The 1,153,433-nt window shown below is 46.1% G+C and overlaps 3 protein-coding genes and 1 long non-coding RNA gene across 4 annotated transcripts; 1 reads left to right on the forward strand and 3 right to left on the reverse strand.

Annotated features, from left to right (window-relative positions):
- Positions 1-30,985: 30,985 nt before the first annotated feature.
- Positions 30,986-89,941, reverse strand: VPS29 (VPS29 retromer complex component; the record flags this gene model as incomplete). Its single annotated transcript, XM_085632853.1, has 4 exons — positions 30,986-31,509; positions 66,878-67,113; positions 69,559-69,750; positions 89,858-89,941. Coding segments are annotated over 4 exons (630 nt in total), but the record flags the coding sequence as incomplete, so codon positions are not given.
- Positions 89,942-89,989: 48 nt separating this feature from the next.
- On the forward strand, positions 89,990-801,510 carry RAD9B (RAD9 checkpoint clamp component B; the record flags this gene model as incomplete). The annotated part of the gene is made up of 11 exons (XM_085632854.1): positions 89,990-90,095; positions 174,506-174,576; positions 198,053-198,202; positions 356,844-356,958; positions 414,257-414,356; positions 426,373-426,479; positions 463,611-463,717; positions 518,284-518,348; positions 642,053-642,166; positions 759,712-759,961; positions 801,379-801,510. Coding segments are annotated over 11 exons (1,317 nt in total), but the record flags the coding sequence as incomplete, so codon positions are not given.
- Positions 688,587-690,634, reverse strand: LOC146783850 (uncharacterized). Its single transcript, XR_014970909.1, has 2 exons — positions 690,507-690,634; positions 688,587-689,786 (listed from the first exon to the last, which is right to left on the reverse strand). It is a non-coding gene; the product is annotated as an uncharacterized LOC146783850 (long non-coding RNA).
- Positions 801,511-943,967: 142,457 nt separating the features above from the next.
- PPTC7 (protein phosphatase targeting COQ7) lies at positions 943,968-1,080,038 on the reverse strand. The gene is made up of 6 exons (XM_085636042.1): positions 1,079,375-1,080,038; positions 1,030,008-1,030,187; positions 984,619-984,817; positions 982,458-982,581; positions 965,110-965,239; positions 943,968-951,737 (listed from the first exon to the last, which is right to left on the reverse strand). The coding sequence occupies exons 1-6, from the start codon at positions 1,079,574-1,079,576 to the stop codon at positions 951,679-951,681; spliced, it is 894 nt and encodes a 297-aa protein (XP_085492168.1). The 5' UTR covers positions 1,079,577-1,080,038; the 3' UTR covers positions 943,968-951,678.
- Between the last annotated feature and the right edge of the window lie 73,395 nt (positions 1,080,039-1,153,433).

Below are 1,153,433 nucleotides of genomic sequence, written 5' to 3' on the forward strand. Positions count from 1 at the left end.
TCTTGCTTGCAAGCCAAGGTCATATACCCAGGTTTTGATGTGTTCAAACCAAGGTATTACCGATTGTTTGTCTATTTCTTCAACTTCTACCACAGCCTGTTTCACCGGAATCTGCGACATACCCAACCAAAGCTTTAACCAATATAACAAAGGTTTCAGGGCTGCAATATTTATATTATTTCTCAGCCCTCAATCAAGTTGCCTGGGGCTAAGTGGGGCACTTATGGGCAGGGCCAATAGCGATTGCATAAATCTATTCTCTGTTAGCGCAAGGGCCCTGCTTTTGTCATGACCCCATAATTCAGCCCCATACAAGGCTGCACCCAATCCCTTGACATGATAAATTTCAAGGGCCAGGGATATAGGATGGAAATTAGACTTATTTATTCTCCTCCTATTTGCAGACTCAATATGCTGTAAGGACATTTGACTTTTCAGAATTTGGGGGGACCACAATAAATTACTTGACAATATTACGCCTAAGTATTCAAATTCCCTGACATGTTCCAGATTGGCAGATCCCAGTCATACTTCCCCCTAAACGTCTTATGTGGCCAAAACACCATACACCTGGTTTTGGTAACGTTAATTTCCAGGACAAACCTGGAGCATGCTCTGCAATCCCATGGGTGTTTTTGAGATTAACAGAGTATCATTAGTGAATAAGAGGGCTGGGATTTGCTCAGTCGCTAACATTGTGTAATCCCCATTGCAGTCGTATAAGGTATTAATTAATGTAGAGTGTGAAAAGGATTGATGCCAGGACACTCCCCTGCCTCAACCCCCTTATTATGGCTATACGATCTATTAACTTGTCCTCCTTACCCCATATTACTTGGGCATAATTACTGCTGTGTAAGCAAATTGACAGGGACAAACGAGCTGGCCGCATCCCGATCTCGTTCAATGTGGACCATATCTTCCCTTTGGGGATCAAGTCAAAAGGTGACTTTAGATCCACAAAAACCATATACCGGGGTCCTTTGTTGATCCCAACAATTATCTATAAAAGCAATAGGAACCGAAGTACCTGATCCGTGGTACTCGTGGATGCTCGAAATCCAGCTTGTAAGTTAGACAATATTTGCTTGTCATCTATCCATGAATGAACTTTTCCCAACAGCTGTTAACAAAAACATTTTTCAATCAGGGTTATGGGTGGAAAATTAGCAGGGTCCCATTTGTCCCCCTTTTTAAAGATTGGGATTATTTCTGCTCCCCTCCAGATCTCCGGTATCTCTGCCCCCATGGATATAGCATTCAACATTATATTAAGTAGATATCCGCACACAACTGGTCCCGAACAGTACAAGTTCCCTGGTATCCTGCCTAGGCCTGGAGCTTTGCTCTTTTTTATTGATTTAATAGCTGATAATGTTTCTGCCATAGTAAATATAACTATGGGAATGATTTCCTCGATGTTTTTTTTTTTTTGAAAGATCTTTTTATTGGCATTTATAAACATTACATACATAGGCACGTTCGGTAATGCAGTTGGTACATAGGTGTACAAAGCGGGAACGCCTATTCGCACCCCATGTGGATTCCTGGTCTCATGGGCCCGTGGGGTGTGGGTCTCTACTCTGTTTTAAGCTGCAGACAGGTGTCCGGGGCCTGCGTCTGGGTATGCCCTACTAGTGCGCACGGTGGTCACTGCACCGTATGGGTACCATGCAGTGTGTCTAATCCCCCGTGAGGTGTATCATAGAGGCTTTGGGGTTGCAGCCATGAACTAACCATCAAGGAACTGGGGATAGGTAAACTGGGGGAGGGAGTGCACTATGTCGCGGATAATGAGCAATAGTAGTCTTGCGCCTGAAAGCTGGACCATCGTATAGGATGATGTCGGGGTTTTCGCAGATGCGGGGAGGGGGGGGGGGTGGGGAGGGGAGTCGGGGGCACTGATCACTGCCTATATGGAGGCATGATGGTGGAACTGGCGTTGTCTACATCTGCGACCGCGTCGGGTGCCTGGGCTTCTCGTGCGTCTCCCGGGGTGGGCTCCCGGCACGTGGAGGTCCCTGGGGGATCGATCATCCGTGGGCCCGCCACTACTGTTGTTTCCTGCGCGAAGGAATGCATTAGCATGGCCCATGGCAGGGAGATCGGATGTTTGCGAATCCCTTGGGCCTCCTCCGTTCTGAGTTGTGTTTCCTCCGCCTTACCCCACTTTTTGACTGCGCCTACCCATGCCGGTAGGGGGGGCCCCTCCGATGTCTTCCAGTGCATGGTGATGCACCGTTCGGCTAGGAGAAGCACCAGGGAGGCATAACGTCTTTCCACCTTCTTATGCTGGTGCCGCCTATGTATACCCAGGGCACTCGCCTCCCATGTGTACAGGTCCTGTAACCCCGTGACCGTGCGAAGGGCAGTATGGATCGTGTGCCAGTAACTGTGAAGTGTCGGACAGTCCCAAAACATGTGTTTAACCGAGGCGGCGGGTTCCAGGCACCTGGGGCAAGCATACGAACCGTCAGGGAAGTATTTCTGTAGTTTTTCGGGAGTGAGGTACGCCCTGTGCAGGATGTGCAGTTGTATGTTCTTAAAACGGTAATTGCGGGACACTTTTTTGGTAATTGCGGGACACTTTTTTGGTATGCTCAAGGGCCCTGGTCCATTCTCTATCGTGTAGAGGTCTGTGGAAGTCTGTTTCCCAGTGTTCTCTGAGGGGCGCAAGTGTGGGTTGCCGCAAGGTCCGCATAGCTTTGTAGATCCAAGTGACTAGATGGCGTCCTGGCCCCATCTGTAAGATCGCATGGATGACCGGGTGCGTGGGGGGTTCCGTGTCAATCGCACGCCACTGCCTGCGGCAGTCCGTGAGAAGTTGCCTGTGCCGTAGGAACTGTCCCCTGGGAAGTCCGAAGTCGCTGACCAATGCATCGAAGGCCTGCAGACTTTCCTCAAAAAACAGCATCCCCACCTCTGTTACAGCATGATCCGTCCAGGTTTGCAGTATTTGTTCCGTGTAATGCGCACGACCCCTGGGGAACCCTACCAACGGCAGAAGCGGAGAGTACAGCGGAGCATCCCGACTAAGACGATGGATACGATGATTTCCTCGATGTTATAGTCCCTACAAGAGTTTTATGTTAAAGTCTTGCTTTTTTGTGCATTTCCTGATTGAATACAAACAGAACCAGCGAAAAAGGGACCTTTTAAAAAAAACAATAAGTATATTGCTCACAGTAATTTACTAGTGAGAATGACAGACATGATAACATTTGATTAAACTTCCTTCATGTTATTTGGAGCATTAGGCTGCACTAGACTATGAATGTAAGAATGGTATTTTATTGGATTTAATCAGTTTAAGTGTTATGGTGGTCATAATATTATTGGAGAGAATATATGTCTCATGTTCAAAATGCTTTGTTCTAGGATTTATTCATAATATTACGCTGCATTGTTTTATGGGCTGTGTCAAAATATGGGCAATTAGAAATATTAAGTTATCTCGTAGCTTACTAAACTCTGTTCCTTAAGGCTGTTTAAGGTGTTGCCTTGGCAGCGCCTGCGCTGTTCTGCGATGCATGCTGTATTCTAGTATGAACTTGAAGCTCCGCCCACTCTCCGCCCATGATTGAGTTTTTTTTTTTACGTAAAGTAATATTTTATTACCTTTTAAACCCTTCCCCCTGCAGTTAGCAAACCTCCCACCTTTGACCATTGACTGCGGGGGAGTGGCCACAGGCCGTACATCTAAACACCAAGAGGCAGCTGATCCTCCACTGCACGCCCCAAGGAACACCCAACCCGTTCTTTTTTTCAATTGGTTTTCTGATCCTGTGGGACTCTCATGGAAGTAAAGGGGTTTTGCTGACTCCCATGGATTTACAGCAACCCCCAACAATAGTTTAAATTTTGGCCCAGAAACCCATTACAAGTTCCCGGGGTGAGGGTACAACTACCCCGTCTCTTTATGCTTTATTTTATTTTGATTTTCAAGACACAGGAACTGAGTCCTCCTGTGTAAATAGAGCTGCAACATTTATCTTCCTGTTGTGGCCAGCCAATCAGAGAGTGAGCTCCCTCTGACTCGTGGGAGCAAAGTGGACGATTGAAAAGAAAGTCACTTCAACCAATCATGTCTAATATTTGAAGCTACATGTCGGCAGGGGTCTCAAGTACACAACACTCTAGATATCTATACATTTTGAACATTAGTTTCCCAAAAATTGCTGAATGGATTTACACCAAATCACAAAAGGTATGCTTATGGAGTAAAAATTTAGCTTTCCGTCAAATTAGTAAAATTCTGTTGAGACATTTTAGCAGAAGCGTTGTTGAAAAATCCCTATGAAAATTGCAAAGGGGGATTTTATTTTGAGCTCTCCCTTCTTCTCAGCTCCCACTTGACAGTTCAATCCGAAACTTTCCAGGGAGGAGCTGAGCTGGTTGTACTTTGATTTTGGAAAATGTTGTGAAAGCTCGTCAAAAGGCACCAAAGTTATTAACAAAACAAATTCAATTTCCTATGGTAACTAGATTACAACTAGAACTACTCAGTAGTGACCGCCACTGTGAGAAATATATATATATACACACACACACACATACTTTCACACAGCTTTCTTCATCGGTCTGTCTATAATTCACATTTTTGCCCAGCCAACACAGCATACATCATGGGGCATGTTGTTTATGGGTGAATGGATGTTCACATAGCTTTCCCAAAAAATATTGAAGTTGCTAGAAGGATGTTGGCGGCATTGGACGAGGAATTGATTAGTGAGGGAGGAGTTAAAGCATTAGGTTGTCTATGCAGAAGTCCTAAAAGAATTTGAAGATTTGGTCTTCTCTTTTGTGTTTACCTTGGTTTGTTAGTGGGACGATAAGCATGGAGATAGGGATGGCAAAGTGGTTTATCCAGTCCAGAGGTACGGGTGGTTTGCATTGGATTGTTGGGCATTTTGAGAAGACAAGGTTGAGGATGTGGCCTTTGGAGTGTGGTGATTGTGTGACGTGCTGTTCCACGTTGACTGTATCTATGAGGATGTCTCTTGTTGTTTTTGAGCTTGTGTTGTCTGGGAGGTTGAAATCACCCAAGAGGGTGGTGTGGGAATGTTAGATGGACAAGGAGGTGGTGAGGAGATTTGAGAATGTATCCACCAAGTCCTTGTTCTGCCCAGGCCACTAGATGAGATGGAAGCCAGAGTTCTAGAGAGTGTGTGGGGATTCAGTAGTGAGAACAACCTTTACAACGCAACTGTTACAACGCACTACACTTACAACGCATTTTTTACAACGCATAATCCATTACAACGCACTACACTTACAACACATGACACTACAACGCATTTTTAAAAACTACCTTTACAACGCATTCCATTACAACGCCTACCATTACAACGCATAATATTACACTACACTATCCAACACTTACTCTACTGTTGCACCCCCTGGAGTTAGAATAGTAATTTTTACCCCTACACTATCCAACACTTACTCTACTGTTGCACCCCCTGGAGTTAGAATAGTAATTTTTACCCCTATACTATCCAACACTTACCCTACTGTTGCACCCCCTGGAGTTAGAATAGTAATTTTTACCCCTATACTATCCAACACTTACCCTACTGTTGCACCCCCTGGAGTTAGAATAGTAATTTTTACCCCTATACTATCCAACACTTACCCTACTGTTGCACCCCCTGGAGTTAGAATAGTAATTTTTACCCCTATACTATCCAACACTTACCCTACTGTTGCACCCCCTGGAGTTAGAATAGTAATTTTTACCCCTATACTATCCAACACTTACCCTACTGTTGCACCCCCTGGAGTTAGAATAGTAATTTTTACCCCTATACTATCCAACACTTACCATACTGTTGCACCCCCTGGAGTTAGAATAGTAATTTTTACCCCTATACTATCCAACACTTACCCTACTGTTGCACCCCCTGGAGTTAGAATAGCAATTTTTACCCCTATACTATCCAACACTTACCCTACTGTTGCACCCCCTGGAGTTAGAATAGCAATTTTTACCCCTATACTATCCAACACTTACCCTACTGTTGCACCCCCTGGAGTTAGAATAGCAATTTTTACCCCTATACTATCCAACACTTACCCTACTGTTGCACCCCCTGGAGTTAGAAAAGTAGTTTTTACCCCTATACTATCTAATACTTACCTTAAATGCAATTTAATATTATGCGTTGTAATGGTATGCGTTGTAAAGGTAGTTTTTAAAAATGCGTTGTAGTGTCATGCGTTGTAAGTGTAGTGCGTTGTAATGGATTATGCGTTGTAAAAAATGCGTTGTAAGTGCATGCGTTGTAAAAGTGTGCGTTGTAACGTCATACATCCCAGTAGTGACTATAGTAAAAAAAAAGAGGTGGTCTAAAACCACCTAAGAGGTACCCAGTTTTTAATTTACACACCCCTCCCTGAGTAAGGGTAGCGAAACTTGATTCTATTGTTCCTGAAGAAACGCTATGGATCCCTCCTGGACCACGAAGGCATGAACCATGCCGACCTTCTAAGCACTCTATACTAGATGTCCACGCTTCGTAACACTGCCTAGGCAAGCTACACTTGTCTGTTTTTAATCCTGCCAAGAGAACCCCCGATTAAATACATCTCTGGATACCTCTTTTTTACTATAGTCACTACTGACTCCCCACGCACCTGCACACATCATCAGAGCTAAAATAGAAGATCTCCGTCAAAGAGCCCTCTTGCAGATTGTGTGTCCTGATTTGTATGGTGCAACCAACATCAAGGTGTGTCGGACAGAGTGCCTCATTTCTAGGGAGGTATGGAATTGCAACTCTACTTCGTGTAACCTGAAGTGTCTGGTGCAGCTCATCTTGTTGTGCACCAGACCCTCTACCCGGATAACTGAGGCACCACTCAGATCACCGTGTACCAGATGGGTGCCTCCTCAAGCTGAGAGGCTCCCCTGTGTGTTGTTCCTCATTCACGGCTTGTTCCCTTACTGGTTCCATCATGCTGGACCAACTGCCCTCTCCCCATCTGGCTCTTCCGAAGACTTCTTGGTGCCAGGTAAGAATGAAAGGAATTGACCAGGCTGGAGGGATGTTTCTGAGAAGTTTTGTGAGCAGGACAAGACTGCATGACCGCCCCCGTGCTTCCCAGGACTTGGTTGGTGCCAGAAGGCCCTGGGGACCCGTGAGTGTAAAGAGTTGTTGCTCTTGGCCCATTTCTGCTTTGTAACTTCTTGGCGAACTTCCTGAGTGGCACAAAGACCTTCTTTGTTTACGTCTACCTCTTGCTTATGCCTTCCGTCTATCCCCACCTGCTTTCCAGGGACCCAGACAATGCGTGATCTCAGCCATGAATGGCCTTGTGTCTGGAAAAGGGGGGGGGGGGCTGGTGAACATCCACTTGGGGTGTCTGGGACAGTGGGGGTGAATTGGAGAGTTGTGGGAGACTTGGAGCCACGGGGTCTTCAGCATATTACTTATTGAACTGCTTTGTATCATTGGCACCGCACTAGGGTTTCGGGTGCGTATGAGTGTGAACGTACCCATACAGACCAGGCTTTGTACCTGTAGCATTGCGTAGCAGTGCAAAATGAGTGTGAGTGTCTGGGAGTGACCATCTGTGGACCACCTGTGCTTCAGGACACTGGTTGGCGGTGTTGGTTTATACGCCGTTCTCTTACCAAAAGCACTATATCTCTCAACAGTGGGTCTATCTGAGAGGCCTCATTCGCTGCTAAAAGTGTTAGGATTCTGTGTATGCACACATCACGGATGTTGATGTAGCCCAGGGTGCACCCAATAGCAGTGTGAAATTGCATGATTAGGATTGTGAGTGCGGTCATGGGGCTGACATGTTGCACTGCATAGGGTGCTGTGTGGGGTTTAGAATAGGATTTTTCCCATGTGTGCATGTTATTGAGATCTGATTAACATGAATTGTGCCTAGTACTGCTAATAATAGTGCCAAGTGTGATTTATGCCCAGAACTCTAAGATATTTATGTGGCATTGTTTAATATGTGTTGAATCTATCTATTAGACACGTTGACACAATCCTGTGCTCCTACCCATAGATCAGGGCCTACATACATAGCCTAGGGGATAGATTCGTTAGCATTAGGGGTAATCTGTTCTGTAGTGAGGGTATCTAATGGAGCTGTGCTGCATTCAGGCCTGGTAGGCCTTAAACGGGAGAGACTCCATCTTTCCTCCTGCTCTGGCAGCTTGGGAAGTTTCCAGGTCATAGGCAGTGTTTTAGTTAGGAGGTGTTATTCGCTTGGAGAGAACCGGTTCAGGCCGGCCCTTATCGAAGGATTGTATTCTCCTTCATGCCGAAGACACTACATCAGGCCGGCCGGCTGGGAACGTGTCCTTGGCACGGGGAGGTACAGGAATTTGGTGGGCGGCAGGTTTCGAGCTGGAAATTTCCATGAGAGAATGCACATCTATATTAGTGAAAGTCTGAGGCAGACACTTGCACTTGCTTCTAGACCATAGGCGGCATCTGGCCGTTAGCAGAAAAAGCTACTACTTATTCCAGGGAAGACAGATGACGAACTTGAATCTAAAGAGGAGAAAGTAGCCGATGAGTAAGAGGTTCCAGTGACTTGGAGAGGGAGAAGGGAGTAGATCCGCGACTGCGGAGGTGTGACTTCCAGGCGAAGCCGAGGCACAGAGGGAGAAGGGAACCTAGATGACCATTGAGCACAGACTACATACAATCCAGGTGATGTCGACCCCTTTTTCTTTGAAGTGTATAACTTAACCCTTCACTTTCCTTGCAGGTTATATATATATATATATGATGTATTCTGCGAATGTGCATGTGGCATTTAAATAAAGTATCTAGCTTGTCGTGAGTTAGCATGTGTTGTGTATTTTTGTATAGGAGGATAGCCTATTCTTTTAGTCAGAGTTAACTCAACATGAACAGAGGTTAATCCTGGTCAGGTAAGTGGTAACTGGATGAGGGGGAAAACGAGCCCCTCGAACTAGAGAACAGGTTGTGCTCAACTAATAGTCTTTGTGTGATCTGATATATGGTAATCCCGATTCCCCTGTCATGTACTACGGTAACAATAGGATGAGCTCGTGCTAAGGCTGCCGTCTGGTAGGAGATTCTGGGTCTGCTTGAGGCCGCGAGACTATGGGTGTTGCTGCCGTCTGGTAGGAGATTCTGGGTCTGCCTGAGGCCGCGAGACTATGTGTGTTGCTGCCGTCTGGTAGGAGATTCTGGGTCTGCCTGAGGCCGCGAGACTATGTGTGTTGCTGCCGTCTGGTAGGAGATTCTGGGTCTGCCTGAGGCCGCGAGACTATGTGTGTTGCTGCCGTCTGGTAGGAGATTCTGGGTCTGCCTGAGGCCGCGAGACTATGTGTGTTGCTGCCGTCTGGTAGGAGATTCTGGGTCTGCCTGAGGCCGCGAGACTATGTGTGTTGCTGCCGTCTGGTAGGAGATTCTGGGTCTGCCTGAGGCCGCGAGACTATGGGTGTTGCTGCCGTCTGGTAGGAGATTCTGGGTCTGCCTGAGGCCGCGAGACTATGGGTGTTGCTGCCGTCTGGTAGGAGATTCTGGGTCTGCCTGAGGCCGCGAGACTGTGTGTGTTGCTGCCGTCTGGTAGGAGATTCTGGGTCTGCCTGAGGCCGCGAGACTATGGGTGTTGCTGCCGTCTGGTAGGAGATTCTGGGTCTGCCTGAGGCCGCGAGACTGTGTGTGTTGCTGCCGTCTGGTAGGAGATTCTGGGTCTGCCTGAGGCCACGAGACTGTGATTGCTGAGATAGCGAGGCTGTGAGGTCTTGATAGATATATATATATATATATATATATATATAATAGGAATTCCCTGTCCTTAGGTGGTACATATATATGTGGTTAAGAGGCTGTAAAAAGGCCCTAGGGAGGGGGTAACGTTCTGGTTTGGGTCAGGAGGGCTCTGTAGAGCGGGTTCCACCCGATCTGAAAACCCAAGCAGAACATTTGGCGTCACGAACCGTTTACGAAACCTGTGTGCGTTGTCTTTGTCTTGTGTTTGCTTTCAGCGTGTGCGTGGTTTTCTTTTTTATATATTTGCGTGTATAGTTTTTTTTTTCTCTCTTTCTTTCTCTCTTCCTTTTTTTCTTCTCTTTCTCTGCGTTTCTTTTTCTTTCTTTTTCGCGATGTTTTCTAAGAAATCTAAATCTACTCTTAAATTGTCCGTTGATATTCCCGGATGGGATTCAACGCCTTATGGAGCCTTAGCCCGTGAGTGGGCTGACTCTACTGGTCTGAGTGAAAATTGGAACTCTTCTTTGGAGTCAGCGGAACCGGCTGACGTGATTACTTGTTTGCAGACGGCACCTGTATTGAAGGGTGAGGAGGTTCCCGCTTTGGGGCGCAGAGGTTGGGTTATTCTGTCTGCGTATCGGATTCTGCATGAGAGATTGTTGAAATTGCAGATCTCTCTTAAGGATGTGGAGGCACACTTTGTTGAGATTCAGAATTCTAATACTTTATTGCGGTGTCAAAATAAGTTGCTTTCTGACAAACTTGACACTTATCAAACGGTTGCCGAAAGGGCGGCTGTGCGGATTGCTCGTTATAAGTACAAGAACAGGCGTGGTCGAGTTTCGACGCGTAAGGTGCGTCTGGTCGTGGCGAAAGCTGGACTAGATTGGAACCCTGATGAATGGGATGGTAATATCTGGGACTCGACTACGTCTTGTTCCTCGGGTGAGGAGTCTGTCAAGCACGAGTCTTCTCGTTCCCGTCATGAATGTAAGTCTGCTTCTCGCACCTCTGATGGTGCACCCCGTGATTACGCTCGCTCTTCGGGCGGCATCGATGCTTCTTACACTGATTGTCCCTCTACTAGTACTGCTCGAGCTCCTTGTGATGCTCGTCCCGTAGTCTCTGCGCATCCGGTTTTTCGTCGGAAGTTGCAGCAGTCTCCCAATGCTCCGCAAGGTATTTCTTTAGACTGTTTAGAAGATTTTACCCAACAAGAAATTAGTGACATTTTGCTGCGCTTTCGGCAGCGGGCTGGTGAGGCTTTGCTCACATGGATGGTGCGCCTTTATGAACTAGGCGCTGCTGGTATTATGTTGGATACTGGCGATTGTTTGAAATTTTGTTCTTTGAGTTTGGATTCTACTGTGCAAGATCATTTTCGTAACTATAATGGTGGTGGTCAAATTTATTTGCTCCAATTGGCGACTGAGGGTTGTAATTTGAAGTATCCTACTGAATCTGACTGGCCTGTCAATGACAAGCCATGGTATACCTTGCGTGATGCTGCGCAACGTCTTAAGGAAGAAGTGATGAAAACGGCTATTTTTCTGGGCACTGCTGACAGGTTGCTTGATGGGATGTTGACTTCTTCTGTGCGAAATCGTATCATTCGCTCTTCTCCTGTTGCCTACAAGCAGGTCATGATGACTTTGTTGATTAACCAGACTGGTAATGTACTGTCTACAGTGTTGGAATCGGTACGCCAACTCGGTGAGTTGGGTGAGTGGTTTAAACCTGAACGTCAGTCCCGGCCTGACACTCGTACTCCTGGTGAATATAAATTTACTAGACGAGATATCTTTACTGGTCTTTTGGCTGATGGTGTGCGTCGGGAGGACATTGATGGTGAGACTACTGCTCGTTTGTGGGAGATGTTTTGCAAACGGGGCTTGGATCGGAAGGAGGGTGCCCGGCGTGTTCGAACGACTGCGTGTGATCGTGGTTGTTCTGATGGTAGCAGTGATGATGATCGCCGTGGGCGCTCTGATCGTCGTGATGATCGGCGTCCTGCACGTGATCTGTCTCCCCGTCGAGAGCGGGACAGGGAGAGAGAGGGGGAAAAGGAAAGGGGGAGAAATGATCATGCTTACAGCAGACGTAGAGATGATAGGGATCAATCCCCTGAGTTGAGAAGGAGAGAGGATCGACACAGTTTGGCCGATCGAAACCCGCAGTACAATGCAGAGGACAGGAATCCATTTCGTAATAGAGATGGATATGAACAGGAGGTATCGATACCTAAGAAACGTGAGAGCCTTTATCCTGATTTGTCCTGGTACACAGAATGCAGTAAGAATGACTAGGAAATAGGTCAAGCTCCGGTACACAGATGGGCTCACAGAGATAATAGACCCTATGTAGATATTGATATTTATTGGAGACATCGTAATATCCAAAGGGCCCGAGCATTAGTTGATACAGGAGCGGAGGCCACTCTTATTCATGGAAAATCAAAGAAATTTACAGGGCAGCCTTTTACTATTACCGGATTAGGAGGAAAAGAAACCCCTGCAGTTCAAACTTTGCTTGAAATGAGAATAGGTAGAATCCCTAGAAAGGAATATTCTGTATTAGTGGTGCCACTTTTAGAATTCATAATTGGAATTGATATTTTGAAGGGAATGACGTTGCATCTTGATGATGGGTGTTACCAATTTGGAACGACGCATTATATCTCGTCCAGACCTATACGGGTTGGTCGTTTAAGGATGCCCCCTATACAAGTTCCCCAGGCGACCAAAGTGGTTTGTCAGAAGCAGTATCGCATTCCGGGTGGTCATGAAGAGATTAGTACCACCATTCAGGAGTTGGTTGATGCAGGCGTTATAACTCCAGTTACTTCTGCTTGGAATAATCCTGTTTGGCCGGTGCGTAAGAGTGATAATTCTTGGCGCATGACTGTTGATTATCGAGAATTGAACAAACACACACCCTCTTTGACTGTTGCAGTACCGGATGTCATTACTTTAATTGAAAGAATCCAAAAACATCCGGGTACATGGTATGCGTCCATTGATATTGCTAATGCCTTCTTTTCTATTCCAATTGCCCCGGAGTGTCAGGAACAGTTCAGTTTTACGTGGAACGGGCGCCAGATGACGTTCAGAAGTCTTCCTCAGGGCTATGTGCATAGTCCTACGATTTGTCACCGGCTGGTGGCAGAACATTTGGCTGAAGTACCAGTTCATCCCAAAATTCAGATATGTCATTATATTGATGATGTTTTGATCCAAGGCGAAACACAAGAGGATGTTCAGACACAATTAGATAGAGTCATTGAGTGTCTGCGTGGGAAAGGTTGGGAGATCAATCCGGATAAATTACAAGGTCCGTCTCAAGCTGTAAAATTTTTAGGTATTAATTGGCACGAGGGACACCGCGAGGTGATCCCTCAAGTTAAACAGAAGATTCTTGATTTTTCGGTTCCGAGGAATAGGAAGGAAGCCCAGAGCTTCATTGGCTTATTTGGTTTTTGGCGCCAGCATATTCCTCATTTGAGTCAAATATTGGCCCCTTTGTACCGAATTACACGTAAAAAGAATGCATTTGAATGGGGTAAGCAACAGCAAGATGCATTTAGTCTGGCGAAAGAGGCAATTCAACATGCTATGGATCTATGGCCTGTACGTGATGGTGATGTGGATTTGAATGTGTCTGTGCAAGGTCCTTATGCAAATTGGAGTCTATGGCAGAAACAAGGCAGGAGTAAGGTACCGTTAGGGTTTTGGACCAAAAAGCTACCTGATGCTGGTGAGCGTTATACACCCTTTGAGAAACAGCTACTTGCTTGTTATTGGGCTTTGGTGGATACCGAGCAATTGACTTTGGGACGTGACATATTTTTGCGTCCTGAAATTCCTATTATGCAGTGGGTTTTGAGTTCACCAAAAACTCATCGAATTGGGCATGCTCAGGAGGCGAGTGTGATTAAATGGAAATGGTACATACAAGACAGGGCACGTGTGGGTCCGAAAGGAGTTGCGTTTTTACATGAGCAAGTGGCGCAAGCACCATCGGCTGAGACTGAGAGTGAGTGTTCCGTACCTTTAGAACAGGAGTCCCCTGTCAAGTGGGGTAGACCTTTTGATGATTTGTCCGCTGAGGACAGAAACCATGTTTGGTTTACAGATGGGTCGGCGAAGTTTATTGGAACGACACGACACTGGAAGGCGGTGTCTTATAATCCGATCACACAGAGACTATTGAGCACAACTGGTGAAGGGAAGAGTAGCCAATTTGCCGAGCTTTATGCTGTTTACCAAGTTTTGAAACGAGAGTTACCCGGCATATGCCACATTTTCACCGATTCCTGGTCCACTGCCAATGGACTGGCTGTTTGGTTGCCGACCTGGCATTCCCATAATTGGAGGTTACACTCCAAAGAATTGTGGGGAAAAGAGTTATGGCAAGAGATTTGGGAGATGCTCCCACAGAGTACTGTTACCATCTTCCATGTGGATGCTCACACCCCAATAGACTCCCTTGACAAATTTTTTCATAACATTGCAGATGAAAAATCTATAATTGCTGAGGCAGTGGTGGACAGACAAGATCCTGACATTGCGGGATTGGCGAAATGGGCACACCAGAAGGCAGGACACTTTGGAGAGAAGGCCACTAGCAGGTGGGCTGCTGATAGAGGAATTTATATTCCTCTGGATCTAATCAAAAATGTTATCTTACATTGTCCCGTCTGTCAACATATCAGACAGCGTAAGGTACCCCAAATTGTTAGAGGCCATTTACATCGCGGGAAACTGCCCGCTCAAATTTGGCAGATTGATTACATCGGGCCCCTTCCCATGAGTAGAAATTGTCAATATGTTTGCACAATTGTCGATACATATAGTGGCTTGCTGGTAGCTCTTCCATGTAAGCAAGCCACCCAATTGAATACCATAAAAACATTAGAATTGATTATGATGTATTATGGTGTGCCATTCCAAATTCAATCTGATAATGCATCCCATTTTCGTGGAAGATTGGTACAGGAATTCTGTGTGGAAAATAACATTGAATGGATATTTCACATACCCTATTACCCGCAGGCCTCAGGCCTGGTGGAGAGATTGAATGGCCTGCTAAAGGATCAGTTGCGAAAGTTAACAGATGACAAGTATAAAAATTGGCGAGACTTTCTACCCCAAGCACTATTGATCCTGAATAATCGTCCTTTTTTAAATGCTGAATCTCCGCTCATGCGTTTGTTTCCCCCAAATGTTGAGACTATGCCTAATGTAATCAATGAAACTGTGATGTACTGGGAAATTACTCCCGGAGCTCTGGCTCCATGCAGAGCGACCCCAGGGTCGGCAGGTTTAGACTTGCATGCTATGGATGACACCGTTCTGGAAAGTAAAAATCGGGTCATCATTGCTACCGGTGTTGGTATTCATATACCACCGGGGAATTTTGGATTGATCGCCCCTAGATCGGGGCTGGCTGTAAAAGGCATCCAGGTGCTTGGAGGAGTTATTGACAGCGACTATCAGGGAGAGATTAAGGTACTTCTGCTAAATAGCAGTGAGATTGACTTGCTGATACATCGTACTGACCGAGTGGCTCAATTACTCATTATGCCTGTTTTCAGTGGTGAAATAATGAAAGGCACTGCCCCAACTTTGCTAACTGTACGTGGCCAGAAAGGCTTTGGCTCTACGGATAACCCTGGGGCCAAGGTTTGGGTGCAATCGCCTAAGAATCCCCCTGAACAAGCAGAGGTTATTGCCACCGGTCAGGATAATACCATTTTGGTTATGAGGCCAGGGAAAGATAGCTGGGAAGCTGTCCCAGCTGATAAATGTTATTTACGAGAATGATTAATGCCTGTATTTGGTTCTTTTTCAGATCATTCTTTGGATTGTTGCTGCAGGATGTGCCGGTATTGGACCCCCTTCGGACTACTTCGGCGAGAGGGAAGGGATCCCATCAACCCGGGATGAACTGGGAACCCGAGTGTTGCGTTCCTTCAATGCGTGGGATTCATCATCGAACTTCTGGACCCTACTGGCCAAAAGAGTAACTGATGCCCCTCACTTCTGTTTGACACCGATGAGATCTGTGCACGATATTCTTGCGACCTGCCTAGTTGCTGTCCCCGCCTCGCTGGAGACTTTAATCAGTATCTTTAACATTTCGAAGGCTCGTCCGAATATTATCCTGGGTGATTTTGCTACCCATGTATATTGTCCTTTGTGTACTGAACTGCCGAATGAGCAACTCCCCATCCAGTCCCAAATAATTACGTATAATATTACACAAGGTGACCTATGCTTCTTTCTTACATGTAATGCTAATGCAATTTCTGAATGCCTACGCCTCAAGTTAAGGGGCGCCACTTCCTTTACACCTCACGAACGAACTTTGTGTTTCCAGAGGACACCGACGACATGTGTCTCAGTCCAGAACAATATGACTTGCAATAGTTTGGTAGTTACTCCCAGTCACTATCGTGCGATGTTGCTACCTGCCGGATGGCTTTTCTCGTGTGGTAATACTTCCTGGCCATATGTCCCCGCAAACATTTCCGGAGGCCCGTGTGCCATTACTAGATTGAGTTTATTAATGTTTTCTTCACATCCAAATGCCAACTCTCGTGTGCTTCGAGTTACAGTGATATTACAGGAGGATTGTGACTCATCTTTGCATTTATATTCCAAGTCTGAATATCTTAGCCTAGCTGTTTCAATTATTGGTGTTCCTGCTTTGGCGGTTTACAATGCCAAATCCATTGGGAAAATGGCTTGCTGGATGGTTAAATCTATTAATCATACTTCTACAGTCTTGTCTGACTTGCTATTAGACGCCCAGGGTGAACGTAGGGCCATTTTGCAAAATAGAGCAGCCATTGATTATCTTTTGCTTAAACATGGACATGGTTGCTCAGATTTCGAAGGTCTCTGCTGTTTTAACTTATCTGATCATACACAATCCATTCGTGCACACATAGATAAATTGCATGACTTAACCGATGAAGTTAGAAAACACATTGATCAGGGCTGGTTTGACTGGCTCTTTAATTGGTTACCGGACATGCATATGCTACGCTACATATTAGGTGGCATTTTGATTGCTATTGCTGTTTTGATTTCTATCTGTTGTTTTATTCAATGTATCCCTTCACTGCTTCAATTCTGCACATCTGGTACTAGACATAGATCGGTTAGTTTTGTTTCATATTATTCTTCCACCGATGTGAGTTCCGTTTAAATGTATGTATAATAGACTGAAGTCAAGGGTGAAATGTACTGCTTGATTTTCCTGGCCTTCTTGTGTTATAGAGCGATCAATATGACTTCAGTCTCTTTCCATCCAAGTCTAAGGACTAGAGTAGTGAATAGGGCCTATCTATTAGACACGTTGACACAATCCTGTGCTCCTACCCATAGATCAGGGCCTACATACATAGCCTAGGGGAAAGATTCGTTAGCATTAGGGGTAATCTGTTCTGTAGTGAGGGTATCTAATGGAGCTGTGCTGCATTCAGGCCTGGTAGGCCTTAAACGGGAGAGACTCCATCTTTCCTCCTGCTCTGGCAGCTTGGGAAGTTTCCAGGTCATAGGCAGTGTTTTAGTTAGGAGGTGTTATTCGCTTGGAGAGAACCGGTTCAGGCCGGCCCTTATCGAAGGATTGTATTCTCCTTCATGCCGAAGACACTACATCAGGCCGGCCGGCTGGGAACGTGTCCTTGGCACGGGGAGGTACAGGAATTTGGTGGGCGGCAGGTTTCGAGCTGGAAATTTCCATGAGAGAATGCACATCTATATTAGTGAAAGTCTGAGGCAGACACTTGCACTTGCTTCTAGACCATAGGCGGCATCTGGCCGTTAGCAGAAAAAGCTACTACTTATTCCAGGGAAGACAGATGACGAACTTGAATCTAAAGAGGAGAAAGTAGCCGATGAGTAAGAGGTTCCAGTGACTTGGAGAGGGAGAAGGGAGTAGATCCGCGACTGCGGAGGTGTGACTTCCAGGCGAAGCCGAGGCACAGAGGGAGAAGGGAACCTAGATGACCATTGAGCACAGACTACATACAATCCAGGTGATGTCGACCCCTTTTTCTTTGAAGTGTATAACTTAACCCTTCACTTTCCTTGCAGGTTATATATATATATATATGATGTATTCTGCGAATGTGCATGTGGCATTTAAATAAAGTATCTAGCTTGTCGTGAGTTAGCATGTGTTGTGTATTTTTGTATAGGAGGATAGCCTATTCTTTTAGTCAGAGTTAACTCAACATGAACAGAGGTTAATCCTGGTCAGGTAAGTGGTAACTGGATGAGGGGGAAAACGAGCCCCTCGAACTAGAGAACAGGTTGTGCTCAACTAATAGTCTTTGTGTGATCTGATATATGGTAATCCCGATTCCCCTGTCATGTACTACGGTAACAATAGGATGAGCTCGTGCTAAGGCTGCCGTCTGGTAGGAGATTCTGGGTCTGCTTGAGGCCGCGAGACTATGGGTGTTGCTGCCGTCTGGTAGGAGATTCTGGGTCTGCCTGAGGCCGCGAGACTATGTGTGTTGCTGCCGTCTGGTAGGAGATTCTGGGTCTGCCTGAGGCCGCGAGACTATGTGTGTTGCTGCCGTCTGGTAGGAGATTCTGGGTCTGCCTGAGGCCGCGAGACTATGTGTGTTGCTGCCGTCTGGTAGGAGATTCTGGGTCTGCCTGAGGCCGCGAGACTATGTGTGTTGCTGCCGTCTGGTAGGAGATTCTGGGTCTGCCTGAGGCCGCGAGACTATGTGTGTTGCTGCCGTCTGGTAGGAGATTCTGGGTCTGCCTGAGGCCGCGAGACTATGGGTGTTGCTGCCGTCTGGTAGGAGATTCTGGGTCTGCCTGAGGCCGCGAGACTATGGGTGTTGCTGCCGTCTGGTAGGAGATTCTGGGTCTGCCTGAGGCCGCGAGACTGTGTGTGTTGCTGCCGTCTGGTAGGAGATTCTGGGTCTGCCTGAGGCCGCGAGACTATGGGTGTTGCTGCCGTCTGGTAGGAGATTCTGGGTCTGCCTGAGGCCGCGAGACTGTGTGTGTTGCTGCCGTCTGGTAGGAGATTCTGGGTCTGCCTGAGGCCGCGAGACTGTGATTGCTGAGATTGCGAGGCTGTGAGGTCTTGATATATATATATATATATATATATATATATATATATAATAGGAATTCCCTGTCCTTAGGTGGTACATATATATGTGGTTAAGAGGCTGTAAAAAGGCCCTAGGGAGGGGGTAACGTTCTGGTTTGGGTCAGGAGGGCTCTGTAGAGCGGGTTCCACCCGATCTGAAAACCCAAGCAGAACACCCTCTGAGTGCATTTTTCATTAAATCCCACACTGGCATCAGTGTGGGTTTAATGTGCTGAGAAGTTTGATTCCAGACTTCCCAGTTTTCAGTAAAGCCATTATGGTGCTCTGGAGTTCATAATGACAAACTCCCAGCACCATATACTCTTAATGGCATTGCTGCACTTACAATGTCTAAGAATTGGTCTAGCTACTTTAGGGGTACAGGGCTCATGCACCTGCACCCTCACCACTGGTATAGTGCACCCAACTAGGGGTGGCTGACTAATGCGGGGCAGTGGGTTGTAGGCATGGGACACATGGGGTGTGTGCCATGTCGACTCTTCACTTTGTTCTGCACCTACACACGCAGCCTGCAAGGCAGTGTGTGTAAAGGTACAGGGCCTCTAAGGGTGGCACAATAACTGATGCAGCCCTTAGAGGCCTTACCTGGCCACAGTGCCCTTGGTACTCATGGTACCTTTTACAAGGGTCTGACATGTGGCCAGAGAGGTGCCAAATGGGGGTACAAGGTACAGTTTTGGGAAAGAACACAGGCCCTGGGAACCTGATTGGCAGGGCCCAGGGCATATCAAGTCAAAGTACATCAGTAGTCTGGCAAAAAAGTGGGGGGTTACGGCAACAGAAACCCAGCTTCCTACAACCTGGATATCCAGGTAGTAATGCTTAGCGAACGTTTCAAAGGACGTCCACTTAGCAGCCTGCCAGATGTTGGAGACTGACAGTGCAGTGGTAGCAGGGCTCACTTTGGTGGAATGGGCCCTCAAACCTTTGTGGGGTTGCATCTTAACCAGCCTATAGCAGATCTTGACGCATTTTACAATACATCAGGAGACGGTTCCCTTCTGAACCACTTTGCCTCAGCTCCAGAATAGCCAATGAAAAGTTGATCATCCTGTTGCCATTTCTATGAATAATCAATGGAGAAGCTAAGGCTCTTTTTGGGTCAAGGCAGTGGAACCGTTCAGCTTCCTTGGAGGGAAGAGGCGGTGCATAGAAAACAGGTAAGGTGAAGGATTGCCCCTTTGTGAAAGTGCGGGACTAGCTTGGGCAGAAATGCTGCTTTTCTCCAGATGACCTGTTTGTCTGGGAAGAACGAAGCAAATGGAGGTACTAAAGACAATGCTTGTAGTTCACTCACATGCCTGGCCGATGTTATGGCGATGAGCAAAGGTGTCTTGATGGTTAACACAGAAAGATAGCAACTGTGCAGGGGCTTGAAAGGAGTGCACATGAGACACTTGAAAACCAAATTAAGCTCCCCTACATCATCAGAAATGATGTAGGTGGGAACCTGTGGGTTAAACCCTTCAAGAAGTGCTTCACAACAGGTGATTTGGAGACAGAAGGTTGATCTAGTAAATGCAGAAAGGCCGAAAGTGGCTATAAATAACCTTTAACTGTGGTCACAGCAAGGCCTTGCTGTACCAGTGAAAGTCAAAACAGAAGTCAGATCAGAAGAATGTCCAATAAACTTGCTTGCAAGGGTTGAGTATGATGGAAGAAACACCAAGCAACAAACGTATCCCAGTGTCCTGCATGTACAGTTTTGGTAGATGGACGCTTGGTTGCCAAGAAAACCAACCACTCTGGGAGGAAGATCAAAAGTCATCAACTATTACTGCTCAGTCTCGACACATGGAGGTATAGGTTGTGCAGGACCCAGCTATGCCGCTGTGGCATGAGGTTTCCCTGAAGGGGTAGCTGGATCGGAGAACAAATGCTCATTGCCAGAAGTTCTGGGTACCAGACTCTCCTCATCCAGTCTGGGCCAGGAGGATGGCATGGGTCCAGTCTCATCTGATCTTTTTCAGTACTCTGGGTTGAAGAAGGGTAATATGGAAGGTTGCACAGGCATCCTGAGCTCCAGCGTATGTGAACAGCATCTTGTACAGAGGACTGCCTTGGGAACTCCAACACACTAAAGATTTGACACTGCACGTTCTTTGCTGTAGGAAATAGATCAAGTCAGGGTTCTTTCTATTGTGGGAAGACACAATGTGTCATCACTTTTGCAAACAACTGAGGTGCACTAGTCAGGCCAAAAGGGAACATCAAAACTGAAAATGCTAGTGGCCTACCGGAAACCACAGATGGCGTCTGTGGGACTGTTACCTTGGCCAAGAGATGCAGAACTTCTCCTTGGAATGTAGACAAGTGGTCCTGTAGGAGATATGGCAGTGTGGGTGGCATGTCCAGTGGGACAGACATGAAGGGTAGGGAATACCCATGCTCTACGATCTGTAGCACCCACTAGCCGGATGGGATGCTTCTCCAACTGAGATGGTGAAAGGTGACTCAACCTCCTACCGAGTGATCATGTGCCGCCTAGAACAAATTAAAGCAGTTTTGTTGTGGGGGGAATCGGGGTATGAGAACAGCGGTGTCTCTGGGGGCCTGGACACCGACTGTCTGTCCCCCTGCCTCTTTCTCAAAAAAATTCAGGGGTTTGCTGCTGCTGGGGTCTATTTTGGCATCTCTGATGGTAACCCAGTCTGAAGCCTCAAAAGGGGAGATTGGTGTGAGGAAATTGGCATGCAACTGGAGCTAGGCCTAAAGAGCGGGCTGTGACCTTGCTCTCTTTGAAACATTCTAAGCCATCAAACAAGCGAGAAACGTCAAATGGTGTGTCCATGAGGGACTGCTGAACATCCGAAGAGAAGCCTGTGGACAATTTCCAACGTGGTACCTTAACACCACACTGGTGCCAACTGCCCTACCTTAGTTGGTTATGTCCAGACTAGACCGGATAGTGTATTTTGCTGCACCTTGACAGTCCAAGATGAGTTGTTGCAAAGTGACTTAGACTTCATCTGTGACAGCTGGCAAACTCCCTGCCACTTTGTCCCACAGCACATGCAAATACCTACCCAGAAGACAAGAGGTCTTTGCTGATCTTGGAGAAAAGCCAGTGGGCAAAAACATGCATTTTTTTAACGTTTACATTCGCTTTGACCATCAGGGGGAGTTGTTGGGAAGGCATTTGGGTTCAGTCAGCTGGTGAATGCCTGTACCACTAACCTCTCTGGGATGGCGTGCCGTAGTAAAAAATGTCTGGGCTCCGGAAGCAGGTCTATGCTGCATTGTCACTTGCTTACGGATTGGTGAGAAAAATCCTTTCCATCCATTTGTTGTCCATGGAACCCAAAAGCGCTCCAGAGCAACTAGGTGATGCCTGAAAAATGTTGTCCATGGCAAAGAGAAGTTGGTGTGGTGTGGTTATCATTATTTATTGGACTGGGTCTGGACCAAGGGTAAGTGTCAATTCCAAACATGAAACAGACTTTGTAGTCTGGTGGTGCGTGGAATGTTGTGCTCCTCCAAGTGGTGTGAGCAGCGGGATAAAGGGAACCCATGCTTAGATTTTTTTATGTTTCTTGTGGGATTCCCTGAACTTACCCGAGCCCCAAGATCATGAAGACGACTGCTCACAGGAAGAATGCATCAGCTTTCTCATGTTTGGCCTCTGGACCCCCCCCAAATGGCCTTCTTATTCATTTTAGCAGAGCATGACTTCGAGTCCTGTTTGGTATTGAGGTACCAGTTACCGTCTTTGCGGGTGTTAGTGACCAACATCTGTTGATTACAGGCGCAACACAATTTGAATCCTATAGTTTTAGAGGGGATCATACTGCACACTGTAAAGTTTTTGAGGGAAAAGATCTGTCAGGTATGTCAGGATTTAGAAGGTCAGGATCCACGTCGGCAGGCGTTGAAAGAAAGGAACGGACGTCAGCGCGTGGTGCTGGTGCATAGTTAGGAGACCAACGTCCTATCCAGGGAAGGACAGATCAGTCATGAAGCTGCATGATGCCACCTATCCACGTGCAAAGGAATTACTTCGAAAGCTTCTGAATCCAATCTGACATCTAGGGATATTTACAAGGTGAGGAAACTGCAGTTAGAAGTCTCAATCAGAAATAAAATTGCATTTTTCTCCATGCTGTTCTTTCGATGGATGCTTCTGGTCTTCATCAAGGGTGAGGAGGTCTTCAGGGATATTTGTCGAAGCGGATTCTGCACCCACTGATGCTCGCAGTCTGATTGGTGGAGTCTGACTGGTGGTCACTCTGTATAAGATATTGTTCCACATTCACTTGCAATTGTCTGATGACTTTTATTTCCAAGATGCTGCTTGGAAAAGAAAGATGTGAATCAGTCGCTAGTTGGCCAGCCCTTAGTGTTCTGCCATAAGTTTCTTTAGACGATGGAAGGGTGACGATACCATGTTTAAGTGACTCCGGGACAGTGCCATTTAAAGGGAGGCATTAATTATAGTATCAATATTGACTGCAAGGTTTGGGCGAATCTTTAAAGCAAGCAGGTGGGCATGGCTCCATTTGAAAGTTGGAGGTTTTGATTTTCATGCCCAATCTTTTTCCTTAATCCTCAGCCACAGGTTTAAAGGAGAAGTACGACAACTCCGTAGGAGCAAGCGTAATGGTTTATTAAGGTAACTACAGTGTTATGGGAGCTGGAATCCTGAATATTTAGGATGCTAGCCTACAAAACATCAAAGAAGTCTAACAAATGTAACTACTGACAGCTCTCTGTATGATATCAACTGGATATTTATGTGCAGCTGCCGTGAAGCAGTTTCCTACTTTCCAACAACTAAAATGAAATGCTCTGCTGCAATGTTCACAGTTGTGTAAATGTAAAGCTATCACTAAAGGGGTCTCATCTTGAAAAGGGCAAAACCTGAATTAAGATGCACTTTAAAAAATGTATTAAAAAAGAAAGGCAAGGGGCACTATCTCAGATTCGATCCACAAACTTTAATATTTCTCTTATTAGTATCAAATCCTTGGGCAACACGTTCCGGGAATTATTTGCTTCTGTAAGGCCATAGGTTGGCCTTAGTCAGTCACTTGTGCACCCAGTTGCAACCCTGTGAGTATCAACTACGGAAGAGGCACTAAGCCCGAGAAGTGTTGGCAAAAAAGCGGGAAACTACTAACTAAAGAAGAGTTAACTAATTACCTGAGTAAAAGGTATTTTTTTTTTTTTTTTTTTTAATAGACCTTTATTTCAGATTCCACATTACACAGCTTACAGCCTACAACCCATCGGGCCGGCCGCAGAGGAAATACTTCTACAGTCCGTCAAAAGCACACAGCCCATGCCGTCAACCCGGGGGTACGGCGGCGTTAAACAATGCGAACGTTTCACAGTGCAGCGAAGGATCTGGCAGGTCTCATTTTCCTTTAACACATCCATACATCATAAACATAGTGCCCCAACAGGCGTAAAGGCGCCAAACGATGAAACTGCCCTCCCCCCACCCCCCCGTAACTACGGTCAACACGTTAGACACCGTATGTGTATCACGTCCCAGTGATGCGACCTCCGCATCCCTCTCTTTAGCACACGGAGCACCAGAGCGGTGGAGTTTTACAAACCCCGGGGGCCTTCCTGTGCAACGGAAGGAGGCTCACAAATGCCCCCCCTAAAATCATTCCACTTGGACCAGACTTCGATCCACTTCCGGGGGCACCCTCTCGAGTCATAAACAGTCTTTTCCTGCAGCATGCACCAGTCCATATCTCTGTGCCAATCTGAGAGTTTGGGTGGAATAGGACTTCCCCAAAGCCTGGCTATGTTCTTCTTCGCTACCACTTGCCCGAGCGTCACCCAAAGTCTCCCCTTTGGTGGCAGGTCAGTTGGCTCCCATATATTGAGGAAGCACCTCTTCGCCTCCCATACCTCCTCCATACACCGCACCACCCGTCTCCAGTACCGCTGAATCTTCGGGCAATCCCACAACACGTGAAAGAAGGTACCCGTACCTCCACAGCCCCTCCTACAGAGCACTGTGTCCGCCCTCCCCATCATGTGGAGCCTCGTACAGGAGATATAGACTCTATGTAAGATCTTCAGTTGGATAAGTCGCAGTCGGGCTGATATCGCGACCTCACGCGGGGAGGCCAAGGCGTAAAGCCACTCCTCATCGTCTATCTCCAGCCCCTCGGCAATCCATTTGTCCCTGAGGGGAAGGAGCATATCGGGGGGGTTATTGATAAGTTTTTTGTAGGTGAGGGATATGGCGCGTTCTGTGAGGTGGCCATCCAGCAACCTATCTTCGAGCGGGGAGGCTTGTGGAAGTTTGGTCTCCGGAGGGATATTGGCCTGTAGGGAGTGACGCACCTGCAAGTATCGAAAGTATTCGGTTTGCGCCAGCTCATAAGCGTCTCGCATTTGGGCAAACGTGCGGATCCCTGTAGGGCCCCAGATGTCCTTGATTTGGGAGATGCCGATCAGGTCCCAGTTGCGGAACCCCTTAGTGCGTCCCAGATTGCCCAATGTTTCGGAGGCCCAAAGTGGCGTGGCCATAGTGAGGACTCCTGACCAGCCGAGCTTCCTCTGAGCGACGCGCCATATCTGTACCGAGTGGAGTGTAGGTCCGGTGAGCCGGCGTATACCTCGCCTAGAGTAAAGTGCTATTTCATAGTTCCCCCCCGGGAAGCAGCCATCTGTCCATACCGTAGGCTGGATCGTTCCAGTCTCCGTAAGTCCCTTGATTGATCGCGGATAGGTGGGCTGCCCAATAATATTTGCGGATGTCGGGGAGGGCTATACCACCATCGTACCACCCCAGCGTGAGCTTGGCCAGTGAGATTCGGGGTGACCCAGCCCAGAGGAGGTCGCGCAGCGCGGCCTCGATAGCTACGAAGTAGCTGTTCGGAACCAATTCCGGGTAATTTTGCAGCGCATAGAGAAACCGTGGGAGCGCTAGCATCTTAAACAGGGCTGCCCGGCCCAGTAAGGACAGTGGTAGGTGCTGCCAGGATTTGGCCTCCCTCTGGAGCCGAAGCAACGGCGGCTTGAGGTTGTGCTCGTACGACAGAGCCTTATTAGCGGTGATGTACACTCCCAGGTATTTAAACCCGTCCTCTGCAACCCTGATAGGACAAGTGTCTGGGAGCCTCGGAGGGTCCCCATGCAGGACGTATAGGTGTGATTTGGCCCAGTTAACCCGGTATCCAGAATTGCGACCGAAACTAGCAAAGATGTCGAGTGCCACAATTATCGACCTTCGCGGCTGACAAAGATAAAGGAGTATGTCATCGGCGTATAGGGATAATCTGTCCTCCCACCCCTCCGCCCATGCTATGCCCTTCAAAGTGACCGTCTGCCGTATCAAGGCCGCGAGTGGGTCCAGGGAGAGGACGAAGAGAAGGGGGGAGAGGGGGCAGCCCTGCCTAGTCCCTCTTTCCAGCGTAAAAACCTCTGACAGCTTATTGTTTACCAGCACCTGCGCAAGGGGTTCAGCATACAGTAGGCGCGCCCAAGCGATGAAGTGAGGTCCAAAGCCCAGTTTGCGCAGGACCGCGAACATATACGGCCACTCTAAGGTGTCGAAGGCCATGGTGGCATCCAGGGAGACCACCACCGCGTCCTCCTGTAGTCTGTGGCACTGCCCTAGTACACCATTCAGTCTCCTGATGTTAAGGGCCGTGTTGCGGTGGGGCATGAACCCCGACTGGTCGGGGTGGACCAATGAGGGGAGCACCGACTTAAGCCTGTTGGCCAGCGCCTTCGCCAGAATTTTGGGCTCCGCGTTTAAAAGCGAAATTGGTCTGTAGGACGCACAGGAGTCTTTGGGTTTCCCCTCTTTCGGTATTGCCACAATGGTCGCTATACGCTGGTCCCGGGGCAGCACCCCCATTTCCCTGCTACGGTCGAACATGAGTTTCAGGTGCTTACTAGTGACGTCCGGCTGGAGCTTATAAATCTCTATTGGGATGCCATTGGGACCAAGCGCCTTACCAGGGCGGAGGTCTCCTATCGCTCGCTGCAGCTCGGTCTCGGTGATCGGGCTGTCCAGAGCCATCTGGTCTGCCTCTGATAGGGTGGGCAGACGGATATCGGTGAGGAGATTCATGGAGTCCTCCTCCGGCCGGTCTGACTCACGCCTGTAGACCTGCTGGTAATGACTAGCAAACTGTTCGACTATTTCCCGGGGCTCTGTAATTATGATCCCCGACTCGGTGCGCAGCTCCGGCACCACCTTGCCGGCCTGTTGCTTCCTCTCAAGCCAGGCGATAAGTTTCCCGGCTTTGTCGCCCTGATCGTATATTCTACCAAGCCTGTGACGAGCCACGGTCTGAGCTTCTTGGGTCACCAGTGCTTTGTACTCCGCCGCCTTCAACTGCAGTGTGTGCCTGACCTCCTGGTCCCCACTGTCCGGCGCCTCCCTCTCCAGTACCTCCAATTCCGCCTCCAGTGCCGTGACCTGACGGCCTCGCTCCCGCCGTCTCGCCGCTATGGCAGACAGCGCCTCCCCCCTTATCACGGGCTTGAATGCCTCCCACAGGGTGACGGGGGATGCAACCGATCCAGCATTCTCATCGAAGTAGTGCGAGATGGAGTCGGAGATATGCTTCCTGGTGTCCTCATGTTTGAGGTGCCAGGCGTTTATTGGTGCTATGCAGCCCTCCCGGCTATTCCCAAAGGTGATGTGTGTACGGATCGGCGAGTGGTCGGAAATGCCTCTAGGCAGGAGCTCTGCCTCCAGCACCACCATATCGTGTTGCAGCAGGGTAAGGATGTAGTCAAGTCTTGAAAAGGAATGATGCGCCCCCGAAAAGAAAGTAAATTGGCTATCAGTGGGGTGGAGCAGGTGCCAGACGTCCGTAAGCCCGAAGGCCTCAAGAAAGTCCGCCAACCACCCCTGCCCCTGGGGCAGGTCTCTGGGAGGCTGCCTATCTCGGGTTCCCGACACCACTGCGTTAAAGTCCCCTCCCAGCACCAGCTGACCCTCGGGAAGGGAAAGGAGAAACGTGCCCAGGTCTGCGAAGGCCCGGGCCTGGAGGCCAGGCGGGACGTATGCGGAGAGTAGATTAAGTGTGCGGCCCTCCCAACGCCCAGATACAGCCGTGAAGCGGCCCTGCGGGTCCGTTTTGGTGAGGTGGATATGGAGGGGCAGCGAGCGACGCAGCAGTATCCCCACCCCCCTCGATCCCGAGGTGAAACCTGAGTGTGCTGCTAGAGTGTAGCCACATCTATTGAGGGCCTGACAGACATTCCCCATCAAGTGTGTTTCTTGCATGAGCACTACGTCCGGCTGGTGCCGTTTGAGGAACTGTAGGACTATAGAGCGCTTGAGTCTGTCCCCCAATCCATTAACATTCCAGCTGAGGACCTTCAAACTTTTTTCCCATCTCCTAGCCATATCTCCAACTTATTAGGGTGCTTCGTCCCATCACCCCGGCCGCATATTTGACAACATAGTTCGTGTGATCATCAAGAATCCCCAACTCCCACCCCACCCTGCATCCCGCCCCGCAAGTGTCTAGTGTGAAAAAGACAAATAAACTAACAAACCATTCATGCCACCCACTCCCCCCCAAATCCGGCCCCAACATCTCCGACCCCCCTGCAAAAACAAGCCCCCCCTCCCTGCCCCCTGCTCCGTGGGTTTCAAACTGCTCACCACCCCAATTAGCAGAGCGCCTGTCGCCCAACCCTGCCCCGGTGGACCCCACCGAGGAACTCTACTTGGGAAGTTCGTGGGCCAGCCCCCTCCTGGCCGCCCGTCCGTGGTGCCCCAGCGCGTTCACCCCCTCGGGCCCGCAGTGCCTCAGCCAAACAGGGCGCCCAGCCCCGACATGGGCCAGCAGGCAGACACACTGCCCCGTGGGGCCACCAAGTCTCACAGTCAAAAAACACAGTTTATACTTTACTGTCCAGCGGCGTCGCGTCTGCAGTCTCGTGGCCTCATCTCGCTGCACCGTCTCTGGGTGAGTCCCAGCGGGGACTATTCGATCTGGAGCGCCATGACCGCTGACTCAGCTCACCACCCTCCACTCGTCCCGCCGCCGGCCCCTGGGAGGGTTGTCCCATGCCTCACCGTTGGGCGTCGTCCCGCCGGGAAGCCTCCGCCGTCTCGCCCGCGTCTAACCACTCCTGCACCGCTGCCGGCGAGGTGAAGAGGGATCTACCGCCAGTTATAACCTCATGTACCTGATCCCTCGATCACGCAACGCCGCCTTGACCCCTTGAAAGGAGCGTCTTTCCCGCTGGACCTGGAGCGTGAAATCAGGAAAGAAGCGGACCGAGGCTCCCTCATAGTGTAGATCTCCATGTTGTCTCGCCGCCTGTAAAATTGCGTCGCGGTCCCGGTAGTTCAGTACTTTTGCTATGATGGTCCGTGGCAGGGCCCCAGGTTTGGGCTTAGGGATCGGGGCCCGATGCGCCCGCTTGATCGTGAAGAGCTTAGATTTGGCCTTGGACCGGTCCGTGGTGTTCCCTAAGTCGGCTCGGAGCAGGTTCACCTCGATCGTGATCTTATCCATTTTGGTCTCCAGGTTGGTACCCAGGGTTTGGATTGCGGCCATTATGGACGTCAGGGTGGGCTCCGCCGGATCCGCAGCCTCCTTTGTCGCCCCACCCGGCTGCGGCGTCGCCTTGGCTATGGTATATTGGTCAAGCTTATTGGTCTGGGTCGTGGTGCCACCTTTAGGCCGCATGGCGTTCCGGGCGCCCTTAGGGCCGAATGTGCCTCCGCCCGCCTCTGGGCCCAAGTTCCCTCAGGTGCGCGCCAGCTCCGAACCTCAACGTGTGGCGTAGCCGTATCCCACCGGCACTCTCAAGGTATCGGCTCGGGGCAGGGGGGCCCCGCGTGGGCCCCAGCAGCCTAGTCACTGGGTGCGAAGTGCGCCACTCCACTCCGCCGGCTCACCGATGTTAGCCGCCTCCAGCTACGATCGCAGGCCCCCTCCTGGCGAGCGATGCAGGGCCCCCCGCAGCAGCAGCTCCAGCCGGTCCTTCCCCAGCACTCCGGCAGCAGCCAAGCAAGATATGGCCTCCCCGTTCGCGCTCAGGGTCGTCTCCCGGGTGTCGTCGTCGTAGCAGCTCTCCCGCCCTCCAGGCGTCCGGGTCGTGCCGCCAGTGTGGCCCGGGATCCCAAGTTCAGCGGTGCCCCGGCGCTGCAGGCGAGGCCGCGCTCCCCCTCTCTGGCGCTCCGACGGGCGCGTCTAGCCACAGGCCAGAAGCCGGGGCCTCGGGTGGCGCCGGGAGCGGCCACGGGGCTCCAGGGGGCGAGGCACTGAGTCGCCTCCGCCCGTCGCGGCCGCTGTCTCGAACCGACCGCTGGTCGCAGGCGTCCACTAAGCCACTCTGTAGGGCACTGGGCCGGGGGGAGCCGGGGGGGCCCTCACAGGCGATCCCCTCAGCGCGGATGTGTGCCGGATGTGTAAGGACACCAACGGTCCCGGCGGAGCTCCGGGATCAGGCGGCCATTTCTCACGGCGCCTGGCCACGCCCCCGTAAAAGGTATTTTTGCAACTAAATGTATAAGTGATGAGTCTGGTGGAATTCACAGATTTTTTCTCAATCTCAGAAGTAATGGAAGCCTGGACTTGCAAAAAGTATAGCAGGCACAGTAATAGTTATTTTGCCCTGTGGCATAAATATAAGGTAGTCTAGCAACATGTCTGAAAAATAACCTGCATTACAGCCATTATGTTATGAGCTAACTTGTCAAACAAATGCATGCTGATTCTCATAAATCGGGTCTGGGGATGTAGCTGAATTCATTCCTTTCAAAAGGTCTTATTTGGATTCATGAAGAGTGGGAAACGTCCTTTAGGATGAAGCCGGAATCACGCTGTACCTTCACAGCACTGGCAACAGAACAAACGAGTATTTAGCACACATTTGTTCTGCATGCAAGTCATTACAATGACATGTTTGGGGGCGAGGGGACAATGGTGGAGTGGTGTTGGAATTAAAGTCCAACAACTTCTCTACTATTGTGCAGACTGGAGTTGGAATAGTAAATGAAACTATTCTAATATCCAGCGCCCCACTAAGGCAAGTCGTTAGAACGACTTGCGTGCATAACAGATGCATGCTAAAGACGCATTCAGTCAAATGACAGAGTTCCGAAAATATGCATGAAAAAACACATTCGGAATTCTGTCATACATTCATGAAGAGTAGCTTGAAAGCAAATAAGAAAAATTATATGTGAGAAATTACGCATTTTATTATGGCATGGAGGGTATAATGGTTTATGCAGAAACAAGATAAGAGTCATCTGTTCATGCACACTTAATTCATTTTGTTAGTTACAAATGACAGAGGTAATATTTAAGATATTTACAAGACAAATATTTTATACATAGGGCCCTTTTCTCTGTGGCATACCTTCTTTTGGAAAGTTATCGTAAACTAATAAAAACACTGCTATGTAGTTTACAGAAACATATATAATTATGTTTGCAATTGAAGCAAGTGAGTTAGTTTACAATGCAATATGCTACCAGAAATGTTACAATTGTTCACAAACAATAAAAAGGTGAGATTTATTGATTTCAGTTGCAAAAGAAATGAGAAATAAAAACAAATCGTCATAACACCAACAGGTTTGCTTTAGGACTTCTTATATTCGATTCTTTCTACTTTCACGTCATCTCCAATAAGTTGGTATACGTAGGTGACAACTGTGGATGCTTGGATGTCCATCAAAACAAAGGAAGGTATAATGTTGCTAGAAAAAAAAAAAAACGTGATCACTAAAATGTACTGACAAAATTAGGTAATCATGTTAATCTTTATGGCCCAGTAAATATTTGCCCTCATTTTAAGATATATTTGCGATGGTCACACTTAAAAAGCTTAAGGAATGAAGAGCATGTAAGAGAAGATCGTCGATTGCTGCACAAACATCCTAAACATGACATTGTATACATAGTACAATAAGGTGGTGGTACCAGGATGTGACGATTTGAGATGAAGGTAATAACACGTAAATGAGATGGTATTTTATGGCACACCGCACATTTACATTACACAGGTTTACAGTTTGAGGCACATGGCAATTAATTGATATGCACACAATTTGTTAAATATTAAGGCTAGGATTAGAACCAGATTTCCACATTCTATGGTCCGCAAACAAGCTCTGTATAGTATTGCCTCTCAATGGCAATGGGTCAGTGATATGAATTGTTTGGGTGAATTAAAGGAAAATAAGCTATTGGGGAACTGCCACATTTGTACCACGACTTGCAGAAAAGTAAACCAATCAAGTGTCTGCTCTTTGTGCATGGGCAGCATTCTACTGTTGCAGACAATTTCAAATACGGAGCATGAAACACAGCTGCTGTTAGTGGACAAGACCTGCCCATGAAAATTGGGTAGAATGGAGGCAGACTCTCCCTGCATTCCCTGCCACAAGTGTTAAATCTGGGTAGGTGGCAGCCACGGGCCCCAGTCAAGGATTATTAGAAATACAATAGCTCATAATTCCTCAGGTCCTCTCTTAGCTTGGACGTTCCTTTTCCCTAGGTAGGGCAGCACTGCCATTTGTGTATTTTCACTCTACCAACACAATAACACACAGTTTTTTGGGAAATTAATTGGTGATAGAGTAAGTTAAGAAGGTCACTCAAAAGGTGCCCCACCTTGAGCATAGGTGGGATGCAACTTTCTGACCCCGACTTAAAGGAATACAGATTCTATTTACCTTAACACTAATCTCAGGAAGCTAGGACCTGAGAAACCCTGGTGGACTCTGGGCATTCCTTAGAAACCCAACTGGGGAGTTTGGAGAAGGACATCTTTTTCAAGACGTGTCGACTAACAAACTTCCAACATCTTCTGTCTTCTACCACTGTGTTAGAGCAAGGAGTGCTTCAGTTACAGTCCTCATGGACTTTCACTTGTGTGATTGGTCTTGTGTAGGCCAAGACACTGGTTGGTGATGGAAGCTGCAATCTTCTGGAGTACCCACGTGGACAGGCTACAATTTGGAGACTGGTGTCTAGATGCCTTTGGGGTCCTCTCCCTTGTCGACACCACCATAGCAACAACTGTCGACCTCCTCCGTCCCCACACCCGCCGTTGGTGCTAACCACGGGAAAGTATAAACATCCACCTCCGTCCTCACAAGTGAAGATTGACATATTCGCTAATCTAACCCAGACCCTGGAGTGAGCATCCCCAGGGCCGGGGGTGCAGCCAGCAGACCCCACTACAGTTTATGCATCGATTCTGCAAGCAATTAAGAATCAAGAACTTTCTTGGAGAAGACATTTGGCAAACTTAGCGTTTCCTGCTTTGCCAAGATCTGTGGAAAACTACAGATAGGGTCAAGGAGGCAGAGGGCATGAACTTGGACGTGGAGGACTCGCTGCACTCTTGCCAAACCAAAATCAGGGCTCTTCGGAGGACCGTCCTTCAACTTGTGTCTCATGCAGGGGATGCGGAGGGGTGCGCATGGCAAAAAATAAAATCTCCATATTGTTGGGATTCTAGAGGGTTCCACCCAAACTCTGTTCATCACAAACTGGCTGAAAACCTTGGTTCCAGCAGAGAACATCTCTGCATTCTTCCTAGTGGAAAACAGCCCATAGATCCTTAGCTCCCAGGTCTCTATCCACACTATTCATTGTTTGCATATTCAATTTTGTTGACAGACGCGCTCCTCAGAGAATCCCACAAACTGGATACCTTGATGTACGGTTCTTCCCGAGTCATGGTGTTCTCCGACTACACGCTTAAGGTACAACTGAGACGCTCCGTTGAAGTGAAGCAGAAAATGAGAGCCATGCAAATTAAATAGGCTTCTCTTCCCGGCCCGCCTCAGTTTTCTTTGGAGATCAAACACTTTTGACAGTCCCAAGTGCGCATGCAACTGGGTTGAGGAACCACCAGTGGGACCGTGACAGCGATTCCCCCTCCCCTCGAGGGGGGAATTGCCATCAAGCTCCAGGACAGAGGGACTAGTCCTGGAGCTTGATGGCAACAGCCGAGAAGGGTTTGGAGAAACAGACATAGTATATGGTCTGCTGAGATGGTCTTGAGTGTCTACCACCAACATCGCAGGGGTAAATCTAGTAATCACTAAACTTACTGATTCACAGACTTAGAAGATGCATGGGTGTTTACTTTACAATGCAATATGCCACTCATTCCTTTTTGGGTGGAGGTGTTCCGTCTAATGGACCTTTCTTTCGGTCCAGTTTTTCAGTTTGTGGGTTGAGTTATGAATGGGTTTTGGGGTGTTGTGCTACACAAGGAGGGTAGTTCCACACATTTTCCCTGTTGACAATGGTCCTTAGTTTACACCACAACAGGTCTTTCTAGTTTTTGGAGTGGGAGGGGAAAGGGTGGGTGGATTGGTTAAAAGCAGCATTTATTGTCAGGCCAGTAATACACAGAAGGAAGCACTCACATGTGTTGCAGGGTCCACATCGTTATGATCCAGTGGATCCATGGAGAGACATACATCTCTCTCTTTGAATGGTGTGAAAGTCAGTTTAGAATAATCACTTGGAATGCCAATGACTCAAAAGATGGGCGCTAATAAAGGCTGCTTGCCACCTGAGACCAGACATCCATTTTCTTCAAGAAACCCACTCAGTCAGCAACAGATGTCCCTTCTTGGAAATCGTGTTCACACACATTTTACGACTCAGGTTCACAAAGTATTTCGAAGGAGGTGGCCATTCTTCTAAGGGGACAGACCTCCTTCATAAACATGGCACGATAAATAGAGTAATTATGTGGCAGAAATGGGAATCTTTAAAGGACGGCTGCAGTCTATGTGTATGTACTCAATCCACCCCTCCTGCCACCACCTAGTTTCTGCTGACTTTTTCCAGCTTCCCAAGGACATGTTGCTGCAACTTCCCATAGGGTCCTGGGTACTGGAGGGGAGATCTTAATAGAGTGGAAGAGGAGGTACTGGATCGTTCTACAATAGCAGCTGTGAGGAGGAATAGTCCACGCATCTAGCCAATTTTTTAGAGGCAATAGGCCTGCTTGATGCTTGGAGATTCATTCACCCCACTGAGAGCAGCTTCATTTTTTTGTCAGAGGCCATAAAGCGTTCTCACGACTGGAGTACTTCTTCTTACTAGAAGAGGAGCACCAGCCCTAGGATGCTTGTTTTCCAGTCCAGGGAGAACCTGACCTGGCCTGGCAGTTCGGGCTGGACTGTTCCCATGGGGAACAGGGTCAAGACTGATTTGCATAGGACTGGCTTTAAACTGGAATGGCATGAGGAGCAAGAAAACGATGGATTTAGGCCCAGACTTCTGTACTGGGGTGAATGTTTGACACTGTTCAACATTCTATCCATCAGTTGTTCTTTTTGCACAAGTTAGCCCCAAGTTCATTATTCGGAGAGTCCAAAATGCAATGGTTTTGGCAGACAGACTGCCTGGGACCAGGCACTGCTTTTTGTTGACTTTGGCAAGGCGTCTGACTTGATTGGTTTGGAACATCTATTTGCATTGCTGACCAGGATGAAACTGGAACCTCTGGACACTGTCTATGTGAGACTGCTATATTCGGCCTTATCCGTTCGGGTCCATGGTGGGGGTGGCGGGGGAGCGGTGTCCAACCTCTTCCTGATATCTGGCATTCCTGCTTTGTTCCCATCGCTATCACCCCAACTCCTCGCCCTTGCCATTAAACCGATCATGGAATGGTTGTAAAGTGATGGCCAAGTGAGAAGGTTTGAATGGCCCAGGGGTGGAAAACAGGGCTGCTCTATATGCGGATAACATTATCTTCTTGGATGAACCACAGTGGTCCGGCCCTCAAGTTCTACAAAAACTGAAGGCGTTTGGAAGTTTCTCTGGACTCCAGGTCAATGTACTAAAATAGTCGATATGGACTCTTACTGGTGCCTTGAACTACACATGTTGAAGACTGGGGCTCCACAATCTACTCTATGGTAAGCGCCTCCCTGCCTTCCTTCCACAAATCACTAAGATCCTCTTCCTATGTTGAAGGGCAGTGCTTGCACACGTTAAATACTTGGGGATGCCGACGGCACAGACTCCTTCATGGGAGGGGACGTGGATGGGACTTGTAACATGCTTGGAAGGCTTTCAGGGATGGGACCGGATTGGGATTTCCACACTGGGAGACTTAGGGATATTGACCATATTGTTACCTTTAACCACCTTAAAACAGAATACAACCGTCACAATTCTTCAAGAATCTACAGGAGAGACACACCCTTGAAACAAACAAAAAACGACTTACACAGGTTTCCAGATCCAAACCAATGGAGATGAATCTGAAGATTGGCCCAATGGGATCTTCCGACTATATAGATCTCCCCCCACTCAAAACCCCAAACCCCATTTTAAAGCTCAGAGAAAGCTAGAATTTTTTTTTTTGTTTAAATTTTTTTATTAGGGTTTTGCATGCATCTTTCCACATTGAACTTCAACGGTTATACAGGGTAATCATTTTAGCACATCATCATGATTCATTAGTTCGGCCTGCAGTGGGGGGGGGGTACATTAATCATGTGGCCATTAGATCCTCCTGATATGGTTAATGAGACATATCTCCCACAGGTGTGTTCTGATGGGCCCGCATGTATATCGTCGCAGTAGTGCCTATGTGTCCCAAGTTGTCCAGGGTCAACGCTGTCTCCCCTGTTCCGTCTATGCAGCGTTCCCCTCACACCCAATATGATCGTCTGTGTCATGCAACTAGTACATCGGTGTTTGAACTGCCGATGGGATCAACTGCCAACTTCGGGCGGCTTGGGAATGATCGTAGGGAGGGGGGAAAACTGAAACTGGAAAGAAGGGGAGATAATGAGCGAATCATGAGGGGGGGAGAGGGCGTGGTGCTGGCGGAGAGAAAGCTTCCGTGGTGAACTGTGCATGGACGGAATGCCTGTGCGTCTGACGTCTTCTGAGGTGAGCTGGGGAAGGGGGGGGGAGGGGGGGGGTTCACAGCCGGGCGCGCTGTGTGAGTCGGGGCCCGCACTAACCTCTCATGCCTGGGTGCTCTATCTGTCTAGCGAGCCGCCTGTGCCTACCATCGGTCCTGAGTGATTGGGGGAAGCAGGAGAAGCGCGGGGTGGGTTGTGTCGTGTGTCTCCCTCTGCACATTTCTGTTTAAAGCGTATGAGGAGTTGTGCCCATTCCATAGATATCGGGTGTTTGCGGGCGCCCCTCACCTCTTCCTCTCGCAGCATCTCTTCCTCTGCCGCACCCCATTTGAGCAACGCACCCGTCCAGGCTGGTCCCAAAGGTCCCGCTGCTCAGAGAAAGCTAGATAAGTGACTTATGGGAACTTGACGACGAGGATTGGAGGGATGGGAAAATAGATGCAGGTATCTTGGCCATATCCTCTAGTTAATTCAATTTTCATTGCATGTATTATAGCCTGGAAAGGCTCTGGACAATGAAGCGTACAAGCTTGCAGTGCTGCACACACTGTAGCGACCATGAAGGGCCCTTCTTTCACGTTGTCTGAACCAGCCCCGTTATAAAAACGTATTGGACCTCAATTCCCACACAGATCAAACAAGTACTGCATGCCACGGCCGACTTAAACCCCAAGGTGGTGCTTCTGGGGATAATGAACGGCTGGGCAGATAATACACACCATAGAATGCTTGCAGGCATAGAGTACCTTGTAGTCAAACAGAACACTCCCCGAAACTGCCATCCGACCCTTCCTCGCGGACTATCTCGTAGAGATATGAATATTTGTTGCAATGCTGAAAAGGAGATATACAAATGGAGAGGCTGTGCCAAAAATACGATCTGGGGTGCCTGGGCTCAGTAACCCAGTATATGATTCACTGATGCAACATCACTCAACTGTGAACAATGAGATGCTGTTAATTGCCTTTTTGGGTAAGATGGCATATATTGTTCAATGTTACAACAATAATAGTTTCCGCCACTTGGGTATCTGTGACCGTGCACTGCTGTTGCAGGACTAGGTTATTAAAATAAATAAATAAAAAAAAAATAATAATAAAAAACAAACACAATAAAAAGACTTAAAACTTTTTGTAAATCATCAATATACCAGGCTTTCACACTTGTAGTCTTCAACAAGTGGTGTTTTGGAGATCAGTTCTACACATCTGAGGGGTGGGTGTTGCAGCGAGCTCAACTCTCCCATTTTCTGCATGGGTGTACGATTCTGCGGGAGCTCCTCTGGCCATGCAAGTGGTGCGTAGGATTTGGGGCAACACACTTGGGCCCCGTGGTTGGTCCAGACGCTTGACAAGGTAGAACCTTCCAGTGGGCGGGCACCTGGCTTCAGCAGGTGATCAACCTGCCGGGTTTTAGATGAAGGGACCTTATTGGCTTTGCTAAACTAGGAGACCTCACTCTTATGGCGGCTATGAAATCCTTCTTGGAATTACAGCGGGAGTTTGACCTCAACCACATTCAGTTTTATCGATATTTGCAGATAAGACATGCGCTAACCCCAACATCTCTGAACTAGAACTAGTCTCGAAATATAGACCTCTAGAGGCCAAGGAGTTACTGGCTAATCTCACAGAGCATAAAATATCTCTCAAGTCACTGGATACATTTGTTAGGTTATGTTAAATATATTTCTAAAAGCGCACATTTACCCAGGGGTGTCTTGGAGGTGTACCCGCAGATGTCATTTGACCACCTACAGGAGACATGGCTCGGGAATGTAGGTGCACTCGCTGAAGGAGATTGGCAGGAGGCTCTAGCATCTTCACAGATGGCTGCCAAAGGTTCTCAATTTTGTGCTATTCAACTGAAATATCTTCATCAAGTATATCTCAGGAGGGTAAAGCTGCGGAAAATGGGAGCAATCCTGTCACAGTTATTCCTGCTGTCCACCGCGAACAAGGAAGATTTTTTACATATGCTCTGGAGCTACGCTGTACTTGGTGCCTTCTAGGGGGGGGGGGTGTTTGCATGCCTGGACGGAGGTCTTATGCTGGAGTCTCCCCAGAAATCCCAGGATAGCTACACATTAGCAGATATAGATGGCAATAGGTATAAAAAAAACAAGCATTTGCAATGCAATAGGTCTCGCATTTACGCGAGTTTGACCTATTGACATTGCAAATAATAATGGCATTTTTTTTTAAACACAGTTTTTTTATTGAGTTTGTTTGCAAATGTACATTCATATTCAGTAAATTATTGAGCACATGACATCTCGATGCAGCAGTACATAAAGGTATATCTGGCACTGTGCACCCAGAGCCATCGGAGCAATAAGTGAACCTCAGGTTTTCTTTAAGTGAACCACACATCTTAAAAAACAGTAACAAAAAGCAAACCAAAAGAAAAAAGAACCCCACGCAAAAAGTCCCCCCTCCCATCCCTGGTCCATTAGTCCACACAATACAGTAGGTTTTAGGAAAAAAGTAAAAAAGTCTTGTACAGCGCCTCAATCATAAAAGGAGTTAAAAAAGGGGGAATCAGACTCCAGCAGGTGGAACAGGCAATAACATACATCCCTGGGCATCAGCAATAAATTAGAACAGGTTGTTACTCAGTTCCAATCGAATCAGCCATAGGGGGAAGGGGGGCTGCGGGTGATATGGGCACAATTGGCGACACCGGGGGGGGGGGGGGGGGGGGGGGGAGTGAGTCAAGGGCTGTAAGTGTCTCTAACATTTGATCCCATTCCATAGAAATGGGAGTTTTGCGGTGGCCTTGATACTCTTCCTGTCTAAGGATAGTGCTTTCCACAGTACCCCACCTGATCATTTCCGCCTGCCAAACCGCTGATGTAGGGGGTGGACAGATTTCCACCTCATGGTGATGGCCCGTTTCGCCAACAGCGCAGCCAGGTCCGCGAATTTATATTGCACTTTCAATTTCTTGGGGCGTTTATGCAGACCTAGTAGGCAGCTATCCGCAGCCATCCAGTCGGCCATGCTGGTGACCTCTCGGACTCTGTAACCAATTGTTTGCCAATAAGTTCGCAAGCGGGGGCAAGACCATAGCATGTGGAGGAGGTCAGCATCCGCCTTCTGACACCTAGGGCAGGAAAGTTGGGTGTCTGGATAGATACAGTTCAGTCAGTGTGGGGTCAGATAGGCCCTATGTAAGATCATGTGTTGTATATATTTAAATTTAGCATTCCGGGAGACTTTCTTGGGGAACTCCAATATAGTTGCCCAGTCTCTGTCCGTGAGTCATTTTCCCAGTCCCGCCTCCCATTTCGCCCGGAGCGGAGTTAGCGACGTCCCCGAGTGAGCGCGGATTTCCCCTATAAAGCCATCGGGTAAGATGTCGACCGGCACCTATCAGGTATGTAGCATATACAAGCTCATTTTGGGGGGGGGGGGTTCTACCCAGTCAGGGGACCAATGGCGTTTGATGTAGTGGATAATGGTGGCATGGAGGAGAAACAGTGTTGAGGGGACCCACTGTGCTCGGGTGAAATGGTCATGGCACGTCAGAGTGCCCTCTACAAACAGCGTTCCAACAGTGAATACTCCCTCCCGCTCCCAAAGGGACACAGTCCGCTTCGTTCTTAAGCAATGTGCACCAGGGACCCCAAGGAAGGGAATATTAGGAAAGTAAGGGAGGGTTTGTCGCATATAGTTAAGAGACTTCTTCCAGTACATCAGCGCAGTTCTAAGCAAGGGAGGAGCCGCTGTCGGGATTTTAACACGCGGCAAAAGTAAAGCATGCAGTGTACACTGAGCAAGGAGGCGATCGGTGTACCCAAATCTCATGAATGTGATTTCCCGCCAGCCAATATGACAACCAATGTAGTTGGCTGGCCATACAGTATGCCCGAAAGTCTGGTGCCCCCAGGCCTCCCTCAGCAGGTTGAAGCTGCAACTTCGCCAGTCCCACTCTCCTGCGTCCCCACCCCCAAATAAGGTTCAACAATAGGTAGTCCAACGTCTTGAACATGCTGGGCGGGATAACAACCGGTATGTTCGCAAAGAAATGTAAAAGGCGGGGGAGCATCACCATTTTGGAGATGGCTATACTGCCCATCACACACAGTGGCAAGGAAGTCCAGAAGGAGATCTGGCTCCGGAGAGACCGTATTGTCTTCTGTAGATTACCCTCAGTCAGGTCCTTGGGAGTTCGATAAATTTGAATACCCAAGTATTTGAAGGTGTCTGGGGCGGTCGTCAGCAGGAGGTCGTCAAAGGCTATCAGATCAGGGGCCTCCCTACACCACATAAAGGTGGCATAGGATTTCTGGGCATTTATCGTCAAACCGGATATCTGTCCAAAACTCTTGAGTAGAGTCGGGAAAGGTTCCAGACTGGTCGTGGGGTCCTTAAAGTAAAGGATAATGTCGTCGGCATATGCAGATGCAATATAGGTCATGTTAAATGCGGGTACCCCAGGCCCATGGCCTCTTTGCGGATCTTGAGAAGTAGGTGGTATAGCGCCAGAACAAATAATATTGGTGACAGGGGGCAGCCCTGTCGCGTACCCCTGTCCACAGGATAAGAGGCCAAGTTGGATGTGCCTGTCTGAGCCAGGGTCGTGGGAGATGAGTACAGCAATTTGACCCACCGCCGGTATCCTCGTGGGATACCAAATCTCTTAAGAGAGGACAACATATATGCCCAGTCAAAGGTGTCAAATGCCTGCTGCATTTCCAGAGAGATGCACCAGGCGGTGTCAGAAAGGGTTGCAGTGGCTTCCATCAGATAATGGAGGCGCCTGATATTGAGAGAGGTGCTACGGCCCGGGACGAAACCGCACTGGTCCGTGTGGATAAGTCTGGGGAGATAAGGAAGCAGACGCTGTGCTAGTATTTTACGGAGTATTTTATACTCGGTAGCTAACATAGAGAGAGGACGGTATCCCGATATGTCTCGGGGATCTCTGTTGGGCTTGGGGAGGGAAACAGCCAGCGTTGCATAGTCGTTACAGGAAGTGTGCGCTTTTCTAATGCTGTCTTATAAAGAGTCAACAGGTGTGGAGTCAGTTGCTCAGCATAAGTCAAATAAAACTTCGCTGGGAGCCCGTCCAGTCCTGGCATTTTATTCTTAGGGAGACTCTTAAGGGCTCCCATTACTTCTGCTTTAGTGATAGGGGCCTCCCAAGTCCGATTGTGCATCTGCCGACAGTACGGGGAAGGTGAGGTCGTCCAGGAAATTAGTCGAGAGATCTTGGGACACAGTGGTCGGGCAGTGTAGAGGGACTTATAATAGGCGCAAAACACCATGTTAGTATCAGCCTAGGTATTAGCCACAGCGCCATACGGGAGGAGTGATTCCAATATAGGGTGCGGGGGTGGGGTGTCGCGGATGAGACGTGCCAAAAGAGTCCCCGATTAGTCAGCCTCTTTATGACTATATTGGGTATATGTACTGTAATTTATTAAACAGTGTCGTTCCAAGGAGCTCCGCATATTGAATCCTGGCATCCTGCAGAGTTGCCTGCCGAGTAGGGTCAGAAAGAGCCTCAGTTTCCAGTGTGTTCAGGGAGTCCTCCACCGAGACAAGCCTCTGATGTAGCTCGTGTCGGGCCCCAACAGTAGCCCCAATGGCCACCCCCCTTTTCACCGACTTAAACACATCCCATTCAACTAGACACGAGGATGCCAAGCCTGTATGTTCTGTGAAATAATTGGTGATAGCGGTACCCAGAGTGTCTCGAAACACCCCAACTTCCAGTGTGAGCGGCCACAATTACCAAGTCGGGAACGTGGGCAGGGTTCTCCCCCCATTCGAGCAGCACCTTAAGTGGATTATGATCGGATAACGTTTTCCCGAGGTATGTGGATTCAAGCACTTTGGATGACAGGGAGCAGAAAATTCTGTCTATTCACGTATGTAGTTGGTGGGGGGGAGGGGGGGGGAAAGAGAGTAAAATGAATAATAACGGTCGGACGGGTGTTGTGTGTGCCATATGTCACTAATGCCCCAGCCCACCGCCCAGGCATGTAGGAACTCCACTATCTTAGTAGTCACTGCGCCCTGCACTGGGGGAGGAGATCGGTCTGATTGTACACCCAGAACAGAATTAAAATCCCAACCAAGAACCCAGGGGTACTGTACCCAGTCCATCAAAACCGCATTAAGGCTAGTAAGATAAGCAGTCTGTTCATAGTTCGGGGCATACAGGCTGCCCAAAACAATTGGGGTTGCGTCCAGCCTGCCCTGCAGGAGAACTTGGTGCCCTGCAGTGTCCATCCTCCGTTCCAGCAGTTGGAATGGCATCCCATTCCTCACCCAAATAAGTGACCCACGTGCAAAGGCAGAGTAGGAAGTATTATAGATTTGTCCTTTCCATTTCCTCTGCAGTTTAACAACCTCTAAGTCCGTCATGGGCGTTTCCTGGAGTAAAGCTATGTGGGCCTTGCGCCTATTCAATTGGGCATAAATACGATGTCGCTTATGCACAGATCCCATACCACGCACATTCCATGTCAGTATTTTATACTTAGTTAAAACAGCCATGTATCAACACTTGTGGAGAGAAGGGCGACCAAGGGTGGCATCGTGAACACAACACAAAGAATAGGGTGTGGACCGGGAACCAAAAAACGACCCCTGAAAAACAATCCCAATACTAGGGCCAGCCACCGAACTGTGCTGGTCCAAACTCAGATTAACAAACATGAGGTCCAAGCGGTTATACCATGCAGTGAATGCAACTGCAGGTGGGGGCAGGCCGAGCACCAAACATTCGCCGCATGAACACACCCAGAAGTACATCCCCGCTGGGACAATATAGGATGATAAACAGTGAGGTATGCCAAACCTGGGAGAAAAAGGTTAATCAAATGAAAAAAAAATCCCCCCACATTATACAAATAATATCAACATCTCGCTGTCTCTGAATCATATTTACGAAAGTGTTGTAGAGGGCAGGACTCCACCTAGCCAAACAGGTCCTTGACCACCTGGGGAGTAAATCGATGGGAACAAAGGGTCGTTGCGGCCAGATTCTGATGGCGTCACATCATCGTCTGAGTGTTCCGGGGAGGAAGAGATCTATGTAGGATCCCGCATGGCAGTGGCCACCTCCAGTGCTGATTCCTGCTCCACCACGGCCTGTTCCAGGGTCGGTTTCTGTGTAGAAGGGAGCGATCGAAGAGCTCCAGTAAGGCGGGGCCTAAGCCGGTTGGACTGCACCCGAGCCCCTCGCACCCACCGGTCGATGCCATCCAGAGACTGTGAGAGCAAGGTGTGTTCAAGCCAATCGTTCGCCGCTTCGGGGCAAACAAAGAAGTGGGTTTTCTGGTTGTAGATGATTTTTAAACGTGCGGGGAACAGCACGGTGTATTTCAGATTGAGGGCTTAGAGCTTCTTCTTGAGCGGCTGGTAAGAGGCCCTCTGGCGCTGTACCTGCACAGTGTAATCCGGATACAGGGAAGTTCGGGTGTTTTCGAACAATATCGGGGCATTCTCCCATGCCTTCTGCAATAGGAGATCGCGATCTCTATAATTGTGAATGCGGGCAATAAGTGGTCTGGGCAGCCAGACAGCAGTCGGCCTGCCCGTACGGATACTGTGCGCACGTTCCACGCAGAAGAAGGCAGAAAGACCCTCTGGGGCCACCCTGTCTCTGAGCCACTAACAAAGTGCATTGCGTCAGTACCTTCGGAGCGTTCCGGCAGCCCAATAATGCAGATGTTATTTCGCTGCGCCCTCCCTTTCGCATCATCAGCCCTGTCCAGCAAGACGGTCAGCTGTTCATTCAAGTGCACCAGTTGGGCAGCATGATCTTTTTGTTGAGGCACAAGTTCAGACAGTGTGCAGGTGTGGTCCTTGACAGTAGTTGAAAGGTTACCATGATCTGCCCGCAAGAGGTTAGGGCCAGTAGTAAGCGTGACTATCTGGTGCTTGATGGCTTGGCGCGAGTCCCGTATCTCCTGTAGAATCAGGTGCAATTTGTCAGGGGGGGCAACAGGGCAGTCGGCGGGACGCAGCTGATCGAGGAAGCCTGGGACGCTGAACTCCGCAGTCCCCCGAGGTGGATCCTCAGTGCCGGGCCCCTCCGGTTGCTTCCCCCCCGTGCGCAATGGCGAGAAGTGGAAGTGAAAGGACCATCAGGCGTCCGTAGCAGTCGTCATACCCAACACACCGTTAAGGCAATGCCCCTCTGGGCAAATGTACAGTTCACGTGGAAGCAGTCTGTAGGCTGCAAACAGGTTGGGGGGGGGGGGGGGGGAAATGGGAGGGGGGGGTACTCCAGCCAGCAGCAAGAACCGGTGCCTGGGAGAGCGCGGCCGGTACTCACTGTGTCCAGTTCCAGTCTATGGGTCCGCGCCCACTCCAGGGGACAAGCATGGGGCCCAGATCTTAGTCAGCGCAGCGCCGGTCCCCAATTACGGCCATCCTGTGGTGTGCGCATCTTATTCTCCGTCGGACCACAGAGCCAGTCCATCGCACCTCCAACCCGTGTCCAGCCAGCGGGGCCCCCCGTCGCACAGGGTCACAGGGGTACTCTTGGCTCGTTGTAGAAGGGCTCTAGCCACGCAGTCACGGGGCCACCAGCAGCAGCCCCCAGTGGCGCAGCTAGCAACAGAGTGGCAGCTGCACACCGGCCGGCCGCCGGTCGGGACCCAGGATACAGCACCCTTGCAGAGGGCAGACGCGGAGGCTGCGCAGCAAGGCACTCCGTGCCGCCCCCTCCTCTCCAAAAGGCTCGCAGCAGAGCAGGCAGCACCCCGCAAGGCAGTAGACCCTCGTGCGGAAGCCGGTGTAGGAGCAGAGGCTCTCCGCCCGAGCTCCCTGTCCAGCGGCAATCTGTCTCCCCCACTGTGGTAGTTTGGTGCCAGTCACGCGCCGGCTCGTGCTGTGATGGCAGCTGGCTCTCCGGTGGCCCTCTCCACCGATGACGCAGGGCCGAGGAGCGCCAATGACGCTCAAGGTCGGAGATCCCAGCCGTCCCGGGGGCCCACAGCCCCACTGTCGCAGGTATGCGACCCCAGTGAATTCCGCAATCAGGCAGACAGCTTCTGCTGTAGGGGGACTCCCAGGGTCGGCAGAAACAGCAGGGTGATCAAAGTCCCGGCCGGGAGCTGCACTACAATGCGGCCGCCATGGTCGGCGCCTAGCCACGCCCACTTTGTTTTTGTTTTAAAAACATAAATAAAAGGCCTTGTTATTTACAATGCCAATAGCTGAAACTCTAGTAACTGCGAGACCTATTGCATTGCAAATGCTTATTAGTAAGAAGCTGGTACTGTGGTAAGAGACCCGGGAAAGGGACGGGGCTAAATTCGCCGGCTTGGGTAGCTTTTATACAGACTGCAGGTCCAACCGGACCGCCCGACCACTCAGCTTCTGGCTGCTTCGACAAGCAACCGAAGGCGGGGCCGCAGCGGCCTAAGGAAGATTGGGGGCGGATGCGAGCCTGGACGGAGACTGACCGGAAGTGTTATCCGAGAGATGTAAGTGGGTGTCCTTGTTAGACTTCTTTCTTGATGCCCATCAATACACATTTCAGGCTGCCAGCAGTGAAGGGAAACATGCACTGTGGTCGGCGTGGGTCCACATTTCCTTTTAGAAATGCACCACTGGATCTTGCTTTGCTCGTTCCTATTTAATTCCGAAATATAAAATTATTACGAAGTGGAGAATGAGAGGCCTGCAACTTTTATTATGACTATGGCGAAAAGACGAGACAGTGTAGTATTTTCCTATGCTTTATAAATTACTTTGTTTCACCACTTGTGGATCTTTCTTGATGAACGGACGATCTAGCCTTATATTGTGGACGGTATACGGTGGTGAGGCCCCTTCATTTGTCGGGCGGCCAACCATTTTACCCCCAGTCTGCTTCACCATCAGGGTGACAAGATCTGTTGACATCTGAAACTGCCTATGTGAGGGTAGATGAATTAGAATTAGTATGCACAAGGATCGAAAACGCCCCGTATGCTGAAACCTTTATTAAGTTCTATGACCATAGGAAGCCTACCGAACTGTCAGTGATGTCACCCCCTTCGGAAAACAAACAAGCATTTACAATGCAATGGTCTCGGCATTGTTAAAGTTAGAGCTATTGGCATTGCTCATGACATTATTTTTGTTTATGTTTTTGTTTTTAAAACAATTAACCCCTTCGATGCTCATGACGGAGCGGTTCCGTCATGAGCATCGGTTGAGCTGTGCTCATGACGGAACCGCTCCGTCATGAGCACAGCCCCTGGGGGAAGCGCTGGCGCTCCCCCCCTGGGGCATCGATCGTGCCCCCACAGAGGGGGATGGCAGCGGAAGAGTTTCCGCTGCCACCCCCGAGCCCCCCCACGCTTCCTGATGACGTCAGCGCGCACAGCGCGCGCCGGCGTCATCAGGAAGCGTTGGACGTGCTGGAATTCATTTGTTCCAGCGCGTCCAACGGGGAGGGTGAGTGTTTGCTTGCGGTGTGGCGGGGGGGGGGGAGGGGGCGAATTCCAAGGCCTTGAGGCATCGGGGGAGAGGAAAGAGTATTTCCTCTCCCCTGATGTCTCAATGCTGGGCATTCCTGTCCCACGATCGCGCACGGCGTCGCGATCGTGGAGCAGGGATGCCCCACTAGACCCCAGGGATGTGTATTTCGGCATTTGGGATATTTTTGGCTCAGACTTTTCTGCCCTCCCTGGGGGCAGATCGGTCCACTTTCGGTCCGTTTCTGCCCCCAGGGGGGGCAGAAAAGCCCACTAGCCACCAGGGATTTCTTTATGGTGATATGGGAAGCGACCCCTTGGGCAAGGGTCGCTTCCCTGGGGGATATTTTTGGCACAGACTTTTCTGCCCCCCTTGGGGGCAGATCGGTCCACTTTCGGTCTGTTTCTGCCCCCAGGGGGGGCAGAAAAGCCCACTAGACACCAGGGATGTCGTTTTGTTCATTTGGGAAGCGACCCCTTGGGCAAGGGTCGCTTCCTTGGGGGCATAATTTTCTGGAAGACTTATCTGCCCCCCCTGGTGGCAGATCGGTCGACTTTCGGTCCGTTTCTGGCCCCGAGGGGGGGCAGAAATGCCCACTAGACACCAGGGAATTAGTGTAAATAAAAATGGAAGTGACCCCTTTTGCAAGTGTCGCTTCCAGGGGGCAATTTTTATAATATGTATTTGGCCCGACCGCCCCGGGACAGAGTAGCCTTTTTTTTTCCTGCTGTTTTCTGCCCCACCTGGCACATAACCCGATTGACCATTTGGGTAGTAACATACCATGTTGTAATGTTTATTGTTATATTTTTTGTGAATTGCAATAGTAATGTTTTTTTTTTTTAACTTTTTTGTTCTAGGTGAAGGCCTTTGCTCTTTTCAGTTTGCCGTGTTGTTACTGGTGGTTCTGCTGTTTGTGTAGTTTGGTAAGAGACTCTTTTTTGTACAATGTAAATGTGTTTGATTTCTCTGCATGAATTTTTTTTGCAAATGGTGTAATAATAGCAGTATGTTTGTTTTTTGAGTGTCAAAAACTTTTTGCATTGGTGCTCGATGTGTATTTTGTTGTCTTGTGAGTAATGTGTTTTTTTTTCTTCTTTCTAGTTTGATATCGTTGGTTTTTGCTGTGTCACTGCAGAGTTGGTTTCTGGTGAGTGCAGCTGTCTCTTGTAATTGGATTGTATAGTTTTTGAGTACATTGATCTTTGTGATAAAGGTACACATTTCTTTACTTACTTGGTTTGCACATTGTTGGTTGTTGTTAACTTGTTTGTGCAGTCTTCTATCTTAGTAAGTATAATGGCTAGCCGCAGGATTACTGCTCAGCAGGTTGTTGGTTTGCTGTTTGAGTCTTCCTCTGACCATGGTTCAGAGACTGACTCTGCATCTGAGGGAGAGGAGGCAGGGGACGATTCTGGCAGTGAGTTGTCTCTCCTTATGGAGTCATCGGATGATGAAGATACTCTTAGTGCGGATGAAGTGCCTGTGTTAGAAGAGGAGACTGATGTGCCGATAGTGCGGCAAGAGGCATCTGGGCTGCAGCCTGGGACTGCAAGGCTTCCCGTTGGTGTAGTGTGGCAAGAGGCTTCTGGGCTGCAGCCTGCGGCTGCAAGGCTTCCCGTTGGTGTAGTGCGGCAAGAGGCATCTGGGCTGCAGGCTGGGGCTGCAAGGCTTCCCGTTGAAAGTGATGACCTCTGGGTTGCCCCTGGCATGGTGCAGCCGGCATTGCCAGAGTTTACTGGTGTTCCAGGGTCTAGAGTGAATACTGAAAACTTTTTGCCGGTAAATTGTTTTCAGTTGTTTATGGACGATGTGTTTTTGGCAGAGATTGTTGAGCAGACTAATTTGTATGCCGAACAGTTTTTGAGGGACAACAGTGCCAGTCTTAAGCCACACTCTAGAGCTACCCGGTGGACTCCCACAAATGTTGAAGAGATGAAGAAGTTCTTGGGTTTAACTTTTTTGATGGGCTTCCTACGGAAGCCATCAATGTCTTCATATTGGTCTAGCAGTCCCTTGATGGCAACGTCTATTTTTCCGGCAGTCATGAGTCGTGACAGGTATTTGCTTCTGCTTCGGATGATGCATTTTGTTGATAATGGTTTAGCGTTGCCACAAGATCACCCTGACTGTGACCGTATTTTTAAGATTAGGCCTGTCCTTGATCACTTTGTTGATCGATTTTCTGAGATTTATGCCCCTGGGAAAGAAATTGCAGTGGATGAGTCTTTGGTGTTGTTCAAGGGCCACTTGGTTTTTAGGCAATACATTCCTAGTAAGAGGGCACGCTATGGAATAAAGCTGTATATGCTGTGTGACAGTAGGACTGGATATGTCTCTAATTTCAGGGTGTACACCGGTAAGGAATCTAGGTTTAACCTCCCTGGTTGTCCGTCCACTTTTGGAGTGACTGAGAAAATTGTTTGGGAACTTGGAAGAGGATTTTTTAACAAAGGCCACCATTTATATGTAGATAACTTCTACACTGGTGTGCGGTTGTTCAGGGAATTGGCCAAAGTGGACACTCTTGCTTGTGGCACAATCCGCTCTAACCGTAAAGGTTTCCCGAAAGAACTTGTTTGTCAAAAGCTTGTGCGGGGACAGTGCAGTGCGTTGCCAGGAGCTTCTTGCTGTGAAGTTTACAGACAGGAGAGATGTCTACATGCTGACTACCATCCATGATGAAAGCACTGCACCTGTGACTGTTTGGGGTCAGGTCGCTGAAGCGCGCAAACCTGTGTGCATTTTAGACTATAATAGGCACATGGGTGGTGTTGACAGAGTAGATCAGAGGTTGGACCTTACACTGCTCTTCGTAAGGCTTACATTTGGGTACAAGAAGTTGGCTATCCATCTTTTCCACTTGGCAATGTTTAATGCTTTTGTTGTGTTCCAGGATTCTTGCCCGGAGTCAAAGATGACTTTTGCTAAGTTTCAGGAGTCTGTAATAGGCAGCCTTGTTGTAGTGGAACAGGCAAGTGTTCCTAGAGTTGGAGTGGTGGAGGATGTTGCTAGATTGAAAGAACGCCACTTTCCAGATCACATTCCTCCCACACCCGCAAAAGATTTTCCCAGTAGGAGATGTAGAGTCTGTTGGTGAAGAGGTTCGCGGAAGGAGAGTCGTATGTACTGCCCCGACTGTCCTTCTCATCCTGCACTGTGTCTCCCTGCTTGTTTCAGAGCGTACCACACGCGAAAGAATTTTTGGGAGCATTCATGAGTGGTAAAGTGAACTGCCTGGTCTGTATTCTTTGGATAATTTGATTCTGTTTCAAGGTTGGTGTTAGTGCAATGTATTTAGTTGCTGATTTTCTGTTCGAAGATTTGTATCTATTTGCAATTTGTTTGTGTTTTTATTTTTTTCTAAAAAAATCCTAAATGTGATGGTGGTGTGTGTAGGCTTGCGCTTGGCTGTTGGTGTGTGTGGACTGGCACTTGGTTGGTGGTGTGCGTGGAATGGTGCTTGGCTCGCGGTGTGCGTGAACTGGCGGTGTGCGTGGACTGGTGCGTGGCTGGTTGTATGCGTGGACTGGAGCTTGGCTGGCGGTGTGCGTGGAATGGTGCTTGGCTGGCGGTGTGCGTGGACTGGTGGTGTCCGTGGACTGGAGCTTGGCTGGTGGTGTGCGTGGACTGGAGCTTGGCTGGTGGTGTGCGTGGACTGGAGCTTGTCTGGTGGTGTGCGTGGACTGGAGCTTGGCTGGTGGTGTTGGTGGATTGGCGATTGGCTGCCGGTGTGCCTGGACTGGCGATTGGCTGGCGGTGTGCCTGGACTGGCGCTTGGCTAGCGGTGTGCCTGGACTGGCGCTTGGCTAGCGGTGTGTGTGGACTGGTGCTCGGCTGGCTGTGTGTGAGTAGTGACTTTCTGCTGGTCACTACACACACTGCTAGCTGAGTGCCACTCCACGCAATCCATCAGCCTGTGTAGTTGCTGTGTCTGGATTGTGGGCGTGTGAAAGTGATGGGCCCTTGAATGGCGCTGTGTGCTGGTGTGAGTTTTGTTATGTGATGGGCCCGCGGCTGGCGGTTAGGCCTGGGCGAAAATTTCGTTCCGTTCGCGGAAATTGCGATAATTTGACATTTTCGCGTTCCGCGGAGAGCGCGAAAATGTCAAAATTTCCGGTTTCCGCAGCTTGGCGATAATTTGTTTCTTGCTCGCGCTGTAAATTAATACATTGTCGCGATCGCCTTACCTGAATCCCTGCGTTCGCCGACAAGTTTTCTTGATCCGGTCGCGTTCTCCATGAGATGTTGTATTGTTTTTAGCCATTTGCGCTGTCTCGCGACAGTTCGCGCCCGCAGTGACGTCATGCGTCGCGCGATAACGTCTTTCTTCTCGCGATCATGCACCGCGAGACAACTCAAAACAAGATGGCCGCACCCGCAAGCAACCACATGGGTAAGTTGGCGACCCGCAACCATGCAGAAAATCTCGCGAACATGCCGGAAAAAAACTTCCGCATCTTCGCGATATTTCCGCTTGTTTGCGATAATTTTAAACATTTTCGCGATAATTTGCGAAAGTTAATTTCGCAAATTCCGCCCACCCCTACTGGCGGTGTGAATGGTTTTGTATGTCTCACACGTATGAAAGGTGTATGAATGGCCTGTAAAGAGGTTGGTGCCTTGTCGTGGCTTTACAGCTCACGAGCTGTGAGTCAATGGTTCAGTTTCTCGCCCTTTCAATTATTGCCAGTGCATTTCATTTCTGTGAAATCACTTGCTAATACAATTGTATCTACTGAACCATCACTCACCCTCGTGCCAAATCCAACCAGTATGTGTGTGTGCTTGCGGATTAGATGGCTGTGCAGTAATATTTGTCTTTCTGAAGCAGGGTGTACCTTGTCCCTTTTTGGTGAATTATGAAATGTGTTGCTTTTGTGCCTGGTGGTGCGAATGGTCTAGTTTGTATCACGTATGAAAGGTGTGTGAATGGCCTGTAAAGTGGCTGGTGCCTTGACGTGGCTTTACAGCTCACGAGCTGCGAGTCATTGGTTTGGTTTTTTGTGAATTTAATTATTGACAGTGCATTTCATTTTTGTGAAATCTCTTGTTAATAAAATTTAATACACTGAACCATGACTCGCCCTCGTGCCAAATCCAACCAGTATGTGTGTGTGTTTGAGGAATAGATGGTTGTGCAGGAATCTTTGTCTTTAGTTTCTCTGTCAAGGTACACTTTCCATGCAAGAATAACCCACCAACTGTAGATCTTGTCGAAAACCCATGGGAGTTCATGGTGATGTCTCTCTTGTGAATTGAAAAAGTTTTTTTTTATCCCCAATGTCCTGTAAACCTCAAAATGTCTACCACATTTTCTTTGCAATATTATTCCAAAATTCTCACGCTGTAGGAACAATAGTTAATCTGCTTTTGCAAGGGGGGTCACTTTGGTTTTTGACCCGGTGCTCGGCGGCCATCTAGGGAAACCTACCAAACCCACGCATTTCTGAAAACTAGACACCCGGCGGCTTCCAGGGAGGTATGGCTTGCGTGGATCCCCCAACGTTTCCTTACCCAGAATCCCCTGCAAACCTCAATTTTTGCTGAAAAAAAAAATCACTTTTTTCACACATTTTGGGGTGGGAAAGTTGTGGCATCACCGGGCTCACACAAATTTACCACCACCCAGCGTTCCCCCAGGTCTCCCGGTAAAAATGGTGCCGCACTTGTGTGGGAGGCCCAAGTACCCGCGGCAGGCAAGGGCCCAAAACCTAGTGAGGTGACATTTGGGATAGGCAATGTTGATGTCGCCTCACTACGTAAGGGTAAGGAAACGTTGGGGGATCCACGCAAGCCATACCTCCCTGGAAGCCGCCGGGTGTCTTGTTTTCAGAAATGCGTGGGTTTGGTAGGTTTCCCTAGATGGTCGCCGAGCACCGGGTTAAAAACCAAAGTGACCCCCCTTGCAAAACCAGGTGGTTTTGCGATAGGCCATTTTGATGTCGCCTCACTACGTTTTGGGCCCTTGCCTGCCGCGGGTACTTGGGCCTCCCACACAAGTGAGGCACCATTTTTACCGGGAGACCTGGGGGAACGCTGGGTGGTGGTAAATTTGTGTGAGCCCGGTGATGCCACAACTTTCTCACCCCAAAATGTGTGAAAAAAGTGATTTTTTCAGCAAAAATTGAGGTTTGCAGGGGATTCTGGGTAAGGAAACGTTGGGGGATCCAAGCAAGCCATACCTCCCTGGAAGCCGCCGCGTGTCTCGTTTTCAGAAATGCGTGGGTTTGGTAGGTTTCCCTAGATGGTCGCCGAGCACCGGGTCAAAAACCAAAGTGACCCCCCTTGCAAAACCAGGTGGTTTTGCGATAGGCCATTTTGATGTCGCCTCACTACGTTTTGGGCCCTTGCCTGCCGCGGGTACTTGGGCCTCCCACACAAGTGAGGCACCATTTTTACCGGGAGACCTGGGGGGAACGCTGGGTGGTGGTAAATTTGTGTGAGCCCGGTGATGCCACAACTTTCCCACCCCAAAATGTGTGAAAAAAGTGATTTTTTCAGCAAAAATTGAGGTTTGCAGGGGATTCTGGGTAAGGAAACCTTGGGGGATCCACGCAAGCCATACCTCCCTGGAAGCCGCCGGGTGTCTAGTTTTCAGAAATGTGTGGGTTTGGTAGGTTTCCCTAGGTGCCGGCAGGGCTAGGGTTCAAAAACTACAGCTAGTCACTTTGCCAAAAAAGGGTCATTTTTCACTGCAAAATTGGAGGTGTGACCACGTTGCGTTTTGCGCCGTTTCCTGTCGCGGGCACTAGGCCGACCCGCACAAGTGAGGTACCATTTTTCTCGTAGGACTTTGGGGAACGCGGGGTGGGTGGAAATTTGTGGATCCACACAGATTCCAGAACTTTCCATCCCAGAAATGTGGGGAAAATGTGTTTTTTTTGTCATTTTTTTACGTTTGCAAGGGATTCTGGGTAACAGACCATGGTGGGAGGCAGTCAAGTCACCCCATCCTGGATTCCCCTGGGTGTCTAGTTTACAAAAATGTATAGGTTTGCTAGGTTTCCCTAGGTGCCGGCAGGGCTAGGGTTCAAAAACTACAGCTAGACTCTTCGCAAAAAAAGTGTAAATTTTCAGTGTGAAAATGTGGTGCGTTCACCTTAGGTTTTGAGCCACTTCCTGTCGTGGGCACTATGCCTACCCACACAAGTGAGGTACCATTTTTATCGGGAGACTTAGGGTAGCTCAGATTTGTAAAGCAACTGTTATTACCTATTGATTTTTGATGCATTTCTCCCTTCCAAATGAAAGACATTGTGTAAAAAAAAAGTCATTTTGAAAAATGACCAATAATTGTCATGCAAGTATGAGTATTCCCAATTTCGAAAATGTGCAAATATGCACTGTTTCTAAACTCTGTAATTTGTTCCCATTTCAGAAATACATAGGTATCTTTCATACCGATTTTTCCATGTATACATTTTCCCACAATAATTGCTATATACCCGGAACAAAAAAAAAACATTACAAAATGCTGCTCAGTTTTTTTACCCCCACAACCAGGAAGGTCCACCGGATGTAACGGTACATTGCTTTCAAAGAGATGTCATAATTCGAAGAAGTTACAGGTGAAAACGTTGACTCAAAAGGCTGCTTTTTTCAACAAATTTTTAATTTTTCCTATATTTACCTGTTAGTTTCTATAAAGAAACCTTGATGGATCTACACAAATGACCCCTTGCCGAATTCAGAATTTTGTCTACTTTTCAAAAATGTATAGCTTTCCAGGATCCATTATTGCTTTTCTACCCATTTTTAACATTATCTGGAAGGAGGTTCAACGCACAAAAAATAGCAAAAATAGGGTATGTCCCAGAAAAATGTCAAAACTGTGTAAAAAATGTTGGATTTCTGACAAAAAACTGTCATTCCCTAAAAGCTGGAGAAATTGTGATTTCAGCCCCACAAACCCTTTTTTGATACCATTTGCAGAGAAAAACCCAGACGCTTTCATTTGCAGCCACTTTTCCCCATTTCTCACAAAAAAACCAACATTTTGATGTATTTTGACTAATTTCTGGGAACCCTCTAGGAGAATCCACAAACCCTGGGTACCTTTAGAATCCCCATGATGTTGGAAGAAAAGGACGCAAATTTGGCGTGGATACCTAATGTGGTCAAAAAGTTACAGGGGCCTAAGCGCGCACTACCCCAAATAGCCCAAAAAAGGCTTAGCACAGGAGGGAAAAAGGCGTAGCAGCGAAGGGGATAAAGAAACGGCATTGTTATTTACAATGTCAATAGCTTAATCACTCTCAAATGCGAGACCTATTGCATTTACACCCACACACAAATAGAGCCACCCACACACACACAGAGCCACCCACACACACACACACACACACAGCCACCCACACACACACACACAGAGCCACCCACACACAAACACAGAGCCACCCACACACACACACAGCCACCCACACACACACACACAGAGCCACCCACACACACACACACAGAGCCACCCACACACAAACACAGAGCCACCCACACAAACACACAGCCACCCACACACACACACAGCCACCCACACACACACACACACACACAGCCACCCACACACACACACAGCCACCCACACACACACACACAGCCACCCACACACACACACACACACACACAGCCACCCACACACACACACAGCCACCCACACACACAGCCACCCACACACACACAGCCACCCACACACACACACAGCCACCCCCACACAGAGCCACCCACACAGAGCCACCCACACAGAGCAACCCACACACAAATAGAGCCACCCACACAGAGTTACCCACACACAAATAGAGCCACCCACTCAGAGTTACCCACACACAGACAGCACCCACGCATAGCCACCTACAAAAAAAGCCACCCACACAGAGCCACACACATATAGAGCCTCCCACACACACAGAGACAACCACACTTACACAGAGCCACACACACAAAGACACAGACACACACAGTAAACGGTTTTTAATTATTATTATTTTTTTAACTTTGTTGTGTTTTCTTCTGTTCCCAAAAAATAAAAGCGCCAACATTAAAAGGTAAAAATAGAATATAAATATTTTACTATTCGTATGCGAAATGTTGAAATTGTATTTTGATAGGTATGATGTGGTGGAAAAAAGGGAAAACATTTAAAATAAAGATAATACCGTTGTATGATACTTCCTACGCGGTCACGAATTAAGAACCCCATAGGATTTGAAAGTTCATCAAATTAAATAAAAAAATGGATTCTACTCGTGCAGGCATGTGTAGATGGTATTGTGTCCATTCGAATATTACAAACATGGTAACTAAATAACCATAATTATTGAAAAATCAATATAACCCCCCCCCCCCAAAAAAAAAAAATAAAATAAAAATAAAATAAAAATCGCTTTGAGAAAATGACCCTTTGTTGTGTGTTAACGCATCGCATATACGATTAAAGTCGAGATAATCCCTGAAAAGGTTCCTTTGCACACATCTTGGGCGTCGTTTCTGCTTCTTCTCTGAACAGTCAATTCCTAAGAAATTAGGGTTTCAGGTCTCTGGGGTCAATGAAGGCAGCCCGTTTCTAAACGCTCTAAAATTGGCAGAAAAGGAAGCGAAGGCAGCAGACGATCACACATTGCGAGCGTCAACCGAGGACACCGAGCCACCAGGACACAAAAATGGGTGAGCAAACTTTCTCTCTCCCAAAGTTGCCACAATTTATGCAAGCACTGCAATTAATAGATTTAGGCAGACAAAATCACCACGTGATATCTTCAGGTGGAAGTTGGGACTTTCACACATTTTCTGAGTTGTTGGTTGTGAGGGCAAAAAAAACACAGGTCAGTGGCATTCTAAACAGTTTTAAAGATGTAAGAAAAAGAGCACAATTTTCAGCACCAACTAACACCTGTGAGAAATACTGGCAGTGTGATGGGAAAACTATGCTAGGGTGCAAATGCAGTTAAAGCTGAAAAGTCCACGAACTATGCGTAGCCAAATAACTACTCAAAACGTTACGGGTGTAATAAAACTCTGTGCACTCCTCACACAGCAAACGAATTACACCCAGGCTGCAGATGTTTTTTGCTACTGTTCAAACATTTCCGAAACAGGCTTTCGAAAAAAATGCCCTCTTCAGTTTTTTACTTTCAAATTGTTGCTCTTTACAGAGACATTTTAAGCGTGGTTTCAGCATTCTAATCCATACAACAGAGAAACATGGTTAAAACTCCAGCCCTGACAAGGCATTCAGACAAACTTCGCCCTAAAAAAAAAAAAACTAAAAAGCAAACCAAGAGAAAAAACAACTTTTGATACATTACGAACACGTAATGAAGGAAACTTGCTACCTACAAAGATTCAATCTACACACTCTCTCCAGATTCTCAATCGAGCCAGTCAAGCGTGCAAACCGACGCTGTCGCCAGCAAAAGCATTTCCTTTCACCGTGGCAGCCAGAAGCAGGGGAATAAAATGGAAGTGAGCTCGAGTTATGACACCGAAAAGGCCAGACGAGCAAGGAAATAATCAACTCCACATGAGCCACTTCGAGCCCCGGACAATGAAAGGCCCCACGTCTCACCCTCGCAAAGGTCACGGTACCGAGGGGGCTGCGAGAGGGGGGCACGACGCTAAAAGGCCATAGAGAGCGGCAGCCAGCTGCAATGTGAATCAATGTGTTCTTAATTACACACAGTGAGAGGGACAGCAGAGAGGGGGCAGCGCTACACAAGCGGGGTTAGTTCAACTCAAAGCAGGCCTTTTGTCGCTTCTCGGGCTCCCTTCGCTGCCTCTCCTCCAACAGGAGGAAACAAGCACACCACTGCCTTTCTCCGAGGTGAAAGCAGAAATGCCTCGGAGAAAGGCAGTGGCGTTTTCGGATTCGGGGGCGTGTTTTTCCTCGAACAACACGCCCAGAGGAAAAAAAAAACCGACCAAAAACACGCCCCCGAATCGCAAAACGACGGGGCTTGTTTGGAGAGACAAGCCTCTTCTCCAATGGCTGACCAGCATTTAAGAGGCCAGCCAATGGAGAAGAGGAGAGAAGAGGGGCGGGTTCAAGCCCCTCTTTTCCAAGTCATTAAATCTCGCGAGCGAGACTGCGCAAGCGCAGCCTTCGCTAGCCGAGACCTAAAAAGGGACCCCTGTAGCCCATACCAGTATGGCATCGGCCATTACAGCGCCAAAACGCCTTAATTACAGTTTTGTGTGGTGCAGATATTTTCTTGTTGAAGTCGCGCGCGTTGTGCACGAACAACGGGAGGGGGGTGGGTACAAAGTAAAGCACAACACTGCAACTAAGGAAAGAGAACGCGCGCCAAGCGCGCGTTCTGCTGAAACGTCGGTGTGCTGTACACGTGCACAGCGCCTGTCCGGGCACGTGCACATCTCCTGTCCCCCTTCGGCAGAAAATCAACGACAATAGATCTCGCCAAGCTGCTCCAACTTAAATTATTCTGTCCGAGCTTTAACATACACGATTAACCCTCTTTTTTGAAAACCACACCACTCCCCATTTCAAGGTTAAGAACCACAGACATGATGCTGAGATCATCAATGGGGAGTACAGACTTGACAGACCTACAGATCGTGCTTTGTACTAAATCATTGCTCTGGGTGTAAGATGCAACCAAATGATGCTTCTCTATGTCTGTGTTACTATGTTGAAAAACAAACTACTGTGACCAAAAAAAGAAATCCCCCCCCAAAAAAAATCTGGTCAGTACAGAAGTCTGCATTATTTGGATATGGCTAGGAAAATATATGCGCCTTTGTCTCTCACACGAAAAGAGGAGTAGAGTGTTACTGTAAACGCTTGGGATTCCTGTCATGCCAATGCACTGCCTCCGGATAGCACAGAACTAGCTTGAGGGCAAAAGGAACATGGCCTTGTTACAGCTGCTCACATATACCTTCAAGGGTTGCCTGTAGCCAATGAGGTATTGAGGAAAGGTACAACGTGTACATGGTACACCGCCATGCAACACACTGTTCTGGTCTTTACATCCTCAATCCTACATCCTGTACATCCTACAGCTTCAATGTTCAAGAGCCAAAGGCTCTTCTCCGTTCAGGTTGCCCCTTATTGGGCTTCAGCAATGACAGTCCAAGTAACCTTTCCATAAACAACTCGAGACCGTCGAGTTCGTTTAGTGAGCTATTCAAATGCATTCACTTACACCAAATATACCAAGCAAAAAACTGCGCGAAGATAAAACAACCAGCTGGTTGCTCATTTGTTTCATGGGAGTCCTGTAGCAAAATGTGCAGGATGGTTCTTCTTTCATGCTGCTTAACATCAGAAGGTGTCTACCACTATGCTTGGGGAGTACAATCTGCTAAAATTTGGGAAAGGTATTAAGGCCTGCATTTTTCCTGCGGCTGTTGAAGATGGTAATGAAAAGCATGTTTATTTCTTGGATAATAATTTAGTAAAAAAAAAAAAAACGCACCTTGTAAGGAGATAAGCAGCAGACGTAGGGACACAAAGTTTTCACTATAGTAAGCATGCTAGAAATATAACTTCCAAAGCCTCACTCATTGGTTTGCAGATCTTGCTTTCAAATTCTTCTTGCTGCATCTTTACATTTTGCACTAAGCCAAGTTTGATCCAGCCTCTACGCTGCAAATCAATACGCAAGAAGCCAGCAAGGGACACATGAATAATGATGAAGTCAAACAAACTTAACTAATAACATCAAATTTTATAAAAGTAACTTTACATTTCTCGTAAGGCCGGTGAACGTAGATTCTGACTTTCCACTATAGTGATGTGGCCTGCATCTGGACACTGTGTCTCTTAATTTATGAAAACTCTTGCTTGGGAGTAATGTTCTACTGCCCCACATAAATAGCGGGAGTGCAAGACTGTTGTATGCGCTTTTCAAAGCTAGGTGAGCTTCATATCTTGCTAGAACTCCCTCTGAGCTAGACTAAGCCACAACCTAAACTGCTGTGATAAAACACATCAAGAAGCGCTCTCATTACCTATGCTTTTGTGAATCCTATTTTTCCATTGCTCTACAAAAAGAAAACCCAGTGAAATCAGACAGCTTCAGCTTACAACATTTTGCAATGGAAGGGAAGTAGAGTAGGTACAATGAGAAAAGGAGAGTTAAAAAGGGCCCAGCTGCACAGGATCAAGGCATTACAGGCCTTGGTGGTGTCAGCGGGTGGGACATGAACAAGCTTTGCAACCTTATGAAAGAGAAGAGTTGGTACTTTCTGCATGTAGAAATGCAGCAGAAGAGGTATGTAAGGATATAAATATCCATCCCTTTCAGAGAAGTACAGGGCTGGCATATGAGACAGTGATGTAAACCGAGCAATGAGATTTTAAGTCTATGTGACCTGGGTGCAAGTAAGTTAAGCCATTACACTGCAGCTGATCCATTTCAAGGACCAGGAAGAGGACTAACAAAAACAATTATATCAGTATCCTCAAATACTGAGTTTTTGCAAGTTCTGCAGAATGAGGATTATAGAAAATCTGGACCAAGGTATTCTTGGAGAGATAGACCAAAATTCTTCTAAAATCAGAAGGCTGGGACATAGAATTTCCTAGTTCAGCAAGATAAAGTACCAGCTTTATAGTCAAAAATGTACCAAAGTATGAAAATGAGCAGCCTTTCCCATTTCACCAAGCGCATCTGCAGACCAGAGAAGAAAATGAGGCTGCTAATTCTAATTAGGTAAGGAAATGGGCCAATCCAATGGGAAGCGCTTGTGGATGTCCAAGTGTATTTGTGTGCATGTGGATGGCCAAGTGTATTTGTAAGTGCAAGTCATTGAAATAATGCATCTTCTTTGATAAGTCAATTCCTCGATCACATCTATGAACTAGGCGATGGAAAGGCAACTTTCATCCCCAGCTTCCATTTAACAGACCCAAACAAAACAAAACAGTGCTATTGAATTGAATATACACTTGTATAGCGCAAGGGCATCCCAGCGCTTATCGTGACACCTTGTAAACCTAAACTAATCATGGAAAGAGGAAGGTTTTAAGCTGCTTTCTGAATTTAAGTTAGCTAGATTCCTGTCGTAGATATTCTGGAAGCTGGTTCCAGAACTTGGCTGCATTATAAGAAAACCGCCGACCTCCAGTACGTGACCTCTTGATCATAGAAACTGCGAGTAGTCGTTTGCTATTGGATCTCAGAGTTCTGTTAGGGCAGTATAATTGCAGCACTGACTGAAACAGCGGAGGACCCTCTCCGGAAATTGATTTATGAACAATACACATAGCCTTAAACCTAGTTCTTTCCTGGATAGGAAGCCAGTGCAACAAACCAAGGGCAGGTCTGGCTGAAACACGTTTGGGGATAATCATGAGAAGGCGGGCTGCACAGTTCTGAACAATTTGCAGTATCTTAGTGGTTCCTAATGGGGCACCCAAATAGATTGCATTCGCATAGTCGAGGCAAGATAATATAAGTGCCTGGACCAATATACGTCTGGCATCAAAAGGAAGAAGGGGGAGAATCTTCCTTAACATCCTAAGAAGCCCATAGCAATTTGCTGCGACTTTACGAGCCTGTATTTTAAAATGCAAAAATTGCAGTCAAACCAAATTGCCAAGCCCTTAATTTGTTTCTTGGGTACAGGAGGGGAACCTAAGCAACTGGGCCACAAAAGATCTATGTTCACGGGGGCAGAATGGCCCAGGAGCATAAGTTCTGCCTTTGCTCCATTCAGCTTTAGGAATGACTCGTCCATCCATTCAGATACTTTTGCAAGGCATGATGTTAAACCAGGCACAGATTTATCTTGCTGACTGAGGGAGACCACCAACTGGGTATCATCCGCATAGGTGATAATGTGGATCCCCCAAGGAAGCACCACATCTGCCAGAGATCTCATGTAGATGTTAAACATGGTGGGACTTAAAGAAGATCCCTGGGGGACTCCACACTGCAAAGGGATCTGCTCTGATGAAGCATCTTCCTCGTAAACGGAAAAAAAATCTGTCTTCAAGAAAGGACTGTAGCCGTTTCAGGGCGATTCCTGTCACCTCCACCTCACTGAGTGTTTGGACCATAAATTGGTGGTTAACGGTATCAAAGGCTGCGCTGAGATTTAACAAGATGAGAGCAGCGCAGCCTTCATTGTCCAAGATTTTTCTAGACTCTTCAATCACAGTAAGTAGAGCAGTCTCCGTACCCTGTTGGCACCTAAAACCTGTCTGAGTGGGATGGAGACAATTGTTTTCCTCCAGAAAAGCTGCCAATACGGAGTTAACGTACTTTTCAGCAAGTTTGCTTATTCCAGGCAGCAAGGAGATGGGCCGGTAAATAGCCCATTCCTCAGGGTCAAGATTAGCCTTTTTCAAAAGAGCTTTGACTCTTGCCTGTTTCCATAAGGGGGGAACCTGCCCCATTATAAGGGAAGTTAGTGTTTATCACATCCTGAATGACTGGAGAGACTATTTCTGAAACCAGATTTAGGACGGCTGGGGGGTGGGGGTTCAGGATCAACAGGAGTGCCAGATTTTAGTTGTCCAAGCAGTTCCTGCAGAAAGGGTAGAGTCAAGGGGGGGGGAGCTCTTCCAGCACGGCTTGCTGTTTACAGGGGTGAGATCAGTAACAGAATTAGTTTGCAAAAAGGTCCTGTAAATATTATGGATTTTGATGGAGAAGAAATTCGCTATTTCATCACATCGCCATTGGGCACTATCCGGGTCCATGGGGGGGCTTGGAGTTTTTGCAATTTTAAAAATTTCCCGAGGGGAGTTAGACGAGGAGACAATCTTTTCATGATAAAAACTTATTTGAGCGGCTTTTATTTCATTTTTATAAAGTTTAAGTGCTGCTCTATAATTGAGTTTGCTACTATCTGTAAAATCTTTCCTCCATTTCCTTTCATATTGTTTACACGCTTGTTTGAGCTGCCTAAGTTTCTGGGAATACCAAGGTTTTTTTGTTAGGTCCCACTCGATTACAAAATGTAACCCTCGGGAGGACTGAATCCAAGGAGGAGTCCAGCCAACTATTTATTTATTTAGGAGTTTTATATAACGCTGGCTGGACCCGAGGGTATCAGAGCGCTTTACAGCATATACAATTATGAGCGAGTAGACGGTACAGGTAATAGGTAGAGCAAGAGGGAACGCGCAGGGTGGGGAACATGTACATAAGCAGAGGGGAATGGGATGCAATATAAACCAGACGATCATCGTAGCGTATTCCTTGTTCAATTGGATCGTGCAAAGAGAGTTTTCATGATCCGTGATAGTGGCATCGGTCCCACATTAAGGTAGGGTGGGGCATTGGCTGAGGAACATCCTATGCTCTATCGGTTCGTTCGAGAGCGGTCAAGGAAGAGGGCTTTGAGTAGTGTCTTGAATTTTGGAAACGAGGGGGTTGTTCTGATGTGGGGGGGATGGAGTTTCAGATTTTAGGCGCGTTTCCAGCAAATGATTTGGCTGCGGTTTTCTGCTTGCGAGTTTTTGGCGAGATGAGTAGTAAAGAGTTGGAGCTCCTGAGGTTTCTGGCCTGGCCGGCCCTTTTAAGTTTGGCGGCCAGGTATTCCGGTTTGCCTGTGTGTAGCGCTTTGTGTGTGATGCAGGCTGTTCTAAAGCTGGCTCACAACTCAACTGGGAGCCATTTAGGTTCTTGGACAGCTGGAGAGATGTGTTCAAATTTCTTAGTACCCGTAACCATTCTGGCAGCTGCATTGAAGGTTGTCCTCAGGGGGGCGAGGAGAGATTTAGCTGTCCCGGTCAGGGTCGCAATCCCATAGTCTATTCTGGAGAGCACTAGTGCTTGTGTGGCTTGTTGAAGGTCCTTGGGTGGGAGGAAGGGTTTTATTTTATATAGTAGTTTCAGGTTGAGAAAGGCACTTTTAGCGCTTTTTGAAATGTGTCTCTTCATGTCCAGTTTCGGGTCAAGGGTGATCCCAAGGGAATTTACTGAATCCGCTAAGGTGAGGTTACCATTGAGGGCGTCAATTGCTTTGAGCCATTCTTCGATTTGGGGGTTTTCGTCTTTGTTGGAGTTGAGGAGTATTTCCGTTTTCTCTTGATTGAGTTTCAGGTGATTACTTGTGAGCCAGTGTTGAACCTCCATGAGCGTGGTGTTAAGTCTTTGGATGTCCTCAATTGAAGTGGTTTCCAGATAAAGCTGCATGTCATCTGCATATAGGTGGAAGGGGATGTTGGATTTCCTGAGTAGAGTGGTGAGGGGTTCAATGTAAATGTTGAAAAGCTGCGGGGAGAGCACTGATCCCTGAGGAACTCCCCTGATGACGGGGTGGAGGTCGGGGAAGTTTTTAATTTTAATTCTTTGTGAGCGGTTGTGGAGAAAGGAAGTGAACCAGTGGAGGACCGTCTCCTGAAGACCGGCTCTTTCTTGAAGAGCCTTGATAAGCAGTTTGTGGTCCACTGTGTCAAATGCGGCCGATGGATCTAGGAGGATGAGAAGGCAGCATTGATCCGAGTCAAGGGATTCGAGTAGATCGTCTATGACATTGAGGATTGCGGATTCGGTACTGCAGCCTCTTCTAAAGCCCGATTGATGGGGATCAAGGAGATTGATGTCATCCAAGTGTTGGGTCAACTGGGGGTGTACACATCTTTCCAAGATCTTGGACAAAAGAGGTAGGTTCGATACAGGTCTGAAGTTGTTCAGATCCTCAGTGTCTAGCCCTGGTTTTTTCAGCAGTGGCGTGACTTGGCCAACTTTGAGGCAGTCAGGTACGATTCCAGAGCTCAATGAGCTGTTAATGATCCTGCACCATAGTGGGGCTAGGACGAGCTTCATGTCTTTGGTCAGGTGAGGAGGTAGCAGATCCAGGGCGTGGGATGAGGGTTTAGAATTGGAGATTAGTTTGATTATCTCTGCTTCCTGGATGGGAGTGAAGGAGGACCAGTGTTTAGGGGGGTTCACTATTAAAATTGTCATTAGCGACTGTAGGATTGGGATGTGGTAAGGGAATAGAGTTTTTTTAATTTGGTTATGAAAGATGAACCTTCTTGGGAGGTCCAGAACTCGCCAAATGGCAATAGAAATAGAACCAAATAAATGATGCCAGCCAAGCGCATATTTGAAATGAGCGTTATCTGCAAAAAGTGGCAGGAAGATCCAAGTATGGGAAACATTCAATAGGTGTGTGAACTCATCCGTGTGAAAAACAGTGCTGTATTTACCCACTCTGTAAACCTGTGTCATGTACGGTCATATACTGTAGCAGTAACTCTGGGTAAGGCACAAGTTGTCATGTTGCCCAAAATTTAGAAACTACGAAGGGGAAGGTGGATACCAAACACATGCTTGCTTTACCCAATATCCACTAACAGAAAGGATCACTGCTCTCGAAATGTGTTTTATTTTTCAAAGGAAGGCAAGAAATCCACTTCCGAACACAAGTAAGTAAATCAGTAAAACAACTTCATGAGCACTAATACAAAGCTGTCATTTATTTTTAGATTAGTTTGTGTAAATATGCAGACAACTATTAATTATGTAAGCAAACTAATATAAAGGAGTCCTGCTGGACGACTGCCTGGAAATGATGAACTAAACTGATGTGAACTTAGTCCATTTTAGGTCGTATTTTTTCCTGTTTACAAATAGCAAACATTTTCCAGTCAAGAGGACAACAACAAGCACTGACCAAATCCAATGTTTAAATTTTGGTAAGTTAAAAGGTTCTCTCAGGCTCTATTAAGCCGGAGAACAGGCACAATATGGTCAGCAGCAGAGGGATAAACACTCAAAAAAAATACAGTCAGTAGCAGTGCAATTTGTTCTCACACACAATGTATTGGACAGCAGCAGTACACGCTTCATACACCCACATGTACATGAAAGATGCAACAAAGTAGCAAAAGTGGGAGCCTGCATCACAGCACTGGTAGAGAAGTTGAAAAGGGCACAAAAGTAGACTACATGTAAAAGGATCAAGAGGACGAGACGAAGACCTCGAGCAAAAAGGAAAGTGTGCAACTAACATTGGTATAAAAAGTTTGATTAAATTATAATGACTGTGAAACAGGGAGTGAGATTAAAGACTTACATGTGAATCATTGGTGGGTGTGTTCAAGACCTGAAATCACAGACCTTCGCTGGCTATGTTTGAGGTTGATGTCCATCAGTCTTGCCCAATACCCCTTCCTAAAGTACCCACTGCACAAAAGGCTCAAGGCAAGGTCCAGGCTTATACTCATCGTCCCTGTTCTGCATGGTCGTGCTTCGCAGGTACTGGTCACAAGGCATAGTCAGGCAGTACCCCTTCCCAGTGCTGTGAACGGTTCAGAGCCTTCTGCTTTGAAGCAGGGATATTTTAAAGTGGAATAATCTGAATAACTAATATAGCATCCATCAGACCCAATGTTACCCAAGGTACATAACTTTCTCTTAGACAAGCTCAAAACTGGGCATATTTTCTCAGTTTCTGAAACATCAAAATCCCTAGGGATTCATATTCACTTGGATACAAATCGATAAAGTGAGGGTAAAAACAAACAAACAAAAAACACACACCTAGATTCGCCTAATATTTATCGTGACATTTTCTGTACGATTTCGGTCTCAGGATTAATGAAGGAAGGAAAAGCAAGTGTCTATACGCTCTGGACTGCCAAGGTTTCAGAGCACTCTTGTACTAGATACTAGACATTTGAGCCTCGTTCCCAAGAGCTGTATGTTATGGGAGATAGTTTATTGATTTTTTTAATGGCATACCTTCGTCAATAGATAGGTAAAGTTTAGTCGAAAGCCAGGCTTGGTCATGGTGGTGCTGTCAAATGACATGCTGAGCATTTCCACAACATTTTAATACAATTAACACATTATCAACTCACCTCTCCAAAGCATTATAGGCACCCGTTGCTGATCCTGGGTTGATGTAGAACTTATTTTCATGCTCAAATGCTTCAAATTTCTGCGTATGCCCTGAAATAAGAATGTCCACATCCAGCTGTCTTTGTAATAATGCCAGGCTGGCCATATCGCCCCAAGGAATAACTTGATGCCCATGAATCAAACCAATTTTAAACTGCCCGACAGTTACAACTTTCTGCTCTGGGTAATTGAGATTCTAAAATAAAAAGAAATGCAAAGTAGGTTATCAAACATGTGCTCACCAAAATTCAAAAATTTTAAATGTGCTATTTTCTTATGACCAGAATGCTGCTGCACTTCTCCTGAAGGGTAATACCTTAATGTATGTGGATATATATATATATAAATAATTTTAACAGCATGGGTTATCGACAGATACTGGCCAAGATACTGACAAATGGAGTAAAGTTTCATCTGGAGGACTCCGTCCCTTTTTAACTATATAAGCAGTGAATCAATATAATGTAGTGTTCCTAATTAAATTTTGAAAAATATTTAAGGCTGTACCACTGGCTGTACTATTTGGACAAATTTTACTGCACAGGCTGTATAGTAAATGTTTGAGCCAGCCAATATAATGTTGCTTCAAGTTTTTAAATAATTGTATGTGCTTGCTAGTTTACGCCTTAAGGGCAGAGATATAGATTAGGTTTACTTCTGCAAAAGAAGCCACGATACGCAACTGCTAGCGAACACATTTTTTTATCTACAGAAGAAACAGCCATCAAGATTGACTAATAATTTTCGGTTATCATACGGAAGCCTATGTACTCTAAAAATGTTTCAGCATTCCTTGTGCATTAATCTCCTCCTTCACAGAGGAAACGTACATGTTCTCAGAGAATGGGTAAAGGTTTGCCCTTGGCATCCAATATAAATCAATAATAATTAATCACACCAGTACAATGAAAAAGCATTGATATATTATATATGTATGGAGATCTTCAAAGAATGGTCAAACGAGTTTTCCTTTTACTGTATATCTCAACTCCATGTGGATCTCATTTTACAATGATCTGTTCTAAAAATTCAATCAAATAGGAAAGACCTAATAAGTTGGTCTGAATAATTTTGATGAGACAACATTTCAACAAGCAGTGTTGCACTCAAGGTTTGGTAAACAACCAAACTGCTCACATACTACGTTTTCTCATGTTTAAGACACACTAGGTCATCTGTAGCCCTTTAGTCTTACTGTGAAGTTCTGCAGGATTTCTGAAACTTTTCTTTTTTGGAGTCAGGGTTCATTGGATGTTCTGTTAGCCTTTTGGGCATCTTGCAATTAGCATCAGGAAGCCCACTTTGGGAGCAGTGTGCTTTACAAGTGGTTCATTATCATCACCGTTATATGTTCTTGTATACTTTAGTTTACATTTGAAACATGCAGAACAGTTGTGGCACAAATTATGGGCAAATACATTTAAAAAGAAAAAGAAGAAAAAAAAAAAAAAAACTGCATCCACAACATTGCATCCCAACTAGTTTTGTTCACAATTTACATTTTCTGATCTAGTGCCTTATTGATTTTATATAAGGCATTGTTTGACATATTTTTTCTAGAACAGGCAGTGTCCCACATCAGAGATTATTAGGTAGGATTAAACTTGACCTGCATACGTTTGATGCACGTTACTTTTAAAATATTGGGTCATGCCCAATACAATAGCTAGCTGGGTTTTTAGTGAAAAACTACTAATTCCATATGCAGTTTGTGCCTAATTCTGCCATACCTGGCTTAAACTACTGGACTGTGAATAATTAAAATATGCTATGGCATCTACATAAACCATATTGAAGTACAATGAAAGGAGATCGCATAAATTGTTTTCATACAGAGCGGATTTAGCGCACGTACATCAACTATTGTTTACATTTTGAGGCTAACCTTTCCTTGAAGACATGGCTGTATAAGATGGCTGTTTAGGTGAAAAAAAATGTATCACATCCCTACTGTCGGACATTGTTTTGACATTACCGAAGACAAACCTACATGAAGCTTCTTTGGGGTAAATACAAAGACTGTTAGGCAAATCATGTTTCATTGTCAGATTTCATAATCTTCAGTAACTGTTTGAACTCTTTTATTAAATTCAACAATATTACTAGGATTACACTTTTTTAAAATAAATTCCAGGGTTAAATTACCTCCTTATTTATTTTTCCAAATTTACAATTTTGAATAACCAATGTAAAAAAATGTTTAAGTTAATAATTAATATACGTTAATGTGATTTGTATACAAGCTTAAATAATGAATTAAAATGTCCATTCAAAGTCTGTAATAACCAAAAGCAGTGTGGCAGAGGAATTGATGGTAAAGGTCCAAAACACTAAAGACATTGTGGCAAAGAGAGGAAATACAATAATGGATAAGAAAAAGAAAGTAGTGTGAAAATTGATATTCTCTTACTGCAACAAGTCAACTAAGTAGAGGAAAAGGTGCTCAATGGGTTATGTTCAATGGTTGCCTATACACAGGTAAATAAGTAATTTACAGTCTTAGAATCTTTTCCCCAGACCTATTCATTATAGGTATACAATATATTCATGGACTGTAATTAGTCAGACGTTTCAAAATAAAATCTACGAATAAGGTTTAATATTTAAACAAAAACAATGAAGTTACAGTGAAGATAACCACCTCATCGAAGTCCCCTCGAACAATATGAACGTCGCCAGCCAGTGTCTTGAGGTAGTCATAGCTCTCCTTGGTGCAGAGATTACCAGTGCACAGGATGTGCTGAATCTTGCCAGGTACCAGCAGTTTCTTGAACTTTGCTGGCAGGCTGTTACAGCGATGTGGGATGTGAAGGTCTCCTAGTACTAGCACCAACTTCGACACAGAAAAAGCATGTTAGACAAAATATTCATAGGACAACAAAAGAAAACATAGTAAACAGACAACACACATACTGCACAACAGGACTCTCTCAGCTGTGCTGTTCAGAAACACAAATGTTACTGGAGGAGTTTTAACACTGTTGAAAAGGTACAAGTTCATTCAGTAGAATTACATTTATACCAGTAAAGTCTTAGCTTGTATCAGTCAATTTTTCTTATACCATTTAATAATCATATTAAAGAAAGTAACTGCATGTTTTCAGATTGCCGATTATAACAAAAGCAATAGATAAGATGAATCAATGAATAGGTAACCAATTATGCTTCCACAATAAATGATTAGATTTATCACACAAATCCAGTCCCTTCATTCCTTTAGCTCCATTACTACTAAAAGAAAATTCCTCTTCTACCAAGGGAGACAAAACCTTACTTCCTAAAAAGAAATCCCTACTCTGTGCCCTGCTGTAATTATGAATGAGAAGCCCACATGAAAAAATAAAATTGCCCCACCCACCCGATTAGACTCATTCGTAAAATGGCTTTGTAGTCCTATGATGGAAAAACTAATCTGACGTTTGTGAAGTAGTTCAAACAAATACCACACAACCACTGTCACAGGTCCAACAATGTTAGATGGTTAACTCAAGCAATTGGTGTCCCATGCACAAAGGCTGGAAACATAAGGGGAAGAATAATTCCTGGTCTGCAGGAGATTATTAGTCAATAACTCAAGAGCACCCAACAAAGGACTTCACCAAGGACAGCACTAGGGCAACAAAGGGCCGAGCACTACCATGTTTAATAAAACGGATTATGCTCCATAACGGAGTCAATGTTCTCCAGAATCAAATCTAGCTTCCCCTCCAGGGGTAGCACTGGTCATCTAGCCTTGTGGGGAGATAGTACATGCTTCTCCGAACAGATAGGGAACATCACAGAAATTTCAGTAACATCTACTGGTGTCGCGATCTTGACTATTGGTCAGGTGAACCAAAGCGCTTCACTCTAGGGTGCAAAGCCAAACAGAGAGGAGAGCAATTGGCCAAAGCTCAGAAGATTCAGGAGCCTTATAGTAAGGCGATGTCCTAATGTTTCAGAAACAATATGAGAGCTTACTGAAAATATAAGGTTGATGGCAAGTTTTGAAATATATGGGTCTATCTTTGTGCGTTTAAATACACTGGCTCAATAGCGAAGCCTAACCCATCTCCAAAACCAACTTTGAGGGGCCTTATGGCTACAGTGGCAGGCATACCACAAAAGTGGAGATATGCTGTTCCTCTAGAGTCAGGATATTCAGAGTCAGGAAAGATAGGAACCAACAGTATGCCCTTCGTGGGTCAGCGTTGGCAATTCATATGTTGAATTTTAATGCTCTCACACACCCTTGCAGGTGTCATGCTTCATCATCTGGGCTGCTCCTCGTTGGGTCGGTGGTGCAATAGCAACGGGCACCCTAAATTAGGGGCACTTTATCAGAGATCTTCTATCCAACAGCCGTGCGGTGAAGTGCGGGTGTGGGGCCAAGACTGTAGATGTGGTGAAGTGATTTAAAATAGGATTGGGAGAACCTTGGGAAAAAACTTTATTCTGAGGGTCTCCTATCCTACATAAAAGCAATAAACAAGGCACTAGCCTGAATATAATATCTCGCTCAGTGGTCTCTTTGTAAGAAAGTGGGGGTCAACATGTTTCTCGCTTTTAGGTATCTGCACTAGCGATTCTTCAGGGCCGAAAAAATTTAACTATCTACAACTAGCATCTGTGGTATACAATGATACTCACGATAAAAGTGGCAATTGATTAATTTACCTGTTAAAACCTGGATCTACCTGTTGGGGAAAATAAACATAGGCATCATTCAGTCTGAGGTAGTACCTAAACATTGATACGATCTTAGCGGTGACTCGGACTCCTGTTTGTTAACATCTGTGAAGTGAACGCGAATTGCGTTATGAGGACGTCTAAAAACAACAAGTTAAAAACACGTGGTGATTCTCCACAGTGAACTATTGTGACTTATTGTCCCTGTGGAAAAAACACTCATGTAGCAGAAATACATTGGACTGGACTCACCCAATTAGTATAATCCCAAGGCTTCAACAGTGCCCGGTGAAACACGCATAAGGATTTGCTTCTATGCATGTTGGACTGGATGGGAGACAATATAGAAACATATAACAAACTAAATCATCTTAAAAACAGATCTGCTTGTCCCCATCGTGGTGGAGTTATTCACTGAGAGGTTTACTTAGACTCTGGTAGTGGTTGTTAACCTGTATGTATACAGTAGACAATGGTCTTCTACATAAATATACACATATACTAGCTATTGCTGTCATCGAAGTAAATGCTAGGCATTGTGTACAGATGTAAAGACACAGGCTGTGCAAGTGCCACATGGGTAGTGGCCCGTGACCGCTGGTAATTGCCAAAGTGTACTCTGTCGATTTGTCGCTATTGACTTTGGTCTAGTGTGAAAGAGCATATCTTTGAGGTTCTTGGAGCGTTTGAACGCAAACTGTGGTTGATCTAGATTAAGAGAGCCTGTATTAAGTATGTTCCAGTGTTTTTTTAGCACTTTGGTTAGATGGTTGGAGGCTGGTGTGAAAGTCGTTACACATGTCAACGTTTTGGACATACTTTTTCCTTCTTTGTGCTCTAGTACAGGGCTCGAAAAATCCACTCGACCGCTCGCATATGCAAGCTAAATTTAACAAGGGCGAGCTGTTTTTAGGTCCTACTCGCCCTTTCTGGCGAGTAGGAAAACAAACTAACTTTTGTCCTCCATCTCTGAAAACGGAGCAAATGTGACAAGATAACGAGATTTAAAGGCATTTTTATTGCTCACAAAATTAATGAGCAATAAAGATGCCTTTAAATTTTGTTATCTTGTCACATTTGCTCCGCTTTCAGAGACGGAGGTCAAGTAGGTTGCAGTTAGGTCGAGGAGATTTTTTAAAGTACTAGTCCTGCAGGACTAGTTCAATTTTTTGGATTTTTCGAGCCCTGTAGTAGGCTCTCTCTGTTGTTGTTGCGTGCTCTCTTCCTAGAGAGAGCCACATTTTCTGGGGGGATAATCTCTTGCAGTGAGATTTTTTGCAAGGATTGCTGATTCAGATTTATATTCCTCCACTGTACTGCAATTCCTCCTTACCCTTAGAAACTGCCCAAATGGTAAATTTACTTTGAGTGATTTAGCCTGGTGGCTGCTAAAGAGTAAGAGGCTGTTGCGGTCAGTGCTTTTTCTGTACATGGTTGTAGTTAGTTGTCCCCCCTGTATTTGGACATTGAGGTCTAAAAAAGCTATCTTGTTGGGAGATGCCGTGACGGTGAAATTCAAATAAGGATTAACGTTGTTAATCCATTCGGAAAAGTTGCCGTAGGTTACATTGTCCCCTTTCCAAAAGATCAAGATGTTATCAATGTAACGCTTCCAAAGTAGTATGTTCTCACAATATGGGTTAGAATCGTGATGTATATGTCGTCCCTCAAAGGCCGGCATGTAAAGGCAGGCCACGCTGGGAGCAAAGGTACTTCCCATGGAAGTACCTTGTGATTGATGGTAAAGCTGCCCTTTGTACTCAAAGAAGTTCTCCGTTAAAGCTAGTTTAGCGCATTGTAGAATGAAGCTCGGGGGTGTAGATGACTCCCATATAGCTGCATTCAGGTCTTCCTCTATCATGTCTAGAGTAGCCCTCTGAGGAATGTTGGTATATAGGGCTTCAACAAAGAGCAATTCCAACTAACACATGAGATCGACTTCCTCATCACTCTAGATGTTGAAGCCCTATATACAAACATTCGTGCTGACTTTAGAAAGTGGCTACAATTAACATGGAACTGGCATTTCCACCAGGAAATAGCGTGTATATACAACTAGGCATTATGATACGCATGCTGCACTATTACCAGCGCTGCACCCACAACTGTTTTACTTGCTAACTACATGCGGCATCAGTATAGGAGAGATTACGCCTCCATAGTGTAAACGGGTGTACATACACAATCAGGTATCTTTTGACCAAGCGTTTTTAACCGCCAACGCTACACCCTGAGAGGACTATGTCACATGCCGCTCAAATACGACAGCAACTTCCTTTTTGAGGCGCGCAACTGAGATTCCACTATTGGGCAAGAACGAATGCAATATGCTAGCTTCATCAGATAACCAACATGACTAAGAGTTGCATAGCATTTACTTCGAGGACAGGAATAGCTAGTGTATATATATATATGTAGAAGACCATTGTCTACTGTATACATACAGGTTAACAACCACTACCATAGTCTAAGTAAACCTCTCGGTGAATAACTCCACCACGATGGGGACAAGCAGATCTGTTTTTAAGATGATTTTGTTTGTTATATGTTTCTATATTGTCTCCCATCCAGTCCAACATACATCGGAGCAAAACCTTATGCGTGTTTCACCGGGCACTGTTGAAGCCTGGGGATTATACTAATTGGGTGAGTCCAGTCCAATGTATTTCTGCTACATGAGTGTTTTTTCCACAGGGACAATAAGTCACAATAGTTCACTGCGGAGAATCACCACGTGTTTTTAACATGTTGTTTTTAGACGTCCTCATAACGCAATTCGCGTTCACTTCACAGATGTTAACAAACAGGAGTCAGAGTCACCGCTAAGATCGTATCAATGTTTGTTATGTACTACCTCAGCCTGAATGATGCCTATGTTTATTTTCCCCAACAGGTAGATCCAGGTTATAACAGGTACATTAATCAATTGCCACTTTTTATCGTGAGTATCATTGTATACCACAGATGCTAGTTGTAGATAGTTTAATTTTTACAGTCCTGAAGAATCGCTAGTGCAGATAACTATAAGCGAGAAACATGTTGACCCACACTTTCTAACAAGGACACCACTGAACGAGATATTATACTCAGGCTAGTGCCTTATTTATTGCTTTTATGTAGGATAGGAGACCCCCAGAATAAAGTTTTTTCCCCCCAAGGTACTCCCAATCCTATTTTAAATTACTTCACCACATCTACACAGTCTTGGCCCCACACCCGCACTTCCCCGCACAGCTGTTGGATAGAAGATCTCCGATAAAGTGCCCCTAAATTAGGGTGCCCGTTGGTATTGCACCGCCGACCCAACAAGGAGCAGCCCAGATGATGAAGCATGACACCTGCAAGGGTGTGTGAGGGCATTAAAATCCAACATATGAATTGCCAACGCTGACCCACGAAGGGCATACTGTTTGTTCCGATCTTTCCTGACTCTTAATATCCTGACTCTAGAGGAACAGCATATCTCCGCTTCTGTTGTAGATTCTGATTGGGGCCACCCTTATATGCTGGACCTCCCACTCTTGCTCGAGTGGAAAAAGGCCCACACGTCCCTCTTTTTTGTATACAAATACAGTGGCAGGCAGTCTAAACTTACTTTCTCTCTGCACTTGGTCAGCTCCAGAGTCTCAAGTAGAGACTAACAAAAGCCTTCCTTAATGGATCAGCAAATCACTGGGAAAATGACTACACTTCAGAGTCAGGCCTATGAGGCAATCGTGATGTGGGGCAAGGGGTGAAGGCAGAGCAAAATATTTCCCATCCACGGTCCTTGAGAGCAGTCTGGTTTTCTTCCCTAATATGTTCTTCTATAACCCCTACCCTCTTGTAACTACCTTCAAGCCGTTAAGCTTCAAGGCTTGCCTTATCGCTTCCAAGAAAGAAGCAGTAGAACTTAGATATTACTTCACAAATCCAAGTCTACAATAGTGCGAGTGGAGATACAGTAGTTAAATATTATCAATTAATCAAGCCCATGTGGAGGAGTTCAAGACAAAAAAAATGAATGACATGCACATCTCTCATGCTCTTTACAATAAAAGAACTACAGCAACAAAAGTCCTGCTGTGGAAATTCCTTTAGAACCCAACAAACTCTGTTCTGAACCACAGTTACTGGTTAAGTGCCATGAAAGAAAAATAACTGATCACTTCACTGGACAGAAAAGAAAATGGTCTTGCTTTCTTGGAAGGCATGCATAAGTGTTTGTGTGACAGCTGTGGCTTTTACAAATGACCCAATAGCCTACTACAGATATCTAACACCAGTTAAAAAAACTGGAAACCTTTTTTAAAGAGCCTTATGGTTTGCAATCATGATCAACAGTGACGTTCATGAATACTGCAAAGCTCGAGATACAAAAAGATTTGGTTTCTTAAACCAAAAAAGTAAATACTTAAAACTATTATAGACTCTCTGTAATTCCAGGACTACCATCTTGTACCAACCTCAATAGGGTTTTGGGAGGTTGATGACAACAAAGGTTTAGTGTAGATACCTTTATGATACTGCTCAGGGAAGTAGATATTCCATTGAGCCTATCAGTAATCTTGGGAGGTTCGACCGTTACAAATATTGAAAAATGCTGGGCATGTAGTATGAGAGAAAGTACCAGGATGTATTCCAACATTATATTCAATTGAGTCAGAACAAGAACCACTAACACAGATGTAGTATTGTTCTTGTTTCTTTGCTGGGTCAATTTCAGATCAAGCAGATGTACATTTTGTAATTAAACCAATGGCCATGTCTCTGAGGCTCTTGTCTATTGGACATAAACCTGGAATAGAAGGACAGCTTCACATACTTGAATATCAATGGAGGGATCTTCAATGATATTGAGGAACAGGAAGCAGTCTTGTGCATCGTTGCTACCCACACCATAAGCAGCACAATTGTGAGGTGAAAATTGGTTTTCATTTACTTGACTCCTTCCATCTCAGTGCTTTTGAAAGAAGCAACTTCACATGTTTTACCTTACTTCTGAGACATTAATAAACGCATTGATCACCCTGCAGACATGTGCCTACATGTGGACTTAATTATACTCCCAGGGCTCACCTCCCTTACATCCACTACCTTTACAAACGTAGCCAGTATATCAACTGGGACTTTGCTGAATTTGCTTATCACTTTGGCCTAGTGCTTTTAGTAGACTCTGATCAGATTATAATCAGGTTACTATTTTGTTATTATTAAGCTAACAAGGGCTCCTGTGTGGCACTTAAAATTTGGTGCTTATTTATGCAATCCAATGCACACATCAATACATGCAAGGAAGACGTTTCCACACCATGCACCCCTTTCTCCCAGAGCATTTTAGCTGCTGTGCATCCTGTGGGTATGGGCCTGCTGTGGGCCTTTGCCAGACACAAGCTTCTGCAGGTCACGGTACTCTCACTATGTGCCTTGGAAAGCTCATGAAAAAGAAACTTGGATTTGCATAGCTGTATGTCAAGGATTGCATGTTCAGGCGTTGACCAGAATGGATGACTAAACCCAGGCCCATGACATTAAGCTTCCCAGAGAATAGCTACTTTCAGATTTGGAATTTGTAAAGAGTAATCCTATAAAGAAAATACTAAATTATAACATAGCTCGAGCGAAACAGTACCCTTGTTTAAGCCCCTTTTGGACTGTAAAAAGCACCTCTGAAAGACAAGCAACAAATGAGATTCGTCCTAATGGGGTTAATAATAGTGAACTAACAATAATGATAATAAGTTGATTTGAGCCATAGAAAGCGCCCAAAAATTAGTAAGCAACATAGCTGTCTACCTAGAAATCCGTAGGCTCACGAAATCAGTCACAGCAGCAGTAATGGATAAAATGCCAAAGTAATGAAGAGAATTTGATTGTAAAACACAAATAGAATGGTGAAGTATGCAAATGAAACCATGCAATAATGACTGTAAACATGTTAATACAGAAAATTATTTTTCATTCACAAAACGTAAAGCAACACATGCATTATTAGAAAATGTTGGGAAAGAGATATAGGGGCACGAGAAGGAGAGTTTGTATTCTTTAGTTGTCATTTTCTCTAGGGTTTAGAGAAGCTGGATTGATGGGCAAATAATAATCTTAAAGATATCCAGCAAATCTAAAAAAATATCAAGTGGTTATACATAGGATAGGTTTTTCTCAGATTAACCATTATTTGCATGGAACATTAAATCTCCTACCCTTTTGAGATTGCTAATTTAGAGATTTGGGGCCGAATTTAGAGTTTGACAGACGGGTTACTCCGTCACAAAGTAACGGATATTCAGTCTGCCTTATTAAGAGTGCCATAGGATATAATGCGCTCATAAATAAGGTGGACAGAATATCGGTCACGTTTTTGACAGTAACTCGTCCGCCACACTCCAAATCTGACCCTTTATATTTTAAATACAAATGAGATTGAAGTTACTCTTTTATAAATTACTTTTAGAAATCCTAAACTGAAAAGGCTACCAAATTGTTATAGCACGAATCTGAACACAATACAGATAATTTACATAAAGTAATAGTAAGGAACCAGTTACATTTTTCGTGCTAAGCACTAGCAATAACGAGCTGTCAGTAGACAGGTACAGGTAAAGTTTCACTATGTCTGCAGCGTTGGACTGCAAATCTTAAGCCCCTTTAAACAGATTTAAACTGAGTTACTATACAGACTGACATAGTATCCATATGTTCCAGTTAATTTCGCCAGCAGAATATTACGGAGGAATAATGCTTAAACGGAGTGAAAACAGAGATTCGGTCTAGGTTGCAGTAGAGTACAGTGCTTCTTCTCGCTCTCTTTACTTCTGAGCCACTCACCAGTGACACAAGAACGGCTGCTAAACACAATTCTTATGAAACCTAGGAAAGGAGTCTATAAAACATGTGACCAGCGTACACCAATGAAGATCTGTAGTGATAAAGCTCTCAGGTCGATGTAGAAAAGATGACAGTTTATATCTAAAGAGAGTTTACAAAATACATACGTCCCAGTAGGTGCTGGCTTTCATAGCTAGCTTTAGACAACCAATAACAGCACCAGATGGTCACACACAAACACTGCACATCACACACTCAACATAAACATCACTCTTTCACTCGGGGATTCTGTGGAACACACGCTACTATGCAACGCCCTTGCAATAGAAAATGCAGGCACACTGGATACATGATACAAAACAGAATAAACAAACTTCATTTAAAAGATACCATAACAGCTGGGTATCGCTCTATCCCTTGACCATTTCAGCAGGGTACCATCTCATGCACGGACCATGTCTGTGTGGCATCAATTCAGGCTCAGGTTAGGCAGGGTTGCACTAAAGCAACAAGCATTTTAGCAGGATATGCACAGGCACCTGATACACTCCAGTCCTAAACAGGTCTCACGTTTTTGGAGAGAGATCATTTATGGATCATAGAGGTTTCTTTAAGAGCACCGATTCAGCACAGACACTTTCCAAACAAGACTGCAATAAACATTTAGGAAAGATGAACACTAAGGGGTCGATTCCGATCTGGGTCGGAAAGCTCTCCAACTGAGCCGGATCCGGAGTGTTTTCTGACCGAGTCGGACCCCTGCAGTCCGACCGAGCGAGTACGATGCGACCGCATGCTGCCGGACTCGGTTCGGTCAGGCTCCCATAGAAGCAATGTGAGCCGGTCGTACGACGCGTACATGGGTTCCCATTGACTGAATGGGTATGTCTCGCACAAGGGCCCCCCCTACAGTGGGTATGCGTCGGTGCCATCCGCACCGTACATGCCTGTGCTAGGGAGACCCAAGGGTCGCTTCCTGTGTCCGAGTCGTAAGGTTGCGTGTGATGCAGCTTCCCACACGTTTTGCGAGCCGGAAACTTCGGCTCGACCCGGCTGTCCGACGCGTACATCGTACTCGCTCGGTTGTGAAACGTCTACATTGCACAGTGCGAATCTTGTCCGTACGAGGCTGTTGGAGCGGCTCGGATCTGGAAACAGTTCGGTCGGAACACACGCGTACACTCGCATCGTACTTGCTCGCTCGTACAGGTGTCCGAGTTGGTTGTGAAACACGCGTCCGACTCATACTTTTTTCCCGCCAGATGGCGTTCGGAGCCCTTCCGAGCGAGATCGGAATCGGCCCCTAAGTTGAACGGCACTGACTGGATTTCCTATACTGAAGACTGCTTGGTAAATTACCAATGGCAGACAACGCATAATGCGCGAGACAAACTTTCTTGGGTGGCAGGAAAGCCCTCTCTTTAGGTGAAGGTCCACAATTTGCTCTATGGTAGCTTGATAATTGTTTAGCAAAGTTGCTTTTTTATTTGGTAGTGCATCAATTCAGCAGAGGCCGTATTTTGTGGTAGTTGGATTAATTTGTAACTAGTAGGAAAACTGTCTCCAGAGTAGACAGGAAACTTTCACTTTCTGGTAGCTAATCGAAACTTTATGAGACTGGCTTTCTTTGTCAGTGTTCTGGCACTTTTAGTTCTACAGCAACTATAAATCAGCCCTAGAGATATGTGGGTAAAATCATTCATGGAACGCCTTGCTGTTACTCTAATAAAAAAAGATCTCAGATTGACGTAGTAAAGATGGCATGCTGCTCTTGGTTGTAGGTTGCAGTTAAAAGGATTCGGCGATGCATACACTCCACTAAGTGCTGGCTTCCATACACGTTCATCTACAGCCACAAAATAGTAGCACCTTCACGGGGGAAAAAAAGAGCCTTCTCAGTCTTTAAGTTCCACCGCACCATTCACTCACTACCTAAGACATAAAACAGAGATCACATTTGGGTTTAGCAAGTCTTTTGACCAGGCACTTCTTATTAATTGTATATCTAAAGTGGGAATGTCAATAGCTTGGACATGACCTTGCAGGGTAAATGAGCACTATGCATAGCAAAGTAAGTATGTCACCTGCAGACAAGGTTTATGCGGAGACATTCACAAAACCCAGAAGAAGGAAGCACCAGCATATGGTTGCGTGAGTGATTAGCAGAAGGCAGAGAGGAGTGAAACATCCTAAGTGACAAGTGCATCCTGTTTTGTATATCACAAATTGGCCTCTTTCACTGCTTTAGGACGTAGGGGGCCAGAAGATGAAACTGTTCCATATAGACCAGGTGATTTCTCCTTTGGAAGCATTCTGGGTACTTTATTACAGGTGTAATTTAGAGCCTCGTTTTAAAAATAATAATTCTCAGGGACCCCAGAAATCCTGACAAATCCCAAGTCCACTTTCAGGTGTGTCACTGCCCCACAACTTGGCAGGTTTCCCATTGCAGCGAGTTTTGCTTTGGAAATGTATATCCCTAATGCTAGCTGTTTCAAAGAAAAATTGGCAGAAGCTATGCTCTTCAGTACATGCTCTCTACCTTTATATACTCATGGTTGTCCTTTCTTATAACACACACCTCGTTCTCCTGTTGGAGTTTTTAGTGGGTGGGTGAGCTGCAAGGAACGAAGCTCACAGGTGTGCAAGTTGGTTAACCGGTACAGGATGCATGACCCTTCTGTAAAAGGAGCTTATTCTCACCAGCTGTCCAGACAGCAGTAGAGGGAACAGTTATTGAATGACCAGAATGGAGATAACAGGCTTGGGCAATGCATGAACCTAGCTGACAATCTCATCAGGAAATCAAGGTGGCGACCCAATGCCCCTTCAGACAGACAGCATCTGCGACCATGAAGATCATCCACATTCAACTTCAGTCTAAGAGCTCACAACTGAAGCACTCATTCACCCAACATTGTGGAGATGCAGGAGACATTCAAGGATACTTCAAAACACTTTTGGGCAACAAAAGTTAGACAAAGGTACACAGACAGTAAGAAGTGGAGAAGAGGCACTTGGAACAATGGCTCTAAGTATGGACTGAAATCCAAGACCCATTTGATGAACTAAGACACGTCTTTGACAGAAGTCGTCTTCCAAACCTCCAACATCACCCATCACCTGATAAAAGACATGCAAGAGATCTGAGCACTTAAGGCATATAAACAATTTAGAGAGGAAGATTAGGGCCCATTTGCTGCCAAAAAGCAAATGACTCCATGAATAGGCCAGATCGTGCCTGTAAAGCATGTAAGAGGAAACACCTGAATTTCACAGGACCGCTTTGTTAGAGATTCGAAGATCTTACCAGACACAATCAACAACGACATTCTGGGAAGTTGGGCACAGACAATCTATTTACTATTCTGTGTATACTGCTCATCTACAGGGATGGAGAGGTGAGTGAATTATTAAGGTTGGCCCGATTTGATGAAACTGACTTTATCCCTGGTGTTTTCAAGGGCTCGTTAGAGACCCTTTGGCGGAGGAAAAATGAAGGACATAAATGGGTTTACCAATCTGGACAAGCCTCAGGTTGCGATCAGGAAAGTCTTTTCCATGAAAGGTTTTGGGGATACTGCATGCTGTAGAAGCCACTCATGTTGTGCATACTTGTAAGGCTCTCAAAAGGTCTTCACTGACAAAGACTAGTACGATGGTCCATCCAAAGGTGAAAGTGAAAGTGGAACCAGAATGAAAAGAGAGTCAAGCACGGAGCAAAGCCTTCAAAGGACCGGATTTTTGCATTTGGGGTGCAGTGGTAAACAACTAACACAATTGGTGCCAAATAACCAGGGACTGCCATGGAACCCCAGGGACCAGGTCTTGGCTGCATTTTTTTGTTTCTAGTTCAGCACATGCACTCTAGCTGCAGTAATAAGTCTTCATTCCAAGACAGTGCAGACGACTCACAACAAGATCATTTCAAAGCAACTAAATATTTTCCAGGTCTGTTGACACTATCCAAAACTTCAATAAGTGCTATCAGAAAGCTACAAAGTTAATGGAGTTTGGGTTGAGGAGTGTTCAGAAACATCAACAAACTAGTGGGGCTCTTTTTCTAGTGTTTTTTACACATCTACAAGCAACGTACAACTTTCTTAATTCTTCAGTTAAGAGTCCAGAAGCTCAACTCAGGTGACAGATAACTTCGTGTAGTACTTAATTTGTGAAATAAAGTGCAGGGTCGTAAGGTTTTTCTAAGGAGCCTGCTGCTGGTGCTGCTGTTGATTCCACATCAAGTCTCTTCCAGCATCCTTCACTTCCTATTAATCCCACCATTGCAGATTCTTTTTCCAAACCTGCTTTCTCATTTGGTCACAGTTATTCTATATTTCTCTTCCTCTTTATCTTTTCTGTCTTGCTCTGGATCAAAGTCTGAAGACAAAATCGATGTCCTGTCCTCAACTCCTGGCACAAATGAAAATAGGAACCAGTTTGGCATGTCCTCTGGTTGCAATAACGCGGAGAGTGCTCACTGGAGTCGGGAGGCTCTCTACTTCTGTGGTATAGTTAGCTCTTTATTGGCTGATGATAGAGACCCTCTGTCAGTTTGTTCATTATCCAAAAGGTGGGGCTACAAATGAGAGTTGCTGGGAAGAACCTAGCGATAGGACTGTGTTAATTGCCAACTCCCTTCCAGGCTAGGACTGAGCTTGGGTAAAGATCCTGAAGAACCAGCTGTGGTGACAAACCTCTGAGAAGGAATATCTTTTTGCTCATGAAGAAAATGCTGGACGGTATCTAATAGAAGGAATGCCTGGCGGCTAGTGCGCTATATCATTGCCAGTTATTGTGGAATAGCCAATAACTTTCCAAGGCTCTTTACCCACAATCCTTTTCTAGGAGAGCCTCAGTGTGGAAGCATCACTCGAAAATATCCAGTTCTTGTACGGAAAATTTCAGTTCAAGATGGTTTCTCTTAGAAACTCCTGGGAGACCGGTATTAAATGGTGGTATTGAGTATCAATGTGCTTTCACAGTTGGTAGAGGAAGGCAAAATTACACACATCTGTCAACGTGCTCAGATCTGTTATTTTCCCCAAAGCACGAAGCAAACAGAGGAGTCGTAATGAGTGAATTTTTTTTGTTTCTGGGCTCTTAATATGAATTAGACAAGTACTTGCCTAAATATTAACAAGCATGGGTTGTACTTGCTTTATCAAATGATCTAAAAAGGCATGCTTGGGTAAGTGTTCTATATTGCTCTGCTTAATTTCATGTACAAGCGTATCCAACATTAGAGCTTTGTATCTGGACAATACAGTCTTCATTCACTTCAGAGAGATTACGTCCAAAATTTCGAAGATGATCAATTTAAACGGCAGAAAAATATTCAACCTTAGTTTTTCAGATCATCTTAGATGCAAGGTGTCTGCTGTCTTAAAACGTATGAGTTAGCCGCAAGGGCGCTTACTCAATACTCGAGACAAATATTGTTTTCCGTTAAAAAGAGGTTTCTCTTAATTTGTTCCCAGATTCTAGTCTGATCAAACAGACTAGAGCAAAAAGACGGGAAAGGAAACCTTTAGATTTCGAGCCTATTAAACTCGGGAACCAATGGCTTCAAGAGCCTTTCTGGTGCGTTCGGGTTTGGAATGTATTATTTTTTAAAAAAGCAAACTTGTGAGAAAAGCAAAATATTAAAAAGATTTTTTCATTATTTACAAGGCTTCGTTACTGGTGTGTGAGGTTTAAAGAACACAAGGCTTACCTTTGGCTCGAATACAGAGGTTAGGTTTTCCTAGTATGGCACTAAGTCTGTGTTTTTATTTGTTGAAGGACGCAAAGATGGGCATTATCCCACTCTTACTTATAAAATAACTTGGCAATAAAGAAGCGGGATGGTGTAATTCACAAAGAAAGAGGCTGAGCAACGAACGACAGAGAGGGATTGTAATATTATATGCTGGTCACATGTATGTTTTTGCTAGCAACACGTTTCCCTAAGTTTCATACGGAATTGGTTTTAGCAGCCAGTTGTGTTTATTGTTTGACGGCTATTATCAGAATTAATGAACACAGATGTAGCAATTCATGAGCAGCCAAACATGTTACACACACATTTTTGGGATGCAACAACTGCAAATCTTTAATGATGATTCCAAACCAATTACAATATTTTTTGTTATTTTGGACAACATGTATGTAACTAAGGCACACAGATGTTGCCATACTTACAATACAGACTTCAAACAAAAATGGTTTTAAAAATGTATACAACTGCTATCTCCTAGCCTTCATTCGTGTGTGTGTGTGTGTTTTAATGTAAATCCACTATTGGTGATGAAAGAAAAATGTGCCCAAGTGGTTTATTTTCTTTCTGCACTAATTTGGAATAAAGTTTTGTTGCATCAGAAATGTAGATACTTTATAATGTATTCTGGCTCCTGTATTATAAAGCTTCTTTGTGCCTTGAGTAACTGTTGCAGATAGAAAAAATATATAATTATAAAACATAAAAGTTCTTTAGATTGGTACTATCAATGTAGAGCACGTCCTTGCCAGTATTTTTAAGTGACACAGAACTCGGACAAGACTCGACAAATAATGCCGAAAACTAGCTTTTCCATCACTCGTGCTAACAGAAGCCAAGAGAAGCGACTTACTCTGTGCCCAGCCTTAGTGGAATGAAGGTGTTGATTGAAGACAAGGAAGGGAGGGGGTTGAAAACAGCATGAAAATGACAAAGGTTAAATAAAAAAAAAGCAACAGAAAAAAATTAGACTTGAGCAAATGATTCTGAAAAAAATTAGTTAATGAATCCTAATGTTACAGAAGGAAATGTTAGGAAGTCATTTTCAAATTTTAAGAAGACAATGGGATAACATATTTGAAATACAAATCAACAAGAATTCTAGAGTTTTTGTTATTATTCTGCAAAATAAGTCCATATTTTCAGCGTGTTATTACTTTCAATTGAATTATCAGTTTCAAAGCATTTCAACATACATGAATGTAGCATTTGAAAAAACATATTGGTAGCATTCATTTAAAAGATAACATTACTATTTTATAGCTTGAAGCCATTTCGTCAAATGGCTAGGTCTCCATGAAAGATACATCTTGTCCACTATGTCAAAAATCGTAAGTATCGCTCATCAAAACCAATTGAAAAGGTTTAAACTTTGGCATGAATGACATGGCAAATCCTATATCAATTAACACTGAACAATTTCATTTTGCATTGATAAAAAGTCACACACAGAAACTAAATTATTATTTTCTGTTTTATCAGAGAACATTAAATGGCTTAGTGAGATATTATAAAAGCGAATGGTTTCACCAGAGTTGATTTTATGGTTAAATCTGAGAACAGCAAAGGATGATACAGAATAAATCTCAACAACTGACAATGGTAGGGCCACATTCCAGTGCATTTTCTTTTTGCCCACTGTGCCACTAAAGGCATGGGGCAACCACGTGAAACTCAACCCTGGCCCTGCTCCAAAAAGGAATAGTCCATCTTGAATTGGGAGGTCATATCCCCTTTGAATGGGAACAAAAGCATCCAATGTCAGATAGAGCCTTGTTGTTCCTCATCAGTCACTGCCTGAAATAGAAATATATAAGTGCAGATACTCACTATCACAGAGTAAATGTTTACTGCTGAGAAGTGTCAGTAATCTCCCATTAAAAAGTATTGCACCCCTGTTGAGACACAACAGTACTCCCCCCTTCCAAATTGAATTAGTGAAGTTGATTGGCAGTACCTGCGTACTGAAAGCAGTGAGATGGAGCTTGGAGTCTATGGGACGCAAGCATAGTATCTATGTCTTATTGTACCTATAGGACTTAGGATGTCACATAAAAATATCTACCATCACCCATCATGTTTTGATTGGTATCTATTTTAACCCTTCTGCAGCTGTGAACTCTCTGTCCAGTTATACCAAACATTATTTTAGATAATGCAGAGACTACTCGATCAGCTCTCTCTACACCTTCACCAAAAATGAGCTGGAACTAAACCTATTAAAAACAAGGGCAATCACATATGGGTCAAGGAAATATCAAGGTGGCGAATGGCAATACAATGGCAAAAGTATCGACAGGGCCGCCTCATACAAATACTTAGGGATCCACATGGACAGAAGGGGCTTGTTCTTAAAACACAGAGACAAGGTAGAAGCCAAAACCCTGACAATTCAGGTAGCACTCACTAATTTCACAAGGCAGTTATCCGGCCCAAGCTTGACTCCTCTAATAAGCGTCATCAAGGAAAAAACCCTCAATTATCTCTCCCACGATCAGGAGATTATGCAGGGGAAAAATAACAGACTTGTGAAAAAAATAACAACAGGAATTTTCGAGCAGACGTTGAACCTTCAGAAAACCTCATTCCCTGCTCAAATACGACTTGAGTTTGGTCTCCAAGACCATCAAGCGGTTGGGGGCAAGAGTATTCCTTAAGTTGTGTAACAAGCTACGCATGTCCAGAGAAGGAAGCTTGGAGGCTATTTTGAGGCAGGAAATATCAACCAGTCTACTTGGGCGATCATATTGACGTTACCTACAAGACTCTTTAAAACTCCTGGAAATTGAAGAAATTTGGAGTTCTAAACCATCCCAGCAGATTCTCAAAATGTAAATCAAAAAGAATGCTTGTATCCTGGTCCTTTCATTCGGATAGAGCACAACTGGTTCAACGTAAGCACCCCTGGACAGTCATATCAGGAATCAAGGCAGGGGTAGTGGTGCCACACTCGTCATGTACCTACGCAGTGCACTGGAAAAAAAGATTTTTGGCCCTCAAAATGGGAGAATGGCCCTTCCTGTATCATCTACCAGGCTGGCCCCGTACAAACAACAATATAACGTGCAGGGAGTGTGGGAGTAGTAAGGAAACAATTGAGCACGTGGTATGCCTTTGCCCAGCACACCTGAACAATCAAAATATTCTGCTACGGGGTGAATGGAACAAACTTGGCGTTCGCTCCCGTCTACAAGCCATCATTACCTCTATGAACCCAGATAATCCAATGCTTAACATCTGGTTCACTATGTTTGTAGCAAGCGCAGTAAAAAGGCTTGCAAACTGAGAGAGCCAGTGAGTCAATGATAGTTAATTTGCACAGGGCAGCACTAAATACGCTGTGTTGTCAACTTGTTACTACATTGTATTACTTGACAGCAGCTTAATCTGGTATTTTGCACATCGCTACCTTATTATTGTTTTTTGTTCTGCGTGGTTTTAAAGTTTCTACCATCTTTTGCAGGGCTTTACCCACATATATAGAACTAGACCACCAGTGGACTTGTCAGTAGCCCTTAGTAAAGACTAGTGCATGCCCCTCTTTTCAGCATGAAGTTAAAACCAAAATGAACTACCACTGTTTTAACTGTGTTCTAATCATAAGGATTCCTTGTTTTATTGTAGTCCACACCTAAGCAGCATGCAATTAAAGAGATTATGTAATCCTTAATAGGCTCTGATTAGGTTTTAATCAACTATTTATTGTTAAATTTCATATCCCTCCATCATCCCCCATTCATACCTGACGCTATTAACATATTTAGGGGATGTATCCAGGGTTGGTTTTAAAAGAGTGTGAGGAAATACTGTAAGCAATGATACAGAACCCCAGTTAACGTTTTCCTGCATGTGTAAATATTTTAGTAATCGACTGATGCATGTTTTTATTGTTGTATGTTCATCATTGTAATGATTTTTATTAATCAAACAATAAAGTAATATATTTTAGAAAAAGTCTCAGCCAGTGGCAATCATTTTTTGTCCACTGTGCTACTTCAGACAGGGAGTAATCAAGTGCAAACATCTCTTAGTCAGGGTTTGTTTGGGTTCCCGTCCAGAAGGGACATGACCTGGCAGTTTGTGCTAGACTTATGCTACGACAGCAAAATCAACAACTTTGGAATGGAGTGTATGAGCAGGGCCAAGCCTGATTTGCATATGGCTAGCTCCCAGTCTGTAGTGGAACAGGTTGCAAAAATACCATGTACTGGAATGCGGCATAGAGTAATCACTGGTGACTAAGATTAATTCAGGAATTCTACCAATCACTTTTTTGTTCTTGTAGTTACATCTTAGTACTATTACACATAACATATATTTCCTTAACGGCTAATATCCTATAATGGAATTTGATCAAGCACGTTAAATGGTATGAACATTCCTGGGCAGAACGATCAAATTTATCCCAGCTGACGACATAGTTACTATTCTTCGCCTGGTTCCCTGCAGGTCTGTAGGTACTGCTAATTAACATGCCCTATCATTACTGGTATTACGTGACAAATAGGGACTCCCGGCTCCTGTTGCATGCAATCCGGCGGTGAAAAGTGGTCCCTGCACTGTTGGAGCGGATGAGCAATGCTTGGGATCACACTGCAGTCAGTGTAGGATGGTTTGACAGCCAGTGCTTTTTTATTTCCACCACATGCTCTCCCGGAAGCCAGTCAATGGAATCTTGCACATTGGATACAGATCGGATTGTTTCGTGTTTGCAGAGTAGGATCATCATATGCGATACCTAGTGCCTTTCTATATCTACACCATTCTTTCCTATATGTGCAGCGCACAGTGTGCAATTACAGGGTCAAAGTCAGACAATATACCGGACAGACAGTGCCCATTTGCACATACCCACATACCTATTTATCCTATGTTTATCAGGAGGCCGAGCCCCTGCACAATTGCAGTTTATGAAACAGTTATGGAATAACATGCATGCTCAAAATCAGATCATGTGACAGGCGCTACATCCCCGCGCCCATGCTAGCACTGCAGGCCAAGACCTGACCAGTGAATCTCCGATGTATCTTTAGCTCTCCCAAGACCCCCGGAAAGTCCATAAGGAGTAGGGGAGAAACATTCCCTAGAGAAATCCCATCTCTTGTGCACGGAACGACGCCTACCATTCTGCCGCTACTGCTCAGCTGATCTGGCTCTGCTGGGCTCACACAGGAAGCAGCAGCGCCCTCAGGAAGAACAGCACAGCCGTCCTGCAGCACCAATCAGAAACAAGTGTCAGCTGAACGACGCATACGGCGACCGAGAAGGACAAAATGCCGTACACCAACAGCGTGGATAAAACTAGAAGACAGACGATACAAGGCGAAGTAGAACGACTACCAGCCCACGTTAGCTATGCTGGAATGTACTACTTTCCTCGAAATTCACGCTCTTTTTAACGGATAATTTTATCGTTTGTTAACAACCGTGTGCTCTCACTATGAAGCAGTCGCTAGTTTGCATTCATTATGAAGGTGCGGGCCGACTGCATGTGAATGAGTCACCAACACCGGCCCGTTTTAAAGAAATACAGCTACAGCAGGATACACATCCGAAAGGAATGCATTTTGCATTGAAAAACGAGTTACTTTCAGCTATACTATGAAATGAAAAGTAAAAAAAAAAGAAAATATTTTCCATGAACGTTTGCGTCTTTACGTTACACGCACAATGAACACGTAACAGGTTTTTGCAAAAGTTTCCATACCCTGCCATTTTTCACTGTAAGCGTGTGGTTCGAGGTAGGGCTAATCCGTATACAACCAGAACATTCAGACGGCGCTGCCTGACACACACCGTCACGAGTCTGTCAGAGCAGGAGGGTTGAAATCTCGCGTTTTCTGGTGCTCTTTTCCCGCCCTTTCACGATTCTGTCAGCCTACAGAGACAACTTCTTGAGTGTGCTTCTGTTGAGGACGACGGTGGCACAGTTTCACGAAAACCCCGTAAGGCTAATTACCATTGATCCTCGCAAGTGGTTTAAAAATGAAATGTGTTATCACAGGCAGCCACTTAAAAGGTATATGAATTGCTGTGTCAGGTTTGAACTGTATTTCATTGTTTTATTTAAAAGAAATACATTGGATTGGAATTCTAGTTTGGAGGGTCATAGAAGGTGTATTGTATTTTGCATGAACATGCGGCAAAGGGGGTGGTAAGCCCCAATTCCACACTTTGTTTTATAATCTCAGGGTTGCTACCTATCTTAAAAAAAGGAGCTACTATTTGTTTAGTTTTTGCTGCTGGTAAGTGGAAAATAATTTGTTTAAAAATATCAAGATTCTTTGCAATTATTCCTTTGTTTTCCTCAAATAATCATTCTGAAACGATTAAGACAGCTCCCAAACATCTTTTAACAGATTCTTTTGTATGTTCTTTATATATTTGCTCTTTTGTGTTTATGTTTTCAGAAAGGAAAAAATACCGTCTCTCACTGCTTTTCCAATTTTTTGCCAACCTGGTCTTAAAATACTGGGCAGGCCATTAAAAAAATGGTAAAGTGGCAGCACTATTTTCAGCATCTGGTAGAAAACCCATCTTTCCATTAAGGTTTGCAGGACATTTTGTGGATGAAGGAAAACTTTGGGTGTGTGTGGTGGCTCTTTTATTCAAACGGATGCATCAGAAGATATTTGTTGGAGGGGCAGGGGGCATGAGTGACAAAGTTCATTTTTGGTGTTTAATTCTATGTCAGGACCTGGGACTTCAGATTATGCTTTCTCTTCGGTGTTTATTAACATATTTTCACAGAAGTCAATTAAAATTCAAACATTTCAAATACTAAATTTCCCAGTAATCCACATGTCGTCACCCGCGATACACCAATCAGGCCATGCCTCTGCCTATATAATTACTGAAGGCCATGTCAATTTCTCTTTCTCTGCTGCTCCACAACAGAGATCAGTACTTCAGCCGTTACTATTATTCTTACTGTGTTTACAGTGATTGTTATAACGTTTACACCCATGCACTGAAGGCTCTTTGCAGCTTATCTCGCACCCAACGTGGGTGCTCAGGAGGCAGGAAGCTAAGCGTTCATCGCTTGGATGATCCTGTCCCATCTCTAGCTCGCCGCCTGCACTTTATGTGCACTGCGGGAAGCCTTTGTATACTGGGCAGAGCGAGCAAGGCTGTCTCGCAATCTCAAGGCAATGATAACAGGAGTAGGGCCTTTTAACCCAGGTGAGACCGGGTAATTAGTATAAAAATGTAACAATGTCTCAACTGGGGATCATTTAGCATGGACAGTTAGAAAAACAGCATACATCATAGAAACCAGGGAAAGAGAACAAAGGAAGACCACAATGGAAGGAATGAAATTAAGGTTTTTAGTAATTGCAGGTAGTTATAACAGCACTACTGTACAATTGAAGTGTATGGTGACCATAACACACAAGTGGGCACTGGGCGTGCTAGTGACAAGTGACGGCGCAGTGACACAAAGTGGAAAACAGCGTGAACGGCGGGATATTATATGAAATAGTGGTCAATAAAGAGACCAGTATGTACAAAATTGTTTGTAAATTGTGTAAAGTAAATTGACCACTACAGCACCAAGGTTCTGTGCTGGGTAGTCGACAGCGTTTCAACCTGATTAATTTCAGTTCGTCATCAGGACAAATGGTCACATAATTTACAATGATAGTGCTGGAAGCCGCATGAAAGACAACCAATTTAGGCGGTCAGAGGTTCAGTCAAGGCATGGGGTCCAGAAGGCAAGACAACGCAGGAATCAATTGCGGGACAACTGAGCGTTCAAGGGAGGGAAGGTGAATCCAGGAGCGTGATCAGATGTAGCAATCTTAGTAAAGCCACGGATGTTAGATTGTCGGAGTTCGGTCCACGTGTAGAAGCATCACGGGCCGGCCGGTAATTTTAGGGCATGAGGCGGAGGCAATCCGGTGAATAATGCCAGTGGACGAGTAAAGTGTCCTGAACCGCGTTCGCACTTTGAAGCATCCTGCACAATAAATCCAGCACTCCAACATTATAATTTAAAAGGTTTATTCCAAGAGAGAAGATCCCATCCATCAGCAAGCAGATAGTCAAGTAACTGAATCCAATCAGAACCTTTTCATGCACAATACTCCATGACATCAGAAAGATTCTATTTTAACATAGCATGCAGACTTACAAATATAAACATCACCATGACAATGTAGGTGGAATACCACACACTTCTTTGAGCTGAGATTGCCACAGGGCCTTGCATAACGTTTTCCCTACACCCACATGGGTAAGTGTGAATAAGCTGTATAGGCTTTGACTGAGGGGCCCGGTGTCACTTAAACGTGATTCCTGATGACCCTACTAACAATTATACATTTGAGACTGCCCCCCCATAGCTACTTGTGCCAGCATTGTGAGCCTCCCCCAATTTGTGTCCAGCAATCCTCACTTGCCTTCCTTACCATGGCAGGGTGGAGCGTTCATCGCTCATATGATCCTGTCCCATCTCTAGCTTGCCGCCCACGCGTTATCGGCACAGCGGGAAGTCTTGAAATACTGGGCAGGGTGAGCCTCGAAAGCTGAGCGCTCGTACCTCTGTGAGGCGAGATTGCCGTAACATTTCCCCTACCCCTGTGTGGGCAAGTGTACACTAGCAATACAGGCTTTGCCTAAGGGGCCTGTGTCACCTGAACTTGCCTCCTCATGGCCCCACTCACAATTATACATTTGGGGCTGCTTCACCCCCTCTCAGCTGCTTGTGCCGGCATACCACGCCTCCCTCAAGCCTCCCTCAATTTGTGCCCAGCAAGCCTCACCTGCCTTCTTTACCATGGCAGGGCAGAGCGTTCATCGCTCGGATTATCCTGTCCCATCTCAAGCTCCTCCCCTCTGTCGAGCCACTCCTCTGGGAGGGATCCCTGAATCGTCCCAACCCTTCTCCTAGGGTACTGAAGGCCTTACCTGTAGGTGGCTCTTCAGCTTCGTCGTGGGACAAGATTCAGATCCAAAACCACTTCATCTTCAGCACTTTGGACTTCGTTGGACTTCGCTTTGGGAACCGAGACTGCACCGGGAAGACTCCTGCTGCTCCTGGTCTCGTCGTCCTGCCAGTCTTCTGCGTTGTCTGTGCCTGTGATCCATACAGGTTCTTCTCCAGGCCTGTGGGCATCCAAGACTCCATAAGGAATCTCCCTTGGAGTGAAGGAGTCACACTCCTGCATCTGCAGGCTCCGCAACGAAGCTGACCGGTCTGCTGATCCTGATTTCCCACGGACTCTGAAAGGATTGTTGTGGTTCTGCAACTCCCTCGAGGCCTGCACTGTCTTCCCAGCAAGTATGAAGCCATTATCCTTCATCGGAACCGCTGGAGCAGTATCCCTGTGCACCGTGACGACTTGCCCTTGTCAAGGTTTGTTGACTCTCTTCTCCAGAGATCTTCGGGCTCCAAGAAGCTCCAACATCTTTTGCTACCAAGATCTTTATCCTCAACGCATCCTCTGCACCGTGAGCCTGCATTCTTGGTGAGCTGCTCAAGGTCCTCTTGCAACTCCTGTGCCTTCGGCCTGTGGGTCCTCTGGAGGAACGTCTTTGGCTCCAATGGGCTCCCCTACTTGCTTGGGACCTGCTCCGATTCACCTGCACTTGGTGAGTCCCTTGGACCTTGCTGGTCCAGGTACTGCACCTTCTTCACTTTCCTCGTATGTTGCTGCTGCTAAGGCTTGTTGGTGCTCCTGCTAGACACCGCCCCCCTGTCTCTCGACTTCTGACGTGGGACAGCTTGTGAACGGCTCCTGGTCTTCCACAGCGTCTCCTGGTCCTTACAGCTGCAGCAACAAGGGCACCGTCAACTCTACTGCATCTTTTCTCATCAGGGGTCATTGGTCTTCCGTGCCTCCTGGTCTCTCCCGAGTGGCATAGACTCTGTCCCCTCTGCTTGCAGGTAATCCTCTTTAAGAATCCACCCTTGGATTCCATCGGACTCTTTCACCTTCTTTGCCAGCAGCATCTTCACTGAAGTCCTTCATTGTGGTTTACGGTGGTCTCCAACGTCACTTCACATCTATGCACCCGGCTTCCAAGGTGTAGGTACCCTGGTTCCTCGAGTATCCATGAGTGGGGTGACTCTCCAACCTTCCATCTTCCACGGGGTTTTTCATGGTCCTCTGGGAAGGGTCCTTCTTCTTCAAATCTAAGAGGAGTTTGTCTTATCATATATCTCGACGATATCCTCCTTATAGTGCTGGACATACAACTACTGTTAACCCATTATCTTGAGCCATTCAACTGTTCCAAGATTTGGGCTTTCTGGTTAATCAGAAGAAGTCTATTATTTGCCTCTCACAGTGCCTAGAATTCCTCGGCTTCCAAATACACTCAGTGTTAGCCCTCCTCTCCCTCCCTTTTCCGAAGTGGGGTCCATGTGACAAGGATTCTGTTCACCTCTCACCTCTCCATTCAACCTCCAAAGTTCTTTTTCTGGCACCCGGATCTGATGGCCCTGGCTACAGATGCTTTCCTTCAGTACTGGCACGGCCCTCTCCACTATGCCTTCCCTCCATATCTCTGGACTCTGAGTGTCAGCCCAAACTTGCAACCAGCAGGTGAAACTAATTTTGATAATTGCACAACCTTGGGTCCCCTTTCTGATGGAGATGTCTTGCACGTGTCCGTCCCAGAGTACTCCATTCCCGGATCCTCTTCTGGATCCGTCAGGACTTGGGCATCCCTTATTGCTGCAAGGCCATCTACATCTCATGGTGTGTCACTTTTCAGGGACCATTGGCTCTTGCCTGGCCTTTTGGAATAGTCTGAAGGTTTACTTCTCCGATCCTGGTCTGAAACGACACATAAACATTACGCCTCAGTTTGGTGACGCTGGCTGGGTTGGTGCAACTACCTACGTTTGATGTCCTGGGGGCCCCCATTGTCTTTGTCATCCATTTCCTGTAGGTTTTAGGACTAACCTATTTTACTGTTAACAACTACTGTTCTGCCATCTCGTCCTGGCATGTTTTAGTGAATGGGAAATCTGTGGACCATCACCCCTTGGTGAGCCAGGTCATGCGTGGTATTCGCTTAAGCAACCCTCCACAACCCAAATATGCATACCTGTGGGACATGAGTTTTGTCCTTTCATTCCTACAGAGCTGGTTGGCTAATTCTGACCTTTCAAGAAAACAATTGTCAGTGAAGGTGACTATGCTGCTTTGTTTGGCGTCTTGCTGGAGAGTATCTGACGTGAAAGCACTGATTTAACAGGTAATGTTTACTCTCAATGGGGTACCTTTTACTTTATCTAGAAGAATAAAAACTGATTCCAGGCAAATTTCGTACCTGCACTTCCCAAACAATCCTAAGTTATGTATTGAGCAATGTTTAAAGGAATATGAAGATCGGACAAGAGAATTTCGCTGCTCTCTTTGTGGCCAATTATTAATTTCCCTTCAAAAGCCTTTCAATGCAGTTTCCTCCGCCACTTTAACTAGATGGATGAAGGGGCTCATAGGGGAAGCGGGTGTTGACACCAGTAAATTCAGGGCCCACTCGGTCAGGAGAGCAGAGGTCTCCAAATTCTTTCTCCTGGGTTCACAGCTGCAGGACATTATGAGGGCCGCTGATTTTATCTTTAAGTCATTTTATTGCAAACCTATTTTAGATGTAGACTCTCTGGTATTAGATTAGCTTTAGACAAGCATAATCTGAAGCCTCCAGTCCTGACATAGAATAATTCTTTTTTTAGCTAACGCGTCTTGAATTTTCAATTCTGTAAAAGACTCGGATGTGAGGATTATTCCACACGGTTAATCTTACAAATTATGTCTGAAGGGTTTTGCATGATGTATTATTGCCCACCCATATGTTTAATTTAATGTGATTGTTGAGATCTTTTCATTAATCGATTAAGGATATTAGCTTAATGAGATTCATTGAGACTTTCCTTGCGTTTAGAAAGTTACAAAGGTTTCCTTTTCCAGGTTCCGCGCAGGATACGGAATAGACATGTATAGGAAGCTGGCTCTGTGCTGTATATACTATACCAAAGTAAGGTATAGTGTGCACAGAGTCCAGGAAGTCCCCAGAGGTATAGCAGAGGCTACATTAGGTAAGTACTAGCAGCTCTCTTTGTGGTAGTGTGGGCGAGCAGTTAGGTATGTTAAGCATGCATTATATTGACTCATTCAAGACTGATAGCACTCAAAGACTGAATCCAGACCAATTATGTAAGTATAAAAAAGGCGTACTTATGATTTATTTTTAGAACCAAGCAGGGCTTGGCACAGGTAAATAAAATATACTCTCAAATGCAAGACTTTACAAGGAAGTGCAGTTGCGGTTGAATTTGCAATCATTACAGGTTTGTATTGGCTTTCAAAACAGTTTAAATTACACAGTCATTACTTTTGGAATACCTTTAGATTAATTTTGGATTACATCGACTACTCTGGTGGTATGCCTAGATACCACACCGGGGATCTCACAATACAAGGTAAGTAAAACTTTTAAAAGTTTGCGGTTTAGTTACTTTTTCTTTCATACAAAGTTCAACTCAACACTTAGAAATTGTTTAGGAACAAAACATCACAACATTGGTTCCTATGGGGAAAAAGTGTTAGCAGTTTCTCAGGTAAGTAAATGATTTGCGAGTAGGATTTTTGGAGGTTAGGACCAAGGTTTCCTAAGGTCTAGGTAGGCACTCAAATTGCACCACCAGCAGCACTGGGGCAGCCGGGTGCAGAGTGCAGGGGCCCAACGTTAGCCAATGGGGCTAGGGGGGCCTTTGGTCAGGGGCAGCTTATGAGCAGGTCACTCGAGTGTGGGAGCTAAGCTCCTAGGGTTAAGGTTGGCACTGCAGGGACCAACAATCAGCACAGAAGCTGCACCACTAGCGGCACAGGGGCGGCCGGGTGCAGTGTGCCAAGGAGACATCTGGGACCCTGTGGATTCCAATGGACACCTCCGGTTCGGCAAAGGGGCTCCAGGCTCGGACAGGGGGTCTTCCTGAAGGTGATCACCAGGTGGAGAGGTATGTTGGGTTCTTCAGGGATGCCTGGACACCGTTGGTTGGGCCACCCAAGGCCGTGGGGCATTGGGTGCAGGGGGTCTTCTGGAGTTGGGTCTTCTTACCAGCTCTGGTTGTGGTCAGGGGGACCCTTCAGGTTGAAGCTGCAGGTGTCTTCTTGAAGCTTGAAGGAGGTTGGGAATCACTAGATCCCAGGTCAGGATCGCTGGGGAGACCTCCTTATGGTGTTGGGCCACTCGAACTCGGGCCGTGGGCATCGGGTGCAGAAGCTGCCTGGGTCCGGGTTCTGGTCTTGGAGTCTTTTTTGAGAAATTCTGGTGCTCACAGGAGACCGGTCCGCCGGGCTCTGGTGGGCTGCTGGACTCGGCAGTTTCTGCGCTGTAGGCAAGTCGGAGTTGGGACAGGCCAGTAGGGCTGGGGCCTAAGCAGTAGGTGTCCTCTTCTTCCTGGGTCAGCACAGCTCTAACATCCTTCTTCTTTCTTCCTCTAATCTGAGGAGGCAAGGGTCGGGGTCACCCCTAAATACTACATTTAGGGCGTTACAGGGGTTTGCAGGTCCACACCAATGGGGCCCTTCCTTGTGAATACAACCCCTATTATACCACCCTCCAGTGGAAGGGGGCATGAGCCTCTTTCTAATTGGTTGGGTCCCGTCATCTCCAAGATGGAGGGGACTGAGAGGTGTTCTGCACCTTGCCTCACCCACCTGAGGGGTGAAGTTGGCAAAGGTGGGCACACCTCTCTTCACAGCTCGGTTTTCTTTCCGATTCTCCTGCCCAAGGTGGGGGTCAGAACCCGTGGGAACCAGATGCTGGTGGCAGCAAAAAGCTGGAACAGCTTATAAAGGCGGCAGGCCTTTGAAGCTTCCTGTTTTCTGAACTCAGCCCATCCTGGTGGAGGAGGTATGATACCTCTGCACAGGATGGGCTTTGTTTCGGGACCCAGAGAGCAGAGACCCAGGGGCCCAGAAACTTATCTGGTGGTGGTAAATGGCAGGCATCCATTCAGGAACATCACCAGGTCTGGTCGTTGGTCAGGGGGCATCGCTAAGATGCCCTTTGGGTGCATGTTACGTTAAATCCTACACTGGCATCAGTGTGGGTTTAATATGCTGAGAAGTTTGCTACCAAACTTCCCAGGTTTTTGAAAGTTATTATGGAGATGTGGAGTTTGTAATGACCAGCTCCCAGACCAGATACTCTTTATGGCTTTACTACACTTAAGATGTCGAAGAATGGACTTAGACACAGTATGGGTACAGGGTTTGTGCCACTGTACCCTCACCTGGGGCTAGTGCACCCTGCTAGAGGGGTGACTTACCTAGGCCCCAGGCAGTGGGTTGGTGGCATGATACAGAAGGATGTGTGCCATTTTGACTCTTCACTTTTCTCTGCACCAAAACACGCAGCCTGCAATGGCAGTCAATGGGTGTTAAGGTGCAGGGCCTCTAAGGATGGCACAATAGGTGCTGCAGCCCTTAGAGGCCTTCCCTGGTCACAGTGCCCTTGGTACCCATGGTACCTTTTACAAGGGGCTTACCTGTGGCCAGAGATGTACCAATTGAGGGTACAGAGGTACAACTTTTGGAAAGAACACAGGCCCTGGGAACCTGATTTGGAGGGACCCATGCACCCCGAGTCAAAAGTGCATCATGTGTCAGGCGAAAAGTGGGGGATAGCCATTAAAATAGGGACACATTCCTACAGTGCCATCCAGCGGGTTAATCATCGCCTCCTAGTCCTTAATAGAGTAAAAAATTCTTGATGCGTTAGCTAGAAGTTTTTTTATTCTATATTCTACAACTGTAAACCAGGCTAAATATTGAGCTTATCAAGACTGATTACTGTGTCATCGTATATTTGAGTTCCAACCCCTTTATCACATCCTGGAATAAGCCTTGACTGCACACTATTGACACCTTTGAAGAGGCAAGTTTACGAAATAAATAACTGTAATCCACAAAGAATTAAGTAGTCTTAAAACACGAAACACCTAGGGTAAACCAGCAATGGTAAATCCAACAGGTCTTGCATTAGCTGCCAGCCTTTTGGCAATTCTTGTTTTGTTTTGTCATGGGTTTTGCAAAACGTTTTTGACCAGGAAGCCGCCGGGCCCTTCTCAATCCTTAAAAAACATTGGCTAAAGCTAAAATATGTTTTGGTCTAAAAAAAGCACACATAACCATAGTATTCCCTGGAACTGAAGGGTCTACTTTATGTGTGGATGTGCTCCTTGTGAAAGTGCAACATGTCGTAACTCAAGGTGCATTCAGCCAGTGACTGAAATGGGCTGACACATTGCCCCTCAATGTTTGCTGGAGTAGGTGAAAGAAAAATATGAATGACACGACCACAGACTAAAGGATGAAGTCTGTGAACCACACAAAAGGTAATGGGCGGCTCTTTCCAATAAGTATAATTACTGGCAATAGCTCAGAGTAGCACTCCAACCCGTCGCTATTTTATTCACCATGCCACCTCAGTTTGGACCCAGCCATACTCAAATCAGCCTTGACCCTGATACTCCTGGGAACAGTCTCGCCGAATTGCAAAGCCAGGTCCTCCCTGAACCGGCACGCAAGCACTGCTCACTGTGACACTGGTACCAAGTTGTACCCGGGTGATGAGCCTATAATTAGGGCAAACCCCCAACTGGGTTGCTTATGTTCTGGTTCAGGGCGGGCATGGCTTGGCAGTTCGGGCTGGACCGTTCCCATTAGAAGCAGGGTCAAGGCTGCTTTGCATATTCCTGGGTCCAAACTAAGGTGTCATGGTGAGCAAAGGAACAATGGATTGGAGTGCTGCACCGAGCCATTGCTAGTAGTCAGGTTTAGTGCAAGCAGCCTCACATCACCTTTTTCATGTTTAATGGATGAAGTCTGCCTGAAAACCCATATACGTAACACTGTTATACACATAATTTTAGTAAAATTGAAAGGTCGTGACTAACACAGACTTAAAAAAGCCAATCGCTCTGGCATTGGCTGCCAGCCTCTTGTCTTTGAGAAAGATGGAATGAAGGAAAGAAAGAAAGAAAGGATGAGAGAATGAAAGAAAAAGAAAGGCAAGAAAGAAAAGAAAGGCAAGAAAAAAAGAGGAAGGAAAGAAATATAGTGGAAGGCAATAAAGACAAAAAGAGAGGCATAAAAGAAAGAGAAAGAAGACAAGACCGAAGAAAGATGGAAACAAAGGAAGGCAGGAAAGAAAGAAACAGGAAAAATGAGGATAGAAGGTAGAAATGAAAGAGGGAAGAAAGAAGAGGGGAAGGGATGGTTAGGGTTGCAAAGATAGAGCACTCACATGGGCTTATATTCAGAGTTTGTGTGAGCTGCTGTTTGTTACTGTTGTCTTTCAAAGGCCTCTGTTTTGCACAGATTTTGCAGACTAGCCCCAGAGTTGGTGGTCTATTGTTAATGCAGCATGCATATTTCATACGGACTGTTTATTTCACAAATACATTATGACACAAAGAATACTGACCATTTATAGAATAAACAGCACCAGAAAAGCAAAGGTTGCATAACTTAACCTCTTCAGTGCCCATGACGAGATAGTCTCGTCATGGAGCACGGTTGCGCTGTGCCCATGACGAGACTATCTCGTCATGAACCCCACCCACTAGTGCAACGCCCGGCACAGGAGGGGGAAAGGGCGTGGCACTGAAGGGGTTAATGTAGAAAAGTTTCCCATGGGCACAATCTGGTATGTTGTGGAAAACCAGGAGTCAGATAAACAAAGGTCACTCCAAAAGGAATTTACAACAGGATTGGCAGGTGCCAGGAACTGATAAAGCTGGAATGTGCCATATCCTCACATCTGGTAGAAAGAGTCCTGCTATCACATCAGACTCTACAAACAATAGCAACATTAAAGTAATAATAAAGTAAAAACAAAAGCACTGGCAATGAAGGGAGCTACCTTGTGTGCAAACGTGCTTGCGAATGGGTTAAATACTACCACTCATACATCCGGGGGCGTGGCCAACTGCCGAGGGAAATGGCCGCACGGTAGCTTCTCTCCGTCGTGCCACTCCCGATAAATCCAGAAAATTACGACTTGCCCCGGCCACAATTGCCTGCTGAAGAGCTCGTCTGACCCTGGGGTCGTCGTCCTCTGCCGGACCAAAAATCGGCCTGTTCTGCGGTGCCTGGGCGGCTGAAAGAGAGCGGAGCTGTGCTGCGGGGCTTGGAGACGCTGGACACGCCGAGTTCCAGTTCGGCTGTGCGCACCTAATTGACATCGCAGCAGCGGCGAAGATCTAAGGCCCGAACGGGCGCCTGTGGGGCCGGACGGCGAACGTTGCAACCGGTGATTTCACTGGTGAGTGCGTTGCTCCCCTGCCGGCCCCACGACATCCAGCCTGATCGTCGTGTGCCCCACGGGCCGCCGGAGGCCCTCATACGCCAGCACAACCCAGGACGCGGACTCGTGTCTCTCTGTGCGAGCCGCAAAGACGTGTGGTTTGCCCTCCTGCCCTGCGTGCCGGCCCAGACTCATCCCTGCACTGAGGTGCACCCGAAGGGGCGGAAGACCCACTCTGCAGCGCCACGCCCTGCTCCTCCGGCCCCCTTCGGCCCCGATTTTGTGGCGCTGTGCACTGCGGCTGCGGTGGACCTGAGTGCACCCTATTGAGTAGTTCCAGGGCCGTCAATCCAACTGGGCTCTGCTGGTAGACCTCGAGGCCATCATTGGGAGCCCTGGTGCTGGCTAGCAACGTTACAATGGTGTGGGGCGGGCCGTAACCTGCACCGCATTGAGTATCCTGGGTCTGACGACGCCTAAAGGGCCCGCGCCACCGGACCCAGCAAACTGTGGGAGCGACGACCGTGGCTGGCTCTGACTGGCCTTCACTAAGCTGACTGTTTAAGCTACTGATGCACCACTTCTTCGCAAGGGGAGGGAAACTGGACTTCATTAATCCTATACTTGGGCCGCCATTCTTCGCGCAGTTCAGTGTGGACGCACCGTCAAATGTTTGACCAGCTGGCGCTGCCCCTAGCGAGGTAGTAGTATTCTTTTCAGCCCCCCCTTGTCAGTGTGGGTATCCCTGCCCTACGCTAACGCCTCGCGCACTGCCCGACACTCACCCTGGGCCTCAGTGATGTGGCGCTATACACTGCGGCTGTGGTGCACCCGGCGGCGCCTCCGCGCACAAATCAAGCACCACTGCGTGGTTATTCAACATTTCAGGCAGTGGGGGCGGCGGCTTCGCCCGAACTCAGCCGGTCACCAGTGCATTTGCCGAGTGAGCAGCGGCAGTATAGACTCTATGCAGGGGGGAATCGAAATCCTGCACTTACCTCATCCAAGGTTGTCTGGTCTTTCACAACTGAGGCTCTCCGTGGTGCTGCACGTTGAACAACTGCTGGTGTTTCCTTTAGGTTCCCTGTTCTCTCCCCCCCACCTCTCCTCTACCGGTGTGGGACTCCTCCGATATCATGGTACTTCCAGGTTTGGGCCCTGCTGGTGGAAACCGACAGGCCGGTGTGGGCGTGAGCTCACGGCAGGCGGCGGTGAGTAGCTGGTACAGCCCGGCCCCTTCTCTGATACACCACACCCGCCGGTTACATCATGGTGAGCGGCCGCAGTGGTCGAGGCACGTTGCTAGCAAAATTGGACAAATTCGCTTTGCAGAAGGGCCAGGATGAATCGCATTCTAACCCCAAAGCCAGAGGGGATCAGCCGGACCCCACGTTGCAGTACATCTTAACTGCTATAACGACGGTGCGTACCTCATTGGAAGCCCGCGTTGATGTCGTTGCCACGGAGGTTTCTTTGATTAGAGCGGACATGAGGAAAATGTGACCGCATCAGTGCCGTTGAAAGCACTAGCAAGGAGCTGTCGAACGATACGGACATTCTCAAGAGACAGGTGACTGAACTTCAAACTACTCAGGAAGCAATGGCACTACAGCTCGACGATTACGAAGGCCGCATGAGGCGTAACAACATTAGCATTTTAGGGGTGCCGGAGCTCGCCGAAGAACAGGCGACTGGCCTCTTTGTTGAGGAAGTAACACTCCAATTGCTCCAGCCAAGGGGTCTATCCAAATGTTTTTCGATTGAACGTGCATACCGAGTACCCGGGGGTAGGCCCAAACCTGGTGCGCCTCCCTGAACTCTTGTGGCAAGAGTGTTTAACTTTCGTGACAGGGATGCCATATTCCAGACGGTGAGAGTGGCACTGCCGCTGGCAATAGACAATAGCAAAGTCACCTTCTTTCCAGACTTCACTCTCCGGGTTCAGAAACAGCTTCGTAGCTTCCTGGACGTGAAGCGTGCGATACAGGACCAAGAAATCAAATACGCCATGCTGTTCCCTGCCAAGCTACGGGTTGAATCTGAAGGGAAAATGTCGTTCTTCACTAGACCCGAGGATGCATGGGACTGGCTCGACGGCTGGCGAACTGTTGGCAAGTGTCCCCATAAACCTGTGGGCGACAATGGTAATGCCGGCAGGCCAAACCAGCGGCATGGGTCCCCGCCAGGTGATGAATCAGTGACGCAAGTTCCGACTGAATAGAGGTCGGTGGTCTGAAAGTGTGAAAGACTGCTCTTTGGTTCAAATGACTTCTTAGGCGAAAACCTGACAGACGCAGGCTGTTCTAGTGTTAACCGCTTTCCGCATGACCTTTGCATACTAGATCATACAAGTCCGGCTCTATGCTGTTATTTGTTTCCTGTGGCCACGGCATCGTTGACTTTTGATGGATATTACTTAATATGTCTGATTCGTGCATTATGGGGTCGAATGCCGGGGATGCAAATGCTCTTACGAATTGATGCCCCAGGGAGTGGGGTTGGATAACGTTGCCAATACTGTTGAGGGTGTGCGACAGGCACTCTGCAAATTGGGGGTGGCAGGTGGTTTGTGCCCATTATGCAGGGAGGCAGGGTGGGGGGTGGGTGTTGGGGGGAGGGGGTGGTTTGTTTCAACTGTTTTGTTTCTCGTTTTTGTGCGATGATAATGTCTGTTTTCTTTTTCATTGATGGGTCAAGTCGTTTTGTGCAGCAATTCTCCTTATCTATTGTACTGTATGTCCAGATTCAAGCTCCTATCGCAGCACCATGGGGAGCACAGGAAGTAAGTAGGGATATGTCCATTAGTCCACTTACAAATTCTATGAGTGCATGGTTTGATCTATTGACACATTACATGCCCGCCTACATCCACTACCCTCACTGTCCGGCAATAAGCATGCCCTCGATTTCACAGCTTTACATTGCTCACCTACCTCTGCACGCTTGGGACCTCATTTAGCTCTCAAACTCCTCACATGGAATGTTAATGTCTTGGGAGATAAAATCAAGCAGGGCATAGTTCTCCAGTACCTGAAGCGGCAGGCGCCAGACATTGTCCTTCTCCAAGAGACACATTTAATCGGCAACTCGTGCGGGGCATTGAATAGATGGGGATATCATTTGGTCGCTCACTCAGGGTTTACTTCGGGTTCTCATGGGGCCAGCGTGCTCTTACGCAGAGGATGTCCGTATATGATACACAGGGCTTGGTCGATGAACAGGGAAGATATGTAGCGCTCTCTGGCACCTGGGAGGGACAGACTCTCAATGTCGTATCCGCGTATATCGCCCCTGGGGTGCAGCATCCCACACTGCGAGACCTCGGAGCGCTCCTGCTTGACTTACCCTTGGGGCTACTGGTGCTGGGGGGGAACTTTAATCTGGAGGTAGATGGCACCAAGGATCGCCTCCCGCCTCGTAGGGACCCACCGGGGGGAACTCAATTGGCAGCGTTCCTGTCCGCTATGGGCTTGGTCGATATCTGGATACAGCTTAACCCTACTGCTGTGCAATTTACATTTCACTCTGGGGCCCACAACAGTCCATTGCGCATTGACCACGTGTTCACTCACGCTCATGATATACATGTTTTCACTGAATCCAGGTGCCTCGCTCGCGGAGTCTCTGATCACTCTCCCGTCCTCACGACACTCCCACTCGGATTACCCAAGCGCCGCACTACCCTCACTATAAATCCCTGGGCGGTCAAGGTACCCCACATTAAGGAAACACTACTCAAAGAGGCTGACTGCTATTTTAAGGAAAATGTGGGGTCGATCACCTCGGCCCATGTATTGTGGGGAGTGTTCGGTGCTGTTATGAAAGGCAGAGCCTTATCGCTGATGGTTGGACATAAAAGGGAACTCACCAAACGCATAACGGAACTCGAGGAAGATATCCTGACCAGGGAAAAAGCCCTGGAACGTACCTCTGATCCGAGGCACAGCAATTGCTAGCAATGGTGCGTCTTGACTTCCAACATTTTCTGACGGAAGCGGCCAAAGCAAGGTAGAACACCACACGCCATAAGATATATGAATATGGTGAACGGACGAGTAAACTTCTGGCCTGGTTGGAGAAAAAAGAACAAATGTCAAGGTGTGTTCACTTAGTGCGTGGGGCAGATGGAGACACAATCACTGATCCCCAGCAGATTGCCGATACGTTCGCTTCCTACTTCTCCTTGGTATATACGTCTTCCGAGATGTCCCAGGCATCCATGGCTGCGGTCAACAATACGGAGCTTAGGGGGTAAATAGGCAGGTCGCCCCCACTCATAGACTATACACAAAACAAGACCTGCCCTACAAAAGTGAACAGAGTGGACTCACTTCCATCAGTATCCCTTGCGAATTCAAAGCTAATTAGTTTTGATTTCTCATGAGCGGCCAACTTTTTGCCATGCAACAAACGGGTCTGATGTCACTCAATTCTTAAGAAAGACCTTTATTGTGTCTGTGTGTGTGTAAAGTGCTTCCCTGGTTATCCCCTTTCCTAAAAAAAATATATATATAGGAAGGGAAAGGCAGAGGGAACCATATACTTATGGTGTCCACTCAAGAACAACAGTAGTAGAAAAAGGTGGAAAGGGACTAGCAGTGCCTCACGGAAGTAACCCCATGGAGGATGCGCAGACAGGTGCTCGCCTGTTACCTCACGTTCTCATCTTAAGCAACTGCCGCAGTTTACACACACACTCTGTTCACTTTTGTAGGGCAGGTCTTGTTTTGTGTATAATCCATGGCTGCGGACCTTCTTTCAACTATTAAAGTTGCCTGTGTGTCCACACAAGACAGAGACTCCCTAGAGGGCGACATTACGTAGGCTGAAATTCAGAAAGCAATTCAAGATGTCCGCTCGGGTAAAGCCATGGGACCCAATGGGCTCCCGATTGAATTCTTCAAGCCGATGGCTTCCAAACTCTCTCCCCCCTTGCTGAAAATGTATACCATAAGCTTTGATAAAGGGGCTCTACCAGCTGATGTTAGGACGGCCTCCATTGTGGTCATCCACAAACAGGGCAATCTACCAGATGATTGTAGGGCCTATTGTCCCATATCACTCCACACGGTTGAGGCGAAAATCTTAGCAAAACTGTTGGCCTACAGGCTCATCCCCTGTATTACCGAGGTAGTGGATCCGGATCAATCTGGGTTTATGCCAGGGAGGATCACAGCCTTGAACTTAAGCCGATTGCATGGGGTCCTGGGCAGACGTGACACGATCAGAGCAGACGCAGCTCTGCTATCATTGGACGCATCTATGGCTTTCGATACCATTGAGTGGGACTTTCTTTTCACGGTGCTGACCAGGATGGGGTTTGGACCAAACTTTATAAAGTGGATCCAACTGCTCTATGCCCAACCAACTGGGCATGTGACAGTTAACAATCACGTCTCTAGGCAATTCCCATTGGGTAGGGGCACTAGACAGGGGTGTCCTCTGTCGCCCCTGCTCTTTGCCCTAGTACTAGAGCCATTGTCAGTCTGGGTCAGGGTAGACCCGGAGATCAGGGGCCTGAAGTGGACAAAGGACCACGAAGACCGTATCTCATTCTATGTGGACATATATTTAACCTCACCCTCACAGTCTCTCCGCCGGGTCCTCCATATATTCCATATCTTTGGCGCCCACTTGGGGTATGCTATTAATTGGACTAAGTCCCAACTCTACGTGCTATGGGGTACACCGCCACACAACCCTAGGGGCTATGATATACCAGTGGCATCACAGGGCTTCAAGTATCTCGGTGTCTATATTACCCCAGACCGACTTTATTCTATGAGTCAAACTTGCTCATACCCCTGACCCGACTTCGATCCGACGCTAAACATTGGCGATCCCTCCCCCTTACTCTCCTGGGACTGGCGGCACTTTTCAAGATGTTAGCACCTCCACGCTTCTTCTATGCATTGCAAAAGACCCCTAATGCAATTCCTGACACCTATTTTGCCAGTATTGAAAGCGTGGTGCGAGGGCTACTGTGAGATGGTCGAGCTCCGCGCATAGCCATGAAAAAATTGACGATGGGGTGGTATGATGGGGGTATTGCACTACCCGACATGTGGCTTTATCAAGCGTCCCAACTGGTTGCAATCAACAAATGGGTACACGGGGAATACGACGATCCAAATTTCCGTACAGACCGATGGCTTCTGGGACGGGGAGGGGATACAGTAGGGCACTCTACACAAACCCTCGCAAGCTTAACCTGAGAGGACCCACTGCACGCACAGTGGAGGTCTGGCATGGAGTGAATAGGAAATGGGGTTGGCATAACAAGCTTACAAAACCCACACCACTCTCGGAATTAGACCTGCTGGGTCAACTCAGCAAATGCCCTGGGTTTGACAGGTGGGACATGATAGGCATCTCGACAGTGGGGGACTGTGGGTGGGGGGGGGAAACTTGGCCACCTTTGCAGACCTGCAGACTAAATACCAACTAGCCCAGACCGAGACATTCCGATATATACAAATTAGCCATGCAGTCACAGCCGGTTTACCTAAGGATGCCCTTCTACCCGATGCCTTTCCACTGGAGGACAGATTGATACCTGACCCCATGCCTAAAAAAGCCATATCCCTCACATATAAAAAGCTGTTAAATAATCGCCCGGACCCCATGCTGCACCTGTGACAACACCGGAAAGCAGACCTGGGTGATTTAGATGAGGATGATTGGTGAGATGCTTTGGCTTCTCCCAAAGAAGTGGCTATCTCAATGTGATTGTGCCTGATCCAATTGAGGATCCTCCATCGTGTATACTTAGACGCAGGGATCTTGGTCAAAATGGGTAGGAGGACTGACCCCCTATGCCTTCGGCAATGCCACCATCCGGGAACCTTTTTTCATATCCTGTGGGACTGCTCAATAGTGCAACAATACTGGAGCAAGGTTACAAAGCAGATTGAGAGAGCAGGTGGTAAGACTCTGAAGGCCTCCCCCCAACTATGACTCCTAAATATATGGGACGCACTGATTTAACACAAACAGAGAAAACGTGAGCTTCACTGGGGTGGGCCATCGCAAAACGTAATATTGCACAAAAATGGGGGGTGGGGGCGACCCCGACCCTACGCGACTGGGCGGTTGACATGGACAGGGCAATGATCGCCGAGAAGGATGTCTTCAAACACAGGGGTTGCCCTAAGAAATGGGACCACAAATGGGGGAAGTGGAATAGATACAGAGGCAGAGTGAAATTATAACCAACGTGCACACGTAGGTATCAACAAAAAGTTCCAAACAAGTTGAGTTCAAAGTGCTTCAACCACCAGCGCCGTGTCCAATGGCGCTCAAAAGCAAAATCTAGGTAAGTGTGCAGGAAGGGGATCCCTACGTGCTGGTGGGTGCGCTATTTTCAATACCACAAGGTATCAATCCATTCACACTGAAGAATCTGTAATAACCAATCTTGCAATAATTTAATTGTCCAACTTTACATTGTTTTATTCGTATGGGGCATTATCCGTCGTGCACATCCATCAAAGTGAATCTACCACCAGATCCATTACTTGTCAGTGAACCCAATGCATTTCGGGTCATGAACTGACCCTTCTTCAGGGGTCATACACTGCGTTTCTAAGAAAAAACTAAAACAGGAGGCCATTTAACATCAAACTACAATATTCCAGTACATAATATGTCGCATGTGCTCAACGTAAAAAACGTGTGTGAATGGTGCCAACTGGTGTTGGTTCTGCATTCAAACAAATAAATAGTGCCCAGAAATCGAACTCTGTGAATAATGGAAAGTTCACAAGCTAGAGTAAAATCCGACCATTAATGTGTGCACACCAGTGCCTTCTGACCGCACCAAAATATTCTTGTGCATAAGACGGCGACCCACTGGAGACTCCAGAGCTCAGAGTCATAGTCCGATGCTGGGCCACATTCTTGCAAAAGACTCATGGTAGAACCCCCTATTCTCCTGATCTACCCCTCACCATGCTTCAACACCTGCCCCATGGTGGGAGCTGGGCAGGATTGAATGCCTGGATAGAAGCAGGGGTGACTACTGTAGGAGTTCTGTTCAGAGACTCTGAGTTACGCCAGTTTGATACGTTTCGTGCAGAATTCGATCTGTCCCGAGGCCACTTCCTCCTACACAGGGCCCTCACCTCAGCATTCAGGAAACACTGGGGTACCGGGTCTACAGAGCCACGGGCACTGAGCTGCTGTCAGTATGTGGCCCTGCCGGCAAGCACAATCAAAACAGTCTCATGCCTTTACAAAGCGATATGTAATGAGCTCCAGCGACCAATGAAGCGCTTGCAAACGCAATGGGAGGTAGACCTGGAAATCCTGATCCCTGAAGCGGGCTGGGATGCCATAGTGGAAAGAACTCCAATGGTCTCACGAAATGCGTGCTTTAAGTTAATAAATTATTATATCTTGAACAGGTCATACCTTACCCCAGTGAGAATTAGGAAATACTTCCAATCGGAGGAGGCAGCTTGCCCCTGCTCTGGGGAACGGGAAACGCATATCCTACACATGCTCTGGGGATGTCCCATCCTGAGTGCCTTTTGGTAGGAGATCATAACGGTGGTCGAAATTATCACTGACAGGGAGATTCCTCACACTCCGGGTCACTGCCTGCTGGGATGGGTTCCCCAAGCTGCTAAAACAAAAGTAACAGGGAAATTCCAATATCTTTCTTATGTCCTGGCCAAGCGGGAAGTTACTAGGAACTGGAAATCGGCGAGAGGGCCAAGGATAGTAACATGGAGGAGAGAACTGGAAAAATGGGCGGTATGCGAAGGGAGAATACTCCTAAGGGAAGCCCGGCATGGCGTAGGCACACTGGACGCAGACAGGGTCTGGGGAGGACTAGTCGACGACTTATTGGCAATGGATTCTGACGCTGACACAGCCCTTCCCTTATGACCTGCATCGCCGGAACAGGGAGGAGACGGAAGGGGACAGGCCATGCTGCTTGCGGCCCCTCACTGACCCCCTACCCCCCAGCTCCCATTTCCATATCCCATGCATTCTAAGGCGTGACGAACTCAAAGCGTACATACATGCCACACAATTCTGACAACATTGAAGCGAGGAACTGACTCGAGGAGAAGGGTGGAGGGCGAGTTGGAAATGTTAATAATGTTGAAGGAAGCGGGGGACGACAATGGCACTAAACGGTTCAATGATACACAGTAACCCAAATTGTAACGTGGTGATGAAGTGCATATGTAAAATCTCAATAAAATATGGTAAAAAAAAAAAAACAGGGGCCGGAGACCCTGCGCCTTCCTACCTCTACCCGGTGCCCCCCCCCCATGACTCATCCCGATAGGGCCTGGGCCTCGAGGTGCAGGGGCTACTGTTGGACTGCTGACAGCCCCCCCCATATACCCATGGCGAGGACAGTTGGCTCGAGGAGGAGGGAGGCTGCAGTGGACCCCTGCTGGAGCCCGGCGGGGCACACCTCCATTGACGGGGAACTCTAAGCGGCAGTACTCATACACCCTCAACGCTTAGTGAATTGTCATCTAAATCAAGGCGTTTACAATGCTCGTGCCCGGAAGGTGATACTGACATTTGCCCTGACACTTAATCTGCTGCACTCCATGGAGATGACTCTCCTGCCATCTGGTCACCTCTAATACTGGCCTGCGGCCCCACTAGACCCAGCGCAGGCCGGCACGCAGCTATACCCCTGTTGCGCAGGCCCTCATGCCAGCCACAGCCTATCACAGCAGATGCCTGGGGTGTAACCAGCATCTGCGTCGACGCGAACCAGAGCCCTTATCCTGAGCTGCACCTACACCCTGCACCATGGGCAGCCTGCGCTCGGCTGCTGGGGCCCAGATGACATCTGCTGTGTGATACACCTCCCCGGCCATTGTTCAGCTGCGGGGCGAGGACGAAAAAGTGCAGACCCTCACTACATCCGACAAGTTGGACAAAGTGCTGGCAGCGATGGAGCACTCCAGGGTCACAGTGGAGGACAGGTTTGGAGCCTGACCATCGCAGGTTATTCCCGCAGATTCTCCCGCCCAAACTAGGGGTCAGAACTGGTGAGAGACAGTTTCTGGGGGCAGCAAAAGGCATGGACAGCTTATAAAGGCGGCAGGCCTTTGAAGCTTCCCCTTCGTGGATCCAGCCCATCCTGGGGGAGGAGGCATGACACCTCTGCCCAGGATGGGCTATGTCTCTGGACCCAGAGAGCAGAGCCTCTCTGCCCGCTCACTGTAGGAAGCTGCCTCTCTATATACTATACCAAAGTAAGGTATAGTTTGCACAGAGTCCAGGGAATCCCCAGAGATATAGCAGAGCTAAATTAGATAATCGCTAACCGCTCTCTTTGTGGTAGTGTGGTTGAGTAGTTAGGCTTATCAGTAGGCTATGTTAAGTATATATTGTATTCACTCAATCAAGGCTGAAGGCACACAGTCTGAGCCAGAATCCAGACTAATTAGGTAAGTATAAAAAAGGTATACTTATGTTGTTATTTCTAGAACCAAGCAGGGCTTGGAACAGGTACGTGCAATATGCTTTCAAATGTAAAACTTTCCAAGGAAATGCAGTTGGGAATGGATTTGCAATTGTTACAGGTTTGTATTTGTTCTTAAAACAGTTTAAATTACATAGAAATTATTTTTGGATTACTTTTGGATTATATCAACTACTCGGGGTGATATGCCGTGGATCCTACAATACAAAGGTAAGTAAGACTCTTTTAGGTTTAAAACACAGTTACTTTTCTTCCATACAAAAACAGTCCAACACATTTTACGAACAAAAACTCATAACATTGGTTCCTGTGGTGAAAAGAAGGTTATCGATTTGCAGGTAAGTAAACAACCTGCAAGAATCATTTTTGGGGGTTAGAACCAAGGTTTCCCAAGGTTCAGTTAGTCACTCAAATTGCATCAACAACGGCACTAGGGCGGCCGTGTGCAGAGTTCAGGGGCCCAATGTTAGCCAATAAGGGTAGGGGGTGCTTATTAGGAGCAGGCCACATGGATGTGGGAGCACAGCTCCTGGTGTTAGGATCAGCACTGCAGGGGCCAACATTCGGCACAGGAGCTGCACCGCCAGCGGCACAGAAGCGGCCGGATGCAGAGTGCCAAGATGACATCAGGAGCCCTGTGGTTTGCAATGGAGATCTCTGGTTCGAAGAAAAGGCTGCAGGCTAGGGCAAGGAGATGTTGTGAAGGTGGCCATTGGCAGAAGAGGTAAGTTGGATTCTTGAGGGGTGCCAGGACACCGTCGCTTGAGCCACCCAAGACCGTGGAGTGTCAGGTGCAGAGGTGTCTTTTGGTGTCGGATTTTCTTGCCAGCTCCCGTCACGGTCTGTAGGACCCATCAGGTTGAGGCTGCAAGCGTCTGCTTGACGCTTGAGGTAGGTCAGGGATCACCAGATCCCAGGTCAGGATCGTTGGGGAGACCTCCTTGTGATATTGGGTCACTCGAACTCGGGCCATGGGCGTCGGTGCAGAGTGGGGCAGAACCGCTTAGCTGCCTGGATCTGGGTTGTGTTTGGAATCTTGGTTGAGCAAATCTGGTGCTCACAGGAGACAGAGTCTTTTAGATAAGTTCAGGGAAGGTCCTCCGGGATTTGGGGGACTGCTAGACACGCCTGGGTTTCCCCTGTTGTCAGGTCGGAGTCGGGATAGGCTGGTTGGGCTGGGGCCAAAGCAATTGGTCTCCTCTTCTTCCTGGGTGAGGACGGCTCTTTGGTCCTTCTTCGCTCTTCCTTGAATCTGAGGAGGCAAGGTTCAGGGTCACCCCTAAATACGAATTTTAGGGGTGTTACAGGAGTGTGCAGGTCGGGACCAATGGGTCCCTTCTTTGCCCCTTATTATGCCACCCTCCAGTGGGAGGAGGGTATGAGCCTCTCCCTAATTGGCTGGGTCCCCTCATCTTCAAGATGGAGGGGACTGAGATGTGTGCTTTCACTGGCCTCCCCATCTGAGGGGTGTGGATGGCCAAGGTGGGCACGCCTCTCTTCCTAACTGTTTTACAGCCGGACTGGACTTGAACACTGTAGGGGTACAGTGCTCATGCTGCTCTACCCTTACCTGTGGTCTAGTGCACCCTGCTAGAGTGGTGACTTACCTAGGCCACAGGCAGTAGATTGCAGGCATGGAATACACAGATGTGTGCCATGTTGACTCTTCACTATTCTCTGCACCAAAACACACAGCCTGCAATGGCAGTGGGTGGGTGTTAAGGTACAGCGCCACTAAGGGTGGCACAAAAGGTGCTGCAGCCCTTAGAGGCCTTCCCTGGTCACAGTGCCCTTCGTACCCATGGTACCTTTTACAAGGGGCTAACCCATGGCCAGAGATGTACCAATTGTGGGTACAAAGATAAAGCTTTGGGAAAGAACACAGTTCATGGGAAGCTGATTTTCTGGGACCCAGGGCACATCAAGTCAAAGTGCATCAAGTGTCAGGCAAAATGTGGGGGGTAACAATGCAAAAAGGGGTACTTTCCTACACTTGCTGATAGAGTTGAAGATGACGAGAAAACCCTTACTGCCCTACAACCCCTTACGAAGGATCATCTGGCTGCAATCCGAAATCTTCAAGGCCATGTAACCAAGCTGGGGAACAGGGCCGACGACTAAGAGGGTCCCCCCGGAGAAGCAATGCTTGAATTCTGGGCCTTCCAGAGGGAATTAAGGGATCCAACCCCATTGCGTACCTAGAGACTTGGTTTAAAACATATCCCCCAACTTCAGACCTCATGCTCTTTTTTCCATTGAGAGAGTGCACCGGGCCCCTGTTAGGGTGCGACTACAATTGTGTACTTGACTTGTCCTTAGACAGGTAACCACCCTCTACTACCCCATAAATGCAGGCAGAGCGATTTCGTGCCTGGACGCACCATTGGACACTCACTGATGCTTGGAGGTCCCGCATCCCACATCCAAACTATACTCCTTCCACTCCATCCCGCACAACGCTTCGACCGCTTTCTCTGTTCTCCCCTAATTGTACCCTTAATACATCATGCAGATTACCTGGGTTGGGTCATTTCTGATCACGATGCATACATCCTGATGCTCAAGTGTAGCCCCCCTCACCTTCCACCACTACCTGGAGGCTGCCTCGAGGATCCAGTGTTCTGCAAGGAGCAAGAGACCAGCATCCACAATTACTTTGCTGAAAACCAAAACACAGCATCCACTAGAATGAGATCCTGAAGCGATATAACTTTAAGGCCCTTACCGCCAGGATACACCGAGAGGTTGATAGGCCGGGCACACTCTTGGCGGTGCTTATCTGACAAGACTCAGCATCCCATCACAGACGTCATTGCTCCCACTGGTGGCAGGGTCCATACCCAAACCGACATCTTGCAAGCCTTCTATGACTGTTAGTCTGCCATATACGGGGCACCACTTAGCACTCAGAGGGAATCAACAGACAAGTTCCTAGCCAACCTCCCCCTGCCTCGGATTCCCACTCTCACAAAGAACTCCCTGGATGCAGGAGATCACCTTTTCTGATGTGAAGCAGGCAATTATGGTCCTGTCTCAGAACAAAACACCAGGCTTCGACGGCCTGCCTCTAGATTACTATGATACTTTCTCAGCCCTCCTGGGGCTCGACTGGAGACAAGGCAGCTTTGGAAGGCAGCAAGCTCCCCCATTCCGTTTGCGAGTCCTTCTAGGTCTTGATTCTAAAACCAGATAGGAACCCTACTCAGTTGGCCTCCTATAAGCCAATTTCCATGCTTGCGGCGATTACAATATCCTAGCCAAAATACTAGCTGACCAATATGCTCAGTTTCTCTTGGAGCTTGTGCACTCAGATTAGAACGGCTTCATTCCTGGCCGAAGCACCTCCCAAAACATTTGTCACCTCCTCCACATCCATGATCAAGTATTGGGTAGGTTTCATCGCGCTGCCTGCCTCATCCTTGACTTGAAGAAGGCGTTTGATACAAATTGGGTTTCTTTATCAGAAGCAATACCATGGCATGCTCCCATGTCCTAGGAACCTGGCGCTGGAAGAGAGAGGTATTTACCAACTGTATAAGAATCGGAAAGAGCGTGTCACCCACCAAATTAAGCTTGTCAGGCGAAAGGAGGTCAATAGGCGACCCTGATTTCATGTGAATGCGAAGGCAGTAAGCTCTAACAATTGAAAGGATGTCAAAGTTAGTGTTGGAGCCCTAGTGCTAACACAACTAGAAATAGCTCAGCTATGAAAAGTCAAATAATTTGTGGCAACCTCATTGCAGAAAACATCTGCCAGGTTGTTACGATCCTGTTTCGAGAAAGAAGGACATGGTGACCCATGGTTAGAGTCCAAGAGGGATTTAACTATCTGAAAAATTAGTGGCTGTCTTGATTCTATTTAAGTAGTAGGCTGCATTAACAGATCTGCATGCCTTATGGTAGATTCTAAGTGCTTCTTTTAATCTGCAGTTTAAAACAAATGTTAAGACTGCATCTGTAAACCAAGGAGGGCGAGAGTTTGGCATCACCTTATTCTTTTAACTGAATTGGAAGTATAGAGGATAAAATAGGACAGGTCCTTTAGTCCACAGTCTTACTGCGTTCATAAATCGATCCCTCCAACTTGGGGACCGTATTATGTTAGTGCGAATTAAAGGCCAATGGGTCAAACGTTGCCCATCTCCTTGAGAAAGTCATATCCTGTCTGTGGGTATATTGAGCCTGACCCCCAAACATTTTGCCTTTTATCCCTCACTTTTTGCTGAATCATTTTTGTTGGCCTTAGGACTCTGTGCACTTTACCACTGCTAGCCAGTGCTAAAGTGCTTGTGCTCTCTCCTTTAACTATGGTAGATTTGACTTATTCCCAATTGTCATATTTAGTTTACTTATAATCCCCTTGTAGAGTGGTGTATATATATGGTATATGGGCCTGTTAATTAAATGCTACCAGTGGACCTGTAGCACTTAATGTGCCACCCACTTAAGTAGCACTTTGAAACATTTTCCAGACCTGCCTGAATGCAGCTTTAGATCACCATGTCAACTTGTCATTAAACCCCCTGGCCAAGCCTTAAGTTCCCCTTTTATTACATATGTCACCCCTAAGGTAGGACCTAGGTAGCACATAGGGCAGGTTGCTGTGTAATTAAAAAGTTAGACATGGACATTTAACTTTTACCTATCCTGGTAGTGAAAAACTACAAAATTAGTTTTTTAAATTACTGTGAAGCCTACCCCTCCCATAGGATAACATTATGTGTTCCTTATTACATTTAATAAGCTATAACGTCTTAATGGGAGCAGGTAGTTATATCATATTTGCAGGATGGCATGGCGGAGCTGAGCACAGCCCCACTTGCAACTGAATAGGGTGTGCTCTGCCTTTACATTGCCATTGCAGTCAGGGCAGGGGAGTCGGGTGATTCCATGCACTTCAATGAAGCTTCTCCCACCTTCTCATGGGAATAAGAATAGGACCTGCAAGCTCACTCTTTTCTCAGAAATTCTTTTAAGTCCGAAGGTGAGCGCTGACCGGCCCCTATCCACTTCTTGTATCCAAACTGCACTCCATCGCGATCAGCCATATTTTTTCACTTTGTCCCGGTCTTGCGACTCTGTCCCTGTTCGCGGTTGGCGCTTTGATCTTTTAGGCGCTAGTTTGCAATAAGAACTTTTAAAATTCCCAAGTTCGGTTCTACCAATTGGATTTCTGCCATTTTGGTGTCAAAGAATTTATTAAAAGTTACTCTATTTTGTCGAAATTGGTATGGGATTTGTTTTGTGCTGTTTTTTCAGGTTATTACTGTTTGTGTGCGGCATAAATACTTTACACATTGCCTCTAGGTTAAGCCTGCCTGATTTTGTGCCGGGATTTGGGGGGCTGCACGACAAGCCTGGGTTTCCCCTGTTGTCAGGTCGGAGTCGGGATAGGCTGGTTGGGCTGGGGCCAAAGCAATTGGTCTCCTCTTCTTCCTGGGTGAGGACGGCTCTTTGGTCCTTCTTCGCTCTTCCTTGAATCTGAGGAGGCAAGGTTCAGGGTCACCCCTAAATACGAATTTTAGGGGTGTTACAGGGGTGTGCAGGTCGGGACCAATGGGTCCCTTCTTTGTCCCTTATTATGCCACCCTCCAGTGGGAGGAGGGTATGAGCCTCTCCCTAATTGGCTGGGTCCCCTCATCTTCAAGATGGAGGGGACTGAGATGTGTGCTTTCACTGGCCTCCCCATCTGAGGGGTGTGGATGGCCAAGGTGGGCACGCCTCTCTTCCTAACTGTTTTACAGCCGAATTGGACTTGAACACTGTAGGGGTACAGTGCTCATGCTACTCTACCCTCACCTGTGGCCTAGTGCACCCTGCTAGAGGGGTGACTTACCTAGGCCACAGGCAGTAGATTGCAGGCATGGAACACACGGATGTGTGCCATGTTGACTCTTCACTTTTCTCTGCACCAAAACACACAGCCTGCAATGGCAGTGGGTGGGTGTTAAGGTACAGCGCCACTAAGGGTGGCACAAAAGGTGCTGCAGCCCTTAGAGGCCTTCCCTGGTCACAGTGCCCTTCGTACCCATGGTACCTTTTACAAGGGGCTAACCCATGGCCAGAGATGTACCAATTGTGGGTACAAAGATAAAGCTTTGGGAAAGAACACAGTTCATGGGAAGCTGATTTTCTGGGACCCAGGGCACATCAAGTCAAAGTGCATCAAGTGTCAGGCAAAATGTGGGGGGTAACAATGCAAAAAGGGGTACTTTCCTACACTTGCTGATAGAGTTGAAGATGACGAGAAAACCCTTACTGCCCTACAACCCCTTACGAAGGATCATCTGGCTGCAATCCGAAATCTTCAAGGCCATGTAACCAAGCTGGGGAACAGGGCCGACGACTAAGAGGGTCCCCCCGGAGAAGCAATGCTTGAATTCTGGGCCTTCCAGAGGGAATTAAGGGATCCAACCCCATTGCGTACCTAGAGACTTGGTTTAAAACATATCCCCCAACTTCAGACCTCATGCTCTTTTTTCCATTGAGAGAGTGCACCGGGCCCCTGTTAGGGTGCGACTACAATTGTGTACTTGACTTGTCCTTAGACAGGTAACCACCCTCTACTCCCCCCATAAATGCAGGCAGAGCGATTTCGTGCCTGGACGCACCATTGGACACTCACTGATGCTTGGAGGTCCCGCATCCCACATCCAAACTATACTCCTTCCACTCCATCCCGCACAACGCTTCGACCGCTTTCTCTGTTCTCCCCTAATTGTACCCTTAATACATCATGCAGATTACCTGGGTTGGGTCATTTCTGATCACGATGCATACATCCTGATGCTCAAGTGTAGCCCCCCTCACCTTCCACCACTACCTGGAGGCTGCCTCGAGGATCCAGTGTTCTGCAAGGAGCAAGAGACCAGCATCCACAATTACTTTGCTGAAAACCAAAACACAGCATCCACTAGAATGAGATCCTGAAGCGATATAACTTTAAGGCCCTTACCGCCAGGATACACCGAGAGGTTGATAGGCCGGGCACACTCTTGGCGGTGCTTATCCGACAAGACTCAGCATCCCATCACAGACGTCATTGCTCCCACTGGTGGCAGGGTCCATACCCAAACCGACATCTTGCAAGCCTTCTATGACTGTTAGTCTGCCATATACGGGGCACCACTTAGCACTCAGAGGGAATCAACAGACAAGTTCCTAGCCAACCTCCCCCTGCCTCGGATTCCCACTCTCACAAAGAACTCCCTGGATGCAGGAGATCACCTTTTCTGATGTGAAGCAGGCAATTATGGTCCTGTCTCAGAACAAAACACCAGGCTTCGACGGCCTGCCTCTAGATTACTATGATACTTTCTCAGCCCTCCTGGGGCTCGACTGGAGACAAGGCAGCTTTGGAAGGCAGCAAGCTCCCCCATTCCGTTTGCGAGTCCTTCTAGGTCTTGATTCTAAAACCAGATAGGAACCCTACTCAGTTGGCCTCCTATAGGCCAATTTCCATGCTTGCGGCGATTACAAAATCCTAGCCAAAATACTAGCTGACCAATATGCTCAGTTTCTCTTGGAGCTCGTGCACTCAGATTAGAACGGCTTCATTCCTGGCCGAAGCACCTCCCAAAACATTTGTCACCTCCTCCACATCCATGATCAAGTATTGGGTAGGTTTCATCGCGCTGCCTGCCTCATCCTTGACTTGAAGAAGGCGTTTGATACAAATTGGGTTTCTTTATCAGAAGCAATACCATGGCATGCTCCCATGTCCTAGGAACCTGACGCTGGAAGAGAGAGGTATTTACCAACTGTATAAGAATCGGAAAGAGCGTGTCACCCACCAAATTAAGCTTGTCAGGCGAAAGGAGGTCAGTAGGCGACCCTGATTTCATGTGAATGCGAAGGCAGTAAGCTCTAACAATTGAAAGGATGTCAAAGTTAGTGTTGGAGCCCTAGTGCTAGCACAACTAGAAATAGCTCAGCTATGAAAAGTCAAATAATTTGTGGCAACCTCATTGCAGAAAACATCTGCCAGGTTGTTACAATCCTGTTTCGAGAAAGAAGGACATGGTGACCCATGGTTAGAGTCCAAGAGGGATTTAACTATCTGAAAAATTAGTGGCTGTCTTGATTCTATTTAAGTAGTAGGCTGCATTAACAGATCTGCATGCCTTATGGTAGATTCTAAGTGCTTCTTTTAATCTGCAGTTTAAAACAAATGTTAAGACTGCATCTGTAAACCAAGGAGGGCGAGAGTTTGGCATCACCTTATTCTTTTAACTGAATTGGAAGTATAGAGGATAAAATAGGACGGGTCCTGTAGTCCACAGTCTTACTGCGTTCATAAATCGATCCCTCCAACTTGGGGACCGTATTATGTTAGTGCGAATTAAAGGCCAATGGGTCAAACGTTGCCCATCTCCTTGAGAAAGTCATATCCTGTCTGTGGGTATATTGAGCCTGACCCCCAAACATTTTGCCTTTTATCCCTCACTTTTTGCTGAATCATTTTTGTTGGCCTTAGGACTCTGTGCACTTTACCACTGCTAGCCAGTGCTAAAGTGCTTGTGCTCTCTCCTTTAACTATGGTAGATTTGACTTATTCCCAATTGTCATATTTAGTTTACTTATAATCCCCTTGTAGAGTGGTGTATATATATGGTATATGGGCCTGTTAATTAAATGCTACCAGTGGACCTGTAGCACTTAATGTGCCACCCACTTAAGTAGCACTTTGAAACATTTTCCAGACCTGCCTGAATGCAGCTTTAAATCACCATGTCAACTTGTCATTAAACCCCCTGGCCAAGCCTTAAGTTCCCCTTTTATTACATATGTCACCCCTAAGGTAGGACCTAGGTAGCACATAGGGCAGGTTGCTGTGTAATTAAAAAGTTAGACATGGACATTTAACTTTTACCTATCCTGGTAGTGAAAAACTACAAAATTAGTTTTTTAAATTACTGTGAAGCCTACCCCTCCCATAGGATAACATTATGTGTTCCTTATTACATTTAATAAGCTATAACGTCTTAATGGGAGCAGGTAGTTATATCATATTTGCAGGATGGCATGGCGGAGCTGAGCACAGCCCCACTTGCAACTGAATAGGGTGTGCTCTGCCTTTACATTGCCATTGCAGTCAGGGCAGGGGAGTCGGGTGATTCCATGCACTTCAATGAAGCTTTCTAGAAGCTTCTCCCACCTTCACATGGGAATAAGAATAGGACCTGCAAGCTCACTCTTTTCTCAGAAATTCTTTTAAGTCCGAAGGTGAGCGCTGACCGGCCCCTATCCACTTCTTGTATCCAAACTGCACTCCATCGCGATCAGCCATATTTTTTCACTTTGTCCCGGTCTTGCGACTCTGTCCCTGTCCGCGGTTGGCGCTTTGATCTTTTAGGCGCTAGTTTGCAATAAGAACTTTTAAAATTCCCAAGTTCGGTTCTACCAATTGGATTTCTGCCATTTTGGTGTCAAAGAATTTATTAAAAGTTACTCTATTTTGTCGAAATTGGTATGGGATTTGTTTTGTGCTGTTTTTTCAGGTTATTACTGTTTGTGTGCGGCATAAATACTTTACACATTGCCTCTAGGTTAAGCCTGCCTGATTTTGTGCCGGGATTTGGGGGGCTGCACGACAAGCCTGGGTTTCCCCTGTTGTCAGGTCGGAGTCGGGATAGGCTGGTTGGGCTGGGGCCAAAGCAATTGGTCTCCTCTTCTTCCTGGGTGAGGACGGCTCTTTGGTCCTTCTTCGCTCTTCCTTGAATCTGAGGAGGCAAGGTTCAGGGTCACCCCTAAATACGAATTTTAGGGGTGTTACAGGGGTGTGCAGGTCGGGACCAATGGGTCCCTTCTTTGTCCCTTATTATGCCACCCTCCAGTGGGAGGAGGGTATGAGCCTCTCCCTAATTGGCTGGGTCCCCTCATCTTCAAGATGGAGGGGACTGAGATGTGTGCTTTCACTGGCCTCCCCATCTGAGGGGTGTGGATGTCCAAGGTGGGCACGCCTCTCTTCCTAACTGTTTTACAGCCGAACTGGACTTGAACACTGTAGGGGTACAGTGCTCATGCTACTCTACCCTCACCTGTGGTCTAGTGCACCCTGCTAGAGGGGTGACTTACCTAGGCCACAGGCAGTAGATTGCAGGCATGGAACACACGGATGTGTGCCATGTTGACTCTTCACTTTTCTCTGCACCAAAACCCAGTGGGTGGGTGTTAAGGTACAGCGCCACTAAGGGTGGCACAAAAGGTGCTGCAGCCCTTAGAGGCCTTCCCTGGTCACAGTGCCCTTCGTACCCATGGTACCTTTTACAAGGGGCTTACCCATGGCCAGAGATGTACCAATTGTGGGTACAAAGATAAAGCTTTGGGAAAGAACACAGTTCATGGGAAGCTGGTTTTCTGGGACCAAGGGCACATCAAGTCAAAGTGCATCAAGTGTCAGGCAAAATGTGGGGGGTAACAATGTAAAAAGGGGTACTTTCCTACACTTGCTGATAGAGTTGAAGATGGCGATAAAACCCTTACTGCCCTACAACCCCTTACGAAGGATCATCTGGCTGCAATCCGAAATCTTCAAGGCCATGGAACCAAGCTGGGGAACAGGGCAGATGACTAAGAGGGTCCCCCCGGAGAAGCAATGCTTGAATTCTGGGCCTTCCAGAGGGAATTAAGGGATCCAACCCCATTGCGTACCTAGAGACTTTGTTTAAAACATATCCCCCAACTTCAGACCTCATGCTCTTTTTTCCATTGAGAGAGTACACCGGGCCCCTATTAGGGTGGGACTACAATTGTGTACTTATTTATTTATTTTATTTATTTAAAACATTTATATAGCGCAGCTGTCACCTTACAGGTATCCTGGCGCTGAAGATAACTCCTAAAATAGGTGCACTGGGAGAGGACATTAAGATAATGGACAATTAACGTTTAGGGAACAGCCACGTTTTGACCCGTTTCCTAAAAGGGAGAAGTTCCCTTGTTTGACGGACATCCAAAGGCAAGCTGTTCCAAAGTTTAGCTGCTGCAACCTTGAAAGATCTTCCTCCTGTCCTGACCTTTTTAAATCTTGGTATTTTGACAAGACAGGCCGTAGTAGATCTGAGAGCTCTGGTTGGAATATACCAGTCAAACATGGATTGCAGGGGGCCTGGCCCGGCTCCATGTAGAGCTTTAAAAACAAGACAGAGAGATTTAAAAGCAATTCGCTGTTTAATAGGGAGCCAGTGAAGCTCGGCCGTAGCCCCAGTGGCCGAAGATCTCCTAGGCCAACCCAGGGCCAATTTGGCAGCGGCTGATTGAATTCTTTGGAGTCTGTCTAGCAGCACGGACGGGGCCTCGAGCAACAGCGCATTACAATAGTCAAGGCGACTAAGAATGGTACACCTGACTATTAAGGCCCGGGCCTGTGAGGGAAGGAGTGGCAAGATCTTGCGAAGAGAACGAATAAGGGCCGAGCAGGTGGACACTGTTTTTGCAACCTGGGCTTCCATGGTGAGTTTGCTGTCCATCATAACACCCAGATTGCGAACCGTGGTGACCGGCTGTGGCTTTTCCGAGGTTTCAGGGAGCCAAAACTCCACCGGGAACGGGCGGATAATCCGACTACCGGCGCAGAACAGAACCTCGGTTTTGGAGGCGTTGAACTGTAAAGAATTATTGTATAGCCAACCAGCCGTGTCTCGCAGACAGACATGAAACGATTCCAAAGGAATAGATTCCTCACCCTCCCAAGAGAGGATGAGCTGAGTGTCGTCGGCATAATTAATTACTTTTAGCCTATGGGACTTTATTAACGTGATCAATGGTTTTAAGTAAACGTTAAATAACATCGGGCTGATGGACGAGCCTTGAGGCACCCCATGGATCACCGGGGAGAAGGCCGATTGAAACGGGGGGAGGGACACAGCCTGCTTCCTATCCCGCAAGAAGGAGTGAAACCAATGCAGGGCAGTGCCACCCACCCTGGCCTCTCTTAGTCTCTCCAATAGAATCACATGATTGACCGTGTCGAATGCGGCGGACAGGTCCAGCAGGATCAAAGCTACTGCCTGGCCCCTGTCCGCACGCATCCGAAGGTCCTCCATGGCAGTAAGTAAAGCTGTTTCGGTGCCATGGGCTGGACGAAAACCAAATTGTATTTCGTCCAGGAAATGATTCCGTTCCAGATGTTTGGAGAGACACAAGCTCACCCAGCGCTCGGCAATTTTTGCCGGAAATGGTAGCAGGGAGATAGGTCGATAATTCTGTGGACACTCAGGGTTCAGAGAGGGTTTCTTCAACAGTGGCCTAATGAGAGCCTGCTTCCAGGGAGCAGGAACTAAGCCGCTACACAGGGATTGGTTACAAATCTTGCGAAGAGTGGGAAAGAGTTCCTCTCTGGATGTCTTCCAGTTTTTAGGGGGAATGGGGTCGAGAGGAGAACCCGAGGAGATCCCTTGCGCCAATTTATCGAATTCCGCCTCAGTAATGGAGGGAAACTCCCACAAACAATCCATAGGCTGGCGCCCTGGGCTCACCAATCCATAGTCAATAATGACGACCTCAGGACTGGTTTGGCCGACCAGTGTGGGGGAGGTGCTCAGGTTTCGAATGATAGTCTCAATTTTTTCTTTAAAAAACAGCGCAAGATTGTCACAAAGGGGTTTTATTTATTTATTTTATTTTATTTTTGCATTTGTAATGCGCACAGATACCCACAAAGGGTTTCCCGGCGCCAGGGCTAAGAGGTCAAAACATAGAGGCAGTAACTGTCAAGGACCACAATTATTTATTAAAAAGCCAAGTTTTAACGTTTTTCTTAAAACTGGCAAAATTCTCCTCCTTCCGTAAGGCTAAGGGGAGGGAATTCCAAAGAACTGGTCCCAGATGGGAGAAAGATTTCCCCCCCATTCGGGCCAGTTTGAACCTGGGAACCACGAAATTTGCTCCATTTAAAGAACGGAGATTGCGTGTAGGAACATGGGGCCTAACCAATTTTTGCAGGTATTTTGGTGCAGTTCCTGCCCTGATCTTGAACATGTGTGTCAAGGCTTTGAACCGAACTCGGTTCTCTACCCTCAACCAATGCAGGTTCCTCAGATGCTTCGAGATCCTTGCTGTCCTAGGAATCTTGCACAGCAACCTGGCTGCGGAGTTCTGGACCAGCTGCAATCTCCTGATCACGGCTAGATTGGAACCCAGGTATAAGATGTTACCGTAGTCAAGCCTAGATGTAATTAATGCATTGACTACGGTCTTCTGGGTATCCACAGGCAGCATCCAGATAATCTTCCGCAGCCATTTAAGGATCGTGAAGCAGACACCAGCCACTTTGTTGGCCTGCTGTTTCATTGATAATGAATCATCAATGCACACCCCCAAATTTCTAGCTTGGGTAGCCGGGGTGGGGAAGGCGCCCAAAGATGGTGGCCAATGGGTATCCTGCCACAGATCTTTATTTTTCCCCAGGAGAAGAATCTCTGTCTTCTCCCCATTGAGCTTTAGCTGGTTCGTAGACATCCAGCTGAAAATTTCCTGAAGGCCTAGTTTCAGCACAGAGGGGGATGAAGATTCTGAGTTAGTAAGGGAAAAAATAATCTGCGAATCGTCCGCATAGGTCATAAGTTCTAGACCTACCCGCTCTGCCAAGTCGGCGAGGGGGCGGAGATACAGATTGAAAAATAGCGGGCTCAAAATTGAGCCCTGAGGCACACCGTGGGGTGACAGAAAAATGTCCGACTGGGCCTGTGAGGACGAGATCTGAAACGTCCTGTTGCTCAAGTAAGATCTAATCCAGTCCAGCGCTGCCCCTCCGACACCATCCTCACTCAGCCTGACAAGCAGTCTGTTGTGTGAGATGGTGTCGAAGGCTGCGCTTAAATCAAGCAGAACAAGAGCAACCGTTTGCCCGTCGTCCAAAAGTCCCCTGATCTTCTCCGTGACTCCCAGGAGGGCAGATTCGGTGGAGTGGCCTGCCCTAAAACCCGATTGGGAAAAATGGAGTAGGTTGTTATTCTCTGTGAAAGTTGAAAGTACACCATGGATGTGCTTCTCCAGTATTTTTGAGAATGCTGGCAGCAGGGAAATCGGACGATAGTTGGCCAGTACCTCTGGATCAGCTGACGGCTTTTTCAGCAGAGGGCTGACCATGGCGTGCTTCCAGGACGCTGGGACGGTTGCCAGATGAATGGAGGCGTTTAGTGTCTCGGCAATAATCCCCAAAGCACTGTCGTCCAGTTGGCTCAGAATATTAATTGGGAGAGGGTCACATGGAGAGCCCGACTTGATAGAGGTGGCTAAAGATTTCAAGGTGTCCAGGGAGATGGATGGCCAGGAGACAAGCCGGTTTCCTGGTAGGCTTTCTAAGGGAGGAACTTTCCTGTCATCCCTCACCGGAACATTAATGTTGGCAAGAATAGTCTCGATCTTTTCCACAAAATATGTGGCAAGGTCTTGACATTTTTGAGGGGTCAGGGGACGTGCAACTGCCATAGAATTAGCTCCGGCTAATTCTTTAACTGTGTTAAAAAGGGTCCGTGCTTTATTGGCAGCAGTATTAATGGTCTCTGTTACATAGGATGCTTTAGCTCTAGCACAGGCCGTGTGATAGAGGTTTCTGGCCTTACGATATGCTTCCTTTTTAAGAGGATCATACTGTTTGCGCCATTTCCTCTCAAGTCCCTTACACTTGGTTTTTTCTAGTTTCAGTGCTTCCGTATACCAGGGGGCCGGGGGACGATGGACATTCCCTCTACACCTGGTAGCGGGCAGACAGATGTCAACTGCTCTCTCTAGCCAAGTGTGGGCTTCCAGCGCATTTCTTTCCATATCAGCACCCAGAACAGGGAGGGATGCCTGTAACGCGTTCTGTAACTCAGTTAGATCTAGCTTTTTCCAATTTCTCATAAAAATTGGAGGGCAAGCAGAGCCTGGCGAATTAAATTGTTCAAGAGTAATACTAAAAAGCGTTAAAAAATGGTCCGACCAACAGATAGGGTCTGTTTTCAACCATTTTAGCTCCTGTACACTAGAAATAATGGGGTCTAACAGATGCCCAGCTTTATGAGTGGGACCCTCATTTCGTAGAGACATATTCAAAGTATTAAAGTCCTCTAACAGGTTAACAGCTATGCTATTAGATTTGTCATCCAAATGAAGATTTAAATCCCCCAGTATGGTCAAGTTTTGGGCATTCAGAAAGTAAGGCGAAATGAAATTAGCCAAGTTCGCAGCCCAACCACTGCTGTTTCCCGGAGGACGATAAATTAGAAATCCAGAAAACATAAAATTTGGATTCAATGAAATTTTAAAAAAAGCTGCTTGAGTGGGAGGGATTGACTTTTTAGCGCAGTCAGGGTGAGTGAGGCTGTTCAAAATCTGGAAAATACTTTTGGGACTGTTGGCAGCTGTACAAATTGTAGAACAAAAGTAGGCAGATTTAGATTTTACAATCTCAGTTTTGTATTCCCAGAGTTTGGTTTTCCAGAGTTGCTTATTAGCATCAAGGTATCCCTGTCTCAATTTTCTTTCAGCCTGCTTACAGGCCAATTTAAGGGCCTTTAACGAATCATCAAACCAAGGAGCAGACGTTCTACCCTTGTGCTTGCATTTCTTTAATGGAACTAGGGAGTCAGTAGTTGTCGATATCCTAAGACAGAAAGCCTCATAGTTATCCTCAACTGAATGATTAGGAGAAAAAAACTTGACGTGTCCTTAGACAGGTAACCACCCTCTACTCCCCCCCATAAGTGCAGGGAGAGCGATTTCGTGCTTGGACGCACCATTGGACACTCACTGATGCTTGGAGGTCCCGCATCCCACATCCAAACTATACTCCTTCCACTCCATCCCGCACAACGCTTCGACCGCTTTCTCTGTTCTCCCTTAATTGTACCCTTAATACATCATACAGATTACCTGGGTTGGGTCATTTCTGATCACGATGCATACATACTGATGCTCAAGTGGAGGCCCCCTCACCTTCCACCACTACCTGGAGGCTGCCTCGAGGATCCAGTGTTCTGCAAGGAGCAGGAGACCAGCATCCACAATTACTTTGCTGAAAACCAAAACACAGCATCCACTAGAATGAGATCCTGAAGCGATATAACTTTAAGGCCCTTTCCGCCAGGATACACCGAGAGGTTGATAGGCCGGGCACACTCTTGGCGGTGCTCATCCGACAAGACTCAGCATCCCATCACACACGTCATTGCTCCCACTGGCGGCAAATTTTGTAGCATTTTCAAATTTGCAATAAAAACTTTTAAAATTCCTAAGTTCGGTTCTACCAATTGGATTTCTGTCATTTTGGTGTCAAAGAATTTATTAAAAGTTACTCTATTTTGTCGAAATTGGTATGGGATTTGTTTTGTGTTGTCTTTTCAGGTTATTACTGTTTGTGTGCGGCATAAATACTTTACACATTGCCTCTAAGTTAAGCCTGCCTGATTTTGTGCCAAGTGACCCAGGGTTAATCAAAGGTTAATTTAGTGACATTTTTTGGTTCACCCTGCAATTGATTGTGGCTGTTGCTTGACCAGGACTTACACCCCAGTCAACCAACAACCCAATTTCTCACAGGGTAAATAACCCTTAATAGAGAAGGGGATAAAAAAGTGATCCGACCAAGTAAGAGGAAGCAGGTGTTCAGTGGAGCACAATCAAGTTTGCAATCAACAATTTCAAGAGAGCCTCCTAGCTCCTTAGGAATGATTTTTAACAGTTTCCTCCAAAAGAAAACATTTGTTTTCCCAGTTGGTTAGACAATATTTGCATATCCAGAATATTCCAAAAGAAATGCAATTTATTCAGTGGATCAGGGATTATATTTTCTGGATCAAAAATTTCATTAAGATCGGCCATTAAAATTAAGGCCAGGTTCCATCTTTCTCTCGCTAGTATTGTGATAGGATCAATAATCAAATGTTTTGTACTAAAAATTCACTGAAAAAACAAAGGTTCAAGTGATGTAACAGTTTGGTGAAAATGTCAGTTAAAATGTATCGGTTTAAATAAAAAAAACACTGAAATGTATCAGTTATAGTTAACTGAATTAACTACAACTTGCACCCTCATCATGCCCTGCTTATGGCCTCACATATTACAACACTCCTGACGTTCTATAAAAACAATGATAACACTATTGATGACAACTGAAATGACATCATTGATGACAACACTGTGCATGGCGTGGGGACAAGTTTCAGTTACTTCAGTTAAATATAACTGGTGAGTTTCAGTGCTTTTTAAAATCTTAAAACATATCATTGTAACTGACATTTTCACCTAACTATAATGTTACTTTAACCTTTGTATTTTTCAGTGAATATATGTATATATATTTTTCTTAGTGGCGATAGTGATTGACAGGAGTCGCTAATCATGATTCTCGATTTCAAATAGCACAAATGTACAAAAACGTTACCCCTTTCAAGACCATCCAGCACCTTTTTGAAAAGCTAATGTCTCAAAAGCTACTGATCGTATTTAACAATGCCAAAAAAATGCTTTCTGAGTAAAGGTCTATATTCTTTGACTGTGTGGTGTAAATTTGTTCAGTGGGATTGCCTGTAATTTATTTTTTAAGTTTTTATTTAAATGTTTCTGTTATAAAGTACAAATTGTACGACCTAGACTGGCATAAGCATGGCATAACATTTCCAACATTCACAGCTGAGGAGCACCAGCTCTGCTCCACCTATATTATGAGGATTTGCCTGCAGTTGAGAGCAAGATTGTGTTATTTTGGAGTTTTGGTTCACCAAAACATTCCATTAAAAAGGATTTTTTTTCATTCCTCTGCCACTTTTTACAGTTTAATGGCAGAGCCAGCTAAGGGTTGGCTGGTCTAGTTCGTGAAGATCTGCCAAGGAAAGATAAGTTATAGGATGACTAAAAAAGATCTCATAACAAATCTTGCTCACGCTAACAGCTGAAACTGCTGAATACAATTTGCATCAAACTTGGCCTGAAATTAGAATTTTATTCAGAAATCATACTTTTGTTGGTTTGGTGTAAATCCGTATTGTAGTTTTCAAAATATTAGCATTTTAAAAACTTGCAGAGAGGGCTTAGAAGGCTAACATTTTTATATATCTCTACTCATGAATATTTTACGCATCATGGGAGTTTAAAACAAAAAAAGAAATCTGATTGGATGAGGAGGGAGACTTTTCTTCTGTTGTCGTTTTTTAATCCGCAGCACACCAAAGATTAAATTGTGGATCCATAAGGTTTGATTGATAGCCATTAAAGGAGGAAGGTCACAGTCCTTGTGAGTGACAAAAAAAGGCACTATAAGGAGGCAAAGTATGCACACCCTGACTGCCAGGCCACATTAAGGAGAAACCACAATGTCACCCCCTTGTTTAAATTTATTTTTAAAAAGTGACTACAAGTTGTGTGATTTGCCAGTTACTTATGGATTCCCAACATCTAAAATGGTGACCAAGAAAAGATACCACTGACCTTGGATACCATTTTATGTGTCGATGATTCACGAATCACAAGTGAATCACGAGTCAAGACAACCTTCAAAGTGTGAACCTTGCCTTGAATTAGCTAATTCCGCGAAATTCGGAAACACTCCAAAAAGAAATCTTACAAAAAATAAGAATTCCAAGTTAGAGGCCACACTGAAAGGGACAGTCCTTAATTGCAGTATGGTTCACCTGTGTGCAGCAGGTGGAAGCAAAGCCTAGCAGCAAAACACAGATTAAAAACTTGGGGGCATATGTATCAAACTCCCGTTTAGCGAATCCTAATTTGCGATATTTTGCGATTCGCAAATTCAGATTCGCTAAACGGGATGTAAAAAATTAATTGCAAATCGATTGCGATTTCTTAAAAATCGCAAATAATTCTCAGACACCCGTTTTGCGATTTCTTAATAGCGAAATTTGCTAATTAAGAAATCGCAAAAATGGGAATCTGCTAGCCAGGTGCAGCCTGATGACATCACAAACAGGAAACTGGAGTGATTTCCTGCACCTGCTCACCTGAGCCACACCCAGAGGCTGCTTGGGGAGTGTGAGGAGGCATCCCAGGAGAGTGCAACCAGCAATGGATTCCACCAAACAACAGCAGGGCAAGGATGCAGAGAAAAGGAAGAGAAAACATAAGTTCTCTGAAAAGGAGCAGGAGGTCCTCATTGAGGAGATGGTCTGCAGCCATGAGCTCCTCTTCGGCAAGAAGGCACTACGTGTCCCAGAGGCGAGGAAGAGGAAAATCTGGCTAGAAATACAGAATAAGGTGAATACAGTGGGAGTCACCACACGTACCATCGAAGAGCTGCGCAAGCGGTGGGACGACATGCGCCAGAGGTCCAAGGAGAGGGTGGCAGCCAGACTGAAGGACGCCAATCAGACTGGAGGAGGACCATCCACTGCAGAGCAGCCAACCCCCCATGAGGAGCTCGTGGAGTCTACTCTCCTGCCTGAGAGCGTTGGTGGTGTGGCTGACATAGACAGCTCCGACCCTGCATCCAGCAGTCAAGGTAAGATGCATGCAAAATCAATCTGCACTCCTCCCCATCCCATGCACACTTCCCCAAATGCGCATTGTAAACTCCCAAAATGTCAATCGAGGCCAGGTCTTACAGCACACCCAGCAATGCATCATGGGACTCGTAGTACTGTGTCTGACTGTGTGTCCATGAGACTAAGGAAATGAAATGCAACATGTGGGTTGGGGATAAGTGAATGATACAGTGTCAGAGGCTAGCCAAAAAAAAGTAGGAACTTTATTGATTGCCACATGCAGACAATAACACAAACTCATGTAGTCCCCTTTACATCCACAGCACATGGCATGGCACAAGAAGACAGCGCAGAGGGAGAGGAGCCTGCACACCCTGCGGACTCCAGCGATGACACAGAGCAGCAGCCAATCCAGCGCAGGAAGCGCGCACATGTGCCCCCACTGCCTCCATTTGAGGACGAATTACCTGCCACAGGGGATGACACCGACAGGAGAGAGGGGAGTCAGGGTGTGTCACATATGCCCATTCATGACACACAAACGCCAAGGAGTAGACCACAGGAGACATCCAGATCAAGGCCCAGGAGCAGCACTGCGACTGAAGCAGAAGGGTCTGTGTTCTCAGGCCTGGAACAGAGCATGCTGCAGGAACAGCGCCTGCAAAGCAAAGCACTGCGGTCAATTAATCGGCAGCTATGCCGCATACACAAGGACCAGAAGAACATGGGGGAGGGCTTCGTGGCCATGGCAGGGGCGATCCATGAGCTCTGTGCCACTTTGAGGCACACCCAAGCCGCCAATGACAGGGCTGGCCGACGTGCCAATGCACGCCTACACAATTACACAAAGGCCGTGAACCGCCTCTGCACCACCACTAGCACCCTCACACGCAGAAGCGTAACAATGCAGGTCGAGATGGCACACTGCTGCCAGGATATTGCCCGAGGGCTTGCGCAGGTAACCACTGCTGTGGAGCAGCTGCAGACAGCCAATGCTGGTGGCAGCGCACTCATGGCCTCTGCCGAGAGTGAGGACACCTCAAGTCGGAGCAGCCTCACTCCCACCTTGCCAGGGGAAAGACGCCGCGGTGCCAGACAGGGTGCAGGCCAAGGGTACACCATGGGGGCACTCAGCCTGGACGTCACCGAAGGAGGTGAACATGTGCAGGGACACTCACTGCAACACGGGTGCATGAACCCGAAAATGCTGTTTGCACAATTACTTGTGCCTTACCTGCACTGTGTGCACAACATGTGCTGGGGACAGCTACTATTTCTTTAATGTGAAGTGTGATTAAACACTTCACACATCATCAAGCTTTGTTGTCTCATTTCATCATTACTCACCTAGAAGTAGTTTTGTGTGATCTCTGTCCGTCTCTGGCGTCCAGCAGCTGCCCCAACTCCTGCTGCAGGTCTGGCAGGGGGAGCAGGGCGCTCGTCATCCGATGTGTCTGTATCGGTCACATCAATTGTCGTGCCTTTCCTCATTGCCATGTTATGTAGCATTGCACAGCTTGCCAAGATTTTACAGCAGGTCTCCGGGCTGTATTGCAGTGCGCCTCCACTTTTATGCAGGCACCTGAAGCGGCTCTTCAGGATTCCAAAGGTACGCTCAATGACGCAGCGTGTAGATCTGTGTGCCCTGTTGTAGCTCCTCTCACTTGCATTTGCAGGATCCAGATATGGGGTCAGGATGAAGTCGCGCACTGCATAGGCACTGTCACCTGCATGGACAAACACAATAGGTAAGTCAATGTCCCCCCCCTCAAGTGATGTAGTGGATGTATTGATGTGTGACATGTATTTACCTAGCAGGTACCCCTCCCCAAACTCTCCAGCACTCAGACGTCTGTGTATTCCACTGTGTCTGAAGATGAAAGAGTCATGTGTACTGCCGGGGTATTTGGGTACGATGTCTGTGATGAGATACTTTGCGTTGCACACAATCTGTATATTGAGGGAATGGTAGCATTTCCGAATCCTGTAGACATATTCAGTTGCTGCTGGGGGTGTGATGGCCACATGGGTCCCGTCGATGCAGCCAATGACGTGGGGGAAACGTGCAATCTGGTAGAAGTCCAGTTTTGTTTGCTGTAATGCCTGTTGGGTGGTGGGGAAGTAAATATGATGTGAGAGCCTCTGTAGCATTGCATCTAGGAAGGCATGGAAGAAACGCGAAAGTGCACTCTGTGACACCCCACCAACCTCCGCTATTACCCGTTGAAAACTCCCTGACACCAGGAGGTGCAGGGAGCACAGGACCTGCACATGTGTGGGAATTGTTTGTGTCCTGCGTGTAGGGTGCTCCAAGTAGGGTTTCAGCTCCTCAATCAGGTCCATTATGGTCTGTGGGTGCAGTCTGTACTTGTCATAGATGTCCTCTTCAGTGTGCTGGAACAGAGTGATGCGCAGCCTGAATATACGTTCCTGTCTCATTCTCCTCTGAGCAAGGGCCCGAATACGCAGCCTCCTGGCTATCACGAACATTGCTGCCATTGTGGGTGGGTCTGTTGCATTGTGGGGTGGTTTAAGTACCTTGCACCAGTTTACCACCTGCAAGCAATTGGTGTTAATAGCGATTTCTTAAATTGCGAATTTCGTAAAATCACAATTTGAGACTTTTTCATACATGTGCTTGCGATTTCTTAGTTAGCGATTTCCTGTTAGCGATTTTCGCTAAGCTAAGAAATCGCAAAATAAGTATTCGCAAGGAAAATCGCAGTTTACATGTCTCGCAGCCTAAGAAATCGCTAATTTAGCGATTTCTTAGTTTTCTGTGTGGAAGTGTGTCATACATATGAAATAGCGAAAAATCAGTCGCAAACGCTGTTTTTAGCGATTCGCAGCGTTTGCGACTAATTTTTCCTTTCATACATATGCCCCCTGGTTCCAGTTCAGACTTGAAAGACCGCTGACGTTAACCATTTAGAAGATAAACACGCTCAACCCATGCCATAATGTGTTCTGTCTACCACGTTCAAAACCCCAGTTTGTCAATAGCACAAATACAAAAAAATTTCAATGAAGTAAGGAATATAATGGGTGGCGCGAGGTATTGCATGTGCATTTTGCGTAATAAAAGCTCTGAAACATAATATGCAGTACCTTTTGATAGACAAGCTACAATTCTAAAATAAAACATTTGGGGCCCGATGTACTAACATTTTTCAATTGTCAAACTAGTTGCAAACTGGTTTGCCAACGCAACATTGTCAAAATGTAATATACTAAGGGCCAGAGGTATGACCCTTATTTTTTGCGACTCACAAAATGCAATTTACAACAGTGTCTCAGACACTGTTAGTGATTCCTAATGGGGTCGCAAATTTCCTTCCTCATTAATAATCATTGCTATTTGCGACCCCATTAGGAATGGCCAGCACTCACAGGGATGGTGGCCTGCTGGGGTCAGCAGACCACCATGTCTGTGTCTGCTTTTTTAATAAAGCATTTTTTAATTTATTTGCAGACTGTTTTCCTTAAATGAAAACGGGATGCATTTAAAAAAGAAAAATGAAACGTTTCTGTTTAATTTTTTAAGAGCAGGCAGTGGTCCCTGGGACCACTGCCTGCTCTTAAAAAATATTTTTGCACACCCTCACAAAGGAGAAAGGGACCCCATCCCATTTGTGAGTGGCTTATCACCTACATGAAGTAGGTGGTAAACTGCGACTCGCAAAACAATGGTACATTCCATTGTGACTCGCGATTAGGAAGGGACGCCCCTTCCTAATAGCGAGAGTGGCAAACGCTATTTTGCGAGTCACCAACTCGCAAAATAGCGTTTGTACATGCTAGAGCTCTTTTTTGCAGTCGCAAACGGGCCATTTTCCCGTTTGCGACTGCAAAAAACAGTCGTACATCAAGACCTTAATGCCCAAAAGTTCAAAATGCAGAAATCAGTGTTTTTGCACAGCAAACTGAATGCTTGTACAAATAGCTAATCACAAATTGCAATTCCCTAGGTATGATTTGGAAATGTTATGTCTCAATCATTCGCAATATACGAATGGTGGAAAAATAAGCAATTGACATGCACATTTTATAGTGAGGCCCAATGACCAGCTGAGTGAATGGAATATCATAAGTGGGATTCTACTCATATGATTATAAGCAATCCTTTGGCTTTGACCTTTCAGAGGTTCTGGGAACAAAGAACAGCAGGACGAGCACACTCTGCCTTTTACAACTCCTGGAAAAACCTTTTTTCCAAATACCTTCTTCATATACATTTGAGCATTATCCAAGTAGGAAAATATAGAAACAAATTCCCTTATTGAAAGAGTCAGCAAAGGGGCCACCCCCCACCACGGTAGCCCGCTTCTGATGTTGCCAGATCTTCAAGTATGAAGTCTATTTTATTCAGCAGGGAGCGCCTTCGCTCCATGGACAGGATGCAATTTGTATTGCCTAAGAAGTAGATCGTCCGTTGGACAACCCTCAACAGGGTAAGAGGGAAGATCAAGTTGTCTCTTTGGCCACCTTGAGCACATTCAAAATCTTGGTACTGATTGGGTGAAATCCAGTAACTTGCTGTACCATGTCCACCAGTACTGATCGATCACCTTCTTTGAGTCTTTTCTAAATGTTGCCAGAATGATGGCCATTTGTTGTCTGTTACAAGCAAGAGTGCCACTTTGCCCTCTAGGGATGGTCTTTGGCATTCTAGACTGTAACTGACTTCATTGTCAAGTGGCTTTTGAAAACCTATTAGACATGTACTCTGATGCCTACATCATAGTCCACTCCAAGGACGTGCAGTGAGAAATACCTTTCTTAGCCGGAGTACTTCCTGAGCCCTGGTGGTTAGTTTGCCATCTTTTCAGTCCGTTTTCTGGACACCATGGTCTACTAAGTTCGGGTTCTTCATCCCAAGTTCTCATCTTGGTTGTTCTCCATCCCAATTCTCTCATCTGGGTCTACCTCTGGCAAATGGTCATTCTCCCACCAGGTTACATTCGTTGCTATCCTTTATTGTGGAACATAAGCTCTGGGATTCACACACACTCTTCAGAAACACTTCCCTTAGTCTCTCAAACGTGACCTATGGTGTCATGGTTTTGTTTTGACCTGTTATACTCAGTAGATTATGGACGTCCCTGGGGATCACTGGGCCCAGAGGTTCCTGACTCTTCTCCTGTTGGGTGGTTTATGCTCTGGGTAGCTGCGAGGAGCCTTAGTTTCCTTTAGGGCATTACTGATGTATTGGATGGAGGAATCAATGGCTCTGACAGGCCTGCCCCGATGGGGAAGAAGCATTTTTGACTCACAAACCTCCTCAAGGAGGTCCTCATACCAGTTCCCTGCACAAGTAAGGGTGCAGGAGCAAGGCAGGGGCCAGGCGCACAACATCAAAAGAACGGACATTGAGCAGATCTCTACAGCTCTCTTAGGAATGGGTCCCTCAAAACTGTTTAACGGTCTACTGGGCCTGATTTTACTGGTCACCTTCACCTGATCTCATGCTGTACTCCACTCCCCACCTGTAAGAGGCTCTTGTAAATCCTCCTTCCACATGGACCTCACCTCTAGAACCAAGGAAGCCCTATCTTTTTTCAGTGTGTCTTAGAGATGGGAAATTCGAAGCCAGCTAGACCCCATATTTCTGAAGTTCCACATTGACAAAACAAATGGGCCAGTTCAAAGAAAGTTAGCCATAACAAAACAGTCCCTTTTAGGTAGATGGTCTCTTGTATTTTGCTTTGTTATCAGAATGCTAAGAAACCTATTTCTGGTAGGCGTAAAGCCCACACTTCTAGCGAAAGGAACTGTATAAACTTTGTATCTTTGGTAAGAAATGCTCCAATTTCAGGTAAATAGAGCCCCCATTTTGAGGTCTGTCGAGATGTTCAAAAGACGTTTTTTGTCTTCGGTCAGTCAGATTCCATGGCAGATGACCAGGTGGTTCAGACTTCAAAGATGAACCTCTTTTGGTGGAGAGTATTCTGTTTGGTTCCTTCATCCGCTTTCTATGACTGAAGGGCTAGCAATTCAATTCAGTGTCAATGAGTATTAATGAAGAACCACAGAAGGAGATGAAAACTTATTTACCTGTAATGATAGTTCTGCTGGGAAATCTTCATTAAAATTAAAAGCAGCCCTCCATCCTCACCGGAGGAGTGAATAAGGATTTGATGGCTTAATATTTAGAATCGTATCTCTGTGTAAACTAGAATTGACTTACCTGCCACTGGTAACATACGATTGGATACAGGTCAAGTGTGCTTCTTTAAAGGATCACAGAAGACTTTCAGCATTTGTGGTCTGCAATCTAGATTGCACTGTGTTCCTTTAACATGCATTGCTTATACCCTTGCAGATGGCATCACTCACAATATGACCCCCCATCAAGAGAGGAACCGATGTGCAAGATTGTTCTGGCAGACCAGCCGCAAATAATTAAGTGCTGAGGAGGAGGACAGTGGGCCACCGTCATGACTATTGGCTTTCCCACACTCAGCAGGTAGAGAAATCAGGGTGTCCCCACTACTGACGAGAATACAGCAGATGAAGGCAGGCGGGAGCACAACCTCAACAGCAGTGCCACAGAAAGAGGCACTACAATTTGCAGAAGGAAAAAACTTAACCAATCCTTAGTTGGCATGCTTCATCTTTGGATCCCTCCTGGCACAAGTCTGGTGGATACTGGTGCAAGCTACTACCCTTATAAAGGGTAGCTCATGAGGTCTTATCATGGGAAGAAGTAACATTTTGGGTACTTCCTAGAGAGCAGTAGTGAGTATTATGTGAAAGAATCTTAGTGCAGAGTTGAAAGGTATAGGCTACAACTACCTATTGTTGTAAAAAATACAGTTTTATTATATTCCCAATGGTAGATGTAAAGGAAACAGGGATTAATTGAAACCACACAGAGAGGTTGACATGTTTATGCCCAGCAGGCACTCTCAAGCAAGGCCTATATAACCCTCTGTACTATCAAAGCTCATCACAAGATTGATCAAAGAAATATAGTGAAAATAAATTCAATTATTTTACAATCAGTGGTTAGAGGTAGGGTTTTTAAATCCATATGGTTAATGGCCTGTATTAGGAAACAGAGTGAGATAGGTTACTATCAGTCAGTTCATTAAAATTACAAGTATAAATGTGTTGTTCATGTGGTGAGGACACTCCTATGATGCACACAAAGTGATTATGTGACCAAAGCACACAGAACTCTTCACGGGTAAAATCATTCACTTTTACCCTTCATCGTAGGGTCTAGTGTCTCATCTCTATGTTTAAACCAGGAACCAGGTTCACCATAAATGGGGACATATAGTACTCGTATTGTGTAAGATGTGGTATGAAAATTATATAGTCCCTGAATGTGGTGCATTCAAAGCAAATTCACATTAGGTGCATTAGAAAGTGGCCTCCTCTGTATCTGAGATTGTTACTATCATTTATATTAGATCGGGGGCTAATCAAAATGTAATGACATTTGTAAGTCTAGCTTCTATAGTGCATAAAGTAGCCCAAACAGTATGGGAGAAAACAGTCAGGAAATTGCTATCCCAATGTCAAAATATGTTGTAAACTGATGGAAGTGCTGTCTCATAGGAGTTGAGTTGCATGCTGCTTCCCTGAGTCAATGCTTACTTTCAGTACCTGTTTCTTCACTTTGGTCACCTACCTCTCACCCCTTGGGCCAAAGAAAATAGCACAGAAAACATAAGCACTCGCCAAAAGGTAAGTTGGTTGGGCATCCTCTTACTGCCACAGAATCTTCATCCTCGAAGCTGGAGTTAGTGATTGTGTCAAATCCAGCTAAACCGGCAACCCCTCTTCCCCCACCCTTCCCCCATGCTGAACCCGACCTGGAACTTAAACTCAATCCACCTGGGTAACTCCCCGTGCGTTACTGTCCAATCTTGACTTTCCCACCCCAGGGCCGGATCTAGCAGCATTCCAAAGTGCTGTGTTTGGCATATTTGCTAGTGAAGCGGCCCTCTCTGGTGCACAAGCGGTCTTTTGGGGGCGTATGGCATGCCTTTTGCTCCAGTCCCATACCTTCGATGACCAACGCCACTGAGCCTCCTGTCTTTACACCAGCACAGAGATATACAACACCACCTCTGGCACTGACTTTGCCCATAAGGCTGCAGATGCTTCCTCCCCAACTGCCCTGCACCAAATTCAATGACACCGAAACTGCTTCAGGATTCTCTGTGTAGGACCAGGTTCTAGAACACAAAACTATGAGAGAGGCCCAAAGACTCTTGAAGGAGGAGGTGTACCAACACAAGAGTGCCTCATCTAATGGCCAAACAATCCACAAGCTCTTTAGCTCGGATTCTGACTGCTCAATTATTATGGGGTTACATTAAGCCCGGCCGAATACACCACCATTTTACATGTTCATGTTTTAAGGTTGCAAAAGACACAATTGATGGATGGAATGCAGAACAAATCAAAACATTAACCCCCCAGTCAAGAGATCTGGGTTGAGTCCATCATTCTTTTGCTCACCATGCCACCCCAGTTTGAACCTGGCCATATGCAAATCAGTCGACCCTGTGCCTCATGGGAACAGTCCAGCCCGGACTGCCAAGCCAGGTCCTCCCTGGACTGGAAAAAAGCATCCTAGGATCAGTTTCGGGATCTCACCCCTTCATCAGCCAGGATAGCTTGATTCCAGTGGCACAGTGAGCCTTGGACCCACGTCTGGGGATACCCGGCGCACTTAGGTCGAGGAAGCAAAAGACACACAATTGATGGATGGCTGATGAGGGATGAAACCCCGAAACCTGTCCTAGGATGCTTGTTTCCAGTCCAGGGAGGAACTGGCCTAGAAGTTCAGGCTGGATTGTTCCCAAGACCGATTTGCATATGGCTGGGTTAAACTGGATTGGCACGGTGAGCAATAAAATGATGGATCTAGGCCCAGATCTCTGTACTGGGGTGAATCTATGACATTGTTCTGCATTCTGTCCATCAATTGTTCTTTTTGCATGTTTTAAGGTTGACATCTTTCTTGAGCATTGACATTTGACACACATTTGCTTCAGTGCCTGTGTGGATAATTTTCTCTGAAATTACTTTCGCTTACATTTACATTTCTTCATAGGTGAATAATCAGAGCCTTGAATATTCTGTATGAAAGCTAAAGTTCACTGCACAAAATGTTGATTTTTGTTATTGTTCGCTCTGTGACAGCTTTGTCCGCATAGAATAAAAAGAAGAAGGTTTGACTGGGACTTTAGCATGGCAACATGGGTGAAGGTTATTATACAAACAACCTCACTCCTTTTTCAGTGAGAGGAGCATTTTGCTTACACTGTCAAGGTCACTCCATTCCAGATGTCCTCCATCCAAACTGAATCCTGTTTACCTCCTGAGAAAGAGGGTGATCAGCTCTACACCAAGACGGGCTCCCAGATGAAACATACCCACAAGTAACTGGGGCGTTGGATCACCCTACAGGGATTCTGTCATATCTACCCTCCCTAGGCACACTAGGATAAGGAGTGCTAGGTTGGAGCACAAATATAATTGTACTTATATGCAAGGATATATTCTGTGTAGCTGCACAATGGTTGAATCGTTAATTTTCTTAACCATTCTCAGGATGCTGATTACTCTGTTTTGTTTCCTTCTATTGATGATTGCAGCACACTTATTTTACACAAAAATCATATTGCTTCAATTAATATTTGAAATGCCAATTTGAGTATTTCTTGTGTCTCTCTTTGGGCATGCATGAGTTATCAAACAAAAGGGTTCTAGATCTGTTTCCACGATTTCCTTGTGGGTTCCCGGTTGTCATGTTCAGATGTTGCACATACCACTTGTTACCTTGCTCGATTAAGGATTACAGATGGTTCACTGTGAGCTAGCCAGGACTCAGGCCACGTGTGTGTGGACTCAGTCTTGCGCAATTTTGACATTTATGTTGTCCAACCAACGCAGTTTTACTGAGAAAGTATGAACCGTATGACATGGAGCCACCAATGTTCTAGCTTGGATTCTTATTTACTGGGTTTCCCGAATAGTTTTATCTTTTGTATGCTCAAAGGCTAGTACTCACCTACTAATTTGAGACGTTCATGATGTTAGGGAATAATCTTCTTCAGCTAAGTAGGGAACCTCTATTTTCTGGCTGTAAGCTGTTCAAGCTTGAACCTTTAAAGGGGTCACCCCACACCCGGGGCTCCCCACTCAACGTTAGGCCTCGGAGGCAAGATGGCGTCCGGCTAATACCGCCGCTGTGATGCTCCGCTAAGTATCCCACGGCAAAATACATCCAATTCGCTTCACGTAACCAAATGGATTTACAAGGATATCAATAAAATATGAGCAAAAATTGAAATGCAGCCGCTGCAAAACCGCGTTGGGATTACGCTTACCTGCTTGCTGTGGCCCAGGTGTACACGGCGATCCAGTCTCGAGGACGTCCGACGAGTTCTGACAGCGTTGTCGGCTCGGACGCCGCGGATTCTCCCTGGTCTACGCGAGCAGCGACCGGAGCTGCAAAATCGCGGGAGAGCGGCCAGGAGCGGGGACGGACGTCAGACGAGGAGAAGCTGCCGGTCTCTACAGTCACAGCACGGCCACAGCGGGGGGAGTTCTTCAAGCACCGGCCCGTCTGTGGTACAGCTCTCCATCAGTATCCTGTAGAGACAAGTAAGGATGGCTGGAAGAGGGGGGCGCTTAGCAAAAAATACAAATGCCATGATACCTTCCCTACAGCACAACCTTAGTATCATCACGACAGAAGAAACTTGATTCCTCGATAATGAAAGGCAAATCTGGGGTAGAGAAGGGGGAGAAAGGTGAATGTGCTAATAAAGGCCTCGGAGAAAGTGCGATGGTAAATATCGGTGCCACTAAAAAGAAAGCCCCCACTCGCTCTAATAAAGAAACTGACTGTTCTCAGCCATTGATCACCAGCAGCTTTGGTGCCACGAATACTACGAATGGGGAGGGAGGCGCTTCTACACAACCAGATGAATCCCCTGGAGTAATTACCACAGTGCCTGGACAGATAGAAGTAGAAACACTGAGTGATTTATTGCTTCCAGACACCTGCCCCGTAGCTTATGGCAAAAAAACAAATGATCTGACTTCTTCTGCTCTGCAGGGAAACGCTATCCCTAGGGAGGGGTCAAAAACTCTTGAAGAGGTGCGCTCAAAGGTTGTACTATCACCACAAGCCACACATAGTATGTGGCAGGATTATATGCTGAAAACACCTGATAATCAGGATAAATTTTACTCCCTAACAGAAGATTCAGAGTTGTCGGACATTAGCATTTCCCTATCTAGCAGAGAAGAGCAGGGCAAATGGTATAGCAGTTCAAATACTGATCCGCAGAAAACTAAACTTGTTTCTAAAAATTTACAGAAGAAGAGAAACCGAGACCGTTGTAAAAAGCATGATGTAACGGATGCCATGGGTAAAGCGAACGCCACTGATTTGAAGTGGGATTACAACGATACTTCACTTACTATTCTCTCTAATGCAATGGCAGCCTCGGGGGGTAATCAAACAATTACTGACACTGACACTTGTCAAATGGGGGCGCATGACGTCCCAAGAACCGAACCAGCTTTAATAGATATTTTGCAGTCTATCAAGGGCTTTCAGGCAGAAGCCACAGCCGACAGTCGCAGATCTCGTCTCGCAGCAAAGAAACTGCAAGGGGCAGTCAGGAAAGTGGGCAAAACCTGTGCCGAAATTGCTGATCGAATGGCCTCAGTGGAAGAAAGAGCAGAACAACTAGAGAAGGATGTCTCCTCGTTGAAAACTAAGTCTGATGAGCACGAGGGGGTAGTTAAGGATCTCATGTGGAAGCTGGAGGAGCAGGAAAACTGACAGAGACGTAATAACCTCCGCTTCCTAGGGATTCCGGAGGGGGTCGAAAAAGAGGATCCCAGAAAATTAATGATCTCACTTCTTAAAGGATCATTTCCTGAACTACAATCCTGGGATTGGTACAAGGAAATTCAAAGAGCCCACCGGTTTCCTTTAGCTCTCGGGAAGCGTAACTCGGCATCCCAACCGCATCCCCGAGCTATGCTCTTATTTTTTGGAAATTTTTTGCATCCGCAAGCTCTCTACGATTTGGCCAGACCCACAAGCAAGCGGACATTTGATGGAATAACTTTTTTCACGAGGCCTGACTTTGCACACGCTACAGTTGAGCGCAGGTGGAGAATGCGGCAGCTCATTGATCCCTTTCAAAAGCTTGGGGCAATGGTATATCTCCAAAATCCAGCCAGACTGAAAGTTGTCCATCAAGGAGTTACCCGCAGTTTTTTTATCTGAAATACAGGCGAAAGATTATTTAGAAGAAGTTTTTTTGTGTGTAATTTGGTAATAGAGCCGTCCTGATATGACAATCTTGGTCAAAATACGACATGCTGAGGCTATAAACTAAATTAAGGGATCCTTGTGGAACCAGGCCCCGTGTTAGGGTATTCGCTATGCCGGTTTTGCTTATCGGGCACACGGGTGCTGTGTTTGACGGATGTCACATCCCTGGCCCTGTGTTGGCCAGGTAACCTCTAATAATAGTGGTGGGAGAAGGGATGGGCGAGGGTGGGGGGGTTAGGCTGGGTAGGGTGGCAGGGTGGAAGGTCAGACAGGTGGCTATATTGAGGTATGCTGGTAACTGGTATGGTGGGTTATGGTGCAGCAAAGGGGCAATGCAAAAATCAGAGCACATATCCGGACCACATGATATAATTAGATGGGGGTCCTAAAAGTGCTATACTTAAATATTTGTGGCATGAATGACCCTAAAAAGAGACAAATGGTTGCGATAGGATTACAAACCATGGGTGCGAATGTTGTGTGCTTACAGGAAACTCACATAGAGGGCACACAGATATATATGTTAAAAACACTGGGGTATAAACTGGTTTGTGCGTGGGGTCAATATATTAGCCAAGGGCTCAGGGTACACTTTTAACCGCTCTAAGGCCGATAAATTTGGCCGCTGGGCAGTGACAGAGTGTCAAGATGGACAGGGGCAAAAGACTACTCTCTGTGCTATTTATGGGAGCAATAACGATGACCCGTCAGTCTTTCACGAGATTTCTAATGAACTCACGCACTGGCCTTTACCTTTAGTGATCTGTGGGGATTTTAATATCAATCTACCCAGCGACTGGTCTTTAAAGGATGATTGGCAGTATAAGGGCCGGAAACCTAGAGTGTTTAAGGCAATCAAACATATGTGCGATACACACAGGCTTGTAGATGGTTGGCAGATTTTAAAATCTAATGATCCTGGTTATACCTTTTTTTCTAACCCGCATTGCACACACATAAGGATAGAATACATATTGATGTCCAACTCACTTAGATCTAAGTTTCAAATTGAGAAACTTCCTCGAGTTCTCTCAGACCATAACCCTTTAATTTGCACCTTAGAAATAACACCTGGAACTATAACACCTGGAACTATAACACCTACTTCCTGGACATTCGAGAAATCCTTGCTTTCAGATGACATGTATTGCGCTCACATGAAAGAGTGGATTCCTAACTTTTTAGAGGACAATATTGGGAGTGTATCAATCGAAGTTATGTGGGATGCCTTAAAAGCAGGGATTCGAGGAGAAACAATACAATACTCACTAAAGGCTAACAAAATGGCCAGGGAACATTTGAGAGGACTGCAGGAAAATCTCCGACTTGCGGAAGAAGAGCTGATAAGCGCAACTCGAGGGAGCCATGAGCTAGAAGAAATAAATAGAATACAAAATCTGGTGGCAATTGCAAAGGCCGCAATTACAAATATTTTTACTGTTAAAGCCATAAAAAAAGCTACCGCTCATAAAGAGATGGTGTACGAGGTTAATGAACAAGTTGGCCACCAGCTGGCTATTCGTATGAGACAGCAGGCCTCAGTAAATCTGATACGGGAAATACAGGACCCAGTGGAAGGCCAAATAACTGATCCGGAACAAATTAGAGAGGCATTTTGCCGATTTTACAGCACCCTGTACACCGAAGAGGGGGGGAGGGACCTAGAAAAAATTGAGCGTTATTTAGATGGAGGAGGCACCGATAGGTTTGACAAAGATGATCAGTTTACCTTAGACGAAATCCCCAATAAAGAAGAAATTGTAACTACAATCCAAAACTTCCCTAAAGGGAAAGCAACTGGATTGGATAATATACAGTTGGAATTCTATTTAGTATTTATAGATCAGATTAAAGATATTCTATTTGACTTAATAGTACATATTTTTAAAGGGGGGCAGCCTCCAAACTCTTGGTCTAGGGCAAAGATAATTATTTTCCTAAAAAAAAAAAAACAGATCAGCTAGGCTAATATCGCCCTATCACTATGATAAATTCAGACTCTAAACTATACTCAAAAGTGTTGGCAAACCGAATCGCCCCGATTATTCATAAAGTAATCGCCAAATATCAACACGGCTTTGTTCCAGGGAGATCAACCACATTCAGAAAGTGATCACCTTGTTTGATAGCATGGATTGTACCGGAGATCCTATGGCATTGGTCCTTCTCGATGCCGAGAAGGACTTTGATAGGGTCTCATGGCAATTTATGTGGGCTGCTATGTCTAGGGTTGGAATCAAGTTAGGGTTTATTCATGCTGTGCAAAAACTGTATGTGAATCCCAGGGCCATGGTAATGGTGAACGGTAGCCTCACTAAAGAGTTGATTATATCTGACAGGGGTGCCCATGTTCGCCATTGATTTTTGCGATCTATATCGATTCCTTTATTCGTAGATCTTGGCCTATGCTGACGACATTGCTGTTGTAACTGCTGATCCTAGCACAGCTATGTCGGTTATCGAATGCGAGGCTAATAAATTTGGGCTTGTATCCGGATACACTCTCAATCAGGGGAAAACACAGATCGTGTTGAATAACAAAAGCGAGATGTGTGACCCTCGAGTTGTGGATAAAGCTATATACTTAGAAATCTGCATTACATCTAAACTTGAAATTCTGGTGGATTTAAATATGAAGCCATTGTTGGGCACCATACAGAAAGATCTCCGTCGCCTAGACAATTTACATCTATCTCTAATTGGCAGGGCTAATGCCTTGAAAATGGTGTTTTTTCCTAAAATTTTATATTTATTTAGAGCTATATGTTTAGAATTCTCAGATCAATGGTTTAAATCTATGGAACGCACCTTCTCGAGCTTTATGTGGGCGTATGCACAACCTCGCCGTGCGTATAAACTATTGACCCTGTCAAAGGGAAGAGGAGGTTTGGTTCTCCCAAATTTAAAAGCATATTATTGGGCATCTGTGCTGATCTATAGCCGTGAACTATTACAGAATACCAGGATAGAAATGACATCAGAGGGTGATTCGCCATCTATTTTTCAATTAACGTTGGGCAATAAAAATTACGGATATCTTTGGTGACATCTTCATGACAGCTATCATAAAAAAGTGAAACTTAAAACACTGACTAACGGGTTTAAGGTATGGAAAGCTGTGAGAAAAATGCTGGGTATTGGACGAATATCATTCTATACTCCCTTAAAGGATACTCCGGTTCTGCCGGAGATCTTTAAAGACAAGCACATCAGCAAGTGGAACGAGGCAGGTATAAATCACTTTGGGTGCTTCCTCTCCCCTGTAGGGATACAATCCTTTGAGCAACTCAGGGAAAATTATCGACTGGACTGGCGGGATTTTTTAAAATATCTTAAAATTAGAGACTTTCTAATACGGAGGGGAGGGACTCTTCCGGGAAAAATAACCTTAGTAGAAACATTAAAAAAAATACAATTGGGGGAATATATTCCCTTATTAATTTGTGGTTTCCGGATGATCTGGAGAAAGCATCTCAGAAGTGGCAGGGGAAAATTGGCATACATTTTATTCTGCAAATTCCATGTTTCAAACAATCCTTATGTCCACAAAACTCCAAACGCAGTTCTATAAAACATGCTTCTTTTTATACTATACTCCAGATAGGATCGCCAAATGGGGGAGTGGCAAGGGGACATGTTGCCCCAGAAGTATGCTATTCAATGCCGACTGTGTACATATTTTCTCTACGTGTGATGGACTAACATCTTTAAAACAAAACATTGAGAAGTTCTTGTCGACTGTATTGCAAAGAGAGATTGTCTTGTCCAGTGAAGTTATATTATTGGGAGCGACAGACCCTAGTGCTCCCAGGCCAGGCCATGAACTTATTTTTATAGCTATGGCGGTTTTAAGAATGTGTATCGCCTCGGCCTGGCTGGATCCCAATGCTCCGTCTTTTCAGCAATGGCTGGCTAGGCTTCCTGCAATCTCCAATCTGGAGGCTGCTATTTACAAACGGAAAGGGAGGATACGGCGTAAAAGGGGTTGGAGAATTTGGTCCCCATTAATAGAATGGTGTCAATCCCAAAATAACACCTAGTACATTGTGAATTATAGTCAACTTTATGATTTAATAGAAAATGGTAGTTTGCAGAGATAATGTATAATGTAACATGACTATGAACTTGTGTGAACATACACATTTTTGTTTTGATTGTACTGTATTATCAAGTGTCTGACCTGGGGGGGGTGAGGGGGAGGGGGGGGGTTTGTGGCGTAAAAAAAGAAAAGATAAAAAAAAAAAATGAAAATTAAAAATAAATAAATAAAAATAAAAGGGTCACCCCACAGAGGGATCCTCTATGAATTCCATATATTCCAAGTACAACAATGGCTAATCCAGTACAAGTGGTTCGTCCAATTAATTGCAGACATGCATCAACACTTATGTTATTACAGCAAGGACTCCTGTGAATGGGAGGGGATGTTACCTTTGTGGTAGAGGCCCATGAAGGGTACAAAACAGAAGTATTCCATCCATAGGTCACATTCCCGGCAGTAAATGCCAACTCAGGGAATATTAACACATACACTGATGTAGCAGTACCAAATCAATATAGAGCATATGAGGAATGAGAAATTCCGCTCACTTATCAAGAACACATGAGTTGGCTCCTAGGCGCCCTACCACATACATTGGAAAATGTCAGACTAGGTCTTATCAGCAATGTGAGAGCAAAATGGCCAGTTTTAGCTGGTTAGACACCCTATCCAGATATAGCAAGCTTTACAGATGTTGACCTTGGAGAACTATACAGAGAATTAGTTACACTATATAGGCTTCTAGTACAATGTGTTATGCGAACCATAGTGGCTATCCGACAAAGAGATGCTCAATCTGCACATCCAAAATTGAATGCACCTGGAATTAGTCTAGAAACCATCAATGCAATAATGGGTAAGGTTCCCATCAGGCGGGATGAGATTCTGTTCTGGATTGCACAAAAACGAGTCAGTTTGAAGCAGTGTTTCCCTATACGGGATCCCAAGAAAAACATAGAATTCTCACATTATGCCTGCCAATGGGGATGGCTCCCCCAGTGGAAAACTGCACCTATTAGGGCATAGTCTTTGCAGCAATCTATACCAGAACACCTGGTACGCCGTCATTAGCTGTTTTGCCTAAGGTGCTTAAACAGATTCAAAATGAGAATGGGGCAGCCCCTGTCCTGTATTTGCGGATGAAACTAATGGGCAATTTTCCTACAATATCCTCAATCATACTAAGTAAAAGGGGAAGCAGCAGCGTTGGCCATAAGCCAGCGACTGACGAAGGTTGCTCCTGTGGATCAGGAGGATGAACTACCTAAAATTATTGAAGAAACCTATACATCTATTGGTAAAGATAATTTAAGAGTCAGACGTAATAAACCTCAAATTAAGGGTAATTCTGAAAAGGATAACTTGAAACAGGCACCTGAGTCTTCAAAAAAGAAGTGGCATAGTAAGAAAAATAAAGAAAAGACTAAAGCACAGAGTGGATCGCTTCAACTGGAGTCCACTGAAAAGCTCTATAATTTGCTTAACCTTGATTCAATGAAACAGCTAGATATCAGGATACTGATACATGTCCTTCTTGTTCCTTTCAGGAGTCATCCGAAAAATGCGCAGAGAGATGGGCCGATCAGAGAGTAGATCAGAAGAGTATGTGAAACCAGAGAAGGACTCACAACGCTTTCGATTTTAAAAATAAAAAAGGAAGAGAAACCTATACAGTCAAAGCCTCAATTTAAAAAGTGGCTGGGATTAAACCCATGCTTGACATAGATATTGAGAATTTGGCTTCTGAACGAGGAGTGGGTTCTGACCATGCTGGACAGTGCAGAAGAAGTCACAATAGTTTGCCAGAATCATATGGAGTGTCTGACAGCAGTAGCAACGAGTGAATACGTCCAGGTGGAAACACCAGACCAGAGACTGAGTTTCCCTAATCAATTATATGAATTGCAACTCTGGATGGAGGGGGATGGTAGGAAGCCAGCTCTTTATGTAGTATATCAAAACAAAATATACTGTGCAAAGAGTCCGGGTATTCCCTTACGAGTGGACAGGGCTTGTGGTAATCCCACGGTGCTCTATGAGGGGGTAGTGTGGTCGAGCAGCCTTAGGAGTGTGAGACATCTGCAAATACACATAATAGTCAATAAAGGGTGCACACGACTCAATAAGGAGATCCACAACAATTTATAAAAATAACACGTATCTTTATGTATGTTTCGGCACTAGAATCAATGCGTTCAGGTAAGTATGTTTTTCAAGCGAAATGCATTGGCATTTAAACAGTCGGAACTTAGTGCATTTTTCAGAGGCTGCAATGTTATCCTGTAGAAGGAAAAACAAATACAGCATACAAGTTCTTTGCAGCAACTTATGAGACCAACCTCCTGGACTTGAGGTGAGTATCGGGCATGATCCAAGGCAGCACCAGTAGGTCACCTCCAGCAGCATAAGGGTCGGTCTGGTGCAGTGGTGCAAAACAGCGTTGAGTGCATGGTGCATGTCAAGGGGGATTGGTCTTCATGAGCAGATGCTGCAGTGTCAGACTGGGAGACCAGTCTGGCAGAAGCAACAGGTGGCCTCAGACCTCATGATGCTTGAGGACAGGGGGACACCTCTGATCCTCTTCTCCATGGGTCAGGGTGATGGGGGCAGAGGTGTCCTTAGGCGTCGAGTCTTTGTTACCGGGAACGGTCGTGGTAGATGGGGCCTGCAAACATATGTTGCACGAGGCATTGAGAAGTCTGTAGCAGGGCATTCCTGGTGGGCTTCGAGTCTGGAGAGTTGGTAAACCATGTTGGCACTGTTGGCCCACTTCAGCTCAGGCTAGGTGGCTCAGATGGTGTGGTTCTTCCTTGTGTCAGGTTTTTGCGGTCTTGGAGCCTCACAGCTCAGTCTTTGGTACCTGCAAGATGTACCATATCAATCAGTCAGGTGTTTGTTAAGCGCGACTACTCACCCGTAAGGGTCTCAAGGCGCTGGGGGTGGGGTGGGGTTAGCAGGCTCCAGTCCATCAAGGGCGGGGGGACTGTCGAAGAACCAGGTTTTGAGGTTTCTTGCGAAGATGGGGAGCGATGTTGTCTGTCTGAGGTGGAACGGCAGGGTGTTCCAGGCTCGGGCTGCGAGGAAGGAGAAGGAGCAGCCTCCCGATCTGGTCTTTCTGGTGCGGGGGACCACAGCGTAGGAGAGCTGGGCAGATCGTAGGGTCCTCTGGGGTGTACCATACCACCTGCATGAGCATGCTTAGTTTATGGCCCCCAGAGCGCAAAGGCCCTCACCCTTGGGGGTCCGAAAATCGTCTCTGGTTGCAGGCTGGTTAAACCCAGTCAGTCAGCACACCAGTGGCTGGTAGGTTTTCAGGGGTCACCTCTAAAGTTCCCTCTGTGTGCATGTATTACTCAATCCAACACTGGCATTAGTGCAGATTTATTAAAATGAGATGTTTGATACCAAACATCCCTATTTTCAGTGAAGCCATCATGTAGCCGGTGAACTAGTTTCAGCCAGTGTCCAACACATGCTTGTAAAATGGCTTCCCTGTTCGCTTTTACTAGCAGCAATGGAACAGACTAGCAAAGGGGCGTACCTGCTCATGTAGTGATGCCCTCACGCATAGTATCAGCGATCACCTCCCTGGACCTAAATACAACAATGAAGAGTGACTAGTGAGAACCATGGGCCCACATACCAGCTCTCACTCAGTTACGGGGATGTGCGTTATTTACACTATTCTCCCCTTCGGTAAGCACCTCTGTTGCTCACACCTTCACCGTATAAAATGTGACTCCACGCGGTCAATCGTCCCAGCGCTAGTCACTCTTCATTGATGTATATAGGTCCAGGTAGGTGATCGCTGACCTCGGTTGCCCTGATGAATTTGCTGTTACGCTTGAAAAGGCAATGAAACATGTTGGCCATCCTCAAAGTGGTTAACAACATGCCGTGTTTTTAATATTGGGCCAACTCACGCTGTGAATAAAAGGCTAGGAGTGCGTCTGTTAGTTGTACCCATTTTTACTCAAGACTTCTTGAGTCTCTCTTCTCCTTGGGGTCTTGCTTTTCTTTTTCAATTTTTCACACCTTTCCCGCACTGGACACTTTTTTACTTTATATGAGAAAGTCCTCGATGATGATAAGTATGTGGGCAAGCTGGTGAGAACCTACCAGTAGCTCCTCTGGTGGTGCGCACGTGAGATACTTTCTCATTTCCCCTATACTTTTTTGCACCTTTTCTATCTTTGTGATATACACATATCCATATGTTGAAAGGTGCTGGTTGGGTGAACTGCCTGCTGACTGGTATTTCTCCCTACTGTGGGAATTAAAAAAAAAAAAATTAGTTAGGCACAGGGGATTAGGTCAGAGTTCATGATATAGAACTAGTGATTGGGGGATTAGATAAGTATATCGCCCTACAGGTAATCCTACGTATTCATATATACAATTTGTTGAAAGTGCCCCTCAATGCCAGGCCCTTGTTGTTGAATTATATGTTGATTGGAGGGTGGCCTGGCATTTAGTTTCCCTCTACAGCTCCCTGTTGAATTATTTTGTGTTGTTGAGTAACGTCTTATAGGTAAACAAAATGGGTTTGTTTGGGATCTCCTCCTGCAAGAGTCGACACTCTAACGGGGAGTATTCTGGCAATGTCTCCCCATCCAACCCTTCCACACTCTGCATGCTTCAGACGGAGGTACGCATAAGCCTGAGTGTCATGCAGCTGATACCTGGCTTGAAGTGTGCCAAAAGAGGCCAACCCACCCTTCTCCAGGATGTACCCTATTTTGGAAATACCTATCAGGTCCCATTTCTTAAAGCCTCTCAGCTTCCCAATCTCGGTTAACCTATTTCCTTCCCACAGCGGGGTTTCCCTAGTACACCTCCAGTCCCACTTCATTTGCCGTTCAGAGCTTTTCCATGCCTCTATTGTCCTATGGGTCTCCTGTAGCAATCGTCTGCTTCCCGTGCCCCTATAGATATAATGAAGATGTGTACATCCTCTGAACTGTAATCTTTCCAACCGATAAGTTGAGTGATTCCCGGGTGCGTGAATCCATTCATTAATAACAATAAGGTGGGACGCTCTATAGTATGCCCTAATGTCTGGGAGGGCCAAACCCTCATTATTTGGATTTCTCTGTAGCGTTCTGAAGTGCCACTTGTGGATGGGCCCCGTCCCAGAGGAGCAAGCGCAATTCGCTATCTATTCGTCTGAACATTGTGTCAGGGATTTTAAGGTAAGTGTTTTGTAGCACGTAGAGCAGCTGAGGAAGTGTAATCATTTTGTACATAGCGGCCCTTCCCATAATAGTTCACAAAACTGCATTTTAATTGTAAGTTTCTGAGTTCAGACTCCGCAGTCAGGGCGTAGAACTCCACACATAAAAAGATAGGCATGTTGTGCCTTTTTATGTGCGGAGTTCTCCGCCCGACCGTGGAGTCTCCGCACTCGTAAACTTACGATTAATATGCAGTTTTGCGAATTCCAAACAAACGTAAACTTACACAAAACTGTAGGTTACCTTTGTGAATCAGGCTCATAATGCGCAAAAAATACAAAACCTCATTAGACATTTCAAATGGGGTTTTCTGCCAAAACATAGCGCCTGAAAGCAGGTATTTAACCGCATTTAGCGCTTTAGGTACTCACAGATAGTTCTCTCGATTGCCTGAAATGTATAAGAATAGCCCCAGGCGATTTTCAGCCCGGGCCAAAACTAATACAAGAATTTGATGACCAAGCATTGTTCTATGTTGATGACATATACTTAGGTGATTGCTTAACAACACACTTGACCACAGTAGATCGCATAATTGTAGTATTTCCTCACATGGGCTACAAATTTAAATTAAAGATTGCCTATCTCAGTGTCCTGTTTTGGGGATACAAGCTGTCAAGTGAAGGCAAAAGCCTGGCAACACATTTCTTAGAGAACTGTGCACTTCTACCACCTCAAAACACTTTGAAAAAAACTCCAATCAATTATGGGGTTTCTAAATGTTGGCAAAACCTACATACCAGATAATACATAGTGGGTAAAACCATTTTACGACTTGATTCATCTAGACTTTTCAAGCACACATTGGACAGCTGAACATACACAGATTTTACGTTTACTACAAGCTGGCTTGTTAGCTTCAAAACACACAAATGTGTAAACACCACAAACTTAGTGATCTGCATAATTGCAGGTGTATCAGGATACACTCACATTCGCATGTCACATTCAATGAAGAAGACACTGTACAAATTTCATATAAATCGCATTTATATACCCATGCAGAAATGCGATTTGAACAGACAGAAAAGATCCTGACGGCGGTGCAGACAGCTGTAGTGAAAGAAAGATCCTTGGCTCAGGGAAAACAAATAGTTGTTGTGACTCCAATTTGACCCTTAGAGGCTGTTATAAAAGGCAGCGTTCCCAATGCAAGCGTTTTACATCCAAGATGGATACAATTGGCCAACTCACCCACAGCAACAGATGTAGATTACATATTTCACTCTACACTGCAAACACGAATATCCTCTATGCCTCTAGATCCGTAAGATTTTATAATCTACACTGATGGTTCTGCCCAGCCTGCAGTAGTGACAAAACACTAATACTTTTCCGCTTGCATGGCAGTGAAGGGTAAGATGAGGGGTGGAGAATTCCAACCTCATAAAACATATACACAGTCACTATTTGTGTAGGAGGTGGGTGGGCGCACACTGCCTCACACTCCAGCACTCATTTTGGCCTGATGCATCATAATAAATACAGTGCATGATAACACTTTCTTTGGTGCAGGCTTTAGTTTTCCACCCTTGTTGGTGCAGCCAGTGCTGTGACACATGTTTCAGGATAATTGTCCTTCTTCAGTAGAGAGCAACACTTTTTTTGGGGGGTGCTGGAGATGCTGCTCCAAGTCTTCTCAGGTCTCAGTGCAACTATTTGTGATTGTACTGCTAACTGAACTGAAAGCTCTAATTTTGGCGCTTGAGAATATAGATTCTGAATTCCCACACTCATAGTGTGTAATTCGTATTATTGTGTCCAGCTTTCCAATGAGTACTTACTCTACTGGAGCCAGAATGGTTTTAGGGATTCCAAAAGGGACACGATCAAGCATTAGAGGTTTTAGGGACGAGTGACAAACTTAAAGAGAGTTTGCCACGGGCTCATATCATTCACACACTGAGCCACTAACGTATAGGAATACATGTTGCAAGGAATTCAGTGGCTGACGAAGATGCAAAAGCAACAGTGTAAACTGCTGCAGTCGCTACAATAACTTATTCCAGTACAAGAATAGATGGAGACATCATGACGGCTGTCAATGCTGAGGGCAATGGCACCCACCTACCATAAGGTTTCCAAGTAAAATACTCCTACCAAGTTAAGTGTGCAAAACATTCCATTTGCTCATATTCCCGGGATGGGAGCTAGAGTAATGCCTAATTCAGTTTGTAGATTAGGACTGATCCTAGCAGCACATGAGGCTCTAGCATCTGGTCATGCATTGGTGGCGGCTACAATTCCACTATTGTAGCAGCGCTATTAGTAGCCAGGTCTTTACAAACAGGCCAAAGACTATGTCCTTAAATTTGAGTGTCTACCACAGCTCGTCCACTACAGACACATCTCTTAATTTCAGACAAGCCTCTTGCTTGTGTTTATCCAGACCGTTGCGGACCCTTACACTCAAATGGGTCTTACAAATACATCATGTTAGCAGTAGACTCCTGCTCTGGATTCCTATCGGTATGGCCACAGCGATCGGACTTGCAAGTCTTTATCAGAAAATATACAGTAGCCACGTTCTATTCGGACAAGGGTCCAGCGTTCACCTCTAGGGCGTACAGAGACACCATGGGAAAATTGGGTGTGACTGTGCAGCACTCCTCCCCCATCATCCCAAGTGAAATCCAGTAGTGCAGAAGAAAACGCGTGACTTAAAGCAGTCTTTAACAGCTAGAGTCTTAGGTTTAGGTTGAAGTTGGGTTCACCACCTGTATAGGGTCCAGACAGCCTTAAACAATCTGCCTAGAAGATCCTTGGATGGTCGGACTCCCTGTGAAGTCCTGTTTGGGACTGTAATGTGTGTTCCAGACCTTGACAGTCCCAGTGTTGTGGCAGCAGAAATGCCTTTTGATATTAGTGAACGTTTGTATGTTTTACAGGACCTGAACCACTTCAGAGACGCTCAGAGCAACGTTCAACAGAAACATTTCGCCACTGGTGAAGTCAAGGAAGCAACTGCAACTCCTGGTTAGATATCAAAGATCTGGGATCTAGTACAGGAGTAAATAATCAACAAGAAGGAATTTAGGCCATCTTACAGAACGCCTGTGCTTGTCCTGGCTGTTGAAGGTACCAGAACTGTGATTTTACCGCCACTTGCCGATAGCAATCACAAGTGATTTGTGTCTATTGATCTCATCAAACCACATCATGATGCCTGTTCTATATAGTATGCCCCGAGGGGTCCTGGGTAATTACCTGTCCCCTTACATGAGCTTAGAGGAAGTACCATTACAAGCTTTGACCAACGATGAAGCTCCTTCTCCCTGGCTGAGGATAGGTAACACTGAAATGTCACTACTTCCAGCTACATCATCAAATACGACTACACAGATTTCAGCTATGCAAGCAGACAGTGATGGCGTTTACAATGTACCACCACTGAAGTCAGCTACCAGTTCTACACAGCTTCATGAGCCTCCCAAGTTTGTACAAACAGCCCCTGACTATTTTGTCAACTTTGATGACTTCTCTTTGGATTCTTCAGACCCACCGGCACAGAGTGGGCCACGTGAATTTTTCATTTGCCTCAAAAATATATACCTTATCCCTCCAGATATACATTTGGATTACAATTGTGTTACTTTCCCTTTGGATTTTTTTGTGACTGTCTTTTTCTTGCTTCTGAATGGACACTATCTCCCAGAACGCTCTACTGTTGAACTGGTCATCGAGATTTTGAAACCCCACTCTTCATCATACAGAGTGTGAAGAGACCTTTTCCAGGTGAACATTTGATCTGTACCAGTTCCTGATGGGATTGTTTAGGATAAGGTACCCTATGATATATTTGGACTGACAAAGACTTTACGTGTTCCATATGCGTATCGTATATCCTTAAATTGTTATCACTCCTGGCACTACCTGATGATGGGGACAGTAACACAGTACATGAAATGCTTGCTGATTTAGAGAATAACACGGTTTTTAATAGTGAAGAAATGTGTGATGGTATATCTAATTATGATAAAATGTTCTGTTTTCACCATCATGGTCACCATTATTTACACAAAGCAGGTGCTCCACATGCAGTTTTTAATTACACCCAATGGGATCATTGTCCTACACCACCACAGGGTAGCTCAAGGATATTTGCACTGAAATTTGCATATTTTTCTAGTCACAATCCAGCTGACCCAGAGTCCTATTATTACAAACTTACATTTTCACCGGCAAACAAAAATATGCTAACTGACACAAAGTTGAATTATTTAGCATCTTTCATGTCCCAGTTACAGCCACAAATGCGAAATGCACTGCAAAAGAGAGTTTCCGTAGTACATCAGTCTAATCCCAAAAAAATCTTGTTTTCCAAGTGTCCTTTATTTTGTAACAGGAATGGCATAAAAACAGCCAAAGCATTTTGTCCACTGCCTGTGAACTTCATCAGGGCTGTGAAAACATACAAAGATGTATAATATATAAAACAACCTACATATAAAACCACAAAACAAAATATATAAAATCCACAGTTAAAAAACCAGGTACAAAAGCACAGATTTGTCTAGACAATACAGACATTACAAACAGGGATAATATAAATAAGTGAGAAAGAAGGAAGAGTATTGCTTTAAAAAAGTAAGTGTAAGAGTAAGAAAGCCCACATTTAGTTTGACTAACTCCAAACACAATAGTTGAAGCCTATTGGTCAAAACAAATCATGTATCAGAGAGGATGTTATTGCACTCTATGATTGCAGTGCGTGCTACAATCAATCAAAACCGTGTCTGTTATATTGTGTAAAAAAATGACCTATAGCCTAGTACGGCCCTTAGGACATACCGTCGTAATTAGTCGTATTGATTCCTCCAGTAAATTGAAAATAAATGTCTTCAACCATGCAGTATCCCGCATGGTGGCCCGTCTCTATTTCTTACTGGGCCCCCACATATCCAGTGCAAGAACAAATTCCCTCCTACGAATACGTGTCAATAGAGTGATGGCACCTGGAAGTAATTAAGGGCTTAAAATCAAAACCTACGTATATGACTATCATATTATAATAGTATGTACCTATAAGGGGTGGAAATAGAGGCCAGATTTAATTTCGAAATAGGTATTTTTAATGTTATGCAAATCTCGATAATATTTAATTTCCCAATTATGGAGACAAGAGTATGACTTTTGGATAGACAATATCGATTCAAAATCTATATGGGAAATTAGAGAGTGGCATGTTCAGCGGAAAAGGCTTTATTTAGAGCATACTTTATAGCACACCAACTGATTTTCCTGATTAAAACTGTGCAGCAGATGTCCTGTCCCGGCTTGGCTAAGATAAAGGATCTAAATACAACAAAACTTCTCACTTTTGCATGCTTTGCACAAATTACACGGAGGACACGTTTGACAACATGCTTAAAAATGGGACACACAATTCTTCACGTTCCAATCCAGAGGGATGGTTAGTGTGGCCGTTAGATACTAACGGATGTCAGGCTCTTTTTCTTGACAACACGAATGGGTTCAGGATAAATTGGCCAGACCCACATTCTGTGCAGGTCACAACATACAGCATTGGAAAGTTGTGCCTAGAGTGGCTAAAACATTCAACATTGTCTGAGGTGAAACAACTTTTGCCTCTTCCTATTGATGAAACTGAACTACAGGATTTTTTGTTAGGTCCTCGAAAGTCATGTCAAAAGCGCTTTCTCTATGCAATATACAATGTAGTGTGGAAAGTTTCAAAGCAGGTCCCTGGCTCACTGTGTCACTGGAATCAAGCTATACCTGGCTGAAGAGCCCATAAGAAGGGCAAAACTGATACTGGGTTGCTTGTGCTCCGGTTCAGGGAGGACCTGGCATGGTAGTTCTGACTGGACTGTTGTTCCCATAAGGAACAGGGTCAAGACTGATTTGCATATAGCTGGGTCCTAAATGAGGTAGCATGGACGGCAAAAAACTATGGATTGGGATGTAATTCCAAACAATTGCTAGTGGCTGAGATTAATTTAAGTATTCCATCCACCACCTAATTGTTTTTGCATTTGAGGCTCTAAGTGCGCCATGTATGCCAAGACATGGGTCCCGGGCTCACTATGGCACTGGAACCAAGCTATACCAGGCTGAAAAGCCCACAACAAGGACAAAAAAGGTATTGAGTTATTTTTGCTCCGGTTCAGGGAGGATCTGGCCTGGCAGTTCAGACTTGACTGAGATCATGAGGAACAAGGTCCAGACTGTTTTGCATATGAATGGGTTCAAATGGAGGTGGCATGGAAGGCGAAAAATGATGGATTGGGATACAACCCCGAGCAATTGGCAGCGACTGAGATTAATTCAAGTATTCCATCCATCACCTTGTTGTTTTTGCATTTAACTTTCTAAGTGCGTCGGGTATGCCCAGACATGGGTCTGAATTCACCGTGCCACTGGAACAAAGCCATACTTGGGTGAAAAGCCCACAACAAGGGCAAAGCCAGTACTAGGTTGCTTGTGTTTTGGTTCGGGCAGGACCTGGCCTGGCAGTTCGGGCTGGACTGTTCCCAAAGGGAACAGGGTCAAGACTGATTTGAATTTGGCTGGGTTCAAACTGGAATGGCATGGTAAGCAAAACAAATATGCATTTAGGCCCAGATCTCTGTACTGGGGTGAATATATGACATTGTTCTTCATTCTGTCCATCAATTGTTCTTTTTGCATTTGTCATAGTTTAAGTCTTTTATCAGCAACCGCACACAGGCTGTCTTTCTCCCTCCCTATACTTCCGCAGCAAAGCCTTTGGATTACAATGTTACACAGGGTTCAGCTCTCAGCACTACTCTTTTTAATGTATATATGTCTCTGTGCCAATATTGTGGAGTCTTGACTCTGTGCCCAATGGAAACAGTCCAGCCCGAACTGCCAGGCCAAGTCCTCCCTGGACTGGAAACAAGCATCCTAGGACTGGTTTCAGTCTTTCACCTCTCATCAGCCAGGATAGCTTGACTCCAGTGGCATGGAGAGCATGAGACCCACGCCTGGGCATACCCGTACCACTTGGGGTGACAAATGCAAAAAGAACAATTGATGGACAGAATGCAGAACAATTTCATACATTAACCCCAGTACAGATATCTGGGCCTAAATCCATCGTTTATTTGCTCACCATGCCATTCCAGTTTGAACCCAGCCATATGTGGTAAATTTAAATTACCTAGACTTAATTTATGCGGTAAAATACAATACGAATAACTCAGTAAAAATAAGAGGCAGAATCCGTGGTATTCGAGGGTATAATAGGGAATTTATTCCTTACAAAGGAATGATGGTTCGAACCAGGCAATCGAGTTCCGTCACCACGAAGGTTCAGGAAGGGATCAGCAATACATTATTGACAGGTTAAAGCATATATAGTAATGCATTACAGTAAAGACAGATGCAGGAGGCGTAACAGCTGATAAGAATACACATACGTAATAGAAAAGGCGTTACAATAGGCGTGCATAGAGGCGTATACTAAAAACGTCATTATGATGATGACACATGTGGGTGGATCCATAAGAGAATCCTTCAAAGTCAGCAAAAATACATGGCAGAGATGCGCGCGCAGCCGCATGACGTGTGATTGACGTGTAACTAGAGGGTGAAGGGAACTTGACATTTAGCCCTATATGAGGAGACAGAAGTCTGGGGTGTCAGGACAACCTAGTCCTAAATCATATCTAATATCTTGTGTTTAAGGAACTATATTATCTGGAAGGAAAGGTCTTCTCGGACAGATCCTATTCTATACTGACTGCTAGTGCGTGTACAAGCGTCTAAGTGTCTACATGAGATGCGAGGGGGCATGGGCCTACCATGGTAACGAAAGGCATGAATTACTTGCACGGAGACAGTAAGGCCGGGCCCTTTGCTCTGCAGCTAGAGGGATGTTTACCTAAGCTACTAGACAAGAATGCATTTCTTGAGGAGCGGAACAGATAACTTGAAGGCTGAATACAGTTTTGGCAGGCAACAGGCCGGGCTAGGCACCGTTAGCCGCGCAGGAAGTAAGACAAAGTTCATGGATACAGATGCAGGTCCAGGCTGGAGCATTCAGAGGCAGAAGCAGAAAAAAGCTCGATGGCAGAATTCAGGGCCTACCTTGCCAGAGCTGGAAAACGTGAAAAGTATACCATACAAAGACGGTGGCAAGGCATACTTAGGAACGGAATATCTGGCCCATTCATGGCAGATATGAAAGAGTACATATTAACGTTGGACACAATTGTATTTGCGTCTTCATAGCTTGAAGTGGAGGGAACATACATGTACTTGTAGCATGTACATGGAGCCGTTGGGGTCTAGATAGGGGACACAATTGACCATAAAAATTCATATTTCCTCATTCCCTCCTTGTCCCCTACGGACGCTCATGAAATGTCGATCTTCAGAAATCCATCAATCTGTTCATGTAACATCATTTGCTCTTCTTTCTTCTTCCGGGATCTTGAATGAAAACTTGAACGTGGAATACACGATGTGGCACACAGGCCGCAAATCGCTGGTCCACATTGTAGACATAGGCAGCAACTGAATACTATGAGAAGGCCAATACCTAGGAAGGATAGGACTTTCCATCCCCAGGCTGACAACACGCTCCAGAACCAACCGGACCATGTCCAATTGCCTGCATTCTGATGTATCTGGTTTGCAATCTTGTGAAGACGAGTTATAGCTTTATATACAGATGGCGCGTTTTCTGGGATGAAAACACAGCAACTTGATCCGATGACCCTACAAGCTCCGCCCCTATCTGCTAGGATGACGTCAAGGACAAGACGATTTTGGAGAACAACAATCCGCATCGCAGACTGCTCCTCTGTTAAGTTGCCTAGGGCAGAGGTAGTTTCATTCACTACTGCTTCAAGGGTTCTAGTTAATCTACGTATCAGTTTACTGTTTGAGACAACACCTATGTAAGGAAAGAGACCTTTATTGAAGTCTGTATATTGTTCCCATGCTGTTTCGGTGTAGTCAACAATCGGGATATCTCTCTGGGGTCTATGGTGTACTAGATTGGTATTTCTATGATAATCAGGAGGGGCTAGGAAAACAGGTGGCAGAAGGAATGCAATGTAACAGGTACCATCCCAATCTAGGGGTAGGCGTATATATGCGGTGTGACCACAGATGAAGTAGGAATGACGGGAAGCTCTAAATGTAGACTTGGCCTTATCACTGAATTCGATCACAGTAGTACATTTACTATGACCCAGGCATACTGAACCATTCTTTCTTACACATAATTCACCTTTGACTGGTAATACGGACATAGCAGGCAAGACTAGTGTAGCTTCAGATTCAACATTTAGAATCATGAGGTTAAGTGTAAAGTTACCTAATCCATATACTTCATTTTCTAGGTCAGTTCCTGTTCTTTTGGGAAGTCCCTCCTTGTTAGGATAACAGGCTTTAAGCAAAACTAAGTTCAGGTTTCCCCATACCCAGTTGCTCTGGTAAACTACAGTGTTTGAATCTAAAGAGTTAATCAAACTAAACCATGCTCCACAGGAACCATTGTGTGTGAACGGATACGGAAAGAGAGGCAGAACTCCTTTGTATTTCTGATAGGGAGGGAGTCGGCCACATATCCAACAATTTGTAGCGTTGCTGGTCTGATGGAAATGATGTAACATACTAATGAATGTGTTGTTGCGCAGCGCAAATCTATAGGACAACTCATGTGGGGGTAGTTCACTAAAAGAATGTTCGGCAGTAACATTATAAGCACGCTTGAAAATAGGATAATACATGTGTAACAGTATACTTGCAGCAATAATAAAAAGACTTAGAAAAAACATAATCAACAATGTCACTATACAGTGACTATGAAGTGATTTACAGTATGCATGTTTCTTGAGCTGTTTCTGTCTATTTCTCTCTCTCATTCGGTCTAGAGGATACATGTCAAAGACTTAATTCAACCGATTCACCTTGGAGAGGACTTAAACAATCGAATTGTCTGACTTGCTAGACCTTAGTTTCAGTTTATAGTTTTGAGATTCGGTCCTTTCAACCAGGGGGAGTTTTGAATCAGTCTCTGGAAGGGGGCAGGGCTGAGAGTTCAGATCGGATGGTAGTCCATGAAATTTCTTGATATGACTCGAGTGTAACCAACCCTTGCGACCTTCGACCTTCACTGCTGTCCTCGTCGTTAGAAGAACCAGCTTTGGTTGTAGCCAGCGAGGCTCCAACGGGCTCCTCCTGTCGAAGTTTCTGACGAGAACTAGGTCCCCCGGAACCACTTCATGGGGCTTTACCTCGGTGTTGTCGGGAAAGGCTGCAGCTACCTGTGAACGGCAAGATTGTAGTGCAGACATCAAGGAAGCAAGGTAATCTGCCAGCATATTACAATCAACATCAGTTATTTTACGAGGTATAGGCGTCCCCCACATATTTGGTGGCCTACCGAAGACCACCTCGTACGGGGATAGCCCTGTGCGAGAATGTGCTACCATTCTCATGTAAAATAGTGCAACCGGTAAGGCTACTATCCAGTCGACACCTTTCTCTCTACAGATTTTAGAAAGTCGTATTTTCAGGGTCTGATTATGACGTTCCACGAGACCTGCTGCCTCGGGATGTCGGACACAGTGGAATTTCCATTGATAGCCTAACAAGAGTGAAATGTGTTTCATTAGCTCGGATGAGAACGGCTGGCCATTATCTGAGTACACGATACGGGGCAAACCATACCGTGGGAAGAATTCACGAACTAATTGTTTGGCAGTAGTCGGGGCAGTGTAATCTGAGACGGGATACGCCTCTGTCCAACGGGAAAGAGCGCATACAACTACGAGGACATATTTGAATCCTCGACATCGTTCCATCTGGATATAATCCATCTGGAGGACTTCAAAAGGGTGATCGGGAGGTTGAAATCCACCCTGCTCTACAGGTACGCCTTTACCTGGATTGAACTGACAACAAATCATACAAGTTCGGACTTTCTGTTTGGCTGCAGCTCGTAAGTGTTTGTTGAACCAAATGTGTTGAATACTGTCTAACATAGCTTTTTCTCCTAGATGTGCTGGACTATGTATTGTGTTAATGATAACTTGAACCATTGAGTCGGGGAGAAACCATATAGATTTTCCCTTCGTCATCCATCCCTGATCTGTTTGGATCCCTCCTAATTCAGTCCATTTCTTTATTTCCTCTGGTGTAGCATGTGTCTGTATGTCAATTACATCAAGGGCGGGATCCTTAACTGTCATGCAGTGTGTCGGCGTTGGAACTATTGTCTTTGTCAAGTCAGTTGCATGAGTCTGATTCTGTGCTGTTTGCTTAGCTGTTCGGTCTGCTAGGTCGTTACCCTGGGAAATAATATCGGTGACTTTTGTATGGGCCTTGCACTTCATGATAGATATTGAAGTAGGTAGATGTATTGCATCTAATAGAGCTTGAATGAGGGGACCGTGTTGAATGTTGGCACCGTGAGAAGTCAAATAACCTCTCTCTCGCCAAAGGACTCCGAAGTCGTGTACAACTCCGAATGCATAACGTGAATCTGTGTATATGTTAACTTTTCTATTCTTGGCTTGAATACAGGCTTGTGTCAGAGCAATAAGCTCTGCTGCTTGAGCTGATAATGTGTCGATACAATTTGTTTCAATGACTTCGGTGTCTGTCGTGACTGCATAAGCGGCCACTAACTTTCCTGTACTTGTTCTCATACATGAACCATCTACATAAAGTGTCAGGTCTGGATCTGGTAATGGGACATCTGTCAAGTCTTGTCTGGGTTTCGTCGTAATAGTAATGACTTCAATACAATCATGTGCCAGTGGGTCTGTTCCACTTAATGGCAAAAGTGTGGCAGGATTTAATGTACTACAACGTCTGATTTCTATGTGTGGCTGAAACAATGTGAGTTCGTAACCTGTCAGTCGTGCTATAGTCAAGTGTTGTGTCTGTGTCCGGTTCAAGAGAACTTCTACTGCATGTGGTACCTGTACTGTCAATTGATGTCCTAATACTATGGAATCACTTTGTCTAATCGCTAGAGCTGTTGCTGCAACTGATTTCAGACACACAGGAAGAGCTTGAGCTACGGGATCTAATGTGCTAGAAAAGTAAGCACATGGCTTGTGTGATCCTGCTTGTTCCTGCGTGAGTACTGACAAAGCAGTACCTTCACGTTCTGTAACAAAGAGTGTAAAAGGCTTACTGTAACATGGTGTCGCTAAAACAGGTGCTTGGCATAAAGCTTTCTTTAAGTCTTCAAAAGCTTGTGTATGTTCTGGAGTCCAAGGGAGGACAGTCGATGTCGCTGCCTCCTGGGTTGTCAACTGAATGAGTGGTTTAGCTAAAAATGCATATTGGGGAATCCACTGCCTGCAATACGAAGTGAGGCCTATGAAGGCCCGTACCTCCTTTTGTGTCTTGGGTGGTGGCATGTTTACAATTAACTGGATACGGTCAGGTGTGAGCTGTCTCCCCCATTTGGACAGCAAGTGCCCTAGGTACACAACTTGCTGGGCACAAAATTGCAGCTTTGAAGGGGACACCTTGTGCCCCTTGTCGGCTAGGAAATGTAAAACCGTCAGTGATGCTTTTTCACATTCGGGTTCGCTTCGGGCGGTGATCAGCAGATCATCGACATACTGAAGCAGTGCAGTGTTAACAGGCATGTGGATACTGTCAAGTTGTCTTTTCAGTGCTTGGCTGTAGATGCTAGGACTTTCTGTAAATCCTTGAGGTGCGCGTGCGAATTTAAAACTTCGTCCATTTAAACTGAATCCGAACAAATATTGGCTTTCCGGATCGATAGGGACGCTAAAGAAGGCGTTCTTGAGGTCAATTACAGTAAAGAACGTTGCCTCTGAATCAATAGCTGTCAGTAATGAAGAGATATCTGGGACCACGGGATATTGTGGTACAATGCATTTATTCAATTCTCGCAGATCAATAACTAATCAATATACTGGGGGTGCTTTTGGATCTGTTCGTTTAAGAATCGGAATAATCGGAGAATTGCATACATTGGAGTCGGTTTCTACATCACTCCTTGTGCAATGAGCTCGTCAATGATTTGCAGTAAAGCCACTACAGCATCTGGCGGTAGCTTGTATTGTCGCATTCGTGGTAGTACCACTCCTGCTTTGAGTGTGACTCGATATGGTGTAATGTGCATACAACCTACATCAGTGGGGCCTTGTGCCCATAAATGTGCAGGTAGATTCTGTAACCGGTGATCCATGTCTCTAGACACGTAGTGACCTTTAAAGTCACGCAAAAATAGTCGTACTCCGTCCGGAGAACAACATATTATAGCTCCTAGAGCTTTCAATGTTTTTATACCTAACAAGTTTTCTGGACATGATTTCGTAAGCAATAGATCTGTAGTCCGTGTTAATGGACCGACTGTAAATGCAAGTGGTTGTGATACTTCGTTAATAGTGGGCTTTCCTGAAAAACCAAGGGAAATATTTTGTGAGCCTGAGAGGGGTGCCCCTGGGACTTCATCGTGACTTATAGTTGTTCTGCTTGCCCCTGTATCAAGTAGAAACTTTCTGTCTTTCCCTAATACTTGACTCTGTACATAAGGACCCTCTTGATCTACAGGAACCTCAATAAGGGGTAAGCCAACTTCCCTCTCTAGGCTATTTCATGTGTAGCGCTGATACTCTGGATAGTCATTTTGTGCATACTGGTACATCTGTTGTGTCGCTTGCATAGGCTGTATATTCTGAGGTACTTGTTGTTGGATCTGATCCTGTCTAGGCGGACGTGGTCTCTCCTTGGTTTTACCCGTGGAGATATTATGTTTCAGAACTGCACAATCGTTTATATAATGACCTGGCTGTTTACAATAGTTGCATGTCCCTTTAACGGGAACCGCTGAATTACTGGACTGTGTCGCACCCTTTTTATGACCGTCAGCTGGAACTGACTGAGCGACAAGCATTTTCATTTTCGTGTCTTTCATACGTCTTTGTTCGTGTTCTTGTTCTTCTCTAATTCTATTCTGGTGATATTGTAACATTTGTAACATTTGTGAAGGAGTGTTAGCTTGCCAAGTGCTCTCAACTTTCAATACTCTGTTTTTAACCTGCGGCAGGGAATTCTCGACTAGTTTTGTTACAAAAAGGTGTGGATATGACTCACTATTTGCTTTCAGGCCGCTATTAATACCAAAACATTTTTCAAATCGGGAATAAAAATCACTAGTGTCTTCCTCGGGTTTCTGTTTACAAGCTGAGATTGCTCCCCAATCTTCCTTTTTCGTAGTTAATAAACGTGGCAATACTTGTACTAATAAACCTGGCAACGCTTTTGTTTTGTCCCCAAGCCCTACGCCTGCAGTTCTGCTATTTTCTTCAGTTTCTAATGCGGTCCAATCAATCTTTTGGTCTCCCACCTCCCATTCTTTTTCCTTGAGTTTCTCATAAATACCGGCAGGCAATAATACTTTCAATATTTTCATAATGTCAGGATAGGTATAATCACCCATGAGTAACATGTCCTTTAGTTCACGGTGAAAACCTGCTGGATCTTTGTCATGGCTGGGCACTAATTTTTTCATTTCCAATAGTTCTATTTTAGTTATGGGCGTGTACACAAACACGCGTCTAAACGTATTGTCATCATTTCTCACTGGGTGTACTTCGCGTAGGGGATTCTGTCTGTCTATGTAATACGTTTTTCTCTCCATGGAAGGAGCTGGATCATGTTCAGGACACAAAAAGGCACTATATCTATGTCTGTATTCTAGAATTACTTTAATTAGATCGGTACCTAAACCTCTCCATTTGTTCATGAGTAGTTCTATCAATATGTCAGGTAGGGGACCAGGATCGGAGTGTTGGCCTTTATATAATATAAGGAGATGTTGTATCATGTATATACTAGCTAAACGCTGTTCGTCTGGGGCGAGATTCAGAAACGTGTGTGCTAGCGCATCCTCACTGTATTTTTCAGAGCTGTCAGCCCATTGTACTGCTGACCTGGCTAATTCTTGTTCATCCATAGAATCGAGCACATGGTACCCCCTTCGTTCTCGAAGTGATTTATCAGTAGCCTGGAATAAGTGTTCAGGGCTCCTTGGATTTGTAATGACTGTTTGAAAAATTCTGTTACATTCTGGATGTATCGGACGTATTGTTTTATTAAAAGATCTTCCTTTTCCTACATTTGGCTATCATTTGTTTAGCTGGTAATTCAAATTGTCCTGTGTTCATTTCTGACTGTTCCTCCTCCTCTTCTTCTGATTCAGTTTTATCTGCTTCTACTCTGCTTTCATGTATTCGTTCTACTTCTTTTCTGATCCTTCGGCACATGGCTTCTATACACTTCTGTTTATCATGTCTCCCATCTGTTATATTCTGACCCCATTTGGTAAGTGCTTGCATTTCCTCCGAATCTACCTCAGGCCTATCTCTGTTTCTGATCAAACAGTTTATGAAAAAGCGTAACAATAATTTTTGTATGTCTACTTTCTGGTATTCCATGGCTTCGGCAATACTTTCAGGACCTTGCCCTGTTTGGATAAAGCGATATATTTTGTCTAGATGTTCAACCATTCCTGGTAACGTCATTAAATATTGTGCAGCTCGTCGCAAACGTACTGAAGACAGCATCATTCTGTCGTGTTTTCCTGGCACTGGATCATATCTACAATCGGAAAGAGGCTCGTTTAATATATTGTCTGATATTCTTTGGGGTGTACGTTGATATGCTAAATCCCTATAAGTCAATCTAGTTGTTGGCGGTGGCGTGGAAAAACCTCCTGTCGCACCTCCTGAGGTGCCAAGTCCAAAAGGATTTGTTGGGTGTAGGGTAGAGAGTGTGGGTGCAGGAAGGACTGTAGAAACAGATGGAATGGTTAGAACTTGAGTAGGAGTTTGTTGCTGCGGAGGTGAGTGCAGCTGATTTTGGGGTTGAGCGTCGTTAACGGGTGGTGTGCGTGGCTGCGCACCATTAGCATATTCGGGGGCTGCATCGTCTAAATAGGAAGAAAGGAAAATGTCTTTTGCGGTCTTGGGATGTACTTTAATCGGGAGTAACGGAGGTGGCAGATCTTTTGGTACCTCCAAGGTGGCCTTAGGCAAACCTTCGGCCAGAAGAGGATACATACCATTCATAAGAGTGTTTCGTTGTCTGTCTACTTGTTCTGTTTTTACTCGGGTACCTTCGTCAATTAATATGTTTTCTCGGGCCTTTTCTGAATCTTCCCTACTTTTCTCTTCCTTTCTGAGCGCTTTCTCTGTGCGCCTATGCGATTCTTTACGTCAAAGTTCAATGGCATCTTTCTGTGACTGTCTGGCTTTCTTTTTCCATAACGCTTCTTCTATTCTCATGATGCAATCTGCATCTCATGTTCCAGCAGCGGGCCATCTCTGACTCTCTGCTAAATCCTTGGTGTAGTCCACCCATAGATCAAGATATAATACGGCATCTAGGCCATGTTTATGGTACATAAAGTACCCTGGAGTGTCCCTAGATGGGATGGGAACAGCTTCCTCGAGTATCCCTTTTCTAGTTTTTATCTGTCTTAATTTTGAAAATAACGGCATCTTGAACCTTGTTACTTAATTCTTACTCGGTCTTGAACATAATAATTACAATAAACACAATAATGAAGATCAAACAATCACTCATACCACGACATTTAAAACATACCAAAACATTTTAGAACGAACAATAATAATTAGAATAAAACTAGTTAACTGCATAATACTAAATATACTGTATGTACTGCTAAACAGCACAGATACACTGCTAAAACAGTGCAGACCAGGTCTGTGTACCCAGACCCGTCTTGACCGGCACAAACTAATGTGCACGTCTAGATGCGTCCTCAGCAACGGTACTCACCGGGAAGCACGGAACGGAAGGCCTCGGAAGTCTGGACTGGACTAGACCAAACTGGACTGGACTGGACTCGTGACTTAGATACTTCGGAACTTCGGAATCTGGTGGGCCTCTGTATACCTCGGATCTTGCTCTCTCAGCTAGGCTCTGGTCGGGATTCTCCGCACTCCTCACCGCCTCGTCTGGGTGTTGATCGCAGCCTCAGTCGCCCCCGTTGGCCTGAGGGAGATACAGGAAATCCTGCGGGTACGCGTAATTGTCCGTCCGGCTGTGGCAGGAGACCGGGTCTGCAACGCACCTCCGGCGCGTGGGGTGTGAGAGGTGTCCCTGTTCGGGCGCCAATTATGTGGTAAATTTAAATTACCTAGACTTAATTTATGCGGTAAAATACAATACGAATAACTCAGTAAAAATAAGAGGCAGAATCCGTGGTATTCGAGGGTATAATAGGGAATTTATTCCTTACAAAGGAACGATGGTTCGAACCAGGCAATCGAGTTCCGTCACCACGAAGGTTCAGGAAGGGATCAGCAATACATTATTGGCAGGTTAAAGCATATATAGTAATGCATTACAGTAAAGACAGATGCAGGAGGCGTAACAGCTGATAAGAATACACATACGTAATAGAAAAGGCGTTACAACAGGCGTGCATAGAGGCGTATACTAAAAACGTCATTATGATGATGACACATGTGGGTGGATCCATAAGAGAATCCTGCAAAGTCAGCAAAAATACATGGCAGAGATGCGCGCGCAGCCGCATGACGTGTGATTGACGTGTAACTAGAGGGTGAAGGGAACTTGACATTTAGCCCTATATGAGGAGACAGAAGTCTGGGGTGTCAGGACAACCTAGTCCTAAATCATATCTAATATCTTGTGTTTAAGGAACTATATTATCTGGAAGGAAAGGTCTTCTCGGACAGATCCTATTCTATACTGACTGCTAGTGCGTGTACAAGCGTCTAAGTGTCTACATGAGATGCGAGGGGGCATGGGCCTACCATGGTAACGAAAGGCATGAATTACTTGCACGGAGACAGTAAGGCCGGGCCCTTTGCTCTGCAGCTAGAGGGATGTTTACCTAAGCTACTAGACAAGAATGCATTTCTTGAGGAGCGGAACAGATAACTTGAAGGCTGAATACAGTTTTGGCAGGCAACAGGCCGGGCTAGGCACCGTTAGCCGCGCAGGAAGTAAGACAAAGTTCATGGATACAGATGCAGGTCCAGGCTGGAGCATTCAGAGGCAGAAGCAGGGAAAAGCTCGATGGCAGAATTCAGGGCCTACCTTGCCAGAGCTGGAAAACGTGAAAAGTATACCATACAAAGACGGTGGCAAGGCATACTTAGGAACGGAATATCTGGCCCATTCATGGCAGATATGAAAGAGTACATATTAACGTTGGACACAATTGTATTTGCGTCTTCATAGCTTGAAGTGGAGGGAACATACATGTACTTGTAGCATGTACATGGAGCCGTTGGGGTCTAGATAGGGGACACAATTGACCATAAAAATTCATATTTCCTCACATATGCAAATCAGTCTTGACCCTGCGACCAATGGGAACAGTCTAGCCCGAACTGCCAGGCCAGGTTGTCCCTGGACTGGAAACAAGCATCCTAGTACCAGTTTTGGGGTTTTACCCCTCATCAGCCAGGATAGCTTGACTCCAGTGGCATGGAGAGCACGGACCGACAATTGATGGACAGAATGCGGAACAATGTCATACATTCACCCCAGTTCAGAGATCTGGGCCTGAATCCATCGTTTTTTTGCTCACCATGCCAGGGAGGACTTGGCCTTGCAGTTCGGGCTGGACTGTGGTATTATGGTCCCCAGTTCTGCTGCCATCCCATAATTAAATGTTCATGCATGTGCATTGGTACTTGAGGCTTCTGCACTGATACCTCCAGGGGCAGTGGATCTAACATGAGACGATCTGTTGGACACCATGGTGGTCTCCTGAGATGCTGCAGAGGATGTGGTCTCTAGGAATGAGGAGAGCCTTTTACCAAGCATATCGCTCTCTCCCCTTCCATCTGTGGCCATGGTAATGAATGATGCCTCCATCCTAGGGTGGGGAGGCCATCTGGAGATCAGCGGTTTCTGGTATCCAGAGAAGCCGGTGCTTCATATCAACCTGATAGAGCTGCAGCAGACAATATGGCTGGAGCTCATGGCCTTCCTCCCCTCTATTTACGTTTCGTCTGTCCAGATCTTGATGAAGAATACGACCACAATATGGTATATAAACTAGCAAAGGGGATTGGAATTCCACTGCGTTGAGGCTGTGATCCTGGGCACAATGTCCAGGGATCTGTTTGATAGTCAATTACCTGGTGGGTCTTTAACGTTTAGAACCAACAACCTCAGCCAGCATTATCTTGCCAATTATAAGTGACATCTTCCATCGGACTTAGTCCTGGATATCTTTTCCCTGTGGGGTATACTCTTCACGTGGTCTTGTTCACCTCCTCAGAAAATGTTCAGTGGCAGCATTTCAGCGACCTCCTGTATAGGTTTAGGGGAGCCTTGGGGAACACATTTCAGTTGAGGTGGAACTTTCAGCTGGTGTGTGTATTTCCCATCATATCCTTTGTTCCTCAAATTCTGAGGAAGATTCACTAAGACAAGGCCCAAGTCATCTTTATTGTGTGTGGTACGCAGGCCTTTTACACCTCTCCCTCTTTCTTTTACTTTGACTACCTCTTAGGTTGAATCTTCCTCTCAGCCATGGGGGATGATTCTTCACCCCAATTTTCAGTCTCCATGTTCATGCCTCGAGATTGAGGAGGGACATATAAGCTCCTTTCAGCTGCCACATTAGGTGGGGGACACCATCTTATTAGCCTGCCACCCCTCCACAAAATCTGTGTGTTCTGGGTGATTGAACAGCTTTATCTTGCTATTTCTTACAACAACGTAGATCCTGCTGAGCCCAATGTCAGAGGTCCACCGGTTTGCAGTCGCTGGCTCAGAGAGCGTGTACAGTGAGCACTGTCAAAGGTTATTTGACAGGGTTGTTGGCATTGCTCTGTCTCCCAGACCAAACTTCCCTGTACATGTCCCTTATTGTCATGTGATCTCTTAAAGTGTTGACCATTTTGTCTCCCCAACTCCTTATTTATTCCCCGGTGGGACCTAAACCTTATTCTCACCTTTTTGATGGGGTCTCTGTTATAGCACCTTCACAGTTGTGTTTGTTGAGAATAAGGACTGCCTTTTTGGTTGCGATTACTTCGGCATGGTGGGTATGTGAGTTTCAGGTTCTGAGTGCCTGTCTGCCATTCCCACCCCGTTTTTCCCTAACAAGCTGTTATTGCAAGCCCATCGCCCTGGCATCCTCCTGTCCTCATTCGTATCCCAAAAAGGAGGAGGAGCAGCTGCATTGCCTGGAACCTACGTGTGCAGTCGTTTTTATCTTGACTGCACGAGGGATGTCATAGTGGACGAACAGCTCTTTGCTGGCTACTGTGGCAGTAGAAAGGGCAAAGTGGTCCAAAAGCAGAAATTATCCTGCTGGATCATCCTATGCATCAAAATGTGCTATGCCCTTACCAAAAAGGAACCACCTGAAGGAATTAGCGTGCACTCCACCAGCTCCAAGACATCATCTTTTGCTCTTGTGAGAGGTGTTCCTATCACAGAGATCTGTAAGGCAGTGACATGGGCGTGGCTGCACACATTCGCCAAACAATACTGTTAGGACTCTTAGGTGCGTAAGGACCGGCACTTTGCCAGAACTGTGCTGCTAGATTTCCACAACTACCGATCCATCAGCCCTACTCTTAGGAAGAAATTGCTTGGGACTCTATTCAACAGATGAGTAATCTGCAGGTAGGTATCCATCAGAAGAAACAGTTACCTTCAGTAGCAATATATCTGGTGGATTAACCTGCAGATTTCTCACCTATCCCACCCACCTACCCGTCTGATGGATGGAGGTGTAGGGAAATTATTAATAAGGCTCAAATTAGAGTTTGGCACTGCTCTGTATAGGATTGATGTTAATATATCTGTTTGCCTCGAAGGCACAAATAAATGGATAGAAACTGGCATTGTAACATCAGGGTGGGCGCTAAAAGGTTTCGGTGACGTCAGTGTGTGTCACTTCCTGCGCTAGCTCAAAGCCAGTGCCCCCTACCCCCATAGTAGAGCTTTGACGTTTCAGGGTGTAGCACCTGATGCCTAGAATTATTTACTAGGTAAAGAATCTGCCGGTGTATAGAGTATTCACCAGAAAGATCGTTGCCATAGCCATCCGAATTTGTAGGCGCACTGAAAATAATCTCACAGGCTGTCCATCGTGTGCAACTGGACTTTCCATGAAACTATCTACTGTTTTTTTCTGACTGATCAATAACTGTAACTAGCATTAATTGATAACATTGCACCCCCAAAAATTATTGTCTCTGGGCTGTCCATTGTGACATGTAATTTGTACTCTCTCATTGTGCATATAGGAGTTGCACTTGGACAAAATGTCCCCCCCCAAAAAAATCTTCTTGCACCTTGCCTGCACTTCGCTCTATGTTCTTGTCATAGTTTTTTCAGGGTGCAAATACCCTGCATATGGAGCCAAATTATACTGTATTTTTCTAAAATAAGCACATAAGGGATTAGACGCAGTTATGTCAAAGGCACAGTTCACCATTCTACTTAAACAGGATGAAGAATTGCCAAATACTCTGTCTTCACTGTTAAGTCTGAAATTTAAGGAGTCACTACCTTTAAAAAATGTGTTTACTTTTACCGTATGGCCAGCTGAACTACTTTGGTACAAATACTTTATTTTCTCTTTCACAGTGTTTGGGAGAGCAATCCATGCCCTTTCAAGAATTAGTGACGAGATGTGGTTTGACCCAATCGAAAAAGGTGTAAGTAAAAAATCGAGGCATGTTCAAATAGATTGTCAAAATGAGTGTAAGATGTTCGATTCAGATCCCTACTTTTTTGAGAGTTTTATTTTCACTTTCGTTCTTGAGAAGCATCATGGGTTCAATTATTACTGGATCATTCTATAACTGATTTTAGATGTTACTATAACCCTGGTTTACCCTTTTAAGCCATTTCACAGTTTTGATCCTCTTTCTTTTGCATTGTAAGGTTATCATGGAAAAAAGTATTGCTATAAGATGAATCACTGTATTGCATTAGGAACACATGGGAATTCTGCTCTTCCTTCCTAGTCTCCCAAAGTACTGATAGGAGGAAGAAGAATTTCTTTAAATAACACTGACCCACCAGGGCGACCCCCTTGGTGGCATGCTTCATCATAGGATTCTTCCCAATCCTGCTGCGGAAAAGGGGCGTGATACGACTGACGAATACGTGAGAGCACTGACAGTGTTAAGACCTCTCCTAATGAGAAATAATAGGATTGGGTGGGTTTAAGATAAAAGATTTTACTATACCTGGCTAGTAGGATTTATTTTTTTATTAGTACCTCTAACCGGTATAGTTAAAATTAGGGGAAAAGAAGAAACTCTATGGCGTGATGTCCCTGGGTTTCTTTGGGCAACTAGTTTCAAGCCCTACCCCTAGGCTTTTCTTCAGGACCTAGGAAAGCTAATTTCTGGTGCCACTCCTTAAGTATTAAAGTTCGCTGCATGTGGTATAGTAATCGAAAAAAATATATCAAGAGAATCATACATACAGCACCTAACTGGTCTGTTACTTGGAAAACTGCACAATGCAAACATTGCAAACATTCTCCCCCAGTCAAAAGATCTGGGTTAAATCCATCGTTCTTTTGCCCACGTCTGGGCATACCCATCCCACTAGGGTGGTATAGTGGGCAAAAGAACGATGGATTTAACCCAGATCTTTTGACTGGGGGAGAATGTTTGCATTGTCAGAATTCCGTCCATCATTTGTTTGCTCTAACACTTTTCACCCTAAGTGGGATGGGTATGCCCAGACGTGGGTCCCTTGCTCACTGTGCCACTGGATTCAAGCTAGCCTGGCTGAAGAAGGGTGACATACCTTGAAACCGGTCCCAGGATGCTTGTTTCTGGTCCAGGGAGCACCTGGCCTGGCAGTTCGGTCTGGACTGTTGCCATGGGGCACAGGGTCAAGACTGATTTGCACATGGCTGGATCCAAACTGGGGTGGTGTAGTGGGCAAAAGAACGATGGATTTAACCCAGATCTTTTGACTGGGGGAGAATGTTTGCATTGTCAGCATTCAGTCCATCATTTGTTTGCTGTAACACTTTAAGAAAGCTGGCACATCTGATACAGACATCTAGCTGCAGATTTCGTACCTTTGAATTGCCCAGGTGTCAGACTGGATCAAGAAGATTATTCTTTGAGCAATACCCCTGCGCCCCGGTAAGTGGCGCCGGTCGGCTCCGCGTGACGTTGTCGGCATCGTCTGTGCTGGAAGTGACGTCTGCGTCACCTACATAGGCGCCACCTTGGTGCGTTGACGTCAGTTCTTTTCTTTCCACGCCAGTCAAGCATTGATCCGTGAAGAGAGCTAACCTCTATCATTTTTAGACAGAATTTTATAAACTTTTTGTCGACCCCTTTTTGATATCTAGGATGTCCTCTAGGAAGACTTCAGGGTTCAAGCCGTGCGGTGCCTGTCATCGAGCCATGTCTGTGACATGCCCCCATTTGGTCAGCCTGTGGTGTCTGGAGTGTGACCACAACTCCAAGTCGTGTTCCTACTGCAGGGCCATGGCACCGAAGTCATTGAGGGAGAGGTCCCTGAAGCCATACCCGACTCCTTGGAGGTCATGGTCCCGGTCGAGAGGAAGGTCCCGGTACTGCTCCAATAGTCCCAAGTCCTGTTCGTCCCACACAAGATCATCGGGGAACTCAGGTAAGAGGCACAAAAAACCCTAGAAGTCGAAGCGTGCTTCGACTTTTCCCCGTCCATCGGTCGAGGCGATGGAGAAGAATCGGCGTTCAAGGCCTCGTTCTCCAGAACCTGTGCCTTGCTGACTCCGCACCTCCCAGCTGACTCCGGGAGCTTGAGCGACCCCGCTCAAATTAAGGAACTCTATGAGGCCATGCGCCTCATTTTTGATCAGCCTAACCCCTATGGCCCCCATGGATCCGGAAATGGATCCGAACTGGTGCCGGTAGTACCACTGTGACCTTTTGGAATGGGAGAAGAATGGGAGGGGTCACTGCACCCTTTAGAAGACCAGCCCTATGAAGAGGATATGGACTGGTATGAGGAATTAGGTGAGGGCAGCGGACTGGATACATCCTGAGATACTGGCATGCTTTCTCCTTCTTCCGTGGCTATGGAGGAGGGTGCATATTATGTGATGGTGGTGCGCAGGGCAGCTGAGGTCCTTGACCTTTAGCTACCCACAGTGGTGGTCAAGACCAACATCTTGACTGAGGTGCTACAGCTGGGAGCTTCCTCTTTAGAACCTTTGCTCCCATTCAACGAAGCCTTCATGGACGTCTTTCTGGGAACCTGGTCCAAGCCCAGCACAGGGGCTCCTGTGAACAGGACGATCTCCCGCCGCCACCATCATGCCCCGGGAACCAAAACGTCCTCACTACCCAACCGCCAACCGCCACACTGTGAGTGAGCGAGAGGAGGAGGTGGAGGACGCCGTGCTGTTCCTCGCTGCTTTCACCTTGCATGGCTCGTACGGCTCGCAGAGGCAAAAGCTCCTTTGAGCTCTGTTGAGCTCCGTCGAGGCGCGTAAATTGCCTATGCCCCCCCGTGGCCCCCGAGGTCCCTTGCGGCCTTTTGCAGCCAGTTGCGGCCCATGCGGATCCCTGCCTTGCTCTACTGGGTCTGCTGTCTTTGAGCTTGTTGAGCCCCCCACAGTGCTCCATATCGGCCAGCGGCATCTCCTTAAGGCGACTGCTGCTTGAGGAACTGTGTGGCCAAGAACCATAAAAAGGACTGTCGTCTGGCAGTGGGGAATAACGGTGAGCAGCACACAGCATACAGAGAACAGCGTGCTGCCCACAGAATTTGTACCTGGGGCAGTGCCGGTTATAAGAAATGACAAGACCAGACAAGCAAAACCAGCACTGAGAGGAGTGGAGCCGGTCTCAGCCACGATCCCCAGCCCTGAACCAGGAATCAGGGACCAAGCGCGGACGTTAGAAAAGCAAGCTTGCGGTAAGACTTGCCAGTGACTGACAGTTCTGGGGCCTAGCAGAGCCGAGTAAAAACAGGGGGAGCACTGCAGGGAATTCCGGCTACCATAAATACTCCTGGTGGACAGGGGAGCAGGGTAGTAGAGTGAGGCGTGCTCAGCGCTGCGGAGGGCAGAGCGCAGACAGGCAGCAGGGCATTAGTTGGTGGAGTCTGTCTGCTGCCTACTACTGTCTGCTGCTTGTTGCCTGTGGTATTGAACATTGGTCATTGGTCACTGGGGCAACCATTTGGAACACTTGGAACACTGGGGTATTGCCCCCTCCCCCACCAAGGACGACTTTAAGGAAAAAAACTTTCTCGGTGCCCACTCAAAGGATCAACATTTTATAATTTAATAATTAATAAATAGCAAGTACAATAAACATAAACCACAAATATACAAAAAAGGTACAAGAGAATTGTAAAGGCATAAAAAGCCAGTTACAGCACTGCAAATTATGAGGTCAGGACGTGTGCGTGGAGGTACTATACCTACAAACAACATTAGTAAGCATAAAAGGAAGCTGAAAACATCTGCTGGTACAGTGGGCGAACCACTGGCAAAGATTAGACCTGCTACACAGAAAATTGACACTATAATTGAATTAACTTCAAATACTAAGAAGACAAGCAAAACAACTTCAGAAAACAAAACTTTAAAACATCGCCTTTTTCAGCCCACAATAGACACAAAATGTTGCTTCCCAAAAAATGCGGGAGACACTCTTCTCTCAGGCCCTACACCAATAACGGGCCTTCGGACCCCCCTCTCCGGCCCTTTTGCCATTCAGAAAAGTGGAGAGAGAGAAGGAAACGAAGATCAAAGTAGTAGGGTGGAGAACTCTAGGCCAGCCAGTCCAGCCAGCCTAGTCAGTCTAACAATAATCCTACAGTGCCAAACTATCCCTGCCTTCCGTACTCTCCAGACCTTGGGAATAAAACCCAATGGAGTAGATATGGAGATAATTCAAGAGTCAAACACAAAGAATGGGACTAAGGAACAACGGGAAGCCTCCATAGGAGGTCTAGGTGATTACAATTTTGATGCAATAGACATCTCAAATGCCCCATCGCCCAGGCGTATTTCCCGAAACAAAACCGTTGGAGGCAACTGTGTTATAAAAGAGGCATTAACTGTTTGCGAGCCAGATAGGCCCAAAGAAAATCCGCAGACGAGAAAAAGAACATACATACCTACGAATAAAATGGAAGAAATAAAAACAACAGCGGTTCCAACCGCAATCTTAAACGAAAATCTAGGCTCAGAGTATAAAACACTGCTCACAACATCACCAATACAAAGTAAGTCCATGACACCCCATTTTAGCGAGATGGAAGATAGTGAAGACCTTGGCCAATTCTCATATCTCGATAAGGAGGAGTGGGAGGGACTCCTCAAAACCTAAGCGCAGGATAAGTGCAGGAACGACACCCCGGCAGACTTAAAAATAGAGGGGGCTACTGGAAACAAGGTTTATAATGCAGTGGAGGGGACGCAAGTCTCCTGAGGCGAAAAGCCGGGAGTAGACGCTGTTGCTGCTATAATTCAGACTTGCTCACCTTTTAAAACTGTATTTTAACTTTGTATAGCACTCTTGCACTTTAGGGTATCACGGAGCAGATCTAGCGCTCACGTGACCCCTTACACCGGCGTCCTTCGCCGCTGGCCACGCCCACCGCTAGGCCACACCCCCTTCCCGCCCTTGAGACCTCCTATATTAAATGTGCAACTACAGAACGCGCAGCGGACGTGCGCAGCGGGCGCGCCGTTTGCGCGCCGGAGGCGCGCCTAAGGCGAGCCCGTCTGCGCCCGTCCGCGGCCGTACGGGGCTAGGGGCACGACTCCATGCCAAATTCATCTCTTACTCCTCTGAGGAGCTTACCACCCTCCAAGGCCACTGGCCACTCTCGGATTGTGTCTGTAGGCACATTATCTCATTAGGTCTTGTACCTTCTTCCACTCCTACTCTGCCGCTTTCTTTGCCCGCCTCTCCCCCACAATGCCCTCTCCCACCCGACCCTCTCCCTCCGACTCCGTCACTATCCATTCTTTTACTTAACACCAGGTCAGCGGTCAAGTACCATCATGAGCTCTTTGTCTTGCTCGATTCTGAGAAGCCTGACTTACTGCTCTTGACCGAAACCTGGTTTTGCGACTCCTCCCTCCCCGTTCTCTTGGCTACCCTCCCCCCCTCCTATGTGGCCTTACGTGCTGATCGTTCGGCAGGCAGGGCTGGTGGCGGAGTGGCGATAATCGCTCGATCGGAACTACATTTTCAAACCATTCCCTTTCCCCCCATTCCTTCCACTGAATTCCTTACAGCTCGCTCCCTCGCCTTTTCCCCCCCCATCACCTGTCTCCTAATGTACCGTCCTCCCAAGCCTTCGCCTCTATTTTTGCCGGCTTTTCAAGACCTACTAGCCAACATGGTGGTCAACTATGCATCGGTCTTGGTACTAGGGGATTTCAATTACTGGCCCTCGGACCCTTCCGAGTACACAGCCTCGAAAGAATTTACTGAGTCCCTCACATCTTTAAATTTTACGTCGCACATCTCTGTTTCCACTCACTCTCACGGTCACATACTTGACCAGGTCTGGTCCCTTAACCTTCCAATCTCCCCGGTGACGGTTTCCCCCTGTCCTTGGTTCGATCATGCCCTTATTTCCTTCTCTATCTCTCTCAACTCGGTGCCCAAAGTTCCCCACGCCAAAAATACCTGGGCGCGTAATTGGAACAGAGTTGACTTTCCTACCCTGACGTCCCACCTTCGGAATACTATCCCATCCCTCTCTGGTCTTCCGTCCGACTCTCAAGCCAACACCATCAACACCTGGCTGACTACGGGTTGTGACTCAGTGGCTCCCCTGCGTCGCATCTCCGCTCGGCGACCCAAGGAGTCTAACAGGTGGTTCAATGACCACCTAAAAGAATTAAAACTATCCGCTCGTCAGGCAGAAAGGCACTGGAGGAAAAATTACTGTCCCTCACTTAAAACCCTTTACCTGACATCACTCGCCTACTACAAGACCGCAATCCTTGCTGCCAAAACTTCTTATTTTTCTACAAGAATTTTGTCTGCTGAAAATAAATCTAGGGAGATCTTCGGCATAGTGCAGGACCTAGCCTACTCCGATAGGGCTTCACCTCAAATCCCCCCATCCCAGCCTCTATGTAACCAACTAAACACCTACTTTCTTGATAAGATTGTTACCATTAAGGCCAACATCCCCCCCCCCCTCCCCTGCTTTTGTTGACCCTTCTCCTCCCACTATTTAAAACCGTCTTACTTCTATCCCTCCCCTCACTGAAGAGGTATTCTTGGAGATACTCCCCAAAGTAAAATCAGGCTCTCCGGCTGACATCTGTCCGGCGCGAGTCCTCCAACAAATCTATTCCTCTTGTCCTGAACCTCCCATCACCTTCCTTAACAGCTCCCTAGCGCAGGGAGTAGTGACCCCTATGCTCAAATCAGCCACCATAGTGCCCATTCTAAAGAAGCCTGGCGCTGACCCATCCATCTCAGCAAATTACCGCCCCATTTCCCTGCTGCCCTACCTGGGCAAGGTGCTGGAGCGCTATGTCACCGCGGTATTCAGCACCCACGTAGAGGCCAATGGGGGACTGGCTTCCCGCCAGGCTGGCTTTCGACCTAGGCACTCGACTGAATCAGTCGTGGTATCAGTCCTAGACAACCTCAGGAAGGGTATGGATAACAACAAACACCAGGTGCTGGTACTCCTCGATCTCTCCGCCGCATTTGACACGGTAGACCATACCATCTTATTGTCCCGTGTCAAGGCGGCTGGAATTGAGGGATCAGCCCTGGTGTGGCTTTCCTCCTTCCTGAGGGACCGCACCCAGGCGGTCCGACTAGGAGACTTCACAACCACCCCACTCCCCGTCACGTGTGGTGTCCCCCAGGGTTCTTCCTTGTCTCCCCTACTATTTAATCTTTATATCTTCCCCCTCATCTTTGCTCTTCAGCAGCTGGAGGTCACCGTGTATAATTACGCGGATGACCTCCAGCTCATCTTTGACCTATCTTCTTCTCCCCTCTCTGTCTCCAACTTCCAGCACACTATGACATTCATCAGGGACTGGATGAACCATAACCATCTCAAGTTGAACCCGGATAAAACCGAGTTGGTTCTTACCGGAGGCTCTTCCAGTCCCTGGAATTCTCTCTTCTGGCCCTCAACCCTTGGTCCCGCCCCCACCCCTTCTACCACGGTCAAAACACTGGGGGTCAAAATGAATAATCAGCTCACCCTTCACTCTCAAATTAGCTCTGTAGTTTCTTCCTGCTTCCTCACCCTCCGTACTATTCGCACTGTCGCCCGTTTCTTTTCCCCTCAGGCACTCAAAATGATCATGGCCGCTTTAGTGATATCACGGCTGGATTATGCCAATGCTCTCTACAATGGCATACCAGCATACAGTCTTAGGAGGCTACAGTTGGTTCAAAACCAAGCCGCCCGGCTGGCCTTTGGTCTCCCACGCTATCATCACTCCACACCCCTCCTCAGGGAGCTCCACTGGCTCCCTGTTAAGGAACGTTCTCTGTTTAAAACCGCCTGCATGGTATTCCAGGCCCGTCAAGGCACTGCCCCCGCTTTCATTTCCTCATTATTAAAAGAATATGTTCCCCCCAGAGAACTTCGTTCCTCCAACAAGTCCCTCCTTCAAATCCCACATTTCAGATGCAAAAAGTGGGGTGGGTCCAACTTTTCCACCTTGGCCCCCACTTTTTGGAACTCCCTCCCAGACCACCTTCGTGCGGCTACCCATTATGTATCCTTCCGTAAGGATCTAAAAACGTTCCTTTTTAAACAGGCTTTCCATGCGTAATCTTCCCTTCCCGGCTCTACCACCGGTTCTCACTTTTGTCTCTGTAGCCATTACCCTCTATTAGCGCCAAGAAACCGTTCGGTGCACGCTGCGCTTTATAAATGTTTTAAATTAGAAATTAGAACCCAGATGCAAAAGTGGTGCAGCCAGAGATCACCATGAAGACACGCATCAATCAGATTATGGGAATGCATGGGCAAGTCTGTTAAAAACAGTGCAACTCCTGGTAGATGCCCTGCAATATCCTTCCGATAAATGGATACACAGCTAACCTTATTGAATACCTTGGCAGTCTTTGTGGTTGCAATAGACAGCAAGCTAGGCACGTTGAACACCTCTCTGCAAAGCATACAGGATTATGCTCTAGCTAACATTCGAATCTGTGGATGCAGCCCGTTTGTTGACAAACTAGCCACTCTGCCGACAATGTTGAGTGACTTATGCTCACAAATCAAAAAGTCTTCAAATATTGTTCACACTCAGCCATTAGTGGAACAATCCTTAAAAGGCAACAACAAAGTTATGTGTTAACAAAGAGGTATGCAGTTCCTAATATTAGCGCAGTGAGTGTTAGAATCACTAGGTCCCAAGGTGATGGTGTGCAAACAATCTGATTTGAACGGAGTAAAAGGTACTCCTTCTGGAAAAGAAGACCCTCACACACCCAACAAGCGGGTGTCTTGCTTCATCACTGGGTCTTTGCTCCTTATCGGGCCGGCAGTGCAATGCCCGATCAGGCACTCCGAGGGGGCCTTCCTGTCGGAGATCTTTATTTCCAAACGCCGATGAGTGAGGTGTGTGGGGAAAGCAGTTAATTATGATGAATGGTGTAGGTGCTAGTGAAGTGAGAGGTAAGTGTACTAAAACAGGGGAGGTGATCCACTTCAAACAATTTTAATAAAGTGTGGTCAACACCCTGATTAAAAACAATCCGCACATCTCTCACCATTAGGTGTGTGAGTAATATGTGCTAAAAAGAGGTCAACATGTTTCTTGCCTAGGGTTATATTAAATGGCAATTCTTCAGGACCAATATATACGGCTACCTGCACCTTTTTGGTGGTGGCCACAACCTCTAAGAGGTGTCAGTGGTGGCCACACATACAGCACCCTAAAAACGTGTGGTACCGTGTATACCAAGTACACACAACCCTATTAGGCTGTGGAGAAAATGGGGCCAGGGTAGGAAGGCACTAAATGCTAGTGTCGGTTTCGTTGTAGTAACGTTACCGTAAACCTACGACCCCGCCAGCCGCTCAAGTCTATGTCAACTCATCTAAATGAAATCGCTAAGGAAGAGCACCTACCGACCGTGACAAAACCAACACAAAACAACGGAAAAAATGAGAACAGCAAAAAACACTCACATACTGAGCCAAGTGTCGGACATTCCAGGAGAGGATAAAGGGGAAAACAAAATGAATGCAAAACAAAGACGCGCACAAAAACGGAAAGGTCGGAATCAAAAAAAAAGTTGCAATAAGAACGGATTTTTGCGCCTCTTTGGGGCAACATCATCCCCAAAAAACAAAATCAACAAAACACATCTACACTGGGAATAACAAACATAAAGAGCACGGAAACAAGGCGGGATTAAGTCAAAACTCCCCAATCGGAATCCTAGAAGCAAAAACGACCGAGCAGACTGGGGAGGTAGTGGAAACAGAGCCAAAACAGCCCAAATTGAAAGGAAACAGCACTGAAAATCGACTTAACAATACTGCAGTAGAAATAATGACAGGAACAGTGGCGTCACTAGGGTTGGTGTCACCCGGTGCGGGTAACTCATGGTGTCACCCCCTCACGACTTACCTCATGGACCTCCTCCGCTCCGAGTCCGCCAGTGGACACAGTTGGCAAATAACGGGACCATACAGAATCCTTAGTAACGTTTGTAAATGTAGGTCCTATATTTACAAAATGTGCCTGTTAACAACAGTGTGATAATGACTCATTAACCCCTTCCATGCTCATGACGGAACGGTTCCGTCATGAGCCACGGTTGAGCTGTGCTCATGACGGAACCGTTCCGTCATGGCCCCGCCCGCGCTCGAACCCTTCAGCACCGCGGCGGAATTCGCCCAGCGCTGAAGGGGTTAATCAGGTTGTACAGTGGGCTACCTGCTAGTCAACAGTTTATTGGAATTTATAATATCATAGGTATGGTACTTTGTACTGGTGTGGTGATCCCACTATCCAGCAACACAATATATCAGTGGTCGAAGTAGGGGGAAAAAAGTAGGGGAACTGTGGCCGGAGAATCAGAGGGCGGGAATAACCCAAGGATTGGATCAGTGGGCAGAGCCAGAGGCGTGGCCAGAATGCGCAAACATCCCAATTTTTTGTATTTGTTTGGTTTCACTGCCCAGTTTTTTCAGCAAATGGATACACATGATTATTTAAGGTTATAATGAGTAATTGACAGTAAAATGTATTCACAAAGTGGGATATGCTTCTAATCACAGAATGTCTCCAAATACGATAAAATGTGGAAGCACAAGCCATTTGTCTCCGAGCCATGGAGTTTCTGTCATCAGCACTTCTCCCTTTTCCAAAACAGCAGTTCAAACATGAATGGCTAAAAATCCTAGTATGCAAATGTTTTCTAAATAATAATGGCTCTGCCATATTTACCTCATAATGCAAGATGTGCAGCATGATCTGACCATTTAAACTAATAAATTGTTTGTAGCTCAAACGTATCAAAAGTTAATAAAAAATGTGACTTGTGTTGCTGCGGAGTAGATGACAGTCAATAGCTCACTGTTCTGTGTTAGGATTTTAACTTATAAACTGCAAGTAACAAAAGGATTTATCTGACAAAAGCAGTAGCCCACTGGCCTATTTACATTATGTGCACTTTGTGATCTGCATGGTACATGTTCTTTGCAGCAGGTACATTAACCCTCTGAGCTACCTTTCCATGAGTCAAATATTCCATTAGACAAAATTCTGATCTCTCTCTAAGAAGAACATTAATTACCAGAGTCATCATGACATTTTTATTGTTACCGAAAAGTACTGGAGGCCAGGAAGGAGGCAGCAAGCGCTTTTAAAACCATAATATACTTGCAAAAAAGATGCCTCCACCTAAAGTCAGCAGCTGGTGCGGTGACACCGGTTGCACCGCCCTAGAGCTGGCCCTTCTCAAGGGTACTGTGATCTCAGTGACAGGGTCACTGTTGTTCTAGGGTGTACTGCTTCATAGGCCTGCCCGCAAGACTGGAGGTGAACTTCAGTATGAATAGTGGTGGACAAGCCTTGTAGGTTAACCTACACTTGTCATGCTAGGGTCCACCTGCTGGTGCAACGACACCGGGGCTTCTAATGTCTTGCGAAGCCTTCTACGGTCAAGCATGAGATAGTGCTCTCTCAGGAGAGTGGTCTGGCGGACTGGTTATTAAGGCAGAACCTGGTTCCCCAGTTAAAAATTCAGCAGATCTGGCCATAGTGCCACATCCTCTTCCCGACTGAACACCATACTGCCCCACAGAGACTCAGACTGCCTTCAACTACAACCCAATTGTTGCCAGCTATATACACCTGGATGCGGCTCAATTTAAATTACGCACTGGGCAAGAGCAATATGTGGCCTACAAAAAAAGTGACAGCATCCTGGAAAAAGCAAACAATCATAGGGAATGCAAAATTTTGCAAACCATGTGAAATGTAAGCAGGAACAACATGGTTACCTTAACGCTTTTACACTCACTGTTCAGAAATCAGTGAGTGCTTTTGCCTGAAAAGTTAAGGACATGACAACAGGGCCCTGAATTGACCCATTTCAATGGCCATTGCTTATATCCTTACAAAACGTAAGCAGTATGGTAAAAAAAAAGACAACATCCCTAGATACAGAGCAGTAGTACAAATTTTGTTTTTCAATCCTCACATTGCAGTACCTCCAGGATTGGTGCACTAGTTCCAAGCCCAGGGAAAACAAAGCCAAGACAACAAAAAATTGCGCTTCCTTGGCAAACTCTGTAAAAGTGGCGCTAATGTGTTTGGGTGTGAATAAAATCAATCTGGCCAGTTTGCTACCACTCTGTCTTACTTTATTTAGTTTTCATATTTTTAAACTTTTATTCCCGATGCTGCACTTTGGAATTAAATGTCAGAAAATACGACATTGATTTCCAACAAAAGTGATTTTCTTTTTCGGATCCATTTCACAGGGGAGCAAATAAAAGAAAGGAGAGGAGACAGTGCGCACAGGCACCTTCTCCTCCTGAAAGCTTAGGTTGCTCTGCGCACACCGGCCCTGTTGGTGTCACCCCACGTGGGAGTGTCACCCGGTGCAGTCCGCACCCCCCGCACCCCCATAGTGACGCTGCTGGACGGGAATCCAACTGCCTGTTTTGAATCAGGATCATATGCTACCAGGAAATCCTCGAACATCAACTACAAACGGTCAAGTCACCGAGGGAAGCAAGGTAAACATGGGAAATTGAGAATAGCAGGAAATCAAATGTATGGTTCATAGGGAAGTGGAGAATGCAAGGATCAGCCATGTTTTCAATAAGGACATGGTTTATAGGGAAGCGGAGTACACAAGGACCAGTCATTTCCTCCATAAGGACATGATTGACACACAAACATGTTCCTCTGTAAACACAGAGCATCACCGGTGACAGCATTTTGAGGCGCTCCCAGATCACAAACAAATTAATTGGGGATTAAATCGGAAAGCAACTGCAGGACGATTGCCACAAGTCGAACAAAAGGCACAACTGAAAAGCGCAGAAGGGAACCTGCTGGAACCAGGAGGATGGTACAATGATGCTGCCTTTTCATCCACAAAGCAAAAAACTGACCCTCAAGGTACAAGTGGGATGGAAACAAGCGCCCTATGGTTTATACCAGAATATACCTCTAAAGGAAGGCATGACATCATGAATTGAGGTAATATACTGCGTCTGCTATCCCACATACCATCCTTGACAGAGATAAAGACAAAGGACCTAGACTCGATAGAATTCATCAAATGCAAGGACTCCATGGTGGGAGAAAAAAACTAGAGCAACATGGAGTTCATCTACAAACCTGTTAATACCAAAGCACACAAGGGAAAATGAGGTGACTGCAAACAGGCCTACTACATCGGTGCTGAAAGGAGCAGTGGGGCACTGTCAAACAAATGGGGAGCAACCTTCAGCGGACCCTGAAACACGTCATGAACCTATTACGCTGCAGAATTGGGATTTTGACATAAGATGGAGCTCGAGAACAATAAATAATAAAAAAGATTGACAACTTCTTTGTCCGCCGCAAAGGTCCGGCACAAAAGGGTTTATACAGATATGCTCATGGAATGTGAATGGACTAGCAAACAAATTATCAGATCTGGATTTTGTCACCCATATTAGAGCGTTTGACATAGTGGCTTTACAAGAGACTTGGCTGATTGAGCCTCCTCATTTGCAGGGTTTTCTGCGTTTTTTCACAAGTGCACTTAAAGGGGCAAAATATAGACACCTGCAGGGAGGTTTGGTCATATATGTTGCAAGTACAATCAATCTCACTGCCCGTGAATTTGGCCCTACATCATCAGCAACCTTAGCAGTAAACGTATTCTCCCCATCATCAATACACGTAACGGATACCAACATCATGGTAATAAATGTTTATATTCAACCAAAACGAAAAACCAAGTTAGCAAAGGAAATGTGTAATTTTGCAGAAACATGTATCAGAGAAGGGCCCACAACCGACCTCATTCTCACCGGGGACCTAAATTTCAACCTAATGGGTTCCTCCTTGAATGAAGAAGTGTCAATACAAAACACAATTTAGAACATCCCACAGCAAGGGAAACCGCATCCATGCAAACAAACTAAGGCAGGACAGTTGGTCCTGGAGAAATTGGAACATCTTAATCTAAGAGCATTAAACGGCAGATCAGCTGGTGATAACCCTCCTGTAACAACACACAGCTCAACAAGTACAAATACAATATTGGACTACACTTTTTTCTCCTTAGAGTTGTTTCAACAAATTATTTCATTCCAGCAGGGTGACAAAGGAGATAGTGACCACCAGCCCCAAGAAATTGCGCTCAGAACAATCGTTCCTATGTTTGAGCGGTGCCGGGCTCCTCAAGGATCAGATTTCACTACTGACCTTAAAAGAATCAAATTCAGGACTGCCGCAGACTGCAGGATGCTGGAAACTGCAAAAGAACACTTTGAATTGAGGGCTGGACAAGATGAAGTTAGGAAATGGGAAAACTTCACTATATCTATGGCAGTATATGCAACTAAGATCAAACCACAAACCCAGTGGAGATTCGGCGGCGCAAAGTCCATATCACAAACCGCCAAGAAAGAAATCAAGCTCACTAAAAATTCCATCTATCGCTCACTGAGACAGCTTCGGTGCAAGCCAAATGATACATTACAATTAAACTCACTACAAAAGCAAAACCCACTATTGAAAAAACAAAAAAGGGATGCAAATAGAGACGTGAAGAACAACCTCTGAGCAAAATTACATGCCAAAATTAAACAAAATTACAGTGCCAGTTTCTGGAGCACCATAAATCAATTTATTCGCCCTAACCATGATGAGATCTCTTCGAACATTTCAGAGGAAGTATGGGTAAAATACCTTAGGTCTCATTTCCTTCAAGATATTGAGCTTAGTGAAAGGGGAAAAGAAGCTTTGAATGCAACGAAGGCCATAACACCATCATGGCCTGGGCCATAAGTAACCTTACTGTACTTGGGAAATCGGAAGGAGATTCCTCAACTGAGGATTCGCCAACAAGCAGAATTAGTATCATCAAAAGGCAAATAGGCAAGGGTAAGAAAGAAGGGGCACCCAGCCCAAAAGGAATACCACCGGTACTTTATAAGCAAGAGACAACGTTTTGGGCTGAAGCGCTAGAACCATTGTTCGGAGAAATAAGGATGACAAACACTTTGCCGGACTCTTCGAGAGGATCATTTATCTCACCAATTTACAAGTCAGGGGAAAAGTCAACCTCACAGAACTATCTGATTGTGGCATTAATGGACAACGAGGCAACATTTTTTGCTGGAATGCTATTAGTGGAGCTTCAGGGATGGGCAAAAGAGAAAGACTCAATTCCATTAAACCAGACTGGATTTGGAAAAACAGTTGGGACAACCACAAACATACTAACTATGGCAATGCTTTGGGATAAGGCTGAAACTGCAAGGATGCCCCTGCATCTATGTTTTATTGATTATAAGGCAGCCGTAGACCACGTCAATCGCAATAGACTATGGTCCAAACTGCACAGCTGGGGGATGCCACAGTCCCTATTAAACTTGTTGATAAACCTGCACACTGATACACGGGTTCAGAAAAAATTGGGCGATGGATCATTCTTGTCGAGACGTATAGCAATGGATAAAGGGCTTAAACAAGGATGTGTTTTAGCACCTACACTCTTTAACTTGTTTATAGCTGACCTCTTTCCGCTACTAAATGCTTGTAACTCACACGCCCCAAAATTGGGAGACATCCTATTGCCATGTCTCCTATATGCAGACGCCATAGTCCTGATCAGCCAAACAAAAGTAGGCCTTCAACAACTTCTAAATGCCACACAGGACTATTCTAAAACGAATGGTCTAACGATAAATCAGAACAAAACAAGAACCATGAAGGTCAGCAAAAAAGAGGGAAAAACTGCAGTTTGGTTGTGGGGGAGACCCGAATTGAGGACACACTGGAATATAAATATCTTGGCATGAAGATAGACAAAGGTGGCCGATTTCTTGCACAGAGAAATAGCATCAGGCATAAAGGCCTTGCCCTGGCAACTTCTCTAAATGCATTAAACTCTAAACTAAACGGGTCATCGATTCTGCCTATAGTACAGGTGGTCTGTGCAAAGCTACTGCCAACAATAACCTACGGCAGTGAGGTGCAGAAAGGAAGGGATGCTAAAATACTTGACTCTACTGTAACAACTACATATAGGGTCATATTCGGGCTGCCCAAATACACTTCCCCCTCGCAAATTAGACTCGAGTTTGGCATACAGAAACAATCTCTTGCAAGACAAGGGGCGTACATCATCACCTGGGACAAAGTGTGAAAAGCCCCTCCGAGAACCCTAAATGAACAGCTATGGAAGGAGCTACAACAACAAACTGCCTCACCTGCAGCGAGTTATCTTAAAAACAGCTTACTCAAAATGGGACTGAATCAACTTTGGGAAACACCAACAAGCAACACCATGTTAAAAAAACTGGTTTGGAAAACATTCAAACATCTTTCTTGGCTGGAGGACAAGGCATCTCTTTCAGAAAGGGCGCACGGATGGATGACTCTGAATACCTACACGGAGCCAGTTGCTCAAAAGTACTTAAACTTGGGCTATGCCGAATATATAAAAATTAGCTTCAGGAAGTATAGACTTCGACTGTTACCCTGCATAAAGCATCTCCCCCCCTGGCTAAAGGAGAAAGCGGTCCTTACATGCCGCCTATGCGGTTCAGCACCAGAAGATCTGTTGCATCTACTATGCTCCTGTTAGGAACTTTTACAAGAACGGAAACAACTATTAAAACGTAAATTTAATCAGCAAGGGGTTCGAACCAGGAGGCAAGCAGTTCTGGCATGTTTTATACCTAATGACCCACAACTAAATTGCTCCTTGGTAACGTTCTTGAGGATTTGCGAAAAGAAAATGCCAGCAACGTAGTTATTAAAACAACCGAACCGTATATACAACCCAGCCTTGAGGAACAAATGCAGGATCAGGAGGAGCACCCTGTCAGGCCCTAATGAACTTTACTTAAGCTGTAAGCACCTTATTTGCTCATATTAATCTCTGATATAATCAATGAAGAAAAGTACGGACTTGAATTGAGTACTCTGACCAACAAATGATATGTGCAAAGTCGGGAACAATGTGGCTAAGAAATTGCCTGTCAGGGACTAATGGACTTTATTTAAGCTGTAATCACCTTATTTGCACGTATTAATCTCTGATATAATCAATGAAGAAAAGTACGGAATTGAATTAAGTACTATGACAAACAAATGGTATGAGCAAAGTCGCAAAAATGTGGCTGAGACATTGACCCAATATTTGTAAATTTGTATAATTATAGCATAGTTTTTAGAAGAATTTTAAACACAAGGTATGTGAAGTATGGAGTTTTATACGTATATATTGTTTTATAATGAAGTATATTTTATAGTGCAATGGTTTTATCGAACTATACAAATACATAAACTTGAACTTGAACCCACCCCACCCCAGCCCACTCCAGAGAGCTTGGTAGTTCAAGCCTGCACCTCCCATGGCGAATTCCCTGCTGCTCCCCAGTTGGGGAAAGAAAATGTTTTCTTCCAATAGCCTTGCATTATGGTCGTGAACACTGTATGTTTAGTGGGCCAGTATTTCCACTCTGTGTGTAAAATGGTTACACAAGTGTTGATACAGGTCCCAGAGTAGGTTCGGACCATCCTCTCCCTAGTCATAACAGACGGGAGGGATGCAGCAAAGTTTGCCATTCAATGTGGCTTAGACACCTATGACTTGCTGGGCAGATAGATTTCTACGGTGGTGGCTGTTGGACGCCATGCCTGCCTGAGAACATCAGGCTTTTCAGGGGACGTCCAAGCTTCGCTCATGGACATGCCCTATGATGAAACCCATCTCTTTGGAGACAAGGCAGATACAGCGCTGGAGCAATTTAAGGACTCACCGGCTACGTCCAAGTCATTGGGCTTCTCAGCAGCATCCTGTCCCTAAGTGTACCTTTCGCTCCTTAGGTGGCTATGGAAGGGGCTTTCAACCGTGCCAGCACTACTCCAGCCACTGAGCTGCACAACTTCTACAACCCCTGTGCGGATGAGGGCATGGTTTGTTCCTATCCTCTGGGTTGGGTAGCCAGAGGTCTGGTCAAGCCACACCCCCAAGCCCCCATCAGCTTCAGCCTCCAGACCCTCCTAGTCTTATCCTTCAAGAAAATGGATGTCCAGTTGGTGGCATGATCCGCCATCACCTCCACCACTGACAAAACATTCCTTTGGACAGGTAGGTTCTTCAGATTACACAAAATGGCTACTTCCTCCCCTTCAAGATCAACCTTCCCTCTATGCCTACATCCTTCAACCGACTGACTGAGAATCATCTACTTTTACTCCAGGAAGAAATCATTGCTGTCTTAGCCAAGGGAGCCATAGAGACAGTTCCGGCGATAGAAGTAGGCTGTGGTTAGTACTTCTGCTTCTTTCTGGTCCCAAAAAGGACAAGGGCCATCATCCTATCCTAGACCTACAGGCCCTCAACTAATACCTAAAAAAGGAAAAATTCAAGATGATCACAATGGCTCAGGTCTTGTCTGCCCTGGACCCAGGAGAATGGATGGTAGCGTTGGACTTGCAGGACGCATATTTTCACATCTATGTCCTGCTTCCCCACAGGTGTTAACTGCGATTCACGGTGCACTTTCAGTTCACGGTGCTCCTTTTTGGCCTTACCAGTGCCCCTCGGGTTGTCACGAAGTGATGGCGGTGGTCGCAGCTCATCTGCAGAGATCAGGGGGGCCAGTCTTCCCCAATCTCGACGAGTGGCTGTTGAAGGAGGGCTCGCCCCAGGCTGTCCTCTCCCACCTCCAGACTACAGACGACCTCCTGCATTCACTGGGGTTCACTATCAACATGCCAAAAGTCACACTTGACTCCCTCTCAGACGCTCCCTTTCATTGGAGCTGTTCCAGACATGGTGCAGTTTCTGGCCTATCCTCCTGAGCGGCGAGTCCAGGATATTCAAGCTATAATAGTGATGTCTCAGTCTCAATTCTGGATTTCGGTGAGAATAACTCTGAGGCTGCTGGGCCTCAAGGCCTCCTACATCCTGCTAGTGACACACGCCAGATGGCATATGCGGGCTCTGCAGTGGGACCTGAAGTTCCAGTTGGCGCACAATTAGGGGAATCTCTATGACATGGTCCAGATCTCAGAAGGAACAACATGAGACCTGCAGTGGTGGCTGATGAACCGCGATTGGATCAGAGGTAGACCACTCTCCCTTCCCAACCAGATCTCACAGTAATGGCCGATGCATCATTTCTGGGATGGGGCGGCCATGTGTGAGAGGTGGAGATCAATGGACTCTAGTCTCCGGCAGAATCCGGACTCCACATCAACATGCTGGAGCTCTGAGTGATCTGATTGGCATTGAAAGCCGTTTCACCCTCCATCAAAGGGAGACTAGTCCATGTGTTCTCAGACAACACTGCCACCATATGGTACTGCAAAAAACAGGGTGGAGTGGGGTAGTGGGCTCTTTGTCAAGAGGCCCTGTGTCTTTGGACATAGCTGGAACAACAGATCATATCCCTGGTGGTTCAACTCCTGGCAGGTTCCCTGAACGCCAGGGTGGGCAAACTTAGCCATTGATGCCTAGTGGATCACAAGTGGTGTCTACTTCCGGAGGTGGCGCAAGGTCTCTTTCAGCAGTGGAGAGAGCCTTAGTTAGATCTGTTTGCCTCTGCAGAGAACTTGTAAAGTCAGTAGTTTTGGGTGTTGGTATTTCCAATGTGGCTCTTGCTCTGAGGCGCTTTTCGTCTTGAGTGGAGCTAAGGTCTGTATGCCTTTCCACCCACACCAATCCTGCCCAGACTTCTCAAGAAGATCAGGAATGACCGGGCCCAGTTCATTCTTGCGTATCCCGACCTGGCACAGAGAGCCTGGTATACCGAGCTTCCACAAATGAGCATCAATCCTCTGATCTGGCTACCCCTTCAGGAGGATTTTCTCTTGCAGTAGCAGGGGAGCGTTCTCTTCCCGTGCCTGTCAACTCTATGCCTTCTTGAATGGAGATTGAACAGAGGCAGTTGATAGCTTTCGGCCATCTTCCCGAAGTTTGTAATGTCATTCTGTCAGCCAGGCGTCCCTCCACTAAGACGGTATACACCTGCTGGTGTCAAAAATGTGTAATATATTGTACAGAGAAGTCTATCGACCCTCTTTCTGCTACCCTCTCTGATGTTTTACTTTTTATTTTGACCCCAGCCCAACAGTGCTCTGCTCTGGGCACCCTGAAAGGGTATTTATCTGCTCTGTCGGATTTTCTGAGGCTACCGGACCAGCCCTCTGTTTTTTAAGTCACCCATTGTACATAGATTCTTAAAAGGCCTTTAAATATGTTTCCACCTTCCCCCTTCATTATGCCACGGTGGGACCTTAATTTGGTTCTCACCTTCCTCATGTGTGCTCCTTTCGAGCCCCTGCACAATTGCCCACTCCGCCTGCTCACAATAAAACCAATCTTTTCAGAGGCAGTCACTGCTGCCAGGAGGGTTATCGAGCTGCAGGCTCTATCGTCCAAGCCTCCTTTTTTGACAGTATTCCCTGGCTAGTTGGTGCTTTGCACCAGAGCCTCTTTCCTACCCAAAGTGGTAACACCTTTCCATGTGGGACAATCTGTCATCTTGTTCACTTTCTACGCTCCTCCATATCCCTCTAACGCAGAGGAGCAACTCCACTGCTTGGACCCAAAAAGAGCATTGTCGTTCTACTTTGAATGCACAATAGAGTTCCGGGTGATGACCAACTCTTTGTGTGGTATATTGGTGCGAAGAAAGGTCGGGCTATGCAGAAAAGGGCAATCTCAGTATGTGTCGTTCTCTGCATCTAGATCTGCCACACTTTGGCAAAGAAACAACCTCCTGAAGGCTTAAGAGCTCATTCCACTAGAGCAAAAGCTGATACCACTGCGCTAGCACATGGAGTCTCAGTTCTGGAAATCTGTCAGGCAACAACGTGGGCACCTCTACACACGTTTACCAAGCATTACTGCCTGAACAGTCAGGTCCGCAGGGACGGCCATGTTGCCTGTTCGGTCCTGCAGGGCTTTATAGTCTGAAACATGGCCACAGCCCCTCCTCCGGGGATGGTACTGCTTGGGTATCTGTGGGAATCTGTGGCTAGATGTCTCTGTCAATTAGACAAGTTACTTTACCTTTGGTAATGCCTTATCTGGTAGAGACCGAGACTGGCACATTCCTTACCGACTCACTCATCCAACCGTTTCTAGGGTCAAGGTTGTTCCCTTTCAGGGCCCTAGTTTTTAAACAAACCAATGTCAATAATCTTCATGGCTCTGCGTTTCTGGTGTGGAGAGTTGTGAAAAGTAACTGACGTCAGTATGCAAAGATGGTGTCTATATAGGTGACACGGAGGTCTCTTCTGGCATGGACGACACTGACAACCTCAAGCGGAGCCAACCAATGCTACCTACTGGCAAGAAGGGGTAATGCTCAAACAAAAATCTTCCTGATCCAGTCTGACGCCTGGGAAATTCATAGGTAATAAATCTGCGGCTAGATACTGTCTCTACCAGATAAGGCATTACCGAAGGTAAGTAAGTTGTCCTTTCCTGTCCTAAGCTTTCTGAGGCCTGCTAAGAGTTTCAAGCTGCCTGAACCTGTTAATTACTCCCCCACCAGGAATGCGTATTGGGCTTAGACAGTAAACAATAAGACCTGGAAGTAGCTGGGAGAGGGCCACCCTACCAGAATGGGAGGTGCGGTGTTGTTCTCTGCCCCATTTACATTTCAAAGGAGCTGCCTCAGTACACTTACAAAGAACTTGACACCAGGCTTTCGCCACCCGAGACATCTTGGGACTTTGGCAGGGAGGAAGGAAATTCCAGAACCATGGGGAAAGCTCAAGATGTTTCTTCCACCTAAAAGCTGGCACCAAGTAAAAAAGGTGGGCACTCAGACCCACTTTTCATATACTCCTGGACCTGTGAAAGGCTTCAGAAGGACTGCCTTGTATTTTAGAGGACTGCACTGCTGCTTGAGGCCTGCCTTGGTTCTTAGAGGACTGCTTTGCTGCTACCAGAGGACTGCCCTACTGCTTGAGGCCTCCCTTGTTCGTCAGAGGACTGCCCTGCTGCTTAAGGCCTGCCCGTTCCTCAGAGGCCTGCCCTGCTGCTTGAGGACTGCCTTGCTGCTTGAAGGAGAGAGGACCATTTCTTTGAACTCAGGACTACCAGAGTGACTCCAAGGGCCGATTGGCTGACCTCCTGTTCTGAGCAAGAGGGATACAACAAGCTCCAGAGGCCGCCCTGCAACTGCCCAGCTGGCCTCCTGCAACTGGACCTGCCTGGAGTTGCAACTGGACCTGGCTGATCCCAGCTGGACTCTGCTGGAGTGTGTGCCTGATCCCCAAGCGGTGTGTCCCCAGGTCCAGGGCAATTGGGTGGCATCAGTTGAGCTCTTTCCTGTGAAATCCTGAAGTTTTGAACTCTGTGTGCCAGACTTTGAGACGGTACCTTTTTCAGTTGAACAAACCAGGTCCCTGTATCCACCCAGCACTCTATCTAGGTTGGCCTAAACTTGTGACTTTGTCACAGTCTAGCACGACTAAATACCCACAGTTAGCGCTTTCTTCTTCTTGGCACTATTTTTACTTAAACCTTTAAAAATGCATATCTCTGGTTGGATTTTTGTCATTATGGTCTCATTTTATTTATTAAAATGTATTCTAGTTTTAGAAAGTGGTTTTGTTTTCACTTTATTATTTTTTGTGTGCCGCATAAATACCTAACACAGTGCCTCTAAGTTAACCCTGACTGCATTTGTGCCAAGCTACAAGAGTGTCAAGCACAGGTTAATTTAGTGACTATTGTGGTGCATCCTGACAGGGATGCTTGAGAATCGAAAACCCAGTTTTTCACCAAAACATACTCTGTTTTTGAGGCTATAATAATGCAGTGGTCTGGGGAGTGCAATGCTCCTTTGGCGTAATAGTGAAGGATTTGAAAAGTAAGACAATCCCATGCCATTGAGGCACTTATAAGTGAAAATTGTCTGGTTGAAGGTGCCCAAAGAACAGACAAATTGCCACAATTTATATATACCCTCTGTAAACTAGATGTGCACGTCCTAGCGACTGTTAAGTTTGTTAAGTTATGACACAGAAATCTTACCAAATGTCATTGCAAACACACAATCAGAGCAATATCCGTGACAACCAAACTGGGTGCATCAGAGATAGGCAAGCTTAATTTGCCTTAAGATGAGTAACACATACAATAGAGTATCGTAACTGAGCCAATTCCATTAGATTTCTGTGGAGATAAATAAGTTATAGTATACAGTCTACAAGAAAGATTTTACTGGGTCTAACCAAAATTCCTGTGAGTGTAGTAGTGACAAAAGACACACATTTGATTGGTAGAACTAAAGATGTTGACATTTTGTTTGGAATGGTATGGGATGGACATATGTGTATAGATAACGGCATGCTAACACTCTGTTTTGCTTCTAAAAAAATGTTTCTCATTTTTATGTGTTGGAAAAATCTTCTTGTCGAGAATTTTCTTTTTTGTGACCTGCAAACACAAGAATGTTAATGATACCACATTTTTTATTGTGTTTCAGCTTGCACTGCGATCAGTGAATTCTTCAAGGTCAGCATATGCATGTGTCTTTTTTTCGTCAACGTATTTTCAACACTACAGCCAGGCAGTCATTCATGAGCAAGGCCAGGGGGATATTCAGCTTCACTTCAAATGTAAATTTCCAATGAAGGTAAGTCTAAGAGTATAAGTGAATGACTAAGTATATGTCACTCATGTGCAAATCAAAGAGCAGCTTTTTACTGATCAGCCTACTTGCATCATAATGCCACATATTAAAGCAAACCTTACAACCAAAAGCAACAGTAGTTTACATTTATAAAGCATATTTTTTATAACTCCGATTGTAATGATTTTTGGAACAGATCTTAAGAACAAGAGTCTCATTGATGTGAAGAGACATACAGTTCGTCAGAGCTAGTCCCCGACCCAATCTCAGTGGAGTGCACAATTAAGGGATACAGTTTCGAACATAACTGAGTCAAGGGTAAGTCTCTGCGTTTCTCACAATATAGCACCTAGTGCCAAAGAAAAGACCCATTAGCCTTTATGATAGTTCGCTCTGGGTTCCTTCCAGGCCGAGGGCTTATACAAGAAGAACTATAGTAGAAGTAAAACTAACTATGGAGCAGGTGAAACAAAGTAAATAGCCCAACCCCATCCCAACCCCCACCCCCCACCCTTAACATGGTGGCGGCACATAATAACAAATAATGCGGTCTCCAGGTTGCTTGACAGGATGCACTTCAAATCTGAAAGAGGTGTAGCACTCTGATAGAGGAAGGACAAACAGCGGAGGGTAGTCCACGGGAAAGAAAGGTGACTAGGGGACCCCATTTAAATTCGAAGTTTTTAAAGTTGTCCCTAAAAATATCCGACATTCGTTCAAGGCTGAGGAGCTTCCAGAGCCTAGCGTGCCAGAGGGAAAGCGCCGGAGCCTCACTCCGTTTCCAGGCCGCTACCAATGTAATCTTCGCCGCTCCTAAACAGAGCCACATGATCGATTTATCAGCCCTGGTCTGATGGTCTAAGGATGGGTCCCGAAGTCCCAGAAGAACCTCCGCCATACCAGTCGGGATAGGGTATCCCAGCATATCCTTGATGTGCGCAAGGATCTCTACCCAGAATGGCCGTATGTGCGGACAATCCCACCAGATATGCTGGAAGTCCCCCAGTAGCCCACACCCCCTCCAGCATCTATCAGAGGAGTCAGGGAAGATCTGTCGGAGTTTGGCAGGATGGAGGTACCAATCCATCATAGTCTTAAGGTGGGCCTCCCTGAGATCGACGGAGTGGTTAAACTTTGTGATGTCCGACCATAAATGGGACCATTCCTCGTCCGAGATGTCTCTGTGCAAGATACCCTCCCACATTGACATATATCGTGGTTGTGGAGAGTGTGTAGTGGTGAGGCGAAACTTATATATAAAAGAGATCATACCCTTCATGGAGGCCGCCTTAGTGAGAAAAGATTCAAATTTTGTCAGGGGACGAGTAGCTGCCTCCCGTACCTGTGGTGTGAGGGCCCAATGAAGTAATTGATTATAGTGAAATCTTTCTGTGTTCTTTAGGTTGTAGTCCCTTTTACAGCTGGCAAACGTAAGGGGATCAGAGTTATGGAACAGATGCGTTAGTGCCAGACATCCTCCCTCCCGCCACGCATAAAATGGGCCCGCCTGTTGGCCTGGTGGAAATGCAGGGTTAAAAAGCAGCGGTGTAAAAGGGGAGGGAAAGGAGGTCCATCTCTCGTCCCCCGACACAGAGTCCCACACCTTAAGCGTTGTGCGTGTAGGGGTGCTAATATAGGTGTTCTTAGGTCTGTCATGTTTTGGGCGCCAAATCAGATCCCATATGGTCCGTCCTGTCACGCTACGATCCATATGTAACCAGTGTTTGTCTGATACAGGTTTCGACCACTCAGTCAGGACTCTTAATTGGGCGGCCTTGTAATATAAGTGAATATCTGGAAGTCCGACCCCCCCCCCTCCTCTCTGGAGCGGCAAAGTATCGAAAAGGAGAAGCATGCCAGACGTCCCTGCCAACTGAAATTCAGGACCATGGCTTTAATGCGCCAAAAGAAATCCCTCTCCAGTTCAATGGGTAGAGCTTGAAACAGATAAAGGAGCTTGGGGAGAAGCGTCATCTTTATGGTGTGAATTCGGCCCAGCCAGGACAGAAAGATGGGTTTCCATTTATTGAGCTCTACTTGAATACGCGCGAGCGTAGGTGGGAAATTAGCAGAATAGAGTCCGTCCACTTTTGGAGTGAGCTGGGCACCCAGGTATTGTATAGAAGACGTGGTCCACTGGAGGGTCGTAAGAATTTGGAGCCTACGGACTTCCGCCGTCGGGAGAGTGAGGTTGAGAATACACGACTTATCCAGATTCACTTTAAAGCCTGCTACTGTTTTGAATCGGACTAATTCCGATTGGAGGGGTGGAAGAGACACGGCTGGGTCTGTGAGCGATAACAGGACGTCGTCTGCGAAAAGGGAGATTTTGTGTTGGTGCCCCGTGAAGGGGTTTGCTCTAATTGCCGCTGCTAGAGGTTCAATACTTAAGGCGAAAAGTAGGGGGGAAAGAGGACACCCCTGTCTAGTATCTCTGGAATGGAAGAAGGAGGGTGATAGCGCACCCTTAACCATTACCTTAGAATGGGGTTGGAAGTAATTAGCCCGAATCATAGTGAGGAATTTGGGGGCAAAACCGAAAGCCGTGAGGGTAAGGAACAGGCACTCCCAGTCGACCCTATCGAAAGCTTTTTCCGCGTCCAACCCGACTAGGACTGCGGGGGATCTGGCGCCTTTTGGCCTTCTCAATCAAGTGGACAATGCGACGAGTGTTGTTGTGTGTTTGGCGACCCTTAATAAATTCCGATTGATCTGGATGTATGAGATCGGGCATAAGATCATTCAGCCGCCTAGCTAAGATGGAGAAATATAGTTTCGCATCGAGATTGAGTAGCGCGATAGGTCGGTAGGAGGTGCAAGCCTCAGGGTCCTTTCCTGGCTTAGGTATAACAGTGATCACTGCTTCTGATAGGGAGCCGGTGGTCAAGCCTTCCGCCGCCATTTTATTAAAGAGCCGTGTAAGATGTGGGGAAAGATCGGGGGCAAAAGTTTTGTAAAATAAAGCGGTATACCCATCCGGCCCTGGTGCTTTATTTAGTTTAAGGGCCGTATTAGCAGAGATAACATCCTCAGTGGTGATAGGGGCGGAAAGTAACTCATTCCATTCCGGGAATACTTGTGGGAGCTGCAGGGTATGGAGGTAATCTCGTTGTGCAGCTGGATCTAAGCGGTCCCCGGTGTAGAGGGCTTCGTAAAAGGAACCGAAGAGTGCCGCTTTTTCCTCGTCGCTATGGGTAAGGTCTCCGCGTGGGCCCCGGATGCCGCCAATGTACTCCCGTATTCGTTTGTCCTTAAGCTGCCTAGCAAGGTGTTTTCCAATCTTGTTGCCCTGAGAGTAAGACAAGTGACGTAATTTCAATAGTGTAAATTCTGCCCTGTTGTTATAAATGGCTCGGAGTTTACCCCGAAGCGTTGTTAGACTACGAAGGGTTTGCCTAGAGGGATTCTGTTTATGAGCTTGTTCGGCGAAGGTCAGTTCCGCCTCTAATATTTCCCGTTCCTTGGTGCGTTGTGAGTTTAATGCGGAGTTAAGGGATCTACATGTCCCCCGGAATACCGCCTTAAAGGCGTCCCAGGTGATAAATTCCGATGTATCATCTGGTTGGTTAATGTTAAAAAACTCGGTGATAGCCTACCGTAGTTTAGTGCAGGAGTCTTTATCCCGAGTGAGCGCGTTCGGAAAATACCACCTGGGAGAGGCAGAAGTGTGTACGCGCCAGGCCAGAGAAATTGCAATGAGGCTGTGATCCGAAACGGAAAGAGGGACTATTTTAGCTTCTTGCAGGTCGCCTAGGAGGGATTGGCTAATAAAGATGTAATCAAGGCGTGAGTACGTGCGATGTACATGTGAATAGAATGTGTAATCGCGAGAGTCAGGATATAGAGTACGGCAAGAATCTAAGAGTCCCAAGTCGTGAATTTGGTGTGGAGTATCCGTGGAGAATGAGCCCATTTCTGAGCGTTGGGAGTGGGTACTGTCCAGGTCTTTTTGCCACGTTAAATTAAAGTCGCCCATAAGAACTAGCGGCCCTTCAAAAAAGTCCACTAGCTTCCCCAGCAGAGTGCGAAGGAAGAGCGTCTGGCCAGTGTTGGGGGCATACACCGCCACGAACGTACAAAGTTTACCCCTCAGACGACCCTTTACCATAATCCAACGTCCCTCTTTATCGTGTTGTACATCTAAGGGTTGAAATTCTCGTGGTCTCCTCTTTTCGCCGTGTTGCAACGCCCCCACTCTGTGAACGCGGTCGAGTTTTATTTTGAGGGATTGGGGACTCAAAATTTCTGCGAAGAGCCCCTCCAAGAAGGCCCCCAAGTCGGGCCCCTCCGCCCTCTCCTCCAGGTCCTTAATCCGTACGTTCTCCCTTCGAGCCCTATTTTCAAGGTCCTCCGACTTGAGTTGCGACTGGAGCACTTGGTCACGAAGGGATCTGACCTCATCCCGGAGCTCGGACGTAAGTTTATCTTGGTCTTGAGAGTGTGCTTTCAAATCCACCACCCGGGAGCCCACTGAGTCCACATCCTGTTGGAGGGAAGTCAGCTTTTCGTTCAGATCTGCCCTTAGCTGCTCCATGGATGATTTAATGTCCTGGCCAAGCTCTTAACGCAACTCTGATTTGAAATCTTTAAACAGGGCCAGAAGGTCTGCCTTCGTGAGCGCCATAGCAGCCGTTTCGTCATCCGCGCGCAGAGCTGGTCGCCTGTCCGAGGCCGTGAAGAAGTCAGAGACCTTGGTGGTTGGTCTGGTCGTCCCCCCCTCGGAGCGGCTGCAGCACACGAGGTGGCAACTGGGAGGCCCAAAACGACGGGGAGGAGGTGGGGGTCCCAGAGGGGCCGGTGAGGAGGAGCAGGCAAGGCAGAGTGTCGCAGGAGAAAATGGCGTCGGTGAAGCGGGAATCTAGCAGCCCCGCTAGAAGACCGCAGACTCCCTTCAGAGGAGGACAGCCATCTACCTCACTATTGATAGGCCCCACCACGGGAGAACAGGTGTTTAGACAGATCTCGCAGAAGGAAAGGCAGGACGCTATCTGGGGCTAATCCGTGAGTAAAGATGTGGACCGACAGGAAGAGAAAGGTGGATGGGCCGCAGGGGTATTTGCCTCAGGCGGGGCGCTGCCAGATCACGGGGGTCCTCATACGATGTTGAGCTGCCTCAGATCGAGGGTTAGCAAGGCATGTGGGGGTTCATTGGCGCCTATGTCCAGAGGGCGCCGCCATCTTGGAATCAGGCACACAGGCTGCAGAACCGGGCTGCCGGGTGCACTCCATCGGAAGAAGCAGCGAGAGCGCTGCGAACATCGCGCCAAGGCAGAGCTCACCTTCAATGCGGAGGCAGGTGAGGAGAGGCCGAAGGCTAGAAGCGGCGGCCTCCGCGAGCAGCAGTAGGGACCGGAGCTCAAAGCCGCCAGGCAGCCGCCATTTCACCACACAGCCCGAGCTCCAGCCGTTGGCGGGTCAGGAACGATCCCGCGCTTGCCAAGGCAGGTAAGTTCTTCCAGCAGCGCACTACATCGTCCGCCACCAAATGCTGCCCAATTCAGTCCCCGGAGCCCCGGGGGACCGCCGATTCCAGCTCCTGGCGTGAGCGCGAACCGGGAGCCGAGAGGGATTGCGACCTCTCGGCCATCTTGCTAAGCCACACCCCGTATCTTCTCATTTTGTCTTTTTGTGTCACCTTTAGTCCTGTTCTATCCCCATGGTTATCCTCAGTGTGGATCAGTGTGGCACGAGGTTGCCCTACACCTACATCCTACCCCCCTCAATGTAGGAGGTGTCATTGACACAGTCCTGGAACATCCGAGGGAGTACCAGGCTTGCAAAAGGGGGATAAATACAAGAATAGAATTATTGATGAAAAGCAGAGATAAGGAAAGGGTGTCCAACCTAAAGTGGGTGGGACAAACAGATGGAGAGAGTTAGTGAATAAATGAGAGAGCATAAAGGATGGGTGTATGTTCAGATGAAACATTACTGTGTCCGGGAGGGCTGGGAGCACGATGATCGATGGGTGAAAATTAGCTCTGTAAAGCACTTTTCTTTTAAAGTTAGACTCATCAGATCCATTATGCTGCACTCTTGCTACCCAGTTCAGAACTGTTTCGCTCTTGGTCACACAGTTATATATATATATATATATATATATATATATATATATATTCACTGAAAAAACCATAGGTTTCACACATGTTATAGTTAGCTGTACATTTCACTCGTAAAAAACCAATGAAATTCCACGTTATAGTTAGATCAGGTAACTATAACTTGCGCGCCCACAATAAACTGCTGATGACGTCACATATTACATCACTCATGACATGGTCAGTGACATCACTCATCACATCAATGATGACATCTGAAATTACACATTGTGGATTGCGGTCGCGCAAGTTATAGTTACCTGATCTAACTATAACGTGGAATTTCATTGGTTTTTTACGAGTGAAATGTACAGCTAACTATAACATGTGTGAAACCTATGGTTTTTTCAGTGAATTTGCAAGGTTTTTTAAATGCTAATTCCTAACTATAACGTGTGTGAAACCTATGGTTTTTTTCAGTGAATTTGTACGGTTTTTTAAATGCCAATTTTTTTTTAGATTTTTTGTAAACCTATGTATAAAATAATATATGTACTATATCCTGCATTATGGAAAGGTTTTTTTTTTTTAATGCATTTTTTTCCGTGCGCGTACGGTAAGCTGACGCTACGCGCTCCGTACGTCATAAGTACGGTGCGCGTACGTAATAGGATACGCGTACGGTAAGCTGACGCTACGCGCTCCGCACGTCATAAGTACAGCACGCTTACGTGATACGTACGTGACGTACGTGTACACGCGGAAGCAACGTCGCGGTTACGCAGGGGCGTGTAATGCGCATGCGCATCTTGCGTACACGCTCCGTAAGCGCTCCGTAAGCGTCACGTTTGCGCATGCGTACTTGTTTACGAGCGCGTACCGTAAGCTTACGGAGCGCGCACGGTAGGTCATGTGATCCACAAAGAACACTTTTCATTGGTTGAAATTACTTTCAGTTCCAGAAACTTCCCACACCACACCCATTCCCCTCATTACTGCTTGAGATCCCTTAGGAGAAGGAGCTGAATTGACATTGAGATACAATGGCAGAACAGCAGACCTCTTCTGAGAGTGAGGCTAGCAGCACCACCATCATCCAGAGGAGGAAACAGAAGAATTCTTTTGTATGGGAGTATTTTACTTTCCAGAGGGGGAGAAAAAGGTCAATGCTCCATTGGTCACTTGCACACTTTGTGACCGTGTTTTGTCTAGAGGAAATCCAAGGAAAAAGTATTCCTTTGGAAATCACTCTATGATGAGACACCTTAGGGATAAACATCCCAGGACCTTTGCGCGACATACTGGAGAAAACTCTTCAGTAAGTCACCAGAGCCCAGCCTCAGAAGCTCAGCCTAGTACATCATCAGCAGCTCAGCTGAGCCCTTCCTCTGAGGTGGGAGCATCACCTTCTTCTGCTCCTCTGGACGTTAACCCTCGATTTGGGAGGGTTGTAATGAGGTGTATAACATGTTCTGGTCTTATTGTTTTTGGGGAGACCAGTGTTCCCCTTATTAACAATAAGATAGACCAGCACGTTTGTAGACGCTCATAATATTCCCATTCTTTCTTTCCTCCATCCCTCTATGAACCCAACCTTACCTCACAATTTTTTTATTTTTTTTTTAAGCTTTCCTTTTGGAAATTTTTTTTTTACCGTGCGTGCACGGTACGCGTAATTTCGCGAATTTCGCGGAATTTCTCCGTTTACGCCGTACGCGTACGCTGCGCGCATTCGGCGATTTTTTTTAAAAAAAAATTTCAATTCATTTTTTGCCCTTGGGGGTCCTTCTGAGACCCCCTGACAAAGGCTAGGGGGTCAGGAACTGTCCAGCCTGCCCCCTTTTCACGTTATCCACCTTTGTTTTTCACCCCCTCAGACTGCGAGAGACAAAATGGCGGCCGACACTTCCTGATTTCGACCGATTCGAATGTTTACTTTGATCTAACAACCAATCAGAATCGCGCTCGCGCACGGCACCGTGCGCGTACGGTAAGCTTACCGTAAGCGCACGGTAAGCGCACGGAGCGCGCCCATATATATATTGATTTAAATGCTATTTTCTCAGCAAATACTGAACACATTTACACCAGACCTACAAAAGGCACATCCCTGACCTGAGGGCTACCTCTCTGCCAAATTTCACATAATTCTGTTCAGCCGTTCGGGCTGTAGCTCGGACTAAAGGTCCTATGGAAAAATGCATGGGGGAAAACGCGTTTTGGGACCCCCCTTTTTTCTTAGCCCCCGCTTGACGAATCACCCCGAAACTTTCAGGGTAGGAGCGGAGCGTAGCGCCCCATTAGTTTTGAAAAATTCGCGAGAATTCGTCATCCGACGCCAAAGTTATTCCAAATAGAATGTTGCGTATTTCCTATGGAAACACGGTCCTAACTATAACTATCTACTGGCGACCGCCAGTAGATAATATATATATATATATATATATATCAATAAAAAACTAGGGTGTCCCCAAGGAAACATCGCACCTGGAAGGGTTACCGCTCTCCACCTCCAGCAGCAGCAACCACTGTGAGCTCTGGCAACTTCCCATTTGCATAAAACCATACGTGTTTCAAGCCGTAGCCCTTGATCACTGGCATGCAAAACAAAGTGAGGCAGCAAAGTAAATTAGGAACACCTTTATTTCGTTCAAAGTCCCGCCCCAGTGGGCGTAAGCAGGCATGGCATTCTGGTAGATGTAGTCCATCTGCTAAGACTCACGTTCCATGTAAAACCAAGTGGCTCAGCTGCCTCACAATTGCGCCGGTGGCGTTTTGTGTATATACCTCTTCGTGTGTGGCGATTCCTTGGAGGGCAACCTGTGATGTTATTTAAAAGCGACTGGTCCGGTCGCGGAATTGCCCCGCTGCCTGCGAGCGGATGATTCACGAACACTGTTGGGAACGGAGGGGGCCTCAGCCATTGGTATATATTAGCACGGTGGTCAGATTTGTGGCCGGAACTTTTCACCTAACAAGGAGGAAATATTATTGAAAAATGACGAAGGCAACAAAGCACTTGTTTGTATGGACAGTGGAGTCTATGGGCATTATCAAGGGACTACCATAACCAGAATGCCAGTGAGTAAACGCCCACATGGGCGGGACTTGTTACACAATAAATCAGCTGTCCCCATTTAAACTGTTTGTACCGTCATTTTGCCAGTGAACAAGGGCAGTGAATGCTTGAAACGCATATGGCAATTGAAAGGTCTGGCAGCATGCTGACAATTGTGCTGCCGGTGGCGATTTGTGTATATACCTTTTCGTGTGTGGCGATTCCTTGGAGGGCAACCTGTGGTGTTATATATATATGTTATATATGATTTTTAGTTATCTTAAAAACCGTGAGCAAAATGCTAATATTTATTTTCCCAATCAACCATTTGTAATTGTGGATGAATTGTAGCAATCAAAATTGAAATCATTGTTTACTTTAAAAAAAACGTTTTGTCGACAATGCCCAGTATGTTTTCACTTTCTACTTGTTAATTTGTATCAACACCTTAAATTGACACTCTGGGCCTCGAGACTCTATGGTCCAGTCGAAGGCCGAGTGCCGAAACGCGTAGACCGTCTCTTGCGTATGCCCTGTTCCATTTATTAATAAATATCACTGGATTGTACTTTGTGGTGCTGTGATTCTTATCGACGACGTACCTTCGACATTTGGAGGAGAAGCGAGGAGAACTTTTTATCGTTTGTTGTGCAGCAGCTGTTCTGCACCTCACGTGCACCTGAAAAGTGAAGCTTTCTCGGCGTGTTGTTTCAGCCACATTGAACCGGAAGGAGAAGAATCGCCGAGAGCTCTGATCGTGGGTTGGTGGATGCCCGGGACTCCGCTTCAGAATTACGTGAATGCGGGAGAGCAACTCGAAAGCTACGGGTGAGTAGAGACGCGGGGAAACGGTTTTCTCAGTGCCTCGTGGTTCCGCGGAAGCGGTGTCCGGGTCTCTGTGACCACGTACCCAACTCTCGAAAACCCCGCTTTTTGTTATTACTCTGGCGTTACGGGTCTGATTCAAAGTGACATGCAACTGATTACATCCTGACCCGTTCTCACGCTGTCCCTTTTGCAACATTACCACGTAATTTCCAAACTACGATCATTTTTTCAGAATTGGCTACCACTATCTGTTGGTCAAGTAACAAAGACACTCTCCGAACGAACTAATTAAGTTGGAACTGCCGTGGCATATACGCATTCAGTTTATGTTAACGTCGACATCGTGAACCAAGACTACAATACCCACAATTCACCATGGCTGAAAGGAATAAAAATCGAACACAGAGAGCAAGCGATTTGTTGAATGATGATGTTAGTCCCTCGAATAAGGCCAGCATTAATGAAAGTAGTGGGGAAAGAAAGAAAAGAACTGTTACCTGCATCATTAGAGAATTACAACAAGCACGTATTCAAGAAGTGAACAAATGGTGGGAAAAGACAACATTGGAGAAATACATCGAATTTAAAAGGATCCCCAGAGGCTTGAGAATCCTTATCATGCCGACTCTCAATGATTTAGATGCTGATCTTATCAAACAATGGCAGATTGACACCAATGAATGTTCCTTCAGACTAATGACTACTCTAATATCACATGCAGAAAGAAAATTAACCAGCATCACTACACTCATTAAGGATTTAGAGGAGGAATTAAACCAATACTCTTCAGAAGAAGAAACAGGAAAACTCATTGAATCCATGGAAAAGAAAATCAACAAACATGAAGATGACATTGAAAAACGTAAAGCAAGTAAATTCAACAGGGATAGGTTGGATTATCTCAATGGGCGGATATACACATTTGCCAGAAAGTACGACACATACAGAAATCGTGTCGTGATGGACAAACACAGTGGTTATGAAACACCAGGAACAGCGGAAAGCTCCGAATTGAGCTCAGCAGATGAGGATCAAACCACTTCAAATTTGGATTTTTCCGGGTAAATGCGCCTCATGCAGATGATAACGCGACAAAGAGGACGAGGTCGAGGATGAACACGGGGAAGAGGACGATCACAGCCCCAAAACGAAGAACTAGAAGAGGTGGCAAGACCCAAGAAAGGAAGAGGAAGAACAAAGCAAAATTGAAGAAAGCTTTACAGAAAACCAATTTGATTGTTAACATCTCCAACAAAACTCTAAGCACAGCACAATCCTCGCTGCTAAACAAAGGTTTATCTTTTTGTCCCAACAAAGACATGGATCTGGCAAATATACGTATTGATCTTTACAAATTTTGCCGTAAAATTAAACTCAAAAAATACTTCGAAGAAAGGAAGTCTCAACCATCACCTATACTCACAAGCCAAAGTATTCCACCGTTGAGCATAAAGGATATTCCAGCCCTCAGAACAGCAACCTCACTACAAACTGAGTCAAGCTCACAAGCAGTAATGAGTGAATCCTCCCAAGTATCTGACCTACAATACTGCCAACTAACGGGTCATGAAACCAACAGAGGTGGCAACAGTGGCCTCAAAACACGATCAACTTTCTGCCCACAACTTCCTCCAGGAAATAAAATAGATCTTTTCCAAGAAATTATGGTAGAGGAAATTAACAACATGTCAACCAATCATCCGATGTCACATTCAAAGAAAAAAATCAAAAGGAAAAAGACATGGAATCTTACACCCACTGAACATACGGCATTACAAGAATTACGGGAAGATTCAAGTATAATCATCAAAGCCTCGGATAAAGGCGGTAACATAGTCATCCAATCGTGTGAAGACTATGTTAAAGAAGCCTACAGACAATTGAATGTTGAGGAACATTATGAGAAGCTCACGGCAAATCCGATTAAGGACTGGACTGAGGAATATCATGGAAATCTTTTGACCTGGAAAGAAAGAGACCTCATTGATTCAGAAGAATATTCATACCTAAAAACAAATCATCCCATAACGGCAACCATCTACTTCCTCCCAAAGATCCATAAATCCATCATCAATCCACCAGGCAGGCCCATTGTCAGTTCCATCGGCTCTCTGTTGGAATCTACATCTCGTTTCATTGACATCTTCCTAATGAACTATGTCACAGCCTTACCATCCTATTTGAGGGACACAATGGATTTTTTACAAAAAATTGAAAAACTGGAATGGAAAGAAAATTACATCATGGCTTCCATCGATGTATCATCCCTATACACATCCATTCATCATTCAGACGGAATAGCAGCAGTGAAACAGTTTCTTGATACCCGACCAATTTGTTACTTAGAACATTCAAATATGTTAATACACATGCTCACATTCTGCTTGACACACAATATTTTCCTTTTTAGAGGAGATCTATTTTTGCAAAGACAAGGGACCGCGATGGGGACTTCATTTGCTCCAACATATGCCAATCTCTTGATGGCTGTATGGGAGACGGGGGTTTTAAAAGAAGAGAAAGCGAGGAATATAAGATCTTGGTCCAGATATATCGATGACCTTTTCATCATATGGGAAGGCGACATTGAGGACCTCAGTAATTTCCTTGACTCTCTCAACATCAACAAATACAAGCTGACCTTCACCTCTACCATAAGCATTACTAACATTGTATTTTTGGATGTCGAAGTTTATATCTCAAACGGCAAAATTTGCACAAAAATGCATAGGAAACCGACTGCCAGCAACAGCATTCTTCATGCCAACAGTGGACATCCAAAAAAACTCAAATGGAGTATACCCTATGGGGAAATGTTGAGAGCAAAAAGAAATTGTTCAGAGCTCTCTGACCTAAACTTTCAACTTCAAGAAATGAGTCAACGTTTCCTACAACGAGGATACCCTATGGAAGTCATCAACACAGCTAAAGACAGAGTCAGCACAAAAAACCGATCTGATCTTCTTCAAACTAAGCTGGTGAAAGATGCTGAAACAACCTCCAGGTTAATCATTGATTTCAACAATCAAAGTGATGACCTACGCAAAATTGTAAGAAAACACTGGGAAATATTGTTACTGGATGAAACTGTCAAAAACATCTTATCTTTGAGACCACAGATCACCTACAGGAAAACTGCGTCTCTGGGTGATCTACTGACACACAGTCACTATGAGATCAAACCAACAACTACAACATCCTGGCTGAACACCCCGGGTTTTTGGAAGTGCTCAAAGTGCAAAGCATGTGAACATGGTAAGAACACAACTTCATATCAATTACAAAACGGTCGTGAAGAATTAATCAAGGACCACATCACCTGTGAATCTAAATTCGCAATTTACATTCTAGAATGTCCATGCAAGAAACTATATGTAGGGAGCACGATCAATAAACTCAAACTCCGCATCCTTCAACACCTCCGTGCCATCAAAAATTGAGATTTTTCCTACCCCATGGCCAAACATTTTTCTGAATTCCACACTGGTGACAGTAATCTTTTAAAATATTTTGGCATCAAAATCATCAAACAGAAAGAGAGGGGTGGTAACAGAATCCTTGAGCTAAGAAGAGCAGAGTCAAGAACAATATTGTCAATTGGCACCGAAAAACCATGGGGTCATAATTTGGATGCTGCACTACATGTACACTTATAAATTAGGAAAAGAAGAACATGGACATCCCCTTTAAAAAGGACAGAATCAATCTGGTTTCTATTAATTTACTAGTTGATCCTTGATTTTTGTTACACATATCATAAAACTGCACACTGCTGTATTCCCTTCATTTCCTCTGTAACAGATCAGACTGATCAAAAACTTTTTGCAAGTGGTTTATTCAGGAAGGTGGGAACGTATTATCTGATGTGATTTCTATCATTAACATCTTTTCGTGCCAACTTTGACCACCTAGTACTTTACGAATACATGATTTATAATATACATATATTTCTTGTTACAAGAATCAACATTGAAAATGACATCATATGTAGATACTATAAGGAATTTGCTGTAAATATTATGTATATATATATATTACTTATTGCCAGAGTTGAAGTCAATATCAATTGGAATCACTTCTTTTCGCAATCATGTTCCCCCCTCCCCCTCCTTTAAATCGGTACTTCACCTTGATTTTTAGTTATCTTAAAAACCGTGAGCAAAATGCTAATATTTATTTTCCCAATCAACCATTTGTAATTGTGGATGAATTGTAGCAATCAAAAGTGAAATCATTGTTTACTTTAAAAAAAACGTTTTGTCGACAATGCCCAGTATGTTTTCACTTTCTACTTGTTAATTTGTATCAACACCTTAAATTGACACTCTGGGCCTCGAGACTCTATGGTCCAGTCGAAGGCCGAGTGCCGAAACGCGTAGACCGTCTCTTGCGTATGCCCTGTTCCATTTATTAATAAATATCACTGGATTGTACTTTGTGGTGCTGTGATTCTTATCGACGACGTACCTTCGACATTTGGAGGAGAAGCGAGGAGAACTTTTTATCATGTGTATATATATATATATATATATATATAAATATATATATATATATATGAAACAGTCCCGTCTCATCAAGTCTCTCAACACCAACAAACGAGAGTGGACCCAAAATAAGTGCTGGTTTTGTTATTTTATTTCAGTAGTAAGTCGCCATGACGCGTTTCGACAGCTCCCTGCCTTGATCACATGATCACTTGATCATATATATATATATATATATATGTTTTCAACAATGTCCAAAAAAACGAGGTCGCACTCTGTAGCAGATTTCTCCAAGCAAGAGCTTTTAATTATGCACGCGTGAAACTGGCAGTTACGTCTGGATTCTTCATAGCGCCTGACGCGTTTCGAGCCACACGGCTCTTGTTCACAGGCAGTGAAGAGAAGTCGCAGCACCAGCCTCTAAAACACCACATTAGCTGCATGTTCAAATTTATCAAGCCCCTTCCGTGAGGCCTCTCAGGTGAGTGTAATTCCGCTTGGCATGCTGGAACATGTAGTGCAATAGTGCTACTTTTTCGCCCTCCAGTGGGTGTGCTCGATTTCCTTCCCTTCAAAGTTAATTTTGTTTTAATAAAGCCCTCCAGTGGGCCTCCAGGTGTGCTTTACCAGTTCCTGTTCTGCCACAGCTGCCTCGGGGACGTGAAAAGTTCGATGCCCCTGCAGCTCCAAGGGCAGTGAATGCTTGAAACGCATATGGCAATTGAAAGGTCTGGCAGCATGCTGACAATTGTGCTGCCGGTGGCGTTTTGTGTATATACCTCTTCGTGTGTGACGATTCCTTGGAGGGCAACCTGTGGTGTTTATATATATATATATATATATATATATATATATATATATATAACTTTATTTATCATTATTACGACAGATACAGTCAATGTTATCTTAACAGTTGCTCCTGTTGAAATATGTTAACAGTTCCACTCATATGGAACTATCATAGACGGTTGTAACAGAAATTAAATGGAAAATACAAAGTTTCAATGCATGACCATCACATGTTAGTTTTTGCTCTTGGCACATCATACCGTAGCAAGCAAATCTCCCAACACCTAATTTACATGATGCTTTGAAAATAATGCAAATATCCATTCAGTCTATTCAACCCACGTCAGTCGGAACTATGCCATCAGGAGTTTGAGTTGGGGCGCCAGGGTCCAAGTTCTGTAAATATGTCTTGAGTGGGCCCCAGATATCTTTTGGTCGGGACTTGGGTGGAAGTAGTGTAGCATACAATTCGCATTCACGAAAGTGTTTCAAAGACGGCTACTCAAAACTCCACAATTTTGGTGCAAGTCCATGCCAAATGGGGGAAGTTGGCATAAGGGCTGTTGCATTTCCTACAGTTGTGAGGCCAGGAAGGGTCAATAGCGTGAAGTATGGCAGGGGCCAGGTATTTAAAGTGTATCAACTTATGCCTGCTATTAAAGGAGATTCCACTAGTTTGTGCACAGCAGAAGGCCCATTGGTCATCCAGGATAGGATAACCTAAGTCCAACTCCCAGGCAGCCCGAATCTTAGTATTGTGGCACGGGATCAGGATTATGCTAGCCTTGTACAATTTTGATATCAATCGATTCCCTTCAGGGTTTACTATAACATGGGATAGAGGATTGAAGGACTACGGATCAAGCGGGTGTTCCAATATTTTAGCACGCAGCGCCCTGCGCACTCTGGTAAAAATAAACTGGTCCATAAAGGTCAATCTAGTCACCCTATCTCTTCCAGCATTGTCAAATATCTGCCCACCCAGGAACAAGTTGCCAAACTTAATCGTGGAATGGGATTTAAGTACACGCAAAACCAAGTTCTCTTCTGTGTTAGGGAGCCATGGGTTGTGCGCTATATGGATGACAGAGGAGTATAGGGAGCCATGTCCTGTGATCCGCGAGAATTTGCACCACGTCCCAGCTCGTGGTAGACACAGTCTGAATATCCCTAGGGTCATGAGGGAAGCCCTGGGGCAGAAGGGCGGAGAGCGGAATCGGAAGTGCCAAGTCAGACTCAGGCTTCCCATAGGGAATGCGTTCATCTGGATGGTACCATGAATGGGCAAAGCTGGCTTGCGCAACCAGATAATACAATCTGCAGTCTGGAGCTCCTAGTTCCGCCCTTTCATACGGCAGAGTCATGGTGTCCCATCGTATCCTAGGTCGTTCGCCCCCCAAGCGAGCCAAACCAGGTGTGACCGGAGGGTCTTAAAGAAACTGTCTGGGAGCGGGATGGGAATGTTGTGAAACATGTATAAGAACTTCAGGAGAACAATCATCTTCATAAGTGCAATTCTGCCGGACATAGAAAGTGGGAGTCGTAGCCAGCGTTCTATCTGTGCTTCAAGGTTATGTATGGCTGAACCGTAATTTAGCCGTAGCATCTGATCCGCCTCTCTATGTATCTGTATACCTTAATACCTGACCGAGTCGTGACACCATGTCAGTGGGATTTCGCATTCCTATTCAATGGTGCCAGAGGTCAAAGGGAACAGTACGGACTTACTCCAGTTAATACCCAGACCCAAGTGTATACCAAAGCGAAGAATCTCCCTGATCAGTGGGTCTAGATTGGCTTGAGGGCAGGGCACATACAAAACAATGTCGTCAGCATAGAGCGAAATGTGGAGGGGGCCTGTATTAAACTGTATACATCTGTGGAGATGCTTCTCCTGAAAGTGGCAGACCAAAGGGTCCAATGCCAATATAAAGAGTAAAGGGGACAACTGGTAACCTTGCCTGGTACCACGTGTGAGAGTAAGTGGGGCGGGTAATTCAAGCGGAGTCTAGCAGTGGGAGAGGCGTACAGAAAAGCTGTGAGGTCTATGAAACCCTTGGGAATGCCTAGTTTACTTATTAAAGCCCATATAAAAGGCCATTCCAGAGAATTAAATGCCTTTTTGGAGTCCAACCGGACTGCCGCAGCCGGAATCTCTGAAGTAATTCTATGCAGCACTGCAAACAATGTATGCAAATTCAGCTCAGTGGACCTATGGTGAACAAAACCAGATTGTACTGGGGATATGATGCAATCCAAGAGTAAAGCGAGCCTCAATGCAATCATTTTGGCTTGGATTTTGTAGTCCAAGTTCAAAAGTGATAGCGGCTTGTAGGATCCCCAGCTCAATGGATCCTTGCCAGGCTTGAGCAGTAAGGCAATTACAGCTTGGCGAAGTGTTGGGGGCAATGTTTTATTTTCCAGGGCTTCATTGTAAACCTCAAGAAGATAAGGTGCAAGTATATCTTTATAATGTTTATAAAAAATGCCGGTGAAACCATTTAGTCCAGGCGCTGTAGTGCTGTTTAAGGCATCGATGGCATTGACAATTTCCTCCTTAGAGAATGGCTCTGCCAAGAACTTCTTCATATATAATCCTCAAGCCATTCCATAGCAATCTCATCTAAATAGGCCCTGCAGTCGTCCTCGTCCTGCTGCCAGGCGCAGTGTATAATGTCGTGTAATATCGAGAAAACTCATCCCTAATCTCCGCTGTTTCTGTGTGAATCTGTCCGTCATCAGAACGAAGAGATGCAATGTAAGTCTTCCCCACACAAGGCCGCAACAACTGCGCCAGCGTGCGTCCCGGTCTATCCCCCTCTCCGTACCGCCTGGCAGTGACATGTTTCCCCAGGAAGTTGGTTTCACTCTCCGCTGCATCCCTGAATTCTACCAGCAACAACAAGCGATTGGCCTACTTAGCCGGGTCTGAATGTTTGAGTAGGTCTGCGTCCAATGCTTTCAGACGGTCCTCTAAGCGAGCCAGCGTGCCCCTCAATGATTTCAATACCCCGGAGTGTTTCGCAGTACATTCCCCCCTTATGTAAGCCTTAAATGCCTCCCAAACAGTCGCCCACGTGCTGACAGAGCCCACTTTGAGATCAAAATAAGTCACTATGGACTCTCGGATTTCAGCTGATAATATTGCATCGTTTAAGGCCTGCCTCAGGAATCTCCACTGCCGCTCAACACCCTCTGGCCTGGGAACCCGGATATGCATACTGACCGGTGAGTGTTCAGAGTACATTCTACGCAGATGGGTCATAGTGCGAAACCATGGAGCCATGGTATGGGAGACAAGCCAAAAGTCCAGTCGTGTCCAAGTGTCGTGGGGGCTGAATAAGGGGTGTAAGCAGAGTCGTTGGGGCTACGAATGCGCCATATGTCAACTAAACCAATAGAGTCACAGATGTCCCTAAGTACTCTATTGGCTCAGGATTTCGTGGCAGGAGAATCCACTGTACTGTCTAGGGCGGGTTGCAAAAGTAGGTTAAAATCCCCCCCTAAGCAAACACAATCATCGCCCAAGGGGAGCATCAGGGCTGGCAGAGAGTGAAAGAAATCAGGGTCATCCACATTTGGCGCATAAATACACATTAAAGCAATGTTGTATCCCATTTGCCTCCCAGTCACCAATGTGAAACGACCTGCCCTATCATTGTTCACTTTATGCAATTGGAATGGCAGACGTTTGTGTATATGTATGGCAGTTCCCCTGGAGTAAGTGCTGTAGTTCGCAAAGTGGCGGTGCACACCCCAGCTAGAGGCAAATGATGTAGGGGAGGAGGGAGACAAATGCGTCTCCTGCAGAAAAACCACATCTGCCTTATGGCGCTTCAAATATTTCAGTACATGTTTCCCTTTCCTTGCATTGTTCAGACCTCGCACATTCCATGTAAAAAATTTATGTCAGAAATGGTGGAGAGCCTACCCGCCATCGTCACAAGTTGTCATAACTGTAAGGAACATGAATGTGTCAACTTGAGCATGAGGAACATCATAACAAAGCAGTCTTGACAGCAACAAGTGAGACCACATAACCAAAGCGAACCCCACCAATCCTCTTAATCGAAAAAAAGGGGAAAACCCCCAATCCCGTAATAGTGTCAAACAAACCTCATATTTACCAAATCGAAACATAACACAAAATGTGCAATCGCACTGGGGGAGAGGCAACGCCTCGCCTTGTCCCCAGAAACCTTAAAGCATGTGTTGAAAATAGACTACAGTAAGGCCAGAGCCCAGAGTCCACAATTTGAACCATCATGAGTAGGGAAAATCTGAAAGGAAAAAAAAATGAAACAAATACACTTTAATACTTATCAATGTTACGCCGTGGTAAGGTCCTTCAGCTCGCTGAAAACAGTTCAATGCTGGAACCAGAGTTCGGCATCTGGGGCGAGCGCTCTGGCATGGCTGAATTTCTTGTCGGGCCAGCATTGGAGCGGATTCTAAGAAATTCCTGGGCCTCAGCTGGAGTTTAAAAAATCTTGGATCTACCATCGATGTCAACTTTCAGTCGCGCTGGATATAGCATACCATATTTGAGACCGGTCTTGTGTAATGTGGTTTTAACCGTTGCAAATTTTCGACGGGTCTCCTGAACCACTGCTGTGAAGTCCGGATTCAAAGAAATGAAAGAGCCCTGCCAGTCCAGAGATCCACGTTCTCGTGCCATTCGCAACGCAGTGTCCCTATCTTTAAAGTTCAGAAGCCGTGCCAAGATGGGGCGAGGTGGATATCCAGGGTTCGGTCGTGGACCAAGGGTTCTATGCGCCCTTTTAACAACAAAAGTGTCAGTGAAAGACTCCCGTCCAAATAGCCAACTAAAAGGACTTCGACAAACTCATCCAACCGAACCGTATTCGTTGACTCTGGCATGCCCATGAGGTAGACGTTGTTGCGTCTTCCCCTGGCTTCAAGGTCTTCGTTCTTCATGGCAAAAATCTTTAGTAGATCTTCCATCCTGTCAAGAATTCCTGTCATACAAGGGAAACACGCCCTTATGTAAACAGGAGAGCTGTTACATAACTTAAGGGAAACACGCCCTTATGTAAACAGGAGAGCTGTTACATAACTCAAGGGAAACACGCCCTTATGTAAACAGGAGAGCTGTTACATAACTCAAGGGAAACACGCCCTTATGTAAACAGGAGAGCTGTTACATAACTCAAGGAAAACACGCCCTATAAAGGGAGGAACCGGGAGGTACAAGGCTGTCGGATATTGTGTTTACACCGACGTACCTGCTTCGTGAAGAGCAGTGTTCAGGAGTGGTGCTCCAGTAAGGCAAGAACGGAGGTAGGTCGAGTCGTTACTCCCTGGGCCGTGTCTTGCCCCATCGTCACCTGTGAAGGACCCGGAAGCTCTACCGGTCAACCATTGAGCTTCGCTTTTTGACTCGGCTGAGTCCAAGCGCAGTGGCGCTTTTGCTGGTTGGAGTCGTAACTCCCAGCCCGACCAGAGACACAGGGACTGCCAGCTGTAACGCACACCAGGAGGTGTTTGCCGCGTTACAGACTCGGAAGTCCACAGGATCGATCGAGCGGCTGCTCTCGGTTCAGTCTTCTTGCTTGTGATTGGGGTATCGGTGACGCATCACCAGGAGGTGACTCCGCGTCCCGGTGCAGTCTGAGGAAGAGGTTGAGCGGCTGCTCCCTTCAGGTAGAGACCCCGGCTGGGTGTTTCCCTGACTCCTCGATTCTCCCCAACACTCTTCGTGCCCCTCACAGCCTACCGATTGGCATTGTCGGCCATTTCATTTCTGCCCTCTGTTGGCATACGCCGGGATCGGCGTATATGCAGAGGACGGTTAGGACCATCCGTGCTGTGGGCTGGTAACGTACTTAGCCTGGAGGATTCCAGTGACTCTAACTTTTGTTTGTTCTTTGTATTTTATTTGCCTTCATTAAAAGAACTAACCCTTCACAAGTGGTTGCGTCCTCCTTGTCGTGTCTGTTAAACGATCCTGAGACGTTCAGGGCGTTACAAAATATCCGACCTTAATAACACTAACTGTCTCCCGGTCGATAACAGACATGGCAACACTTGATGATGTGCTGGCTGCTTTAGCGGCCATGCAAGTTGAAGTGGCTGCCTCTAGGCAAGAAACAGCCGATGTAAAAGCCAGACTGGATGCTATCCAATTGGACCCGCTCACGCCTAGCACCTCCCTCACGAACCAGACCCCTGCGGTAGTAGTGGAAATGCCGGTAGCCATCCCCTTGGCAACACCAGAGAGGTACAGTGGGGATCCTAACACAGTGCAGGTATTCCTCACACAAGTGGCGCTACATTTATCGTGCAAACCAAAGGCGTTCCCCACGAGTCAGGCTCGTGTGGCTTTCCTTATATCCTATTTGGCTGGAAACGCGGCACAATGGGCCGTACCTCTGGTGAGCAGGGACGACCCCCTCTTATGTGATTGGGGTGCTTTTCGCGAGGAATTCCTGAAGGTATTCGACAGAAGGGCTGACTCGTACACGGCGGACCGTGAAATGCTTGAGTTGAGACAGGGATCCAACGACCTGGTGCAGTATCTCAACGCGTTCCGAAGGCTGGTTGCGGAAACCAAGTGGCCTGTTGCTAAACAGACGGCGCTCTTCCATCAAGGGCTGTGCGATGAGCTCAAGGACGCCGTGGCTCATATTGACCCTCAACCCAAGACATGTGAGGGCCTTATCAACCTGGTATTACGGCTGGAACATAGGCTAAGTGAAAGAAAGGGGGATCATGGGAGAAAAGGAAAATCCCTTCCATCCTATGTGACGGTGGGAAGTCCTGAAACTTCCACCGCATCCAAGGGAGAACCCATGGACATCAGCGCAATACGAGCGAGCCTCACAGCCACGGAGAAAGAGTCACGCCGTAAACAAGGATTGTGCCTATATTGTGGCAAAAAAGGCCACTATGTACGTGAATGCCCTGCCAAACCGAAGACGTCACGTTATCGGGCCAACCGGTCGGTAACAGCCGTGGTGGACATACCGGCGGAAAACTAGAGGACTCCAAGACCAGAGAAGGGGCATCTCGGAGTCACTCATCCATCCCTTCACTTTCCAACTCGGTCACTAAGGGACAACGACACCTGTTTATCACGGTGCACGTGGGAGTGCATGACCAGTGGATACCCGTTGTGGCCATGGTGGATTCAGGGGCCACCGGCATGTTTATGGACCACAACGAGGCATGCAGGCTAGGGCTAGTGCTTCTTCCCAAAGCAGTACCCGAAGACGTCTATGCGGTAGACGGAAGGCGATTGGTGACGGGGCCCATCGGACAGCACACGGGGGTCCTTCCGATGAGATATGGGAGGAACCATTTGGAACAAATCGATTTTAACATCATCCGAGCGCCCCAATATGGCGTCATATTGGGATTGCCGTGGCTACAGAAACACAACCCCTTTGTGGATTGGCCAACACATCGCATCGAAATGACGTCACCGTATTGCATCCTGCATTGTGGAATAAGAACGGAATCCCTTGACGCAGATGAGAGCGGGAGTCAGACGGTGGCTACAGCGGCAGAAAAAGATGTGGCTCTCCCCCAGGCTTATCACAGTTTTGAGGATGTATTTGATGAGGTGAAGGCGGAAGTGCTACCACCACATAGACAGTTTGACTGCCAGATCGACCTGGTGCCAGGGGCCAGCGTTCCCAGCGGCAGGCTGTATGCCCTGACGGAGCCTGAAAACGTGCATCTCCGGGGGTACCTGGATAAACTCCTCAGGCTAGGATTCATCCGCCCGTCCAAGTCTCCGGCCGCCTCGCCACTCTTCTTCATCCCGAAGGCTAATGGGGAGCTGAGAGCCTGTGTGGACTTTAGGGCATTGAATGCGATAACCATAAAAAATCGGTACCCCTTGCCTCTCATCAGTGTACTTCTGGAACAGGTCAAGAAAGCTCGTATCTACACCAAGTTGGATTTGAAAGGGGCATACCATCTGGTGCGCATGAGGGACGGAGACGAGTGGAAGACCGCCTTTAAGACCAGGTTCGGCCTTTTTGAGTACCTCGTCATGCCGTTCGGTCTGTGCAACGCCCCGGCAGCCTTTCAGTACTTTTTGAATGAGGTATTCAGAGAGGAGTTGGATATCTACGTGGTCGTATATATCGACGACATCCTCATCTATTCGTCCAGTGTGGAGGAGCACGTACACCACGTCAAAGCTGTGCTCCAAAAGCTGAGGGAAAACATGCTGTTTTGTAAACTCAGCAAGTGTGACTTCCACGTCACATCCGTGGAATTCCTCGGAGTGATGCTGAGTCCAGAGGGACAGGAGATGGCAGAACGAAAGATCAAGGCGGTGAAAGAATGGCCGGTGCCCCAAAGCGTGAAGGACGTCCAAAGTTTCATTGGCTTCGCCAACTTTTACAGGCGGTTTATAGATGGATTTTCAGGAGTGGTGGCCCCAATCACACAGCTACTGAGGAAGTCCAAGGAGTTTGTCTGGTCCCCTGAAGCGAACAAAGCCTTTGAGGCCCTGAAAAGCACCTTTGGTAAGGCGCCGGTGTTGGCTCACCCCGATCCGGATCTCCCCTACGTGGTGGAAGCGGACGCGTCGGATGTGGCGCTGGGGGCTATCTTGTCCCAACGCAACCACGACACAGGGGTGCTTCATCCCGTTGCGTACATGTCCCGCAAACTCAACGACGCCGAACGCAACTACCATATTGCGGAGAAGGAGCTTCTCGCAATCAAGGACGCCTTCACCGAATGGAGGCATTGGTTGATGGGGGCAAGACATGTGGTATCGGTGTACACGGACCATCGGAACCTACAGTTCATGACGGCCACTAGACACCTTTCTCCCAGGCAGCTGCGGTGGATGATCTTCTTTGCGGGGTTCAACTTCCGCATCACATATCGGCCGGGGACGGAAAACCGGAAGGCGGACGCCCTGTCCCGTCAATCTGCAGTTAAGGAACCATTGCCTGCAACCGAGCGTTCCATCATTTCCCCGAGGATGGTATTGGGGGTTATCCAACCGGATACTTTCCTGAGGGGAATAAAGAGAGGGATCAGGTCATTCGCATGGCGGAGGTGGCTCCTCAGTCACAGAGAATGGCAGCTGAAGGACGGGATACCCCTGAAGGGCAGGTGCCTATTGATACCCACGCCTAGGCTAAGGAAACAAGCATTCATCTGGTGCCATGACTCTCCATGCGCAGGTCATTTGGGCTTTGAAAAAACGGTGGCTAGCATGGGACGGCATTTCTGGTGGCCAACCATGAGAGTGGATGTCAGGAGGTGGGGACAGGAGTGTCCTACGTGTGCTACCATGAAGTCCGACCATGGCCGAACCCAAGGGCTCTTACATCCACTTCCGACCCCGGATAGACCATGGGATAGCATATCACTGGACTTCGTGGTGGGCCTACCGGTAGACCAGGGGATGACGGCAATACTGGTGGTGGTGGATTACTTGACGAAAATGGGGCACTTCATCCCCTGCAAGAGAGTCCCTACGGCCGGGGAATTGGCGTCACTACTCCTAAAGAATGTGGTACGACTGCATGGATTACCTGGGGTGATCGTGTCGGACCGGGGGTCGCAGTTTACTGCGCAATTCTGGAAGACTTGGTGCACTGCGCTGCATGTTAAGACCGCCCTGTCCACCAGCTACCACCCTCAAACGGACGGCCAAACCGAGCGCCTGAACCAAACGCTCAAACAGTATCTGCGATGTTTTGTGGACCAGGGCAGGGAAGAATGGGTCGACTTGCTATGGGTTGCAGAGATAGCCTATAACAACGCCACTCACAGCTCCACACAGTCATCTCCGTTCTATAGCAACTATGGCCAACATCCCAGGTTCTTGCCATTTCTACATCCGTTCAGAGAGGACAGGATTCCCGCCACAGCGGACAGGGTGGCACACATAAAAGACACGTTGATGCGCTCAAGGGCTGTCCTAATAGAGGCCAAGAGAAGATACAAGGCTGCGGCAGATAGGAAGAGAAGGCCCGGGCCACTGTACCGCACTGGAGACTACGTCTGGATATCCACAAGAAACATGAGGTTTCGAAAGAACAGTGTGTTCCATCCCAAGTACATGGGCCCCTATCGAATTACCAAGTGTATGGGTCCCGTGAACGTGAAGGTGTGCTTGCCCCAGTCATTGCGGATACACCCTGTCTTTCATGTATCATTGCTCAAACCAGCACCCTCCAAGCCGTCTGGGACACCTAGGCCGGTATGCGTGGAGTCGGAGGTGGAGTATGAAGTGTCGGGCATACGGGCGTCCAAATGGCGCAGGGGGAAGCTGTGGTACCTGGTTGCGTGGAAAGGCTATGGCCCGGAGGAGCATTCATGGGAACCGGCTGAAGGGGTTCTTGCTCCGCGCTTGGTCTCCTTGTTCCATCGGCGTTTTCCTGCCAGCGCTGGACCCGTGGGGAGCCGCTGAGAGGGAGGATGTACTGTCAAGAATTCCTGTCATACAAGGGAAACACGCCCTTATGTAAACAGGAGAGCTGTTACATAACTTAAGGGAAACACGCCCTTATGTAAACAGGAGAGCTGTTACATAACTCAAGGGAAACACGCCCTTATGTAAACAGGAGAGCTGTTACATAACTCAAGGGAAACACGCCCTTATGTAAACAGGAGAGCTGTTACATAACTCAAGGAAAACACGCCCTATAAAGGGAGGAACCGGGAGGTACAAGGCTGTCGGATATTGTGTTTACACCGACGTACCTGCTTCGTGAAGAGCAGTGTTCAGGAGTGGTGCTCCAGTAAGGCAAGAACGGAGGTAGGTCGAGTCGTTACTCCCTGGGCCGTGTCTTGCCCCATCGTCACCTGTGAAGGACCCGGAAGCTCTACCGGTCAACCATTGAGCTTCGCTTTTTGACTCGGCTGAGTCCAAGCGCAGTGGCGCTTTTGCTGGTTGGAGTCGTAACTCCCAGCCCGACCAGAGACACAGGGACTGCCAGCTGTAACGCACACCAGGAGGTGTTTGCCGCGTTACAGACTCGGAAGTCCACAGGATCGATCGAGCGGCTGCTCTCGGTTCAGTCTTCTTGCTTGTGATTGGGGTATCGGTGACGCATCACCAGGAGGTGACTCCGCGTCCCGGTGCAGTCTGAGGAAGAGGTTGAGCGGCTGCTCCCTTCAGGTAGAGACCCCGGCTGGGTGTTTCCCTGACTCCTCGATTCTCCCCAACACTCTTCGTGCCCCTCACAGCCTACCGATTGGCATTGTCGGCCATTTCATTTCTGCCCTCTGTTGGCATACGCCGGGATCGGCGTATATGCAGAGGACGGTTAGGACCATCCGTGCTGTGGGCTGGTAACGTACTTAGCCTGGAGGATTCCAGTGACTCTAACTTTTGTTTGTTCTTTGTATTTTATTTGCCTTCATTAAAAGAACTAACCCTTCACAAGTGGTTGCGTCCTCCTTGTCGTGTCTGTTAAACGATCCTGAGACGTTCAGGGCGTTACACATCCTCTCTGACCGTTTCGTTGCTTGGGCTGTGCCATCTTCCAAGTCTGAGATCCTGCCCTCTGACGTGTACAGTCTTTTGTTGTGCTGGTCCAATCGGGCCCCGATTCTGTCAAGGCATTTGTCAAGAGTCTCGAAGCAAGAGTCTCGTGCATGTAAGCCCGCTTTAAGTTCTGCCATGAGCGCCTCATTTCCCTGCACGTTGGTCTATGGCGGGGCAGCAGCCTGATCGCCACCCTCCGCCATCGTAGCGTGTGTCGAATCCGTACCGCCACCTGTCTTTTCAAAGGTGAGTTTCTTCTGCTTCGGATCCCCCTTGCCCATGGCCTTGGCGTGGGGCCGCAGGGGAACGTGTCACAACAGCCTTGGCACAACACGATCTAATCGGCTCGCACTTGTCAAATCAGGTAGCAGACTGCAACGATGAAAGTAGGCTCATCGATGCACCCCCCGCAGATCCCAAGCGTGGCCCCCAACAAGGTCTTCTGGCCAGTGTGCATCAGGTCACCAGCCACTCCAGCTACCCCGCCAAGATCCAACCGCAGTTAGAATTTCACATTGAGAGGGGCCGGCCCACAACAATGCACCTCCAGGAGCACAATTAGGCCACTGCAATCACGGCCTCACCCAGTGCCACAGTGTCATGTCTTGCTGCAATGTACTTGTGGGAGTACCTCTGTGGTGTACCACGACATGGAAAGAGGCCAAGAGCCGCTGGGGAGAGAGAGCACCTTTCAGCTGAGGCCACCGGCATCAAACGTGGCCCTGATGTGGGACTCGGCGTGCCGCAGGCAATGGAAAATCATACGCAGGCTTACCCACTGTAATCCGGGGAGCCTGCGCTGATCAGGAGCACCATGTGGGGTCCTCTGCAGCAGGGGGGCCGACGCGACTCCTGCGTGATCCATGCGGTCACCAGCCGCAACCAGCACAGGCACCCGCCGAATCCAAAGGGGGCGGTGCCAGCAGCCCAGAACGGCAGGCAGGCAGCAATCGAGGCCACGGCTCAGTCCTCCGACGTGGGCCCCGGCATGCACATCACGGGAACAGCGGCCCTGTTGTCCAATGTCCAGAAAAGAGGCACCGCCGAGATCAGGGTGGCCCAGAAAAAGCAGTCGCTGCTACGCCATGCCACTTAGCAGCGTGTGGGCTCCGGGATGGCCGTTGTCTCCGAGGAGTTTGGCGGAGGTCTGAGACTACGCGGCCATCTTGGTCCACGGTCCGGCCACGCCCCTCACACAGTAATATTGTGGATAAAAAAAACTGGATCAGCTCGGGAGGGGAGGAATCCATATTTACTTCCCACCAAGGACTTCCTTGTCATCATCTACATTTAAAACACAGCACCTCTTGCCATCATCACCACATTTATTTTAGGAGGGTAAATTATTTTTGCTAATATGCCTCTAGCTTCAAACTCTTTTTGGAGTGACATCACCTATTTCCATTATAATGAGACCCCCTCCTATTTTTGCTGTTGACATATTAGATGTCTTCAAACCTAAGCAGCTTTATAATTCTCCAGTGAGAACCTATAGTTGATTATCTAACTTGTCTGCCATCCACCTGACCATGTATTCAGCCAAATTGCTCCCTACGTTGTCTTCTGGAACCCTAGAACACTCAGATTCTCTGCTCTATCTCTTGCATTTTCTGCAATTTTTATCTGCTTCTCCAGTTTGTGTTGATATTTCTGGGTCAGCCCTGTTCCCCCTCGCAATATTTACCTATACTCTGGTTCTGCTGTACATCCTCTGTGGACGTCTCGTGATGGGAAAGCCTACATTCTAATCCCAAGACTATCTCTTGGAGTTCATGACATTTTAATTCTAGGGCAAATGTATTTGTATTAATCGTCTTCAGCATTTGAATCATACCAGACACTAGCGGAACGTAGTGACCATAGAAATCAAATGAAGCTCAAGTCCTGTCTCCTTCACCCACTCTCTGCTTATCAATCAATCAATCAGGGATTTATAAAGTGCGCTACTCACCCGTGGGGGTCTCAAGGCGCTGGGGTGGGGGGGTGCAACTCCGGTTCAGTCGAAGAGCCAGTTCTTAAGGTTCTTCCTGAAGGTGTGGAGGGTGGGGGAGCGTCTGATGTTGACAGGGAGCTCGTTCCAGGCTTTGGCTGCGACGTAGGAGAAAGCTCTTCCGCCTGCTCTGGTTCTGCGAATGCGGGGGGTTTCTGCGAGGGTGAGGTCTGCGGAACGAAGGTTCCTCTTGGGTACGTGGAAGGAGACTCTCTCGTTGAGGTATCTAGGTCCGATGTTGTGGAGTGATTTGTAGACGTGGGTGAGTAGTTTGAAGGTTACTCTCCTCTTGATGGGGAGCCAGTGGAGGTCACGTAGGTGTTGGGTCATGTGTTTGTGCCGTGGGGTTCAGAGGACGAGTCTGGCTGCGGCGTTCTGGATTGTTTGGTGCTTGTGGAGAAGGGTTTTGTTGATTCCGGCATAGAGGGCGTTGCCGTAGTCCATTCTGCTGGTTATGAGAGCGTGGGTAATGGTTTTTCTGCATTCTGGGGATATCCATTTGAAGGTCTTGCGGAGGATCCAAAGGCAGTTGAAGCTGGTGGAGGCGATGGAGTTGATCTGGCTTGTAATGGTGAGTGAGGAGTCGCGGATGATGCCGAGGGTCTGTGCGTGGTCTGTCAGGGTGGGCGGACTGCCAAGGGCCACCAGGTGTTGTCCCAGGCGGAGGTGGAGGGTCCGAGGATGAGGAACTCGGTCTTCTGCGAGTTGAGCTTCAGGCAGCTGCTTTTCATCCAGGCGGCTAGGCCCCTCATTCCTTCCTGGAAGCAGTGTCTGGTGTCTTCAGGGTTCTTTGTGAGGGAGAGGATGAGCTGGGTGTCGTCGGCGTATGATGCTATGCTGAGCCCGTGTTGTCTGACGATGGTGGCGAGGGGGGCCATGTAGATGTTGAAGAGCATGGGGTTGAGCGATGATCCTTGGGGTACTCCTCAGTTTATCTGTGTGGGTTTGGAGACGAATGGAGGGAGTCTGATCCTCTGGGTGCTGCCGGAGGGAAAGGATTGGATCCAGGAGAGGGCGGTTCCTCGTATTCCAGCGTCGTGAAGTCTGGCTGCGAGAGTGTGATGTGAGACGGTGTCCAAGGCTGCGGAGAGGTCTAGTAGGATGAGGGCTGCGGTGTGTCCCTGGTCTAGTAGCATGCGGATGTCATCAGTGGCAGCGAGGAGGGCCGTCTCAGTGCTGTGGTTGCTGCAGAATCCGGACTGGGAGGTGTCTGGGATGGAGTTCTCTTCGATGAAAGCGGTCAGCTGGGTGTTTACGAGTCTCTCGGTGACTTTGGCTGCGAAGGGGAGGAGAAGATGGGCCGGTAGTTTTTCAGGTCTGTCGGGTCGGCCGTGGGATCCTTCTTGGTAAATACACTTTCCGATGCTTCCACAAATGATTAGCGTTACAACAAACAAATGATGGACGGAATGCTGACAATGCAGACATTCTCCCCCAGTCAAGAGATCTGGGTTAAATCCATCGTTCTTTTGCCCACTACACCACCCCAGTTTAGACATGGCCATATGCAAATCAGTCTTGACCCTGTGCCTCATGGGAACAGTCCAGCCCGAACTGCCAAGCCATGTCTTCCCTGGACCGGAATCAAGCATCCTAGGACCGGTTTCTGGCTATCAGCCGTCATCAGCCAGGATAGCTTGACTCCAGTGGCGTAGTGAGCACGGGTCCCACGTCTGGGAATACCCATCCCACTTAGGGCGAAAAGCGTTACAACAAACAAATGATGGACGGAATGCTGACAATGCAGACATTCTCCCCCAGTCAAGAGATCTGGGTTAAATCCATCGTTCTTTTGCCCACTACACCACCCCAGTTTAGACATGGCCATATGCAAATCAGTCTTGACCCTGTGCCTCATGAGAACAGTCCAGCCCGAACTGCCAAGCCATGTCTTCCCTGGACCGGAATCAAGCATCCTAGGACCGGTTTCTGGCTATCAGCCGTCATCAGCCAGGATAGCTTGACTCCAGTGGCGTAGTGAGCACGGGTCCCACGTCTGGGAATACCCATCCCACTTAGGGCGAAAAGCGTTACAACAAACAAATGATGGACGGAATGCTGACAATGCAGACATTCTCCCCCAGTCAAGAGATCTGGGTTAAATCCATCGTTCTTTTGCCCACTACACCACCCCAGTTTAGACATGGCCATATGCAAATCAGTCTTGACCCTGTGCCTCATGGGAACAGTCCAGCCCGAACTGCCAAGCCATGTCTTACCTGGACCGGAATCAAGCATCCTAGGACCGGTTTCTGGCTATCAGCCGTCATCAGCCAGGATAGCTTGACTCCAGTGGCGTAGTGAGCACGGGTCCCACGTCTGGGAATACCCATCCCACTTAGGGCGAAAAGCGTTACAACAAACAAATGATGGACGGAATGCTGACAATGCAGACATTCTCCCCCAGTCAAGAGATCTGGGTTAAATCCATCGTTCTTTTGCCCACTACACCACCCCAGTTTAGACATGGCCATATGCAAATCAGTCTTGACCCTGTGCCTCATGGGAACAGTCCAGCCCGAACTGCCAAGCCATGTCTTCCCTGGACCGGAATCAAGCATCCTAGGACCGGTTTCTGGCTATCAGCCGTCATCAGCCAGGATAGCTTGACTCCAGTGGCGTAGTGAGCACGGGTCCCACGTCTGGGAATACCCATCCCACTTAGGGCGAAAAGCGTTACAACAAACAAATGATGGACGGAATGCTGACAATGCAGACATTCTCCCCCAGTCAAGAGATCTGGGTTAAATCCATCGTTCTTTTGCCCACTACACCACCCCAGTTTAGACATGGCCATATGCAAATCAGTCTTGACCCTGTGCCTCATGGGAACAGTCCAGCCCGAACTGCCAAGCCATGTCTTCCCTGGACCGGAATCAAGCATCCTAGGACCGGTTTCTGGCTATCAGCCGTCATCAGCCAGGATAGCTTGACTCCAGTGGCGTAGTGAGCACGGGTCCCACGTCTGGGAATACCCATCCCACTTAGGGCGAAAAGCGTTACAACAAACAAATGATGGACGGAATGCTGACAATGCAGACATTCTCCCCCAGTCAAGAGATCTGGGTTAAATCCATCGTTCTTTTGCCCACTACACCACCCCAGTTTAGACATGGCCATATGCAAATCAGTCTTGACCCTGTGCCTCATGGGAACAGTCCAGCCCGAACTGCCAAGCCATGTCTTCCCTGGACCGGAATCAAGCATCCTAGGACCGGTTTCTGGCTATCAGCCGTCATCAGCCAGGATAGCTTGACTCCAGTGGCGTAGTGAGCACGGGTCCCACGTCTGGGAATACCCATCCCACTTAGGGCGAAAAGCGTTACAACAAACAAATGATGGACGGAATGCTGACAATGCAGACATTCTCCCCCAGTCAAGAGATCTGGGTTAAATCCATCGTTCTTTTGCCCACTACACCACCCCAGTTTAGACATGGCCATATGCAAATCAGTCTTGACCCTGTGCCTCATGGGAACAGTCCAGCCCGAACTGCCAAGCCATGTCTTCCCTGGACCGGAATCAAGCATCCTAGGACCGGTTTCTGGCTATCAGCCGTCATCAGCAAGGATAGCTTGACTCCAGTGGCGTAGTGAGCACGGGTCCCACGTCTGGGAATACCCATCCCACTTAGGGCGAAAAGCGTTACAACAAACAAATGATGGACGGAATGCTGACAATGCAGACATTCTCCCCCAGTCAAGAGATCTGGGTTAAATCCATCGTTCTTTTGCCCACTACACCATCATAGACCGTTCACTGGCAGAAGCAAACAGCTAAAGCATAACTGTATACCAAGAGCCCCTTAATTCATTCCAAGATGGCTGCTTTGTTCAATACTTTACCCCTACTTGTGACAAATGGTATAAGACAAATGCCCACAGTCACGTCTCCAGGCATCCGTGAGCGGTATGCTCAGTCACATGTAACTCCAATGTGAGATTACCTGCATGGCGCTACTACTCAAATTCTATTCAGCCATCACCCGAGGCCATAGCACAATGCTAAACAGGTTTGTCACACTAAGCAAATGTTCCTTTTAAGTCACTGCTATTCCCAGTCCTGCCAGTGTTGCAGTGTGCCATTCTATCTCTTGCGCGTCTCTGTTAGCCTGTTATGTATGGGTATGTACAGATTCCTTTACGCACTTCCCATCAAGAAACATCTTGGGGAAAAGTAAATCTTCTCAGTGGTGAGAACCCTTTGTCGAAGCTTTGAGAAAATTGTTACTTAGGTGCCATCGTGACTCAGCCCCCATTTATAAAACATACTTGAAACATTTGGCACAGGGAGGAGTGACAGTGTATCATTTTATTCACAGAGTGTGTGTTGGTATATGTGAACTTGGTAATCTATACTTGCATTCGCAACTTACTCCAGTATTGGTGCTTTCATAGATTCACATGCCTGAATCATTCCCTATCGTGGTGACGGGAGTCTCCGGTATATAAATAAGCAATGCTTAGTTGGATAGCAAACTGAAAAGAGGCCTAGGCCCATTTCCCTTTTGCAACCCATAACCTTCGTTATGTAAAAGAGTCCAAATTTGTCCCTGAACCAATCAGAACCTCTCACCCTCTAGAACACTCCTGAGAGAACCTTTTGCCCCTCAGATTTTCTACCGCACGTTGTGCTAGGGAGTCTCCTTTGCTGCTCGAGTGGGGATTACTGCAGAGTGACATTGGTGCAAGGGGAAGAGACTGACCCCCAGATCGCCGCGGGACTGCGAGGACCAGCGTGCAGTGCGGCACTCGATCTGCCGCAGCTGGTCGTCTTCCCACCCCTATCTCCCCGGTGAATAAAACCTCAGGCGGATACTGTTTACCTGGTGCTGCTCGAGTGGGGATTACTGCAGAGTGACATTGGTGCAAGGGGAAGAGACTGACCCCCAGATCGCCGCGGGACTGTGAGGACCAGCGTGCAGTGCGGCGCTCGATCTGCCGCAGCTGGTCGTCTTCCCGCCCCTATCTCCCCGGTGAATAAAACCTCAGGCGGATACTGTTTACCTGGTGCTGCTCGAGTGGAGATTACTGCAGAGTGACATTGGTGCAAGGGGAAGAGACTGACCCCCAGATCGCCGCGGGACTGCGAGGACCAGCGTGCAGTGCGGTGCTCGATCTGCTGCAGCTGGTCGTCTTCCCGCCCCTATCTCACCAGTGAATAAAACCTCAGGCGGATACTGTTTACCTGGTGCTGCTCGAGTGGGGATTACTGCAGAGTGACATTGGTGCAAGGAGAAGAGACTGACCACCAGATCGCCGCGGGACTGCGAGGATCAGCGTGCAGTGCGGCGATCGATCTGCCGCAGCTGGTCGTCTTCCCGCCCCTATCTCCCCGGTGAATAAAACCTCAGGCGGATACTGTTTACCTGGTGCTGCTCTAGTGGGGATTACTGCAGAGTGACATTGGTGCAAGGGGAAGAGACTGACCCCCAGATCGCCGCGGGACTGCGAGGACCAGCATGCAGTGCGGCGCTCGATCTGCTGCAGCTGGTCCTCTTCCCGCCCCTATCTCCTCCTACTTAACCTCTATCTGATCTGCGCACGCGGGACGCGCGCGGGCGAAGCCCGGGCAAAGGGCGGGCCGTCTACGGCCGTCCGTGGACGACCAAGGCCGGGCCACCTTATTTGATTCTAAGTTTTAATACTACACGGTGTTACTATATTATATACAGTTACAGTTTATTCCCCTAACAATTGTTTATTGACTACTGTTGACCTGTCATTATGGCTTTACGTTCAGGGAAAAATAGATTGGTTACCTTGAATACAAACGCTGGTCTAGTTACGTTACGGGCACATTGGATCAGTTCTTCACAAGGACTACCAGAATTTTAGAGAAGGAAATAGCTCTTACAGAAAAGCGCCTGTCGATTGATATTTTGACGGGCAAGCGGTCCTCTCTGGGTGCGATCGGGTCTGCTGTAAAACCGGCCCATTGTAATGACCCGGCCCCTCTGGAAGCCACTAGCCCAATCCCTTGCTCATCAGAGGAGGGGCCAGATGGTTTAGGCACCGGCTCTATGTTGAGTTCAAACTCACTTAGTTCTCTTTCCAGTGGCTTGAGCTGTAGAACCTCCACCCCCACGTCTTCTACTCCTGCCCCCCGGTTAGAACAAGAACAAGATCAGGTGACGGGGGCAGTAAATAAGAATTGTATTGTAACTTCTAAACTTGGAAAAGAAAAGAGAGGGGGAGGTCATAGGAAGGGTAGTGGCATGAGACTGACAAAAACCCAAAACCCCAGCGATTCCCCACGGGTTGTGGTCCAGTCTCCTATCCCAAATGGTGTTCTAACTATCACTGTTCTACCTCTATACCAACAGAACCCCAATGACGATCTTCTTGTCAAAATGGAAACACTAGTAAGGTCATTAATATTGCCCCTGATCAATCGAACGAAACTAATCAAAGAAAAATTAGATCAGTTAGTTAATGGCTAAAGGGAACACGTCAAAACTCGACGAGCTGATTAAAAGCATAGAAAGCAAGGATGTTAGAGTCCCTCCCACTGTACCCTCAGGAAATGCTAGGACTGCTAAAGCCGCTCATTCTGTGACAAATGTAACTGCCGTAGTTCAGAATACTCAACCAGCCACAGGGGAAAAAGGTGTAGCAATTAGAAAAGCTCAACGCATTGAGGTAGCCATGGTGGTCGCTTCCAAACAGGCTCCTAATCCAAAGCAAATGGTCAGACAGTCTTTGAGTGATGCACCCCAGGGCAGAGAAGTGCCAAAAAAGAGGCTCCCATGTGTAAATCTCCTCCCGGAATCTATGCCTTTCACTATTATCTTAACTAGGGTACCAGAACTTAGCCCAGAATCCCACGAATCAGATAGGGAACTTTAGAATAAAGTCATTTTCTGGCTTAGTAAGAATAGGAGATTACCCCTGGGCTCTAATACAGAGATCTTAGGTGTGAGGAGAGTGGCTTGGTTAGGCCATAGTACTAAGGATCTCGAGGGAGATTGTGTAATTGTTAACCTTAGAGATCCTTGGGCTGTAGACTATATATGTAGGGAACCAAGGTTTGGCCGGTCAGGTGATATCCAGTCAATAGGCCTACATTATTTCTACCCCTATGTGAATCCTGGTTTGCCACGTTTGTCACAGAATTCTGGTAGGGGCAGACCTTTTGGTAACAACAGATTGGATTGGGTAGCTCAGTATCTACTGCTAAGAAATAGGTTCGACCCACTCATGGGATTGGAGGGGGTGGATTGACTCCGGAACGATTGCACCTCTAATAGCGGGGTTAAAGATACGGCTAGGGATATGGCTGTTAGCCCCAGGAGGAAAAACTCAGATGAAGCAGTTGGTTTTTGGGTAGAGACGGTTAGCAATATAAGTCCATCTTCTAATCCGTTGATTGTCCCCATAGTGGCGTACAAGGGAGGGAGAGGAGAGGTAGAACAAATAGCAACGGCACCTTTCGGCATAGAAAATATTCTTGGGGAAAGAAGATAGTCTGGCTGAGGGTTGCCCTTTCCGCTTGATCTCATGGAACATAGCTGTTTTTTCTCGGAGGCTGGAGAACCCGGTGTGGTTAAAATTCATCGAATCCTTTGATATAATTTGCCTTCAAGAAACCTGGAGTAGAGTGGACCATAGCTTGGACGGATATCAAATGTTTAATGTTCACGCTGAGCCCTCACATACTGGAAGAGCTAAGGGTGGTCTCATGACAGCTATTTCTGTGAAATATAATATGATAAAAACGGTTTCATTGGTGGAATCTCCCTGGTACCAAATGCTTATGATCAAGGATTTATTTCCAGTACCCTTGCTTCTAATAAATTGGTACTACAATATATTTGATGCCCATGCTACATCGGTTATTGAAAAATTACAGGATGAGATTGTTAAAGTGACTAACATTGTATTTCCCTTTTTTATTATGTGGATAGGTGATTTTAATTGTGCTTTGTGCAAGTGTAGCGGGACTAGAGTCTGTGGTTTGGTAGACTTAAGTGATCAGCCTTTGGCACATTTTAAGCACTCAAAACAAGGGGATGCTTTGAATAATATAATTACGATTAATGAACTTTGTGTCCTGGACACGCCTAGTTTTTCTAGACCATCGGGTATACCCACCTTTCAAGGTACAGGGGGCCAAATGAGCGTAATTGATTTTGCCATGGTCTCTAGCAGGTATACTCATCTTGTTAATGATTTTCAGATTGAAGTGAATCCTGCTAGCGACCATAACCCCTTAATCTTAAGTCTGAACCCTGTCCTTGAGAGAGTTTAGACCCCGGAACAGCCAATAAAATACAGCCAGAATCAAGGGGTCACCTTAAGGTGGGATAAGGTAGATGCAAGGCAATTGGAGGTGGAGATTTTTAAGACAAATAAGGTAGGGATAGTTCTCATCCAGGGGATACTCATCAATAGTCATAATCTATGAATAATCCCCGCCCATGTGCAGGATCCCGGAGCATATAGAAAATACATATATATACATATATATATACATATGTGAAAACATATAAATGCAGCCTAATAATGTTCAAAACATGGCAATGCTGTAAATTACATATTTTTGCATAGTAGTGCCCCCGTAACCCGTAAGGAAAAAAGGAAGTGTAGGAAGGTGGATATCTGACTATGGTTACCCCCAACTTTTTGCCTAGTGTCTAGCTGGTTTTTCGACTTAGTTGGCCTGAGATCCTGCCATTCAGGGTCTCAGGCTGTCTGCTCTCTCTTTAAAATGGACTCCATGTACCCTAGGTACATAACCAATTGGATAGGATCACCTTATTGGCCCCTGTACAGTGTACCCTAGGTACCCAGGGCATAGGTGTACCCTAGGCCTACCAGGGGCTGCAGCGTGCATTATGCCACCCCTGGCCTGGCCTTCCATTTTGACACAACTGGCTGATCACTCAGCTGGGGCAAGGTCGTGTAATCACCCCTTGCTTAGGTGTAGTATTCCTATACCTAAACTTACATATAGACACATGTGTACCTATCAGTCACTCCTATGGCAGGCCTTAACAATCCTGGAGGCAGAGTGCTTGGTAACATGTGAGATGGTGCTCTAGTATGACCTGAGCCTGTCTGCAGCTTTCGGAACCAAGTCCTTATAGCTGTTCTATGATATAGCCTACCATATACTCTTAAAGTGCCTTATAATCTTAGACGGTTATGGTAACTATGGTTTGGCTTTATCGAAACATGTCGTGTAAGGTGTCTAACACTGTGGAATAATACCCCCATACCATTTCTGGACATGAGGATATTATTCCCCCCTTCTAGAGGGAAAGACATGTTAAAATCATACTTCACTGTTAGCCTCTGACCAAAGCCTCAGCATCACAAAATGGATGCTGCTGCCACGACACAAGTCTGACCTCCTGCAGCTGGGAGTGATCCCAGCCAGGGAGGCCTGGACAATAGGTTTCCTGCTTGGGGAGGTGCTAGCACCTCCCCAGACAGCCTTTAGTGTATTGGGGCAGGGTGGGCTGAAAGGAATGAGACATGCCTGGGGCACACAAGGTGTTCCTTGCATAGTCCAGTTCAAACCGGCGCTGGGGCACTCCAGCCCCAGCTCTGGCGCGAAACTGGACAAAGGGAAGTGGGTGTAACCACCCCTTCCCAGGTCCCACCCATAAGGCGTGACCTAGCAGGTATCCCAGCCCCCCAGATTAGTATAAGAGTGGGAGTTGGGCCTCAAGACTTTAGATTATCCTGAACCTGCAATCTTGAACAGAAACTCTGGACCTTCGACATTCGACGAAAGAAGAAGACTGAAGAATCTCCCTTGTGGCCAAGGAGTGGCTACCCTGTGCAAACAGGCACCATCAAGAGACTACCCTTTGCTTTGCCCAAGTTCTACGAGGAACCGACTGCAGAGCCCGACCAGAGCCTTGACTTCCAGACTTCTCCGACCCTGATCCACATCCACAGCAGAGCTGAGATCCGTGGAGGCGACGAGCGACGTGGGACCGGCTACCTGGGAAAAGTGGCTAGTATCTTCAAGCGCAGCTTCTGAGGCACCCTCGAAGTTGTGCACCGGGGATTGAGAAGCCCCAACCCCAAGCACCATCTGCACCGAAGATCAGCCCCCCACACTCCACGAGTCCTGCGTGGGGCCCTTCAGCATTTTCCTGCTTGCCGCGTCTGTCCGGTTGCTTGCCCGCTAGCTAGTGGCCTTTGTGACGACGCATCCTGTAATCTTCACCGCTGGTTTGGCTCCTCCAGACTGGCTCCTGCTTCTTTGAAAAAGAGAAGCACCCCAGACCTTCCTGGTCTGCACCAGAAGCAAGTCCTTCATTCTGCGTGGGTTCCGCTTGCCAAGGCTTGGTGAGTCCTAGTCCAACTTCGACGCCGCCGACAGCAAGAGCCTTCGTGGGACAGCTCGCCTCCTGGTCCTGGTCGTCCTCGACGCTTCCTGGTCCTCCTGGCTGCAGCGACAAGCTTCACCTTCACCTGCAATCTTCACGACATCGCCTGGTTCCTTCCTGGTTCCACGTGGTCACTGGCTAGTGACCTTGACTCTGTCCCTTCTGCTTGCAGGTCTCCTCTCTTCTTGATCCCAGCCTTGGGATCCACCGGACACTCTTCACTGACTGCCTGTCAGCATCTTTCTTCAGGCATCCATAGGAGTCGACGACGAAACCCGACGCAACTTCACCCCTATGCACCCGCAGCCTGTGGGCTAGGTAACTTGGGTACTCCGGTGCTCATCAGGATAGTGACTATCCTAGTGTCTAGTTTTCAAGTCTCGACTTCCTAGCTACTCCGGAAGTGTCCTAAATCTATCTATTTCTAAACTGTACTATTGCTAGTGACTTTTACGCTTTACGCGTGAGTGTTTCCTCTCTGCACACGAATCCCGTGGGCCTCCCACTTCCTAACCTTTGGTAGTATAGTGTAGCCCCAGCGATTCCCTAGGCCTAGGCCTATCCTATTTCCGTGACAGTGGTCCTTATACCACTTACTTAGTATATGGTTTGCGTGGCCCCTAGGGCCTAACTGTATTACTTACCTGTGTGACTTAATGTATGCATAAATAAGACTGTGTTGTACTTACCTCTAATCTCATAAAGAGTGCTGAGGGTTTGCTTAGAATAAATACACTTTTTGTATATATATATCTGTTGTGGTGTCCTTTCATTTGGTATTCAAGGGATTATATATGGTATCACAGCTGGCTTCACATGCCATTCAGAGTTTAGCCTAAGACTGCTCTTGTCCATGCTACCACTAGGATAGCTGGTCTATAAGGTTGACTTTACAACCAATCACCATAAGGGTATTTGGACTGATATAAGGTGTACACTAGAACTAGTGACATCATACATCAGGCCAACTTCTCACAGGAAGCATCAGGCAAAATAAAACACAGCACTGCTTTATTGCCATAAAGCAACATGTATTTGTAGGCATTCGCCAGTAGGCTGCAGTAGAGTATCAAGAAACCAAGAAAACTGACACCCTGCCTTTAAGGCATTAGAGTAGGGGGACCGTGCCTTTAAGGCCTGCCTGTGACCCCCTGCTCCCATGATGCACTACAGGTGGCAGTTGGGCCAGTTCTTTTTTCCGGCTCCTTCTGTGAGGATCCTGGAGCTTGAGCTCTTCAGTTTTTTGACTGAAATTTTGAATTACAGCTTTTTCAAGCTTTTTTCGACGTTTTCTGGCTTTTAAGGGCTAATTCTGCTGGTTTCCAGTGAATTTTCCAATTTTTTCCAGTCAGAATGTCTCCTTTATTTAGGAAATGTCCTTCTTGTGGCAATAAAATGGAACTGGCAGATCCACACTCGGTGTGTATTGTGTGTTTACCAACAAAACACGATCCTGACCAGTGTCCCCACTGCCAGAAGTTCTCAAAGCGCACTCTGAGGGACAGAGAGCGCATTAAACTGCATGCAAGACTGGAGAAGGAACGAAGCCGTCGGGAAGGCGAGCATTCCTCATCAAGACCACCTTCTTCAGCTACGCAAGTACAAAAACGGCGACATACCAGCTCCTCGGGCTCCAAAAAGACAGGAGTACAAGAGGTTCGCCGTCGACGTCGAGGATGCCGGCGAAAAGGCAGAGAACTTCGGCGTCGAGGGATTCATCCCACCATCAAGAGTCTCCGCCGCGCAAAAGTAAGTCAATTTGGGAAAAAGGGGGTGGTGATGGACAGAGTTTCTGAATGATGCAGAATACTCTTACCAAGTCAAGAGATCATGGTTTTAATCCATCACCGTTTTTTAGCTCACTGCACCATCCCAGCTCAGAACCTGGCTACATGCAAATTAGTCTGTACCTGTCCCAGTGCATGATGGGAACAGGGCAAACCAAACTACCAAGCCAATTCTTATACTGGGAAGGAAACAAGCTTCCGGGGACCGGTTTCTTGCATCACAGCCTTCGTCGGCCCGGCTTGCCTGAATCCTGATGGTGCAATGAGCAAGGGACTCACGTCTGAGCATACCCTCCCACACTGAGTGTGGATAAAATCAATTTGGGAAAAAGGGGGTGGTGATGGACAGAGTTTCTGAATGATGCAGAATACTCTTACCAAGTCAAGAGATCATGGTTTTAATCCATCACCGTATGGATTAAACCCAGATCAGTTGACTGGGGGTGAGTGCTTGCAATGTTCAACACTCCGTCCATCATTTCCTTTGGTTTTTGCTTTGTTCGCCATAAGTTGGCAGGGTATGCTCAGACGTGAGTCCCTTGCTCACTTTGCCACTGGATTCAAGCAAGCCTGGCTGAAGACGGCTGAAATGCCAGAAACCGGTCCTAGGAAGATTGTTTCCGGTCCAGGGAAGACATGGCTTGGCAGTTTGGGCTGGACTGTTCCCATGAGGCACAGGGTCATACTGATTTGCATATGGACATGTCTGAACTGGGGTGGCAGAGTGGACTAAAGAACAGTGATGGATCAAACCCAAATCTGTTGACTGGGTGTGAGTGTTTGATTGGTTCTGATGCTCCGTCCATCACCACCCCCTTTTGTACCGCGCAAAAGTAAGTCGGCGTCGAGAGGCGGTCCTTCGGGCTCGAAGGCTGCTAGTCCGGTGACATCTGGACTGTCTCCGTCGACGTCGAGGCTTCCGTCGACGTCGAGACACTCTCCGCCACCCTCGAGGGGGTCGACGTCGAGAGATGCGGCGACGTACATTCCGCCGCGAGTGGGCCGGTCGCCGTCGATGGTTACCCCCACTCGGCGACATAGAAGGTCGACGTCAAAAGAAAGATCGACGTCAAGATCACCACGCCGACGTCGAGAGAGGTCGACGTCGAAGTCGCCCAGTCGACGTCGAGAAAGGTCGACGGCGAAGTTGCCCAGTCGACGTCGAGAAAGGTCGACGGCGAAGTCGCCCAGTCGCCGTCGAGAAAGGTCGACGACGAAGTCGCCCAGTCGACGTCGAGAGAGGTCGACGGCGAAGTCGCCCAGTCGACGTCGAGAGAGGTCGACGGCGAAGTCGCCCAGTCGACGTCGAGAGAGGTCGACGTCAAAGTCGCCCAGTCGACGTCGAGAGAGGTCGACGTCGAAGACACGGCCGACGTCGTGGTCATCTAGCCGACGTCAGGTGCCAGAGAAGAGGAGATCGACGTCGAGGTCTCCGCGATCGGCGTCGAGACCGCCGTCGAGACCAGAACGGCATATCTCACACTTGCCGATGGTGACGCAGACGTCGTCGACGTCAAGGGATTCGACGTCGAAGGCGAAAACTGGAGCGGAGAGGTCCCCAGGAGAACAGACATCATCTCCGGGACTGCACATCGTGCAAATATCTCCGGAAGGATCACCCGAGGCTCCAGAGCGGTTCGGACTGTCACCGCGCTGGTTACGAGATGTGGACGCAGGCACATGTCAGAGTCTGGGATCGGACTACTCCCGCAGGTATTCCCCACCGCGCAGGAGTAAATCACCTCCGAGGGATCCAAGGCCAATTTCACCGCGCCGGTCTCGTTCCAGGGACCGTCGCACCGCGCCAAAACGTCCAAGATCTCCGTCCAAGCGCAGATCAGGGTCAAAGGCTCACCATAGTGAACGCTCCCACAAGAGGCGACGCACCAGGTCGTCCACTGGGACTTCATCCACAAGATCCTCAGTCCGGGACTACTCTCCTAGCTATGGCCACGTTCCTTACACCGGCTACAGCGGGCTCGGTTCCTTCGAGAATAGCAAAGAAGTACAAGGCTCCGACCGAGGACCCTTTATTCTTGAGGGCGGACCCGCCAGCGGATTCGGTGATCGTGGCGGCGGCCATGAAGTCTCACTCAGCCTCAGTATCTGCTTCTGTCCCCCCTGAGAAGGACAGCAAGCTGATGGACTCCTACGGCAGGAGAATGTGCAACACCTCTGCCTCGCACATGAAGGTCGCTAGCGCTTCAGCCCTGCTGGGGAGGTATGATCGCTCCCTATGGGATTCCCTGGCCAGGTTCGTGGAGAAATTGCCTAGGGAGGACAGGCAGGACTTCACGGAGATTCTCCAAGAAGGCGGACTGGTGGCCAACCAAGTAATAAGCGCAGCGGCGGATGCATCAGACCTAGCCGCGCATGGCTACTCCCATGGCATCTGCTCCCGCCGTTCGGCCTGGCTCAGATTAACGGGCCTCAAACCAGATGCGCAGAAAAGAATTCTTAACCTGCCGTTTAATGGGTCATCGCTATTTGGAGCTCATGCGGACGACCAAATGTCATGATCATGGACAAGACGGAGTGGTCCGCGAGCCGAAGGAGAAGCTCGCGGAAACTACAACTCCCGTCAAGCATAGCGGTTCCGAGTAGCCCCACGTGACCATGAGCGCGGCAGGATTAAAGCCGGAATTAGCAGGGAGGCGGCGCCAATGATTCGCTTCAGAAACCCGATGCAGACCAACGGCCCCTGACCCGCTTCTTAGACCTCTGCCGCGCGTTCTGTTCTACGAACGACCCGACTCGTCAGAATCACCGACCCACGCCTCCTGAAGCCTAGAAACCTTGTCCCGCGTTGAACCGGCAACCGCTCTGGTGTACTCCGCCACATGCGGAGGGGTAACGAGTGCCCTCCGTTCCCCGTCAGGAGCGTTTGCTGTCTCGACTCACAACAGGAAGTACCCCTCCGGACCACTACCACGGCGCTCCTCGACCCCACGGATTCCTGGGTCTTGAGTGGCAGCGCTGCCAGTGGTTAGAGGAGGCTCCTACCCGCTCCGTTGTTTCAGACTACTTTCCCAGCCAGTCTAGCACCCTATAGGCGCTCCTCGACCCCTCGGATTCCCGGGTCTGGAGTAGAAGCGCCTACAAAGGGACTTCAGCATCACCTTCTTGATCCTCACGGCCTGTTCGCCAGCACGAGGGCGGAAACACCCCCCACCCCTCGAGAACAAGCACTCGTCCGGACCTCTGATTCAAGCCACAACCAACCCAGGGAGAGTGACAACCAGGCAGGTACACAAGGGACACCGGTGGGGGGAACTAGCGCCTTTTGGGAGAAAAGGAGTGGCAACTAAATCTTCTCTCCTTGTCTCCTTTCAGGTGTCCATCCCTGCTTACTCTTCCCGTCCCTCGCCCACCTGTCTCCCGAGCCCGAGGGTCATTTTAGCAATCCGGGCTGGGGACGGATGGGAGGGGGAACCCTTTAAACGTCAGCGTCATCCCGAGGAGAGGACCGAGTGAGCGCCATGACACCAAATGAGCAAGATGAAAACGGAATTGGACACCGTAAAGGCTGTGGGACTGGAAAAGCGCAAAGAGTTCCGTAAGCGCTTTCGCCAGGGCGACAAACGTGCCTTTCACCAGCGCGTTCAAACGCCCCAATGGTCCTCTCAAAACCAACAGAGGTCCCAGTTTCAGCAAAGAGGGCGGGGCAGAGGAAGAGGAAATGCTAAACAGCAGCAGTCCTCTAACAAGCAACCTCCCAAACAGTGAAAACTTACTTCCTCCGCGCTCGTTCGCCACTCCGGTAGCAGGAAGTATCACCGTTCACCTGGCAGAGTGGAATGCAATTACAAACGACAGATGGGTGCTGAGTATTGTAGAGCGTGGCTACTTGCTGAGGTTCAAATCTCCCCCTCCGCAGGTACCCCCACGGAAACAGCCACTCCCTCCCAGCCAAAACAAGCTTTTAAAGGACGAAGTTGCCACTCTCCTCTCCAAAAACGCCATAGAGGAAGTTCCAAACAGGCAGAGAAATCAGGGAGTGTATTCCCGGTACTTTCTTGTTCAGAAAAGAGGAGCGATCGGAGACTACAGACCCATCCTCGATCTCCTCTTACTCAACAGATTTCTCAGAAGAGAAAAATTCAGGATGCTAGCACTGCACCAGATCTTCCCACATCTCCACCAGGGGGACTGGATGTGTGCCATCGACTTACAGGATGCATACTTCCACATTCCTGTCTCAGCGAAACATCGGAAGTTTCTCAGATTTCACATCTTTCGCCAACATTATCAATACAAGGTCCTGCCATTCGGCCTCAAGTCCGCGCCACGAACGTTCTCAAAGTGCATGGCGGTGGTGGCTGCATTTCTCCACAAACGGAAGATATTCGTCTACCCCTATCTAGACGACTGGCTCTTAAAAAGTTCCACTCCGGCTCGACTCCAGAGTCATCTCTCGTTCTGCCTAAACCTTCTACACTCGTTGGGCCTTCAGGTCAACTACAGGAAGTCGATCCTCAATCCAACTCAGCGGATCCACTACATGGGCGCCTCTCTAGACTCCTCAAGCGCAAGCGTGTGTCCTTCGGAGGAGAGGTTATCCTCCATGCTGCAAAAAAGCCGCACGCTTCTCAGCACGGAATATCCCACAGCCAGACAAGTGTCATCTCTCCTGGGATCCATGGCCTCGTGCATCTACATCGTGCCCAACGCACGTCTGCACATGCGTCCTCTGCAACAAGACCTAGAGGATCAGTGGTCGCAGAGGTCCGGCCGCTGGGAGGATCACATTACCCTTCATCAAGCCGCCAAAGATTCTATCCGGTGGTGGATGAAGCGCTCCCATCTGCTTCACGGCGTCTCTTTCCATCAGGCGCCTCTGACACAGACAGTGGTCACAGACGCCTCCATGCAGGGCTGGGGGGGCTCATATGGGCCGGCTTCAAGTACAAGGTCTCTGGTCCGCTACCGAACAGAGCTATCACATCAACTTCTTGGAGCTACGAGCAGTCCATCTCGCTCTCAAGTCCCTGTACCCATCCCTGCAGACCGACTATGTTCAGGTTCAGACGGACAACACCACAACTATGTTCTATCTGAATAAGCAAGGAGGGTCCAGATCACGGGTCCTGTCTCTGGAGGCCCAGTCAATCTGGAAATGGCTTTTGGCGAGAAACCTGACGATCGTCGCTGTTCACCTGCCAGGGACCCTGAACGTGCAGGCAGACGGCCTCAGCAGAGACTTCGTCGAAGCGCACGACGGGGTGCTCAACGAAGACGTCGCTCAAGACATCTTCCGCTTGTGGGGCACACCGGACATCGATCTGTTCGCAGACGCGGACAACAAAAAATGCCCCGTCTTCGCCTCCAGGTTCCCTCAACGGGGGTCGCAGGGGAACGCGCTTTTGATCAGCTGGTCAAGGACATTGCTTTACGCTTTTCCTCCTCTCCCTCTCATCCCGGCTGTGATTCAGAAGTTCTACAGGGCCAAAACTCGGATGATCCTAATAGCACCGGAGTGGCCCCGGCAGTGGTGGTACCCAGATCTACTCCAGCTGTCGGAGGTACCACAGAGGAGGTTGCCATGCCTGCCGAACTTGCTGACCAAGGACAAGGGGAGAGTGTTCCACCCCAATCTCCCCTCCCTCCGCTTGACGGCATGGCTCCTGAATTCATCCAGTACGGACATCTAGATCTTCCACCGGACTGTATGAGCATTCTTCGGGAGGCAAAGAGGCCCTCCACGAGGAAGTCGTATGGCTTTAAATGGAAAAGATTCTGCTTCTGGTGTAGAGATAACACCCTTGATCCGATCCGGGGTCAAGAACAGGTTATTCTCCCCTACTTACTGTACTTGGCGAAGTCTGGGTTAAAGTACTCTTCCATCAGAGTACACTTAGCTGCTATTACAGCCTTTAGGAAGTCTCCTACCCAGATCTCATTCTTTCAGATGCCAGTGGTAAAGGATTTCTTAGAAGGGCTTAAGAAAGTTTACCCACCTGTGAGGTCTCCTTCCCCTTCCTGGGAACTGAACATCGTTCTCTCTAAACTGATGGGAGCCCCTTTTGAACCGATTCATAAGGCCTTCTTGCAACATCTGACCTGGAAGGCTGCCTTCTTAGTAGCCATCACTTCGGCCCGTAGGGTTAGTGAAATTCAGGCCCTCTGCTGCAAGGAACCTTAAACTGTGTTTCATGCTAATAGGGTGGTGCTCCGTACCCATCCGAGCTTCCTACCCAAGGTGGTCTCGGACTTCCACATTAACCAGGTGATCACATTGCCCACCTTCTTTCCTCAACCGACCACTCCCCCGGAGAGAGCCCTACACTCTCTTGACCTCCGGAGGGTTTTGAAATTCTATCTGGCTAAGACCCTTACTCTTAGAAAGTCAGACAGGCTCTTTGTGAACTATGGGCCCACTAATACCGGTCTGGCTGCATCCAAGACATCTATTTCAAGATGGATTGTCTCTTGTATAGCTTTGGCTTACCAACTATCCCACAAAGTTCTGCAGGGTAAACCTAGAGCACATTCTACTCGAGGGAAGGCTTCTACAGTAGCACTCCTTCGCAACGTTCCCATGTCTGAGATCTGTAAAGCAGCTACATGGCGCTCAGTCCATACTTTTACACGCCATTACTGCCTAGATTCAGACGCGCAGGCCGACGCCCAGGTGGGGCAGGCTTCTCTGAGGAACCTGTTTGCATAACTGTAAATGCAAAATGTGTTTTGCTGTTTGTTTTTTTTAACAGTTTTTTGCTCGTCCGCGAGACTTTGGGTATGGGCTTGCTACTCTATTCATAGATTATGACTATTGATGAGTATCCCCTGGATGAGAAGGATTAGTTACTTACCTGTAATCCTAGTTCTCATCCAGGGGTATACTCATCAAAGTCATAAGCGACCCACCCACCTCCCCGGACGAGCAATGTTTTCTCTTTAAATAAGTGATGTATGGAAGGCAGATCTACTCAGGTGCGGAGGCACCGCCAAAAAGAACTGGCCCAACTGCCACCTGTAGTGCATCATGGGAGCAGGGGGTCACAGGCAGGCCTTAAAGGCATGGTCCCCCTACTCTAATGCCTTAAAGGCAGGGTGTCAGTTTTCTTGGTTTCTTGATACTCTACTGCAGCCTACTGGCGAATGCCTACAATTACATGTTGCTTTATGGCAATAAAGCAGTGCTGTGTTATATTTTGCCTGATGCTTCCTTTTTTCCTTACGGGTTACGGGGGCACTACTATGCAAAAATATGTAATTTACAGCATTGCCATGTTTTGAACATTATTAGGCTGCATTTATATGTTTTCACATATGTGTATATATATATATGTATTTTCTATATGCTCCGGGATCCCGCACATGGGCGGGGATTATTCATAGATTATGACTTTGATGAGTATACCCCTGGATGAGAACTAGGATTACAGGTAAGTAACTAATCCATGCTTGCTTAACTCCCACCACTGAGCCAGATTTAATAATTAAGAACTTTGAGGCTCTTCTAGACAATGTGGCATCCCACCTCATAAAAACCGTGGGGGGTAAAAAAGAAATTGGATACAAATGGTTTGATGCTGAATGTTCCGCAGCACAATCAAGATTAATGAAGGCATTACATCAAGTACCACGGGATAGGGAGCTTGTTAGAAATTCTAGGAAAATGTACAGAGATGTCATCAATAGGCGAAAATCAGATTTAAGGACAAAGGCTTGGGAAGGCTTAAGAAAAGCGTCAGAATTGAGGGATAGCAGGCTATTTTGGGAGGTAATAAACCGCCCATTTCTACAGAGTGAAGAAAAGGGCAATATGCTAGTGCATATACCGGGGGATACCTGGGAAGCACATTATGGAAGAATTTTTAATCCAAATGAGGTGACGTTGTCAACTCCTAATGAGGGGGTTGGCGATTTCCATTTGGAGTCAGCCCAAACGCTTAGCCTTTCACTCACTCTTTCAGAGGTAGAGGCTGCTTTAAGGAAGGGCACCATACTAAAGGCCCCAGGGCCCGATGCAGTCCCTTTAGATCTTTTTAAACACAACGTTGAGGTGTGGGCACCACTTTTATTAAATGTATTTAGAGCAATTGTGGTAGGGCGTATTCCAGCTTCTTGGCAAGAGGCGGTAGTGGTACCGATCTTTAAAAAGGGTGACAAGACCGATATCATTAATAGATGCGTCTTGTAAGTTGATGGGAAGAGTGATACTGGCACGCCTGGAAACATGGGCTGAGTCATCAGGTATTAGCGTGGATTCCCAGTATGGGTTTAGGAGAGGCAAAGGAACCACAGAGCAGTGTCTTAATTTGGCTTTAATTATGGGTAAGTACATGAGGGCCAAGCATAGTTGTATTCACCTGGCCTTCATGGACTTATCCAGTGCCTTTGACACTCTATGTAGAGGTAAGTTGTGGCAAATGATGGAGACCATGGGGTCTGAAGAACCGTTGGTCATCCTGCTTCGCAGGCTGCATGCTGCCACAACAGTGAGGATTCGATTTGGACCAGGTGGTGAGAAGACAAAATCCATCCCATCTACTGAAGGTGTTCGCCAGGGATGTATCCTGGCTCCTTTCTTATTCTTGGTGTACACCAATGGTCTAGAAAGTTTTCTGTTGGATAGCGGTGCAGACTTCCCCCAGGTAAATGGTAAACGGATACCGATGTTATCTTATGCAGATGACACGGTGCTAATGACTCTCACTGCCAACAGCATGCAAACTTGTCTGAATGCCTTTGATATTTTCATGGAAGGATTAGATCTTAGGGTCAACTTCACAAAGTCTTTTGCCATGGTCTGTGGTCCCAAAGGGGTAAAATCTCGCAGGTTTATGGTGAAAGACTCAATTATTGCAAAAGTTGACAATTTTAATTATCTGGGGAATTTATTTAACAAAACGTTGAGTTGGGACCCTTTAATATCAGCTCGCACTCAAAAGGCTACACAATCTATAGAGGCCCTTTTTCGTTTTTCCAGTAAATTGGGTCAAAAGCCGATTGCAGAACTAAAAACTCTATATCAAGCAAAATGCCTCCCTGTTGCCACATACGGTGCAGGAGTGTGGGGGATACAAAATTGTGACAAGATCCAAGTTATGGAAAATAAATTTATAAAGCACCTTTTATCTGTCCCATCTGGTACCTCAAATAGTTTCTACCATACTGCGGTGGGTATTGATTTTGTGAGTGATATTATCCATGTCTCTCCTCTGTTGCTATGGAGCAAGGTTTGGCGGTCTGAAGAATTGAAACTCACAAAGGAAATCTTACAAGACTGCCTTAAGCTTGATTATTCTATGGAGATCCCATGGCTGTTATATGTAAGGGAAACCCTTTACAAGAGTGGGTTGGGACATACATTTCAAAATCCTGAAATGGTTGGCAAGGAATCTAAGTTAATGATTAAAAATGCTTATTGTACCAGGTTAGGTATGTTAAGAAATAGTGAGCATGCACTATATAATAGGGGCGAGCTGCAGCAGCAGTTTTACCTGTCGAATATCTTGCATACTCAATGGCGTTTTTACTTGACAAGGTTCCGGCTTAGCTCTCTGCACTTTCTTTTTTCTTTCCCAAAACAAGGGGGGTGGTGTGAGAGACTACCCCCTTGCCCTTGTAATGATAAGGTTTCACAAAGCACCTCATCCTCTTTTGTGCTTTGTATAAAGATCCAAGAAACCGGTTCATCAAGCCTGTTTTGTTAACCCTTGGATCCCGTTATTATAAAGAGGGTTATGAGTATTTACTGTCCTTGTCAACTCCAGCTATATGTAGTGCTGTGCTTAGTTTTATTAGATTGGCACTCAATATTAGAAATCGATATTGAACAGTATTATTATTGGAAACCTTCTGTAATAGACTACAATGTGGATTTGTATTTAAATGGAACTCACAAGCACTTTACAATATGCTCATATATGTGACCCTTTTAGTCTAAATGTATTGCAAATTTAATATGGATATATAATATGTATTTTTTTGTTTTTTTAAAAATAATATTATGTAATCTTTTAAATCTGTGTATACTTTTATGATTCTATTTATGAATCGAAATAAAGTTTATTGAATCGAATTGAATCGAGTCTCCTTTGAGCTCTGCTCAAATTCTACTTTTTCAACTGGATTTGAGAACTTTGTTCTTAGAATTTCATCTGAATATATACTCTTTTTTGCTGCCTTCTACTTCATTCTTCTGAGAATGTCTGGAAAGGAGAACAAAGGTTTATTTAGAGCCTGTGCCGCCTGTTCCAAGAAAAGGCTCTACAAGGATGACCCTCATGCTGATTGCATTTACTGTCTTTACCCGGATCATCAAGCTAAAGACTGCAAGGTATGTCGTACCTTTGCAGGTAAAACCCTGAGGGATCGTGACGGGCGCTTTTTGATATGGCTTCAAAAGCTAAAGGCCAGAAAGGAGGTTATGTCCGGTGATAGTGATGAGGCATCCTCCTCTACATCTAGGAGATCTCAAAAGAGAAGAAAATCTCCGCACGCTCATTCCTCAGAGGACCGTCCTGAGAAGGCCCTAAAAAGACCACTCAAGGGTCTTCTGGGCGCAGTCCTTCAAAATCTCTTCAGCCTAGAGAAAAGGGGAGTAAGGGACATGCTTCAGGGGAAAAACCACCAAAAAAGACGAGTTCGGAGCTGTCAAAATCACCACCTTAGGTCAAGGAACCCTTCAGAAAGCCGTCTTCTATGCCTTCTGAGGTACAATTTAAAAAAACTTGCATCGTCAATGGGATCGTCGACGAAGAAATCATCATCGTCGACGACGAAGATTGAGGTGATGTTAGTTTCCAAGAAGCCGTCATTGCCTGTGTCAGTTGGCTCCCCGTCAACCGCGTCATCGTCGACGATGGTTTTGACGCGGTAACATCGACGATGGCATCTACGACGACTTCTACAACGATGACAACAGTGTCGACGACGGGATCGTCGACGACGGGATCATCGACTGCGACATCGACGACGGTAACTATGTCTTCGACGGCGGATACAGCAGTACGCTTGGTGTCGACGGCGGCATCGACGACGTTGGTGTCGTCGGCGATCTCGACGACGGTCTCGTCGACGAGAGAAAAAACACCAAAAAGCTGGAAATTGTCAGGAGAAGGAGGATTACGCCAGAGATCACCTCCCCAAGCAAAATTACTCCTCTTGTGCCATCACACCTGCTGGAGGAGCAGGATTCAGAAGAAGAGGAAGATGAAGGACCCTTTGGATACGCCAGTAGCCCCGCCCAATTACATGTTAAATGTCAAGAGGATGACTTTGAGGAGGGATACGGGAAGTATCAATATCCTCCACAACAACATTATCGCCAGGGCTACTAGGAAGAGATGGTTGGCATGCCATCTTCCTTGATGATGGATCTGCAGTTTATGCTGGCGGGCTATAGAAAGAGGTTTCCGCCAACTCCAGCCTCTCAGGAAATACCTGTTTCGCATCCATGCTCCATCCCTACTACTCCGATTAGAAGCAGGGAGTTACTGCCTGAAGGTGCACCTATGTCTCCTCAACCAGTACACCAACAGGATCCTGTCACCACTGACGATGATGACCAAGAGGAGGGAGAGATAACAGACCCTAACAAAGAATAGGACGATTATCTCATTCCATCGCCTTCATCTCCCTCACCAGTGCCTATTGATTCTCTGCCAGAGAACATCGGCGGGTTCCATAATTTGATGGAGTGGGCTGCAAAGAGATTTCAGCTTCTGATGTCGACACCACAAACTGAGTGTTTCTTAAGGAACCATACTGCAAGTCTGTTCGGGCTATCCCGATTGTTAGCCATGTGTGGGAAGAAGGCTTAAAAGTCAAGAAGACACCGGCGACAGTCACGTCTGTGCTCGCCAGCCTTTAGATGCTCCGGCTTGTTTACTGGGCCATCCCAAGCCGGATTCGGTTATATCTCAAGCAGCACAGCAAAAATCTAAAAATCCCTCAGCTCCTATATCAGTGCCTCCCGACAGAGAGGGTAGGCGTTTAGATAATGCAGGAAAAAGATTTTCGTCCATGTCTGCTCTTCTATTTAAAGTGGCTAATGCCCTTGCCATTCTGGGCAGATACGATAGGCAGATGTGGTGTGACCTGACACCTTACATAGACCTCATTCCGGAGGTTAATAGGCAGGAGGTAAAAAAGATCCTTCAAGAGGGAGAAAGGGCTTCGGCTGAAGTAATTGACTGCATGATGGATATCGCTACCACAGCCTTCAGATTGCTTGGAGGAGCGGCTGTACTACGCCGTCAGGGATGGTTGAGAGCTACTGCTTTTAGGCCAGAGGTCCAAAATAAAATTCTGGTTCCCCCCTTCGATGGGGAGGATTTGTTTGGAAAACAGGTGAATGAGCCACTTCAAAGTATCAAGAAGGATACAGACACCGCAAAGGCCTTAGGAACACTACAGTACCGCAAGGTGCCCTTTCGGGGGTCCCGAGGTAGAGGCCAATCATCATATAGAGGAGGTTACCAGCAGGGCAGATACCCCTATTATTCCACTTCTTCTCAACCATACCGTCAACAGTATGGTCAACAACAGGCTGGGAGCTAAACGAAATCTGCTCCTAGAGGAAGAGGAAGTCGTCAAGGAAAGGACAATGCCAGAAGACAATGACAACCTTCAGGATCCGGCTGCATGTATTCCTTCTCCTCCACAAGTTCCCCTGGGTGGAAGAATTGCTTCCCATCTCCATCACTGGCAAAAAATAACGACGGACCGGTGGGTCCTCAGTATAATACAATTCGGACATACTCTAGAATTCCTTCAATTCCCCTCTTGTGCTCCACCGACACGTCAAGAGGTCAAACATCTACTTCAGATGCGTCGAGAGGTTCGGGCAATGCTCCGAAATGGAGCAATAGAACCGGTGCCGATCTCCAAGAAAGGAAGGGGGTTTATTTCCCGTTTTTTTCTAGTCCGGAAGAATGTTCTCCAATGGCGTCCTATTCATGACCTGAGATCTCTGAATACTTATCTCAAGAAGCAAACTTTCCGGATAGTGTCCCTCCAAGACATTCTGCTGCTCTTAAACCCAGGGGATCATATGGCCACCCTAGACTTGCAGGATGCCTATTTTCACATCCCCATTCATCCTTCCCACAGGCAGTATCTTCGGTTTGCAGTAGCCAGAGACCATTACCAGTTCAAGGTACTGCCGTTTGGCCTCAAATCAGCCCCGAGAATGTTTACGAAATGTCTGGCGCCAGTGGCGGCTTTTCTACGGAAACAAAGACACCCGGTGTTTCCGTACCTGGACGACTGGTTAGTCAAAGCGCCATCGCTAACATCAGCCCAGGCATCAACGCGGCATGCGTACAATTGTTTGCCAAACTGGGTCGGACTCTGAATCCGGAAAAATCATCCCTTCAACCTTCAAGGAACATCACGTCCTTGGGAGCTATTCTGGACACCACAGTAAACAAGACATTTCCCTCCATAGAGAAGCAATTGGGACTAATATCTCTTTCCCAGGCGTTTGCAAGAAAGAAGTATCTTTCAGTACGCCGTTACAAGTCACTACTAGGAAAAATGTCCTCTTGCATTCCTCTTATTCTTTTTTGCCGATTGAAAATGCGTCCTTTACAGGAACAACTGGATCAGCAATGGCATCAGGCAGATGGATCCTTCGACGACATGGTGAAAATCACACCGGCCATGGTCCAGGCGGTAGCGTGGTGGACCCAAAAAAGAAATATTTCAGTGGGTCTTTCCTTCCTTACCGAATCGGCTCCACTGGTGATTACCACCAATGCATCCCTGGAAGGGTGGGGAGCATTCCTTCAGGACCTTCAGGTCAGCGGCCGGTGGAAGTTGCAAGAACAACTTCACATCAACTTTCTAGAGCTCAGAGCAGTGGGCTTGGCATTACTAGCTTTCCTGCCAAGGATACAATGATCAGCTGTACTTATCAGGACAGACAACACAGCAGCGATGCATTATCTCAATAAACAGGGGGGTATAAGATCACTCTCCCTGTCGCAGGAAGCACAAAAAATATGGGCTGTTCAACACGGAGTGTTTCTAAAAGCGGAACATCTTCCATGGGATCTGAATACCAAAGCGGACACTCGGAGCAGACTAAAGTCAACCTACCACCAGGATATCTTACAAAGCATCTTCTTCAAATGGGGAGTACCGACAGTGGACCTCTTTGCGACAGCTCAGAACAAAAAATTACGGTTCTTCGCAAGTTGGCATCACCAACGGGGATCTTGGGGGAATCCGTTTTTGATGGCATGGTTAGGCGTCTTTGCCTATGCCTTTCCTCCGATTCCCCTCCTGCTACGTATTCTTACAAAGATAAAGAAGGCACCGTGCAAAATAATACTGATAGCTCCGTGGTGGCCCAGACAACACTGGTTCACGGAGTTGCTCCTACTGTCGGAGGTTCACCTGATTCGTCTACAACCAATGCCGTCACTCTTGACGATGTCCCAGGGACAAGTGCTTCATCCAGATACGAAATCGCTACGCTTAGCGCCTGGCTCCTGAACACTGCGAATTTCAACACCTAGATATTTCATCAGAATGCAGAAATATATTATCAAATGCCAGAGCGGAAAGTACAAACAGGACATATAAGATGAAATGGAAGAGGTTCTGTTTGTGGTGCCAAGAGCGTAACATTCATCCTTTCAACTCAGCGGCTCATGAAATTATCCCATATATTTTAATGTTGGCAAAATCTGGTTTGGCCCATGCTTCTATTAAAGTGCATCTCGCTGCTATATCTCGATATAGAAGAACTTCCTCAGAACCATCATTGTGGTCCGAAAGAATCATCAAACAATTCATGAAAGGACTATTTCGAACTTTTCCTTCCATAAAACCTCCTCCACCTCTCAGGCAGTTGAACATCGTTCTATCTCAATTGATGAAGCAGCCCTTCGAACCAATTCACAGGGCGGCCCTAAAATTCCTATCCTGGAAGGTAGCTCTTCTCATAGCTCTCACTTCAGCCAGGAGAGTTGGTGAGATACTGGCTGTCACTATACAAGAACTGTTCTTACAGTTTAAGGAGGACAGGATCGTTCTCAGGACTAATCTTAAATTCATTCCGAAAGTGCCAACAGACATTCATCTAAATGAACCACTGATCCTTAAGAGATTTTTCCCTCAACCGTCAACGGCAGCGGAAAAAGCTCTTCACTCACTAGATGTTCAGCGCTGTCTGAAGTTCTACTTGCAAAAGACAAGGCCTTTCTGCAAGTCTTCGCAACTTTTTGTTTCTTATAGTGCACCCAGGAAGGGGTTTTCCTTTATCAAAGAGGGGAATTGCCCGATGGATTTCAAGAGCAATACAATATTGTCATCAGGTGGCTGGGAATGCACGTGTTCATGCTCATTCTACAAGAGCAGTGTCCACCTCCACTGCTTTGTGTGCAGGAGTACCTATCCAGGATATCTGCAGAGCTGCTACCTGGAATAGTACGCACACCTTCACCAGACATTACTGCCTCGATGCAGCTGCAGAGAAGTATTTGGCAGTGGGACAAGCAGTACTGAGAAACCTTTTCCAGTGACGGTGAGCCCTCTTTACCATCCCTCCTTCCTTTATTGGTTACATATGCACATCTTATTGTTATGTATTGTATTATATGCAAGTCTTGAACGATTGAGTATATATATATATATATTCACTGAAAAAACCATAGGTTTCACACATGTTATAGTTAGCGGAAATTTTACTGATAAAAAACCAATGAAATTCCCCCGTTATAGTTAGTGCAGGCAACTATAACTCACGCGACCGCAATCCTCTGCTGATGCTAATACTGTATTTAGACACTTATTTGCCCATGTCTTCTTCCATAAATTTTTAGCTATACATATATTACAAATATTTTTTTTTCATAAAGACACATATGTCATCAGCAGAAGATTGCGGTCGCGTGAGTTATAGTTGCCTGCACTAACTATAACGGGGGAATTTCATTGGTTTTTTATCAGTAAAATTTCCGCTAACTATAACATGTGTGAAACCTATGGTTTTTTCAGTGAATTTGCAAGGTTTTTTAAATGCTAATTCCTAACTATAACGTGTGTGAAACCTATGGTTTTTTCAGTGAATTTGTACGGTTTTTTAAATGCTAAGTTACTTTACGCCATTTGTGGCGTGCGCGCCCACTTAACGCAGTTCGTTCCGTGCGCGCACGGTGCGCTTCGCGCACCGTGCGCGCACAGTGAGCATGCGGTGCGCTTCGCGCACCGCGCGCCCACTTTACGCAGTTAGTGCCGTGCACGCACGGTGGGCACGCGGTGCGCGACGCGCACCGCGTGCCCACGTTACGCTAGATGGGCCATGTACGCACGATGCGCTTCGCGCACCGTGCGCACATGGAGGACATATGATGCACTTCGTTTGGAAAGGTAATATTTTAATTTTTCACATAGGTTATAAGCCATGCACAAATGGTGCCCTTCGGGCACCATTTACACACGGGGTGGGGAGAGTGTGGATCATTTTTTTTTTAAAATATTTTTTTACTGTACGCGTACGGTAAGCGTAATCGCCGAAATTAGCGAAAAAATACAAATTCCGTTTTTGGCCTTGGGGGATCTTTGGGGACTCCCTCAACATGGCTATGTGCTTTGGAGCTGTCCAAACAGCCCCTTTACATGTTTTTGTGCTTTGTATTTTAATCCACACTCTCAGTGCGAGAGAGAAAATGGCGGCCGCCGCTTCCTGGTTTCGGCCGATTCGAATGTTTACTAAGATCTGAGAGCCAATCAGAATCGCGCTCGCGCACGCCACCGTACGCGTACGGTAAGCGCACCGTAAGCGCACCGTAAGCTGGCTCACATATATATATTGATTTAAAGGCTATTTTCTCAGAATCTACTGAACAGATTTACACCAAACCTACAAAAGGCACTTCCTTGACCTGGGGACTACCTCTCTGCCAAATTTCATTAAATTCTGTTCAGCCGTTCGGGCTGTAGCCCTGTCTAAAGGTCCTATGGAAAAATGCATGGGAAAAACGCGTTTTGGGACCCCCCTTTTATCTCAGCCCCCGCTTGACGAATCCCCCCGAGACTTTCAGGGTAGGAGCGGAGCGTAGCGCCCCACCTATTTTGAAATATTCGCGAGGATTCGTCGACCGGCGCCAAAGTTATTCAAAATAGAATGTTGCGGATTTCCTATGGAAACGTGGTCCTAACTATAACTACCTACTGGCGACCGCCAGTAGGTAATATATATATATCCGAAAATTGTCTTCCTCCATCAAAGTAGACAAGGGGGCACGGCGGAGTTTAAAAGGGTCATTTATTAAAAGGTTTGCATGACGCGTTTCGGCTTTCGCCTTCATACGATGCTACTTCTTTTCAAATGCCACTGACGCTGAAGTTCCCAAGTACGTCCTTTTGTATTGGTCCATCCTCTGAAGTAGTGTGGTGCACACCTGAACTACGTTTCAGGGAGTTCACTCAAACAGTTCAGTGTTGAAAGACTGCAGCTCCCAGCATGCAGTTGGTTCGTCTCGTGGTGAGTGGTCCCGTTTAGCCAGATTTTCTTGATGCTCCCATTGGAGACTGGCTAGAAGCGTGGTTAGGTTGGATTGGGTTGGAGCCACAGCGTTTTACGGGGCATAGAATAACCTCTCAGACCCTCACTTCCAGCCTCGCAATCCCGTTGGTTTCAAGTCCGGGACGCCGTTCAAGTAACGTTGTCACTCCATTCAGTCATGGACTATCACTGATAGCGGATTCTCTGTTCCTCTGGGATGAGGGGCGGTCTGGGTAGGTGCCATTGATCCCAAGACACTTGTGGAAGGGCCACCCTTGCGTGTCATGGCTGCACGCTAAAATCCGAAAATTGTCTTCCTCCATCAAAGTAGACAAGGGGGCCCGGCGGGGTTTAAAAGGGTCATTTATTAAAAGGTTTGCATGACGCGTTTCGGCTTTCGCCTTCATCCGATGCTACTTCTTTTCAAATGCCACTGACGCTGAAGTTCCCAAGTACGTCTGTAGGAGAGTAGGGTCTGCTATCCTATGGTCACCCCAAATTTTTGCTTTTTGCTTCACTGGCTTTTGACATATTGAGGCTGTGGGCCTGCTAATCAGACCCCCAGCCTGCTGTTCTCTCTACTAAATTGACACTATGCACTCCAGGTGCATAACCAATTGAAATTGGATCACCCTGTGAGCCCCTGTACCAGTGTACACTAGGTACCCAGGGCATTGGTGTATCTAAGGCCTACCAGGGGCTGAAGCATGTATTGTGCCACCCCTGGCCTGGCCTAACAATTTGACACAACTGGCTGATCACTCAGCTGGGGTAAGTTGGTGTAACCACCTCTTACTTAGGTGTAGTATACCTATACCTAACCTTAAATGGGACACATGTTAACCTATAAGTCACTCCTATGACAGGCCTTAACAATCCTGAAGGCAGAGTGCTTGGTTCCATGTGAGATGGTGCTCTGGCATGAGCTGAGCCTGTCTGCAGTGGTCGGAACAACTTCCTTCTACCGTTTCCAGATATCGCCATACCATATACTCTTAAGTGCATTATGAACCTCGCGGTTAAATGCTATCTTTGGTTTGGCTTTATCAAAACATGTCGAGTAAGGTGTCATACGAATTGGAATACTAACCCCTCGCCAATTCTGGCGACGGGGTTAGCATTCCACCCTTCTAGAGGGATACGACATGTACAGTACCTGAATCCCGGGTAAAATCAGACATAGCCTCAGCTCCACAAAATGGACGATGCCACCACCGACACAAGTCTGCCCTCCTGCTGCTGGGAGTCCTTCCAGCTTGGGAGACGTGGACAAAGGGTTTCCTGCCAGGGGAGGTGCGTGCACCACCCCAGACAGGATTTTGTGTATTGGTCAGGTAGGGCTTGAATAGAATCAGACATGCCTGAGGCTCACAAGGAGCCTCGGTGCATATGCCAGTTCAAACCGGTCCTGGGGCACACCAGCCCCGGACCTGGGGCGAGCTGGACAAAGGATTGGGGGTGTATCCACCCCCCTTCCTGGTCCCACCCTTAGGGAGGGACCTAGCAGGTAGTCCGGCCCCTAGAATCCGCTTAAAGGTAGGAGCTGTGTCCTAAGACTTCAGACATCCTGGAATCAACTTAACACTAAGAAGAAGACGGGAACTTCGACGCTCTGCTGCACAGAGGACTGAAGGAATTCTCCCCTATGGTCAGGGCGTGACCATCTTGCTAACGCAAGCACCAACCAGCGAATCGACGTCTGCTTTGCCGCCGCCTCCTGCCGGAGCCCGAGCCCAGAGACCGACAAGAACTGGACCTCCAGACCTCTCACAGCCCGATCCACAGTCCCTGCAAAGAAGGAACCCGTGGAGGCACCGAGACACGTGGAGCCAGCCATCTTGAAAGACACTCGACAAGCGGCAAGCGCGACAACAGAGGCTCCCTCCAAGTTGTGCTTTGGGTCCTGAGAAGCCCAACACCCGAGCAGCATCTGCACCAAAGGTGAGCCCTCCAGCATCTCCACGATCTGCGTGGGCCCCTCTGCAGTTTGCAACTCGACGCGCCTGCCCGGTCCCTGGCCCGTTGGCTAGTGGCCATTTTGGCGAACTATCTTGAAAACTACGACACTGGTCTGGTTGCCCCAGACTGGCCCCTGCTGCCCTCCAAAGGAGCAGCCCCTCTGACCTTGCTGGTCAGAACCACCAGCTTTCTTCATTTCCTGCGACTCCTGCTTTTGCCAAGGCTTGTTTGCTTCTTTTGAGTCGCCGACACCGCCGACAGTGAGAGCCTGCGTGGGACAGCTCGTGAACCGACTCCTGGACGTCGTCAACCTTCAGGGACCACGTGGCTGCAGAGACAAGCTACACCTCTTCACCTGTTTGCACCCGACATCGCCTGGTACCTACCTGGTGCCACGCTGGTCACTGGCTAGTGACTTTGAACACTGTCCCCTCTGCTTACAGGTCTTCTACAACTCCGATCCAACCTTGGATCCACCGCATCTCTTCTGGACCGGCCGCCTGCAGCATCTTTGTCATCAGGCTCCATTGAACAGATAGACGAAACCCGACGCAGTTTGAGACCTATGCACCCGCTTCCTGTGGGTGAGGTAAAGCTGGCACTCCGGTGCACAAGTGTGGAGTGACATCTCTAATGTTTAGATCTGAAGTCTTGATTTCGTAGTTCAACCAGAAGACCCTTTTAGCAGTAACTTTTGAACTTTTACGCACCCATTGAAAACCTATGGGAGCCCGCGTGTAACTTTCCTCACTGCATACGCGACCCGTGGACCTACTGGTCACTAACTGAAGTTAGCTCCCTGTAGGCCCAGCGATTCTAGAGGCCCTAGGCCTTTTTCATTTCCTAGTCGTGGTACTTATACCACTATTTTAGTATATGGTTTGAGCGGCCACTAGGGCCTATCCATATAACGTGCAACTTCTGTATATTGTGATACTTTCTTGTTTAACGATTTGTGCTCCTGTGCTCATAAAGAGTCTAGGGGATACTTTGAGTAATAAATACATATATATTTTGAATATATATCTGTGTGGTGTCCTTTCATTGGTATAAAAGGGGGTTACATATGGTAAAACAGCCTGCTTAACACGCTTTAACGAGTTTAGCCTCAAAGACTGCTTAGCCTACGCTACCACTAGGGCAGCTAGTTTGAAAAGGTTGACTTACAACCACACCATAAGGGTTGCTTGGCATGGTACAAGGTGGTCACTTTAACTAGTGAACATCATATACCAGGCCAACTTCTCACATTGGTGAGCAGCGGTTGGATTTGAGCTTGCTGTGTTTTACCGTTGTAATCTCTTTGTCACCAATTGAAAGATCACACAGGTACCTGTAGGTACATATAAAACAAGATTAGTTATATACTTAAGTTCTACTGAACTTAGTTGTTGTAGAGCAAAGGGAGTAGCACACCCTGACTACAACTACTAGATAGGTTTCGTAGGAAAACCCAAGTGTAGGTAGTTGCAACACATCCACCCACACTTAAGAGCAATGGCTGGGGCAGAGGGGTCCAATGTACCCATCTCTGTCGAGAGTAACCCCCAGAGGGCACCAACCATCTTTGCTACCCTAAACCAGAATGAGCTCAGGCAGTTGGCAAATATCAGGGGCCTTAAACAGCCCAGGAACCCTACCTCTGCTGAACTCAGAGAACTCTTACAAGCTGATGAAGATCAGAGAGCTCTCAAGAAAGCCTCCCAGTTAGACCCCACAGGGACTGGAACAGGAGGCCCACCTTCTGAAGATGCTACTGAAGTACACCTTTCTAACAGTCGCCCCTTAGTTGAGAATCAGACTACAGATGATGAGGATCAGCATAGGGACAGGGATGACAAAGGGGGTGGGTCTGATAGTAGTAGTAGTTCTGATGGGAGAAATAGCCCAGTGCCAGGTGCTATACCTGGCTCAGCTAACTTAAGACTACTTGGGACTGACAATGGGTTCCCCCCATTGAATCTCCCTAGTGGACTTAACCAGGGGTTTGGGAGACAGAGGAATCACTCAGGTGACTCTAATGGCTCTCATGCCTCTAGAGGCTCTCAGGGTCACTCCAGAATAAGGATGACCAGCCCTCAGAGGAGGGAGCATGAGGCCAGAATGAAGGAAGCCCAGCTGAGGATCAGGAGACAGGAGCTAGAAGTAGCCCTGATGGAAGAGAAACTGAGCAAGGCTAGGCAACCTAGAGAGGGTGGGTCCATACCCACTGGTGGCAGCATTGTCCCTAGGGACAAAGATAGGGTATTTGATAATAGGAACCTGTCCAAGGTTGTGCCCCCCTACAAAAGTGGGGATGACATCCACAAATGGATGACTGCTCTTGAGAGAGCCTGCAAAGTACAGCAGGCTCCTGAGGACCAGTGGGCAGCAATCTTATGGCTCTCCTTTGAAGGTAGAGGCAGAGATAGACTCCTCACTGTTAGAGAGGAGGATGTCAGAAACTACAGAGCCCTGAAGAGTGTCCTGGTTGATGGGTTAGGCTTAACCACTGAACAGTACAGGTTAATGTTCAGAGATACCCAGAAGACACAGACTCAGGACTGGTCTGAATACATTGAATGTGCCACTAAGGCTTTGGAGGGTTGGTTGCTGGGAAGTAAGGTATCTGATTATACAGGATTGTACAATTTGATGATGAGAGAACAGATTTTAAATAACTGTCAAACCCAGCAACTGCATCAACACTTGGTTGACTCAGATCTGACCTCTCCCCAAGAATTGGGAAAGAAGGCAGACAAATGGGTCAGACCAGGGTTAAGCAAAAGAACCAGAACCAGAACTAGGGCCAAGGGGGTGATCAGAGGAAAACAGACCAAAAGGGTGGAGATCAGAAATCCAAAGACCAGAAGTCTTCAACAGGGCCCCAAACTAGTACTAACGAGGGTGGGTCCCAACAACCTAAAGGGAAGAAGAAAGAAGGTCCAAAGAAACCCTGGTGCAAATCTTGCAAGAATACAACTCACTGGACTAGTGATTGTAAGAAGGGTGGAGCCCCCAACACTGTTGCCCCTAAGGCACCTGCTCCCAGTACTACTGTTAGCAGTGTTGTTCCCCAGACAAAGGGTGTAGTGGGAATCACTATGGGAACTGAAAGAGATTCTGACTTAGACAGAACCCTTACACAGGCAGTCTTGATCTGTGATGGGGACATGGATTTGTCCCTGACTGTGAGCCCCAGTAACCTGGGCAAGTACAGACAGACTCCTTTAATAAATGCAAAAGTGGCTCAAGCCTACAGGGACACATGTGCCAGTGTCACTATGGTGACACCAGGCTTTGTGGATCCTGGACAGTACATACCAGGTGAGAATTACCTGGTGACCAATGCCAGCAATGCCACTACTTCTCATAGTGTGGCTATTGTTAACTTCTCATGGGGAGGGGTAACTGGCCTCAAAAGAGTTGTGGTTAGTGCAGACCTCCCAGTAGAATGTTTGTTGGGCAATGACCTAGAGAGTTCTCTATGGTCAGAAGTGGAGTACAGGACACATGCAGAGATGTTAGGTATATCACCACATGTCCTTGCTGTGACCAGGTCACAGGCCAAAAAGTGCCTTACTGAACTACAGGTCTTGGATCTTGGAACAAGGGACCAAGCACCTACCAAGAAGAAGAACAGGAGGGTTGAGGCTGTGCCTCCCCCCCCTGCCTCCAAGTGATGATCAGTCTTCCCAGGAGGATGATCTAGAGAACCCTGAAGGAACTGTCCCTGAAGAGCTTGAACCTGACCAGGTTGAGTTTCTGGGGATAGGGGGACCTTCCAGGGCTGACTTGGGGCAGGCTCAGTTATCCTGTCCATCTCTTGAACCCCTCAGACAGCTGGCTGCTGCTGAGGCTGCTGGGAATGCTCAAGGTACCCATAAAGTGTATTGGGATGTTGGGCTCCTTTATTCAGAGGCTAGAGACCCAAAACCTGGTGCAACCAGGAGGTTGGTTATACCTCTGCAATTTAGGGGCTTCCTGCTTACCTTGGCCCATGATATTCCTCTAGCGGGACACTTAGGCCAGGACAAGACTTGGGACAGGCTTGTCCCTCACTTTCACTGGCCTCACATGAATGAAGATGCCAAGGAGTTTTGTCGCTCCTGTGTGACCTGCCAAGCCAGTGGCAAATCAGGTGGCACAACAAAGGCCCCCCTAATACCACTACCTGTGGTGGGGGTTCCCTTTGAAAGAGTGGGAATAGATATAGTGGGTCCCATGGATCCTCCCACTGCATCTGGGCACAGATTTATACTGGTGGTAGTGGATCATGCCACCAGGTATCCAGAGGCAATTCCCCTTAGGACCACTACAGCTCCTGTTGTGGCCAGGGCCCTGCTGGGAGTATTCTCCAGAGTGGGGTTTCCTAAGGAGGTGGTTTCTGACAGAGGTACCAACTTCATGTCAGGATACTTGACAGCTATGTGGAAGGAATGTGGTGTCAACTACAAGTTCACCACCCCTTATCACCCACAATGCAATGGGCTTGTTGAGAGGTTCAACAAGACCCTAAAGGGTATGATCAAAGGATTACCTGAAAAGCTCAGGCGAAGATGGGACATCCTTCTACCCTGCCTTCTGTTTGCTTACAGAGAGGTCCCACAAAAAGGAGTTGGCTACAGCCCCTTTGAATTGTTGTTTGGGCACCCTGTAAGAGGCCCCCTATGTCTGGTGAGGGAAGGATGGGAGTTACCTCTCAAAAAGCCTAAACAAGACATAGTGGACTATGTACTTGGTCTCCGCTCCAGGATGGCTGAGTATATGGAGAAGGCATCCAAAAACCTTGAGGCAAGCCAGGCCTTACAGAAAGCTTGGCATGACCAAAAGGCTGTCTTGGTTGAGTTCCAGCCAGGACAGAAGGTATGGGTGTTGGAGCCAGTGGCCCCAGCAGCACTCCAAGACAAATGGTCTGGACCCCATACAATCCTGGAAAAGAAGGGAGAGGTTACCTACTTGGTGGACCTAGGCACTCCCAGGAGTCCCCACAGGGTACTCCATGTTAACAGGTTAAAAGCATATGTTGACAGGGCAGACATGGGCTTGCTCATGGCTACAGATTAGGGACAGGAGGAAGAGAGTGACCCTCTCCCAGGCCTGTTGTCTCAGAACCCTGAAGATGGTTCAGTTGAAGGAGTGACCCTTGGAGGCAACCTCACTGAGCATCAGCAGATTGAATGTAGACAGGTTCTACAATCATTTCAGCATATGTTCTCACTTATACCTAGTCAAACTGACTGGTGTACCCATGTGGTGGACACTGGTGACAGTCTTCCTGTAAAGAACAAACTTTACAGGCAACCTGCCCATGTCAGGGACTGTATAAAGGCAGAGGTACACAAAATGCTGGAACTGGGTGTCATTGAGCCCTCAGAGAGCCCCTGGGCTAGCCCAGTGGTTCTGGTCCCCAAACATCACACCAAAGATGGCAAGGGAGAGATGAGGTTCTGTGTGGATTACAGAGGACTCAATGCTGTCACCAGGACAGATGCACATCCTATTCCAAGGGCAGATGAGCTCATAGATAAACTGGCTTCTGCTAAGTTTTTGAGCACATTTGATTTGACAGCTGGCTATTGGCAAATCAGGTTAGCTGAGGAGTCTAAGGCCAAAACAGCATTTTCAACCCCAGGAGGACACTAACAATTTTTGGTGATGCCCTTTGGTCTGAAGAGTGCACCTGCCACCTTCCAAAGGTTGGTGAATCAAGTCCTTACTGGGTTGGATTACTTTTGTGCAGCATATCTTGATGACATTGCTGTCTTTAGCTCCACCTGGGAGGATCACCTGATCCACCTGAAGAAGGTACTTGAGGCTCTGCAAAAGGCAGGCCTCACTATCAAGGCTACTAAGTGCCAGATAGGGCAGAGTAAGGTAGTGTATTTGGGCCACCTTGTAGGTGGAGGCCAAGTTCAACCACTAGAGAGTAAGATACAATCCATCAAGGACTGGTCTCCTCCAACCACCCAGACTCAAGTTTGAGCTTTCTTGGGCTTGACTGGGTACTACAGGAAGTTTGTTATGAACTATGGGTCCATTGTGACTCCTCTTAATGATCTGACATCCAAGAAGATGCCCCAAAAGGTTCAGTGGACAGTAAGCTGTCAAAAGGCATTTGATGACCTGAAGAAGGCCATGTGCTCTGCACCTATGCTGAAAAGTCCTGACTACTCCAAAGAGTTTATTGTCCAAACAGATGCTTCTGAGTTGGGTGTGGGAGCTGTGCTGTCACAACTTAATGTAGATGGTCAAGACCAACCCATTGCTTTTATTAGCAGAAGGTTGACCCCCAGAGAGAAGAATTGGTCAGCTATTGAGAAGGAGGCCTTTGCTGTGGTGTGGGCCCTGAAGAAGCTGAGGCCATACTTGTTTGGCACTCACTTCAAGATTCAGACCGACCATAAGCCCCTCTTGTGGGTAAATCAGATGAAGGGTGAAAACCCCAAACTGCTTAGGTGGTCCATTTCCCTACAGGGGATGGACTTTACAGTGGAGCACCGGCCAGGTACAGACCATGGGAATGCAGATGGTCTCATCCAGGTACTTCCACTTAGGACATGAAGACGAGACTGGTCAAGGCTAGTTTAATGTCCCTGCGTTTGGGGGGGAGGGTTGTGTAGGAGAGTAGGGTCTGCTATCCTATGGTCACCCCAAATTTTTGCTTTTTGCTTCACTGGTTTTTGACATATTGAGGCTGTGGGCCTGCTAATCAGACCCCCAGCCTGCTGTTCTCTCTACTAAATTGACACTATGCACTCCAGGTGCATAACCAATTGGAATTGGATCACCCTGTGAGCCCCTGTACCAGTGTACACTAGGTACCCAGGGCATTGGTGTATCTAAGGCCTACCAGGGGCTGAAGCATGTATTGTGCCACCCTCTGGCCTGGCCTAACAATTTGACACAACTGGCTGATCACTCAGCTGGGGTAAGTTGGTGTAACCACCTCTTACTTAGGTGTAGTATACCTATACCTAACCTTAAATGGGACACATGTTAACCTATAAGTCACTCCTATGGCAGGCCTTAACAATCCTGAAGGCAGAGTGCTTGGTTCCATGTGAGATGGTGCTCTGGCATGAGCTGAGCCTGTCTGCAGTGGTCGGAACAACTTCCTTCTACCGTTTCCAGATATCGCCATACCATATACTCTTAAGTGCATTATGAACCTCGCGTTTAAATGCTATCTTTGGTTTGGCTTTATCAAAACATGTCGAGTAAGGTGTCATACGAATTGGAATACTAACCCCTCGCCAATTCTGGCGACGACGTTAGCATTCCACCCTTCTAGAGGGACACGACATGTACAGTACCTGAAACCCGGTTAAAATCAGACATAGCCTCAGCTCCACAAAATGGACGCTGCCACCACAGACACAAGTCTGCCCTCCTGCTGCTGGGAGTCCTTCCAGCTTGGGAGACGTGGACAAAGGGTTTCCTGCCAGGGGAGGTGCGTGCACCACCCCAGACAGGAGTTTGTGTATTGGTCAGGTAGGGCTTGAATAGAATCAGACATGCCTGAGGCTCACAAGGAGCCTCGGTGCATATGCCAGTTCAAACCGGTCCTGGGGCACACCAGCCTTGGACCTGGGGCGAGCTGGACAAAGGATTGGGGGTGTAACCCCCCCCCTTCCTGGTCCCACCCTTAGGGAGGGACCTAGCAGGTAGTCCGGCCCCTAGAATCCGCTTAAAGGTAGGAGCTGTGTCCTAAGACTTCAGACATCCTGGAATCAACTTAACACTAAGAAGAAGACGAGAACTTCGACGCTCTGCTGCACAGAGGACTGAAGGAATTCTCCCCTATGGTCAGGGCGTGACCATCTTGCTAACGCAAGCACCAACCAGCGAATCGACGTCTGCTTTGCCGCCGCCTCCTGCCGGAGCCCGAGCCCAGAGACCGACAAGAACTGGACCTCCAGACCTCTCACAGCCCGATCCACAGTCCCTGCAAAGAAGGAACCTGTGGAGGCACCGAGACACGTGGAGCCAGCCATCTTGAAAGACACTCGACAAGCTGCAAGCGCGACAACAGAGGCTCCCTCTAAGTTGTGCTTTGGGTCCTGAGAAGCCCAACACCCGAGCAGCATCTGCACCAAAGGTGAGCCCTCCAGCATCTCCACAATCTGTGTGGGGCCCCTCTGCACTTTGCAACTCAACGCGCCTGCCCGGTCCCTGGCCCGTTGGCTAGTGGCCATTTTGGCGAACTATCTTGAAAACTACGATGCTGGTCTGGTTGCCCCAGACTGGCCCCTGCTGCCCTCCAAAGGAGCAGCCCCTCTGACCTTGCTGGTCAGAACCACCAGCTTTCTTCATTTCCTGCGAATCCTGCTTTTGCCAAGGCTTGTTTGCTTCTTTTGAGTCGCCGACACCGCCGACAGCGAGAGCCTGCATGGGACAGCTCGTGAACCGACTCCTGGACGTCGTCGACCTTCAGGGACCACGTGGCTGCGGAGACAAGCTACACCTCTTCACCTGTTTGCACCCGACATCGCCTGGTACCTACCTGGTGCCACGCTGGTCACTGGCTAGTGACTTTGAACACTGTCCCCTCTGATTACAGGTCTTCTACAACTCCGATCCAACCTTGGATCCACCGCATCTCTTCTGGACCGGCCGCCTGCAGCATCTTTGTCATCAGGCTCCATTGAACAGATAGACGAAACCCGACGCACTTCGAGACCTATGCACCCGCTTCCTGTGGGTGAGGTAAAGCTGGCACTCCGGTGCACAAGTGTAGAGTGACATCTCTAAAGAAGACCCTTTTAGCAGTAACTTTTGAACTTTTACGCACCCATTGAAAACTTATGGGAGCCCGCGTGTAACTTTCCTCACTGCACACGCGACCCGTGGACCTCCTGGTCACTAACTGAAGTTAGCTCCTTGTAGGCCCAGCGATTCTAGAGGCCCTAGGCCTTTTCCCTTTCCTAGTCGTGGTACTTATACCACTATCTTAGTATATGGTTTGAGCGGCCACCAGGGCCTATCCATATAACGTGCAACTTCTGTATATTGTGATACTTTCTTGTTTAACGATTTGTGCTCCTGTGCTCATAAAGAGTCTAGGGGATACTTTGAGTAATAAATACATATATATTTTGAATATATATCTGTGTGTTGTCCTTTCATTGGTATAAAAGGGGGTTACATATGGTAAAACAGCCTGCCTAACACGCTTTAACGAGTTTAGCCTCAAAGACTGCTTAGGCTACGCTACCACTAGGGCAGCTAGTCTGAAAAGGTTGACTTACAACCACACCATAAGGGTTGCTCGGCATGGTACAAGGTGGTCACTTTAACTAGTGAACATCATATACCAGGCCAACTTCTCACAACGTCCTTTTGTATTGGTCCATCCTCTGAAGTAGTGTGGTGCACACCTGAACTACGTTTCAGGGAGTTCACTCAAACAGTTCAGTGTTGAAAGACTGCAGCTCCCAGTATGCAGTTGGTTCGTCTCGTGGTGAGTGGTCCCGTTTAGCCAGATTTTCTTGATGCTCCCATTGGAGACTGGCTAGAAGCATGGTTAGGTTGGATTGGGTTGGAGCCACAGCGTTTTACGGGGCATAGATTAACCTCTCAGACCCTCACTTCCAGCCTCGCAATCCCGTTGGTTACAAGTCCGGGACGCTGTTCAAGTAACGTTGTCACTCCATTCAGTCATGGACTATCACTGATAGCGGATTCTCTGTTCCTCTGGGATTAGGGGCGGTCTGGGTAGGTGCCATTGATCCCAAGACACTTGTAAAAGGGCCACCCTTGCATGTCATGGCTGCACGCTAAAATCCGAAAATTGTCTTCCTCCATCAAAGTAAACAAGGGGGCCCGGCGGGGTTTAAAAGGGTCATTTATTAAAAGGTTTGCATGACACGTTTCGGATTTCGCCTTCATCCGATGCTACTTCTTTTCAAATGCCACTGACACTGAAGTTCCCAAGTACGTCCTTTTGTATTGGTCCATCCTCTGAAGTAGTGTGGTGCACACCTGAACTACGTTTCAGGGAGTTCACTCAAACAGTTCACTGTTGAAAGACTGCAGCTCCCAGCATGCAGTTGGTTCGTCTCGTGGTGAGTGGTCCCGTTTAGCCAGATTTTCTTGATGCCCCCATTGGAGACTGGCTAGAAGCGTGGTTAGGTTGAATTGGGTTGGAGCCACAGCGTTTTACGGGGCATAGATTAACCTCTCAGACCCTCACTCTCAGCCTCGCAATCCCGTTGGTTACAAGTCCGGGATGCCGTTCAAGTAACGCTGTCACTCCATTCAGTCATGGACTATCACTGATAGCGGATTCTCTGTTCCTCTGGGATGAGGGGCGGTCTGGGTAGGTGCCATTGATCCCAAGACACTTGTGGAAGGGCCACCCTTGCGTGTCATGGCTGCACGCTAAAATCCGAAAATTGTCTTCCTCCATCAAAGTAGACAAGGTGGCACGGCGGGGTTTAAAAGGGTCATTTATTAAAAGGTTTGCATGACGCGTTTCGGCTTTCGCCTTCATCCGATGCTACTTCTTTTCAAATGCCACTGACGCTGAAGTTCCCAAGTACGTCCTTTTGTATTGGTCCATCCTCTGAAGTAGTGTGGTGCACCCCTGAACTATATATATATATGTATTTATATATCAAGAGTGCTTTTTTCAAGGTACATACGCTGCCTGGTTCCAAGTCTTAGGTGACGAAAAATGTGCTATGATTTACTGCTCACTATTCTGATTCAGGCATGTGAATCTATGAAAGCTCCAATACTGGAGTAAGAAAACAAGTTACCTGTTACTGTATTTCTCCAGTATTGGAAGCTTTCATAGATTCACATGCGACTCACCCTCCTCCCCTGAGAGGCTCACCTTGGATTTAGCACAAAAGGTGTCTAAGGCACAAGTGCAGGAAAATCTGAGGGGCAAAAGTTTCTTTCAGGAGTGTTCTAGAGGGTGAGAGGTTCTAATTGGTTCAGGGACAAATTTGGTCTCTTTTACATAACGAAGGTTATGGGTTGCAAAAGGGAAATGGGCCTAGGCCTCTTTTCAGTTTGCTATCCAACTAAGCATTGCTTTTTTATATACCGGAGACTCCCGTCGGGAATGATTCAGGCATGTGAATCTATGAAAGCTTCCAATACTGGAGAACTACAGTTACAGGTAAGTAACTTGTTTTCTTATTGGCATTGGGTCTGCAGACTAAAGGGCTCCTAGTGGTAATGGGTACAAGAATTAGGATAAATGCTGCATTCTAGTGACCTTTCTAAAGGGGCCCAATGCAGCAGGATGCCTGATCAGAAGCTCTCGAGGCCTGCCCTGCCCTCTCCCCAAGTGTGAGGCCAGTATCCCTCGAGGGTGCTGCAATAACCGAACCCCTGTGTACTGCATCAACTTGCAGTTGCAAAGGGTTGAGGACTTCCTTACAAGAAGATCTTCGGGCCCCAAGTAGTCCCAACCTCGAGCATCTCCAGGAACTAGAATCCTCACCCACACAGCATCGTTTGCATCGTGGCCTGCATCTTTTAGTGAGCTGCTTGAGGTCCTCTCGCGACTCCAGTGCCCCGGCCTGTGGGTCCATTTGAGGGTCACCTTTGTTTCTTTTGGGCTCCCCTGATTGCTCGGGCCGACCCTGACTCCCCTGCTTGTAGTGAGTCCCCTGGATCTTGTTGGTCCCGACATTGCACCTTCTTCCACTTCTGCATGGGTTGCCTTTGCCAAGGCTTGTTGATGCTCCTGCCGGACACTGACCTCTCAGCACTCGACGGCCGACGTGGGACAGCTCGCGCACGGCTCATGGTCTTCCTCCGCGTCGCCTGGTCCTCACAGCTGCAGAGTCAAGGTCCTCGTCAACTCTCCTGCAACTCCTGACAGTGGTGGGCATTTGTCTTTCAGATCTTCTGGTCACTCCTGAGTGACATAGACTCTGTCCCCTCTGCTTGCAGGTAACCGTCGACTAGAATCCACCTTTGGATTCCACTGGACACGTTCTCCTTCTTCAGCACCACCTGTGTTGCAAAACCTTTCGGAGTCCTGAGGATCAGCAGACCGGTTGACTTAGTTGCGGTGCCTGCGAATGCAGGGAAGTGACTCCTTCACTTCAAGGGAGATTCCTTCAGGTATCTTTGATGCCAACAGGCCTTGGAAGGTTCTTGTATGGTACACAGGCATAGATGAAGCAGCAGACTGGATGGGGAACGAAGTCAAGCCCAAGCAAAGTCCAGCGAAGTCCAGAGTGCCCAGACGGTAGAAGAAGAAGTGGTGTCTGATCTGGATCTTGTCCCACAACAAATCTAGGGATCCACCCACAGGTAAGCCCTTAAGTACCCTAAGGAAAGGGTTGGGACAATTCAGGGTACCCTCCCAAGGGAGGGTCTGGACAGGTTACTCTCATGCCCTTTGTCCAGTTTCGCACACTCCCAGAACTGGGTTGAACTGGACTATGCATGGGGACACCAAATGTGCCCCTCATGCAGATTGAGAGGCGCTGGCAAGCGCACCCATCCGGCCTAATATACTAAATCCTGTCTGGGAGGTGGTCACACCTCCCTGTGACAGGATGCCTATTGTTCTGCCTTCCCCTGCTTGAGCTTGGCTCAACAGCAGGAGGGCAGAATCGTGTCTCTGGTTGGCAGCAACCATTTTGTGCTGTCCGGGTCTAGGAGGCTGGTACTGGGAACACTGAGAGCATAACAGAGGGCTCTTCCAGTGCTTGGAACTGTTTACGGTGTGGAGGTATGATTCCAACATGTTTGATACCAAACATGATAGGATTCGTTGCAGCCAATTTCGAGATGGTCATCGCGTAATTACATGGTGCCCCTCTATATATGGTATATGGCTGCTTCACTTACAACCCGAGAGAATGGACTTCGTAGGCTGTAGGGGTATCCTGCTCATGCAGGGGCACCCTCACACATAGAACCAAGCACCATGTCTTCAGAATTGCAAAGGCCTGCTGTGGGGTGACTAGTAGGTTTCAAGTGCAGTGACCCTAGATATAGGAAACCTATATCTTTAGTAAGTGGTGCTAGCACCATCTTACACAGGCTGCAGTGGCAGGCCTGTAGTTCCATTTTGAATGGTCTCCCCTGAGTAGCATAATGCATGCTTCAGCCCATGGGGGACCTCTGGGGTACCTATGCCCTGGATACTTTAGTACCATATACTAAGGACTGATAGGGGTACCCCAGTATCCAATATGGGATGCACCTATGTACGGAACAAAGCAATTTAGGGGAGAAAGCAGATAGACTGTGGTCCTGATTAGCAGGATCTCAGACAGAGTAGTCAGTAACAGCATAGCACCAGGCAAAAATTGGGGGTAACCATAAAAGCAGATCCTACTTTTCTACATAACCCACCCCCAAACGTAAGGAGAAGAGACTAACCTTGTCCAGTTGAGTCTTCATTTTCTAAGTGGAAATATCTGGAGAGTCCATCTGCATTGGCATGGTTGCTCCGAGGTCTATGTTCCACTGCATAGTCCTTCCCCTGCAGGGAAATGGACCACCTCAAAAGTTTGGGGTTTTCACCCTTCCTCTGTTTAAGTCATAAGATGGGTTTATGGTCTGTCTGAACAATAAAGTGAGTGCCAGACAAGTATAGCCTCAACTTCTTCAGGGCCCAGACCACAGCAAAGTCCTCCCTCTCAACAGCTGACCGACGTTTCTCTCTGGGGGTCAACCATCTGCTGATAAAAGCTACTGGTTGATCCTGGCCCTCTGTATTCAGCTGTGATAACCCAGCTACTACCCCAACTCAGATGCATCTGTTTGCACAATGAACGTTTTTGAGTAATCAGGACTCTGCAGAATGGGAGCAGTGCATATGGCCTGCTTGAGGTCATAAAATGCCCTTTGACAGCTTACTATCCACGGAACTTACTTTCGCATTTTCTTTGATGTCAGATTATTCAGGGGAGTCACTATGGACCCATATCCCTTCACAAATCTTCTGTAATACCCAGTCTGGCCCAAGAAATATCTGACCTGAGTCTGGGTACTTGGAGCAACCCATTCCATTATGGTCTGGATTTTGCTCTGTATTGATTGAACCTGGCCTCCACCTACCGGGTGGCCCTAGTACACAACCTTGCTCTGTCCTATCTGGCACTTAGTGGCCTTTATAGTGAGGCCTGCTTTTTGCAGAGCCTTCAAAACATTCTTGAGGTGGGCCTATGTTTGTGTTTTCTTTACACTAGGTGTGTTAATACTATACCATTATGCTATGTAAATATGGAAAGGATGCAAGAAAAATGTGAGTCCTGATAAAGGTGGTCTAAACCATTATTACCCCACCGAAACGCGTCGACGCTGAGTGCTTCTGTTAAATTCGGTGAAAGTCAGCGGTCATATAAAGACAGGGAAGCCATTCCCCTGCGGGTTGCTGTCTATTATTGCTCTGAATTAAAAATCAGAAGACAAATTTCACTGTCTTTTTTAGTTTTCCTTTCCCGGGATTCTGTGTTATTATGAATTGTACTTATTGTAATCTAATGTGTTTTTAACTTTTTATGTATTATTCTATATGGTGATATATATTTTTTTATTGAAAAATCTGTTTTTGGGCAAGATTTATTAAATACGTGTATAAGTGCCTATACATCCTGAGTGGAGCATTTATTGTAATTTTGTATGTAAGTTGATAATCTAGCACTATTTGGCACAGTGGATGAGTGTGGATAAAGAGTGTGTAGGGATCTCCATAGGGAATATTTTTTTTAGCTGATGCAATCTCTGACATGGTAAGGCTTCCTGAAAATGTTATTCTTAACAGGTAGACTCACCAGGGCTGGCTGTAGGGTGATGTGACCGGTGCCACTGCACCGGGTGCTGACTCATTGAGGGGGCGCCTGTTTGGAAGTATTTTATGGTTTTGAAAGCACCTGCTGCTGCATTGCTGGACTCTGCAATTTTCATACAAAAATAAAAATGTCAAGATAACTTGGTGATTAATGTTCTTCCTGGAGAGAGAAGGAGTTTTGTCAAGTGGAAGTTTTAACTAGTTGTATGGTAGCACAGAGAGTTACTGTGCCTGCTGCATAAAATGTGTACCATGCAGATCACAAAGTGCATATAGTTTAAATAGATCAGTGCTTTTGTCAGAGAGATCCTTTTGTTACTAACAGTGTAGATGTTAGAATCGTAACACAGAACAGTGAGCTAATAACTGTAATCGAAGAGCTACAAGCAAACTACAAGGTATAGATTAGAGCATTATGATGTTTTCCTCCGGCTTTCATTATTCTAATGTTTCAAAAAGTGTTCATTTCTGTGAAAAAAAGCATTATATTAAATGTAACCCCCAACCATGGGGTTATGTTTTAAATTCTGAGTCTGTGCTTCTCCAGACCAAGCACTCTTAAACTATACTGTCGACCAGTAAGGATGACAGGTGTCTCCTGCACTCCTACACCTTGTAGTCCTCTGTATTATGTAAGATTTCCTATACACTGATTTACACACCTATGATTGATTGTCTCTGTGTAGTGTTTGTGATGTAAAGTGCTCTGACACCCTACACTGGTATATATGGCGCTATATTAAATACATCTGAGAGAGAGAGAGTGGTTATGGAGATTTGAGTGGGTACTGTTAAAGGGTAGTAGTGTGGGAGTCTGTGGGGGCGCCCATGGGGGGGCACCAACAAACATTGTCGCACAGGGCACCACCAGCGCTAAAACCGGCCCTGACTCTCACATGTGTCCACTTCATGGGTACAACAGGTGGTTTGACTGGGTGCCAAAGTATGCCTGAATTGATTGAGGACTTTCCTGCAATCAATCTGCTGTTGATCAGTGAGGCTGCCTGCCAAGGCCACTCCATCAACTGATCCATCATCAGGGTTCTGAGAGAGGAGATCAGGAAGATGGTCACTCTCTTCCTCCTGTCCCTCATCAGTTGCCATGAGCAAGCCCATGTCAACCCTGTCAACGAAAGGTTTTAACCTGTTCACATGAAGTACCCTATGGGGACTTCTGGGAGTGCCAAGGTCCACCAAGTAGGTGACCTCACCCCTTTGTTCAAGTATAGTGTGGGGTCCACTCCATTTGTCCTGGAGAGCTGTTTGGGCCACAGGCTTCAACACCCACACTTTCTGACCTGGCTGGTAAACAGTCAGGACAGCCTTTTGGTCATGCCAAGCTTTTTGAAGTTCTTGGCTGACCTCCAGGTTTTTACTTGCCTTTTCCATGTACTCAGCCATGCGGGAGCGCAGACCAAGTACATAATCCACCATGTCCTGTTTGGGAGGTTTCAGAGGTAACTCCCATCGCTCCTTCACGAGACACAAGGAACCCCTAACTGGATGTCCAAGCAGACGTTCAAAAGGGCTGTAGCCAACCCCGGTCTGAGGAACCTCTCTGTAGGCCAAGAGAAGGCATGGTAGTAGGACATCTCATTTTCGCCTATGCTTTTCTGGGAGACCCATGATCATACCCTTGAGGGTCTTGTTGAATCTTTCAACAAGCCCATTACATTGAGGATGATAGAGTGTGGTAAATGTATAATTCACTCAACACTCTTTCCACATTGCAGTTATATAACTTGACATGAAGCATGGTCCACCACCACCACCACTAGAATATAACTGTGTCCGGATGCAGTTGGAGGTTTTATGGGACCAACAATTTCTATCCCAACCCTCTCAAAGGGAACCCCCAACCACTGGAAGTGGAATTAAAAGGGCCTTTGTGATGCCACCTGACTTACCACTGGCTTGGCAAGTGGCACAGGAGCGACAAAACTCCTTGGTGTCCTAAGATATATGGGGCCAGTGAAAGTGAGGGACAAGCCTTTCCCAAGTCTTGCTTTGCCCTAAGTGTCCTGCCAGAGGAATATCATGTGCAAGGGTATGAAACCTCTAAACCTCTGGGGTATAACCAACCTCCTGGTGTAACAAGGCGTGGGGTCTCTACCCTCTGAGTAAAGAAGTCATTCATCACAGTATTTCCTATGGGGCCCACTTATATTCCTGTTGCCTCAGCAGCAGCTTGCTGTCTGAGGGCTTTGAGAGAGGGGCAGGTCTGCTTTTCCAACCTCAAATCTGCTCTGGAAGGGTCCGCTGCCCCCAATAACTCAACCTGATCAGGCCCAAGCTCCTCTAAGACAGTACCTTCGCAGAGGCTTATATCATCTCCCTCAAGAGACTGACCTTCACTCTGAGTCTGTGAGTAGGGCAAAGCCTTACCCTTCCTGCTCCTTCTCTTGGAAGGCACCTGGTTCATTGTTCCAGGATCCAGGGCCTGATCAGTGGTAAGCTGTTTGGCCTGAGCCCTTGTGACAGCAAACATACTTGCAGAGATGCCCAACATTTCTGCATGAGTCCTGAACTCTACTTCAGCCCAGGCTGAAGTTTCCAAATCATTGCCCAACAAACAATCTACAGGCAGGTCTGAAGATACCACAACCTTCTTAGGTCCAGTTACCCCTCACCAGCTGAGATTCACAACTGCCAAGGCATTGTCTGTCTTGACATTGCTAAAATCGTTCACTTGGTACACTTGTCCAAGTATGATCTGGTCAGGAGACACAAGATTCTCTGTCACCATAGTGACACTGGCTCCTGTGTCCCTGTAAGTCATTGCCTCTTTTCCAGTTATCGAAGGCTGCTGTCCGTACTTCTCCAAGTTAGTGGGACTTAACAGTAAGGTGGCAATATCTATGCCACCATAACAGACAGGGTCTTCAACTTACAGATATAGCACCAAGGTTTCTTCTTACCTGTCTTGGATGTTTGTGACAACCCCCAGATGCAGGTTTTTGGGGCCCTTGAGAAGACTTTCTTATCTTTGGCCTTGTCCCAACGCTTATCATGAGTTTTAGAAGAATCTTGCTTCTTCTGGTCACCACCGTTACCCTGGTGTTTCTGCTTCACCCTGATGCAAACCCATTTGTCTGCCTTCTTTCCCAATTCTTTGGGAGAGGTCAGATCAGAGTCCACCAGGTACTGGTGCAAAAGCTGGTTCTGACAATTATTATGGATCCACTCCCTCATAATCAAATTGTACAATCCTTGGTAGTCCTGCACTATGCTGCCATGTAGCCAACCTTCGAGAGCCTTTATGGCACTATCCACAAAATCTACCTAGTCCTGTGTTTGTGCTTTCTGGGTGTCTCTGAACTAAATCCTGTATTGTTCAGTTGTTAAGCCAAACCCATCAATGAGAGCACTCTTCAACATTGAGTAATAATCATCATCCTCTTCTCTAACAGTGAGGAGCTTATCTCTACCTTTGTCAGCAAAGGAAAGCCACAAGATAGCTGCCTACTGCTCTTGAGGGACCCTCTGAACTTTACAGGCCCTTTCTAAAGCAGTTATCCATTTGTGGGTGTCATCCCCAACATGGTAGGGAGGGACTATCTTGCTCAGATTCCTATGGTCATGAGAAGTTTCTCTAACTCTAGGGACACTGTTGCTCCCACCATGGGACTCTAGTCCCAGTTTCTTCCTAGCCCTCTGGACTTCTAGGGACTCTTTGTCAAGGGCCAACTGCTCCTGCCTGAGCCTAAGCCTAGCTTTCTCAAGTTCAAGCATTTGGTATTCCCTATCCAAAGATACTAGATATGGAGGTCCCTACTGACTGTCCTGAGGCATTGGATTCTGCAGAGGAGGATCTAGACCTCCTTGGTCTACTCTGCACTCTCCCAGGAGGAACAAAGGGGGCTTCCTTAAGGCCACCTGCTGTATCCTCTGGGAGATCTAAGTTCTCCAGGTGGGAGCCATTAAGCTCCTCCTGGTCAGGGTTAGATGTAAGGTCATAGGGGGCTTCCCCTGCAGGCCTATCTTCTTGCCCCTGCCCACCCACTCTGCCTTGTTCATCTGACCCACTGGATTTCCTGAGGTCATCTAACAGTAACACCTCCAGAAGGTGTTGAGTGTTGACACTTTTCCCTGCCTTCAGATTTTTAGAGGCACACAAGGCTTTCAGTTCTTGGAAAGAAAGCTCACTGAATTTAGTAGGCAAAGAGCCACTAGCATCTCCTTTAGAAGACATACTAAGTGAGGGGTGGTGTTGCACCTACCTAACCTAGTGGAAACTAAACTCTCTGAGGTTGGAGAAAGGGTGTGCCAGACCCTTAGCTTACCAAACCCTAAGTTTAGTAGAGCTTACTATTCTAAGCTTGTATTATATGTGCCTAGTATTAGTGATGGTTTTTTAAATAATCAACCCAAAGATTTATCTGGTAAAACAGTGCATGCTTGAATCCCAACTGCTACACACCAATGTGAGAAGCTGGCCTGGTAAATTATGTCCACTAATGTAAGTGGGTACCCTGCACCAGTTCAGACAACCCTTATGGTGATTTAAGAGGTCTTAGACAAACTTAGAAAGCTCTCTAAGTGGTAGATGTGGAGAGCAGCCTTCAGGCTTAGTCCAGAAGGAGCGTGAAGCAGCTTGTTTTACCAGGTTGCAATCTTATAGTATAGATTAAGTGAAAAAGAACCACCCATGGTATTTAAAAAAATATGTATTTATTATATAATACTCTCTTACACGTTTAGATATCTCCTACCTGGAGATAAACACAATGCACACAAAACTTTGCATAGAAATACAGTAAATAGCACAGAATACACAGTGGCCCCAGGGGGGGACCAAACCATATACTAAGAAAGTGGTATGAGAACCACGACTCGGATCAAAACAAGGTCGAGAGGACGTAGAAGTGCTGGGGACCCAAGGAACCACCCAAGGTGAATAACTAGGAACCCCACGGAGAGCGTGTGCAGTGTGGGAACACGACTGCGTGCTCCGTACAATTCAACGTGTAAGTCGCGGTTGGAGTTTTGAAGATTAAGCATCCTTCCCAGTGGACCAGGAAGAAACCCTGTGGAAGACAGAAGGTTGGAGAGCCACCCCACCCGTGGATACCCTAGTACCCACATTACCTGTGAAGTGGTGTCGGAAACCGCTGTCGAACTAGGTGGATTCTAGTTGAGAGGTACCTGCAAGCAGAGGGGACAGAGTCCATGTCACTCAGGAGTGACCAGAAGATCTGAAAGACGAATGCCCACCAATGTTGGGAGTTGCAGGAGTTGACAAGGACCTTGACTCTGTAGCTGTGAGGACCAGGCGACACTGAGGAAGACCAGGAGCTGTGCACGGGCTGTCCCAAGTCGGGTGTTGAATGCTGAGGGGTCGGTGTCTAGCGGGAGTACCAACAAGCCTTGGCAAAGGCAACCCACGCAGAAGTCGAAGAAGGTGCAATGTTGGGACCAGCTTGGTCCATGAGGCTCTCCACCAGCAAGGGAGTCAGGGCAGGCCCTGAGCAATCAGGGAAGTCCAAAAGAAGCAAAGGTGATCCTCAAATGGACCCACAGGCTGGGGGCACTGGAATCGCGAGAGGACCTCAAGCAGCTCACCAAAAGATGCAGGCCACAAAGCAAACGATGCAGTGTGGCAAAAGATTCTGGTCACTGGAGATGTTCGAGGTTCGGCCTACTTGGAGCCCAAAGATCTTCTTGGAAGGAAGCCAACAAGCCATTGCAACTGTGGGTTGACGCAGTGCACAGGGGTTCGGTTATTGCAGCCCCCACGAGGGATACTGGCCTCAAACATGGTGAGAGGGCAGGGCAGGCCTCAAGAGCTGTGGAGAGCCACCACCTGTGTTGCAGAACCTTTCGGAGTCCAGAGGAGCTAAGGATCAGCAGACCGGTCAACTTAGTTGCGGTGCCTGTGAATGCAGGGAAGTGACTCCTTCACTTCATGGGAGATTTCTTCAGGTGTCTTTGATGCCCACATGCCTTGGAAGGTTCCGATATGCTACACAGGCACAGACGAAGCAGCAGACTGGAAGGGGAACGAAATCGAGCCCAAATGAAGTCCAGCGAAATCCAAAGTGCCCAGACGGTAGAAGAAGAAGTCGTGTCTGATCTGAATCTAGTCCCACGACGAATCTAGGGACCCACCCACAGGTAAGCCCTTAAGTATCCTAAGGAAAGGATTGGAACGATTCAGGGGACCCACTCAGGGGAGGGTCTGGACAGGGGGAAGGGCACTCCAAGGCCCATTGTCCAGTTTCCCGCCAGAGCAGGAGCCAACGGTTCCCAGAGCTGGTTTGAACTGGACTATGCATGGGGACACCGAATGTGCCCCTCATGCAGACTGAGGGGCGCTGGCAAGCGCACCCACCCGGCCCCAATACACTAAATCCTGTCTGGGAGGTGGTTACACCTCCCTGTGGCAGGATGCCTATTGTTCTGTCTTCTCCTGCTCGAGCTTGGCTCAGCAGCAGGAGGGCAAAATCGTGTCTCTGGTCGGCAGCAACCATCTTGTGCTAACCGGGTCTAGAAGGCTGGTACCGGGAACACTGAGAACCTAATGGCGGGCTCTCCCAGTGCTTGGAATTGTACCTCCCACACCGTTTTTGGTGTGGGGGTATGACTACAACATGTTTGATACCAAACATGATAGGATTCATTGCAGCCAATTTCGAGATATTCATCGCGTAATTACGTGGTGCCCCTCCATATGGTATATGGCTGTTTCACTTACAACCCAGGAAAATGGACTTCATAGGCTGTAGGGGTGTCCTGTTCATGCAGGGGCACCCTCACACTTAGAACCAAGCACCCTGGCTTCAGGATTGCAAAGGCCTGCTATAGGGGTGACTTAAAGGTTTTAAGTGCAGTGACCCTAGATATTGGAAACCTACATCTTTAGTAAGTGGTTCTAGCACCATCTTACAAAGGCTGCAGTGGCAGGCCTGTAGTTCCATTTTGAATGGTCTCCCATGGGTGGCATAATGCATACTTCAGCCCATGGGGGACCTATGTCCTGGGTACTTTAGTACCATATACTAGGGACTGGTAAGGGTACCCCAGTATCCAATCTGGGATGTAACTAAGTACTGAATACAACAATTTAAGGGAGAAAGCAGATATACTGGGGTCCTGATTAGCAGGATTCCAGTCAGACTAGTCAATAACAGCTTAGCACCAGGCAGAAAGTGGGGGTAACAATAGAAGCAGATCCTACTTTCCTACAGACAGATTTGCCCAATATTTGCAAATGCATCTTAACCACAACCTACGTTTAATTCCCCTCGATCAATGCTGCTTTTCAATTCTTTTGCTAGACAGCGTTAAACAATAGCTGTGACTGCAAAAACACAGGGTGTGTGCAAGGTTCAAGGAAAATATTACCCTTCACTTATTTTAGCTTATGAGTATCCAAAAAGCGACCAAGAGGGCAGCATTTACATCCAACTTTAAATTTACCTTTAGTCCACCTCGAGCAAAGCTGCCTTTCCTTTATTAAGTTAGACAGCTTTAAACAGAATTTGCGAATGCGACTCACCCACAACCTAAGGTTTATTTTCAAAACTAAGCAAGAAGGAACAAAGCCAGCGGTATCCCTCTAGGACAGCACCGGATTATCGATTAACCCATTAAATTAGTTGGTGATAATTCAAGTTCACCCTGTGTGTGCGCTCTTGAGTAGTACCCGCTGACACAATACTTCCCCAGATTCTGGGGCAAAGTGAGAAATAAACAGCAAAAGGCGCACCACTTCCACAAATGTAAATAATATTAAATTAGTCCATGTACATGATGTGTTTTCTTTTTCAAAAGTTCTTCTTTATTGTTCATTTGTTAAAGTGACATTTAAGAACAGCCAAAGCAGCCGACGCGTTTCGTCCAACTTGGGACTTCTTCAGGGCTGCAAAATGCATATATAAAACAATATATAAATACCACGAATAACCACATCTAGTATTTTACAAACCCAACAAACATAATCTGTGACACAAGACAAGTTCAAAAGCGTGTTACAAAAAGAAAAAACGTTACTTTTAACGATACACAGAAGACATAAGAAAGCTAAAAAAAGGGATTGTCAGTGAATTAACAGTTGTTATAAATTCATGATCGTCATTTTTCATTTAACTAATCCAGATAAGAACAACCTATCAACATATAAACATGATTCTGATTAAATAACAGTTTAAGAGCGTATATTTATAGAGTTCAGTTGGTTTCTTAACCATAGTCTCATTCCTCAGCCAAATTTACATTGACCGTGTTTAATTTGGTCAAAAAAGTTTTGAGTTTATGAACATCATCGTGTTATAACCTAACTGACTCAGTAAAGTTTTAAAAGGAAGGAAACAAAAGAAAGAAGAGACCCAAGGGTGTACCCACCGTAAGAAACAGTAAATCGATGTATGTTTGTTTTCTGGAAATTTCTAGAGCATCATTCAACGTCACTAGAGAAAAGCCAAAGTGAGAGGGCATTAAACAGAGGAATTTTCTAACGACTTTAATTATCAAATTAACGTTAATACGTCATTTGTTGTGATAACTTTAAGCCTGACCGGAAGAAGTTAACAAGGAGATAAGCGTAAAAGAAGCGTAGAAAATGGTTTCATAGTACGCATTAGTAAGCGTTTTGTCCTAAGCGGGTATTCCATATATATCCCCAAAAAACGTTTTTATAAAAAAGAGGAAGAGCTCCCCATGGGAGTGTATGTACTTACATTCATGAGATAGAGAATATGTCGATTAGGGTACAAGTATATGTCAGACAAATGGCAATCGCTGGTCCCGTCTTTTCAATATAGCACCAAGTCAAAAGTTTATTATAAACTAAAAAGAATAGCCTAATATCCCATTATCACCATCCCTAATGTTTAAGATTTAAGGTTATGTTTGCAAGTGAGTCCTAGTGCTAACACAGAGAATCTGGGTAATGTCTGGATGTCAAAGCGACATGACCCAGATTCTCTATGTTAGCACTAGGACTCACTTGCAAACATAACCTTAAATCTTAAACATTAGGGATGGTGATAATGGGACCATTCCATCTTATGCTGTTAGTTTGGTTGTAACTAGGTTGACCTGATACCCCATTTGACTTATTAGGCTATTCTTTTTAGTTTATAATATGAATTTACCAACACATAGTGAATGAGTGAGTGTGTTAAATAACTTAACACACTTTGATTCATTTTGGGTGATTGGACTGTTGTGTTTCTATTTTTAGGCATTTTAAAGACTTTGACTTTTATCCTTATCATTGGATAAACTTTTGACTTGGTGCTATATTGAAAAGACGGGACCAGCGATTGCCATTTGTCTGACATATACTTGTACCCTAATCGACATATTCTCTATCTCATGAATGTAAGTACATACACTCCCATGGGGAGTTCTTCCTCTTTTTTATAAAAACGTTTTTTGGGGATATATATGGAATACCCGCTTAGGACAAAACGCTTACTAATGCGTACTATGAAACCATTTTCTACGCTTCTTTTACGCTTATCTCCTTGTTAACTTCTTCCGGTCAGGCTTAAAGTTATCACAACAAATGACGTATTAACGTTAATTTGATATTTAAAGTCGTTAGAAAATTCCTCTGTTTAATGCCCTCTCACTTTGGCTTTTCTCTAGTGACGTTGAATGATGCTCTAGAAATTTCCAGAAAACAAACATACATCGATTTACTGTTTCTTACGGTGGGTACACCCTTGGGTCTCGTCTTTCTTTTGTTTCCTTCCTTTTAAAACTTTACTGAGTCAGTTAGGTTATAACACGATGATGTTCATAAACTCAAAACTTTTTTGACCAAATTAAACACGGTCAATGTAAATTTGGCTGAGGAATGAGACTATGGTTAAGAAACCAACTGAACTCTATAAATATACGCTCTTAAACTGTTATTTAATCAGAATCATGTTTATATGTTGATAGGTTGTTCTTATCTGGATTAGTTAAATGAAAAATGACGATCATGAATTTATAACAACTGTTAATTCACTGACAATCCCTTTTTTTAGCTTTCTTATGTCTTCTGTGTATCGTTAAAAGTAAAGTTTTTTCTTTTTGTAACACGCTTTTGAACTTGTCTTGTGTCACAGATTATGTTTGTTGGGTTTGTAAAATACTAGATGTGGTTATTCGTGGTATTTATATATTGTTTTATATATGCATTTTGCAGCCCTGAAGAAGTCCCAAGTTGGACGAAACGCGTCGGCTGCTTTGGCTGTTCTTAAATGTCACTTTAACAAATGAACAATAAAGAAGAACTTTTGAAAAAGAAAACACATCATGTACATGGACTAATTTAATATTATTTACATTTGTGGAAGTGGTGCGCCTTTTGCTGTTTATTTCTTATTTTCAAAACTACTATGCCAAAAAACAAACTTAAAGAACTCACTTTTGCTGTGCTTTTAAAAATAAATGGCATTCATTCTTAGCTCAAGCACACATGTTATCACATCGTGGGAACTGCTTGCCTGTTGTTCACACATTCTGTCGCATTCTGTTTTCTTTGAGATAAGAAAATGTGCTTCCCGCCTCTCTTCACTTCCAATGGTTTTTTTTTAAAACCTTTATTGCATAATTCAAATTGTACACAGCTTGTTACCTACATCCTGCTTTGATACAGGCCGGTAGCGACAACTCAGCATCTAGAGTGATAAGCATTGCAGGGCAAGTATCGATCACTTAACACAGCTCTTATGCCTACAACCCTTATGGGCCGGCAGCAGAATAGAAATAACCGATTACCTATGTGGAAAGCGAGTGCATAGGAGAAAGCCAGATGAGCTCAAACAAGGAGTAGTCTAGGTTCGATTATCTATATTAACTAACTCAACGAAATCACAACAGCAACACCCTCCCAGGGTGTGCCCACCATACTCAGTATGTGGAATGCCGTATCTTACAGCACGGGGCTGCGGCACCGCGCAGCACATCACGGAAGAAAGTAGGAGCAGGAAGGGGCGCAGCGCAGTCCCGGCCAGCAACGTCGCTGTTCTGGGAGGGGGGGTAGATATGAACCAATCGGGAAGCCAAGAAAGTGGAGTTACCATTTAGGATGCCATGCCATCTATCCCAGTAGGGAGCAAGGGGCACCAGTCCCCGGAGCCAGGGGGGGACCGCAGAGCCCCCGCCCATCTCCCCCGAGCCGCGGGACTGCGATATGTGAGTACCCTGGAGAGCGTGCAGCCGACCCGGATGTGTCAAGTGGCGTCGTGTGCGGTGCGTGCCAGGAGAGGGGGGGGGGAAGCGGGGTGAGGGGAGACAGCAGCGAGGAGCGCAACCGGGGCTAGGTGCAGGTCAGTTTGAAACGGGCAGGTCATCCCCCCCTGAACCTCCGCGCGGGCTCCCTCCCTCCTCAGTCGCGTCCGGAGGGCGTAAAAGATATGCCTTGAAGGGTCCCCATAAGTCTTTGGGACGAGACTTGCGGGGTAACAAGTCTGCGTAATTGTGAAGTTGTTCCTGCCAGGTCGACATTGATGACAGCCAAGTCTTAAATTTGGGCGCTCGTCCACGTCCCCATCTGCACGCCACGTGCCGTTTAACCAGCAAGAGCCCCAGCGCGAGGAACCTCCGATGTGTCTTTAACTCGGGGCAGGAGCGACCCAGGAGGGCAACGGCGGGGCAGGGCGCCATGTCCAGCCCAACCATCACCGACAGGGCAGCAAACACCTCAGTCCAATACGTAGCTACTGCACGGCAGGACCACACCAGATGTATAAAATCCGCACCCGGTCCCCGGCACCGCTGACAGCGGTCGTCATCCCGGAGTCCAAAGCGGTGCAATTTGGCAGGGGTATAATAAAGTTGATGCAAAAATTTATAATGCACCAATCGAAGACGCGCATTTCCCGTCACTGCAGTGATGTGGGTGCAGCTGTCCTCCCACTGGTCATCAGACATGGGAGCGCCCAGATCACCATCCCAATCCCTCCGCGCTCTGAGCGAGGGGGGGGTGGGAGCCGCCTGCACGTGTGTATATAGCAGAGAGACCACATGCGTCGGGCAGGAGTCTGGAGCAGAGCATGTAGTGGCGCCACAGTCTCCGGCTCAGCAGGGAACTACGGCGTGACAGCTCTGATATTTTGCCGAAGGCGGACGTAGAGGAATGTGTCCATTGCCGATGGGGTAGCGTCCCCAAAAAAGTGCGCAGCCGAGCGAAAGCTCCCCTGGTGGTATAGGTCTCCCCACGTGTGGATCGCCAACCGAGTAAGCATTCGGCGTCCCAGCTCCTCGCAAGTAACACTCAGTCTGGGGTCATGCGCCAGGACCATACGGGGAGAATATAGAAATTTGACATCCATGTAGTCTGCCAGGCGCCTCCAGGCCTGCACTGTGCAATCGACCGTAGTGGGGTCACGGGTCCCCGGAGGAACCACTGTGTATAGATACCCCGATGGTTGCGCAGGCCTCATGAACCCATCTTCAACTGCAAGGTGGGCCATAAAGGGGGGAGGGTGGAGCCAGTAAACCGCGAAGTGGCCCTGGGCGCAGTCATAATATTTCTGGAAATTCGGGACGTCGAGCCCTCCCTGATGATAGGGCAACATAAGTGTCCTTAGTCCGATCCGGGCCTGCTTCCCACCCCAGATTAGTCGAGAAACCTGGGAGTTCAGGGTCTTGAAAAAGTATGTCCCCGGGTTATAGGGGATGTTGGTAAATAGGTATAACAATTTGGGTAGTACCACCATCTTGATCAGGGAGATGCGTCCCGCCATGGACAGGGGGAGGTGGATCCACTGTGTGATTTGATCCGAGAGTTTATCCAGGACAGTCCCGTAGTTAGCCCGTTATCATGGTTTCCTTGTTCCTGGTCACCCGTATCCCCAGATAAGTGAGTTTGTCCGCTTCCCACACCAAGGGATAATCCAACGGGAACCGCGGAGTACTGTCCGTCAGGGGGAATAAAGCAGACTTCGCCCAGTTAATTTGTACGCCCGCTATGGCTCCAAATTTAGTCACCTCCCGCAGTAGTGGGTTAAGATTTTCTCGCGGCTTGTGGACGAACAGGGTCATATCGTCCGCGTATAGCGCGATAAGGAGTTGGCGCTCCGGATAAATAAGAGAGCGGTGTTTGTGGTGTTGGCGTAGTTTGGCCGCCAACGGCTCTATGGCAATGGCAAACAAGACGGGAGAGAGGGGGCATCCCTGGCGGGTGCCTCTGTGAATGGTGAAGGGGGCAGAGCGTGACCCATTCAGCAGAACCGTGGCCTGAGGATGTCGATATAACAACCGGATCCAGTCTAGGAAATTAAAGGGCACTCCCATCCGCTCCAACAACGCCAGAAGATAGTCCCACTCCAGAGTGTCGAACGCCTTGGTGGCGTCCAGGAAAACCGCCGCGGCATCACAACTGGGGTCAATATCCTGCAATACCGCTTGCAGGGTGCGCAAATTGTGGGAGGTCGCTCGGTTGGGCACGAAACCGGCCTGGTCGGGAAGGACAAGACGTTCCATAAGCAGATTAAGGCGCGTGGCCAGCACTTTAGCAAGGATCTTGCTATCCATGTTCAATAAGGAGAGGGGTCGATAAGAGTCGCAATGTTCCGGGGGCTTACCCGGTTTCAGCAGAGATGTGATTAGGGCTTCGCGCATCGTTCCCGGCAGGATGCCCTCCTCCAAGGCAGAGTAGTACACCCTTTTCAGTATAGGGGCAAGAACATGAATGAAGGCTTTATAAAAGTCTATCGGCAAGCCGTCCGAACCCGGCGCCTTGCCAGATTTCATAGACATGATAGCCTCCTTTATCTCATCAAGTTCGAGTTCGTGGTGCAGGAATTTCTGCTGGGATGGGCCCAGCCACGCTATCGCGGTGTCCTCCAGGTAATCCTGCAGGACTATCGGAGTAGTCCTGTGAGAGGTGTATAAACCTACATAATGGTCGGTAAGGACTTGAAGCTGGGCCGAAAGGTCCCTCTGCGGAACCCCCTGGCCATCTAGCAGGGTGGAAATGTAATTTCGATACCTAGAGGGACGGACCGCAACGGCCAAAGCTCTTCCGGGTCTGTCGCCCTCCCCATGTATCCGTGCTAAATACGGCTTCCCCAGGAATTTACACTCCTTGGCAGCTGCGTCAGTGTATTCGGTCACTTTTTCCCGCAGACGCGCCGCGACAGTGCGATCATGTGGGGCCCGTGCCATTTCTTGTTCCAAGAGGAGTAGTTCAGCTTCACGTTTGCGCACGTCCCCGCGTAGAACCTTAAGAACCCCCCCCCTTCGCAATGCACCAACCCCGCACAGTAACCTTGAAAGCCTCCCACACCGTAGTGAATTGGGAGACTGAGGCAGCATTACGATCAAAAAAGTCAGTGATGTCATCCTCCATTTCTGCCATAAAGGCAGGATCCGTGAGGTGCGCGGGGTTGAGACGCCAGCTCAGGTATGGGGAGGTGTCAAGGGGAACGCGGAGCGACAGTAAGACAGGGGAATGATCGGAGAAGGTCCGGGCAAGGTGACACGCCCTGAGCAGCCATGGGGCGAGACCCGCTGAAAGGAAAATATAATCGAGACGGGCCCAGGAAGAGTGCACAGCGGAGTGATGGGTGCCCTGACGAAGCGTCGGATGAAGGTGTCGCCACGCGTCTACCAGCTGGTGCTGGTCCGCTAAGTATGCCAAGTTGCGCTGGGTTTGCGAGTAGTGTGACGGCTGTGGGTGTGACCTGTCAATCGCGGGGCTAAGGGCGGTGTTGAAGTCCCCCCCCAGTACTACATGAGAGATACCCAGCGTGTGTATCTTCCCCCACAGATTCAGGAGCGGAGCCGGGTCATCCACGTTGGGGCCGTAGTAACAGGCAAACAGTATGGTGTGTGAGTGTAGTGTCCCCCAGATCATGCAATATCTGCCACATGTCCCCACCTCAGTACCCGCTGGTATAAACCCCACCCCACGCCGCACCAATATGGTCACCCCTCTCGCGTAAGTCGAATAAGATGAAAAGACCCTGCACGCAGCCCATCTCGACGCGAAGGGGGGGGTTCCTCCCGGCCACAAGTGCGTCTCCTGAAGCATGGCAACAGATACTTTATGCCTATCTAGGTAGCCCAGGACTTGGCGACGTTTTCTCGGGTCATTCAGCCCCTTCACGTTCCAGGAGACTAACTGAAACTGTTGTGCTGATTCAGTGTTCTCTACGCTCCCCATGGATCCAAGCACAATAGTACCTGACCGGCAGACCCAGCCTGGGACAAGTCATAGCAAGCATGGTAACGATATATAAGGACATTCTTGGGGATAACTTCTAATACCCAACTCCACCCCTCAGTAACTGGGGAGTACGTGATAGGAAATCAAAAGCAGAATACATGCCCACCCACACCGGCAACCCCAACTGGCCGGGAATAAGGACCCCACCCTACCCACCCATTCCCAAACAATATCATCCCAACTAAAAAAACCTGAAGAGCAGCATCCCCTGCCCCACATGGGGGGGGGGGTGCAATGGGGTTCGCCCAGCGGGGGGATAGTGCCCAGGGGGCGCCCAACCAGCCTCCCATCTCCCTACTTACACCCACGAGAACCAGATAGCTAATCCAGCATCTCAATGTGGGACGGAGATGGGTAACCGGGCACATACATCTATAATGACCGGCCCAGGCAGTGATAACAGTAGAGGGTTACCTCACCGGGGCGTGTAGCAGTTCAAGCAGATGTATGCAGTAGTGGCACCTAAGAATGTCAGTGTCCGTACAGTGTGAGGGGTCAGTCTTGCTGTCCCAGTGGAGAGGACGATCTAGAGCGACGCTGTCCATCTCTATCTCGAGCGTTGTCCCTCTTGTGGCGTGTGAGAAAGTCTTCCACCTGCTGAGGCTGCTGAAAGAAGAGTTGTTTACCATTGTGTGTTATTTTCAGTTTCGCTGGATACAACATGGCGTAAGGTATTTCCTGTGATTGCAGTTTCTTCTTGACCGCTGCGAATTTACGCCGAGATTCCTGGACGGTGGCGGTGAAATCGGGAAAGAAGGATAAGGTTTCATTGCCGTAGCGCACGGTGCCCACCTCCCGCGCCCGGCGTAGTACGGCATCTCTGTCCCTGTAATTCAGGAATCGGGCAATGATGGGCCGCGGGAGGGCTCCAGGTGGAGGGCGGGTGGCCAAGGATCTATGTGCCCTCTCAACGATAAGGTGTGGGGAAAAGGAGTCCCTACCAAAGAGTTCAATCACCAGGTTTTCAACAAAGGTCTCAACCTTTCCAGTATTTGTGGATTCTGCCAGGCCTAGGATGCGAACGTTATTGCGTCGGGAACGGGCCTCCAGGTCCTCATTCTTGTCAGCGATAACTTTGAGGAGCCTGTCCATCTGTGTCATCTGCTTGCCCGAGGCGGCAGCGCCGTCCTCGAGGGATGATATCCGCTCCTCCGTCTCCCGGATACGGGCGTCATGTTGATCCAGTTTAGCCACAACTCCCTCCAGTCTGGCATTCATACTGTCAATTTTGGAGTCGATTGAAGAGAGGCTTTGTTTCATGCCCAGCAGGAGGGACTTCCAGTCTGCGTCCGGGGCTTCAGCGAGCGGGGGTCCCCCCTCCGCGCCACCCGACGGGGGGGGATTTCTTTTGGCCTCATAAGGCAGTTTGGACTGGCGGGCGTCGCTGCGGCCCATGTTGCGATGAGGTGTCGGCCCCTCCGTTAGTCCGGCCGCTCCGCCAGGGGAGGAGACCCGGTCGGGATCCAAGAGGGAGGGCCCGTCGTCCTCAGCCGCCCAGTCGGCAATCGAGTCCGGTCCCAAGGCAACCGGCAGGCGAAGGGGTCCCGGAACCTCCCAGACTCAGGCCAGTGTCCGGTAGGGGCAATGGCGGCCGCGCCAATGCAGGCGAAAGGGTGTGGACAACAGAGGTCGTCGCAGGCCTAGCCGGGAGTCCGCCGAGCAGTCCGGGCCCAGACTGGGGGCAGAGGCCCTATGGCTCCGGGGAAGGCAGCAGTATTGTCAGGTCCCCTCCGTACCACAGTCGGGGGCTCCGACGTCAGCAAGGCGGGCCGTAGGCGCAGTGGACGAAAGGACCAGATCCCAGCAGGAGACCCATGCGGCAAACTCAGATGGTCGGGCCCCAATGCAGTTCACACCGTAGCGGCCCCCCCTCAGGGTCCGCCACACACCCACGGGCGATGATCAGGAAGGCCGCAATGGATGGGGGAGCACGTTTCAGGGGAGGGGGGGAGCCAGTCCAGGCCGCGGAAGCGCCTCAGGCCGCAAGCAGAGTGGAGGAGGGGGGGGCAACGAGGGTCCAGTCAGGCCGGGGGGGGCAGCACGATGCAGCAGGCAAGCAGACAAGTAGACAAGATGGCGGCTAGGATGCAGCCGACTCACCGGGGTCCCGCGCACACATTCAGTCAGCGGCGGCCCAGCTCCACCTCTTCAGCGGAAGGCAATGCAAGGTCTCAGGCACTTCCCCCGGGACCGCAGGGCGACCGGCAGCAGGCGATCCCGGATGGAGCAGTGTAACAGGTCCCGGTAGCGTGTGGCACAGGACAGTACCTTCGGGATGGGTGCACCCTCTTGCGGCGGTCCGGAGCGGTCGCCAACGGCCCGCAGGGAACCACAATGCGCCCCACTCCTCAGCTCCCCTCCTCCGGGCGGCGGTCATGCATCGGCGCTGTAGGCAGCTCGGTGCCCCCTCCGCATCAATCCAGCGCCCGCAGCCGGCTTCCGCAGCAGCAGTCCGAGGCAGGCCTTCGATCCCCGGGGTCTCCCAGCGGGCAGCAACCGGCCAAGTCAGGTCTCGCGCCGGGGTCGTCTCCCGCTCTCCAGCACACCTGCGAGTATCTCGGCTCACCGATGTGCGAGCGCTCCGAGTTTTGCACCGCTGGAGTCCGCAGGCTATCACCAATGCAGCGGTGAGGGTTGTGGATGAAACAGACCGGTCAGGATTGCTTGAAGTGTGTTGGTAATGCCCGGTCGGGCGGGAGCCTCACTACAGTGCGGCCATGTTGGTTTAGCGCCACCTAGCGCCCCTCTTCACTTCCAATGTTGAGTGTGAAATTTCATTCATTTTTTAACTTATGCACGTTAATTAATTTGCACCATAATCACAATCATTTCCAGCAATTTAAATTAAATTATGTCATAAATTTAAATCAAACAGTCCTTTCCACTAAACATGATGTTTATTTACTATCACACTACCCATTATCCACCTTACTTATTACCTACCACTACCCATCCCAACCTCTATTTATTTTATTTTATTTAACAGATTTATAGAGCGCATGGCTGCCCATGGGCGTCCCAGCGTTGATAGACAAGAACCTGGTGGGAGATGTTTTTATGGGAACAGCCATGTTTTAAGTGCTCTACGGAATGAAAGAAGGTTAGGTTGGGCTCTGAGATAAGGGGGGAGCGAGTTCCACAGTTTGGCAGCGTTGAGTGAGAACAGTCGGCCGCCTGAGCGGGCTTTTCTGATCCTTGGAACTGAGGCTAAATTGCAGTTAGAAGAGCGGAGAGTTCTAGAAGTGGTGTGGGGTGAGATAAGGTTTTGGAGTATTGGAGGGGCCTTGCCATGCATAATCTTGTGGGTCGTGCAGAGAGCCTTGAATTGGATTCTCTCTTGTATAGGGAGCCAGTGAAGGGTCTTCAAGGACGGTTTGGCTGAGCAGCGACGATGGGTACCTGTGAGGATGCGAGCTGCCGCGTTTTGGGCCGTTTGGAGTTTTGCTAAAACTTTTTTGGGAGCCCCTAGATATAGGGCGTTGCCATAGTCTAAACGAGATAGTACAAGGCCGTGGATGAGGAGTTTGCGGGATTGAGTCGGAAGTAAGGGTAGAATTTTTCTTGCCGATCTTAGCAGACCGTGACAGGTTCCAGCGGTTTTCCGTGCTTGGGCTGAGAAGTTGAGTTTTTCGTCTAACCAGATGCCCAGGCTCTTAATTTCTGGTTTGGGTACAGGGGGGGGGGGCATGGATGACGGCCATATGGAGATGGAACTGTATAAAGATTTGTTGCCTAGAAACATGATCTCAGTTTTTTCGTTGTTCAGCTTGAGATGGGAGCTACTCATCCATTTTGTTATCTCGATCAAGCAGGTATGCAGGTTGGGAATGGAGTGGTCTTGCTGGTTAAGGGAGACCACAAGTTGGGTGTCGTCGGCGTAAGTCAGGAGTTTGATGCCATAGGGAGCGACAACCTTCTCAAGGGGGGACATATAGACATTAAAAAGGGTTGGGCTCAGGGATGAGCCCTGTGGTACCCCGCAGTTGATGGCTGTGGGTCTGGAGGTGAAGGTGCCGTCTCTCACCTGAAAGAGTCGGTTGTTGAGAAAGGATTCTAACCAGGCTAGAGCCGTTCCTGTGACTCCAAGGTGTTTGAGTCGTTGGATCAGGATCAAGTGGTTGACGGTGTCGAATGCGGCGCTAAGATCCAGGAGGATCACTGCCACTGATCCCCCTGAGTCTATGATCTTCCTTGCCTCTTCGACTACCGCCAGTATTGCGGTCTCGGTGCTCTGGCCTGGCCTGAATCCCGTTTGGGAGGGTTTCAGTAGTTTGTTGGACTCGAGGAATTGGGAGAGATTTTGGTTGACATGTTTCTCAGCTATTTTACTGGTACCAGGGAGTAAGGAAATTTGCCTATAGTTGCCGAGTTCTAGCGGATCGAGGTGGGTTTTTTTAAGTAATGTTTCTACCATGGCTCTTTTCCAGCTGGGGGGGACGATACCTTGGCAGAGTGAGTCGTTAATAAGTTTTGTCAGCGTAGGTAGAATGGTGGATCCGACTAGTTTCAGGATGTTCAGTGGAGCAGGGTCGGAGGGGCTGCCACTTTTAATAGAATTGAGTATGTGAAGAGTGGTATCAGTTGTGAGCGGAGTGAAGGCTGACAGCTGATTGTTGAGTGGGTTGGCATCAGGGGGGGCACTGAGGACGTACAAGGGGGTGGGGGGGAGTGAGTTAATAATTTTAGTAATTTTAGAGTTAAAAAATTCTGCAAGTTCATTGCAGCGGGTGACTGAAGGTTCCACCAGAGGGGGGGGATCAGGTGTTTTGAGTAGTTTCCTTGCTATTTGGTAGGTTTCCCGGGCTGAGTTGTGCGAAGATTTAATTTTATCCTCGAAGTGGTTGATTTGTGCGATTTTGATTGCTTTTTTGTAGGTGGCAAGAGAAGTTTTATATTCGGTTTTCCTGGAGTGGTCGAAGTTTTTCCTCCATTCTCTTTCTGACCTTTTGCAGGCTTTTTTTAAGAGCCGCAGTTCATCAGTGAACCAGGGGGAAGTGGGTTTGTTCCGTGGGTTACGGGAGACTTTTTTGGGGAGAGTTTTGTCTAGAGTGTTGGCAATCCAGGCTGAGAATTCTGCATCAGCCCTGATGGGGTTATTATTGGGTGCAGGGAGGGAACTCTCTAGGTGAAGTTTCCAGGTTTCTACATCAAGTTTAGACCAAGATCGTGAGGGTTTGTTGGGAGGGGCGGTAGTGCGGGGTGTACGGGAGATCTGCCAGTGGAGAGGAACGAGGAGGTGGTCAGACCAAGGGACTGGAATAGGATCACGGATAGTAAGGTCGTGAATGTTGGTGAGAACTGGGTCCAACAAGTGTCCCAAGGTGTGAGTGGGTAGGTGACCTAGGAGTTTCAGTTGAAGGGTTTCGAGATCTGCTATCAAGTCGGCGGTCTGTTTGACTTCTTTTTTATCGAAATGGATGTTTAAGTCGCCCAGGATCAAGCATGAGGAGTTGGTTGCGGTCAGGGTGTACGAGTGTTCCGTTAAGGATTCACAGAACTGGCCTAAAGGTCCTGGGGGACGGTAGATGAGGAAGCCTGATATGGTTTGGCATGGGGAGACCTGGATAGCAAACATGGCGTTTTCACAGTCAGCGAGGGGGCTGCCCTGGAGACGGCATGAGAGTTGGTCTTTATGGATAATGGCAATGCCACCACCTCTTCCTTTAGGTCGGTCTAAGTGCTGTATGAGGAAACCCGGGGAAGGGAATTGACAATGTCAGGGTCTGAGTCCTGTCCCAGCCATGTTTCGGTAAGGAAGAGCACTTCTAAGTTGTCGTGTTCTAATAGAAGGTGGATTTCTGTCGAGTGCTTAGGGAGAGATCTGCAGTTGATGAGGGCCATGCGTATCGGGATGGGGGGAGGGGATATAGATACAGGGAGGTTAAGACTATATGGGCAGTGAGCGCATCTGGTATAGGGGTGGTCAACGAGTAAGCCATGAAGGCATGAGTCATGTACCTTTTTGTTAAGGTGTAGCAAGTCGTCTTTTTCATATCTCCAAGTCTGGCTGCTGGATTTAGTAGTGTGGCTAGGCTCTGCGCTCTGCCTAGCGCGGACGAGCACAGACGAGCTTGCCTTAAGCGCGCCTTCGGCGCGCCATCGTCGCGCCCGCTGCGCTCGTCCGCTGCGCTGCCTGGACTGACACATGGTTTATAGGTGGTGTTGGGAGGGTGGGCGTGGCCAACAGGAGTGGGCGTGTCCCGTGTCTCCTCGAGGCCGGTGATGGCGGCTAGCGATCGGATTCTGCCCCTGAACTGTGTTCAAATCGACTGTTTGGGGAGGCCAGGTGAGTGCTGGGAGAAGGGTTGTGCGTGGATTAAAAACAGTTAGCACAGGTTTTAAAACGATTTACAAGGTAGCTCCCGGCTTTCCGCCTCAGGAGGTTCAAGTCTAAATGCGGTGCTCTCAGTCAGCGCTCGTATTTATACTTGGTGGAGGGTGGGCGTGGCCAACAGGAGTGGGCGTGTCCCGTGTCTCCTCGAGGCCGGTGATGGCGGCTAGCGATCGGTTTCTGCCCCTGAACAGTGTTCAAATCGACTGTTTGGGGAGGCCAGGTGAGTGCTGGGAGAAGGGTTGTGCATGGATTAAAAACAGTTAGCACAGGTTTTAATACGATTTACAAGGTAGCTCTCGGCTTTCCGCCTCAGGAGGTACAAGTCTAAATGCGGTGCTCTCAGTCAGCGCTCGTATTTATACTTGGTGGAGGGTGGGCGTGGCCAACAGGAGTGGGCGTGTCCCGTGTCTCCTCGAGGCCGGTGATGGCGGCTAGCGATCGGTTTCTGCCCCTGAACAGTGTTCAAATCGACTGTTTGGGGAGGCCAGGTGAGTGCTGGGAGAAGGGTTGTGCGTGGATTAAAAACAGTTAGCACAGGTTTTAAAACGATTTACAAGGTAGCTCCCGGCTTTCCGCCTCAGGAGGTTCAAGTCTAAATTAAGCATTAAGCACTCCCAACCCCCATAAAAAGGTGCAGTTGACTATATTGCAATACTTTTTAGGTCTCGCCTACGCAGCGCGCATGCGCTGCATTGGAAGGGACCTCATGTAATCGATTCTGTTTTTGCCCTAAAAACGTGCACGTGTTGCATTGCTTACAATGGCAACGCGTGCACGTTTGGCGATTCCCTTGCGGGAGCGAGCAGCGCCATATGGTAGCAATTATCGCGCTCGCTCCCGCAAGGCAAACGCTACCTGCTCTCGGCCGCACTCCCCCCCCCACCCCTACTTGCTCGAGGCGCGGGCGCTTGTTTTTTTGGTAACTGCTGTCTTGCCGGTACACGGCACCCAAGCTTTACTCTTCTTTATCTTTCAAAATATTTTCTGTATATAAGTTGTGAGTTTCACCTATATGATGAGCAGTTTCTGCTGAATCTAATCCCTTCCTTCCAATGCCACATCTTTGAATGAAGCCTTTTGTCATGGAGTCTTTCCCGAACTCTGTATCGTGACCCAAAATGAAGCTGCACCCTTTTACCTGGCCAGGTTTCTGGCAGCCGCTTAACTTTTCTCTCCACGTACTCATAGCACAGAAGGGAGGGGCATAGCTATGATTTTGTGTAGAAGGTGCAGTTATATTATGTACTTGTAGGAACCATCGCAGTTGACTACCTGCTGTGTTCTGTATGTCGTGTTCGAATCCCAACAATGCAATTTCATGCTTCTGAGGTGGGTGCCATAAATTGGGCAAATGTAACTTTACAGCGCTCAGAAGCGACTCAAGTGCGATTCCTAGCACGACATAAAAACAAGTTATCATTATCAAACCATCCTTGTGTTCCTTTACTGTGGACCACTGCTGTTTGCAACCCATCCCCCACACACCCCTCACCCCTTGAACAGCTGGCATGGCTTAGGTGGTGAAAGGGTAAATGCTTTTTAAATGAACTACTTAGCTGATATTCAAACATACCAGAATGAATATAGTTATAGCGATTAGACTAGGCCCAATCTGTTCTATTTGTTTTCTTACAGTATTTTCTTTTCTAAAAAAAAAAGAAAAATTAGAAGTGCTACAATGTGAAAAAAACATTTTTATAACGTTGCTTTTAATGTACTATACAAACATGCTCCTTTCTGTAAAGGTCATCAAACGGGTGTGCTACATTTGGTGAAACTAGGGTCTGAACCTGGTGGTATTAGTGATTCTGCTAAATGCTATTAATGCTTTATAAACCACATGCATGCGACTGGTCCGCTCTCCCTGTTCTACGCACGTTTTATTATTTCTTAAACTAAAAGGAAATTCACAACTTCTTAGTTTAGCACCCAGGATAATATGCTGCATGGCTATTTACTTATAAGGTCCTAAATGCGAGACCTATTGGCGATGCCAATGATTGTTTAAGACAGTCGTTGTTCGTGTTCCTACTTCCCTTCCAATTCACATTTTAATTCAAAGCTCATACCGTCCCTTTCACATGAATAAATAACAAAAGAATAATGGCTGTTTCATAGCAATTTAAAATAAAACTTTAAACATACTGTACAGACACAGTGCTGTACAGCACCGCTAAAATAAACTAAATCAATAGATCTTGCAGAAGCGAGACCTATTGGCTTTTCCAATGCTTGTTGAACTTGTGATGAATTTAGCCACTGACTCTGAAGAGGCAGCATGTAGAGAAATCTCCTATCATCCACTTTCACGTTTATCAGAGTGAAAAATGAGACTTGGGTAATTGGACCGGGCAGGGATGCACACTAAGTAATAACTTTATTCCAGAGAAAAATACATATTTCTTCACAATAACACATCACAAGGAAAAAGCACACATTAACAATTTAAAAATAGGAGAAGACAATTTTTCCATGACATATATAATTTTTTTTAAATAAATCAGTCCGACATCTAAAAGACAAGAATAATGCCTTATTTAGATCTTGGCGGATGGGTTACTCCATCACAACGGTGACGGATATCCCTTCTGCTGAAATATAAATCCCATTATATCCTAAGGGATTTTATTTTTTGGCGAACGGGATATGACGGAGTAACCTGTCCAACAAGAAATAAATCAGGCCCTAAGTGAGATCTACAAATGTAGTAAGTTTAATCTTTTCCGAGAAGTAATACTTAATAGCCTGGACTGTAGTTCTGATTTTGGCTTTCAGAAATGCCTCTCTTAACCCCTTCGGTGCTTATGACAGAATGGTTCCATCATGAGCACCGGTGCTCTGGTGCTCATGACGGAACCATTCCATCATGAGAACAGGGGCACTAAATCCCTCTGCTGCAGACAGCAGAGGGATTTCCCTTTTTTTTAATTGGCCTTGAGAGGTGTGGGAAGAGCTTTCCAAACCTCTTGAGGCCAATTTACATTTTCTTTGCAATGCCGATCGCGCGCATGGCGAGCTGACGTCATTGCAATGAAAATGAAACTGAAATGAGCCATGAGGCTCATTTCAGTTTCACTTTCTACGTGCTCAGGGGGAGCCCCCTGAGCACGTAGAAAGTCAGGAGAGGTATCGTTGGAAAGGGGAGAATCTCCCCTTTCCAATGGTGCCCCTCCCTAGTGGATCCCTGCTTGGGGATCGCCAAGCAGGGATCCACCCACTAGACACCAGGGAGGGGAGGGAGCTACCCCTTGGGCAAGGGCCTTTGCTCCACCTCCCAAAAATTGGGAATATTCAGTCTTTCTGCCTTCCCCCCCGGGGGGCAGAAGGGAGCAGTAGCCCCCATCTGCCCCCCCGGGGGCCAGAAAGCCCACTTGACACCAGGAATTTTTTTCGTTGGCATACATAATTAGGGTGGGGGCTGCCCAAAACCGGCACGCCAATGCCCCCATCCCTGCCACCATTACAGCCTTTCTGCCCTCTCGGGAGGGTAGAAAGCCCACCAGACGAAAGCTAACCTTATGTTATTAGGGTGGGGGCTGCCCAATATAGGCATGCCAATGCCTCCACCCCTGCCCCACACATTCCAGTCTTTCTGCCCCCCCTGGGGGGCAGATGGGGCAGAAGCCCCCAAACTGCCCCCCCCGGGGGGCAGAAAGGCCACTAGAAACCAGTGATTCATTTTATGATGTAAATTAGGGGTGGGGGCTGCCCATTATGGGCACGCCAAAGCCCCCAAACCCCCCTCTGCACAATAACAGTCTTTCTGCCCCCTAGGTGCAGATGGGGGCAGCAGAAAGCCCACCAGACGCCAGTTTTATTTTTTTTACCGATTAATTTAGGGGTGGGGGCTGCCAAAGATGGGCATGCCAAAGCCCCCACCCCTCCCCCCACAAAATTCCAGTCTTCCTGCCCCCCTGGGGGGCAGAAAGCACCCCAGACACCAGGGATTATTTTTTTTATTGGCCCGGGGTGTGGGCTGCCCAGAAGGGGCATGCAAATGCCCCTGCCCTACCCCCCAAAGTAAAAAAAAGACTTGCTGCCCCTCAAGGAGGGTACTTGGGCCTCCCACACGAGTGAGGCACCATTTTTATCGGGAGACCTGGGGGAACACTGGGTGGTAGGAAATTTGTGTCAGCCCGGTGATGCCACACCTTTCCCACACAAAAATGTGTGGAAAAAGTGATTTTTTTCAGTGAAATTTGAGGCTTGCAGGGGATTCTGGGTAAGAAAACATTGGGGGATCCAAGCAAGCCATACCTCCCTGGAATTCCCCTGGGTGTCTAGTTTTCAGAAATGTGTGGGTTCGGTAGACTTCCCTATCTGGCCGCTGAGCACGAGGCCAAAAATCCAGGTGACCCCCCTTGCAAAACCAGGTCGTTTTGTCATAGGCAATTTTAATGTCACCTCAATAGGTTTTGGGTCTTTGCCTGTCGCGGGTACTTATGCCTCCCACACAAGTGAGGCACCATTTTTATCGGGAGATCTGGAGAAATGCTGGGGGGTAGGAAATTTGTGTCAGCCCGGTGATACCACAACTTTCCCACACAAAAATGTGTGAAAAAAGCGATCATTTCAGCTAAATTTGAGGTTTGCAGGGGATTCTGGGTAAGAAAACGTTGGGGGATCCACACAAGCCATACCTCCCTTTAATCCTCCGGGTGTCTAGTTTTCAGAAATGTGTGGGTTTGGTAGGTTTCCCTAGCTGGCCGCTGAGCACGGGGCCAAAAACCCAGGTGACCTCCCTTGTAAAACCATGTCGTTTAGTGATAGGCAATTTTGATGTCGCCTCAATACGTTTTGGGCCCTTGCCTGTCGCGGGAACTTGGGCCTCCCGCACGAGGGAGGTACCATTTTTATTGGGAGACCTGGGGGAATGCTGGGTGGTAGGAAATTTGTATTAGCCCGGTGATGCCACAACTTTCCCACGCAGAAATGTGTGGAAAAAGTGATTTTTTCAGCTAAATTTGAGGTTGGCAGGGGATTCTGGGTAAGAAAAAGTTGGGGTATCCATGCAAGTCATACCTCCCTGGAATGCCCCGGGTGTCTAGTTTTCAGAAATGTGTGGAATTGGTAGGTTTCCCTAGCTGGCCGCTGAACACGGGGCCAAAAACCCAGGTGACCCCCTTGCAAAACCAGGTTGTTTTGTGATAGCCAATTTTGATGTCGCCTCAATACGTTTTGGGCCCTTGCCTGTCGCAGGTACTTGGGCCTCCCACACTAGTGAGGCACCATTTTTATCGGGAGACCTCGGAGAACACTGGGTGGTAGGAAATTTGTGTCAGCCCAGTAATGCCACAACTTTCCCACGCAGAAATGTGTGGAAAAAGTGATTTTTTCAACTAAATTTGAGGTTTGCAGGGGATTCTGGGTAAGAAAACATTGGGGGATCCATGCAGGCCATACCTCCCTGGAATCCTCCGGGTGTCTAGTCTTCAGAAATGTGTGGGTTTGGTAGGTTTCCCTAACTGGCCGCCGAGAACGGGGCCAAAAACCCAGGTGATCCCCCTTGCAAAACCAGGTCGTTTTGTGATAGGCAATTTTGATGTCGCCTCAATAGGTTTTGGGCCCTTGCCTGTCGCGAGTACTTGGGCCTCCCACACGAGTGAAGCGATATCAAAGGGGATGATGGACGGAGCGCTTGAGCAAATCAAGCACTCACCCTCAGTCAACTGATCTGGGTTTAATCCATCATCATTCTTTAGCTCACTCCACCACCCCAGTTCAGACATGGCCATATGCAAATCAGTCTGACCCTGTGCCTCATGGGAACAGTCCAGCCCGAACTGCCAAGCCATGTCTTCCCTGGACCGGGAACAAGCATCCTGGGACCGGTTTCGGGTTCATAACCCTCATCAGCCAGGCTATCTTGAATCCAGTGGCAAAGTGAGCAAGGGACCCACGTCTGGGCATACCCTGCCAACTTAGGGCGAACAAAGCAATACCAAAGGGTATCACACGAGTGAGGCACCATTTTTATCAGGAGACCCGGGGGAACGCTGGGTGGTAGGAAATTTGTGTCAGCCTGGTGATGCCACAACTTTCCCACACAAAAATGTGTGGAAAAAGTGATTGTTTCAGCTAAATTTGAGGTTTGCAGGGGATTCTGGGTAAGAAAGCGTTGGGGGATCCATGCAAGCCATACCTCCCTGGAATGCCCCGGGTGTCTAGTTTTCAGAAATGTGTGGGTTTGGTAGGTTTCCCTAGCTGGCTGCTGAGCACGGGGCAAAAAACCCAGGTGACCCCCCTTGCAAAACCAGGTTGTTTTGTGATAGGCAATTTTGATGTCGTCTCAATACGTTTTGGGCCCTTGCCTGTCGCGGGTACTTTGGCCTCCCACACGAGTAAGGCACCATTTTTATCGGAAGACCGGGGGGAATGCTGGGTGGTAGGAAATTTGTGTCAGCCCGGTGATGCCACAACTTTCCCACACAAAAATGTGTGGAAAAAGTGATTTTTTTCAGCTAAATTTGAGGTTTGCAGGGTATTTTGGGTAAGAAAACTTTGGGGTATCCACGCAAGCCATACCTCCCTGGCATCCCCCGGGTGTCTAGTTTTCAAAGATGTATAGGTTTGCTAGGTTTCCCCAGGTGCCGGAAGAGCTAAGGTTAAAAAACTGCAGCTTGGCACTTTGCAAAAAAAGTGTCATTTTTCACTGTGAAAATGTGGTGTGTCCACCTTGCGTTTTGGACCGTTTCCTGTCGCAAGCACTAGGCCTACCAACACAAGTGAGGTACCATTTTTCTCGGAAGACTTTGAGGAACGCGGGGTGGGTGGAATTTTGTGGATCCACGCAGATTCCAGAACTTTCCTCAACGGAAATGTGAGGAGAATGTGTTTTTTTACAATGTTTTAGGTTTGCAAGGGATTCTGGGTAACAGAACCTGGTGAGAACCAGTCAAGCCACCCCATCCTGGATGTCCCTGGTTGTCTAGTTTTCAAAAATGTATAGGTTTGCTAGGTTTCCCTAGGTGCCGGCAGAGCTAGGGTTCAAAAACTACAGCTAGGCACTTTGCAGAAAAAGGGTAATTTTTCACTGTGAAAATGTGGTGTGTCCACCTTGCGTTTTGGGCCATTTCCTGTCGAGGGCACTAGGCCTACCCACACAAGTGAAGTACCATTTTTCTCGGAAGACTTTGGGTAACGCGGGGCGTGTGGAATTTTGTGGATCCACACAGATTCCAGAACTTTCCACCACAGAATTGTGAGGCAAATGTGTTTTTTTGACAATTTTTCAGGTTTGCAAGGGATTCTGGGTAACTGAACCTGGTGAGAAACAGTCAAGTCACCCCATCCTTGATTTCCCTGATTGTCTAGTTTTCAAAAATGGATTGGTCTGCTAGGTTTCCTTAGGTACCGGCAGAGCTAGGGATAAAAAACTACAGCTAGGCACTTTGCAAAAAAAGGGTCATTTTTCACTGTGAAAATGTGGTGTGGCCACCTTGCGTTTTGGGCCGTTTCCTGTTGCGGGCACTAGGCCTACCCACACAAGTGAGGTACCATTTTTCTCAGAAGACTTTTGGATTGCGGGGTGGGTAGGATTTTGTGGATCCACGCAGATTCTAGAACTTCCCACCACAGAAATGTGAGGAAAATGTGTTTGTTTGACAATTTTTCAGGTTTGCAATGGATTCTGGGTTATGTTATGTTATGTTGGTTTAATTTCTATAGCGCTCGACTCACCCTGGGGCATCTCGGCGCTGCCTAGAAATAGTAACCTGAGGATTGGAAGGACCAGAGTGAATCAGAGGAAAACAATTAGAACAGAAAGGCTTTCAACTGTTTCCTAAAGATGCAATAGCTAGAAATTTTGCGCAGGGCTATAGGAAGCTTATTCCAATATCTTGGAGCAAGATATGAGAATGCTCTGCCCACTGTGCGAATCAGGTGAATTCGGGGAACCTGCAGAAGGCCTAGTGTGCTGGATCTGAGGTTTCTGCAGGGTGAGTATTTTATGAGGGTTTTTTGCAAGTAGAGAGGACCTCTACCTTTCAGAGCATTGTAGGTTAAACAGCAGATAAAGATCTATTTTTTACTGGTAACCAATGCAGTTCCCTGAGCAAAGGAGTCGAGGGGGAGCCTGCAGGACAATTTAGAATAATTCTAGCTGCAGTGCTCTGTATTACTTGTAATTTAGCAAGCAAGGTCTCTCCCACTTCGGCAAGCAGAGCATTTCCATAGTCCAAACGACTTATTACCATTGCCTGAACTAAAGTTCTACAATGGGAGGTAGGCATATAAGGAAGAATTCTTCGAAGCAACCGTAGACTGTAGTAACAGTAGCTGGTAGTGGCAGCAATGTGGTCTTTCATGGTCATCGCCTGGTCCAACTTTTTATTTTTTGGGGGGAAATATTTTTATTTGCATTTTTAACCAACATAAGCACAGCTGACAAGTCACAGATAGTAAACCGCACGTTCATGCGCCTCCCCCTCCCTCTATCACCCCATCAGAATAACAGCATCACAGATCTTAATCCCAACAGCCCCATCAACCACATATAATACAGAAGTCCGCAGTGTTATACGTTCCCCCAGCAGCACTCCAAGAGGTTCAGTCCTGTCGCCCGCCTCCCAGCAACGTGAGACGTGTCTTCAGTCCTCAGGACTCCCAGTGCGTCAGTCTGATCCCTGACCCCCGTCAAGGCGATGATATCTTCTCCATTTACCCCATACTCTACAGAACTTCCTCGGGCACCCTCTAGCTTTATAAGTGACCCTTTCGGCCGCCATATACATATCCATCCCTCTACTCCATTCCTCGGCCCGGGGCACCGCAGGAGCTCCCCATGCTCGTGCCACATCTCGTTTCACCACCACAAAAGCTAACATCACGAAAATCAGATGTGGGCGACTCAAATCTACCTCAGTGGCTATCCCAAGCAAAAATAATGTTGGGCCCAGGGGGAGTGTTGTCTCTAGTATCTTGCTCAATTCCCCCACTATGTGTGCCCAGTAAGCATGCACAATAGGGCAGTCCCAGAGAGTATGATAGAAGGTCCCCTACGGGTGCCCACACCGAAGGCAACAGGAACCACTGGATCGACCCATGCAGTGCAATCTAGCCCTGTCGTAATACACCCTATGGAAAATCTTGAATTGTATGAGTCTCAGTTGGGATTTAAGCGCAACTTCTCTGTGGTGCATCAAGGCTGCCTCCCAGTCTGTTGTGTCCATCTCGCCTAGGTCCTGTTCCCAAGCTGCCCTCAGTTTCCCCAGCCTGTCCGGTGTATTGTTATTCAGAGTCTTGTACGTCAATGATACTAGCTTCGTGGATACTCGCTCCTGTAACAGACGGCCTTCCAGCGGGGCATATTCTGGCAGTGAGTGCGGAGGTGAGCGCCGTCTCAGCCTGCCACGCATGACGCAGCTGTGCGTATTTAAGGAATTGAGTGAGGCGCAGTCCATATTCTGCCGCCAGGGACCCATAGGGCTTAAGTTTCCCCTGCTTTACCAAGTCCCCTAACGTGGAGATTCCAATTTCGTCCCATCCGCCAAAGCCCTTTAATTTATGGAGCTCCTTTAACCACGAGCAGGACCATATCAAGGTTTGTTTGGTCGGTTTATGTGCCCATCCCATCATCTTCGTCGCCCTGTCCCAAGTCTCTATAGTTATCTGCGTCGCAGGGAGTAGTCACCTCCTACCCGCCCCCCCATACAAGTAATGAAGACTCGTGCAGCGTGACATGGTGTCCCTTTCAAGCCTGTAAGTCGGGTGGTCCGCAGGTGCATGGAGCCAATCATTTATCTGTGCCAGGTGTTCTTCCCAATAATATGCTTCCACATCGGGCAGGGAAATCCCCCCATTGTATTGGTTCCTCTGTAGCGTATCTAGGGCTATCCTAGGTTGTTTCCCTAGCCACGGGAGAGAACGTTGTTCCGCATTTATTACTTTAAACGTCTGTCTGGGGAGGGGGAAGTACTCATTCTGTAGGGCATACAGGAAGCGGGGCAGCGTGATCATCTTGAACATCGCCGCCCATCCTAAGATCATGAGAGCGAGGGCCTTCCATCTAAGAGCGTCATCCGCAAAATTCCATATCACTCATTGGATATTCCTATCGTAGGAGACCTGGCGGTCCGTTGTCAGATAGATCCCCAGATATGTGAATCCCGCCCGCGTTACCTGAAGGGCCGCAGGCAGTGGGTCCACTCCCCCTCTCCACGTGGGCTGTACAGGACCGATTTATGGCAATTGATCGTATATCCCGAGACGGAACCATACCCAGCCAGGAGCTCAAACAGCGCGGGGATCGTACTGGTCGGTTGAGTGACATATAGGAGAATATCATCTGCATATAGCGAAATGTTTTCTTCCTAGGCGTCAGTCTGCGATAATCGGAATCCCTGTATCTCGTTCGTTTGCCTGACCGCACAGGCTACCACTTCAATAGTGAGGGCGAAGAGTAGTGGGGAGAGGGGGCATCCCTGCTGGGTCCCCCGTCTGACAGGGAAAACCTCGGACAGGATCTCATTGACTTTCACCCTAGCCCTGGGATCCGCATAAAGCAGTCCGACCCATTTCCTGAATTTGAGGCCTATACCAAATTTGACTAACGCCGCCTCCAGAAAGGGCCAATGGACAGCGTCAAACGCTTTTTCAGCGTCTAGAGAAAGAAACATATGCGATTCCTCCCATTCTTTCACCTCCATGAGCCAGTTATGTGTTCGTCTTAAATTTTGCCTAGTCGCCCTATCCGGCAGAAAGCCCGTCTGATCCTGGTGGACCAGGTCCGAAATCACTCTACGTAGACGAAGGGCCAAGACCGTCGCTAAGATCTTAACCTCCACATTTAGGAGGGAGATCGGTCTATAAGACGCGCAGTCCTCAGGAGGCCTGCCCTGCTTGTAGATCGGTATGGTCGTGGCCCTCCGTAGGTCAGATGGAAGGAGACCCTCCTGGGCCGCGTCTTGGAACAGCGTTAGAAGGTGGGGCGTCAGCAGGTCCACCCCTTTTAAAAAAAATTCTGCTGGGAGTCCATTCGGGCCTGGAGACTTCCCCGGCCGGAGCCTAGCTATTGCGTCTCGGAGTTCGGCGATCGGGATGTCAATTTCAAGGGCGTCCTTGTCCTCGTCCGTTAAGACTGGGGTCCGGACAGTAGACCGGTATAACCAGATATCACCTGGCCTTCCTCATGCTCTGGCTTCATAGAAGTCCCGATAGTAGGAGGCAAGCGTCTGGGCGATCTGAACATCACCAGTCTGTATCTGTCCTCGGCCATCCACCACCCCTTCAACCCATCCGATGTCCCATTCTTTATGGCTTAGCCAGGCCAATAATTTGCCGGATTTGTCCCCAACGTCATATAGCCTATGCAAGGACGCAAGCTCTTGCGTTTTGGCTTTATCTGTCGCTAGTGCCCTATAGTGTTGTTGGAGATCCGTCAGACACCGAAGCACCGGCGACACATACTGCCGTTCCAAGTCCAATATTTGGGTTTCCAGGGAGTTAAGCTCTGCCTGGACTTTCAGTTTTTCCCATGATATTCTATTTTGAGCCCTGTCACGGAGTACGGTCTTGTAAGCCTCCCAAACTGTCACACCGGACTGCACCGAGCCCACGTTCTCTGCGAAGTAAACTTTCGTGTCCGCCCTCAGGCCTTGCATTATCTCATTATTTTGCAGATCCCATGCCGACAGTCTCCAGCCCCCGCCACCAGCCCGGGGTCTCCCACCCAGCCTAATCAAGAGTGGCGAGTGATCCGAGAGGCCCCTCACCAGGTACTCCGCCTCATCGTCAGCCCCAAGTGCATGTCTAGGGAGGAAGATATAGTCTAGTCTGGGGTGTACCCTATGTGCCCCGGAATAGTAGGAATAGCTTCTGGTAGCCGGGTGCAGCCGCCTCCATGCGTCCGTCAGGCCTAGTGTATTCATAACCTCGGCCAGGGGCGTAGTCCTGGAGCCGCCTTCCCGATGTCCCGAGCGGTCCATAGAGATGGACATAACATCGTTAAAGTCCCCCCCTATGATGTGTAATGTACCTGGTGCATCTAGCAGGATATCAGCCAATCCCTTTAAGGTTTGGAGTTTCGGGGGAGTGTATATCGAAGCTATGGTGATCCTCTGCTGCCCCCATGTCCCTGACACCCCCACCCCCACGTAAGTCCCCTGTGGGTCCGTCTAAGTCCGGGTCACTGTGAATGGCGGGGATTTTTTAATCAGAATCGCCACCCCCGGGAGCCAGGCGTATACCCCGCATGCGCCAGTACCCTATAGGCACCCCTCGCCAGGAACCCGCACTTTGTTCCTCGGAGGTGTGTCTCCTGGAGGAGGACTACATCTGGGTGCAGTCGTTTAATATATGCCGTCACAAGCCCTCTCTTTATTTTATCCCCTAGGCCATTTACGTTCCACGTGAGGACCTTGCAGGGGCTGTTCACTGCTCTATCGTCGGAGATGCCGGGCTTCGTTACGGAGGCCATGGGGTGGCATACGTCTGAGTCGTCCCTAGTGGGGGGGCGGACGGGGTGCACGCCAATCCGTGCTAACCCTACGTCATTGTGCCAAACACATGATAAACAAAACATAACCCAAAACAACTCCCAACCCGAAAATCAACACATTCCCCTTTCCCCCTCTCCCCACCCCACCCCACCCCACCTCCCTCCTCCCAATGACTCATCCTCGGCAAAATGTCGAGGAATGGGCTTTAGGAAAAGCGGAGGTCTGTCGCCCTCCCGTTCCCAACTCACGCCACAAGCTTAAACTCCTGTGGCTGCCCCAGCACCATCAGTACAAAAACTAGAGAGTAAAGAACGAAAGATGTTAGCAGAGAAGAGAGCAAGAGAGAGAATACGGAAAGAATCGAAATCAACAGTGAAAGATCAAAGAGAAGAGGGCGTGTCCAACGTGCCTGCTCCGGCATATTAGATCAGACCACGGTCTACCCCACAGGGCCCCTTTCAGGAGTCGGAATCCAGAGGTTCAGTCTGGGATGCCCCCGGTTCAGTCAATGTTGCCTGCTCCATCGCCAGTATCTCAGCCGCCAAGGGGTGTTTCGAAGGGTGTATCGTCTCTTCTCCTTCAGAGGCAGAATGTTCGATTTCAGACCCATCTCCAGTCTCAGTGTCATTGCCCCTCCGCAATCGGCCGAGAGACCGGAGTGCCTGTGCCGCCACCGGGAGCCGCGAGTCAAGGGACCCACCCGTGCGCCATCTGCGTCGTCCTGTACTCCTCTGCGCATATGGAGTGGCCTCCAGAGGGGGGCCCCTTTATGCCTGACGGGACCGAAGGGGGCGCCGTGACCCCCGGGGCCGGTCAACGGCGCCACCCGAGGACACCCCGCCGTCCGTCTGCATCGGCATGCGCCCCAGTGGGGGCGCTCCTCCAACCAGCGCCATGCCTCCTCCTGCGTCTGAAAGAAGTGGGATTCGCCCAGGTAAAGGACCTTCAGCTTTGCCGGAGAAAGAAGCATGTATTGTTTCTTACGTTCTCGCAGTTTAGCTTTCACGGAATCAAAGGTGCGCCTTTGTTTCTGCACTTCCCTGTTATAGTCCGGAAAAATCATTATGCGGGTATTCTTGTGTCGTATCTCTCCCAGTTTCCGGGCTTCCCTAAGTATCATGTCTCTATCCAGGAAGTTCAGGAAGCGTGCTATTACAGGCCGCGGCTGTGCTTTAGCGGGCGGTCGGGCCAGGAGCCCCCGGTGGGCTCTTTCTATGACGAAACAGGAGGAGAACTTGTCCGCCGGGAAGGTGCTCCGCAGCCAGGTGTAGAGAAATTCCGATGCATTTGTCCCTTCAATTCCCTCTCTAAAGCCCACGAAGCGGAGGTTATTCCGTCTCGCTCTATTTTCGGCGTCATCCACTCTCCAGAGCAGGTCTTTATGGGATGATTGGAGTTCTTGCATGCCCCTACGGAGGTCTTGGACTGAGTCTTCCGTCTCACCCAACTGCGTCTCCGCCTCCGTGACCCTCCCGGACATGTTCCGAAGGTCTTGATGTAAGAGCGTTACCTCTGTCCCAACTGTGCCTATCTGTCCTTCTAGCGCTGTCCTGGATGCCTGGAGGAGGGTATCTGTATCCGAGAGGGCGCCTGGGCGTTCCTCCGCGGCAGGAGGAGGGGACACGACCTTCGTGAACTGATCCATCTTGCCCTGGCGCAACTGTTTCAGGTCCTTGTGCCTCCCCATGTCGGGTTCGCAGGAGATTCCGACGCGGGGCCAATCTCACCCTCCCGCGGTCGCAGTCCAAGTCACCCCCGTCCTGTAGCACGTGTGGAGCTCGCCACTCGTGGCTGTAGGTGGGTACCCTCACAGGGATGGAGCACCACAGGAGGGCGTCCAGCCACCCCCCCAGCTAGTAGGCAAAGGCCTCCTACCGCAGTCAACTGAGCTCCTCTTGGCGGGTAGAGGTATAGGCAGCCACGTAGTGCTCCAGGACTGCCTCAGTGGGTATTCAGCACAGTGGGCCCGATTCACAGAACTAACTTAAAACAAAATCCTAAACTTACTACCATTTTGGTATTCACAGAAGGCACTTACTCATTTTGGTATTCACAGAAGGCACTTACTCATTTTGGTATTCACAGAAGGCACTTACTCATTTCGGTATTCACAGAAGTTAGGAGTCCTAACTTTAGGACTCCTAAATGCCTTCTGTGAATACCGAAAGTCTTAAAGTTAGGATTTTTCTCAGTTTAGGAGTCCTAAAGTTAGGAGTCCTAACTTTACTACTCCTAAACTGAGAAAAATCCTAACTTTAAGACTTTCGGTATTCACAGAAGGCATTTAGGAGTCCTAAAGTTAGTAGTCCTAACTTTACTACTACTAAACTGGGAAAAATCCTAATTTTAAGACTTTCTGTATTCACAGAAGGCATTTAGGAGTCCTAAAGTTAGGAGTCCTAACTTTACTACTACTAAACTGGGAAAAATCCTAATTTTAAGACTTTCTGTATTCACAGAAGGCATTAAGGAGTCCTAAAGTTAGGAGTCCTAACTTTACTACTCCTAAACTGAGAAAAATCCTAACTTTAAGACTTTCGGTATTCACAGAAGGAATTTAGGAGTCCTAAAGTTAGGACTCCTAACTTCTGTGAATATCGAAATGAGTAAGTGCCTTCTGTGAATATCAAAATGAGTAAGTGCCTTCTGTGAATACCAAAATGGTAGTAAGTTTAAGATTTTGTCTTAAGTTAGTTCTGTGAATCAGGCCCATCGTCTTCCTCAACGTGTGGTCCGAATCCGGGAGGGAGGGAGAGAGGGAGGCCTCCCCGCCGCTGTCCCCCAGGAGGGCCTGATTATCTCCCCCACCGTCTCAGGGGGGACCCCCATCACAGGCACCACTCACGATGAACCGGAAAGAAAAAAGGGGGGGGGTGGGGAGGGAGCGCTCACAAACCCCGTCCTCCCAGGCCAGGCACTCGTCGCTCCCCTCCGCACCCCGCCTCCTTCGAAGTCGCGCATCTGCTGCCCGTCCACCAGTCCAGGGCTCAGCTCACAGGCGCCCGGGAGGGAGGCATCACGTTGCGCTCATGGGAAGCAACGGTCCGGGCTTGATTCCCCGCCGCTCGCTGTCTCAAATCAGGGCCGGCCCATATGTCTCCAGGAGGGGGTCACTCTCCTCCCTGCAGGCTCCCGATCGTGGCCGCGGCCCAGAGCCGCTCTGGAGCACAGACCTGCACCCGGCGCCCCAGCGGCAGTCCCGGCCTTCGCGTCCCCCTGGTCGCGGGCCCAGCCTCGCGGCTTCGCTCCCGGCCTCCTCAGCGGTCTAGACTCACAATGGGGGAGGGGGCTCCGCTTACTCTGTCTCCGCCGCCCCTCAGCGCCAGGATCACCCTCAGAGGCAGAGGTCTTCCCGGAGCGGGTCGCTCACAGGCCCGGCTGGGCAGCACACCACAAGTCGGCCCCAGGGACTCCGGCGCCCCTGACCCAAGTCACAGGTCTCGAGGCTAGGCCTCCCGTCTTCCTCTGCAGTGCGGCGCCATTTTGGGAAAGTGCAGGGTGAGCGAATGCACCCAGGACTCAGCCTCCCAGGCTCGCTGAGTGGAGCATTTCTCTCGATCTCACCGGGAGACAGCAGCGGGGCACATAGTCAAGGTTTCACGGTGTTCTCCGGGGCCACAGGGTGCCGGAATCAAGGACGGATAAGGCTTTCAGCCGGAGCTCGGCGAAAGAGCGTCTCACTCAAGCATGGTGCTGGCCACGCCACCACCTGGTCCAACTTTAGACCTAGATTTTTTACAGATTGTTTGGGAACAGGAGCTGTACCCAATTGAGAGGGCACCAGTCATCCGACCAGATATCTGAGGCTTTCTCCATTAGCATGACCTCAGTTTTGCCAGGGTTCAGTTGAAGACAGATTTCTGTCATCCAATTGGAGATTGCGAGCATGCCGATGGCGAAGCGAGTTTTCTCTGTATCTGGATTTGAGCCGATGGTAAACATAAGCTGCGTGTCATCAGTGTATGAGATGATCTCAAATTCTAGCTGTTCGACTATTTTTGCTAGAGGGGCCATGTATATACTAAATAAAGTTGGGCTCAGGCAAGAGCCCTGCGGGACACCCCTATCAAGACGCATTTTTGCTGAAGTATAGGGTCCTAACATGATGGTTTGTGTTCTTTCAGACATGAAGTGTTGCAGCCATTGCAAGGCTGTCCCTTGGATGCCGCAGGAGAATAGTCTCTCCGCCAGCTTTGAGTGTGAGATGGTATCAAACGCTGCGGAGAGATCTAGGAGTATCAGTACTACTGATCCTCCAGCGTCTATTGTCTGCCTAAGGGAGTCAGTCACCGCAGTGCTGAAACCTGGCCGGAAGCCAGGCTGTGATGGATCCAAAATTTGATTGGATTCCAAATATGAACTTAGCTATCTGTTTATAATGCTTTCCAGCTTTTTGCCCAGAAGCGGTAGTAAAGAAATAGGGCGATAGTTGTTAAGAATTAAAGGGTCAGCTGTTGTTTTTTTTTTTTTTTTTTTTTTTTTTTTTGAAACCGTTTATTGCACGATGAAAAAGTTACAGGTATGGGCCTACAACCATCTGGCCGGCCGCTAGAGTAGCAAAGGCATATAACATACATACAGTAAGAGTCTCTTGGCGGAGCAGATTGGCAAATCAGGTGATATCAATAGCGTAGGCCGCATAACTCCTAGCCCACAATACGGTTTCCTTTTGTCAAACAGAACAACACAAAAAACCACACCCGCAAGGCAACCCGCGATCCAAGTGACAGTACGTGCTCCGTAAATGGGGGATCCTAACCAGCAGCAAAACTCTGAAGAGGGGAATGGGAGTAGAGCAGGGACTGGGGAACCACGTGCCCACGGCTGAGGGAGGGGGTCGGCTAGGGGGATGGGGCTGGCGAGGCGGCCGGTAGCAGTGGCGGCTCACAAATACCCCCACGGTAGGCGTTCCAGGGGCTCCAGATTTTCACCCACGCCCCAGGCTTACCCCTCGCCACATACACTACCTTTTCACGAAACATACACCAATCCATATGTTCTTTCCAGGCCAACACCGCCGGGGGCCTCTGGGATCCCCACAATTGAGCAATGTCACGCTTCGCTATCATGTATCCCAGAGTCACCCACCGCGTCTGCGGGACCGAATAATCATTTGGTTCCCACACATTCAGCAAGCATCTCCTCGCTTCAGGCAGCAGTGCGACACGCGTAACCACACGCAAGACCTCATGCACACCACGCCAGAATCGCTCCACTTTCGGGCACTCCCACAGTATATGCATGAAAGTTGCCAAAGCACCACAGCCGCGCTTACACAATCCGTCACCAGCAAAGCCCATACGTAGAAGCCTCGGCCCCGTCACGTAAACCCGGTGAAGGATCTTAAGCTGGACGAAGCGAAGGCGAGCCGGGATGGCCACCTCCTTCGGAGAGGCCACCGCGGAGATCCAGTCCTCGTCGTCCAGCTCCAGCCCATCGGCAACCCAGGCCTCGCGGAGGCCAGTCAGCAGGCACGATCTGTCATTGATCAGTTTTTTATATATAAGGGAGATCGTGCTGTCTGGTACATGGCCATCCAGCACCCTGTCCTCTAGGGGGGAAGACTCCGGAATGGACGCAACATCCGGGAAGACGGAGGCCAGCGCGTGGCGGACTTGTAAGTATCGAAAGTACTCACTGCCTTGCAGCTGAAACTCCGTCTGCAGCGTCTCAAAAGTCTTGAAACCCCCCCTCGTCGAGAGATCTCCCACCGTGCTGATTCCGATCGTGTCCCACTTCTCGAAGCCCTTCGATGTCCACAGGGAGCCCAGCCTCTCAGACGCATATAGCGGTGACGCCCGGGTCAAACGGTCCTTCCACCCCATAGCTGCATTAGCCGCGTGCCATACACGCACCATGACACGCGTCGGTCCCGTCAGACGGGAGTCGGGCGTGCCAGAGTAGAGCGCTCGATTGTAATCGCCAACGGGCAGGAGCATCTTGTCCATTTCAAATGCCGGGTTCAAGGCGGGCCCGTAAAGGCCATGATTGATTGCAGCTAGCTGGGAGGCCCAGTAATACCGTTTAATGTCCGGGAGGGCGACCCCCCCATCGTACCACGGGAGCGTCAATTTGGCCAGAGCAATACGCGGCCTCCCGTCCCAGAACAGGCGCCGCTGTAGGCCCTCCACCTCTCGGAAGTAGCGCGCTGGTACCAAGTCCATAGTGTTCTGGAGGGCGTACAGGAAGCGCGGCAAGGACATCATCTTAAACAAGGCCGCTCGGCCAAGTGGCGAAAGCGGAAGACGCCGCCAACGCGCGACATCCTCTCGCAAGCGCTGGAGGGGGGGGCAACAAGTTCCGCTCATAGCGGGCCTCCGGGTCTAGAGTGATATATATACCCAGGTACCGGAACCCCTGGGAGGCAATCTGGATCGGGCAGTCCCGTGGTAGGGCCGGAGCCTCCCCGGAAAGCACATATACGCAGGATTTCGCCCAGTTGATGACAAGGCCTGAGTTACGCCCGAAGGAGCGCAAAACATCAACCAGGACAATCAGCGATTTGCGCGGGGAGGCGAGATACAAAAGGATATCATCGGCGTAGAGGGACACGCGGTCCTCATACTCAGGGGTCCAGCGGAGACCGCGGATAGAAGGGTGCCACCGTAGCCACTCCGCCAAGGGCTCCAAGGCCAGTGCAAACAGGAGCGGCGACAAGGGGCAACCCTGACGCGTGCCCCGCCCCAGCTCGAATGGGGCCGAGACTCGCCCATTCACCACCACCTGCGCCAATGGGCCCGAATACAACAATTTGACCCAGCTAATGAACCCCGGGCCAAATCCGAATTTCACCAGCATCGCCCAGATGTATGGCCATTCAAGCGTGTCAAACGCCATGGTGGCGTCTAAGGATGCCAAGATGGCCGGCTCCCGCACAAACGGGACACGCGCGAGCACCCCGTGCAAGCGTCGCAGATTAAGAGCCGTGTTGCGATGGGGTATAAATCCAGATTGGTCTTGGTGGACCAAATCGCCCACCACACCGACCAACCGGTTGGCCAACACCTTGGCGAGGATTTTGGGTTCCGCGTTCAAGAGCGAGATTGGCCTGTAGGATGTGACCCGCTCACGGGGTCTCCCCTCCTTGTGTATCACCACGATTGTGGCCAGACGCTGGTCCGGCGGGAGGGAACCTTGCGAGTGGGCCGCCAGGAACATCGCGCGCAGGTGGGGCGCTAGTACATCCGGGCGCAGCTTGTAAAGCTCGATGGGGAGACCATTAGGGCCCATGGCCTTGCCGGATGCGACCGAGCGAATAGCCAGGGCAATTTCGTCCGAGGTGGGAGGAGCGTCCAGCGAATCCCTGTCCTCCACCGAAAGGGAGGGCAGCGCTATGTCCCGAAGCAGGGAATGGGAATCTTCCTCCGAGCAGGGGGAAACCGGGGAGTACACCTCGCGGAAGTAATCCGCGAAGCAGGAGACGATGGCTTCCGGCTCGGTGACACGCGCACCATCCATCCTCTCAATCAAAGGAACCACACGACTCGCTCTCTCCCTCTTATCCAACCACGCAATCAATTTACCCGCCTTATCACCCACATCATACAATCGTCCCTGTTGCTCTCTACTGAGGCCCCTGGCCGCCTCCGTGACGAGGGCCCCATAGGCCGCCTGCTTGAGGTGCAAAACATGCAACTTGGCGTCCGTTACCCCGCTCCCCAGGTCACCCTCCAGTTCCACAATCTCGGCCTCCACCCGGGTTACTTCCTCCCGCTCACGCCTCCGGGCATGGGAGATAAAGGAGAGGGCCTCCCCTCTGAGGACTACCTTAAAGGCCTCCCACAGGGAGATGGCCGAAGGGACAGACCCCACATTCTCGTCAAAATATCGCTGTAAGGATTTGATCAAGTCGGCACGAATAGTGGGGTCTCGCAAGTACCATGCATTGATTGGGGCCACCCTGCCCTCCCCCCTCGGGAAGACATCGAAATGTAACAGTAATGGGGAGTGATCTGAAATACCCCGCGCCAGATGGCACACCTCTCCTACCCTCCCAGCGTGGGCCGCCGGGACCAGGATGTAGTCAAGTCGCGAGAGGCTACCATGGGCACCCGAGTGGAAAGTGTATTGCAGCTGCGTAGGGTGCTTTAGTCGCCAGCAATCCACCAGGCCCAGTGTGTCTAAAAGGCCGGACAGCCACGCCTGTGCCCGGGGGAGGTCCCTAGGGGGGTGACGATCCATAGACCCAGAAACTACCGCATTGAAGTCCCCCCCAACCACCAGCAGGCCACCCGGGAGGTCCAGGAGGAGGCGCCCCAGGTCCGCAAATGTAGTAGCTTGTAACCCAGGCGGGACGTACACTGATATGAAAACAAACACTCTACCCTCCATTCTACCCACCAGGACAGTGTAGCGTCCCCTCTCGTCATGGCGCACCTCATCAATCTCCAGCGGGAGCGAGTTCTTGATCATGATACCCACCCCCCGCGAGCCCGAAGTGAAGCCCGAGTGGGCCACCAAACGATAGCCCCGCCGATTCATGGCATGGAAGGAGTTACCTATAAGGTGTGTCTCCTGCAGGAAGACAACATCTGGCGATATACGTTTCAGGAACTGCAGGACCACACCACGCTTAATCCGATCCCCCAGGCCGTTAACATTCCAGGACAACACAGCCAAATCCCTACCCCCCATCATACGTAGAAGCAATCAGTCGTCCCCCACAGAGCATTTCGAGAACAGCAATACAGTAAAGGGTTTGCCTTGCGGTGCGAACAAACAACACACCCCCCCCGCCCCCCCATCCCAACAGAACTCCCCCCTCCCTGCACCCCTGCATGAGCCCAGTCAGCCCCCCCAAAGTGCAGTGTGCCTGTCGCCCATAGAGAAAGACTAACTAGTACCCCAGAGGAGGAGGGAAGCCCCCAACAGACCCCGTACGACCTCCATGGGAGGGGAACATACACGATCGAGAAATGGTAAAGAAGTATTGTCCCGAGCAGGGCCTATTATTCACCCCTTAATTCTGATCCGGCAGGCCCTCTCCGCCGCCCGCACCCCCCCCAACCCCCGGCCCCGATCATCAGGCAGAGTGTCCAACCAGTCCCCAGCCGCCTCGGGTCGATCAAAGAAGTGCGTGCGACCATCCACCTCCACCCTTAGCTTAGCTGGAAAGAGCATTGAGTACTTTAGGTTCAGGTCCCGCAGGCGACGTTTAACACCGAGAAAACTCAGCCTCTGCTTTTGGACCGCCGGAGTAAAGTCTGGGTAGAAACGCACATCCATGTTGTCAAGCTTGACCGGTCCCTGTTGCCTGGAGGTCTGCAGGATAGCGTCCCTGTCCCGAAAGTTAAAAACCCGGGCAATGAGAGGCCGCGGCGGGGCACCGGCCTTCGGCCTGCCCCCAGGGACCCGGTGGGCACGCTCCACCGCAAAAGCTTACTCAGGCCCCGGGGCTGCAGATGGGTAAGGATCAAATCTTCCACGAAAAGATCTGCGGCCTCCGCCTCTCGTCCCTCCGGCACCCCCACAATGCGAACATTATTCCTCCTGGCCCGACCCTCGGAATCCTCCAGTCGCCGGTCCATCAGGGCGCTCGCCTGGCCAAGCCGGCGCACCTCCTTTTGGAGGGCCGCCACATCCGTCTCGAGGCCCGTTGTGGTGTGGGTCAGGGAATCGACCCGGTCATTCGTCTTAGACAGGTCAGCCCTCACCAGGCTCACATCCACAAGGACCGAGTCTATTTTTTGCGCTAGGGTGTCGAAGCGCTGGTCCACCGAGGCCTTCATCTCTGCGATGGCGCCCATGACGTCCCGCAGGGTCAGGTCCACCGGCTGGGCAGATGTCTCCGTCGGGCCCGCCGGGGATGTGCGCGATATCTCCGGAGATCCCTTCTGGAGAGTGTAGCGGTCCATACTGTTGGATTGGTGCGCCGGGCCACGGCGGGTCGTCTTCACCTTCGCCCGGTCGCCATCTTGTTTGGTGGACATGCTTGCTCTCCCACCGTCGTGCCAATCTCCTCGAAAGGGCCGATAAACCAGTTCACGGGGTCCGGGGGGGGGAGGGCGGCCACTGTACCGCAGGACGACCCACAGCTGGCGGGTCAGCCGGGCACCTGGACAAGACCACACCACCGCACCCCGCTTCGCAACCCTACCTCACTGGAGGCAAGGAGGGCGCAAAAGTGAAAGTGAAAGCGCGGGGTACGCGAGTCGCCCAGCCGTGCCCGCCGCTGTTGTTCACTTTGTCCCCGGATCGCCCCACTACTCCAATCCGGGGGGCCGGCGCGGAGAAGGCCGCAACCTTCGATCGGCGCTCCCACCGGTGTTCGGGGTCCGATTCGAACACGGAAAACGGGTGGCGCCTCAGCTCGGGTTCACCGACACAGTCCCCTCAACAAGAACAGGATATAGCCAGGATTAATTCAGGAGGTCGCGGAGGTCCTCGGGAGCCTCGCACCTACGCGGCCATCTTGGTTGCGCGCTAGGCTCCTCCCCCAGCTGTTGTTTTTTTTAATATTGGGCGGACAAACGCATCCTTCCATGTCCTAGGAATAGTGCCAGATTGTATTGAGTAGTTGAAGATGTCTCGAATGGCAGGGGCACAACTCGTGGCTAGGAGAGCCATTGTCTTTGGCGGGCAGAGGTCTAGCGGCGAACCAGATTTAGCAGTAGAGAGGCCTTTGGAGACCTCCTCAATCGAGGTCAGTTCGAAACTATCAAGAGTGCTACTTGCTATCTTTCCTAACTCCTCCAATTTGGTAGGAGGTTCAGAAGCAGGAGGGGTTATAGATGAGAAGTTCGCATAGATTTTAGATATCTTTTCTTGGAAGTAAATTGCAAGGGAGTTACAAAACTCCTGAGATTCCATTGGCGACTGTCTACAAACATTTGGGGATACAATTGCTGGCATGTTCTATTGGGTTTATGATGACCAGACGTCTGGCTGCTTTTAGATTTAAATGGTATCTGGACAGGGACTGTCTGTAAAGTAGTCTATTATGAGAATCCTTACTAGCTCGCCAGATTCTTTCCAATTGCCTACATTTAGATTTTTCAATCTTTAGCTCCACTGTAAACCAGGGGATTGAAGGCCGCCATTGAGAAGTACCGTACTTTTTTGGGGGGATTACTGCGTCTAAGGCTTTTCCTAAAGCAGCATTGAAGGCCTCCAACATTTTGGATACTTTCACTTTACTGGTTCCATGGAGAAGCCTTGTTAAAGGCTTCTAAGGAGCGATTACGCCATGGCCTGCGCAGCTCTTGTTTTTGCCCTGCATATATTTCTGAGCTCCTCTGACACAGCTGATGAATGGAAAACTTGATCATGGAATGATCTGTCCATGTGAGGGGGTCAGGAGGGCTACAACTCAGCTGGTCTGAGTTGGAAAAAATTAAATCTAATGAGTGACCAGCCCGGTGAGTTGGGCCTTCAACTCTTTGAGTGAGTCCCATTAAATCCAGGGAGGAAAAAAGTTTATGTACCTCAGAGTTAGGTAACAGAACCAAATGAGAGCCAGTCAAGTCACCCCATCCTGGATTCCTCTGGGTGTCTAGTTTTCAAAAATGTATAGGTTTGCTAAGTTTCCCTAGGTGCAGGCAGAGCTAGGGTTCAAGAACTACAGCTAGGCACTTTGCAAAAAAAGGGTCATTTTTCATTGTGAAAATGTGGTGTGTCCACGTTGCGTTTTGAGCTATTTCCTGTCGTGGGCACAAGACCTACCCACATAAGTGAGGTACCATTTTTATCGGGAGACTTAGGGTAACACGGAATTGTAGAGCAACTGTTATAACCTATTGACTTTCGATGTATTTCTGCCTTCCAAATGAAAGACAATGTGTAAAAAAGAGGTCATTTTGAAAAATGACCTATAATTCTCATGCTAGAATGGGTACTCCCAATTTCAGAAATGTGCAAATATCTACTGTTTCTATTTCAGAAATACATAGGTGTCTTTCATACCGATTTTTCCATGTATACATTTTCCCAAAATAATTGCTATATACCCGGTACATAATAAAAAACGATTGGAAGACGTTGCTCAGTTATTGGCTCTGGGTTCGTCGGATTCTTGATGAACCTACAAGTCCTATATATCCCCACAACCAGAAAGGTCCAGCAAATGTAACGGTATATTGCTTTCAAACAGCTGTCATAGAAGTTACAGGTGAAAATGTTGACACAAATGGCTGTTTTTTTCAACGAATTTTCAATTTTTCCTATATTTAACTGTTAGTTTCTATGAAGAAACCTTGAAGGACCTACACAAATGACCCCTTGCTGAATTCAGAATTTTGTCTACTTTTCTAAAATGTTTAGCTTTCCAGGATTCATTATTGCTTTCATACCCATTTCTACCATTAACTGGAAGGAGGTTGAAAGCACAAAAATAGGCTATGTCCCAGAAAAATGCCAAAACTGTGTAAAAAATGTTGGTTTTCTGACCAAAGTCTGCTTGACCCTGAAAGCTGTGAAGATGGTGATTTCAGCACCACAACCCCTTTTGTGATACCATTTGCAGGGGAAAAATCAGACGCTTTCATCTGTAGCTCTTTTTTGCCATTTTTCCAAATTCAAACCCTTGGTACCTTTAGAATCCCCATGATGTTGGGGAAAAAAGGACGCAAATTTGGCGTGGATACCTCATTTTTTTTTTTGGTTTTTTTGAAAAACCTTTATTGTGCACATTTACATCATCGTACAACGCACAGTCACCGTCTAGGCGGCGAAGCAGTTAAGCAAAGCGTACGCTTCCAGATATTAGAACACAGCCATTTAGCCGACAACCCGGGGGTCCGGCGGCGTCGTACAGGGTAGCATGCGTACAGAAGGGAGGTGCGTGCGTTGTGAAGGGAGTAGGTGTGTGGTGCTGTTTATGTGCTTTTGATTTTTTGTGGTGTCCCAGGTGCATGTTATCGGTGATAGAGGATGGCGCTGTGATCCAGCCCACTCCACGGCTACGCCGGCTGTCACCCAGGCCCCGATCCAGAGACCTATTGGACGTCGCTGTTACCCCAAAGTGTAAAGGCCTCCGGGCAGCCGAGCGCCAGCAGCGTGCTCAGAGTGTGGGCCGAAGCGCGGCAAGGATAGCGCAGTATAGCTCACAGCAACCCATATGGCAGCGCATAGATCTGGCGAGTCTAGTATGCAGCATCATAGTCCATATCTATCCCGTGTATGCATGGCAATAGTATGTGTTAAGGTTAGGGTCGTGAACTCAAGTAGGGTCAAGGGGAAGGGGGGAAGAAGGGAGGGGGAGATCATTCTGCGGTAGAGCAGGAGGGTCATCATCCGCCAAACTGGGCACAGCAGGACCGCGTAGCGTGCGCGGGGAGCCGCAGGCCAGGGGAGGGGGACAAAAGGAAAGAGGGCCTTCAAGAAGACTGGAATTCCCCAGTGTCCGTGCCCGCACCCGCCCGCCACTACCCCCGGGGCATCAGGGGCAATCAGGGGCAAGTAGGGGGGGGGGGTAAGAGCCGCCCCCTTAGCAGTCCCGGGGCCGCCGCCGCCCCACCAGCAGAGGTGCGACAAACCCCAGGGATTCAGGTTATCCCCCTGTCTTGGCAAGCCCTCTGGAATGTCCCGAGGAGATTATCCCAAAGTTGGGCGATGGGGAACTTCCGGAGCCCTGCAGTTTCCTCGCGAAGGAGCACCGCGCTCTCCGCCTGCGCCCAATTAACAAAAGAGGCTCTCCAATGTCGAACGTGTGGGGGGGTGGTTGCCTTCCAGTGCTTGGTGAGCATGCGTTTGGCCGTTATAAGACCCATGTCCCAAAAGCGTGCCTGTACTTTATTGTCTTTTGTGCGCCGATAGAGTCCTAGTATGCATGCTTCCCATGTATGCGGGAGCCGCCCATCAGCGCCGCGCGCGAGCAGTGTCAGTACCGCGTCCCAGTACGCCTGTATCTCTGGGCAGTGCCATAGCATATGTAAGAGGTCCGCTCCCGGCAGTAAGCATCGCGGGCAGGTTGCATCTGTCCTCGCAAAGTACCTGTTAAGTTTGTCGGGCGTGAGGTATGCGCGCTGTAGTATGTAGTACTGTATAATTTTAAAGCAGGGGTTGCGTGGGATGTTCGTCGGGCCGGTCAGTATCAGTGCCCATTCTTTGTCCGTCCAGTCTCTTCCCCTGTCTGTCGTCCAGCGCTCCCTCAGTGTTATTGTGGATGGCTGTGAGTGCGCCTGTAGTGCCTGCGCCAGCCAGTGTACGATGTGCGCGCCATGGCCCATAACGTGTAGGTATTGCATGAAGGTATGTACCGGAGGCTCCTCTGTCATGTCGCCCCAGGAAGCCGTGAGTGTGTGCAAGAGGGAGGCGTGTAGGAGGAACTGTCCCGCCGGGAGAGTCGTGTCTTCAGCCAAGTTGGCGAACGTGAGCAATTCGCCATCAGCATACAAATCGCTCAGTGTGTCCACCCCCGCCTGATCCCAGCCAGCCAAGTGGGCCTCCGTGAGCGGCCCCGTCGGGCCAGGCATACCCAAGAGCGGCATGCTTGGGGCATAAGGCTTAGTAGCACGCGTGAGACGAAGGCTCCTCAGAAAGCATCTGCGCGCCACTGCCAAGTAGATCTGGGAAGGGCAGGGTGCGCGGGTTATCGGGTGGAACAGCGCATTAATTTGCGTTTGTGTCCATGCAGTCATATGTGTGGCAGTGTCCTCGAGTTGCTTGCCACTCAGCCATCCCGCCACCCATTGCATCTGTGCCGCGAGATAGTACAGTTCCAGGTTAGGAACCGCCAGGCCCCCTGAGTCTGTGGGCATATATAATTTAGTCAGCGCCACTCGCGGCCTCCCCTTGTTCCAGATGAGGGAGCGCAGCAGCGCCTCTAGGTCACGAAAGAGCCTGACGGGCACATACAGAGGCATATTCGCAAAATAATAGAGGAGGCGAGGCAGCACAATCATTTTGGTCAGTGCCACGCGGCTGGGCACGTTAAGGGGTAGGGTATTCCAGAAGCCAATATTCGCTCGGACAGAAGCGATCGCTCGGCAGAGGTTCCCTTCCAGGATATCTGCCGGTGTTCTATATATCCGTATCCCTAGGTATCGGAAAGTGGTCGGATGCCATTGCAGCCTGTCCCCTCCCAGCCGGATGTCACATTCAGGTACGTCTGGGTTAAAGGGGTACGCCCCCGACTTGGCCCAATTAACTCTCAGGCCCAACATTCCCTCAAAGTTGCGGAAGATGTCAGCGAGGGAGGCGGGGATGGCAGTTATGTCCCTGACGTACAGTAGCAAGTCATCTGCATACAGTGACACTGCGTGCAAGCCATCCGCCAGCGGGATTCCCCATTCCAGCCCGTGCGCTCTGAGGGTCGTGGCCAGCGGCTCCATGGCCAATGAGAACAGCAGTGGCGACAATGTGCAGCCCTGGCGGGTGCCTCTGCGGACTCGGATGGTGGCTGAGAGGAGGCGGCCCGTGCGGACTCGGACTGTCGGTCTGCCGTAAAGCAGATCAATCATGGCCCGGTATCCCCCCCCCCAGTTGATACTTCTCTGTAACCGCCCGCAGGTACGGCCACTCCACAGAATCGAAAGCCTTCTCCAGATCCAATATAAGGCATCCCGCTCTCGGCCACTGCTGCTTAGCGTATTCCTGTACCCGGAAGAGGCGGCGTATGTTGAAGGAAGTGTGGCGTGTGGGGACAAACCCATTTTGGTCGCGGTGTACTAGGGTGGGCACATGGGGGGCCAGTCTCCTGGCCAAAGTAGAAGCCAGGATTTTATAATCTGTGTTCAGGAGCGCCAACGGGCGGTAAGAGCCCACCTGTGTACTATCCTTGCCCGGTTTAAGAATAGATACTAGTATGGCCTCATTTAATGTTGGGGGTAAAGCGGCATCTTCCGCTGCCGCGGTATACATCCTCAGCAGCTCCGGAATGAGAACATCCGAGCCGGCCTTGTACAGCTCTGCCGGCAGTCCATCCGGGCCCGGCGTTTTGCCATTTGACAGATTAAAGATGGCTTCTCGGAGCTCGTCTGGCTCCAGAGGGGCACCCAACTCGTCCTGCTGCGCAATAGTTAGTTGCGGCATTTGCAGGGGGGAGAGGTAGTCAGCTATATCCATAGGAGGGACCGCCAAGCGGGAGCGATACAGCTCTTCATAATGAGCCGTGAAGGCATCGTGGATACCAAGCTGTGTGTATACCAGTTTCCCCCCCCCCCCGTCCGTACAGCCGCTACTGGGGTCGAGCGGGTTTCCTGAGAGATTAGCCACGCTAAAAGCTTGCCAGGTCTGTCGCCAAGGTGATGTGTTCTCGCCGAATGCGCGGCATAATTTACGTTTCGGAGTCGCTCTAAAAGGCGTGCATGTTCCGTGCGGGCCTCATGTAGCGGGCCCTTGTCGCCAGCCACAGCCCCCTCCTCCCGTAGCAGTAAATCCGACTCTAATCTAGTTAAGTCCCTCTCCAATTGATGCCTTATGTGTCCCTGCGCATGCAAGCAGTGTCCCCGAAGCACTACCTTGAAGGCGTCCCACTCCGTCTGCGGAGTGAATGCCGTGCCAGCATTGTCCTCGAAGTATTGCGCGGCGCGTGTAAGCAAGTTATCCCGGAAAGCCGCGTCTAGCAGCAGCGCAGGCTGTAGGCGCCAAGTGGGGACAGGAGGGTGCGGGTGTGCCCAGGCTATTGACATGAAGTGTGGGTTGTGGTCCGAGTGCGTGCGGCCCATGTATTGCGTGTCCGTCACGTGGGGTAAGAGGGCAGTGGAGGCCATGAACCGGTCCAGTCGGACATGTAAGTCGTGAGCGCCAGAATAGTAGGAATACGTCCGCGTCCCCGGGTTGCGTTGTCGCCAAACATCATGGAGGTCCCATTGAACGGCCCCTTCCAGTAGCGCTTTTGTGGCTCCCCGTGTAGAGGCATTAGCGGGGGTGGGAAGGAGCGGTCCAGTGTCGTATCTAGAGTGCAATTATAATCGCCCCCTATTATCCACGATGTTGCGTGCCAAGGTGCCATGACCGTTGAGAGCCGCGCCAGGAAGCTGCCCTGATCTACATTGGGGGAATAGAGGGATACCAGCGTGAGAGGCTGGCCATCCAATCTGCCCTGCGCAGCCAGTCAGTCAGTCAATTACTTTTATTCGATCAGTAAAAGATCATAAAAAGAGACAAAAACAAACATAAAATCACAATACATGAAATACAGGGCCAAAATACATCAATTACAAATCTGGTAATGGAAAACATAATCAAAATTTAAAAATGTGAAGAGAACATATTTCATTGGTTCAATTCTAAGTTAAAAAGAATAAATAAGGTGTAAGGATAAAATTTCCATCTAAAAGACTAACAGGGATGGAATGCTCCATAACTACGGGCCACCGTCCATCACAACCGCATCGCTTGTGTTTAAGATAGGCCGCTCTCTGGCACGCTTCTTACTGATCCGAACAGCTGCGACTAAAAAGTTTGCAACATAGAAAGCAGTAGTAACATTAGGCAGTAGTTGCAAGAACAGAAGCGCTGGCCGAACCTGGGCAAAGCCAGCCCCCTTAAGTAGAGGTAACAAGTATTTTGTCCTAATCTGTGCAAAATGCTCACAAAACATAATAAAGTGTAAGGTGTCTTGGCAAGAAAAATTATCACAGTCACATGGGGTAGCATTTTCAGGGGTAGCCCATGTGGGATAAAAACCTAGCACAAAATGTATCAAATTTAAACGGAATTTGATTAGGAGAGACCTATGCAGTGGGCTGGTTACAAATGCCAGGTAGGGTTCAAGACCAGGAACGGTGATTAACCCATAGTTCCTTCTCACTACCGGCTTGATTAATTCAATGTCCTCCCTCTTGGCCATTAATCGTGTCAATAGCGCGGTCTTAATCCCCATGATGTCCTTCTTGTTGATACGGTCAGGGGAATTATATAACTCTGGTCGGCCCACTGTACTCAACATCTTTTTGACATACACTAGCCATGGAATTGTGTGGGCTCTATCCAGTGCAAGACAATCCTTGAGTATTAGGTGGGTTAACAGGATGTCTTGGTTAAGCCAGGTTTTTAACCAACATATAACAGGCGCCACCTTAATTAAGTCAACAACAAACCCCAAACCCAATTCTGAATGTGTTGTAAAAGTGGGTGTGGACTGGGGAACAGACAGCAAGGATCTTAAAAACTTATTTTCCACCCTCTGGATGGTATCATTATTCGAATAGCCCCATATGGCTGAGCCATAGGTGGCTATTGCCACAGTTTTGGCTTTATAAACTTTCAAGATGGCCTCCAGGGGGCGAGTACCCAACCGTTTGGCAAAGCCAAGTATAGCTGCTGCAGATCTTGCCATTGAATTGCCTTTTAGTTTATGTTGAGGACCCCACGTTCCTTTTTCGTCGAAGATGACCCCTAAATAGGTAAAAATTGGGACCCTTTTGACCTCGTGGCCTAAACAGAAAAAGGATTTAGATTTCTTTTTCCTACTGGCCTGGCCAGTGATCATGACCTGTGATTTTTGGGTATTAATTTTCAGGTCTAGTGATGTCATAAAGTCACCGAAAGAGGCCAATAGTCTGTCAAGGGCCACCCCTGAACGCGCCAGAAGCACGGCGTCATCCGCGTATAGGAGAACTGGGATCTTAGTGTCTCCTACACGAGGTACATCCACCACTGCGTTGGCCAGGGCTGGGTCCAGGGCATTTATATAAAGTGTGAAAAGGAGAGGTGCCAATATGCACCCCTGCCTCACACCCCTCTCTGACTTGAAGCGACTAGTGCACCTTCCCCCCTGGGTAACTCTCACTGAGGCTGATAAGCCGCGATGGAGATCCGCCAAAAATCCAACCAAAGGGGGATCAACCCCAATATCCAGGAGAATACTCCACAATTTGGACCTGTTAACCAGGTCAAATGCTGAGGAGAGGTCCATGAAGGCCATATACAGAGAACCCTCCTTTGCAATAGTATATTTGCAAATAAGTAAGTGGAGGTTTAGACATTGATCCTGCGTACTCCTGTTAGCCCTAAAACCATATTGGGCGTCAGATAATATACTGCTACCCTCAAGCCAGGTGTTCAATCTACCCAGAATGACTCTGCCTAAGATCTTAACGGCAGAGTCAATTAGGGAGATAGGCCTATAACAGGCCGGGTCATCCCTCTGGCCTTTTTTAAAAATTGGGATGATTGTAGATGTCGCCTAGGACTCGGGGATGAACTTATGTCTCGCGGCATTGAAAACATTAGTTAGTATTTTTGCCCACAGTTTAGGAGCAGACCTATAAAGGTCAGCAGGGACTCCATCAGGGCCTGGTGCCTTGCTCTTGGATGTCTCTAGGATGGCTTTTTCTACCTCCTCCTCCTTGAAGGCCAAAACTGGGCCTACCTGGTTTAAGGGTAACCGCCCCTCTGAGTTCCCAGACGAGACAAAACTATAAATTTTTTTTAAGTGGGCTAACCACTGTTCATCAGGAATACTACATTCCATGGCCTGATTCTTGCTACCGGAAAAAAAGGGGTGATTTATCAATCCCCAAAATTTGGAGCTATCCCGCAGGGTATCCGGTAGCAGTAAGTTATTCCAGGCTTCTTCCTGGATCTCGTTTTTACGTGCTTTAATAGCCAATTTATACTGTTTCCTCAGAGAAATAATTAGAGGTCTGTTTCTCGGTTTACCCTTTATTGCCTTCAAAAGAGCAGAATGAGCCTTGGTACAATGGGTATTAAACCATTTTTTGCCTGTGACACAACCTGACTTAGAGTTAGCCAGGAGGGCCGCATTTATATGTAGGCAAATAGTAACAAAAGCCTCAACTATACTTGAGTTGTTGTTAGCATGATCTAGGCATAAACCCATCTCTGGTTCAACCTTAGACAGGACTTCTTGAAGGAACGAAATCGGGGACACCTGAGCCCATTTTAACCTCCTGCCCTGGTCTTTTACTACCAGGGCTCTAGTTCTCAGAATACTTGAATCTTTAAAGACCAAGAACCCATCCGTAGCGGCCTCAACTGTTACCGGGTTATGGTCACTGAATGCGGAGTCCTCCACCCTGTAATTTAAAATCAAAGGGAAAATCAAAGAAGAAACAAAAATGTAATCAATGACAGACCCTGAGTCAGGGCCTTTAAAGGTACACGGTCTCTGCCCTTCCGTGCAGCAACCAGGTTCAGAGAGGTCTGAGGAAGCCAATAGGCTCTCCAAGGCTTCGCCTGATTTGGTATGTTCAAAATGTGTGGATGATGCGTAGGGAAAACCCTCCTCATCATCCAAAATACAACCTAGGCTGCAAGGGTGGACATTGAAGTCACCCATTAGTATGACCTCAAAACTATTATGTGACGCCCTGTATTTATCCAGAACCTCCCCCAGAGATTCTAGATGGTAATTTAGACTGACACTATCTTTAGAGTTATAAAAATTGATCAATAACAAAGAAGGTGAGTTTGCCACCACTAATTCTACAGCTAAACAGTGTTGGGAGCCAGAATCAACCTGTTTAGCAGATCCTTTCAGGTTCAAAGAAACAAGCAAAGCAAGGCCCCCCTTAGCCCTTCCTGCCAAGCTGGGTGTGGCTGGAATATAAAAGTGAACATAACCGTCCAGGAAAAGGTTATTTGCTGTGTCCCAGGTTTCCTGCAATGCTATAATATCATGGGACACAACATAACCAACCCATAGCTCATCCTGGCTTTTGAGTCTGATGCCAGCAACATTCCAGCTTAAAATTTTGCAGGTATTTTTTGGGGTTAAGTCATGCGACTCGCTAACAGCTATACCCTTTCCCTCAGAACTAATTGGCAAGTTGTTAACATAGGGAGACATGCTAGAGGGAGGCCCCTCCAAGCCCGGGCAGGCTGAGGCTTCCAGGTGATAGATGTTATCAGTATGCTGAGTGGGAAGTGTTGCAAAATTTGGGTTCGTTCCACTTCTTTCCTGGCATTGATCAAGGCTTCCAGGGGTATTGGGGTAAGGATTATAAAAATATCTTAAATCATGAACCCTTATTTCTGACCTATCCCAATTGGGTGGATGGTCACAAATAAAGCGCACCACTCGACTGTCCTTGAAATTAATGATGATGCAATCCCCTTGGGCATTTTTTGGTCTAGGACCCACCCAGCTGACTCTTCTGGCAAAGAGAATTTTCCCGTCTAAAAAGTTCGGAATGGGTCTCTTTTGATTAAGCCAGAAGATGACTTTATTTTTAAGTTGTTGAAATGATTCCTCTATGTCGATTTTCAATTCCGGGACGCCGGACAAAACAACAACATAAGGAATAGATTCAGGGGGTAGGTGGATGCAGATATTAGGGGATTTAATTGTTCTATCCCCAGGATCTGTGTTTAAACCTTTATATGAGGACCTACTAGCAGATTTAGTTCCGGGTAAATCCCTTAAACCAACCTTATCATGACTACCACCTTGAGTACTGATGATGTCTACTGTCGAAGTTCTAGGATGAACTACCCTAGAGTCAACTATGGGGGGTATGTTAGTGAGGGGGGGAGAAAGTTGCGGAGCAGGAAGGGTAGGGTTCACCATAATAGAATTAACACTGTCCTTGGTGGCTAATTTAATGACATTTTTTAATGAGCAAAAATTATCTAAAATAGTTTGCTCAAGTCGATCTACTTTGTCAGAAACCATCTTTACCCTTTCCAGAAGTGGTAATAATAGGGAACGGACTACTTGTTCAATCTGGGGGATCAAGTCACTATGTTGGGGCTGGTCCAGATGCCCATTGGCAGTCTCATCCAAAGTAGTGTTATCGGCAAACTGAACCACGCCAGGGTTCGATGGTGGGCAAATCGTGATGTTAGAGTGCTTTGCCAGTCTCCCTCCCTGAGATAGCCCATCTCTCTTCCTCTTAGAGGCTACACTATTAACACCCTTCTTATGGGCTCTTGTCTGTGGATGAATAGGGGCAGGTTTAGAGTGAATCAAAGCACTAGTGACTACAGGGGGAACCTCTCTCGGGGCATCATTTGTGCCATTTCGGTCAGCTGATGTAATAGTGCTATCCACCATGACCTGCAGCTGCACAGCGTCTTCCGCGCCCTGCAATACTGGGTTCATAGGGGATTTTGCTAGGGCAAGAATCCCTAATGACGAGCGTCTAGCTTGACTAAGCTCGGCGGATAACCGGCGCTCAGTAATTGCTAGTTCTTGTTCTAAAACCGAAACTGCTCTCGTAATAAAATGATCCATAGTGCCAGACACAGACCCCCCTCCTCCCAAACGCTTCCCCTTGCCTGCCATCATGCACTATATACACCCCTATCAATAGACGCAGTCCCAGGACAATATTGGGAGTGTAATGTAACAGTAGTCCAAATGTTGAGACACAGTACTACTTTTCACACAAACAACCAATAGGATCAGCCACCTCAGAAAATACATATATGCAGTACACTCTACTCGTGTCCCCAGAGTCAGAACAATGTGCAAATCTACCTTCGTGAACGTGCACGCGTAGAAGTGTTGGAGGGGTGGCCCAGTCCAGTCAGGTTCAGGCAGTGACGGGCAAGGACGGGCCCGCCCTTGGCCCGGGCTTCGCCCGGGCGCGGCCCGCGCGCGTCCCGCGCTGCGGGTCTACCTCCGCGATTTTGACCCTCCCCGGCGCTGCCTGCTGACGTGATAGGCAGGCGTCCGGGAGAGGGAATGCTGGGGGCTGTGGTCCGTCGGTTCTTTCCGCCGTTCCCCTCACGGCACGGCACTGCTGCTACCCGGGCAATGGATCCGACTAGGAGCGCCGTTCCCCTCACGGCTGGTGCAGTGGTTGGCTCCTCACAGGGTTCCTGGCAGCCGCATATCTGCCCTCCCGGTCCACTGCCACCTCCGTGGTTTCCCAAGGAGTCCCAAGGTGGACCCATATCAGTGTTCCGCGTGCGTAGGAGGAATACTCCGTAGCGTATAGCTGCCCTCGCCATCTACGGCGCAACGCCTGCACTTCGGCTCCGTTCAAATGGGTTTCCTGGAGTAGCGCTATGTTGATTTTATGTCGCTTTAGGTATGAGTATATATGGTAGCGTCTGGCTGGCGTGTGCATTCCCCTGATGTTCCAGGTGCATATTTGTACATTAGCCATAGCAGTTATGCGTGCGTGTGCGCCTCCCCCCCCCCCAAGGTGTGGCCCCCCGCTCAAGGGCCCCCCAGCCCCAGCAGTCCGCCCCAGCCACGCAGCCATCGCAAGTGTCGTGTTCGCAGTACCATGATCTCCAGCAGGGTAGTGGGATAGGGAAAAAGGGGAATGTAAAAGGCCTTAACATGGCAACAGAGTCCAAAATACCAAAAGGTCGGCCGCACAACAGGTCGCCGTCCAAACACTCAAGTGAGCTCGCAAACTATACAGTCTAAGGGGGTGCTTGTGGTTACGTTCTAACAGTAATCAAAACAGTGCAGTCTTGGATGTGCCCAGTGTCTCTCCCGGGTGTGATGTGCAAGCCCCCGCTGGCCAGCGGACGTCCAGTGTCTCCTGTTCCATGCCGTGGCGGCTGCACGCCCAGGTATCAGTCAAGGGCGTGCAAGGGTGCCAGGGGGGGTGCAAGTCCCCTCCCAGCCAGGTCAAGTCGCAGCAGGCTGGCAGTGAATCGCAGCGGGGCACACCCTTGTTTCTGCAAAGTAGGTGTATGAGTCGCATATGGATAAGTAGAAAAAGTACTTACAGTGGCCAATTCCGTGCTTCAGCTCCCCAGGGCAGCGACAGTGTGAGCGTCGGCAGGCCCAGGACAGCCCTAGGGTTAGGCAGGGCAGCCAGGCAGGAGCCCGGGCGGGTTCGCGCTATGCGGCAGACATCAGCCCGGTCCCAAACTCCGTCAACCAAAGAGATCCACCGTCTGGGGCGTGACCTCCGGGGGTCCCCCAGAGCTCTGCGTGTCCGGTAGTCCATAAATCGCCTCATCGTCCGTAGAAGACGCTGCTGGGCTAGCGCCCGGGTGGAGCGACGGCGCCGGGGAATTGCTGATTGCCGCCACCTTGCGCAAGGCATCCTGTTGTTCCTGTTGGACTAGGGCTGCCGGCGGGGAGCGGCGTATTGCCTCCCCGAGCAGCGGCGGCGTGGATGATCTTCGGCGACGTCGCCTCCCCGGTCCTCTGGACCTCTCCATCGTGTTAGTTCCCGGCGCCCTTCGCGGCGCGTCAGGCATTCCTCCATCCAACCAGGCCTCAGCCTCCTCAGGGTTCATGAAGAAGTGTGTTTTGTCACGTATCACTACTCGTAATTTGGCAGGGAAAAGTAGCGAGTACTTGAGGTTCGCTTCGCGCAGCCTTCTTTTTACAGCTAGGAAGGAATGCCTCTGTCTCTGCACTCTTGCAGTGTAGTCCGGAAAGAACATCACCGCAGCGTTGTCTATGGTGACTTCCCCTAGGTTCCTGGCTTCACGCAGGATCGTGTCCCGGTCGCGGTAGTTGAGTACTCGAAGGAGGAATGGTCTGGGGTTAGAGCCCGGAGGCAGCGGCCGCATGGGCACGCGGTGGGCTCTCTCCACCACAAAGTAGGGGGAAAGCGTGCCATCCGGCAGTAGGTCTCGCAACCAGTCCTCAGCCTTACGGGCGGGATCCGCTCCTTCCCATTTCTCCGGGATGCCCACGAGGCGGATGTTGTTTCTCCGTGCCCGTCCCTCCGCATCCTCGGCCCTGCCCTCCAAGAGTTCCATTCTGGTTAGGAGGTCTTGCACCTTTTTGTCTGTCTGTACCGTCAGTGGTTCAATCACTGCCACTCTGTCTTCCAGGGTCTTGGTGCGATCTTGCAGCTTCTTGTGATCAGCTCGGAGGTGGGTCAGATCTATCGCCACGCCATCAATTCTGGTCTCCAGAGAGGTGCGCGTCTGTTGCAGTGATTCTTCCATCCGTTCCATGGCCGCCAAGACGCTGTCCAGCTTCGCCGCCACGTGGTCGGTATCCATCTTGTGTGCCGTTTTCGTTTGCTTCCCCTTTGTCGCTGCAGGTCCCGCTCCAGTACGTGTCCGCGCCCCTCCAGGCATGGAGCTGGTGGCGCGCGCAAAGTAGCGGCTCCTGACGTTGTGGGGCAGGGGCCCGTCGTGTGTGGTAGGTCACCCCAGCGCCTCCGGGGTCGCCGCTGTGGGCCCCGCGGCGTCTCGCCGCTCCAAGCCGTCGGGCCGCACGCAGCGCGTCCCGGCCGTCGCGGATCCAGAGGCTCCGAGCAGCGCAGGGCAGATGTCTCTCCCCAGAGGATCAGGGCGCGTGTGCGGTTCCTATCCGCTCCGGGCTCGCGTAGCTTCGTCGCAGCGGGCAGGGCCACAGGTGGTGCGCTGTACTGGTCTGTGGGAAACCAGTATGGGAGAGTCCGGACTATGGTGCATCAGCTGCCAGGCCGGAGCGGGGGGAGGGGGAGGTGAATCCCCTGCGTCCCGTCGCGGTTCCAAGGATCTCTATCTCCTCCGTGGATTCCTGCTCCCGTCTTGTTTCTGGCTCTAACCCGCCGGCCCCCAGGCCCCTGTCCGCCAACTCACGCGTATGCTGGGCGTCACAGATGGCGTCCGCGTGGCTGCTCCAAGCCGTTCCCAGCCCACCGTCGTCGTCTGACGGCTCCCCAGGAGGGAGGGGGGGCCTCCAGGCGCCCCCGGTCACGATGCCCGTCTCGCGGGGGTTCCTCGGCAACGGCCGCGGGGCTCCTCGTAGGCCGCAGTTCAAGGCCTGGTGAGTCGCCCCGAGCCGCGGGCTCACGTAGGCGTCGTCTCCAGGTGCGGGCTCACCAACACGGCTCCAGGCTCGCCGTCGGTGCCGGTGCTGCACGTTACCTCCGATGCGCCCCAAATTCAGCCAGGGCATTCAGCAGGTGTCGGATCAGGTCCGCCGGCAGTTTCGGGTCGTGGAAAGGAGTTTTCGACGGATAAAAGACCCGGGGTAGGCAAGCTCAGGCGGGAGCTCTACCCGGGCATGTCCGCTCTCGTTGCGTGCTAAGCCACGCCCCCCTTGGCGTGGATACCTCATGTGGTCAAAAAGTTGCAGGGGCTTAAGCGCGAACTACCCCAAATAGCCAAGAAAAGGTTTAGCACGGGGGGAAAAGGCCTAGCAGCAAAGGGGTTAGAAATGATTCCTTAGATCTCTAAGAGCGTGCATAAGCAAATTAGGTGTTCAATAGTTTCATCTTAGTAAGCACAAGTTTTATAGCTTTTAGAATTCGAGCATAGAGAATTCCAAGCACCCTTGAATTGGTAAATTGAAATGTACATTAAGCGGAATCTCAAATACTTTTTTTACAGGATAGCCTGAGAGACAACATTAAGTAGCCCTGCTTTTAACTACAATCAGAGCCCAAAATGTAGTCTGCTTAGTTAATCAACTATCAAAGGAGGTCATTTAATTTTCAATTTTTCTCCACGCTAACATTTAGCAATTCCTTACATTTCAGGTGTAGAGTGTTTATAAGGACAGATAATGGTGGTAGATTATTCTCAATAGTGGCTTTGTCTACTATTGCAAAGCTTGTATTGATCAAAGTTCCGGCTAGGACCCCTTAATGCAGTAACTATCAGGTTTTTTCAGAGGTTTCCTTGGGCGAAGATTTGGGCAAACAACGGGCCCGATTCACAAAGTAAACTAAGACGAAAATCGATCTTTACGACCTTCGGTATTCACAAAGGGCATCTACAAGTAGTAAAGTTAGATCGTCTCAGTTAAAATTAAGTTTTGGTCTTAAGTTTAACTGAGACCAAAAAGTTCTAACTGGAACTGCTGGCCAAATGGAGTTAACGAAAAAGTTACAATATCATCCGCATATGCTAAATAAGAGATGGACTTACAGCTGAGCTTTGGTCACAGACCCTCTGCGTCATTGAGCTAGTGAGACATGTCTGAAATATAAAGAGAAAAAAAGTGGGGTGACAAAAAGCAATCTTGATTAAGGCCATTACAAGTTCTCATTTTTGGTGAAAGCGTTCTCTCTGCTAGTTATATGGAGCCACGTTTTTGTAAAGGTCCACCAGGAAATATTGCAGCGAATGATTATTTTCCCGCTTCATAACTTTTTCCCTAAGCTTTCTGCAATTGACTATATTGAATGCTGAAAAATAGTAAATCCAGCAGATGTACTCTTTGAACGGAGGAAAACTATGATTTAACTTTAGCAGTTCAGATAAAGTAATCTAAATTGGTAAGGGGTTTGTTCTTTCTTGCTGGAAATACTTTCCCGGACGCGTTTAGAGAGACGAGCTCTGGCTTTCAGGAGCTGGTAAACGAAGCGCCTGGTAAAGGGCTTCATCCTCCATCTTTCTCTGTTTGAATGTGCTAAATATTGAAAGTCACTGAAAGTCATTTGGAAATTGAATTGGAAACTGCTTTTAAAATCACAATATTCACTGTTCTTAAAAAAATTGCTTATTTTACCTGCACAAGCGCACTTTTCAACCAAAGCGTCATCCCCGGTCCACCACGGATTCTTCCGTTTGTGTGGAGGGAAATACGACGCAAAACCGGAAGTGCGGGCTGCCTCCATTACGCGCACTGTGGTTAGCAGTCTAGCTGCTGAAAACTGCATAAATTAGGACGCTGGCCCCGAAGCGCAGCGGACGCGCGCAGCGGGCGTGCCGCTGGCGCGCCAAAGGCGCGACTAAGGCAAACCCGTCTGCGCCCGTCCGCGCCTGGCTCGGGCCCAGGGCCAGGACCCCTGGTTGCCCGGCAAATCACTCAAAGCCTCTCCATCCTCAGAGACGGGATACCATGATTCAAACCAGCAGACTTAAATACACCCCTGAGCAGTTAATGGCATTTCACATACCCCTGCTTCCAAACTGCACCAAAGCTCACTTATTAGGAAACTTCAAAGCCTGTGAAAACTGCGGTTTTTGTTTTTCCTCCAGTTTGGAAGAAAAAACCGGAAGCCTATTACCTAACTCAAACCCATTGATTCCTCAAAATAAACCTTACTCTTTCTTCAGCATATACTGTCGCTCCTTACCCAAACATAAATCAGACATCTTTGACCTATTATCCAACGACCAATCTGATGCGATTTTCCTCAAAGAAACCTGGCTCCATGAGTGTTCAGGTCCTGACATTGCTGCTGCATTACCTATAAACTACGCTATAGTGAGGAAAGATCGTAATCTGAAAATGGGTGGTGGGATAGCTGTTATCTTTAAGAAAGACTTCAAATGTGACTTTGAACATCTCCCTTTCCCTAACTGTGAGGCTGCTCTTTTTAAGCTGACTCTTGCTCCTAAATTTACCTTTTGAGGTATACTCGTTTATCGCCCCCCTTCCTCCTCCTTATCTTGGACCTCGACTTTCGCTGAACTCATAGCTCCTTTAGCTATGAAATCAGCAAATTTCTCCCTTCTAGGAGACCTAAATCCCCATTTAGAAAAGAAATCATGTAAAAGCAGCTCAAATCTTATTTCAGATTTAGCTTCCTTGAATATTAACTTATTAAATTCTGGTCCCACACATGCAGCAGGGCATTTCCTCGACCCCATTTTCTCTAACCTAACAGAGATCTCTTGCTCTTTGGTCCACCCAATAAGTTGGTCCGATCATTATCTCGTCAAATTTAACTTAATACTCCCAGCACATCTTTCATCACATTCCAGCACGTCAAATTCACAATTTAGAAACTGGAACAAAGTTAGATATCACTGCCCTTAACACTCATTTAGATACCCACAAACCATGTCCCTTGCAACAAGTTAACCAACTATCATCTTCAGTGCAAAACTGGCTTTCGGACGCCATAAACACATGTTTGCCTCTTACAAAAAAAAAAATCGCAAACCATCGCCCACCAGCACCATGGTTCACTGAGCCACTGAAAACTGACAAAACTAACTGTAAAGTTTTGGAGAGAAAGTGGAGAAAGAATTACACTTCTTTATCTAAATCTGACTACAAAAGTGCCTTAAAAAATTATCACAAACTCTGCAAATTAGCTTGAGCAGACTTTGTTTCCACCACCATTGCAAATGCAACTTACTGCTCCAAGACTCTTTTTAACACTGTCAAGGAACTCGCAGGCTCCAAACCTCTAGCACAACCTCCTGCACTAACTAAACCTAAATGTGATGCTTTGGCCTCCTTTTTTATTCAAAAAGTCGATACAATATATCAAGATATTGTGCTGAAACAGGCTAATAATCCCTCCACTGTTTCGTCACCTCAACCTCCTCTCGATATTATAAACCCACTCCTAAATAAATTAGAGAAACCTGATCTCCCTGACCACTCTCTTCAAACTTGGCCTCTACTTACCACAGAAAGCTTAACTACCCTCTTGAACAACATTAAATCGGGATCCCCAAATGACCCATTACCTGTCTCAGTATTAAAACAATTAAGCTCTTCCCCTCTACTTGTGATAATGGATCTCCTAAATGCTTCACTGCAAGAAGCCTTCATTCTATCTACATGGAAACATGCCATGATCCACCCCCTTCTTAAAAAGGCAAATGCTGACCCGGATGTGTTGAGTTATTACAGCCCTATATCCCTACTCCCGATCTTTTCAAAGATTTTGGAAAGACACATCCATTCGCACTTAACCCAGTTTGTGACTACTCACGGACTACTTCATCCTTCTCAGTCGGGCTTCAGAGCAGGTTTTTCCACCGAAACCACCTTACTTGGGGTCACTGAAAGCTTACGTCACCATCTGGACAACGGGGACACAGTTGCGCTCATTTTATTGATCTGAGCGCCGCCTTTGACACGGTGTCTCATACTGTGTTAATAAATACACTCAAATCACTGGGCATAAACGGACCCGCCTTAAACTGGCTTACTGCTTTCCTTTCCAATCGCACCTTCCAAGTTTTCTCACACTCAGCTTGCTCTGAAGTCCATTCGTTTGCCCATGGGGTGCCACAAGGGTCTATCCTCAGCCCCTTGTTATTCAATCTTTATGTAAAACCACTGGCCATGGTAGCAGAGAATTCAGGGCTGTCTCTCTTCTCTTATGCTGATGATTCACAAATCATTTTTTCCCTTTCCTCACACAAAACTAATGCGCCTTCTACTCTCAAAATTGGACTGAGCAAAATAGCTTCTTGGATGCAGGAAAATTTTCTTAAACTAAACGGTGAGAAAACTGAGATATTGGTACTGGGAAAAAATAAAGATCTCTGGAACCCCCAACACTGGCCTTGTGAAATGGGTGTTCTTCCACTCCCCTCTCCCCAAGTTCGTAATCTGGGTATCACGATCGACGACTCACTTAGTATGCACCCCCAATCAGTCAAAGTCGCAGCGACTTGTTTCACCATTCTCAAATGGTTAAAAAAAATCTGTTGGATGCTACTGGAATCTACCAGGAAAACCGTAGTCAATGCTCTGATCACATCCAGGCTTGACTATGGAAATGCACTTTATTTTGGCACAAACAAGTCTATAGTCCAAAGACTACAGACGGTACAAAACGCGGCAGTCAGACTCCTGTGTGGAGTCCCGAAGACCGCCTCTATTTCGCCTTATCGATGCAAGTTACATTGGCTTAAAATCGAGAATCGAATAAAGTTCAAGGTTCTGAGTTATATGCACAAAATTAAATCTTGTTGTGCTCCCCGTTATCTTCAGTCCTTAGTTAGTCCTTATTTACCCTCCCATAATCTCCGCTCTGCCACCCAAGGAAGATTCGTCGTCCCAAAATTCAAATTAGCTCGGATGGGCGGCAGGTCTTTTTCTTACCTTGGCCCTTTGTCCTGGAACTCTTTACCTACATCACTCCGGAACGAGATGAACTATACTAAATTTCGAAAATCTTTAAAGACCTGGCTGTTCAACAGATAACTGCTTTACGGCTCTTTATTCTTTAAGCCCTGACGTTGTCTTTTGCGCCGGGAAACCCTTTTTGGGTAGCTGTTGCGCATTACAAATTTAAAAACTAAACTAAACTAAGTTACATGCACTGCCGCTAATTCTCTTTGCAATGCCTGTTCCTCAGTTTAGAATCCTGGGGAATATATGCTCTTTACCCTCCCTCTGTGCTAATTTGCTTTCCTTGGTTTTGATATTCCTGGTAGAAATTGTAGAATTTCTCTATTCATCTGAAAGAAAGACAACAGAGAATTAAAGAGAAAAAAGAAAGAAACAAAGAAGGGTAAAATGGAGGAAAAGAAAAAAAGTAGAGGTAGAAATTTAAAAAAGTAGGAAAAAATAGGAGTAAAAACAGATAACAGATAAAAAAGAGAAAGAAACGGAAAAAGAATGTGTAACAAAGATGGAGGGAAAGTAGTATAAAAAGGAAGAAAGGCAAAGAAAGGATAAAAGAAATCGAGAAAGGAAAGTAAAAAATTAAAACAGGAAAAAAGAGATGGAAAGAGAGAGAAAAAAAGTAAAGAAAGGATTTTTAAGAAAAGGGTAGGCTCCATCATCCTAGTCTCTCAGTTTTTGAGCCCTCACAGAAACTGGCACCACGTTTTAAATTGCTTCCTTTTCGTATGGGCTGCTGTAAATTCTTATTTTTCTGACATTCTATAATTTTGTGTGAGCTACTCAGTTTCAGCCTGTGAGCTACTAGTAGCTTGCGATCGATCTGTCGGTGCTAGACAAAATCAGACCTGTCTATAGCATTGCCACCGGAACACATCTTAAATTTCCATGCACTTCTGAAGAAAGAATCAGCTATGCTGGATCTCTCTATGGGAATAAAGGAAAAGCTGTATTTTGTCAATGATTTCCTATCATAGCCCAGAAAACCTTTCTAAAATATTTCTGTTATTTCTTAGATCGTATTTGAACTATTTCTGTGATTGGATACACACAAGATCGAATAGTTTGGGTGGCAGGAACAGCCAATTCAAATGTCAACATTATATTAAGAAGATTGTACTTGTAGAATGAATGAAAGGTGTTGTCTTGCAGTTCTTCTGATGAAAAACATGAGTGTGATTATCGGATACATGAAGAAATGATGTACAGGGTATACTTTTATGAAAGTAGATCAAGTGCAGGAACAATATGTCAAGCTGAGTGGATGGTAGGAAGGAAAATGCAGAGGAAGTAGATAAGGAGGAAATCATAGGTACAGTAGTGAAACTGCAGGAGCAGAGTTTTCATCATTGGAGACACAGTTGAGGACCAATTAAGAATGGTAAATCACTCCTTTTATAGGGATGTGGTCTTTCAGGCAAGCAGGGTTCTTGTGCGTGCATATTAACCAGGAAGACAGCATTCTCCCATTTTCATTGCCATTATCCCACAGGAATCTTTGGCATTTCCATCTTCAAACACCTCACCATCATGCAGTCTTGAATTCGACTCTTCAGACATTATGCTAAGACTCAGGTGGTCCATTATTAACAGACCGGAACCTGGACATTACTTCCCCCTCTAAAGGAAGAAGACCGACTGGCATGAGAGATCGGCCTGGTAGGTAAGGATACCGACAGAGGAAGGACATGGGACATGAGTAAGTGAAGCATACCCCCTGTCTATTTTACTAGACCATAGCATTTTCAGTCTGTGAGATATTGTAATTGCTATACTAATGTCATGAATCACAAACAGCTTGTACTTCGGAGTCTTCCTGTCCTTGCTAAAGAAGCGGAGAAGGTTTGGTAGGTAGATTCTGATTTCCTCCTTGGATGGGTTTCAGGAACAATTCATGGAATACAGAGTGTTCTCTCCAGTCAATGCAAATTTCATGACTACGGTGTATCCCCTGTTTTCATAAAAAAGAGGAGACAGCTATACTGAAAACTTTATATTTGGAAATCAGAAGCTGTTGAAAGCTGTTGGGAGAGAACAAGGAAGACTGCCCATTGGAAGGAAGCAATAACTGTATTTCATCTGTGCCAATGTGCTAACCAGAGCCTGCAAGCCTTTAGAAGAAGATCGTGCACTCATCATGCAGTAAGGCAGTATATCACAGCTACTCAGTTTTTTCTACATTGTGGGCATCTGGAAGGGTGCTCCACGATACGCAATGAGCATAGGTTAGAAAAACCGCAGGACTATGGAATTCTGCTTCAGATTAAAGCTATCAAACTTGGGCATCATCTTCATATGCTTCAACATCATGCGTTAGAAGAGAGAGGCATGGTCAAGCATGCTCATCCATGGCCCATTGCCAGTCGGCACCACCTACAAAACCAGCTGCGTCATTTACAAAACCATCACGACCTGCACTCTTTTTTATCTTGCAGTCAAACTCACCACCTGTGGTGGTTCTCAGCAAACCCACAGCCAAGACACCATCAGACTGCAAATTAAGGACCTGATTTGGAGTTTGGTGGAACTTTTACTCCATCTCTATCATGACGGATATCCCATCTGCCTTATTACACATGCCATAGGTTGTAATGCACTTGTAACAAGGTGAATGGGATATCCGTCCCATTTGTGAAGGAGTAACCCATCCTCCAAGCTCTTGAAGAGGCAGCAATTTAAAGAACACTACTTTGCTCGTAGGGGGATCTCAACTGATTGTTATAAGCATTTGAAGAGTTCTGCCCACCCGGAGTCCCGGAGCACTTTTTCATATAATAGCTTCTTAAGTGTAAACGTTCGCCTTTCTTCAGGAAGGCCTGTAGAAACTCTTAAGAAAGAACATAGGGTGCAGCCTATACCCACAGGCTACAGTTTTTTTAATGTTTCAGGTTGTACTTACAAAAGGGTCAAAAAACTTATACATATGTATAATTTTGAAGCAAATATTATATTAACAGCTTAAATCCCTTTCACAAACCCTTTTTGTAAAGGTCGAAGATGACGGATAGCAGGATTGTGTAGCCCCATCGACTGCTATTATGTGAGGTTTAAAGAGCGTCTGTGCCCTAAAGGACCCAGAGACACCAGTATCCCAACATGTCTAGCAGGTGTCAGTTGCCTCAGTTCTTTTTTCAGGCTCCTGGTGACAGGATCTTGGAGCACTCAGCTCGGCCTTTTAGGCTTTTTCTCTTCAAAATTCACCAGTGGAATTTCATTACAACAACTTCTCTCAAAGTTTTTCATTTCTCCCTTGTATTTTCTGCTTTTTTCTGACAGAAAATGGTGGTATTTTATCAAATAAAATGGCTTCTTTATTTGATAAGTGTCCTGCCTGTGGGAGAAAGAAGGCCACATCAGACCCTCATGACATCTGCATTCTCTGCCTTCCAGTAAGCCATGTTCCTGAAAAGTGTCAGCACTGCAAGTAGTTTTCAAGGTGCACCCTGAGGGAAAGGTGGAACATTTGCCTCTCTGGCACTGTGGAAAGACACAGGCAGCAAGCACAGTCAGAAGTTGGGACTTCAGAGCAAGGACAGGGTCAGTTTTTCTACCAGGGTTCTGCCATCTACCTCTGAAGGACGCAGAACGTCCAAAAAAGGGTTCCAGACCAAAAATTACATAGTTTCCGGTTGAGAGGATCGATGTAGAAACAAGGTATGGCACCAACTTGTTCTCCGTCCAGGGCTGGTTCGACGTCGAGGAAGAAGTGAAGATCGATGTTGAGACAGGGTAGGTCGATCCCAATGACTCCATTGATGTGCAGAGTCAGATCGACATCAAGAAGTGTGTCAACGTCAAGGCATGCAGACCTATCAACGTCGAGGAGCAGGTCGACGTCAATGCGTCATAGAAGATCAACGACGAGGAGCATATCGAAATGGAAGCGTCGAAAAAGGTAGATGTCAAGAAGCATATCGACGCTGAGGCGCCATCAGAGGTCAACATCGAGAAGCAACTCAATGATGAGTACACAAGAGGAAAAAAGGAGGAAAAGGAGACTCATCTATTCATCTCCATTCCCCCGAATATTTGAGGGTATACTCCCCCTCTTTATCAATAGCATTGCCGGATTGGCCTCCACCACCAACTCCTCCTCCACCTCTGCCTCCACCGCCTCCTCCACCAGTGCCTCCACCACCTCCTCTACCACTACCTTTAGTGCCACTTCCATTGCTGCCAATTTCTCCGTCTGTGGAAAGTCCTCGCCCAAGACCTATATCGCGCTTCAGAACATGCCATCGTTTGCCCCATCATAGAAGCCACAGATCCCCGCATTCGTCTTCACGCGCTCTTGTCACCAAAGTCATATATCAAGATCACGCTCAAGATCTAGGCATTGGCACCAATATACTTCCTCACCTTCTACAGGAAGATATTTGCCAAATCTGTCAGCCACCATGAAAGTGGCTTTGCAGCTGCCGTGCTAGGCAGATATGATAGAGCACTCTGGGACTCTATCCAGAAGTTTGCAGATGATCTTCCCAGGGACGGAAGGAAAGACTACCACAATGAGGCCTCATGGTTTCCAATCAAGTCATCTGTGCCACAGCTGATTCTTTCTTGATGGCGTCACATGAATATTGTCATGGCATAGCCCTACGAAGAAATTCTTGGCTCCGTCTTTAACTGGAGTCCCAGCAGAGGATCCTCAATCTTCCAAGTTTCGGGTTCTACCCTCTTCAGCAGCCACAATGACGATGAAATGTCTCGCATGAAATCAGAGATTGGGATTCTTAAGGCTGTTGGCGTGGAATGGCCAAAAGAACCTTCAAGCCCTTCTTCAACACCCCTCACTAGTATTAAGGTCGCTACCAACCACAGCAACAATGACTTATCAACAGCAGCAGCACAGTTAGCCTAGAGGAAGAATGGCCTGCCATGAATCTTTCGTCCCTGTCTTCCGTTACCCTCTCCGGTAGGCGAAAGCGTTTCTCAATTTCTGGCAGAGTGGCAAAAAAATTACAAAAAAAATCTGGGTATTGAATATTGTTTGAAATGGGTATTGTCTCAAATTCACAACTCCTCCACCGACCATACCACCAGAACCATCCAATCACCATCTGCAGATGCTTTGCTCAGAAGTCAACATCCTGCTGCAGAAGCATGCAGTGGAGATCGTTCCTCACAAACAATGGGCAATGGCCATTAACTCCAGATATTTTCTGGTACAAAAGAAAGACAAGAAAGAATTCAGACCCATTGTCAAATTAGCCAACAAATGGATTCGGGGAGAAAGGTTTTGGATGCTGGCATTGCATCAGATCAATCCCCAATAACACCAGGGAGATCGGCTTCATCGACCTCCAAGACTCTTACTTTCACGTACCATTTGCCAAGAAACATAGCAAATTCTTGAGGTTTGTCATGGGACAGGATCATTATCAGTATCAAGTGCTTCCATTTGTCCTCGAGTTAGCACCTGGACCTTTCTCAAAATGCATGGCAGCAGCAGCTGCCCACCTCAAGAAACATTGAATCTTCTTCTACCCCTACGTAGATAATTGGTTAATCAAGGCATCCACTCCGCAGGAAGCCAGCTGCATTACAACTGGATATGCGATGTCCTGCAACAGTTGGGTCCTCCACTCCGGTTCAGTCTCTACAATATCTAGGGGCCTCCATCAAAATTGTGCAGGGAAGAGTGTGTCCTTCGGAGGAGAGACTCTTATTGATTAGTCGGAAATGTCATACTCTCATGAAAACCCCTCATTCCATGGGGAAGTCAGAGTTATCTCTCCTCGGATCCATTGCCTCATGTATCTTCCTTACTCCGAATGCATCACTCCACATGCGTCCTCTTCAGGAGTGTCTCGAGGACCAGTGGGAACAATTGACCGGCAAGTGGGAGGACAACATCATTCTCCCCCATCATGCATAGCAGTCTCTAAGATGGTGGTGCTCTCGGACCAACCTGCTTCAAGGGTTGCATTTCCACCAACAGGTTCCCTCTCAGACCATATTGACAGATGCATCAATACCTAGGTGGGGAACCCACATAGATCATCTCCAAATTCAGGGCACATGGTTTCTTAGGGAAATGACCTATCGTATCAATCTCCGGGCAGTCCACCTAACGCTAAAAGCTTTTCGCATGTCATTCAAGACCTAGTCCATGCTTTTTCAGACAGACAATACAACCACCATGTTCTACCTCAACAAGCAGCGGGGAACGAGGTCCAGACCCCTATTCCAAGAAGCCCAGGCAATCTGGAAATGGCTTATAGCCATGAACCTGCGCTTCACGGCGACTCTCCTCCCAGGTGTACAAAATGTTCAGGCAGACGCCCTAAACAGAACGCTGCAATAAAACCACAAATGGGTCCATCACAATGACGTTGTGCAAGACATCTTCAGGCTGTGGGACGCTCCGCACATCGCACTGCAGAAAAAAAAATGCCAAGGCTTCACCTTCAGACATTTCCAACCAGGGACTCTGGGGAATGCCCTATGGATCAACTGGTCTGGACAATTTCTTTACGCTTTTCTGCCGATCCCACTGATCCCAATGGTCCTCATCAAACTCTCTTACTTGAGTGCCAGAATTATCTTAATAGCCGAGGAGTGGCCGCGTCAGTGGTGGTTCAGGGACCTTCTTCACCGGTCAGAGCGTCCACATCTCAAGCTGCCATCCAGATCTCCTAACGAAGTTTGAAGACCAGATATTTCATACCAATCTTTCCTCCTTGAATTTGGCAGCATGGCTCCTAAGCTAGTGCAGTGTGGACACTTGAATTTGCCACAGGACTGCAAGGACATCCTCAGGAATGCTAAACGGCCATCAACCTGTTCAGCATATGCCTTCAGATTTTGTATCTGGTGCTCGTCTAAGAACGTAGACCTTACGACTTGCCAGGAAGATGTCATTCTTCTCTACCTTCTCCATTTGTCAAAATCAGGCTTACAATTGTCTTCCATAAAGGTTCACTTGGCAGCCTTACTGCCTACAGAAAATGTCCTACACAAACCTCTTCTTTCAAAATCCCCGTGATTAAGGATTCTTTAGAAGCGATGAAGAAGGTTTTCCCTCCCATTAGACATCCTTCCCCCTCCCTGGGAGCTTAACATAGTCCTTTCTTGTCTTAAGCAGGATTCTTTCGAGCCCATTCATAATTCATCCCTGCAGCATCATTCATGGAAAACCACTTCCTCGTAGCAATCACATCAGCTCATAGGGTTAGTGAATTCCAGGTGTTATGTTCTCACTAACCTTACACAGTCTTCTACTCTAACAAGGTAGTTATGAGGACTCGCCTAAAATTCCTCACCAAGGTTATTTTGGATTTTCATGTCAATCAGACTATTTCATTATCAACCTTCTTTCAGCTTCCTTCAACCCCAGCTGAGAGAACTATTAATTCCCTGGATGTGAGGCGTGTATTAAAATTCTATCTAGATGAGACACGTAACATACGTAAATGATACCACTTGTTTGTAAATTATGGCTCTGTCCATACTGGCTTAGCCACTTCCAAACAATCCATCTCTCGATGGATAGTGTCTTGCATTCTGTTATGCTATCAAAAAGCCAACAAGACTTTGTCAGCTAGATCTAGGGCTCATTCCACTAGGGGCAAAGCAGCTACTGCTGCTCTGATAAGAAATGTCCCTATAGTGGAGATCTGTTAAGCAGCTACATGGAGATCTGTTCACACATTCACCAAGCACTATTGTTTGGATTCGGATGCTCAAGCAGATGCTCAAGTAGGACAGGCCTCTCTCAGAAATGTATTTGCTTAGATCAATCATATCGTCACTCCTCTGTTTTTTTCCACCACCCTTGGTGGGATGGGCTTGCTATTCCATTCAAATGCTTATGATTATCAATGGAGATCCCTAACAGAGAAGGTATGGTTTCTTACCTGTAATCCCAGTTCTCTCTTAGGGGAATCTCCATTGAAATCATAAGCAACCCTTCCGCCTCCCTGGTGGACCTAACAGAGTAAATCACCGCAGAAAGGCTATTTACAAGGATCTATAGATGTCCTACCTCATTATTAGTAATCAAGCAGTATTCTCTCTCTGAATGGAGGAATTTTCAAAGTTATTGCATGTCCTCGACGAGGTGAGAATTCAGTGGTGCACCTGCCTTCTGCCTGCTTCCTCTGATTTCAGCAGTTGACGTTCACATATTGGAAGCAGTCTTTCATGGTCATCTTCCACTGTGTGACTGGATGTTTGCTGCTTTAACTAGAGGTTTTCAACCATTCTTCTTTATTATTGTAATGCACATGCTACCATGACATTGAGTTCCATGTTGGAATGGTGGCATGTGGAATGGTCAGGATTTGGCAGTTGGTTGTTGTTGCCTGCTCTGGCCGGTCCGTTACCTTCTTGCTGCATAAAGAAAACGGATTTTACGTACCTACGTAGTCTTCTGCCCTCCTTTCATTGGCAACGATTGGATATGGACCCGAGGAAGCGGCAGAGCAAGACATGTCTTCGTGTGTCTGCAGTCGCAGAACTGGATTTCCTGGACCAGGAGTTCTTCGTGAAGTCTGCAAGCCGCAGTTTAGGCGGATTCCGTTGCGGCCTCACCACAACACTTCGCTGCTGTTGTGCATCTGTGTCGTCCACTGAGGTCTTCGCATCATGTTATTTGAGGTGTTTCATTTGCGGCGTTTTGGCGAACCAATGACGTAATCGACATCCCAGCTTGTGATTCTTCTGCAATGTATCAACCTCCCCCAGCGTGCGTCCGCACGTCTCTGCAGCTGGTTGCTTGGAAACGTTTGTTGTTTCACCAGCGCTTCAGGCAGATGGCAAGCCTCAGCTGTACGGCAAATTCCCCTACGTTTAGTACCATTTCTTTTTCTCTCACCAACTGTGACACAACACTGTTCCTGGGCAGCATGGTGTTTCCCTGCGAACCAGGTATTCTTTATTTGCTCTTGGCATATCGGTGATGCGCACACCCTATATCAGTGCCAGTTCCTCACAAAGCTTGTACCGGTGACACGCACACCCATTTCTACACATTTCCTGCATGTCAACTTCATTCTCAGTGACCTGCACACTGTGTGACTTTGTGCCGGCCTGCGTTTGTTTGTATACCATGTGTCAGTGTTCTTTGCATTTCATGATTCAACAGCTCTCATGCAGTTCCTTTGTTTTTAGTGACTTACGCATTTTGTAATTTGGTGGTCTTTTACTGCCATTTTCCCCAATAACTTTAATCTGTGGTTTAGTGTTTGCAATTTTGTGTGTTCATATTTATCAAATATCTCCAACATGCAACAGTCAGTTTTACCGCCTTCTCCATTCTTCTGTGGAGTGGGAATTATGGCTAGAAGGGTTTGAGGCTTATCTAGAAGCAATTGTAGCAGAAGTTTTTACTCAAAAGAAAAAGTTAGCTTTACTGCGTCATTCTTTAGGCACTCAAGGGAGGAAGGTTTTAAAGCACTGACCTCCAGCTGTAGTTATTGGTGAAGGTGATGCTGTGGATGAATATGCTTCCGCTATAAAAATGATGGATGCAAGGTTAAAAAAGAAGCACAACATCATTATGGAGAGGCACAAGTTCTACATGAGAAAGCAGTTACCTGGTGAAGACCAGTAGAAGCTTTTATGAGCGATCTTAGAGTTTTGGAAGCGACTTGTGATTATAGAGCATTTGAGAGTGAATTGTTAAGAGATCAATTGGTTGAGAAAAGCAATAGCAAAAAGGTTCAAAAGAAGCTCTTGACAACTTAGAACTTAACTTTGGACAAAGCTTTAGAAATTGCCAACATGTGGAGACCACAACCATGTTTATGGACCAGATTGCTCTAGAATCTAAAGTTCATACAGCCACTGTGGAGAATGTTGTCAACAAGAGGGAAAAGAAAAATGATAGGCAAATAACCCTTGAGTGTTACAGATGTGGCAGCAAAAGCCATTTGGGTAATGCTTCTTTCTGTCATGCGGTAGATAAATATTGTATGAAATGCAAAAAAGAGTCCTTTTTCCAAGGTGTGTAAGTCTAAGCCTGTATATGTCAAAACATTAACCAAAAAAGTTCTGTCAGTTTACAGCGTATCTGAAGTGGATACTGATCCTGACAGTGAAGAGGGAAATGAGGTTATGATGATATCAGATGTTGGTGAATCACAAGAAACTTCTGAATGCACAAAAATGGTTGACAGTTCACAAATTTTAAAGTTTGATTGTTCTAGTATCAAGCGTTTTTTTGTCAAATTCGTATAAATGGTGAGAGTATTTCCATGATGGCTGATTCCGGTTCCTTCTTCACCCTTATGGGTCCTGAAGAATGGAACAAGTTAGCCAACATTCCCTTGAAGAAGTCCTTAGTTAGGCCTGTAGCTTATGGGGTTAAACCAGTTCAAATATTGGGAGAATTTGATTGTGTCTTAACTTTTAAGCATCATTCAACGTTTGCCACGGTGTATGTGGTAAAAGATGGTTCGTCCTTGCTGGGATGGTTAGAACAAAAAAATTGAATATCATTTTAGATCCCAACAGTCCTTAGCAGGTTCTACTAAAAGAGGGTTTTAAATCTGTCTGGACTGTGGGAGTACAAGACTGGAAAACGTCTTTTCCAGAAGATTTTGGCAAGAATCTTGGCAAAATCAAAGGTTTTTCACATCGTATAATTCTAAAACAAGAAGTTCAACCAGTGGTTCACAACCCAAACCCAGAAGTGTTCCATTTGCGATGAGAAAGGAGTTATCCTTAGAATTGGAATCTCTGTGGCAGCAAGGTATCATGGAACCAATTGAGAGTTCTGTGTGGTTGTCCCCTGTAGCTTTGGCCAGGAAGGCTAACGGTGCCCTTAGAATGTGCATTGACTTGAGAGACTTAAATGAAAGAAGATGGGTCGACAGACATCCTCTACAAAACATCACTAAGATGTTGGGTTCATTAAAGGGAGCCAAAATGTTTACCACATTAGACATGTCTTCTGCTTTTCACCAGATAACACTAAAAAGAGAAAGCCGCCCCCTAACATCCTTTGTGACCCCATCTGGAGCCTACAGATTTAAGAGAATGCCCTTTGGTCTGGCATCGGCTTCGGCTGTGACATTTTGCTGTACGGAAAGAATGTGGAAGATCACGATAAGACTTTAGCTACTGTTTCATCCATTTTGACTGAAAGAGGTGTCACTCTAAAAGCAGAGAAATACAAATTTACATGCATGAAGTGGACTACCCAGGCTATAAATGGTCTGCTCGGGGAGTGGAACCTAAGGAGGATTTAGTTATGGCCATAAATGGGTTACCCTTGTGCCAAATAAGGACAAGCTCCAGTAATTTTTTGGAATGTTAGAATTTTATTCTCGATTTATTCCCAACTGCAGTGATAAAACACATAATATGAGAATTCTAATGGAAAAAAACAACAGTTTGTGTGGTCCTCAGTAGAAGGGAGTGAATTCCAGCAGATTAAATTGGAATTAAGTTGTGCCATTCCCCTACAAGCATTTGACATTAATGAAATTTCTATTATCGTCACAGATGACAGTCAACATGGGTTGGGTGCTGTACTTCTTCAGAAAAAAGAAGGGAAAGAAGAAGCAGTGGCTTTTGCATCTTGCACCCTGAGAGGTGCGGAGGACACTTACTCCGTTATAGAGCGTGTAGCCCTGGCATGTTGGTGGGGTGTGGTACATTTTAGGCAGTATTTGTGGGGCTCTGAGTTTATCATTCGTGTGCATCACAAACCTTTAGTGGATGTCTTAACCACAAAGGGAGCCAGTAATGCCACCCCTCGCATTGCCAAATGGCATTACAGATTAATGGGGTTCCAATTTCAGTTAGAATATATTCCTGGTGCCAAGAATATTTTTGCGGACTGTTTGTCCATGTTGCCTCTTCCCAACGCTTTAGTAGAAGAACAGGTGGATGATAGTTTTTGTGTTGTGGCCTCATTAGTGGAGTCTGGTTTTGGGTGCATATCGGAAGAAGAGTGGAAAACTGCTGTTCTGGGAGACGAAACCATCCAGACTGTAGCTAGTATGTTGAATAAGGGTTGGGTTCCCAAAGATGGGGAAGTCAGTTCATTCAAACAAGTTTTTCCAGAGCTAAGCATGCAAATGGGCGTGTTGAGGAGAGTGGATTTGTTGGTGGTCTGTTAGATATTGTAATTGCTATGCCATGAGATTGCCGTGCAGGTATCTCTGCAAGGCAAGGCAAGATTTTAGCATTGGCCCATGAGGGTCATGTGGGCATGAGAGCCATGAAAAGGAAAATCAGAGGTATTTTGGTGGCCAGGCATGGATAGAGGAGTTGAACATTTTGTCAAAGACTGTGTAGCGTGCATGGTAAGTGACAAATCTCAAGTCACATTTCCCAGTCCCATTGAGGCTGTACCGGTTCCTGACAAAGCGTGGTTTAAGTTAGGCCTGGACATCATTGGACCTATGTATGTATTGGATGAGGTTAACAGGTTTGTTTTGGTTGCAGTGGACTATGGTTCGCGTTGGCCTGAAGTGAAATTTGTTAAGTCCGCTACCACTGAGGAAGTATTGGATTTTCTCCAGTCTCTATTTCTGAGGGAAGGTGCACCAGTCGAACTTGTCACTGACAATGGTGTGCAATTTGTGGCCAAAGAGTTTCCTAGATTTTATGAGTCATTGGGGCATCAAGTGCATCACCACCTCATTATATCATCCTCGCAGCAATGGTTTGGTGGTGCGATGTAATAGGGTCAAAAAAGATAACATTCAGTTGTCAGTAGCAAATGGTTTGGATAGGAAGAAGGAAATGGTGAATTTGTTGTGGGCTTTGCGGGCCACCTCCAGTGCCATTACCAAGGAATCTCCTTTGGCTTTATTGAAGGGCAAAATGTTTGCCACCAAGTTAGTAAGACCCTGGATGCGTAATTTGAATGTAACTAAGGTTAAACCTGAGGCGGTGACAGAAAATTGCAACACGTCTCAAAGCAAGTATGTGACCAAGGAACCTGTCAAAGGGAGAACACAGGTTCTATTTAAAGCTGGGGATTGGGTCAAGGAGAAGATGTCGGGTTTGGTTGCTGAAGGGCATTCTAAATTTTCCAGTCCTATGCAGATCATTGCTCTTGGGGCAAGATCCGTCAAGCTCAGTGATGGGAGATGTTGGAACAAGGAGAGGTTGTCCAAGCAGAGGGCTGACACTGTGCAGGGGGTGCGCACTTTCACTCAGATAAAATCCAGCTTCACGCAAGATTGACCCGATTCTAAGAGGTCTGATAGAGAAAGGGATTATTGGGTCATTAACATTGTTTATTTTGTATCGTTCAATTTTCCTGGTGCGTTCCCCACCCTTTTTGTTATTTGCTTCCCTACTGCGATGTTTTGCTTCTTCGTTATTGTAAGGGAAGAGATGTGTTGGGTTCTTCTTTATTATTGTAATGCACATACCACCATGATGTTGAGTTCCATGTTGGAATGGTAGCATTTGGAATGGTCAGGGTTTGGCAGTTGGTTGTTGTTGCCTGCTCTGGCTGGTCCGTTGACTTCTCGCTGATTAAAGAAAACGGATTTTGCTTACCTACGGAGTCTTCTGTCCTCCTTTCAATGTTTGTTGCTTTAACTAGGGGTTTTCAACCTCAGCGGTAGTCGCAAAATATTGATACATTTTCTTCTGAGTTAAAATGTAGAGGTCAGATGAGGGCGTGCCAGCAGCCTAAGAAGATGGCCACACACTAGCGTGGCTCTGGCTTCCTCTGTCGCTTTCCTCTAAATATCCAGCGTTAATTCGTTTTGACTGGATGCACACTTGAGTGCGGAGATATCTGGTGCGATATAGCATCGCTCCTGGCGATCGTCGGCGGCTGTTGGAGCAGCCGGAGGCCCGTGGAGCTTGAGGCTTGCAACAGCAGAGAAGCTGCGGCGTAACGTAGGTGTGAGCCCCGCCTGGTGACGCAGAACCCATTCGCACCACTGCGGTGCACACAGAGACATTGTGGTGGGTGGTGGCCTCCGCTTGACACCGCATCGGCGAAGTGGTCCGGGCCCCAGGACCAGCAGCGGAGTGGCAAAGTGCTCAGGGTGGCGTTCTCGGCTGGCAGAAGGCCGGCTACAGATCCCTACTGTAAGAGGCCTGAGCCCAGCCGGATCGAGACCTAAAAAAGACCGGTGAGGAGCGCGCTTGGTCCCCGGGGCAGGTGGCGATGATCTACACCCATAATTGAAGGCAGGGAGCAGAGGCAAGCAAGAATACGCTGGACATGCTGCGGTAAACTGGGACGGCCTGCTGCACATGCGGCCAGGGAGACTGCTAAATAACGTAAAATCAATTTCGCGCCATAGCGTGCCCACCAGCTGCACCTCAATCGGGCAAGTGTGCCACCTGATCGAAAGCAGCTCAGAAGAAGGAACCAGCCAAAGGGGTAAACCTGACTGGGAGATAGGCGAAAGTGCGCAGAGACCCGGGGCAGGCGACTGCGATCCACGCCACAGTTTGGAGGCACTGCTGGACCAGAGAACTGGGAAACGGGTGTGAGCTGGATGCATAGTGGTAAGTGGCAAGTAAGACTAGCTCGACTCGCTCGCAGCCGAGGTCTCGCGCCGGAGTCCAGATGCGGTGTGGCTCTAAACTACCACCCGGCCACAGAGGAACTGTTCAGTCCCACTGTAACACAGCCAGCAGTACAGGCGCGCACTGCAAGGGCATGGAGGCTCGCAAGGGGAAACCGACAAGCCCCTGGCAGGTGGCGGTGAGTACCCTGAAAACACGAGCGCCAAGTTAGTGCTCGTGCCATGTTGGATGCAATAATGTCGAGCAATAGAGGCAGGTGAGGCTATCATCAGCCCAAGCTGGATAATTCCCATGGCAGAAGGTGCAAGAGGGGGCGACAGTACAGCTCGACCCAGAACAGGAGACATTGCAGAAGCAGGCCGAACTGGAATCCCCACGCTGCAAGACATAATGGCCCTAGAGGGGCGCCTAGACTCAGTCTCCACGGACATCTCCCTACTACGGGCGGACCTGAGAAAAATGGACTCCCGGGTCAAAGAGGTGGAGGATGTAACCTATGGTCTGGTCAAGGACACAACAACACTGAGTAAACAAGTCTCGGATCTGCAAGCCACAAGTGAAATCTTAGCAGCGCAACTGGATGATTACGAATACGATGTAGGAGAAACAACGTCAGAATTTTGGGGGTGCCAGTGAGAGCCGAGAGGGCAGCCACGAGTCTCTTTGTGGAAAACCTAGTCACGAAACATCTGCAACTTGGAAACCCTCTCCAACTATTTTTCCTTAGAGCGGGCACATCGTATACCGAGACGCAAGCCCATGCCGGGAGCACCCCCACAGCCCATCCTGGCGCGAGTGTTCAACTACAGAGACCAGGACAATATCCTCCAAACTGCTCATAGCGCACCGCCTCTTTGTACGAAAATAGTACAATACATTTTTTTCCAGAATTCACCTTAACCGTGCAGAGACAAAGGCGCAATTAGTTGGAAGTCAAAAAAGCCCTCAGAGAGAAGGAGTTGAATTACGCAATGCTGTTTCCAGCCAAGCTGAGGGTTGAGGCTGAAGGCAAAAGCTGGTTTTTCAATGAGCGAGCCGGGAGATGTCTGGGAATGGCTGGAGAGGTGGCGGAGAGAAGGCGATCGGGATAACCTAGTCCGACGAGAGCAGTGAGGGGGGAGGACGCAGAAGCGACAGGATCCTAATCATGAAGAGAGGAACCTCACCAACAAGAGTAACTCATAAGAAACTATACAGGATCTACGTTTGTGGATTGTCTCTCCTGGGGCATATGAGACATAGAGATCTCCCAAGAATAATGAGGCACGGCCCAACGGAATACCTGAGCTGCCCCATAGAAATTAGTGGAACTGTAATAGTGGGAGGCTGTTCTGCACCTCGTTAAGGGCTGGGGCAGCTGCTGGAGTATGGCAGAAGAAGAGACGGCCGAGTGTAACAATAAGTGCGTTTATGTATCCATTGTAGTAAACTGTCCAGTTAAAATTGGGGAGCGGGAGGAGGGGGGTGCTGGCACACGGCTCCTCCAACATAGGGACGGGTGGGCGACGGGCACTCTGCAAAGTTGTGGAGGCGGGCTTTTTGAAACCGTCATGCAGGGAGGCAGGGAGTGGGGAGGGTTTGTTTTCAGGTGGTTGAGGTTGTTGTAATGTATGTTGTATTGTTCACCCGCACCATCAATATAGTTCACTAATGACACTCCATGCCTCTTACCCCAGGCTAAAGAATCGCATATGCAGCATAGATCACATGTCAGCCGAGCCCACGTTATGGGCAGGTCCACCGGTCGTTTCTCAGGTAGTGACCACACAGATGGCTGTTGAAAACATGCAAGTGGCAGGCACGCCAACGGTGGAGGGGAGGGCAGAAACATCCTTTCGAATACTCTCTTGGAAAGTTAATGGCCTAGGGGACAAACTTAAAAGAGGGATAGTGCTTCAGTACATTAAAAGGGATGCTTCAGATGTGGTGTTGCTCCAGGAGACCCACCTGATTGGGAATACCTGTGGGGCACTCAACTGATGGCTACAAATTCATTGTTCATACAGGGTTCATCTCAGGATCCAGAGGGACTGGGATATTGGTGCATAAACAATTCCCCTTTACAGTGGCAGGTATACTTACGGACGCACAGAGCAGATTTGCAGGGGTGACCGGATACTGGGAGGGAAGAAGGGTCAATATCTTGTCAGCCTATGTACCCCCTGCACTACACAATGTAACACTACCAGACCCGAGTAAAATTATTCTAGATTTTCCTGAAGGGACACTAGTGATAGGAGGAGACCTAAACATGACCCTCAATGGTCAGCTGTATAGATTACCGCCAAGAATTAGTACAGGTAGCCGGAGCACTATGACTGAGTTCTTGACCGCCCTAGGCCTGGTAGACGTGTGGCGTGTATCCCACCCCGAAGCAAAACAATTCACATTCCACTCGGGGGCACATAACCTGTCTTGAATTGATCACATCCTTACGGTGGCAGAAGACAAACCATACTTCACTGAAGTTAAACATTTGGCCAGGGGGATCTCAATCACGCACCACTGTGGGCGAAATATAGTCTGGGCAGGAAATCCACGCTGAGATCCATATCGCTCAATCCTTGGTACCTCACAATTCCGTATATCAAAGCCAGCATCGTAAAATCCACTGAATGTTATTTTAAAGAAAACGTAGTGTCGGTTCAGTCTCCTCACACTATCTGGGAAGCCTTTAAGGCAGTCTTGAAGGGGCAGGCACTCTCCCTTATGGTTGGACATTGGAAAGAGAAGAAGGCTAAGCTAGACACATTGTAGCAAGACTTACTGGCCCTGGAACAATTCTCCACCTCCTTAGCAGACAAAGACACTAAGCGCATACTAGAGGTAAAGTGTCAAGAATACAGAAACCTAGTGACGAAAACAGCAAGAGGTAGACTTTGGGCAATGCAGCATAGAGTTTATGAGCTCGGGGATAGAGCGGGCAAGTTACTCGCCTGGCTGGACAAGAGAGAAAAGGCCGATAGATGGATAATGACCCTTCAGGGAGCAGAGGGGGAATGGCTGCATGACCCACAGGAAATCGTGGAGGCCTTTGCAGCCCACTACATGCATCTCTACTCCCCGGAAGTGCCAGGCACGATAGGGGAGTCCAGAGAACTAATAAAAGAACGTGGATAGGCAGCCACTCGAAGAAGATCTCACGCAGAGGAAATAGCTGCGGCTATAAATAGTATACAATCCAACAATGCAATGGGGCTGAATGGTGTTTCAATCGAGCTCCTCAAGTAGACTGCCACCAAGGTAGCACCTCATGTCCTCCATATGTATGAAGAAAGTAGACAGGTGGGTGTACTACCCAGAGATCAGAGACAGTTGTGGTCATACATAAGAAGGGCAAGCCAGCGGAGGAGTGCTCCTCCTACAGGCCGATCTCCCTCCTCAATGTGGAGGTCAACATTTTGGCCAAGGTCCTGGCTCAGCGATTGAGCCCCGTGGTGGCCAAGCTTGTACATCCGGACCAGTCTGTATTCATGCCGGGACAAAATACTGCTCTCAATCTGAGGCGATTGAATGTGGTCCTGGGCCAAAGGGACTCCATACAAGAAGACACTGCAATACTGTAATTGGACGCTCATATGGCCTTCGGTACTGTCGAATGGCCGTACATGTTTGCAGTCCTAGAGCCCATGGGGCTGGGTGAAAAATTCAATGCATGGCTTCAACTGTTGTATACTGTACTGTTGATCCAAGTCGTAGTGAACGGGTGAACATCCAACACTTTTACTTTAAATCGGGGAACAAGGCAGGGTTTTCCACTATCTCTGCTCCCTTTTGCTTTGATACTGAAGCCAATTGGCGAGCTGGATAGGGGGAGACCCAATAATCCGTGGACTAAGATGGACAGCGGGGCGCGAAGATAGATTCTCGCTCTGCGCGGATGACATGCGGCTGTACGCTGCGATCGTCCATCGACAGGGTACTTCAGATTTGCTCCACTTTTGAATGATATTCAGGCGCATTTTGCGATGTAGCGCGCGCAATGAAATTCGATTTATTTAAATGTGTACTACCTCTGTTCAGCCATATTCCGGTGTTTACATTTCCCCACCCTGCCCCTCCCCTGCCCCGCCTCACTGCCACACCGAACTTCCTCCACGAGCCGCTACTGGTGTGGAGGTCCTGGATGAAGACATGTGAGGTGGTCTTAATGTCTGATTTCACAAAATGTCGTAAAATGCTATAATCGATTGTTATGGTCACACGGGCTGGTCAACTACTGTTCCGGTATTGTTTTCTTTGTATGATCAATACAAATATTTTTTTTAAATTAAAAAGGAAGGGGGTACTCTTTTACCACCTTTGCTTGTGATTCGTAAGAATCAGTATGTGGACCGTGTCAGCACAAAGCCATTTGCTATATGCAAAGTAATTGCTGTACATTGAGATTTGGGATTTTCCACTCACAAAGTCTTGGCTTTTAGCGCAGTGCATGCATTTCAGAATCAAAAAACGTTGTACATCTTGCTCATGTAAGCTGACTCTTACGTTTGGAGTAAATTTCCAACTTTTTTGAGAATTCATAGAGAATTCCAGGTGTGTTCTGTGAGAGCTGCAAAGTTAACAGAGCATTTCTGTGAAGTTCACGTCAGTCCCGCGTTGGATGTGTAAATGTAGCAAGTGTACATTGACCCATGCGAAAAGGTGATGTCTAAATAATCACAATATGGAGAAAAAAATGAAAATGTTCTAGCATTTTGACAGTGAACCTTTTCTTGCAGTCAGTTATGCCTGTGTTTAGATGTCTCAACACACTTGAAAGGAATGTGGAAAAGTGCAACATTTCCATAAATTTTAACGACTGTCATGTGGTTTTTCAACTCTTCTGCAAACATGGTAAGCAAGCAAGCAAATGCCAATTGATTGTTAGCAAATTGCAATTCAGTAATTCGCCCTGATGTATTTGTCTCGTTTCAGGCTGTTAGTGATACTCCTTTTCAAAACTGCTGTTTCAAGTGCCATGCTAAAAAAATAGTAGTTCTTGTTCTTCATGCTATAGTTTGTTAGTACCCACAGTGGGTATAGTATTAAATATATCCGTTCATGCCAATGACAATTTACCAAATAAATAGTGCATAAAGTAAAGTTCTTTGTAAATAATAAATGACTCATGGTTGTTGTATGTCTTAAGTTGTGACAGTGGGTAGGTAGTGGTCTTCGGAATTAATGTATTGTCATTAGCTATTTTCTTCATGTGGACAGAGTTATGCGGTCCCACGGACCACTTCAGAGTGCTAGTGAAGCAATGTGAACGGAAACATAATTGATGATAGCTAGACAATAAAGGTACAGCATCCGTGCTCGGAATTGGGGCACTGCCGACATAACTATGTAAAGGCTAAGGTGAGAGAAGGAAAGTTGGCAAAAGGTGATTGTGAATCTATTGGTACATTTGTGGATTCAGCAAGGACACTGTCTTTACCCCTTTATGAACTGTAAGGTATGTCATTCCCTACCGAATACCCCTACCCTTTCAGGATTTCCTACCAAGATGACTGACTGCATTTCAGCTTCCTTGACAATATCTGAATGGTTTGCTGCATTTCTAGAATTGGATCTTTCATACATTCACATGCTTGGATCATTTCCCACAAACATGCTGATATTTCCTTGTACCATCACAGTTAGCAGTACTATTGACATTTATGAATGAGATACAGCAGTATTCTTTCGTAGAACATTAGCCTCAATGTAAACTATCCACAATCAAGTTTTTTTTTTTTTTGAAAATTCTTTTTATTGGCATTTTAAGGTTTAAACGTACATACAGCGTGTGTCGCAGAGAGAGTTGTGGTACACTATCCACAATCAAGTTGATGAAGTTAATCTGCCCTGAACTCAAATCCCTCCAATCACTATAAAACATTCTATTCCAGAGCTCATATCGTTCAATATTTTCCAGAGTTCTCAATCCTTTATGGGTGGTTTCCATTTTGTTCTATTGTTTCTTCTATCCCCACAACAAGCTGCAGTCATATATTCCATGTGTTGTTACTTGGTCTTGGAACCCTTATCTGTAACTTAGCATAATAGAGAAGTGGTTCCCAAACGTTTTAGCACAACAAACCACTTTTCTGAACAACAAACTTTCATGAACCACCTGTAGTATCCGGCTAGATACTTTCTAGTGTTTCACCCACACTGAACATCCACCCACCACAGGCGTCACCAGTCAGATGACCCTGTCAATAAAAGGGGACGGAGTGCACGTGCTCCAGGCCAGTTACTGTACCATGCCCCAGTGTCTGTGTCCTTTATTTCATGTCATGCGGGCTTACGGCCCGACACCACACCACCTACCTTTAATGGACATGAGGTGGAGCGATTTTTTAACAAGACTAAAGGATCGTGTGGTAGGGCATTGTCATTCACAGACAGCACATTTTCCATTGAAATGACCCCTAAATTTGCACAGACATACAGTTTTACTGATAACACTATATAACACAAAAATGATAACGTGTGGAAATCGGGTTCCTGTGAATATGTATTATTTGAGCTTCACTAAGTAAATGTCTTAATTTATTTTGATCCTATTAAAATCTTAGATTCCAGGCACTTCAAAATGTATTTTAAAAAAGTGATTCATTGTTGCTTTTCTAAAAGTTGGTGCATATAGTTCATTTACAGGTGTTTACATTTTGTTGTGTATTGTAAAAAAAACATATGATAAGTCTCATAAATCACTTTAAAAACTCCTCTCACTTTTCAGTCTGAGAAAAAAAAGTAAACAGCAATCCTCATGTTAAAAGAATAAAGCAGCCTGACATTTTTTTCTCTGTTTTTGGGTCACTGGTAAGTGTGACAAGTTAAAAACAGAATTTAAAGGCATTTTTATTTATTGCTCTGACTTTGTGACCCACCAAAAATCAGCTCATGATCCACCAATGGGTCGTTACACACAATTTGGGAAACACTGTGTAGTGTTCTGACTTGCTGATGTCATAAGCATATGTCATACATTCCTTTTACCCTGTGCTTGTACTTCATTAGTGTTCCTTATCAGAATGTTCTTGTGTAGAATGTTACTTCTTGAATGTAACTTCAGTTGGATCTGCTTGTTGGAGGATGAGGTCTCTGGTTTACCATCTACATTAAAGGACCCTCAAGCAACCCTACAGTTTCCTGTTTTTACTTTGGCGTGCTTCACACTTCATTTTGGCGACGACTGGAAATCATCACAAGAGATCTCAACTCAACATTTCCTCTACAATCTATTTTGAAAAACTCATCCACATCTGGTCCCTGATACTCTCCTGGGTAGTTTATTCACTTAAAAAAAAAGAAGAAGAAATTCTTACCCTCCTATGCTTCAAAGACACAGCGCTTCATTTCCAACACTATCGGCGCTGTTCTGGGCTCGCTTTGTCACGACGGACGAGATGCATTGGACGTGTCCTCGAACTTCACCTCTGTAATCGTCTCAAGCCTCGTTCTGCTCAGCGATGCAAATTTGATCGCGGAGGCTTGCAGGTGTTCCGGGTACAGCTCGTCGGCGCAAAATCAACAACATGGGCCTGCCGTCACTTCCAGCACGGTTGCCTGGCAACTCGCTTCCCCTAAGGCCTACCAGTACTCCTCACACTGTTGCCTGGTAACGCATCACACGCGTCACCCCATTAATGCCGACGTCGCTAGCATCAACGCGTCTCCCAGCAACTTCCAGCATCTTGCGCGGTGAGCGTCTTACTCACTCTGCGAGGGAAAGAGGTACTGTTAGTGTATCTTTGATCACAACCTCACTGTCTACTGCCTCGACCGGAAAGGAAGGTACCATTTACTAATAGTTTTATTTGACGTCCTCGCTGATCCGCACAGCTACATTTTCTTTAAAACTGTTTTGCTGCGGATCGTGTACATTGTAAGAGAACGTACTGTTTGTTTAAGGGTTGCCTGATTTCATCGCTGATCTGCACGGATATCTTCCTTTGTAACTGACTTGCTGCAGATCGCGTAATTTAAAAGGGAAGGTACTATCTATTTAAAGGTTGCCCTGATTTTATCGCTGATCTGCACAGCTACCTTTCCTTTAAAACTTACTTGCTGCAGATCATGTACTTTAGAACTGTGTTAGAGTGATCTCCAGACTACGCTCATCTGCATAACTTTTTTCTTTTTTTTTTTATTCAAATACGTTTTTTTTAGCCTCCCGGCTTGTTGCCTTGTTATTTATTGTTATTTTTTTTCAGTGGGTAAATGTTGTCTTTAGGGAGTTAGTGCTAACTTTCATATTTAGCGTACATTCAGTCTCGTTTTGGATTATTCACGCCCCTCTTCACCACTCCCTCGTTACCACCATGCAAAACGTCACCTCTCCTCCCTTCTTTCTTTCCACTCCAGGTGAACCTCCCATACCTTGGCTCAAATGGAAGAAAGTGTTTGCTAACTATGCTAGGGTCTGTGGTACGTCCCTGAGTGCGGAAAGAAAGTCTGCTCTGTTTCTCCATTGTTTAGGTTCAGAGGGTCAGGAGGTGTTTGAGCACCTCCCAGACTTACCTAATAGTGAAGGCAGCTCTCTCAATGAGTACGAAATTTTTATTAAGAAGATGGATTTACATTATCTACCTAAGATGAGCATGATTTTGGAACAGTATCATTTTGGGAAAAGAGTTCAAAGACATGATGAGTCAGTGGAACAGTATGTCACCTCTTTACGTAAACTCGCTTCCACTTGTTCGTTTGGTGGGAGCTTAGATGAAAGGCTCAGAGATCAGCTCATGTTGGGTTCCTCTAGAGACAAAGCAAAAGACGCGCTTTGGCAAAAAGATAATCCATCCCTTGAAGATGTTATCACTACTCTGAAACTACATGAGCATTCTAAAGCATGCTCTGAAGCCATACGTAAAGTTACAGATAACAACAAAGGTACTGAATCTGATGTCAAAGAGATAAAGGCAGAATCGTCTGCGAGCTCCGATAAACCTTCCAAATCTCCTCAACAGAACACCTCAAGTTCCTTAAAATCCACACTACCGAACTTGAATACTAAGTCTTTCTCTGTGAGATGTTTTTGTTGTGGTAATGCGGGATATGTCGCCAATGTCAAAGACTGTCCTGGGTGGAAGACTGTATGCTCGATTTGTAAAAAGAAAGGTCACTTCTCTAAGTGTTGCAGATCTAATAGAGGTATGAAGAATGTAAGGGAGGTAGATCTTTACGAACAAGATGATGACAATCTGGTTGTGTCTCAAATTTGCTGTCACGTTATAGATGGTCCTATGGAAAAAGTTCTGATTGATAACAGCAGTGTTGATATGCTATTTGACTCTGGAGCGAAAATTACTCTGGTGCCGAAATTTTTTTATGAGAAACATCTCTCCACGAGAGTGAAGCTTTTCAAGCCAGATATTGTTCCAAGAGGCTATGGTGGTCAAATCATAAATCTGTTGGGGTACTTTATGGGAACGATAGACTTCAAAGGAAGAATTTCTGCAGGCAAGATATATGTCTCGATGAAAGGAGACTCACTGATCAGTTGGTCTCATCAACGTGATCTTGGAGTTTTTCTAGATCCTAACGAATCTCCCTCAGTGTGTTTAAGAGATCTTCCCACCATTGCCTCGATCTCTGATCACAACTCCTGGGTGAAGAAATTTCCCAAAGTTTTCGATAAAAATCTCGGTTGTCTCACAAAATACATACACCTAATCAAACTGAAAAGTAATTCTTTCCCTGTTGCAGCCAAAGTCAGGAATGTTCCTTTGTTGGTCAAAGAATGAATGAAAGAAGAATTAAACAAGTTGATAGATAATGGTGTCATCCAGGAAGTAGAAGCCACAGAATGGATCTCTCCGGTTGTTATGGCTCGGAAGGCCAACGGAGAGGCCAGACTATGCATTGATATGAGGGAACTAAACAAGGCAGTAGTAGTTGATCGTTATCCCCTTCCAAACATAACGGAAATGATGTCCTCCTTAGGTGGTGCCACACACTTTTCCACCTTGGACTTATCATCGGCCTATCACCAGGTCAGACTCCATCCCTCTTGCCAAGCCTTGACAGCTTTTATAACACCTTTTGGCACCTTTAAATTCCTTAGAATGCCATTTGGCTTAATTTCAGCTGCTTCGGTGTTCCAAAGGGTAATGGAGAGCATCTTATGTGACATTGATGGTGTTAAGGTCTACCAAGATGATGTTCTTGTTCATGGTTCAAATCTACGAGAACATGATGAGAGAGTACATCTAGTACTGTCTAGGTTACAAGACTCAGGGCTTACTCTCAGGTTAGACAAATGCAAGTTTGATGTGAAAGAAATCGAGTATCTTGGGCATTTGATCTCTGGGTCGGGTATCAAACCTAAACCCTCCTTGGTGGAAACCATCTCCAATCTCAACTATCCTGTAAATAAGGACGAGCTTGTAAAATTATTAGGAATGGCGGATTTTTACAATAAATTTGTTCCCAGCTTTGCTAAAAAAACAGAGAAAATCAGGTCCTTGTTGAAAAAGGGGAGTGAATTCGCGTGGGAGAAGTCTTGTGGGGATGAGTTCGATCTAATCAAAGATTGCTTGAATAAAGCACCCAATCTTTCTAGCTTTGACCCCATGAAAGAGTCTTACGTCATGATGGACGCTAGTTGTAAGGGACTTGGTGCCGTGCTTTTACAGCCCAGTGAAAAGGTAGACAATACGATCTTGTTTATCTCGAGACCACTTAGAAGTGCTGAATGCAATTACTCGGTTGTTGAAAAAGAGGCTTTGGCCGTGTATTGGGCCGTTCGAAAACTCAAGAAGTTTTTGTGGGGTAAAGTGTTTTCTGTAATTTCTGATCATAAACCTTTAAAGGAAGTGTTTGAGAAGAAAGGAATTGATCATGTTTCCCATAGAATAAGGAGATGGGTAGTTGCTCTACAAGATTTTGAGTTCTCTGTGTGTTATTTACTGGGAGCTAACAACATTCTTGCGGATTGCTTATCAAGGTTGGGTGGTTCCATCGATTGTGACAGTGATGATGTCGACTGTTTTCTTGGGGAAGATGCTGGAGAAGGTTTGAAAGTGTGTTTGGTCACTCAAGGTGTGATCTCTGAAGAGGAATGGAATGCGGAAATGAGTGTTGATTCTGTTCTTCAACGGGTCATTGGTTATGTACGTGATGGGTGGTGCGAGAAGCGTCTTTGTGATGAAGATATTAGAGGTTTTTGGTGTGTCAATGAGGAGTTGTCCTTTTCTAATGGTCTCCTTTTCAGGGGGAGTAGGCTTGTTGTTTCTTTAGTTTTACGCAAAAAGTTAGTGGAAAATGCGCATGCTAGTCACATGGGGATCGCAAAAACTAAAGAAAGACTTAGGGAAACATATTAGTGACCTGCGATGGACACACAGATTGAGAGTTAAGTGCGCTCTTGTCCTCAGTGCGCCAGTAGTGATAAAGTTCTCCAATGTAGAACCCAACCAATGATTGTTAGAAAGCAGGCAACTGGTCCCTGGGTAGACGTGGCCATTGATATTCTAGGTCCAGTCAGAGTAAGATCTCAAGATCAGTACGTCCTTGTGTGTATTGACATGTTCTCCAGGTGAACAGCTATCAAAATTGTCAATTGTGTGGACTCCTCATCTGTTATTGATTTTCTTGACGATCTTTTTGCGAGTGAAGGGTTGCCAAGTTCTGTGTTGACGGACAATGGGGTGCAATTTGTCTCCAGAGTAGTAGAGGAGTTCTTGAGTGAAAGAGGGATTGTTCATAAACGTGCAGCATTATAACACCCAGAATGCAATGGGGTAGTTGAAAGATTTGTAAGAGTTCTGAAGGAGGCTATGCAATTAGCCTTAGTGTCTAATTACAACTGGGAGGAAGCTGTAAAGAAGAAAGTGTATGAGTATAGATTTACTCCTCATTCCTCAACTGGCGTCACTCCTTTTACGCTGTTCAAAGGAAGGGTGCCTATCACTCAACTGAATCCTCCTTGGGTGTCTTCAAGGAGATTGGGGGTAGGTGGTGCTGTCGACCAAACTGTGGGTTGGAAAGATCGTGAGTTAGAGAAAATGATCAAAAGGAAAAATGTGTTTGATACGAGGAAGGCTGTAAAGAAAACCGTTGTTCAGGTTGGTGACTGGGTCAGGGTAAAACTTCCTGAAAGGAAGTTTGGTAAGTCCAAGTTTGGTCAGCCAGTTAGAGTAACTAAACTTCTAGGAAATGCGGTGAGAACGCAAGATCACAGAGTGTGGAACCTCAATAGAATAGCTAAATGTCCTGCTAAATGTGGTGAAGGAAATCCTTCTGAGATTCTTGCAACTCCCGCAGTTTCTAGTGAAACTAGACCGGTTAGGCTAAAGAAGATTCCTCTCTGAATTTGTGTTTATCTGCTGCTTTTATTTCCTTTTGTTTTGTTAATGAAAAGAGGCACGTGATGTAGTGTTCTGACTTGCCGAGGAAATACGCATATGTCATACATTCCTTTTACCCTGTGCTTGTACTTCATTAGAGTTCCTTATCAAAATGTTCTTGTGTAGAATGTTACTTCTTGAATGTAACTTCAGTTGGATCTGCTTGTTGGAGGATGAGGTCTCTGGTTTACCATCTACATTAAAGGACCCTCAAGCAACCCTACAGTTTCCTGTTTTTACTTCGGCGGGCTTCACACTTCACACTGTCAAAGAGTCAGGTGAAAAAAAGCCTTGTATGAGCCTTTTGCTTCTTGCGGGCAAAAGAAGACCACCACATATGACCCTCACAGAAAGTATGTTCTGATGGAGACTTTTAGCCACAGATTCCTCACTTTTTGAGTATTTCACAGGCATCAGACTGGATCTGGAAACTTTTTCATAATATCGCAACGTACCGGGAGGTGGCACATTGCGGTTCCACACTGATGCCGTTCTGCTCTGGAAATTACGTGCGGGACAAATAAAGGTGCCACTCCAGCCTGCTGCAACCACCACTTTCTTTAACAGCTGAGGGGTACTGGTTTTGAGCTCAGCAAACTGAAAATGCTCCTCTCCCACCACAAACCACAGGTATTGCTGATGAACTGGCAAGACGGGAATATGAAAATTGACATCCTGCTGGTCCAATAGTATCATCCGGTCTCCATGGTCGAGGAAAATTGAGAGGGCTAGATCCAGAATAGGCCTTTTGCCAAAAGGCATGCACCTCCTGCCATACAATGGAGAGATGGTCCTTCTCCATTTTGTGGCAGGGAGGTGCAAGCCCTTTTGGCCAAGTGGGTATTGAGAGGATGCCGGCTTTACAAGGCACTTATATGTAAATTAAATATGGCAATCAGGTGTAAGCTAATTTTGACATGTTTTAGGGAGAGAGCAGAAGCACTTTAGAATTGGTTAGCAGTGCTAAATTGCTCAGAGTCCTATTGCCAACAAATACAGATTCAGTAACATAGGAGGGTGAAGACAAAAAGTCTTGGGGAAGACCACCCTAAGACTGACAGGTCGAACACGGTTAATAACATCTTGGCGGCAATCAACGAAAACCATATACGCCTGTCCTTGGGACAAATTTGTGGTTTGGTGTGACACTCGCCAGATTGACACCCTCCTGGCCAAACTGTCAGGCATTATATTGTTTGTTCTGTCTCTTGACTAGCAAGGCCTTTCTCTGAGCAGGGTTAAAGGTTATCTTTCGGCCATCTCAGCGTTCTCACATTTGCATGATCAGTCCTCTTTCTTTAACTCACCTGCTGTGACGCGCTTCTTGAAAGAACTGCAACATATTGTCATTGTAAGTGGATTGATATAGTGTTACTACTCCTGATGAGGAGTTGAAGCGCTTTACAGAGACTAGCACGCTACTCCGGAACTCAAGTTAGTGGTTAATCATGTGGCTATTATTGTTTATTGTGATTAGTCATGATCTCTCAAGAGAAGTAGCCTGAATTTACTCCAGTTACTTTGTGATATATTAATACGAGGTAGATGTGATACGTAGTTGGGGCTATGTGGTTTCAGGCTAATGGTTGGTGAGTTAGATAGATTGGCAAAGATTATACATTGAATGCATTTACTCTAAATGCATTGTGATATATTAATACCAGGTAGGTGTGATCATTAGTTGGGGCAATGTGGTTTAAGGTGGATGGTTGGTGAGTTAGATAGATTGGTAGAGATTAGAAATTGCATGCATTTACTCCAGTTGCTTTGTGATATATTAGTACCAGGTAGGTGTAATCATTAGTTGGAACTATGTGGTTTCAGGTAAATGGTTGGTGAGTTAGATAGGTTGGCAGAGATTAGGTAATGTAGGATTACAGGGATAGAGTTTTAAAGAGGAGAGGTTGTGGTCTATAGAATGAGGTAGAAGGACTGAGGCAGACAGGCATGAGACTAGGATGAGACTATTCTCATAAATAGAAGGTATACAGAAGATGGAAGGTAAGAAGAGGGTCACTCTGAAGAAAGAAAGGGGAGGAATCAAGTGAGAGTAAGTCATGGTCAGTTTTTCATGCAGGGTTGAGGAGTATTGTGGGAGAAGGCTTTCTGAGGTAACAAGCAATTGGAGAATGTAAGCTCTATAAAGAAACCTCATTATACATTGTACTCCATAGCCGTGGCATACAGCGTAAAAGTTATCCTGAGTGTTCACGTCATTTAAACATTAAAAGCCCTAGCCTTTTGTGTCCCAAGCCTAGGGTGGCCCTTTTAAACATAGACTGCAACATCCCAACCTTAGTACAGGGTCTGTACGCTGCACAAGAGGATTTGGCGCAGAAAAAGAAAAGGTCTCATTTAAAGATCTTCCCTTACTATTCTGTAAATGGAAGGTTTTGTCACTCACTAAAAATGAGTTATTTAGTACTGGCTGAGAGTGTCTCGCCGAAGCACAAGAAGATTTATACCCTGCGTGTGTTGTGCATGTTTGTGTATGCAGCTATTGTAGTAAAGACATTATGTGTATATGCAAAGCAGAGTGATGAAGGCCTGTGGGTTCCATTTGGGATGTCCCAGGATTGTTTCTGTGCACAAGCTCGGGGTGAGGTTGTTTTCCCAGACAGTTGCAGTACATTAGGGTGCAGAGGGATGAGACCTACACACAGACAAGGTTCGATTAGGTCCTTCCTGTGGCACTGCCACTTAGTTAATGGTGGGGTGAAGGGGGTTGCAGTCTGTTGTTCAGAGTGAGAAGGGTCCTTTAGGTGAGACCAGCTTTTGCTCTCTTTCCTGATCACTGGCTTTGTGGCTGTTCATATGTTTCCCCCTTCTGTGTTTGCGGTGCCCTAATGGGACCTCAATCTTGTCCATACTTATCTGATGTGCACTCCATTCAAGCTGCTCGACAGCTGTTCCTTATGACTTCTCACCATCAAAACTGGGTTCCTGGTTGCCATCACCTCCACACAGCTTATGAGTTAGCTTCAAGCTCTGTGTTTCTCCACCATACACCACCTTTTCCCCTAAAAAGCTGTTCTTGCGAACAAGGGCATCTTTTCTACCAATAGTAGTGACGTGGTTCCACTTCGGTCAATACATCACCCTGCTGGCATTTAGTGCTCTGCCTAACAGCAGCAGCTTCTCCTGTTGTATGGAGGAGCATCGCCCCACCTGTTCAGGGCGCAGAGAAAGGGAAAAATAAAGTTGCAATAAAATACTTTATTACCATTTTATTATTCCTCTGCCAGTCGAGCTAGTTTTGAAGGCGGGCCATTGCTTTAGACTGGTACCATGTGATGAGGCGTGGTGAACAAGTTCAAAGTATGCATGTCTTTTTGGCCAGATGTCTTGCAACGGCCAACCTGACATATTATGTTATGTTATGTTAATTTATTTCTTCTATAGCGCTCGGCTACTCCGAGGAGCATCCCGGCGCGGGCATGGGCACTTCCACCCTCTCTGACCCAAACTGTCTTAGACAGCTGGGTGGAGAGCATGCACAGGCCTTCAGTGACTTTAGGAGCACTGCGATAGCCTGCTCCACCCAATCCTGGCGCTTCTCTCATGCTGGTTAACAGCATGAGATCAGCATCTGGACTGATTAGGGGAGTTGGCTGGGGCCTGCGCTGGACGATGAGAAGAACACCAGGACGGGAGGGAGGACGTGCAGCAAGGTAAGTGAATGTTTAATTTTACTTTATTTAGTGTAAACTGAATAACTGACATGCATTACATTAACGTTTTAAAGTTAAACATTTTATGTAATGCATGTTGGTGATTTGGTTAGAGTTTGCCAAGGTTATTTTCCCCAAGTCGACACAGCACCTTTTCTCACCCTACCAGTGTTAGTTAATGACAGCTGCCACTGCGCCCTCAGGCCTCTAAGGCGAGACTCCACCGCTTAGACCACAAAAGGGTGCTACGTTTCTAAATTGATCTTACCAAAGACCACTTGATGGACGATCAGCTCTCTGGGATTTTCCGGGGCAAAGAAAGACAAGGCTGTGCAGATGCGTACCATCTCACAATGGATTGTGCTCTGCATTAAGAACTGGTATGCTTTGGCATGGAAGCAGCCCCCAGAAGGTCTGCGCTCCCATTCCACTAGGATCAAAGCTGCTACCACTGCAGAGTCCCTGTCATTTACCAGGCAGCTCCGTGGGCGTCCCTTCATATGCTCTTGAGGCACTATTTTCTGGACAGCTAAATCCCCCAAGGAGAGCACTTTGCCTGCTCGGTCCTGCAGGACTTTCTAGTTTGAGTCCATTCACAGCCCACCTCCCTTAGGAACTTTTTGGTATACATTCAAGAGGTGAGGAATCTGTGGCTAAAAGTCTCTATCAGAAGAACAATTACTTTCCTAATGTAACGCTCTTTTTGGTAGAAACTGTCTAGCTGCAGATTCCTCTCCAACCCTCCCATCCTTCCTTTTCTGGGGTTGGACTCCATCCATTAACCAGATCTGAAGTCTAGGAATCTGCACACTGGTCTACAGTACAGATTTGAGGCTACACGTCTGGAGGCATGGACAGTCTCAAAAGTAACTGACGTCAGCTCGCAGGAGTGGCGTCTTTAGAGGCCCGCATCTCATTTGCGGGTGGAACAGCGTCAATGCTGGAGTCGCATGGGGCCACCTTTCGGCACGCTGAAGTACTATGAAAAAGTTTCTAGACTCAGTTTGACGTCTGGTGGAATATTCAGAAGGTGAGGAATCTGTGGCTAGATAGAGTTTCTACCAAAAGTAGCATTATGGAAGGGAAGTAACTTGTTCTTTAATGCCTCTATCCACACCATAAGTCCAAGGACTGCCTCATATGTGAATCTTTCTGTAATAAAACTCTGAAGGACTCCTTCTCATACATTTACTTTCCCTTCTCAAAACGCCTCCAAAATGTGTTCGGTACCAGTAATTAGCTTTTGCTAAGCATCATGTATGACGTCCTCAATGCTAGTCTCCCTCACAAAAATGTTCTTTAACAAGTGTAGCTTCACTCACTATTGGCCCTCATTGGCCATTAACACCTTGTCCATCAAAACTGCAACAGCACACTTGTCAATCAGAAACATATTTTTGACAATGAGACTGAAAGCAACCTGATTTTCAGGGGAATCTTTGTTGAAAACATTAGTCATGTGCCTTTTCAAACATTGTGGTGCACTTTTTCTGCTTTTGAGTGCCCGACATTCCTAATTTATTAATTATAAATGCATGGTTTATTTATTATTCCATTGCTTGCATTTGCTATATAGTGTGATGCTTTGATAGTAAACCAGTAGCTTATATGTTATTTATTCAGAAGCGCGATTTATAAAATGTAGTACATTTAGGCTACTATGTGGACGAAATTCACAAATTATTTTCACACCTTTCATGACAAACCACAGTGCCAGTTTCTTCCATAACAATGCTGAGAAATCATATATAAGTCAGATGCACAAGCATCTTGACAGAAAGTATCTTCAGGCTTCCGAAGGGCAATCTGAGGGAAGATGATGCACTGGCACAAGCTGGAACTATCTTTTGTTTTCTCAGCCAAGGCGATTATACAAAGAGAAACTGATCTCATCCTGTTGTAGACTGAGAAGAATCAAAAAGACTATGAGTGAAAGGTATGCGTGTAATATGCCATGTAGGAAACTCACTTATATAGAACGTTTAGTGGGTTTATAAGTATAGACTAGAGGCCTATATAATAACACCTTGTAAAATATGCTTAGTGTGGATTTCTTGTGTGTGTCCCTCTTTTTGGGAAGGGGGCTCCAGGTCACGCTAACGAATACAATGCTGCAGTCTTTGACAGGAATGACCGTTATCCGTTAGACATTATCTCCAGGTGAGTTTTGAAAGGGGCGTGGGTCACAGCCTCTCTTTCTGGGTCATATTGGCAGCTTGGTTCCTATCTGTCCTTGACAGAGGGATGTGAACGTCTATCTCAGCCATATTAACAAGGAGATTTGGAAAAACGTATCTCCATTACATTGCATACCACCTCGTCCATCACTTCATTGATGACTACTGGCTCGTCAACAGTAAGAAAAAACTGCAGATTCCACATGCAAGCACCAAACTGGTCTTTCCTATTTAGAAGGTACAGGTTTGGCTGCTTGAGAAGCTATGAAATACCTTCCCTTGTATGAGCTGCAGATGTATATCATCCCATCCAATACATTACTTAAAAAGGTGCTTCCAGAATCACTTCCATAGAGCAGGCTGACGAAGATGATCAAGAGACACACTGCATGTTGTTATGCTTTGCCCAAAATATAATAATTGACAACATAAGTTTTTACGTCCAATTTTAAAACCATTGAATTTTACACGAGTCAGGCTGCCGTGCTGTACTTACAGCTGTTAAATTCTTTTGGTCTGGTTTTCTCTTATACGTTTTCTTCTGGGGGGTTTAAAATAAGTATGAGTATGGCAAAGACAATTTATGTACTATTTTTAATGAATTGACTTTTATGATTTTATCTTTAAAAGCAGAAATAGAGATGATTGAATCATAGCATTTGCATTGCCATCTCAATGAGTTGCTTTGGTGGCCTTTCACCGATCTACCTACAATGAAAGTGCCAGATGGTTTTTTGATATCCCTTCAGCCAGTGATAGATGATTTGTACTTCAGGTTCCCTGTGCCAACCAGTGATTCTTCCTCTCCTTCTGTCTGTTCCCATCCATCCGCTTCTCTTCCTTAGTTAGCAAGGGCAGTGCACATTGTTAATATTGTGTAAAGATATATATTGCCTAACACAAACATTGTCAAAACATTTTTGATGACAAGAATGTTGTGGGTCAGAATGTCGCAGGTGAGAACATTGTGTTAAGTGTTTAATGTCTTTTTTAACGTAGTATATAATATCGATTTTTTATTATTTTGTAATGTTTTAGGGTTTTGTGTGTTATAGGCTATTATTATGTTGTTAATTTATTATATATATTCAACTTTTTACATGTTTTTTTTTAAAAAACTAAGCTTTTCTAACTGGTAAATTTGATTATTAAATATCTAAATCATTTAATTGCTAAATTATTTATTGGTAATGATCTTATATGTTGTATATTTTATTTGGATAATTAGAGTTCTAATAATGTAGATTTTTTAACTAGTTATATTAATTGATTTATTTTGTTTCAATGTGTTGTGGTTTTTATTTAATGCTTTAGTATTTTTTATATTTGTTTTTAATTGTAACTTATTTAATGTTGTCATTATTTCAGTTTGTTTTGCTTTGATTGTAGGAGCTAGGCTGGGTAGTGTTTTTAAATATTTGTTAGTGTTTTAATTTGGTAAATAGTGTTTTATTTGGTTATTTTGTTTTTCTAATAAGTACATTTTAAAAATGATTTAAGTACATTTTAAGAGTATTTGGTTGTTTACAAAAACAGGTATATTTTTTTCCATTTTTTTATCGATTTTAACTGATTTTAATAAGATATTCATTTATTGATGTGATTTTTTCACAAATATTGTATATTCTTATATATTCTCCAACACTTCCCTTATTGTAGCTTAGATTTGATTGGGACTAGTAAACCTGATCCCTTCAAGAACTATCACTTTCCCAAATGTTGCTTAAGTTGGAGTGGGAATAGTAAAGCGGACACCTCTACAGTTCACGCAAGTTGGAGTGCGACTAATACATCTGACCCCTAAAGTCCAACCTGTTTCTTACTGTTTCTTAGGTTGCAGTAAATCTGACCCCTCTAAAGTCCAACGCTTTCCCCACTGTTGCTTAACTTGCATTAGGAAGCATGAATCTAAACTTGTCCAGAGTGTAGCACTTTCCCTACTGTTGCTCAACTTGGAGTAGGAATAGTAAATCTGAGCTCTCCAAAATCAAGCACTTTCCCTACTTTGCTTAGGTTGGCATGGGAAGAGTAAATCTGACCCATCCAATGTCCAACACTTTCCATACTGTTGGTTAGGTTGAAGTGGCAGTATTCCTCCAAATGCTATCACTTTTTTGATTTTTAGTTTATGTTGAAGTTATGATATTAATTTTGATTTATATGTGTTTTTATTTTTATTTTTGTTTTAACACGGTTTAATTGTTTGACATTTCACTTTTGTATGTTCTTTAGAAAAGAATTGTAAATATTTTCCCATTTTGTTTACAGTTGTATTTATTTTCATTAATCTTTGTATGATTTTTTATATTGGTATTCTTGAATTTGGGCTATGGTTTTATTTTCATTATTTTGTTTTTATATTTTCCGATTTCATTTTACAGTATATTTTAATATAATTTTATGTTATTGTGAGTAATGAGTTTTATTGATGTGTTATTATATATCGTGTTTTTAATCTGTTTAATTTTTGATAGCATTTGTTATCATTTTCTGATATTTAGGGCCACAATGTATTGAAGACAGTATTTTTGTACTTTACATCATAGGTTTGTTTAGTTGGGTCAAGCCAGGTCAAATAAGCTTTATTTCAGCTCAATGAACCATAAAAGCGCACATAATAATGTGTACAATACATTAAAAAGACCTTGTTAAACATAATGACATTCCATACCAGTTAAAACACATCAAACATAATAACATTCCATACCAGTTAAAACATCATGAGATATAAGGTGCATCATATTTATGATGCAAGATGAGATCCTACTAATGCAATCAACACTTGGGTGACAAGAATCTCAAAAGCCAGAAGAAGGCCAATATAGGGTCCGCCCATTCACCGAGTTGCTATTCTACACCCAGCCTGGCCTGATTCTGGAGGAACGTTAAGGTACATAAAATGAATAAATAAATAAAATAATACAACCGAACCATAAAAGCCATTAAAGCCATCATTAGAAATCAAAACAGCTAAACCAGTCTTTATCTCCCTCCCTGCCCCTACATCTCACATGGGACATCATCATTTAAAAAGGCGGGAAGGTATTCCTACAGAAAAGAAGAAACTAGGACTGCCTTTACTCATATCGCTTTCTGATCACAGCGCATAACCAGATGGTTATCTGCTGCAATTCACTTCTGTCACCAAGTAGCAGGAAAGCCATTACAGACTTATGTGCATGCTCGCTCTCAAGAACTGTATCAACCTCAATAGCACTGTTTGATGGTGTGCCACTCCAGGACATTTGCGGAGCAGCTACCTGGAACAATAGGCATACCTCTACGCAACACTACTGTCTGGACTCGACTCCTCAAGTAGATGTAGCAGTAGGCTAAGCGGTTCTAAGACATCTTTTCCGGTAAAGGTGAGCTACCTCTTTCTTGCCAACATCCTTTTCCTAGTTCTGCACATTGCCTAAAATATAATGTGTTTTCTTTATTAACATCATACTGAAATGTTTTCATATGTTTAACCTCATATTATCAGATATGTACATAGTTATGTCTTCGTCTGTAATATGTCTGGGTATATTTTCTAAATGTGATATCTCTATAGAATTGTATTATGAACAACTCACAGTACAATGTGCCTCACTACTGCGTCATCTCTGATTCAAGCATGTGAATGTATGAAAGTTCCAATACTGAGTAAGAAAATAAGTTACTTACCTGTAACTGTAGTTCTCCAGTATTGGAATCTTTCATAGATTCAAATGCGACCCACGCACCGTTCTCTCCTATATATGGTTCTCCAGCACTTGTGCTATGGAAAATCTAAGAGACTGGAGCTTCTTTCAGGAGTGTTCTAGAGTGCAAAGCAGCCTGACTGGATGAAATCTAAGTTTGGTCTCTTTTTAAATAGGCTATGATAATTTGCAAAATTGAAGGTTCTAGGGCCTTCATGCCCTATCGTACCGGGGACTACTAACTTGATGACGGGGAATGATTCAAGCATGTGAATCTATAAAAGATTATACTGGAGAACTACAGTTACAGGTAAGTAACTTATTTTCTTCCTTATCTGCGATGGTGAGCAGCCCCTTCTAGAAATACAGAACAGATTGAATCAGAATGACTGTAACATCACATTGACTAGAACCATCAGCGGAGGCAAGATTGATTATTTAGATGTGTGTGACTTGAAAGATGGGGAACTATGTAGCAAGATCCTTAGAAAGCCAACTACCAGTAGCAGTATTCTGCACGCTAACATCGGTCACCTTAAATGGAGCATACCAAATGAAGAAATTCTACAGGCATGAAGGATACGCTCACTTTATGAAGATTTCACCATGAAATTCGAAAGATGATAAGAAGGTTCCAAAACAAGGTTATCCTGAGCCAGCACTGCAGCAAGCACTAACAACAGCACAAACTTAGAAAAGAGAGGATCTTCGATTGCAACAGTAAAACACAGAGGTGTCGATTCCGATCCTGTAAAACCCGGGTACGAATGGTCGGACGGAGCGTTTTTTCCGTCCGACTCGTAACCGGGAAAAACACCTTACAAACTCGCAAGTACGATTTACACAGAAATACCATTACCGCCCGAGTCGGAAAAAACACCGACCGGCAACATTTTTACATACAAATCTCTTTCGGGACGGCGCACATGCGACGTCCGGACGGAGTCAGGCAGCGTTTCACGGACCAGCAAGTACGATCCGTGCTGACGTCACTCCGCACGCAGCAGGTTTTACGGGAGTCAAAAACTGCCGGGAAAGTGAGGACGCCGCGAACAAGGAGCCCCGGCACGCCAGGGACAGCGATGGACCCCAACCTACGCGTCATCCCGGCCCTCATAGCCTACCACCTCGTATACAGAAACCTACGCAGACACCGCAGAAGGTCAGAACAACCCCCAGGGACAAAGAACTACAACATCATGCACAGCAATTGCCACTATGGACTGGTCACTTCGGGGGGCGTGTCCACCAATCCCACGTCCCGCCACAACGGAAGTGGACGTGGACGCGTACCCGTCACCACCACAATGGTGTTACGGCACATACCACGCCCACCCCTACGTCACACCAACTACGCCGGTACGGCCTGTACCCACGTCCCAAAGGCATGGGTACGGGCCGCACCCCCAAAGTCGGGGTGCCCTAGGGGCACGGGCCCCACCCAGGCCATCAGCGCGTGGGTACGGCACATACCACGCACACCCCTAGGTCACACCAACTACGCTGGTACGGCCTGTACCCACGTCCCAAAGGCATGGGTACGGGCCGCACCCCCAAAGTCGGGGTGCCCTAGGGGCACGGGCCCCACCCAGGCCATCAGCGTGTGGGTACAGCACATACCACGCCCACCCCTACGTCACACCAACTATGCCGGTACGGCCTGCACCCACGTCCCAAAGGCATGGGTACGGGCCGCACCCCCAAAGTCGGGGTGCCCTAGGGGCACGGGCCCCACCCAGGCCATCAGCGCGTGGGTACGGCTTGTACCACGACAGTGGACAGATACATAGGGGTGTGTGTCTATCACTTCCAGCAGTGCCCAGACACATGAGGGGTGGGTGCCTATCACTCCCAGCAGTGCCCAGACATATGAGGGGTGGGTGCGTATCACTCCCAGCAGTGCCCAGACATATGAGGGGTGGGTGCCGAGGACCCCCAGCAGTGGACAGAGACATGGGGGGGTGTACATCATTATCAGATGACCACAGCTCCATGGGTGAATGTACGTATCCCTAACTTAGGACAATGATGATAGTGCCATAACAACACATCACTGACAGCAGTGTCCCACTCCCAGGAGGATGGTCGTCCTACCCCCACTGCATGACACTCCACATGTGGGTGTGAGGACAAATTAAACATGCATACCTACCCCTGGCGGCGGCAGCACAATACACCCACTGACATCATGCCACAAGACTGCACCCTCATGTCAAACAACACTAAACAATGAGAGCCAAAGGGAACACACACTGTCACGCACATTACACGAATGACAGGAATGTACAGGTGCCGGGGCAGCCAACAAGTCGTTGCCCCCCATGGAAGTGAAAGGGTGGAGTACACACGGATACAATGCCCACAATTGTCAGGCAGGTGCCCAAATACCCTGCAGAACACGTAACACATGTTTGTGAGGCAGGGAGTACACACATGCAAAGTGCGGAAAAGGGAAAATGTCCACATGAAGTCATGTCAATATACGCCATACACAAGTACAGTGCCCACCAAGGATGCCACAAACGATGCAGGTGGAGACATTGCAGAGCATGAATGGCCAAAGTCGAAGGGATGTGTCACACACCGAGGCAATGTTCACACAGCTCAGCACAACAACTGGGAAACACCCTGCAGGGAAGATGACATGTGCCACAGAGGAAGGAACACACCTTGGGACAATATCACCATGCAGTAAGAGCTAACATGACCTACGAATATATGCAGACACCGTGTGGCGGCATGCAGATACCAGGGTCCACCCCATGAGCAGGACACAACAACATTTACCAGACACCCAACACATCATCACCACCCCAACTCAGGGAGCAGCAGCACCAGCAGCAACAGCAGAACAGAAATAGTGTGCAAACGATAAAATAACAACCACATTCAGCATCTCTAAGAAAAGTAGCCACAGTACACCATTCCACAAGCCCATAGGCCACACCAGATGCGAAGTCCCTGGGGGGGTACACGTAGGGACGCGTCTCCCCAGGCTCGCCTGCACAGTACACTGTACCATATCATCCACAGAAGGGGGGGCATCATGTGAGGGGAAGAACCAGGCACCGCAGGGACAGGAGGGGCACGGGTAGGTGTCGTGGGTGCAGGGACGGACGACCCCACCACAGGGGGTGTGGTGCCTGGCACGAAGGAGACATGTTTGGCGTAACACAAACTCCCCTCAGAACCCAGAACCCCACATCCGGCTAGCTAAGTGTCCCATTCGATATCCGAGGTTTGGCCCGGCGGTCCCAATGTTTAGACAAGCCAGAACAAGCGACCCACAACATCCTCAGGAATGGTGGGAATCAGACATACCTGTTCGTCATGATTCACAGATCGGTCCACAACAGAATAGACACAGACAAGGTAAAGTTTAATGAGTACATTCAATGAACCTCGCGTCCTAAGATGCAGGACTGTGGCCAACATGAGCATACAAATGGTCATGGCCAGAAACATCAGCATAGTTGCAATATCATAGACATTGAAAGGAGCAATCATAAGAAACTGACAGTGGAAACAGCAACCTTCCTGTCGCCAGTAAACTAATAGTAGTATCATTCGACTAATAGCAGGTCCCTAAGCTAGAACGGGCCCCCCCACCCTACAGATCAGCTCAGTGGAATCACATCACAGGATCATCTAGTCCCATCTCCTGCAAAAGTCCACCATCACAATGAAACGAAAACGTGGTGCACTGCAATATGGCAAGCACTCGTCTATCAGGTATCTGCAGCTGCGTGCATGTAATGGCTAACTAGTGCGACGATCAACCTGCACACAACAACATGCACCGTCTAGTCACCCTGACTGTGTGTGTACACAATGCACAGTATAAGCGCGCTGCTCACTGTGAAGGATGTCAACCAACAGACAGTCCTCATGTGAAGTAAACTTGAGTAGGCATTTCAAAAGTAAGAACACGCAACCACAGTGTCGCGTGCAAAAGCAGAAAAAGTGGCAAGATGGCTTACTGACAACTAACGCGGTGGTGCCAACTTAGCATTGTACATAGGGAGATAGGAATCGTCACTACACACCCCCTTGTTCGTATCACTAACCACTAGGGGCGCTAATTCGAGAACGCAGAGTTCAAGTTTGACAGAACGGAACCAAGGGCATGAACTGGAAGTCCAGAGAAGGGAAGCGAAAAAGTCAGAAAATAAATGTCAATCATGAACGATCTTGAAGGGCAATTAACCATGTAAAAGGGGAGAAAAACATCACATCGACCGATGCACCATGAAATGAGCAGGGCTGAAGTTAATCCATCAAGGCATAGGCACTATAAGTTGCAACAGCTTCAAACAGGAAATCATCTGCACGTTCCGAAAAATTGTCTGCCATCCAGTTCAGCAGGGGGAAAGAACACACGTGTTCCTCAACAATCGGGCCATCCAGCACAATTTGGGGACAACAGGTGGGGACATCAAGATAACTTCTGGATAAGAAATCAGTTGCTGCTGTGTCGATGTCCCAATTCCCTAGGACTCCATGTGCAGCAGCACAGGCCATGACACTGACGCCAGAACAGTCCAACTCATGAGCCACTAAGGGGCTCATCAGTCCATCAAAATCCGGGTCAGGAGGCACCGAGTTAGACATGCACATATCCAGAGCCCATTCGAATGGACAATCTAGGCAATGAAAGACAGGTTGCACGCAGGTAAAGAAGGGAAACCGGAAGGACAATCCATAGGCACTGCTTAAGGTCGCCAGCGGCAGAGTGCCGTATAATTCAAGCATCATGTTCCGAAGATGCAGCAGCCGGTGCATGCTGTCTTGTAACGCAAGTTGTGAAGCCCCAGCGTAGTACGCAGATCAATTATGGCACCACAGCTACGAGGGCGAGAAGCAAAGGGACACCTCCGAAGACGGTAGACAAAATCGAATGATGAAATGCGGGGATCACACCAAACAGAGTTTGGAAGGAGGTCAGGAGGCCGGAGCCCACAATGTAGAAAAAAACAGCCAGGCCACCTGTTGACGAGGCATGAAAGATAGTCTGACTCCGAGTCCCAAATATGTAGTGGGAGAACAGTGTTAAAAAGCGCTTGCACCTCTGTGCGCGTGTGATCTACGTGAAGGCCAAATGTTTCTCGGGATGAAGTCAACACGACTTGTTTTTGAGACAATGGAGCCCTTGTACTGCTCATCTTGTTGAACTCCGCTTTCAAGGTTGTAATGGAAGGCCAGATGGATACATCGAGGCGGCCATGCGGGGGTGGGAAAAGGTCAAAATGACAGAAAACCACTCGTAGTGATACAGTCACGATGTCTGGAATTGCCGGAAGCATCCCACAGCAACCTTCAGCATTGAATAGCACATAATTGCCGTTAGCAAGCTGCGCACAAGACGGGGTCATGACTGGCACGCAAATCCCTATCAGAATACAAGCTACATCATGAGCATGCATGTAACAATCACCATGCAATTGAATGTGCCTACACACCACAGAATGATCCGGAGTGGAAGTGCACCCTTCACCTCTTAAATACACCTCCTTGCCGTCTCTCACGCACCTGTTGTCGCCGAGCACGGACACAAGGGACCCGAGCAACTGGGAGGGCGGTGATGAGAATGGAGGGTGCGGCGAGGGATGGAGTGCTGCTTTCAGCACTGGGAGCAGCCTTCGCCCCCTCTGGGAGCTCAGCCTCGGACCCGTCAGCGTCATATTCGGTGTTGGGACTGGACAGGTCCTCCGCCTGACTCCCCTCGGCCTCCGTGCCACTTGCTGCGCCAGACTCCGCAGCACTGTTGGCCCCGGTGCTGGCTACCTCCCCCACGCCCGTGCCAGTGTCTCCCTCGGTTTCCCCCGACGATGCTGTGGCCAAGGTGAAGAGACAGGAAATGACCAGACACCTGTGTACATATGAAACATGAGTCCAATCTACATAGGACACAGCGCATAGCATGAACGTCAACATGAGTGACATCTACAATACTACAAGCATATGTAGGCCCTGCACCACACAGTTGGTTCACCCACCATGCCACTGGGAAACAATGGGGAGCATGACACAACAGCAAATTACTTGTTCTAAATCGATACAGAGGAGCTACGCACTGGGGACAGTCGAGCACTGCATCACTGGCATGGCACAGTCTCCTACACCCGCAACTGTCCCCCGATGCCAGGGACACAGATAATGACACCTCACATGTAACTACCGGCGTTGCACGTTGTGACTATGTCATGTGAGTGTCATGTGTTCCCATGAGCTAGCTGTATTAGTTCCGTGACATGCATCTGCATTTGCTGCATCCAACATGTGTGTGCGTGTCGATGGGCATGGCACACTATTAGGCACACCAGGCCACATGTGGAATCAGACGTAACGGGTGTATGTATGCATCGCACATGGACTTGCGAGACAAGGACATATCTGCGTAGTCTCAATGTATGTGTCATCAAACCTGACATGTACCCCTTCATGGCAAGGTGTGTGGACTGTCCTGTTTCAAGGACATGCGACCTGTGCCTCTAGTGTCCCGCAACCGGTCTGTGTGATAATACATCCTTCTTATGCACATATGTGGATGTCTGTCACTCCTGTAATGCGTCAGCCTCTTCACTTACACTGGCCCACAGCTAGTTCCATGTCATGTCATGTTAACCTTGCTCACCCACGTGTGTAGCTGACTGTTGTTAGGGGTGTTACATGGCTGGCATACGTGTCCTGGATGCATTGCACAGTACAGACTCTGTATGTAGCATATGTGTATTAGCTGTTGAACATGTGCTCAGTCCATTGTCAGTGGTGTAGTGCTGTACTCAATCTTCGTTATTCCTTCCAAATTTCTGCAGGGCACCGCCTCTCCCCTGACCAATGCCAGACTTGGCTGGCATGAGGGAACGTGACTGTATACGCCGCTACCGCTTCACCCAACCGGTGATTGACGACTTGACCACAAGGCTCGAGCCACACCTCCAACCGCTACACAGGTATCCTACTGCACTGACATCCAAGATGAAGGTGATGGCAGCCCTACATTTCTTTGCCACAGGTACGTTTCAATTGACCATAGCTGATGTAGGTGGCATGTCCCAGACCATGTTCAGCCGTGTCCTGCATGATGTGTTAGAGGCCATGTTGGTACACCTGGATGAATTTATGCATTTCCCGACTCGTGAGCAGTTGACAGGTGTCAAGGGTGAGTTCTATGCCCTGGGAGGGATGCCCCATGTCATTGGGGCCATTGATGGGACACATGTGGCTTTGGTGCCACCACGCGCACAGGAGGTAGCCTTCCGTAACCGCAAGCATTACCACTCCATCAATGCCCTTGTGGTATGTCTTGCTAACATGATGATATCCCATGTCTGTTCACGTTTTCCAGGATCAGCACACGATGCCTACATCATGAGGCGTAGCAGGGTGCCTGAAATGATGCTGCAACTGCGCAATGAACGTGCATGTCTTGTTGGTGGGTATAATCTGTTAGTCCTGTATTTAGCCGTTTCTTCATATCTTACTGCTTCTCCTGACCCACTTCTGTCCATGATGTTTCCATGTAGGGGACGCTGGCTATCCTAACATGCCATGGCTGATGACGCCTCTTTGCAACCCCAGAGCAGCCGCTGAACACCGGTATAATGACACCAATGGGCAGACGAGGCGCGTGATCGAGAAGACGGTTGGACTCCTGAAGAGCAGATTCAGGTGCCTCCACAAGACCGGCGGCGCCCTCCCATATGCCCCGGTGAAGGTCTGCAAAATCTTCCTTGTGTGCTGCATGCTGCACAACATGGCAGTGGAGAAGGCCGTGCCACTCATCCTGGATCCTGATGAGCAAGATCATCCACCCGTGGAGGATGAAGGGCTTGGGCAAGTGAGGATGAGGACATCCGGAGTTAGCTGATCCGCAACTTCTTCTCATGATGGTGAGTCCCTGTGTCTGAGTGTGCACGCTTAGTGCCTTGTGTGGCATGTGTTGCAATGTGTGTGTCGAGCTGACTGTGTGCCAAGTGACTTGGAGGTGTGTTCTGATGTGTCATACAAGTGCTAATGTCAATCCCCATATTTGTTCATGAACACAAAACTCATTATTTCCATGGTGACATCAATCCTGTAGAGTGCATGTACATGTCTGCGGATTACTAGCTCCTCGCTGACTTGTTGTGTGTCTGTCCTCCCCAGGTTCCTTCGGCTGTCGTCTGCTCATGTCATCATTGCACTCCTGCTATTCCTCATGATTTTTGGAACGTGTGCTGGATCAGTTACATGCACAGAGATGGTGAAAAGTCTTTTTGGGTAAGGAGTGCAGCAAGGCGTTTTGTGGGTGGTACGTGTTTGTGATATGTGGGGACTGCTCCTGTGCATGTTGTGTTACCATGCATACATGTCGACTCACCATGGGCCACGTGACGTGTTGCATGGCTCCCATGAATTGATAGTCACCCTTCTTGACAGTCATCTGTCATGGATTGTGGATTCTGATGAAGGCATCAATGTGTGTCTAACGTCCCTCAGGAACATACGGGATGGTCATGCTGGACATGGTGTGGGACATCCCCATATGAGGCTCAGTGTGGAATTGTAGACTCGGCGTGTGCAGCAAGGGGTGTGAGGCTCAACCCCTTCACTTGTGTGCCAGCTCAGTAGGATTTACCACATCTGTGTGTTGCAGGGGGTGTCCAGTGTGGGTCACACATGTTCAGCCGACTGACCTGTGATTCTGTTCCAATGGATGCAATTCCATTAGTATGAGGCTGAGTAATAAAGGTGTTCGTCATACTCCAAGGTGCCTCATCTCTGTCAATGCTGGTCCATTGCCACTTGGCATGCGGCATCTCTGACATACTTGCTGTAGATAATGCATAGGAGTCCATGTGTAGTCTAGCGACATGCATGCAGTTGTCCATGGATTAGGCTGCCTATTGGGCATGTAGTACATGGCCGTGTATGTTTTTTAGCGAGGTCAACCACACAATGCCCCATCACAAGTTGCTGAGGGTGTGTCTCCAGTGCGCAGGTCGGCCTTCAGTTTCCTGATCCGGTGTGATGGTTCTTTGGGGATTGTGCATGCATTGTCTCTGGGTGTGCCATGTGACACTGGACACTCCTCACTTTACACACGCGCCTGTTGCAGTTGTCCTTCGGACATCCTAGTCTTTGTGTGCAAGATGGGCCATTTGGCAGGGAGATGGCCCCTGCTGCTGCAGGCCCTGCACAGGCACCCAGTGGCCACACTCACAAGATGTTGTGCATCATGTTTGGCTCGCTCACATTTGCCATGCTAGTCCGCAGCATCTGTACCCCATGCTGCACCGCCCTCTGCATCATGCACATGATCCACAGATAGTTCCACTCCAAGTTACGACAGACCATCCACCAGGTCCATGACGACATCTATCTCATATACTGCCCTGCCCTCTACGGAGCAAGTACATCCAAACTCCAAGGACACTGGTCCACTTCCAGGGGGCATCTGCACACCTCAGCTTCTACACCCTGCGCCCCAGCCACCTCACCGTCCACCATAGATAGCTGCAATGGATCACTGTCTGCTGCAGGATGTCCTCCGCACACCCCACCCACACTCAGGAGGCAGTCCACAAACCCGACCACACACCAACCTTGTACGTCTGTCATCCTAGATCCCGTTGGTCCATCTCTGTGCATCCAACCTTGCCCTGGCCACCGTTCTTCACATCCACCGTACTCCAGCATACAGGACATAGTTCTCCCACCTGCCCACAAATACCTGGGACTCCCTCCCCGGGTACCTCCACATGGGGCATGGCCTCTACGCCTTGATGATGATCTCCCAAATAGGTCTGTCCGCACAGATTAGCAAGCCCCCCTCAGCAGCCAGAGACCATCACAGGTGAGTGTTGTGCTCCATGCCTACATTGAATGATTCTTGTGACCCATGTGTGTCCTCTACCACACTCTGTTCCCAGGGGATGGATGGCTGAAGTTGGTTAAACACTCAGGCATAGTTAGACATTTCCACACACATATGTCGTAGAATAAGGCAAACTGACAGCAACATCTCCTGTGCAGAACAATGTGAATTTATTTTTGGTGGGGTGAGTCTTTTGGTACATGTGCTAAGGGGATCGACCGGGGGAATAGAATCCAAAGTTCACTGGGGGAGATGGCATCCTTGGCATTGGAAGTCATCAGAGTCCAGACCACAGTGTTGGTCATCATTGGTCAGACTGGGACCAGCAAGTCCATGTGGCAGAGAATGTCATTGGGTGAGGTGCTGCTGTTGCGCCAGAGGGCCAGGTGCCAGGCCAGGTGACCTGGGAGATGGTGATGGTCCGCTGACTCTCACGGTCTTTTACGTGGACGACCCACTTTCCTCCGGAGACCCTCAGATGCAGGCCTTGACGATGTCAGGGACGCATCGTCAGATGAATCCTCCTCCTCCTCCTCCCTCCCTGTGTCTGGTGCTGGTCTATGCCTGGTGGCACAGGGAGGGTTTGCCAGACTTTGGGCGATCTGACGGCGTGATTGGCTCACGTCCCTGTGCACCGCCAGGAGCTCAGCCAGTCTTGCCTCCATCCGTCCTTGGTGTTGTTGGTGACTGGCATGATGCTCGACCTGCAGGTTCTTTATGACATCAAGGGTCCCCTGCATCCCGGAAAGTCTGGCCACGACCTGGTCGATGCCTCTGGTGTCACGCCGGTATGAGTCCAGGATGTTGCGTATGTGTGACATACCGGGGTCCTGAGCTGGCTGGTCAGGTTCGCGTCTCCGCCTGCCTCCACTCCCACCACCCCTGCCCACACGAGCCTGGCCTGCCGTTGTGGGCACATCGGGTCTACGGGACCCCTAAGGGATGGCATCGGCAGGGTTGTCTGCCTCCTCCTGGGTGCCCGCAGAACCTTGTCCCTCCTGGTCAGACTGGCTGTGTTGTTCAGTGCGAGCAGGGATCCTGGTTGTGTCCTGGGATGTGGCGGGAATGGGGGTGGTGGTTGGCACAGATGTACCTGATGCAGGTGCTGCAGGGGCTTGTACACCAGAGGGTCCAGGTTGGTCGGGGTCATCCACGGAGTGGTGAGTCGTCGCTGCCGGTGGGATCGTCTTCACGTGGTGCCTGGGACTGTGATTCTTCCCCTCCAGTGTTCGGGGGAGATCGTCGACGTCGCCCTGTGTGTGAGAGAGAGACAATGTTAATGCTGTTTCATGCCACATCCATGTTTCATACATATTCAAGTTGACACAGTTCCCCCAGGTAATTGGATGTCCCTGGCATTCCTCTCAGTGTTCCCTTGGGGATGGGTATGTTGCGGGGGACAGATTGGAATGTTCTCCTGAGTGTGTGGCCTGTAGATAGTTGGCTCTGATCAGGCGCGCAACACCCATTGGGCTCACCGGGCTTCTGCCCCCCCCGGTCATGTGTGTCAGCCCGGCTGAGACAGCCTCGCGGGCTTGCGTCCGTCTAATTGCAGCCGGACCCGAGTACTTCACAGGTGTATGGTAGACCATGTACTCGTAAATTAGGCTTTTGTTGTGTTTTCACCCCTTCTTACAGCCACTCTGCCTATGGCTGGTTGATTTAGCCCCCCCCCCAATCTTTTTCTGCCCCCCCCCCCCCCCGGAAATTGGCTCTAGTTGCCCGCCTGGCTCTGATGCTTACTTGACTGCGGATTGGTCTTGTTGTGTCACATGTCCATTGTGGGAGTGGGTGTATCCGTTGCCTGCCCGGGGGTGTGTGCTTGGGGGGGGGGGGTGTCCGGGTGTGCTGTGGTGTGTTGTGTGAGTTGTCATTGGGTCTCCCAGGTGATGTGTGTGTCCCCTCATGGTGCATGCTGGCATGACAGTGTGTGTGAGTTCCTGTGCTAGATGCCTGTGCTTGTGGAATTGGTGTTTTAGTGTACAGTGGTCCCAGGAGGGCCTTGTGCTGCATACAGCAGGGCCCAGTGTCAGCGACCTTGTTAGTAGTTTGCCAGTCCCTGTGCATTGTGCATGGGTATGTCCCTATGCCATATGGGCTGGGACATTGGTGTCTGCGTCTCATTTTCACGATGTGTCGTGTGGAGCCCACCCTCCCAGCCTCCCGGACATCCTGTCTTGTGTTTGTGGTTGTTGTAGCCTTGGACATGGCCTTGCCTTGAATTGTGAAGGGTGAAGGGTGACGTTCGTGGCATGAGCGTGGTTTTGAGTGTGGTTGTGTGCGGTAAGTGCTTGGGGGTGGGTGTGTGCATTTGTTGTTGTTGGGGTGTGGATGCCATTCCCCCATGTTACGTGAGTTGTCTTTGTACTCACCATGCTCTGCGACTCCTTCCACTCCGTGTAGTCCCACCGGCGGTAGCATGGCCATCACCTTCTCCTCCCAGGGATGGTAGTGTACGGGTCTGCGGGGCGGCCCACCTCCAGTGATGTTGGTCTGGGCATGTTCTTCATTCATCTTCCTCTTGACCGCCCAGCGCAGATCGTACCACCTGGCTTGGCATTCATGCCTGGTCCTTCGAACGGGCGCAACAGCATTCACCTTGTCGACGATCCTCTGCCACATGGCAGATTTTTCAGCTATGCTGGTCTGTCTGACCATTGTTCCAAACAGCTGTGGCTCGACTCTGATGACTTAGTTGATGAGGAGCTCCAGCTCCGCCGTAGTGAACTTTGGATTCTTGTCTGTGGGCATGGTGTGGGGTGTGGGTGTGGGCGGTTGTGGGTGTGTGGGTGTGAATGTGTGTGTGTGTGACTGTGAAGAGGGGGATGTTTGTGGGGGAGGTTGTGAGAAGGTGTGTGAGTGGCGGTGTAGCAAAGGTATGAGTTCTGTGGGGTGGTTTGTGTGTGAGCTCTGTCCGCAGTAGGCCTGTTGCAAGGGCTCATGGTTTGTGTGTGTGGGCCCTTTTTATTGGTCAATTTGTGGGTGTGGCTGTGTTTGAATTTTGGTGGGTGTGTTATAAGAGGTGGTTGTGTTTGGGGCCTCTGTTGGCCAGTTTGGATGTGGCAGGTCAGTCATTGAGTGGTATTTTGTCGTGTAGACGTGTTTTGTGTTTTTGTGTGATTCGCTTTGGCCCTCCTTGTGCTGTTTTCCACTGTCCTGGTTCTGTATGTGTCTTTTTCGCGTAGGTGAGATCCGTACATTCGCGATGCTGTGTGAGGGTGCTGGGGTTCGGTGTTGGTGTGCGGCAAGTAAATACGGTGGGGGGGCTGGGGGTACAGTGCGGACAGGGTGGTGTACGGTGCAGACGTATGGGGGGCTGTACGGCTCGTACACGGGCATGAGTTTACCCGTGTACATGTGTGCTTCAGCGTTGGCTCTGTGCGGGCCTTTTTACGTGCGATTGTGTATTCGGACAGGCGGTCGGGATCGTACTTGCACGCTCGGACTTGTGTTTTATGATTTGTAAGTGTAACTGTCCGGATCACTTTCATACACGTTTCCCGACGATATTCGGACGTGGTCACTTTCCGACGCACGCTCGTAGACTTTTCCCAACACTATTCGTAGTTATTTTTCACGTCCCAATCGTACTTGCTAGTTTCTACGGTACTTGTGCGACTCGTACGTAAAAAAATACGGATGCGGGTCATACGGAAATTATTTTTAACGGATCGGAATCGATACCAGAGTGGAGAAAAAAGAAGTGGAAGTCAACAAATGTACATTCTTCATGTAGGACATCTTAACTAGGAGCCAGGAGGAAAGAATGCGATTCAAAATTGGCTTACAGATAACACAAATTACTTTTGGAAATGTGGCACATACAAAGTGTATGCTCATGGGAAAAATTCTAAAGAATATGTAACGTCTGAAGGTGAAAAATCAAGAAGTGGATAACATGCAATATGCACAATGTTATTTATATAATCCTGGAGTATCTAAGAGCAATATGAACAAAAAACTAAAGTTATACCATGCCTAAATACTTCTGGGCCCAACATGGGGGACTAACAAAAGACCTGGCTTTTTTTTTTTTTTTTTTTAAAGAAATTTTATTGTTTTCACAACCATTACAACCAAAGGACATGGAATCAGACCGTATATACATTTCATTAGACAAATCACCACGCATAGTCATAATAAAGACCTGGCTTTTTATGCAATCAAGTGTGTTTCCAAACCACCCCGAGGAGGGACTCGTGAACTGTAACATAGAAGAGTGAATACAAAATGAGTCTCTTAATGGGCACCGAGACGCCATGGGAACACAACCTTGATGCAGAATTATTTGTTCATCTCTAACGATGGTATTCCTAGGGTAATCATGAGCAGCAAAGGATTGTCCTGTAGATAAAATGAGGACAAAATGGATATATGGGCTGACCGATCACAGAATGATCTAGAATGTTATTGAACCTCACAATGTATTGAAACTCATACAGAAACATTTTTATGACCGACTTTGAGGGGGGCGTAGCTAACCGCCAAATATGGCGGACGCCTCTTAGCCGAGCTCCGGACCGGGCCCTGAATCCTGATTAAATCCCCAATGTTGCAGAGCCATTTGACCCTCGGACCTGCCCGGCAATCCCCCGGGGACCCTGCACAATGCTTTTGTGGGCATTTCAACCGCAAGTTGGACCCGGATGTTAAGCCTTGATTCGGAGATCACAGTGAGAGCGTAGGCCACATTGCGTCACTACCCATCTGAAATAACCAACACTAAGACGTTGTGCGGATGGGAAGAAACCGGCCTGTAGCGAACTTAGATTGCCTACGGAGGTGCATCCGAACTGTTGGCTGGAGCTGCGTGAGCGGAGGACACAATTCGGTGTCGGGAGGAGGACCCCATCTATCATTGCTGAGTGACGGGGTGGAGACCGCTCTTGTACAGACTATAACATCATACCTGTGCTTTCCACTAGCTGAGCTAAAGCATGGTGGCTCCCCCTCCCTCCTGAGTTCGGCGACAATAATGTAGCGGGTCCAATTCGCTCCGTGGATTACTGATGTACGTGTGCGGCTGGCTGGAACCAGCACGAAGACACACCCGCGTCAGAGAGAAGCAACCTGGCTCGCAAAACACCCGAACAGTTGAATAAGACCTGGAACAGTAGTCCCCAAAGAGAGGAGCAACAAAGAGACGTGAGGCCCTTGGAGACTAAACAGCGCCTTGTCACCGGCTGAATAGCCTAACTGTATTGGGCTCACCGCATTGCTAAGTGTTCTTTGGGACAGTATAGGGTGTTCTGTCAAGGGAATGAGCAGAGACAATGCCCCTTAATATATACTGTGTTCGAATACCATTTGGCCCTGAAATACACTAGGAGCCGTATAGTGGTTTACGCACAAAGTTAAGCAACACAGCCTGGGGAGAAAGTGCACACACTGCATGCTACATACTGTGCAGTACTTAATACACAAGATGGGATGCACCAGGGGGAAACAACACGAGCCTCTGGCCTGTGGTAAACTCGAACATGCAGACCAAGATGACACAAATAGCACCTCTGATCAAGAATGCATACCACCGACCATGGTGGGAGAACAGGTTGATAAACTAGATCTGATACTAAAAGAGGTACGTGATTCCAGAAAGGCAATCAAACAACTAGTAAGTGCGCTAGCAACTGGCCGGACGCTTCTAAAGGCTGACCATTGCAAACTAGCAGAGACGGTCTGTAGCATCAAATTGCACCTTTAAGAAATAATACCTCAACACAAAATACACTCAGAACAAATTGAGCATTTACAGTGGCAGCTCACAGATTTACAGCACAGAGTGGATGATGCTGAAGGGAGAGCCCGCCGTAATAACGTACGGATAGTAGGTTTTCCAGAACGAAGTGAGGGGTCTAACCCCACCCAATTCATGGAACAATGGCTCAAAGACTTGGTTGCACCGTAAGGCCTCACCGAGCTCTTTAGTGTAGAGAGAGCACACCGCATCCCGGCACGACCACCACCCCCTGGTACCTGGCCTAGACTGATAATAGCACGTATTTTTTATTTCAAAGATTGTGACATGTTCCTTCGCGCAGCCTGCAAAAAAGGCCAAGTACAATTTGAAGACAGGACAATATCTCTTTACCCAGATTTTACCCTGGCAGTACAAAAGAGAAGGGCATTGTTACAGGAAGTTAAATTGCAACTTTGAAAACACAATCTTAAATATGCTCTCCTCTTTCCGGCCAGCCTGAAAGTAATCCACGACCAGAAATCTAATTTCTTTGATTGCCCAGCTGAAGCCGCAGAATTAATGGAAGTAACGTTAACACCATGCTCCCCACTAGGCTCTCCCGGACCTTAAGTCCGAAATCAACCAAAGCCCAGAAGGCAGGGCACAGTAAAACTGACCGGAAAAGGGCACCACGAATAGATACCACTGTTAGCCCATCCCGGAAGTAAATAATCGAAGGCTGGAAATCTGCGATTCAGGCAGTTGTAGTGCTGGAAGATCTAGATGCACGTCGACGGTGGACTCACAAGACTCCTCAGAGGACAATACAGCACACTCAGACTCTGAGAACAGCCTGGCTCTGTTTCCTTCTGTCACCCCACAAACAGTGAACGATTATTTGGGCTGATGTAGCTGGTCAAATATGTGCGGGGTCTGTCGGGGGGGAGGGGGATATAATCTGCTGGCAGTAACAACTACTTTAGATCGTATATATAATGACAGCAACACAAATTCATAAGCTGTTGGGCCTTGACTGGACCGGATGTGAGACTGCTCTGGAGTACGGTACCTCTAGATCTAATATTGACACTGGTTTCCACCCCCCACCCCCATTGCAATTGCAATCTTGTCTGTTTTGTTAGACTTAATGGTTGTTATCTTTATCACAGTTTGGTCCTCTGCTGTTTTATTGGAGAACCTAGTATTGGGGGTTGTTCTTAGTTCAAACAGACTCACTCACTGTACATATAATACCCGCCTCCAAGACTACACTGAAATGGGTACGACACAATAACACAACTCGAACTATGGCTACGACTGGGAAATACAAGATCCTAACCTGGAATGTTAGGGGGATGGGGTCTGTCCATAAGAGACATAGAATCTGTGCACAACTGAACAGAAGGAAGGCTCACATTGTACTGATGCAGGAAACACACCTTACGCATTCAGAAGCAATTAAGCTAAAGAAAAAGCATATACGTCCCCAATACAGACCAGGATAAGTTGCTGGAGTCATTAAATACAGTGCTGTCGGGCTGGGAAGAATATCCCTGGGTGATAGGGGGAGATTTTAACACAGTCCTGAATATAAGTATTGATCGTTCCCATCCTCCATTAGCAGGAGCTACGAGTAGGAAACAAGCTGAAGCACTGGCGAGTTGGGCGGTGGGGTGGGCACTTGGAGATGCCTGGCCAGTGCACAAGCTAACAAGCCGGGAGTACTCATATTACTCCCCCACACACATGTTGCAAACATGCATTGACAGGGTGTTCTGGTCTATGCCTCTACTTAGAAATATTTCCCTTGCAACATATCTTGGGAAAACATTATCGGACCATAACCCTTTGGAGTTGATACTAGAATGGTGCAAGATCCCCACTCCGGTCCCAACATGGAGACTGCAACCAGTTGCCCTGGAAGACCCTGTGTTTCACACTACCCTATCCACTGCCATATCAAACTGTTTTTCAGAAAATACAAACACTGCCTGTACATGACAGGTGGAGTGGGAGGCGTTCAGGACGGCCATCCGTGGAGTGGCCATTAGTACCAACGTGGGGGTCCGTGCTATGGTAGATACAGAGTTACGGGACTTAGACCGACTGGGTGGACTTGAAACTGCTGCAGCGTTAGATGATGCAAATAGGGCAGCATTACAAGAAGCACATATAAAACATCTGGAACTACTCGAGCAATTGAGGACAATTGACCACCGCACATACACTCAAAAACAACAAGTAGAGGCAGACAAAGCAGGTACATTACTAGCGAGAATTATACGGGACACTCCCAGTACTGTCCCTGTACATGAGATTACTACACTTGAGGGAACCAAGGTAACTTCGCAATTTGACATCATCACGGCATTCCAGAAATATTATGAAACATTATATGCGGCTCCTGCGGAACTACAAGAAGAGGAGCGAAGTGACTTCCTTAATGACCTGGAGTTCCCGCAACTTAAAAACACACAGATTGAGGAATTGGCAGCCCCCATAACAAAAGTTGAAATCCGTTCAGCAATAAAAGACCTTCCACGTAACAAAACCATAGGCATTGACTGCCTACCTGTGGAATTTTTCCGAGACTTTCTCGTCTCAACTGGCCCCCCACCTTGAAAATGTGTACCATACAGCATTGGAAACAGGTGCCTTATCCCTCACTAAAAGGCAAGCTTTGGTAACATCTCTACAGAAGCCAGACAGAGATCCAACAGATATGACGGGATACTGGCCCCTTTCTTGACTGAATACAGATTATAACATTCTTAGTAAAATATTGGCTCGCAGATTACAACAATATTTACCGCGATTGATACACATTGATCAGTGCGGTTTTGTTCTGGGTAGAAGCACTTCCCTAAACATCAGGCGCTTACACCAGATAATAACATCGATACCTTCTGATAATACTATGGCAGGCTGTGTTTCGCTGGACCTGCAACAGGCATTTGATACCCTTCATTGGAATTATATGCTGCGAACCCTCTCTCTATTCGGCATTCCACAGGAATATATAAAATGGGTCCGATGACTATATACGGACCCTGCGGCCTGGGCCGGGAAAGGTGCCCATATTTCTCAGCCCTATCCAGTAGCTATAGGCACGAGGCAGGGATGCTCATTATCGCCCTTGCTTTTTGTGTTGGCGCTAGAGCGACGAGCCATTAAGGTACGAACAGTTGCGGGAGATAGGGGTATCAAGCTGAGGATCACTACCCATATTCTCTCTGCTTATGCAGACAACATTATTCTTTATCTTAACAATCTCCGAGGCCCCAACAAACCCTTCCTGTGATGTTTCGGCAATTATAAACACTGTCTGGCCTAGCCATAAATGAATCCGAATCTAATGCCTAATATTTTAAGGACAATGCATATGCTGACCCAGTTAGCTTCGGACACTGGTCATTTCCTATTGCACCTGTCACTTTTAAATATTTGGGTATACAAATATATAGACAACCGCAGGACTTGTTGGAAGGTAATTTGAACAGTGCCATTAAAACACTAAGATCACAAATTTCCTTTTGGACTTCATTACTGCTTTCGGTGGCAGGGAGAGTGGCCATATCTAAAATGGTTGTGCTCCCTAGACTGCTTTATTTTTTCACCAATTTATCCGTAATAATTCCGACGCATATATTCAAAACACACTACTTACTGAGTTAATATGGGGTAACGGACGAAGGAGAGTAGGGCTCCTGAAACTACAGCTTGGTACAGACCCCGACTTCGAGGCATATTTTTATGCCAGTCAGCTGCAGTGGCTGTCCTACTGGATAGCCGGTCGTCACTTGCAAGAAATAGGCATGTCACAGACAGCATGGGAGAAAGGAGCACGGCATACATTGTTATTGCCCAAAAGCAGGCTCCATCAATCTGCACCTCCACTATTAAAGGAGGCCATGGCCTACTGGAAGAAGGCTATCCACTATACCAAAGGACTGAACCCATATGCGCCTAACATCCCTCTGATGGGGATCCCTACACCAACTGGGATAATCTCCTCTAAGCAATTGACCAAATGGACTGATGAGTGAGTAACTACAGTGGGAATGTTGCTTGCAGACAATATGCTTATGGATCATAACACGTTTGTCAGAGAGCAAGGAGTTCCTAATTCGCTTTATTTACTCCATGCTAAAATCAGTAAATATATGAGATGTATCTGGTCGCCAGATAGCATGGAGCCCCAAACGCACAAACTCGTATACATGACATATCTCATGGGCAACGGGGGGACATTTAAGTAGATTGCTATACAGAAGCATCCAAACGCATGTAGCAATCTCACTCCGAGAGCTCAGAGAAAATGGTCAGCAGATCTGCGACATGAGATAACAGACAAGGATTGGGAGAAATTATTAGAATACCCCAAGAAAGTATCACGTAACTCTAAATTCAAGCTGATCCAATTTATGCTGGTACACAGGGGATACTTGACCCCACATAGACTGAGGAAAATGTTCTCGGGTACGGTGGATGTCTGTCCCAGATGCCACACAACTGGTGGGGCTGCGATGGAGCAGGTAGTACAACATTTTGTATACCTCCCCTATTCTGCATGAAAATACTAATTAGATAATCTATTAACTATAATATTATTAAACGAGTTTGCATGTTTATTAACCAACATTATTAATATTAAAATTACACGTGATATTGCATTTGCATGGCTAAAATAACTTTTATGACTAAAATCTGTACACATATTAACAGTAGTATATGTGGTAATTAGAATACTTCATGATATATGTTGCTTTTGTATGCTCCCCAAGAGGAGGATCAAAAAGGTGAATATAATGGCTTTAAATGTTGCTATATGCTAGATAAATACAAGCACATAAAGGGATTAGTAAGGGGTTAACATTACATTTATTGTTTCTATATATTAATTACTCTTTTGTGTTTGTTTCGCTTAAGTTAGCATTTGGGCCTAAAATCCAAGATGGCCGCTGACACCACACGACGAAGTGGCCACTGTTCCAGGAGGCGCAGAGTGAGCTGCGCAGGCGCAAAGAAATCTCCTAAACCTAGTATTACCCTCTGTACCGAATGTCCCCGGTCAAGGATGTAGCCTGGGATGACAAATCAGAGAACAATCAACCTTACAATAAACCGGAACAAGCCGACTTTGGATTAATTGATGACCTCACCCCTCAAACTGAACTAAAACTTTAAAACTGACATCGGACGATCTCAACCAGCCAATCACGACTGTCCTAAATTATTAAATTGCTTCATCTTTACTTCTTTGTATTATAAAAGGGGGGTAATAGAATAGAGAGAATCACGCACGTTCTCGTACGTTGTCGCATCACCTTTTTGCTTCCTATTTTGCGCAACGTTTTCATGAATCCTTGAAGGTCCGGATGCTGCCCGATCATCTGATGACTGCAAATTTTTCCTAAATCTACGAGCGATGATAAATGCTTGCACGTCTCTGGTCCTTTGCCGATCTTTGGGACTGTAACGTGCTGAGCAAAGAACTTTGAGCTTTGGCTTGCTTTCGGACGATCTATGACAAAGACTATGCAGAGCCAATGAATAAGAGGACTCCAAATAGTAAGATTAGGTAAATATGAAGTTCTGCGATTTACTGAAAATGTGATTTAAAACTTTCTGAAACTTTGACGAGACAAATGCGAACCAAAAATCATTATGAAATTTTAGATAAATAATTATTGATTAACGAGAATTCATGAGTTGTGAGTTTCATTTAAGAAATAGATTTGAGGTCTTAAATGTGTTTTAGCTGGTTCTAAATCACCATCAACCAATCCAACTAATTTGGTCCATTGACTGAAGTGGGAGGAGTGCCTTGATGTTTTAAGATTAAGGATCCGTAGGCGAAACGGCATTAATGTATATTTGTAAATGATTTTTCCTTCCCTATAGGTAATAAGGTGTTTTTCCCACATGTCCGGCGCTTGAATCACTCATCCCTCCTACGATTCCGTAGTAGGGCAGAGGTAAGCGCTGCTCTCAGGAAAGACAGAATTCTTGTAAGGAAGGTCATTAACTATACTTTGGTTAGCGAAACTGAATTTGAGTAAAAAGTGAATGTAAGAAGTTTGCCGATAAAATTTGTAAAGGAGGGGTCAGTAGATGCAGGAGTAGCGAGAAAAGCTGACGTCAGAAATACTGCGCTGGGATTGGCTAGTCAGTAAGAAAAGTAGACGCTTCTGATTGGTGCGTTAGTGTATACCGCGCTGAGAGTGGAGAATTACAGGGTGATGTAGACGCTCCGGATTGGTGCGTTAGTGTGAGTCGCGCTGGGATTGGAGAATTGCAGAAGTAACATAGACACTCTGGATTGGTGCGTTAGTCGCGCTACGATTGGTTAAAAACAACAGAATAGTCGTAGAGAAAGTCTAGTGATACACGGAAGACAAAAATGATGTATTACGATACACCAGAAAAAGAGAAAAATACCTGGTTTGGAAAGATCAAGAGTTTATTTAAAAAGGACAAACCGATTAAGACTAGAGAGGGACAGTTGCTTCCTCCACTGAAATTGCCTGCATCCTTTATGGTTGGGAAATATGGATATCATAATTGTATTTGGTTGGACAATTGGGCAAAGTATACAAAAGATGATGGAGTTTTGGCATTTCCAGAACATGGTTCATTTAATTTAGCGGTTTTAAGAAATTTGAGAGAGAGCATGATGAATCTAGAACCAAGACCTAGACCAACACAGTTTGAAGCATTGACAGAATGGAAGATGAGATGCATGACAGAGAGTGACAGAGAAGTGGTGGAAAGTATAGGTACATGTTTGGTAGATCATATGGACAGGAGAATCATGATGATAGAATGAGGAGATGGCGAAGTGCAAATATGGCTGAAGGTCTGTTCCCGGTAAGACATACTGAGGAAGGTAGCAGTAGAAAATGTATGGAAAAGAGAAATAATGTTGAGTCAAAAAGATATGGTGTGCATGAATCGGAGGAAGATGTTCTTGACGAAATTTTTTATAAAAATCCACCCCCTTATCAGTTAGATTCGACCATATTGACACCAAGTGCCCCAATGAGAGAGACTCCACAGAATATAACATTTGAATCAGTATTTCCAGAGATAGGAAGGAACAATCCTTTTAAGGAATTAGAGCAAACACAACATGGTAAAATGGGTAATGAAAATTCAACTGAACTAGCAAAAAACACTTTGGAATTAACTGAAAAGATTAGGGAATTAACTAAAAACTAAAAATTTGGAAGCCGTAACTGTTCCAGTAACCATAGGACCTGTAATGCCTATTTTTGATAAACAGAAGGATAGTGAGCATTGTCTGACGAGTCCTTATAACAGCAATAAACAAACAGAAAGGCTAGAAAACAATATAGACAAGAATCCATGGAGACAAACAACAAGTATATTAGAACAGAGTACACCTAAAAACTTGACAGTAAATCAAAGTTTAGCAGATAGAATAATAATGACGACAGAATCAGTCCCAGGAACACCAGAGAGATTAACACAACAAAATACTGAGAAAGATAGTGTAGGTCCTACTTCAGAAGAATTAAGTGAATGGCTAAGGAGTTTGCAGCAAAAAGATAAAGAATCCCAATCTATAGATGTGGCTAAGCTAAGGATGGTTTTGGAAGAATTAATATTAGGGACTATCCCCACAGAAAAGCTAAAAAATTATCAGGATGAAGATTTACTATTTCTATGCAAAAGCCTAACATGGAGAGCAAAGAGTCTACACGAGAGACTATAAGAAGTGGCAAATGAAATGGGTATAGACTTCGAAAGAGTGAAGGCTTTACAAAAACCATATAGAGTAGATTTTTCTGAAAAGGATATTGAAAATCTGAATACTGCAGGAAGAACAACCCAGATCAAAGACAATCATTTTGTTAAGAAAATGGGGAGATGTAGATAAATGGAAGAGTAGGTGGTTTCGAAAACGAGATGATGCCTCGGACAAAACATTTGCATCTTTCCCCGTAAGAGAAAAGGAAAAGGTAGTAACAGAATGTCCCATGAGAGAAATTCCAGGAGGGGGATATGTACATGTCCCTTGGACTAGACAAGATATTTTGTCATTTACCAATGATTTCCCTCGACTACGCGAAAAGCCAGTTGAGTGGTATAGGCAAGTGGATAGGTTCGTAAAGTTATCAAAAGTTTCATGGATTGATTTAAATAGTCTTTTTGACATAATAGTACCAGCAGATCTATGGACAGAGTGTAAACTAATGATAAATTGGCCTACACAAGAATACCCTAGAGACCCAAAAACGGGAGCCCCTGACCCGGAAGTCATGAAAAAATATGAACAAGTAATTGTTTTTCTGAAAAACAAGGTACCTCCCAAAGAGACTGATTAGGTAAAAATCAACAGGACTCATCAGGAAGCTAAGGAATCAGTACACACTTATTATGAGAGGTTGATCCTCACCTTTAAGTGGTGATGAAAACTTGAGTGAAATGGATTTAAGTCACTTTGTATACAGATTTGTATATGGGCTGCGTCCAGAAATAAGTGAAATGATTAAACAGCATACAGTAGACTGTTAAAATAGGAAAATAGATGAAGTACTGAGACATGCAAAGTATTTTAGTGATGAAATTGAAGCCAAACAACGTAAGTTGAAAGAAAAAGCTATGTGGGCACAGGTCAAGGTAGCAGAAAGAAAGGAAGCTCAATTGATTGAACAGGCCAATGGTGCAGTTATGAAACAAAAATGTAATAATGGGAAAGGGACAATTTAATATGGAAGAAGCTAAAAAGAAATGGCCATGTCATAACTGCGGAAGAATAGGGCACTGGAAATCCGAGTGTAAATTTCCCCCGAATACTAATAATGATAATGCATCATTGAATCCGCAGGTGCAGAAAGAGGTGAGTTGTCAACCGCAGCGACAGCAGCAGGTTGTTGCTCAACAGAATCAGGCGCCAAAACCGCCTTTTCCACAGAGTGTCAATTCACAGAAATACTGTAATAAGACAGGAATCTACAACGAAGAACAGGCAACTAAGCTGCCGCGCGCTAGCGCTGTTTCGCAGTATTGGCTAAAACGCGATGAGAGTGAGTCAGAAGAAGGTTATTGACGGTGCTGAAGGGAGGAAGAAGAGTGCGTACTTGGCGCAACTCTAGAAGTAGACCAGACAGGCCCTTTTGTGGACAGAAAGGTAAATGATGAAAATATTACTTTCCTAGTAGATACTGGTGCTACTCGATCAACTGTTAGGTCAGCTGATGTTAAGAATCTTAGTCTCTCGGACAAAACAATCCAAGTGGTTGGAGTATCCAACAGACAAATTAAAACGTATCTCATACAACCAGTAAAGGTAAATATAGGGAAATTTTCTGAAATGCACCACTTTGTGGTGTGCGATTCAAGTCCTGTAAATTTGTTAGGGAGAGACTTACTGTGCAAGATGTATTGCACCATATTTTGTACCCCTGATGGTATAGCATTTGAGACCCCTGATGAAGACGTACTGTATAAAATGACAATGGCTAATATGGAACCTGAGATTACTGAAGCCTTTGCTGTATTCAACCCAGACGAATTACCAAAAGAATTTAAAAAGACAGTAAAAGCAGAAGTCTGGGATTTCACAGGAGAAGATGTAGGATTAATGAAAAATGTGGATCCTGTAAAAATAACAGTGAAGGAAGGAATATGCTATCCAAATGTTCCTCATAATAAATTAACACCTGAGATAATTGAAGGAGTTACTCCTATAATTGAGAAAATGGTTGAACAAGGTATTTTGAGAGAAATAATGAGTAGTCCATGTAATTCACGAATTATGGGACTGAAAAAGCCTAATGGAAAGTTCAGAATAGTGCAAGATTTGAGAAAGATAAACAAAATTGTTGTGTCATGTTGTCCTATTGTACCAAATCCATCTGTGATTTTGTATCAGATTCCACATGATGCAGAATGGTATACAGTGATTGATTTATGTCACACTTTCTTTTCCATCCCATTACATCATGATAGTCAGCACATTTTTGCGTTCCGTTTTGGTGAACGAATTTTGGCATGGTGCCGAATCCCACAGGGGTATATAGAAAGCCCCTCGATATTTAATCAGATATTGAAAAAGTCCATAGAAGACCTACAAATGTCAGAGAATTCAGTGCTAGTTCAATATATTGATGATTTACTTGTGGCGTCAAAGACTCGAGAAGCTTGTGTAATGGACACCATAGCATTGCTAAACCATTTGGCAGATGGAGGACTTAAGGTATCCCCATCGAAACTACAATTTTGTCAGAAAGAAGTACAATATTTAGGCCACAAAATTGAAAAGGGATTGAGGAAAATAACTACAGACCGAATCAAGATAATAAAAGGAATGAGAGCCCCAATGACGCAAAGAGAAGTGAGAATGTTTCTTGGAATGGTTGGATATTGTCGTCAGTGGATAAGTAACTTTTCCCTGATTGCGAAACCTTTGGTACGCATGACGAGAAGTGATGTAAAAGACCCCATTGACTTAAATAGAGAAGAACTAGCAGCTTTTAAACAATTGAGAGACAGTTTGTGTGAAGCACCAGCATTAGGAATGCCTGATTATGATAAGGAATTTGAGTTGTACTGCAGTTAAAGGAATGGATGTGCACTTTCTGTACTAATACAGAAACATGGAAAATTGAGAAGACCAATTGCATATTTTTCAGCTATGCTAGACCCTGTAGCTGTAGCGTTGCCGGGTTGTTTGAAAGCAGTAGCTGCTACTTGTAAGAGTCTGGAACAGAGCAAAGGAATTGTGATGGGATATCCTGTGCGAGTGTTTGTACCTCATGATGTGGCAATCCTTTTAACAAGGAGCCGCACTCAGTTCATGACACATAGTCGGCTGACTAAATATGAAAAAGTCATATTAGGTGCAACAAATGTGAGCCTTACGAGATGCTTGAATGTAAATCCTTCAACGTTACTGCCTGATGCTGAGAATGTAGAAGTCAGAGACGAAGTGGACCATGATTGTTTGGATGTGCTTGATTTCTGTACCAAACCACGTCCTGATATAAAAGATGTACCATTGTCAGAAATTTACTTTGTGATTTTTGTGGACGGGTCATGCCTGAGAACAGATGAAGGAATTCTAAGTGCAGCATATGCAGTATGCACAGTTGCAGCAGTAATGGAAGCATCTTACCTATAGGGAGTAAAATCAGCCCAGGTTGCTGAACTTGTAGCCTTAACTAGAGCATGCAAGTTGGGAAAGAATGTGAGGGTGACTGTGATAACTGATAGTCAGTATGGCTTCGGTGTTGTGCATGATTTCGGTCAGATATGGCTGCAGAGAGGATTTCTGACTTCAAGTGGAACTCCTATAAAGAATGCTGAAGTGGTTGGGAAGTTGCTAGAGGCAATGCAGCTGCCTAAGCAATTGGCCGTTGTGAAGTGTGCTGCTCACGTTCAGACGGGAGACTATCTCGCAGTTGGTAACAAGTATGCCAACGATGTGGCTCAATACTGTGCTCGTAATCGGAATTCGATCAACATGGCGAAAGAAAGGGAAATTAATTCTTGTCCCCTACTGTTTACTAACATTGTGAGTACCTGGGAAGAAGTGAGGCAGTTGCAGGAAGAAGCAGGAGACGAGGAAATGAGACAATGGGTAAAAGCAGGATGTGCACCAAGAGAAACAGATCATGTGTGGATCTATCGAGATGGAAGACCAGTCATGCCTGATAGCATGGTGTCTGCCATGGCGCGGATGTATCATGGACAAGCACACGGAGGGAGAGAAGCAATGGTTAGGTCATTTAAGCAAACATGGTATAATGCAAAATTCAGACTTGTAGCTGGGAGCCTTTGTCAAAGATGCCTTATATGTCAGCAGTTCAATCCTGGAAGGAAAACAGTTGTAAGTCTAGGAACGATAGGTCGAGAAGAAGGGCCTTTCACCAGAATGCAGATTGATTTCATTGAAATGCCTCCTTGCAACAGGTTGAGGTATGTTATAGTGATGGTCTGCTTGTTTTCTAGATGGGTAGAAGCATATCCCACAAGAAGAAGTGATGGAATCACAGTATCAAAATTGCTTTTGAGGGAATTCAACCCTAGATTTGGGTTCCCAGTCACAATTGAATCAGATAGAGGAAAACATTTCCTTAATGAGATCATGAAATTGATTTGTGAAGCATTGAATATACTACAGAAACTACATTGTGCTTATCGCCCAGAGGCTTCTGGCGTGGTGGAACAAATGAATGGCACCATTAAAAACCGATTGGGAAAAATGTGTTTAGCCACAGGTTTGAAATGGCCTGATGTCTTGCCTCTGGTACTCATGACTATTAGATCTATTCCAGATAGGAACACAGGTCTGAGTCCCCATGAATTGTCATGGGAAGAGCAATGCGACATGTTTTCATACCAATCAACAAGTTGTTGCCTATAACTGATGACTTGGTGTTGGATTACTGTAAGGAGCTGGCTGACGCAGTTTATTCTGTGTTTCATCAGGTTGGATCGTATGCCACCACCCTTGAAAAGAAGCAAGCTCATGATCTGAGCCCAGGAGACTGGGTGAGAATTAAAGTACACAGAAGAAGGAACTGTCTGGTCCCACGTTGGGGAAAACCACGACAAGTGATTTTGACCACAACAGCAGCTGTAAAGTGTTCTGGAATAAAGAACGGGATACATGCTAGTCACACATTGAGAATCCCAAATCCAGTGGATAACAAGGAAGGAGAATATTTTGAAGAGTCAGAGACTAGTTCTGAATCAGATGCTGAAGAAACAAGAACAAGAGAGAATCCTGAAAGGGGGGAAACAGAACCAGATGTTATTATCGCCCCAGAAAATATTCCCTTGAGAACCAAATTACAGATTTCTGATACCAGCTCAGACTCAGAGACTGAACAAGCACAGGTACATTGGAGAAAAGAGAAAAGCAGTGAGGAGACAATCAAAGAAATTGTTGATAAGGAAGTTTTTGATGGAAAACCGAGAGAAGTTCCACTTGAAATAACAAAAGTAGATGGACAGGTGCCAGATACAGAAAGTAAAGTGAGGGAAAGATTCTTGCGGAAGACCCCCGAGGAGTTCTAGGGAATTCGAACACCCAGTTAGAAGAAGGGATAGTTAGTCAGCAGGAAGATTGTGTGCAAGAACCACGAGGAGGGACAGAAGTAGGAAAAATTGAAGTGGTGGAAAGAAGAACAGCTGAAAGCAAAAAGCAAGTTGTAACAGAATCAGAGGATAGTGATGAAGAGGAACCAGAAGGTCGAGTCTTGAGAAAGAGAGCATGGAGAGCTGAAAAGAATAATAAAGGAAATAATTCAAAAAGATCAGCAAAAGATTACATTTGGCCAAACAAAATAAAGAGATTGAGATACCGACTAGCACGAGTGAATTCACCAAGAGCAGAACAAGTGAATGAAGTATCTAGTCAAGAAAAATCGAAAAATGAGAAAATAACTACAGCAGAGGAAAACAAAAGAACGAGAAAACCTAACCAGAAGAATAAGTCGCCGGAATGGTCGTATGTGGCCCTGCCTGAGATTAAAGAAGAGGCAGCTAGCCAAGAAAACCCAGAGGTGACTGTACAAGAAGTGGTTGAGGAAGACAAAGAATCGGAAATCCTGAGAGTTATCTTGTCCGATATTGGAGAAGAAACGGATGTTCAGGAAGTGCTGTATCAAGATTATGAGAGAAAAGTGAAAGACGATCAAATGCCAAACTGAATAAGACAAAAATACTGCTAATGGAAAGACTATAAAATACGGAAAAAGACATAACTAATAGTAGGTGCTTAGAGCCTTGGGTTAGACAAAACTAGTTGTGAAGTAGAAGAGGCTAAGTCAAAAGATACTGATCATTTTACGAAAATGGCAAACACAGAAAGCAGAAAAGCTAGATGTACGTTTCTTAGAAGGTGGTTTAAAATGTGTTGTTGTTGTACAGGATTACTAATGCTTCTATGGAGTGCTTTAGCTTTGATGATCTCATTTAAAGTTACACTAGATACAATAGAAGGACATAGTGAGAATAAAACAAATGTAGAAAAGTTTCAGAAAGTATATCCGACTAAAATAGATAGAAATTATTTACATAAAGACAGGTCTATAAATGATTTTTCTAACAATGTATTTTCAAAACTATTTTATGAATATGTAAAGACCATGGATGTGAGGGATTGTTATGTCTGTATGAAGTTACCTGCATCTGTATCGGAGGGAGTGACTTACCATCACCTTCCAGTAACGTATGGAATAACATGTAGTGTAATAGCAAGTTTGTTTTACAAAATAGGGAAATTAGAATATTATTTTTCAGATGTAGATAACATATTTTCACAAGTAAATGTAAATGTCAAGGTACTTATAGAGCGCACTGTCACCAGACAGCCACCTTGCGGTGTCGCCTTTTGCGGTTTCCTGGCGCTGATACTCATACCGCTGTGGAACCCCTCCTGGCTTTCCCTGTGAAGTGTCCACTCCTGGGCACCCCCAGGGTGAAGCCAGGCATCCTTAGCGCTGTTGGGGCCGGTGTGGAGGCTAAGCAAGCTATTGCCCAGAGTTGCAGCGTGGGGCCCGTGATTAGAATAGGCACCGAGGCGAGAATAGACAGGTCCGAGGAAATTGAGCCCGAGCCCTGCTGAGGTGGGAATTGAACCCTGGTCCCTGGCCAGAACTCTGCTTCAGGGTCTGCCGCTCTAACCATTGAGCCACACTCCTCCATCTTCTCCTCTTCCCATGTGGAATATCTTTGGAAAAACCAGACCTACATAACATGTGCCATACCAATGATCTGGCAACCGATAATATGCCTTGTTCCCGCAGATAAAATATAATCCAGGAAAAACTGGATCATTTCCGCCTTTAAATCCCCATCCACCCATGATTCGATATGTATCATGGCAATCACTGTTACCTACAAAGTAATTATCATATGCAGTTTGATTCCTTCTAATACACAACTTTCCTTTCTGAGGCCAATCTAAAGCAATTGTTTGACAGGCTTCTCCTTTCAAATGCTTTTCCTTTTCAACATCCCAGACTGTCTTTTCCTCTCTTCCCTCAGGTACTTTTTTTTTTGCATTTTCAATCTGTAATTAATAAATTGAATAAAGTAAAACCTGCAAAGGTATTAGGTGACTTTTTCTTAGAAACCAAAGAGTTAACATTAGAGTCCATATTTAGAAATAATCTAACTTGTAGTTTAAAGAAGGAGGAGAAAGTGTTCTTGGATATGGTTGAAGAAAGGAGATTGAAAATGCAAAAAAAAGTAAACTAAAAAATTCATTTCGCTTTTTATGACAAATTGATACAAAATTTTAATGGTGTGGCGATAAAAATCACCAAAGGGGGGATTGATGGAGCAGGTAGTACAACATTTTGTATACCTCCCCTATTCTGCATGAAAATACTAATGAGATAATCTATTAACTATAATATTATTAAACAAGTTTGCATGTTTATTAACCAACATTATTAATATTAAAATTACACGTGGGATTTGCATTTGCATGGCTAAAATAACTTTTATGACTAAAATCTGTATGCATATTAACAGTAGTATATGTGGTAATTAGAATACTGCATGATATATGTTGCTTTGTATGCTGCCCAAGAGGAGGATCGACGAAGGTGTATATAATGGCTTTAAATGTTGCTATATGCTAGATAAATATAAGCACATAAAGGGATTAGTAAGAGGTTAACATTAGATTTATTGTTTCTATATATTAATTACTCTTTTGTGTTTTTTTCGCTTAAGTTAGCATTTGGGCCTAAAATCTAAGATGGCCGCTGACACCACACGACAAAGTGGCCACTGTTCCACGAGGCGCAGAGTGAGCTGCCCAGTTGCAAAGAAATCTCCTAAATCTCGTATTAACCTCTGTCACCTGCCATGTCCCCGGTCAAGGATGTAGCCTGGGATGACTGCCAAAATCAGAGAACAATCAACCTTACAATAAACCGGAGCAAGCTGACTTTGGATTAACTTATGACCTCACCCCTCAAACTGAACTAAAACTTTAAAACTGACATCGGACGATCTCAACCAGCCAATCACGACTGTCCTAAATTATTAAATTGTATCATCTTTACTTCCTTGTATTATAAAAGGGGGGTAATAGAATAGAGAGAATCTCGCACGTCTACGCACGTTCTCGTACGTTGTCGCATCGCCTTTTTGCTTCCTATTTTGCGCAACATTTTCATGAATCCTTGAAGGTCTGGATGCTGCCCGATCATCTGATGACTGCGAATTTTTCCTAAATCTACGAACGATGATAAATGCTTGCACGTCTCTGGTCCTTTGCCGATCTTTGGTACTGTAACGTGCTGAGCAAAGAACTTTGAGCTTTGGCTTGCTCTCTAACGAAAAATATACAGAGCCAATGAATAAGAGGACTCCAAATAATAAGATTAGGTAAATATGAAGTTCTACGATTTACTGAAAATTTGATATAAAACTTTCTAAAACTTTGACGAGACAAATGCGAACCAAAAATCATTATGAAATTTTAGATAAATAATTATTGATTAACGAGAATTCATGAGTTGTGAGTTTCATTTAAGAAATAGATTTGAGGTCTTAAATGTGTTTTAGCTGGTTCTAAATCACCATCAACCAATCCAACTAATTTGGTCCATTGACTGAAGTGGGAGGAGTGCCTTGATGTTTTAAGATTAAGGATCCGTAGGCGAAACGGCATTAATGTATATTTGTAAATGATTTTTCCTTCCCTATAGGTAATAAGGTGTTTTTCCCACATGTCCGGCGCTTGAATCACTCATCCCTCCTGTGTGCAAACTCTTGAATAGATTGTGTGAGTGTTCGTGTTATGAGCCCCACCAATGAATGCATATATGAATGAGTGTGTGTGACGACGGGTCTGCGACGCAGGGAGGATATCGGTATATGTTGTTCTCCATTTCCCAGTCTTGCGCTGGATCAGCTGCTACACATGATTTGGGCATGCGCAAAGTTGGCACCCTTCTGGGAGACAGTCTACAAAATCCTTAATGAGGTGACACCAGGAATAGGAAAAAACACTGTGGAATTTGGTATATTAGGGCTTTGTAAAAAGCACAGGTCTCAAGGAACGCAGTATAAATTTGCTAATTTACTACTTATATTGGCGAAACGATCAATTACATTGAGATGGAAATCTGCGCAACCTCCGGCAGTGTTAACATGGCATAATGAAGTAGTACGATGGGGGAGGGCTGAAAGTATGGCGATAAGAAAATAGGGGTTTAAGGAAAGATCCGATATAGCTGGAATGGGATGCGCTGGTGGAACAGTTTGTGTCTGCTGAACCTTCACTGCACTAAATAACTAACAGCGGGCAGACTAAACAAAAATAATGTGAGCATAATAAAAGACAGACCCCGCAGATATCTCATGTGAATATGATATATAAGAGTGCCAGGTGTAACCCAAAATGATACTCTACTCAGAGTCTTGGGAGACATGCACAAGCAATACTATGTTTGCTATGCATCTGGAGAGGGTGGGCCTTGATAGTTAATAGATATTAGGATGAGGGAGGGGAGGGTGTTCGAATTAGCCTGAACATTCTGTATTTGTACTTACCAATGCCAAACTTCTGCTAATGTGTTATTGTCACTCTGTTGAAATGCCAAAAGTTGTGTTTTTCTATGTTTTAAAACAATAAAATAGGTTTAAAAAAAAAAAAAAAAAATCTGGAAATGTGCTCTGCATATGTGGTTGTAAATCAAAACTAGCCTCTATGAGCGATAGCCATAGTAAAGGAAAGAATTGGAGCCATTGACAAGAGAATAATTATGAAACTCGCGTAAGAACACCATGAGTCTCAAATGCCCGCATTGAAATGAAATAGGACAACTTAAAAAGGAAGCCATAAATAATATACGATTAGGATGAACTGGCTTTTACAACCGTTTGAGTTGGCTATAATATATAACTTATAACTCCTGGAATACCGAGATGAGAAAACCATGTGTGGCAAATCCATGCACGGTTGTGTTGGGTTATTTCATGGTGTAAGCAGTGTGCTTAATGAGGAAAGACCTCGCTGAAAACGCTGCCGGGCTGGGTGCACTCCCTAAAGAGAACCTAGGACTCAGGGAGTACTTGGAAAGAATTGAGAATCATTCAAGAAGGAATAATTTGAGGTTTTTGAACATCCCGGAAGCCGAAGAGGGGACTAACATCAAGGCATTTATAATCAAGCTATTAAAGGATTCCGTTCTGGAAGAGAGGGCTGACATTAATTTGAATCAAGAGATACAACGTGTCCACCAGGACCCCTTCAAAAGAAACATTCAAAGACAGAAGCCTAGAAAGATCCTTGTGAATTTCCTTTTGTATTCTGTCAAGGAACTAATATTAACAGCAGCCCTGAGGAATGTCCCGTATAAAGCCGAAAACTACTCCTTCTCTATCCAGTCGTATGTTCACCGTGCAACAGACCAGAAGCAGTGGGAGCTGGGAAAATGAATGGAGGAGTTGAATAGGCTAGGGGCTGAGGCCCAATTGAAATTTCCTGCGATGCTCAGCATTATGTGGAACACCAAATGCACAGCTATCAGACAGGGGAGGAAGCAGACGCATTGATCGAGACTATGAAAAAGGGTGGTGCATCATGTGGACTATAATGCACGTGTCAATCAGTGAACAGAACTCCTACCATGTTATGACGGCAGATAAAGGTGTCAAGCAGGACATAAGCAAGTCCATGATTTCCTCAAGTAGAGAAACACAAATTCTACAGATGCTTGCCTGTGTGACGTAGTGACCCATGGAAGGTAGGTAGGTATCCATGCACAGCCATTGAAAGGTTTACTGAACCGCAGCTCCTCCTCAGTCAATTTCCCCATACTTCACAACAAAAACATAGTTATTTCTTTTTAGCTGTTTCAGGAATTCGATCAGCAAAGTGTCGATCTTGCAGCATTGCCACATCCTCCAGAGCATATGAAGTGGAGGCTTCTGCTTCTAGAGCAGTAAGACTTTCAATGATGATCAACTGAAAGTCAAGGAAAGAAATGCTTCTTCCTGTGGTTTTCTGATGATAAACAACATACACATTGTGTGTTTTCATCTGGATCAGGTGGGTAAACAGTATATTATAACAAGTACGGGTTTAACAACTCACATTGTATGGCTGAAGAACCTGGTCATTCTCATAAACTCCGCCCATGTACTTGTAATCAAGTATACAGGTGGGCTTGTGAACTTCAGCCATCTGACCCCAAACCATGACAGGGAAAGTGCTCTCATCATGAATTGTAGTGAGCACTTACACATCACACCTATCAGAGAACTTGATTGCGAGCAGGTCATTGGAACGCAACGCAGTGCTGTTGGATTTCTGGAGCTTCTTACAAGCAAGCTCCTACGGGAAACCTTTGCGGTCACAATGAACTGTACAGCATGCCATAGTGCCAGCTTTAAACAGCGCTACTCCTGCATAGAATTTGTCCACATAAAGTTTATAACCTTTGTGAAGGAGTGGCTGTGAATCCTAGCGTGGGAGGGCAAATTTTGGGGTTTAGAGTGGAATTCTTCCCTATATACACTCTTTAATTTGTACACATAGCCAGTAGAGCTGTCACACGGCATGCACAACGCAATGCCATAGTAAGCTCTTTTGCTCGTAATGTCCTGCCTGAACGCTGTCGCTCTTTGTGCAGGATCAAGGACTCATTGATGGCTATATTCTTTCCAGGAATATAAATCTCGGGCCTCCTCGCTCCCTCAGAAATAGTTTGGCACGCAAATTTGTTTGCTGCATAATTTGCTCAAGTAAGTCAACATCAAAAAAGAGATGAACGCAGTCAATTGGCAAAAAATTGGCTGTATCGGCTTTATATCCAGCGTCGCCAGTGAAAGGCAGAATTTGGGCTGAATTAATTGGGGGGATGCCAAGAGAGCACTCTGTCTGTGCTTGCCGCCGCCCGTACCTGCTCTCTGGGTTGATCTAACCTCCTACAGTTGCTCCACTGCACAGACTGTGTTCACAAAGGGACAGCACGACTGCCATTATCATGTCCCTCAGAATCGCTGGAAGATGAGTCTTTAGATGGAACTCCATAAAATGAAAAATCACTGCCATATTCTGCTCCATTTTCCTCTCCCTCAGATGCTGTTCCAGTATCTGCTGTCTCGGACTCTGATCTTGCCTCATAACTATTCTCCATAACCTGAGTTAGGGCCTGGGCAGTGGTCATCCACCAATACTCCATCTCTACTACTGCCTAAAACCATCTTTCTAAAACACTGTCCTATGTTGAAAGCAGAAGTATTGTTCTAAATCAGTTGGTAGGTGTGTGTGAGATTTGAGCAACAGTAAATAAATAATATGGGCTGATTAAGATGGCAGTCTGACGAGCGTCTGAGCGCCATCGTTGCGGGAATGGGAGCCGGCGGTCCCGCACGCCAAATTACGATCTGACTGCATTTTGCCAATGAGGCTTGTGCTGTGGCCCAGAAAAGGGCTGCAGCACAATCCCCAATGGCAAAAAGCATGTTTACAAACATCCCTGCACTGTGTGCCAGGCTCCACATGGGGCATGGATGTATGGAGGGGCACCAGAGGTGCACCTTGGGCCTCATAGCGGAGGACCAAGGGGGACAGGGGCTGTGCTAGGAGCTCCAAAAGTCCCTTTCTCACAGCTTTCTATGGCGGTCTGACCACCATAGAAAGGCTGTCGGAAAGGGACCTCGTAATCCCTATGGCAGGCCCTGAGCAGACACCGCCCCTATTATAGCAACTACGATCCGTCCGACGGTCCGGCGCGTCATCGGCTGGTCCCTCTGACCGATGTGTCTGGCCAAACGCATCATAATGCACCGGTCAAACGAATCAGCTAGATGTCAGTGGGACCACCACCGACGACCTATCAGTTGCCGTCCCACTGACATCCTAATGAGCCCCAAAATTATTTATCTTATCTGGTTTCCAGAAACTGCAGATTCTCCAACGACACTAAACAAAAGACAAAAAAAAGACAGTATCACTTCACCTTGCCACATAACCAATCCCACAGCATACTTTTGTCATGCCTTATGCAAATCTTTATTGTAGGTGGAGTTGCTGGGCCTTTGCCAGTATAAAACTAATATCCTAAAGTCAAACATCTATTTTTGCACTCAGGAAGCCCCCATTCACATAATAGCCTCTGCAACTTTGTGCACAGACGTACTCCTTGTGAAAACACACAATGCTATCACCACGGTCACTGGAATTATGTGGAAGGAGAGCACCCAATATGTGACAGGGTTGACTACATTATGCAGCAAGAAAGGCAATTAGGCAGTATAATGCAGGACTTTTTCTGATAGTATAACTTTATTGTCTGTTATTGGGCGCAATCGACACATGTCTAAAATAAACAAAAGGGCCCCTAAGGGGATCAACCTATGTCTTTAGGACCTATCCCCTTATACACTTTCTCATTTAAAAAAAAGAAAAAATTACATTTTTTAATTCCCCAGGGGGCGATTGCGCCTCCCCCTTTCCCGGAGGAAAATAAATTACTTTTTTATATTGTTTTATTCCAACGGGGGGTCAGCCCATGCACCATGAGGGCCGACCCCCTCTAATCACTATCCCTGGTGGTCTAGTGGGTTTCCTTGCTGTGGATCGTGGCACGCCTGCTATCCACTGGCAGGAAACTGTTTTAGGAAGGCCTCATTGGAAAGGGGAGACTCTTGTCTTTCCAATGAGGCCTCCCTAGAACGTGGGAGGCCTTTTTAGGCTTTTTTTCCCCCACCAGAGTAGGGAGGCACCTACCTTGCTGCTGTTGCCACTCTGGTGGCGAATCTGTGATGTTAGCGCACTTCGTGGCGCACTGACTTAACAGATGTGCAGGAGGTGGCGGGGGCTGACGCAGAAGTGATTCTACATCTCCCCCGCCCTTTAAAAAAAAAATGGAATCCTCTGGTGCAATCAGAGGAGGATCCGTTTCTGCCCTCCCAGTTGTGTCAGCCAATGCCTGACACCTGCACAGGGGAGGGTGTGTGGTTGTTGGCCATAGCCCAACACCCCCACTACAGTGGTTGATAAGAAAAATGCATACATTTTTACTAATAGGGAAATTCCTTTCACTGTCAATAGTTGGGAGGGCTTCTTTAATTAAAATCTCTGTTCTCCATCTATTTTTCTCGACTATTTCCTATAAGTTAGATGTTAGCATTTTTATTGAACTAGTGAGGGATATTGTACCTTAAGAATTCCAAGTGTCTGCAGGCTAATTTAAAGATTTTACAATTGTCCAAAGATGAGAGCAGAATTGAGCTGGTGTATTTTCATCTTTTGCTCTACAAATCTAGCGATTTTCCATAAGTAGTGTTCCTAACACATTTATAACTCTTCAGTATTAATCATGTTTAGGATTTTGGTATAGGCAATTTACCTTGTAGCAATAAGAAAATCCGAAGGCTCCAAAAGAGTGAGATACAAAATCTTACACTATATTTGGACAGTAAATCAAAAGGTTTTTGTTCAATATAGAATCCCTGCCGTGCATGTTGAAACCCCCCTTCCAGTGCTGTAAGCATTTACGCATTTATCTCCGAGTCTTACAGAAGGGATGATTTATAGATGGTCGTGTTTAGGTATAACTAAATTTGGTCATTTTTTTGAGGGCCTGAATTTTTAAAAGCTCTGCCCTCAAATATATGTCTAATAGACAATGCTGCTACTTCCCTCTTTTTTTCTATAGTCTTTTAAAAGAGAAAATAATGGCATCAGCCGACCTTGTTAGAAACGTTTTTCTTTGAGAAAGACAGAATTGCTCCTTGAGCTATTGGCATAGGAAATTGTGTGTGAAACAAACTTCTCTCGCTATGGAAGTGAGGGCCAAATGTAAAAAACGCACTGAAATCCGTCTAGAGAATACTTTGCTGGAAATTATATTTCCAGTTCGGCTATTCACTTTTGAGAGGGTCTAATGCTCATTGACTGATGTTTTTCAATGCCTGGCTATTACATTATACAACTTACACAATTAATAACATGTCTATCGCCACTAGTAATAAATGCAATAGATGCAAGTAAAAAAGGGGGTTTGGATGCATACGTTTTGATCATGTGGTGCATTAACAGAATTTTGGGGCGAACTCTTTAGTGAGCTCAGTGTAGGAGCTCAAATAGTAATCCAGTTCACTCCCATAATAGCTTAATTAGCCCTAACTTCATTTAGCTCTGTTTGCTGAGAGATATATGCAATGGGAAATAGACATTAACATTGGTAATTGCACCATATTTGTTGAAGCTCTCTTCCAAGTGTTATCAATTTAGAGTGTGAATGAGGAGTTTGCATGGTTAGGTTCTTTTAACTAATCTATGTATCTAGGTTTCAGATAATCATGAGAAAGTATAGATTTGATATGAGAATGCGATTTTGTAATAAAGATGAAGTGATTTATTGATTAAGACTAGCGGTTTGGGTTATTGTATGATTTAATTGTGATAGTGATAATTATAAATTATATTTGAGTATTGGCATCAAGCTCATTTAACATAGTCCATCTTAAAACCCCCTGATTGCAATGACTGTCCTTCTACATCTAGATTACCTAGAAACTAAGGGGTTTGTAACACTATGCCAAACCTGCTGCACAATAAAAACATTTGAATGCCACAATGTTACTAACATTTCAGTTTCGACACAGTTTATGTCTCTAAAATCTCTTTGACAAATGAGGTACTAGTTAATATGTATGTATGTGGTATTTGTGTAGTGCGAACCCAGCCCGAAGGCAGCAGTAGAGTCAAAAGCAAGGATACATGCAACAGGTGACTAGGAGAGGGAGCTGGTTTGTGGACTGTTATTGCATTTTGATGTTGTGTTCTTTAAAGTAGTGTGTTTTCAACTCTTTCCTTAATTGGAGTAGTGTGGGAGCAGTCCTGATTTATATAGGGATGTTGTTCCAGAACCTGGATTGATAGATGGCAAAGATCTGCTGTCTTCTTTTTTCTTTCGTACTCTTTTTAGTCTAGAGTCTAAAGGTGTCCTGGGTGTTGTTGTGCTGAGAGCCACCAGAGATTATGATGAGCTTGTCTTCAAGATGAGTAGGGGGAAGGGGCTGGTTGTGATAGCTTTGTAAATTATGCAGCTGATATTAAAGAAGATGTGGGACGTCCAGGGGAGATACCTGAATTGCATCAGGGTGGGGCGAATGTGTTCTTATTTCTTCAAGCCCTGGATGAGACGTGCTGTAGCATGTAGGAAGCCCTTCAGGGGAACAAGTGTGGTGTGTTGGAATCTATGAAGTAGAGCGTTACCACCATCCAGATGTAAGAGTATGAGGGCCTGAACAGCAGTTCTGAAGTTGCTTTCTGGAAGAAATGGTTTCACTTTCTTGGATAGAGAGAGCTGGTGTCAGGGCGTCTTTGTATTTTTGGCAGTGTGTTCTGTGAGGGGGCGGTTGGTGTCCAGGGTGAATTAAGGTGGCTTGGCATTCAGTAAAACTTGGGTTTCCAAGACACCTATTTCTTGCTTCGTGTTTTTGACAAATAACCGAATTCTCTATTCTCTTTAGAAAATTGTGTTAATTTGGCATGAAGATATAGATGAGAAGACAAGACCACCTAAAAAAATGTCCTTAAGTAAAAAAAAAGAAACGAAACGCCCATTTTACAATCTCTCTTGTATTGTACCGCATGTCGCTCTAATGAAAAGCTGTAACAATTGCTTTCCATTTCTATGAGGTGTATGGTAAATATTTAATTGATCATGTTGAGTTAAATGGAAAGTTTGCAAAACAGCTTCTTATCTGTTCTCTTTGCAGGTATTACCAAAACTCATAACTTGAGCTTTCAAGACAGTGAGCCATTACAAGCCGTTTTCACCAAACATATGTGTCCTAATATACTCAAAATGCAATCAAAGTAAGAACTTTTACTTTCACTTTTCTTCTGCCATATAAGCCATGGGAGCGTTAGAGGAGCATATAGCAGTGTATTGCAAGTGCTGTACAGCTGCATGAATATCCTACAAAATAATGTACTTGCTTCTATTTCAGCTATTGTTTTCCCAACACACAATGAGGAAGTGGAACCTTTGCCTGTCTTTATATCATATCCGTAAACATTATTTTTGCTCAGAAGAGGATAGATGTACACAACTTTTAACTGGTTGCAAACCCCCTATTTGCTTAAACTAGAAAGCTTTTTCCACTTTTCTAAACCCATTTTCTAAGATATTCAGCCTTTATTGACTCGTAAAATGGGTGTAGAAATGGTTAAGGATTTGCATAGAAGGGGTATGGTTTGGACATTCCTTCCAAATTGCGAATGAGTACTATAGGTACCAATGGTTTTCAACCATAATTCCACTCGCAATCCAATGACCTGTTACCGACCCTTTTGCCTTTGCAAATCATAGTAGCGGTTCTATTTTGAGGTTTTACAAAATAAAAAAAACTTTTTTATAAAGCAGCCCTGTTTACTTTAAGAAACTTGGGGTGTTTCAAAAAACTCACTTTGAATTACTTTTACAGCAATAATGGTCTGCTGTCCCTTGTTGGCTGTATCCTTGTGAAGGTAGCTGATTGGAGGAACTCACAATTTGCCACCTGCCTAATAGCTGATTGGAGGGAGTCACAATTTGCCAATTGTCTAATGTATATTAATTAGGGGATGTTCTGTGACACACTCTGATTTGGTATTTTGCAAACAGACCTATTAGTACGTAGAACAGTTTTCAAAATTAGATACTGGTTGCAAAAAGTCACGTCGCAAATTGTGGCTACTTTTTGCAACCAGTTCCTTTGTACATCTGTCCCAGGGTTCATGGCTTCCGTTTCTCCTTAATGGCTCCTTATCTTATTTGTGGTATTTGCTGGAGGAAGCCTGTCATAAGAACTGTCTATGCATTAAACACAGGTTTGCCTTGCAGGCTCCAAAATAAGTATCTATTTTCTGTTGGTTTCCACAACATTCTCTCAGACTTCAGAGTAAGGATAAAAAATAACTGATCAGCTGCTCCACCTCACCACTTAAACTTTGTCCTGGCCGTTTACCTTATTTACCCTTTTTCTGGTGGCACAGACTAGGGGGCCTTTTATCACAAGGGTTTCTCCAATCTGCAAATGCAATGCTTCGTAATGACACCCATAGTGCACCCTAAGATTTGGCGAGGTTGTGGTTGGTGGCAGCAATGTCTAGTTTTTGAGGTACTGTAACTGCTCACAGTAAGATGCCTCTTTGCCCCTCTCCCTGTATATGAAGTCAAGCAGGCCGGGGGAAAATGGAGTCGCTTATGTTTTTGTGTGGGGTTTTGTATGATTGCAAATGATCGTGTCCATAGGATGCATAGGTTTTGCAATAATTAGGGCAAACATTGAATCATCCATGGGTGGAAGACTGAGATGATCTTGGGTCACCTTTCATTATGATTATTCTTAGATGTTCATCAACATCTTTTTAGTTTAAAATGAGTGCAAGATCCAGGATGAGTGCCTCACATAGAAAAATGACAAGGTCAGCCATCCCTTGCTTGTACTCGGGAGGTACACAGAAAATGTTGACTCTTTTAGTCATGTTTTATTTTAGTTTTAAAATAGGTAATTTAAACAGAGGTTTCTAGAGATACCTTTGTAATCCAAATGAAAGATGGTCCGCAGCTGTCCTGCTGCTCAGCCCATACCTAACTGACATTCACAGACATCCAACATTCCATCCATCCAACATTCCACACCACAGTCATTCTAGCTGAGCAGCAGGGAAACATAAGTTACAACATATCTCCCTTCTTTATGGGGAACAAGTGCATTGTAAAATAAATTAGATGAAACAATAAAACAATGACAATATGGCAAATAACATATAGTCACGAAAATGGATACAATGCACCAATAATAAGAAAATAACGCAATACAATATAAACAACTCACATCATACCCTGTCACACCATACCACGTCTCATCAAACTAACATGAAAGAAACGTCATACCACATCATACTACATCTCATCTCACACACAGGGTTTAATTGAAAGAACATTCTTTCACGCCTTACTACATCTCAACTTACACACAAACTATACCAAAGATTACACACCACATCACCTTCTGACCAAAGTATCACAACGCTTCCTGAATTAAACCACCATCCTACATCATACACCAAAACCCACATGCCATAGATCACACCAGTTGGCCAGACCGGTACGACGAGCAACATACGGGGAACAAACCCTAAAACATTACATAAATCAGGACACAACGTGCGCACCGTAGATCAGAAAACAATCACCCTCATAACACTTCAACACACACATCCAATAAATCTACCACTCACACTTACCCAAAAACCTAAACACCAATACAATAGGTGTTACATTCCCACACATAATACAACAAACCAAACCTAATAATGAGTGACTTAACAAAACACAGCCATCTCATGCACGACTCAAACCGATGAGTGGCCCAACCATTAACCACCACCACATACACAACATATCACATCCCCATTCCTATTATGGGACATGGCTCTCCGTCGTGGTTCAAATTCATTCACTAAGTCAATGGATGACTTATTCACATACAATCAATCCACAACAAACTTGTAATAATGAGTGACTTCATATAACACAGCCATCACATACACGACACAAACCAATGAGTGACTGGACACTTAACCGCCACTTCATACTCCATATTCACAGTGGTTCATATTCTGGGACTTGTGTCCCTTCCCAATTCCAATTATGGGACTTGGCTCTCTGTCGTGGTTCAAAATTCTGGGACCCTCTGACCCCTTCTAATTGTGGCTCAATCGCCAACTTCTGGGATTACTATCCCGGTTCCAGGTTCAATCTGGAGGCTGCTGGATTCTATATCCTAGTATCATTGTCCCGGCTCTGGGCTCAATGCCCCCCATCACGCACTTGTTTTTAATTACCGTCCCCATCATGGATCAAACGTCAGCAAAGGCAGGATCTTTTCCTCTCAATAATGGTTTTTTTTTTTACACCCAGAGCTAACAGACATGCGTCAATATTTCCACCGTAGTATACACAGTCAGCTGTTACCAAACCACATATCCCGCATCAGCAAGGCAAGAAGATTAAAACCGATAAAATACCTCACATTTTTTTTCCTTTGGCAAACAGTCGATCTCAGCGCAGCAAGATTACTATTATTCTGACACTCCCAATTGACATTGTTGTCAATACCTAGACCTATAAACTGTGTGCGCCTGAGTTATTTACATAACTCGAAGGCACGCATATCCACGTAGAACTGGGTGGTTCTCGGCAAGGACATGCATCCAAAATTGCCACTGACGCAGGCAGGTTGGAGCGAGGACTCGTCACACAAGGGATGGTGTCATGGTGACGCCGACAGTCTCCATGAGGAGGTAAGCTGGCACGTATTGTCCCTCTCGTGCAGGATTCTTTTTTTCATTTAAACTATGGCAGTTAATCCGTTACTGTGAACGCACACGTTGAAGACTACAGTCAAAACCTAATGAATACCGTAGACATTCCGTAGTCATCTGCACATCTCTCTCTTTGAAAACGTTCGCTGCCAAAAAAAAAAATTCAAGCACTGTTCAAAGATGCGTGAAGCTCAGAAGCCTCAAAAATTCACTGCCCTCACTTGACACCAAACAGCCACGGAGCTCGTATTCACAGTCAAATAAAAGCTTAGCAGCTTCTCACCGGGGCCCGGTCATTGCCCCCGAGTAATATATTTAAAACATACGCCGGAGCTCGATCTTTGCCCCCGAACAGCACACTAAAAGGTTCACCACACTGAAACGTGAATCTTCAATAAATATCACTGAGGCCCGATCTTAGCCCCCGATCGTCATACATCAGAATTCATCACATTGAAACCTGAATCCTTATTAATTAGCTCTGAGGCCCGATCTTTGCCCCCGTTTGTCACAAATCAGAATTCATCACACTGAAACCTGAATCCTTATTAATTAGCTCTGAGGCCGGATCTTAGCCCCCGATCGTCACACATCAGAATTCATCACATTGAAACCTGAATCCTTATTAATTAGCTCTGAGGCCCGATCTTAGCCCCCGATCGTCACACATCAGAATTCATCACACTGAAATCTGAATCTTCATTACTTAGTACTGAGGCCCGATCTTTGCCCCCGATAAACATGTACTAAACACATATCTGGCACGCTTGGGTTAAAGGGCGACCGTTGGCAGGGTCACTGGTGGGGTTTGGGTGCCAGACAGCAGTACATACTTGTTTCTAATTTCCTTCAAAAAAAAAAAAACTTTTACCTTTTGGTTTCTTTCGCTAATATTTCATGTACCTGTCAGGTTTCTTAAACATCCATGGACTTCTCTTTTCAAGTTCTCCTGTCAAGTTCCGTTTTTTTCTTTAAGTTCCAATAGGTGGCACACGTGGATTCTTCTTCAAAACATCGCCAAAATGTTGTAATCCAAATGAAAGATGGTCCGTTCTTCTTAAGTAGTTTGGTTAAGATCTTTATTCAAGTTGTTAAGTAATCAAGAGAAACCCCACCAGGAGCAGCTGTCCTGCTGCTCAGCCCATACCCAACTGACATTCACAGACATCCAACATTCCATCCATCCAACATTCCACACCACAGTCATTCTAGCTGAGCAGCAGGGAAACATAAGTTACAACAATACCCCACATAAACGGAGCTATTCTACTATTTAGAGCTCCCACTCCTTTAGATATCGGTTCATGCCAAAACCTTTTTGATCAGTTACTTCAGGCAGCGTGCGAAGATATCACCCTGGAAACAAAAGGCTTCAAACCATGTTATGCATGTCAAAGTAAGATATCAGTCATGGAGCTGAATGATGTCAACCTGTAATGCCGCAGCATCAACTGTGACTCATAATCCTGTGATAAATGCTCCCTCTCGCATCTCAAAGTCAAGGAACAGGAATCCAAACTCTGGTGCTCATTACGATGTAGGACTGTAGCGGTCTGCAACCGGACAGCCTTAGGTCAGCAGTTCCAAACTCATTATTAGGATGCGACCGCCCTATGGGGGGGTCGGAAACATCCATTTTATAATGGCACCTTGTGTGGTGGGCGGAAAAGGCCCACAGCACAAGTTGCCATTGTAAAATGGATGTTTTTAAACATCCCTGCACCGTGTGGCATGTACCTCTGTGCCTCACAGTGCCTGCCACATGGTGCAGGGATGTTTAGCCCCCAAGACCCCATAGCTGAGGGTCGGGGTAGGGGGCCCTGGGAGGAGCCCCAATAGACACTTTCCAAAAGCCTTTCCATGTCGGAAAGGCCGACATGAAAAGGCTGTTGAAAAGTGCCATCACAATCCCGATGGCGGAGCCGAGCCTGGCTCCACTGTCCTTAGGGGATTATGGTGGCTGCCGACGCTCCCACGGGCTGCAGCAGAATCCCCCCCAAGGTTTCACTCCAACCACCATCATCTTGATACTGTAGTCAGACTGAAACCTACGATGTCGGGCCCTATCTCCCCTTAACACAAGAAACATGCCCATTCTTGATCCAGAACATGAGGCAGATCGAGGTCACCTTCTTAAGGTAAGAGTGAGAGAAGTGGAAGGACAACTTGAAAAAGAGGCAAAGCAGATGTAAAGTATGCACTTCAATGTCCAGATTCTGGCTCTTTCAAGAAAGAGGTCCTGCAATCTGCATTCTAGAAAGTCAACCCTGGCTTTTCCTTCCTTTTCGGGTCTGATTCTGAAACTAGAGCAAATGTGATCGAGTTCCCTGGGCCATCTTGGACTTTGCAGCAGGTTGAGGCCTTCAAGAAGGCCATGCTGCAGATCTTCACATTTCTCCAGGCTCCCTCTGATGCGCACTCTAGTTTCACAGACCTACCTGATCCCCAGACGTTCCATTTGGGGGTTCTCACCCAGCGCTAAGTGACCCCAGGGGAAGTCAGCTCAAACCAACTCTAGCATTGGGTTGTGCATCAACCCCAGATTTGGATCTATCTTTGGCTCGAGTTTGCCCAATTTCATCGCTTTGTAGCAGTTATTTTATGTGTACACATTCTCAGTTATTTATTAACATTTTTTATAACTTTAAATCGCAGGAAAAGTTCTCTTATGTAACTCTAGGAAATACCTATTATTAAACTGTGATATCACAGCGCTGTAGTACTTTGTGTTGCAGAGACATCTAATAATGTTTATCGAAACTGCCCTTTTTGAAGATTCTTGCTTTGTCCACTTATTGTAATGGACGAGGATGTGGCGTTAGGGTCTGAGCTGCCAGCATTGGCACTGGGGAAACAAGTTTGAGTCTCGGCGTCGGCTAAACACCGCCTAAAAGAAATATTAATGTGACCTTCTGTAGTGTAACTGGTGCTCATGTAAATCGCTCCAATACTTTCGGGTCAAGTTTGCGCTATATATAACTGCAGCAAAAAAAATAAACAGAGAAGCTCTCAGGGTAGAAGTGTAGTACAATCATTACATGTTGTTAGTGGGTGATAGTATTGAAATCACGGTGGCTAGTTAGATTTTCACTTTAGAGCATCTGCAGGTGGTCCTCTTCTTAATGTGCAAGCCTGCTTTCTCAGCCCTCTTTGCTCTTCCCTATGTAAACGCAAAATACTCTGCATTAGCCGATTGTGGTTCTGCTTTATGCATGCCATTTGGTAAGAGATGGAAGTTCTGTTGCCTTCCATGTCATTGTGATAGTTCCTCTAGCCAAAAAGAGTACAATGTCTAAAAATATATTTTCTTCCTTTGGGAATCAGAATAGTCCATGTCTACATACATCCACACTACACAAGTCTGTGCCTTAAGATTATCGTTCTAAAGTAGACTGTATGGGCCCTGAACAGTAAATTAAAGTGGATATATTTAAAACTGGTGCAACAGGAGACCTTGTGGTTAGAGGCTAGGGCTCAAAGCCATTCACAATTTTTTGAATTCCATTCCCATATTGGACTCCCATTCGTCTCGCAGGTTGGCTAGAGATATTCCTATATGTTCCAGGAGTGCTTTATAGATCCAACTGAATACTCTCATGCCTTCTTCCATGATATAAAGCAAGTGTAACAGACGCTGAGTTTATGGCTGTTTGCCTGTAATCTCTACAGAGCTTGCACATTACCATTATTAATACTCTTTATGTTAAGAATTGCCCTTTGTGGAGGACCCTTTCTCTCAACAATATTTCAAATGTGACATGAGTGATCTCTCTGGCGCGTCCCTATCTTTGTGAAGCTTGCCATATCCCATTGGATGAATTCTCTTATTGTGAAATACCCACTTTGCTTAAAAATGGCCACAAGATTTCTAGACTCTGGAGTTGGTAGAGTCGGCTCATATACTGTGCTCTTAGGATCTCCTGACCTTCCGACTTGACTACGACAATTGCGTATGGTTGGTCTTGATGTTTATCCTGAGTATCTGATTTTTAATTTATTAATTATGCACTTTTGAAGCAGAGTGACTAGATATAATGGTCCTGATAAATGCCCCGAACAATTCATTGTCACCTAGGGCTGAAACATGTCTCACGTTGCCTTTTTAACCCTATCCTGTAGAACGTTATAATAAAGATTGGTTATCTCTACTGAGATAGTTTTGAATCACACACCACATTCCTTTTGCACCCTGCCCCTTACTCACACCTCAGTGGGGTTTATACATTCACGTGCTTTTTGAGATTTGAATTCCGGTGCTACCAGCCACCTCATTCTGTTGGAACTTTCAACTTTGCCAGAGTCATCCTGCACTTGCGAGAGCTCCATACAAGTTCACCCAGAAGGATCCCCTCTGCCAACGGGGATATCCAGTCCTGCTTCTCCAACTGCAGCTTAGCAGAGATGAGCTCCATTGCTAGGACAAACAGCAAGGGGACAATCAATACTTCTGCAGCATTCCTCTAAATACCTGGTATGAGGCATATATGTATTTGCCTGTTCGTACTCTTGCCAGCGGCATGGCATATAAGAGTGTTGTTCTTCCGTTTTCCCCCTTTTATGCTGAGGGTCCAACTTTGGAGTTATGCAGGGCACTGCCGCAGTCCCTCAGAATAACGTATTGGTGCACAAATGCAAACTGAACATGCCTGTTTGGCCAACATTTACAGTTTGTATGTGAAGTGCATGTGGCACCAGGGTGAGTTCCTTTTGAAAGAAATAGTCCTGCTGTAAAAAGACCTTTCTCTTTTCTATCGGAGCTGTTCAGGAATGGCCACATCACACGTACAGTGTGTTTGACCTCTCAGTCACACGCTGTGTCGTTTTCTTGATATCCTTCATAGTTTTACATACTGGGTTTTGGTAATACAGATCTGTGTCCTTTTTGGATATGATACTCGAGCCAGAAACAATCTCCATATCAAGAACAAACCTACATCCTAGATGTGCAGTGCTCATCCAGGAAAATATCAGTAAGTTCCAATTTACAAATGAGCATTTACAAATGCATAAAAATATAACATCTACTACAAACTCATTGGAGATTAAGACAGCCACCATTGAAATTAACTAATTGGGAATGGTCAGCTGCTTGGTAATTATTAGGCCATAGCATTACAGTCGTATTAAAGTATACATCAAAAAAGCAGATTCTTAATATTGTACAACCAAAAGAACTTCAACTTTTAAAGAACACTAAAAGTCACTCTAAAGTTTAACATACAGAGTGCTGCAGAAGTAAAAACAGTTACAGCCAGGACTGTTCTAAAAATGAAATCTGCAATAATAAAAAGAGATCTATTATTCTTTCATCTCACCACTTCATAAACCATTACATTTTATGGTGTAGGTCTAGTGAATAAGCTGCATAAAATAAAAACGTAAGGCACGATAGACTGCAGAGCACCAATAAAGCACAGCCCTCCCATACACAAGAACCAATTATTTATTTCACTTATATCATTAACTGAATTTAAACTCTTGGCCCTGGACCTCTATATTGTCCTGTACCTAAGCAACATTATGCTGACAATCTGAGAAGAGTCTTAACAACCTTTGAGAGATAGTGGAGACTTTTAGAAAAATCTCAGAATACTTTAATGATTGTGATGTTGATCTGCCCAGCTATACTCCATTTCTATTTAGGAAGTTCTGCCTTCAAAAACCATGCACTTACCAATCTTTTCACGTTCCGAATCTTGAAACTAACATACTGTTCATCAACAAAGTGATCAAACAATACACACCTAAAAGGAATTAATAAAACATTATTAAACATTACTGATATATCTCCTTGGAACAAAGTTAAGATTTAAAGGAAGGGACGATTACAAAGCAAATTCTCAGGATGTAAAAGTTTCCCAAATCGAGTCACAAATAATCCACTCCCTGAACTCACCGAAGGCTGTTTTCACATTTATAAAAGAAAACATTTTTGAACCCTACACTACTTTGATCACCTATTCTTAAAAGAGCTGCAATGAATTCCTACCCACCTTCTCTGACAAAATATCCAAATCAGAAGAAATGTCTCCCTACGTCAACGTCTGACTACTGATTGAAAGCTGTCATAACCTATGTATCCTTTGGGTCTGTTCAACTGGAAGACCTCACTAAGTCAATCAAATGAATGCATCCAACTTATTACCTCCAAGACCTTATACTGCCCAAGAACATAAACATTAACTTCTACCTGCTAGCTCCCCTCTAGATCTCATTTATTAATGCATCTTTGCACCAAGTATCATTCCCTAATTGTCTCAATGTAGTAGAGGAATCCCATGTTTTTAAAAGGATAATACCGACCCAAATATAGTTGACAACTATAGACCAAAATAAATTTCCCCTGATTAAGCAAAACCATTGAGTAATGTGAACTCAGTGAGCCAACACATTGACAACAACAGTCTACTCTAGCCTGTTCTTTTTTTATTTCATGTTGGCCACAGCACTGAAAAGACAACATTGAGATGATATCCACCATATGCTCAATGAGGGAGAGACCTACCTCCTGCCCATATTAGACATATCTGCAGCATTCAGTCTGTCCACCACGCCATTCTGATCAAAATGCTTGAACACAGATTGGGCCTCAAAATCTCAGTTCTGAATTGGTTCAGATCCTTCCTCTGGTGATTCGCACCTAGTCAAGTTATAGAACTTTTTTTTTTAGTCCTTGAGGAGGTAATTATAGAACACAAAAGTCCAATTAACATGTATGTTCCACTCCAATTAGTTTCTTTATTTTCAAATAAGAAGTTCTTAATTACATTCTCTCATAACAACATCATAACATTTTTATATATAAGAAATATTGAATATTGAATGTGAAGTCCCTGCATAAAAATGGATTAAGAGAGAGACAAGATACAAAAAGAGAGTTAATTAAACAAAGGAATATGGTGATGTTTTTTGTATGTGACTTGAATATCCTTAATTCAATTTTCAGGTTCTTTGTAAGATTTGATTTTGTGTTGTGTTTAATTTTTAGCCTTAAGGAAGGGGTGTGTCCCCCAAACACATGTAGTCTATACTATTGACACATTGTTGAGATTTTGTGATTGAAGAAACAAGAGAAAAAATATCAATTTATCTAAAACCTAGACCTTGAAGGATGTATATTCTTTGCAAAGTATACACAATTAAGAAAACTGGCCTGTCAATATTTTTTTGCTGATTATCTGAACCTCCACCCCTTTGCACTAGAACTTTCAATTTTTGTTAAGGATACCAGTCATCTCCTCCCGATTATTGGAAAATTGAGGCAAACATACATATTTAATGATGACACTGGGCTGGCTATGGCTCTATACCTTACTGTACCACAGGATTATCACATATATGAAGTTCTACCAATTCAGGAGTCTTATATAGCATATAATAATAGAAACCACAGAAAAAACATTCATAAGCGTAGGATATGCTTTTTCTAACTCATATCATAGACATATGTTTAAATAACTTCTTAAATTCTGTGATAAACACAGTTAAAATGAAATTACTGACATACAACTAACATTCAGCAGTTATGGTTAGCTACACAGTCATAACTCATTTCAATGCTCATGACCTGTTACATCCCAAGCTCACTTCTGGGATTAAATCAGTCATTCCAGATTTGCAGAGTATACTACACTATTTCATTCCATCAACCATTGTTGAGTGTGGGGAGTGACCATGACCTTCTTGAGGATGATTTGCATTGAGTGGGTCATGCTGCCTCGCCCACCCCCTTGCCAATTGTTATAAATAGCAAACTAGATTTTGGGCATCTGCACCTATGGTGTATGCCATGTGTATTTGTTTAACAAAAAGCAGGTTGCTAGGCAGAATTTTGTTTCAATAGTTAAAAATGTAATCAAAGTGACCTAACTGCTTACAACGTTGTTTGTCTGTGTAAAGTAATTGTAGCAAGCAATCTGCAAGTCAGTTTTGCTGTACTGTGGTAATAACTTGGAATTTGACCTTTACACTGCCCAATATACTGCAAGTGAGCATTTATTAGTACTGCTGCTCTAAATAGGTTGCTATTGGACCACAATTATTTTCACATGTATCTATATGTCTGCGCATAACAGCAGTGTGTCATATGCTATTTGTTATAATTGTTGCGAGAGCAGTGAGGGACCATGACAAGAGGTGTAGCCTGGAGAGGTCATGATTGCCTACCCCTCCCTAAACAAAGGAATAAATAGCATGCAAATACTCCGCTCTTCTGCATACATCATTTATTGCATGGCACTCTTTCATCCATATTTCCTTTCTGAAGTATTTATCTAAATCAGACCATTAAATGTGAGCATCAAGGTAAAATCACACGGAATACAATAAGACGAGGTGTTTTCTTGTGTAAAGTAATTTTAACATGCAATCTGTGAGGCAGTACATGGTGTTTTTGTCAATCGTGGTGTACTGTGATAATACACTGGAATTTTTCCTTTACACTGTAGTAATGATGCACGTTTATAGTACATTTGTTTTGAAAATGTGTCAATTTCTTAATGTGTTATTATCATTTTAGGGTGATGTCAGATATAATTATACACTTTCCAACATATCAAGAGGAAATTACTTTAGCTGTTAGTCCATTAAAAGTTAGTTTTAAGAGCTATGCTGAAGAAGTTACTGGTAAGTTCTGATTTTACTTTGAGAAATTAAACTTGCTATTGTTCACCTAAATATACTCCCATACCTGAGCTCAGGCACCACGCATTGGACTGATATATAATGTATTCCTTTTTTTCTTTCTTTATTTGCATTATTTTATGAAGCACCTCATCTCTTCTGCTAAGATCTTACATAATGATTAGTTAGTGTTTTGGATTACATATGTAGGTGATTACTGTTCAAACATGTTCTGTATCTGGCCTCATTTTCATTCTTCATTCTGCATCCCAGTGGAAGATGGCAGCAGGGTTGGTAGCTAAAGTTAATTTCACCGTAAAGCTGATGCTCTATCTTTGCTAACTCCTCTCAAAGTCCATTGCTTCAGTCCTGCTGAGAGCTTTACTCAACAGCGAACCAAGGAGTTTGCAAATGCTGCTTGTTCTACCATAACTTTGCCACATGCTCTACCTACCAGCCCATATTCTCCCAGCATAAGACTTGGCACTGGCCTTATGGAACAGGATCTCTGGAGTCTGCCTCCCGTAGTCTGTCTGCTCAGACCAGTATCCCTAGGAATCTGGCAGAGCAACATTCTCTCTCTAGGGATCTCCATTGATAATCATAAGTACTGAATAGTCCCGCCCACGTGTGCTGTCCCTCAGGATACGCCTAGTAGAGGACTCACTCTCCCCTCGCTCCCACGACGTCCCATCTTCTGTGCCTCCTGCTGCCTGTGTCGCTCTTCTGTTCCATAATGGCAAATCTTCTCCCTGTCCCTCAGTGCGCGCCTGGAGAAGGTCCTGCAGTGTGGACATCTGTCAGGGATGTGGCTGCCAGGAAGGATGATGATACAGACATCATGGGGATCTAATTTAGCCTTCTTTCTACCACAGGCAGGGCATTTGTCAAATAAACATGGCCTTTTATTTGACTAAGGGAAAACTTTCCTGACAGAAAATGACAGACAAACACTGGAAATGTTGAAATCTGTCAAATGAAATAGTTGTCAAAAATTCCTGAGAGAAATTTATTGAAGAAAAAAGTCAAAAAGGCTGAGCTAGGTGCTCCAGATCTTGTCACTAGGAGCCAGTAAAAAGAACAGTGGTAACTGCCACCTACTGGGCACGATGGGATACTGGTGGGTTGTTAGCCCATGAAGGCACAGGCTCTCTTTTTATAAATGTGGAGTTGCAGCCTGTAAGTCAACATTGTCCATTTCCTACGTCATCTTTTTCCTTCGAAAAAGGTTTGTGAATGAGATTTGTAAAGACAAATAATGCAATTCCAGCTAATTTTTCCCTGTCCTTAAAGTATATATTAACCCTTTTAAATGCAAATTAAAGCAATTGGCCAATATACCCTTATTTATAGTCTGCAAAACATTTAATATCTTAAGTGCTTCATCAGACCTTATTGAAGAAGGGCAAACATCTACACTTAAGAAGAGATAATTAAAAAAAAAGTGCTCTGGGATCCCAGTACGTTCAGAGAACTAGGATTACAGGTGAGAAACCATTCCTTTTCACGCATAAACACCTTCCTGTGATAGCTGTAGTCCCCTCCTGTAGCACAAGTTCAACTTCTTTGCCTTCTTAATCTCAAATTACCCCCAGGAATAATATTAGTTCATGCCTTACCTGACCAAAGAAGCTGTAAGCAGAAACTGCTCATGTCTGTCAGCCTCTTCTATACAGCCGCTAGGATCAAGTACACTGGTCTGGCCATGAGGCTATTGTTGTGCTTCAATTTCTCAGACCTGAAGCTACATTACCCAGAACATAGCTATCCACCTTCCCTTTGATTAAAAAACATTGTTACACCACCAAAACCATATCACCGAAGATTATTCAGGCTTCTCAGCAGTAAAGAAGACTGTATACTATTGGTGTTTACAGTGTTACCCTGGAGTGAATGTGGAATAGTGGATTTATGAAAGGTGGTGTTGCCTGTGCAGGAATTTTGTGGAAGTTGGAATTGCTATTGGTACTCCCAGAGGACATCTTACTTAGAATTTCTGTACGCCATGGCTGCCATTCCCTACATCAACCAGTATGCCTCTACCTCAGTATCCAAAGAGCCTCTGTAGGAAGAAAAGGGGCTCTCTTGTTAACGTTAATCAAGCCAGACCACCCCACAATTGGTACTGTGCATACTTCTAAGGAAAAACTAGAAGGTGCTCAGCCTTATTCTGGATCTTAACAATCTAAACAAATGTATTTACCTGTAGACATTTATAATGCTGACTTTGGATCAGGTGCTGGCATATGTATAGTGCAATAACTGAATTTCCTTAGAGGACACTAAAGATGCTTACTTTCATTGTATTGTGTTGTATTTTATTGTGGAAAATCAACCCTACCGGTATTACTATTGGTTGTATTTGCTTCCTGTATGGGTTTGCAAAGATCCTGCTCCTAGTGGCATCAGTAAAAGCTGCACTGCTATCCATTTCTAGATGCCTACCTAATTTGAAGTCTGTCCTGGTTGGATGTGGGTCTGCAAAGTAGTTACCCTAACAAATGGTGAGGGCCTCCCTCTCGATAGTAGAGTAAGTGGCTTCAGGCCCGTGCAAAGTTCGGGACGCAAAAGCTACAATCTCCTCACTACCATTCGAGCGTTTCTGTAATAGTACCGCTCCCATACTCACACTGTTAGCATCAGTCATCAAAATGCTAAGATCTTCCCTGTTGAAAGACTTTAAGGGATGTGCAGAAACTATGCATTTCTTGATTTCTTTTAAAACCCATTCGCATTCATTCGTCCACTTGTATCTAGCATTCTTTTTTAGAAGACTGCGTAACACCGCAGTCTTACTGTCAAATTGTGGAACAAATTTGGCATAAAACTCAATCAAACCTAAAAAAGTTGATTCTTATCACAGGGTGATGGAGCAACCTCAATATCTTTCAAAATTTTCAATTTAGGTTTAACCCCATCAGCAGACACGTGGTGCCCCAAATAGTCAACACCAGACTGGGCAAATGTACATTTGTCTTTCCTCAGAGTCATGCCGTTTTTCCTCAAGACTTCTAAAACCATTTTTACTCTCATATCATGCTCCTCGTTATCTTTGCCATATATCAAAATATCATCCTGAAACAGGCAACTCCTTTCATACCTTTAAACAAAATGTCCTTCACCCTTTGAAACACAGAAGATGCCAACACCAAACCGAAAGGTATGCGTATATAGCGGAACGCACCTTCTGGTGTGATAAACGATGTTAAGTGTCTGGAATCATGGTCCAACTCCACTTGGGGGTACCCTGCTAACATGTCAAGAGACGTGAATACCACAGCATGATCTAAAGTGGATAACATTTCATTAATATTCGGTAAAGGTTGACGATCCACCCAAATATTGCGATTTAGATCGCGAAGATCCACACATAAACGTAAAGATTTGTCAGCCGTACGGGCCAAAATTATCGGGGACAACCATTCTGAATCTTCAATGGGTTCAATGATTGACATGGCATACAGTTTATCAAGCTCTTTCTTCAATTCTTGTCTGAGACACAAAGGTACCATTTATGGTATAGCATTACTCTTTAGGATGATGCAATGTTTGAAAATGCACAGCTTGCCTAAACGGTCACAAAATAGCTCACTGAATTCACTGATCCATTTTGACCCACTAAAATTTTGCACACTTCCAACAGCATTTAAACTTGAATTCATTAAACGATCTCTAGTTAATACTAAGTCAGGATGATTAGGATCCAAAACTATATTGAGATCACCTTGGTCGTCCCAACCCAATAAATTCCATCTATTTTTTACCACAAACACACTGATATTGACAGAATTGTCACTAAACTTCAGATTGCCCTTGAATTTGCCAACGACTTCCACTTTTTGCCACCATAAGCAAACAGCTTGATAATAGATGACCCTAGTACAACATCATGAATTTCGGCGAACTCACTTTCACAAAGAAGGGTAACAGGAGAACCAGAATCTGCCATAATCTTTACACTTTGGCTGTCAATTGAGAGGTCACATAACAGAGGTTTTCTTTTACCAATTGTTTTGATAACTACACATCTCTCACCAGATTGAACAGACTCCTCTTCACTAATCATTAAAAGATAACCTTCCCCACTCACACTTCCAGTGTCAGCATCAACGTCATCCACGCATACAGCACTAACAGCCTGTTTCCTTTGACTACTTTCTCTACAAATGCGAGAAAAATGACCTCTAGGGCCACATTTAAAACAAGTTTGACTTAAAGCTGGACATTGTTTAAAATTTCCTAAATGTGACCTACTACCACATCTTTAGCAAACAACTTCCTTATTAGTATTCAATGAGGCCTGACTGTTTTTTTTACAAACCTAAAATTTTGACTTTTTAGGTTTATCACCCCCACTTTTCTGTATGACATTAGCTTCCTTGGATTCGGATTTAGAGCGAGTAGCAGCTAACTCTTTCATGCAAATATCAGATTGTTCAATGCTCCTTGCAAGCTCCAAACCAGGATCCTCACTAGCCAAGAACCATTCTTGGATTCTCCTTTTACACGTTTTCTCAATTAATTGATCCCGAATGCTTTCTTCCTTCAAGTCCCGATAATTACAGTTCAAGGACAAAGTACGTAAATCTGAAACAAAATCATCAATGGATTCTCCAGGAAGTTGAAAAAATAACAGCAGAAACAGCAGAGCACAAGTAATAAAAACAAGCAACATACATGAAATGCAGTAAACTGTGCACATTAATAGTAAGCTGTGCACATCAGTGAAGAAAATAACGTTGAAATTCAATAAAATAAAAATAAAGGTTAGCTGTGTGCATCACATGAAGAAAAGAAGCAACCGTTGTCAAGGTTACTTCAAACACATTGCCGAAAATGGCTGCCAACATCGTATTGATGCATAATAGAAGAGCTGTGCGTATCAGCGTGATGATCAACTATCTGGTTGCTGAAGAAACAGCTGATGCGCAAATGCTGCTAACAAAACAGGCAATACTTATGGTGTGCCTGTCATCGTAAACACAATACCGATTGAAGATGGCCGCCGCACATACTGCGTGGCGTGTTGACGTCGTTGTATGCTCCAGAACTGCATAAACAGAAGTTGCGTGCGTACAGCCACCCAAATACCTGCTGCCGCAAGAGCTCGATCGCCCACCGTGCACGTGAGCTCAAAGATGTGCCTCCAAATGTCGACGCGGTCCGAAAAGGCCTACTAATTTCTTGGCCACGGACTCAGCAGGACAAACAGCCAGGAACTCCACAGCACAGGAGAAGACGGAAAACAGGAAAACGGCAACGCTGCAGGGCAAGACGTCAGCGCAGAGAGACCGGCACTCCAATCAAGTAGAAATGGGTTCCAGGAAGGGCGCAGGCAACATCAAAGAGGTGGACAGACTGATGGTCACTTGTTGCCACTGAAAGGGCGCACGGATCCAGTAGTTTATCAGGTAGATGCTTTACTGACCGTCAGACATGACCACCAGGCAGCAACTGCCGCCCACAGAATACTACATCCCCAACATTCCCAATTCGATCCCAGACCCCACAGTATCCAAAAAGGACATATAAATACAGCAGCGTCACGAAATTAAAATCCAGACAAGAAAAAATAATGAAAACACTATTTGCAGCAAATCAGTATTACAAAGTTAATAATAGCATAAATAAATATATGCCAATCAAGACGATTGCATAATCTGATAGGGTTTAGCTATATAAATTTATCGCAGAAAAATAAAATACAAATACGGATGTAATATAGAGTCCAAACCAAGCCAAGCACTTACTACAAGCATACTCATAATGAGCCTAAATTACACCAGACACTATTATACCTGCTAATTTGATTAATTATTTTTGCATACATACGTTCAAAAAATGTAATCCAATTCATTTTACTTCACCGATAAACCAGGAGGGGTGACTCACTTGAATTCCACCACTGCAAGAGCAAAGACAGAGCCACAGACTTCGCAATTGATATAAACTTAAGTTCAAGTAATGAAAAACATCGAGACCTGGAACCATTCCTGGGACTAATGCTACTAGTAATCCCAAACAAGATAGTAAAAGGCTCCAACAGAAAGACATTCATTTGAGAACTCAGCTACAGCGATAATGGATTCGAGATCAGGACAAATCACGACAACATGAAGTCGGTCTCCTTCTCCCTCTGAATGGTATCTAAATCAACGATTACTAACAGAAGGATACAACCTGTTCAGTAGTTGAGTAGAGTAGACAAGCCAACAAGAACAGCATTCCATTCTTCTAAAATTGGCAGCTTTGAATAGCTTAAAGCTAAATTGGCTCAGTTCTTTCCACTCCTTAGACATTATCATGAGCCCAGTTTCCTTCTTTATTTTCTGGAAGTACTTCGCCAGAAAATCAAAGTGACTACCACCTTGAATTTGCTTGTACCAGCTACCAATACCTCTCAATTTATATTTAAACAGCATTTTTAAAATAGCAGAGGACTGCTCTGCAAGGAATGCCGGAAACATCTGTAATAAACTTTTGATTTTCAAATAACTAAACCATAGCTTCTCCTGTATTGATCTTTCATAGATTCACATGCTCGATTCATTCACCTTCGTCGAAGTGGGAGTCCCACGGTACCATAATAAAGCAGTATGTATCATTATCATAGTCTATAATGGCAATGAAAAATCACTTTAATAGCCTATGGCCATTTAAAAAATGACCGAACGTCAGCCAATCAGGCAATTGCACCCTCTAGAATACTCCAAGAGAGGTTGATTCCATCAGATTTTCAACTACGTGTCGTGTGAAGGGAGTCTCCATGAGCTTTGCTCAATTTTCTTCAGACCAGTTTCTGGAAACATCTACTGCTACTTCTACCATGTCTGAGACATCTAAAGAATGACTCTTCAGGCCCTGCAAACATGTGTAAAGAAAAGATCCCCACAAGCAATGTTTGTATTGCCTCTACCCTCAGCACAAGGTAAAAGACTGTAAAGTCTGTCATACTTTTTCCACCGAAACCTTGAAAGACATGGAGGGGAGGCTTCTTCTGTCGCTTCGGAAAGCCAAAACACAGAGATCTCCATCTTCTGAGGGGGATAGTGAAACCTCTTCCACATCTAGGAGAGATCTCATAAGAGGAAAAGATCCCATGACTAAGGGACGTCAGATGAAGGCAGAATGGCCCTTTAAAAAATCCCACATTGAGTCTGCCAAGGACCACTCAAAGAAGGAGAAGAAAGGGCAAAGTCCTCATTAGAACTGTTTGGAATGGTTTTCTGGTTGGCTAGGGTTTGCACCCAAGCCAGGCAGAACCCACGACTCTAGTCAGGGCACGTCAGTTACACACCTATGATAACCTGTGCTCACCCTCTTGTACCTTGGCGCATAGAAGAAAGGCTTATCATTAGAGGCAATGTGTAAAGCTTCTGAGCAACACACTCACAATGCAACATAATAAATAATCCACAAAAGACACTCTACACAGGATTATATATATAAAAAAAAAAATATATATATATATATATATATATATATATATATATATATATATATATATATATATATATTCACTTAAAAAACCCTAGGTTTCACACATGTTATAGTTAGGTGGATATTTCACTCGTAAAAAACCAATGAAATTCCCCCGTTATAGTTAGTTCAGATAACTATAACTCGCGCGCCCGCAATCCACTGCTGATGACGTCACATATTACATCACTCATGACATGGTCAGTGGCATCCCTCATGACATCACTGATGACATCATCCTTGTGATAGAGTGGCGGCCGCGTGAGTTATAGTTATCTGAACTAACTATAACGGGGGAATTTCATTGGTTTTTTACGAGTGAAATATCCACCTAACTATAACATGTGTGAAACCTATGGTTTTTTAAGTGAATTTGCAAGGTTTTTTAAATGCTAATTCCTAACTAAAACGTGTGTGAAACCTATGGTTTTTTCAGTGAATTTGTACGTTTTTTTAAATGCTAAGTTATGTATGTATTATTATTTTTTTATATATTTATTTTACAATAAACTACGTATTAAAAAAATGTAAAAAACTATTATTATTTTTTTGGGGGGGTTTTCACCGTGGGCGCACCCCCGCGATTTAAAAAAAAAAAAATTAAAATGTTTTTTTCTGCCTTCGGGTCCTTCAGGGACCCCCTGACAAAGGCTGGGGGGTCTGGAACTCTCTACCATGCCCCCTTTTCACGTTCGCCACCTTCCTTTTTCACTCTTGCACTGAAAACAAACAAAATGGCGGCAGACACTTCCTGATTTCGACCGATTCGAACGTTGACTAACATGTAACCACCAATCAGAATTACGATCGCGCACGTTAGGGTGCTCGCACGGTGCGCGCACGGTGCACGGCTATAGATATGTATGTGCTTTTAACTGCAATTTTCTCAGGAACTACTGAACAGATTGACTCCATTTATGCAAAAGGCACATCCCTGAGCTGAGGACTACCTCTCTGCCAAATTTCAAGTAAGTCTGTTCAGCCGTTCGGGCTGTACCTTGGACTAAATGTCCCTATGGAAAATTGCATGGGGAAAACACGTTTTGGGACCCCCCTTTTTTCCCAGCCAACCGTCAACCGGCGCCAAAGTTATTCCAAATAGAATGTTGCGGATTTCCTATGGAAACACGGTCCTAACTATAACTATCTACTGGCGACTGCCAGTAGATTATATATATATATATATATATATATATATATATATATATATATATATATATATATATATTACATTGTACACAAAATCAAACCAAATTACATGAATTATAATTGTAGTGCATATTATGCAAATACACAGATAGCACTCACTATCCTGTACAAGGCAGGAATAAAAACAACATAAATCATAAATATTGTGCATACTATGCAATTGTCAAAACATTACAGTGCATGTACTTTTGAAGGTACCACTTGTTCTGTAGCATGATACATTTCCAAATATGCAGACTGTAGACATGTGACATCAAGTCTCCTCCGTAACTACAGGGCACAGAAGTGCCTGCATGTCTACTAAACGTACTACGGTATCCCGTAAAGTGATGAGCCCCTTAAGGTGAAATGCAGGCCAAACTACACTCCCAATGAATAGGGGCTTTTCTGTAATTTGTGAGCTCCCTGTAATATGTGGAACAAATACATCCCCTTCTACTTGGGGTTTTCACGTAATTTCTTGAGACCGGGATCCCACCAGACGAATTCCTCCACATCGAAGTGGGGAAAGAGCAATGCTCCCTGAGCCCTCAAGGGGTCATCCCTGACAGTAAGAGGAAATCCAAACATCTATGGGAGTAGCACGGCTTCAATGGGCCAACACTATGTGGGTTCAGCAATCGCAGGGGACCCCCCAGGCCTCTGCTCCGGGATATTTATTTGATTTATTTATTTGAAAAGTTTGATATAGCGCTGGCTAGACCCGGAGATATCAGAGCGCTCTCTATGAGGACAAGCATTGTTTCATAGCATAGTTACAAGTTACTACGTTGCAAGATACACAGTTTCAAAGCATAGATACCAGTTGCTGGAGCGCAGTTGCATGCATTATAAACAAATACTTAAGGGAAAAAGCAGGCAAGGGGAGAGATTCTGGGAGAGAGGATAGGAGCTGGAGAGGGAGACCAAGAATGAAAGAGGGAAAGCGGTGGCGGAGGGAGAAGGCAGCTTAACCGGGAGACACGGAAAAACAGTGTCCAACGTCCAGTGTGCAGTGATCCCAGTCAAAAAGGTGTCGTTCCCACACTCTGCGCTTCTGGTGTGGAAAGGCTTGAAAAGTAACTGATGTCAGCGCACCAAGGTGGTGCCTATACATGTAATGCGGAATTCACTTCCGGCGCGGATGACACACGGAGCCGATCGATGCCACTACCGGTGCGCAGGGATACAGCTCACGAAAAATCTTCCAGATCTAGTCTGACACCTGGGGAAATTCAAAAGTACAGACTCTACAGCAAGATATTGTCTGTACCAGACAAGGCGTTACCGAAGGTAAGCTACTTGTTCATTACAACCCATAAGCAAGATATCCTGGCAAGCCGAGACATTATAGGGGACAGTACCAGCATTATGATGAATCGCCTTCTCGAGAGGGTGCAGTTCAAGTGCCTACATCTCTGTTTCAAGACCTCCATGCAATGCTAAAGGACTATCATAAAAGGTTTCTTGAACCTCCACAAAAACAGTCCACTGCTCCTCCTCTATCTCCATCTCCCAGAACACCAAGGCCTGTCTCTCCACCTATAATGTTCAGCATGATACCTGCATCAAACATAGCAGCATCCCCTAGGGGATGATCCATCGTCATCTGATGATGACAGAGAAGAGGGAGAGATTCCGGACAACCAGCCTGCCCACGACGAAGAGACAATTAACTAATTCCCACTCCATCACCTCCTGCAGCACAGCCTGTCGAATCACCACCTGATAACATAGGAAGATTTTACAATTTGATGGAGAGGGCTGAACAAAGATTCCAATTGCCGATAACAGTCAAGCAGTCTGACTGCTTTCTCTACGATTTTAAAAAGCAAACAAAGAAATTGGTACAAGCCATCCCCATTGTAGACTACATATGGGAAGAGAGCACAAAGATTATGAGGAACTCGGCAACTGTAGCAGCAGTATAATAAATACGAGGTCCCTGAAGACCGTCCCGCTTGCCTTATAGGGTTCCCCGAGCCAGACTCAATAATTTCGCAAACGGCTCAAAGCCATTCTAAGAATTCCCTCCACTTCGTACTCTGCTTCGCCAGACAAGGAGGGCAAGCGCTTGGACAATATATGGAAGAGATTCTCCACCATGTCTGCCATCATGGTTTGGGCAGCCAACTTCCTGGACTTTATAGGTCGCTACGACAGACAAATGAGGTCTGACATCAGCGCCTCACTGAACTGGTGGTGGAGGACAGAAAATCAGAGACAAGAAAGATCTTGCAAGAAGGTGAGCACACGTCATCAGAGATCATAGACTGCGGAATGGACATAGCCTCCACCTGATTTCAGCAGCTAGCGGGAGCTGCTAACAAGGTTGGTTCAAAGCAACAACTTTCCAACCAGAGGTGCAATCCAGAATCTCAGATAGATGATGCTCGGCTAGCCATCAAAACTTACACAGACACAGCTAGCTCTCTAGGCACTTTACAGTTTCAAAAGCTGTCCTTTCATGGAGCACATGGAAGAGGCTTTTCAATATACAGAGGTAGATACCAGCCCTTCCAACAGTACCAGCCCTTCCAATCACAACACAGGTCATCTTACCAACAACAGCCCTATTGCTAGCCACCCACGGCGGCATACAATAAACTAGGGCCTAGAAGTAAACAGACCCCCAGGGTCGAGATACCAGCTGCAAACAGTGACCTCAACCAGGGCCGACTACCCCCCACCCTTCAAAACTCTGGGTGTGAAGATTGCCAACTACCTCCCGCAATGGCAGCAAATAACATCAGACACCTACGGTCATACCCTGGAGTTCGTCAAGAGACCACCAATCACTCTATCAAAGGGAGCGCACCCACCTCGTCTTTACTTACTCAGAAAAGAAGCCCTTACCATGCTAGCCAAAGGAGCAATAGAAAAAGTCCCACATCCTCAGAAGGGCATGGGTTTCTACTCCCATTTTTTCCTAATAAAAAAGAAACCAGGGGAATGGCAACCCATCCTAGACCTCCGGATATTAAACAAGTATCTATAGAAACAATCCTTTTGCAGGGTCACCCTCTCCAACATCAAGCATCTCCTAAACTACCGAGACCACATGAAAACTCTGGATTTACAGAATACATACAGTCACATCTCCATACATCCCAAACATTGCAAATACCTACGCTTCTCTACAGCCGGCACACATTATATTTATAATTCCGCCCATATGGCCTCAAATCAGCTCCCCACATTTTCCCCAGATGTCTAGCTGTTGTGGCTGCCTTTCTCATGAAGGACAGACATCAGGTATTCCCCAACCTCGATGACTGGTTAATAAAAGCAACACTAGCAGCTCAAGCGTCCAAGACCACAGAGGCTTGCCTAAAGTTGTTTCACACACTAGGTCTCACCGTAAATGACCAGAAATCATCAAAAACGATAATGTTCCTGGCGCAGCCTTAGATGCTGTCCAAGACAAAGCCTTTATATATCAGGACAGGCAGCGAAGGCTAAAGGAACTGGCTCTCAAATTATCAAGAAAAAAGTCTTTTTCAGTGCGTCTGTTCAAATTGGCATGCTGTCCTCAGCGTTCAATCTGGCCCGTCTTGCACGCCTGAAAATTAGACCATTACATGAAGAGCAACAAAAACAATGGATTTAAACAGATGGATCAATCGTGATCATGTGAAGATTACACCAGGTATGATGGAAGCACTCGTGTGGTGGTCCCATACACCCCACCTGTCAGAGGGCCTCACGTTCATGCCTCAAATATGTGACTTAGTAATAACTACGAATGCCTCCCTTGAGGGCTGGGGTGGTCATGTGCAGGACCCGCAAATTCAAGAAAAGTGGTCTCTGCTCCAGAAGAGCATGCATATCAATCGCCTGCAGCACGGGGGGCGTGGCTTGGAAGCCGACGGACACGGACGCGTGAGCGACGAGCTCCGCATCCAGCCCAGCTAAAATCCTGACTGAACGAAGCCCTGGTGTCCCGGGGAACCCCGGAGGGCAGCCTTGCCCAGCACAGACCCCAGAGGAGGCGCGGTGGGGCGGCGTGGAGCAGAGGGGGCCCGCATCGAGGCCGAGTGCTGGGGCGAGCTTGAGTCGGCGCCGGCCATCTTGCGGGGCCTGCGAGGCGCAGCGCAGCCGCGGCCCACAGTGACTCGGTAGCCGACCGTAAGAGAGACCTGTCCGGTGAGGGAAAATCGCAAGTGGCGGTCCCCCCGCTAACGAAGCCGGAACATCGCGGACCCCGTGGGAACCAGGCGGACCTGTGCCACAGTGCCCCCACGGACTGCCGGTCGTGGGCGGAGCCTGCCGTTGTGCGCCCGGAGGCGTGGAGGGTGGTTGCAAGGCGCTGCTGGCCCGGAGGAAGAGTGTGGCCACAGGTACTGCGGGCGGAGGCCCTGGGGGCGTGGAGAAGGCTGCGACCCCCAGAATACCGGACTGTGGCCGGCGGGGGGACGGACCGCCCTGCCAGGGGCCGCGAGGGACGTGGGCTCTGCCGGAACCCGGCCCACTGGCCTGCACCTCCTGGGATCTCTGGGACGGACCACCCGCCGGGGAGCGGCGGCTCCCTACGGACGTCTGGAGGGCGGCGACAGCATCGGCGGCGCGGAGGCGGAGGGGGAGCGGCTACCTGAGGCGGGGCTGCTTGCGCCCACACCGTCTGGGCCCCGTGGGTTCACATCGCCAGGAGGCATGGGTTCTCCTTGACTGCGGGCCCCGGGGAGTGAGAGGGCGGCGGAGCGCCGGCGCCGTCACGGACCGGTGGCGGAGGGCGTGTCGGGCCCTGTTTGCGGTGAGGCGAGCCTTGGTGCCCCACAGCAGCGGATCCCCCGAGGGGGTGCCCTGAGGGACAGCTGAGTTGCGACCACCTGGGGTGTATCTTCACCTGGAAACATGGGCAAACCTCGACCCAAGCTGGGGGTGACCCCGGCGGACCCCGTAGACGACCCTACCGGTGGCCGGGACGGAGGGACCCGCGGCGAGCCTGCAACTGGCCTCCACCAACGCCAGCTGGATCAAATCCTGCAGGCCATTTCGGACACGAGAGCCGCGTTGCAGACCGACATTGCGCGGGTGTCCACGGATCTGGGACTGCTCCGGGCGGACCATCGGAATCTGACAGACAGGGTTAAGCAGGCGGAGGACACCCTGGAACTGGTGACTCCGGCACTGAAAGCTTTGGAGGCTCTGACGGCGGACCTCTTGCGGAGAGTACAGCTCCTGGAGAAGAGGGCTGAGGACGCAGAAGGGCGTAACCGCCGCAACAACATCCGAGTGGTGGGACTGCCCGAGAAGATTGAAGGGGGGGACATGCTGGCCTATCTGGAGGCCTGGCTGCGAGAGGTGGTGGTGCCGGAGGGGCTCACGCAGTTTTACACCTTGGAGCGGGCGCATAGGGTCCCGGCTCGCCCGCCGGACCCGGGTCGGCCCCCCCGGCCGGTGGTGGCACGCCTTCTACATTACAAGGACGGCGATGTTATCCTCCAGAAGGCTAGAACAATGGGCCCCTACCAGGTTGAGAATGTTTCAGTCTCTATGTACCCTGACTATTCCATGGAAGTCCAGCGCAGGCGCTCTTCATTTCAAGCGGTGAAAAAATCATTGCGAGACGAGGGCCTGCAGTACTCGTTGCTGTTCCCGGCCCGTCTCCGAGTCATGCTGGACGGCAAAATATCCTTTTTCAATGATCCCGAGGCAGCCTGGAGTTGGTTGGGAACATACCGCACTGGAGCTGCGACCCACGCGGACGGGGGGAGACGTCGGGGACCTCGGCGGGGTCCCGCCGCAGCCGGCGCACTAGGAAGCGGACTGTGGGGATCAAATCCCCGGTGTCATCCCAGACGGCGCTGGAGCGACAGGCAGCGTTGCGGGCAGTATCTGTCAATTCCGGCGCAGCAGTTTCCAAGCTCGGCGAGGACTCGGGGTCCCAGAAGGGATCTGAGACTTCCCCCTCGGATGGCGCTGAGAGGGACGCAGAGTCGCTGCCTGATGTTACTCCAGGGACGGCGGATGAAATGTTGGACGCTTGACACTTCCGGGCTCTGCCTGTGTACCATAAGGAGGACACGAACTGGGTGGGCGACGTCTGGGGAGGAGGGCTTCTGCCGGTGTTCAACGGGGTGCTGGAAGCAGATAGCAGAGGAATGCGGGTGTCGTATGTTGAGGGGATCTGGACGCTGGGGCGGGCAGCCTGAGGGGCAAGGGACACCGGGGAATGATTCATAGAGACTGGGCATGGATGCACAAAGGGGGACTGTAGACAAGCCCGTCAGGCACAGAGCCGCCACCTCAACCTCACGGACCTTGTGAGACCCTGGTGGCTACCAGAGTGTTTGGTTAATTGGGGTGGTATTTGGATGGGTAACTGCGGTTTAGCACCTGTTCTGGGGGAGGGAGGGAGTACGGGGAGTTGGGTAGATGCAAGGTTTGTGGGTGATGTCAGTGTGCCTAGGAGGGTCAGGAAAGGGCGGATTTTGGTCCGATTACTAGATGGGGACCCCACCTGAATTGAAATTCATAACTTGGAATGTGAGGGGGCTCACCTCTATGGCGAAGAGATATAAAGTCCATGCATACTTGGTGCGGAGGGGGATACAGGTGGCCTTCCTGCAAGAAACCCACTTAGATCAAGCGGAAGGGAAGGCATTGCATCGGCGCTGGAGGGGCCAATTGTTTTATACTACCTTCTCGAAGTTTGCACGGGGGGCCTTGATTTGGGTGAGAGCGGGGGTCCCTTTCCAACCATTGACGACGCTGTTGGATCCGGAGGGAAGGTTTGTAGCAGTGCAGGGGCACCTGGACGGGAGGGACGTGGCGTTATGCAGTGTATATGCACCTAACATAGAACAGACTGCCTTCTTTTCCAGACTATCGGGGAAGCTAGCGTCGTATTTGACGGGAACGGTTGTGTTGGGAGGGGACTTTAATTCGGTGACTGACGTTGGTTTGGATAGGTCCCACCCGCCCCTTGCTCAGTCAGTTGTCCGTAGGGTGGCTAACAGTAGACGGGCCTGGCAGGACACCTGGGGGTTGGTTGACACTTGGCGGACCCACCATCCAACAGACAGGGATTATTCTTTCTATTCGGCCCCCCATGAGCTACATGTCAGGTTAGATAGCATATTGTGTTCGCAGGATGCCCAGGCGTTGATACGGCATAGTGAGTACCTGGCGAGAACTATTTCAGACCATAACCAATGCTTGGTGGCGCTACAATGGACAAGGCAGCGGCAGGCGATTCCTACTTGGCGTCTAAACCCCTTGCTACTGGAGGATCAGGTCTTCCGGGCTGAGGTCAGTGATTGTATAGAGCAGTATTTTGCGGTTAACACGGAAACAGCGTCGAGTCGGGCACTGGAATGGGATGCGTTCAAGGCGGTCGTTAGGGGGTATGCATATCGTCCACCGCTGGGGTTCGGAAGACGTTGCTAAAGGACATAGAGGGAGCGGAGGCCCGACTGCGTACGGCTGAACGCGCGCATCAGGCAGGGGAGGACATGTTCGCTGCGGTTGTTACGGCATGTGAGGGAGTGGCAGTGCGAGTTGAGAGGCTTCGCTGCTTTGATCATAAGGACTACCTTACCCGGGCGCATGCGGAGCGCGATAAGGTGGGATCTCTCCTGGCCTGGCTGGCGTCTCCAACAACTCGAGGCACCCAAATCCTTTCCCTGGCCGTGGCGGGGGGGACCCCGGTCTACTCCCAGACAGAAATTAATAGGCAGTTCTTCAGTTACTATGAGGGATTGTATGATAGCACGATGCAGGTTGTACCTGGAGAATTGGACGACTTTTTATTGGTGGTTCGGCTACCCCGATTGGACCCGGAGCTGGGGAAAGATTTGGGGGCCGCGATATCATTGGGCGAGATCCGCGCCGCGCCGCGATTAAGCAAATGGCGCGTAGAAAGACCCCGGGTACGGACGGGCTGCCCGTCGAGTTTTATGCAGCGTATATGGAGTTGCTGGCCCCGCAGCTGCAGGCCCTTTACAGTGAAGCCTGGAGAGTGGGGTGCCTGCCCACCTCCGCCCGAGAGGCGATTGTAGTGCCCTTGCTGAAAGCCGGAGGAGATGCTAATACCCGGGCGGCATATCGCCCGCTCTCCATGTTGACGGTGGACTACAAAATCCTGAGTAAAATATTAGCCTCGCGCCTGTTGACCCACATGACTGCCCTGATACACCCAGATCAAGCGGGATTTATTCCCCGACGTAGCACGGCAACCTCCGTTCGACGTCTACTACGGGTAATGGAGGTGGATCGAGAAGAATACCCAGAGGCCCTAACGCTTTCGGTCGACATCGAAAAGGCCTTTGACAGTGTAGAGTGGCCATATTTATTTAGAGTGTTGCAGGCATTTGGCCTAGGGGACGGCTTTGTACGCTGGACCACCTTGCTATATAAGGATGCCACAGCCCGCGTGAAGACGGGGGTTACCATCTCAGCGCCCTACCGGGTGCGACGAGGGACGAGGCAGGGCTGTTCGCTGTCCCCATTGCTGTTCGCCTTGGCCATTGAGCCATTGGCAGCTCATGCCCGACTGGGGCGCTCCTATGCTGGGTTATGGCTACGGGGGGAGGCCCACTATACGGATGATCTGCTGATGTTCTTGGCAGATGCGGATGGCGCACTACAAGGAGCGACCGCCTTGCTGGATATCTTTGGTCGCCTGTCGGGGCTCAAAGTAAATTGGGGCAAGACATGCTTGTTCCCGTTGTTGCCTAATGGACAGGCCCCCCAAGCGCTGGGAGTGATACGTTGGGAGGACCGCTGTCTGCGTTATTTGGGGGTTAATATCTATCACACCCAGCCGGATTTGCTGGAAGGGAACATTGGCAGAGCAATCCGGGGCTTGAGTGGCAGCATGGGCTTCTGGAGCACGCTCCCACTGTCAAGTGCTGGGCGAGTAGCGCTGCTGAAGATGGTGGCGCTGCCGCGCCTCCTGTACTTTTTTCGTACATTGCCCATATGGATACCGGCATCGTTTTTTGAGCGGCTTCGTGCGCTGTCCACGGGCTTCATATGGGGCTCGGGTAGGCGGCGGGTGGTTTTGACCACATTACGTCGGCCAAGAGCAGAGGGGGGCCTGGCGGCCCCGGACTTCGAGTGGTATTACCTGGCAGCACAGCTACAATGGCTCACACAGGCGGTGGCAAGGGAATATAGAGGCCCAGAGGGCCCGCAGGGCAGGTTGATCCCTCGCCATGTGCTTGCTTTCATAGTCCTCCAACAGCGGATGGACCTCGCCCAGCTCACTCTGGAGGAACGCACCCTCCGGCTGTGCTGGAACCGGTGTCAGAAGAGGGCCGCCATAGTCCACGCTTATGCCCCGGAGATTCCCTTGGGAATGTGCACGGCGCTCCTGCATGGGGGCGATTGGTCGGGACTAGCCGCCTGGGAGGATCTCGGCATACAAATGGTGGGCGAATTATTTAGGGAGGGGGTGCTTTTGCCCTTCCAAGACCTGCAGGACTCTTATGGGCTCCCACGGGGGGACTATTTACTTCACACGGCCCTTGTAGCGGGCCACCAGAAGCATTGGAATGTGGGGCTCTTGGAGCCGCCGGTCGCCGCAGGCTGCCAAAACGTGATTATGGCCGCGGGGACGTCCAAGGCTATTACCTGCCTCTATCGGAGGCTGTCGATGGAGCACTTGCCGCCCTTAGACACGTTGAAGGATAAATGGGAAGGGGACCTTGGGAAGCCCATCCCCGAGTCAACATGGCCAACGCTGGTGCGGCGGGCTTGGAAGGGAACGCGTAACGCCCGGTTTCAGCTAGTTCAGTTTTTCACACTGCACAGGGCTTACCTGACGCCAGTTAAGATATTGCAATATTTTGGGGGTACGCATGCTCAGTGCCCGCGCAGTGGGGGAGAGGGGGCAGACTTCCGGCATATGTGTTGGTCCTGCGCGGCGTTGGGTGGTTACTGGGACGACGTCATCGACTCCCTGAATCACGTGACAGATCGCACAATTACTTCGGAGATGGGGGCCTGCCTGTTGCTTTGGTTCCCCCACACCCGCCAAACGAAGGTTACTAGCAAGTTCTATGACTTAGGGTTGATTATGGCTAAGAGGGAGCTAACCATGCATTGGAAGTCGAGGGCGGGGCCTAGCTTTCTGAGGTGGAGGACGGCTTTTGTGAAATGGGCAGGTGCGGAGGGCACACTTTGTTTGCAGTTGGCACATAGGAGGAACGACGAAAAGGCCTTGGCATCGGCCCGTGCATGGGAGTCATTGGTGGTTGAACTTCAGGGGCTGGGGTCGGACAATAGAGGAGAAGGGAGCATACCTGACGGACAGGAGGAAGCGATCAGTGGGGAGTAGGAAGGGGGCCATGATGGTGGGTGGACACGCTCGACACGGCTGACCCTGGGGGAAAGCCCAAGCTGCCATGGGTGGGTCTGAGCACCTCTACACGAGTCATAGTAGGAGGGGGGGCCGCATCAGGGGGAGGACAGGAAGACGGGGGCACACTGACATGGGTTGCGGGAGGGAGTGGGAGGGGGGAGCCCAAGCGGGAAGGGTAACTTTTCCTATGCATAAATAGTCGAACTGTTGTATGTAACACTCTCCGGTGGGGTGCTGGGGCACCTGAGGGAATTGTATTGGTTGTTGGTACGAAAATAATAAAAAATGTTTAAACAAAAAAAAAAAATCAATCGCCTGCAGCACAAAGCCATCTATCTCAGTCTCAAAACTTTCGTATCAAGGATATCAGGGTCTTCAGTGTTGGTTCTCACAGACAATGCCCCCAGCATGCATCATGTGAACAAACACGAGGGTACAAGATCGCTGACGCTTTCCAATGAAGCTCAGTAAATCTGAATCTGGCTGACAGCACACAAGATAACTCTGCAGACCAGAAATGTTACTGGAACAAACAGTCTCTTAGCAGACATGCTCAGCAGAATCAAGGACAGCTGCTGCGAGTGGGAGCCGGATCAGTCGGCGCTGAACAGGATCTTCTTTTTCTGGGACAAATCAGCATTAAATGTCTTTGCAACAGGCGAGAACAGCAAATACCAGTTCTATGCAAGTCGTTATCCACATCCAGGGTAGTGGGGGAATGCCTTTTCGATCAAATGGGCCGGGATCTATCTATATGATTTCCCCCCCGATACCTCTCATACCCAAGGTTCTCAGCAAAAGAAAAGCGGAGCTGTGTCACCACAAGGTGGCCCAGACAGCATTGGTTCATGGAGCTTCTCCGACTATCGGAATCCAATGACATTTGCCTGCAAACATCCCAAACACTTTTGAAGATGAGCTAGGGCTAGGTCCTTCATTCAGACCAGACTTCTCTTCACTTATGGGCATGACTTCTGAATTCCATGAACTCCGAGATCTAAAGTATTCCTCAGGACTGCAGGGAAATTATCTCGAAAGCAAGGGCGGAAGCCAAAATAAATACATATACGTTGAAATGAAAAGGTTTCTGCTTATGGTGCCAGAAATCAAACCTGCATCCTGTACAGGCATCACCTGAGCAGATACTACTCTATCTCCTCTCGCTAGCTCAGTAAAGGTTGGGGCATGCGTCTATTAAGGTATATCTCGTTGCAAAATCAAGATATAGACTCTCTTCATATTCTCTTTCTTTGTGCTTGAGCAGAATCATGAAGCAGTACATGGAAGGATTATTCTGAGTTACTTTCCCCAGTAAAGGCTCCTTCCCCGGACTGGCACCTGAACATAGTTCTATCTCAAACACAAGAAGAAGATGGACGGAGTGCTGAAACTTTTCAGACACTCACCCCCAGTCACAGATCTGGGTTGAATCCATCATTGTTCTTTAGCTCACTTTGCCACACCAGTTCAGACCCAGCTAAATGCTTGTATATATCCTTGTGTTTGCTTTGTTTGCCATAAGTTGGCAGGGTATGCCCAGACGTAGGTCCTTTGCTCACTTTGCCACTGGATTCAAGCTAGCCTGGCTTATGAGGGGTGTTATTCTAAATCCGGACCCAGGATGCTTGTTTCCGCCAAGGGAAGACCTGGCTTGGCAGTTCTGGCTGGAGTGTTCCCTTAAGGAACAGTGTCAAGACTGATTTGCATATAGCTGGGTCTGAACTGGGATGGCAAAGTGAGCTGAAGAACAATGATGGATCCAACCTAGATTTGTGACTGTGGGTGAGTATCTGAAAAGTTTCAGCGCTCAGTCCATCATCTCCTTGTGTTTGCTTTGTTTGCCCTAAGTTGGCAGGTTATGCCCAGACGTGGGTCCCTTGGTCACTTTGCCACTGGATTCAAGCTAGCCTGGTTGATGAGGGGTGTTACCCCGTAACTGGTTCTAGGATGCTTGTTTGCTGTCCAGGGAAGACCTGGCTTGGCAGTTCGGGCTGGACTGTTCCCATAAGGAATAGGGTCAAGACTGATTTGCATATAACTGGGTCTGAACTGGGGTGGCGAAGTGAGCTGAAGACTGATGATGGATTCAACCCAGATCTGTGACTGGGGGGGAGTGTCTGAAAAGTTGAAGCACTCCATTTATCATCTCCTTGTGTTTGCTTTGTTTGCCCTAAGTTGACAGGGAATGCCCAGACGTGGGCCCCTTGCTCACTTTGCCACTGGATTCAAGCTAGCCTAGCTGATGAGGGGTGTTACCCCGTAACTGGTTCTAGGATGCTTGTTTGCTGTCCAGGGAAGACCTGGCTTGGCAGTTCGGGCTGGACTGTTCCCATAAGGAATAGGGTCAAGACTGATTTGCATATAACTGGGTCTGAACTGGGGTGGCGAAGTGAGCTGAAGACTGATGATGGATTCAACCCAGATCTGTGACTGGGGGGGAGTGTCTGAAAAGTTGAAGCACTCCATTTATCATCTCCTTGTGTTTGCTTTGTTTGCCCTAAGTTGACAGGGAATGCCCAGACGTGGGCCCCTTGCTCACTTTGCCACTGGATTCAAGCTAGCCTAGCTGATGAGGGGTGTTACCCCGAAACTGGTACCAAAAAGCTTGTTTCCGGACCAGGGAAGACCTGGCTTGGCAGTTTGGGCTGGACTGTTCCCATGAGGAACAGGGTCAAGAATGATTTGCATATAGCTTGGTCTGAACTGGGATGGCGAAGTGAGCTGAAGAACGATGATGGATTCAACCCAGATCTGTGACTGGGGGTAAGTGTCTGAAAAGTTTCAGCACTCAGTCCATCATCTCCTTGTGTTGGCTTTGTTTGCCCTAAGTTGGCAGGTTATGCCCAGACGTGGGTCCCTTGGTCACTTTGCCACTGGATTCAAGCTAGCCTGGTTGATGAGGGGTGTTACCCCGTAACTGGTTCTAGGATGCTTGTTTGCTGTCCAGGGAAGACCTGGCTTGGCAGTTCGGGCTGGACTGTTCCCATAAGGAACAGGGTCAAGACTGATTTGCATATAGCTGGGTCTGAACTGGGGTGGCGAAGTGAGCTGAAGACTGATGATGGATTCAACCCAGATCTGTGACTGGGGGTGAGTGTCTGAAAAGTTGCAGCACTCCATTCATCATCTCCTTGTGTTTGCTTTGTTTGCCCTAAGTTGGCAGGGTATACCCAGACGTGGGTCCCTTGCTCACTCTGCTACTGGATTCGAGCTAGTCTGTCTGATGAGGGGTGTTACCCCAAAACCTGTCCCAGGATACTTGTTTCCGGTCCAGGGAAGACCTGGTTTGGCAGTTCGGGCTGGACTGTTCCCATAAGGAACAGGGTCTAGACTGATTTGCATATAGCTGGGTCTGAACTGAGGTGGTGAAGTTAGCAAGAAATTATGATGGATTCAACCCAGATCTGTGACTGGGGGTGAGTGTCTGAAAAGTTTCAGCGCTCCGTCCATCATCTCCTTGTGTTTGCATAGTTCTATCTCAACTCATGAACAGTCCATTCAAACCCATACACAGAGCAGACCTCAAATTTCTCACACAAAGGTCATATTGTTAATAGCGCTCACTTTGGCCAGAAGGGTAAGTTAGAGACAGGATATCACTACTCAGTACCGTTTTTGCACTTCACAGACGATTCTTTAATTTTCACAATCAATCCAATATTAACTCCCAAGGTCCCCTCAGATATTTGTCTCAATGAACCTACATTATTTACGGACTGTTGGACTTGAACCTTTTTGCAGGATCATCCCTGAACTTTTTACCTTCCTCCTGTATTTTTTCTTACCTGTTGTTGGCTGTTTTATGACTTTGGGCACTTTACCACTGCTGATCAGTGCTAAAGTGCATATGCTCTCCCTGTAAATTATTGTAAGGGATTAGTGATTCCATGATTGGTTATTTGATTTACTTGTCAGACCCTAGTACAGTGCACCATGTGAGCCCAGGGCCTGTAAATCAAATGCTGCTGGTGGGCTTGCAGCACTGATTGTGCCACCCACAGAAGCAGCTTGTAAAATGTGACTCAGTCCTGCCATTGCAGAGCCTGTGTGCAGCCTAGGGCTGCCATGTCGACTTGGCAAGTGCAGACACTTGCCAGTCCCTAAACCGTCCCTTTTCTACATGTTAGTCACCCCTAATGTAGGCCCAAGTTACCCCCATGGGCAGGGTGTATTGTATGTAAAAGGTAGGACATTGCCTGATGTGTGTGGCATGTCCTGATAGTGAATTACAGCCAATTTCGTTTTTCACTATTGCAAGGCTACCTGTTCCCATCGGCCAGAATGGGCAGTTTGATTATAACATCTTATAATTCTAACTGACTCAGGGAACTTGGTAGAAATTCGAGTTTAGTATGCCTAAACTCAGAATGATAAAATACATCTTTTAGTGAAGGTGGTTTTTACATTCTGTGTTTGAAAATACCACTTTTAGAAAGTAGGTATTTTCTTGCCTAACCATCCAGCCTGCCTCTGCTAGGTTGTGTATTCCATGTCTGGTTTGTGAGTGACAGGGGCTGGGGTGGCTCCAGAAGCCAGGGTGAGTCAGCACTAGGCTGTATAGAACTATTTGCATTGGGAGTGGTGGGAGGAGTAGCACATGGGCCTGAATAGGGTTGTGCCTGCCTTCCACAATGCTGGCTCCACCTCCTGTGGTGCGTCTGATGACCCTGACCCATACTGACAAAGGAAGAAGTTGTGCACTGGCAGAGTGCACCCAGAACTGGTTTTGGCTGGACACAGGCACCCTCTGCCTTCAGAGGACAACAGATTTTGCAGTATAAATATTGGGGAATCAAGACGACCCTTTGCCAAGGAGAAGAACCAAGGAAGCTGAAGGAGGAGACTGCCCTGTGCTGTGCTGCTGGGGTTTGCCTGCAGTGGTTACTTTATTGCCAAGGAAAGGAGAAAAGGAACTTTTTGTGTACTTTTGCAATCTTGAAGAAGAATCTCCAAGGGCTTGAATTGTGCTTGCCTCCTGCCTGAAGTCTCAGGGATACAAGACTTCACCCCCAGCTCTCCTGAATTCCCATGCTGGGAATTCTGCCTGCAGAGAGGTGCCTACTGTTGTTTGGGACCTATGAGAAGACTGTGTGTCGCTGGGAGCTGGAAGCGCGACGCAACGAGGAGAAGCACGTCGCTGCCGCAGCAGTTGCCGTCGCATCGCCGAAGAAGCGTGCCTTCGCCGTCGTATCACCGACGAAGTGTGTCAAATCATCGGAGAAGCGTGTCGCCACTGCAGATTTCGCCGTCGCATCACCGGAGAAGCGTGTCGCAGGGCCTGTCGCGGCTCAGAAGTTACCAAGTTCGCCGCAAGGCCGTTGGGCGTGCACACATCGCATCCAACGTTGTCGCATCGCGACGCCATTTTGTCGCATCGCACCGGATCATCGCATCGCGGCGCCATCTTGTCGGATCGTCACTGGGCCTCAGTAAGAAATGACGCATCAACTCCTCACACAGTAAGGAAGCGAGCCGCAACTCCCCTGCGCAGCAGTAAGGAACCGACGCATCCATTCCCCTGAGTGTAAGGAACAGCGCATCAACTTCCCTGCGACCCTTTTGTTTGTTTGCGTGACACATCTAAGGCACTTTGGGAGAAAAGTGTTGCTTTTACCATCTACATTGAACTAAGCTAATTCTACCACTTTAAAGTCTTATTTTTGATTACAGTATTGTGGATTTTTGTTGTTTGGTCTTGTGTTAAGTCAAGTAAAGATTACTTATTTTTCTAAACTGGTTTGGTGTCCATTTGTAGTGTTTTGACTGTGTTACTGTATGTGTTCACAAATGCTTTACACACTGCCTCTGAGATAAGCCTGTCTGCTCGTGCCAAGCTACCAAGGGGATGAGCAGGGGTTATTTTAGAAGTGTAGTCCCTTTCCCTGACTAGAAGCAAGGGTCCCTATTTGGACAAGGATAGCTACCTCTGCCAATTAGAGACCCCCATTTCTAACAGACTTTCTTCCCGATTCTGACATCATCAGCTGAAAGGTCTATCTATATGTTTCTAATTCTTACATCGCACTAAACAGTTTATAAGAACTGAACAACTGTAGGTCCTATGTGGACACACTCGTAAGGGTGCTCCAGTCACAAAAGCAACCAACGCTAGATGGATCTCAGCCACAATCTAGTGTTGCCTCTCAAAGGCTGGCAAGCCACTCACAGCGAAAACCAGGGTGCACTCAATTAGGGCAGTTTGCACCTGAACTGCTTTTTTTGCTTTAGTGCCTCTGGAGAAAATATGTTGTGCTGCATTTCGGAAGAGTGTGCATTCATTCAAGCAGCAGTATTGCCTGAATTGATGTTGCGCAGTGATGCAGCTGTTGGAAAGGCTCTACTACGCCACTTATTTCAATGAGGTGAGCCTCTTTTGGGTACATTGTTTTTTTTAACGTATTCATGCACATTTAAATATGTTATATATATATAGTGAATTGCATATGAATATGTGTATCTATATATATGTGTATATATTTTCTGCCCACCCGCCAGTACGTGTGCTAATGCTATAAAAGTATACACATACAGTAACTGTTTGATATTCTGATTCACGCATGTGAATCTATGAAAGATCAACTACTGGAGAAGAAAATAAGTTACTTACCTGTAACTGTAGTTCTCCAATATTGGTATCTTTCATAGACTCACATGGCACCCACCTTCTTTTCCTGAGAGGCTTCCCTTTCAGCTAAGGGTTATTATTATTCCCACTTGTGCTTTGAAAATCTGAGGGAGTCACCCTCCCTTGAGAGTATTCTAGAGAGTCCTACTGCCTGTTTGGCTGAGGTTTGGTCCTTTTTTTAAAGAACATTGATAGGCTACTAAAGTGATTGTTCATTGTCATTATGGTCTATGATAATGATACATTTGGCTCTTTTATGGTGCCGTAGGACTCCCACGTTGACGCCGGGGAATGATTTAAGCATGTGAATCTATGAAAGATACCAATAATGGAGAACTGCAGTTACAGGTAAGTAACTCATTTTCTTCTTGCAGATACTACTGTCCAGGATACCAACTCGATCACAGGACTTCCATGAGGTATTGCATTTGAAGTTAATAACCTCTTGGAAGCCCAGACTTTCCCAACCATTCAATTAATCAATGGAGAGGAATAAACCGAAACCAATACAATCTTTCAAAGGCACTCAAGACAGTCTGGTATATTCAATTCTGTAAAAGATCTGAACCTTGAGTTCTTGACATCCATGGGATTTTAATCTTATCTAAGAAGTCATAAATCCAGCTAAAATCCCTGGTGACATCCAATTAATAGAGAGCCTTATAATGGTCCAAAAAAAACCTCTGTATAAGACTAGGATTGGACACAAGCTGTTTAGTTACTGGATCCTCGATTGATTTCACATAATTACTGGATGACCGAATTTTGACTGACCATGCTAGCATTTACCAACATGTTAATTCTCCTCATAACGGTCAGGTTACCTAAGCAGTTCCTCGCCCATATAAAAATCCTTAAGTTTTTACTTTGCAGAGTCCAACTTCTGCAGGTTGACTTTGAGATTTAAAATCTTGGCTGACTATTGAGGAAGGCTTGCACGTTCACTATTCTCCTGAAGTACTGAGATCAAATTCCTTATTTTTTTGCCATTATTAGAGGAACACGCTATTTCTTGTCCTCCCAGTTCCGCCTTAAGGGCGGTTCCAAACAATAGAAAGAGGGGCAGAGTTTAAATGATTTTGGAAGAAATCCATAAAAAAAGACGTTTTGATGCAACCCATTCAAACTCTGAAAATAAACGATTATTGAAGGTCCACCTGCTACCTAAAGAGTTACCACGTTCCCACTGAAAATTGACAAAAATCACAACATTATCTTAAAAACGAATTGTAATATTTCGAGAATCCAAGCCTCCTTCAAATTAAGAATTTTAAAAAGGTCTAATCTTGATGCAGCTGTGTGTTTAGTTGTATTACAGTTATATTGTCCGAGCACTGGAATCTGGGTTCGCCACTGATCTGTAATAACAAAATCAGACTGAAAGGCAGCAATAAAAGCTGCTGTTTTAGGCTTAGATTGCTTTATAATCATCTAATCCCAGTACCATGGGGGAAATTTAAATTGCCCCCTTGATAATCCCTTCCCCAGAGTCAACAGCAAGGGAGTACAATTGTTGCAAGGCCTCGACCTGTTCAACAATGGGACCATAATAATTCACAATGTTACAAAAGACAGACACAACTAGGGCATTGTTCCAGGACCATCTACCTAAAAGGGTCCTTAATGGAATTGATAATTTCCAAGTTTAATGTATGCCTAAAGATGAAATCTACCCCCCGCAGGTGACATTGGCAGAAGCAAACAGGGCCTGTGAATAACAATTAGGTAATGAAATAAATCCTTGGATTATTAGAATTAAAATGTGTTTATTGCAAGGATATAACATCTGGATTGAAGGTGGCTCACCAGCTCATAGCAGGACAACATTTATGCCAATTATTTACCCCATTAATGTCACGGACTTCCCTAAATTAGCTATCACTGTGTTCACCCACAGTGGATCCTTGCATAGTCCCTTAATAAGTGTAAATTTAGAAGAGGTGGAAGAATAAAATTAATCCTGACCTGAAGAGCCAGAGATACGTTTAGAGTTGAAGGAATCAGATGAACGGTTACCCTTCTGTGGAGAGTTCCATAGGCTGTAATGCTTCATTTGAACAAAGCGACAATTCTTAAACTGATACTCGAAGGGTAGACACCACACAAGCACAAGCACCAGACAAACAAGCAATCAACTTTATATCCTTCGAGGCAATGATACGACACAGAGCAGATATACTCCCTAGGGGGTGCCCACCACCCCTTCCCAACTCCTTGAGGTCAGCAAAGTAGCAATCACTCTTATAATGGGGCTGTACTGCAGATTCTCAATGGATGCTGCCAAATTCACCCTGATTGGACATTTGCCGGAGGAGGTTTCTCTGCCACAACCTTCTGCAGCCTTCTTCCACAGCCAGCGATGGAAACTGACTGGTTCTAACTCGGTGTGAGATCAGGGAAAGGTTGTTAAATGAGTTGTCCACCAGTGGGCTCTGCTCCCGGCTTCTCTGCCTCACCGCCGTCATGCTGCCTTAGCACCTTCACAGTACGCTGACCACTGCAGCTGCTGCCTCCACTGCTAATAACAAATCCAAAAGGGAGCCAAGACCCGATATTGGGCAGCAGACCATCAACAGAGACAGCACCATGCTGGCCTCCAATGCTGCTATATGTCTGGCATCTCTCTTCCTCCTCCATGCAGCCACGGTGAACTGAACTGATTAAGGGACTCTCCCCCACGGGCCAAAAGGAACTATGACAACGGCCCTGCCCCGTATCTTGGCTGTAGACCGCCAGTTCACGTGTAAGTCGGACCGTTTTGTCTAGAAAGCAACTCCAGAACTCCTGTTCAAGACCGAATACTCTTGTATCTCGATGATGGTAGTGCCGTCCTTATGGCCTCCCAGACTCTGCACTGGCACCCTTTAAGGGCATTCTACCCACAGCAGCACATCTCATCCAGGGCCTAAAGGAATATGATCATATCACTATCCTCCTGACTGAACTCATTTGGCTCCCATTGTCAACCCACACCATCTTCAAAACCAGTTGTATCATTTAAAAAAAAATTTTTTATTGATTTTACCGAACAGTGAGCCAAACATTGTCAGGTGAACAAAGGACATATAAGCTTGCAGTATAGTAATACATGATTCCAACCACCGTAGGCTAACATACATCCACAGTGTCGGGCAGCCATAAGTGTCCTTGAATGGCAACACATAGTGGACTAGCATCATTAAAATAAGTCTTTAACAGGATGCCAATACAGATCGTTCTCAGCATTCTTGTGTACAACATAAGTTTAGCGAAACGGTTGATAATGTGTTAAAGCTTTCAAGATTCAATGCAGTTAAGACATCTTAACAATAAACCAGTTACCTAACCTCCCTCCCCCCCGCATTCTCGGCCCTCAATATCCAATAGTAGCATTTGTATATCAATCATCTCCATAGGTTTTATGTTATGTTATGTAAGAAAAACGTATATAGCGCACAGCTACCCGAAGGTGGCCCGGCGCTTGCTACAGTCCTCCTAAGGTTTGGCCAGGGGAAATTAAAACAACGAAGGTGTGCGTTTCTCAGTTCCACAGTCTGTCGTATGTGAACTGCACAGTGCTGTTAACTTACCCAGCATGGTAAACAGATAATGTGAGGTGCCCAAGTGTCCTGTATCCTCGGATCAGACCCTCGTGTGACAAACCCAACATACCCTAGTAGGACAAAATATCTATTGCAGCGTATTCTTCCAGCATTGCATACCAGCTCAGTGAGATTGGTGTTTTCCTTAAGCCTCTATATTCCTCCCTTTTCAATTCCGTCCCCTCCGCTTTACCCCATCTTAGCATTTCTGTGTGCCATTCCTGTAAGGACGGGGCTCTAGTGGTCTCCCATCGTGTGGTTATGGCTTTCTTGGCTAGAAGGAGCGCAAGGTTAGCAAATCGTGAGGTAGAGCTGCCCTTCTTTTCACGGGGTCCCAGACCTAGTATACAGTATTCCAAGGTGTCATTCTGGCGTACCGGAGCCACAGCCGTCAATATTTTGCATACCGTCGCCCAGTAATGTCCCAATCTAGGGCAAGCCCATATCATGTGTACCAACCCCGCGTTGGGTGTGGCAGTGGGGGCATTCATCATTTGCCCCTGAAAACATAGCGCTTAGCCTGTGTGGAGTTAAGTACGCCCTGTGTAGCAACATCAATTGGATAAATTTAAATTTGAGTTTACGAGAGACCTTTTTGGGGAACCTCGATATAGTGTCCCATTCCTTGTCTGTAAGTGCACGGTCCATGTCTCCTTTCCACTTGTCGCGGAGCTGCTGTAATGAGATTGCTCTCTCCGCTCGAATCCCGTGAGTTAGCCATTTTGTCAGTCGAGCCCCATTACCCATTAGGTATTGCCTGGTAAGCAGTGTATTCGTGAGTGGTTCTGTATCTTGGGGCGACCATGTGATGCGTATATATCTGGAAATATGTGCGTGTAATAGGAACAATGTAACAGGGGCATACTGTACGCGTACAAACGTCTCATGTGACATTACTACTCCCTCTGTAAAAAAGTCTCTTAATGTAGTAATGGCCGCCTCAGTCCAAGCCTGAAGGGCACGTTTAGAGGTTAGTCCCGAATGTGTGGGGATACCCAGCAGAGGAATGGTGGGGGCATACGGTGTCATCTGTCCAGTGTACCGCACCGCACTCCGCCAGTAATAGCTAATTTCAATTTAGTGGGGTGTCGACGCCAACAGGGGGGTTTGTGGTAGTAAGAGTCTGTGGATGATCCCCTTATCCCTGTCTCATGATGACCTATCCAGCTGGTGCAAATTGCGCCCTGCAAGCCAGTACGCCAGCCACTGCAAATGGCTAGCATAGCAATACGCACGCAGATCCGGCACCCCCATCCCTCTTTGTTTCGCGTGAAGTTGCAATTTCACCAGGCTAATACGTCTATGCCCTGTACCCCAAATTAGTTCTGTCACAATAGAGTTCAACACTTTAAAGGATCACGTGGGGACAAGTAACGGCAGGTTGGTGAAGAAATAAAGGAGCCGCAGCAATAGCACCATTTTCGTGATGGCCACCCTGCCCGACACGGATAGGGACAGTGAGACCCAGAACTGAATTTGGGATTTGAGAGCTGCAATCGCACCCCCTAGGTTGCCATCTAGCAGGTCCGAGGCATTGCGATAAATTTGTATGCCGAGATATTTAAAGGTATCAGGTGCTATTTGAAAGGTCCAGGGACCGAACCGAAAGTGTCCGCTCCTCTCAGCGCCATCAAAGAAATACGCATACGACTTGGCAGCATTGATGGTCAGGCCAGAAAGACCTTGGCATGACTCAAAAATGGAGGGCATTGGATGCGGATCAGCGCCCATATCCTTAATGTACAATATGAGATCATCCGCATATGCCGAGACTATGTGTGACGTACGACCGCGCGTTATACCCTGACAGACTGCGAAAGTGCGGAGTCTGTGTAAAAGTGGTTCCAATGCCAGGATGAACAACAACGGTGACAAGGGGCAGCCCTGTCTTGTCCCCCGAGCCACTACATATTGTCCCGAGATGTGCCGACCCGTGTGTGCTCGCACTGTAGGGTTCGTGTATAGTAAGCGCACCCATGCTATGTAACATATAATCTGATCGTAAGGAGTCAAACGCCTGCCTCAGATCAAGGGATATGCAGCCTTCCATATTTCCCGTTCCGCATGTGCCTATCATAACTTGGTGTAGCCGTCTGATGTTGAGTGCTGTGTTCCGACCAGGTACAAATCCACACTGATCGGAATGTATTAGCTTGGGAATAAACTGGTTGAGGCGAGTGGCCAACAACCTACTCAGGATTTTATAGTCCGCGTTGAGGAGTGATAAGGGTCTATAGCTCAAAATAAGCAAAGCATCCCTCCCGGGCTTTAATAGCAAAACCACTAGCGCTTGCAATGTAGAGGCGGGGAGCCCACCATCCTTCAATGATTCGTGATAAAGATATTGCAAATGAGGGGTTAGCAAGTCAGCATATGTTGTGTAAAATTCGGCCGGTAGGCCATCGTTCCCTGGAGTCTTACTACGTCGTAAAGCCTTAATCGCCTGCCGTATTTCCGCCCCTGTTATTGGTCGTAGTAGGTCATCATGTTGGTGTTGTGTAAGTTGGGGTACGCATAGACCATCAAAGAATGAGTCAAAGTCAGTGTCAATACGTCCGGGCAGTGGACCGTAAAGGCATTCATAATAGTCCCTAAATGCAGTATTAATGTCTACTTGCGTGTTTACCACCACTTCTGCGTTGTTCCGAATTTCTAATATGGGTGAGGTGCAAGGGTGCGTTTCGGACCAACCGTGCCAGCAGTGGCCCTGACCTGTCAGCTTGTGTGTGTTGCTTTTGCGTGTATAATCGGTAATCCACAACACGTAGCTCCAGGAGCTCCGCGTATTGAATGTTAGCCTCTCGCAGTTGTGTCAGTTGTTCATTCGTCACTGCAGCCTCCCCCTCCAGTGCAGCTAATCTACCCTCCACCTCCGTAAGTCGCTCAATAAGATCGAGTCGCACTACTGTCTTAGTGCTGATTGCCACTCCCCTGATGACCGTTTTGAAAGCATCCCATTCTATTTGTCGGGAGCTAGCAGACCCCGCATTCTCTGAAAAATAATGGACGATCGCTTCTGAAAGGGCGTTGCGAAAGACCTGATCCTCCAGCATCTCAGGTTGTAATTTCCAAGTCGTTACAGGAGTTGGAAACTTGCCCCACTGCACAGTTAATTCTACTGGGTTATGATCTGACATGGTTTTCCCCATATGGAGCACCGAAGTAATGGACCCCAACAGGGTGCCGGAACATAGGAACCGATCAATTCGAGTGTGTAGTCTCTGTGGTGGCGAATAAAAGGAGTATTCTCTATGCCCGATGTGTTTTGCCGTCTATGCATCATGTAGTTCCCAGCCCTCTGCCAAGCCCCTAAGCGCTTCCGCTTGTTTGTTGCTTTCAGTGGCATGTAACGGAGGATGAGACCTGTCTAAGTCAACATCTAACACAGCGTTGAAGTCGCCCCCTGTCACCCAGGGATATGCAGCCCAATCTGTCAAGGCCGCGCCTAGTGTAGTCAGGTATTTATCCTGGTCAGTGTTTGGTGCACATATACAGCCCATGACCACGTGTGTCCCATCCAATAAACCAAGAAGCAGTACATATCTACCGTTGACGTCTATCTTCTGCTCTGGGAGCTTGAAAGGGACAGTGCTCCGCATCCACACCGCCGCCCCCCTGGAAAAAGCTGAATATGTCGTAGCGAATAGTTGCCCTCTCCATTTTCTCTGCAATTTGGCTGCCTCACCAACATTAAGATGAGTTTCTTGTAAATAGGCTATAGCAACCTTCCTTCTAGTAATTTGTGCCAAAACCGGGTGTCTTTTATGAATTGAACCTAATCCCCTCATGTTCCATGTGCAATTGGTGTACGTATTATGTAATGCCATCGCGGTGCAGAAAGCGTAATTGCAGTGAGACCTGTGGAGACCGAAACCCTGTAGACAGAAGCTGCTGAAAAGCCGAGCACACCATCACATAGAAACTTCCCAATACTAGGTTCCCCCATGAAACAACAGAGGACCAAACAAAGAACAATAGTCCAACATGGACTACAAACAAGAAATGCGCCATCGCAGTCGCTTGGGGGGTAGAGGCCAAAACTGCGTCAGTTCGTGAAATCAACATAATATACATTAGAGTATGTCTTGATTACATTAACACACTTCCCTATAAAGCATATGTACCCTGGACCCGCAAAGCAGCCATCAGCAGCAATACACACAGTGCATATCCCTTGTATACATTACCACTCCCGGGCATCCCGGATCACAATATCAGAAGTCTCTCGCAACCTGGGCCGTAATCGAGGGAAACAGCGTTATGCTAGTGTCCCGATTCAGAGCGCACTCTGTCGGCATCAGATGAGTGTTCCGAGGATGCCGCACACTGAGCATCATTAGCCGCCAGAGCCGCCGCTCTAAGGAGTGCATCCTTCTGGCTGGTCGTGATCTGTTCCGAGGTTGGGCCAGAGTCCGTAGTAACCATGGTATTGCCATGACCCGATCAGGGTAGTCCAGTCGTTCGTATCGGGGAGGCTCTACGCAGTTGTTCCGATGGCAGCGAAGTCTGAGAATTCTCTGGTGTAAAAGTAATTTCAAGCCAGTGCCCCACTTCCTCAGGATTCTCCAAAAAATATGATTTCTGACCATAGACAACTTTCAGTCTGGCCGGGAAGAGCAGTGCGTATTTCAAATTGCGGTCGCGCAGGCTTTTCTTCACTCCCAAAAACGTAGCTCTAGCTTCTGGACTGCCGGGGTAAAATCCGGGTAAAGTGAAATTGTCCTGTCCTCGAAACGCACAGGAGCGTTCTCTCTGGCAGCCCATAGGATAGTGTTGCGGTCCTTGTAGTGCAAAATGCGCGCTATCAACGGGCGAGGCGGCGCGCCCGGCTGAGGATGTCTGGAAGGCACCCGGTGCGCCCGCTCAATGCTGTTCAGGGGTGTTAGGCCCTCCTTCGCTACATGGTCTCTCAACCAGTCCTCCACAAACTGTGTAGGGTTGGATCCCTCGCTGCGTTCCGGTATTTCAAGTATGCGAACGTTAATGCGGCGGGACCTCCCTTCCGCGTCGTCCACCCTGACCTGCAGGCCCTTCAATTGTCGCTGGAATTGTTCAAGTTGAGTGGAGTGCATAGTCTGCTGGGGTATAAGATCATCCACTGCCAGTTTATTCGATTTAACCTTGTCTGACAGTTTTCTGTGATCCGCCTGTAGTAAGCTGAGATTAGTGGACATCGTGCCCATGCGTGTCTCCAGCACCGTTCGTGAGTCTCGGATTTCTTTCAATATTAAGTCCAGCTTATCATTGTGGGGGTCTGTATCCGTAGGAGGTATCACGTAATTGTCTGAAGCATTAGAGGGATCACTGCCAAATGTGGGATGCGTTGCACCACCTGCAGTGGCATCTGCTTGCTTGTTTTTGTTGCAACCCATCGTGCCTCGGCGTCCTCCTGTCGGTCTCTGCTCCAGGGTGGTCTCTTGGGGGGTCTCGGGGGCAATATCCCACATCACTCACTCAGCCAGTGAAGCACAGATCATTGGCGCACCCGAATTACCTCTAGGGACACCAGTTCCACAGGCCGCAAGCATTCAGACGCTTCTGTTCTGTGGCTGCACACTCCCGGTGGACACCAACAAGGATCGCAGGTTCTGCAACTCCAGTAACCATCAGGACAGTCCCAGCGGTAAAGCTATATCGCGCTTCCCACGTAATCGTGTGCCCCTCTCCACATCCAGGGTAGGTTGCAGGCAGAGAGCGTCACCGCGCCCAGTTCGTGTGGCCTCTGAATAGAGCGGGCAGGGATGCAGAAGCTCGTAGGCCTACCAAGCAGCAGCACTACATCTAGTGCATGAAGGATGAATTATATCCCTCCAAAGTGGGGGCAGCGCAGGGATGTCATTCGCCGCCCCACCAGTATTTACCAGAGTAGTCCCTGTGGTGAGAACTACACCGCTCCTTCAACTCAACGTGGGCGCCTCCCACAACCAGGGTATGCCATAGGTGGAGAGCGGCACCGTGCTCAACTCATGCGAGCGCTAGACATGGTGTACAGGGGTGTAATCGGTCTTAGGCGAACCATCCAGTAGCGCTCCAGTCAACATAAGGCAGGTGAGGCATAGATTCCAAAGGCGTAGGCAGCGTGCGCATACCGCCTCAATTCAATTGCATACAGAGGGCGAGTTTCCCACGTGTGGAGAGACCGCAATGTTCATCACAGTGTGCCTTGATGCCTTTGGGCTTAGTTTGCGCGTTATAAATAATTTTTCATTCAGTGTCAAGGGTGTCTCCCCCAGATTCCACTAGTATGCTACTCAGCATGTCTTCCCCCCGGTATCATCCATGTCCCAATCGGGAGGGAGTGGGGGGCGAAGCACCTTCAACCTCCACGCACCACAGCGCCAAGAGTGTCTACCCGTGTTCTTTCCCTTACCAGGGAGTCTCCAGTGCTTGTTCCCACACACGTCGATGTCGGGCGCGGCCAGTCGTATCCGCCATCTTGCCCGCGGTTGCCATAGGTGTGGCGCAGTAGAGCGGAAATGTAGACGCTCACCTCGATCGTCGTGGCCAGCACTGCCGATCCGGAGCTCCGACCTCCGTCTTCGTGCCGGTAGCGCCCGAAATCACTGGAAACACTGTACAAGTTGCTAGCTGCGACGAGGCCTCCATACAGCATACGCAACTCCGCCCCTCATCGTCTCGTGCCGTCAGCCGTCCAGAAATATCACACAGCTCGGCTGCTTCTGCCAGGTATTGGGTGCCCAAATCATAGCCACAGGGTCTCAAGGAGTTCCGCAGCCCAAGGAGCGATGACCCAGCTTCGCAGGTCCAGGGATGTGCAGGATATTTAGTTAAGTTTCAGGGTAGGGGACGGAGCTCTTTCTGCTCACGTCCTCCATGCCCGGCAGTTGGCTACGCCCCCCAAAGCAGTTGTATAATTTACAAAGCCATCACAAACAGCGCCCCTGCTTATTTTGCAGATATGTTCACCATCTCTGGTGGTTCTCTGCACACCAGTAGCCAGGACATCATAAGACTGCAGATTAAGAAGTGCAAAAAAGAAGAAACAATGCAATAGGCCTTTCCCATCTATGCACAGAGGATCTGGAACAATCATGGATGTCATTGTGGGATCGCTAGGGGTTGCAGCTGCAACTCCTGGATTTCCCTTTGCGACCCTTGGCACGGTGTTTGGGACCCCTGACCTTGAAGGTGGCAAAGGCAGTGCCAGTAACACAGGAGTAGCTCATCCTTTCCTTGTTTTCAGTCAGTTTTTTAATTACACTAACAGTGAATAGTATCATATTATTCACTGTTAGCGTAGTGTAAAAATGGCCTACAGTTAGCTGGAATATGGCCCTATCTGGCAGATGAGATAAGTAAAAAATGCTTTTTAATTGTATGTTCTGTGCATGCTTGCGGGTGAGAGTGTGCATATGTAAGAGAAACTGTATGTATGAGTGAATGTGTGTGTATGCATGTTGTCTAAGTGAGGTAAAGGTCAAATGGAGTGCAATGTCACTTCGGCTACCCCAAACATTTTGCTAAATTGACGTCCGCAGGAACATTAACCCTGCATTGAATCAGAACCACCCCAACGCTGCTCCAATTTAGGAAAGAGTTGAAGACTCACCTCCTTAAAGAATGCTACATTACAATGAATTAATTGCTGAAGTCTAGATTTCTGTCCTATTATTATTGCTTGTCTTTGACCATGTACAGTGCTCCGCTTCCTTTTGGCTAGGTTGCACTACTGAAATACCATATACATACATACCATATATATATATCATGGACATTACTAATCTGTGCTGCTTTCTTGTTCTTTTAAAACTAATGAAAATGTTTAAATAAAAAGAGAATTTAAGTAAAGAGACTAAACAGTGAGTAGCAAAAATGTATAGCGGTATATTTTATTAACGGAGCACTGGGTGGGTAACTGTGTTTGAACTTAAGGAATATTACTAGATATACAATGATATATGATTACTCTTTGCTTGCATTTGTTTATTCAGAAATCACAAAGTCTGTGCGTACGGAAATACATCTCTGCCCGGAAGAATTTGACTACTTCCAAGTTGGAGTTGACTCAGAAGTAACATTTTGTCTAAAGGAATTGAGGGTAAAATTTGAAACAGGATGACATTACAAAATGTAGAACAAATATTAATTTCCTGATATATTTAGAGGCAAATTCAAAAACGACTGTGTGAATGCACCTAATCTGTGTCTTTCTACCTGAGGCACTGCTGAGTTCATCCAGCCTGGGTAGTTGAAGGGCTTGTTTGCTGTACCTGTCATACAATCAAAGGGCCAGACAGGAACGAGAATGAAAGAGTGTTCCGCCCCCGGACATGCCAGAGGGAACATAGAACTCCATGGCACCTAGAACTCACACATTCCTCCAGTTGTCAATTATTACCTCTGTGTCCACTACATCAAAATCTACTACTACTGCATCAACCCAACCACACTATTCGGACCGAAAATCTACAGTGAACTTTTACATTACGCTACAATTAATGTAATTTATTCAATTAATAATGTCAAACACAACCCCCAAACTTGGTTGTCAAATTAAAATGATTTAATACATAAGCCTAGCCCGAGTGCTTAATTAACTACCAAAAAGAAAAAGATGACCAGGGAGCCATCAAAGAAAGACTGGTTCTCCAGTATTGGGTCTTTCATAGATTCACATGCTTGAATCATTTCTCATCAAAGTGGGAGTCCAGGGTACCATAGTAAAGCAGTATGTAATAGTATCATAGGCTATAATGGCAATGCAAAGTCAGTTGAATGGCCTATCTACGCCCTTTAAAAAAACAAAATCATACTTGAGCTGTAACGAATCAGGCGACAGCACCCTCTAGAGCACACCGAACAGAGGCTGAGTCCCTCAGATTTTCTACCGCACGTCGTGTGAAGGGAGTCTTCCTGAGATCTGCTCAGTTTTTTCCTGTATATCCAAATGTTTCTACATCTACAATGTCTGAGTCTTCTAAGAAAGGCCTCTTCAGATCCTGCAAGTCATGTGGGAAGAAAAGGCTACAAGTGGATGATCCATCTATTGCCTCTACCCTCAACATCAGGTAAAGCAGCGCAAGATTTGTCGCAATTTTTCTTCTAGAACCTTGAGAGACAGGGAGAGGAGGCTACTTCTGTGGCTACAGAAGTCTAAATCCCCAAAATACAGCTGTTCTGGAGAGGACAGTGATTCATCTGCCAGACCCCACAAAAGGTCAAGATCCTCTGACCATGGGGCTTCCGAGGGGAGTAGAAAGGCCTTGAAGGTACATTATAAGGACCGTCTGAGAAAGGAAAAACTTAAGCTCATCTCCACAGGGATGGCCTTCTGCCAACCCTTTACTCCTTCTGTGAAGAAAGGGGAGTGAAAACGTCCTCCTTTCTCGGAAAAGTCGACGTCGAGGACAAAAAATCCTTTCAGAACACTGTCAACATCACCGTCGACGCTGGTATCAACAACTGCGACTACCACCACCGTCTCTTCTAAGGAGTCATCGTTGTCGAAAACCTCGACAATGGCAGCTATGAATGCCCCCGGTGGAGTTGACCTCAATTACAACAATGTCAATGAAGACACTGTCGACGAAGACACCATCGACTGGAACACCGTCAGCAGCGGCGTCGTTGATAATACCACTGTCCCATTTTCTAATTACAATTTGGCTGAGGAAGGTGGTGGTCTCTGGGGGTCCACGTGACCACTCCATTTCTTTTGAATTAGCCCTGGGAAAGTGGTGGTCCCCAGGGCTGGGGGGTAGTCCATGCGGCCCGCAACATTTACACTATAATCCCTGGGGAGGTGCTGGTCCCTGGGGCCCAAGGAGGGGGCACTGAGTGCTCCCTACTTTAATTATCATTTAAGCACACATGCCCCTGTGACCTGGCCCACCCGGGGGCCAAATAATAGAGAAGCATGGGAGCCTGCACTTCTTTTAAATAAAATATTTCCGCTGAAAATTGTAATTGAAACAAATGTAATTCCCACAATTCCCCCACCAAGAAGCCTAGGGGGTCAGAGTATTCTTCCCCTGCCTCTTTCTCTTTTTCTAAAACTTTTTTAGTGGGACTCAAAGCAACTCCCAAGATGGCTGCCAACACTTTCTGGTTTGAAGTGTTGGCAGCCAATCAGATCTCAGCACGAGATCGGGAGGGGTCGCGGAGCCTTCATGTCCCTATATATACAAATTTGAAGTTATTTTAATAACTCCACAGCTACTGAATGGATTAACACCAAATTAGAAAAAGGCACTTCTCTGGACCAGCAGTGACCTTTCTGCTAAATTTGATGTAGTTCCGTTCAGTGGTTCAGGCTGTAGCTAGGTCTAAAGTTCCTATGGGAATTAACATAGGGAAAACGTGTTTTGGGACTCCCCCATTTTTCTCTGCCCCTGCTTGAGGGATCACACCAAACTTTGAAGACAGCAGCTGAAGTGGGAGTCATATCAGTTTTGTTTAATTACCTACTGGGGACTGACCCAATGCTCTCTCTTACATGAAGGAAAGCTCGACACAGCTCCAGAGTGACAAAGGCAGCTTTAATGATATTCAGATACCTGGTGACAGGCAGTCCATGAAACGCTAACGGCAGATGTGTTTCAGCTTTGGTTTGCTTTCTGCGGTGCCGGTTTCACGGGCTCCTCACTCTCCCAGGGGGTCTATCCAGGTGCAGTTTATGAAGTGACTGCTCCCAGTCAGATGATTGCTTGCCCCTTCCTCTTCTCAAGGGTGTGTCACAAAAATATCGCGTTGGCCTCACCAGGCAAACAGGATGCTGGTCATTGGAGTCCTCCAGGGTTCCCCATTTAGTAATAAGGAAAACCCGACACCATGTGATGTCCCAATACTAGATTGGATGTCAGGCCCCACACCAGCTCGAGTGCCCAGTGGGGATTAAAGTAGCTTTGGAACTCTTTATCAGGTAAATGAATTTACCTCCTCTCTCCCCTCTGAATGCAGAATTCAACCTCGTGTAGTTCTTCAGACTGCAAGGGGAGCAGCGCGTTATGCAGAAAATGCAAAAGTCCAGATGCTGTCTTACCGCGCTGCTCCAGACCGAAAGCCAGCAGCAGCTTGCTGGCAACACATGAGACCCAATGCTCTCTCTTACATGAAGGAAAGCTCGACACAGCTCCAGAGTGACAAAGGCAGCTTTAATGATATTCAGATACGCAGTGACAGGCAGTTCATGAAATGCTAACGGCAGACGCGTTTCAGCTTTGGTTTGCTTTCTTCAGTGCCGGATTCACGGGCTCCTCACTCTCCCTGGGGGTCTATCCAGGTGGAGTTTATGAAGTGACTGCTCCCAGTCAGATGATTGCTTGCCCCTTCCTCTTCTCAAGGGTGTAACACAAAAATATTGCGTTGGCATCACCAGGCAAACAGGATGCTGGTCATTGGAGTCCTGTGATCAAGGTCCTTCTTGGACCGAAACACATCATGGCGGCAGTGCTGGGTTAAGGAATGCAATAAAGGAACTCTGCACTGATTTCTGGGCCCATACCGTCTTTTCACCGAAGTTGGAACGGGTGACGGATTGCTTGTGGATATATATATACATGGTAGGTCGCTCCCCCGCCACACAGCGCCGCCTGTGTGTCTGCTGCTGCTGCTGAGTTAGGTTGGTTCACTGTATTGCCTGCACTGCTTTGTTCTTTGTTGTGCCCGTAACTGCTTTCTCTGTCCTCCCCCGCCACCTGTACTTGTTCTGGGCCAGTTTTTTGCCTCTGTTCCCCTCGCTGCTCCGCGTCTCTGTGCCCGTTTTTTGCCTCTGTTCCCCTCGCTGCCCCGTGTCTCTGTGCCCGTTTTTTGCCTCTGTTCCCCCCGCTGCCCCGTGTCTCTGTGCCCGGTTTTGCCTCTATTCCCCTCGCTGCCCCGTATTTCCATAACTGCCTTGCCTTCTGTATCTTTCGTTGCCCCCTTACTTGTGCCTTTTTTCCTTCTGTGCCCTTCGTTGCCCCGCTCCGCTCCCACCGCTGCCTCCCCTGCAGCCCCGCCCCCCTGACTCGACTAACACCGACGACACTCTCAGCACCGCCGAACACATGCATTTCCAGATCCACACAGACCCCAACTCCACTGTCAGAGGCACCCTCGTCTACCGACCCCCCGGACCCCGCCCCCAGTTCAGCGACTGCATCGCCGACTTCATCAGCACGCACGCCCTGACCTCCACCGACTACATCCTCCTCAGAGACCTGAACTTTCACCTTGAGAACAACAACGACAGCAACACCACAACCCTGATCGATAACCTCGCCAACCTCGGACTGAGACAACTAGTCACCACGCCCACCCACTCCGCCGGCCACACGCTCGACCCCATCTTCTCCTCAAGCCCGCACGTCTCCTTCAACCACACCACGAACTCCCCTGGACCGACCACCGCTGCATCCACTTCACCTTCCAGAAACCCACCACACACGACCGCACCCAACAGATACCCCGCCGCTGCTGGAGCAAAATCACCAAAGATCAACTGCATGCAAACCTCGCTCTCAGCCCACCCATCAAACCCTCCAACGCCAACGACGCTGCCCACAGCCTCAGACTCTGGATCGAGGACTGCACCAACACCCTCGCCCGCTGAAGAAACCCCCCCACAGAGACACCAGCAAGAGGGCCAGCTGGTTCACTCCAGAACTCCTAGCCTCCAAGCGAGCCTGCCGGAAGCTAAAGAAGAAACAGCATAGTGAGCAGACCCCGGACAGCCTCGCAGCACACAAGGATGCCATCCGCAACCACCGCAACCTCATCAAGGACCTCCTTCAAAGACCGCCTCGACAACAACGCACACGACAGCAGGGAGCTCTTCAACATCGTGAAGGAACTCTCCAACCCCAGCTCCAACACCAACGACATCCTGCCGTCACAAGCCCTGTGCGACTCCCTTGCCACTTTCTTCCACCGCAAGATAGCAGACATCCACGACAGCTTCAACGCCCAGACAGCCCCAACATACAGCAACACAACAGACTCTCCTCACATCATCGGCTACGACCCCCTGCTAGCCTGGGCCAGCGTGAGCATCGATGACACCATCAAGACCATGAGCACAATCCACTCCGGCTCTCCGTCAGACCCATTGCTCCACCACGTCTTCAACAAAGCAAGCAGCTCCATCACACCCCACCTGCGCAATGTCATCAACCTCTCCCTCGAGACCGCGACCTTCCCAGAGAGCTGGAAACACGCCGAGATCAACGCTCTTCTCAAAAAACCCAAGGAAAACCCAAGAGACCTCAAGAACTTCCGGCCCATCTCTCTGCTCCAGTTCCCGGCCAAGGTCATCGAGAAGATCATCAACAGACAGCTAACCCAATACCTCGAAGAAAACAGAATCCTGGACCCTTCTCAGTCTGGGTTCCGCAACAACCACAGCACCGAGACAGCCCTCATCACCGCCACCGACATCAGGACCCTGCTGGACAACGGTGAGACCGCAGCACTCATCCTCCTAGACCTCTCCGCCGCCTTCGACACCATCTGCCACCGCACACTACGTGCCGACACCACGCCGCAGAGATCTGAGACAAGGCTCTGGAATAGACCACATCCTTCCTCTCAGGCAGTGGCGTCACTAGGGGGGTGCGGGGGGTGCGGACCGCACCGGGTGACACCCTCACGGGGGGTGACACCAACGGGCCGGTCCGGTCGGTGATGTGTCACTGTCTGTGACTCTGTGGTGCGTGCACTGCAACCGTGGGTGCACAATCATGCAATGCAATGTTATTGAAAGTAAACCACCAGAAGTCCAAGTACGCAACGAGTGCACTGCAACCTAACCTTAGTTGTTCTTCTTCTCAGGAGGTGCCTGTGCGCAGCAGCGCGCACTGTCTCCTCCTCCGCCGTGTCTGCGCGCCTCGGGAGTGACGTCACGTCGTCACTAGAGGGGTTCCCTCATGCGCGTGACTTGGCATCATGACGAGGAGGTGTGAGGAGGTCTCAGGTCGCCGTTGGCCCGTCGCCAGCCCACACTGCCACTATAATTTAATTTTCAAGGAAGGCCGACCGAGGTAGTCCCCCCCTGTCTGCAACTCAGCAGGTGAGTGGCCAGGCCTACTGTTGCCTATTCGCGATTCCTTCCAGCTTCCATTATCATCAGTAAGAGGAGTGGACGGTGTCAGCTGACAACAGTCAGTGAACCGAGATGCAGACGAGGGTGAAAGTGAAACTGAAAGCAGTGAGGTGCCTCTGGCGAGCAGCAGGGCACAGTGGCCGCCATTCACCTTTGAAGTATTGTTTAGTGATGACGTGGCGCGCGCGCTAACGTACGATTCGTGAAGTATTGTTTAGTGATGTTGGTACCGCTCGCGCTAACTACGATTCCCACAAGGGCAGGTTCTACTTCCCGGCCTGTAGTGTTTTTAAAATGCCAATAGTCATCTGTGTCTCCGAGAAGGAAACCCCCCAATCTGAAACCCAACACACGATACTTTTTAAACTTCACAAAGTCCCTTTGCCCCTTCTTGTAAGTGCCCATATTTCAGTATTCACCACCTCGCAACTAGTACCTGAGCTTACTAACCCCTTATCCCAGTAGCAGCCCATCGCAAAAACCTTCCTGCCGTTCAGAAAGTGACCCTCAAAGGGGTAGAAATAATAAACAAGAAAATCCTCCCTGAAGAGTGGGATATTCTCTGGCTTGGCTAGTGTAGCAGGGGGCGTCAGTGACTCACACAGCATTCCTTGTCCACCTGGAAAGAATACAGACACAGCCTCCCACCGCTCTGACTTTAGTGCTCACAATTTCCATCCAGATGTAATAAATATTTTTTTCATTTGTTGAATCACGTTTAACCATTAAAAAAAAATCACAAAATATACAGCCTAAGAGCGTTTGATTGAGTGTGATACTTTCTCAAAAATATAGATGACTGCCACCAGCGCCCTCCGCCCTGCACTCAGCCTCACTGGATCCGGAGCAGAGGGGAGAGAGGGGAAAAGTTATTGTTTCAGATGCGACTGATGCGTCACGAGCAGGCCCGGTTCTAGCGGGTGGGCGGTGGGCCGGGTGGTGGGTCAGGCCCACCCAAAAAATAAGCCTGTGTGGCATTTCGCCCCACCCGATCACAAATGACCCGTAACTGGTTATGCTTAAAGCGCCTGGAACACCAGACCGTATTTTATCAGGCAAAAGCTAGAGCCAAAAAAATTACTTGAAACCTTGGCGGCAACAGCTTCCAAGCCCCTGTCCCTGACTGATCTCTTTCAACCGCAAGTGGAGGCGTACATTGCAGCGCCCTTCCAGAACACTTTTACCCTTTCCTTCAATTACGCTTCCTCCAACTCTCCTGCTGCCTCCAGCCCCGACCCACAGAGAAACCCCTGCTCTTACTTGCCACCTGCTCAGACGGACCTGTGATACATGGAAGTGTTACACTCCTCAGAATCTGAAATACTACGTAGAATCCTGCAGGGTCATTCCAGGCCTGCACAGTTATTCCACATTCTGAGGGGACTAACTCGTAATCGGTGGCGTTCCAACCAGAGAATTCAGCCGGTAATTCTAAAGGAATCTTTTTTGCATAGAATACCGAGTTACTTGTAATCGGGGATTAGATCGAGCTAATGATAAAATCTCTGAAAATCTTGTCCTTTAACAGTTCTGGCACATATTTGCCGATCTACATGACCTCTGCATTTAAGGAGGTAAACTCCAGTAGCAAACTTTAGGAGATGTGAATGTGATTGTTTTTGTTAGTTAACGCGTGAGCGATGTTACCAGGAAGGGTTACGATTTATGTGACAATGACTTCGTGTTCATTGCAGGAGACCTGTGGCGATGAGTTGCTATTTTCAAGACTTAAATAGAAAATGGCAGGTTAAGCAAGTGTAAAGTTTAGTTGAAGGCTAAAAATTCATACCTCGTACAGGCTAATGAAAATGTTTATTTTTATTCTTCCGTAGGAACACCTGGCCCCTTTAACAAGTAAATGCAGCATAAAAAGCAATGTTTAAAAATTAAAAACTTTTCGTGTACATTAAGTAGTTTATAATGAAATCTAGATGCTTGCATAGTTCACTGTCAACCTTAGAGAAAAACATTTATCAGAAAGTCCTACATGTACCTGCAACCAGCATAAGAAATAACCACGGGCAAAGCCAGTAGGTCCGACTGTTCTATGCGTCCAAGGGCTTCTTCATAGACTGTAAAGTTCGTGTCTATGTTTGAGCCAACAATTGAATGCGAAAATGAGTAAATGGTTGTAGGCAGGGCTTAAGTGGGATGAAAATACTGGGGGGGTCTCTCGAAGAGTCGTGGCCAATGTAATTAAGGGCATAGCTTAAAAACACATAAGCTAAAAATCCGTGCTTTGTATGGTCCCGTTATTTGCCAAATGTGTCCACTGGCGGACTCGGAGCGGAGGAGGTCCATGCGGTAAGTCGTGAGGGGGTGACACCATGAGTTACCCGCACCGGGTGACACCAACCCTAGTGACGCCACTGCTCTCAGGCAGAACCCAGAGCGTCCGCCTCCCCCAATTCTGATCCGAAGCATCCGAGATCATCTGCGGCGTACCCCAGGGCTCCTCCCTCAGCCCGACACTATTCAACATCTACATGGCCAAGCTTGCACACGTTGCCCGACAGCACGACCTCAACATAATCTCCTACGCCGACGAAACTCAGCTGATTCTCTCCCTCACCAAGGACCCCATCACAGCCAAAGCCAACCTCCACGAAGGAATGAAGGCCGTTGCCGACTGGATGAGGGCCAGCCGTCTGAAGCTGAACTCGGACAAGACGGAGGCAACCTGGGAATCATCTTAGACTCAACGCTCTCAATGACCAAGCAAGTCAACGCCGTCTCCTCCTCCTGCTTCAACACCCTCTGCATGCTCCGCGAAATCTACAAATGGATCCCAACAGACACAAGAAAGACAGTCACCCAGGCCCTCGTCAGCAGCAGACTCGACTACGGAAATGCCCTCTACGTGGGAGCCCCGACCAAGCTCATCAAACAACTACAACACATCCAAAAGCCCTCGGCACGACTGATCCTCGACATACCACGCCACAGCCACATCACCCCCACCTGAGAAACCTGCACTGGCTCCCCGTCAACAAGAGGATATCCTTCAAGCTCCTCATCCACGCACACAAGGCACTTCACAAGACCGGCCCTGCCTACCTCAACAGTCGACTCTCCTTCTACATCCCCAACCGCCAGCTATGGACCTCGCACTTGCCACCGTTCCCCGCATTCGAAGAACTACCACTGGTGGGAGATCCTTCTCCCACCTCGCCGCCAAAACATGGAACACCCTACCACTGAGCCTACGACAGACCCAAGACCTGCTGACCTTCAGGAGAACACTCAAGACCTGGCTCTTCGATCAGTAGCAGCCTCCCCCCCCCCAGCGCCTTGAGACCCTCGCGGGTACGTAGTGCGCTTTACAAATTTTTGATTGATTGATTGATATATACATATATATATATATCTCCTCAACACGCCTGTCCGCATTAAGAATAAGCCCCAGGACGCTCGGGCTCACTTTCAAAAGACGGTTTTATTTGCTCCACAGGTAACGCGTTTCTATCGCAGCCGCGATCTTCATCAAACCGTTTTTTCTTTCAGTGCCACATTACTTTATACCTTCTCCTGACGTCATTGCAAATAAACATTTTTTTCAAACTTTTAAAGTTACAGTGCCTTGTAAGAACATTGTGCAATCTATAGTCAAAGTGTAACGTGCATAGTGCAAGTCATTACCATCTTACAATTGATCTTGGTAATCAAAGCACGGAGTGGCACAGATAAAGTGACAAGTGCCAGTGCATTGAATAATCAATAAAACTCCAATGTTGCTCATCATGTGGTGCACACAAATTATATCATATATAAACAATCCTATATACAAAAGAGAAACATTTGTCGATGTCTCTAGAACCATTCAGCTTTTTCATTTTGAATAATTAAATTTGCAAGATGCTGGAATGAGGAGAGTTTCTAAAGAAAACGATTGAAAACGATTAAACATTCCAGGCAAGAAGACTGACACGCTCCACTCCCCTCTGGCAGGGCACATATTTACACTCCGTATCAGCTTTAGTCAGTTTCCGCAAGTGGGATCTCATTGGAATCTCCACGTTAGGCAATATCATGCACGGCACCACTCTTAAGTCCTTTCAGTAGATGCAAACCGAGTTTCTCCTGCATAAATACCAGTTCCACCGTTATTTGCAACTGCGATATGCTCTAGACCCCCCACATCCGTCATTTGGAGGCACTTCCTGAGTTTCTTACACTAGAAGGTCGGTTACTAATGGGGGACATCAGAGCACACAAGATCAAACAAATTTACCAGACGCTAATTAATCACACACATAACACGATACATAAAGTCAGGGCGGCATGGGAGGCGGATTTACCGACCATGACAGATGATGACTGGACCGAGGCCTTAGCCAGTCCTCGGTATGCGGCAGTCTCCTCACGCTACTGCCTCATTCAGTTTAAGTACCTCCACCGGATATATTACACATGCTACCGGTTATGGAAGATGGGAGCTATCCAGTCTCCTCAGTGCCTCCGTTGCACCAACAAAGAGGGCTCTTTCCTCCATACGGTATGGAGCTGTACGGGGATACAACCATTCTGGACTTGGGTGACATCCTGTTTAGGCCAGGTGCTGACCTGGACCATCCCACTCGACCCCAGATTATTGCTCCTTCATAGCACTGATGAGATCGGCAAGAATCGCTACAAGCAGCACCTACTGTTCTTGGGCCTAACCGCCGCTAAAAGGGATATAGCGCAGCAATGGAAGGCAACTTCCCCACCTAGTATAGCGCGGTGGAAAAAGGCTATGGATAGGTGTAAGGGGGCCGAAATTGCGGTCTTTCAGGCGAGGGGATGCCCACAGAAGCACAGAAAAACCTGGTCCTGCTGGGCGACTTATAGGGGCATAGACTTACCCCCATTACCACATTCAGACATTCATGATCCTACTGGGGGATACACGGGTCGTTTTCCACTATCATAGTCTGACAAAACAGACTGTTAACAGACACGTTCTTAACAACACGCAATTGAGACTCTTTGGGAGGGTTTGTGTAGTTTGTTACCTTTTCAGCCGGGTGTTCTGCTGGCCAAGATGTTTTTTGAATGTTAAAACCAGGTACTCTATGTCTTCTACACCATATGTAATGTTCTTGAAGGGCTGTGCCCAATTTGTACCTTTCAAAACTAATAAAATGTAGTGTGAAAAAATAAATTCCAGGCAAGTGCCTTATTTGTCAAATTCATTTTCTTATTACATCTATCCCCAAATGGCTCCATATCTTTATATTAACAGCGTCTGCAATATACTGCATGTGCAAAATCGCATCGACAAAACTCCTCAGAAATATGCAAATCCACATTTTTTAACTTAACATCCTTATCATTTAAAGTGCATGTGCAAAAATCAATGCATTAACGTCAGGATTAAAAGAGAGTCACTTGTGAAAATCATCATATGGATCTGATAGGGAGTATACAGATTATGTGTATAATAAGATACATGTACTGAGAAGAGTCTGGCCTTGTAAGCTACATTGTTATTGCAATTGTCATACATCGGGAAGTGGAACATCATTCTACAAGTGTATATGCATATCTTCCTCAGTGTTGGGGCCATTTGGAATTCTCTAATTGAATCGTGTTATGTATCTGGATTCAAGTTGCCTCAAATATCTATCTCTTTTGCCCCCTCGGAGCCTCATGGGCATTTGATCCAGTACAAAATATTCTAAGTCATTTAGGTTACTGTTATGAATCAATTCGAAATGTCTCGTCCCTGGCTAAGTTTGGTTCTTGTTTCTAATGGCTGTAATGTGTTGCAACACCTGCTGAAGTGCACGGAGCATGGTGCTTCCAATGTACAACTTTTGGCAACTACATCTTAACACGTATATTGAATATTCCCTTCTACATATAAGGAGCTTTGTGATTTTCCATTTCTTGTCCCCAGCGGGTAAAGATACCTATGTGGTATTAATATCGTAGATGCACGCTTTGCATTTATTACACCATCTAAAGCCTTTCCCCCCACTCAGCCAAGTCTCCTGTTTCACGGGGAGGAGCCTAGCGCGCAACCAAGATGGCCGCGTAGGTGCGAGGCTCCCGAGGACCTCCGCGACCTCCTGCATAAATCCTGACCGAATCCTGTCCTAGATGAGGGGACTGTGTTTGTGAGCCCGAGCAGAGGTGACACCCGTTTTCCGTTTCTAAATCGGACCTCGGACACCGGCGGGAGCACCGATTGAGGTTTGCGGCCTTCTCCACACCGGCCCCCCGGATTGGAGTTGTGGGGCGATCCGGAGACAAAGTGAACAACAGCGGCGGGCGAGGCTGGGCGACTCGCGTGCCCCGCACTTTCACTTTCGCTTTTGCGCCCTCCTTGCTGCCAGGCGAGGTAGGGTTGCGGGGCGGTGTGCGGTGGTGTGGCCTCGTTGGGGTGCCCTGCCGGCCCGCCGGCTGAGATCCGCCCTGCGGAGTGGTGGTCGCTCTCCCCCGGAGCCCGTGAACTGGATTGTCGGCTCCCTTTTTGGAGGAGATTGGCACGATTTGGGGACTGACACCATGTCCACAAAACAAGATGGCGACCGGGCAAAGGTGAAATCGACCCGTCGTGGCGCGGCCCCTCAGTCCAACAACATGGACCGCTACACCCTCCAGAAGGGATCACCAGAGGCGCTGCGTAGGTCCCCTGCGGGCCCGACTGATGCTCCTGCTCTGCCCACGGATCTGACCCTCCGAGACGTCATGGGCGCCATCGCCGAGATGAAGGCCTCGGTGGACCAGCGCTTTGACACTCTGGCGCAGAAGATCGACTCGGTCCTCGTGGATGTGGGCCTGGTGAGGGCCGATCTGTCCAAAACAAATGACCGGGTCGATTCTTTGGCCCACACTACCTCGGGCCTCACAACGGACGTGGCAGCCCTCCAACAGGAGGTGCGCAGGCTTGGCCAGGCGAGCGCCCTGATGAATCGTCGACTGGAGGATTCCGAGGGTCGGGCCCGGAGGAACAACGTCCGCATTATCGGGGTGCCGGAGGGACGTGAGGCAGAGGCGGCGGATCTGTTTGTGGAGGACCTGATTCTCACCCGTCTCCAGCCCCGGGGGCTGAGTAAATTCTTTGCGGTGGAACGTGCCCACAGGGTCCCCGGAGGTAGGCCTAAGGCCGGAGCCCCTCCGAGGCCTCTCATTGCCCGGATTTTCAACTTTCGGGACAGAGACGCTATCCTGCAGACTTCTAGGCTACAAGGACCGGTCAGACTCGACAATATGGATATAAATTTCTACCCTGACTTCACTCCGGCGGTCCAAAAGCAGAGACTGAGTTTTCTCGGAGTCAAACGTCGCCTACGGGACCTGAACCTCAAGTATGCGATGCTTTTTCCAGCTAAGTTGAGGGTGGAGGTGGATGGCCACACGCACTTTTTTGATCGTCCCGAGGCGGCCGGGGACTGGTTGGACACTTTGCCCGGAGATCGGGGCCGGGGGGGTGGGGGGGGAGCGGTTGGCGGGGAGGGCCCGCCGGATCAGGACTGAGGGTATAATGGTAGGCCTTGCTCTGGACTACGTTATTGTCACCATTGACTGTTCGTGTAAGTTCCCCTCCTGTGGAGGTCGTGCGGGGTCTCTTGGGGGCACTCCCTCCTCCTCTGGGGGACTAGTTAGTTTTCTTATCTATGGGGCGACAGGCACACTGCACTTTGGGGGGGCTGTTTGGGCTCATGCAGGGGTGCAGGGAGGGGGGAGTTCTGTTGGGACGGGTGGGTTGGGGTGGGGTGTTGTTCGTTTTTACCGCAAGGCAAACCCTTTACTGTATTGGGGTTTTTGAGATGCTCTCCGGGGGACAAATGATGGCTTCTGTATGTGATGGGGGGTAGGGACCTGACTTTGTTGTCCTGGAACGTTAACGGACTGGGTGATAGGATTAAGCGAGGTGTGGTCCTGCAGTATCTGAAACGGATTTCGCCTGATGTGGTCTTTTTGCAGGAGACACACCTTATTGGTAATTCCTTTTGTGCCATGAATCGGCGTGGCTATCGTTTGGTGGCCCACTCGGGCTTCACGTCGGGCTCGCGGGGGGTGGGCATTATGGTCAAGACCTCGCTCCCGCTAGAAATAGACGAGGTGCGCCATGATGAGAGGGGACGCTACACTGTCTTGGTGGGGAGACTGGAGGGCAAAGTAGTTGTTTTTGTATCAGTGTACGTCCCACCGGGGTTACAGTCCACCACTTTTGCGGACCTGGGACGCCTCCTTCTTGACCTTCCGGGGGGGCTTCTAGTGGTTGGGGGGGACTTCAATGCGGTAGCTTCTGGGACCATGGATCGTTATCCCCCTAGGGACCTCCCCCGGGCACAGGCGTGGCTGTCCGGCCTTTTAGATACACTGGGATTGGTGGACTGCTGGCGTTTAAAACATCCCACGCCGCTGCAGTACACCTTCCATTCGGGTGCCCATGGTAGCCTCTCGCGGCTTGATCATGTCCTTGTCCCTGCGGCCTATGCTGGGAGAGTGGGAGAGGTGCGCCATCTGGCGCGGGGTATTTCAGATCACTCCCCGCTCCTGTTGCACTTTGATGTCTTCCCGAGGGGGGAGGGCAGGGTAGCTCCAATCAATGCCTGGTACCTGCGCGACCCCACTATTCGTGCTGACTTGATTAAATCCTTGCAGCGGTATTTTGAGGAGAATGTGGGGTCTGTCCCTTCGGCTATCTCCCTGTGGGAAGCCTTCAAGACAGTTCTTAGAGGGGAGGCCCTCTCCTTTATCTCCCATGCCCGGAGGCGCACACAGGAGGAGGTGACCCGGGTGGAGGCCGAAATTACTGAATTAGAGGGTGATCTGGGGAGTGGGGTGACGGATGCTGCGCTGCACGTTCTACACCTTAAGCAGGCGGCCTATAGGGCCCTCGTCACGGAGGCGGCTAGGGGCCTCAGTAGAGAGCAACAGGGGCGACTGTATGATGTGGGTGATAAGGCTGGTAAATTGATTGCGTGGTTGGATAAGCAGGAGAGAGCTAGTCGTGTGGTCCCGCTGATTGAGAGGATGGATGGTGTACGTGTCACCGAGCCGGAAGGCATTGTCTCTTGCTTCGCGGATTATTTCCGCGAGGTATATTCCCCGGTTTCTCCCTGCTCGGAGGAGGATTCCCATGCCCTGCTGCGAGATATCGCGCTGCCCTCCCTTTCGGTGGAGGACAGGGAGTCGTTGGATGTCGCTCCCGCCTCGGACGAAATTGCCCTCGCCATACGCTCGGTCGCATCTGGCAAGGCCATGGGCCCGAACGGCATTCCTATCGAGTTGTATAAGCTGCGACCGGATGTACTGGCACCCCACCTCCGCGCAATGTTCCTGGCGGCCCACTCGCGGGGCTCCCTCCCGCCGGACCAGCGTCTGGCTACCATCGTGGTGATCCACAAGGAGGGGAGACCACGAGACCGGGTTACATCCTATCGGCCTATCTCGCTCTTGAATGCGGAGCCCAAAATCCTCGCCAAGGTGCTCGCCAACCGGCTGGTCGGCGTGGTGGGCGATCTGGTCCACCAAGACCAGTCCGGCTTTATTCCTCATCGCAACACGGCCCTTAATCTGCGGCGCTTGCACGGGGTGCTCGCGCGTGTTCCGTTCGTGCGGGAGCCGGCCATCTTGGCGTCCTTGGACGCCACCATGGCGTTTGACACGCTCGAATGGCCATACATTTGGGCGATGCTGGCGAAATTCGGATTTGGACCGGGATTCATCAGCTGGGTCAAATTGTTGTACTCGGACCCATTGGCGCAAGTGGTGGTGAATGGTCGAGTCTCGGCCCCATTCGCGCTGGGACGGGGCACGCGACAGGGTTGCCCCCTGTCGCCGCTCCTGTTTGCACTGGCCTTGGAACCCCTGGCGGAGTGGCTGCGGTGGCACCCTTCCATCCGTGGTCTCCGTTGGACCCCCGAGTACGAGGACCGCGTGTCCCTATACGCTGATGACATCCTTTTGTACCTAGCCTCCCCACGTAAATCACTAATAGTCCTGGTTGATGTTTTACGTTCATTCGGCCGCAACTCAGGCCTTGTCATCAACTGGGCTAAATCATGTGTCTATGTGCTTTCCGGGGAGGCTCCCGTCCTCCCGCGGGGTTGTCCGATCCAGATTGCCTCGCGGGGGTTTCGATACCTGGGTGTCTATATTACGCTGGACCCGGAGGCCCGCTACGAGCGGAATTTGCTTCCCCCCCTCCAGCGCTTGAAGGAGGACGTCGCGCGCTGGCGGCGCCTGCCGCTTTCGCCGCTCGGCCGGGCGGCATTGTTTAAGATGATGTCGTTGCCGCGCTTCCTGTACGCTCTCCAGAACACTATGGACTTGGTCCCGGCGCGCTACTTCCGTGAGGTGGAGAGTCTGCAGCGCCTCCTGTTCTGGGACGGGAGGCCGCGTATAGCCCTGGCGAAGTTGACGCTCCCGTGGTACGACGGGGGGATTGCCCTCCCGGATATTAAACGGTATTACTGGGCCTCCCAGCTAGCTGCAATTAACCATGGCCTCTACGGGCCCGCCTTAAACCCGGCATTTGAAATGGACAAGATGTTACTGCCCGGTGGCGACTACAATCGAGCGCTCTACTCTGGCGCGCCCGACGCTCGCCTGACGGGACCTACGCGTGTCATGGTGCGAGTATGGCACGCGGCTAATGCAGCTATGGGGTGGAAGGACCGTTTGACCCGGGCGTCACCGCTGTACGCGTCTGAGAGGTTGGGCTCCCTCTGGACCTCGAAGGGCTTCGAGAAGTGGGACACGATAGGCATCAGTAAAGTGGGGGATCTCTGGACGAGGGGGGGATTCAAAACATTCGAGACGCTGCAGACGGAGTTTCAGCTGCAGGGCAGTGAATACTTTCGGTACTTGCAGGTCCGTCACGCACTGGGCTCCGTCTTCCCAGACGTCGCCTCCATCCCGGAGTCTTCCCCCCTGGAGGATAGAGTGCTAGATGGCCACGTTCCGGACAGCACTATTTCCCTCATTTACAAGAAATTGATTAATGACCGCTCGGGCTTGTTGACTGGCCTCCGCGAGGCTTGGGTTGCCGATGGGCTGGAGTTGGACGACGAGGACTGGATTTCCGCGGTGGCCTCTCCGAAGGAGGTGGCCATCCCGGCTCGCCTTCGCTTCGTCCAGCTTAAGATACTCCACCGGGTGTACATGACGGGGCCAAGGCTTCTGCGTATGGGCTATGCGAGGATGGATTGTGGAAGCGTGGGTGTGGTGCTTTGGCGACTTTTTTGCATATTCTGTGGGAATGCCCGAAGGTGGAGCGATTCTGGCGTGGTGTGCATGAGGTCCTGCGAGTGGTTACGCATGTCGCGCTGTTGCCTGAAGCGAGGAGATGCTTGCTGAATGTGTGGGAACCAACTGATTACTCGGTTCCGCAGACGCGATGGGTGACTCTGGGATATATGATAGCTAAACGTGACATCGCTCAACTGTGGGGATCCCAGAGGCCCCCGGCGGTGTCGGCCTGGAAAGAACACATGGATTGGTGCATGTTCCGAGAAAAGGTGGTGTATGTGGCGAGGGGTAAGCCTGGGGCGTGGGTGAAAGTATGGGGCCCCTGGAACGCCTACCGCGGGGGTATCTGCGAGCCACCACTGCTGCCTGCTGCCTCACCAGCTCCGTCCCCCTAGCTGACCCCCTCCCCCAGCCCCGGGCACAGGGCTCTCCCAGTCCTTGATCTGTTCCCCTTCCCCTCTCTAGATTCCTGTGGATGGTTGGGGTCCCCCATTTGAGGAGCACGTGTTGTTACTTTCGACTGCGGGTTGCCTTGCGGGTGTGGTTTTTTGTGTTGTTGTGTTTGTATAAAACGAAACCGTATTGTGGGCTCAGAGTCATGTGGCCCACGTTGTTGATACCTCCTGATTTAGCGTCTCTGCAAAGCCAAGTGCCTTATTGTATGTATGTCATATGCTCCTGTCATTTTAGCGGCCGGCCGGAAGGTTGTAGGCCCATACCTGTATATATTTGAGATTGCAATAAACGGTTTAAAAAAAAAAAAAAAAAAGTCTCCTGTTTCATGCCTGGACAGTTAATCACCAGGTCTTATCTCATCAATCTGGCCTCACAGAATGGGATGAGGGGTTTCTTGTGTAGTTTGGGACCTAAAATAGGGTCACTGCATAGTAAATGCCAATGTTGCTTAAAAATTGCTCTTATTGTTTGATCTTGTACATTGAAGCTGGTAATAAATCGAAATTTCTGTTCAGATACATCTGATGTTTTTTCTTTCGTTTTTTCAGAAAAGAATAACTGTGCCCTAGATTTCAGATTAGCCTTCCCCTTCGCCTCTTCTAGAATGGTCATATTGTAGCCCCTTGCTTTGAATCTCTGTGTTAGGGCTCACTGGGCATCAGTAAGATGGACGGGATTACTGCAATTTGTCCTCATTCTGAGGTTTTCCATATATGGGATACTGTTTTTGAGTTTCGTGGGATGGAAGCTATGTGCATGAAGCAAAGTATTTCCGGCTGTGCTTTTTCTAAATGTCTTAGTTTGTATCTTTCCATCTGCCACGTATACAGATAAATTTAAAAACGGAACTTCCTGATCGCTGGGATTAGCAGTGAATTGTAAATTTAACTTGTTGTTGTTTATATTTTCAACATATTTTTCAGCTGAGGACTTGCTGCCACGCCACAGGACAAATAAATTGTCTATGTAGCGAGACCAAAGTACCACATTCTCAGACATTTCTCTTGCGTAATCATTGGCGAGCACCTGCTCCTCCCACCAGCCCAAATGCAAATTTGCATAGCTGGGGGCAAAGCAGGTGCCCATCGCAGCACCCCGCAGCTGCTGATATAGGTCTGAACCACATAGAAAGATATTGTTGTGCAAGCACCATCCTAACATGCACATCAGCATTTCAGTGTGTTTGTACAGCGACAAAGGTCGCGAGCCTAGAAAGTATTGTATTGCATTCATACCATCTGAATGGGAAATGCTTCTATATAAAGACGACACATATAATGTAATCATTAGGAGATCCTGTTCCCACTCTACATCATATATCTTTTTAAAGAAATCTCCTGTGTCTCTTGTATATGAGCTGAGGTTTTTCACATAGTCTTGGAGGAAATAATCCAAGTATTTAGAGGTGTTCTCCAATAAACTCCCTATGGCCAAGATTATAGGACGGCCAGGTGGTATATTTATGTTCTTATGAATCTTAGGTATAAGATACAAAATGTGAGTAACCGGGGCATCTATTTTGAGGAACTTGTATTCTGCTTGGGATGAAAGACCTGCCATTTGCCATTTCAGCAGATCTGCGTGATATTCCATTATTACTTTTTCCAAACAGCCCTTATCAATCTTCAAATAGCATGAATTTTCATTAAGCTGATTGAGAGCCTCTTCCTGATATATGGTGAGCGGCCAAAGCATGATATTGCCTCCTTTATCGACCTGTCTCACCACTATATCAGGATGTAGTCGTAACTCAGTCATCAGGCATTTATTTCCTATTGATGATTTACTGCCTTCTGGATTACATTCAACACTACGGTACAACTCTTTTATATCAAATATTACCCAGTCTGAAAATGTATCTGTGGAATCCCTTGGAACCATAGGACAAAATATTAACCTCAGTTTAAAAGGTGTGCTAGGTTTTTGATGTATCCTCAGAGCATACTTTCTTACCAATATATCATCAGTGACATCAGTGCGATCTCCTCTAGAGAGGCTGTCTAAATCCCTCAAAAGATTTAAATCAGAAACCAACAAATCATCCTTATCTGAACCACTACTACTCTGTTGTGCTCGAGATGCTGTATAGTTGAAAAAGTATTTCACCAGTCTCAATTTGCGTGTGAATTTAAAACAATCTATCCCAGTTTGGACGTAGTCCATATTCTCAATAATACAAAATGATAGACCAGGAGACAATGTCTTAATTTCTGCTGTATTTAATTCCAGATCCGTCAAATTCACTAAGGTCATATCCAGCACATCCTCATTTATTTGGTTTTCTTCCGTGACCCCTTGTTGGCTTCGTTGTTGCCGGATTGTTCGCCTTGTCCTCCTGTTTTTCCTCTTCCTCTGCCCCGAAATGTCCTTTCCTGGCCTCTGAGTTGTCTTAGATTGGTATTTCGGTTCCAACGTAAAAAAAGGAAGTTCGTCTTCTACAGATGGTATTGTCTGCATTGGCCTGACATCTTCATTGTCTGTATCTACTTCCGAGCTCATTTCTGAGCCAGACTCATCTCTTCCTAGGGATGTAGTTGGTTTTAGGCTTTGTGATAGCTTTTGGCGGCGGATGTTTGGATATGTGTTTATCTCTCAGACTGTCTTTTTTTCTCTCTTTTTCTCTTACCTTCTCTTAAATGCATTGGTGACATTTTGCCCCCTGCTATAGGAACAGTGTCCCTTTTGTGGGTTCTAATGTAGTTATAAGGAGCATGGACACTGGACCTTAATTAGCTCCTGGTCCCCCCTCATTTTTTGTGTGTGATATATATTTAGTACGGCGGTTCAGCCGAGGGACCTTTCTAAATTTCTATTTTTCTTTTTTCTTTCCTCTTTTCTTCAGAGACACAAGGCATTATCTCACCAACAATGGGAGTTTATCTTGGCACCTTAGTTGTGTCAATGTGTTTTTACCCCCTCCCTCTTGTATGGTATTACACTATGAGACTTCGGGGCGTATGGGGCCAGAGGCTATTGGGAGTTTGCAATGTCATATGAATGTTTTCCTTCATCCCCCCCTCTCCCGCAGTGTTCATTTAAAATCTACTGAATTGGTCCCTTATATCATTATGGTCTTTGAATTGCCATCCTAAGGAGCATCGATTCCAACCATGAAGTGGGGGATCGTTATTGCATACCATGTAATGTGTGGGACCTTTGACGGCGCTGCTGTGCCCAGTTCGTACAAGGGTTGTGCTTTGTAATCCACCTGATTTGACTTCTGAATTGCCGTCATTTAATAACCACTATGTATGTGCCTTTCCGCAGGCATTGGCGATTAGTTTTCCCTGAGTACACATGCGCGCGGAACATCATTAGTTACGCATGCGCACATACTTTTTGGGTACTTACACTACCCGGAAAAGAAAACCGCCCATGCACCTGACCGCGTAATTTCATAAAAGACCTGCGCCGAGCCTCAGCTAATTGATTATCGGCAGAGGCAAGGACGGGTGAGGTGTTCATGAGCACGCATCCTACATCTATTGTAAGTAGGTCATGAATGTGATTGTCGGAGACTCCGAGCGTAGTCCGCTCAGGATGCCAGTAGCTATGTTTCTTTTTCTTGACATTCCTGTTTATTTAATTTTTTCAGCCCAGCAATGCGCAGGCGGTCAGTGTCTTAAACAATTGGAGCAATTCCCCTTGCAATCGCAAGGTAAGGACTCCTTCAGTACTAATCACTCTGTTTTTTAAGAGCTTATGCTATTTGCATACTCCTCTGGCCTCGCAACCTCTGTATTGTCTCATGGAGTAAATGCTCCGTTTAGTACCATGTATGTGTCTGGATGCCTCGTGTATCTGTCTTTTTATGTGTTTTATGTGCACACGGTTGTGGCACATCACGATGCATTAAGTTTTACTAATGCATATATTTGTAATCTTTCCTGTTGTTCTTCTTCCTAGGTTTTGATCAGGAGTGACTTTTTCCAACTAGCAGTAGCTGGTTTGAGGCTATTCAGGTTACTGCCTCGCCCTGACTGATTAAGAGGGTATTTTAATTTTCATTTACAATGGTTTCACGTGCACATCTTTTTATTGTTCTGGTCCTGACGAAGCGCCACCGACCCTTATGGCGACAGAGGCGCGAAACATGTTGACCTTTGACCTATTCAACCGGGGCATAATATGCCTTTTGGGTTAGATTTCATTTTGAGGCTACATCCTTTTTTTATAATCGCTGCATGATGACCCTTTATTACCTTTTCTCAATTTTTGCCCGCACCTTTATCACCCCCTCACCCGGGACCCACACCCCACACACCCACATGCACCATCCGGCAGTCCTTGAAAAGATCTCCGCCAAAGAGACCCTTCAGGGGACCCGTAGGGAATTGCAGCAACGGCCCTACGAGGAGCAACTGCCCGATGATGAAGCATGACACCCCCTGGGGTGTGTGAGGGGAACAGAGGACAATGAATTAATTTTCATCTCACACGTGCGTCTGTCTCACCTAGGATTCTTCTTTTTTTCTCTCTTTTTCTCTTACCTTCTCTTAAATGCATGGGTGACATTTTGCCCCCTGCCATAGGAACAGTGTCCCTTTTGTGGGTTCTGTGACTGTTACCCACCATCCCCAAGGGTACTTCTATTACTTATATGTGTATTTACCTACAAAACTGCTTGCTACTCTGATTCAAGCATGTGAATCTGTGAAAGATCCGATACTGGTGAAGAAAATTAGTTATTTACATTTAACTGCAGTGCTCCCCTCAGATCTGGATTATTGATTCCCACTGAGATACTCGGCCTCTGTTAGGAGTGTTCTAGAGGTTGCTGTCGCCTGATTGGTCATAGTTCAAGTTTGGTCCTTGTAGGAAAGTGTCCCTTTTTGCATGGTTACCCATCACTTTTGCCTCACACATGATGCACTTTGACTTGGTGCGCCCTTGGTTTCTGCCAACTAGGTTCTCAGGGCCTATGTTCTTTCCCAAAGCTGTACTTCTATACCCACAATTGGCACATCTCTGGCCACAGGTAAGCCCATTGTAAAAGGTACCATGGGTACCAAGGGCACTGTGGCCAGGGAAGTCCTCTAAGGGCTGCAGCACGAATTGTCCAATCCTTAGAGGCCCTGTACCTTAACACCCACACACTATCATTGCAGGCTGTTTGTCTTGTTTGTTTTGGTGCATAGAAAAGTGAAGAGTCGACTTGGCTCACGTCCCTGTGTTGCCATGTCTACAATCCACTGCCTGAGGCCTTGGTAAGCCACCCCTATAGCAGGATGCACTAGCCCTCAGGTGAGGGTACAGTGGTAGGAGCCCTATACCACTACAGTGTCTAAGTCCATTCTTAGACATTGTAAGTGTAGTAAAGCCATAAAGAGTATATGGTCTGGGAGTTGGTCATTATGAACTCCACAGTTCTGTAATGGCTTTACTAAAACCTAAGAAGTTTGGTAGAAAACCTTTCAGCACATTAAACCCACACTGATGCCAGTGTGGGATTTAATGTAAAATGTACTCAGATGGCATCTCAGAGATGTTCCCTGAAAAATGACCAGCCCTGGTGTGGTTCCTGAATGGCTGCCTGCCATTTGCCACCACCAGACAGGTCTATGGGCCCCTGGGTGGAGAGCCTCTGCTCCCTAGGTCCAGAAACAAAGCCCATCCTGGGCAGAGGTTTCATGCCTCCTTCCCCAGGAAGGGCTGGGCCCATGAAGGGGAAGCTTCAAAGGCCTGCCCCCAGCAACTGGCTCCCACCGGTTCTGCCCCCCCCCACTTTGAGCGTTATAATCGGCGGGAAAACCAAGCTAGGAGGAAAGGTGTGCCTACCTTTGCCAACTCCACTTCTCAGGTGGGGGAGGCGAGGTGAAGCACACATTTCAGTCCCCCCATCTTGAAGATGAGGGCCCCAACTAATCAGGAAGGGTGGCATAATAGAGGGTGTACCACCCCAAGGAAGGGACCCATTGGTCCCGACCTGCACACCCCTTTTAACGCCCCTAAATCTAGTATTTAGGGGCCACCCTGGACCTTGCCTCCTGAGATTCGAGGAAGAAAGAAGAAGGACCGAAGAGCCATGCTGACCCAGGAAGAAGAGGACACCAACTGCTTTGGCCTCCGCCCTACTGGCCTGTCCCATCTGTGAGCTACCAACAGCAAGAACCCCGGCGAGTCCTGCAGCCAGCAACCCCCAGAGCCTTGAGGACCTGCCCTGCAACCATTTTACAGACTCTGTCTTCCATGAGCACCGGATTTGCACAAGCAAAGACTCACCAACAGAATCCAGATTCTGGAGACTCCGCGATTCTGCACCCGATGCCCACGGCCCGAGTTTGAGTGGCCCAACACCACTTGAAGGTCTCCCCAGTGATCCTGTCCTTGGATCTGGTGATCCCTGATCTCCCTCAAGCTTCAAGACGACTCCTGCAGACTCAACCTGAAGGGTCTCCCCGACCGCGACCGGAACTGGTAAGAAGACCCGACACCAAAAGACACCCCTGCACCCGACACCCTAAGGTCTTGGGTGGCCCACCCGATGGTGTCCAGGCATCCATCAAGAATCCAACTTACCTCTTCAGCCGGTGGTCGCCTTCAGGAAGTTTTCCTGCCCGAGCCTGCAGCAACTTTGCCAAACCGAAGGTCTCCATTGAGAATCACAGTGTCCCTGACATCTCCTTGGCACCCTGCACCCGGCCGCCCTAGTACCACTGGGGGTGCAACTTGAGTGCCTACCTTGACCTTGGCGAACCTTGGTCCGAACCCCTAAAACTCCGACTTGTAAGACATTTACTTACCTGTGAAACCGATAAACATTTTTTCCCCTAAGAACCTCTGTTATAAGATGTTTGGGCCTAAAATGTTCTAAGTGTTGAAAGCATTTCTCTGATTGTCTTTTGAATGTTTATTGTACCTTCATAAGTGGCAAACATATGCCCAGACGTGGGTCCTATGCTCACTGTGCCACTGAACTCGAGGTATACCTGGCTAATGAGCCCTTATCAAAGCAAAACAGGTTCTCAGTTGCTTATTTCTTGGTGGGGAGAGGTGAAGACTATGCTTTGCTCACATTGGCTGTGTTTTGGATCTTTTATAATGATGTGAATGGGTTACTGTTGTGATTATGTTTAAGCTTTTCTTTGCATGTTTAACATTGTACTTCTCTCCTTGTCTACCGTGGAACTCCCAGCTTGACACGGGAAAGATTCAAGCATGTACATCTATGAAAAACACCAATACTTGAGAACGTCAGTTACAGGTAAGTAACTTTTGTCATCCACATCTTTATCGATCTTTGTTGTCATTCTTCCCTGGGCCACTGGATCTGCACCACCACCATCACTTTTCTTTAGTCAGGCAGCATCCTACATCTCCAGAGCACAATGGACATGCATTCCAGATAGCTTCAATTGCACCTCATGTTGGGGATGCTTCGATCACTGCAGATAGCTCCCCAGCTGTTACTCCTCTTTGAAAGAACTGCATTCCAAATGAAGGTAAAAGGACCACATAAAATTTCCCATCCTGAGTGTAGTGCAAGTGCCACTAGTAAAGTACAGGGTCAAACAGAGCCCAAGTCAGAAGATGGACTTCATCCTAAAATTGGGTGTCTATCCTACGGGGGAGAAAAGCCACTTCACTAGTTTTCTCTGAGAGGGCACACTGAAAACCAGTCTCTGCAGTCTTGTCTGTCCATTTCAGGTCATAAGCTAAATAATACATTTTTCTATAAGTTTGTTGATATGTGGTAGTGGCAAAAGAACCTTTACTAGTGAAGAGAGGATTGTCACAGCAATTATTGACATTCTTCCTTATAGAAATCATGGTAATGTACCCATAGTTCAGTGAAACACTCTTGAAATAGGAGGAGGGAATTGCACAGCCACATATTTCCATTGCTCACAGGCCTAAGTCCTAATTTAGAGCTCGGCAGATGGGTTACTTAGTCACAATCTTGACAGATATTATCTCTACCTTATTACAAGTGCATTATATCTTATGAAACTTGTAAATAGGCAGGTGGGCCATCTGTCATGTTCACAAACTCTAAATCAATGTCCTCAGTTAGGAATTTAGCTTAAAACAGTTACAATAACACACATACACTCACACATACACACACCCCTACACCCCCCTACCCCCAATATCCGTTTTTCTCTTTCAATGGCTTAGATGACAACATGGATTTTATACTGATGGGTCATTTGTTCTCACCCCAATGAGTATGAAAAAAGGCTGTACCCCAACTATCAAGTAATATTGTTATCTTGCAGACAGTCACCATAAGTCTCTCAGCGCACCTTTGGTAAGTACTCAAACAATGGTGCATTTCATAGAGTCTAAATCTATCTGATTCCGTGTCAGAGCTGGCACTTGGTTGGATTCTGGGAATTCACTGTCCACAAGTTCTAAACACTACAAACAAGCTAACTTAATGGGGGAACATAAAAACATTTTCAGAAAGATACAGCATCGAAAGTGACCTCTAGAATTTTGTCCTTGCATGCTTCACTACACATACGTACAACGCCTTTCTATGACTGAAAATAAGAAACAAAAAGTGAGGCGGATTGTCTGGTGATTTCTCCTACTAGTCAAACCAAGATGCTTCTCAGGGGAGAAATATGCCTGTGCCTAATCATGATCCACTTTTTGGGGTGTACATTTTATTCACTCCATACACCTCAGTGCTAATAGGATGACATGCTCAAATCCAAATTACTGCATGGAGCTCAAAGAGGGTGGGAGTGGCAGGATCGCTGTCACTCAATGTTCTGTGCTCAGTTCGTCTGATGCAGAGAACCTGGTCTAGCACTAATGCTGCAACTAGTGTTGATTCTGGTGGCTTGATTGATGTTGTTTAAATTCTCGTGATTGCAAGTTATATATTCAAACTAAAAAGGGCTGAAATAGTATTTTAATCTTTTGAGGCAAATAGAATAGGCAACACTGAGTTGGGTATTAGTAGTGATCTTCAAGAAGAGGTTTAATTTCAGACTATTCTTGACCTCCTCACATCTTGCAAACCAAAGCTGATACAATAAAAGTTCAAAATTATAGGATAGACTACATCTACGTAGATAAGTGCTGCAACCACTCCAATATGTTTTTATATATATATATATTCACTTAAAAAACCATAGGTTTCACACATGTTATAGTTAGCTGGACATTTCCCTCGTAAAAAACCAATGAAACTCCCCCGTTATAGTTAGTGCAGGCAACTATAACTCACGCGACCGCAATCCTCTGCTGATGACGTCAGATATTACATCACTGTATTTAGACACCTATTTACCCATGTCTTCTTCCATTAATCTTTAGCTATACATATATTAAAAATATTTATTTTTCAGAAAGACACATATTTAATCAGTGATGTAATATCTGACGTCATCAGCAGAGGATTGCGGTCGCGTGAGTTATAGTTGCCTGCACTAACTATAACGGGGGAATTTCATTGGTTTTTTACGAGGGAAATTTCCAGCTAACTATAACATGTGTGAAACCTATGGTTTTTTAAGTGAATTTGCAAGGTTTTTTAAATGCTAATTCCTAACTATAACGTGTGTGAAACCGATGGTTTTTTAAGTGAATTTGTACGTTTTTTTTAAATGCTAAGTTATGTATTCATTAATATTTTTTTTTTCAGGTTCTTCACCGTGCGCGCACCGTGGGCACACGGTGCGCTACGCGCACCGTGCGCGCACCGTGGGCGCACGGTGCGCTTCGCGTACCGAGCACCCACGATGCGTTGTGCGTGCCGTGCACGCAAAGTGCGCGCACCCCGCACTTTTTCGAAAAAAAAAAGATTGTTTTTTTCATCCTTGGGGGTCCTTCAGTGACCCCTTGACAAAGGCTAGGGGGTCAGGAACTGTCCACCCTGCCCCCTTTTCACATTCTCCACCTTTGTTTTTAACTGCCTCAGACTGCGAGAGCCAAAACGGCGGCCGACACTTCCTGATTTCGACCGACTGGAATGTTTACTGTCATGTAACCACCAATCAGAATTACGCTCGCGCACGGCAGCGTGCGCGTACGGTATGCTTACCGTACGCGCACGGTGCGTGCTGATAGATATATATGTACTTTTAACTGAAATATTCTCAGGAACTATTAAACAGATTGACCCCAGATATTCAAAAGGCACATCCCTGACCTGAGGACTACCTCTCTGCCAAATTTCAAGTAATTCTGTTCAGCCGTTCGGGCTGTACCTTGGACTAAAGGTCCCTACGGAAAAATGCATGGGGAAACGCGTTTTGGGACCCCCCTTTTTTCTCAGCCCCCGCTTGACTAATCACCCCGAGACTTTCAGGGTAGGAGCGGAGCGGAGCGCCCCACCTATTTTGAAAACTTTGCGAGGATTCGTCAACCGGCGCCAAAGTTATTCAAAATAGAATTTTCAGATTTCCTATGGAAACAAGCTCCTAACTATAACTACTGGTGACCGCCAGTAGATAATATATATATATATATATATATATATATATATATATATATATATATATATATATGTATATCCAACAAGTAGGAAAGGACCACCATCAGGTAAGTTTATGCCTTCAATTTTATTGCAGGAAGCGGTGCGGGGGACAACCAGACCCGCTGTATAACACACAGCCCTCCCGACGCGTTTCGCGATGTCTCGCTTCTTCAGGGGCTCAGGCTCGAACATGGAGTCATCGGCAATGTTCTCGGCATCATCGCTGTCTTCAAATACTCCGCCTCTTGGGGCGCGGCTACCGTAGTGGCCTGTGGTACTTGTGGTGCGTTGGTATTCTCAAGTGAGCTGCCGTTGAGTCCTGCTCATTAATGAAAGTTTTATCCAAGTGGGTTGCGGTGTGCAGTTGTCAGGAACCGCACCAACTGATTACTCCTCCAATACAGCACCCAACGTCCTTCCAAGACACGCCGGTTGGCATGCCTCCAGGACTGCTGAAACAGCAGCCGGTCACTTTCCCGCGGCTCAGGCAAGCCGCAAAATACAATCCAACAAAGTTGCCTGCTGTAGGAAAGGACCATCATCAGGTAAGTTTATGCCTTCAATTTTATTGCAGGAAGCGGTGCGGGGGACAACCAGACCCGCTGTATAACACACAGCCCTCCCGACGCGTTTCGTGATGTCTCGCTTCTTCAGGGGCTCAGGCTCGAACATGGAGTCATCGGCAATGTTCTCGGCATCATCGCTGTCTTCAAATACTCCGCCTCTTGGGGCGCGGCTACCGTAGTGGCCTGTGGTACTTGTGGTGCGTTGGTATTCTCAAGTGAGCTGCCGTTGAGTCCTGCTCATTAATGAAAGTTTTATCCAAGTGGGTTGCGGTGTGCAGTTGTCAGGAACCGCACCAACTGATTACTCCTCCAATACAGCACCCAACGTCCTTCCAAGACACGCCGGTTGGCATGCCTCCAGGACTGCTGAAACAGCAGCCGGTCACTTTCCCGCGGCTCAGGCAAGCCGCAAAATACAATCCAACAAAGTTGCCTGCTGTAGGAAAGGACCACCATCAGGTAAGTTTATGCCTTCAATTTTATTGCAGGAAGCGGTGCGGGGGACAACCAGACCCGCTGTATAACACACAGCCCTCCCGACGCGTTTCGCGATGTCTCGCTTCTTCAGGGGCTCAGGCTCGAACATGGAGTCATCGGCAATGTTCTCGGCATCATCGCTGTCTTCAAATACTCCACCTCTTGGGGCGCGGCTACCGTAGTGGCCTGTGGTACTTGTGGTGCGTTGGTATTCTCAAGTGAGCTGCCGTTGAGTCCTGCTCATTAATGAAAGTTTTATCCAAGTGGGTTGCGGTGTGCAGTTGTCAGGAACCGCACCAACTGATTACTCCTCCAATACAGCACCCAACGTCCTTCCAAGACACGCCGGTTGGCATGCCTCCAGGACTGCTGAAACAGCAGCCGGTCACTTTCCCGCGGCTCAGGCAAGCCGCAAAATACAATCCAACAAAGTTGCCTGCTGTAGGAAAGGACCACCATCAGGTAAGTTTATGCCTTCAATTTTATTGCAGGAAGCGGTGCAGGGGACAACCAGACCCGCTGTATAACACACAGCCCTCCCGACGCGTTTCGCGATGTCTCGCTTCTTCAGGGGCTCAGGCTCGAACATGGAGTCATCGGCAATGTTCTCGGCATCATCGCTGTCTTCAAATACTCCGCCTCTTGGGGCGCGGCTACCGTAGTGGCCTGTGGTACTTGTGGTGCGTTGGTATTCTCAAGTGAGCTGCCGTTGAGTCCTGCTCATTAATGAAAGTTTTATCCAAGTGGGTTGCGGTGTGCAGTTGTCAGGAACCGCACCAACTGATTACTCCTCCAATACAGCACCCAACGTCCTTCCAAGACACGCCGGTTGGCATGCCTCCAGGACTGCTGAAACAGCAGCCGGTCACTTTCCCGCGGCTCAGGCAAGCCGCAAAATACAATCCAACAAAGTTGCCTGCTGTAGGAAAGGACCACCATCAGGTAAGTTTATGCCTTCAATTTTATTGCAGGAAGCGGTGCGGGGGACAACCAGACCCGCTGTATAACACACAGCCCTCCCGACGCGTTTCGCGAAGTCTCGCTTCTTCAGGGGCTCAGGCTCGAACATGGAGTCATCGGCAATGTTCTCGGCATCATCGCTGTCTTCAAATACTCCGCCTCTTGGGGCGCGGCTACCGTAGTGGCCTGTGGTACTTGTGGTGCGTTGGTATTCTCAAGTGAGCTGCCGTTGAGTCCTGCTCATTAATGAAAGTTTTATCCAAGTGGGTTGCGGTGTGCAGTTGTCAGGAACCGCACCAACTGATTACTCCTCCAATACAGCACCCAACGTCCTTCCAAGACACGCCGGTTGGCATGCCTCCAGGACTGCTGAAACAGCAGCCGGTCACTTTCCCGCGGCTCAGGCAAGCCGCAAAATACAATCCAACAAAGTTGCCTGCTGTAGGAAAGGACCACCATCAGGTAAGTTTATGCCTTCAATTTTATTGCAGGAAGCGGTGCGGGGGACAACCAGACCCGCTGTATAACACACAGCCCTCCCGACGCGTTTCGCGATGTCTCGTTTCTTCAGGGGCTCAGGCTCGAACATGGAGTCATCGGCAATGTTCTCGGCATGCCTCCAGGACTGCTGAAACAGCAGCCGGTCACTATTGAAGGCATAAACTTACCTGATGGTGGTCCTTTCCTACAGCAGGCAACTTTGTTGGATTGTATTTTGCGGCTTGCCTGAGCCGCGGGAAAGTGACCGGCTGCTGTTTCAGCAGTCCTGGAGGCATGCCAACCGGTGTGTCTTGGAAGGACGTTGGGTGCTGTATTGGAGGAGTAATCAGTTGGTGCGGTTCCTGACAACTGCACACCGCAACCCACTTGGATAAAACTTTCATTAATGAGCAGGACTCAACGGCAGCTCACTTGAGAATACCAACGCACCACAAGTACCACAGGCCACTACGGTAGCCGCGCCCCAAGAGGCGGAGTATTTGAAGACAGCGATGATGCCGAGAACATTGCCGATGACTCCATGTTCGAGCCTGAGCCCCTGAAGAAGCGAGACATCGCGAAACGCGTCAGGAGGGCTGTGTGTTATACAGCGGGTCTGGTTGTCCCCCGCACCGCTTCCTGCAATAAAATTGAAGGCATAAACTTACCTGATGGTGGTCCTTTCCTACAGCAGGCAACTTTGTTGGATTGTATTTTGCGGCTTGCCTGAGCCGCGGGAAAGTGACCGGCTGCTGTTTCAGCAGTCCTGGAGGCATGCCAACCGGCGTGTCTTGGAAGGACGTTGGGTGCTGTATTGGAGGAGTAATCAGTTGGTGCGGTTCCTGACAACTGCACACCGCAACCCACTTGGATAAAACTTTCATTAATGAGCAGGACTCAACGGCAGCTCACTTGAGAATACCAACGCACCACAAGTACCACAGGCCACTACGGTAGCCGCGCCCCAAGAGGCGGAGTATTTGAAGACAGCGATGATGCCGAGAACATTGCCGATGACTCCATGTTCGAGCCTGAGCCCCTGAAGAAGCGAGACATCGCGAAACGCGTCGGGAGGGCTGTGTGTTATACAGCGGGTCTGGTTGTCCCCCGCACCGCTTCCTGCAATAAAATTGAAGGCATAAACTTACCTGATGGTGGTCCTTTCCTACAGCAGGCAACTTTGTTGGATATATATGTATATATATATATTTCTTTTTTTTACAGATTGCCGTAAGCATCATTAGTAGGTAGAACTCAATTGGGTAACTTGTGAGACCCAGAATCAATGTCATTGCTTACACTCTTGAGATAATTAATTTCAGTTAAGGATAAATGATGAATTAGTCTGACATGGGTTTCATTCAAAATATGCATTTATCCAAATAGTCTGCATTTATAAAAGTGACATTTATATACAAAGTGCAAACGACGCAGTGCTTTAGTGAGTGTGTAATAATATTCAACATAAATATAAGACACTGTATCACCAAGGTTCAATAAACAATCATAAATTTGGTGAGATAGCCTAGCATTGCATATATATAATAATCAAAATAGATATATTTAACCAAGGGGAAGAAGTCGACGTTTCGATCCAGGATAATTTGTAGAGTCTCCTCAGGACCAAATTGCCTTGCCTAGGACCAATCGGAGTGAAGTAACTCTAAATTTGGGACACAGGAATGTTCGCAACCTCTTTTATCGTATGGTCCAACTGGGGCCTGTGAAGGTCTGCCCTGCGATTTGATCGTTCCCACACTCTTACATAATCCGCAAATGTGTGTGCCCCAGAGGTTGTCACAACTGTTTCTTCCACAGAATGCTCAATTTGTGACACAACAAGATGTCACACCTCATAGTTACTTTTGCGGACATGGTCTTGCATACACCGCTAACACAGTTGTGTCACTGGTGAAGATACACTTGTAAAACTATCACGGGAGTCGGCAGAATACTCCTTACTCCTCAATCTTCAAGAAGGAATGCCTTGTGGCTCTACAGAGAATTTTATTTTTCAGGAGGATAAAAACGGGCAAAATCATGATGACAGGCTGGCAGCTGACCCCAGACATTTTTACATGATTAACGAACACAGTAACAAGGTAAAATTTGGTGGTAGGGAACAGTAAAACAATTATAATGCTCCCCCCGCCATGGGAGAAGACTGGTGAGGGCAACATAATTTTTTTCTTTCAAAAAGAAAAAAAGAATACTGTTTGCTACAAGGCTGTGTCAGAAGGGAACAAACAGCTAGCAAACAGTAAAATGCCGTGACAGGAATCGCCATGACAGCGGTTCCTGCCAATGCCTTTATAAGTGACCACCTGCTTGGCGGTCATTTTTAAATTAGGTGGGTTGCCTCTCCACCATAAGGACTGAGTAATTACTCTGTCCCCATGGCGGGTCCACAGGCCAAGCGCTTAAAGATAAATCAACCCCAAAGTTTCATCAAAATTAAAAAAAAGAGTAGTTTTTTGACAGTGGAAGCTTTGACATTAATGTCACATTAAATGACTGCACTGAGGAGTACTTACTACAATAATGGTTTATGCTTAAAAACTTTCACTTTTAATAAGAGACAAGACATTTGTCATGTAAACCCTGTACGTGGCCCAGAATATTATAGTGCAACAGTATAATCTATTAAATTGAGCAGAATACGTTTTTTGTTAACTGATATTCTGAACTAACATATTTGAAAGTGCTTTCATATGGGATGATGAAGAAAAATTTGTTTGGTCAAATATTTGGCTAGGATCACACTTTTTAAGCAGGGAAGCCGCGATTTATCAATGTTTTCTGGTTTCTCTTTGTACAAACCAGCGGCAAAATGGGTATAGATTTTGTCTTTCCTCTTTTACTTTTTTTGCATTTTTGTGCAGTTTTTTATATAACGCAAACTTGACGTGAAGGTATTGGAGCACTTGAGCACCAGTTACATTACAAAATCTCACATTCCTGTTTTTTTATAGGCACCAGGAGATCAAGTGATTTGCCCAGAATCACAGGATGTTGAGCCGACGCCGACACTCGAACCAGATTCCCCAGTTTCAAAGTCTGCAGATCTGGCTGTACTGTCACATCCTAGGTTGAGGGACGGTAGAAGGCAGAAACCACGTGAAAGCTCAACTCATTATATGCTCGACGTTCCAACAAGGCTTTGATCTGAGCCAGAGCCAGGTTTCAAGCTCAAGTCTGGCTCAAACCTTCAGAGGCTTGCCCACCTCTACCTCTGTCCATGCTATATGTTATTTTAGCCGAGTAGATGGCTTTGAAGTTTGAACAAGGAGCCAGAGCGGTATTGAAAACCTTAACAGAGCTTGTTCTCCTCAATTCATTATCAGTTAGAAGACTGACACCAATAGATTTGACAAATGAAAAGGTAACCTTATGAGTATCTAAGAGCTGATTTACTGATGTCACAGCTAATAGAAAATATTGAGAATTGTAAACTGATCAAAAGAAAAGAGTAGATCCTCTTTAAAACCCTATGTTGACCCAATATTGAGGAGACCTAAATTGACGCAGGTTGAGGCAGTGCAAAGGGAAAGTGTTCTTTATCATTTAAAGCCTGTGTTGGAGATTACCATCTTTTGCGTGGTGTACCCCAAGGTTTTTGCTGGCTGTAGAACTCTGTGCAATATACCCCTGCTAACAAGTGGTAAAATGATTGTGCTTCTCCTTTCAACATGCTAAAATTGGTATACTCTTAATTGGCATATATTTTTATTTAATAAACTTTTATTGTTTGCAAAGGATTACAAAATACAAGTGGCGGTAGGCTGAAAGCATCACAGTAATATACATGTCAGAGATACAGAGATCAGGATTCGGTACAGATGACATGAATGACATTTCTCAGTGCGTCCCCCCCCCCCCTATTAAATAACCACCTCCACTCAATAGCACCATGGTAGCCCTCAAATTCACCCATCAGAGCTAAAAATAAAAAAGGCCAAAGTTCTGCTATTTATCATGCAAGAGTGAAAGGTATCCAACAAATAACATAAAGCTTCTGATGACTCCTCACTTTCACCCTCCGTCTCCCCTGTCTCCTTACCCACCAGATAAGTTTGGTACGGACCCCAAATATCTCTTGGTCGACTCTGTGGGGGGAGAAGAGCACTATAAACATCAGATTGTGTGTTGCAGTGTAGCATGTCTTTGTGCCAGGCTTCCAGAGTAGGAGGCGGGCCTCGGGCCCATCGCATAGCTACCCTGCGTTTGGCCATCAGAAGCCCAAGTGCCACCGATTTTCTCACCCCCTTGTGTACCTGTCTTGCTTTCGCCTCTCAGATAATACGCTCCCACACGGTGGCTCAACACTCGGCGAAGCAGGAGACATAACACAATACAAACAACACCTTTTGGAAAAGGGTTTTATTTTACAAAATGCAAGGACTCTCTCGTTTAGAATAAGGCTTGGGGTTTTATTTTATACAATGCTCTCTAACAGAAAGGCTTTCCCATATGCCAAATGCAGAACATTAGAATACACAGATATATATATATATGTTTATATGCAAGCAATAATAATGCATGAATAATACTGATGAATAAACAAGCCGCAAATAATATGAGATAGGACTCAAGCAAATATACTGGACGTCTTGCAAGAGATCAGAAAGATATATATACATCAAATGATTACTTTGGATGTGAACCTCAACTCACTCACACATCACAAAGAAAACACCTCAAATGATCAAAGCCACTGGCCAAACATCACAATGGCAATAACCAAAACTAAACACTTCAAATGCCTACAGCCACTGGAACCACGCATCACAATGGCACTAGTCAAAACTCAATACTTCACCTGGTGCAAACACTGCATCTCAGCCCACTCCTGAACGGAGGAATTAAACAGCCGGGGATAAGAGCCTCAGCAACCGGGGTTCCACGCTCCGAAGTAGGCACGTCCGTGCCCATTCGGATTCCAAACTCCCGGTTTCTAAGTCAACAACCCTCAGCTTTATAATCTCAAAACACACTAGAAGGTTCGAGAGGGACCTCCCCCATGCCAGGAGGAATCTTACCAGAACTGGCCAGGTTCCAAGCAAGCATTCCCTGGCAGGAAGGGGTTCTCACGTCCCCTTCTCCAATCTTGCATGTTCCAGCCTTTATCTTGACGAAGCTCACAAAGCTTTCCGGGTACATTAAACAATCTCTCACAAAAACAATCCTTGTACGTGAATAACCCAAACAACTTGCAAGCGCTGCTGTGCATGCAGAAAAAGCTCAAGCAAGGCAAAGTCAGAATTCAGGATGACATGAGGCCATGTCAAAGGCAATAGTAGGAACTTCATAATTCTACCAATGTACAACACAATGCACATTTGTGCACCACTGCCTTATAGCATCACATACTTCATCTCTCAATGTACAACATAGTGCACATATGTGCACCAATGCTCATACCACTGCACTTCGAGATCAAAAAGTACATTCCACACCTCTCTCTCCCTCTCATGCTTTCAAATGCACATCCCACACATTCTGTTCTTGGCAAGGCTGTCCTACTCCGTGACAGCTCCCACTGAAAGAATGCAAAATTACAAGAAAGAAACTTTTAAGAGAAACAAGGCATATGCAGGACCGTCGTACATTCAGGCTAGGATAAAATAACACTCTAAAGTCAATTAAAATAATGGTAGTCAAAGGTCATCACAGGGTGTCAGACCACAAGAGTGCCTCTAGTACTACAGTACCTCTCTAACCAGGACCAGTAGAGCCAATAAGGGATCGGGTTCTAACGTGTGGCCAGTAATGAGCATCATGATGTCAGGACAGAGCCATGCCGTATGTAGGAAGCCAGCGTTAGGAGCGCAGCAATGTAGACACTCTGCAGAGTCATGTAGACCATAGCGATTCTGCTTCTCAGGTGTGTAGTAAACATGATTTACGTCTTTGAAGTGAATGAGTCGGTGCCTACCATTAAGAGAAACCTCCCCTGTCCTGGTACAGCAGTATTGCCATGTTTTATTATCTATGTTGTTTTCGAGAACTCTCTGGCAGTCTACCCGAACCTCAAGCATTGTTGGTCACCTGGCCTCCTGTGCAAGAGCATATAAGTTTGTTACTAGTTTCACAGGGAAATAATTTTGAATCAAAAGCGACAATGCTGGAATTTCCAAAGGCTCCTGCATCTCATCCCCCAGGAGGTCCTGCAGAGACTGACGAGCCCTAAAGTACTGGAAACCTTTGAGAACCGTCTGGTCAGTCGCACCCTGGACCACCTACTCCCGACTATTGACATGACCATCACTAAAAAAGTCTCCCATTTTGCGTATGTCTCGTGAGTGAGGAGCTTTAGTGACCACCTTCTCCCTTTCCACTCGGAACCATAAGCACCACTCAAGCAAAATGTGAGGGGAGTATAATATGGAGCCTGAATGCTTTGCCATCAGCCCTCTCCAGGCCAGTTCCGTAGAGTTCAATGAGTCGAATGTACTGTGCTGTCTGGATGGCTTGCAAAAGAGGGTTTGAGGTAAAGTATGAGGAAGAGCGGCATCCCTTTCTACATGTAGATGTGGTAAGTCTTGCGATCCGTGTAGCCAGTAATCGGCGTGTGCACATTGCACCGCATTGTAAAACTGTTCTAATTCTGGTGCGTTCAACACCCCCATGTCATATGGTAATGTGAGGACTTCCCATTTGACCCTGGATTGCTTCCAGCCCAGGCTAATTTGATAAGCGATTAGCGTGTTCGCAGTAAGGACATAGTAATATTCTGGAATAGAAATAGGAACCTGGGCAAGACTATCATTTTCATCAGGGCTATACGCCCAACTAAAGACAGTGGTAGTTTAATCTAGTGACCTATGTTGACGTCCAGTTTTTGCATTGCTTTTCTGTAGTTTTCAATTTAACTATAGTCGGATCAGTGTGGACCATTATAACCAAGTACTGTATAGAGTTTGTTCTCTATTGTTGGTTGTAGGGTGGAAGGGGTCAAAGCAAAGATGGTGGACTTACTCCAGTTTGCTCGAAGTCCAGAGAGGGCACCAAACTGGATCACTTTCCTGAGTATGGGGGAGGAGACTATTTCCGGGATCGTGAATGAACAGAAGTGTACTGTCCGCACATGTTGATATTATAAACTGATGTCCCGGGAATTGCAGGCCCATGTGGCTGTGGTAGTCTCCTAGGGCCCAGGACTGTGGCTCAGCCACCAGCGCGTATAATAAGGGTGAAAAGGAGCATCTCTGGCAGGAACCCCTAGCAATCTCAAAGGGCACTGTAACATGGTTAATTACTCGGACTCTGGCAGTAGGTGCCCTGTAGAGGCGCGCAATTAAGTGCAAGAGCACATCTCCCACCCCAATCCTGTGCAGTACTGCCTGCATAAGTTCCCAATCCACTGAATTAAATGCCTTTTCGGCATCTAAAAAACTGCTGCAGCCTTCACTTCCGGGTCTATCTGTTGCATCAGGCCAAGTAAAGTGCAAAGGTTATAGGTGATACTTCTTCCTGGGACAAAACCCGCTTGTTCAGGATGGACTATTCCTGGTACCAGTGGAGCCAGATGATTGGCCAGAATTTTGGCAAAAATCTTATTGTCTACATTTAGCAACGACAAGGGTCTTTATGAAGTACAGTTATTGGATGGTTTATCCAGTTTTAAGATGGCAACACTGAGTGCCTCCCTCATTGTGGGCGGCATTTCTTTCGTCTCAACCATCCCCTCGGAGAGAGTGACTAGATGCAGGATCAATAAGTCTTGGTAGGCCTTGTAGAAGGCCATTGTGAGGCCATCAGTACTGAGCTCAGCCTGTATTTCTGCTGGATCCACAGGTGTTCTCTGTGCTCCACTGTAAGCCATGTCATACGGATGTGCTCCAGATAGTCCGTCACAGCCTCTACATCAGGGGCCACGGGGGAGCGGTAAAGCTCAGAGTAGTATCTGCGGAACCTATCTGCTATATGTTCCAAATCATATACCGGCTGGTCAGTTTCATCTAATATTTCCATGACCACTCCCAAATCTCTTCTGGGGTGCATTAATGCAGCAAAGTGGCGCCTGGACGTTCTCCCTCCTCATACACTCTGGCAGTGGCATATTTGCCTAGATGCTTAACTTCAGAATCTGTTGTCTCATGAAATTCCTCAAGCTTGTCTCTGATGTCTTTGAGCATTGGAGCATTACCTGTCCATTAGTGATCTATTTCCAATTGAGCTAGCTTCCTCTCCGAAGAAGCTAGTCTAGATCTCAGGGACTTGGGTCCCCCTGCATTTGAGATCATGGTGCTCCTAATATAAACTTAGAAGGTTTCCCAGGCCGTACTAAAGCTGGAGACAGTACCCATATTGTGCTGAAAAAATCTCCTGCGCTAGTTCCGCCTTGAATACTGAGTCTCGTAAAGAGTATGGCGGGATGTGGCAAGAGAACGCAGTGAATTTCCAAGATCGGAGAGCTATGTCCAACACTACGGGCGAATGATCAGAAAGAGTTCTCGGGAGCCGATCACATTTAAAACTCGTGGCACCAAGACTCTGGATACCAACCAGACATCAATATGGGTATGAGTGTTGTGCGCTTCCGAATAGTGCATTAAACCTGCTTTCTCAGGTGCGCGGTGTCTCCATATATCGACTAGGCCTACGTTTTCTGACATGCCTATGATCGCCCTGGCGGCAGAAGAGGGGCCACGTGGAGAACCCTTTGAATGATCTCTATTAGGGCCAATTATTTGGTCAAAATTGCCATCACATATCTGTGGCAGGTCTCCCCATTGATGCAAGCGTGCACTTAGTGTACTGTAAAATTGTGGGTCGTAGTGGTTGGGTCCATAGACTCCAACCAATAAGAACATCTCTCCATCTCTGTAGCAGCGGGCGATGACAAACCTGCCCGCTTGATCTATATGGAATTCCTGTAGTGTAATACCAGACACATTATTGACCCGTATCAGCACCCCCGTGCATGCGAGGTGAAACCCGCCGCACTAAACAACCCCTGTAATCTGCATTTTGTTAGGAGACCACTGTTTATAGGTACATGCATCTCTTGCAGGATCGCTACATCCATACTATGTCTTCTCAGGTACGCTAGTACCTTACGGAGTTTCCTGTGATCATCCAGGACCCTCTCGTTCCACGTGAGGAATTTGATGTAAGGGGGGACTCGTTGATTAGCAGCAGTGTTATCTAGGTCACCTATCTCTCCCTGACCTCGTCCAGATCTCTTGCACACTTAACCAGCCATTGTACTGGCACATTGTCATAGATTACAACAAGAACAAATACGCCACAAATACACCCTCTCATTCTATGTACACCCCAACTCAGCATAGCAGGTTGAAATCCTGCCCCATTCCTCCCAGACAAAATCCTTAAAACAAGAAATAAATTCCTACGTGTGGTGGGGCACACATGGGGGTGGACATCACCCGCTAACGGGTTCCATGTAATGCCCAATAGAGTTGATGTCCCATGTGACAGTGTCAGTGCCCCCCCCATTTCTGCAGTAGAGACCTCAGCATTTAACAATTAACTACCAACCCGTTCGGATCATGACAGAAGGTTAAAAGCACCCTAAGAGAATACAGCTTATAACAAATGGAAGATATAACATTTCCGCCCCCCAAAATGCGATAAGTCATCCTCTCGCCACTTTGTGACCAACATAGTCGGAACATGAGTGGCATTGTTAGGGATTAGGGAGTGGAGACAGAGATCTGGGCGCTGCAGAGTCAGCCAATTGTAGCAGGACGGCCAGAGGGCTAGACACACAGATTACCCATGGCGAACTCCCCCCAGGTGTCAGAAACAGCTCCGCCCAGCACTCAACCAATCGCCCTCCACTCTTGGTTGCAAAAAGTGTCAGTCTTCTTTTAGGTTCTCTCAGTTATGTATATCAGTGTCTGCACTGGAAGCTGCCCTGGGGGAGCCCCCGTGGGAACCTGCGCCATTGTATCTTTTAAGAAACTGTAGGACTTGTTTCGGATCTGTGAAAAGATATGGTTTCCCCTCTGATAGGATTTGTAACTTTGCTTGTTAGAGCATGCTGTATTCCAGATTCAGTTCACAAAGCTTTCTCTTTACTTGGGTAAATTGACAACGGGAATCTGCTGAGGAAGGTCTGAGTAGAGAGATAAATCCATGCCGTCGTGTAGCAGTACCTTCAGTTCTCTTGCCTTACTGAGGTCAGCATCTCAATCCCTGTAATTCAGTAGGCGGGCTACTATTGGCTGCGGATTAGCTCCAGGGATAGACCTGGGCATCAAGGTGCGATGGGCGCGTTTCGACTACGAAGAATTACGAGAAAGTTTCTCTACCCAATAGCACCACAAGGAGCTGTTCAACATATCTCTCCATATTTTCAATGTTCGTTGATTCTGCCACTCCGACGATCCAGACGTTGTCTCGAGCGTGCCTCCAAATCCTTGGCCTTTGCTTGTAGGACATACAGCAGTTTGTCCATTTTGGTATGGGCAGTGGTTTTAGCACTGATCATATCTTTTGCTTCTGACACGCTCTTTTCCACTGTGTCGAGCCTCTCCGTGTGTTTGTATAACCTCTAAGTCATACAATCCATTCTGTAAGAGAGTGCTTCAATTTTGCCATCAATCTCTGTGAAACTGCGCTGCATTGCAGCCAGAATCTGTTTTAAATCTTGTTCTGTGGGAAGATTGTTAGACTCCGCAGTGCCTGATTCAGCCTCTGTGTGCCTGGGTGTCTTGCATGGTGGAATTTGGAGCTTGGCCTGCAATGTGTCTGTTTTGCCCATGATGATCAGCACCTCCGTCACTCAGTGCTTGGAACCAAATAGTACTGTGGGGACAATCCAATTGATGGGCACCCCAAATGCACGTCATACTGTGTGAGAGGCAGTACCACAGGCAGGTTGGCCAAACTCCCCTGTCGACCACGCGTGGACTACTGTTCATTTATGTGGCATCAAAGGGCATGTTGTTAGGGCCACCCAGCCTCCTTCCACTCAGACCGTCAGGCCTCCAGTAGCAATGAGTTAACAATAAAAGAGTGATGTATACTCTATCGGGCAAGTGGGCCGCTGCCAAAATCTCAGCGCTGTGCACTCTGCTTCACTCTCTTCCTACCTGAGTGCAGGCTCGTAGTAGGCCCTCGGTCTGTTAATAGGGGCAGGCCTGAGCAGCAACAACCCCACGGCATCTGGTCCGACAGCCCGTCTAACACCGTATTCTGGGGAGAGCCGGCAGCGCGAGATAGCGGTGGGACCGCAGCTCCTCCCAGGCCACCGGGCCAGCAGGTCAATGACCCTACGTTCCACTGCAGGCCAGAGCTCACCGCTGCAGCCTCAAGGTAGTCGCACAGGTTCACTGAGCCCCCCCCCCCCACGCAGAGCCCACCTCACCGAGACACCACGGCGAGGAGTGGCTCGCGGAGAACCTGCCCAGAACAAACGGGCCTGTTGTCAACAGGATCTGGGCGCAGCCTGGACTCTGAGCGATCACAGGTTATGCACCGCCCGCATCACCACAATCGTCGTTCTCCGTGCCAAGAGCGTGTTTCAGGGCTGGAGACTCGGCAGCGGCAGGCCGTCTGTGTGCCCAGGGTCGTCCTCACAGCTCGCAGTGCATCACACTGTCTATGGGCAGGAGGATAATGTAGGATATTCAGATGGGCTCACGGAGCTCCTCTAGTTTGCGGCCATATTGGAGCCAGGCAAGTTCCGCTCCCCCTTAATTGGCATATTTAACTTACCTATAAGTCTCTAGTAAATGGTATAACGTGTACCCAGGACCTGTAAGTTAAATGTCACTATTGGACTGCAGCAACCATTGTGCCATGTACAACAGTGACAGTGCAGACATGACCGCAGGCCTACTATTTGTAGCCTGGCTCTTGCAGTTGTAAACTGCAAATTCAACCTGACAAACAACCCCCTTTGAATGGTCGAAACCTTGCTTTTAAATATTCATAAGTCACCTCTCAGTAGACCGTACTGCCCATAAGGCAGTGTGCATGGTATTTAAAAGTAGAACATGTAAAAGCTTAATGTTTCACATGTCCTTACAGTGAAAAGGCCTCAACATTTATTTTCACTGTAGCAAGAATGACTGTTCCTTAGGAAAACACTAGGTTTCAATGGTAAATTATGAAAGAAGGGAGAGGAGGCAAGATGGCGGTCGAGTGAGACCATGGTGCGGAAGGACCGGTGCTGGGGATTAGCTCGGACTAGCTCGGAGCTCTGAGCTTCTTACAATCCAAAAGCGAAAGCCCCCTACGGAGCATTTTCTGCAGGAGAAGGAGTATAATAAGGAACTTACCGATTAAGAATAATGTGTAAAGCGATCATATTCGTTAAGTTCCCTGATGGTGCTGCAAACTACTAAAACGTTAAGTGCCGGATCTAACGGGAGTACAGGAGCTTACCTAAAGACTCTCGGTTCGCTTATCGGTCTCTCTGTTAGCCGTTTCCTCTGTCGAGAACAACTGCTGGTGTCAGGGGAGCCGAGGGAGCAGTTATGCGGTGTCCGGCAGAAACAATTACCGGAGACTCAGGTCAGCGTTCTTTTTACAACGATAATAAGGAGAGTTCAGCGATGCCCCCAAAAAATGCTGGACGCACCACCGCTGCCAAGGCAAGGGCTGCAGCAGCGGCGGCGACAAGGCAGGCACAACGCGAGGACGCTACAAATGGAAAGCGGGCCACCAAGGAAACGGACGCGGGTTTCAGCGCCAGGGCTCCGAGGCATGGAGCTGTATCCATGGGGAAAGGGAGTGCGACCGTCCCTACAGTTGCTGTACTCCTTCGCCGAACACCGGGTGGAGCGCTTCCAGGTCAATCAAGGCAGGGCAAGCCAGGGAGTGCAGAGGCCGGGCTTCAGAATTGTTTGACGAGCTCAGAAACCTGCAAAATCCTTGGAGCTCCAGGTAATGAAGCAAGCTCTGATCTACTTGTGGGGTATATGATGGTGTAAAATCTTGTTGTTACAGCTAATGATACAGCAAATGTCAAGGAAGCTCCTCAAGGTGCCCCCACTATTTCTATTCCATTCCAGCCAAACCCAGGCATAGTCACAAATAGAAATCCAAAGGAAATGCTTCACACTGCCTCCCCTGTATCTATTCTACAACATTTGAGCACAGCTAAAATCAGCGATAAGGCTATGGAATGCAGGGTAGCTCCTGTAGCAGTACCCGAGGCATCACCTAAGGAGACCACGGCTGGCACCGCTGGCAGAAATGTGACCTTACAAAATCAAACGGCTATCACGCCTAGTTTGGAGGGACTGAGTCATCTAGTTGGTGTCCAAGATATAACCATTGAGAAAGCGGTTTGTAGTGCCGAGACAAACAGGAAAGCTGCAGATACAGACGCGGAAAAGGACCCAAGTGACTTTTACTCTTTTCCAGATGAGTATGAAGTGTCGGATGAGACATCAACGGACAGCGACAATGAGGATGACTCCGGCCGCGGAGCTAAAAAAACAGTAGTCAGAAAAAAAAAGGGCCATCATGGTGCAACTGAACTGGTATGGGACTATATCCCTACTATGCATCCAACGCCACAACAACTATATACGCAGACTAACGCCTTATGTCCACCCCACCAATCTGCTCCTCTTAGCTGTACGGATCTGCCCTCCGGCTCACCGGCTACTCTGAATACAGTAATGGAAACTGTTCTCCAAGCTATTGCAGCACACAGGGAAGAGACAGCACAGGATGGGCGTAAGGCCCAAAATACTCTCCGAAAAGTACAAGGGGTGGTACGGAGATTAAATAAAACCGTTAGCACATTTGGAGATAGGTTGACTGACCTTGAGTCTCGTATAGTGTCCAATGAAACTGAGATAACTACAAACTATGAGTTAGTAGAGTCACATGAAGCAGAGCTCTCTGATGTAAGATGGAAGTTAGAGGATTTCAAGAACCGCCTTCGTAGAAACAACCTTCGTGTTCTTGGTGTCCCGGAGTCATTAGAAGGGGAGGATGCTCGGTCTTTTATTATTAGACTATTTCGTGACTCTCTACCAGAATTGTCCACTTGGAACTGGGATTTAGAAATACAACGGGCGCACCGCGTGCCTATGTATCTAAAAGAGCCCACACGCCCGGGGGGGGGGGGGGGTATCCTCGAGCAATCCTAGTCTACTTCGGTAACTTTCTCCTTAGGCAGGCAATATCCGAGAAACATAGGCCGGAGGCAAAGCGTGTAAGTGGCACTATTTCCTATTTTGTGCGTCCTGATTTTTGCCACGCTACTGTGGAAAGAAGGTGGCGTCTTCGCCAGCTGATTAAACCTTTCCAGGAGAAGAAAGTGGTGGCCTATCTGAATAACCCAGCCCGTCTCAAAATAATTAATGGGGGGACAACAACATTTTTCACATCTGAGATCAAGGCCAAGGAATACTTAGATGGTTTATGATTTAGCTTTCGATCTAAGTTTTGTTAAAGTTTTTACTAAAGTCTCTGTGACATCTGGTCGTACTCACTATAGAAACGAAATCTATATTAAGGTGTAAGGGTACGTCCTTTGGCTACTTTTCTTATTTACTATAAAATAGCCGAGCTTTATGCTCTTTGTGTAATAAATAAGAGGAGCTACTGATTTTTTGTAAAGGTCATCACGATGACTTAAAACTCCAGCGCCGGTCCTCGAAACGCACATTCATCACATAGACTCTTATTGAGTCTAAAAGCCTCACTGAGGGTGTGGGGGGAGGGGTGTGGGGGTGGCAGCTGGGCTCAGGGGTGGAAGGGGGGGTGAAAGTTGGAAGGGTGGAAAAAGCAAGGGAAAAAAAGGCAACTTCTTACGTATAGTGTATTCTAAAGCAATAAAGAGTATGTTATTTTATTTTTATGAAGAGATAATCTCCGAAATCAATTGCTCGATGCTATGGGGAAGTTAAAAATATGCTCTTGGAATGTGGCTGGGCTTAATGACAGAGCTAAGAGAGCTAGTATCTATGAATTAATTAAACAAGGGCCCTATGACATTCTCTGCTTTCAAGAAACCCACATTACATGGGAAGATAGAGACTTACCAAGAATGCCTGGGTATAATTTGTTAGCAAACACTTCACAGACTTCAAAAACATGTGGTGTAGCTATTTTTGCCAGAGGTGTTTTGGGGCAAGCTAAACGTAAGTTAGTAGATGCTTCTGGAAGATGGGTCATCATTGAATTAGAACCTGGAATCACAATGTGTTCAGTCTATGCTCCTAATCAAGACGATCCACATATATTTGAAGACTTAGAGCTTGAGCTCGCTTCTTGGCCCAAGGCATTGATATTGTGTGGCGATTTGAATATTTCTTTTAAACATGTAGGAATGGCGTATAATCAGTATATGTCCACCTACACAGGAAGAAAACCTAAAGTTTATAGAGCATGCTCCCAACTCAGAGAAAGCCTGGACTTAATAGATATCTGGGCTTTTTAACAACAATCTGATCCTGGTTACACTTACTTTTCATTTCCACACAATAAATACGTACGAATTGATTATATGTGGGTGGTCAGTGATCAGGCTTCTGGTGCCGAAATCGAGAAAAGTCCCAAGGTACTCTCTGCCCATAATATGCTTACCCTCACTATCAATCTGTCTAATCTGTATAGGCCCCGATTTAATTGGACATTCGACAGAAAACTTCTCGCAAATAAAGAATATATTGATCACATAAAGATTTGGGTACAGGGATATTTCGACTGTAATCGCTATAGTACATCGAGGGTTATGGTCTGGGACTGCTTCAAGGCTGCTCTTAGGGGGGAAACTATGAGTTTTGTAGCCAAACTAAAGAAAGAGGCAGCCCTGGTTAACCAGCAGCAGATGTTAGACCTAGCCAAAGCAGAGCAGGAACATACAACCGTTATAATTGAAGGAGGTGACGGTAAAGTCACATTACGCAAACTGATAATTCTGAAAACTATGATTAACAGTAAGATCAATCAGAAAGCAGCGGAAACCTTCCAAACTAACCGAAATAAATTATACGAGGACGGGGAGAGGGTCGGAAAGCAATTAGCCCTTCGTACCCGACAAAAACAATCATTCAACAAAATCAATAATATCCATGCAAACGGTATGATTTATACCGAACCAGCTAAGATATTAGAGGTCTTTAAGGGATATTATGAAAACCTTTATAGTAACGAAGAGTCTCTCGAGTTGGACGAGATTAAAAAATCACTACGGGCTTGGCTAATGGGTTGTGGAGTCAATAATATTCTTGACGCAAGCACTAGAGAAGAACTAGACAAAGATATTACTCTAGCTGAGGTACAAGCGGCTTTAATGGATCTTGCATCTGGCAAGGCTGCCGGTCCGGATAAGATCCCCGTAGACCTCTATAAAATTCTGGGATCGGTAATTATACCATTTATATTAGATCTCTGTATAGGGATACAGGGGAATGGAAATACACCTTTATCTTGGAAGGAGACTAACATAATGATATTTCCCAAGAAGGGTAAGCCTCCAGAACTTCCCACTTCGTATCGCCCTATCTCCTTAATAAATTCAGACTCAAAAATATATGCAACGGTCTTGGCCAATCGGCTCAGGAGGGTGGTGGAACATCTGGTCTCCCCGTGGCAGCATGGTTTCATTCCTCACAAAGGAACTACGGATCATACCCATAGGGTTATTTCACTATTTGATATCATGGCTGCGACGGGGGGTCGGATGTCCATGATCCTCCTTGATGCCGAGAAGGCCTTCGACCGAGTTTCATGGAAATATATGTGGGCAATAATGGATTTTAACAACTTTGGGGACGGCTTTGTTAGATCGATACAAGCAATGTATCAAGATCCAATTGCGAAAGTTCAGACGATGGGCCTAGAATCTAGATCATTTAAAATTCGAAGGGGCACAAGGCAGGGGTACCCCTGTTCCCCAATATTATTTGCCCTATATATAAATCCTTTGATTAAGAAATTACTGGCAAGTACTGCGATAACATCGATTAAAACAGGTACGCACGAAACTAAGATACTGGCTTACGCCGATGATGTGGCGGTTGTAACACCAAACCCCATCGAGGCAATCGAAGAAATTGAGAATATAACTCAGTCTTTCGGAGTCATGTCCGGATATTCTATGAATCGCGAAAAAACTGTTTTATCTGTATAAATAATATTTTATTCAATGATCCCAGAAAGTCAACCAACGCTGTTTATTTGGGCGTCTCTATATCTCCGCAGAGTGAAAATATTAACAAACTTAATTACGACCCCATGCTCGCAAACATAAAAAAGGACCTTCTGAGGGTCAATAGTCTAAATCTCTCAATTATCGGTAAGGCTAATTTTGTCAAAATGAACATTTTCCCGAGGATACTGTATTTCTTTCGCGCGATCCCTATTTTAGTTGAGGACAAGATGATTATAGCTCTAGAAACACAAATTTCTAAGTTTATCTGGGGATACGGTAAAATTAGGAGATCCTCAAAATTCTTATCCCTTCCGCAGGAGAGAGGGGGTCTGGGGCTTCCAAACATAACTTTATATTTTTGGGCCAGTCTTCTCCAAGGGATGTTTCCACTATTTAACATAAATCCATTATGTTACAACACAGCCAGGATTGGGATCCCCTCAATATATGAGTTAACTGTAGGGGAGAAAGCAAAAGGTTTATTGTTGAGACAGATTGAGCCATCGTATTACAAGAAGGTTAAGTTTAAAATTATTGACAGCGCTTGCAGGGTTTGGCAGAAAACTGCCAAACATTTTGATATCTCAAAAATCAATAAATATACACCACTATGGCACTCCTTCCTTTTCTCTAGGCAAGTCAATGATGATATCGCTAAAAGGTGGGAGGGCCTTGGAGTGGTATCAGTGGGTGATTTTCTAGACGCTGCGCCCAGCGCGAGGTTCTCCAATCTCCAAATAAAATTCAACATTACGGCCTCTGACCTTTTCAAGTATATCCAAATAAATTCCATTCTTTCCGCGAAGCTCTCAAACATTTCAATGTCGAATGTTTCTATTTTTGAATATATTGGGGGGAAGAAAAATTCTAGTATAAGCATACTCTACGAGCTGTTGCTGGAACAACAACAGGACGATTTGGAGAGAACGGAATCACGCTGGGCATCTAAATTGAATAATGCAAATGTTGATATAGATAAGGTCCTTTCCCTTGCTGATAAGGTTTTTCTAACATCAACCCTTAAGGCCCAACTTTATAAGACCATATACAACTTATATTTTACACCAGCAAAATTGTTTTCATGGGGAAAAAGAATAGATGATAAATGTCCCAGGTGTGGCATAGGTCCGGCCCATTTATTACATATGTTCGCTGAATGTAGCAAATTAACTACTCTTAAAGTTAAAATATCAGACTTCTGGGAAGAGGTATTTGGGCATAAAGTTCATATGTCTCCGACTCTTTTCCTGTTAGGCTATGATAATACCCTTGGTCACAGTAAGGAAGAAGAGTTATGTTTGTTTCTGGGCATGGCTGTATATAGATTAATATTGGCTACACAATGGAAAGATATTGATTCTCCCAACCTCCAAGTTTGGATAACCAGTTTTTTGGGAACATCCAATCAAGAAATGGCAATCTATTTAGCCAAGGGTAAGAAGGCTAGACAACGTGGTGCCCAAATTTGGTTGCCTATTACCTCTTGGAAAAACAGGTTCTAGTTTATTTTTTTTGTATTGTCTTGATTAGATGATATTTAATATGTATGTGTGACATATCCATGCCGCAAAAGGCTTAGCCTTTACATGCCTTAGCACTGACGTATTATGTATTTCCTAATGCATTCTATAGAACGGAAATAATGTTTTATATATTTTTGTACGTAATGAAGTTGCCTAATAAAAAAAAAAAAAAGGTTTCAATGGTAAATACAAATACTGAGTCTCTGGAATGGAATCAGCTAGTAAAATAATTTAGTTATTCAAAATCCAATTAAATGGTGCAGTTTGTAATAAATATTTTGGAAAAGATCCTTTTAGAAATGTACCATTTCCCTGCCTAATGCCTCAGAAGGCCCATTTGCATTTGTTCACCACTGCAGTCAGCCAGCCAGCAATTAACATTTGAATAGGTGAGAATTGGTGTGAAATACCTCCCAGGAGCCAACAATAGCCTGACGTGAATGGGCAGAGATGACCTCTCTGAACCTGACAGAATTTGCAGGGGTGGGGCTATAAGGCATCCGTTTTTAAATTAAAGTTGCAAATTTTGGTTGAATGTCACATACTGCTTTACAGACCTGCCGGGGTTTTTCATCTGACAATTAGGGCATACTTCAAAAAGTCCTCCACTGCCACAGGCAAATGTTAGCTGATACTTGAGTAGGGCCCTTCTTGTGTCCCCCCCCCCTAGCCAGGCAGACCCCAATACCAGAGGGTCTCTTTTTGACATTTACGTGTCAAAGCCAGTTTGGCAGGTCTGCTAGGCTTAAATATAACACTTGGTTTGCACTTCAAAGGAGGAAAGGAGGATGCCAAAACACTTTTTGTATATCTACTGTCTGGTTGCTGAAAACACAGCTTTTGTTCTACCAGACTTCTGAGGTTGTTTTGGGTGCAGAACCTGCCTCAAACTGGATTTTAGTGTTAAATGTAGGCGGCCACTTGGATTACCATAGTACATTCCATACACACACCCAGCCCCCAGAGCCTAAGATTTGTGTGGTTGAAGACTTTTGCCATCTTGAAAATGCCCAGAGTGATTAGGCTTAGCCCAGGGAATTTTTACCCCATTAGTTAGTGCACCTCAAGGGTCATTCTCACCCACTAGCTCAGACATAAATGTGGTACCTCCAGGCGCCCACTTCAGAACACTTCTGACCCTGTGGAAGATCAGAAGATGACTGAATATGCTGCCTGAGACCTGAGTAGGACCTAGGAGACTGGACCTACTCTCGCTCTTGTATCCGGGACAAATAAAGGGACTCCAAGGGTCATAAGGCTGATGTCCTGTTAAAGCTACAGGGACAAAACAATCTACATGGGGCCTCTTCCTACAACTGCCCAGTTGACCAGTGTGAACTAGACCTGGACTGGACCCTTCTGTGTGCCTCTGTCTGAATCTAAGGGTTGCTCCTGGGGTCCTGGGGGCTTTAGAAGTTTACACTGTGGCGGATTGGGACTTAAAGTGCTAAGGGCCTGATTTAGAATTTGGAGAGGAGTATTCGCCTTTACAAAGGCAACAGAGTACCCTCACTGCAAAAGTAAAGTTCTGCCAACCTCATTTTGAGTCAGGCGGAACTTCAATATTAGACAGCTGAGACTACTCCATCTCCACTGCCTACATACACCTCCGATGGCCCAACCAAGTAAGGGCCTTCAGAGGTCGGCCATGTTTCTGTCCACCCTATTTAGAGTGGGCAAACATATGGTCAGTTTTCACTGTCTGTCACCGCCAGGTAAAACCTGGCGGTAATTGACAGTAAAAACTGTAAAATTACTCCCACACCATGGGAGAAAACTTCCATAGCAATATGAGTTGGTTTTTTTTTCACAAACAAACTGCTGTTTTGGAATTTTGCTTTTGAAAATAAAAACAATATTGAAACTTTGAGGTACGGCTCAGTCATGTTGACGGAGCTGTTAGTCAAACTTTGAATGCATTTACAGGAACTACTGTAACACCGGTGGAGAGTACTGCTGGATTTTCAGACTACAGTCAAACTGATGACTTCACAGCGCCGACTGCCATAAATGAAGGGTGGTGGGGTGGGTGGGGTCACGCGGGAGACGTCACGCAGGGGGGAATACAATATAAAAAATAAAACGTACCTTTTGCCACCAGCCGCTCCAACATCGCGTCTCGTCGCGCTGCCTCTCCTCTTCCTGCCTGCTGTTGCATGGGTGTGTTTTGGTTGACCTGAGACTGCCAGCCGGAACACATATGCACACTTAGGGAATGGAGTGCACGTGGCACTCCTCCTCCCCCCTCCCATGCCTCGGCCCCGCCCCTCCCAACACCATTGGCTAAGAGCCAGCCAATGTAAATTATATTGATGCAAGAACATCGTTTTAATTTACATTTGCTGGCTCTGAGCCAGGTAGTGGGGCGACGCTCCTTCGCCATCGCGGAGGGGCCGCCACTGGGACTTCATATCAATTACAGCAAGTCTGACTCTTCACCAACTCAGAGGATACAGTATCTTGGCGCGATCCTCGATGCAAAACAAGCAAAAGTGTATGCTTTGGAAGAGAAACAAGTTTCAATCCAACAGAAATGCACTATTCTGATTGTGACCAAGCACCCTTTGACAAGTGAGATATCCTACCTTCTGTGTTCGAGGGCTTTCTGTTTATGATTGTACTGAATGAAAGACTGCACATGAGAACTCTGCTAAAGCGGCTGCAAGATCAAGGAAATCAGTGCTCCGGGATAACAAATTGATGTTGGTGGCAGCATTGCACTCTTGCTGGCTTTGCTACAGTTCTTCTGGTAGACAACTCTTTAAAGCTCTTTACGATATCTATCGAGCAAAGATTCCCACTATTTTGTTTAAGGCTCTTGAGTATATCTCCCTTGTAAATGGTTAGTTCTAAATTTGTATGGAAGAAAGTTCCTTTGGAAGATAATTTCTTTAAATCATGAAATTCCTGTTAATTGTACGATTGTCCACTTACAGATGTGGAAAACTGCACAACTCAAATTGTTTCTAAAAAGAATTCTGCCGATAGAATAAGTTATACTAGTGATATTGCTCAATTTCCCTAGAAATGTATAGGTCTTACTCTGATAGATTATCCTTTAAGCAGAATAAAGGATATTTAACATTTCCTCTGGAACATAGTGTTAGACGATATATACTTATGTTAAGACTAGGCAACACACCCCTAAAGGAAACAGAACCAGGATACTTGACATTTGGGATTCAAGATATTTTGCATGTATTTTTTGTTCATTGGAATGCTATTGTGGTGGAAACTAGAAATCAATTCATTTTTTTTTTTAAACAGACTTTTATTGAACTTTACAGAGTAATACAAGCATATCTCTCGTCCCACAAGGCATCTGTGCCATAATGCAGATCGTCCATAAGAGTGGTCCATTAGCACAATGCAGTACAAGCAAAAGGCCCCCCTCCCCGATCCCCAGTAAACCTCCCCCAACAATGCCCCCCACCCCAGCCACCCCCCCAAGCATGTCGCCAGTAGCTAATGGAGCCAAGTGAACCCTGAAGCCTCCTAGAAATCAATTCATAAATCAATTCATAAAACCTTTGTGTTTCAAATATAAAATATCTCAAATGGATGAATTGATTGTTTTGGCAAAGTCACCTCCTAATGAACTAATTTGTTATAATCTTTATACGTTTTTTAAATTGTTTTTAGTAATGAATTAATTGATAAGGGCTTGCATTGAGATTGTTATTTTTTAAACTTTCTTCTTTTAATTGGAATCATTTCTTATTTTTAAATTTTGTTGATCTCTGATGAGATCTAAATCAATAAATGTATTCTGATTCTAGAATTTACCTAGCATCCTACTACCCTCACACTACTTCTGTGGTCTACAGTATGAGAGCATGGAATAGCTAATTTGCCTCTTGCGTTTCGTGTGGCCCTGTGCACTGCATACCTGTTCACAGCAGATCAGATGTGTTATCAAACTACCGCCGGGAAGAAAGTGTGCCTTCAGAAGAAAAGAAAATATCAGCTGGGCTCAGCTCCTCTCATCACTGGGTCATAACATAACATGTGTATTTGTAAAGCGCACATTCACTCAGAGGTCTCTTGGCGCTGAATAACAGATTTTCATTGTTACCCAACTCAATGGCACTCATTTTATCGACCTCAGATGGATAAAAGTCTGAGTGGACCCACTGGGATCTGAACCTGTGACCATGAGGTCAAACACAGGCCCCTGCAATGGACACATTTGTCCACTGAGCCACCAGACCCGGTCAACTCTTGGCATAAGAGTAGATGTTCCAGCAATCTGACAGGACCTCTCATGATAACCAGCTTCAAAGGCCTCTCCTCCTTAGTGGTCTGGTTCAGAGGTTTATATAGGATATTAACCACCGACTTTTAGACTGCATTGCAAAATTCGAGATGCAAGTGGTCTAAATCAGTGAGAGGAAAATAATTCAATTCGGACTACATGTTTACCTTTCATATCTACTGTTAAATCTTGAGATGTTGATATTGAGGGGTTTGTGTCACCAATGTAAAAACAAATATATTTGGGAGAATGGTAGGACCGAGTGGATTGTATTGCCCTTTATTGGCTTATTCTATAGTTTTGTTTGTCTACCTCTACTAAGTAGGCATTACCACTATGCCCATCAAGACAGATTAAGGGAAGGGGAAGAAAGGAAGGCAATAATAAATGTAATAGAGTTCTCCTTCCAGTTAGATGCAATTCAAGTAATTGGTGATGTACATTTGTTCATGGATTAATTTATTGAAATATTTATAGGAATTCTGAGGAATATTTCAGTCTCCAAATATGATTGATATATGAGGGTTCAGCCTGGAGCTTTCTCAAGGCTAAATATTCAAAATGTAATGTCTTTCCAATGCCATGTAAGAAAAAGTGTCCTAGTGTAAGGTGTTGTTGTGGTCAATACTTACGCAATGGTGATCTGTATGGCCTCGGCGACTGGTATGGCGTTCTAAATATATAGTCACTGAGGTCGAGAAAGGACTCCGGAAAAGCTGTGCTCGGCCCTATGGTCACGTCCATAACAACACTACAAAATGCAGTTTTTGAATAGGCACCATTGTGTTTGCAAACGTTTTTTGAAAGAGGTTTTTCTTTTAAAAATGGTTTTTGATCCCAGAGAGACAGAGTTAATCATCGTTGATTAATTCTGCAAAGATTCAATGGTTGGAGAACCAGGTTTACAAATAACCTTTCCTACACTTTGCACCTTTATCCTGACAAAATAGGCAAGCACACCACTGGAAAATATAATTAACATAATTAACATGCTTTCCTGTTGAATATCAAGGATTGTTAACTGAAACGACACACACCTTCAGCAAAGTGTGAACTGAATAACATACTGGTGAGAAATCACTTAGCTTGTGTTATAAATCATATTTATTGTTTGGTATTTTTTGTTTGTTTGAACAGCTGTTTTCTTTCATTTTAGGGGTTCCTGACATTTGCTGATGCAACTAGTGCATATATTTGCATTCATTTCGGACAGTCTGGAAAGTAGGTTTAGTGCGGAGTATTATAATCTGGAACTTCAGCAATGCAACTACTTCTTTTTATTCTAATTGAATATTACAGAATCATTATATTTTTGTATTTTTAAAACTGCTAAATATATTTGTGTTTAAATCAACAAAAATACATATACACGCTAAATTTATGATAAGTCAAAAGCACTTTTTATTAACACGTCGTGCTAATCCTTTGCTTGTTCTAGGCAACTCAATTCACCAGTTTCTCAGGCATCGCCTTTGATTAAGTTCAATTCCTTTCCTTGGTGGGTGCCAATTTTGAGTGAGGATCAAATATAAGTCAAGTCTGTTATCTCTTGTGTGTCTTAATGAAAGAGGCACACAAAAGGTGATGGGCGGCTGCTTGCAGTAAGTCTAACCACTGGCAATTGCTCGGGGTAGCACTCCAAACCATCGTTCCTTTGCTCACCATTCCACCTCAGATTGGACCCAGCCATATAAAAATCAGTCTTGACCCTGCTCCTCAAGGGAACAGTCCAGCCCAAACTGTAAAGCCAGGTCCTCCCTAAACAAGAACACAAGCAACCCAGGACCGGTTTCGCCCTAATTATGGGCTCATTGATTGCTTATGGATGGGTCCAAACTGAGGTGGCATGGTGAGCAAAAGAACAATGTGTTGAAGTGCTACCCCGAGCGATTGCCAGTGGTTAGTCTTATTGCAAGCAGCCGCCCATCACCTCCCATGTGCTTCATGTACCACCCTAAGTAGCATGCGTATGCCCAGAAGTGTGTCCCATGTTCAATGTCACTGAAACCAAGCTGTTCCCGGCTGATGAGCCTATTAACTAGGGCGAAACCTGTCCTGGGTTGCTTATGTTACTTTAGTATTGGATCTTTCATAGATACACATGCTTGAATCATTCTCTGGCATCGAGATGGGAATCCCACAGTACCTTAGTAAAGCAATGCGATGATGGGTGTAGACTAGAAAGTCCCCAGGCCCTTCAGTTTAGTAATATATCATAGTCATTTATAAAAAAGAGACCAAACGTAAGTTTGAACCAACCAGGTTGCCCCACCTTCTGGAACACTCCTGTGAGAAGCCCCAGTCCCTCAGATTTTCTACCGTACGTCGTATAAGGGAGTCTCCACTGTGCTCTGCTCAGTTCTACCTGTACCAGACTTGTTCTAGAAGAATTTCTACACTACATCTCTTCAGATATTGTGGGAAACTGGTTTTTTTTTGCAGTAGCTCCCCCCTTTTTGCCTGGTATCTGGTGCATTTTTGGCTGATAGTGTGCTGGGCTCCTGCTAACCAGATCCCCAGCACCAGTGTTCCTTCCCTAAACTGTACAATTGTTCCACCATATGCAAACCTTCGGGATCCATTGTAAGTTCCTAGTAAGTGGTACCCCTGTTACCTAGGCCATTGAACTTAAAGAAGGTCCCTAAGAGCTGCAGCATGAATTGTGCCCCTCTAAGCATCAAGCTCATGCAAATTGCCATTGCAGTCTGCGTGTCTTGGTGCAGATAAAACCTAAGAGTCGACATGGCCCACATTCAGCCAGCACCACCCCTTGGTCGGGCTAGCTGATGTGGACCCCACTTTTCAGATTCCTCCGTGTTGTTTTGGATGGAATTAACATTTTAGAGTCAGGGTTATGCCCACTTCCCAGAGGAAGTGGTCATAGAGAGGATATAGACACCCAAATGATTGGTAGCCCATTGGCTACTACATGTCACTCCCCATCACACCCCTAAATTGAGTATTAAGGTGGCACCCCTGAACCCAGGAACTCGGATTCGACAGATCAACAGAAGAAGGATGAAGAGTCACTGTCTAGCGAGAACTGAGCAGAAAAATGGACCTTGACGCGAAACGCTGTGGTCCTCAGCCCTCTCTTGGCTATCGAGACAGAGTGACTCATCCTGCAAGCTGGAGAACTAACAAAGCCTTGGGTAGCTTTCCAGCACTTTAACAAACACCTAAAGTCTCCCTTGGAGTAGAGGAGCTACTCCCCCGCAGTCCGCAGGCACCGACAAGCAGAGTACGGTCCACCGCCTTGCAGCTCCTCATCCCGACTGACACTGCAGATGACCAGGAGAAGCTACTCGTGCTCAGGAAGGTCAGAGCTGTCTCCCCACCAAGTGTGAAGACACCGGGACCAACCGAAGCTAAGCCGTACCAACCTCCAGAGTACTGGAAGCCCTGCACCAAACACAAATCATGAGTGTCCAGCCCAGATCCTCACTGCACCAGGACCAAGCAACCATCGAGGGACGTCAGCATCAAGATTGGCCCAGCTGCTTTGATTTTGCCCCAGCCAGCTGTTTGTCCCTGACCGTGAGGTGAATCTTTGCGCACCCAACCCAGCCAAACAAACCTCTCTGCTCTCGATACCCCCGGCCAGGGTCCCGATGAACCGGCTGAGCACCTGTGCTCCAAGACCCCTTGTAACCTGAGCCCCCGTTTGGGAGCCCTCTAACTTGCCCGAAAGTCCCCCCCATGCAGTCTCTTTTCAGGTGGCCACCATCTCCGTAATGCGCCAGCTACGAGCCTCACCAGCCGGTATAACCCGGGCGGTTCCCAACGAACTGCTGGTAATACTTTGAACCTTGGCCCACTACTACTTTGATCCCAGAAGGTGACCCCCTGAAACCAGCTGTACCTACCTTTATGCATCTTTGACTTTTCCTCCCATACGATTGCATTGTGGGTAAAAGCGCACAGGTTTAAACACTTTACTTACCTGTGCATATTTTTAGCGAAAACTGTGCTTACCTTGAATAGAAGTCCTTGAGTTTGGAATATATATATAAAAATTGTTCTTTTTCTAAATTTGTCTTGGATTTATTCTTTGAGTGTGTGTCTCATTTATTGCCTCTGAATACAACAAATGCTTAGCTCGCCCATTCTACCATAAAAGAGAGCGTTAGTATTAGCTATTTTAGCCTCTGTAAACCAATTGGGGACCCACTGAACTCTCTGCACAGTGTACTTCATTTTAGTACACTATATCAAGAGCCAGCTTCCTACAGAAATATATACATACTTTAGTATATCTGTGGTTTCTTGCTCCAAATCTGACTTCAACATGTCAGAAACAGCAAAGAAGGATCTATACCGAGCTTGTAGTACCTGTGTTAAGAAGAGGCTTTATTCTCATGACCCCAGCTCATAAAGCCAAGGATTGCAAGGTATGTTGTACCTTCTCCTCAAAAACCTTGAAGGACCATGAAGGGAGACTGTTGCTATGCTAAACTTAAAATACGAAAGGAGCCTGTGTCAGATGATGACAGTGAGGATTTGTCATCTTCCTCAAAACGGCTGCATGAAAGAGAGAGATTCTTCCCATTCTCATTCCTCTCTAGAACCACCAGAAAAATCCTATAAAAAGACTCCTCATGGGTCTCAGAGAGAACGCAGTCTATCCAGGTCTCCACATGAAGGTGAGGGCTCTTCAAGGCAAAAGGAGAAAAAAGATCCATCTTTCGCCTTAAAAAAACCTGAGAATACAAGATCTGAGCATCCAACACCTCCACCTCAGGTTCCTCACACTTTTAAAAGGCATTCTTCCACTCCTTCGACGGACAGATCATCGACAAGAAGTTCATCGTCAACAACGAAGACATCCGCAGCATCTACAACATCCACTACCACTACCATATCCACTCTGTCGACGACTACATCCTTCTCAACAACAAACTTCTCGCCCACATGTCAGACCCCTAGACCGTCGCTTCTGAAAATAATTATGGCCTTGTCGAAGACATCGATAACTCTCCACCCCTCCATCTCAGCAACTCTACCGTCGGTTACGACAGCTCTTCCGTCAACAGCAAAATCAGACTCCATGGTGTCAGGGCTCAAACTGTCCATGACACCCTTGTCGATATCGGAAAAAACTCTACAAAAACATCTTATACCTGCACACACTTCACCAAGTTAAGCGTCACCATTGCTGCCTACCCACCTCTTAAACAAAGATGACTGATGACGACGGTCCCGTTAGCTTTGTGTACAGCCCATCGGAATTGCATGTCAATTGTCAATAGAATAAATACAACAAGGGAGAATATTATGATCAGGGGTACTACGCTCCTTCTGAATAATTCCACCAGCAATATCAGGGAGAAATGGTGTGTCTTCCTTCAGCAATAGTGTCTGACTTGCAGATTATGTTAATTGATTACTGGAGGAGTTTCCCTCCAACGTCACCTATAGCTAAACACACCTCCCCACCGGCAAATTTCCACCCGTGCAGCCATCCATTCCATAAATTCCAAGACCTATACGGCTGCCTCCTTCAGAATGGCACACTCCGCAGACAGCTCATCTACAGGATCCCACATCTTCCGATGACGACAAGGAAGAGGGTGAGCTCTGCGACGTTCATACAGAGTGGGATGATTGTCTTTTACCAATGCCATCATCACCAATGTCACCTCCTGTGGATTCTCCTCCCGAGGACATAAGAGGGAGTCCATAATCTTCCCAAAAGAGCAGCTTGAAGGTTCAAACTTCCCATGCCTACAAAATAGACAGACTGTTTGATATTTGATTTTAAAGACCCCTTTCGAAAAAGCATTGCCCATTATCAATTACATCTGGGATGAAGGCATAAAAGTTATGAAAAACCCATTCATGGTTGCTCCGGTATTACCACACCTAAACAAGGCACCAGAAGATGCTCCAGCATGTTTTACTGGGCACCCCAAATCAAATTCTGTGATAGCACAGGCAGCCTGTGCCAGTCTAAAAACCCATCAGCACCGATTTCAGCTCCTCCAAACAAAGAGGGTAGGCACCTTGATGAAATTGGGAAGTTTTTTCTTCCATGACAGCTCTTACAGTGAGGGTTGCAAACTCGTTGGCTGTTCTAGGACGATACGATCACCCAATGTGGTCCGATATCGCTCCATACTTGGACAAGGTTCCGGGCGATGCAAAAGCGGAGGCCATAAAAGTCTTGCAGGAGGGTGAGCACACATCATCGGAAATGATTGATTGCGCCTTGCACAGTGCCACTTCTGCTTTCTGAGAACTGTCCGGAGCGGCAGTGTTGAGAAGACCGGGCTGGCTCAAAGACACCTCCTTTAGGCCAGAAGTTCAAAATAAAATCTTAGATCTTCCTTTCGATGGCAAAGCCCTTTTTGGTAAAAACACGTTGATGATGCCCTCTAGGCCATTGAAACAGGCACTGCCCCGGCTACATCAATGGGGACCCTGCAATAAAGAAGATGCTCTTACAAGGTGCTTGAGGAAGTAGACTATCCTCCTATAGAGGAGGCTACAAGCAATATCGCTACCCCTCATATTCATTATTCATCAACCACCACAAGCAGCCTATAATAGAACCCCCCCCCCCGAGGGGAAAATTGGGACACCAAGTAAAGGATACTGGCCACCGTGAAGGACCAGTTACAGGCACTGGCTACTCCCCTGCTTTCTCCATTCCTGCTAGGAGGAAAAATATCCAATCACTGTCAGTGCTTGCAAGAAATAACAACCGACCAATGGGTCTTAGACCCGATTCGATCATACATTAGAATTCGTCCAGACACCACCTCCAACACCACCTCAAACCTCCATTCAAAAACATCTGCCGCTCCTCAAGTAGGAGGTCAAATCCATGCTCAAAAAAGGAGCTATAGAGAGAGTTCCTGCGACACAGAAAGGAAGAGGTTTCTACTCCTGTTTTTTCTTGGTCCGCAAGAATGTCAAAGGAGTGGTTACCAATTCTGTATCTGAGAAACCTGAACACCTATCTCAGAAAACAATCATTCTGCATGATCACACTGCAGGATACACTGCAGCTCCTAAATCAAGGAGACTATATGTCAACCATCGATCTCCATGATGCATAATTTAATGTTTCCATCCAACCAAAACACAGGAAATTTCTAAGATTAACTGTAGCAGGCAGTTATTGCCAGTTCAAGGTGCTGTCCTTTGGCCTAAAATCCGCCTCTCGTATATTCCCAAAGAGTTTGGATACTGTAGCAGCTTTCTAAGACAGCGCAAGCATCAAGCGTTCCCTTATCTCGACGACTGGTTGGTCAAGGCACATTCCATTCAGGCCGCACAGACGTCAACATCTGCTTGCATGAACCTTTCCAGCAAACTGGGCCTCACACTGAATCCAAAGAAGTCAGTTCTTCATCCATCACAGAAGATAACATTCTTAGGGGCCACACTAGATACTTATCCAGTTGAATCCGATACCTCTCTTCTGACAATGAACCAGGGCCAAGTGCTGCAACCGGATCCCAAGTCACTTCACATATCGGCCTGGCTCCTGAGTCCAACCAATTTGCACATGTAAACATCCCACCAGACTGCAAGGACAATTTAGCCAGAACTCACGCAGACAGTACAAATAAAACTTGCCGGCTCAAGTGGAAAAGATTTTGCATATGGTGCAAAACTGCTAAAATGCATCCGCTTTCCTCTTCACCAGAAGAAATGCTTCTATATCTTTTGCATTTGGCGCATATGGGGCTGGCTCATGCATCCGTTAAAGTCCATTTAGCAGCCATCTCCTGCTTCAGGCTATCATCCACATCACCTTCTTTATGGTCTTCCAGACTCGTTAAACAATTCCTGAAAGGATTATTCAAGGTCTTCCCACCGGTAAGACCTCCCCTGGCAACTATATATTGTACTTCCGCAACTCATGAAAGATCCTTTTGAGCCCATCCACAGAGCAGATATTAAGTTCCTATCCTTGAAGGTAGCTCTCCTGGCCTTAACCTCAGCCAGAAGAGACAGCAAGATACAGGCTCTCACCGTTCAGGAACCTTTCCTCCAATTTAAGGATGATAGGTTCATTCTTTGCACAAAACCTCAATTAACCTGTAATTCTGAAAAACTTTTTTCAAGATCCTAAGATGCCAGCTGAAAGGGCACTTCATTCTTTAGACATCAAGAGATGCTAAAAGATCTACTTGGACAAAAAAAAGAGCTTTCGCAAATCCAATCAACTATTTGTAACATATAGCGCTATCATATTTCAAAGTAGAGCATTGCTAGATGGATATCCACCACAATTAATTTCTGTCACCAGAAAGCACGCAAGCCATTATCCACATCTGCTATGTCTACTTCAACGACGCTCTTTGCCGGTGTGTCACTTCATGACATTTGCCGGGTGGCTACCTGGAAGAACAAACACAGCTTTACACAGCACTATTGCTTGGAATCGGAAGTTCACAGTAATGTGGCAGTGGGCCAAGCGGTGTTCCGACATCTTTTTCAGTGAAGGCGAGTTATCTCCTTCTTCCCACCATCCTCTCTCCTATTACTCACATTTTGCATTGTAAGTTATATGCATTTCTGAAATTATGTTTTATCTATATTTCGATACATTATTATGTCTACATATATTTCTTACCCTACATGTATATATCTTGGATATTGTGGAAAAATGTGATCCTCAACTGCTATTTAATCTGATTCAAGCATGTGGATCTATGAAAGATCCAATACTGGAGTAAGAAAATAAGTTACTTACCTGTAACTGTAGTTCTCCAGTATTAGAATCTTTCATAGATTCACATATGCCCCCCCCTTCCTCCCCTGGGAAGCTCACCTTCTTTCTCCTAGTGGGTTATTTACACTGGTCTCTAAAATCTGAGGGACTGGTGCTTCTCACAGGAGTCTTCCAGAAGGTGGGGCAACCTAATTGATTGAAACTTAAGTTTGGTCTCTTTTTAAACAAGCATTTGCAATGCAATAGGTCTCGCATTTATGAGAGTTTGAGCTATTGGCGTTGTAAATGACAATGCCTTTTATTTATGTGTAGTGTTTAAAACAGATAAAAGGCATTGTCATTTACAATGCCAATAACTTAAACTCTCGCAAATACGAGACCTATTGCATTGCAAATCCGTGCTATAAAAATAAATAAAAGCATTAGGAGAGAGCGTGCTACAGCAGGCAGGACAACGCTATTTGAGAAAATAGTGCTCGGAGGCTGTAATTAAAGCATTTTGACCAATGAACAGCCACAGGTTACAGTGGACAATGACACAAGCCAATGAAAAATGTGGGCGGAGAGTGGGCGGAGCTTCAAGTCCCTACCTCAATACAGCATGCCTCACCAGGCTCGACCTAAAAATTACTAGGAAATGTTACTAAATCAAAGGGCCTAGGGCCTTTCTAGTCGATACCCATCATTGCATTGCTTTTCTAAGGTGCAGTGGAACTCCAATCTTGATGCAGGGGAACGATTCAAGCATGTGAATCTATGAAAGATTCCAATACTGGAGAACCACCATACAGGTAAGTAACTTATTTTCTTCCGGTTCAGGGAGAACTTGGTTTGTCAGTTCGGGCTGGACTGTTCCCATGAGGAACAGACTCAAGACTGATTTCATATGGCTTGGTCCAAACTGAGGTGACATGGTGAGTAAAATAGCGATGGGTGCTACCTCGAGCGATTGCCAGTGGTTAGACTTATTGCAAGCAGCCACCCATCACCTTTTGTGTGTTTGATGTCTTAATGACAGGGCAACGGAGAATGGTATACATAGCGTGTTTACTTTAGAAATTTTCCTATTGTGTTAGTGTGTTTACTTTAGAAATTTCCTATTGTGTTTTTGCAGAACATTGAGGGAAATCCCTTTCTGAATACCACCCTCACCTGTGCAGAGGTGAATCACTGTTCTTCTTTCCAAAGGGAAGTTTCTCTGTCACTTGTGCTGTCATCAAACAATTTTCATAATACGGTGGCATGTTTTGGAGGGGGCTATACATAATATACTAAATGGGTAATTATGGTATCTGTTAGACCTGTCAGTGTTAGGGTGGTCTACCCCAAACTTTTGCCTTCCTTCTCCATTTTTGCTGATCTTGTTTTTGCTGGCCTTATGACTCTGAACACTTTACCCCTGCAAACCAGTGCTAAAGTGCATGTGCTCACTCCTTAAAACATGGTAGCATTGTCTTATACCCAATTGGTATAATGCATTTACTTATATGTCACTGGTAAAGTGGTAATACATGTACTCAGGGCCTTTAAATTAAATGCTAGTGGGCCTGCAGCACTGATTGTGCTACCCACTCAATTAGCCCTTTAAACATGTCTCCGGCCAGCCATTGCAGTGTCTGTGGGCATTTTTAAACTGTCACTTTGACCTGGCAATATAAACGTTTAGTAAGGCCCAAACCTTCCTTTTTAATACATATAAGTCACCCCAAAGTCAGCCCTAAACATCCTGCAGGGCAGGATGCAATGCATTTAAAAAGTACATTTGTCCATCCACTATTGCACTTCTGTTGTTTGTCCATGTGCAAATAATGTACCCATTGAACTTTTTCCACACTTTTACAACAAGTGAAAACCGGGAAAAATCTTGTTGTGGAAAAATAACAATTTACAGGTTTGGGTGTGCTTAATCTGTCCTTTACAATAACTCATAATCTAAAAAGGTTACATTTTTAATTCCACATTATTCCAGTATGACAAGAGGGTTATCTTACGGGCCGATTAGATTAATTACAATAACGTATAGCGCAAGTAGGCCAGGAAAGATTGTACACCTCCATAGTGTACCTTGAGTAATTTAAGAAATTGTGAAATGTATCTCCTTGTGCTGATAGATGTACATGGGCTCTGATACAAACCTTTAATACAATGAATGAATTAGGTTGCTTTCTTCATTGCTTTACAGCCAATAAGCACGGCACTCAACAGTGCCAAAGGTCTTCTCAGCATCGATCAGTATTTGTGCTACTAGAGCATCCTTATCACTAGCATGTTCCCTCAAGCAATCAGTATTTGTATCTCCTCTTTTCAAAACCCCTGGGTCTCTAAATGCCTTTTTGTCAAATGATTCTGTATGAAGATGGCAGAGGGGAGCTGCTGTGAAGTCTTTTGTATCTATACTGTAAAGCAAGAGGAATGTCTGTGACAGAGACACATTAGAAAGACCAGCATTTGCAACCAATTCTGCTTCCTCCTTCCTACCAAAATTGTTCAGTTCGAGGCTGGATGGCCTTGCAGCATTAATCACTATACCTAGCAGAATGGAAGATTCCTGGCTCTTGTGTTTCTATTATTTTTATTAGGCAACTAATGTCAACCTGCTGCTAAAATATTAAAACCATCTTGCACACTCTGTTAGCTAGCATCACTATTTAAAATATTCATTTTTAAGCTCCAAATCTTTTGCATACTCACTCTAAAGAATTAGACCCCCTCATGTTGGCATAGGATTAGACCTGGTTTCTTTGAAACATGTATGATTTATCAGGAAAACACCGAAGCAATTTAGAACTTTTTATTTTTCAACACGTTTTACATTGTAGTACATACTGATAGCTATTGTCACAAACATCCTACCACGTGCAGACTACAGCCTAGTCCTTCATGAGAATCTTTTAATTGATTTAATCGGTTGCATTCATTTGATATATTCGCTTATTTTATGTATGCTGACTGTAAGGAGCCCATCGTATCCCAGGAAATAATTGTATTTTTCCAGAAAACCAAGCTAGGAAGCTGTGATCAGAATGCAGATATCCAAGCCTAAAGCTACTTAGTTTGTGTTGCCCGCTTTATATTCATTGGTCTCCCAATGCCTTAATTCAACATTGTATCCTTAAACACAAAATTATGAATTACATATGATTAAGATTGGAAGTAATTTGTCAGTTTCCTGCTAGGCTAAGAGAAGTGCATTTAATTATACAGTTTGTGTGGTTGATTCACACAAGGGATTCACATGTATGTTTTTGATTTTAAATTCTGAATCGTAAATTTCCCTTGCACTGCCACACAACTCGCGGAATACCAGTGTTTCATGCCTATTGCTGGCTGTGCTTATCCATCAGCACAAAAAATGTCATGATATTCATGCAATTGTCTTGTAGATACGGCTTCAGTTATTACCTGTCATTCTCTTCCAGGGGATCCAAATCAATAGTCATAAGCATTAATTAGTCCTGCCCATGTGCAGTAACCCCAGAGCACATATTAAGTATAATATATAGATATGTATGTATAACACCATTAGTGTACAAAGTACTTTTAATCACACACACAGACACACACACACATATATATATATGCAGCTTATAAAAGGGGATACAAATGCCCAAATTACATTGAATTTTAATTTAAAAACACCTCACTATTATCAAACATTTCTGTGAAAAAGAGAATATAAAGTGTCATCACACTCTTTATTTGAAAGGAAACTGCAAGGAAATGAGAGACACTGTTACCCAATAGGCTGCATTTAAAGCACACCAGAGAAAAACTGGCCCTGTTCTTTAAGACCTCACAGGACCCCCTGTATCCCATTATGCCCCACTGGTAACAGTTAGGGTAGGTCTTTTGTTTCTGGCTCCTTCAGTTAGGATCCTGGGGCACTGAACTCTGCAGTTTTGTTTTTACATTTTGTCAAGAAATTCTCTTTAAAAATGCATGTTTTTGCTATCATTCTACAGTTTTAAGTACCTAGAGTACATAAGACTGCTTTTCTGACTGAAAAATATTTTTTTCTGTTACATCATACCTACACTCTTCGTGAAGTGCCCTTCTTGTATTAAAAAGAAGGTGCAGGGCATTCAGTCTGTATTATTTGTCTTTCTGCTTCTCATCGTCCAGAGACATGCTACTATTGTCAGATGTTTTCCAAAAGTACTCTGAAGAACAGAGAGAAGATCAGGCTGCATGGCCTACAAGAGAGAGGAAAGACAGGATCTTCCAGAAACCTTGGGGAGTCTAATCCTCTTTCAAAGAGCTTTCCTCTCATGAGAAGTCAGCACACAGAGCAAGATCTCATAAGGGACATGAGAAACGCCATCCCCCATCGATGTTGACAGTTAGGGGGCCGAAAGTGGGGAAATTCCCAGATAAGGACAGCAAGCAGATGGACTCTTTAGGCAAAAAGATGTGCAGCACATCCATTTCTTTCATGAAGGTGTCAATCGCATGTGCCTTGCTAGGGAGGTACGAAATGGCACTCTGGGACTCTCTTTCCAAATTCACGTAAAAGCTACCAAAGGAAGACAGGCAGGACTTCCATGAAATCCTCCACAAGAGCGGCCTAATCTCCAACCAGGTCATTAGTGCAGTCGTGGATGCATCAAACTTGGCTGCACATGCATACTTCCACAGCATCTGTGCCAGAAGGTCCTCCTGGCTTCGTCTCACAGTCCTGAAACCTGAGGCCCAACACAGGATTCTCAATCCTCTGTTTACTGTGAACTCGCTGTTTGAATTGCATGCGGATAATGAAATGACCAAGAGGAAAACTGAGCTAGACATGCTCATAGCTCTGGGCCGCCCTCTTTAAAATGATGGCGTTGCCAAGATTCCTGTATGTCTTACAGAACACGCCGTTTCCGGTCCCCTTGGAATACTTCAAGGCAATTGAGGCGGAAGTTACTACTTTACTGTGGGACAGAAAGCCAGTGCGTAGCGATGCACAAGTTAAATCGAAGCTGGTATGATGGGGGGATCGCTCTGCCCAATATAAAACTGTATTATTGGGCTGCGCAACTTATGATTATAAACCAGTGGATACATGCACCACAGGCAGAACCAGCTTTCCGACTAGACAGATACGTCCTGCCGGCTGATCACATACTGAGGGCCCTATATACAAATGCAAGGAACAACAACCTCATGGGCCCGACAGCTCACACGGTAAAAATATGGCACACGGCGCAGTGAGCACTGGGGTGGGAGGGTAGATTGACACAGGCCACACCGCTTTGGGAAACCCAACGACTGGGTAAGCTATACAACACCAAGGGATTCAAACAATGGGACCTTATAGGCATTTCAAAAATAAGAGACCTTTGGGTGAAAGGTGGGGTCGTTCCCTTTGCACAACTGAGAGGAAAGTATGACATGGCCCCAATCGAAACATTCAGATATATGCAGATTCGACACGCCTTGCTAAAAGCAATACCACTAAATACTCAGCTGCCGGAGGCCTCACCACTGGAGGATATACTCCTTACTGACCACATGACCACAAGGGCCATTTCCCAAACCTACCGCAAAATTATAAATAACCAGCGGGACCTCACGGCGTCCCTACGGGACCACTGGCGGGAGGACGTGGGTGCACTGGACGAAGCGGAGTGGCGAGAGAAGTGTCGATCCCCACCAAACTCAAACTTGTACAGCTAAAGATCCTTCACCGCATATACTATACACGCATCCTGTTGCATAAATTGGGACGAGCTCCTGACCCCCTGTGCCTACGACACTGTGGGCAACCAGGCACATTTTTTCATATAATATGGGAATGCCCGCAGATTGTACCTTACTGGGAAAAAGTTATGAGGGTAATTGCGAGAGTGGGGGAGGCGGAGGTCCCACCGGAGCCAAAGAGGTGCCTCCTTAACATATGGGAACCAACAGACTTGAACCTGAGGATGCAGGAATGGGCGACACTGGGGATGACAATTGCAAAGCATAATATAGCACAGAACTGGGGGTCGGGGCTGCCCCCCCACATATCAACATTGGAGAAATGACATGGATAACGCCATGGTGGCGGAACGAGCGGTGTACATGCACAGGGGATGCCCCAAGAAGTGGTCCAAGATATGGGGAAAATGGAACGAATTCAGGGGCAATATATGTGAACCCCCACAAGCCGAGTCAATCTCGAATGTAAGTGAATAAAAGATGGCTTTTGTGGAGAGGCGGGGGTGGATTGGTCGGCGGTTGGGAGTTGTATGGGATAGGATGGATGTCAAAACAAAAAGAGGTTTACGTTTGCAAGGACACAGCACAGAAATAATGTATATTGTATGTTAAGCAGTAAATACCTTCAGGTATTAAGATGTAAAATAGGAATAAATGTGGATCAGGTTTATTAATGTTTGCAAAATCAATAAAATGTTTTTAAAAAAATACATGTTTAAGCATACCAGTACATTTAAAACCATATGTATTCTAAGCATAGAACACAGAGAAGAAGTCATCAAATGCTACAGTAAGACATATTATTCATCATGCAGATGTGTTGCTAATTCTTCGTCCAGGTTGTGTCCCCCCAAGTACTTGGTCTCTAGTTCAAGTATCCACTTTGATTCCTTCTTGCATAGTTTCAGCACCCTATTTCCACCTCTGGGGTCCATGTGTACCTGTTTGATGGCAAAGAAACGCAGCAGGGAGTTATTGGACTGATGGTACTGCTGGAAGTGCCTAGCTATGGGGTAATGAGGGTCCCTGTTGATGATGGCTCGTAGATGCTCTAATATTCTTTTCTTGACCATCAGGGTTGTGCTCCCAATGTACCTCATCTTACATGGGCACTCTAGAACATATATCACAAAGTTAGAGCTACACGTCATGTTCCTACTTGTCTTGTAGCCCGGTATACTGAGCTCCTTGATCATGTGACTATTGCGGAAAGGTTTACAGTGACTTCAAGGGTAAAAGCCTTTGAGATTGTGTGCACCCAGTGACTTGGTATTGGTTATGTCTCCATGCACAAGAATATCTCTGAGACTCCAACCCTTTCTGTACGTGACCCTAGGTCTATCGTAGATGGTGTGGCCTACAGTGGGGTCACTTTTAAGGATGTCTCAGTTGTCTGCCAAAATCTTGTGTATTTTTTGTGAGTTCTTATTGTACATGAGGATAACCCTCATATCAGCAGTATTAGGTTCCCTGGTCTTGGCACCCAGTGTTTGTTGTCTGCTGACTATACTCATTTTAGAGATCGCTCGATTAAGCACCAATTCCGGATACCCCTGTGCTCTAAATCTAGAGATCATGATCTCTTGTTTCATGTTGTATACTTCATCGCTACTACAATTCCTTCTTGCCCAAAGCAGTTCCCCATAGGGAATACTCCATTTCAGGGTGTCTAGGTGACTGCTGAGGGCATGAAGGTGGCTGTTTCCTGCTGTGTCTTTGCAAAATAGGGTAGCCTGTAGTTTGCTTTGTCGTACTTCAATCCTGACATCAAGAAATGCAATACATTCTTTGCTAATGTTGTGTGTAAGTGTTATATTGTATAGGTTGTTGTTCAGTTTGCCGATGAAGTCAATGGCTTCCTGTTCATTTCCCCTCCATATTACAAAAAGGTTGTCAATATAATGCAACCATAACACAACTTTTTGAAAATCGGGACAGAGTATGGCATCCTTCCGTATTTTCTCCTTCCAAAGGCCCAGGAACAGATTTGCAAAGCTCAGGGCAAAGCATGTGCCCAGAATTTGTTTGTACAGGTCGCCGTTAAACATAAAGATGTTATTCTGAAGGCATAAGCACATCATTTCAATTTGCATATCGGTATGTTCCAAATAGCTTTTGTGTTTGTTTTTCAAGAAATGTGAGCACACCTTTATCCCTTGATCGTGATCTATTAAAGTGTATAGAGAGTTCACGTCAAGAGTAATGAGGATGTACATATCATCCCATGTAATGTCCTCCAATATACATAAGAAACCTTTGGTATCTTGTACGTGGGATGGTAAGATGGTAACGTATTCCCTCAAAAAGTGGTCCACATATTTAGAGATGTTTTCAAACACACTACCTTGAGATGATACAATGGGTCTGCCAGGAGGGACCACAGAATTCTTGTGTACTTTAGGGAGAAGGTACAGGATGGGCAGATTGGGATAATCCCTTTTCAACAAAATCTATTCTTCCCACGTGATAATGCCCTGTCGCTGGCAGTCTGTGAGTTTCTCTCATGTGGTCGTAATGCTCTCATTATATGTAGCAGTATTACATATACAATAGAATCTATGGTCTTCAAGTTGTACGATGTTCCCGCCCTTATGGGTGGGGCGAATCACAATCTCGATGTCATTAGATAATGATGTGATAATGTTCTTTTGTCTGATGGATAAGTTATGAAATAGGGAACCTCTAGATATATCCTGATGTTTACATTTGAGCAAAGCTTTGGTGACTACTTCATGGAACGTATCTATATTATCATGAGGAAGGTTGGGGTAAAAAATAGAGCAAGGTCTAAAGTTCGTAGATGCTGCCCTGTCCGTGACAAAGTCCAAGTCCCTGTCCAATGTCCAAGTCCCTATTGGTATTGGGCACGTCATCGTTGCCCATGTCAGAAGCAGTTTCAAGTTCATGCATGGCCATCAAGGTATCTGCATCACCAACCGTGAGTTTGGAAAACGGTGGTATGTTCTGATTCTTGCACTTGTCTACAGAAAGTCTGCCATCTCTGACACTGTGTCACTTCTTAAGTTTAAGTTTTCTAATAAACTTAAAAATGTCAATGCATGTTTCTGAATAATTAAACATTTCAGTGGGACAGAAAGTGAGTCATAAACATAGTGTTCTTGTTTCAAAAAGGAAAAGAGGGCAGGTAGTGAGATTGATAATGGTTTTGTTTACCATCTCGTTATCCATTATTGTCCCTTCTTGGAGCCAGCACGTTTGTTTCCCATGGGCTCTATGTCCTTTCCTTTTCTCAATCCTCTGTTTCCGTCTGCTTCTCCTTTGTTTGCTGCGCCCCTGCCTCTTCCTCTGCCGCGTTGCCCTCTTCCCCTCGTTGGTGTGGTTGATGTTGGGGTGGTTTGCCGTTTGCCGACCCCTCTTTAGCATCCGATACTTGTCTAAAAAAGTTGCGGGCTTTGTTATAATCTGGATTTCAGAAGATTACCTTTCCGTGTTGATTGAGGTGTCGGTATCTGAATCACTAGCTATCGTTGTAAGGGGATGGACCTGTATGATGCCAGTAGGCGTTCTTGTTTCAACCACTGTTGGTTGTATATTGTATAGGTAATCGTATTTCTGGCTATAGGTTAAGATGTGTCCACTCTCATAATCAACGCAATCGCAATGTAATTTCCTCTGTTTGCGTGATTTGATGTCTTCTTCATGTTGTTGTAGTCTTCCTTTCAGGCCTTCCCTAAACTTTCTAGTGGTTTTCTGACCTCTGTTTTGTTTGAATTCCTCTTCAATCGTGGAGATTTCTTTCAAGATAGTCTCTCTATTCTCCCATGCATACTTTACCAGTATGCACAGCATATTTCTGGAAATGGTGGCTGAATTTTCTGCCCATTCTTCCAACATACGGGGGTTGGGTGACTCATGGGAAGGCGTAGTGTATATCCTAAGCCCCAGTGGTACCATATTTTTATCAACATAGTCTTGAAGAGAGATGGCCTCCCACCACTTTGATGTTTCTGATTTCTTGAGTTTCTCGTATCGTTTGAATTTCATGTTTAATGACATGTCCAGAATTTGGGTCACCATTGTGCCTTGTCCCTTGCCAGGAGGAGCGCATGCAAATAGCGACTGCGCAGTCAGCCGACGTTCTGATTCTTCCTCCATTATGTCTTGAAACTGGTAGTAAGGGCAGAGTTTCTTTGATTGTAATGTGTGTAAAACAGGACTACCTGGTAATCCCTCCAGGTATTCACAAGCACTGAGTTCAAAAGGTCTTCCCCGCCCTGTTTGGGAGGTTCTTGATACCGCTGGTTATAATCGGATGCAGAAGCCGGTGGAAACAAACCGTACAGTAATAGCCCAAACGAAATCCAATAAGGCGCACACTCAGAAAACGATTTGCTCGTGCAAGTTTATTTCTCAGTTGCTACGCGTTTCAACAGTAAAACATGTCTTGATCACACACTGAGTATAGCTTTAAAGTGCATTACATAGGTACATGGAGACATAGACATAGGACTTCCTTTACAGATAACAGTGGAACTGAGGAAAATTGGTGGCCGTTTTAGAACTGTTGTAAGCAGACAACAAACACTGTTTTTAATGTAAGATCGTACTTAAATTATATATCAGTACCGACCTGGCTTGCAGCCCATTGCACCCAACTGACATGCAAGTCATGTGAGTTTGAGATGCTTGCTTTAGTTGTAATTTCCAAGGATGCCATTGGTGTTACTATAATTAGTTTCTTTCCTTGGACTGTGGGTCACTCTTGGATATTTAAATGTACAGCAGTGAATATTTGCCCTATCGGATTAAATTACATCTCTGCTGAGGTATATAGGTGTGATTTATATGCAAGAGGTAGGATTTGTTATTCATTGTATAGGATATGTGTGTGTACGAATTTCCTAGGTACTCTTTTGACCACCAAATTGTATGTGTAAATGTGCTGTAGTATGTTTTTCTGTAACTCTGAGTATCTATGCCTCCAATCTTTCCTGCAAAATGTGATCATCTGATATAAGGATCTCACTCACTCAGCCTTATATGGCAAATATGTTCTGCCAAAATTTAAGGATCCCATTAATCAGGGGCGGCGCCCCACTGTCTTTCAGCACGGCAAAAAAGGAAAAATGAAATGATAATGCAATGTTCTTATCATTTTATTTTTCTGTGCTAGGTCAGTTTTGTGGGTCGGGGCTAGGCTGCGCAGGGGGGAGGAGTGGTGGCACCCTCCTAAGTGCGCATGAATGTTTGCCCGGGCCTCTGGGGCATACATGGGCACTTTACAGCCTGGGTGGAGAACATGCCCAGGCTCCCATTCCCCATCTGTGCGCCGAACCACAGCGCTCAGACCAATCACAATGCTGCATTGCAGCATTGTGATTGGCTTAGTGGAGCCTATCCTGCTTCCTGTTTGAACAGAAGTCAGAAAAAGGACAGAGAGGACGGAAGAGAAGCAGCGGCAGGCTAGCCGGCCAGAAGGAAAGTGATTTTAAAAACATTATTCTCCCCCTCTTACCCCCCTCCCCCCCTTCTCCCCTCTCTGTCCCACTACTGATTCGCGGGAGCAGCCACGGTTGCCATTAATTCTTGTAATTTCCCTAGAGAATTGGGAGGCTCAAGAGCCCTACATTTTTCTAAGAACCCAAGTGCAAGAACTTTTCTTCACTGGATAGTTTGTATCACAGACATTCAAAAAGCATATTTTGGACCTCCTATAATTCAATTTATAGCCTTGAAGTAGCACTGTACTAATGCTGTTCATGTGTTTGAAATGTTCTTACAAATCATCATCAGTAATATATAGGTCATCAATGTAAGAGTCCATTACCCAATGGCTGTGTGCAGTGCTCTAAAGCGTGTGTGTTCCAGGCCCAGCAGGCCTATACTAACAGTTGACTTGGGCCCTTTACACTGGTGACGAGGTCGGAATTCTTTCTGCATGCGACAGTGCCCACCTCTCATGTGGAGTGTGGGGTGGTAGGCTAGGTTTTGCCACCACGTTCTGTTTGGCGTGAAGCTGTTCTACACATTGTTGTGAGGTTGTGTGAGGTGGCGGCTGGTAGTCCCTGTCCACTCTCCCTCTGAGTGTGCTATGTTTGTTTCCTGACTGTCCAGAGGAGAAGTGTCATGTTTCTGTGCTCACAGTTGGAGCGCGTGAAGGCAGGGGTGAAGCCCATCCCCCGTGGTGTTTACAGAAGAGATGTGTCGCTTCAGTGCCAGGCAGAAGCAGGCCTAGTGGACGCGGAGTTCCTTCGAGGGGAGCAGAAACAGAGTTGCAAAGGTCAAGGTGCAAGACCCAATCCAGATGTTGGTGAGGAGATATACTCCAGCAGAATTAGCAGCCCTAGAGGTGGCCCACACGGTCGTGGCCATGGCAGAACACCCAGTGAGAGGGGACAGTGGGGATTCCGCGTGAAAATTGCCAAACAAATATCAGAGGTCTTCAATACTCCTGTGACCCGATGCGTATGGTGAAAAGACAGTGCAGGACGACAGGGAAGCAAGTGGCCAGATCATCTGAGGTAGAGTCAAATATGTAGCCTAGAGGGAGGTGCCTTCAGTGGATTCAGTGTGGGAATGCTGAGAAAGAAAGAGAGGGCGCCATGTCGACATCACCCAATGAGAGCGCTAGCTCTTCATGCCAGGCGGATGCTCCGCCCATGCATCCACGCTGTGCGCATGTGCCAGTGGCACTCTCACTTTTCAGTCAATTAGCAGACTCTATGACCGCTGCTCCCAGTTGGTGACAGTGGTTGGGGAGGTTGGACAGTTACTTTCGAGCAACACGAAAGACTGATAATACTGTAAAGCGCTCCATGATGCTTCACATCGGTGGTGATGAACTCTATAATTTGTATGAAAACATTCCAAATACTGGGAGTAACACACTCTTTGATGCAGCAGTGGCTGTGCTCAACAGGTACTTTCACCCACAATCAAATCCTGATTATGAAAGATTTAAGTTGAGGCAGGCCTGGCAGCAAGAGGATGAATCAGTTGATGCTTTCTACGCGCGCCTTACAAGGCTCGCCCACACATGCACCACCATTGACCAGCTGGATGAGATCAGAGCGCAAATCATCCAATATAAAGGGGGACTCCCGAGGGGCGGATGAGTAGGCAGGAGGTACAGGGGAAAATTGAGACACACTAATACCGAAGTAACACCACCTGTCTACAAAGTACGGATATAGGTAAGCCCAAAACTTGGGTCAAGATTCAAAGAGTAGACACACACTGAGGCTGACAAAGAGATGATTATACAAAGGAAAATAAGGTACAATATATCAATTTATTTTAGTACAAAACATCAGAATAATAATCAATAAAATACAGTTATTTCATCAGCTAAAAATATATAGGTCCCATACTAAATCAAACATTCATACTAGCATTCATTCCCACAACATACTCATAAATCCAACAAACCAATAATCAAAATGTGTCAATTCATAAATAACTTGAGGCAAATAGGTTTCCGGAAGTGATGGTTCCAAAGGCTAACAGTTCCAATAATCGTGTGCTCCCAGTCATGGGGGGGCGGATATCCGAATGGACACGAGACAGAAAAGGCCAACGCACGTTTCGGTGTTGGGCCCACAAGGGGCTACACCTTCGTCAGGTTGATATAGTAGTAAGGGACACAAAGAAGTACCTAGGACACAATAAAAGTATAAGAAAGAACAGTGTTTAAATAACATCTACGTTTTATATATACTTTGATATTTCACTCGTCGTGATCTAACAGTTCAAGCAGTAATAGCATTAGCGAGCTGGAGATCCAAAGAAGTATATATGATTTATCTTAGATCAATGTCAGTCAAGGTGTGGTCCAATAACGTAAGAATAAGAAAAAATGCAACAGAGCGTTTAATACAACGGGGTGCACCAAGGATGGCTTACACATAAGTAAGAAAACGAAAGGATAGGAGAGAAGGTAGAGTGCTGAATAACACCAGTGATGTCAAGAAAAAAATCAAAGAGTGCAGAAAATACCAGTGGGGAGTAAAGGGTGATAATGGAAAAATTCCAACTATTCCAAATAAGAGAGAAGGGCTCAGTACCTTAGTAGGGGTACTTGGCCTTGCTTTCACCCTCTGTTAGTGGAGGGGATCAGAGTATCAAGAGACTCATGAGGATACATTCTAAGGAGATACTAAAAATACAGGAAGGAAGGGATCAGAATGAGAGTCATCGAGTGGCCTATATAGTATATCACATTGAGTATTTAATAAAGTGATGCTTACCCTAAAGATAGGTGGTACAACAAATTCAGGGCTCATTCACCATATAACGATCCAGGTCATAGATCGAGATTAAAAGAGGGGCGCCCCAGCAAGATTTCCAGTACAAGGTTCCAGAGGGCGTATCACGTACGCCAGTAGGTGCAGGTATTAGTTGATTCCTAAACAGATCAAGGAAGCGCAATAAACAAATAATCACGGGAAGTTAAAACAGAGATTGCATAATAATCTAAGTGCATATCTATAGTGCCGACAGTCTGCTGGAATCCACCAATCCACAGTACAGGAGGCACGGAGAGAGGAAGTTTGTTGGATATTAACTGAAGAACAAATGATAATAACTAAGATGAATGGGTATGTCTCCCTCGCAATGAGCTCACAGGGAGGAGCATATAGAGTTACTAGGCTGAATACCAAGGGGAACAAATAGAGGCCACCCCGGAGGTTCAGGATACGATGTCAAGGTAAAGTTAGAGGAGGGTTCTTACCGTTAATAGTTCAAGCACGATGGACAGGATACAGCCATCCGGGTAGGGGGCGAGTGATAGCCGCATAGACTGTTTCGGACGTAAACTCTGGATTACTGCTTGGCGTTTATAAACACAGTGATGAAGCGTCTAGCGGGACCTGACTAGGTAACGCGAGACAAATAGAAACAAAAATGAGACACCCGCGGCACGCGCCTGATAGAAGCAAGGGCGGCGGCCATATTGAAGCGGTGAGCGCGAGGGGACAAGTGTGGGGGATAAGGGGAAAAAGAAACAGCCAGGAGGGATATATTTCATTATATTTAAGAATATAACACTGCAGTCCAAGGGTGTTATTGAGCCAAAATGTGGTAGTCTGAAATAAATCAAACTGGAGACTAAGGTCATAATGGAGAACGTGGAGAGTTCAGGTGATAGCATTTTCCCAGGGGCAGATTTCGTTAAGGCCTTGGGTTACTGTATTTAGAAAAAAGATCCAAAAGACCTCCCTCTTTTTTCGAATGATGGTAGGATCCTTGCCAGCTGGAGTGCGGATTCTTTCCAGGACAGACCATTTAAGGTCATACTCTGTGTGGCCACATTCAATCCAATGGGGGACCAGAGGGGCAGAGAGTTTGTTGGTACGGATATTGTACTTATGCTCTCCCACTCTGAGTCTACATTCTCGGCCAGTTTCACCAATATAGACCAGATCGCAGGGGCAGAGAATGGCATAAATGATGTTGGAGGAACTACAGTTAGTCATTTCATTCAGGTTAATGACTCGTTTATTAATACTGATGGTGTGCCCTACAATGGCATTAGGGCAGGCTTGACAAGAACCAGAGCGGTGGTTACCTGTGATAGGTGCGAGTCCAGTGATGGAAATTTGCCTGAGGGGATGGTTGTCCACAGTTTTTCTTCTAACCAAATGGTTTTCAAGATTTTTATTCCTCCGAAAGGCAAAGAGGGGTTTGGACAGTTTGTTGTCATCATCAATATATAGTAAGTACCACAGTGAGTTTATAGTTTGCCGTATTTTGTGGTTGATGTTGGAATGTTTAGTCACACATACCAGACGATCCACCTGTTTTTCCTCCTTCTGAAGGAACATAGACTCACGGTTGTAGTACCTAGCCCTCTTGAATGAGCTCTTAACCAATTTAGGTGGATATCCCCTATTCAGGAGTTTAACCTTCAATATATCCGCCTGTAGGAGAAAATCCTTCATCTCGGAACAGTTTCTCCGGAGGCGGAGAAACTGGCTGAAGGGTATGCCTTTCCTTTGGCAACGGGGGTGATAGCTTTCATATTGGAGCAAGGTGTTTCTTGCGGTGGGTTTAGTGTATAATGAGACAAAAAGTTTGTTGTCTTTGTGCTCAATCCACACATCGAGGAATTCAAGCTTGCAGTTGCTGGAATGGACCGTGAATTTGAGGTTCTCATCGGCCAGATTGATCCATTGAATAAAATCATTAAGAGATGCCTGATCCCCGTTCCAAATGAAAAAAATATCATCAATGAAGCGGGACCAGGCACAAACATTCTCATAAAAGGGGGCCAGTTCATTGTAGATGTTGATTTTCTCAAATGTGCCCATGTACAGACAAGCTACACTAGGGGCACAAGCGGCCCCCATGATAACTCCCTGGGTTTGTTGGAAATATTTGTTGTTAAACTCAAAATAGTTCTCCGTTAATATGATGTTCAGACATTGGAGGATAAAGGGGGCAGTGGTGATATCAGGTTGAGAGAGTAGAATGTCTTGAAGGGCAGACATGGCTCCCTCCTGGGGGATGTTGGTATATATGGACTCCACATCCAACGTCACTAGGAGTTCCCTATCACTAAGGTAACGCATCTTCTCAATCTTAGAGATAAAATGGCCGGTGTCTTTGACATACGAGTCAAGGTTGCTTACAAGGGGTTTTAAAAATTGATCCACATATTTGGATAAAGGTTCAGTGGCCGAACCAATAGTGGATACAATGGGTCTTAATGGGGGGTCCAAGACATTTTTGTGGGTCTTAGGAACCCCATAGATGATAGGTAATCGGGTATAGGCGGGTGTGAGGAATTCAGCTTCCTTAGGGCATATGATTCCGTCATTGACAGCTGTTTGTACTATCAGCAAAATTCGACGTTTTAATGCCGGTTCGGGATTCATAACGATGCACCTGTAGTGTCTAGTAACCGATAATAGGTTGTCCATTTTTTCAATATATGACGGAGTGTCAAAAATGACAATACCGCCTCCCTTGTCACAAGGTTTTAGTGAGTCGTTCATTGTCTCTCAGTAGATGGAGGGCATTGTTTTCTTCCTTAGGAAGGTTGCAGACAGGTTTGGGAACATATTTTAAAGTTTTTTGGAATCTAGCAAGAACTGCCTTCTCAAATATTTGGACCTCAGGTCCTAATGAGTCTAGAGTAGGGGTAAACTCAGAGGGAGGTCTTAGTCCAGATAGATTGTTGGTAGACTCAGGGAGGGGTCTAGTTAAGAAAAACTTTTTAAGTCTTACTTTTCGAATGAAGGAATGAAGATCCTTCATGAATTCAAATTTATTAAAATTCGTAGAGGGGACAAAAGACAAACCCCTAGGTAGCAACTTAGTTGTTTCAGAGTTGATAGTCGTGGTGGATAAATTAAATATTGGAATCGTATTTAGGTTTTCCAATACTGTTGTTGTCTTGTTTGTATATACATCTGGGGTTGACTTTGATCCTGACGGAAGTCCCTCTGTCTGGGGTTGGGGTTCCGGTTCCTGGGGCGAAAATTCCCCCGGCGGTTCCCTAAAAAACGATTGGGAGTAATAGTTCTCTCAATGTTTTCATGCCTCGGCTGGTAGGTAGAGTTATAGTTGGGATTATAGTTGGAGGGGTCTTCACTGTCAGAGTCCGTGGTGTCTGAAAAAGTGACGATGTGCCTATTGCCCCGTGGTGCGGAAGCAGCATAGTTGGCATAGCCTGAGTGTGCATCCTCAGTGGTCGTGTAAAAATTAGGTGTAAGATAAGGATAGGCCCTCTCCTGCGAGACAAGTCTAATGTCTTTTCTGAATTTATCTGTTTTTCTTTTAAGCAGATATTCAGAAAACGAATCTAGATCTAAAGAAATTTCTTCCAGTTTTCTTTTCCCAATTTCAACCGAGTTCTCTTTTTTTAGTTTTTCTTCAATTTACTCTATTTCTCTATTGAGAATAGCTAGGACTTCCTTAGCAGTTTCAACGATTAGCATCATCCAGTCTCTCGAACATCTGTTCAAGATTAGCGCCCATTTTTCCAGAAACTGTCTTAGTTCGATAAAAAGACCAGGAATATTACGGACTCTTAGGCCAATGGGGATGGTACCAGCTTTAAGATATTCCAACATGAAGTTGGCATGAGCTTCGGTTTGTTTAGACTTCTTTTTAAGGTTGAGGAGTTTGTTCCATTCCTCCTCAAGACCCTTAGATAGAGTGAACTGTTTATCACTACCAGCTGTCAGCCCGATCATACGGGCAAAGTCTTCTTCGGAGAAACCGAAGGTTTTAATACTCTCCATCTCAGACAAGGTATTGTAGTGAAGGAAATAACAAACGTGGGGGCAAAGTCAAGAAAGGGCTCAGAAGAGGAGTAGTTACTAGGGAAAATGGTGACAAAATAAGAGTACAGGGAAAGTACAGATGCGAAGATAAAGAGCTGGGTGCACCGCGTAGATAAAAAAGACAATAACCAGACAAACAAACAAAGACCCCCCACAGCACAAGGCTGTGAAAAAGATATCCAATATAAAGGGGGACCCCTGAGGGGCGGATGAGTAGGCAGGAGGTACAGGGGAAAATTGAGACACACTAATACCGAAGTAACACCACCTGTCTTCAAAGTACGGATATAGGTAAGCCCAAAACTTGGGTCAAGATTCAAAGAGTAGACACACGCCGAGGCTGACAAAGAGATGATTATACAAAGGAAAATAAGGTACAATATATCAATTTATTTTAGTACAAAACATCAGAATGATAAGCAATAAAATACAGTTATTTCATCAGCTAAAAATATATAGGTCCCATACTAAATCAAACATTCATACTAGCATTCATTCCCACAACATACTCATAAATCCAACAAACCAATAATCAAAATGTGTCAATTCATAAATAACTTGAGGCAAATAGGTTTCCGGAAGTGATGGTTCCAAAGGCTAACAGTTCCAATAATCGTGTGCTCCCAGTCATGGGGGGGCGGATATCCGAATGGACACGAGACAGAAAAGGCCAACGCACGTTTCGGTGTTGGGCCCACAAGGGGCTACACCTTCGTCAGGTTGATATAGTAGTAAGGGACACAAAGAAGTACCTAGGACACAATAAAAGTATAAGAAAGAACAGTGTTTAAATAACATCTACGTTTTATATATACTTTGATATTTCACTCGTCGTGATCTAACAGTTCAAGCAGTAATAGCATTAGCGAGCTGGAGATCCAAAGAAGTATATATGATTTATCTTAGATCAATGTCAGTCAAGGTGTGGTCCAATAACGTAAGAATAAGAAAAAATGCAACAGAGCGTTTAATACAACGGGGTGCACCAAGGATGGCTTACACATAAGTAAGAAAACGAAAGGATAGGAGAGAAGGTAGAGTGCTGAATAACACCAGTGATGTCAAGAAAAAAATCAAAGAGTGCAGGAAATACCAGTGGGGAGTAAAGGGTGATAATGGAAAAATTCCAACTATTCCAAATAAGAGAGAAGGGCTCAGTACCTTAGTAGGGGTACTTGGCCTTGCTTTCACCCTCTGTTAGTGGAGGGGATCAGAGTATCAAGAGACTCATGAGGATACATTCTAAGGAGATACTAAAAATACAGGGATCAGAATGAGAGTCATCGAGTGGCCTATATAGTATATCACATTGAGTATTTAATAAAGTGATGCTTACCCTAAAGATAGGTGGTACAACAAATTCAGGGCTCATTCACCATATAACGATCCAGGTCATAGATCGAGATTAAAAGAGGGGCGCCCCAGCAAGATTTCCAGTACAAGGTTCCAGAGGGCGTATCACGTACGCCAGTAGGTGCAGGTATTAGTTGATTCCTAAACAGATCAAGGAAGCGCAATAAACAAATAATCACGGGAAGTTAAAACAGAGATTGCATAATAATCTAAGTGCATATCTATAGTGCCGACAGTCTGCTGGAATCCACCAATCCACAGTACAGGAGGCACGGAGAGAGGAAGTTTGTTGGATATTAACTGAAGAACAAATGATAATAACTAAGATGAATGGGTATGTCTCCCTCGCAATGAGCTCACAGGGAGGAGCATATAGAGTTACTAGGCTGAATACCAAGGGGGACAAATAGAGGCCACCCCGGAGGTTCAGGATACGATGTCAAGGTAAAGTTAGAGGAGGGTTCTTACCGTTAATAGTTCAAGCACGATGGACAGGATACAGCCATCCGGGTAGGGGGCGAGTGATAGCCGCATAGACTGTTTCGGACGTAAACTCTGGATTACTGCTTGGCGTTTATAAACACAGTGATGAAGCGTCTAGCGGGATCTGACTAGGTAACGCGAGACAAATAGAAACAAAAATGAGACACCCGCGGCACGCGCCTGATAGAAGCAAGGGCGGCGGCCATATTGAAGCGGTGAGCGCGAGGGGACAAGTGTGGGGGATAAGGGGAAAAAGAAACAGCCAGGAGGGATATATTTCATTATATTTAAGAATATAACACTGCAGTCCAAGGGTGTTATTGAGCCAAAATGTGGTAGTCTGAAATAAATCAAACTGGAGACTAAGGTCATAATGGAGAACGTGGAGAGTTCAGGTGATAGCATTTTCCCAGGGGCAGATTTCGTTAAGGCCTTGGGTTACTGTATTTAGAAAAAAGATCCAAAAGACCTCCCTCTTTTTTCGAATGATGGTAGGATCCTTGCCAGCTGGAGTGCGGATTCTTTCCAGGACAGACCATTTAAGGTCATACTCTGTGTGGCCACATTCAATCCAATGGGGGACCAGAGGGGCAGAGAGTTTGTTGGTACGGATATTGTACTTATGCTCTCCCACTCTGAGTCTACATTCTCGGCCAGTTTCACCAATATAGACCAGATCGCAGGGGCAGAGAATGGCATAAATGATGTTGGAGGAACTACAGTTAGTCATTTCATTCAGGTTAATGACTCGTTTATTAATACTGATGGTGTGCCCTACAATGGCATTAGGGCAGGCTTGACAAGAACCAGAGCGGTGGTTACCTGTGATAGGTGCGAGTCCAGTGATGGAAATTTGCCTGAGGGGATGGTTGTCCACAGTTTTTCCTCTAACCAAATGGTTTTCAAGATTTTTATTCCTCCGAAAGGCAAAGTGTCAGGAAGCCGAGAGCACAAGCGCTGGAATCGCGCGCCTGCATTGCCTACAACTCCCAGCCTGCCCTCAGTTCGGGAGGGGAGGAGTCACGCCTACAAAACCGAAGAGACGCCCCATGGACGCTGTGCGTAATTCAAAGAAGCACGTCCGTCGTCGAGCCAGTGGGAGAAGTGCCCTCGCCATCGCGTTATTCCGGAGAGGACGAAAGAGAATGCGTGGAGCCTGCAACCGATAGAAGCCGCGGAGAAGAAGCGAGCGAGTCGGAGACAGGTCCGCGGGTTCTTCATCGACGGAAGACGCCGTTCGGAGGAAGCTCCCAGAGTACAGATAAGTGCAGATAAGTGCAACCTTCTCTCGGACAGGAGAGAACCGAGTCGGACCCCAAGGAACAGTCCCGGGTCCAAGAGCAAGCAGCTGGATTCTCTGTGGCTTAAGGTTACCGTGCCGGTGAGCGGGTAACAGGATTCCTAGTAGGGTTTAGTTTTCTTGTTTCCATAGCGCTGGGGTGGCGAGACTTTGTGCACAAGTGAGGTACGACTCACTACGAGACTTTCGAACTGTAGTAACTTACTCTCTGGTCAGAACAGGGAGCAGTTCATCTGTATTATTTGGTCATGTTTAGTCTCTAATGGTACGGATAGAGGGGGTCCTCTTTCCGGACGAGAGAAGGTGGGATTAGTTAGTAAACGTTTAAGCTCTTGCCTCTGCTATTACCTCATGTTGTGGAATGCTTGTTAACGCTCAGGTTCAAACTTTATCCTCAGGAAAAACCCATGCTTCTATGACTAGAGAAAATGTGTGATATTAATCTAATGTTGGCATAGGCGGAAAGGCGGTGTCTTTCCAGAGGGTTAGCCCACAGAAAGGGTCTGAGGTTAGCAAGAAGGAATGAGAGTAGCATTACAGAGATATAGATATTGCTTTGTGTATTTTTTCGTTACAGGTTCTACTCCCCGCTGTTCCCTTCCTTCCCTTCCCTCACTTGATCGCTCTATACCTCCGTGCCTTTAGTGCAGGAGTTGGGGATATCAAGAGGTGGATACCATATGGCATCGCTCGAATCCTGAGGAGTACTGGACCGTGGACGGATCGTGACAGAATTACGCACCCACGTATTAATACTCCTCCCGGTTCGGGGGGTGAATATAGGGCCACAGGATGGAGGACGTTTTGCAGGCACTAGCAGCAGTTCAGCAGGAACTGTCAGCCTCCAGAGTAGAAACCGCCGCATTAAGAGATCAAGTAGACAGGTTGTCTAGAAACCCCTTCAATGTCAGCACAGGATCTAATCCTATACATGTGAATGTGCCCTCACCCATACCATTAGCCAACCCTGAACGATATACAGGAGACCCCCAGAAAATTCAGGTATTTCTAACGCAGATATTGATGCATTTTTCCTGTAGACCATCCTCTTTTCCGAACAACCACTCAAGAGTGGCGTTTGCCATCTCTTATTTGGCGGGAGATGCAGCCAATTGGGCAGTGCCATTGGTCAGGAACAACGATCCGATATTGTCCGACTGGGACGAGTTTAGGGTCGCTCTGGAAGGAGTTTTCGACAGACGCACGACGACATTCAGTGCAGACAGGGAGTTGTTAGAACTAAGACAGGGACGGAATGAATTGGTGACTTACTTGACCTCGTTCAATCGGCTGGTGGCAGAAGCCGATTGGCCTGAAGAAAAAAGGATGTCACTCTTCTACCAGGGGCTTTGTAATGAGTTAAAAGACGTCATAGCCCGCATAGACCCTCAACCACGTACATGTGCCGCTCTGGTCAGCTTGGCTCTAAGGTTAGATGGGCGCATATCAGATAGAGGTGGGGATAGGTTTAGGGGAGACAAAGGCAAGAAAGAGACGGCAGGTACCGACCTGGCACCAGAACCCATGGAGGTAGGTGCCATTCGTGCCTCGTTGTCTCGTACTGAAAGAGAGAGCAGGAGAACTCAGGGGCTCTGTATGTATTGCGGGAAGAAAGGACATTATGTTCGAGAATGCCCGGCTAGACCCAAGAAACCAGGGGGAAACAATCGCTATAGAAAAAATATAGCAGTAGTCACCAGTCCTGAAGGGGGCTCCGCTTCAGCGGAAGCTCCAGAGACGTCGGAGGGCAAACCCTGGAGAATCCCTTCTTTGGCTACCACGCAACAGGGACAAACCGAAAGACACATAGAGTTGGTTATGTGGTTGGACAACGGCCGTAGCCTTTATCAGGTGAAAGCCATGTTGGACTCAGGAGCAACGGGAAATTTCATACATTCCGGGTTGGTGGAACAGTTGGGTATTACAAAGGTGGCTAGGGAGATTCCAGAAGAAGTATTGGCGGTAGACGGAAAGCCGCTTACTTCAGGTTTACTCATTGAACAAACAGAGGACCTAATCCTAACAACCAGAACGGAAGAAGGGAGACACGTCGAAACCGTAGCCTTAAACATTATTGAGGCTCCTCAGTATGAGGTGATCCTGGGTATGCCGTGGTTCTGTCTTCATAACCCAACTATAGACTGGAAAAAGAAGACAGTGTTCTTCAGGTCAGAAACCTGTAACGAATTTTGCATTCAGGGGAAGGACTCCGGTGCTGCTGCTTTAGCCTGCCCTTTTGTCGCCGCTACAGCAGCAGAAAAAGAAGTGAGTCTACCCAGGGAATACGCTACTTACGCTGATGTTTTCAGCAAATCTCAGGCCGAATCACTTCCACCCCATAGATCTTATGATTGCCAGATAGATCTGGTGGAGGGAGCCAGCATGCCCACCTGTCGGGTGTATGCTCTCTCGGAACCTGAGACGAAACACCTCAGAGAATACCTGGATCACTTCCTAGATATAGGGTTTATTCGTCCTTCCCGGTCCCCGGCGGCGTCACCGTTATTTTTCATAAATAAGGCGAATGGGGAATTGAGAGCCTGCTGTGATTATCGCATGTTGAACAAGAACACCGTGCGTAACAGATACCCGTTGCCACTCATCCCAGTCTTGTTGGATCAAGTGCGTGAGGCCAAGATATATACCCGACTAGATCTCAGGGGGGCTTATCACTTGGTGCGCATTCGCAAAGGGGATGAGTGGAAGACGGCGTTTAAGACCCGGTATGGGCTTTTTGAGTATCTGGTAATGCCGTTCGGGTTGTGTAACGCCCCGGCGGCATTCCAGTACTTCTTAAATGACGTCTTGCGAGAGTACATAGACAGAACTGTTATAGTGTACATAGACGATATCTTGGTTTACTCAGAGGCCAAGAGCTGTCATCAGGAACACGTGAAACAAGTGTTACAGGTTTTGAGGAAACATAGGCTGTTTTGCAAGCTGAGTAAATGCGAGTTTGGGGTGTCGGAAGTCGAGTTCTTGGGAGTTATACTCCGTCCTGAGGGTATGTGTATGGCAGAACGGAAAATCCAAGCGGTGCAGGAGTGGCCAGTGCCAGGTAATGTGAGGGAAGTCCAGTGTTTCCTGGGCTTCGCTAATTACTATAGGCGCTTCATTCATGGGTTTTCCAGTATTGCCCTCCCGATCACCCGGCTTCTCAGAAAAGGAGTGCCGTTTGTTTGGACCACCGAAGCAGACCAGGCTTTCGGGTATCTCAAGGGAGCATTTACTACGGCTCCGGTGTTGCGTCACCCTCAGCTCGATACCCCATTCATAGTGGAAGCCGATGCCTCCAATGAGGCCATTAGGGCCATCCTCTCCCAGAGAGACAAAGACACTGGGCAGCTGCACCCGGTAGCCTACTTATCCAGGAAATTGCTCCCCGCGGAAAAGAACTATAATATAGCCGAAAAGGAGTTGTTGTCCATTAAGAAGGCTTTTCAGGAGTGGCGTCCCTATTTGTGGGGTGCCAGATTTCCGGTCACCGTATATTCCGATCATCGGAATTTACAATACTTAAAGGCTGCGAGACACCTGTCTCCCCGACAGATGAGGTGGATGCTCTTTTTTGAGGAGTACAACTTTGTTATCACCTTCAGACCGGGGGTGGATAACCGGAAAGCGGATTCGCTATCCAGGGTGTGGACCGCAGAAGGGGCATTGGAGGCACCCGAAGAGGCTATCATACCTCCGGCCAAGGTCCTCTGCACCATCAAGGCTGAGAATTATCTGGATGACATACGAAAATACAAGAGCCCCGAGGCCTGGGGCCGATGGGCTGAACAAAGACCGGATCGACTGATCCGGCAGGGTCTGCCTTTTCAACAGAATGGTCTGTTTGTACCCTCACGGTCTCTTCAGAAAAAGGCCTTTGAGTGGTGCCATAAATCGCTGTTAGCAGGACATCAGGGCATTCAGAAGACCATCCTTTTGATGAAAAGATCGTTTTGGTGGGATTCGATGGTCTCAGACGTCACGGAATGGGTATCCCGATGTGAGGACTGCGCCCGAGGGAAATCGACCAGCGCCTCAGCTAGGGGACTGCTCTGTCCTATGCCCACGCCGCGTTCACCGTGGCAGAACATTAGCGTGGATTTTATAACAGGACTCCCGGTGGATCAAGGGTGCTCAGCCATCCTTGTGGTGGTAGATAGCCTGACCAAGATGGGGCATTTCATCCCATGCAAAAACTTACCCACGGCTAGCCAAACAGCCCAGTTATTGTTGCAACACGTGGTGCGGATTCATGGCGTCCCGCGAGTCATAGTGTCCGACAGGGGTCCTCAGTTCATCGCCAGTTTCTGGAAAGGGTGGTGCCATTCCCTGCGCATAGACTCAGCAGTTTCCACAAGCTTCCACCCGCAGACAGACGGGCAAACGGAACGACTTAATCAAACATTAAAGAAATATCTGAGATGCTATGCTAAGGAGGCACAGGACTCTTGGGTTTCTTTGCTGTGGATGGCCGAACTGTCCTATAACAACACAACGCACAGTTCCATAGGCACATCTCCCTTTTCAGCCAATTACGGCTTCAACGCCAACGTCCTACCCATAATCGTGCCCAGAGGGGCGAGTAATCAACCATCGGTTCACGACCGAATGAGGTTGTTGCGCGAAGGACACGTGCTAGTACGGAAGCTGTTGGGAAAAGCGAAACTGACGTACAAAAAATGGGCAGACAGACATCGTGTGGCAGGACCTCAGTATCAGGAAGGAGACATGGTATGGTTGTCCACTAAAAATATCCGTTTCAAACTGAGGAGTGTTTTCCACCCCAGATATATCGGTCCATATCAAGTGATAAAAAGGATTAATCCGGTGGCTTACAAATTGCGCCTTCCAGGCTCTCTTCGGATACACCCGGTATTCCACTGCAATCTCCTGAAGCCGGCAATAGGGGGGGTAAAGAAAGCTCCTCCGGCAATCTCTGCAGAAGGACAGGAGTACGAGGTACGGCGCATATTGGATGCCAAATTCCGAGGTGGTAGTCTTTGGTTCCTGGTCTCATGGGCCGGATACACTGCAGAAGAGGATTCGTGGGTGCCGTGTCGTGACGTCCATGCCCCGGCCAGGATTCGGTCCTTCTATCAACGGCACCCTGACAAGCCAGGTTCTAGGAGGCGCTGGGCAGGGGGACCTACTGTCAGGAAGCCGAGAGCACAAGCGCTGGAATCGCGCGCCTGCATTGCCTACAACTCCCAGCCTGCCCTCAGTTCGGGAGGGGAGGAGTCACGCCTACAAAACCGAAGAGACGCCCCATGGACGCTGTGCGTAATTCAAAGAAGCACGTCCGTCGTCGAGCCAGTGGGAGAAGTGCCCTCGCCATCGCGTTATTCCGGAGAGGACGAAAGAGAATGCGTGGAGCCTGCAACCGATAGAAGCCGCGGAGAAGAAGCGAGCGAGTCGGAGACAGGTCCGCGGGTTCTTCATCGACGGAAGATGCCGTTCGGAGGAAGCTCCCAGAGTACAGATAAGTGCAGATAAGTGCAACCTTCTCTCGGACAGGAGAGAACCGAGTCGGACCCCAAGGAACAGTCCCGGGTCCAAGAGCAAGCAGCTGGATTCTCTGTGGCTTAAGGTTACCGTGCCGGTGAGCGGGTAACAGGATTCCTAGTAGGGTTTAGTTTTCTTGTTTCCATAGCGCTGGGGTGGCGAGACTTTGTGCACAAGTGAGGTACGACTCACTACGAGACTTTCGAACTGTAGTAACTTACTCTCTGGTCAGAACAGGGAGCAGTTCATCTGTATTATTTGGTCATGTTTAGTCTCTAATGGTACGGATAGAGGGGGTCCTCTTTCCGGACGAGAGAAGGTGGGATTAGTTAGTAAACGTTTAAGCTCTTGCCTCTGCTATTACCTCATGTTGTGGAATGCTTGTTAACGCTCAGGTTCAAACTTTATCCTCAGGAAAAACCCATGCTTCTATGACTAGAGAAAATGTGTGATATTAATCTAATGTTGGCATAGGCGGAAAGGCGGTGTCTTTCCAGAGGGTTAGCCCACAGAAAGGGTCTGAGGTTAGCAAGAAGGAATGAGAGTAGCATTACAGAGATATAGATATTGCTTTGTGTATTTTTTCGTTACAGGTTCTACTCCCCGCTGTTCCCTTCCTTCCCTTCCCTCACTTGATCGCTCTATACCTCCGTGCCTTTAGTGCAGGAGTTGGGGATATCAAGAGGTGGATACCATATGGCATCGCTCGAATCCTGAGGAGTACTGGACCGTGGACGGATCGTGACACAAAGAGGGGTTTGGACAGTTTGTTGTCATCATCAATATATAGTAAGTACCACAGTGAGTTTATAGTTTGCCATATTTTGTGGTTGATGTTGGAATGTTTAGTCACACATACCAGACGATCCACCTGTTTTTCCTCCTTCTGAAGGAACATAGACTCACGGTTGTAGTACCTAGCCCTCTTGAATGAGCTCTTAACCAATTTAGGTGGATATCCCCTATTCAGGAGTTTAACCTTCAATATATCCGCCTGTAGGAGAAAATCCTTCATCTCGGAACAGTTTCTCCGGAGGCGGAGAAACTGGCTGAAGGGTATGCCTTTCCTTTGGCAACGGGGGTGATAGCTTTCATATTGGAGCAAGGTGTTTCTTGCGGTGGGTTTAGTGTATAATGAGACAAAAAGTTTGTTGTCTTTGTGCTCAATCCACACATCGAGGAATTCAAGCTTGCAGTTGCTGGAATGGACCGTGAATTTGAGGTTCTCATCGGCCAGATTGATCCATTGAATAAAATCATTAAGAGATGCCTGATCCCCGTTCCAAATGAAAAAAATATCATCAATGAAGCGGGACCAGGCACAAACATTCTCATAAAAGGGGGCCAGTTCATTGTAGATGTTTCTCAAATGTGCCCATGTACAGACAAGCTACACTAGGGGCACAAGCGGCCCCCATGCTAACTCCCTGGGTTTGTTGGAAATATTTGTTGTTAAACTCAAAATAGTTCTCCGTTAATATGATGTTCAGACATTGGAGGATAAAGGGGGCAGTGGTGATATCAGGTTGAGAGAGTAGAATGTCTTGAAGGGCAGACATGGCTCCCTCCTGGGGGATGTTGTTATATAGGGACTCCACATCCAACGTCACTAGGAGTTCCCTATCACTAAGGTAACGCATCTTCTCAATCTTAGAGATAAAATGGCCGGTGTCTTTGACATACGAGTCAAGGTTGCTTACAAGGGGTTTTAAAAATTGATCCACATATTTGGATAAAGGTTCAGTGGCCGAACCAATAGTGGATACAATGGGTCTTAATGGGGGGTCCAAGACATTTTTGTGGGTCTTAGGAACCCCATAGATGATAGGTAATCGGGTATAGGCGGGTGTGAGGAATTCAGCTTCCTTAGGGCATATGATTCCGTCATTGACAGCTGTTTGTACTATCAGCAAAATTCGACGTTTTAATGCCGGTTCGGGATTCATAACGATGCACCTGTAGTGTCTAGTAACCGATAATAGGTTGTCCATTTTTTCAATATATGACGGAGTGTCAAAAATGACAATACCGCCTCCCTTGTCACAAGGTTTTAGTGAGTCGTTCATTGTCTCTCAGTAGATGGAGGGCATTGTTTTCTTCCTTAGGAAGGTTGCAGACAGGTTTGGGAACATATTTTAAAGTTTTTTGGAATCTAGCAAGAACTGCCTTCTCAAATATTTGGACCTCAGGTCCTAATGAGTCTAGAGTAGGGGTAAACTCAGAGGGAGGTCTTAGTCCAGATAGATTGTTGGTAGACTCAGGGAGGGGTCTAGTTAAGAAAAACTTTTTAAGTCTTACTTTTCGAACGAAGGAATGAAGATCCTTCATGAATTCAAATTTATTAAAATTCGTAGAGGGGACAAAAGACAAACCCCTAGGTAGCAACTTAGTTGTTTCAGAGTTGATAGTCGTGGTGGATAAATTAAATATTGGAATCGTATTTAGGTTTTCCAATACTGTTGTTGTCTTGTTTGTATATACATCTGGGGTTGACTTTGATCCTGACGGAAGTCCCTCTGTCTGGGGTTGGGGTTCCGGTTCCTGGGGCGAAAATTCCCCCGGCGGTTCCCTAAAAAACGATTGGGAGTAATAGTTCTCTCAATGTTTTCATGCCTCGGCTGGTAGGTAGAGTTATAGTTGGGATTATAGTTGGAGGGGTCTTCACTGTCAGAGTCCGTGGTGTCTGAAATGGTGACGATGTGCCTATTGCCCCGTGGTGCGGAAGCAGCATAGTTGGCATAGCCTGAGTGTGCATCCTCAGTGGTCGTGTAAAAATTAGGTGTAAGATAAGGATAGGCCCTCTCCTGCGAGACAAGTCTAATGTCTTTTCTGAATTTATCTGTTTTTCTTTTAAGCAGATATTCAGAAAACGAATCTAGATCTAAAGAAATTTCTTCCAGTTTTCTTTTCCCAATTTCAACCGAGTTCTCTTTTTTTAGTTTTTCTTCAATTTACTCTATTTCTCTATTGAGAATAGCTAGGACTTCCTTAGCAGTTTCAACGATTAGCATCATCCAGTCTCTCGAACATCTGTTCAAAATTAGCGCCCATTTTTCCAGAAACTGTCTTAGTTCGATAAAAAGACCAGGAATATTACGGACTCTTAGGCCAATGGGGATGGTACCAGCTTTAAGATATTCCAACATGAAGTTGGCATGAGCTTCGGTTTGTTTAGACTTCTTTTTAAGGTTGAGGAGTTTGTTCCATTCCTCCTCAAGACCCTTAGATAGAGTGAACTGTTTATCACTACCAGCTGTCAGCCCGATCATACGGGCAAAGTCTTCTTCGGAGAAACCGAAGGTTTTAATACTCTCCATCTCAGACAAGGTATTGTAGTGAAGGAAATAACAAACGTGGGGGCAAAGTCAAGAAAGGGCTCAGAAGAGGAGTAGTTACTAGGGAAAATGGTGACAAAATAAGAGTACAGGGAAAGTACAGATGCGAAGATAAAGAGCTGGGTGCACCGCGTAGATAAAAAAGACAATAACCAGACAAACAAACAAAGACCCCCCACAGCACAAGGCTGTGAAAAAGATATCCAATATAAAGGGGGACCCCTGAGGGGCGGATGAGTAGGCAGGAGGTACAGGGGAAAATTGAGACACACTAATACCGAAGTAACACCACCTGTCTTCAAAGTACGGATATAGGTAAGCCCAAAACTTGGGTCAAGATTCAAAGAGTAGACACACGCCGAGGCTGACAAAGAGATGATTATACAAAGGAAAATAAGGTACAATATATCAATTTATTTTAGTACAAAACATCAGAATGATAAGCAATAAAATACAGTTATTTCATCAGCTAAAAATATATAGGTCCCATACTAAATCAAACATTCATACTAGCATTCATTCCCACAACATACTCACAAATCCAACAAACCAATAATCAAAATGTGTCAATTCATAAATAACTTGAGGCAAATAGGTTTCCGGAAGTGATGGTTCCAAAGGGTAACAGTTCCAATAATCGTTTGCTCCCAGTCATGGGGGTGGGGGGCGGATATCCGAATGGACACGAGACAGAAAAGGCCAACGCACATTTCGGTGTTGGGCCCACAAGGGGCTACACCTTCGTCAGGGCAGAGGTTGATATAGTAGTAAGGGACCCAAAGAAGTACCTAGGACACAATAAAAGTATAAGAAAGAACAGTGTTTAAATAACATCTACGTTTTATATAAACTTTGATATTTCACTCGTCGTGATCTTAACAGTTCAAGCAGTAATAGCATTTGCGAGCTGGAGATCCAAAGAAGTATATATGATTTATCTTAGATCAATGTCAGTCAAGGTGTGGTCCAATAACGTAAGAATAAGAAAAAATGCAACAGAGCGTTTAATACAACGGGGTGACATACCCATTCATCTTAGTTATTATCATTCTGATGTTTTGTACTAAAATAAATTGATATATTGTACCTTATTTTCCTTTGTATAATCATCTCTTTGTCAGCCTCGGTGTGTGTCTACTCTTTGAATCTTGACCCAAGTTTTGGGCTTACCTATATCCGTACTTTGTAGACAGGTGGTGTTACTTCGGTATTAGTGTGTCTCAGAGCGCAAATCATGCAAGGGTGCAGATCCTCAAACTTGAGAAAGTTGATATTGTGCCAACCTGGAATATCTCTTGATGAAATTCTGATCCTAGCAATTTCATTTTAGTTATTGGACAGTAGATCCAAAGATATCGGAGATGCTCTGGCACGAGGAGCGGTAGGGCTGTCGACTCCAAGAATGACAACGGTCAAGGAGGAGAAAGCTGAAAACATTCAACGCAGACAAGCCAGGGTTGGCCAGACAAGTGGTCCAAAGTCAGGTGAGAATTTCTGTGCGTCCTGTAAGGCCATGCACAAGTTGGCAAGTGGTTGCCCGGTACAGAGGAAACCCTGTCTTGTGTGGCCGGCTGAACAATTTTGCAAGAGTATGCCGGAGCGCTAGTCGTGCAAATGAGTCAGGACTATGTGGGCATGGTTGGCCCACTCTCAGACGCCTGGCTGTGGGGGAAGATGATGAAAATGGTGACACTCAGCCAGAGCCCAAGGCCGTCAAAGGGGCCTGTGTGGTAGATGACGAGGACGAATAAATATTCACAATCTCCTTTGTGGTGCGCGAGAAGCAACGGAAAAGGGTGCCTCCCCTGTGTGATTTCACTACTGAAGGTGTCAGGATTTCTGCTTTGATCGATACAGGGTCTTTGGTGAATGTGATGGACAACACGTAGTTTCGGAAGCTGACACCACGACCCCCCCGCCCCGGTACCAACCAAGGTGAAGATTTAGACGTATGGGGGCACAATCCCATTCCCCTGCGAGGAATGATTGAGGTGTTATTTGAGAGCAAAGAAAAAATGGTACTCACCAAGTTTCATGTGACCAAAGGAGATAGTGGGACTCTCTTAGAGTGCCATAGGCTGAGGATTTGGGGTTAGTTTTCTTTGCTTGTCAGATTAATCAATCACATACCGAGGCCATTTTGGCAGGCATTCCAGATTTCTTTAACAGCCTAGGATGTTTGAAAGGAGTAAAAGTCAAGCTACACATTGACAAAGTCATAAGTCAAGTGGCATTATGACATAGAGTTCCCTTCCATCTGCGACAACGAGTGAAGGAGGAGTTGGAAAAACTTGAACAGTCTCCGATTGTGATCGCCCCAAAGCCAAATCAACCTGGGGCATTAAGACTATTGGCCTCATTGCGATGCCTGTCGGAAAGCATTCCAATCGACTCCTTGTTGGAATCCTTTCCGACCGACTTGAGTTCGGGGGGACGACCGATTACGATAGTTCTGAACATCGTTTGGTCGGACTCCCATTGACTTCTTTGGGAGCCTTTGTTCCGACCGACAACAGAGGCTCCATTTGAAGGAAGGGGTGGTTGCAGAAAACTTTGCACCCTGTGGCGGGCACACCATGGTGCCTGCCACACTGTTCATGGGTGCAAAGAGGGGTCCCATGGGTACCCCCACGGGCCCCAACCGGCAGCCTCCGGGTGAAGGGGAGCGTGCTGCAGTCCCCCAAAGTCAGTTTCCGACAGCTGTTCTGTGTCTGACAGACTGATTTGGCAAGGCTGTCCGAATCCGACATCATAATACGTCGGTCGGCAACACAGTCCATAGAGCTGAACGATTCAGCTTCAACCAACCAACTCAGAGTCTCTGAATGCCAGTCGCACGATTGTCTACCATCGTAATCGGTTGGTTGGAAACATGGGAAAATACGAATGCCGTTCGAAGCCTTTCCGACCAATATCGTAATGAGGCCCTAAGTGTTGACATGAGATTACCTAATAAAGCAATTCGCTGAGAAAGACAGACATATCACGCCCACCGTGGATGAAATCGGAGCAGAATTAAAAGCCGCTCAATGGTTCTCAAAAATGTACTTGAATGCCGGATATTATCAACTGTTACTTGATGAAGCAAGTAAATACATCACGACATTTTGTACCCACGTGGGGTAGTGACGATATCGCAGGCTCAGATTTGGGATCTCCTCAGCTGCAGGGATGTTCCAAAAAGCAATACGGGAAACCCTATCAGGTCTTTTAGGCGTGATCAATGTAAGTGATGACATTTTGATGTTCTCTAAGACTTTGGAAGAGCACCATATGAGGTTAAGAGCAGCACTGGTGGAGAGGTGTGGCTCACTGGTTAGAGGCGGCAGACCCGTAAGCAGAGAATCGGCCAGGGACCAGGGTTCAATTCCCGACGCGGCAGGGTCGTGGACCAGGGTCAAAACGGACTCGATAATTCTCGCCTCGGTACCTACTCTAACCAGGAACACACTCGGCAACTCTGGGCATTAAGCTTGCCTCATCTCTACAACGGCCCCCCACAGACGCCGGGGATGCCTGGTTTCACCTTGGAGATACCCAGAAAGGGACCATCTCACAGGGATAGCCAGGACTGGTTCCCCAGCGGTCTACAGCGCCGAGACGCCCCGTTGCTGGGGCAGCTGTGCGCTTTACAAGTCTACAACATTTACATTTACTACAACTTCTGGTGAAAAGTGGCCTGATGCTCCATCGTCAAAGTGTCTATTTTACACCAACTCAGTGCAATTTTTTTATATTTATATCACTTTTCACACAAGGGCATACAAGTTGATCACCAGAAAGTGGAAGCTATCAAATTGGCTGATGAACCCCGAAATGTAACAGAAGTGCGAAGTTTCCTGGAGATAGCTAACTATTTCTGACTTTTCATTCCGAAGTTAGCGAATCTATTAGAAGCGCTAAGGGCTCTAGCCAAGCATGACAGACAGTGGGAATAGAGTGGAGAAGCAGTGCAGGCGTTCAAGGCTGTGAAAGAGGCACTCTTACATTTTGCTACCATGGCGTATTTCAGTCCTCAAAAGAAGATTTAATTGGTGGTTGATGCAACCCCAATGGGCCTGGGGGCAGTGCTGCTACAGGAGAAAAGTGCTGGCAAGTAGATGCCTACTGCATAAGCCAGTCAGGCACTCACAGAAGTGGAAATGCACTACGCCCATATCAAAAGGAAGGCTCTAACGATATGGTGTACGTGCCGGTATTTTAATCTCTATTTAAGTGAAATTCATAGTGGTGACGGATCCCCAGCTGTTAGTTCCTCTGCTCACTGGCACTGCCCGTAATGGACCCCCAAGGATTGAGCACTAGGCAGTTCAACTTCAACAATATGCATTTGTGGTTGTTTACAGCCCAGGCGCGAACAATCCTGCTGAGTATTTGTCCGTCACCCACAGGGGTTGAACACCATCCATGATCGAGAAGCAGATGAAGGCACGGAGGCCTTTGTAAAGATGGTTGTAGAAGTGGCGCAATCAGTAGCGCCAGTAGTGCTATCAATAATGAAGCTACTTGAAGCAACAGTGAAAGATGACTGTATACAGAAAGTGAAGGAGGACCTCAATAATTGGAGGTGAAGAAACCTTCTGAATGGCATCAAGGTGCTGACCATAGAAGATCAATCGGTCATGACCCAGATGTGGAGGTTACGCAATAAACTGAGTGTGAGTGCTGAAGGTCTGCTGCTGAGAGACCAACAAATTGTAATTCCCAGAAGGCGATGGGCCCAAACAGTGGATTTAGTACACCAGGGCCATCAAGGTATAGGTAAAATCAAGGCCCGACTATGACACAAAGTATGGTTTGTGGGGATGGATTAGATGGTCGATTAAAAAGTAAGAGGTTTGCACTCTTGTGCAATCACAAGTGGAGATCCCCCATTAGCACCTGTGATCATGGAAGAAGTGGTTATGCAACCCTGGTCGTCCGTCAACCTGGATTTCGAATGCTTTCTGGGTGGAAGACTGACCTCGGTACTCATTGGCAGTCATTCAAAATATCCGGCACTGGAGTTAGTGAGGTCCACATCATTTGCTAATGTCAGGCTGGCCTTAGAGAAGATACTTGCGACATTAGGCCTCCCTGATAAGATAAAAATCGATAACGGATCCCCGTTTCATGGTCAGGAATTTCAGGGTTACTTGCGAGAATTGAACATAAGGCACAGAAAGACAACTCCCCAATGACCACAGGCAAATGGTGAAGTAGAGCATTTTATGAGGACACTAAATAGAGTGCTCCTGATTGGGGTGCACAGTACATCTGGTTGTGTCCTCAATGATCTGATCATGAGATGGAACATGAGGGATGTGCTGCCAGCAAGCCCATGCCGGGAACCCGATGTCATCAATGTACAGGCGCTCAAGACAAACGGAAAGCCACCAAAGAAAGGGCCAGTAAAGATTAAGGTGCAGCGGTCCAAGACTTGTGAGTGGGTGACAAAGTGATCATGAGAGATCGTCATTCTGGCTGGAAGTATTGCACCTCCTTTAAGAAGGAGATATGGGAAATCATGAATGTACAGGGAACCATGATAACAGTGAAGAGAGGAGAAGTGAGTGTATTAGCCGCGGCCCGTGCAGGTTAGAGCGGTGGGGCCGGGTTGGGGGGGATTTGATAGACAACAAGGAAACATTAAATAAATAATTCATTTTCCCTCGTCGTCATCTGTCAAAATCCCCCCCACGGGCCCCACTGCTCCACCGCTCTTATTTGCACGGGCCGTGGCTGGACTGTATCCAGGGACATTTATGGTTCAAGAAAGTCAGATAACAGACGTCTGGTTAAGCGACAGGTCCAAGACAAGAAGGAGATTGTGAACAAGATGAAACCGTGGCGAGATGCCAACAAATAGTCCTGCCATGTCTATAAGTCCTAAGTCGTCACAATTGTGGTCTTAGAACAACTTGGAGAATAACTCCCTAAGCCAAAGGGACATACAATGTAGTGGGAGAGATGGACTGCGTCCCAACCCAGCCCGCAATCAACGACTATGAAACTTTGCATGTGGTATCATGAGTGTCTAAAAAAGACAAAGGGCTTACAGCTAAATATCATCATAATTTTTGTTTGTTATTTTGATTTGTTGTTTTACATCAATAAAAGTTGGAAGGGACCAGACTCGGCAGAATGGTATAAAGAAAGGGCAGAGAATCGCTCATTGTTCTTCGGCAGGACCAGTACCCAGTGTCTGTGTGCAGTGCTCTAAAGTGTGAGTGTTCCAGGCTCAGCAGGCCTATACTAAGTCGAGTACAACCCACCTCCCGTGTTCCGTTCCACAATTAAACTCTTTTTCTGTGAGGCATCTCGCTTTCGTGCTGCTGCTAACCTTGTCTTCTAAAAGGTGGCTTAGAAGGTCATATCCTTCAACAGTGTTTTATTCCCTACTGGTACGTTTGCTCCTTGTCCGGTGCTGGGGAACACCAGGCACCTTTGCTTGATTCCACTTTTTTATTTCCATGATCCTGTGAAGAATAAGAATAGTGCTCATCAGAGGATTCACATCTCTCGGGAACTGTTTCTCTCCTATCTCTTAGGTTACAATCTCCATGTCTTTCATCTTAACTTTTTGTATTTTTGCCACGATCAGTTATGTACAGTTAGAGAAATACATACATACATACATGTGGAAACACTACCAATGATAAATAGTTTATAAAAGGGAGAATACAAGCTAATTGTTCAGCATTTCCTATCTGATAAAAAAAATATAAGATTGAATTCAGGACACCCAATCATTCAGGATATGGCTAAGCTATCCTCACTATCGCTTTTCTATTTGGAAATGGGGGCCCAGATACGTTTCCCTAATATTTAGCTCTCCATCCTTTCCTTTCATATAAACCCTTTTCAAGGTTATAAATAGCTAAAAGTCATGAAAGCGACTGCTGAAATGTAGGGGGACCCAGATCCAACCAAGCAGAGGCTATACATATTCTTACAACTGCCATGACTATGAAGACAAAATCTCGTTGCGCCTCTGGGACTCCTTCCCTCGTAACCCCTAATAACATTAAATCTGGCATAAGCGTTATTTTGAACCTCATAAATGGCATCAGGATTTTTTTTGTAGCCATCTTTTAAGACTCTAAAGTTGGACAGGATGCAAACATATGGGTGATGTCAGCCTCAGCAGTCCTACATCAGGGGCAGACGACTCCTTCTGTGTCCCCCCATTGAGCAGTCTTGCCTGACATGTAATATAATGAAAATAATGTCTTGTAGTGCTGTGCTTGCAGCCCAGCAGATCTCAATATATAGTGGCCCAGTACAAGTAAGTCAAGAAACTCAGCCCGTCAATACCTAGCCTCTGTTCCCATTTCTCACAATGTTTCTCCATATCATCAGGCATCAATGACCTCAGTCCTCCGTCTATCTGGGTAATAGAGCAGACCTCTAGGTCCCTTATCACCTCTATCATGGGTTCTTTAATAAAAGCTCTTTCCCCCCTTTCTTTTTCACGATGTAGCTCCAAACCTATAGATATTTAAAAAAAATCTTTCCGATCAACATTAAAAGACAACTGGACATCCTCAAATGATGCCACACCATGTGAATCAAGGAGATTCCCGATCTTCCCCACACCTAGGGCATCTCACCGCTGCATAACCCTGTCATAATATATTTCCGGAAATGACGGATTTTAAAAAAGTGGAGTATAAAAAATCATCCTTCCTAACCCTAGTTTTTTCCTGACAGTAGTCCGGACAGAAAATGCCACCCCCAGGGTCTTAAATTTGACTTTTATGTGGTAGCTAGGTTACCCCAGTATTGGAACTTTCATAGATTCTCATGCTTTGTATCATTCCCCGTCGTCGGAATGGGAGCCTCGGTAACAAAAATATATATATATATATACATATGTATAACCATAGAAACAAAAGAGAAAAATAGGCCTAGGCCTCATCTCATTTTGTAGTATATCACCCTCTTTGTGTAAAAGAGCCCAAACTTTTGCCAGGGCCAATCAGCACAGCCTCACCCTCTGGAACCTTCCTGAGAGAGCTCAGAGCCTCAGATTTTTCTACCGCACGTTGTGCTAGGGAGTCTCCACTGAGCTCTGCTCAGTTTTTCACAGAGTTACTTTTGGATATCTTTATTGCCATCTTTTGAGACAGAATGTCAGAAAAGGAGAACAAAGCTTTATTTAGGGCTTGTGCCTCTTGTGGGAAGAAGAGACTGTTTGTGGAAGACAGGCATGAGAACTGCATATACTGCCTGTACCCGGAACACAAGGCCACCGACTGTAAAATCTGTCGGACCTTTTCGACCAAGACCTTGAGAGACAGAGAGGGGCGCTTGCTGACGTGGCTGCAGAAGATAAAGACCAGGGAGGTCATTTCTTCGGATGAGGAAGAATCTATCTCTGGCACCTCCTCCAGGAGATCGAAGAAGAGGGGTAGGTCATCTCCCTCCACTTCTGCGGAACCCCCTCTCAAGGTTCCTCTCAAAGCCCCTCACGGGATCTCTGACAGGTCTGAGGAGGCTGGTCCCAAAAAATCTCCTCACGACAGTGTAAAGGAGAGGCAGGGACGGGCTACTGTGGACATAGCCCCTAAGGACAATAAGGGGGTTGCTACATCTACCCCTCCGTCCCAGAAGGAGAAACCTGTAAAGAAACAGGCTCCAGAAACTCCTCAGTCAGTGCCACTGAAGAAACCGCGTCCGTCGACGCAGGCGGCAGCAGGTACGTCGACGACGATATCCTCAGTTAAGCCTATCTCCATGGGGTCGTCCACGAGACCGTCGACAATATCTACTTCGTCGTCTTCGACGGCGGTGTCGACGACGAAGACCACGTCGACGATGACGACGACGACGACGAGTTCGTCGATGTTGATGACTACAAGTTCGTCGACGAGACTGTCGACGGGTGCTCCGTCGACGATGAAACATACTCCGTCGACGAAAAAGTAAGCTCCGTCGACGACTGCTCCATCGACGACTGCTCCGTCGACGACAGCTCCGTCGACGACAGCTCTGGCGACGGCTGCCCCGTCGACGACTGCTCCGTCGACGACTGCTCCGCCGACGAGGATTACAGGACTGTCGACGGCCTCATCGTCGACGACGATTTCAGTTCCGTCGACGACAGTTGCCCTTCAGTCGTCGTCGAGTGCGTCGACATTGGTAATCCCGTTGCCATCGACTCCGTCGACGAGACCGCCGACAGGACCGTCGACGACGAAAAATTTGGATTTTTCAACCCAAAGATTAGTGATTACACCGGACATGACTTCCCCTAGGCGGGTCACGCCTTTGCCACCATCCATGCTTCTCGAGGACTCGGAGGAGGATGAGGAGGATGGGCAGTTTGGGGACGCATACAGCCCTTCAGACCTGAATGTCAAACAGCAGGACACAGATACGGAGGAGTTTTATGGTCCAGAGGGGCAGGAGGGGCACCAACAGGGATTACGCCCCCGCTCTCTAAGGCAGGACCTAATTGCCTTGCCAGTGGCTTTAGTGTCGGATTTGCAACAGATGCTGCAAGACTATAGATCTCGTTTTCCGACGTTGCCGGATCGCACTCCAGTGCGTCCTTCTCCATTGGAAGTGCCACGTGACATGCCAATGGACTTGCCACCTCTACCAAGAGAGGTACCTCGGTCCATTTCACCAGTGCTGCCCTTAGTGGTTCCCCAACCTTCAGGTACGGAAACTGCTGATGATGACGCGGACGATAGAGATACGGACGAAGACGACGAGGGACAGGTGATCCCTCTTACAGATCCAGGGGATCCAGATGGGGACCCTGATGATACACAGGATCCTGATGCTGTAGGCCGAGAGACAAATATATCGCCTCCGGTGGACATTGGTGGTTTCCATAATTTGATGGAACGGGCATCCAAGAGGTTTGGTTTGCCCTTTACGGTGGAGCAGTCCGACTGCTTCCTATATGACTTTAAAGCCCAATATAAGAAGTCTGTAAGATCAATTCCCATTATAGAACATGTCTGGGATGAGGGACTGAAGACAATGCAGAATCCAGCAACCGTCATTCCGGTTCTTCCCCGGCTGGAGAAGAAATACAAGGCACCAGAGGGCAGTCCTGCGTGTCTTCTAGGACAACCTAAGCCGGATTCCGTTATTTCACAGGCTGCTCAAAGTAAATCAAAGAATCCGTCCACTCCTTTAACCACGCCTCCAGATAAAGAAGGCAGAAGACTGGACAATGTGGGTAAAAGATTCTCCACCATGGCCAGCTTGTTGGTGCGGGCAGCTAATTCTCTGGCTATTCTGGGCAGATACAACCGCCAGATGTGGTGTGATATGGAACCATTCCTGGACCAGCTACCAGAAACTAGTCAAGACGAAGCCAGACAGGTGCTGATGGAGGGAGAACGATGCTCTTCGGAAGTCATCGACTGTGCGATGGACATTGCCTCAACTGCTTTCAGGGCTTTGGCAGGCTCAGCCGTCTTGCGCCGTCAAGGCTGGTTGAAAGCGACTTGGTTTCGCCAGGAGGTCCAGAATAAGATCTTGGACCTCCCCTTTGACGGAGAGATGCTTTTTGGGAAGCATGTGGATGACGCCCTCCAAGGCATTAAAAACGACACCGATACAGCTAAGTCCTTAGGCTCTTTGACCTACCGCAAAGTGCCATTTAAGGGGGCACGTGGTCGGGGGTTTTCTAACTACAGAGGAAACCAACGACAGTATTCCACTCAATCTGGACAGTCCTATAAAGGACAATATTCCAGCCAGCGCCAAGGACAGTCGGCGTCTTTCTCTCGGCAGTCCCAGAGAGGATGTCAGAATCGTCAGGGACGAGACAACGCCAAGAGGCAATAGCGGCCTCCTGGCTCTGGCTACTGTTCCTCCCCTGCCACAAACACCGGTCGGGGGCAGGATATCTTTTTGTCTGGACAGCTGGGTGCGTTTAACATCAGACCGGTGGGTCTTGAATATAGTTCAGAGTGGCCATACGTTGGAGTTCCAAGATCTTCCTCCAACAAGAGCTCCAGACGCCCGTGCAGCGAAACATCTCCGACTATTACATCTCGAAGCCCACCAGCTTTTCATCAAGGGGGCGATAGAGCCCGTGCCACTTTCACAAAGGGGCAAGGGGTTTTATTCCAGGTTCTTCCTGGTTCGGAAGACGGAGGAGGCATGGCGTCCTATACTAGACCTCAGGGAGCTCAACACCTATCTCATCAAGCTCTCTTTCAGGATGGTCACACTCCAGGATATTCTAAGGCTGCTCAATCCGGGAGATTTTTTGGCATCCCTGGATTTAGAGGATGCTTACTTTCATGTTCCAATCCACCCAGCTCACAGGCAATATCTACGCTTCACAGTAGGCAAGAGCCATTTCCAGTTCAAGGTGCTCCCTTTTGGCCTTCGGTCGGCACCCCGCATTTTCACGAAGATGCTGGCACCAGTCGCTGCTTTCCTGAGGAAGCAGTCCTTGGAAGTGTTCCCGTACTTGGACGACTGGCTCATCAAGGCTCCGTCGTTCAGGGCAACGTCTCAGGCTGTGTCAACTTGCATAAGATTGTTCGCCCATTTGGGTCTTCAGCTCAATGTGTCCAAGTCGGAACTGATACCCTCCAGGTCACGGAAGTTCCTTGGGGCAATTCTGGACACGAGACGATGCACGGCTCGTCCGTCAGAGGAGCGTCAGGGCAAACTGGCCGCTTCCGCTCGTCTAATACTACACAAGAGACATGTATCGGTTCGACAGTACAAGTCCTTGCTCGGATCAATCTCATCCTGCATACCTTTGATACCGCATTGCAGGCTACATATGCGTCCTCTACAGGAGGAGCTGGACAAACAGTGGCGTCAGGCAGAAGGATCGTTCAACGACAAAGTATGGATAACACCTGCCATGCGCACGGCTTGCGAATGGTGGCTGGTGAAGGAAAACATCGCAGGAGGATTAACGTTCCGAATCCCTCCTTCTCCTATGGTGGTGACCACGGATGCTTCCCTAGAAGGGTGGGGAGCTGTCCTCCAGGAGCTTCAGGTCAGCGGTCACTGGAGTCCAGCAGACAGACTGCGCCACATCAATCTTTTGGAGCTGAGGGCCATTCACTTAGCCTTGCTGGCGTTCCTCCCCAGACTTCAGAACCGGGCAGTGCTGGTCCGGACAGACAACACTACGGCCATGCACTATATAAACAAGCAAGGGGGAACGAGATCTCGGACGCTGTCCAAAGAAGCTCAGGTGATCTGGGAATTTGCCATCTCTCACGGGATCACTCTGCGAGCCGAGCACCTGGCGGGGTGTCTCAACATCACAGCGGATGCTCTAAGTCGGCAGACGAAGGGGACACACGAGTGGGAGCTGGATCAGGCCACTCTGGAGGCAGTGTTCAGGAAATGGGGTACTCCGACCATAGACCTCTTTGCGACCCCGGAGAACGCCAAGTGCCGGTTTTACGCAAGCAAGGTTCCCCAGCGAGGGTCTCTGGGGAATGCCCTTTCGATTGCTTGGTTCGGCGCATTTTGCTACGCCTTTCCTCCGATTCCCCTCATTCCTCGAGTTCTCAGGAAGGTCAGGGCAGAACCATGCAAAATGATCCTCATTGCTCCAGCATGGGCGCGGCAGTTCTGGTACTCGGAACTCCTACTTCTCTCCCAAGATCGCCCGATTCGCTTGCCACTGATTCCATCTCTGTTATCGAGAAATCAGGGGCAAGTCCTCCATCCGGATCCGGAGTCACTTCACTTGTCAGCGTGGCTCCTGAACACAGAGAATTCCGCCATCTGAATCTGTCTAAGGAATGCAGGGATGTTCTATCTCAGGCACGGGCACCAAGCACTAATAAGACCTACAGGGCAAAGTGGAAGAGATTTTGCCTTTGGTGCCAGAGGAATAAACTCCATCCTTACAAATCCCTGCCACATCAGATTCTGCCCTACATCCTGTCTCTGGCTAAATCAGGTCTGGCGCACTCTTCGATCAAGGTGCATCTGGCTGCCTTATCCCGCTTTCGACGGAAGACATCGGGGCCATCTCTATGGTCTGCAAGAATTGTTAAGCAGTTCCTTAAGGGGTTATTTCGGATGTATCCTCCGGTCCGGCCACCTCCGCCTATCTGGCAGCTTAACCTAGTACTGGCTCAACTGATGAAAGCGCCCTTTGAGCCGATTCACAAAGCGGACTTGAAGTTCCTATCTTGGAAACTAGCCCTTCTCCTGGCATTGACTTCGGCTAGGAGAGTTAGTGAACTCCAGGCTCTCTCTATAGTGGAGCCTTTTCTACAGTTCAAGAGGGATGTCATGATTTTGAGAACCAACCCACAATTCATCCCGAAGGTGCCTTCGGAGTTTCATTTGAATGAACCCTTAATTTTGAACTCCTTTTTTCCGCGTCCTTCCACTCAAGCGGAACGAACATTGCATTCTTTGGATGTCCAAAGATGCCTGAAATTCTATCTGGAGCGCACACGCTCTTTCAGAAAGTCTACTCAACTATTTATCGCCTACAGTGCACCACGGAAGGGGTTACCGCTCGCCAAGAGTGGCATTTCCCGCTGGATCTCCAGTGCAATTCAGTACTGTCATCAGGCTGCGGGCAAACCTTTGGATAAAAGGGCCCGGGCGCATTCTACGAGAGCGATGGCGTCTTCAGTGGCTCTCTTTGCTGGAGTGGCGATTAAGGACATCTGCAGGGCAGCAACGTGGAGCAGTGTACACACCTTCACGAAGCACTACTGCCTGGAATCGGTGGGACGAGCTGACGCTGCGGTTGGTCAAGCAGTCCTCCGGAATCTTTTTCAATGAGAGGTGAGCTTTCCCTACAATCCCTCCATCCTGGTAAGCACATTTAGTTTCAGTAATGGTTGTTTTATCATGTACACTGAGATGATTTTGTAAAGCCATGTAATTACCGAAATGTGCTTGTCGTGATCTACTGCTTGCTATTCTGATACAAAGCATGAGAATCTATGAAAGTTCCAATACTGGGGTAAGAAAACAAGTTACTTACCTGTAACTTTGGTTCCCCAGTATTGGTAACTTTCATAGATTCTCATGCGCCCACCCACCTCCCCTGGGAAAGCTCTGCCGGTTTACTAAGGTAGTGGCTGTTGGCACAACGGCTACGAAAATCTGAGGCTCTGAGCTCTCTCAGGAAGGTTCCAGAGGGTGAGGCTGTGCTGATTGGCCCTGGCAAAAGTTTGGGCTCTTTTACACAAAGAGGGTGATATACTACAAAATGAGATGAGGCCTAGGCCTATTTTTCTCTTTTGTTTCTATGGTTATACATATGTATATATATATATATATATATATATATTTTTGTTACCGAGGCTCCCATTCCGACGACGGGGAATGATACAAAGCATGAGAATCTATGAAAGTTACCAATACTGGGGAACCAAAGTTACAGGTAAGTAACTTGTTTTCTTCACTGTGCTTCAGAAGCCAGTTAGAGGCTTTTTACCCTCATAGCAATTCATATTTATCCGGGGGGAATCACTCCTCTACCGATCCACCACCTTTCCTCTCAGAAGTTCCCAGATATATTGAATTACTGCAGCCCAGTAATACATTTTTAAGTCTGGGACAGCTCATCCCCCCCTTTCCCTGGGGAGGGACATGAATCTCAACGCCCTTCTGGTCTTTCCATGTGCCTATATAAACTTGTTGACCATCTTTTCCATCCCCTTAAACCAGTGACTTTCAAACTCTAAAGGAATAGTCCTAAAGAAATACAAGAACTTCGGAAAAACTATCATTTTAATGATGTTGCACCATCCCAGCATCGACAGGTGCAGATTATTCAGCCAATCTAGATCTTTCTTCCCTTTTTGAATTGAAAGGCCAGATTTTCCTCTACTATTTTGCCCAGTTCGGATGTTATAATGACCCCTAGATAAACTGCAGATTTCATCACTCGGAATGTCTGACAGAATATCGACGGACAGAAAATCGACCTATAAAAATATCGACACAAAAATATCGATGTCAAAAATATCGAAGTCCTATCTACATAATGTAGTAGGGAAAGCGTTGGATAGTGTAGGTGTTAAAAATAATATACTTATAAATTAAATAATTATTGTAATTATATAATGATTTATTAATAAATTAACAATGAATAAAATAAAAAGTACAAATAAATCAAAATTAGTAACTACTTTAATTATATAAATACTTCCCACCCTATTAATTAACAAAAAAATAATTAATACCCATTTTTTAAATGATTACTTAATTACAATCAAGTTACTTCCCACCCTATTCCCCTACAAACCCACAACCCACTCCAATAATATATTAATACAAATAATATAATTACCAATTATTCAAAATTAATCACCAATTAACCATTAATTAACAATAAATTAATCATCAATACCAATAATTAAAAATTAATAATTACTTAATTAAAATTAGATTACTTCACACCCTATTCCCCTATAAACCCACAACCCGCTACGGTACTAAAACGCATAATTTACTTTAAAAAAAAATGCTAATTTCTAAAACATTTATACATATATATTTTTTTAAAACTGTACAATCCTTAACAAAAAAAATATAGAACACATACATATAACCCCTTCGATGCTCATGACGGAATGGTTCCATCATGAGCATCGGTGCCCCTGTGCTCATGACGCAACCATTGCGTCATGAGGCCAGGGGCACAAAATCCCTCTGCTGCAGACAGCAGTGGGATTTCTATTATTCCCCTGTGACCTTGGGAGCTGGGGAAGAGCTTCCCCAGCTCCCAAGGCTCCCTCCCTGGTTTCTGTGCAATGACGATCAGCTTGCATGTCGCACTGTCGTCATTGCACAGAAACCGAAACTGAAATGAGCCTTAAGGCTCATTTCAGTTTCACTTTCTATGTGCTCAGGGGGCTATCTCAGCCCCACGGGCACGTAGAAAGACGGGATAGGTATCATTGGAAAGGGGAGAATCTCCCCTTTCCAATGGTACCCCTCCCCAGTGGATCCCTTCTTGGGGATCGCCCCAGGAGGGTGATCCCCAAGCAGGGATCCACCCACTAGACACCAGGGAGGGGGGAGCGGCCCCTTGGCAAGGGCTTTTGCTCCCCCAAATGTTTTGAGTGTGATTTAGTCTTTTTGCCCCTCTGGGGGGCAGGCGGGGGCAGTAGCCCCCAATCTGCCCCCCCCAGGGGGGCAAAAAACCCACTAGACACCAGGGATATTTACTTTTGGCCGCATCATTTATTAGAGTGGGGCCTGCCCATAAAGGGCATTTCCATGCCCCCACCCTGCAAAATTTACAGCCTTTCTGCCCTCCCTGGGGGAAGTAGGGGGCAGTAGCCCTAATCTGCCCCCCCGGGGGGCAGAAAGCCAACTATACGCCAGGGATTTTTTTTTAATTATAATTTGTGGTGGGGGCTGCCCAATATGGGCATGCCCATGTCCCCACCCCCCTCAAAAATGACAGCCTTTCTGCCCCCCTGGGGGGCAGATGGGGGCATTAGTCCCAAATCTGCCTCCCAGGGGGGCAAAAAGCCCAGTAGACGCCAGGGATTTTTTAGGCAAATTTTAATTAGGGTGGGGGCATTGGCATGCCCGTTTTGGGCAGCCCCCACCCTAATTAAAATTGCCCCCATCTGCCCGCCAGGGGGTGCAGAAAGTCCACAAGACGCCAGGGAGTTTTGGGGCAAATTTGAATTAGGGTGGGGGCTCCCAAAACGGGCATGCGCATGCCACCACCCGCCTGCAAAAATAACAGCCTTCTTGCCCCCCTGGGGGCAGATGGGGCAGTGGTCCCCAATCTGCCCCTGGGGGGGGGGCAAAAAGCCCCCTAGACACAGAGATTTTTTTTGAAAATTTTAATTAGGGTGGGGGCATTGGCATGCCCATTTTGGGCAGCCCCCACCCTAATTAAAATTCACCCAAAAAACTCGCTGGCGTCTAGTGGACTTTCTGCCTCCCCTGGGGGGCAGATGGGGGCATTAGCCCCCAATCTGCCCTGCCGAGGGGGCAAAAATCCCACTAGACGCCATGGATTTTTGGGGGACAAATTTGTATTAGGGTGCGGGGTCCCAAAACGGGCATGCCCATGCCCCCACCCCCGCAAAAATAACAGCCTTCCTGCCCCCCTGGGGGGCAGATGGGGCAGTAGCCCCCAATCTGCCCCCCCAGGGGGCAAAAAGCCCACTAGACGCCAGGGATTTTTTGGGGGCAAATTTGAATTAGGGTGGGGGTTGCCCAAAATGGGCATGCCCATGCCCCCGCCCCCTCCCCACAAAAGTTACAGCCTTCCTGCCCCCCCCCCGGGGGACAGATGGGGCAGTAGCCCCCAATCTGCCCCCCCGGGGGGCAAAAAACCCACTAGACGCCAGGGATTTTTTGGGTCAAATTTTAATTAGGGTGGGGGCATTGGCATGCCCATTTTGGGCAGCCCCCACCCTAATTAAAATTTGCCCAAAAAACTCCTTGGCGTCTAGTGGACTTTCTGCCTCCCCTGGGGGGCAGATGGGGACATTAGCTCCCAATCTGCACCGCCAGAGGGGCAAAAAGCCCACTAGATGCCAGGGATTTTTTTGTGGCAAATTTGAATTAGGGTGGGGGTTGCCCAAAACGGGCATGCCCATGCCCCCACCCCCTCCCTGCAAAAATTACAGCCTTCCTCCCCCCTGGGGAACAGATGGGGCAGTAGCCCCCAATCTGCCCCTCCGGGGGCCAAGAGCCCACTAGACGCAGGTTTTTTTTCTGGGCAAATTTTAGTTAGGGTGGGGGCATTGGCATGCCCGTTTTGGGCAGCCCCCACCCTAATTAAAATGTGCCCAAAAAACTCCCTGGTGTCTAGTGGACTTTCTGCCTCCCCTGGGGGGCAGATGGGGGCATTAGCCCCCAATCTGCCCCGCCGGGGGGGGCAAAAAGCCCATTACGCCAGGGATTTTTTGGGGGCAGATTTGAATTAAGGTGGGGGTTGCCCAAAACGGGCATGCCCATGCCGCCACCCCCTCCCCGCAAAAATTGCAGCCTTCCTGCCCCCACTGGGGGACAGATGGGGCAGTAGCCCCCAATCTGCCCCCCTGGGGGGCAAAAAGCCCACTAGACGGCAGGGATTTTTTGGGGCAAATTTTAATTAGGTTGGGGGCATTGACATGCCCGTTTTGGGCAGCCACACCCTAATTAAAATTTGCCCAAAAAACTCCCTGGCGTCTAGTGGACTTTCTGGGCAAAAAGCCCACTAGACGCCAACGATTACGCTGGCTTTTTTTATGCGTGGTGGTTGCCCAGAATGGGCATACCAATGCCCCCACCCCCCAAAAAAATAGCCACAGTGTTTCTGCCCCCCTTTCGGGCATATCGGGGCAACCCAATCCCCCCTGATACCTCCCCCCCCAGGTGGCAGAAAGACGACTAGGCACAGAGTTGTTTTTAGCAATATGCCTACTTGTAGTATGGGGTATTCACAAGAACTGCTGGCAACGCTGATGAAATGTTCATATAAGTTTTATTGGCAGAAATACCAATAAAGTAAATTCACAGGAAATTGCTCACAGAAGCAACTAAGGTAGTCAGAAGACAGCAGCAACTGCCGTTCACAGCACAGCATCAAACATGAACTAGAATTCCATAAATTAAAGAAACAGTAAAACCTCAATAACAACATGTAAATACCACATACCCCCCCCCCATACAAAACAAAATTGATTAATACAATACATAATCATTAAATTTTACTGGCATCCTACAAATACATTGGTCACGAGCAGGCACAACATCAAAAGAAACACGAGATTGACTAGGCAAGCTTGTAGGTGAATTTGCAGTAGGATTGGACATAACATTAGATGCATTTGAGAAATTTAGCATGTCTAAATCAGGTCCAAAGATGAAACCATCATCCTCTTCATCAGACCTGTTGGCATAAACTTTGTTAAAATCTTAACTTGGTTGTCAGTAACTTTTATAAAGTTGTTCTTATTCCACCAACCTCTGTTTTCCAACAGGACAGAAGGTTTGGTGACTCTGACAACCCTAACAGGTAAAGTGAACTTTGACTGCCCTTTGCAGACTTTGTAAGGCTTCTTAATAAGAACCCAATCATTTACTTTGAGAAGAGGGTCATGAGATACAGAGGAACCATCATAAGAACTTTTTTGTAATGTCTGCTTAGAAGCTACTCTAGATTTAATCTCTTGACAATCTATTGCAACGTTTCTCCTATCATGTAAAGCAGAACCTACAGCTAAACCAATGAACCAACGTGGCATGAGTTTAGATCTAGCTTCTCTTCCTCTGAGAGCTTTGAAAGGTGTTATTCCAGTGGTGGACTGAGGTGTTGTCAAGTAGGCCCAAACCTTCCTCTGTAAAAATTCACCTACATCAACATTGGTTGCAATAGCAGTTTGAACTCCTTCCTTAAGAAAGTGATTGGCCCTCTCAACCAGTCCATTAGAAGAAGGACTATATAACGCAACACAGCAGTGTTTTATTTCTGAACTCTCTAGAAAACTAGTGACTTGATGAGAAAGAAAAGGTTGACCGTTATCAGTGACAACACAACTAGGAGTACCCTCAATTTTGAAAATGCTTTGGAGAAAAGAAACAACAGTAGATGAATTGACTGCTTGTACAAATGATTAATATAACCACTTGGAATGGTAATCTATGGCAACTATGCAGTATCTTTTATCCATGGGCAGTAAGGTGAAAGGTCCTGAAAAATCTAAGGCAATCTTGTCCCAGGGGAATTCAGGGAATGGAACAGGAATTAAAGGTTTCTTGTGGACCTTCCAATTTTTGTCAGAAACAACACAACTAGGACAGTTGTCTATGAAAAGATCTACTTGTTTGTCCATACCTGGCCACCAATAAATACTTTTAAGTGACTTGCAGGTTGCAGAAATACCCAAATGACCTTCGTGGGCAATATTTATGATCTTCTCTCTGAGAGAGCTAGGAGGAGCAAACAATCCATCCCTCACACAAACTCCATTTTCAAAAGATAATTGTTCACTAATCTCTGCAAAGCACTTAACGTCATTGCTCAAATTCTTGTTAGCTGGCCATTTTCCTTTGATGAAAAGTTCCACTTTCTTAAGACTCTCATCATGTGCCATGGCAAGAGCCCATTCATCTTGTGAAATGCTTCCACTGCACATGGAGACAGCATCTACAAGACCAACCACACAATCTTTATGGAAATCATCTTCACCCTCACTACATTCGGGGAGGGGAATGCGAGAGAGACAGTCAGCACGATGTTTTTCCCCCCTTGGATATATTTGACATTGAGATTATACTCCTGTAGTTTTGAAAGTAGTCTGACCAGTCTTGCAGAAGACTTTCCCAGACCATTGCCACATAGCAAAGACACCAGGGGTTTGTGATCCGTGAAAACCTCACACCGAGTACCCCAAATGTATGTCTTAAATTTCTGAACTGACCGAACAATGGTTAATGCCTCTCGTTCGATTGTGCTGTAGTTACACTCAGTAGAGGTTAGAGCGCGGGAGGCGAAGGCAATAGTGTGTTCTTTGCCATCAACCCATTGTCCAAAAACTGCTCCAAGGCCTTTCTGAATGGAATCCACAGACACAAAAGAATGAGCATTGGATACAAATAGATGTAAGGCAGGGGCATTAATGACTAAGGTTTTTACCTTTTCAGATGTATCACTCCATTCAAACTTAATACCTTTCTTAAGGAGACACCTAAGTGGTTGAATCAATTGTGCATAACCAGGTACAAACCTGGCATAGTATTCACACAAGCCAAGGAACGAGCGTAAGGCATCTTTATCAGAAGGAGGAGGAGCATTTCGTATTACTTCCACATTGCAAAACTTTGGTTTGATGCCTTCGCTTGAAATGTTGTGGCCTAGATATTCGACATCATTAACCATTCATTTCCATTTACTTGCTTATACAATCATGCCTATATCTTGTAAAATGGTTAATACTTTGTGGAGAACTTGAATGTTTTCTTCTTTCGTTTCAGTATAGCTTAAGACGTCATCCTGATATGCTTGTACTTGTGAACGATCACCAAATATCTCAAGTTCAAGTATTTAAAGGCCCCAAAAAGAGTCACAAAAGCAGTGAGTGCTTGACATTCCGGGGAGAGTTGAATCTGGTGATAGGCAGAGTGTAAATCGATGGTAGAAAAAAACTTAGACTTCCCAATTTTAGCCAACATTTCATGAATTAGGGGTAGAGGGTGACAGTCACAAGAATATTTTGGTTTAGAGATCTTAAATCCACACATAGCCTCAGTTCCCCAGTCTTTTTTTCCGTAAAACCACCAGAGAAATCCATTCTGATGAGTCAATTGGAGAGATTATTCCTTCAGCTTGTAGGTTGTTAAGTAAAGACTTTAAATCTTCTCTGACAGTAAGGGGTACAGGTCTAACTTTATGTATTATCGGCGCAGCATTGCACTTTAACACAATAGTGTGCTCATAACCTTTAACAGTACCCACTGCATTTTTTAACACATTAGGAAAAGATTTTAAGAGGTTTTCAACATTTGAATCAGGTTGGTTGACGGTTAAAATATTGGAAGGAAGATCACCCAGCACAATGGGAGGATCTTGTCCAGGTCGTATATGATACCCAGAAGAGCAAGATCCTTCCATCCTATGATGTCTCTTCCTTTAATGCCTACGTACATTTTTGTCTTTACAGATCTACCAAGGCATTCCACTCTGTCCCAAAAATAACCCAAAAGATCGATGTCTTGTTCTCCAAATGCCTTGGGGTTGATATCAGGAGTGAGAAGTAGCATATCATTAGGCCAAAATTTATAAAATGTACAATCTGCCAGAATAGTGACAGGAGCACCTGAATCAGCCATTGCTAGAATTATTTTCCCATCAATAGAAATGTCAACCAACGGCCCTTTAATAGGTTTGTCAGAAGATTCCGGGACTTCAACAGTGACCACAATATTAGTGAATTGTGAAGTGCAATCTTGGAATTCAGGAGTCTCCAAGGAAATGTTAGAAACCCTAACTCTGTTTGTAGCGGAGTTCATACCACTTCTACACGCCCCTTGAAAATGAACAATTTTTTGGCATTTAGCACACTTTTTCCCTAATGCAGGACAATTAGGATTATTTCCTATGTGGTTTCTGGAACCACACCGAAAACAAACCAAAAGTCCTCTGAGAGACTGATTTTTATATGGTCTATTTTTGTTAGAAGTCTGTTTTGTATTAATAGCACATACAACACTGTCATCAGAAATTGAGCTTACATTAGAAGAACCTGTAGGTTGTACATTTGATTGGTTGGGAGAAATCACAGTTTGGTTAGTCTGAGCAGACAAGACTTTAGATGTAACAATTGACCTTTCAATGCTCTTGGCAATAACAATCGTTTCAGCCAAAGTGGCATTACGTGAAGTGAGAAGGCGTTCTTGAATTTTCTTGGAAAAACTATAGAAAACAAATTGATCCCTAATGTAAGTATCAATATTGGAACCAAATTCACACTTCTCAGCCAAAACTCTTAAAGTTGCTATGTAATCTTCAACTGATTCTTGACAGGATTGTTTGCACATGGCGAAATTAAACCTTTCTAACAAAACACTTGTGGAATCTGAGTATTGCTTGGCCATGCGCAACTTTGCTTCGATGAAAACATTCCATACAACATCTTCAGATGTAGAGGCAGGATGGCGAGGCAAATTGTCAAAAACCCTGCGACCAGCTGTGCCTAGGTGATTTACCAATAAAGCTAATTTTCTTGTAGGGGAGTAACTTTCTGCATCAATGGCAGTGAGGTAATTTTCAAACTCTCTAAGCCACTCCGATCATTTCAATTGGGTTTACCTGGTTTCAATAGGAACGGCGCTGGCCGAATGACACCCTGACTGGAAGGCATGAAAATTGAAAGTAAGACAAAATGCTGAAATGTAATAAAAACGCTTGATGCACCTGAAAATAATATTTTATTATTATTTTTTTTAAACTCACTGTCAATGTCAAGGAACAAGCAGGTGTGCGAACCACCGTGTATCACACTGTAGGGAAATGCAGAGAAAACTCACTGTTGTTCAAAACAGGAACAAGCAGGTGTGCGAGTCACCGTGTATCACACTGAAAGCAAAAGGCCAACAAGACCTGAAAACGATGTCAAACTGAGGAAGGTGTGCGAATCACCGAGCGCGATGTCGCACTTAAAAGAAACTTGCAAAATAAACCTGACGTGGAAAAATTGCGCTTGCAGACATGAAGAAAACACTTCCTGACTCATCCAATATGGCCACCGACGTGCGTGTGACGTCAATGCGCGTCCCAGGGTGCAATGCGGCAAAGGACGTTGTCCGGGAAGAAGGAGAGAAGATGAAATTCCGGAGTAGTAGGAGTCTGGAACAGTGAGTTCAGAGCAAGCCACGCTGCATTGTGTATTTTTTTGAATGGTGGCTCAAGGTCAACGGAACAAGACCTGCGCATAGAGAAATTTGAAATAGTAGGCAAAATCGGACTAACCTTAATTAAATTTGAAAAGTTTGTCTATGCGCCGCATTAGGTAACAATGGTCCGGTGAGCTCTGGAAACGTCGTAAATCAGCGTATATGCAGAGAATTTTCGGAACCCCACTTCTGGTACCAACTTATAGTATGGGGTATCCACAAGAACTGCTGACAACGCTGATGAAATGTTCATATAAGCTTTATTGGCAGAAATACCAATAAAGTAAATTCACAGGAAAGAGCTCACGGAAGCGACGAAGGTAGTCAGAAGACAGCAGCAACTGCTGTTCACAGCACAGCATCAAACATGACATAGCCGGGTTCTGACCTAGAATTCCATAAATTAAAGAAACAGTAAAACCCCAATAACAACATGTAAATACCACATAACCTGTGGATTTTGGGCCTTGGGGCAGCCGGCACATAGGGAAACCTACCAAATCCACACATTTCTCAAAACTAGACACCAGGGGGAGTCCAGCGAGGTATGGCTTGCGTGGGTCCCCTAACGTTTTCCTACCCACAATCCCAGTGGTGGCTGGTGACATTTGAAAGTGGTGAGGCGTAAAATAATTGTCGTATTCCACTGTGGCGAGCAAGCATAGCGAGCGAGCCAGACCAACCTACCGGGAGGTTCGGGGGTGGTTCATTACCCTGAGAAAATTTTGAAAAAAGTGGACGAATGGTGCATTTTAAAGCACTTTTGAGAAATTCAAATAATAAGATATTTAAATGAACTTACACATGAAGTCAAGTTGGAATAAAGTCATTAGAAGGAGCAATTAGAAATAGAATTATCAAAACTTTCCCCGGTGCAGATGTTAAGATATTAATTCAATCTACTGTACGAATGAGACTGGACTATCAAAAGCTCTACTGATAGGAATTCCCTACAGATGTATAAAGATTAGGCACCCACTCCTCCCTCTCCAACCCTGCAGATATATAAAGATTAGGCACCCACTCCTCCCTCTCCAACCCCGCAGATGTACAAATATTAGGCACCCACTCCTCCCTCTCCAACCCAACAGATGTACAAAGATTAGGCACCCACTCCTCCCTCTCCAACCCTGCAGATATATAAAGATTAGGCACCCACTCCTCCCTCTCCAACCCCGCAGATGTACAAATATTAGGCACCCACTCCTCCCTCTCCAACCCAACAGATGTACAAAGATTAGGCACCCACTCCTCCCTCTCCAACCCAACAGATGTACAAAGATTAGGCACCCACTCCTCCCTCTCCAACCCCACAGATGTATAAATATTAGGCACCCACTCCTCCCTCTCCAACCTCACAGATGTACAAATATTAGGCACTCACTCCTCCCTCTCCAACCCCGCAGATGTACAAAGATTAGGCACCCACTCCTCCCTCTCCAACCCCACAGATGTACAAATATTAGGCACCCACTCCTCCCTCTCCAACCCCACAGATGTACAAAGATTAGGCACCCACTCCTCCCCACAGATGCATAACAGCTCTGCCCATGGCACTGTCATTTGCACTGAGGTTTCCGAGTGAACTACAGTTAACAGGTTGAGGAAGGCCTTATCATTTAAACACCCTCGATTTGCGGCTTAGGTGAAATAAATGTCTTATCAAGTCAACAAACTAAATAAAGTCTAGAATTTGAAAAATTGCTTCCTGATTAACCAACTCCCGTTCAGCATTTACAAACAACCCCTCAGAAGCAGAACGCCTACATTGACATCTTTCTTGACCGAGGTAACGATGTCACCGCTGAAGAAAAGCACATGCATCATTTGAACAAAAAGATTTCCTTTAAAACAGAGACGACATTTGAAAGGGGAAAACAAGGCTTGCCATCACCTTTAACCAGTCACGGCCGGCAATGCATGACGGGTAGGGGGGTGGAAATGGGGTCAGCGCGGGGGGTGGAGGAGGTAACGGGATTGTATTTCATTGGGGACAGCAAATATTATTAAACTGGTCCTGGAGTATGTGGATTCTCTGAGGTTTTGAGCTGCGAGGAAGCTGTAACATGGACTGCTGAAGGAGTTCGGGAGGATCGTTTGTGAAGCAGCCCATGGATAACGACATTCAGTGAAAATTGGGCATGAGAAAAAACAATTCGACCCCCTACTATCAGAAGGGGAGCTGAGGTGAAACAATTCCAGGTGCGCAGTATGAATTTGACACAAACCCAGGCGTGCGTGAGAGGTTCATAAGGGCACTGAAACAATTGATTTCCTGCGTGGGTATAACTAATGACACATGCTGCTCGCGACCCCCCCCCCCCCCCCCCCCCCGAGACTGGAATTTTGCCCTATGTCAGCTTTATCCTGCAAAGCAGGTTCTACAAGGGGGCAGGGGAGCCCCCTGGCCTACCCAATGCCCATTCAAAAGTAGTGCATTTGTTTTTTTTTTAAGTTCAAAAGAATTTTATTAGACAAATAAAGGTGTCAATACATAATAAAAAGTAAACCTTGGCATCCAAATAAGAGGTGGAAAAAAAAAAATTAGGAGATAACAAATAATTGAGGCTATAGGAGAAAAAACAGTACTGGAAGCAATATGCAATAAAATGGTTTGTAAAAAAGAAAAATGCACAGGAACAAAAAGGTCGATCACGGAGGTTTAGAGACCTCTTGCCGAATGAGAGACAAATGAGAGGAACGTTTAGCACAAATATCTAAGTACAAGGTCACAGGAAGCCATAAGTTATGTCGCTTTGTAGCCAGACTAAGGGGGTAGACGAAAGCAGTATCAAGTCTGTGATTGTAACATACATTGTACCACCATGCTCTAAAAGAAATATTAGAGAAATTTTTCCAATTGACAGTGATCTGCTGGAATGCAACAGCTATCAACAAATCAACAATTTGCATATTAGAATCAAAATCTGTCCAACAAGGAGAGAGACTTCCTAAGAAAATGTTGACAAAGGAGAAAGGGATTGCAGTATGAAAAATGGCATTAATTTGGGTCCAAACTTGTTTCCAAAAGTTGTGCGTAACAGTACAAGAAAAAAGCATGTGAAAAAGAGTGGCCTTAGGTGTCGAACAAGACCAACAAAGATCAGGGACTGAAGGAAACCTCTTATTCAACATATGGGGTGAGAAGAGAAGTCTGTTATAAATGAAAAAAAGGGTTTGTGTGAGAGAAGCAGCTCTAGATGACTTGCCGAGCTTGATCCACAATTTATCCCAGAAAGAAGTGGGCCAAGAGACAGCAAACTCCGACTCCCATTGTTCCTCTACCTTGGATTTTGGTCTAGGAGTGAGAGTTTTGTGGAATGAGTGGTAAATTGAGGAGGCTGTGGGATGGGTACTCAGCAAGGAGCGGAGTTGCAAGGCAGAATTGGGAGAGTCGGGGTGGGTGGGGAAATTAGAAAGATGGGCAAAAGTGGGCATAACGGCGCCAAAAACTCAGGTGACCCCCCTTGCAAAACTAGGTGGTTTTGAGATAGGCAATTTTGATGTCGCCTCACTACGTTTTGGGCCCTTGCCTGTCGTGGATACTTGGGCCTCCCATACAAGTGAGGCACCATTTTTATCGGGAGACGTGGGGGAACGCTGGGTGGTGGGAAATTTGTGTGAGCCTGGTGATGCCACAACTTTCCCACACTAAAATGTGTGAAAAAAGTGATTTTTTCAGCTAAAATTGAGGTTTACAGGGGATTCTGGGAAAGGAGACTTTGGGGGATCCACGCAAGCCATACCTCCCTGGAAGCCCCCGGGTGTCTAGTTTTCAGAAATGTGTGAGTTTAATAGGTTTCCCTAGATGGCCGCCGAGCACGGGGCCAAAAACCCAGGTGACCCCCTTGCAAAACCAGGTGGCTTTGAGATAGGGAATTTTGATGTCGCCTCACTACGTTTTGGGCCCTTGCCTGTCGCGGGTACTTGGGCCTCCCATACAAGTGAGGCACCATTTTTATCGGGAGACCTGGGGGAACGCTGGGTGGTAGGAAATTTGTGTGAGCCCGGTGATGCCACACTTTCCCACACAAAAATGTGTGAAAAAAGTGATTTTTTTCAGCTACAATTGAGGTTTGCAGGGAATTCTGGGTAAGGAAACGTTGGGGGATCCACGCAATCCATACCTCCCTTGAAGCCCCCTGGTGTCTAGTTTTGAGAAATGTGTGGGTTTGGTAGGTTTCCCTAGGTGCCGGCAGAGCTAGGGTTCACAAACTAGAGCTAGGCACTTTGCCAAAAAAGGGTCATTTTTCACTGCGAAATTGAGGTGTGACCACGTTGCGTTTTGCGACGTTTCCTGTCGCGGGCACTAGGCCGACCCACACAAGTGAGGTACCATTTTTCTCGGAAGACTTAGGGGAATGTGGGGTGAGTGGAAATTTGTGGATCCACGCAGATTCCAGAACTTTCCACCACAGAAATGTGTTTTTTGACAATTTTTTAGGTTTGCTAGGGATTCTGGGTAACAGAACCTGGTGGGAGGCAGTCAAGTCACCCCATCCTGGATTTCCCTGGGTGTCTAGTTTTAAAAAATGTATAGGTTTGCTAGGTTTCCCTCGGTGCCGGCAAAGCTAGTGTTTACAAACTACAGCTAGACACTTTGCAAAAAAAGGGTAAATTTTCATTGTGAAAATGTGGTGTGTTCACGTTGGGTTTTGAGCCACTTCCTGTCGTGGGCACTATGCCTATCCACACAAGTGAGGTGCCATTTTTATCGGGAGACTTAGGGTAATTCAGATTTGTAAAGCAACTGTTATTACCTATTGATTTTTGATGCATTTCTGCCTTCCAAATGAAAGACATTGTGTAAAAATGAAGTAATTTTGAAAAATTACCGATAATTCTCATGCTAGAATGAGTATTCCCAATTTCAAAAATGTGCAAATATGTAGTTTCTAAACTCTATAGTTTGTTCCCATTTCAGAAATACATAGGTGTCTTTCATACCGATTTTTCTATGTATACATTTTCCCACAATAATTGCTATATACCCGGAACATAATAAAAAACCATTGCAAATTGCTGCTCAGTTTTTGACTCTGGGTTCGTCGGGTTCTTGGTGAACCTACAAGTCCTATATATCCCCACAACCAGAAAGGTCCAGCGGATGTAACAGTATATTGCTTTCAAAGAGCTGTCATTATTAGAAGAAGTTACAGGTGAAAACGTTGACACAAAAGGCTGTTTTTTTCAACTAATTTTCAATTTTTCCTTAATTTAACTGTTAATTTCTATAAAGAAACCTTGATAGATCTACACAAATGACCCCTTGCTGAAATCAGAATGTTGTCTACTTTTCTAAAATGAATAGCTTTCCAAGATCCATTATTACTTTCACCCCCATTTCTACCATTAACTGGAAGGAGGTTGAAAGCACAGAAAATAGCAAAAAAAGGCTATGTCCCAGAAAAATGCCAAAACTGTGTAAAAAATGTTGGTTTTCTGCCAAAAGTCTGTCATTCCCTAAAAGCTGGGAAAATGGTGATGTCAGCCCCACAAACCCTTTTTGATAACATTTGCAGGGAAAAACCCAGACGCTTTCATTTGCAGCCCGTTTTTCCCCCAAAAAACAAAATTTAGATGTATTTTGGCTAATTTCTGGATCCTCTCCAGGGGAATCCACAAACCCTGGGTACCTTTAGAATCCCCATGATATTGGAATAAAAGGACGCAAATTTGGCGTGGATACCTTATGTAGTCAAAACGTTACAGGGGCCTAAGCGCGCACTACCCCAAATAGCCAAAAAAAGGCTTAGCACGGGGGGGGGGTGGTTAAGGCCTAGCAGCGAAGGGGTTAAAATACATACTAATATACATAACACTAATATAAATATTGATATTATTAACATCGATAATTTTACTATCGATATTACTAACTTCGATATTTGCAACATCGATATTTCTTACCTTCAGTTCGATATTCTGGTGGTCGATACTCTTGATATCGACATTCTGTACCTATAATATTTAAAACTCGATATTAATGTACTTCGATATTAAAAAATCTATATTTTCACTGTTCACCCATCACTCGTGGATCCGACAGACAGGTCTTGTGATTTATCACAATTTGCGATTTATCTCGATTAAGCAAATAACCTGAAACCGCCCCAAACTGGTTTGCCTCATTCTCAATCTCCCCCAGGGCTTCAAGGGGGTTGTGTGTCATTACCGCCAGGTCATCCGCATAGCCCAGTCCTTCATCTTTACAATAATATAGCAGGCCTTCAGGCGAGGCGGTAAGTTGGGAGAACACCGCAAAACAATATCTCACAAGCGCAATTAGAAAGGAGAGGGTAAGACTTTTCGCAAATTCGCCCGTTCGATGAGGGGTCGTTAACAAACGCGTCAATCCGGCGTGGAAATGGCAACAATGATCGGTTCTGATAAGGAAGGGCCCTTCCTTATCGGAACCGATCATTGTTGCCATTTCCACGCTATATGTTGGTCTGGGATATCTATATTTGTCATACCCGGGGTTTTCACCCTTGACGATCCCTATAACCTCTGCCCAGTATCTGCCCACGTACCCAGACCACAATTGATTGGACCAAACTCTGGATCTGATTTGGTCCCTCTGATGCATATTCTTAAACTCCTCTATACCCTACAGAAATCTGATTTGTAAATGGCATCCTCGATTTAAAGGCTCCTTCTGTGTTGTCCCACACGCCTTACATCTTCGTTGCCCTGATGAAGGTGTAGTTTACACCGAAACGTGCGTTGGCCTCTGCTCCCTCGTGCTCTTTGAGAGAATTTTTCTACCCCCACGAATTGGGAATGCACGAGCCTGCTTGAGTTGTTACCCTTTTTTTTTTAATCTCTACATCGCAGATGCGATTTTTAACTTTATTGGCAAATTTAAATGTATTTTGTGTGTACATGTACCAGCCTTGGCCTATACATAAACGTGTTGTCTGAATGAGTGTATGGTTGGTTGTCTTTATGTGTGGGACCTCCGCGTATATATAAAATATTCTGTATGTTACATTGTTCATCCTTTATGTAAAGATTATCATTCTGAATACTGTTGTTGAAATAAAGTACGTTCTTTTTATCTCTTTTGTTCTTCCTATCATCCTGAGTCTATTCCCGCCCTTGGCTCTTTCTTATAAATGTGACCTAAATTTGGGCCTAATGAAATCAGTTTTAGTGTAGACAGTGGGTTCTGTTCTTTCTTTGAAGGCCTCCGTTGTTCCCTATTTCCCCTGTCTACCCATCCTATCATTAGGGACCCCCCTTCGTTTGAATAGTGTATAGATATATGCACAGCTGCTACTATCTCAGTAACTCGTTGTTGTAGTATGTACAATCTCAACTGTCTATTGTTGCTTATAATCTCAGTAGCATCACTCTTGTTTCTGATATAGGGAGGTACCCTCATTTTGGATGCGATGCATATGTACCAAGTATTGGCCAAGTCTGTCCTGGCATTGTGAGTGGTCCTTTGTACTGCACCTGGGAGCTTTCTCTGAAACAGCGTTAAGTGTTCAATGTAAATCAAAGTCACTCCAGTATACACAAATGGATCATATTGAGAAGGAGGGTCAATATTAACATACTTTGTGAATACCCTGCTGCATCAGTAACCTCTAGGTCAATCCAGGAGTAACATACATCCGTAGTATATACTTGGTCTGCTTTGTCCATTAGCTCTTTTATACCCCCACTTAATGGAAATCCCTTAGCCATCAAATGGATGAAAAACGCTGCGTGAACATTCTCCAGAATCGCTTCCTTCGCCAACCTAACCTCTTCCAATCCTCCAGGCATTGCTCACAAAGACTCAATCACAGTACTCAGGATAAGAGCTGATTATTTGTATCTGTTAAGCTCTTTACAAATGCCATCAGGAATAGGGGACAGATCTCCCATCTCTGAAGAGGATCGTAAAATACCTCCCTGGTCTCTTTATAATTTTCCTCCAAAGCATCTATGGAGAGTGGAGGGGGGGTCGCTGTGCGTTTTTTTGTATCAGCACTGTAAAGCACGAGAAAGGCCGGCTGTCAGAGATGCCTTTGAAAGGGCAGCATCTGTCCTTTCAAAGGCAGAGATTAATTTTTCAAAGGCAGAGGTTAATACTGTAACAGAATTTGTTACAAAGGCTGTAAATAATTCTTCTTCCTCCTGGGGGGGCGGAGCTTAGCTCGTAGCGAAGATGGCTGCTTGAGCCCCGGGCTCCAGCACGCAGCACATTAATCCTTGATTTATCCGGCCCCACAAGCCTTGTAACTGCATCCAAAGTAGAGACCTTGGCGCCGGGCTCAGTGTGCTACCCAGCGACGCAACTCCTGTGCCGAGGGACGCTGCCAGGACGGTGCGGCGACCGACGGAGCTGGGAGCGGCGCTGGGCCGGTAATCCTCGGCCTCAAGTGCGCGCACAGACGGACTTGCGTCGCTGTGCGTGCAGCCCGCAGGATTGATAGGACGCGGCCGTCCCCGCCAGGCTCGGGAACGGGACGAAGAAGGGACACCCGGAGTGCTGCCCATGCCACGGAGATAACGGGAGGGGCGATTGGGAGTGCCGGCACCTCCACAACTCGCCGAAACTCGGGCCGTGAAGGGCCTAAATCGGAGGAGACTCGGCCACCATTGACAGTCGCAAAGCGGCGGCTGGAGCTGCGCTAGTAGGGACTGGGTGCTGGAGGCTACATACGGAGGGCACTGCAGGAGCACTCTGGAGCTGCGGACTGAGGCAATCGCACTGCAGGGAGCCCCCAGCCGCAGGCTGCCTGGCTGAGACGCGGCAGGAGTGGACGTGAAACTCGGTGGGGCGGCGACCGCTGGAGTGCAGACTGGATGATCGCGTTGGCCAGAGATAAGTTGAGCATTGGCCGCCCTGGGTGTTGGAGGGTCAGCCTGAAGCCGCTACTGTACTCAACGCGGGGGTGTTGGATGCAGGAAGTCGCATGGTGCACAGTGAGCGGGGGCCTGAAATAAAGCCCGCAGTTGGACATCCTGGGGAAGCTGAGAGAGTGTAGTCTTTGCCATAGCGCTGCTGAATAACAGGCTGCGGAGTGCGGGGAGTGGGCAGGAGTCATCGCGGCGACCCCCCCCACCTCCCCCTTGCCCAATACATCTGCCCTCAAATTTGTAGGCGAGGCGAAGGAAGAGTGTCGATGCGCGTGTGGCGGAACGGTGGGAAGCCGAGCGGAGACCCCCGCAGAGGGGAGAACCGGTGGCGACGCTACACCCGCAATAGGAGCCGGGCCCCAGGAAAAGAGACCGGTGAGGACTGCACCAGGAGAGACACTTTGCACATCGGCGCGCCCTGGTTGGCACCGCTAGCTGTCTTTTGGGACGAGGTGCGCGACGCCACGCGGTGGCAGTAACCACGATGGGCAAGTCTGACAAGTCCCAATTGAAACTATCATTTGAGCAGAGGCGCCCCAAAACTCAGGTCCCTGCGGAGGGGGCGGTCGGTGGCACCTCTGTCCCGCCGGAAGAAGAACAGGATATTCGGGGCCTGCTGCTTTACATGGAGAGAGGACTGCAAAACGTTATCACCTCCTTGGGCGCCAAGATCGACGCTCTCTCATGCAGGATGGATCGTATGGGGGAGCGAATTGACAAGCATGTGGAGAGATTGGATCAGTCGGACTAACAACTTGCTGAAGTTGAAGAAGCACAGACTTCGTTGGATTTGGACCACAAGAAACTTGGCTGTCTTATGCAGGTGTTACAGGATAAAACGGAGGACCTTGAGGCGCGTACGCGTCGGTGCAATTTGCGCATTACAGGCCTGCCGGAGACGACGTCAACTGGCAGAATGGAGTGTTTTGTGGAGTCGCTTCTGGTAGAGCTGCTTGGTAAGGACGTGTTTTCAGGGATGTTTGTGGTGGAGAGAGCGCATAGATCCCTGGGAACCAGGCCCCCTCCGGGAGCGCCACCGCGACCAATCATAGCAAAACTACTGAACTACCGTGACAGGGATGCGGCCCTTCGTGTGGCACGTGAGAAGAAGACTCTGGTGTATGAAGGGTCGACCATCTCGCTCTATCCGGATTTCACTGCCAGAGTACAGGAGGCCAGGCGGCAGTTTGTTCCAGTTAAAAAACAGCTGCGGGAACTGGGACTGGATTACGCGATGTTGTATCCGGCCAAGTTGCGAGTTAACAGGCAAGGGAAATCCCACATCTTCCTGGACCCTAAGACACTGCAGAAGGCGTTGAAAGACTGGAATAAAGAGCAGAAGCGGAGCCCAGAGAGACAGCTGCTGGGGGAGGTAGCAGATGGCTCGTTGGAGGATCAGGACTGAACCTGGAGGACCGGCAAGCATGTGTTGCATTTATTTGGCACCCAGGAGGGTGGAGTGGGTTGGGGTGTTGGGGGAAGTTGATGGAGCGGGATGCAAACAGTGAAGGATGGATAGCCGCTCACTGATAGGCTGTCGGACTGCATGTGCGGTGATCGGCCAAAGACTATACATGGGGCAGTGAGGTCTGGCATATAGGCCTTATCCCGGCGGGCACCATGTCATGTAAGGTGCTGCGGGGGGGGTACACGGGCCGGGCGCGCAGTTGGGGATTGTGAGGTATGTAGAGGAGTACACAGGGATGTGGTCATTGCATGGCGGTGGGGCAGACATTCGCTTGCTGCGCTTGGGGGTCGTAATTGGGTACTAGGTGGTAACCCGTTATAGACTAAGGACTGAGCGACCTCCGCCCGCGAGTGAATACCACAACTTGGGGGGGTTAATTTGTTCGGGGCAGGGTGGCAGGAGGTGTGGGTGGTCCCTACAGGGGACACAGCAGGGCCGAGTTGCGGGGGGTCTGCTGTGGGTGGGTGAAACAGCTACACATGGGGGGCTCGATTCTGTAAGAGTGTTGACCCGGAACGTCAGAGGCCTGAATGATCATCGGAAGCTACGTAAAGTCCTACACTACCTTAATAGACACGCTATTGATATAGCCTTCCTACAGGAAACGCATCTCCCTAACCATAGCCCCATGCTGCGCTCCAGATGGTTGATGGGACACACACACGCAGCTGGTTTCACCACCCATGCCAGGGGGGTGATGACTTGGTTCAACCCTAAGTCGGACTACAGGTCGCATTTGCTGGCAGCGGACGACGGAGGCAGGTTTGTGCTCTCGCGCTGTCAGGGTAGAGGTCTGGACTTATTGCTGGTTAATGTTTATGGCCCAAACTATGATTGCCCGGAGTTTTATACAGCGTTAGCAAACACAGTGAGGGACTGCGGGGTGCCGCACATGTTGTGGGGAGGAGATTTTAACATGGTCCTGAATCCTGACCTTGATAGATCTGGAGGCCCGGCTAGAACGCAGGCATCAGCAGTTAAAGTAATCGAAAGGGAAATGCTCTGTATGGCTCTTGCTGATGTGTGGAGAACTCTTAATCCTACTGTGGGGGGCTTCACGCACTACTCTGCCTATCATAACTTACATACGCGCATTGATTACTGGCTCGCATCAACGTCTCTTATGCCACAGGTCCGTGCGTGCTAGGTGCTGCCGCGCACAGTATCGGATCATTCCCCTATATTGCTGACCTTGGCTACACCCAGAAAGACCATTCCCCCATTTCTTGGCGGTTTCCCCCATACTCACTGCTGGACCCCCTTTTTAAAGAAGAACTGGCGGAGGCGATCACTCTGTTCCTCGAAACCAATATAGGTTCAGTGGATAGTTTTCAAACGATCTGGGAAACATTTAAGGTTTATATTAGAGGGGTGCTGCGCGATATCCGGCAGGGACTTTCGACATTGGAGCGCAAGCTGGGGGACTTAGAGGATAGGCAACAGTCAGAGGCGTTGGAAGACACTACAGAGGAGCTGAAGGCTCTGTTAGTGGAATATCATGAGGCAGCAGATGCGGAAGTGCAGCATTTAGGAAAGTACGCTACGGCCAGGGTATACGGGGAGGGCGATAGGCCCGGCTCAGTACTTGCTAATATACTAAAAGCCCGGAGGGGTAGAGCCGCTATTACCAAGGTCAGATCGGACGAAGGTGTGCTATTAACGGAGGAGGCCGACATAGCTGCACGCTTCCAGTTGTATTACGCTACTCTCTATGCTTCCCGACAGACCGATATGGAAGAGAGCATACAAGACTTTCTGGATCACATTAAGTTACCTTTTCTCACTAATGCATACAGGGAATTTCTGGCCCTCCCCAAAGAGAAGGATGAAATTCTGGAGGCACTGGCGGGCATGAAGGCGCATAGCGCTCCAGGGGCGGATGGCCTCACGCTCGCCTTTTACAGAACCTTTATAGACCTGCTACTCCCACATATATCGGTACTGTTTGATGACATGTGTGTTAAGGGCCACATGCCACAGTCTATGAGAGAGGCTATTTTGGTTGCTATCCCCAAACCAGGTAAGGCGCCTGAGGAATGCAGTTCTTATCGACCGCTATCGCTGCTAAATGTCAATACCAAACTTTTTGCGAAAGTCCTAGCCACGCGCCTGGCCCTGCTCACTTCGGAGCTGATTGCTCCGGAACAGGCGGGGTTTGTGCCCGGCAGAAACCTCACGTATAATTTGCGGACGGTGTTTGGCACTATGCAGCATGTACGTAGGGACACGCGGGCTCTTGCATTCTTCCTGGATATGGAGAAGGCCTTCGACTCGGTAGAATGGCCATTCATGCGACAGGTTCTGACCAGAATGGGGCTGGGCCCGGTCTTCTTACAAATGGTCGGGGTGCTATATAGGGGACCTACTGCGAGGATACGACTAGGCGACCTGGTTATGGATGCTATTCCAATCTCTAGGGGAACGCGTCAGGGTTGCCCACTGTCGCCCATATTGTACGCTCTTGTGGCGGAGCCTTTGGCGTGCGCCCTCCGGGAATACCACAGCCTTAGAGGAGTAAGCTTTCAAACATACAGGATCGTGGTCTCCACATACGCAGACGATACCCTGCTGTATGTCAGGGACCCGGAGAATAACTTAGCACCGGTGTTGCGGGAAGTGGTGCATTTCGGGGCGCTCTCTGACCTGAAGGTAAACTGGACTAAGTCCATCGCTTTTCCGTTGACCCCGACCACTACCCCATTTGAGATGGAGTATCCGCTTTAGTGGTCGGACGACTCGGTCAGATACCTTGGGATACAACTGCATATGGATTCTGAAGTAGTTCTCTCTGAGAACTATGGTAGGGCCATTGATAAACTAGAAGACGATGTGGAGACCTGGATCAGGCTACCCCTGTCACTGGTGGGTCGGATATCCATTATGAAGATGGTGGTACTTCCCAGATTCCTATTCCTGTTTACTAACATCCCTATTGTGTTGTCGCGCGCCTTTTTTGCTAGGCTTACTAAATCCCTGTTGCGGCTGGCATGGGCGGGTAAGCACGCTCGTGTTAGTTGGCGCGTCTTGACATTGCCTTATCATTTGGGCGGCTTAGGGGCACCTGATTTGGAGCTGTACTACAGGATTGCACAGGGTGCTCAGGCGCATAGCTGGATACATGGCGATGAATCGGTCCAATAGCTAAAGTTAGAGAGACTGTTCGCTGCACCTCTCCCACTGCCCGCGGTTATTTTTGAGCCGCCTGATCGCAGAACGGGATTCTAAGACTCACTAAACTCAACTCGGCATGCATGGAATAATATACTGCAGCAAACGGCGGGGGCATTATTATACTCCCCAGCAATGCCACTTGACTGGGCGGTCTGGTTGACCCCTTGCAGGGACCGCGGGGTGGTGCAATCCCTTTGGAAGCTGGGTATACACTCGATGGGGGACCTGTTTTCGGACGGCGTCGCTAAGACATGGGACGAGGTCGCTGCCACAGTGGACAACGCCACACAACTGCAGCGCTTCCAATTCCATAGGGTGAGAAGGGCATGGCGGCAACACCTAGGGGACGACATGGCCGAACCCCCTGAGGTTTTGGAATTATCATATCTCATCAAACACAAAAGTCCCCATAAGCTAATGTCTAAACTATACGGCATGTCTATGTCGCAGAGATCACAGAAATATACTAAGGCCAGATTAGCCTGGCAAAGGGACCTTGACACTGCAATAGACGATACCATGTGGGCGTATTGCTGCTCTGGTATACGTCGCATATCTTTACACGGCAAACACAGGCTGATTCATTTTAAATTCATAAACAGAGTCTATTACACGCCGGAGAGACTGCACCGGTATGGCCTACGGGAGGGGACGACTTGTGAGAGATGCAGCCACCCAGTGGCTGACTGTATCCACTTAGCGTGGGACTGCCCAGGTGTCCACAACTTCTGGGAGGCTATCTATCAGCAGATAGGAAGAGTAGTAGAATTAGATCTTACTCCGGACCCTGCAGTGGCCCTGCTAGGACACTGTAGAGTGCTACCCAAGGCAGCACGTAAGCTAGTGGGCATGGGTATGCTTATAGCAAAGCGTAGGGTAGCACTGTGTTGTATGCGGGTCCCCTTGCCCACAGTGGCGCAGTGGGCACGAGACGTGCTCTACTGCTGCACGCAGTCAGAGAGGTTCAGCGAGCTGCTCCCTCCGCGCAGCAGATCAAAGAATTTTTGGGGACTATACGCCGACTATCTCGGGAGGGGTGGTGGAGCTACGGAGACTACGGTGGGGACAAACGACGTGGAGACCCCGAGCGCAGCAATTACCTGAGTGGTCTGAGGGGTGCCCTCCAGGAGCTCGTAGAGCCGTATTGAAGTTGGGGTAGGAGAGTCCCTATACTAACAGGGGATTGATGGTAGTGGGGAGGACACAAAGGCCACTCGCTGACGTACTCCGGTCTGATATGAGTAATAGGTATGTAAGTCTCTTCCGGGAGGAGACGTAACGATTAGGCACTGAGTGCGAGGATAAATCTTAGGTGGGTTGCTGACAGGACACCTCAACGGTTATGAGTAGGGGGGCGGGGAGGGTGAAGGTTTCTTTGGGTGTTATGTTTAAAGTAGAAAATCTGTGCCACCTCATGGGGAAAAGTCTACAAGAAATGGCATACAGGATGGCAAGCCTTGAAGATATACCGAACTACAACTTTTGAACACAGTGATGCCCAGCCTCCGGGATGTGAGATAAGCTGTGATGTAGCGTGTCCATTAGTAACATCGCAGCCGGCCTCAGGGTTGTAGGCGCACAGCTATGTATGTCGTCATGTGTTGCTAGCTAAAAAATAAATAAATAAAAAAAATTGAAAAAAATTCTTCTTCCTCCTTTCTTCCAAACTTGTTCCGTTCAAAGCCAGATGGCCTTGGATTGTCAATCACTACATGTAATTCTCCACACAGCAAAATGGAAGATTCCTATCTGCTGTTTTTTAGGTCTCGTCTAGCGAGGCAGTGCGAAGGGCTGTCGCTAGCGAGATCTATTGTTGTCGACTTTCGTTTGGAAGTGCGACAGGAGATGTGCACTTTCCTCCGGACAGGCGAAGTGCACGCGCACGCCATCTGTTATCTGCCGATGTGCGCTCCCACCGCGCTCGCCTGGACACCCGTCAGGAAATGTGCACTTTCCCCCCGGACAGCCCATGTGCACGCTCACGCCGTCTGTTCTCTGCCAATGCGCGCTCCCACCGCGCTCGCCTGTACAGCCCGACACCACACAGACACGCTCACACCACTGTCGGGACACAGCATTTGGTTTGCTTTAATATAAAAGCCATCCCGAAGCTGCTCCGGCCTAACCACATCCCTTAATTTAGTCCAATAAGCCACTGTTGGTTGATTTGGTGCTCCCGATAAGTGCAGATACAAGACTATACAACATCACGCCATCGTAGCGGTCCAGACACTACCGCTCAACAACTGTTCAAATAGCCACAAATCACAGTCTCAACCACATCAAGAATCTTAACGCACCCCATCTAATGGGCTCAAACGCCAACTTCTTCTTTCGACGTCTTCACTACCCACATTGACCCCTGGCCCTTTACCCCTTCCAGCTTCCCAAGAGTACGTTTGGGTGGTTACAAAGGATTGTGCACATACTCAACTACTTTATTTCTCCCCCGCGCGATACTACGTCGTTCCAAAGCCTACCAGGGGGAGTCGCATAGGAAGGGAAGAACACGTGCCAGTGCTCCCGACTCATGGGGGATTAAGGACATCCTGAGCTGAGCGCGCATGTTCATCAGAACAGGACCCCCGCCCCCATACCAACCAGCGAGCCACCATTACTGTGCTCGGCCAATCTTCACATCTGCCCGGTACGCGCACACAGAATCACTCACCTGCCGGTCTCACCCAACTGCTCCAGCTGTATCTGGGTGAAATGTAGGCCTGGGCGGTAAATTCTGTTCCGCTCGCGGAATTTGCGGAATTTGGGTAATTTCGCGTTCCGCGGAGAACGCGAAATTGCCCAAAAGTCTGCTTTCCGCGATTTCGCGAAATGTTTTGCTTGTTCGCGTTCTCAAAATGCGTGTTCACAAGATATTTCTCCCCGAGCACGGAAACAGCGATTGTGAACAGGAAAAAAGCATCGCGAACGAGCAATTCCGCGTGTTCGCGGAATTTCTGCGTGTTCGCGGAGATTTTTTACCGTTTCGCGGAGATTTGCGTAACACGATTACGCAAATTCCGCCCACCCCTAGTGAAATGTCTTGCAAGCCGGTCACTGCCCAGATAAAAGCATTTAACTTTCAGTTCTCTTCCAGGGGATCCTCATCAAAGTCATAAGCACTAGAATATTCCCGCCTCTGCGCGAGACCCCGGAAACACAATCATATATGTGATAAACATACATGCATCTCTATATATATATATATATAAATATATATATATATATATATATATAAATAATAAAAAAGCAAATGCAGCCTTTCATAAGTAGAGCTGAATAATGTTGTAAGGACTCCCCTGTATATAATCAATAATATAACCAATATAAATAATATATCATAAGAAACAGGGAAGAAAAAAAGCAAATCATGTTTGAACACTGCTTTAATGCTTTGCATTAGCACAAACACCTCAGATAGGACTGAAAGCATTGTCAGCTAACAGGCTGCATTGGCATTGCAGAAAACCACAGCCTAGAAAGGCTAGAAAGCTAACTCTTAGCAACATAGAAAAACTGGCCCTGTGCCTTTAAGGCAGCCATGACCCCTAGCTTCCCATCATGCCTCAGGGGGTGACAGTTAGGTCAGTTGTTCTTTCCGGCTCCTTCAGTCAGGACCCTGGTTATACAGCTCCACTCTTTTCTGGTTTTATTCAGAAATTTTCTACCTTTTACAGAAAAATGTTATCTTACTTTGACGTCTTTCATCCAGTCAAGTAAGGTGTTTGCTTTTTCTGATTATTTTTGGCATTTTTTACCACTCAAAATGCCATCCCTTTTTGATCCCTGCCCTTCTTGTGGAAAAAAGAAGGCCAGGTCAGACTCTCACTCGGTCTGCATTCTTTGCCTGCCTAAGGATCATGTCCCCAAGACTTGCCCTCATTGCCAGTCTCTCTCTAAAAGAACTTTAAAGGACAGAGAGAGGATACGTCTGTATGGATTGGCAGAAAAGGCTTCCAGAGGCAGGTCTCCGGTAAGAAAAGGCTCCAAGAGGCCCAGATCCTCTTCTAGACCCTCAGTGTCGGGCTCGGCGCTGAGAAAGCAGCCACCAGAGGGACATACATCGAAGAAAAGACCGTAGACGGCGGGCTCGCCGTCGAGAGAACGCAGGCATGAAGGTATGTCATCGACGTCGAGAGTCCGTCAGCCTCCGCCGTCGTCAACCCGGCGACGATCGGTGTCGAGGAGCTCCAGTCCACCGCCTGCATCAAGGCATCGATTGGCTTCGAAGAGCCAAAGCCCTCCGCCGTCGTCAACCCGGCGACGATCGGCATCGAGAGCCAGCAGACCTCCGTCGGTTAGACGTTCGACGTCGAGAGCTGATAACCCTCTGCCGCCGTCACATAGACGACGTTCGATGTCAAGGGGAGAGAAGTCTCCGCCGTCGCAGACCAGGTGGCGATCGGCGTCGAGAACGAGAAGTCCTTCCGCCGTCATCCTGATGACGTTCGACGTCAAAGACCAGAAGCCCTCCGCCGATATCTTTTCAACCTCGCTCGGCCTTGAGAGCTAGCAGCCCTCTGCCTTCGTCATCCCATCGACGATCAACGTCGAGGAGAGGAAGTACTTCGTCGCCGTCGAGGGCACATCGCTCGACGTCGAGACGAGGAAGTATTCTACCGCCGTCAAGGCGCCATTCGCCGTCGACACATTCGACGCCGAAGAAGCTAAAGTCAACGCCGAGACCGCTCCCAGAACCTGGTCGAGCCTCGACGACTAGAAGAAGATCTCGATTGACGTCGAGGAGGGCTCCGTCGCAGCGGGATATACGCTCGACGTCGAGACCACCATCGCATAGATCTGATGAAGGTTCAGTAGTCTTGGTGACGGAATCAGCATCGAGACATTCTTCTTCTCACTCCTCGAGACGTTCTGATTCTCCATCTGCGTCTTCAGAACATCAGAGGAGACCGCGACAGAGATCCCTGTTGCATCACAGGCCCTCTCCTTCTATACATCTGTCTCCAAGATGGCTTTTACCAGTACATCACTGGAGTAAGACTCCGGGGGGAGCAGCGAGAAGGGAGGAAGAGTACACAAGCCATGTCCACAGGTCTCCTCTGCAAAGACTAGTACAGGAGGTGGATAGATCGCCTTCGTCGGTACGCCACCACCGTGCAGGAAGATCTAAGGAATGCCGGCCTCCTACGTCACATCACCACAGAAGGAGGTCTCCCTCATGGTCATTTTCCTCCACCCACTCTTCTAAGAGGGACTATTCGCCTACTCTGTCGGACAGCCCTCAGTCGAGAGTGTCTCCGATAGATGACATTAACACCTATCATGATGTGCTACAAAGAGGGGCTCAGAAGCTGAACATTGCAATGTCCACTCCCCAGGTCGCAACGACAGTGATCTTCGAGACGCTGCACCAAAGATCTGCTTCGCGTCCGTTGCTGCCTCTGGTTCCTGGCCTTCTGGAACCAGTAATGGACATTTTTCTGACCCCTTCAATGATAAAAGCTACACCGGCCAGAATTCAGAAGAAGTACAATCCTGCTGATACAGACCCGGTGTTCTTGAAAACGGATCCACCTGCGGATTCCGTGATAGTTGCAGCGGCACGTAAGACGCACGCAGTCTCTGCTCATGCGTTGGTCCCTCCGGACAAGGAGAGTAAGTCCCAGGATTCTTGGGGGCGAGAAGTTTGTGGCTCGGCAGCTTCTTCACTCAAAGTCTCTAGTGCAGCAGCCTTATTAGGTCGATACGACCGATCCTTATGGGGCTCTTTGGATCGGTTCAAAGAGAAGCTGTCAAAGGAGGATCAGAAGGACTTAGAAGAGATCATTACGGAGGGTTCCTTGGTAGCTAGTCAAGTGATTAGCACTGCAGCAGATGGTGCCACACTATCAGCGCATTCGTATGCGCATGGAATTTGCGCGAGAAGGTCTGCCTGGCTGAGGCTGTGAGAAGTTGGCCTGATGTATGATGTCACTAGTTATAGTGTACACCTTATATCAGTCCAAATACCCTTATGGTGATTGGTTGTAAAGTCAACCTTATAGACCAGCTATCCTAGTGGTAGCATGGACAAGAGCAGTCTTAGGCTAAACTCTGAATGGCATGTGAAGCCAGCTGTGATACCATATATAATCCCTTGAATACCAAATGAAAGGACACCACAACAGATATATATATAAAATAAAGTGTATTTATTCTAAGAAAACCCTCAGCACTCTTTATGAGATTAGAGGTAAGTACAACACAGTCTTATTAATGCATACAGTAAGTCACACAGGTAAGTAATACAGTTAGACCCTAGGGGCCACGCAAACCATATACTAAGTAAGTGGTATAAGAACCACTGTCACGGAAATAGAATAGGCCTAGGCCTAGGGAATCGCTGGGGCTACACTAGACTACCAAGGGATAGGAAGTGGGAGGCCCACGGGATTCGTGTGCAGAGTGGAAACACTCACGCGTAATGCGTAAAAGTCACTAGCAATAGTACAGTTTAGAAATAGATAGATTTAGGACACTTCCGGAGTAGCTAGGAAGTCGACACTTGAAACTTAGACACTAGGATAGTCACTATCCTGATGAGCACCGGAGTACCCAAGTTACCTAGCCCACAGGCTGCGGGTGCATAGGGTTGAAGTTGCGTCGGGTTTCGTCGTCGACTCCTATGGATGCCTGAAGAAAGATGCTGACAGGCAGTCAGTGAAGAGTGTCCGGTGGATCCCAAGGCTGGGATCAAGAAGAGAAGAGACCTGCAAGCAGAGGGGACAGAGTCAAGATCACTAGCCAGTGATCACGTGGAACCAGGAAGGAACCAGACGATGTCGTGAAGAGTTGCAGGTGAAGGTGAAACTTGTCGCTGTAGCCAGGAGGACCAGGAAGCGTCGAGGACGACCAGGACCAGGAGGCGAGCTGTCCCACGAAGGCTCTTGCTGTCGGCGGCGTCGAAGCTGGGCTAGGACTCACCAGGCCTTGGCAAGCGGAACCCACGAGGATCTGAGGACTTGCTTCAGGATCAGACCAGGAAGGTCTGGGGTGCTTCTTCTTTGCAGGGAAGCAGGAGCCAGTCTGGAGGAGCCAAACCAGCGCAGAAGATTTCGGGTTGCGTCGTCACAAAGGCCACTAGCCAGCGGGCAAGCAACCGGACAGACGCGGCAAGCAGGAAAATGCTGAAGGGCCCCACGCAGGACTCGTTGAGTGTGGGGGGCTGGTCTTCGGTGCAGATGGTGCTTGGGGGTGGGGCTTCTCAATCCCCGGTGCACAACTTCGAGGGTGCCTCAGAAGCTGCGCTTGAAGATACTAGCCACTTTTCCCAGGTAGCCGGTCCCACGTCGCTCGTCGCCTCCACGGATCTCAGCTCTGCTGCAGATGTGGATCAGGGTCGGAGCAGTCTGGAAGTCAAGGCTCTGGTCGGGCTCTGCAGTCGGTTCCTCGTAGAACGTGGGCAAAGCAAAGGGTAGTCTCTTGATGGTGCCTGTTTGCACAGGGTAGCCACTCCTTGGCTACAAGGGAGATTCTTCAGTCTTCTTCTTTCGTCGAATGTCGAAGGTCCAGAGTTTCTGTTCAGTTTTGCAGGTTCAGGATAATCTCTAGTCTTGAGGCCCAACTCCCACTCTTATACTAATCTGGGGGGCTGGGATACCTGCTAGGTCACGCCTTATGGGTGGGACCTGGGAGGGGGTGGTTACACCCACTTCCCTTTGTCCAGTTTCGCGCCAGAGCTGGGGCTGGAGTGCCCCAGCACCGGTTTGAACTGGACTATGCAAGGAACACCTTGTGTGCCCCAGGCATGTCTCATTCCTTTCAGCCCACCCTGCCCCAATACACTAAAGGCTGTCTGGGGAGGTGCTAGCACCTCCCCAAGCAGGAAACCTATTGTCCAGGCCTCCCTGGCTGGGATCACTCCCAGCTGCAGGAGGTCAGACTTGTGTCGTGGCAGCAGCATCCATTTTGTGATGCTGAGGCTTTGTTCAGAGGTTACACAGCAAAGTAGGATTTTAACATGTCTCTCCCTCTAGAAGGGAGGAATAATATCCTCATCACCAGAAATGGTATGGGGGTATTATTCCAAAGTTTTAGACACCTTACACGACATGTTTTGATACAGCCCAACCATAGTTACCATAACCGTTTAAGATTATAAGGCACTTTAAGAGTATATGGTAGGCTATATCATAGAACAGCTATAAGGACATGGTTCCGAAAGCTGCAGACAGGCTCAGCTCATGCTAGAGCACCATCTCACATGTTACCAAGCACTCTGCCTCCAGGATTGTTAAGGCCTGCCATAGGAGTGACTGATAGGTACACATGTGTCTATATATAAGGTAGGTATAGGAATACTACACCTAAGCAAGGGGTGATTACACGACCTTGCCCCAGCTGAGTGATCAGCCAGTTGTGTCTGATTGGAAGGCCAGACCAGGGGTGGCATAATACATGCTGCAGCCCCTGGGAGGCCTAGGGTACACCTATGCCCTGGGTACCTAGGGTACACTGTACAGGGTCCAATAAGGTGATCCTTACCAATTGGTTATGTACCTAGGGTACATGGAGTCCATTTTACAGAGAGAGCAGACAGCCTGAGACCCTGAATGGCAGGATCTCAGGCCAACTAAGTCGAAAAACCAGCTAGATACTAGGCAAAAAGTTGGGGGTAACCATAGTCAGATATCCACCTTCCTACACAACCCCCCCCCCCCAAACGAAAGGAGATAAGGCTGGCCTTTACAAGGTAAGCCTCTATTGCCTGAGTGGCCATATAAGGAAGAACCAGCACTGGCATGGTTACCCCCTGTCTCATGGTCCACTAAGCAATCCCTCATCCTAAAGATATCATAGGGTCTCCACCATAGGGAATCTCTACCTTTAATGTGTCTTTGCAAAGAAAAAGGCTGGTGTTGAGATGGAGTACTGAAGTGAGTGTCCTCAAAGTGAGGCCTCAGCTTCCTCCAATCATCCTCCACCATGGATGCTTTCCTTTCTCTAACTGAGTTGCACTGTGCTCTCAGGGTCAGCCTCTGGCTACCTAAAGCTGGAGGCTGGGTCCCTTTTGTGGGCTTACTGGAGGGACAGGTCAGGTTTGGGGCCCTAAGGTCCCAGGTTTGCCTGTGCCCAACAGAATCCCTCTGGGGGAGGTCCCTAACTACCTGTGAAGGGGATCCCTCAGGAATGTTTTTACCCATCACCTGGCTAGGGCAACTAACCAGGCAATCCTCATTCTTTTGAAGGGGGGGTTCTTGTGGACAGGGGCCCTCTTGGGGTCCACTGGCCTCCCTGACCTCTGCAGCCCTGGGCTGACTGAGGCAGGGTAGAGAGAGGCAGGCTACCTGCACCAGACTGGGTCCCACCTTGGAAGGGGCCACTGACATCAGAGGCTCTGCCAGGCCAGGCCTGGCTACCTCTGGGGCAGTTCCTTCACAAGGGGTGAGGTCAGATCCCTGAGGAGGCTGACCTTTTCCTAATGTCTGGGGGGAGGGAGACTTTTCTTCCTCCCCACTACTCTCTGTCTGTGTGGAGTGATCCATAGTTTCAGGCTTCACTACACCTATATCAGTCTGAGTGTGGGCTGAGACCATTACAGCCTTGCCAACCTTTTCAGGAAGGCACTCAGTTTGTGTTTGAGCTGTGACTGTCACAGCTCTGCCAGTCCCTACAGGGAAGTCTGTCTGTGCCTGGGCTGTGGCTACCACTGCCCTTCCAACCTTTTCAGGGAGGAAAGCTACTTGGACAGGGGCTGTGACTGGCACAACCCCACTACCCTTTTTGGAAAGGCCTACCATTTTGGAATGGGTGTCTTGTTCAACTCCAGCCCAAGCTGAGAGTTCTAAGTCATTCCCCAGCAAGCAGTCCACAGGCAAGGTTGGAGACACTGCCACCCTTTTAGGGCCAGTGACCCCTCCCCAGCTGAGACATACCTCTGCCATGGGATGACTGGTCTGTTTGCCATCAATGTTAGTTACCTGGTATGAGAAACCAGGCAAAAGCTGCTCAGAGGGAACTAGCCTATGGGCCACCATAGTGATGCTAGCTCCAGTGTCTCTGTAGGCCTCAGCTTTTCTACCATTGATGTAGGGTTCCTGTCTGTACCTACCCAAAGTGTCGGGACAGGCAGTGAAGTTGGCAAACCCCATGCCACCATCACAGACAAGAGTAGCTGCTGTAGGGGAATTGGCTAAGCCAGGATCCCCCTGTGTTCCCCAAGAAAACCCAACCAAATTTTTGGGGGCACTCCCACCACCTGGGGGATTACTGCTGACAGTAATAGGTGGTGTGACAGGAGTAGTTGGAGGAACAGTTTTGTTTTTAGCCTGTGGACAACTGCTGTCAGTTTTCCAATGCCCAGGTGTTTTACACACATGGCAGTAAGGCTTTTTAACTGTGGTAGAGGAGGGAGCTTGGGACCCACCACCCTGTGTGGAGTTTTGGGGCCCTGAGGAAGATTTCTCTTTTGCTTTATCCCCACCCTTGTCTTGAGGCTTGGTGGTATCTTTCTTTTGGTCACCACCCTGATTTTTAGGCCTAATCCTGGTCCTGACCCATTTATCTGCCCTCTTTCCCAATTCTTGGGGAGAGGTCAAATCTGAGTCTACCAGGTGTTGATGGAGAAGCTGGTTCTGACAATTATTAAGGATCTGCTCCCTCATAATCAAGTTGTACAATCCTGTATAGTCCTGCACCTTGCTGCCATTTAACCAACCTTCCAAAGCCTTAGTGGCACAATCCACAAAATCAGACCAGTCCTGTGTCTGTGTCTTCTTGGTGTCTCTGAACAACAACCTATATTGCTCAGTGGTTAAGCCAAACCCATCTATCAGAGCACTCTTCAGGACTTTGTAATTGTTTGCATCCTCATCACTGACTGTGAGGAGCTTGTCTCTACCTTTGTCAGAAAAGGAGAGCCACAAGATAGCTGCCCACTGACTTTGGGGTACCTGCTGTACTTTGCAGGCCCTCTCCAAAGCAGTCATCCATTTGTGGATGTCATCCCCATTCTGATATGGGGGGACTATCTTGCTTAGGTTTCTATGGTCATAAGACCTATCCCTATCTCTAGGGATGTTGCTGCCACCAGTGGGTTCTGACCCACACAATTTTTGCTCTCTAGCCAGAGCAAGCTTCTCCTTGGCAAGGGCAATTTCTTCCCTCTGAATCCTCAGATTAGCTTCCCTCATTCTGGCTTTATGCTCCTTTCTCTCAGGTGAAGTCATTCCCCTGTGAGAGGAAGCATTAGAGATGCTAGAACCATGGGAGTGGATGGATTCCCTTGAAGGGGATCTGTCCCTCCTGCTTCTTTGTGAAAACCTACTTGGGGGTCTGTATGGGGGGACCCCATGCAGACTCCCATGTAAGCTTAGGTTAGCCTGGCTAAGTCTTCTTACTTGGCCCTGGCTGTCTACCTCCCCATCTGACTCATCTGTGGTGGGTAGACCCCCATCTACAGCTATGGCACCATCCCTGGCAGCTCCTTCAGCATCATAGGCCTCCAGAAGCTCCACTAGCTGTCTAAGGGTAGGGTTTGCACCCTGTCTTATTCCTCTGGAGGTACACAATTGTCTCATCTCCTGGAATGTTAAGGTATCATACCTAGAGGGGGTCTTCTGCAGACCTTCCCCTCCTGAGAGAGTATCTACTTGATCTCCTCCCAGAGGCATGATCTAGTGAGGGTGTGGTGTGTGCACTTACCTACACTAGTTGTTTCTACTAAACCTCTCTAGTAGTTGTAGTCAGGGTGTGTTACTCCCTTCAACCTACAACTACTAAGTCCAGTAGGACTTAAGTATAATAAACTATGTTATATGTACCTAGACAATATCTGTGTGATCTTTCAATTTAGTATCTCAAGATTACAATGGTATTACAACAGCAAGCTCAGATCCCAACCGCTGCTCACCAATGTGAGAAGTTGGCCTGATGTATGATGTCACTAGTTATAGTGTACACCTTATATCAGTCCAAATACCCTTATGGTGATTGGTTGTAAAGTCAACCTTATAGACCAGCTATCCTAGTGGTAGCATGGACAAGAGCAGTCTTAGGCTAAACTCTGAATGGCATGTGAAGCCAGCTGTGATACCATATATAATCCCTTGAATACCAAATGAAAGGACACCACAACAGATATATATATATAATAAAGTGTATTTATTCTAAGAAAACCCTCAGCAATCTTTATGAGATTAGAGGTAAGTTCAACACAGTCTTATTAATGCATACAGTAAGTCACACAGGTAAGTAATACAGTTAGACCCTAGGGGCCACGCAAACCATATACTAAGTAAGTGGTATAAGAACCACTGTCACGGAAATAGAATAGGCCTAGGCCTAGGGAATCGCTGGGGCTACACTAGACTACCAAGGGATAGGAAGTGGGAGGCCCACGGGATTCGTGTGCAGAGTGGAAACACTCACGCGTAATGCGTAAAAGTCACTAGCAATAGTACAGTTTAGAAATAGATAGATTTAGGACACTTCCGGAGTAGCTAGGAAGTCGACACTTGAAACTTAGACACTAGGATAGTCACTATCCTGATGAGCACCGGAGTACCCAAGTTACCTAGCCCACAGGCTGCGGGTGCATAGGGTTGAAGTTGCGTCGGGTTTCGTCGTCGACTCCTATGGATGCCTGAAGAAAGATGCTGACAGGCAGTCAGTGAAGAGTGTCCGGTGGATCCCAAGGCTGGGATCAAGAAGAGAAGAGACCTGCAAGCAGAGGGGACAGAGTCAAGATCACTAGCCAGTGATCACGTGGAACCAGGAAGGAACCAGACGATGTCGTGAAGAGTTGCAGGTGAAGGTGAAACTTGTCGCTGTAGCCAGGAGGACCAGGAAGCGTCGAGGACGACCAGGACCAGGAGGCGAGCTGTCCCACGAAGGCTCTTGCTGTCGGCGGCGTCGAAGCTGGGCTAGGACTCACCAGGCCTTGGCAAGCGGAACCCACGAGGATCTGAGGACTTGCTTCAGGATCAGACCAGGAAGGTCTGGGGTGCTTCTTCTTTGCAGGGAAGCAGGAGCCAGTCTGGAGGAGCCAAACCAGCGCAGAAGATTTCGGGTTGCGTCGTCACAAAGGCCACTAGCCAGCGGGCAAGCAACCGGACAGACGCGGCAAGCAGGAAAATGCTGAAGGGCCCCACGCAGGACTCGTTGAGTGTGGGGGGCTGGTCTTCGGTGCAGATGGTGCTTGGGGGTGGGGCTTCTCAATCCCCGGTGCACAACTTCGAGGGTGCCTCAGAAGCTGCGCTTGAAGATACTAGCCACTTTTCCCAGGTAGCCGGTCCCACGTCGCTCGTCGCCTCCACGGATCTCAGCTCTGCTGCAGATGTGGATCAGGGTCGGAGCAGTCTGGAAGTCAAGGCTCTGGTCGGGCTCTGCAGTCGGTTCCTCGTAGAACGTGGGCAAAGCAAAGGGTAGTCTCTTGATGGTGCCTGTTTGCACAGGGTAGCCACTCCTTGGCTACAAGGGAGATTCTTCAGTCTTCTTCTTTCGTCGAATGTCGAAGGTCCAGAGTTTCTGTTCAGTTTTGCAGGTTCAGGATAATCTCTAGTCTTGAGGCCCAACTCCCACTCTTATACTAATCTGGGGGGCTGGGATACCTGCTAGGTCACGCCTTATGGGTGGGACCTGGGAGGGGGTGGTTACACCCACTTCCCTTTGTCCAGTTTCGCGCCAGAGCTGGGGCTGGAGTGCCCCAGCACCGGTTTGAACTGGACTATGCAAGGAACACCTTGTGTGCCCCAGGCATGTCTCATTCCTTTCAGCCCACCCTGCCCCAATACACTAAAGGCTGTCTGGGGAGGTGCTAGCACCTCCCCAAGCAGGAAACCTATTGTCCAGGCCTCCCTGGCTGGGATCACTCCCAGCTGCAGGAGGTCAGACTTGTGTCGTGGCAGCAGCATCCATTTTGTGATGCTGAGGCTTTGGTCAGAGGTTACACAGCAAAGTAGGATTTTAACATGTCTCTCCCTCTAGAAGGGAGGAATAATATCCTCATCACCAGAAATGGTAGGGGGTATTATTCCAAAGTGTTAGACACCTTACACGACATGTTTTGATACAGCCCAACCATAGTTACCATAACCGTTTAAGATTATAAGGCACGTTAAGAGTATATGGTAGGGTATATCATAGAACAGCTATAAGGACATGGTTCCGAAAGCTGCAGACAGGCTCAGCTCATGCTAGAGCACCATCTCACATGTTACCAAGCACTCTGCCTCCAGGATTGTTAAGGCCTGCCATAGGAGTGACTGATAGGTACACATGTGTCTATATATAAGGTAGGTATAGGAATACTACACCTAAGCAAGGGGTGATTACACGACCTTGCCCCAGCTGAGTGATCAGCCAGTTGTGTCTGATTGGAAGGCCAGACCAGGGGTGGCATAATACATGCTGCAGTCCCTGGGAGGCCTAGGGTACACCTATGCCCTGGGTACCTAGGGTACACTGTACAGGGTCCAATAAGGTGATCCTTACCAATTGGTTATGTACCTAGGGTACATGGAGTCCATTTTACAGAGAGAGCAGACAGCCTGAGACCCTGAATGGCAGGATCTCAGGCCAACTAAGTCGAAAAACCAGCTAGATACTAGGCAAAAAGTTGGGGGTAACCATAGTCAGATATCCACCTTCCTACACAACCCCCCCCCCCCCAAACGAAAGGAGATAAGGCTGGCCTTTACAAGGTAAGCCTCTATTGCCTGAGTGGCCATATAAGGAAGAACCAGCACTGGCATGGTTACCCCCTGTCTCATGGTCCACTAAGCAATCCCTCATCCTAAAGATATCATAGGGTCTCCACCATAGGGAATCTCTACCTTTGGTGTGTCTTTGCAAAGAAAAAGGCTGGTGTTGAGATGGAGTACTGAAGTGAGTGTCCTCAAAGTGAGGCCTCAGCTTCCTCCAATCATCCTCCACCATGGATGCTTTCCTTTCTCTAACTGAGTTGCACTGTGCTCTCAGGGTCAGCCTCTGGCTACCTAAAGCTGGAGGCTGGGTCCCTTTTGTGGGCTTACTGGAGGGACAGGTCAGGTTTGGGGCCCTAAGGTCCCAGGTTTGCCTGTGCCCAACAGAATCCCTCTGGGGGAGGTCCCTAACTACCTGTGAAGGGGATCCCTCAGGAATGTTTTTACCCATCACCTGGCTAGGGCAACTAACCAGGCAATCCTCATTCTTTTGAAGGGGGGGTTCTTGTGGACAGGGGCCCTCTTGGGGTCCACTGGCCTCCCTGACCTCTGCAGCCCTGGGCTGACTGAGGCAGGGTAGAGAGAGGCAGGCTACCTGCACCAGACTGGGTCCCACCTTGGAAGGGGCCACTGACATCAGAGGCTCTGCCAGGCCAGGCCTGGCTACCTCTGGGGCAGTTCCTTCACAAGGGGTGAGGTCAGATCCCTGAGGAGGCTGACCTTTTCCTAATGTCTGGGGGGAGGGAGACTTTTCTTCCTCCCCACTACTCTCTGTCTGTGTGGAGTGATCCATAGTTTCAGGCTTCACTACACCTATATCAGTCTGAGTGTGGGCTGAGACCATTACAGCATTGCCAACCTTTTCAGGAAGGCACTCAGTTTGTGTTTGAGCTGTGACTGTCACAGCTCTGCCAGTCCCTACAGGGAAGTCTGTCTGTGCCTGGGCTGTGGCTACCACTGCCCTTCCAACCTTTTCAGGGAGGAAAGCTACTTGGACAGGGGCTGTGACTGGCACAACCCCACTACCCTTTTTGGAAAGGCCTACCATTTTGGAATGGGTGTCTTGTTCAACTCCAGCCCAAGCTGAGAGTTCTAAGTCATTCCCCAGCAAGCAGTCCACAGGCAAGGTTGGAGACACTGCCACCCTTTTAGGGCCTGTGACCCCTCCCCAGCTGAGACATACCTCTGCCATGGGATGACTGGTCTGTTTGCCATCAATGTTAGTTACCTGGTATGAGAAACCAGGCAAAAGCTGCTCAGAGGGAACTAGCCTATGGGCCACCATAGTGATGCTAGCTCCAGTGTCTCTGTAGGCCTCAGCTTTTCTACCATTGATGTAGGGTTCCTGTCTGTACCTACCCAAAGTGTCGGGACAGGCAGTGAAGTTGGCAAACCCCATGCCACCATCACAGACAAGAGTAGCTGCTGTAGGGGAATTGGCTAAGCCAGGATCCCCCTGTGTTCCCCAAGAAAACCCAACCAAATTTTTGGGGGTACTCCCACCACCTGGGGGATTACTGCTGACAGTAATAGGTGGTGTGACAGGAGTAGTTGGAGGAACAGTTTTGTTTTTAGCCTGTGGACAACTGCTGTCAGTTTTCCAATGCCCAGGTGTTTTACACACATGGCAGTAAGGCTTTTTAACTGTGGTAGAGGAGGGAGCTTGGGACCCACCACCCTGTGTGGAGTTTTGGGGCCCTGAGGAAGATTTCTCTTTTGCTTTACCCCCACCCTTGTCTTGAGGCTTGGTGGTATCTTTCTTTTGGTCACCACCCTGATTTTTAGGCCTAATCCTGGTCCTGACCCATTTATCTGCCCTCTTTCCCAATTCTTGGGGAGAGGTCAAATCTGAGTCTACCAGGTGTTGATGGAGAAGCTGGTTCTGACAATTATTAAGGATCTGCTCCCTCATAATCAAGTTGTACAATCCTGTATAGTCCTGCACCTTGCTGCCATTTAACCAACCTTCCAAAGCCTTAGTGGCACAATCCACAAAATCAGACCAGTCCTGTGTCTGTGTCTTCTGGGTGTCTCTGAACAACAACCTATATTGCTCAGTGGTTAAGCCAAACCCATCTATCAGAGCACTCTTCAGGACTTTGTAATTGTTTGCATCCTCATCACTGACTGTGAGGAGCTTGTCTCTACCTTTGTCAGAAAAGGAGAGCCACAAGATAGCTGCCCACTGACTTTGGGGTACCTGCTGTACTTTGCAGGCCCTCTCCAAAGCAGTCATCCATTTGTGGATGTCATCCCCATTCTGATATGGGTCCCAAAGCAAGAACCAAGGGCGATCGCAATTTCAGGGTCGAAAGTCTACCAGAGGTAGAGGGGGTAACCAACAACAATCCTCCTCCACCACTCGACCAACAGGAAAACAATGAGCCAGAGCTTCCTCTGACGCCGTTGCCCACTCCAGTGGGAGGAAGTGTTTCGCAACATCTGAGAGATTGTTGCAACATAACAAAGGATCGTTGGGTGCTCAGTATACTGCGCAATGGATACGCACTACGTTTCCGTTTGTCTCCAAAGGACATTCCTCCGAAAAAATCTCATCCTCACCAGCTAAAATTGCTACGTCAGGAAGTGGTGGCGCTTCTACAAAACAAGGCCATAGAGAAGGTTCCCATCTCGCAGCGAGAAAAGGGAGTGTACTCCAGGTAATTCCTTGTGCCGAAAAGAGATCAAGAGCACAAGTTCAGGCCAATCCTGGACCTGCGGTCTCTGAACAAGCTCATCTTAAAAGAACATTTTTGCATGCTGGCGCTTCATCAAATATGTCCACATCTGCAAGCAGGGGACTGGATGTGTTCAGTGGATCTCCAGGATGCGTACTTCCACATTCCTGTAACGCCCCGTCATCGCAAATTCCTGCGATTCGTGGTCGGCAACAGGCACTACCAATTCAGAGTGTCTGCCCCACGAGTCTTTACCAAGTGCATGGCGGTGGTAGCGGCAGCTCTACACAGACGAGGACTGTTCGTATATCCATACTTGGACGATTGGCTCTTGAAAAGGCCATCTCCTCAGCAGGTAAAGAGCGACTTCCAAGTGTGCCTGACTCTGCTCCGCAGGCTAGGCCTACATGTGAATATGGAAAAGTCAGTTTGCCAGCCTACACAGGTGATCCATTACCTGGGCTCCGTCCTAGATACAAACCTAGGAAAAGAGTTTCCTTCGGAGCAGAGACTTTTATCAATTCGGCAGAAGTGCGAAGTTCTTCTCCAGACCAATCGCTCGACGGTCCGGCAAGTAGCGTCCCTATTCAATCAATCAATCAAGGCATTTATATAGCGCACTACTCACCCAGAGGGTCTCAAGGCGCTGGGGGGGGTGGGGAGGGGTCCGCTACTGCTCGAACAGCCAGGTCTTGAGCTGCTTCCTGAAGGCAAGGTGGTCCTGGGTCAGGCGGAGGTGGGTCGGGAGGGAGTTCCAAGTCTTGGCGGCCAGGTAGGAGAAGGACCTTCCTCCTGTGGTGGCTCTTCAGATGCGGGGGACGGCGGTGAGGGCGTAGAAGTTGAGGCGGCTGTTGAGGTATCCTGGGCCTTGGTTGTGTAGGGCTTTGTGTGCGTGGGTGAGGAGACGGAAGGTGATTCTCTTGTTGACCGGAAGCCAGTGCAGATCTCTCAGGTGTCCGGAGATGTGGCTGCGACGGGGGATGTCCAGGATGAGTCGTGCTGAGGCGTTCTGAATCCGCTGGAGTCTCTTCTGGAGTTTGGCGGTGGTTCCGGCGTAGAGGGAGTTGCCGTAGTCCAGACGGCTGGTGACGAGGGCCTGGGTGACCGTCTTCCTGGTCTCGGTGGGGATCCACCGGAAGATCTTACGTAGCATGCGCAGGATGTTGAAGCACGACGAGGAGACGGCGTTGACTTGTCTGGTCATGGAGAGGGAGGAGTCCAGGATGAAGCCCAGGTTGCGTGCGTGGTCTGTTGGTTTGGGTGCGCTGCCCAGGGCGGGGGGCCACCAGGAGTCGTCCCAGGCGGAGAGTGAAGATCCCAGGATGAGGACTTCCGTCTTGTCCGAGTTCAGTTTCAGGCGGCTGTTCATCATCCACTTGGCTACGTCTGTCATCCCTTCGTGTAGGTTGGCTCTGGCGGTGGCGGGGTCGTTGGTGAGGGAGAGGATCAGCTGGGTGTCGTCAGCGTAGGAGATGATGTTGAGGTTGTGTTGGCGTGCGATGGCTGCGAGGGGGCTCATGTAGACGTTGAAGAGGGTTGGGCTGAGCGAGGAGCCTTGAGGAACGCCGCAGATGACTTCGGTGGCCTCTGATCTGAACGGGGGGAGGCGAACTCTGTGTCCTTCCAGCGAGGAACGAGATGATCCATTCCAGTGCCTTCTCCTGGATTCCGACGGTGCTGAGGCGCTGCACTAGGGTACGGTGGCAGACAGTGTCGAAGGCCGCATAGAGGTCTAGGAGGATGAGGGCCGCTGTTTCTCCGTTGTCGAGCAGGGCTCGGATGTCATCGGTGGCTGCGATCGGGGCGGTCTCGGTGCTGTTGTTGGCCCGGAAGCCAGACTTCTTGGGATCAATGGCATCTTACATATTCCTCATTCCCAACGCCAGGCTGAGGATGAGACCTCTACAGCAGGATCTGGAGGACAAGTCGGACCAGACTACCGGTTTCTGGGAAGACCGGATTGTGCTTTCACAAGCAGCAAAAACGGAACCTTCTACTGGGAGTCTCCTTCCATCAACCTGTTCCCACCCAGTCCTTAGTAACGGATGCATCGCTTCAAGGATGGGGGGCGCACATGGATTGCCTACAAATGTTGGGGTGGTGGTCCGTCAAGGAGCAATCCTACCACATAAACATGTTAGAGCTGCGGGCAGTCCATCTAGCCCTGAAAGCTTTTCAGCCTTCGATCATGTCCAACTCAGTCCTCATCCAAACAGACAACATGACCACCATGTATTACCTCAACAAACAGGGTGGTACGCGCTCTCGCCCTCTCTCCCTGGAAGCTCAAAAGATATGGCATTGGCTTCTAGCCCAAGGCCTCTCCGTCACAGCGGTGCACCTTCCAGAAGAGCGAAATGTGTGGGTAGACGCACTCAGCCGGCACTTCGAAGATCAGCCAGATTGGGTGCTAAACGACGAAGTAGTGGCAGAAATTTTCCATCAGTGGGGTCAGCCTTCCATAGATCTGTTCGAAGACGATCTAAACAAAAAATGCCACGCCTTCGCCTCCTGGTCCACCGTCCAGGGACGAAGGGGAATGCTCTTTTGATGGACTGGTCCGGAATATTTGCATACGCCTTTACTCCCCTGCCTCTGATTCCAAAGGTGGTGTCCAAGCTCATCCGGTCCAACATGTCAATGATCCTAATAGCCCCATTCTGGCCTCGACAATGGTGGTACCCGGACCTATTACAGCTGTCGGTGCACATCCCACAAGAGGCTGCCTTGCAGGTCAGATCTGCTGACCAAGATGGACGGGAAGATCCTACATCCCAACCTTCCCTCACTGAACCTGGCAGCATGGCACCTGAGGTCCTGCAATATGGACATTTGAACTTGCTGCAGGACTGTATGCACATACTAAAGGAAGCAAAGAGACCTTCCACAAGGGCTTCGTATTCCTTTAAGTGGAAGCGGTTCTACCTGTGGTGCACTCGTAATAACTTTAATCCAACCACAGGTCAGGAGGAGGTTATTCTTCCTTACCTCTTGTACTTGGCTAAATCAGGTTTGAAGTATTCATCGATCAGAGTATATTTAGCGGCTATTATGGCCTATAGAAGGTCTCCAGGCCAGCTTTCCTTCTTTCAACTGCAGGTGGTCAAGGATTTCCTACAGGGGTTGAAAAAAGTGTATCCCCCTGTTCGGCCTCCTTCTCCTTGGGAGTTGAATCTGGTCCTCTCTAAGTTGATGGGTCCTCCTTTTGAGCCCATCCATAAAGCCACTCTGCAGCATTTGAGATGGAAGACCTCTTTCTTAGTCGCAATTACATCAGCGCGAAGGGTAAGCGAGATCCAAGCGCTTTCTTCCAAAGAGCCATATACTATCTTTCACCACAACAGAGTAGTATTAAGGACTCACCCTGCTTTTCTGCCGAAAGTTGTATCTGATTTTCATATTAATCAGACAATTTCTTTACCGTCCTTTTTTCCCAATCCCGCAACTCCTGCGGAGAGGTCACTCCAAGTTGGCATGCATGAGGGTTACTTCGGCCGTTACCTCATCAATTTTCTGCTCTAGCGCTGCGCTGACCCCTTGAATGGCTTCCATTACGTCTGCTAGGGTAGGGGCCCCCTCCTCCGACTGCAGCCTCGCGCCATTTGGTGCAGCTCTCACCTCCGGGCCATATGACTTAGATTGCGCAAATGTATCAAGCTTCGTCTGGTGGGTCCGCTTGGGCCCCCTGGCAGTAGACATCTCGGTGGTGTCGTTCCTTCACAGGTGTCCCAATAGCGCGTAGGGTGTCGGGCCGCTAGTGCGCGAATCCGGCGCAGCTGCCAAGTTACAGCAAGTGATGGCTCCCAGCCCACCACTTAAAGACGCTGACGGCCGATCACACCTTCAAACAGTGTCAGAAAAAATGGCAGCCCCTTCTAGATGCCAGGGCCTGCCACGCAGTTGGAAATTACTCTGGCCATAGGTAACGCAGCGTGTTCCCCCAGTGCCAAGCCATAAACAGCAGTGACAAACAGTATCAGGCCCTCCAGCTCTGAGGTCGTATTGCCAAGAGTTAAGAGTAGAGGCCCATTGAGAAGGGTGACATGGGTGGATATGTTGAAACAGTGACCCGCTTCCACCGTGGGCACCTCTGGCTCGAGTCCTCAGCGCCGATGCGTGCTGAAGGAGGAAAGGGAGGGGGGGAGGCAACAACGCGCTTCACTCTGGCCCCCAGGCAGACCGTGTAAACTAGGTGGCAAACGTGGGGCGCCGCAAGCAGAAAGGGAGAAATGAGGGGGGGGAGGGAACACCTCACTCCCCCAAGTCGCGTGTTAGTGCTGCGCCGATACAGTGCTGTGTCCCACTTGCCTCGGGATGTCTCGCCGCTGATCTCCAGGCCGCGCAATCACATCGGCTGGAGTCGGTAACAGTCTGGGACTGCCGCAGGATCTTCAAGCTGGCTGACGAAGGGAACAGGCAGCCTCGATTGTAAGTCCGGTGGGCAGGACAGCCAGAGGGGGCCGCAGACTCGCTCCAAGGAGCACACCACCGAGAGCAGAGGCCGTGAGAGGCCCCGCTTTCCTCCGTCGACACGAAGGTTTCCCTGGCACACGATGCGCTGCAGCGTCTTTAGCACTGGCTCCTTAGAGGAACGTCGGAGCTCCACCAAACTCGGATCGAGTCACCGGCATGGGTAGGGGAGCACGGGACTGCTGGCTCTGCTGGGCTAAAACGGATAAGCGCTCGGATAATTGGGAATTAGTCCGCCGTTGGACGGAGCTCTGGTCCCTCATGGCCATCTTGGGTGTTGGCTGGCCACACGCCCCCTAAATTTATTTTTAAGATTCTTGGCAAAACTTGCCAAGTGAGGGCCCCCCCAATTCTGTCTATATATACACCCTCCCTGTCTTTTTTACTGTCCATCTTGGTAAATGGTAGAATTTTATGTAGGAAGAGGGCAACCTCATTGTCCTTTGCCTGATTTTAAGAGTAGAATGCCCAAAAATACAGTTTATGTTTACATTTTGTTTCCTCAATGCACTTCAGCTGGGTTTGCTGTATCCCAAATATATCATAATTTCCCCTCCCCATGAACTGCCGAATTTTAGTGCCTTTCAGAGACGCATTGAAAATGTTAACATTTAAGGAGCTAATTTTAATGATAGGAACAAGCAGACATTATATTTTTCACAAGCAGGCAAATCATGTCATATGCCTTGAGTTTGCCTCCACATCTGTGCAGTGTATATAATTGTGTAATAATACAGAATATATTGACTGGAATCCCAATATCTTTCTTGGAGTCAACCCTCCAGATCAAAGAAGAAAACATAACTAATGGAAATCATAAATAACATAACCTCATGGTGTGTTGGGGGCCACTGAGCGAACATTAAGTTATACTCTGTCTCTTCAGGGGATAACTGATGCCCAAACATTGTGGTGATTTTGATGGTCTGTAGTGCAGTGGTCCCCACTGGGACATTGTATATGCTGTATTTTATACAGATGCAAGGAGTGCTAGTCCACTGTGGTGTAGCAATATCGAAGGGTTGGGAGCTTTATAGCTACAAGTAGAGACTATCATTGGTTCAGGACGTTATCAGGTCCCCTTGTCAATAAAGGAGCTAGATGCTTGTTACGTCAGGGACCTCTATACCCTTGGATCAGAGGCAATTGCCATGCCTGTGGGTGTCCATTTCCTTCTGTAGGCTGAGAACTTTGACCCTGGGAAGATGGGAGATCTGTTAGGCCTATCCCCAGTGCACAAGCTTCTGTCACTAAGTCAATATATTGGTGGGACCAATTCCCTGTTTCAAATGTGATGCCACCTGTGAAGTATTTTATTGTGTGGAACAAAACCAATCACCAATTGTGTAGTAGAGTTTATTATATATTCTTTGGAGCACTTTCTCACCTGGTCCTGATGAATTGCCACCGACCCGTAAGGGCATAGAGCAAGAAACATGTCGACCTTCTGATTTCCCTAGGGATCATTATAGTCCCTTGGGGTCACCTGTTTTACCTAGGCTGGTATACCATCAGAATAAAATGGTTCATTGTCTGGCAATACCATACCTATTTTAACCCACTACATCACCACTCACTACACTTGTTGCACTTACCCCCACGCACCAATACGGCTGTCTCTATAAAAGATCTCCGAAAAAGAGCCCCTTCGCGGGAGCCCGTCGGGCATTGCAGCGCCGGCCCGACGAGGAGCACAGCCCTATGATGAAGCATGACACTTTGCTAGGTGTGTGAGGGCATTCTATAGAGACTAATCGCTCTCCCCCCTTCCTTAAAACCCCCCCCCCCTTCCCCTAGAGGAACTGCATCCCTTGGTTTTGTTCTCTATTCCTCGGAGCACGGTGCAGGACCTCATTAAAAAGCTCTTGGTTCCCCCCTTTTTTGAAGCATTTACGTACGGCGGCTCAGCCGTGGAACCTTAGCCCGTGGTGGCTAGCGGATAGTTACCGCTCCCCCTTTTTCCTCCTTTTCCCCTTTTCCCCCCCTTTTCCCTTGGACACCCACGACCATGGAACAACACCAGGGATTATCCTTTGATGACGACCTGGTGTCAGAAATCCTCAGAACACCATCCTTACTAGATGCAGATGGAGCTATGGCGACCACTAGCATGGGCAGCGACTGGAACAGCATCACCAACATGAAACGCCAATTGATGAAGATCATAATGCACGGGGCAATTATGACTGAATATCTTCGCGCCAATATAGCCCCCAATGGGCTTATCGTGTCTAATATGCCAAGAATTTTTCTTGAGGACAAGCAATTTAAGGAGGAATGGTCCCTAGTTGCCTGGAAGTGCACTAGGGACTGGTTGATACTGATTATTAAGACAGCCAAACGTCTGGCTGACGACCTAATCATCCAGATCACCATTGCCGAAGGAGCACTGAAAGCGACCATAACTATCGCGGCCTTTAAAGCCAAGCTATCAGAAATCAACAGCGAAATCGCAGAAAATAAGGATTATCTAATGCGACAAAAAATCAGCAAACTTCAGAAAGATATTGGTCGCTTCAATAAAGAAAAAATCTACCCTTACTTAAAAGACGATTTCCAACATGCACAAAGTGATTATTCGTCAGACGACAGTTCCAATTCCCGCCGGAGAACGACCTCCAACAGTAGCAATTCTAGCACTGACAGTTGGAGAGGCCAACAACCTTACCAGCAACACGGCCCGCCTAACCCACAGTACACCTACACTATGCCCCCTTTTCCAGGTCCACACATGTGGCAACCACCTGGTTTCCAACAGGGACCTTTACCTTTCAACCCCTATATACCACAACCTTTTTTAGGCAGAGGCTGGGGCAGGGGCAGAGGAAGAAGAAGAGGCGGATACAACCAACAAAAACAGGTCCACTGGAAAGACCAAACAGACCAAGGCCCGATGGAACTCAGGAGTCACAGAGGGAAGAAAAATTGATAGTAAACCTATCAGATCGACAGTTAAACCAGCCAGAAGTTAAGATCCTTACCAAGGGGCTGGGTTTCGTGCCCACCCCACGACACGATGAATTCAGAACTCACTGCGAAGTACACGACCTTTTTCGGAAAATCCGTCTGAGAAACTTCTTCACAGGCCAAAATCCCAAAAATCCCTCTCCCCAATCAGACTCAGGCCTACGTAAACCATCCGCCTTCACACCCTCGTCCGCAATGGTGCCACCGGAAATCCTGGCTTTCGAAAAAGCAGTCCTCAAGGACATTAGCACCATGACAGAGAAAAAAACCTTCCATAACACCTCCCGCCTGGAAAACTTGGCGATAACTGACCTCAGCCAAGACACAACGATTACCATCAAAGAGGCAGATAAGGGGGGAGCAATAGTGATCATGTCCACCCCGGATTACAGAACGGAATGCCTAAGACAACTGAGTGATACACGGTATTACGAGCAAATCAAAGAAGATCCAACCAAAAAACTGATCATTACAATAAGAACACTAGTGACCAGTGCTTTAACACAAGGCTGGATATCAAAAAATGAGTCAGAATTCTTAATAAATAATGATCCCCGTATACCGTACTTTTATACATTACCAAAAATCCACAAAGGTGTCCTACCCCCACCTGGGAGACCCATTGTGTCAGGTATCAATTCGGTTCTGGAACCCCTCTCGCGGTTCTGTGACCACTTTCTACGCCCCCTGGTACAAAAGACTCCAACTTTCCTACTAGACACAAGGGACGTCCTTAATATCATCAAACAAGTCAATGAGACTGGCAGTAGTGTGGATGCACTTGTTACCATGGATGTAGAGGCCCTCTACACCAACATTCCTCAGAGGGCCACCTTAGATGTTGTGGAAGAAGTACTGCGAGCACAAATATGGGACTCACCCACACCAATCTCTTTCATTATGGAGTGTGCAGAGATTGCCCTAACTAAAAACTACTTCCAATTCGAAGACCGCATGTACCATCAAGTCCAGGGCACTTCGATGGGGAGCACATTTGCTCCCAGCCTGGCATGCCTCTACATGGCACACTTTGAAGCCAACCACATCCTATCTGAGACCAATATCTATAAGGAGAACATCACCCTTTGGCGGCGGTATATAGATGATATTCTCATTTTCTGGAAAGGGGACCTGAATGCCATCCCTCTTTTTGTAGCTTGGGTTAACAGCCTGAACCCCTATCTTCGGTTCACAGCCAACTCCTCAGTTCATGAGCTGCCGTTTCTGGATCTGCTCATTCAAAAAAACCCTTTTGGGTTGAACACCAAAACCTACAAAAAACCTACTGACAGCCATAGCCCACTACTCTTTAGTAGCTTCCACCCTAAGGCTTTACGCAACAACCTGCCATATGGGCAATATCTCAGACTCCGACGCAATTGCAGCACACTGGAGGACTTCAAATCACAAGCACATGAGCTCACTGGCCACCTGGCCCGAAGAGAATATCCGGGGACAATTACGCAAACGGCCTACAAAAGAGCACGCAATACCAACAGAGATGTCTTGCTTGCCCCCACAGAAAAAATAAAAACTGACTTAATCACGTGTGTAAGCACCTTTACTTCTGAATCAAACACCTTCCAGAAAATAATCAAAAAACATTGGAATCTGTTATCGGTAGGAGGCTGGGAAGCTCCCAAGCCCCGTTTTGCGTTCAAAAGAACCGACAATTTGAAAAGTATGCTTATCAGCACCAGACCCAAACCAGCCCCGCCATCCAACCAACGACTGTGGGGACTCCCACCTGTGACAGGCCATCACCCATGCGGACAATGTACAGCATGCACCCTCACAAAAACAAGTAAATCTATAACCTTCTCAGAAACTCTGAATTGGCAACAAAGATCCCACACCAATTGCAATACTCGCAATTGTATTTACTTAATTCAGTGCCCATGTGACCTTATGTACATTGGCATGACGACACGTCCAGTGAAGATCAGGATTTCCGAGCACCGTAGCAACATTAGATGCAAAAAGATCAGCACCAAAATGTGCACCCATTTCTTGGAGAATAATCCCACTGCCAATGATCTCTCATGGACAATCCTACAAGCCTTTCCAATGATCAGTAAGGAAGCCCTCTTCCGAAAGGAACAGCAGTGGATTTTCAGAATTTCGAGCCATACTAACGGCCTCAACGATGATATACCTTGGGCCACTCTTAACAATACATGATCCACCGTATACATGAGACGGCCGATATCAACTATTAACCTGATGCCTACAGCCCACATTAAGGTGATTATCTTTGGTCACCGTCAATAATTTCAAAGGTCTATAGACAACATTTGTTGATACTCTAGATAAGACTCATTGGCTTGTAGTCCTGACATCCATTTCACATACATATATGTCCTGATGGTGCCAATTAAGTGGTCTGACTAGTGGATATCAAGCTAAAAATAAATATTAACATACCAATATACCCACATTTTTCCGTGCGCGCTTCTTTTTCGTTTTCCAGCGCGCTTTTGATATAACCTATGTTGTGCTTGCCTTAAGCTGTACTTGCGATGGGGCAATTGTCCTTCCTTGTACTCCCCCGCACAATAAAGTTTTTTGACATCTCCAATATGGCCGCCAATGGTTGCGGTCTAGTCGTCTGCCTCGGTTACGTCCGATCACTTCCTTTATCTGGAACACACCCACGGCGGCGTGTTACGGAAGCCTGAGCCTCAGTAGGATCTCGGCCGTGCATGCACCCCATAATCTGTAAGTACTCTATTTTTCCTGGGTTCCGAAGTGTGTACAACAACCCGCCAGGCATTTAACCTCTCCCTTAACTTTCTTTAACTGTTTTAGGGCGAGTGCTCTATGGCCTCCAGGCGAACCCGTACAACAATTTCTGTCCCCCAGGGGGTGAGTCTTCCCCTTACGGGCCCCTCAACTATCATTACGAGTATCGTCACGTAGCCATAAGCACTAGCACCCGTGGAGACAACGTTTTCACCATTACCGCCACTTCGGCCTCCCTACACCTCCCCTATTGTTTATTTACGATTTCGGAGGGCTGAGTATGAGAATGCAATCCCCGCTTTAATACTCACCGCGACCCCCCCACCATAGAGCATGTCGTGACGCACAGTATAGCATTTTGGCATATTTGGCATATATGGTGTGTACATAGCCTCACGCATTGTGATAAGCCTGATACGTTAAGGCACGTTCCGCTTTGGATATCCATTCGTGCCAGCTGAACACTTTGTTATGCACATTATAGCATTCGGCAGTCATGGTGTCTGCACTTTATCACGTATTGTGGTAACACTTATAGTATCGGACACGATCCTCCTCTGAGTTCTACTGTATGAGCACATTGATTGGGCTATCACAATATACGCACGGTTCCCTTCAGGAGCCCACCAGCACCTAATTCTTAAATAAAAAGTTTTATGTGTCTGTGTTGTCCTCTTTTTCTTCTAGGTACCGCAACAGCGGGTCCACTCCTCTTAGGGACCCAATGGATTTGCCTGGTGATGTATTTATAATTTTTGCATCACCAATTATGTAGTAGAGTTTATTATATATTCTTTGGAGCACTTTCTCACCTGGTCCTGATGAATTGCCACCGACCCGTAAGGGCATAGAGCAAGAAACATGTCGACCTTCTGATTTCCCTAGGGATCATTATAATCCCTTGGGGTCACCTGTTTTTACCTAGGCTGGTATACCATCAGAATAAAATGGTTCATTGTCTGGCAATACCATACCTATTTTAACTCACTACATCACCACTCACTACACTTGTTGCACTTACCCCCACGCACCAATACGGCTGTCTCTATAAAAGATCTCCGAAAAAGAGCCCCTTCGCGGGAGCCCGTCGGGCATTGCAGCGCCGGCCCGACGAGGAGCACAACCCTATGATGAAGCATGACACCTTGCTAGGTGTGTGAGGGCATTCTATAGAGACTAATCGCTCTCCCCCCTTCCTTAAAAAAAAAAAAACCCTTCCCCTAGAGGAACTGCATCCCTTGGTTTTGTTCTCTATTCCTCAGAGCACGGTGCAGGACCTCATTTAAAAGCTCTTGGTTCCCCCCTTTTTTGAAGCATTTACGTACGGCGGCTCAGCCGTGGAACCTTAGCCCGTGGTGGCTAGCGGATAGTTACCGCTCCCCCTTTTTCCTCCTTTTCCCCTTTTCCCCCCCTTTTCCCTTGGACACCCACGACCATGGAACAACACCAGGGATTATCCTTTGATGACGACCTGGTGTCAGAAATCCTCAGAACACCATCCTTACTAGATGCAGATGGAGCTATGGCGACCACTAGCATGGGCAGCGACTGGAACAGCATCACCAACATGAAACGCCAATTGATGAAGATCATAATGCACGGGGCATTTATGACTGAATATCTTCGCGCCAATATAGCCCCCAATGGGCTTATCGTGTCTAATATGCCAAGAATTTTTCTTGAGGACAAGCAATTTAAGGAGGAATGGTCCCTAGTTGCCTGGAAGTGCACTAGGGACTGGTTGATACTGATTATTAAGACAGCCAAACGTCTGGCTGACGACCTAATCATCCAGATCACCATTGCCGAAGGAGCACTGAAAGCGACCATAACTATCGCGGCCTTTAAAGCCAAGCTATCAGAAATCAACAGCGAAATCGCAGAAAATAAGGATTATCTAATGCGACAAAAAATCAGCAAACTTCAGAAAGATATTGGTCGCTTCAATAAAGAAAAAATCTACCCTTACTTAAAAGACGATTTCCAACATGCACAAAGTGATTATTCGTCAGACGACAGTTCCAATTCCCGCCGGAGAACGACCTCCAACAGTAGCAATTCTAGCACTGACAGTTGGAGAGGCCAACAACCTTACCAGCAACACGGCCCGCCTAACCCACAGTACACCTACACTATGCCCCCTTTTCCAGGTCCACACATGTGGCAACCACCTGGTTTCCAACAGGGACCTTTACCTTTCAACCCCTATATACCACAACCTTTTTTAGGCAGAGGCTGGGGCAGGGGCAGAGGAAGAAGAAGAGGCGGATACAACCAACAAAAACAGGTCCACTGGAAAGACCAAATAGACCAAGGCCCGATGGAACTCAGGAGTCACAGAGGGAAGAAAAATTGATAGTAAACCTATCAGATCGACAGTTAAACCAGCCAGAAGTTAAGATCCTTACCAAGGGGCTGGGTTTCGTGCCCACACCACGACACGATGAATTCAGAACTCACTGCAAAGTACACGACCTTTTTCGGAAAATCCGTCTGAGAAACTTCTTCACAGGCCAAAATCCCAAAAATCCCTCTCCCCAATCAGACTCAGGCCTACGTAAACCATCCGCCTTCACACCCTCGTCCGCAATGGTGCCACCGGAAATCCTGGCTTTCGAAAAAGCAGTCCTCAAGGACATTAGCACCATGACAGAGAAAAAAACCTTCCATAACACCTCCCGCCTGGAAAACTTGGCGATAACTGACCTCAGCCAAGACACAACGATTACCATCAAAGAGGCAGATAAGGGGGGAGCAATAGTGATCATGTCCACCCCGGATTACAGAACGGAATGCCTAAGACAACTGAGTGATACACGGTATTACGAGCAAATCAAAGAAGATCCAACCAAAAAACTGATCATTACAATAAGAACACTAGTGACCAGTGCTTTAACACAAGGCTGGATATCAAAAAATGAGTCAGAATTCTTAATGAATAATGATCCCCGTATACCGTACTTTTATACATTACCAAAAATCCACAAAGGTGTCCTACCCCCACCTGGGAGACCCATTGTGTCAGGTATCAATTCGGTTCTGGAACCCCTCTCGCGGTTCTGTGACCACTTTCTACGCCCCCTGGTACAAAAGACTCCAACTTTCCTACTAGACACAAGGGACGTCCTTAATATCATCAAACAAGTCAATGAGACTGGCAGTAGTGTGGATGCACTTGTTACCATGGATGTAGAGGCCCTCTACACCAACATTCCTCAGAGGGCCACCTTGGATGTTGTGGAAGAAGTACTGCGAGCACAAATATGGGACTCACCCACACCAATCTCTTTCATTATGGAGTGTGCAGAGATTGCCCTAACTAAAAACTACTTCCAATTCGAAGACCGCATGTACCATCAAGTCCAGGGCACTTCGATGGGGAGCACATTTGCTCCCAGCCTGGCATGCCTCTACATGGCACACTTTGAAGCCAACCACATCCTATCTGTGACCAATATCTATAAGGAGAACATCACCCTTTGGCGGCGGTATATAGATGATATTCTCATTTTCTGGAAAGGGGACCTGAATGCCATCCCTCTTTTTGTAGCTTGGGTTAACAGCCTGAACCCCTATCTTCGGTTCACAGCCAACTCCTCAGTTCATGAGCTGCCGTTTCTGGATCTGCTCATTCAAAAAAACCCTTTTGGGTTGAACACCAAAACCTACAAAAAACCTACTGACAGCCATAGCCCACTACTCTTTAGTAGCTTCCACCCTAAGGCTTTACGCAACAACCTGCCATATGGGCAATATCTCAGACTCCGACGCAATTGCAGCACACTGGAGGACTTCAAATCACAAGCACATGAGCTCACTGGCCACCTGGCCCGAAGAGAATATCCGGGGACAATTACGCAAACGGCCTACAAAAGAGCACGCAATACCAACAGAGATGTCTTGCTTGCCCCCACAGAAAAAATAAAAACTGACTTAATCACGTGTGTAAGCACCTTTACTTCTGAATCAAACACCTTCCAGAAAATAATCAAAAAACATTGGAATCTGTTATCGGTAGGAGGCTGGGAAGCTCCCAAGCCCCGTTTTGCGTTCAAAAGAACCGACAATTTGAAAAGTATGCTTATCAGCACCAGACCCAAACCAGCCCCGCCATCCAACCAACGACTGTGGGGACTCCCACCTGTGACAGGCCATCACCCATGCGGACAATGTACAGCATGCACCCTCACAAAAACAAGTAAATCTATAACCTTCTCAGAAACTCTGAATTGGCAACAAAGATCCCACACCAATTGCAATACTCGCAATTGTATTTACTTAATTCAGTGCCCATGTGACCTTATGTACATTGGCATGACGACACGTCCAGTGAAAATCAGGATTTCCGAGCACCGTAGCAACATTAGATGCAAAAAGATCAGCACCAAAATGTGCACCCATTTCTTGGAGAATAATCACACTGCCAATGATCTCTCATGGACAATCCTACAAGCCTTTCCAATGATCAGTAAGGAAGCCCTCTTCCGAAAGGAACAGCAGTGGATTTTCAGAATTTCGAGCCATACTAACGGCCTCAACGATGATATACCTTGGGCCACTCTTAACGATACATGATCCACCGTATACATGAGACGGCCGATATCAACTATTAACCTGATGCCTACAGCCCACATTAAGGTGATTATCTTTGGTCACCGTCAATAATTTCAAAGGTCTATAGACAACATTTGTTGATACTCTAGATAAGACTCATTGGCTTGTAGTCCTGACATCCATTTCACATACATATATGTCCTGATGGTGCCAATTAAGTGGTCTGACTAGTGGATATCAAGCTAAAAATAAATATTAACATACCAATATACCCACATTTTTCCGTGCGCGCTTCTTTTTCGTTTTCCAGCGCGCTTTTGATATAACCTATGTTGTGCTTGCCTTAAGCTGTACTTGCGATGGGGCAATTGTCCTTCCTTGTACTCCCCGCACAATAAAGTTTTTTGACATCTCCAATATGGCCGCCAATGGTTGCGGTCTAGTCGTCTGCCTCGGTTACGTCCGATCACTTCCTTTATCTGGAACACACCCACGGCGGCGTGTTACGGAAGCCTGAGCCTCAGTAGGATCTCGGCCGTGCATGCACCCCATAATCTGTAAGTACTCTATTTTTCCTGGGTTCCGAAGTGTGTACAACAACCCGCCAGGCATTTAACCTCTCCCTTAACTTTCTTTAACTGTTTTAGGGCGAGTGCTCTATGGCCTCCAGGCGAACCCGTACAACAATTTCTGTCCCCCAGGGGGTGAGTCTTCCCCTTACGGGCCCCTCAACTATCATTACGAGTATCGTCACGTAGCCATTAGCACTAGCACCCGTGGAGACAACGTTTTCACCATTACCGCCACTTCGGCCTCCCTACACCTCCCCTATTGTTTATTTACGATTTCGGAGGGCTGAGTATGAGAATGCAATCCCCGCTTTAATACTCACCGCGACCCCCCCACCATAGAGCATGTCGTGACGCACAGTATAGCATTTTGGCATATTTGGCATATATGGTGTGTACATAGCCTCACGCATTGTGATAAGCCTGATACGTTAAGGCACGTTCCGCTTTGGATATCCATTCGTGCCAGCTGAACACTTTGTTATGCACATTATAGCATTCGGCAGTCATGGTGTCTGCACTTTATCACGTATTGTGGTAACACTTATAGTATCGGACACGATCCTCCTCTGAGTTCTACTGTATGAGCACATTGATTGGGCTATCACAATATACGCACGGTTCCCTTCAGGAGCCCACCAGCACCTAATTCTTAAATACTGTAAAAGTTTTATGTGTCTGTGTTGTCCTCTTTTTCTTCTAGGTACCGCAACAGCGGGTCCACTCCTCTTAGGGACCCAATGGATTTGCCTGGTGATGTATTTATAATTTTTGCATCACCAATTATGTAGTAGAGTTTATTATATATTCTTTGGAGCACTTTCTCACCTGGTCCTGATGAATTGCCACCGACCCGTAAGGGCATAGAGCAAGAAACATGTCGACCTTCTGATTTCCCTAGGGATCATTATAATCCCTTGGGGTCACCTGTTTTTACCTAGGCTGGTATACCATCAGAATAAAATGGTTCATTGTCTGGCAATACCATACCTATTTTAACTCACTACATCACCACTCACTACACTTGTTGCACTTACCCCCACGCACCAATACGGCTGTCTCTATGAAAGATCTCCGAAAAAGAGCCCCTTCGCGGGAGCCCGTCGGGCATTGCAGCGCCGGCCCGACGAGGAGCACAGCCCTATGATGAAGCATGACACCTTGCTAGGTGTGTGAGGGCATTCTATAGAGACTAATCGCTCTCCCCCTTCCTTAAAAAAAAAACCCCCCTTCCCCTAGAGGAACTGCATCCCTTGGTTTTGTTCTCTATTCCTCAGAGCACGGTGCAGGACCTCATTAAAAAGCTCTTGGTTCCCCCCTTTTTTGAAGCATTTACGTACGGCGGCTCAGCCGTGGAACCTTAGCCCGTGGTGGCTAGCGGATAGTTACCGCTCCCCCTTTTTCCTCCTTTTCCCCTTTTCCCCCCCTTTTCCCTTGGACACCCACGACCATGGAACAACACCAGGGATTATCCTTTGATGACGACCTGGTGTCAGAAATCCTCAGAACACCATCCTTACTAGATGCAGATGGAGCTATGGCGACCACTAGCATGGGCAGCGACTGGAACAGCATCACCAACATGAAACGCCAATTGATGAAGATCATAATGCACGGGGCAATTATGACTGAATATCTTCGCGCCAATATAGCCCCCAATGGGCTTATCGTGTCTAATATGCCAAGAATTTTTCTTGAGGACAAGCAATTTAAGGAGGAATGGTCCCTAGTTGCCTGGAAGTGCACTAGGGACTGGTTGATACTGATTATTAAGACAGCCAAACGTCTGGCTGACGACCTAATCATCCAGATCACCATTGCCGAAGGAGCACTGAAAGCGACCATAACTATCGCGGCCTTTAAAGCCAAGCTATCAGAAATCAACAGCGAAATCGCAGAAAATAAGGATTATCTAATGCGACAAAAAATCAGCAAACTTCAGAAAGATATTGGTCGCTTCAATAAAGAAAAAATCTACCCTTACTTAAAAGACGATTTCCAACATGCACAAAGTGATTATTCGTCAGACGACAGTTCCAATTCCCACAGGAGAACGACCTCCAACAGTAGCAATTCTAGCACTGACAGTTGGAGAGGCCAACAACCTTACCAGCAACACGGCCCGCCTAACCCACAGTACACCTACACTATGCCCCCTTTTCCAGGTCCACACATGTGGCAACCACCTGGTTTCCAACAGGGACCTTTACCTTTCAACCCCTATATACCACAACCTTTTTTAGGCAGAGGCTGGGGCAGGGGCAGAGGAAGAAGAAGAGGCGGATACAACCAACAAAAACAGGTCCACTGGAAAGACCAAATAGACCAAGGCCCGATGGAACTCAGGAGTCACAGAGGGAAGAAAAATTGATAGTAAACCTATCAGATCGACAGTTAAACCAGCCAGAAGTTAAGATCCTTACCAAGGGGCTGGGTTTCGTGCCCACACCACGACACGATGAATTCAGAACTCACTGCGAAGTACACGACCTTTTTCGGAAAATCCGTCTGAGAAACTTCTTCACAGGCCAAAATCCCAAACATCCCTCTCCCCAATCAGACTCAGGCCTACGTAAACCATCCGCCTTCACACCCTCGTCCGCAATGGTGCCACCGGAAATCCTGGCTTTCGAAAAAGCAGTCCTCAAGGACATTAGCACCATGACAGAGAAAAAAACCTTCCATAACACCTCCCGCCTGGAAAACTTGGCGATAACTGACCTCAGCCAAGACACAACGATTACCATCAAAGAGGCAGATAAGGGGGGAGCAATAGTGATCATGTCCACCCCGGATTACAGAACGGAATGCCTAAGACAACTGAGTGATACACGGTATTACGAGCAAATCAAAGAAGATCCAACCAAAAAACTGATCATTACAATAAGAACACTAGTGACCAGTGCTTTAACACAAGGCTGGATATCAAAAAATGAGTCAGAATTCTTAATGAATAATGATCCCCGTATACCGTACTTTTATACATTACCAAAAATCCACAAAGGTGTCCTACCCCCACCTGGGAGACCCATTGTGTCAGGTATCAATTCGGTTCTGGAACCCCTCTCGCGGTTCTGTGACCACTTTCTACGCCCCCTGGTACAAAAGACTCCAACTTTCCTACTAGACACAAGGGACGTCCTTAATATCATCAAACAAGTCAATGAGACTGGCAGTAGTGTGGATGCACTTGTTACCATGGATGTAGAGGCCCTCTACACCAACATTCCTCAGAGGGCCACCTTGGATGTTGTGGAAGAAGTACTGCGAGCACAAATATGGGACTCACCCACACCAATCTCTTTCATTATGGAGTGTGCAGAGATTGCCCTAACTAAAAACTACTTCCAATTCGAAGACCGCATGTACCATCAAGTCCAGGGCACTTCGATGGGGAGCACATTTGCTCCCAGCCTGGCATGCCTCTACATGGCACACTTTGAAGCCAACCACATCCTATCTGAGACCAATATCTATAAGGAGAACATCACCCTTTGGCGGCGGTATATAGATGATATTCTCATTTTCTGGAAAGGGGACCTGAATGCCATCCCTCTTTTTGTAGCTTGGGTTAACAGCCTGAACCCCTATCTTCGGTTCACAGCCAACTCCTCAGTTCATGAGCTGCCGTTTCTGGATCTGCTCATTCAAAAAAAACCTTTTGGGTTGAACACCAAAACCTACAAAAAACCTACTGACAGCCATAGCCCACTACTCTTTAGTAGCTTCCACCCTAAGGCTTTACGCAACAACCTGCCATATGGGCAATATCTCAGACTCCGACGCAATTGCAGCACACTGGAGGACTTCAAATCACAAGCACATGAGCTCACTGGCCACCTGGCCCGAAGAGAATATCCGGGGACAATTATGCTGACGGCCTACAAAAGAGCACGCAATACCAACAGAGATGTCTTGCTTGCCCCCTACAGAAAAAATAAAAACTGACTTAATCACGTGTGTAAGCACCTTTACTTCTGAATCAAACACCTTCCAGAAAATAATCAAAAAACATTGGAATCTGTTATCGGTAGGAGGCTGGGAAGCTCCCAAGCAACGTTTTGCGTTCAAAAGAACCGACAATTTGAAAAGTATGCTTATCAGCACCAGACCCAAACCAGCCCCGCCATCCAACCAACGACTGTGGGGACTCCCACCTGTGACAGGCCATCACCCATGCGGACAATGTACAGCATGCACCCTCACAAAAACAAGTAAATCTATAACCTTCTCAGAAACTCTGAATTGGCAACAAAGATCCCACACCAATTGCAATACTCGCAATTGTATTTACTTAATTCAGTGCCCATGTGACCTTATGTACATTGGCATGACGACACGTCCAGTGAAGATCAGGATTTCCGAGCACCGTAGCAACATTAGATGCAAAAAGATCAGCACCAAAATGTGCACCCATTTCTTGGAGAATAATCACACTGCCAATGATCTCTCATGGACAATCCTACAAGCCTTTCCAATGATCAGTAAGGAAGCCCTCTTCCGAAAGGAACAGCAGTGGATTTTCAGAATTTCGAGCCATACTAACGGCCTCAACGATGATATACCTTGGGCCACTCTTAACAATACATGATCCACCGTATACATGAGACCGCCGATATCAACTATTAACCTGATGCCTACAGCCCAGATTAAGGTGATTATCTTTGGTCACCGTCAAAAATTTCAAAGGTCTATAGACAACATTTGTTGATACTCTAGATAAGACTCATTGGCTTGTAGTCCTGACATCCATTTCACATACATATATGTCCTGATGGTGCCAATTAAGTGGTCTGACTAGTGGATATCAAGCTAAAAATAAATATTAACATACCAATATACCCACATTTTTCCGTGCGCGCTTCTTTTTCGTTTTCCAGCGCGCTTTTGATATAACCTATGTTGTGCTTGCCTTAAGCTGTACTTGCGATGGGGCAATTGTCCTTCCTTGTACTCCCCGCACAATAAAGTTTTTTGACATCTCCAATATGGCCGCCAATGGTTGCGGTCTAGTCGTCTGCCTCGGTTACGTCCGATCACTTCCTTTATCTGGAACACACCCACGGCGGCGTGTTACGGAAGCCTGAGCCTCAGTAGGATCTCGGCCGTGCATGCACCCCATAATCTGTAAGTACTCTATTTTTCCTGGGTTCCGAAGTGTGTACAACAACCCGCCAGGCATTTAACCTCTCCCTTAACTTTCTTTAACTGTTTTAGGGCGAGTGCTCTATGGCCTCCAGGCGAACCCGTACAACAATTTCTGTCCCCCAGGGGGTGAGTCTTCCCCTTACGGGCCCCTCAACTATCATTACGAGTATCGTCACGTAGCCATTAGCACTAGCACCCGTGGAGACAACGTTTTCACCATTACCGCCACTTCGGCCTCCCTACACCTCCCCTATTGTTTATTTACGATTTCGGAGGGCTGAGTATGAGAATGCAATCCCCGCTTTAATACTCACCGCGACCCCCCCACCATAGAGCATGTCGTGACGCACAGTATAGCATTTTGGCATATTTGGCATATATGGTGTGTACATAGCCTCACGCATTGTGATAAGCCTGATACGTTAAGGCACGTTCCGCTTTGGATATCCATTCGTGCCAGCTGAACACTTTGTTATGCACATTATAGCATTCGGCAGTCATGGTGTCTGCACTTTATCACGTATTGTGGTAACACTTATAGTATCGGACACGATCCTCCTCTGAGTTCTACTGTATGAGCACATTGATTGGGCTATCACAATATACGCACGGTTCCCTTCAGGAGCCCACCAGCACCTAATTCTTAAATACTGTAAAAGTTTTATGTGTCTGTGTTGTCCTCTTTTTCTTCTAGGTACCGCAACAGCGGGTCCACTCCTCTTAGGGACCCAATGGATTTGCCTGGTGATGTATTTATAATTTTTGCATCACCAATTATGTAGTAGAGTTTATTATATATTCTTTGGAGCACTTTCTCACCTGGTCCTGATGAATTGCCACCGACCCGTACCTATTTTAACTCACTACATCACCACTCACTACACTTGTTGCACTTACCCCCACGCACCAATACGGCTGTCTCTATAAAAGATCTCCGAAAAAGAGCCCCTTCGCGGGAGCCCGTCGGGCATTGCAGCGCCGGCCCGACGAGGAGCACAGCCCTATGATGAAGCATGACACCTTGCTAGGTGTGTGAGGGCATTCTATAGAGACTAATCGCTCTCCCCCCTTCCTTAAACCCCCCCCCCCCTTCCCCTAGAGGAACTGCATCCCTTGGTTTTGTTCTCTATTCCTCGGAGCACGGTGCAGGACCTCATTAAAAAGCTCTTGGTTCCCCCCTTTTTTGAAGTATTTTATTGTGTCCCAGGTAATCTGCCACTGGGCAAAGGTGCTAGCAGCAAAGGATCGTGGCAGAGGCATATGATGAAAAATTGAACAGGAGTAGTAGTCATCATTGGCTAGGGTATCCTTACGAATATAATCTTGTTGCGGCGGTCCCGCCTTTCGAATTAAGATGCGCCCGCCACACTGGCGGGCGCATCCCGCATTTTCGAAATTGCGGCGGGCTGTGCTGTAAGCAGCACCCACCGCAATGTAAAATATGCATGGTGCCTGCCACCTTGTGCATGCAAATGCAGGATTGCATGCACAACATGACAGGACCCGCACTGTGCCTGCCACCTTGTGCATACAAATGCAGGGGGGTACCATAGGTACCCCCCATGTGCACCCCCCACCCCCTCAACATCCTGGAGGTCTGCTACGATCCTCCAACAACGAAGACCGCATGCCTTTCCGGAAGGCCAATCTCCACCTGCATGTTAATATGGATGGCAGTGTCTGCAATATTAAGCCCCTTTTCCGCCAGGTCGATTAATCGACGGGCAGAAACGCAGCAGACGGTATTCCCGTCCGCCGCAGACCCCCAAGCCATCGTAATATGGTGGGGGGTCATTCAGGCGTGGGTCCCCCCGGCCCGGCGGAGGCGATCCACCCGCCATCCTAATAGGCCCCTAAGTCTGCAGAACACACTCTCAATGTTTTCCCTCCCAGAGACTGCTCTCACAAGCCATGGCCCTGTAACACCTTACTCAACATATCTACTTCTGATGAACCCACGTGTGCACCAACACCAATATTTTAGAGCAATCTTACATGCACATTACCCCAAATGTACTCCACGCATCTTAATATCTGGGATCACAGATCCCACAACAAATCTTAGTACCAGAATCTTCTGAGATGTCCTAAACACAAAATCGCTCTGCCGAAGCAACCTCAGAAGAACTGCTTCCTTTCTAGTCAGTAACCAACCTCCCACACATCACGTTCAAGTTGCCCTCCTGCACTGCTGGTCTGTGGTATTTAATGCAGTTTCTATTTCTGCCCAGAACCAAGACTGTGACCTTGATGATACTGCACTCACAGAAGCATGGTTTCTTCAAACTCCATACCAACCTTACCTCTAGGATACAACATTCTCTATCATGATAGAGCATAAAAAACTGGTGGGGGTTGCTTTTTCCATAAAGAGTTCCTTAAATACAAACTGATTAACTCAATAAACTCCTCCTCGGTCCAATGCCTTCCTAAGAAGATTACAAAAATGGTACTTTAACAGCTGAAAATCTCCTACAGCACAGATAGCAAAAAAGAGAGTTTTATATTTGGTTTCTTTGATTATAGCACTTAAATTCTAAGAGATTCCAACATCCGCTCGGGAGAAAAATGAAGACAGCCCACTTATCCCTTCTAAAATAGTTCCGCTGCTCTACCACCTACCGCAAGCTTGGGGAGTTAACAATTGGCACTAACACGGTGCCACAGAATGAGGCAGGTTGAACAGAGATGCAGCATAAATAATCTCTATGGATGTGTGCTTAACTGTGCATGTGTTAACACACTAAAGATCTATTTATATATATGAAATTAGAGGATAAAATTAAATCAAAATTGTCCTGTGTGCTAATAGATGAATGGTGGCAACACAGAAGGAATAGGCGTATTACCTTGTAAAGTTCTCAAATACATATGCTCCTGGATTTTCGCATCCTGCTTTTCTTTCTATTGTATGTAAATACTTTTAATTAACGCTGTGAGACAGGCTGCTCCTCTCGGAATGTTTACTTTTGAAACACAACACACCTTTCCTGCAGGCAAATAAGGCTGGATAGAAACTACAATTTGCATGTTGTTTTAAACTGTGGGGTGTTTGATTTCACAAACAGGCTGATCCATCTTTTCTCTTAAGTTTTGCAGTTTGAGTCTGTCCCAGGTAAATATTTATGTCATTTTATATAGCGCAGACCAGACCAAATTTTTCAGATGGTACTTTACAGAAGTCTAGCTTAGAATAGAGTATCAAAATGGGAAAAATGCACAAAATAAACAACACATACAAAACGGAACAGCACGGAAACAAATTGCTAATGTGTACAATTTGTGGTAAGCCCATTCAAAAGACGATTAATAACCAATATTAAAAAATGTTCATGTGTCATATGTGCATTTACTGTACACATACGCACAGGGAGAGGGAGGGATAGTTTGTGTGTGTGTGCGAAAGAGAGAGGGATAAATGTGACCGCATACGTAAAGACATCAAACCTATGAGTAGGGTCCTGGCCATATGAGCAGTTCCACAAGGGAAATGCACAGTTATTACTCTTCTTGGAACTCCATAGGCTATTCAATCCATATGTGCAAATTGTGGTGTAGAAACTGAGATAAGTATGTATGTTTAACCAAACAGGTTTTGTACTGTTAGTGAAATTTAAAATACGTGAAACTCAGTGCTGAATTTGAGCCTGTGGTTGCAGGTAAAGTCCATCAGCGCTCTTTTTTGGGGATCAGGACCTATTATTAATCAACATACTTTGGCTCAGAACAGAGTGAAAGGTGGAAGAGAAATACGGAAAAACAAAGACAGCTAGAGAAAGCAAGAAGGAAATAGAACCTGTAAAAATTAGTGAAGGGGCGGGAGGGTATGTTGATGGAAGAAAGAGGCATGGGATAAACTCCAGACTAAAGAGCTTTGGTATTTCACAACTCTGACATTCAGCAGCAGCCCGAGAGGATTTCTAAGAAAAATCTGGCTCATGGCACGTATTCTTTTACACAAACTAAGCACTGGTGACAATATTTAATATTTCAATATACAGTACAGTGCAGTTGTGCATCTAGAATAATGTAAACACGCTAGTTAGGTATCCATCAAAATGACACTTAGTGATTATATGCACAGTCGAACCTTTAAAAGTCGAGAAAAATGTTGTTCAATAAAATAGTCAAATAATCAATTTCTTAAGACTGGTCATTTCTAGTAGCGTTTAGATCAACAGCAGTGCCTATTGATACATATATTTGAAAGTACTATAAGGATTCGGATAGACTGACCGTTATTAAATCAACTTACTGAATAAAAAAAATGTTTATGTCTCATTCATGGAAGTAAGGTGTTATGTCCTAAGTAAATAGGAGAGCAAATACAATAGCATTTCATGTTTTAATGATGCCATACCTGAAAGGAAATATACATACAAGTCATAAAAAGTCATAAAATTAAATTACAAAGGATGCATACAAAAACCAACTACAGGGTTAGATAGCAACGAGCTAACCCAGCTAACTTCAGTTCTCAGAGGGGCTCGGAGCCACTTGGTCTCAACTACACGCGGTCAAGACACCTACACAAACGGCTATGAAGAGGCCAAATGACCACAGAGTCAACTTCACCACGCCACAACTGATTGGGCTTGACTTCTGGACGCTCTATTACCAGATCCACATAGGCGCCGGAAGTATTGGCAGAGCAGTCGCCTGGCCAATAGGATCCCAAAGGAAAGTTTTCCAATTTGTGCATGTAACCTAGAGGGACTATCAAGTAACATAGAGGACGAGCACTTTTTATCCTACATTAGATCCTACTAATTGGCAATATCTAAAGAAACGTGCTTGCTAGAGGCTCTGGAACTTCCGGCATTCCTGGGTTTCAGTAAACCGGCAGTCAAAACTCATATGCTGAGTTGCCCTGCTGGGGGTCTCGCCATCTAGTAGCAGCTAAACTCAGTGCAGAAATAGAAGAAATCACTATGCTCTCCATCTAGTGTTCTTCCTCTGTTGATTATAAATGTTTATATACATCCCACGTCCACTAAGAAGTTAGAAACAATTGACATTTTATGGGCCTTAATTACAGCCCAAATAACTGCAAACTAGGCTCTGCTCATTTGTAATGACCGGCGATTTCAACATGAACTTACTGTAGGCTACAACACAAGACTAAGGGCCCGATTCCGATCCGGTTAGGAGAGCATTCGCACCCAGAGCTCGATTATGATGCGGTTAGGATGGCCCCCTAACAGCATTTGCTGCTTCCAAATCGGATCAGGAACGTTTCTTCCCGACCGAGGGCCTAATTACGATGCGGTTAGGAACATAGGCTACCATAGAAGTCAATGGGAGTCCAACCAAATCGTATCTGTAAGCATCCTGATGCATCATACTCAGTCGATCGGACTCTCCCGATCAGAGTCTGTCGGGAACCATTTCCAAACCGGTTAGATCGGGAAGATTTCTTAACCGCATCAGAATCAGGCCCATAGTCATTATTCACAAAAAGGGTAAACACCCCGGGCGCTGTTACCAGTGGCGGTGCGTCCATTGGGGGCGTTGGGGCGTTGCCCGCGCCCCGCGCCTGCAGCTTCCTCGGCGTCTCTGAACTTAAGTAAACTCTCAGTTTACTTAAGTTCAGAGACGCTGAGGGAGAACTGTCAGTCAGTATGACGTTGGACCGCCCACCCCCTTCAGAGTCTGAAGGGGGTGGGTGGTCTGGCGTCATGTTGACTGACAGCAGGCATTGTCTGGGGCAACAGGCAGCCAGCAGCACACAAGTGCGCATGAGTGGGGACGGAGGGCGATTTTTGCACCGTGCCCAGTCATGCGCACTAGTGTTTCCAAAGGCTGGCGCATGCCCATTAGGAGAGCGAGGGTTGAGCCAAGGCTCAAACCTCGGTCTCCTAATGGGTATTCGGGCGGAGCGTAAGCCTGCTCTAAGCCAATCCTGGTGCTGCTCCAGCACCAGGATTGGCTGAGAGGGGTCGTGATGGGCTGTTCCAGTGAGTGAGTGTGTAGGCGCCAGAAGTAACGGACCAGAGGCGGCGCGGACCCGGACCTGCTCAGGATAGGTAGGATTTTATTTTAAAAACCCCACCCCGCGCGACACCCCCCCCATGACACGAGCCGCGACTGCCCTCCCTCCTTACGCCCCCCCCCCCCTCGTTACTCCTACCCAGGAGATCCCTGGTACTCAACAGAATCTGCAGCTTTAGCACTCACAAGGAGCAGAGGCACATTCTTCCCTTTTGTTTCAGTAAAATAAGGTAATAAATATCGTAAGAATGATACAACTTTGAAAATATGTGCAAAGGAATAACTATATGTAATGATACATAATGATGTAAAAAATCTGCATATTCCCTAATGAGTTGCATATTTAGAGGACAAAAAGTCCAGAGTTCAGTGGGCAAAAAATTTCCAGAGTCACCATCAGCACAACCATGAAGGGAGGCCTTCGAGGTACTGCCCGTCCAGCTCTCAGCACTTCCTTTCCTGGAAGGCAGACTGGCAGCATAGGTTACAAGGACACAAATGCACCGCCTCTCGGAGCCCACACTCCCTACTGGAGAGGGCACAGCTTGTTGGGGAAGGTAAAACCGAAGGATCGCGGACAGGTCTGGCCCCCTGAAGTCACTCACACATCCTGGTAAGATGTCCATGACCTCAAGCTAAGTGTGGGATCTTTAACAATAAAATCAACAAACACTAAAGATGAAAACTGGTCCACCCTCGGTGGGGAGGTAGGCAGCTCGCTATTTGGAGACCCTTCGTCGTTTAAAGCCTATGCTGTTTCAGCCTCTTCCGAGGTGACTAATTATATATAGTCGCTAAGTTTCTTGTGTTATTTGTATCCTGTCACATGTTTGCTATCTGAAAAATCATTAAAATGTTTATAACAAAAAAGGCTATGGTGGGTGAAAATAATTAATATTTGTACTGTAGACATGATTCGCAACCGCGCTAATGCTGCTCTAGAGCAGCATCTCTTCATTCAAGCATACTCGGCGCAAGCTATTTTTGGTTTTTGCATACTCTTCGACCTTAATTGTGTCGCTGTTAGCCATTATTATAATATTGTGCTTGTTTGAAGTACTCTACGCCAGTGAACGCAGGAGGTTTAACTGAGCTGGTTATCAGTTATTCGGACTGAAGTACTGCATATGCATTCAGTATGCCCCCTTTTACACTCCTCTTGGTTTATATGTGTGTTGAAGTAGAGACTAGATGTTGTAAGGCATGGGCAAAGTGGGCAGTTGCCACCCTCCCTTTCAGTTGGCCCACTGGCAAGTGATCGGGACAGTCTTACGGTACCTGTGTTAAATCAAAGAGGCTTCCTGTGACTAATTCTCTTTTCAATTTGTGTTATTATGAGACCGAGAAATACTCGAATTTTAGACTACGTGATTAGTTTAATTATTTTTGAGACATACATTAATGTGGCGCTAACCTGGAGTGAAATGATTAAGATGAATGCTTCTTTAAGTATTTAATAATTCATTGTTGTGTTTTGAGTTTATTTTTTGTGTATTAACTTGATGATTTAAAATAACTAAACATAAAAGTCGTTCAAATGTTAAACTACATCACTGACACACAGGTTTTGCACAGTTGTTAGAGCACTGCAGGTGTTAAACAGGCTACTGTTGTGTGCGACATGCGCATTAACCTTTGATGAAGTGCACATGCCCAACGGCCAAATAGACCCAGAGAAGCTGGTGCAGTTGTCTGAGCTAGAGTCAGGCTACCCAGCGGGAGGGAATTATTGGGGAAGGACCGGAGAACTGGGCAAGTAGAACATGACAACTTGCAGTTGGTGTTCATATTCCATTGCCACTGAATTACCCACGGTTATGAAAAAGTAGCTCCTGGGAGCCAGATATTAGAGAACAGTGTGCTAATGTGAGTCACATTAGCACACTGTTCTCTATATAGAGTCACATTAGCACACTGTTCCTCTATATGGAGATTTAAGGGACGGACTCATGTTTTTAGTGAGCTCTCTCACTTTAATTGGCAACTTTGATCTTTGGTAGTTGTCTGGGTTTTTGTGTTCTTTTGAGTGCTCCCTTTATCTACGTTTATATTGTGCTGTTTCCGTGTAATAGTTTGTCATAAGGCAGCTGACGGCCATATTCATAGCACTGCAGGATTCTGGCATCGCTTACAATGAGCTTAGCACTTTTTGGAATTAAGTCCGATTTGAATTACGAATTTGTGGGGAAACGAACATGCGTAATTCATGTAAGATTGAATTGGTTTCAATTGGATGGAGTTTGTAATTCAGCTGCAGATTACTGCAGAAAGAGTCCGCTGATGGGACGGGCCTGCTGTAAAGATCTGTGGTCGACTTGTGGCTTAGTGCGTCGTCCAACTAGGCCTCTGAGGTAACTGAAACGAGACGCGCAGCGCTCTATAAATGTGCAGTTGCAAAAACAAAGCAATTGTACAGTTTAAATAAAATGCCAACTAAACCGGTTAGATACAAAAACAGAAATTATATGTTTTGGGGGCCACTGCTAGACTACTAGATGACAACAAATACTGGATTTGTGTGCCATCTATTTCCAAACAGTTCTTTTTTTTAAACTTAGAAACAGGTGCTCCTTTAATGGTAGGCCCTCTTGGGGTTGTTAAACCTTTGGCAATGGCTCTAACAACACTCGGAAATCTACGCCGCCAGCGCTGTCCACGCGCCCATCTTGAATGACGTGCTTTCCTTCCTGTCACCTTCCTTTGAATTGTGGGTGTCCAGGAGCCGTTTACACTGAATTAAGTATGTGGTTGTTGTGAAAAGCCAACAGGGGTGAAAGCTGCAAAAACACTGACTGGCAAACTTTGAAATGTCAGTGCTCATGAAACAACTCTGTTTCCCAAACTCAAATGTCACCACACCGTTATTTTTCTACGACAGGAGAAAATGCAAGTGGTGTGACGCAGCACGGCTTTTTGTGCAAACCAGTACAAAATTTGGACTATGTAGCAAAGTATCTTAAAAACATGTATGTACAAAAACTATCTGCACCGCTGGGTGAATGTTATTAAGATCGTTTATTAGCTGCACATGCTACTTGGAAACTGCTTTAGGTTGCCAAACCCTTGAGAAAGTAAACATGGCGCAGCATTGAGGACCCGCACTGCAGGGATAAGATTAGCATTTAAGAACCCCTTAGTAGGACCCATGGGGAGCGGGGTGTTAAGGGGCTGGTCCGGGCACTGGATGGGGTCATCAGACCTCAGAGTGGTCGACAACTTCCTGCTTTCTCAAATTTGCTTGAAAATGCACCATTTGCCCACTCTTTTTTCAATTTTTTTTCGGGGGGAGAACCCCATCGAACCCCCGTAGGTGGTTCGGTCTCGCTCACTGCAGTGCAGTTCGACAATTGGTTTACGCCTCACCACTTTCAAATGTCACCATCCGCCACTGTCTGTAGGCCATATGAAGAATCTAACTGCAGATATTTGCGCATTATCTCTAATAATGGGCACAGACCCGTTTACTCTAAAGCAGTCTGTGATGTCTGGAAGTCACCAATAGGGAGTGTTGATTGTAGGCTGCATATACCTTACAATGAAAGGAGACAGAAGTCGATGAAAGGGCCCTTTTAAGGAGACTCTTGTCTGCCACCTCTTTAGAGGATACAAAAAAGTGATGGATGGAATGCTTGAATTAATCTCAGCACTGGTAATTACTGTGGCCACATCCCAATCCATTGTTATTTTGCACACCATGTCACCTCAATTTGGACCCAGTTATATGCGAATCAGTCTTGACCCTGTTCAAATTGGAACAGTCCAGCCCGAACCGCCAAGCCAGGTCCTCACTGAAACGGAACACAAGCAACACAGGACCAGTTTCGCCCTAGTTATGGGCTGATCATCCGGGTACAGCTTGGTTCCAGTGACACATTGTGCATGGGGCCCATGTCTGGTCATACCCATCCCACTTAGGGTAACACACTAATGTATACAAAAAAGTGATGGATGAAATGCTTGAATTAATCTAAGCCACTGGTACTCGGTCCGCATCCCAATCCATTGTTATTTTGCACACCCTGTCACCTGAGTTTGGACTCATATGTAAATCAGTCTTGACCCTGCTCAACTTTGGAACAGTCCAGGCCAAACTGCCAAGCCAGGTTCTCCCTGAACCGAAACACAAGTAACCCAGGACTGGTTCCGCTCTAAACGGTGGATTGGGATGCAGCCCAAGTGATTGCCAGTGGCTGAGATTAAGTCAAGCACTCTATCCATCACCTTGCTGTTTTTGCATCTCTCTAAAGAAGGCACCCTCTGATGTCACTGCTGTATGACCTGCCTGCTAGGGATTTGTGTACCCACTTAGGGAGCTCTCAGGACATCTGTTTCACAACCCTAAAGCAGGTATAGTTTAGTTTAGAATTTGGTCTCCTTTAGCTCGGTCCGTCAAGCATAAGATTACTAATACTCACAAAGAGTGGTGAAGGAGTTAGCTAGTAGAGTTGAAAAATGTGGTTTTCTCCACCTGAGGGTCAGTAGCTACAAATTCAGATGGGAGGGTGAAATCTTAGAGACCGAGATTTCTCACACGTGTCCCGTCACTTCCTCCAAAACCTCTTAACGAATGAACTTCTCAGAGGTTTCTACATCCTGAAGGTCATAAAAAGTGTATCTGTGGCCTCTTCTGCTCCAGTCAGACAATAAAACATTAACTTGACCCTGGGAAGCAAGTTCCTTGGGAAAATTCTTGTGACGGATGATATTGACTATGGCTTCCACTAAAGGTTGAAGCTGCTTTGCAGTCAATGGAGCTGTTGCAAGATTTGCAGCATGCCTCCGATTTTGTGTTTCTGAGCTTCGTAAAGTGAGTGGGCTGGCGCAGCAGACAGTAACAGGCACTGTTATGGAATCTCTATTTTCAGGTGAAGCAGATTGTCATATTTGTAGGGTCAGGGAATCTCTCTTTTTAGAAGTAGGTTGACATATTTTTACCATGCTAATCTTCATGAGTGGATCACCCTCAGCCAAAGACTGGCGAGGAAGATGGACTAGATGTAGGTTTGTTGTTACTTTATTCCTGTAAATATGTTAACGTCCAGTTCACAAAATGTCTAACAAATTCTGAAAGTTTCTTAATGTATGGTCTGCATAAAGGGCCAACTCACAAACAATTAAATCAGACAATTACTTCTTTGTTTAGAGTGAAGGTTCGGTTTCTTTTTTTATTCTCAAAAAAACAGCAGTAGCATTCCTGCGAAGCTACGTGGGTCACAGCTTTTCAGGAGTGTGCATGAGTAAATTTTGTAGGTGTAATCTTCTTTCTTCTTTTCACATGGTGAAGCTGTTTTCCCTGTGAAGAAACACCTTCCTGTAGACCAACACCAGTTTTGATTGTGTTTCCACACTATTTGCACCTTGGATTGAGACTTACCAATACCCATGATAGAAGTAAAAATGCCTTAAAACCACACATAAAACGCTAAATTTGTGTGTTCAATTGCTTTTTAAGGCATTCACGCCCTGTAACTCCACCCCCTGTGATATTTACTCCTGCATTCAAGTGTACCACAATAGTGTAACTTTACATGTGAGTAAGTCTATTTGCGAGTGTAAATTAACTTTTGTGTGAATATTGTGCATATCAAACAATAACTCACATTGCTAAATGAATCAATTTGTGTGTCTGATTTCAACTTGAGTGCGAAAATGACTGTGAAGTGGGCCCACTGTCGGGTTCTTTGTAAGTGAGAGAAGCTGACACCATATAAGAATTAAAGAAGCAAAATTGTCAGGTACAAAATAAAATGCTGATGGATTATTTCTGTTTACACATGTTTAGGCCAGTTTCCTTCAGTGTTGAAGATATGGTGTTCGAAGCCAACTTTGTTTTGGCCACCTTAGCGGATGCAGAGTCGACGGCCCTTTCACAAAGATCGCAGGTTCTCTCACGCAGGTATTGTGCTTTGCATTCATATACCTTCTAACATTTTTGGTATTGATTTGTTATGGCTGGGAACCCTAAGGTTTAGTGATGTAATGGCTCTGACGGTTATAATGTCATGAAGTCTGTAAACCATATTACGTATAGGGTTAAAATGTAATGAAAGGAATAAGGAAATGAGGCACACATTAAATGGCCACTCTCTCTTGACCTCCCGAACTGACCCATCTTGACTTCTTCCTGGTGCTGTCCACAGGGCTGGGAGATTCACGGGACAGGGCATGGCGCTGCACTAACTGGAGGGGAGGCTCCTGTACCCTTCGAGAAGTGTGGAAATCCCATTTAATAATATGGTGGTAAAGAGGAGTCCCGACCAAGACTAATGAGATAACCAAGATGGTGCGCATGAGGTAGAATAGACCTCTGGTGCATGACAGGTGAGAGGGACTTGCATGAATGGCAGGAGGTTGACAAGCTTTCACCAAAGCACTGTGGCAATTAGGGCTGGGTGGACATCTACCAGGGTGAGTTGATTTAACTAGTGATAGAGATCTGGGTATCTAAAATATTCCCACTACCACGGATAGAGTAATATCACAGTTACACGCACATACATTCATCATACGCTAGGGCCCATTTCACTAACATACATTCAAAAACTCTACCAGCAATAAACCTGTGGGAAGAAAACCTCCTGATCACCCAGTATCTATCTCGAGGTCGATAAGACCTGGTTTAGTGACTATCTTAGTACAATCTATACAACATATACAATAATGATCAAAAATATAAACCCAATAATTGACAAGAAAGAATATACAACACCATGTTTAAAATTATATTGCTTTATCTAAAATTAGTCAAAAGTAAATCAATCAGAGTAAATCATTTCTCATAATTACCTATTCTAACTAAGTGTCAGAACGGGTCAGGACAAGTCTCTCGGTAATGTCTCTCAAGACAAAGTCCTCAGCATCGATCCTCAGCAACGTAGATTCACGCAGCAAGGCAAAATGGCAAGTGGCAAAGCCCTCCCTAAGCTAACATTCTTATAGTGAAAATTACAATGGAAACACACATAAAATTATTCAGCATCCGCTGAATCACTAAGCAAAGCGAGAAGGAAGGAATGTATCATTGCTACATCTGAAAATCTTCGCTCAGGAAAGTTCACAAAATATAAAACTACGGAACAGGAACCAAAGACTACAATGTATTTAATAAGTTCCGTCTCTCCTCGGCAATCGAGCCACAGTTCACAAACTTTCTCCAAGGCTCCTTTGTTTTACTGAGATCACCAAGGACGTTCCATTTCTTTTGGAGATCCTCCAAACTGCTAATGTCCTCATGGAAAATTTCATAGCAAGGTCCATGGTTAGCCGACTTCCAGCAGAGGTCTCTCTTGTCACATCACAGAATATGCCACAGCCACCAGATTTCAAAAATTCTGCTACCTCTTGTACAGGCCTCCATAGGCCACAATAGACCATCTTAATTAAAGAGACAAAATAAACGTTACCACAGCATAATGATTAAACAGTGTTAACCCCACTAATACCCTTATGTGTATGTATTTATCTAGCTTTGGGACATAAAGAGCATTAATTCGACAAGCGTTTTTGTGCTAAAAAATAAACAGCACACAGCAACGTTTAAACATGAAAACTTGCACGTTATTATTAAAACAGAAACAGCACACACATGCTAACCCTCGTGTAACTTTCTCTTATGTTAAGACAAACAGATTGATTAATAAAAACACACTTACACAAGACAAATAATTAATTGTTAATTATTAATAAATTAATAAAACACATAGACATGCCAGAGCTTCAAAAGGCCCTGAATTTTCTAAATGAAAACTCTGCTCCAGCAATCCCCCCTTTGGTGATTTTATCACCAAATAAACCCAAAAAAAAAAAATTGTGAAAATTTAGTCCCATTTTAGGAAAAATCAGAAATGTCTTTTCCCCTTACACAACATTACACACCAGTCACTCTTTCATCATCCCTCTTTGTCTGCAAATAAACACTCTCCCTCAATTCTTCCAATTCAATTTCTTGTGGTTCTCTTTTCAACCTTTTGGTTTTCTTTTCTTTATTCACTTTCTTTTTCCCTCCCCTGTTTTTACAACACACACACACCAATCTCAGTATCAACAAAGCAACAATTATACAAGACAGAGGAAACAATATTCTACCTATAATAGTACTACCTATTTTTGCAATAAAATCCTTAACAGCTATCATCTTATTAGCTATTTTAGTCCACAAACTCCCAACTTCAAGTGGTACTAATTCTTCATGCAAATCAGTAATATTTTTGATATAGACCTTCAGGTCTTTACTTTCATTAGGAATGTAAGTGCAACAATGTTGAACTTTCAGCATTCCACAGACTCCACCCTCCTTGGCCAATAGAATATCAAGGGCAAGTCGATTTTGCATAGACATGGCACGTACGGCACTTAATTCCGTATTCACCAAAAGAAACCCTCCTGCGGTATTTGTCGATAAGCGATCAACCACTGTGGACAGTTTCCGAATTCCATAAGCATTTAACGAAATTCCCACTGCTGGAATCAAAACCACAAAAATGTCACCCACAATTTCAGACCAAGTTTCTCTCTTAAAACGTGTTAATAAGTTAATATCTTCTACATCTTTTATTTTATCTGTATGAAAAATCTTAGGAAAAACTAGGCCCACATAACACGTGCCATACCAATGGTCAGGCAACTTGTAATAAGCCTTGTTCCCACAAACATAGTACACTCCTGGAAAAACTGTATCTTCTCCACCTCTGAAACCCCAACCTGTTGCAATGAAGTATGTATCATGGCACTCACTAGTTCCAACAAAATATGTATCATATTGGGATTTCCTTTTGGTAATGCAAAGTTTACCCTTCTGCGGTGTATCCAAAGCTAATGTTGGACTAACCCCATTTTTCAACTCTTTTCCCATCTCAATGTCCCAAATTGTCTCACTCACTTTATATTTCCCTACTTTCTCATTCATGTTCAATCTCCTTTCTTCTACCATATCCAGGAAAGCTATCTCCTCTTCTTTCAAACTACAAGTTAAATTATTCTTAAAAATGTAATCTAATGTTAATCCTTCTTCTTCAATAAAAATCTCACCAAAAGTGTTAGCTTCTTTAGCTGGATTCAGCTCTTTGTTCATTGGCAAGTGCCCAAAAATACTATCTCTGTTAGACATCTTATAATCTATTTTCCCTAACAAATAAAACACACTACTTAAAATACTACAAGAAATACCATATGTAGCTGGCAAATGGTGATAAGTAACACCCTCTGAAACGGATGCAGGTAATTGCATGCAAATATAGCAATCCCTTACTTCCATTGTCTTCACATATTCATATAATAACTTTGAAAAAACATTACTAGAAAAATTATTAATCGACCTATCTTTGTGTATGTAAGTGTTACTCATTCTAATTGGAACTACTTTCTGTAAATTCTTCTCTACATTAGTCACATTCTCTGTGTTCATCTCAAATTCTACTTTGAAAGTAACTAATAAAATTAAAACACCCCATAGAAGCATTAATAATCCAGTACAGCAGCAGCACATCCTACACCACCTTTTAAAGAAGGCACATCTATTTTGATTATTCTCTATGTTAGCCATTTTTTTTATTCTGCTTTAACCTCTACTACTCCACTACTGAAATTAGAACTCTCAAATTCTTCAACGTCTGTTCCAAACTTTTCAGTTTCTCCAAAGACCTCTTCGTTCACTCAGTCCAAGTGAATCCTTTTTACTCAGTTTGGATATTCATCATTTTTCACTCCAATTTCTTCAACATCAAACTGTATTAGATCTCCAGTATCACAATCCCCAGCCTCTGACTCTTCTCCAATGTCAGTCAAGAGTACTTTCAGGATTTCACCAGTATCTTCCTCAACCACTTTTCTCAAGACCACTTCCGGATTATCTCGAGTCACTGTTTCTTCTTTTCCTTCTTCAGACAGTGTCACATAAGACCATTCCGGTGATCTGTACTTTTGGTTGGGTCTTCTTACTCTTTTTATTTCTACTGGTTCTTTTGATCTCTTTGATTCTTCTTCTTCAGCTTTTGAAGTTTGACTTGATACTTCATTCACTTGTTCAGCTTTTGATGTATTCGCTCTTATTATCCTGTATCTCAGTCTTTTAACTCCGTTGTTAGGCCATCGATCTCCTTTCACAACCTTTTTCGGTTTCGGCCTTACTTCTTTCTTATTCTTTTCTTCAATCCAAGTTCTCTTTCTCAGAACTCGACCTTCTGTTTGTTCATTTTCATCATCCAATTCTGTCTCAAGTGCCTTTTGCTTTCGTTTCACAGCAGTTTTCTTTTTCTCCACAGATTTTCCCACCACTATTTGAGACTTCCCTACTTCTCTCCCTCCTCGGGTCTCCGACACGCAATCTTCTTGCTGTCTACTTGTCCCTTCACCTAGCTCCTCATGAATGTTCCCTACACCTCCTCGGGGGTCTTCCGCAATCTGTCCCTCTCTATCTTCTTCTGACCCTGCTTCTTCAAGTATAATCTCAAGTGGTTCTTCAATCTCCTCCTCTTCTGATTCAGGAGTAATCTCTGTGTGATTTCTTTTTTCTTTTCTTTTTCCTCCACTGCTACTCGAAACTTCAGGCTCTTTTACAGAATCCGATCCTCTCTCTGATACTCGCAGTGAATCTCTTGAAGCTCTCTCTGCTTCTTTTCTCACTGATTCCGTATCTTCAGCATCTTCACCATCACTAGAATCCGACTCTTCAAAATACTCTTCACCAGTCCCTTCTTTTGGATTTGGAACTCTCAGAGTATGACTTGCATGTACCCAGTGCTTCACTCCAGCACACTTTACTGCAGTCGTCGTAGTCAGAATAACTTGTCTTGGCCTTCCCCACCTTGGAATCAAGCAATTTCTTCTTCTGTGAACTTTAATCCTCACCCAGTCTCCTGGACTCAGATCATGGGCTTGCTTCTTCTCAAGTGTGGTAGCTTCTTCTCCAACCTGGTGAAACACAGAATGGACTGCGTCAGCCAGGCCTTTACAGTAATCCAAAATCAAGTCATCAGTTATTGTCACCAACTTATTCACAGGCACGAATGCATGGCGCATTGCACGTCCCATGATTATCTCATGCGGGCTCAAACCTGTAGTTCTATCTGGAGTAGATCTCATAGTCATCAGAACTAGAGGCAAAACATCTGGCCATTTCATGCCAGTGGCTAAACACATCTTTCCAATTCTATTCTTGATTGTGCCATTGATCTGCTCAACCACACCAGAAGCCTCTGGTCGGTATGCACAATGTAGCTTCTGCTGTATTTTCAATGCTTCACAAATCAAACCTATGAGTTCATTTTGAAAGTGACTACCTCTGTCAGACTCAACTGTAACTGGAAACCCGTACCTAGGAATCAACCCCCTCAACAGTAATTTTGCCACTGTTAATCCATCATTTCTTCTAGTCGGGTAAGCTTCCACCCACCTTGAAAACAAACAGACTACCACTAGAACATACCTTAGTCTGTTTACTTGGGGCATTTCAATGAAATCAATCTGCATTCTTGTAAAAGGACCTCCTTCTCTGCCTATTGTCCCTAGACTCACCACTGTCTTTTTCCCAGTGTTAAATTGCTGACAAATTAAACACCTTTGACAGATGCTCTCTGCAATTGTCCTGAACTTTGCATTGTACCAGGTTTGTTTAAAGGACCTTACCATCGCATCCCTCCCCAAATGTCCCTGGCCATGATACATCCTTGCCATTGACGACAAGATAGAGTTTGGCATTACTGGTCTGCCATCTCTGTAGACCCAAACATGGTCTGTTTCTCTTGGAGCACACCCTGCTTTAATCCAATCTTCTTTCTCTTCCTTTCCTGCCTCATCTTGTAACTGCTTCACTTCATCCCAAGTTTCTAAGACATTAGTAAACATCACAGAAAGAAAAGACATTTCCTCCATTCTATCCCGATTAATTGACTGATTTGTCTTAGCACAATACTGCGCCACATCGTTGGCGTAACGGTTTCCAACCGTGATAAAATCATCTCCTGGACCATGGGCAGCACATTTTACAACTGCCAATTCTTTAGGCAGCTGTATCGCCTCAAGCAATTTGCCAATCATTTCAGCATTCTTTATTGGAGTTCCACCTGACGTCAAGAAACCTCTTTGTAGCCAAAGTTGGCCAAAGTCATGCACCACTCCAAATCCATACTGACTATCAGTCATCACAGTCGTTCTCAAATCTTTCCCAATTTCACAAGCTTTTGTCAATGCCACCAACTCAGCAACTTGCGCAGATTTCACTCCTTTCAATGGTGACGCTTCCATGACCTCTGAAACTTTGCACACTGCATATGCTGCACATAACACACCATTATCATTTCTTAGGCATGATCCATCCACAAACAACACATGGTCATTTTCAGGTAAGGGAATATCCCTTATGTCTGGTCTTGGTTTTGTACAGTACTCAAGCACATCCAAACAATCATGATCATCTTCCATTTTCACACCTACGTTTTCAATATCCGGCAAGAGTGTCGCTGGATTCACATTCACACATCTCTCAAGAGTCACATTTGATGCTCCCAGAATCACTTTTTCATATTTGGTCAATCGACTATGTGACATGTACTGAGTTCTGCTTCTTGTCAAAAGAATTGCCACATTGTGAGGTACGAATACCCTTACAGGATATCCCATTATGATTCCCTCACTTTGTTCTAGGCTTCTGCATGTTGCAGCCACAGCTTTCAGACAACCTGGTAACCCCACGGCTACAGTGTCAAGTGTCGATGAGAAGTACGCAATAGGTCTTCTCAGTAATCCATGCTTCTGAATTAACACTGAAAGTGCACATCCATTCCTCTCACTGCAGTACAATTCAAACTCTTTCTCATAATCAGGCATACCCAAAGCTGGAGCCTCACACATTCTATTTTTGAGCTCTTCAAATGCTGCCAATTGTTCTGCATCCAGATTCAATGGATCTGTCATTTCACTTTTTGTCAATTTAATCAGTGGCTTCGCAATCAGTGAAAAATTAATTATCCACTGACGACAATATCCCACCATACCCAGGAACATTCTCACTTCCCTCTGGGTTTTTGGAGCTTTCATTTCTCTGATTATTCTGATCCTGTCATTTGTCACTTTTCTCAGACCTTTTTCAATATTGTGTCCAAGATAATGCACTTCTTTCTTGCAAAATTGCAATTTGGCTGGAGATACCTTTAACCCTCCATCTGCCAGATGATTCAGTAAAGCTATGGTATCCACTTCACAAGCTTCACGTGTCTTTGATGCCACCAATAGGTCATCAATATATTGTACTAGCACTGAACTCTCGGGCATGATCAAACTTTCCAACGATTTCTTCAATAACTGATTGAATATCGAAGGACTCTCCGTATATCCCTGTGGGATACGACACCATGCTAAAATACGCTGGCCAAACCTAAATGCAAAAATCGGCTGGCTATCATGATGCAATGGAATTGAAAAGAACGCATGACACAAATCAATCACTGTATACCACTCAGCATCATGTGGAATTTGATACAGAATCACTGATGGATTTGGCACAATAGGACAACATGCCACCACAATTTGATTAATTTTCCTCAAATCCTGCACAATTCTAAACTTCCCATTGGGCTTTTTCAGTCCCATTATCGGTGAATTACATGGACTGCTCAATAATTCTCTCAGGACTCCTTGCTGAATCATTTTCTCAATTATAGGAGTTATCCCTTCAATTATTTCTGGTGTCATTTTGTACTGAGGAATGTTAGGATATGTTATTCCCTCTTTCACTGCAATTTTCACTGGATCTACATTATTCATCAATCCCACATCCTCTCCTGTGAAATCCCACACTGCCCTTTTCACTGTGTCTCTTAGTTCTTGAGGCAAATCCTCCGGATCAAACACAGCAAATGCACCAATTAACTCATTTTCCCTATTTTCTAGAGTCATTCGGTACAAAACATCCTCATCTGGTGTCTCAAAAGCTATTCCATCCGGTGTACAAAAAATTGTGCAGTTCATCTTGCACAACAAGTCCCTACCTAACAGGTTCACTGGACTCGTGTCACAGACAATAAATCTGTGCATGTTTGAAAATTTCCCTATCTGTACTCTTACTGGTTCAGTAAGACGTGTTCTGATCTGTGTATTGGCTACACCAACTACTTGGACTGTTTCATCCGAGAGAGGAAGATTTTTAACATCTGTTGACCTGACAGTTGATCTTGTCGCACCTGTGTCTACTAAAAAAGTAACACTCTCCTCATTTATTTTTCCATCCACAAATGGTCCTGTCTGGTCTATTTCTAGAGTTGCACCAAGTATGCACTCTTCCTCCTCTCTTCGGCACCGTCAATAATCACCCTCAGACTCACTCCCTTCACTCTTTAACAGGTACTGTTGTACTTTGTTAGTACGTTTTTGTTTGTTTACCTGCTCATCATTGTAGAATCCCGAGTCCTGATTATATTTTTGTACCCCTCTATTTTGCGGCAAGGGCGGTTTTGGCTCCTGATTCTGCTGCCTCACAACTTTCTGCTGTTGCTGTTGATTATTCCCTTCATCCTGCACCTGTTGATTTAAAGATTTATCATTATTCACTAATGGTGGATTAGGACATTCAGACCTCCAATGTCCCAGTTGGCCACAGTTGTGACATGGGAACTTCTTTTTGGCTTCCTAAAGACTCCCCTTTCCTTTTCCTGCAAATCTAGGCCTATTCCCCACATTATTTCCTGGATTATTCGCTTGTTCTACTAACTGTGCTTCTTGTCTTTCCGCAACTTTCACTTGTGCCCACATTGCTTTCTCTTTCAGCTTTCTTTGTTTTGCTTCAATTTCATCACTGAAGTATTTTGCATGTCTCAAAATCTCATCTACTTTTTTACTCTGCCAATCCACTGTGTGTTCACGAATTCTCTCACTTATTTCAGGTCTTAGGCCATATACAAACCTGTATACAAAATGACTCAAATCTTTGTCACCCAGGTGTTCATCTCCACTGAATTGTTTAAACGCCAGTATCAGCCTTTCGTAAAAAGCATGAACTGATTCTTTTGCTTCTTGTTGTGTTCGATCTATTTTAACCCAGTCTGTCTCTTTTGGAGGAACTTTACTCTTCAGGTATACCATCACCTGATCGTACTTTCTCATTACTTCTGGATCTGGTGCCCCTGTTCTCGGATCTCTTGGGTATTCCTCAGTAGGCCAACTCACAACTATTTTACACTCAGTCCACAAGTCTGCTGGAACAATTATATCAAACAGACTATTCAGATCAACCCACAGCACCTTTGACAATTTCACAAACCTATCTACCTGCCTATACCACTCGACGGGCTTTTCTCTCAATCGAGGGAAATCATTCGTAAATGATAAAATATCCTGTCTGGTCCATGGAACATGTACATATCCTCCTCCAGGTATTTCTCTCATGGGATAGTTACTCACTGGTTTCTCCTTCTCTCTCACTGGAAATGCTGAATAAGTCGTTCTATCTTCAGATTCCTCTCTTTTCTTGTACCACCTATCCTTCCACTTTTCTACATCACCCCATCTTCGCAATAAAGCCACCATTTCTTTAATCTGTCCTGTTCTACCAGAAGCATTCAAATTTTCTATGTCCTTTTCTGTAAAGTCCATCCTGTAGGTTTTTTGTAAAGCCTTCACTTTATCAATGTCAACTCCTAACTCATTTGCTATTGTTCTTAACCTGTCATGTGTATGTCTTGCTCTCCATGTTATGCTTTTGCACATAAACATCAGCTCACCATCATGATGACTCTTCAGGATTTCTGTTGGAACTGTTCCTGTAACAAGCTCTTCTAATTCTACACGCAATTTAGCCACATCAATGGCTTGTGAGTCTTTATCCTTTTTCTGAAGAACTTTCATCCAATCATTCAAATCATCAACTGTTATTTGAGCAGTTTTTCTCACTGGAACCACTCTCTTTTGCGGCTCTAAAATCGGCATCCCTGAACAACTAGGCTCACTAGCATCCATATGTCATGTCTAGATCGTCTCAGGTCACTACTTCTTTCTGTTCTTTTACTCGAGTCTCCTGAAGGACCAACTGAACTTGTCAAATTATTCCCAACATATGGCACCACCAGTCCATTTTCAACTGTCCTCTGTTTATCAAACACAGGAATAACCGGGCCTATAGTTACAGGCACCGTAACAGCTTCCAGATTTTTCGTTAATTCCCTAATTTTCTCAGTCAGCTCTGTTGTAGTTCTGGCTAATTGTCTAGCATTTTCATCACTACCTCGATTACTACCTCTTGCTTCAGGTGTCACTTTTCCTGTCCCAATAGAACAAACTGTATCTCTTATCGGAGAAACAACTGGTGTACTCTCATCTGGTTCTGGTCTATATGGAGGTGGTCTCTTGTAAATCATGCCATTCAAGATCTCATCCTCATATTCTCCATATCTTCTCATATCTGACTCAGGAACCTTTTCTGCAGAAGGAGCAGAAACTTCAACTGTTCTCATTGGATATAACCCTTCTGTCATACTAGCATCTCGCCACCTTTTCATTCGATCATGATGAGTCTCACGATCATATCTTCTCCCAAACATGTGTCTGTACTGACCTCCAGATCTTTGTCCTTCTCGATTATGTACTTCTTCTTCCCATTCCACTAAAGCCTCAAACTGTGTAGGTCTTGGCTTAGGGTCAAGACATAACATCTTTTCCCGTAGATTTCTCAACACGGCCAGATTAAATGAACCATGTTCTGGAAATGCTAAAACACCATCTTCTTTAGTATACCTAACCCAATTCTCCAACCATATACAAGTGTGTAACCCATATCTTGCAGCCATGAAGGATGCAGGTGTTTTCGCTGGAGGTAGCAACTCACCCTCTCTTGTTTTAACCTCTTTATCCTTGGTAAACCACTTTTTAACTTTTCCAAAGAATGTCTTTTTCTTTTTCTCTTCTTGGTAATACATTTTAGCGCTTACCAAAACTCTACTCTTTTTCCGTATTATAATTATACAATACAAATTTTCAACCAATAGCAGCGCGACTCACACCAACGCACCAATCCTGGAGCGTCTACGTCACTAAACAGCTCTTCCAATCCCTGCGCGACTCACACTAACGCACCAATCCTAGCGCGAACCCTATTCTGATCCACTATCCAATCAGAGCGCGGTCTTTCTGACGTCAACAGTCGCTGCAGTCGCTGCAGTCGCTTGTCTCCTGTCTCCTGTCACTCGTCTACCCCTCCTTTACAAAATCTCCTCAGTAGACTTCGTATTACAAATTCTACAAATCTATTAGTTACAACATAAAAACATCTCCATTGTCTGCTTCGCTAACCACAGAATAGTAAAAGAGAGTCTATTTCTCAAGAATCAACAACTTTCATACATCTCCTAACTGTTTCCTCCAGGACTTATCCAAAGAGTCTTACAGTCAATAAATGTATATGCATCCACGCACATTCATACAAGAAAAATGTAGTACAAACACACAGAATCCTGCTTCCCGAGAACAATCTGTCCTACTACAGAATTATAACATACATCAACTAAGCAGCTTACCTCTGCCCAGTTCCTCAAACAAGCTCAGAGAATACCTATTACTCCTCCCGCGATAAGCTTTAACGGAAATCTTTACAGATCCCTGGGACTTAAGACCAGAGTTTCACAGATAACCTTCACTATCATACACACTCCTTATTTACCAGAAATATATTCTAATAGTAACATACAATAATGTCACTGATTCCGAACCCAGACAATGTGACGCGCAACTTCAATTGTCACACGTTATTCCTTACAATTCCGTCTTTCCCGAGAGCAGCATATACTTCCCTCTGCTCTACTACGAAACTGCTACCAGCTTCCAAATTCCAGAAGCACTACATATAACTCAACATTACAAATCCAACATATAGTATTAGTACATATACCAACATTAACCAAAAATCAATAATCAATAAGCAAATGTACAAGCAATCTTATCAGATCAAGATAGCCATCTAAACCATCCTCTGCTACCAGGAAATTGATAGAGATCTGGGTATCTAAAATATTCCCACTACCACGGATAGAGTAATATCACAGTTACACGTACATACATTCATCATACGCTAGGGCCCATTTCACTAACATACTTTCAAAAACTCTACCAGCAATAAACCTGTGGGAAGAAAACCTCCTGATCACCCAGCATCTATATCGAGGTCGATAAGACCTGGTTTAGTGACTATCTTAGTACAATCTATACAACATATACAATAATGATCAAAAATATAAACCCAATAATTGACAAGAAAGAATATACAACACCATGTTTAAAATTATATTGCTTTATCTAAAATTAGTCAAAAGTAAATCAATCAGAGTAAATCATTTCTCATAATTACCTATTCTAACTAAGTGTCAGAACGGGTCAGGACAAGTCTCTCGGTAATGTCTCTCAAGACAAAGTCCTCAGCATCGATCCTCAGCAACGTAGATTCACGCAGCAAGGCAAAATGACAAGTGGCAAAGCCCTCCCTAAGCTAACATTCTTATAGTGAAAATTACAATGGAAACACACATAAAATTATTCAGCATCCGCTGAATCACTAAGCAAAGCGAGAAGGAAGGAATGTATCATTGCTACATCTGAAAATCTTTGCTCAGGAAAGTTCACAAAATATAGAACTACGGAACAGGAACCAAAGACTACAATGTATTTAATAAGTTCCGTCTCTCCTCGGCAATCGAGCCACAGTTCACAAACTTTCTCCAAGGCTCCTTTGTTTTACTGAGATCACCAAGGACGTTCCATTTCTTTTGGAGATCCTCCAAACTGCTAATGTCCTCATGGAAAATTTCATAGCAAGGTCCATGGTTAGCCGACTTCCAGCAGAGGTCTCTCTTGTCACATCACAGAATATGCCACAGCCACCAGATTTCAAAAATTCTGCTACCTCTTGTACAGGCCTCCATAGGCCACAATAGACCATCTTAATTAAAGAGACAAAATAAACGTTACCACAGCATAATGATTAAACAGTGTTAACCCCACTAATACACTTATGTGTATGTATTTATCTAGCTTTGCGACATAAAGAGCATTAATTCGACAAGCGTTTTTGTGCTAAAAAATAAACAGCACACAGCAACGTTTAAACATGAAAACTTGCACGTTATTATTAAAACAGAAACAGCACACACATGCTAACCCTCGTGTAACTTTCTCTTATGTTAAGACAAACAGATTGATTAATAAAAACACACTTACACAAGACAAATAATTAATTGTTAATTATTAATAAATTAATAAAACACATAGACATGCCAGAGCTTCAAAAGGCCCTGAATTTTCTAAATGAAAACTCTGCTCCAGCAATAGCACCAGCTCTAGCTGTCGGCCTGGTGGGATGAGAGTCAGGATCAGCCAAGGAAGAAGCTGCTGTATGGTCCTTGGACAGGGCCGGACTGGGAACCAAAACTGGCCCTGGCAAAGTGCTCGGCCGCCCCCTCCCCCCCCCCCTCCCGCTTGGGGGTGCCGCCGAGCTCTTTGCCAGGGCCGGTTTTCGGCCGATTTTGTTACAGGGCCGATTTTGTACCTATGCTGCAGTGCTTAATTTGTGCCGGTGCTTTCCGGTGCTTAGCACCGGCACCTTTTTATCAGGGCCGGGTCTACACTGCCACTGCCAACTTTCATCAACATGACGACTGCACTGCAGTCTGCACGTCATGTGTCAAAGAGTACATTAAATATTATTGATTTACGGTATTGTTCACTTCCCTCTCTAACAGACAGTCTCCAGAGTCCCAAGGTGAATAAGAGTATTGCTATGCAGTGCGTAGCGAGCGAGCCTGATAATAATGCCATCTCCATGTTGCGATTACAAATCAATTTACTTTCAGTGTTGCTGGTGGGCGGGCCTAAGATTGGGCTGTATTTGGCTCTACTATAGGGGTAGAGGGCTGGGCCAGCGTGCCGTGCGTAACTTTTTTTCATTCCAGGGACGGTTGACCACACCCCGGCACACACGCACTGCACAAGTAACCAGCACAGCAGTTAGCACAACGTGGAGGCGGGCATTTTCAACCTGCAGCAGGCTTCTTAATAAGGCAGTGCCACCAGCAGTAACCGCAGTGAGTAATAAAAAACAATGCTGCTTTATCTGGCGCGTGGTGCCGATCACCTGAACCGAGTCAGAGCCTCAGAGGCCCCAGCAATCATGCCACCGGTGTGGGGCGGGGTACTGTGTGCAGTGCAAATGCTCCAAGGCTGCCGGAAGGGCAGGACCTTGCCTAATTTATTTTAACCCCCGTCTACTCTAAAGTGTCTGACATACTTACTTTTACTTGGATGGCACTGCTCACAAGAAATCAAATCCATGAAAGCCATTGCGGGATAAATATGATAAAGGTGTGTCAATATTTCTGTAAATGTACATCATCATCCTGTGATTTGCACGGTGAGGGAAGTGCCACCAGCAGTAACGGTAGGGCCCGTGCAGCCTTCCTGTCCATAGACGGCAGTTCCTGCTGGTTCATGAGCCCCTGTTTTGTGTGCTTCTTAGGTACACAAAACACATCAAATTGTGTTTACCAAACAGGGACAGCAATAATTCCAGCAACCATTCACAATTGCCAAAACACACTTTATTTTGCGATGGGGTTGGAGCCTTTGTAGTGGGGGTTGTTAAAATGCCCACAGTAAACATGAACACAATGCTGCCAAGTAGCTCAATGTAATATGTGACATCCTCAACAAGGCACAGGTTTTAGACAATGAATAGCAATTTGCTTGGCTGTTCAGGCACTACAACACCCAGAATGCAATATGCTCTCCCGTGTCCTCTGAAAAACAATTGGATGTTGGTGACACGCATGGGACGGATGCCACTTGTCAACCATGTAAAGTTAAAATCAACAATCACAGCCAACTAGTAGTTTGAGGCCAGGGTCACAATGGCTGTTGGAGCAAACAGGGTGTGGCTGAAGGGCTGACCGCCTGCCCTCTCACCGTTCAGTCTGAGGGCCGTTTTTTGTGGGCTTGTTTTATAGTCTGCTAGGCCGGTTTTTATTCTCGGATTTACTAACAGAAATGAGGAATAAAAAACAATGTTGCTTTTACTGGCGAATGTCCACAGTCACCTGAACCGAGTCAGAGCCTCAGAGGCCCCAGCAATAATGCCACCGGCGTCGGGCGGGGCACCGTGTGCAGTGCAGTGCTCCGAGGCTGCCGGAAGGGCAGGGCCTTGCCCTTACTTAATTTAACCGGTCAACTCTAAAGTGTCTACTGCTCTACAACGTACTTTCTTTACTTTTACTTGGCTGGCACTGGCAGTGCTCTAAAGAAATGAAATCCATGAAAGCCAAAGGGATAAAAGAATGTGTCTGGTAATCTTTATGAAAGTCATGTGATTTGCATGGTCGGTGTGGGAAGGGCCACCAGCAGCAGTAACCACAGTGAGTAATAACAAATAATGCTGCTTTTACTGGCAGTGGTGACGGTCACTCAACCGAGTCAGAGGCCCCAGCAATCATATCACTGGTCTTTGGCGGGGCACCGCACCATGTGTAATGACACGACGCAGCGCAAAGAATCGTTCTGGTCACATACATGTGACACAAACAGTGCGCAGCCAAATGACGTCCCGCCTGTCCCTGATTTCCAACGTCCCCAACGCACTCCTCTATGTACAACACTCCCTGGCCGAGATGACCTTTCTAAAATAAAAATAATCTCTGCACAGCCCCCTGCAGCTGGCCATTTGTGCCACATCAAGCACTTAAAAATACAGAGAACAGTAAAGAACACTTTTAAACACCAGGGGCCATTAAAAGCACACTTGCTAACTGACATATGAGAACGGTGATGCAGATAAAAGACACAACTCAACAATACCTGCTATTTGCCACTTCACTGGTGTCCGGCAACATTGTCCCTGCCTCCATTAAATGTCAGTACACAATCTACTTAGTTTAGCATCACCTTGCTACCAATTCAATTCAAGGAACAGAAGGACCACCAGCGCTATAATTAAGGCAGACCCACTGGCACACTGACATTCTGCACGCACAAGTGTTCTCTCTCTTTCAGCAGCACCCTTTTTAGGGTATCATTTCCTAATTTATTTTATTCGTGTAGAGAGTAGTTTCACCGTCTTTGTGTAACCTCTTTCAAATCATCTCCACTGAAGCGGTGGGATCTCATCAACAAATTTCGAAGTCTTTCTTATTGCCCTACACTCTTTTGTTTGCACAAGCAGTTTATTCATATTTATTTTCGAACAACAATACTGATTGCATAAAATACAGAAATGTGCTTTAATTGCACTTTTGATTTCATCTTTTTCAAAATGTTCGCAGGGCAGGGGAACCTCCTATCAAAACCTTACTTGGAGGAAGGCTCCCTTGTTGAAATTCAGATTGGGTATTACATCTGCCTTTCATCAGTGCCAGTTGAAGATGTGGGCTGAGCCAATAGATTAAGTGGGTGGGGCCTGTGGAAAGTGGGTGTGGCCTCCGACAAATATTTGAGCACCTGGACTTCATATTTTACAAATTAAGCACTGCTATGCTGCACAAACGGCCCTGTAACAAACACGGCCCCCAGGGGCCCAAAACCGGCCCACACCCGTGCGGCGCACCAGAGGATTCCCCGGTGCCCGCTACGGCCAGTCCGGCCCTGTCCTTGGATGACAGCGATGGGTTTCAGAGGCAGCACAGTGTTGTTGTTTCACTAACAAAAAGAGACAGACAGGGCTTGTTTGTTCCAAACACAATAATAAGAAAAGGCAGGGGGAATAAACAGGTGAGATTAGAGCACTTAATTGAAGGGGCAGAAAGAAATGATGAAAGTAAATGTGAACAACTAGTTGGTGGAGAAATCATTGCCGGCTATGTGGAATCTCGACTGTGGAAGTTGAAAACTGAACGTCAGGATTAGAAATAACTCGGAACCGACTGGGGGCGTGATGTGTGATGGCAGACTACAGAGGTCAGCATGGCTACGAACAACAGTCAAGCAAACGCCGAGAGCCCTTAAGAGAGCTAGAGTTTTAGCCTAGCTGAGGGCCCGAGAGCTAATTTATGCCTAAATCGCTTGCCGGTAATTCCATTGCTGAGTCCAAACCACCTTGTTCAGATCATTACGAAATGAGGCGTGTAATCCTCCACAGACAGGTGTAACAAACCCAATCTCCCAAAAACATAAAGCAAAGAAAACTCCTCCCTCCCTCCCTTATGAGGATACATGCCTCTTCCTTACCTTTTTCCATCTTTAACATAACAAGCTACAATGGTATTTCCTTTATTCCTCCTCCCATATAATTATTTGAGATTGCATAAGGGGAGGGAGGGGTGTAATGATCGGAACAAGGTGGTTTGGAATCAGAGTCATGGAATTACCATTACGTATTTTCCTACAATTTGCTTCACAGGAATTAAAACCCTTACACCAAACACATCGTTCTGACTGCTAACATGATCTAGACTGTAATGTTTAACAAACGTAGAATGATTGCCCATGTAGCTGCCCTACAAATCTCCTTTAGGGAAGCCCCTTAGAATGCTGCCAAAGACACAGGCATGCTCCTGGTGGATAAACCCTTTGACCCAACCGGAAGAGAAACTCCTTTCTTTTGATATGCCATAATAATAGTAGACCTTAGCCACCTGCTTAAGGTATGGGATGAAGGACGACTCCCTTTATGTGCTGCAGCAAAATTCACAAATAGAGATTCTGTCTTTCTAAAATGAGACACTCTTTCCACATAAATCAGAAAGACTCTCTTTACATTCAGTGTATTCAACTCTTGCTCTTCTGCAGAAGATGGATTGCCCAAAAAACTCTTGAACAATAATCTCTTGCTCAAAATTAGATGTAGAATGTGGGGGCATGGCTTAGCCAGCTAAGATGGCGGGTAGCGTTCTAGTCCGGCTCCCGCAGGCACGCATTATTCTACAAGCATCCGCCCCCAACAGCGAAAATGGATATATTTCCCCCGCAAAGCAGCATAGCGGTATTGGGGCTCTAGTTCGGCCCAAGGGGCCGGCTCCGGACACACTTTTTCCTGGGATGAGGATCACCGCGCAAGACGAACAAGATGGCAGCCTCACCTAGGACTGCCGGGCCACAGAGGACCTGGGCGATAAAAGTTCTACACCCTGCCCTTGACCTTCAATGGTAGTTGGTGACTGACACCTGGGTTGATGTCGGTACCGTCAGGCGACAGACCAGTTGACTACTGTTAAGCCCATCCCTGTTAGCCCTTAGACTTCACTGCCGCTGGCCTGGCCCTGCTGGACTGCTTCTGCTGGGAGTAAGAGACCACTGCGTTTGCAGCCGAGGCCGCGTGCTGCTTGTGGGCCAAGGCAGGCCCCGTGCCTGCGAGCGGACAGAGGTGATGTGAAGATGGCTGCTTGCGTAGTGGGGTCTGCCGTCCAATTCTTCTGTGACCCCCATAACACCCTCTGGTGGTCGTTGATTCTCTGAGCGGCACAGAAATTCACCGCTAGCAGGCCTTGAGACTGGGAGGGTCTTCTCTTCCCCTTCCCCCTCTCTTATTTGATCTTGGGTGGTCCTGGAGGCTTTCCGACTTCATGCTCTTTCAGAGGGACAAAGGTTAGTGGCCTAGGGGATGGATGCGTTCCCCCCTGATTTCCTTGCTGAATGGACACCCTGCCTTGGAGACGCTACGGACTACGAGGGCTATGCATGCTCCTAGAAGCCACACACTGCGGAGGCCCCCTCTTCCCCCATGCTTGATGTTCTGCTGTGAAGGGGCCCCCACCTGCGTACAACACAGTGTCAACCAGACCCTGCCTGTCACGGAGGTGGCCGTGGAGAGGAGGAGGTCCACACCTGAGGTGTATATTGATCATCCAGACCCTCTATGGGCACACTTGGGCAGAGTTACAGATGACTTTCCGGCGGTGTTGGCTGCTCGTGCTACCCGATGGGGTAAGCAGGCTACTGGATTGCGGTCACTGACCTCTGGTGCTTTTGACTGGCACGTACTTGGAGATGGGACAGGACAAGTTCCCCCGCTGACACTGGCGCAAACAAAAATGGATCAATATACCAGGTCTACCTCCCGTACACGTGGAGCCGCTGAGGCACCCCCTCTCGGGGGCGCCCCTTCAATGCAGGCGGACCTAGATATCATCCTATGAGCAATCCAGGACTCTAGAAAAGTGGTTGAGGACAAAATGGGTGAAATACGAGTGGCCCTGCTATGTCAGGATCTTCGCAATATGGCTGACCGGGTGACAGAGGCGGAAACCAGGGTCTCCACTGTAAATGAAGTGGCGATCCTTAAAATCCACGTTTCTAAGCTTTTTTTCTGCCACGGCATCCCTGTAAAAACGGGCCAAAGTTGCTGAAAACCGCTCACAGAAAAATAACCTGCGATCCATTGGTTTCCCAAAGGGGGTTGAGACGTCAGGCACAGACTGTCTGCTGGGTGAATGGCTCTGGTTTTGGGTTCGCACCCATAAATTATCTCGCTGCTTCGCGGGGAGAGGGTGCACCTGTCCTTGCACCTGTCCTTGGCCAAGCGGCCACCTCCGGGTGCCCCTCAGTGACCTGTCATAGCACACATCCTTAATCATCAGTGCCGGGACACCAATCTCCACGCAGCCAGACAACACCAAGACCAGTGCTTCCAAAACACTAAGCTCATGATCTTCCTGAACTATACACGTACAGTCCAGGAGCGCAGATGCTCCTTCGAGGATATCAAACAGAAACTCAGAGCTCTCAGCCTCCAATACATGCTTTTCTTCCCAGTCCGATTAAAGGTGATATTCAACTCCTCGACCCATCTTCTTCAACATTCTGGAACAGGCTTGGGGGTGGCCGACTATAGGAGGCTGGCTTAGTATATGGTGCACACTTAAAGGAGTGATGCACCTTGCACTTATCCAGGCAAACCTTATGGTGATTTTAGTGGTCTTTGATGGCCTTTGAAAGCTCTCATAGTGGTAGCTCTGGAGAGCAGCCTTCAGGCTTAACTTGACAGAGTCATCATCATCATCATCATAGGCTTTATTTCGATATAGAAAATATCTTAAAAAGCAGTACATTTGGGACAGAACAATAAGACAATAAAAGGAGCCAGTACATTAACATACAATTCATTATACAAATGACCCCAATAAATTAGATAAAATCATTTAAGAACAAATTAAACAAGATAGGAACGCCTAGATGATCTAATGCGCCAGGCCCAACCCAGGAACTTGGCTATGCCGCAGGCAAAAAGTGGGCGTGGATCATTTTTTAAAACACGTAAGGCCTCCTTAAAATGCCTTGTCCCAAGTTCTCTGCATAGTGGTTTTAACCATCTACTGCGGGGAAGGGCATAGGCCGAACATTCAAAAAACAGGTGCAGGATTGACTCTATCCTGTGCTCACAAAATGGGCACATAGGGGTGGTTTGAGTCGAGTGCTTCCACCTAGAAGTAAGTTCCCCGACAGGAAGTAGGCCTATCCTAAACTGAAAATACAATGCCCTATCACAGCGCTTTGTGACGATGTCCAGATATGGTTCACAAAGGGGCATATCTTTTATTAATAGGAAGTCCAAGGAGGTCCTACGCAATTTGGAATTACTGGATCTGCTATCAGCTACCCAATTCCAATATAATTTCTTTAGCACAGATATTGGGGGGGCAGTTCTATTAACCCAGGCATTGCCAAGACCCATGTTGAGGAGAAGACGCTTGACTTCTCTCAACCATTGAATCTTGGACCAGCCCGGCGACTCCAGCACATCAGTTAGGCCATCCGCAAAGCTAAATTTTGAAACATTCAGCGCTCTAGTCTTTCCTTGAGTCTGTTGTCTGTTTCTCTCACTTTCACACAAACCGGATTTCCGGTTAATGGTGAGATCTCGCCTATTTTTACCGCGATGATCGTACCAAACGCTGACTCCAGGCGAGGTGGTTTCATATAGGTGTATGCGCCAGGCAGGTGACTTGGAAGATGTAAGTACCAAGGATGGGCTCTTTCCTTCTTCTTTCGGCCCGCCGCGCAAACTTACGGGATGGACCGATTTGGGTTTCGGGTTATTTATATCTATATCTTTCCCGTTTATCCCTAACAGTTGTCCTGTAGTCCCGCCACCCACTGTCCGCCTAAGGAGCACAGCACTGCTTTTTTACATGTGAGTGCCGTATTTTTTCATTTGGTTATCTGTGCCTAGTTTTGCAATTTACTGGTTCTGTTTATTTTGTAATACTCATCGGCCATTGTATCGATTGGAGTATTTTCCCTAAATAGGGTATATATACATTTAGCATGTTTTCAAGTATTCTCAACATTAGAATATAGTCAGTGGGCATGACATATTCGAATCGACTTCCTGTCCCACGTTTAACATTGACTTCAATCTGTTGTGTATATAAAGTACCACATAATTAAGAGGCATTGATTGATATGTTGCACTTTATGTGATTACTCCCATACAGGTATCCTTTCGAGAGTACGGAAGGAACGCAACTGAAACCGTGAGTGTATCGGTTCCCAAAAACACCTGAGGTTAGGGTGGGCTTTAGTAAGCCTATACCGCCCTGGTGCATTTCTGGTTAGGTCCTGATGAAAGCTTGGTAAATTAGACACATTAAGCTGAAACATGTCGACCACGATGACCACTACTGGATGTTCCTGACTCATTAATAGTCAAGAGTATACATCCGCCACTGTTTTTAACGGTCTAAGCCCCATCCTAATTAAATTGATTGTTGGATGGATCTTGACATTTTAACCATTTATTTTCACTTTCACTTACACTGATTCCGACGAACTTTTTTAGTCTTTCTCTGTTGCTCCGCCTTAAACATAGCGTCGTAGCACACTGGTGGTACACAAGGTACTTCCAGCAGAACCCCATGATGAAGCATGTCATCAACTATGTTGATGAGTGAGGGTTCACTAATCACTTCAGATTGATTCCCAGTGTCATTATAGTTTGTATTATTCAGACTCTTACGTCCTGTTTTCATTACACTCTTTTGTTGTTTTCATATGATTGATCTAGGGGGACTAAGAGTGTGTCTTGACCCTCTCTCTCTTGTTGTTCGAAATTATTCTAGGCAGCGCACAGCTGCGAGAGTTTAACCGAATCCAGTTTTGCTGTCTCTTTGGCACAACCATGGAAAATACTGGCCTCACATATACAGATGCAGAGGTAGACGCACTACTTGCGGACTCCTCTCTTTTTGCTGATTCGTCGATAGCACAGACTATTTCACAGACTAATGAGTGGGATAAATTGACGGAATTAAAACGTAATCGTATCCGCACAATTCTCCATGGGACCATACTCACTGAGTATTTACGCAATAATGTGGCGCCAAAAGGACTATTGGTAACCAATGCCCCCCGAATCTTTCTGGAAGATCCAGCTTTTAGGAGAGATTGGGCACAGATCGCGTGGCACTGCACGCGCGACTGGCTTGTCCTTATTATTAAAACAGCGCTACGCCTCTCTGAGGCATTAATGGTGGAAATCCAATTATCTGAAACACACTTTCGCACTACTTTGACTGGCTACAAAAAGAAGTTGGATGAACTTAATAAAGAGATTAATGAATACAAAGACACATTAACACAGTCAAAAGCTTCAAAGTTTCAGAAAGATCTGAAACGTTTCTCTTTTATTAAGATCTACCCGTATGCCAACCCAGATTACACAGTGCCGATGTCTACTAATGACCAAACTGAGATTACTGATGATAATGACTCATTTTCTAGTGGGTCTAGCACTGACAGCAACAAGTCTAGGCAGCGAGGTAGAGGTAGAAATAGACCCTACTCTCACCAACCTGTATGGCAAAACCCCCCTCCAAATCAGGGTAACCTGGGTTACCATAGTCATTATCAACAAGCACCATTCTCAATGATGGGTTGGAACCCTGGCTTTGTACAGCTCCCTCCGTACCCTCAACCTTCGTTTCGTCCTCCTTTTTTGGACAGAGGCAGACGTGGACGAGGGAGAAGAAGAGGACGCAATCAGGTTCATTGGGTACAAGAGGAGAATGTGGGGAACAACACACGCAGCAAGGGTGCAGTCAACAACATACAAGTCTAGTCACCAACTTATCCTCTGTGGTCCTTACTCAAAGTGAGAGTGATGTTCTTGAAAAGGGACTAGGTTTTGTCCCCACTGCACGTTTCGACCGATTCAAGTTACATTGTGAACTATCTGAGTTTTTTAGAAAATTAAAACTCAAATTCTTTTTTGAAAGACCTCAATCAGAAGTCCAGGCAGATCATTCCAGTGATACTGGGTTACGCTTGAAATCAACTTTTGTTCCTCCCCCACATACTATACCAGCGGAGATAACTGCATTCGAACAGGCAGTTTTTAACGATGTGGAAACCTTCCAAGATCAAGGGACCTTTAAAAACATGAGTTCCACTGATTTCCAGGCTCTACAATCACTCCGATCCAATACACTTATCGTGATCAAACCCGCAGATAAGGGTGGTGGGATCGTGATTCAGAACAGCACCGATTATGATCTGGAATGCAAACGTTTACTTGGTAACACTAAGAACTATATTCCACTGACTACTGACCCTTCTCCTGTTTTGAGAGACACTATTTGTAATCTGGTGGAACGCGCTGAACACAATGGTTATATCAGCAAACATGAAGCGGATTTTTTGTCGAAGGGGAAAGGGATAGTGCCCTATTTCTATACCCTCCCAAAGACACATAAGAACATTTTACCTCCACCTGGCCGCCCGATAGTATCGGGTATTGGCTCTCTTCTAGAGCCTCTCTCAATTTATTGTGATTACTTTCTCAAACCAATAATTCAGAATACGGTCACCTATCTTAGGGATACAAAAAGTTTTTTGGCGTCCCTTCAAGATATATCATTTGATAATGATAATACCATCCTTGTATCATTGGACATTGAGAGTCTTTACACCAGCATCCCCCAAGACGACACCATCAAGGTCATTGGGGAAGCTCTAGACTCTATTAATTGGACTTTTCAAACATCAAAAAGTTTTGTGATTGATTGCGCAACGTTGGCCCTGAAACAGAATTTTTTTGAGTATCAAGGTACATTGTATCTCCAGTGTACGGGTACTTCTATGGGCAGCACATTTGCGCCTAGTGTGGCGGGGCTTTATGTTTATGATTTTGAACGCAAATATATTTTGGACCCTTCCAATCCATTCTCTCCATATCTCTCCTTTTGGAAGAGATATATAGACGACATTTTTATCGTCTGGCAGGGCCCTGAGAATATCTTACGCGAATTTTTTGCATGGATTAACACACGTGACCCCAATTTGCTATTCACCTACTCTTTTGATAGCTATGAAATGATTTTTCTGGACGTGACTGTGTTCAAGGTCAATGGTATGCTATTGACCCGGACATATCACAAACCAACAGCAAAAAATAACCTCCTTACATTTTCTAGCTTTCATCCACGTCCGTTACGGGAGAATCTACCGTACGGACAGTTCTTACGGATCAGGCGTAATTGTAGTAAGCTGTCTGATTTCCGTACGCAGTCTCGGGAACTCTCAGAAAAACTCCAACAGAGAGGTTACCCCGAAAAGATTGTAACAACTAGCTGTAAGAGGGCCAGAAATCAACCACGTGAGAATCTATTGTGTGATTATCCCAAACAATCACAGATTGCCCCACTTACCTGTGTGACAACTTATAATGTCGCCTCCAATGCCATTTCTAAGTCCATCAAGAAACATTGGCGCATTTTGGAGAGCAACAATATTAAGTGGGAAAAACCTCTATTTGCGTACAAAAAAGCTACCAGTCTAAAAGACTCTCTTGTCCACACGAGACCACGGAATTCCAATATTGCCACTGATAGGTCTGTCCTTAGTGCTTGGGGCCTACCACCTGTCTTTGGACATTTCCCTTGCGGGTCATGTAGTGTCTGCTATCTCACTGCATCTACCAAAACTTTAACTTTGGAAGTAGGAAAAATCTGGACGCAAAGGAGCCATACCAATTGTAATACTGCTGATGTGGTATATCTGATTACCTGCCCTTGCGACTTAAGATATGTGGGAATGACGACACGAAAAGTGAAGTTACGAATTGGCGAGCACCGTAGTAACATCCGATGCAAGAAGAGTACCACTAAACTCACTGAACATTTTTTACGTCATAACCATACTGTGGACGATCTGCACTGGACTGTGATTGAACAGGCTAATCCATCGATTTTGTTCGAGAAAGAACAACGTTGGATTTACCGTCTTTCTACACATGTATCTGGTCTTAATGATAATATCCCTTGGGGCTCCGTTTTAAGACCTAAATGAATAGCCCTGTCAGTGAAGTTTAGGCATATTCTACCATTGAGCTTAATGATGATTCTTGCATACATATGATCCTTGACTCTTTAGTTGCCGACTGGACTATCCAACAAACGGGCACTAAATAATTCCAGCCTAATTAGGGTCTAGTTTCCAATTTTAAAACTTTACATGATTCGTCTTGGTCATTATGTGCGAGATCGATTACTTTTTGAAGGTATATTCTGAGTCAATTTCCCTAGTCTGTGATTACGATGTATTTGCTCATCAGTCTATCGACGCATAAAGTTTTAAACTTTCTAAATTTTGAAACATTCAGCGCTCTAGTCTTTCCTTGAGTCTGTTGTCTGTTTCTCTCACTTTCACACAAACCGGATTTCCGGTTAATGGTGAGATCTCGCCTATTTTTACCGCGATGATCGTACCAAACGCTGACTCCAGGCGAGGTGGTTTCATATAGGTGTATGCGCCAGGCAGGTGACTTGGAAGATGTAAGTACCAAGGATGGGCTCTTTCCTTCTTCTTTCGGCCCGCCGCGCAAACTTACGGGATGGACCGATTTGGGTTTCGGGTTATTTATATCTATATCTTTCCCGTTTATCCCTAACAGTTGTCCTGTAGTCCCGCCACCCACTGTCCGCCTAAGGAGCACAGCACTGCTTTTTTACATGTGAGTGCCGTATTTTTTCATTTGGTTATCTGTGCCTAGTTTTGCAATTTACTGGTTCTGTTTATTTTGTAATACTCATCGGCCATTGTATCGATTGGAGTATTTTCCCTAAATAGGGTATATATACATTTAGCATGTTTTCAAGTATTCTCAACATTAGAATATAGTCAGTGGGCATGACATATTCGAATCGACTTCCTGTCCCACGTTTAACATTGACTTCAATCTGTTGTGTATATAAAGTACCACATAATTAAGAGGCATTGATTGATATGTTGCACTTTATGTGATTACTCCCATACAGGTATCCTTTCGAGAGTACGGAAGGAACGCAACTGAAACCGTGAGTGTATCGGTTCCCAAAAACACCTGAGGTTAGGGTGGGCTTTAGTAAGCCTATACCGCCCTGGTGCATTTCTGGTTAGGTCCTGATGAAAGCTTGGTAAATTAGACACATTAAGCTGAAACATGTCGACCACGATGACCACTACTGGATGTTCCTGACTCATTAATAGTCAAGAGTATACATCCGCCACTGTTTTTAACGGTCTAAGCCCCATCCTAATTAAATTGATTGTTGGATGGATCTTGACATTTTAACCATTTATTTTCACTTTCACTTACACTGATTCCGACGAACTTTTTTAGTCTTTCTCTGTTGCTCCGCCTTAAACATAGCGTCGTAGCACACTGGTGGTACACAAGGTACTTCCAGCAGAACCCCATGATGAAGCATGTCATCAACTATGTTGATGAGTGAGGGTTCACTAATCACTTCAGATTGATTCCCAGTGTTATTATAGTTTGTATTATTCAGACTCTTACGTCCTGTTTTCATTACACTCTTTTGTTGTTTTCATACATCCGCAAAGCAAGACAACTCTGGGACTCTCCAGATTCTTGCCCATAAAAGAAGAGGGCGGAGCCTAGCCTGGTCACTAATTGATCTTAACCCCATGTCTAATAGCAGTGGGAGGGTTGGGGTGCTATAAGGAAGCCCCATTAAATCTTTCAGAAACTTGCTTTCCGAGCGAGATAACTGATCCACCTTGTGTGTCCCCCAGAGTTCGGCCCCATATAAAACTGCATTGACACCCCTTGCCCTGTAAATGTCAAGAATTGGTGCAATGGGTTTTAGGGTTGAGGCACGTTGTTCCTTAAGAAGGACACCCAATACCCTTTTATGAGTCAGCAACATCTTGTGTAGATGACATTCCCAACTCATCGAATCACAGAGGCGGATGCCAAGATAGTCGAACTCAGTAACCCTCTCTAGGGAAACAGCATCTAAAGTTGGCGGTTTAATTGTCTTTTTCGGAGGGTTGAGAACTAGATACTTGGTTTTCCCAGTATTAATAACTGGCCCCCTTACATCACAAAAGGATTTGAAGCTAGATAGCAGGCTCTGCAGGCCTACCGGGGTTTTGGAGATCAGGAGGGTATCATCTGCAAATAGAAGAGTAGGTATTCTTCTACCGGCCAGGGATGGTGCATCTGATGGAACTTCCGATAGATAGTCCACCACTCCATTTACATACAAAGAAAACAGAGTGGGGGCTAAAACACACCCCTGGCGTACTCCTCTATTTACAGGTATTCGGTTTGTTTTTTGACCCTGGTTACCCCACCTGATCTGCGCAAAGTTGTCGGCATGCAACTTTACCAATAAACTTAGAAGGTATGGAGGAATGCCCAGGTCATTCAGCACACCCCAAAGTTGGTTGCGCGGGACCAGGTCAAAGGCAGTCCGCAAATCTATAAAGGCGAGATACAGACTGCCCTTGCCCAGTACAACCACTTTCCAATAGAGCATCAAAAGCCGAAAGGATTGCTCTATCGTCCCCATACCTGATCTAAAACCGGCCTGAAAATCAGAAAGAATACTTTTTTCCTCAATCCATTGTAGTAACCTGCCTAAGACCACTTTGCCTGCCACTTTCTGGGAGGAGTCTAAAAGGCTTATGGGGCGATAATTAGCGGGGTCGGACCGACTCCCTTTTTTAAAGATGGGAACAACTTCGGCGCCCTTCCATGAGCCTGGGAGAGTTGCCCCACTGAAGCTAGCATTCAGTAGAGCAGCGATAAGTTTCGCCCACTCTACTGGGTTGATACGTAACAAGTCCCCTGGCAAGCCGTCCGGGCCTGCAGCTTTATTGGGGACAAGACATGTAATAGCCCCCACCACTTCCTTGACAGTGAACAAATGCTCCTCAGTGAGTTCACAGGGTACTACAGAATAGCATTCTGTCAAACATGTCTCCGCACTCAGAACCACAGTATAGAGTTGGGAAAAATGGTCAAACCACGCGTCCTCTGGTATATTGCATGTTATTAATGAGTCCGCGGGCTTATCCCTTGCTCTTAGTAGATCCCAGAAACCCTTGGAGTCCTTCCTTGTGCTAGCGGCCTTTAAATCGTGCCAAAACTGACCCTCCCATGCTATTTTAGCCTCCTTTATAATTCTCCTTTGGTTGCCCCTCGCAGCACTAATCAAGGCTCTGTTCTTAGATTTAACCGCCTTAATTAGTTCCCTTTTAGCCTCTCGGCAGACAGGAGTGAACCACCCAACGTTGCCCTTTGTGGCGCCTCTTGTATTAGGTCTCTTTCCCACAGTGTGGACTAAAAATAAATCACCTAGTGCATGCGTAGTTTGGTCAAACAATAATGAGATCTCCTGTGCACTAGGAAGGGGAGAATCTAGACGTTGAGGAACATTTGACATTATTAAGTTTACCTCCTGAATCTTGCACTCCCTGGCAGCAAAGTTGTTCCATTTTAGGCGCCTACCACAATTTGAAGGGCATACTTCATGTGTAGCTCTCCACGTGTGAGGGAATCGAGGTGGGGAGTGGCCCAACAAAAGGGGGCACAGGGATAGAGACAATGGATTATGGTCGCTATCAGTAGACGGCAAGACCACCATATCCAACAAATAGGGCCATAAACAGTAGTTCAGCAGAATGTAGTCAATCCGTGAGGAATGCCCTACTCTGTTGAACGTGTGGGCCCCCATTTGGTCTGAATTGGATCTACCATTAGTGGCTCTAAGATCATACTCCATACAGAGTGCATTGAAATCAATAACACCTTGATTCCATCTCCTGATTGGTGGAATTTGCAGTGTTGGGATGCCTCTCCTATTATCATCTTCTCTATTACCCAACACGTCGTCCAGGGCAAGGGGCTCATACGTACAATTAAAATCCCCCGCTAACAAGATAAAGGCATCAGATTTAATATTTCTGAGTTACTCATCAATGCCAGTTGAGGATAACGTAGATGAACCCCCCCGTGCTCCTCTGACGTAAATGTTGAAAATTTCAAGTACTTTCCCTCCACATGGGCCTCTGACTGTTAGCCTTTGGAGATCAGGAGACTTCGTAGTAATAAATTTGATAGAATATCGCAGGGAAATATTCACCCAGATTGTCAGCCCTCCCGAGGGACGGCCTTTCCCTCCCTTTGGGCGTATGGCGGGGACAGAATAGGTGGTATAGCCCATCTTGTGTTGAGGTTCCAGGGACCAAGTCTCCTGGAACAGACAAATCCCATATGATTCAATCATGGCATTCCAATCTGGCATACCTAAATTCCGTCCGAGTCCTGCTATATTCCAACTAACAACCTTCAATGGGACACTGCCTCCCTCCTCCCACCCCAGCTCCAAATTACTAACGAGGGGGGCGCTAGCAGTAGTTGCAATTGCCTCAATAGTCGGCAACGACATGGTCTCTTTAGATATAATGACCTCCTTCAAAGCAGCCTTAATTTGAAAGGACGGGGCAAGTGGTTTAGAACATGGCAAAGGCGATTGCAATTGCTCCCTAGGGGGATTTATATTAGATGGAGTACAAGTGGGAGACCTCACCAATTTCACACCAGTCGGTTGGCTAATGCTTGATAACTCCTCTATTACCTCAATGTGTGTTTCCCATATTGGGCAGGTAGGATGTCAATAATGTTGCAAAAGCCAATCTCGTGACTGGTATGGAGGCTTATCAGAAAAGCTAGGGTGGAGGAGGGGTCCACAGAACTGACTGCCGCCCCTCTCCTCCCACCCATGAAAACCAACTGTCTTCCCAGGCAAGTTAGGGGAATTGAAATAACTAAGGTCATGTATATCAATTTGACCCCCACAGGCGAGTGGGCTATACATCCTCTGGGGTCCACTGCATACATAACTAGCCACCCTTGGGTCGTCAAAATTTACGATAATACAATCCCCATTTATGGTTTTTTGTTTAGAACCAATCCAACCAACTCTCCTAACGTGTATGATCCGTCCCTCCAAAGGTTTAGGCAAAGGCCTATTTTCTTTGAGCCAAAAAAGAGTCTTATTGTACAAATCCTCGAAGGTCTCCCGCTTGCCCGGGCTAAGCACAGGCACCCCGGTCAAGACAGCTACGTAAGGCTGGCAGGCAGGGGGGAGATTGAAGTTATTCACCCTTCCCTCTCTTAATCCCTCGCCTGTCGGATGAGTGCGGGCCTTTACAGGCTTGGATGCTTCAGGGTTTGGAATCATGGATAGGCTTGAAGCCGCAGGCTTAAAAGCAGGGGTAATGGGATTATCTTTGGAAGCAATACCAGAAGCTATGGGACAGGTCTTCTTTTTACTTAACTTAATGTTGGTTATTTTAGTGGGCTTGGTTTTATCTGCAGATTTAGTTGCTAACGGACCAGGCTTCCTTCCCGACCCTGCAGTTGTAGGGGTAGGCTGCGGGGCACAAACAGGCGCCTCCAGTACAACTGTTGGGGTGCCTGTTGTAAAGGCTGGACTTTGAGGCAATATATATGACTCCCTACTGTCATCCCCTCTCCCTTGGCCATCCTCCCTATTTCTCAACTGTAATTTAATGAATGATTTTAGCGAGAAAAAATTATCCAGGGTTACCTGCTCCATTTTGTCCACCCGCTGTAAGAGCCCCCCAATTTTGTCTAACACCGGGAGAAGTAAAGATTTCATCATTTTCTCTAAATGTGTTACGAGTAGGGAGTCCAGGAGTGGTTGTGTTAAAAGGCCTCCAAGCGGTACTCCACAACCAGTATTCACTGTCCCTCCTGATATGCCCTCCTCTATGTCTCCCTGCGGCGGGCAAGAATCTCGCCCCACTTTCTTGTGAGGGCCACCCAACCTGGCACCAACCAGCCCGCCTGGGCCTCTTGTAATCTTTAGCCAGATTACCTTTCTGCGGGGTGAGTAACCTTTTCCTTTTAATAGGGACAGGATGAATTTCCGCCTGTACCACTAGGGCTGGAACAACAGTTGTTTTTGCATGGTTAGGGGAACTTGCCAAGGGCGAAAGCATAGTGTCCGCCTCATTAATCACTAAATCTGTGGCCATATTATATTCCGCTTGAAGTACAGAATCTGTCAGCACTTCAAGATCATCTATATTGGCTCTCAGGGCTGCCACCCGGGGATGGTCCAGGGGAAAGGGGACAAGGGAAGGGGGCTCCTGGCTACGTTCAGGTGAAGGCACCAAAGCTATCGGTCCCAACGATGAACGTCGAGTACCAAGGGGCCCTCGCGACAATCGGCGCTCAGCCATGCCAATTTCCTTATCGATTACATTGGCCACGCGGGTAATAAAACGATCCATGGTGCCAATCATACTCCCCCGTCTCCCTCCCCTCCCCCACCTCCCCCCCTCAAACTTTTACCGGAGCGAGTTGACATTACAAACGGGAGCTCAGTCCAGATTGACAGAGTGTAAAGCAGCTTGTTTTACCACATTCAATCAATGGTGTAGATTAGATGAAAAAGAACCACACAGTTGAAAGAAACTGGCTCTATATATACTACACCAAAATGAGGTATAGTGTGCATAGAGTCCAAGTGTCTCCAGAGGTAGGGAGAGGTTAAAGTTAGATAGAACCTTACTCTCTGTTTGTGGTAGAGTGGTCGAGCAGTAAGGCAATATCAGAGGACAGTGTTAAGCATTTTATGTACACAATCAGTCAGCAAATGAATTCACACACTCAAGAACTGAACTCTAGGCCAATTGTTTTTGTATAAAAATATTCTTTTAGGTATTTTATTTCTAGAACCAAGCAAGCCAGGCACAGGTAAGCAATAAATACTTTGTAGTACTAAATGCTGAATGTTATACAGTTGTATTGCAATTGTAAAGGTACTTTGGTTTGACTTACAGTATTGTTTCAGGGAAATTAAATCACTTGTAAATACAGTACATAGACTTCAATGGGATTTTCAGTAAAATAGCAGGTAAGTTACTTTTGGATTACTTTTCTTGCTCAGTGCTGGATGCAGCACTGGGACATTTCCTGTAAACGGGTGAGTAACAGCGTTTTGGTTAAATCGTACAATTTTAAAGCATTTCTTAAGTTTTTAAAACTCAACACTTAGAAACTTTTTCAGGAAAAAGTGTCAATGTTAACCTATGAAGGAAAAAATGGTCTGGAGAGGCTCACAAAGGCAGCATGCCTTTGAAGCTTTTCCTTCGTGAACCTTGCCCATCCTGGGGGAGGAGGCTTGGCACCTCGTCCCAGGATGTGCATTGTTTCAGGTCCCCGAGAGCAACAGCTCTCGACCTAGGGGTCCAGAAACATGTCTGTTGGTGGCAGCCTAAGCAGCCACTCAGTCAGATCACTAGAAGTTGGTTGAGTTTCAGGGGGCATCTCTAAGATGCCCTCTGTCGTGGATTTTACATTAAATACCACACTGGCATCAGTGTGGGTTTAATGTGCTGAGAAGTTTGATACCAAACTTACCAGCCTTCAGTGCAGCCATTATGGTGTTGTGGAGTTCGTAATGACAAACTCCCAGCACCATATACGCTTAATGGCAGCACTGCACTTACAATGCCCAAGGATGGACTTGGGCACTGTAGGGGTACCGGGCTCATGCACCCGTACCCTCACCACTGGTATTGTGCACTCTGCCAGAGGGGTGACTGATCTATGCCAGGGCAGTGGTTTGTGGGCATGGCACACAGGGATGTGTGCCATGTCGACTCTTCATTTTGTTCTGCACCAAGACACGCAGCCTGCAAAGGCAGTGTGTGTGTGTCAGGGTACAGGACCTCCAAGGGTGGCACAATAAGTGCTGCAGCCCTTAGAGGCCTTCTCTGGTCACAGTGCCCTGGGTACCTGTGGTACCATTTACCAGGCGCTGACATGTGGCCAGAGATGCCAATTCTGTTTTTAGGCTTCAATGCAATTTTAGGGAAGGGACATAGGCCCTGGGTAACTGATTAGCAGGAGCCCAGGGCACACTCAGTCAAAGAACATCAGCAATTCAGCAAAAAGTGGGGGCATACCATGCAAGAAAGAGGGCACTTTCTCACAACAGTGTGTATGAAAAATAAGTCTGTTTATTACACAACACAATCACTAACACATTGGTATATCTCCTAGCCGGAGATATCAACGAAGCACATGAAAATATCAGGTAAGTAGCACAAATATACACTGGTCTCCTGGGGTAGACCAAACTATATACTAAGGAAGTGGAATGCCAACTGCAAAGAAGAATGGGACTTGAACCAAAGAACTCAGAGGGGCTGGAAGAACCAGGAACCACCCAAGGTAAGTACCTAGGTACCCCGTGCAGGCTGTGTGCAGTGTGGAAACACAGCCGCGTGCACAATGGAAGTCTATGGAAAAGTCACGGTTGTAGTTTTAAAGGAAAAGGACCCTTCACAGAGGACCCCGAAGAAATCCCCTGGAGGAAAGTTGGAGAGCCACCCCACTTGTGGATGCCCCAGGAACCAGGTTACATGCACCAGGGTAGTGGGTGAAATGATGTGGGCTGGTGCCGTAGGCGACAATGGAAGACTTGGGAAGAAAGACCTCTGGAGAAGTCTTGGAAGATGTCCATGGGTGGATTCTTGAAGAAGAGAACCTGCCAGCAGAGGGGCCAGAGTCTATGCCACTCGGAGGTGACCAGGAGGCATGCAAGCACAATGTCCACCCTTGGCAGGGAGCTCAGGAGTGTTGATGAAGACCTTGTCCCTGCAGCTGTGGGGACCAGGAGATGCTGAGGTAGACCAGGAGCCATGCAGGAGCTGTCCCACGTCGGATGTTGGTGTCTAGGTGGTCGGTGTCCAGTGGGAGCACTAACAAGTTTTGATAGCCGCAACTGGCGTGGTAGATGACAAGATGCAATTGTTGGGACCAGCAAGGTCCAAGGGACTCACCAAGTGCAGGAGAGTCAGAGCAGACATGAGCAAGCAAAGGAGCTCACCAAAGCAGAAGAAGACCCACAAGAGGACCCACAGGCCGAAGGCACAGGAGTCGCAGGACCTCAGGCAGCTCACCAAAGATGGAGGCCCAAGGTGCAATGGATGCAGTAAGGATGCTGATCTTCAAAGGATGAGGTCCTGGAGGCTGGAGCTTCATGTAACCCGAAGATCTCTGGAGTGCAGCGTCAACAAGCCTTGGCAATGGCAAGTCAATGCTTTGCACAGGGATTTGGTCCCAGCAGCTCCGACGAGGGATACTGTCCTCCAAATTCCAAGGAAGACAGGTCAGGCATCGGGAAAGCCAAAGAACCACTACCTGTGTTGCTGGGCCTCGGGACGTCCGTAGGACGAGAGGAGCAGCAGACTAGCCAACTTCGCTGTGGTGCCTGCAGATGCAGGGGAGTGACTCCTATATTTCAAGGGAGATTTCTTCAGATGTCCTTGATGCCGACAGGTCTTATGGAGAACCTGAGTGAAGTATAGACAAGGCAGCAGACATGAAGAACAGCAAGACCAGGAGCAGCAGGCGTCTTCCTTGAAAGCAGTCTCTGTTCCAGTCGAAGCCCAACGAAGTCCAAGTGTCCAGATGGTCGAAGAGTGTCTTGGCTTCAGAGGTGAGTCTTGTTCCACGACGAATCTGGGGCCCCACCCACAGGGGAGCCCTTAAATACCTAAAGAAAGGGTTGGAACGACTCGGGATCCCTTCCAGAGGAGGGGCTTGACAGAGATGAGGATACTCCCCTGTCCTTTGTCCAGTTTCGCTCCTGAGCGGGAACCAAACGTTGCCGAACTGGCTCAAACCGGAGTATGCAAGGAGGGCACCAAATGTGCCCGTCAAAGCAGACTGGTGGCCCTGAAAAGTGCCCCCACCCCAGCCCAATACACTAGGTCCTGTCACTAGGAGGATGTCACCTCCGATCCATGGCCTGAGCCCCCCTGGGGAGGCGACCCCGCTCTCTGAAGGCACAATCCATTCCACGGAGGGGGCAGGCCTCATCGAGCCACCTCATTATGCTGGTGAAAGCAGAACACGGACCCGGAGACTCTGACCTCTTTAGATCCCAAAACGACGACCCTGAGGCGCTCTCTTAATGCTTGGATCCTTGGGAGATTCGGATCTGTGCTGGCGACACGACGTTGAACCTCACTGTGGAAACTTTGTCTACCCAGTAAGTACACATACTTGGGACACTGTTGTGGGTGGTGGGGGTGAGGGAGAGGGGAGCTCTTCAGGTTTACTGTAACAAGGTATGTTGAGATTGCTGTCGGCATCATCATCCTTTTGAGAGGCAACCGGGGACCCTGGATGGCCACAGGCCCTATTTGACCATTGTTATGTTTGGGTAGGGGTGACAGATACTTCAGGGTTGGAAGTGTGGGGTGGGGGGATGGGTTGTTGTTTTGATTGGTGGTTTAGGTTTGTTTACACACACAGCTACTGCAATCCTTGCATATGACACACACACGCTGCGATGCGCCATTTTTCGTAAATCACATCACAAACGCCCTACACATGATATCTAGGACTCTCTCTCCAGGGAGGGTCACCTCGTTGACCCCCTTTCTCATGCCTGATGGTTAGGGTTCTATCATGGAATGTTACTGGCAGTGGAGAGTGTTGCTCCAATGCTCGTTGAGCAATGGAAAAGAAAAAGAAAATGATAATAACAAAAAGTTATTATCATTTGATTTTTCTTTGCAGGACTCCAGCCAGGGATGGGATGCGCTCCCTGCCGTCAGAGGGAGCAGGAGTGGTTTGCACTCCCTCCCTAAGTGCGCATGATGGCTTGGTTGGCCCTCTGGGGCCGGCCAAACAGTCATGCGCACTTGGCATGTTCTACACTGGACTGTGTTGCACAGCCCAGTGGAGAAAATGCCCAGCCTCCCAGGTACTGCCTGAGCAGCAAAACAGGCTGCTCAGACCAATCATGATGCTGCTCCTGCAGTGTTATGATTGGCTGGGAGAGTCCGGGACCCTGGGTGCTTCAGGTGCTGGCGAGGATGGAGGAGAGACGTGCGGCGGTGAAGAAGAAGGTAAGTTTATTTTTTATTTTTTCATCCCTCCCCCTCCTCCCGTCCCACCACCCTCATTCTGAGGCAGCAGCTACTGGCTAACGGACTACTAGACTGCATTAATAGATTGACCCTCTTACAGTGTGTGAAACGTTTTAAGCTAAAGGTGATTATGCTTCAAGAGACCCATCTGCTGGGCACGCAATGCTCCTTCCTTGATCGCTTTGGCTACAACCGGGTTTTCCACGCTGGCTTTTCCCAGAGTTCCTGAGGAGTGGCAATTCTACTGTAAAGGAATGTTCGCTGGTCGTTTCTGCCTCCCGCGACGACCCTCAGGGGCTCTATGTGGGGATTGAAGGCCAGCTCGACGGCAGACAATATAACTTTCTCTCTGCCCATGTCCCCTAGCAGTGACTCCATTCAACACTGAAGACGCTTTGTGATCTCCTGTTAACCCTTTCTTCAGCTACTACACTGATTGGAGATGACTTTAATGTCATCCATGATCCAGTGTTAGACACTTCTGAGCCTCCCAGACCGGGCCGCTGCATACAATCATCCCAGATTTCTCTCTGGACAGATTTGATGTGTCTTTGTGAAGCATGGCGGACATGGCACCCCACTGTGCGTGCATACACCCATGCATCCGCAGCACACCAAATGCTCTCACGTATCGATCAGATCTGGCTCCTTTATTGGTTGGCAACAAAGGAAATGATGTCCAGAATCGTACCGTCCATCCACGGTGCTGAGGACTGCCTCTGCGAGTATACCATGAAGGTGGCGCAGGTCATTGTGGATTATTACCGCACGCTGTATATGGCGGCACCCATCCCCACTCCAGAACTTGAATCACCGATACTAGCGGAGATCCCGCTGTCTTCAATTCCCCTGTCCCTGCTCACGACCTCGACCAACTGATCACAACTGAGGAGATCAACAAGACCCAGTTGATCTCCTCGGGTAGAACACCGTGCCCATATGGATTTCCGATCGAATTCCCTAAATGCTTCCAATCCCTTATGCTCCCCATCTCCTGACGCTATACACAGAAGTAGCAGGCACGGGCACTATTGTCATGATAGCTAAGGCGGGACAGCCCACTGACCAATTCCCCTTGAATAGGCGTATCTCTCTCATCAACGCTGACATCCAACTAGCACTATCCAGAGCACATTGTATCATCAGACCCACAGCCTTGCTCCTAATTGATTTTGAGAAGGCCTTCGATACTGTTGTGTGGTCCTTTTTGGAAGTGGTACTGCAGAGTGCAGATTTTGGGCCATAGACTTGTTGGCCTCCTCTATACTAGACCCACTGCTCAAGTTCAGGTTAACTGTACCCTTTTCTGCCCTTTCCATTGGTGGGGCACCCGCCAGGGCTGTCCCCTTTCACCTCTTTAATTCGCAATGGCAATTGAGCCTCTGGTGTGTCTCCTTAGATGCAAAACCCAGGTGTGGGAATGGTCCTGTTCTGGAGGAGCATACAGCATTGGTTCCTCCTTTAAGGCAGAGGAGAGTCTCCCCCCAGCAGCAAACCAACGGATTATTCAAATGGCCTCATTACCATTTTATGATGTGCATGCCACTGGTGGCGAGTGTGAGGGTGTGGGTGATTTGTGGTGATTGATTGGCAGCAGCGGGGATTAAAAGAAAAGTGAGGCTTGTGCATGTTAGATTGGCCGTCTGTCTTGCGACGGCCAGCACATCGTACCCACTTATGCCCTCACCAATCCAGCAGCTGTGTTAACAGCCGGGGGGGTTGCAGACACAGGCTCCCAGTCGCAAAAAGAGCACTGGGTTAGCCTGCTCCATCCAATCCTGACACTTCTCCCATGATGAAAACAGAATAAGAGCAACTGCAGGATTGGTTAGGTTTGCATTGGCATGAACCGGTCCCGAAGATTCTGAACTCCCATCCTCGGAGATAGAGCAACACGCTGGCTTGGGGAGAAAACCACACTGGCTTGGGGAGAAAAACAATCGATTGATATTCAATACCCATTGCCCTGAGGGGAAACTGCTGGCCAGTTGGGTGCAGGCTTTGCCTCATGCATGGCTGAAATTCGGGGAACAAAGCCTGCACGGCGCAAGGTAAGGTGAAAAAATTAGAGAGGTATTTTATGTTTTATCGCTGGTAATGGCGGCTCCTGTAATGCAAGGACCCTTTACGACCAATAGGTACAAGAGCATTCCATGTATTAGGACTGACCTTTTATACAACACACTGTGCATTCTGGAAACTGTAGTGTGTGTTCCGGTCAACTGAAGCACTTGGATTAGCACATGTGGGAAATGATTGTTTGAAAACGCTGTGCTCTGGTGAAAGCGGTCTTCTGGTAACAAGCGTTCAGTAACTTTCAACACTATGCACAACGAGAAGAAACAAAGCAATCACTACAAAAACCAATTGCCTAAACCGCAGCTGCAAAGGGCGCTTTTGACTGGTATCGCTAGTCTTGCCCTTCAGGTTCACCGGATCAGGCCCCAGCCCCGAAGTTGGTCAGTAAGCCATCCTTTCCCACAGCCACCCAGCTTCCAGACCCTGAGGTTAAATTGGCAGACTTTTTTTTACATCATTTAAAATCAATGTCCATAGTCTGCAAATCAGCGGCGCGTTCACATTAGTGTAAACTGAGCGCTAATGATTAGTTGACGAGACGGTGTAAAGAAGAATGTCACTGCTCCTGCACGCGCAGCTAGGTTTTATATTACACCCCGGGCACGAGTCGGGGGTACACGCGGATACATGGCGTCCATCACTATTGCCATGAAGTGGGGCCCCACAGTTATATGTTGAACTTGTCCCAGTGTAATTTTCAGACACCGGGACACGTTCAGCTTTCCATTCCCAGCAGCAACGTGCAGGCAGCGAGAGGGGTTTGTTTTCACCTCCAGCTGGGCCAAAGATAAAGGCAGATATTACGGGGCCATCCATCAGGCGTCTTGTGGATCGAGTATCCTGACTGGAGGCGTCCTGGAACCTCTCACTTAAATGCAAATGCAACGCAAGCAAAAGCACACAGCTTGTTTCTTCACAGGTACTTAAGAGAGGCACCTTTTTTACTTTGTTCAGTCCCTGCATATAAGTGCATGCACTATAAGAATGTCAGATGTGTTGGTCTATCCCAGTATTTACACAAATAACAATTTAAATAGCACATTTTATTTCCTTTGTAATATGATGTGATTTGCAGGTGACACGTTAACCTTCTATACTACTTTTATTTGAATAGGGGACTACACAAAACACGGATCTCTCTAACAAATGAGTTAACCTCCAGAGTTATCTCACCATTATTATTATTCCCTGAGATTTACTGGGCACCTCTGCAGCAGATGCCTTAACCCCATGAAGAATATTACAATCCAGACTTTGCAACCAATTAAGCAGAACAGATCTACTCCCATACTTCTCCTTGTTGCCAATTTCTTTGTGGCAGGGTTTAAAAAAACATTATGTATATTAGTTGAGGCCATGAGTTTGCGAAGGGATTGCACTTCTTTGCTGGCACAACCCCAAGGACAAATCTCATTTGTTAAATTTCCTAATGCACTAACTCATGATATACCTGATAAACATGTGTGAGGTCTTAATATCTGATGTCACTTCTTGTGATGTCACTTCCAGTGAGGTCACTCCTGTGATGCCATGTGTAATGTAACGTGTCGAGAAGTCATGCGATGTGATGACATGCAGCATGATGCCACTTGCATATTGCCTAACTTGGTTAGTCCCCTACTTCTTTTCATTGGACTTGTGCCGTGATTACACCGCAGGCTTCAGGTATGACATGATTATTAGTGCACACCATCTGCAGTAGGTCAGGAAGTGTAAAACTTAACAGCATTCGCAGCTACAACAAATTTTGCTCTATTTTGAGGGCAGCAGAATTACAGGTATAAGTGAAGATGACTACGGAGGAAGTGCACAAGGAGGATGGTGGAATGTCAGCTTACATGTTCTCCTTACTGCCTCCTCGAGGGACATATTAATGTTGCTGCACATGTGCCAGTACCAAGCTTGTGTGATGTATGTATCCGGTGCTCATGTAAAGCACTCCAATGCCCTTGCGCCGAGTTAATGCTATACAAAACAATCTCAAAGTCTACTATCTCCTTGAATACCTTTTGATTTTCCGCTGCCAAGGAATATTGTAGGTGCTCATCCAATCCGGAAGAGAATGGGAAATAGGCGCCAAGGCCTTGCTTCAACTTCTACCTTATTTTTCACAATGGCCCATCCTCACTTCTTTGTAGTGTGTACTGAATCGTCCTAGGTGTGCTTTATCCCTTGAATCCCTTAAAAAAAATAAAGCAGGGCACAGAACCATCACACTGACTCATTCTGTTTTTTAAAAAAAATCCACAATGCTTTACTTGGCACACTGTTCATTTTGCACACTTCAGTAAGTGTTTAACATATTTTATCCATAAACATATTCAGCAGTTTTCATGTTTAAATATTTAAAGATTACATATTCAAAATTGCTCAATTAACCACCTTGCTTTCTCACTAAATTATTTATTACAATTTGCGTAAAAATGCACAATTTGACGCCTTTTTCTCAAAATGTTCCCGGGGTGGGTAGAGAACGCCTGAACCCTCGTATCAGTTGGGCTTGCTCACTACACTCGTACCCTCTGTAAAAGTCAGCTACAACTTTTACGCCTCACCACTTTGAAATGTCATCAGCCGTCACTGGGTGCGTATAGCCCTGTACACGGATGATCTTCTGTTGTTCCTCGAGGACCCATTATCCTCAAGCCCTCGATGTTTACAACTCCTCCATATCTATGAAGGAGACTACGGTCTTCAGATCAAAGAAGCTAAATTCCTAGTGCTACCAGTTGAAGGTGATACAGGCCGACATTCTTGGTGTCCCAGAATCCCATTGCGCCGCCTATCCTTTAAATATCTAGGCATCTACTTCTCTTGTCTCTCAGCGCTGGCGTGGAGTCTTAACTTGCAGCCCCATGTGACCAGGCTGAGTAGGGACCTGCAGCAGTGGGGCTGATTACCGTTGAATCCCTTGGGGCTCGCAGCATTGTTTAAAATGAGGCGTCCCCCACGTTTCCTATATGTTCTTGCGAATTTACCTCATCCAATTGCTAGGCAATGATTTCAGTTACTGACATTGAAAATAGCGCCATTCCGTGGACAGGAGATCACCACTGAGTGGCCTTTGTTAATGGCAAACATTCTCCTTACGATGGGGGCTGGGAATAGCAGACCTGTATGGCTACTACATAACTGCTCAAATAGTGACGATAAACAACTCTTTTATCCAGTATTGGGGTATCTTTCATTGATTCACATGCCTGAATCATTCCCCGTCGTCGTAGTGGGAGTCTGGGACTCCCACTACGATTATGGGGAATGATTCAGGCATATGAATCTGTTATATCTTGACATCTTGCAGTCTGTAATGTTGTCTTGGCAACAGGACATGCATTCCTCTAATAGTATCCATGGTGTTGGAATTCTGGGCATGCCAGCAGAGGAGTGCTGGCGGTTACAGGCAGAGGATGTATCTGGGGGTTGTTCCTATTATCTTGCAATAAAGACTTCTTCAATCAACCTAGTCTGCTTGTCTTAAAAGAATCTTGAAAGATTCCAATACTGGGTAACTGTGGTTACAGGTAAGTAACTTTTTTCTTATCCAGTATTGGGGTATCTTTCATAGATTCACATGCCTGAATCATTCCCCGTCGTCGTAGTGGGAGTCTGGGACTCCCACTACGATGATGAGGAATGATTCAGGCATGTGAATCTATGAAAGATACCAATACTGGATAACTGTAGTTACAGGTCAGTAACTTTTTTCTTAACGGGGGATGAGAAAACTCTACTTATCGGGCAGAACTGAACCTACTGTTCCTTGGCGATCTCCTGGGCCCGCTCTATGGTGCCCCAATCCCCCAGTTCCTCCCTGATTGCACCGGAGTGGCTCTACTTTGCTCTGCGGTGGGGCTTCATTTAATTAGGTACCACAAACTCACTGGAATGACCCCACTGTAGCAGGGAATGTGGTTGAATCATACAGTTGGCCTACAACACTTTGCGCAATGGGACAAAATAGGAATTACCCACCTGGAAGACATCTGGTGAGGCGATCCCCTGATGTCATTCTAGAAAGTGCAGACACAATATCGACTTTCCTGCACATAAATTTATCGCTAACTGCAGCTGCGCCATGCCCTGTCCGAACACATTCCCATAGATATGCACATTCCAGAATGTTACACTCTTGAAGCAAAGATCTTGATGGGGAGGCTGGACAAAGGCGTTATCTCTAAGACATCACTCTTTGATCATTAACGCTCCAGACCACTTTCTGGACTTGCACTGGAGGTGTGGGTGGGAGACCTTGACAACGATGACTGACGTGAGGCCCGATTAGCTCCTAGAAAATTGGCTATCTCTGATCGCCTCCACATGATCCAGCTCAATTGCCTACACCTCACTTATCTGACCTCCCGGCAACTAAATCGCACTGGCAGAGCTCCTCAGGCTCAGTGTGCGTGATGTTCCCTGATACAGGTTGATTTCTTCCACATGGTCTGGGATTTTCTGGCCCTAGCCCATTTTTGAGAGGGGATAGAAAGGGAACTTTCTATGGTTCTGGGTCGTCCAATTGACCTTACCCCAGGGCTGCACTACTGGGTCTATTGGAGGAGGTTGGGGGCGGAGGATGGAATGGTACTTTGTTGGGGTGACCACGGAAGCCAAGCGAGACAATGCCCGCAAGTGGGAATCTCCTGTACCCAACTCACTGGTGGAGTGGAGGAGGAATGTGGACTGGAGCACCCGCAAAGAATGACCAATTTACGAAGCACAGTGATGCCCTCAGAAACACAATAAGATTTGGGGCAACTGGTGGAAGTACCATGGGCTGGATATGGGATCTGGATGTGTCACCTGGTTTTGAGCCTTCTTCATAGACATGTGGAATTTTTCTCTGTGTGTTCTTACCTTTGGAAATCAATAACATTTGGTTATCAAATAAAAGAGATGTAGAATACACTTTAAAAGAAAGGGAGGACCTAGCCTCAAAACTATCCTATCTAGGAATACTCTTAGATAGTGATATATGTCTGACAAAGAACCCAGTCCTCCTATTATTTTGGCTGCTGTGATTGCTACGAGAAAACAAACTGTTATTGACAGAAATGTCACCTCTGTTAACTCCAAGGGTTCAAAAGGAGAAAGCTTTCAATTGTCTTACTTCAGCAATAGATCTCAAAAGTTAAAGGTTTTTTTTTTTACTTCTGGGCTAATATTAAAGAAACCCTTAAATAATCTAGATGCACAGGTCTCACATTCCTTTATATCTGTCCAATTCTGTCTGAAGTCCTTAATAGAAGCCCGCTGCAATCTTAATGTAGCCGCTTCAGACCCAACTCAAAGCCCTCTTAAAGAAACTGAAGTATTACCACATTCGAACAATTCAAAGGATCTAATTGTTCATTTCATCACCATCTACAGAAGGTAGCTCAATGATGAAAACAAGATTTTCGCGCAGCTTCCTTGGAGGTCTTGATGTACAGCTTCCATCTCCCTACAGTTGGATGATTTCTCTGCTCCAGAAGAGACCATCTCGCCTGAACTGTTCGGGGACTCACCCAGTCTCCCTTACCCCTCTTGTTGGCATCGGTTGTTATGATTAAGCAGTTTGGGGGGTCTAAGTAGAGGTCTGTCGACAGGTGTGCTGAATCTAACCACCATCCCAATTCCTTCCTGATCTCCCTGGACAGACATAACTGCTGCTTCAAATGATCTGATCCTGGAGCCCAAATTTGGAGAAACTGGTTGACAAACAGATTGAGGTAAAACCTCGCTGAAAGAACCAGAAATATGGAGGCCGCCATGTCCCCTGAATTTTTTTAACTAGTCTCTGGCCATCGCATGACGCTGTTTAAAAATTGTTTTGTAAAGATTTTTAATCATCTTTTGCTGTCTGCTGCCTTCTTGAAGAGGGGGGAGGGGTTGGCCCAACAGCTAGGGTGGTCGACCTCGAATCTGGGGAACTGGGTTAGAGGCTCGGCAATGACGTTGAACATCCGTCAAGAAATACCAGGGCAATATCTGTTTGAAATCTAGTCCCTATGAATTCTAGGTATTGGGAGGGCAATAGCTGGGATTTTCCCAATTTATCAAAAACCCATGTTGCCTCAAAACCTCTAGAACTCTGTCCATCTCTTTGTTTATTTGACCCTGTGTTTTGGCGTGGATGAATCAATAGTGTAAGCAGGGATGCATAAGCACCCCTTGTCTGTGCAGAATGCCTTTCAAAGGTCGCAAAGCGTTTCTGAACAGCCTTGGTGCAGATTTGATCCCGAATTGGAGACCTGCGAATTGAAAACGTTGATTTTCTACTGCAAATCTCAGTCACTTGATGGAGATGAAAAATCTTGTAAATTTATGGCCACCATGAACTCTTTTTGTAACATCATGAGAATGAGTTTCAGTAGACAGTCCATTTTGAAATGTACTGTCTTTATTCATATGCTGAGCCTCTTCAGATCCAGGATGAGTCTAAAGGTTCCTGATGGCTTCTTTAGCAGGAAGAGAAGGGATTTAAACCCCCTAGCTCTCGCTACCTTGGGAATGATAACTAGTGCTCTTTTTTTCAAGTAAAGTCTATATACCATCCACCATCTCACAAAGTGGCCAAGAAAATCCCCGAGCCAACATCGGGATCCATCTTGGAGCCTTGGAAGGGGTCATAAAGTGCCAGCTGGGAAGCCAAGTTGAGAGCTGGTTGGGCATGGGCCCAAGACAAGTTCCAGTGCCTAGTACCGAGACAGTCTAGGATGGAGGGGGCACTTTTGCTGGGCCATGTTGCCTGCATCTGTCGACCAGTGGCTGTGCCTCAAGACCCCAACTCTGTCAAGGGGCAGGGGTGGTGGGGCCGTAAGAGCTTTGCAGTGCTTCCAGTTGGTGGGACTGCACTGCCTGGACTTGCGGCACTGTGCTGTATCCCCAGACCACCAGAGCATGTATTAGCTTTGGGATTTCCAGCCGATTGGTGAGTGACCTCCTTTGACAGCTGGCTGCCACCACATGAGAGACTGAACATACACCCTCCTCCAGGACGACTGTTCAATCGGCCTTTTGTATGCAGTCGCTATAATTAATTGTGCCTCATTCTGCGACACTTCCTGTTGTGCAGTGCCGCAGCTTTCAGGAGTTCCGTTTTGCCTGCTACTGCCCTGGTCGCCTTGCCTTTGGCCTGTCCTTGGGGAGTCACCGATCGATGCCACCCTCACCACCTGTCTCTTCTCTCTCTTCCACATAAGACCACGACTACACCAAAAGCCACAACCTCCCACTTCACGGCCAGGGCCTGCGTCTAAATTGCTACAGAGGGGACAGTCTTGCTCCATATAACCCCTGTCCAATATGACTTCTAACCAAGCCAAGACTCCTAAGAAGTCCTCAATCAAAGACATGCTACAATTGTAAAACCCCTGAAACCCACCAAGAACAGGGCGGTGGGGGCGCTCTTCTAAGGCCCAGGGCCCTACATACGGATCCAAAGCTTTCAGTAACGAAAGCAGATATTCAAATGCTTCTATCTCAGATCCACAAAGACATCTCTTCGCTATGCCTTGAATTCAACAAAGCACTCTCAGATCTTGACTACTCATTCCGAAGGACAGATCTGAGGTTGGACCTAGCAGAAGAGAAAGCACGAAAATGGTGAGCAGATCTTGCGCATTGAGGTCCTGGGGTATCAACAATGCTTCATGATGGAGAATTAGATGACTTGGAAAATCGATCCCTGCGTAATAACCTTAGAATTCATGGCATTTCTAAGGAAATATCCAATTCCGACCTCGAATATCATATGCAGGCACAGTTCACCCATATCCTCCAACTTCCTGTACACAAGAGCTCCACCTACACCGAACCCACAGAGTACGCTTCATTTCAGTTAAAGCAAAACTTACCACCAGACATGCTGACCCAAATCCACTTCTTCCAAGAGAAGGAAAAAAACCTTGCTGAACCCCGCAAACTAGAACCTATAACTTTCAATGGTGATACCATCCACATCTCCCAAGAGGTTTCATTCTTCACCCCGGCATAGCGTAGGGAATTCAAGGACATCACCTTCCATCTACAAAAAAAGAGGATTATCTATTGCTGTCGTTATCCCTTCCGCCCGCTCTTCACTGTCAATGGAAAACAACACTTGATTAAAAAACTGCAAGAGGCCCCAGTAATCTTAGTGCTACGTGATTCCCCTCCTACTCAACAAGAAAAAGGGGACAATACAGACTTCTCAGAGCATCATGGGAGGGAGGTGGCGATCACAGAAACCAACATTTTCATGAAAAGACAGCAGATAGCTTAAACACCAGCAGGAACGAGAGACTCTACCTCAATTATCAGATGGTCACTGAGAACACTTTCCGCGCTTGGTTCAATCTGGGCCCTCAGGTGATTTCCCAAGTTTGCACTCCTTTCCCACATTATCTAGTTCAGCTGTGAACTGACGAAGGGCAGTTCTTAATCATAACAGCAGGGACCCATGCTATTGAAGCATCCCTCACTTGTTTTGTCCCCCTCCTCCTCTATTTTTCTCCCCCCTCAGGGGAGTCTTACACTACAATTAACCAGAACTCATTTGCAATGGTTCGTCCACAACCTGGGTTTTGCCTGCGTTTTTCAATGTAAAAGTGGTTATTATTTTCTCTTGAGATAGTGGTACACCTTCACTGTGTGAGATGCATGGCCAAGCCTTTACTTGATGGGGGGTTTGGCTTGTGGAAAGGAGTCACCACTGTGAGTAGATGGGCAGCTCTGGGATACCACACTCTTATTGTCTACTACGCTTCCAAGTGCACGACCAGAGTAAAATCACTCTTACACTATTGCTTCATTAACAATAATTTCCATAAAGGTCCAAGGATTCAATACTGCAGTGAAACGTCACATGCTTTTTCAGTGGTTAGCACTAAAGGAGACAGTCATCATCCTCTTTCAGGAACCCCACCTAGTGTCAAACGCCATTAAACTATTACGCTTCTTCTGTTTTTTCACCCAGTTACACCTCGAAAACTAGAGGAGTCACAATACTCCTCAGACATGGGCTAGGCTTTACAATTGAAGACAAATCCACAGACAGGGAGGGGTGAATAATGTGCATCAAATGAAAAATAGATCAATATATCAATCAATGGAAGGAGAGGGAAAATAATCAATTTCCAACAATCAAATATTGTAGTCCCCAAAAAATGTTTTGTTGTCTAAAAAAGCTTCTTCCAATTAAATTCCTTTATTTTTTCAGCTTATTTTCAATATGATGCTCCAACACATTTTTAGAAGTCCAAACAAATTTTACATAACCACAGCCAACGCGTTTCGTCCCCCATGGGACCTCATCAGGGCTGTAAGAATAGAAAAGAAAATATCACTAGTACATACATTACGCATCTCTATTCCCAAGAGTCATGCTAGCATCAAATGTATATTATTTTATAAGTATACAATTCCAATAACCTGCCTATATAACAATCTAATGTATTAAACATTTACCCAAAACATAATCACATAGTGTTTACAAAAAAACATGACAATTTGCACCATATGTTAAAAATATACAGTTTCAACCCAATAGATTTAAACCTACTCTGGTTCTCCTATTAGCTTTTACAGAACAGATTAAATCCACTACTCATTAACAATATTATAAATGACCGCCTAAATCCGGCCTAATTGCCTCAAATTGCAGTTATCTATCTCATACCTCCTGAGTAATGTTGCCGTAAAATGAAATGTCAATCATGGAGGGATGCTATTTTCATTGAATATCCAGCCTCTTCAAAGTCTAATAGCTTCTTTCTTCAAATATATTTATAGGTTTCCTGGATATGTAATATCTAATCAATATCCGCTTTCTTATCTGAATAATTTTATCACTGCATTCTTCATGACAAGTTAATTGGCCTCACCTAGATCTATGTCAGTGCTCGTCTTCTCTATAATATCCTTCACAAATCGAGTCCTCCGTGCTAAAAACCAATGTCTCAATGAAAGTCTAAAAGAACAACAACATAACAGAAAGGGACTGCCAAATTATAGCAGAGCGCTTCGTTTAATCGGCATACCTTATCCTCTGCATCGATAAGTTCCTAGTAGCATCCACCGCCGGTTTGGTATCCCCGCTTTCATGCGTGTTTTCTCCCCATTTCATTTTAAAAGTTTAGTCAACCAATCACATTCCCCACTGTCCGACTCCTCAATTGACATAAACCGCTTCCTATCCAGTCCGCAAGTTGCTAGCCAATCAAATTTAACACTTTACCTGTCCCCTTCTTACTTTAAGACAAATACATTCTACCCTATCAGAAGCGTTTTTTAAATGTTCAATTAACCAGTCGCATTCTCCGCTAACTAACCCCTCGATTTGCATAAATTAAAGCTGCTTCCTGTCCGGTCCGCACAATACTAACCAATCAGAGTTGACATTTTATATATTCTTGTCTTACGGTAAAGCAAATGCATCACCGCCTCTCTAACGTATCAGAGGCGTTTTATGCCTTTTATTTGAAACTCATAAGCGGTCCAATAGACGTGCTCCATTGTCTGCCATCACGGAAGCAGTCAATTTTACCTGTCTTCTTATTACGTAAAAACAAATACTTTCCCGCCTCCCTAACCTGTCAGAGGCATTTTTGCCTTTCATTCGAGACTCGTAAACAATCCAATCGACGTGCTCCGTCGACCGCCACCACGTGAACAAACAATTGTTGGCTAATATTACCCGTGAACAAATTCCTTATGTAGTTAATCTCAACATATTTTTTAATTAGTGTTCGCAATTGCTCATTATTTATTAGTCAGTGCATACTCTAGATTATTGTCTATTACACAGTGCCACTATTATCTCATTCCAGGTAACATATTGAAATATCACGCTTCTCAAAAACCAATAAAATTCAAATTAATGAAGACAATAACGCATGAAGAATACTCTTATCATATTGAAATTACATTCTTCAATGTATGGTGTGGAGTAACCATTCACCAGACTGCCCACCACATAAACTGGTGTTTCGTAAACACATTTCAGTAACTTAGTCCTAAAAATGTCATGTATAAGAAAGCCCACACTAGTACTTACTATTATCAATTATATAATTCCAAAAAATAATGAAGCTCGGTATCTCTCTTAAGTCCTAGCTCTACCGATCTGCAAAATAGATCAACGAGCCCTCTCCTTGTTCTCAATCTATATCCCCAACGAGAATGGGGAACGCTGTTACGCCATCTTCTTGCCTATGGCAGCCCATTTTGCACCACGGACTTATAGGAGGTGACTTCAATACAGTCCTCAATCCACTCCAGGACAGAACCCATACACGCCAGGACCCAGTTCTGGTCACGGCTTTCATGACTCAGGGAATACCTTAAGCTGATAAATTTGGCACTCCCAGCAAGAAGGGGAAAGAAATGTTACATTTTTTATAAATGTACACAAAAGATTTCTCTTATCTCTCATGGCCTACTACCCCAAGTTCTAGACTTCTCTATTGGGGTGAAAAATCTTTCTGACTACGCCGCCATATGGTTGCAAATGATCTCCCAGCCACCACAAAAGACCCTCCCAGCACCTTTATTTGACCTTTAGTTGAAACATTAGACAACTTATAGAGCAATATTTTAATGAACATGATAACGGGATGGGTGGGGGGCTTAACTAATCAACACAATGGGAGGCAGCGAAGGTGGTCATCAGAGACAAACTTATTTTTCACATGGCGACCTTCGAACGCATACGTCGTCAAAACAATTTGACAAAGAACAGCAGCTTTCACACGCGGAGGCCAGGCATAAACAAAATGGCTCTGCCAGGACCCTCAGGGACCTTCGTAAAAATAAGGGGAGAATTGGCCCAACTAATAATGAAAGAAACAGCCAAGAAGCTCCTTTACATCAAACAATCTTGTAACGAAAAAGGAGCTATGGCAGATCGAATTCTCACATTCAAACTAAGGCAAGTTAAACTGCATAACCATTTCAAATAAATAACCACTGATAATGATGTCACCCACTCCACATCCTCTGAAAAAATAACAATATTCTCATCATGCTGCTCCTCCCTCCTGCCGTCAGGGGCTTGAATCTTCCCAACAAGATGACTATCTCTTGACTTATTCTCCTCCCGACCTGGGGCGGGAGCTTGTGGACTTGGAGGGAGACACCACCACTGACATGGTCCGACAGGCCAATAAAAAGATGCCCAGTAACAAATACCCAGGCCCAAACAGCTTCTCGGCCACTTTCTATAAAACATACGCCAATCTCTTGGTGAAGCCCCTCACCATTGTGTTTAAACTCTTCCTAACATCAAAAATGGTAACAGAGTCCATGCTTTTCTCCCACCTAACCTTACTGCTAAAACCAGACAAAAACCCCAAACTCTATGGTTCAAAGCGTTCTATTGCTCAATTAAATTGTGACTTATAACTATTCACCTCCATTCTGGTGAAGAAATTGCACACACTTTGGGCTGAGCTAATTGCACCACAGCAATCTTGATTCATATCCATACCCTCACATATTTATTAAGCAGGATTGGCCCCTTGCTGCACTCCAAGTACAAAGAAAGTTTACTTTGGAGAGCACAGACAAAGTCCCCAAAGTAAAAGGGAATAGCCAGACTGTTTGTCGTAACCAATTACTTCTTCCTTCATACTACGTTCATGTGCAAACAAGGACTGGTCATTTACATTCCCATTCTACATAGAAATAAAATCTTACCCAAACACCACAAAAAAAGCAAGCGAAGCATGACAATCTGATTGTAATATGTATCTAAAAAAGGACCTTGTTAAAATGTGTTTACAAGACACCTCTGCAACGAACCACACAATCGGAGATTGATTGTAGTATATTTGCAAAATTCTTTACGAAAAAAATCAACAGAATAAAAAAAAAGCTTTCTCCCATCACCTTTTATAAAATGAAATTCGCTCTTAAGACAAATAACTCCTGGAACTCTTTTAAACTACTCCAACTGGAAGACATTACCAAAGTCATCAAACAAATGAAACCAACACCCTAGTTCAATGACTCCTCACTGCTAACATTGTTAAATACAACTTTCACATTCTTGTCCCCTACTACTCATCAACGCTTCCTTGCAGCATGGCTCATTCCCCAAAAACCAACAAATCTGGCAAATATCGCCAATTCTAAAAAAAAGGCAAATACTGACCCTGCAGTTCCAGATAACTACAGGTCAATAACCATTCTACCCTGGCTCGGCACAGCTATTGAGAAATGCTGTGCTGTACAACTCAATGATTTAATGGATACTAATTAGCTCTTAGCACCCTGCCAATCAGGATTGAGAAAGGTTCACAGCACAGAAACAGCCACCATAAAGGTTCTAGATTACCTTTTGAAAAGGACAGACGATGAAGATTCTTGCCTATTAATCTTCCTGAACCTGTCAGTAGCATTAGACACAGTGGACCACAAAATACTGCAAAAAACTCTTGAATCCAAAATGGGCATAAAAGATACAGTTCTAAAGTGGTTCAAATAATTCTTCAAGGATCGCTTAAACCTAGTCAAAGGAGGCTCCAACACTTTCCTCATTGGAAAAAATTATCTGATGTTCCCCAAGGATCAATTCTCCTGTCCTTTTCAACCTGTCCATTAAACGGCTGAGCCTACTGCTGGTGAAGTCCAACATGAAACTACACCAATATTCTGATTATACCTAAATATACCTAAAAATCTCATGTCACAAAGACCTCCTTCTACCTAATGAAGGCCTAGATACAGTATTAAATTGGGTATTTGTGAACTCCCTGAAACTGAACCCCCAGTTCTTACGCCCGTCACGCAAAGTAACCAACATAATCGATCCCTCGGTTATTTCCCTGCTGGCAAAATATGGATGCCTGGCCTCAGCAGCCTCAGTGATCACGTCAATAAGATTCCTCATTGACAACAAACTCTCCCTCAAACCTCATGTGCTTAAACTAGCCAAAAGAGCAAATTACCACCCAAGACAGCTAAAAAGAATAAAACATCTCCTCTCAAATGATCAACTGAGAATGGCAGCCTAAGCCTTAGTGGTCTACCGGATCAACGGAGGAAATGCCATACTATCTGGTCTACCAGCATCCACTCGCCGCCCACTGAAAATGACTCTTCACTCCACATCCACAGCTCACCTAGTCTTGCACAAAAAATAACCCCAAAAAATGTCTGTCCACATCTCCCATCCATAATATCTACACTGGCTTCCTCTTGAAATATAAATTGGATGCATGACCTTTTAAAGCCGTTCAGACTGGCCATCCAAGCTACCTGTTGGACATGCTGAAAATTTCAGGTGGAACCAGGCAATCTCATAGCAAAACCTCCCTCTTACTAGAAACTTTGAAATTCAAGGCATCTTCAGCTCAAAGACAATCTTTTTCCAGTGCCACTCCCACAGTTTGGAACTCCTTACCTAAAAGTTTAAGACTCGCACCTGTCATCATTGCCTTCAAGAAACAACTTAAAATATATTTATTCAAAACCTACTTCTTGTCCAATACTGAATAGAAATATCGTCTTTCTTAACTCCCTCCGCTGCTCTCAGCAAAGGTATTCACCTCCCTATATGTACTGCTCTTAGATAGCACACACCGTGTCACCCTCCTCCCTCTGCTTCATGTTTATTGTATTGATATAATCTGATGTTCATTGTTCTCCTATTATGTTCTTGTACTTTGTAAATGATGTTACACGGTAAAGCACGCTAATACCACTTGGTGAAGCAGCGCTAGAGACAAAAAGAGTCAACAAATGAATATATAAAAACAGGCAAGTACTTGACAACACAAGACTAGCGATCACCTTGATGGAGGTGGCTGAGCACCTCAAACAGTCATTGATTCTACTTTCATCTGATGCCAATAAGGCGTTCGATAGGGTAGATTGGCCCTACTTAATGAAACTTCTAGGTAAAATTCTAATGTGACCAAAGATTAAAACCTTTATTCAATCACACTATAAACACCTCTCTACCAGACTGAAGATCTATAGGGAATGGTTCACTAACTTCCCTCTAATTCTAATTACACGCCAGGGTTGCCTCCTTTCTCCCCTCATGCTTGCGCTGCTCTGAAACCCCTGATACATAACATTATGCAAAACACTGATATCAAAGGCGTCAACGTTGGTGACACTGAACACAAAATAGCTCTATTCGCCGATGGTAGGTATCCTTTGCTTTCTATCTACCCCAGAACAGAAATTGCAAGCGCTACAGACTGAAGTCGACTTCTTTTAACAAATATCTGGATTTAAAATAAATTAGGCATCGGTGCCCCCGATTTACATCACAAGACACGCGATCGCCTGCATAAGCTTGGGTTCAACTGGAAATCTACTGCCATTAAATATTTAGTTATAAACGCCCCCCTAGATCCAAAGAATTGTTTGACTGCAGCATACCACCTTTGCTTCAAACTCTTTACAAAGTTATATACCATTGGGGCAGGATTTAAATTTCCTGGAAATTAACTTCATGCCTCGCCTCCTCTACACAACCCTGATCCTTTCCCTATGCTTCGCAACTCCAGTCATATTCCAAATCAAAAAACAACAACTGGACTTTGACTGTAAAGACAAATCTCTAATAGTCTCTAGTGCCACACTCTACCGCCCAATGGCGGAGGCTGGACAGGGATTCCCTGATGTCGAGGCCTATATCAAAGCAAGTCAATTTCACCCAGTCTTAGACTGGAACCATGATTCTTATAAGAAACCTTGGGTCCAAACAGAACAAAAATCTTTGAAGATTCCCCATAGGTGGATTTTATGGCTCCTCCTAAGAGCTAGACTCAAACCATGTTCACAGTTGAACATTACTGTGGTTTTACTCGAGTACTGGCAACAAGTCACGATGTCAGGGCGCTTCCTCCAGGCCAGCCCCCTTGTCCCCAATACTACATAACCCAGACTTTCCCCCGGGCATCATGGACCCAAGGTTCCACAGATGGAACCAAAATCACTCTCTTTTAATAGGGAGATCTTTAAAGATGGCTACCTCCTAACCAGGGCAGAAATCCCAAAAAAATTCTTGCTAACTCATATAGATGAATTAATTTTGAATTACTCAGTTGCTTCATTGGGCCGGACCTCCCTCAGTCCAAGATAAAGTGGATAATAAGCGAATCCACCTGGAATCTCTTTTTGCAAATAATATCTGGCATACGGGCACTTTCTGGATATACCTGTCCCTCCAGGAGCTTTTTACCCAGCCCAAGCACAAATATATCACCTTCTGGCATAGAGACTTGGAAAGGGAGATCCTGCATGCTAAATATTCCATATGTCCATATGTGTACAGAATAAAGAAAACGCCTAAAAACTTCTGACTAGAAGGTACCTCACCTCAATATGGTGAGGGCCATGTTTGGAGAGTTTAACACCTGTTGGAAGGGATGTGCAAATGAGGAATACTATTGCACACAGGGTGGTCATGCCCTCTCATTCGCACATTTTGGGGCGTAATCATCATCAACTTCAAATCAATTACGGACGTTACCCTCCCTCTCAAACCCACAATACTAGCTGCTGGGAGTCCGAAACTAAAAAATATTTTCCCACTTATTACGCTCATAGGAAAACTCAGCTCCCATTTATTATTATCAGCGCGACTATCTGTGGTCTAAGTATGGAAATTGACTACTCCACTCTTGCTTAATATGTGGTAGATAATGTATAGTGCCATTTCCTTTTCTAGATCCTGTACAGTTGTATTGAACAGACTTTGTATTTTCTGTGCCCAGAAGATTCATCTCTTATTTGTGCCCCCAAAGCGCTGAATACTATTCCCATGTACCAATATCCATGTGAAAAATTAAAATTAAGTTGTTTAAAAAAAATATGTTTTCTGCTCTCCCTGAAGGTCAGAAAGCTCAAATGGAGCAGATTGGGGTCAAATCTACTTCTCTGGCCCTGGAGGGCAAAAAGACAGTTGGGACACTAGGGGTGGGGGATGCTTGTCCAATATCAAAATAGGCTAAACCCCCAATCATTCTCCCCAGGGGGCGGAAAGACTGTCGTGCCCCCCACTGGGTGAGGGTTAGCAATGGGCCATGGGGGGGGGCAATCCCCACCCACTTCAAGCCATCCCTGATGGTTAGTGTGAAGATCCCTGCTCAGAGACTGTCTTACTGGGGTGATCCATCAGCAGGGACCCACTTAGGGACTATCCTTCTGAGGCGATCCAGGAGCAGGTAACCACTAGGGAGAGGTATTGTTGCAATGAGGGACATCTGTCCCTTTCCAATGATCCCTCTTCAGTTGTGATCCATGATCTGTGGGGTTGAGCTATGCCCCTATGGAAACAAGTGAAAATAAAAGGAGGTAAAAGCATCCTTCTACTTTCAGTTTCTACACTGATCGCATCAACACGCCATGCACACTGATTGGCATTCGGAAAAAAGGTTCATGCTGCTGGGAAAGCTCTTCCCCATGAGCCTGCGATTAAGATGAAAAAAGGGAACCCTTGTGGTGTGAGTATCAGAGGGATTTTCCGCCTTTGGTGGGAGGACTCTGCAGTGGCAAGCTAGTGCTGAGAATATGAATGTCTCATCCTCCATATTAAAGTGGCAATTTTTAAATAGAGAAGTATTTATAGCACAAATTCACTAAAAGTCAATCTGCATAGTGCTGCATCAAAATTTGCAGTGCTGCGTCGTGCTAACCTGAAAAGACTGTGTAGTGCCGGATTCACTAAAAGTCTGCTAATGGTGCCAATGTCAAAACTTGCACAGAAAAGGCCTGTTTTACATGATCCAAAGTGTTGCGCTAAGGCGAGAAGACACGCCAGCAGTGTTTAGCATGAGGTGTGTACTTGTTAGGTACACATTTCTATTTGAGGATAACCACACAAGGTTGAGCCACGTGAGCTATGTGATTTAGCTTAAATCACATTACCTCCAGCTATATCTTGCAATATACCAGAAGGCTCTTTGTTTGGCCTTGGTTTCATACAGAGTTGACATAATGCCAGGTCAGGCTGTTTTAAAAGAGCTGGCTTTGTGTCAACTCATATGGCTGTTCCGCGCCTTAGTTCCTTCTGTGCATATATTAACCTTTAACTGCTGAAGCTTCTTTACCCAAGTGCTAAGCCCTTTTTTGGCTTTTTGGGGTAGTTTGCACTTAGGCCTCCATAACATTTTTCTACACATCCATGTCAAATTTGTGTCATTGTTTTCCAACATCCTGGGGATTCTAAAGGTACCTAGGCTTTGTGAATTTCTGTGGACGGGCCCGATAAAATAGCCAAAGAATAGCAACAATTTGAGTTTTTGGGGAAAAACATGCTCCGTAAAAAAGTGTCAGTTTGTTTTCCGAAAAAAGGCATCAACGAAAAGTTAGCTGTGCTCTAGTCACCATCTTCCCAGCTTTCAGGAACATGCTGAGCTGAATAAAAACAATCTTTAACAGCAGTTTTGGCAGTTTTCAAAGAATTATCCCATTTTCCCTAATTTTTGTGCTTTTAAGCTACTTCCAGTTGGTGGTGGAAACCGATGTGAAACCCATGGCTGATCCTGGAAAGCTATAGATTTCTGAAGAGAGGACAAAACTATGAATTCAGCAAGGGGCCATTAGTGTAGCTCCCTCAAGGTTTTCCCAAAGAAACTAGCTGTTAAAGTAAACAAATATTTGTGGCGTAGCAATCCTAATGCGCCGCAATCTTCCCTTTACGTCGACGGATGCTTCATTGCCCTTAGCAGATCCGTGGGAGGAGTCGCCCTCAACCTGCTCTCCATATACTCCCCTCCATCAATGCTCACCTCAACCCAAAAACACACCACAGACCTTTTCGCTTCGCTGCCCCCCGGACTGACAATCATTGGTGGAGACATCAATGCAGTTATGTGCCCAAACCTTGACAACATGAGCTTACAACCTAACACGAGGTCCACTCGTGCACAACTTCTCACCAACTGGGCAAGCACACTCGTGGTATGCGACACCTGACCAGGCAATACACTCACATATCAGCTGCGCATCACACGCACGCCCGCATCAACCATATTTTGTATGCCTACGCATGACTGTCATAAAGTTAGACATGTCTCTATCCTTCCTAGGGGCATATCTGGCCACTCGCCTATCCTCTTGAGGGTGGGGGACCCCTCCGACACACTTCGTCCAATCTGGAGGTTCAATGCATGGTTCCTCCAAGATAAAAACCTTAAAAAGGCTGTAAGGACAGAACTCCAACAATACTTTCTCACTAATCACGGTTTCCTCCCCGAATACTCTGTGGGAAGCAGGTAAAGCCACTATCCGTGGCTTCACCAAAGGCCAACTCAAACTCAAGCTTTCATCCCAAGATCACTCAATTGGAGGGCCAAGCGACCCTCCTTGAAGGCCAGACAGCTGCCCAAAAGGTGGCGCATGTGAGAGACAACTCAGGCTCTTGCGAGAAAAAATATATCATATCTCCATGGAGGCTGCCAAAACACCTTCAAGATCCTCTGTAGCCAGGGTGTACGGTTGGGGAGATAGGAACGGGAAACTCCTACATTGTTTGGCCACATATCCAATGGCCAACCGTATCATGCCGGAGATCAGAGATCCAGAAGGCACCACACATAATATACCCTCAGCGATAGCCCAGACCTTCGCCGCCTACTACTCCAAACTCTATTCAAGGCAGCAACCCGAGCTTTCTCTCTCCACCTTGATCGGCCAAACGCACCTCCAAATCCCTCGCCTAAGCCAAACTGAGGCCCTGGACCTCGACCACCCCATTACCCGGAAAGAAATCGACGAGGCCATAGCGTGCTCTGCTCCAGGTAAAACCCGGGTCCCAATGGTTTCCCTCAAGAATACTACGCCGCCTTTCGGGAGACTCTGGTTCCACACTTGTTGGACACCTATGCTGAAGCGGTCGAGAGGGGCTCCTTTCTACCGGAGACAGACACCGCCACTATTGTGGTAATCCCCAAAACACAACCTCCCTCAGTACACTGCACTGATTACCGGACAATTTCCCTCATAAACATGGAGGTCAAAATCTTTGCCCCTATTCTGGCTCACCGTCGGAAACCTTACCTCTCCAAATTGGTCTACCCCGACCAATGTGGCTTTATGCCATCCCGGGGTACTAGACATTGCCTTAGATGCCTCCATGTTGCCTTGGTGCACCGCCGAACAATACCCCCTACTTAACGCTTCTTCTTTTTGACTTTGAAAAGGCTTTTGATTCGGTAGACTGCCGATACCTAGAAAACGTTCTGGCTGAGACGGGCCTGGATCAGCACTTCCGCAATCTGGTTAAGGTACTCTACTCCCAACCGCACGCACAAGCCTAGTCAATGGAGCTCTCGGAATCCTTCTGTATTGAAAGGGATACAAGACAGGGTTGTCCCCTTTCGCCGCTTCTCTTCGCCCTGGTAATGGAGCCCGTGGCGTGCCTTGTGCGATCTGACAATCATATTCAAGGTTGGAGATGAACTCCGTGGGGGACAAAATCGCGCTATATGCAGATGATGTCTTGATCTTCTTGGCCAAAGTGGCCCAATCTGGCCCTCGCTGCCTTCGGGCTCTTCACCTCTTCGGGCAGGTCTCCGCTAAAGCTAATCTCCGCTGAAGCTATACTCCAGTAAATCCGTCTTGGTCCCCTTCCACCTGTTCAGAGACTGGTTTGACTGGCAGTCCACGATAACCATCAGAAGGCAATCATTTAAATATTTGGGACTCTGGGTGACCCTCCTACCTGATCTCACCTGGCCTCTCTATGTCACCCCACTGATGCAGAAGGTCCAAGCAGACCTCCATAAACGGCAATCGCTTCCGCATAATCCCTTGGGCAGAATACCCTCTTTAAAATGATGATACTCCCCAAGTTCCTCTACATGAACCAAAACACCCCATTTTAATTCCCACGATCCTGGTTTAAGGAGCTTGACAGTCTGACTGCTAAATTTCTATGGGGAGGACGGAGATCCCGCCTGGCCCTATCCCAGTGCCGGGTTCCGCCTTCGATGTTGGGATGGGTATGACCAATCTATATTTATACTCACACTCCATGACTGGTTCAATGGTGGCTGGTTGGATCCGGCATTTAGGCTGGAACTGGGTGACCTGGGTCTACCCAGGATCCAGGCGATGATGTATGGAGGACCTATGCCCAAGACAATGCCAACGGTGACGCAAGTGGCTCTCCTGGCCTGGCGCGCCTTTCTATTACACACCCAATGGACAAATAATCTGACTCAATATACACCACTCTGGTCGGGGACTTGGCTTCGAGAGGTCAATGACCTGAAGGGATTCCGGCCTTGGGACCTCATTGGTATCTCACAGCTTGTGGATGTCTGGGCGGGTGACCATATGCGCACCTTTCAAGACTTACAAACTCGCTATTACCTACACCCCAAGCAATTCTATAGATACCTGCAGCTACGCCACACCCTTTACATCCACATGCCTCAGGGCACATCCCTACCAGAATACAGTCCTCCGGAGGCGCAAATTATGACAAGCAGCCTGGGGCGAGGGGGTGTCTCGCATATCTATCGCTCTCTCACCAACAACACATCAAACACTTTACGCTGATTGAGAAACTTATGGGACTAACGAGTGGGGACCCTTGAAGAGGAAGACTGGAGAGACCCCTTAATGGCAACCAAGACAGTCACCATCTCCGTTCGGCTCCGCCTAGTTCAAATATACTACTTACATGCTGCCTACCTAACACCCAAACGCCTCTTTAGCGCTGGTATGAGGGCAGATGCCTCTAGCCGGCGCTGCGATCATGTCCAGGCCAACTTCTTCTACATGGTATGGGCCTGCCCTGTCATTGCATGCTATTGGGACTCCATAGAGAAAGAGCTCACGGAGGTCCTGGAATGGGAAGTGCCACATAGCCCCTTGAGTGCACTTCTAGGCATCACAGATGGGCTCGATGGTTCCCGAGCGACAAATGGTTTCTTACTACTGCCACAATGGTGGCCAAATGTGGCATTGCAGCTAGCTGGATAAATCTGTTACCCCTGAGCATAACGAAATGGCGCAGAGGGGTGGACTGGTGCGCTGCACAGGAGAAACCGTTGTTCGAAGCCAGAGGGTGTCCAGTTAACTACCAGAAGGTTTGGGGCAAATGGCTGGGGCAGATAGACTGATTATGTCTTCCTTTGACTTGTGTTTGCTGTGGGGAGCGCTATGGGTCTGTGTGCTGCTCATCTTTCTCCTTTACATATGTTTAATGGTATTGTCACATGAATGCTGTGGCATACTGTATTCGATCATATGCTGGTCTTTGTTTAAAAAAAACAATAAAATTGTTTATAAAAAAAAGTAAACAAATATTGAAAATGAGTAGGAAAAAAACTGCCATTTGTGAGAATGTTTCCCTCTGTAACTTCTTGTCACGATATCTGATTTACAAAAGCGATATACCATTACGTCCGATAGACCCTACTGGTTGTGGGGATATATTGAATTTACAGTTTGTCCAAGAACCCAGAACCAACAACTGAGCTGCACCGTACAGAGGTTTTCCATTGTATACTGAATATAGAGCAATTCATTTGGTAAAATATAAAGAGTGAAAAAAGGGCATCAAGGAAACCTATGTATTTCGGAAATTGAAAACAGATACAGAGTTTAGGAGCAGTGGTCATTTGTACATCTCTGAATTTGTGGGTGTCCAGACTAGCATGAGATGGCATTTTTCAAAATGTCTTCTCATTACACAGTGGCTTATATTTTGAAGGCACAAATACAGAGAAACTTGATTGGTAACACCAAATGTTTTATTATTTTGTGTTCCCATATGTCTTCCCATAAAAATGGTACCTCAGTTGTGTGGGTAGGCTCTAGTGCTTGCAACATGAAAGGCCCCAAAATGCAACATGGACACATCTCATTTACCATTGAAAATTGACACTTTTTTTGTAATGTGGGTAGCTGTAAATTTTGAGCCCCAGCTCAGCTGGCACCTAGAGAAACCTAGCAAATCTGCACATTTTTGAACTCTTAGTACTCAGAGGAATATAGGCTTAGGTGACTTGCATGGCTCTTACCAGGTTTTCTTACCCAGAAGCCCTTGCAAACCTTAAACTTTGACTAAAAACCCACATTTTCCTTACATTTCCGTGAGGAAAACTTCTGGAATCTGTGGGAGTCACAAATGTCCTACCACCCAGCATTCCCCTAAATTGCCTGATAGAAATGGTACCTTACTTGTGTGGGTAAGCTTAGTGCTCGCAATAAGAGAGGGCCCAAAACACAACATACACACTTTGCATGTTTCTACTAAACTCTGACCCTTTTTTAGCAACGTGGGTAGCTTTAGATTTTGGCCACTAGCTCAGTTGGCACATAGGGAACCCTAGCAAACATACACAATTTTAAAAGTTGTATACCCCGGGGAATCCAGGATGAGGTGACTTACGTGACTCTCTCATTAGGTTTACCTACCTAGAACTACTTGCAAACCTTAAAATTTGGTTAAAAGCACAGGATTTCCTCACATTTCTGTAAGGGAAAGTTCTAGAATTTGTGGAGAGCCACAAATTTCCTACCACCCTTTGTTTTGAACCAATGCTACTGATAGAAATGGTACCTCACTTGTGTCTTTGGGCCTTGTGCCCTGTGACAAGAAGCGGCCTAAAATTCAACATGGAGACATCAAAATGTAATGTAAATAAATTACGCATCCAGAACGCCTCCGCACGACTCATCCTGGACCTCCCCCGTCACAGCCACATCTCCGGACACCTGAAAAACCTGCACTGGCTCCCCGTCAGCAAGAGAATCACGTTCCGACTCCTCACCCACGCACACAAAGCCCTCCACGACTTGGGCCCCAGGTACCTCAACAACTGCCTGACCTTCTACACTCCCACCCGCCAGCTACGATCGTCCAGCCACGCCCTCGCCGCCGATCCACGCATTCGAAGAGCCACCATGGGAGGAAGATCCTTCTCCTACCTGGCAGCCAAGACATGGAACTCCCTCCCCATCCACCTCCGTCTTACCCAAGACCACCTCTCCTTCAGGAAGCATCTCAAGACCTGGCTGTTCGAGCAGTAGCGGACCCCCCTTCCCCTAGCGCCTTGAGACCCTCCGGGTGAGTAGCGCGCTTTACAAATAGTTGATTGATTGATTGATTGATAATCGGAGTAGCTGCGGTATTTGGACCCTGGATCTGCAGACACCCAGGGTACCCTACCGAACCCAGACGTTTCTGAAAACTAGACATCCGGGGGAGACCAAGGTTGTGTGCCACTCTTGGATCCCACATACGGCATAGTGGGTAAGAAACCTTTGTGGGATCTATGCAAGGCCCACCACCCTTCCCCTGGATTTCTAGTTTTTAGAAATGTCTAGGCTTGGTAGGTTTCCCTGGGTGACCGTCCATTCCGGGCCAAAATTCCGAACTAGCCTTATTGCTGATCTCTCCATGTTCATTTTCGGGCCTTATATGTTGCGGTGTTAAGATAAGCCATACATGTGGGGTACCATTTTATTGGGGCAAGTGGGAGAACACTAGTTGGTAGGAAATGTGTGATTTTCTGTAGGTTCTGGAACTTTTCTTCACAGAAATGTGAGGACAAACCATGATTTTAGGAAACATTTGATGTTTGCAGGGCATTGTAGATATGAAAACATTGTGGGAGCCATGTAAGGTACACCACCCTGGAGTCCCCTGTGTATCTAATGACTGGGTTTTCCTGTGCAGAAGAGCACAGGCCCGAATAGTGCAACCATTCACCATGGCATGTAGGAGGAAATTTGGATCCACTCCTACTCTACTGGTCCACATGTCAAAACTACGGCCAAAAGAATCAAAATTTCATCTTGCTTGCTATGGGAACAGGACTCTGCGCCTCAAGTGCTTAGAAAGACTGTTGAGGTTTTAAGGCTGGAAGATAGGCCCAACGCCATGGTGCCCCCCTTCACACCATATATATTTTTTTCTCCAATAATATATATCTCTGGTGTCTAGTGTGCTTTCTGCTCCACTGCCAGGGTGGAAGATCGAGGGTGAACACCCCAACCACTACTGCGGGGGGGGGGGGGGGGTGGGGAGAGAAAGACTAATGGGTCTCCTGGTGGAAGGGAGCACTAGCCTATTCTCAGGGGGCACTCAAACCCCCCCAAAAATTGTCTACTCCAAAAACAAATTGAACACCCCCATCCACCTCCCAGGGGGCAGAAAGTCTAATGGGTCTCAGAGCGTGGAGGGACACGCAGGCCTATGCCCGGGTGGGGGGCATTTTCCCAGGGGGCCACTCCCTCCCCCCAAAAAAAAAACAGTTGTCTAGTGGGCTTTCTGCCCCCTCGGGGGCACATTGGGGATATACAACACATTCACCCCCCTGCAGTGGGACAGAAAGTCTAGTGGGGCTTTTGGTGGGAGCGAGCACAGGCCCCTGCCCGGGGGTGCCACTTCTCCTGAAAAGAAATCTGCCCCCCCCCAAAAACCCTGGTGTTTAGTGGGCTTTCTGTCTCCCTCAAGGGAGCAGATTGGGGTTAACACCCCATCAACCTCGGGGGCAGAATGTCTAATGGGGTCCAGGGCAGGGGGAGCGCAGGCCCATGCCCAGGGGGGCCGCTCCACCCCTCCCAATAAAATGGGAGCACCAACAGCCAAGTGCCTAGTGGGCTTTCTGCCCCCCCCTGGGAGCAGACTTGGGGTAAAAAAAAAACAGTTACACACCCCCCTTCCCCCCCCCCCTGAGGCAGAAAAGCTGATGGGGCTCAGGACAAGGGGATAGCACAGGCCCTCTCCCTCCACAATTGACATCACTGGTGTCTGGTGGGTGGTTTGATGATCGCCCTCCTGAGGTGACTCCCTAGCAGGGATCCACCAGGAAGGAATATCATTGAAAAGGGGAGATGTACCATGAAAATAGGTGCTCAGGGTGGCTGAGATATGCCCCCCGAGCACCGATCCAATGAAATGACATCATTGCGCCATACACGCTGATCATCATTTTTTCAAAAAAGAGTTGGTCTGCTAGGGAAGCTCTACCCACCAAAGGGTCCTTTACAGCTCTCCCAGTGTTGGCCAATGGCCGTAACATGCACTGGGGAGGTAGTGCCAGTGTCAGCCATTGGCCGAAGCCCATGCTAAACGGGTTAAAAGGGGCATTAGTCTTTCTCGACGCAAAGCGATTTTTGAGATGCATGGCTGTCAGATTTCAGCACAAAGTAACCTTTGAGCACAAACAAAGTAACTTTTGAGCACAAATGGTAATCTACATAGCCATTCGCGGCATGAAGGAATAGTAAGTATGGTCATATAGGCCTTTGAAAGCGAAAAATAAGACAGAAATTGATTTGTAAAATATTTAATGTTGTCAGAATACATACAACGGTGTGAGGTATTTGTAGAATACCAATATCTGAATATTGAAATGTTGAAAAGAGGACATTTTGGATAAGGTAGTAATGTATAATTGTATTCCCTAATTGAAATGCATTCAGAAGAATTGTTTAGGATAGTCAAAAATTAGAAAGTCGTTAAGATTTTCTATTGAGGTGACATTTCCAGTCACATTACAGGTACTCTGCCCTGTCCCACTCATTGCTGCAGCACACCCTTTGGGGTGTGCAATAGGGCATAGTGGGAGTGAAATGCGGATTAGTTGTTTGAAGCCTCCGTTCCTCTCAATTAAGTAGCAACCCAGAGCAAATTTCAAAGTATCCCTGAATGACACCTGGCACTCTAGTGTCCCCCTCCCAAGAGACTCCCTCGGGTGCACTGCATGTGCCAAATGTATGTGGCGCAGAGTCATTGCACCTCCTTGACGTCCTCTTTGCCTCTATATCCAGCGCTGTAATATGGTGTGAGAGGGACAAAGGATTCCTCATTTATCTAGTGTTGCAGGGATTCTGCTTATACACCGAACTATGCGTAGAACCCCAGGACCTCAGTGAATTGTGGTGTACCAGAAACTCACCTCAGAACCCAGAACCCAGTATCCGGCTAGCATAAGTGTCCCATTCATTACCCGAGATTTAGCTCGGCGGTCCCAATGAAAAGACAACCCAGAACAAGCGACTCAGTGTACTCTCAGGAATGGTGGGAATCGGAAATACCTGTTCGTATATTATTCTCACATCAGTCCACAACAAGAATAAACGGAGACACGGTGAAAATAAAAAGAGTTTATTTTTATAGACCACGTGTCCTAAGATGCAGTACTTTGGCTAATACAAGCAGACAAATGATTATAATCAAAACCATCAGCATCGTTACAATACCATAGAATATAAAGGGAGTGATCATGTTATACATGACAGTGGATACTACCACCTTCCCTTAACTAAGAAGCTAATATTATTATTATGCTAATAAAAGGTCTCTTAGGCTTGAACAGGGGACCCCATACCTCACAGATCAGCTTAGTGAAATCACATCACAGGAGCATCAGAAGTCTTCTCGCAGGAAGGCTCGTCTTCGGTCTGAATATTAAACCTGATATCTGCAATATTAAAAGCACCAGCTTTCAGGTATTCGCAGCTGCCTGTGTGTTATGGCTAAATAGTGAGTCGATCAACCTAGAGTGGAAAACATGCATTGTCTAACGACCCAGATTGTTCTTGTTACACCATGTACAGACCAAGGTCGCTGCGCAGAGCTCGGGATGGTAACAACAGATTGCTCTTGTGTGAGGCAAAGCGCGAGCCAGCAGTTTGTTTAAACAATAACATGTAGACGCAGTGTCGTGCGCAAAAGCAGCAAGATGGCTTTCTAACATCTAACGTGGTTATGCTAACTTAACAATGTATGTACGTATTAAGGGATTCCTTACTACATGCCCCCTTGATCGAAGCACTAACCAGTAGGGAAGAAATGAGAGAACGCAGAGTTCAAATTCGACAGAGCAGAACAAGGCGTATTCAAATTGAAACCAAGTATCGGTTCAGAGAAAGTTCGAGAAAGAAAAAAGAAAAGAAAAAAAACTCAAAAAGGGAAAGGAAAAAAATGAAAAATGCTGCTTTGGCCAGCAATCCAAAGTCACAGGTAATGTTCAAGACATGGTAGAAAAAACATAGTGGATGACAGTTCACTCAATCCATGAACGTGTATGCAGCATACGTAGCAACAGCTTCCAACAGAAAATCGTTGACACTTCCTCTAAAAGTTTCAGCCATCCAGTTAATCAAAGAAAAGGAACATACATGTTCTTCAATAAGCGGAGCCTCTAGCACCATCAAAGGGCAACCGACGTGTTCCTCCAGATAACTCATATCCAAGAAGTCATAGGCAGCCCTTACGATGTCCCAATTACCCAGGATACCATGCGCCGCACCACAGGCCATAATCCGAACACCAGAACAGGCAAACTCGTGAGACACTAAGGGCCTCATCAGTCGATCATAATCCGGCACCGGAGACACCGTGTTGGTTAAGCACAAATCCAGAGGCCATTCAAAGGGACAATCTAGGCAGTGAAAGACAGGTTGCACGCAGGTAAAGTAGGAATACCGGAAGGATAATCCATATGCCAGGCTCAAAGTCGCCAATGGCAGGGTACCATAATATTCAAGCATCCTGTCACGAAGAAGATGCAGACGGGGCAGGTTGTCGTGAGGCACAGAAAGTGCAGCCATTTCGTAGTATGAAAAGTAAAAGTAGCACACCTGCCACCAGCGCCAGAATCAGCGGGACACCGCCAAAGACGCTCGAAAAAATAGAATGAAAAAATGCCGGAATCACACCAAAAATAGTTTGGAAGGAGGTCACGAGGCCTGAGCCTACAAGTTTAAAAAAATGAGCCAGGCCAGTTGTGGACGAGGCATTGAAGATTGTTTGTATCAAAGCTCCAAAATGCAGGGGGAGGTCAGTATTCAAAAGCGCCTGTACCTCAGTGCGCGTATTTGCCACGTGAAGGACAAATGTTTCTCGGGAGGAAGTCAATGGCACCTCCTTTTGGGACAATAGAGCTCTTATTCTGCTCATCTTGTTGAACTCTGCTTTCAAGGTCGGAATCGAAGGCCAGATGGAAACATCCAGCCGCCCATGCGGGGGAGGAAATAGAACATTATTGCAGCAGACTACTCTCTGCGATACAGTTACTATATATGGGATTCCCACTAACATCCCGCAGCAAGCTTCACTATTCAAAATTAAATAACTACCGTTTGCAAGCAGCGTGAAAGATGGTGTAATCACTGGCACTGGGATACCTTTGAGGACGCAGGCCAAATTCGGGGCGTGTACATTGCATGCACCGTGTAACTGAATGTGCCTACATACTACAGAATGATCAGGTGTCGAGGTACACTCCTCACCTTTCAGGTAAACTTCTGTATCATCTCTTGTACATCTATACGTAAAAGGGAGAGACCAAACCTCATGTAGGAACGCGGTACCCAGCTGTTCATATCTACCCAGAGCATAGTGTTTCATGCAGGACGTAAACTTAAAAAGCGCGAAAGGGAGCGTGATCAACCCATGTACTAACCACACGGCTGAATTCAATTCCACCACAGAGAAAGGTAACGGCTCCAATTTTTCAATGTGTAACAATGAATATGTAGCATCTTTCATGGACATGAACTGCTGCTTTACAGTAAGGTTAAAGGGAAGGAATAATGATGTCGTATTCAGATAGTCCCAGGGGACCTTTCCTGCCTTTAACGTTTGTAATGTCCATGCAAACTGCATAACAGAACGCAACTGGTTTTGACCATGATACAAAACAGACATATCATCATGTACAATATCAACAATTGAAGAAACAATATTGTCTAATGTATAAATTCTGGAAGAAAGTGTGTTAATGCTGTTATCTATAACGGCTAAGACCTTTTCCATATTTGCTTGATCAATGGCCCTCAATCTTGAAGCCGCCTCAATTTGCGACAATTTCCATACTTCGTTGTAAATAGCATACGCCCACCTCTTGGATCTGCCACCCACAGGACCTTTAACAAAATCATTCAAATCTATTTTGTCATGTAATTTTGATAAATGAACTTTGACAGATGCCAAGGTGGAATGTCGCAGCCAGGATTGACATAATTTCCCTACAGATTAGGTAGTTAGTGTATGAGAGGACTCAAACCGAGGGTCCACGCGCTGCCGCGTATACCCCGGTTTCAGACCCAGAAAACGACGTTGACAGGCATCTGAACTACTTTGCCAAATTAACCATCCTTCACTACTAAATTTCGAAATATTGAAAGATGCATTAGAGACTAATGACTGCAAAGCAGGAAGGGACAGATCTGTGTGGTTATCCCAATTTGGGTGAGCGCCCAGATCTGGAACAGAAGGGAGATTTAGTTTTTTAGAAGTGGCCAATCCGAAACAGGTGGTCTGGAAGATGGTCGAATTTAAAAACAACATATGATTTGGTACAAGACAGGCACGATGTAAAGCTTCAGTTCCCTGAACCTGCCATGGTTTGGAACCCCAAACCGATTTAAGATCAATAGTAGCCTTCCACAGATCATAACCTTTGAGTGACAACTCATCCATAAAGGACTTAGAATATAGTAATTTGGTGTGTGTCAGTCTAACCTTCGAGGCAGACTCAGACATCACTTTAAAATAAAAGGATGCTGGGCTGGAAACACTGAAATCAGTAAAATAAGTATACTTATCCACCAATGTAGGTGAACTGCCTAAATATGGGGTGGGACAGTGTTCCCATTGGGTAAAATTTACAAAATTTCGAAATGTATTCGCTTTATGTAGGAAGTGATTGCCATAATGCTGAAAACAATACTGTTCTGCATAGTTAGCCGCATTTTCATATAAATCTTCTGCATCAAAAGCGGCATAATATTTCAAATCAGAAAACAGTGCTTCAATGGCATGAACATCCCAATCATCAGAACGTATGTTCTGCTTAACCACATCACCCATAGAAACACGAAATACATTAGGTACATTGATGACCTCAGTAGGACCATGAATTTGGAATTTAACAGCATCCCACGCAATTCCATCCAAAACGGGCCAGGCAGTACTATTCACAAAAGTCTGGTCCCTTTTCATGATGTGGGACGAGGTGTGGGGGGCCAAAGTTCCATTGATAAGTCTAATTGTAGATCTCTCTTTGAGATAGTGGCCATTCACCAGACGGAAAAATACTATTACAAATCCAATGGACATAAACAAAAAAATACTTATAAGCACCAGCCAAATGTATGTCCAAGGGGGAATTAAAAAATGTCTTTTGAACCAACTAGCAAAAATGGCAATGTTCGAAGGGGAAGTAGAAGGCAATGAGTTAGTGTCAAAGGAGAAACGTGACTGGTTAACCGCCGTAGATTGTAAAACAGGCGAGTGACCATTTGTAGGATAAGCATACTCAGTCTCTTCGGGCAGACCACCAGCCGGCGGTATTAACAAGGGATCAGTAACTGACTGCATCGCGATGGCAACATCAGACAAGGTGGTAGAAGCAGGAACCAACACTGAATTTCTTTGCATCGTCTGGCATGAAACTGCTGGAGTCATACTAAGAAGTATCGGCCACTCGCTGAAGTTTGACATTGTCAATAGAGATGTACCTGTTTTCTTTGCGACCAGGAAGTGGAGGTAAAATGACTGTTCTTGTACCCTGCACTCCAAGCACTGGAACTGGTGCACGATAAGAGGGGCCGAACTCCTTCTTGTTCTCCACCTTCTCACGGACCAGGTCTCCAACTCGGGGTAGCCAGCCGACTACCGGAATCTGAAGCTCAGCATCAGACGTGGAGGGCAAGTGTTCCTTCGATAGAGTGTCTCTGGCTTCTTGTAGGTTCTGCAAAACAGCACAGTGATCATCTACGTCAAAGGGTGCGGTCGACGCCGCCATGTCTAGACCATCAAGGTCTGGGACAAACATTCTGATTCCGAAGAGCATCATGTATGGGGTCAACCCACCCAGAGACTTTCTAGGGAGATTATTAAGTGCACGTTGGACATTATATAAGTGGGCTAGCCAATTCCAGCCTGTGCCTAAAACTCGTGCTGTCAAAGATTGCTTTAAGTCACGGTTCATTCGCTCCACCACACTATTACCCTCAGGTCGGTAGGGGGACGAAAATTTGACTTGGATTCCCAAATTTCTCATAGCCTCCTTGTAAGCCTTAGAGGCGAACGCAGGGCCCTGATCAGAATGGAAGGTACCACACGCAAAAGTTCCCACAAAGACACGCAAATCCCTGATGACAGTCCGTGAATCAGCACTCCTTTGTGGCCATACCCAAAGAAAACGTGTGCACGAATCCACTGCAACCAAGATATACTTGTACGCAGTATCAGAAGAAAAAGGACCGCAGTGATCTAGATAAACATAACCAAATGGTTTATTAGATATGTACAACTGTGTTTGTGGTGGGCGCGCAACAGTGGAAGGTTTAATCTGTTGGCAAATTTCACAATCAAGAACATAAGCGTGCGCTTGTTTGTATAAACCGAACCACCAATAACGTTGTTGTAACAGAGATATAGTAGCGGACACGCCGGCGTGGGCTGATGCCAACCCCTCGTGCGCTGCTAGTATCAGAGATGGTCTGCAGTCCGCGTTGGGAATAATTCTGTCACCAACGTCGTTAATCCTCACTAACGGGACGTTATCAGGACTTAAGTGATATAAATAACGAGAAGGAAAACCCTTCGGGTAATCACTTCCCTTCTCTGTAGCAGCAATAGCTGCCAAGATGTCATCATCAATCTTACTTTTAGATCTTGTAACTGCTGCCACTAAGTATGTAGCCACTGCGGTTTTAGCTGCCTCGTCAGCCAAGCTATTACCGACAGCATGGACACCAAGTCGTTGGTGACCAAGAGTGTGAATAACATTCACAAGAGGGAGACGTTCTTTAAAGTCTGCCACTCGAACCCAAAGCAATTTATGCTTAATTGTGCTACCTTTGGTATCACGATATTCGTTTTGAGACCAGAAGTGTAAATTGTCATTGTAGGACTGGACACAATAAAAGGAGTCACTTACTATAAGAGTAGTGACTCGGGGATCAGCAAACTCCAGTGCAAGCACCAGAGCCCGGAGCTCCGCCAATTGCGCGGTACAATCACCCAATGACTGCGTATGCACGGCATCAGATTGGAATTCACCATTTACGAATGTACCCACGACAATTGCGCAAGCCGCAGAATAAGCATGCTTCGATCCAATCGCCGGCTGCGCCGAGCCGTCAGTGTATATGACACAATGGTATTCTTCGAGCGGGCGCAAAGACAGAGGAGCCGGATGAACGAATTCATACTGTAAGTACTCCTGAGTCTGTAAAGAGGCGTCAAAGATATAAGTGACATCTGGTGATGTCAGAGTCGTGGCCCATTGTATCCACCGTGGATGCAAAGCTTTAGAATTTGGTACACTTGCTTTTGTCACTGCCTCTAGGGCAGGATACGGTGTTACAACCAGTATCTGTTTTCCATGTGACAGTGCGCGTTCTTTAAGGATCGCCATCTGTACTGCCGTCAGAACTTTCTCGACAGTGGAAAAACGCAACTCAGCAGAGGTGTACAAGTGTGATTTATACGCAATGGGGACTGTATCGCCCTCATTGAACGTCAAGTACGTGAAACCCACTGCGCCCGGTACTATTCTTATTACCAGGTTAGTGCGGTTATCACGCGTCAATAAGTATTGTGAAGCAAGAAGATCAGCCTGTAAAGACTGGAGAATAGCAGAATGTTCTAGCTGCCAGCTAGATTTCGAAAAAGAAGGTTGTACCAAGGCGTAAAGCGGCTTGATACGCTGGGCATAATCAGGAATATACGTACGTCCGAAATTCAGAAAGCCCAGCAAAGATTGTAATTTTTTCAGTGTTGTAGGAGCACGCAAGCATGCGCACTTCTCCAGAAAGTGAGGAGCCAATCCCTTACCTTCATTGTTGAGCTCGTAGCCCAAAAACAACACTGTATATTCCGCGATGTGAGACTTCGCAAAATTAAATTTGTAGCCATAATCCGCAAAACTCACAATAATATTGTCGACTCGAGACAGATGTGGCATCAGCTCATCATCCGTGAGGTAGATATCGTCAACATAGGAGTATGCGTCGGGGTCTATTCTTTCTAAGAGAGAGACCACGCGAGCGGCAAAGACGCCAGGGCTGTTTTTATAGCCCATGGCTAATCTTGTGAACTGTTTTTGTTTGCCGCCTGAAGTAAACGCCGTCCACTGGCTACTCAGTGTGGACAGGTTATGGCTAAAAAAGCCATTGGAGATGTCAAGTGTCGTTTTAAATCTCTTACGCACGAGACTGTCGACAAGAGCCGAGCTGTGAGTATTTTGTACCGCGCAGGTCCGGCAATGCGAATTTAAGTGCCGGTAATCCAAAACCAAACGGTACGACCCATCAGGCTTCGTCACAGTGAATAAAGGGTTATTCATAGGGGACACACAAGTTTCAATAACACCCTGATATTCCAATTGGTCAAGGATTGCAGCGACGTGCGGTCTAGCTTCACGACGCATAGGATATTGGGGCTGTGGCTGGGGCATAGACCGCAATGGAATCTCATGGCAGGGGGACAACCGGTCCCGTCCCACCTGAGTATGATACACTGCCGGCACTAGCGCCAGTGCCCACTCCTCAGCGTACACTTCAGCCTGGTCCTTAGGCACTGTGTGCGCAAAGGACGGGAGGATTACCTCCTCCCCTCTAGGAGCATCTAAAATGAAAGCTGGGGGCCAATCTGCCTCCGCTAGGAGGATATCATAGGTGGTAGTCAGATTATCCCAAAAAATCCCTTTTATTTTACGTTGTATGTCACCCTCAATTAGTAAGACTATTTCGTAAAGTCTGTCAGGGGGAGCCACTCTGGTGTCAGCTGTTTCAACAGTAACCAATATATCAGTTGCTGTCGCCGCCAGAAATGGACGCAGAGCTTGACGGACTATGGTAATTTCCGCTGCGCTGTCCAGTAGCGCCAGCGCCCATGTCCGGTTCCGAAGCTGTGTCCGCACTATCTGAGGCATACCTTGCCGTCAGAGCAGCCACTTTCTTCTTCTGAAATGGGGGTCTTTGTCGTGCGAATTCATCCTGCTTGCCTTTACCCTCAGTCTGTCGGGGTTGGTCACGTGTTTGTGGAGCACCCCGACCTTTGCCACCGCCTCCGCCACTGGACTGTGAAGCCGATGTTTCCTGTGAAGAACGAGGAGAACGTTGTTCAGAAACCTGAAATCTATCAGGAGACTTAATAGTAGCACGATCACGCAAATCATAAGTGCGCTCACTACCTGACTGAACGGGAGAGGCAGGCCGAGACCCCTGTTTCTGCTGCTGCTTTCCCTGTTGTTTTGACCGCCAACTCTGTTTCGGAAAGTTTGGACGGTCATCCTTACCAGAGGCTTCTGCCTTACCCTGCTGCTTAATTTCGGGAGTTTTTACAACAGGTTTAACTCCTAAAGAGCTACGACCCAAATCTCTGTATGCCGTCGAGATTATTTTCGCGAACTCCCGTGGCTTATCCTCATCAGCAACCTTCTTCAGTTCATTACGAACTTGGAATTGCATAGCATCACCCTTAAGGTTACACATTACCATGGTAGCCACCAGGTCAAACTGTCCGAGGAGCCGCATGCCTAATTCTATCGCAGACTCCGCACTGTGGTTATCTTGAACACGTTTAATAACGGAGGGCAGTACCGACATAGACGGAGTGCCAAAGCACTGCGAGTACGTCGCTGCAAAGACCTTGCCCCAGTTTACACAATCATCAATGTCGGGGACCAAGTCTTTAGGCAAACTAATGGTAAGGATCCTGTATTTCTCCACAGGAGATGTATTCGGGTAAACCGCTTCTATTTGGTCAAATTTTTCAGCAAGCCAAAAAGGGAAATCATCCCTATTTTGGGGGCGCTTGCCCATAACAGAATTAACCATAACAGGACTAATGACCACCGCGTGGTGGTCAGTAGGCTGCCCCGCAACAGCAGGTGCCCCCACCTGCACATTGCGTGACACGTACTGTACCAAAGCCCTATGTACTGTAAAAGGGCAGTGTGCAGTACACGCAAATCAGCCACCGGCACCGTTAGGTAACGGGGATGAGGCGTATATCCGGCTAGTACCGGCCAAGTGGCCCCTGCAATTGACAAAGGGCCCATTCTCGGCGGTATAACCGCATGGGAAAGGGCGCCATTAAACCAAATAAGATGCTGCCAAGCAGATATTGGTATTTCTTGTGTCCTATACGGCGTATAGTTCGCTGGCACGGCTGTGGCAGTGTAAGTATGAAAAGAGTTATCGTCCTCACTCACTGCCGGAAGCGTCACCCAAGAGTAAAACAACTCATAAGGATGAGACGCATCGGCTCCTACCACAAAGATTACGTTCATACCAGTGTCCGGCACCCCATACTGCGTCAAATGACGTCTCAGAGCTGCACGACTGTGCGCCGCTATTTCGACCGCCATAAGGACAAGCCACACTCCAAGTAATTAGTAGCACAAGGGTTCAATAACCTTTTTAATGATCAAGCTTGAAGAAACCTATATCAACAGAAATAGGTAGGTTTAAATCCGTCAGACTTGTTATCCGGAAACAAGAATGAGGGTGTTGTGGACTAATATAAGCACTACTAAGGCGTTTCAACTCATAGACCAAACGTTAGGTGCGCCATGTTGCAGGGATTCTGCTTATACACAGAACTATGCGTAGATCCCCAGGACCTCAGTGAATTGTGGTGTACCAGAAACTCACCTCAGAACCCAGAACCCAGTATCCGGCTAGCATAAGTGTCCCATTCGTTATCCGAGATTTAGCTCGGCGGTCCCAATGAAAAGACAACCCAGAACAAGCGACTCAGTGTACTCTCAGGAATGGTGGGAATCGGAAATACCTGTTCGTATATTATTCTCACATCAGTCCACAACAAGAATAAACAGAGACACTGTGAAAATAAAAAGAGTTTATTTGTATAGACCACGTGTCCTAAGATGCAGTACTTTGGCTAATACAAGCAGACAAATGATTATAATCAAAACCATCAGCATCGTTACAATACCATAGAATATAAAGGGAGTGATCATGTTATAAATGACAGTGGATACTACCACCTTCCCTTAACTAAGAAGCTAATATTATTATTATGCTAATAAAAGGTCTCTTAGGCTTGAACAGGGGACCCCATACCTCACAGATCAGCTTAGTGAAATCACATCACAGGAGCATCAGAAGTCTTCTCGCAGGAAGGCTCGTCTTCGGTCTGAATATTAAACCTGATGTCTGCAATATTAAAAGCACCAGCTTTCAGGTATTCGCAGCTGCCTGTGTGTTATGGCTAAATAGTGAGTCGATCAACCTAGAGTGGAAAACATGCATTGTCTAACGACCCAGACTGTTCTTGTTACACCATGTACAGACCAAGGTCGCTGCGCAGAGCTCGGGATGGTAACAACAGATTGCTCTCGTGTGAGGCAAAGCGCGAGCCAGCAGTTTGTTTAAACAATAACATGTAGACGCAGTGTCGTGCGCAAAAGCAGCAAGATGGCTTTCTAACATCTAACGTGGTTATGCTAACTTAACAATGTATGTACGTATTAAGGGATTCCTTACTACACTAGAGCCACTCTCCATGCAAATGAGGCAGCACCCCACCCCCTGAGATGTGTTGGTGCACATTTAGTCCTAGCATGATCTGTATAACAAAGGGAACACATAATCATCTGCGGCCCCGTCTGTAATACCAAAGTACCCTTGTGGTGCAAAAAGCAGGCGCAAACGTCTATTGCTCCACTAGGGAACCTTCTATAATATGGTCCCAGGTGAGCTGTAAATAGTTACTTTTCTCTAGACTAAATTTAATAATCATTTGTTTAAAATGCCGTGTGTTACACTGGAAATTTCCAGACAGTGCTCTGGACTTGTAAAACGTATGTTTCCTTTATTCAAGGAAAACATGAGAACCAATGTTCCCTAATGTCAAGACTCATACTTTGCAGAAAATGCTAATAATTACTAACCCCATAATAGCAGAAAACCCCTGTAAAACCGAGAAGGAATATTTGTAAGCCATGCAATTTGTTTTCTATGCAAATATTTTGAATGCATAAGTTACCTGAAGCTTATTTTTAAGCAATGTCTATCAGCGTTGTGGATTCAACGCTGGTGCAAGCAGTGGTAACAGACAGCACATTCTTTAAAATAATGGTTAAATGCTATATTATACAGTCTTCAAACCAAAACAATCTAAAATGTTAAACATCATTTTTAAAAACAACCTTGCAGTTGTGAACAGATAACACGAGCAAAAGATCCAAAGTGTTTTCCTCTGGAAGCTATGCTGTGTGCTTCTCAACTTCACAGGAAGTGGTTTCTTGCAGGACTGGAGAAATCTGAGCCTCCAGCTTCCAGAGTCCCTTTGACCCCTGTCATTGTTTCCGCCACCTCAGACCTGTACATTACAAACAACAATATGTTACACATACAAACCAGAATATTCAAATAGTGAACTAATACAATATGTATCCAATTCAAGCATGTATGCACGTACGTCGAACAGTACATTATGAAGACAAGCCAGCAGCCATAGTATGTTACAAGAGTGAGCCAATAACGTATGCATATGAGCCAGTACCTTACACATCTGCATCACTTTTGCGAAGCAGTACAATATGCTTTCGAATTTGTGTGCTTTGATACAACGTATATATTATGAAGGCAAATCAATATATTATGCACCAGTATGTTGCACATCTCATGCACTATGTTATTAATGCACAGAGGTATGTTTAAGGGCAAACCACAATGGGCCTAATAACGATGTCCGGCAGACTTGCGTCCTCCCGGCCCGACCATAGATTGGTGGTTCCAACCTCACAATTTGTATGTGACCGCCCATAGGGCGGTCGGAAACATCCATCTTGCTAAGGCAGCCTGTGCGGTGGGCGGAAAAAGCCAGCAACACAAACTGCCATAGCAAAATGGATGTTTGGAAACATCCCCTCATTGTGTGGAAGGGATAACGGTGCCTGCCACACGGTGCAGGGATGTTTAGGGGGGCACAATAGGTGGGCCAGGGAGGAAGGGGCCCTGCTGTCACTTTCTTCCTGCATTTTCATGGCAGGCGGACCGCCATGAAAGGGCAACCGGAAAGTACCATAATAATCTCAACGGTGGAGCTGAGCCTGGCTCCGTCGTCATTAGGGGGTTATGGTGCCGTCCGACGCACTGACGGAAGCGCATCAGAATCCCCGCGCAGGTTTCACTCCGGCCACTGGCGAGCCCTGTCCTATAAAGGCCCCATCCTTTGGAACTCGTTGCCCCCTGCTCTCAAAAATGTTATTAACTTTCAATCCTTTAAGAAGTCCTTGAAAACGTTTTTATTTGTCGCTTGTTAGGTTTCCCCCCCCCTCCATTTCTTCTGTTTAGCTTAAGATCTTGGCTCTTTGGTATATGTAAGCGCGGAGATACCCCTTCAGGGGTTGACTTCCTGCGCTATACAAGAACATAAATAAATAAACCTACGATATCGGGCGGAAAGCCTTCGACAGTTGGTCGGAGACTTTCTGCCCGACGTTGTAATTATGCCCAATGTTGTGAATGTGGACCAGTTAATTATGAGGGCAAACCAATTGAGAATGCTTATAAACCAATACACTGTTCAAGCATAACATTGTGTTATACACCCACACCAGGATTTATTGTGCATATACCAATGCATAAAACAGACACAGCAGTGTTCTGTTGCTATCAACAGGTATATTGGAACATAAACCAATATATAGGGGTCGATTCCGATTCGGGTCGGAAGGACACCGAACGCGATCCGGCCGGAAAAACTACGAGTCGTAAGCGTGTTTTCCAACCGACTCGTACAGCTGTACGAGCGAGCAAGTACAGTGCGAGCTACATGAAATTCACCGACCGAGCCGTTTCCGGGTCCGAACCGCTCCGTAAGCGCCGTAAGCTAACCGTGGCGTGCAATGGATGCGATTCACGACCGAGCCAGTACAATGCACGCGTCGGACAGCCTGAGTGTCCGGCTCGCAAATTGTCTGGGTGGTTGCCTTTGGGGGTCCGCGTCGGACCCCCGGTCACCCGCAACCCTACGACTCGGACACAGGGGGAGTCCCATGGGTCTCTCCAACACAGGCATGTACGGTGCGGATGGCACCGACGCGTACCCACTGTAGGGGGCGCACTTGTCCGCAACGTACCCATTCAGTCAATGGGAGCCCATGTACGCGTCGTATGACCGGCTCCCATTGACTTCTATGGAAGTCCGACCGAACCGAGTCCGGCAGCATACGGCCGCATCGTACTCGCTCGGTCAGACTGCAGGACTCCGGCTCGGTTGGAAAACACTCCGGATCCGGCTCGGTCGGAGTGCTTTCCGACTTGGATCGGAATCGGCCCCATAGTGTTTAAAAAACGCACACCTTAAACAACATTCTTTCTCACATAAAGTAGCATGTTTTATTGGTGTTCCAATAGTTTACATTTGCATTAACCAGTATATTGATTCCTCAAACCAGTGTTACTCTATGCCAACCAGTATAGAGCATGTATACCAATAAAACTTGTGTGACTCTGTGCAGTACGCACAAAGACACATCCAATATATTTCATATTTAAACTAATCTAATTGCTATGTGAACCACTAAGATTGCTATAAACCAAAATTTGTCACATATAAGTTAATTTCATTTTGGCCTGCTTGGAACCTCATAATTATTCATATTATTAGTGAATGAAAAAAGTCACCTCCATGTTACACCACTATATATATATATATATACGTGAGCTCCAGTCAACAACGGACCCAGATTTTCTTAACTGGCGTCTTTTTGTATGTGCGGGTCAGAACGTGATGATGCAATGAGAAGTGGACCATTCAGCTCCATCCTACTTCCTTTCCCTTTATGTCAGGGAATGGTGGTGTGCTGCACGACTGAATAATGCTGGCCTTAGCCAAGCATTACCCACAATATAATGTAATGATAGGAATCAAGGTATCAACAGATTAGAGAAAAGCATACAATTACATTACTTAGAGGGGTCTCCAGCATATGATTAAAACAAGTCATGTATTTGCCCCAGTGAGGGAGGCTCAACATGTTTTATTGCCCAGGTCAAATGTTGTCAGTTTTCCCAGTACAGGAAAGTTGAGACTCTACTAACAATAGCAGGACAAGAGCCAGGGTTATGTGACTGAGATGTTTCTGCAGTGTCTTTTGGACATTTCAAAGACACAAGAGTGCCCTTGAAAGCATCTCCCATAAGGGAACCCCGGCTGATGAGGAGCACCATTACGATCCGTGACCACCGATAAACCATCCATCCATATCCATAGTAGAAGTCACTCAATTATTCATATGCAGTGGCAATCGGTACCAAATATATTTCTTGCAGTGTGACATTGCTGTGATCAATGTATGGATAGCTCAATAACCTAACCGGGACTCCTACTGGGTTATTGTAATTTGAGTGTAGCAGGTGAGAGGGAGCTGCATGCCCAGCTTCTTCCGGCATCACCACATGCTTGCCCGTACAATCGAACGCATGCAGATTACGATAATCTGGGCCTGTGGTTGAAGATATGGAATTAAATGTATCAAACGCAGGTTCACTAACTTAGGCATCTTGGCACTAGGAATGTCAGAGAAAAGACTAAAACATTGGGAAAGAGAATAATGTAAAGTTGGCAAAAGAAGTAGGTTTTCAAAGTCTTCCTGAAGATTAGGTGAATCTAAATGGATTTAACGTCCACACGAAGACCATTCCAGAGATGAGGACCAAGTAGAAAAGGGCACCCTAGTCCGGGTGCACCTGTGTATGCATGCAGTCTTTTTATAATCAAACACTGTGTGAATAGCACTATCACTCAGTTCTCATATTGGTATGAGTATGTCTAAATGCTTTTGTGCCATTAGAGCCACTGACTACTTCAGTGTTGTAATTTTGTCCTTTTCCTGGGTCTTTTTGTTTTGAGATCATTGAATGAGGGTAGCCCTGGGCTTGTTGCCTTCTCCCCCCCCCATTCAGTTGTCCCCTTGTTTCTGCAGATAGCTTTGATCTCTGCCTCAATAGGCTTTATCCACAGTACATTGAACGCGAGCCGTACGTTTGCCAGAAGCCAGTGATATGATTGCAGAATTAGTTTTACATGGTTGTACTTAAGGAGATTTAGGTACATTGTAGATGTTTTATGTAATAATGGTACATTAGTCAAGGTGTACCACAACCAAGGATCTTGTCAACTCCACCAGATGCTCAGTTTTTAAGACTGGGCGGATTTAGAAAGCTAGACGGCCATGCCCTTGAACATTTGGAAGTAGTATAAAAGTTTATTTCGGGGTTTTGTAACCCATAAAACTTCTACTGATAAATACATTATATCAACTAGTCAAGTAAAACAAATAATATATAGAACAATTCAAAACAAGTGATTGCGTACACCATTACAAACTTATGGTAGACACGTATGATACTACAGTACAGTCGAAAAAATAGACAGCTATCTGCGTATTGCGCTGGCTCTCTATTTCCTGAAAACAATTCACGTAATATGAAATATATAAAGATGCTAAAAGTTGTTGCAAGTATGATTGCAGTTTGCACACATGGAAAACCATGCACATATGTTGAGTGCCCAAATTATTGACGGCAAGTAGAAATTAAATTTCCTCCGCCGTTCATATGGTTTGAAGCTGAGTTCTCAGTTGCCCATTTCTGCATAAACTAGCCAAGTGCAAAATTACCATTTCAAAATGTGATACTTACTATCTTTGCTGGCTTTACCCAATCCTAGTAAGTCTTGGGTGTAGGGGAACGTTTAATTAAAAGAAAGGCTCTAGTCAGAGGGCCATTACTGAAGTTATTAATCAAGTAGGATCGACTTCACAGCCTGTAGTTTAATGTATGAACAATATTTCAAGTAGCACCTGACGATTCTCTTCAAAGAGTTATGGCCAATGGTAGTAATGCAAATATCGGAAATCCGAAGCAGTTCAGAGGACTTTTTAGTGCTTAGGTCATGTTTCAGGGCTTTCCTGTGTGGTTGTAGCTCAGTCACACAAATATGCAGGCCTAATTATGAACGGAAATTAATAGTTGGAAGTGCTAGAGTGGAGTCTCAGGATAGTCTTCTGAAAGAGGTTTTTGGCCATATCTATTTTACCCCTTTGAGCTTGTCCTCAATTTTAGCTTCATAGCAGACTGCTGGCCACACTTAGTATTTGCAATACTTACAAGTGATAGGTCACTGAGGTCCCCATTCATTGCACTAAAGTATCTGGTGGCTGTTTACCTGTGGGGAAAATAACGTTGCGCTCCAATTTAAGTGTGTTTATAACTTCCCAACATTGCTCATACCTGCTGCCGTCCTCAAACAGTGAAATTAATCAACCCTTTCTAACTTTGAGCCCGTAAAATTAATTTTGGGTCTCAATGTTTGGCATAGATTTTATACTATTTAATTGGTCTTGGCTACAAGGGCGGCATTGTACAGCAACAAGCAAGCTGGAGGGTTGCCCGCCCCAGCCATTAGTGCATCTGTTGGCATTTTGTAGTATACAGATTAGTCAGAACGCATCACTCATTTGACAGTATGAAGCCCAGGGCACATCAGGAAAGAAGGCAAGTTAAGAAAGATCAGCAGGTATATAAGCGTCGGTCACTAAAGCTCTATCAGACTGATCCGCAATAACAGCGCGGAGGAATAGTCCAAACGTGTATTGCAGGGAGGGCAGTGCCGACCAGCCTCCCCCAGTCTTTGCTAATCTCAGTGTCCTGGCCTCGGGAGCTCACCACTGTGTAGCCCTACGCTTCTGCCCACCTGGTCAAGCATAGTAATACTCGGTAGTCAGGGGTGAAGGATTAAAATGCCTAAACAGAAACAATAAACCCGAAATGAAATAAAAAAGAAATAATCTAACTCTCAGAGAGCACGCCAGTCGCGCAGCGCCTGGGGACCCAATGTACCAGGTAAGGAAACATAGGATGACTTTGCCTATGTCAACCAGGCACCTGGGTAGTGAAAAAGAATCACCATACATTCAGGGGCAGTGGAACATCGATATGGCTGTAGGGAGGGGGCAAGAAGGGGAGTCGCAAGTATTCACCAACCTTAGCAGGCCACCAGACCTGTCACTTGGCATATGGTAGAGTTGACGGGCAATTTCTCTGCAGCCTCCCCTTTGCTTCCCTATCTTGGAGCATGGAACTGAATTGGGGACACTCTGAGGCGTTTTTAAGCACCTAAGCATTATTATTAAAAGATTAAGGGCCTGATCATAAGTCTGGCGGTCCACGGACAGCCAGACTCACCATGGCACGGTGGTGGCAGTCTTCTGACCACCCTATTACAACTAGGGCGGTCGGACGGCCATTGCACCTCCGCAACCACTAAGGATTAGAGATCCCTAGTGGTGGCGCAGTGGTCTGATGGCCGCAATATGCTTGCTGGTGCCCTGAGGCATTGGTAAGCATTATACGACTTTCCTCACTGCCAGCGGTCTCATGGAGGTTCTTCCTCCATGACTCTGCTGGCGGAGAGGAAAGAATGTGGACCCTACATGGCCCCCTCTTGCCCCTGTGCACGGAGGTGCATGCAGAGGGGCACATGTTGTACCCCCCTGTAGTTTTGTAACCCCAGTTCCTGCACGGGAAGGAATGAACGGCATGATGCATTCCTTCCTGTGCACGAATGTGCACTGGCGGTCCTGCTGTGGTGCAGCTTGAGGCTTACTATGAGGCTTTAAATTGCACCGTGCGGGACTGCCACGCCGCCTGCCTGTCAGACCACAAAAATACTTATAATCTGGCAGGGCGGTGATGAGTTTTGGCAGTGCAGGAGCGTGACAGTGGCATGCTGCGGGCACTGCCAAAACTCATAATCGGCCCTAAATGTAAATGCATGATCAATAATGCTCACTCCTTTGTGGTAACAGCACTCGTTGTGGTTACTTTCTCTTTGCTCACCTAACCTAGTCAGAGGTGGATTTTCATAAATCTTTTTGTGTGAATCTATGAGGCTAATTGCATGGTAATTATAAGGATCGTGATATTTCAAAAGCATTTATGTGGAGGTGCCATGGATTTCCAAATTGTTTTATACACTTCTGCTGGCGATTTATCCAGCTCAAAGACGTTGACCTGTGGAGTGTACCAGAGAGCTTAGGGTAGATAGGTGTAATGCCCATTCTTGATTCTACTTCACTCGCAACCATGTTCTCTCAATCTACGACAGTTAAAATACAGTTTAAGCCAAATTAAACCAAAGAAAGACAGCATCTACCAGTGTATGGAGTGGCTGAGAGGGCTTTATAGAGAATAGTGTTTGCATGTTCTTTCAGTATAAAAGGCCTTTGCCGCAAACAACATTGAAACACCATATTGATAGTGGGCTTTGGAGTCTTTGACTTTTTGTTTGGAGGAATGTATTTTCACCAGTTCATTCTAGTGACCCCAGTCACTCTATAGGATAAGGAGCAGAGAGAAGATTAAAACAGCTGTAGAACACTTCAAGTTTGCAGTTGCAGCTAGCATGACTCGCGGGTGGGAGTACGGGGGGTCGCACAGGGAGGGGTTCGCGGGGAGGGGTAATTAAAAAAAGAAATTAAAACTAACCTTCGCCTCCGGTCCCGCGTCGTGTCTCCTCTCTGCTCCTCACAGGAAGAAGGCAGCATCCCTCTCCTCCCCAAAGCAAATCACAATGCTGCAATGGCAGCGTTGTGATTGGCTGGGATGCCGACCACACAGGCGTCTATGGGTAGGCCTTTTCCTCTATGCAGATGGCATGCAGCCTACATGGAGAAAACAAAAGAGTGCCTATGACTGGTTTGGTCTGCCCTGGGGCCGACCAGTCAGTGCCCACAACAGTGGGCAAGCCACTCCTCCCCTGCCTGGAGCAGACTCGCCCCCAACCAAACCCTTCTGCTTTCTCGCAATGCGAGAAATAGAAACATAAAATGGTATTCATAACCCTGCAGGTTTGTTGTTTTCAATACATGAGAAAGCCCAATGTTTTACTGCCCTGCTTCACATTTGCACTTCACTCCCAGCTCCAACTATAACTGAACAAAAACTGGCACTGTGCATTTAAGACCTCACAGGACCACCCCCCCCCCTCCTACTGTTACGATCCGAGAGCACTGAGCTCTGCTATTTTTTTACATTTGTGTCAGAAAAAACTCCAATTTTCAACTTCAACTGAAGGATCTCAGTACCTAGAGTACAGATTACAGTTTTTCTGACAGGAAATATATATTTTTTCTGTCAGTCATGCCTTCACTCTTTGTGATAAAAAAAGAAGGCGCAGACTGATCCTCCCTCAGTCTGTATCATGTGTCTTCCAGAGTCCCACTGTTCAGACTCATGTCCTCATTGCTAGAAGATCTCCAGGTGAACCCTGATGGACAGAGAGAAAATAAGGCTGCATGGACTCCAGGAGAGAGAAATTACAGGATCTTCGAGAGGGCTTGAGGATTCTTAGTCCTCCTCCAAAGAGCTCACCAGATAGAGGAAAATCTCATAAGACATCAGGAACGGCAAACCCAATTGAAATTGAGAGGTAGGACGTCAAAATCCGAGAAAATACCTGTTTGTTCAACACCGCAGTCGATGTCGAGAGTGGCATCGAAACAGACTCGCCAGTCAACGTCGAGGCACACTGCAGTCAAGGATTCCATGGATGTCCAAGCCACATTGTCACTCGATCATGGCAAGATCAACTTTGAGGCATTCACCAGCTGCAACAACGCTGTCGATGACCAAGCAACACTGGCTGCAGTCAAGACACTCGCCGACGTCAAAAGATGTTATGCCATCACACGATACACTGCAAAAGGGAAGGGGTCCCAGTACAATATAAATCACAAACAATTATTTATCAATAACTAATAAAACTAAAGAAGTTGTAAGGTACACTGTTATTTAATCACAATGCGCCATCTGACAATTCGTTACAAAAATTGCTAAATATCATCATCACAAGCAATAGTGCCCCACAGGGTGAGGGAAGGAGAGTGTCAGTAAAAGAATAGTGCAGGATTAAATGAGTGAAGGAGTGAAGGTCATGCGACCTTAATCAAGACAATTCTGAAAACTGGCTTCAACACAGAGCCAGATTGAAGTACAGTACATTCAATGTTCATAATTTGTACAAAGCCATGCTTCTAAAATTCTTGTATGCATCCATACAATCTGGGTAGAGGCTGGCAAAAGGACCGGTTGTCGACGTTTCGACCCCACAAAAAGATAGGAAATAGTTGGACCTTGTAGGAGGGTCTACCTCAGGACAGGGGAATGCTTGGGGCAGATCGCCATGGATATCGTTTCACATGGGTCATGGGTCAGGAAAAATCCGTAGTGGCTAAGAGTAACATCAGTGCAAATATGAGGGAAGGGCTGAAAAGTCGCCGACCTCGTCGTTACATTATCGAGAAGCCGCCGAAGAACGGTCAGCTAATCTGTGAGCAGGAATCAATCGATCAAATCGCACGGCTCACTGTGATGACAGCCATTACGCATTTTTCCTGACCCGTGACCCGTGTGAAACTCCATAGGAAAGAAGATGTGTAGAACATCAGCTTCTTTCATGAGAGTGGAGAGTGCTTCTGCCTTACTGTAAAGATATAATAGATAATTGTGGGACTCTCTCAGTAGATTCACAGAAAAACTGCCCAAGAAAGACAGGGAAGACTTTCTTGCAATAATACATTAAGGTGGATTGGAGAACAGCCAAATAGTCAGTGCAGCTGCGGACGGTTCAGACATTGCTGCACATGGATGCACACATGGCATCTTCAAGAGAAGATCTTACTGGCTGCAGCTCACAGACCTGAAAGCAGAAGCCCAATACAGAATTACAAATCTTCCGTTTACAGGAAATTCCCTGTTTGGTACTAATGCAGATAAGGAATTGCTGAAGATGAAATCTTAACTGGACACTCTCAAAGCTGTGGGCTTGGGAAGAAAAAAGAATTCAGAGGGCGATACAGGCCTCATGATAGGTAGTTTTACCAACAGAGGGTTCAGACCCCTCACTGGGCTCAACAACAAGCCCTGTCTCTTTACCATCCTCAAAGACCAGCCAGAGGAAGAGGATCTCAACGTCAACCTGCATCCTCTACCAAGCCACCTACCAAACGATGAGTCCTTACTTCCCCCTTCTTCGTTACCCACTTCGGTGGGGGGAGGCATTACCAAGCTCCTTGAAGAGTGGCACTCTATCAAAAGAGACAAGTGGGTCTTAAATATTGTGTAAAATGTTTACTCTCCTTGTGTCAGATCTCCTCCTCCCGCTGTTCCTTCTTCAAAAACATCATGTCATCAGTGAGACATCTTACAAAAAGAAGTCATCAGTCTGCTACCATAAGGGCCCCTAGAGGAGGCCACTTGTCTCCATACGGGGTTAGGAATTTACTCTTGCTATTTCCTCCTGAGGAAAGAAGGCCTGAAGCAAGAATTCAGACCCATTCTGGACTTGAGAGTACTGAACAAATGTATGCGCAAGGAAAAGTTCAGCATGCTAGCTCTTTACCAGATCTTCCCACGACTTCATCGTGGGGACTGGGTGTGCCCTATAGATCTCCAGGATGCATATTTCCACATACTGTTTGCCACAAAACACCGGAAGCTCCTACACTTCAAAGTGGCAACGAAGCACTATCAGTACAAAGTGCTACCATTTGGCCTAACATCGACTCCTCGAAAATTCTCAAAATGTATGGTCGTGTTTGCAGCATCCTTAATGAGAAAGAGAATATTCGTCTATCCCTCCTAAAGAGTTCCTCCCCGTCACACGTAAAAGAGCATTTCCAAATTTGTGTTCAGACACTGCAAAATCCAGGTCTCCAGATCAATTAAAAAAATCTATACAACATCCGGTCCAAATCATTCTTTACTTGGGAGCTACTCTAGACACAATCGCCACAAGAGTGTATCCTTCAGAGTAAAGACTATCCTCAATCATACTGAAGTGTCGCAATCTTCTGCACACTCCTCGCCCATCTGCCAGGCAGATTGCATCTCAACTAGGATCCATGGCCTCTTGCATTGTCATATTCCCCCTTTACGAGGCCTCTACAACAATGTCTAGAGGATCAGTGGAATCAGTTTTCAGACCACTAGGAAGACAAACTGATCCTTTCACAAACTGCGATCTAATAGCTACCATGGTGGTCTCAGAAACAGAACTTACTGTTAGGAGTTCCTTTTCACCAGGACCCTCCAGCACAGACACTCTCCAGGGATGGGGCACTCACATGGGTTCCCTTCAGACTCAGGGAGAGTGGTTGGACAAGGAGCAGAAGTAACTTATCAACATAATAGACCTGAGAGCGGTTCATCTAGCCCTAAAGTCCTTCAATCCATCGATAGCAACACACTGTCTCTGTGTCCAAACCAACAACACAACCACCATGTACTACTTAAACAAGCAGGGAGAAACTAATTCTTGTCCCATGTACCTGGAAGTGGCTAATAGCCAGTAACTTGACAGTATCAGCCGATCACCTGCCAGGAGTTCAAAACATCCAAGCGGATTCTCTTAGTCGCAATTTCCATGAAAACCATGAATGAATTATACACTAAGATTTTGTTCAAGACATTTTTCAAGACAGGGGGCATCCACAAATCGTCCTGTTAGCAGATGCAAACAGCAAAAAATGCCCCGACTATGCGTCCAGGTTTTCCCAACCAGGGTCGAAGGGGAATGCCCTTTTGATAAGTTGGTCAGAGAAATTTCTTTACACTTTGCCACCAACTCCTCTGATTCCATCAGCGATCAACAAATTGTACAAGTCCAGGACCAGAATGATCCTTATAGCACCGTAATGGCCTCTCAAATGTTAGTTCACGGACTTGCTTTATCAGTCAGAGAAGCCGCACAAAGAGGTTGCCATGCAGGCAAGATCTTTTGTACAAGCTTGAAGGGCAGATTTTCCATCCCAACCTTCCCTCACTGAGCTTGACAATATGGCTCCTGAACATTTAGACATTTAGGCCTATCGCAGGAATGTATGAACATTCTCAAACAGACCAAAAAACCTTCCACCTAAAAATCGTATTCGTTCAAATAGAAAAGCTTTTTTTTGTGGTGAGCCAAAAATAATCTCCATCCAATTTTGGGTCAAGAAGATGTAATTCTACCTTACTTTCTCCATTTAATAATAATCTGGTCTGCGGTCTTCCTCCTGAAAAGGTACATCTTGCAGCCATTACAGCTTACAGAAAGTCCCTTACAAAGACCTCTTTCTTTCAAATACCATTGTTCAAGGATTTTTTAGAATAGCTAAAAAAAGGTATTCCCTCCGGTTAGATCACCTACTCCCCCGTAGGGATAATGTGGTTCTTTCAAAATTAATGTGCCCTTCTTTCAAACCAATACACAAAGCCTCGTTACAACATCTCACGTGGAAAGTGACTTTTTCTAGTGGCCATTACTTCAGCATGTAGAGTCAGTGAGATTTAGTCCCTGTGTGCTAAAGAACGTTATACAGTTTTTCACTCCAGTGGGGTGGTCATGAGGACTCATCCTAGTTTTCTCCCCAAGGTGGTTTTTGATTTTTTCACTAACCAAACTATCTCACTAACAACTTTCTTTCCTAACCCCTCTACCCCAGCAGAGAGGGCTTTGCATTCTATAGACATTAAAAGAGTTCTAAAAGTTTACTTAGATAAAACAAAAGACATCAGACAGTCTGGCCACCTCTTTGTCAACTATGGTCAAATGAGAACAGACAAGCAAACAATCTCTAGTTGGATAGTTTCCTCATAGTGTTTTCCTACCAGTTAGCCAACAAACACTTACCTGCCAGACCTACGGCCCATTCTACTAGGGGTAAAGCGTAAACGCTGCTTTACTGAGAAATGCACCCATTTCCGAAATATGTAAAACTGTGACATGGAGATCGGTACATACTTTTACCAGGCATTACTGTTTAGACTCAGACAGACAGGCACTCAAGTAGAGCAGGCTTCTTTAAGGAATCATTTTGGATAATTATGACAGCTGCTGTTAAATCCTTTCATCCGCATGTTGTGGAATGGGCTAGCTATTCTATTCAATTCTTGTGACTATTGTTGAGGATCACCTGGAAGAGAAAGATAAATTGCTTACATATAATCCTAGTTCTCTTCCAGGTGAATCCTCATCATAGCCATAAGCAACCCTCCTACCTCCCTGGAGTAATTTTTAATGCAGCCACTTACATATCCTTTGTAGTATGATGGAATACAGTGGTTCCTGTGAGATCTTAAAGGCATGGTACCAGTTTTTGTTCTGTTATATTTTGAATGCAGCCTATGGGCTAAGAATGTCTTATATTCCCTTTCCTTTTCCTTTTTAGGTCTCGCTGGCGTTGCAGCGCGAAGCGCTGCCGCCAACGAGAACTATTGTTGCTGTGATGCCTCTCAAGGGAGACAGACCGGGGCACGCGCAGCGATCGGAGGTGTGTGGACGTGCTTCTAGACGCGCTTGCGCAGACGCACACGCACACACACAGACACTGCCTAACGTGCGCGCACACACCTCGTTTTCCTGGTCTTTCCATGTGCTTAGCTCAGTGTTTATGGAGTCAGCAGCCCTTATAAAATCAGGCCACTCACTGATCGCCCGTCACGAAGTCTGCGGTGCTACCCTAATCCTCTCGCTCAGGTTTGACTGCAGCTGAGCTTGGCTCCTTTATTTACAAAGCACTCTCGAGCAACAGTGTTCTTTGGAACGGCGAACGTCGCGTTACACGATAGCACGACAACCATAGTCAAATTAAATGGTTCTTGCCTTTTTAACCTATTGGCTTGTGAAAAATAGAGCCAGGAAAAGTGCCATCACGTAACTGCCGCTGCTAGTGGATGCGTTCTTTGTATACACATGAACGTGGTGTTTGTATGCGCGTGCCTAACACGGCGCCATATTTTTGTATTTACCAAGGACGGGTGCCACTTGGATCGGGAAATTAAAAAACTTACAGTTGTATTATATTTGAAATTGGAGTTAAATTAGATGCACTTGCTGGGAGATCACTAAATCTATTTAGCGGGCTGCATTGTGCTAGAAATTTCTGCAAAGGGAGCTAAAATGTTGGGGCCTCAGGAGAAAGGCATAAAAGTGCCTGTATCGAGTAAATATTCAAGTATTATGCCTGATGAGGATAAGAGTTGGACAACTCAACATGCCTTTGCTACGAGAATACTTACTGCAGGGAACGCTTCTGGTTATGATTATGTGAGTCATTGAGATGGAGGTACATTTTGCCCCCCCCCCTTTCTCAACTATCTTTTAGTAGTGCTGTATGTCAATTTACTAGTATATGTTTCATTCAAATGGTTGAATTTCCATTACGCAAAATGCGTGCTACCTCCTGTTGATATGCCGTGTGCCATGGCAGCCTATGAGCTAAGCGATTTGCAGGAAAGAACCTATTGTTTCGAAAAGATGAGGATTTTCAGTTTTTTCGAAATCGAGTGTGGTTGGGTTCCACTCTGAAGGTGATTGAAAACAGGCTGAAATAGGTCCCTGTCGCTGAGGTGTTAGTACACCTGTGGACTGCTGCGTGGACAGGGCGCAGAAGCACAGTTAAAGGCACATTGGGGAAAGCTGGGCAGTTTTATTCAGTTTTTACAGCTATTGTGAAGATTTCTCTACTTTTCAGGTTGCTCTAATGGTTCTGAATATCATTTGCTGTTCCACCTTGATTTACGCACTACTCAAGCTTTTTTTCCTCCTAATCAAATATTATCAGACTTTAAGACTCAAGCGCTTTCTAAAATCTCTAGTGACAGTAAAAATGTTTCAGATAAAGGCTTTTTTCCCTCTTACACTTGTTAAGAGGGCTAGCTGTGTGCTGCACGTGACTTAAACTTCATACCAGCACAATGTCTCTAAAACAACTTTGCACAGTGGCTTGAAGCTGGTTTACTGCAGGGTATTGAACGATCTTCCAATCACAAGACCCGCCACCTTGAAAATGTTATCATAGTTCTCTGTAAATGGCAACTAATGAGTGCACCGTTTTAATTATGCTGTTTATAGATTGACGTTCTTCGACTAGAGGTTAATTTTTAGCCTCCCTCTAAACATAGTTCTGTCTCAAACCTCGATGAAATGCACAACAAGTTAGACAGCTTAGAGCCAGCTCTCTAACAGAATATTTTATTGCAACAAGTTAATGCGTTGCCCCAATAGTTTTCACTCCTTTTAGTCTGCTACGCAGTGTCTATTTAAATGCTAAAGGAAGTAAGGTGTAGCATTGTATTACATACAGAACAAAAGGCTGAGCACACTTTGACTCGAGCAGAAAATAGAAAGTTAAAGTTATTGTTATGCAAGATATGATGAATCCTTCACCGCGCCCACTGGGAGAGGCCTTAATACTACGTGAGTCATGTTGCGAGGTGCTTCTGGTTTCTTGTTGGAATAGGCACTAGCAAGTCATACAGTGGTGTATTCGGATTCCTGTAGATGGTGTCATTTTATCACCCCAAACCCCGCTGATTTACAATTAGAATGGGATGGGCTGTTGACAAAAAAATATGTATTTCCAGCTGTCATTCAAGTTCTGCACACGCTATTGTTTTAGGCTAACCTGCACATAAACCGTACTGTCCACATAATGTTAGGCGGTTTTGTTAAAAATAAATAAATCAGGGGGCGTGGCTTGCGCGCCGCTGCGAGATGGCGGTCTGCGCTTGAGCTCTGTGCTGAGCAACGGCCGACGGAGGTTTTCCTGCCGCTGCGGACGGCCCCGTACACTCCAGAAGTTGGCATCATGTTTACGATGCTGCCGAGTGTGTTTTTAGGAGGTTTCCTGTACTTTGGAGCTGCCGGTGACCACATTTAGGACGTCTTTTGGTGGCGCTCGGTGTTTTCATTCCTCACTGGCGGAGTTGTTTTTTCTCCTCAGCACGACGACGCTACTGCTACGGACTGGCCAGAAATGAGGACAAACAAGAGCTGGTGACGTTTTCTCACATTTTATAAGGCTAATTTGATTTTTTCTTCCCTCCTGCTGCATTGCTGCCGTTTGTGAGCATATTTTTGGTTTTCTTCTCTTCAGAACACCGCCAATGCCTTTATATGGGGCTTCTTTGCTTTATGTTTCCCTGCTTCTTAGCTGTTTTTGGAAGTCGGAAGGAGTCCTCTTGGTACCTGCAGGGCATGATATTTTTGTGAGGTGGTTCCTTTCCCTGACCTTGTAAGCCCGCAATTATTATTGTCCTGTTCTTTTTGCTGAGGGTGCGCTCACCATTTTTGTTCTTTTCCTTATTACACATTGAGTTTTTATACATCCTCTGGCATTTCCTTTCCTTAATCTATCTGAAGGGGTGTATTTTGCTCCTGCTGAGGTGGTGTGCTCTATGGCTGCGAATATGGGCCCGTCACCAAATGCTAAAGACGCAAAGGACTCTAAAGCGTCCCTTAAGAGGTCCAAACAGGTCTCCCCTACACCTGAGTCTGCTCAAAAGGACCCTAACTCCACTCTTGAGACTATCCTGACGCGCCTTAATGAGGTCCATGAAATTGCGCAGTCTACCAAGACTAACACAGATTTACTGCAAGTGGAGGTGTTAGCCATCAGTAATGATTTCAAGGCCCTTTCCCTTCGTGTTTCAGACACAGAAGCACGTATTAGTGGCGCAGAGGATTTCATGCAAAAGCAATCTAGATCTCTCTGCCAGTTAGAGCGCTCAATGGCGGCATTGCGGAAAGACCTCACTGAGCAAGAAGATCGTAACCGCAGATCTAATCTGCGCATTTTTGGTCTTCCGGAAGATGTTGAGAAAGATGCATCTTCTTTGATTGATTTCCTTTATCAATGGATTCCCTCTACGCTGCAAATTTCTTTCCAAAGAGATTTTGAGCTGGAACGTGCACACCGTGTCTCTACCTTTCGCCCTAAGTCTGCTACTCAACCTAGAGCGATAATTTTTAAGCCACTGCGCCATCAGCACACAGAACAAATTTTGGCCCATATGCGGAAGGTTAGAGTTGTCTCGTGGAATGGCCATCGCATTTCAATTTCTCAAGACTTTGCCAGAGACACGGTAATAAGGAGGAAGGGCTTTCTTAATCTCCGGAAGCGTCTATCTGAGATGAATATCCCCTTTTCTTTTGCTGGCCCTTCAAAATTCCGCATTACTTTCAAAGGTCGCTCCAGAATCTTTGATGAACCTGCTGACTTGGCCTCGTTTTTGGATAATCAGATGGAGCTACAGATGGAACTTCAAATGGAGGCCTCGCATGTTCCTGGTTCTTCTGGCACCTGATGCGGTTATACATACTGCAATGTGTTTTCTTCTTTGTCAGATCTATTAAGTTTAGTTGCTTTTATATCTGCGCGGTGGTCTTAGTGTCCATTGGTTTTGGTGTGTTTTTGCCGTCTTCTGGTGCTCCCTTCCTATCGTTATGGTGTAGTGGTCTTTATTGTCGTTAGTTTTACTGTATGAATCTTCCAATATTTCGTTGTAGCGTCTCTTGATGGTTTGATTTCACTCCTGCTCGCGTGTCGTCCTTATTACTCTTTTCCTTCCCAGTTTGTCTTTTGACATATTAGGTCCTGGTCCGTTTCTTATCCCGTTGTATGACTTCTTTATTTTCGTCAAATTTTGATGTGAGACTTGGTTTTTCTCTCTCTTTGTTTTTGGTCTTTCTGCCTGATGGTCGTCTTTTGTTGTCTCGTATTTATGGAGTATACCATTGTTTTTAATGTATTGATGTATAGATTGGGTACATATTTGAGTCATAGATGCTTATTAGATGTTTATGTATTGCTATAATTAGAGTTAATATGTTTCTTCTATATAGTTAGTGGTTATATCTATTTCACTGCTATATCATTGATTGATTTGTTTATTTAGTATTATTAATTATCTTTTTCGACTAGGTCGGATTCTATAGTTGTTTTGTAATTGATAGTCTTATGTTTCTTTACTTACATGTTCATATAATTAAGATATTCTCACCTCTTTTAGTTAAATTGAGTGTATCCGGTTCTATCTATTTGTGGACAGTTATCTATAAGCTTATCTATAGATTTTACATATTTATATATAGTATCATTTCTCTTATTTATCTGCCATAGGGCTTCATTGATTGTTATATTGAGCTGTTACTACATGCCGTTCTCTACTATGTTTCACTTATTTTCCCCATAATGTACCATATAGTATGCTTTGGAATGTATTTTCTTTTCTCTTTATTCTTTTTCTTTTGCTCTTCATGATGTCTGCTTTGGTTTCGCTCTACCTAATAGTAATGTTAGCTTTTAGCTCATTTTGCTCTTATTGATTGCATTTGTTTTTTCTCTTTTTTCTGCCTTTCCTAATTTTTATGATCTATTTTAGCTGTTACCTATTTATCAACTTGGTTAAACGTGTTGCCTTTATAGACTTTCATGTTGTTCTGTTTCCAGAATACTATAATTAATTCCAGTTCATATCTTTTAGACAGTTCTTCTTTTTAAATACGTATAATCAGCTATGTACTGTTTTGGGGCTATTTATGCTGATGTTTTTATTCCTCTGGTTGGTCCCCTTGATCATTTTCCCATGTTCCCCCTTGTATGAATTTGGTCTTTTTCAGACCTGCCTTATGGGCCCTTCTCTCTCTCTTTCTGTTTATTTTCTTGCTTTCTTTTTCCTTTTCTTTCTTCTTTTCTCTTCGGATTTCCTCTTTGGATTCTCCTTGTTTCGTGTTGGTTTCTAGTGTCTGGTGGCGGGTTTTCCTGGATGTTGTAGTTCATATATCATATATGGAATATCTTTTTCTCCTGTTATTGGCTCTATGTCTGGTTTGAATATTCTTTCCCTTAATGTTAAAGGGTTAAATCACCCAGTTAAAAGGTTAAAGATTTTAGACTACTGCAAATCTCTTTCTTCGGATCTAGTCCTTTTTCAAGAGACAAAGGTCTCTGCCAAGGAGGCGTTATTTCTGAAGAAAGAATGGGTCTCTGATGTTGCTTGTTCAGATGCTTGTGGTAAAAGAAATGTGGTAATTACTTTAGTTTCTAAACACTCTGGATTGTCTATCGTTTCCTCTGAACAGGATACAGAGGGTCGGTGGTTACTATCTAAGTTGTCCGATGGTAATGCCGATCTCTTTGTCATGAATATTTATGCCCCTAACAAGGATGACCCGTCTTTTTGGAAAGCAATCACTAAAAAGCTAAATGACACACCTCATTCTGGCAATCTTATTGTAGGTGGAGACTTTAATTTACCAATGGATCCTATCTTGGATAGGAATTCTGCCTTTAACTTTCGTCCCCCTCAAGCACATAAACAACTGATTAATATGTGTTCTCTGATCCATCTTCAGGATGTCTGGCGTCTTCATAATCCCACTGGCAGTGACTTCTCCTTTTTTTCTTCCCCTCATTCGTCCTTTTCACGCATTGATTATCTTTTGGTTCACTCCTCTCTTGTTCAATCTTCTTCTTCTCCGCTTATTCATCCTATTTTGGTTTCATACCATGCCGCGGTGACTTTCACACTTATGTCTTTTGCCCCTAGGGCAAGATCTCGTTCGTGGAGACTAAACACAGAAATTTTACATGATGATTCCCAGGTTCGAGAGTTTTCCAATGATATTGAGACGTTTTGTTCTTGAGAATGTTGGTTCAGTCAGCTCCCCTGTTGTTCTCTGGGACTCTTTTAAATGCACTTTCCATGGTCAGGTCATTAAGTGTATGTCAAGGAGAAACGCAGCCATTAAAAAGGAGCTCACGGATTTAGCAGATGAGATTAAACGTCAGGAATCCCTTTTTCGACATTCTCAGGATAAGTCCTGCCTCCAATCTATTAAGAATTTAAAATATACGTACAATACTATAGTCACTAAGGGAGCTCATATTGGTCTTCAGGCTCAGAAATCTAAGAAGCTGCTGTTAAAAAATCGTGCGGGCAAGATTCTTGCAGCTACATTAAAGTTCCAGGAATCTTCTTGTAAATCTTCCCAAATCTCTTCTTTTTTTTTTTTGTTTTTTATTGTTTCCAAGACAGTTCCACAATTATAAACATACATGAGTTCATATAACAGAAAGCAAAAAAAAGAACAAGCAGATCACACAAACTTCGATGTACCCATATCATCAGAAAGAAAATTCATAAGGGCTCCCCAAATTAATATGCCTAGACGTTTCTTCCTGATTCCTTTTAAGGCATATAGATGCATTTCAATTTCATACATACGATACAGCTTAGCTCTCCAGAATTCAAAAGTCGGAGGCTCAGGTGATAACCATTCTGTTGCAATACATAGCCGGACGACCGTCATTACAAGAAATAGAAAATAAGCATGTTCTTTTAAGACCTGATGGCTATATATTTTTTGACATCTTCCCAATATGATCAGTGACGGGGAAATCTTTAAAGGACAAGCTAATACCAATGATATAAATCTTTCAACCTCAGCAATAAAGTGCGCCAATTTTGTACAATTATAAAAAATATGTAACATGTCTGCTTCCTGTTCTCCACACCGAAAACATTTACCATCGTATTTATCACCCCAGGTCGCCATACGTTTAGGGGTATAATATAACCTAAAAATAGTTTTATAAACTTGAGCTTTTAAATTAGCTGCCAAACAAATTTTTTTTGCGAGACATAACGATTCCCCTATGTCAATTTGAGGGTCTTCCAGTTGGATGATCCAATACTGGTTGTATTTTTGCATGTCATCATTTCTGTATTCATTTAAGATCGCATATAATGGACCAATCCTTTTTTGAAGACGGATTCCCTCGATTAAGTCATTAGGAAGAGCCTCAATCTGATTTTTCAAACAAAAATCGCGAACTTGAAGGTATTTTAAAAAAAACACCTGTGAAAGCCGGTATTTATCCGATAATTCTGCATATGTTACGAATATAGCATTTTTATGATATAAATCCCCAATTTTTGAAATCCCTTTTTTTAAGCCATATCTTAGCATTGTCATCCCAGAACACAGAGGGGAGTATTTTGTAAGCATCAAAAGGAGTGTAATATGTAATTTTACCTATTTTAATCATTTTCTTAACATTTCTCCACACTTTAAATGCTGAGGCAAGTACCTTAAATCGTGTGTGTTTGTAATAATTGCCCTCTAATTCTTTTAATAAACAGCCTTTTGCCTGTTCTCCTAAAAGTAAAAAGAAGATAGATGGGGTATCCGCCTCGTTCTTTGGAGGTTCCCCAGTCAATATATAGACCATTTTTTGTAAAAAACAGATATAATAATAAGAAAGAAAATCAGGTAGACCACGACCTCCTCTTTCTTCCGGTAATGTAAGCCATTTCATGGCTCTACGAGGTTTACCAGGAGCCCATACAAATTTCCCACAAATATTTTGTAAATGCTGTATATGTTTAAAAGGAAATTCCAAGGGTATACTTCGAAATAAATACAAAATCTTGGCTAATATATTCATCTTGATTATATTCCCCCTTCCGATTATGGATAATTGAAGTCTACTCCATTTATCTAATGAGTGTTTAATTTGAGCTATACTCGCTTCCCAATTACTTTCAACAATTTCTTGCATTTGGGTTTTAATTTGAATGCCTAGGTAAGTTACTTCGTTTGTAACCCGAGAGTCATTAAATTGTATATTCTTTGTGCAAAGAATTTGGGTTTTTTCAGCATTTAACTTATATCCTGACATAATTCCAAAATTTTTGGCTAATAATTCGATCTCCGCCATTGCCTCCCTAGGATCAGTAGTCACTATGGCTATATCATCTGCATATGCAAATACTGTAAATAAAATGTCAGCAACTGAAAAAGGTTTGATGCGTGGAGAATTCTGTAAGTTTATAATAAAAGGATGAATATATAAAGCAAAAAGTAAAGGGGAGCAAGGACACCCTTGTCTTGTTCCTCTAGTGATTCTAGCAATTGGTGCGATGTATAATACCTGAATTGCCGTTAAAAAAGCACTTCCAAAAACCCATCCGTCTCATCACTTCCCATAAATAAACCCACTCCACGTGATCAAAAGCTTTCTCAGCATCAAGAAGTATCAGGGCTAAGTCCCTCTTTTTCACATCTGCATAGTCAAATAAGGTGATGACTTTATTAATATGAGAGACCGTTCCTCTTTTTGGTATAAAACCATGCTGGTTTATAGTGACTAATGAAGATATAACTTTAGACATACGATTGGCTAACATTTTGGAATATAGCTTACTGTCGCAATTAAGTAAGGATATTGGACGATATGATCCAGGTAATTCAGGAGGTTTCCCTTTTTTACTGAAAACGACTATGGAAGCGTCGTTCCATGTAGCAGGTGCTGTTCCCTTTTGTGCCGTCCTGAATATTGCTAACAGTACATTCTTTAGTGGCTCAAAGAAGCATTTATAGACTTCCCCAGGAATAAAGTCAGGGCCAGCGGCCTTCCCATTAGGTATTTGACTAACCGCCTCCTCTAGTTCCTCCATGGTAAAGGGGCTATCTAGAATATCTGCTTCTACCTTGTTTAGTTGGTTTATCACGGCACAATCAGGAATCTGAGCCGTGGTAGAGTTTGATTGCCGAGTATAAAGTTCCGAATAGAATTGCTGAAATACTTCTAGGATTTCCGAGGGGGCTTCCCGAACCACCCCGGCTTGATCCTGAACTCTTGAAATCACCCGAGAGGTAGACTTCATTTTTAGTCTCAAAGCTAGAGAGCGGCCGATAGATTCACCATATTCGTACATATGTCTTCTATTTGCCAAATATTTACGCGCTATCTCTTCGGCCCATACTCCTGTGATGGTCGCCTTACATTGTGCAATTTTTTCTTCCATAAGCAATATCTGATTTAAATTATCTTTTTTTGTCAAAGCTTTAGCAAGACCCACTTCCGCTGCCTCTAATTGCTGATAGAACCCTCTCATTTGTGATCGTAATTTATTTTGATGGTATAATCCAAATTTTGTCGTTTCTCCTCTAAAACAGGCCTTAAATGTATCCCAAACTATTGCAATATTAGCCGATCCCAAGTTAATACTAAAGAATTCTGTCATCCATTCGGTTATATGGTTTCTATATTGTATATCAAGACAAAGCTTCCTATCAAATGAAAAGCTTTTTACAATATTTATCTCGGCCAGGATTGAACAGTCAATCATAAGAGGAGAATGATCCGAAGTAACTCTGGAGAAAGTCCGTATCTTTGTCTGTGTATGAATGGTTGAAGATATAAAAAAGTAATCTAATCGGACTAGTTTCTTATGAGGTGCAGAATAATACGTGTATCCTGGAAGAGAGGGGTATTTTTTACTCCAAATGTCCACTAAACCATGATCCTCGACTAGATTGTATAAAGCTTTAAAAACTCGTGGTTTTCGTCCCTGATAGTATGCTAAGCCTCTCATTAGTTCCGTGGTACTTAAGTTAATATTCAGATCTCCGCATAAGATTAACGGTGTTCTCCAATTGGCTAGCTCTATATTTAGTAACTCAAGAACTTCAGCCTCATCCATATTAGATCCATATATGGAGCAGATTGTAAAGATCCTACCCCGCACTGTGAATTCTGCAATCACCCATCTACCCCATTTATCAGCTAATTTACGACCGACTGTGCAGTATCCAGGTCTAGATAAAATCATAACCCCTCTGGTATTATTAACTTGTTGGGAAGCTACATTCAACGTATAACCTAGATCAGCTATTAAAAACCTATTATCCCAAGAGAGATGTGTTTCCTGCAAACAGAGAATATCAGGTTGGATAAAGCGAACTTCTGCAGCTATTTGTCGTCTTTTATTGCTGGAGTTAAGCCCGGATACATTAAAAGAGCAAATTTTTATACTTCGAGACATTAAGAATTATTCTCAAAATCAATATAATAATCAATATCCACAATACAATATCATTCCAGTCAAGCTGAGGATTAAACAAATATAAGCTCTTGACATACGTACATCGTTCAAAAATATCCGTTTCAAAGCTGTCATTTGGAACCGCCAAGGAATTTTTTCCCCTTATTCCCCACCTACCCCCACCACCTTCCCCTGCCCCTCCCCTCCCTCTTCCCCTCCCCAACCCCAGTGACCCCTTCCCCCCTCCCTTAAACGAGGCTTTAGGACCCAGTCCTGAGGATGGGAGTGAGCGTCAGCCCCTCTGTCAACCCCACCAGCTCTATCTACTCTAAAAAAAAAAAAAACAAGTCTTGGGGAAACAACCCCTTCCTGCTATGTACCCCCCGAAATCTTATCTAATCTAGTCTTTGCACTCGTTCCTAGACAGAGGCTTACCCCCCGAAGCATAACTAAGCATTACAAAGTATGGTAATCTAATAAACACGTACATACACAAGTATTATCAGGATATTTCTTGTCAGAAAATAAAATGGAGAGAAAAAAAAAGAGTTCATTTAAGGGTTCTTCAAAGAATGTAAATACTCTTTTGCTAAAGCGACATTAGTAAAAAATCTTGATCTTTCTTTATAAGTCACTTTAAGTTTTGCAGGGTTCATGATGTAGGCCTGCGCACCCTCTTTTTGAAATGAATCCACCAATTGTCGCAATTGCCAGCGAATATCCATTGTGTATTTTGAATAGTCAGGTACCGTGAAAAAAGTATATCCTTCTGCCATGGATTTGCTGTTTAGTCGAGTTTGCAGGTAAACATCTTCTCTGGCTCGAAAGCTATTGAAGGCGACAAGGATCGGTCTCGGTCTAGATCTTATGCTTTGCCCGGGTCGAGACTGAACATTAAAAGGGAATCTGTGAGCCCTTTCAATTTCTCGGTTCCAATCCCATTTATTTAAGCCAGGAAAAGCTTTCTGAAACAGATCCACCACAAACTTCCGTGGATCTTGCCCTTCGTCACCTTCCGAGATCTGCATTATCCTTAGGTTGTTGCGTCGGGATCGGTTTTCCAAGTCGGCCATTCGCCAAAGCACATCATCTCTGTTGCTACTCAAGATCTCGGTATTTTTTTTTTGCTTGGACATATCATCTTCAATATTGGATATACGTGTTTCGACTTCTGTACATCGTTCGCCAAAATCGGATTGTGCTTTCACAAGCCTCCTAATCGAGCCTTGTAGCTTCCGACAGGAGTTTTGTATCTTCTGACTATCTAGTGCGGTCTTGTCCATGTGACTCAGAATTGTTTGATAAATTGTGGTGAGAGTGATGTCCGCCATTTGGGTTTCTTGAAAATCGGCGGTGCCAACAGCTAAAGGTGTATCACGGCCTCTTACTGTGATGGGGGTATCCTCTTCCCCAAGCTCGCCGCTAGCGTTCACCTCATCTTCAAAAGACTCGCGCTCCCCCTCAAGAGACATCTGACTCGTACATTGTGTAACCAAGTCCTCGCACGAGGATGCTGAGTTCTCTGAGACGGAATAAAAATCTCCGGATTCAGCCTCTAGTGGCATAAGCCTGACAGGCTTTTCAAAGATTAAGTTATCAGTTACAGTTAAGACTTCGGGAGGTGATAAACAACTAGGCTCTTTCTCTGCAATTACATTACTGCCCACCGCTTTTAATATGTTGTTATCTCCCGCATCTTTCGGAACTTCGTCTGCGGCGGAAACATCAAGCAGAGGTGTAGAGCAGTTATTTACCGATAAAAGCTCATTAGTCGGCGTCACTGAACGTTTTTGCTCGGTGTTGGTGTTGGAGAACAGTGTCATAATTGTTTGTTTAACTTTCCCTGAATGAACGCTGGAATCTCTCTCACCTTTTTTTGTTGCAGGGATAGAAGTCTTTAGTTCCTGTCCACGGCCCTTCCGAGCTTGTTTTGGAGCCATTTCACCTTTCTTCGGCAAATCCGTCTCTATACTGGCGAAATACTCGCCACGAAGCCAAGCCGGTACACCTGTGCTGGTCACCGCCCACCACGCTCTTCGCAGCCTCCACAGCGCAGCTACAGCGGTGACCGCCTCCAGCATCAACATTTAAAAGGATATCAGCGTTTTACAAAACCCTCGGCATAACCGTAAGTCCGGGCTCGGGAGGTAAATAAAGCGATAGTTTTTCTGAAAGCGTTTTCTCAGTGAATAAGCATCCGCTCTCATAGATCGCGGGCGGTACACAGCAAACTCATTGTAGAGCTGCGGGACAGAGGAGAGTCAGCTCACACAGCCGGCGCGGGAGCTCGCGCAGACGCCATCTTGCCTCCTCCCAAATCTCTTCTATTACTGACCAGCTTGGTAAGAAAAAATTTCAAACTGAGGAAATTCTTGAGGTCTTTCGCGATTTCTATAATAAGTTATATACCCCTTCTACTCAAGCTTCTTTTGAACAATGCCAGGAGTTCTTGAAGTCAGTTCCTTTGAAAGCTGTATCGGAGGAAGATAATAACTCATTGAATGGTCCGATTACCTCTGACGAAATCATTTCTGCGATTAAAGCTACTCGCTCCGGTAAGGCTCCTGGTCCTGATGGATATCCTATTTTGTTTTATAAAACCTTTATTTCCGTGATTGTTCCGAAACTTCAATCCGTCTTTGATGCTTTTATTAAAGATGGTTCTGTGTCTGGTTCCGCTGCTGATGCTACTATTGTAGTAATCCCCAAAGAAGGGAAAGATCATTCAGACCCCAAGAATTTTCGTCCTATTTCCCTTCTTAACATGGAAGCTAAGATTTTTGCTAAAATTTTAGCTAAACGCTTAGAGTCCTTTATTCCTCAATTGGTTCATCCTTCCCAAACAGCTTTTGTAAAGGGGCGTCTTGCACGTGATAATATTCGTACTTTTTGTCATATTCTCGGTTCCGCCAAGCGATCTAATCTTCCGGCGGCGGCCTTGGCCCTTGATGCAGAAAAGGCCTTTGATAAGGTCTCTTGGCCTTTTTTACGAGCTGTTTTATGTGCACATAACCTTGGTTAGTCCTTTATTCGTATGGTTATGTCTCTTTACTCCCGACCTAGAGCTAACATAAGTGTGAATGGAGCTACGTCGTCCTTTTTTAACCTTCGCCAGGGTACTAGACAAGGGTGTCCTTTGTCTCCTCTTTTATTTTTGTTGTCCATTGATCCTCTTCTCAGAATGATTGACGTACATCCAGACATTAAGGGGTTCTCTTTTGGATCTCATCAGATAAAAACAGCTGCTTATGCTGATGATGTTCTCATTTTCTCGGATGATATTGCACTGGCCATCCCTGCTATTTCTGATACGATTTCTATTTTCTCAAAGGTTTCAGGATATACCCTGAACAAAGATAAGACAGAGATGTTCCCCCTAAATGCTTACTGTTTCTCCTCTCACATGGGTTCGGCGGGCTTTAAGTGGCAATCTAAGCAACTAAAATATCTGGGTATATATTTTTGTTCCACCCTTTATGCTACGGTTACTTATAACGAATCTCAAACTATTCTTAAGGTGCGAAGTCTTTTAGAAAATTGGTCTCCGAAGCATATTTCTTGGTGGGGCCGACTCCAAACTCTTAAAATGATGATAACATCCATTGTTAATTTTGTTTCTTCTATGCTTCCGGTAAAGCTCTCTGATGCCTTTTTTCACGATCTGGATCTACTGACTTCCAAATTTTTATGGAATAACAAAAGGGCTAGAATTGCCTATAAATTCTTGCGGAAATCCTATGATATAGGAGGATGTAATCTTCCTGATTGGGGGAAATATCAATCTGCTTTTCTGGCCTCTCAGGGTGCGTTATGGTTTTCCTCTCCCTCTATTCATGTTTCAGCTTGGTTGCTAATAGAACAGGAATTGGCCTCCCCTCTTTTTTAACCACGAATACCCTTTCTATTCCATTCTCTAGATCTATTATTTTAGACACTATTGCTGCGGTTCGCAAGGTTGATAAGAGAGTGGCGATTCCACTGCATAAAACTAGATGGTCATCTATTTGGCGGAATTCCAAAATTAAAATTAATATTGATCCAGACTTGATGTCCTACTGGGCTGGGAAAGGTATCTCACTTGTTAAACATCTTTATGATTCCAACAATGATCCTCTCCCTTTCTCTACCTTGGCTCAACAATTTTCTCTATCTAATCTAGACTTTTATACCTTTCTTAAGATAAAGGTAGCACTTGCTAAAGTACACCTTCATCCTTCCTCCTCTATGATTACGCTTTTTCAACTATGGATTAGGTCTGGTCATGTAGCATCTAGGATTTATAAATTTTTGTCGTCTTCTACACTTCCTTCCCAGACTGTTGCACAGCAAAAATGGCTGCATCATTTTGATCATGGTGTTACCAATCATATTTCTTCAGACACTTGGCAAGATATTGGTAAGCTTTCTCTTCGTAATAAAATTGCCCCCTCATTAATGCAATCTAAGTTTTTCTCTATTAATCTTCTTCACTGGACTCCCACTCGTTTATATTCGTTAAATCTCAAAGAATACAATCGATGTTGGAGCTGTGATCTTGCACCAGGCGACTTTCAGCATATGTTTTTTGATTGTTCTCTTCTCCAACCCTTTTGGGGTTTAATTCACAAACACCTCATGATTATCTTTAATATCAAGTTTCAACTCTCTTTCCCATTAATTCTTTTAGGCCCGTTGGCGGCCTCGGTCCCTTTGCCTTTAGATTCCATGGAATTACAATTGTTGGATCTTTTACTAACTATTGCAGTCAAAGTAATTCTCATGGAGTGGAAATCTTTTTCTTCAGTTTCTTACCATACTTGGTGGGCATGGGTTTCCTTCTTACGAAGTGCTCATACTTCAGTTGATCACGCTCATCTCTCTCCTTCTATATCTAATGGTGTGTGGAAGGCTCTAGATACGTACATGGAAATGGCCTCAGAGGGGTTGGTGGAACAATATCCTTTTGATTTGTCTGAATAATGCTGGCTGTCTTGGGTGTTGGGTGAATCCTTTGGAAATCCTTTTCTCTCCTTTCACTTCGTCTTGTCTTTCTTCAGCTTTACCCTATTTTTTCCATCTTTGCTTTCTTCTTTTCTTTCCTTTCATCCCTAAATTAATATCTGATTGTGATACTTTTGATAATTACTTCTCCCGGTTATCAATTGCTGTTTCTCTAATTAACTTATTTTTCTGATATTTACAGATTCTATCATATTGTGTGTTCTAGCTGATATCATGTGTATCACTTTTGCTTGTATTTTATGTTTTTATCTGCTCCTTTAAAATAATAAATTCTTTTGAAATCAAAAAAAAAAAAAAAATCAGTAAAAACTTACTGGGTTTGTAAATGAAGATGCTGGTGCTAAACAAGACTTTTTCAATAAGGTTGCTAGTATTAAATCATAGAGATTTATTAACCGAGCCTCGGGATGTTTTAGAAACATACATGGTCCGTGTTGCGGTGAAGGAAAGTATTACTTTGTTATATATCCAATGACGAGTGAGTGGATTGGACGCAGTTAACAGCTTCTCTCTTGGACGGCGCTTCGTGACTTTCATTGATAGTGAAGAGGTCCCGGGTATTAGGGTCTGAGCATACTTGAAGTTCATCTGATAATGGAAATGTACAAGGATGCCAACAAGTTACACAGTGCATGCTGTGTACTCAAGATAGTTTGCAGCTGGTATAGTAGAAATTCCATGCCACGTGCCACAACCCATGGAAGTGCATTGATATTGTTTATATGAAGTGTGAAACTTTCGCTGCACACGCTTAAATTAAAAACTTAAATATGTTTTTCACCAAGCCTCTGCCCTTCCCTAAAGTGTTGCGCCTCACCAAGCACCTTGTGCCTGTTGTTAATTTTGCAAACGATCTATTTATATAATGTTTGGGTCGCTGAACAGTTAACCGTGTACGCGAGACGCTACAGGAGCTTGTTACACAAGCAGAGACCCTGGTCCAGGAGGTGTGCCAGACCAGGGCCGGGGCCGACTGCACCGCCCGTCTCCAAAGAGGCCGGGTCTGGTCTTTCTGCCTCGGCCTACCCAGCACGAAGGCTCGCTGCTTATACAGCTGCAGTGCACGCTCACGCAAAGCTCTTTACAAAGAAAGAAGAGATTAAACATGGCAAGTTCAGTATTCGGTGTCCTACCGCCTCTAGATTCTGATCTACACGTTTTCCCACTACGTGAATAAATACAAGTATTCTGCACAACGGAAGACCTCAGACTCCAACACTCAAGCTTTTATTTTCCCTTTTTCTTTGACCAAAAAAGTTTTCGAAATATTGTGTTCTCAATAAAAAAATACCTCTCATGCGCTTGACTACTGCAGAAGTCGATTTAAATATGTCCCCTCATTCTATGGAGCTTGTGTGATAGATGTGCTGGGGGTACCTGTGGCCCAGTGACTGTTTGCACATACTGCATGTACTTGGAATGCACACACATCTGTGTGCACATGTTTCGTGTGCTAGGAGTGGGCACAGCCCCAGTTCTCCTCTGCCGTGTGTGCACCCGCATGCAATGCAGTCACTGCAGCACCTTATTGGGTGGCCACGTCCTGAAGTGCAGAAAAGGAGCCTTCTAATTGGTTCAGAAAGGTAACCGCATGTTGTGCACAGTTTCCGAGACAGCCAGGTAAGCGCTCCCACCATCATGACAAAACACTCCCTCTGGACTTGTTCCCAAGGCCTTCTGAGCTCGTTGTCTCCTCAGCCAACACTTGCTAAAGTCATTGTCTTCACAGCGTGCCGGTGCTGCGGCGGCCCCCTGTCTCCACGGCCTGCCGGAGCTGCCCGGCCCCCACCCGGGGAGGGAGGTGCGAACTGACTATCAGCACAGTTCCTGCTTTCCTAGCTGAGGGATTGTCGCATGTCCTGTGTGTCCCTCAAGACATTCTTCTCTCACGTAACTAGTTTCATTGTTTTGTAGGGTCCTCCCTTCTACAAAGTTTGTGTCCTGGAAAAGCAAAACTTAGGTCTGCTCTATTTAATGTTTAGCTGGACCTCCTGACATGGCCTCCAGTACACTCAGGCCGTGCCACCTGCCTGGCAGGCTGTGTACAGCTTCTCCTGCATCGGTGCAGCAAAGGTGTGCACGCGTCCTGGCTGGTTGTACAGCTGTTCGCATCTCTTTCACTGGTTCCACACAACACCCAGGCGGGCAGTGCACAATCGATTGTCTGGTTTTGCAACACACTCGCTCTACATTAACCGCTTGCCTAGTTCTGCAGCACACTGTCATCTGCCCATCTTTCCTGCACGCCATGCTTGCCTGGTTCTCCATTCAGGACACAATCTCCTGTTTGGCATCCATATACCTCACTCTGCTCTTCTCTTCACGCTCCTTCCTTCTGCCTCACGCTGCTCTTCTCTTCCTCACTCTCCGTCCTTGTGCCTCATGCTACTCTTCTCCTCACTCTCCGTCCTTCTGCCCCACGCTGCTCTTCTTACTCCTATCCTTGTGCCTCAGGCTGCTTTTCTCACTCTCTGTCCTTGTGCCTCACGCTGCTCTTCTCACACTCCTCCTTTGTGCCTCACGCTGCTCTTCTCTGCACTCTTCTTTCTTATGCTGCATGCTGCGCTTATCCTCACTCTCTGTCCTTGTGCCTCATTCTGCTCTTCTCACTCTCCGTCCTTGTGCCTCATGCTGCTCTTCTCATTCCTTGTGCCTCATTCTGCTCTCCACCTCACTCTCCTTCCTTGTGCTTCACTCTTCTCTTCTCCTCACTCTCCTTCCTTGTGCCTCCATGCTGCTCTTCTCTTTACTCTCCATCCTTGTGCTTCACACTGCTCTTCTCCTCACTCTCGTCCTTGTGCCTCACGCTTCTCTTCTCCTCACTCTCCGTCCTTCTTTGTGCTTCACGCTTCTCTTCTCCTCACTCTCTGTCCTTGTGCCTCGTGCTGCGCTTCTCACTCTGTCCTTGTGCCTCACGCTGCTCTTCTCATTCCTTGTGCCTCATGCTGCTCTCCTTCTTTGTGCTTCACGCTTCTCTTCTCCTCGCTCTCCGTCCTTGTGCCTCATGCTGCTCTTCACCTCCTCAATATCCTTCCTGATGCTTCATGGTGCTCCACAAATAACAATTATACTCCAACTCAAAATATTCCACTACACACCACACACATACACTTCATAACACATGGGCACAAAACATTGCCATTTACAACACCAAAAGATGAGAATGAAACAAATGCGAGACCTATTGCATTTACAATGCTTGTTAAATAAAGGTTTTGAAACATTTTATGGACTTTTTTTCTGTTTATGACAGAAATATCTTGGAAATTGTTGGGTGATTTAATCATTTGCACATTTTTGCCTTTGTTATAGGCTGCAGATATATATTTATATGTATTACCTACTGGCAGTTGCCAGTAGGTAGTTATAGTTAGGGGGCCCGATTCACAGAACTAACTTAAGACAAAATCCTAAACTTACTACCATTTTGGTATTCACAGAAGGCACTTACTCATTTTGGTATTCACAGAAGGCACTTACTCATTTCGGTATTCACAGAAGTTAGGAGTCCTAACTTTAGGACTCCTAAATGCCTTCTGTGAATACCGAAAGTCTTAAAATTAGGTTTTTTCTCAATTTAGTAGTCCTAAGTTTAGGACTCCTAACTTTAGGACTCCTAAATGCCTTCTGTGAATACCGAAAGCCTTAAAATTAGGATTTTTCTCAGTTTAGTAGTAGTATAGTTAGGACTCCTAACTTTAGGACTCCTAAATGCCTTCTGTGAATACCGAAAGTCTTAAAATTAGGATTTTTCTCAATTTAGTAGTCCTAAGTTTAGATTTAGGACTACTAAATTGAGAAAAATCCTAATTTTAAGACTTTCGGTATTCACAGAAGGCATTTAGGAGTCCTAAAGTTAGGACTCCTAACTTCTGTGAATACCGAAATGAGTAAGTGCCTTCTGTGAATACCAAAATGGTAGTAAGTTTAGGATTTTGTCTTAAGTTAGTTCTGTGAATCGGGCCCAGGGTGTAGTTTCCATAGGAAGAGTGTTTTTTCATTTGCCAATAACTGTGGCGTCGTTTGACGAATCCTTACAAACTTTTCAAAAACAAATTTACCACTCATGTCAGCTGCTGTCTTGAACTTTTGGGGATGATTGGTCAAGTGTGGGCCGAGAACAAGGGGTGGTCCCAAAACGCGTTTTCACCATGTTAATTTCCATTGAAAATTTTAGACACGACTACAGCCCAAACTGCTGAACGGAATGACACCAAATTTGGCAGAAAGGTAGCTGTTAATCCGGAAAGTGCCCTTTTTGTTAAATGGTGTGTTTCCATTCAGTAGTTGCGGAGTTATTTAACGTTTTTCAGATATACAACTGGAGACGCTGAGGATCTGTGAACTAACTTAAGACAAAATCCTAAACTTACTACCATTTTGGTATTCACAGAAGGCACTTACTCATTTTGGTATTCACAGAAGGCACTTACTCATTTCGGTATTCACAGAAGTTAGGAGTCCTAACTTTAGGACTCCTAAATGCCTTCTGTGAATACCGAAAGTCTTAAAATTAGGTTTTTTCTCAATTTAGTAGTCCTAAGTTTAGGACTCCTAACTTTAGGACTCCTAAATGCCTTCTGTGAATACCGAAAGCCTTAAAATTAGGATTTTTCTCAGTTTAGTAGTAGTATAGTTAGGACTCCTAACTTTAGGACTCCTAAATGCCTTCTGTGAATACCGAAAGTCTTAAAATTAGGATTTTTCTCAATTTAGTAGTCCTAAGTTTAGATTTAGGACTACTAAATTGAGAAAAATCCTAATTTTAAGACTTTCGGTATTCACAGAAGGCATTTAGGAGTCCTAAAGTTAGGAGTCCTAACTATACTACTACTAAACTGAGAAAAATCCTAATTTTAAGACTTTCGGTATTCACAGAAGGCATTTAGGAGTCCTAAAGTTAGGACTCCTAACTTCTGTGAATACCGAAATGAGTAAGTGCCTTCTGTGAATACCAAAATGGTAGTAAGTTTAGGATTTTGTCTTAAGTTAGTTCTGTGAATCGGGCCCAGGGTGTAGTTTCCATAGGAAGAGTGTTTTTTCATTTGCCAATAACTGTGGCGTCGTTTGACGAATCCTTACAAACTTTTCAAAAACAAATTTACCACTCATGTCAGCTGCTGTCTTGAACTTTTGGGGATGATTGGTCAAGTGTGGGCCGAGAACAAGGGGTGGTCCCAAAACGCGTTTTCACCATGTTAATTTCCATTGAAAATTTTAGACACGACTACAGCCCAAACTGCTGAACGGAATGACACCAAATTTGGCAGAAAGGTAGCTGTTAATCCGGAAAGTGCCCTTTTTGTTAAATGGTGTGTTTCCATTCAGTAGTTGCGGAGTTATTTAACGTTTTTCAGATATACAACTGGAGACGCTGAGGATCTGTGACCCCAACTGAGATCTCATGCTGAGATCAGATTGGCTGCCAACACTTACCTAGTTTGAAGTGACTCGGTTGAACTGAGTCACTGGAAAAAACGTTAAAAAAAATTAAAGGGGGCAGGGTAGAAACACTCTGTCCCCCAAAGTCTCTTGTGAGGGTCTGACAGGGACTATGCAGGGCCCAAAAAGCATTTTTAAATTCATGGCGGGATCCGCAGTTCCCTTTGAATTGTTTTTTTTTTTCAAACTAAGCATGGGCTCCTGCGCTTCGTTAAATATTGCCCCCGGGTGGGCCATTTCCCAGGGGCATTTTTTTAATATTGCCCCAGGAACCACCACCACCTCCCCGGGGCTACTGAAGACATGAATACGGGGGAGGCCCATAAGGCCTCCCCTGCTGACCCGGAGACCAACACCTCCCTGGGGCTTATTTAGTTTTACAATGGGGGGGCCTCTTGGACTCCCTAGTCCCAGGGACCGCCACCTCCCAGGGCTTTACCTTAAAAAATGCAGGGGCCACGTGGACCCCCTGCGGCCCCGGGGGCCGCCACCTTCCTGGGGCTTTACTTTCAATTAATGCGGGGGTTCACGCAGACTCCAATCTCCCCCACAGCCCCGGGGTTCGCCACCTCTCAGGGTCTTTTTTCTGAATGTGGGAGGGCTGTGAGGCCAAAAAAAACATTTTTTTTAAAAAGAAATATTGGCAGGAGCCAAGCTCAATCACGAATCCTACCAAAATGGGTTTTTTTAAACGAAGAACGGTCTGTGGCACTACGTTAATTTTTGGCCCCCGGATGGGCCAGATCTGGGGGCATTATGCAAAAAAAGGAGGGGGGGCGCAACTCACACATTCATACACACAAGGATACATACAGTCAGACAGCCACTCACATAATATATATCCAGATCCACACGGACCCCAAGACCACCCTAAGAGGCACCCACGTCTACAGACCACCGGACCCCGACCACAATTCTGCGACCCCATCACCGACTTCATCAGCACGCACGCACTGACCTCCACCGACTACATCCTCCTCGGAGACCTGAACTTCCATCTGGAGAACAACAACGACAGCAACTCCTCCACCCTGATAGACAACCTCGCCAACCTCGGACTGGAACAGCTCGTCACGACGCCGACCCACATCACCGGACACATGCTCGACGCCATCTTCTCCTCAAGACCCCACGTCTCCTTCAGCCACGTCTCCGAACCCACCTGGACCGGCCACCATTGCATCCACTTCACCTTCCGGAAACCCGTCGCACATCACCGCACCCTACAAATCCCCCGTCGCTGCTGGGGCAAAATCACCGAAGTACAACTACAGACAAACCTCGCACTCAACCCACCGACCAACCCCGACGATGGTACGCGCACCCTCAGACGATGGATGGACGACTGCGCCAACACCTTAGCCCCGCTGAAAAAACAAACCCTCAAAGACACCAGCAAGAGAGCCAACTTGTTCACCCCGGAACTCCTAGCGTCAAAGCGCAACTGCCGGAAGTTGGAGATCATATGACACAGCGAGAAGTCGCCGGGCAGCCGCTCAGCCCACAAAGACGCCATCCGCAACCACCACCACCTCATCAGGACCGCCAAGACGACCTCCTTCAAAGACCGCCTCGACAAGAATGCACACAACAGCAAGGAGCTCTTCAAAGTTGTGAAGAAACTCTCCAACCCCAGCTCCAACGCCAACGACATCCCGCCGTCGCAAGCCCTGTGCGACTCCCTCGCCACCTTCTTCCACCGCAAGATCGCCGACATCCACTACAGCTTCAACCCCTGGACGACCCTAACAGGCCCCAACACGCCGGACCCACCACACCCCACCGACCACGACCCCCTGACAACCTGGGCCAACGTGAGCATCGAAGACACAATCAAGACCATGGGCACAATCCACTCCGGCACACCGACTGACCCTTTTCCACACCACATCTTCAACAAAGCCAGCAGCTCCATTGCACCCCACCTGCGCGACATCATCAACATCTCCTTCGAGACCGCAGCCTTCCCTGAGAGCTGGAAACATGCCGAGATCAACGCCCTACTGAAGAAACCCAAGACGGACCTGAGCGAACTTAAAAACTTCCAGCCCATCTCCCTGCTTCCATTCCCAGCTAAGGTAATCGAGAAGATAGTCAACATTCAGCTCACCCGCTACCTCGAAGACAACAGCATCCTGGACCCCTCCCAGTCAGGATTCTGCAGCAACCACAGCACCGAGACCTCCCTCATCGCCGCCACAGACGACATCAGGACCCTACTGGACAACGGCGAGACGGCAGCCCTCATCCTTCTGGACCTCTCCGCCGCCTTCGACACCGTCTGCCACCGCACACTACGCACATGACTCCACGACGCAGGGATCCGAGACAAGGCCCTGGACTGAACCTCCTCCTTCCTCTCCGGCAGACCCAGAGAGTCCGCCTCCCCCCGTTCCGATCCGAAGCCTCGGAGATCATCTGCGGCGTCCCGCAGGGATCCTCCCTCAGCCCGATGCTGTTCAACATCTACATGGCGCCTCTCACACGCATCGCCCGACTTCACGACCTCAACATAATCTCCTACGCCGACGACACGCAACTGATCCTCTCCCTCACCAAGGACCCCTTCACCGCCAAATCCAACCCCCACCAGGGAATGAAGGCCGTCGCCGACTGGATGGAGGATAGCCGCCTTAAGCTGAACACAGACAAGATGGAGATCCTCATCCTCGGGCCCAACCCCTCCGCATGGGACGACTCCTGGTGGTCCGCATAGCTGGGGACACCCCCCGCACCTACCAACCACGCACACAACCTGGGAGTCATCCTCGACTCGAAACTCACCATGACCAAACAAGTCAACGCTGTCTCCTCCACCTGCTTCAACACCCTCCGTATGCTCCGCAAGATCTACAGATGGATCCCGACAGACACAAGGAAAACAGTCACCCAGGCCCTAGTCAGCAGCAGACTCGACTACGGAGACGCCCTCTATGCCGGAGCCCCGACCAAGCTCATCAACAGACTGCAAAGAATCCAGAATGCCTCTGCACGCCTGATCCTCGACGTCCCGCGCCGCGACCACATCACCCCCCACCTGAGGAACCTGCACTTTCTCCCCGTCGACAAAAGAATCTCCTTCAAGCTCCTGATCCACGCACACAAGTCACTCCACAAGACCGGCCCAGCCTATCTCAACAGTCGACTCTCCTTCTACGTACCCAACAGGAATCTCCGTTCCGCAGACCTCTCCCTGGCTACCGTCCCACGCATCCGTGGAACCACAGCCGGAGGCAGATCCTTCTCCCACCGCGCCGCCAAGACCTGGAACACCCCCCCCCCTCAACCTACGACAAACCGAAGACCTTCTAACCTTCAGGAGACGACTCAAGACCTTGCTGTTCGACCAGTAGCAACAGCACCCTCCCCACCCTCAGCGCCTTGAAACCCTTGCGGGTAAGTAGTGCGCTTTACAAATTATTTGATTGATTGATTGATTGAAGTAGTATCACTCATTAGTAGTACACCTAGTATACTACTTTAACTTTTATAGTACCTCAGTATATATGTTTAACACCCATAAACTCTTAAAAACACTAACACTCACTTGATGATGTCATCAGTGATGGCATTTGAGATGTCATCAGTGATGTAATATGTGAGGTCATAAGCAGTGCATGGCGGGGCGTAAGTTAAAGTTAGCTCAGGTAACTATAACTGCTGAATTTCATTGGCTTTGTATGAGTGAAATCTGAGCCTAAATATAACGTCCCTGTAACCTTTGATTTTTATTTCTGAATTGCTGGTCAAAGATATAAACAGTATCTTGTGGTTTAGCTGAATGTTGATGCATTTGTTGGAATTTTGTGAAGGCATATAATTGACCTGCAGAAATTTAGCTATTTAAAAAAATACATTCATTCAAGGCCAAAGTGGGTCCGATGAAATATGATATTACATTCATTAAAAGAAGTAATAATGAGAAGAAAGCAAAATACAGTTGTTTAACAGTATATTTTATTTAGGAAACTCAATGCTTAAAAAACATCTGTCAAGACTCTAGCACTTGATGAGATGAAACATATTCTTTGGGGATTTTAGACCACAGTACCCTTGTTGGGATGGAAATGTCCTCTCCATGGTAAGAGACATGAACCCCTGCTCTGGGTGCCCAAATGTACTGTTGTCTGGATCACTAATGCTGATTTTTTGTCACAGGCGAACACAGATCATGCGTGCGCCTCATGACATAGCCATGTCTCGTGGATTGCGGTCTTGTTGGACCGTGAGGGGGGCAGAAAGCGCTACCCTCATTGTAGTGGAAGGTTACCATCTTCCCCAGAAGCTAAGCAGCATAAGCGCTGTGGTGGCAGCATACCGTGTAGTGATCATTAGTAGTGAACAGGACCTTTTTACCCTGTGTCACTGGAGTGAGGCCTACAGGCTCACTCACATTTTAAAACTTCCACTGCTATGTTCTTAACTCACTCTTGGCCTACATCCGGTAGATGTGGAGTGCTGCGCAGCGTAGAAGTACTGACTCTGCGCTGGTTGCATGTCTGCCTGGTAAGGGTACAGTACAGGGATAAAGCAGTACTGTGAGGTGGATGTGAGGTTAGTGCATGTGCTGAGTGTATGTATGCCTGCGAGGAGTACGTGACATGAAAGATGCAGCGCTGTGCAATGTGTGCACAATGAGAGCATGTGCTGGGTGTATGTGTACTTGCATGTTGTACAATACATGAAGCGCAAAGTGTTATGCAGCGCACATGGAGAGTGTGTGTGCTGGCAGTTTGTGCGTTTGTAAATAGAACACCTTGGTTAAATATAGAAAAGCTCCAGTGCTGAACACTTGCACAGACTGAGTATGTATGCTGAATGCATGTGTACAGGTAATAGTATAATGCATGGAGGTACTAGTGCTAGACAGTACGTTTTCTGTGAATGTACACTGAGTAAGTGGGCTTGCAATGGTACATTACATGGAGGACCCTGAGTTCCATTTTGGAAAGCCCAGGCCTGCCTGGTTAGGACATGAGGAGGAGAGTAATCCCCCCAGACAGATTTGTGTATTGCTGCGTTCCTGTGAGCTGGGAGCTACACACACTGCAGGGAAAAGGAGGAGACTCCCTTTACACTCCAAAAGACTGCTCTTTGATTCAGGGATAGAGCACAAGGAAGGGGCTTGGACACATCTCACGAAGGGCAATGGGGCTGATATGGGAATCATAAAGTGTAGGACTGGGGGCCTAGGATTAACCTTTTGATGAACATATTCCGCTGGCTGACATCCATGTGTGAACTCTGGTCTATTCCTTGAATTGCGGTGTGGGATAATCATCTTCGGAGTCTTGCCTGCTATAACAGACTGTCTTTCATGTAGAAAGAAAAAAAAGATGAGTTTCTACTTCAAAAGAAGCAAACCCTAGCATAAAACTTCAAAGACTCAGACTCTAATTTACATTTTGTTGTCTGGAAACAGACTATTAGAAGGGGAGGTTGAGACCCCAAACGTTGTTATGTGCCAAGCAGCCAGACAGGCTGTGTGAGAAGGGAAATCTCTGCAAGACTTTTGCCTTTGATCAGGACTGGGGCCAAAGGCCTGCTATTCTCCCTGCTGGGTGAGTGAACATCACCCAGGGAAACCAATATCACCTGCTCTGGAGCCTGGAGCACCAGTGCCTGCCTGCTTGCCAAGACCAGGCTGCCGGTACCAACATTGCCAAAGGAATCGGCCCGCCGCCCAAAGAAGAGACTGAGGCTACATTTGGCATGTTGGACCCACACTGTGAGGGAACTGCCCCCAACTCACCACTAAGGACTGATGGAGATGCCGTGGATGATGTGCCCATGCTGGCTAGAGGCAAGAGCTGAAGAATAGGGTTGGGAGCTGCTTAGAGTCCTCCAGCAGCGCTGCTCAGGAAAGAGAGTCTGTGGCGCTGGGTGCTGCCGTATGGGCCGCGACCAGCCGAACTACTCCGAACTGAGCAGGACTTGCGGGTGCACGTTGAGGGCACCTGCTGCACTGCTGAACTCGTCCGTACTGCAAGAGAGGGTAAGCCTTGAACTGGGCTAGTTGAGCCCCATGGACTAGCGGCTAATGGTGCTGCGGCACCATAGACACTTTTGACTACAATTGTCTAAAATCCTAAAGTGTCAAAGAGGAGTCTTGAGTATGGCCTAATAGAGTGCCTTCCTTGGATGTGGCCACTGGTGAATGGGGAATAGCACCGAACACATTACATGAAGGAGGGTGGAACAGGGATTTGCCTAACACTACTAGAGCCCTGACCTGAAGGGGGACTTTGTTGTTGCTTCTGAATGTCACATTCCTTTCCATGTGTAGAATTAAAAATAAAATACTACTTTAAAAAAAAAAGTATTTAGCTTGGCGTTGATTTATTGTTCATACTGTTTGCTCTTTGCGTTATGAGTCGTGTTCACTGACCTGTATCGACATTCCCCCCGAGAGAGTCTTGACGGCTCGACCAGAGTTACCACTGAGAGTGCAGAGGGCATACTTGACCCAATTGATCAGGATCCATAGTAGGCCCGGCCCCAGGACATCAGGAGTAAAAGGCCTCAACCACCACAGTTGGGCCCAGTAGCCCCTGTGGGCCCTGTGACCCTCTGGAAGGGGGTTCTGATAACCCTTTAATACCGTTGCTCATAGGGTCCTTCTGAGTATCCTGAAAACCTGGATGGGTGCAGGAGTCGGTTGCTGAGCTGGGTCACATCCTTCATAGTCAAACTGTGGCAAGCACAGGTCAGCACTGGTTCTTAAGAGTATGCCTCAAGTAGAAAACCCATGCATAATACTGCTCAGGGGGAGTTTTCAGCCTTGGCGCTGTCGTGCAACACTACATCCTTTTTAGCGTCATCCCAGCAAGGCATTATTTGCATTTTCATGATGAGGTCACTGGCATGCATCACGTAGTACATATGACACTGAGCAATATTTGTCCATTCGATTAACCCAGTTTGCTGATTTTCATTTATTTGAAATGTTAATCACACAAAATTGTCTTCCAGCTGTTTTAATTGTCTTGTTTTTCGGTCCTTTTAGATTGATTAATTGTCTACTGTCTTATACTTCTGATATATGTTTTGCCTGTTCTATGATTTTTATATATATGGTAAAAAAAAACAATTGTACATTAGCAAGGATTTAATATTGCACATTCAGTAGAAGGGCTGACATGTTGACTTATTGTCCAGCTTCACACAGGCACCCACCGATGTTACTAAAGAGGCAGCCATAGAGGTAACAGATAAAGAGAATCATACAGAAACAATGGTGACAAAGAAAATGTTGGATTTCAATAAAAGACAGAAGGATGGTCAAAAGTCCGTGACGAGTTTTAGAAGCCCTCTTCTTCAAAGATCTGTTTTAAACAGTAAAGAAACATCGGATGAAGAAAGTAGTCAAATGGAGGAAGTTATACCAAAGACACCGAGTTATCAAAAAGTGGGTAAATACTTTAGCCTTCATTTCCTGGGGAGGGACAGTGTTGTCTGTCTGTCTGTCAGTATAAATTATCCATGAAGAAGTGTGTTTGGTCTTTGCTACCACCTACAGTCAGCCTGCAGAGTGATTTAAAGCCTCTTTCATGTGCTAATGTTTCTATAGATTATGATATAATCCCGTTGCCTGGTTTTGAGTCATCGTTGCCTTTCTTTTGTCCTTATTCAGTTCTGCTGTACAATTCAGCTTCTTTTGTGTTTGTGTGTATTTCTTTCTATTTTTGTACTTGGAATATGTATGGTGATGCTCAAGAGAGTTACATTTACTAAAATCAGTGACTGCTTCCTTTTTATGCCTGTTTTATAGCAGTCAGTAACCCATTCTACCCCTTTCACTAGAGATGCCCGAATTTTATTTTACGAACTTCAGTTTGCTACATACCACGATGATTTTCTTGGGTACAAACAGACACCACTGAATGAGGGAAATGCTGACAGTGCTGTTGCAATAAGCCATGATTTTGCAGATTTCCTCAATCGAAGGAAGCAACATATTGGACAGATGATCACCAGAAAAGTGAAAACTGTTGCACTGGATGTGGATTTCCTGAAATGTGAAATGTGGTATCCAAGAAGAGCGTGAGCAGAGGACGGTCTTAAAGCTTTGATTGAATTTTGCATCCAGTGATATTAGACCTTTATGCAGATCACAGGTGTAATGTAGGAAGGAGCTTCCAGCCACATTCCACAACCTCTGTATTACATAAACTTTGCGTTAACATTTTGTCATGCCCTCTTTGATTTTTATTGTTGCATATCCTTACTCAAAATGAAACCATTGCAAGAGGGCCCGAGGAACAACATTACTGAATCAAAGAGCAGTATGATGTGATTGATAAGATTACAGTGAACTGCAGCAGTTTTCTTGTAACATTGGTTGTCCTGGGTGATTCCTAAATGGAAGAAGCCAATTTAGTTTTGAAGGTATTGCTTCTGTGCTGTGTGGGGCATGCTTAGGATTATTTACAACCCAGTAACGGTGGGGCAAATTTGCACATTACCACCTCTTAGGGCAGCCAACCTAGTCCAGAACTACTTTCTAACTATGCGATAAAGGTAGATAATATACGTTTTAACGTCTCATCAAAGCAATAGCTATTAAAGCCATGATGCAGAGCTGACAGGTTTGTTGAACTGCGGCCTCAACACAGGTTTTTAGATTAAGGAATCTCCAGTCTTCCCTAGATTTACATTCTTGAAACATTCCTTACTGTCAGCCTGGGCGTCCCTCACAATGAAATGGTATTACCCAGTGTTAACATGTATGAAAGGTTATAGAGTTGTCTTTCTCCTTCAGGGATTTCCATTGATAATCATAAGCACTGAATAGTCCCATGTGCGGATCTCGGAGCACTTCTTCCAAAGTTTAATTTTGTGTTACATCTTCACCATACATTAGAAAGCCCAGGAAGTACATGTGACAAAAATGTTCAATTTAGCAGCCTAAAAAGGCATAGTGCTTATGCCGGTACCTTGTCACACAGTGTGTCTTTCTTTGAATGTTCTATGTGCAGCGTGGCTGTGCTGCCTTGTTTTTTCAACAATGCACCTATCACCTGATCCTCTGTTGTGACTGGTTATAAAATATGGTATGTGCATTTGTATAGCGCAGAACTCACCAGGCAGAGTATCCTGACATAGCTAAAGACAAAACCGGTAAATTATGAGGTCGGTTGAAGATGATGGGTCACACTCTTTATGTCCGCTTATTTTTCTGAACTTTGTTATATGTTGCTTATGCTGGGCACGACCTTCAGACACAGTGTGTGTTTTTTACCAATAGCATTTATAGTTTTGTTTTATATATATATTTTATTGCCATTTTAAAACATTACACATCATCACATTAGCAGGCAATTCCAAGCATATGAGTATATTGTCATCGTATGGCTATTACATGTATATATGCTTTTACTTTCAGGAACTTGTATTGTTGTCAAATACAGTAGATCATCATTCACATTACATAGGTGTAACCCTTTACTATTACGAAGGGGGAACGTTCAAAGCCTGTGATCTTGTTGTGAGAGTTTGCTCAATATAAGCCATATTGCCATCTACATAAAGGAGAACTCGCCAATGTGTAAATTTGAACAATGCAAAAGAACTTAACACTAAAGCAATTAGAACCAGGAAGGCTGCGTACATATGCAATTATCTATCAGGATGTTCATTTTATTTTCCAGCATCGGGTTGTGTGGCCTCAGGCTGTCAGGGCACATCTCTTCAAATTGGGGGTCCATGGGCAGTAGGGCAGGTTATCGTGTTCATAGCTATATCATGTGTTCTGGCTAAACATCACCTCTTGTTGTATGTGGCCTGTGAGTTGTTTGGCCGTTCTTCTCCTGCCCTAGATCATGCGTGAGGTGGCTCTACCCAGATATCTAGAAATCCTTTGTTTCTTCTAGATCACTCCTTCGGCTCTCTTCCTGGGTGCCTCAGCCTGCTCCTCCTTTACGCTATCATTATTATCTGCGGAGTCTTTCTCTCACCCAATCCCTGGGTGTTCACATGTGACCAATATTTCGGTCCATAAATTAGCCATGGGGCGAATTAGTACCCTCTAGCCTCTTCTCTGGACAGCGCCATTTCCTCAGCTTTTGCCCATCTTGCGACATCTTCCCTCCAGAATTGCACACAGGGGCTCCTGGCTGCCTTCCAATTCATGGATATTCGCCTCTTGGCCAGTACCAATGCCAGATCAAAAAACCTTGTACCAACCTTACGTGCAGTCGGTCTCGGAAACAATCCCAAGATACATGCCTCCAGGGTACAGGGAGGGGACCTCCCGAGGGTCTCAACTATGCCTTCCCAGTAGTGCCATGGGGCAGTGCAATGCCATATCATATGTGTGAAGTCAGCATCTAATTGGTGACATCTGGGGCAAGCACGGGGTTCCCTTCCATACACCACCTGCAGCCTATGCGGTGTCATGTACGTCATATGTATATAATTAAATTGTACATATTTTAGCCCAGTATTTCTAGACATTTTCCATGTGGAGGTTAGGATTCGCTTCCATTTTGGGTCCGTCAGCTCTCTTTCTAGTATCTTTTCCCATTTGGCACGTAAGGCAAGCAGCAGATAGTGCGAGATTGCCGTAAGGGATTTGTACAACCAAGTTACTAGATGTCTAGTGAGACCCTTTGTGGCCAGTTGCTGTAGGACCTCATATGTTTCAGGTTCATGTCTGTCTACCCCCCCCCACCCAAATGTCCCTAAATATTCGCAGTAGCGCTTCATAGGTGAGGAACTGTCCGGGCAGGCCGTACTGTTTTTTTATGTCTCCCAGTGGTAACATGGCGCCCTGGTGGTAGCAATCACCTACTGTAACTATTCCTACCTCAGTCCAGGTCCTCATCTGTGCTCCAGTAAAATATATGTGCTACGCAAACAAATGATGGACGGAATGCTGAATGAATCATACATTTACCCCCAGTCAAGAGAACTGGGTTAAATCCATCGTTCTTTTGCTCACCATGCCACCCCAGTTTAGACCCAGCCAGAATGCTTGTTTACGGTCCAGGGAGGACCTGGCCTGGCAGTTCGGTCTGAACTGTTCCCATGGGGCACAGGGTCAAGACTGATTTGCATATGGCTGGGTCCAAACTGGGGTGGCGTAGTGGGCAAAATAACAATGGATTTAACCTAGATCTTTTGACTAGGGGAGAATGTTTGCATTGTCAGCATTCCGTCCATCATTTGTTTGTTGTAACACCAGTAAAATAGATGACAGGTTCACCGTGAGGTAGGCCTACCAGTGGCAATGCAGGTGCGTATAACCTTGCTTACGTTGTCTTTGAGATACATCTATGCCAGCAGTTTAGTGCAGAGGGCAATAGCATCCTTAGGAGAGTCATCTCTGGGGCAAGAAACCCAGCTATTAAAGTTTCTGATTTAATGCAAGCCCAATTACTCCCAGCCCCCCTCTATCAGCCCCACCGATCCATTTCAGTTGCCATTGAAGCTTTGATGCCAGAAAATATGACTCAAAGCCCGGGACACCCAATTCTCCCTCCTGCAGGAGCTGCTGAAGTATGTCCAGGGAGACTCTTTTACGGCCGCCATCCCAGATTAAATCTCATACTAAGGTATCTAACTGTTTAAACTATGTGGAAGGTACTCTCACTAGTAGGTTTGAGAACAAATAAAGCAGCTTTGGGAGCATGACCAATTTATTGAGGGCTATCATAGCCATTACCTGTAGCTTAAAGGATCGCCAAAAGGCAACACAGGGCTTTAAGGAGCAGAGAGCCTTCGCCAGGTTAGCTTCCTGAAGGTCTTCCAACTGATGAAAGATTTGTATCCGCAGGTATCAGAAGGAAGTGGGTGACCACATCAGGTCTGGGGGGAAATCTAGTGGTCTATACCCTCCTGGTGGTATAGGGAAGACATGGGTCTTGGATTTATTGACTCGTAAGCCTGATACTGCCTCAAACGTTCCCAAACATGTCATAGCGCGCTTAATATTCTAAGCCTCGTCTTGTATGTATAAGATAGGGAAATGACATGTTAGCACCCATCCACCACTATGCCGCTGCCCTTACATTCCTGGCAAAACAGCTCCGCCAGGGGCTCAGCAGCCAAAAGCAAATAGTAGTGGGGATAATGGACACCCCTGTCTCGTACCTCTGCAAACTGCGTACTGCAGGTAAAGCGTTTTGCCCGTTTTCACCTGGGCCGTCGGAATAATGTAGAGTAGCTTAACACATTTGACCCAGTCCTGCCCCATACCTATCTTCAGCATGACTTCAAAGAGGTAGTCCCATCGGACCATGTTGAAAGCCTTCTCTAGGTCAATAGACATCAATATCTCATTTAGATTCCCTGGAGCCTCTGGCTGATGAATCACATGATATAGACGCCTGAGATTCTGAGAGGTGTTATGTGTGGGTATAAAGCCGCTCTGGTCTTCGTGTATGAGAAGCTGCATGTGTGTTAGCAGGCGGAGTGCCGGAACCTTACTAAGGATCTTAAAATCAGTGTTGAGCATCAAAAGTGGGCAGAACTCAGTAACCCTGCTCCCTGCGTCTTGGTTTTGGGGAGTGCAAAAACTACAGCATCCCTGGTGGATTCAGGAAACCTACCCTGTTCCCACGCTTCTTCATACATTTTTACTAGTCACGCGGTCAGTGTACCCGCATACTTGGCATAGAATTCTGCCGGGAGAGCATCCTGCCCTGGTGTTATACCCCTAGACATTTCTTTAATTGCTTATTTCGCCTCCTGCTCCATTATGGGTCCCCCAAATCCCTCGCAATCTTCCTCCGGAAGTGCTCCGTGTGGGAGTGGCAGAGGGGCAGCATATAGTTGCGTATAGTAATCATAAAGTTCATTTCTGATGGAAGTAGGGGAACACAGGGACAGTCCGTCTCCCTGTCTCATGTGTGTGATCGGGGTTCCCCGTGTGTCCAGTCTAGTAAGCCACGCCAGTAGCCATGCTGCCTTGCCTTCCTCTTCGTGTGTTTTAGCTATGTATTGTTTGTAGTCGTGACTACGCAGCCTCTCTTGTGTGGATTTATATTTTTCCCTTGTCTCCTGGGGTTCCTCCATTGCTCCCTCCTGAGTGACCAGATTCCTGTCTAGTACTTGAAGGTTGTCTTCAAATGCCTGTAGCTATTCAGTTGTTTCCAGGCTCCAGCTGACATGCCAATGCAGTGGCCTCGCATCACCACCTTAAAGGCCTCCCACTCCCAGAGTCCCGTGGTTGCAGTGCTCTGATTTTGTGTGAAATATTTCGCATTAGACTCTGTCAGAATATTACGATAGTGTGCATCTTCTAGTGGAGTGGGGTCCAGTCGCAATATCGGAGCGGGTGGGAGCTCCTCCATTAACCTAAACCCCATAAGCACAAGGCTATGGTAAGACAGAGTACATCCTAAATATTCTGAGTGCGCGGCATGTTGGATAAGTCCCAGAGAGCATATAAATCTATCTATCCGGGTGTGTAGGCTGCGGATAGGTGAGAAATATGAAAACACTTGTTCCTCAGCATGGTGCATCCTCCAAACATCTAATAGTTCCCAATGGTCTAGCCACCCTCTCAGCTGCCAACTTGCCTACTCCGGTACCTGCTAATGGGGGCGTGGAGCGGTTGAGCGACACATCCAGCACACAATTAGATTTGCCGCCGATCAGCAAATTATCAATCGGGAGAGTAGCAAGTTGTGTGGAAAAGGAGTTTTAAAAAGCAACTTGGTCTTGATTCAGGGCATATAAGGAGCCCAGTACTATTTCTTTCCCAGCTAGCCTTCTTGCCACTAAAATAAATCTACCGTCTTTGTATACCAATGTACGAGTGTGCTTGAAAGGTACTCTCACTCTAATCCATATCATGGCTCCTCTAGCATAAGCCGAGTAGGAGGTGGCATAGAGCTGACCCCTCCACCTACGTCTCAGCCTATCAATCTCATCTCCTACCAGGTGTGTTTCTTGAAGCATGGCGATTTGTACTCCTCGTCAACAGAGGTATCTGTGCACATTATGTCTTTTGGGGATTGAGTCCCCTGACATTCCAGGAAATGAGTGTTAACGCCTGTCTGTGTTCAGCTATATCTCATTGTAACAGAACTTTGTGGACCCTGCCCTCTCCGGACTCTCCCCCCGTCTTTCTGTGTCTTTTGTAGCACACAGCCCTCACAGTATCACAAAAAAGAAAAAAAGGGAAAAGAAGGGAGAAAATCAAACAAGAAGACCTTAATCTAACCAGTGGACTTCGAAATCTACAGTAGACAACTTGAAAGTGGGGGAACCATCTGGTACCCATCTTTCACATAGAGTTAATACATCCTGCCTCTCCCCAACCTTTCTTCCTTACCAACTCCCGTTCTTGATTTTTCATATCAAAAGGATATCACAATAGGTCATCCGCTGTCGGTGGCGTGATGATGGGAAGGTCTGAGTCATCTCCTGGTGAGGACATGGAGTCTGAATGCATTGATTTCTGATCAGAGGCGGCGTCCTTTTCCAACACCTTTCTGTGTTCTTGCACAAGGTCTGCTACTGCCTGCAGGGCAGCTGCCGGTTCAATTTCTATTTGTAAGGGCGACGGGCCTCCCCTGGGACCCTCCCTACGTCTGAATCACCGTTGCCCCTTTTTACCAGGCATCAGTAGTCTTTTACGCGTGGAGGGAAGCACCTTTCCCACCCTGTAGGCCTCCAACCTTTCCCATATAGTAAACAATACTATTATTTTACTATATTAATGCCCAGGTTCTGAGGGATACTAGGTTTACCCCTTTGTTTTTTTAAAGTCTAACCATTCCCAAGCAGCTTCTGGGTCATCGGACCATCTAAGACGATTCGAATTTTTGACGGGAACAAGAGGGAGTATTGAATGTCATTGTCACGAAGGACCCTCTTGACTTCCAGGAAAGAGTCTCTCCTGGCTTGCACAAACTCTGTGAAAATATGGAGACCTTCCCATTTTCAATCATGTAGGGGCCGTCTGAGCACGCTTTCCGCAGTATAATATCTCAGTCTTGGTAATGCAAAAACCGGTCTGGGTGGTCAGCCTGTGGCCGGGGGTTTCGCAGGCACTCAATGTGCTCTCTCCAAGGTGAAGAATGGGGAAAGTAGTCAGCTTGCCACCTCTGTGCGCAACCATGCCTCCAGATAGCTCACCATGTCTCCTTTTTCAATTTTCTCCGGTAAGCCTACCGCCTTGATGTTATTATGCCTACTGCGGCCTTCGGCATACTCTGCTCTTCATTCTAGGACCTGTACTCTGTTTTGCAATGCAGTTACTTGGTTAGTGAGAGTTGAGCACTCAGGTTTGAGTTCACCAACCTAAGTTTCAACTTCCTTGACTCTGTCCGGCTGCTTGTGGTGTTCTGCGTGGAGGAGGCCCAAGCCTACCGAAACTGTGCCAATATCTTGTTGTAAAGTGTTTTTCGTATCCTCTATGGCCGCTAAGAGTTTGTCTAGCTGAAGGCTTATAGGGTCTCCTGTTGGTACCATTTCATATTTTTCAAACTCATGGGAGGGCCCACTAACATCCAGGTGGTGCCTCTGCTGATTTGAGCCGGGCTTTCCCCATCTCTGTGTATTACCTCAGGTATGCAGGCTCGAATCTAAGTCTCGGGTGCGAGGTGTACCCCCACAGCAGCACAAGGTTTCTTGGGTCTTAGCTACCTGCAGCTGGTCTTGTTGCGGGGTCTCAGCTGTGCCCCAGTCTCAGTGCCTCTCTGCAGTGGACCATCAAAAATTGCCCAGTACTCTCTCAGTTGGTGTGTACGGGTCTGGCACTAGATTTAGGCAATCAGCGCAGCGCTCGGGTTGTAGGCATCGGTGTTCTAGTTGGTAAATTATGTATACCCTCGTCCTCTCCATCCACCTTAACCTCTCTAGGGATGCTCTCCGATTGAATGGCCAGAAGAGGCGGCTGTTACTGTGGCCTTCTAGGATGGTAGGCCTGACACTACCTCGATGTCCCTCTCCACCTATCCAGAATTACGCTCCTCTTCTAAGAATAGGCACGCTAGTTGCTGTACCTCCTTGAACCACTATTATCCAGGGGGTCTCTTTGATATGAGATAGCCTACTGGAGGCCTCGTATTTGTAACGGTGTGCCTGGAACACCTTTCTTATTGTGTGCAGTTTCCGCAGCTCAGAGGAGCGCTCTATGCGTGCCACAGCTCAGTTCTCATCACCCCTCTCAGGTGCCGACCCCTGATATCTGCACCCCTTTTCCGGTGTGCTCTCTTTCTTTGGGGAAAAGCCTCTTCCATGATAACCTTGATAAGTCACAACACAGGATGGGGGTACACCAACCTTGTCAGCGGTGGGTAAAACTGTCCTCCATGAACTAGCTTGACCAATGCCTGGTGATACCGCCACCCGTTACTCACGGACCATTCCAATTACTCAGCTGCCCACAATACCTATGCCCTGATCGACTACTTGTTGCTAGATCAGTGGCTACTGTAGTAGATGATGTCTCTCAGGAGCCAATGACACCATCAAATGTTGGCCCGACATAGATGTTGTTGTCCTGGCCTAGCTCCAACATGACACGTAAGCAGGGTACCTGGAGACTGAATGACTCTCTCATGAGGGACCCGGTGGTTTGGCATGAGATAATGACTTTCACATGAGAATACCTTCAGTTCAACCATACGGGAGAGGTGAGCCCCCAAATAGTATGTAATGGCCTAAAAATGGTGGTGAGAGGAATGTTCATCAGGCTAGCTATCTCAAGCGGATGAGGAAGGTCGAGCTCCTCCAGATCAAGGATGACCTGCTCCTAGAGGAACATCTCCATAAATCTAACCCCTCTAAGAAACTCTGGCAGAATCTCACTGCACTTTGTGGGCAAATCCACTCTTTGGAATACAACAAGGTCAAGTACATCCTTGTCCAATCAGGTACCTGATTCAATGATGGGGGCAACAAAGACAAATACAAAAAAAAGCTACGTGCCCAGCACACCAAAGCATATATACCCGGGAAGTCTGAATAAAGCTGGTACCCTGTGCTCCTCAGACACGTTCCATGAATTTTCCAGCACCTTGTATAAAGCAGGCCACCTAGACTTAGAAACCCAACACTATTATACACTGTCTGTCTCACTACCACGCCTCTCTAGCGATAATAGAGAGGCTTTATATGAGCCTATTTCGACATCAGAGGTCTTATCTGCTATAAAATTCTTAAAACAGGGAAAGGCCCCAGATCCCGATGTCTTTACAGCCACTGCACCCTCTTATAGCCCCCCTTCTGACTGAGGTCTAGTTCCAGATGTCCCGGACCTGCGGATTAGACAATATGATGGCATAAGCCACGATAGCGCTGATTGCAAAAACAGAAAAGACCCAACCCAATAGCCAAAATCTTGGCAACACATCTAGAGACCTACGTCCCTAAACTGATCCACGCTGACCAGACGGGCTTCATACCCTCCAGATCTACCAACAACAGTACCAAACACTCCCTGCATGTCATAGACTGGGCCTATAAGAGCCATAGAGAAGTGGGTCTTCTTTCTCTGGACGCAGAGAATGCGTTTGACCTGGTGGACTGGTGTATGCTCTGGACTACACTAGATAAGCACTTTATGATTCACCCTGGGCCACAGTCAGCATCAATGGTACGAAACTGCATACGATTCGGATCCAAAGGGGCACAAGGCAAGGCTATCCACCTACCCCTCTTCTTTTTGCCTTGTATCTGGAGCCACTTCTTCAGAAGATCCGAAAGCATGAGGGGATTCAGAGAGTGCCTTTTCATCAAGATACTTTCAAGGTAGTGGCTTTCGCAACTGACAGTTAGCTCTTTTTAATGGGTCTGGCCCAGTCTTTGCAAAACCTTTTGCCTCTTCTTGCTGAGTACGAGGCATTGGTGGGTCTTAAGGTAAACCTGGGGAAATCATTGGACATCCTAGTGTTGGGGGGAAGGGGAGAGCGCTTCTTCACAAGCTCCAATCAGAGACCCCTTTTTTCATGGATGTTTGACTCCTTCCCTTACCTGGGAGTGAGATCGACTCGAGATCTCTATACCTGTATTAGAACCAATTTTCAACAATTAGCTTGATCATTTAAAGCACTCACTTCATCATGGCACCTCCATGCTCTTTCCTTGGTGGGGAGAATAGCCTCCTCGAAAGTGACGGCCTTCCATCAGATATTATATCTCCTTCAGGCTCTCCGACTGCCCCTACAGAAGGCAGAAATAATCCATTCGAGTGACATTCATAAATCCTATAAGTATATGTGTGTAAATATTACCTACTGGCAGTCGCCAGTATGTAGTTATAGTTAGGACCTTGTTTCTATTCAAAAAGTGTTTTTTCTTTTGCCAATATCTTTGGCGCCGTTTGACGAATCTTCGCGAATTTGTCAAAACTAATGGTTCACTCAGGTCAGCTTCTGTCTGGGATGTTTGGGGGTGATTCGTCAAGCGGGGGCTGAGAAAAAAAAGGGGAGTCCCAAGACACGTTTTCTCCATGTTAATTTCTATAGGAAATTTTTTAACAGACTACAGCCTGAACTGCTGAACGGAATTACACCAAATTTAGCAAAAAGGTAGCTCTTGGTTCAGAAAGCACCCTTTTTTTTAAATGGTGTAAATCCGTACAGTAGTTGCTGAGAAGTTCCCAAAATGAAAATGTATACATCTGAGCACCAAGGAGGATTAGCGAACCCTCCCGGGCACGAGCTTCATTCTGATTGGCTGCCAACATTCCAAATCAGAATGTGTTGGCAGCCATCAACTGAGTCACAAGAAAACAGTTAAAAAAATGTAAAGAAAAGAGTGCAGGGTAGAAACAACCTGACCCCCTAGGTCTGCTGAGGGAGCCACGGTAGGCCCTCCCCCAGGCCCCAGAAAACATTTTAATTTTTATAATTTCGGCCAAATTAATTAGCAGTGGCCCGCAGGGGCCCCCGCAGCCCCGGGGACTGTCACCTCCCCAGGGCTTAGTTAATTGTATGCGGGGGGCACGTGGCCCCCTGCAGCCCTAGGGACCCCCACCTCCCCTGGGCTTTATTTTAAAAAATGCATGGGGGCTCCTGCCCACCATGCTGCCCCTGGGACCACCACCTCCGGGGGGTTTTGATTAATTATAGGCAGGGGGCCTCGTAGGCCACACCAAGCACCGGGGACCACCACCAGCTTACTTCATTAATGAGGGGGTGGGTCTCGTGGCCCCCCCAGCCCACCACCTCCCCGGGCTTTGTACTTGAAGGGAGGGGTGCCACGCGGCCCCCCTCCTGGAGCCCTTGATGGCCCTGGGAACCGCCACACCCAGGGCTGGCTCCTGCAATGTCCAGGGGTGCCCACCCCCGGGACATTGCCGTTTGCTATGGCAGGGCGTGAGCACAGCTCCTGCCCTGTCATTACAAACTCCTGCTTTGCTTCGTTGAAGCGAGAGCAGGAAACCTGCGAAGCAAAGCAGAATTGCTTTGGGCAAGGGGAGCTGCATCTTAGCAGCTCCCCTTGCCCAAAAGCAGTGCCAGCTCCCGCAGGAAGCGGGGTGCCAGCAGGGACCATGGGGGCATTGGGTCTCCCCCCACAGTCCCCAATGCTGAGGGCCGACCCCGGGGGATGGGGTCCCCAGGGCCAGAAGTGACCCGGGAGGGGGGCCACGTGGCCCCCTCCCTTTTAATTAATTGGTTGTTTTTTTAAAGGAAGGCCGGCCCCAGGGGATGAGGTCCCCGGGGCTAGAAGTGGACAACGGAAGGGGGGCCACGCGGCCCACCTTCGGTACTATTTTATATTTTCAAAAATGAGGCAATGCCATTATAGGCCTCAGGAGGGGGGCCACACGGCCTCCCTCCCAAATTCTTTCTTTTTAAAATGCTTGCAGGCCCCGGGGCCAATAGCGGGCCAGGGAAGGGAGGCTGTGCGGCCTCCCTTCCCTGGCCCGCTATTTTCCATTCTTTTATTTTTTAGATGCTCAGGCCCTGGGGGATGGCAAACAATACTGAAAGAAGGGGGGCCACACAGTCCCCCTTCTAAAAATATTTAAAAAAAAGAAAAGCCAGCATCTCGCCGGAGGCCCCGCCCCCTCCCTGCACCACTCTGCAAACACGCCACCTGGCGCGTTCCTAGTTAGGGAATTAAGTCCCCTTGAATACTGAAAGTCCCTGGGGACCAACTAGCCCACGAGGTACCTCAAGTAAGTGCCACACAGCTGGATTGCAGAGAGGGGGTCAGAGGTCGCGCCATGGCCTGCTAGAAAACTTAGCAACCCTGCTGTGTGGGACTTACTGGAGGTAATAGATGGGGTAGTTGGCCCCCATGGATGTCCTTAGGGGCCAACTACCCCTCTTGTTACCTCCAGTAAGTCCCACACAGTAGGAATGCTAACACGTCTTCGGAGGCCACGCCCTCTTTCTCCACCACTCTGCAAACGCGCCTCCTGGCAGACTACGGGATGGGGGATGAAGTCCACTTTACTCCTGAGGGACATTGAGGGACTTTGAGGGCCAAGAAGCCCTCCTGGTACGTCCTGTAAGTCCTACACAACGGAATTCCTGAGCGCTGGAAGGAGGCCCAGCACCCTTTCTCCACCACTCTGCAAACATGAATACTAGTTAAAGAAGCATTTGCAATGTAATAGGTTTCGCATTTGCGAGAATTAGAGCTATTGGTGTTGTTAATCTAAAAGTTTTTTACTAATATTTTTTGGTGTAGAGTGGATGTACGTTGTGTGTAGTGGAATTATGTGGTATGTTGTGCAGTGAAGTTATGTGAATAGAAAGTATGTGGTATTTATTTTATAGGAATTATGTGGAGTGGGATTGTGTGTTTTCGAGTGTAATTATGTGGTATTGTAGTCTGTGTTGTGGGGTGGTAACCTCAGGTTTAGTCTTCCTCGTTTCCATAGAAGCTAAACTATAAACTCAATGAGACACAAAAAAAGAAGGAACCACTGAGGAGCACTTCTGGGCCTAGTCAGAGGTATGAGCAGGGCCACTGGAATTATGTGACTGTTCGGCTGCACCAATTTTCACATAATTAAACATTTTCCACATTTGCCAAATATTCCATCATCTGCTGCCTAATCTGCAGAGTTGAACAAAAAAAGCCTTGTTTCTAGCTCAAACAGCTCAAATGTTCCCAAAAATGCAGCGTCACATGTTACAGCGTGGTGGAAGGCCCTTTCCAAAGCTGGAATGATCACATGTTACTTATTGCATAATGTGGGTGTTAAACTGGTACTAATGGTGTACAAACCTCTCTTCTTTCTGTGCCGCTCTTGCCTCTTTCTGCATTTCTCTTGCTTCTTTCTGCACCTTTCTTCCTCTTTCTGTACCTCACTGCCTTCTTTCTGCACTCCACTTGCCTCTTTCTGGACTTCTCTGGCCCCTTTCTGCACCTCACTTGCCTCTTTCAGCACCTCTGTTGCTTTTTTCTGCAGATCTCTTGCCTCTTTCTGCACCTCTATTGCCTCTTTCTGCACCTTTCTTGCCTCGCTCTGCATCTCACTTGCCTCTTTCTGCTCCTCTCTTGTCTCTATGTGCATTTCGCATGCCTGTTTCTGCAGTTCCCTTGTCTCTTTCTGTACCTCACTTGCCTCTTTCGGAACCTCACTTGCCTCTTTCTGTACCTCACTCTCTTCCTTCTGCACCTCACTTGCCTCTTTCTGCACTTCTCTTGCCTCTTTCTGCAGTTCTCGAGCCTCTTTCTGTACTTCACTTGCCTCTTTCTGCATCTCAGGTGCCTCCTTCTGTACTTCTCTTGCCTCTTTCTACTCTTATCTTGCCTCTTTCTATACCTCTCTTGCCTCTTTCTGCAACTCACTTACCACTTCCTGCTCTTCTCTTGCCTCTTTCTGAACCTCACTCTCTTCTTTTTGCACCTCTCCTGCCCCTTTCTGCACCTCACGTGCTTCTTTCTGCATCCCTCTTGCCTCTTTCTGCACTTCTCTTGCCTCTTTCTGCACCCTTCTTGTCTCTTTCAGCACCCCTGTTGCTTCTTACTGCACTTTTCTTCCTTCTTTCTCCATCCCTCTTGCCTCTTTCTGTATCCCTCTTGCCTCTTTGTGCACCTCTCCTACCTCTTTATGTACCCCTCTTGCCTCTTTCTGCACCTCTGTTGGTTCTGTCTGAACTGCTCTTGCTTCTTTCTGCACCTCTTTTGCAAATTTCTGCATCTCTCTTGCCTTTCTGTACCCCTTTTCCCACTTTCTGCACCTCTTGTTTCTGTCTGCACAGCTGTTCCCTCTTTCTGCACCCATTTTGCCTGTTTCTGCAACTCTCTTGCCTCTTTCTGCATTTCTCTTACCTCCTTCTGCATCCCACTTGCCTCTTTCTGCACCTCTCTTGCTTCTTTCTACACTTCTTGTGCGTCTTTCTGCACCTCTGTTGCCTCTTTCTGCAGCTCACTTGCTTCTTTCAGCACCCCCCTTCCCTCTTTCTGCACCTCGCTTGCCTCTTTTTGCACCCTTGTTCCCTTTCTGTACCTTTCCTACCTGTTTCTGCACCTCTCTTTCCTCTTTCTGTATCTCTGTTGCTCTTTCTGCACATCTGTTCACTCTTTCTGCACCCCATTTACCTGTTTCTGCAACTCTCTTTTCCTTCTTTATGAACCCATGTTGTCTCTTTCTGCACCCCTGTTGTCTCTTTCTGCACTCATCTTTCCTCTTTCTGCAACTCTCTTGCTTCTTTCTCCTCCTCTCTTGTTTCTTTCTGCACCCTTCTTCCCTTTTTTTGCATCTCTCTTGACTCTTTCTACTGTTTTCTTGTCATTTTCTGCACCTCTCTTGCCTCTTTCTGCACCTCACTTGCCTCCTCCTGCACTTCTCTTGCTTCTTTCCACACCTCTCTTGCTTCTTTCTGCACCTCTGTTGCCTCTTTCTGCATCTAACTTGCTTCTTTCTGCACCCCTGTTGCTTCTTGTAGCACCCCTGTTCCCTCATTCTGCACCTTTCCTGCCTGTTTCTGCACCTTTTTTGCGTCTTTCTGTACCTCTGTTGCTTCTTTCTGCACTTCTCTTGCTCTTTCTGCACCCTTCGCGCCTCTTTCAGCACCTCTGTTGCTTCTTTCTGCACTTCTCGTCTTTCTTTCTGCACCCCTCCTGCCTCTTTCTGTACGCGTCTTGCCTCTTTGTGCACCTCTCCTACTTTTCTATGCACCCCTCTTGCCTCTTTTTGCACCTCTATTGGTTCTTTCTGCACTGCTCTTGTCTCTTTATGCACCTCTTTTGCAAATGTCTGCATCCCTCTTGCCTCTTTCTGTACCTCTCTTGCCTATCTGCACACCTGTTCCCTCTTTCTGCACCCCTTTTGCTTGTTTCTGCAACTCTCTTTCCTCTTTCTGCAGTTCTCTTGCCTCATTTTGCACCTCACTTGCCTCTTTCTGCACTTCTATTGCCTCTTTCTACACCTTTCTTGCTTCTTTATGCACCCCTGTTGTCTCTTTCTGCACTCTGGTTGTCTCTTTCTGCACTCGTCTTCTCTCTTTCTGTACCTCCCTTGCTTCTTTCTGTACTTCTCTTGCTTCTTTCTGCACCTCTCTAGCTTCTTTCTGCACCCTTCTTCTCTTTTTTGCATCCCTCTTTCTGCTGTTCTCTTGCCATTTTCTGTACCTCTCTTGCCTCGTTCTGCACCTCACTTGCAGGGCCGGACTGGTCATTCCGGGCACCGGGCAATCCCCCGGTAGGCTGGATGGGGTGGGGGCCGGTTTTGTGACCGGGGGCCGGTTCTGTTGTTGGGGCCGATTTGACGGTCCACTTCGGCCCCAACAACAGAACTCAGACAGTGTTTACAGCAGCAGTACATTAAGCACATCACAATCAGCCGCCTGGCTGCTGTCTAAGATCCCTGGTGTGAGCTGCGGTGCCGCGCCGATTTCGCATAAATTATTTCATTTTGATTATGGGGCAGTCAGGCCGCCGCGTCGCCACCCCGCCCAGCGGCCCTACTCATTACACTTACACACTACGTCACCACCTGACCTCACCTCCTGTCACCTGACCATGATGATGTTTTGTTGTTGAAGACGCGCAGCGCGCATATGTCACTGCCTCCGCGTCACCGCTGGTTTTTTTTAGGGTGGTGTCTGCAGTGATGCTCATGCGCATTGGGAAGTGCGCGTGACTGAGGCGAGGTCAAGGCAGGCATTCAGAGCAGGACAGCCTGCAAAGAGATCCGCACCCCGGAATTTAATCTCCCCTGTCTGCCGCCCGCAGCGCAGGTGAGTGTAGTATTTGTTTGTTTGCAGTGGTCAGGGGCCAGATCTGATTTATGGGTGGTGGGCGGCACAGCACTACTGTGCAGGGCCCGTGCTACAAAGACATTTTTAGCAGGTGGGTCTTAAAGATGGAACTAGGAAAAACGCAGCAATCCGCGGAAATTGAAATGAAATCATCAGGATGGATTTTTTACATGTTTATCGACATCGTGTCTGTTCAAAGTGTAAGCATGTATTCCTCTTCTTTTACTCTACGTGTAACAGGATGCATACACCCATTGTGTCCCAATTAGACTTCAAGGCGCGCACACCTGTTTCTCCCCATGGATGAATGAAATAATTAATTGTAGATGTATAAAGCACACAGAGACGGGCGTCCTCAAGGTAGGGAGCATAGGACAGAAGGAGAATGTCCAACCCATTTAGCATCTAAAAGACATGTTCTGAGGACTTTGTGAAATGAAGTGTGGTTTGCCAGAGTTCTCAATAATAAAGGAAGCATGTTCAGTGACAGCTTGCGCCTTTACTTTCCTGAATATAAAAGTGCCAGTTTGCAAACGCCTATTTCCCTCTGTGATAAGTGACAGTTTGCTCTCTCAGTTCACCCCCTATAAATAGAAAAAACGCACACTCTCCTTTCTCACTTGAGGGGTTCCGTGAGAGGTTGAAATCCTGGGTTTCTCTCTTTAGTATAAGAAGGCTCGCTCTATCTCGTTTCTCCCTGTAGCACATGACAGGTTGCAAACTCAAGTTTTTCCCTATAAAACTTCATAGCCTGCACTTTGCTACTGTTGTCTTAGTACAGTCGCAAGCTTTCATTGCTCTGCTGTGTGCTACAACGGGTGCTGCTGGTCTCTACTCGCTGTCGCTGACTTGCGCCACCTCCTTGTTGTAATGCATGTCAGCTCGCACTCTCACTCTTGCTCCCTACACGAGGTACTTGCTTGCAGTCTTTTTTTGCTTTCTATAGTATTCGGTGTTGCTCCTATGAGTGCTGGCTTGCACTCTCCTTGCTGCTGGAACAATGTTCAGAGTACGGCTGCTGCTGACCATTAACTGCACCAACTAAAGGTTCACAGAGGACGGAAAAAAACAAGTACTACTGAAAATTCAAGTGTAACACATATGTCAAACCTGTTGAGAGAGGGAGAGGGAAAGCACACAAATATCCTCGATGTGCCATAGATTATGTTATGCACGTGTTTGCCCTATGTCAGGACTTGGTGGAGATCTGAGGAGCAGTTTTTAAAAATGTCAATAACACTCTAGAGTCGGCGGATGATACCATCCTGTTGTTAGATTTGTTTAGGGTCAGAGGAGTCAATCATGGCAAGGGAACATAAAGTTATGGTGTTTGCAAGACTGGGCATGGTTAAACACAGTTTAGATATGGATGGACCCCTTAACAGAAATAGGCACTAGTGATACCGTTCATGGACAACTTCAAAGTGGAAGCTGCTATATTGAATGGATCAGCTAATAGACATAACTTGACTAGTATATGGCAACCTTTAAAGACTGGGTGGACAGTGCTCTATATTAAGCTCTCTCTCTCTCTCTCTCTCTCTCTCTCTCTCTCGCTCCCTCACACGCTCTCCATTTATCCCTCTCTCCCTCTCAATCGTTCTCTCTATACCCATCCCTCTTTTGCTCTCTCCCTCCTCTATCTCCCTCTCTCCTTCTCTATCCCCCTCTCTCCATCTCTATCCCCATATCTCTCTCGCTCTCTACCCCTTGCTCTCTAGCCTTTTCTCCCTCTCGTCCCTCTCTCTATCGCTCTCTCTCTCTCTAGTCTTTCCATCCCTCTCTCCGTCTTTCTCTCATTCCCCTCCTTCCTCTATCTCTCATTCTCTTCCTCTTTTTCTCCCTCTTCTTCACCCTTTCTCTTCTTCTGTCTACCTCTCTCTCTCCCCCTTCCTTCCCCCCCTCTCTTTCCTCCCCACGTAAAAACATAGCCAGACCTATTGCCGCAGTGAGTGCTTGTCAATGAATGTATTATGCAGACATCTTCATTTGTTTTTCATGAGTGTTTAGGCCTCTTGGCGGGTCCGCCTGGGGGTTGGGGTAGAGGGGGCAGGGAGCATTATCACTATTCAGAACACGTGTACCCAGAACAACTGATCTTGCACAAACTGCTTAAATTCGAGGAATAATTGTAATCATTATTAAGAGTTACACTGCATGGGTGTGATGTTTCCATAGTTTCTGGCCTCTGTGCCCTAGGTACTATTTATCAGATGCTTATGAGTGACATTTCCCAGTTTCTGGCCTCGGTGCTTAATGTGTGACAACGTGAGTGACAATTTATTGAAAATACAAAAGAGAATATCAGAATGTAGTTTTTATGCTCTAAAGTTATGACGTTTAAACAGTCTTAAAAAAAAAAGCCTAAAATGCATAGCACTTTTTGTTGAAAAGGGAAGAGTGGCCCGAAGAGTGTTGTGATCATCACTGTACAGCCTCTTAAAGAGTCCTGGGCAGCACTGTATGCAATTTCATTTACTATGCTTTAAAAGTTAATTCAATCTAATATGTAATGAAAAATGTGTTGAAAAATGCTTTGTTTTGGCCTTTCTGTCTCCCAAATTTTCTTGGGGGGGGGGAGAAGTTCAACCCCCCAAACTCCCCCTAGTAGTGGTTTCTCACTTTGCTTGCTCACTACACACCATGTGAGGGCTTGTCTCACTTTTACTTTGTTCTCTCTGATTCACTATTTGTGTCTATTTTTGGTGCTCTCTGAAAGAATGTCTATGGGTACATATGCCTGGGTGGGTAACCTGGTGCTCTTTAAGGTCATCATCTACTATTTACTGTGCTTTGAAAGTTAATACAATTTGAATATGTAATGAAAAATGTGCTGTAAAATTCACCATTTTGGTCTGTCATTTTTCAAAATTTTCGTGGGGGTGAAACCCCCCCCCCCCCCCCAAACCCTCTAGTAGCGGTCGGGCTCGCTCGCTGCGCTCGCTCGCTACGCACCGGACGGGGGCTGGTCTGGCAAAATGTGCCAGGGCTGCTTTTAGTTCCCAGTCCGGCCCTGCTCACTTGCCTCTTTCTGCGCTTCTCTTGCTTCTTTCCACACCTTTCTTGCGTCTTTCTGCACCTCTGTTGCTTCTTTCTCCACCTCACATGGTTCATTCTGCACCCCTCTTATCTCTTTTTGCACCCCTTTTTTCTCTGTCCGTACCTCTCTTGCATCTTTCTGCACCCCTGTTCCCTCTTTCTGCACCATTCCTGCCTGTTTCTGCACCTCTGTTGCCTCTTTCTGTACCTCTGTTGCTTCTTTCTGCACTTCTCTTGCCTTTTTCTGCACCCTGTGTGCCTCTTTCAGCACCTCTGTTGCTTCTTTCTGCACTTCTCTTCCTTCTTTCTGCACTACTCCTGTCTCTTTCTGTACCTCTCTTGCCAATTTGTGCATCACTCCTACCTCTTTCTGCACCCCTCTTGCCTCTTTTTGCACCTCTGTTAGTTCTTTCTGCACTGCTCTTGCTTCTTTCTGCACCTCTTTTACAAATTGCTGCATCCCTCATGCCTCTTTCTGCACCCTCTTCCCTATTTCTCTACCTCTATTGCTTCTTTCAGCACTTCTCCTGCTTCTTTCTGCACTGCTCTACCTTCTTTCTGCACCTCTCTTGCAAATTTCTGTATCACTCTTACCTTTCTGCACCCCTGTTTACTCTTTCTGTACCTTTCTTGCCTGTTTCTGCACCTCTGTTGCTTCTTTCTGTACTTCTCTTGCCTCTTTCTGCACCTCTCTTGCCTCTCTAAGCACTTCTCTTGCTTCTTTCTGCACCCCTCTTGCCACTTTCTGCACCCCTTTGTGCACTTCTCCTGCCTATTCCTGCACCTTTCTTGCCTTTTTCTACAGTTCTCTTGCCTCTTTCTGCACCTCTTTTGTTTCTTTCTGCATTTTTCTTGGTTCTTTCTGTACCCCTCTTGGCTCTTTCTGCACCTCTGTTGGTTCTTTCTGCACTGCTCTTGCTTCTTTCTGCACCTCTGACTTAGAGGTAGTTGTAACCCCCCTGTCCTATTATGTACTAGGGCCTTACAGCAGAGTTCATGCCACTCACAGGAGTGCTCCAACCCATAGTGTATCCTAGTGTATATAAATGTTTTTAGCATAGCACTGGTTCTGGACCTGGTTAGTCAGAGTCAGTTACCACCAGTACCAGTGAGCAAAATGTTGGGGGCACAGGATGACTTTGCAACAAGGCCTCTTTGTGCACCTCTGTTGGTTCTTTCTGCATATCTCTTGCTTCTTTCTGCAACTTTCTTCATCTTTCTGGACTTCCGTTGCCTCTTTCTGCATTTCTCTTGCTTCTTTCTGTGCCTTTCTTCCTCTTTCTGGATATGTCCTACCTATGTAGGCATAGTTAGAATTTAGCATTTAAAAAACCTTAGAAATTTACTGAAAAAAAACATAGGTTTCAGGGACGTTATAGTTATTAATTAGCATTTAAAAAACCTTAGAAATTCACTGAAAAACCATAGGTTTCAGGGACGTTATAGTTAGAAATTAGTATTTAAAAAACCTTTGAAATTCAATGAAAAAACCATAGGTTTCAGGGACATTATATTTAGAAATTAGCATTTAAAAAACCTTTGAAATTCACTGAAAAAACCATGGTTTCAGGATCGTTATAGTTAGAAATCAGCATTTAAAAACCTTAGAAATTCATTGAAAAAAACGCAGGTTTCAGGGACGTTATAGTTAGTTGGACATTTTGGTCGTACACAACCAGAGAAATTCAGCTGTTATAGTTAGTTGAGGTAACTATAACTCGCGCCCCGGCAATGCACTGCTGATGACGTCACATATTACATCACTCATGACATGGTCAGTGACATCACTGATGCCATCTCAAATTACATCACTCATGACATCACTCATGACATCATCCACGTGATAATCTGATGCACCTCCTCACACCCTAATATAAAATTTGATACACCAACTCTAAAATAGAGACTACCATTTTCGAAACCAAAGACACACCAATACCAGTTACTACATACCCACTCACTGATTCCTAAGTGTATACACACATCTACTCATTCACACATACAGTCACTCATACATGCAGTCACTCATCAATACAGCACTATCATATGCACTCATACACCTATACAGACACTCAGACACCGCCACTCAACCATAGAGTTACTCACACACATACTCCGTCATGCAAAGAATCAACCACACATTTACTCACATACACAATTATTCACATACCACCTCACTTATGAATACAGATATTAACACATACTTACTCTCTTATACAATCACTGACATACACTCATCCATACAGCCACTCTCACAATCACTCGCTCTCACATTTAGCCATTTATATAGTCTAACACTCACATATACTGCCTTTCACATATGCAGTTATTCACACATGTACCACTGAGACATCTAAACACTCCTCACCAACACACCCATACACACACTCACCCACCCATACAGCCCTTCACAGATGCACTCTTGAACCCATACACCCAGTGAATCACCCACTCACACATCTATGCACAAAGTCACAAACCTCCACCCACCCACACAGACACTCAGGCACCCATACAGATACTCAGACAATCAATCAATAACCCACTTGATTAGACACTCATTTAGCTCCTCACCAACCCATGCAGTCGCTTACACACCAACTGACAGACTGATACGGACATTCACACAGTTTAGTCACTAACCCATGCATTCAGAAAGACACGTTTAATCACTCACTTATACAGTCAGTCACGCACCTACTAAATCATCCATACAGACACTCATACACCCACTCATTCTTCAATTCACCTTGGCATATATATATGTAAAACATGATAAGTTTCTGATATTTCTTAGGAAAAAATTCCAATCAGACCATGGTTCATTTTTTTGCTTATTTATGATGATGTTGTCACTCTATCCGTGAGAGTGAGTGAAAGAACAAACTAATAGCCAACACGTGTTTCACCACTTACACGGCCATCTGGCCTGGGGCTTCCTCAGGGCGTATTGTAGGTTATTGAAGACTTAAGTCATCTAAGTCGTATCGGTTCTTAAGGTTACTCAAATTAACCGTCGTAATGCCGCTGCAATGGAATCTAAGTCCGTCGGTCTAGTAGACCGACAGACTGAGATACCATTGCAGCGGCATTACGCTAATTGGAATCTTTTCCTAAGAAATAACAGAAACCTATCTTGCCCTGACAACCTTGTTGAACCTTGTCTACATTAGGGGGTTAGGGGTTTCCCCCTGTCAAGGGCAAGTACCAGAACAAGAATTTCCACTCACTATTCAGCCAGTAAGAGATCGGGACCTTTCCCCCCTCAAATCACAAAAACATATATGTAAAACATATTTAAACTTTTTAGAAACACTTAGTCACTGGATGATGTCATCAGTGATGTCATTTGAGACGTCATCAAAACACACAAGATGATGGATGGAATGTTGCACATTGGCAAAACATTCACCCCCAGTCACAGATCTGGGTTTAATCCATCGTTAATTTGCTCACCACACCACCCCAGTTCAGACATGGCCATATGCAAATCAGTCTTGACACTGTGCCTCATGGGAACAGTCCAGCCCGAACTGCCAAGCCATGTCTTCCCTGGACCGGAATCAAGCATCCTAGGACCGGTTTCGGGGTTTCACCCCACTTCAGCCAGGATAGCTTGACTCCAGTGGCGTAGTGAGCACGGGACCCACGTCTGGGCATACCCTTCCCACATAGGGCGAACAGCAAAACACACAAGATGATGGACGGAATGTTGCACATTGGCAAAACATTCACCCCCAGTCACAGATCTGGGTTTAATCCATCGGTATTTTGCTCCCCACGCCTCCCCAGTTCAGACATGGCCATATGCAAATCAGTCTTGACCCTGTGCCTCATGGGAACAGTCCAGCCCAAACTGCCAAACCATGTCTTCCCTGGACTGGAATCAAGCATCCTAGGACCGGTTTCGGGGTTTCACCCCTCTTCAGCCAGGATAGCTTGACTCCAGTGGCATAGTGAGCACGGGACCCACGTGTGGGCATACCCTTCCCACATAGGGCGAACAGTAAAACACACAAGATGATGGACGGAATGTTTCACATTGGCAAAACATTCACCCCCAGTCACAGATCTGGGTTTAATCCATCGTTATTTTGCTCACCACGCCACCCCAGTTCAGACATGGCCATATGCAAATCAGTCTTGACCCTGTGCCTCATGGGAACAGTCCAGCCCGAACTGCCAAGTCATATCCTCCCTGGACCGGAATCAAGCATCCTAGGACCGGTTTCGGGGTTTCACCCCTCTTCAGCCAGGATATCTTGACTCCAGTGGCGTAGTGAGCACGGGACCCACATCTGGGCTTTTCCTCCCACATAGGGCGAACAGCAAAACACACAAGATGATGGACGGAATGTTGCACATTGGCAAAACATTCACCCCCAGTCACAGATCTGGGTTTAATCCATTGTTATTTTGCTCACCACGCCACCCCAGTTCAGACATGGCCATATGCAAATTAGTATTGACCCTGTGCCTCATGGGAACAATCCAGCCCGAACTGCCAATTCATGTCTTCCCTGGACCAGAATCAAGCATCCTAGGAACTGTTTCGGGGTTTCACCCCTCTTCAGCCAGGATAGCTTGACTCCAGTGGCCTAGTGAGCACGGGACCCACGTCTGGGCATACCCTTCCCACATAGGACGAACAGCAAAACACACAAGATGATGGACAGAATGTTGCACATTGGCAAAACATTCACCCCCATTCACAGATCTGGGTTTAATTCATTGTTATTTTGCTCACCATCACCACCGTCATATGTGACGTCATCAGCAGTGCATTGTGGGGGCGCGAGTTATAGTTACCTCAACTAACTATAACGGACGAATTTCTCTGGTTTTGTCCGATTGAAATGTCTAACTATAACGTCCCTGAAACCTGTGGTTTTCTCAGTAAATATATATATATATTTATATGTGTGTATGTATATATATAAATATATTTTGATTAATTATTAATTATTTTAATTATGTAATTATGGAATACTTATTTATTGTACTTATATTAGGTGCAGGCGGTGCTAGGTTTGTAGGGGTCTAGGGTGAGAGGTCAATTCAGTAATAATTAATTATTTATTATAGTTAATTATTTAATTGATTTTTAACTATGTAATATATAGAATACTGGTTTATTTTACTTATATTTTAGTTGTGGGATGCTGGGTTTGTAGGGATATTGGGTGGGAAACCAAGTAATAATTATTTAACTATTATTATTATTTGTAAATTAATCATTTAATTGAATTTTACAAATGTAAATTATGTAAGACGTATTTATTTAAATTGTGGTCTGCTAGGTTTGTAAGGGTCTCGGGTGGAAAGGAAATTAAGTATTAATTATGTAAATTGATTATTGGTATTAGTTTTTTTAATTCATATACAGATATATTTTTTCATGATAATTAATTATTGTTCTATTAAGAGTTTTATGTTTTTTCTTCATTCATGGGGTTACTCATAAAATTGTGTTTGAAGTGAAGTACTTTCCTCACTCTTGCTTAGACTGCAGTAAGAATAGTTAAATTAACCTCTTTGCAGTTCAGCACTTTCCCTATTGTTGCACTGTTTGGAATGGGAATTGTAAATTTCACCACTCCGATATCCAACGCATTCCATATTGATGCACAGACTGGAGTGAGAATAGTCAATTTTTTCTCCCCAAAGTCCCGTTTTTTTACACTTCCCTACCTTTCCCTATTGTTGCCCTGTTCCAAATGGAAATAGTAAGTTTTACTTACCCCTATGAATTCCAACACTTTCCCTACTGTCACGGTGTTTGGAGTAGGAATAGTACATATAACGCCTCCGAAGTACAACACTTTCTCTGCTGTTGCACAGACTGGACTTTGAATAGTACATTTTACCCCATGGAAATCCAACTCTTTCCCTACTTTTGCAGTGTTTGGAGTTGGAGTAGTAAATTTAACCCCTCTGAAATCGTATCTTAACATACACTGCTCGTACTGGAGGATGAAACATAGCAAGTGAAGAGGGACTGAAATGCTGCCCTCCTAGGTCCAAACTCATTATTTGGCCTCCTTATCTGCGTGCTACCTTTGATGTTATGCCTCACATAGGAATGTCTGAGTTTCCCCAATGTGAATTAATGAAAGTCACAAATACATCAATAAATCATTACTCCTCAGATAGGCAGAATCGTCAGGCATTCGATTTTACTTTCTCACGCAAATAGTGAAAACAGTCTGTCCAAAATATCCGCCATGGACGGACTGCCCCATTCCCCCTTTTCAAACTGATATCATCGAACAAAGTTCCCCTCGCCACAGCCGCAATTAGAAAAATCGCCGTGCACCTTTCGAATCTAAGGACTTCACATCCTCAAGTTAAATAACTTCCCACATCCTGCAGGTCGCCCTCTGTGAACCTCCATGTAATTGACTATAAATTCAGGGACAGAGGCTCGCAAGAGACAGCAGATGTCTATCCATGCTTTTACTTCCCTAACAGGAAACATTTTTAGAGCTGCCTGTACTAGTTAGTGCTGCTTTTTGTTTAAAAAAAGAAAAAAGTTTGCTGTTTGGAAACTAATCGGCTAGAGAAGGCAGCGGTCCTATGGACCACTGCCGGCTCTTGCGTTTGGGAAATCATGAGCATATCTTCTCCTTTGAGGATCAGATCCCACCCCCTTTGAGGTGTCTGTATCTGATCAGTGGTTTGCAACTGGACTTGAGGTCACAAACTATTGATACACTTCTCTCCTAAATGCAGATAGAGGGGTTATGCCCCTTTAAAACCCTATCCTGTTTGCAATTCTGACAGCAAAACCCCTTCAAGAGTCGGAAAGACTTCCCTGCCTTGTAAAAGGGAATTTTGTAAATAGATAACATATACTTAATTCCTAGAATCAAACTACAAGAGAACTCTTGTGAAAAACAAAAAAAAAATCCGTTTGAACGCTGAAAACAAATAACTGAACTCAGCTTGAACGAGAAGTTGTTGAACTGCATGGAATTAAGCCAGTGGAATAAATCCAGGCAAGAGGGGCCTTCTCCTCTGAGACTGTAGATTGTCCTCGGTATCCCAGTGAGCTGTGAGCTCTACCGAGCAGTAACTAGAGACAGGTGTCAATACATAAAACAGCACTAAGTACTGTGAAGCAATGTTTCACAGAGTTACAAAAGCGTGGAAGTCGGTGTTTATTAACCACCAAAACATGTCATTACCCCCTGCCTCAGGTCTTTCCTTGCCAGGATAATGTAAAGACATTTTATAGTGCATTATAAAAGAAACTGTCTCTAGGCACTTGCTGGCAAGAGTAGTGTCTGTAGTTGGAAAATTCGGAAATTGAGCAAGGTTAACCTCAATAGGATGGTGAAGTGCATATCAAAGGTGAGATGCCAGATCTCCAGTTGAGAGCCACCATACAGTCTAAAGAATGTAAAGAGGGAAGATTTCCATCAGGAGATTACAGAGAATCTGGAGGGAGTATTGTAGGAGACTGGCTCAGTATATAGTGTCCACCTATGGTGAGGAACTGTGCACTGAGTCCAGGCAACCCTTACTGATAGTGTTTAAGTTCCCGAAAAGCAGAGCTCTTAAGGGGAAGCTGTGGAGAGCAGCTGAGGCTTAGGAGGGGTGTAAAGCAAGTGCATGTACCACAATAGTCAGTAAGCTTTTCACATACCAGGTGAGTATAAAAATACTTTATTTATTAGTACACATTAAACACTATGAATATGAATTTTCACACAATAAATACTTTAGAAAGAGGTAAGTAGCACAGGAAAATACACAACGCCAAACCGGGAGGGTGGGGATAAACCATATACTAAAATAGTGAAGTGTGAGGTAAGTTCCAAAACCGGACTAGTACCCAAGGATGGAAGACCCCAGGTTAAACATGGAACTACCTACGGTGAATAGCTAGGGACCCCAAGGCGACTGGGTGCAGAGTGGTTACACGGGGTCAAACATCCATAGGATAACACAGGATAAGTCTCAGTTGTAATTATTCAGTTCTAGGATCCTTCCCAAAGGACCCGGAAGAAGAAACCACTTGGATCAAGGAAGGTTGGAGAGCCACCCCACCCAGGAACCAGGATACATACACCAGGGACCCCAGGTGCATTGGGGTGAAGTGGAGTCACAAAGGTCCATAGACACCAATGGAGGTTCATGGAAGATCAGTACCTACAGTGTCTCGTGGACCAGGCTGATGGGACCAGGACAAGGAATCCAGACGAGAAGAACCTGAAAGAAGAGAGAACAGAGCCCAAACTACCAGGAGGTGACCAGGAGGCACAGAAACATAATACCAGCCCTGGTTGGAGGTTCTTGCTGTAGCACGGTGAGAATGAAGCAGCAGCTGTGAAGCCCATGCAACGATGCAGGAGCACAGGAGTCATCCACAAGCACGCTGGTCGATGAGTGCAGAAAGGTCAGTGGCCAGCAGGACCTCCAACAAGCCTTGCAAACGCAAACAGCGGCTTGTGGGAGAGGGTTCTGTGTTGGAGACCCAAAAGGTCTGTTGGACTAACCCAGCAACGGTAAGTCAGGGACAGCCCTCAGCATGCAGCAAAGCCAGGGGGAATCAATGGAGCTCCCTTGAGGACCCTCTGGCAGGAGGCACAGTGAGTCGCAAGGAAGCACACAGTAGATTAAGGCCCATGATGCAGAGCATGTCGGCAGGACGTCGTTTTTAGAGATGTGCAGGGCGGGAGGCTGGGGCTTTTTGAAGCTTGAAGCTCTTTTGTGAAAAGAGCTAAAAATCCTTGGTAACAATAAACACATGTGGTGCACAGGTAGGTGGTTCACGTCGTCTGGAGAGGGATTACAGTCGCCCGAGTTGCAGAGAAGACTGGTCAGGCCTTTGGAGAACCAACAAACCACCACCTGTGTTGCAGAGCTAGGCGATGTCCATGGGACAACAGGATCAGCAAACCAGTCGTCGACATAGAGATGCCTCGAAGTGACTCCTTCACTCCAAGCGAGATTACTTCTGGCTGGGATGCAGGTTGAGTCCTTGTGACTCGGAGGAAGCATGGTCACGGACTCACAGAACTTGGAAAAGCACAGGGACGAAGATGCTTACACGCTGAGGGCTTACCGGCGTTTCTTTGGAGTTGCTGGACCTTCGCTGACAACTCGCCGCACCCGCTCCGCGGGTGCCGCGTCGCAGTTCTGGGTTTGTGCTGCTGTTGGGAGCACGTTTGCTCACAGCAATCAGGAAAGCCGCGAGGAAGCAGGGATCGAGCCTGCACTACCAGCGCCGCCACAGGGACTCATCTAACCAGGAGCTCCTGCTTTCTGGCACACCTGCTGACCTGCTGCCCCTCCCACCCCTCGCTCAGAGGGTGAAAAGCGTCTGAGCTCCTCATTTCGGCGTGATCCTTACACGCTGAGGGCTTACCGGCGTTTCTTTGGAGTTGCTGGACCTTCGCTTTCAACTCGCCGCACCCGCTCCGCGGGTGCCGCGTCGCAGTTCTGGGTTTGTGCTGCTGTTGGGAGCACGTTTGCTCACAGCAATCAGGAAAGCCGCGAGGAAGCAGGGATCGAGCCTGCACTACCAGCGCCGCCACAGGGACTCATCTAACCAGGAGCCCCTGCTTTCTGGCACACCTGCTGACCTGCTGCCCCTCCCACCCATCGCTTCACGTCACAATAAAGTGACGCCCCTTCCCCGCTGTGCGGGAGCATCCGGGAGAAGCCCGGGACAAGGGCGGGACCATCTTTGGCCATCAGTGGCCAGAGGAGGCCGGGCCGGGCCACATCTCTTGGCCCTGCTAAGTGGGTACGAGTAAGACGGGAGTATGGCCACAGGTACTAGAACTAGAGCTAGTAAATCTAGGAAAGTTGTGGGAAACACAGTCACAGGCACAATGGACCAATTTATTTCCCGGGCAGTCTCCATTGTAGAAAAGGAGATAGTTTTAGCTGAACGAAGACTATCCCGGGACTCTATGGGCCTGACACATAAGCGCTCATCTTTGGGCACCCTCGCCCTAGCCCCTAGCCCAGTTAATGCACCACCCACATCACTTGTGGTAGCCGATTCACCGGTCATTATCGAGAGGGAGAGTCGGACTAGGGTAAGCTCTGAAACGGTAACGACCATTGTACCGGACATTGCTCACGACTCAACTCATTCTAACCTACTCGACTCATGTAATCCCTTGCTGGGGACCCATTACGATGACCCTGAACCTGAGATCAATAACGCCCAAAGCCCTCTTGCTACATCTAATAAAGCTTTACACCTCCCCTTTACAGCTGCACCTACCGAAGCTGGTACCTCTTTAGCAGCGGCCTTAGCGACTGTTCCATCTGGGAAACCACTCTCAGGTTCTGCAGTACCCAGGAAAAGAAAGCGCCCTGTTAGCCCATATAGGGGGGGTTCTCTGAAACCACGCAGTAAATTAAGTAGGCACAACGCGACCAAAGGGGGTATCCCTAAATCAACTAATGCTCATACTAGAGCTTTATTATCCAGGGACCTGTCTCGTCCGCTAGGCACACCTGTCCCGCCAGTGTCTCCTGGCACCACCCCAGCTCCACAGGCAGCGCACACTGATACTGTCCTCCGATCTTTAGACGTTGAGGGCCTACTTAGGTCTGTGGTGATGCCCCTCGCAGACAAGATTGATTGTCTCACACGGAAGTTAGCCACCCTTGAGCAATCAATGTTGGATAACTTCTATGCTGTGAAATCACTGGTCAAATTCCACTCCAAGAGGCAGGGAGAAGACAACGGAGGGTCAAGGTGTGGTACAGTAACACCAGTAACATTGGCACCCTCGGAGCCAACGTCTTGTCATACAGTTCCCTTACCTGGGAAGGCCCTACAGTCACTGCAACCTAATACAGGTATCAGTCCTGCTCCACAAACTTCCAATCATATACCTAGACTGAGCCCCCCAAGGAAAAAATCAAATAATCAAGCAGCGAAGACCTCTAAAGTTAAAGTTAACTTTGCCCCTAATCTAGAGGTCATAGCGACAACCTCCAAGGTAGCTGAAAATACACCAACCGTGCCAGAAGGAAATATAATTGCACCTAATCCTATTTCTGGCAGTCAGGTTGTGCCTAAACCTCTAGCTAAACCCCCAGTCAAATTACTACCGGGTAGGACAAAAATTAGCACCCCCAATGTTAGCCTTCCCCCTGGGTGCCAACCGTATGTGGTAATCCTCACGGGGGTCCCGGAGCTTGAAGAGGGTTCTTGCGAGCTGTACTCTGATCTCAAACACAAGACCCTGTCCTGGCTCAGATTAAACAGACCTATTCCAGGGCATATTGATGGCAGGATAGCCCATGTCCGCCGTGTGGGTTGGATCGGAAATAGACGCAAGGACTTAACCGGGGACTGCGTACTAATTAACTTTAGTGATCCCAGAGCAGCAGGTATGATCTGCAGCCAGCAGTCGCCACACAATTTTTGCAACATACAAACCAGGGACTTGGGGTATTTCTATCGTCCCCCCCCGTTATCCGGGTTTAAGAAGCCTTTGCCGGATGAGGGCAGAGGTGCATGGTATCCTCACTACCCAACCTTGGATGCCAGAGTAAGGGCAAGGACGCCGACTCAAGCGGCTCCACCCCATGGATGGGGTTGGTGACTCGATAATCAAGTTGCACTAAAAGCCCCTCCACCCAAGGCAAATGGGTTGTACAAAGCAGTGAGTGTCCCCTCGTCATTAATAACCCCCCTCACGCTCCAGCCAACGTCCTTCACCACCATCTCCTCCCCTTTTGATAGTAGATCTGAGTCTACTGAGCCCATGGATGGAGTAGGAAACTCGGGGTCCCCAAGCAGGGTTGCTGGATGTGTAGGGCCACTGATTCGTCCTATCCTGAAGGCTATCAGTTGGAATGTGGCAGGCCTGAATAACAAGTTGGACGCCCCGGATTGGGTGGCACTTACAGAGACCCACGCCGTTTGCGCCTTTCAAGAAACGTGGTGCGTGGAACCAAGGCATAGAGTAGGATATGCTTCCTTCTCTGTCCCGGCAGGTATTCCAGCATCAGGAAGAGGGCGCCCATTTGGAGGTCTTTTAGTCTGGGTCGATATATCATTAGGTTGGCGAGTGTACCACCATCCCCAAAAATCACCAGATTTGATGCGGCTCACCGTAACATGCCCAAATATGGTTGAGCAGCTGGAGATTTTTAACATTTACACACGAGGGGCTTCTGGGAGGGCCTCGTCACCAACCCTCCTGGCTCTAGAGGCAGCCTTGGGGGAGTGTCGTGGCGACTCATTAATATTGGTGATGGGGGATTTTAACTGCACTTTCGAGCCTTTGATGGCCGACGAATCCTTGGACCTGTTCGACGAAGACTCGAGGAGAGGCGTTCCACCCCTCGATCTTCCAATCGTCAAAAGGTGGACACCTAGAATTGTCCAACTGAATTCCCTCACACTTGAGTTCGGTTTGAGAGCAGCAAACGGGAGAACACGGTCAGACCCGGCGGGTGCACACACGTATAATAGGGTGGGCCACTCATCTAGGATAGATTATATCCTCTTAAACTTTTCCTTGTGGGCACACTTGGAGGATATGATAGTCTTGCCCTCCCTGGAAAGTGACCACAATGCACTCTCATTATCCCTAATATATTGGTGGAGGTCCAGTGGCTCATTAATTGGAGCTTCTGCGGCACTCGAACAGAGGTCATTGGGGGGGGTGGTCCCTTCCAATTGCCTCAGACGCTTAAAATGGGACAAGGTGGCAATTGATGAAGAAAAACTATCTTGCATCAGAGCCGTTATTGCCGCAGCCTCTGAAACCCTGGAAAATTAACCTCCTAGCCCGCATAAGATAGCAGCCATGTTCAGTGAGGTTTCGACAGCGATAGGGGACTTGTTCCTGGTCAAACCAAATCCCAAGGCAAACAAAAACCATGTTAAGCGACAGGGCAAATTTGGCTGGTACTCACAGGCGTGCCGTGCTGGAAAAAGAGCTCTAATCATGGCAGTAAAGAGTGGTGATGCCCTAGCAATAGCTGCTAACCGTAAGTCCTACAAATCCACAATTAATTTAGCCAGGAGAGACTGGGAAGACAACTTCTGGCAGGAGCTTCGCGCAGCAAGCATAGAAAAAAATGCAAAAGGTTTTTGGGATCTGTTACGAAAAAAACATAGACCCCTGGACACCGTCATTACTTGCAATATAACCGAGGACCAGTGGCACTCACACTTCTCGAAGCTGTATACTGCACCTGCTATAGAAGCGATGGTCTTCCCCTTACCTCAGATTCTTCAAGGTGCCGGCAGTTATGAGGAGAGTCTATTTTCCAGAAAAGAGGCTGAAATTGCCATAAAATCACTGGTTCCTCGCAAGGCAGCTGGACCCGATGGCCTACCTGGCGATCTCATCCGAATGGACATAAGCGAATGGGCTATGATGATTGCCTCGCTGTTGAACGCAGTCATGGCAGGCGCCCCCCTCCCTGCTTCTTGGATGGCAGCTGAGGTGGTTCCCCTGCACAAGAAAGGTTCAAGAGATGACCCAGCTAATTACAGACCGATTAGCTTAATAGACTGTTCCCAAAAAGTGGCGGGCAAGATCCTCTTATCTAGGATCCAGCAGTGGGCTGACGAGAATAAGATACTCTCGGATTTTCAGGCCGGGTTCAGATCCGGGACAGGAACGATAGAACAATCGCTAAGGCTACTTATGATCTATTGGAAGGTCGTCACAATTGGAAAGGGTACCTTATATCTGGCCTTCATCGACCTCCGCACGGCCTTCGATTTGGTGCCTAGAAACAACTTGTGGAAAGTGCTGTGTGACTTGGGCATGCCACCCTATTTGCTTCATTTGATCATGAGATTCCATGAAAATAATTACGCCCAAATACGTTGGGGGTCAAATGGTCAAAAGACCTCAAGAATTGAGGTGAACAGAGGTGTACGACAAGGTTGCGTACTTGCTCCAACCCTGTTCTCCTTATACGTAAATGGAGTGGTGGATTTTCTGACTCAGACTCCAGCAGATGCTCCACGTTTGGCAGGTCGCTTAATTCCTACTTTACTTTTTGCCGATGATACTTTACTTTTGTCAAAATCTCCGATGGGCCTCCAGCGGCTTCTTTCTGGATTTGACACCTTCTGTAAGCAGCGAGGCCTTTGTATTAATACAGACAAAACTAAGTATCTCATTTTGAATCCCCCACACAAGCTTGGCCCCCCTCCCACACTGGGGCACGTTGCCCTTGAAAGAACTAAAACGTTTGACTATCTGGGCATTCGCTTGGTGGATACAATGAAATGGGACTGCCACTTGACCAAAATGTTGTTGAGCTTAAAAAGAGTGACTGGGGCCCTGTTGAAAGAACAGAGAGCAGCATCCACAAGACCAATAGCGGCAGTAATGGATATTTACTCCGCCAGAGGAATAAGTGCAGCACTTTACGGAGCGGAGCTCTGGGGGATGTCAAATGTGAAAGTGCTAACTCTAGCTGAGAACGCCTTCCAGAGAAGCCTAATGTCTCTCGGCCCTTCTGTTCCCATTCTACCCCTGCAATTGGACATGGGTTGCCGGGCGATTGAAGATCAAGCAAAACTACGCCCCCTGCTACTATGGGCCCGCATCTGGAGAGTGCCAGAGCTCTCAAGTTATGCGGAAGGCCTACGGGAGATAATTAATTGCCCCGGCTGGGCAAAAATAAAATGGCTAAGGGACGTCAAAGCTCTACTTATAAATCTGGGTCTGGAAGAAGCATGGCACCAACAGTCAGCCCCGCCCAAATCCATGTTAAAACAAATCTATTGGACATGGGTAGCAAATAAAAGGAATTCTTCCTCAACAATTTGCAAATCTACCAGAAATTTTTTGGAGCACAAAGATGTCCCTATTAGAGAACTGTACCTGGACATTGTTACTGCCCCATGGGATAGATCTCTGTATTTCAAATTCAGAACAGGTCTTCTCCCGGTCATGGAACTCACATGCCACTGGAAAATACCACACCAGACAGCGCCATGGTGTCCATTTTGCCCTCAGCGTCATGAATCTGTCCCCCATTTGTTATTCGAGTGCCCCGCCTATAAGGTCCCCCGAATGAAATGGTTAAAACCGATGTGCCTTACTTTGGGCACTAGACATTGTAACGTGGCATTACGTATTTTACTCACAGACACTCGCCCATTCCTCGCATGCGCCACCTCGAAGTATCTAGGTTGGGCATGGCGAATACGGTCAAAAAGACTTAGGCAAATTGTTTAATCATGATTTTAACTCTTTTTAGCTAATTTAAATAACCTTCCTTTTAGTCAAATGTAGAAAAATGATGAATTTTAGAATATCTAGGGTTTTTTACGTTTTCTATTTAGTAAATGCTCTAAATGACCTCCAATGTATGTACGCTTTTTAAGATATTTTATGTCGAAATAAAGCCTATTTGACTTGACTTGACTTGACAGGGACGAAGATGCAGCAGGAATCTTCCCACCGGAGCAGTCTTGTCGTAGGTCCTGGCGTGAAGAACAGCAGAGTTCCCGTGTCCACCAACAGAAGAGTCTTTGGACAGTCTTTAGACAACAAGCATTCAGATCTAGGAGTTGTTGTCTGGATGAATCTAAGGACACACCCCCAGGAGAGTTCTTAAGTAATCCCCTGGGGGTGTTTACTTACCCCCAGGTAAGTAAACACTTACCTGGGGGTATCCACGTGCACCCACAACCCATGCCGTCCAATACACGTAGCAGACGAACAATGCACAAGGTCACACAATCTGTCCAAGAGCACATATGACCCAAGTCGCAAACATTTAAGCCCTCGAAAAGCACACAATGCAAAGGCACACCGCCTCAAAGGGATAAGGGTACACAAAATCAGAGCCGCAGGGGCAACTCCCCCACAATGCAGTACACACACATAGCAATCACAGAACATCAGCAATGACGGCAATGTGGTGTAAAGTGCAACACCACAGGACAGAGGACACAACATGTTCCGCTTGTATGTAGTAATTGGCCACTCACATCTGCATTGACTGACACTGTGTGATGATAATGTACGGGTACCACCACACATCGTCATTTAGTCAAAAATCCCACTGCCATCAAATAGCCAGCTCCACCAAAACAGTCACAATGTGCATTGTCATGCAGTCTGTATGTAAACATCTGCAAAGCGTCAACATACAGGGGAAACTCTGTTAACCTGCATCTCCCCTTAACATTGCAGAGTGACAATCAACACTTACTGCAGAGCAGACCACAAACCCCATCAGTGATGATGAAGAGGACAACCTGCACATATGTCAAGACACCCTCCAAAGGATAATGGACAGCCTCCGCAGCCCACCCACAGGAGCAGGTCAGGCCAGCTGCCTCGAGGTGACCCCACCACCTGCACAGACCACACAGCAGGAAACACACACCACATCGGCTGTCTCCCAGGACCCCCACGAACAATACATGGAATTTCACACCGTATATTTGGTTGCCAGGTGGAGTTGGCGGATCAGCTGTGGTTGGGTTTCGAGCTCGTGGCAGCCAAACTCGAGGCCATACGTGGGTGTCTGAGTCCCATCAGGGACCACGTACAGTCCCTTACGGACACCCCCTGTCCGCACCATGCTCTCTGACAATCCTTGGCTGACCTCACTGGGGCCATTACTCGGATACAGGAACTGTCCAGTCAGACAGGCACCAGAGATGACAGCACATAGTTGGCACAGATGCGGAGGACAATGGAGACCATGGAGCAGATGCAGGCTGGAAGTGGGGCTGCCACGGCTGAACACCAGCGAGATGGAGCTGGGATCTTCCAGGCCCTGCAGTTCATCATCTTGCCATTGCTGCCACTGAGCCAGTCCTAGATAACTGCAGCTGGAACTTCGACACACACATCTCCGACCCCTGATGTGTCAGTGGCACCCAGTGATACAGCCATCATACCGCCACACACACCAGACACACCGGACACGAAGAAGTATCAGAGGAGTAAGATGTGGATGGTAATTACTGTGTGAGGAAGGAGGTAGTAGCCTCCATCACCGCCAGATCGCATGTTCCTGCCTGGTTCAGCCCTATGCATCATGCCCTGGGACAACACCTCCCACTGTCCCCCGAAATACTCAGCGACATCCACCCGGTCGCCGACATGGACTGCCACATCTTTACTGCTTGAAAATTACACAGCAATCCTGCTTGGGACTGCACTCTCCATCTTCCCAATGACTTTTCAATCCCCAAAGGACTCTGGTTGGCCCACCACTGGGCTTCCATGTTATGTGGGCTTGGATGGCCATGTGCAGCTCCAGCTCCGTCATTCACCAGAATGTGAATAAAACATTCGGAATCACACACGTGTCATGAAAGTATGGCTGGATGTAGGGACAATCATTGCACAAGAATGTACGCCCTGGTGAATGACATCAATGCACATGTTCATCCCTGAGCCACATGGCCAATTGAATGACTGTGAAGGTGAGTACTAGCTGTGTCCCCATTGCACAGTAACAGTAATCTCACAACCCCCCAACGTAGCACACGTCCATGTCTTGAATAGGGCTGTTTGTAGGAATGACCAAATCGGTAGCAGGCCAGGAGTGGTGTCCTACATCACATGTGCCAACAGAACTCCAACTCGCATACCTACTCACACACATCTGTGTGGACGCATTCTGTAGTGATTTATGACATTGCTCCACATGGTCAGAGGTTGGACACTATGAATAGGGAAAAGGTACCCCCTAATATAATTTAAAGTCCTAGAGGAGGGGGAAGAGCAGAACAAAGCATATAAAGAACCTCTATCTGACCTATATTTCTTTACTATCTCATACTAAATATGATGGGCCCCTTTCTACAAAATAGAACAGTTATTCTGGAAAAATCAATTTTGTAAAAAAACATAATTTTCTTTTTTTTTTGTTTTTCACTCATTTTCTAAGTACATACAAAAATTCATAATAAAGTTTGAAGAATCAACAAATCAACTTAATATGTCTAATAGAAAAATGCAAGATTATACATTATTCTTATGAATAAATCATACCCCTACATACTCAACCATTAAAAACAACATTCATCCTGTCACCCACAAGTGTAAAGTTAAAATTCTAGCTCATATAGTACATGGAAGGGAACCGTACATGAAATGTTTCAACAAAACAATTTTATATTGAAAACATGTGTTGAAATTTCCAACTTTATCAAAATCAGACAAACACTATTTCTCTTCTTTGTTGTCTATTCTAGAAATTATGGTTTGCTTTATTTTCCTTTAGATTTTTTTCAGTCAAACGGTTACTTAGCGTCAATAGTCGACGTACGTTTCAGTGGAAAGAGAAAAATTTAAACCACCTTCTTCAGGACCAGAAATTATACAGTGCTAATGTAGAGTAGGGCGGGGAATTATCTGTAAACATGAGGAAAAGTGAAATTTATTGATTGGAAAAAGTTTGTCAATATATGCAAAGGTTGGACACTATTCTCATATTGCTGAAGGCACGTAAGTGCACAGGTCTGCCAGCAACTATCCCAAACAATGTCTGGCTCACAGAGTTGAAGCTGTCAAAATAGCCCCACCCCCATTGTACATGCGTCAGTCAGACCCTCCCTGTTGTAGGGACGAGCCTCATTGTGGCGCACGAGTGGTCAATCTAATCCACACTCATCACAGTTAGACACCAGTGAAGTTGCGTAGACTTTATTGGCATGTGTGTGTCAGTAAGGACAGGGCAACGGCCACAACATGCAGGGACGTGCTTAAGACACTTACACGCAGCATGGGAACATGTCAAGGTGCAGGAAATGGTGAGGCAGAAATGAACACCAATCATTACGGATGGCAACGGTCTCAGCACAACTTGCCTTGCTGGATGACTCATGTGTTGTTTGGTGTCTGCCCTTTGCCCCGTGTGAGGGCGCATGACTTACAGCTCATGTGGTCTGCATAGTGCTCTGCCACCGGACTGCGCCAACTGTCTGCTCTGCTGACAGTGATCAGGTGAAAGGGTCCAACAAGATCACATGTCGTGCTACATTGCCATGTGTGTGCTCTCCCCCCAGCAGTGTGTCCGAATTGGTAACGGTGCCAAATGACGCTGTGCTGCTGCGACCGTGGAACTGCATCACCTTGCACAGGTATGTGTACACACACATAGTTCCACGCACATGCATTCAGAGTCCATACGAAGGCAGACATGTCCTCTGTTGTGGTGGGATATGTGAGCATTCCCCACGATGCAACAAGGTGTTGGGACCTGTGCTGTGGGTGACAATCCGATGTGGCTGCAGGAACGTAGTTACTCTTCCATGAATGCCAGCGCAGCTTCATGTGCAATGTGTTCCAATAGTATGTCGTTGTCGGGTTCAAGGAACACCAGGGTGAGCCAATCCATTAACTGGTCCGGGCAGGTGTGCTCAGTCCACACCGTTTCCCCAACCCGAAACACAGCCCAATAGGGGAGCGCCTCGATGTGGTCAGTGCACACGAGTAGTTGTGCAATCTCCCATGCGCAACTGCCAGAACATACGCCAAAGATCAGTGCATCCCATGCACGGCTATCCCGGTGACACTCCTGTTCGTGGACCAACAGGGGGCGCACTGTCAGGTCATAATCCAATTCACCTACCATTGTGTTGGATAGGCGTACCTCCATGGGTCACTCGAATGTGCAAGATCGACAGTCGAACCAGGGCTGGACGCAGGTGACGTAGGCAAGACGCTAACTGATTCGCAACGCTGCCATTGGCAGGGATCCCAACAGATGCAGCGTTCGTGCACGGTACAGTTCCACATGACAGGGGTTGTGCATGTGCCCAGGAAAGCCTGCCCTTGCGTTTGTTGGGCTCGTGGCACCGGCACTCCTCAGATCGGCGGAAGTTCAGTGGACAATATGCCACAGCTCCGGGCAATGAGTCGTATGTGTGTGCGACGTTTGGACGTATTGGTAGTTTTTGACTTATGTGTCAAGGGCATCCCTTGCAGATGTAGGTCGTGCAGGGACAAGTGTGTGTGGAGTATGGGCACGTTGGTGTTTCACTTGCGAAGTTCGTGGTGTGGGAGTCGTCGGAGGCTGGTATGGTATCTGACGCTGGGTGTGCCAGCCGCATTCAGGACCAAGGTTGGGGGTTGGGTTGTGTTGAGACACAGGGGCTTTCATTCATGATATCAGTCTGACTACTGCTTGTATTTCTTGAATGTGATGTGGACTTCGCGCTGACTTTGATGCCAGGCCTGTGATTTGGGGTGCACAGATTTCGAGACACACGCCGCTGTTGACATGTTTAAATGAGCCAAGGGCCCGATTGGCCTTGCACCCCTTGTTCAGTCTCTTCCTTTCTCTCTCTCTCTCTTTCTTTCTCTCTCTCTCTCTTTCTCTCTCTCCCTGTACTTTGATGAGTGCCTGACACACCTTCTTATCTTGGATATTGTCTTGCAGGCTTTGAGGCACAGATTGTCCAGGGATGCCACGCAATAACTCTTCAAAATAGTTGTTTGGTGACAAATTAGGATGTGACATTTTGTTTGGTCTTTCAATGGTGAATGTATGAATCAGGATTTCAGTACTCACATGTATGTTGATTGTTGCAATTGTGCGACATCAGGTGGGTGCTTTTGTTCATGTTTTCGTGCCGTTGATGTTCAGTGTCTTGGTCCGGGGGAGGTGGGGGGTGCCTGGGGTGGGGCCCGGGGGCCCGGGGGGTGAGGGGGTGGGGTGTGGTCCTGGGGGTGGGTGTTGTGGCCCTCTTGGGTGTCCAGCACGCATGTTCAGTGGCTCCATGGCATCTGTTGTTCTTCAGGTGAGGCTCTGGGCTGGGCTCCCTTTTGTGGTGCTATTGTTGACCGACTTGGCACCAGGTCAGAGCATGTGTTCGTTTCCTGGTGCTAACGTGCCTTATCGCATGTTTTGTGATCTTATCGCCGATGTGGCTGGTCGTTGAGGATGTTGTGGAGTGGTGTTGTTGCGGCTTTTTGCTCGGGAACGCCTGCTCTGCATCTCATTAGCGATAGTTGCTGGGGTCATCTGTGGCGATGTTTTTTGCAAATGCTTTCACAGGAAAACTGGTGGTATCGGCTGTCAACACCAGCTTGTGAATGGGAAGATAAATTTATCGCAACTTTGGCTGAGATAAAGTGCCGTTAACTCGGCGATCTCTCCTTGAGAATATGACCCTATGCCTATTGACTTAGAGTAGGGTGAAGGAGGGCCCATTCGGCGTTTCCTCGTGCCCTCTGTCTCCAAGCTTGGTCAGTAACTCCCTGAGAGTATCCTCACCTTTGAATAAATTGCCTAAGTAAAAAATGTCGTAAAATACATAATTATCTTTCCTGGCGAGGGCTTTTTCCAATTTCATTGGGGCATATTTCCTGTGCCACGTGCAACCCTGTGCAATCTCCTTTTGTAACTGAATAGCATCTTGCCTCTTTAAATTTATTTTTTTACCCTGTTTGTTTTCCTTCTTGCACTTAAATTGAAGATATGTTAACTCCTTTATGTGCGTGTCCTGCCAAAATGTGCCTCTTTTCGTTTCATTCGAAAATTATTGATAGGAAAAAAACCTCAGGCAATGCCTTTTACTACTGGTAAATTTACAACACATTATTAACTGGTCACTGAGTTTTTCTTGTAACGGTGTTTTAGGAGCTAATGTAGTGCAATGACCATAAAAAAGTGAGAGAAACTTATTTTTGCACAGCTACTCATAGTGTGTGTGTGTTTTTTTTTTTACATTTTATAGTTCTGTTCTCTGTTCTTTGGAGCAGTTTCATCCAATCAGCAAGACGACCTCAATCTGACATCCTACAGTCTGGCCACAGCAAGCGACAATGAAGAAGATTTTAACAATGGTCAAATCTCGCAAACATTCTAGTGTGTGCTTCGGTAATAAATAATGTTGCTAATTCCACATCTCATTTAATCAAAAGTAATTCAAACAGTTGACTTACACAGTTGATTTTATTTGTTTGTGTGTGATTGTACCAGGAGCAGCTGTTGGCAATGACCTGACTGACTCCTTCCCAATATCTAATATTTAGTTTTAAAGACGCAAATGCACATATTACAATATATATCAACTCAAATAACCTTTTTTGGGCCTGTATTTTCCCAACTGCTCTTGCAAACTCAGTTTATAAAACAATCAATTCAAATGCTTGTATGCTATATTAATTATTTTATGTGTAAAAATTACATTAAAATGACTGCATGCTATATTCATTATTTTATGTGGGCCTGCTATGTTAGCAGTTTACTATTTGCTGAACATATGCGGATACGTCTAGGTCTATTAAATGTAGTTTTATCAAACTTCAAAGAGTGGCTTTAATTTAAAGACTGAAAATAGTAAGACAGAAAGCATAACATGTCCAAATCATATTTAACTCACTGATAAAGGCTGTCAGACATTACTCAGGTCTTCTTTGTCACAGACCTTATAGGTGAACTTTATCTTCATACTCCACAGACATTGTTTACCAAGCTCGACTTCGAATATTTCCATTCCAACATGGCTTCCACCGACCCATAAGTATTGAAAGAGTGAGGGGGAAGATGGCGACCGATTGACATCACCGCGAGGAGGCTCCGCCGAGTCTCCCCATACGAGACGGCTTTTGAGATGCTGGGATACTATTGATTATTTTTTCAGGCAGCAGATGAACTCGGAAAACTAAAGGCAGTAAACTGAGAGGAAAAGAATGTGGCAAAAAAACGGGATCGGGCAAAACTCACCTCTGCTTCTCATCGTTGTGAACTATCCCTGCCGCGAGGACGCTGTGACTGCTCAGAGATCACGGATGAAAGCTGACCTGCGTGAATCTCTCTCGGTGCATCGGGACAGCGGAAGGCGGCTTGGCAAGCGGTTTGATTTTAGCTTGGAGCGGAGAAGGCTCTCCCAGAGGCTGCGTTGTATCCGTTCCAGGAATGGAGAAGGTGAAGGTGACGGATCGAGGTGCGGGATCAGCGCGGAGATACATGGTTGCATCGAGCGCGTCTGCTGACAAACTGCCCAAGTAAGGATGACCGGCAAGGGGGCGAGAGCAGGCAAGGGTAAGATCGCCCTGGCACCCATACAAACAGCGCAGTCAAACACTTCACTTGCACTCACTCGTCTGGGGAAAAGGATGGATACTGCGAGCGCGAAAGGCAAAGGTGGGGGTGAGAAGGGCGATGGCATGAACAAAAACCCACAAGAGAAAGACTCAACTTCCAACCCCATGGGGAAAAGGAGCAGCATTCGAATACTTAAGGAAGCTGTTGGCTCACAACCCTTGATCTCCAGTAGTTTTGCGGTAGCAAGCGGGCCTGTGAATAGTGTGCCGGTCGGCGCTCTTGGCAGGCAGAAAAAGGCCACTTCAGCAGGCCCAGATATTTTTACAACTGATGGCATAGATAAATCCCTTACCATGGTACTGGTGGTCTCGGCGGCAGATGACATCAATGGCACCGATGGCAACATGATTAGCAGACACTTAAGTCCTACCATTCTAGCGAACATCATGTCTGCCCCTAATGATACTAATGATACTACCGGCAGTGCCACCCTTCTTCCACCCGTACCACACGACAATCATACACTTACAGACTGGAGTCAAAAAACGCCCGATAACCAGGATAAGTTTTACTCGCTAACAGAGGACTCCGAAATATCAGATGATAGCATTTCACTGTCAAGTGGGGAAGAAGGCAAGAAGTGGTATAGTAGTCCTAATACTGATACCCAGAGAACTAAAGTAGGCGCTAAAAAACTACTCAAAAGGAGAAGCAGAGACCGGGCACAAAGAGACGATTACTTGTCTGAAAACTAGAGTGTTAGAGAGTTGAAATGGGACTACAACAACACCCCTCTTACTTTAGCCCCAACTGCCGCAGCTTCGGGGGTCACTCCAACAAGCAACATCTCAACAAGCATTGGCAACGGCAGTAATAAAGCGGGAGAGAATGGTGACTCAAGAAGCGAACCAGCCTTGGCAGTTATCATACAGTCCATTAAAAGCTTCCAGGACGAAGTTAAGTCCGACAGTCGAAGATCCCGCATGGCGGCCAAAAAACTACAAGGGGCAGTCAGAAAGGTTGGTAAAACCTGTGCCGATATAGCGGATCGAATGGCTATGGTGGAGGGAAGGACTGAACAGCTTGAAAAAGATGTGACTACACTTCAGACGCAGCAGGAGGAACATGAGGGGGTGATAAAAGACTTGGGGCCTCATGTAGGTAGCCAAATACCGGTCGGTAACGGCCGATTTTCGGTAAATATGCCGTTACCGACCGGTATCCAGACAAGTGAGATGTAGGAGTCCAAAAACCACTTTTCGGTAAATATGAGGCGGTAAATACCGATTCATAGTTACCGAATTCTAAAATACCGATTCATATTTACCGAATACATTATTAACGAATCGGTAAATATGAAGTGGTAAATATGAAGTGGTAAAAATTTAAAATGACATGTAGGAGCAGTCGGTAATTAAGAAATCCAGGAAAATCGGTAAATAAGAGTCGGTAATTAACACGGATGGAAAGCAGGTGGTAACCATCAACAATGCACATAAGCAATCCCAAAATGCAACAGCGTGGACAACATGGCCGCCATGTACGTCATTGCAAGGCGCCTACGTCTACAGGCAGCAGGACTGAGGGTGTGGCGACGGGAGGAACAAATCTACAGACAGCGCATCACACTATTCCAGCTGACTGATGCAGAGATACATGAGAGGTACAGGCTACACCCCGAAACCATCATGGACTTAATCAGGGACCTTCACCCACTCCTGGACCAGCCAATAAGAAGGGCGCACGCCATACCCCCACATGTGCAGGTGCTCTGCAGCCTACATCTGTTGGCATCCGGCAGTTATCAGGTGGTGATAGCTGCGGTGGGTGGGGTATCCCAGAGTTGCCTGTCACGTTTCTTCAGGAAGTTCCTGGATGCCATGATGCAGAGAATGCACCACTACATCAGCTTCCCAAACACACAGGCTGCACTGCAGAAAACAAAAACAGACTTTTATCACATGGCACAGTTCCCCCATGTCATCGGCTGTATTGATGGTACACACATCCCAATCTGTCCTCCAGCTGACACAGAGCACATCTACAGGAACAGGAAGTCCACCCACTCCATCAATGTGCAGGTGATCTGTGATGCAGGGAACATCATCACAGATATTGTTGCAAAGTTTCCTGGGAGCACCCACGACTCTTACATCTTCCAGAATAGTGGGATCTACACACGACTGAGAGCCGGAGAATTCGGAGAGGGATACCTGCTGGGTAAGTAACAGTGACGCCCCTTGAAACCTGCAAATCAGAGTGTATAGAGGCATGTAACTGATGGTTCCCTTTTACTCATCCAGGCGACAGTGCATATGCATGCCGTTCATTCATCCTCACTCCCTACCTACACCCAGCAACCCAGAGTGAGAGACGATACAACGTGGCCCACAAATCTACACGCAATGTGGTGGAGCGCACGTTTGGACTGCTGAAGAGCAGGTTCCGCTGCCTCCACAAGAGCGGAGGCGCACGCCAGTACAAACCCATCACCTGCTGCAAGATAATTGCCACTTGTGCAATGCTGCACAACCTTGCCACGAAAAAAGGTACAGATGTGGAACTAACATATTTTGAGGACAACGAGGATGAGTCAGGCCAGCCAGAGGGCAGCGCAGCTAGAGTGCCAACTGCAATCGATGGGAGAGAGAGACGGGCAGAGATCACATGCAACTATTTCTGAGTAAGTGAGGGGACACAGCGAGTCGTGAGAAGTCATGACGTAGTTTAATGTGGCACCACGCCATGAACACATGAACAGGCCAATCTGGCAATATGCCATCTATACAATGAGTATGTCCAGGGTTACGTCACCCAATGGCAAGTGGATAAGCAGGGCCACATCAATGTTTGCGCATACGCGCTGCAGTGGTGGATTGCACGGCCTGTGCATCCTCACTAGAGCCAACCCCAAGCCGCCTGCTGCTCCTGCGTGCTTCTGGGACGGGGGGTGTGATGCTGCTGCTGGTGTCGATGCTCTCCGCAGCATCCCCTGCAGCAGTTGTCGACGCCTGACTTGTCAATAGCACCCCTAGTGCACTTGTCACCTGCACCATCCCCCGTGACAGGTCGCTGCAGCACTGTGTTAGGCCCTCCTGCATCGTCACAGAGCGCCGGCAAAGTAGGGAAGTCGCAGTTGCCAGACGGTTGAGTGCCCTGCTGGTAGTGTCCCTTCTCTGGCGTTCCCGGCGCCGTGCTTCGATGTCAGCATCTAATTTGCTGCACAACTGCTGGATTGACTGGGACATGTCCCGAATGCCCGCAGCCATGCCGCCAATGTTTGTGTCCATGTTGACTAAGCTTGTCCTCATCACCCGCATGTGCCTCTGGACTGACATTACTGCCTTTGATTGCAGGCGCTGTTGCTTCAACATTTGGCCCTCGAGCCCCAAGAAGACACCATGGCCGTCAGTGGGTGCTGGTGGACTCTGGACACGCGACCTGCGGCGCCCTCTTGCTCCCGTCTGTGCTGCCTGTGAGGTGTGGGGCACAGTGGGATGGCTCCCTTCCTGGGGCCCGGTGCGGTCTTCTGGGCCCATGCTGTCGTCTGACGAGGTGTCTAAGGCTCGTAGCCTGGCTGCTGGACGCCTCCTCATTCTCACACCTGCAAGCGGAGATGTGGCCGGTGAATCGAACATGAGTGGCGATGCTGGCTCTGGTGGTGGTGATGCTGGCTCTCGGTGAGGTGATGCTGGCTCTGTGTGCGGCGAGGCTGGCTGCGTAGGTGGTGCGGCTGCAAGTGGGCCTGCTCCCTGGTCTGCACTCGTGCTGGCTAGAGGTGATTTTTGTGGCCGGTGTGCCGTCTCCCCTGCAGCATGCCCTGTACTGCATGATGTCACATCTGTGGACAGAAAAACAACATTGGCTCAGTGTCCCCGAAGGGCTGCATTGCAAGCGTCACAATAAATCATTTCACATTCCAATCTGTCCTCTGTCTCCTTGTGCCTCGAGTGCGTGACATGCCTTGTTGCCCTGTGACATTTACGTCATGGTTAGTGTTGCCCTGACTACATCTCCCGGAATGCATTGCCTGTCTGCACTGACACGTGTGGACTGCAGTGTGATTCTCGTTTCACAATGGGGGATGTGGGATAGGGGTAGGGGCGGCTACATTGCTGTGCTTTCGTCTTACCTTGGTGTGTTGCGGCTCTGGCAGAGCTGTCGGCGTCCCCAAGACCCACGACGCTCTCTTGCTCGAGTGTGGCCGCCACCAGCTCCTCCAGTTCGGTGAGGGCAGGTGCCCTGTTGGTTCCACCTCCGGTCTGGCTGGCCTCCTTCTGGATGTCGCCCATCTTCCTCTTGGTCACAATCCTCAGGTCATACCAGCGCTTTTTGAGGACCTCAATTTCCCTGTGGGTCACTCCCACAGCATTGACCTGCGCCTGGATGGCCAGCCATATGTTGCGCTTTTCGGCCTCAGGCACTTGCAGGGATTGCCTCCCAAACAGCTTCTGGTGCTGCTTCACCACCTCCTCCACCAGCACCTGGAGTTCCTTGGGGCTGAATTTGAGCTTCCTCCTCCTTTCCCCTCCGTCTTTCTGTGTGCTCTGGCTGGACATGCTGTTCGTTTCCCGCTCGCACATGCAACTGCTCCCTGCCTCTCCTCTGCACTCCGAGCCTCTCCAGGGTCGGCTAATTATGTACACCTGCCTGGGTGTGGCCACTTCGGCTAATTGTGTACACCTGCCTGGGTGTGGGCAGTTCCTGGTTGGGTGGGCTGTCGTTGCACAGGATTAGCTGTTTCGTCAAGTCATGTGATGTTATTTACCGAATCCGTACGTACCGAATCGGTATTTTCCGATTCGGTAGATACCACCTCGGTATTTTCCGATTCGGTAGATACCACCTCGGTATTTTCCGATTCGGTAATTATCACCTCGGTATTTACCGAATCGGTGAATTCCGATTCGTATTTACCGACTGTTACCGAATCGGTAACTGTTACCGAATTTTTACCTACATATAACTTACCGATTCTAATTTACCGATTCGGTACGGCTCGGTATTTAAGAACCGGTAAAATTTATTTACCTACATGAGGCCCTAGATGTGGAAAATGGAGGAACAAGAAAATCGGCAGAGACGCAACAACCTTCGCTTTTTAGGAATTCCAGAAGGAGCAGAGAAGGATGACCCCAGGAAGTTCATGATTAACTTGCTGAAAGGGGCGTTTCCAGAGCTACAATTGTGGGATTCTGGATAGGGAAGTTCAAAGAGCCCATAGATTCCCCCTGTTTCCTGGCAAACATACATCAACATCACAACACCCTCGTGCCGTGCTCTTATTCTTCGGAAACTTTCTCCTTCGCCAAACTCTTTTTGAACTGGCCAGACCAACAAAGAAATGAACATTCGAGGGAATAACTTTCTTTACCAGACCCGATTTCGCTCATGCCACAGTGGAGCGCAGGTGGAGGGTTCGGCAGCTCTTTGATCCATTAAAAAAATTGGGGGCCGAAGTATATCTGCAGAATCCTGCCAGGTTGAAAATAATTTTCAAGGGGGTCATCCGCAGTTTTGTTTCTGAAATCCAGGCGCAAACATATCTTGAAGAACTCTTGAGACACAATTAATATAACTTATGAACTCTATGACTACACTGGAGGGCGCTTTGCTCAATATCCCTAGTTAATAATGTGTTAATTATAGCTACAATAGCTTACTGTAACTAGGAATGGGTTATAAGGCTCAGCGGATCTCTCTTTGGTATAATGCGCTCTTTTGCTCAGATAGGGTGTACTTATTTTCTCTCTCGGGGTTCTGCTTTGCTATTTTTATTATTGAAGAATGGGTGGGGGGTGCTCGCCCACTCTGTATTTTCTCTTCTTCTTCACTTCTTCTTTTTTTTTTTCTCTCTCTCTGTTTGGGGTAACTGCTGCCTGAAGATATGATTTTTTTTTCTCTGCTTTTCTCTTTCTCTGGATTGTGGTTATATGTGGTTATATGTGGTGATGTGGGGGACCCGGCGGGCTCGCGAGGTTCTGCACATCGGATGCCACACTCCTGGCTTAGCCAGGTAACCTCCAAAAGTGGTGGAGGGTGGAGGGGAGGGCTGGGGAGGGAGGAGGGAGGGGCGGGGGCAGACAGGACAGGTTGCAAAAAGGGTTTTAAAAAAAAATTGTGATTATATATACGGAGCACTTTAGTGCAACAAGATGGGTCTGCTAAGAATATTATCTATGAATGTCTGCGGCCTGAATGATATCAAGAAAAGACAGATGGTGGTGGTCGGTCTTCAAGCCTGGGGCACAAATATTGTTTGTTTACAAGAAACGCACATTGAGGGGTCACAAATGCATATTTAAAAAAACACTAGGGGTGGTCTCGCCGCGGACGATGTGAGTCGCACATCGCTGAGGCTCCGGGCCGCCGCCGAGGAAAACAGCCTCTAAAGCAGGGCAGTGGCTGCGGAGACGATTCAGCTGGGGGGGACCAGCTGGACATTGAGAGCGGGCAGCTGCCGGGCGCCTTGGAGACTCCTGGCTTGGACTGTGGCGAGTAGGGGCGACATACGAGGCGAGGCACCGGCGGGAGAGACCGCGACCGCCATCTTGGATGCCCGGACCCGCCGCGCTGCGGTGGGACTGTGCCTGGCTGACCCGGGAGGAGTACCGCTGGAGGAGCAGCGCGGCCGTGTGGCAGAGCAGCGGCGGCATCGAGGCGGCTGGGGCCGACGACGAGGAGGTTCGAGGAGGATCGGGCTCGGGGACGGTCGCGGCCGCCATCTTGTGGTCTGCGGCTGGCCCTGGCCCGTAGCTACGGCTGCCCGCCTCGTGGCGCCGCGGAGGAGGCGGGCCGTGCTGAGACCTTGGCCTTGACCTTGGAACTTGGAGCGGATTGCTGGGGCTGCTCTGGGGACACCTGGCGCCATAACCTACACCCCACTGCACACGTGGAGCTGCTGTCGCGTGGCGGCGCTGCGGGCCCTGCTGCTGGTGCCTGGGGCCCCTGGACTGGCCCGGCCGGGCCTCGACCGAAGCGTCGTCCTGCTGGCTTGTGAGGACATTGAGCCTGGGGGCGCCGGCCATCTGTGGAGCGCGGAAGCGAAGAGCCACCGAGCAGCCACGAGCGGAACGGCGGACGACACCTGCAACGACCAGAGCTGGTAGGCCGGGACCTCCCGGATGACCTGGGTGACCGCTGGGGATCGGATCGGAGGCGGGGGCCCGAAGGTAAAGGCGAACGACGCGGGGTGTGCGTGTGGCTGTGGCCTGGCGGGCGCCGGGGGCTGTGAGAAGCCGGCCGCCACCTTGACTAACCACGCGGGAGAGGCCTGGCCCACACGGCGACTGGACCGGGGCCTGGACCTGGACCGGGGAGGCGCTCTAGAGGGAAACGCGCCCGGGGGACGACTGGCCCCGGCGCCCTGAAGACTGTGTCCTACTGCTTGCGCCCGCAAACCTGGAGACGGTGGACTAGCGTTGGGCTGGGTGAGGTCCGTTACCGTGCCTTGGCCTGGGGGCCTGCTGGTGGCGCTCGCTACAGGCGCGACGGCCATTCCTAGCGCTGGCAGGCCTCTCTGGAGTTGCATCGCGGCCCTCGCCGGGGCCTTGGACAGCGTGGGAGCTCGAACCTGGAGTTGGCGGTGGATCCCGTGGCCGGGGGCAGTCTAGCGGCCGCATCGCTTCGTGGAGCTGGGCCTTGAGAACCTTCTGCATTGCCGCGCCCTGCGCCACGGCACTGTCGTCTGCGCTCACCCCTGCGCCCCTGTGGTTCTGAGCCTGGAAGGTTGGGGCTGAACATTCGCCACACGACTGCGGGCCCTTGAGCTACTGGGGGCTGCTACCTCCATTCACTGTGAGGCCGATCCTGAGTGCGGCCACACCATGACCCGTACGAAGCAGGGGAAAGAGCCGCCGGCAATCCCCAAAGACGCCTCTGTCAAGGACTTGTGGAATTAGCCTGCCACAGCATCACAGAGCGCGGAGCCATCGGGGGCAGGGGTCTTGACAGCCCCCGTCACGCAATCCTTCATGACGGCGTTCATGCAAGAACTTAAGTCGGAAATTGGGTCCCTCCGCACAGAAGTCCAGGCATGCGTGAAGGACCTTCGGAAGGATGTGGGAGAGCTGGGCGGCCGAGTGGATGACTTAGAAAAGACCCTGGATGCACGCACGGAAGACCAAGAACCTCTATGGCAAAGATTGGCGACCTTGGAAGAACAGCATGTTGAGCTCCAGATCAAACAGGAGGATTTGGAAAATAGGGGGCGCCGGAACAACATACGCATCCGGGGGGTGCCGCCTGGGGCAGAAGGGGCAGATATTATGTCCTTCGTGGCGGACTTACTCCATGACATCCGAGGGGATGACGACACTTCACCGCCCACCCTGGACCGCGCCCATAGAGTTTCAGGGCCGATGGGGAGGCCGGGTCTTGTCCCTGACATCTTGACACGGGTTCATTTCTTTGTTGAAAAGGAAGCCATTCTAAAGGCGGCCAGAGGCAAATCCGAAATCCTTTGCGGGGGAAAGCCCATCCAACTGTTTCAGGACTTGGCCTCCACCACTCTCCGGCGACGTCGGGACTTCAAACCCATCACTGACAAATTGAGGGAGCTCAACATCCGCTACCAATGGGCCCATCCCTTCGCCCTCATGTTTCAGTGGGAGTCCAGGCGGCGGGTGCTGCGCTCATACCGGGAGGCGGCCCAACTCCTGCAGATTCCCGATTCATCGCCGGCCAGCCCCGCGCGGCGCCCCCCCAAACTCAGAGTCCCGGTGAAGCCGCAGTGGTCCACAGTGCGACGCCCTAGACACCCATCGTCGCCGGAGGGCAGCAGGGCCTCCCGGGACAAGCAGGACATTATCGAACATATCAAATCCCTGGAGGGCTCCTCCTCGCCGCTGGGCTCACAGGCCTCTGCCCTTAAATGACCGACGCCACTGCGGATCATCTCACCTGATAGCAATTACACAACTGAGACAGCTGAGACGACTGGAGGTGCGGCCGGCTGTGGGCTGCATCTCTCCCCCATTGCTCGACGCCTTGGACGCCTCACTCGGAGGCGCACCGCCGTCTCCTCTACGGGGCGCTGTCTCCCAGGCTTGGGTGGCGGCCCGGGATGGACCCTCGACACCATAACTTTGCGGTTCAACGATGGCGCACCCGCCCTCCTATTTCTGGGAGAGTGACATCTCCGAGACAGCCTGTGCCGTGGTGCCTGGCTACTCTCTTGACTGGAATAGGCTCTTCCGGCCCTGTTGGCCGACTACAGGTTTACATGGTTGTATCTGTTCTTATTTGTTTCCCTCAGTACCCTCTTTCATTCATTCCCCTTGGCGGGGGGGACATGTGTATGGGTGGGATGCTCAAGCGGGAGGTGCCCTACTGGGGATTCTATGACAATGACTACCACCTCTCCCTGGAAGATTCTCTCTCTCAATGTGAAAGGGCTCAACTCTCCCAACAAACGACGCCTAATCTGGCGCTACCTGCTCCTGCAGAACCCCCGACATCATCCTCCTCCAAGAGACACACCTCCTCAAGTCTGACGTGGGCCGGATGGCGTACCCGCGCTTCCCCCTTCAGTTCTGGTCCTCGGCTCCCTCGAAGACGGCGGGGGTGGCGATCCTGTGCAGGGCGGGGATATCCCAGGGTGACGCCAAGGTACATAGGGATGCGGAGGGGCGGTTTCTGCGGGTGGAGATCAGGCGGGGCTCCCGCGCTCTGACACTGTGTAATTTGTATGTCCCCAACCAGGGTCAAGATCTCTTCTTGCGTAGGATAATCAGGGAACACCTTGAGCCGGTGACCACAGACCTCATAGTCGGGGGGGACTTCAACTGGGTATGGGACGCGGAGCTTGACCGATGTGGGGGCGCTTATCACGGGGTGGGGGCCATGTCTGCGGCGGTGAAACGCTCCCTAACCGCCTTAACCTTGGTGGATGTCTGGAGGTACCACTCCCCGGGGTTGCGCGACTACACCTTTTACTCCCATGTCCACCGCACTTACTCCCGCATTGACCTCCTCCTCGTATCGCACTCACTGCTCAAGGACTCCGTCTCGGTGTCCCACTCCACCATCTCGGTCTCGGACCACGCCCATGTTGAGCTGCTTCTACGGGAGGGTCCTCCCCACCCGCTGCGGCTGCGCCGCTGGCGATTCCCGGACCACGTCCTCCGGGACCCAGTGGATAGAGAGGAGATCCAGACAGCCATCCTGGCATATTTCGAGGACAACGACCTGCCGGGGACCCCTCTCCCCCTTCTTTGGGACGCCTTCAAGGCCACTATACGGGGCACTCTCACAGCCTTGGCGGCCGCTCGAGCGCGTGAGGCCCAGCTTTATGAGACAAAACTTACGAGGGAGTTACAGGTGCTCGAGCAGATGGACAAAGAGCGCCCGCTGGCGACGCACAAGCGCCGTTTGGCCGTCCTTCGGGGGCAGCTCCGCGCACACAGGGTCAACAAGGCTGAGCGCGCTCTGCTTGCACTCAAGCAACGCTACTATGCGGGGGGCGACAAGGTGGGCGCTGTTCTGGCGCGACGTTTGCGGACGCGGGCAGCTACGGCGCATGTCGCGAAACTACAGAAGGCGGACGGGTCCTGGGCCGTTGCGGAATCGGCGAAGCTCCAAACGTTTCACGACTACTATACAGCCCTCTATACTGGCGACTCCCCTGCGGCGGAGCTGGTTGCGGAGGCCTTAGACTCTTGCCACTGGGACCCGTTGAGTGAGCATCAATCCGGGCTTCTAGAGGACTCTATCACCCCGGCAGAGCTGGTTGGCCCCTACGCGACCTCCCGCTTGGCAAAGCGCCCGGCCCGGACGGGCTCCCGGTGTCGTTCTTCCGCGCCTTTTTACCGCAATTGCAGCCGTACCTTTTGCGCCTCTTTAATTCCTTTGAGGAGTCGGTAGGGCCCTCAGCAGATATGGCAATGGCCGACATAACTCTCATCCCGAAATCCGGGAAGGACCATACGCTGTGCTCCTCCTACCGGCCCATTGCCTTGCTGAACACCGATTTAAAACTCTACACCAAAATCCTAGCTAAGCGACTTAGCCCTCACCTACCTAATCTCATCGAGCCCGACCAGGTGGGGTTTATTCATAAACGCCAGGGCGCGGATAATGTACGGCGTATTGCGCATATCGTTGGGAAGGCCAAACACTGGAGGATCCCGGCCTGCCTGTTGTCGCTCGACGCGGAAAAAGCGTTCGACCGGGTTGACTGGACTTTTCTCCGAGCAGTGCTGCGGAAAATAGGCCTGGGTCCTAAGATGGTGGCGCGCATTATGGCCCCGTATATTTCGCCGGTTGCCAGGGTGCGGGTTAACGGACAGCTCACGCAACCCTTTCCCATCTGCAGAGGCACTCGACAGGGCTGTCCCCTATCGCCCCTGTTGTTCGCCCTGGTGGTGGAGCCCCTGGCCATTATGATTCGGCAGTCCCCTGATAGCTGTGGTATACCCCTTCGCGGAGTGCAGCACAAGATTGCTCTCTTCGCGGACGATCTCCTTCTCACCCTCTCCGAGCCTCTACGCTCACTGCCGGCGGTGCACTCGCTACTCCGCACCTACGAACGCGCCTCTGGGCTCAAAATTAACCATGCCAAGTCCTGGGCCCTTAATATCTCGATCCCGGCCGAGGAGCTCCCAGCGATCCGAGTTTCGGCCCCGTACCAGTGGGCGGACGCGTCAGTGCGATACCTGGGTCTTAACTTGACTCCAGACCTGGCCACTTGGACGCAGGCCAACTGGCAGGAGTACAAAACCTCTGTCCTAGCTGACCTGCGGGCGTGGAGGGCCTTGCCGCTCTCCTGGATGGGCCGACTTAACACAGTGAAGATGTCGATATTGCCAAAGGTCCTCTATCTATTTCAAACACTGCCAACTCCGATTCCGGAACATCAAATACAGGGGCTCCAACGCGAGCTCAACGCGTTTGTGTGGGGGGGGGGGAAAAGCCACGGTTCTCGAATAAAATCTTGAGTCTCCCCCGGGACAGGGGTGGCCTGGCCTGCCCTAACCTTCTCGAATATTACTGGGCGTCGCATCTTCGCTGTATCCTGGAGTGGGGGGCGTGGGAGAGTGAGAAGGTGTGGTTCCACATGGACAGGGCAGTCACCTGTCGCCCGCTATGGGACCATGCCTGGCTTCCCCGGGCGGCCCGACATCGCAGCGCTTACATGGCCGTCCCCACCAAAACGGTCCTGGAGATCTGGGATAAAGTGGCGGTGAGTAGGGGCTTGACCACCTTTCCATCCCCGCACACCCCGATTGCGCGAAATCCGCAATTCCCGCCGGCATGTCGGACACCTCACTTCGCGAACTGGACGGAGTCGGGCTGCAGGACGATACGGGACCTGTTTCTCGGTGACTCTCTCAAAACTTTTGCACAGTGCAAGCAGGAGTTTGGGCTCCTAGACGGTGACAAATACCAATACCTACAACTGCGGCACTGGATACAGGGCTCGTCCCTGATGCCGGCGGCCACGCGACCCTACACGCAGTTCGAACAGCTAGCGCGGGACTTCGGCAACTACAAGGGGCTAATATCTCGCATCTACAAGGTGCTGCAGCGCTCGCACCGGCTCGACACCCACCCGTATCAGACGAGATGGCATTCCTCTACTGGCTCGGGCGTCACCCCTGCCCAATGGGCCCGACTTTGGGGCGACATCCCTAAAATCCTGCGTAGCATTCCCCAACAAGAATCGGCTTACAAAGTAATGACCCAATGGTACTACACCCCCGCCAGACTCCACAAAATGTTCCCCAATTCCTCCCCCCTGTGCTGGCGCTGTACTCAGGCGCAGGGAGACTTCATACATATTTGGTGGACATGCCCACTTCTGAAAATCTTTTGGAAAGAGGTCCTCAGCCATGTAAAAAAGGTACTCGGGTTCCCCCTTCCGGAGGATCCGCTGGTGGTCCTTCTGGGAATTAGACCAACAACCCTGAGAGCCATGACAGGTCGCGATCGGCACCTTAGCCTCCACATGCTGGGCGCTGCAAAACAAACAGTAGCCCTTTACTGGAAGAAGCCAGAGTCGCCCTCCGTAAACGTGTGGTTTACTCGTCTGTGGCATGTGGTGGCGATGGAGTCTCTCGCGGCGCGTCTGCAGCTCCGAGACGCCAAATATAAGAAGCTCTGGAAGCCTTTGGTAGATTACCTGGGGCGGCTAGAACATGCTCGCTTGCAGCCGCCACGACTTCGAGCCCTGAAGCTCTTCGATGACGTGCTAGATCCCACAGACCCGGGGGGGGTTCTGGAATCCCGCAGGGGGTGTATAACATAATCCACTAGCGAAAGCCGGCCCGGAAGGAAGGGAGGAGACCTTGCTACTAGCGGACTACACCCTGGAAGGCCCCCATCTGAGGATGATAATTGAGCGCACATCTCTTCCCCCTCGCCATGACTGTTGCCCTTTGCGATGGTCCACACCCCCTCCCTTTTCCCTTGTTCTATCCCCCTGGTTGTTTGGTCGCCGCATTGGCAATCTTTGGTGCAGGGATTGGGGCGATATCCTCGCCCTGGCATGGCGGCTGGATAGTGGGGTGGAGGGCGTAACCCCTAGTTACGCTTGCAGTGGGAGACATGCCGGAAACCGACTTGCATACTGCCCTGTACATCATTGATGAAAGTTACTGGACTTGTACAGCGTCTCTTCTAGGCGATATTCGCTATAATATGCTGTGACTCTTACATTGCACGACTGGGGCGCCCTTGCAGTCTTACCCTAACGCTACCTGCCCGGCTGGCCCGTGACAATTGTGACATTTTGTTAGCCATGGTTTCTGGCCTTTATGAGCTGTCTCTGCAGGGTTGCTGGGCGGGAGGTTTACTGAGGGCTTGACACCACTAAGGCGAAAGCCTCTGAGAGTAAATGTCTCTGTGGGGGCCGGTTTCTGGGCTATAGATAATGTTACTTGTGCTAATGCATATGCCTTTGTTCCTGCCAATGATTAGTCACCTGCTGCCGGCCATTGTGGTTGTAGGCGAACAAGCTGTGTATGGACTTTTGCACGACCGTTAAAATCAATAAAAGTTGATTAAAAAAAAAACAAACAAAAAAAACACTAGGATATCGGTTGATATGCGCTACATCACAAGGGACCAGGGTAAGAGGCGTTGCTATTTTAGCCAAGGGAAGCGGGCTTATCTTTAGTCACTCTAAAGCTGATAAATTCGGTCACTGGGTAATCACAGAATGCCAGTATGGGGGCGGGCAAAGGATGACTCTATGTGCCATCTATGGTAGTAATTATGATAAGCCTTCAGTTCTAGAAGAGATCTCAAATGAATTGATGCATTGGTCCTTGCCTTTAATGGTCTGCGGGGATCTCAACATCAATCTCCCCAACAATTGGTCCTTAAATGAGGACTGGCATTACACTGGTCGCAAACCCTAAGTTTTTAAAGCACTGTGACAAATGTGTGGTATTCATGACCTAGTGGACGGCTGGCATACCTTAAATCCTTACGATCCAAGATTTACATATTTTTCTAACCCTCATCTCACCCATGCTAGATTGGATTATTTTTTAATTTCTAACTCAATTAAATCCAAGTGTCAGATAATGAAACTTCCCCGGATCCTATCGGATCATAATCCTCTCATTTGTTCTCTAGAAATGGACAATAGAAATAGCACTCCTAACTCATGGACCTTCGAGAAATCTCTGTTCTTAGACAAGAACTATTGTAGTCATAAAAGGGAGTGGATTCCAAACTTTTTATCTGACAATGAGGGGAGTGCTTCAGTTGAAGTAATCTGGGACACGCTAAACGCTGGGATCCGTGGGGAGACTATACAATATTCTTTAAAAACCAACCAACAAGCTAAGGAAGTTATGCAGGGGCTACAAGATAACCTGAGGAAGACTGACAAAGGTTTAATAAGTGCCACGATAGGCAATAGTCCAGCTAGGAAGGAAGTAGTCGAACAAGTGCAACATCAAGTGGCGATTGCGAAAGCTCAAATTACGAATATCTTTTTGGAAAAAGCAATTAAAAAAGCACTCGCCCAAAAAGAGAGGGTATATGAAGTAAACAAACAAATCGGACACCAGTTAGCCGTTCGTATGAGACAACAGGCCACCTCAAACTTAATCTGTGAAATTCAGGATTCTCATGGAACCCGCTTAGAGGACCCTAAACTTATAAGAGATGCTTTCTGGCGATTTTACCAAGATTTATACTTTGAAACGGGGGGAGGCGATCAGGCGAGTATTGAGGATTACCTGGATAAGTCCAGTCCTGCTAAATTTGAAGCTAAGGAAGCAAATATATTAGAGGAGTACCCCACAGAAGATGAAATCATAGGCATAGTTAAAGACTTACCAGGAGGGAAAGCTACTGGGTTAGACTGTATTCCATCTGAATTTTATGCCCATTTCCTAAATCAAATTAAAAACACTCTGGTTAATCTCATCACGCACATCTTTAAAGGAAGTCACCCCCCGAAGTCCTGGTCTCGGGCTAAAATAATAATTTTTCCTAAAAAGAACAAACCTCCGGAACAGCTCGGGTCATATCGCCCCATCACTCTCATTAACACAGACTCTAAAATCTATGCGAAAGTCCTGGCCAACAGAATAGCCCCTTAATCCACAAGGTGATCGCTCCGAGCCAACACGGATTAATTCCTGGTAGATCTACCACTAATCACATCCACCGAGTAATCACCTTGTTCGATGGCATGGAAGTGTCAGGAGACCCTATGGCTCTGATTTTGCTTGATGCAGAAAAAGCTTTTGATAGGGTCTTCTGGCACTTCCTCTGGGCTGCAATGTCCAGAATTGGGATTCAGGGAGGGTATATTCAAGCAGTTCAAAAACTATACGTTAATCCAAGGGCCGTAGTGATGCTAAACGGTAGTCTAACAGAAGAGCTGATAATTTCGCGTGGAACACGGCAGGGCTGCCCCTGCTCACCATTGCTCTTCGCAATTTATATAGACTCTTGTATCAGGCGATTAGAGGAGAACAGAGCAATTAAACCTATAATATCAAAAGGTTATTCCACTAAAACTCTGGCCTATGCGTATGACATCGCTATTGTGACCATCGATCCAAATTCGGCCATGTCCGCAATAGAGAATGAGGCGAAACAATTTGGAAATGTGTCCGGATATGCACTCAATCAGGGGAAAACCCAGATTGGGTTAAATAAGAAATGCGTGATGAGGGATGCGCGGGTGGTGGAACAAGCTACTTATCTAGGTGTCTGCATTACATCTGATCTGGATAACTTGGTAAATATAAACTTGAAACCAATAACAGCTGCAATCAAGAAAGATCTCCAACGTTGAGACAATCTACATCTCTCTATCATTGGCAGAGTAAACGCAATTAAAATGGTATTCTTCCCCAAAATTCTATATTTGTTTAGAGCAATCTGCTTAGAATTTTCTATACCTTGGTTTAAGTCGATAGAACGGATGTTCTCTAGTTTTATTTGGGCATACTCATAACCACGGCGGCCTATAAGCTTCTTACTCTCCAGAAGGACCGTGGCGGATTAGCTCTCCCAAACATACAGGCGTATTACTGGGCAACCGTGTTATTATATAGTAAGGAACTACTGCATAATAACTTGGAGGGGGATGAAAATACGCCATCTACTTTTCAACTACTTCTGGGTAGTGAGAGCAGAGGGTACTGGTGGAGACATTTACACGACAGTTACCACAAAAAGGTTAAGTTCAAAACATTACTTAGTGGATTCAAGGTTTGGAAGACCGTCAGGAAATTGCTCGGGATAGGAAGATTATCTTTCTATACACCCATAAAGAATTATCCATATCTGCCCGAAATGTTTAATGATAAGTATATGCACAAATGGCACAATGCAGGAATCATATATTGAAGAGTAGTGGCCAACGTTTGAGTGGGTCACGATCCAGTTGCACAGCCGTATACACATTAGTACTTCAAATTAGTACACATCCACCAAAGTAATCAGTTATTTATCATTTTTATTTTCCTTGTATTTCGTCTGTTATCCTTGTTTTTCTTCACGTCAATGGATGTAAAAAATTAATTGAAATTACTTTTAGCGTGTTATTGTTCTAAATATTGCCCATCCAGGCCTACATGTGAGCAATTGCAGAATTTTCATGTCCTCCATTCGATTCGATACACATTTTACTCAATGCATTTCGGTTTAAGAAAACCTTCATCAGGAGTATCTACGAGTTAAAAATATATGTATATCAGTAAGATTGCATTTACAACCCCCATAATATCAGAGTATAATTTGCCTACGTGCCCGTACTTAATTTATCCCATGTGATTTCTGTTAAAAATACACATCAACCCACATCCCTTCACCCCAAACGTATAACCATTTTCAACTGCAAGTTCCAACTCATACCATGTGACCATGAGACGTGAACTCTGCATCCTAGTTTAAACTAAAGTAATTAACTCTAAATCAACTTAACCCCTTATCGTTCTAACCTCTTGACTCATATCAATCTCTAGATCCTTTTATCCTACTCGCTTACCCTCAAACAATACTAAACAACCTTCCAAAACTGTTTCTGTTTATACTATACACTGGATAGAATAGCAAAGTGGGGAAGTGGTATGAGCTCCTGTTGGCCTAGATGTATGCTTTATAATGCTGGCTGTATACATATTTTCTCTACCTGTGAAGGACTAAAATCTGTCAAACAGGAGATAGGGACATTTTTATCCACAATCTTGCTTAACACTACTGTTCTATCCAGTGGGGTTATTTTACTGGGGGCAGCAGACCCCGGAAATCCAGTGCAGGCCATGAACTTGTCTTTATTGCAATGGCTATTTTCAGGCTATGTATTGCCTCAGCGTGGCGAGATATTACTGCCCCCACCTTCCAACAATGGTTTGCCAGATTTCTTGCCATCGCAAACATCAAAATTGCTGTCTATAAACGCAAGGGCAATAGGCGACGAAAAAGAGGTTTAAAAATCTGGTCTCCGCTAATTGTATGGCGCCAGACCTTAGGCTTTACGGACTGAATTTTAGGTTTAACGTGTAACCAGATGTGGGTACATTAATATATGTATCTTTTGTGTGCTAATTATGGTGCTCTATGTTCTATATTTGTATGTATTCCTGTCTGTCCAGGGGGGAGGAGGGCTGGTGGGAGGCGGGAAAAACCAAGGTTGTTGTTACAACTCTGAATAAAGATATTTAAAAAAAAAAAAGTATTGAAATGTATAACTTCCTCCAAAGTCACTTCCTGTAATAATTAAGCTCTGGCACAGATCCGTCGATCAATCTACTGGGAGGGTGGGAGAGATTAAGGATGGTGACGAGGAAGACCTGAACTCAGAATAATTTAGATTAACCGTAAGTAACCAGGTGGTTACCTTCTTCTTCTGTTTTCGTATCTCAATCCTTATCTGTGAAGAAATACCCAAGCCAATCATTGATTGATTTGACCAATTTTCACATCAAAAGACCACAGAAATACTCTGTCTGATACTACACCTGTGAATTTATTCAAGCAGCTCAATCTAAGAAAATGCAATGGTCCTAGGATCAATACTGATTTGTACATGGCCAGGTTTAAACTGGGGTGGCATGAAGAGCAAAAGAATGATGGATTTAACCCAGATCTCTTTATTGGGGGTGGATGTTTTGATTTGTTCTGCATTCCGTCCATCAATTGTGTGTCTTTTGCTTCCTCGCCCTAAGTGCGCCGGGTATGCCCAGACGTGGGTCCGGGGCTCACTGTGCCACTGGATTCAAGCTATCCTGGCTGAAGAGGGGTGAAACCCTGAAATCGGTCCTAGGATGCTTGTTTCCGGTCCAGGGAGGACCTGGCTTAGCAGTTCGGGCTTGACTGTTCCCATGAGGCACAGCGTCAAGACTGATTTGCATATGGCCAGGTCTAAACTGGGGTGGCATGGTGAGCAAAAGAATGATGGATTTAACCCAGATGTCTTGACTGGGGGTGAATGTTTTGATTTGTGCAGCATTCCGTCCATCAATTGTGTGTCCTTTGCTTCTTCGCCCTAAGTGCGCTGGGTATGCCCAGACGTGGATCCCGGGCTCACTGTGCCACTGGATTCAAGCTATCTTGGCTGAAGAGGGGTGAAACCCTGAAACCAGTCCTAGGATGCTTGTTTCCAGTCCCGGGAAGACCTGGCTTAGCAGTTCGGGCTGGACTGGTCCCATGAGGCACAGGGTCAAGACTGATTTGCATATGGCCAGGTCTAAACTGGAGTGGCATGGTGAGCAAAAGAATGATAGATTTAACCCAGATCTCTTGACTGGGGCTGAATGTTTTGATTTGTTCTGCATTCCGTCCATCAATTGTGTGTCTTTTGCTTCTTCGCCCTAAGTGCGCCGGGTATGCCCAGATGTGGGTCCCGGGCTCACTGTATCACTGGATTCAAGCTATCCTGGCTGAAGAGGGGTGAAACCCTGAAACTGGTCCTAGGATGCTTGTTTCCGGTCCAGGGAGGACCTGGCTTAGCAGTTCAGGCTGGACTGTTCCCATGAGGCACAGGGTCAAGACTGATTTGCATATAGCCAGGTCTAAACTGGGGCGGCATGCTGAGCAAAAGAATGATCGATTTAACCCAGATCTCTTGACTGGGGGTGAATGTTTTGATTTGTTCTGCATTCCGTACATCAATTATGTGTCTTTTGCTTCCTCAATCTAAGAGAATAACAGAAGGCTTAAACAGACTAAACCACAGCCAAAACATGTGAACCAGATACTGTAGATGCATCTCCCACTATCTGCAGTTGATAATCTGAGATGAATGTGGGTGGGGAGGCCCAAGTGGCAGCACAGCAAATATCCCTCATGGAAGCCTTGAAAGGTGCCCAAGATGTAGCTATACCTCTGGTGGATATCCCCAAGATTTGAGATGGTCTCATATTCTTTCAAAATAGCAATTTTGACCCACCTAGACAAAGTTGAGGAAAATGGATGGACAACTCTACCCGAGAGACCATAAGTTACGAAAACAAAATCCACCTTGCGAAAAGTCATGTCCTATGCAAGTAGATTGTGAGTGCTCTATGCACATCTAAAGTGTGTAATCTATTCTCTTCCTCCAAAATGGGATTAGGCAAAAAGACAGGTAACACATTATTTTCTGTGCAATGGAAAACAGACAGGATCTTGGGCAAAAACAGAGGGACTTTAAGCACTTCCTTGTCTTAGAAGAACTTCACAAATGGAGGAGTGGAAAGAAAAGCTCCAATCTCCCTAACCCTCCTACCACTGAGAAAATTACCTTGTCTGAGAGGAACGTAAGATAGGCTGAGTTTAAAGGTTCAAATGGAGGAACCTGAAAAGTCTGAAGGATCAAAGATAGATCCCAGGCTGAATTAGTGGTCTTCCAAGTAAGAAACTTTTCAGCAAACAGGCGGCCAGGGGAACAATTGTCTGGACTTCCTCCACCCTGAAAGCCTGGCTTCTAATGGTGGCAATTCCAAGGCCTAGAAGAAATCCATTCGTGAGAAAATCAAGGATTCTTTTGGGGTCAGAAGATGGTGAATACTCTCATTCCCCCCACCAAGACTCAAAATTACGCCAATAGCGACTATACGCTTTCATGGTGGAGGGCTTTTGGGATTGCTGGAAACTTTCAGCAACCTCAAGAGAACAGCCCTGAGTTATTAGTTTCCTCCTTTCAAATACCATACCCACAGACTCAACCTCCGAAGAGTGGCTAGGGGAAGAAAGGATGTCTGAGAAGAGAGGTGTGGGTTGAGAACAGTCAATGGGGACAGATGGATATTTAAAGTTGGAGGGATACCAAGGTATTCTCGACCAAGCTGGAGCTATTAGAATAACTTGTGCTTGGTCCTGACATATTGTCTGAATTACACTGGGGATCAGTTGGTTAGGAATAGAGAGGTCCAGGGGCAAGGTGACTGACAGGGCATCTATTACCTTGCCCGATTGCAAGGAACTAGGCTGCAAAAGTGCAGCAGAAGAGCATTCTCCTCTGGTGAACAGGTCAAGCAAGGAGAGACAACCTTCTTTTGACTTCCCTGAGAGGAGAGTCCACAGACAGGGGGATATAAAGAGGGGAACGTCCGACTCGGGAGTTCTGCAGGCCCATTCACCTTCCTTGGAAGATAAACTATCAAAAGAGAAAGGAGAGGAGGAGGAGCCTAGCGCGCAACCAAGATGGCCGCGTAGGTGCGAGGCTCCCGAGGACCTCCGCAACCTCCTACGTTTATCCTGACTTCATCCTGCATCGGTTGAGGGAACTGTGTCGGTGAGCCTGAGCCGAGGTGGTACCCGTTTCCCGTTTTCGAATCGGACCTCGGGTGCCGGAGTGAGCACCGATTGAAGTTTGCGGCCTACCTCTCTCCTGACCCCGGATTCACGTTTGGGGGCGACCCGGTGACAAAGTGAACAACAACGGCGGGCTGGGCCTGGCGAGTCGCGTACCCCGCACTTTCACTTTCACTTTCGCGCCCCCTTGCTGTCTTCGCAAGTGGGATCGCGGCGCTCTTGGTGTTGGGGTGGCCTCGCTGGGAGACCCTGCCTGCCTGCCTGCTGTGGCCCGCTCCGCAGTCCTGGGGTGGCCCCCCGGAGCTCGTGGCCTTGATTGCTCGCTTTTTACTGCGTGGCTGGTGAGGGTGTGAGACCCGCGACGATGGCCACTAAACAAGATGGAGATCGGTTGAAGGCCAAGTCGACCCGGCGTGGCGCCGCACATCAGGCTAACATCATGGACCGCTACACCCTCCCGAAGGGATCTCCCGGTGGACCGCACAAGTCCTCTGAGTGCCCCCCGGATGCCCCGGACTTGCCCACAGATCTGACTCTGCAAGACGTCATGGGCGCCATTGCTGAGATGAAGGCCTCGGTGGGCCAGCGGTTTGACACGTTAGCGTATAAAATCGACGCGGTCCTCGTTGATGTCAACCTGGTGAGAGCTGATCTCTCGAAGACCAACGACCGGGTCGATTCTTTGGCCCACACCGCGTCGGGCCTCACGACTGAGGTGGCGGCCCTTCAGACGGAGGTACACCGGCTTCGTCAGGCGAGTGCGCTCATGGATCGGCGCCTGGAGGATTCCGAAAGCCGGGCACGGAGGAATAATATCCGCATCATCGGAGTACCTGAGGGACGGGAGGAGTCGGCGGCGGATCTTTTTGTGGAGGACCTGATCACAACCCATCTCCAGCCTTGGGGACTGAGTAAATTTTTTGCGGTGGAGAGGGCTCATAGAGTTCCCGGGGGAAGGCCGAAGGTCGGAGCCCCTCCGCGGCCTTTTATTGCCCGTATCTTTAATTTTCATGACAGGGATGCAATTCTGCAAGCCTCCAGACTGCAAGGGCCGATTAAGTTGGAGAACATGGAGGTGAACTTTTATCCTGACTTCACCCAAGCGGTCCAGAAGCAGAGACTGAGCTTCTTGGGTGTCAAGCGGCGGCTTCGGGACATGAACTTAAAATACGCCATGCTCTTCCCGGCCAGGCTGCGGGTGGAGGTGGATGGTCGCACTCACTTTTTTGACCGTCCTGAAGCGGCCGGGGACTGGCTGGACACTTTGTCTGGGGGTCGGGATCGGGATGGCGGTGGGGGGGGCCGCGGGAGGAGAAGGCCCACTGGACCGGGACTGAGGTGCTGATACTGGGACTCACTCTGGACGAAGATGCTGCCGCTTTCGGCCAAGCTTAGGGTCTCTCGTTTTTTGTACTCGTTCTCCCTCCTTTGTAGGTGGTGCGGGGTCTCGAAGGGGTACTCTTTCCTCCTCTAGGGGGTTTACCTAGTTTCAACTATATAGGGGCGACAGGCACACTGCAAGTTGGGGGGGCTGTTTGGGCTCATGCAGGGGTGCAGGGAGGGGGGAGTTTTGTTGGGGCGGTTGGGTTGGGGTGGGGTGTTGTTCATTTGTACCACAAGGCAAAAGTATTGTTGTGCTATTCCCAAAGTGCTCTCGGGGGGACGAGTGATTGCTTTCGTTTATGATGGGGGGTAGGGGACTGAGTCTTTTGTCCTGGAACGTTAATGGACTGGGGGACAGGATAAAACGAGGTGTGGTCCTGCAGTTCCTGAAACGAATTTCACCTGACATAGTTTTTCTGCAGGAGACGCACCTCATTGGCAACTCCTTTCGCGCTATGAACCGGCGGGGCTACCGCCTTCTGGCCCATTCGGGCTTCACGTCGGGTTCAAGGGGTGTGGGCATCATGGCCAAGACCTCGCTCCCGTTGGAAGTTGATGAGTTACTCCATGATGACAGGGGACGTTACACGGTTCTGGTGGGTAGAATGGAGGGCAGAGTGATTATTTTTGTTTCTGTCTATGTCCCGCCAGGGTTGCAGACGACCACCTTTGCGAATCTGGGGCGCCTCCTCCTTGGCCTTCCGGAGGGGATCCTGGTGGTTGGGGGGGATTTTAACGCTGTGGTTTACGGAATTGAGGACCGTCACCCCCCTAGGGATCTCCCCCGTGCCCAAGCGTGGTTGTCTGGCCTATTGGATGCCTTGGGGCTGGTGGATTGTTGGCGTTTGAAACATCCTACGCAGAAACAGTACACTTTTCATTCCGGGGCCCATGGCAGTCTATCAAGACTAGACTATGTCCTGGTGCCGGCGGCGCATGCGGGGAGGATCGGGGAGGTGCGCCATTTGGCGCGGGGTATTTCAGACCACTCCCCGCTCTTATTGCACTTCGATATTCTCCCGAGGGGAGAGGGTAGGGTGGCCCGATTAATCCCTGGTACCTGCGTGACCCCACCATTTGCGCAGAGTTGGTTAAGTCCCTTAAGCGATATTTTGATGATAATGTGGGGTCGGTGTCATCTGCGGTCTCGCTATGGGAGACATTTAAGACGGTGATTCGGGGGGATGCCCTGTCCCTTATTTCCCATTCCCGGAGGCGCGAGCGGGAGGAGGTGATCCGTGTTGAAACTGAAATAACTGAGTTGGAGGGTGACCTCGAATGTGGGGTGACGGATGACAAATTACATGTCCTCCGACTCAAGCAGGCGGCCTATAAGGCCCTCGTCACGGAGGCGGCCAGGGGCCTCAGTAGAGAGCAACAGGGGAGACTGTATGATGTGGGTGATAAGGCTGGGAAATTGATTGCGTGGCTGGATAAAAAGGAGAGGGCGAGTCGAGTTGTCCCGTCGATTGAGAAACTGGATGGTGTGTGTGTCACGGAACCGGAAGAAATAGTCGATTGCTTTGCAGAATATCTCCGTGGGGTCTATTCCCCGGTGTCCTCCCACTCGGAAGAGGATTCCCATGCCCTGCTCAGGGATATAGCGCTGCCTTCCCTTTCGGAGGAGGATAGAGTGTCGTTGGACGCCGCCCCAACCTCTGAAGAAATTGCTCTCGCCATACGCTCGGTCGCTTCCGGCAAGGCCATGGGTCCTAATGGTCTTCCCATCGAATTGTACAAGCTGCGACCGGATACGCTGGCGCCGCATCTCCGTGCGATGTTCCTCGCGGCCCGTTCGGCGGGTTCCCTCCCGCTAGACCAGCGTCTGGCTACTATCGTGGTCATTCACAAGGAGGGGAGGCCCCGGGACCGGGTCACGTCCTACCGGCCTATTTTGCTGCTGAATGCGGAGCCCAAAATTCTCGCCAAGGTGTTGGCCAATCGGCTGGTTGGCGTGGTGTGCGATTTGATTCACCAGGATCAGTCCGGCTTTATCCCCCATCGCAACACTGCGCTTAACCTGCGGCGCTTGCATGGGGTGCTCGCGCGTGTCTCGTTTATACGGGAACCGGCCATTTTGGCATCCCTGGACGCCACTATGGCGTTTGACACACTTGAGTGGCCATATATTTGGGCGACACTGGCGAAGTTTGGGTTTGGCCCGGGATTCATTGGTTGGGTGAAATTGTTGTACTCGGGACCGCTAGCGCAGGTGGTTGTGAACGGTAGAGTGTCGGCTCCGTTTGAGCTGGGCAGGGGCACGCGGCAGGGCTGCCCATTATCACCGCTCCTCTTCGCGCTTGCCCTGGAGCCCCTGGCGGAGTGGCTGCGGTGGGAACCTTCTATTCGTGGTCTCCGATGGACCCCCGAGTATGAGGACCGCGTATCTCTTTACGCTGATGATATTCTTCTATACCTGGCTTCCCCACGTAAATCACTGATAGTACTGGTTGATGTATTGCACTCATTTGGCCTCAACTCCGGCCTGGTCATCAACTGGGCTAAATCGTGTGTATATGTCCTCTCTGGGGAGGATCCTATCCTTCCGCGGGGTTGTCCTATTCAGATCGCCCCGCGGGGATTTAGGTACCTGGGTGTCTTCATTACCCTGGACGCGGAGGCCCGATATAGCCAGAACTTGCTTCCCCCCCTCCAGCGCCTGAAGGAGGACGTCGCGCGTTGGAAGCGCTTGCCGCTCTCGCCGCTCGGCCGGGCGGCATTGTTTAAGATGATGTCGCTGCCACGTTTCCTGTATGCTTTGCAGAATACAATGGACGTTGTCCCGGCGCGCTACTTTCGCGAGGTGGAGAGTTTGCAGCGCCGACTGTTTTGGGAGGGTCGGCCGCGTATCGCCCTGGCGAAGCTGACGCTCCCGTGGTACGACGGGGGGGTTGCCCTCCCAGATATCAAGCGATATTACTGGGCCTCCGAGCTGGCTGCGATCAATCACGGCCTTTACGGGCCCGCCCTAAACCCGGCCTTTGAGATGGATAAAATGTTACTGCCGGGCGGTGACTATAATCGGGCGCTTTATTCTAGCTCGCATGACGCGCGGCTGACGGGCCCCACGGGGGTCATGGTACGGGTGTGGCACACGGCTAACGTGGCGATGGGGTGGAAGGATCGCTTGACCCGGGCGACGCCACTATACGCATCTGAGCGGCTGGGCTCCCTGTGGACCTCGAAGGGCTTTGAGAAGTGGGACATGATAGGCATCAGCAGGGTGGGCGATCTCTGGACGAGGGGGGGATTCAAAACGTTCGATGTGCTGCAGACAGAATTCCAGCTGCAGGACAGGGAGTACTTTCGTTATATGCAGATCCGTCATGCGTTGTGCTCCGTATTTCCGGACGTTGCCTCCATCCCGGAGTACTCCCCGCTGGAGGATAGAGTGCTAGATGGGCATGTCCCGGATGGCACGATTTCATTAATTTACAAAAAGCTCATCAATGACCGTTCGGGAATGCTGACCGGCCTTCGTGAGGCGTGGGGGGCTGATGGATTGGAGCTGGATGACGAGGACTGGGTGTCTGCGGTGGCCTCCCCGAAAGAGGTGGCCATACCGGCTCGCCTTCGTTTCGTCCAGCTCAAGATACTCCATAGGGTCTATGTTACGGGGCCGAGTCTGATGCGTATGGGCTATGCTGTGGACGGGTTGTGTAAGCGTGGGTGTGGTTCTTTGGGGAGCTTTCTCCATATTCTGTGGGAATGCCCGGAGGTGGTGCGATTCTGGCGTGGTGTGCATGAGGTTTTGCAGGTAGTTACGCATGTGCCGCTGTTGCCTGAGGCGAGGAGATGTCTTTTGAATGTATGGGAGCCAACCGACTACTCAGTGCCGCAGACGTGGTGGGCGACTCTGGGATATATGGTGGCCAAACGTGACATTGCGCAACTGTGGGGTTCCCAGAGGTCGCCGACTGTCTCGGCGTGGAAGGACAACATGGATTGGTGTATGTTTCGGGAAAAGGTGGTGTATGTTGCGAGAGGTAAGCCTGGGACGTGGGTGAAAGTATGGGGCCCCTGGAACGCTTACCGTGGGGGAATCTGTACCCCGCCGCTACTGCCTGATCCGTCACCGGCCCCGCCTGTTTGTCTTCCCGGTTCTGGGCAATGAGTTTTCTTAGTCCCCGTCCTGACCTATTCCCCCCCTCGATATTCCTATGAATCAGTGGGGTCCCCCCCCCTAGGGGAGCACATGCTGTTGTTTCCGACTGTGGGTTGCCTTGTGGACTTGCTTTTTTTGTTGTTATTTATATAAAAATGAAACTGTCATGTGGGGTCCGGAAGGTGTGGCTGCCAACGCCTCTTTCAACTCCTGTGAATTCCCATTTGCCGCAGCGTGCGTTCTATTGTCTGTATTACATGCTCCTTCTGTTTGCTAGCGGCCGGCCTGAAGGTTGTAGGCCCATCTTTGTATATTTTTTGGATTCTGTAATAAACGGTTTCAAAAAAAAAAAAGAGAAAGGAGATACTCCTCGCTCAAAGGCCTATCTTTCGAGAAAGGAGAAAAAGTTAAGGGTGCATCCACCCTTGCTGGTTGATGTAAAGCTTGACTATCTGATTGTCGGTATGTACACACACTGCCTCTTCTTAAAAGAGTTGACAGAGGAACAGTAGATACATGTGTACTGCAGTTAGTTTCTTCCAGTTTGAGGAATTAAGAATCTTGTGCTTGCTCCACTTGCCCTGGGCTAAAAATGTGCTCAGTGTTGCCCCCACCCCAACTTGCTTGTCTCTGTTGTGAGGATCAGGTGTTTGTGGTAGAATAAAGAAAACCCCCTCTATAAATGAGCTAGGATCAGCCACCACTGGAGATCCTGACGTACTGCCACCGTTGTTAGAGGGACAAGAATCTCATAATCCTGACACGTGGGACTCCAGTATCTCAGGTGGTGGTGAACCAAAGGATATAGCTGTGACAGCCCCCCTGGTAGTACAGCTAGAGTCTGTGCAATCTCCATGACATTTGAGCCACATTCTTGCTGTGGCTTGCGTTACCTGTAAGAGCCAAGATAGCCAAACCAGCTATACTCTCCTATCCTCTGACTGAAAAACCTGACCCAAGTCTGTACGAAAGATTGCTTCAAATACCTGTAGACTTTGGGAAGGTGAGAGGTGAAACGTCTTGAGGTTTAGAAGAAATCCATGCTCCTGCAGTTGACTGGACATCTGCTCGACATCTTGCTAAGCCTTAAAAAAAGAAGAGGATATTAGCCAATCGTCCAGATAGTGCTAAACTTGTGAATACCTCTGGAATGTAAGATATGCACTAAAGACACCAGGAGTTTTGTGAAAACTCTTGGAACCGAAGCTAGTCCGAGGGAAGGACCTGGAATTGAAAGTGTATTCCAAGGACTGTAAATTAGAGGTATGTTTGACACACTGGATGGATTGGTATGTGGAGGTACACGTCAATCATATCCAGAGCACTCAAATATTTGCCCATCCTCACCAGGGAAAGAATGACCTGAAGGGATACCATCTTGACTAATGTGTGTTGTATGAAGAGATTCACCCCTTTGAGATTGAGATACAGAACGGGATGGAACTCGCTGGGTGCCTTCTGTATTAAGAATAGGATGAAGTAAAATCCTTCAAAGCTCTTGTCCTGTGATACAGGGATTATGGCTGCTTTATCTTGCAAAAGCTGAATACTCCCCATAAACCCTTCGGACGAAGAGTATTTCGAGGTGGAGGCATCGGACAAACATGTTATTGTGGAAGGTCCTTGAAATCTATTCTGTAACCCTGAGAGACTACTTCCAGAGCCTAGGCGTCTACAACAGATTTAACCCCTATATCCTTAAAGTGAAGGAGACGTCCCCCCCCCACTGGAAGTTTCTTGGTATAGTTATGTTTTGGGAGGTGGAGGATGAGGGTTAGAAGAGGCAGGCTGGAACCAGGATTTATCTTCAACTGGGCCCTACCAACCCCGATCCCTGTCTCGAAAGGGCTAGTTATTGGCTTTCACTGCTACAGGACAAAAATTCCACTTGTAGCCAAAACCTCTTTCTCTTGAGACTGTGTGAATCAGAGATATAAGCTTCTTATTTTCAACTGATTTCTTTACCATGTCTTAAAGTTGTTGACCAAAGACTTTGGAACCAGTAAAAGGAAACTATGTAAAGACTGATTTCTGTGCCGCATCAGTCTTCCATGACCGCATCTATACACATCTCTGAACTAAGAAGGAGGTTCCTAAAGCTGCCACCGAAGCGCAGAGATTATTGAAGGAGACATAAGGTATCAAGCATACTTGTTGCTCCCTAACCACCAATGTTGATGAAAAATCAGTTTCTTCATGAATTTGCCCAGCAAGAGTCTAAGCGTCCCTTAGAAGGGACTGGATGGCATAGGTGGAGTAGGCATTTGCTTCGATCAAAATGTTTGTCGCTATATAAGCCCTCTTCACAGCCCCCTTCTATCTTCCTGTCCACAGAATTTGCAGTAAGGGAGTCTTCAGAAACCACCATAGCCTGGGAAGATCATCCAGCCATTAGGTTGTCGACCTTCACAGAGGCAAGATATTCATCTGAGAAGTTCTCCAACAGGTAGGGTCTCATGAGGAATCTTTAGAAGGCCTGCTTGTCAACCTCTTTCCATTCATTTGTGATGATTTGGCAGATCGCATCGTAAAGAGGTAAAGATTACAAGAAATAGTATTACATAGCAACCTTACAAAAAAACGAAAAACGGTTAAAGCTCACAACCCTGGCATGGCTAAGTACCAGATCCAATCGTTGAATGGCAATGAATTCCTAAGCATAAACAGACTTTGCATTTAATACTGCATTACATCTGAATCATTCGACTAGGCTAGAGATATTATTGCTGGAAATAAAATTGTCTTTATTAATGACTAAAGGATAAAATCTATATCACGTGTTCCCTAAGAACTACATTTTTTTCAATGATCTCCAATTAAGCATAGGTGGTGGTTTGTGTACAGACTAGAGAAATGAACTCATAGAGTTATGTACACTGAATTAGAGAGGTATGGTTAATGTATAATGATAAGTGCATATAAATAGCAGTACCAATGAATGCTTGTTAATAGCAGATATTGTTAATAGTAGTTCATTAATGATGCATTCTTATGGTAATCACTTTAATTCACTTCTAAATGTAGACCTAAAACTGCAATGTTCTATTCTTCTATCATCATAAAATATCAGTGATTTCACGCGCAACTACAATACATATACAATATTGGGGAAAAATCCTCATCTACCATCTCAGGAGACGGAGGAGCAGATCCTAGGTTATCTCTTCACAACACACCTTTCTGCAGTCTTTTGTTTCCCACGTAAATCATACTGAAATCCCTGTGTAGGGAAGCTGCATCTCCTTTAGAAGACATATTACATATTATTTCTTGTCAAGGCCTTGTATCCTCAGGATCGGAATGATGCTAAGTATGGTCCACCTCCTGATAGCCTCAAAGTCTGAATTGAAAGAACACAGACTATTGAAGTGATCAAACAGGGGAAGGAAAGGTAGGGAACAGCGGGGAAGGAGACCTGTAAGAAAAAACAAAGAAAAGACAAAAGAAATACTCGTTCGAGAGCAAATCACTTGTTCTAAAGTTTGTAATTGTCATGAATACAATGATACCTGAAATAACATGAAAAGCAGGTACTGCCTTAACCAGGAAGTGCTGATCAATGATACCCACTCATCATGTTCTAATATGTAGAAAGAAAGAAATAGAAAACACCATATTCAAATACAATGCTTCTGTTTGCGTCTAACTTTCCAGTAATAATGACACATGAAAATGGGGACTCTATCTTACACACCTACCCTCAGTATGTAGATGCCACAGCTGACAGGGGAGGAGAGTTACTGAAATCTGGGTGCACTTGAATAACCCTTGTTTAACAGATAACAACCAAAGTTTAGTTGGTACCTATTATTCGCATAGCACCAAATACAAATTATTCAAAAAGGTCCCATGCTCTATAGAATGTTTTCTTAATTTGCAAAGTAAATTCAGAATCGAATTGCTGCCCCCACCAAATGAAAATAGTTCCAGCACTCTCAAACACAAAAACGACGTCAGGTTCTAAGAAAACGATAAGAACCAAGTCACATAATCCAGTTGATGAATTCACCAGAGCTTCAGTCACAAACGTGCGCCCTTCCGACAGAAATACACAAAGTATTCAAAACTGCTGGTTCACTTTGCACGAGCTGTGAATGTGCAGCTCGCCAACAAAAGTGAATGGCACTTCAAAATTCTTCCTCACGTTCCTTGTTGAGGAAGACCAAACATGCTAACAGCGCACGAATAAAGAAACAAAAAGTCGTTCCAGCAAAAAGCTGAGATCAAGGATTTGGTGCCCTCTGTACCCTTACCGGACCGTGTATTCAGAATGTAGTCTTCACTAGGATCTAAAATAATCGACAATGTCAAAGAGCCCGGAAGCTCTTTTGTGTTCTTTGCCCCAATGCACGCATATGTGCGCACGTCGAGAACTCGCAAATAATCATGGGAATAGTAGTTCTCGTGGTTGCAACAATATACCAAGGGGTTTACCATACATTTGTTTTAACCCTTACATGTATTTTCTGACAGTGTTCATTTAGGGTTACGACAGTATTTGAACTTTCATAGATTCACATACTTGAATCATTCCCCGTCGTTGAGATGGGAGTCCCCGGTATATCAAAATAGCAATGCAAAGCTAATACAAACCAGAAACTTAGGCCTAGGCCCATTTCAGTTTTGCCACATATCCATCTCGTTTTGTAAAAGAGACGAAATAAAAATCCTAACCAATCAGAACAACCCCACCCTCCTGAGAGAACCGCAGACTTTCAGATTTTCTACCACACGTTGTGCTAGGGAGTCTCCACTCTGCTCAGTTATTTTCTTCTTTATTACTTGCGAGATATTTTTCTTCAAACTTTTACTTCAAATTATCCTAGAACTTTGTTAGCCATTATCCTGATGTCTGACAAGGAGAAAAAGGGTCTTTTTAGAGCTTGTTCCACCTGCTCTAAGAAAAGACTCCATGTAGACGACCCTCAAAAAGACTGTATCTACTGCCTGTACCCGGACCACAAGGCCAGAAATTGTAAGGTATGTCGTATCTTCTCCACTAAGACTCTGAGGGATCGCGAAGGACGTCTTCTCATCTGGCAACAGAAGTTAAAATCTAGGAGAGATCCTATTTCTAGTGAGGAGAGTGATGAGGCCCATCTTCTTCATCTTCTAAAAGGTCTCATAAGAGGGGAAAGTCTGACCCCCATTCTTCTGAGGGGCGCCCCCATAAAGCCTCAAAAAAGACCACCCATGGGTCTCACAGGCTTGGTCCTAAAACATCTCCTCAGTGAGGTAAAAAGGAGAGGAAAGGACTTTTCTCTGGTGACAACAGTACAAGAAAGACAAGCTCTGTACCACCTTCTAACCCCCCTGAGCTAAGAAAAACTTTTAAAAAGCCTTCTTCTACAACTGGCTCCAGGGGGGTGGGCATTCTCCTGCGATCCTCACTTCCGTTGGATATCACTAGGGTAGTCTCGGATGACAGAGGGCGCTATGTGTGTCTGACTGGGAGGTGGGAGGGGCAGCCCCTTTCCCTGGTCTCAGTTTACGTCCCCCCGGGCCTCCAGAACTCCACCTTCGCGGACTTGGGTCGAATGCTGCTAGAACTTCCGGATAGTCTTTTGCTTATGGGCGGGGACTTTAATTCGGTGGTTTCGGGTGACCTGGATCGTCACCCACCCAGGGCCCTCCCCGCTGCCCAGGCATGGCTTGGTGGACTGTTGGAGACCTTCGGCCTGGTAGATAGTTGGAGATTAATGCATCCGACCCAATGTCAGTACACCTTTCACTCTGGGGCGCATGGGAGTCTTTCTAGGTTAGACTACTTCCTTATGCCCGCGGCGCAGACTGGTCGGATTCGAGAGGTTAGGCACCTGGCGCGGGGTATCTCCGATCATTCCCCGCTGTGGCTGCTCTTTGACACCGAGTCGCGGTCTGCAGGGCGGATTGCTCCCATTAACCCGTGGTACCTGCGAGACCCTACGACTCGCGACAGCCTGGTTAAGGCTATGGACCAATACTTCCTTGAAAACGAGGGGTCGGTGTCGTCCGCAATGTCCCTGTGGGAAGCCTTTAAAACCGTAATCCGCGGACACGCCCTCTCCCAGATAGTGGTGGCTAAGAAGCTCAAGAGTGAGGCAGTGGTGAAGTTGGAGACTGACATCTCGGGGCTGGAGTCGGCCTTGGAGACGGGTGTCACTCCGGACGGGCTCCATGCCCTCAGCCTGAAACAGTTTGAATACAGGTCTCTTGTCACTGACGCTGCCAAAACGATGTACAGGGAGCAGCAGGGACGATTGTATGATGCCGGGGACAAGGCGGGAAAGTTGATTGCGTGGCTGGATAAGAAGGAGAGAGTGAATCGTGTGGTCCCGGAGCTGCGTGTCTCGGATGGAGTGTGTGTGACTGAGCCTGGTGAGATTGTGGAATGTTTCGCTGACCACCTCCGGGCCGTGTACTCCCCGGTGACTGATAGGGATGAAGAAGACTCTTGCCTTCTGCTGAGGGATATTGCTTTGCCCTGCCTGTCCGTCGAAGACTGTGAGCAGCTGTACGCCCCCTTGTCTGTAGATGAAATAGCAACTGCGATTCGGTCCCTTCGTTCGGGCAAGGCGATGGGTCCCAACGGTCTGCCTATTGAATTATACAAGTTGCGCCCGGATAAACTCGCGCCCTTCCTCCGTCGTATGTTTCAGGAGTCCCTTGAGGCGGGTTCCCTTCCTGACGACCAGCGTCTGGCTACGATAGTCGTGATCCCCAAGGACGGTAAGCCACGTGACCGCTGTGCCTCCTACAGGCCTATTTCACTGCTAAACGCAGAGCCTAAAATCCTGGCTAAAGTCCTTGCCAATCGTTTGTTGAGCGTCATCTGCGATCTGATTCATCCTGATCAATGCGGCTTCATCCCTCATCGTAACACCGCTCTTAACTTGCGGCGTCTTCACGGCGCCCTCGCCAGGGCGGAGTACCTCTCCGAACCAGCCGTGCTGGTTTCTTTAGACGCCACGATGGCCTTTGACACCATCGAGTGGCCATTCCTCTGGGCTGTCTTGACCAAATTCGGCTTTGGGGAGGGATTTCTTGGCTGGGTGAAGCTTCTTTACAAGGGACCCATGGCTCGGGTGGTGGTTAATGGGCGGGTCTCTCGGCCCTTCGCTCTCGGTAGGGGTACGAGGCAGGGGTGCCCGTTGTCCCCTCTGCTCTTTGCTCTTGCCCTGGAGCCGCTCGCAGCCTGGCTCCGCTGGGAGCCCTCGATCAGAGGGATCCGGTGGGCCCCGGGCTTCGAGGATCGGGTCTCGTGGTACGCGGACGACATTCTCCTGTATCTCACCTCGCCGCGGCAGTCGCTTAATGTTCTCTTTGATGTTCTGACTTCCTTTGGGAGAAATTCGGGTCTAACGATCAACTGGTCTAAATCCTGTGTCTATCCTATCTCCGGTGACCCTCCTCTCTTGCCGCCTCGGCTTCCGATCCAATTATCTCTGTCCGGCTTTAAATACCTGGGGATATACGTCTCGTTGGACCCGGTGGCTCGCTATGAGCAGAATCTCCTGCTTCCACTTCGGCGTTTGAGGGAGGACACGGCTCGGTGGTGTAAGCTGCCCTTGTCCCCGCTGGGTCGGGCAGCACTGTTTAAAATGATGTCCCTTCCCAGGTTCCTCTATGCACTTCAGAACTCCTTCGATGTCATTCCTGTGTCCTACTTTCGGGAGGTGGAGAGCCTGCAGAGGAGACTAGTGTGGGACGGACGGGCGCGTATCGCTCTGGCAAAGCTTACTCTCCCCTGGTACGACGGGGGCATCGCGCTTCCCGACATTCGCAGGTATTATTGGGCCTCACAGCTATCGGCCATTAACCATGCCACGTATGCGCCTGGCTTGAATCCGGCGTATGAGATGGATAAATTCCTGCTTCCCGGCGGAAACTATAACAGGGCACTTTACTCCAGCTCGGCTGGACGGACCCTTACGGGCCCTACTAAGATTGCGGTACGGATCTGGAAGGCGGCCAATGTAGCCATGGGCTGGAGTGAGCGATTAACATGTGCTACTCCTCTGTTTGCCTCCGACCGACTGGGAAGCCTCTGGACAACGAAGGGGTTTGAACGTTGGGACACGATTGGTATTAGTAGAGTGGGAGACTTATGGATTAAGGGTGCGGTTAAAACATTCGCGGCGCTCCAGAGCGAATACGAACTTACGGAAAGGGAGTTCTTCCGCTACGCCCAGGTTCGGCATGCCCTGCTCTCTGTTTTTGGGGAGGGGACCAAGATCCCGGCTTCATCGCCCCTCGAGGACCGCATACTCGATGGTCATGTCCCCGACAGTACTATCTCTTTAATTTATAAAAAACTTATCAATAATCGGGCTGACCTCTAGGTGCGCCTTCGGGAGGCGTGGACGGGGGATGGGGTGGAACTGGACGACGAGGACTGGCAGTCCGCACTGTCGTCCCCCAAGGAAGTGGCCATTCCAGCCCGTCTCCGCCTGGTTCAGCTTAAGATTCTCCACCGGGTGTATGTGACGGGTCCCCGTTTGGTCTCGATGGGATTTTCTGAAGACGGGCTCTGTAAGCGGGATGTGGGCTCAGTGCCACCTTTCTCCATATCCTTTGGGAGTGCCGCGAGGTGGCGGAATACTGGCGCCGGGTTCATGTGGTCATGGGACAAGTCACCGGGGTTGCGCTGCTGCCGGAGGTGCGTCGCTGTGTCCTGAATGTGTGGGAGCCCAATGATTATAACGCGGCTCAGACTCGGTGGGCGGCCCTGGGGAACATGATTGCCAAGAGAGATATAGCGCAGCTTTGGGGTTCCCAGCGGCCTCCCACCGTGTCCGTATGGAAGGAGAACATGGACTGGTGCATGTTCAGGGAGAAGACTGTGTATGTGGCTCGTGGTAAACCGGGGGCATGGGGTAGAATCTGGGGGCAATGGAACGCGTATCGTGGGGGTATCTGTACTCCCCCCCTAGTGGACACCGATATTGCTTTGTCCCCCTGACCCTTGATGGTTCCTTGCGACTTCTGGAACAACCGAATGTAGACGTTCCTCTCCCGTGACCCCCCCCTGACATATCAGTACTCCTTCCTCTTGATAGCTATTTGAAGGTCTGACGTAGAGTCCCCCGGACGTAGCCTGACCCACACTTTTTGCCCTTATGCCTCGCCTTTTGTTTTTAGTTGTTATTTATGTTAAACCTATGTATCCTGCTTCCTTAGGACTATCCGGAGCCATGTACGGGGCTGGGCCCCGGGAGTCGACTACTGCCTTAACAGCTGTGTGATCCTTTCTGAATCTAGCGGCCGGCCCTGGTGGTTGTAGGCCCATGCTTGTAATTGATTTATTGTTTAATAAAATTTAATATAAAAAAAAAAAAAAAAAAAAAAAGCCTTCTTCTGTTCCTCCTGAGGAGACACTGTTGAAAAAATCACCGTCGCCGACGAAACCATCGACGACACCCTCCACGAAGCATCCATCATCGACGTCGTCAATGTGGAGTGAGGTCCTTGCAGAAAAAGTTCTGTCTCTGTCATTACCTCCTCCTAAGACAACACCGACGACGGGATCGTCGACGAGAGCGCCGCTGACGTCGACGAATTCAATTTTGACAACTCCTTTCTCATTGACGGTTACTTCGCCGATGGCAGTGACGATGATAATGTCGACAAAGGCAGCAACGACGACGGCAATGACAACAGTGTAGACGATAACAACGAGGATGGCGATGACGGCACTAACTTTGGCAGCCGCGCCGTCGTCGACCTTGTCGACGAGAGAAAACATTTCCAGTGATAAGGAGAGAAGGCGTCATCTGACTCCAGAAGTCACTTCACCTAGTAAGGTGACCCCTCTGTTGCCTTCTCATCTCTTGAAGGAAGAGGATTCTGAGGATGATGGCCCCTTCGGCTATGCCCACAGCCCTTCAGAGTTGCACGTCAAGTGCCAGGAAAAAGATTTTGAAGAAGGCTATGAAGGGGAACACTACTATGATCCTCCTCACGACTACCATAGACAATACCAAGAGGACATGGTCTGTATGCCTTACTCTTTGCTTTCTGATTTACAGTTCATGTTACTGGTCTATAAGAGGAGGTTTCCAGCGCCTTCTTCGTCTCCGGAACAGACGTCAGTGCCTCCAAGACATCACTCAGTGCCTTCCACCCCTCAGACAGTACCATTGGTGGAATCAATCACTGTGCCACCTTCGACGCCACCTTTTGTCCGACATCAAGACACCTCTGATGATGACCGGGGGGATAGGGATCTTCCAGATCCACACAGGGAATGGGGTGACTATGTAATACCCACACTGTCATCTCCCTCGCCGATTCCTATTGACTCTCCACTGGAAGACGTAGGTGGTTTCCACAATCTCCTTGAAAGGGCTGCCAAAAGATTTGATTTGCCGATGCAGTCTTCACAAACGGAGTGTTTTTTGTATGACTTTAAGGAGCGGTTTAGAAAGTCAGTACGAGCCATTCCCATTGTTAGTTATTTATGGGAGGAGGGCCTTAAGGTTATGAAGACCCAGCTATGGTGGTTCCCGTTCTTCCAAGGTTGGAAAAGAAGTGGAAGGCCCCAGAAGATAATCCGGCTTGCCTGGTGGGTCACCCAAAGCCAGACTCTGTGATATCTCAGACGGCTCAAAGAAAATCTGAGAATCCGGCGGCTTCAGCCACTACTCCTCCGGACAAGGAAGGCAGGCGCCTTGACAATGCAGACAAAAGGTTTTCATCAATGACTGAACTGATGGTCAGGGCAGCTAATGCTTTAGCTATTTTAGAGCGCTACGATCGACAGATGTGGTGTGACCCTTCCCCTTACATCGGTCAACTACCAGAAGAGAGTGCGTCGGAGGCTAAGAAAATTCTTCAGGAGGGTGAGAGAGCTTCCTCGGAGGTCATAGACTGCGCGATGGACATCGCTACAACGGCCTTTCGAGCTCTGGCAGGATTGGCAGTTCTACGCCGGCAGGGTTGGCTTAGGGCAACATTTTTAGGCCGGAGGTTCAAAATAAGATACTTGATCTTCCTTTTGACGGAGAAGCCCTTTTCGGCAAACACATTGACGACGCTCTCCAGGACATAAAAAAGGACACTGACACAGCAAAATCTTTAGAGACGCTCCAGTACCATAAGGTTCCCTTTCGAGGAGCTCAGGGAAGAGGTTTATCCTCATACAGAGGTGGATACCAACAATACAGGTAACCATCTTACACTTCGTCCACACAGAATTATCGTCCACAATACAATCAGCGGCAGGCTCAATCGACGGCCTATTCCAAGTTGTCACCCAGAGGAAGAGCAGGACGTCAGGGGAAGGATTCCTCACGTCGACAAGAACAGCTTTCCGGCTCCGGCTACTTTGCTCCAGGCACATGTATGGGGAAGGATTTCTTTGTTCATACAAAACTGGCAAAAGATAACAACGGATCAATGGGTGCTCAATATAGTTCAATTTGGCTATACATTGGAGTTTGTTCAACTTCCTCCATCCACTCCTCCTCACTTACATGCGATGAAGCATCTATGTTTCCTGTTCCTATAAGCCCAAGTAATGTTGAAGAAAGGGGCAATAGAGCCAGTTCCGGAAAGGGGAACGGTTCTACTTCCGTTTCTTTTTGGTACGAAAGACTGTCGAAAAGTGGCATCCTATCCTAGATCTGAGGGCGCTCAACGCCTATCTCAAAAAACAGTCCTTTCAAATGATCTCCTTACAGGACATACTTCTGCTTCTAAATTCAGGAGATTTCATGGCCACTGTAGACCTAGAGGATGCTTATTTCCATGTCCCCATTCATCCATCGCACAGGAGGTTTCTTCACTTTACTGTAACCAGGAGCCACTATCAGGCCTTTCGGCCTAAGATCAGCGCCAAGGATATTTACAAAATGCCTGGCTCCTGTCGCGGCTTTCCTCAGAAGGTAACACCAGGTGTTTCCCTACCTGGACGATTGGCTGATAAAAGCTCCTTCCAGGGTGGAAGCCAGGAATTCTGTGGCAGCCTGCACAAGACTTTTCGAGAGTCTAGGTCTTACACTTAACAGGGAGAATGTAATGTTGAAGAAAGGGGCAATAGAGCCAGTTCCAGTTTCTCAGAAAGGGGAACGGTTCTACTCCCGTTTCTTTTTGGTACGAAAGACTGTCGAAAAGTGGCGTCCTATCCTAGAGCTGAGGGCGCTCAACGCCTATCTCAAAAAACAGTCTTTTCAAATGATCTCCTTACAGGACATACTTCTGCTTCTAAATTCAGGAGATTTCATGGCCACTTTAGACCTAGAGGATGCTTATTTCCATGTCCCCATTCATCCATCGCACAGGAAGTTTCTTTGCTTTACTGTAACCAGGAGCCACTATCAGGCCTTTCGGCCTCAGATCAGCGCCAAGGATATTTACAAAATGCCTGGCTCCTGTCGTGGCTTTCCTCAGAAGGTAACACTATGTGTTTCCCTACCTGGACGATTGGCTAATAAAAGCTCCTTCCAGGGCGGAAGCCAGGAATTCAGTGGCAGCCTGCACAAGACTTTTCAAGAGTCTAGGTCTTACACTTAACGGGGAGAAGTCAAACTTGCATCCCTCCAAAAGCACCGTTTTTTAGGACCCATATTGGACATGTCTCTCAACAAGGCTTTTCCATCACTAGAAAGACAAGCCAAGCTAAGGTCCATGGCTCAACTATTTTAAAGAAAAAAGTCACTTTCAGTTCGCCTTTACAAATCTCTCCTAGGGTCCATGTCGTCTTGCATTCCTCTGATTCCCTTTTGCAGGCTGCGGATGCGGCCTCTACAGGAACAACTGGACTTAACAATGGAGCCAGATAAGCGGGTCTTTCGAGGATGTCATCAATGTGACCCCGCTGATGCGACAAACCGTTTATTGGTGGATGCACCAGGAGAACCTATCAAAGGGTCTTTCTTTTCTAACATCCCCAGCTCCTCGAGTAATAACAATAGATTCATCCCTGGAAGGTTGGGGAGCGTTCTTACAAGACCTTCAAGTAAGTCGCCGTTGGCAACAACATCATAAATTTGCTGGAACTACACATCAATTTGCTGGAACTAAGGGCGATTTGCTTAGCCCTTCAAGCATTTCTTCCAAGAATTAGAAACTCATTGGTTCTCATAAGAACGGACAATACGACGGCGATGCATTATGTCAGCAAGCAGGGTGGCTCAAGGTCCCGTCTGTTGTCGCTGGAAGCTCAAAGCATCTGGGAGTGGGCGATCCAAAATGGAGTTTCACTGAAAGCAGAGCATTTCCCAGGAAATCTCAACGCAACAGCAGATTCTCTCAGCAGACTTCAAATCTGCTTGCTACGAGTGGGAACTGAATCAAGAAACCCTGGACAGCATTTTCTGACCATGGGGCAAGCCTTCCATAGATCTATTTGCGATGCTGGATAACAAGAAATGCCAGTTCTTCGCAAGTTGGCATCACCACCCCAGATCCTGGGAGAATGCGTTTTCGATGGCATGGTCAGGCGCCTTTGTTTACGCTTTTCCCCTCCATTCCTCTTCTGCCGAGACTTCTCATGAAAATGAAGAGGGAGCCGTGCAGGATGATCCTTGTAGCACTGTCTTGGCCTCACCAGTATTGGTACACAGAACTTCTTCTTCTCTCGGAGAGGAGACCAATTCTCCTGAATCCCATCCCATCATTACTCACGATGTCCCGGGGCCAAGTGTTGCATCCAGATCCCAAATCGCTACAATATTCGACATGGCTCCTGAACACAGAGAGTTCGATCACCTGAGTCTTTCCATGGATTGTCAGGACATTCTTCTCACGCCCGGGCTCAGAGCACTAACAAAACATATCAAATGAAGTGGAAGAGGTTTTGTCTCTGGTGCCAGGAATCGGGAGTTCGTTATTTCTCTTCATCGGCTCATGAGATTCTTCCTTACATCCTTTAATTGGCCAAAGCGGCTAAGCTCATGCATCTATTAAGGTTCATCTTGCAGTCATTTCTCGTTTCAGGTGAATGTGTTCATGCCCTTCTTTATGGTCAGCGAGAATAATCAAACAGTTTATGAAAGGACTCTTTAGAGTTTTTCCTCCGATCAAACCTCCTCCACCACTCTGGCACCTTAATGTGGTCTTGGCTCAACTCATGAAGCACCCCTTCGAACCTATCCACAGGGCAAAGTTAAAATTTCTGTCATGGAAGGTGGCTCTTCTGCTGGCTCTAACATCTGCTAGAAGGGTTGGTGAAATGCAGGCCCTCACTATCCAGGAGCCCTTTCTTCAGATCAAAGATAATAGAGTAATGCTACATACCAACCCTAAGTTCATCCGTAAGGTGCCTTCGGATTTTCAGCCGAATGAACCTCTGGTTCTGGTTTTTTCCTACAACACCGGCTGAGAGAGCCCATCATTCTCTGGACATTCAGCGCTGTTTAAAATTCTATCTCCAAAGAACTAAACACCAACTCTTTGTGGCATATAGTGCCCCTCATAAGGACTACCCCCTTTCTAAACGTGGCATTGTACATTGTATTGCTACACGTATCCAATACTGTCATCAAATGGCTGGAAAGCCCCTCCAGGGAAAGGTCCGTGCTCACTCCACGAGAGCAGTCTCTTCTTCAACGGCCCTCTTTGCTGGGGTACCTCTCCGGGACATCTGTAGAGCAGCAACCTGGAAGATTATCCATACCTTTACCTGACACTACTGCTGGGATTCTTCGATACGCAGTGATGCAGCAATGGGCCAAGCAGTCCTGAGGAACCTCTTTCAATAACGGTGAGCTTCCCTCCATCCTTTTACTTTCTAAGAGCCTCGCACATTCTTTGATATAAACATTATATATTTTTAAGATTACCTATTTGTAGAATTATGATTATTTGAAATTATCTGTATTCTTATGCTGATCGTTAAATGTTTATTAAAACAGATTCCGGAATTCATACTGAGAAGTTTGTTTCTTCTTTTACTTTCTTCTATGATTCTTTTATTCAGAGATATTAGTACAAAAAATGTGCTCATAACTGCTGGCTACTCTGATTCAAGCATGTGAATCTATGAAAGTTCCAATACTAGAGTAAGAAAATAAGTTACTTACCTGTACTTTAGTTCTCCAGTATTGGAATCTTTCATGGATTCCCATGCGACTCACCCTCCTCCCCTGGGAAAGCCCAACCTTTTGCTCCTTTATGACTAATCCTATTGCATTACTGCTTCGAAAATCTGAAGGTCTGATGTTCTCCCAGGAGGGTTCTAAAGGGTGGGGTTGTTCTGATTGGTTAGGTTTTTTATTTGGTCTCTTTTACAAAACAAGATGGATATGTTACAAAACGGAAATGGGCCTAGGCCTAGTTTTATGGTTTTTATTAGCTTTGCATTGCTATTTTGATATACCGGGGACTCACATCTCAACTGCGGGGTATGATTCAAGCATGTGAATCTATGAAAGATTCCAATACTGGAGAACTAAATTTACCGGTAAGTAACTTATTTTCTTTCTCACTACACGCTGATGCGCCGTGACAATTTCTACTTGCTGGCACATTAGTGACAATATTTCAGTGCAGCATTCCTGCTGATAAACATCCAGGGCAGTATTTTCTGTCAGGAATTAGGAAAATCAGTAACTCTCTTGGTCCTCATATCAGAGGATCGCATCTAGAATATTAGATTTTATCACAGCATCTGTGTATTACAGTACATTATATTTAATTTGGCTATATTTCCAGTGGAGGGATTTTCTGTAGTCCAGTGTTTAGAGAATGTTCTATGAGCATTCGTTATTGACATGTCTGTCTTTTGCAATATTTTTCTTATTCACACAATTGCGGGAGCCCGTCAGCAAACCATGTGTGTATTTACAGAGAGGAGACCCATGGGTGTGATGGCTGGGTGAGCACAGACAGAAAATTGTGAGCTCAGAGAAAGATGGCATTTGCCAGGATGGATATTTGCAGAGACACTAGGGTGAGCCTTAATCATGCGACACTGTAAAGACCCACGCACAAGCATCAACAGTGCTGAGGTGTGTGGCCAGCAGCAGCGTCGCTATAACTCTCAGGGGAGTCTTATGTTTTTTTACAGAAATGGATTGCTTTAACTGGAAGCATCCAAACGATGTATCTAGTTCAATGCATTCCATTTCCAATGTCAATATTAAATGCCCATGCCTAGTGTTACAACTGGTCATTGTACCAGGAACGTACTTGGATCCAGGAAGTACAAGCGTTATACTTGGAGATCTGTCCGCCCGCATCACACCGACTATCCTACTGAGATTCCAATAAATAGGAAAACGTGGCTACATTAAGCGGAGCTGTCAAATGGAAGATTGAGCACAACCCCTCTATATATATCAGCGCTCCATCGTGTGAGGAACCCGGCCGGGTCCTCACGTGAGTCCTTTTCCTTATTCACTTCCACTAAGGCACCACATCATCATTAAGAGTTGTTCTTCTTTACAACCCAGATGTCCCTACATTGATAGTCCTGAAGAGACCCTAGATTCGCAGAAGGGTTGAAACGCCGTCGACCAGTACATAGGACGGACCACTATCCAGTCTGCGTCATTGTATATGTGGACTGATGTTAAATTGTACTCAAGTGGCCGTTCTACACAAAATAATGGAAACCCTGTACTAAGAAATGTGTTTGTTTCACAATGTATAGTCACTTTATGGTTCCATGTTTCACTTGGGGACACTATGCACACGCCTTGCGTTTTTGATTCTAAGAAGTGTATATACTAATTGCTGTTTTTTTCATATAAAAAGCTATTTTGAATATACTGTGTAGAGAATTCCTTTTGCCCCCTGATATTATAGTCCTTACTGATTTATTGCGATTGTGCTGGATTATTGGTTTTATTAATTTCCTATTATCCACTGGAAGCTCTGTCTTTTTCATATAGTGTTACAACTGTGGCAGAATAAGAGGCATTGGAAACGAGGGGCGATGGAAAATATGTACACAAGCGAACCCGAATGTAGATATAGCATGTACTCTGAGACCCAGAAGGGGCAGGGAGGCGCTACACAGAAGTCTGGTGCGTATGTTTCTTTACACAGCACCGTGCAACAGGCAGCAGGGAGGGGTTGGTTCGCCTGAGGGAATCTGCCAGGATTATTGACACAGATTTGAAGACCGTGAGTGTCAGCAGTGGGCACTGAGGAGCACAAACATAGGTGGAGCAGAGCTTCACTTTGCTTCAGCACGAAGAGCCTGCAGGAATGCCGCAGCTGAAATGTATTGAATCAGCGGGGTTCACTTGATCAGCTGCAGCTGTACAGAGGCAGCCGAGTTCTGGGGAGCAGCAGAGGCCTGCGCTTGTGGCTGGTGAGCCTGTGACGTGAGATTCCCTTCTCTGTGGCTCACTTTGAAGTCAGACAAAGAAAAGTAAACAGGTGCCCAGCAGCTGACATTTGATCTCGGTCTTTGACTGCTCAGCAATGTAATAATAATAATAATAATAAATAATCTTTATTTGGATGTGATCACAACCATAAAAGATACATTGAGATAAAAAGCAAGCAATAAAACACTTCATCATAACAGTTAAAATTCATTCAGGGTAATGTGCAAAAAACACAAAGGCCAGTCAGCCATCAAACACATCTAGAATTTCTGGATCCGAGTGCTGCTCTTAGGCAATTTGTGACCGCAAAGAGCTTGTAGTCATGAGGCAAACGCTGCAGATACATTAAGGCGACATGGGCTTGTCTAAATCTCAGCAGTTTTAAAAGGGGCTTAAGATACACTCTTCTGGGGTGAGTAAAGTATTTACATAAGAGGACAAAATGTAGGGTATCCTGTGGAGACCTATCGTCGCAGCCACAGGGACCTCTCACCTCGTCCTTTAAAACAAAAGGAGCCGGGGAAGCTATAAGGTAATGGAGCTGATTAAATCTAAAACGAGTTATTAATAATCTATCAAAAGCACTTGTTAAAATGGAAAGATAATTCTCCATACCCTATACTGATTTTAGAAGAACATGCCCTCTCACCACTGGTTTGAGAAGCTCACTATTTTTGGGGGAAGCCATAGCATGTTTAAAAAATAACTCCTTAACTATAATCCGATACCGAGGCTTCCCTGAGGCATATTTAAGAAAAATATCCACCCTACCTAAAGCCGTAAAAGACTCTTTAACGTAGCTCAGAATGTGATGCGACAACAAGATGATTTAGAACCCTGTTTACTGAAACAGCGCTCTGAGCCTAGGAGCCAGTAAAAGCACAAGCGCTTCTGAGGATGGCTCTTACAGAAAGAAAAATGTTCCTGAAATGGTCATTAGATGGGTGGTGTGGATGGATACCACTATTCTCGGGGACAGCTAAACCCAGGATGAGGCATGACAAATGCATGCCATGGACCAATAGGAAGAAAGAATATGAGAGTGACGATGGAGCCAGCAAATAGAAAGCCTATGGGTGGACTGTAAGCCTACAGACTGAATACAGAATGTCTGGAAGAGACATTGCAAGCGCTGCCTAGCCAAGACCTAATAATATGGGAAAATATATATTTTTTTTATGTTAATAGGAGCTTGTCTATCCGCTACTGTAAGAAGATGCAATTTTTAAATATGCATATTTATACGGGATACATTTAAAATAAAGGGTTAACTTTATTAGAAATGCACAACACTTTGGCAATATCTCTGGACGATCATCAAACATGAGGTTACGTCCAACTATATCAAATGGATGCGGTTGGTATATACGGACCCAGTGGCTAGGGTCCGCACGGGTGGCATGGTATCAGATGAGTCAACTCTTGGTAGAGGGACCCCCATCCCTGGTATTATTTGTGCAGGCAATGAAACCATTCACAAGCAGGTTGCATGTGAAGCTGGGACCCTAGGACATTGCACAGGTGGACAGAACCATGTGGTATCCCTCTACGTGGACAATGTCCTAGTCTACATGGGGAATTCAGTAAGGGAAACGCCTACGCTATTGAAGGAGCTGGATGATTTTGTGGTGGTGTCTGGTCTTTTACAAACAAAACCAAAATCAACGTGTTCCCCTTTGGGTGGAGAGGCCAGAGGAAAGAGCCTTCCGTATAGATTCTGGGACTGAGATGGGAAGCAGATTAGTTCCAATACCAAGGTATATGGATTGCACAAACTACAACAGCTAACAACAGACTCACTTTCACTACTTGCATCAAACCTACATGACACCTAGCAAACTGACCTGGATTGACCCTGTTAGGCTGGGGACTTGTGGGAGGTGTGGGCTGCAAGCAGCGGATTTTCTTCATATGACCTGGTTACTCACAGCTGTGGCGAGTTTTTGGGTGACTATTGGGAAGGAACTAGTACGTATTACAGCGATTTGGGTTGAGAGGGTAGTACAGATGTGCCTGCTGGGCATCCTTAAGGACCGGAAGAAGCAAATAATTGGAGAATGCGTAGTGGTTCTTGGTCTGGTGTTGGCAAAACACAGAATAGCGACACACACCTGTGCATATATTTCCCCTTCATAAACACCTATGTATACTCACATCCACAGACCTTGCTGTCACTGACACATATGGCAGTCTTGCCGTAGTCCTTCTACAATTGACTTTAAAGGTAAAATAGTCGGCGAAAGTCCAGTTAAAATGCACCGTACATAACCAAGTCCAGTTACCTCCTGGTGGTTGATAAATCAGCAGAAATCGGATGAAGTGTACCTGCAATTGTCATAAGGCTTTGCAGTTAGGCTTTCTTGTTTGTAGCAATCTCTGCAGGATTTTATACTGGATCAGTGTGCTCTGCGGAGACATGGTTACTGGGATCCCTTCGGAAGAGTGCATCAGGATGGTCCGTTACTCTTAAAAAGGACATAGTTATCAATAGTGCAGCAGGTGCAGTGACATCAGGGCCCAGGGTTATGAGGGACTAACTGCATGCCTAATTATGGCCATTCCTTTCTACCTAACCGCGGGTAGGCTCCTTCCCCTTGCTGCCATCAAGGCCCATAGCTCTCTTGCTTTTCTCCTGCGTTCAAAAGATCATTCAGAATTGGACTTTGGAGGTACCAAGTCCTGAATTATTTTTGTTGGACCTGCTTGTAATTTAAGTTGACCAGTCGTGTGAAAGCGCTACAAGTATCTAATTTCAGTTCTCAAAAACCCTCCTGCATTTGAGCTGCATTGTTATTATTATTATGATTTCCAAGAAAGTTAGTAATTGAAAGGTTTTAAAGTACAGTGACCACCCAAATCCACTGTCATTCTATCACTGTTTCTCTGTATTGTGTTCAAACCAAAGTATCTGGCTCCATGGAAAGTAGCCCTCCTTACAGAAATGGTTGGATACCCTTGCTTTCAAGTAACTTCAGTTGCCAGAATTCTGTGTTCAGCAAAAAAAAGTCTGTGACCTTTCTATGGTGGTCTGTGGAAGTTTCCTCTGCCTCAAACCTACCCAACTTGTCTTCTGTTTAATTCTCTTGCTTGGCACAACGTGAATGCACTATAATTGTGGATTGCCAATCGACCACAAAGGGTGCTTCAGGAATTTGTAATGTAAAATGCTGTGAGTGCCCCGTACCGTTAGTAATGTGAGTTCATTTATTTTTCGAGAGCTTGCAACCATATAAACATAATGCTTGCCATATGTTACGTCAACCTGTGATTAACACAAAGAAGGGCCAGCGGACAAATTAAATTCAGCTTGTGCAGTGTGCTTTTTATAACGAGCGGTGCTTCAAACTAGCAGTTGTACTTTTATAGGCAGCTAAAGAGGGATTCGTCCATCTAATGGGAAATTGTAACCCATAGCAACTTTACAAAAAAGCAAAAACAGTTGGAGCTCATACCCCTGGCACTGCCAAGTGCCAGATCCAATCTCTGAATGGCAATGAATTCCTAAACAGACTTTGCATTTAATACTGTGCTACATCTTGAATCATTCGACTAGACTAGCGATATTATTGCTAGAAATAAAATTGCAGTAATTAATGACTAAAGTATAAAATGTATTTAGTTTATATGGAGTTTGAAGGCAAGTGTTCCCCCAAAAAAATCATTTTTACACTAGAGAAACAAACCTATTGAGTTGTATCCGCTGAATTAGAGAGGGAAGATTACAGCCCCGTTTGTTGATAACATAAAACATAACACGTGTATTTGTAAAGCGCACTTATCACCCGTGGGTCCCAAGGCGCTGAATAACAGATATTTATTGTTACCCAACTCAATGGTACTCATTTTATCGACCTCAGACGGATGAAAGGCTGAGTGGACCTGTCAGGATTTGAACCTGTGACCATGAGCTCAAACGCAGGCCCCTGCAGTGGATGCATTAGTCCACTAAGCCACCAGACCCAGCTGTGGAACCATCTTTAGCAGTTATTGTTAACAACAGTTAGTTAATGGTACATTCTTACAGTAATTACTTTCATCCACTTCTAAATGTAGATTTTAACATGCAATGTTATGTTCTTTTATTACCATAAAACATCAGTGATTTCATGTACAACTTAAACAGATGCACTATTATACCTTTAATAGTTCCTCATCAACTCCAGCTGCCTTTTTCCGTTTAATGCTATATGAATGCTTAACTACAAATAGACATCTAATGGTAACGTTTTTACTACATTCTAAAGTTGTTAACAAAGTGTAGCAAGTATTATCTCAAAATGAAGTCATCATTATTTAAAAAGTAATTAGGATAACAATTAAATGAAGGAGCTGGAAAGTGAAAAACTTCTATTTCGAGCAATATTAAAGAAAAATCCGTAAACATGGAAAAACAAATTTTCCTTCTTAAGTATTCTAAAATGCTAGTGCTAGATTTGGATCCGTGTTTTGGGGAAGGTTAAAATTCTGGTTCTTCGAAGGGCTGCAATGGTTGTTAGGGCTATGTTAAAGGTTACGGTTATGTCTAGGGTTGACCGTAAGTTTATTGGAAGGTTTAGGCTGGTGGTTAGTTGTGTTATGGTGAGCGGGCCATGTTAATTATTTGTTTAAGAGTAAAGTTCAAGGTAGAATATAAATCTTTCTAGCTATTGAGAAGGAAAGTTTCCATTCTATTAAGCCCTTGTTTTCTATTTTTTGGTTTCATTATTTTGGTATTTCCTCATCACCATTAAACAAACGATACCTCCCTTGAAGTTGGTCAAACTTAAGTCTAGGATGGCGGACCTCCCACTGTAGCTTTGTTTGTCTAACCAACGTGGTCCCAAGAATAGGACATTTGGAAAGGGTCTTTGGGGTGGGTCGCAATGTCCTCCAGCCAGGCTCCAATTGGAGGAATCATCGGACAGCTGCCTTTAGAACTAACCACAGATCCTGCCCAGCATTATCATGTTGATTACAGGTTTCTCATTGAAACATTATCTCTTATTGCTGCTGGTTTTCAGGGCTGACCCTTCTCTAACACTGGGAGGGAGCACATAAACCGATTTTTTTGCATATTAAAAGCCTAGCTAATACCATGAGCCGGAAAATTTGTTTTGTATGGTCCTGTGCTCTGTCTACCTTGTTGTCGACACCAAACAAGATTATAGTTGGGCTTACCTCAAACGTGGCACCCTACGCTATTGTTATAGTTTTACTTACGTCCACCCAATATTCCTTCTGAATAGGGCATGATATGAACATATGGAGGTCGTGCGCTTTTATAATGCCGCACTTCGTGCATGCAATCTCATGGGCAACTGACCATCTTCTAATTTTTTGGGTGGTCTAGTATTCCCTATGCAGGGTGAAAAGATGGTTCCATTTAAACATAGCTGGACTAACAATAGTTTATAAAAACTCAAAGTATACTTGCCATAATGCTCCCAGATTTTCATTTGGGAAGCAATCAGTCCACTTCTTATAGGCCGGGGATTCCCCCTTCTCCTTGCTTTACATAACCGTTCGTACCACTTTGCCACTTCTTTTTCAGTATTCCACCAATATGCAAGTCTCCTTCCACTCCAGAGTCCAAGGGGTCCGTTCTTGTCTCAACGACCTTTACCATGATCAAACTCTATATACTTGAACCTAGACAAACTACCCACCGTTCCTCCAGATAGATGATGACGCTTAAAATCATGCTTCAGCTTAAGCACTCAGCTGCCTTAAGTGGGACATTTAGGATGTCTTTTGGTGAATCCCGTATCAGTGCCTGCCCCGCATACTATGCTATTGACCATTTGCAAAAACAACAATTGATGGACAGAATGCAGAACAATGTCATACATTCACCCCAGTACAGACATCTGGGCCTGTGTCCATCGGTTTTTTGCTCACCATGCCATTCCAGTTTGAACCGAGCCATATGCAAATCAGTCTTGACCCTGTGCCCAATGGGAACAGTCCAGGCCGAACTGTCAGGCAGGATCATCCCTGGACTGGAAATAAGCATTCTAGGACCCGTTTGGGGGTTTCACCCCCCATCAGCCAAGATAGCTTGACTCCAGTGGCATGGAGAGCACGGGACCCACGTCTGGACATACCCGTCCCACTCAGGGTGACAAATGCAAAAACAACAAATGATGGACAGAATGCAGAACAATGTCATAAATTCACCCCAGTACAGAGATCTGGGCCTAAATCCATCATTTTTTTGCTCACCATGCCATTCCAGTTTGAACCCAGCCATATGCAAATCAGTCTTGACCCAGTGCCCAATGGGAACAGTCCAGCCCGAACTGCCAGGCCAGGTCCTCCCTGGACTGAAAATAAGCATCCTAGAACCGATTTCGGGGTTTCACCCCTCATCAGCCAAGATAGCTTGACTCCAGTGGCATGGAAAGAACAGGACCCACATCTGGGCATACCCGTCCCACTCGAGGTGACAAATGCAAAAACAGCAATTGATGGACAGAATGCAGAACAATGTAATACATTCACCCCAGTACATAGATCTGGGCCTAAATCCATCGTTTTTTTGCTCACCATGCCATTCTGGTTTGAACCCAGCCATATGCAAATCAGTCTTGACCCTGTGCCCAATTGGAACAGTCCAGCCCGAACTGCCAGGCCGGGTCCTCCCTGGACTGGAAACAAGCATCCTAGGACTGGTTTCGGGGTTTCACGTCTCATCAGCCAAGATAGCTTGACTCCAGTGGCATGGAGAGCACAGGACCCACGTCTGGGCATATCCGTCCCACTCGGGGTGACAAATGCAAAAACAACAATTGATGGACAAGACCATTGCACCAGACCTTAAAACCTTTAGTCTGACCTTTAAAAATATTTTGGTGCACCAAACTTGTATATAAAACCATTGGGACTATTTACACTCATGGCCATTGCCAAAAACATCTGCCTCACTCCCTCATCCTCTGGTTTCCCAAGTAATAGCCTAAATATTTTTAACGGGACGGCCCAACAGTATAATTGTATGTCATGAACCTGAAGCCCCTACTTTTTCAGTGTTCAAATTTGTTTCAGGCTATCCTCACTCCCTTCCCTGCCCACACAAAGCTACAGATATCACTCTGAATCCTCCTAATAGAGACAGGATCAAACCATAACGGAATACAGTTAAATAAAAACATACATTTGGGAAGGATGCACATCTTTATTAGATTCACTCTCCCAAAGAAAGACAGGAAGTTTCAACCATTTCTTAAATAACTTCTTAATCCCTAGTGCAATTTTACCAAGATTCTTCTGAGACACAAGCTACAAATCCCGGCAAATATCAACTCCCAGATATTTATTTTGGGTACATACTGGCCTTTCAAAGTTTGCTATATTCCAGGTCATGATCTCACTCTTATCTTGATTAATAGCATAAACAGCAAAAGTCCTGAACTGTCTGGCAAGGCCCTAAAAAGTCCAGATTGCACGCTCCGGTTGGGTGTTGGAAATTATTAAATCGTCTGTATATAATGCAATCATTTTCTAGTATTTAAAAGGAACTATATTGTTTTCAGCTCTAATGGCCTGGGCTAGTAGTTAAATAAACAGATCAAAAAGAACGGACGAGACGGGACACCTCTGCTTCATGTCTCTCTTGATCATAACCTTTTCGGTGTCATTTATCAGTATTCTGGCAGGGTGTATTATACAAAGACTTATGTGCCCCAATGAAATTGTGGGAGAGACCATACTTTCTTAAACAAGCCCAGTTCACCTGGTTGAAGGCTTTAGCAGCATCCCACGTTATCAGGGTCAGCATTACATGAAAGGTACTGATGAGCTGTATTGCTCCAATAACCTGATTTACTAACTCATTCAATTGTTTTCCTGACACAAAGCTCTTCTGATTGTCCATTATTAATTTCCCCACTACTCCTGCTTGTCTCTTGGCCAATTAAGCTGCAAAGATTTTATAGTCTGCATTTAACAGTGATATTGGATGGTACAACTCTCACTTGTTCAGGTGTTTATTTGGTTTCAATGCTACCACTATTGCTGCTTCACCCTACGACATCGGAGGATCCTTCTGCCTATTCAGGATGCTGTTAAACAATTCAAGCTACACAGGGATCAATTTATCCGCAACAACCGTATACACCTCCTGCGTTAAACCGTCAGGGCCAGAAGATTTACTTCTCTTATCCCTTGCAAATACTGTTCTTATCTTCTCCTTCTGACATTTCTTGTGCGAGTTCTACATGCTCTTGGGGATCCAACATGGGAAGCTGCAAACCATTAGGTCAAGCAACTCTCTCCTGCTTTCTCAACCCAAGTTGCTCCTTGTATAAAGCCTGGTAGGATCTATGGAAGGCCATACCTATCCTCTCATTATCAACACATGTCTCTGTTTCCAGTGGCTCTTGAATGCATATTCCTGCCATTTTGAGACCTGGCTTTTCAAGCCAGAATGTTTCCGCACCTTTCACCGTATTCAAAGTTATGCAAATTCCTAGATTCCCATTGCGTATCACAGAAAGAGGGCTTGAGGAGGTAAAAACCTGCAAAGGTTAGCTCCCTTACTTCATATATTACATCACAAAAGGAAACCCTTGGGTCTGGAATCATTATTCACCTTGCTGGAGAAGGGAATAAACCCCCAGGAGAAATCCTTTCTTAGGACGTCTTCCCTCACGCACCAATGGTGGCATGCTTCATCATTGGGGAACTTCCTCCTTTCATGATGCCTAATCACGATACGGGTACAACCCCCTCTCTGAGAGGGAGGAGCTCAGGGATGTTTTTGTACTAAGGGAGGTATAAACTAAATACCCAAAAGGAGAGCTTGGGGTGGTGAGGGCGTCAGAGCAAGTGAGAAAGAGAAGTGATTAAAACTAACTACGGGGTTCACTATAACCCCTTTAATAGGACGTGAGGATTAAAATACAGCGTAGCAGTGCGGAAAAAATTTAAACCCGCTCGTGTGTCATAGAGGTCAGATTTCCATCTCTCCTGCACCTTGCTTTCAATTACCATTTTACTACTTCCTTTGCATTTATCTAATTCAGATCTAAGTCTCTCGTGTTCAGTGACCGACCCAACCTTTATTAACTGTGCCTCGCACTTCTCCTTTAAGAGCGTCAGTTTGCACTCCTCTTCCTTTGCTTAGCTAAAATGTTTCTTTGACCATTTTGTTAGGAACCCATGAATATATTCTTTGTACGCCTCCCACACAATACTTATAGACGTGCTACCCAGATTTGCATTCATAAAAAGAGTTTTATGTATTTTTAACTCCTGTGCTAGGGAGGGATTTGCTAAATATCGCCTTTTCAATGTCAACATTTGCACCCTAACCTTTTCCATTACTGCTAGTTCCAAACTCACTATGGTGTGGTGTGACAAAACCAGGGGAATATAATTAACCGCAATGACTTGATTCAATAGATTCCTATTTATTATCCAGTAATGTATACTCAAGCTATTCCATATTTCTGGAATGAAAAAACCTTTTCCTGCCTCTTTCTGATTCTCCAAATATCTATCAAACTTAGACCTTCCGTGATGCTTTTGGCCACTGCCGCAATCTATGGGGTATTACAATGTGGGTGACTTGTTGAGCGGTCTACGGTTATGTTCAAGAATGTATTAAAGTCACTCCCCACAGACGATTGGTGTATTGTACTCTAAAATCTTCTCAAACAACGGCCTGAGGGGGAGTTGTGTCGTCCATATTAGGCCCATAGTATCCTACACGTTATACTGGTCCTGCCTCCTGCTGTAATAAAACAATTACACATCTCCCAAACTTATCAACTTCAGTAGTGAGGACCTGAATATTCAAATTTGCTCTGATTATAATTGCAACACCCTTATTGTGGGCTACCTGTGTAGTGCAAACTACTTGCTCGACCCATTTGTGGGCCCTAAATAGACTTTTATATTCTGCCTCATCTAGATGAGTTACATGCAGGATAATGATTTGTGCCGCGCAACCTCTTAAATGTTCCAAAATACATATTTGCCTCTTCTTCACACTCAGACCATTGGCATTCCATGAGACTAATCTAATACATGAGACTTCAAATCCCCAGCATTGACAGCTATACTGACCCTGAATTAAGGACCAAACCATATCTAGTAGTTCAGAGTCAAGAGAAAAATTAGAACAAACTTTAATGTGATAACGACTAAAATCTTTTTATTTTTTCCCAATGCTCCCTACCTGTGCAAAACTCTCCCTTAGGGAAACCTCTATTCACTTACCTGGCCACGTTTAGTCATTTAGGCACTCCCAGAATCCCCTCCGGACCATTTTACAAAAAAAAGAAATAACCTAAGACCATCCCTCTCTTTATATTTTATTCATCATGTTAATGTCCTCCTTTAGTTTAAAATTCACCTTATCTGCTGCTCCCCCTATGCAGCAACACTCAAACGTTATTCTTTTGTGAACTTAATCTCCTTTAGCATCCACAATTATGTGCATTTTATTATTCTACATTACTTAGTGAGTGGGAAATCTTAACTGGGGCTTTTCCACCAATTCCTGTAGTTCAACCAGTCTCATCCCCTGCTGCCCATGCCTCTCCTCAGTAACACAACAAAGGTCCGACCTGATATCACATGTAAAATCTTTACAGGCAAACAACAATTTTCAGGGCAGCCAAGGGAATTTCTTATTTAACTTAGGAGGAGTGAAAATGGAAAACTAATCTTCCTGGGCCTACTTTTGTTGGGATTGAGGCTGAAGGGGTCCCCTTGGATCCTCTGTATTTCCTGTGTCAGATCCCCTTGTAGGGTGTCTGTCTTTCCATTGAATCACCCTTCTTAAATTAAGGTGCTCACAAATGCCCCTATATCTGTTCCTTTAGCACCCTCTGGCATTTTTCTGATCCTTATGTTGTTTCTTCTTGCCTGATTCCCCAATCTCTCCAGTGTTCCTTGTATCATTTTTGCTCATTCTTTAAGGGCTGCAAGTTCCCTGGTGTTTCTCTCCAGTGTTACCTTTGTGACAGCTACTTTCTCCTCCAAAATAGATGTTCTCTCCACCAAGTCTTCCAACTTTCAGCTCAGCATCTGACACGAGTCATGGATTTCTTTCTGATTTAACCCCGAAATGGCACACCTATTCTTTATCTCCTCCAAGATGCCTCCTTATATACTTTCAATACCCTCTGTGTCAGGTATTTTACCCATTTCTTGTAATGACCTCCCTGAAAGTTCATAGTAGACAGGACTTGCACCACCACTGCGCCAGGCTCGCCATCAGACCCTTCTTCACTGGCAAGTTGCAGTAACGCCTCGAACCTCTTCGAAAGTGGGATATAAGCCTCACCAGCTTCACCCACCTTTCCCTCATCACCTACCTCATTGCACCAGCCTATTCAGACTTTCACGAACACGAGTGCACTTTAGGTTCTTTCCATTTCATGTTCTTCACTTTTGCAATATCAGAGTATACTTTTGGCATTGAAGGGGCACCTTTCTTCCTCACCACTGACCCCGAGGTCCCCTTGACCTCTTTAGACAGTCCAAGCAAATGTACCTGTGGCACCGGTTACAGACATAGGTTTGGAGCGCTTTTATTCTTAAAGTATATCGGTAAAGAAGGAAATGGTTTCAGAAAGTTATGGCCTTTGGAGTTACGAAGGGACTTTCTTAATGCGGGATGTTCAAATGACCTCTTAGCCTGCATGCCTTTGTCTCTGTCAGAGACTCCTTGGCCTTTCCACTCACCCTACTTCCTTCAAGCCTTATTATCCTCTTTGTTTGATGTAGTTCACCACTCACGTCACCAAACTGGCAGACCTAAGTTGGTATCTACTTGCTTTATGTTGATGAGCACCAACTTTAGACGTCCCCTTGCCAGAAGTGTTACAACAAAGAGTCTATGACTTTTGGGAGATCAGGGAGTTCAGAGCACTTTTACAGGGGTTAATTAATGCCACCTTCTCATTGTCCTTCTTCCGGTACCCTACAGATATTACAGACGAAATGACCCACTCACTTAGGGGCGCAGAGGCCAAAGCTACTGACATAGAACTAATGTCCCGCCAAGCCTCACCAACCTGAGGCTCATACCTTCTCAGGCATGTGCTGTTCTCAACGCCGTCTTCACTGCCTTGAATTCTGTAGCTGCACTCCCAGACTTGATTCTGGCTCTTCTGCTGCTGAGAACAGCCTTCTGACCCAGTGCTGGAGCTGTTGCTCCTCTGCCAGAAAGGAAACCACCCATACAGCTGCCTGCTTCCATGCCAGAGTGTTTGCTGCGCAGGACTAGCTCACTATCATTGACGAGGGATGGCCCATTGACAAATCCAAACCCCGCCTCATAGTGTGCCGCTCAAATAGCTACCACGAGGATCCTGCTACTTCAACAGAAGGACCCTCTATCGCTAAAATCCCCCCTACAAAAAAAGCAGACACTAAGATGGGATGCTATACCTTAAGGAATAGATTCCACAGGGGTATACAGGGAGGGGGTAAGGCTCTTAGCCTGCACCCATCCTGAGAGGTAGTCCGGAGCACTAGCAGCAGAAACTCAGCCCGCTCCTATGTTTCCCAACCCAATGTGTGTGATTTGAGGATGCCCTCTATTAAGCACTTGGTGAAAAGGATTATGCATTATCTTTCTTCTTTGTTAGCTCTGTAGCATTTCAAAAGCTCATTACTTAAGAAACAAACTGTGAACTACATTTCCCAGAACCTCTTGAAAAGGTGATTCTCAGAACACATTACCTTCAGGCCAAGTACACCATGAATAGAACAAAATACCTTAGGAGATCTTTCACTTCCTCTTTCTTTGTGTAATGCTAGAACTCTACTTCTTTTTTCCCTGTCTAATCCTATGGGTCTTGTTTCCAATCTGATTCCAAGACAAAATTTAAACTTCAAAAGCTTATAACCTCAACATCTGTCAGACCTAACTTGTCAGAAAGAAAAGCGTACGGATTAATTGCGGGCCCTAGGATAATTCAACAATCTCTTTACATTTTTGTAGCTCTGAGTGGATGAATCAGTTATATTTGATGTAGCTAGATGGAGGAGGGATATACCCTCAGGCATAAGTTAGATAAGACTGGGGTTCTGATAATTGGGAGGTTTGCTTTAGTATGGTCATCCTTGTGGTTGTCTTCTGATCTTTACTCCCTTTCCACGCCATCTCACTGTATTAAGCTTCTGGTTCCATAATGTTCTTTCTTTTCACAAATGTCTCGTGCTGCAGACATTTCTATTATATTCACCTTGTTTGAGAAAGTGCCACATTTAGCCAATGAGTGTAGGAAAGCAGGTTTCTTACCCATCATCTTGCATCTAGATCATGGTAATTCATTGTATTGGGGCTTTCCCATTTTTCTGACTACTCACCTTCAGGTAGTACAAAATACCACTTCATGCCTTCTTATTCTTCCAAGGCATTCTTCTGTATCCTATCATCTATTTGGTCTTCATTGGCTCCCTCTTGATAAGTGAATTATGTTTAAGAATCTTTGTATCTGTCATCAAGCCTTTTTTTTTTCTCTGTATTTTCAGTGGATGTCCCTCCCTTAAACTCGTGTATGCCCCTTTTGATTGGTTCATTTGTGCCTTGTGTGCATTCCTAAGATTAAGAATGCTGGTTTTAGGAGCCGTCGCTTCTTGTATCTGTCAGCCAAACATGTAAACCAATTACTGGTGGCCCTTGGAGTTCTACTGAACCTTGTCTTGTTTCAAAAGGGACAGAAAACCTGGCCGTTCTCTTTGGCTACCTAGATCTGCTTTTCATCTGTCCCTTGGGCTTCTTCATTTGGATTCTATTGCTTAAGGACATACTTTGGGGTACCAACATGATAGATAGATAGATAGATAGATAGATAGATAGATAGATAGATAGATAGATAGATAGATAGATAGATAGATAGATAGATAGATAGATAGATAGATAGATAGATAGATAGATAGATACTCTGAACCATGCTCAGATCAGCAGCAAAGGTGAGAACATGAGTATATTGTACTAACACCAAGAGGGATAATCCTTGCCTCTGTATCTTTAGTAGAACTAAAACTTTCATTCTCAATAGCTAAGACATTTTCTAGACATCAGAGCTGGAAGCAAAGATTATACATATTCCAAGCACAATGACTACCGTGTAGCCTCTCCCTACACATGCTAAAAGTGAAAACTATTATAGCTTTAGAGCCCGACGTAACGGGCTCTACCTGCCAATAAAGGCCCCGCTCCAGCCTAAGGAAGCAGGCCTTTATTGTCCGGTAGAGCCCACTACCGAGGGCTTTAAGGCTATTAGAACATTCCACCCCTAGAGGGCAGAATGTTATGATTTGTAAAAACAAAGGCCTCTCGGAGCCCGAGGGGGATTAAATCCACTTAGGCGCCAAGATGCCTTTGTTCACAGCAACAGCTGTAAAAACAAAAAAACACTGGAATGTTGCTATTCGGGCTTCTAACAGCCAGTAGAGGCCCGGAGCACTCCATTGTTTACAATGAAGTGTTCGAAATTCCAATCTTCTAATAAATGTTCAATTAGTAGACAAATAGGCCACATTCATGAAATACTTAAAGGTCTCTTCCATCAGGAAAGCTTTGGATGCCATAGCTTGTATAGTCGAGGCAGCCCTGAGTTAGCTGTATATCAGCTTCCTGCATCACCTATCGCACCCACCTTGCTATGTAGAGGGATGAATCTGCACTGAAAGATGCCCTGATGGAAAGCAGTCATTCAGGGATACCAACTGTGTGTAACTCACTCATCGTTTGTTTCCCACTAAAACGATCTTTAACAGAAGAAGCCAGGCAAACAGCAACTGTAAGTGATAAATGACTGGGCCTTTTCAATACAGCCCTTCCTGCTGGAAAACAGGCGAAGGATGGACCCAGAGAGTGATATCAGACATCTGTATGAACGAAAGGAGCAGACGTCACTTCCCGCATCGATGGCAACAGTGATCACTAAGAAACATAATTTATCACGCGGTCGGAACCCCGCAATACTTTTACCACACATCCCTTACTATGCAAACGCCTTTACCACGCACGCCTTTACCCTGCTTACGTTTACAACGAGATAAGAATATATAATGCGTTGTAAAGGCATGCCAAGTAAAGGCCTATGTGTGGTAAAGATTTACGTGGTAAAGGCATTTGTGTGGTAATGGGTGTGTTGTAAAAGCATGCATGGTAATTCCATTCGTGGTTCAGTCATACATCTGTGATCACTACATGGCACTGGGTGGCCGGCAGAACGGGCAAGTTGACTCTGGGAACCCCCGTGTAGAGTCAGACATCCTGAGATTGCTACGGGAGATAGAGGACCATAAAAAAATTGGTCCTATTGGGCATCTCCAAGGTGGGGGATGTTTGGCAGGATGACGGAATTATATCGTTCGCTAAACTGCAAAAGCAGTTGCCAGTAACCGGAAGTCAGTATTCTTGATACCAACAACTAACACACTTGTTACAAAGACATGCGGACTTCTTGAATGAGGTGCCAGACGAGTCACAACTGGAATACAGGGTGCTGGGTTCTCAATTGGCTCAACATGCCGTGTCCCAAATATACTCTACACTTCTGCACAATAGCCTCCCCCGCTGGATAGTCTTCGAGACAAATAGGAAAGAGACCTCGGTAGACTGGAGGACGATGACTGGGGTGCAACGTTCCGCTACCCACAGGAGGTAGGGTTCCAACTAATCCAGCTAAAACAAATCCATGGGGCGTACATCACAAGGACCCAGCTGTATTGTATGGGAAGGTCTGACAAAGATCTCTGCTAAAGGTACTGCCATCAGAAGGGTACCGTGATCCACACGCTCTGGGGGTGCCTAAGATCCAGGACTTTTGGGGGAGGAGTGGGCCGCTAGATATAAGATGTCTTGGACTTTGCCCTTGAAGTTATGCCACAAATGGTGACCCTGGGCATCTCGCGAGAACAAACGTTGGACTGTTACGCACTCTTGTTCTGCAATGCCCTTCTGGTGGTTGCCCGTCGAGATGTGATCAGATACTGGAAGCGGGATAGGATCCCATCTCTCAGTGCCTGGGAAGAGAACCTGGACTGGTGCATGAGGGCTGAAAAACTATTATACAAGGCACGGGGATGACCACAACAATTTGAGAAGGTTTGGGGCCTCTGGAGAGCAGCAGAAGTCACGGACCCTTAGCACGGATCTAGGGCCGGGGAACACTCAACAGTAGGTGAGGGATGTTACCCTGGGGGAGGCACGAAGCTTACACATGTATAATAAGGGCTGGAAGACCTCTGAGCTGCCCAATATGTGGAAGTTAAAAATTTAAGCACAGATATATTGCTGTATTTTAACTGGTAAGTCTCCTCAAATAAAGTTTATTAACATTTTTAAAAAAGGGTTTGCTGACTCCTTGCATCGGGAAAGTTTGTAGGCAACAGAACTATGGGGTGCAGAGACCAAGCTATCTCCATCTCTGTCTCAATGTTTTGGTGTGGTTTGTCCACGTGTTTACTGAAGAGTCTCTCTAAGTCAAACAGTGCATCTAGGATTCAGTTTTGAAAGTTGGGGCTGAAAGAGGTGCTCTTCAGTTAAATTTGTGGTCTCCACACTGTTGTTATTATAACCCTGTATGCCCAGCAGACCTGCAACTCTGCTCGAAGTGGCTACATTGCTTCTCTTCCAGGGGATCCTCATCAATAGTCATAAGCACTGAATATTCCCGCCCATGTGCGGGGACCCCGGAAATAATAAAATTATATATGTAAAAAACATACATATATACAGCTCTGTATATGTATAAACATATATCATTTTTTCCAAGCAAATGCAGCTCCCATAAAAGGCTAGGCAATGTAAATATACACATCCAATAACACACATATATATATATATATATATATATATATATATAAAGGTATAACAATACACCTAAATCTCTTTTTTTTTTTTTTTGTTTTAATGAGGTAAACACTCATGAGAAAGCAAAAAATAAAGAGAACAAACTGTGGAAAAACACAGATGTACAACACATTGCCAGCCTGCAGGCTGCATTGCAATATAATACCATAGAGACTAAAAAGCCCTGTACAGGTAAAAACTGGCACCGTGCCTTTAAGGCAGCCCTGACTTCCATATCCCATCATGCCTCAGGGGTGACAGTTAGGTCAGTTGTTCTTTCCGGCTCCTTCAGTCAGGACCCTGGAATTCAGCTCTCTTCTTTTTTGACTCTTTAGTCAAGAATTATTACTACTTTAAGATTTTTTGGACTTCTTCTTAGAACTTCTTTGAGGAAGTCTGTATCCTGTGATTTTCTGACTGACTATTTTGCTATTTTGTCAGAAAAATGCCTTCTTTATTTGTTCCATGTCCATCTTGTGGAAAAAAGAAGGCGGCTTCAGACACACATGAGGTGTGTATTATCTGTCTGCCGGACTCTCACTCTCCAGCAACATGCCATCATTGTGAAGACCTTTCCAAAAGGACTTTAAAGGAGAGGGAGAGGATTAGGCTGTATGGCCTAGCAGAACGGTCGACGTCGAAGCAGTTGGTCCCTGTTTGCTCCCCATCGACGTCGGGCTCGGCGTCGAAGACTCCAGCGGCGGGATCGTCGCTGAGAGGTGAGGAGTCAAGGGGAAGTCATGCTGCAAAGAGAAAATCGTCGTCGACTTTAGATTCAGCGTCGAAGCGGATGCGTTCGACGTCGACGGCGTCTAAAAGCTCGGCGTCGAGGACTCGGCGCCATAGTTCAACGTCGAGAAAGCATCTGTCGACGTCAAGAAAAGATCGATCGACGTCTGCACAGAGATATCGTTCGTCGTCGAAAGAAAGACATCGTTCGACGTCGAGGTCGGCGAGACATCGTTCGACGTCGCAAGAAGTACGTAGACGATCTCCACAGTCGACGTCGAGACCAAGATCGCCGTCAAGATCAAGATCGCCGTCGAGGAAACATCGTTCGACGGCGAAGAGGCTTTCGACGTCGTCGGAGCATTCGACGTCGAGACAGAAGTCTCCGTCAGGATTGACGTCGAGGCAAACGCCTCCGTCAGGGCCGACGTCGAGGCAGGAGCCTCCGTCGGAGTCGACGTCGAGGCAGAGGCCTCCGTCGGAGTCGACGTCGAGGCAGAGGCCTCCGTCGGAGTCGACGTCGAGGCAAAGGCCTCCGTCGGAGTCGACGTCGAGGCAGGTGCCTCCGTCGGAGTCGACGTCGAGGCAGATGCCTCCGTCCTCACAGGTCTCCAAAGCTTTGGTGAGGTACAGGAAGCCTCCGTCGAAGATAATCTCGACGTCGAGACAAGAAGCTCGGAGCCTCGAAGATTCGAGTCAAAGATCTCCGGTGATAGGCCTATCACCGTCGAGGCAGCCCTCTGTTGAGGGTACGCAGGAGATGTCACATATTCGCCTCACGATTCGACCAGTCTCAAGGCGGAAATCTCCTCATAGGCTGATATATACGACTCCTGAATCACCGCGTCTCATATCTATCTCGCCTTCAGGATCAGAGGGCTCAGGTTCAAGATCAGAATCACCAGAGCTTGTGCATCAATCTCCAGTACCTGCAAGAGAAAGTTCGCAGGAGGAGGACAATGCTGTACCTCAAAGTCCCGTAAGGGAGATGCCTCAGGACCCTGCTATGCCAGACGCAATAAAGGCATCGCTAACAAGAATAAGGGGCGTGGTATTCCCAGCGACACCGATCAGACCAAGATCTCGAGAAAGAGAATCCCGAAGTCACTCTCGAGCACCAAGAAGGCGATCCAGGTCTCCCTCCCGCAGAAGAGAGTCGACCAGATCAGAGAGAAGGCGCCGTAGGACCCCTTCTACCTCCCCTTCTTCCAGATCATCCAAAAGGGATTATTCACCGACACTCTCGGAGACGCCACCCTCTCGGGTATCTCCGGTAGATGATATTTCTACGTTTCAAGAAGTGTTGTGTAGAGGAGCTACAAAATTAAATATCCCTATGCCGGTTCAGGAGACAACTTCATCCATAATTTTTGAAACTCTTCATGAACGCACAGTGTCACGCCCTTTATTGCCGTTAGTCCCCGGTTTGCTACAACCGGTAATGGATATCTTTCTCACACCAGCAACCACCAAAACGGCGCCGGCGAGAATTCTAAAAAAGTACCGTCCAGCTCCGGAGGATCCTCTATTCCTTAAATCGGATCCTCCACCGGACTCTGTCATCACCGCCGCTGCCAGGAAGACACATGCAGTAGCGGGATCTTCAACGGTACCACCAGATAAGGACAGTAAAACACAAGACTCCTGGGGGAGGAAAGTTTGCGGCTCAGCATCCTCAAGCCTTAAGGTGGCGAGTGCCTCGGCGCTTCTGGGGCGCTATGATAGGTCATTATGGGACTCTCTGCAGAGGTTCATTGACAAAGTTCCATCAGAGGACAGACGGGACTTTGAAGAGATTTTGCATGAGGGGAGTCTGGTTTCTAACCAGATCATAAGTGCAGCGGCAGACGGGGCAACACTGGCAGCGCATGAATATGCACATGGAGTCACAGCCAGAAGATCATCCTGGCTTAGATTGACGGCCTTGAAACCGGAAGCGCAGGCAAGAATTTTAAATCTGCCTTTCTCCGGTAGTTCTCTTTTTGGGTCCCATGCAGACGAAGAAATGGCCCGTATGAAAGCAGAGCTGGAGACCATGAAAGCTGTCGGGCTTGAAAAGAGAAAAGAGTTTCGACGCCGCAAGGGAAATGACAGGCGCAGTTACTAACAGAGGGTTCAAACCCCTCATTGGCAAAAGAACCAGGACCAGCAAGGTCAAAAGAAACAGCAATACCAGTCCCGCAAGCCATCCAGGGGACGAGGTAACAACAGGCAGTCTAATGCTGGAAACAAAGCTCCGGGGAAGCAATGAGAAGCCGCTTCCTCCGATGCTGTCCACCGCTCCGGTGGGAGGAAGTGTTGCACATCATCTTCCAGAGTGGCAATCCATCACAAAGGACAAGTGGGTACTGAATATACTGCGTCATGGGTACTCGCTTCGTTTCAAAAGTCACCCCCCATCGATTCCTCCTGTCAATTCATCCCAGCATCTAAAGCAGCTCAGAGAAGAGGTAGCGACGCTACTACTCAAATCTGCAATAGAGAAAGTGCCCATAAACCAGAGAGGAAAGGGAGTTTACTCCAGATACTTTCTCATCCAAAAGAGGAGTGTGAAGGTAGAGTTCAGACCCATTTTAGACCTACGGATACTGAACAAGCACATAAGAAAGGAAAAATTTCGCATGCTGGCGCTCCACCAAATATATCCTCTTCTCCGGATGGGCGATTGGATGTGTTCACTGGACCTTCAGGATGCATATTTCCATATTCCCATCCTAAGGAATCATCGAAAATTTCTCAGGTTTGTGGTAGGCAACTCTCACTATCAGTTCAAAGTCCTCCCTTTTGGCCTGAAGTCAGCTCCTCGAGTATTCACAAAATGCGTGGCAGTAGTAGCGGCTGCTCTGAGACGCGCAGGAGTCTTCGTCTATCCCTACCTAGACGACTGGCTAATAAAGGGCTCATCACCACAGAATGTGCGGTCACAGCTGTCGCTATGCCTGAACTTATGTCGCAAGTTGGGTCTCAGAGTGAATGTCAAAAAGTCCAATTTTTCACCAACGCAGAGGATCCACTACCTGGGTGCAACTATAGACTCCGTAGTAGGAAAAGTGTTTCCTTCGGAGGAAAGACAGTCATCCATTATGCTAAAAGGCAGACAGATCATAACCAGCAATCTGTCGTCGGCAAGGCGAATCTCATCTCTGCTAGGGGCCATGGCATCCTGCATCTTCCTAGTGCCCAATGCCAGGCTAAGGATGCGTCCTCTCCAGCAAGATCTCGAGGACAAATGGGATCAAAGGAACTCCCTGTGGGAAGAAAAGGTTTGCCTCTCCTCTGCAGCCAAACAGTCAGTCAAGTGGTGGCTGAAGCCAAGGAATCTACAAGTGGGGATCCCCTTCCATCAAGAACCCCCAACTCAGACCTTAATCACCGACGCATCCCTTCAAGGCTGGGGTGCGCATTTCGGGTCTCTGCAAACTCAGGGACGGTGGTCCAGCAGCGAACAGTTGTACCACATCAACATGCTGGAGCTCAGGGCAGTCCACCTAGCCCTCAAAGCGTTCCTGCCTGCGATCACGACGAGTACCATTCTAGTACAGACGGACAATACCACCACAATGTACTACCTGAACAAACAGGGGGGTACTCGATCCAGAACGCTCTCGCTGGAAGCTCAGTCCCTGTGGCACTGGATCCTAGCAAGGAACATCTCATTGAAAGCGGTGCACCTACCAGGAGAACTCAACGTGCAAGCAGACTTGCTCAGTCGGCATTTTCAAGAACCAGAGGACTGGGTGATCAACGACGAGGTGTTAGAAGACATCTTCGAGGAATGGGGGCGCCCGCAAGTGGACCTCTTCGCGGACGAGCAAAACACAAAATGCCGAGGCTTCGCCTCAAGATACCATCGACCAGGATCCCTAGGGAATGCCCTTTTGATCAATTGGTCAATGACATTTGTGTACGCTTTTCCGCCTCTCCCACTAATTCCCAAGGTGGTGACCAAGCTACAGAATTCATCTGCCAAGATGATCCTCATAGCACCGGACTGGCCGAGGCAGTGGGGGTACACGGATCTCCTACACATGTCGATCCGCCCCCACAAGCGGCTGCCGTGCAGGCCGGACTTGTTATCCAAGATGCAGGGGAAGATTTACCATCCCAGCCTTCCCTCGCTGAGCTTAACAGCATGGCTCCTGAAGTCCTCCAGTATGGCCATCTGAACCTCCCTCAAGAGTGTATGTCCATACTGAAGGAAGCCAGGAGGCCTTCGACAAGACACTCCTACTTCTGTAAGTGGAAAAGATTTTATATATGGTGTGCTCAGCATCATTATGATCCCACTAAATGCCAGGAGGATGTAATTTTGCCCTATCTTCTACATTTAGCAAGGGCAGGGTTGAAATTTTCATCCATAAAGGTTCACCTAGCAGCCATAACAGCATACAGGCGTTCGCCTTCACAGCAGTCATTTTTTAAAGTGCAGGTAGTGAAGGATTTCTTGCAAGGACTCAAGAAAGTCTATCCCCCTGTTAGACCTCCCTCTCCTTCCTGGGAGCTAAACTTGGTTCTGTCGAAGCTCATGGGTTCGCCTTTTGAACCTATTCATAAGGCTACCCTACAGCACCTCACATGGAAGACAGCATTTTTAATAGCCATCACTTCAGCACGGAGGGTCAGTGAGATACAGGCCCTCTGTTCTAAAGAACCCTACACAATTTTTCATCTAAATAGGGTGGTGATGAGAACTCATCCTTCGTTTTTACCCAAGGTGGTATCGGAATTTCATGTAAACCAAGCCATCTCCTTACCAACCTTTTTTCCCAACCCCTCCTCTCCGGCAGAGAGGGCGTTGCATTCTCTAGATGTCAAAAGGGTCCTAAAATTCTACCTAGATAGGACTAAGAATGTCAGGAAATCTGATCAATTGTTTGTGAACTATGGGGTTGTCCGTATGGGCTTTGCGGCTTCCAAACGTTCCATTGCTAGGTGGATTGTTTCAAGTATTACATTGGCCTACCAACTGGCTCAGAAACCATTGGGGGCGCGCCCTAAAGCGCATTCGACAAGAGGAAAAGCGGCTACCGCGGCTTTTCTCAATAATGTCCCACTCTCCGAGATCTGCAAGGCAGCCACTTGGAGATCTGTCCACACTTTTACCAGGCACTATTGTCTGGATTCGGACACCAGAGCAGACACTCAAGTAGGACAAGCCTCCTTGAGGAATCTGTTCCATGCATAATCATTTTCATGATTCTCTTTCTCCATGGGTGATACAACCTTAGTTTCATTTGCCTGCAGGTGGAAGGGGAGCTTGCTACTCTATTCAGTGCTTATGACTATTGATGAGGATCCCCTGGAAGAGAAGGGTAAGTTACTTACCTGTAATCCTAGTTCTCTTCCAGGGGTATCCTCATCAAAGTCATAAGCAACCCACCCACCTCCCCAGGCAAATGAGAAGAAGTGTATTATTCATTATGGAAAGGATATATCTTTGTGTTTAGGACTACGGTCCCGCAAAGAACAACTGACCTAACTGTCACCCCTGAGGCATGATGGGATATGGAAGTCAGGGCTGCCTTAAAGGCACGGTGCCAGTTTTTACCTGTACAGGGCTTTTTAGTCTCTATGGTATTATATTGCAATGCAGCCTGCAGGCTGGCAATGTGTTGTACATCTGTGTTTTTCCACAGTTTGTTCTCTTTATTTTTTGCTTTCTCATGAGTGTTTACCTCATTAAAAAAAAAAAAAAAAAAAAGAGATTTAGGTGTATTGTTATACCTTTATATATATATATATATATATATATATATGTGTGTTATTGGATGTGTATATTTACATTGCCTAGCCTTTTATGGGAGCTGCATTTGCTTGGAAAAAATGATATATGTTTATACATATACAGAGCTGTATATATGTATGTTTTTTACATATATAATTTTATTATTTCCGGGGTCCCCGCACATGGGCGGGAATATTCAGTGCTTATGACTTTGATGAGGATACCCCTGGAAGAGAACTAGGATTACAGGTAAGTAACTTACCCTTCTGGCTCTTATTGAAAACACCTGAAATTGCACATCAGCTGTCAAATGTCTATTAAGGCAAATGTGTCACGAGGGACTTAGTATTGTTTTATCTCCACAAACCTTGGTCACACTGCCATTGCCCGAACAAGTGTCTGCATCATGTGTTTTTCTTCTTCCCAAATGTGTTTGGTAATAGCAACAGTTATAGCTGATTTGTGGAGCTGGTCCCTGACACTGTGCAAGCAACACATCTTCACCTTGTCCCCATGGATTGATCAGGGATCTCCATAAGACTGTGAAACAGCCAGAGGTGGTGTCTCTTTTGACTGGGGTCCCCTCACTCTTTGCCCTTATATCAAGCACTTCCTCTTCTTGGTCCCCTATATAATCCTTGATCCTCCACTGCGCCCTTCCCACATCATGTAGGCCAAGCATCATGCCTGGGAGGAGTGTCAATTGCTGCTGTAGGTCAAGGTGGGGTGGAAGTAGTTGTTGTAGCACCAACGTTTATGGTTCGTGAAGACCTGGAACATAAGCATAGTTCCTATTCCTCATGCCCTACAGCTATGCCATGAAATCCATTGGGATGTGTGTCATATGCACCTTTTGACAGCGAAGTGTTAATCATGGCAATAGTCTTTGGAGTATTGTGGTTTCCAATACTGCGAAGGCCATTATGTGCCTTCCCCCCTTCGAAGGATGGGTTTCTCCTGTCTCCATGTTATCCTGAGGAACGGCACACAAAATGATGTGTGGTATTACAACAGTAAAGTCGTACTGTATTTGTACGTTTGTAAATATCTTCCTGTTCAGTGTTTCGGGACATTTATTGCACAGCGTATTTTGTGACCGGCCTTAGTCTCTCGTCTTTAGTCTGAAGAAGGAATTAGCAACTTTTTTATTTTCAACTAGTCACATGGCTTATTTACATACCATTGTGTTTCCTAAATAACCTATTTAGCAAAGTGGAAGCTAAAAGCTTATTATGTTATCAATTTCCTGTTCTGCAATATCGCAAGAGCCATATTTATTGCCTGCATGCAATAGTAATTATATGTCAGGACCCACAGGCGAGGATTATGCTATCTTTTCTTTAGTTTAATGAACAGCAGTCATGTAAACACATCAGAAAAAACGACAAGTCCTGTGAACATTGGGAACAAGTTCATTGGATGTTCAATCAAGCTCAACCAATCAAGACATCACAAGGCCATCACAACGGAGTCCTTTTGTGGCATCTTAGAGTTCTATGCCTGTTGCTAAGTGCTTTAGAATGTGATGATGTGAATAGGTTGTACTGTTCACTGAGAGCCTAGCTGTGAAACCTCAAACAGCTTATTGTAACTGCTGCTCGTGGATGGGATCCTTTCTTATGAATAAACCTACTTTCTACATCAACTTGGAGTGACCATATTCTTACACTTGGTGACAGAGGATGGCTCTGGAAGGATCTCAACACTAATTCAAGAAGGACTTTCAGAAGAATAATAATTGAATCTGACCTTCTACAAACCAAAGGTACTGTTATTTAAATAATTTTCCATTAAGGATTATCAAAAGGAAGGAAGCTCCCTATTTCGACTAAAGAAACCTCTGGGCGTGTTGTTTGCACCTCAGTACATTCTTTTGCCTTTGAAAACTGAACACTTTGTCAGTTAGAAACTGTACACACCGCTCCTGCTAATTCGCGTACTTGATTACTTGCGCTTTGCACTGGAATCGGTGTTTTATCTGTGGTCACGGAGAAGTGCCCTTTCTGATTCTGTTGGGACTGCATTGCCATATCGTTGGAGAAAGAAGGAAGGGAACGGCTCTGTTTACTTTTGAATGTGTCTTTCCTACCTTGGAACTCGAGTACACGGCGCTCGAGCAGCGTTCTCCACGGCCTCCGTTGTGTGCTGCTATCGCTGCGCTCGAGCGGCGTTTTCTCCAGCCTCCATTGTTTGCTGACATCGCGCTGCTTCCACCTTCGTTCCGCGGAAGTCACGTCATCCCGCTACGAAGCATCCTGTTACCATGGTGATGTTCCCGCTGTACACGCATTACGCATCAGCGTGACGGTCATTTTGGAAACTCCTTAGCAACACGGTGAATCACTTCTACTCGGCTGATGTGACGCTATCTACTGAAAAGTGACACTCGCTCGGAGAAGTACTAGAGTGGTTACTCATTTCTTCAAACACGCCTCCTTCTACAACAGGTATCTCCTTGTGTGTCACATCAGTGATACACACACTTTTAAATGGTACAGCTCTACACCTTTTGCCAGTGACACGCTCACTATTGCATTTCAAGCCAGTGAATGTGGCAATTATACAGAGTTATTTAAGGAACTATAACAATTGCCTCCATAAGCCACAGTGTGTCTCAACAGTGACATGCACACTTATTCAGTTACATGTCTATTATAATTGGAAGTATGTGTTTCTCTATGTATTTTTGAACACTCAGGTTAATACCAAGTAATTATTTCTATTTAAATGCCAAATTGTGCATAGAGTGGTGACATTTTCATTTACAGCCAGCAGGAAAATGGGAGTGTGAGAAAAACTAAACCTTTTAATTATTTCTGTTACATTATAAAACAGTATGCAGAATGTAACTGTATCTCCGTTTTTTTTGTCATCACCTGGTGATCCACCCATAAGATGGCAAAAATGGCGCAAGGTGTTTGAGAGGTACGCTACAGTATGTGGCTCTTCTTTAAGTGCAGAGAGGAAGACAGCTTTGCTGCTTCATTGTTTAGGCTCGGAAGGTCAAGACGTTTTTGATCACATCCCTGACCTTGAAGATCGTAGCCTTAATGAATATGAGATATGCATAGCAAAATTGGACAAACACTACTTACCTAAGGTCAGTACTATCCTCGAGAGGTACCATTTTGGTCGCAGGTCTCAATTAGACAATGAAAGTATTGAGAATTACATAACATCACTTAGGAAACTAGCCTCCTCCTGTAAGTTTGGTGCCACTCTGGATGAGCGAATACGAGACCAATTTATGTTAGGCTGCAACATTGAACGTGTTAGAGAAGAATTGTGGCAGAAAGATGAACCGACCCTAGACGATGTTATAGTCATTGCTAAAAGGATTGAACATTCAATAAAATGTGTAGATGTTATTAAGAAAAATGGTGAAGTTAAAGATAAAAGCTCAGTCCAAGCAGTTAAAGGTGACACGAAGGAGGATATGGACCGTAAAGAGGTCAAGAAGAGAGGAGTGTTTAAATGAAGCGCAAAGGAAATTCAATTTGTCCCTTGTTAAATGTTTTCGCTGTGGGAAAATGGGTCACTTTGCTAATGATAAGCATTGTCCTGGTTGGAAGGCCACCTGCAGCAAATGTAACAGGAAGGGACATTTATCTATAGCATGTAAAGGTAAAAACTAGAAAGGGAAGATTAATGAAGTAGATTATAATGTTGATGATGATTATGTAAATTTTGAAGATGTGGACTGTTGTCAAATTCAGGTTCAAGTCATACAAAATGGTGAAAGTAAAAATTGTCCTACAGATGAAATCCTTGTTGAAGGAAAACCAACTAAAGTCCTATTCGACTCTGGGGCCAAAATCACCATAATACCAAAGGCATTTTATCTTAAGGAAATGAAAGGTAAAACTAAGGTTTTTCACCCAGACATTAGACCATTTGCTTATGGCGGTGAACCAATACATTTATTTGGTTATTTCTGGGGTCTGATAGATTACAAGAACAGGTTAACAAATGCCAAAGTGTATATTTCACAGAAAGGTGATAGGATATTAAGTTGGTTTCACCAAAAAGATCTAGGTGTAATATTAGATCCAAATGCCTCACCCTCCATTATTCTGAAAGAAAATTTTCACTCAAAGTCTATCTCTACCATTTATCAAGTTTCAGATAGCCAATTCTCACACATGTTGAGAGAAAAATTCCCAAATGTCTTTTGTGCTAATCTAGGTTGCCTCAAGGGCTACATTCATCACATTCGCTTAATTAATGATGCTAAACCTGTATGCTGTGAAGTACGCAATGTCCCTGTTGCAGTCAGAGAAAAAGTTAAAACTGAATTGGAGCGACTCAAAGGAGAAGGAGTTATTGAAGAAGTTGAGGCAACTCAATGGCTTGCTCCGGTTGTGGGCGCCCAACAATCTGATGGGTCTCTCTGTCTATGTGTGGACCTTAGAGAATTGAATAAGAATGTGGTTGTTGATCGTTATCCTTTACCAAAAATAGCTGACATGTTAATGTTATTAAAAGGGGCAAGAGTGTTCAGCACATTAGATCTGAGGTCGGCATATCATCAGATCAGATTAGATGAGGAGTCCAAAGATTTAACTGCTTTTGTTACTCCTTATGGAACGTACCGGTTTCTTAGACTTCCTTTTGGCTTGGTATCAGCCACGTCAGTTTTTCAGAGGGCTTTGAAAAACGTATTGAAAGGACTAAGTGGTGTTAGAATTTATCAAGATGACATATTGGTCTTTGGTGTGGACAATAAGGAGCATGATGCGAGACTCTTAGATGTTTTGAATAGACTTAGTGAATTTAGATTGACTGTCAAGATTGACAAATACAAATTTAGAAGAAGTTCCATTGATTATCTTGGTCACACCATCTCAGAGGGTGGCGTCTTTCCGAAAGAAAGTTTGATTACCACTATACAGAAAATGGTCTCTCCCACAAATAAGGAAGAATTAATGAGTTTTTTAGGAATGGCAGAGTATTACAGTAAATTTGTTCAGGATTTTGCCTCTTTGTGTGTTAATATGAGAGCTTTATTGCGCAAGGGTTGTGAGTTCGTTTGGGACGAATCTTGCGAAAAAGAGTTTTGTTTCCTTAAAGAAAAGTTAAACTCCGCCCCCAAGTTAAGCAGTTTTGACCCAGAGAAAAAATCCATTCTCATAACTGATGCCAGTCTGAAAGGCATTGGGGTGCAGTCCTTCTTCAAAGAGGTGATGGCAAGGATGATGTTATTCTATTTTTGTCTAGGAGTTTGAGGGGTGCTGAACTGAGGTACTCCGTAGTGGAAAGAGAAGCCCTAGCGATTTACTGGTCTGTGAAGAAACTTAAAAATCTGCTGTGGGGAAGTGTCTTTGAGGTCAGGACGGATCACAAGCTGTTATGTGAGATTTTTTTTAAAAAGGGCATGGATGCAGTCTCTAGTAGAATCACTAAATGGGTCGTGGGTCTACAAGATTACAATTTTTACATCAAGTACCTACCTGGGGTAGAGAACAAAGTAGCTGATGCCTTATCTCGTCTTGTCCTTAAAGAGGATAAAGAAGTTGAAAATGAGCATGAGCAAGATGAAGAATTAGTGTGTGCTATTGAAGAAAATATCATTGACAAGGTAAGATGGGAAGAAGCCTTGCACGCTGATGTTGATTTCATGAAAGTATTGGAGTATATTAACATAGGCTGGAGAGTCAAACCCAAAGATAATGAAATCTTAGAGAGGTTTTGGCATGTCAAGGATCAACTGTCTGAACAGAATGGTCTGCTTGTTAGGGGTATGAGACTTGTTCCCCCAAGTTCCATCAGGGAAGAGCTTATATCTCTGGTGCACATAGGACATTTAGGGATTGCTAAGACAAAAGAAAGACTGAGATTATCCTATTGGTGGCCCGGGCTGGACTTACAGATAGAGAGGAAAATTAGGGACTGTGTTGATTGTGCCTTGAGTGAGAGAGTGTTACAACAAACAAATGATGGACGGAATGCTGACAATGCAGACATTCTCCCCCAGTCAAGAGATCTGGGTTAAATCCATCGTTCTTTTGCCCACTACGCCACCCCAGTTCAGACATGGCCATATGCAAATCAGTCTTGACCCTGTGCCTCATGGGAACAGTCCAGCCCGAACTGCCAAGCCATGACTTCCGTGGACCAGAATCAAGCATCCTAGGACCGGTTTCTGGCTATCAGCCGTCATCAGCCAGGATAGCTTGACTCCAGTGGCGTAGTGAGCACGGGACACACGTCTGGGCATACCCATCCCACTTAGGGCGAAAAGTGTTACAACAAACAAATGATGGACGGAGTGCTGACAATGCAGACATTCTCCCCCAGTCAAGAGATCTGGGTTAAATCCATTGTTCTTTTGCCCACTACGCTACCCTAGTTCAGACATGGCCATATGCAAATCAGTCTTGACCCTGTGCCTCATGGGAACAGTCCAGCCCGAACTGCCCAGCCATGTCTTCCCTGGACCAGAATCAAGCATCCTAGGACCAGTTTCTGGCTATCAGCCGTCATCAGACAGGATAGCTTGACTCCAGTGGCGTAGTGAGCACGGGACCCACGTCTGGGCATACCCATCCCACTTAGGGCGAAAAGCGTTACAACAAACAAATGATGGACGGAATGCTGACAATGCAGACATTCTCCCCCAGTCAAGAGATCTGGGTTAAATCCATTGTTCTTTTGCCCACTACGCCACCCCAGTTCAGACATGGCCATATGCAAATCAGTCTTGACCCTGTGCCTCATGGGAACAGTCCAGCCCGAACTGCCAAGCCATGTCTTCCCTGGACCAGAATCAAGCATCAGGCCCAGATCTCTGTACTGGGGTGAATGTATGACATTGTTCTGCATTCTGTCCATCAATTGTTGTTTTTGCAATTGTCACCCCGAGTGGGAAGGGTATGCCCAGACGTGGGTCCCGTGCTCTCCATGCCACTGGAATCAAGCTATCCTGGCTGAAGAGGGGTGAAACCCCGAAACCGGTCCTAGGATGCTTGTTTCCAGTCCAGGGAGGACCTGGCTTGGCAGTTCGGGCTGGACTGTTCCCATGAGGCACAGGGTCAAGACTGATTTGCATATGGCTGGGTTCAAACTGGAAAGGAATGGTGTGCAAAAAAACGATGGATTTAGGCCCAGATCTCTGTACTGGGGTGAATGTATGACATTGTTCTGCATTCTGTCCATCAATGGTTGTTTTTGCAATTGTCACCCCGAGTGGGAAGGGTATGCCCAGACGTGGGTCCCGTGCTCTCCATGCCACTGGAATCAAGCTATCCTGGCTGAAGAGGGGTGAAACCCCGAAACCGGTCCTAGGATGCTTGTTTCCAGTCCAGGGAGGACCTGTCTTGGCAGTTCGGGCTGGACTGTTCCCATGAGGCACAGGGTCAAGACTGATTTGCATATGGCTGGGTTCAAACTGGAAAGACATGGTGAGCAAAAAAACGATGGATTTAGGCCCAGATCTCTGTACTGGGGTGAATGTATGACATTGTTCTGCATTCTGTCCAACAATTGTTGTTTTTGTAATTGTCACCCCGAGTGGGAAGGGTATGCCCAGACGTGGGTCCCGTGCTCTCCATGCCACTAGAATCAAGCTATCCTGGCTGAAGAGGGGTGAAACCACGAAACCGGTCCTAGGATACTTGTTTCCAGTCCAGGGAGGACCTGGCTTGGCAGTTCGGGCTGGACTGTTCCCATGAGGCACAGGGTCAAGACTGATTTGCATATGACTGGGTTCAAACTGGAAAGGCATGGTGAGCAAAAAAACGATGGATTTAGGCCCAGATCTCTGTACTGGGGTGAATGTATGACATTGTTCTGCATTCTGTCCATCAATTGTTGTTTTTGCAATTGTCACCCCGAGTGGGAAGGGTATGCCCAGACGTGGGTCCCGTGCTCTCCATGCCACTGGAATCAAGCTATCCTGGCTGAAGAGGGATGAAACCCCGAAACCGGTCCTAGGATGCTTGTTTCCAGTCCAGGGAGGACCTGGCTTGGCAGTTCGGGCTGGACTGTTCCCATGAGGCACTGGGTCAAGACTGATTTGCATATGGCTGGGTTCAAACTGGAAAGGCATGGTGAGCAAAAAAACGATGGATTTAGGCCCAGATCTCTGTACTGGGGTGAATGTATGACATTGTTCTGCATTCTGTCCATCAATTGTTGTATTTGCAATTGAGTGAGAGAGTGGCTAAACCCAAGATGCAGCCCATGATCATAAGGGATCATCCTGATGGACCCTGGAAAGAAGTAGGGTTGGACATTGTTGGTCCCATTTGCTCTACTGGTACAGAATGGTATATACGGGTTCTTGTTGATTTTTATTCAAGGTGGCCAGAAATAGCTATCACTCGTGGAAATGAAATGAAACATGTCATTTAGTTCCTAGAAAAGCTCATCGACAGGGAAGGAATACCCTGCAGCATTCTTACGGACAATGGTGTCCAATTAGTTTCTAAGGAAATGGAAGAGTTCTTGTCCAGGCATGGCATTAGACACAAAAAATCCTCGCTATATCACCCAGAGACAAATGGAATGGTCGAGAGGTTTAATCGGGTGCTCAAAGAAACCATTGAAATCGCTAAGTCGTCTGGTTTAGATTGTCGTCCTGAAGTTTGGAAGAAGGTTGAGGTTGACAGATTATCTCCACATGCTGTCACCAAGAGAACGCCTTTTGAGCTTTTTAGAGGTAGGTGTGCCAATACTATAGTTACCCCTCCATGGGTTAATGACATGCAACCGGACCGATTTCTTGAAAATTAAAAAAGTAATTGGAAGTTGGCAGAATCAAAGAAAATTGAAGATAGAAAAAGGGTTCATGATTTAAGAAAAAGTATTAAGAAAACGGTGGTCAAGGTTGGAGATTGGATTCTCATAAAAAATCCTTCCAACAAAAAGTCTTCTACTGCATTTTTAAAACTAATTCAAGTTATTAAGACTTTCAACAATGCTGTTAAGACTAATGATCGCCGGATCTGGAATTTGAACAGGGTGGTGGTGGTTAGAAAAGAGTTTGTTTCTAATTCTAACAACTCTTCTAGCGTGTCACCTTCAACCCAAAATGCTCCCAATGTCATTCGAAAGTCTTCCAGAGAACCTCATTCTCCACGTTATTTAAAGGATTTTGTCAAATAGTTATGACTAACTGTTTCTCAGCTTTTCCTTGTTGGTAAACTATCACACTTTGTAATTTACTTTTATGCTTTTGAAATTTATACATTTTTGTTGTTTATTAGGAAGGGAGATGTGTGGCATCTTAGAGTTCTATGCCTGTTGCTAAGTGCTTTAGAATGTGATGATGTGAATAGGTTGGACTGTTCACTGAGAGCCTAGCTGTGAAACCTTAAACAGCTTATTGTAACTGCTGATCGTGGATGGGATCCTTTCTTATGAATAAACCTACTTTCTACATCAACTTGGAGTGACCCTATTCTTACACCTATCTTCCTCTTTCTTCGCTGCTCCTCGCAGCCATAAGATAAACATAGACTTTGCACCTTTTTTTTTTCTTTGTTGCGACCTATGTACTGTATTTTCATGCTTTAATAAACACTTTCCTTTTCAGGGTGATTTATGGGTCCCGCGAAAGAGCTCTCACTTCTACGCGGTGCCTCGCTCTCCTTGAAGCGCAGCTTGGCAGTGCGGTGTGGTCCTCCGACTTCTGGGTGGCACGCTCAGGCGTTCACGACTGAGGCGCCACTGCCCATTGCATTGCATTCCTCCCTGAGGTGTGATCGGAGCTGTCAAAGCCAACCCTCTGTTTCCCATGAGCTCCGGCCCAGAGTGACAATACCCCCGATGAGGCCTTGAGGCCTGTATTTCGCCATCGGCAGCCCTGCATAGTGTATAAAACGTGAGCTTGCAGCACGCATACGCCCGCAGGGCTGATCTCAGAGGTCAGTGACCTCGTTCTTCATTGACCGCACACATACACCCGATCAGGCCTATCCCGAGGCCTCTGGCGACTGTGTCCCTGTCTGACTTGACACCCCACCCGGGCCTTATTATTATTATAGCTTAGTACAGCTTTTTACATCTTGTCACACGCAGGGCGTACAGGTTTGAAATCCCCTGCAGCTGTTTCGCTCTAAGAAAATAAAGGGCTGTTGGTGTCCCCAATCAACGGTGCCTCACAGGCCCTCATATTTCCTGGCGATTACCAGCCCTCATTGCTCCGCCACAAAAATTAAGGAAATTCATTTTTTTTTTTTTTAAACATGTTTTTTATTGCAACATTTTCAGCAAAATAACCATCGGGGCAACCGGCACCCCCCTACAATCTCCGAGGACACCCCTCGGTTTAGCAATTCACACAGCCATTTAGCCCACATCCCGGGGGCCGGGCGGCATATATAGACAGTTAAGCAAAGTAACACAACTGTCGTCTCATAGCGGTGCCTGGTCCAAGCCCCATGGGAGCCTCTGCTTTTCTGTCCAATCAGATTCATTCCCCATCCAACTCGATATAACACTACCCTCCTACCTCAGGAACTCCCCCCCCTCCCACCCCACCCCCCAACTGCTGCTGATGTGGGCCCCTCCAGTGGTCCCTAACTCTAAGTTGTGCCATCCGTCAGAGGTTACATCTATTTTCCTCAGCCTCAAGGAACTCCGCTCTCCTCGCGCTCTCGTTCCGCCCGCTCGAGCCGGCTATCCTGCAGGGCCTGCACGATCATCTCCCAAGCCCTTACCCACTCTAAACCCTTTTCATTGTCCGCCTTAATCGCCTTCCGCCGTCTAACTTCACTCTCGCATCTAGACCATTTTAACAACTCGGATATCCACCGCCCGATTGATGGGCCCTCCCGGGACTTCCAGTGCCACGTAATTTCTCTCTGAGCCAACATGAGCCCCAAGTCAATAAATTTACTCGTCACTTTCGTCTTCGCTGTGTGAGGGAACCAGAGCAACAAGCACGCCCCCATATCAAACTCCACCTCCCGGTCCGTTATAGTATTCAAGATCTCTCCCACCTCAGCCCAGTACGACCCAAGCTTCGGGCACCCCCACAGCATATGATCTAGTTCAGCTCCCAGTGTGAAGCAGCGCGGGCAAGCGGCCTCCTGCACCTTAAAGTACCGGCTAATCTTTCCCGGGGTTAAATATGCCCTATGGAGGATGAAGAAATGCACCTGCTGAAAGCGGGCAAAAATTAAGGAAATTCATGACAGTCACTTACCGCAGACCACGCCAAAAACCTCAGCATCGTGCTCGACTCATCTCTCACCATGAACCGACAGGTCAACACCGTCACCTCCAGCTGCTTCAACACCCTCCGCGTCCTCCGCAAGACCTTCAAATGGATCCCCCTGAATCAAGGAAGACAGTCACCCATGCACTAATCACCAGCAGACTGGAATACGGAAACGCACTCTACGCCGGCATCAACAAGTCCCTACTCGGTAAACTCCAGACAATACAGAACACCGCAGCTAGACTCGTCCTTGGCATCCCCCGGCACGAACACATCAGCCAACACCTACGAAGACTCCACTGGCTCCCCGTGGAGAAAAGAATCACCTTCAAGATCCTCACTCACGCCTACAAATGCCTCCACAACAACGGACCCAAATACCTCAATGACAGAATCAACTTCCACGTGCCCAAAAGAAATCTCCGATCCTCCAACCTTGCACTGGCCGAAACCCCACGCATCCACAGAACCAGAGCAGGCGGAAGGTCTTTCTCTCACATTGCAGCCAAGAACTGGAACGAGCTACCAGCAGACATCAGACGCGCCCCCTCCCTGAACCCCTTCAGGAAGACCCTCAAGACCTGGCTCTTCGGCTAACAGATCTGCAGAACCCTCCCCCCCTACCCCCCCCCCCTCAGCGCCTTGAGACCATCACGAGTGAGTAGCGCACTTACAATTCCACTGATTGGTTCATTTATTGATGATTTCTGCAATGTCTTGTTCGCCTCTTTCCACTGGGCTATTTCAGAAGCCTCAGTTCCTCTAGAGAACAAACTAATGACACTGGTAGCACAATTCTTCAGGCCCCTTGACCTGAAGGCAGAACCCAGGGAGTCCCCACCCTCAAAGCCTACAGGAAGACCCAAAACAGCCCTACAAGCCGGTACAAATCACGCTGGCGTAGATCGGGGTGCCTTTGCTCGCCTGAAGCGCGCCTTCCTGGACCATAGCTTAGCCGACTGGCTCTTCAAATCCCCCCCTTATCCCCACCATTCCCGGTCCCTGATCTAGATTCTCCAGTATTGAATCTTTCATAGAATCACATGCTTGTATCTTCCCCGTCGTCATGGTGGGAGTCTCACGGTAACAGAATGACCACAGCAGTATAAGAAAAACTGCATAGCAAAATCCCATAGGGAATCATCTTATTTGGTAACCAAATCTCATCATTATGTGGTCCAAGACTCAGCCAATCGGCTGCTTGCCCTGCCCTCACACTCCCCAGCAGAGCCTTCCTGCCTCAGATTTCCAACCGCCTTCGTGTGAGGAGGAGTCTCCCTGAGCCTTGCTCAGTTTTCTTTCTGTGTGAACTTTTGACCTCTAGTTCAGCTAAAATGTACTTCTCTTTGCTGGTTTAAGGTACTGTGCTTCATTTTTTCTTGTTCAGTATGGCTGAAAGCTCTAAGAAGAGGCTCTTCAGGCCCTGCAGATCCTGTGGAAAGCCTAGATTGTTTTCTGAGGACCCACATAAGGACTGCTTATATTGCTTGCACCCAAAACATGTGCCTAAAGACTGTAAACATTGCACAACCTTTTCTGCGAAAACCCTACGTGACAGGGAGGCACGTCTTCTGCTGTGGCTTCAGAAAAAGAAGGTCACTTCAGAATCTGACTCTGAAGAGGAATCCAAGTCTTCAAAGAAGAGAAAATCTTCAACTTCGGAAGATATTTCAGAGCTGAAGAAGAAGAAAACAAAAGACAAAGGGGCCCCTGCGTCTTCATTACCTCATACTCCTCTTAAAAAATCTAAAGAGTCAAGAGAAGTTTCCTCAGCCCCGTCGACGAAAATCGGACCATCGTCGGCTGTTATTGCTTTGAAACCGTCGACGACGACTACGTCGACGACCACCATATCGACGACGGCAGCGGCATCGACAGCGACTAAAACCTCGTCGTCGAAGAAAAGCCCGTTGACGATCCCGTCGACGGCCGCATTACCTGCGTCGACGAAGACTTCGTCGTCGACGACTACGGTGTCGACGATAATACAGCTGTCCCCGTCAACGAGATCTCCGCCGACGGAAGCCCCGTCGACGGGAACCTTTAAATCTCCTAAAGTCAAGAAAATAACATTGAAGTCTATGGCGTCCTCGACGGGCTCGGCGACGAAGCACACTAAGTCTACAGATTTTACATCATGGACAAAAATTTCTCCGCTTCCGCCTTCAAATCTACTAGACTTGCAGTCAGATGATGAGGAGTCTTCAGGAGTGGCTTATAGTCCCTCCCAACTTCGCATTAAGAGTCAGGAAACGGATGAGGAAGAGTTTCATGAGGTTCAAGAAGTCTTCTCATTTCAGGATCGCCCTCCGAGAGATTCACGGAGATATGAATCTTTTCAGCAGTCTTATGACTACGAGGAAGAAGAAGAGCCTCCACATACTTCTAGAGAGGACTCTATTTCCATGCCGGTCTCCTTGGTGACTGACTTGCGGCTGATGATAAACGACTACTATCGGCATTTCCCGGACGCTAACTCTCAAGCGCCACAGCCGGTGGAGAAGCCGACACAGGTACGACCACCTCATTCTTCTCCCAAAACTTCCACTCAGAAGATACGATCTCCACCGATTATGACAATCAGAGATGACTTGGAAGACAGTGACGCCGATCAACTGGAAGAAGGAGAACTCCTTCAAGATAAGCAGGTTGTCGATGAATGGGACCAATATATTCTCCCAACTACACCGTCGACATCTCCAACACCCGCGCACTCTCCGCCGCAAGATATAGGAGGGTTCCATGATATCATGGAGAAAGCATCAAAGCGCTTTGACCTTCCGCTTCCAGTTCAGGAAGCCGAATGTTTTCTATATGACTTTAAAGAGGAGTCACGCAAGTCTATGCGATCTATCCCGATAATCACCCATATTTGGGAGGAAGGCTTGAAGATAATGAGGAACCCGGCTTCAGTTGCTGCTTCAGTTCCTCGAATAGACAAGAAATATAGAGCTCCAGAATCGTCTCCGGCCTGTTTGATTGGTCATCCTCGACCAGACTCTGTAGTGACGCAGGCCGCCCAAAGAAACTCCAAAAATCCGGTTTCAACAACAATGGTTCCACCGGACAAAGACGGAAGACGAATAGATGGCGCAGGGAAGCGCTTTGCGGTGATGGCAGCGTCTTCCATAAAGGCTTCTAATGCATTAGCCCTTATCAGCAGATTCAACAGGCAGATGTGGAGCGATATAGCACCCTTGCCCTCCCATCTTCCAGAGGATAAAAAAGAAGAAGCGGCTGCTATTCTTCAGGATGGAGCTAGGGCTGCATCGGAATCCATACACATCGCTATGGATTTGTCCTCAGTGGCTTTTCGACAAATGGGAGGTGCAGTAGCTCTGCGAAGACAAGGATGGTTGAAGGCCACCTCGTTCAGACCAGAGGTACAGGCCAAAATAGTGGACATGCCATTTGATGGAGAGAACCTGTTCGGGAAGCATGTCGATGAGGCCCTCCAAAGCATCAAGACAGACACAGATACAGCGCGGGCGCTGGGATCTCTTCAACAGGGCAGGTTTCAGTCCTTTCGGAGGAGAGGATCCCGAGGACAATTTACACAAAGATCCTCGTTCCAATCGAACAGATATCAGCCATACCAGCAGCAGGGATATCGTTAATACTCGAACAATCAACAGTTTCGATCCTCAAATAACTATCAGCAACAGTCCAGGGGAAGATCATCTGCGAGAGGAAAGTCGCAGCAATCCAATCGTCGACAATGACTTCTTCAACACATCCACCACTTGTCCGAGAAGCAGCACTCATTACCTGACTTAATTTTACCCAGCTTGGCTGTCAATAACAACGGACAGATGGGTTTTAGATGTAATACAACATGGCCATACACTGGAGTTCGTAGAAAAGCCTCCAATTCAGCCTCCTATACACAGGAGACAAGAACATCTATCAGCCCTCAAAGCAGAAGTGATAGCGTTATTACAAAAGGAGGCGATAGAAGAAGTTCCGCGGCTTCAACGCGGGAAAGGCTATTACTCGCATTTCTTTCTCATAAAAAAGAAAGACACATCAAAATGGAGGCAGGTAATGGACCTGAGGGGTCTAAACAAATTCATTCAAAAGAAATCATTTTGAATGTTATCCCTGCAGGAAATTCTTCTCCTGATTGGCAGAGGAGATTATTTGGCATCCCTGGACCTCTTAGATGCTTATTTTCACGTCCCAATCCACGTAAAACACAGAAAATTTCTACGCTTCATGGTGGCGGGGCGTCATTACCAATTCAAAGTCTTGCCTTTCGGACTAAAGTCCGCGCAGAGAATCTTTACAAAGTGTATGGCGCCGATTGCGGCCCACCTAAGACTAGAAAATCACCAGATTTTTCCTTATCTGGACGATTGGCTCATCAAAGGAAGTTCGTTCAGAGACACCCATCGCTCCCTTCACGTTTGCATGGAGCTTTTTGATCAGCTAGGTCTCAGAGTCAACCTAGAGAAGTCCCATCTCAGACCAGCGCAGTCCATTCAATTTCTGGGCGCTCTAATCTGCACGGAGGAGGCCAAGGCTTACCCGTCAGAGGAGCGTATTCGAAAGATCATACGGTTGTCAACACAATTGCAAACAAAAAAGTCCGTTTCAGTAAGGATCTACAAGTCATTGTTGGGAATGATGTCCTCTTGTCTCCCCCTACTCCCAAATTGCAGGTTCCGCATGAGGCCTATACAAGAACTGCTAGACGAGCAATGTCTTCAGTCGCAGGGATCCTTCGAGGATCGAATAGTAATCACTCCTCAGATCAGAGACGCCCTGTCATGGTGGAAGATCAGGGATCATTTAGCGGAAGGACTGACTTTCGAATCACAGGTCTACAATTTCGTGATGATGACGGATGCTTCTCTTCAAGGTTGGGTAGCGCATCTCCAGGAGCTCGAAATTCAGGGCCACTGGTCAAAGTCCGAAACGCAGCTCCACATCAACTTGCTAGAGCTGAGGGCCGTGTTCTTGGGACTCAAGGCTTTTCTACCCAGAATTCGCGGATCTACGGTTCTGGTGAAAACGGACAGCTCCACGTCTATGTTTTACCTGCTAAAACAAGGGGGCACAAGGTCGAAACTTCTGTCAAAGGAAGCACAAGACGTTTGGAAATGGCTTCTAGCTCACAACATCTTGCTTCAGGTGCAACATGTTGCAGGAGTGGACAACACAAGAGCGGATATTCTAAGCAGATCTCACGAAATCTCTCACGAGTGGGAACTACATCGGAAGCACCTTTCCAGAGTTTTCAAGGTATGGGGCACGCCAAGGCTAGACTTATTCGCGGACCGCCACAATTCGAAATGCAAAAACTTTGCAAGCAGGTTTCCGCAGAAGGGATCGTGGGGCAATGCGCTACAGATGTGCTGGACAGGAATGTTTGCGTATGCCTTTCCCCCCTTTCCTCTAATACTGAAAGTCTTATGGAAAATGAAATCAGAGCCGTGCCATCTGATTCTGATTGCACCAGCGTGTCCGAGACAAGCATGGTTCTCCGAACTGATCAGCCTCTCAATGACACCCAGGATACAGTTCCCATTAGTGCAGGATCTGATAACGATGAACAACGGACAGATACTGCATCCAAATTTGAAATCACTCAGCTTGTCAGCATGGAACCTCACAAGCATGAATTCCACCTGTTAAAGATCCCTCAGGACTGCAGAGACATTCTATCACGTTCCCGGGCAGTCTCCACAAACAAAACATATGCGGCGAAATGGAAAAGATTCTGTCAGTGGTGTGCATCTAACGACTTGCATCCATTTCGGGTCTCTTCTGATCAGATTCTCCCATATCTACTGACATTGGCAAAATCTGGACTCTCTCATATGTCCATAAAAGTACACCTAGCCGCGATTTCAAGGTACACAAGAGTGCCTGATCAGCCATCTCTTTGGTCCCAAAGAGTTATTAAGGAATTCCTCAGAGGGCTCTTCAGAATGTTCCCTCCTGTTCAAAGACCAGTTGTTCCTTGGCAGCTGAATACAGTTCTTTCACAGTTAATGAAACCGCCCTTTGAGCCAATCCATAAGGCGGAATTACAATTTGTCTCATGGAAGACAGCGTTATTGTTAGCGCTCACATCGGAAAGAAGGGTCAGCGAGATTCAAGCGTTCTCGATTGCAGAACCATTCCTACAATTCAGGCAGGACAGAGTGATTCTCAGGACGAATCCCAAATTTATTCCTAAAGTCCCTTCCAGTTTTCATCTGAATGAACCAGTAGTTTTGCCTACATTTTTTAAAGACCCGTCAACAGCGGCAGAAAGAGCATTACACTCTTTAGACATTAAACGATGTCTCAAATTCTATATCGACAAGACCCAATCATTCAGAAAGACAAATCAGCTTTTCGTAGCCTTTGCTGGCCCCAAGAAAGGGGTGGCACTTTCTAGATCTGGTATCTCGAGGGCTGGGCGTAGTTCGCGAAGTAGCACTTCGCGAAGCTACGCAAAGTGAAGTTCGCACTATGCAAGCTACGCGTAGCACTTCGCGAACTGCGTAGTACCTTGTTCGCACTGTGCCAGATGTCGTTTTCAATGATTGCACAGTGCGGACAAGCAACCGGCACTGTGCAATCATTGAAAATGGCATCTTGCACAGTGCGAGCTGTAGTTTTCTGCTGCTCGAGTAGATTTTTACTCGAGCTTCAGCTTTCTCAACGCGAACTGGTAGTTTCTCATCGTGAGCGGTCGCGAGCATACGCGACCACTCGCAATGAGAAACCTGACCTCCTCGTGTTGGGAATCTCGCCGGGAGGTTCATTTTCCATGCTCGCGATCGCCAACTTGAAGTTGCTGATCGCGAACAAGGAAAAAGTCTCGCCGGGATGTCATTTTGCTTGCTCGCGGTCGCCAATTTGACGTTGAGGACCGCGAGCAAGCAAAAAATGACCGCAGCACTACGCTACGCGTGTTCGCACTGTGCTACGTGCAGTTCGCGTAGTGCGAAGTAGCGCGAACTTCGCAAACTACGCGAGCGTAGCGTAGTGCTTAGCCCAGGCTTAATCTCGAGGTGGATATCGTCAGCAATATCCTTGTGTCATGTCAAAGCTGGAAAACCTATGCAAACCAAAGTACGTGCGCACTCCACGAGGAAGATGGCAACTTCTACGGCCCTATTTGCAGGGGTGCCATTGCCAGACATTTGTAGAGCTGCGACATGGAAGAATGCGCACACCTTTACTAGACATTATTGTCTGGACGCAGCGTGGAGAAAGGATGCAGCAGTGGGACAAGCAGTTCTACGGCACCTATTTCATTAAAGTATTTATCATGGATTATGACAATGTATGTATGTACAGATATATGTATAATTACACAAATTTTTCAAATGCTGCAATGTATGTTAACATTCTATCCAAAAGAGCAGAGCCCACGGTTATTGGGGGTTCTAGCCTGGAAATGAAGTTTGGGATAAGTACTGCTTGCTATTCTGATACAAGCATGTGAATCTGTGAAAGATTCAATACTGGAGAAAAAACTAGTTACTTACCTGTACACTATGGTTCTCCCGTATTATCTTTCATAGATTCATATGCGGCCCGCCCACCTCCCCATTTCTCAGGCAGAACCTCATTGTCTCTAGGTGTATTTTAGTCTCGCACTCGGGGCTGGAAATCTGAGGCAGGAAGGCTCTGCTGGGGAGTGTGAGGGCAGGGCTAGCAGCCGATTGGCTGAGTCTTGGACCACATAATGATGAGATTTGGTTAGCAAATAAGATGATTCCCTATGGGATTTTGCTATGCAGTTTTTCTTATACTGCTGTGGTCATTCTGTTACCGTGAGACTCCCACCATGACGACGGGGAAGATACAAGCATGTGAATCTATGAAAGATAATACTGGAGAACCATAGTTTACAGGTAAGTAACTAGTTTTTTCCCCCTTCCCCTGATCACCAATCACCTGAGGGTGATGCACCCCCAATCTCAGATGCAGATATGGAACCTGATAGGCCCTGGTGCCCTCAGTCAATCCCTATGCTAATGGATGGTGAGGGACTGTCCTCAGCCCCCAACTCGGACCTTCTGAACCCTGATGATTTACTACACCTCACATCCTTGGATTGGGTTCCGGCTGAGAAAATAGACACATATGTGGCTGAACGACTCTGGAAAGCAATGGACAAGGAAGTCCGTAACCGCCTCAAAGCAGAGTGCCCTCATCCCTCCTTGGCGAATAAGGTGGCCCTTACACCCGAAATCGATCGCCACATGGCGACATTCCTCGCCAAATACATTTGTGACCCAAAAAAGGGAATAGATAGATTCTAGAGATCCTGTCAAGAGAAACTTCTAGATTTTCCAGGCCCAATTACCAAAATACTGTCAATTGTGCCCTATCTACAGAAAGGAGAAGGTCCCTCCTGTAAAATTTGATCCTTAGTGGGGAGATCTTGCCCCCTCAGAGGCGGACCCAATAGCACAGGGGTGGCTTATTTGGTGAGCCCTCCATCAAAGAGCTCAGCAAGTTCATTGCAACATTTAATTCCTTAGACAAGGCCCAGTCCTCAATAAAGAAGATCTTTTACCCCTGGGTTTTTACCAGTGACGGCCATGAAAGGGGGCGCACAACCAACCGGGGACAGCAACAGGCCTATTTCAGGGGCTTAGCCTCTAGAAGGGAACAATTCCCAGATAAATCCCAATGTGCAGGATTCTACCTCACCCACGCACATCACAAGAATCGCACCTACAGAGAAGGACATCAGCAGAACTCCTCTCACGGTGAGTGTCATCTCCCCCCTAAGTACAATTGGGGGCCAAACTGGCTCACTTCATACACAACTGGAGAACTTTGACATCTGATGCTTGAGTCCTGAAGTCCGTCCAAGGCTTTGAAACAGAGTACTAAGGCTCCTCAGTCATGAGCCCCACAGCCCCTTCATTTTCAGCAGAGCAACCTTCTCTTGTAGAAGCAGAGATTCAGGATCTCTTTGCCAAAAGGGCCATTGTACAGACAACCCTGCACCCATGCGGTTTCCTCAGCAACATCTTAGTGGCGGGAAATGCCCGGTGATCAGCCTCAAACAATTCAATGAATGATTGGTTTACCACCATTTCAAGATGTAGGGGATCCACATCCTGAGAGACCTCCTCTTCCTCCCCAAGGACTGGCTGATGCATCTGGATCTCGCGTACCTCACAGTTCCCATATTTCCCCCTCACTGCTGCTTCCTCCAGTTTCAATGGCTCCGCACCACTTACAAGTTTACTACCCTTCCGTTTGGCCTCTCCTCTGCCTCTTGGTGCTTCACTAAGATCCTTCGACCAGTGGTGGAGAACATCTGTGCCAGAAGTGTTTGCCTAATTAGATACCTGGTGCTATCCTTCTGATGAATCAGGACCAGGGAGCCTCACAAACTCTTCTCGTATTGGCGATCTGCCTTCTGCAATCTCCAGGTTTTCTCATTAACAAGAAGTCAGTGTTGGCCCCAACTCAGTCCATAGTCTTTTGAGGCTTTCTGGTGGATTCTGTCCAAGCGACCCCAAGTCTTTCCTCTCAGAAAATCACCAAGATCTGGCACGAGATAACTCGATCCTGGCAAAACCTGCCACGTCCCTCCACCAGGTAACCAGAGGGGTTGGTCTTCTCTCTTCATTCATCCAAGCCATATTCCTGGGTCCGTTGCACTACAGCGCCCGTCAAAAACTCAAGATATTTCTTCTTCGGCTGGAATAACCTACTCAGAGTGCATCCCCCTATCTAACGACGCGAGAGCAGAGCTCCAGTGGTGGCTGGCGCACATGGAGGCCTAGAGCAGGCGTGCCATTTTCGGGTCGCAACCAGGGATGGTAATAGAATCAGACACCAGCCGAGTAGGTTGGTTGGCACGATGTGGGAAATTCTGCACAGGAGGAAAACAGAGCTAGAGAGTTCTCTTCACATCAGCTGCCTAGAGCTGATGGCGGGCTCCCTTGCGGTCTAGTGCTGAACAAAGAATTGGATTCAGTGCCACATCCTCTTAAAAATGGACAATGTGGCAGCGGTCAGGTACATCAACCACCTTGGGGGGACTCGATCTAAGCCTCAGACAGACCTGGCCAGTAGCTTCTTGGAGTACTGCCTAGAGAATCAAATCTCAGTCACAGCACTGCGTCTTCCGGATGTGGACAATCAGGCGGCGGACTGGCAGTCCCGGTATCTGAGGGACATCAGTCTATGGAGGCTGGACCCCTCAGTATTAGGGAACTGGATCTCTGTTGGGGTCCCTTCTCAGTGGACCTATTCACATCCAGGTTGGATCACCAACTCAAACCATTCTTCAGCTGGAGATCAGATCTTTTGGCTTAAGCGAAGGATCCATTCACACAGGATTGGGTAGCAGAGAAGGGTTATGCTTTCCCCTCATTCTCCATGATAATGAGGTAGTTCGCTCAGGTTCAGCGACATCGGGTGGAGGTGGTTGTGATTATGCCCCTGTGGAGGTCTCAAGCATGGTTTCCCTGTTCTGATGGAACTTTCTTGGGATTCTCCAATCCGTATACCCCTGTATAATATCTCCTCCAAGATTCTCAGGCAAATCCCATCCTAGAGAAGGGCTCTCTTCATCTCATGGCGTGGAGGATTATCAGGGACAATGGCATGTCCTGGATTTTTCTAGACACTCAGCGGTTCTCCTCTACAAAGCATGGGCAAGTAATACCACTAAGAGATGCAGATCAGCTTGGTCCAGATGGTTGGGTTGGTGTTGTCAACGACACCTGGATCTGCTGGGGACCTCCGTTGTCCACATCCTAAATTTTTTGGCTTCTCTAGCTTCAGAGAGCCTGGCCTACAGAGCAATCGACACCTTCCGCTCTGCAATTTCGGCAGGTCATGCTCCTATTGACGGGTTTCCCATGGGTGAACATCTGCTGAAAAGAAAGCTACTTAATAGGATAAGACTCTCTAACCCCCAGCACCCAAATAGTCAATCCTTTGGGACTTGACGTGCTGCTTAATCTGTTGACCTCTTGGCAAAGTAACAAGTACTTGTCTGGGAAACAATTGCCTGCAAAACTCGCATCCCTCCTTTGTCTTATATCTTGCAGGTGAGTTTCCGATGTCAGGGCTTTGGATATCACTGGTAGGGTGTTCACCCCAGATGAAGTCACCTTTCATATTCCCAGAAGGACTAATATTAATTCCAGGGTGATCTCATATCCGGCATTCCTGCATGTTCCCAAGTTATGCGTAGTCAAATGCATTAAAGCCTACGAGGCAATGATGGAAAACCTCGGACCACATGGAGAACAGCAACTTCTGATTGCTTTCACTAAATCACATAAAGCAGTCTCGTCCCCTACTATCGATGGGCCATGCAGGAGGCTGGCATCAATACTCAGACGTTCAGAGCTCACTCCTCCAGAGGTGCGATGGTTTCGAAGGCCTTCTGTCCTGTAATCTTGCTGTCTTTTAGTAGAATAGTCTTGCCAAGAATAGGGAGTGTGGGATGTCAAGGTGCAGTGTTGTGGGTGATGGTGCACACATGTGCTAAATGTTGGATACTGAGGGATTAAGTGTATAATGTTATTTGGGTTATGTGAATTGTGTTGAACTATTGCCTTTGACATGGCTTCATGTCATTCTGATTTCTGACTTTACCTTGCTTTATGTCAGTGCTGACTATTGCCTTTGACATGGTTTCATGTCATCCTTGCTTTTCTGATTCCATCTTGCTTTGGGCCTTTGTGTGCATGGCTTAACTAACTCAATTTTCATGACTGAAGCGATTTTCTGTGCCTGCACAAAGCAGCAGTAGGCAGGGAGGGCATGTTTTGCTCTTCTCCTGTTTTTTCGCACTTTACTGACTAGAGAGAACTGGTTCTTATCAGAGGAATGTACATGGTCTGTCTCGGAGCCATAGCAAAGGCCTGATCAACCGCTGCAGTGGCCTTGGAGCAGGCTGGTACGGGCTCTCATGAGAACGAGGGGGCGAGGCTTGCTAGAAGCTTCGTTGTGTTTGAATTTGTATTAAAAGGGGAGCCTACACTGGCCTGGTGGAAGTTCACGACGTAGAGCAGACGTGTTGTCACGGAAGAGTGGGGGCGGCTGGTGTCACCTCTGAGCTTTCACCCGGTTCAAGCAACGGACTCCCCTTGAGCAAAGTGGGGTGAAATGATGAAGCAGTAGGTGAGGTGTCTCTGCTACTAACTGTCTCTTGATTCTTTACTGATTCTTTCCTTTCCTTCTTATTTTCTGATTCTTATATCCATACATATATATTTCTACATATATGTTTGCCTTGATTGTGTTTCAATCATACTATTGATATGTTAGAGTCTGCTATGATAAGTGCATTCGGCTTACCGTGTGGTGCTATTTACTAATAAATACATCCCAGATATACCAATTCGTCTTTTCCTTGTAGCAGGAGGTGTGGACTCTTCTTGGCCAAGTATTCTGTTGTAGAAGGATGGGTGAATTCCCTTCTAGCAGGTAATTGTGTTATAGGAAGTTGTTCTACTCCTGGCAAGTGATGTGCAAAGTATGTTTCGCTATATATTTGTTTTCTTGTCTTGCCTTTGGGGGAGTGTTGAAAGTTTGCCCACCTTAGGAAGTGCTGTGTATATGTTATATTCCATAAGTTTGGAATTGATATTCTCTCCCTGGGAAAGTGACGGTACATACTTTGGTCCAGGGGAGATCTGAGCATTACACCCTGTGATGTCCTAATTGGTTGACCTTGATTGAACTCCAATTAACTTGCTCCCTAATGTTCATGGGACTTATCGTTTTTCTGATGTTTTTACATGGCTACTGTTCAATAAAGAGGAGAAAAGATAGTATAATCCTCACCTCCGCGTCCTTAATAGAAGTGAAACTTTCCTTTACGATAGCTAGGAAATGTTATATTCTCTCATCCTGGATAGTGACGTTTGTGCTACCAGACATTCACCTGTGTGACTGTTGAGGCCCTTCCCTGTTTAAGGGTAGTTTTTTTTTTTACCACATGTGATCCTGTTTTAGAACTACTGGTTTTTGCATTTATGACATCTATAACTAATTTATTGTTCTATAATTGGGCAGGTCATATGTTGCATTCCGTGAATAAAATACTGGGCACGCACGCTGTTTTTCACTTCACTTTACTTACATTAACTTTTTGAGATACTGATCTATTTTGTGTATTTTCTTTCAGCGACTTATCCCTGAAATGCAGGGACAGTAAGTTGATTATCTTTTGCTTGCTAGCCAAAAATTCGAATTTTATACCAATTATTACATTCCTTCTTATTCTCTATTGTCTAGAGTATTTAGGTGCTTCCACAGAGGCTATTTCCTATTAATGACCTTTTGTATAACCTATTAGCATGGGGTGTTCACAGTATAAACTAAGTCAAATTCTCTCAATTTTAGGGACTGTGATCTGTATTTACATTTGTGGATGCAGAACTATAACTCTGACCTAAGTGAATTGTTTTGTACTTCTACACACCAACTGTATCATTGTTATCTATCACGGAGTTAAGCACCGTTGTTTGGAATATAAATTATTAGGTGCTCTTTAGAATAAATAAGTTTGTATTCGCTAGCTTTGCCACGGAAATGTTCTTAAATGTGCACTTAAGTGAATCTGTAGTATACCATTGTTATTTATAAATAGTTTGATCTAGGTTCCTCCTGGGCATAACTTCCTCAGACAGGTACTTTATTTAGACAAGCAAAAGCATTACATTGTCCCTTTCACCTTCCTGTTTTTAGTAGATGGATCAGTGATTATGACATTGCTTTATGCACTAGAAGAGTATACACCATTAACCTAGCAGACCATATCAGTATTGTGGTTGCTGAACATTTTGTCTCTCATCTTTGACATGTTCATAGGTGTTGACAATTGTGTCATCAATGACATGTCTGGGCATTGCGGATTAAGGAACAAAAAGAACAAAACTACACAGATTACTCTTGTTATTGTGTGATGTTTAATGTTTGTTTACAAAAGTCTGAATTGATCAGAGCATGTGCATAGGCTTGTCATAATTTTGTTTGACCCTAGGGTCTATATTGGAGGGTTCGGGTGTTGTCCCTCACCTCTTGCACCGCCAGAATTGTTATTCATGGTAACTAATGCAAACTCTATAGGCGCCATTTTCTCTCAGAGAAGAACACCCCCACACTATATCATCAATGACATTTCATTGGAGAAATGGGCATAAATTATGTTTTCACAGAGAAGGTGATTGAAGATGGTTTAGTCCGGGACTCTGTTGAGAACAAGGCAATCATTAATGAGGTTTTGGGGTGTATAAGCCGGAAGCCATGGAAAACGCCGTTGACACTGTACTAAAATAGGAAAGTGTCACCAATGGAACAGTCAATTGTAAGAACGTGCCCGAGACACCCACAGCAGGGGTAGAAAGTTTTATCATGCTTTTTAGGTCGAGCCTAGGCAGCACATGTGCTGTCTCTTCGAGACATGCTGTATTCACTCTGTGGGCTTACAGCCGACCTATTGCCTTTTTATGGGAAACAACATTAACAACGCGGTTGGGACCACGCGTGCAGTTACCACGCATATTCCTTTGCCACACATGCCTTTACAATGATTTTTGTTGTAAAAGCGATAAAGGCATATGCATGATAAAGGCAGCCAGAGCTCTAGACTTGGAGCAAGGGGGCAGGGGTGGGAGGTGTTGGAGACTTTCTACCCAGACTTCCTGCTTCCTTCTTGCCTGCGGCTTGGTGTGTAGCTTTTGGGGCATGGTTGGGATTGGGGTAGTTTTCAGAGCTAGGGACTGGGTTTTAGGGCTCAGGGTTGGGGTGCCGGGGTAGATTTTAGGGCTCGGGCCTGGTTTTAGGACTCGGGGCAGGGGGTTGTGGTGTTTTTAGGGCTAGGGTAGTTTTTAGGGCTGTGACATGTTTTAGGGCTCAGGGTGGGGGGGCTGGGGTGTTATAAGGCTGGGGTAGTTTTAAGGGCTAGGGGCCAGATTTTAGGGCTCAGGGCGGGGGCCAGGGTGTAACATCTTCCACACAAATGCTTTTTACCAATCATGCCTTTACAACTAATTTCATTGTAAAGGCACGTGTGGTAAAGATTCTTTCGTGGTAAAGACTGCATTGTTAAGGCATGCAAGGTAATCGCATGCATGGTTCCGTCATACAACCCCTTTTTGTTCGTCCCTTTGAATGTTGTTAAAAAATGCTTGTGTGTGGTTAATCCTTCCTCTTTGTCCCTTCTTTTAGGGTTGGTTTTCTCCCACATATCACCACTCAATTACTGTTAACATTCCGCCTCTGTCTTTATACGTTGATTTGGGGGACTATTTTTGGGGGGATTCCTGCTTGTGTCACTGTTTGCCCATCTTTGGTGGTTCAGCTTCAGCAGGTGTCACTTAATCTCCCCGTTCTGTTCGAATACCAAGATAAAATGTCAGACACTGTTTTTGAAATCGCCTCTTTAAATTTCTCTGACTTCAAAGTATGAGGATACCCCCCCCCCCCCCCCCCAAACCCATCCTGCTTCACTGCTTGTTGCTTTAGCGAACCTCGGTCCCTGGACCTTCAGCTGCCCAACCTTGCAGCACAGTTAAGGGCAAGGCTTGGGCAACTCCTGTCGCATTTTCTCTGACGCTTGTTTATATAATGTGAACTCATGCGACCTGAAGGTGTTGGAGCGCTAGTTACATTACTCAATGTAAGATTACATTTTGAGGGCATTTTTATGGATCGTGAACTTGACTGACCCAAAGGTATTGAATCGCTTTAAAAAAGCACCAGTTACATTACACAAGGTCAGGTTCATTTTTTTGTTTTTAGGTGCCAGGATATTAAGTGGTGCCGACGCTACCCCTGCTCATTCATTATTCCCCTCTACCTGACAAATGGGAGCAGTATTTGTCCCTCCCATGCCGCTGCATGCCCGCACCGCTGCCTTTTCCTGTCGTCCTCCTCCTCTCAGAGCTCTCATTTCATAGCACATTCATGGCAGATCCTCAGGGACTGTGAGATATTTTTTATTATATAATGTGAGCTAGAGCCACCTGAAGGCATTAGAGTGCTTTACATGAGCTCTAGCTACATTACACTATGTTAGATTAATTTTTTAGGGCATTTTTATAGAGCGCGAACTCAACTGACACGAAGGTACTGGAGCGCTTTACAAAAGCACAAATTACATTACACAAGGTCAGGTTATTTTTTTTGTTTTTAGGTGCACAGTGATACAGACACCGCTCCCTGTTTATTCATTATTTCCCCTACACCTGACAAATAGGAGTTTTGTTGTTGCCATGTCCAGTGCTCCTATAGCCAGGGGGCTGGGATAGAGGGCGGATGGTGCAAACAGTGTTTTCAGTGGGAATTTCTGGAGAAGGGATCCTGGTGAATAGAGGCTTGGGAGAGGAGGGATGTGATGTCTCCGCCACTGGACAGTACTTCACTGCTTTTTTTTAGGTCGAGCGCGAGCCAGCGCGCAAGCGCTGCTCTGCAAAGAGCTGTGGTAGTTCAGTACGGGGAGAAGCTTCGCAAACTCCTCCGCCCTTAATTTTCATTAGCTTGTGTGTTTGTTCTTTGTAAATGCTGTCTTTTGATTCATTATGAGGCTTGTTACTCCCCCCCTTAGTACAGCCATGTCATCATTTGTATCCTCCCATGGCTACTGGCCACTTTACTTGGTTATTACATGGGCGTGGACTATTTCCTTTATTAAGTTTCTTCATTAGGCGGACGACGTGCTTCGCTTACATTTGCAAAAACAACAATTGATGGACAGAATGCAGAACAATGTCATACATTCACCCCAGTACAGAGACCTGGGCCTAAATCCATCGTTTTTTTGCTCACCATGCCATTCCAGTTTGAACCCAGCCATATGCAAATCAGTCTTGACCCTGTGCCTCATGGGAACAGTCCAGCCCAAACTGCCAAGCCAGGTCCTCCCTGGACTGGAAACAAGCATCCTAGGACCAGTTTCGGGGTTTCACCCCTCTTCAGCCAGGATAGCTTGATTCCAGTGGCATGGAGAGCACGGGACTCACGTCTGAGCATACTTGTCCCACTCGGGGTGACAAATGCAAAAACAACAATTGATGGACAGAATGCAGAACAATGTCATACATTCACCCCAGTACAGAGATCTGGGCCTAAATCCATCATCCAGGCAAGACATGGCTTGGCAGTTCGGGCTGGACTCTTCCCATGAGGCACAGGGTCAAGACTGATTTGCATATGGCCATGTCTGAACTGGGGTGGCGTGGTGAGCAAAATAACGATGGATTAAACCCAGATCTGTGACTGGGGGTGAATGTTTTGCCATTGTGCAACATTCCGTCCATCATCTTGTGTGTTTTGCTGTTCACCCTATGTGGGAAGGGTATACCCAGACGTGGGTCCCGTGCTCACTACGCCACTGGAGTCAAGCTATCCTGGCTGATGACGGCTGATAGCCAGAAACCGGTCCTAGGATGCTTGATTCCGGTCCAGGGAAGACATGGCTTGGCAGTTCGGGCTGGACTGTTCCCATGAGGCACAGGGTCAAGACCGATTTGCATATGGCCATGTCTGAACTGGGGTGGCGTGGTGAGCAAAATAACGATGGATTAAACCCAGATCTGTGACTGGGGGTGAATGTTTTGCCATTGTGCAACATTCCGTCCATCATCTTGTGTGTTTCGCTTACATTTAGCAGCCACGAAAATCTTTTTATTAACTTTGCTCATGATCTCATACATTGCACGACAGTGTTCATATGGCATGTAATAAAACAACATTTCATCAAACAGTAGGAGGCTATTATAGGCATATGCTGAACTGGTTACACTTGTACACCATGCCCAGATCCACCCCTTGTGGCTCGTTATTTCCGCCAAGGCCCCCATACCTTCTTCCATTTCTTAGTACAGCCCCTGGACTTGTATATGGTTTCCTCCGCTCTCTGACACCAATCTGCCCGCTTTCACTCTTGAAACAACCTGGATAATGCTGCAGCAGCGGCAGTCAGTGCGCGGAATGCCAGTGGTACCAATGTCCGTGCCTCTCCTTTATATGCGTACACAGAGCTGTTGGCTTCGCAAATGTTTGTAAGTAAAATATGGTTTAATAAAAGTCAAAGAAAAAACATTTCAAAGTACTGAAGTAAAAGCAAGCACATATCTTCTTGTATCTCAAAACTGTACTTTAAATTCAATGTTTTCAGTCTTTATGCATTTGCAATTGCTGCACTTAAAAAACCCTGTCAAATAAATAATAATACTGTCTTTCGATTTTTGAATACTTAATAGTGGCACTCGTGCGCAAAATATTTTTAATTGACTTACCTCGCTTAAATGTGACCTCCGGCTTCTCTCCAATATATTTAGTCAACTCCTTGTCCAGCAGTAACAGATGTCAGTGTTTATGATAATTTTTCTCTATTATCAGGGGAGGATTCATATTAATCTAATCTGCCGTAAATAAAATTTCGAATACATTTTCGATTGATGTTTCTAATTAAAAGACAGGATGATGTATTGTCACTGTGTTTATTAGCTGTTTATATGTTTTTCTTTTGTCTTTCGCTTGTTCTTCTGTTCTTTTCTAACAATGTTGGTATTTTGTTTCCGTGTTATGATATTTGGCTTTTCAGTGCCCTATTTAGCATTCATTGTGATAAAACTCAAGCCCTTATGAAGTGACACAATACCTTGCAGTAGTCACAAAATACTTGTTGGTCCTTTTTAGCTCTTGCGTAGACCGCGCATGCGTGGTCTCTTCGAGACATGTTGTTTCTGTTAGTGGACTTGGAGGTCTCCCATCACTTACCATTGGATGGCTTCAAAGCCACTTTTAATTACTTGCTTCCTGCTGATCAGGCCTGCGGTCGGCACTTCCCTCTTCTTGCATGTGTCCGTCCCCGAGAGCATGGCCCTAGTACTTGTGTCCTTGCACTGCTCGTGCTCGTGGGAGCTTTCTTTTCTTTTTGTTGAACTACTCTACAAAGTGCATCTTTCGTAGCTGGCTCCATCGTCTGCTCCATCCTATTATCTGTGTTTTACTTGTTTCTTCCTCTCTCGCGCTGCTGTACCCCCACCCAGCACAATAGATGAGCCTGTGGACCAGATTCCTTTGTCCGGTCCTCGGACTTTTGTTTTGGCTGCTGCCAGGGCCGGACTGGTCATTCCGGGCACCGGGCAATCCCCCGGTAGGCTGGATGGGGTGGGGGCCGGTTTTGTGACCGGGGGCCGGTTCTGTTGTTGGGGCCGATTTGACGGTCCACTTCGGCCCCAACAACAGAACTCAGACAGTGTTTACAGCAGCAGTACATTAAGCACATCACAATCAGCCGCCTGGCTGCTGTCTAAGATCCCTGGTGTGAGCTGCGGTGCCGCGCCGATTTCGCATAAATTATTTCATTTTGATTATGGGGCAGTCAGGCCGCCGCGTCGCCACCCCGCCCAGCGGCCCTACTCATTACACTTACACACTACGTCACCACCTGACCTCACCTCCTGTCACCTGACCATGATGATGTTTTGTTGTTGAAGACGCGCAGCGCGCATATGTCACTGCCTCCGCGTCACCGCTGGTTTTTTTTAGGGTGGTGTCTGCAGTGATGCTCATGCGCATTGGGAAGTGCGCGTGACTGAGGCGAGGTCAAGGCAGGCATTCAGAGCAGGACAGCCTGCAAAGAGATCCGCACCCCGGAATTTAATCTCCCCTGTCTGCCGCCCGCAGCGCAGGTGAGTGTAGTATTTGTTTGTTTGCAGTGGTCAGGGGCCAGATCTGATTTATGGGTGGTGGGCGGCACAGCACTACTGTGCAGGGCCCGTGCTACAAAGACATTTTTAGCAGGTGGGTCTTAAAGATGGAACTAGGAAAAACGCAGCAATCCGCGGAAATTGAAATGAAATCATCAGGATGGATTTTTTACATGTTTATCGACATCGTGTCTGTTCAAAGTGTAAGCATGTATTCCTCTTCTTTTACTCTACGTGTAACAGGATGCATACACCCATTGTGTCCCAATTAGACTTCAAGGCGCGCACACCTGTTTCTCCCCATGGATGAATGAAATAATTAATTGTAGATGTATAAAGCACACAGAGACGGGCGTCCTCAAGGTAGGGAGCATAGGACAGAAGGAGAATGTCCAACCCATTTAGCATCTAAAAGACATGTTCTGAGGACTTTGTGAAATGAAGTGTGGTTTGCCAGAGTTCTCAATAATAAAGGAAGCATGTTCAGTGACAGCTTGCGCCTTTACTTTCCTGAATATAAAAGTGCCAGTTTGCAAACGCCTATTTCCCTCTGTGATAAGTGACAGTTTGCTCTCTCAGTTCACCCCCTATAAATAGAAAAAACGCACACTCTCCTTTCTCACTTGAGGGGTTCCGTGAGAGGTTGAAATCCTGGGTTTCTCTCTTTAGTATAAGAAGGCTCGCTCTATCTCGTTTCTCCCTGTAGCACATGACAGGTTGCAAACTCAAGTTTTTCCCTATAAAACTTCATAGCCTGCACTTTGCTACTGTTGTCTTAGTACAGTCGCAAGCTTTCATTGCTCTGCTGTGTGCTACAACGGGTGCTGCTGGTCTCTACTCGCTGTCGCTGACTTGCGCCACCTCCTTGTTGTAATGCATGTCAGCTCGCACTCTCACTCTTGCTCCCTACACGAGGTACTTGCTTGCAGTCTTTTTTTGCTTTCTATAGTATTCGGTGTTGCTCCTATGAGTGCTGGCTTGCACTCTCCTTGCTGCTGGAACAATGTTCAGAGTACGGCTGCTGCTGACCATTAACTGCACCAACTAAAGGTTCACAGAGGACGGAAAAAAACAAGTACTACTGAAAATTCAAGTGTAACACATATGTCAAACCTGTTGAGAGAGGGAGAGGGAAAGCACACAAATATCCTCGATGTGCCATAGATTATGTTATGCACGTGTTTGCCCTATGTCAGGACTTGGTGGAGATCTGAGGAGCAGTTTTTAAAAATGTCAATAACACTCTAGAGTCGGCGGATGATACCATCCTGTTGTTAGATTTGTTTAGGGTCAGAGGAGTCAATCATGGCAAGGGAACATAAAGTTATGGTGTTTGCAAGACTGGGCATGGTTAAACACAGTTTAGATATGGATGGACCCCTTAACAGAAATAGGCACTAGTGATACCGTTCATGGACAACTTCAAAGTGGAAGCTGCTATATTGAATGGATCAGCTAATAGACATAACTTGACTAGTATATGGCAACCTTTAAAGACTGGGTGGACAGTGCTCTATATTAAGCTCTCTCTCTCTCTCTCTCTCTCTCTCTCGCTCCCTCACACGCTCTCCATTTATCCCTCTCTCCCTCTCAATCGTTCTCTCTATACCCATCCCTCTTTTGCTCTCTCCCTCCTCTATCTCCCTCTCTCCTTCTCTATCCCCCTCTCTCCATCTCTATCCCCATATCTCTCTCGCTCTCTACCCCTTGCTCTCTAGCCTTTTCTCCCTCTCGTCCCTCTCTCTATCGCTCTCTCTCTCTCTAGTCTTTCCATCCCTCTCTCCGTCTTTCTCTCATTCCCCTCCTTCCTCTATCTCTCATTCTCTTCCTCTTTTTCTCCCTCTTCTTCACCCTTTCTCTTCTTCTGTCTACCTCTCTCTCTCCCCCTTCCTTCCCCCCCTCTCTTTCCTCCCCACGTAAAAACATAGCCAGACCTATTGCCGCAGTGAGTGCTTGTCAATGAATGTATTATGCAGACATCTTCATTTGTTTTTCATGAGTGTTTAGGCCTCTTGGCGGGTCCGCCTGGGGGTTGGGGTAGAGGGGGCAGGGAGCATTATCACTATTCAGAACACGTGTACCCAGAACAACTGATCTTGCACAAACTGCTTAAATTCGAGGAATAATTGTAATCATTATTAAGAGTTACACTGCATGGGTGTGATGTTTCCATAGTTTCTGGCCTCTGTGCCCTAGGTACTATTTATCAGATGCTTATGAGTGACATTTCCCAGTTTCTGGCCTCGGTGCTTAATGTGTGACAACGTGAGTGACAATTTATTGAAAATACAAAAGAGAATATCAGAATGTAGTTTTTATGCTCTAAAGTTATGACGTTTAAACAGTCTTAAAAAAAAAAGCCTAAAATGCATAGCACTTTTTGTTGAAAAGGGAAGAGTGGCCCGAAGAGTGTTGTGATCATCACTGTACAGCCTCTTAAAGAGTCCTGGGCAGCACTGTATGCAATTTCATTTACTATGCTTTAAAAGTTAATTCAATCTAATATGTAATGAAAAATGTGTTGAAAAATGCTTTGTTTTGGCCTTTCTGTCTCCCAAATTTTCTTGGGGGGGGGGAGAAGTTCAACCCCCCAAACTCCCCCTAGTAGTGGTTTCTCACTTTGCTTGCTCACTACACACCATGTGAGGGCTTGTCTCACTTTTACTTTGTTCTCTCTGATTCACTATTTGTGTCTATTTTTGGTGCTCTCTGAAAGAATGTCTATGGGTACATATGCCTGGGTGGGTAACCTGGTGCTCTTTAAGGTCATCATCTACTATTTACTGTGCTTTGAAAGTTAATACAATTTGAATATGTAATGAAAAATGTGCTGTAAAATTCACCATTTTGGTCTGTCATTTTTCAAAATTTTCGTGGGGGTGAAACCCCCCCCCCCCCCCAAACCCTCTAGTAGCGGTCGGGCTCGCTCGCTGCGCTCGCTCGCTACGCACCGGACGGGGGCTGGTCTGGCAAAATGTGCCAGGGCTGCTTTTAGTTCCCAGTCCGGCCCTGGCTGCTGCTTTTCTACTGCATGTACTCGACCCGAAGGTGTTGAAGTGCTTTACACAAGGATATATTCGTTTTGTATAGGCACAGGAAGATTAAATGATTTGCCCCAAATCACAGGATATTGAGCTGCTGCTGGTTCCTCAGCTCCAAAGTCGATAGCTTTGGCCTTTACAGCATGTCTGCTACCCTGGCTTGCTTGCAGATATCAGACTGCAGATCTTGCTTCTGTTTTTGAAATCTTAAGGTTTTTCTATAGAAGCAGATAAAAACTATAACAAAAGCAAGCGTCACAAATACATATTTTAGTGCTTTGATATTGCCCAAACAGGCTCTGCTGCCTGGGATTACAAGAAAGAGTAAATTGTTTGATAATTTTCCTGTGCATACACAAAAGAAAGTGAAGTGATTTGCCCAGAGTCACAGGATGTTGTGCTGGCGCCATGGCTCGAACCAGCTCCAAAGTAGGAAGCTGTGGCTGGTATGTCACATCTTCTCCCCTGCTTGCTTGCAGATATCAGATGGCAGATAAACCATGTTTACATTGCGGACAGTATTTATTTTGTCACTGGGAAGCTTGCATTTGAATCCATCCCCTCCTGTCCAGTCCCTTTTTCTTCTACTCCCACCAACCACCCTGTCCACTCCACATAATTTCACTCCATGCCCCATAATGCTACTACACATTCAACCCCACTCCATGCCACATAATTACACTCCACATGATTAAACTCCACATAATTCAACATGCCACGCAATTCCACAACACACAAATCCACACCGCATAATTCCACTACACACAACACATTTCAGAATCTCACAATTCCATGCCACACAATTCAACTCCACACAGTTCCACTCCACATCGTTCCACTCCATGCCACGTAATTACAAGCCAATAAATTCAACCCCACATAATTCTCCTCTCCTTGCCACATACTACCACGCCACATAATACCACTCCACACAACATAATCCACATAATTACTCTACACACTACACAATTCAACACCAAATAATTCCACTACACATAATTCCACTCTGCGCTATATAATTGCACTAAACGCCACATTATTACACTCCTCATATACCCACTCAGCACCTAAACACAAAATTCAACTCCACAAAATTCAACTCTGCATCATGACACATAATTCCACTCCACATCATACACCCCACAACATACCACATAATTCCATCAATGCCACACAAGTCGTCACACAATTCCACACCAAGCAATAATTTCACTCCACATAATACCATACCACATAATTGAACTTCACACAATTACACTCTACACCATACCACATAATTGCACTCCACACAAATGCACACCACACCATGCCACATAATTTCAACCCGCATAGTTCCACAACACAGATTTTCACTCCACAAAATTCAACTATGCTCCATGCCACATAATTCCACTCAACACCACACACTTCTACACAACACAATTAAACTTCACACATCACAATTCCACTCCACAAAATTCCACTTGATGCAACACAAATCTATGCTACACAATTCCACCACATAATTTCACCCAACACCGCACAATTCCACCCTACACAACATAATGTATCCCCACAACACATCATTGCAAACCATGCCACTCCACAATGCCACTCCTCATAATTACAGTCCACGCCACATAATTTGATTTCACTACGCACCATAGAAGATAATTGCACTCCACAAAATTCCACTCAATGCTAGAATTCCACACCACTCTATTACCACTCAATTTCACTCCACACCACTTGCCCCCACCCCACATAATCCTGCACCTCACCACATAATTTAACTCCACACCAAATAATTCCAATCCACAGTAACAAAAGGAAAAGCCAGAGGCAATAGTCTTAAAGGCTTTGCCAATGCTGGTTTTCATAGGCTGTTCAATACTCGTGACGCAGTTGCACACAGAATGTTATAGTGCTTTTGACTTGCATCGAGGCACAAAAGGCGTTAAAAAGCCTTGGAATGTGTCCATAAATGTTTCCTGAGGCAAACATGTATTCCTGAATCACACTGCATGACCCAGCGTGTAGTAATTTTATAGCTTTTCAATCCCTGGCTTCACAGCAACAAGGATAATGAGCTGCATGGATAAACACTTACAATGTCCCAAAGGGGAAACCTATTAGCTGTGCCAATGCTGGTTAGATTTCTAGGTGGCTCTTTAGAGAAGCCAGTTCCTAATTAGAGACTTTTGGCACTTTCGATTTCTGAATGGCCAATTTGTGATTTATGTACCTTTTTGGAAGGTGTAACGGAACAGCTTCTCACTGATGTTTCCCTTAAGTCGAGGCATCTTTAGCGGGTGCCTTCCTAAAGGCATACCCGGGCCTTACTTCTAGACTTGTTGGCTTTTGTCAAAACCAATTGCAATTTTTAGGCTTCTGGCTAGTATGGAAGCAGTAAAAATACTTCACAGGATCATCAGCAGTAATTTGGCCTAATGTACCACAAGGCATAACATGATTCCCATCCTAGACTAACAGCACAGCTACTAATGCTAACCACATCACCAGCATACATTGCCTTAACTAGGAATAAATTATACAGTTTTTAATTAATTGGTCTTGTACAGTTCAGACAGCTGATATTTAAGCTGCAGGGAGCACCATGATTTTTCTGCTGTCAAAACATAGTGTGTCCAAGAGCAAGACTGCTCTATTTCAGTCTATTACATTCCTTGCGATGTGGTAATAAGAAGGGTAAAGGTCGGTGTTGATATTTATCCTGCCTTTTTTATTGGGGGATGGAGGCACACCCTTTGCTGTGCTTTGGCACACATTCCCTTCCCTTAGGTCACCATAACCGCTGGTTTATGTGCTTCTAGAGTTAATTCTCCACCCTATACTTACTTTCCCTGCATAGCAAGGCACTAAAAATTTAGTTTTCTGCTGAAACCCACTTATAGCAGACAGTATCACACTGTAGACAAAAGAAAGTGTTACTTAACTTTGGTAAAAATTGTTCTGGTGGATAGTCTACCTGCAGATTCCTGACCTGTTGAATATCCCCAGGCACCAGACTGGATCTGGAAACTTCGATAGCTCTCATACATCAGTAGGGGTGCTGGCTCCCTTGTACTGGAAGAGACTCCAGCCAACTGGAAGAGACTCCCGCCTGACGCCACTGGAGGCATATAGCACACCACACAGCTCACAGACCTCAGCTCCCTGTAAATATTTTCTGTGCCCTTTGAGGCAAATGACAACCAAATTGAAGCAGTAATCTAAATTGGAACGTTTTAATGTGGCATATGAGCATCTTTCAGGATTGGGAGGTGAGCAGTATCAATGAGGAATCTGCAGGTAAAGTATCCACCAGAAAGACTTTTTCGTCTGATAAATACTACAACCTGTTTACCCGTTCAGCACAGATGGCTTTGCCACTAAATTGCAGACATGGACTAACACAACCGTTATTGCAATATGGGCTCACCCTTGCAGGTGGGGAACCTTATCTTCGTAGTAGAGGCCCACGAAGCATACAGCACAGAGGTATTCTGTTCATGGATCACATTCCCAGCAGCAAATGCCAACACAAGGCATTTTCACACATACACTGAAGCACAGATACCAAGCAACTATAGACCATATGAGGATTTAGAAATCCCATTGACATATCAGAAACACATGAACTGGTACCCTACCACATACATTAGAAAATGTCAGACTGGGTCCCTTCAGTAATTAGGGAGCAACATGGCCAGTCTTAGCCGCTTAGACACTTTATCCAGATATAGGAAAGCTTACAGCTCCAGAGCTTCGTAAACTATACACAGGTATTGTATCACTGTAGAAACAACTAATACAATTGGTTATGTGAACCATAACAGCAACCCCAGCAAGGGCTGTTGCTCAACCACATTTAGCAATGCCTGGAATTAGTTCAGTGAGTATGATGGCAACTATGGGTAAGGCTCCGATCAGGTTGAGATTCTGCTCGGGACTGCACAAGAGTTGAATCAGCTTGAAGCAGTGTTTCCCCGTACAGACCTCAAGAAAAACAGAATCCTCACAATGTGCCTATCATTAGGCATGGTTCCTCCCTTGGAAGACTACGCCACTTGGGGCAGAGTCTTTGCTGCAGTTCATACCATAATGCATGATACACAATCATTAGCTGTTTTGCATAGGTGCTTAAACCGATTCAAAATGAGTACAGGGCAGCCCCAGCCCTGGATTTTGGAATGAAATGGGAATATTGCTACCATCTTCTCAGTGATATTAAGTCATATAAAGGGGAGGCAGCAGCGTTGGCAATACGCCAGTAGCTCACACAGGTTGCTCCGGTAGACCAAGAGCCCAAACTACCTAAAATTATTGCAGAGACCTATTCCTAAATAGGTCGAGATAATTTGGAAGCCAGACCTATTAACCACAACTAAAGGGTAATTCTGAAAAGGATAACTCAAAATAGGCACCAGAGTCCTCTACAAAAAACACTGGGATAAGATAAATAAAGACTAAACCACAGGGTGGAACTCAATAGGAGCCCTCTGAGAAGCACTGCAATTTGTGTAACCGTGAGACAATTAAACAGCCAGATAGTGTAGGAAGCTGGCTCTTTATATGATATACCACAAGGAGATAGATCATGCAAAGAGTCCAGGGGTTCCCTCATGAGGGGACAGTGGCTTGCTCTAGGAACCCCAAGGTGCTCTTCTAGGGGGTATGTGTGGTCTAGCAGTTTTAGGCTTATCAGAGAGGAGTGTTAGACATTGATTTGGGACAGGACCACTCCTATCCCATGTTCAGAGGCATATGTCTGCACTATGAACAGCTTAGAATAATCTGGAGCTTTTAGAATGAGTGCTGAGCACCTCGTCTTTCAGTGTCAAAAGCCTTTTGACAGCTCAGTGCCCAGTTTACTTTTTTTGGCATATTCTTAGAGGTCAGTTCTGTGTGGGGAGTGTGGGAGTGGCATGGACTCATACCCCTTCACAAACCTCCTGTAATACCAAGTCATGCCAAGGAATGTTGTGACTTCAGTTTGGGTTGTTGGGGCTACCCATTCTACAATTGTCTGGATTTTGGGTTGTAAGGTTTGAACTTGCCCTCCACCTACAACAGAGCCCTGCCCTAGCTTTCACTTGCTTGCCTTGACAGTGAGGCCTGCACTCTGCAGAGCCTCAAGGACCTTTCCAAGGTGGATTAGGTGATTTTGTCAAGTGGAGCTAAAGACATCTAGATATGTGGCACTAAAGGCCTCCAACCCAGCAAGGACTTTTTTCACCAACCTTTGAAAGGTAGCAGGGGCATTCTTTAGTCCAAAGGACATAACAGTGAACTGATAATGCCCTCCTGGGGTTGAGAATGCATATCTTTCTTTTGCTCCTGGGGTCAGACCATTCCAACAGTACCCTGATGTTGAATTAAGAGTATTGAGAAATATGGAACCCCCTAAACTGTCAATTGTTTTGTCAGCCCTAGGAATTGGGTGTGCATCTTTCTTGGTGACTGCATTGAGGCCCCTATGGTCAACACAAAACCTCAGCTCCGATTTTCCACCGTGGGTTTTGGGATGAAAACAACAGGGCTGGCCCAGGGGCTCTCAGAGGATTCAAAGACTCCCAGTTCCAGCATCCTGCTTACTTCTGCTGTGATGCTCTCTGTAGGAGGCTGGCTTAGTATATGGTGCACACGTATTCAAGTGGTGCACCTTGCACTAATCCAGACAACCCTTATGGTGGTTTTAGTAGTCTTTGATAACCATAGAAAGTTTTCAAAATGGTAGCTGTGGAGAGCATCCTTCAGGCTTATCTTGAAGGAGTGTAAAGCAGCTTGTTTTACCAGTTTAATCTGTAGTGTAGATTAGATGAAAAGACACCACATAGTGTTTAGCAAAAATATGTTTATTACAATATCACTATCACATTGGTATATCTCCTACCCGACGATATCAATACAATACACAAAAATACTTCAAAAGCAATCGGGTAACTAGCACAAAATACAGTGGTTTCCATGAGGAGCCCAAACCATATATTAAGAAAGTGGAATGTGAACTGCAAAGGATGATGGGACTTGGACCAGAAGCCCCAGAGGAGCCGGGGACTCAAGGAACCACTCAAGGTAAGTACCCAGTAACCCCATGGAGGCTGTGTGCAGAGTGGAAACACAGCTGAGTGCCCAATGGACATCAATGAAGAAATCACGGTTGCAGTTTGGAAGAAGGACCCTTCCCAGAAGACCCTGAAGAAACCATTTGGAAGACAAAAGGTTAGAGAGCCATCCCACCTGTGGGTGCCCCGGGAACCAGGTTACCTACACCAGGGAAGCCGGGTGCAAAGGGGTGAAGTGATGTCAGAACCTGCCGTAGACAACAATAAACTACTTCGCAGAAGATGCCTCTGGAGAAGATTGTGAAGAAATCCGGTGGAGTTGAAGTGTGGATTCTGGAAGTGAAGAACCTGCAAGCAGAGGGGACAGAGTCTATGCCACTCGGACATGACCAGGAGGTACAATGCCCACCGATGTTGGGAGGTTCTGAAGAGTCGAGCACCAGCATCAAGAGAGTCAGAGCAGGCCCTGAGCAAGTAGGGGAGCCCAATGAAGCAGTAAAAGACCCTCAGGAGGACCCAAAGGCACAGGAGTCATATGAGGACCTCGAGCAGCTAACCAAAGATGAAGGCTCACGATGCAGAGGATGCAGTGAGAACGCTGATCTTGGAGGGAATAGATGCTGGAGCTTCTTGAAGCCCGAAGATCTCTGGAGTGCAAAGCCAACAAGCATTGACAATTGAAAGTCGACGCAGTGCACAGGGGTTTGGTTCCTGCAGTTCCCATGAGGGATACAGGCCTCAAAATTATAGAGGACAGGTTAGGCCTTGAGGGAGTTGCAGAACTACCACCTGTGTTGCTGACCCTAGGGCAGTCCATAGGACGACAGGAGCAGCAGACCGGTCAGCTTTGTTGCGGTGCCTGCAGATGCAGGGGAATGACTCCTTCACTCCATGGGAGATTTCTTCAGGTGTCCTTGATGCCCACACGTCTGTTGAAAAACATGGATGAAGCACAGACGACGAAGAAGACTTGAAGAACAACGAGAGCAGCAGGAGTCTTCCTTGGTGCAGTCTTCGTTCAAGTCTAAGTCCAACAAAGTCCAAGTGTCCAGACAAGTGAAGAGCGAAGCAGTTTCACTGTTGTCTTGTCCTATGACGAATCTAAGGGCCCACCCAAAGGTAAGCACTTGAGTACCCGAAGGAAAGGGTTGGAACAACTCAGGGGTCCCACCTAGAGGAGGGGCTGGACAGAGGGTAGGATACTCCCATGTCCTTTGTCCAGTTTTGCACCAGTTCGGGAGTCAACAGTTCCCTGAACTGGTTCCAACTGGAGTATCAAGGCAGTCTGATGGCACTGGCAAGCGGCCCCACCCCAGCCCAGTACATTAAGTCCTGTCTGGGAGGGGGGGGTCGCACCTCCCTGTGACAGAAAACCTATTGTTCCAACTTCCCCTGCTCGAGCTTGGCTCAGCAGCAGGGGGGCAAAATTGTGTCTGTGGTCAGCAGCAGCACTAGCTTGCTTGCAGACCCTGAAAGGCGGTTACTGGGAGCACCGGGGGGGGGGGTGGTCCCCTAAGGAGCCACCCAGTACACGTGAGCATACTTCCAACACTGGAACCTGTGTTGGGGTAGGATTCCAACATGTTTGATTCCAAACATGACCAGGTTCAGTGCAACTACTATATAGTTAAACATCTCATAATGAGTGATGTCTACTATATGCATTACAATCGCTGACCACACAAAGCCTGGAGCGTCAACTTCGGGGTTTGTAAGGGTGTCCTGCACATATAGGGGCACCCTCACACTTAGAACCAAGCACCCTGCCCTCATGAATGAAGAGACTGCCATAGGGGTGACATAGGTTTTAAGTGCAGTGACCTCAGATATAAGGAAATGTATATCTGTTGTGAGAGGTGCAAGCACTAACTCACACAACCTGCAAAGGCAGGCCTGTAGTCACAGTTTAAGTGGACTTCTATGGGAGGCACAACACATGCTGTAGCCCATGGAAGACCCCTTGTGTACCTATGCCCTGGGAACCTTAGTACCATATACTAGGGACTTCTAAGGGTACACCAGTAGCCAATTGCAAAGGTATCAAAGTACTAACCATGTCAATTTAGAGGAGAAATCACAGTTGCTGGGGTCCTAGTTAGCAGGATCCCGGCAGACTATGTTAAAAGACACTGACACCAGGCGTAAAGAGGGAGGTAACTATGCTAGAAGGATCCTACCTTCCTACACCCTCTTTTACCTGGTCAGACTGCCTGTAGATTTTATTTCGGATAGGTAGGCTGTACCCCTTTGTCTGACCAGGGGTCAAAAAGAAGAGCTCAGCATATTGTTGCAGGACTTCCCTGCAATCAGCCTGCTGTTGGGCAGAGAGGGTGTCTGAAAAGACAACTCCTTCCACTAACCCATCTTTAGGGTTATGAGATAGGAGGTCAGGAAGAGGTTCATTCTCATCCTCCTGATCCTCATCAGTGACCATCAGCATGGCCACCTCAGCCCTATCATGATTGGGTTTAAAGCGGATGGCATGGATGACTCTCTTGGGGTTCCTGCTAGAGTCAAAGTCCACCAGATAGGTTACCTCCCCTTTGCTTTCTAAGATAGGGTAGGATCCACTCCATTTGTCCTTGTGGGCCCCGGGAGCCACAAGCTCCAAAACCCACACCACCCGCCCTGGTTGGTACTCTACCAGTGCAGCCTTTTGGTCATACCAGAGCTTCTGGAACTCTTGGCTTGCCTCAAGGTTTTTGGATGATTTATCCATGTATTCAGTCATCCTTGAAGGAAGGCCAAGTACATAATCCACTACATATTGCTTAGACTCAGAGGTTTCTCCCAGCCTTCCTTTACTAGACACAATGGTCTCCTTACATGATGACCAAACAGACGTTCACAAGGGGAAACCCTACTCCCTTTTGTGGTACTTCTCTATAGGCGAAAAGCAGGCATGGCAGTAAGACATCCCACGTCTTAAGTTTTTCAGGGAGTCCACCAATAAAACCTTGCATGGTTTTGTTGAATCTGTCAACTAAACCATTTGTTTGTGGGTGATAGGGAGTGGTAAACTTGTATGCCACCCCACATTCAGCCCACATTGCTTTCAGGTAGCATAACATGAAGTTGGTACCTCTGTCTGACACCGCCTCCTTAGGAAAAACCCACTCTGGTAAAGATACCAATGAGGGCCCCAACGACTGCATGAGCAGTAGTAGTCCTAAGGGGAATTGCTTCAGGGTACCTGGTGGCATGATCCACTACCACCAGTATAAATCTTTTCCGCTATGTTGTTGGGAGGGTCTTGGGGGCCAAAAACATCAATCCCAACACTTTTAAGGGAACCCCAACCACTGGAAGGGGACTTAAGGGTGGTCATCTGATTTGCCGCTGACATAGCAGGTAGTGCAGTAGTTGCAAACCTCCTTCACATTCTGTGACATACCTATCCACTAGAAGTGAGTAACTAACCTACTCCAATTTTTGGCATAGCCAAGTTACCCAGCTAAGGGGATGTCATGAGCCAAAGTGAGCAGAAACTCTATTCCTCTGAGGCACTACCACTCTCCTAGTGGGACCAGGTTTGTGGTCTCTGGCCTCAGTGTAAAGGAGTCCGTCCTCCCTCCAGTGGGACCCACTGACAAATCCCTTCTCCTGATCAGCTGCTTGCTGTCTTGGGCTTTCAATAGTGGGACAAGTCCTCTGTCACAGCTCTTCTCTAGAGGGTCCCTCAGTGAAAGAGGAGCTCTGCCTTGTATGGTTTTTAGGGTTCAGTTTCCTCTGGGGCTGACCGATCTTCTCCCCGAGGAGTGGGGACCTGAGCTAGTGGCTGATTTGAAGCTGGTTTCCCAGCTTTCCTGCCTTTTCTCTTGGAGAGCCTGGCCATCATTATAGGCTCCAACTTCTCTTTTTCACTCTGGGATTTGCGTTGTGCTCTGATTTACCCCTACCCCCCCCCATTCAGGTACACCCATCATAGCTGTATGGGTCTTTCCTTCAACCTCAGCCCATGCTGAGGGCTCCAGCTCATTTCCTAGCAGACAGGCTACTGGAATTGCAAAGGATACCACCACCTTTTTGTGGCCAGTAATACCTCCCCATTCTAAGGACACCATTGCCATGGAATGGACCTTAGTTTGGTTGTCAGCATGTATGACATTGAATGTCTCACCAGTCAGATACTGTACTGAGGGTATCAATTTCTCAGCTACCATAGTGACACTTGTACCTATATACCGCTGTGCTTCAACTCTGATCCCAATCAATCAATTCTTTCTTTATTCGTCCTTCCGAAGACAGATCCCATTTATACGAGGCTGTTGTCTATTTTTTACCATGTTAATGGACCGAACAGTCAGGGCAGCTACATACACCCCACCCTCTGAGACTAAAGTTGCTTCAGTGAGCTCTCTGACATAGTCAGGGCTCCGCTGGGAGTCAATCTGGAAACTTACCAGTGCAGTTACTGCAGGCGCATGAGGAGCATTCTTTTTGTTGGGAGAGCTAGGGTCTCTGGTTCAGTGTCCAATGGCTTTGCAATCATGGCTCCAAGCCTTCTTGGGATCCCAGTTCCTACCCTGGTTCCCACACACACTCTGTATTGGCTCAAGGCCCACCCTCCTGAACAGGTTTTTTTAGCCTTGATAAAGCTTTGTTTTTGTTTTAGTCTGGTTACCATCTTTCCCTTGGGTGAGCTTAGTAACCCCTTTCTTTTGGTCACCCCACCATAATTTGTCTTGACCCAGTGGTGTGCATTCTTCCCCCACTCATGAGAAGAAAGTGGACCTAGGTCTACCAGGTACTGATGTAATTTCTCAGGAACACAATTACTCAATAGATGTTCTTTCATAATATTATAAAGCCCATCATAGTCCTTCACATTGTTGCCTTACAACCAGCCACCTAGTGTTTTCACTGAAAAGTCTACAAAAATCTACCCAGGTCTGACTTTGGGTTTTCGAGTCTTCAGAAATGATGATCCTGCATTCCTCAGTGGTGAGTCCAAAGCCCTCAATCAGGGTATCCTTCATGAGGTCATTAGACTGAGCATCTGCCTCTTTCAGTGTCAGGAGCCTATCCCTACACTTTCCTGAGAACAGCTCCCAGAGAAGAGAGCCTCAATACTTTTGGCTGAGTGGCCTCATTTTAAAAGCTTTCTCAAAGGCTGTAAACCATTTGGCGATTTCCTCACCCTCTATATATTTGGCTACAATCACTCTGGGGATATTAGGGTTAAAAGTTTCTGCTTTCTCCCTATTTATTATTTTACTGCCACCACAGATGGGCCCTAGGCACATCTCAGCTCCTCCTTTCTCTATAGTAAAACCAAAGGGGATGATGGACGGAGTGTTGAACATTGCAAGCACTCACTCCCAGTCAACTGATCTGGGTTTAATCCATCATTCTTTAGCTCACTCCGCCACCCCAGTTCAGACATGGCCATATGCAAATCAGTCTGACCCTGTGCCTCATGGGAACAGTCCAGCCAGAACTGCCAATTTTGGATTCCTGTGTGGATTCACCTATTAACCTAGTGGTACTGTAGATGTCAAGCTTTGTATCCCATGGATGCACTATAAATGTAGGAAGCTGGCTCTTTATATAGTATACCACAAGGAGGTATATCATGCAAAGTCCTCTTGAGTGGACAGGGGCTTGCTCTAGCAATCCCAAGGTGCTCTTCTATGGGGTAGTGAGGTCAAGCCGCCTTAGGCTTATCAGTGAAGTGTTAAACATCCGCAAACAGCACATAACTATAATATTTTATATATATATATATATATATATATATATATATATATATATATATATGCTCCAGATTCAATATGATCAGGTAAGTAAATGTTTTGAGAGAAATCATTTTGCGCTTAAAAAGTTGACAATGTATTTTTGAGAAGCTGCAGTGTTAACCTATGGGAGGAAAAACAAGTACGGCATTCAGGTACAGTACAGCTAATTATGAGATCAATCTACAGGACTTAGGGGGAGGGGTATCGGCAAGGTACCACCTCGAGCGGCACTAGGGCAGCCGGGTGCGGGGGGGTGCAATTTAGTGTCAGGTGCCCAATGTAAGTCAATGTGGATTGGTCTGCGGGAAATAAAACCTGCAGGTTTGGACTGGGAGGCCAGTGTAGTTGAACCAAGCAGAGGGCTGAAGTCTTGCAACGCTAGAGGACGTGGGGACACTGGTAGCCCTCTTCTCTTCTGGCTGGGGCGGCCAGGTGCAAAGGGTCCTTGAGGTGTCGGTTATCTTCACCTGGGAGCACTCACGATTAGGAGGGGGGGCGGGGGGGGGGGGGGGTAGGGCCACGCTCACACAATTGGCCCACTTCCATACGATCTGGGGGGCTCGGTGAAGTGGTGCTTGGCAGTGTCTGGTTTTGTCAGTTTCGTAGTCCTCACAGTTCGTCTTGGGGTCCCTGTAGGATGCAGGAGAGCAGTTATGCTGCTCAACTGGAGTTCTTGAGTCTTTATTGAAGGCAGGCAGGCCTCCCAGGCTTTGGAGGCACGACAGTTGCAGGACGAGTCATCTGTGGTGCAGGCTCGACAGGGAAAAGCAGACAGGCCAGCAGGGGTGGTGCCAGGTCTGTTGCTCTTGTCGACTGCTTTCGCGGCTCTTCAGTGTCCTTCTTTGCAGGTCATCAGGATACGATTTTCTTGTGCCAGGGGCTCCCCTAAATAGTGAATTTAGGGGCATTAGGGGAGTGCAGGGTAGTAGGCAATGGATTTCCTACCCCAGAGGTCATTATGCCCCCGATACGACCACTTCCTTTGGGAAGTGGCCATAACCCTATCTCTTTTTTTTTTGCAGAGTTTTATATAGTGCAAACTTGACCCAAATCCAATCGGGTATCAGAGCGCTTTACATAGCACCAGTTACGTTACATGAGGACACATTCATTTTTTTTTTTTTTTTTTTTTTTAGGCTCAGGGAGATTAAGTGATTTGGCCAGAATCACAGGATGTTTAGCGTCACTACCGAGACTCGAACCCAGTTCTGAGGTCGAGCGCCCTAGTCGTTAGGCCAACTCCTCTCCCCTCCAAGATGGCCAACTCTGAAAAGCCACCTCCACCTCAGGTAGCACACCTTAAGGATGGTACTGGCCTGAGGGTGGACACACCTGACTAGCTAATTTTCCCACCTGTCCAGGTGCCGAAGGGCTCTCAGCAAAGTGGGTTGGCTTCCTTTCCTGTGACAGAAGCCAGATTTGCAAACCAAAAGAAGGTGGGCTCTTTGAAGCTCCCCTGCCTTAGAAACTAATCTGCAGGTCAACCTGTGGGCTGGGGTGAGCACCCTCTGCCCGAGCAGGTTTGATTTCTGGCCTCCTGAGAGCAAAGGCCTTCACCCTTGTGGGTCAGAAACTGGTCTCTGGTGGCAGGCTGGCAAGAACAAGTCAGTCAGCACACCAGTAGCTAGTAGGTTTTCAGGGAACACCTCTATGAGCATGTATTAATAAATCCAACCCTGGCATCAGTGTGGCTTTATTATTATAGGTTATGTTTGATACCAAACATTCCTATTTTCAGGGAAGCCATCATGTAGCTGTCGAACTCTATTTTACCCGTGCCCAGCGCATGTATTTAAAATGGCTTCCCTCTTCACTTGTATTGGTAGCAATAGAGCTGACAGCACTGGGCACATCTGTTCATGCAAATATGCCCCACACGTAGTATAGTTTACCCTGCCTTAGGGCAGTAAGGCCTTCTGTAGGGGTGACTTACCTATACTGCATGCAGTGTTTTTGGGCATGGCACACAGGGATGTGTACAATGTGGTGTTTCCACTTTGATCCACACCAAGACACTTAGCCTGCACTAGCAGTCGATAGGAGTTTAGTGAGGGGTCATTTAGGGTGGCACAGTTTGTGCAGCAGCCCTTAAGGACCCTCTTTACCCTCCTTGCCCTAGGTACCAGGGGTACCCTTTACTAGGTACTTACAGGGAGGGTGCTAAAGGTGTTGCCAATTGGGGTACAATCGAACAGTTTTGGGAAAGAGATCTGGCACTGGGGACTTGGTTAGCAGTACTAGGCAAAAGGTTGGGATGTAACCACACTATCCTTGGGAAAATCCCGGGGGAGGAAACTAGAGGCACGGGGCGCTAGGAGCAGGCAGCCTCCAACATCAAATGTTCAACACAAAAAGGGGCCGCTCACAGTATAGTGACCAAGGTGCTCGAAGATGAAATAGCGAGTGTGAACATCTCACAAAAAGTGAAGGACTGTCCTCACACACCACCAGGTCGGCAGTCGGCAGTCCTTGCTCTTTAGAAACTCTGTTTGGTAGAGGGCGGGCATACACCTGACAGGGATGCACTTCTAAACTAAGTGGGGGCCCGTGATGACTGAGTGAGATTAAATACCATTACAGTTACCAACTTCAATTCTAACATGAACGGTAGCTATATTTGATGTTGAATGACCAAGGTTGCTGTGGGATGAAACCAGGAACACACAGAGTGTCACAAGTCACGTGAATAGTCACTCACTTATAGGAACCAATGCATGCGCTGTTTGATGCATTATTTATTTGTTCTCTTGACCCAAACCTACTGTTACAAAAATGTACGATATCTATCGCTCTTTCTCTAGGCTGGACGTTTGGAAGCCGTTTAGGAAGTGGAGAGTGGCCTTTGCCACACCCGCACAGTGGTAGCTTCTTGCCACCAGTTGGTAAGAACGGAGCCCCTCTGTTTACACTTAGGTCCTGATGAATGCCTTGGACCCACCTGGGCCGACGCGGCAGAAACATGTTGACCACTCACGAGACGGTTAGGGGACACTAAACACCCCACTCACCGTCCAATGTTTTTAGTATCATATAGTTATTAGCCACATTAAATAGATTTCCTGATAACTATAATGATTTTTAACCTCACACACTTTTTCACGGGCCCCCAATAAATAGCTTAGAAGTGCATCTCTGTCGTCAAGTGTATGCCCGCCCTCTATCAAACAAAGGTTTTAGAGGGCGAGGACTGGCCGATGATGAAGCATGACACCAGGTGGTGTGTGAGACCAGTCCGTCACTTTTTGTGAGATGCCTTCACTCACAATGTTTTTGTAACTGTACTAGGGTCATCACACTAGGAGCAGCTTTTTGTGGTAAACATTTACTAGTGGAGGCTGCTAGCTCCTAGAACCCCACGCCTCTTGTTCCCTTCTCCACACACTGTGGAGTTCCCTTGTGATTATATTTATGTACAGCTGACGGCTGTGGGAACAAATCAAGGGGTACCCTTCCCTAACTGTAGGGGCTTGTTCTGAATCACAAATTCTCCTGATCAGAACAGAAGGACAGACTTAGTAGAGTCCGTTCCCAATAACGAAAATAGCAGATCAGAGGTTTGATCACACATCACAACCTTCTTACCCTACCTGCAATATGGACACCGAACTCTCGTTCGTGGAGGAGATTTTGGCAGAGATTCTTAATACACCATCTCTACTAGCCGAAACCGCAGCTACACAAACTGTCAAAAATTCAGATGAATGGGAAGCACGGTCTACTAAGAAAAAAGAACAAATACGTACAGCCCTCCATGGGGCATTTATGACAGAGTATCTCCGAAAAAACACGGCCCCAAGAGGACTCATTGTCACCAACGAGCCAAGATTGTTCGTCAACAATAGGGAATTCAGAATCAATTGGAACAGCATTGCCTGGAAGTGCACTAAAGATTGGCTCATCCTAATCATTAACACCGCCAGAAAATTAGCAGATGCCCTTCTTATTGAGATCCAACAGAGCGAATGTAAACTTAAGACAAGGGTACAACTTTCGGTTTTTTAAGAAAAAGCTGGATGAAATCAACAATGACCATTCCGAATATAAGGAGTACCAACTGACAAGTAGTCCAAACTGACAAAACTCAGAACGGACGTACAGAAGTTCAGCAAAGAAACTGTATACCCATATGTCACTGATGAACACTATGACAAACCAGCTCCACAACAGGCAGAGAGAGAACAACGGTTCAGAACCACTCCCCTAAACTGGACATTCAGCTCTGGAGAGGAGAGGAGCGATAGTAGCAGCGATGAGAGTTCAGGACCACAATATGGGAAACCATCGGGTTACCACCATCCCATGATGCACGCCCCACAACCCCCTCCATTCGGTTATTGGCAACAACCTTATTTTCCACCAGGCTTCGGATTGCCACAAGGCCCACCGCCTTTTTTATTCCGGGGCAGAGGGAGAGGCCGACAAAAAAGAAGAAACACGAGGGTACAGTGGGAGGACCAACAACCCCCCCTATGTAGTGGTGACCAGGAGCAAAGGGAGAATGGACATGCCCTCGACAAGCAGGGAATAACCAACATTGTCAACATCAGCAAACATACACTTACATGTGATGAAGAGACCGTCCTCTCCAAAGGTTTGGGATTTGTTCCTACACCTAAGAATGACCCCTTTGTACTCAACACAGAACTGGCCCAGTTCTTCCGAAAAATTGAACTACGCGATTTTTTTGGAAACACTAAAGAAGATACAGAGGAGAAAAAATCAATTGGATTAAGGAAGAAGCCAACCTTCCAACCACCCAATCAAAACACTTCTTGCCAAATACTTGCATTTGAACAAGCGGTGCTCAAAGACATTGAGGAAATCCACTTCCAAAACACAAGAGGGTTCAATAACCTCACTGGAAAAGAACGCATGGCCCTATAAGGCCTGAGAAACAACAATGACCTCATCATCAAACCGGCAGACAAAGGGGGAGCCATTGTCGTCATGCATAATGACATGTCCTGAGAAGAATGCCTGAGACTGCTCGCTGACTCCAGCAGCTACGCTATACATCGAACGGAGCCTACAGGCCCACTCATGACCAGGATTAAAAATGTGGTAGAAGAAGCACTCAACAACGACGATCACCAGACAGGAGACAGGAGGCAGGCTTCCTCGTGAGTGAGGAACCCAGGATACCAAGATTCTACATACTCCCAAAGATTCATAAAAACAGGACCTCCCCCCCCCCCCCCGCACCCGACCAGGTAGACCAATCGTGTCAGGAATAGGGTCAGTCCTGGAGCCTTTGTCACAATTATGCGACTGGTTCCTGCGACCAATCGTTAAGGAATCACTATCTTACCTCAGGGATATGAAGGACGTTCTAGGTCTCCTCAGAGACCTGGAGGTGGATATAACCAACGACTGGTTTAGAACAATGGACATAGAAGCTCTTTACACGAGCATACCACAAAGACCGACCCTGGAAGTCGTGGAGATCATCATCCTCAACAGGGAGTGGGATTTTATAACCCCACAACACTTCGTGATGGAATGTGCTGAACTGGCCCTCACGGAGAATTTCTTTGAATTCGAGAAAGTAATCTACCGTCAAATTACGGGAACTTCAATGGGCAGCACCTTTGCCCCCAGTATGGCCTGCCTCTATGTCCAACAATTCGAGGGCGACTTTATCCACAGTCCACACAACCCATTCTTGAAACACCTAAATATTTGGAAGCGCTATATAGACGACGTGCTGATAGTGTGGAATGGAACAGAAGAGGATGCAACAAAATGTGTCCAATGGGTCAACACCAAAGACAGACACCTCAGATTCACACACATAATCAACAAAAACCATGCAGTTTTCCTAGACCTGGATATCACACTGACCAACGAAGGGATAGCAACCAAGGTACACAACAAGCCGACCGATAAGAATAGCTTACTCTTATATGAGAGGTACAACCCAAAGGCCTTAAGACAAAATCTACCGGTAGGACAATTCCTTTGCGTTAGGAGGAATTGTTCCAACAACGATACCTTCGAAGAACAGGCAGGTCAACTGGAAAAGAAACTCCTTGAACGCCATTACCCCAAAAAAATGGTGAGAAAGGCTAAAAAACGAGCAAGAAACAATCCAAGGGAAGCACTATTGGAGAACGTGGTAAAAGTGAACACTGGGAGAACAGTGTGTGTCACCATATTCACTCCTGCCTCCAATATAGTACAAAAAAACATTAGGAAGAGATGGCATATCCTGAACAGCGCTGGAAAACAGTGGGAACCACCATTGTTTGCATTTAAACGCAACAAAAGCTTGCGAGATGAATTAGTACACGCCCAAATGCCAACCACAGATGGTGTAGAACAACAGAGACTCTGAGACCAACCACGAGTGGTGGGCCATTTTGCCTGTGGCGGATGTACATCCCGCAACCTCACCAACAACACGAAAGAAGTGAACATAGGCACCGGAAAACCATGGCAACTACGAACATTCAGCAACTAACACTGAAAATGTCCTTTACCTAATAACATGTCCATGCAGCCTTAAATATGTAGGCATGACAACAAAAAAATCAAAATCCGCATTAACGAACACCGTAGCATCATCAGGTGAAAAAAAAACCCCACTAAATTGACATGTCATTTTGAGGAAAGAAATCATAATGACAGACCTACGATGGACCATTCTCGAGGTGATGAATAAAAGCAAATTTGACCTCTCAAAAGCCCTACATGTGAGGGAACAACGGTGGGTCTATCGCCTGCGGTCCCACGAGAAGGGCCTCAACGATGACATCCCGTGGCTACAGTTGGGACGATGATATTGGTCTAAGATCTACACATCTCACGACCATACCTCCCTGCTTCTTCATAAATGTGTATTTAGAGTGGTCACAGCATGACCTAAACATCGACCCACCTCTTTCCTTACAATCTGGCGCCACAACGCATTTGATCTATTGACATCCAACCCAATGAACTAGGGGCACATATCTCCTTCACTGCCCCCCCCCATGTGTCATGTAACGTCAAATCACATAATGGTCTCACCACCCAACAACACCTGTGATATGCAAGTTCTGGGTTACCCACCGTGTATACTTTTCCGACATTTTGCAATCTTACTGTTCATACCTGGCGTTTAGCTCAGTCCAGTGCCTTTGCGATCAGCTCTGACCGCGCACTTTGTAGCGCACACTCAGTCTAAGATAATGACTACAGACTTCGCATTGCCCCCGACGCTATCGCGTCACCTTGGCAACCCCACACAACACCAATGACACCATCACTCATTGCAGTAACATCACTGACCATGTGTACATACGTTTTTAATATATCCAACACAACTACGAGTATGTGGCTTCTTTATACCATCGTCCTTTTAACTTATAGACAAATGTGCCTTTTCCAGCCAATCTGTACCGCGTGTCCCAGTCAGACTCCGGACATTCTCCCCCCCCCCACCCCCCCCCCCCCCCCCCGATGCCTCCGCATCACCTTGGCAACCAAACACGCTCTCGCGCGCTACGCCCGTACGTATAGCCACACCCCTGTATCCCTAGCTCACATTGGATACTCACACCCATGCACGCACCCCCAGCCAGTCACGCTTCTCCTCCTCAGCTCCATCATGCCCGAGTCACTCCTTGTTTGGGCATATCCCGCTCCATATGCTACACCATTGAATGCGCGCTACCACCATCTTTAGACCAGGCATTTACCGGCATTCATGTTATCTAGGTCCGCTTGTGACATCGGAAGCGGCACACCGGGAGGCACTCTCGGCTAATTCCACACCGCCACTACCAATTAACCACACGGCTGCACTATAAAAGTGCCGGTACCACTCCCTCACTTCAACATTCGGGAGGACCGGGAGCAGCTATCTAGGACGCACGAGGGAAACTTTCCTGAGACAGTAAGAGTGTGACTGAGCTGAGTGATACACTAGGATCCGTTGATCCATTCTTGTGCGAATGTGGGTGTTTTGCATATATGGTTGGAGATCTCCCTCCAATACATTCATTCATGCAGTTTGTGGTTTACATTTTCTCCTTCCAGAACAGGAGTTTTCCCTCCCCCTCCCCCCATGGGGCAAGTCGTTTTTGCGATTAGGGTAAGATTTATGAGAGCCACCTTGCTCTTACAATTTCCTGCTTCTGTGTACACACTGTGTCACAAGTCATGTGAATAGTCACTCACTTATAGGAACCAATGCATGCGCTGTTTCTTGATGCATTTTTTATTTGTTCTCTTGACCCAAACCTACTGTTACAAAAATGTATGATATCTATCGCTCTTTCTCTAGGCTTGACGTTTGGAAGCCGTTTAGGAAGTGGAGAATGGCATTTGCCACACCCGCACAGTGGTAGCTTCTTGCCACCAGTTGGTAAGAACGGAGCCCCTCTGTTTACACTTAGGTCCTGATGAATGCCTTGGACCCACCTGGGCCGACGCGGCAGAAACATGTTGACCACTCACGAGACGGTTAGGGGACACTAAACACCTCACTCACCGTCCAATGTTTTTAGTATCATATAGTTATTAGCCACATTAAAATAGATTTCCTGATAACTATATTGATTTTTAACCTCACACACTTTTTCACAGGCCCCCACTCAATAGCTTAGAAGTGCATCCCTGTCGTCAGGTGTATGCCCGCCCTCTATCAAACTAAGGTTTTAGAGGGCGAGGACTGGCCGATGATGAAGCATGACACCAGGTGGTGTGTGAGACCAGTCGTCACTTTTTGTGAGATGCCTTCACTCACAATGTTTTTGTAACTGTACTAGGGTCATCACACTAGGAGCAGCTTTTTGTAGTAAACATGAAACCAGGAACACCATATCTGGTGACAGTTTCTAAGGTCATGACCTGTTGTACACAAGTGCTTTTTTCACCTGCCCGCAGTTAGGGAAGGGGCAATTTGGCCTTCAATTCCAACCTCAATTGTGAACTTTGATGCTTTACGCAAACTGAAAGCCTTACTGTTTAAGAAGGAAGTTTCCTTAACATCTGCACTGAAGATGTTTGATCTTTAACTGTTGTTTCCTTTTATTAATGGTTACAGCGCACGCATTTTACAAAAGAATCTTATTGCTTCAATCAATATTTGAAATGCCAATTTGAGTATTTGTGTTATCTTTGGGCATGCATGAGTTACTAATGAAAGGGACGGATCGGTTTCCATGATTTCCGTGGGGAGTCAGTCGTCCTGTTTTGAGGTTACACATACCATCCGATACCTTGTAAGGTTAGAGGTCCAGATGGTGCCCTGTGAGCTAGCCAGGACTAAGGCCAACATATCCAGATGGTGTGCGTGAACTCAGTCTTGCACAGGTTTGACGGTTATGTTGCCGATAGACCACATCGTAGTTGTACTGTCCTTGTAGATCTGGACAGACTCACCACAAATGGGTCGAAACCTTTGAGCTCCAGCCCATTTACCTTCAGTACAAGCAGGTTGATGTGCAACATCCATTCTCCTGGGGACCAAAGGCATCTTACCTCCAGTTGATTACTGCACACAATGATTGATGCATCATTACTACCATCATAGTTATGGCTGGTGGAGGGTAGACATCCTCCACTGATCAACAGGCCTGGTCCACCGTAGCATACTACATACTAGGAAATTCTGATGCAGTCTGAAGGACCTCCCCCAAGCTGAAACCACTGCCTGAGGCGAAACACTGGAGACCCCTTATGTGCCACCATGCATATACATCTATTAAGATGCAGGAATCCAGACTTACCAGGTGGAGACTGTAATCCAAGCTTACATTCCCTCCCCCAAAACATCAGAATCTTATCTGGGATCCTTTGGGGGAGGGAGGACGGAAGGAAGGAAAGCTTGTAGGGATAATCTGTCCAGTACTGCTCCTCTCAAGACACCTGACAACTATTGGAAAGGTGAAGAATCTGTGGTAAAAGTGTATCAGAATACCCAATTTTTGCTTGTTCCGTTTGCTTCTTGCATCTGCCTGTACACACATACGTGCTGGCACAATGGCTCTTTAGTGGTGCCTCCGCAGACAGCGTTTCCAACATTAAGGAGACATGACAATTTATTGTGGTCTCCAGAGACGCTGCAGTGGGGAGGAACTGGTAGGTAAACTAGGACAACCTGATTTGAGAGAGACCCTGCAGTCCCGCTCCACCATTTACCACAGTTTGGACAAACACCTCCACCTTTGGGTGGGGTGCACACCTGGAGGACCTAGAAATCAGGTTCCTCTGATCTCTAGAAGAGCAGACGTTATACATCAATCTTCTGAAATTCAGTGCTTGCCGCTCAAGGCTTGCCTCTCTTCCAGGTCAGTAGATCCACATCTTGACCAACAACATAACTGCAATGTAGTACCTGAACTAACAGGGATGCGTGGGGTCTCGGTTGTTCTGCCATGTAGGCCTGAGTTGCTGGACATGGGTGATTCAACACGGGCTGTGGCAAATGACCTAGCATGGCCTCTAAATACCACAGCTGGAGTCTGCGTCATCTTGCCTACCACGAGGAAACCTTAACCCGGAGACAGGTCAAGATATTTGTTCTTTGGCGTGTACTTCAAGTGGACCTGTTTGCTACTGAAGACAACACATCGCCTGAGAATCTGGGCCCTCCAGTATCCATTGCAGGGAGCCTTAGCTGAAAATTCAGTTGACAGAAGTTTCGGCTTCACTACGCATTCCCTCCCATACCCTTGATTCCTTGAGTTCTGAAGATTTGCCAAGAATGGGTCCAAGTAATTCTCACCACCCTGGACTGCCTGAGAAGTGTGTAATACACAAACATGGCACCTAACTGTAGTAGCCCCCGTTAGTTTTCTGCTCAGAGAAGACGTGTTGTTATAATTGGGAGGGCAAATTCTGCACCTGAGTCTCCAGAGCCTACACCTTAAGGTATAGATTGAGCGGTGTAAGAGTTTGTCTAGTCGTACAGGTCGCAAAACGTTAGCCACCCCATCAGGCTAGTTTGAACTTGGGTACTTCAATATTAATTGCTCCAGAAGAGTGTAATGGTCTAGAAGGTGTCTACCAGTGGAAATACTGTCTAAGAGCCATTGGGTCAGTTGTATGAAGTGCCTTAAAGGCAATCCATAATGCCTTGACTGTGATCCTTTTATTTTTTTTTACAAGCAGCCAGTGTAAGTTTCAGTTCCGTGGCTTCGGATTGAAATTTGGGGAGATTGAATAAGAGACTAGCCACTGCATTTGAGAGGGTCTGGAGTGTGAATAATTTGTTTTGTTGTAGGCCAATGTATAGTCCATTACAATAGTCTAGTTCGGTCAGAATTAGAGCAGACATGACCTATTTTTGTAAGGTAGGGGGCAATATAGGGTAGGGTTTTCTCAGTTTTTAAAAGAAAGAAATTTGGTTGATCTGGTTTTCAAAAGTCCATATTTGTTTTTTCCCATCAAAGAGGACACCCAGATTCTTAACATTTTCTACTGGGGATGGAATAGGGCCCATATCTGGTGGCCACCATGCTGGGGACCAGAAATCAGTATTTTTTTCCTAAGAGTAATATCTTTGTCTTGCCAGAGTTTCATCTCAAACACCGTCGACTTCCACAGCGGAACTCCTGGTGCCTTTATATACCGAATGCCCCATCTTACTTCTCTTTATTCATGTACCATTAATTGTTAGGGTATCTCAAAATGTGTAAAGAATTTTAACTTCACTTACCTTTGTTGTGCCCACCACAATCACTGTATATACCACATCACGTGTCACTTGCGCCGTCACTAAAACTTCATGAGCACAGTATATTATTGGTTACATGTCATTTAATGTAACCCAGTGCTACCACCTCATGTGCTTGTACATATACATTTTAATATGTCCAACATGATCGACAATTGAAAAACAAATTATTTTCTGAAAAAATGTCTCCCTGGCTTTCTTTAATTCATGGTAATTAATTGTGCCTAGTATACTTGTAAACAAAATAATACCCTTGCTTGAGACACTGTTACACAGAGTTTAATCTCAGGCAGTTTTCTGCCATCCAAAATCCGATTTTTTGCCATGCAGAGGCAGAATTGTGTGGCTGTGTCTCCAAGATTTCCTGTGACTGACACAAAAATTTGAGTGTCGTCAGCGTAGGAGACAGAAACCAAAGATCTTGATAAGATTTACCAGAGAGGCAATATAAAGATTAGAGTAGGTCTCAGTGACGCGCTTGAGGGACTCTGCTGGGAGAACTCCAAGAAGTTGATGAGAAATTTGAGGTCATATTGTTCTCCATCCGCTAAGAAGGATGTTAGTAGGGAGATGGATTTATCCCTAATGCTAATCTCATTAAAGGGATTTAGCAGAATGTCGTGATTGACGTATCAAATGCCGCCGAGAGATCCAATAGTATCAGTCCTGTGTTTTCGCCTGTCTACTATAGATCTGATGCTTTCTGCAGAAATTATAAGAGCGGATTCGGTGCTCTGTTGAATCCGGAATCCAAATTGAGTCATCCAATAGGTGGTTTTCCTTTATGTAGGCAGATAATTGCTGATTAAGAAGTTTGTCTAGTATTTTGGCTGGTAAAGGTAGTCGTGCTATGGGACGATAGTTTGAGGGATCTGATGCTGGGAGATTTGCCTTCTTTAAAAGGGGGGAGTATTGCTGCTTTTTTCCAAAGTTTATTGAAAGAACTGGTTTGTATGATTTCATTGAAAATGAATGTGAGATGTCCAGAGATTCTTACTAGCGAGATGTAGCACTTTGGGTAGACATGGGTCTTCCGGAGAGCCTGATTTCATGTTGGCAAGGACTATCCAAACTTGTTCTTGGGTTATAGGCAAGAAGTTAGAAAAACAGCATTCACTGATGGCTTCTGGGTGCGGCTTATGACAGTTCATTTGGAAACGTTCATGGTAAAAGTGGAAAAAACATTGAGCCCTTTTGATTGTAAAGTCTTTGCCAGCTCATTTCAAAAGAGTTGAGTGGTGTTGATCAGCTGGTTTTGAGTTGTATTTGATAAGGCTTTAACCTTTCTAAACAGTTTCTTGGTTGTGTCGTTAATTCAATTTCTCTGAGAAATAGGCCATTTATTTGCAAAAATCATGGATTTATAATTTTTGAGCACTTGCTTATATTGGACTTTATCCTTATTATATTGTGATCTCCATTTCCGGCAGACCTTTTTTGTTCTATAAGGATGGGGGGAGGGGGAAGTACCACGGTTCAGAGGGATTTTTGCGTTCTCCCTTTGAAATGGTCAGTGGGGCTAAATTTATTTATAGCCTTACTTAGCCAGACCTGATAATTTGTTGCCATTTTGTCAGGCTCTATTGTTGGTATAGGGGCAGATAGAGCGTTCTCTAGGTTGGCTAGGTTTATTTTATGCCAGGACTGACTCTTCCTGGTTGTTGGAAGGTGAGGAGTGGGGATATCTGGTTTGGTGTAAGAGAAGTGGAATAGTATGGCATGGTAGTCAGAGTACACCAACGGTAGAGCCTCCTGGAAATGGAGGAGTGGGTGGTCTGTGGTTTTGGCTAAGCCTGAAAGTGACCATATTATCTGTTAATTTATAAACCACTGGGTCGCCGCAATTTCTCAGGTGATCAAGTCACCCAGGATGGTGAAATTTGTTGTTTTGAAACGCAGTTCTAAGAAAGGGCCTAGTACTTCCAAGATGCAAGACATTTTATAATGGGAGGCTGGTACAAAATTATTCCATTAAAGGTTTTTTTTTGCATTGAGGCTTATTTTAAGACAATTGCTTCGCATTCTGGATTATACGGAAGTGGTAGACAGTTGTGACGGTATTTCTAGAGATAATGGCAATTCCGCCACCTTTACAGTCAGCATGGTCATGCGTAGTTGTTTCATAACCAGGGGGAGTGGCTGTGATTAGTTCTGGCCCCAAGGAGGCATTAGACCAGGTTTCGGTTTTAAACAATATGTCTGTTGTCCTGCTCTATAAAGATCTGGCGCTAAGGAGGGTGCACTGGATGTTCTTAGCTCCCCTGTTTTTAGTAGCAGTAGGCAATGACATATTGCCTTCCTTTAAATGTGGCTTTGGGGCATGTTGGACACACTCATCTCTCACCTTCCTTCCTGGATACAGGTTGACGCAAGTCTTATGTTTGAAGGCTAGTTGCTTTGATATCAGCTCCTCTTTAGAGTAAATTCTCCTATCAGTGTGTTCGGCTATGAAACGGGCAGGGGGGTAGCGCTTGTTGCGATCCGGACACGGACGGGCGCAGATGGGCTTGCCTTTAGCACGCCAGCGGCACGTGTATGCTACGCACCTGATCCGTCATTCATTTTTATTCTGGTGGTGCGTCGCACTAGACCGTTACCCCCTGGATGAAGTTACAGGAGTGGAAATGGGCAGCCTTCGCTGATTTCCTCTGCACAATCGGGCAAGCTTGCGGCCGACCAGGAAATCACTGTAGGTTTCCCTTTTTTAAAAATATACGAGCTTTCCTTTTTGAATTGAAAGTTAACGAGATAAGGGCATAAAAGTAAAAAGTGCAGAGGTTTAAAAGCAGAAATTGCAGCCCATACGGTCACAATGCCTACCTGGTCCAATACCTCAGAGCTCCCGATCCGCCATTCGTTTTTATCCTGGTGGTGCGTAGCACTAGACCCCCTGGATGATGTTATAGGAGCAGAAGTGGGCAGCGTTCGCGGATTTCCTCCACACAATCAGGCTAGCCCGCGGCGGACCAGGAAATCACCGGAAGGTGTGTAGGTTTCACTTTTTTACAAATATACAACATTTCCTTTTCAAATTGAAAGTTAACGAGATAAGGGCACATAAGTAAAAAGTGCAGAGGTTTCAAAGCAGAAGACGCAGCCAATACGGTAACAAAGTCTATCTAGCCTGATACTATCACATTACCAGTATTCTACTTGCCTCCACATCTTCCAAAGGAAAAAGAAAAACTTCACAAATGAGACCCTAGAAGAGCGGGCAACTTTTACATTAACCGCAGTAAGGACATAAGATCAGATAACCAGTTCTTCACTGGTTGCAAAAAGAGTAAAGCAGCTCAGAGACTTACAATCTCTAATGTACAAAAGCTGCATGGATCATGTGTATACAATTCTGCTAAGCACTGGCTAAAAAAATAAAATAAATAAAGCTGAAGGAATGAGGGCTCACTACACCAGAGCCAAATCGTCCATAGCAGCATTAGCTGAAGGCATGCAAACTGGGTAGGTAATCGTCTCTCAACACCTTTGCCAAACAGTGTTTGGATTCCGAAAGGAGGAAAGAACGTCACTTTACCCTCCCTGTACTTCAAGATTTTTTTAGTAAGACTTTGCCATACCCACCTCCCTCAATGTATTGGTTGGGAATTTTCAGGGGATGGAGAAATTGGACTCTTAAGAATGGACTCGATTCAGGGGAAGCCTTTAGAAAGGATGCATTTCTCCAACAAGTAATAAGATTTTGTGGCGACTGTACATAAAATTGTGATATTATATTTGGATCTATTTGAATTTCAAGTTTATGTAGGACATTCATTCATTGGGGTGTTATTATAAGGACACCTGTACTTTGACTATTATAGTGAAGATTTTTTTCTATTTTCATTAAGGTCTTTCAACCTTTCCAAACATTGTGCAATTACCGTGTGTTCCAATAGTCAAAAACGTTTTTAAATATCCCTTTTTGCTTAAAATATTTGAGAACTGATGTTGTGCTCCTCTCAAATGAAAATTCATTTTCAACATATATTTGCATAAGGTCTGCCCTAGAACATGCATGCGAGCCACAAGTCTATTTTTAGAGGCTAGCACACGTGTAAGCAGACCGTTCTGAATTTCAGTGTCTGCCTGCTGCTCAGCAAGTAGCACGCTGCATCCACTGAATGGCAGAACTTTACATGTTTTTTAGGTCGAGCCTAGCGTTGCAGCGCATGCGCTGATCACTGTGCGAGGCATGCAGTATTAGGGTATGTTTTAGAAGTGGTGTGTAAGGCCTGCCCATATTTTTCATTGGCTAGCATCATCGTCCATGGTAAATGCTGGCTTCCGATTGATAGAGACTTAGTCCCTCCTCGTTACCACCCTGTCTCCTTTTGGGACCGCCCTGTCTCCCTTTGGGACCGCCCATCAGGACTGGATCTTTTACTTGCGGCATTTTACTGTCTCCTTCAATTAGTCGGTAAGCACTTTTTTTTTTTCATTCGCGCAATGGCGACAGCTTGTTTATAACTTTAACCAAAACTATAGCCAGAGGGTAACTCCGCCATCTGCTCTTCCTTGGGCTCGTATGACAAGTTCGCTACGCAATTTGAGTTACTTTTCGGTGTTGGGTGCACTGCCATCATTCCCGACCATCCCTCTGAAGGCAGAAGCAACAGGTTTGTAGTATTTTCATAACGTAGCCTATTATGTTCACGGTTCCTTCCCGTTACAGCTAACAGTTAGGTGGTCACAGTACTATTCTGGTTGAAGCAGCAGCCTTAAAACTTTAAAGTCCACTGTATATTCTTCCGAGCAGTTCCTCTTTTCTGTAACTGACGCTTCCATGATGAAACCAGGGAAATGTGTGGATAAAACTGGCGTCCTCGCTGACAATGAGCATGTTCTGGACCTGCACTGTAACTGAGCACTATTGCATGTGGACACAGGACAGGTGTTTTTTTTCCTTTTTAACACTATGTCCATGGTTTTGATTTTTTAGTGTCCTGACAAGTGGGGGCAAACAAAATGTGTATTCCATTCCTGGTATGTTTATTATCTCTTTCCAAAATATCTTGTTTATTTTACCATTTTGTCCTGAAGTGTAATTAATGAATTTGGCTCATTTTTAAGTCGAGCCTAAAATTCCTGTAATTCCTGTGGGCTTTCAGCACACCCATCAGTTTTAGTTGGGTCTTTTGTATGCCTTTCTAAAAGCCTTACTTATGAGTGTTAATTTGTACAAATTTGTCCCTCCTTTTGGTGTACGGTCCCTTCCCGTGGAGACTGCCCCGTTACATGTACTCTTACTCTAGGTTTTATTAATGTGTTTCTTGGCGCACTATTTTTTTTAAATTTGGGTTTCGCTCATTTTGGATTGCCATTTTCTGACTAAAATGCAGTTTGGATGACATCCATAAAACCACTTCTAGTACATTTATAAAGATCAGTTTTATTTTTAATGCTTTTCGTTGTAAAGGCACACGCATAAACCCAACCGAGCCTCCCACTTATTACCAGCAGTCTGACAAGGGTCATGGTGTCATCAGGCTCGGGTGGTTATTGCTTTGGTGCCATGGGACTGCGACAGACAGAAGAAAAGAACTGATGCCTAAACATGCAGCCCTACAAAGCGGAGTGTAGTGGGAGAGCCTGTCTGGAAATTAAGACTGGCATTTTGCGTGTGAACGGGATTAGATAAATTCAGTACAGTTTATGCATTGATGCCCGAATGTCAAATTTAATATTAGCTTACAGACAGAATTTTTTTTAAATACATAGTATAAAATACTTATTGCACAGTACATGATATATGTATATTTCTGAGTTCATATTAAAGGGGTTGATTTTATATAGTTGTAATTTCTTAATAAGGAAAGTGACAAATATTGAAACGTGAGCCTATCAAGCGATCTTTACGTTTGCCAAAGTTGTCAGTGGCTGCTGTTCTTTTATGGTATCAACCTGTGCTAGTTCACTATGAAACGCATGTGCAATTAGTGTTCGCATATGCAGGCATTGGTCTCATTCCCGACCAGTATTCTTTCTATTCGTTCCTTGTAATCTCAGGTGGACTCTTGAATTAATTGACATGGTCAAGTACCTGCTGTTATTCCTTTAGCAGGTTGCACAAGTCCACTACAGCACCTGTTGTGTAATAGTTGGCAGCACATATACGTCTCTGGTAATCTACTCCAGCGTGTACTATACATGGAGGATTATTGATTCTACTTAATACTGGTAACTTTCTCGAAGAGTCGGCACTAGGAGTCCGACATTCACAGGCAACCTCTTATGGTTTCTATGACTACCGAAAATCTTTGCTTCTCGCTGCGATTAGCTGAAAGATTCTAGCGGGTACCAGTAGAGTTTGGAAGTCTTAAGTCGTCCCAGGTAGTGTGTTGCAGCACATGTAGTCTACAATAGTATCAGGCAGTCATTTAGTCTCCGTAAAGTCAGTTTGCTTGCTGGCAAACTAAGTTGTCTCAGGACTCCCCAGTCTCTGTATTTAGCATAATGGCCAGAGCTGCAAACTTTGGGACTAGGGAACCAGGTTAGAGCCTCAGCGTCTGCTCCACTTCCTGTGATTCTGGGCAAATCACTTCATCTCCCTGTGCCTACCAAAAATGGATTGTGTCCTTGTCAAACATAACTGGTGCCACTGTAAAGCACTCCAATACCTTCGGGTAGAGTTCGCACTACATAAAACTGCAAAAATTGGGAGGTGTGTATTAAAGGCTAGGGCGGCCGACTTTGAAGCTGGGAAACAAGGTTCAAGTCTGACAGGAGGCTCAAACATCCTGTGATTCTGGGCAAATCACGTAATCTCCCTGTGCCTAAAAATGAATGGGTCTGTCGGATATGCAACCGGTGCTCATGAAAAGCGCTCCGATACCTGCGGGTCCCGTTCCGCTGTATAAAACTGCACACAAAAAACTGCAGCCACCAGTAATCTCTCAGTACTCATTGTATACAGGCCTCCGGTTGAAGAAGCCACGAGTATTAACCAGGATACACTGCTGCAGGGGCACCTCGCCACATTAGTACCATACAATCCGGAGCACATACCCAGGTAAGCATTAAAGGTTTAGGCCCATATGGTTAACTGGAGGTGGAGGTTGGCAGCTAGTGCAACTCATAATGTTGACAGTATTGGCTCATTATTTTCATGGAGTAGAGCAACAATTTTGATAATACTGTTTAGGTGGTTGCCAATGTTCTTTTAAGATGCATGTCCGAAAGGTCAGTGGGGTGGAATGCTGTACAATTAGGTGGAGGACTATAATACACGATAATTGTGAAGCAATTGGGTTAAGTTAAGGTATGGTATTGGGTATTTGCATGGCTACTGGATTCTTCCATTACCTTAAGGCTTACAAAATGAAGTATGGTATGCTAAAATAATGGAAAACTTCTATCAGTTCGCGACAGCAGGTCCAAAGAAACAGAACTGCACTATGCCAATGATACCGGACTACCCCCACTACACTAACTACATACCTACATTACTGTAGAACAGGGCTTTTCCTTTTCTTCCTCATTGTACCAGGAAGACAGATTCAAGCTCTAGTCATCAGCCGCCTATATTATTGTAATGCCTTATTGGCTTCCATCAATCAGACCCTTCATGCCATGCTGAGTGAGCTACGTGTCCGAAATACTTTTCCTTCAAACCTGTGATTTTTAATCCTGTACTGGTTTTAACTGTGTTTTTCAAATGTGCTAGCCCTTGCGTTATTTGCACAAACATATGGTGTAGTAGGCAATCACAAGCTTACCGCGTTAAATCTGCCCGCCCCGGTCTATCCCGGCTGTGTGCCATGTGTGTGGAGGGCAGAGCGCATCAGTACATCATCACTTCCGGTCTGGCGGGCAGAGGCGGGCCTTCCGCCGGACTGCCTACTAAAGACCAATGGGCTCGTGACCGCGCAGTGGACGTGTGCAGCGGGCGTGCCGCACCTAAGGCAAGCCCATCTGCGCCCGACCGGGACAAGGGGCCAGAAACCCTGGCACTAAAAGGATTGAAGTAAGGATTATATACTCCAAAGAGGAATTACTGGGATTGCGTACGTCTGCTAGCACTGTATGCAAACATAGTATGAATGTCGACAACATGGCATCGACATGTAAACACTGTAAAGCAACATTCCTAGGTAGGACACCTACTACTAGGGAATCTAAAATACATCTGGATCTATTATTTCTTACTGAGACGTGGCTAAATGAGAACTCGACCCCAGATGTAATAGATGCAATCCCGACTGACTATCTCCTAGAAAGGTAGGACAGGGTGGGCCAAAGAGGCGGGGGGGATCGCCATAATTTACAAAGAAGACATGAAATGCGAGGTCAAACAAGCAGGCCTAGACAACTGTGAGGCATTCTTCTTCACTCTGTACATAGCAGAGGGCAACACCATGATCGGATTTCTTATCTATCGCCCACCTGGCCAGATAACGCAGTTTGTGACTAGTCTGGAGGATAAGATAGTACAGAGAACCACAGTTACACCCAGGGTCTGGCCCGGGGAGGGAACAAAAGGCGTTAGGGCACTAGAGAACGGTCAGCCTCCAACCAAAGCTATGAACCACAGAAAGGACCGTCCCTAGTTGTGTCTTAAGAGATGCCCAATTTAGTGGGGGCAAATCACAAAAATTGACGGACTGGCATCACACACCACCAGGTGTCATGCTTCATCATCTGCCAGTCCTCGCCCTCTAAAAACCGCGTTTGATAGAGGGCGGGCATACACCTGAAGACAGGGATGCACTTCTAGACTAAGTGGGGGCCCAAACAAAAAAAGGAGTGAGTGAATTTAAAAACCATCATAGTATACCTGAACAGTTTTTATTCTATGGGGTTACTATGTGGGATTAAAATGTATAACTGCGGTGAGTGGGGACCTTATCATCCCGTCGCCGCTGTGAATCAGTGATTGTTAATAGGGGGTCAACATGTTTCTGCCTGTATTGCTAACTAATTCAGTATCTTTGATATACCTTCCCAACCAGTCTGGTTTTTAACCCTTTTGTCTTCATCCTTTATCGTCTCCCACCAGAATGTGGCCACAAGGATTTCCCCCCCTACCCCTCCCATGGGGCAAATAGGTTTTTCCAATAGGGTAAGACTTCTATATTTGTTTCACATGAATGTCAGAGTGAACACAGATGCCTGACACTCATATACATGTTTCACCTTTTCACTTTAGGAGAGAGCAGTAAGTATGGAGCGTGACTGTGACACATCAAGATCTACTGAATGACAACCATTTTGAGTATTTTATGTTTGTCTCACCCCCTCTCTCTTACAGGTTTCTCTAAACAGGTGGCAGCTGGCTATAGGCCTACGCCCCAGTGGTAAGATTGGAGCCCAATATTTAAGGTCCTGACGAATGCCACGTACCCCAGTGGACAATACAGGCAGAAACATGTTGACCCCCTATTAACAATCACTGATTCACAGCGGCGACGGGATGATAAGGTCCCCACTCACCGCACTTATATATTTTAATCCCACATAGTAACCCCATAGAATAAAAACTGTTCAGGTATACTATGATGGTTTTTAAATTCACTCACTCCTTTTTTTGTTTGGGCCCCCACTTAGTCTAGAAGTGCATCCCTGTCTTCAGGTGTATGCCCGCCCTCTATCAAACGCGGTTTTTAGAGGGCGAGGACTGGCAGATGATGAAGCATGACACCTGGTGGTGTGTGATGCCAGTCCGTCAATTTTTGTGATTTGCCCCCACTAAATTGGGCATCTCTTAAGACACAACTAGGGACGGTCCTTTCTGTGGTTCATGGATAAGATAGTACACCCAGCCCTGAGACATAATAAATTCCTGATATTGGGGGACCTAAATATACACTTCGATGACAGATAATAAAGAAATAAGTGCAATTTGTAAGGATCTGCTCACGCTAAATTTAACGCAAAAGGTGGAAACACAAACACATCAAGGGGGTCACATATTAGATCCTATTTTCACAAACTCCGCTGAGGTAGAAATAGGAGTACCTTGGCCAGTCCAATGGTCAGATCACTATTTAGTCCCTTTCACAGTGCCATCGCATAGGAGGAAGGCCCGACAGCCTAAAGAGGTAATCACCACCAGAAAGTGTAATACATTTAACCCTACATCCTTTACACAAGCTCTTGGGGAACAGAAGCTAACGCTGGATAAAAATATCAACACAGCTAATGACCAGATGGAGACATGGATCACCAATACACTAGATAAGGCTGCACCTTGGAGCACTAGAATCCCCAAGAGAGCTAAGGTAACAGCACCATGGTTCAATGATGAATTATTAAAGACAAAACCAAGTTGTAAAAAATCAGAACGTTTATGGAGGAAAACCTATTGTAATAGGTCAAAAGAAGAATATAATAAAGAACTAAAAGCCTATCACTCTCTGATTTGAAAAACTAGATGAGAGTTCTATACAGACAAAATAGAAAAAGCTAACAATTCTCACAAAGAAATGTTCACAATTTTGAAGTCCCTCAAAAATCAAGAAGAATAGAAAGATATTACAACCTCTAAAGAGATCTGCAATGAAGTGGCTGATTTTTTTGTGCAAATAAAGTAACTAAAATATATGCGTCCTTTCCAACAGAGGCACAGCTGGGCAGTAATCTGCCCGCTGTCAACCATGAGAAGTTTGCAGGAGCAATACTGAATGAATTCAAAATACAGGAGAGTGAGGAACTAATACACACAGCAAAAGGAATAAAATCGGGCTCCCCTCTGGACCCGGCATGACCAGAGAGTAATGGAAAGGATAGATATGATCATGCCGTACATCGCTGATCTTATCCTCCGATCCTTCCAGACGGGGACAGTCCCAGTTAGATGGAAAAAAGGCCATCGTTAAACCACTTACAAAAAAACCCTTGCTGGATTACACAGTACTGGATAACCTACGCCCTATCTCATTATTCCCATTTGTAGCAAAGATCGCAGAAAAGATTACTAATAAACAGTTGGTGGAACACAACAATAATGACCTATTACGCCCTTCTCAGTCAGGTTTTAGAACGGCACACTCCACAGAATCAGCACTACTAATGGCGACAGAGACCTTGAGAAAATATGCTGATGAAGGGAAGACAGCTGCGCTGATCCTGTTGGACCGCAGCGCAGCGTTTGATACCGTCTCACACCCACTGTTGCTTCATAGACTAGAGGCTTGCGGCATCAGGAGTAATGCCCTTAAATGGCTGACTTCGTTTCTAGCCGAATGGAGCTTTCAGGTTGCCCAACTATCACACAGATCTGACAGCCACCCTTTACCCCAAGGGGTCCCACAGGGATCAATTCTGAGTTCCACCCTCAATATGTATGTGGGACCACTAGCAGATTGTGTAGAGAAACATGAGGTATCGATCGTTTCTTATGCGGACGACACGCAACTAATCGCAATGTTATCCCAAAACAAAGATCAGGCAGCGATCCGCTTTACAAAATGCTTAGAGGAGGTTGCAGATTGGATGACAAGCCACTGCCTTAAGCTAAACGGGAATAATACCAAAGTGTTAATTGTAGGCAAGACACCTACTATATGGTCATCTGCGTGGTGGCCAGAAACACTGGGCTTAGTTCCCCTCCCTAAAACAGAGGTAAAGAATCTTGGAATCTGGGTTGACTCCAAACTGTCTTTCGACAGTCAGATCCGGAAGGTTGCGGGAAAGTGCTACGGGGCCATGAAAACCCTGAGGAAAGTTATGGATTTGTTACCACCTAAAGCCAGGCGAACCATAGTTCATGCAGTAATCACCTCACAACTAGACTATGGAAATGTACTATATTTGGGTGCTTCCAAAAAAGATTAACTAAACTACAAAGGGTTCAAATCGCAGCTGCGCGCATGGTCCTCAGCCTCCCAAGGAGAACTAACACAAAGAAGGCCTTGACTACCCTACACTGGTTGCCAGTAGAGAAGAGAGACGTATTTAAGGCAATGTGCTACTGTCATCGCATACGCTCACACAAAAGCCCTAGATACCGCCAAACACTACTGACCGGATATATCCCTGGTTGAAGCCATGGATAGGGCCCTGCTGACTGTCCCTAGAATATTTAGGGCCAGAATGGGGGCCCGCTCCTTCAGGTACCTATGGAACACCTTGCCGATGAGCATTAGAACAGAACCCAGCGAAAGTGTCTTCCGCAGACAGCTGAAGACATGGCTGTTTACAAAAACAGATGATTGAACAGCCATCAGCCTCGTAGGTACAGCAGTATACTAGTCTTGTGTCTCAGCGCGGGGACACACCGTAGGTGTAACCAGGCGCTCTATAAATGTATAAATAAATGAGTTCGCAATTTGCACACAAAAAAATTGCGAAATTGTCATCTTTTGTATAAAGACTGCACTTTTTACAACAGTGCCCGTGAAATCTGGACCTGCCGAGCCCCATACTGTTGTTAATACACTTAGACTGCTGCTTGGGACATCAAGCACGGAGTGAAGCAAGCACCACCTGGCAGGGCCAGGAGGTCCCCCGGAAATCGGCACCCAGGTAAGATGTATGCCGGGTGCAGGTACTGTGCAGTCCTGGGTGCGTGGCAGGTTGCAGCCTACGGTGGAGTCCAGGTTGTGGCTGGGGAGGGGGGGTAGACTTCTGTGGTCATGATGGCAGATGTTTGCAGTTTGTGAATAGAGCAGTTTCCACTCTGCCAAGGGTTAGAGGGCTGTGCAGTTTCACTGGACACTTTACCGCTGTTGATACTGTGTGCAGCTTTAGGAGTAAGGGTTTTTACTCAGGGTCGGACAAGGTGGCTGTTTGAACTCTATGTGGGAAGAGAGGCAGCTTGTTTCCTGGCGAGAGGGGGCAGTTTGCAGTCAGACCGCTGTGAGGAGGCGGTGCACAGCATCCTTGGGATTTTGTCAATTTCTAGGGAAGCACCGTAGGGGAGAGGTGCTGTGCAGCTGGTGGATTAGATGTGATACTAGGTATTAGGATGTGGATAATCCACACCATGTATCAGACGGGGTGACGGTTTGCACTGTATAACGGGCAAGGTTGCATCATAGGGAGGCAGTTTGGAGACGGAGGACAAGTCAAGCGTGCAGTCTAAGAAGTAGTTTACAACCTGTGTTACTATAATTTGCAGGTGTTACTAAGGAGCCAGTTTGCAGCTTTGTTATGCAACAAATTTCAGCTTGCCACAAGAAAAGGGGGCTGTTTTTCGGTTAGGATTTGGGACATAAGGGCAGTGTGCAACATGTTATAGAGGCACTGTTTAAAGACTAATGAGGGAGGCGGGTAGTTATGAAGATTGGTGTTGGAAGGGAGGTAGTTTGCACCTAGGTCCTGGGAGCAACTAGAAGCGCTGTTCCTCTTTTTTGATCTGTCCAGAGGCTTCACTTTGGAGGGGAAAAGTGTTTAAAAATACGGCCTTTTAAAGCAATGTTTTACTTTGTCTTTTTTGGATCCATTTCACAAGGGAATGAATGAAGGACAACAGAGGATAAAAAGGACAAGAGAGGATAAAAAGGGTAAGAGTAATTTCTTGAAGTCATGGTTTTCAGCAGGTGAGTAGCGAGATCGAGACAGAATGAGGTGAGAGGCAGAGCTACCAGTGGCCCCAGTGCCAAAAGCAAAATAGGAGTACAATAACTTGTCCCAAGAAGTTGCCTGTAATTATTTTTTTTAAATGTTTTTGGGAAGAGGTTTGCTCAGACTGTACATGGAATCCTAGTTACAGCATCGACCAGTCATATTGACATGCAAAAAGAGCCTACCAAAGAACCAGTTCGTTCATCATCGAAAGAGCTGGATTCTTCCTTTACTTTCCTCAGGAAGTAAGCGTTTGAATGTAATAAAATATAATGTATACTATAACAGTTCCCATTTATTTAAGGCAGAAAAAGAAGGATTACAAGTAAAACCAAGTGCGGCAAAAATGCTGCAAAATTACAATTTGTGTGTGGCAAAATTTGCAAATCCATGCCTCAATATCCTGGGGGTCTGATCAATGAGACAATGATTCATAAATTACAATTGGTCCAGAATACTGCAGCACGTCTCATAACTAACCTCCCACACAGGACGTTGCCCTCTCCCCTTTTGCATTCTCTTCATTGGCTGTCAATTCACAAAAGAATCATTTTTAAAACCTCCTGTCTGACGCATAAATCCTTAAATGGCAAAGGCCCAAGATATCTGTCAGCTAAGCTTTCCCCTTATCGGCCAGACAGATTGAGATCTAGCGATTAAAGCCCTGCTTACTGTTCCTCAAAGTCTCGTTCAGGAGGCAGGTCTTTTTCCTATTTGGCCCCTCCGTACTGGAACAGGCTTCCGCTCTACCTACGTCATTGCAAGGATCATCTTACATTTTGGAAATTTGTTAAGACAGAATCACAGCTATTAGGCTGCAAACTGCTATGTTTGTGATCTGGGCTGCCCGTGATACCCCTCCGGGGTTTATCTGTATGCGTTCTAAATTAAAACATGGCAAAAACACAAGCACCATTACCTCTCTCAAAAGCGAGACATATTGGCTTCGCCAATGCTTTTTCTCTTAGGTAGATACTATTTTTTGGTCCAGATGACCCTACTCAAACGTTTTACATAGGGTCAACATGTCGACAGACAGGTGGACTGATATAATTTATGTTAATAATGCAGTGGACTTTCATTTAGAGTCATGTTAAAAATAGAACTGTATATCAAACCCTGGTTCTGTACATATTCTTGAATATAGCTCCAGCACACCTTTTGTCACATTTATCACAATTCACTAAATGCGCAGCTCTCATTACATCATCTTATGTTTGAAAAATGTAATTTGCATTTTTTTAAAATAAATTTTATATTTTTTATATAACTTACAATGGAAATATAGGCATACAGTAGTGAGGAAAAGTACTAATAAAATCAGCGAATACTATAATTAGAAGGCAGATGAGAATAGATATAAAAGTCAGGTAGGGTTTAAACTAATTATTATAGATGTAAGCTGCTTTCGGTTTTTCTAATATTGGTCTCGTTCTATATAATGGCTGCTGAGAATTGATCATCCTACTACACAAATTTGCATGCTTGTATATAATAAATCGACAAAATGTTGCGTGAGCTTACTGCTTTCAGGAAGGTGAGGGTCAGCACAAGTAAAAATCCTTACAGATAAAAGCTTCTCTGGCAGGGTTGTTTGCCACATACCACTTTAAATCTAGATGAGCCTAACTAGCAACAGAGATGAGTGGTAAATGGCTGTTTTCCTTTTCTGCAAAGGGGGTGCAATAGCAATCTCATCTTGGGGGATAAGGAAATATTTCTGGGAGTGCCCCTCGTCATTTTGGGGTGGGTTACAAGATATATGAGGGATATGATAGTGCTGTCAATATTGTGGGAGTGCTATTCTGGTGGGTTTGGGAATCTTGTGGTAGTGAGAGACTATTGATACAGAAAGGTCTAAGAACGCTTCTGGTAGTGTGTGACTGCTACCTTAGTGTAAGTGTTTAAATACAAATAAAAAACACACACGAAATGCTAATCTCTTAAGGTGAGAGTTTCACTTTATCATCACAAGGGCTTAATGCCACACCTTCAACTTTTCAGATAATGGCGGAAGACAAACTGTATACTTTAACAATGGAAGAGTATTCCTCTTCAAACTATGTTGAAGCAGTCGTTCTCAAGCAGTGTCCTCTTCCACTTGTGAGCCCTGGTTTACCCAATGATGCTGCATAAAATTTGAGAAGGGCATTAAGGACCCAGGGTGTCTATGCATGCAACAAGAACAATTGCCCTGGGACTACTGGCCGCCTTTCCAACACACACGGGGGGGGGGGGTTTAGACAGGGAAGTGGGAATGTATGTCCAGGCGAATCAGGGGTCACAGGTTCATATTGTGATATGGGGTCTTACCTCTGGTGCAGAGAGGTCTTCTTACTACAGGACCCCGTACTCACAGGATCGCTATTAGTTATGAACAACGGGTATATTTTATAAGCAGGCAGGCAAATCAAATGCCTGTAGAAAAGATCAAGAGGGTGGAGCCAAAACCCTTCTCACAATACTACATTAAGGGGCCGATTCCGATCCGGGTCGGAAAGCACTCCGACCGAGCCGGATCCGGAGTGTTTTCGGACCGAGCCAGAGTCCTGCAGTCCGACCGAGCGAGTATGATGCGGCCGTATGCTGTCAGACTCGGTTTGGTTGGACTCCCATAGAAGTCAATGGGAGCCGGTCGTACGACGCGCACATGGGCTCCCATTGACTGAATGGGTACGTCGGACAAGTGCGCCCCCTACAGTGAGTGCGCGTCGGTGCCATCCGCACCGTACATGCCTGTGTTGGGAAGACCCATGGGTCTCCCCCTGTGTCCGAGTCATAGGGCTGCGGGTGACACAGGGTCCGACGCGGACCCCCAAAGGCAACCAACCGGACGATTTGCGAGCAGCACACTCCGGCTCGCACACTGTCTGACGCGTGCATCGTACTGGCTCGGTCGTGAATCGCATCCATTGCACGCCACGGTTAGCTTCCGACCGGGACGTACGGAGCGGTTCGGACCCAGAAACGAGTCGGTCAGTGAATGTCATGTAGCTCGCATCGTACTTGCTCAATCGCACAGCTGTACAAGTCGGGCGGAAAACACTCGTACGGCGCATAGTTTTTCCGGCCTGATCGCGTTCGGTGCCCTTCCGACCCAGATTGGAATCGGCCCCCAAGTCTTTTTGAAAACTGCATAAGTACTGGGCAAAGCTCTCCATCCAGACCTAAAAAAATGGCATTTCTAACAACTGCACAAAACGTTATATACTTAACAAATTAGCAAGAGATCTATTAAAAACAAACATTAAAACACACAACTTTAGTATAAATACTATATTTATTAAATATTTTTACAGATTTTTTAAATGTATTTACAGAGCTATTTCTGCATTTCAGACATTAGATACGGGTAACTGCCTTACAGGTGGCAACAATCTCAAACAAAAAAAAAAGACATCCTTTCTAAAACACAAACAGAGCAATAGACTTGTTGCACTCTCCACTACTCATCAGTGACTTCACACATCCTTAACTTGACAAATTTAATTTCAAACTGGAAGTCAGGCTCACGGTATACAACACTCATTTCATCATATTAGCCAAACTGTAATTTCTTGCGGCACTATGAGTTATCATAAATTGGCACCAGGCCCTAAATTACACACTGCAGTACGTTTGCTTGAGGTACATTTCTACACACTGGTACACATCTGTACAAGAATTGTGTTGCAACCATAACAAAGAGCTTTCTCTTAAACTGTATGGAAGCCTCATTTCACTCTTACACAATTTCTCTTAGTACTGTGAATTAAACTCTATACATTTGTCACCAACACTTACTTCAAGCGAAATTCTGTAATTAACCTACCTTGGTGAAGAAAGATTGTGCAATATAAGAGTTTCACCTTCATTAGGTCAGAATATTTCAACACCATACCTTAACATCCAGTGTCCACTTAAAATCAATGTGTTTTGATAAATTGAATACATTCATAGCAGTACTTTGAACGCAAAAGCAGTATATTTTGCGTGTTTCTCTTCATATCTTGTTACCATATTGGTTCCCCAAAGAATGTCCAAGTAGCATTACAAACATTTTTAGCTTGTAAAAATGAATGGGCCCTCTATTTGTAGGCTTAATTTTTGGTGGATTTTGTTGTGCGTTAACAGCTTTGTATATTTACAGGACGAAATGAAACTGATATGTTATGGTGAAAATCCCAAAACTTTGAGCAACAATTCACAAAATTGTGATTAGAAAATACATATTTAGCATACAGTATTGCTTTACAAATTTAAAAGCTAAAGTCCCTTATTAGTCATGTGCGTCGAGCGAGCAGCAAAAAAAGTTTGCTTCCAATTCACTAAAATATGATTGCATGTGAAACGACGCAAATTATTTTTGAAATACATGGTTCAGCTTATATTTATTTCAACTAAGTGATTTACATTCAGCCGATTAGTCGTAAATGTGTTTAACAAATTTGTTATTTGGCCTCAAAACATTTGGAGCATATTACAGTAAAAATCAAATGTTTACTCAGTACTGTGCTCCTACCCAATAGCAGATGAGCATACATAACTTCTGTAAGATTAGCCCCCAATACAAATAAAAGGCATCTGTAATCTGCACCAACACACCCACTTCGCACAGAATGAAAACACAAAGTTAAAATGCAAACTAATCTACGTTTTTGCTAGTGTTGCCGACTTGATGGGCTCATATAGAACACAGCTGATTTTTTAAGAACACTGAAATTTTTTTATTTCAACATTTTACCACATAAAACCTCAGGATAACTTAGAGGAGAAAAATACACTATACTATTCGAGTTTTGCTTGTACACAGAAAAGCAACTGCAGTGGTAAACGAGCACAAATTGTAGATGAAGGCTCGGCAGATACAGCTGCAGAAATGGTTGTCAATAGGCTTTGCCAATTGTCTTTTAAAAAGCACTTTCTTCCTTTTTTGGTTAAGGTTCACTTTTAGTAAGCATTTGAAATCCCTTGACATTAAATGTTTTAATAAGAAACATTTATTTTAATTAAGGAAATATCAGTAAATCAACTCCTCCATTATCTCACAATTACCTTCAATACTCATGGCTCTGCAATGACTGACATTTGAGGAACAAGGGTATCAGCTCAACAATGTTTTTAAAACAGGTTGAAAAATAACCCTCAAACCGCTACTCAAGTTCGTATGAGTGCCTAATTGGCTGAAAAATTTGATATCGAAGCTCCTACAACCAACTTTGTAAAAAACAAGTTTCAACTGACAGTGCATGCTATCTATAACTACAAGGTAACCGGCCATTAGTAAGAGATCCTTTGGTAAAAATGTTAAGGAAAAAATGTATTCATAGATGCATGTGTAGATGAGATTGAGTTAGACAGTTACTAACCTAAATGACCCGCTTTTAAGCATCATCTCTGCATAGGGTTTGAATGCCCAATTTGGTCTATGTTCATGGGACACAATAATATGAAACATTCCCAAGGAAAATACCAGTTAAAAGCAGACCGATTTAGAGAAAATGTGTTCTTCAGATTACACCCTCAGTGAACTCAGCTGGAAGCTGCCATTTTTAGTGTGGTCACTTATCAAGGCCTATGAACTAAGAGTAGAAATCAAAGCTCACTTGTGTCACAAATTCACAATAAAATCAATGAAACTGAGCTATAGTTCAGATGCAGATTTGTCACTGGTAATGCGGACAGTGACCCTTATGCAAGATTTGGGTTAGGTTAAGACCCATTTCAAAGTTTGGATTTCATCATTAAAAATGATTGCAAGGCTTGCTTTTTATCAAGCTTGTGCTTTGAGATTCATTTTGTGATCTGGAAAGTGACGAAACATTAGGACTAATTACGCTATTTATAATAGATTAATGATATGTACTTTGTAGACTGTGAACCACGCTGAACACTAGGGCACTTACTAAACACTAGGCCGATGGGTTTTACAGGTGTATCTATAGGCAATGACAGATATTCCTAAACCTGATGAAAAGTGAAGACATTATTAGCCCACATTACAAGTAAAACGCCTGTTCTAAGCAATATAAAAATGTGTGGGACAATGTAGCAGTTATCCATCTTTTCTGTATTGGAATGAAAGCGAAATTCAACAACAAATAAGACTTCATGGAGTGCACTCCATTTTGTGAACTACCTATAATATCCAAACATTCTAAACTAAACAAGCATGGTGTTCTTCGCAGACAAAACACCGACAGATTATATGCCAAAACTAATAGGTCCCTCAAACACTTTAATACAAAGATAAAAGCAAAGACCTTCTGAGAAGAGTAATGCAGAGCTGATCAAAGTCTGATGATTTTTTTAAATTGACAACTTTAGAAAATGCTTAGATGGACTCTTGTTTAGTAAACCAAGAAGCTTACAAGCAAATATTTAAGATGGCTCCTAAGAACTGGCTTTTGAGAGGAATGAAGTGACTGGGGGAGAGAAAAAGGCAAGTTATAACCCAATTCAAACTTTCCTTTCGGGAGGAAACCTACAGGCTATCACCAGGGTGAAATGTAGAACATACAATACAGCTAAAACAATGAACAGAAATGTTTAACATCTCACATTAAACAGGCCCACACTTTAGACTGAATTCTAGTAAATTCATGGCCAACGCGCAACAGTCCAGTACCCTGTTCTTGGCCTGCAAAAGGGAGTGACAGCAAAGAGGGCAAAGACTGTTCCAAGGCTAAGAAATATTTAGCAGCAATGTAGAATCAAAATACAGGAAGTAATTGGGATCATGAAGGAACCATACATTCATCCTTGGATGAAACAAAGAATTTGAGCAAAGCACAATTCTTCTTTAGACTAGTTCAAAACACATTTTGATAGGTGCCCCACCACTGCCTTTTTGGAATTCAGTCCTACATTTGGTGTTCAAGATGCATGTAGATCTAGATGAGAAATGCTTTCCAAATGTAAGACCAGAAAATAGTGGATTTAACACTTAGGATGGTCAAATCAGCTTCAAAGTTTAGGTTTATGTAAGAATAAACACAATGATGATTCTAGTGTTCCAAGACCATGACTCAATATTGAAGCAAACAGAATGGACAATATTGCTTTTATAAGAAAAGCCCTATAGAAATGAATATATTCATAACAATGGCCTAGCCAGAACAAAACAAAAAATTTGATTTTCAATTAAATATTACCAGGTAAATCGAAAACGGCCATGCTTCTAGTAAAGAAGGCTGAGTGAAAGGTGGCAGCAAAATGCAACTTCACCTCATGCTGCCAAAATACTTGAACTTGAGCGGTTACACTACCAAGCTTCTAACACATTTGAATGTAGGGTTAAAACCAGGTCTCAAAGTGCAACTTGTGTTCAAGGATGTGGCCCCTACACTGAATTGGCAAATCTTAGCATGTTTAAGTATCAAAATGGTTTGTTACAACAGATTGAGTTGAAACATGCTTTATAAACTCACAGATTGCTCCGAAATAAAGGAAAGCATATTAGCTTTTCATAAACCAGGCAACAAGTAAAGGGTCTCTCATGAGGATTGTCGTTTAAGGCACAGGTGCTCTGTGCTTAAATCTATATATCTGTGAAGACAGAAAAAACCTCGGAGTACTGTCTGGACTCTAAGCTACAATTGTGATTCTACTTCAGTTCTCTTTCCTGACTAAACGACTTACAAGCTTTATGAAAGTTATAAATCCTGAAAAAAATGCAGTCATCCGAGACTAAGATCGTGAATGATCAAGTCTCTTTAAACCCAAAACTGGTAAATTTTTCTTGATAGCCGTTGAGTGCCCGTAATTTCTTTGCTTGTGGTAAACTAATAAAAGCAAATGAAAATCCATAGGAATACACAATAGTTTTCACTGGAAATAAAATTACTTTTGGATCGTAAACTGCCTGGCTTCTATGAGTTTAGATTGCTTTATCCACTAACTTATGCACATTACCCTAAACAACTGACTTCCGAATCTTACTAAACTCTTTAAATGTCAACCGTAATGGCTCTATAATTAATTTCCATGCCTTCTGTGCACTTTGCACTGAGGCACCAATACAAAGGAAGCAACCCCTTCTCCACAACTTGGGAGAGACACAGAGCTATGATTGACTTCAGTTATAGATAAAACCAAAAGGTGGAACTGAAACTGCAAAGGGGCTTGAGCACGTTAGTAGTGAGCAATATTAGCAATCAAGAGGACAAAGCACGTCAAATGTTCATTGTAGAAAACAACTACATCACTGTTAAGTGGCTTCTACCTTTTCAGTCATATGAATGGAACATGGTCTTGTTCGGATACAAGCATCTGGCTTCTCCATACCCCGGACCCATTTTTAACATGCTGTTTCATAAAGAAACTACTTGCAAATTCTTCACACACTTCAAAACTATGCAAAAGAATTCCACAATAGTCTTCTTTCTTTGAGGCAACAATTGCTAAAATTTATGATAGGCCAATCAGGAGTTAAAAGTACAACTTTTTTTTTAACCTGAACCACATAAGACGGATGCTTATTAAAACAAATAATACCCGTCAAGGATGCAGTGGTGCAGGGCCCAAAAAATCCATGCAAAACATGCACACCCGTTGAAAGAAAATACTTAGTGAAGGTACTTGATCAAAAGCTTGACAGTAGAGCATTTCAGAAGATACTGCCTCCACTGTGCTAGCCATTTTTTCTTTGGCCATCATATGTGCCCAACTACTACAAGGAAGCAGAGTTTGATCATTGTTGGAAAAGGACAGGCAAAAAGTGCTTTTTCTGAACAAAAAGTAAAAGTCGTATTTGCAACTTCTGCAAAGCATTAGGTCTTAAACAAAAAACACAATAAGACCAAAAGCAAGGTAGCAACACATGACTAACTGCAGTAACCTAGAACTCCCCGCAAATCTGACAAGAGCTATGGTCCTTTAGGACTACAATATGGCAGAGACTGACCTTTAAAAAAATAACTTAAATCTTTCAAAGAAGGTTTAGAACCTTCAGAAATTGGACAACGTGTCCCTCTCCAGTGTAAAGGAAAATATTGTAAAATGTACCCCAGGAGTGTCGTAGCCTTGAGACAAACATTTAAATATGTGAATAGCCATGCAATGTTAAAATGCAGTGCTTAGTTTTCAAAAACTTCCAAGTTCTGGAGATTCTATAGAATTCTCAAAAACCTTTATCTAATGAATGTACTCTTGCCAACTGTAAGGCAATGGACCACTGCCGGTCCATAAAGAAGCAGCTTTTATAAGCAACGTAAAAGTCAAGAAACTGCTAAAGAACCGAGCGACGTAAAATTCAATCAAATAAATGTCAATGACTGCTTGGAGTGAGCCATTACAGAGTCATGAAGGATCATTTCTGAGCCAACTGGTTGATAAAATATATTGCCAGATTAATTATTTATCAACAGAAGCTCCAATAGTCTATTAGAGGCACTCAATTTGCTAACGTGAGTTACTTCTAGCAAATGTATTCTGTGTTTTACAGGCCTAATACAGTTCCACTCGTGACAAAATACATGTCTTAGCGAACATGGACAAAAGGATTTAACCTAATCCACATAACGTCATGGTATACTATGTAAAAAGCCAGATCATGCTGACAAACTTTGAATAGAGCTGCATAGACAGAAGTCAAATCAGATATAAGATACATATTCAATTACAAACTAAACCATTTATCACGTACCACCTTGCCATAAACTTCAACTTCCAAAAGGCATTCAAAATACTTTGCCGACTAATTTGAGGATTATTAATAGGACAGTTAAGGCATTTTGACTAGTAATTTTGGTTGCTTTAATATGTATAACCAACAGTGCCAATCCCAAAACCGATACATTACTGAACCGCTCCCGTAAAAAATGAAATGTCACAAGCATGACACAGATATACTGTATGACATGTACATGGTACATGTTGAAGGATTTTAAATAGGTTGAACACACACACACAAGCACATATGCAGTGCAACTAAGCGTATTAAAAAAAATGGGTGTTCAAAGTTGGACAACAGTTTTATTACAATGAAGCCACTTAATAAAATCTCCTTTTAAGACACGTTTTGTTCTATATTACAACACATCTGTAATGCCACAATGAAGAACAGACGTTTCTTAAGTGAAGATTACTAATATGGTTCCATAATGTACGTCTCCAAACAAATGTTACCCGACAAGTATATATATAGATCTATGTAAAAAAACATGGCTTTGATTTAAGTATCGATAGAGCTATAATTCTACCAGAGAACAAAAAATTAACCAAAAATTAACTTTACAGCAGTTAACTCTAACGTGAACTGTACTGAACTAAATACCCAGCTGACAGTTGTGTACTCTACTGTAATCCATGAAGAAATGCTAGATTTCAGAAGTTAAATAATTGTAAACATTATTATAGTTGATTCAGAAGCTCTTAAACATCAGTTTCAGTGTAGGTACGTCAGGACTCTTTACATGCCTCTGTGCATAAGAACAGGGATGTGTTCAGACTGACTAAGTGCAGGAAACAAGTTAGTTTGGAATAATATACTGCATTAGATACAAGAATGGCCCTGTGGTGCACAGAGGCAATGTGTTCCACGTCCTATTGATTTGTATTTGTATGACTGCACCAGATCGGTATACAATTAAACACTGTGAATAAAAACACTCCCTGGGATTTGAGGCAAGTCCAATGACATCTAGCTTGGCCTTACATTCCACCAATATATTTTGTTTTCACACAATACACTGTCCTAACATTTTCTTTTACTATGTAGCAGGCAGGTGGCTGAAGTCTGTCCCACTTGAATTCAAAAAAAGAAAGGATGGATTAGATTGAAGTTCTTCATTTTTTTTTCCATTGCTTCTCTGTATAATTTAATAGTGGTTCTTAGATCAGTTTCTTAAGTAGGGTCAACGGGCTGTGAGGCAACTGCCACCAAACTCAGTTGTAAAGCAAGAAAATGTTCCTGCCAGCAGGAAACCACACATTTGAAGGTAGGACGTTTGGGTTAAATAAAAAACAGAAAAAAGTCGATATTTCAGGCAAATTAGTCTGTATATTCAGCTACTATAGAAAGAAGAACTGTGATGTCATCGGGTTTTCCTCCTGCAACAAAAAAAAATAAACCTCAAATTACAACAGTCTTCATGCTAAATAACTTATTTTCATAATAAAGTATGTGCGTACATAAAGGAGAACCCAGCCAATTGGACAACAAACATTTCAAAACAGGGAGAAGGCCTCAATAAATCAAGACTGTACACAGTTTCTACACAAGCTAAAGAGGAGATCAGGCACTCCACGTAAGACCTTCAACAATTTTCACAGATTCGGAAGAACCAAAACAGTGTTGATCAGAACATGTTATTAGTATACGAAAGAGGAATCAAATCATAAAAGCCATGTTATCCTGCACAAACAAAAGGACCCTCACAAATTAAAATAAATATACACAGTATTTGGTGTTCCCTCAGACCAACTTTTTTTTTTAACATAATTCATTGATTTTCCATAGATCTAGTAAGCAGTGGTTTCCATCTTATACATTACAATATAAGAATAAAACAAACAAAGAAGCCTCTGTCCCTCCCGCCGGACACAGCCAAACGCCATTATACATGCCTACTACCCAGCAGCACAGTACATATCAAATGCATATATTGGCATTTTCACATTCCCCCTCCTTAACACACACAATATTGATGTCGACTCGTGCTGGAATCTCCCTATCGTTATGATCCAGCCTTAAACAGGTACATGAGTGCCTCACTACTACAATTATAAATCTAAGGCCGCAAATACTTCCAACATAGTATTCCATTCTAGTGAAATGGGTATCTTTCACAGCCCCCTTTGCTCCTCCCGTTTAAGTTCTGCTCCCTCCGCTCTACCCCATCTGAGCACCTCATTATAGCAGTCTGTTACAGAGGGCGATCTGGCAGCCTTCCACCTCATGGTAATGTTTTTTTGCTAAAATCAATGCCAGGTTAGCAAATTTGCAAGCAGGGCTCCCCTTTTTACCCTTCCCTCTGACCAACATATCGGACAGTTTATCTGATGTGGTTGAGAGAACACTCAAATCAAGATGTAGGAGTATTACATTGGTCACTGATTGCAAACTGCCATTGGTCATTTGCACCGCGCACTTCTGCCAATAAGTGTCGCTTAGATGCCATGCTCCCTTTATCTTGATGGCATGCAGGTGTGGGGGAGAAGGGTGTTGCTTGGTGCGAGTTACATAAAGTGGAGCATTTGTGTTGATTACAGGACAGGTCCTACAGTGGTCTTGCAGAGAGACTATAGTAGCAGCTTGACAAAGATAAAGTTACTTACCTTCATTAACGCATTTTCTGGTAGAGACCATATCTAGCTGTAGATTCCTGATTTTGGAATTCCCAGGCGTCAGGCTGGATGCAGAAACATGTGCATGAGCAGTAGCCCTGCGTGCAGTCAGGTGGCTCCTTTCGGCTCCGTGTCGGAATCGTTGGCGTCAGTTATGAGGTCGCGGTCAACTATTACAGGTGCCACCCAAGCGTGCAGACATCAGTTCCTTTTCACTTTGACGCCAGAACCGCAGAGTCATGAAGTGAAATGACTTGTGTGTGTCATACCTAGAGCCCTGAAAAAGGGAGCAACACTAGCCCTACCAAATGAGTATGCAAAGCGGGGAGGCATGGTCAGGACTGTAAGGAATCAGTAGCTAGATATTGTCTCCATCAGATCATGCTTTACAGAATGTAAGTAACTTCATATGATGGACTTCTAGCTGCAGATTCCTTACCTTTGAATAGATACCCAATTGATACTATCCTGGTGGTGGGCTGCAGACACATTTTCAAACTAAAAAGTCCTCTAGGACCGTACGGGCAAAAATGCCTGTACCTGCAGGCCCGACTGTCTAGGCAGTAATGCTTGGCATACGTGTACAGAGACGTCCATGTTGCAGCCTGGCAGGTGTGCAGTACTGGGACTCCAAGAGCCAACACCGTGGTCGCAGCCTTCCCCTGGTGGAATGAGCTTGTAAGCCCTCAGGGGGCTGCTTCCTAGCCAAGGCATAGCAGATTTTGATGCAGAGAATGACCCAGCAAGAAATGGTTTATTTCTGCACGGCCCGACCTTTGTGAGCTTCCACATAACCCACAAAGAGTTGGTTGTCCACCCGCAACTCTTTTGTGCGATCAAGGTAGAGCGACAATGCTCTTTTTGGATCCAGACAGTGGAGATGTTCCTGTGAAGCTGCATGCCAGGTCTCAGGTGAGTCAGTCTATCGGAGGAGTCTAAGAGGGTGGGGTGGGCGGCATACCGGACATGCCAGTCACGTGCATCAGAACGTAATATAGGCCCACAGTCCCCGTGTTCCTGCCTCTAGGGGCCCCATCAGTTCAGTAATTGTAGCGCGCAGGCTCTGCATGGGTGCACGAGCGTGAGAGAACCCTTCTAGCAGCAGGTGCACAGCAGCCAGCAATGCCATCTTTTTGCCATAAACACCGCAGCCGCCAAAGTAATAGCACTGTAATTTACCACAGAAACCTGCACCATGGAAACACTCCGATAAATAAAACAGAAACACACCGTCCTCTCAAGAGGTCAAGACTGCGTCATAATTACCTACCTGGATTGTGTAATGCAGATGGAGAACATTTACTTCGGACAAGCAAAGGACAACCAACCACTCAAGGAAAAAAACGGGAAAAAAACGAACACGAGTGTTTCAGACCACCCACCCGTCCCCATAACACACTACAAAGATCTCCCAGGACTGAATGCGTTCATGCTTTACATTACTGCACAGAAAACAGTTCCATTATAAACATTCAAGGTGCTCTCTACTAAACTCACGGGATCAAACTCCAAAAACCACCAGGCGCAAACCACTGATGTTTTTCACGTTTCACTCGAGGAACTTTCACAAGATAGAAAAGGCGCTACGACTCCCTTGAAAATGGAGGATGGCGCTAGCACAGCCCTTACAATAGCTCCCGCAGCCCATGCGGAGCGGGAAGGGGGGGGGGGGGGGGAGGGGGTGGGGGGCAAGCTCCAGGGTCCACCCTCTGGCACTGTATATGGGTGGTGAGCCCCTGGATTGTGAGCTCCTGACTGGGTCCAGAGCGTGGGGGGCCCCCTCCATGTCCTTTGCAGTGTGGCCCACTTAAGTTTCATTTCGCCTCTGTACTCCGGGACCTGCGAGTGAGTGAGTACTTTCTTGTATAGCGCATGGCTACCCTAGAGCATCCCAGCGCTGTAAGACCAGAGAACGTTAAAAGACATTATTGAAACAAAAATGTCTTTAGTCGCTTCCTGAAAGCCAGATGATTAGATTCATGCCTGATGTGGTCGGGGAGTTTATTCCATCCTTTGGCCGCTTGGGCAGAAAGCAGGCGGCCGCCCATCCGGGCCAATTTCACCCTGGGAACTACAAGCAGATTTCGTTGGTTGGATCTAAGAGATCTAACCGATTGATGGCGACGAAACAGGGAGTCCAGAATGGACGGGCCAACATAGTGGATGAATTTATGTGCCAAACACATAGTCTTGAACACAATCCTTTCCTGAATTGGTAGCCAATGAAGCAACCGAATTGAGGCCTTCGCTGAACATCGTTTGGGGACTTTCATAAGCAAGCGAGCTGCACAATTCTGCACAGATTGCAGAGTTTATGGTAGCTGCTAGTGCCCCCATATAAATAGCATTTGCATAGTCCAGTCGCGAAAGAATCAACGACTGGACCAATGCGTGTCTAGCTTCAAATGGAAGAAGATCTAGGACTTTTTTTTAGAACTCGCATCAATCCATAGCAAGTCGCGGCCACCTTCTTAGCCCGATGTTGGAAATTCAGGGCGGAGTCCAGCCAGACCCCCAAGCTTTTTATTTTGGTCTTGGGCACCGGAGGAGGTCCCAGACAATGCGGCCACCAGGGGTCCAGGTTAATTGGGGCTTTGTAGCCCAGCAGCATAATGTCAGTTTTGGCCCCATTTAGCTTTAAAAAAGACGAGGTCATCCAATCAAGGACTTTGGTGAGACACAGGGTCAGATTGTTGATCCCCTGATGTAAGGCATCGTCCCTCACTAAAGAAACAACCAGCTGCGTGTCATCGGCGTAGGTGATAAGCTGGATTCCCCAGGGAAGCACCACCTCAGCCAAAGGTCTCATGTAAATGTTAAACAACGTGGGGCTGAGTGATGATCCCTGGGGAACGCAGTGACTCAGTTGCAGCTGGCTCGATGACACCTCATCCTCAAAAACGGAGAAGCATCTGTCCGATAGAAAGGAATGGAGCCATTTAAGGGCCAATCCGGAGACCCCTGCAAGACGTAGCCGATGCAGCAGGAGAGAGTGGTTTACAGTGTCGAAGGCTGCGCTGAGGTCCAATAGGACCAACGCAGCGCAGCCTCCCGAATCCACAATACCCCTAGTCGCCTCCACCACCGCCACCAGAGAAGTTTCTGTTCCTTGCTTGGCTCTGAATCCAGTCTGGGTTGAATGTAATGAGCCCGTAGACTCAACAAATGAAGAGAGGGCCTGATTAACGTGTTGTTCAGCTATTTTGCTGAGACTCGGAAGCAGCGAAATAGGTCTGTAGTTAGCCAGATCTTCCGGGTCCAGATTAGGTTTTTTTAACAGGGCCCGGACCTTTGCCTTCTTCCAGTTGGGGGGTACTACTCCTGAGGCCAGAGACGCGTTGACCTGAGTTATCACCGGGCATACTGTTTCCGAAACCTGCTTAAGAACCGTCGGAGGAGCAACATCCTGAGGAGAGCCCGATTTTAAGTTGTTAAGGAGCCTTTCAACAATAGCAAGATCTAACAGCGGAAAGGCTTTGAGATCTCCAAATAAGTTAGGGGCTCCCCCCTTCGACCTTTCATTACCACTCTCCATTTCGTCTGGAGTATATGGAGTTGTCACAAAGCTAGAGTAGATGTTGGACACTTTAGACGCGAAGAAAACGGCTAGGTCCTCGCAATGTTTGAGGGTCCGGAGCAGGATTGGTAGCCCTAGGAGTAGCAACCAGAGATTGAAAGATTTTAAAAATCTCTCTGGGGGCATTGGCTGCTTCCGAGATTTTACCCTGGTAATATGCTGCTTGCGTGGATTTCAATAATGTTTTGTATGATCTGAGGGATGCTTTATATTCAGTTTTTGCAACAGGTGCAAAGTCCTTTCTCCACTTCCTTTCTGCTCGTTTGCACAGTTGTTTATGTTCCTTAAGTTTTCCAGAGTACCACGGTTGTTTATTATGACCCTCCCGATGCCGCATCTCTTTTTTTGGGAGGGTGGCATCTAAGGTGTAATTAAGCCAGTTGTCAAAGGCTTCATTAGCAACCACTGGATCCTCATGGGGAATAGGCGGACACCTCTTCAGGGCTTCCTCCCAGTCCCTGACCGGTAATCTAGACCAAACTCGGCCAACTTTCTTTGAAAGGGTAACCCTATGATTCTGTATTTCTGGAGACCACACAAAGGAGAGTAGGGCGTGGTCTGACCAGGAAACAAAGTAGGGCTGATCACACACAATGTTCGCAAGGTTAGTAAAACAATGATCTAGTAGATGCCCGGCTACATGAGTAGAGCTTGTCACAATTTGTTCCAAGTGTACTACTCCCAAGGTATCGAGCAGACATTGCGATGCAGCTGCATCGACTTCATCAAGGTGAATGTTGAGGTCGCCCAAGATGGAGAAATTGGGGGCACTGCTAATGGAGAGCGAAATCTTATCTAGAAGGTTATTACAGAAGTCACGGTAATCACCCGGGGGTCTATACACCAAAATCCCTGAAAAAGTACACGTGGGCGAACAGGATATGGAGAAGCCAAGGCTCTCACATTCTGTAAGTGGACTCTCAGAGGTTCTACATCTAAAGATGTTCTTATAGCTAATTGCCACACCTCCTCCCCGCCCCATTAGACGATCCTGTCTGGTGATCAAATAATTGGACGGGAGCGCCTGGACTATATCCTGGTCGGATGACTAGGTCGGCCAAGTCTCAGTTAAAAAGAGTACGTCTGGGCCTCGTTCCTCTAGGATCAAATGGATCTCCATGGCGTGCCTCGGGAGAGATCTGCAGTTTAACAGGGCGAATGTAAAACGGGTAATATTAGCTCTCACTAGCTTTAAAGGCTTGCAATGGGGACAGAAGGATATTACGTCCTCTGGTAAGGTCTCTATCGGACAAATGGACCTCACATCACCTCTAAGAGTCCTTAGCAGATCACCACTGTAACTGAGGGTATTAGGAGGTGGGGATTCCATTAATATGGCCCTGAGCCCCGTCCTAGTCCGGACTGGCACGGACGGGCTTTCCTTAGGCGCTCCTTCGGCGCTCTAAGGCGCGTCCGCAAACGCGTACGCTAGCGCGTAGATGGACCGTTTCAATTTATGAGTTTTCTCGCGTCGTGTCCAGCCCTACCTCCCAGCAACTAGCGCGGCAACCTCGTCCTCCCCAAGATGGCCGCTGTAGTGGATCGGCCCCTCTAGGTCCCGGTAAACAGAGTGCCCAACTCGGCTCGAGGAAACTAAGAGGTCCCCGAAGGGTGCGGCACTAGGTGGGTGTATTCAGTCACTCATACAAACGTCAGGTGCAAATAAGCAGGTAAAATATTAATTTTTTTTAAAGTACAGGCAAAACAATTTAAAATGTGTTACAATAGCTGACTAGCTCCCGGCTTCCGCCTCAGGAGCAAGAGAACGTCCCGGACCTGTGGCAACACCTGCGCAACAGTCTCCCAAAGGGTGAGGGAGAAACTGCCCAATAAGCATGCGGTATTCACAGATTGCAATGCCAGGCTGGTAGAAGAAACCATTTTCTTCCCAAGTGAGTCCAGCCTCTTGGATTCCCTAACCGGAGGTGCAGAAGGGAATGTGCAATGGGATGTTGAAGGCTGAACCACCAAGCTCTCAGGGCTGGGCGCTGGCGGCATGCAATTGTCCTATTCACAGGAGCCCATGTGCTAGGTTAGACCAAATGCCTAGAAGGACATCTGTTAGTGCTTCGTTAAAGGGCAATAGGGGTTCAGACATGGAAGCCTCAGGTTGAAGCACCTCGGTCAAGAGATTAGTACCCACCAGCACGGAGGGCGGCTCCAGTCCAATGACCTCTGCTGCTCTCCTTACCACCATGATATAAGAAGCCCCCAGCTCCGTAGCCACAGTCCGAGACCATATCAGTATCTGGATGCTCAGTACACTGGCTTCTCCAAGATCCTCATACCAGTCCAACCGTTCCACAGGAACGTCTACAGGTTATTCTAAAGGGATCATAGACCCCTTCCAATCCTCACCCATGACTGAAATGTCCTCAAAATGCACAGGCAAGAACGTAGAACCTATGGGCTCTGCCAGCGTCGACCGACCCGCCAGCTATAAGGATGGGGCTGGTGGGGACTCCGCTGAAGGCACTGACTTCGGGTCCGACGCCGGGGAAGGTTGCGTTTACATGACCAGCGTCTACTTGGAATCGGATACATGAGACCCCAGCAGTGCCGTGGCAAGAGCCGACTGTGTAGAACCCGATGGGGCACCCTACAAAAACCATAAGAGGCCCAAAGGCTCCACAGAGGATCAGCCTGCTCAAATATGTGGCGCATGGCCTCGTAAAATTCTTTCATTTAAGTGGGAGTCACTCCGGCTCTCAGAAATAGGGGGAGGCGCAAAGTCTAATCTGGCTCTGGCTCTGCAGAACCGTGTTTAGAGCACCAGTGGTCCTTACCTGTGGATGAAAGACGAGGTGCCTCTTCCCCGAATACCTCCAGTGTGAAGAGGACTTGGAGCGGTCCCGCGACCACCTCTTCCATCGAACGGGACAGTACCTCAGCAGAGTCTCGCTGGACAGTGTCGACTGCCCGGCTTGAAGGAGCTTCAAAGCTAGCTTCCTTAAGGCATTCAGAGTCATGGTTCGGGAATCAGAGCACAACTTAGTGTCGTGGTCACTCTCGAGACACTACAAACAGACGAGGTGGGGGTCAGGCACCAGCATGGTGCGGTGACAGGCGCAACAAGGTTTAAACCGTGTACGTCTAGATGACATCGTAGACACAAAAGAAAAATCACTCAACAAAAAGTCGAAAAAGCCTATCAAAAAAGACAGAGGGTTCGTTTTTTTCCAAATCAGAGCTTAACTGGTGCTGAAAGAAAAGAACTGGCATCCGCAGTGGTTGGGACCTAAATAGGTTAACCGATGCGGACGTCACATGGAGCCGAACTGAGCTACTAGACGGCGCGCAGAGGTACTGCTCACGCAAACATTTCCAGATCCAGCCCGGCGCCAAGAAATTCAAAGGTAAGTAATCTGCAGCTAGAAGTCTATCAGATTGGTGTAAGAGTGATAAGTAGGCACTTTTAGGGTCACTGTAATAGGGTAGAGGTCTGGAGGCCACTAGTACAGGTGCGTGCTTAAATACTGGGCTATGTTACATGTATTCAACGTACATGACAGCCAGAGATGCTATGCGGCAAAGCAAGCAGGAGAGAAGCTAAGGTAACTGAATAAAAACTGTTTGTAGGTGAAATTGATGAACGTATGGAAAAAAAAATCTATAGCATTCCATAATTATGAAGGACTAAGTGGCTGAACTTGAAATATGGTTGAGAAATGAACATATCTTTGCTACAAGGTAATCTGAAAGTTAGGAGGATTCTACAAAAATAGCCTGGGTGATTAAAGCTCTAAGAGGAGGAATAGAAAACCAAGCTAAAGCATCCAATTTACCTTTGGTTGCGATCTTTCTGGTGGATATTCCTATCTGCAGATAGTCATTCTCTGAATTTTGTCCAGACACCAGACAGAAAAGTCAAAACAGCTCTCCTGCACCAGTGGGTGGCTCTCTACTCTAAATACCAGCCTAGGCATATGCCTTGAGCAATATGCCACCCAGGCACACCATCAATTGCTGTGATGGCCTGCTAATTCAGAAGATATCCTCCCTCTCAAAGATCGCACATGTTCCATTGGCAGCGATCTACATAGTTTTGCGGGATGGGTCAAAGACGCTAAACATGAAGACTGCTGGTTGGGCTGCTGCACTGGTAAAGACAGCTGGCGCTGCTGAAAGGGCATGTCCCTGGAGCACCTGCAAAGTTTAAATGATCTCCTATGAAATTGTCAGACGGGGAGGCCAGTTCCAGGGAATGTGCAGTAGTCCACCCCTGCTTGAACCTCTTAACAGCCGAATAAGCCTTCATCCCTCAAATAGGCGGGAGCTATTGACTGGCATATCAAGCAGGTGGGCCTGCATATCCCTCAAAAACCCAGTGGAACACAACAGAGACAGGGGGCACCATGGAGCATGCCACCAAGTCTACCGTGCCCAATGGTGACCCAAAGCTTTATTAAGCTGCATCCTGGCCACCACACACTACCTCCTCAAATTGGTCTCGCAAATGGTCCAAAATATTTGTCACAATTGTCTAAGCCATTTTCCACAGGACATGGACTTAGCAAGCAAGGAGGTAGGACGCATCAGTGGAGTGAAGAGCCAGGCTATCTCAGGAGAAACTTTGACAGCCTCTGTCTCTGTAGTCTCATGATCAGGGGAAACCGTAGGGAAAGGTTCCGAGTTCTGCTTAGAACAGGATGATGCGTGTCCTACCAGAGACTCTGGGGACAGATGTGTTAAAAAAATAAAAAAAAATAAAAAACCTTTGAGCCCATAGAGGCTTGATTAAGTCTGTGAGTGACCAGACTGTTCACCACTTGGGCAGAAGTTGGTTTCTTCAAAGTCAACTAAGATTGAACAGGAGCACCTTCAAAATCAGTTTGGATGTTTGTCTTGTTCTTTTCTTGTGCAGAAAGGTGTTTCCAGGGCCATTATTCAAGACTGTTGCGAAGGAGACCGCTTCTGCCAATATGGGGCACAATGCACACTCCAAGCCAACCTCTGGGGAGGTTTCATATACACTGGTATTTGAAGGGCCATCGGTGCTTGCTGGCAGAAAGTGGTTAACTTCATCACTGCTTTTGGTGTCATCATGTTTGACAATGTCTGGTATCTGTATGTCATCTGAGCCTTACCTGAATAAACCATGAGTTTTTTATTCTAAAGTATTTGTTCCTAAGTAGCGGTCTCTATTGAGACTTCTTTTCCAATGTTTGTGCTTGGCATTTAGAACTTGATGGCTTGGAAGACAGCACTGGTGGCTCCCAAGATGGCACAGTGGGGCACCACTGGTGAGGCCTTCAGGGGAGGAATGGTGATGGCTGGCATTAAGGAGAAGCTGAGCTGGGCCAACTGGCGAGGGTGTATACCTGTGGGCAGACCTCCAGTTGGGAAACAACAGCTTTATGGACTCTGATGGTGCACTTTAGGGAGTATGACAAAACAAGCTCACCATCACCAGAGTGTATTGCGTAAATAGCCACTTTGGCGTAACACTACATGGTGCGTTTTCCCACCCACAGGTGAAATGTGTGAACTTAGTTGGTGACGAATGTGAAAGGTTATTGTAGCCCCTGCAAAATACTAATCAATGTGTAATTGAGACTGAAGTACTGCTTTTGGGTTACCAATTCCGTAAGGGGATCAGGGGCACCAAGGTAACAGTAACAAGCCTTATTTCATTATTCACAGTATAACACACTGTACTAAGATTAACAAACTTTTGAGTCAAAGTATTACTACACAAAATCGGTTTCTCAGTATGTCTCAAACAATTACACAATATTATAAAAATTGTAAGACGACAAAAATGAGAATAAAATTAACATTTCTAGCACGTTTTAAAATGTGAAGACAGTGTTCCTCTACGAAGGACAAAGACGCTGCTTTATCAGTTTCAGGAGAGCTGTAGCATCTGCAAAGTTCCAGGTGTGCTGGCAGTAGGCAAAACAGTCTCTGGCAAAATCTCGGGTAATAATCTGGGCGAGGACCTTTGACACGTGGTAGTCTTTATATACTAAATATCATGAGAAATTGGAATTTCTCACATAAGACTAGGAATGTCTGACATAGATTATGTGCATCAAGGTGTGTATCCCACTCGCTTCCTTATGAACATAGAAGGTAAAAGGACATCAATTCAGAATACATTATTTTGGTTATTTGTCTGTGTTCTTATTTAACCTTGACATGGTGGAAAGTAAGCATTTAACCAAGACGAATGTTGTGTTAAGTATGTCTATATCATCAATCGAATGGCTTGACGCTCTAATAGTTCGTAGAAACATAAGGTCTGGCGACAGAAGCGGTTTGGACCTCTTGAATACAATCCCGTTGTCCCACATAAGACATCATCCAGCAAAGGTGTAATTAAGTGTTCTACAGTGCTGTGAGAATTTAGCTCTTTCGCATGGTTAGCGCCCTACTTTTTGCCTGGTTTTAATGTGGTTTCAAATGTAGTGCACAGGGTCTCTGCCAACCATGTCCCCTGTGCCAGAGCTCATTCACCTAAAACAAACACCCAATTAGTATTTCTGCCCACTGTAAGTCCCTAGTACATGGTGCCCTGGGTACCTGAAGGCTGAAGAGGGTCCCTTGGGACCCCTTTCACTGAGACAATGCCACTGCCCATGCAGCCTGTGAGGGAGACAATGACAAAGTCGATAAGGCACCCTGGCTGGGTGTCATGCCAGCTACCACTGTCTGACATCATAGGTAAGTCATGCCTCTAGCAAGCCTAACAGCCCTAAGGTGGGATGCACTATTACTACAGGTGAGGGCATATCTGCATTAGCAGACAAGTCCCATTTCCCAAGTGCCAGGGAAGCCATAAAGAGTACATGGGCTGGGAACTAGACAACTCTAGTTCTAGAGCACCAGGATGACTTCACTGAATACGGGAATGTTTGGTACCAAACTACTCCTTTAAATAAATCCCCAAGGATGCCTGTGTGGAATTTATTTTACCATGTATCCGGAGTGTGGTCTCTGACTGGCTGTAGGCAGCCAGAAATCACCAGACATGTTTCTGGACCGCTGGGTAGAGAGCCCCTGCTCTTGGACCAGAAACAATGCACATCCTGGGCGGAGGTGTATTGCCTCCTCTGCCAGTATGGGACAGTGCTCAAAAAGCGAAATTTCAAAGGCTTGCCACCTATGTAATGCGATAGTACAGATCATCTTTTCTGCATGCATGCATGTCAAATGTCTTTCAAGACTTCTTACCCAAACAGGTAAAAAGAGGGGAGGCATGCATCAGATGTATTTTTGACAGACAGCCAACAGCGTAAGTATACGTGTTAGCGGCTATAAACGGCTTGTTGCCTTTCATGCATGGCTTCAAAGCAGCACACTAAAGTACCAGTTGCCGAAAATAAAGAAAGGGGAATAACAGCTATAAAATAAAGAAAAGTGTGGGGCAAGGATAATCGGTTGTGGAAATACTGAGTGCAGGACTCAGGTTCCAGGTTCTCAACCCATTGGGGGGGGGGGGGGGGGGGGAGGGGCATCAACTTCTAAAAGTATGCTTCTGTTAAAGTAATCTTAGCGTAACAGCGTGAAAGAAATATGTACACACATTTTATAATTAAACTGTTTAGATAAGCAATTACTAGTCACAGCTCTTGGTTTAGCAAGGTACCCCTAGGTTGGAAATAAAATAACAGACATACAATTACCTGTTTTATAACGTTATCAAATATGTTCTAAATCACATGCCAGAGCACGAGCATCTCTTTCAGGAAAGGTACCTTGACCAGAATTCTATAAATGATAGTGGCCAAGTATAATAAAACAAATTACATTTGATTTCAGTGAGAGGTCATAGGCCAAACAATATCCATAATGACTTTGTATCCCAGAGCCTGATCTAGCACCACCTGCCTCCAATATTATTCTGTGGAGATTTAAGGCACGAGCACCCCTGTATGCCACCTTGTCTAGACCTGAAATGGTAATTCCATGCCACAGATCTTTTGACTTGCCTCTTTCCTTCTAGGATGTACTTGCACGCGAATGGTTCCCGCTCCTAAACAGAGGTGCATTGGAGGAAACACTATGACCGTACTAAAAGATTTTGCCAACTTGATACCAGCACTTTGTAGTGGATGGCCCAGCTTTTGTCCTGATTCGCTCTTACAGTGTTATCAAAGACTAGAGGAATTTAAGCACTAATTCAATTTTTTTTTTTAACTAATTGGATATCTAAAATTATAAAAACCTACAATGCCTAATGACGACAAACAGTTAAAGCATGAAGGCAGCCCCAAAATGGAAAGAGAACAGATTCTTTTAACACCGGTTGAAAATGTGTTGTGGGCAGGGAAGCTTATACAAGGATAGCACCACCCTTAAAATAAATGTAAAAAAGGAAAGGGACCAATCAAAACCATTAGCAAGAAGGGAGAGTAGAAGGCCTATAAACCGCTAGATACCCTCTTTAATCAGAATGGAGTCTTTACAATTATACAATCAATTTTGTCAAACCAAAGTAAAAAAGCACACGATTTCTAAGTCCTTCTATGTAGCCACCTATACTAGACATTAATTTATAAGTTATGCTCTTTTATTTGCAAATGTAGCATATGAGATAAACATGCAAAGACATACCTCTCACATTCAATCCATTGTCACATGCAAACTGTGCAAAAGGTGACATGTAATTGGGGTCATAGGCCAACTCATGTGCTTGTTCTGCAATGCTTCGTGCTGTCTGCTGTATACTCTCATAGTTTGTTTTCTACAGTGACGGAAGAAGAAAAAAAAGGACAATTATTCTGATACAGAATTATATCAATTGATGCAGGTCCTAACACTGGATCAAAGTAGAGGTCAAACCCGGTTTTGCATTATGTACACAAAGGAACACACTTAAGGAAAAATGGCCCTGTTAATTGCAGTATTACATTTTGCTGCCTGCCAGTTGTGTGCAAAGCCTTGACATGCAGCTTTTACAGTTTACATCTGCAATATCGTTGTATGTCTGTATACGGTGGTCACAAATATCGACCTACAAAAATACTGCATCCAAAACATAGATTACACGGTCACAGTAAGTATATATTTACTGTTATTAACTCCATACCTACTTATTTTAGTAAGTAAATAGTGGTAACCTATGTTTCGGATACTATATTTGTCATTCAATACAATGACTTGAATCCCTCCACTACCACTCTGTGCCACAGAAGAGGGAAAGAAAAAAATACTTTGTTACGCAACAAACCCAGCTTTGTTGAAAAGATACTTCTCTGGCACTCTGGAATAGAATAAATGTACCATCAAAGAACGGGCAAACATTTTCTTCCATTCCACTGCTTTAGTATCAGTCCTAAAGATATTACATGCATGTGAGCAAGAATACGATTTTTTAAGTACCAACATCCAAATACATTACATTCTCACGGTCAACGAATGTGGACCTGCACAGCTGAAAATAATAGACAATGTTTTGCTATGCGGATCTGTAAAGCGCACTATCACCTGGGAGGGCATCCTGGCTCTAAGCAGGTGCTAGTCAAGCCAAACCTAGGGCCTAGAGGGACTAATCAAAAATCAGGTCTTCAGCTTGCTGCGGAAATCAAGAAGTGAGAAGGAGGCTCTTGTTTGTGGCAGCAGGTTATCCCATGTTTTAGAATCAATGTGGGAGAAGGCTCGACCACCAGATGTGGTTTTCCGATTGCGTGGGATGTGTGCGAGTAGGAGCTGGATAAGCAGAGGTGTCTGGAATGTTTGTGATAACATACCTGATTGTTGAGGCATACTGGGCTAGTGTTATGTAGCGTCGGTGAAGAGTTTAAATTGTGCTGGTTAGTATACACTTATTGGAATGCGCTCATGTGACCAAAGGATGCCACAGAGCGTCTGGAACATCATGGAGAGGGGTCAAAAACAAAAGGAAAAGGAAAAGCAAGACTCCAAAAGCAACAACCTAATAGATAGCTAATTAACAATCCAGTGAGTATTTTACTCAAATATCGTTTGATAATATACAGAAACAAGCAGTATTTGCACTACTTACAGACATTTGACAATCATAAAGGAGGCATACTAGATAAGTGCTTAGATCCCTGGTCAGATGAGGATGGTGAAGGTAGTTTAAGAACTAGAACCCATGAGGATTAAAAGTGGTCCTATACACATCACAAACTACTGTGGTGCTGAGCCAGCATCTGTATTGGAGGAGTTTACAAATTCACTCCCCAAAGACGTGCACCCTCATGGACTTCCAATCACACAACCCCATGGCTTCCTTTTAAAATAGAGGAAGTGAGTTTGTTTCATGCAAGGTATTAGTCTCACCACTTAATGTGACAGTAAAGCACCAGGGCCAAACGGGTGGTTTAAACATTCTAGTCAACTATATTAAAATAACAATGGACTGGGATGCAGCCCCACAACAAGTGGCTAAGATTAATTAAAGCATGCCATTCATCACTTTTTTTAATACTTCAATGTGTCGCCCTAAGTTCAACGGGTATGCCCAGATGTGGGTCCTCTGCACAACGTCACTGGAACCAAGCTATAGGTTGCTTGTGTTCCTGTTTAGGTAGGACATGACCTGGCAGTTTGGGCTGCACGGTTCCCATTGGGGCAGGGTCAAGACTGGTTTGGTCCCAAAAGCGAGACCTATTGGCTATGCCAATGTTTGTTTCTGTTTATTACTGCTCTGTAGTAATGGCGGCGCACGGGTGCCACCATTACTACATAGAAGAAATAAACAGGAAAAAAAACCTGGCTCACGGAGAACATCAAAGCGGCCGCCAAAGTGAAAGTGAAAGCGATCAAACATCAAAGCGGCCGCGAAAGTGAGGTACGCGCGCCCGTGCACTGTAGCTCTGGGCTACAGTGGTAGCACTTTGAGCCCTCACAAAAAGTCTCGCCAGACCAGCGCATGCGCTGGGTCAAGCGAGACCTAAAAAAAGCATAGGCAATTCCAATCAGTCTTGCCTTTAAAATGCAAATGTCAAACTACTGGCTTTGCAAATGATTGTTTGGCAGTTAAGAGTGAAAAGAAAAACAGGTGGCGTGCAAGTGCACCATGACGTCACAATGCATACACCTCACAAAGGTAATTTTTGACTTGCATCAACACAAAAAAACTCAATCGGAAGAGGGCTGCTTTAGCATGTGCATACATTGGGATATCGTAACGCATGTATATCCCACAGCGCTCATTTTGGAAAGGGCTACCTTTGAGAAAACACGTTTCCTTCTGACAGATGTAAGAGGTATTCACACAATACAAAGTCATTATCCATCTGCCATCTTAACCAACCAAATGTCACCACACTTTCCCACTACTAATAAAAATAGGTGCTAAGACTGGGTCAGTAAGATCTGGCCCTGCTTGCCAAAACAATGGGACAAAAAGTAGTTTGTGCAAGCAGTACAGTAGCAAAGTATGCCTCCACCAAACACCCATATGTGATTCCCAGCGTTAAACTGGAAGGAGTACTTCTTTACACTGCATTATTCTTCAAAAACAAAAGCAATCGCCTCAAAGGTCATGCTATGTTAGCCAATTTGTAGAGCGCACAGCTGCCCCAGCAAAGAGGCGTCCTGGCGTATTGCAGCAGAACTGCAAAGAAAACCGTGTAGCAAACATAATGGCCACTCAGGCGCATAGGTAAGTTTTAATGGCTTTGCGGAAATGGGCATGACTGCTGATGCTCCTGATGCCCATGGGAAGAGAGTTCCAAAGTTGAGCGGCTAGGGCCCGGAAAAATCGCCCTCCTGCTCAGACCTTTCTTGTTCTCAGGACAACAGCCAAGTGTTGATCTCTTGAACGTAAGAACAGAGTGGGAACACAGGGTGTAAGGAGATGCACCAACATATCCTGGTCCTGCAGATTTAGAGTTCTATGAGCTATACAAAGGGATTTAAACTCAATGCGTTTTGGCACTGGCAAACAGTGCAGTCTATGAATGGCACTGGTTGTGGGACATCTTCTCTGCAGGCCAAGTAACGTCTGAGCAGCTGGATTTTGCACTCTTTGAAGGTGTACAATCTTTTATTAGTCTTGGATTGCATGTGGTGCGTGGTTTCACCAGAAAACAGTTTGAGAACCTGAGACTTGCAGGTTGACTCCTGGTGAAGTTCCCATTGGTAGGAGAAAGTATGCAATTGAGCTACTCTTTCTAATTTGACATCGCAATCCCTTGCATTTCTCTCAAGACTAGTATGCATCTGCTCTGTAAACCGCTCCATTTTCACTCTTACTGTAGGATAATGCATTGGCTTCCGTAAGTGATGGGGCAACATATATATTAGTGCCACCCCTGCTTGTGGGACGTCAGTTTCTTTTTTTTTTTCCATTTCTCCACAAAGAGCATAAAACAATTATTGGTTACAGTGTTCTGATCTCCAACACAGACTTTTTAAAGATAGTAAATACAGGCTGCTCTGTAGAACTGAGAAGTGGAAGGGCAGTGATGAATCTGAGGTTAGCGTATCTACTAGAAAGAGCATTACCGAAGGTAAGGAACTTGTAATTCTGATGTTTAGTCCCAACTACAGATTTCTCACATTTAGAACATATACCAAAACAGTACCTCCCAAAGGTGGAGGGAGGCCTAGAAGAGGACTCGGATCAAAAAGTGCTACATGAAGGTATACACAACACTCACGTCACTGCCCAGGAAATACCAACAGCTACCCCTCATGCCAAAGTCGTTGCAGCAGCCTTTGCCCTTGTGGAGGCTCTCGGACCCTCAAAGGGGAATTTCTAGGATAGGTAGGTAGCAGATATTGATGCAAATGACACTAAACCTCAACAGGGTCCTTAAACCATAACAGCTGCTCCGGAAAATGCAGCAAACAACCTTTTCCTTTTACAGTGCCCACTGCAAGACCTTACTGGGCCAAAGAAAGAGCGCCCAAAAGCATAGCCTGTAATGGGGTCAGTGTTTTCAGGCACCACACCAGGTAACAACTTGTCCCAGAGTCCAGCACTTCTGAATTTCAAAGAGGCATCAGGCACAACAATGATATCCATCATCTCAGATGGCAACTCAAATGGAGTCAATTGCCACCGCCCAATCTCCACGAATTGAGGTGTAAAATGTAGACGTTTGAATGAAGGATCCTGCCCTGCTGCTGTAATAGGAGGTCTTCCCACAGTGGTAGCCTGATCAGAGGAAAGATGCACATGCTCCGAAGTACCAGGGACCACACTCTCCTGGCCCAGTCCAGGGAAATTAGGATGTCATAAGCTTTAAAGCTGGTTGTTTTTTTACAATCTTCTCCGGACCTTGGGGAAGAGGAGGCTGTGCTGGAAAGGTGTACAGGAGTCGCTTGTTTAAGTGCAGCCAGAATGACTCTCCTAACAAATGCACTAGCGTAAACTCCAAGGTGCAAAAATCACTGGAATGTTCTTGGTGGAGATGAATGGGTTTAGCTAGAGCTCTACCACTGATCAAATATTCCTTATGCCACCTCAGAATGCAGCCACCACTCATGGTCTACCAGATCTCTGCCAGGTGCTTGGGTAGTAGAAAGATGTTCTGCTGCTTTTGCCACCTTCTGAAACGTAAAGCCTATTGACAGAAGATCCATTTCCCCCACCCTGCCCTGCTTGTTGCGGTGCCACAATATGGTGGTGTCCCCGAGACCCTGCACCTGACAACCAACACCTGGGAATAGTCTGTTAACCTGCACAAGTGATGGGGGAATTGTTTCGCAGGAGTCAAAAGCCCCAAGATAGGTGCTGTGGCCCTACTGCCTTTAAAATGTTTTACACAGGGTCCCATAAGGCATGAATGTGACAGCTTAACAGACCAACTTCATTTGTAGACTGTAAAGCCAAGCTGGCAAAAGAAAACATCTGTTTTACAAAAGCATCCATCATTTCGATTCTCCATCTGCGGGACTGGCCAGAAACGAGTTAGGAATAAAACAGTCAGATAATGCACAGTACGACATTTTGGAATGGAGTGCTTGGTGAGCAGTCTGGATCTCCATGTGCAGGCCTGAGCCACCTGGCTACATGCTGACTAATTGGCAAACAAGAACATGGTTTTCGTGAGTAGCAAATGTCCTTGGTGTTGTAGGGGTGTCTGACTTATTCAAGCTCTACTTCATTCTTCCGTGTACAAGATAAATATGTCAATAGAAGACACTAGTGGCCTTTAAATATGTAGCGTTGTTGAGCAACCCAGGGCTCTCTGCGCTTTCATAACTTAACTTGGTTATGCTGTTCATTGCTTTGCTACATTAACTGAAATTATACTTTGGCTTCAGCAATAGTCCTACTCTCCCAGACTAGTTCTCCTGCCAATGATCACTTCTGAGCCCCTGGAAGAGTGGCAAAATCCAAACAGTCCCTTTGTGTAAAATAAATTCATTTGTGAAAGGCCACAACCCCTGCAATCTGTCAGTAGCACTTGTGCTGTGCATGGCCATTTGTGGTCAGCAGCTCGATCTCAAATTATTCTTCACCTCTATAAGGAACAGTACCATTTAAAGAACCAATCCCATAACAGAGTTGTAAGATGACAACCTTGCTCATTAAAATAAAACTTAGCAGCAGTGCTACCACTAGGATACCTGCCCGATGAGAAGCAGAAGAAAATATCTAAGGCCCCCCAAAAAATGCCCTTGAACTCCATAAGTCCATAATGAAAGCCTTCCTTCCAGACGTGAAGACTGCATGTGATATTGATTATTTTGGCCATGTGCTTGCAGTGCTATGAATGTATGGTGAAGATTTGCATTACGATGTGCTGGCTGGCGGCTTTTAAGAGTTATGCCTCCTGATTCCACCAAAGAGGAGACTAAATTAGTTGGCCAATCATAATCCCCAGATTATGGCTTCTGCGACTGATGCGAATGTACAGTCTGATGTTAAAGAGTGTACAAGGTATGGAAAGTGACAATATCCTGAATATTCTGCCGTTGGAACTTCGCTCTTTGATACAATCTGGAGCATTTTGGTATACTAAGATATCAACCAATTCATTCCTTAGTGCCTTGGGACTTTAGGTTCACACTGGTCCTCAAATCTGCGATTGTGGGCTTAACTGACTGAGTTGCTGCATGAAGAAGAGGAAATTGGCAATCTAACTTTCCATGGCTTCAAGTAAGCTGGGTATTTGAGTTTGCATTATGAGGTTGTAGTAGTGTTTCTGGTTGGAGAGGGGTGATCTTGTCACCAACCGACCCAATCTATTTTAATGGGACAGCTTACGTCACCATCGTTGACGCAGAGCAGCGGATTTCAGATCTTGAAGACAGCTTACACATCAAAAAGTCCAGGTGACTTAATTACAAACCGAGCTGGCAGAGCTCCAAATCAAGGACAACGATACGGAAAATCAGTCATGAAGAACTAATTTACGTATAATCGGCGGGCCCGAAGGACATGAAAATGGCCTATCGGTAGTAACTGTTGTATCAGATCTCATCTCCAAATATGTATGTCCCGAAGCAGCAGCTCTGAAGATCAATCTCACAATTACACGGGCTCAGTGTTCCAGCAGTCCAGCCTCTTAAAAAGTAACCTCGTACTATCATTGTAAACTTTGGGGACTTCGATGTTAAGAAACGGATTTTGGCATGTGCTATTTGAGACAAAGCATATCAGACTCTGGACAATTTTTCGTTTAAGCTATTCTTGGACATGTCAGCATTTTCCGCACGGCGCCAGAAGGAATTTAGAGGCATGATTAATTGCTTTCAGCAGCTCCGTGTCCCAGTGGGTATCATTCTTACATGCCCACACCTTTAATATAAGGCACCCTGACTCCTGGCTCAGAGGTGACCGACATATTAAAAGCAGTGCATTGAATTTGCCACACAGGGTGAGGGCAAAGTCACAATGGAGCAGTTTCCACTGTTACTGTAGTCTGCAATGGCAGGCCTGCTGTCAGTAGTATATGTGGGTCACTCAGGGTGGCACAAACAGTGCTGCAAGCCCTAGTGACCCCTTCGCCACCCATGCCCTGGTTACCATTGGTACCGTATACTAGGGACTTATAGGGGGGTGGGGGGGTAACGTCCTTGTCAATTGGGGTTGTTAATTTATACATCAGTTTTAGAGAGACCGCACTGGGGCCTGGTTAGCAGACTTCAGTGCACTGTCAGTCGAAAACCAGCATCAAGTAGTCCAAATGGGGGCAAAAAGTGTGGGGGGGAGGGGACATCTATTAGAAGCTTTTTTTTTACAACCATCCACTATCTTATATTGCACCTCAGGTTGGAAGGAGGTGCTTTTTTTAGCCATCTGTAGAGAAGCACTGCAGATGAATTTCCTACCTGCCAGAATGTGCAAATAGATGTTTATGTGGAAAATGTAGTTTACCTTTATCCAGTCTTTTGGTAATTTAGCAATTAGGGGTGCCAAATCAGTACACAGATGTTGATCAACCCTTGCCACCACTACAGGCGTGATTGTGATTTTTTTTTACTGCATGGTGAAATGCGCAAACTTCCTTGCAGCAGACTTAGTACCATTTTATTCCCTCTGTCCACTGGAGCTGTGCATGCTGCAGAAGGACTTCAAAATCACTGCTGCCCTGCTGTCAAGACCACCGATTCTGTTTTGAGTTTGTTAGGGATGCAAGCTGGAGTTTTATACTTCTTTTCGATGCATGCTAGGTTGACGGAAGCTGTAGCTAGATCCTGCATCATTTATTTCTTCTCAGATGTAGTCCAAGATTGGTATAGAACTACTACTTCTGTTACATTTGTCTTTAAAACTAAATAGAAAGAAGGTGCAGGAGTAGGTGCCCAGGCTGCTTCAGTGCGACCTTGACCTCGCCTTGCCCTTCTGACTAGTCTTGGTGTTGGTCTCCAGCAGTTTTTTGTGTTAGCTGCTTGATCTGCCTCAGACTCTGACTGCTCTTCTTCTTTGTGCCGTCTGTTCTATCTGCCCCCCACCCGTCTGATTAACTGCTCCTTTTTGCATTCTTTGTTCCGCTTAACTGCCCCTTTTAGCTCCTCTTACTGCTCCTTTTTGCATCTTGGTCTGTGTCAGTTTTTGAGCCCTGACTTGATCCACCCCTCAACCCTGGTTGCCTCCAACAATGCGGATGCTGAACCTGAACCTCAGCCCATGGTGGGCATCTTTGCCTGCTAGCATTGCCACTTCTTCTGCCATCACATGCACAGACACACACACACACACAGACACACACACAGACACACACACACACACACACACACACACACACACACACACAGAGAGAACCCCCCCCAAGTTAGAACTCAAGACACACACCGCACCCCAGACTCACTCACATACATGTTCCTCAACACACGCTCACTCAGCAAGCACTCCACCAAGATTTGGGACCTCATTGTCTCCATCGCACCGGACCTCCTCTTCCGCACCGAAACCTGGCTTAAAACCACATCGGTGTGGGACATCACCGCAGCCATCTCTCCTGGATACAAAATCCTGCATCAGGACAGACCCCATAAACCAGGAGGACTTGCCATACAGAGACACCATTCAGCGTACCTCTAACACTGACCTAGAAGGCACTTTTATGGAACACATGCACTTCAAGCTTCAGAAGGACAGTAAAACCACTATTAAAGTCACCCTCTCCTACCGGCCCCCAGGACCTTGAACCCATTTCAGCAACCTCCTCACCGAGCTCACCATACCCCGCTCACTGCACCCCTTACCATGGGCACCGAAGACTTCATATTTCTAGGTGATCTCAACTTTCATCTCGATTGTCTTAGACTCCAACTCCACGGACTTGCTCAAAAGTCTCAGAACATCGGCCTCACCAAGCTTGTACAAGGCCTCACCCACATCGCTGGACACACTCTGGACCCCATCTCCTCCAGCTACATGGTTAAAGTCAGTCATATCACTTCACTCACATGATGACCACTTCATCGTTCACTGCCACATAACACAGCCACCAACCAGCCCAACAGAATTTGGCAACACACTAAGCCAATGCTGGAAGAAAGTCACAGAAAAGGAATGGCTCAATGCTCTCCCACTAAATTACCTAGACCCCACCAACAACCTCACCAACACAACCATTCAACAACTCAGTCACCACCTGCTTCAATACCCTAGCACCCCGAAAAAGACCAAACCCAGAAGATCCAAATAAAAAGATGGCTAGCACAACACTAACCTCAGAGAATCAAACAGAGTATGCAAACAACTTGAAAAGAAATGAAGAACTACCAGAGGAAACACCTACAAGACAGTACTCGGACACCCATCAAACAAAAGACCAAGAAAAAGGCCCTGATCCCAATAATCAAATCTAGCTCCAACTGGAAGGAACTTTTTGTCATCGTCAAGAAATTCACCAATCAAACATCCACAACTCAAACCATCACCCCTACACAAGAACTCAACAACAACCTCAGATTGCTTCTAAGAAAAAAAAGCAAACCAGGATATTTACCAACATTTGCAGCCTGCTAACCTCATCAACCAAAGACTAACAACTGACACCATGGAACCCTCTATTGAGGACACTGCAGCAATAATGAAGACAGTTCATACAGGGGTCCCACAAGCCACTGCCCCCACCTTATCTACATTCTGGGAAGAGCCACGATCAGCGCTGAACTCACTTTCATTAACACCTCCCTCAAGACAGCCACCTTCCCATATGGCTAGAAACACGAAGAAGTCAACACCATCCTCAAATAATATTCAGCTGACTGCGCACCGACGCATCACGCTGCTCCCCTTCCCAGCAAAAGCCATTGAGAACACCATCAACAGAAAACTCTGATCACCTAGAACACCAAACTCCTGGCCGACTCACAATTTGGATTCTTAAACATCCACAGTACCGGAACAGCCCTCACCACTGCCAAAGACAACATAAGCACGATCCTCGACTGAGCATGTACTGCTAACCTCATCCTACTGTATCTTTCCGCCACTTTCGGCAGTCTCCTACCACACACTCACTGCCAGACTACACACAGGGGGAATACAAGTACCAGCACTCAAATGGATATCTTCCCTCCTCTCCAAAAGAACAAAAGGAGTCAGGCTCTCGCAGTTCACATCTGAACCCAAGGACTTAATCTCGGAGTCCCACAGGGATCATCACTCAACCCCACATTTTTTCGACATGTATAGGAATCCTCTGGGACTCTGCTCTCAGATGATACAGTCACCACACAAACTTCAAACAATGCATTACCAGCATGGATGAAAAAAACTTACCACAAGTTCAACACCGACAAAACTGCAGTGCTGATGTTCGGGATTAATAGTTCACCTTGGGACTCCACCTGGTGGTCAGTCAATCTTGGACCCACTCCAACCACGCTAGGAACATAAGCCTCATGCTGGACGCCAACCTCACAATGAGGTCCCAGGTCATAGCTGTCACCTTCTCTGCATGTAACGCAAAATCTTCAAGTGGCTGCCACTGGACACTACAGGTACTATCACGCAAGCCGTAGTCACAAGCAGATTGGACTAAGGCAATGCACTCTATGCCGGCATCCTAACCCATCTTCTATACAGACATCAAACCATCCAAAATGCCGCCACTAGACTCCTCCTCGACCTCCACGCAGAACCCACACCCCAGAGTGCTCCACTGGCTCCCCATCCAGAAGTGCTGCCAGGTCAAACTTCAAACACATGCATTCAATTCAGTACACAACACAGGACCCCGCATACCTTAATCTCCAGCTTCACTTCCACTAACGGACCAGACAACTTCTCTCAGCATCCCACATGCACGTGCAGAACGGTAGGTCGATCGCTATCCCACCAAGCTGCCAAATACTGGAATGACCTCCCCAAACACATAAGGGCCTCCTCCCCAATTCTTGAATTCACAAGACGCTGAAGAGATGGCTACTCAATTAGTCTTCTTGTGGGATCATAGAGTCAGTTTGGATTCACACCCAGCCTCACCACAAAACTACATTCGGCCCCTCAGCGCCTGGATACCCTCACGGGTGACAAGCAGCACCCTACAAATCCACCTTACATACAAGAAAACTACAGGGGTCATCAGGTGACAAATGTTTTTGGAGAAGGCGGAGGCCTAGTGGCACGAGGTATTATGAATTGGTTCCATTCAGAATACTTGGATGGAGATCCCGATTTGTCATGGGAAAAAATATATAATTTTGGTTGTCATTATCAAAGCTCTATCCGGGTACTTACCTTAAAAGTTATTTTTGTCTTTGTTCCTCTTCATAAGAATTGAAAACGCCACTGTCAGTTCCCCTGGTTAGTCTGTAAGGCGAGGCATGCCTTGACAACGGTTTACCCTTTGCTAGCAGTGTAACTCAACAGGATGCTTTTATTTGTGGATGCAGAAGAACAAGTTACTCTAGACCACTGTTTCCTGTAAGCCTGTAAGGTGTACACACACACACACACACACACACACACGCACACACCTGTCCCCCCAAGACGCAGTGCCGTGTGTGAATCGTGCACACACACAGAACATCCCACAAGAGCGTTTGTTCCGTCACATTCAAAAGCCGAGTGGGGCGAAAAACAGGCATGTCCTGGTTGCGGAGGGCAGAGGAAAAGACCACCGTGAAGAGGAGAACACGAGGAAGCGGCAAGTAAGTGTCCCTCTTACGACAGCCTGTGGGATTAAAGAGGGCACGCGTTCACAGGCAAGTGGCTCCTGCACTTGCTGCATTTATTTTGTTACTAGAGCGCAGCTGAGGGGCAGATTGTGTGCTTTTGTTTAAGAATTCATGTAAATTGCAGACCCTGTCACAAGCTGCAATTAACCTGAATACAAATGCACACAATCACCCCACAGCTGCGCTCGATTAAGAAAAGAAATTCAGCAAGTCTACAAATGCATGTGCTTTCAGAATCACCTGAAAGCACACGCCGTGTTTGTAAACTTGCTGCATTTCTATACTAAGTGGTGCACGGCCGTGGGGTGATTGTGTGTTTTTAGTAAAGTTTTCATATTAATTGCAGCTCATGACTGGCGCTGCGATTAACATGAAAACTTTACCAAATGCACACTATCACCCCGCAGCTGTGGTCTATTCAGAAAAATATGCAGCAAGTCTACAAACACAAACCTCTGGCCTGCGCAATGAGGGAATACCATAGATAGAGGTCTCCGCTTCTTGGGGTAAGAATTAGTGCTAGACATACGCAGGGGATACGCTGCTTTATGTGCGGGACCCCAAACGGAATCTGTCTCCCGTCCTCCGGGAGGGAGTTCAGTTTGGTGCATTATCGGGCCTTAAGGTCAACTGCTACAAATCAATTATATTCCCACTCACTAGCGCCACAGAGCAGTTGAAGTAGTGTTCCGCGAAAACTATGGAGTCGCAATCAGTAAGTTGGAGGATGACGTGGAGCGCTGGCTCAGACTGCCACTCTCGCTATTGGGTAGGCTCTCTGGTATGAAGATGGTGGTACTACATCCAGATGGTCCTCCCTGGTCCTTTTTTCTGCACTCTTACAGCGCTCCGGCTGACCTGGGCTGGCAAACATGCCAGGGTACGATGGGACATCTTAACGCTGCCTTACCAGATGGGCGGCCTTTGGGCGCCAGATCTGATTTTGTACTCTAGGGTTGGGCGATGTGCACACGCTCATTTTTTAATACATGGCCCAGTAGATGCACCTCACCTCCAGATTGAAAAAGTTGTTATAGCGCCACTTCCAATGCCGGCGCTTTTATTTCAGCCCCCGAATCGCAGAACTGGGACTCTCGATTTGATTAACTCGACTGTGCACGCTTGGCACTACCTTAAGTTGCAGGCTGGAGTAGTCATATTCTCCACTGGCTCCTCTGGAGTGGGGTCGTTGGCTTCCAGCAAGCACAGATAGGGGGGTAACTCGGGCACTGAGCGACATCAATGTCACCAAGATTGGAGACTTGTTTGGGGAGGGTGTAGCTAAGAAGTGGGATGACTCGATTACACAGGGCCAGCATGCTACATTACTGCACAGATTCCATTTTCATAGAATGAGGCATTTGCTACAAGAAATACTGGGGAATTACTTTGCTGAGCCACCCGAGGTTGCTCCACTCACTACCATGATAAAAGGAGAACTGCCGGAGAGGATGGTAACCAGGTTATACAAATTGGCATAGGAATACCGTGCTAACCATTAAACTAAAGCTTGTCTTGAAGAAATAAAAACCTTTAGGGGTTCACTGATACACCTGGTCCTTTAACCCAACAAAGAAGAGATTGGCACGGAAGCTGTAATATCAAAAAGAAGTATTTATTAACCTCACATGAGGGAGACTGCGTAATAACAGTACCCTCAGGCCACTGTGGGAGACAGTCTAAGGAGTGCAGAGACCAGGGGCCTTTATACCCATACAGGGGCTCAAAAGGAGGCGGTACAAGTACACATGAGAAGAGTTACACACATAGATGGTCATACAGAAAATGCAGTCAACAAGTAGCAGGAATAATGAGTTGCTGACATCAGTTAGAACAGCCTGACAGTTACAGTCTAAGGTAGGTACATGAGCACGTGCAAGGCTCTGGCTCAGTGCTGAAAGAGTTAACTATATCACATGACAAGCAGAATACAAGGGCAGTCAACAGCGAAGAGGGAGAAAGCACATGGCTAACTAAAATGGCTGCCACAAACAAAATGGCTTCAGCAGATGCTAACAGCTATTGCAGCTAGTTTCCACAGTCTGGCCTGGCAAACAGACCTGGGGAGGGATATTGAGGACGGAATGTTTAGCTACTGTTGCGAAAGTACTAAAACGCATATCACTAAATGGCAGGCACCGACTAATTCACTTCAAATTTCTAAACAGGGTATACTACACCCCTGAAAGATTATATAGGTAAGGACTGAGGGAGTCTGCGGACTGAGAAAGGTGTGGTGCCACTCCAGCAGATTTCTATCACTTGGCATGGCGGTGCCCGGGGATTGCCAATTTCTGGGCTGCAATATTTAAGACTTTGGGGGAAATTGTAAATGAACTCACTCCAGACCCTGCACTGGCGCTACTGGGATACTCTAAAATTCTGCCCAAATCAATCAGACGCTTAACAGACATGGGGTTGCTCATGGCAAGGCGTAGGGTGGCTATATGCTGGTCTCACAACCCAACTCCTACCATGACCAGTTGGTTGAGAGACGTGGTATACTGCTGCACGCACACGGAAAATTATAGTGAACTCCTCCCACCACACAATCGCCCTAAGAACTTCTGGGAGCTATATACAATTTATAGGGCTGCTAAAGACAATGAGGAAAGCAGTAGAGTTCCCCCCCCCCTGCTTCGACATAATTTTCATGGAGACGACTGGTTGTGAAACATCAGCTGTAAAGGTCTCTCAGGAGCTCCACCTTTCCCACATAATCTCCTCAACCCAGCAACGATGCAAGTCACGAACATTGGCTCTGGAAGGGGTAGGAAGAGGGTTCTGCTGCTGTTCCAACTGAGACAGAGCAACCACCACTGCAAGACATTCGCAATTTTCTTCAACACCTGGTTGGAGTCCAAGAGGCTACCTTGGGAGTCAGTTGGGACTACGGAACATTGGAGAAACCCAACAATGTTAACAGGTGGGTCATTGTCTTATGACTGTTTAGGGCGAGTCTGTCTTCAGTAGCCAGATGTCACAGTATGGGAAGATTGGTATTCCCAACCTCTACAAGGGTGATGGTGGTGGTGGTTGCAGCTCAACTGCGAACACCCAAGGTGCACTGGTGAGACCAATGTGGAGCACAGAGAGCTAAAAAGTGCTCATGGCCTACCCGAAACCACAAGTAACGCCTGTGGGACTGCAGGACAGAAATATGGAAGAGTGGGTCTCGCAAGCCCACTGCTACCATTCAGTCTCCTGGATGGCAGACAGAACTTGGGCGAGGGTGAACATTTCGAACTTCCGAAGACTGTTCAGAGGATGAAGATCCAGAATGGGACGAAGGCCCTTTTTCGGCACTAGAAAAATAATAGGAGAACAAGTGGCCCCAATCTCTGAGGAAGACACCCTTTTTATCACTCGCTTGGTCAAGCACTCCTCAAAGTCTCGGCGGAGCATGGGCAAGTGGACCTCTGGGAAATGATGTGGTACTGGAGAGATGTCTCGGGGACAGGACAGGAAGGGTTGGGAATATCAGTGTTCCACAATCTGGAGCACACATTGGTCAGACTTGATGCTCTTCCATCTGGAAAGGTGAAACACGATAAGACCTATTAGCTGATTGTGTGCCACCAAGGGCATATTAAAGTGGTTTACCGTGGCTGGAGGGGGAGGGTTTGGGTAGTGCGTCACCCCTGGGGACCTAAACATTGTCAGCCAACTCCTTCGCCTCGCCGGAGAAGGATTGGCAGGCATGTTGCTGCTGAAGCCTCTAATGGTGCTGTCTTTGCAGGTATCCCCCTATTGAAGCCTCGAAAAGGGCATTGTTGGGGGAAGTGACGAAGAGGTGGAACCAGGCCTAGCGAGCGAGCGGAGGTCTTGCTCTTTAAATTTCAAGGGAGCAGTTGACCGTTGCTCCAAAAAGGTTTGGGTCATCAAACGCATGTCCAAAAGAGATTGTTGGATGTCAGACTAAAAGCCAGTTGAGCTAATCAAATTGTGGAGCCTGAGCACAATGCTGGTCCCAAATGCCTTACCCAAATAGTCTGCCTTGTCCAGGCCAGGATAAACTGGGTATTTAGCATCATTTTCTTGGGTTACCTTGGATCCCCCTATGGTAGAGGCCTCAGACTTTCCTTCATAAACTGCATATGCCAGTTACCACTCTGTTCTTGACAATCTTTTGGCGGAAGATCTTGCACATCTCACATTCTGTAGGACTATGGCCTGCCCTAGGTGGATACAGTGGAGGCACTAGGTCAACCCCATTGCTCTTTTTCCCCACACAATTTGCAGACTTAGTGTTTTTTTCCTCAAGAATGCCTGCCATAATGTTCCAAACGTTGTAGCTGGTGGAGCATAGATAAGGTGATTTTGTTTTCTGAAGGACATCTCTTGAGGATTGATGACTTGAATTTGCAGTACAAAATTGGTAGTTTAAAGCCATCTGCCAGGGGAGCACCTTAGGGTCTAGGTCTCAGATTGGATAGAGTTAGGGTCACAAACTGAATAGGGTACAAAACTATTTTGCAATCTTCAATGTTAGTGGATGTAAAGGTACCCCTGCTATGCTAACATGGTTTATAGAGGGTTCCCAGCCTAACAATGGGAAATAAGTTAAACATGTGAATCTATGAAATATCTAATGTTGAAGGCGGCACATAACTCAAAGAGGGATGGGTGTGTAAGTGTGTTTTATGTTTTACACATACAAACAATGAAGGTGCTCACTTCTTCATCCCACAATAAAGTGACCACACTGGAGACAAGAATTGCAATGCAAAATAAAATTGTGTTTGGTTCAATTTAAGATTTCTTTTGGTCTAGTAAAATAAAGATTTTACAAGACTGTCGAGGCAGGGACTATAGAATATTTTAGGGGGAGAGGTGTTACTTATGATATAGCATGTTTTGGATTGCGTCAGAATAGAGTGTATTGGAATAAGCCAAAAGAAGGGAGCTGCCATTTGGGCCATTGGGGATGCATAATAAATTATTTACACTATCTCCACCAATGCTTTGTATTTAAGGCACACTGAAGGCCACAAATTGGACCATCGTGTTATTATGGACTGTTTTAAAGACTGAATCCAGCTGACCCTTTCCAACTGAGTTTGTCTATATTCTGCAGATTTGCTGTTGAGTTTTTTTGAAAGTAAACAATGAAAAAGAAGAATGCTGCCCATTGCGGAGTTAATGAATGTCACTAGCATGAAAAACAGAGAACTCGACGTGCTATGCCTTAATTAATCCATCAAACACTTCATATAACTCGGTCTTAGGATACTGGGGACAGGAAAGCAGCTATAAGAGTTAAAGAAGAACCTGAACTGTAAGCGAAATGCCCAATAGAAATCGCTTACTGATCAAATACATTACTCATGTTTACTAAAAAAAAAACACAGAACAGAAACTGCGTTTAAAAAAATCTTTCCCATGTAAAAGTTCATTACCTTTAATTTTTTTAACTCTTGAAGAATCATGTAATCTGGCATGTTGTCAAATAGCCCATCTGTCGCTGTCAGAATGATATCTCCAAGCTGAACGTCAAAGGAACTGCTATCAGCAGCATCGGGGCTGAGAGAAAGAAAACAGAGCTACATCAACTTGAGCCTCCACATTCATAAACAAGAAACACATTGCCGCAGGGGTTTGGATTAGTCTTCCAGTCAGTTTTTTGTCCTAGTTTTCAGCATTTTTCGTTGTAGAATGCTAGGTCACAATTTCTTGAGGAACTTCATCAATGAACAAACAGAATGGCTAACTAGCGGAAACATAATTTATAATACACCACTTCGATCACATTACTTAGGTCTGTCAGTGCAGAGTAAGTGGGGCTTTCACTTTTACCCTGGATGGTGTAAGTGTATCACCAACAAATACTTCCCTCTTGGAAGTCAAACTTGTAAGAAGTCCGATTGTTCCCTTAACCCACACTCTCCCCTCAGACTTCCTTGGTTTATCCCCCTCCACTCACTAGTATTCAAGAGTCCGCAATTTGTCTTCGGTGTCAACAAGGTCATCTTAGACCTTCATGGGACTGACACCCAGTGAAGTGTAAGAAATGAAATTGCAAGAGCTACAATTCCTTGTGAGGGCACTATGGAGTTCATGATCCATCCGAGTATGAAGTGCCCTCCTACCATTTTTTCAAAGTACTTAAAAGTAACCTTCCAGAGGAGAGGCTAAGGCGATGTTTAGTTCAATAATTTTGTTTGATTCAACTTTAAGGTTTCTTAGCATGTTTTCGACGGTGCTTGGGAAATCTTGGCTTCTGCAGTAAATATTACAAGTACCAGGGGGGAGCAAAGTATGGTAGGAATCTGAACCATTTACAAATAAAAACAAAAAAAAGACTTGGAGCTCATTACTTACCTAAAAAAGTCATGTAAGGTGAGACACTAGTCACAGAGCAGACTTTCGTCCCGAGACCCATATCCAATTCGAGCGACATGCACTCTGGTATCAGCCCTGGTTATGTTTACTTTAGGCTTTCCCAGTAATCATTCGGCTGGTGGAGTTCAATGCCCAGTCCGTCCGTGCCTGGGGCTGCTCATGCGCCCTTCGAGTCGGACAGGATTCTCTCATTGGACAGTGATGGCCTATTGCTGAACACTCCCTCGGCAGTGCCTGGTGCTCTGCCAAGACCAGTTTGCCTCGCGTTCGCGGAACACGCTGTGCTTACCAATGGAAAGTTTGACTGCTGCCCGTGCAATATGAGCTGTAATCACATGCTTCATCTCTGGACTCCGAAAGATTCCCCCAGGCAGTCTATCACAAGTGAAACTAACGCCAACAAGAGCACGGCAAAGAATCCCTCACTAAAGATTATAAAAAAGCCCCCCCCCCCCCCCGGTCACTTCATGGCAACGGGAGCTTGCCTCACAAGGTCAACAACTCCCAAGGCAGATGGGCAACCACCTGAGATGGCCCACGGATCTCCAACCGCTTACACAAGGACTAAACGGTTTCTCCCGAGGCGCCTGCATCGCCAGACGCAGACTCTGTTCTGCAGCCAATGCACGGGGACCCTCCTGAAATAATGCTCAGAGTCCTTTTGAACAAGCAATAAACGTATACATTCAAATGGGCCTTTCCATTCTTTTCTTCTACCACCGCACATTCCATTAATACATTGAAAGGCTTCCCGGGAGCGTCTCCCACCCCTTCGCATAACATCGCGACGGCAGTAATCTTTCCCCCCAGTCCGTGGTGCACGTGTGCATCATGGACCCGCGAGATTACTTCGGCGATGTGAGAATCTTAAACTGACCCGACTCAAGTCCCTTCGATGCCATGCTGAGCCCCCGTTCGTACCCGAAAAAATATCAACCAGAAACTAAACTGCCTGGCACGCTAGGCTGCTACACCGGATTAGAATCCAGGCCCAGAAAGGAAGGAGGGGTGCAGAAAGGACCCCCAAGATATCCATGAGAGAATGCGCGCTTTTCAAATACACCCGGTCTAGATTGTTGCTCGTGTAAATAAGTCACCATGGGACCACCGTGGGAGTGACGTGTGCCCCAATAGGGCACTCTCCACAACCTGCAGAAGTCCGACTTCAATATCTCCGCAGCACTCACACCAGCGGGCCTCGACAGTGCACATACATACCTGTCACTTAGCACCACTCCCTCTGCTCCCGGCGGCGCGATGGACAGCTGGAACGGAGTGTTGAAGTAATGCTGCTGCTCATCGGACCGATGGACCACCTCTCCTCCTCGCACCACCAAGAAGCCAGAGTCCCCCAGGTTCGCGGTGTGTAACCGATGGCGTGCGCGGTCCAAGATGACTATGCACGCCGTGCTGCTCCCTGAAACGAAACGGCATTGTTAGACACTGGAAGCTGCTCGAGCCAAGCATAGCAACGTGCAAAGGGTTGGTCTAAAATCATCAAACACTGGTTAAAGATATAAAACAATGTCACACATTAGACAAATTATTCATCAAAGCATATGCGCTCGCTGCAAACTTCATAAACTTCATATTGCGGTGTGTTCAGTTTGTCTAGGACGTTCAGTGACAGAATCACATAAGAAAATGGATACGCTGTTGTGCACGAAGTCTACCTTGGAAGGTTAGATTCCGAGTCTTTTAATGCTGGAAAAGAATTCTCAAGAATTGACAACTAATGTGTACGTAACTGAAGCACAGACCGAGGAGCTTGCCACAGCTGCTCTGGCCTTCACTTCGAGCAGGGAGGGGCGTGCTAGAGAGCGAGCGACCTTTGCTCCAGATACCGGCTTCTATTAACGTTCCTAGATTGAGAAGCCCCACCGAGGGAAAACAAAACCACCTGCACAGCAACTTAAAATGCCAAACCTCTTGCAGTCATGATTTTTAGATTTGGTAGGTTTGGGTGAATTCTACAGTGAAGAATAACACCGCTTTTATTTTGTAAATTAAAATGATAATTTGGTGAGATAATAAACAAGCACTGGCAAAACAGAATAAACCTTGCTTGTATTTTGCGTTCCAACTAAATTAGCAAGCCTGCTGTAGTGAAAAAGAAACCAAAAACGATTACTTTCGTTTATACAATGCTCCTGTGAAATACATCGTGTAATGTGGGGTGACTTTTTCAGATGTAAAATAGTCCCTTATGCATTCCAATGCGAGTACTCTCCAGAAGATGGAATGATACCCTAAGTAGACAACAGTATGCGGTGAGAGAAATATTCTATGGGCGGATCAAAAGCCCACTATGTATATTTTAAAGAATTGGTAGCAATGGATCAGCAGACAGCTGCTCTACTAACCTAGACCAAAAATAAAAAATAAAATGCCAGACTTAATGTTCTTAATATTCCACTTTCATGATCGCAGGCTCCTCCTGACCCTGGCGCATAGGATAATGGAGAGCAAGGACACCTACTGCTAGGGTCCCTGGAACTACTGGAGCCCAACACCTTGTCTCACTCCTCCCTTATTACATATGAACTTCTAGGGAATCAACAAGTCCAGGTTTACCATCAAAGGATGTTTATGGGGTAGAATGTTAAATTCAGCAAGCATTTTATATTTTACAAAGTCGGCAATCGCGACTCAGTAGTTATGATCCGGATGCATTTCTAAAGAAAAAAAAGTCCTCAACCAATGTCCTCTTTAGCTAACAGGTAGCTCCACCGTGCCTCGGTCAGCTAGCTAGGTCTCAACCGTCAGAGGAAGATCACATAATTTATGTCATGATGGGTGAGCCGGGTGGGGGAGAATGGTGGGGAAGCACCCCTAGCCTCGCTGGTGTAAGCTCCATGTGCCAGTCCATGGAGTTCGGTGTGGGTGGAGGGGCTCCACTATTTGCTGCAGTCCGGTGGAGCAAGAAGGGGGTGGGTGGTGGAAGGGTTTTGAGAGTGAGGAATAGTAGGTAGGAGCCTAGTTGCTAAGTTGTGTGGTGGCCATGTCGAGATCCCTCAACCGTTGCCTCCAGATGATTCTAGAGGACAGGGTAAACTGCTTAGTAGTCTCTACAGATTGAATCGGCCCCATTGGTACCTGCATTAGTAGAGCTCTTACGTGGCTCGCACAGATGCCATGTTGGAGTCAGGCATCCTCCTCCACTAGTGTATTCTCGCCTGATCACTGCATCGGAGGGGTAACTCCTGGTAGACTGTCGCGTGTGGTGTGGCCCAGGCAGTCGAGATTTGTGCCGTGCATGAGAGGTACTGGTTAGTTTTGATGAGGGAGTGTGGGGAGGACCGCCTGGGGCCCTCCCGTCCACCCGTCAAGCTTCTCCAATTGTGTGCTCAGGTGATGTCGCGGGGCTGTAGGTGCCTGCCACTGGCCTGTGGTGCTCGTAGGGGGACAATCAGAGCTTTGCCGCCCCTCCGGTGTTCAGGAGCCATTCCGCTCCAAGCAGATTTTACCAGCTGCCATTTTGTCCCATCGGCTCCTCCGTAAAATGGAGACCCAGCGGTCCACGACCTTGCCTCCCCATGGCTGCACAGCGATCTGTGCCGTCCGAAATAGCAGCGCTCTAAGCGCAGTCGCTGTGGAGGAATTCAGCCCCAGAACTCCGGCAGCAGCTCGAGTGCCCCACCCGGGGGAACCCTGGCATCACTAAACCAGCACCGCAAGGCGACTTCGCTGCAGAGGAGGGAGGCAGAGCGTCACTCAGCCACCTCAGTTCAGACATGACCATATGCCAATCAGTCTGACCCTGTGCCTCATGGGAACAGTCCAGCCCGAACTGCCAAGCCATGTCTTCCCTGGACCGGAAACAAGCATGCTTGCAATGTTCAATACTCCGTCCATCATACCCTTTGGTTTTGCTCTAAAAGTTCAACATCAGGCAGCTGGATAAATAAACAAAATGATCGCAGCTGTGTGGACATCAAACACACAACGTCTGCCTAATCAAAACATGTATTCCTGGTTCCCAACATGTGGGCAGTCATTGCCCCTCTCTAGTGATGCTCATATAATTGGCTGGCGACAACTGCGATGTCGAGTCAGATCATAAAAAGGGCACCCAGCACACTTGCCCTACAAATTCCAGAGATTGCTGCTCACGGAAGAATGACCAGCACAAATGGTTCTGTGGGAGGGAGACTACACTTTACATATAGATCCTAATGTCCACAGTGCACCAACAAAGGCTTGGGGAGTGGGTCATGCCATGTGCTCAACGCCTGCAATGCACTGCTGAAGTCTGTGGTTTCCTGGTGCAGGGGACACAACATCGGACCAGCTCCTAGAGCCTACTGCCCACAGCTAAAAGCAGCACACCTACTGGTGTGGCGGCTGACACTGTGCCCAGTACAGGCAATGCCCTGCAATCCATTTTGTCATGATGACTGAAATAAGGCCTCAAATGCAATAGGCCCGCTCCCAGAGCCTACTGTGCATATCCCATGGCCGTGCAAGTGAGCTCCACGGTGAAACAGGCTGGACTGAGACCTCACCTACAACCAGGCTCTGCACACATACATAAGCATTCCACAGTGGGCCCAGTGGTATCGGAAATGGTGCAAGGCTTCAACACTTTAGACCGGCCTTGTGCAGAGTCCAGTCAGAACAGTTGAACTTCATACGTAGTTAGCGCTGAAGAGTGGCGGGCAATGCAAAGACGGATTACAGACTAGGCACTGAATGCAGAGCCCAATACACAGCCAAAAGCCTAAATTAGCAGGTCCTGTGGTGTGGGGCTGACACATGGTCTGCCTGCATGCTAAGCCCAGTGCCCAGAGCAAACGGTGCTCAGGTGATGGCCCTGTATAATAAATATGGATGCAGTATAGCATTAATAAAAAATAAAAATTCACTAAAGGTGAATTACATTAGTTCACATAAAAAAACCTTTAAAAAAAAAAGAACCCAAGAAATTCTGTGGAACAAACATTAAAGTGAAATTATGGTTCCAAGCAAACCAAAAATGGGAAATTTGACCATTATGGTATGCAATGGAAACCATAGAAGGTCCTTCCGTACTGATCATGACCTCACATTACTATAGGCATCTCCAATTACACTGTTGACATCACATATGGCATCAGCAATATCAATCGGTGATGCAATGCGTGTGAGCACGTTAGACAGTCTAGAATACAAAAATTGAAGGATGGAATGCTCAAATTACTTAGCTACTGGTAATTACCTGGAGCAGCATCCTAATTCATTGCTAGTTTTAACACAACACCTCAGTTTACTCCCTGCCATATGCAAATCAGCATTGACCCTGCTGTAATGAGAACAGTTCAGCAAGAACTGCCAGCCAAGTTATGTTATCGATCATTTGTAGCGCGCACAAATACTCGGAAGTGTCCCGGAGCGATAAGCCTGAGCAGGGGTAAGCAGATGTGGAAAAAGCAGCTAAACGACTTAATCAAAAAGTAGGGTTTTCAGTTGCTTCTTGAACGTCCTAAGATCGTGGTTGTTCCTGAGCTCAAAGGGCAGGCTATTCCAGGCCCTGGCCGCCCTTACAGAAAGGGAGCTCCCTCCCATTCTGGCAAGGCGGTATCGTGGGACGACAGCAAAGCATGGTCCCGTTGACCGGAGATGCCTAGATTGCGCATAGAAATTGAAGCGCCTCCTGAGGTAAGAGGGTCCAGACTTGTAGAGGGCACCATGGGCGATGGTTAGTACCTTAAACAGAATGTGCTGGTCAACAGGTAGCCAATGCAAGTCGCAAAGAAACTGCTTGATTCCGAAACTTCGCGGAATACCTAGTAGCATTCTAGCGGCCACGTTCTGAATAGTCTGCAGCTTATTTATCTGGTAGCAGGGAAGGCCAATGTAGGGAGAATTGGCATAATCGAGCCGCAACAGCATGAGAGTGCAGGTCACCATTTCTTTAGCCGCTTTTGGCAGGAGCAGCAAAAATTTGAGGAGTTTCAGTGTACCAAAGCACACTCATGCCAACTTATTAATCTGAGGTCGGAATCTGAGGTCCTCGCTGAACCATACCCCCAGGTTTTTTGCTGGACTACCCATGGTTTTTGGCATGGGAAAGCCCTCGGGCCACAGATGATACCAAAAATTCGACAGAAAGGTCCCGTAGAGGAGGACCTCAGACTTCTCCTCATTGCATTTAAGTTGGGCCCGCTCCAACCAATTAAAAACTTCGACAGGCAGTTTCTAGCCGATTCCACAGATGCCTCATCTTTTTTCCATGTAAAAAGCAGCTGGGTGTCATCAGCGTAAGCTATAATTTTGGCACCCAGCCCTTCCGCAAGATACATCAGTGGAGTCACAAACATTAAAACTTAAAGGGCTTAGCATTGAGCCCTGAGGGATGCCTGTGGTGATACTGCTTGGTGTGGATTAAAAAGGTGGTACCCGCACTTGTTGTGATCTGTTGGCCAGAAAGGATTCAATCCAGTCCCACACCTGGCCTGAGAATCCAATATTAGACAGGCGAGCTACTAGCTGACGGTGTGGAACCGTATCAAATGCGGCAGAGAGGTCCAGTAAAACCAGGGCCGTTGCCACCAGAATCACAGCAATCCTGGATAGCCTCCGTTCTCGACCAAAGCAGTCTCCGTGCTGTATGAGGCTCTAAAACCGGACTGAGCTGGGTGAAGAGCACCAGACGTTTCGATATACGCAGACAGCTGTTTAAAGACTGCCATCTCACATACCTTCGCCACAGCCGGTAGGAGTGAAATTGGTCGATAGCTAGCCAGGATGTCTGGGCTCAATGAGGGTTTTTTTGTTTTTTTTAACAGGGGTAGTAGCTTAACTTGCTTTCATTCCTCAGGCACCTTGGCGGACAGCAAGGACAGGTTTATAATATTATTAACTTCGGGGTTGACTACCGCCGCCACTGCTGGCAACTGCCTGTCAAGACAGGGGTCTGCCGGGGATCCTGATTTAAGTGCTTTAAGAATAGCCAGGGTATCAGCCAACGGAATGGGCGTAAATACTGTCAGAGTCATGTAAGTGCGATCAGTCTCACGGACAGCCTGGGACGAATGTTCTGTCAGGCCCAAGCCGGCTGGCCCCAAGCTATCCTGAATTGCTTTTATTTTATCAATAAAAAAGTCAAGAGAGTTGCTCTCACCATGAATTGGAGGCAGGGGCGGCCTTGCGTTCTGCAAATGGCTTCAAAAAGATCTGGACAATCAAAAAGATTTCCTTTGAGTGGTTCCTAGATTGGGCAATGCGCTCCGCATAGAACTGGCCTTTGGCGCTCTTAACATCGTCATAGTAGCAATTCTGACATTTCCTGAGTGCCTATTTGGCCAGCGGGCAATAGGCTTGTCGCCAGCTGCGTTCTAATTTTTTACACGCTTTTGAACTCCTTGGACCAAAAACACAAGCAACCCAGGATCAAATTTGCTCTAGTTAGAGCTGATCAGCAAGTTATATAGCTTGGTTCAAGTGGTACAGTGTGCACAGGACACATGTCTGGGCATACCAGTCCGACTTAGGGCAACAAGCTCATGTATACTTCTAAATGTCAAACAAGCACAGGAAGTAATTGAAAACCACAAACACTTTGTAAAAGAAATTTCATGGATAACCTTTGAGATCATTAAGAGCGTACTTTAACTAAATAATGCCTGTAAGACATGTACTAGGCACAGACAAGTTACTTACTTTCACTAATGGCCTTTCTGGTGGATACTCCAACCACAGATGTAAAACCTTGTGAATACCCAAAATGTGCCAGATTGGATTCAAGGCATTTTCAGGGCATTACTCCCGAGGGCCAGTAGATGGAGTTGTGCGGCATCCTGTAGATCCAGCGCTAGCATCCAGTCTCTTGGATTCAGAGAAGACAGATCCTGGGCCAGCGTAAGAATCTAAAATTTGCGCTTTTTCAGTAAGAACCAGAAAGGGAAAAGATCTAAAACTGGACAAATACCTCAATTTTTCTTCAGGACAACAAAATAACACTCCCCATTTCTGATGCAATAACCCTTTCTATTGATCCTTTGTTCAAAAGAGACTGGACTTCCTGCTGCAGAAAGGACAATGAAAGCAGCTTGGAAGCACGGGGACTGTCAGCTCAGTGCCTGACCCAGGCCTAGAAAGGGACTCGGGGCGCAGTCTTTTGCTAGGGTGTTGTGCTTGGCATGGTCAGCACAAAATGCCTTTTGAAGCCTGGAAAGGGATGAAATCGCTGGGGATACTGCCACATGGGCACAGAAAGGCTAGAGAGTATAACGTGGCCCTGCTTTCTTTGAAGAATTCCAGTGCACAATATATATATTGCAACCCAGGGCCAGAGGAGGAGTCAAATCCACAAACTGCCAGCAAATCCATATACAGATTAACATCTTAATATTGGGCATCATCCCCATTATCTCCATGGTCATCTCCAAGGTTATGCTGGCTTTCATAACAGTCTTCACCAAACAAGTTGTGGAGGACTTGTGGGCGACTCCCTAGTAGGGTAGTATCCTGTCTGAGCTGGAACAAAGTTAGACAGGATGCATCAGGCTAGTGCACAATGCAACTTCGGTTGAGTCAGAGTCATTTCAGTGCCAGACAAAATAGAGGCCTCCTCAGGCATTGACGTGGCAGGAACCGGCATGGGTCTTAACGCATGGATCGAAGTCTGATTGAGCTTACCCCTAGAGTCGGAGGCAGACCCCACAGCGGGGTCAAAAGGTACAGGCTGCATTGAGGATGGATCCATCAACGGTAATCAGACTGGAGGCCTCCCTGGATACATAGGGCCCCGAAGGTGAGACAGAGGAAGTTGGAAGGATGTCAAATATTTGCTGCACAGCTTCTTTGAGAGCCTCCATCTGCTGCCACATCGTCTACAGACCAGGAACCTCTGGGTGCATAGATATATGTTGAGGTAATTGGCTCCTTGTTAGTAGACAGAGACTGAAAGGCACCGGGAAATCCGCTGTACTTCCCTGGCCACACAGGGTGGGAATGCTGAGAATTTCTGCTATTACTACTTTTCGGTAGCCTACATAAGGATTTCGAATGAAAGGGGATCTGACACATAACAGGCCTCTGGAGCGGGTCAGCATCCTATCCTTATACCCGCAGAAGTACTTAAGGGCCCTCCTTTTAATGTTTGATGGAGAGTTTGGCTTTATGACCCCCGGACAGCCTTCAGGGGTTCATCCAGGTGCAGTCTTCGCAAACACAAATACATGCCACGCTCCTAGACAGTGACATTTTGGAGGATTGAGTAGCATTTCACGTTACAGAAAATAAGCATATGCTTCACAAATACACAGGTAGGATGTATGGTATCAACTGAAAACAGGTACAGAGAACCGTCAGTGTGACTTGAAGGCAGCGCAGAGAGGATAGAGTAGCTTAGCTGCATGACTACTTGCTTGGTGTTCAAAGTCTCAGAGACAGTATAATATATTATCAAAGACTACGGTCTAAGCTGATCATGCAGCTGGATGGGTGTCACACAGAAAACAATGTGCGCCATCAATGTACACCATAGGACGTATATGACAATATCGTAGTACTTGTAAAAGGTGGCAGAGAATAGAATCTTCAAACAGTCCCATTGAAATACCGACGTGAATGGATTAATAACACCGTGGGACCATTTTGTGCTACAAGTATCCCAGTGATGTTGAATGTGATCTCAGTGATAAAAATGCCATTCAAGATGTTGTCACTGATGCACTTCATGTTATCAGTAATGTTAAGTGTATTGTCATGAACACTGCATGGCATGGTCGTTGGTTGAGCATAGTGTAAGGTGCAGTATACCACAAGCGACATATCAGTGGATTTCAATGTTTAATTTGAAACTATATCTTTTTTGCAATCAAAATATTATTCACACAGATTATATTACCCAAGCTGCATTGTGTCATTGGGTGAGCAAAATAGGATTTCGTTTTAATTAGTCAAGTATTAATGCTGTGTCTATATCACTGGAAATATTTGAATTTCAAGTTGTAGTTTCAAAAACAGGAGCAGTTGTAATGCTGTCCCATTTAAACTGGATAAGTGAGCAAAAATGCACGTGCCTACATAAGATTCACTGGGTGTAGGGACGGGTGGTGGGGTAGCTTAAAATCAGTGTCCATTATGTGGTGGGAGTGTTTGCACACTTGACTTTTCTTCTTTGAAATCAAGACCGCCATGCTCCAGCAGTCCACTGTGGTGCTACAGGAAGCATTCAGTCAAATGGTGAAGCGGCAAGAGCAGAAATCGATGGGAGGGTTCTGGCATTTGCCGTTCTGTCACGGAGTGCGGTACAGGACTCCAGGGTCAGGCCACGTCGCAAGATCCTTGGACTTAAGGTCATGGAAGTTGAGATGCAGACATTCAAAAGGCCATAAAGGAACCAGAAAATCACGTCTCACTCTTAAAGATACAGTAAGCATGGTGAAGCGCAGGCACAGTGAGAAGAAAGAGGTCATGAGCGATCAGAGTCCTTCGCAGCTGCCCACCCAGACTGCTTCTTGGTGCTTCCATTCTCTCATCTGATGGTTGGAGCCATGCTCGTGCAATCTTTTTCTGGGGAACACGCTGAGATCCAGAATATGGACATCTTGAACACTTGTTACTCTAAGCCAAGATCTCGCAACTTGCAATCCATAAACAGGAAGGACACTACCCAACAAATGCAATGCATCACTTTCAAGGAAAGCAACTAAACACTTGCAGGCCATAATACAGGATAACCTGCAATAACTGAATAAAAACAGGTTTCTAATTTGCTATAAGGCTCCGCCTGGGCTATAAAGCAACTTTGATGGGGCCCACCGGCTCAATCTTACGCAAGCTGCCCTCCCTTGCTGTTCGAAGCAAAACCAAAGGAAATGATGGACGGAGTGTTGAACATTGCAAGCACTCACCCCCAGTCAACTGATCTGGGTTTAATCCATCACCGTTCTTTAGCCCACTCTGCCACCCCAGTTCAGACATGGCCATATGCAAATCAGTCTGACCCTGTGCCTCATGGGAACAGTCCAGCCCGAACTGCCAAGCCATGTCTTCCCTGGACCGGAAACAAGCTTCCTAGGACCGGTTTCTGGCATTTCAGCCGTCTTCAGCCAGGCTTGCTTGAATCCAGTGGCATAGTGAGCAAAGGACTCACGTCTGAGCATACCCTGCCAACTTATGGCGAACAAAGCAAAACCAAAGTTCGGGCTGGACTGTTCCCATGAGGCACAGGGTCAGACTGATTTGCATATGGCCATGTCTGAACTGGGGTGGCAGAGTGGGCTAAAGAACGGTGATGGATTAAACCCAGATCAGTTGACTGGGGGTGAGTGCTTGCAATGTTCAACACTCCGTCCATCATTTCCTTTGGTTTTCACCCTTGCCGGTCTACATAAAGAATCATTAGAGAGAAGGAAATAGGAAAGCCCAGGGAATTTGGGAGGGGGCATACCGAGGATGACTGCTTGAGGGGGAGATGCAGGAGCACCATTATCAAACTACCAGCCCAAAAGCTTTCTGAGGTATGGAAGGATAGTTACATGGCTTGGCATAATAGTGAGGGAGATTACTAATCGTTCAGCCAGTACAATAACCAAGAGGCTGATTAAATATACATTTTAGAAAGGGATTAGACTAGCAAGTTTGATACAAGTATTAGGGAAGTGAGAGTTCAAATCCTTTTGGTATGGATTAGGTTCATCTTATTCTATAAAACGATTACTGAGATTACCAGTAATATCCATCAATCTGCTAAATAGGATTATTGTGTGATGATTGTAAAAAAACCACCTTTTATTTGAAAACAACAGCCTTGTGTCTAAACTGTTTGGTTTTATGTGACGCGCCTTGATACCTGTCCAGTGACAAGGCGCTAAATAAAAACGTCAAATAAATAAAGGTACATAAAAACTCTGCAGGCGTAAGAGTTTCTCTGGCAGAGCGGTCTGACTCTTAAACTGAATGTAGAGGAGCACACAGTCAGAGAAGAGGGATAGACACCAGTCTGTCCTTCTGTCTAAAGGGTGTGTGAAATGCATTATGTCCTTGAGGATAAGGCGATCTAAAAAGGCGTGCCCCCACACTAATTGTAAGGTTCAGAACACCACAACTGATGTCTGACTGCTAACTGGCACACACAACCCACTGGTTTTCACTGAAGCATTTGGTGTTTTTCACTGTGGTTGCTGAGAACCCCAAAGCCTGTTAGTGACCTCAATGTATCAACTTAAACAAATGGAGGATACGGACGAAAGGGCAGCGTACAGTACCCCTATTAGAGCAGTTTACAGACAGTCATTAAATACCAAGGGATGACAATGCCTCTCGGGCAATGAACTATGACCTGGGAAACCTCTCCACAGAGGAATTGATTTTCTCACCAGGAGCTGGCTGTTGGGGTTAGGAGGGGGGACACAAGAGGTCAGAATCCAAACAAGCACTTAGTGACCGACATGTGGACCTTCTCGGAGGCAAAAAGGGATGGAGCAGAATCTGGAACGGTAACACACATTTCAGTCAAATCACACCACATCCCCCGTACCCCAAGCAAAACACAGGACTATCTGGAACACTTTCAAAATGAGATCCACACAAAGACCAGCCTGAAGACAAGTATTGATGAACTCTGGTGAGATTATAGAATTGGGGGTGACGGCGAAAGTAGGAGATCTAGATCGAGCAATGGACGAAAGAACATGCACAACTCTGGATCAGTATTGTGTTGCTAGAAAACAGAACTCTGAATTCCAAAGAAAGCAAGTCTTGGAAAGCAGTGTACAAACCAACATCATAATCAGAGTAGTACCTAAAAGTGTGGAAGGGAAGATATTGAGGGATTTATCTGCAATGTCCTACATAACATCAGAGACCAGCCAGATGCCCCAACAAAGCGAGGTAGAAGGGAGTATCTACGCAACAAGACTGCAAGTTCTCTATTATCTTGACAATAGTACAGTTATGTGAGAATGAATCCATAAGGAGACTTTAGTGAGAAGGCAATTTTTTTTCCAGGATTCACAAAATCCAACTTTACCAAGACTGGTCAGCTGGGACTTCGAGGAAGGAGAGAGTTACGCCAAATAACGGTCTCTCAGAGACCACAATATCCCCTATTAGTATGGGCATCCCATCAGTCTTATTTCACTGGAAAGGGAAACAGAGAACTGCAATCACTACCCAAAGCAAGAACTCTGCTGGTCTGAAGGCGATAAACAAGAGGAGGTGGGGATCCCTTCGAGATTAGCTGAGCAACTATAGGGCAACAAGAATAAAAACACTTGAACACCTTAGTGGCAAAGGAAGATGTGATCCAACTTTTGAAGAAGTTGGGGCAGCAGGGGAGGTAGTTTGCGTATAGCGAGCAACTAAAGTCAGACAAGGTGAAAAACGGGCAGAAGCCTAATTCACCTTAACCCTTAGGGCTCAATGAGAGTCTGGAAATGTAAACTATAGGGAATTAATGCTGCATTGCGGTAGTCCAATGCCAATAGGCTTGGGCCCTTAGCATTTACCATCTAGGTCTGAACATACTATCCTCCCACGATTACCCACAACATTTCTACTAGCAGGGGTGGGGGATGAATCCAGAGTCTGTGCTTTCTGGGTATCTCTGAACTTCAACCTGTACTGTTCAGTGGTTAAGCCAAACCCATCTATTAATGCACTCTTCAGGGCTTCATAGTCATTAGCATCCTCTTCTCTAATAGTGAGGAGCTTGTCTCTACCTTTGTCAGAAAAGGAGAGCCACAAGATTGCTGCCCCCTGTTTCTGGGGGACCTGCTGAACTTTACAGGCCCTCTCCATAGCAGTTATCCATTTGTGGATATCATCCCCACTCTGGTAGGGAGGAACAACCTTGGACAGGCTCCTATGGTCTGGAATATATTCTCTACCTCTAGGGACACGGTTGCTGCCACCAGGGGTATATAACCCCTCTTTTCTAGAAGCTCTCTGGAGCTCAAAGGCTTCTCTATCAAAGGCCAATTGCTTGGTTCTGAGGGTAAGCCTAGCCTCCTCATACTGGAGCATCTTGTACCTTCTTTCAGAGGAGGTCTCTCTATGAAAGTATGAGTTCCTCTGGTGGACAGATTCTCTGTTAGAGTGATTTGAATGGTCAGATTCCCTTGAAGGGGACCTAGGCCACTCTTTCACTCTACCAGTCCTCTTGGGGAGGATTCCTCTGTCCTGTTCAGACCTTTCTGGGTCTGGCCCTTCAATCACAGAGTCCTGATCATCCTGATTTATATCATCAGACCTAGACACTGTAATTGACCCCTCCCCTGGTTCAGACCTGTCAGCTCCTAGAGCTGACCTAAGGTCATCTGCTATTAACAGATCTATCAGGTATGGGGCTGAGGGACTCCGTCTTAGCTTCAGGTGTCTTTCAACACACATGGCCTTCAAGTCAGTGTAGGCCATGTCCTTGTACTGAGGCTGTGTGGACCCACTGGTTCCACCTTTTAAGGACATTCTAGTGTTGTGCAGTGTTGTACTACCTACACTAGTTTGTGGCCTACTGAACCTACCTTGAGCTGTAGCAAGGGTGTGCTATCCCTTCACAAACAGCTCTAAGTTCAGTAGAACTTATTGATACTAAGCTTGACTTTATATGTACCTTGAGTACCTTTAGTGGTTTTCAGTTATTAATTCAAATAGAGATTTTCTGATAAAACAATGGCAAGCTGGAATCCCACACCCTGCCCTCCAATGTGAGAAGTTGGCCTGGCATATGCTGGTCAATAGTTATAGTGGCCACCTTACACCAGTCCAATTCGACTCTTCTGGTAGATAGGTTTAAGACAACCTTTTAAAGAAAGCCTTCCTAGTGGTAGCTGTGGAGAGCAGCCTTCAGGCTAAGTCTCAGAGGAATGTAAAGCAGCTTGTTTTACCTTATAATCTCTTGAATTACCAAATGAAAGGACACCAAACAGGTATATATATCAAATATATATGTATTTATTACTAGACACACTCTACTAATCTCTTTATGAGATTAGAAGCCAGATACACATTCAAATGTCAACATTTCACAATAAATTAAGCACAAATATGGCTGGAGCCCTAGGGGCGTACCAGACCATATACTAAAACAAGCATTGGCATAGCCAATAGGTCTTGCCTTTGGGACCTTATAAGTGTTTAGCCATGCAACAGTTGCATAACTAAACACTTATAAGGTCCCAAAAGCGAGACCTATTGGCTATGCCAATGCTTGTTTTAACTGCTGCAATCTATTGAAGCCTCACGGAGAACATCAAAGCGCCGTGCGGCCGCGAAAGTGATCGCGATCAAACATCAAAGCGAAAGTTAAAGTAATCGCGATAAAGTGCGACAATCGTGCCCGCGCACATGCACTGTAGGTCTAGGCTGGCCTGGTAGCACTTTTTGGAGCCCTCACAAAATGTCTCGCCAGACCAGCGCATGCGCTGGGTCAGGCGAGACTTAAAAATGGTATAAGAATGTCGACTTGCAAAATGACTAGGCCTAGGGCATCGCTGGGGCTTCACTTCTGCAGTGTTAGCAGGTAAGTAACAGGCCCACGGGAGACGCATGCAGTGTGTGAACACAGCCGCGGGTTCCCTATTGATTACAATGGTGCAAGTCGCGGTTTGATTTTTAAAGTTCTAGGGTACTTCGAGGAAGTCTACAAGCAAGCCACTTACAAGGTAAGTACTTTGAGGGCCAGCACACACTAGGGCACCGGAGTGCACGAGTTACCTCACCCAGGGAAGCCGGGTGCATAGGTGTCTTTTGGTGTCGGGTCGCATCGCTGTTTTCTATGGAGACCAAAGAAGACTTGCTGCTTGCGTCGACTGAAGAAGTGTACGGTGGAATCCAAGGGTGGATTCAAGATGCAGAAGACCTGAAAATTGAAGGGACAGTGTTCAAAGTCACTTGCCAGTGACCGGTGGCCAGGAAGATGGATGACCACAGATGTCAGGTGATTTCAGGTAGTCGATGGTGTTTTGACTTCGCTCACGAGGTCCAGGAGGGATCGACGATGATCAGCAGCTGGATTCGGAGAGTCCCACGACGTCTGCAGCTGACTGCGGTGTCGGCAACCGGATTGGAGCCAACAAGCCTTGGCAACTGCAAGTCTCGTGTGAACTGAAGAAAGTTGATGATGCAGACCAGCAAGGTCTGAGGGACTCACCCAGCAAGGGTGAGGGCAGGCCTGGAGCAACCAGGCGAGCCCTTTTAGTCGGTAAGAAAGTCTTCGGGGGACCCACAAGCCAACGGGCAAGGGATCGCGAAGTCGCCTCTTCAGGAAATGCTTCACAGGAGCCCACGGCCACTCGGGACGGGGTAGGCTCCGATTTTCGCTGCAAAACCTGGAGGTTTGGGCCACAAATGGTCCAATGCACAAGTTTGTGGAACGTCGTGAAGGGTTTGCACTCGACAATAATGCACGGTCCCCGGGTATTACTGTTTCTCGTCACTCGTGGGGTCCACTCGCCACAGCTTTGCTGGGGACTCACAATGGCCGTCGAGAAGTCAGGAAATCCACTTCCGGGGCAGCAGGGACTTCGAACTCTGTCGGGAGCAGGAAAGTTTGCAACCGTTGATTAAGGTTTTTGGTGCCTGCCAAGCAGGGGAGTCACTCCTCGACTCCAAGGGAGATTCTTCCACTACCTTTGGAAGACGGAACGTCGAAGGGCCAGGATTCTTCTTTGTAGCGAGTCGTCCAGGGTTATCTGATTTGCAATGGCAAAGCTTGCTATCTTATAGTGAAGATAGGGGAGGGACTAGCTATGACCACTCCTCTAGGAGGGTCAAGGGAGGGGGTGGTTACACCCACTTCCCTTTGTCCAGTTTCACTCCAGAGCAGGGACAGGTAGCCCCTGAACCGGTTTGAGCTGGCATACACACAGGAGCCTACTGCTCCCCCAGGGCAGGACTTTAAAGAACTCTAGGAGTGCACCCACCCAGCTCCAATACACTAAATCCTGTCTGGAAGGTGGTGACACCTCCCTGTGACAGGATGCCTTTTGTTGGGCTTCCTCTACTGCGAGTTTCAGCCAGCAGCAGGAGGGTAGCCCAGTGTCTGTGCTGGTGGCATCCATTTTGTGATGCCAGGGCTCTATAGGATTTCTATTGTTTTACATTTCGTCCCCTCTAGAAGGGTGGGATGATCATGCTCCCACATCATGGACTGATGTGGGGGTATGATTCCAAGTTGTTTGACACCAAACACAACATGCTTTGATGCAGTCATTCCAAAGTTAGCATTTTAATGCACTTAAGAGTATATGGTTTAACCGCATCCACAAACAGCCATAGAGAATAGACTCTGGTAGCTGCAGAGGGGCCCTGCTCACGCAGAGGCACCCCCTCACATTGTAAACCATGCACCCTGCCCTCAGGATTGATAGGGCCTGCCACGGGGTGGCTGATCGGTTTATATGTGTGTGCATGCTGAGATATAGGAACCTATATCTCTGTGAGGAGTGCTAACACTACCTCACATAGGCTGCAGTAGCAGGCCTTTGGTGTCAGATTGAGAATGCTTCCCAGGGGTGGCATAATACATGCTGCAGCCCCTGGTAGGCCTGTGAAGTGCCTATGCCCAAGGTACCTACGGTACCATATACTAGGGGCTCATAAGGTACCACAGTATCCAATCACTAGTGCATCTAATATGCACACCAAGTCGTTTAGAGAGAACAGAGAGACTGAGGCCCTGATTAGCAGGGACTCAGCCAGGCTATAGCCAGAAACCAGTGGATACATCAGAAAAAAAGTGGGGGCAACATAAGTGCAGATCCCACTCTCCTTCACGTGCGGAACTAGGGAGAATGGTATGCCCAATTTGTTCCATGAATACTTTCAAGCCCTCTGCAAGATACTGCAGGAACACAGAGAAGACCGTTGCATGCTTGGAATCATGGGAACGGGCGCCCAGGATTCTAGAGGGGGGGGGGGGGGGGGGGGACACTTCCATAAGGCCCAAATTGAAATGTGGTGATGCAGGCCTTCAAAGCCATGCTGGCAGGCAAGACACTTGGACTAGACAGCTTCCCTGGCTTACTCTACAAAATGTTCTATCGACTGCTATGAAAGCCATTGCCAACCCTGTTCAACCGCACCTCAGACCTCACACTATTACATAACCCCGGAAAGACCCAGACGAAAGGGACTCATACAAGTCAACTGTGCTGCTAAAAACAGATGCATAAATCTTTACTGAGATTCTAACCAATCACCTGTAAGCATTAATGGCCCACCTGAAAGAATCTGAACAAGGGGGCTTTATTCAGAAGGGCTACAGTAGCAATATTGCCAGGCTGACCCACCTGATAGGAAAGGTTGGTAAAAAGAAAATTCCAGAAATACTGTCGCTTTTCGATGTTGAAAAGGCGTGTTCTCAAGGTGGTCCTGGATGTAGTTCAAGAAGAGAATGAAAAGTTGGATTCCAACAAAACTTAGATCCCTTAAGGCATTGGTGAACGTACACATCGCCCGCCCGCCCCCCCCCACTCCACCCCCTCCCCACCTAGGCATGAGGCAGAGATCCCCCCCACGCGTCACTTTATTTTCTCTACTGGTCGAGCAGCTAACGATCAAAATTTGTGTATGCAGAGACATTAGGGGTATCACATCTGGAGGATAGGAGCATGAAGTCTTCGTATTTTGCAATCCTCCACATGAAAACACTGGAAGATAACAGAATCTGGTATTGCCTGTACGTAATCTGATTAGGACACAAACACTCAAAATTAATATAATACGCAGGGTCCTCTACTCTTGCTGTCCCTTCTGATGAGCATTTTAACGCTGAACATAAAACCGTTGGTGAATTGGCTGATGGTAGAAGGGAACCTAGAGAGGTCGTCTAGTGTATCCAGATCTTCTGGTGGTGGTGGTTATAAAGGCTGCCTCGTCTGTGCATCAATTTAGAATGCAAAGTATGAGTGAGAAAAAGTGGTTCTTCAGGGATCAAGTGGTGGGAGTCCACTCACTGTGAAACCTTGCTTGGATCAAGTGGTCACAGAGCCATGTACCACATACCTGGCTACTCCAACAAAGACAGTTTTGGAAGTATGGATTCAGATGGTGGTGCGGGGAGAGGGAAGTGTCCCCACCATCCCATTGCCAAAACACCAATTAATCATAACATGGCTTTTACTGCATATTTGATGGGAGACACCTTTTCTGGTTGGAATAATTGAGAATGTAGAATATACAGGACTTCTTCAGTCTAGGCCAAATCAAGCCCTTCAAATATCATTAGACAGATTCTGGCATTCCTGAAACAAGCACTCCAATATTCCCAATTATTATTTTGGGCCCTACACTCTCCTAACAAAGCCATGGCTACCCTACCCATGAAGTCACAAAACTGGTTTGCAATTCTACAGACTCCAAAGTCTGATTTACCCTTTGGTCTGTGGCAGTTTATTAGCTAGAGAAAACAATATAAAAATAAGAGCCTTAATCCAGCCTTCATGCTGGATGAAGACAAGTCTCTGACTCGGATTGTTTTGACTGGACTTTTCTCTTTATTCAGTTTATTTTAAAGATTCCCTAGGCTAGTAACTACCATACTTCACTCAACTGCCTACCTGCTTTACACTCTGAACTATTCTACGAAAAGTAAATTCAGCAGTGACAATGCAACAGACACTTATTTTTGCATCTGGAGATCAAACGTGATTTTGGTTAAGTCCTTTTTTACTGCAACTGAATACTTATCGACTACTGGTTCAAACGTGTTCTGTTCACGCCAAATGTGGTCTAAAGATGGCTACCAGGTAGGTTGCAGAGTTCTGCAGCTCAAGCCCTCCCCACAATCCTTATTAGCAAGTATCTGGCCAAATCAGATTCAATCTGAAGACATTAAATCTCCCCAAGTCACAAAATTCTTGCTTACTCCTCAAACCCGCCCCTACTCCACCAAGGAGTTGGGTTGTGCATGTTGCAACTGAACTGGGGTGGTGGAGTGAGCTAAAGAATGATGATGGATTAAACCCAGATCAGTTGACTGGGGGTGAGTGCTTGCAATGTTCAACACTCCGTCCATCATCCCCTTTGGTTTTGCTTTGTTCGCCCTCAGTTGGCAGGGTATGCCCAGACGTTGGTCCCTTGCTCACTTTGCCACTGGTTTCAAGCTAGCCTGGCTGATGACGGCTGATTAGCCAGAAACCGGTACCAGGATGCTGGTTTCCGGTCCAGGGAAGACATGGCTTGGCAGTTCGGCCTTGACTGTTCCCATGAGGCACAGGGTCAGACTGATTTGTATATGGCCATGTCTGAACTGGGGTGGTGGAGTGAGCTAAAGAATGATGGATTAAACCCAGATCAGTTGACTGGGGGTGAGTGCTTGCAATGTTTAACACTCCATCCATCATCTCCTTTGGTTTTGCAAAGCTAATCTCGTCACGAACTACTCCGTGATTTGCAATAATCGTTTAACATACAGTAGGAGGTAATTCATTACATATATATTTCTAATGTTTTTGTTCCAGTTACAAACTTACCCATGAGCCTCTTCAGAACCTAATCAGGTAATGTCTTTATACAGGAATAATGCCAAGTCGGTTAACAGGAGAACACAATTTAAGACTGGCAGGTCGAAACTCTCGATTCATTGCGTAATTTTGTTTTGTCTTCATTCATGAAGTTTATCCTATCAATCTCAATAGGGACTGCATTCACAATTCGAAGCATGGTCCATTTGCTACCCAAAAAAAATAAACTATCAGTCAAACTATGTCCTTAAACTCCTGATGGTGAGTAGCAGAAAACGTAGCTGAACAAGCACAGCCTTCTCTTGAAAAACCAAATATTGTTCAATAATTAAGTATCACCATCTCAAAGAATCTAAAATGTGATGTCAACGCGGAGACAAATCAGATAAGGTCATAGTCTAAACAGAAACGTTCCTAAGAATCTTAGCCTGGTATGGAATAATATGTTTGAACAATTGGAGGGCATAATCAAGGTGAATGGCTACAGCACTGTAATCCTGGCAAACATGAGAATTCAGAAAACCTGCTTCTACTGGTGCAGATGAAAAATGGGGAAGGAGGGGAATCAGATCTACAATCATAAGACTTCTAGCCAACTGCTGGCAAGCGCCACACCTAGCTGCTACCGGTCGTATTTGCCAAAGTACCAGCGGAGGCTGCCCCATCTCCCATCTGGTAGCCAAGAGCTGGAACAACCTCCCTCTGCACCCCAGAGCCTCACCATTGCTACAGCAATTCAGGAAGAACCTCAAGACCTGGATGTTCAACCAGCAGGAGAACAAGCAGCATGATCCAACAGCGCCTCGAGATCCTCAAGGATGAAGCAGCTACGGTTCACAAATCCTCATTGATTCTTGCTGTTTGAGCAACAGAAAGAAAACCTATGGTTTTTTGTTGTACTGCTTGGGGACATACTGAACACCTCATTGCATAGCCACACACTTTACTTTTCCAAAGGCTTGTATACAAGAAATACATCGTCCTTGCACCATTTTTGTGTGTTTCTCTTGCTCAAGAACCCACTCATATCTTATTTTGTTGGGATGTTTTTTTGGTTGATAAAAACAGCAAAGAAACATGAAAGTAAAAAGCATTTTAGGCAGCAGTTATGAAGCACTTTCTTGTGGCATACCTCTGCCACACTATTCTGGCTTAAACTCCTTCCACACTGGAAATGATTAAGGCATTACGTACCTGTTGTAAAGGAGGGAGAGTCAAAACTAAGATTAGGAGATGCAGTCTGAAGGTAATCTTTAATAATTTAATTGGACTTCTCTGAAGAAGTGTTTATGTGCCTTTTCACTGAAGGCTAAATTATGGCCATCCTCAAAAAGGATTTTGGTTTTGCAGTTTGGAGTTTTCTACAACGGGTTTACCTTAAGTTTTTTTTTAACATTGTTGAATCTAACGATCGTTTTTCCCAATATTGCTGGGAGTAGACTAAAGTCTAATGGCTTGCAGTGTTTGATTGGTTTCTGGATTCATGAAAGTATGATGTGATGCCTCTTGCACTTTTATTCCTTATTAAAGTAGTATCTGGAGGTAGGAAGACACCAAGAAGAGGTGAGAAGAAATTAAAAACAATTCTAGGTTTATATACAAGTGATGTGGAACCCCCACTGTTTCCGGATTTATGCCATAATTTTAGCCCACTCAAAAGTGTTGAAGATTTATGAAGGTCAAAATCTTATACTTTTTATTCTTGTGAATTTACAGCTAGCAATAAGCATTGGTTACGTCATACCCATTGTTAAAAAAAACCTTGGTATAACATCTTTGAAAAAAATGCTCCCATTATGAAAAAAATTACTTTCACTGAGAAATAATTTTAATCTTTTAAACATTCAGATCAAAATATTCATAATCCAAAATCGTATCTGGAAAACCACGATTAATATTTTGTGCACTTTTTTGACCACCGTTCAGAGGGCCAAATTAAACCCGGGAAGCACTCCTCATAGTTGGTCTTTATTACAAGAATACAGTTTTCTTTGAAAACATGTTGATAAAAACAAATCAAGAGTAGCTTAGATATGACTAGACAAAAGGATTAAGAACCCAGAAATGAATAAACATTGGTAAAGCCAATAGGTTTGACACTCACATTTGAGCACTGTCAAAAGCAATATAAATGCTGGCTGCAGCTCAAAAAAATTAAAAATAAAATTCCTTTGCATATACAGAAAGAAGTTGTACACCTGCAATTTTTTCTAGTGTTACAAAAAAAATCTAAGTATCTGGCCCTTTGCTGAGAGGTCGACACATCTTTCCACAATGCTTCTCTTGGAGAGTGTGTAATTTAATCAGGAAGTAGGTATTGGTAGGGACTAGACATAATCCTAGCCGCTTCGTTTCGATTTCCCAACCTCCTGGTTAATTTTATCTGCTGGTAGGGTAGGAGGGTGGAAGGAGCTGTCTGCTCCTCGCTTACAATTTTACGCACACTAACAGAACAAGCATTGGCAAAGCAGACAAGTCTCACACCTTTGGGACCTTTGGTAAGTATTTGGTCATGCAGCACATTATCCTGGGTGCTACAACTTCACGTCCACTGGTGAACGGGGGGCAATAGCCACCAATCAAGCTAGGAGGGGCTTGTGCAGGCCACAAGGGAGAACAAGCTGTGTGGGCCAGGTACTACACTATAGAAGCACTGGTGGAACATGCAGTGCCATTGTAATAGTAACGGATGCAGTGGTGAAGTGTGTCTCTACCCACGTTCCAAGAAGTGAAGAGACGGGTACATGTTTATTTGCAGAGCTGCACATACAAGCACAACCGCACACATACATAAGACCTACTACGGCTTTCTACAGTGGGTTGAAGCGCAGTTCATGCTCAAACGGGTTCCAAACAGGGGGCACTAGCTCCTGGTCAATGAGACCTCCCAGGCCAGACATGTGCGAGGAGATTCCACAAACCAAATGTTCAATTATAAATAAATAACAAATACAGGAGGTATTAAAAGCAAAACTGGGACAAAATGAAACCAACATTTTAAATGGGAAGGGGGTGGGAGGCCCAGGGTGGTCTACCATGCTAATAAATGAATAAACAAGCAGTAAGTTACTGCTGGCTCGTTGACAGCAGTAAACAGCCTATGAGAGCACATCTGGATATTAATCCGAGCAAGAACATCTGCAGTTTCATTTCAGCTGCCTACATGTTACAACGTAAAACCTTTTCAAACCAGCGTCCATGCGAGGCCCTCATTTTAAGCACGGAGGCAGTAAATTTATTCACGGTTACCACAAGATTGTTTTACAACATCAAAGGCACTTTTGTCTGCTCCTGGCCTTTGATACACAAAGGATTCTGGAAGGTGCAGTCCAAACAAGAGGCAGTTGGACGGTATGGAGAACACCTGCAAAAACAACAAGCAGTGTGTATTCTCTACAGTGGACAGCAGCATGATGAAGTCTAAATGTTGAAACATCCCTAATCGCTGTAAAGAAAGGAGATTCTCCCTAAGATGGCGACTAATCTAGCCAGCCGTTCCAACACATGGCAGGCTCGCTCACATGAGTCCATTGTTACGAAGTCCCTGCATTGAACAGTCAACGCACTCCTCGCTCCAGCCCTGATAAAGTGGCTGAGACACACAATGCCCCGTTTGACCTAATCGGACCATGATAAGGGCTAACTACATAAAGGGGCGTTGAATCGAACAGTAGCATGCCCCCCCCCCCCCCCCCCCCCCCCACAGCTGCGGGAGCTTAGCAAATAGCATCTGCGCGCAAATGCGTGCGTTTTGACCAGCTCAGAATGGAACAGTGTTTGGGTAAAACTAGTGTATTTCTGCAACACAGATTTTAAGTTGGGTCAGAGAGGCTTGTAGCAGCCGAAGTTAGAGGCGGAAGAAGAAAGCAAGGCAAGCTCCCGCTTCTTGTGCTCTGCGCTCATCTCAGAGGCTCTAAATTTCAAAGTGCAAGCACTTGTTCTGTTACCGGTAGTGGGCAGAAGCCATTTTAGGCAGCCTGCTCAGTTTGAGCCCTGCCTGCTGGGGGTTTTACGGCGGTGACTTCGAGCCGCGGGGAGAGTCCATCAGTTCAGAGGTGGAAGAGGCCCCGGGTGCTGTTCAGAAATAAAGGCACAGCCTCCCAAAACGGCCGTGCTGTATGACTAAGCACAACCGCCGTGAAAGAAAACACATGCACTGATGGGAAGAGCTTGCAGCGGCTGTGAAACAGGCTGTGCTGCAGCTGCAAGATTTTAAAAAAAATTTAAGGAAAAAGTGCGCCGACCACACCCTTTAATAAACAAAAAATAGTGAGGGGACATGCAACAGGGCCAGCAACCATGAAAATTAAAAACCAACCCAAAGGCAGTACAAAAAGTAACGTTTAACCAATGAAAAGAAAGGAATTTAGAAAGCCACACAAATGAAGAGATGGAAGGGCTAAAAGCCCATAGAGTAGATACAGCATGTCTTAGAGAAAGCACATGCATTGTCTAGGCGAGACATAAAAAAAAGGATTGAGCTGGTGTGCTTGGCTAGGGAGGAGCTGCTGGAAATAATAAATGTCCTTAGCTCAGTCTATAGCCCCACCCAACAGCTCAATCCTTGGACATGGTAGAGGCTAGGAATTCCCCTTAGGGCCATTTGATGTGCGACACCACAATTGTGGCACCCACATATGAAGCTGCCCAGAATTAAGCACCAGGCTGCCATATTTGTTGGTTTGCCTGCATTCAGAAGGGCCTGGGCACCAGCAAGTTCCTTCAATCTGCTCCCGGCACCAGAAGGAGCTTGGTCCGTCCATCCCGTCCCCGTCTCCCACCCAAATAGAGCAGTAAAAAGTAATTTTGGCTCCCAACTTTAATTAAATGAAAAAACTTGTAAAGCGTGCTTATACCCAGGGGCCAATTGGAGCTAAAACCAACTGCCCCAGGCAGAGAACCAACTAGAGAGCAATCCCTGATCACAGCGTGAAGCCAGGTCTTAATACACTTCCTAAAGCAAGCAAGACGTTCTAAGGATTTCATCACTACAGGCAGCAAATTCCACAGCTTGGTAGTCAGAAATGAAGGGCAAATTGATTAAGTTTGAATCTTAGTAACATAACATTTCTTGTATTGGCTGATCAGAGAGAAATATCAAGGACATACAAGTGAAACCTGAAAGCAATGAACTCTGGACCACTGTTTTCAAAGGCTTTATGAACAAAAGCACAGCTTCCCTGAACAATGCTCTTTTTTGCACTGGTAACCAGTTGAGCTTAATTAGTTCCTTCGCGACCAAGTGATTTTTAAATAAGTTCAAGATAAAGGCAGCAGCCGCATTCCGTGCCATCTGAAGTCTGTTCTGAAACACCTCGTTAATGCCCAAGTAAAGTGGATTGCAGTAATTAAGGTGATGGGCGATTAAAGCTTGGATATCTGCTTTATCTAAGGGAACCATTATAAAAGAAATGATATCCCTAAGAATGCATAGAATGGTGAAAGAGGCTGTTACTTGGCTGACATGCGTCAAGGTGGTCACTGAATTGTCAATAAAAGCAACTCCTAAATTACTCGCCGATTTCATTACTGTAAGTAGGGTGCTGAATTCAGATGGCCACCAGGAGCTGGACCATATCGTAGAGCCCTTACAAATAGGCCCTTTGTGGTTTCAGCATTCAACTTCAGACAGTTAATTTCATCCAGATACCGACTTCATGCTTCTATTGTCCTTTAAAGTGCATCATTTAAGGGACTATGGAAGCAAATGGCAGACTCTCACAATTGGACACCTTACACAATAGCTCCACATGTGATCATCAAAATAGCACTTTTAGCATGCGCTGGACACGGTCTGCTGCAATCCCTTTCAGGCTGCAAATAAAACGAACATCCAGCTGGTGTAACCTTTGCATCCGTCTTCATTTCAGCCTGTGGCATACCACGAGACCTACAGTGAACAGGTGAATTGGATGTTAAGCACATACTTGCGTATCTAATATCACTAAAAAAATGCACACGGGGGAATAAGAAACAGAACGGACTCACATAAAAAAAAAGTATGACATTAACACGTTTAGAATATTACACGCTGTTGTGAACAGTGACACAGAACGAACGCTTGTGCTGACACTTCAAGAGGAGTATGCTGCCCACTCCTTTACATCACTACAGCACACACTAAGATATGTCTTTTCACAACCGTTCAGTGATTATGGCTAGCAAAATCTAGCGCCTGAATGTGGAAACCTACGTCCCCCGTTACGCCACAACTCCTGAATCGCCTATTCTGCTAAGTACGAAGTTTCCACATAAAACTCGGCGACCAACATTTGGAATTCCATCCAACACTAAAAGCATGCATTTCTATACCAATATCATGTATGGTATGTATCTGTTATGCAACAGTATGTATTTGTTAAGCATTTTCGGTTTATGTACATTAATGAATAAGCACACTTTACATTTAACCGATGCAATATACAAATGCTGTTGCAGTATGACCCAGCAAATTGATGGACAACCCTAATTAAAAAACAGTTTACAGCAGAATAATGGTCATGCCACCTCAGAGCAAGTAGATTTATTGAACTTCTCTTCAAACACCAACTACTTACCCGCTCAACGAAATAGTCTTCCACAAACTCCGATTTAATTCTCAAAAGCTTGGACCCAAATGGAGAGATTGATATAATCGCTCTCCCATCGGTTGAAAAGACCAGTCTGTTCACAACAGAGGTACATTGAGCTTTTGCAAGTCAAGCACTCCGAGCATGTGACGTTCTGCCACCACAAAACTGCTGCTCAGCCGCCGATGAACTTCAGTTTTTGAAAACGTCCAAGTTTTCAATATCAACTGTAGTTTGACTAACCCCAGTAAGTAGGTGGGTCATGTCAGAGAATCCAAAACAGAAGTGCATGGTAGAAAGACTATACTACAAATAATGTAGTCCCTAGTGGCCTTAAAACAAAGAATTGCTAAAAGAGGTTAGGGAGGTGCGTACAGAAGCGCAAAGGAACTTTTCTTTCAACTTACAAGGTTATGACAGAGCCTATACTGTACAGCAGCCCAAGAAGACTAAGTATGGTCTTCCTTGGACTGCTTGCTCTGACATTTTCATCTGCACGGTTCGGCTAAGATAAGGCCATGATATGAACTAACTTTAAAAGCCATGCAAAAGATGAAGATATTTTTACAACGAAATAAAATAGCCCCGGGCACAAGGCAATATGTTTTAACTGAAGACAATAGCAACCCCTATAGAAAGCCCTATCTACCAATGAAAATGTGAACTCTGAGCAAGTAGTTTGTTTCAAGCTCCATGTGGACTGCCACAGAGTCAGGAATATACAGAATGGTGTGGAGTTCGAGATGATATAAAGTACCAATTTTAAACGGCTCAGTGTGAAACTCAACAATTTTGCAAACAATAACTGAGAAAAGTATATTTGCGGTTTTATATAGCACAAACTAGTCCCATATGGGTATCAGAGCACTTTACAGTAATTAAACAAACAAGTGTTACACAGAAAGACTATATGATATAAAGTGTATATAGGAAAGGGTGAAAATCACATCTCCAGGGGCTGTACAGTAGATACATGAAAATATGATGGCAAGACAAAATGGTATATGTACAGATCAAGGAAAGAGTACAGTGGGTAAGGGTATAGGGATTGTCCACCACAAGAGGATTAAGTAGGAGTGAGTGGGCAAGATATAGGAAGAAGGGGCATCTTTAGCAAGAGAATGGTGGAATTACATAGAAAGTTAACATCTGAAATGCATTAATTGCATTTTAAGTTGATTCTTCATCTATTGCAGTATTTACATAGCACTTAATACCCCCTATGTAGGTGGGGCGTTGAAGCACTTGCTACATGAGTTGCAACATACACTGTGCAGGGTGGGCTGGTTGGGAGGACGTAGATATCTTTGTTTTGATCCTATCTGGAAACTGTTTCAAGGGTGACCACTGAGGTGCAGTTATCATGTTAAGGGACTCGGTGCCAAGCAATATATTGAAAGATAAAATGTGAGACTTAGGCATGCAATTTTATACTTTTTTTGCATGCTGGTTGGTTTTAACAACTCTGCATGTCCCTTTATGGTTTTCATAGGATATAGTCAGTGTTGCCGGTTACTGCACTGGGTTGTCCAAGCTGAGAAAACGCGAGTGTCTTTGTGGGATGTAAGGATTTGAGACCTCCAGTGGTTGACTATAATAAAGTATTTTAAATTGTCCAGTAATGTGCGACATATATCTCTTCAGTTATTCCATGCCTGTTGATTTGACAAAGTCGGTTTTTATTTGGCTGCACAGTGCTAGTGATGAACAACCCTCAGATGCCATATGCGAACTTAAGGTGTATAGGTTATAATTTGATGCGGACCGTTGTATACACCTATAAAATGCCAGGGTAAATGATAAATCAGCCCTTCTTGGAGTATCTGCATATCAAAAGCAGTTTGCTGGTTGAGTGTGTTGCAATTAGTGAGTTGTAAGCTGCGTATTATGCTTGAGGGTATTCTGGGCTCTGTTACTGGGATGTGGTTGGTGCAGTTATCTAGGAAAGCGCCATATTTTCGACGGTCTTTGTAAGTGTACATACTCCTGGGTACTTCCGACGGTGGCTGGTAGTGTGTTCCAGAGCTAGACATCTTGTACTTAGAGAGCAAATGCCTCAATCGAATTTCTTATGGTAAGCTGGTATGAGAAGTGGTGCAAACGTGGATCACAGTGTTGTGTTTGTATTGCTTGAATTTAATTTGTAGGTACAGTGGTCCTTTTTCTTGGGAAGCTCTGAACAATGCAGGGTGCTTTGAATATTGTCCTTCAAGCTATAGTCAAATGAAAATAAATCACAAGTGAAGATTTTATTTTTTGATAAACACATTTTTATTGATTTTAATAGGTTGATAAAAACACAAGCAGTCATCAAGACACCATGAAAATCCAGGAGTACATACAAGAGTTTGCGCTACCCAGTTTACAGACACTAATAAATGCAGAACATGGATTTGGACATTCCCCCTTAGACTAAATCACACCCTCCAACCATTTCCCCCAGACCCTACGATATTTCTTGGGACACCCGCGTGCCTCGTACATGATTTTTTCTTACGTGGCACACCAGTCCACCCAGTCCGCCAGCGTCCAACACTCGGGGGTTCAGGGCATTTCCAAGAGGCCGCAATGTCCCTTTTGGCTACCACCATTGCTGTAGTGAAGAATAAGGAATATGCTACTTACCAGTATGCATCTGTTCTTGGCATGTAGAGCTGCAGAGCCACACACTTAGGATAAGATCGCCATCTGGTGTTGGGCTCGGATGATTGCAGGTTGTTGTCTTCGGAAGAAGCCTTTTGGTCACGAGATAGGAGACTCCTCCTCTGGACAATGCGCATGGGCATCCACTCCATCCTCAGATTGTTTTTCGCCATGATGGGAAATGATGGAGTGTATAAGAATAAAGAGAAAGGATGTTCATGTGTAATGTCAAATTAAGACAATGCTGGAACAGATACAGGTCCCGGGGAGGTGGGTGGGCGTGTGTGGCTCTGCAGCTCTACATGACAAGAACAGATGCATACTGGTAAGTAGCATATTCCGTTCGAGGCATATGAGCTGCAGATCACACACTTAGGATAGACTATATAGCAGTGACTCCTCTAGCGGTGGTCACCTGTATCTGTTGCAGCAGTTTGGAATAGAGTTTTTAGGACAGCTTGGCCTACGGAAGCTTGTTGTTTGGATTGCACATCAACACAGTAATGTTTAGACAAGGTGTGTGTGGTAGACCACGTGGCTGCTTTGCAAATATCTTCTAAGGGAATGTTCCCTAAGAATGCCATGGAAGCCCCTATTTTACGCGTGGAGTGCGCTCTAGGGGGAACTGTAAGAGTGCGTTTAGCTTTTTGGTAACATATTTGGATACATTTAACTATCCACCTGGCTATACCCGACTTTGAAATGGGGTTGCCTTTGTGCGGTGGAGAGAAAGCAACAAACAGTTGTTTGGTTTTGCGAAAAGGTTTGGTTCTGTCGATGTAATAAAGCAAGGCTCTTTTAACATCTAAGGTATGAAGGGCTCTCTCAGCTACTGAGTCTGGATTAGGGAAGAAGACTGGCAGCTCGACTGATTGGTTAAGATGGAAAGGGGAAATGACTTTTGGTAGGAATTTTGGGTTTGTCCTAAGAACCACTTTGTTACGATGTAGATGTAGGAATGGTTCTTCAATAGTTAAGGCCTGTATCTCACTTACCCTTCGCAGGGATGTGATTGTGATAAGGAAAGCCACTTTCCATGTAAGGAATTGCAGTTCGCATGTATGCATAGGTTCAAATGGAGGGCCCATGAGCCTTGTTAGAACAATATGTAGATTCCACACTGGAGAAGGTGGTAATCTGGGAGGAATAATTCTTTTGAGACCTTCCATGAAGGCTTTGATGGCTGGTACCTTAAATAGTGACAAGTGTTGTCGATTTAGTAAGTAGGCTGCTAACGCTGCTAGGTGTAGACGTATGGAGGAATACGCTAAATTGCATCTTTGCAAGTGTAGTAAATAGCAAATGTTTTGGATGGAAGCATCCAGTGGACGTATATTATTGTTAGTGCAGTAAATGGCAAATCTTTTCCATTTTGCAGCGTAACATGCCCTAGTAGAATGTCTTCTAGCTTCTTTTATGATATTCATACAGTCAAGACAGTTGGAGCAACACATGCAAAAATAGCGGTAGGCTAGAAATTGTGGGCTTCCCCTTACGCTTTTTTGAATATCTAGTATATAGCGATTGTCCCTAAGAATTCCACAATCAAACGTAAGATCATGTGACTTACGTGGTTCACGGAATAAAAGACGTGAAGATGTCCGCGCGCTCTTGTGGAAGACTCGAGACGAAGCTGGTCGGTAATACACATCACTATGGAGGTGAGGAGAATTGAATAATTGGATGTTAAAATAATGGCAATTGCTTTAATTTAAGCCTCCTTGGTAGTGTGGGGACTGTGCACGTATCAGCTATAAAGTATGGAAGGCCCGTAATATTTAATTATAGACCATTCGCCACCCCAAAAAAGTCGGAAACAAAAGACTTGATCACAATTACATTGACAACCGAAGTAGCACAATAGCGGTGCAAATCTTTGCTTTTAAAATGGGCAATATAATAGCATTACTAGCATTTTTAGCGCGAAATTAGACTGTTGCACATGGGATATGAGACGTACAGGGACCGTTTCTGTTTGATTATTTAAGATATCGCTAGGTGATGTGGGGCCATTATTCTTGGGCCTCGACATAATGTCGACAATAATAATGCCCGAGCTTGGGGATAAAATACTTATATTACCAAGTTTTATTTAGACTAGCCACCGTATTTAGGTCAGATATACACCTATATGTAGCAAGAAATAGTAGATATGAACAATTGCGACTCCTGTGATATATATATATTTTTTCTGCACACAGTCTGTCTTGCTTAGACTAGCATCCGTATTTAAGTTTCTTTGCATAGCAAGGGGTTCAGGAAACAGGCTGAGGTATGAGCTGATATGAAAGTTTGGGACTATATTCTTTATATAGCTACAGTTAGGTTAATAATAAGTTTGAGACATGTTGGCGTTGACAATACAGCATACTATTTGAAGATTTACTTTATTACAGGCACACTAGCCTGGAATAATATTGACATGTGACCCACCACGCCGTGATCTAGGGTGAATATTATAAAGATTACACAAGCTTACAACAGGGAGCGTGTAACAACACCGGATGGATCTGCGCTGTAAAGAGTATAAGCGGCGCTGCAAAACAACATTGGTAGGTGTGCCTAAACTTTCTAGAATCTTTTCCTGAACCTAAGTTTCAAACCAAGTTCAAGAACTAGTAAGTCAATCTAGGATTTCTTGAGGTGTCATTTTATTGGACGATTATGTGCATCCTTCAAACTATAAGAATTGAACAAAATTGCAAGTATAACTGTATGTTAGATGGTCCTATAAAGAACCTTTGTTTTGTGGCCTCAAAAGGCAAATATACAATAGGATGAGCCAAAAGACGTTTGTACTATAGACATGTAACAAGTGTTGGATATCTGACTGGGTATAATGTATTCTTTCATGACTTGTCCCATTTTGTAGTATGGGTGGTACATGTTATTATCTGTCTTTGAGATTAACTTTAGTCCCCTTTTTAACCATTGGACTTACGAAACCATTGAAATCATTGAATTTATTGATATGGTATGACGCATAACTTCTGTCTTAGGGATGATGTGATTAGCACACAATGGATTGTATTATGATAGTTATACAATTCTTTTTTACCTCTGTATTATACATGTATTTTAAATGTTCTTTCAGCCCTGACGAAGTTCTTTGTTCAAGAACGAAACGCGTTGGCTGCTTAAGAATCACGAAACTGTGAAGAAGAATAAAGAGCAAGTTTTGGAAATACTTACTTCACTGGATGGACATTTTGTTTTGGACTTATAAAAGTGGTGCGATTTGCAGTGGGTTAAATATTCATACAGTCTGGTGGGAGATTGAGGTAACCGAACTCTAAGACTTCAGGAGCCAGATCGCCAAGTTCAGTTGCTGTGGATCTGGGTGTCTGATTTCTCCATGGTTCTGGGTTAATAAGGCCGGGGAAAGGCGCAGTTTTTGATGTGGAACTAGCGATAGTTCCAGAAGTGTCGTGAACCATGGTTGACGTGCCCAAGTGGGAGCTACTAGAATCAGTTTTAGAGACTGTTGTTTGAGCTTGCGTACCACAAATGGAATGAGTGGGAGAGGCGGAAAAGCGTACACAAATCTGCCTGACCAGTTCATCCATATTGCATTGCCCTTCGACTGTGGGTGTGTCTGGTTGGCCCCATTTTTGGAAGAATGGGAGTAGGACTTTGGGGTGTAATTCCCATTCGTGGATTTGTTGTGTCTGTCAACTTATGAGATCGGCAATCTGGTTGTGAACCCCTGGAAGGTGTTCCGCTAGCAGGTAGATGTTTTGGGGAATTGCCCATCTCCAAATGTTCTGTGCGAGTTGGGACAGTTGGAGAGAATGTGTCCCCCCCTGTTTTTGTATGTAATACATGGTCGTCATGTTGTCTGTGCGGATGAGGACAGTTTTGTTCCTTAGATGTACTTGAAAAGATTTCAGTGCTAGGAACACCGCTAGAAGTTCTAGGTGATTGATATGGAGCAGTTTTTGTTGAGTGGTCCATTTGCCCTGAGTGGTGTGTTGTAGGAGATGGGCTCCCCACCCTGTGAGAGATGCGTCAGTTGTCAGCACTACTTGTGGAAGAGGCTCTAAGAACGGTCGCCCTTTGGACAGGTTGATGGTGTTCCACCATTTCAGTGAGCGAAGTGAGCGACTGTCCACCAACACCAGATCGGTAAGTTGTCCGTGAGCCTGGTTCCACTGTTGTGCTAGACATTCTTGCAAGGGGCGCATTTGCAGTCGTGCGTGAGGCACAATGGAGATGCAGGACGCCATCATGCCCAACAGTTGCATAAACACTCTTGCTGGAAGAGAGTGTTGAGTTTGAAATTTTAAGATGAGGTTTTGTATATTGGCTATCCTGGCTGTGCTGGGATAAGCTATGGCCGTGGAAGTATTTATGGTGGCTCCCAGATATTGATGTATGTGGGAGGGTTGCAGTTGAGATTTGGGATAGTTGATGGTAAATCCCAAGTTGTGTAAGGTTTGAATAGTGCGGTGAGTGTGGAGAACGCATTTGTCGAAAGTACTGGCTTTTATGAGCCAATCGTCGAGATACGGGAAGACAAGGATTTTTTGTCTCCTGAGGTGCGCTGCCACTACTGCTAGGCATTTGGTGAATACCCTGGGTGCAGTTGTTACTCCGAATGGGAGGACCGTAAACTGATAGTGCTGTCCGGCTGTCCGTCTACCACAAATCTTAGGTACTTCCTGTGAGCAGGATGCATGGGAATGTGAAAGTATGCGTCCTTGAGGTCCAATGTGGCAAGGAAGTAGTCTTGTTGAAGTAGTGGGAGGACTTGTTGGAGAGTGATCATATGGAAGTGATCTGAGTGTATGTACTGATTTAGTAGTCTGAGGTCGAGTATGGGTCTTAACGTCTCGTCCTTTTTGGGGATTAGGAAGTATAGAGAATATACTCCTGTACCCTGATGTTGGAGTGGAACTGGTTCTATTGCGTGTTTTTGAAGCAAGGACCGAATCTCCTGTTTGAGGAGCTTAAGATGGTGTGGTGACATTGGACGGTGTTTGGGTGGTATGTGTGTGGGGGTGGGGGGGGGTGTTTGTGAGTTCGAGGCAGTAACCAAACTGGATAATTTGTCTTACCCACTTGTCTGTTGTAATGGAATTCCAGACAGGTAGGAACTGTTGGAGTCTTCCCCCGACCGGAGTGGAATGGTCTGGGGGGAGTGGAGGCAAGTCACTGTTTAGTGGCTGGAGAGGTGCGGGTGTTGGTTTTGCCCCGACCTCTGCCCTTGGTGTTGTTTCCCCTATATCCTCCTCTAAAATATCCTCTGTTAGGGGATGTTTGCGCAGAGGTTTTGAAAGTGGAAGAGGTGTCTGTCCCCACATTTTTGGAGGCTCCCCTATAGAAGGAGCGTCAAAAGGAGCCTCGTGGTTGTGGAGACTGTAATGCTCCCATTGATTTAGCAGTCTCGTTATCTTTTTTCATCTTCTCAAGTGCAGTATCTACTGCGGGCCCAAATAGTTGCTCTTGGTTGAATGGTTGACCAAGTATTGTTGTTTGTACTACCAGCTTAAAGCCTGAAATACGTAGCCATGCATGGCGTCTAAGTAGAATGCTTGTATTGACCGCCCTAGAAGCAGCGTCCGCGGCGTCTAGCGCACATTTGATTGATGCGTTAGATATGAGTTTCCCCTCTTGGATGAGGTCATTGGCCTGGGATTTGTACTGATCTGGTAGGTGTTGTAAAAGATCTTCTAGCTGATCATAATGAGCCCTATCATATCGGGCTAATAGGGCTTGTGTGTTTGCAATACGCCAATGGTTAGCAGCTTGTGCAATACGCCAATGGTTAGCAGCTTGTGCTGCAACTCTTTTGCCCGAGGCCTCTAATAGCTTTAATAGCTTGGACTCTGTCTGGGGGCCGTGTGTCTCCTGTTTGGGAGTTAGACCGCTTTCTTGCGTTTGAAACTACTAAAGAGTCTAGAGGGAGCTGTGCTTTAATGTAAGCGGGATCTTGTGGGGCAGGTCTATATTTTTTTTCAATTCGGGGGTTAAGAACCCTAGCTCTGACAGGGTCTTTAAAAACCTCTGTGGCGTGTTTTATGACTCACTTAATCATGGGCAAGATTTGAACTGATTTTTGAGACTGTTCGAATGTGTCTAGAAGAAAGTCTTCTTCGGGTGTATCTGAATGCATGGTGACGCCATGGAAAAGTGCTGCCCTGTTTATCAGCTGGCCAAACCCTAGGTGGTCATCTGGAGGGGAGGGTTTGGAGGGGTATGTAGTGGGATCAGGAATATCAGGTAACGGGTAAGCCCAGTCATCTAAGGGTGCCGCATCCGGGAGTGTGAAAGGATCATTAGGATCATTAAGATCATCCGGATCACCCCCTCCCCCTAAGCCATCATCATCCTGTGGAGGTGGTGTATGTGAAGGAGATGGTAGAGGAGAATGAGGTGGGGGCAGGGGGGGTGGGGTGAGAGGTGATATAGGAGAGGAAGGACGAATGGGTGAGGTGGCGGAGTCCTTCTTTATGGGAGCTGGAGAAGGTGTTGTGTCCAGCTTCCTTTTCTGGTATGGCACAGCGGTGACATGTCCAGTTTTTGGATTGATATATTTTAGGTCTCGGCTAGCGATGGCTGCGCTTGCGCAGTCTCGCTCGCGAGAGATAATGACTTGGGAGAAGAGGGGCTTGAACCCGCCCCTCTTCTCACCTGTTCTCCATTGGCTGGCCTAGTAAATGCTGGCCAGCCATTGGAGAAGAGGTCCCGTCACTCCAATAATGCCCCGTCCTTTTCGGATCGGGGGGCGTGTTTTTTGCGAAAAGTCTCAGGGAGGAGACAACAGCAAAACACGCCCCCGAATCCGAAAAGGACACTGCGTTTCTCCGAGGCATTTTTGCTCTGCCTCGGAGAAAGGCGGTGGTGTCTTCGGCTTGTTTGTGCTCGGTGTGGTTGTCCCAAACTCCAGTGAACCGTGGGCGTGCATAGTTGTAAAACCGCCGAGCAGTGATACTTTCAGAAGGTGATTATTTTTACGAGAATTCCACACCTTTCCAAAAACACCCACGTCCGGTGAAGCCTGCCCCCATCTCCTTACCGGGGTCATCGGCGTTGTTTCCCTGCTTACATCTCCCAGCTCCTGCTCCTTTGAGGTGAAATCCCGCTCTGGGTTTTCATTGGTGTATTTCTTGGGGGTATTCGAGAAATTTTCCTTTTATATCTGGAATGCCGTTGAATATCCCCGATACGTCAAAGCTCCTGGACGGGAATCCAGACCATGCTGCAGCGCGGCGACTCCTCCTGAGCCGTGCCACTGCTGCTGGCCCACACACCTCCCAGCGTCCTTGCAGTGGCTCTCCACCACCACCACGAAACATTGGGACCAACACGGGAAGGGAAGCACAAAGCCGCCGAAACCACCGAAGAACTGCCGTAAACAAAGAAATTCACGGTCCCTCAAACTCCTTGCTCTTTCGCTCCAGGAAATCCTCTGCGGTAAGCACAAAACTGTTGCTCCTAACTGTGCACGTCCACCATCCAGGCGGGAGAGCTCGCGACCGTTACATATCAAGCCATGCGATAAAATTATCGCCGCTTTAGCGGCAGAAAACTGCCGCTAAAACGGCGATAATGGCCTTGATAATATGCTCTATGCAATTTCAATTGAAGCCCATGTTAAATGTGAAGGACGTAACTTGGGCTTCAATTAGAATTCCATAGAGCATATTATCGAGCCCATTATCGCCGTTTTAGCGGCAGTTTTCTGCCGCTAAAGCGGCGATAATTTTATCACATGGCTTGATAATATGCCCCAAAGTTGGAAGAACCCGATACTGAAGGCAAGCACTGCTTTAACACAGACCTCGGGCGGTATTAAAATTCAGAGGCAAGGCAAGGGCACAAAGCATTAGCACCAGGCCGAGCTTTGATGGTATGGAAACTTACCCCCATTGCAAGTAGTCGGAAATAACTTCGAACGACTGTGGGGCCTGTCACTCCCCAACGAACGCTCAATGCAGAGCTCGAACTTATGTGAAGTGCTAAAATACCAGTCTTAAAACAAGTGTTGTACTGGAAGATGTTGATAGTTCCGGCGGCTTTAGCCGGAGGGGGTTGGCTAGCCCACGTAAAAAGTATACTGAATGGGTTACAACTGGGGTTCTTATGGACTGACCCATGCAGGGTAGGACGCGATACCAGAGACTTCGTAAATGAGCGTTATTATGTGCTAAAGTAGGAGATAACGCTTTCTAAAATAAAATCAGGCAGCTTACTAGAGGACCTCTTCAAAGGCAAACGGTGCCCTGGTATCAAGTTGCAGCTGAGCCCAATGGGTGTTGCGCGCCTGGTGTGGATAAACACAGGTTGGGAAACGCGGAAAAAATAAACAGAAGGCACCAAACTAAAGTTATCTACACAAAGATAGGAGAAATCCGGACTCGTTTGAAATTAGTTTTCCTACACTTCGTCCATGAAATAGTGCGTACGGGGTCAGGTTTCGGATAGGGGCCCGGAGGGCCAGACTGGGGACGAAAACCAGCCACACTCCCTTCGCGTTTACTCCTCTCTTTTCTCCCACTCTGAACGCGTTTTTTCTATCCTCTCCTAAATCCTTCCAATCAGTGTCTGCTTCAATTTATGTTTCGGGGCTGGATGAAGAGAGGCCCCAGGAGCGGCCCTAGGATTTTAAAACCGGCCCCCCGGCACACTGGGAAATGCCCGGTTGAATAAAGGGACCCGCCTTCCCTTAAAATATCGACTCTTGTTTTTTCACCATCTTTGAATGCACTCTCGCACATTGGTTCTGGTTCACTTACTTATTGTTCAATTTGTGTCGGAGGACTCCCCTGCCATTCTTTCACATGCAACGCAGAGTAGCACATCCGGTAAAGATTTTTTGTTTGGCTTGGCCTTCTGGGGCGCGCAGTCCTATTTGTATCAATGTCCAATCTGGACTTCAAGTCCCAGAATGCAAAGAACCATTACCAAGATGAGCTACTCACGCCTGGACTATGTAGTTAACTGCTGCTATGAATTCACCATGCTATTCATTTATTCCACACCAGTAATTGGCAACAGGACTGTAAACCTGTTTGGGTGCAGGCTTCGGGCACCTTAAGTCTGGTCTATTACTCCTGAAAAGTAAACTCTAGTAATTTAGGAATCTTGCAATGAAATTTAGCGATCAGACTGAAAAACACGAAACTGTTTTTTCACACAGCATACGATCCTGGCATTGCTCATGACATTATTTTTGTTTATGTTTTTAAAACATTTAAAGAAACGGCATTGTTATTTAAAATGTCAATAGCTTAATCACTCTCAAATGCGAGACCTATTGCATTTGCACCCACACACAGATTAAGCTATTGACATTGTAAATAACAATGCCGTTTCTAGGTTTTAAAAACAAAAACAAACAAAAATAATGTCATGAGCAATACCAATAGCTCTAACTTTACCAATGCCGAGACCATTGCATTGTAAATGCTTGTTTGCGTGGGATCAGGGCGAAAAAGTTCTTCATTCTCCGAAAGTGGCTTTGGTGCCAATTTTTTCCGTTCCCATATATGTTTTGGATGATCAGTAGAGTCTTTTTGGACTTTAGACAGTTGTTTCGGTACCGATGATGGTTTCGGTGCCGACGGGGATTTCGGTGCCGAAGAACGTTTCGGTGCCGGTGGAGATAACAGTCTCGATGGTTTCGGAGCCTGCTTCGGTGCCGAGAGGTTTTGAGTCTTCGGTGCCGAAGGTATTGTGGGCACTATAACATGTGGTTTGCTCAAGCCCGAGCCACCTGTAGGCTTCTATTTCTTCGGATCCGAGCCAGAGGTTTCTGAAGACGATTTTCGGTCGCGACTGGGGCCAGCTGGCGGAGTCTTGACCAATGCCTTTTTTGGGGAGGTTGGGGTAGGGGCACTGGTACTCACTCATTGCCCTGGAGTGATGAGGTCATCGGAATCGTCCGCTTCGGATATGATTTGGAGGTCTTCGGAATCTTCTTCCGGGACGTCCTGGGCAAAGATGTCCTCTGGTTCTGGAGCTGGTCTGGCCATGATATGGCGCCGAGCTCTTCGGTCCCGGATGGTTTTCTTGGATCGGAATGCGGCGCAGGCTGGACAGCTGGATTAGTTATGTTCCGGCGAGAGGCACAGGTTGCAGACCTCGTGGTGGTCACTGTGGGGGAACTTTGCTCCACCTTGGGGGCATTTTTTAAAAGGTGTCCTTTCCATGAGCCGTGTCCGGAACCGGTCCAATTGAATTTCGACGTTAAGTTGTAGAGGTTTTTCGCTTCGAAAGCTGGATTTTCAGAAGTTTTCAGCCGGAGTTGAAAAGTTCATCCGAACCCAATAGCGGAAAAAAACAATCTGAGGATGGAGTGGATGCCCATGCGCACCATTGTGCAGAGGAGGAGTCACCTATCTCGGGACCAAAAGGCTTCTTCCGAAGACAACAACAACCTGCAATCTTCCGAGCCCAACACCAGATGGCGATCTTATCCTAAGTGTGTGATCTGCAGCTCATATGCCTCGAACCTTCTCGTTCAGAGACCCATCCAACCCGTCAGTGATGCCCAGGATCGTGTGTTTTGGATTATGGGGGACCACCCACCCAAAGACCTCTGAGTTCTTCCTCGATTTCCCCCCCAGAACCGCGTCAAGCGGGGGCATGCCCATACCATGTGGAGGAAATCAGCTGGGTCGTAACCACACCTAGTACAGGCGGAGGTCGGGCTAAATCCCGCTCGGTGAAGGTGCACTGCGGTGAGGTAGGCTGCATGCAGGTAGTAGAGCTGTACCGTACGTAGCGGAGGCGGTGGCCATCCTAGGGGCCATAAGGGCTTCGCGCCAATACTCTTCCTCCAGGCTACCCACCCAATCCTCCCACTGAGCTCGCAGTCGGTCTAGGGAAGTAGGGGTATTATTAATCCGTGTGCAGTAAATGCAGGAGATGCCACCCATCCCCAGGTCCCCAAACCTAATCTGAGCCTCAGGCGGGCTATGATCAGGAAGCCGTGTTCCTGTTGTGAGGTGCGTGTGGAGGGCATGTCGCAGTTGCAGGTACCTATAGAATTGCGATTGATGCAGGGAGTGTATTTTGGAGGTCTCTGAAGGAACGCATGTGATTCCCCACCCATACATCGCCTAATTGTGTGATACCTATAAGGTCCCAAACCCGGAAACCCTACAGCCCGTTAACCTCTGATCCAGGTCCCCTGCCACAAGGGTGTACATTGGGTCAGTATATGTGTCCACTTAGAGTGCCGCAGTGCGGCCCGCCACGCCAGTAACGCAGAGCGCGTCACCTCTGGTAGGCGGGATGAGATAGGGGCCCCGTACAGCATAGACAGCCTTGGTTAGGCCCAATTCAAGCCTGTAAGCTGGGTCAGACCATCCCCCGTTGAACCAGTCATGTATAGAGAGTAATCGCGTGGCAAGGTAATGCAGACATAGGCGAGTCATCCCCAGACCCCCATCAAATGAGGGGGATCCTACAGACATTCAGCGCCAGTCTGGTCCCATCTTTCCCCCAAAGGAACTTATTGGCTATGCTATCCAATTTGCGGAACCAGGTCCTGGGGAAGCACAGGGGGGTATTTTGAAGAACGTAGATGAATCGGGGGAGAGTACCATCATTGTAAAGAGGGCGACTTTCCCCATGGGGTTCAGGGGCAATGTTTGCCACTTCTGGAGGTCTGCCTTGGCCAGTCTCACCAGGGGAGTGCCATTGAGGACCCAGCTAAGCTCAGGGAGTAGGGTCGTCCATATCCCCAGATATTTGAAAGATTGACGGCGAAGTGGTATAGTGGATTGCTAATCGAAGCATTCACGGGACAGGTGGAGGGGAACTAGAACCGATCTGTCAGGGTTCAACCGGAGACCAGAGGCCCGTTCAAAGGAATGTAGGATGCGGAGACAATGAGGGCCTGACCGGGTGGGTACTGCTAAATAGATGAGAACATCGTCCGCGTAAAGGGCAATTTTGTCTGTTTCAGTGCTGGGCCATTCCTATCCCAGCACGTGCTCGCATGACCATATTAGGAATGCCAGGGCTCCATCACCAAAGCAAAGAGCAGAGGAGGGGGGGGGGGGGGGGGAGAGAAAGGACAACTCTGCCTCGTTCCCCTGCAAACCGAGAAGGGCTCCGATAGAACCCCTTTCACCAGGACAAGCCAGAGGATGGGCGTAGAGAACCCTGACCATGGCACGAAAATGGAGACAGAGTCCCATTTCATCGAGGACATCCTCTAGAAACCCCCAGTCCACCGAATCAAAGGCCTCCTCGAAGTCTACAAGAAGAATTGCAAGGTATGGGGTGAGAAGGTGGCGGTGGGCCAAGGCTGATTGCAATCTACGGAGGCAGTGCCAGGTACCACGTGAGGGCATGAACCAGCGCAGACAAGTGGGGTTTGAGCCGTTGGGCGAGAACCGTGGCGAACAGTTTAACTTCGGTATTGATGAGGGAGATCGGGCGGTAATCCGCACATCGTGGTGAGGGCGGCTTAGACTTAGGAAGAACCACAATGGTGACCATGTCAGTCTCCTGGGGGAAGGAGCCTTTTTCAACAGCTTCCCGAAACAGTTCTGCAAGATGGGGGGTGAGAATATCCCGGTAGTGAGCATAGTATTCTTGAGGGAGGCCGTCTGGGCCTGGTGTCTTGCCGGAGGAGATAAGGGTGATCGCTTCCCCAATTTCTTCGTGGGTGATGGGGCGGTCCAGATCATCTTGAGTAACGGGGTCCAGGCGAGGAAGGTGGCCGTTCCCGATCTCCAGCAGACCCGCAAGAGAGTTTGAGTTCTAGCCTCGTATAGCTGGCGGTAGTAGGAGGCAAAGGCATGGGCCATCTCTGCTGGGGAGCGGCCCTCCGAACCATCTTGCGCCACGATTTCAGGGATTATGCGGTTTGCCCTAGGGTATGTGGCTAAGCGGTGAATGAGTGAGCCATTTTTGTCGCCCTCAACCATATACCCTGGCCACGGATGAGCGCTAGAGGAGTTTGGCCGCCTCCATCGACAACTGTTTGATCTCAGAGCGGAGATGGGTAAGAAGTCACGCTTCGGAAGCATCAGGGGATCGGGCGGAGGCACGCTCAAGGTGCAGGGCTTGTGCCTCCCGTGAGGTAATTTGTTCCAGTTGAGCCTGCCGCTTGAGCTTGAGCTGGCCCTTGGCGATCCCCCTAATCGTGGCCTTGCCAGCCTCCCACAGGGTGCCCCGAGATGAGAAGGATCAGTCACTGGACAGAAAGTATTGTCGGAGTTCCCGTCCCACCACCTTCTGGAACTCCCGGTCCTGAAGGAACCAAGCATTTAACCTCCATGTCTGCCGCATAGATCCCAGAGTGTAACCAGAGTGCCAAATCCTATCGTAGCGTGTTAAAAAGGGGCAGTGATTTCCCAACAATTGCGTCTCCTGTAACAGTAGGATGTCTACCCCAAGGCGTTGTGCATAACGTAATACAGCCATGCGCTTAAAACGGTCCAGGAGGCCATTAACATTCCAGGACATGATAAACAAGGATGTGTCTAGCAGAGGTGTATCAGGCATAATGGCAGAGTGTGGCAGTAAAGTCCCAAAGGGAGACCCGGCACCAAATTGGGACGCCGGAAGGCCTGGGTAGGTGTCCAGAAGGATGTCCATGCATCCCATCGGGTGCTGATTGGGGTGCCATGTGAATGCTGGTGCGACAAAACTGAAGAACAAATGAAACAAACTAAAAGGAGAACTCGGGACAACGGTTCCCCTCAACCCCCCAACCCAACCTCCACCCTACACTTCAGGAACGGAAGCATCTGTCGCCCTAACAGTAAACTAAAGACCAAACTAGAACACTTGGGAATGGGAAAGCGTGGAGGACCCCTCCTCATGACAGGATGCACATAGTCAAGTCCGTCGGGAAGAAAAAGAATAATAAGTGAAGATTTTTTATCTGATTAAACATAATAGATCAGGTGCCATTTAAAATTGTTATCTTGAGTTTTACATGTCCTGGTAGTGGAAAACTTCCAAATTCATTTTTCACTACTGTGAGGCCTACCCCTCTCATAGGATAACATCAGGATGCCTTATTACATTTAATAAGCTGTAATTCCTAATTGACAGGAGATCGATCTGTCATGTTTACTACCTTTGGAATTTTAATGATAAATCTTCTTAAATGGCCAAGTCAGATTTATTGTTACAATTTTGAAAATGACACTTTTAGAAAGTTGGCATTTTCATCCTCTTAACCCTGTGTGTCTGCAGCCCGTCTAGGACTGCATGTCTGGGTTAGGTGAAAGCTGGGCCTTGTGTATTTTGTCTAGACAGCCACACACAATGGAAGCTTAGGTGTGACTTGATAGGCCATCATGGGAGGGAGGAGATGGGCACAGCCTCACACTCACACCTAAATCGTCGGTGTTCTGTTCCCACACAAAGGACTGCACACACCCCCCCCGTAGTGACCTGCTGCCCTCTTGACTTGAGAGCACCTGGGCCTGAAACCCATCTTGAATCCACAAACTTGGCAAAAGGCTAGTTTGTTGGCCTGATCTGAGCCTCAGGGACATAACACCCTCATTCCAGCTCTTGGACCGGTCTTTAACGAGTTTAGCCATGAAAGGCAGATTTGAATCTAGATGGAGGTGATTTCACCTGCTTAAGACAGTGTGGACCAGCTCCTTGTACCCCTTACCACCCTTTTATTGGGGCAGGGGGTATTGGGGGGTTGTAGACAGATTTCTTTGAAGAATCTGCCGTCTGGAAGGCTAAGATTGGAGACTGTCACTGAAACATCAAAAGTGAGTTACCCCGAAATCGGTCCCAGGATGCTTGCTTCCGGTCCAGGGAAGACCTTGCTTGGCAGTTCGGGCTGGACTGTTCCCATGAGGCAAGACTGATTTGCATATAGCAGTGTCTGAACTGGGGTGGCGAAGTGGGCTAAAGAATGATTATGGATTCAACCCAGATCTGTGACTGGGGGGGGGGGGGGGGGGGGGGGGGGAGTGTTTGAAAAGTTTCAGCACCCCGTCCATCTCCTTGTGTTTGCTTAATTCTCTGAACGTCTGCTTTCTTATTCTAGAATTAACAGTTGTGACACAGGGGTTTGGACAGTTGAATCCAGTGAACTTTCAATCACTTAATTTTTCAAAATAATCTTTGGAGTTGTGGTATCATTAAGTGTGCCTTTGGGTAAGTGAGATTTTTAACAAAGATAAACAGTTTTCTCTGACAATTTTTCAAGGCTTCAGTTTCAGATCCAAGTAAACTTGGCTTTCACTTTCATGATGTGTTTTGTATTCTTGGTATATAATGTGAAGAGTTAACAGATTACGTTGAGAGATTTTTGTGCAATGCATATTCTGATTGCCTGAGGGATTTCTTTTCTATGCCGTGACCTCCTAGAATCAAGTTCATGTATTTTTTTGTATCAAGGAAATCATTTAGTCTGGCAACTGAAGCAAGCTGAGTGCAGTCTGGAAGGTGAAACATCGAGGTTGTGATCAACCATGATCAAAACAAGAATATCTTGTTTTCTTGGGTCTGTACAGTTAGCCATGTTGTAATTACTACCAATTTTGACAAGTATGTAAAATCACAGGCAAATCATGCTTTACCTAGAATCAAAGTTTGGTTTGAGGGGGAAACTCAACTCTTTGGATTCCATGGAGGACTATTTTAACCACTAGAGCATAATCAACCAAAATCCCAAAAAGGTAAAGATGTCAGATAAGAAATTGAAAACTTAAAAAGGGGAAAGACGGCTCATAAAATTCTTCTTGGGTAAAAAGGACGCAAATGCTGAGCCAGACTGAGGTCAGCTGCAATTGAGTGAATAGTAGTTACAATAGATTTATTTATTCACATAGGGGATATAATTCAACAGCATGTTTTAAAATGCAGACCTCCAATGGCAGCTGTTTTGTCAGATTACTATCTCTGCACAGACAGACTTTCTCCATAAGTTAATGCACAAAAGCAGTAATCCATCTCGGGGACAAGAAGGTTCTACTTTCTCTCATTAAATAGGGATTTACAACTGAGTGCTGCAGCAAAAAAACTAATTGGAGCTTTTGAAGTTAATCTCATTTGTGTGACTTGATCCAGTGGCACCTGGCAGTGAAAATCTGGTCAAAAGTGCTAACCGTTGAGTGACGAATATTTTACTATATAAAAAGAGGAGTACGCTTTAAGATATGATGTAAACATACAAGTGGATAATGTTTGGTTTGAAAACGTAATAAAATATATTAAAAAAAAAAAAAAAAAAAAAAAAAAAAAGAAAGTGCTAACCATTGTAGAAGTTTCTGCTTCCAAGAACAAACCACATTTGACAACCACAATCAGGCAAACAGAGAATGGGGGATATTTTAACACACAAAAAGAGGACCAGTATTGCATAAAACCAGAAGAATTAAATGAAACCAAAAACTATAAGAAGGAATTACAGCAGTTATGATTATACAATGCAGTGGAACACTAGTTCTCCTACCGATGCTCAAATTACTAACATTTCAGTAAAGAAACCTTAGAACAATCACCTCAGCAAACCAAGTTACATGCCCTGCCTAAATTATTTTGTGACTGCGACAAGCCAGTAGTGAAGGCAAGAGGCATAGAAGTTTTCATTTCTCCCCACCCCTACTAGTATTCAATAGAATGTTAAATATGTTTTCTGGTCTTTGCTCCCTCCTGACATCACCGATTAGTCTTATGCACCCTTTCCCCTCAGATTACTGAATTAAGGATTTTTCATTAAGACAGTATTTCGACATTTTGTTTATTTTGTATTAAACAGGTTTTGCTACTATTGGTTTGCCACTCAATGCCAATTCTATGTCCTCTTCTGAATATCCTCTTCCCTCGCAGCCAATCAATACACATGCCTTTATTTTACAGCATTTGTTTCCAATTTTTGAAATTGGTTATATCTCTTGAACTTGAAAAATTGTTAATTTAATACACGCTTTTGTGTAATAAGGATCACCGATTTATTGGAGTACTTTTTACACCCACAGAATATACAGTGCAAAGCATTTCAAACACTACATCCAGTGTTGACTTTCTAAAGGCAATACATATCATTCACCACACTTACCAAGCAAAGGGACTTTGTTCTGCAGTAACTCACGGTAACTTGAGGTTAAAATTCCAACAGGGTTGCTTGGTATAAACCGCCCTTCTTTCACTAATCGTTCACACGTTCGCATTAGGGTCCCTGAGAACTGTGAAGGGTCGACACCGTAATCTCGCCATCCTCCCACGCCATCAGCAACACCTAAATCAAAATATTTTACATTTATTTATTTTTAAGTCTAAAGAATGAAAAAGGTAATTTTTAATGAAGTAGCAAACAACAAAAATCCCGTTTGAAACACTTAACAGATCGTACTTTACATTTAAGAAAGCACAAATGAGCAGCTATACAGAGAAGTGATTTGACCCATAAATAAATGATATGTAATATTTATATGTTAGAGAACACCTCAAGATTTCTAGACTTGTTTTTATATCACTATGTCACCAGTCTTGCATTGTACATACAATACACAAATCACTTCTTAAAGAAGATTAAAAACATTCCCTGGTGCAGCGATTACATCATGGTAACGATGGATGTTTGTTCTTTGTATACTTCCATCTCAAATAACTACGGTGCAGAGGCCTGCCATTATCTCTTAAGATCTATACCCCCTGACTTTGACACAGCATATCACAATGCGTCTTATGATACTCTTCTTTCTTACCCATAACGTCTTTTTACATGAAAATATATCTTCAGAAGCAAGGTACAGGGATGGAGGCAGCCTTCGCCCCCACATATGCTAACATCTACATGGGCTGGTGGGAGAAAGAAGTTCCTTGGGCAGAACGTAATGCTCGCCACACCAGTAAAATTGCAATGCGGGTGCGTTTCATTGAGAATCTATTTACTTTGTGGGATGGAGATTAGGCATCCTGGTGGAATTGGTTGAATAGGTTGCCATTTTAAACATCAATCCCTATAACATACAGCTGACTGCCAATTGGAGCACACAGAAAAATGATTTCTTGGATGTGAAATTACAAGTAATGGGAACTCCATACAAATAAAGGTCTTTCGAAAAGAGAGACAGCCTGTAATTTGATTCTACATGGCAATAGTGCCCATCTGCGCTCTCTAAAATGGAGTATACCCTACAGTCAATTACTTGGGGCACGGATGATCTGCTCTACTGACTAGTTGTTTGAAGTTTGGGTTAAATTGATTATTGCACGATTCTCTGAAGGGTATGGCCAATGCAGATTCTCAGGGAAGTGAAGCAAAGGGGTTTGACTTAAAATAGGGATCGGCTACTGAACATTCAGGCCAAAAACACACCCGCTGAAGGGATTACAACTGATCAGAATCAAATGATGCATTTTTTCATAGGATACAACATGGAATATAGCTCTATTCACTCTGATCAATAGGAATTGGTACAATTTGAAGCATGATGAACATCTGAAGGATGTAACTGGTCAATATACCAAGATCACTTATCAGAAGACACCATACTTGCGAGACATACTAACAAGATCCATGTTTTATCAAGAGCCCAATTGGTTGACAAGTAGGAGTTTATGCTTTAGAAAATGTGCCACCTGTAAATTTGTTAACTGCACCAATTAGAAGATCTTTGAGGGCAGGATATGTAAGATCCGGGAATAACCTCCGACAGAGTTTGCAGTCTACGATTTGGAATGCAGTTGTGGTAAACGCTATGTGGGCAGCACTTTAAATAGGCTAAGACTCCGGATTTTGCAGCATATTAGGGCCATCAAGCATCAGGACCGAGCGTACCCCATGGTGAAGCATTTTTGGGAAGTGAACTAAGGCGATTTGGCATCCTTACGATATTTTGGGCAACAGGGAATTTGGAACTTTGCCAATCTGAATTACGGAGGATTATCCTCTTGGGCACTGAAAGACTATGGGGACATAATCTTGATGCGGAGTTGCAGGTCCATTTATGATTAATGACTTTAGCCTAGATTTCTGCTGTTCCGCTGTAGCTGTGTTGAGTTTTCTGTCCCCTTCGAACTGAGAGCTGGTTATTTATTGGATAGGAAATGTTTCTTTATCATGCTATTTTGACATTACGCACATTATAGCACCTGCACTTTACAGGATTTTTAGCAAAAGAGCCGCGTTTACCTTGTTTCAGCAATTGGGATGCACGACTTAAGGGGAGACTATACAGCCACATTTATGTTATATATGAAACTATTGATGAATTCGTTTCTTATGCTTATTTATGAGATTAGAACCCTTTGGTCACTTTCAATTCACATTTAAAAAGGAGGGGATAATTAATTTTTGATGAAGGTATATGGTATCAGTATGATTGAAGTGGGTTATTCACAAATGCATTAGCAATAGAGGATGGGTCAACTGTATGTCTGTTCAGGAGTTTAGTAACGACTGGCCGACTGGCCACAATGTCTCAGAACTGTCATTTGCACTTTATGTTGTTGGTGCAATATTAGTTAGATAGTGGGTGGATAGATTGTTTACATCTGCATTTGCACTTTGTAGTGGATGGGTGAGCTGCTTAATGGCCCCCAGTCAATATTTGCATATGAATTTAGCAATAATTAGCCCTTACTGAGCATTGTCTAGGAAATGGCAATTGCACTTTAAGTGGTTGGTGCAATACTTGGATAGCAGGGGTCAGACTTTGCGCTCTATGCACACACTATGAATTACATCTGATGCACCCACTTTTTATAGGTATAGGATACTGCAAGATTTGCATGTGGACTAGTTTTTATTGGAAAACAGCTGACTAGTTTCATGAGTGATATAATGACAATGTATCTCATTTGGAGGATTGAAGGTGTTTTCGTCTAACAGCACTTGCACTTTATTATGTATTGTGGTTTAGAGCACAATCCCATATAGGCAATTGTATGGGAGTAATTTGATCATTTTGAATTAATATACATATATTGATGTTGCTTTGATCATATGGATTTTACATGTTGCCTAAAGAGGTCTACCACAGTAGATATGATGAAATCAGGTGTGATTTATTTGTTGGAATGGTCATAATCTTGTTAGATATTATTTATATTATAGGCTCCTTGCTCAAAATGGTAAAGTTTTTCTCTCTCATGTCTGATGTAATAGCAGTTAGCCCATGAGGCTGCAACACTATATAATTATATATCCCTACAAATGTTGTGGTACTATTTGACAAGCGTATATATTTGACATTTGGAACTACAATGTGGCTGAACCTATGAGACTGTTATGGGGAAGTTGGTGCACTAGTTGTTGTGTAACAGGAAGTGAGTAATGAGTATGCAATTGTCCCTTTTTCAACACGGTATGATGTGGGTTTAGTAACTGCCCAGTTCACATTGCTGATCTCAAAATAAGATACGGAATTCTTTTACCAGAGAACGGAAAAGACTCAGGATAACTAGTCAAGCCAACGTATTCTTGCTCGTACAAAAACAAAAATCATTTTCTATTTACCGTACCTTAAGAAACGCATGCTTCAAAGACATCAATTGGTAGACTAGGTCATGCAGGCCATGTCAATTAGCTACAGAGAGAGATGTCATCTAAAGCTTTAAATTATAGAAGACCTTGGAAGCTGCATATGGAACTTATTTTTTCAGAGACATTTTCAAAATTCCTGTCACATTCAAAAATGGAGTTCAAGCAAAATGCTGAATGGTCACCAGCTTGCAAGTTTAAGGTTTATATTTAGAAGTTAAAATAGGGTGTCACTATCGCATCTCTTCTACACCGCTAGTCTCACAAAGCACCTCTCTCGTTTTCACAATATCCGAGTCACACAACGTTATGCTGCTCATGTGCAAGACACTTTACACTACTAAAAGTTAACTTAATGCACACATCAAGAGAGAAATGAGAATGGCAGCAAAAGGGAAGAAGAAAGGAAAGAAGATGAAAAGATAAAGGTAATGAGGGAGGAGGGATTACCCAAGTCTCTAGTATCACAGCAGGCACATCAGTGAATTTTCACTAAAGCACTTTACCAGTTAAGTGGGGAGGGGCTGGAGAAAGTGGAAGAGCTAAAAGGGCAAGAGATAAATCAAAACGTGTGTGGGGGGGGGGGGGGGGGTGTATAGTGGTGACTGAAAGCTATTGGAGCACAAGGGTATTAGAAATCATGGTACAGGCTTTGAAAAATACGAAGGAAGATCCTCTGGAAGTCGGAAGACTAGTCTATTCCCCCTCTACAACATTCCAATCAGATTCCTTACAGTGCCTTCTTAACAAACATTTATCCTGGTGCACAGAGCTGAAAATGGAGTAGGTGTGGCAGTAAAGCCAACCTAGGGCACCTAGTTTCTCAACATGATCGCCTATCTGCGAGGACCAAGGTATCTAGGTTCCATCTACAAAGTTCTGATAGTCAGCCAATGGGAAACAGGCTCCATGTTTAGGGGTGTTGGGAGGTTAAATGTGATTTTCTAGCTATACAAACTAAGCCTCACACTGCCTATGTACTAGGTTGATCGAGATCTTTTACAACCATGCTAGTACTTGAAGCTTTCTATTGGTACTCATCAGAAGACATTTAGCAGCAATAATTCCAATATGTAACTAGGAGTCTAGGGAATACAAATGATCTCTATTCTTCCCTACTGCACACACCACCACATTTCTCAGCTACATGTGTTTCAGTAGTTCCTAAGGCTGCTTTAAAGTATGACAAAAATGTATGCATTGTATATTTTGTAGTGAAACATTTTATCATTTTATACAAGTGGACTACAAATGAGCTGCTACACACCATTACTACCTTCTACATATTTCTGCGTTAGAAATTTGCCATCTTGTAAGAAAATCACACAAAAAACGAAATCTGAATTCTTCAAACTAATGAAGAAATGTTTTCCAATTGCAGCTATTTCCAGCCGGTTGCCGATCTGGGACCTGTAGTGCGGTCACTGAAGCACTATCTAAAAGGGTCAGATTCGCTGTTGCTTTTACAAGTCTTCCTTCTATTAAAATGCAATGAAGAAAAAAAAGGACTCCTTGCGAAGTACCTGTGATGTCTTGAAAGCTAGCGTATCGTTCATCTTAAAGTCAAGAAAAAAGTTGCAAACAAAATAAACATTCAAACTTATTTGAATACAAAATAATATACATTGCTTTTAATAAATACTAATAAACAGGTTATGATAACAGTACAAAGTAATGCACAATTATGGCTGTGTTGGGATGGGAATGTCACCTAAACTGTTTTACATGTGCATCCCTGCCCCGAGAACTCAAATGTAATTTTCACTAGTACGTTTATATTTTGTGCCCTGCACATAAGAAAGGCATGCATGCTGGAGCCCAGGATGCGTAAGAGGCACTGTGAACTCAAAGTGTGCCTCTGTGGTCTGAAAGACTGCACCACGCATGCCGACCTAAAATACAGGAATCCATATCCTATAACAATCTTTGAGGGCGATGATGGCAGCATGCCATTTTCTGATCTGCCGTAAATGACAAGCCATTTTCTCTTCCTTGAAGAAAAAGATTCCTATGGACTGGAGTAAATTCATGCCATCATGATGTACATGGACCTATACTAAAATCCCTGAGTATTCTGTGCGCTTGGACTATATATAGTGACACATTCAATACAAGTATGTCACTTTGAGGCCAGAGTAATTAATTTTGGATAACCCCCTGACAAGATGGAGGTCAAGAAAGGTAAAGTGGTTTTGTGGCATTCCTCAGCTTTGGGTGGAGTATCTCCATGAGCAAACTTTAGTTATGGAGCAGTGACCTTTTTTTGCAGAGGTCTGTTGATTGTATCCTTCTGAACACCACCATTTGTATTGATGGAGGGTGTGTCTAGATGTACACCGCAGACTCCTTTGTTGTGCAGAGGGACTCATCCAGGCAGGGCTTGCCACTGGTCTATCACAGAAGTGCTATTCCCAAAGGTTGAGCTCTTCACACAACACTCCTTATGTTTTGGGTGCTCCAGTCTGAGAAACCCCTTGCCGGTGTCTCCTTTGGAAACCATCACCTGAAACAAAGACTGTCTGCTCCGTAGAGAAGACATACAATAAGAGAGGGAACTGCTTTGCACTGGTTCCGGGGCCCCTGACAGTGGAACATTCTACTTCTGCAGCATAAGAGTAAAAGTCAGACAAACTCTTCCCACTTGGTTTCAAATTTTATGGTGACTGAAGAGGTGGTACTCAGCAGAGTACTAGAGGAATTACTGAGGTCCAGGCCTGATGTCACGGACAGGTAGTCTTCCAGAGCGAAGCCTGGAAACTGCAACAAGCTGCTGTGGGACTACCTCTGTATGTCAGTCAGCCTCTCCTGCTGAGAGAGGGCAGCAGAAAACAACCCTGCAGGAGGAAGCTGCCAGAGAACGCCAGCTACTGTGCTAATTTGGAAGAGACAGCCTAGAAGTGGAGACCTGTTAGGGAACAATGCAGTAACCAGCCAGAGTGCGTGAATTGGGACCTCGCTGTCACTAACATCAAATTGTGGGGCCGTTGCTCCAATCGGAGAGTTTCCTGGCCTCTGTCATTTCAGTTCTCCATGACCTGTCCCTTCAAGTGCAGGATGTCAGCCATCAACTCCACCCTTCTATTAAGTCATTACAGTTTGAGCCCGTAGCATGGATTTAGCAACAAAAAAAATATATCTGTCATAATTCCACACCTAGTCCAGACAGCACACAGCAAAACTTAAAGCACTCTGGTCAAGAATCCAGTGGATTCTGGTGTCCTGCTGCTCCCGCAGGTCTACTTTGAACTGCATCAACAATCACCTGTAATGAAAGTCTGATGTCCTAGGTGAGTGGACATCACAGCAGTTGCTTTTATAGGATGGTACTAAACACTGGTCTTCTGAGTTTCTAAAACCACCAATACCAGGCGTTTTTGCACTCCCTCTTATTCTCCCATTTTCGGGACGAATGCAGTATTTAGAGTTTACATGTATTCCCTATTCTGGTCTTTCAACAAGATCCATTTAGCTTTAAAGAATTTCCTGAACCTCATCGCTCTGAAACAAATGTAGTCAGAGGAAGGAAATTCAGTCATGCCTAAATGGTTGATGGAGTAAGTCTACAGAACCGGACAAACGCAGAGACCTAATGTAGATACCTTTACTGAGCTGATACGGGGATGCCAATGTCCCTCCAGAACCATTCCAACTTTTACATCGGTTCTATTTCCAATGAAACTCAAGCCACACAGATTACATATTTCTCATTAACTCCAATTTTAATTCAGGTTTACTGTTCTGTAGAAATGTATGCTCTCTTTGTGAGCAGCAATTGAAATAAACTTACCTGGCAGAAACTAGTCATTTACATGGTGTCAATTCCTTCATCTGCTCAGAGTAACGAAAGTCGAACAGACCCCAAGATCACCCACTGATAAACAGAAGCACTTATGTCAAAGTTGCAGACAGTGGAGATAATTTCAGCATAGAAGAAAACACAATTATCCTGAAGGAAGTTGCAACACTGATGCAGGTATATAATTAGGACATGACTGTCCAGCTACTAAAATCAGAAGTGACAAGCATACATCATATAATGGCACTCATGAGGCAGAAAAGATTAGACTCCGAAAAAATTCTCATCCTCTAACAGAAACTTAGGCATACCATTAAACAGCCACACAAAACACTGGAAAAACATATGCTAAGGTATCAAAGTGCCAGAATGCTGATCTCATTACTGAGGGATGCTTGTAGTTTACTTATGGCTGTTTAGGCATGGAACTGCAGACAGGCTTAATTCAAGCCATATGTCTTGCAGTCTTGGCAAGAGAGGTTGCCTAACACTGCATAGCGTTAACAATAGATGGGCAGAATAGCTGCAGAGATTCAACATGCCCTGCTCCCTTGCAACGGTTTAACAAATCTTGAAATGGTTAACGGTCACATTTGCATCGTGTAGAAAAGAGTGGATTCAACTTATTCGGACACAGATAAAAAAAAGTGATTAGAAACTCTTACTTCAATATAACAATATGAGCTTAGCATTACTATGGCAGGAACAGATCAGACTAGCCAGGAAGTGAGGACATCTCCTTTCATTTTTAGACAATCTGTGCAGAGTAGGTAAAGAAACGTGGAGCTAGCTCCACCCATTCTGCAACTCAAAGTAATTTCAGAGGTTTTTATGTGACTCCAACTACATGAATACAACTTGTATATAATAGATTCTTTCCTAATGTAACAATGAGCTACATTTCTTCAAATAAAATGATATTTATTTATATAGAGAGCGAGGAGGAGTATAAAGTGTTCTGGTAACATTTACAAACCACAAGACCGAAGGCAGAATGGTTTATAAGTAACCTGAATCCAGAGATGGCGACATAGGACCTTATACACGTTACTCATTTATATTACATGATTTAGACTGTAGATTAGCCCCTAGACAACTAGGTCTGGCTCTTTGTTTAAAAGACATTCTACAAATTCACTCAGCAAGGGTGATTTACAAAGGAACTCCAGCTCGGGCAAAGAAAGCCTGGGATGAAGAAAGGTGGCAGGTACTTAAAAAGGCTGTGCCTTGAAGGACTCTACTAGGTTCTGGACACATGTAAAACAGTGAGATGCATCGCTTCCATATCTTCATAATAACATTGCTCCTTAGTCCTGGTTCGAACATTTCTCAAACCTGTATTCTCCAATCCCTTCCTCTAATGATTTGAATATCGCAACAAGGATTGACCACATTGTTGATGGCGCAGCCAATTCTAACTTTTTTGATCCAGCTGATGTAGCGATAGCCCTAGATACCATTAGTAGGAGTAGAGCACAGGGTTTAGATGGCATTCTTGCTGACATTTGTCAGATGAGGACAACTGGTCCAAGTATTTTCTCCTATTGTCTAATGCCATTGTTAGTGGTGTCCCCGTATCAGATTCCTGGAAGGATGTGGAGATTATTCCGATATATAAGAAGGGTGGTTAGCGCTTCTCCACTGAACTATAGGCAGACTGTGTGCAGAAATTCTGTGCATGCTTGGTCTTGGGCAAAATAGAGGAATTGATTTCTGACAGTATAGCCCTACCTCCTTTCCAGCCTAGTTTTAGGAAAGAGACATTGACATTTGATCAGGTTTATCGCTTTCCTTTAGTCTAATGGAAGACCACTGCGATCAGCGGAGACAACTTCTGTTGCCTTAGTCGACCTTAAATCTGCCTTTGGCCTGGTCCTATGAGTAGGCTATAGCAGGTTTTAGATGATAGGAGTCTCCCCTGGAAGTATTTGTCTATTGATCGGCCTACATAAGGGGTATTACTCCCAGGTGACTGAGCAATTTCCAAAAAATAAAAGGCGTTTGCCAAGGTTGTGTACTGGCGCCCACTTTTTTTTGTTTTATCCCAATGAGGTCGTAAGGCACCTTTTCTCCTTTTGAATTGATACACAGTCCTTGGCTGGAGAAAAAAAACACCAATACGGGTCTTTGCGGACAATACTTTGTTAATATCCAAATTCCCAAGTGGCTTTCAACAAGCTCGTTTCCACTTTAAGACATTTTGTATCACCCGGGGCCTTGAAATGAACGCTGTAAAGACCAAGCCTATGGTCTTTTATATTGTTGCAAGCAATGGGGTAACCCAGTATCCCTCAGAACCTGGGCATTTATATCAGAAACAACAATTGTTCCTGTCGGGTAAGAAAATGTCTTTACAAATCAAAACATTTGTGATATCAATGTATCTTTGAAGCACATGGAACAACAAACCAGAAACATTTTTGGTGTTCATCAAAAAAGCTTTACTTTTCTATTTAACAAAACAATGCAAATAGTCAAAAACTACTAATGTTGGCTGTCTAATTATTCAAAAGGGAAAGCAGCGCAAGTGACAGATTTACAGTGAGTAGAGTGCCCAGGTGAAGGATTGTGACTGAGCGTATGTACAAGGACGTGAAGAGATTTTGCATGGAAAAGGAAGACATTTTACAGGTCCAAACAATATAATGTTTCCAGTATCTCTAGTCAAAACAAAAGAATTGCTTAATGATTCAAGGACAACTGGATCTAAAGAGGTTTGGACAGATGTATCCGTCAACGTTTCAACCCTAATAAACGCAAAACTGAGAATGTCATGGCGGGTCTTCTTCAGGACATTGAAACAGAAGGTCAGACAGCCCAAACCATACGTATTAATGGATTCTGATAACAGAAATTTACGGCGCCATGCTGTTCATGAAGTAGGCGCGAGAGATGGTACCCTGAAAATTAGGATCCCAACTGATCATGTGTAGTGAGAGCGCCGTCGTCAATAACCTTGGTAAGAAGGGAAAGTCCAAGAACGAGGTCTTGAAAACTGTGGCAATGATTAAATCATGCAGTAATACTTTGATGCTTCAAGTCAATTAGAAAGCATCTCTTTGAAAAATGTAAATTTCTTAGAATGCGAGCAGGTCGTTCATCCGATGCAGACTCCTATGGTCTTTTATAAACATAGATCGTTTAAAGGCAGGTTATTGCTTGGTGGTGCTCATCTTGAAAGTATAGAAGTATTCAGTTATCTGGGTATCGCCATCACTTCCAACTTGTCTTCGAAACCCCAGGTAGAATGGAAACCCCAAGTAGAATGGATGACAAAAAAATATGCAAATGTGCTATTGCAAGAGAACTCACTATGTATTTTACTAAATCAATTATACCTGTACTAGAGATTTATTATAGCAAAGCCACCAGCTCCGCCCTTTAAGGCTCGGAGATAAGGGAAGGGGGGGGGGGGGGGGGGGGGAGTTTCCAATCTAGACTCACTTTCTATCTCTGAGAATAGTTTTCTAAGGAACTTAGACTATCCCCAAGTACTCCAATTAAGCCATTGTTGGCTGCTATGGGCAAGCGTCCTCTGGCAGATCACGCCAGACTTTGTCCTCTGTTGTTCTGGAGGAAGTTGTGGCTGCAGCCTAGAATAGCGGATGAGATGGAGGTCGACAGATTTATTAAAATAATGTGGCTTAAGCAGGTTCACAAGTTATTTTCAGATATAGGACTGGGAACATTTTGGGATAATCCAGATTCTAGTCAACCTTTGACTGTTAACCTGCTAAAGAAACGGTACTGCCACTAGGTTGATGCAAATGCAGCCAGTGCTAGTCTTGGCTGTTCTCCGATTGGACCCTTTATTGAATTCAATTCCACCACCTCTCCGGAATTCTACTGGGAAGCCATATTGGCACCCCTAGATAGGAAATTGTATTTCCAGTTTAGGTTCGGTATGTTATTAGATGCACGTTGGGAAATTATGTTTTACGCCCTACTTGTAACATCTTGCCCGAAACAATAGGTCATGTCCTATTTTTTGTACTGGTTACACAGCTATTCAACTAAAATGGAGTAAGCCATCTTACGGGCTAATGTTATAGTTAGCTGGACATTTCACTTGTAAAAAAACCAATGAAATTCCCCCGTTATAGTTAGTTCAGATAACTATAACTCGCGCGCCCGCAATCCACTGCTCATGACGTCACATATTACATCACTCATGACATGGTCAGTGGCATCACTCATGACATCACTGATGACATCATCCTTGTGATGTCATGAGTGATGCCACTGACCATGTCATGAGTGATGTAATATGTGACGTCATGAGCAGTGGATTGCGGGCGCGCGAGTTAAAGTTATCTGAACTAACTATAACGGGGGAATCTCATTGGTTTTTTACAAGTGAAATGTCCAGCTAACTATAACATGTGTGAAACCTATGGTTTTTTTAAAGTGAATTTGCAAGGTTTTTTTAAATGCCAAGTTATGTATTATATTTTTTATGTATTTATTTTACAATAAACTACCTATGTATATAGTTATAGATTGACTGTATCCTGTAATATGGAATGGCTCGTCTAAAATGTTTTTGTTTTTAAGGTTTTGCACCGTGCGCGCACGATGCGCGCCCCCGCGATTTAAAAATAAATAAATAAAAATTGTTTTTTTCACCCTTCGGGGTCCTTCAGGGACCCCCTGACAAAGGCTAGGGGGTCAGGAACTCTACCCTGCCCCCTTTTCACGTTCTCCACCTTTCGTTTTCACTGTCACACACCAAACACACAAAATGGCGGCCGACACTTCCTGATCGACCGATTCGAATGTTGACTGACATGTAACCACCAATCAGAATTGCGCTCGCGCACGTTAGGGTGCGCGCTTATAGATATTTATGTTCTTTTAAATGCAATTTTCTCGGGAACTACTGAACAGATTGACACCATATATGCAAAAGGCACATGCCTGACCTGAGGACTACCTCTTTGCCAAATTTCAAGTTATTCTGTTCAGCCGTTCGGGCTGTACCTTCGACTAAAGGTCCTATGGGAAAATGCGTTTTGGGACCCCCCTTTTTTCTCAGTGTATGTATATATATATATATATATATATATATATATATATATATATATATATATATATATATATATATATATATATATTTTATCTAGATAGTTATAGTCAGGACCGAGTTTCCATAAACTGAAAATTCTATTTTGAATAACTTTGGCGCCGGTTGACGAAGCCTCGCGAAATTTTCAAAACGAATGGGGTGCTCCGTTCAGCTCCTACCCTGAAAGTCTCGGGGTGATTCGTCGAGCGGGGGCTGAGAAAAAAGGGGGGTCCCAAAACGAGTTTTCCCCATGCATTTTTCCATAGGACCTTTAGTCGAAGGTACAGCCCGAACGGCTGAACAGAATTACTTGAAATTTGGCAGAGAGGTAGTCCTCAGGTTAGGGAAGTGCCTTTTGCAGGTCTGGTGTCAATCTGTTCAGTAGTTCCTGAGAAAATAGCATTTAAAAGCATATAAATATCTATAAGCGCGCACCGTGCGAGCACCCTAACGTGCGCGAGCGTAATTCTGAATGGTGGTTACATGTTAGTCAACGTTCGAATCGGTCGAAATCATGAAGTGTCGGCCGCCATTTTGTTTGTTTTCAGTGCGAAAGTGAAAAAGGAAGGTGGCGAACGTGAAAAGGGGGCAGGGTAGAGAGTTCCTGACCCCTAGCCTGTGTCCGGGGGGCCCTGAAGGACCCCGAAGGCAGAAAAAAAAATGTGTAATTTTTTTTTTTTTTTTCGCGAGGGTGCGCGCACGGTGAAAAACCAAAAAAAATACAAATAATTTTTAATACGTAGGTTTATTGTAAAATAAATATATAAAAAAAATACATAAATAAATTAGCATTTAAAAAAAAACGTACAAATTCACTGAAAAAACCATAGGTTTCACACACGTTATAGTTAGGAATTAGCATTTGAAAAACCTTGCAAATTCACTTAAAAAAAAACATAGGTTTCACACATGTTCTAGTTAGGTGGATATTTCACTCGTAAAAAACCAATGAAATTCCCCCGTTATAGTTAGTTCAGATAACTATAACTCGCGCGACCGCCACTCTATCACAAGGATGATGTCATGAGTGATGTCATGAGTGATGCCACTGACCATGTCATGAGTGATGTAATATGTGACGTCATGAGCAGTGTATTGCGGGCGCGCGAGTTCTGGTTATCGGAACTAACTATAACGGGGGAATTTCATTGGTTTTTTACGAGTGAAATATCCACCTAACTATAACATGTGTGAAACCTATGGTTTTTTTAAGTGAAAAAAAATAATATATATATATATATATATATATATATATATACACATACATACACACACACACATACATACATACTGGCTCCAAACCGGATTCCTTGCATTCGAATCAGGCACCGACTCCGTGGGATGATTCTTAAAGAAATGCTTTATTTAAAAAAAGCTGTAGCTCAGACGCGTTTCGGCGAAGTCCGCCTTGCTCACTGTGTCCGACCCAGTTTACATGCACTGCTTACAAGCTAATTACGTGCTCAAAATACACACCCCCCAATTACTTGGCAACCAATCACAAACAATTAACATGAAAGAAATACTGTTATCAAACAAGTCTTTCCTCAGACAAGTGTCACTTGAAAAATATAGCGATACAAAGTATTTGAAAAAGAGGCACATCAGTACATCATTATTCGATTAATACAGGAAAAATTTCCAAAATAACAGTGCATTATTAGTGAACATTTGAAATAAATTATATATATATATATATATATATATATATATATATACATATACACACACACATACATACACACACACACACGCACACATACATATACACACACACATACATATACACACACACACTTGGTACACCCGAACAGCTTTTATCTGACCGTACACATGTATCCAGTGACTTTGTTGAGACTGTATTATGCTATGGGAGAATTTTAGTTAATTTATTGACATTTTAGGTTGAAATTATTTTATAACTTGTATTTTATATGTCATTTTGTGGGAATCAACCTATCTGTTTGTTCGTAGATTAATTATGGGTCTCCATCTCTTTCCTTTATAGCATATACAGTATGGACTAATTGCAGGATATTTATTGTATCCAAGTCCTTTTTAGGTTATGAATGATTACAATACCTACAATACAAGTCATATTTTGACTAGAATATATTGTCCGCACTTTCTTTGCACATAAGCACTATTTTTGGCACATTACACACAAAAGTATAGAAATATAAAAATAGTTTTACAATAGGGTCTCGATTTTTAGGATAAGGTGGGGAAGGGGGGTATTTCTCTTTTATGCACTTAGACACTTTACATTCAGCAAATTAACAACGCTGGGTTACAAAATTTTGGATGACAGAAATAGGCTTATTGAGAGGGGTCAAGCTGTATTTAAATTGTGATATACCCCCTAGCCATTATAATCATTTTTGTGTATAAAACCTTGCACGATTATACACAAATGGAATCCAATAATGGTAATTTCAATGTATTTTACTTTAATTTAAACTATGGACTTTATGCTAATTTGAATTGCACTTTATTTCGATGCAATTTCTGTGCTTTGCCACAACTGGCAAACATCCTTATGTACTGTGTTAAACATTTTAGCATTTCACGTTATATACATTATGTAACTCAACCATGTGAAGTATATCTTCCATGTCTACATTTTGCTGACCTTTGCACTATATAAAGAGGTATGCCGCCCATGCGCTGTTGTGTGATCAAGGCCGGTGTGTCCGGCCGAAACGCGTCATGGCGACATGGTGATGTGACAATAAAACATCATTCAAGACGAATCTGGGTCTGCTCCTGTATACAAGGATTAAAGGCAAGCTTTATTGATATATAACTCATGCCTTGAATGAATTTTTTTGGCTTTCTATATTTTACTATAATCTATCCATACAGAGCTATTGTCTGTTAACAGTTAATAATACAATGTTAACGTATTGCCAATAAAGCATTTCACTTTAATCATTTAAATAAATAAAAAAAAACAGCATTAGGACTAACATGCAGCCTGAAGTCACAAAGGCTAAAAGATACACGATTACTTAAAATAGCTTTAACCTCTCAAAGGATCATCAATTCTAACCCCTGGGAGATATAGTGTATCACTGTTTTATTTAATTAGGTTTGTGACTGCTGAATTTTTGTAGCCTCCAGAAACAGTGTAGGGATAGTGGTGGTGCTGCCCTCTCTGGGGGCACCAGAGAGCTCAATATATCAATTTCTGAGCCCACCTCAGGGCTGTGTGGGGCAAGCTCTTTCGCAGCTGAATCTGCTGTGGCCATCTTTGATAGCACCGTGGCTGTTCAGCTTTTTTTTCCACCTTTATGTGTGCTCTTTTTCACAGATTTCACTTTAGGACAGGTGCCCTGTGATACACCCATCATGGCACTGGCTGGGGAGCACCACTGCCCCTGGGAGTCCGAGCCACTTCCCTTTCGTCTGGTACAGAGGGTCAGCCCAGGAGGCAGCACTTCTATTTAGTCCTGATGAGGACTAGCACAGGAGGCATCCTGCTGAAACAAGGGGAGCAGGTGTGGCGCAATGCTCACTGGGTTCTGGCTAGAACTATTACGTGTTTGACTTTAGATTAACCGTATTCATGCTTCCCCACATACGGGGGTGATGCTAGTCCAGGGGCACCGTGAAACTCATAAAGTTGGACTAGCGTGTTTCAAAATGGCATCACCTATCTATATATTTCAGCTTGAATCTAGTCAATCACATTTTGATAAAATTCTAAATTTGACTGGCTGGATTCCGAAATGAAGACAAGTTTTATGATGAATATATTCAAGTGTCAACCCTTTAAATCCCACCCAGCACTTTTTTTTTTTTACTCTAGTATCTCGAAACCTACTACAAGACTTTACAACAAAAAATGTTTTTAACCAGACACAAAGTTCTATGTTCATTCCAAGTCGAGTGTAAATCCATTCAGCAATTTTTGCTTTATCTTGCAACAAAATGTCAGACGAGAACTAAAATGGGAAATTATACACTTTTTCACCTCTCCAACTTTTGCCCCATGGAAGGATCTTCACGATTCTTGCTTACCCGACTGCAATAGTAAATTGTCAAATTTCATGTAAATCCAGTCACAGTACTTGCTTTCCTACATGCTCTTTTGTTTATTTGCTAAATTGGTGTTTTGAGCATGTGGGGTGGTAAGAGTTGTGGCATGTGTTGCGTGCGTTGCTTATAGATGGCAAATTTTTAAGTGTTTAAGCCAGAACCATAACTCTATAACTTTTTTTCATGGAATTTCGTGGTTTAAGATTTACTTAACTTTCAGCCCCCGCTGCAAACAGACTCTGGCCGTGTGCAACGTGGCCTGTGACCAGGCCATGCTCCCAACCCACTGGGGCCACCCAAATTACATCCCCAGAGATTTGGCTGTGCTCTGTGTGGGTTGGTTGCCAGGCCATGCCCTGTGCTCAACAAGCCTTGCTGCACAACACCCACCATTCAATGACTACCAGGCACCCATTCTATGCTGTGCACAGCCTTTGTGTCAACCTCGGTTCCCAAATCACCTTCTGCTGTGTGCACCGTACACTGGGACTAATTTGCAAACGTACCAATTTTAATGCAGCAAATAAGCAACAAGCAGCAAGGCGAAAAAATAAAAAGGTCAAAAGCGAGCAGAAACAAAACAAGCATTTGGAATGCAATAGGTCTTGCATTTACGAGAGTTTAAGCTATTGGCATTGTAAATGACAATGCCTTTTATGTTTAAAAATGAAAACAAAAAGAAAGGGAGTGTCATTTGCAATGTCAATAGCTCAAACTGGGGTAAATGCGAGACCTATTGCATTGCAAATGCTCGTGTAGGTAAAAGTGCCTGCCTTTCACCACAACAGAACCAAGCCTCGCGTGACGTGCCTGGCTCTAGCCCGCCTGTGCCACTCACGCAGAAGAAAACAGCAAATTAATTAACCAAGCGCGGCCGCTAAAGAGAGCAGAATGTGCTGCAAATTAGACTAAATAAACAAGCGCGGCCACAGAAGTGAAAGCGGACCGCGCTGCAAAAAAAAATAAATAGTGCTGTTAGCCATGATCAAGCGGACCATGTAGCATGACCAGTAAAAGGTCCAGTTCTTATGGGCGGTAACAAATGGAGACAAGGCTGTACCAAGGAGGGACTAAAAAAAATCTATTTACCAAATAGAAGCCAGCATTTAAGAAGGACAATGACACAAAGCTAATTAGAGATCTGGGCGGAGAGTGGACGAGGCTTCCACAGTATGCCTCGCAGAGGATACGCGCCGCCGCTTGGCTCGAGCTAAAAAAGGAGCAAAAAACGAGCAAAGGAGACACTAACTGAAGACAGCACAGGGACTACGGACAAGCTGGACAGGAGATCTGTCGCAGGGGGAGCTGGCACGAGGACCTGCTCAATGGAGTCACCTTGCGGCTTCCATTAAGTAGGCCCTGGATGGCGAGGGCAACAGTGAGAATAGGGCTGCAGTGGGCCGAAAGAGGCAAAATATAGGTCGTAAGTGAGCAGAAAAAGGCAGAAAGCGATCAGAGGAGGCACAAACCGAAGGTAGCAGAGGGTAGTGGACTGAAGGCAAGCTGGCCAGGAGCCGGCACAAGGAACTCCTCAATGGGATTGCCCTGTGGCCTCCATTATGTAGGTCCTGGGAGGGGGAGGAGGGGGCACTGGGTGGCAGCAGGAGGGAAGAAACTAGCAGAGAGGCAGAATAAAGATCAGAAACGAGCAGAAAAAGGCAAAATAGAAGTCAGCAATATCGAAGTCAGAAACGAGCATTAATGGCAGCATAAAGTGAGGCAAAAAAAGGGCAGAAAAGGCGGCAGCAAAACGAGCAGAAGAGGCACATACTGACGGTAGCAGAGGGTAGTGGACTGTGGGCAAGCTGAACAGGATAAAATATATACACACACATCCCCCTCGTTCCAGCTAACACTGCGACAGTTCTGTCCAGCTTGCCCACAGTCCACTACCATCGGCTGCCTTTTTGTTTGTTCCTCTCCTGCTCGTTTTTTTTTTGCCCTTTTTGGCTTATTTTGTGTTGCCATTAATGCTCATTTCTGACTACATTTACACACACATACATACATGCGGTTCAGAGAGTCTCATGGGAGTCCTTCACCAGTGTGATATATATACACATACATACACACTTCGACAGCGCAAATTCCCCCGCTGTGCGGGCGAATTCCACACCTGCGCGGACAACCCCCGCTTGGAAGAGGGGACGAACACACACCCTGTTGAACACTCCACCCTGTTGAACACTCCACCCTGTTGAACACTCCACCCTGTTGAACACTCCACCCTGTTGAACACTCCAGAACCACACTGAATTCAAATACAACCTAAAATGGTGTGCTTCAACTAAAAATTCTAATGACCAAAATCAGATGTTCAGAGTCACTGACGAACAGCTTGGAGAATCTGCAAATGAAAGCCTTGGTAATTACAGTGGGAGGATTAGAAACGGGTACCTCAAATACAACATCACAAGGTTATTTTGCAACCACGAACATAACCCAGAAGATAGTTGCCATTCAACGGAAACTGTGCTCCACAATAAGTTGTGATGTACCACACCCAATTATGACTCACTTAACTGAATCTTAGGAGTTACAGTTGTCACTGCTGTATGTTCAAACAACAAATCCAGATTTTACTGAGCTGCATTACTGATCCAATCTTTCTTTTCTAATTGAATGCATTTAATTAAAATAGTGAATAAGTGCTTCTGAATGATCACGCTGCGGGTGGGGGGGAAGAAACGAGCACGCTGCGGGTGGGGGGGAAGAAACGAGCAGAGGAAAATATAAATCATATTAAAGGAATGACTCACCAGGTTCTTTCACTATGTTGCAGTGACGAACTTGTTGCAGAACATCTGAGCGGAGCACTCAGTACACAACAAAGAAAAGCAAATGATGCCAAGGGCACGAATATTGCAGAGTGAGGAATAATTCAATATCATCTTTGGTAAAAGTGGCTTGGCCATGCACCCTCCTCTTTAGACTTACATTGGTAAAATGTATATTACGTGGGGAGCGTGCCATTTTCATACGAGGCCTTGTCAAAAAAGTCCCAGTAGCCTTATGAAGGCTAACACAAGGCTTAACTTGTTCAAACCAATGAGCATCAGGGAACGTGTAAGAGAACCCGCACTACTTCAGATACGATCTATGTTCCTCTGCAGAGAACTGGTGTGATTAAAGCAATAAATGACAGAGGACGGTTTCAACAGATATCTCCACAATGACTCACCTTTCCAACCTTCAGCCCAATAGAAAGGATTATACATTAAAGAGACAAAGGCGTCAGGAAGTTTCACACTACCCGCAGGATAATCGATAGGGACCTATGTTTGGAATTATTTTTAAAGGTGGAATAAAGCTTGCAGAAGATAGAACCAATATTTGTTCATAATAAGCATGAAGAATACTTACCACCACCTTTCTTACAACTTAAAGTCCCTTATTGTGAGCATGAAAACACATTAAACAGGCATTGGCATAGCCAATAGGTCTCGCCTTTGGGACCTTATAAGTGTTTAGCCATGCAACAGTTGCATAACTAAATACTTATAAGGTCCCAAAAGCGAGACCCATTGGCTATGCCAAGCGGCCGCGAAAGTGATCGCGATCAAACATCAAAGCGGCCGTGAAAGTAATAGCGGAAAAGCGCTGCGCTCGCGCCCGCTCACATGCACTGTAGCTCTAGGCTACAGTGATAGCACTTTTTGGAGCCCTCTCAATAAGTCTCGCCAGACAAGCGCATGCGCTGGGTCAGGCGAGACCTAAAAAGGGGTACAGTAATAAAGTTACGAGCCATTTGTTACTCGCTGTGCACCAATAAAAGCATCACTGAAATTTACCACGGTAGAAAGCCACACAGTAAAATTGTTTCATCTCCTTCTTAAGATCAGGTCTCTAGCAGCATTGTGCTGCCAGGGTCTATATGCAGTAATGACCAACTGACAGTTTCCAATATTTAATCCTGTAAATTACTAGATATTGAGCTAAATACAACAGAAACTGGTGACAGTAACGATATTAGTGGGCAAGTAATAGCTACCTTATTTATCAGCCAATTTTTTGATCATCAAAATCAAATCAGGATTTATAAAGTGCAGCTACTCACCCAATAGGGTTTCCAGGTGATTGCAGGTCTCGGAAGCTTATTCGAACAGCCAGGTCTTGAGGGCCATATGGAAATCCGGAAGGGAGGTCATAGTTCAGAGGTGCATGGGAAGGCTGTTCCTGGACCGCTTCGGTAGATGCAGGGAGTATGGGCGAGTGAATGGCAAATGGTGGTTTTCGCGATGGTTGGTGGAAGAAGTTCAGGCAGTGGTTAATGCTGGTGGGTCCTTGGTTGTGTAGAGCCTTATGTGCGTGGGGCAGCAGTTTGAATTGGCATCTCTTCTGTACAGGGAGCCAGTGGAATTTCCTGAGTTGGGGTGTGATGTGGTTTTGTCTGGGAAGGCAGAGGAGGAGTCGGACTGCGAAGTTTTGTATGGTCAGACATCTCTGTAGAAGGTATGCAGAGATACCTACGTAGGGGGCATTGCCACAGTCCAGTTGGTTAGTGATGAGGGCTTCTGTCACGGTGAGTCTCCTGCATGTTTAGGGGTAGCCACTTGAAGATCTTACGTAGCATGCGCAGAGTGAGGAAGCAGGCAGAGGAGACTGATCTGATTTCATGGTGAGCTTGTCGTCAATGGTAATTCAGAGGTTTCTGGTGTGGTTGGAGGGTGTGGGTGCAGGTCCTAGGTCTGATGGTCACCAGGAGTCGTTCCATATGTTGCTGCTGTTGCCAAAGATCAGTACTTCTGTCTTGCCTGTGTTTAGCTGAAGGCAGTTCTTCATTCAGTCAGCAACGTTTATCATGTATCTTTGGAAGATGGTTCTGGTGGTAGTAGGGTCGTCTGTAAGAGGACGAGTTGGGTGTCATCTGCATAGAAAATTATGTTGAGCCCGTGGGATCTGACGATGTTGGCCATCAGGGTCATATATGCCTTGAAGAGCCTGGTGCGCCGGGATGAGCCCTTGGGCACACCGCAAGTGATCTAATTGGGTTGAGCGGTGAAGGGGTGGATCCTCTGGGTTCTTCCGGTGAGGAAGAAGGTGATCCATATGAGCGCATCCCCTGGATGCCGATGTGGTGGAGTCTTACGATCAGTGCATGGTGGGATACAGTGTTGAAGACTGCAGAGAGGTCGAGGAGGATCAAAGCTGTTTCTCCTCAGTCGAGGAGGGGTCGGCAGTAGTCCGTGGCTGCGATCAGGGCAGTTTTGTGCTGCGATTACTGCAGAAGCCGGATTGAGAGGCGTCAATGGGTGGTTCTGCTCCAGGTGGCATGAGTTGATTGATGATGTTTTCCAGTACCTTGGCTGGGAATGGGAGCAGAGAGATTGGCCAGTAGTTGAAGTACTCTGGAGTGGGGGTGGAGGGGCGGTGGAGGGTTTTTTGAGTAGTTGTCAGACTTCGGCGTATTTACAGGTGTCTGGAAATGTTGCGGTTGTGATGGAAGTGTTGAGTAGCGAGGTAAGATCCTGGCAGATCCTTCGGATTTCGATGTTGAAGATGTGGTGCGTTCATGGGTCTGTGGGAGCTACCGAATGGATGGATTTTATGGTGGAGGTAGTGTCCTGGGTGGAGAGAATGTTCCAGGTGGTTAGTGTGTGGTTTGGGTTGGATACAGTGGTGGCGAATCAGTTGAGGAAGCCTGTAGGTGTTAGTTCCAAGTTTCTGTATATGGTTGCGTTCTTATTATGGAAGAAGTGCACGACGGTGAGGTCCCATAATTCAGTGGAATGCTTGCACAGTGAGCGTGTTTGGAGAAGGGTGCATGCAGGTTGCTGTTTTTTGCTTGGGGTGGGTGGTGTGTGTAGGTGAAGTGGGTGCAGGCAAAAGGTCCTACTGTGGCACGTGGTTCGGCGCTGTGGCAGTGTTTGTTGCGGCATCCGGATTCAAGGGCATAAAGCTCAGCGATGGTGTATCTTCCGGGGGCGGGAAGGCCAGGGGTTGTGCCTCTGGGTGCGGACATGCTCGTCTTTGGTGCGTCACGCTGCGGCCTGCATTAGGTAGGTCCTGGGGTGGGCGGAGCTTCTGCTGGTGGGAAGAACAGAGTGAAAAAAAAAGGTTGGTAAAACACCAGCAGGAAAACCCGGGTAGCTGTGGTGTCACTAGATCAGTCTGGCACAAGCAGGAACTGGAGGCCACAGGCAATTGGCATGCTAGGTGTCCAGGAGCCAACTATATCACAAGTACTTCAGCCGTAACCATGAGCCTTTGCTTTAAACCGCAGTAAATCATCCTGGACAAAACTCTAAGAACCATTTATAGACCATTATTTATGGTTTTCAGATTACAAATACTAACAGGTAACCATAAAATATTTTAAAATAAGATGGATTTAACCACCAAATTAGTCTTTTCCAATTTACAACAGGCTCCGCATAAGAGAAACCCTCCCCAAACACGGCCAGGATTTAAGTGAAACTTTCAGCCCGAAACAACTATCGAGAAACAATCTCAAAATAACAATCGTTGATGAAGCAGGCACGCTTTTTAGCCAAGATCAACTGCGCCAGTGAGGACAGCACATGGGAACCTGTGGCAATCACATGTATACAAGCTCCCTTAGTAAATAGCCAAAAGCAACTATACACTAGTTCTTTTTTAACCATTTGGTTATACATTTTCTGTGCGCAATCACAAATTATACAAAAAATGTTTATCTGTATGACCAGCTGAACAATCAATTTAATCTTTCAATGTATATAATGTTTGGTAATTTTGTGTCAACTTTACAAATGATCAAGTAAAGACACTGCAAAAAAATAGCCAATAGAAGGAAATGGGTCTATTTGAAAAGCAAAATATTTACTCTAGATTGTGCACCACCAGAATAAATATAGTGGTAAAAGGGGTATAAACGAAAAGATTTGAGCTTTAAATATGCAGAACATTAATCGTGCTTAAGGTAATCATTATACAGAGCTAAAAACTCAAAAAAAGGAAATTAAACGCACAATATAACTATTAATTGAATTTAAAACCGACAATTCCTCACAACTGTCCTAAGATTGTCTTTTAGATGTAGACTTCACCCAGAGGTGGCATGAGACCTGAGAATAGTAATAACTCCAAGATCAATCTGGGAATTGTCACGTGCTTGCTATCTTCATGGGAAAACCAATTTGTTCTCCAACGAACATGCTCTATTTTATGTGGAGATGAATGCTAGGAATGGAGACAGCAGCTGGAAATGTGTGTCAGAGGCCCTTCTAGAAGGCATCGACTCCAAGTCAGGGGATGGAATGACCACAATGAAGGTTTTGATAAATAAATGCGTATAGTGTCCCAGGTGATGGCATATTCCTGCTAGCAGTTCTCCATCTCACCATAACATTTATTAATCTTAAGTAGGTAAATACACCACTTATGAAAAGTAACAAGGTAGAAGTCCTTCTTGCCAGGTTGTAAACTGAGCCACATAAAGCTGCCAATCATCTGAGAAAATCAGGAATCGCAGTAAGAGTGTATGTATGGAGATGGTCCCAACACCAGTAGATGGCATGGACAGACTCATCTTGCTGTAGTTGACTACCCGTTGTGATAATTTGGCTGCATCTGTCCCATTAACGGCAATACCCCCATGTCTAGCACGGATTGGTTTGTGGCAATACGGGAGCCCAGTGCTGGAATGAAAACACTGTTATCCAAGGCTTAATGCAGTCAGCCGGAGTGGTAGACAAGATGGCAGATGACGCCACTGCAGGCTAGCTGGACACTGTGCATGGAGCACAGACCCCTTTCTACTTTTAGCCACACCTGTCTTCCTATGTTTGAGTTTTTGTTATATTTTGCCTCCCTGCTCAAAGTACTTTGCTGAGACACACAAGCAACTTACCCGGAACATTGAGACTTCTCCGCTGCTGCTCCACCAGGAGGCCGCTGAAACTGCTCAGACCACCAACCCAGTCCCATAGGTGCCTATCTGCCAGGTACCACACATCCCAGTACCACACCAAGGAGTACAGCGCGTTACAACCTGGGAGACATGCATCTGTCAGATGGGTCAACATGGCAGCTCTACAGAAGGAGGTTGCAGTCGGACTAGATATTTCAGAACCCTTGTAACATCTCCAAAATAGACGAAAATACAGACTAGTAAGAAAATCAGAGTGAGAAATGAAAATAAAACCGGAGACATGTTGAATAGCTGCGGGAGGAGAGAGGTCACTCAGGATTTATTACGGGGTGAGGCATAGGCTGCTAAATTTAGTCACCTCAGCATCCATGCAAATTCCCCACTCTCCCTTCACGCTTTCTACCCCAATAGCTGGAACTCCTCTCTACTAAAGTGCACAATTTAAAACAAATTTATTGGGGAAGATACGAATTGTGTGTGCCTTTTTGTTTGAGGTTGTTCAGACAAAAATGATCAACAGAGTCCCAAGAAGTCTGACCTCAGGATCTGAGGTCACAGGGCTCACCAACAATCTACTAAATATCCTCAATGGTGTGAGAAGTAGTTGAACATACCTGCTGACGACTGGAAGCGAATCCCTGAATGATACAGTTTTGCATTTTCTTTTCTCTGCACCCCTCCACAGCCTCCTGATGAGCTGCAGAGGCTCCCTAGGATGTTTATTTGGACACGAAGCTGTATGCTTGTTTGGGTCCCCTCAATACTGATCGCCCTTGTCACAACCTTCCACCACCCCACCACCTGTAAACAGTGAGCACAATCTGGTCCTCCTTCATGCTGGTCTGGTGCTAGGCACTGCCCTATCTTGGCCAGCACAGCAATTCGGGTGCCAACAGCAAGCCCCAAAAGGGATCAGCATGCCAAAAGGCACCTATAGGAAATGGTGCTTTCTACTTTAAATATGAGCATGGGTGGAAGGCGGAGTAGATTCCCAGGCTGCCATGAATGGCTAATGCAGAAACTCATCTGACTTACACACTCAGATAGCGGACCTTTTCTGCTTGAACATGTTAACTGACGCCAGAATTTATGCTCATCTCAAATGGTGGAGAGTTGTGAATCTGCGGCTGTGAACGGTGCCAGGTGGCTTTGCAAAAAGGGGTTTCCACAACCTCTAGATTTGTTTTGTAAAGTGACTACACAAACTGAGGCTGGTTTGTAGAAACAAAAACCCCATTTCATCCCGACGCCTTACCTGTATCTAAAGACACGAATGATTAACCTCACCTAAATGCAGCTTAGCACTTACAACACCCACATTCGCCGCAGTCACTCCGACTGCAATCCCTCTGATGTCTCACAGTACACACCATTTTACGATAAAATACTTTCCAACGCTATCTTTCACCCTTTTCCCTCCTCAATTTACCATACAAGGAGAATTCTCCACACATACTGAAATCCCACCTGGACAACTCTACTTCCGGTTCCCTTTATCAATACCTGCACACATGAACGACTAGTCTCACCTAATGCTACTTGGCCCCTACAAACATCACCCACTTCCATAACTCCTCCTGCAGATTCTCGGTTCACACAAATACACATAATCTCACAATACAGTAACTACCCACACCAACTGCCAAGTCAACCAGCCCGAGAGGGCTACTGGCTGCAGTCCAATTGCGGTCACTTCCTGCATACAAAAAGAACATCTAGCAAACTCCACTCTCCCTAAATCGGATCAGAAGCTACAAAAATCAATGACTAATCGCACCCAAAACCGCAAACCCCCCCCTACAACACTCACAGAATGCCAGTCGAACACCTCAAAGCAAGATACTGGTCTAAAATAATACCAACGGCACTAATCTTCCAATGACAAAAGCTCTAAGTGAACCTCATCGCGTCTTACTCCATCCATAGCCATGAATCCCCTAGAACACAAACTAGATCTCAATTTGAAATTCTCAGATAGATCTTACTATATCCCACCTAAAATCTAGGCCTTCTTTTTGCTCTCTTAGACTCTCTACTCCCCAGCTGAGGTCCCATAATTCCTGGCGCTCAATACCAAGGAGCAATTGTATACCTAGTCCCAAGAGATTCCTACCCACTCCCACTGGCTGATATTGTCAACTTACTTGCAAGTTACAATAGCCTCCTCTACTTCCACTAATCTACACAACCCAAACAAATACAGATTTTCGACCGTTCTATTGACTAGGACTTGGACTTATCCTATGTTCCACTCAAATTAGACACTGACCAACAGGAATATCATTTCTTTTATGACTAAACCTCTTGATTCCCCTCACACCAAATCAGTCACCTAAGCTTTGCAACGCATGCTCCCGAACTGCAGATTGGCAACGTAACACAACCTGGAAACTCATATTACAACCTTGATCTATTAGTCTTTACAGAGACCAGGTTTAATGAAATATCTAACATAATTGATCTTAAACTGCCTCCAAACTACTCCATCATTGCAAACAACCATGTAAGGACAGGGGGGCGGGCATTGAGGCCATCTTCACAGACTCGTTACAATGCAGTGAGATACCCATTGCTTAACTTCCACATTTGAATGCCTACCTCTATGCATAAAACAGTTCCATTTTCAGATTAAGTGCCATTTATAACCCACTCTGTGTTAATAAATCTTTTAAATCGAGGAATACATGAATCTTGCAAATAACTAATGCAAAGTGATCTATCTGGGACACTTTAATCTCCATTCAACAGCAGTCAACCATTTTGTCTCTTTTCCTTTTGGAAAGTATCTGATTCAACATAACGCAAAACCAACACATTTGAAATAATCCATACTTGACTTAATCTCCAAAAACAACATACTCTCACTGGATGAGCCCATATTGGTAAACTGGTCTGATCATTTTTTATTCATTTCTCTCTCCCAATGTCGCATTCTGTGACCCTGGACCAACTGAAAAGATCAATAACCTGATTTCGTGACACCAAGAACACAGACGTCAAGCTACTTAACAACAATGTACAGAAGGTACTACTGCCCATTCGCCTCGTCACAGATATTAATGACTGGACTGCCCACTGTTTGGACTGTCTTTCAGACACGCTTGGTGAGATAGCTCCACAACAACAACAAAACAAACAAAAAAGCATCTATCCAAATAAAATCCAGCGCACAACATTTTTGGAGTGCTCCAGTCATGTGCAGTTTGAATACTGCGTTTATGCAACTACATAAAAGTCCTAAACGTAATACATAAATCTGACTATTTTCCAAGCCTCACTTGCTTAGTGAAGTCCTACGTGAAATTATGTATACATGGTTTCATTATTCAAACCTTAAATTTATTCACAGTATGATTTTTCAATCATTCTAAAATGACTTCTTTATGAATATTTATTTCAAATGATGCATTCATGCGGTAAAACACTGCTTCATGGGGCATTTTTACAAATAATATTGTAACAATACAAGCATGTAAATGATCACCTCTCAAAAGGAAACAAACTTGGGGCTAGTAATGGGCGCAGCAGTACACCATATCTTATCGCTTTGGGGCACGCAAACTCACCCGACGCACACTGGGTGGCTGCATAAATTGTGGTATATTATTGGGATGGAACGGATACACGATAATCTCACCCACTCCGCAGATTCCTTTCGTACTATCTGGCACCCCATCCTTTCTTGGCACAGGAATTTAACGAAGTCACATGCCCCAAATACCTCCGCTTGCTCAGACTTACTGACGCCCCACAGTCCGCGAATACAGCTTAGGAGACACCTCATTGACATGCTCACACGGCACAGCTGCACATCGGTACCGGGGAGGGAAAGGAGGGGGGGGGGGGGGGGGAAGGAGTTGGGATAGGGAGGGGGAAAATAGGGGGGGGGGGGGGGGGGGGGGTCTGACCAGGGAATGGACTTACGTATGGCCCTTTCAACTAGACACCACGTGCCAGGCCTAATGTTGGACATTCTCTTCTTTCGGACACGATCCTAAGGAAATGGCTTCGGCCACGTAAAAGTGGGCTACGCCACTACACATAAGTACGGGGGTCGGTAGGCCGCACATGGATGGTGGTGGGTCTGTTACCTGTACGAATGCCTGTTTTAAACTAATAAATAAAGTGATTAAAAAAAAAAAAAAGGAAACAAACTATCTTCTACCGTCTCTCAGCTGGTCACAATGTACAAAATATGGGATCCTTGTTTATTAGCAAATTAATCAGTCAGTTCTGCATTTGACCAGAGACCATGTCTGCGGCACACCGATCTTAAAACAAACACCATACATAGTCTTTCTTCACTATTTTTTAAAGAAAATGAGCACTGTTAACCTTGGGAAACTAAAAACTAAAGTGAGATGGAATGTGAGAATAATAAAGCAAATAAAAAATAAAAATTAAAAATGTAAATCGCTGTAAAGGTTAGCATGTTGGATATTCTTACTAGATGCATTGCACATGATTTTGATTTGTGCAAATCAAAATCAGATTAAGGAACATGTAATAGATGTCTGGCTGAGACATGAACAAAAAGCACTGATTGCATGGATAAGATTAAATAAACTAAGGGGTGCCAAATAAGGTTGCCATACACTTGCATCAGTATTAAATAGTTGAGAAATACAGAAGAGGAATTGCTAGACACTATTATACAGCAATTGAATTGTCTGAAAATTGCACAAAAGGTCAAGTTTGTATTTGCCCCTGGAAAAGGGTACTGCTTTTGTCAGTCATGAAAAGCAACCTAAACTAGCATTTGCAATGCAACCGGTCGCGCATTTGTTAAAGTTAGAGCCATTGGCAATATAAATGATAATGTTTTTTACTTATATTTTTTGTTTGCAGAGGGGAGACGCAACAGGTAAAGCAGCTGAATTTAGAATTGATAAATTAAGTTTCAGCTTCAAGATGAACCGTCCTGTGCTTTCTGTAAAAAAAAAAAAAAAAATGTATTCTTATTAACGGGTACTGCACAGAGAAGCAAAACCGCAACAATGAAGTCATTCACTCGCTGGTTAAGAAGAACTGGGGCTGCAGAGGGACATTAATAGTTAGTAATGTGCACTGTAACGTGGCGATGAATGCACTTTGGAACAAGACACTTGCTACAAGAGGGGTGGCGTGCACTATGAATCTGTTGGATACAAGTGCCACTGTTGTTGTCGGCTTGCAAAGTGTTTCTCACAACAAAGATAAGATGCAGACAATGCATGAATATCACATAAAGAGAGTCAGCAGGAAGGGCACAAACCCAGTTAGACTTCACGGTCACCTTCACGGTCACCATACTTGCAACTCTCATTTCCACTACAACTTGATAGTAGTACCTACAAATTTAGACATTCTGGAACCTCCCATTCGCTCGAACTGAGATGCATGGCTATGAACAGGTGTGTGTGTGTGCGAGTCAGTGACATCCGCGTATCAGCAGAAGCTAAAGTATGTGTGTATACAGCAGTTTGTGTGAGAAGTGAGTGAGACGAGGGCATTGTTAGCCAATAGTTTTTCTTAATGCAGTGCGTCTTTAAATACGGCAAGGTAACAGGCGCTTATAATCATGTGCAATAAACGTCGGCGGGCAGCTCTAAGATAACATTTGGAACGATCACCTAAAAAGATGCACTGATATACAAGTGGGCAGAATGTTCTATGGAAAAGAAAAGCCAATACATTTTGTGCTGTGAACAGACCAACGCGCTTCTGAAAATTTGTTTTTTCGTTTCTTCTCACAAGAAATAGGGTATCGATGGATACATGCTTGCAGACAGGAAACAGTGGTGGTTTATTTTTTTTTTTTTTACACATTTACTTACTTTCACACAGTGACAAATCCCACTTCCGACGATCTACCTAGGAGCCCGTGGATTATGATTAGAGCATGTTTTGGATTGACACTCCCAGAACGGGCAGAGAAGCACACGCTCTGGAAGAGCATCCAGACTGGGGCCAGAAGCACTAGATGGCAATAAGAAAATAAGCTGCAGGAGATATGTCACTACTCACTACTGTTTGCGGACAGCCATTATTGGGACCTCTTCAGATCACCCTTCAAAAAGGTGAAATGCTTCCACAGTATTAGTGTGCCACCCTCCAATGTAGATGCTTAAAGTCCAAGAATCGCCCTCATATAAAAGCACTCATGGTCTGCAAGCATCGCCCTTTTAGGTTGGAAGAGACTGCAGAGTTGGAAACAGAAGTCCAATGAACGCCTACGCCCTGATTGAGTAAATTAATGTCCCCCGTTAGACCTGGCTACCGCATAAACTATGCATGTGCTGCTGTGAACTTTACATGCTTAACTAATGTTGCACTCCAGTCGCATTTCACTGTACAGCACAAGCGTGTGCTTGCTATTTAACACACATGTGCAGACGGTATGGCTCGAGCATATTCCGAGAGGCGAACAAGCCTCTAGACCTGGAAAAGGGAATTAAACTGCCTCTAAATACATTCTGAGGCAAGTAATTATGGGAGTAGAAAATGAAGAAAAGAAAAAACGAGTTGAGAGGGAGGCGAGCAGCAAGCCTGTGCCCAGATGATGTTAGCTGCAAAACTGCCTGGCTATTCCATTCATGCCTCCAGTCTGCTGCCGAGGCAGGAGTGAACTCTTAACACATCATTGACCTTGTGACCAGAGGCGTCGCAGCAGCTCCGATGGAGCACAAGAGATGATGTTTTCCAGCTTGAGGGCTGGTCGTTTTCAAAATACATACAGTTTGTACAAATGGAACGGCAGACGTGAAGCTGTTCCGCGCGGAGGCAGAGAAACACACGAAGAAAAGTAGTCCCCGAAGGAAAACAAACATTTTAAACCTAAAAATACAGTACTTAGTCGGTGCTGCATCGGAGGAAACCCGAAAAGTAAAGGAGGAACAACTGCCCATTAGCAAGCAAGGATTTGTAAAGGACACGGACAGACAAAAATGGAAAGCAAATGGGCAGAGTTCAACTTCCAAAGCATATACAATAGGAAGCTAAGAGACAGCGAAAGCGCCGTCAAGCTCAACCTAAAAAGGAACTCTGATAACAGCTCCATTGATAGTCAAGACACATTTCTGAACAGACTGATGCTCATGCTTCAAATAGTCCTTTGTAAAAAAAAAAAAATATATATTGGTACAAATCATACAGTCCTAGACAAGATTTGAGATCTGTTCACATGAGATTAAAATAGCACCATAGGTTCCCAAGAATGTGCAGAAGAAAAGATAACTGTTGTTGCAAGCCTTCAAACTTGTCATCTGAGAGAAAAGATACCTACCTCATGTTTTTTCAAAATGAGGTTGATAAACACCAGTTGCCAGTCAAATAATACCAAGCATTGGCAAGGCCAATAAGTCCCACCTACGCGAGAGCTATTGGCTTTGTTAATGTTTTTATCCATGTTGTACAGCAGCATGACTGAAAGTTAAGAAGATATAAGTTCTATGGAGCAGCCGGTGCTAAGAGCGTCGAATCTTTCTTTTGTTGGTTTTATTTACTTGCATTTGTAGGTGATGTATTTCCATTGCTCACACCTTTAAGGAATCAAACTTCAGCAGACTTGCTCAGTTGGTAGTATTCAGATATACCGAAGCCCAAGACGGAGATCAACAGCACAGCACGAGGCTGTTTTTTCTGAAAAGTAACATGGAGCAATATAAAGTTCAAACTGGCTCTCCGAAGGACCATAGCACACCAGCCATTTAAAAGAACTTGTTTCAGTAATAAATAACCCACTGATAACCCTACGTAATAAATCCTTTCAACAAGACACTGTGCCGAATGCCTTTAAACATGTGGAAGTAATCCTGAGAATGAAGAAACAAGGTGAGGATCCTAGGGTACTGAAAAATGACGGATCCATTTCCTTGCTTTCACTTCCATCACACATTTTAGAGGCCCATGTTGCTCAAGAACTGTGCAGACACCTACAGAACATGGCCTTTCTTCATCCTGCCCAAGCTGGCTCTAGACCTTTACATAGCAGAGAGTCGGTTATTAAGTCTGTCCTTGACGAACTGAGATGGGAGGAGGACGAAGGGAAGGCTATTGCCCTGGTGCGGTTAGATTTGTCCACATCTTTAGCCACAATCGATCATAAGATCTGGATCAACCAGGTAAAAGAGGCAGTAGTACATCTACTGAAACCAGGCAATCTGTTTTTTAGGGAAGCACACGCAGCCAGTAAAGCCAAGGTATTTTGCAGCCACAGCAATTGGGCTAGATTGCAGGGTTCCCAAAAATCATTGCTATCGACAAACTGATTTAATCTGTATACTAAGCCTTTGATAGCAGAGCCAGTTTATATAGATTGTAGAATATATGCAATTATGCCGAAGATTGGGGTTCGCGATTGATTGAAGTCTCATGCTGCCCTTAAGTAGGTTCTTTTGTGTCAAAGTGTTCTTTTCTACAAAAAATACTGCGGAAAATCATAACTACTGAGGCACAGAAACGAATAGTTATAGCATTACCAGGTCGAGGCTCGCCTATGCAAATTCTGTTTATGCAGGACTCCCAAATGCTCTCTGGCATAAAATTAAAATCATTCAAAACGAGGCTGCAAGGCAGATATACCCATTTCACACCCTTATTAAAAAATATTGCATTGGCTTCATACAAAGAACCAATTCAATTTAAGGTGGGCTGCATGCGTGTTTAAAAGCATGAATCGGATAGCCCCTAAATTTGTGGCCCCAAACAAAATATATTCCTACGTAGTTGGAGGTCAACAATTTCAAATAGACTCATGGTCGCAAAGTTTCATTAACTTAGGTCAGGCGGTCGTAATTATTTAGTAATGGCCCCTATCTACTGAACTCCCTGCTGGACAAGGTCTGGGACGAAATGGATTTTAGGCTATTTTGCAAAAAAAATTCAACACAAGACTTTTCAAACAGGCTTATAAAAGCAAGTCATTTTTTTTTTTTTTTAATCACTCTCAGCCGACGGTGTAGGATTCATTTGCACAAAAACCGCTGGTAAACGTGGACTCAAAGTTGGAATAACAAAACATGTTGCAGTCTGTCTGAATGGGATGGAAGAAAGAAAATCTTTGTAGCGTCGAGATCCAGACAAATTCGTAGCTCTAGGTATCTATACCAAACCTAAGCAGCTCACATACCATTAAATATAATAATAGTGCAGACCGGCCTCCTTAGAAATAACCCAGCTGCGCGCAACTGGCCCTTCCCTGGCGCTGACACACAAGCCAGAAGCTAAGTTAATGCATGATTTACAAAGAAAATGACAAGCAGGTTGTGCTGCTTGCACGGCTGTGGTCAACGCTTACTTTACAAATATAGAGTCGAGGTCTACAAGTACTACTAGAAAGCTAATAATTAAACCACTTTGTTGAGACTAAGGCAGTTCAGTAGAAAATTATGTTAGCAGACAAGCCTATATTTTCAAGTATAAGACCGTTAAATAGCACAATAAGTTCATAAATAAACCTTAAAAGGGGAAGGAATGCTCCCTCCACTGTCAGTCTCCAATTACCTAGACAACCAATTAAAAAGCAGACTCTTATTGGAATGTGGGAACTGTGCAAATTATACAATTAGTAACTTTGAAGTGCGGAACACCACACCTCAGATAGATGCTGCCTGAACAACATTTTCAACTGGACATACTAAATGGTTTGACTTCATACCAGCGCAAAAACACTGCTTTTAAAAACAAATTAAACTTGCAAGCAACGAATCCATGTTTCTACTTAAAGAAACAATTAGGAGGATCTCCTAATGCAGACCTTAGAGCATTCCTTGCCCATTACTTTCTCGTAACAGCATGCTCTCTGCAATGGAACCCTTCTTATACAAGTAATGTAGTTAATTTTTAAAGACGAGCTTCCCAGCACTGTGTAACGGGGTTACTGTTGCCCAATCCAACAATACTCCTTTTACTGAACTCAAAAAGGAAGGGAAAAAAAAACACGGTGTGACACGACCATCACTGGCTGCATTATAGAGCTATTTTCTTGTAAGAGGGCCAGGGGAGGAGCAAGTGTATATGTTTGTAGTCGGTCTCCCCACCTTCCCCGTCACACATCTTGCATGCCCTGTTGTCCATGCCTCCTTCCGGTCTTTGCTTGCCCTGTCTCCACCGGTCTGCTCTCCCGCAAGAGGGGGGTAACTTCCAATTTCTTTACACTGACCATAGTGAATAACTACACCATTCAAGCTCCAGACCAGGCAGCAACAAGGGAATCCTGGAAAATCCAGGCAGTATGGCTTGCGTGGATCCCACTAAGTTTTCTTACCAAGAATGCCTGGCAAACATCAAAATGACTAAAATCACTAATTTCTCACATTTCAGAGATAGAAAGTTCCAGAAACCGCAGGATTCACAATATTCCTACCATTCAGCATTTGCATACTTCTCCAGAGAAATATGTTAGGCCATTTACCTGAGACAAGAACATATCAAACGAGGGAGCATGTGAAGACCACGTTGACTTCACATGGTTGCAGTTATCATCCATTCCTGTTGCAAGCAATAGGCCCAGCCACACAAGTGGGGTACCATTTTTAGGTCTCGCCTAGCTATTGCGTTTACGCAAATCGCTATGCGAGACTCTAGTAAGAGGGGCATTTCAAAGTGCTCCCAAAAGTGGATTGCATGGCGAGCACGCGCACAATCACGTGCATCATGCCGCCATGCAATCCGTTTGGGGAAGCGCTTCAGCCCACTGGCGCGTGCACAGCCTCGGCATCATACTTCAAAGGGTCCGCTCCCCCGCCTGGAACACGCTCCCCCACCCCCGCCGCAGCATGCCGAGAGATGGTTTCCTCATGGCGCCTCTCACAGCGCCACACTCTGCTCTCACTCCCTTCTCCCTCTCCCTCCTTGTTAGGGCAGTGTAACGGGATGCAGCCCTTACGGTCATTTGATCTTTTCCAAGCAGCATGGGACCTACGCTGTAAATTTTATTAACTTTTATTTTAGCAGGGCAGCGTCCGTGTGTCTCCTTTTGATGTCCTATGTTTGTTTCTTTTCCCGATTTCCAGCTCTGGTGCATCGTTTGTAGCCGGCATCTTCATCCCTTGCTTACTCTCCTGTGCCGTCCACCCACCCCCTCACAACACAAGGCACCCCCACACCTCGCTGCAAGGTTGCTGCTTGGAGTTACAAATTTGAGGCAGTTTTGATTACTTTGTGCACAAATCGCGCCAGTGATTTAATCTGTCCCCCAACACGGCTTGCCCGCCCCCCCCCCACCACTCTTCAGAGGTAAGTAACACCATTCCTTCCAAAGTTGTGGCTTGCACAAGCTGTGTTGTTTACTGGTAAATAAGGCGAGTCGTCTGTGGGCATGGGTGCAGACTGGTGGCTTTCTGTTGCGTGCATTCGAAGCGGGCCCTCTGCGGCCCCGGTGCTCACACGGAAAGTTGGAGGGTGATAAAGCAGAACACGCTCGGGTGAGGCAGATCTCGCAAACGAGCAGCCCCAGCTCCTGCTGTGAGCAGAGGTAGATTCCCCCCCCCCCCACTCCCCTATCCCTGGCTGGTTTCTGAGCACTGATTTGTATTCATTTTCACTTAATATCTCCCAAAATACAGGGGCAACTGCACTTCTTTTCTGGGGCGCACTAATAACTATTTGCATTCTCAAATACTACAAACGCTGATAAATAGTGTTTATTATATAGTAGTTTTAATCACTTCCTTCAAATGGATTAAAGTCCTCGAATATTTTTAGTTTCAACCGGAAATGCAGCTTATTATTGAAATATTTTAAACAATAATTAAAAAGTGAGTTTTATCTAATCAAAAAAGCTTTACCCCCTTCTATTTCTGTGAATTTTAATGAATGGATTGGTTCGACTGGCTGCTTACAGCGCTTTATGTGGCAGGGTTAAGCAAATTATGTGGCAAGAAAAGGAAAAATTACATTATTGAAAGTACAATCTGTGGTAGCTCAGGTGCTTTGGTACATATTTAACAACCACTCTCATTGCACACACAAATGACCATAATTGTATTTGTCAAAGCACTGCTATTAGTGTCCACGCATCCATGGTGAACAGTAATGTTGCGGCACCCAGGAAAATGTGCTGCATGGCTAAATACCTATATGGCCCCGAGGGCGAGACCGATTGCATTGCAAATGCTTGTTTAATGTGGAAGAGTGCGAGAAACCTGTAGAGGTATGAAGTAGTGTCAAGTTAAAGTATACCTCCTGCCCCAGACGCCAGTGGAATGAGCGCAGTAAACGGTCCTTCCACAGCACCATAAAAAGCCTTTGCATGCTAAAGCTTGTGCTTTCATTCAATGTAAAAGACAAACAGATGATGGATGGAATGAAGAGCAAATCAAACATTCACCCCCCGTCAAGAGATCTGGGTTAAATCTATCGTTCTTTTGCTCACCGTGCCACTCGTGCAATGCCCAGACATGGGCCCTTTGCTCACTGTTCCACTGCATTCAAGCTAGCCTGGCTGATGATCTGTGACATACTCCGAAACCAGTCCTAGGATGCTCGTTTCCGCTCCAGGGAAGACCTGGATTGGTAGTTCAGGCTGGACTGTTCCCGTGAGGAACAGGGTCAAGACTCCTTTGCATATGGGTGGGTCCAAACTTGGGTGGCGTAGTACTTGGGTGGCGTAGTGGGCAAAAGAATAATGGATTTAACTCAGATGTCTTGGCTGGGGAGAATGTTTGAATCACTCAGCATTCCGTCCATCATTTGTTGCAGGTACACTTCATTCAATATGTGGCATGCAGGAGAAGAAACAAAAACAACCCCTATAATATGTTCTTCAGGCATAATTCAGTATAAACATCCCTGCTGCTGTGCTTTTGCAGACAAGGTTGGACCAGTGGGGAGCAAATCAGAACTGGAATATTTGGAGGGGAGCAGCACACGATAGAGATCGAGAACATGTGCACTCCCATGGAGTGCGGATGAAGAAGGGAAAAAAAGTAGTTCCTTAAATGTGAGAAGTGGAAGGATACAAGTAAGTCAAAAGGATTGTAAAACGGCTTTTGCCCCAGGAGAGGGACAAACCTAGGAGGAAGAAGGCAGGCCATTGAATAAGCAAGCAATGAGTCACAATAAAGGCAACCAATGGTAAGTAGTGCGTAGGTGGGCTGTAAGCTCACAATAGGTTTTCCAGCAAATTGGCAGCTTCAGCTGGTAGATGAGACCTAAAAGGGTTCAGGCCTCGGATGAGAGGTAAGCTTTGAGAGCTGTGGGGTTAATCAGGCCCACAACAACTTCCCCAGGCTCCCTCCTATGCCCGTGTTTCTTCATGCTCACATCCTAACCTTCCCACTACACACTGCAATTTTACATTTCAAAGTAGGCACAAAGTGTGTTTTGCAGTAAATCAAAATGGGTGTGTGAATGTCAAATTACTGACCGAATCTTGTTACCATCAAGCAATGCAAGACTAATGATTACTAAGGTTAGGATTTATTTCTCATAATGCCCCAATAAAAATAAAAAAAACGCATTTAAAAACAATGAACACCACACAAAAAGAAGCGCACAGACAAAAGGAGCCGTGCTTTAGCCTGAAGAATGATTCTTGCATTCGTCTACCGCTCAAATAACTGCAAAGCCATCAATTCTATTCCACAAAGTGCACCCGGGTACATTATTCTTAAAGTTATTTGCAAGCCATTCAAAAAAGAAAACCTGACAAACATTGATAATGTTAATCATTTTGTAAAGTGAAAAACCTACATTACGCTTTGAAATATATAGAAGAGGTACGACAACATTAACAGCGCATACTTCACGCATGCACACAGACACAGAAAGGTAAACTAAGGACATCATAGATGCAAGCTTCCCTCGCTAACACAGAACAGGTGTGGCACAGGCAGCGGTGGTGGCATCAACCTTCACACAACTGGTAAAACTGGTGCAGCAAGCTTCGATTAGGAGAAACCGCATGGGTATGGGAAAATCAAAGGATTTGCTCAGCTCAGAAGTGTGTGCTCTGCCTTCCGCCCTCGCAACCAACACTATATAGGGGTTCTGATGTGACACTGTAAAGCACTTCACTTTCCAAGCAAAGCTGGCATTTATAAATATTCAGGCATTCTCACAACATGGATGAATTACCAAATGTGCATATACATCATGTGATAAACAAGCATTTGCAACGGAATAGGTCTCGCATTTACGCAAGTTTGAGATATTGACATTGCAAATAACAAAGCCTTTTATTTTTGATTTAATTTTTAAAACAGAAATAAAAGGCATCGTCATTTACATTGCCAATAGCTTAAAACCGCGTAAATGCGAGACCTATTGCATGTTTACCTGGTTGTACCCCCGACTTGTGTCCTGCGTACGCCATATTAACAAAATTTCAACATTGGGCACACAGTAGACTCACTATCTGGCTATCTTATCTTCCGGTCACAGACCCGCTGTGTGAAATGGGAAGGGCCCAAGATTGAGAGGTAGGTTCAGAAGGTAACCAGGCTGCCTGCCTCAAAAGCACTACAACTCAGATCTGAGTGGAATCTCAATTCCGCAGAGAGGTGCGGCAGGTTAGGACAAAAGGCGGTAAACCAATAGCAACGCAGCGAACTCCACTCTGTTGCAGTGTCACACTGCACAATAGGCGTCAATTGCGCATTGAATGACGCAGCCTCCAGCAATCCTCGCTTCTATGGCCCATCGTGTTTGGATGTTACTCGCGTTAGCTACTGACTGGAGGCGAGGTGACAGCTGTTCACACAAATAAAACAGACAGTTTTTTTCAGTCCTTCAACTGCCTCATGAAGCTCTTGGTGAAGGTAAAACTTGCAAGGAGGTGTCTAGATATTCCCTTCGCACTGCAAAATGATTAACTCTTTCAGAGTTCTATGTGATGGTTGAGGTTAATGTTAATGTTACTGGGTATTTGTTACGCGCACGGCTACTCCCCAGAGTGTCCCGGTGCTGATCATAGAACCCGCAACAAAGATACTCAACAAACATATATCACAGACCCAAATCATGGAAACAGTGATGTTTTTAGCTTATGACGAAAACGCAAGAGATCAGATTCCTGGCGTAAGTCAGAAGGGAGATTATTCCACAGAGCAGACGCCAGTACCTGAAAAGTACGGCCACCCTGACGGGAAAGAAAAAACCTGGGAGTGCAAAGCCGTTGGGCAGTAGAGGACCGTAGCGAACGTGAAGGTACATAATATTGGCAGCGGTCCCTTAAATACGGTGCGCCAATATTGTGAGAGGCCTTAAAGGCCAGTACCAAAGCTTTAAAGAGAATCCTCTTGCGTACAGGAAGCCAGTGCAGAGTTTTCAGAAGAGGGGTCGTATGAGTACGACGATCGGCCAGAAAGATCGCTCGAGCGGCAGCATTTTGAGCCACCTGGAGGCGATTCAGGAGATATTCAGGCAAACCAAGATACAAAACATTCACATAGTCAAGGCGAGATAGTACCAAAGCCTGGACGACTGTCTTTCTATGTGATTGAGAGAGCAATGGAAGAAAGTTTCGCATCATCCTGAGTAAGCCAAAGCAAGTGCCTACCACTGACTGAACCTGGGCATTCATGGAAAGCTTATTATCAAGTTTCACCCCCAGGTTCTTGACCGTGGTAGCTAGGTCCGAGGGCGGAGACATATTTGAAGGCCACCAATCACGCCAGTTTTCATCTGGTGCCCCGCCAAAGAAAATCATTTCTGATTTGTCGGAATTACATCTCAGGTGATTAGAGTTGAACCAGCTGAAGACTGCCGAAAGGCAGCGCTTGATGGACAGCCCGTCCAAGACTTCGCCCCTGGCACAGGTGAATAGCAGTTGAGTATCGTCTGCATAAGAGACGATTCTGGCACCAAAGGATTCAACCAACAGTGCCAGAGGAGCTACATACACATTAAACAGTGTAGGGCTCAGAGTTGAGCCCTGGGGGACTCCTACATTCATAGCTTTGATGTCGGCCTCAAAAGGGGGGAGACCAAACAGTTTGCTGTCGGTTAGTTAGGTAAGATCTGAACCAATGTAAGGCGGTGTGCCCAATACCGCATCTCCAGAGACGATCAAGAAGAAGGTCATGAGGTAAGGTATCGAAAGCTGCCGATAGGTCGAGCAGGACCAACACTGCTCACCCGCCATTGTCCAGAGTGACTTTTATCGACTCAGATCTCAAGGAGAGCGGTTTCGGTGCTATAGTTAGCACGGAAACCAGACTGACTGGAATGTAGAATGTTGTTAGATTCTATAAATTCTCAGAGAATATGATTGACATATTTCTCCAGGATTTTAGATAAAGCCGGAAGTAAGGAAATGGGTCTGTAATTACTAGCCTGTAAGGGGTCTGCAGAGGGTTTCTTTAGCAGGGGAAGAATTTTACCCAATTTCCATTGATCCGGAAAGGTCCCCGAGGAAAGTGAAAGATTCAAAATTTTATTGACTGCAGGATTAATAACTTCCGCTATAGCGGCCAGGATTTTTGCAGGACAGGGATCGGCTGGGGAGCCAGACTTTAGAGAACGAAGAAGATGTAAGGAGTTCTCTAAGGGGATAGCAGGGATATGAAGTAGGCAATTAGTGGCAGGGGGAGGTTGCTGGAGCAGCCGGTCCAGCTCCAGATCACAATTAGGGCTCACCTCTCTGAAAGAAGCTTGAAGAGAAGCAATTTTATTAAAAAAAGAATAGGGCAATATCCTCAGTCCACGCTTTAGTAGGGGTAAAAGGATTTTTTAAAACAGTGGGGGACGTAAAATCTTTTACAACCCTAAAGAGTTCGGCACTTTTATTGGCTGCCTGTTCAATTTTCGTATTAAGGAAGTTCATTTTAGCTATACGAATATTACAATGATATGCTTTTAAGGCGTTCTTATAGGCTAGCTTAGTACAAGTGTCGTAGTCTTGTCGCCATAACCTTTCAAGTGATTTGCAGTGGCTCCTATTTTTCCTAAGATCTTCAGTAAACCAGGGTGCAGTTGGTCGACCTCTGTTGGCAGCTCGGGTTTGGAGAGGGGCCAAATTATTGACGCATGATTCAAGCCAATTCTCCAGCAAGGGTACATCAGTTACCAGGTTGTCCTTAAATGCAAGGGGATGATTTCCTAGAAAGGATCCGACAGCGTCAGGGGTCATCGATTTAAATGACCTAAAGTTATTAGTACGTGGTACATAGGCCTTAGCCATAGTAGCAAGTGGTATTTTAATACTAAAAGTAAGCAAAAAATGAACCGACCAGGCTACAGGAAAAGGGGTGTCCATTTCAATAGGTTTATTAGAAAAAACTTGATCTAATAAATGTCCCTTATCATGGGTAGACTGTGTGACATATGGAGAAAGATGAAGCATATTTAGAGAGTCATACAGCTTAGTTGAATCTAGGTTAAGGGGTACATCCATGTGTATGTTAAAGTCCCCTAAGATTAAGCAATGATCATAATTAGCAGCCAGGGAGGAAATGGCAAAATTCAGACTCTCTAAAAAACTGGTGGCCTGCCCAGGCGGCCGATATATTAGAGCCCCAGCAATAGAGTACTGTGGAGAGATTTTGAGAAGAAAACTCAGGCTTTCTGTTTTCGCCAAATCCAACTTGGGGAGTATGGAGCAGGTAAATATATTTCTATAAATAATTGCAACTCCTCCTCCACGTCCCCCTACACGATCACTCCTGGCAATAAGGTAATCCGTGGGAATAGCATTAGCAATAGTAGGGTTGGAGCCTTCATGTAACCATGTTTCGGTAATAAATAACACGTCAGGTTTGGAGTCTGAGAGAAGATCCAGGATTTGATATTCATGCTGCCTTACCGAACGCGTATTTAAAAGCATCAGTTTAAGATCATTATTGGAGTAAGAATTCAAGGGTATATTTAGCGCGGTTCCATGTTCCTCTAACAGAGGATGGTACACAATGCACTGAGGAGGAGGGAGGGACCAGTGGCATATGTCACAACTCCATGCTGCCATGGGGCCGGCTGAAAAAGAATGGGGACAACAGTTCTCCACATTATTAAGAATGTTAAGGTCATTAGTAGTGTACATAACGCGGTGGCCAAAGTTTTTTGGAGGTATCGTACCTCTACTGTAATGTTCGGCACGGTCCAGCGCGTCCAAGGCGCGGACGGGCTTGCCTTAGGCGCGCCTTTGGCGCGCCCGCTGTGCGCTAGCGCAGCGTACAGTTTTATCCCCTCCGTCGCAGAGACGACTAGACCGCGCTATGTCAAAATGGCGGGTCACAGTAAATTGTATTCCCCACTTCCTGTTTCCCCGAACACTGAGTGAACTTCCCCTTCGTGAGGACAAAATCAGTGCAATGCAGGTAAAAACGTAAATTTTGTTTTAAAAAACGAGAATTTCATTAAAGCAACCGAACAAAGTTAAAAAATGAAATGCAGATTAAAATACAATACAAACAATTCACGAGGTGGAAAGTGCAAGATTTAACTGTTTGTGCAAATGAGCAAAGTAGCAGCAAGATTGGTGGTCATAGATAGCAGCGTGAATAATCTTTACGGTTCAACTGCGTGCTAGCGCAGCGTGCAGTTTTATCCCCTCCGTCGCAGCGACGACTAGACCGCGCTATGTCAAAATGGCGGGTCACAGTAAATTGTATTCCCCACTTCCTGTTTCCCCGAACAATGAGTGAACTTCCCCTTCGTGAGGACAAAATCAGTACAATGCAGGTAAAAACGTAAGTTTTGTTTTAAAAAACGAGAATTTCATTAAAGCAACCGAACAAAGTTAAAAAATGAAATGCAGATTAAAATACAATACAAACAATTCACGAGGTGGAAAGTGCAAGATTTAACTGTTTGTGCAAATGAGCAAAGTAGCAGCAAGATTGGTGGTCAGATATAGCAGCGTGAATAATCTTTACGGTTCTTGCTTTAGGTCTTGCTTAGGCAGCGCATGCGCCGTCTTTTGAGACCTGCTGTATAAGCATGCAGTACCACCCATTGCTTACGATTGGTTCCTTCATGTGCTTTTCCAAGTTCCTTTGTTTTTTATTGGTGAATAGCTTACATTTGTCCCCCCTTTCTGTTTTGGCCACACCCTGAAGACTGCTACTGTTAAATGGATTATTTCACCAACGGCCGTATACGTTAGTGCCCAGCACTACTTTTTCTTTTGCCTGGGCTAGTATTGTTCATTTTCTGCTCATGGTCGTAGTTCCAAGCGCAGTGGAAGCCAGCACGAATCAGGATTGGTGGGAAATTAAGAAAAGGGATCAAAAAAGCTTACCTTATCACCGTGTTTCTCTCACGTCGTCTCTCCTCCGTGTCGAACATGAACGAGGAAGCACACCCAGGCTCCCCTGAGCCAATTACAAAGCTGCAAAGCAGCACTGCGATTGGTCTAAGCGCCGAGGTTCGGTTACAAGCCAGGGAGCCTGGGCATGTTATCCACCCAGGCTGTAATGCAGCCTGGGTAGAGAACATGCAAAGTGCGCATGACGCTTTGGCCGGTCAAAATAGCCGACCAAAGAGTCATGCACACTACAGTGTGCTCACCACTCCTCCCCTGCCCTGTGACGGGAGCAGACCAGCCCCGCCAAGACGCCACAGCAGGAACAAATAATAATAATATCAAGTTATTTTATTTTTCCTTTCTTTCACTGCTGCCAAGCAGTGGGGTGATGCTCCTCCGCCTTAGCGAAGGACCCGCCACTGTTTGAGTGCCACCCTGCGTCCCGCTTTTTTTTTCACTCATCTACGTTGCCTTTAGCCCCTCCCACCCCCTCATGCTGTCCAAGTTGTACATTTCCCGCTCCCCTCCCATACTCCAGTCCCGTATCTGTTGTTTTTTTGTTTAGATTACCCTTTATCATAGTTTTACTTTTACAGTTAAAACCAGAGCACATCAAAGGTTTCTCCCCAAAATAAGGCAGTATTTTTGGGGCTGAAATGGTATCTTTGACAAGCCTTAAGCTCTTCTCTGGATGAGAGGAGTCAGCTTTCAGAAGAGGAGCGTATAGTCACTAAGTTGCAGGAGAGACGTCACACAGCAATGCCTCCTGCCGAGGAGTGAAGTGATGGAGTGGTAAAATCGTCCACTTCTGCTGTTCTATCTCACTAAATTAAAAGGAGTGAGTGTTGCTGAATCCCGCTTAACTTTAAAAAGCTTACCAGAGGGCCATGTTGCAATAGTCCTAAGGAGTCCACTGGTGCAATGCTCCTAGAGACTACAGTTTAGGCACTATAACTGCACATACATATAAAGGCACAGCCTTCGGCGAGAGCATGCAGCTTGGGGAGCAGCACAAACCAATACCTCTTACAAGTGGCAGTCGCCACAAAGAAAAAGTGGTGGGCGGGGGAAGGGGAGCAGGGAGTTTAATATTTTATTTGGTTTTAAGGAAAACTTACCTGCAGCTGTTGGCCGCCACCCTCATTGCACCTCGGTCTTCCTGTCTGGTCCCAGCAAACACTAGGGCTACGTCACAGACTCCTTGTGCAATACTCACGCTGCTTTCATGCTATGAAAGCAGTACAGGGATTGACGCAAGAAGGCTGAAAAGATGCTCTGCTCAGGGATTCTGTGGAGTTTCTCCAACCGGCTGTTCAAAGCAGCTGGGTTGGAGAAACCTTAGCGTGCATGTGTGTTTGGTCAACTTGAGACGGCCTGCCAAACACTTAGAAGTGCACATAGCACTACCTCCTCCGCTCGCCTAAGGCCCCACCACCACCCTTCTGCACGCTGGCTCAGCCAGCAACTAAAATAAAAGAACAATGAAATTATATTGTTTTATTTTTCAGGTGCTGGCTGTAGGCCAGTGGGGCGACGCTCCTCCACCATATCGGAGAAGCCGCCCCACCTCTCACGTTGTCCACTCCTAAGGAATCTCGAGGGACGTGTGAGACATTGGAATATAACTTGTAAGTACTAACAGAGGAAAGAAAGTGGAGCCAGAAAGGTATCTGTGATAAGCAAGCTTACATTAAAGATCTTCAGCAGGGGGAGTTACCGCAATATTTTGGTATTTATGTAGATGTTTAAAAAAAAAAATGCTGCATAGTCACCTAGAGTCCACATTGGCCTGCCATCCTTACACCTTAATACATACATTTGTCTAATTTTGAAACAATTTTGTGCTTAGTCTGCAGCAGTATGAATGGTAATGTTGGCCAAAGCATGGAAATAATCTCTTGCTGAAGTGCTGCATAGGTCAGGCCAACAGCACAAGGCACGCGCATCAATCACTAGAACGCAAAAAAAGAAGCAGTGGGACCTCAAAAGCATTCTAAACTATCAGTCTCCAATAATTAACACAGACTTCTTAACAAGCAACACGCCGCACATTCCACATTAGGTTTGAGGTGCACTGACAGAGTGGATGTAAGGCTTGCTAGCAAAACAAAAAAAATGCCTTATTTACAGAATAGGGTGCACGATTAGAGCTTCTTGTGCCTAGGGGACACAATCTTTAATTCAAAATACAAACAGGGGAGAAATTTTGTCGGGTCTGGTTCTCTGTTCTGAGCGCGTCATATCTAATAATAAATGCACTTAGGTGCCTCACCAGCATTTTAAATAATAAATTAGTCTAATTTCCAAAGCCAGGTTTTCAAGGTGGAGGATTTCGCCATCACAATTGTGCAGTAAATTTGGACTGTATGTATCGTGTATAACCTGCGGATCTTTTATACAACCAGAAAAAAATAATAATAAACACCCACAAACATCTGGAGCTTAGCTCCTACCCATTTCGTTTTTTTCTTCACCAAAAAGGCAAGGTTTTCCACACAGGTCCCAGCCACACATTTCAAATCCACACCAACCACAATAATTCCACTACATAACATGCAATTCCACGCCACACAATTCCACAAATAACTAATCAAACCCACACAATTCCACTACACACCACATACATAGACTCCATACCATAGGTAAAATACATTGCCATTTACAATGCCAAACGCTCTAACTTAAACAAATGAGAGACTGATTGCATTGTTTTTGTCAAGCAGACGAGGCTTTGAAAAATACAGGCAAATCGTTTCAGTTACGCTAAAATGTAAGAAAAAAATACCAATAAACACACTCTAGTTCCTTCTCTGTTTCTGGTTAGAGCTTGATCTCACAGGGTTGGACTACTTTAACAATCTCATGCCACTGGTACACATGAAAAGAGGCCTCCTTCTGTCGGGAATGTTCTCGAACAAAACCTGAAATCACACCCAGACTTGACAGCTTCCTCTATTAGAGGATGCTCAACAAAACACAGCCAGTAGACCCAAATCCTGATCTTCAACGCGTCCAAAAAAAGCACGTAGCTTAGTTTTCATTAAGAATATCTGAGATTCCAGTGCACCGAAATACAGGTCATCAGCCCTCTTTAAATATAAAATATCCCAATCCTTATCGAAAGAAATGTACCAGTCAATACGGACATCTTGAGAATTCATAACAAGCCAAAGACAAAGTTCTCCAGGGCGTTGCTAGTCAGCTTTCACTCTCGTAAACAGATCTGCTAACGGAATGCAATTATTGGTGACAACGTTGCAATATCCAGTTTTGTACACAAGTAATGCACCAGAGCTACCTAAGCATTACATGCTTTATATGTTAGAAGGAAACACAATGCTGCTTACCCTGTAACTGTTCTTGGTGTTGGGGAACTGTGTAATTGGTTTAGTTTGGTAACTTTCACCGTTCAAAAGCCAAAGAGATAGGCACTGTCAAATGCTCATTTGTTGGGGAAACGGAGGGCAGAAATTAGGCTGCAATTTACTGATGTCAGATGGTCTTGCAGCATACATGGATCAAGGAAAGAAGCAGCACAATTTATGCAGTGTGCACTGCAAGTGAAGTGTATTATCATTGCATTGTCACACAACACAAAAGATGCCGAGGAAGAAGCGTGTCAGTATCGCAGCAGTTAAAATGCAAAACCTTTAAGGATCTTCAGAATAGACTTGCAAAAAAAGTTTGCAGATTTTTAATTTTTTTTTTTTAAACGGCCCTCCACACCCCTCCCCCCTTTTATTCGACATCTTTCTGCAACAGAAACGCCCGTTGTGCATTTGAACTAAATAGTGCCTTTTAGAGAGGGCAGAACAAAATGAATTAAAAGAGCAAAACCTTTTAAACTAAGCGCCAGCCTTTCCATCTTCAAACAGGAGTCGAAAGTGAAAGACAACAATTACTTACACTTTAATTTGCCACGTCTGAGAGTTAAGAGAGTGCACAGACTGGAGATTACTTACTATGAATTACCTTCTATATTATAACCCCTGCCCTGAGCGGGTTTCTGAAAGGGCACTGTACTGATCAGAGTGCACCGCCTGAACGTGAATTTTACAAAAGAAATGGGTTTTCCATTGAGTCTTAATGTATAGAACTTCGAAATACTTTTAGTACAAAAATGATTGTTTTTCTATTTTTGCATGGAGTGTGGTTATTTTAGGAATCTCATACAAAACGGGCCTTGTTAGCAAGAGCAAAAACCAAAGGAAATGATGGACGGAGAGTTGAACATTGCAAGCACTCACCCCCAGTCAACTGATCTGGGTTTAATCCATCACCGTTCTTTAGCCCACTCTGCCACCCCAGTTCAGACATGGCCATATGCAAATCAGTCTGACCCTGTGCCTCATGGGAACAGTCCATGGCCATGTCTGAACTGGGGTGGCATGGTGAGCAAAATAACGATGGATTAAACCCAGATCTGTGAATGGGGGTGAATGTTTTGCCATTGTGCAACATTCCGTCCATCATCTTGTGTGTTTTGCTGTTCACCCTATGTGGAAAGGGTATGCCCAGACGTGGGTCCCGTGCTCACTACGCCACTAGAGTCAAGCTATCCTGGCTGATGACGGCTGATAGCCAGAAACCGGTCCTAGGATGCTTGATTCTGGTCCAGGGAAGACATGGCTTGGCAGTTTGGGCTAGACTGTTCCCATGAGGCACAAGGTCAAGACTGATTTGCATATGGCCATGTCTGAACTGGGGTGGCGTGGTGAGCAAAATAACGATGGATTAAACCCAGATCTGTGACTGGGGGTGAATGTTTTGCCATTGTGCAACATTCCGTCCATCATCTTGTGTGTTTAGTTGTTAGCAAGAGCAGCAGCGCACTTTACAGCAGAAGATTATACTTTAGACACGTAGAACAGTATCTTGTCTAGAATAAGACGTGTAGATAATCTATGTGAATATAGCTGAATCAATATTGACAGGAAGCTTACGATTGTTATATTATTGTACACCTTTTAAGGAAGGACAATAAAGGGATTTGCCTAGTATGGGCCAAAGCCATGTTCAGAATCATGTACTATGGATATTAAGGTTAGCATCTACGACATTTGCTTATAAAAACATGTAATGTTCTCCCGTTAAGGGCGAATTATTTATATCACGTTAGCGTTTTATCGCAAGACAAGTTTTCCTATGAAATATATTATTTGCAAGTGGTTTGATGCAAGACGTCTGTTTTCTCTTTCACCATTACTTGTTTAGGTAACGTCTATGTTTGTTTAATACGAAACCGGTAGGTGTGTGGGTAGTACCCAGCAGCAAGGTCCTCCTGGCGACCTCTGAATGTCATAAGGCCTGGAGATGCCTGCCAGATCAAGGTGTATGTCTAGATACGGGCAAAACAAACTGGTTCCTATTAGCATAGCACACAAACAAAAGGAGGGAACCCAACTGACTATCCTTGCACAAACGGGCTTAAAAAGGTGGGGGAGCGGGCCGGGAATGAACACATTGGGGCTCGCGCTAACAAATAGCAACCCTTATAGCAATCGAGTTCAAGTGACAAGTCTATGGCTCGGTTTAAAAGGCGGGCGTTTAGTTTACTCACATAATGGAATTCGGAGTTTGATTTTATTTAACGGATCCGATAATTATTGCATGCTTTAAATAACCACATTCATTAGATTTCGGCATGTTAACTCTGTCGAAATGTGTATAGCATTTATCATACCATGCGATTTTGTCGTGTTACCAAAATCCTCATGCTATTCCTCAACAACTCGTAATAGGTGCCATCTATCGCACTCGAGAAGTGTCGAAGCTCAGGGTATCGCTATTTACCAGGTGAGTTAAATGGCACCTTTGCTTGTAATCCGGTCCATAGTCTGCATAAGGAATTCTATGTGTGATATGCTACACGAGTGTCGCAGCAGTTGAAGGTCACAGACTCTACCTACATTGTAGGTTCCGATAGATCGCTTTGAAAGGATCGCTTTCGGCCCTTGTGCTCACCAACCATGTACTTGGTTTGTTAGATGTGAGAGTTCACAGGCATTTTAAGACTCACCGAGAACGTCGGCAGACCGGTGCCGGGCGATGAAGCAAGCGTCGTCGCCGTAACACATGCCCTTCTTCAGGATCCCCTTGCGGAAGTCCTTGCCGAAGCCACAGCTAGCGGTCACCAGACTGTAATCCCTCGTGTCCGTCTGGGAAAGGCCGCCGAAAACTGCACGGGCCACCAACCTGCCGTAGGAAAGTACCGAGAACATGGCACAGGGGGCTGCAGCCGTCCCTGCTTCCCGCGGCTGCGGGTGACAATGCCCCCTAGACAGCCGCAGCAAAACAGCCTCCGCTCACCTCCGTCACAGGAATAAACCGTCTCCCCTTTATGAACCCAGGAGACAATACCAGGACTTGTCCAAGAGTTTGAAGGAAAATTAGAGGTTAGGGTAATCCCGTCAGAGCCGGCTCCTCCTGGTGACCTTAACCACCGCCATCTTCGGATGCTTTCGGCGTGCTGTGCGCGGACACGCTAGAACACGCACGCGCACGCTGACATAATAGAGGGGCGGATGCCTGGCGTAGTTTAGACGTCAGTGTCTCCAGCACGAGCCCCTATCCAGCCTGGTATGGAGACGGGCTAGCCTTGGCTGACGTCACAACGATTTGCTGTAGGCGTAGAAGGATCCTTCAACTCCCACTCCCTTTCACGCTCGCGCTGGCCCTGTGCCAAAGCTGTCAGAGACCGGTAGGTGACATTGAAAAAGGACGATGCGTTTAGACAGTGAACTAGACTGCGTCCTTGACTCCATGATTAAATTAGGTGGCAATGACTTTCGGAGAAGCCGGCTATGGAGCAACATAAACATCTCTAGTCATCAAGAAGGAAGGGTTTCAATTCTATGTCAGGACCGGAGGCTCCAATTATGCTTCTCATGTCTTTGCTTTATTACAATAGCAACCGATAAAAAAACTCATCTTTTTTTATTCCATAGAACTACAAATCCCATGAGTCTCATGTACTATACTACCATAGAAACTATCCCTATATAAGGTTCAACTGAGGCAAACACCTCCTCTTTCTTTGCTGTTCCGCAGCCAGTTAAGTGCCTCTCCCTTACTGCTTTTCATACTATTGTAGTGTATGGGTTTCTTGAGTGCACTGCTTATGTTTGATGACTTTACAGGTTGCAGTTTCTGTTCTGCGCTTGGTCCGCACTGTAAATGCTGCTTAATAGATTGCTAGCGCTCAATTGTATCGCTTGCTACGCAGTTTGTAATCCGTTTTGCTGAGGGGATCACTTGCGCTCCTTTTCTTTCGTGCGTGCTTAGCGCCGTCTGCTTACCGCATTGCCGAGCGATCGTGCGTGTGTGCGACGATCAAGGAGCGCTTCGGCCTCCCCGGCCGGGCGCTCTGCGCCCGTGTCCTTCAGAAGTGGAGTGGGAGTTCTTGGGGGCTGAGGACGGCGCGTCTTTGCTCGCACGAATCCTCTTTCTTTTTCTACGGGCTGCCGATACCGCGCATGCGCGGCGGCCATTGTTGAGGCTCATTAACGATCGGAGTTTCGTTCAGAGCGAGAAACGCTCGTATTTTCAAAAAAGAAACCCGTATTTTTGCCCCGCTGACGCCTGAAGCTCTGTATTAGCCGACGGCTGGAAAATAGTTGCATAGGCACTGCCTAGAGAGGTTGGCAGGCCCTCCCTCCACCATTTAACATCTTTGATTGCGGCTTGATTGCCTGGCCTGCCTGGGGTTGTTCCTCTCCCCCTTATTTACTCCTGCCTACGCACCATCGGTTGTGCTCTTGGGTGACAGCTACCGCTTGCACCATGGCTGAATATTATGACGAGGAGGAGTATTTTGATTCCGAGCCTTCTGGCTCATTCGAGCAAGACCTCGTGGAGGCCTTGGATGCTGGAGTGCAGCAGTCCGTGAGTTCAGCGCTTGTGAGGGCGATTGAACCCCTTAAGCGGCATCTTAACAGTTATGCGCTGCAGCAGGGCTGGCTCCCAGCCGCAAATACCCTTTCCAAACCAACGAAAAAGAAGGTTCCTAATCCTCACTTGGAGGACTTCGCTCGGCTGTCGAGGGCCCTAACGAATGACCACGCCTATCTGGCGCAAACGGAACCGACGGAGTCTACCCATGAAGAAAAGGGATATTCCTCGGCTGACGGTGAGTCCGATCAGGAGGAATTCGCTCAACCAGCAAAAAAGACCAGGAAGGAACATCATGTGGAGCCTACTCCACCGCCTAAACATCTTACCTTCGACCCGACAGATATAATTCACCCCAATTTTACGGCATGGATGCCCTTGCAGGAGGTGGCGGACTAACTTCAGTCAAACCTCCGACGTCCCTTCGACAAGGACGTCAGGGCGCGACTTAGGTCTGAGTGCCTGAGACCTGACCTAGCAGCTTGCGTGGCGGAGACCCCTGAAGTGGATCCGACCATGCTGACATACCTAAAAAAAAAATACTCAAAGAACCCAAAAAAGGGCAAAGACTGCACCTGGCGGTCATGCCAATATAAACTCCTCGATCTTTCAGGGCCATTGGCCAAGATTCTCGAGATGGGTCTCCAGGCAAAGGAGTCTGGGTCTCCGGTGGATCCCGATGACCTCATTGGTTGGGCGCAACGTGCTGTATGTCTGTTAGGCAATGCCAACTGCGCCATGTCTAGCGAGAGGAGGAGGTCTATCCTCCTCAAACTGGACCCTAAACTGGCGGAGTTATCTTCCTCGGAGGCAGGCCCAGTGGCCCAGGGTCTCCTCTTCGGGCAACCCTTTCTGAAAGAACTCACCAAATTCATGGCCACTTTCAGCGGCCTGGATAAGGCGCAGGAATCTCTCCGGCGCACCTTCCGACCAGTTTTGCCAGGGCCGGACGAAATCGAGGGCGGTCGTTCGGCCGAGCTCATACTCAAGGCGCCCCGCGTGGTCAACAACACCACAGAGGAGGTTACCAAGATAACTCTTCAGGCAACCCTAATTTCTACCCCTCCGGACGGGCGCGGAACCGCTTCCGCAGAGGCAGGTTCGGTGGCAACCAAGGAAACCACCAAGATTCCGGATCAGCAGGTGAGACTTATCCTTTGTTCAGAGGTGAAGTTGGGGGGTCGCATTCAGTATTTCCTTCAAGCTTGGCAAACGCTCTCGCAGGATCCCTGGATCCTAGAAACGGTACAGGGTTACAAATTGGAAATGTACAACACCTCCATCCAGCGTGCCCCTCCTGTCCCCATACATTTTTCCCAACTCAATCAGAATTTTATTTCGGAAGAGGTACAATCCCTCTTACAGAAGGGGGCGATAGTCGAGTCTCAATTCCACCCTCGAGGTTTTCTCAGCAATGTGTTCCTTGTCGAGAAGAAAGGGGGCGGGTTCAGGTTGGTACTGAAACTCAAGGAATTCAATGGCTGGATCGTTTACCGCCATTTCAAAATGGAGGGCGTCCACCTACTGCGCGATCTTCTGCAAGAAGGCGATTGGATGGTCCGGCTGAACCTAAAGGACGCCTACTTGTCCGTGCCCATCTACGCACCTCACCGCCGTTTTCTTCAATTCCTCTGGCAAGGCGTCTATTACGAGTACACCGTTCTTCCCTTCAGACTTTCGTCAGCACCATGGTGCTTCACGAAACTCCTTCGGCCGGTGATGGAGTCCTTGCGCTCGCGCGGAGTGAGGCTAATCGTTTATCTGGACGACGTCATTATCATGGCGCAATGTCCTCGTTTGGTGACGACGCATCTAGAATGGTCCATTCACCTACTTCAAACCCTGGGTTTCACTGTAAACCCTCAAAGTCCTTTCTGGTGCCCACGCAATCTATAGAGTTTCTGGGCTTTCAGGTGGACTCTCGCAGCTGCCAGCTCCTGCTGCCCATGTTCAAGATCAGAACGATCAAGAAAGAATTGAGAACGATAGTGAGATAGCAGACTGTGTCCTTGAGATCCAAAGCCCGGGTAGTGGGCTTGCTCGCCTCCTCGATCCAGGCCATCTTTCCGGGCCCACTTCACTACCGTGCTCTCCAACGATTAAAGATTCAACATCTTTGCAAAGGCCTCGGTTATGCCGAACAGCTCCCTCTTTCAGAGGAAGCGAGGTTGGAAATGTTGTGGTGGCTTGACCACATGGAATCGTGGAATGGCAGAGCCATATTCGGTTCCAAACCGGAAGTAGTGATCGAATCGGACGCCAGCCGCTGGGGCTAGGGTGCCCGCTGCGGTCCGATCTCGACGGGGGGACGCTGGTCTCCGGAGGAGCTCTCCCTTCATATCAATTGCCTGGAGTTGCTGGCAGGCTAGTTCGCGATTCGCAGCCTCTCCCCGCAGAAGATGAATTGTTGCATTCTCTTGAGAATGGACAATATATCAGCGGTCGGTACGTGAACAAACTTGGGGGTACGAGATCCCGCATCCTGGTGGAAGTAGTGGCGGAGTACTTTCCGGGATGGAAGAACGAAGTGGCCGTTTGGCATTCCCGTAACCTACGGGACTTCAGTGATTGGCGACTACACCCTCGAGACTTCTGAATGCTGAACCTCTTATGGGGACTTTGCCAGTTGTACTTGTTTGTGTCACGGCTGAACACACAACTCCCAGATTTTTACAGCTGGTGCCCGGACCCGGAGGCTCTGGCCTCGGATGCGTTTCTTCAGACCGGGCCACCAGTCCTTTGTTATGCCTTCCCGCCTTTTGTGATGATAACCAGGGTCCTCGCCCAGGTCAGACGCCAACAGACGGAGATGGTGTTAGTTACACCTTTGTGGAGAGCCCAAGCATGGTTCCCGATAGTTCTGGAAATGTCTTGTGCTCTACCAATTCTCTTCCCCCAGAGATGGAACCTGTTGCTGGATCCTCTCAAGGTCCCTCACCCGTTAATAGATGCAGGACAGCTGCCACTTGTAGCGTGGCGAGATTCAGGGACAGATGGCAAGTCCCAGGCCTTTCGACAGACGCTTCTGCTTTCATCAAGCAAGCATGGTCAGATAATACCCATAAGCGGTATTCATCAGCATGGAACAAGTGGTGTAGCTGGTGTGTTCAACGGGACGTCGATCCCACTACAGCTAATGTCTCCATGATCATGAATTTCCTAGCTTCTTTGGCATCATCGGGTTTTGCGTATAGGACAGTAAACAATTTCCGATCTGCTATCTCGGCTGGGCGTGCTCATTTAGAAGGCAAACCTGTGGGGGAACATCCCCTGGTGTGTAAATTACTTCGAGGCATCCGGATGGTCAGACCGCCGTGTCCGAAGTACTCCTTTTTGTGGGACGTTACGGTGGTGCTCCGATTTCTGGAATCTTGGCCGACTAACGATCACCTGTCGCGGAAACAGCTTTCAGCCAAGTTGGCGATGTTATGTCTGATCTCTTGCAAGAGAGTTTCTGATATTCGAGCTTTGGATCTCGCAGGTCGTCGGCTCTCCCCAGAGGGGGTGACTTTTACTATTTCCAGACGTACCAAAAGCAACTCTACTTTGGTGTCTTATCCGGCTTTTCCGGATAATCCCAAATTATGTGTGGTGCAATGTGTAAAGGCGTACGAGGTGAGTACATCTAATTTCCGTTCTGACATGCAAGGTCAACTGTTTATTGCTGTCAAGAATTCCTGTCATGCGAGGGGAGGAAAACGGTAACCAGCGAAAACGGACTACATCTCCCAGGATGCTTAGCGGTTGAGAGGTTATGTAAACAGGAGAGCTGTTACATAACTCAAGGAAAACACGCCCTTATGTAAACAGGAGAGCTGTTACATAACTCAAGGAAAACACGCCCTTATGTAAACAGGAGAGCTGTTACATAACTCAAGGAAAACACGCCCTTATGTAAACAGGAGAGCTGTTACATAACTCAAGGAAAACACGCCCTTATGTAAACAGGAGAGCTGTTACATAACTCAAGGAAAACACGCCCTATAAAGGGAGGAACCGGGAGGCACAACGCTGTCGGATATTGTGTTTACACCGACGTACCTGCTTAGTGAAGAGCAGTGTTCCGGAGTGGTGCTCCAGTAAGGCAAGAACGGAGGTAGGTCGAGTCGTTACTCCCTGGGCCGTGTCTTGCCCCATCGTCACCTGTGAAGGACCCGGAAGCTCTACCGGATAACCATTGAGCTTCGCTTTTTGACTCGGCTGAGTCAAAGCGCAGTGGCGCTTTTGCTGGTTGGAGTCGTAACTCCCAGCCCGACCAGAGATACAGGGACTGCCAGCTGTAACGCACACCAGGAGGTGTTTGCCGCGTTACAGACTCGGAAGTCCACAGGATCGATCGAGCGGCTGCTCTCGGTTCAGTCTTCTTTGCTTGTGATTGGGGTATCGGTGACGCATCACCAGGAGGTGACTCCGCGTCCCGGTGCAGTCTGAGGAAGAGGTTGAGCGGCTGCTCCCTTCAGGTAGAGACCCCGGCTGGGTGTTTCCCTGACTCCTCGATTCTCCCCAACACTCTTCGTGCCCCTCACAGCCTACCGATTGGCATTGTCGGCCATTTCATTTCTGCCCTCTGTTGGCATACGCCGGGATCGGCGTATATGCAGAGGACGGTTAGGACCATCCGTGCTGTGGGCTGGTAACTTACTTAGCCTGGAGGATTCCAGTGACTATAACCTTTGTTTATTCCTTGTATTATTTTTGCCTTCATTAAAATAACTAAACCTTCACAAGTGGTTGCGTTCTCATTATCGTGTCTGTTAAACGATCCTGAGACGTTCAGGGCGTTACAAAATATCCGACCTTAATAACACTAACTGTCTCCCGGTCGATAACAGACATGGCAACACTTGATGATGTGCTGGCTGCTTTAGCGACCGTGCAAATTGAATTGGCTGCCTCCAGGCAAGAAACAGCCGATGTAAAAGCCAGACTGGATGCTATCCAATTGGACCCGCTCATGCCCAGCACCTCCCTCACGAACCAGACCCCTGCGGTAGTAGTGGAAATGCCGGTAGCCGTCACCTTGGCAACACCAGAGAGGTACAGTGGGGATCCTAACACAGTGCAGGTATTCCTCACACAAGTGGCGCTACATTTATCGTGCAAACCAAGGGCGTTCCCCACGAGTCAGGCTCGTGTGGCTTTCCTTATATCCTATTTGGCTGGAAACGCGGCACAATGGGCCGTACCTCTGGTGAGCAGGGACGACCCCATCTTATGTGATTGGGGTGCTTTTCGCGAGGAATTCCTGAAGGTCTTCGACAGAAGGGCTGACTCATACACGGCGGACCGTGAAATGCTTGAGTTGAGACAGGGATCCAACGACCTGGTGCAGTATCTCAACGCGTTCCGAAGGCTGGTTGCGGAAACCAAGTGGCCTGTTGCTAAACAGACGGCGCTCTTCCATCACGGGCTGTGCGATGAGCTCAAGGACGCCGTGGCTCATATTGACCCACAACCCAAGACATGTGAGGGCCTTATCAACCTGGTATTACGGCTGGAACATAGGCTAAGTGAAAGAAAGGGGGATCATGGGAGAAAAAGAAAATCCCTTCCATCCTATGTGACAGTGGGAAGTCCTGAAACTTCCACCGCATCCAAGGGAGAACCCATAGACATCGGCGCAATACGAGCGAGCCTCACAGCCACGGAGAAAGAGTCACGCCGTAAACAAGGATTGTGCCTATATTGTGGCAAAAAAGGCCACTACGTACGTGAATGCCCTGCCAAACCGAAGACGTCACGTTATCGGGCCAACCGGTCGGTAACAGCCGTGGTGGACGTACCGGCGGAAAACTAGAGGACTCCCAGACCGAAGAAGGGGCATCTCGGAGTCACTCATCCATCCCTTCACTTTCCAACTCGGTCACTAAGGGACAACGACACCTGTTTCTCACGGTGCACGTGGGAGTGCATGACCAGTGGATACCCGTTGTGGCCATGGTGGATTCAGGGGCCACTGGCATGTTTATGGACCACAACGAGGCATGCAGGCTAGGGCTAGTGCTTCTTCCCAAAGCTGTACCCGAAGACGTCTATGCTGTAGACGGAAGGCGATTGGTGACGGGGCCCATCGGGCAGCACACGGGGGTCCTTCCGATGAGATGTGGGAGGAACCATTTGGAACAAATCGATTTTAACATCATCCGAGCGCCCCAATATGGCGTCATATTGGGATTGCCGTGGCTACAGAAACACAACCCCTCTGTGGATTGGCCAACACATCGCATCGAACTGACGTCACCGTATTGCATCCTGCATTGTGGAATAAGAACGGAATCCCTTGACACAGATGAGAGCGGGAGTCAGACGGTGGCTACAGCGGCAGAAAAAGATGTGGCTCTCCCCCAGGCTTATCACAGTTTTGAGGATGTATTTGATGAGGTGAAGGCGGAAGTGCTACCACCACATAGACAGTTTGACTGCCAGATCGACCTGGTGCCAGGGGCCAGCGTTCCCAGCGGCAGGCTGTATGCCCTGACGGAGCCTGAAAACGTGCATCTCCGGGGGTACCTGGATAAACTCCTCAAGCTAGGATTCATCCGCCCGTCCAAGTCTCCGGCCGCCTCGCCACTCTTCTTCATCCCGAAGGCTAATGGGGAGCTGAGAGCCTGTGTGGACTTTAGGGCATTGAATGCGATAACCATAAAAAATCGGTACCCCTTGCCTCTCATCAGTGTACTTCTGGAACAGGTCAAGAAAGCTCGTATCTACACCAAGTTGGATTTGAAAGGGGCATACCATCTGGTGCGCATGAGGGACGGAGACGAGTGGAAGACCGCCTTTAAGACCAGGTTCGGCCTTTTTGAGTACCTCGTCATGCCGTTCGGTCTGTGCAACGCCCCGGCAGCCTTTCAGTACTTTTTGAATGAGGTATTCAGAGAGGAGTTGGATATCTACGTGGTCGTATATATCGACGACATCCTCATCTATTCGTCCAGTGCGGAGGAGCACGTACACCACGTCAAAGCTGTGCTCCAAAAGCTGAGGGAAAACATGCTGTTTTGTAAACTCAGCAAGTGTGACTTCCACGTCACATCCGTGGAATTCCTCGGAGTGATGCTGAGTCCAGAGGGACAGGAGATGGCAGAACGAAAGATCAAGGCGGTGAAAGAATGGCCGGTGCCCCAAAGCGTGAAGGACGTCCAAAGTTTCATTGGCTTCGCCAACTTTTACAGGCGGTTTATAGATGGATTTTCAGGATTGGTGGCCCCAATCACACAGCTACTGAGGAAGTCCAAGGAGTTTGTCTGGTCCCCTGAAGCGAACAAAGCCTTTGAGGCCCTGAAAAGCGCCTTTGGTAAGGCGCCGGTGTTGGCTCACCCCGATCCGGATCTCCCCTACGCGGTGGAAGCGGACGCATCGGATGTGGCGCTGGGGGCTATCTTGTCCCAACGCAACCACGACACAGGGGTGCTTCATCCCGTTGCGTACATGTCCCGCAAACTCAACGACGCCGAACGCAACTACCATATTGCGGAGAAGGAGCTTCTCGCAATCAAGGACGCCTTCACCGAATGGAGGCATTGGTTGATGGGGGCAAGACATGTGGTATCGGTGTACACGGACCATCGGAACCTACAGTTCATGACGGCCACAAGACACCTTTCTCCCAGACAGCTGCGGTGGATGATCTTCTTTGCGGGGTTCATCTTCCGCATCACATATCGGCCGGGGACGGAAAACCGGAAGGCGGACGCCCTGTCCCGTCAATCTGCAGTTAAGGAACCATTGCCTGCGACTGAGCATTCCATCATTTCCCCGAGGATGGTATTGGGGGTTATCCAACCGGATACTTTCCTGAGGGGAATAAAGAGAGGGATCAGGTCATTCGCATGGCGGAGGTGGCTCCTCAGTCACAGAGAATGGCAGCTGAAGGACGGGATACCCCTGAAGGGCAGGTGCCTATTGATACCCACGCCTAGGCTAAGGAAACAAGCATTCATCTGGTGCCATGACTCTCCATGCGCAGGTCATTTGGGCTTTGAAAAAACGGTGGCTAGCATGGGACGGCATTTCTGGTGGCCAACCATGAGAGTGGATGTCAGGAGGTGGGGACAGGAGTGTCCTACGTGTGCTACCATGAAGGCCGACCATGGCCGAACCCAAGGGCTCTTACATCCACTTCCGACCCCGGAGAGACCATGGGATAGCATATCACTGGACTTCGTGGTGGGCCTACCGGTAGACCAGGGGATGACGGCAATACTGGTGGTGGTGGATTACTTGACGAAAATGGGGCACTTCATCCCCTGCAAGAGAGTCCCTACGGCCGGGGAATTGGCGTCACTACTCCTAAAGAATGTGGTACGACTGCATGGATTACCTGGGGTGATCGTGTCGGACCGGGGGTCGCAGTTTACTGCGCAATTCTGGAAGACTTGGTGCACTGCGCTGCATGTTAAGACCGCCCTGTCCACCAGCTACCACCCTCAAACGGACGGCCAAACCGAGCGCCTGAACCAAATGCTCAAACAGTATCTGCGATGTTTTGTGGACCAGGGCAGAGAAGAATGGGTCGACTTGCTATGGGTTGCAGAGATCGCCTATAACAACGCCACTCACAGCTCCACACAGTCATCTCCGTTCTATAGCAACTATGGCCAACATCCCAGGTTCTTGCCATTTCTACATCCGTTCAGAGAGGACAGGATTCCCGCCACAGCGGACAGGGTGGCACACATAAAAGACACGTTGATGAGCTCAAGGGCTGTCCTAATAGAGGCCAAGAGAAGATACAAGGCTGCGGCAGACAGGAAAAGAAGGCCCGGGCCACTGTACCGCACTGGAGACTACGTCTGGATATCCACAAGAAACATGAGGTTTCAAAAGAACAGTGTGTTCCATCCCAAGTACATGGGCCCCTATCGAATTACCAAGTGTATGGGTCCCGTGAACGTGAAGGTGTGCTTGCCCCAGTCATTGCGGATACACCCTGTCTTTCATGTATCATTGCTCAAACCAGCACCCTCCAAGCCGTCTGGGACACCTAGGCCGGTATGCGTGGAGTCGGAGGTGGAGTATGAAGTGTCGGGCATACGGGCGTCCCAATGGCGCAGGGGGAAGCTGTGGTACCTGGTTGCGTGGAAAGGCTATGGCCCGGAGGAGCAGTCATGGGAACCGGCTGAAGGGGTTCATGCTCCGCGCTTGGTCTCCTTGTTCCATCGGCATTTTCCTGCCAGCGCTGGACCCGTGGGGAGCCGCTGAGAGGGAGGATGTACTGTCAAGAATTCCTGTCATGCGAGGGGAGGAAAACGGTAACCAGCGAAAACGGACTACATCTCCCAGGATGCTTAGCGGTTGAGAGGTTATGTAAACAGGAGAGCTGTTACATAACTCAAGGAAAACACGCCCTTATGTAAACAGGAGAGCTGTTACATAACTCAAGGAAAACACGCCCTTATGTAAACAGGAGAGCTGTTACATAACTCAAGGAAAACACGCCCTTATGTAAACAGGAGAGCTGTTACATAACTCAAGGAAAACACGCCCTTATGTAAACAGGAGAGCTGTTACATAACTCAAGGAAAACACGCCCTATAAAGGGAGGAACCGGGAGGCACAACGCTGTCAGATATTGTGTTTACACCGACGTAGCTGCTTAGTGAAGAGCAGTGTTCCGGAGTGGTGCTCCAGTAAGGCAAGAACGGAGGTAGGTCGAGTCGTTACTCCCTGGGCCGTGTCTTGCCCCATCGTCACCTGTGAAGGACCCGGAAGCTCTACCGGATAACCATTGAGCTTCGCTTTTTGACTCGGCTGAGTCAAAGCGCAGTGGCGCTTTTGCTGGTTGGAGTCGTAACTCCCAGCCCGACCAGAGATACAGGGACTGCCAGCTGTAACGCACACCAGGAGGTGTTTGCCGCGTTACAGACTCGGAAGTCCACAGGATCGATCGAGCGGCTGCTCTCGGTTCAGTCTTCTTTGCTTGTGATTGGGGTATCGGTGACGCATCACCAGGAGGTGACTCCGCGTCCCGGTGCAGTCTGAGGAAGAGGTTGAGCGGCTGCTCCCTTCAGGTAGAGACCCCGGCTGGGTGTTTCCCTGACTCCTCGATTCTCCCCAACACTCTTCGTGCCCCTCACAGCCTACCGATTGGCATTGTCGGCCATTTCATTTCTGCCCTCTGTTGGCATACGCCGGGATCGGCGTATATGCAGAGGACGGTTAGGACCATCCGTGCTGTGGGCTGGTAACGTACTTAGCCTGGAGGATTCCAGTGACTATAACCTTTGTTTATTCCTTGTATTATTTTTGCCTTCATTAAAATAACTAAACCTTCACAAGTGGTTGCGTTCTCATTATCGTGTCTGTTAAACGATCCTGAGACGTTCAGGGCGTTACAATTGCATTGCAAAAACCCTTTCGCCCAGTATCTCCAGCTACTTTGGCGAGATGGGTGCGTTGCTCATGAATGAAGCAAGCATTGATGTCTCTAAGTTCGGTGCTCATTCTGTTCGTGGCCCAATGGCGTCTCAGTCTTTTTCCTTAGGTGTAAGCCTAACCGACATCATGAATACTGCGGATTGGTCAAATGAATCTACTTTTAAATCTTTCTATTACAAACCTATAGTAGATGTTGCATCAGTGGTGGTGGCTAAGCTTTAAACAAGCATAATCGGAGCCTCCGGTCCTGACATAGAATTAAAAATTTGCGAACATTCGTGACAAGAATTTTCAATTCTATTAAGGACTACGGAGGCGAGGATTATCCCACCCAGAACTTATGTTGTTACATGAATGTATACGTACATCAATTTTACTATGGCATTTTGACTGCATTATATTTGATTCCTTTTTTCCCCCCCCCCCTTGTTGTAAGATTTGATGTTGGAACATGGTTTTGGGATTACCGTTATTACGGGACCTTATCTTTGTTTCAGATTCCAGTGGCAAGTGAGAAGTTCCTTCTGTTCATGGTATCGTTGGGAATATTTTTTTCCCCTTCACGGTGTGGAGCTCGTTCGCCTGCATTGGACATCAGGAGCTCGTTCCTCGGATCCGAAGTTCGCCTGTTGGTCCTCGGATTTTGGTTCTAATGAAAGTTTCTTTTTCACGGACTCAGTTCAAGACGGAGTAGTTTTGTTGAAAGTATTGGACTTAACAGTTAACAGTCACGCAAAGAAAGAGGAGGTGTTTGCCTCAGTTGGACCTTATATAGGGATAGTCTCTATGGTAGTATAGTACATGAGACTCGTGGGATTTGTAGTTTTATGGAATAAAAAGATGGGTTTTTTATTGGCTGCTTTGTAATAAAGCAAAGAAATGAGAAGCATAATCCTCGCCTTCGTTGTCCTTAATAGAATTCAAAATTCTGGTCACGAATGTTCGCAAATTTTTAATTCTAGGGAGGATAGACGGGAGGATTTTCTTCACCTTCATGAGTATAGCTGTCATTTCCAAGGTCATTTATTTAACGGTAAAATGATAGTTCTCAAGAACACAAGTGCATTTAATTAGTCCGCCAGTCATGGCAATCAGTCACATACATTATCCTCAGTCTACACTTCATTTTCCTCTTGCTTCATGCGAACAAGCTCTGTCTTCTCCTCTCACTGACCATTCTTCTGCTCTAATAACAAGGCAACGCAAACCTGTTATGTTATCCAGTTCAATAGTAACCTCGTTATACATCAACACATCATGCCCTTTATAACTTACTGTCAGCAGTCACCCTGAAACAGTTTGGCTTTTCCTTATGATTTTAAATACTTTCCATGTTTTCAAATCCTCAACCTCCTGCCCCAGAGTCTTTCAGACCACGTGGGATACACAACTTTCATCATTACAGTGACTCTGCTTTGGTTGGTCTAGCAAAGATGTACCAGGAATGGGCGAGAGGATCGTCTTACTATTGTGCAACTGGGTTATATGTCTTCCCACTTTACTGTGCCTTTTCCCCACGATTCTGTGTTTGTTGATTGTTTACATGCTAAGCTGTAACTGTGATGCACTTATTTATCATCTGTTATGTGAAACCTAGCAGAGCTATGATACTAATTGATGTCTTTCTGCTTTTCTTAAATGTCAATAAACATATGTTTAAAAAAAATCAAAACTTCACGTGAACTCATGAATAATATTTTAAATTATAATGATACAAATTCAGTTACATCAATATCCTTTATTCTGAAAAAACGTACTCTTAATTACATCATTAACAGGAAGGGAGAATATTTTTTTTTCTAGCTGACGCTTCAAGAATTTTCAGTTCTATTAAGGATACGGAGGCGAGGATTATGCTTCTCTTTCCTTACTGAAGCAAATTCAGCAGCCAATAAACTTCAAACAGCATAACCCGGAAGGACTGCCCCTTCCCTTTATACACCAATCACAGTTCCCAATATGGTTATAAATGCCCTGAACACAAAAGTCAGTCCTCTTTCTTTGCGAACCATTAATCAAAGTCCATAGACTTGAACCATTGAACCAGAACTCCGTCGATCCACTCCATCGACCTGAACCATAACTCCAACGAAGATAACTCTCTCGGCAAAACTTGTCAGTGATTCCTCATGAACCTTCAAGTCACCTTGCTCTGATCGCCTGAAAAGAAAACATAAGTCATAATATTCCAATATCTGGACATACTTCAAAAACATCGGGCGGGAAACCCATAAACAAATTCTCGTAACATGTAATAATACAATATTTCAATCTTTTGTAAGAAAACATATCTATTCATTGCATGTTTTACATGCTTATCTAAGGTGGGATAATCCTCGTCTTCATGTCCCTAATATAATTGAAAATTCTTGATGCATCAGCTAGAAATGTCTTTATTCTAGGTCAGTACACGGAGGCTTCGTATTTTGTATATTTTAAGTTGAGCAACCACCATAGATGCCACATCAACAATTGGTTTATGATAAAACACCTTAAAAGTAGAATTTAAAGACCAATCTGCTGCAGCCACAATGTCTTCCAAATGAGAACCAGTAGCAAATGCTTTAAAGACCATTGTCTCCGTAACTGAATGAGCCTCAAACATGGAGACATCAATCCCTGCTTCAATCTGCAGCTACCTAACCCACCTGGCTAAAGTTGCTGTAGAGACTGGGCTGAAAGGTTTCTGCAAAGAAATGAGAAACTGTCCTGCCACATCATTACGTAGTTCACAAGTACAATCCTCATAACATTTCAAGCATTTCACAACACTTAATTTCTGATGCTGTGGAAAAGCAGGGTAAGTTATACATGTGGAATTCGTCATAGTACGTCTAGAAATTGTGAAAGAAACTCCCAAAGGAGTAAATACTCTACCTGCCAAGTCCAGAGCCTTTACGTCTGAAACATGTCTGCATGATATCAGTCACAATAATAGCGTGAGCTTCGCTGACCATTGTTTTCGTCACAACCCTTCATTTGCAGGCCAGTTTCTGAGAAAACGAAGTACAATGTCTACATCCCAGACCGTGGAATACCTGGGCTTTGAAGGGCGAACCAACCAAGTTCCCCTCAACAATTTGCACACAAGGGGATGTTCCCCCACTGGCTTACCGTCCAAATGAGCATGGCCAGCTGATATAGCTGAACGAAAATTATTAACTGTCCTATAAACCAGTCCTTGGCTAGCAACATCCGAAAGAATATTGACTATCATATTAATACCTGATCCCATGGGATCCAATTCCCGTTCACCACACCAACAAACCCATCTATGCCAACCCAACTCGTAGCGTTTGTGCATAGAGGGAGCACAAGATTGAGACAGGAAGAACATTGCATCCTGCGAAACTCCTGGCCCTTGCCAACGTCTCCTGAAAGTCTCCATGCCATAAGGAACAACAGCACCTGCGTTATCAACGGGTGTGGTAACCCCATCGGGTTGAGCAGAAGGTCCAGGAAGGACAAGATCTTCACTGGCAGAGCGCATGACAGCGCTAACGCCATTGGAAACCAAGATTGAGCTTTCCAGTATGGCGTGACCAGAACCCTTTCTGCCGTCTGACGGCGAACCTGTGCCAATACTCTTTGAATCATGGCAAAAGGGGAAAGGCATAAAGCCGACCCGTCGCCCAGGACTGGAGAAATGCATCTGAATTCAGAGCTTGTGAATCTGGCCTCCAACTGTAGAAGTTGGGTAACTGAGTGTTCAGTCGGGATGTGAATAGATCTATTGTGCACAGACCCCATTTAAAGCTCAACTGATGAAACACCCTGGGGTGCAATCTCCAGTGGCTGGCATCCATCAGGAAGCTTGAATTCCAATCTGTCACCTCATTGTAATGTCCCGGAATGTATTCCGCCGTTACTGAAATGTGGTGTTGCAGGTGATAGAGCCAAAAATCTTTGGCTATCTCTGCCAGAAGACAAGATCTCGTTTCTCCCAACCAACTGATGTATCTCACCACTGAAATATTGTCCATCCTTAACAGGATGCAACAACTCGTCTTCTCGGTGAGAGAGTTTTGATTGCAAACAACCCTGCTAGGAGTTCGAGACAATTTATATGAAGCTGGAGTTCCTCGGGGGACCATCTGCCCCTGTCTCCATTGGACCACACAGGGCGTCCCAGCCCCAATGACTGGCATCTGACTGTATTATCGTCTCCGGAACCGCCGCAAAGATTGCTTTGCTGTTACATGCATCTATATGATCAAGCCACCAGGACATTTCTGTCCTGGCCTCTGTAGATAACACAATCTGTTTGGCGTAAGATAGACCTCGACGAAGATGTAAGATCTTTAGTCGTTGTAGGGCCCGATAATGAAGAGGGCCTGAGAATATAGCTTGTATGGATGATGCCAGGAGACCTACCAACCTGGCCAATATCCTCAAGGATATGGTCTTAGAGGCAAGCGCTCTCCTCAACTCTTTCTTGATCGCCACTCTCTTCTTCAGAGGAAGCAAGAGTTGAGTCAAAACTGAGTCCACCTGAAATCCCAAGGAGTCCATCTGTTGGGAAGGGACTGCCACTGAATTTGCTCCATTGATAACAAACCCCAGGCCCTGAAGGAGCTGGATTGTCCAAGACAGATGAAGTAAGACCAAATCTGCAGTTTGTGCCATAACCAGAATGTCGTCTAGGTAAATTATTATTTCTCAAAGGTATTGTACCACTGGTCTGAGCAGCTTGGTGAAACACCAAGGAGCTGAGGAAAGGCCGAAAGCCATGGCCAAAAATTCAAACCAACTCTGGCGCCATTGAAATTGTGGAAACATCCAATGAGGTGGGAAAATGGGAACTGTTAAATAAGTGTCTTTGAGATCGAGACGCGTCATCCAGTCTCCCTCCAGTAACAAATCCCTCAATAGATGCATGCCCTCCATCTTGAAGTGGAGGTACACAATCCAAGAGTTGAATTCCTTGAGGTTGAACACCAATCGAAAACCTTAATCCTTCTTTGGGACCAGAAAAATAGTACTGACGAACCCCTGGAGGTGTGGACTTGTCTCTATTGTAGCCCCTTTGCGTATCACAGATGATACATCCTCGTCTATGAAACTGCTTTCTGTCTGGGAAAAATGAAGAGGATGTGGTATCTGATACTGGGATAGAGTTGAGGAGAACTCCAAGTGGTATCCCTGGACCGTCTGCAGAACCCATGGTTCCTGAGTAATTAGGGCCCACTTGTGTTGAAACAAACTTATCCTTCCTCCCACCGATACTGTCACTGAAGGAAAAATGTTTACCTGTATAGGATGTATCACCAGAGTTATCTCCTCCTTTGTATGATCCCCGGCGTTGTCGACCTCTACCCCCTCTATTTCGGGTGGGATAGAAATTGGAGCTGGCGGCTTCTTTGCATCCCCTGGCCACATATCCTCTTGAGGCCTGGTAGAATCCTCGGCCAGGCGCTCTACCCCGGCCCTGACTAAAAGGTCCCTTTGGAAAACTTTTTTAATGTTCAATTGGGCTTTGTCTAGGGCCAAGACTGTTGAAATGTACTTCCCCATATCTTTAACGAATTTGTCGTCAAACAGAAGCCCATTGGCTAGGGAACCTGCTTCTGTGGACACTAATTCTGCCAATTGGGGGTCAATCCTCATCAGGAAAGATTCCCTGCGTTCCATTGACAAGGCACAATTGGCGTTCCCCAAGAAACAATGGACTCTTTGTGCCCACTCAAGTACCTCAGAAGGGTCAAGCGGGGAGTTGAAATCATTGGCTCTGACAGCTAGTTCTAGAATTTTTGTGAGAGGCCTGACATATCCAACAGTTTATCTTGACATCCCCTCCAAGCACTGTTGAGTCCTTTCTTAGGGTCTTTCACAAACCTTTTTAAGAACGTGGCCATATTGGGGTCTAATTCCGGTATTTCGGTCACCTTGCCCAGGAGTGTGGGTCATGGACACTCGGATTTCAAAGTGCTGTGCACATCCAGTTCGAAACTTTGTCGTATGTTATCTTGCACATAGTGTGCGACCTCTGCACAAGGTTCCCATTCTGTTGACCGAGAATGCACTTTGTTTTTAGGGTCGAACAGAAGGTTCTTGTTATTTGGATCCTCAGGATCCACATGGTGCGTCTTACAGAAATGTTTCTTCACTGCTCGTACCTTTTTTTGTGCCTCGTCCGACTCAGAAATGTCAGAGGAAGTATGTAATGAAATCTCCGTCACCCCTGGGGTGGAATCACCTGGAACACCAAAAGCGATTCCATATCCGTGGTCCTTTAGGACCGATGATGCCATCTGCGATAGGAACTCCGTAGATGAGTGCATAGACAGTGGCTCCCTGGCCGGAGCCTTCTTACCCAACTTCATTTCTTTCATTGAGGATCCCCCCCACAAGACCTCCAAAGTCTCGCCTGCCATAGTTCTTGATTAATTGGGTGAAAGGCTGTAACGCCATTATCAATTCCCGATTCACCGAATCTTGAACATGGGAATCCAGGGCCTCAACTAACTGCTTCTCCATTTGGTGCTCATAAGGCACTTCTTCATACTCTATGAATTCGGTATATACATCACGCTCCTCGGTGTAATACGCCATCCTGCACTATACTTGAGGGGCGGAAGAGGTTCAGGGGGAGAGTAAGCCCAGGGATGCTGTTAATAATACTCTCACAGGCTTAGGGCCTCAAGTTAAAGACTGAAACAGACTCAGCAAAACAATTTCAGTGTGGAGGGAGGCACCCCAAACTCTCCTCAGGCAATGCCCTATTTCGTTTATTCGACCCGTCGGGCGTTCTCAGGGACAGAGAAGGTTTTCAGAGCCCCAGGCACGAAGCGCAGTGCTGGAGGAGCCGATAGAAAGTAATTCGTTCCCAGTGTCTCCTCGCGCATGTGCACCGCCCACTAGGCAGCAAATACAGACTTCCTCAAGCGCGTGTGAAGCACGACTGTCCAGTGCCACTAATTACGGGCGTGTCAGCCCGGCTACACACTTACCCGTGATCGCTATCACTAAAACAACATAAATTAATACTGCATGCATAAACTCACACGCAAATTAAACAAGCATTGGCATAGCCAATAGGTCTCGCCTTTGGGATCTTATAAGTGTTTAGCCATGCAACAGTTGCATAACTAAATACTTATAAGGTCCCAAAAGCGAGACCTATTGGCTATGCAAAGCGGCCACGCGGCCGCGAAAGTGAAAGTGATCGCGATCGCAATCACGATCAAACATCAAAGTAATCGCGGTACAGCGCGCGCCCGCGCACATGCACTGTAGCTCTGGGTTGGCCTGGTAGCACTTTTTGGAGCCCTCTCAATAAGTCTCGCCAGACCAGCGCATGCGCTGGGTCAGGCGAGCCCTAATAAATAAATATCACTTATCTCGCTGTTGCAGCAGCAAAGAAAGAGGACAGACTTTTATGTTCAGGGCATTTATACCCATATGGGGAACTGTGATTGGTGTATACAGGGAAGGGGCAATCCTTTTGGGTTATGCTGTTTAAAGTTTATTGGCTGCTGTATTTGCTTCAGTAAAGAAAGAGAAGCATAATACGAAGCCTCCGTGTACTGACATAGAATCTTTATTATATAAGGTTGTTGGGTAGGATAATCCTCACCTCCACTTCTAGAACTGAAACTTTCCCACTTAATAGGAAATGTTATATTCTATGTCAAAACTGTAGGTATGGACAATGCATGTTCAAAGCCTGGTTACCATCAAGGAAACTGTCTCCGCAATGTGCTTATAATAGAATTTTTAAAATGTCTATTCTGTAGATCAATGTCACGACTGCCGGTCACGATCCCGGCGAACTACTAAGATGGCCGCCACTTGGGGACACGCATGCGCGGAGGGAGGTCAGGCAAGTCAAAGCCCGGCCTCCCTCGAGTAGTGACGCTTCACGTTCACTTACGCTGGATATGTTCCCGGTTTTGACTTACCTGATTTCTCCCAGGACGCTGTGTCTCTTCTGTTGCTCTGGTGATTGGAGCGGCGTCTTTCTCGCGGGCCTTCCTCGGCGGCGTCTCTCCTCGGCAGCGTCTCTCCTCAACGACGTCCCTCCTGTGGCGCTTTCCTCAGCGGCGTCTTTCCTCTGTGGTGTCGCTCTTGTGGCTCCTTCTTGGCGGCGTCTATCGGGGGGATTTCGCGAACCTGCAAAAGAAGACATAGAGAAGAAAAGCAACTTGACTCTGTTTCTACTTACCTGATCCTGCTCCTGGCACTGTGGGGATCCACCCCTTTTCTTGGTGAACCTATTTATAAGGAAAAAGAATACCTGAATATAAGGATTATTTTTGTTACCTTTTGGATTTAGAATATAAACCTTGATGTATTATGTCACAACCAAGACATGACCTAGAGGTAGGCTTTAGCATCCGCACAAAAGATTACATTTAATTTTTCACAAGTTACACTTATCTTAATATTGTTTATTTATTATTTTCAGAACCAGACACAAGCCTTATACATTATATGGAGGAAGAGATAATTCAAGACTTTGGGTTTATTATTTTAGGGTAGGGAATAGTACTACAAGGAGAACTGAAAGGGATATAGGGTGAATATTCCTGCATGATAATTTAATCACTGTCATTCTCTACTTGCCTATAGCTTCGTGCCTTATGCTGATGGGTCCTGTGCCACTTGGAGTAGCGACGTGGGATTTCTTCCCCTGTTCCTTGTTTTGTTTCCCTTCTTCCTGCGGTTACCATTGTTACTTTGACTTGGTTGGGATGGCTTAGGGAAGTTGTGGATCTTGCTTCATGTTCACGACGTTACTGCAAAAATATTTTGAACTTTGACAATCAATCTGCAGCGTTCAGAATGTCTTCAGTAGCCTTCCTGTTGCAACTGCTTTGGAAGCATTGCACCTCTTGCTGAGTATGGCCCTAAATTTGAAACATCTATACTGTCTTCCTACATAATCCAATGTAACCACTTGGTGGTGTAACGAGAAAAGACCATCTTGAAAGGTTTCTTCAGGGCAATCCATAGTTGCCTCTCCCCTGCCGGTCTTACTTATGCTGTCATATTCTCATAGGCCAACACACAAAAGGTGATGGGTCGAATTCTCGTAAATAGTCTAATCACTGGCAGTCGCTCAGGCTTGCATTCCAAACCATTTTTTTGCCCACCTTGCTAACCCATATTAGATCCAGCCATATGCAAATTAGCGTTGGTCTTGCTCCGATATGAACAATGCAGCCCAAACTGCCAAGCAAGGTCCTCTCTGAACTAGAGCACAAGCAACCAAAGACCAGTTTCAGCCTATTTGGTCCTCTCAGACACGTGCAGCTTGATTTCAGTGGTGCAGTGAGCAGAGGTCACACATCTGAGCATACCCATGGCCACTTAAGTGTTACATCAAACACACAAAAGTTACTTGGAGGAATGTTAGTAAATAATGTATCCACTGGCAATCGTTCAGGATAGTATTCCAACCCATTATTTTTTTGGCCACAATTCCTCTTCAGATTAGACCAGAGGTCTTCAATCTGTGGGGCGCAACCCCCAGGGGGGCCACGGAGTCCTGGGAAGGGGGTCGCGCATTTCCAGGCCTAACCTCTGCCTGGTATACAAAACATGTGCTTTTCCTTTCGGCTAGGACAACCACGATCATTAAAATACTTCAGCTGAAGTAAATTGAGTCTCATGTGCTGTAAAACAAAGAGACCCAGCAGACAGATAAAATAATCCTTCAAACAAGCCTTCTTTCCATGGTGCCTGCTTGCCTGATTGAAATGCAAATGTGTGCTAGGAGTTCATCTGCAAATGTAAAGGATGTTTGTGAGGGGGTCTGGCTTTAATTGCTCAAATCACTCCAAGCCCTGTGATGGCAAATATGTGTTTTTTGCTTTTGCATGGTGGTTAACAACTGGGATGGGAAGTGTGTGCTTTTAATCATAGCTGGATTACACAGCACTTAGTACCCCTGAGCATTACTTATGGTCTGATATTACTCAAATCTACGTTTTGGAAGCTCCATTTTATCCTAAAACTATTTGCACAGTTTGTAGCAGTCTATCTTATAACGTGTGTAATGCAAGTATAAAATAATGACTTACACATTCACAGGCCTTTCTGTCACAGGATGTGACCTCATAGCACTAAAAATACACAAGTCACTATTATCCACAGCACCAACCAAATGTAATTCTGTGGCTCTCTGGTTATACAAAGACCTCTGCGGTGCATTAAATAAAAGAGGCTTCATAATGTACTATATAGTGCATTTCCCACAGACTAACAACTTTTTTCATTTATTTTTTGTTTAAGCTAACCATTATTTTATATGTAGCTACCTGATGATGAAAAACCTAAAAAAACGAACAAAATATTTTGGAGTTGATTTATGAGAAGCTTGCGTCACCGGAGCTTCACATTTTTTAAAGCTTCAGTGACACAAGCGTCTCAATAATATCTATGAAGCGAGGCAAAGTCACCCTGCGTGGCTTTGCGTGGCCTCATAGATATGGAGTAAGACAAAGCAGCGCAAGTCGCTGCTTTGCCTTACTCTATGTCAAGTAGGCGTTCCATGGGCATTGCCGTGGGGTTCCAACGCAACACCAATGGATTTTGATGCTGCCCCAGATTTGAAAACCATGTAAACCTGGGGCAGCGCCAAAACCTTATGCCTCCCCACAGCAGGCGTAACAAGGAGAAATGTTCTCATTTCTCCCGTTTTTTCCTCTTTCCATGTGTGCTGCATTCAGCAGCACACATAAAAAGGGGAAACCCTCTCTCAGGATTTTTTGTGTGCAAGAAGTTACCCCTTCCTGCACAAAAACAATCCTGCCTATGTTGGTGCTAGGCAGCAATTTGTGCGCCAACGCAGAGGGAAAAGACAAGGATGCACCATATTTCATAAATAAGGTGCATTCCTGCCCTTTCACATTGGCGTCAAGAAGACCTGTGGCGCTGCCCTACGCGAATGCCTAATAAATAAGGCACTTTGTTTTTAGCCACAGCTTTGACCACGCCCCCACGCTCACTGACCTTTGGTTTGCTATAGATTGTTTAATTTTTTTTTTTTTTTTTACTTCCGCTTCCACGATCTCTTTCTGTCTGTCTTTCTTCATTCCCGCAATTAGTGATAGGGCCTCCCCCAGATTACTGACTTAAAAGCCTCCCATAGGGTTTTGGGCGGAATCTACTGATCCCTCATTTTCTTGGAAATAGGTGTCAAAGGCTGTTAGTAGTGCCTTCTTGATTCCAGGGTCCCGTAGATACCAAGGATTAATGGGGGCAACTCTTCCCACCCTTGCCTGGCTGAGGACTAACTGAACCCAAACTGGGTAGTGATCAGAAATTCCCCGCGCCAACTGTTTAACTTCATGTATGTTAGCAACTTGCGAAGCTGAGACCAGGACATAATCAATACGGGAGAGGCTATGATGAGCCCCAGAGTAGAATTTGTGTTGGACTTTCTCTGGGTGGTACGTCCTCCATCCATCAACCAGTCCCAGTGCATCTAGGAAGTCAGGTAGCCAGCTATTAGAGGAACCAAGTTCGCGCGGTGGGTGTCTGTCTAGCGTGCCCGATGCCACTGAATTAAAGTCGTCCCCCCCCCCAATTACCAGGAGACCATCAGGTAAGGAAAGTAAAAGAGTGCCTAGGTCTTTAAGCGTGCTACTTTGGAGGCCCGGTGGGATTTAGACTGACATAACTGTTAATGCATAGCCTTCCCATGAACCCGTGACTCCTATATACCTGCCTCGGTCGTCAGCCCAAGTGGAACTAACAGCTAGGGGAAAGGAGTTTCTTACCATAATGCCCACTCCTCGTGAGCTGGTTGTAAACCCCGCATGCGCTAGCAACTTGTATCTCCACCTGTTGAGTGCCTTACAAGAGTTCCTCACCAAGTGTGTTTCCTGAAGCATAACAACATCAGGGGCTTGCCGCTTAATATATTGCAGGATGATACTACGTTTAACTTTATCTCGAAGCCCATTGACGTTCCAGCTCAATATTTTAGCACATTTGTCCCAGTGTGTACTCATCCGTCCCAAAGTAAGTTTTACGTTCCTCTGCGTAAATGCCAGCGTGTCTCGTCAATGTAAGTCCAATAACATGCAACAACAATATACTCCCAACCCAACACCCCCTCACCCCACTCCCTTCGTCCCGCTGAAAAAGAAAATGCAAACAACAAAAGAAAAACCCCCTTGAGTACCCCTTCCCTCCCTGCTACCCTGCTGCGTAGGCTCAAAACTACCCACATCCCCAACTAGCAGAGCGCCTGTCGCCCAAAGAACTTGTCAACTGTTACAGGGGCTGCGGGGTGGCGCCGCTGTAGGCACCCCAGAGCCCAACTCCAGCCCTAACTAGGAAAGAGGCAGTATTGAACATCATTGGTCACGCAGTGCCCTATCTAATTGGCAGCCACTGTCCCTTTGTAGAAGAGCAAATGGTATACATTACAAGTTTTGCAGTGTGTCCCAATGACTGTTACCAGATGCGATGAGTTCATTCTCCGCTGGTCGTGGAGGCAGCCGGGCTCGTGGATCTTGATCTCCAGGATCGCAGGCTTCTCTTGTCAGGTTCCGCTCGGCCGTCCTGGGAGCTTGACGGACTCACCCGGAACTTCCTCCAGCCATCCGCGCCCCTGGGTCCCGTCCTCTGTGTGGTTCCTTCATCCAACCATGCCTGTACGTCCAACGGAGTTGTGAAGAACCACGATTTCCCATTTGCTATTACCTTAAGTTTCGCTGGAAAAAACATCATGTACTTGATGCCTCTGTCTCTGAGTGCTCGCTTCACCCCATTGAAGGAGCGGCGTTCTTGCTGGACCTTAAGGGTAAAGTCTGGGAAAAACCTGACGGTTGCGTTTTCGTACCGGAGATCTCCATGAAGGCGGGCCGCCTGCAGTATTGCATCTCGATGTCCGTAGTTGAGGATTTTGACTATAATCGTCCTGGGGGCTGCCCCCGGTTTCGGGAGGGGGGGGGAAATCGGGGCTCTATGTGACCGTTCCACAGTGAAAAAGGCGGAGAGCCGTTTGGGTTTAAAGTAGTTCAGTATTATATCCTCTAGGAAAAGGTCCACGCTCTGTCTCTCTGCCCCCTCCGGAACCCAGACCACTCGAACGTTGTCACAGCGGGCCCGTCCTTCCTGGCGTTCCATCTTAAGAGCCACCTGCCGGTGCTGATGAACCAGTTGTTGGACTCTTTCCTCCAATTTCCAAGTTTTGTTTTGGAGCTTCGCGACGTTAGCTTCTGTCTTCCTTAGACGTTCTGTGGCCTTGTTCATGTCAGCCCTGAGTAGATTCATTTCGATAGAGACTTTATCGATCTTCGCTTCCAGTGTAGCGCCCAGCACCTGGATTGGCGCCATTATGCAGCTGAGCGAGGGTTCAGTGTCGCTTGTCTGGCCTCCTGCGGCTCCATCTGCCGGCGCCAACTGTTTGGGAACAGCGTATTTATCAAGTTTGTTAGTTTGCATCGATGATCGCCCCTTAGGCTTCATCACGGCGGGTGGCCAGGCGACCGTGCCCCGGGAGCAGTTCAGGCACTTGATGGTGAGTAAATCCCGCACTGGGCCAAAGCACAAGGGTGGAGAACCTGGTGTATTTTCGCCTGTTAGGCAGCAGCAATGATAGTAGAGCAGCCACTGTCTTATAGTTCCCCTTATACTACAGCACTACAGGCTTCCACCCCTCTCAATGTTTCAAGGTCCAGTAGTGTCTGGGAACCCCACTGTGAGTGTAGGGACCATCTGCTTCCACTTGCCAGCTGTGACACCGTGAGTGGGAAGTCAGCGACCCCCGAAGCCTCTGGTGTGATTCCGCTCGTCAGGCAACCATCAGATATTTACACAATCCAGAAGGGTTGTCTATGCGTAGCTTCTATGCACGACACCGTGCGCCAAGCTGCTGTGCGCACTACAACTGTCCCATCTCTCTTGCCTATTCTCCACAGTGGGTGCAGGTCCGAAGCCGGCCCTTCCCTGTTTTGCAGCCGGCCAAGGACCCCACCCTCCGCAAGGCGGCAGGGATATCAAACCAGTCTCCAGTAGTTATAGGAGCGTGGGGGCCCTGGGGCAAGGCCGCACTGCCCGCTCACCAAACGGGGGTTTTAATGCCCCAACTGCGCACTGTCAGGAAGGGGCTCAGTAATCGCTAGCAACCGGTCCCCTCCACTACTTCCAACCGGAGTGGTTAGCAATTAGACCATGGGAGGGGGTCCTCAGCCAATCAAGATGTTGTGGCAGATCGTGAAATCCCTGTTATAGCCACCGGCTGGTGTGGAGTGTTCCCTCCAATGACGCCAGCTCCTAGTACAGGTCACCACCAGGCGCGCGACACCCATTGGACTCAAAGGGCTTCAGCCCCCCCCCCCCCCCCCCCCCCTGTCGTGTGTGGCAGCCCGGGATGAGACAGCTTCCCGGGCACCCACACAGCCGGACCCGAGCACTTCACAGGTCTTTAAAAGACCATTTGCATGTTAATGAGGCCTCGCTGTTGTTTCACCCCTTCTAAGAGCCCCTGCAGCTCCACTCTGCCTATTGCTTAAAGATTCACCCCCCCCCCCCCCCCCGAAATTATTCTTAGTCCCCCCCCCCCCCCGAAATTTAGCTCTAGTTGCGCCTCTGGTCTCCACCACCAAGGGTTTAGTGCAGACTGATGTTGACCGGGTGTCAGGCCTCTTGTGTGGGTCCCGCCCAGTGGGTGGTAATACTGGCTTACTACGGGAGCGGGAAGAAGATGGGTGAAGTCTTTACCCCCGCAGCGATGACGGTTGTTTCCCTCGCGGACTGCGACCCGGGTCTCGGAGCTTCCACGGGGCAGGAAGAGGGTGCCGGATGTAGGTGGATGGAGCAGGGTGAGTCCCAATCTTGATCGGATCCGCTGGACCTCGCCGCGGCCCCGCTGATTCTTGCCTGCACCTGATCGGAGCCTGGAGGAAAATGGTAGGTCCGCCGGGCACTCTGCAACTTCCGTCGAGCTGCGAGCCTCCGGCAGCAGCAGTTGGTCAGCCGGCCCACGCTGCCCACGCCCACCGGGCCCTCGCTTAGGCCCCGCTCCGGATTGTACAGGTGGGAACACTGAAGCAGCGAGGGCTGTGGCACCAGAGGCGCAACTAGAGGCAAATTTCGGGGGGGGGGGGGGTGCTGAATCTTTAAGCAATAGTCAGAGTGGAGCTGCAGGGGCTCTTAGAAGGGGTGAAACAACAGCAAGGCCTCATTAACATGCAAATGGTCTTTTAAAGACCTGTGAAGTGCTCGGGTGCGGCTGTGTGCGTGCCCAAAAAAGCCGTCTCATCTCGGGCTGCCACACACGACGGGGGGGGGGGGGGGGGTCTGAAGCCCTTTGAGTACAATGGGTGTTGCGCGCCTGTGTGGCACCAAGGTTTTCACACCATTAGGTGCGACGAGGGGTTTGCAGGCACTGCAATCGCGGCAGCCTCATCAAGGGCGGATAATTATGGATTTTTTTAGGGGCTTTCGTTTCGGCCCTGGTGGAGCACCTCTTTCAAGCCGCCATCTCTGCCGTCGCCAAGCCCCCCTACATTGTTTAATTTATTTACAGAACTTGGTCCACCTTATTATTGCCAAGTATCCAGCGGCGGCCGGCTCAGGTAAGCGCAGTGGGGCAGGACGGGCGGGGAAGTCGACAGATGATGGAATAGGTATAAATAAATAATACCTAGTCCGTCGAATCCCGCCCTGACCTGCTCTACTGCGCTTACCTGAGCCAGCCGCCGCTGGATAGTTGGCAATGATGAGGACGACCAAGTTCTATACATTTTTGTCAGCAGGGGGTCCTTACGCCTAAAAATGTTTGACAGGGGGGACTTGGCATCAACAAGTTTGAAGACCTCTGGATTAGACCCAGCCATATGCAAATCAGCCCTGGTCCTGCCCCACTAGGAACACTCCAGCCCGAATTGCAGGTTTTGGATGGTATATTTCCTTGAGGAGCAAGGTCATTTCTGCTTAGCATAAGGCAGGCCCCTGTCTAGAGAGGGACAGTGGGCAAAAATGATGGGTTGGAATGTTACTTCAAGAGATTGCTAACGGTTAGTCTATTTCCAAGCATTGCTCCCATCACCTTTTGTGACTGATTTTTTTTTAGGCCCTCACACCACAAACTGCACATAGATTGGTTTGTCCTTGAAAGACAGACATGAAATTGATCAGGCATTTGTCTTTGTTCTTCTGGGTATAACGACAGTAACCCTATCCAGTGCAGACATACTTTCAGAAATGTATGGTGCCCTGACATTGGACACCCTATGGCATGATACCAAATATAACTGCATTGTCAGTTTTGCTAATGATTCTTTTATAAATGGAAACTCATTGTCTTGCCAGGATAACAGCAAATTTTATTACAAGACCTGAGGCTCATATTATGCTTATTTCTTGCTTTGATTAATACAGCAGCCAAGAAAAACTATAATGCGCGGACACTCTGGGAAAGAACAACATTACATCACAATAAAGTATCCAATAGGCCGTCAAGTACAGCAATAATTATCTTGACTGAGAGCAACAAGCCCTCTTTTCTTGGCAGGGGTTTTCCCTGTGTCCCCCACTTTGGAGCTTCACTCCGTTTGCGCCTGTTTCCGTGTCCTCCCAGCTTGCGGCCCGCCTTTTGACACACCCCTGCCTCCGGCAGTCCAAGGCAGTCCAAGCCCCTGCCTCCAGCGGTCCAAGCCCCTGCCTCCGGCAGTCCAAGCCCCTGCCTCCGGCAGTCCTTTCTTGCAGACTACAGTTAACCCTCTAGCCTATCAGTTTGCCTGCTGTATTTTGCTGCAGTTTTGTGTCAGTTTTAAAGCCATTTTTGGTAGGTTATATTTTTACATATGTCAGTTTCTGAAGACGAGGAAGCCTAAACCATGAAGGAAAATGTAAAATCTTTTATAAAAGATTCGGTACAACATGCTGTGTCTGTTTCTATGTTAGATGTGTGTAGAAATTTGGAGGCCTCTATTTCTAAGATGTTAGATGAGATTCATTCCAAAAAAAGGAAAGAAACTTGTCGCTCCTATGACTGGTTTTTTAAAAGGCGTTCCTATTAAGATTGGTTCTCCCACCTGAGAGGTTGTTTTTTCAGGGCTTCCTTCCTCCCCCCTAAACATTACTAATTTGCAGGACACTAATAACGACGATGATGGCGTCTTAGATGATGACAGGGCTGATTTTAATATCATTGATGATGTTCCTGATAATGGGCCTTTGGAGAAAAGGCGTGAAATTTCTCCTTCTGAGGGTACATCCCTCCAGTGTCCACTATTGTGAATTATTTGGGAGAATTTATGTTCGACCATGTACTAATACATCACACAAATTCCACATAGTGGTTTCCTTCTGACCACATTTCAGATTATGTTTCCTTTTATTTAAGGCACTCCCTGGATAAGTCCTCCAGAAGTAAATTGAAATCTGAATGCCCCTGCCTGTCCCTTCCCAATAAAGTGGCTGATACCCCTTCTATTGACCCACATATGTTATTGTTTTTTACTAAATTTGGGAAAGATCCTAAGAAAGGGGATGAAAGAGCCGAGTCTAATTGTCCGGACAGAATTTTGGATCTGGTGGGTCCATTGACCACGATTCTGGATTTGGCCGAGGAGACTAAGATGGAGGGAGAGCAGTTGAATCCCGACACCCTTTCAATGGGTTCCTCAGCACCATTTTCTGGTTACCAACAAGAACAAAAAGTATCATCCAGTTATCAATTTAAAGGTCTTCAACAACTTTGTAGTATACCATCATTTCAAGATGGAGACCATTCTTCATCTCAAAGATTTACTTCTTCAAGACGATTGATTTATGTGTCTAGATCTCCAAGACACTTATTTGATGGTTCCAGTTCACCCATCATACAGGAAGTTTCTTTTGTTTCAATGGGGTCAAATATTTTTCCGTTTCGGTCTCTCTTCAGCCCATTGGTGTTTCACCAAGATCCTGAAGCAAGTAGTCGGTTTCCTCAGGGGCCAGAGCGTGAGACTTATATAAAGATGTGAAATAGGTGTGGCGCAGCGGCCAGGGCGGCTGACTCTAGAACACGGGGGCTCACGGTTCGATCCCCGGCGGCAGGTTAGCCCATTACCATGTGACTCAGGGCAACAGCTTGCTTAATCTTTCTGATGGCCCCAGCACCTTGACACCCTTAGGGTAATTGTTCCCACTTTACAAATACTGGTATTATTATTATTATAGACGATTTCTTAATCAGGGGTCAAGACAAGACATGTCCTCTGGCTCACCTGCAGCTTTGTCAAGATATTTTATCAAGGCTAGGGTTCCTAATAAATCTTCAAAAGTCCTCTCTGGTTCCTTCTCAATGGCTGGATTTCTTGGGCTTTGTCATAGACACGACTCGGTCAATTCTTCAACTTCCTCAATAGAAGGTAAAAGTAATAAAGAAGAAGATTCGTCACACTTTGTCTCTTCCTCTCTGTTCTCTAAGGTCTCTAGCTCGTCTAGTTGGCCTTATGGCTTCGTCCATTCAGGCCATATTGACCGGACCTCTGCATTACAGAGCTCTTCAGAGACTGAAGATTTGTCATCTGCACAAAGGGTTAGCTTATTCGGATCCGGTTGCTCTAGATTCGGAATCCAGAGAAGAGTTTCTCTGATGGCTGGGACATCTAGACTCCTGGAATAGGAGAACGATTTTCTCTGCCGCCCCAGATTTTGTCTTAGAGTCAGATGCAAGTCGGACAGGATAGGGAACAAGATGTGGTCAACTCTCGACTGGAGGATCATGGTCTCTTCCGGAGTCGTCACTGCACATCAACTGTTTAGAGATGCTTGCAGGTTCCTTTGCCATCCAGTCCTTTATAAAAGACAGGGCAAAATGCTCAGTCCTTCTGTGAAAGAGCATTCTCTTGGCGGTCAGATACATAAACCATCCTGTAGGTACAAGGTCCAAGCCTCTGGCAGTTTTGGCCAAGAGTCTTTCTGAGTTTTGGCTTTAAAGGAACATTCCTCTCAATGCAGAATATCTTCTAGGCAAGTTGAATGTGATAGCCAATTGGTTTTCCAGACATCTTCGTGATTCAAGCGATTAGAGACTTCATCCTTCAGTGTTCAATCGTCTTTCTTTGAACTTTGGCACCATGTCCATAGATCTCTTTGCTTCCTGTATCAATTCTCAGCTCCTTTCCTTCTTCAATTGTAGACCAGATCATCTGGCTGTGGCTACGGCTGCATTTCTGCAGTCATGGCCCCAGTCCCTCCTTTATGCCTTCCCTCCATTCCTCTTTATTGCCCGAGTCCTTTCTTAAGCCTGTAGACAACAGTCGTCTGGTTCTGATCACTCCCAGTTGGCAGTTTCAACCTTGGTATCCGACGCTGCTAGAACTATCATCGTACCTGCCGGTGCGGATTCCTTCTTTTCCAAATTTACTTCTCAACCCTCAGGGTCTTCGTCACAATCTCATTCTAGAGAGCTCTCTTTCTCTCATAGCATGGAGAATCTTGGGTCTTCCTGGAGAATCCCAGGAATTTCGGAGGAAGCAGTACTGTTCATCTAACAGTCCTGGGCCCTGGGCACAGCTAAGGTATACAAAGCAGCTTGGCTGGTCTGGTGTAGCTGGTATGTGAACAGGGATGCAGATCCCCTTTCAGCGATTGTTAACTTGGTGGTTAATTTCTTAGCCTCTTTGGCTTCACAGGGAAAAGCCTATTGCACAATTAACACTTACAGGTTGACAATCTCTTCATAGCATGTCTGAGTGGATGGAAGACTTATAGGTGAACACACATTGGTTTGTCGTCTGTTAAAGAGAGTACGTTTTGCTAAACCACTCGTACCCAAATATAATGATATGTGGGGTGTTAATTTGGTATTACGTTTGTTTATTTCGTGGCCAGACAATCTTGAATTATCTCTTAAACAATTATCTGAAAAGTTGACAATGCTTCTTTGTTTGGTTTCTATCAAACGTGTTTCAGATGTTTGAGCTCTGGCTGTATCCTCTTTCCATTATTCTGCCGTAGGAGTTTATTTTCAAGTTAATAGACGAACTAAAACCAATGTATCTACAGTGCATTATCCCTCTTTCCCCTCTCAATCTATATTGTGTGTTGGAAACTGTTTGAAAACGTATGTTTCACAAACTGCAAATCTCAGAGGGTGCTCTTCTCTATTCATTATCCTCCTTTCAAAAACCCCATAGACCAGTTTCTGCACCTTCTCTGTCTCGTTGGGTTAGATGGGCCCTGTCCTTGGATGGCATTTCCACTGTTTCCTTTGGCACACATTCAGCCAGAGGGGCTATGGCCTTTAGGGCTTTCTGAGCATTGGCAAGATTACATCATATTCCCAGACCTACAGATTGGTCAAATGTTAATACAGTCAGAACTTTGTATTGTAAACTACTTGTTCATCCATCTGACTCTGTTGCATCTTTGCTTTGAACAAGTATAATATGAGCCTCTGGTTTTGTAATAAAATTGAGATTTCCATAGCCTTGGTGTCTGAAAGGCTAGATTTTATTAAAGACACGGAGGCGAGTATTATCCCACCATAGTTTTATCAACCCTCCCTGGTCTTTTGTTTGTAGCTCCAGTGCCTTCAGCAGGTTCAGCTGTTTCCAATTAACGAGGCTGAAACATCTTCTCTGGATTCTTCCCGGTGGAGTTCCCTCTGCTTCTCCATTTTCTGTCTTGGCTGGTTTTGATCTTATGTACATCTTCAAAGATTTCATGACTGTGATTCTAATTTAATCTCCGGTTTTAATTTTGTTTTCTGAATCTGATCTTGAGTGACTCTCGCAAGAAAAGAGGGCTTGTTGCTCTCAGTCAAGATAATTATTGCTGTACTCGACGTCCTATTGGATGGTTTATTGTGATGTAATGTTGTTCTTTCCCAGAGTTTCTGGATATTGTAGTTTTTCTTGGCTGCTGTATTAATTAAAGCAAGAAATAAGCATAATATTTGCCTCCATGCCTTTAATAAAATCTAGCCTTTCAGACACCAAGGCTAGGAAAATCTCAATTTGGAACCTTATCCACATCAGCGACCTAAATATCTAGGCTCTGGAGGTTTGGAGAGTCTAATTCTTTTAATCACTTTACACACCAAAGGATGTTCACCTACAAGGGTGTTGTTCACTCGGGAGATCGGCAAAAGTGTTTATTGTTCTGTATGCCAAGCCTGATGCCGCCCTTTCAGACACAGAATTCAGAACATGGACAATGCCTGCCTCCCAATGGATCCAGATGTTTCTCCATGCACCAAAGGTACCATTTCCTTCAGACTGATTGGTACCTCTTGACTATACTCTCAGCCTAAGCTTGTTGGATGAACTTTGCAAAGACCTCTGAAATTCCTTAGTTTGTCCAATGTCCCTAGAAATCCTCCACACCATCACCTTGAGATGATCCTCCAGGATCAGAGGATGGAGGTGATCTCTGTAGTCTGTCAGAATATTCAGTGTAACTCGGAGCACTATTTGGGGCTCCCATGATACCTCCAGCAGACAGGGGAACCATGTTTGTGATCTCCAAATGTGAGTCACAGAAATCAGGTCAGTTGTCTGTCATCTCATCTGAGCTGAGACCCTGGCAAATGGGAGAAAGACTTAATTCTGAGTTCCCAGCCAGTTGTGCTTTGAGCACAGTCTTCTGCTGAAGTATTCCTGAAGTTGGCTGTTCAACCTGGATGCAAAGAGGTCAAACTTGCAAAGTCCCCATCTGGACATCAGAGCTTTGAAGACCTTGTGTTCAGTGGAAATCAAAGGGCCCCTTGCCGAATGTGCCCCAAAGCACTGACATCAATACCAGCTTCTGCCATAAGCCACCACACCTATCTAGAAAGTGTAGCTGAAGACACTTTTCGAAAAGTTTTCTAAAGCGCAATGAGCAATTGTCCCTTACTATTGGTCCTAATTTCTGTAATACACTCCACGCTCACTCTGAGGCAGTGAACGACACACAGTTTAAGGTTATCTGGAAAACTAGAAAATGGAAAACAGTTTGAGTTTGCCTTGGTCCTCATAGTAATATGGAAAGAAATTCCCTCCAGCGAAAATACTCTACCTGCTAAATCCATGGCTCTTACATCAGGTTCCCTTTTACATGTTATTTAGCATAAGAGCATTGTCAATTTTGCAGTACGTTGCTTTCAGGACAAATCCTCATATGGAGGACACCTTTCTAGGAACCATAGAAACACCTTTGCATCCCAAAAAAGGTAGATTAAAGGTGACTGGAGGATTCGATCACCTAATCCCTTTCACCAGTTTACAAACCAAAGGATCCTGACCAATTGGTTTATATGCTATGGTAAGTGGCCTGCTGAAATAGCCAATTGAAAGTGTGTACTGACCCATCAAAATTCAATTGGGACAGAATGTAAGTCTTGGGATAGATTTCCCCCACTGGATACACACTTCTTTTGACACCTAAATATGGCCATCTCTTCCACGGTGAAGAAAGTCTTTCATGAGTACCACTGGACCAAGCCTGTTTAATGTAAAACACACCTAGTTCCAAAATACCTGCCATTTGCCAATGACACTTGAAATTCTCAACGCCATGAATTATAGTTGCTTTGTTTTCACTAATGGATGAAATTTCCCCACTAGATCCATCAGAATCTCCAGAGAAAGGTGGAATCAATATTGGAGCATCCCAAGACATTTCTAGAAGGACAAGACCAAGGCTGTACTTTCCAGCTCAGACTCTTCAGGACCAGATCTGCCTGCTGTCTCCTCATTCGCAATGCAACTCTGGATCATCATGAACGGCAGGAAGGTATAATGCTGCCACCTGCTCAGATCCGGCAGGAAGGTATCTGTCACCTGAGCCTCCCGGTCTGGTCTCTAACTGAAGAATGATGGAAGTGGCTGTTTTTACAAGACGCAAATAGGTTTATTGAATGTAGACCCCATTTTTTTCATAAAAGACTAGACTGCACAGTGAGTTTCCAATCAATGGCTCCATCTGGTATTAGGAGTTAGAATTCGCTATTACTTTCTTGTGGACGGGAAGATATTCTGCCGTCCCCTACAACCACTGCCAAAAGCAGAAGTGCTGAAAGTCTTTTGCTATCTCCATGAACATCTGAGACTTGCTCCTCCCAGTTTGTTAATATATCAAACAGCCTACACATTGTCCATCTACAAGAGTATGCAGCAATTTGCCTTCTGTGCCAACAAGGCTTTGATAGCGAATGAAGCTGCCAGAAAATCCAGGCAGATGATGTACAACTTGGGTGGCATGAATAACTCCCTCTGGAGAATGAGACACCATCTGGCATCCTAGCCCCATCTATTGTTGGCTGATTCTATGATAAGGCCTAGCTGGGACTGAAGATGGCCAAGCTGTTCCAGGCCTCCATGTGTTCTAGCTTTCTATTTGGTTCTGTCCTGGCTTTGCTCTGACAGACCGATTATATCCGAATATGTTACCCCCCTTTGAGGTGATGCCCAATCTTCAGCTTCTGTAGACCACTATAGTGAAGAGATCCTGCAAATATTGCTTGTATGTCAAAAGCCCATTATGCAGGCCAACAACCGCACGTCTGATTCTTTTTGATAAACACTTGCACTTGTAGGGACAAATCAGATGCCTGGGTGGTGACTTTTGTGTCAGAATTCCATAAAACTCCAGATGGAAAACTAGAATTGTATCTAAGACCTGAGGATCCTGTGTCTGCAGACACCAATTGTGATCCAACCAACAAACCTTGCCCTCCAGTATTGCACTTGAAAAATCGTAAATTTTCCCTGTAAATCCTGAGGCTAAATTGAAGTTTGTGGAATCTCCACCACCTCCTCTCCCATATCTGGCATGTCCTCTGGCTCCTTATGGAATGGAATGGTGATAACATCTGTCTCTTCTGTGACCCAAAGTCCTCAGAAATAATGCCTTGAAATAATGTTCGGCCTGAAGAATGCCCCCTGCCTTGTCCGACTTCAGAAAGAAGGGCAGGCTGGTAAACTTTCCTCAATGATAAATGAGCTTTGTCCATAGCAGTGCAAATATTGACTAACGTGTCTAGCCCCTTGAGAAAAGGATTCTGCAAGAGAAAACTGCCACCACTGGGTTCACTTCAACAGCAGCCAGTACTTCCAGTTTGGGGTCAGTTTATAAAAGAAGAGATCATAGCCATTCATCTGAATAGGAGCAGTTCAGTTGCCAGTGAGGCTCTCTAGGCCTAATCGGCCAGAATATCCAGATCTATCCTAGAGCCTTCATCTTTCTTTTGATAAGCTAATTCAAGAATTTTTGTTAGTGGTCCAGAAAGAACACTTTGTATTCACAGGCTTTCCATGTCAATTCCTTTGTGGGATCTTTTGCAAACATTTTCAGGGAGGTAAGCATGTTAGGATGCACATCTGAGATGGCTGCTGCCTTCCCATGAAATGATGGTCTTAGGCATTCTGTACTGATTCTGTTCCATACTTCCTTGTCAAGCGCCTTCCTAAAGTGGGATTGAGCATCTGTTGGCACTACAGGGTACGGAACCCATTCTGCTGACCTTGAGTGCACAATGTCTTCTGGATTGAAAGATAACAAATTCGATTTATCATCTAGGGGTTGTGTGAACTGTTCAAGACTCTCTGTGCGAAGTGCTATTTTATATTTGCCTCCTTCAGCTGGCATTCCACCCCAGCGTCCAAGTCATTTCCACTCCAAGAAACGTGTGCTGACTCAGGTGCTCCAAATGAGATTTCCAAGAAGTTAGTTCCATGGTCTGCAAAAAAAATGATTTCACTTTGATCATGGCATCAGAGTATGCTTATCATTCCTTCTTGAACTTTACCTTTTTGCCTTCTTTGCTGGAGTCTCCTTGGGATGTTGAGGGATTGCTCAGGGTTTCATCACCACCTTTGGAGGGGGCAACATTTCTTCAACTGCCTAGTAAAGAGCTTCACAGCTGAGGTTCACCTGCAGATAATACAAGGATCTTTACAACTAAAGCAATAACCCAATGAGCTACCTACATTCAATTCAAATTTGTGACCTGCATGTTTTACGCTGTGATTTGCAGCAGGCAAATCACAGCCGCTCTATGCTATCTTATGAAGAATCTAAATTGTCCCTAATGCCAATTTCTTAAGGAGGCAGAGTTTGAAAAAAATTAATGTGTAAGTTGACTGGCAGACTGCAATTCATGACTTTGCCTTTCACGACTCTGTCCCTTTCTGCTGTCACCTTTTCACCTCAATGTATAGAATCCCAGAGTCTTTTTTCATTTCCACCATCGTCCTACATTAGGCTGCTGTCTACTGACCAGGACAGACTGCACTACTTGTTTTGCTCAGTTTAGCAGAGCCTGGCTGAAGAAGAGGTTGCCCCTGTGAAGCCAATACTCAGGGTATTGCAGCAGGCAAGCAGATCATTTTAAGAACTCACAGGAGACCTACAATCTGGAGAGTGAATCAACACGTCCTCCTTCCTGACTTGATGTTGTAAAATGTCAGTCCGTAGAACATGAAGGGAATCTTTTAACTTCTGCACAGCCTGAAATGAATAATATGACCAGCCACCTGCAAAGGCAAACACTCACAGCCATTTTAGAAGTGAACTCCCTCCCCTGAGGTTAAAAATCAACTGAGGAGACCCGCAGGAGGTACAAAGGTCAGGGCCAATAGGGAAATCTGGCAGTGCCTGAAGGGCTGGTCTGACAGATCACTGTATGGGCTATGCTTTTTAGGTCTCGCCTGAGCCAGCGCATGCGCTGCTCTGGCGAGACATTTAGTAAGAGGGTTTTCAAAGTGCTACCCAGGCTTTTGCTGGCCTCAAGCTTGCGGTTACACGCACAATCGCGCGCAGAGCCGCCATCTGCCTTTCCTTTCTTGTCATGGGTAATTAAGCGCCTCTCTCGCGGGCACCTTTTTTCGCTGCAGTATAGGGGAGAGGGAGGGGAGCTGTACATGTGTTTCTGATTATGACTGCACTATTGTGTTACTGTATTGTTAACATTATGTTTTACTATACATAGGCTTGTGTATCCGCACATACGTGTGTCACTGCACATGCTTGTGTTACTGTATACACACTGATGCTACTCATTTATTTTAGCGAGTGTTGTTCTGCACACACCCCTGCGTTTGTGTACACCCACACACTCGCTCGGGTGGTGGTAGACACATTTGTTTCTATACACCATTATTTGTACACACACTTGTGCTACAGTGCTTACAATAATTTTGAACAGATGTGCGATTGATTCTGTACACAGATTCCCACTCCTGTACACAAACACACCAGTTTAACATCTTTTATTTTAGACATGCTATTGCATAGACGTCTATTTATTTACACACAGACCCACGCACACAAGCAAACACCCTTGTTTGTGTATTCCTGTGCACTTTATTGTTTTTCTGTAAACATGCTTGGGTTGTTGTTTACATGTTAGACCTGGCCCTTTTTACAGGGTTATCCCAAAACATTTTGCCTTCCTCCTGTATTTTTTTCTGGCCTGTTTTTGTTGGATTTATGACTCTTAGCACTTTACCACTGATGATCAGTGCTAAAGTGCATGTGCTCTCTCCTTTAAACGTGGTATGATTAGTACTTTAGAACACTAGAATTAGTACTTTAATGGGTGTTCGAATGCCTTCACTGCAGCCTACTCCCATTACAAATGTGCTGGCTTTTAGTACAGTATTTGATGTATGTGTCAGTACAGTGAAAGACTTGCAGAAGTGAAGCATACAAATGACTGACCTGAAGCAACGGAATCCTGTGGTTCAGAGGCATTGGGAACGTTTTTCTTTCATTTCCATACTGTGGCTATTGCTGCTGTTTTGTTGCTAATTACAGTGGTTTGTATATAGGCAGACAGTATTTACCAGCACTAACTTTCTTAATTTGAGATATAACACCAGCAGTACTCTGAATGCCTTGGCATTCTTTTCATTGGCTTTATTACATGAAACCATGGCTACAAAAATAGGCTTTGTTTTTGTTGATAAATAGCTTTGCTGGAATTGATGTGGACACATGGAAGCCGTCTGAGTGGACTTTGTGTCCAAATGAACCTCAGTGGTAGGCTACTGACCTGTCATAATGTGAAAGGAAAATCACAAAGCGAACAAGCCATTGCAATTCCTGATTGAATTCTGTGTAGATCACTAACAGATGTAAGCCCAGTGGTTCCCAAACTGTGCGCCGCAGCACCCCAGCGTCCCTGGATTCGGCTGGATGTGTCCAGCTTCAATTTGATCGCACATGAACAGCAAAGAGATGCATAGCCAATAGGTCTTGCATTTGGGACCTTATAAGTGTTTAGCCATGCAACAGTTGATGTTGTTGCACCAAGGATATTCTGCTGCATAACTAAATACTTATAAGGTCCCAAAAGCAAGACCTATTGGTTATGACAATGCTTGTTGCTGATTGTGGCCTGTTTTATGGTCTGGTAGGCTGTTTTAACTGTTGATTTCTCTGACGTTACCACAAACATTACCTGCAGCCTAGCACAAATGCATGCAATCTCCCACACCTTGCAACACATTTCTACAACCTGTCTTTACCTGTTTAGCAAACTGATTAGCTAATGGGGGACACTTTTAATTTGATGACCAAGCCAATGTCCTGTCCCACTCCGACCCTGTATAAGGTATCTAATGCACAAGAAGATTGGATGATTTTCCAAAAAGAATCACACATTTCAGTCAAATGGAGGCACTGTAAACTCAAACCACATTTCCTGCTTGATGATGAAGTCTGCAACACAGTCACTACCCTACTTTCTTGCTTCTCACTCTCTTACCGTGGCATAGCTATCAGTAGTGCAGTAGCCCTGGGGTATGAGTGGCTCACTGCAGGGACGGACTGGGATCGCAAACCAGCCCTGGCAATTACGTCTGACCGGCCTCTGGGGGGGCAGCCCCCAGCAACAAAGACGCCCCCACCGGTACAAAAAAGGCTCCCACCCTTCCGGCCCACCGGGGAAACGCCCAGTGCCCGCTATGGCCAGTCTTGCCCTGGCTCACAGTACCAAAAAGTAATATATGTATTCAGTCACTGAGTAGACACCCAGTTCTTACTTTTTGTGAGGCAATCAGTAACAAAGACCTCTCACCACCCCTTCTACAGAAAGAAGTCTTAGCTATACAAGTTCTGGAGAACATCATTTGTCAATCATGCCTCTAAATAAATCAATGTTCCAACGTTTCCAAACTGGAAACAACTCCCCAGAAAACTAAGTACACCTGCGCTAAGGATATTTCTTGCATTGCAGGTAGATCCTCCTCTTTTTGGCCTCAACGGTTGACAGTAATCAGTTTCAATAAGTGTATGCCTGCTAATTGTCCCCATTTCACGTGTGACAACTTTACATACCCGCCAACACACCTGATTCTGATGAGAGATTCCCAAATGTTGGGCAAAAATTGTTTTATTTTAGATTTCTCCAGCCTAAAACTTCCTCCACTTCAAAAAATATAAAAGAGGAAGTTAAATTACCCCATATTTTTCCAAAAATCTCCTCCTTATCTTTTCCTAAATATTGATATGTACGATTTGAGGAAGCCCAGGTTTATTAACCAACAGCACTGGTAATCTTGTAGCTGTACTTGCAATGATCAACCTCAAATGACAGGCACAACACTAATAATAGTTAATTTTTTTGCATAGCACCTCAGACCACACTTGAGCCATTTTAAGCGCTATAAATAGATGTTACTATTACCCAATTCAACGATGCTCAATTTGCTTACCTTAGAAGAATTAAGAGTTAAGGTGGTCATGCCAGGCTTCAACTCAAGATCGGCCAGTGGAGCCACCTGTCAACTCTAACGCCCATCCAATGAATGTCTCCAATTGTGGAGCCATGCCAATTGACTTCATTGCAGCGGGGCACCGGGTTTTCAGTTGTGATGTTTCCTCTAGTAAATTATTGTCATGGGACATTTTAGCTCAGTAAGTTCAACTGGAGCAAATCCGTAACAGTACAAAAATGCATGTATTTCTATTAATGCAAGTCTAGGAATGTAAACATTGTATCTTGCCAACGTAATCTGCATGGCTATTTTCTAACTCTGATAATAGCATTTTTTTAATCGAACGCTACCCGTGAACAAAGGTGACTTTTATGATTTTAAGTAGGTAACATACTAATTAGATCTAAGAAAATAATGCAGTGCTTGCATTTTTAGTCCTTGCATGATGGCCAAGAACATGGCGACACTAAACCAAACTGGACCTCAAACATTTCACCTACAGCAAATGTCACAGCAAAATCAAGACAGTATAGTACCAGCGCTGTCTCCTGAAAGATAGTAAACCCCTTCCTTTCAGAAACGGACTTTAGATCAATAGTGAAAGCCCTGGCCTTTCACAGGAAGATGGAGGTAACACTGGGCTCAGTGGCTTCCCCTCCCCATCACTCAGGTACCCTTGAAAGGCATCCTACATGCTGCTGCACCTCTCATCAAGGGCCTGAAGAAGGTCTACCTCTTGACTCCAATGTTGAAGAAACTATACTTGTTTCCCGTCCCAGGCCATATCATTTTCAAATTTTCAGCGTGCCCTCCATCACCCTCAAAGCCATAATTAACCATATCCCAATAAACCTGGTCAAGAAACCCATCACCTCTGGTGGACAATGTGATAGCAAAAGCCAGCACATCACCAGACTGGAGATAAAGAGGTGTAAGAAGGAGCAAAAACAGAACAGACCTCCTCCATCTATGCTTCCACGATCTGGAGCAAAATCCCCACTGACATCAGAAAGAGCTCCAACCTTCATGCTGTTCAGAAACAAATTGATGAAACATCCCTTGAGGGAGCATCATCCCCCAGGCCCCAGCTCAATAGGAATTGAGTTGCAAACAATTTTGAATTGTAACCCTGTGCTTCCCAGCCACATTGCAGTGCTCTCATGTGATAGAGCGCTTCGCTCCATGCAAATTCTGGTGCAAACCCTGGCTCAGAAAGCGCTCTCCAATAAATGTTTAGTTCCGACTGAGGCTGACATCAAACTTCAATACATTTCAATAACACAAAGCGCATTTGGCTCCACAGGGAAGACAGGGAGTGGCTAAGTTTCAAAACCATAAAGCTTTATTAAAAGATTAGCAAAGTTTAAAGCTTAAATCATCAGTATTAACAGTAATCAATAATCAATACATGAAAGCAACAGTCAATGTATAGTTTAATGCAATCCAAAGTCAATAATGGCAAAGACAAACTATTATAAAGGAAAGCTGAGCAGGTCCAGTTTTCCCGTAAAGAGGGCGCCCTCCGCTGCTGAATAAGAGAAAAGGGTTCTGCTAAGAGGTCCATGGGAAGACGCTCCTGTAAGCAAGTGGGAGGGGGGTCTGAGTCGACATTTCATTAGCTTGAATCACACATTTCTAACATTTCGCTAAACTACACTTGTTCCTCAGACGAAGAACCAATCCGGTCAAAGCACAACCGGTAACTAAGTTCATCATTTGTTTCTCAAGCTCCCTCACCGTGAAGCCTCTTTCAGCATCCTCCAGACTTACACTTATCTGCAACATCATGAGATGCCTTCCATGAAGGAAGTACCCTGCAGGTGCTTGTTGGTGCACGTCACAAAGATTGCATAAAGAAAACAATTTCACAATGGAACAGAAGACAAACGATACATCGTTTAAGGTTGCTGGTTCCATTTCCTCCTGAAATAAAGAAAGATACACTACATGGAACGACATGGCAATGAGATGTTAACTGTTGTATAAGTGGCCTACATTAACGATGGTCAAGCTAAATGTGAAAGATGCACACTCAGTACATGTGCGTGTTACATGTTGACATCACTATTGAAGCAAAACATTTAATTATGAAAAAGAATTGCCATCACATGCTTCTCAGCTAATTTTACACTCAGCAAATGCATACATTGGATGTTTCCATGCATACTCCACAGAATAGTGATTTAAGACAACTGAAAACAGAGGCTCTAAGGTCAAACCACGGATAGCAGGCCTTCCCATCACCGCTATTCACAGGGGTTCCAAATACAAGATCTGACTACTTAAATATAACAGCGTTTCTTCATTGATTGGGGAGTTTATGTGTGTGCAGTTGTGTAGGTGAATGAGAGAATGAATCAATGATTGGATGATTGGATGGATACGTGATGCATGGATTAATGAATGAGTGAGCAATAGCAATAGATAATTTAAGGCACTTTGGATGCACCATAACTAGTAGGTGTTGTAATTACTCATCAAATGAAGGCAGAGGTGATTTGATATCACGTGGAAACATCTCCCTCTATAATATCGCTTCTAATGCACTTGCTCTCTGAGGCCTGCAGTTTCGGAATACTTTAAATAACGTCTTATTATTATTATCTCAAAGCAACGGGAAGCTTTAGAGCGTGTTACATAAGATATCTAAAAATAGCATAGTGTGCAACTACGGATTATTCCTTCAGACTTCCACGTGCTCTCCGAGGCTGCAGCTTGGGAATACTGTAAATAACGTGTCATTATTACTAACTAAAACAAGGGAGGATTTTAGAAGTCGTGTGATTTAGCATGAGTAAAAATAGCATAGTGTGCAACTACGGATTATTCCTTCAGACTTCCACTTGCTCGCCGAGGCTTGCAGATTTAAAATACTTTAAATAGCGTGTCATCATTATTCACCTAAACAAGGGAGGATTTTAGAAGGCGAGTAAAGTATAAAATTAGCATAGTATACGGGGACTACTGTTTATTTCTCCAGACTTGCAGCTTCGAAGCGCTTTAGGGGCGCCCAGTGTAACCCTGCTATCGTCAGCCTTCATATATCAACCTTGGCAGTAAGAAACACTGACTGGCACTGCGGGGCAGAGCTCTGCAGAAGGCACGAGGTTGAACAGGGTCCCTGGAGCTTGCCTCAGAGGGAATGTGGAGGATAGGCCTGGAGGGGAACATGCCCACTTGAAGTGAGGGGCATGGAGATGGTGTCTTGAAATGCATGGTGGCACAATGGAGCTTCTCGGTTACTGGGGCGTGGACGTGGGTACAGGGCACATGGAGTACCCATGGAGCACAGCCCAAAGTGTAGGGCATAAGGGCCTCTGCAATCAGAGGGTCCAGCAGTGGGCCACAAAAACACATCACTGAGGTAGAGTCAAGGCTCTCGCATCTGTCAGTTCTACTAACCCTTCTAAAATCCTAAACCGCTGGGCTTTCGCTCCCTCAGGCGCCAGAGAAGCTCCGCTGCAGGAAACTGCAAAATGAGTGGAAATCCGTGCAGCCCGGTTTCAGTGGTTTACCATCAGTGGCGTTTTATCAGATCTTATTGATAAAAAAACCTGTCCAGAAACCGTGAACTCCTGGTACCAGGAAAGGTGCCCTCTTGCATTGGTGGGTGCTGTCCTGGGGAGACCTTTGAGTGCCCTGACTGACCCGCTCTTGCTGTGATTTCAGCTCCAGCCCCCAGAATCAGTCCTGAGAAGAGTCCACCCCACAAAGCATGTCCAAGCAGCGTCTCATTTCTGGGGACGGGGTGTGTTGGTCAGAAACAACACGCGACCTGCAGGCATCTCACAGAACACGGTGTTGTTGCGTACAGGTTAACCCTTACTGCTCCTGGGTGCCAACTCCTAAAGTATCTCTGGAACACATCGGGGTTTACCCTACCTACCTCTGGGGTGGGGTGATATACACGGCATCAACATTACAAATACCCTCGAAGCAATCACCACACTCTGTATATATTTATCAGTAATAACACCTACATACGAATCAATCATAATAGGGGAAATAAAATGTTATAAAAAGTCACAGTTATATTATTTCAAGTTTATCAGTTCTCTAAAATTACAAAAATAGCAAGATGTATGTTACTCATAGAAAGAGACGGAGAAAGCAATATACACATACATTTTATAAAGACATAATATTAAAAAGTCGTCGTCGGTTCGTGGTCACACTCCTAATAGGAACACGCGTGGGAGACGCTTTCATGATGATCGCCCAATTAGTGACAAAAAGTGGCGACGTTTCGGTCTCATTAGCTACTTAACAGGACAATCATCAGGACTTGTGTGTTAGCTTGAAAACCATTTTCCCCTCACTGAATCATGACTCTCGATGTTACTTCCTGTTGAGTGTTGCCCAGCACTTTTGAAATTAATCATATATGCAGCAGACCATACGTCTAGCACCACAACCTACACCCTGATGATTCAGTGCTCCAAGGATATTCTTCCGATGTTGGGGCTTATACATTAAAGCCAGCAGTTTCCACCACAGTTTGGGAAATAGGATAATCTACATACACAGTGTGTGCTGCACTTACCCTAACATGATTTTTTATCCATTCCAACTTAGGGCATGGCCCTCCTAGCCGCATGGCAGCGCACTGCGAAACAATGGCCGCCTCATATGTGTGTTCTATACTCTCTTCGTCTAGACCTGAAGAGTCTGATTGAACCCAGATAGGCCTGCCACATCCAAAGTATGGATATCCTTACATCACGACAGCGCGGTGTGTGACCTGAGTGCTTATATAATGCCCTCCAAGCGATTTAATGTCAGAAACCAAATGTTTAGCGGAGTTTCTGATCACCATTTTCAAAAATAGAAAGTCGACCCTGGAGCATAGATGTAGCCTGCGCCTGCCACTGTGGCTGCGCTCCAAGAATTAACCATACATTTGAGTCAATGGCTTGTCACTGGATGGGCAGGGCGGCCTTGACACATTATATTGAGTCCTACAAGCAAGAAACCTCGACCAACTAATTATCTTAAGACTTTAAGACATCCTTCTTCTTCCCCCAAATCACATTGGTGTGACAGCTCTAGAGAATCGATGGGAAATTGGCTGCAGGAGGAAGGCGAACCAGACTGATGGTAAAACATTGGATGAGTTTGCACTAATAGTAACCGAAGAGACTGTACTGGCAGGGATGGCCAGTCCTTATGGCATCCAATGCGCCATAAATAAAAGAAGAGAGTTTCCCAGGTATTACCAAAAGGGACCGGGTACTTATAATTTTCAAAAATCAAAAAACTTCCCTTTTGTATTCATTCAAGGACTCCTATAATGAAATCATATACAATGTAAAATGAACCAAAGAGAAGAAGTCTATAAAAACTGTAGCACCACGAAAATAAGATGTATTGTTATTTTATTAAAAATACCTCTATCTAAAATTGTTTACAATATTATATCCAAGACCATTTTACACATATTAATAGACATTTATATGAACAGCATTTATATAAAAAACACAACCAATATAGTTTCTCACAATGATTTATATTAACAGTTCCTGTCAATAATCACATATATTCAAGTCAAACATAAAAATAAAAATAAAGCATTGAATAAAAAAGAAATTATAAGAATAAAATTGTGTCTTCTTGTCGACGCGTTTTGGTGTGGTTTGTAATACATAACACCTTCTTCAGGACCAACACTTTAAAAGATGCTCTCACTATCAAATACAATCAATCTATGAGAGAGGGGATACATATAGTTAGATTACATTCGTGTGCTCAGGGTTCTATTTCTTTTCTTCGGTTCAATGTACTTGATGACAAATGACTTCATAAGGTAGAAAGATTATAATCTCACTATTAAGTGTAAAAAGTACAGTCTATAAAACTAAACTGTACATATCTCTATAATAAAATATTAGAAGTTGGTGAGACAATACCTACTATTTCCACACCACATCCATTGATTCAATAAAAGCAATCATGATAAAGAGTTTTTACTTCAAACTCGATGTCTCTTAGAATGTGTTACATCATTGACTTTAAAGAAAACATGTAGGGGCGTGTGGGTCACTCAATTGGATAGTAATCCCATTCAACCCTCTAACTTGTTTTTCTCCAAAAACATGTTTATAAAGATGTCATAATTATAGTTGGAGTATGTACTCATCCCATACTCTTTTTATGTATATACTTACAAAAAGGGATGGAACTTCGTGGCTCTTATCCTTTAGTGACCAAAAGAGGATGTCAATTCACTTCATCCTATTTTTCAAACAAATAGGTATTATATAGACACTATTAATTTTTTCATTTTAACTTTTTATATCGTTGCGTATCTAAGCTATTATTAGCTAACTTATTTCTTTGATCGCAACTCACCCGTGGTATTGCACTTGTGTCTTCTATGTTTTCTCATCAATGTTGTACATATTCAATTATAATGAAAAGTATATAATTCATAGACCCTATTAAAACAAAGAGTATGTAAGCTAATGGTAATATACACGAAGTAGTTAAGCCCTGTTATTTAGTGATTTCATTAGAGAATAAATTACCTCACCATATAAACACAAATGTGTGTCATTTGATTTTGTTCTTAGCCTTCCCGTTTGTTGCAAAGACTTCCGGTTCGTATAGTTACTTTCCACGATACCGGTGATTCCACTGCTTTTATTTAATTCAAGCAGAAGCCAGTTCCTGAAAATAATTAAAAGTTCAATATCATTTGTATGGCTATTTATTAGGTGCTCAAAATTAGAGCAGGTTTTATTCTCTAATTCTATTGAATCCTTTATGGAGCTCCATCGCTTACAAAACCGCATAATTCACTTCCATTACTGTGAAAGTCTCAGTATGTGTGCTAAATGCCCGCTTGTTAGTCTACTTACTAACTGGTCAGCTAAGAAAGAGTTTTAAACTCTAATCTTAAGGCATCCTCACTAAAGCTCTATGGCAGTGTTAAGGAGAATCAGTTCTTATTTGTGAATATTCCATCAAGCACACAGCATTAATTCTAGAGAAAATGTGCTAAAAAACACACCATATAGTTCTAATCAAGGTAATCTACCTTGCAATAGTGAAGCTACCTAAATCATAGTCCACTGTATTGTCTTTTCAAAAGTCCCTGGTTCCTTACCTTGTGAAACGCGCAGCGTCTCTTCTACCAGGGTTCTTGAAGGCTTTTCAAAGGCGGCAACGTCACATCCTTTCTATTTATATACTCTATCGTTTCCCGCGATTACGCTTTCCCGTCTAGTATGGCCATATTTGTAGTTTCTTGTCACTTTTGCATCAATTTTTTTATCCGGAGTATGCGAACCTTACTTATATTGCAATAAAGGCATACCGGAGCCCCTCTTTAGATAAATAAGTTTTGAAATGAATAATTTCAAAAGCATTTAGTTGGCAATTGTTTAGGCCATTACAATACTTGGTCGTTCCTGCGGAATACACATCTCATGCGGCCATATTTGTAGTTTATAGTCAGTTGTTTATCCGAACTACTCAAACCTTTATTCATTTACAAAATACGTGCAAAACACCTTATCTTTGGTAAATAAATGCTTATTACCCAGATTAATAAAAAAAACAAGAGCATTCTATTAAGTTACTGAAACCGTTTCAGTGTAGAGTGTCTTTCCAAATAGATCCGTAGCGTATGGGCATTTATCTGGCCAATTATATATCTGGGCCACACAAAGCTTTATTCCATGGAAAGAGGGCATACAAGGCACATTCTCCCTAAATATACAAATTCTGTTTTAAGAATAAAGTCAAGGTGTTATTATAATAAATCGTTGAAAACACGAGTTTACGTGGCTCATCATTGTGTCGATCCCAACGGATATATATTCGACAACACAACCGGGCATCATTTAAAGTTTATAGCCAGTTATTTATCCAAACTATTTGGAACTATGTAGTATTAAGTAGGCATGTAACAGGCCTACTCCTTATATATGAGAACAATTTTGCATTTTTATTTCTTTGTACTTCTTTTGGGAAGAAACCAACTATTATAAATGGATAGGACCGCGAAATTGCGTTTGTCCATCAATACACCATAATTTTACTTCCATTTATATTTTATCTACTCTTGGACATTCACATGACAAGCGGCCGTTTTTATATATAAACATCAAACAGAACTTTATTTTATATAAGGATTTTTTTTTTTATCCAATGAGGGCCTAAATGACAACCTCACGGTGATACAAATAATTCCCAAAGATTATATTTAAATGGCTGAGATCAAAAAAGCAATGTAATAACTCATCACATACACCTCCCTTGTGCTTATATTCATATTGTATTTTAATATAAAGACCTACATAAGATTTTATTGGATCATATTCTATCTAAAAATTAAAGATTATGCAGTCTTGCTAGTGTTATGGACAGTACAGTTGCCTTACCTAATTATTCTCTCCCATTCATCTCTATTGTTAAGGCCCTGATGGCAAGTTTTAAATTTAGACATAAAGAATTGTTCTCTTTTTTTGTCAATGTCACCTCTTTGTATTGATGTTTTTATCTTTTCTAGAATGAACCATTTGAGATCATCTTCCTTATGTTTCATTTCTAGCCAGTGATCTACTAGTGGGGCATTTTTCTTATTGTTCATGTTCAGTGAGGCGGAATCGCATCTCTCTACTTGTCTCTCCTATATATCCCTTCTGACAGGGGCAGATTAAGAGGTACACCACATTTTTGGTTCGACAATTCACCATTTCATTTATCCAATGTGAGATACCATTCAGTACTACTTTTTGTTCTTTGATAATCATTCTGCAATGTGTGCAAGTACTGCAAGGAAAATTACCTTTTAGTTTCGTCCCATCTTGGATGTTAGTTTGTATGCTACTCTTGGGTTCCCTAAAGGTTTTAACCAAATGATTTTGAATGGTTTTATTCCTTCTGTATGAAAATGTCGGCTTACTCAATGGACTTTTTCCTGGTTTGTTTAAAAGGTACCAATTTTTATTGATCAAATTTTTCAATTTGTTGCTCATGCCATTAAAATTTGTCACCATCACGATTCCTTGTTCCATTTTTTGGGGCTTCTCATGAGTCTCAAAGATGCTATCGCGATTATAATATTTAGCTCTCTTATGGGCATCTTTATTTAGTCTTTTGAGATATCCTCGTTGTAAAAGTTTCAATTGTAGGGATGATGCATGTTGTTCAAAGTCTTTTTTATCACTACAGTTACGTCTAATACGTAAGAATTGGCTAAAAGGAATACTGTCCTTCTGGCACTTAGGGTGATGACTCGTGTGATGTAAGAGGGTGTTTCTATCTGATGGTTTGGTATAAAGTTCAACAAATAGTTTGTCATCATTTGCTTTTATAGTAATATCTAAAAATGCCACCGACTCTCGGCTTCTATTGGCTGTTAATTTTAAATTGGCATCTCCACAGTTAAGCCAATCTAAAAAGGATACCAAGTCCTCTTCATCTCCCTGCCAAATAAAGAACACGTCATCTATGAATCTAGACCAGTGTTTTACATTTTCAAAATAAGGGGTAATTTCATTATAGATATGGCGCTCTTCAAATTTGCCCACATAGAGGCATGCCAGACTGGGAGCGCATGTAGCTCCCATACTGGTACCTTTGATTTGACAATAAAGGTCACTCGTAAATAAAAAGATGTTGTTCATAAGGATGATTTCGATACATTCCGCAATAAAGACTTCCAAGGGCGAAAGATCTCTATCTTCCTGACCGAATATCTCTTTAATCATTTCTACTGTATCTTGTTGAGGTATGTTGGTGTATTGGGACTCTATGTCCAAACACACCAACCATTCTCGTTCTTTGTTGTAGTTGAGTCCTTCTACCTTAGAGATCACATCTGTTGTGTCCTTTATGTATGATGGTAACTCTTTTACCAACGGGCTGATAAATCTATCAACATACTTACTAAGTTGTTCTGTGATTGAGTTAATGCCTGACACAATAGGTCGCATAGGAGGGTTGATGATACTCTTGTGTACCTTTGGAAGCCCATAAAGGGCCGGTATTAATGGGTGATCATTGTGTAAGAATCTAAACTCTTCCTCACATATTATGTCATCATCCTTGGCTAGCCTTAACAGGTTATTAACCTTCACTTTTAGTCTGTTCCATTCATCTAAATTAGATTTCCTATAATGTAATGGTACATCCAGTAATTTCTGTATCCTCCTATTGTAGTCAACTGTATCAAGGACAACTATACTACCACCCTTATCACCTGGTTTGATTGTAATGGACTCACAATCCTGGAGATTCCTAAGGGCACTCATTTGATTTTTAGTTAAATTCCTATCTGTCCAGTGTTTCTGTTCAAACATAACTTCTAAGCCTTTGGTAACTACCTTCTCAAAAGTGTCAACTTCCTGTCCTACCAGACTACTTGCCGGCGTCCAGGTTGACAGAGGTTTCATGTCAGATTTGTTCTGAGTGGGCATTGGTTCCTTCCCCTCAAAGAATTTTTTAATTCTAATTTTTCTAAAAAGATCCCGTATATCTTTTTCCATTGTGTACTTACATGCTTGCGCACTTGGTGCGAACCCTAAACCCTTTTCTAAGGTACCAATTTCATCTACTGTGAGTACCCTGCTTGAGAGGTTGATGATAGGTGCTTTGAGGGAATCTTCACCTAATCCCAATCTTTCTGACTGCGTGTCCGCATGTAGGGTCTCCTCAAGCCTGTTTCCCTTTGTTGGTTCCCAGAACGGCCCCTCCCTCTTGTTCTGAATGTTTGGGGATGTCTCCGTTGTTGTTGCCCTAAAAAAACTGGGTAGTCCCTACTACTTCCTGCTGTTTCCTCTCTAGGATCATTTCTAGATCTTGTCTCAACGTTCCTTTCTCCCTCGGAATCTGAGCTGTTATATGAAGTCAGAAAATGTAACAGTTTTCTTAAAGTAATTATTTTTATTATATTGATTATTTCTTGGTATATATCCTGTTTGAATCGGCTGATCGTAATAATCTTTTTGTAAGTAAGGATATACCAGCTCTGTGTTGAATTTGGCAGTACCCTTGCGCAACTTATTAGATTTTTTATTTCTTAAATAATCTCTATATCCTGTTATATCTTCCTGTATTTCTTCCAATTTATGTTTGGCATCTTGCAAGGCTGTACTTTCTTTAAGTTGTTTTTCTAGGGTCTCTATTTCTTCCCTTTCAATTATAATTATTTCTTGCGCTGTTTCTATTATCAACAGCATCCAATCGCGACAACAGCGATTCGCTATTAGGGTCCAGTTCTCCTTGAATTTTTCCTTTTTCACAAAGAGACCAGGTTCATTTTTAATTTGTAACCCCTTTGGGATTATGCCCTTTTTACAGTATTCAATTATAAAGTCAGAATGAAGTTCAGTGCGGATCATTTTTTTCTTAAGATTCCACAGATTATTCCATTTTTCATCATCACTTCTTGATAGGGTTACAGTATTAATTGTCTTCGAAGTACCATTGATTATTTTGTTAAATTGGTCTTCTGAAAACCCAAATGTGCGAAGAGTGTCCATTACACTCACAAATTGACTCTCCAGCTACAAGAGCTGATATGACCCAAATAAAAGAAGAGAGTTTCCCAGGTATTACCAAAAGGGACCGGGTACTTATAGTTTTCAAAAATTAAAAAACTTCCCTTTTGTATTTATTCAAGGACTCCTATAATGAAATCATATACAATGTAAAATGAACCAAAGAGAAGAAGTCTATAAAAACTGCAGCACCACGAAAATAAGATGTATTGTTATTTTATTAAAAATACCTCTATCTAAAATTGTTTACAATATTGTATCCAAGACCATTTTACACATATCAATAGACATTTATATGAACAGCATTTATATAAAAAACACAACCAATATAGTTGCTCACAATGATTTATATTAACAGTTCCTGTCAATAATCACATATATTCAAATCAAACACAAAAATAAAGTATTGAATAAAAAAGAAATTATAAGAATAAAATTGTGTCCTCTTGTCGACGCGTTTCGGTGTGGTTTGTAATACGTAACACCTTCTTCAGGACCAACACTTTAAAAGATGCTCTCACTATCAAATACAATCAATCTATGAGAGAGCGGATACATATAGTTAGATTACATTCGTGTACTCAGAGTTCTATTTCTTTTCTTCGGTTCAATGTACTTGATGACAAATGACTTCATAAGGTAGAAAGATTATAATCTCACAATTAAGTGTAAAAAGTACAGTCTATAAAAATAAACTGTACATATCTCTATAATAAAATATTAGAAGTTGGTGAGACAATACCTACTATTTCCACACCACATCCATTGATTCAATACAAGCAATCATGATAAAGAGTTTTTACTTCAAACTCGATGTCTCTTAGAATGTGTTACATCATTGACTTTAAAGAAAACATGTAGGGGCGTGTGGGTCACTCAATTGTATAGTAATCCCATTAAACTCTCTAACTTGTTTTTCTCCAAAAACACGTTTATGAAGATGTCATAATTATAGTTGGAGTATGTACTCATCCCATACTCTTTTTATGTATATACTTACAAAAAGGGATGGAACTTCGTGGCTCTTATCCTTTAGTGACCAAAAGAGGATGTCAATTCACTTCATCCTATTTTTCAAACAAATAGGTATTATATAGCCACTATTAATTTTTTCATTTTAATTTTTTATATCGTTGCGTATCTAAGCTATTATTAGATAACTTATTTCTTTGATCGCAACTCACCCGTGGTATTGCACTTGTGTCTTCTGTGTTTTCTCATCAATGTTGTACATATTCAATTATAATGAAAAGTATATAATTCATAGACCCTATTAAAACAAAGACTATGTAAGCTAATGGTAATATACACAAAGTAGTTAAGCCCTGTTATTTAGTGATTTCATTAGAGAATAAATTAACTCACCATATAAACACAAATGTGTGTCATTTTATTTTGTTCTTAGCCTTCCCGTTTGTTGCAAAGACTTCCGGTTCGTATAGTTACTTTCCACGATACCGGTGATTCCACTGCCTTTATTTAATTTAAGCAGAAGCCAGTTCCTGAAATTAATTAAAAGTTCAATATCATTTGTATGACTATTTATTAGGTGCTCAAAATTAGAGCAGGTTTTATTCTCTAATTCTATTGAATCCTTTATGGAGCTCCATCGCTTACAAAACCGCATAATTCACTTCCATTACCGTGAAAGTCTCAGTATGTGTGCTAAATGCCCGCTTGTTAGTCTTCTTACTAACTGGTCAGCTAAGAAAGAGTTTTAAACTCTAATCTTAAGGCATCCTCACTAAAGCTCTATGGCAGTGTTAAGGAGAATCAGTTCTTATTTGTGAATATTCCATCAAGCACACAGCATTAATTCTAGAGAAAACGTGCTAAAAAAACACGCCATATAGTTCTAATCAAGGTAATCCACCTTGCAATGGTGAAGCTACCTAAATCATAGTCCACTGTATTGTCTTTTCAAAAGTCCCTGGTTCCTTACCTTGTGAAACGCGCAGCGTCTCTTCTACCGGGGTTCTTGAAGGCTTTTCAAAGGCGGCAACGTCAGATCCTTTCTATTTATATACTCTATCGTTTCCCGCGATTACGCTTTTCCGTCTAGTATGGCCATATTTGTAGTTTCTTGTCACTTTTGCATCAATTTTTTTATCCGGAGTATGCGAACCTTACTTATATTGCAAAAAAGGCATACCGGAGCCCCTCTTTAGATAAATGAGTTTTGAAATGAATAATTTCTAAAGCATTTAGTTGGCAATTGTTTAGGCCATTACAATACTTGGTCGTTCCTGCGGAATACACATCTCATGCGGCCATATTTGTAGTTTATAGTCAGTTGTTTATCCGAACTACTCAAACCTTTATTCATTTACAAAATACGTGCAAAACACCTTATCTTTGGTAAATAAATGCTTATTACCCGAATTTTTTTTTAAATCAAGAGCATTCTATTAAGTTACTGAAACCGTTTCAGTGTAGAGTGTCTTTCCAAATAGATCCGTAGCGTATATGGGCATTTATCTGGCCAATTATATATCTGGGCCACACAAAGCTTTATTCCATGGAAAGAGGGCATACAAGGCACATTCTCCCTAAATATACAAATTCTGTTTTAAGAATAAAGTCAAGGTGTTATTATAATAAATCGTTGAAAACACAAGTTTACGTGGCTCATCATTGTGTCGATCCCAACGGATATATATTCGACAACACAACCGGGCATCATTTAAAGTTTATAGCCAGTTATTTATCCAAACTATTTGGAACTATGTAGTATTGAGTAGGCATGTAACAGGCCTACTCCTTATATGTGAGAACAATTTTGCTTTTTTATTTCTTTGTACTTCTTTTGGGAAGAAACCAACTATTATAAATGGATAGGACCGCAAAATTGCGTTTGTCCATCAATACACCATAATTTTACTTCCATTTATATTGTATCTACTCTTGGACATTCACATGACAAGCGCCCGTTTTTATATATAAACATCACACAGAACTTTATTTTATATAAGGAATTTTTTTTTATATCCAATGAGGGCCTAAATGACAACCTCACGGTGATACAAATAATTCCCAAAGATTATATTTAAATGGCTGAGATCAAAAAAGCAATGTAATAACTCATCACCTACACCTCCCTTGTGCTTATATTCATATTGTACTTTAATATAAAGACCTGCATAAGATTTTATTGGATCATATTCTATCTAAAAATTAAAGATTATGCAGTCTTGCTAGTGTTATGGACAGTACAGTTGCCTTACCTAATTATTCTCTCCCATTCATCTCTATTGTTAAGGCCCTGATGGTAAGTTTTAAATTTAGACATAAAGAATTGTTCTCTTTGTTTTCTTTTTTTGTCAATGTCACCTCCTCGTATTGATGTTTTTATCTTTTCTAGAATGAACCATTTGAGATCATCTTCCTTATGTTTCATTTCTAGCCAGTGATCTACTAGTGGGGCATTTTTCGTATTGTTCTTTATAGCTGACCTATGTTCAGTGAGGCGGAATCGCATCTCTCTACTTGTCTCTCCTATATATCCCTTCTGACAGGGGCAGATTAAGAGGTACACCACATTTTTGGTTCGACAATTCACCATTTCATTTATCCAATGTGAGATACCGATCAGTACTACTTTTTGTTCTTTGATAATCATTCTGCAATGTGTGCAAGTACTGCAAGGAAAATTACCTTTTAGTTTCGTCCCATCTTGGATGTTAGTTTGTATGCTACTCTTGGGTTCCCTAAAGGTTTTAACCAAATGATTTCGAATGGTTTTATTCCTTCTGTATGAAAATGTCGGCTTACTCAATGGACTTTTTCCTGGTTTGTTTAAAAGGTACCAATTTTTTTTGATCAAATTTTTCAATTTGTTGCTCATGCCATTAAAATTTGTCACCATCACGATTCCATGTTCTATTTTTTGGGGCTTCTCATGAGTCTCAAAGATGCTATCGCGATTATAATATTTAGCTCTCTTATGGGCATCTTTTATCAGTCTTTTGGGATATCCTCGTTGTAAAAGTTTCAATTGTAGGGATGATGCATGTTGTTCAAAGTCTTTTTTATCACTACAGTTACGTCTAATACGTAAGAATTGGCTAAAAGGAATACTGTCCTTCTGGCACTTAGGGTGATGACTCGTGTGATGTAAGAGGGTGTTTCTATCTGATGGTTTGGTATAAAGTTCAACAAATAGTTTGTCATCATTTGCTTTTATAGTAATATCTAAAAATGCCACCGACTCTCGGCTTCTATTGGCTGTTAATTTTAAATTGGCATCTCCACAGTTAAGCCAATCTAAAAAGGATACCAAGTCCTCTTCATCTCCCTGCCAAATAAAGAACACGTCATCTATGAATCTAGACCAGTGTTTTACATTTTCAAAATAAGGGGTAATTTCATTATAGATATGGCGCTCTTCAAATTTGCCCACATAGAGGCATGCCAGACTGGGAGCGCATGTAGCTCCCATACTGGTACCTTTGATTTGACAATAAAGGTCACTCGTAAATAAAAAGATGTTGTTCATAAGGATGATTTCGATACATTCCGCAATAAAGACTTCCAAGGGCGAAAGATCTCTATCTTCCTGACCGAATATCTCTTTAATCATTTCTACTGTATCTTGTTGAGGTATGTTGGTGTATAGGGACTCTATGTCCAAACACACCAACCATTCTCGTTCTTTGTTGTAGTTGAGTCCTTCTACCTTAGAGATCACATCTGTTGTGTCCTTTATGTATGATGGTAACTCTTTTACCAACGGGCTGATAAATCTATCAACATACTTACTAAGTTGTTCTGTGATTGAGTTAATGCCTGACACAATAGGTCGCATAGGAGGGTCGATGATACTCTTGTGTACCTTTGGAAGCCCATAAAGGGCCGGTATTAATGGGTGATCATTGTGTAAGAATCTAAACTCTTCCTCACATATTATGTCATCATCCTTGGCTAGCCTTAACAGGTTATTAACCTTCACTTTTAGTCTGTTCCATTCATCTAAATTAGATTTCCTATAATGTAATGGTACATCCAGTAATTTCTGCATCCTCCTATTGTAGTGAACTGTATTGAGGACAACTATACTACCACCCTTATCACCTGGTTTGATTGTAATGGACTCACAATCCTGGAGATTCCTAAGGGCACTCATTTGATTTTTAGTTAAATTCCTATCTGTCCAGTGTTTCTGTTCAAACATAACTTCTAAGCCTTTGGTAACTACCTTCTCAACAGTGTCAACGTCCTGTCCTACCAGACTACTTGCCGGCGTCCAGGTTTACAGATGTTTCATGCCAGATTTGTTCTGAGTGGGCATTGGTTCCTTCCCCTCAAAAACAATTTTTATTCTAATTTTTCTAAAAAGATCCCGTATATCTTTTTCCATTGTGTATTTACATGCTTGCGCACTGGGTGCGAACCCTAAACCCTTTTCTAAGGTACCAATTTCATCTACTGTGTGTACCCTGCTTGAGAGGTTGATGATAGGTGCTTTGAGGGAATCTTCACCTAATCCCAATCTTTCTGACTGCGTGTCCGCATGTAGAGTCTCCTCTTATATAAATGCCGTTCATATAAATGTCTATTGATATGTGTAAAATGGTCATGGATACAATATTGTAAACAATTTTAGATAGAGGTATTTTTAATAAAATAACAATACATCTTATTTTCGTGGTGCTACAGTTTTTATAGACTTCTTCTCTTTGGTTCATTTTACATTGTATATGATTTCATTATAGGAGTCCTTGAATAAATACAAAAGGGAAGTTTTTTAATTTTTGATAATCCAATGCGCCATAGCCATAGGCACTATTCTAAACAATTCAATTGGGGTGACCATATGGGTGTGATACTGCCCTCATAAGGGCAACAACACACAGAGCAATGTATACCCACTGTGGCACAAAGGGCCACCTTCTCCTGCCTGGGGGCTTCTGCATGCCATATATGAGGCTAATGTCACTCACATCAGTGTTTGACTTTAGGAGAGTAATGATCTACATAGAAATATGTAAAAAAACAAATTTATGGAACATATTCTTGAAGAGTTTTAAAGTCGCCACTCCCAGCTCCATCTAAATGACAACAGACTGATCTATGCACGTGGGTAGAACAGACTTACCTGCTTTTCTCAGAGTACCCCGTCCCGTACATAAACATAACAAAGCGCATTGAAACCAAAGGCAGATATGTTCTGATAGAAGGCACACTAGACCCGTTGTCACTAGTGAGCACATATGTCCACAATACTATTCAAGCAGCGTTATTTGAACAACTGCCCGAGGGTGGCTCACAATACAAAAACCCACAAACTGAGGAGGCGATTATAATAGTGTGAGTGATGTGGAGCAAGCCAGCTCCACCCCAGCAATGCTTGGATCCCTAGTCAACACCCAGGAATCTTCAGGGATTGGCTGACACAGTGGCGGCGTTCTGATATGTGGCGAGATATACACCAGGATGTGAGAGAATACTCTTTGTAGTCCCTCGTAAACTATCAGCTCACATGCCTCGATAAGTTCCTTGGTACGACAGACCTAGGACACATAACACACAACTCAGGATATTTAGGCCTGCAAGATTCTGTTTGGGGGCAGGGGTTAAGCTGGGGTTACCGGGCCTCAGCCTTGATTGGCTGGGGGTCTGTCCTACTGTGGTCCTACAAACTGGGCCAAATACAACCCCTTCAGCGCTTGGCAAGCAGTCACAGGCTTCTCAGGGAAGTTGGTTGGGAGGGTACAATAAGCTCAGTCCTCAACAAATACTCAGCAGCATTATAACTGATTGTCCACATCAGTGGTCATCTTTTATAAAAAGAAAGTACTTTAATGCACTTTAAAATGCAATACCGCACACTACAATGTGCAGGTTCTCTGATTCTTTAGCGCAGGGCCACTGTGCCTGGTTAGCCTCAGTGCTCACCCTTCACTTCCCCCTCATCTATAGGGTAGGGCAGACCTAGTGTGAGTCTTAGGCACTGGTGCAATGCTTCCCTCTCTGGCAAAGTGTACTTTCAGTCTCTCAGCCTTGAGGCCTGATTTAGATCTCAGCTGATGGGTTATTCCGTCACAGCGGTGACGTATAATCCGTCCACCGAAATATAAATCACATAGGATATAATGGCATTTATATTTCGGCAGATGGGATCTCTGTCACCATTGACTACAAAATAGTTCCGTCGGGTAGCAAAATAATTCCTTTAGAGCAATAGAGCATTTGAACACAAGATTATTTTACAAAAAGAAAAAAAATGTTTTTGAAGGTGTCCCTTCCTGCACATAAACAATCTGAAATGGCGTTTGAGAACCTCTATGTGTGCTGCTTGATGCAGCACACATAAAAGTTGAATTCGGCATTTTTTTAATGATAGTTTGTGTGCAGAAAGGGACACATAAACAATCACAAGATGTGATTTTCTCATTCTATTTGTGCTGCAGAATGCAGCACACATAGAAAGAGGAAAAAAACGACTGAGGAGGCGTAGCATTCAGACGCATTCCCAGGTTTACGATTTCTCGTAAATCTGGGAATGTGTCAGGTTCCATGGGTGTTGCGTGGAAACACCCACAGAACACCCATGAAACGCCCCTTTCACGCAAACTGCTGCATGTAAAGGGGCTGTATTCATAAGGACAGGAAAAGCCATGCAGCGTAAATATCGGGCAGCAAAATGCGCCACCGGTCCATCACAAAAAGTGACGCACTGGTGGTGCAAGGGGCTTGAAAATAAACCCCCAGGGTACCAGGTCCTTACAGCTAGGCACAAAGGACATGACTGCACAGCATACAGGGGGCATTCCCGTCCCATCAGGGCCTTATGTGTCAGAAATGTGAAGATGGGTTGGATCAACATCACAGAAAAAGACAGTATGAAATTGTGTGAGAGACAAGGGTTGTATGGAGAAATGGACAGGTCAGGCACCAGTTCTCAGAGGCACCCAAAATAACCAGAAGAAGTGGCTATAAGGTTGCCTGGAAGTGGTAGAAGGCGCAAGATCTAGACGCTATGTGTGTGTGTGTAGTCACTTCTGTGTGTAAGCCTCCCATTTCAGGGCCAGTGTAAGAAGCAGGAGTATTTATGCTTAGAGTTAAGATGCCTGGTAACATTCGGTATTGGTTGTGTGGCGTCCTGATTCGAATAGTTTGTCGCTGTCACTGCTCCCAGCACCTATCTTGGTTTTCACCTCTTCCTGGTTTCCTTGCATTTGGTGGGGTTGGGCAGACTTATTGTCATTTGATTGTTCTTCTTCTGTACCTCCTGGTCAGTGTGGGATTCATTGCAAAGTCACAGGGTTCGGTAAGCAATGCTCCATGTTTTCTGCTGTGGTTATTGACAGCTTGTTTTGACTTGTCTCTGACATTCATGTGTATATCTGTCTCTCTCACTCTAAAGTCCTCTCCTCCAGTACTGAGCCTGTCCCCTCCTTGGAGAATATGCCTGACACATGTGCCTCACTCTCGCTCCCTTCCCACGGTTCTCCTCATACTCTCTGCTTGATGTTCATATCCTTACCTATCAACAGTATATCTGACCACGTGCCCTTATTACTGATAATAGACTGGGATTCATGAATTACTGCCATACATTTGTGTAAAATGCAATCAATTGCACTACAAAGTGTGGCATTCAGAAACACACTTAAAGATAGCATCACTAATTAGTTCAAAGAAAATGAGCAGGATGCATTAATTTAATGGGAAGCCTTCAAAGTGGCACTATGGGGGATTTGTATTACATTTTCAAATGGAATAAAAATCAAGTAAAGTGACAAAACTCAAGATGTGCTTAAAAGAATTGGAAATCAAATCACAGAGTGACTCACAGGCAGCCTAACCATCACAGCACGCTAGGTCCAAACACAACAAGCTGGTGGAAAGAATGGAGGCCTTCAGGCCAACATAAAAAGCCCTTATGATATTGAAACAAGCACACAACAGGTGAAATCACACTACAACCACGCACGTCTGCTATAAAAGGCAGACTGATTGTAACTATACAGACTGCACAATGGGGATGCGTCGGACAGATGAAACTGACAGGCACCCAAAACCTTCAAATGAAAATAAGACCCAGTAACCTTGTACCACTGATAACAAAACATGACTGATTTGCTTGACCACACTTATTTTGGTTTAATTAATTACAAATCCCTACACAGAAAGAACAATCTTAATATGCACTGACATTTAGAATTGTAAGAATATACAAAGCTAATAAAGAGTATTAAAAACAATGGGGGATTCAGATGAGGGTTGACTTCAGAGTGGATTCGGACTGTCCATCTCAGATATTCGAACTGGTGAAGTCTGAGGAAGAGGAGATGCTACCAGAATTTAGAATTTTCAATATTTTGCTTAAAAATATTTTAATCAGAATGCTGGCAACCAAAATATTGTGAACGTAAGTATATATGGGTACAAATTGTTTTACTATGCTTAACTCTAGGTATCTTTTCTATATATACATATCGGCAAAGCACATATATATAATCAAGGTACATGCATGTAGATTTAAGCATAGTAAATATATACCAACATATGTATACTTACTTTCACAATCTTTTGGTATTTGATAATATGGCTATAGTATTTTGGTAGCATATTTTTGTGCTTCATATTCTGACACACACCCCATATCAGAGCAACATCAGTTGTTAGCAGCTAAAGATACTGAGAGGGCTGAATGCTTCAAAGCCCAAGAAGAACATCCCACTCTTGAGGGATGGCCAGTGGTGGCTGCTCTCATTTAAAAGTGGGGGGTCGGGTAGAGGGGGTGCGGGGGAGAGTGGGGAGGAGGCATGCAGGGGATTAACAAATAAAAACTTACCTCATGATGACGGCCGCCTCGCCTCTCGCTGCTTCTCTGCTCTGCTGATCCAGCAGTCCCTGGAGCAGCATTACAGACTCCCCATCCAATCCCGTGCTGCTCTCAAGCATAAGACCAGTGTGGGGATTGGCCTGAGCAGGCTGAAAAGACGCACGCTCAGGCACAGGGAGTCTGTGCTGTTTCTCCAACCTGGCTGTACAATACAAGCGGGTTGGAGAAAGCAAAGTGCGCATGTCAGCTTGGCCGGCCTAAGACAGCCGGCCAAACTGTCATGGGCACTTACAAGTGCACACACCACTCCTCCTCCCCCTCTCATGACCCGGCCCCACATCTCCCTGCACACGCTGGCTCAGAGCCAGCAGCTAAAAAGTAAAACGATAGTAAGATATTATTTTATTTTTCAGCTGCTGGCTCTGAGCCAGTGGGGCGATACTCCTCCGCCATTGTGGATGAGCCTAAGCTGAACCATGCAAAGTGGCTTTGCATGGCTTCAAATATCTGTCCTAAGGTTTGTGTCACTCTTGCACGATGCTGCGTGGTTCCAGCGTGACTCAAACGGCTCCAGAAGTAGGCCCCTTAGGGCCTGAGTTACGGTTTGACGGATTGCTGTCTGACAAATTTAGAGTAGACCACCAGGCAAATTGTGATTTATGTACATTGAAAGGAACCGCTTTCAAAGCGGTTCCTTTAAATGTACAACATTTTGGTGAATACCCGCAATCTGTTTTGATGGCTCTTCACCAAACCTTTTTAGACACAAAGTTCCAAAGATGGAGTTTGTTTGTGAAAAACAAAAAAACTGTGACCCCCCACAACCAGGGAGATTTTTTCCTCCTTGCGTAGGGTGTGAGGGTCATTATTGGTTTATTGGTTTATCTGCCCCTCACTGACAGGTGTTTCCTGCAGATGGACAGAAAAAAGAGACATTACACTGTCTACCCTCAATAGGGTGGGTAGTGTCCATTCTCTGAAGGCTTGACTCTGTCAGGCCATCAGAGGAAGCTCTCTGTTGATAGAGCCAATGGGGTCTCCATTCAAGGAAAACTTAAGATCCATACATGAGACGGGCTGACCAAGGGCTTAGCGGACAGTGGACTCAGTCACATTCGCAGAGGAGTATTCTGTCTGCCAAACACTAAATCAGGCCCTTCGTTTAATAGGGAGAAGTATCTTTGCCTGTGGCTCACACATAATCTGAATTATTTTCTTATTCCACCCAACCATTTTCCTCTTCACTCTGTAGCTTGAAAAGCCTCATGACCTGTTCACAGGACTCCCTCAGTATGATGTCCTTCAAGGCTTCATTGTTTAGCTTCAGCATGATTGTGGCTCTGCTCCTCCTTTCAATGGCATCAATGTTGACAGCTTCAGCCGGTAACACCTGTGTGTCTCTTCCCTGGTCACCTCGTCATGGAACCCAAGGCCTTCCCCTCCCCATCACGTGGGTAGTGTGGTAGGTCAACATGCTGTGATAAGAAGGTTGGTGGATTTGTATTAGTGAAGGCAGTCGGAACCAGAGGTTGAAGGACGAGGTCTGCTGCACAGTGTTGGGGGATAAACACTCATTTCCTTCACACAAGAACTGCTGTGTATGCAGTTATTTAAACGCAACAACATGACATAATCTCTTATATCCTCTCCTGCATCCCAAGTACCCTTATACTTGAAGCTCTATGTGAACTATAAAGCAATCCATTCTTCCATATATAAAACCATGGCTTCAAAGCTATCACAATCCATCTTGTAGATAGGCCTCATCAGGCTGCACTTATTTGATGTCTTTGGAGCGAGTCTGTGCAGTCCATCATCATCATCATCAAACTTTATTTGGTCGTTAGGGCCATCAAAGTGCATAGGCGTACAAAAGTATGGTAGTTAAAACAAGATTTTCATAATAGAAATTGTAAGCCAAAATAGATGACATTATTTATACAGCAACAAAACATATTAAAATCTGAGCCATTAAAAACTAAAATACAAGTTAAAAGAATTGGCTTCCAAGAATAAAGCCATACAAGCTAAAAACACATGAAAGGTACATAAAGTGCTAGTGCATAATTAGCAGGAATACAGTATTGCACAGTTCTCTGTAATTTAAACATCAGTCATATAGTGACATGATCATAAGACATCTAGTGCGGACTGGATACTTTATGAGGAGTGATACTTAATCTAATGATATGCTCAGTTCGCTTTAGCTTCTGCCTCCTAATGAACCAGAACCTCCCCAGGAATATGGCCATTGCACATACTATTTGTGGCCTTGTATCTGTCCTGAGGATACGTAGTGCCTCTAAATGACTGCGGATTCCTAGTTGTCTACAAGCAGGGGCTAACCATTTAGTTCTTGGGTTTTTATACAGAGGGCATGCTAAGAGAATGTGCTTAGTCGTCTCCTCTGTCTCGGGGCAACATGGGCAATTGGTTGATTTGGCTTGGGAGCCCCTATTCCATGACGCGGTAAAGGAGTTTAAGGGGAGACATCCAAATCTAAATTGGATAAATAACTTCCTCTCTTGCGGGACAGTGATGAAGTCCATGTAGGGCTCGTACACACCAACCATCTTAAACTCCATAAATTCTATTGTCGAGTCTGTGCAGTCTTTTCTAGTTCCGCAACTGTTACGACTAGCACCATCTCCACCTCTTCCAGTCTGGGGCTGGTCCACATACTTGTGTTTTTATCTTTTCTTTGAAGTTAGTTCATCATGACCATTTCCAACTGCAAGCACGAAGAATGTTTATTCCTGCTCATCTTCTCCATTAAGCTTGGAAGTCGTTTTTCTCTGGGAGGAGGCAACAAATGTCTTTTTCTTTCAGAAACTTTTTTGTGGTTTTTCAGCATTTATTGAGGTTGCCAGCACTATCCGCTTGTATGGATGAGAGCAGACAGCACCAATTGGCTGCTGCCCTTAGAGATGACCCATGTCGTGGTCACTCAGAGTTTCTTTTCACTCTTCTTTACCTAATCAGCTGGGTGAAGATTGCTGTGCTGTTTCCATCCCTCTTTCTGTTCACTCAGAGGTAGTCGTGTATGTGCACATAATATTGACTTTTTTATTTCGACCTACATAAATATCGAGTTTTAAATATCGTAGGGACAGAATATCGACATCAAGAATATCGGTGACCAGAATATCGACATGAAGGTAAGAAATATCGTTTTTGTTAATATCGAAGTTAGTAATATCGATAGCAAAAATATCTATGTTAATAATATCGATGTTTATGTTAGTGTTATGTATTTTAGTATGTATTTTTTATGTATGTGTTTCACATGTTTTGTTATGTTTTGTATTTTTTTTTTAAATATATGTATTAAATGTTTAGAAGTTATTAATTTTTTTTAAATTAAATTTTGCGTTTTAGTACCGTAGCGGGTTGTGGGTTTATAGGGGAATAGGGTGGGAAGTAATTTAATTATTGTTGATGAAATCATAATTTTTATAAATTATTAATTATTTTTAATTACATTTTGCATTTTAGTTCTGTAGCAGGTTGTGGGTTTATAGGGTAATAGGGTGGGAAGTAATTTAATTGTAATTAGGTAATGATTAATTTTTATTTACTGAAATTGATAATGAATTTATTGTTAATTAATTATTAATTGTTAATGAATTTGTATTAATTGATTAATTGATAATTATATTAATTGTGTTAATTTTTTATTGGAGCGGGTTGTAGGTTTATAGGAGAATAGGGTGGGAAGTAAATTAATTATAATACATTAATTAGGAATTTTTATTTTTTGGTATTGATAATGAATTTATTGTTTATTAATTGTTAATTAATTTTTAATAATTGATTAATTGATACATATATTAATTGTGTTAATTTAGTTTAGAAGTGGGTTGTGTTTTTATAGGGGAATAGGGTGGGAATTAATTTAATATAATTAAGTAATCATTAATTAATATGTAGGAGTATTGATAATTAATTGTCAATTATTATTTATTGGTAATTACTTGTATTAATTAATATTTATTGGTATTGATAATTAATGTATTGTTAATTAAGTAATAATAGGTAATTAATTTGTATTCATTGATTAATTGATAATTATATTAATTGTGTTAATTTATATGCGGAGCGGGTTGGGGGTTTATTGGGGAATTGGGTGGGAAGTAATTTAATGTTATTAAAGTAAATATTAATTTAATTTTATTGGTATTTATATTTAATTTATTGTTGAATTATTATTAATTCATCATTTAATTTTTAAAAAAATTACTCACTGGAGTGGGAATAGTCATTTTTATCCCTATGCCATCCAACACTTTCCCTACTGTTGCACTCTTTGGAGTGGGAATAGTAATTTTAACCCCTACGCTGTCAAACACTTTCCCTACTGTTGCCCTCACTGGAGTGGGAATAGTAATTTTTACCCCTACGCTATCCAACACCTTCCCTACTGTTGCACTCACTGGAGTGGGAATAGTAATTTTAACCCTTTCGTTATCCAACACTTTCCCTACTGCTGCACACTGTGGAGTGGGAATAGTAATTTTTACCCCTACGCTATCAAACACTTTCCCTACCATTGCACTCTCTGGAGTTGGAATACTAATTTTTACCCCTACGCCATCCAACACTTTCCCTACTGTTGCACTCTCTGGAGTGGGAATAGTTATTTTTACCTCTACGCTATCAAACACTTTCCCTTCTGTTGCACTCACTGGAGTGGGAATACTAATTTTTACCCCCACGCTATGCAACACTTTCCCTACTTTTGCACTCTCTGAAGTTGGAATAGTTATTTTTACCCCTACGCTATCCAACACTTTCCTTACTGTTGCACTCTCTGGAGTTGGAATAGTAATTTTATTCCCTCCGCTATCCAATATTTTTCTGTACTCTTTTAGTTAATGTTGTGTATAATTTAATTTAAAAAGATTAAAAATATTGTCGTTTTTTAATGTGTAATATATATTTTTTATATTTTTATTTATATTATTTTTGTATGTGTATATATGTATGTAACATTTAGGGGCCGATTCCGATCCGGGTCGGAAAGCTCTCCGACCGAGCCGGATCTGGAGTATTTTCCGACCGTGCCGGAGTCCTGCAGTCCGACCGAGTGAGTACGATGCGGCCGTATGCTGCCGGACTCGGTTCGGTCGGACTCCCATAGAAGTAAATGGTAGCCGGTCGTACGACTCGTACATGGGCTCCCATTGACTGAATGGGTACGTCTCGCACAAGGGCGTCCCCTACAGTGGGTACGCATCGGTGCCATCCGCACCATACATGCCTGTGTTGGGGGACTTTTGGGTCTCCCCCTGTGTCCGAGTCGTAGGGCTGCGGGTGTCAGGGGGTCCGTAGCGGACCCCCAAAGGCAACTTCCCGGACGTTTTGCGAGCCGGAGTGTCCGGTTCGCACCGGCTGTCCGACGCGTGCATCGTACTGGCTCGGTCGTAAATCGCATCCATTGCACGCCACGGTTAGCCTACGGCCGAGACGTACGGAGCGGTTCGGACCTTGAAACGACTTGGTCGGTGAATTTCACGTAGCTCACATCGTACTTGCTCGCTCATACAGCTGTACGAGTCGGGCGGAAAACACGCGTACGGCTCGTAGTTTTTCCGGCCGGATCGCGTTCAGTGCCGTTCTGACCCGGATTGGAATCGGCCCCTATATATATTAGTTATGATTTTTAAACACTTTTAAATATTTTTAACTACGTTTCTTTTAATTATATGCATTATTTAATTTATTTTACATTATTTTTTTAACATTTAAAAAATATATATATATTTTTAACAACAATATTTTAGACATTGATATTTGTTTTCTCAATATTTTTGTACTTACCATGATGTAGATAGGATGTCGATATTCTTGACTTTGATATTTTTGTCACAATATTTTTGTACCTCAATATTGTGGTAGTCGATATTTTGTCAGTGATTCAGTCGTATATTATCCAGTGAGCCGTAGATCCATCAGGTTCACCTCTGCCTGTTGTTGCTGTGTTTACTGCTGAACTTCTCCTTTTACTAAGTCTCGCTCCAATTCTCAGGTGGCCTCTCGCTCCATCTGTGTCTGTATTGTTAGGCAACTCTTGTGGTCCTGGCCTTTGCACTCATTTGAAGCTGCTTTGTTGATGACAGTGTAAATTCCCCCACCTGTGTCTTGACCTACACTACATGTTCTTCTCCAGGTCGTTCCCACTAGTGAAGGACTGAGGCATCCCTCAGAGCCCCTCTTCACTTAGAGATCTGTGCATTGAGCAGCTGCTTGGTGGTCACTGTGGCCATGCCACACTTTCTTCCCACTCCCCTTGTGCCTCTTGCTTTGCCTTGTGCCTGGGGAGTCTAAATGTCCTCGTTTCTGCAGTCACACTTGGGCTCGCTGCTTCAGCATGATGTCTTGATTGCGCCTATCAGATAATACACAATCTTCCACATGGTAGCCCAGCACCCGGCGCAGTCAAAGACTTTGACTCAAAACAAATAACACCTTTAGAAAAGGGTTTTATTTTACAAAATGCAAGGACTCTCTCTCTTAGAATAAGGCTTGGGGTTTTATTTTACACAATGCTCTCAAAAGCTTTCCTAGATGCCAAATACGAAAGATTCAAATATACAAAGATATATATATATATATTCACTGAAAAAACCATAGGTTTCACACACGTTATAGTTAGGAATTAGCATTTAAAAAACCTTGCAAATTCACTTAAAAAACCATAGGTTTCACACATGTTATAGTTAGCTGGACATTTCACTCGTGAAAAACCATTGAAATTCCCCCGTTATAGTTAGTGCAGGCAACTATAACTCACGCGACTGCAATCCTCTGCTGATGACGTCAGATATTACATCACTGTATTTAGACACTTATTTACCCATGTCTTCTTCCATTAATTTTTAGCTATACATATATTACAAATATTTTTTTTTCTCAGAAAGACACATATGTCTTCAGTGATGTAATATCTGACGTCATTAGCAGAGGATTGCGGTCACGTGAGTTATAGTTGCCTGCACTAACTATAACAGGGGAATTTCAATGGTTTTTCACGAGTGAAATGTCCAGCTAACTATAACATGTGTGAAACCTATGGTTTTTTAAGTGAATTTGCAAGGTTTTTTAAATGCTAATTCCTAACTACAAAGTGTGTGAAACCTATGGTTTTTTCAGTGAATTTGTACGTTTTTTTAAATGCTAAGTTATGTATTTTTATTTATTTTTTTTAAGCTTTTTCACCGTGCGCGTACCGTACGCGCACGGTGCGCGCGGTGCGCGAAGCGCTCCGCGAGCCCAAGATACGCAGTTGGCGGATTTTTCCGTTTCTACCGTACGCGCACGCTACGCGTACTCCGCGATTTTTCGCAAAAAAATTTAAGGAAATTTTGGCCCTTGGGGGTCCTTCTGGGACCCCCTGACAATGGCTAGGGGGTCAGGAACTGTCCACCCTGCCCCCTTTTCACGTTCTCCACCTTTGTTTTTCACCCCCTCAGACTGCGAGAGACAAAATGGCGGCCGACACTTCCTGGTTTCGACCGATTCGAATGTTTACTAAGATCTAACAACCAATCAGAATCGCGCTCGCGCACGGCAGCGTGCGCGTATGGTAAGTTTTACTGTACGCGCACGGTGTGCGCTTATAGATATATATATGCTTTTAAATGCTATTTTCTCAGGAAATACTGAACTGATTTACACCAGACCTGCAAAAGGCACATCCCTGACCTGAGGACTACCTCTCTGCCAAATTTCAAGTAATTCTGTTCAGCCGTTCGGGCTGTAGCTTGGACTAAAGGTCCTATGGAAAAATGCATGGGGAAAACGCGTTTTGGGACCCCCCCTTTTTCTCAACCCCCGCTTGACGAATCCCCCCGAGACTTTCAGGGAAGGAGCGGAGTGGAGTGCCCCACCTATTTTGAAAATTTCGCGAGGATTCGTCAATCGGCACCAAAGTTATTCCAAATAGAATGTTGCGGATTTCCTATGGAAACACGATCCTAACTATAACTATCTACTGGCGACCGCCAGTAGATAATATATATATATATATATATATATATATATATATATGTTTATATGCAAGCAATAATAACACACTTGGTAAATATAATGCATGAATAATACTGATGAATAAACAAGCGGCAAATGATATGAACTAAGATTCAAGCAAATATACTGGACGTCCTGCAAGAGATCAGAAAGCTATGTATACAGCAAATGAATACTTTGCAGGTCCACCTTGACTCACTCACACATCACAAAGAAAACACACTCACTCACACATCAAATGATCACAGCCACTGGCTCACTTCACAATGGCAATAATCAAAACTCAATACATCACCTGGTGCAAAAACACCGGATCTCAGACTGGGGAAGGAAACAGTTGTGATTGAGAGCCTCAGCAACCAGGGTTCACACTCCGAGATAGACGCGTCCGTCCTCGCTCGGATTCCAAACTCCCGGTTTCTAAGTCCACAACCCTCAGCTTTAACACACTAGAAGGTTCGAGAAAGACCTCCCCCCGGGCCATAGGAATCTTACCAGAACTGGCCAGGTTCCAGGCAAGCATTCCCACGGCAGAAGGGAGCTCTCACGTCCCCTTCTTCAAATCTCACATGTTCCAGACTTTATCTTGACGAAGCTCACAAAAGCCTTTCAGAGTACATAAACAATCCCTCTCAAAAACAGAAAGACCTTGAACGTGAATAACCCAAGCAACTTGCAAGCGCTGCTGTGCATGCAGAAAAGCTGAAGCAAGGCAAAGCCAGGAAAAAAGGATGACATGAGGCCATGCCAAAGCCAATTGTAAGAACTTCACAATTCTCATAACCCAAATAACTTGCAAGAGCTACTGTGCACGCAGAAAATCTGAAGCAAGGCAAAGTCAGAAAACAAGATGACATAAGGCCATGTCAAAGCCAATAGTAAGAGCTTCATAATTCTCACACAACACCGAGCACATGTGTGCAGCACTGCCCGCAACACTGCACTTCGAAACCAAAGAGTACATTCCACACCTGTCTCTCTCCCTCTTACGCTTTCAAATGCACATCCCACATGCTCTGCTCTTGGCAAAGCTGTTCACTCCGTGACAGCTCCCACTGAAAGACAGCAAGATTACAAGAAAGAAGAGAAGCAGGCATATGCAGGACCGTCTTGTACATCCAAGCTAGGATGAAATAACACACTAAAGTCAGTTAAAATAATGGTAGTCAAAGGTCATCACTGGGTGTCAAACCACAAGAGTGCCTCTAGCACTACACATGACCAGATAAACGCTCTTTATCCATGAGCACCTGGAATGTGCCTCTGAAGACCACTCCATATCTTCAGGACCACAATATGCAAATTAGATGTTGTGTCACTTTCATCACATGCTCAATCGTGCCATCCGTTTACAGAATTCTTGACATCAAGCATTGTTTGCCTATTTTATATTGTCCGTCCGGTGTTTTTCTCCTGGGGTTCCATACCACCACACACCATTGGCATATGTTATTTCGCTCATATAAGTCATACAGCAGATTCTCCAAGCTATTCATAATGGAGACACTTTCGTTTCTATGCTCTATGTAGCTTTGTGAAAATTTGGAAATGGGGCTGCTTGCATTTGTTGAACTTTGTGACCTTTGGAAAACCCACCTTGGTGCCTTCCATCATGAACGAAATTGCAGATGGGGATCTGTGCTGGGGCTCCCTCTTAGCTGACACCATCCTGTCATGCATAATCTTGGGAGACACCGTGGCCAGCCAGTAAGGTCTTCCTCTGAGAAGCACCCTGGGGCATTGTGAAAGTGTGCCAATGTCCACTCTTGGGTTCTTCTGCCCTTACACTACAAATCATTAGGCACCTATCACCTCTCACCTACCACAGTGAGGTCTGCTGCAGTGTCTACATGGCACAGGCGCTTTTGAACACCCAATGTAGGCACCAGACTCCCACTTCCTGCTTTGTCCGTAAGATCTACTCTCTCTTTGTGCCACTGGTTGTGACTGCAGATGGTGAAGCACACGTGCTTCTTGGGTCTGGCTCTACTGCAGGACATCTCTGTGAGGTTGTTGCCCACTCCTCCTGTCACTTTGCACATTTGTTGTTTTGTGTGCATTTGCCAGTTTAGCACTGTGCCAATATGCTCTATGTCACAGCAGATCTGGGCACCACTGCTCTGAACTTCATGCACAGATGCAGGGGTGAGAAGGCTGCGGGATATAACAGGACCATTGGTCTACCCTGAAGATCTAACCTGTACCTGGCAGGGCACCCCAATGCTTCTGCCAACTGAGACCATGCATGAGGGCCCCTAATTAGTATCTCAATGTCTGGGGATGGTCCAGTAGAAGAAACCTGTATTGGCGCTCTGAGGAGCAGCGCCCGTCACACGGTTTTAAGGTTGATGCCACCATCATTATGAACACCTATACAAGAAAAATCTAAATAATGTGGCAAGTCCCAAACAAGCACAGACATGTTTAGAAGAATGGATGGTTTTTGTTGCTGGGATTTCCAAAGAAAATAGACTATTTGTCAGGGATAAATCCCTATCGTAAACAGTCTTGGCATTGAGGGATAGAGGGTCGATAGGGAGGTTTGCAATAGACCCAATAGTTGGAATGCTTCATGAAGATTTGTGAGTGGAAACTCCCTAAACCAGGTTTTATTTATGGCATAATTAATTCCAACTATCACAAACTAGATATTGTTCTATGCATTTACAAACCGTTCACATACAGAAACAAAACAAAGTTAACTTCTAGGAGCAATCGAACTTTAAAAAAGTATTTTTATTTCCAGTAAAATGACAAAATTGGACAACAGCTGTCATCGAATGGGGGTATGTCTTATTGAAACAAACAACAGCGGGGAGATTAAGTGATTTGCCCAGAATCACAGGATGTTGAGCGTACCTGCCGAGACTCGAGGTAGACCACTCTAGCCATAGAGCCACACCCTCTCCCCAAAAAGTACCCCTGTGGCGTACGAATAACAAAGCTAGCAGCATTTTGTAGATGATGGCCCCATAACTAACCAACATCTTGACTATATAACTACAAATGCAATCTACATATATATTTGCGTTTGAATGCAAAATCATTAAAATGACCTGACCAGGCCTCAAGCATGTTTAATGTACTTACCTTAGAGACCCAATCAGTAATGGTTCCCAGGGCACGAGGTCTTTTACCTTTGAAATATTCACAAACAGCCCAAATCTGAACTACAAAGGAGTCACAAGGGACAGCTTTGATCCTGAAACAAAATGTGACGAAATGTGCCATCACTGCCAAAGATTGCTTGAATAAACCAAGTTCAAGCATGATCCGGCATGGCCTCAGAGAGCCAGGCTGTGCAAATATAGAACTGATAAAAAGCATTGGGCAAGCTCTGCCAATCTCAACCCTGCCTGGGAGAGCTTCAGATGGGCTCAATAAGTGCAGGGAGATATTTAACCTGCATAAAGTTAAGGACCCTTTGGGCAGATTGCCCAGGTAGCTGACTATAAATACTGCATGATGCTAAATTTAACACAGAAGCCCTATGTTTTAATTGTGAATAGTGGCATTTAACGACACCCCAGCAATCTACCCAAATGCCAAGCTGATAGATAGGCGACTCTAGTTCAATTACGTTTTCGCTGAATTACCATGAATGTTTTCACAGCCTTTTTGCAAAGACTATGACCTTGATTTTGCTGGAATGGGCTTCTAATGTGTTGTCTTTATTACATCTGTCAAGGCTGCTCATTGCCGTCTGTAACCCTAAGGCTGTGAGATCAAACAATGCATTGTTGTCAGCCTATTTGAGGAATGAAATTGCCTTGTTATGTAATTTAGGACGAAAATGGTGGTGAATTTGAATATGAAACTAAGTCTACAATGTGAATGGCAGGGGAGCAAGCACATACACCTGCTTCAACCACGGTTAGTGAAGCT

Source organism: Triturus cristatus, chromosome 11, assembly GCF_964204655.1.
Source record: "Triturus cristatus chromosome 11, aTriCri1.1, whole genome shotgun sequence".
NCBI classification, from domain to species: Eukaryota; Metazoa; Chordata; class Amphibia; order Caudata; family Salamandridae; genus Triturus; species Triturus cristatus.

Coding starts and splice junctions, on each gene's coding strand:
- PPTC7 (XM_085636042.1), bottom strand. CDS start 1,079,576: ATGTTCTCGGTACTTTCCTACGGCAGGTTGGTGGCCCGTGCAGTTTTC. Junction 1,030,188..1,079,374: donor CCGGTCTGCCGACGTTCTCG/GTGAGTCTTAAA, acceptor ATTTTGATTTAG/GTGTTGCTGATGGCGTGGGA. Junction 984,818..1,030,007: donor GAACAAAGTCCCTTTGCTTG/GTAAGTGTGGTG, acceptor GTTTCGTTTCAG/GGAGCAGCACGGCGTGCATA.